General features: G+C 47.5%; 1 protein-coding gene and 1 long non-coding RNA gene across 5 annotated transcripts; one reads left to right on the top strand and one right to left on the bottom strand.

Moving 5' to 3' along the window:
- Positions 1 to 148633: 148633 nt before the first annotated feature.
- Positions 148634 to 181550, top strand: LOC138473330 (uncharacterized). Its single transcript, XR_011268758.1, has 2 exons — positions 148634 to 148963; positions 180021 to 181550. It is a non-coding gene; the product is annotated as an uncharacterized lncRNA (long non-coding RNA).
- Positions 181551 to 347284: 165734 nt separating this feature from the next.
- LOC138473324 (deleted in malignant brain tumors 1 protein-like) lies at positions 347285 to 981239 on the bottom strand. Of its 4 annotated transcripts, XM_069611990.1 has the most exons (43): positions 981162 to 981239; positions 962360 to 962398; positions 845928 to 845975; positions 793540 to 793857; positions 774776 to 774805; positions 762663 to 762686; positions 762532 to 762567; positions 753317 to 753631; positions 729387 to 729410; positions 729258 to 729293; positions 713207 to 713521; positions 673336 to 673359; positions 673013 to 673048; positions 668989 to 669303; positions 644578 to 644601; positions 644255 to 644290; positions 640200 to 640514; positions 615788 to 615811; positions 615465 to 615500; positions 611414 to 611728; positions 601802 to 601825; positions 601479 to 601514; positions 597837 to 598151; positions 565365 to 565388; positions 565249 to 565284; positions 559126 to 559440; positions 552798 to 552827; positions 530593 to 530643; positions 516123 to 516149; positions 508844 to 508994; positions 497191 to 497408; positions 471859 to 471909; positions 437830 to 437862; positions 430148 to 430298; positions 417080 to 417297; positions 407047 to 407097; positions 399913 to 399936; positions 398869 to 398895; positions 396106 to 396256; positions 384090 to 384304; positions 367167 to 367342; positions 350755 to 351143; positions 347285 to 348187 (listed from the first exon to the last, which is right to left on the bottom strand). In XM_069611990.1, the coding sequence occupies exons 1-43, from the start codon at positions 981214 to 981216 to the stop codon at positions 347938 to 347940; spliced, it is 5328 nt and encodes a 1775-aa protein (XP_069468091.1). In that variant the 5' UTR covers positions 981217 to 981239; the 3' UTR covers positions 347285 to 347937. The 4 variants fall into 4 exon arrangements, with proteins under 4 accessions (XP_069468091.1, XP_069468093.1, XP_069468092.1 ...); XM_069611992.1 differs by lacking the exon at positions 793540 to 793857; XM_069611991.1 differs by lacking the exon at positions 962360 to 962398 and having other exon boundaries at positions 981162 to 981220.
- Between the last annotated feature and the right edge of the window lie 172194 nt (positions 981240 to 1153433).

The following is a 1153433-nucleotide window of genomic DNA, read 5'->3' as shown; positions in this document are numbered from 1 at the left end:
GCTGCACAACAGGCATGCATCAGTGAAGCATTGCATGACTCGCACATGAGAACCATGTACACATAGCATGGAACATTGGGAGCCGCGAGAAGGAGTAACATTACACACGGACCAGTCTGGCAGAAGTTTCTGACTTCGTTTTTGAACTGCAACCCGAGTCCTACGACAGGGTTACGGTCCCGAGTGAATTGGTGCCATCCAAGGATTGCACGCCATACCAGCATACGTTCTTTGAGCAGGCTGGGTTAAACCCCTTCCTCCTTCTATTGCGAAATAATGTGTTAACCGTCTACAGATGAGACGCTCCCCTGATTACCTGAACCATGTTGTATTGACCACATGTTGGCAATTTTTTGCTGGTTGTGTATACAGTAGGTCTTCATAACTTGAAAGTGGATTCAACGTTTGGATTGACCTCACCTCCACGGCGGCTTAATAGCGCTTCCTGTGCAGTTTTGTTGTATGTGTATAGTGGGCTTTTTTGGATCCCCTGAAGAAGTTCATAGAACCATCGCCATTTATTTATATGAACGAAACATGTCGGGCATCAAAGTACCCTGAGCTTGAAAGGTGCTGTTCATTAACCAAGCGAGTGGTTACAGTCACCCTGGTAGCAGTTAGAAGGGTAGACGATTAGCTGACAGATCATTAATAGGGAACCTCTGAAAACAAACAATGGTTGGCTTTTTGAGGTGCTACCTACCATAGTGTTGCTATACACTGGGTATATTGTGTTGTTTATTACAAATTGTACTGGGTAGATTTGTATAGACAGGAGTTTTGAGGTGTACAGGTGACACCAAAGCAGGTTGTTTTTTATTTGTTTTTTTTAAACTGATTTGGAGCATTTATCATTGTTTTGTACTGTATGTTTCAGAAAAAGTGCACTATGTTTTACACTTTTTTAATGTGATGTTTGTTTTTTTAATGGTGACATCTATATTGTGTGTTTTTTTAATAATTACACTTTGATATTTTTCACAATTTATGACTTGGTTCCTATTTGGTCCATGGATCGAGGCTTGGCAGAAAGGATTGCGTTCATACAGGAGAATGACGACTGGCCCCTTTTTTGTCTTTTATTGTCTAGAAGGCTTCAGTGGAGTTAGGTCCAGGCGTCGTTAAATTACTCCGTTGGTCTCTTATTGTTAGGTGTGGCAGTCAAGCACAACACATCACACAAGCAATCCACACATGGGCTGGACAAACACACAACAACACTCACTGGACAGGGCATCAAAGTCCTGTATCTCTCCCACTCCTTAGTACAATTCTGCCGGTATGAATTCCGCAGCGATCAACTCGTACGGAGTGGGTTCTTCCTCCTGAGGTGGTGGCCCACCGCCAGTCACCCCAGTCATGGTATAATTGGAGGTGTGCTTCAGCTTAGCACAGCATTGGCTGTCATCCCAACGCTTTTTGCACTCCTGAGCTGTGCGCACCTCATGTCCGAATGCACTGATATCCTCCGCAACATGCTTCCAGTGGGAAAAACAATAGCCACCCGTAGTGTGACAATTCGGGCCTGCTAGCATATCACGGTCGTGTTCTAACACGTAGTCCACAAGGAAGTCCAGTTCCTGCTTGCAGAAAGGCTTCTTCCTCGACGTGCCGGAGGCCGGAGCCGTGTGTGGGGTCCCAGCCTCTTGTGCAGATGCAACCTTCCTCCTCTTGGGCAGTGATCCGGACCCTGACTGGCAAATGCCGCACTGATCATTAGGGGGAGTGGCGCTGGTGGATTGAACCGAGGGAGTGGCATGTGGAACATGGACGGAAGCCCTGACTTGCGTCGGTGGCTGCCGGGTGCCCTTGACTCGACCCTGTGGGCAACATCTGCTGTGCCAAGGTCATTGACCGGGACTGTCTTGGATGGTAGACTCACAGCCGGGATGGTGTTAGCTGCATCTGCCCATGCACTTGCCAACACCCGGCTGCTCGGGGCAGCACGTGACAATACTGCCCCAGGGACGTGTGCCTCAATCAGGGCAGCCCTGTGTGTACTTACCGTTGGCCTCCTGACCTCCTGGAAATCATCCTGGGACTCTTGAGGTGCCAAAGCAGCATGCAATGGCAGACCCTAAGCCTGGGTGGTGGTGTCCACAGCTGCACCTGCAGCTACCACTACCCTTGGGCAAGTGACAATCGATGAAACGGACTGCCGGGTCACATGGGTGCCAGTACCAGATGCAAGAGTTGCATCTCCCAGAACCACAGGGGCTGGTGGCATGACTGCACCAACACGTGGCACCACATCATGCCGAAGTGGCGCACCCCTGCCTCTTCCCCCTCTGCAGCCACCCTGGACACCCTGGAGTCCCCCTACTCCCTGGTCACCCCGGCACGTCCCTGACCACGCCCGCCACATGCAGTACGCCCAGCTGAGGCGCCCCTCACCTTTCGTGGCCTCCCAACCATGGCAGAGATGTAGTAGTGCCGGCACAGATGTAGTAGTGCCAATGGGAGGTGTACACAACAATTGTCCTGGGCAATTGGGGTGGGATACTAGATGTTAACAGCACCCCTGTGCACCTGCAAGGCTGTAAGTGACCCCGGTGATAAAGTGACGGGTCTCGCGACGCTCAGGCACCCCAAAACTGCAGTAAAACCGTGCATGCAACCCCTGGTAGCCCACGTGTGTGGAATTAACCTCCCGCAGTACGCGGTGGCACCCAGGGACATGAAAAACATGTACTTGTGGGACACACAGGCTACTATGATCTGATACACAGGGGGACCCGCAGTTGGAAAAAAAGCATGCGCGACTCACCGTCTGACTAGCGTGGTAATGACAAACACGTGTAGCCAATACCCCTGCCAAAAGAAGAGATACGTCCTTGATCCGCTGTGAAGTTGTGATGGCGCGTGAAACAACCAGAAGTAGCAACACACGCATCGGTTTCCACGAAAGGCACGTACAGGGAACTGCTGCAACCTGCTCACCTTTAACCCGTGCCGAGGGAAATGCCCGCGCTCCTCACGTCACTTAGGCACTTGGGCCAGTTCCTCAAATTACACGCATTAACACGCAGACGTGCTGTTTTTTCACATGCTGAATCACAAAGCACCCGTGCCCGAGGGAAATGCCCGCGCGTGTTAGATCACATACGCGCTTACGCACTAAGGGCCTTTCCTCGAATTACACACTGACGTCCTGTTCTTTCACGTGCCAAATCACTCCATATCAAGCTGGCCACGAGACAACACACGGAAGACCACGCTCCTGCCCAGAAGGCAATTTTCTTGCCCCTGAGATCCCTGAGCCGACTCCCACCGGCCATCTGCTACTGCCTGCCCGTCTACTGGCCACGTGCCCTGCTATTTGGTGCCTGCACATCAGCCATCTGCAGGTGTCCAGTTGCTTTGACCACCCCTGCTGGAACAGAAGACTCCCGATTGCAGTTCCATCGCTTCAAAGCCCAGCACCAGGACCTATTTGCCCACCCACACCTGCCTCAGGGGTTGCCATGTCAGGGGAAACACCATTAGAGACCACTGGCCACCCCCAGCCAGAGAGGCAGAGAGCTACCAGCTTCACTGCCAGAGAAGTTGGTATCCTGGTGGAGCAAGTCCTGGTGCATTATGATGCCCTCTACAGAAGAAGACGCGCAGACAAGAATGGATGGGAGAGGATCTGGAAGGACATTGTGGTTGCCATAAACGTGGAGGGGGTAGCAACCCGCGACATACCACACATCCGTAAGCGCTGGGAGGACTTTAGGTCCAGGACTCTCAGGAAGGCCGGGCGCCTCTTGGAAGCAGGGTATGCAGTGAGGCGCCACCGACCACATGAGGGTCCTGGAACGTATAAACCCAGCGCTTCACCTCCAGGTCCTCGATAGGCAGAACCGCCCGGAGTAGAGCGGTAAGTGTCCATGCGCACTTATTGAACGCAGTGCATGTTGAGGTGTGCCAGGAATGTGCAGCTTGGACATATGTCTGAATAGGGCCATGCATGGATGTGAATGTGCAGGGACATGACCATGCTGCATGTGAGTCCAGTCATGTGTGCTGCACATCAATGGTGTATGTGTTCCAAAGCATGATGCACAATTGCATGTGGAGACGCACACATGTTAGCATTTCTGTGTATGTACTATGGCATGGTTGGGGTGTGACACATGGATGCTGGTTCCACCTTCATATACGTGCACGGCATACATGTGCGTGTGTGTGTTTGACATGTGTGCGACTGTGATACGCCATGGATGCATGTGACACAGACATGTAGGAACCCGATTGGCAGATGTGACATAGTTGCCGATGATTGCGCTGTGACACGTAGTGGAGATGTACAGATGCATGTCTGTCTGTTGGCGTGCGTGCATGTGTTCGGCACTCCCCATGTTGCTTGTGATGTAATGCCAACCTTTGGATGTTCATGCTGTTGTGTGTGTATGGATGCTTCTGCTTGCTGCACTATTCATGTTGATTTGTGCAAGTGTGTGGGTCCAATTGATATGAGTGTTGGGGAGTGTGATGCCATCTATGAAGTTTGACACTGCCACTCATGTGCAACTGTCATGTGTGTATCTGACCATTGTACAGTGCTCTGATGCCTGTATTCTGTCTCTCCCTGTCTGCAGCGTTGACTGTTGAAGAGGGCGGAGACAGTGCTGTGGAGCACAGCAGCAGGGATCCCACCACCAGCCGGAGATACAAGGTCCAGCTCTCCCCCCTCGTGGTCATCTCTTCCGGGAGTGAGGAGTCTGGTGCCTCGTCCATGGCCGTAGCTGCCGAGGGAAGGTCCAAGAGGTGGAGGTTGGAGGTGTACTCCTCAGCAGCAGTAGGGGCAGCTGAGCCCACACAAGGGCCTATGGAGGAAGATGGCACGGAGTCATCCAGGTTGGTGGTGGGTTCGGTTGAGGAGGAGGCCGTGGAAGGCCCACGCACGGGCTTGGAGGGGGGATTCCACAGGTGCTACTTCTGCAGTACAGGGGCAGGGACAGGAGGCAGCACAGGCCACTGTGGAGGTGCCTGTGTCTAATCCTGTCCCCAATCCTGTGACTGCATCATCCAGCACCAGCAGGGATGCCTTCGTCCAGACTCGTTTTCAGGGAGGGGATGCACATACAACAACTGGCCTTCCACTCCCACGGACGCTGCAATCCGGGACCGTGTTCAGCCTGTCCTAGTTGGGATGGCGTTGCGTCAACATGGTATTCGGGATGACGTGCAGCGTTCTCGTCGGGACAATGCACCTCATTTTGTATACCTCTTTGACCACGTCAGCCTACTAGGACAGCTCACCAAAGTGACCCCCTGCTCAACTGAACCCCATATGCGCCAGTCGTCCTCCGTGCCATGTTCCTGCCCACGTATCACCTGGGCACTCTGTGTAGCTTCCTCTGAGCCAGCGGCCTGGCTATTGGAGGACACATACCTGCCATAGTCGGGAGTCAGAGGTCCAGCAGGGCTGGCCACCACACCAACTGGACCCCAGCAAGAGGAGGAAGTGCAGGCATCAACAGGCAGGGCACATGCACGGCAGCAGCAGGCTCAGGGTGGGAGCGATGATGGCTCGGGGCCATCAACATCACAGGGGCAGGCATCGGCCAGCGGGCAGGAGGACTCTGGATTGGGAGTGTCTTCTGTGTTGCAGCGGTTGGGCCAGCAGATAGATGCAGAGCGGCGGCAGGCGGAGGAGGCATGGCTCACTATGGTCAGGGCAGAGAACTCCATGCGCAGGGCATTGAGGTGGGCTGAGTGCCTCGAGGCAACTCGCAGGGAATTGGAGGAGGGCATGGCTACATCCCTGTGAGACCTCGATTTTTCATGATGTTTTTTCATTACTTTTTTAAATACATTTCATATATCTTCATTATTGGTGCTTTGTACTCTCAGTGGTTTTGTGCATGTCTCTATGAGCGTTACCTCACTCATGTGTTGTCACTGTATGACTGTGTTCTACATTTATGCATGGCCATGGTGGTTCTTTTAAGAGTATCATGGCATAGGTAATTTGGGAGTGGGTGCAGTGGATGGTTGCGTGCTTATTCTGCGGGCAGGGGGGTTTTGGGTTGGCATTAGGGACATGGGTCTGTTTTTTTAGGACATGTTGTTTGGCGGGCCATGTGTCAGGGCCTGCTGGCAGGTGCCCGACAATGGTGGGTGGGTTGGTGGGTGGGGTGGTGGACCTGAGTCAGGGCCTGCTGGCAGGTGCCCGTTAATGGGGGACTTAAGTCGGGGACTGCTGGCAGGTGCCCGTCAATGGTGGGTGGGGTGGTGGACATGAGTCGGGGCCTGCTGGCAGGTGCCCGTCACTGGGGGTGAGGTGGAGGACATGAGCTGGCAGGTTCCCGTCAATATGTGATGGGGGACATGAGTCGGGGCCTGCTGGCAGGTGCCCGTCACTGTGGGTGGGGGAGGGGAACATGAGTCGGGGCCTGCTGGCAGGTGCCCATCAAGGGTGGGGGGGATGTTGGGGTGGGGGACATGAGTCGGGGCTTGCTGGCAGGTGCCCGTCAATGGTGGGTTGGGTGCGTTGGGAGACATGAGTCGGGGCCTTCTTGTAGGTGCCCGCCACTGGGGGTGGGGTGGAGGACATGAGCCAGGGCCTGCTGGCAGGTGCCCATCAATGGTGGCTGGGTGGGGTGGGGGACATGAGTCGGGGCTCCCAAGTGCATGGTGCCATGTGGCCTGCATGCGGGGCATGCTATGGGGTGATGTGCTGCGGGGCATGGTATGGGGTGATGGGCTGCCTGCGGAACATGGCCAGGGGTGTCGGGTGATCCCCTGTGGTGTGGGCTGCCTGCGGGGCATGATATGGGGTGATGGGCTGCCTGCAGGGCATGGCCAGGGGTGTGGGGTGGTCCCCTGTGGTGTGGGATGCCTGCGGGGCATGGGGAGGGGGGGCACACCCAGGAGGGCACACACTGCCAAATCGCACATGAAACTCCCCACGCACCGCCAGAATACACGTACCCCGCTTGCGCTAGTGTAATCACATATGAAAGTCCACTCGCACCCCTGGAATACGTGCAGGCAGCCCATCCACCCTCCCCATGCCCCGCAGGCAGCCCATTAACCATGACCATGACCCGCAGGCAGCCCATCACCCCAGTCCATGCCCCGCAGGCAGCCCATCCACCATCCCCATGCCCCGCAGGCAGCCCATCCACCATGACCATGACCTGCAGGCAGCCCATCACCCCAGTTCATGCCCCACAGGCAGCCCATCACCCCAGTCCATGACCCACAGGCAGCCCATCCACCCTCCCCATGCCCTGCAGGCAGCCCATCCACCATGATCATGAACCGCCGGCAGCCCATCCACCCTCCCCATGCCCCGCAGGCAGCCCATCCACCCTCCCCATGCCCCACAGGCAGCCCATCACCCCAGTTCATGCCCTGCAGGCAGCCCATCCACCCTCCCCATGCCCCGCAGGCAGCCCATCCACCATGACCATGACCTGGAGGCAGCCCATCACCCCAGTCCATGCCCCACAGGCAGCCCATCACACCAGTCCATGACCCACAGGCAGCCCATCCACCCTCCCCATACCCCGCAGGCAGCCCATCCACCATGATCATGACCGGCAGGCAGCCCATCCACCCTCCCCATGTCCCGCAGGCATCCCATCCACCCTCCCCATAACCCCACAGGCAGCCCTCACCACAGGGGCGACGTTTTCCACGCATTTTACATGATACGAGCAGAGTACACGTATTCGGAGGGGGGCGCAGGGAGTTTTACACTCGATTGGCCTGGCACGAGCGGGTTACGTGTATTCCGGGGGTGCGCCTGGAGTTTCACACACGATAGTCCTGGTGCGAGCGGGATATGTGTATTCCGGGGGTGCGCGTGGTGTTTCACACGCGATAGGCCGGGCGCGAGCGGGGTACGTGTATTCCGAGGGGTGCGCGGGGAGTTTTACAAGTGATTTGGCTGGTGCAAGTGGGGTACATGTATTCCGAGGGGTGCGCGGGGAGTTTTACACACGATTTGGCTGGTGCGAGCGGGGTACGTGTATTCCGAGGGGAGCGCAGGGAGTTTTACAAGCGATTTCGCTGGTGCGAGCGGGGTACGTGTATTCCATGGGGTGCGTGGGGAGTTTTCCATGCGTTTTCGTGGTTGGGGAGCTGTATGCTGGTCCACTGGCCTTTGCGCCATGTACTGCATTTGTGCAATGTTTTTGGCGCACGGGGCGGGGTTGGGGGCGTAACTGGCGATGCTGCAGGGTCGCTGTGCCACTGTGCACCACGGCTGGTTATGGATGTAAGTATCCATGAATATGCTGTGCGCTAAAATGGGTTTTGGCCCACGTGGCTGGCGCAGACTGCCGCACGTGCACTCTGTGCGCCAGCCGCGTGCGCCACTTGTGCGCTAAATTCTATGAATTACCCCATCAATGTCTTCAAGTGTTTAGCTGTTTTTCCCAAGATAGGTGTAATCAGTTATGGAAAGAGTTGAAAATAGATGACAACATGGCCATTGCAGACAACCACAGAAAACAGAAGTAAAATTGAAGGTGAGTGATTATTTTTGTGTTCTTAATGTCAAAGAAGGTTGATGTGATAGGGGTATGCAATTATTAGAAGAGGCAAACATTGTTGGGTACGATAAAAAATGGAGGCACATAGTAAGAATTGGTGCCATGGTCTCGAAAAACAGGGGTAGACTAGATTAAGTTAGGCAGGGACAGTGTGCAGTGAAACGCCTCTGTTTCGTCTTCATAGGATGAATGCAAAGCACAAGCAAAGACCATGGTCCAACAAAAGACAAGAAGTGAAAAGGAAGAATGACTGCTGAGCTGAGGAAGCACTTGCAGCTGACCAGCAAGTATTTACTGCTAACCAGGAAGCACGTGCAGCTAAGCTGAGCAAAGAACCAAGCCTAAACTAAGTATCCTGCGGGGTCGTTGGAAAATAGTTGTTTATGTGCATCAACGAATAGGGGACAATGATCTAGAAAGTCGTTTTTGATAGCAGAAAAGGAAGAAAGGGTTGAAGTTGGGAAGAAAGCCGGACCCCTTATCAGTGCCCAAATGACTTTTGGTCCTATTTTGACTTTTTACAGACACCAGGGATCCCCAAGGACGTTTCTGTCATCTGCTACGGATGTGCCTAGAAGACCAGAAAAGAAGAAGATGTCTTTCTTTAATTGTTATTTTTCTCTCCTTAGGGTTGCCTGAGTCACCCTCAAGGGGAAAATTTGTTCCATGAAGGACATGTATTGTATATTATTGAAACAAACTCAGGTTCTAGCCAGCTGACACAGAACTAGGGATGGGGGTATTTTGTTAGTAAGGCAAGAATGACCCATAAAAAGGAAAATGTTTAAATGAAAATGTCTTGTAACTTTTTCTAGGGGGCAGGGGTGTTCAATAAGAGGGAATGTCTTGTGATTTTTTAGGAGGTAGGACATGAGAGCCAATGTGAAGAAGAGAGGTTTAGTAGGAAATGTGTTAAATAGAAGAGACATGTTTATTTTACAAAATAAACTCATTCAGTTTTATATTACAGGTATACGTCGAGAGACCTGTATGGCTTGGGAAATTAACGTCGAACCGCGTGAGAAAAGAGGGAGATGGTAGAGAAACCCTGTGGAAGCCCGACAAGGATAATGGTCTGAATTGTGTCAGCAAAAGACTCCCCTAACCCTGTGTCCCCATGCTGAACCATCCCCTCTTTTGGACTCATTTGAACAATGTATTTATTGAAAGAGAGACACTCGAGTAAAAATGAACTCTTTGTGAAAAAGAAACAAAAAAGACAATGGACTCCTGGTCTAAGTATCAAAAGTACCTGGAAGACTGACTGTGAAAACAGCTCAAAGAGAGGACAAAGGCAACAGGACAAAGACGGTCACCGATGCCAAACTAAGACGAGCAAAGTGGAAAATGCGGAAGAAGAAAACGTGTAAACAAGAGGGAAATATAATATATATGTGCTTGGGCAGAAGAAGAAGATGAAGGAGAGATTATATTTTGTTGGGGTGGAAGTTGCAGACAAGATATGACATACGAAGAGACAATGGGCTAATGGGTTATCTCAAAGCTTGACCAACCTCTCGAGTCTCACAATGGCTGTGAAATTGCCTAAGGCATACAGTTAGTTTAAAGTAAATGGAGAAAGGAAGTGGAGTTTAAATGAAAGAAGATAAAGTTAGTTTAGAGACACACACATGTTCTGTTTTAAGAATAACAATGCGTTAGTATGTGACAACTTGTAGGATTGTGATAGAATATTTTTTAGATAAGTATCAAGTAGGATGGACATGGATATGCTTGAAAGTCATTGCTTTAGCAACCAAGAACTTTCAAGACGGGAAAGTGTACTGGGGGTGCCGAAATGAAGATGTGGTACCCGCAACTGAATGAAGTAGGGGATAGCCGCCCCACACTTAAAGGTAGGCAGAGAAATGTGTATGGAATGATTTAGTATTGTAAATGTGTAAAAATAGAATGTGTATGAAGTCGAAAATGCAAATAGAATGTGTATAAAGTCAAAAATGCTTTAAGTTTGGTTTAGTAAGTAGGCAAGGTACAGAATGCATATTATAAAAATTGAGTAGGAAAATGATTAAGGGTTTTTTTCTATACCCAGACATAAAATAACTCTGCCATCTATATAACTGACAATGCTTTTACCTGACAATGCCTTTAACTGATAATGCTGCAAAATGGGTGCATAAATGAAGACATTCTGCACAGCTTGTTAGCATCAGTCAGTTCCGAAGTTGAAACATTCAAGGCCACCGTGCCTTCAGAAACCAGATAAACGCTCTGAAAACAGACAATTAATTGGGCTAAATAGCCCAAGAGAAGCAGATGCATGACCATATATGGGATAGAGTGACTGGGAAAAACCTAGGATGTGTGCCAGAATGAATTTCATTTTGAAGGTTTAAACTGATAAGAAATAATTGCTCTGTGCACGAATGTTCATTGAAAAGTTTTGCCTGGACATGTTTAGAAAAGGTGGGGGTTTGAATCCTCTTTCTCTGACGAGATATAAAAGGGAGCTCCGTTTTTAGCTGGCTGGGGGTTTTCGTGTACTTGACGACGATGCTGTTTGTGGTCTGTGTCAGCCTGGCATGAAATAAAACCTGATGAACCTGACTCTGCCTCCTTGCCTGCTGTTTGATTACCTTTGCTGAAATGCCAGAGAGCTCCAGAGAGTCCCAGCGAGGCTCAGAGAACTTCAGAGAGGGTCCCAGAGAGCAACAAATGGCCCCAGAATGTCCAGGAGGGCCTGACAGAATGGAAGAGGTGCAAAGGAGCACGATCGGGGAATTAGCACTTTGAGAACACATGGCGAGCCAAACCCAGGACGGATGGGATGATGAACAGAATACTGAACATCTCCTCAAGCCGAAAAAGAACCTGGACAGTCAAGACTAAGAGACTAAGGTGAGTCATACTGTTATGCCCAAGATAAGAGTGGAGTAAAGGGGATAGAAAATAAGATAGGGATGGGGCAGACTGCAGCTGCCCTAGCCGATAGAAAAGAAGGGAAAGGGACACGGGGAGGGAGAACAGTATGGCAGAAGGGAAATATATATTACACAGCCACAATAGTGGCTGTGTAGGTATGGTTAAGTTGCTGTTTCCATAGGAAGAGCACTTTTTGGGCGGCTTATAACTTCGCTCCCCCTGGAGGAATCCTCACCAATCTTTGCAAAAAAAGTATATGGCCCACTCTGAATTTTATTACAAAGTTTGGTGATGTTTGGTCCAGGGGGGGAAAAACTATAGAGGGGGCGCAAAATGTTTTTTTCCGATAGACTGAATGGAGGAGAAACTTTGTGCATGCCTACAGCCCAAACCGCTGGACGGATTTCCACCAAATGTACGGCACGAGTAGCGGCCTGGTCCCAAAAGCGTGCTTTTGTAAATTTGGTGAAAATCCGTCCAGTAGTTTTCTTTAAAACGATCAAAAAGTAGGTCTGGAAAAATTTGTGATATCTATGTCCGCTCTGCGGTCACACTTCCCTGTTCGCTCCGCGGACAAGAAACCGATTGGCTAATCCATAGCATAATGTCTGCGGACATGTGGTGCTTTCACTGATTGGTTGTGGAACAGCGTGAAGTGCATCAGATTTCTTTGCGGGCTCCACCATCTTTTGTTCATGTTTTGGTGTACACGGACATCGCCGGTAACACATACAAAACAAGATACCAATGCACTTGTTATACTTATGAAATACTGTTTCCGAAGGTGAGCTTTAATTAGGTTGGGATGGAATGTGGCAGCACAAACTCCAAAAATTGGTGTTTTCTTGCCACCAAATTCATACGGTAAAGTGGAAGTTGGTGCTCAATGTACGGCGACCAAGGCATGCGTCTGTGTTACAATGTTTTCAGATTAATATTGAAGTCGGACTGGCGTCCCATGTTTTGAAATCTGAGGCAGCCACCTGGAGTGTTTGATGGAAACAGTGGTTTTTCGAGGCGTATGGGAGTAGCGGTTCTCATGATCGGATGCTCAAATGTTGTTGCAAAGTGAGAATGTATTTGCCTTCTGAGTGAAGGTCAGTTGATTTGCTTTTTTGGTTGAGAGCTCAGTAGGCCCACATATCCAAGTCAATCCATAAGGGGCTATTGTTTTTTGACCTTGAGCGAAAGGGAAACTTCAAAATCTATGCAAGGAATGAAAGCTTGAAAAAAAATACCATTTGATAATGTTATGTTTTAAAAACTCTTGTAAGGAACATGATATATCAGTTCACGAAGATTCTTTGATGCAAACATTTTGCTGTCTGACTTTGGCAAAAACAATGGAGGCTGTCAAGATGATGTAAGTTTAATTTTGACGACTCTACACCGAGCCGCATTTTAATTTTATATTACCAAACACTAATTGTGACAATGTAACTGAAGTATTATCTTTTTGCGCAGTTGTAGTTTTCCTCCAAGAATAGAGAGTGCACATTGTTTGCGTTTGCAGGCTATGACTAGAGTCACCCTTGGTGGCTGTTATTGCTTTTTCTTTCAAACGTTATGCTTGCCCACATAGCTTTGTGTATCAGTTTGCACTTTCTTTTGGTCTTGTGTAACATCAAGACATGTAATGTTTTCTTGCTTGTCCATTCATGCTGCCTTCACAACTGAATTACCATCTCACTGTGTAGTTGCTCTTTTTTTAACCCTTACGGCGACTGCTGTTTCTCTGTGTTTGTAGGGTGTCTCTATATGTACCCATGGACAACGCTAATATTTCTTTAAAATGTCATGTTTGTCCACTTCCATTTGTGTACTACTTTCCACAATCTTTGTGCCTGTTTTGGAATTTGTTCCTAACGGTTGGGTATTAACACAAATGTACTCTTACGTTTTTCGCCTAGCTATATCTTGCCGTACTGTGCATGCCATGGTTTCCAGATGCCGAGTGACGGCTTCTTTCAACGCCAGATGCAACTGCTCGTTACCGGCTGCCTGTCCATTATAATGTTATGGGATGACCGGCCAGGCCTGCTCTGTCCCTATGCTGAACTAGTGATTACGAGTGACATAACATCATTTATGGTGGTGTAAGGCAATGGTCATGGTGCCGTCTTGGAATTACCTGTGCAAACAAAGCGGGTGCTTTAACAGAAACGCATATTTTGTGTATGCAAAAATAACTGTGTGTGTCTCATCATGAACATTTTCAATGTCGCCCTTAGCACCATTACTGCGCTTTATTTGGAAATGGGATTAGTCCGTTGGTCTCTGACAGTTGTTTGTTAAATAAAAGTAATTTACAAATTCTAAAATGTTAACGTTTTCTTTTAAAATCCTGTGTATCATTTCGAAATGTAAGGTACCACGTTATACGTCGCTGTATGTTTATTTACAGGTTCTGCGTCACGGCACGCACTGTTGCTTTTTGGAGGCTGTCATGGAAAGCGAAGAGAGGCAATGTTTGTAACAACCGCTTTCCCTTTCTATGGTGACCATCTTGAAAAAGGATTTTGTTTTGTAATCGCTGTATGTTTATGTACAGGTTCTGCGTCTCGGCACATACTTTTGCTTTTTGCTTGCTGCCATGGAAAGCCAAGAGGGGCCATGTAAGGAACAACCGCCTTTCCTTTCGATGGTGGCCATCTTGAAAAAGGATTTTGTTTATAACCTGAAATCTTATTTTTCCATAGCACACGTTGATGCTTTGCACATCTATACCATTACTGACAAATCTTATTGCATCTATGTCCTTTACTGAGAAATATAAAGTACATGGAGTGTATGCAATTTTTTTTTTAAATATATTACACTGTGAAAGGTGGTTCTTAACGCAACATTTACTTTGTTAACGGATAGCTTTCTTTTTTGGTAGGACAGCTAATAAGGCCATTTGCAAACAGAAATGTGGAAAGACGCATCAAACAGTGATATGGGGGTGTGGGTGACCGGTGCAAAATTATTGTGTGTTTGTTATTTCTAAGGTTGGGGCAGTGTTTGTCATGCTCCTTCATGACAGTAGTGCTGCTGTTTCTTTGGGAGGAGGGATGGCCTTAGCTGATGTCATTTTCAGATAACTAAAACGTTTGCTAAAAGTATGTAATGTGTACTACATTGTTAATGGCTGACTGCCAATACATGTTGGCACTGTGCAAGGCAAATGTTGCAGGTCGATGTTCCTACATCAATATAAAATCTGTTTCCACATTGTCCACGAGGCAAACATCTTACTGTTAAGTGTTTACGGATTCTGGGACACGTTACCGTGCTGTACACCAGCATATTGTCAAGTGGTATTCTCTGCAAGGTGTTTAAATAAGTCAGAAGTTGCTTTATATTATGGTTATGTGGCACTATTATAAACCGATCATCTTTAGCAAAAAAAGTTTGCAAAAGGGACGGTATGGTTAAGTTGCTCTACTGAAAACCTGTAAAATTGAGTAAAAAAAACTTTGCTAAAGGGACATTATGGTTAAGTTGGCCTACTAAAAACCCAAAAAATTCACAAAAAAAATCTCTGTTAAAGGGACGTTATGGTTAAGTTGCACTACTAAAAATCTGTGAAATTCACTAAAAAAACTTTATAAACGTGACGTTATGGTTCAAAGTAAAATCGAAAACCCCTGAAGTTCGACAGTTACGGTAGGCTAAGCAACCATAACTGCCAGCCCCACTGTGCACTGCTAACATTAACACCCAGGACATCAAAGATGACATCACAAATGTCATTGATGACATCAATGGCAATCGTGGCGCAAGCTGGCGCAAGCGTGAAAAAGCAAGCGCACGTGCACGTGTGCGATTCATGGAAGGCCCTGCACGTGTTTTCCCCGGGATGTGCGCAGAATCCGAACGTGGCGCGCAACGGCGCACACATCACTGCAACATCCCGAACGCAGTGCGCGACGCGCCCAGCAAAAGTGCACAACGTGTAGCGCACACAACAAAAAGAGAGCGGAACACGCGGAATGGGGAATGGGGAACAACGCATGAAAAAGAAGGCGTAACTGGGGAAGTACTGCTGGGAAATACAAGGAACGCCCACATGCACGCGAACAACACGTATTCATGGAATAGAATATGGGAAACCCCCGCATGCCAAAAGACACGCACAGGTGGAAACACGTCCGTCACACGAATGAAGGCGGGAGTGTACCCACGCAGTATAAAAGTGCGCGCAAACAAAAATCACATATATACAGCTACAACGAATGTCCCATTTCTCGCAGCACTGATCGTGGGACACCGCAGGAGGAGGAGAATAGCCAGGGAACGCATTTTCTTTCCCCGGATCAGCCTTTTTGGGATGCCTGATGACCAGGTCTATGGCAGGTACAGGTTTCCACCCCATATCATCCTAGACCTGGTCAGGGAGTGGGAGGATGACCTTACATCACCCACCTTGTGCTCCCAAGCACTGAGCCCCTTGGAAAAGGTGCTCAATGTCCTGCATTTTCTGGCAACTGAGTCATTTCAGCAGACAACTGCCATAGTTGGGGGTGTCTCACAGGCCACGCAGTAACGCTGCCTACACCAGGTGTTGACAATCATGACTGCGCAACCCTCAGTCCGCAGGCACATATACATGTCCAGAACACCCGCAGAAAGGCAGGCCGTGGTCCAAGACTTTTACAGGATGGCACACTTCCCCAAAGTGCTCGGTGCCATAGCTTGCACCCATGTGGCCCTACGTCCACCTAGGGCCACTGAGCACATCTACCGCAACCGCAAGCACTGGCATTCCATCCACGTACAGGTGGTATGCGATGCAAAGGGAATCATCATCTCTGTCTATGCAAACTACCCTGGCTCCACCCATGACTGTTTCATATACAGAATGTCCGCCCTGAGCCGGGACCTGGAAGCTCGGAAGCATGGCGACACATGACTCATTGGAGAGTACAAATGTCTGTGCACATGCATGCATGTCACACACAGACAAATACACAAACCCAACTAATCACAACCATTATGACCTCCCCAGGGGACAGTGGCTACCCTCTGAGCAACCACATGGTGATGCCAATAAGGAACCCCACCACACCACCCCAAGTAAGATACAACGCTGCCCATATTGCAACCAGGGGCACAGTGGAGCGCACATTCGGAGTGCTCAAGTCACGCTACCACTCTCTTGACCGCTCTGGCGGCAGCTACTATATGCACCCCCAGTAGTGTGCAGGATCATTCTGGCAGCATGTGTCCTGCACAATGTTGCAACATGGCGTGACGCACCGGTGGACATGGTGGTGCCCCCACATCCCCAGGCACAGGCGCTGCTCATGGGAGGGGAAAGGGCACATGGCGAGGCAGCCCGGAACCAGCTGTGGCCACATTTTTCACCTAAACTCCCACCCCTGCGGAGTGCACAGAGGCCTGGCACATACCAGGTGACAATCGATGATGACAAAGAGACAGTCAACTGTCACAACCTAACAACCCTGTGTAACGCTCACCTGATTCCCGCAGAGGCGCCGGTCTTGACTGGGTGAATGCCGTATCTTCAAAGGTGATGTGTAACACACGGTTTGCTCTTTGGGCTGGACCTCTGTGCACTGTATGTCTGACTCGAAGAGTAAGATGTCTGCAGATAGAAAATATGGGATTAATGAACTGGGGTTATTGGGTGCCTCTCTCCTCTTCCCTTTCTCTTCTCCTGTAGAACACAAAGGTTAACGCCCTCACCTTAGGTAAGGGAACGCCGAGCTCTCCATCTGCCTCGGGGCAGGGTGCCGTAACCAGTTTCTTCACTGGATAAGGGTGCAGGCCTCTTGACCTCAGAGGACTGCTGTCCTTCGTTAACTGCACGAACGGTAAGTTCTGGGCACTTCAAATGTCTTAAAAGTCTTTTGTAATGATATCTCTTGTTTTGCAGGGTTCCGGCGATGGCGGATGGCGGGCTGATGAGAGTTGAGGATCGAACCCACGTGAGGAATAGAAGCGCCTGGAAGCACGTAAGTAAGCGCTTGTAGCCTGCTTCACGATGCGCACTAACTGTCCCTTTTATCTTGCAGGTACAAGTTCGGAGCTTTAGAGAAGCTGAAGGGTGCTGGAATACCCACTGGATTCGGCGTGGGAAGGAGTAATGGCACGTGAGTAATAAAGTTGCCCAATGTCTTTAAACGCACCTTCTTTTGTCTTTCAGATGCGGGATGCAGCGCCGAAGGCCTCCGGAGCGTGCGAAGAGCTGGTAAGCTTTTGTCTTTCAGATGCCGGAATGCAGTGCGAAGACCTCCGGAGCATGCGAAGAGTAGGTAAACCTTTGTCTTTCAGATGCCGGAATGCAGCGCGAGGCGTTGGTGACAGCCGATGGACCAGGTAAGAGATGCGCTGCCACTGAAGACCGTAGTGCTAACCTGTTCTTTCTTTGTCTTTACAGGTGCTGCTGAAGACTGGATTCCAGGATGGTAAGCCTTTGTTCCCTTAGGCCCAGGATCAGAAGCAGAAGACACGATGAGCGTTCTGCTGCAGAGAATGCAGAATAACGCAAAGCAAGATTCATCCATCGGGTGTGGTTTAAATAGCCTCCTGTAGTGCTTAGGTGTCTCCTTCCACAGCCTCGCCTAGGTAAGAAAAGAGTTCCTGCTTTCCAGAAGAGTTCCAGTGTTCTGAACCTAGGGAGTGGCTCCTGCCCCACCCAACAGGAAAAGTAGTCCCAAACAGAAGAGGATCAGGGGCTCAACTGGCAGGTAAGTAAGCAGCATGGTCTGCTGCAGGTAAGTCCACCCAAGCATTATGAGCCTGGCGCTTCCAGCGCTGGGACTGGGCATCTTTATGAGCCTGGTGCCACTGGCACCAGGACAGGGTCCAAAAGGTCCCAATTGGGACTGGCTGGCACTCGGAACCGGGGTTATGGGTCTGCTTCCAAGGGAGTCGGGCAAGTCCTGATCTCTTGGAAGCAGAGATCATGACAGCACCCCCCCTCAAGGCCCATCCCAAACCGGGCTTCTCCGGGGGTTTGGGCTTGTTAGGAAATGTTCGATGAAATCTTTTGATTAGACGAGGCGCGTGGACATATTCTGCAGGTTCCCAGGATCTTTCTTGGGGACCGTAGCCTTTCCAGTCAATCGGGTAAAATAGTTTAGATTTGGAGATCTTGGAATCCAGGATGCTTTTGACTTCAAACTCGAGTTCTCCATCAACTAGAATAGGTTTTGGAGATTTAGTTAGTCGGGTTTGAGGTTGCACGGGTTTTAATAGAGAGACGTGGAAGACCGGATGTATCTTCATGTGAGGGGGCAAGTCCAACTTGATCGCTACTGGATTTACTATGGTAGTGATGGAATAGGGACCAAGGTATCTTGGGTTGAATGTGCGTGGTCCTTTTAGAGGTAGATATTTGGTGGATAACCAGACTTGATCTCCTACTTGATATTGGGGGGCTTCCTTCCGATGTTGGTCTGCTCCTTTCTTGTATTGTTCTTTAGCCCTTTGAAGGTGAGAAACGGCTTCCTTAAAGGCTTGGGTGATTGTAGAATGCAGGTGGTCTACTGCTGGTGTTCCAAGATCTTGGAGTGGATCCAACTCCGAGGTTCGAGGGTGACTACCGTATGAAAGAAAAAACGGGGTCTTCCCCGTTCCCGAGTGGACAGAGTTATTGTAGGCATATTCGGCTATCCAAAGGATATCTTTCCAAGTTTTTTCAGTTTGTTGTAGTATGCAGCGCAAATACTGTTCCAGAGTTTGATTGGTCCTCTCGGTTTGTCCGTCGGTTTGAGGGTGGTGGCTGGTCAAAAGTCTTACATCAATTTGAGCCGACCGACAGCAACTTCGCCAAAAATGAGAAATAAATTGACTACCTCGATCCGAAATTAGAACTGAAGGAAAACCGTGCAGTCGGACGATGTTTTCGAGAAATTCTCGGGCCAGAGTTGCTGCTGTTGGTAAGCCTTTGAGTGGAATGAAATGCGCCATCTTGGAGAATAGGTCCACGATTACTAGGATTGTATTGTATCCGGAGCATGGAGGTAGATCGGTGATGAAGTCCATAGAAAGCGTATGCCAAGGGCGAGGTGGGATGTCAATAGGGCGTAAGAGGCCGGCTGGTTTTTCCTTTTGACTCTTGTTTTGGGCGCATACTCCACAGGACATTATAAAGTCTCTGATATCTTTTTTCCAAGACGGCCACCAGAAGTAGCGCTTGATCTTTTGTCTTGGTCATACCGGGATGTCCTTCCATTAAAGAATCGTGATAACAAGAGATTACCTTTTTCTGTAAATCTGTGCTGGGCAGGTATAACCGTTCTTGGAAATATAATAGGTTGTCCTTCACCGTAAAGTCCTTTCCCTGCAGATGCCAATTCTGTATGTCTGCTGGAGTTACCAGTAGCCTGGCTTTATCCCAAACTTCCTCTATGGATTGTGTGGCGATTACACCTAGAATTCTTTGTTCGGGAATGATAGGTACAGGTTTAGGATTGATCAAATGTTCTTCCACTCCCATCCAAGAAAGGGCATCAGCTTTACCGGTTTTTGTACCAGGTCGATAGGTAATTATGAAGTCAAACTCGGCAAAGAATAATGCCCAACGGAGTTGCCTAGAGGATTGAGCTTTTGCGGTTTTCAAATATAGCAGGTTTTGGTGATCTGTAATCACAGTAACGGTGTGTCGGGCCCCCAGAAGGTAATGCCGCCAAGCCTTAAAGGCGGACTTGATAGCTAGAAGTTCCTTATCAGTAATAGTGTAATTGATTTCAGGAGGCGAGAATTTGCGGGACCAAAATGCCACGGGATGCAACTGATTGGTTACTGGGTCCTTTTGTGATAGAACTGCTCCCATGGCTAGGCTCGAAGCATCAGTTTCAACGATGTAGGGGAGTTCTGGGCGAGGCTGTTTTAAGATCGGTGCAGAGATAAATCTAGTCTTCAAATTCTGGAAAGCTTGTTCCGCCTCGGTAGACCATTCAAAACGTTTGTTTTTCTTTAACAAGGCGGTGATGAGCTGGACTATTTGAGAGAATTCAGGGATAAACCTGCGGTAAAAGTTAGCGAAGCCTAACATGCTTTGAACACCTTTTACGGAGGATGGCGATGGCCATTTGAGAATTGCATCGACCTTCTTTGAATCCATACGTACTCCGCTAGGTGATAATATGAATCACAAGAATTCAACTTCAGTCACGTTGAAAACACATTTTTCCAACTTAGCGAAAAGTTTGTGTTGACGCAATCTCTCGAGGACCATTTTCACGTGTTTCCGATGTTCAGTTTCCGATGAAGAATAAACGAGGATGTCGTCAATGTAAACAACAACACACACATCTATGAGCTCTCTGAGGACATCGTTCATAAAATATTGAAAGGCGGCCGGGGCATTGCAAAGTCCGAAGGGCATGACCTGATATTCAAATAGCCCATACTTGGTGCGGAAGGCCGTCTTCCATTCATCGCCCTCTTTTACTCGTACCAAGTGGTAGGCTCCTCTAAGATCCAGCTTTGTATATATGCATGCTTTTCTGACTTGGTCCAGGAGTTCAGGGATCAAAGGTAACGGATATCTATTCTTAACGGTGATCTGGTTCAGGGCGCGATAATCTATACAAGTCCTAAGGTCCCCTTCTTTTTTTGGGACGAAGAACAAAGCTGAGGAAGCAGGGGACTTGGAAGGACGAATAAACCCATTCGCTAGGTATTGATCCAGGTATTGTCGGAGGTGAAGATTCTCAGGCTCGGTGAGGGCATAAATTCTACTACAAGGAGGAGTAGATCCAGGTATCAGGTCTATTTGGCAGTCATAAGACCTATGAGGAGGTAGAGAGTTAGCCTGATCCTTCCGGAAAACATCTTGGAATTCTAGGTATTCAGGAGGTAACTGGGGAGCCTCTGAGGAAATTGCTGCCAGTGCAACACCAGGTCGAGGGTGACAGGTAGAGACACATTCTGGAAACTGAACCGTTCTTGCTCGCCAATCGATCTGAGGATTGTGCTTCTCTAACCAAGGAATTCCTAGAATAATCTGGAACTGAGGGGCCTTGATCACACGATCTTCTCATGGTGTCCATCTTGACTTACTAGCGTCACTTCTTGGGTGGTATGCGTTACTGGTCCGGAGGCTATCTCCGTACCATCCACCGTAGTAATGACGTCCTTTACAGCCTTTGGACAAAGAGTCAGATTCATCCTCAAAACCATTTAATGATCCACATAATTGCCGATGGCACCGCTGTCGACGTAAGCTTCAATCGCATGTATTCGATCCGGATGTTCAGGGCTAATGAGGACCATAGGTATCACGAAATGCGAGGTCACGGAACTGGTTTTAACGCTCGCTCGGCAAGAGGACCTCTATTCTTGTCGGGCGAGGTCGTTTCCCTGCTCAGAGTTTGTGACCCTGGTAACTGCAGTTCCTACTGCCTTCTTGGCTGGTTTCACCGGACAGTCTCGAAGAAAGGGCCCCGAGTTTCCGCAATAGAGGCATAATTGCAGCTGTTTTCTCCTTTCCCGCTCCTTTTGTGTTAGTGGTCCTTTCAGGCCCCCTATTTGCATGGGTTCCCCGGAGTCTACTCCTTTGGTAGGAGTTGGTGGTTTGGAAAATACTCGAGCATCAAACTTGGAACGATCGGCCTTCCTGTTCTGCAGTCTGTGGTCAATTTGAACGACTAAGTCAATATAGTCCGAACAGTCTTGCGGGGGATTCACTACTTGGGCTAACACATCTTTGAGCTCTCCACGTAGACCTCTATAAAACAGCGTAATCCTTTTGTCCTCAGGCCATCGAGTTTCCACTATCAGTCTGTTGAAAGACGCAATATAAGCCAAAAGGTCTTGATTACCCTGTCGCAATGAAAGGAGCTCATTGTCCAAGGCCTGCCCCTGTGAATGTCTTGCAAACAGTTTTTCCATACTGAGCTGAAAAGCTTGAAAATCATGGAGAACCGGATCATCTTGATTAACTAGAGGGATCGACCAGTCTGCCGCATTGCCACTAAGGTACGAAAGCACGAAAGCTACCTTAGCTTGATCAGTTGGAAAGGCTGCTGGCCGGCATAAGAAGTGCAACCGGCACTGATTAATAAATACTGCAAACCTCTTTGGGTCACCTGAAATTCGTTCGGGCAGAGCCAGAGGTACATTCCCAGGTAGGTTGATCTGCACTGGGTTCGTAGAGGATGTTGAAGGAAGATTTGCCCCTGATGCGGGTAACGGAGTTTGTCCGGCTTGTGACTGTAGCAATTGTCTAGCGAGATCGTCTGTTCGCTCCTTGGAAATAATCAGTTCCCTTCTTAGAGCATTCGTTTCCTGACGGGCTGCATGCACTTCTGCTCTTAGTTCCCCAAGTAACTGGGCTAGCTGGTCGGTATCCGAGGTTTCCATAGCGCCTGGGTGGGAGTTTTGCGGTAGGCTTTGCGTTCTGTAACGCTCACCTGATTCCCGCAGAGGCGCCGGTCTTGACTGGGTGAATGCCGTATCTTCAAAGGTGATGTGTAAGACACGGTTGGCTCTTTGGGCTGGACCTCTGTGCACTGTATGTCTGACTCGAAGAGTAAGATGTCTGCAGATAGAAAATATGGGATTAATGAACTGGGGTTATTGGGTGCCTCTCTCCTCTTCCCTTTCTCTTCTCCTGTAGAACCCCAAAGGTTAACACCCTCACCTTAGGTAAGGGAACGCCGAGCTCTCCATCTGCCTCGGGGCAGGGTGCCGTAACCAGTTTCTTCACTGGATAAGGGTGCAGGCCTCTTGACCTCAGAGGACTGCTGTCCGTCGTTAACTGCACGAACGGTAAGTTCTGGGCACTTCAAATGTCTTAAAAGTCTTTTGTAATGATATCTCTTGTTTTTCAGGGTTCCGGCGATGGCGGATGGCGGGCTGATGAGAGTTGAGGATCGAACCCACGTGAGGAATAGAAGCACCTGGAAGCACGTAAGTAAGCGCTTGTAGCCTGCTTCACGATGCGCACTAACTGTCCCTTTTATCTTGCAGGTACAAGTTCGGAGCTTTAGAGAAGCTGAAGGGTGCTGGAATACCCACTGGATTCGGCGTGGGAAGGAGTAATGGCACATGAGTAATAAAGTTGCCCAATGTCTTTAAACGCACCTTCTTTTGTCTTTCAGATGCGGGATGCAGCGCCGAAGGCCTCCGGAGCGTGCGAAGAGCTGGTAAGCTTTTGTCTTTCAGATGCCGGAATGCAGTGCGAAGACCTCCGGAGCATGCGAAGAGTAGGTAAACCTTTGTCTTTCAGATGCCGGAATGCAGCGCGAGGCGTTGGTGACAGCCGATGGACCAGGTAAGAGATGCGCTGCCACTGAAGACCGTAGTGCTAACCTGTTCTTTCTTTGTCTTTACAGGTGCTGCTGAAGACTGGATTCCAGGATGGTAAGCCTTTGTTCCCTTAGGCCCAGGATCAGAAGCAGAAGACACGATGAGCGTTCTGCTGCAGAGAATGCAGAATAACGCAAAGCAAGATTCATCCATCGGGTGTGGTTTAAATAGCCTCCTGTAGTGCTTAGGTGTCTCCTTCCACAGCCTCGCCTAGGTAAGAAAAGAGTTCCTGCTTTCAAGAAGAGTTCCAGTGTTCTGAACCTAGGGAGTGGCTCCTGCCCCACCCAACAGGAAAAGTAGTCCCAAACAGAAGAGGATCCGGGGTTCAACTGGCAGGTAAGTAAGCAGCATGGTCTGCTGCAGGTAAGTCCACCCAAGCATTATGAGCCCGGCGCTTCCAGCGCTGGGACTGGGCATCTTTATGAGCCTGGTGCCACTGGCGCCAGGACAGGGTCCAAAAGGTCCCAATTGGGACTGGCTGGCACTCGGAACCGGGGTTATGGGTCTGCTTCCAAGGGAGTCGGGCAAGTCCTGATCTCTTGGAAGCAGAGATCATGACACCCTGAGAATGTTGTCACAGAAGTGCCACATTGTGTGCATCCCTAGCTACTTAAACATAACCAATCCTGTGTGACCAAAAAGAACACATGCAAGGTGTAACTCCCCCCCCCTGCAGAACAGGCCATGACAATCAATGGTATGTCACCGAAACCCTCCCAACCCACATCACCCTTGTTGGCCACACCCCAATGACATGGCACGCAACAGCAAAAGAGGAAACCAAAAGCACAATACATGACCAATTACATTCAAAGTGAAACCTGATGAATCGAAATAGGCCTGAGACAATCCCACCTGACATGGAATCAGATTAAATGACTGACCAACAACCTCCCACACATACAAAGTCACACACAAATGCATGCCACCAGCGGTACCATCAATAAAAGACAGAATGCCTGTTGGCATGCACATTGGCCAATCCAAATCCACAAATCCCTAACCCGTCTGATTTGTGTGTCTCCTGCAACACACCGCTCAGCACACAGCACTGTGAGCAGCCATTGTGTTGGGGATACACCTTGAGCATCATATGAAAAGGACAAGCAACAAAAATAACCTACTGATGCATGTACACGATCCCCAAATGGTAAGTGATCATGCGCTGCAGGGACCCAGCATGCCAGAGAAGAAGATATGTGTCCACGTGTGGGCATGGAAGGGTGGTTGTATGTGTGGTGGAGCATTGTGTAAGTGTGTGAGTCAGTAGGGACATGCACTCAATACATGCATGTGAAACACGTGACCCTTAGTGTCCTGTACACATCACATGTGAACATTGGCCATGTGTACACCCCAGTATGTCAAACCACAACAATCCCCTGACACCTGAAAAGTAAACCCAACACAGGAACAGCCATTGACCAGCAGAACACATCATGTGCATAGTACCCCAAAATGACAATGTCAGAGAGTGCCCAAACACTGTAGCCCAAGCGTACTGTCCAACAACAAAAGGCCCTTCCTCATTTACTCATCACCATGACCTTCAGAAGAACTGTGTCTGGGTCCGTTGACCTCTTCCTTCTAGTCTACCTGGCTTCAGGATCCCCCTACCCCTTGGTTTCCCTGTTCTACCTTTCATGTAAATAGGGTCCAGCCCCCTCAGAGGCCACCTTCACCAGTAAAAATATCAACTCGCAGTGAACTCCAAGGAGCCAAACCCCCAAAGCAGGGAAAAAGCGTGTAGGCACCAAAAAACCCTGGAAGTAGATGACCTGAATATGGCCAACACATGTCCAAGCAGAATGATAGAATAACTACCAAAGTAGCACAGCTGAACAATGGTTCTTCAGGATGGGTAGCAATTTCAGTACACAATAATCAATGAGGATGCCACAACTGATGGGTAGTGTCACAGTTCCAGTCTCCAGGTGCAGGAGTGGCATGAACCAACCACCCCCTCCGCGGTCTGGGCGCCTGCAAGGTAAAACTTACACATGCCTCCGAGACCCCGGCGGGGAAATAGGGTTTGGGATCCGTTGGTTGGATAGGCATTGGTATTCAGGATAAATGGAAAGAGGCTCAGGAGAGGGGAGCTGGATGGGCAAGGGAAAGAAGTGAAAATACAAAATACAACTATTGACAATTACACATATTCAATAATAGAAACCATGTACTTCATGCACATTGTACAATATGGCTCAAAGGCAAGCAAAAGAGAGACTTATCTCTGGGCTGAGTGCTGGCCTCCTGCCTGCACACTCTCAGGTCCGGTAACAGGAGCAAGCAGTTCAATGCTGCAAAGAGAGCATGAGTTACAATTTTGTGTGTGTTTTTCCCACACACATAACACCAATCATGTCTCGAACTTAGTGACTCCTCCCCAAACAAGCACTCTTGTCTGCTGCATCGTTCGTATAGTTTTGCTTGCCCCCGTGATGGTTTATGCACTGTTAATGCGGCAAGGTAGCCGCATGTGGCCCCGTGTTAAATGGAAGACCATGTGTTGAGAATCACACATGATAGAATGTGCCTTGGATGTGCTGCTAGACGCGTGTGGCGAGGTGCAACTTCAGTACAAGTAGCGGTCTTGTAGCCATGGCTTTCCATAGGCAGCGCATGTGGCTAATAGCAAATACTAATGATATGCACTGCATTCGAGTTTGAGCATCGCTGGGTGCCCCCCCTTGTGCTGTATTAGTTAGTGGCTAGGAACGCTACTGTGCTAATAAATTAGCTTATATAGAGCAGGGGGGACTCGAGGATATGGCCGACACCCCCTGCGTGTGCCCCTGACAACTTGGAATGCTTCTTGGCATTTGCTCTTCAGCGTGGCTTAGCTGTACTGTGCGCATCTTCCCCAACGCCTGGCTAAGTTCACCAGCACTGGTGCTACTTAGCTTGCATGTGCGAGGGGCCTGGAGGTAGGTCGGCTGGGGCGTGGCCCCTCGTGCTGCTCACCTTGCTCGGAGCTCCTGCAAACACGTCTGCTTCTGTCAGACATCTGAGCACAAGCCCCATGCTTCTGCTTGTGCACCATGTGCACATGTGCACCACCCAACGTGGCCAGGGTTTTGTAGTTCTTGGCCCAGTGTCTGCGGGGAAAGGTAGTGTGGAAGCTCATTTTCCTGCAGAAAGGGCATAAAAGCTTTTAATAATGCTGGAAAGTTTCCTGTGTGTGTGTCTTCATGCTGCTTGTCACTGGGCCACGTCTGAGACCTACATCTGACCTCCCACACAACCCCAGGTTCTGTACCCTGACAGGTAGAGCTGGAACGTGAGTCGAAAATAACCACGAAGACTGGCAAAACAGGATGGTTGAGCTGAAACCCAATTAATCATTGCTAGCGTGAACAAAGAAAGGCAGAGACAGCAGAAGTCTTGAAAGGCAGAGAGATTGCGAGATAGGCGGAAACAGCTGACAGCACGTTAAGAGCCACAACAGTTGAATAGCATTGGTAAAAGCCAACAGCCAACATAAAGGCATGGATGTAATAGATGAAAGACAGGAGGAGCGACAGAAAGATGCTGTCGAACAGAATTGTACAGAGGCAAACCGAGGCAGTGTAAGAGTATGTGTAGATAACAGCTCGAGAGACGGGCGGTCAGATCTGCAACAAGGACAGTAGCAGGAAGAAGAACAGGGACTAAAGGCACCAGAGTGTGGAAAACAAGTAAAGGAGAAGTGGTCCAGCAGGGCCGTCACGAGGAGGGTGCAGGGGAGGCAAACTGCCCTAGGCCTTGCGCTTGCGTGGGGCCTCGCATCCCCCTCTCCTAAGGAGAAGGCAGCACAGTCTCCCGTGTCCTTTATTCACACGGGGACTGTGCTGCCTGTGAAATGATTTTTGCTGTTTGTTGCGAAGCCGTTTGGCTCCGCAACAAACCGCAAAATCATGGGATACAATAGGGCTCAGAAGGGAGCCCTGCTTCCTCCCGTTATTCAGCTGACAACGTGGACATGCTGAATGACAAGGGAGGACTCCGCTCCTGTCAGTCAGTGTGTTTACGTTGCTCAGCATGACCACGCTGACTGATGGGAGAGGGGTTCTTTCCTGTCAGGCAGCATGTCTACGTGTCAGCTGCGTGGATGCTTTTGAACGGTGCGTGCATGGGCGTAATTTTAGGGGGGGACAAGAGTGTTTGTCCTCATTCATTTGGCAGGGTCACCTTTTCCTTTAGATGTCATGTCTGTTAGGGAGAATTCTCATTCTATGGCTAATTTCCCTTACCTATAGAGTCCCCCAGCAGCTTTGCTGGATTTGAAGGGTTTGTTTCCTTTTACCTGCTAAGAGTGAGACTCCTTTTCCCACTCTTAGGCATTTTTGCTATGTGTGTTCTAGGCTATTTTTGTGTTTAATGCCTATGGGATCTTTCTCAACCCCATAGGAACCATCTTTATTCACATGTGTTACACAGCACCCTCAGTGCAGTGACACAGGGGTGTCGTAGCCACCCCAAACATAGAATCCATGCCCTGGGACTGACTACTGTCTACCAGGGCATGTAAAGTCCCCATTGGCTTTACTAGTCAAATCCTATGAACTAAACCAGTACAACCCACCTTACTATGGAGGTACTGGAAGGGGTTAATAGTTTTTCCCCTATGTTCATTTTCGAGAGGGTACCGTACAGTCCCTCTCTCAAAAGTTTCTGGCTGGTGGCAGTGGTTACTACCATAAATATTCAGCCGCAAATATTTCCCCATGGGATTTTCCCATTGTTCGAGGATACCACTTTTTCTGACAGCCTCTAACACACCGCCGGTGTATTTTAATATTAACTTTACTCCGGTAGGTTTTTATTGCCAGAACTTTAATATAACTTCTTCCTCGTGTCTTCCTCTAAACTCCTAACCCAGGTCGGGGATCCATTGTTTGTCCATTTGGCGGGCTTCTGCCGAGAAGCCCTCCTTTCGGCGCCACTGAGTCTGGGGTGGGTCCATTGTGTGGGAGGGGGAGTAGGACCCTTGGACAGGGTTGCCTCATCAACCCATGTCGCACTCTATCCTGATAGGCTGGAGGGTCTCCCGCCAAGATGACCACTCCACTGTGTGAGTGACAGCTAGGCTGTATGAATGGGGATCTTTTTGCATAAAAGCAGGGTCCCGAGGACTGGAAGAGCAAGACGTCGCCACTGGAACTAAGAAGCCAAAGAGGAGAGAAGCCAAAGACATCTGCAATGACTGAACCGCCGGTGAAGCCCTGCTGCAGCGTCTCACCACTTTTCTCCACACCACAAGATAAGATCTTCTCCTGCAAGAGCCTTCTTCCCTTGAACTGGTGGGGCCAACCAGTTTGCCAAACGCCTTCCCGGACCTGCCTTTGTCGAATCTCCCGTACCCTGTACTCGGAGGCCATATAGCCAGGCACCAGTCCACCTCGACACGGTTTAACTTTTATTTGTCGGGCAGCACCGCGGCTAGTTTCATCCCTGGGTAGTGCAGTAACTCGAACCTTCTTCCACGACCAGAGCCTCTCTTCCTCTGCTGGATCACCTGAACTGCAGGAACTACCAGGAACAACCGCCACTTCTTCATTTTGAGGTACATTGTTCCGCCAGGCCGCCCTTTCGTCGCGGTAGCACTAAAGGTGTTTTTAATCCTTTACCTACCTGTTGGGTTGGCTGCCCCTCTCTCTTAACATTGTCTTTTCAACGTCTGCATCCACCTTTTCCACTTCGTTAACCAAAGACTTGACTGCAGCTACGAGAACATTTTGCTCCTGGGCCCTTGCCCTGTACCAACTGACTTTGGCACAGGCCTACTGACTCCGGTCACATTTGTTAGACCTGCCTTCTTTAGATTGATTCTCAGCTAGAACTGTGTGGTGCACCTATTTTTCTTAACTACCCTTTCCTTCCCATTTTTAAACCTTGTGAAATGCCATTTTGCTCAGTTTTCCTTTAAGTATTGCTTATACTGATGCACTGTCTTGCTTAAACTGGTCCACAAACTTATGGGAAGTGTTGCTAGGGTGTGTAAGAACCCATTTCTATATAACTTGTGCTTTCCCTCCCTTGTGAGGAATTGTTAGAGGATCCATTGTGTGTAGTTGTCACTGTGCCGTTTTGCTCAGTTTTCACTCTGGTTCACTTGGTCTACAATTTAAATTGGGAGTGTGTATATTTTTCCTTTGACTTAATTTAACTTGCTTGATGACTGTGATACATGTGTTTTATTAGAAGTGTATAAAATACATATATATATACTTTTTAAATACAAAGCTTTGGTCAGTGTTTCCTTGCTCCATAGTTTAGTGGGCCTGTTGTGTAAACCCTGAATACTGCTCATCTCCCTCTTGAGATAAGTCTGACTGCTCAGCCACAGCTACCAACTAAATCTTTGTGGTACAGACTGATACCAAAGGGGATTTATTGCTCTTACCTGTAGTCCTAATCTTGTGTAGTGCTCCCTAAGGGAACTGCACAGGATTCCGCCTAACAATGTCCCCCCAACATTATCAGCTAAGTTACTGCACTGGGTGCATGAAGGTAAGGTAAGTGTTTTTTATTTTAAATTACATGTGAATATATGTGTATTTAAATTAAATTAGTATGTGTATGTATGAGTGCATGTTGGTGTTTGTGTCAATGCTGTGTTTGGTTGTATGTATGCATGGAGTTGTGTAACTGGTGGATGATTGCATGGGTGAAAGTGTTTTATGTGTATGTGTGTTCAGCCCCACCCCTAAATTTAGGCGCCCTGGGAGCACTTCATTAAGGGGTGGGTTCATGGCATCAGAGGTGAACCTAGGCTAAAATGTGGGGGGGAGACGATGTGGGGGGTGGGTACTGACACTTCAAATGTTGGCACTCCACTGGTGCCTTGGACCATTGTTCCAATCAGTAAGGGGTGCCCCAAACATCAAAAAGAAATGGGAGCCCGCCAGCCCTGACACATCTTTAGCCAGCCCTGCTCCCATTTCCCTCTGAATTCCCTGAGCCCAGCTAGGAAGCTGAAAAGCTTTTTCACCTTCCCTTTCGCCACTTGTCGTACCTTTCACCCCAATTCAGAGGCTGTTTACTTTCATAGTGCTATGCTAATCTCTGGAGAGGTGGGCCATCTAAAAGCTGAGGCCAGAAGTTAAGACTTTGGCTTCATCAAAGTGAGTCTGTTGATATCGCATGGATAGGTTTTTGTGTCTGCATGTTTGATGCTGATGCTGCTCCTTAACGAGTGCTACGGGCTGGCGACACATCGAAAGAGGCCTTCTGCCTCCAAGTGGCCAGGGGCTATGATATGATATATATGATATGATATGATTGTTTATTTATATAGCGCCTATTCACAGAAGTGTTTCAAAGCGCTTCAAGGAGGGAGGGAACATAGGAAATACAGTACATTCAGTAAAGTCCTTGAGCAATATAGAATGTGGAAAATAACTACCATAATAGGCCTGACGACATTTCTGATAGTGCAAGTGCCAAAAAACAAGTAGGGTAGCAGGGAATGGAGAAGGAGAACAAAGCAAGCAGTAACATTTCTATGTCTGTCGACAATCTACGCAGTGCAGGAGGAATACAAGAGGAGGGTTGGGAGGGGGGGCAGGGATAGAGGGGGTGAGGAGGAACAAGACAACTGCTGAGCCAAATTAATCAGATACATTTAGAAGCAGGGGAGGGGGAAAGGAGAACAAAGGGTAAGAGGGGGGACAGACAAGCTACTATCATCGGTCAAGGAACAGATGATAGGAGTAAGTGCAAGGAGGGAAGACCTCGAGGAAGTGTCTAGGTCCCCAGAGGAGGGGGAGATGCAGGCAAGTGAGAGTAGGAAGTAGAGTGGGAAGTAGAAGAGGGTGGGTTTGAGGTACATAGGACAGGGTAGGCACCTCAAGAGCGTGCGTAGGGTCAGCGCAGAGCAGGGGTAGGAAGATCACGAAGGTCCGGAGGCAGGGGCAAGAAGTGGACAAGCAAATGGCATTGTCAGGCCGTAACGGGACCAAGTCTCGACAGAGGCGGGCAGGCTTAGGCATTTAAGGAATGAGGAGAGGGAGGGAGACGACCAGAGGGGAGAGAGAATGGGGCAAGGAAAAAGTGGGGGTGGGGGAGAGAAGTGGAAAGGGTCAGAGCAGGTGCACAAGGCACAAATTATGCAGAAGTAGGCAATCAAGGTAAGTTAAAAACAGTGAATGCAACACAGGAACATGACTAGATAATGGATCAAGCATATGCAGTGCGTTTGTTTAGAGGAAGGGTGAAACATGAATGAGGTATGGGTAAATCCCCCAAAGCAATGGAGGGTAGATGTGTGGTATACAAAATTAGTGCAAAGACCACTACAAGCAGTATTAACAGTGTTAAGTTACAAGATTCCACTGCGGTGGAATTAGAGACTGTAGATGACCAGCTCATGAAGATGATGGCATGCAAAATAACATGTGCCCAAAACGCGAATGATTGTTGTGGCACTGAGGGTTAGGGTCTACTGACAGGTAGAGAGGCCGAAACAAGAGTCAACTGGTGATGGAGGGCAGTGAAAGAGTCACGTTGGTGCTGCAAAGTCAAGATAACTACGGTGCTGGGTTATTCGGTAGGTGCAGAAGGGAAGGCGGACATGGAACAGGAGGGGCAAGCGGAGGTGCGTGCACACCTTACCTGACGCCGCCCATGGAGCCAGGTCCAGTCAACAAAGCCCAACATTTCAGGAAGGTGCAAAAGCCTGATCTGCTCAATGGCGTTGCACCACTGCATGGCATTCTTTTTGTTTGGGTTATTAGGTGTGCCACCAATAAGCCAAAACTATTGCGTTAGCGAACAGACAGTGGTGGAAATAGACTTTTTTTCTGGGGCATCCCTCCCACCGCAGTGAAAGAGGCTGGGCCCAGCGACGGGATGATTAGGAGGGTGTAGGGCAGGTATTTTAGTCACCCCGTGAACATTTGCCTCTTCCACTCAGAGGATTTATCGTCAGCAAAGTTCAAAATCTGCACCCCTTTAAACCTAAAAAATGCACATCAATATTTCCAGTACAGTGCAATATTGACAAGCGATTTCATAGGACTCTTGCTCAGACCCTCAAGTGGCCTTGTGGGGAAGTGTCTCACTTTTGTAACATAGTGGCCACGGTTTAAATCCATGTTGTTGTTTAGTTATTTGCCCATCCATTGACTTCTCATGGCCATGCTAATCCCTATGTCAATTCTCACCCAGTTCCTGCCATCCCCACCCAAAACACCTCCTCACTGGAACTCTTTGAGCTAGCTTTAATCAAGGCCTTGTCATCAAACTTTGCCCTCAAAGTGTCTGTGAGTTTTTTCTCAAAGGAGTCTTCTGAGAGTTCATGACGTCATTGGAGTTGTAAACACGGAACTGGTGTAATAAAAATGTCTTAATCAGGTCCGCCTTTGGACACTCGATTTAAAAACACCCTGTGTGTCTTTTGCTGAAGTCCTGTTAAAAACAAGCATTGGCAAATTCAACAGTTCTGGCTTGTGTATAAGTATTAGGCATTTTCCAGGCACTGCTATTAGCTGCTCATGTACTCAAACCATTTTGCTCCGGCACTATAAATGGCCAGCTAATACCAAAACAGAAGTGCCTTTCCTATGCCTACACGAATGCCCAAACTGTTAGCATTGCCAATGCTATTTTTGCTTTACCCTTGATGCACAGGACTATGCATCAATGTTAAAGCAAACATACTACTTGGGTAAATTGGCCCACATTGAATGTAGGACAATCTAGCCAGTAATAACACTTATGGTACACAGTCCGCCTGGATATACTTTCTGTGGGATGGCATTTTTACTGGCTGGGAGTCTGTACATGGTAACGATGGCATATATTGATGCAGCCTGCATGGACATACATGAGAACAACCAGCATCAATATATTTTTATACTAGCATATCTTGCGTGGAAAGGCAGCATGAAATATATTAAAAAATGTTCCTGTGCACGGTTTGTGATTGGCAACTATTGGGATTTTCCATATGCTTCTATACAAAACCAATTGCAAACTGTATGGATTTCTACCCAATTTTGCAAAGAAAGTGCTGTAAGATGCATAATTTTAACCCAATGTTAAAAACATTTTCTTGGGAGTGAGAACCCACCTCCAACAACCCTTGTTCCGTTTGGGCTCCCTCACTGTGCTCTGTTGATGCTGCCTAATTGGCACAAACTTTGAAGCCTCTTAAGTTCAGAAATGTACCAGCCTCGACTGTACATCTTTTGTCACTGAGTATGATGTGTGTTTTAATGCACATACAGGGGCAGGGTGCTCCTTAATGATATGATATGGTATTTATAACATGCCGGTACACAAGTGTTTTTTTAGGCGTGACAAGGCAAGGAGGGGGAAACAAAAGAGTAGGACAAAACACAGATCTTACTAGGTCTTGTGTCATTCAGATCGCACAAGAGCAGGGAAGGGGGAGGGGAGAAGTGCAGAGGGTGGGGTAGGATGCAGAAGTGCACAAACAAAGGAGAAACAAGAGTGCAGCCAGCGAATGGCTAGTGTGGGTACTCATAAGTGCAGCTAACGGGTGGAGAATAAGTGCAAGAGAGGGACTGTAGGGTTACAGATACACACCACAGGTGCAGGGGAGCCAAGAGGCAGTGCAGAATTGCAGCAGGACAGGCAGGGACGTGGGCCCGAATTCAGAGCTTGACCAGGTGACCAGTGCATGGATCAGGCAGGTGATCAGCAAGGACGAGGAAGAGATAAGGCAGAAGCAAAGAGACAGGTCTTGAGTTGCTTCCGGAACCGGGGACGGTTCTGCTCAAGTTTCAGAGAGGCAGGGAGGCTGTTTTCAGAGGGAGGCCCCAGCCGAAGAAAGAGATCTGCCCTCAACTCTTTACTTGGAAAAGTGACTGACCCTCAGAGAGTTGGAGGTGGCAGAGTGGAGAGCTCATGCCATCCTATATATATTTATGCATATGATACAAAAGTTAGTCCGGCATGAGCCTTTCTTCAGTAGAGAAATCTAACTTTGCGGTCGTTGATTCGGAGTTGTATTAATAAACCATATTTGGAATCCTGCACACAAACTCAAAGGGAGATTTCTCGAGGCTCCTGTTTGCGGATGTGCCGCCGCGCTCTGAGTGCAAACAATTCTAAGGGGGCCTCACCAAATGTTTTGCCCCGGGCCTCACCACATCTTCTGACAGCCCTGTAGTCCAGTAGGAAAACTGTGCCCTCAGGCAGCATCAAAGTCCAAGAGGGAAGACAGACACAACGTGCCGTCCAAATGGAACAGAGCGTTGTTGTAGTATAGGCGGACATCTCAGATGAGGACTGGACCGTGACTTGTGCCTCTTGGGTCACATTTCCAATGCATCCTCCTTTGCCACAATCCCTAGCGGCTGAACTCAACATGTACCAACTTGACATTGTCAACATCCTGCCCACTCCCACCATCAGTGTGACTTCGACAGTCAAAGGGTGCAGGCTACCGTCTACAGCAATAAGTGCATCAAGCACATATACAGGCAAGAAAAGAACATACATCACAATCAACATCAATAAATGGACAGTTCCATAAAGTACTCACCAAAATATTGATTGCAGACATGCCGTGGAGAAAACATCCATAATCTCCACTAGGGGTGTTAACACAAGTAGTATAGCAGCAGACAGGCAACAGATATGAGGAAAGTCCAATGCCCTTGTGTAAATTGTTGTAAAACCGAACCATCCTTGCGAGCCCATGGATAGGGGAAGCAGGAGTGGCATATGTGAGTCAGGACCCCAAGCTGCAAACAAATACACGAGACAAGCTTGAATGGGCCCAGCTGGAACAGACAGTGGATGCTTTCAAAAGCCACAAAGCACCACACCGTCACATGAATGCACAATAGACAAACAATTTTAAACTATATTAGCTAATTAAACTGACTATAAAAATAGAAAATGGCCACATACGACCCGGGGGGGTACTCACGAGGGGGGAGGTACAGGGAGCACCTCAACACCCACATGCGATGATGTTGAGATTAAAAAAAAAACTCCATAGGCTCAACTCCTGCACGGCCCGAGCTGTGTGGGAGAAGTCGTCGTCCTCCTCACCCTCTGACTCAAAAGGTAGACGTGGCACAGTACCCTGACCACGCCTATGCGCATCTTGCCCCTCATCGGTAGCTTGTCGGTGGGACTGGTGAGTCTGGTTTTGTGCGGCAATGACACGTAGGTCAGCATGCAGAACCTCACGCGATACGCGTGCTTCCTCTTGCAAGGTAACACGTGTAACACAGAGTTCTTCCTGCATGGCCTGACATGACATCTGGAGCACCTCCCGGCATGCACTGAGCTCAGCCGAGATGGTATTCTCAAGCTGCTCCAACCTCTCCTCTGTCCGCTGCCTCTGGAACATCAAGAGCACACCCAGAATAGATCTTAGGGATCCATGGTGATCCCTCCAGGCCTCCCTGTGTGACTCTGCGTGAGCAGCAAGTGCTTGATGAAGAGACACCATTTCAGCCCGGCGTGCCCTGTCTGAGACCGCCATACCCAGCCTGAGTGAGCGGGCCGTGGACTGTGCTGCCCGCTGCTGGAGCTCCACCTGCCTGGCAGGGGGGAGCACGGATTGGGCCACACGTTCCATGCTCTGAGCAATCTTATCAATTGCTGCCCGCTGTTGTTCGGAATTGGCACAGATGGATCGCTCTCTCTCAGTATACCCCGGTGGCGCACAGCCACCGCGTTGCTGGGCTTGAGACCCGTGGGGCCGAAGCCTACACATGTATAGAATGTAGTATATCACCTCCATCACACACCACCTCTGTCAGGCACATGTCACAGGCAGAAAAGACAGATGGTAACCAAGAGATGGCACATACCATAAGCATGTCTGAACTTCAAAATGGCCACAGCTGCAAGTGAATCCAAACACACAATGACACACATAATATGCATGTACACATGCATCACTAATCCATCATCACCAATATAGCTTCATCCATCTGCAGCTCGGCCCGTACCGGGCCTCATCAGCCATGTAGACATAGTGAATTTCCCGAGCAAAGTGAGGGCCTGCAACCAGGCATGAGGGACCATAACACACAGTACGGTCCGAGCTGCCAGCCATAAAGCCTCCAGAACACCCCCCAGGGCCTGATTGAGCACATTGTGCTATGAATGTGCCCTAAACCAATATTCAGTGTGTCAAATCATCACAGGCACGCCCCAGGAGATTAGCTAAGTGGGCCTGGGCGTACACATACTGCACCACAGTGCACCTTTAGGATTGTGCCAGTTGAACATAACGGGTGCAATGGTGAAATCGCAGCAGCATTAACGTCAATTAACTACATTTTAGTCATTAAAAAAAAGCTGGAGAGAACACATGTGTAAATTAACACCTTCACACACACATGAGTGAATAGCTGCAATGTTGCACTACACAACGTTGAAGCTGCTTGCATATGTACCTGGAAAGTGTTCAAGAACACACGTGTCCATATACACCGGTATGGTGATTATGAACTGCAACCTATACAGCAAAGCAAGCACCTACAATGCTGCTTGCTTCGATGTATGTGAAAGTGTACACATACACGTGAAGGTAGCTCCACAGTCATTACAACCCGTTTGGCAGGCTACAATCAATCTGCGGCCTATACCAGTTGGTATAGGCCGCAGATTGAACAATCAACTTTGCAAAACACACACTAGGGTGTTCCAATACTGAGTACATGTGTCACAGGATGCACCTGTGGCCGTGCCTTTCATGACAGTGAAGGGATGACAATCTGACCATACATGCCAAGTGACTTTGACATTGGAGCAGTGAGTAGGCATGTAGAACGGTGTAACATGGCTCAGAAGTGGGTTGGGGCAGTGCAGAACATGTGTACGTTACCGACTATCTACATGAAAAAGAACATTATGATGGCAATCAATAAACATGAAGGCAGTGTAAGGGCAAGTTCAGGCAACACGTGCAATGTGCATGCAATGGGTTGCATGGCTACAGGCAACCCCCACCCCCTTAGTGAAAATGCAGGGAGGCATTGCATGGCAGCGAAAGGTTGACCAGAGAACTGTGTATTGGCAGACAGTGTTGACTAGCAACAATTGCATCATCTGAGTCGAGTGACAACACAGCAGATGAGAATGGGACAGTGAGCAGGACACATGATGAACCCTCAGTAGTACACCCATTTGTGTAGAAGGCACTACACCAGTTGAACAGAGTCAGGGGGCCTGAAACAGGGGAGGCCTGTGCCCCACACAGACTATGACACCCTAAACGGTTGTAGGTCAAAGGATCGAATCAAAAGGATCTAAATATAACAGGGTCGAATCAAAAGGACCGAAAACAAAAGGGTCGATTTTTTTTTTTTTGGGTGTAATAATCACTTTTTTTCCCTAAACGGAAACCCCCAAAAAAAGATACATTTAAAAAAAAAATGTGACTTTTTTTTTTTAGGTCCTATTGACTCGACCCTATTGCATTCGATCCTTTTGCATTCAATCCTTTAACCGGACACCACCCTAAACATGTGCGTGATGCAGGACAAATGCCATTAAATGTATGTCATCCTGGACTCGTACTACAATGATCATCCTGCCAAGGACACATAGGGGCATGCATGGAATGCACATGGAGCATGAATGGGCACTCATGTTGCTGCGGAGCATCTGCCATCTGCACAGTCCGAGTGAGACACCCTGCATCAAGGACAAAGGATGTACCCCACTGTATGTGTCTGACAGGTTGGCAGGGGGAAGTGTGCATGTACACAGGAGCATGGAACAGGCCATTGCAGTAGTCCAACATGATACCCACCAGTGCCATGGTGAAATTGGGGTGCAGGGGTGGTGGAGGGGCAAGGGAACATGCCTACGTGCCTACGTGGAGTACCCGGATGCAGGCAGAACACACATGCACGTCAGTCATGCGATGACATGGTCCCAGTGCTGAGTGGAAAGTCACGCCAGGCTACATGCAGAAGGGGCAGTGAGCATGAACATGGACCGGAGGGGCAGCCGGGTGACTAGCATGTGAGTAGGGTGCAAATGTGGTGATGAGGACAGTCCCAGTCTGCTCTACATGTCCAGCATGCTGCACTGCAGGCACGCATCAGTGAAGCATTGCATGACTCGCACATGAGAACCATTTACACATAGCATGTAGTGGCAGTCAAGCACAACACATCACATAAGCAAACCACACATGGGCTGGACAAACACGCAACAACACTCACAGGACGGGGCATCAAAGTCCTGCACCTCTCCCACTCCTTCGTACAATTCTGCTGGTATGAACTCTGCAGCAATCAACTCATGCGGAGTGAGTTCTTCCTCCTGAGGTGGTGACCCACCACCAGTCACCCCAGTCATGGCATAATTGGAGGCACGCTTCAGCTTAGCACAGCCTCAGAGGTCATCCCAACGCTTTTTGCACTCCTGAGCTGTGCGCACTATTAGGGAGAATTCTCATTTTATGGCTAATTTCCCTTACCTATAGAGTCCCCCAGCAGCTTTGCTGGATTTGAAGGGCTTGCTTCTTTCTCCTGCTAAGAGTGAGACTCTTTTTCCCACACTTAGACATTTTTGCTATGTGTGTTCTAGGCTATTTTTGTGTTTAATGTCTATGGGGTTTTTCTCACTCCCATAGGAACCATCTTTATTCCATGTGTTACACTGCACCCTCTGTGCAGTGACACAGGGGGTGTTTTAGCGACCCCCCAACATAGACTCCATACCCTGGGACTGACTACTGTCTCCCAGGGCATGTAAAGTCCCCATTGACTTTACTAGTCAATGTTTATGAACTAAACCAGTAAAACCCATCTTACTATGGAGGTACTGGGAAGGGTTAATAGTTTTTCCCTTATGTTCATTTTCGAGAGGGTACCATACAGTCCCTCTCTCAAAAGTTTCTGGCTGGTGGCAGTGGTTACTACCATAAATATTCGACCGCAAATATTTCTCTATGGGATTTTCCCATTGTTCGAGGCTACCACATTTTCTAACAGCCTCTAACATACCGCCGGTGTATTTTAATATTAACTTTACTACAGTAGGTTTTACTTGCCAGAACTTATATATAACTTCTTTCTCGTGTCTCTCTCTAAACTCCTAACCCAGGTCGAGGATCCTTTGTTCGTACTTTTGGCTGGTTTCTGCCGAGAAGCCCTCCTTTCGGCACCACAGAGTCTGGGGTGGGTCCATTGTGTGGGAGGGGGAGTAGGACCCCTGGACAGGGTAGCCTCAGCAACCCATGTCGCACTCTATCCTGATAGGCTGAAGGGTCTCCCGCCAAGATGACCACTCCACTGTGTGAGTGACAGCTAGGCTGTATGAATGGGGATCTTTTTTCATAAAAGCATGGTCCTGAGGACTGGAAGAGCAAGACTGGAACTAAGAAGCCGAAGAGGAGAGAAGCCAAAGACATCTGCAACGACTGAACCACCGGTGAAGCCCTGCTGCAGCGTGTCACCACTTTTCTCCACACGACGAGAGACGATCTTCATCTGCAAGAGCCTTCTTCCCTTGAGCTGGTGGGGCCAACCAGTTTGCCAATCGCTTTCCCGGACCTGCCTTTGTCAAATCGCCAGTACCCTGTACTTGGAGACTGGATAGCCAGGCATCCGTCCACCCAGACTGCAATTTAAAGGAGCATACCTTTTATTCGTCGGGCAGCACCGCAGCTGGTTTCATCCCTGGGTAATGCAGTAACTCGAACCTTCCTCCATGACGAGAGCCTCTCTTCCTCTGCTGGATCCCCCGAACTGCAGGTACTACCAGGAAAAACCGCCACCGCAGGGGCCACTTCTTCATTTATAAGGTTGGTAGTGCTAAAGGTGTTTTAAATCCTTTACCTACCTATTGGGTTGGCCGCCTCTCTCTCTTAACATTGTCTTTCACCTTCTGCATCCACCTTTTCAAATCGTTAACCAAAGACTTGACTGCAGCCACAAGAACAGTTTGCTCCTGGACCCTTGCCCTGACCCAGTGACTCTGGCACAGGCCTATTGACTCTGGCTACATTTGTTAGAACTGCCTTCTCTAGATTGCTTCTCAACTAGAACTGTGTTGGTGCCACTACTTCTTATAACCACCTGTTCCTTCCAACTTTTATAACCTGTGAAGTGCCATGTTGCTCGGTTTTCATTTCAGTATTCTTTATGCTAAATTAATGCCTTGCCTAAACTTGTTCACAAATTTATGGGAAGTGTTGCTAGGGTGTGTAAGAAGATGTTTCAGTATAACTTGAGCTTTCCCTCCCTTGTAAGAAATTGCTAGAGTGCCATTTGTGTTTGGTTTTCACTGTGCCGAAACTTGTCTACAATTTTACTAGGGAGTTGTGTATGCTTTCTTTGACTGACTTATTTATCTTGCTTAATACCCGTGATGAATGTGTTTAACAAGAAATGTGTACAATAAATATATATTCCTTTTTAATACAAAGCTTTGGTCAGTGTTTCCTTGTGCCATAGTACTGAAGGCCTATTGTGTAAACCCTGAATACTGCTCATCTCCCTCTTGAGATAAGTCTGACTGCTCAGCCACAGCTACCCACTAAATCTTTGTGGTACAGACTGATACCAAAGGGGATTTATTGCTCTCACCTGTAGTCCTAATCTTCTGTATTGATCCCTAAGGGAACTGCACAGGATTCTGCCTAACACGCACCTCATGTCCGAATGCACTGACACCCTCCGCAACATGCTTCCAGTGGGACAAAGGATGGGCAGCCGTAGTGTGACAATACGGGCCCACTAGCATATCACTGTCATGTTCCAACACCTAGTCCACAAGGAAGTCCTGTTCCTGCTTGCAGAAAGGCTTCTTCCCCGACGTGCCGGAGGCCGGAGACTAGTGTGGGTTCCCAGCCTCTTGTGCAGATGCAACCTTCCTCCTCTTGGGCAGTGATCCGGACCCTGACTGGCAAATGCCGCTCTGATCAGTAGGGGCAGTGGCGCTGGTGGATTGAACTGAGGGAGTGGCAGGTGGAAGCCCTAACTTGAGTTGGTGGCTGCAGGGTGTCCTTGACTCGACCCTGCACAGCAACATCCGTTGTGCCAAGGTAATTGACCGGGACTGTCCTGGATGGTAGACTCACAGCCGGGGTGGTGTCGGCTGCATCTGCCCATGCACTTGCCAACACCCGGCTGCTCGGGGCAGCAGATGACAATACTGCCCCAGGGACATGTGCCTCGGTCAGGGCAGCCCTTCGTGCACTTGCCGTGTGCTTCCTGACCTCCTGGATATCATCCTGGGATTCTTGAGGTGCCAATGCAGCATGCGCTGGCGGACCCTGAGCCTGATAGTGTCCACAGCTGCAGCTACCACTACCCTTGGGCCCGTGGCAGTCGATGAAATGGACTGCTGGGTCACATGGGCACCAGTGCCAGATGCAAGAGCTGCATCGGCCGGAACCATAGGTGGTGGTGGCATGACTGCACCAACACGCGGCACCACATCATGCCAAAGTGGCGCACCCCTGCCTCTTCCCCCTCTGCAGCCACCCTGGACACCCTGGAGTCCCCCTTCTCCCTAGTCACCCCGGCATGTCCCTGACCATGCCTGCCACATGGAGTATGCCCAGCTGAGGCACTCCTCACCTTTTGTGGCCTCCCAACCATGGCACAGATGTAGTAGTGCCGGCACAGATGTAGTAGTGCCAATGGGAGGTGTACACGACAATTGTCCTGGGCAATTTGGGTTAAGGGGGTGGGATACTATATGTTAAGAGCAGCTGTGTGCACCTGCAAGGCTGTATGTCACCCCGGTGATAAAGTGACAGGTCACGCAACACTCAGGCACCCCAAAACTGCAGTAAAATCATGCACGCAACCCCGATAGCCCACGCGTCAGGAATTAACCTCCGCGGTACGCAGTGGCACACAGGGACACGAAAAACAAGTACGGTTGGGACACGCAGGCTACTATGACCTCAAAAATGGGTACGCGATACACAGGGGGACCCGCAGTGGGAAAAAAAGCGTGCGCGACTCACCGTCTGACTAGCGTGGTAATGAAAAACACGCGTAGTCAATACCCCCGCCAAAAGAAGAGATACGTCCTTGATCCACTGTGAAGTTGTGTTGGCGTGTGAAACAACCAGAAGCAGCAACACACGCGTCGGTCTCCACAAAAGGCACGTGCAGCGAACTGCCAGGACCCGCTCACCTTTAAACAGTGCCGAGGGAAACGCTGCATGCGTCACTTCACTTACGTGCTTAGGCCCTTTCCTCGAATTACACGCATTAACACGCAGACGTGCTGTTTTTTCACATGCTGAATCACTAAGCACCCGTGCCCGAGGGAAACGCCCACGCATGTTACGTCACATATGCGCTTAGGCGCTAAGGGCCTTTCCTCGAATTACACGCTGACGTGCTGTTTTTTCACATGCCAAATCACTCCGCATCAAGCTGGCCACGCAACAACACACAGAAGCAGACCACGCTCCTGACCAGAAGGCCATTGTCTTGCCCCCCAGAGCCCCGAGCCGACTCCCACCAGCCATCTGCTGCTGCTTCCCTGCCTGCTAACCACGTGCCCTGCTATTTGGTGCCTGAGCGTCAGCCATCTGCAGGGGTCCAGTTTCTATGACCACCCCTGCTGGAACAGAAGACTCCCAACTGCAGTTCCATCGCTCCACAGCCCAGCACAAGGACCCAGTTGCCCACCCACACCTGCCTCGGGGGTTGCCATGTCAGAGGAAACACCATCAGAGACCACTGGCCACCCCCAGCCAGAGAGGCAGAGGGCTACCAGCTTCACTGCCAGAGAAGTTGGTATCCTGGTGGAGCAAGTCCTGGTGCATTATGATACCCTCTACGGAAGAAGACTCACTGACAAGGATGGATGGGAGAGGATCTGGAAGGACATCGTGGTTGCCATCAATGTGGAGGGGATGGCAACCCGTGACATACCACACGTCCGTAAGCGCAGGGAGGACTTCAGGTCCAGGACCCTCAGGCAGGCCCGGCGCCTCTTGGAAGCAGGGGATGCAGTGAGGCGCCTGGTCAACCTTACCACCGACCACATGAGGGTCCTGGAATGTATAAACCCAGCGCTTCACCTCCAGGTCCTCGTGAGGCAGAACCATCCGGAGTCGAGCGGTAAGTGTCCATGCGCACTTATTGGACACAGTGCATGCTGAGGTGTGCCAGGAGTGTGCAGCTTGGACATGTGTCTGAATAGGGCCATGTATGGATGTGCAAGTCCAGTCATGTGTGATGCACATCAATGGTGTGTGTGTTCCACAGCATGATGCACAACTACATGTGGAGACGCACACATGTTAGCATTTCTATGTATGTACTATGGCATGGTTGGGGTGTGACACATGGATGCTGGTTCCACCTTCCTGTACGTGCACGGCATACATGTGCATGTGTGTGTTTGACATGTGTGCGACTGTGATACGCCATGGATGCATGTGACACAGACATGTGGGAACCCAATTGGCAGATGTGACATAGTTGCTGATGATTGCACTGTGACAGGTGGTGTAGATGTACAGATGCATGTCTGTCTGTTGGCGTGTGTGCATGTGTTCGGCACTCCCAATGTTGCTTGTGACGTAATGCCAACCTTTGGATGTTCGTTCATGCTGTTGTGTGTGTATGGATGCTTCTGCTTGCTGCACAATTCGTGTTGATTTGTGCATGTGTGTGGGTCCAAATGATATGAGTGTTGGGGAGTGTGATGCCATCTGTGAAGTTTGACACTGCCACTCATGTGCAACTGTCATGTGTGTATCCGACCATTGTACAGTGCCCTGATGCCTGTATTCTGTCTCTCCCTGTCTGCAGCGTCGACTGATGAAGAGGGCAGAGACGGTGCTATGGAGCACAGCGGCAGGGATCCCACCGCCAGCCGGAGACGCAAGGCCCAGCTCTCCTCCCACGTCGACATTTCTTCTGGGAGTGAGGAGTCTGGTACCGCGTCCATGGACGTAGCTGCCGAGGGAAGGTCCAAGAGGCGGTGGTTGGAGGTGGACTCCTCGGTAGCAGTAGGGGCAGCTGAGCCCACACAAGGGCCTATGGAGGAAGATGGCACGGAGTCATCCAGGTTGGTGGTCGGTTTGGTTGAGGAGGAGTCCATGGAAGGCCCACACACGGGGCTTGGAGGGGGGATTCCACTGGTGCTAGTGGTGCAGTCCAGGGACAGGAGGCAGCACAGGCCGCTGCGGAAGTGCCTGTGTCTAATCCTGTCCCCGATCCTGTGAATGCATCATCCAGCACTAGCAGGGATGCCTTTGTCCAGACCCGTTTTCAGGGAGGGGATGCGCATACAACAACTGGCCTTCCTCTCCCTGCGGATGTTGCAATCCGGAACCATGTTGAGCCTGTCCTAGTTGGGATGGCATTGCGTCAACGTGGTATTCCGGATGACATGCAGGGTTCTCGTCAGGACAATGCACGTCATTTCGAATACCTCTTTGACCGCGTCGGCCTACTAGGACAGGTCAACAAAGCTGGGTTCCTCTGTGAGCTGGATCTTCTAGCGACCCCCTGCTCAACTGAACCCCTTCTGTGCCAGTCGTCCACTGTGCCATCTTCCTGCCCAAGAATCACCTGGGCACCCTGTGTAGCTGCCCCTGAGCCTGCGGCCAGGCTGGTGGAGGACTCATCCCTGCCACAGTCGGGAGGTCCAGCAGGGGTGGCCACCACACCAACTGGACCCCAGCAAGTGGAGGACATGCAGGCATCGACAGGCAGGGCACATGCACGGCAGCAGCAGGCTCAGGGTGGGAGCGATGATGGCTCGGGGCCATCAACATCACAGGGGCAGGCATCGGCCAGCGGGCAGGAGGACTCTGGATTGGGAGTGTCTTCCGTGTGGCAGCGGTTGGGCCAGCAGATAGATGCGGAGTGGCGGCGGGCGGAGGAGGCATGGCGCACTATGATCAGGGCGGAGAACTCCATGCGCAGGGTATTGAGCAGGCTGAGTGCCTCGAGGCAGCTCGCAGGGAGTTGGAGGAGGGCATGGCTGCCTCCCTGAGAGACCTCCCGGCCAGGGAAGAGGCCCGCCTCCGGAACATTGACGCAGAGTTTGATGATGCCTTGGCCCGGAACATCAAAAAGTGAGCCATAGGACTTGCCCGCCACCTTTGAACATAGTTCTTTAGGGTTAGGTTTTCTTTGTTTTTTTTTGTTTTTTGGAGTTCATGGACTTTGCTCCACTTTATGTATATAGTTTTTTTTTTTCATAGGACTTTTTTGTAGGTTTCATTTTGTTTGGGGATCATGGACCCTTTGGTCTTCCATTGTAAATAGGTCTGGACCTGTACATACTTTCATTCTTTGGACATCCCATGGATCAATGTTTTTTTTTTTTTTAAAAGTATGTACTTTATTTGGACATTGTCAATGGACCACTTCTCTTTTTTCCTGTTGTGGATTTTTGTTTTACATTGGATTTTTCTCCTTTTATTTTTTTTGCTTTCATTATTTCTTAATTTGCAAGTTTGATTTTTCATGATGTTTTTTCATTACTTTTTAAAATACATTTCATATATCTTCATTATTGGTGCTGTGTACTCTCATTGGTTTTGTGCATGTCTCTATGAGCATTACCTCACTCATGTGTTGTCACTGTGTGGCTCTGTTCTACATTTATGCATGGCCATGGTGGTTCTTGTAAGGCTCTCATGGCATGGGTAATTTGGGAGTGGGTGCAATTGAGGGTTGCGTGCTTGTACTAGGGGGAAGGGGGGATTTGGGTTGGCATTAGGGCCATGGGTCTGTTTTGTTAGGACATGTTGTTTGGTGGGCCAGGTGTCGGGGCCTGCTGGCAGGTGCCCGTCAAAGGTGGGTGGGTGGGTAGTGGGTGGTTTTGGGGGACATGAGTCGGGGCCTGCTGGCAGGTACCCGTCAATGGTGGGTGGGTGGATGGGGGCTTAAGTCGGAGCCTGCTGGCAGGTGCCCGTCAATGGTGGGTGGGGTGGGGGACATGAATCAGGGCCTGCTGGCCGGTGCCATTCACTGGGGGTGGGGGACATGAGTTGGGGCCTGCTGGCAGGTGCCCGTCATGGGGTGGGGGACATGAGTCGGGGCCTGCTGGCAGGTGCCCGTCACTGGGGTTGGATGTGGGGGACATGAGTCGGGGCCTGCTGGCAGGTGCCCTTCAATTGGAGGACATGAGTTGGGGCCTGCTGGCAGGTGCCCGTCAATGGGGGACATGATTCGGGGCTTGCTGGCAGGTGCCCGTCACTGGGGGTAGGGTGGGAGACATGAGTCGGGGCCTGCTGGCATGTTCTCGTCACTGGGGATGGGGTGGGGGACATGAGTCAGGGCCTGCTGGCAGGTGCCCGTCTTGGGGCACATGGGTCGGGGCCTGCTGGCAGGTGCCCATCAATGGTGGGTGGGTGGGGTGGTTGACATGAGTCGGGGCCTGCTGGCAGGTTCCCGTCACTGGGGATGGGGTGGGGGACATGAGTCAGGGCCTGCTGGCAGGTGCCCGTCTTGGGGCACATGGGTCGGGGCCTGCTGGCAGGTGCCCATCAATGGTGGGGGGTGGGGTGGGGGACATGAGTCGGGGCTCCCAAGTGCATGGTGTCATGTGGCCTGCCTGAGGGGCATGGTATGGGGTGATGTGCTGCGGGGCATGGTATGGGGTGATGGGCTTCCTGTGGGGCATTGTATGGGGTGATGGGCTGCCTGTGGGGCATGGCCAGGGGTGTGGGATGGTCTCCTGTGGTGTGGGCTGCATGCAGGGCATGGTATGGGGTGATGGGCTGCCTGCGGGGTATGGCCAGGGGTGTTGGGTGGTCCCCTGTAGTGTGGGCTGCCTGCTGGGCATGGGGAGTGGGGCACACCCGGGAGGGCACACACTGCCAAATCGCATGTGAAACTCCCTGCGCACCCCCAGAATACACGTACCCCGTTCCCGCCAGTCCAATCGTGTGTGAGAGTCCACGCGCACCCCCGGAATACACGTACCCTGCTCGCACCAGCCAAATCGCATGTTGAACTCCCCGCACACCCCCGGAATACACTACCACGCTCACGCCAGCTAAATCGCTGGTAAAACTCCCCGCACACCCCCAGAATACAAGCACGCTGCTCACGCTAGCGAAATCGTGTGTGAAAGTCCACACGCACCCCCGGAATACGCGCAGGCTGCCCATTCACCCTCCCCATGCCCCGCAGGCAGCCCATCCACCATGACAATGACCCGCAGGCAGCACATCACCCCAGTCCATGCCCCGCAGGCAGCCCATCCACCCTCCCCATGCCCCGCAGGCAGCCCATCCACAATGACCATGACCCGCAGGCAGCCCATCCACCCTCCCCATGCTCCACAGGCAGCCCATCTACCCTCCCCATGCCCCACAGGAAGCCCACACCACAGAGGGGACTTTTTCCATGCATTCTACCTGTAGCGAGCGGGGTACACGTATTTGGAGGAGCGCGGGGAGTTTTACATGAGATTGGCCTGGCGCGAGCGGGGTACGCTATATTCCGAGAGGTACGCGTGGAGTTTCACACGCGATAGGCCTGGCGCGAGCAGGGCACATGTATTCCAAGGGTGCGCATGGAGTTTCACACGCGATAGGTCTGGCGCGAGTGGGGTACGTGTATTCCAAGGGGTGCGTGGGAAGTTTCACATGCGATAGGCCTGGCGCAAGTGGGATACGTGTATGCCGAGGGGTGCATGGGGAGTTGTACACGCGATTTCGCTGGCACGAGCGGGGTACGTGTATTCCGAGGGGTGCACAGGGAGTTTTACAAGTGATTTTGCTGGCACGAGCGGGGTACGTGTATTCTGAGGGGTGCGCGGGGAGTTTTACACGCGATTTGGCTGCCACGAGCGGGGTACTTGTATTCCGAGGGGTGCGCAGGGGGTATTACACGCGATTTCGCTGACGCGAGTGGTGTACTTGTGTTCCGAGGGGTGCACAGTGAGTTTTACACGCTACTTAGCTGGCGCAAGTGGGATACGTGTATGCCGAGGGGTGCATGGGGAGTTTTACATGTGTTTTCGTGGTTGGGGGGCTTTATGCTGGTCCACTGCCCTTTGCACCATGTACTGGATTTGTGCGATGTTTTTGGTACACGGGACGGGGTTAGGGGCATAACTGGCATTGCTGCAGGGCCGCTGCACCACTCTGCGCCACGGCTGGTTATGGAAGTAAGTATCCATGAATACGCTGTGCACTAAAATGGGTTTTAGTGCACTTGGCTGGTGCAGACTGCCCCACGCGACTCTGTGCACCAGCAGCGTGTGCCACTTGTGCGCTAAATCCTGTGAATTACCCCATCAATGTCTTCAAGTGTCTAGCTGTTTTTCCCAAGATAGGTGCAATCAGGTATGGAAAGAGTTGAAAATAGTTGACAAAATGGCCATTTCAGACAACCACAGAAAACAGAAGTTGAATTGAAGGTGAGTAATTATTTTTGTGTTCATAATTTCAAAGAAGGGAAATGTGATAGGGGTATGCAATTATTAGAAGAGGCAAACATTGTTGGGTACGATAAAAAATGGAGGCACATAGTAAGAATTGGTGCCATAGTCTCGAAAAACAGGGGTAGACTAGATTAAGTTAGTCAGGGACAGTGTGCAGCGAAACGCCTCTGTTTTGTCTCCATAGGATGAATGCAAAGCACAAGCAAAGCCCATGGTCCAACAAAAGACAAGAAGAGAAAAGGAAGATTGGCTGTTGAGCTGAGGAAGTACCTGCAGATAACCAGCAAGTATTTACTACTAAGCAGGAAGCACGTGCAGCTAAGCTGAGCAAAGAACCAAGCCTAAACTAAGTATCCTGCAGGGTCGTTGGAAAATAGTTGTTTATGTGCACCAACGAATAGGGGAGAACGATCCAGAATGTATTTTTTGAAAGCAGAAAAGGAAGAAAGGGTTGAAGTTGAGAAGAAAGCCTGACCCCTTACCAGTGCCCGAATGACTTTTGTTCCTATTTTGACTTTGTACAGACAACGGGGATCCCCAACGATGTTTCAGTCATCTGCTGCGGATGTGCCTAGAAGAGCAGAAAAGAAGAAGACGTCTTTCTTTAATTGTTATTTTTGTCTCCTTAGGGTTGCATGTGTCACCCTCAAGGGGAAAATTTGTCCCATGAAGGACAACATGTATTGTATATTATTGAAACAAACTCAGGTTCTAGCCTGCTGACACAGAACTAGGGATGGGGGTATTTTGTTTGTTAGGCAAGAATGACCCATAAAAAGGAAAATGTTTAAATGAAAATGTCTTGTAACTTTGTCTAGGAGGCAGGGGTGTTCAATAAGAGGGAATGTCTTTTGTCTGATTTTTTAGGAGGTAGGACATGAGAGCCAATGTAAAGAAGAGAGGTTTTAAGGAAATGGTTTGGTAAGAAATGTGTTAAATAGAAGAGACAGGTTTATTTTTCAAAATAAACTCATTCAGTTTTATATTACAGGTATATGCCGAGAGATCATAGAGGAACCCTGTGGAAGCCTGACAAAGAAGAGGGTCTGAATTGTATCTGCAAAAGACTCCCCTAACCCTGTGTCCCCATGCTGAAACATCCCCTCTTTAAAACTCATTTGAGCAATATATTTATTGAAAGAGAGACACTCGAGTAAAAAAGAACTCTTTGTGAAAAAGAAAAAAAGAGACAATGGACTCCTGGGAGACTGACTGTGAAAACAGCTCAAACGAAAAGTACAAAGGCAACAGGACACACACGGTCCACTGAAGCCAAACTAAGATGAGCAAAGTGGAAAATGCAGAGGAAGAAAATGTGTGGAACAAGAGGGAAAGATAATACATATATGCATGAGCAGAAGAAGAAGATGAAGGAGAGATTATATTTTGTTGGGGTGGGAGTTGCAGACAAGATATGACATACGAAGAGACAATGGTCTAATGGGTTATCTCAAAGCTTGACCAACCTCTCGAGTCTCACAATGGCTGTGAAATTATCTAAGGCATACAGTGTTAGTTTAAAGTAAATGGAGAAAGGAAGTGGGGCTTAAATGAAAGAAGATAAAATTAGTTTAGACACATACATGTTCTGTTTTAAAAAAAACATTGTGTTAGTATGTGACAACGTGCAGGATTGTGATAGAATATTTCTTAGATAAGTATCAAGGAGGATGGACATAGATATGGTTGAAAGTCATTGCTTTAGCAACCAAGAACTTTCAAGACGGGGAAGTATATTGGGGGTGCCGAACTGAAGATGTGGTACCCGCAACTGAATGCAGTAGGGTGCAGCCCCCCCCCCCACACTTAAAGCTAGGCAGAGACATTTGTATGGAATGATTTAGTGTTGTAAATGTGTAAAAATAGAAGGGGTATAAAGTCGAAAATGTAAATAGAATGTGTATAAAGTCGGACATGTTTTAAGTTTGGTTTAGTAAGTAGGCAAGGTACAGAATGCATATTATAAAAATTGAGTAGGAAAATGATTAAGGGTTTTTTTCTATACCCAGACAGAAAAGATCTCTGCCATCTATATAACCGACAATCGCTTTAACTGACAATGCCTTTAACTTATAATGCTGCTAAATGGGTGCATAAATGAAGAAATTCTGCAGAACGTGTTAGCATGAGTCAGTTCTGAAGTTGAAACATTCAAGGCCACCTGCCTTCAGAAACCAGATAAACGCTCTGAAACCAGACAATTAATTGGGCTAAATAGCCCAAGAGAAGCAGGTGCATGACCATATATGGCATAGAGTGAACAGGAAAAACCTAGGATGTGTGCCAGAATGCATTTCATTTTCAAGGTTTAAACTGATAAGAAATAATCGTTCTGTGCGTGAATGTTCGACAAAGAGTTTTGCCTGGACATGTTTAGAAAAGGTGGGGGTTTGAATCCTCTTTCTCTGACAAGATATAAAAGGGATCTCCATTTTTAGCTGTCTGGGGGTTTCCGTGTACTTGAGGACGATGCTGTTTGTGGTCTGTGTCAGCCTGGCATGAAATAAAACCTGATGAACCTGACTCTGCCTCCTTGCCTGCTGTTTGATTACCTTTGCTGAAATGCCAGAGAGGTCCAGAGAGTGCCGGAGAGGCTTAGAGAGCTTCAGAGAGGGTCCCACAGAGCAACAAAGGGCCCAGAATGTCCAGGAGGGCCTGAAAGGGGTCTTAGCACTACGAGAACACAATTGTGTCACACTACAGCACATCTAATTGTATGAGGTCACAGCACAGTCTAATTCATGCAATTGTGTCACACTACAGCGCAACTCATTCTATGAGTTCACAGCACAGTCCAACTGATACAATGGTGTTATATCAAAATGCAAGTCACACTTTGTTGTCACAAACACAGTCCAACTCATGCAATTGTGTCACACTACAGCGCAACTCATTCTATGAGGTCACAGCACAATCCAACTCATGACTCATTCTATGAGGTCACAGAACAGTCCAACTCATGCAATTGTGTCACACTACAGTGCACCTCATTCCATGATGTCACAGCACAATCCAACTCATGAAATTGTGTCACACCACAGCACAACCCATTCTTTGAGGTCACAGCTCTGTCCAACTCGTGCAATTGAGTCACATAACAGCGCAACTCATTCTATGAAGTCATAGCACAGACCAACTCATAGAATGGTGATATTTCACAGACCAACAAAAACTATTGAGTAACACCACAGTCCAGCTCATGCAACTGTGTCACAAAACAGTGAGCTCATTCTACGAGGTCACACCACAGTCCATCTCAGGCAATTGTGTCACACTACAGCGCAACTCATTCTATAAGATCTCAGCACAGTCCAACCCATGCAATTGTGTCACACTACAGTGCAACTCATTCTATGAGGTCACAGCACAGTCCAACTCATGCAATTGTGTCACACTATAGCGCAACGCATTCTATGAGGTCACAGCACAGTCCATCTCAGGCAATTGTGTCACACTACAGTGCAACTCATTATATGAGGTCAGAGCACAGTCCAACTCATACAATGGTGTTATATCACAGTGCAAGTCATACTTTGGTGTCACACCACAGACCAACACATCCAATGGAGTAACACCACAGTCCAACTCATGCAATTGTGTCACACTACAGTGTACCTCATTCAATGAGGTCACAGCACAGTCCAACTCAAGCCGTTGTGTCACACTACAGCGAAATGTATCCTATGAGGTCACAGTAGAGTCCAACTCATGCATTTGTGTCGAACTACAGCGCAACTCATTCAATGAGGTCACAGCACAGTCCAACTCATGCAATTGTGTCACATAACAGAGCAATTCATTCTATGAAGTCATAGCACAGTCCAATCCATGCAATTGTATTACATTATAGCGCAACTCATTTTATGATGTCACAGTGGACCAACTTATACAATGATGTTATATCACAATGCAAGTCATACTTTGGAGTCACACAACAGACCAACAAATCCAATGGAGTAACATCACAGTCCAACTCATGCAATTGTGTCACACTACAGCGCAACTCATTATATGAGGTCACAGCACAATCCAACTCATGACTCATTCTATGAGGTCACAGCACAGTCCAATTCATACAATTATGTCGCACTACAGCACACCTCATTCCATGAGGTCACAGCACAGTCCAACGCATGCAATTGTGTTACACAGCAGCGCAAACCATTCTATGAGGTCACAGCACAGTCCAACTTGTGCGATTGTAGCACACCAAAGCACAACCCTTTCCATGAAGTCACAGCTCTGTCCAACTCGTGCAATCGTGTCACACTATAGTGCAACTACGTCGATGAGGCCACAGCACGGTCCAACTCATGCAATTGTGTCACATAATAGCACAATTCATTCTATGAAGTCATTGCACAGTCCAACCCATGCAATTGTATCACACTACAGCGCAACTCATTCCATGAGGTCACAGGACAGTCCAACTCATGCAATTGTCTCACACGTCAGCGCAACTCATTGTATGAGGTCACATCACAGTCCAACTCGTGCAATTGTGTCACACTACAGCACAACACATTCTATGAGGTCACAGAACAGTCCATCTTATGCAATTGTGTCACACTGCAGCGCAACTCATTTTATGAGGTCACAGCACAGTCCAACTCATACAATGGTGTTATATCACAATGCAAGTCATACTTTGGTGTCACACCACAGACCAACAAATCCAATGGAGTAACACCACAGTTCAACTCATGCAATTGTGTCACACTACAGTGTACCTCATTTAATGAGGTCACAGCACAGTCCAACTCAAGCCGTTGTGTCACACTACAACGAAACTCATTCTATGAGTTCACAGCACAGTTCAACTCATACAATGGTGTTATATCAAAATGCAAGTTATACGTTGGTGTCACACCACAGTCCAACTCATGCAATTGTGTCACACTACAGTGCAACTCATTCTATGAGGTCACAGCACAATCCAACTCATGACTCATTCTATGAGGTCACAGCACATCCCAACTCATGAAATTGTGTTACACAGCAGCAAAACTCATTCTATGAGTTCACAGCAAAGTACAACTCATGCAATTGTGTCACACTACAGCGCACCTCATTCCATGAGGTCACAGCACAGTCCAACTCATGAAATTGTGTTATACAGCAGCACAACTCATTCTATGAGTTCACAGCAAAGTACAACTCATGCAATTGTGTCACCACAGCACAACCCATTCTATGAGGTCACAGCTCTGTCCAACTCATGCAATTGTGTCACACTATAGTGCAACTACTTCTATGAGGTCACAGCACGGTCCACCTCATGCAATTGTGTCACATAAGAGCACAACTCATTCTATGAAGTCATAGCACAGACCAACTCATAGAATGGTGTTATTTCACAGACCAACAAAAACTTTTGAGTAACACCACAGTCCAGCTCATGCAACTGTGTCACAAAACAGTGAGCTCATTCTACGAGGTCACACCACAGTCCAACTCATGCAATTGTGTCACACTAGAGCGCAACTCATTCTATAAGATCACAGTACAGTTGAACTCATGCAATGGTGTCACACTACAGTGCAACTCATTCTATGAGTTCACAGCACAGTCCAACTCATGCAATTGTGTCACACTTTAGGGCAACTCATTCTATGAGGTCACAGCACAGTCCAACTCGTGCAATTGAGTCACACTATAGCGCAACACATTCTATGAGGTCACAGCACAGTCCATCTCATGCAATTGTGTCACACTACAGCGCAGCTCATTATATGAGGTCCCAGCACAGTCCAACTATATCACAATGCAAGTCATTCTTTGGTGTCACAGCACAGACCAACAAATCCAATGGAGTAACACCACAATCCAACTCATGCAATTGTGTCACACTACAGCGCAAGTTATCCTATTAGGTCACAGCAGAGTCCAACTTATGCAATTGTGTCACACTACAACGCAACTTATTCTATGAGGTCACACCACAGTCCAACTCATGCATTTGTGTCAGACTACAGCGCAACTCATTTTATGAGGTAACAGCACAGTCCAACTCATACAATGGTGTTATATCACAATGCAAGTCATACTTTGGTGTCACACCACAGACCAACAAATCCAATGGAGTAACATCACAGTCCAACTCATGCAATTGTGTCACACTACAGCGCGTCTCATTATATGAGGTCACAGCACAATCCAACTCATGACTCATTGTATGAGGTCACAGCACAGTCCAATTCATGCAATTGTGTCGCACTACAGCACACCTCATTCCATGAGGTCACACCACAGTCCAACGCATGCAATTGTGTTACACAGCAGCGCAAATCATTCTATGAGGTCACAGCACAGTCCAACCTGTGCGATTGTAGCACACCAAAGCACAACCCTTTCTATGAAGTCACAGCTCTGTCCAACTCGTGCAATCGTGTCACACTATAGTGCAACTACGTCGATGAGGCCACAGCACGGTCCAACTCATGCAATTGTGTCACATAACAGCACAATTCATTCTATGAAGTCATTGCACAGTCCAATCCATGCAATTGTATCACACTACAGCGCAACTCATTCCATGAGGTCACAGGACAGACCAACTCATGCAATTGTCTCACACTTCAGCGCAACTCATTGTATGAGGTCACATCACAGTCCAACTCGTGCAATTGTGTCACACTACAGCGCAACACATTCTATGAGGTCACAGCACAGTCCATCTTATGCAATTGTGTCACACTGCAGCGCAACTCATTTTATGAGGTCACAGCACAGTCCAACTCATACAATGGTGTTATATCACAATGCAAGTCATACTTTGGTGTCACACCACAGACCAACAAATCCAATGGAGTAACACCACAGTTCAACTCATGCAATTGTGTCACACTACAGTGTACCTCATTCCAACAAATCCAATGGAGTAACACCACAGTTCAACTCATGCAATTGTGTCACACTACAGTGTACCTCATTCAATGAGGTCACAGCACAGTCCAACTCAAGCCGTTGTGTCACACTACAGTGCAATTTATCCTATGAGGTCACAGCAGAGTCCAACTCATGCAATTGTGTCACACTACAACGAAACTCATTCTATGAGTTCAGAGCACAGTTCAACTCATACAATGGTGTTATATCAAAATGCAAGTCATACGTTGGTGTCACATCACAGTCCAACAAATCAAATGGAGTAACACCACAGTCCAACTCATGCAATTGTGTCACACTACAGTGTACCTCATTCAATGAGGTCACAGCACAGTCCAACTCAAGCCGTTGTGTCACACTACAGCGGAATGTATCCTATGAGGTCACAGTAGAGTCCAACTCATGCATTTGTGTCGAACTACAGCGCAACTCATTCTATGAGGTCACAGCACAGTCCAACTCATGCAATTGTGTCACATAACAGAACAATTCATTCTATGAAGTCATAGCACAGTCCAACCCATGCAATTGTATCACACTATAGCGCAACTCATTCTAAGAGGTCACAGCACAATCCAACTCATGACTCATTCTATGAGGTCACAGCACAGTCTAACTCATGAAATTGTGTTACACAGCAGCACAACTCATTCTATGAGTTCACAGCAAAGTACAACTCATGCAATTGTGTCACACCACAGCACAACCCATTCTATGAGGTCACAGCTCTGTCCAACTCGTGCAATTGTGTCACACTATAGTGCAACTACTTCTATGAGGTCACAGCATGGTCCACCTCATGCAATTGTGTCACATAAGAGCACAACTCATTCTATGAAGTCATAGCACAGACCAACTCATAGAATGGTGTTATTTCACAGACCAACAAAAACTATTGAGTAACACCACAGTCCAGCTCATGCAACTGTGTCACAAAACAGTGAGCTCATTCTACGAGGTCACACCACAGTCCAACTCATGCAATTGTGTCACACTAGAGCGCAACTCATTCTATAAGATCACAGCACAGTTGAACTCATGCAATGGTGTCACACTACAGTGCAACTCATTCTATGAGTTCACAGCACAGTCCAACTCATGCAATTGTGTCACACTATAGCGCAACACATTCTATGAGGTCACAGCACAGTCCATCTCAGGCAATTGTGTCACACTACAGTGCAACTCATTATATGAGGTCAGAGCACAGTCCAACTCATACAATGGTGTTATATCACAGTGCAAGTCATACTTTGGTGTCACACCACAGACCAACACATCCAATGGAGTAACACCACAGTTCAACTCATGCAATTGTGTCACACTACAGTGTACCTCATTCCAACAAATCCAATGGAGTAACACCACAGTTCAACTCATGCAAACTGGTTTTACACACACACCCTAGGTTCTCACCTAAATTTATATCAAAATTCCATGTAAACCAGTCCATCAAGCTTCCGGCTTTCTTCCAGGACCCGCAAAGCTCGGCTGAGGTGAAACTACACACCCTAGATGTGCGTAGGGCGGTCCTCTACTACGTAAATAAAACCAGACCACTAAGAAAAACAGATCAACTGTTTGTCTCCGTAGCTACAGGCAGAGAGGGGGATCGCTTCTCTAAAGGTGCCATCTCGAAGTGGATTATTAACTGTATCCAGCTGTGTTACTCACTCTCTGAAAGAACTCTGCCTTTCACGCCAAGAGCCCACTCTACTAGAGGCATTGGGGCCACTCTGGCTTTCATTGCAAATGTACCCTTTGACACCATTTGCAAAGCAGCTACTTGGAGCTCTATTCACACTTTTACTCAGCATTACTGCATTGACACCCATTCCAAGGCAGATACACAAGTGGGACACGCGGTTCTAAGACACTTATTTGCTCATGACCCTTCTCACATCCCACCTCCTTCTTCTGGTACTGCTCGCTAATCTATGCACAGCATGTGATCTAAGCATATTCCACAAGCCTCAGAAGGGATACATTACTCACCGTAATCGTATTTCTGATGCTTGTATCTGCTTAGATTCACATGCAACCCACCCTTCCTCCCCTCCGAGAGAAGGCGAATGATTGCTTGTAGTCTTACCTTTCTGTCTATCTGCTTGGATTATCTCTACTCACGCTACTCCTCATGCTACCTCATGTCAGAAAAAATACAATCTGAGGATCCTAGACGCGTGAGGGATCTTGGGTACAGTGGACGTCACACTAGGGATAGTATTACTGGCACGCCCTGTGTCGACGCCCATTTTCGAGTTTCGAAAAACAAACTGTAATACTCCGCAGCTTCCACTAGATGTCGGCCTATGCACAGCATGTGAATCTAAGCAGATACAAGCATCAGAAATACGATTACGGTGAGTAATGTATATATATATATATATATATATATATATATATATATATATATATTTGTGGTAACTTTTCAGGGAAAAATAACACAAGAGTAAAATATTCATGGGGGACCCCAGCAAAAGGTAACTGAGGGAGGTGGGATATGAACAAAAAATAACATCAGAAATAAGAGTATATGTTTATATATAAGGGAAAAAATATTGACTCAAGGTACCCGAGCAATAGAGAGATACCAGGAGGATACCCGAGCAATAGAGAGAGGTACCAGGAGGATACCTGAGAAGAGAGAGATACCAGGAGGATACCTGAGAAGAGAGAGATAGCAGGAAGATACCTGAGAGGGAGAGGATATGCCCATTGCTTAGCGTTTAAAGACGGCTGGTTGGAGTTTGCACCCAGAGCCCAGTTAAATGGGGTGATTAAGAGACCAAGAGAATGTAAAGATTCCTTGAAAGGGGTGAACTCGAGTTTTGTAATGAAACGCACACATTTAGGGGCAGATATGCATGCAGCCGGCCAGAGTCTTGTCTGATTTTTTGTCACATGTCATGTTGTGTTGTGTGTTTCATTTTATAGCATCTCTGTCTGTGTGCACTGTAAAACATTGGAAATAGTATAAAAAATTGGCTTTCAGCCAAGGTTTTGAAAATGCCAAAAAAAAACAAAAATGTAGCTGATCAGATGCTATGACATAAGATACACAAATTCGTGGTGATTTCATGTAAAAAAAGTCAAACAGTTCTGAGATAAGTGTAAAAAGCTTTTTGCAAGTGTAACCATCAGAATTTATTTTTTTCAAACTGGCAACTATGGAGTTAAAATGTGATTTTCTAGTTCTAGACAAAATAACAAATGGATCGCGCTAAGTACGGTAGAGTTTCGCATTTAAATGACAAAGTTATAGTGATTTAAAGGGGCTGTTGTATGTGAGCACTGAAACTGCGCTGAGGTGAAAGACAAAATGAGAGGTCGGGACCTTTAGAAACCTTGTGCAAACAGAGAATCGTGTTGAATTTACAGTGATTGATGGAAAAGGAATGGTGGAGATGTGAAGGAATGATTTCATGAGGTTTAGATAAGAAGTGCGCTATGGTGGAAATGTTACTTTACTTGTGTGTTTGAAACTAAGCACAACTTTAGCAAATGAATTTTAAAGTGTAAACACGTTTGTTTTGTAGATTGAAGAAAAATAATGTGTTTTGAGAACACGAGAGAAAGAGAGAAAAATGATGTTATGCTTAGACTGCGGTTTTTATTAAAGAGAAATGTAGTGTTAAAAACATTGTTGAATATAAAGTCAGAAAAAACTGTTTAAAAGTGCACAGTTAATAAACATGTAAGATTAAAAACAGTGTTGCTATGTGCAAATTGAAGTGGGCAGACTGGCACACAAATAGCAATTGTGTTTTCGTTTTGCTTAAAAGCAAAGTGAGAGCTCAAACGAAAGGGCTTTTGGCCAGGAATGCAGTGTCGGCCTTGACAATAACATTGCTAAATTCAGGAAATTGGCCCGTGTTGAAGGAATGCAGAATGCGCACCAAAAGCCACATTTATAGAAGGCTTTAGTTATCAAAAGCATGTGCCAGATAGATGAGGCGTTTGTCAAGCATTGTCGTGCATTCTTGAAACACTTGTCAAAACCATTTGAAAAGTTTGGGGGCATTTTTTTTTTTTAATGAAGGACAGTTCTTGTGCACACCAGGCGAGTGCAACTGTTGAAGTGAGAAGAGAGTTGATGTGGCTCGTGGTTGCGCGGCCCACTTCTGTTGGGTGCAGGATTCGGATCTTGTTGGGTCATTACATTCTGCATTTATGTTTCATTATGACTCGTGGTGGTCATTTTGTAGCAGAGCGGTAAAACTACATACATTATTTTTATGTGGTAAAAAAGACACATTAAAAGGAGCAAAGATGTCATGTCATGCTATTTGGCAGTCATATAGCGCCTTACATATTCAGTGGTATTGCTTTAAAGCACTGATAGGTTGAACACCCTCAAGAACCATAGATTAAGTCAGTTGAGAGAGACGTAATTGTTAAGCTATTTTAGTGATTTGGAAAATGCTCAAGTGAGTGTGTTTTATACGTTGCATTTATTTTTTGAAAATAAAGTCCATTACATGCAAAATTAATTTGTTGACAGGGGGCGAGTACGTGAGTGTACGTGTAGGCTCAGCAATATGCAATCACAGAATACATAGAGACACCTCAGAATAAAAGGTGTCAACCTAAAAATTAGGAAATATTTTTGCAAAACAGGAAAAATAATGTGTTTCACGGTAGGACAGCCTCAGATATTGACCGTATGTGCTTAGAAGAGTTAAGTGGAACTAGGGTTTTATAATACAAGGAGAAATATGGCAAGGAAAAACGATTGTGCTCTAATGATCGACATTGGGACTGTGTATCCATGGAGCACAGATGGCTATTTAGATTACATATGTGGTAGTCTTTTGAGGAAAATGTGTCAGTTGTGGTGTGATTTCAATAGGCACTTTTCAGTGGTAGTTATTTAAACGTGTAGGAACACATTAGCCCAGGGGCATTTCTTTTTGGTGCGAGTACAGAGGATGCAATGGTGCAGGGACAGGAATACATTGAACAAGAGAAGAATTAGCACATAGATGGCATTGATGTAGCCAGCCTAGCTATTTATCATGATGAGATTAGGAAGGGGCTTAGTTGCACATTGATGCTTTCAGCATGTTGAGGAAAGCAATGTAAGATTGTTTCATTTTTTAGTACTGGTGGGAGAGCAGTCCAGTTTTTAGAAGCCGGATGGCTAGAGCTAGGCCCCCAGTTGTGGATTTTTAAAGGCAGGCATATATATTGGACTGACTAGGAGAGTCTGATAGACTAACAAGAGTTATTCACTCTGATAAGTATGAAAGATTGTGAACAAAAAGGCATCTTTTGTGTGCTGCCCATGAGTTTAATAAAGGAATGCATCTGTTTATTGATAGCCAGTGCACTTTTCTCCTGGCTTATGAAAGGCTTCTGTATGGGAATATTCAGTATTGCCTAAAGGCATTATTCTGTGTGATACATATTATTAATTTTTTTTCAGGCATTGTCCATGAGTGTCCAGAGAAGGGCATTGTATTGATCCAATAGTAGTGCCTACTGTAGTTTGGCAAGAAATTAGCAATTACTAGTAGAAAAGAAAGGCTTGAATGCATGAAAACCCTTTATTTATTTATTTATTTATTTATTAGAATTTACAGAGCACACAGAAGCCCTTAGGCATCGTGGTGCTTTCACAAAGAAGAGGCTTGCAGATTACAATGAAAATGGCATAAACAAGTGGTTGCATGCCACAGCCTCGCCTGTATGTATAGGACAAATAAATACATACTGTAGGTATAATGGATGAGCAGCATGTTTAGCTCACATTGGATAGAGTAGAAATTGAGTAAACACATGGCATAGAGGTTAATTAAGCAGCAGGGGGGTGCGTATAGACATCGCTGGGGGAACTGATAGGGATAGTTAAACAGGGTTTTGAGGGTTTTTGGCAAAAAATGAGGAGGGATGGTTCTGCTCTAAGTTCGCTAGAGGAAGCATTCCATGGTTTGGGAACAACACGGGGAAGCTTAGGCCTCTGGCATTAGCTCTTTTAGTTAGTGGGAATTGTAGTTGAGTGACATGGTGACTTCTTCTTTTGTGTCAGGCTGAACTGACTCTATTAACAGCATCAGTTAGACATACTGCATAATGGTTAGGATTTTGAAATTAACGGGTCCTTCACGGGTAGCCAGTGAGCAGCTCGCATGGCGTGAGTAATACATATCCTTTTGGGAATACTGAGAGTTGCACGCAGCATCACCCTGCACTTTTTAGAGCCTGTGAAGATTTTTTTCTAGGATGTTTGCAAGGCTGGTAGTGTAGTAATCCAATTTAACTCTGATAATGACACAGGAAATGAATGAGCAGTTTCTGCTAGCATTGTGGGGAAAGGAAAGGGCCGAAGGCATTAGTGAATGTGGTAGTAAAGCGGAAGCAATGACACTCAAATGATAAGTGCAACAGAACAGATTTTAGCATGTAACCTGGCATAGCCTGGACACGGGTGAGTGGAGGAACACTCCAAAGGGTTGTTTTACAGCTGCAGAAATAGCTTTGGGATTGAGGGATGTATTGGTGAACGTCATGAGATGTGGAGCAAGTGATTTTATATGGGGTTTTTAAACTAACGTACAGGCAGGGGTAGGCATCGCCTTGCAGCTGAATGGTCTAATGTTATTTATGTTCTCTATTATTTTTGAGTTAGGAAGCCCTCTGAAATTGAAGAGGGTCCTTTGGGGAGTTTTGAGGATAAGTATAATACAATAAATGGGGATTTTTGGGAGCTCCTAAAGGTCCTTTTTCAGGAGCTCCACCATGTGTGATGGGACTGCCTGAATGGTTTACATCCGGGTTAATATTTTATAATTTTGAGGCCTTGGCGTCTGACGTGGAGAAAATTCTTTGAGAAATAGTGAAAAACCTTTTTGATTCAGGACGATCAGTTGAGATTCTATTATTATAGGATTCAGATGGCTGAAGAAGGGATTGAATGACAAAGGGCCTCATTACGAGTCAGGCGTTAAGGGGTTAACAGCGCCATTAACGGCACCGACCCTTAGCGCCTGATTCCGAGGTCCCTTAGCGCCATGGTGAGTTTAACGCCTGCTTTTTGCAGGCGTTAAAATCCATGGCGCTAAGGGACCTTGGAGATAATTATGGCACCGTAATTTACGGTGGCGTAATTAGCGCCTTCCCCACTCCCATTATGCCCTATGGGGCACAAATGGGAATGGGGAAGGGTAAATGGGAAATGGGGATTTACCGCCCCACTCACCTTGGAATGGGGCGGTAAATCCGCCATCCACCATGGTGTAAACATAGTTTACACCATGGTGGTAAGGGTACGACCCAGGCGGTAACTTACCGCCTGGGTCGTAATGAGGCCCAAAGCCTGAAAGCATAATGATGGTGTTTAGGTTAGCAAGGAAAGCATGATTGTTTATTTGGGACATGCCCCATTTAGACAGGAGCACACTGTTGAAGGCATGAAAACGGCAGAAGGCCAAAGAGATTGTTTGGATGAAAACTAAAGGATTTTGTTATTGTGGCAACATGGTAATATAGCTAGCTGTGTGACCTGGTGGAGAAATGATGAAACGATTTTATAAATTTAGGCGCAGGCCATGAACCTTTATGAACAAGAGAAAGAGACAGATGACTAAAGACAACCATAACGTAGAGAAACATGGCAAATGATTAAGAAGCAAACAGAATGAAATAAGAATCATGAAGGGCAGTAATGTTTCAGATAAAAAGATTTAGGTTAAACAACGTCATAGATGACAATGCAGCCATGCAGGGCTTAATGGAGTATGAAATGATACTTTCCTCACAGCACCACGCAGAAAAAAGAAAGGAAGTGTGTTTTAGTATACATGAAAAACAAAATAATAATGAAATAAATGCCCAACATAAATAAGAGATGATTAGAATAAAGGATTAAAAACGTTAGGGAGACTTTGGGCCTCTGTTACACATGATCAGGATATAAATAAATAAGTAAGTAAATAAATAAATAAATCATGAAAAGATGAAAATGATTGATCATCTTGAATAAAAAATGAATAAAAGAAAAATTGAGGAAGGGAACAACTGGGCAAATGAACAAAAGGATAGGGAATAAACTCAAAAGCATAAAACGGACCAACAAAAAAAAAATTGGAAAACAAATAGCACTTATGAGGCTTCCTGACCAACAGAAAAAAAGGAGCGTAGGGCAATAAAAAGCATCAGAGACCATGAAGACCAAGAAAAGGAGTATGGCTGACAAAACATTGGGTCAACCAAACAAGGTAAAATCACACACAGGCCATTTTAAGAAAATATAGTGAGGTAAGTAAAAAACAATTTTTTGAGTGCCTGTAACGATTTTGATTTATTTTACATATAAAAGTTATGGACCTTCAAGTGGAAGCACAAGAAATGTCTGCATGGCCTTAAATTAGGGAGAAAAAGAAAAAAGGTAATTACTAGTTTACGCTAAAAGGGTGTGGACACACAATTGATCAACACTAAAAGTAAGAGGATCGAGGTGAGTAACCGGAAAAGAGGTAGTAAGAGACACAGAGGCCGATTCATGGAACAAATGTGCGCCGAAAATCGTGGCGCAAGCTGGCGCAAGCGTGAAAAAGCAAGCGCACGCGCATTCGTGCGATTCATGGAAGGCCCTGCGTGTGTTTTCTCCGGGATGTGCGCAAGGGAACACACATTACTACAACATCCCGAACGCCGTGCGCAACGCGCACAGCGAAAGCGCACAACGTGTGGCGCACACACCAAAAAGTGGGCGGAACACACGGAATGGGGAACAATGCGTGAAAAAGAAGGAGTAACTGGGAAGTACTGCTGGGAAAAACACGGAACGCCCACACGCACGTGAACAACACGTATTAATGGAATCGAATACGGGAAACCCGTGCACGCCAAAAGACACGCACAGGCGGAAACACGTCCACCACACGAAGGCAGGCGAGAGCATCCCCGCGCAGTGTAAAAGTGTGCGCAAATAACAAACACGTATATACAGCTACGATGAATGTCCCATTTCTGGCAGCACTGATTATGGGACACCGCAGGAGGAGGAGAATAGCCAGGGCCCACATCTTATTGCCCCGGACCAGCCTTTTTGGGGTGCCTGATGACCAGGTCTATGGCAGGTACAGGTTTCTACCCCATAACATCCTAGACCTGGTCAGGGAGTGGGAGGATGACCTTACATTACCCACCTTGTGCTCCCAAGCACTGAGCCCCTTGGAAAAGGTGCTCAATGTCCTGCATTTTTTGGCCACCGGGTCATTTCAGCAGACAACTGCCATAGGTGGGGGTGTCTCAAAGGCCACGCAGTCACGCTGCCTACACCAGGTGTTGGCAATCATGACTGCGCGCCCCTCAGTCCGCAGGCCCATATACATGCCCAGAACACCCGCAGAAAGGCAGGCCGTGGTCCAGGACTTTTACAGGGTGGCACACTTCCCCAAAGTGCTTGTGCCATAGATTGCACACATGTGGCCCTACATCCACCTAGGGCCAATGAGCAGATCTACCGCAACCGCAAGCACTGGCATTCCATCAACGTACAGGTTGCATGCGATGCCCATGGAATCATCACATCTGTCTATGCAAACTATCCTGGGTCTGCCCATGACAGTTTCATATACAGAATGTCCACCCTGAGCCGGGCCCTGGAAGCTGGGCAGCATGGCAACACATGGCTCATTGGTGAGTACAAATGCCTGTGCACATGCATGCATGTCACACATAGACAAATACACAAACCCAACTAATGACAACCATCCTCACCTCCCCAGGGGACAGTGGCTACCTTCTGAGCAACCACATGATGACTCCAATACGGAACCCCACCACACCACCCCAGGTAAGATACAACGCTGCCCATATTGCAACCAGGGGCATAGTGGAGCGCACATTCGGAGTGCTCAAGTCACGCTTCCGCTCCCTTGACCGCTCTGGCGGGCAGCTACTATGTGCACCCCCAGTAGTGTGCAGGATCATTGTGGCAGCATGTGTCCTGCACAATGTTGCAATATGGCAGGGCGTACCGGTGGAATGGTGGTGCCCCCACATCCCCAACCACAGGCGCTGCTCATGGGAGGGGAAAGGGCACTTGGCGAGGCAGCACAGACCCAGCTTGTGGCCACATTTTTCACCTAAACCCCCAACCCTGCGGAGTGCACACAGGCCTGGCACATACCAGGTGACAGTCGATGATGACAAAGAGACAGTCAACTGTCACAACCTTACCACCCTGAGAATGTTGCCACGGAAGTACCACTTTGTGTGCATCCCTAGCTACTTAAACATAACCAATCCTGTGTGACCAAAAGGAACACATGCAAGGTGTACATCCCACCACCCCCCTGCAGAACAGGCCATCACAATCAATGGTATGTCACCGAAACCCTCCCAACCCACATCACCCTTGTTGGCCACACCCCAATGACATGGCACGCAACAGCAAAAGAGGAAACCAAAAGCACAATACATGACCAATTACATTCAAAGTGAAACCTGATGAATCGAAATAGGCCTGAGACAATCCCACCTGACATGGAATCAGATTAAATGACTGACCAACAACCTCCCACACATACAAAGTCACACACAAATGCATGCCACCAGCGGTACCATCAATAAAAGACAGAATGCCTGTTGGCATGCACATTGGCCAATCCAAATCCACAAATCCCTAACCCGTCTGATTTGTGTGTCTCCTGCAACACACCGCTCAGCACACAGCACTGTGAGCAGCCATTGTGTTGGGGATACACCTTGAGCATCATATAAAAAGGACAAGCAACAAAAATAACCTACTGATGCATGTACACGATCCCCAAATGGTAAGTGATCATGCGCTGCAGGGACCCAGCATGCCAGAGAAGAAGATATGTGTCCACGTGTGGGCATGGAAGGGTGGTTGTATGTGTGGTGGAGCATTGTGTAAGTGTGTGAGTCAGTAGGGACATGCACTCAATACATGCATGTGAAACACGTGACCCTTAGTGTCCTGTACATATCACATGTGAACATTGGCCATGTGTACACCCCAGTATGTCAAACCACAACAATCCCCTGACACCTGAAAAGTAAACCCAACACAGGAACAGCCATTGACCAGCAGAACACATCATGTACATAGTACCCCAAAATGACAATGTCAGAGAGTGCCCAAACACTGTAGCCCAAGCGTACTGTCCAACAACAAAAGGCCCTCCCTCATTTACTCATCACCATGACCTTCAGAAGAACTGTGTCTGGGGTCCGTTGGCTTCTTCCTTCTAGTCTACCTGGCTTCAGGATCCCCCTACCCCTTGGTTTCCGTGTTCTACCTTTCGTGTAAATAGGGTCCAGCCCCCTCAGATGCCACCTTCACTGGTAAAAATACCAAATCGCAGTGAACGCCAAGGAGCCAAACCCCCAAACCAGGTAAAAAGCCTGTAGGCACCAAAAAACACTGGATGTAGATGACTTGAATATGGCCAACACATGTCCAAGCAGAATGATAGAATAACTACCAAAGTAGCACAGCTGAACAATGGCTCTACAGGATGGGTAGCAATTTCAGTACACAATAATCAATGAGGATGCCACAACTGATGGGTAGTGTCACAGCTCCAGTCTCCAGGCGCAGGAGTGGCATGAACCAACCACCCCCTCTGCGGTCTGGGCGCCTGCAAGGTAAAACTTACACATGCCTCTGAGACCCCGGTGGGGAAATAGGGTTTGGGATCCGTTGGTTGGATAGGCATTGGTATTCAGGATAAACGGAAAGAGGCTCAGGAGAGGGGAGCTGGATGGGCAAGGGAAAGAAGTGAAAATACAAAATACAACTATTGACAATTCCACATATTCAATAATAGAAACCATGTACTTCATGCACATTGTACAATATGGCTCAAAGGCAAGCAAAAGAGAGACTTATCTCTGGGCTGAGTGCTGGCCTCCTGCCTGCACACTCTCAGGTCCGGTAACAGAAGCAGTTTAATGCTGCAAAGAGAGCGTATGTTACTATTTTGTGTGTGTTTTTCCCACACACATAACACCAATCATGTCTCGAACTTAGTGACTCCTCCCCAAACAAGCACTCTTGTCTGCTGCTTCATTCGTATAGTTTTGCTAGCCCCCTTGATGGTTTATACACTGTTCATGCGGCAAGGAAGACCATGTGTTAAGAATCACACATGATAGAATGTGCCTTGGATGTGCTGCTAGACGCGTGTGGCGAGGTGCAACTTCAGTACAAGTAGCGGTCTTGTAGCCATGGCTTTCCATAGGCAGCGCATGTGGCTAATAGCAAATGCTAATGATATGCACTGCACTGAAACTTGTGCATCGCTGGGTGCCCCCCCTTGTGCTGTATTAGTTAGTGGCTAGGAACGCTACTGCGCTAATAAATTAGCTTATATGGAGCAGGGGGGACCCGAGGATATGGCCAACGCCCCCTGCGTGTGCCCCTGACAACTTGGAAAGCTTCTTGGCATTTGCTCTTCAGCGTGGCTTAGCTGTACTGTGCGCATCTTCCCCGACGCCTGGCTAAGTTCACCAGCACTGGCGCTACTTAGCTTGCATGTGCGAGGGGCCTGGAGGAAGGTCAGCTGGGGCGTGGCCCCTCATGCTGCTCACCTTGCTCGGAGCTCCTGCAAACACGTCTGCTTCTGTTGGACGTTTGAGCACAAGCCCCGTGCTTCTGCTTGTGCACGCATGCGCATGTGTGCACCACCCAACGTGGCCAGGGTTTTGTAGTTCTTGGTCCAGTGTCTGCTGGGAAAGGTAGTCTGGAGGCTCATTTTCCTGCAGAAAGGGCATAAAAGCATTTAATGAGGCTGGAAAGTTTCCTGTATGTGTTTATTCATGCTGCTTGTCACTGGGCCATGTCTGAGACCTACATCTGACCTCCTCACACAGTCTGTACCCTGACAGATAGAGCTGGAACGTGAGTCGAAAATAACCACGGAGGCTGGCACAACAGGATGGTTGTGCTGAAACCCAATTAATCATTGCTAGTGTGAACAAAGAAAGGCAGAGACAGCAGAAGTCTTGAAAGGCACAGAGATTGCGAGATAGGCGGAAACAGCTGACAGCAAGTTAAGAGCCACAACAGTTGAATAGCATTGGTCTGTGATAGATGAAAGACAGGAGGAGCGACAGAAGGAATCTGTTGAACAGAATTGTACAGAGGCAAACCGAGGCAGTGTAAGAGTATGTGGAAATAACAGCTCGAGAGATGGGCGGACAGATCTGTAACAAGGACAGTAGCAGGAAGAAGATCAGGGACTAAAGGCACCAGAGTGTGAAAAACAAGTAAAAGAGCAGTAATCAAGTAGGAAAACTGTGCCCTCAGGCAGAATCAAAGTCCAAGAGGGTAGACAGACACAACGTCCCGTCCAAACGGAACAGAGCATTGTTGTTGTATAGGCGGACATCTCAGGTGAGGACTGGACCGTGACTTCTGCCTCTTGGGTCACATTCCTAATGCATCCTCCTTTGCCACAATCCCCAGGGGCTGAACGCAACATGTACCAACTTGACATTGTCAACTTCCGGCCCTCTCCCACCATCAGTGTGACTTCGAGAGCCAAAGGGTGCAGGCTACCGTCTACAGCATGAAGTGCATCAAGCACATATAGAGGCAAGAAAAGAACATACATCACAATCAACATCAATAAATGGACAGTTCCATAATGTACTCACCAAAATTGATTGCAGACATGCCGTGGAGAAAACATCCATAATACCCTCTAGGGGTGTTAACACAAGTAGTACAGCAGCACACAGGCCACAGATATGACGAAAGTCCAATGCCCTTGTGTAAATTGTTGTAACACCGAACCATCCTTGCGAGCTTATGGATAGGGGAAGCAGGAGTGGCATATGTGAGTCAGGGCCCCAAGCTGCAAACACATACATGAGACATGCTTGAATGGCCCCAGCTGGAACAGACAGTGGATGCTTTCAAAAGCCACAAAGCACCACACCGTCACATGAATGCACAATAGACAAACAATTTTAAACTATATTAACGAATTAAACTAACTATAAAAATAAAAAATGTCCACATATGACTCGGGGGAGGGCACCTAGGAGGGGGGAGATACAGGGAGCACCTCAACACTGACATGCGATGATGTTGAGATAAAAAAAAACCTCCATGACCTCAACGACTGCACGGCCTGACCTGTGTGCGAGAAGTCATCGTCCTCCTCACCCTCTGACTCAAAAGGTGGACGCGTCACAGTACCCTGACCACGCCTATGTGCAGCTTGCCCATCGTCGGCAGCAAGTCTGCTGGACTGGTGAGCCTGGTTCTGTGCGGCGATGAACCGTAGGTCAGCATGCAGAACCTCACGTGATACGCATGCTTCCTCTTGCAAGGTAACACGTGTAACACGGAGTACTTCTTGCATGGCCTGACATGACATCTGGAGCACCTCACGGCATGCACGTAGCTCAGCCGAGATGGTATTCTCAAGCTGCTCCAACCTCTCCTCTGTCCGCTGCCTCTGGAACATCAAGAGCATACCCAGAGTAGATCTGTGGGATCCATGGTCATCCCTCAGGGCCTCCCTTTGTGCCTCTGCATGAGCAACAAGTGCTTGACGCAGAGACACCATTTCAGCCTGGCGTGCCCTGTCTGAGGCCACCATGCCCAGCATGAGTGAGCGGGCTGTGGACTGTGCTGCCCGCTTCTGGAGCTCCACCTGCCTGGCAGGCGGGAGCACGGATTGAGCAACACGTTACATGCTCTGAGCAATCTTATCAATTGCTGCCCCCTGTTGTTCGGAATTGGCACACATGGATCGCTCCCACTCAGTATACCTCGGTGGTGCAAGGCCACGGCGTTGCTGGGCTTGACACCCGCGGGGCCGAAGCCTACACATGTACAGAATGTAGTATATCACCTCCATCACACACCACCTCTGTCAGGTACATGTCAAAGGCAGAAAAGGCAGATGGCAACAAAGAGATGGAACATACCATAAGCATGTCTGAACTGCAAAATGGCCACAGCTGCAATTGAATCCAAACACACAATGACACACGTAATATGCGTGTACACATGCATCACTAAGCCATCATTAGAGGGGGCGTGGCCTGGAGCTCATGGCGAGTGGAAGCTGAGTCGCTGTGCTCCGGCCGAGACGCCGTATCTTGATCCTTTTGCCTGCCTGAAATCACACCTGAGACAGAAAGAACCGGTTCCGAGGGAAGGAGAACCGACCCCGGACACGATACTGTGGTTTTCTCCCGGGTTCAGACCTCCAGACCCATGGATTCTTCCCGGCAAAGGCCCCCCCCCCTCTGCTGGCGGGACCTAAGATGGCGGCCATCTCTTGAAGCCGATGCCGGAGGAAAACGCTGGCCGCCTTCACAGCGAAGCCGATCCACAAGCTACTGCCACGACCGAAACAAGGAGGAGGAGCCTCCCCCTCCACCTGGGTCCGATCTTCCGTTGCTACAGCTACCGACCGGGGAGACAACCGGGTGCTCCCGTCCTGGGAGACTGGGCCCGGGCCCTGGACTACGGCACCGTGAGTGGACACGCTGACCCCCTGGTGCGGGGAGTCCCGCCATCGACAGCAAGAGAAGGTGGAGGTGAGGAGAGCACTGGGTGAGGGCATAAACCAATCGAACATGTGCTGTTGTATGCCCCTCCGAGAACTTGAACACTGATCCCGCGAAAAACGGACCACCCCACCTCCGGAACCATAAGCTCCCCCAGACCGCACACCAAAATCACTGGGCTGGTGGGGGCATTGCCGAGGAAGCGACGTCCACCACCATCTACCCCCACATAACCGAGTGGCGTCTCTGAACGCCCCTCATCATGGCGGCCAGGAATAAGACGAAAACAAACACCATGGACACGTATGTATCTGCTAAAGTGAAATCTTCTCCGCAGCCACGCACTTCCACCCCCGAACCTCCCCAAGCAAAACCGGCGGACTCCCCCGAAAATCAAGCCCAGGTACTGGAGGCAATTGCATCACTGCGCACATTTATAGATTCCAGAATCGGGGAGTTCAAATCCGAGCTACAACTCATGCACCAAGATGCCCGCAACCTAACAGAAAGAGTGACCACTGCCGAAACAACCATAAAAGAGACGTCAGACGACACAGTGGAGCTGAAAGCTAAGGTACTGGACCTGGAACGAAAGGTGTTCACACTTGAGGCCAGGGCTGAGGAGGCTAAGGGCCGGGCCAGACGCGCCAACATCAGAATACTTGGGGTCCCGGAAGGAAGCGAGGGCTCGAATCCGACAGCCTATATAGAATCCCTGATACAACAGGGGTGGGCGCTGGAAGACTAACGCAAGGATTCTCGATCGAAAGGGCGCATAGATCACTTCAGAAGAGACCCCCGCCGGGCTCACATCCTCGCCCTATAATCGCTAAAGTACTCAACTTCCAGGATAGAGAGACCATCCTCCGGCACTCCAGAGAGGAGGGCCCCATTGAACGCGGGAGCTCTAGGATCACAATCTACCCCGATTACACCCCGAAAGTTCAACCGGAGAGGAACTCATTTGTGCCGATTAAAGCCCGACTCAGGCAACTGAACCTGAAGTACATGCTGTTATACCCCTCCAGACTGAAAGTGATCCACAAGGGGCGGGTGATCTTCTTGGTATCCCCAGCAGCTGCAAACATGTGGCTGGAAGACAACAATCTAGCCGCAGATAAAGATCCTCAACCCACGGAAAACTGAAGAATCCCCTGCGCTTGAGGCATGGACGAATCCATTACTCACAAAGCTAACCCGGACGCAAGGAAAATGACCAAAGAGAAAGTAAAATCACCCAACAGTTAGCAACGTAGATGCGGCCCTTGCTCGGCCCACGCCAGGCACAGAGCCCTACCCCCACGAACAGTTCAGGACAGGCCAGTTGCCTGACCGACCTCCCTCGTGCCTGACACCCGGATGGGTCCTGACGGTACGAGAGCGCCTGAGCACCAGCAGGAACTTGTCGTTGCTGGGCGTACCAGTTCCAGTTTTGTTAATTGTTTTGTTCACACCACAGTCCTTGAAATATTAGAAGAGGGGAAGCATGAGACCGGAGGCCCTTGGGGGCCGAGGATGAGAAAACACCAGAACCCAGGGGGAGAGCCTTACCACCTGGAGAAAGTGCCGCCCCGTGAAAACTGGGGCGACCGGAAAGATGAAACCAAGACACCAACTCAATGGCACTCCAACTTAAGGTGATGACGTGGAATGTGAGGGGCATGGGCACGTACCTGAGAAGGAATCGGATCCACTCTTACCTGCGCAGGAAAAAGGTATCGATAGCGATGCTTCAAGAAACTCACCTCACGGAAGAATCCACAGCCAAATTATCCGAAAGATGGGGTGGGATCGGAAGAGGGGCGCCATACTCTAAATTTGCTGGAGGAGTGTTCACGTGGGTGAACCCGACTGTGCCCTTCCAGCTACTGGACTATGAAGCCGACAATGAGGGCAGATATCTAATTATATGGGGTACTATTGAATCCACGCCAGTCTGCCTGGTGAACTCATACTTTCCGCAACACGGAATACCCTCACACCTCGAAATGCTCAGTGCTAAAATGATTCTTCGCAGAGAGAGTGCCTTCATATGGGGTGGCGACTTCAACTGCATTAGGAACGGAGCTATGGACAGATCAGACCCCCCGTCATTTAAATAACCCTGCATCTAACGCGCTAAACACCACAATAGAGCAGCTCGACCTAATGGACATCTGGAGGGAACAACATCGCACCGAGAGGTGCTATTCTTATTACTCGGCCCCACACAAGGTCCACACGAGGATAGACTATTTGTTCATAGATCGTGAGCTGGCTCAACAAGTAGACTCCACATTGTATCTAGGCAGAACCATATCCGATCACTCACCGCTGATTATGCATTGGGCTCCTTGAGGACCCAGACTGCCAAACCCGCTATGGAGAATGCCACCGGCAGCACTCACAGACCACGCATTTAAGGAGGAACTTGGTGCTAAACTAGAGGAATACCTAGACATTAACACAGGCTCAGTGTCAAGTTGGAGCACACTATGGGAGGCCATGAAGGTTGTAACAAGGGCAGAAGTTATATCCGGTGCTGGTGGCATCCGCAAACATCTGAAGTTGGAACTGGAGGAACTGGAGAATAAGATTACACACCTGGAATCCGAAATCGACATCATGCCGGATGCCGAAACAGAACTGAAGGGCACCCGGGAAGAGTGCCCTTTGGCCTGGAATAGACTGTCTAAATTCGACTACACGACCTACATAGCCAGGGCACACAAAGAAGCAGATAAGCCTGGTAGAATGTTGGCCTGGCTGTGCAAACGCGAGTTCCCAAGGCACCTCCCAACTGAAATAACTGACGAAAGGGGGATAACCCACAGGACGCAACAAGATATTAACTCTGCATTTGCGGCCTTCTACTCCAAATTACCAGTGGAGGATATAAGGGCTACACTGGCTGAGATTGAGCTCCCAAGACTGACGGAGGCCCAAAGAGAGCTACTGGATGCGGAAATCACTCCAGAAGATGTGACGGAGGCGATTAGATCGCTATCCACCTGCAAGACCCCCGGGAGTGACGGGCTTCCGCCAGAATTCTATAAAGCGTATGAAGCGACCCTTGCCCCAATACTCCACAAGGTGTATATGGAGGCATACGAAAACGGAATCCTACCCAACTCCATGAAAGAAACAATCATCATCCCTATACTTAAACTGAACAAACCTGTCGACAACTGTGAATCATACCGCCCAATCGCCATGCTAAACTATGACTGCAAGATCCTGACCACAATTCTAGCTAAGAGGCTGGCGAGGGTGGTAGGAACCCTGATTCACGAGGACCAGAATGGTTTTGTTCCAGGACGCAATACTACCACGAACCTGAGGAGGCTCCAACACATCATGGCAGAGACCTATGATCGAGATGAGGACCTAGCAGTGCTGTCGCTAGACGCTATAAAAGCCTTTGATTCCATCTACTGGGAGTGGCTGATCGAAGCGCTAAGGGAATTCGGCTTTGGCGAGAGCTTTGTAAAATGGGTCGAGGTATTGTATAATACACCGGCAGCGAGAGTGAAGACTGGGGGGATGGTGTCCGAAGCCTGGCTGATACAGCGGGGCACGAGGCAAGGATGCCCGTTGTCCCCGATGTTATACATACTGGGCCTGGAGCCAGTGGCTGCCTATTTCAGGAAACAACACTTCGATGCGGGCATTGGGCTGGGCAGCGACCATGCCATAATATCCATGTATGCAGACGACGTCCTCCTGTATTTGAATAACCCCCACCTCAATGCACAAGTCGCGTTGGACATCCTCGACAACTATGCCCGATACTCTGGGATAACATTTAGCACGCTAAAGTCGTGTGCGTTCCCACTGGCCAGACTCAGGGGTCTGGATAAGTCCGACCTTCCAGACGTCGGGATACAATGGCAATTAGAGAAGTTTAAGTACCTGGGAATCGAAGTGTGTCATACCTCTGCGCTCACGCACGAACACAACACTGAAAAAGCAGTAAGAGCCCTCCGCAAATCCATGAACTATTGGTCGAAGCTACCACTGGCAGTAATGGGCAGAGCGGCAATAGTCAAGATGATAGTTCTCCCCCGTTTCTTATATCACTTCACGAACGTCTGCTTCTACATCAGACCTCCCTTCTTCAAGAAACTAGACTCTCTAATCAAGGACTTCATATGGGGGTCATCCAGACACAAGCTCTCTTTGTCTACACTTACGCTCCCGTACAGGGAAGGAGGGATACAACTACCCGATCTGCAAAGGTACTACCTAGCTGCACAGCTCAGCCACGTGATGAAATGGCTCTCTGATGACCTGTCAGCCGAAGTGGGGCTCCTTCGACATGCAACCTCCAAGCTATTCCCCAAAGAAATGCTTTGGAACCCGACGAAACAAACATCCGAAGTTCCCAAGATTGTTACCCTGGGCAGGCAGATATGGGCCAGAACTGGCTTCCTTCGACAATTAAAACATCCCTACAACCCCAACACCCCCATCCTGGCGGATGTATGCAAAACTCAGGCAGACTTAGCGACAGCCAGGAAATGGGAGAGAGCCGGAATCTACACACGGGGTGACCTGTTTGAAAACAGCATGTTCAGAGAACTTGAATCGCTACAAGCTAATGAAGGCATCTCGAACACCCAATTCCTGTGGTACCACCGCCTCAAGCGGACAGCCAGGGCACAGTGGCTTGTCTGGCCAGAGGAACCTCCACCGGACCCCCTCCTCCAGGAGATGTACGATCTAGCAGACGGTTGGAAGCCGGTCTCCCGCTTATACATCAAACTGAATGATAGACCCAATCCAAAAAGCGCATCCCTGAGACAAAAATGGGAAACCGAATTAGGGACCACACTAACTGACAGTGAATGGGAGCGAATACTACTATACCCCAAAGAGGTGTCGAGGAACATTAGATTCAAACAAGTTCAATTGAATGTGCTATACAGAACATACATGACCCCACTAAGAGTTGCTACCTTTAATAAACAAGCTTCACCAAACTGCCCCTGGTGCGGAAACGATAAAGCGGACATGATCCACATGTTCTGGACCTGCACCAAAACGGCAAAATTCTGGTCCATGGTGGAAAGCACTTGCACCGAAGCGGGACTCACAAGATATGAGTGGAACCCAAAGGAATGCTTACTGGGAGCCCATCCCAGACTCAGCAAATACAAACACCTGGTCAAACTAATGGACCTAGTCTGCATCCTCGCAAAAAGGTCCATAGCGATGGCATGGAAATCACCAGGGGGCCCGAGGCACAGACGTTGGCTTAAGGACCTGGAAAAGTGGACAGAGGCAGAGACCAGAGCCTGGCAGGATGGAATCCACTCAAACGATGATGACTCCAATGACACCCTAGAATCATGGAAGGCCCTGTTGCGCGACATCCAATACGCCTCGGATCACAAACCCCCCTGAGCTCTCACCCCTGCCAGCGACTTGCCTGAGGTTTACCCCCAAGAATGGACAACCTGGAAACCCATCCCCCGCGACCTTGGGTACTCTGACTACTGACCCATCTCCCCCTCTCCATAATTTAAGAACAACATGTTGAGCTACGAAGACTGTGGTAGTTAATTAGTTGTTGTTTGTTTGTTATGTTACCGTTTGATGGCTATTATGTACTTATATAAATGCCAATAAAATACTTTAAAAAAAAAATCACTAATCCATCATCACCAATACTGCTTCATCCGTCTGCAGCTCGGCCCGTACCGGGCCTCATGGGCCATATAGACATAGTGAATTTCCCGAGCAAAGCGAGGGCCTGCAACCAGGCATGAGGGACCATAACGCACAGTATGGTGAAGCCTCCAGAACACCCCTCAGAGTCTGATTGAGCACATTGTGCTATGAATGTGCCCTAAACCAATATTCAGTGTATCAAATCATCACAGGCATGCCCCAGCAGATTAGCTAAGTGGGCCTCAGTGCACCTTCAGGATTCTGCCAGTTGAACATAACGGGCGCAATGCTGAAATCGCAGCAGCATTAACGTCAATCAACTACATTTTAGTCATTCAAAAAAAAGCTGGAGAGAACACATGTGTAAATGAACACCTTCACACACACATGAGTGAATATCTGCAATGTTGCCCTACACAACGTTGAAGCTGCTTGCATATGTACCTGGAAAGTGTTCAAGAACACACGTGTCCATATAAACCCATATGGTGATTATGAACTGCAACCTACACAGCAAAGCAAGGCAGCTCCACAGTCATTACAGCCTGATTGGCAGGCTACAATCAATCTGCGGCCTATACCAGCTGGTATAGGCCGCAGATTGACCAATCAACTTTGGAAAACACCCACTAGGGTGTTCCAATACTGAGTACATGTGTCACAGGATGCACCTGTGCCCGTGCCTTTTATGACCGTGAAGGGATGACAATCTGACCATACATGCCAGGTCACTTTGACATTGCATCAGTGAGTAGGCATGTAGAACGGTGTAACACGGCTCAGAAGCGGGTTGATGCAGTGCAGAACATGTGTACGTAACCGACTATCTACATCAACAAGTACATTATGATGTCAATCAATAAACACAAAGGCAGTGTAAGGGCAAGTTCAGGCATCACGTGCAATGTGCATGCAATGGGTTGCATGGCTACAGGCAACCCCCACCCCCTTAGTGAAAATGCAGGGAGGCATTGCATGGCAGCGAAAGGTTGACCAGAGAACTGTGTATTGGCAGACAGTGTTGAGTAGCGTCAATTGCATCATCGGAGTCAACTGACAACACAGCAGATGAGAATGGGACAGTGAGCAGGACACATGATGAACCCTCAGTAGTACACGCATTTGTGTAGAAGGCACTACACCAGTTGAACAGAGTCAGGGGGCCTGGAACTGGAGGAGGCCTGTGCCCCACACCGACTATGACACACTAAACATGTGCGTGATGCAGGACTGAGCCAGAGTGGGCATGGAAAGGATGATCAAATGCCATTAAATGTATGTCATCCTGGACTCGTACTACAATGATCATCCTGCCAAGGACACATAGGGGCATGCATGGAATGCACATGGAGCATGAATGGGCACTCATGTCCCTGCGGAGCATCTGCCATCTGCACAGTCTGAGTGAGACACCCTGCATCAAGGACAAAGGATGTACCCCACTGTATGTGTCTGACAGGTTGGCAGGGGGAAGTGTGCATGTACATAGGAGTGTGGAACAGGCCATTGCAGTAGTGCAACATGATACTCACCAGTGCCATGGTGAAATCGGGGTGCAGGGGGGTGGAGGGACAAGGGAGCATGCCTACGTGGAGTACCGGCATGCAGGCAGAACACACATGCACGTCATTAATGCGATGACATAGTCCCAGTGCTGAGTGGAAAGACACCCCAGGCTACATGCAGAAGGGGCAGTGAGCTGGAACATGGACCGGAGGGGCAGCCGGGTGACTAGCATGTGAGTAGGGTGCAAGTGTAGTGATGAGGACAGTCCCCGTCTGCTCTACATGTCCAGCATGCTGCACAGCAGGCACGCATCAGTGAAGCATTGCATGACTCGCACATGAGAACCATGTACACATAGCATGTAGTGGCAGTCAAGCACAACACATCACACAATCAAACCATATATGGGCTGGACAAACACGCAACAACACTCACTGGACGGGGCATCAAAGTCCTGCATCCTTCCCACTCCTTCGTACAATTCTGCCGGTATGAACTCCGCAGCGATCAACTCATGCAGAGTGAGTTCTTCCTCCTGAGGTGGTGACCCACCGCCAGTCACCCCAGTCATGGCATAATTGGAGGCACGCTTCAGTTTAGCACAGTGTTGGAGGTCATCCCAATGCTTTTTGCACTCCTGAGCTGTGCGCACCTCATGTCCGAATGCACTGACACCCTCCGCAACATGCTTCCAGTGGGACAAACGATGGGCAGCCGTAGTGTGACAATTCGGGCCCACTAGCATATCACTGTCGTGTTTCAACACGTAGCCCACAAGGAAGTCCAGATCCTGCTTGCAGAAAGGCTTCTTCCTCGACGTGCCGGAGACCGGAGCCGTGTGTGGGGTCCCAGCCTCTTGTGCAGATGCAACCTTCCTCCTCTAGGGCAGTGAACCGGACCCTGACTGGCAAATGCCGCCCTGATCAGTAGGGGCAGTGGCACTAGTGGATTGAACCGAGGGAGTGGCAGGTGGAACAAGGACGGAAGCCCTGACTTGCGTCGGTGGCTGCATGATGCCTTTGATTCGACCCTGCACAGCAACATCCTTTGTGCCAAGGTCATTGACCGGTACTGTCCTGGATGGTAGACACAGCCGGGGTGGTGTCGGCTGCATCTGCCCATGCACTTGCCAACACCCGGCTGCTCGGGCAGCAGATGACAATACCGCCCCAGGGACATGTGCCTCGGTCAGGGCAGCCCTGCGTGCACTTACTGTGTGCCTCCTGACCTCCTGGAAATCATCCTGGGACTCTTGAGGTGCCAACGCCGCATGCGCTGGTGGATCCTGAGCCTGGGTGGTGGTGTCCACAGCTGCACCTGCAGCTACCACTACCCTTGGGCAGTCGATGAAACAGACTGCCGAGTCACATGGGTGCCAGTGCCAGATGCATGAGTTGCATCTCCCGGAACCACAGGGGGTGGTGGCATGACTGCACCAACACGTGGCACCACATTGTGCCGAAGTGGCACACCCCTGCCTCTTCCCCCTCTGCAGCCACCCTGCACACCCTGGAGTCCCCCTACTCCCTGGTCACCCCGGCACATCCATGACCATGCCTGCCACATGGAGTATGCCCAGCTGAGGCGCCCCTTACTTTTCGTGGCCTCCCAACCATGGCACACATGTTGTAGCGCCGGCACAGATGTACTAGTGCCAATGGGAGGTGTACACGACAATTGTCCTGGGCAATTGGGGTGAAGTGGGTGGGACACTAGATGTTAACAGCACCCCTGTGCACCTGCAAGGCTGTATGTGACCCCGGTGATAAAGTGACAGGTCATGTAACGCTCAGGCACCCCAAAACTGCAGTAAAACCATGCACACAACCCCCGGTAGCCCACGTGTGTGGAATTAACCTCCCGCAGTACGCGGTGGCACCCAGGGACACGAAAAACATATACGCGTGGGACACGCAGGCTACTATGACCTCGAAAACGGGAATGCAATACACAAGGGGACCCGCAGTGGGAAAAAAAACGTGCGCGACTCACCATCTGACTAGCGTGGTAATGAAAAGCACGCATAGCCAATACCCCCGCCAAAAGAAGAGATACGTCCTTGATCCGCTGTGAAGTTGTGATGGAGTGTGAAACAACCAGAAGTAGCAACACACGCATCAGTCTCTATGAAAGGCACGTACAGCGAACTGCTGGGACCCGCTCACCTTTAACCCGTGCCGAGGCAAACACCCGTGCGCGTCACCTCACTTACGCGCTTAGGCCCTTTCCTCGAATTACACGCATTAACACGTGGACGTGCTGTTTTTTTATGTGCTGAATCATTACTGAACAGTCAGAGATATTCCTAGATCAGAAGCATTAAAACCTAAAGTTAAATCCAAACAAGATGAGATGGTGTATGTCACCACATATTCCCAACAGAGTGGCAAAATCAAAAATATCATTGAGAAAAATTGGGAAGTACTAGCTTTGGACCCCACATTGGAGAAATTATTTCCAAACCCACCACATTTTGTGTACAGCAAAAGTAGGTTGTTGAAAGATTTTCTAATAAAATCTGATTTTACAAGAAAAACACAGATGAAAAAGACACATAAAGGTACACTAGCATGTAATCATTGCCATTGTTGCAATAATGTATTGAAAGGAGATTCGATCTGCCAACCACACAATGGCAGAAAAATCCCACTATTGCATACATCAACTTGTGACACAAAAAATGTGATTTATGGCATAAAATGCCCTTGTGGCATGTATTATGTGGGGCTTACCAGCAGGAAAGCAAAAGTGAGATGGTGGAACACAAGTCAAATATCAGGAATCTCTACACAAAATCACCTGTTGCCCAAAATTTAATTGCAGAAAGACACACTATTGCTCAAATGAAATTTGTCATTCTTGAATCTGTCAAACTCCCCAACTTGATCAAATTGTTACAGCAGAGAGAGATCCACCGGATCGAAAAATTGGTTCTACGTTATTTCGTCGACTGCTTTTTCATCGTGGGACTTTTCATCGCCAACCTTTTCATCGCCAAAAACTCTTTATTTTTTTTTTATTTTTTTTTGGGGGGTTCCCCCCGAAACCCACCCCTAATTTAATAATCATATCCCAACCCCTATAAAACCCCCCCAATTGTTTTTTTTAAAAAAGTTTTTGGCGATGAAATGGTTGGCGATGAAAAGTCCCACGATGAAAAAGCAGTCGACAAAATGCGTGTATATGTGATAATTAATTTTAGTTGGAAAGAAACTTGATGAGGAGATATGTGATTCATAATTTTAAAATTATGTTGGTAGTATTTATTTATTTTTACAAGATCTTTGTTGTGCAATTCATTGGTATTCATTAAGTAAAGGAATGACCATTCATGTTAGAAATTCAACATGGAGCTATGGACAACTGTATCCTTGAGAGCATAACTTAATGCACTATATAGGGAGACATAACGTACATTATTGCGATGCAGGATTGAGCTTCTAAGGTATTGTAACATAGAATTTGTAATTAGACAGCGTACCAATGTCAGATTCATTAGAATAACACATAGGATCTATGTTTATATATTGCATGAAATGGCCATCAACAGTCGCATTAATTATCCCGTGATAAGTATATATTCGAATTATTATATTTAAACCCAAGCGAGTGAGCTTAAATACAGAACAGGATTTATTTAGTATTTACAATATCTATTTAAGCCAATCCAAGATGGCGCCCGCGGTTGAGACACCATTAACATAATAGAAGGACTAACTGAAGCCAGTAATCTCGCGTTAAATCACCCGAGAAGGCAAAGAATGGTAGATGGAGGAAGTGTTGTCCCAGTCAGCGTGAGGATCGTATACAACAATTTAGGTAAATCTCCTTCAGGGACTTTGTATCATTTTTGTTATCGCTAACAGGAACGATACACATCTGAAATATTGTTTCTTGATTATTGACCAGAAACCGGGTATTAAACACGCTTGCCGGCGAGTTACCAAGTGTATATAGAAAAAAGCTCTGGACACAATCGTATGTGGAGTGCAACCGCTTTCCGCAGGTAGGCAGTTCCACCTTTAACAATGAATATCGGGGGAATTTCTCAACCTTAGTCATCCCCTAATTGCATGTTAAATATATTGTTCATAGGACAGTACCGCCATAACTTTTCCAGAAGACGGGATGGGACTGATTATTTACCAATGACATGTATAGTGTGACAACCATCATGTATTTTACGTGAAGCTCTTTTGTAATTAGAAATTAGACATATGTAATCCTGTGTGGCTATAGGGGGACCTAGCGTTATGTTATGGCGCCCGCTCGCCCTGAGCCATACCATTTATCTCGTGTGATTTACACTGTTATCAATACATATATTTTTTAGGGATTAGATTACCCAATTCTTCGGAAAATTAAGCATCCGGACCACACTCCAAGTCCGATACAGAGGTTAGTGCTATATAGCACCCTAATGTTATTTAGCAACTGAATACATTGACATGAATTTCCAAATCCTTATGTAGTTTTCTTTATAATTAATTGCAGGTGATATAGAAAGGACAGTCACCCAATATTTAAAACCTGTATAAGGGCGTTAAATGCCCGAAACGCCTTGTTGTGAAGAGGGCACTACAGTTACAATAACATTCAACAACTTGTGTCAAATATTGGGATTTATCGAGTAATTTTGACAATTGTATATGTTTATTTAAAGTGTTGGATACACAAATCTGTATGTTCACTATATATTATGTTTTGAAGAAATTATTCTTGTTTGTGAGAATTGACTATAATGTTTGTAATGAATTTAACCTGCGTATGATGCACAACAATACACAGATATGACTTATTGAACAATTGAAAGCATACATTTTCTGAATTATTGAAATTAATTGAAATATTCTCTAAATCGAAAGAATCTATTGCAATATTGTTGCTTGTTGCTGTGCCCCAGTTTATTCACGATGATTTCACAGTGAATCTCCACAGTACACATATTCTTCAGTAAAGTTAGCACTTTACTTTGTGGGAGCACTTTAAGTAGTTATTTAATAATCATTTACCTTCATATTTATTGGTCACCCAATTCATTAAGAATTCTATATAGAGGTGCAACTCTACTCTTCACTCATTCACTAAGCACCCGTGCCTGAGGGAAACACCTGCGTGTGTTACGTCACATACACGCTTATGTGCTAAGGGCCTTTCCTCCAATTACACGCTTTGTTTTGGAGTTCATGGACTTTGCTCCACTTTATGTATATAGTTTTTTTCATAGTACTTTTTTGTAGGTTTCATTTTGTTTGGGGATCATGGATCCTTTGGACTGCCATTGTATATAGTTCTAGGCTTGTAAATATGTTCATTCTTTGGACATCCCATGGATCAATGGTTTTAAAAAAAAATGTTTATGTACTTTATTTGGACATTGTCAATGGACCACTTCTCTTTTTTCCTGTTGTGGATTTTTGTTTTGCATTGGATTTTTCTCCTTTTATTTTTTTTGCTTTCATTATTTCTTAATTTGCAAGTTTGATTTTTCTAGATGTTTTTTCATTACTTTTTAAAATACATTTCATATATCTTCATTATTGGTGTTGTGTACTCTGATTGGTTTTGTGCATGTCTCTATGAGCATTACCTCAGTCATGTGTTGCCACTGTGTGGCTCTGTTCTACATTTATGCATGGCCATGCTAGTTCTTTTAAGACTCTCATAGCATGGGTAATTTGAGAGTGGGTGCAGTGGATGGTTGCGTGCTTGTACTGGGGGGCAGGTGGGATTTGGGTTGGCATTCGGGCCATGGGTCTGTTTTGTTAGGACATGTTGTTTGGTGGGCCATGTGTCGGGGCCTGCTGGCAGGTGCCCGTCAATGGTGAGTGGGTGTGTTGGGTGGGGTGGGGACATGAGTCGGGGCCTGCTAGCAGGTGCCTGTCAGTGGTGGGTGGGTGGATGGGGGACTTAAGTCGGGGCCTGCAGGCAGGTGCCTGTCAATGGTGGGTGGAGTGGGGGACATGAGTCGGGGCCTGCTCCCGTCACTGGGGGTGGGGTGGGGGACATGAGTTGGGGTATGCTGGCAGGTGCCCGTCATGGGGTGGGGGACATAAGTCGGGGCCTGCTGGCAGGTGCCCGTCACTGGGGGTGGGGTGGGGTACATGAGTCGGGGCCCGCTGGCAGGTGCCCGTCAATTGGGGGACATGAGTCGGGGCCTGCTGGCAGGTGCTTGTCAATGGTGGGTGGGTGGGGTGGGGGACATGAGTCGGGGCCTGCTGGCAGGTGCCCGTCACTGGGGGTTGGGTGGGAGACATGAGTCGGGGACTGCTGGCAGGTGCCTGTCAATGGTGGGTGGGTGGGGTGGGGACATGAGTCGGGGCCTGCTGGCAGTAGCCCGTCTCTGGGGTGGGCTGGGGGACATGAGTCGGGGCTCCCAAGTGCATGGTGCCATGTGGCCTGCCTGTGTGGCATGGTATGGGGTGATGTGTTGCGGGGCATGGTATGGGGTGATGGGCTGCCTGCGGGGCATGGTTTAAGGGTGTGGGGTGGTCCCCTGAGGTGTGGGCTGCCTGCGGGGCATGATATGGGGTGAAGGGCTGCCTGCGGGGTATGGCCAGGGGTGCGGGGTGGTCCCCTGTGGTGAGGGCTGCCTGCGGGGCATGGAGGGCCACACCCGGGAGGGCACACACTGCCAAATCGTGTGTGAAACTCCCCGCACACCCCCAGAATACACGTATCCTGCTTGCGCCAGGCCAATCGCGTGTGAGAGTCCACGCGCACCCCCTGAATACACGTACCCCACTCGCGCCAGCGAAATTGCATGTTAAACTCCCCGCGCACCCCCGGAATACACGTACCCCGCTCGCGCTAGCGATATCACGTGTGAAAGTCCATGTGCACCCCGGAATATGCGCAGGCAGCCCACCCACCCTCCCCATGCCCCGCAGGCAGCCCATCCACCATGAGCATGACCCGCAGGCAGCCCATCACCCCAGTCCATGCCCCGCAGGCAGCCCATCCACCCTCCCCATTCCCCGCTGGCAGCCCATCCACCATGACCCATAGGCAGCCCATCACCCCAGTCCATGACCCGCAGGCAGCCCATCCTCCATGAGCATGACCCACAGGCAGCCCATCCACCCTCCCCATGCCCTGTAGGCAGCCCATCTACCCTCCCCATGCCCCACAGGCAGCCCACACCACAGGGGGGACTTTGTCCATGCATTTTACTTGACGCGAGCGGGATACACGTATTTGGAGGGGTGCGCGGGGAGGTTTACATGTGATTGGCCTGGTGCGAGTGGGGTACAAGTATTCCGGGGGAGCATGTGGACTTTCACACGTGATAGTCCTGGTGCGAGGTTAGTACGTGTATTCCGAGGGGTGTGCGGGGAGTTTCACACGCGATAGGCCTGGTGGGAGCAGGGTATCTGTATTCTGAGGGGTGCGTGGGGAGTTTTACACGTGATTTAGCTGCCACGAGCAGGGTGCGTATATTCCGAGGGATGCGCGGGGAGTTTTTCACGTGATTACACGTGATTTTGCTGGCATGAGCTGGGTACGTGTATTCCGAGGGGCGCGCGGGGAGTTTCCACGCGATATAGCTGGCGCGAGCGGGGTACATGTATTCCGAGAGGTGCGTGGGGAGTTTTCCACATGTTTTCGTGGTTGGGGGGCTGTATGCTGGTCCACTGGCCTTTGCGCCATGTACTGGATTTGTGCAATGTTTTTGGCACACGGGGCGGGGTTGGGGGCGTAATTGGCGCTGCTGCAGGGTCGCTGCGCCACTCTGCACTACGGCTGGTTATGGATGAAAGTATCCATGAATACGCTGTGCGCTAAAATGGGTTTTGGCGCACGCGGCTGGCGCAGACTGCTGTACGCGCACTCTGTGCGCCAGCCGCATGCGCCACTTGTGTGCTAAATTCTATGAATTACCCCATCATTGTCTTCAAGTGTTTAGCTGTTTTTCCCAAGATAGGTGCAATCAGCTATGGAAAGAGTAGAAAATAGATGACAACATGGCCATTTCAGACAACCACAGAAAACAGAAGTTAAATTGAAGGTGAGAAATTATTTTTGTGTTCATAATGTCAAAGAAGGTTGATGTGATAGGGCTGTGCAATTATTAGAAGAGGCAAACACTGTTGGGTACAATACAAAATGGCGGCACATAGTAAGAATTGGTGCCATAGTCTCGAAAAACAGGGGTAGACTAGATTAAGTTAGGCAGGGACAGTGTGCAGCGAAACTGTTTTGTCTCCATAGGATGAATGCAAAGCACAAGCAAAGGCCATGGTCGAACAAAAGACAAGAAGAGAAAAGGAAGAATGGCTGCTGATCTGAGGAAGCACTTGCAGCTAACCATCAAGTATTTACTGCTAACCAGGAAGCATGTGCAGCTTAGCTGTGCAAAGTACCAAGCCTAAACTAAGTATCCTGTGGGGTGGTTGGAAAATAGTTGTTTATGTGCACTAACAAATAGGGGAGAATGATCCAGAAAGTATTTTTTGATAGCAGAAAAGGAAGAAAGGGTTGAAGTTGGGAAGAAAGCCTGACCCCTTACCAGTGCCCGAATTACTTTTGTTCCTATTTTGACTTTCTACAGACAACGGGGATCCCCAAGGATGTTTCTGTCATCTGCTTTGGATGTGCCTAGAAGACCAGAAAAGAAGAAGACATCTTTCTTTAATTGTTATTTTGTCTCCTTAGGGTTGCATGTGTCACCCTCAAGGGGAAAATTTGTCCCATGAAGGGCAACGTATTGTATATTATTGAAACAAACTCAGGTTCTAGCCAGTTGATACAGAACTAGGGATGGGGGTATTTTGTTTGTAAGGCAAGAATGACCCATAAAAAGGAAAATGTTCAGGGGTGTTCAATAAGAGGGAATGTCTTGCGATTTTTTAGGAGGTAGGACATGAGAGCCAATGTGAAGAAGAGATATTTTGAGGAAATGGTTTGGTAAGAAATATGTTAAATAGAAGAGACATGTTTATTTTACAAAATAAACTAATTCAGTTTTATATTACAGGTATACGTCGAGTGACCTGTATGGCTTGGGAAATTAACGTCGAACCGCGTGAGAAAAGAGGGAGGTGGTAGAGAAACCCAGTGGAAGCCCGACAAAGATGATGGTCTGAATTGTGTTTGCAAAAGACTCCCCTAACACTATGTCCCCATGCTGAACCATCCCCTCTTTTGGACTCAATTGAACAAATGTATTTATTGAAAGAGAGACACTCGAGTAAAAATGAACTCTTTGTGAAAAAGAAAAAAAAAGACAATGGACTCCTGGTCTAAGTATCAAAAGTACCTGGAAGACTGACTGTGAAACAGCTCAAAGAGAGGACAAAGGCAACAGGACAAAGACGGTCGCCGATGCCAAACTAAGACGAGTAAAGTGGAAAATGCGGAAGAAGAAAATGGGTGGAACATGAGGGAAATATAATATATATGTGCATGGGTAGAAGAAGAAGATGAAGGAGAGATTATATTTTGTTGGGGTGGGAGTTGCAGACAAGATATGACATACGAAGAGACAATGGTCTAATGGGTTATCTCAAAGCTTGACCAACCTCTTGAGTCTCACTATGGCTGTGAAATTAGCTAAGGCATACAGTTAGTTTAAAGTAAATGGAGAAAGGAAGTGGGGCTTAAATGAAAGAAGATCAAATTAGTTTAGAGACAGACACATGTTCTGCTTTAAGAATAACAATGCATTAGTATGTGACAACTTGTAGGATTGTCATAGAATATTTTTTTGATAAGTATCAAGGAGGATGGACATGGATATGGTTGAAAGTCATTGCTTTAGCAACCAAGAACTTTCAAGACAGGGAAGTGTACTAGTTGTGCCGAAATGAAGATGTGGTACCCGCAACTGAATGCAGTAGGGGGCAGCCCCTAGACCCCCCTAAAAGCTAGACAGAGAAATTTGTATGGAATGATTTAGTATTGTAAATGTGTAAAAATAGAATGTGTATAAAGTCGAAAATGCTTTAAGTTTGGTTTAGTAAGTGGGCAAGGTACCGAATGCATATTATAAAACCTGAGTAGGAAAATGATTAAGGGTTTTTTTCTATATCCAGACAGTAAAGAACTCTGCCATCTATATAACTGAAAATGCCTTTAACTGATAATGCTGCTAAATGGGTGCATAAATGAAGAAATTCTGCAAAGCGTGTTAGCATGAGTCAGTTCTGAAGTTGAAACATTCAAGGTCACGTGCCTTCAGATATCAGATAAACGCTCTGAAACCAGACAATTAATTGGGCTAATTAACCCAAGAGAAGCAGCTGCATGACCATATATGGGATAGAGTGACTGGGAAAAACCTAGGATGTGTGCCAGAATGCATTTCATTTTGAAGGTTTAAACTGATAAGAAATAATTGCCCTGTGCGTGAATGTTCAACGAAGAGTTTTGCCGGGACATATTTAGAAAAGGTGGGGGTTTCAATCCTCTTTCTCTGACAAGATATAAAAGGGAGCTCCATTTTTAGCTGGCTGGGGGTTTTCGTGTACTTGACGACGATGCTGTTTGTGGTCTGTGCCAGCCTGGCATGAAATAAAACCTGTTGAACCTGACTCTGCCTCCTTGCCTGCTGTTTGATTACATTTGCTGAAATGCCAGAGAGTGCCAGAGAGGCTCAGAGAGCTTCAGAGAGGGTCCCAGAGAGCAGAAAATTGTGTCACACTACAGCGCAACTAATTTCATGAGTTCACAGCACAGTCTAATTCATGCAATTGTGTCACACAAAAGCACACCTCATTCTATGAGTTCACAGCACAGTCCAACTCATACAATGGTGTTATATCAAAATGCAAGTCATACTTTGGTGTCACACCACAGACCAACTCATGCAATTGTGTCACACTACAGCGCAACTCATTCTATGAGGTCACAGCACAATCCAACTCATGACTCATTGTATGAGGTCACAGCACAGTCCAACCCATGCAATTGTGTCACACTACAGCGCACCTCATTCCATGAGGTCACAGCACAGTCCAACTCATGAAATTGTGTTACACAGCAGCGCAACTCATTCTATGAGTTCACAGCACAGTCAAACTTGTGCAATTGTGTCACACCACAGCACAACCCATTCTATGAGGTCACAGCTCTACCCAACTCGTGCAATTGTGTCAAACTATAATGTAACTACTTCTATGAGGTCACAGCATAGTCCAACTCATGCAATTGTGTCACACTTCAGCGCAACTCATTCTATGAGGTCACAGCACAGTCCAACTCATGCAATTGTGTCACACTACAGCACAACGCATTCTATGAGGTCACAGCACAGTCCATCTCATGCAATTGTGTCACACTACAGAGCAACTCATTATGTGAGGTCACAGCACAGTACAACTCATACAATGGTGTTACATCACAATGCAAGTCATACTTTGGTGTGACACCACAGACCAACACATCCAATGGAGTAATACCACAGTCCAACTCAAGCAATTGTGTCACACTACAGTGAAACTCATTTAATGAGGTCACAGCACAGTCCAACTCAAGCCGTTGTGTCACACTACAGCGCAATTTATCCTTTGGGGTCACAGCAGAGTCCAACTCATGCAATTGTGTCACACTACAATGCAACTCATTCTATGAGGTCACACCACAATCCAACTCATGCATTTGTGTCACACTACGGTGCAACTCATTCTATGAGGTCACAGCTCAGTCCAACTCATGCAATTGTCTCACATAACAGCACAACTCATTCTATGAAGTCATAGCACAGTCCAACCCATGCAATTGTATCACACTATAGTGCAACTCATTTTATGAGGTCACAGTGGACCAACTTGTACAATGGTATTATATCACAATGCAAGTCATACTTTGGAGTCACACAACAGACCAACAAATCCAATGGAGTATCACCACAGTTCAACTCATGCAATTGTGTCACACTACAGAGCAACTTATTCTATGAGGTCACAGCACAATCCAACTCATGACTCATTCTATGAGGTCACAGCACAGTCCAACTAATGCAATTGTGTCACACTACAGCACATCTCATTCCATGCGGTCACAGCACACTCCAACGCATGCAATTGTGTCACACCACAGCACAACTCTTTCTATGAGGTCACAGCTCTGTCCAACTCGTGCAATCGTGTCACACTATAGTGGAACTACTTCTATGAGGCCAGAGCACGGTCCAACTCATGCATTTGTGTCACATAACAGCACAACTCATTCCATGAAGTCATTGCACAGTCCAACCCATGTAATTGTATCACACTACAGTGCAACTCACTCTATGAGGTCAAAGCACAGTCCAACGCATGCAATTGTGTCACACTTCAACGCAACTCATTCTATGAGGTCACACCACAGTCCAACTCGTGCAATTGTGTCACACTACAGCACAACACATTCTATGAGGTCACAGCACAGTCCATCTCATGCAATTGTATCACACTACAGAGCAACTCATTCTACGAGGTCACAGCACAGTCCAACTCATACAATGGTGTTATATCACAATGCAAGTCATACTTTGTTGTCACACCACAGACCAACAAATCCAATGGAGTAACACCGCAGTCCAACTCATGCAATTGTGTCACACTACAGTGTAACTCATTCAATGAGGTCCCAGCACAGTCCAACTCAAGCTGGTGTGTCACACTACAGCGCAATTTATCCTATGAGGTCACAGCAGAGTCCAACTCATGCAATTGTGTCACACTACATTGAAACTCATTCTATGTGGTCACACCACAGTCCAACTCATGCATTTGTGTCACACTACAGCGCAACTCATTCTATGAGGTCACAGCACAGTCCAACTCATGCAATTGTGTCACACTACAGCGTAACTCATTCTATGAGTTCACAGCACAGTAAAACTCATACAATGGTGTTTTATCACATTGCAAGTCATACATTGGTGTCACACCACAGACCAATAAATCCAATGGAGTAACACCACAGTCCAACTCATGCAAATGTGCCAAACGACAGCACAACTCATTCTATGAGGTCACAGCAGAATCCAACTCATGACTCATTCTATGAGGTCACAGCACAGTCCAACTCGTGCAATTGTGTCACACAACAGGACAACCCTTTCTATGAGGTCACAACTCTGTCCAACTCGTGCAATCATATCACAATATCGTGCAACTACTTCTATGAGGCCACAGCACGGTCCAACTAAATGCAATTGTGTCACATAACAGCACAACTCATTCTATGAAGTCATAGCACAGTCAAACCCATGCAATTGAATCACACTCTAGCGCAATTCATTTTATGAGGTCACAATGGACCAACTCATACAATGGTGTTATATCACCATGCAAGTCATATTATGGTGTCGCACTACAGACCAACACATATGTACACATATTTGTTTTTATTTTATTTGTATTTATTGTATACATGGTAAACGAACTCAACCTTGTGCACAATTTAAAAACAAACATAATATGTTAATCATGGAATCCAAATTTCATTCAACAATATCTAAAACTTTGTATTTAATACTCCGTAAAATGTACATAATTGTGTCTTATAAAAACGGTTTCTGTGCCAGTCACTTGTTTAGTTTATGAAGGTAACCTGATTCTCCATTTGCGATACTCATACACATACTCTACACCCCTACTACCCTTTGGGCAATCCATCGTGTGGTGCTGTATGTGTTTCCTAAAGTTGAACAGGCTCTCATCAGAGCAGTCTTTCTACCAAACGATATTTTGGCCCAAAAACGTTCTAATGTCTCGGGGGGGGGGGGGGCGGGGGGGGAGTAGTTATACAGAATCCTCCAAAGACCAGCTTTCGGGCCTGGCCGGTGTGAGGGCACCTAAGAAAGAGTTGTTTTGCTGTTCGCTAAGTGCCCTTGTGCTGGCGTAGGCGACAGAAACTCCCTGTGGGCATGTTTGCCCTTTGCCTCGGCAGAGAGCAGCATGGTTTGAGGAAGTACTTTACGAAAGTGCTCGGTTTGTGGAGCCCAGAGGTGACCCGGCAAGTCTTTTGGCAGTGACATGCCGGGAAAAGCCCAAGTGCTCACCAAACCTTCCCTCACACATAACACTAAGGCATATGGCCTTAGTTCTGGAAAGGGGCCCCTCCCCCGAACCAAAGCCGGTGCAACGGGAAATGCCTCTTCAATGGGGAATGGTGATCATGTAGACCCAGGAGGAGTGGCGAGGGGTACAATCAATGCCTATTTTCCCTCCAAGTGGGGGGGGGCAGGGCTCAAAAGACACCTAAACGGCCCATAGTTTTGGATGTTGAGAACCCCATCCAGGAGAGCATGAGCTGTTCACTTCATGACTTTGATAACAACTCGCTGCTGATGGTGAGTTGTGCCTTACATGGAAGTTTACAAAATGTATCCGACAAGGAAGTGGGCCACTTAAACACATCGGCAGCAGAAAGGGGTGTGCTTAATTCTGGGAGTAATGCGCAGGGCTCAAGACGAGGGTACACACGGGGGACGGAGTCCACCCACTTTATTCAGAGGGTGTACACAGCTAAAACAGAAACATTGGCTGCCCTCTTTGAATTCAAGCAGACCTCAAGATTGTAGGCCGGACACTTCACCACTGCACTACATACCATAATGAAAGAATAGCAAACAACTAAAGGTGAAATGTCCCATTTTGGTACTGCAAGTCCCAAATAGAACATTTGTATTGGTTCTGGGAGTTTCAAACATGCATATCTTTTAACGTTTTCAAAAACACTATTAGAAGAAAATATCCTGTCTTGGTTTTGTGTGTGTGTTGATTTTATGAAAGGCAAATGCCATTCGTCCTGATCAATTTGGGTGGTTATGCAAAGCCAATTTAATGAAATTTGCATATTTCACCTTGATATGCAAATTTCTGGCGATGTCACATCCCATCGCGTTTTTTGATAGTTCCACCACATTAATTTTTAGGACTTGTCCCCTGGTAATGCGGCTGTGAGTGCGGGCGACTGTGATGATGGCATGGACGTTTCCCATTCTGAACCCCCCCAGAGAGACTTTCTGGAAGCCCTAACATGATCTATTAAACAAACACAGATTTTATTCCATCCGCTTCTTGTGGGCTAATTTGGAGGATGAGCCCAAGAGCAGTTTTAGTCTTGGTGTTTTACAATTTGCGGTTAAATCCTGTTGAAATTATGCATGAAGATCTAAAAAATCAAGGGTGCCATGATGACCCGACTCCTAGACCTGACCTGTTTAAATAAGCAACCTCCTAGCAACCCTATACCCTGGACTGAAGGTAGTGGCGTTTTATCGTAGTAGCGCCCCAACATTGCGCTAGCTGACCCAACAGATGCAAGTGATGTAAGTATCACAGACAAGTTTACGTACCCAGAGACAGCAACAACAGAACAAGGTGGCCAAGAATAAAAGGGTCAGCATACACAGGTGGTTATCATTGAATCCAAGCCCCACAACTCTAAGATAAGATCAGATATCCTTATAAATACAAAAAGTCAAGGAAACATGCTCCCCGTCGCAAGAGGAGATCTGCCCAAGGAATTGGCACCCTGACTAGTTGGCTGATGAAGGAACATGGCCCACAGCAGACAACTTCCTCAGTGCCACCATTGCCTATTACTCGGCCCAATGGCCAGCAGACTAGAGTGGCCTTGCCAGTTGCTAATGAAGAGGGTGATTAAAATTCTTTGAGCTATGAGACATTAAGTGCCCCCTCAGGTGAAGAACAGGAGGTCTGGTCACTTGATCCCAACGTCCTCACTACTGGGCTAGAGACAGTCTTGAAGGGGAGCCGGAATCTTAATAGGTGGACCCTTATGGCTGCTTTTGTAAAGTCCCTTCCTTGGGACTTTTGAATTCGGGGGATTTCGGTGTAATAGAACCCCTCACGTCTACAGCAGGCAAGGCCAGTAGGATTCCCTGGTGCCTGCCTGAAACAGCCGCCATGATTCGCCAGCACCAGGCATCACTGATGTACTTGGCTTCGAGCTCTGCAAAAAGGAGCATACAGATAGGCTGTCGGTGTGCTGCCCTCAGTGTAAGGACCCACACCCGGCAGCGAAAGCCCCCATTGTAAATGTTGTGTCTGACTAGGGAGTCAAGTTTGATGATCTCAAGGGCTGGGAATGGTTGCAGAGAGTCCTCCTCAAAACCAGGCACAAGCGCTGAAGCTGTAAGATCTTGAGGTGGAACACACGTGGATTTTCACACTGATTGCATAAAGGGGGGAGGGGTCTCGGGATGCCCTGCTTGAACATGACATTTTTGCTCTTCAGGAGACTAGGCTTCCGTCTGATGTCATTATTGATGGGTTTGTCATTTTCCAATCTAAGGGAGAGTGGGACGTCGTCTAGAGGGGGTTTGATTGGGGTTAGGAATGACTTCACCCCCTCTTTAGCTTGCAGCCATGAGTCTGGGGCAGATGTGCTAGCGGTTGAGCTTAGCAGGAATGTGGGGTATGTACAGGACCGTATGGTAACTATAACTCTCTGTGACCCGCCAGGAGAGGAGGGCGGGGATGACGCGTTTGATAACTTAGATCTTACGTTGGCTGCCTGGGGAGAGCTGGCAGCCTTTAACCCACTAATCCTGTGTGGAGACTGGCATGCCAGATGTGTGGATGGATTGGAAGGGCCAGACTTTAACCTAAGCACTATGCCACATAAAACATCCAATAATGCCAGGGGGCGGCAGTGGCTTAGTTACTTGAAGGACTGGAGCTTGTTTTTGCTGAATGGTCGTAGAGGAGATAACCCGGGCTGTATAACCTGGTCTTTTGGGGGATTGGGGGGGGGTTATACTGGACTATTTTACAGGTACTAGTTGCCTTTTGGAATTGTTTAATGCTCTCAGAATTGTCCCAAGCGCCTATAGTGACCATGCCATGCTGATCTTTGATTTAAACATAAATGCTGGAGAAAGTAACATCCCCAACTGTGGTCATGTGGAACCACATCATGCAGGTAAAAGACTCGGTTGGAAAGGACTTAAAGGTAAAAAGGTCAATGAAACAGAGGCTTGGCTGTCACTTGTTGCGCATGAGGTGGGGGGCTGTAATAGAGCCCCCACGGTGGTTAGTAATACTAAGCCTTTTCAAGTGGCCTTAGGATGCGAAACACCCAGAGTGCACAACTAGGTGCCCGGTAATTCAAATTGCGCGAAAAAAAAATGAAAGGGATGGTCTAGTAAAAATTTTTATTTAAAAAATAGATAGGCCACATAAAGAAAAAAATACTAGCATCCTCCGTTTTAAAACTTCCTATGTAAAATTTTGAGCTATTCAAGCTCAAAATTCGAAACAGCAAGCACAGGGGCGCAGCCTTTTTGTGAAGTGGAGGCCCTCCTGTGCTGGCTTTTGCTTTTGCGGCACTAATGAAGGAAAAGCCAGCCAGCTGTAGTAAACAAAGTCTACCGCTGGGTGGCTTTCCCTTCATTGGTGCCGGGACTCGGAGGACGCGGACCGGAGACCAGAGCAGGAAAGCTGCAGCTGAATCTCGGTAAGTGCTATTTATTTTTTTTACAAAAAATAAGCACTAGCTGCTGTTTTTTTTCTATGTTTTCCGGGCTGGAGGAGCCCGGAAAACTTAGAAATAAAACCGCAGCTTTAAAAACGTTGTATTTATGTTTGCGGTCGCTTTTGAAGCGACTGCTAACATAAATACAACGTTATTGTGTTGGGAAACGCTGCAGGTTTTTCTTTCCAAGTTTCTCAGGCTCCTCCGGCTCGGAGGAGCCTGAGAAACTTGGAAAGAAAAACCGCAGCGTTTTCCAACACAACCGCGTGAGTTTCTGCCTGCTGTGGCTATCACTTTGGGTCTCCGGTGCTCCCATGGGAGCACTGGAGAGCCAAAGTGAAAGCCACAGCAGGCAGAAACACACGCGGTTATGTTTACATGCCGCGTAGTGTTTCTACCTGCAGCTGATTTCCCATTTGGGGCTCTCGGGCTCCCCGTGGGGAGCCCGAGAGCCCCAAATGGGAAAGCAGATTCAGGTAGAAACAACGCGGTTGTTTTCCCCAATGCCGCGTTGTTTCTGCCTGAATCTGCTTTTCCATTTGGGGCTCTCGGGCAGATTCAGGCAGACACAACGCGGTTGTGTTGGAAAACGCTGCGGTTTTTCTTTCCAAGTTTCTCAGGCTCCTCCGAGCGAGGAGCCTGAGAAACTTGGAAAGAAAAACCGCAGCGTTTTCCAACACAATAACGTTGTATTTATGTTTGCGGCCGCTTCAAAAGCGACCGCAAACATAAATACAACATTTTTAAAGATGCGGTTTTATTTCTAAGTTTTCGGGCTCCTCCTTTTGTAAAAAAAATAAATAGCACTTACCGAGATTCAGCTGCAGCTTTCCTGCTCTGGTCTCCGGTCCGCGTCCTCTGAGTCCCAGCACTAATGAAGGGAAAGCCACCCAGCGGTAGACTTTGTTTACTACAGCTGGCTGGCTTTTCCTTCATTAGTGCCGCAAAAGCAAAAGCCAGCACAGGAGGGCCTCCATTTCACAAAATGGCTGCGCCCCTGTGCTTGCTTTTTCGAATTTTGAGCTTGAATAGCTCAAAATTTTACATAGGAAGTTTTAAAACGGAGGATGCTAGTATTTTTTTTTTTTTATGTGGCCTATCTATTTTTTAAATAACATTTTTTACTAGACCATCCCTTTAATATTGTTCCTGGTTAAAGAACCATAAGGATACGATTAACGCCAGGCCCCTAAGCCATATAAAAACTACACACTAGGATCCTGGAACACCAGGGGTTTCAGTCACCTGTTCAACACTGCTTGGACTGCTGAGTTAGATCTTATTTGCCTACAGGAGATGTGGCTGTGTGAAATACCTATTTTGGAGGGCTTTGAAATTGCCCATAACCCAGCCATTAAACAGACCAAGGGCAGACCTATGGCTGGCCTCCTGGTGGCAGTCAGGATCGAATCAGGTCTCCGGATTTTGAGCTCTGTTAACATCTCCCCCTTTATCCAAGTGGTAACGGTTGGTTTTGGAGGGGTAGTCGCTGGCTTGGCCGCCAATCTCTGCATTCTCAACCTTTATTGGAATCAAGGGGCCACCGAAGCAAAATACTTTATAGATGAAGTCACAACGGCGCTTGACGACCTCATGGAATCCGGACTGCAATATGACATGATCATCTGTGGTGACCTTAACATTGACTGTATTAGCCATCTAAATTCACTTGGTAACAAGAAGAAAGTCAACAACCTGGAACATCAATTGACAATTCAGTGGTTCCTGGAAATGGAGCTACGTGAGCTGACGATGTTGAACGGTCAAACTCCGGGAGATATCCCGGCAGCTCCTACCTGGAGAAGAGGGGACCAAAGCTCTACACTTGACTACATCCTGGTATCTGGAAAGATCCACACAAGAACCAACAGTTTCGCTGTCATAAAAATGAATTACAGCGATCATGACATGGTGGTTCTAAAATTTGTGTCAAACGTACAACCTTCCCAGGATCGATGGGCTTACTCAGTCAGAACTGGAACTGGCCGGATTCATCTGAATCTTGACTCCAGTGAAGTGGGTCATATTTTGAGGGGGCCTTCAGTTCTCTGAATCTCTGGAATATGATCATCTTCTGACGCAATATCAAGAAAAGAGGAACAGAATAGGAAATACCCAATTTATACCCAAACATAAATTCGATCTTGAGGTGCAACAACGAAAACGCCTTCTTCGCTGGCAGCTGAGAACAGCGCGAAAACAACTTCCCATAGATGACAACGTTCAAGCACGAAAGTTCAAACAGGGCTATAAGAACTGTCTTAAGTCTCATAAGGCCATCATGCTGCAAAATGACGCAGAGCTCATGTTGTCAAAAATGGAGAGCTCTAACTCAGCTGATTATTGGAGACTTATAAATGACAACCTTGAACCACAACATGCCCTTCAGGCCAACTTGGTCCTGGAGTCCGAGTGGAGAGCCTTCTACGCTGATCTCTTTCACAAAAGCAACGAGACTAATAATTGGGATCCTCATAATTTAACACACCGGGATCTCGCATTTGATTACGAGGACATCTTGAGAGTCATTAAGAATGGTCATGACTCCAGAGCACCGGGCCCAGATGGGCTAACTAACTTCACGATTAAGCACCAGCCAGAAGAATGGGCCGCCTTCTGTGAGCTGTTGTTTAACAGGATTTTTAGGTGTTGCAAGACCCCCAACTCATGGAAATCCGCAGTGATTATACCAATCTTTAAAAAAGGAGATCGCAGCAACCCTAAGAATTATAGACCAATTGCACTCCTTGATGTGTTGGGCAAGGTGTATGCAACCCTCCTTCAACAACAACTTCTGGAGTGGTCCACAAACTGCAACTGGGTGGATCCGAGACAGACAGGGTTTGTCAAGGGTGTGGGTTGCTGCGTCAACCTCCTTTTGTTAAACTTACTGAAGATGGAAGCCCTTCGATCAAATTCTAAGATCTATCTCGCGCTGGTTGATCTATCCCAGGCGTTCGACAGCATAGGTAGAGACCTGTTACGGGGAAAAATGACTAAATGGAACTGCCCACCAAGCCTGTTGGCCGCTATACGTGAACTTCACACAAACACATCAATCAGAGTTCGATTGGACCAAAAGGGCAATTTATCAGCTCCTATCGACACTTCTAGAGGCGTCAAACAAGGCTGCCCCCTAGCAGCAAGTATATTCAATCTGTTCATCTCAGATATCAAAGACGTCTTCAATGGTTTACGCACGTTTCCGCCCAAAATTCACGGTTCTCATGTTGATTATCTAGTCTACGCGGACGACATTATTTTGTTAGACACAACACCAATAGGTCTATAACGTAAACTTGTTGCAGCGGAAAAATATCTAACAGAGAACGGCTTGAACATCAACAGGGGGAAATGTGAAATCATCGTCTTTGAAAAACTGCAAGGCTCGAAAACTAACAGGCGGAAATTCAAATGGTATGTGGACAAAGAACCCATTGGGCGTGTGCTAAACACCAGCCATTTAGGAATGCGAATAAGTGTGAGCCGAAACGACGCACCATGGGTGGAAGCAGCTAAGAGAAAATGCCGACAACTGGCATGCCAAGCGTCTATAATCAATACAAAATTTGGAAAATTTTCCCTAAAACCAACGCTAAATTTTTTCCAGCAGAAGGTGGTTCCCTCACTGATCTACGCCGGCAAAAATGCTTTTGGTTGTGGGAACGAAGTGTGGAACTCGCTCGAAAACATCTTTTGGTCCAAAGTTCTACACCTTCCCAAGGGTACTGCCACGGCCTGTGTAAGATACGAGCTTGGGTACATCTCTATGTTGTTTAATTTGTACATTTCTGATCTTTTGATGCGTTTGCAGATGAAAGCTAACTGCCCCCCCCCCCCAAGATTGGAACTGCGATAGTTGTTGCCATGTTTTATGACCTTGTCATTTGCGACCGCACTTTTGCAGGCATGAAGAACATGCGCAATGTATTGGCAATATATGGCAATAGGTATGAACTGGCTATTAACTTGGAGAAGAGCAATATCCTGCTAATATCGAGAAGGAAAGTCCACAGAGCGATGATGGAAACTACTCTTGGTTGGATGGATTATGGTCCCTCTGACCCCTACCTGGAATTGGAATTAAATGTTTTGTCCGGCTATCAGCAGATCATTGTGAGTAAGGTCAGGAAGGCAACACTGTTGACTTAACAAGTACGCAGGTTTGCTCATGAGTATGCAGGATACTCAAGTAAGGGCATTACTACCCTGTACAAGCAATGCCTTTGTCCTGCAGTACTTTACAGGCTTGAAGCCTTTTCCATGCAGGATCTCGCCTGCGTTACTAGGATAGAGGGCTTCATTTGGTGCACGGTCTTGAGTCTTAGTCCCTCTTGCCCCATGGAGTATCTGTGCCTAGAACTAGGACTTACCTCACTCAGGGGCATGGCGCTCAGGGCACGTGGTTGTTTCTACATGAAGTCCAAGGCCAAACCTAGCTGTGCATTGCTGGCACGACTGGGGGAAAGTGGTGGCAAAGAAGTGGGCTTCAGGGGCAGTCATTACGTGAATTTGAATCTTGATATATTTGACAGGATTGACTGGGCTCCCAGTTCTGATCTGGGAACACCCTATGCAACCCTGAAGGAGGCCATTGTGAGGCCGGTTCAAGGGATGGGACTGGTGTAATAACGAACTACACCTCTCCAAATTAAAGGGATATGAGGCAGTTGTAAACTTGGTGCACAGATACTGGAAAACACAGCCTTATTCACTGCTATGCCCAGACAGAGAAGTAAGGCGGTTTATTTTACAGCCTCGAACGAACCTTCTTCCTTTATTGGATGTGAATGGCCCACGTTTGCAACTTGCCGCCGAGGCACGGTTTTGCCGTGTCTGTAAAATCACAGAAAGAGGGCGACACAGTGTGCTGCTATGGGACCTACGTATATGTGTACAATTTGGGAGTACAGTCCATAAGTATGAGGTAGTTACTACAGAGACCCCCTGGAATTATTGCCCGAACGCTGAGGCTATTTCTTCTCAGGCAGCCCTGCTTCGGGTCTGCCTTCAGGTGTCCCGGAGGTGGTCCCCTTAGCAAGAGGCAACGTTGGGGGTAAGAGAGATACCTGTGTAACTGAGGCTGAAATTGCCACTGGCAGAACTGGTCACATCCATACATTTGAATGAATTTAAAAAGAAGGTTGGTTTTTATAGATTTTGGTGTAAGGTATTTTTCTATTTACTAAGTATATTTCAAGGTGGAATTGGTTAAATATCTATGCATTTTATTGTTTTGCCTTTAGTCTTATGATTGTAGGTGTCTGGTAGCTATGCTGCATGAGAAACTCTAGGAACTTTGTTTGTATGAATTAATTTGTGTAAAGTTCAATTTCAACTAAATTACAATAAAGATTATTATTAGTATTATTACTTTGTGCCCACTCCCCTCATAGCTGCCCCCAAGGAAGACCCTCTTCTCGCTCTCTTCTCCCACATGTCTTTGCAGGAGCGCCTGTTACTTCTTCTCCCAGGAGGCAGGATTCTGAAACCATTTCCAAATTAACTGGAACTAGACACCAAGTGTATTGTTGTCTGGATGTCTTTTTGTTGTTGAAAATCACGACTTTATTTATTTATTTAATGTATTTATTTTTTCATTTATAAAACACACTAAACCCATGGGCATCACAGCGTCAGTCAATGGAGTAACACCACATCCCAACCCTTATAATGGTGTCCCACCAGAGCCCAACTCCCCTGCGAGGTGAACTCCCCACCAACACACGGTGTGATGTCACACCAGAGCCCAACTCCCATGCGAGGAGAACTCCCCACCAACACCGTGTGATGTCCCACCAGAGCCCAACTCCCCTACGAGGAGAACTCCCCACCAACACAGTGTGATGTCCCACCAGAGCCCAACTCCCCTACGAGGTGAACTCCCAACCAACACATGGTGTGATGTCCCACCAGAGCCCAGCTCCCCTGCGAGCTGAACTCCCCACCAACACACGGTGTGATGTCCCACCAGAGCCCAACTCCCCTGCGAGGTGAACTCCCCACCAACACACGGTGTGATGTCCCACCAGAGCCCAACTCCCCTGCGAGGTGAACTCCCCACCAACACACGGTGTGATGTCACACCAGAGCCCAACTCCCCTGCGAGGAGAACTCCCCACCAACACTGTGTGATGTCCCACCAGAGCCCAACTCCCCTGCGAGGTGAACTCGCCACCAAGGTGAACTCTCAACCAACACATGGTGTGATGTCCCACCTGCGAGGTGAACTCCCCACCAACACACGTGATGTCCCACCAGAGCTCAGCTCCCCTGCGAGGTGAACTCCCAACCAACACATGGTGTGATGTCACACCAGAGCCCAACTCCCCTGCGAGGTGACTCCCAACCAAGGTGAACTCTCAACCAACACATGGTGTGATGTCCCCCCTGCCAGGTGAACTCCCCACCAACACACGTGATGTCCCACCAGAGCTCAGCTCCCCTGCGAGGTGAACTCCCAACCAACATATGGTGTGATGTCACACCAGAGCCCAACTCCCCTTCGAGGTGAACTCCCAACCAACACACGGTGTGATGTCACACCAGAGCCCAACTCCCCTGCGAGGTGAACTCCCAACCAACACACGGTGTGATGTCACACCAGAGCCCAACTCCCCTGCAAGGGGAACTCCCAACCAAGGTGAACTCTCAACCAACACACGGTGTGATGTCACACCAGAGCCCAACTCCCCTGCAAGGGGAACTCCCAACCAACACACGGTGTGATGTCACACCAGAGCCCAACTCCCCTGCGAGGGGAACTCCCAACCAACACATGGTGTGATGTCACACCAAAGCCACCCCATAGCCCAACTCCCCTGCGAGGTGACCTCCCAACCAACACACGGTGTGAACACACGGTGTGATGTCCACCAGGGCCCAGCTCCCCTGCGAGGTGAACTCCCAACCAACACACGGTGTGATGTCACACCAGAGCCCAACTCCCTGCGAGGTGAACTCCCAACCAACACACGGTGTGATGTCCCACCAGAGCCCAACTCCCCTGTGAGGTGAACTCCCAACCAACACACGGTGTGATGTCACACCAGAGCTCAGCTCCCCTGCGAGGTGAACTCCCAACCAACACACGGTGTGATGTCCCACCAGAGCTCAGCTCGCCAGATGGTGTCACGCTGCGCCCCAGCTGTGGGCACTGTGATGCACCAAACCATGAGTCGTCCTTCTCCACAGCACCCGAAGAAAGGCAGCCAATGAGAAAGAGAAACGGGAGGCGGAGTAGGGAAAGTGTGGAGGATGCCTTGGAAAGAGAGAGAGACATCCCATCCAAGCAGGAGGGAAGAAAGAGAAGCCAACGAGAGCGTGTGGTACAGGAAGAGACGTGGGGAAAGATGAGAGAGGAATCGGGGTGCATGGAGGAGATGTACAGCGGCGGGGAGGTGGGGGGCAGAGGAGGAACGACAAGGGGAGTGGAGGTGAAAAGAGGGGGAGATGGCGAAAAGAGGTCAGGGTCACGCAGAATGGAAGGGAAAATAGGGCGATAGATGGGGTGGGGGGCAGTGCCAGCTAGAAAAGAGAGAACGCAGAAGAAGAGACTGAGGTAATGAGAGGGATCCGGGGGCCGGAGGGACTGCCAAGACCGGCCTCTTGGACCTCATCTCTGTAGAAAAGAAGTGTCCACCTGCGGGGCCTTTATAATAATTAGAAAAGACAATCCACACGGGCTTTGGTAAAGCGCAGGGGCTCTACTCCTCAAACCCAGACATTATATAGGAAGCCCACCTGTAGTAAAATGCTTGTAATGAAGACAGGTGTCTCCGAGCTTGTAAACGTTGTATTTATTCTATCATTGGTTTCATGCAGGATGCACACAACATGTGTGCCTCAATAACAGAGGCCAACGGGCCTAATGTGGCTGGGAGGCAGCTGCCTTATGTCTGTGTCCAAGATTCAAAAGGAGCGGGCCCCGTATGAGGAGGGCTCAGCAGGACGTGCCTTATCACGTCCTCCGCTCGTCCCGTAGTGTGCGCGAAGCACGCGGGGGCGGAGCTTTGGTCCGCGACGAGATCTCGCGAGAGCGCGCGCTCTCGCGATATCTCTACACATCTCCCTTTTTCAATGCACAGCGGAATCACTGTAAAACATAGTCATTATATCTCACCGGTCTTCTGTGTTCTCTTCTGGGCCGATCATCAGTTCTGGTGCAATTCTCCTGTTGCTCCTGATCGGGATCTGTACCCAGTGCTTCTGGTTCGACCTCAGTTTCCACCCTCTCTCTGTCGTCTCCTTCTGGTTCTCGTTCTTCACCTGCTCTGTAGTCTCTTTCGGTTTCCGTTCGTGATCTCTCTGGGGTCTTCGCTCTTCCCCGAGTCTTCTGGTATAGTGCCACTCTTTCAAGATTCCACGCTCGCCCGTCTTCCGTACGAACATGATTTGTTCCTTTGTGAATCACTTTGATGGGTCGGCTAAACCGAGACCCTGTGACCTGATCTTTCTTCGGCAACTGGATTTTTACCAAGTCTCCTTTTCCTATGTCGGACGCTTGCTTGGTTCTTCTTCTCCTATCACTCCATAATTTCATGCGTGACTTGTTGCTTTCGATTCTCCAGACTACTTCTGCCATGTCCACCACTTCATCTTCTCGTATTTTCGACAACCATGGTGGAATCAGCGTGGATGCCGCACTCCTCCCTCTCAACATTTTGAACGGGGATATTTGGGTGATCCCATTTGGAGTGAGTCTGTGGGCCGCTATGGCCTCCTTGGTGGTTTTGAGCGGGTCCATGCCTGAAGCCGTTGCTAATTGGATGGCGCCTTTTATGAACCTGTTGGCCCTCTCTACAAGCCCATTGGCTTGGGGGTGATATAGGGCCGCTTTCCTTTGTTTTATGTGATTTCTTTTTAAGAATTCCTCCATGTCTTTTGAGACTAGTTGCACCCCGTTGTCTGTAACCACTTCCTTGGGGAGGCCTTCCCTCTGAAAAATTTCTGTGAGTACTTCTATAACGGTTGCCGTGGTTATGTTCGGGACGAACGCGGCCTCCACCCACTTGGATAGATAATCAACCAGTACTATGCCATACCGGTGTTCAGGTGCCATTGCTTCCAAAGGCCCTATGAAGTCAATGCCAAGCTTTGACCACACGGCTTCTGGAATTTCCGTGGGTATTAGGGGTGCTTGGCGAACCTTAAGTCTCTTGTCGCTGTTGAGACATTCATGGCAACGTTCTATCATGGATCGAATCTCCTGGTCCATGGATGGCCACCAGTAAGCCTCTCTCACTCTGCGACGGGTCATGGTGTTTCCCAAGTGGCCTGCGTGGGCTCTACATAGGATGATCCTTCTCATTCCTGTGGGAGGAATAATCTGATCTGATTTCATAATTATCCCCTCCGTTTCAGACAGTTCGTCCGACACCTTCCAGTAGGGTCTCATGCCCTCGGGCAACGCCTTTTCAGTTGGCCAACCTTCCTTGGTCCATTTGCGAATCATGGCCATGGTGGGGTCTTTCCCATCTTCCTCTTCCCAGTGTCTCTCACTGAGTTCCAGGTAATCTGGCGCTCTCAAGTCCATGATGGATGCAACTATGCATTCTCCATGAAGGAACGTGGTGGCTTTATCCTTACCCTCCGGCAGTCTCGACATGCAGTCAGCTTGTGAATTTTTCCAACCTGAGATATGCTGGATCTCAAACGTGTACTCTTGCAGCTTGGCTGCAATGCGTGCCAATCTGGGTGTGGATACTTTTGTGCCACCCGGGCTGAGCATATGGATGAGGGGCTTATGATCAGTTACTAACTTGAATTTGGTGCCCCATACATACGTCCTGAAATGTTCCACCGCCCATGCGCAGGCCAACATCTCTTTTTCAATGGTGGCGTAGTTCTGTTCCGCTTCCGATAATGCCTTCGATGCAAAGGCCACCACATGTTCAGTGTCACCTTTCTTTTGTGTTAGCACTGCTCCCAGTCCATAAGCACTGGCGTCGGTGGTTACAACTGTTACCCACGCCGGATTAAACGGTTGAAGGCACGGGGCATCTATGATGTGCTGTTTTATATTCACCATTGCCGTCCTTTGGGGTTCTTGCCATACAAATTCCGAGCCCTTTTTGAGTACGTCGCGAAGGGGTGCCGTGGTCTCGGAAAACTTCGGTATGAACTTCGCATAGTATTCAGCCAGCCCCAGAAATGACCTTACTTCCTCTTTGCTGTTTGGTTCCGGTGCTTTAATGATTGCTTGCATGAGATTCTGTTTGGGACTGATACCTTTTTCTGAAATCTTGTACCCTAAGTATTCAACTTCTTTCACTTTGAACAAGCATTTTTCATACCGTAACCGCACCCCTGCTTCTTGTAGCTTGTTTAGGACAATTCTTAACGTGGCGTCGTGCGTCTGCTCATCCTCCGCATACACGAGGATGTCATCCTGGAAGTACACCACGTTTTTAACTTTCCTTAGCAAGACATCCATCATGCGTTGGAAAGCCGATGCTGCTGATGACAACCCGAATGGCATCTTGGTGAATTGGTAGGTGCCAAATGGAGTGATGAATGCCGTGAGGGGTTTCGACTCTTCATGTAGCTGTATTTGGTGGTATGCATTCCTCATGTCCAGTTTTGAAAATATTCTGGCTTCTTTCATTAACAGAATGAGTTCATTTATGCTTGGAAGAGGGTAGTTATCTGTGATGACTTCCAAGTTTAAACTGCGTAGATCTATGCATACTCTGAGTTCCTGTGATTGGGGTTTCTTTATAAGGACGACAGGGCTCAGCCATTCAGATGCTTCGATTTCTTCGATGACACCCTCCATCTTCATCTTTTCCAACTGACTTCTGAGGATGTCCCTTGCCGTGGCTGGTACTGGCCTCACTCGGTGCTTTACAGGGACCGCATTCCTTTTGAGCACTTTTTTGTGCAGAAAACCCTTAATGTGCCCCGGCTCCTCCGAGAAAAGTGTTGGGTAGTCGCTTTTGACGACAGGTCCGCTCATCACCCTGACCGACAGGACCTGATCTTCGGTGCTGGGATCCAGTCTGATTTTTAGCTTGTCTTGGTCGTCCCACCCTAGCACTGCTGGGCCTTCGTGACTGAAGTAGACCCTGGTTGTGGTTTCCCTTCCTTTGAATTCTACTTTGGCTTTGATGTATCCTAACAGTTCGACTGACACCCCTCCAAAAACCGTGGGTTTGTGCCTCGTCATAAGCACTTGCACCTTTTCTTTTCCCACCATGTCCTTATACGTGCGAAGGGGAATGATCGTTAGATCCGAACCTGAATCTGCCATGACCCTTGTTTCCATGCCATCAATCTTGATCATGCAGTGAGGTTTCTCTCTCCTTGCTCTTGTGCTGTTCACCATGATGACTGTGGGTCTTCCTTCATCTTCTGAAGATGATTCTTTCTCTGTATTGCGATCTGCATTAAGGCTGGAGACTTTCTTGTTCCTCCACCGACACACAATGGAGAAATGGCCAATGCGTTTACAAATGGAGCACTCCTTGTCTCTGGCTGGACACTCCCTGTCAAACGCCAGGTGTTTCGTGCTGGTGCACCTGTGACACTTTAGGGGTTCTTTCCTGTTCCCTCTCCCTTCTCTCGTGTCGGTTGTCGGCCTTTCTCTTCTTGCATGGAAACCCACAGCTTGTATTTCAGCGGAACTCTGGGCCCCAGTAAGCTCCTTTCGTCTTCCCGCCGTTTCCTCGACTGCTCTGGCGATCTCAATCGCTTTCTCCAACTGCAGTTCCTTTTCCACAATAAACTTATCTTGGACCTTCCAACTGTTAGTGTGGACGACCAACATGTCACATATGAGGCTCTCCGCATTGTTGCCAAAATTACACAGCGCTGCTAATTCCCTCAGCTTGGTGACGTAATCGTCAACTGGTTCAGACATTTCTTGCCTTCGCGTGTAAAACCGTATCCTGTGGAGCACTGTGTTCTCTTTACTGGCAAACCTTTTTATGATTCTCCTGACTGCCTCCTTGAAAACATCGTCATTGTCGCCAGCCACCGGTATCGGGGTGAGACTCTCGAATATTCTTTGACCTTCCACTCCCAGGGCATTTAGTAACATGGCCCTGCGCCTCGCCGCTGAGAACCCTGCCCCACCTAGGGCCTCCACATATGTCGTGAATAGGGGCTGCCATTGTGGCCATGGGATGGCAGGCCTACCTGGAGTTTGGAGAAAGGGTGGCGGTGGCGTTGCTCCTTGCATGCTCTTCCGTGAGTTCTGGTGGTGATCCTCGTCGCCAATTTATGTAGTAAAATGCTTGTAATGAAGACAGGAGTCTCCGAGCTTGTAAACGTTGTATTTATTCTATCATTGGTTTCATGCAGGATGCACACAACATGTGTGCCTCAATAACAGAGGCCAACGGGCCTAATGTGGCTGGGAGGCAGCTGCCTTATGTCTGTGTCCAAGATTCAAAAGGAGCGGGCCCCGTATGAGGAGGGCTCAGCAGGACGCGCCTTATCGCGTCCTCCGCTCGTCCCGTAGTGCGCGCGAAGCGCGCGGGGGCGGAGCTTTGGTCCGCGACGAGATCTCGCGAGAGCGCGCGCTCTCGCGATACCTCTACACCACCCACCTCCCCATACCTGTCGCGTGCAGTGCGCCGAGCAGGAGCAGCAGCGCAAGGTGCAGAGGGGAGCCCATCCTGATCCCTGGCCTGGAGTGCTGATCGCTGGCACTGCCACCGCAGGTGCTTTTATAGGTCGGTGCCCGCAGTCGCTAGGAGGAAGTATGCCCAGGTATTGGGACACCGGCTCCAGGGCCTGTTTCATGACTGGCTGAGCCCTTGGCAATTCCTCGCGCCCGAACCTCTTTATTGTAAGCGCTTGCATTGTTGGGTGGACAAGAATGCAGAACAGGGTTTGCCCACGACCCCTCCTCTTCTAACTCACTGGTGCCCGAATCCTGACCTCTACATCGGATGGAGATGGCAGGGGACCTAATAGCAGCACCAGGGTGTGCCAGGCAAGTGCTCTAGAAAACACATTACATAAAAGACACTCAACTCAATTTAAATGAGTAGGCAACACTATTTTACAAGTGAGTAAAGCACTCAGCAAGAATGAGACAGTTTACAAGCGTTAGAAAGTGTGTTAATTCTGAAAAATACTCAAAAAGTAAGATGTAGGTGTTAACAAAGGAGAGTTTCACTAAAAGTCACAAACTTCAAACCGAACAGGCATTGAGCACATGTTTCCTGGTGTGAAGCGAATGGAGGTATTTGTAGTTAGTGAAGAGAGTTTTGGAATTATGCGCTTAGAAGTCAGCAGCAACCTCGCTGGTACAGTGCCAATGCAGGCAAGTGCTTCTAGATGCCTGGGGCGGAGCTGCAGAGGAGGAGCCCTTAAGGCTGGCGAGGGTGGAAGGTCCCACCACATGAGTTCCACGCCAAGGTTTGAGTCCCGGAGAAGGAACATTGAACGCCAGGCTGAAGGATAAAGCACGAGTCATGGTTCGTGGCGGACTGATGGCGCTGCCACCCTGCAGTGCTGGCAGGGGCATTTTCAAAAGTGAAATGAGATTGGGGAAATTCGCGCATGATTGCGTCTTCGCGGACCAAACAATCTTCCAGCTTACTTCACCTGGTTCCAAAACCAGTGGTACCTGGCACCACCCGACATGTTGCAAGGTCATTTAGCTCGTTACACATGCCCTGTTGGATTTTGCATGTGGAAAATGTTGTACACCTAGGGACCGTTTCATGGAATTAATTGCACGGTAAATACGGACTTTGCGCACCAAATCACGTTCGTCAATTCATGGAAAGCAATGCGTGGGGCTTACCTGGGACTTGTGAGGAATCCTCGCTGGTCCGCCATGTCACTGCGACTCGATGAACGCCTTGCACAAGACTCCAAGAAGAGGGTGGGCCGGGCCTGCGCAGCCACCTAAAAAGGGGACGGAACAGGCAGAATGAGAAAGAACTAGCAACAATGTGGGTGTTACGAGGGACGTTCCATCGTCAAACAATCGCACCACCCATACGTGCGCAAAACAAACGTATTCATGGAATTGATCAGGGAACGCCGGGTCACGAAAAAGCACACGCAAATCCCAAAACACCTATGCCACGCGATAGCAGGCATAAGCATCTACGTGCACACTAACAAATGCATAAAAAGCATGTGCGAACAACAAATGCACAGATAAAGCCACGATGCATGCACCATTTGTTGCAGCAATAATCCAGGGCCATCGCAGGGGGAGGAGTATTGCCAGGGACCAGATCTTCTACCCATGGACCAGCCTTTTTGGGATACCTGATGACCGGGTCTATGCAGGTATATGTTTCCCCCATATCATCCTAGACCTGATCAGGTCGTGGTAAAATGACCTCATATCACCCACTCTGTGCTCACAAGCACTGAGCCCCTTGCAAAAGGTGCTCACTGCTCTGCATTTTTTGGCTACTGGGTCATTTCAGCGGACCACCGCCATAGTAGGTGGCATCTCCCAGGCCACGCAGTCTTGCTGCTTGCACCATGTGTTGGCAATCATAACTGCACGTCCTTCTGTCCACCGGCATATCTATATGCCCAGAACACCGGACGAAAGGCAAGCTGTAGTCCAGGATTTTTATGCAGTGGCGCACTTTCCAAAAGTGCTATGTGCCATTGATTGCACCCATGTTGCTCTACGTCCACCTCAAGCAACAAAGCACATCTACTGCAACTGGAAACATTGGCACTCCATCAATGCTCAGGTTGTTTGTGATGCAAAGGACATCATTACTTAAGTGTATGCCAACTATACTGTAAGCACACATAACAGATACATCTTCAGGATGTCCCCCTCCACCGGGCTCTGGAAGCTGAGAAGCATGGCAAACACATGGCTCATTGGTGAGTAGGAATGGCCATGCACATGCCTGCATGTTGCACACAGACCAATAGACACTGTAAACAAATAAGAACCATTCTCACCTCTACAGGGGACAGTGCCTACCCTCTGAGCACATATATGATGATGCCCATAGGCAACCCCAACACACCTGCCGAGATAAGGTACAACACTGCCCATATTGCAACTCAGGGCATAGTGGAGCGCACATTCCGAGGGTTCAAGTCACGTTTCCGCTCCCTGGACACTCTGGTGGTGTGTTGCTATATGCACCACCAGTAGTGAGCAGGATCATTGTGGATCTAAGCTTCCCTTGCTTTATCTGGCTTCATCATAATCGTGTCCTCTTTTCCTGCCAAATTCGAATTTTAACCTGACAAACCTAATTACCTCACTGTCAAGTGCTGCCAAAGACTGTCTCCAATGTATCAGCCTCTGTTGCTTGTCTTAAAACTTTGGCATGATTCATACTCTCCCACACCTGGCTGAGGCCTGGAAACCATTTTGTACTTGAGTTATCTATTTTGTAATATATTTTTGTCTGACACTGTATTTATTTTTCAGGGAGCTTATTGTTTATTTATTTAAGCATCTCTCACTTTGCATCCTTTATTCATAGTATATCTTTATACACTTATGGTATATGTGTGATATTTAAAGCACCCTTCCTGTCCTGGGTCATCCTAACCCAAATATGCTCAGTGCCATGTGCACTTTTCACCTTCAATAAAGGCACTCTCATCCTGATTTCGGCAATAATGGAACCATTTTATCTGCCTATCATGTTATCTATATTCAGTTGAGGGGGCAGGGGTTGGCACCCCCTATACACTTCCCCCCTCTGGTGGATATTCGACCAGTGTTCAATATTCAACCACTACACCCAGTGTCCACCCTCCCCCATATGCAGTGTACATATGGATCCCTATCTCAGTCACCCCCTCAATGTAATGCTCAACATGGGAGGTATCATAAAAGACACTTCTAAAGAACTAACAGTGTCTTCAACCATAATGTATTCTCCCAATTTGAGATATATATGTATCTCTTTTCTGTCAAATGATTATGGCTTATGTTTTGCCATCTTTTAATCCGTGTATGTACGTATCCCTAAACCCATCTGGTTCCCACCCCTATTACCCAATAAAATGTTGAAATAACATGCACAACAAGTGATATCGGCCACCACGAGAAACGGGAGAGATCATTAGAACATTTGCTCACTCCTTGAGGGAACCCATCAGCCCATTTTCTGCTGTTCCTTCCACATGCAACATTTTATTAATGTACATACATTTTCTACTTTCTCCCACCCCACAACACTTCCTTGGACCCTGCCCTCTCCCCATGCACGTTCCGTTTTGGCTTCATATTATTCGTCTTCCATCTGCACATCGTCCACCCGATTCTTTATTTTCCTTATTCCAAGTCCAAGGACTTTCTCAAATTAGTCCATATTTCATTTGTATTTGTCCCTTGTCCTGCTTTGCAGCAAGTTCAAGTGCCCCTTAATTCATAGCCCTGTCTTTTTGGATCCACCGTTTTGTGACCACATAGTACTCAAACCCTCAATCTTCTAATTGAAATAAAATAGTCAGTTGGGGGGCATTAGATTGTTTCTAGGGAACAGAATGATGGGGGAGTTTCATAAACAAAGTCTTCAATTTCAGTTGCAACTGGGCATCTGGCAGGGTCTCTCAAAAACCCTTTTATAACAAGTGTCAAACTGGAAATTATATCGTTCCTCCTATTGCTATGAATATATGTTTATTGGCCTACGCCAAGCTACTTGTAAGCTACTTGTGAAGAAATTTGTGTTGCAAAGTCCTGAGCCTAGAATCAATGTAAACCGCCATTTTAGGTTCTCTCTCCCTGTAAAGTCATCCTGTGAGTTAAAATGGTGGACGATGTCATTCAGAATAGAACATGGTCATCATGACCTCTGTGTACAGCTAATATGTAACTTGCCTGCAGGCCACTTGTTAGGGTCATGAACTGAGACCTTGTCCTTTGCTGACCTGTGTGTAATGAATTACCTGTGTCAATGAAGCTAATCCATGAACTTATGCTAAACACGATGTATTCAAATACCGAACTGAGAACACTCGTTTGAACTGCATTGTATTAATGATTGAGAAAGACTCTATGTGGAATCCTAAAGTACATTGTTACCGGGTAGACGTGTTGGCGAATGTATTAAAGGTAAAGCCCTAGGCATATAGTTGTATGAACCTGGCATGAACCCTAGATCAGTGATGTATTTATGGAATAGTTAACTCGCAGTAGGGCTGGACATCAGGCTGAAAATTGTATAAAAGCCTGACTGTTTCAATGAATATTCGCACTCACTGAGCACACCGAACCACGCTGGAGTTCACTGTGTTGTACAGAGGGCCGATAGCTATCTGATTTGTCTTTGCGTTTTGTAACTGTTTAGCATAAAATAAAGACCTTTGTATGTTCCTTTGTAACCTGTGTTTGGTATTTCCTTTTGGGCTACCCAGCCTCATATTATTTCTTTGTTTTAACATTTAGCGCCCAAATTGGGACCCTCAAGATTGATGCTGGATTGTTGAAGGTTGACACACGCTATCGGACCGGGATCGGACGGTGTGACATAAGGGGCCCCAATGAACTAAACGCGACACCTCAGCAGCGCTGCACGACCCGATCCCTGGACAATTAGCTTGTGGTCTGAGACGGCATCTTGACGAGGGTCCACTTGTTGAGGCGGGCAGATTTGCCGAAATCACCAAACACAAGGTAAAATTCGTTAGGTAAGTTCTTTTAAATCCGATCAGACCTCCTTAGGTTTGGTCAGGTGAGTCGTGACCCGATTCTTAATTTAATCCTGACAATTTGAATTTTGACGCATTGTATCTGCAGACACAATTATTGACCAGGTAACACCAAGAATTTGATATGCCTGGGAACTTGTCTACCTGCTTCAGGGCATTTTTCCGCAGTGATAGACAATCTTTGGAATTTAGCTGTCCAGCACCACAGGAGGGGTCGCCGGCTTGTACTATGTACTGTAAGCATGGCATTGGAAGTATAGTGTTTAATAAAATTTGACACAGACAAACCAGATATGCCTCCGAACTTCAGTGGCCAATCAATGGTTGTTTTGAAATCCCTCGTATTGAATATTTAGAGTCAATCTTGTTAAAGAAAAAGGCTAGACCTGCAGCATTTGATGTTTTGCAGAATTGGAAAAAAGAAGCGTTGCAACAGCTTAAGAGTAGGGAAAAACATGTGCGCCGTCATAAAACGAACGCTGAAAAAGCTTTGGTATATGACCAGGACAAACAGTCTGAGTCGGCTAGGGATATGGAAAGGGCTTTCTCACTCGGTATTCAGAAAATCTATCCTTCTAAAGATCTTCATGTTTCTGATGAGTTTATTGACAAATTGCTAAATGAACGAAGGCCTGGTGCCTCTTCACCACCTCCGTATGTTCCTCTTCCCGCTGCTGTACCTCTTCCTGCTGTTATTCCTGCTCTTCCTGCTCAACCTATTGTTCCTATTCCTCCGGTTGTTGTTCCTCCACCTGCTCCTCCACCTCTTCCCATTGCACTGGTAATAGTACCTCCATTGAATTAGCCTACCCCTCGTCTCCCAAGTAGTCTTGTACCGCTTCTAGTTGATCAGGGTGCGGGGTCAAGTGTTGTCACTCACAATACTGTACCTCTAGAGAAGAAACAAGATTTGATTGCATGGGCTAAGCATTGTATGGAGAGGGATGATCAAGCAAATGTTCTTGCCACACTATCTAATATGGACAATTTTCCTGAGAAAAATGTTTTTATTGAAGGTTTAGGGGTTCATTTATGTATAATGTGGGGTAAATTAAATAATGCAGATCTCCCACAAGGGTTGAGAGATTGAAACACTTTAGCATTTTCAAGAGACACTGTGGAGAAAGTAAATGAGCATGTTCAGAGGATATTTGAGTGTAGAAAGGAGTTGGAAAGGTTACAGAATGAGGATGACGAAGGGGAAAGTATGTATGTACAGAAACGGTTTCTTCTGTGTCGTAAATCGATATATGAGGAAACGCAAATTTGTACGAAAGACGCGATTAGATGGATTTCAGACATATCGATAACTCCAGTTGAGGCATATGACACATACGGTCAATATACGCTAGAAATGCAGAGGAAAGTGATACAGGTAATGGTAGAGTGCCTGCAGGATGAGTATGTAAAAAGGAAGATTAGTTGTCCCACAGAGTTATTGAGCATTTATAAGAGAGCTTTTTCACTTGACACTTCTTCGACTGATTTAGCGCTCGACTTGGCTTTGTTGCTTAGTAAGCATTCGGAGTTGCCTACATCTCAGTTGCCTATGAGAGAGGTTCTTCCGACATTTGTCCCGAAGGTTGAGATTGCGGCTGATCCTGCACATAATATAGTCGCTGTGAACATTTCTGCACATTATGTATCACAGTTTGTTCACGTCCTGTTTTCAAGGCAGGAAGTGAACACCATTAGACAGTCTATTCCTGACATTAGGAAAAATCTGACAGGGTTCTATAAAGAGATAGATCCATTTTGCAGTCCTCAGTGTTCACCCTAGGTGACACTGATTTGTTGTTTCCTGTACTCCTGCCCGTAGATTTGTGGAAACAGGTTAGAATTATAGATGACTTACCTGGGTTGGGAGATACGTGGGCTAACATAACTAGGCTTGACGGAGAAAGGCCAGCTGGAGAAAGACCGCCTCAGGTGATATTAACTTTGCCTGACAGAATTGTTGCTAAATTAAAAACCATAATTCCCGAAAAGAGAATTATTTGGGAAAAGCATACGGCCTGTGTCCAAGGAAAGTCTGCGGGTGCTACCTTGTTCTTTAATCGGTTCGAACAGGTATTCTCGGATTTCAGCGGACAAGACTTAGGCACAGAGTCTGGGAAAAGATTATTTGTGGACAAATTTGTACGTGGATTGTAGCCTGACATCCAGTTACAAATTATGTCTTTCGAGAGCGCTTGGCAGGCGAAGTCTCAATCAGAAGTACTGCACATGGCTCAGTACTACGAGAACCGTGTCAATAATGAAAAAGATAGAGTCGAGAAGAGAAAAGGTGATTTAAGTACTAAAGTATTGTTACAACAAATTGTTTGAGGCCCCAGAGGGGGTAGTTCGCAGATTAGAGGTCAGTATGTTCCACAAGGGAATGTGCCCTTGGGTCCTGTGAACATCAACCAGTGTGCCTATTGTCGCCAGGGGGGTAATTTGCGTGCACAATGCCCCGTCCTTTGACAGAGGTCGAATAACACATTTGGAAATATGGGTAGACGATCCAGAGGTCCCCCGAGTGTAGGTGGCCCTGGTAGAGGTCAGTTTTCACAGGATCCCCAGCAACCTTTTTCACAGGATAATCAGACTTTGAGTGTGGATACTAGAAACATATTTGATCATCCTTCTGCTGCCATATCTATCTGAAGAGCTTCCTTTTGATGATATTTTGTTTTGTTAGGATTGCCGAAGCAGGATTTGGAACCTACACCTATTCCCGTTAATCAGAAAGGTCTCTACGTTGAAATGGTAGTGGGAAATAGGAAACATCCGTTTTTGATAGACACTGGAGCACAGAAGTGTTCCATTGATCATTCACGGGTTCCAAACATTTCACTGTCAGGGCAAACCAACGTTTCTGTAGGGTTTTCTGGCACACCAGTTGTTTGTCTGGTTTCTTCGCCGGTACCTATTTCTTTGGGTCCCTTTACGGACCACTGTCCATTTCTTTTGACTTCGAATTGTGGAGAGAATTTGTTGGGGTTGAATCTGTTGAAGGAATTAAATGCGGTAACTTATTGTTCTCCTGAAGGAGTGCATTTAATGATTTCACCACAGCAACTTTCTGTTTCCCAATTCCTGACTAGACCTTTGCCACCAGAATTCATTGATGTACCAGAGTGTTTATGGGCAATCGACGACAATGATGTCGGTGTTCTACAGATTGAGCCTGTTAAAATAGTCTTGAAACATGGAATTAATCTGCCACGCATTCCACAGTATAAGATCTCAGTTGAGGGCGAGCGAGCTTTGAAATGCATTGTTTCCGATTTTGTGCATCGCAGGGTGATTGAGGAAATTGCAGGTAGTTTGTGCAATAGTCCGATTTTACCCGTGTACAAGAAAGACGATAATGCAATTCCATTCCGTTTTATAATTGATTTGCGTGCCATTAATAAAGTTGTTGCTCCGCAATTTCCAATTGTGCCTGATGTGTCGACAATATTAACTATGATTCCAGATACAGCTACTTACTTTTGTGTTGTGGACCTGAAGAATGCTTTCTTCAGTATTCCTATACACAAGGATAGTAGATACTTGTTCAAGTTCACCTTAGGGGGACGCTCGTTCACATTTACTCGTGCACCTCAAGGCTACACAGAAAGTCCCAGCATCTACAGTAGGGCTTTGAAAGAACAGCTTGATACCCTTGAATTGCCCCCTACTTGTACATTGCTTCAATATGTTGATGATTTGCTTTTGGCTGCTGACTCCGAGAGCTCTTGTAAAGAGAGCACTGTGTTGTTGCTTATTCATCTAGCTAATTGTTACTTGGAATGATAGCGTATTGGGGAACTTTGATGGTACTAATTTGAATAGTTTTGAGAAACGTGTTTTGACTCCCCTGGGATGCTCGCTTTTCGCAAATAGGAGTAAGCTCAACATTGCTTCTATCAGGCCTTCTGATAGATTGTCTCGTCCTTTCCAGTCTTTGATTTCCTTTAAAATGGCTCCGATAGGCAATAAGGACGCCATGCCTCCTTCCTACACTGTTAACCATAGCCCCAATTCAGTTTCTTTCTGCCTACAGAGGAATGGCACTCGGTCAATGGGGGATTTTAAAGTTTGTGCCAACGTTGCAAATTTGACTGGGGAAGACAGACCTTTGTATGTAGGTGAACCTGTCTATTTTGTTTGTGGTAATGTAGCATTTCCATGGTTACCCAGGGATTGGCAGGGAACTTGTTATTTAGCTTTCCTGTTACCTGGGGTGTTCATAGCAAGTACTCTAGAAGTTTCAAAGGCTCGTCCACGGCAGGACGAGAACGGTGAGACTCCAGCACAGGTCTTGGGAGATGTAGCGAAATCATTTGTGCCATTTTGGGGGCAGATAGTGAATTCTGAAGATATCAGGGGACTAGCGAGAGTACTGGAGAGAACCATCAACTGGACCACGGACATACTCTATAATATGACATTAGAACAGAAGGTGATAAGACTAGTAGTACTTCAGAACCGGATGGCATTAGATGTCATTCTGGCTGAACGTGGTGGAGTATGTAAATTAGTGGGGTCCGCTTGCTGTATTTTCGCACCAGATTCCTCCCCAACTATTTTCAAGGCAATACAGAATCTGCACGTCCTTAGTTCTGAAGTGCATGGTCCTGAGGGAAACTGGGATCTTAGCGCTTGGTTCTGGGACTTCTTGCGATCTTGGGGTTGGAAAGTGCTTTCAGTCTTGCTGATCATTTTGGGAGTTCTGTTGTTCCTTTGTTGTTTTATCCAATGTCTACCTAGTATATGTTCGATGCTAGGGGGATGTTGCGCTCAGGCGATAGGTACGATAGGACATAAAGACTATGCCCCAGATAAAACTTCAAAGGAATATGTACTGAAAGAGATTTTAGTAAATGATCTGATGCCAATAGATATTTCCGAGAGCGATTCAGGGTGTATGGACGATGATGCATGGAGTTATTTATAAGGAGATCAGAAGTTTAGCACTTGGCATAGGCCAAAAGGAGGGTTTTTCAAACTGGAAATTATATCATGCCTCCTATTGCTATGAATATATGTATATTGGCCTACGCCAAGCTGCTTGTAAGCTACTTGTGAAGAAATTTGTGTTGCAAAGTCCTGACCCTAGAATCAATGTAAACCACCATTTTAGGTTCTCTCTCCCTGTAAAGTCACCCTGTGAATTAAAATGGTGGACGATGTCATTCAGAATAGAACATGGTCGTCATGACCTCTGTGTACAGCTAATATGTAACTTGCCTGCAGGTCACTGGTTAGGGTCATGAACTGAGACCTTGTCCTTTGCTGACCTGTGTGTAATGAATTACCTGTGTCAATGAAGCTAATCCACGAACATATGTTAAACACGATGTTTTCAAATACTGAACTGAGAACACTCGTTGGAACTGCATTGTATTCATGATTGAGAAAGACTCTATGTATTCCTAAAGTACATTGTTACCGGGTAGACGTGTTGGCGAATGTATTAAAGGTAAAGCCCTAGGCATATAGTTGTATGAACCTGGCATGAACCCTAGATCAGTGACGTATTTATGGAATAGTTAACCCGCAGTAGGGCTGGACATCAGGCTGAAAATTGTATAAAAGCCTGACTGTTTCAATGAATATTCGCACTCACTGAGCGCACCGAACCACACTGGAGTTCGCTGTGTTGTACTGAGGGCCGATAGCTATCTGATTTGTCTTTGTGTTTTTGTAACGTTTAGCATAAAATAAAGACCTTTGTATGTTCCTTTGTAACCTGTGTTTGGTGTATTTCCTTTTGGGCTACCCAGCCTCATATTATTTCTATGTTTTAACACAAGGACGTTTCTCCCTGCTCGCAGGATCTATTGCCTTTAATCACTCAGAGTGCAAGTGCTGCCTGTGCATCTGTAATATAAAAACTGGATGAGTTTCTTGAAGAATAAGTACATTTTTATCATTAGTACTTCCTCTTCAAACCTAAACCTTATAGGGACCATATCACTTTCTTCAAAGCACTCCTACCTCCTAAAAACAATTGCTACTGAATTTCCTCTGGCCCTAATATAATAAAATTGTTTTTTTTCTCCCGTTCATGCATACCTTAGTGTCATCTATGCTATATATATACTGGCTGATACCTGGGTGTGTCTATGACACGAGACCAAAAAAGCACATACTTAATTGTTTTCTTTTACTTGCACCATGTTTTCAAGGGCTCACGCTTGATTCTTTTCTTTCCTTATAGTGTGCTTATCTTCTAAGTGACAAAGGAAAGATTTTCTCTGTGGTTGTATCATTCTTCACACCAGTAAAGTTACATGGTCTCCTACTTTATGATAAAAATAATAAAAGACAAAACAGACAACATAACGAATTGAAAATATTTGAAAAAAGGATGTCGACTTCTTCAGCTGCTCACCTTCTTTCTTCTTGGCGTATCCATGACTAATATTGTTTATTGCTTCCTGTAGAAACCAAAATAGAGACAAAGTCATGATAGGCTGGCAAAACAACCAGTTATTTTCTTAAAATAGGCCTTGTTTTTCCTTTAACTTGATATTGCTGAAGTCATCTCTTGGTATCCTCAGCCCAATAAAATGCGAGGTTGTTTTCCTGAAAAATAGAAATGATGGTGCCCTTTTAGTCTCTTCTTTTGAATTATTATAAGTGTACTGACAGGCCTGTTTTAATTGTTTTCTGCTACGCTGAAAATATTCTCTGTACTTTTGAAGTCCTGCTCCTGATGGTGTGAAACCGCGGTCTCTTCTTTCTTTGCTGTATTTATTCTGTTAAGATATAATTACCAATTTTTGTTGCCCTTCCTACATTAATCTTACCTACCCGTGGTATTTGGAAATAAGCACTGATCCTATTAAGTGCATGCAAGTGTGGCATATAGGTACACACTGTTTTGCCTATCCTTAAAGTTTCATACATTTGCCAAATGTACATATTTGACATTCCTTATCGTCAGGATTACAAAAAGGTTACTCCACCTTTTATCCAAAAGCCTTCTTCAGAGCTCTTTGCTCATCTGCCTCCAACTCCCTCAGGGTCAGTCGCTTCTCCAAGCAATGAGTTGGTGGTAGATCTCTTTCCACTGCAGGGGCCTCCCTCTGGAACAGCCTCCATGCCTCCCTGAAACTTGAGGAGAACCATCTCCGGTTCTGGAAGCACCACAAAACCTTTCTCTTTGCTTCTGCTTTTTCTCCACCTCTCCCTGCTGACCTCCTGGCTGAACTGAAACTGCACTGGTTACCTGGCCACCCTCTGATCTCGGGCCCAGGTCCCCTCCTCCACCAGTCACACACACCTGCACTTCCTGCCTGGTAGCCCCTGCCCATCAGACTCCGCCCGCCACAGTAGGCATGCCACCCTAGGATGCCGGCATGTAGTGGAGAAGCAGAGGCGCCTCTGTCTCCCCTCTTGTGGGTCCCATCGCTGGGCAGGCACACCCAATGGCCCACACATTGCTAGGCCCAGCAGAGGGCAGTGTCAGTTGCCACGGCGGTTGAACACCCTACTACGTAAGAGTCTTCCTGTCCAGATACCATCTGGTGGGTCCTGTTGGTTCATTGCTGAGGGTCATGATTTCAGCATGTGGCTTTGGCATTTCAGTAGTGTTGTTGCTGCTTTTGTATAGTGCTATTTAGCACCCTATTGTCTTCCATCCATCCTTATTATAGAGCTGTTTGCTACCTGTTGGCCCCTGCATTGGTCTGCTGTATTCAGACACGGATCATTTCTGTTTCCCGTAAAATGTTGCCCTTGTCTGGCCTTCATTAGAGGTCATAGTGGATTGGGTTGATTTCAGGATGCTGAGTTGCCTTGCCCTTTCCCTTTGAACCTTTAAATCCTGAGTGTTACTTTGGCTGCTGACCAAGAGGGATTCCCACGTGTACGTTGTAGCCATGCTGTGCAGTGTCTGGAGACACGCATGCGCTCTCTTCCAGTGTAAGCTGTAATTGATTGTTGCTGTGACTATGTGGGCGTGCCAAGCTGTGCACCACAACTGCTTCTTAAGCTGATTGGATGCAACCTTTGACATTTGCATGTGCTCATGGTAGCCTCTCTGGGAGCTTTTGGCTTCTCCAGATTCCTAATTTCAGGCCCCTAAGAGGTCTCGGGAGAATAGCTCAGGGGCGACGTGCTCGCCTTAGAAGCAAGAGCACAGCGAGCAACACATGTTCGATCCCTGGGTCTGCCCATAGAAACATCTGGGTATGATAAGACCAAACGGACGCAGCTATTCAGTTCCAACCCCAAAAACTGAAATTCCCTGTTCATCTTTCCTATTGGCGTTTCATTCCTTTTACCCCTTTCTGCACCCCGATCACGACCTCTTTTGCAAACTTCACTATGTCCGGTCTTCAAATTCCTGATATCTGCTACAGACCTTGTTGGAACGAATACATACAGCCATTAACCCTATGTGTCTGGCTACTAGATTGCAGGAGCTACCTCAAAGCTGTGTAGTTGCAAAATTCGATCCTGTTGGTAGTCTTACCTTTCATGATTGCCATTATCTGTGAATATAATCAATGGGTGACCTTCTTTGGAGAACACCTTTCTTTTTTGTCTATTTAGTGGGTATATGGACAAAATGGAGCCTCCAGCTATTTCGAGGTACAGCACAGCCTCGCTAAAGCATATATTTGTCAGCCACTGGCCAAGTTCTGTCACAGGGATCCATGAAATGTATTCCAATTGGATCCCACATTCATCTGGTGCACACCATAGCCTTGAAGAGCAGGTTCATGATTGGGAGTTGGGTCTCTCCTTCCATTCACGCTCTGCATTTGGCTGTGGTTTTTTCCATGTCACTGTCATGTCCAGTAACCCTTACTTCTCCCGTAGGCTGCACGTCCAAGTGGACCATCTGCAACACCTGAACTCGTTTGCATCGTGTGGTGTGGGGTGGTATCATGTCTCCTGCACATACCACGATGCTCACCTACGGATGCGGTTGCAACGCCACATCCAGGCCAGCCTCTCATGGTCCAGGTCAGGTCTAGTCATTGAGAACCACAAACAGGTTAGGTCACCAGACTCTCCATTGTGAATAGTCATAAGATACATTTGCATCCAATGGATGGACATGAGAACGTATTGACATATGCAAAGCATATAGGTTTGTAGGCTGAAGGGGTAGAGTTGTGCGCCACTGGCGAAGTTGGTCAATGTGCATTGAGTATTATTTTCCTCCGCCCTTTACTTTCTTCGTGGTTCTTGGCGTCCTGTGGACTGGAGAATGTTGTGCAGATTTGCCACTCTGTCCTCGTCCTTTCTCGCTGTTGCTGTCAGCTTGTTCGTTTCTCCACCCAGGTCTGTCTCTTGCAGTGTTTCCACCAGCCTGGCTAGCCTGCAAGTGAGCCTCTTGCTTTCCACAGAATTTTTTTATTTTTATTTTTTTTTAATATTTTATTGGGGTATAAACCAAAACTGTTTTTTTCACACATACAAAAGAAAACTTTCAAAAAGAATAACATTTGCAAATTTACATCTCATTAAAAGAAAAACATGTTTCTCCAAATTTCTTAACTTCACTGCTTCAGTCTAGATGATTAAATGACCTTTTTAATTTCCAGTGAAACCTAACTATTGTAGGACTCTAACCACAAAAATCCTCATGTGTACAAGCAGCTTGTGCTCCATGCCCAGGCAAAATTGGTTGCCAAATATGTATTTACATTCTACAGTATTCGCTGGCCCATTTGCAGGGTAATGTTGCCGGCTCTCTTGTGGAGCCGATTCTTTCTCAGTGTGGCAATAGCTTGTAGGCAGATCTTCTCCTCTTTGCTGTGAGGCTGTATAATGGTCACTTCAAGAGCTGGCACTGGATTCAGCTGCAATGACTGGCTTTATTGCCGCATTAAATGCTGGTAGAAGGTGGGAATCCACAATGTTGAACTTTATCCGGTGGAAGTCATGGCTTCACCCCTTGGTCCCTTGGTACGGGGCCCCTTCCTTGAGCAGGCTTCTCCCTCCTGGCTGAACCATTATTGATGAAAGACTACGGAGAATGGGATCCACTAGGATTGTCTTGGGTTGTACACTGGAATCCCACAGTGCTATCTTTATAGCTCCTTCTGACTTCCTAGTAGTACATCACAAGTGGCACATACGAAACGTGGCCATTCAAGCTTCTGGATTGCCTAAGAATTGCTGTGCAAACTTAAGGAATCACGACCAATAGCAAACTGCCTGTCCCCCTTCTGTGAGAAGGTTCTTCCTCTTCCTGGCACTGGCAAACAGTCATGTGTTATTGGCCGAAGCAGCACAGACTCCTGAACACAGCCCAGGAGTGGAGCTGGCTCTTTCGCATCCTCTTGCCCTCACCCCCAGTCTTGGGTCACCCCGCACATCAGTCAGACTAAGATAGCTTTCCAACATTATGTCTATCACTGATGCAAGACGTGCTCTCCTGTCCTACAAGGAGGTCCTGGGCTCATGTTAATCCTCTTACACTATACCAACCTCGTCTCCTGGGTCAAGTGCCCACCCTGCAAACCCTCCTCAACATTCCAGGCCATGCTCACCCTCTTCACATGATGATGAAATTGCTACTGTCTTGCCATTCTAATAAACGTCCTCAGCTGACCCTGCTAACCCAGCCAGCTATTGGCCTGCTCTCACCCCCCTCACAACTCCAGAACACTTGAGCATGTAGTGTTCAGCCATAGCACTACCTCTCTAGAACTCTACTGACTGTACAGCCTCGTCCCATCTGGGTTGGCCAGTAGGCACACTTTGGAAACGGGACTCACTTGCACCTCCATCTTCTCCGACAATGGCCACCAGTCGGTCTCCTCAATACTGATCTTTCTCGATCTCTATTCTGCCTGAACAGCCAACCTATCGCCTCTCCTTGATACCCTTACTAACAATGACAGCGACAACATCGCCCTCGACTGGACTGGTCCTTCTCTGTCTCATCAGACACAGAAACCTCCTCTCCCGGCTCTCTTCTTGTGGGCTCCCTCAGGGAGCTGCTCTTGATCCACGTCCCTTTATGCTTAACACCCCTTGTGTCTGCAAATATATCCCATCCTTTGAGTTCTCCTGCCATCTCTTTGATGGGGATGCCCTTAATCCCTGAACTGGCCTGTAATGTTTCCAATTCGCTCTCTCCCTCTCCTCGTTGAATGGCACTTTGAGGGCTTATGCTCAACTCATCCAAAAGTGAAGTCATCTACACCTCAGTTCCTAATGCCCTCTTCTGCCTTCCCTGCTATTCTTCCCCCCTGATCTCCACAGTGCATTGCCCCAAGGCTCCTATTCTTGGGGTCCTCTTACCTCAGTTCCTAAGGCTCCCATTCTTGGGGTCCTCTTACCTCAGTTCCTAATGCCCTCTTCTGCCCTCCCTGCTATTCTTCCCCCCTGATCTCCACAGTGCATTGCCCCAAGGCTCCTATTCTTGGGGTCCTCTTACCTCAGTTCCTAATGCCCTCTTCTGCCCTCCCTGCTATTCTCCCCCCACCCAGATATTCATACTGCATCGCCTAAGGCGTCCATTCTTGGGGTCCTTTTACCTCAGTTCCTAATTCATTCTTCTGCCCTCCCTACTATTGAAAGGGGTGAACTCGAGTTTTGTAATGAAACGCACACATTTAGGGGCAGATATGCATGCAGCCGGCCGGAGTCTTGTCTGATTTTTTGTCACATGTCATGTTGTGTTGTGTGTTTCATTTTATAGCATCACTGTCTGTGTGCACTGTAAAACATTGGAAATAGTATAAAAAATTGGCTTTCAGCCAAGGTTTTGAAAATGCCAAAAAATAACAAAAATGTAGCTGATCAGATGCTATGACATAAGATACACAAATTCGTGGTGATTTCATATAAAAAAAGTCAAACAGTTCTGAGATAAGTGTAAAAAGCTTTTTGCAAGTGTAACCATCAGAATTATTTTTTTCAAACTGGCAACTATGGAGTTAAAATCTGATTTTCTAGTTCTAGACAAAATAACAAATGGATCGCACTAAGTACGGTAGAGTTTCGCATTTAAATGACAAAGTTATAGTGATTTAAAGGGGCTGTTGTATGTGAGCACTGAAACTGCGCCGAGGTGAAAGACAAAATGAGAGGTCGGGACCTTTAGAAACCTTGTGCAAACAGAGAATCGTATTGAATTTACTGTGATTGATGGAAAAGGAATGGTGGAGGTGTGAAGGAATGATTTCATGAGGTTTAGATAAGAAGTGCGCTATGGTGGAAATTTTACTTTGCTTGTGCGTTTGAAACTAAGCACATCTTTAGCAAATGAATTTTAAAGTGTAAACACGTTTGTTTTGTAGATTGAAGAAAAATAATGTGTTTTGAGAACACGAGAGAAAGAAAGAAAAATTATGTTATGCTTAGACTGCGGTTTTTATTAAAGAGAAATGTAGTGTTAAAAACATTGTTGAATATAAAGTCAGAAAAAACTGTTTAAAAGTGCACAGTTAATAAACATGTAAAATTTAAAACAGTGTTGCTATGTGCAAATTGAAGTGGGCAGACTGGCACACAAATAGCAATTGTTTTTTCGTTTTGCTTAAAAGCAAAGTGAGAGCTCAAACGAAAGGGCTTTTGGCCAGGAATGCAGTGTCGGCCTTGACAATAACATTGCTAAATTCAGGAAATTGGCCCGTGTTGAAGGAATGCAGAATGCGCACCAAAAGCCACATTTATAGAAGGCTTTAGTTATCAAAAGCATGTGCCAAATGCAGATTGTAGATATGAGGCGTTTGTCAAGCATTGTCGTGCATTCTTGAAACACTTGTCAAAACCATTTGAAAAGTTTGGGGGCATTTTTTTTTTGTAATGAAGGACAGTTCTTGTGCACACCAGGCGAGTGCAACTGTTGAAGTGAGAAGAGAGTTGATGTGGCTCGTGGTTGCGTGGCCCACTTCTGTTGGGTGCAGGATTCGGATCTTGTTGGGTCATTACATTCTGCATTTATGTTTCATTATGACTCGTGGTGGTCATTTTGTAGCAGAGCGGTAAAAGCTACATACATTATTTTTATGTGGTAAAAAAGACACATTAAAAGGAGCAAAGATGTCATGTCATGCTATTTGGCAGTAATATAGCACCTTACATATTCAGTGGTATTGCTTTAAAGCACTGATAGGTTGAACACCCTCGAGAACCATAGATTAAGTCAGTTGAGAGAGACAGCAGTGCATGATGCATGGGAGGTATCAGCTATGTGTACAGCTGATGTAATTGTTAAGCTATTTTAGTGATTTGGAAAATGCTCAAGTGAGTGTGTTTTATACTTTGCATTTATTTTTTGAAAATAAAGTCCATTACATGCAAAATTAATTTGTTGACAGGGGGCGAGTAAGTGAGTGTACGTGTAGGCTCAGCAATATGCAATCACAGAATACATAGAGACACCTGTGAATAAAAGGCGTCAACCTAAAAAGTACAAAATATTTTTGCAAAACAGGAAAAATAATGTGTTTCACGGTAGGACAGCCTCAGATGTTGACCGGATGTGCTTAGAAGAGTTAAGTGGAACTAGGGTTTTATAATACAAGGAGAAATATGGCAAGGAAAAACGATTGTGCTCTAATGATCGACATTGGGACTGTGTATCCATGGAGCACAGATGGCTATTTAGATTACAGATGTGGTAGTCTTTTGAGGAAAATGTGTCAGTTGTGGTGTGATTTCAATAGGCACTTTTCAGTGGTAGTTATTTAAACGTGTAGGAACACATTAGCCCAGGAGCATTTTTTTTGGGTGCTAGTACAGAGGATGCAATGGTGCAGGGACAGGAATACATTGAACAAGAGAAGAATTAGCACATAGATGACATTGTTGTAGCCAGCCTAACTATTTATCATGATGAGATTAGGAAGGGGCTTAGTTGCACATTGATGCTTTCAGCATGTTGAGGAAAGCAATGTAAGATTGTTTTATTTTTTAGTACTGGTGGGAGAGCAGTCCAGTTTTTAGAAGCCGTATGGCTAGAGCTAGGCCCCCAGTTGTGGATTTTTAAAGGCAGGCATATATATTGGACTGACTAGGAGAGTCTGATAGACTAACAAGAGTTATTCACTCTGATAAGTATGAAAGATTGTGAACAAAAGGCATCTTTTGTGTGCTGCCCATGAGTTTAATAAAGGAATGCATCTGTTTATTGATAGCCAGTGCACTTTTCTCCTGGCTTATGAAAGGCTTCTGTATGGGAATATTCAGTATTGCCTAAAGGCATTATTCTGTGTGATACATATTATTAATTTTTTTTGAGGCATTGTCCATGAGTGTCCAGAGAAGGGCATTGTATTGATCCAATAGTAGTGCCTACTGTAGTTTGGCAAGAAATTAGCAATTACTAGTAGAAAAGAAAGGCTTGAATGCATGAAAACCCTTTATTTATTTATTTATTTATTTATTTATTAGAATTTACAGAGCACACAGAAGCCCTTAGGCATCGGGGTGCTTTCACAATGAAGAGACTTGCAGATTACAATGAAAATGGCATAAACAAGTGGTTGCATGCCACAGCCTCGCCTGTATGTATAGGACAAATAAATACATACTGTAGTTATAATGGATGAGCAGCATGTTTAGCTCACATTGGATAGAGTAGAAATTGAGTAAACACATGGCATAGAGGTTAATTAAGCAGCAGGGGGATGCGTATAGACATCGCTGGGGGAACTGATAGGGATAGTTAAACAGGGTTTTGAGGGTTTTTGGCAAAAAATGAGGAGGGATGGTTCTGCTCTAAGTTCGCTAGAGGGAGCATTCCATGGTTTGGGAACAAGACGGGGAAGCTTAGGCCTCTGGCATTAGCTCTTTTAGTTAGTGGGAATTGTAGTTGAGTGACATGGTGACTTCTTCTTTTGTGTCAGGCTGAATTGACTCTATTAACAGCATCAGTTAGACATACTGGTGCTGTGTGAGACTTACATTTGTCCATAATGGTTAGGATTTTGAGATTAACGGTTCCTTCACGGGTAGCCAGTGAGCAGCTCGCATGGCGTGAGTAATATATATCCTTCTGGGAATACTGAGAGTTGCACGCAGCATCACCCTGCACTTTTTAGAGCCTTTGAAGATTTTTGTCTAGGATGTTTGCAAGGATGGTATTGTAGTAATCCAATTTAACTCTGATAATGACACAGGAAATGAATGAGCAGTTTCTGCAAGCATGGCGGGGAAAGGAAAGGGCCGAAGGCATTAGTGAATGTGGTAGTAAAGCGGAAGCAATGACACTCAAATGATAAGTGCAACAGAACAGATTTTAGCATGTAACCTGGCATAGCCTGGACACGGGTGAGTGGAGGAACATTCCAAAGGGTTGTTTTAGAGCTGCAGAAATAGCTTTGGGATTGAGGGATGTATTGGTGAACGCCATGAGATGTGGAGCAAGTGATTTTATATGGGGTTTTTAAACTAACGTACGGGCAGGGGCAGGCATCACCTTGCAGCTGAATGGTCTAATGTTATTTATGTTCTCTATTATTTTTGACTTAGGAAGCCCTCTGAAATTGAAAAGGGTTATTGGGTCCTTTGTGGCCTGTTTTTTGGGGAGTTTTGACGGTAAGTATAATACAATAAATGGGGATTTTTGGGAGCTCCTAAAGGTCCTTTTTCAGGAGCTCCACCATGTGTGATGGGACTGCCTGAATGGTCTTACATCCAGGTTAATATTTTATAATTTTTAGGCCTTGGCGGCTGACATGGAGAAAATTCTTTGAAAAATAGTGAAAAATCTTTTTGATTCAGGACGATCAGTTGAGATTCTATTATTATAGGATTCAGATGGCTGAAGAAGGGATTGAATGACAAAGGGCCTCATTACGAGTCAGGCGTTAAGGGGTTAATGGCGCCGTAAACGGCGCCGACCCTTAACGCCTGATTCCGAGGTCCCTTAGCGCCATGGTGAGTTTAACGCCTGCTTTTTGCAGGCGTTAAAATCCATGGGGCTAAGGGACCTTGGTGCTAATTACGCCACCGTAATTTACGGTGGCGTAACTAGCGCCTTCCCCACTCCCATTATGCCCTATGTGGCAAAAATGGGAATGGGGAAAGGTAAATGGGAAATGGGGATTTACCACCCCACTCACCTTGGAATGGGGTGGTAAATCCGCCATCCACCATGGTGTAAACGTGGTTTACACCATGGTGGTAAGGGTACGACCCAGGCGGTAACTTACCGCCTGGGTCGTAATGAGGCCCAAAGCCTGAAAGCATGATGATGGTGGTTAGGATACCAAGGAAAGCATGTTTGTTTATTTGGGACATGCCCCATTTAGACACAAGCACAATTTTGAAGGCATGAAAACGGCAGAAGGCCAAAGAGATTGTTTGGATGAAAACTAAAGGATTTTGTTATTGTGGCAACATGGTAATGTAGCTAGCTGTGTGACCTGGTGGAAAAATGATGAAACAATTTTATAAATTTAGGCGCAGGCCATGAACCTTTATGAACAAGAGGAAGAGACAGATGACTAAAGACAACCATAACGTAGAGAAACATGGCAAATGATTAAGAAGCAAACAGAATGAAATAAGAATCATGAAGGGCAGTAATGTTTCAGATAATAAGATTTAGGTTAAACAACGTCATAGATGACAATGCAGCCATGCAGGGCTTAATGGAGTATGAAATGATACTTTCCTCACAGCACCACGCAGAAAAAAGAAAGGAAGTGTGTTTTAGTATACATGAAAAACAAAATAATAATGAAATAAATGCCCAACATAAATAAGAGATGATTAGAATAAAGGATTAAAAACGTTAGGGAGACTTTGGGCCTCTGTTACACAGGATCAGGAAATAAATAAATAAATAAATAAATAAATCGGGAAAAGATGAAAATGATTGATCATCTTGAATAAAAAGTGAATAAAAGAAAAATTGAGGAAGGGAACAATTGGGCAAATGAACAAAGGATTAGGGAATAAACTCAAAAGCATAAAACAGACAAAAAAAAATTGGAAAACAAATAGCACTTATGAGGCTTCCTGGCCAACAGCAAAAAAGGAGCATAGGGCAATGAAAAGCATCAGGGACCATGAAGACCAAGAAAAGGAGTATGGCTGAGAAAACATCGGGCCAACCAAACAAGGGAAAATCAGCAACAGGCCATTTTAAGAAAATATAGTGCGGTAAGTAAAATCAATTTTTTGAGTGCCTGTAATGATTTTGATTTATTTTACAGATAAAAGTTATGGACCTTCAAGTGGAAGCACAAGAAATGTATGCATGGCCTTAAATTTGGGAGAAAAAGAAAAAAGGTAAGTACTAGTTCATGCTAAAAGGGTGTGGACACACAATTGATCAGCATTAAGAGTAAGAGGATTCAGGTGAGTGACAGGAAAAGAGGTAGTAAGAGACACAGAGGCCGATTCATGGAACAAATGTGCGCTGAAAAACACGGCGCAAGCTTGCGCAAGCTGGCGCAAGCATGAAAAAGCAAGCGCACGCGTGCGATTCATGGAAGGCCCTGCGCCTGTTTTCCCTGGGATGTGCGCCAAATCCGCCCGTGGCACGCAAGGGCGCACACGTCACTGCAACATATCAAACGCTGTGCGCGATGCGCACAGCAAAAGCGCACAACGTGTAGCACACATACCAAAAAGTGGGCGGAACATGCTGAATGCGGAATGGGGAGCAAAGTGTGAAAAAGAAGGCGTAATTGGGGAAGTACTGCTGAGAAATACACGGAACACCCACACGCACGCGAACAACACGTATTCATGGAATCGAATATGGGAAACCCACGCATGCCAAAAGACGATCACAGGCGGAAACACGTCCGCCACACTTAGGCAGGCGGGAAAATCCCCATGCAGTATAAAAGTGCACGCAAACAACAAACACGTATATACAGATACGATGAATGTCCCATTTCTCACAGCACTGATCGTGGGACAACGCAGGAGGAGGAGAATAGCCAGGGCCCGCATTTTTTATCCCGGACCAGCCTTTTTGGGATGCCTGACGACCAGGTCTATGTATATACAGGGGGTCTGTTCTGACGTCTAAAGTTCTGTGGACTACTTATTGACTGCAATAGGCCTGGATTTTTTCTATTATGTCATAGAGATGCAAAAACACTTTAAATGTGGAAATGCTCATGGAGTTGAGAAATTCAGACAAAAATAGATAACAATCTTACAGCTTTTGTTTTATTTTGCTGTAAAATGCATTTCATAGTCATGCATTTGTAGTTTTTTTGAATTTTTTTTAAAAAACACAGTAAAGAATTCAAAAATTCACAGATACAGTGTATTCAGGGTAGTTAATTTGTAGTCTTAACCAATCCCTAATATAACTGTTTTAGCAAAGTTAATTGCAAATATCCAAAGATAAAACAAAATAGTGCTTTGATAACACTGTGTAACCACCACCTATAGTGACAAGTGATAGTACAGGTATTCAATCCAAAACAACCACACTGAAAGCAATAAATGGTGAAACAATTGGTTGTATGTAGCCAGGCTGGAGGGTGACCTAACACGTGGTTGACGTCTAGATCTGAATCAAGAGGTTGGAGGGACCAGGTGAAGTATGGAAATGCTGGTCCATTAGACGTTTCGACAAAGTGCCTTCATCTTGGGCCTGGAGTAGGTCTACCTAGGAGAGAGATAGGGGGACTCTATTAGTGCCTGAAGTGGGAGTTAAAAACTTTAAAAACAAGACATAATGTATTCCAAAAATGTGGTACACCACTGGTACAAATGGGGATTAAAACAAGGGAGACACAGGACTGACCTGGGGGGCGGCAATGCTGGAGTAATCTGGAAATTGCTGTTACACCGGAGTTGAGTAAGGTGCAGTATGATATTAGCTTCTAGGGTGTGTCAGCAGGCTGTGGTCCGCTATAAAGTTAAAGGTACACAGAACACTAATTCAACTAAAGCTTCTGAAGTTACCATTAAAAAGTGGTAAACTGAGTATTCAGGCTATGGGGAGAAAGAAAAGTGGCAAACGCTCACCTTGCTCAGTGTCCTCTGTGTGGGGAGTCACTGGAACTGGATGCAGGCTCTGTGGCATCCGTTTAGAAGTCTGGGGGCCATGGAAATGGTTGGGCCTGGGTGGCCCACGAGTTGGTTCCAAAATGGTCGCTATCCTGTGAAGTGAAGCAGTGTATAAGCAGAATTAATAATCCAGCGTGAGGGGGCCCTGCAGTGGATGGAATGGGCAGGGTGTGCATTTACCTCGAATTGACGTCCGGAGCTAGTTTAGGATAGGCGTCTGAGGCCGCGATTGCAAAGTGCGACTTGTGCGCTGCGTATATGTAAGAGAAAAGCCGAGCTGTGTGCGGCTGTACGCGGCGCGCATGCGCAAAGGGAGTAGTGTTCCCAGTCTCCTGGGGGTTGCGCATGTGCGAACCGGAGAAGCGGTGGCGCTTCTGTGTGTGCGTGACTAAGGGGAATGCTATACTCCTGCTTAAGTGCGTTGAGAAAGGGAGTCTACCATGGGGCTTATAAATGGAAGTGCGAACCGTCCACGCGAAGAGCGCGGGCCCGTGTGGGCTCAGTGGAACCCCAAGGGGGAGGGGCGGGCAACTGCTTTCAGATGGCCACCAAACAGAATCTGAATAAAATGACCAGGCAAACACTAAATGAGAAACAGTGCGGGGGATGCCACAGGACGGGGTAGATGGCCAAAGGTTTTGTGGCGTAAGGTGATGAGCGCCCTCTGTAAAAAGTAAAAATGAGCTATAAAAGCAATATAATGGGGCCAGGCGTGGTGTTCTGAGTAAGCTCTGGTCCTAACAAAACTGGAACAACAGGTACATGTTTCCACCCCATATCATCCTAGAACTGGTCAGGGAGTGGAAGGATGACCTTGCATCACCCACCTTGTGCTCCCAATCACCGAGCGCCTTTTAAAAGGTGCTCAATGTCCTGCATTTTCTGGCCACTGGGTCATTTCAGCGGACAACTTCCATAGTTGGGGGTGTCTCACAGGCCACACAGTCACACTGACTACAGCAGGTGTTGGCAATCATGACTGCGCGCCCCTCAGTCTGCAGGCACATATACATGCCCAGAACACCCGCAGAAAGGCAGGCTGTGGTCCAGGACTTTTACAGGGTGGCACACTTCCCCAAATTGCTAGGTGCAATAGATTGCACCCATGTGGCCCTACGTCCACATAGGGCCACTGAGCACATCTACCGAAACCGCAAGCACTGGCATTCCATCAACATACAGGTGGTATGCGATGCAAAGGGAATCATCACCTCTGTCTATGCAAACTACCCTGGCTCCACCCATGACAGTTTCATATACAGAATGTCTGCCCTGAGCCGGGCCCTGGAAGCTGGGCAGCATGGCGACACATGGCTCATAGGTGAGTACAAATGCCTGTGCACATGCATGCATGTCACACACAGACAAATACACAAACCCAACTAATCACAACTAGTATCATCTCCCCAGGGGACAGTGCCTACCCTCTGAGCAACCACATGATGACGCCAATCCGGAACCCCACCACACCACCCCAGGTAAGATACAACGCCGCCCATATTGCAACCAGGGCCATAGTGGAGCGCACATTCGGAGTGCTCAAGTCACGTTTCCGCTCCCTTGACCGCTCTGGCAGGCAGCTACTTTATGCACCCACAGTAGTGTGCAGGATCATTGTGGCAGCATTTGTCCTGCACAATGTTGCAGCATGGGGTGACGTACCGGTGGGTATGGTGGTGCCCCCACATCCCCAGGCACAGGTGCTGCTCATGGGAGGGGAAAGGCACATGGCGAGGCAGCCGGACCCAGCTTGTGGCCACATTTTTCACCTAAACTCCCACCCCTGTGGAGCGCACACAGGCATGGCACATACCAGGTGACAATCGATGATGAAAAAGAGACAGTCAACTGTCACAACTTTACCACCGTGAGAATGTTGCCACGGAAGTGCCACATTGTGTGCATCCCTAGCTACTTAAATATGACCAATCCTGTGTGACCAAAAGGAACACATGCAAGGTGTAAATCCCACCACCCCCCTGCAAAACAGGCCATGACAATCAGTGGTATGTCACCCAAACCCTCCCAACCCACATCACCCTTGTTGGCCACACCCCAATGACCTGGCATGCAACAGCAAAAGAGGAAGCCAAAAGCACAACACATGACCAATTACATACAAAGTGAAACGTGATAAATGGAAATAGGCCTGAGACAATCCCACCTGAGATGGAATCAGATGAAATGACTGACCAACAACCTCCCACACATACAAAGTCACATACAAATGCATGCTACCAGCGGTACCATCAACAAAAGACAGAATGCCTGTTGGCATCCACATTGGCCAATCCAAATCCACAAATCCCTAACCCGTCTGCTTTGTGTGTCTCCTGCAACACACCGCTCAGCACACAGCACTGTGAGCAGCCATTGTGTTGGGGTTACACGTTGAGCATCATATAAAAAGGACAAGCAACACAGATAAACTACTGATGCATGTACACAATCCCCAAATGGTAAGTGATCATGCGCTGCAGGGACACAGCATGCCAGAGAAGACAATATGTGTGCACGTGTGGGCATGGAAGGGTGGTTGCATGTGTGGGGAGCATTGTGTAAGTGTGTGAGTCAGTAGGGACATGCACTCAATACATGCATGTGAAACAAGTGACCCTCAGTGTCCTGTACACATCACATGTGAACATTGGCCATGTGTACACCCCAGTATGTCAAACCACAACAATCCCCTGACACCTGAAAAGTAAACCCAACACAGAAACAGCCATTGACCAGCAGAACCCATCATGTACATAGTACCCCACAATGACAATGTCAGAGAGTGCCCAAACACTGTAGCCCAAGCGTACTGTCTGGCAACAAAAGGCCCTTCCTCATTTACTCATCACCATGACCTTCAGAAGAACTGTGTCTCGGGCCTGTTGGCGTCTTCCTTCTAGTCTACCTGGCTTCAGGATCCCCCTACCCCTTGGTTTCATTGTTCTACCTTTCATGTAAATAGGGTCCAGCCCCCTCAGAGGCCACCTTTGCTGCTAAAAATACGAAATCGCAGTGAACTCCAAGGAGCCAAACCCCAAACCAGGGAAAAAGCCTGTAGGCACCAAAAAACCCTGGAAGTAGATGACTTGAAGTTGTTGAATATGGCCAAGCACATGTCCAAGCAGAATGAAAGAATAACTACCAAAGTAGTACAGCGGAACAATGGTTCTACAGGATGGGTAGCAATTTCAGTACACAATAATCAATGAGGTTGCCACAACTGATGGGTAGTGTCACAGCTCCAGTCTCCAGGCGCAGGAGTGGCATGAACCAACCACCCCTCCGCGGTCTGGGCGCCTGCAAGGTAAAACTTACACAGGCCTCTGAGCCCCCGGCGGGGAAAGAGGGTTTGGGATCCATTGGTTGGATAGGCATTGGTATTCAGGATAACCGGAAAGAGGCTCAGGAGAGGGGAGCTGGATGGGCAAGGGAAAGTAGTGAAAATACAAAATACAACTATTGACAATTACACATATTCAATAATAGAAACCATGTACTTCATGCACATTGTACAATATGGCTCAAAGGCAAGCAAAAGAGAGACTTATCTCTGGGGTGAGTGTTGGCCTCCACACTCTGAGGTGTGGTAACAGGAGCAGTTCAATGCTGCAAAGAGAGCGTGAGTTACTATTCTGTGTGTGTTTTTCCCACATACATAACACCAATCATGTCTCGAACTTAGTGACTCCTCCCCAAACAAGCACTCTTGTCTGCTGCTTCGTTCGTATAGTTTTGCTTGCCCCCATGATGGTTTATACACTGTTAATGTGGCAAGGTAGCCATATGGGGCCTCGCGTTAAACGGAAGACCATGTGTTACGAATCACACATGATAGAATGTGCCTTGGATGTGCTGCTAGAATCGCGTGGTGAGGTTCAACTTCGGTACAAGTAGTGGTCTGCCAGCCGCGGCTTTCTATAGGCAGCGCATGTGGCTAATAGCAAATACTAATGATATGCACTGCACTCGAGTTTGTGCGTCGCTGGGTGCCCCCCTTTGTGCTGTATTAGTTAGTGGCTAGGAACGCTACTGTGCTAATAAATTAGCTTATATGGAGCAGGGGACTAAAGGATATGGCCGACGCCCCCTGCGTGTGCCACTGACAACTTGGAAAGCTTCTTGACATTTGCTCCTCAGCGTGGCTTAGCTGTACTGTGCCCAATGCCTGGCTAAGTTCACCAGCACTGGCGCTACTTAGCTTGCATGTGCGAGGGGCCTGGAGGAAGGTCGGCTGGGGCATGGCCCCTCGTGCTGCTCACCTTGCTCGGAGCTCCTGGAAACACGTCTGCTTCTGTCGGACGTCTGAGCACAAGCCCCATGCTTCTGCTTGTGCACGCATGCACACGTGTGCACCACCCAACGTGGTCAGGGTTTTGTAGTTCTTGGCCCAGTGTCTGGAAAGGTAGTGTGGAAGCTCATTTTCCTGCAGAAAGGGCATAAAAGCTTTTAATAATGCTGGAAAGTTTCCTGTGTGTGTGTCTTCATGCCGCTTGTCACTGGGACATGTCTGAGACCTACATCTGACCTCCTCCCACACAACCACAGATTCTGTACCCTGACAGGTAGAGCTGGAACTTGAGTCGAAAATAACCACGCAGGCTGGCACAACAGGATGGTTGAGCTGAAACCCAATTAATCATTGCTAGTGTGAACAAAGAAAGGCAGAGACAGCAGAAGTCTTGAAAGGCAAAGAGATTGCGAGATAGGCGGAAACAGCTGACAGCAAGTTAAGAGCCACAACAGTTGAATAGCATTGGTAAAAGCCAACAGCCAACATGAAGGCATGGATGTAATAGATGAAAGACAGGAGGAGCGACAGAAAGATGCTGTTGAACAGAATTGTACAGAGGCAAACCGAGGCAGTGTAAGAGTATGTGGAAATAACAGCCCGAGAGACGGGCGGACAGATCTGCAACAAGGACAGTAGCAGGAAGAAGAACAAGGACTAAAGGCACCAGAGTGTGAAAAAAAAGTAAAAGAGCAGTAGTACAGTAGGAAAACTGCACCGTCAGGCTGCATCAAAGTCCAAAGGGGGGAGACAGACACAATGTGCCGTCCAAACTGGACCGTGACTTGTGCCTCTTGGGTCACATCCTAATGCATCCTCCTTTGCCACAATTCCCAGGGGCTGAACTCAACATGTACCAACTTGACATTGCAACTTCCGCCCCCTCCCACCATCAGTGTGACTTCGAAAGCCAAATAGTGCAGGCTACCATCTACAGCATGAAGTGCCTCAAGCACATATACAGGCAAGAAAAGAACATACATCACAATCAACATCAATAAATGGACAGTTCCTAATGCATCCTCCTTTGCCACAATCCCCAGGGGCTGAACTCAACATGTACCAACTTGACATTGTCAACTTCTGGCCCCCTCCCACCATCAGTGTGACTTCGACAGCCAAGTAGTGCAGCCAACCGTCTACAGCATGAAGTGCATCAAGCACATATACAGGCAAGAAAAGAACATACATCACAATCAACATCAATAAATGGACAGTTCCATAATGTACTCACCAAAATTGATTGCAGAAATGCCGTGAAGAAAACATCCATAATCCCCACTAGGGGTGTTAACACAAGTAGTACAGCAGCAGACAGGCCACAGATATGACGAAAGTCCAATGCCCTTGTGTAAATTGTTGTAACACCGAACCATCCTTGCGAGCCCATGGATAGGGGAAGCAGGAGTGGCATATGTGAGTCAGGACCCCAAGCTGCAAACAAATACATGAGACAAGCTTGAATGGGCCCAGCTGGAACAGACAGTGGATGCTTTCAAAAGCACAAAGCACCACACCGTCACATGAATGCACAATAGACAAACAATTTGAAACTAAATTAACTAATTAAACTAACGATAAAAATAAAAAATGGCCATGTACGACCTGGGGGGTGGGGGGCACCCAGGAGGAGGGAGGTACAGGGTGCACCTCAGCACCCACATGCAATGATGTTAAGATAAAAAAAAAACCTGACATGACATCTGGAGCACCTCTCGGCATGCAGGTACCTCAGCCGATATGGTATTCTCAAGCTGCTCCAACCTCTCCTCCATCCGCTGCCTCTGGAACATCAGGAGTAAACCCAGATGAGATCTTAGGGATCCATGGTCATATCTCAGTGCCTCTCTGTGTGCCTCTGCGTGAGCAGCAAGTGCTTGATGCAGAGACACCATTTCAGGCCGGCGTGCCCTGTCTGAGGCCACCATGGCCAGCATGAGTGAGAGGGCCGTGGACTGTGCTGCCGCTGCTGGAGCTGCACCTGTCTGGCAGGGGGGAGAACGGATTGGGCCACACGTTCCATGCTCTGAGCGATCTTATCAATTGCTGCCCCCTATTGTTCGGAATTGGCACACATGGATCTCTACCCTTGTATACCCCGGTGGTGGACGGCCACCACGTTGCTGGGCTTGACACCTGCGGGGCCGAAGCCGGCACATGTACAGAATGTAGTATATCAGCTCCATCACACACCACCTCTGTCATGCACATGTCACAGGCAGAAAAGACAGATGGCAACAAAGAGATGGCACATACCATAAGCATGTCTGAACTACAAAATGGCCACAGCTGCAAGTGAATCCAAACACACAATGATACACGTAATATGCATGTACACATGCATCACTAATCCATCATCACCAATATAGCTTCATCCATCTGCAGCTCTGCCCGTACCGGGCCTCATGGGCCATGTAGACATAGTGAATTTTCTGAGCAAAGCGAGGGCCTGCAACCAGGCATGAGGGACCATAACGCACAGTATGGTCCGAGCTGCCAGCCATAAAGCCTCCAGAACACCCCTCAGGGCCTGATTGAGCACATTGTGCTATGAATGTGCCCTAAACCAATATTCAGTGTGTCAAATCATCACAGGCACGCCCCAGGAGATTAGCTAAGTGGGCCTGGGCGTACACATACTGCACCACAGTGCACCTTCAGGATTGTGCCAGTTGAACATAACGGGTGCAATGCTGAAATCGCAGCAGCATTAACGTCAATCAACTACATTTTAGTCATTAAAAAAAATCTGGAGAGAACACGTGTAAATTAACACCTTCACACACACATGAGTGAGTAGTTGCAATGTTGCACTACACAACGTTGAAGCTGCTTGCATATGTACATGTGAAAGTTGTCAAGAACACACGTGCCCATATACACCCGTATGGTGATTATGAACTGCAACCTATACAGCAAAGCAAGCACCTACAACGCTGCTTGCTTCGATGTATGTGAAAGTGTACACATACACGTGAAGGCAGCTCCACAGTCATTACAACCAGATTGGCAGGCTACAATCAATCTGCGGCCTATACCAGTTGGTATAGGCCGCAGATTGAACAATCAACTTTGCAAAACACCCACTAGGGGTTCCAATACTGAGTACATGTGTCACAGGATGCACCTGTGCCCGTGGCTTTCATGACAGTGAAGGGATGACAATCTGATCATACATGCCAGGTGACTTTGACATTGCAGCAGTGAGTAGGCATGTAGAATGGTGTAACACGGCTCAGAAGTGGGTTGGTGCAGTGCAGAACATGTGTACGCTACCGACCGACTATCTACATGAAAAAGTACATTATGATGTCAATCAATAAACATGAAGGCAGTGTAAGGGCAAGTTCAGGCATCACGTGCAATGTGCATGCAATGGGTTGCATGGCTACAGGCAACCCCCACCCCCTTAGTGAAAATGCAGGGAGGCATTGCATGGCAGCGAAAAGTTAACCAGAGAACTGTGTATTGGCAGACAGTGTTGACTAGCGTCAATTGCATCATCTGAGTCAATTTACAACACAGCAGATGAGAATGGGACAGTGAGCAGGACACATGATGAACCCTCAGTAGTACACCCATTTGTGTAGAAGAAACTACACCAGTTGACAGGGTCAGGGGGCCTGAAACAGGGGAGGTACCCGAGTGAGACACCCTGCATCAAGGACAAAGGATGTACCCCACTGTATGTGTTTGACAGGTTGGCAGGGGGAAGTGTGCATGTCACAGGAGCATGGAACAGGCATTGCAGTAGTCCAACATGATACCCACCAGTGCCATGTTGAAATTGGGTTGCAGGGGGGTGGAGGTGCAAGGGAGCATGCCTACGTGGAGTACCTGCATGCAGGCAGAACACACATGCACGAAAGTCATGCGATGACATAGTCCCAGTGCTGAGTGGAAATACACCCCAGGCTACATGCAGAAGGGGCAGTGAGCTGGTACATGGACCGGAGGGGCAGCCGGGTGACTAGCATGTGAGTAGGATGCAAGTGTGGTGATGAGGACAGAACCCGTCTGCTCTACATGTACAGCATGCTGCACAACAGGCACGCATCAGTGAAGCATTGCATGACTCGCACATGAGAACCATTTACACATAGCATGGAACATTGGGAGCCGCGAGAAGGAGTAACATTACACACGGACCAGTCTGGCAGAAGTTTCTGACTTCGTTATTGAACTGCAACCCGAGTCCTACGACAGGGTTACGGTCCCGAGTGAATTGGTGCCATCCAAGGATTGCACGCCATACCAGCATATGTTCTTTGAGCAGGCTGGGTTAAACCCCTTCCTCCTTCTATTGCGAAATAATGTGTTAACCGTCTACAGGTGAGACGCTCCCCTGATTACCTGAACCATGTTGTATTGATTACATGTTGGCAATTTTTTGCTGGTTGTGGTATACAGTAGGTCTTCATAACTTGAAAGTGGATTCAGCGTTTGGATTGACCTCACCTCCACGGCGGCTTAATAGCGATTCCTGTGCAGTTTTGTTGTATGTGTATAGTGGGCATTTTTGGATCCCCTGAAGAAGTTCATAGAACCATCGCCATTTATTTATATGAACGAAACATGTCGGGCATCAAAGTACCCTGAGCTTGAAAGGTGCTGTTCATTAACCAAGCGAGTGGTTACAGTCACCCTAGTAGCAGTTAGAAGGGTAGACGATTAGCTGACATTAAAAGGGAACCTCTGAAAACAAACAATGGTTGGCTTTTTGAGGTGCTACCTACCATAGTGTTGCTATACACTCGGTATATTGTGTTGTTTATTACAAATTGTACTGGGTAGATTTGTATAGACAGGAGTTTTGAGGTGTACAGGTGACACCAAAGCAGGTTGTTTTTTATTTGTTTTTTTAAACTGATTTGGAGCATTTATCATTGTTTTGTACTGTATGTTTCAGAAAAAGTGCACTATGTTTTACACTTTTTTAATGTGATGTTTGTTTTTTTAATGGTGACATCTATATTGTGTGTTTTTTTAATAAATTACACTTTGATATTTTTCACAACTTATGACTTGGTTCCTATTTGGTCCATGGACCGAGGCTTGGCAGAAAGGATTGCGTTCATACAGGAGGATGACGACTGGCCCCTTTTTTGTCTTTTATTGTCTAGAAGGCTTCAGTGGAGTTAGGTCCAGGCATCGTTAAATTACTCCGTTGGTCTCTTATTGTTAGGTTTGGCAGTCAAGCACAACACATCACACAAGCAATCCACACATGGGCTGGACAAACACACAACAACACTCACTGGACAGGGCATCAAAGTCCTGTATCTCTCCCACTCCTTAGTACAATTCTGCCGGTATGAATTCCGCAGCGATCAACTCGTACGGAGTGAGTTCTTCCTCCTGAGGTGGTGGCCCACCGCCAGTCACCCCAGTCATGGTATAATTGGAGGTGTGCTTCAGTTTAGCACAGCATTGGCTGTCATCCCAACGCTTTTTGCACTCCTGAGCTGTGCGCACCTCATGTCCGAATGCACTGATATCCTCCGCAACATGCTTCCAGTGGGAAAAACAATAGCCACCCGTAGTGTGACAATTCGGGCCTGCTAGCATATCACGGTTGTGTTCCAACACGTAGTCCACAAGGAAGTCCAGTTCCTGCTTGCAGAAAGGCTTCTTCCTCGACGTGCCGGAGGCCGGAGCCGTGTGTGGGGTCCCAGCCTCTTGTGCAGATGCAACCTTCCTCCTCTTGGGCAGTGATCCGGACCCTGACTGGCAAATGCCGCACTGATCAGTAGGGGGAGTGGCGCTGGTGGATTGAACCGACGGAGTGGCAGGTGGAACAAGGACGGAAGCCCTGACTTGCGTCGGTGGCTGCCGGGTGCCCTTGACTCGACCCTGTGGGCAACATCTGCTATGCCAAGGTCATTGACCGGGACTGCCTTGGATGGTAGACTCACAGCCGGGATGGTGTTGGCTGCATCTGCCCATGCACTTGCCAACACCCGGCTGCTCGGGGCAGCAGATGACAATACTGCCCCAGGGACATGTGCCTCAATCAGGGCAGCCCTGTGTGCACTTACCGTTGGCCTCCTGACCTCCTGGAAATCATTCTGGGACTCTTGAGGTTCCAAAGCAGCATGCAATGGCAGACCCTGAGCCTGGGTGGTGGTGTCCACAGCTGCACCTGCAGCTACCACTACCCTTGGGCAAGTGACAATTGATGAAACGGACTGCCGGGTCACATGGGTGCCAGTGCCAGATGCAAGAGTTGCTTCTCCCAGAACCAGAGGGGCTGGTGGCATGACTGCACCAACACGTGGCACCACATCATGCCGAAGTGGCGCACCCCTGCCTCTTCCCCCTCTGCAGCCACCCTGGACACCCTGGAGTCCCCCTACTCCCTGGTCACCCCGGCACGTCCCTGACCACGCCCGCCACATGCAGTACGCCCAGCTGAGGCGCCCCTCACCTTTCGTGGCCTCCCAACCATGGCAGAGATGTAGTAGTGCCGGCACAGATGTAGTAGTGCCAATGGGAGGTGTACACAACAATTGTCCTGGGCAATTGGGGTGGGATACTAGATGTTAACAGCACCCCTGTGCACCTGCAAGGCTGTATGTGACCCCGGTGATAAAGTGACGGGTCTCGCGACGCTCAGGCACCCCAAAACTGCAGTAAAACCGTGCATGCAACCCCCGGTAGCCCACGTGTGTGGAATTAACCTCCCGCAGTACGCGGTGGCACCCAGGGACATGAAAAACATGTACTTGTGGGACACGCAGGCTACTATGACCTGATACACAGGGGGACCCACAGTTGGAAAAAAAGCATGCGCGACTCACCGTCTGACTAGCGTGGTAATGAAAAACACTTGTAGCCAATACCCCTGCCAAAAGAAGAGATACGTCCTTGATCCGCTGTGAAGTTGTGATGGCACGTGAAACAACCAAAAGTAGCAACACACGCATCGGTTTCCACGAAAGGCACGTACAGGGAACTGCTGCGACCTGCTCACCTTTAACCCGTGCCGAGGGAAATGCTCGCGCGCATCACGTCACTTAGGCACTTGGGCCAGTTCCTCAAATTACACACATTAACACGCAGACGTGCTGTTTTTTCACATGCTGAATCACAAATCACCCGAGGGAAACGCCCGCGGGGTTAGATCACATACGGGCTTACGCGCTAAGGGCCTTTCCTCGAATTACACACTGACGTCCTGTTCTTTCACGTGCCAAATCACTCCATATCAAGCTGGCCACGCGACAACACACGGAAGACCACGCTCCTGCCCAGAAGGCAATTTTCTTGCTCCTGAGATCCCTGAGCCGACTCCCACCGGCCATCTGCTGCTGCCTGCCCGTCTACTGGCCACGTGCCCTGCTATTTGGTGCCTGCACGTCAGCCATCTGCAGGTGTCCAGTTGCTTTGACCACTCATGGGGGACATGAGTTGGGGCCTGCTGGCACGTGCCTGGCAATGGTGGGGGGGATGTTGGGGTGGGGGACATGAGTCGGGGCCTGCTGGCAGGTGCCCATCAATGGTGGCTGGGTGGGGTGGGGGACATGAGTCGGGGCTCCCAAGTGCATGGTGCCATGTGGCCTGCATGCGAGGCATGGTATGGGGTGATGTGCTGTGGGGCATGGTATGGGGTGATGGGCTGCCTGCGGAACATGGCCAGGGGTGTCGGGTGATCCCCTGTGGTGTGGGCTGCCTGCGGGGCATGATATGGGGTGATGGGCTGCCTGCAGGGCATGGCCAAGGGTGTGGGGTGGTCCCCTGTGGTGTGGGATGCCTGCGGGGCATGGGGAGGGGGGGCACACCCAGGAGGACACACACTGCCAAATCGCGCATGAAACTCCCCACGCACCGCCGGAATACACGTACCCCGCTTGCGCTAGTGTAATCACATATGAAAGTCCACTCGCACCCCTGGAATACGTGCAGGCAGCCCATCCACCCTCCCCATGCCCCGCAGGCAGCCCATTAACCATGACCATGACCCGCAGGCAGCCCATCACCCCAGTCCATGCCCCGCAGGCAGCCCATCCACCATCCCCATGCCCCGCAGGCAGCCCATCCACCATGACCATGACCTGCAGGCAGCCCATCACCCCAGTTCATGCCCCACAGGCAGCCCATCACCCCAGTCCATGACCCACAGGCAGCCCATCCACCCTCCCCATGCCCTGCAGGCAGCCCATCCACCATGATCATGAACCGCAGGCAGCCCATCCACCCTCCCCATGCCCCACAGGCAGCCCATCCACCCTCCCCATGCCCCACAGGCAGCCCATCACCCCAGTTCATGCCCTGCAGGCAGCCCATCCACCCTCCCCATGCCCCGCAGACAGCCCATCCACCATGACCATGACCTGGAGGCAGCCCATCACCCCAGTCCATGCCCCACAGGCAGCCCATCACACCAGTCCATGACCCACAGGCAGCCCATCCACCCTCCCCATACCCCGCAGGCAGCCCATCCACCATGATCCTGACCCGCAGGCAGCCCATCCACCCTCCCCATGTCCCGCAGGCATCCCATCCACCCTCTCCATACCCCACAGGCAGCCCTCACCACAGGGGGGACGTTTTACACACATTTTACATGATACGAGAAGAGTACACGTATTCGGAGGGGGGCGCAGGGAGTTTTACACTCGATTGGCCTGGCACGAGCGGGTTACGTGTATTCCGGGGGTGCGCCTGGAGTTTCACACACGATAGGCCTGGCGCAAGCGGGGTATGTGTATTCCGGGGGTGCGCGTGGTGTTTCACACGCGATAGGCCGGGCGCGAGCGGGGTAAGTGTATTCCGAGGGGTGTGCGGGGAGTTTTACACACGATTTGGCTGCTGCGAGCGGGGTACGTGTATTCCGTGGGGAGCGCAGGGAGTTTTACAAGCGATTTCGCTGGCGCGAGCGGGGTACGTGTATTCCATGGGGTGCGTGGGGAGTTTTCCATGCGTTTTCGTGGTTGGGGGGCTGTATGCTGGTCCACTGGCCTTTGCGCCATGTACTGCATTTGTGCAATGTTTTTGGCGCATGGGGCGGGGTTGGGAGCGTAACTGGCGATGCTGCAGGGTCGCTGTGCCACTGTGCACCACGGCTGGTTATGGATGTAAGTATCCATGAATATGCTGTGCGCTAAAATGGGTTTTGGCCCACGTGGCTGGCGCAGACTGCCGCACGTGCACTCTGTGCGCCAGCCGCGTGCGCCACTTGTGCGCTAAATTCTATGAATTACCCCATCAATGTCTTCAAGTGTTTAGCTGTTTTTCCCAAGATAGGTGCAATTAGGTATGGAAAGAGTAGAAAATAGATGACAACATGGCCATTGCAGACAACCACAGAAAAGTTAAATTGAAGGTGAGTGATTATTTTTGTGTTCATAATGTCAAAGAAGGTTGATGTGATAGGGGTATGCAATTATTAGAAGAGGCAAACATTGTTGGGTACGATAAAAAATGGAGGCACATAGTAAGAATTGGTGCCATGGTCTCGAAAAACAGAGGTAGACTAGATTAAGTTAGGCAGGGACAGTGTGCAGCGAAACGCCTCTGTTTCGTCTTCATAGGATGAATGCAAAGCACAAGCAAAGACCATGGTCCAACAAAAGACAAGAAGTGAAAAGGAAGAATGACTGCTGAGCTGAGGAAGCACTTGCAGCTGACCAGCAAGTATTTACTGCTAACCAGGAAGCACGTGCAGCTAAGCTGAGCAAAGAACCAAACCTAAACTAAGTATCCTGCGGGGTCGTTGGAAAATAGTTGTTTATGTGCATCAACGAATAGGGGAGAATGATCTAGAAAGTAGTTTTTGATAGCAGAAAAGGAAGAAAGGGTTGAAGTTGGGAAGAAAGCCTGACCCCTTACCAGTGCCCAAATGACTTTTGGTCCTATTTTGACTTTTTACAGACACCAGGGATCCCCAAGGACGTTTCTGTCATCTGCTACGGATGTGCCTAGAAGACCAGAAAAGAAGAAGACGTCTTTCTTTAATTGTTATTTTTCTCTCCTTAGGGTTGCCTGAGTCACCCTCAAGGGGAAAATTTGTTCCATGAAGGACATGTATTGTATATTATTGAAACAAACTCAGGTTCTAGCCAGCTGACACAGAACTAGGGATGGGGGTATTTTGTTAGTAAGGCAAGAATTACCCATAAAAAGGAAAATGTTTAAATGAAAATGTCTTGTAACTTTTTCTAGGAGGCAGGGGTGTTCAATAAGAGGGAATGTCTTGTGATTTTTTAGGAGGTAGGACATGAGAGCCAATGTGAAGAAGAGAGGTTTAGTAGGAAATGTGTTAAATAGAAGAGACATGTTTATTTTACAAAATAAACTCATTCAGTTTTACATTACAGGTATACGTCGAGAGACCTGTATGCCTTGGGAAATTAACGTCGACCCATGTGAGAAAAGAGGGAGGCTGTAGAGAAACCCAGTGGAAGCCCGACAAGGATAATGGTCTGAATTGTGTCAGCAAAAGACTCCCCTAACCCTGTGTCCCCCATGGTGAAACATCCCCTCTTTTGGACTCATTTGAACAATGTATTTATTGAAAGAGAGACACTCGAGTAAAAATGAACTCTTTGTGAAAAAGAAACAAAAAAGACAATGGACTCCTGGTCTAAGCATCAAAAGAAACTGGGAGACTGACTTGAAAACAGCTCAAAGGAAAAGGACAAAGGCGACAGGACACAGACGCTCCACCGATGCCAAACTAAGACGAGTAAAGTGGAAAATGCGGAAGAAGAAAACGTGTAAACAAGAGGAAAATATAATATATATATGCTTGGGCAGAAGAAGAAGATGAAGGAGAGATTATATTTTGTTGGGGTGGGAGTTGCAGACAAGATATGACATACGAAGAGACAATGGTCTAATGGGTTATCTCAAAGCTTGACCAACCTCTTGATTCTCACAATGGCTGTGAAATTGCCTAAGGAATACAGTTAGTTTAAAGTAAATGGAGAAAGGAAGTGGAGTTTAAATGAAAGAAGATAAAGTTAGTTTAGAGACAGACACATGTTCTGTTTTAAGAATAACAATGCGTTAGTATGTGACAACTTGTAGGATTGTAATAGAATATTTTTTAGATAAGTATCAAGGAGGATGGACATGGATATGGTTGAAAGTCATTGCTTTAGCAACCAAGAACTTTCAAGACGGGAAAGTGTACAGGGGGTGCCGAAATGAAGATGTGGTACCCGCAACTGAATGAAGTAGGGGATAGCCCCCCCACACTTAAAGGTAGGCAGAGAAATGTGTATGGAATGATTTAGTATTGTAAATGTGTAAAAATAGAATGTGTATAAAGTCGAAAATGCAAATAGAATGTGTATAAAGTCAAAAATGCTTTAAGTTTGGTTTAGTAAGTAGGCAAGGTACAGAATGCATATTATAAAAATTGAGTAGGAAAATGATTAAGGGTTTTTTTCTATACCCAGACATAAAATAACTCTGCCATCTATATAACTGACAATGCCTTTAACTGACAATGCCTTTAACTGATAATGCTGCAAAATGGGTGCATAAATGAAGACATTCTGCACAGCTTGTTAGCATCAGTCAGTTCCGAAGTTGAAACATTCAAGGCCACCGTGCCTTCAGAAACCAGATAAACGCTCTGAAAACAGACAATTAATTGGGCTAAATAGCCCAAGAGAAGCAGATGCATGACCATATATGGGATAGAGTGACTGGGAAAAACCTAGGATGTGTGCCAGAATGCATTTCATTTTGAAGGTTTAAAAGGATAAGAAATAATTGCTCTGTGCACGAATGTTCATTTAAGAGTTTTGCCTGGACATGTTTAGAAAAGGTGGGGGTTTGAATCATCTTTCTCTGACGAGATATAAAAGGGAGCTCCGTTTTTAGCTGGCTGGGGGTTTTCGTGTACTTGACGATGATGCTGTTTGTGGTCTGTGTCAGCCTGGCATGAAATAAAACCTGATGAACCTGACTCTGCGTCCTTGCCTGCTGTTTGATTACCTTTGCTGAAATGCCAGAGAGCTTCAGAGAGGGTCCCAGAGAGCAACACACGGCCCCAGAATGTCCAGGAGGGCCTGACAGAATGGAAGAGGTGCAAAGGAGCACGATCGGGGTCTTAGCACTTTGAGAACACATGGCGAGCCAAACCCAGGACGGATGGGATGATGAACAGAATACTGAACATCTCCTCAAGCCGAAAAAGAACCTGGACAGTCAAGACTAAGAGACTAAGGTGAGTCATACTGTTATGCCCAAGATAAGAGTGGAGTAAAGGGGATAGAAAATAAGATAGGGATGGGGCAGACTGCAGCTGCCCTAGCCGATAGAAAAGAAGGGAAAGGGACACGGGGAGGGAGAACAGTATGGCAGAAGGGAAATATATATTACACAGCCACAGTAGTGGCTATGTAGTTATGGTTAAGTTGCTGTTTCCATAGGAAGAGCACTTTTTGGGCGGCTTATAACTTCGCTCCCCCTGGAGGAATCCTCACCAATCTTTGCAAAAAAAGTATATGGCCCACTCTGAATTTTATTACAAAGTTTGGTGATGTTTGGTCCAGGGGGAGAAAAACTATAGAGGGGGCGCAAAATGTTTTTTTCCAATAGACTGAATGGGGGAGAAACTTTGTGCATGCCTACAGCCCAAACCGCTGGATGGATTTCCACCAAATGTACGGCACAACCAGCGGCCTGGTCCCAAAAGCGTGCTTTTGTAAATTTGGTGAAAATTTGTCCAGTAGTTTTCTTTAAAACGATCAAAAAGTAGGTCTGGAAAAATTTGTGATATCTATGTCCGCTCTGCGGTCACACTTCCCTGTTCGCTCCGCGGACAAGAAACCGATTGGCTAATCCATAGCGTCATGTCTGCGGACATATGGTGCTTTCACTGATTGGTTGTGGAACAGCGTGAAGTGCATCAGATTTCTTTGAGGGCTCCACCATCTTTTGTTCATGTTTTGGTGTACACGGACATCGCCGGTAACACATACAAAACAAGATACCAATGCACTTGTTATACTTATGAAATACTGTTTCCGAAGGTGAGCTTTAATTAGGTTGGGATGGAATGTGGCAGCACAAACTCCAAAAATTGGTGTTTTCTTGCCACCAAATTCATACGGTAAAGTGGAAGTTGGTGCTCAATGTACGGCGACCGAGGCATGCGTCTGTGTTACAATGTTTTCAGATTAATATTGAAGTCGGACTGGCGTCCCATGTTTTGAAATCTGAGGCAGCCACCTGGAGTGTTTGATGGAAACAGTGGTTTTTCAAGGCGTATGGGAGTAGCGGTTCTCGTGATTGGATGCTCAAATGTTGTTGCAAAGTGAGAATGTATTTGCCTTCTGAGTGAAGGTCAGTTGATTTGCTTTTTTGTTTGAGAGCTCAGTAGGCCCACATATCCAAGTCAATCCATAAGGGGCTATTGTTTTTTGACCTTGAGCGAAAGGGAAACTTCAAAATCTATGCAAGGAATGAAAGCTTGGAAAAAAATACCATTTGATAATGTTATGTTTTAAAAGCTCTTGTAAGGAACATGATATATCAGTTCACGAAGATTCTTTAATGCAAACATTTTGCTGTCTGACTTTGGCAAAAACAAGGGAGGCTGTCAAGATGATGTAAGTTTAATTTTGACGACTCTACACCGAGCCGCATTTTAATTTTATATTACCAAACACTAATTGTGACAATGTAACTGAAGGATTATCTTTTTGCGCAGTTGTAGTTTTCCTCCAAGAATAGAGAGTGCACATTGTTTGCGTTTGCAGGCTATGACTAGAGTCATCCTTGGTGACTGTTATTGCTTTTTCTTTCAAACGTTATGCTTGCCCACATAGCTTTGTGTATCAGTTTGCACTTTCTTTTGGTCTTGTGTAACATCAAGACATGTAATGTTTTCTTGCTTGTCCATTCATGCTGCCTTCACAACTGAATTACCATCTCACTGTGTAGTTGCTCTTTTTTTAACCCTTACGGCGACTGCTGTTTCTCTGTGTTTGTAGGGTGTCTCTATATGTACCCATGGACAACGCTAATATTTCTTTAAAATGTCATGTTTGTCCACTTCCATTTGTGTACTACTTTCCACAATCTTTGTGCCTGTTTTGGAATTTGTTCCTAACGGTTGGGTATTAACACAAATTTACTCTTACGTTTTTCGCCTAGCTATATCTTGCCGTACTGTGCATGCCATGGTTTCCAGATGCCGAGTGACGGCTTCTTTCAACGCCAGATGCAACTGCTTGTTACCGGCTGCCTGTCCATTATAATGTTATGGGATGACCGGCCAGGCCTGCTCTGTCCCTATGCTGAACTAGCGATTACGAGTGACATAACATCATTTATGGTGGTGTAAGGCAATGGTCATGGTGCCGTCTTGGAAATACCTGTGCAAACAAAGCGGGTGCTTTAACAGAAACGCATATTTTGTGTATGCAAAAATAACTGCGTGTGTCTCATCATGAACATTTTCAGTGTCGCCCTTAGCACCATTACTGCGCTTTAATTGGAAATGGGATTAGTCCGTTGGTCTCTGACAGTTGTTTGTTAAATAAAAGTAATTTACAAATTCTAAAATGTTAACGTTTTCTTTTAAAATCCTGTGTATCATTTTGAAATGTAAGGTACCACGTTATACGTCGCTGTATGTTTATTTGCGGTTTGATTTAAAAGTACAGTTTCATATTGCGAATTGTGGCGCGCTGTGTTGTGTGAGCTGATCTGTGTTGATTTCCGGGTTCTGTGTGGAGTCGCGTAGAAGACGCCTGGGTGCGTTTGCCTACGCAGCACAGTCACGTCACGGATAGAGGCGGGGAATATGAATGTTTTGATAAAGTCTGTTTCAGGGGCGGGGGATTTGATTTAGTGCCGCAAAAGCAGGTGAGCCAGGGCGATGCGGCAAGTGATAGGATTATCAGAAAATGGCGGCTGATTTCGAGTGCGTTAATGGACGAAAAGTCGGGTAAGGTCCATAGGAAAGTTTTCTACGATCTACCGAGTTATGCTTAAAAACACATGGCCGAACCGTAGGGACAATAAAAAAAAAGTCCCGGAACTCTCCTTTAACGCAACATTTACTTTGTTAACGGATAGCTTTCTTTTTTGGTAGGACAGCTAATAAAGCCATTTGCAAACAGAAATGTGGAAAGATGCATCAAACAGTGATATGGGGGTGTGGGTGACCGGTGCAAAATTATTGTGTGTTTGTTATTTCTAAGGTTGGGGCAGTGTTTGTCATGCTCCTTCATTACAGTAGTGCTGCTGTTTCTTTGGGAGGAGGGATGGCCTTAGCTGATGTCATTTTCAGATAACTAAAACATTTGCTAAAAGTATGTAATGTGTACTACATTGTTAATGGCTGACTGCCAATACATGTTGGCACTGTGCAAGGCAAATGTTGCAGGTCGATGTTCCTACATCAATATAAAATCTGTTTCCAGATTGTCCACGAGGCAAACATCTTACTGTTAAGTGTTTACGGATTCTGGGACACGTTACCGTGCTGTACACCAGCATATTGTCAAGTGGTATTCTCTGCAAGGTGTTTAAATAAGTCAGAAGTTGCTTTATATTATGGTTATGTGGCACTATTATAAACCGATCATCTTTAGCAAAATAAGTTTGCAAAAGGGACGGTATGGTTAAGTTGCTCTACTGAAAACCTGTAAAATTGAGTAAAAATAACATTGCTAAAGGGACGTTATGGTTAAGTTGGCCTACTAAAAACCCAAAAAATTCACAAAAAAAATCTCTGTTAGAGGGACGTTATGGTTAAGTTGCACTACTAAAAATCTGTGAAATTCACTAAAAAAACTTTATAAACGTGACATTATGGTTCAAAGTAAAATCGAAAACCCCTGAAGTTCGACAGTTACGGTAGGCTAAGCAACCATAACTGCCAGCACCACTGTGCACTGCTAACATTAACACCCAGGACATCAAAGATGACATCACAAATGTCATTGATGACATCACTGGCAATCGTGGCGCAAGCTGGCGCAAGCGTGAAAAAGCAAGCGCACGTGCACGTGTGCGATTCATGGAAGGCCCTGCACGTGTTTTCCCCGGGATGTGCGCAGAATCCCAACGTGGCGCGCAACGGCGCACACATCACTGCAACATCCCGAACGCAGTGCGCGACGCGCACAGCAAAAGTGGACAACGTGTAGTGCACACAACAAAAAGAGAGCGGAACACGCGGAATGGGGAATGGGGAACAACGCATGAAAAAGAAGGCGTAACTGGGGAAGTACTGCTGGGAAATACACGGAAGGCCCACATGCACGCGAACAACACGTATTCATGGAATCGAATATGTGAAACCCCCGCATGCCAAAAGACACGCACAGGTGGAAACACGTCCGCCACACGAATGAAGGCGGGAGTGTACCCACGCAGTATAAAAGTGCGCGCAAACAAAAAACACATATATACAGCTACAATGAATGTCCCATTTCTCGCAGCACTGATCGTGGGACACCGCAGGAGGAGGAGAATAGCCAGGGAACGCATTTTCTTTCCCCAGATCAGCCTTTTTGGGATGCCTGATGACCAGGTCTATGGCAGGTACAGGTTTCCACCCCATATCATCCTAGACCTGGTCAGGGAGTGGGAGGATGACCTTACATCACCCACCTTGTGCTCCCAAGCACTGAGCCCCTTGGAAAAGGTGCTCAATGTCCTGCATTTTTTGGCAACTGGGTCATTTCAGCAGACAACTGCCATAGTTGGGGGTGTCTCACAGGCCACGCAGTAACGCTGCCTACACCAGGTGTTGACAATCATGACTGCGCAACCCTCAGTCCGCAGGCTCATATACATGTCCAGAACACCCGCAGAAAGGCAGGCCGTGGTCCAAGACTTTTACAGGATGGCACACTTCCCCAAAGTGCTCCGTGCCATAGCTTGCACCCATGTGGCCCTACGTCCACCTAGGGCCACTGAGCACATCTACCGCAACCGCAAGCACTGGCATTCCATCCACGTACAGGTGGTATGCGATGCAAAGGGAATCATCATCTCTGTCTATGCAAACTACCCTGGCTCAACCCATGACTGTTTCATATACAGAATGTCCGCCCTGAGCCGGGACCTGGAAGCTGGGAAGCATGGCGACACATGACTCATTGGAGAGTACATATGTCTGTGCACATGCATGCATGTCACACACAGACAAATACACAAACCCAACTAATCACAACCATTATGACCTCCCCAGGGGACAGTGCCTACCCTCTGAGCAACCACATGGTGATGCCAATAAGGAACCCCACCACACCACCCCAAGTAAGATACAACGCTGCCCATATTGCAACCAGGGGCACAGTGGAGCGCACATTCGGAGTGCTCAAGTCACGCTACCACTCCCTTCACCGGTCTGGCGGCAGGTACTATATGCACCCCCAGTAGTGTGCAGGATCATTCTGGCAGCATGTGTCCTGCACAATGTTGCAACACGGCGTGATGCACCGGTGGACATGGTGGTGCCCCCACATCCCCAGGCACAGGCGCTGCTCATGAGAGGGGAAAGGGCACATGGCGAGGCAGCCCGGAACCAGCTGTGGCCACATTTTTCACCTAAACTCCCACCCCTGCGGAGTGCACAGAGGCCTGGCACATACCAGGTGACAATCGATGATGACAAAGAGACAGTCAACTGTCACAACCTAACAACCCTGAGAATGTTGTCACAGAAGTGCCACAGTTTGTGCATCCCTAGCTACTTAAACATAACCAATCCTGTGTGACCAAAAAGAACACATGCAAGGTGTAAATCCCACCCCCCCCTGCAGAACAGGCCATGAGAATCAGTGGTATGTCACCCAAACCCTCCCAACCCACACCACCCTTGTTGGCCACACCATGATATGGCATGCAACAGCAAAAGGGGATGCCAAAAGCACAACACATGACCAATTACAAACAAAGTGAAACGTGATAAATGGAAATAGGCCTGAGACAATCCCACCTGACATGGAATCAGATGAAATGACTGACCAACAACCTCCCACACATACAAAGTCACACACAAATGCATGCCACCAGCGGTACCATCAACAAAAGACAGAATACCTGTTGGCATGCACATTATCTGTGTGTGTCTCCTGCAACACACCGCTCAGCACACAGCACTGTGAGCATCCAGTGTGTTGAGGATACACCTTGAGCATCATATAAAAAGGACAAGCAACAAAAATAACCTACTGATGCATGTACACGATCCCCAAATGGTAAGTGATCATGCGCTGCAGGGACCCAGCATGCCAGAGAAGAAGATATGTGTCCACGTGTGGGCATGGAAGGGTGGTTGTATGTGTGGTGGAGCATTGTGTAAGTGTGTGAGTCAGTAGGGACATGCACTCAATACATGCATGTGAAACACGTGACCCTTAGTGTCCTGTACATATCACATGTGAACATTGGCCATGTGTACACCCCAGTATGTCAAACCACAACAATCCCCTGACACCTGAAAAGTAAACCCAACACAGGAACAGCCATTGACCAGCAGAACACATCATGTGCATAGTACCCCAAAATGACAATGTCAGAGAGTGCCCAAACACTGTAGCCCAAGCGTACTGTCCAACAACAAAAGGCCCTTCCTCATTTACTCATCACCATGACCTTCAGAAGAACTGTGTCTGGGTCCGTTGACCTCTTCCTTCTAGTCTACCTGGCTTCAGGATCCCCCTACCCCTTGGTTTCCCTGTTCTACCTTTCATGTAAATAGGGTCCAGCCCCCTCAGAGGCCACCTTCACCAGTAAAAATATCAACTCGCAGTGAACTCCAAGGAGCCAAACCCCCAAAGCAGGGAAAAAGCGTGTAGGCACCAAAAAACCCTGGAAGTAGATGACCTGAATATGGCCAACACATGTCCAAGCAGAATGATAGAATAACTACCAAAGTAGCACAGCTGAACAATGGTTCTTCAGGATGGGTAGCAATTTCAGTACACAATAATCAATGAGGATGCCACAACTGATGGGTAGTGTCACAGTTCCAGTCTCCAGGTGCAGGAGTGGCATGAACCAACCACCCCCTCCGCGGTCTGGGCGCCTGCAAGGTAAAACTTACACATGCCTCCGAGACCCCGGCGGGGAAATAGGGTTTGGGATCCGTTGGTTGGATAGGCATTGGTATTCAGGATAAATGGAAAGAGGCTCAGGAGAGGGGAGCTGGATGGGCAAGGGAAATAAGTGAAAATACAAAATACAACTATTGACAATTACACATATTCAATAATAGAAACCATGTACTTCATGCACATTGTACAATATGGCTCAAAGGCAAGCAAAAGAGAGACTTATCCATGGGGTGAGTGCTGGCCTCCTGCCTGCACACTCTCAGGTCCGGTAACAGGAGCAAGCAGTTCAATGCTGCAAAGAGAGCATGAGTTACTATTTTGTGTGTGTTTTTCCCACACACATAACACCAATTATGTCTCGAACTTAGTGACTCCTCCCCAAACAAGCACTCTTGTCTGCTGCATCGTTCGTATAGTTTTGCTTGCCCCAGTGATGGTTTATGCACTGTTAATGCGGCAAGGTAGCCGCATGTGGCCCCGTGTTAAATGGAAGACCATGTGTTAAGAATCACACATGATAGAATGTGCCTTGGATGTGCTGCTAGACGCGTGTGGCGAGGTGCAACTTCAGTACAAGTAGCGGTCTTGTAGCCATGGCTTTCCATAGGCAGCGCATGTGGCTAATAGCAAATACTAATGATATGCACTGCATTCGAGTTTGAGCATCGCTGGGTGCCCCCCCCTTGTGCTGTATTAGTTAGTGGCTAGGAACGCTACTGTGCTAATAAATTAGCTTATATAGAGCAGGGGGGACTCGAGGATATGGCCGACGCCCCCTGCGTGTGCCCCTGACAACTTGGAATGCTTCTTGGCATTTGCTCCTCAGCGTGGCTTAGCTGTACTGTGCGCATCTTCCCCAACGCCTGGCTAAGTTCACCAGCACTGGCGCTACTTAGCTTGCATGTGCGAGGGGCCTGGAGGTAGGTCGGCTGGGGCGTGGCCTCTCGTGCTGCTCACCTTGCTCGGAGCTCCTGCAAACACGTCTGCTTCTGTCAGACATCTGAGCACAAGCCCCGTGCTTCTGCTTGTGCACCATGTGCACGTGTGCACCACCCAACGTGTCCAGGGTTTTGTAGTTCTTGGCCCAGTGTCTGCTGGGAAAGGTAGTGTGGAAGCTCATTTTCCTGCAGAAAGGGCATAAAAGCTTTTAATAATGCTGGAAAGTTTCCTGTGTGTGTGTCTTCATGCTGCTTGTCACTGGGCCACGTCTGAGACCTACATCTGACCTCCCACACAACCCCAGGTTCTGTACCCTGACAGGTAGAGCTGGAACGTGAGTCGAAAATAACCACGAAGACTGGCAAAACAGGATAGTTGAGCTGAAACCCAATTAATCATTGCTAGCGTGAACAAAGAAAGGCAGAGACAGCAGAAGTCTTGATAGGCAGAGAGATTGCGAGATAGGCGGAAACATATGACAGCACGTTAAGAGCCACAACAGTTGAATAGCATTGGTAAAAGCCCCCAGCCAACATAAAGGCATGGATGTAATAGATGAAAGACAGGAGGAGCGACAGAAAGATGCTGTCGAACAGAATTGTACAGAGGCAAACCGAGGCAGTGTAAGAGTATGTGTAGATAACAGCTCGAGAGACGGGCGGTCAGATCTGCAACAAGGACAGTAGCAGGAAGAAGAACAGGGACTAAAGGCACCAGAGTGTGGAAAACAAGTAAAGGAGAAGTGGTCCAGCAGGGCCGTCACGAGGAGGGTGCAGGGGAGGCAAACTGCCCTAGGCCTTGCGCTTGCGTGGGGCCTCGCATCCCCCTCTCCTAAGGAGAAGGCAGCACAGTCTCCCGTGTCCTTTATTCACACGGGGACTGTGCTGCCTGTGAAATGATTTTGCTGTTTGTTGCGAAGCCGTTTGGCTCCGCAACAAACCGCAAAATCATGGGATACAATAGGGCTCAGAAGGGAGCCCTGCTTCCTCCCGTTATTCGCTGACAACGTGGACATGCTGAATGACAAGGGAGGACTCCGCTCCTGTCAGTCAGTGTGTTTACGTTGCTCAGCATGACCACGCTGACTGATGGGAGAGGGGTTCTTTCCTGTCAGGCAGCATGTCTACGTGTCAGCTGCGTGGATGCTTTTGAACGGTGCGTGCATGGGCGTAATTTTAGGGGTGGACAAGAGTGTTTGTCCCCATTCATTTGGCAGGGTCACCTTTTCCTTTAGATGTCATGTCTGTTAGGGAGAATTCTCATTCTATGGCTAATTTCCCTTACCTATAGAGTCCCCCAGCAGCTTTGCTGGATTTGAAGGGTTTGTTTCCTTTTACCTGCTAAGAGTGAGACTCCTTTTCCCACTCTTAGGCATTTTTGCTAGGTGTGTTCTAGGCTATTTTTGTGTTTAATGCCTATGGGATCTTTCTCAACCCCATAGGAACCATCTTTATTCACATGTGTTGCACAGCACCCTCAGTGCAGTGACACAGGGGTGTCGTAGCCACCCCAAACATAGAATCCATGCCCTGGGACTGACTACTGTCTACCAGGGCATGTAAAGTCCCCATTGGCTTTACTAGTCAAATCCTATGAACTAAACCAGTACAACCCACCTTACTATGGAGGTACTGGAAGGGGTTAATAGTTTTTCCCCTATGTTCATTTTCGAGAGGGTACCGTACAGTCCCTCTCTCAAAAGTTTCTGGCTGGTGGCAGTGGTTACTACCATAAATATTCAGCCGCAAATATTTCCCCATGGGATTTTCCCATTGTTCGAGGATACCACTTTTTCTGACAGCCTCTAACACACCGCCGGTGTATTTTAATATTAACTTTACTCCGGTAGGTTTTTATTGCCAGAACTTTAATATAACTTCTTCCTTGTGTCTTCCTCTCAACTCCTAACCCAGGTCGGGGATCCATTGTTTGTCCATTTGGCGGGCTTCTGCCGAGAAGCCCTCCTTTCGGCGCCACTGAGTCTGGGGTGGGTCCATTGTGTGGGAGGGGGAGTAGGACCCTTGGACAGGGTTGCCTCATCAACCCATGTCGCACTCTATCCTGATAGGCTGGAGGGTCTCCCGCCAAGATGACCACTCCACTGTGTGAGTGACAGCTAGGCTGTATGAATGGGGATCTTTTTGCATAAAAGCAGGGTCCCGAGGACTGGAAGAGCAAGACGTCGCCACTGGAACTAAGAAGCCAAAGAGGAGAGAAGCCAAAGACATCTGCAATGACTGAACCGCCGGTGAAGCCCTGCTGCAGCGTCTCACCACTTTTCTCCACACCACAAGATAAGATCTTCTCCTGCAAGAGCCTTCTTCCCTTGAACTGGTGGGGCCAACCAGTTTGCCAAACGCCTTCCCGGACCTGCCTTTGTCGAATCTCCTGTACCCTGTACTCGGAGGCCATATAGCCAGGCACCAGTCCACTTCGACACGGTTTAAAGGAGCGTACCTTTTATTTGTCGGGCAGCACCGCGGCTGGTTTCATCCCTGTGTAGTGCAGTAACTCGAACCTTCCTCCACGACGAGAGCCTCTCTTCCTCTGCTGGATCACCTGAACTGCAGGAACTACCAGGAACAACCGCCACTTCTTCATTTTGAGGTACATTGTTCCGCCAGGCCGCCCTTTCGTCGCGGTAGCACTAAAGGTGTTTTTAATCCTTTACCTACCTGTTGGGTTGGCTGCCCCTCTCTCTTAACATTGTCTTTTCAACGTCTGCATCCACCTTTTCCACTTCGTTAACCAAAGACTTGACTGCAGCTACGAGAACATTTTGCTCCTGGGCCCTTGCCCTGTACCAACTGACTTTGGCACAGGCCTACTGACTCTGGTCACATTTGTTAGACCTGCCTTCTTTAGATTGATTCTCAGCTAGAACTGTGTGGTGCACCTATTTTTCTTAACTACCCTTTCCTTCCCATTTTTAAACCTTGTGAAATGCCATTTTGCTCAGTTTTCCTTTAAGTATTGCTTATACTGATGCACTGTCTTGCTTAAACTGGTCCACAAACTTATGGGAAGTGTTGCTAGGGTGTGTAAGAACCCATTTTTATATAACTTGTGCTTTCCCTCCCTTGTGAGGAATTGTTAGAGGATCCATTGTGTGTAGTTGTCACTGTGCCGTTTTGCTCAGTTTTCACTCTGGTTCACTTGGTCTACAATTTAAATTGGGAGTGTGTATATTTTTCCTTTGACTTAATTTAACTTGCTTGATGACTGTGATACATGTGTTTTATTAGAAGTGTATAAAATACATATATATATACTTTTTAAATACAAAGCTTTGGTCAGTGTTTCCTTGCTCCATAGTTTAGTGGGCCTGTTGTGTAAACCCTGAATACTGCTCATCTCCCTCTTGAGATAAGTCTGACTGCTCAGCCACAGCTACCAACTAAATCTTTGTGGTACAGACTGATACCAAAGGGGATTTATTGCTCTTACCTGTAGTCCTAATCTTGTGTAGTGCTCCCTAAGGGAACTGCACAGGATTCTGCCTAACAATGTCCCCCCAACATTATCAGCTAAGTTACTGCACTGGGTGCATGAAGGTAAGGTAAGTGTTTTTTATTTTAAATTACATGTGAATATATGTGTATTTAAATTAAATTAGTATGTGTATGTATGAGTGCATGTTGGTGTTTGTGTCAATGCTGTGTTTGGTTGTATGTATGCATGGAGTTGTGTAACTGGTGGATGATTGCATGGGTGAAAGTGTTTTATATGTATGTGTGTTCAGCCCCACCCCTAAATTTAGGCGCCCAGGGAGCACTTCATTAAGGGGTGGGTTCATGGCATCAGAGGTGCACCTAGGCTAAAATGTGGGGGGGAGACGATGTGGGGGGTGGGTACTGACACTTCAAATGTTGGCACTCCACTGGTGCCTTGGGCCATTGTTCCAATCAGTAAGGGGTGCCCCAAACATCAAAAAGAAATGGGAGCCCGCCAGCCCTGACACATCTTTAGCCAGCCCTGCTCCCATTTCCCTCTGAATTCCCTGAGCCCAGCTAGGAAGCTGAAAAGCTTTTTCACCTTCCCTTTCGCCACTTGTCGTACCTTTCACCCCAATTCAGAGGCTGTTTACTTTCATAGTGCTATGCTAATCTCTGGAGAGGTGGGCCATCTAAAAGCTGAGGCCAGAAGTTAAGACTTTGGCTTCATCAAAGTGAGTCTGTTGATATCGCATGGATAGGTTTTTGTGTCTGCATGTTTGATGCTGATGCTGCTCCTTAACGAGTGCTACAGGCTGGCGACACATCGAAAGAGGCCTTCTGCCTCAAAGTGGCCAGGGGCTATGATATGATATATATGATATGATATGATTGTTTATTTATATAGCGCCTATTCACAGAAGTGTTTCAAAGCGCTTCAAGGAGGGAGGGAACATAGGAAATACAGTACATTCAGTAAAGTCCTTGAGCAATATAGAATGTGGAAAATAACTACCATAATAGGCCTGACGACATTTCTGATAGTGCAAGTGCCAAAAAACAAGTAGGGTAGCAGGGAATGGAGAAGGAGAACAAAGCAAGCAGTAACATTTCTATGTCTGTCGACAATCTACGCAGTGCAGGAGGAATACAAGAGGAGGGTTGGGAGGGGGGGCAGGGATAGAGGGGGTGAGGAGGAACAAGACAACTGCTGAGCCAAATTAATCAGATACATTTAGAAGCAGGGGAGGGGGAAAGGAGAACAAAGGGTAAGAGGGGGGACAGACAAGCTACTATCATTGGTCAAGGAACAGATGATAGGAGTAAGTGCAAGGAGGGAAGACCTCGAGGAAGTGTCTAGGTCCCCAGAGGAGGGGGAGATGCAGGCAAGTGAGAGTAGGAAGTAGAGTGGGAAGTAGAAGAGGGTGGGTTTGAGGTACATAGGACAGGGTAGGCACCTCAAGAGCGTGCGTAGGGTCAGCGCAGAGCAGGGGTAGGAAGGTCACGAAGGTCCGGAGGCAGGGGCAAGAAGTGGACAAGCAAATGGCATTGTCAGGCCGTAACGGGACCAAGTCTCGACAGAGGCGGGCACGCTTAGGCATTTAAGGAATGAGAAGAGAGAGGGAGGGAGACGACCAGAGGGGAGAGAGAATGGGGCAAGGAAAAAGTGGGGGTGGGAGAGAGAAGTGGAAAGGGTCAGAGCAGGTGTACAAGGCACAAATTATGCAGAAGTAGGCAATCAAGGTAAGTTAAAAACAGTGAATGCAACACAGGAACATGACTAGATAATGGATCAAGCATATGCAGTGCGTTTGTTTAGAGGAAGGGTGAAACATGAATGAGGTACGGGTAAATCCCCCAAAGCAATGGAGGGTAGATGTGTGGTATACAAAATTAGTGCAAGGACCACTACAAGCAGTATTAACAGTGTTAAGTTACAAGATTCCACTGCGGTGGAATTAGAGACTGTAGATGACCAGCTCATGAAGATGATGGCATGCAAAATAACATGTGCCCAAAACGCGAATGATTGTTGTGGCACTGAGGGTTAGGGTCTACTGACAGGTAGAGAGGCCGAAACAAGAGTCAACTGGTGATGGAGGGCAGTGAAAGAGTCACGTTGGTGCTGCAAAGTCAAGATAACTACGGTGATGGGTTATTCGGTAGGTGCAGAAGGGAAGGCGGACATGGAACAGGAGGGGCAAGCGGAGGTGCGTGCACACCTTACCTGACGCCGCCCATGGAGCCAGGTCCAGTCAACAAAGCCCAACATTTCAGGAAGGTGCTAGAGCCTGATCTGCTCAATGGTGTTGCACCACTGCATGGCATTCTTTTTGTTTGGGTTATTAGGTGTGCCACCAATAAGCCAAAACTATTGCGTTAGCGAACAGACAGTGGTGGAAATAGACTTTTTTTCTGGGGCATCCCTCCCACCGCAGTGAAAGAGGCTGGGCCCAGCGACGGGATGATTAGGAGGGTGTAGGGCAGGTATTTTAGTCACCCCGTGAACATTTGCCTCTTCCACTCAGAGGATTTATCGTCAGCAAAGTTCAAAATCCGCACCCCTTTAAACCTAAAAAATGCACATCAATATTTCCAGTACAGTGCAATATTGACAAGCGATTTCATAGGGCTCCTGCTCAGACCCTCAAGTGGCCTTGTGGGGAAGTGTCTCACTTTTGTAACATAGTGGCCATGGTTTAAATCCATGTTGTTGTTTAGTTATTTGCCCATCCATTGACTTCTCATGGCCATGCTAATCCCTATGTCAATTCTCACCCAGTTCCTGCCCTCCCCACCCAAAACACCTCCTCACTGGAACTCTTTGAGCTAGCTTTAATCAAGGCCTTGTCATCAAACTTTGCCCTCAAAGTGTCTGTGAGTTTTTTCTCAAAGGAGTCTTCTGAGAGTTCATGACGTCATTGGAGTTGTAAACACGGAACTGGTGTAATAAAAATGTCTTAATCAGGTCCGCCTTTGGACACTCGATTTAAAAACACCCTGTGTGTCTTTTGCTGAAGTCCTGTTAAAAACAAGCATTGGCAAATTCAACAGTTTTGGCTTGTGTATAAGTATTAGGCATTTTCCAGGCACTGCTATTAGCTGCTCAGGTACTCAAACCATTTTGCTCCGGCACTATAAATGGCCAGCTAATACCAAAACAGATGTGCCTTTCCTATGCCTACACGAATGCCCAAACTGTTAGCATTGCCAATGCTATTTTTGCTTTACCCTTGATGCACAGGACTATGCATCAATGTTAAAGCAAACATACTACTTGGGTAAATTGGCCCACATTGAATGTAGGACAATCTAGCCAGTAATAACACTTATGGTACACAGTCCGCCTGGATATACTTTCTGTGGGATGGCATTTTTACTGGCTGGGAGTCTGTACATGGTAACGATGGCATATATTGATGCAGCCTGCATGGACATACATGAGAACAACCAGCATGAATATATTTTTATACTAGCATATCTTGCGTGGAAAGGCAGCATGAAATATATTAAAAAATGTTCCTGTGCACGGTTTGTGATTGGCAACTATTGGGATTTTCCATATGCTTCCATACAAAACCAATTGCAAACTGTATGGATTTCTACCCAATTTTGCAAAGAAAGTGCTGTAAGATGCATAATTTTAACCCAATGTTAAAAACATTTTCTTGGGAGAGAGAACCCACCTCCAACAACCCTTGTTCCGTTTGGGCTCCCTCACTGTGCTCTGTTGATGCTGCCTAATTGGCACAAACTTTGAAGCCTCTTAAGTTCAGAAATGTACCAGCCTCGACTGTACATCTTTTGTCACTGAGTATGATGTGTGTTTTAATGCGCATACAGGGGCAGGGTGCTCCTTAATGATATGATATGGTATTTATAACATGCCGGTACACAAGTGTTTTTTTAGGCGTGACAAGGCAAGGAGGGGGAAACAAAAGAGTAGGACAAAACACAGATCTTACTAGGTCTTGTGTCATTCAGATCGCACAAGAGCAGGGAAGGGGGAGGGGAGAAGTGCAGAGGGTGGGGTAGGATGCAGAAGTGCACAAACAAAGGAGAAACAAGAGTGCAGCCAGCGAATGGCTAGTGTGGGTACTCATAAGTGCAGCTAACGGGTGGAGAATAAGTGCAAGAGAGGGACTGTAGGGTTACAGATACACACCACAGGTGCAGGGGAGCCAAGAGGCAGTGCAGAATTGCAGCAGGACAGGCAGGGACGTGGGCCCGAATTCAGAGCTTGACCAGGTGACCAGTGCATGGATCAGGCAGGTGATCAGCAAGGACGAGGAAGAGATAAGGCAGAAGCAAAGAGACAGGTCTTGAGTTGCTTCCGGAACCGGGGACGGTTCTGCTCAAGTTTCAGAGAGGCAGGGAGGCTGTTTTCAGAGGGAGGCCCCAGCCGAAGAAAGAGATCTGCCCTCAACTCTTTACTTGGAAAAGTGACTGACCCTCAGAGAGTTTGAGGTGGCAGAGTGGAGAGCTCATGCCATCCTATATATATTTATGCATATGATACAAAAGTTAGTCCAGCATGAGCCTTTCTTCAGTAGAGAAATCTAACTTTGCTGTCGTTGATTCGGAGTTGTATTAATAAACCATATTTGGAATCCTGCACACAAACTCAAAGGGAGATTTCTCGAGGCTCCTGTTTGCGGATGTGCCGCCGCGCTCTGAGTGCAAACAATTCTAAGGGGGCCTCACCAAATGTTTTGCCCCGGGCCTCACCACATCTTCTGACAGCCCTGTAGTCCAGTAGGAAAACTGTGCCCTCAGGCAGCATCAAAGTCCAAGAGGGAAGACAGACACAACGTGCCGTCCAAATGGAACAGAGCGTTGTTGTAGTATAGGCGGACATCTCAGATGAGGACTGGACCGTGACTTGTGCCTCTTAGGTCACATTTCTAATGCATCCTCCTTTGCCACAATCCCTAGGGGCTGAACTCAACATGTACCAACTTGACATTGTCAACATCCTGCCCACTCCCACCATCAGTGTGACTTCGACAGTCAAAGGGTGCAGGCTACCGTCTACAGCAATAAGTGCATCAAGCACATATACAGGCAAGAAAAGAACATACATCACAATCAACATCAATAAATGGACAGTTCCATAATGTACTCACCAAAATATTGATTGCAGACATGCCGTGGAGAAAACATCCATAATCTCCACTAGGGGTGTTAACACAAGTAGTATAGCAGCAGACAGGCAACAGATATGAGGAAAGTCCAATGCCCTTGTGTAAATTGTTGTAAAACCGAACCATCCTTGCGAGCCCATGGATAGGGGAAGCAGGAGTGGCATATGTGAGTCAGGACCCCAAGCTGCAAACAAATACACGAAACAAGCTTGAATGTGCCCAGCTGGAACAGACAGTGGATGCTTTCAAAAGCCACAAAGCACCACACCGTCACATGAATGCACAATAGACAAACAATTTTAAACTATATTAGCTAATTAAACTGACTATAAAAATAGAAAATGGCCACATACGACCCGGGGGGGTACTCACGAGGGGGGAGGTACAGGGAGCACCTCAACACCCACATGCGATGATGTTGAGATTAAAAAAAAACCTCCATAGGCTCAACTCCTGCACGGCCCGAGCTGTGTGGGAGAAGTCGTTGTCCTCCTCACCCTCTGACTCAAAAGGTAGACGTGGCACAGTACCCTGACCACGCCTATGCGTATCTTGCCCCTCGTCGGTAGCTTGTCGGTGGGACTGGTGAGTCTGGTTTTGTGCAGCAATGACAGGTAGGTCAGCATGCAGAACCTCACGCGATACGCGTGCTTCCTCTTGCAAGGTAACACGTGTAACACAGAGTTCTTCCTGCATGGCCTGACATGACATCTGGAGCACCTCCCGGCATGCACTGAGCTCAGCCGAGATGGTATTCTCAAGCTGCTCCAACCTCTCCTCTGTCCGCTGCCTCTGGAACATCAAGAGCACACCCAGAGTAGATCTTAGGGATCCATGGTGATCCCTCCAGGCCTCCCTGTGTGACTCTGCGTGAGCAGCAAGTGCTTGATGAAGAGACACCATTTCAGCCCGGCGTGCCCTGTCTGAGGCCGCCATACCCAGCCTGAGTGAGCGGGCTGTGGACTGTGCTGCCCGCTGCTGGAGCTCCACCTGCCTGGCAGGGGGGAGCACGGATTGGGCCACACGTTCCATGCTCTGAGCAATCTTATCAATTGCTGCCCGCTGTTGTTCGGAATTGGCACAGATGGATCGCTCTCTCTCAGTATACCCCGGTGGCGCACAGCCACCGCGTTGCTGGGCTTGAGACCCGTGGGGCCGAAGCCTACACATGTATAGAATGTAGTATATCACCTCCATCACACACCACCTCTGTCAGGCACATGTCACAGGCAGAAAAGACAGATGGTAACCAAGAGATGGCACATACCATAAGCATGTCTGAACTTCAAAATGGCCACAGCTGCAAGTGAATCCAAACACACAATGACACACATAATATGCATGTACACATGCATCACTAATCCATCATCACCAATATAGCTTCATCCATCTGCAGCTCGGCCCGTACCGGGCCTCATCAGCCATGTAGACATAGTGAATTTCCCGAGCAAAGTGAGGGCCTGCAACCAGGCATGAGGGACCATAACACACAGTACGGTCCGAGCTGCCGGCCATAAAGCCTCCAGAACACCCCCCAGGGCCTGATTGAGCACATTGTGCTATGAATGTGCCCTAAACCAATATTCAGTGTGTCAAATCATCACAGGCACGCCCTAGGAGATTAGCTAAGTGGGCCTGGGCGTACACATACTGCACCACAATGCACCTTCAGGATTGTGCCAGTTGAACATAACGGGTGCAATGCTGAAATCGCAGCAGCATTAACGTCAATCAACTACATTTTAGTCATTAAAAAAAAGCTGGAGAGAACACATGTGTAAATTAACACCTTCACACACACATGAGTGAATAGCTGCAATGTTGCACTACACAACGTTGAAGCTGCTTGCATATGTACCTGGAAAGTGTTCAAGAACACACGTGTCCATATACACCGGTATGGTGATTATGAACTGCAACCTATACAGCAAAGCAAGCACCTACAATGCTGCTTGCTTCGATGTATGTGAAAGTGTACACATACACGTGAAGGCAGCTCCACAGTCATTACAACCCGTTTGGCAGGCTACAATCAATCTGCGGCCTATACCAGTTGGTATAGGCCGCAGATTGAACAATCAACTTTGCAAAACACACACTAGGGTGTTCCAATACTGAGTACATGTGTCACAGGATGCACCTGTGGCCGTGCCTTTCATGACAGTGAAGGGATGACAATCTGACCATACATGCCAAGTGACTTTGACATTGGAGCAGTGAGTAGGCATGTAGAACGGTGTAACATGGCTCAGAAGTGGGTTGGGGCAGTGCAGAACATGTGTACGTTACCGACTATCTACATGAAAAAGTACATTATGATGGCAATCAATAAACATGAAGGCAGTGTAAGGGCAAGTTCAGGCAACACGTGCAATGTGCATGCAATGGGTTGCATGGCTACAGGCAACCCCCACCCCCTTAGTGAAAATGCAGGGAGGCATTGCATGGCAGCGAAAGGTTGACCAGAGAACTGTGTATTGGCAGACAGTGTTGACTAGCGTCAATTGCATCATCTGAGTCGAGTGACAACACAGCAGATGAGAATGGGACAGTGAGCAGGACACATGATGAACCCTCAGTAGTACACCCATTTGTGTAGAAGGCACTACACCAGTTGAACAGAGTCAGGGGGCCTGAAACAGGGGAGGCCTGTGCCCCACACAGACTATGACACCCTAAACGGTTGTAGGTCAAAGGATCGAATCAAAAGGATCTAAATATAATAGGGTCGAATCAAAAGGACCGAAAACAAAAGGGTGGATTTTTTTTTTTTGGGTGTAATAATCACTTTTTTCCCCTAAACGGAAACCCCCAAAAAAAGATACATTTAAAAAAAAAATGTGACTTTTTTTTTTAGGTCCTATTGACTCGACCCTATTGCATTCGATCCTTTTGCATTCAATCCTTTAACCGGACACCACGCTAAACATGTGCGTGATGCAGGACAAATGCCATTAAATGTATGTCATCCTGGACTCGTACTACAATGATCATCCTGCCAAGGACACATAGGGGCATGCATGGAGTGCACATGGAGCATGAATGGGCACTCATGTTGCTGCGGAGCATCTGCCATCTGAGTGAGACACCCTGCATCAAGGACAAAGGATGTACCCCACTGTATGTGTCTGACAGGTTGGCAGGGGGAAGTGTGCATGTACACAGGAGCATGGAACAGGCCATTGCAGTAGTCCAACATGATACCCACCAGTGCCATGGCGAAATTGGGGTGCAGGGGTGGTGGAGGGGCAAGGGAACATGCCTACGTGCCTACGTGGAGTACCCGGATGCAGGCAGAACACACATGCACGTCAGTCATGCGATGACATGGTCCCAGTGCTGAGTGGAAAGTCACGCCAGGCTACATGCAGAAGGGGCAGTGAGCATGAACACGGACCGGAGGGGCAGCCGGGTGACTAGCATGTGAGTAGGGTGCAAATGTGGTGATGAGGACAGTCCCAGTCTGCTCTACATGTCCAGCATGCTGCACTGCAGGCACGCATCAGTGAAGCATTGCATGACTCGCACATGAGAACCATTTACACATAGCATGTAGTGGCAGTCAAGCACAACACATCACATAAGCAAACCACAGATGGGCTGGACAAACACGCAACAACACTCACAGGACGGGGCATCAAAGTCCTGCATCCCTCCCACTCCTTCGTACAATTCTGCTGGTATGAACTCTGAGGCAATCAACTCATGCGCAGTAAGTTCTTCCTCCTGAGGTGGTGACCCACCACCAGTCACCCCAGTCATGGCATAATTGGAGGCACGCTTCAGCTTAGCACAGCCTCAGAGGTCATCCCAACGCTTTTTGCACTCCTGAGCTGTGCGCACTATTAGGGAGAATTCTCATTTTATGGCTAATTTCCCTTACCTATAGAGTCCCCCAGCAGCTTTGCTGGATTTGAAGGGCTTGCTTCTTTCTCCTGCTAAGAGTGAGACTCTTTTTCCCACACTTAGACATTTTTGCTATGTGTGTTCTAGGCTATTTTTGTGTTTAATGTCTATGGGGTTTTTCTCACTCCCATAGGAACCATCTTTATTCCATGTGTTACACCGCACCCTCCGTGCAGTGACACAGGGGGTGTTTTAGCGACCCCCCAACATAGACTCCATACCCTGGGACTGACTACTGTCTCCCAGGGCATGTAAAGTCCCCATTGACTTTACTAGTCAATGTTCATGAACTAAACCAGTAAAACTCATCTTACTATGGAGGTACTGGGAAGGGTTAATAGTTTTTCCCTTATGTTCATTTTCGAGAGGGTACCATACAGTCCCTCTCTCAAAAGTTTCTGGCTGGTGGCAGTGGTTACTACCATAAATATTCGACCGCAAATATTTCTCTATCGGATTTTCCCATTGTTCGAGGCTACCACATTTTCTAACAGCCTCTAACATACCGCCGGTGTATTTTAATATTAACTTTAATACAGTAGGTTTTATTTGCCAGAACTTATATATAACTTCTTTCTCGTGTCTCTCTCTAAACTCCTAACCCAGGTCGGGGATCCTTTGTTCGTCCTTTTGGCTGGTTTCTGCCGAGAAGCCCTCCTTTCGGCACCACAGAGTCTGGGGTGGGTCCATTGTGTGGGAGGAGGAGTAGGACCCCTGGACAGGGTTGCCTCAGCAACCCATGTCGCACTCTATCCTGATAGGCTGAAGGGTCTCCCGCCAAGATGACCACTCCACTGTGTGAGTGACAGCTAGGCTGTATGAATGGGAATCTTTTTTCATAAAAGCATGGTCCTGAGGACTGGAAGAGCAAGACTGGAACTAAGAAGCCGAAGAGGAGAGAAGACATCTGCAACGTCTGAACCACCGGTGAAGCCCTGCTGCAGCGTGTCACCACTTTTCTCCACACGACGAGAGACGATCTTCATCTGCAAGAGCCTTCTTCCCTTGAGCTGGTGGGGCCAACCAGTTTGCCAATCGCTTTCCCGGACCTGCCTTTGTCAAATCGCCAGTACCCTGTACTTGGAGACTGGATAGCCAGGCATCCGTCCACCCAGACTGCAATTTAAAGGAGCATACCTTTTATTCGTCGGGCAGCACCGCATCTGGTTTCATCCCTGGGTAATGCAGTAACTCGAACCTTCCTCCACGACGAGAGCCTCTCTTCCTCTGCTGGATCCCCCGAACTGCAGGTACTACCAGGAAAAACCGCCACCGCAGGGGCCACTTCTTCATTTATAAGGTTGGTAGTGCTAAAGGTGTTTTAAATCCTTTACCTACCTATTGGGTTGGCCGCCTCTCTCTCTTAACATTGTCTTTCACCTTCTGCATCCACCTTTTCAAATCGTTAACCAAAGACTTGACTGCAGCCACAAGAACAGTTTGCTCCTGGACCCTTGCCCTGACCCAGTGACTCTGGCACAGGCCTATTGACTGGCTACATTTGTTAAACTGCCTTCTCTAGATTGCTTCTCAACTAGAACTGTGTTGGTGCCACTACTTCTTATAACCACCTGTTCCTTTCCACTTTTATAACCTGTGAAGTGCCATGTTGCTCGGTTTTCATTTCAGTATTCTTTATGCTAAATTAATGCCTTGCCTAAACTTGTTCACAAATTTATGGGAAGTGTTGCTAGGGTGTGTAAGAAGATGTTTCAGTATAACTTGTGCTTTCCCTGCCTTGTAAGAAATTGCTAGAGTGCCATTTGTGTTTGGTTTTCACTGTGCCGAAACTTGTCTACAATTTTACTAGGGAGTTGTGTATGCTTTCTTTGACTGACTTATTTATCTTGCTTAATACCCGTGATAAATGTGTTTAACAAGAAATGTGTAAAATAAATATATATTCCTTTTTAATACAAAGCTTTGGTCAGTGTTTCCTTGTGCCATAGTACTGAAGGCCTATTGTGTAAACCCTGAATACTGCTCATCTCCCTCTTGAGATAAGTCTGACTGCTCAGCCACAGCTACCCACTAAATCTTTGTGGTACAGACTGATACCAAAGGGGATTTATTGCTCTCACCTGTAGTCCTAATCTTCTGTATTGATCCCTAAGGGAACTGCACAGGATTCTGCCTAACACGCACCTCATGTCCGAATGCACTGACACCCTCCGCAACATGCTTCCAGTGGGACAAAGGATGGGCAGCCGTAGTGTGACAATACGGGCCCACTAGCATATCACTGTCATGTTCCAACACCTAGTCCACAAGGAAGTCCTGTTCCTGCTTGCAGAAAGGCTTCTTCCCTGACGTGCCGGAGGCCGGAGCCGAGTGTGGGTTCCCAGCCTCTTGTGCAGATGCAACCTTCCTCCTCTTGGGCAGGGATCCGGACCCTGACCGGCAAATGCCGCTCTGATCAGTAGGGGCAGTGGCGCTGGTGGATTGAACCGAGGGAGTGGCAGGTGGAAGCCCTAACTTGAGTTGGTGGCTGCAGGGTGTCCTTGACTCGACCCTGCACAGCAACATCCGTTGTGCCAAGGTAATTGACCGGGACTGTCCTGGATGGTAGACTCACAGCCGGGGTGGTGTCGGCTGCATCTGCCCATGCACTTGCCAACACCCGGCTGCTCGGGGCAGCAGATGACAATACTGCTCCAGGGACATGTGCCTCGGTCAGGGCAGCCCTTCGTGCACTTGCCGTGTGCTTCCTGACCTCCTGGATATCATCCTGGGATTCTTGAGGTGCCAATGCAGCATGCGCTGGCGGACCCTGAGCCTGATAGTGTCCACAGCTGCAGCTACCACTACCCTTGGGCCCGTGGCAGTCGATGAAATGGACTGCTGGGTCACATGGGCACCAGTGCCAGATGCAAGAGCTGCATCTCCCGGAACCATAGGTGGTGGTGGCATGACTGCACCAACACGCGGCACCACATCATGCCAAAGTGGCGCACCCCTGCCTCTTCCCCCTCTGCAGCCACCCTGGACACCCTGGAGTCCCCCTTCTCCCTAGTCACCCCGGCATGTCCCTGACCATGCCTGCCACATGGAGTATGCCCAGCTGAGGCACTCCTCACCTTTTGTGGCCTCCCAACCATGGCACAGATGTAGTAGTGCCGGCACAGATGTAGTAGTGCCAATGGGAGGTGTACACGACAATTGTCCTGGGCAATTTGGGTTAAGGGGGTGGGATACTATATGTTAAGAGCAGCTGTGTGCACCTGCAAGGCTGTATGTGACCCCTGTGATAAAGTGACAGGTCACGCAACACTCAGGCACCCCAAAACTGCAGTAAAATCATGCACGCAACCCCGGTAGCCCACGCGTCAGGAATTAACCACCGCGGTACGCAGTTGCACACAGGGACACGAAAAACAAGTACGGTTGGGACACGCAGGCTACTATGACCTCAAAAATGGGTACGCGATACACAGGGGGACCCGCAGTGGGAAAAAAAGCGTGCGCGACTCACCGTCTGACTAGCGTGGTAATGAAAAACACGCGTAGTCAATACCCCCGCCAAAAGAAGAGATACGTCCTTGATCCACTGTGAAGTTGTGTTGGCGTGTGAAACAACCAGAAGTAGCAACACACGCGTCGGTCTCCACGAAAGGCACTTGCAGCGAACTGCCAGGACCCGCTCACCTTTAAACAGTGCCGAGGGAAACGCTGCGTGCGTCACTTCACTTACGTGCTTAGGCCCTTTCCTCGAATTACACGCATTAACACGCAGACGTGCTGTTTTTTCACATGCTGAATCACTAAGCACCCGTGCCCGAGGGAAACGCCCACGAGTGTTACGTCACATATGCGCTTAGGCGCTAAGGGCCTTTCCTCGAATTACACGCTGACGTGCTGTTTTTTCACATGCCAAATCACTCCGCATCAAGCTGGCCACGCAACAACACACAGAAGCAGACCACGCTCCTGACCAGAAGGCCATTGTCTTGCCCCCCAGAGCCCCGAGCCGACTCCCACCAGCCATCTGCTGCTGCTTCCCTGCCTGCTAACCACGTGCCCTGCTATTTGGTGCCTGAGCGTCAGCCATCTGCAGGGGTCCAGTTTCTATGACCACCCCTGCTGGAACAGAAGACTCCCAACTGCAGTTCCATCGCTCCACAGCCCAGCACAAGGACCCAGTTGCCCACCCACACCTGCCTCGGGGGTTGCCATGTCAGAGGAAACACCATTAGAGACCACTGGCCACCCCCAGCCAGAGAGGCAGAGGGCTACCAGCTTCACTGCCAGAGAAGTTGGTATCCTGGTGGAGCAAGTCCTGGTGCATTATGATACCCTCTACGGAAGAAGTCTCACTGACAAGGATGGATGGGAGAGGATCTGGAAGGACATCGTGGTTGCCATCAATGTGGAGGGGATGGCAACCCGTGACATACCACACGTCTGTAAGCGCAGGGAGGACTTCAGGTCCAGGACCCTCAGGCAGGCCCGGCGCCTCTTGGAAGCAGGGGATGCAGTGAGGCGCCGGGTCAACCTTACCACCGACCACATGAGGGTCCTGGAATGTATAAACCCAGCGCTTCACCTCCAGGTCCTCGAGAGGCAGAACCATCCGGAGTCGAGCGGTAAGTGTCCATGCGCACTTATTGGACACAGTGCATGCTGAGGTGTGCCAGGAGTGTGCAGCTTGGACATGTGTCTGAATAGGGCCATGTATGGATGTGCAAGTCCAGTCATGTGTGATGCACATCAATGGTGTGTGTGTTCCACAGCATGATGCACAACTACATGTGGAGACGCACACATGTTAGCATTTCTATGTATGTACTATGGCATGGTTGGGGTGTGACACATGGATGCTGGTTCCACCTTCCTGTACGTGCACGGCATACATGTGCATGTGTGTGTTTGACATGTGTGCGACTGTGATACGCCATGGATGCATGTGACACAGACATGTGGGAACCCAATTGGCAGATGTGGCATAGTTGCTGATGATTGCACTGTGACAGGTGGTGTAGATGTACAGATGCATGTCTGTCTGTTGGCGTGTGTGCATGTGTTCGGCACTCCCAATGTTGCTTGTGACGTAATGCCAACCTTTGGATGTTCGTTCATGCTGTTGTGTGTGTATGGATGCTTCTGCTTGCTGCACGATTCGTGTTGATTTGTGCATGTGTGTGGGTCCAAATGATATGAGTGTTGGGGAGTGTGATGCCATCTGTGAAGTTTGACACTGCCACTCATGTGCAACTGTCATGTGTGTATCCGACCATTGTACAGTGCCCTGATGCCTGTATTCTGTCTCTCCCTGTCTGCAGCGTCGACTGATGAAGAGGGCAGAGACGGTGCTATGGAGCACAGCGGCAGGGATCCCACCGCCAGCCGGAGACGCAAGGCCCAGCTCTCCTCCCACGTCGACATTTCTTCTGGGAGTGAGGAGTCTGGTACCGCGTCCATGGACGTAGCTGCCGAAGGAAGGTCCAAGAGGCGGTGGTTGGAGGTGGACTCCTCGGTAGCAGTAGGGGCAGCTGAGCCCACACAAGGGCCTATGGAGGAAGATGGCACGGAGTCATCCAGGTTGATGGTCGGTTTGGTTGAGGAGGAGTCCATGGAAGGCCCACACACGGGGCTTGGAGGGGGGATTCCACTGGTGCTAGTGGTGCAGTCCAGGGACAGGAGGCAGCACAGGCCGCTGCGGAAGTGCCTGTGTCTAATCCTGTCCCCGATCCTGTGAATGCATCATCCAGCACTAGCAGGGATGCCTTTGTCCAGACCCGTTTTCAGGGAGGGGATGCGCATACAACAACTGGCCTTCCTCTCCCTGCGGATGTTGCAATCCGGAACCATGTTGAGCCTGTCCTAGTTGGGATGGCATTGCGTCAACGTGGTATTCCGGATGACATGCAGGGTTCTCGTCAGGACAATGCACGTCATTTCAAATACCTCTTTGACCGCGTCGGCCTACTAGGACAGGTCAACAAAGCTGGGTTCCTCTGTGAGCTGGATCTTCTAGCGACCCCCTGCTCAACTGAACCCCTTCTGTGCCAGTCGTCCACTGTGCCATCTTCCTGCCCAAGAATCACCTGGGCACCCTGTGTAGCTGCCCCTGAGCTTGCGGCCAGGCTGGTGGAGGACTCATCCCTGCCACAGTCGGGAGGTCCAGCAGGGGTGGCCACCACACCAACTGGACCCCAGCAAGTGGAGGACATGCAGGCATCGACAGGCAGGGCACATGCACGGCAGCAGCAGGCTCAGGGTGGGAGCGATGATGGCTCGGGGCCATCAACATCACAGGGGCAGGCATCGGCCAGCGGGCAGGAGGACTCTGGATTGGGAGTGTCTTCCGTGTGGCAGCGGTTGGGCCAGCAGATAGATGCGGAGTGGCGGCGGGCGGAGGAGGCATGGCGCACTATGATCAGGGCGGAGAACTCCATGCGCAGGGTATTGAGGCAGACTGAGTGCCTCGAGGCAGCTCGCAGGGAGTTGGAGGAGGGCATGGCTGCCTCCCTGAGAGACCTCCCGGCCAGGGAAGAGGCCCGCCTCCGGAACATTGACGCAGAGTTTGATGATGCCTTGGCCCGGAACATCAAAAAGTGAGCCATAGGACTTGCCCGCCACCTTTGAACATAGTTCTTTAGGGTTAGGTTTTCTTTGTTTTTTTTGTTTTTTGGAGTTCATGGACTTTGCTCCACTTTATGTATATAGTTTTTTTTTTTCATAGGACTTTTTTGTAGGTTTCATTTTGTTTGGGGATCATGGACCCTTTGGTCTTCCATTGTAAATAGGTCTGGACCTGTACATACTTTCATTCTTTGGACATCCCATGGATCAATGTTTTTTTTTTTTTTAAAGTATGTACTTTATTTGGACATTGTCAATGGACCACTTCTCTTTTTTCCTGTTGTGGATTTTTGTTTTACATTGGATTTTTCTCCTTTTATTTTTTTTGCTTTCATTATTTCTTAATTTGCAAGTTTGATTTTTCATGATGGTTTTTCATTACTTTTTAAAATACATTTCATATATCTTCATTATTGGTGCTGTGTACTCTCATTGGTTTTGTGCATGTCTCTATGAGCATTACCTCACTCATGTGTTGTCACTGTGTGGCTCTGTTCTACATTTTTGCATGGCCATGGTGGTTCTTGTAAGGCTCTCATGGCATGGGTAATTTGGGAGTGGGTGCAATGGAGGGTTGCGTGCTTGTACTAGGGGGAAGGGGGGATTTGGGTTGGCATTAGGGCCATGGGTCTGTTTTGTTAGGACATGTTGTTTGGTGGGCCAGGTGTCGGGGCCTGCTGGCAGGTGCCCGTCAAAGGCGGGTGGGTGGGTGTGGGTGGTTTTGGGGGACATGAGTCGGGGCCTGCTGGCAGGTTCCCGTCAATGGTGGGTGGGTGGATGGGGGACTTAAGTCGGAGCCTGCTGGCAGGTGCCCGTCAATGGTGGGTGGGGTGGGGGACATGAATCAGGGCCTGCTGGCCGGTGCCATTCACTGGGGGTGGGGGACATGAGTTGGAGCCTGCTGGCAGGTGCCGGTCATGGGGTGGGGGACATGAGTCGGGGCCTGCTGGCAGGTGCCCGTCACTGGGGTTGGATGTGGGGGACATGAGTCGGGGCCTGCTGGCAGGTGCCCTTCAATTGGAGGACATGAGTTGGGGCCTGCTGGCAGGTGCCCGTCAATGGGGGACATGATTCGGGGCTTGCTGGCAGGTGCCCGTCACTGGGGGTAGGGTGGGGGACATGAGTCGGGGCCTGCTGGCATGTTCTCGTCACTGGGGATGGGGTGGGGGACATGAGTCAGGGCCTGCTGGCAGGTGCCCGTCTTGGGGCACATGGGTCGGGGCCTGATGGCAGGTGCCCATCAATGGTGGGTGGGTGGGGTGGTTGACATGAGTCGGGGCCTGCTGGCAGGTGCCCATCAATGGTGGGTGGGTGGGGTGGGGGACATGAGTCGGGGCTCCCAAGTGCATGGTGTCATGTGGCCTGCCTGAGGGGCATGGTATGGGGTGATGTGCTGCGGGGCATGGTATGGGGTGATGGGCTTCCTGTGGGGTATTGTATGGGGTGATGGGCTGCCTGTGGGGCATGGCCAGGGGTGTGGGATGGTCTCCTGTGGTGTGGGCTGCATGCAGGGCATGGTATGGGGTGATGGGATGCCTGCAGGGTATGGCCAGGGGTGTTGGGTGGTCCCCTGTAGTGTGGGCTGCCTGCGGGGCATGGGGAGTGGGGCACACCCGGGAGGGCACACACTGCCAAATCGCATGTGAAACTCCCTGCGCACCCCCAGAATACACGTACCCCGTTCCCGCCAGTCCAATCGTGTGTGAGAGTCCACGCGCACCCCCGGAATACACGTACCCCGCTCGCACCAGCCAAATCGCATGTTGAACTCCCCGCACACCCCCGGAATACACTACCACGCTCATGCCAGCTAAATCGCGTGTAAAACTCCCCGCACACCCCCAGAATACAAGCACGCTGCTCACGCTAGCGAAATCGTGTGTGAAAGTCCACACGCACCCCCGGAATACGCGCAGGCTGCCCATCCACCCTCCCCATGCCCCGCAGGCAGCCCATCCACCATGACAATGACCCGCAGGCAGCACATCACCCCAGTCCATGCCCCGCAGGCAGCCCTTCCACCCTCCCCATGCCCCGCAGGCAGCCCATCCACAATGACCATGACCCGCAGGCAGCCCATCCACCCTCCCCATGCTCCACAGGCAGCCCATCTACCCTCCCCATGCCCCACAGGAAGCCCACACCACAGAGGGGACTTTTTCCATGCATTTTACCTGTAGCGAGCGGGGTACACGTATTTGGAGGAGCGCGGGGAGTTTTACATGAGATTGGCCTGGCGCGAGCGGGGTACGCTATATTCCGAGAGGTACGCGTGGAGTTTCACACGCGATAGGCCTGGCGCGAGCAGGGCACATGTATTCCAAGGGTGCGCATGGAGTTTCACACGCGATAGGTCTGGCGCGATTGGGGTACGTGTATTCCAAGGGGTGCGTGGGAAGTTTCACATGCGATAGGCCTGGCGCAAGTGGGATATGTGTATGCCGAGGGGTGCATGGGGAGTTGTACACGCGATTTCGCTGGCGCGAGCGGGGTACGTGTATTCCGAGGGGTGCACAGGGAGTTTTACAAGTGATTTCGCTGGCGCGAGCGGGGTACGTGTATTCTGAGGGGTGCGCGGGGAGTTTTACACGCGATTTGGCTGCCACGAGGGGGGTCCTTGTATTCCGAGGGGTGCGCAGGGGGTATTACACGCGATTTCGCTGACGCGAGTGGTGTACTTGTGTTCCGAGGGGTGCACAGTGAGTTTTACACGCTACTTAGCTGGCGCAAGTGGGATACGTGTATGCCGAGGGGTGCATGGGGAGTTTTACATGTGTTTTCGTGGTTGGGGGGCTTTATGCTGGTCCACTGCCCTTTGCACCATGTACTGGATTTGTGCGATGTTTTTGGTACACGGGACGGGGTTAGGGGCATAACTGGCATTGCTGCAGGGCCGCTGCACCACTCTGCGCCACGGCTGGTTATGGAAGTAAGTATCCATGAATACGCTGTGCACTAAAATGGGTTTTAGTGCACTTGGCTGGTGCAGACTGCCCCACGCGACTCTGTGCACCAGCAGCGTGTGCCACTTGTGCGCTAAATCCTGTGAATTACCCCATCAATGTCTTCAAGTGTCTAGCTGTTTTTCCCAAGATAGGTGCAATCAGGTATGGAAAGAGTTGAAAATAGATGACAAAATGGCCATTTCAGACAACCACAGAAAACAGAAGTTGAATTGAAGGTGAGTAATTATTTTTGTGTTCATAATTTCAAAGAAGGTTGATGTGATAGGGGTATGCAATTATTAGAAGAGGCAAACATTGTTGGGTACGATAAAAAATGGAGGCACATAGTAAGAATTGGTGCCATAGTCTCGAAAAACAGGGGTAGACTAGATTAAGTTAGTCAGGGACAGTGTGCAGCGAAACGCCTCTGTTTTGTCTCCATAGGATGAATGCAAAGCACAAGCAAAGCCCATGGTCCAACAAAAGACAAGAAGAGAAAAGGAAGATTGGCTGTTGAGCTGAGGAAGTACCTGCAGATAACCAGCAAGTATTTACTACTAAGCAGGAAGCACGTGCAGCTAAGCTGAGCAAAGAACCAAGCCTAAACTAAGTATCCTGCGGGGTCGTTGGAAAATAGTTGTTTATGTGCACCAACGAATATGGGAGAACGATCCAGAATGTATTTTTTGAAAGCAGAAAAGGAAGAAAGGGTTGAAGTTGGGAAGAAAGCCTGACCCCTTACCAGTGCCCGAATGACTTTTGTTCCTATTTTGACTTTGTACAGACAACGGGGATCCCCAACGATGTTTCAGTCATCTGCTGCGGATGTGCCTAGAAGAGCAGAAAAGAAGAAGACGTCTTTCTTTAATTGTTATTTTTCTCTCCTTAGGGTTGGCTGAGTCACCCTCAAGGGGAAAATTTGTTCCATGAAGGACAGCATGTATTGTATATTATTGAAACAAACTCAGGTTCTAGCCTGCTGACACAGAACTAGGGATGGGGGTATTTTGTTTGTTAGGCAAGAATGACCCATAAAAAGGAAAATGTTTAAATGAAAATGTCTTGTAACTTTGTCTAGGAGGCACGGGTGTTCAATAAGAGGGAATGTCTTTTGTCTGATTTTTTAGGAGGTAGGACATGAGAGCCAATGTAAAGAAGAGAGGTTTTAAGGAAATGGTTTGGTAAGAAATGTGTTAAATAGAAGAGACAGGTTTATTTTTCAAAATAAACTCATTCAGTTTTATATTACAGGTATATGCCGAGAGATCATAGAGGGACCCTGTGGAAGCCTGACAAAGAAGAGGGTCTGAATTGTATCTGCAAAAGACTCCCCTAACCCTGTGTCCCCATGCTGAAACATCCCCTCTTTTGGACTCATTTGAGCAATATATTTATTGAAAGAGAGACACTCGAGTAAAAATGAACTCTTTGTGAAAAAGAAAAAAAGAGACAATGGACTCCTGGGAGAATGACTGTGAAAACAGCTCAAACGAAAAGTACAAAGGCAACAGAACACACACGGTCCACTGAAGCCAAACTAAGACGAGCAAAGTGGAAAATGCAGAGGAAGAAAATGTGTGGAACAAGAGGGAAAGATAATACATATATGCATGAGCAGAAGAAGAAGATGAAGGAGAGATTATATTTTGTTGGGGTGGGAGTTGCAGACAAGATATGACATACGAAGCGACAATGGTCTAATGGGTTATCTCAAAGCTTGACCAACCTCTCGAGTCTCACAATGGCTGTGAAATTATCTAAGGCATACAGTGTTAGTTTAAAGTAAATGGAGAAAGGAAGTGGGGCTTAAATGAAAGAAGATAAAATTAGTTCAGACACATACATGTTCTGTTTTAAAAAAAACATTGTGTTAGTATGTGACAACGTGCAGGATTGTGATAGAATATTTCTTAGATAAGTATCAAGGAGGATGGACATAGATATGGTTGAAAGTCATTGCTTTAGCAACCAAGAACTTTCAAGACGGGGAAGTATATTGGGGGTGCCGAACTGAAGATGTGGTACCCGCAACTGAATGCAGTAGGGTGCAGCCCCTCCCCACACTTAAAGCTAGGCAGAGACATTTGTATGGAATGATTTAGTGTTGTAAATGTGTAAAAATAGTAGGGGTATAAAGTCGAAAATGTAAATAGAATGTGTATAAAGTCAGACATGTTTTAAGTTTGGTTTAGTAAGTAGGCAAGATACAGAATGCATATTATAAAAATTGAGTAGGAAAATGATTAAGGACTTTTTTCTATACCCAGACAGAAAAGAACTCTGCCATCTATATAACCGACAATCGCTTTAACTGACAATGCCTTTAACTTATAATGCTGCTAAATGGGTGCATAAATGAAGAAATTCTGCAGAACGTGTTAGCATGAGTCAGTTCTGAAGTTGAAACATTCAAGGCCACCTGCCTTCAGAAACCAGATAAACGCTCTGAAACCAGACAATTAATTGGGCTAAATAGCCCAAGAGAAGCAGCTGCATGACCATATATGGCATAGAGTGAACAGGAAAAACCTAGGATGTGTGCCAGAATGCATTTCATTTTCAAGGTTTAAACTGATAAGAAATAATCGTTCTGTGCGTGAATGTTCAACAAAGAGTTTTGCCTGGACATGTTTAGAAAAGGTGGGGGTTTGAATCCTCTTTCTCTGACAAGATATGAAAGGGATCTCCATTTTTAGCTGTCTGGGGGTTTCCGTGTACTTGAGGACGATGCTGTTTGTGGTCTGTGTCAGCCTGGCATGAAATAAAACCTGATGAACCTGACTCTGCCTCCTTGCCTGCTGTTTGATTACCTTTGCTGAAATGCCAGAGAGGTCCAGAGAGTGCCGGAGAGGCTTAGAGAGCTTCAGAGAGGGTCCCACAGAGCAACAAAGGGCCGAGAATGTCCAGGAGGGCCTGAAAGGGGTCTTAGCACTACGAGAACACAATTGTGTCACACTACAGCACATCTAATTGTATGAGGTCACAGCACAGTCTAATTCATGCAATTGTGTCACACTACAGCGCAACTCATTCTATGAGTTCACAGCACAGTCCAACTGATACAATGGTGTTATATCAAAATGCAAGTCACACTTTGTTGTCACAAACACAGTCCAACTCATGCAATTGTGTCACACTACAGTGCAACTCATTCTATGAGGTCACAGCACAATCCAACTCATGAGTCATTCTATGAGGTCACAGAACAGTCCAACTCATGCAATTGTGTCACACTACAGTGCACCTCATTCCATGATGTCACAGCACAATCCAACTCATGAAATTGTGTCACACCACAGCACAACCCATTCTTTGAGGTCACAGCTCTGTCCAACTCGTGCAATTGAGTCACATAACAGCGCAACTCATTCTATGAAGTCATAGCACAGACCAACTCATAGAATGGTGATATTTCACAGACCAACAAAAACTATTGAGTAACACCACAGTCCAGCTCATGCAACTGTGTCACAAAACAGTGAGCTCATTCTACGAGGTCACACCACAGTCCATCTCAGGCAATTGTGTCACACTACAGCGCAACTTATTCTATAAGATCTCAGCACAGTCCAACCCATGCAATTGTGTCACACTACAGTGCAACTCATTCTATGAGGTCACAGCACAGTCCAACTCATGCAATTGTGTCACACTATAGCGCAACGCATTCTATGAGGTCACAGCTCAGTCCATCTCAGGCAATTGTGTCACACTACAGTGCAACTCATTATATGAGGTCAGAGCACAGTCCAACTCATACAATGGTGTTATATCACAGTGCAAGTCATACTTTGGTGTCACACCACAGACCAACACATCCAATGGAGTAACACCACAGTCCAACTCATGCAATTGTGTCACACTACAGTGTACCTCATTCAATGAGGTCACAGCACAGTCCAACTCAAGCCGTTGTGTCACACTACAGCGAAATGTATCCTATGAGGTCACAGTAGAGTCCAACTCATGCAATTGTGTCACATAACAGAACAATTCATTCTATGAAGTCATAGCACAGTCCAACCCATGCAATTGTATTACATTATAGCGCAACTCATTTTATGATGTCACAGTGGACCAACTTATACAATGATGTTATATCACAATGCAAGTCACACTTTGGAGTCACACAACAGACCAACAAATCCAATGGAGTAACATCACAGTCCAACTCATGCAATTGTGTCACACTACAGCGCAACTCATTATATGAGGTCACAGCACAATCCAACTCATGACTCATTCTATGAGGTCACAGACAGTCCAATTCATACAATTATGTCGCACTACAGCACACCTCATTCCATGAGGTCACAGCACAGTCCAACGCATGCAATTGTGTTACACAGCAGCGCAAATCATTCTATGAGGTCACAGCACAGTCCAACTTGTGCGATTGTAGCACACCAAAGCACAACCCTTTCTATGAAGTCACAGCTCTGTCCAACTCGTGCAATCGTGTCACACTATAGTGCAACTACATCGATGAGGCCACAGCACGGTCCAACTCATGCAATTGTGTCACATAACAGCACAATTCATTCTATGAAGTCATTGCACAGTCCAACCCATGCAATTGTATCACACTACAGCGCAACTCATTCCATGAGGTCACAAGACAGTCCAACTCATGCAATTGTCTCACACGTCAGCGCAACTCATTGTATGAGGTCACATCACAGTCCAACTCGTGCAATTGTGTCACACTACAGCACAACACATTCTATGAGGTCACAGCACAGTCCATCTTATGCAATTGTGTCACACTGCAGCGCAACTCATTTTATGAGGTCACAGCACAGTCCAACTCATACAATGGTGTTATATCACAATGCAAGTCATACTTTGGTGTCACACCACAGACCAACAAATCCAATGGAGTAACACCAAAGTTCAACTCATGCAATTGTGTCACACTACAGTGTACCTCATTTAATGAGGTCACAGCACAGTCCACCTCAAGCCGTTGTGTCACACTACAACGAAACTCATTCTATGAGTTCACAGCACAGTTCAACTCATACAATGGTGTTATATCAAAATGCAAGTCATACGTTGGTGTCACACCACAGTCCAACTCATGCAATTGTGTCACACTAGAGTGCAACTCATTCTATGAGGTCACAGCACAATCCAACTCATGACTCATTCTATGAGGTCACAGCACAGTCCAACTCATGAAATTGTGTTACACAGCAGCACGACTCATTCTATGAGTTCACAGCAAAATACAACTCATGCAATTGTGTCACACTACAGCGCACCTCATTCTATGAGGTCACAGCACAGTCCAACTCATGACATTGTGTTATACAGCAGCACAACTCATTCTATGAGTTCACAGCAAAGTACAACTCATGCAATTGTGTCACCACAGCACAACCCATTCTATGAGGTCACAGCTCTGTCCAACTCGTACAATTGTGTCACACTATAGTGCAACTACTTCTATGAGGTCACAGCACGGTCCACCTCATGCAATTGTGTCACATAAGAGCACAACTCATTCTATGAAGTCATAGCACAGACCAACTAATAGAATGGTGTTATTTCACAGACCAACAAAAACTATTGAGTAACACCACAGTCCAGCTCATGCAACTGTGTCACAAAACAGTGAGCTCATTCTACGAGGTCACACCACAGTCCAACTCATGCAATTGTGTCACACTAGAGCGCAACTCATTCTATAAGATCACAGTACAGTTGAACTCATGCAGTGGTGTCACACTACAGTGCAACTCATTCTATGAGTTCACAGCACAGTCCAACTCATGCAATTGTGTCACACTTTAGGGCAACTCATTCTATGAGGTCACAGCACAGTCCAACTCGTGCAATTGAGTCACACTATAGCGCAACACATTCTATGAGGTCACAGCACAGTCCATCTCATGCAATTGTGTCACACTACAGCGCAGCTCATTATATGAGGTCACAGCACAGTCCAACTATATCACAATGCAAGTCATTCTTTGGTGTCACACCACAGACCAACAAATCCAATGGAGTAACACCACAATCCAACTCATGCAATTGTGTCACACTACAGCGCAAGTTATCCTATTAGGTCACAGCAGAGTCCAACTTATGCAATTGTGTCACACTACAACGCAACTTATTCTATGAGGTCAAACCACAGTCCAACTCATGCATTTGTGTCACACTACAGCGCAACTCATTTTATGAGGTCACAGCACAATCCAACTCATACAATGGTGTTATATCACAATGCAAGTCATACTTTGGTGTCACACCACAGACCAACAAATCAAATGGAGTAACACCACAGTCCAACTCATGCAATTGTGTCACACTACAGTGTACCTCATTCAATGAGGTCACAGCACAGTCCAACTCAAGCCGTTGTGTCACACTATAGCAAAATGTATCCTATGAGGTCACAGTAGAGTCCAACTCATGCATTTGTGTCGAACTACAGCGCAACTCATTCTATGAGGTCACAGCACAGTCCAACTCATGCAATTGTGTCACATAACAGAACAATTCATTCTATGAAGTCATAGCACAGTCCAACCCATGCAATTGTGTCACACTATAGCGCAACTCATTTTATGATGTCACAGTGGACCAACTTATACAATGATGTTATATCACAATGCAAGTCATACTTTGGAGTCACACAACAGACCAACAAATCAAATGGAGTAACACCACAGTCCAACTCATGCAATTGTGTCACACTACAGTGTACCTCATTCAATGAGGTCACAGCACAATCCAACTCATGACTCATTGTATGAGGTCACAGCACAGTCCAATTCATGCAATTGTGTCGCACTACAGCACACCTCATTCCATGAGGTCACACCACAGTCCAATGCATGCAATTGTGTTACACAGCAGCGCAAATCATTCTATGAGGTCACAGCACAGTCCAACTTGTGCGATTGTAGCACACCAAAGCACAACCCTTTCTATGAAGTCACAGCTCTGTCCAACTCGTGCAATCGTGTCACACTATAGTGCAACTACGTCGATGAGGCCACAGCACGGTCCAACTCATGCAATTATGTCACATAACAGCACAATTCATTTTATGAAGTCATTGCACAGTCCAACCCATGCAATTGTATCACACTACAGCGCAACTCATTCCATGAGGTCACAGGACAGTCCAACTCATGCAATTGTGTCACACTAGAGCGCAACTCATTCTATAAGATCACAGCACAGTTGAACTCATGCAATGGTGTCACACTACAGTGCAACTCATTTTATGAGTTCACAGCACAGTCCAACTCATGCAATTGTGTCAGACTTCAGGGCAACTCATTCTATGAGGTCGAAGCACAGTCCAACTCGTGCAATTGAGTCACACTATAGCGCAACACATTCTATGAGGTCACAGCACAGTCCATCTCATGCAATTGTGTCACACTACAGCGCAGCTCATTATATGAGGTCACAGTACAGTCCAACTATATCACAATGCAAGTCATTCTTTGGGGTCACACCACAGTCCAACGCATGCAATTGTGTTACACAGCAGCGCAAATCATTCTATGAGGTCACAGCACAGTCCAACTTGTGCGATTGTAGCACACCAAAGCACAACCCTTTCTATGAAGTCACAGCTCTGTCCAACTCGTGCAATCGTGTCACACTATAGTGCAACTACGTCGATGAGGCCACAGCACGGTCCAACTCATGCAATTGTGTCACATAACAGCACAATTCATTCTATGAAGTCATTGCACAGTCCAACCCATGCAATTGTATCACACTACAGCGCAACTCATTCCATGAGGTCACAGGACAGTCCAACTCATGCAATTGTCTCACACTTCAGCGCAACTCATTGTATGAGGTCACATCACAGTCCAACTCGTGCAATTGTGTCACACTACAGCGCAACACATTCTATGAGGTCACAGCACAGTCCATCTTATGCAATTGTGTCACACTGCAGCGCAACTCATTTTATGAGGTCACAGCACAGTCCAACTCATACAATGGTTTTATATCACAATGCAAGTCATACTTTGGTGTCACACCACAGACCAACAAATCCAATGGAGTAACACCACAGTTCAACTCATGCAATTGTGTCACACTACAGTGTACCTCATTCCAACAAATCCAATGGAGTAACACCACAGTTCAACTCATGCAATTGTGTCACACTACAGTGTACCTCATTCAATGAGGTCACAGCACAGTCCAACTCAAGCCGTTGTGTCACACTACAGTGCAATTTATCCTATGAGGTCACAGCAGAGTCCAACTCATGCAAATGTGTCACACTACAACGAAACTCATTCTATGAGTTCACAGCACAGTTCAACTCATACAATGGTGTTATATCAAAATGAAAGTCATACGTTGGTGTCACATCACAGTACAACAAATCAAATGGAGTAACACCACAGTCCAACTCATGCAATTGTGTCACACTACAGTGTACCTCATTCAATGTGGTCACAGCACAGTCCAACTCAAGCCGTTGTGTCACACTACAGCGAAATGTATCCTATGAGGTCACAGTAGAGTCCAACTCATGCATTTGTGTCGAACTACAGCGCAACTCATTCTATGAGGTCACAGCACAGTCCAACTCATGCAATTGTGTCACATAACAGAACAATTCATTCTATGAAGTCATAGCACAGTCCAACCCATGCAATTGTATCACACTATAGCGCAACTCATTCTAAGAGGTCACAGCACAATCCAACTCATGACTCATTCTATGAGGTCACAGCACAGTCTAACTCATGAAATTGTGTTACACAGCAGCACGACTCATTCTATGAGTTCACAGCAAAGTACAACTCATGCAATTGTGTCACACCACAGCACAACCCATTCTATGAGGTCACAGCTCTGTCCAACTCGTGCAATTGTGTCACACTATAGTGCAACTACTTCTATGAGGTCACAGCACGGTCCACCTCATGCAATTGTGTCACATACGAGCACAACTCATTCTATGAAGTCATAGCACAGACCAACTCATAGAATGGTGTTATTTCACAGACCAACAAAAACTATTGAGTAACACCACAGTCCAGCTCATGCAACTGTGTCACAAAACAGTGAGCTCATTCTATGAGGTCACACCACAGTCCAACTCATGCAATTGTGTCACACTAGAGCGCAACTCATTCTATAAGATCACAGCACAGTTGAACTCATGCAATGGTGTCACACTACAGTGCAACTCATTCTATGAGTTCACAGCACAGTCCAACTCCTGCAATTGTGTCAGACTTCAGGGCAACTCATTCTATGAGGTCGAAGCACAGTCCAACTCGTGCAATTGAGTCACACTATAGCGCAACACATTCTATGAGGTCACAGCACAGTCCATCTCATGCAATTGTGTCACACTACAGCGCAGCTCATTATATGAGGTTACAGTACAGTCCAACTATATCACAATGCAAGTCATTCTTTGGTGTCACACCACAGACCAACAAATCCAATGGAGTAACACCACAATCCAACTCATGCAATTGTGTCACACTACAGCACAAGTTATCCTATTAGGTCACAGCAGAGTCCAACTTATGCAATTGTGTCACACTACAACGCAACTCATTCTATGAGGTCACACCACAGTCCAACTCATGCATTTGTGTCACACTACAGCGCAACTCATTTTATGAGGTCACCGCACAGTCCAACTCATACAATGGTGTTATATCACAATGCAAGTCATACTTTGGTGTCACACCACAGACCAACAAATCAAATGGAGTAACACCACAGTCCAACTCATGCAATTGTGTCACACTACAGTGTACCTCATTCAATGAGGTCGCAGCACAGTCCAACTCAAGCCGTTGTGTCACACTACAGTGCAATTTATCCTATGAGGTCACAGCAGAGTCCAACTCATGCAATTGTGTCACACTACAACGAAACTCATTCCATGAGCTCACAGCACAGTTCAACTCATACAATGGTGTTATATCAAAATGCAAGTCATACGTTGGTGTCACACCACAGTCCAACTCATGCAATTGTGTCACACTACAACGCAACTCATTCCATGAGGTCAAACCACAGTCCAACTCATGCATTTGTGTCACACTACATCGCAACTCATTCTATGAGGTCACAGCACAGTCCAACTCATGCAATTGTGTCACATAACAGCACAACCCATTCTATGAAGTCATAGCACAGTCCAACCCATGCAATTGTTTTACACAGCAGCGCATCTCATTGTTACACCATTGCAACGATGGCTAGTTAGGCGTAAATGGTCTCTGTGTGGAGCCGTATTACGAGAGAATTGCAAGATGGCCATGAATTACCATCAGGAGCGTAGTAACAGACTAGTTGCTGCATGCTGCCGGCAGACGCGATCGGCGGATCACGTGACTTCACTTAAGGAACGAGGAACACCGCTTTGGTGCGTCGCTTCTGCTGTATGTGATGCTCCGTACGTTTGTGGGTAATAACTTCCACTCTTGTTGGTACCTTAGTGATTACAACCCTAGTCTCTCTTTTCTGACTGCATTTATTTCCATCTCTAGAAATTCGTCACAACCCTTTTTCCCTGCGGCTCGCCCTCTTCCCTCTTCTCCGGTTCGTAATCTCCCCTCCGATCTGTGCTCCCCGTTCCATCCACGGATCAGGAACCGGAAAACCACTCGTCGCGAGGAAGTGAGTTCCTTTCGCTATTTCCGACACTTAGCTCTCTCCCTTTCTTTTTCCTGTTACTGACTTTCTTTCACTTCCCAGGAACGCCCCCTCTCCCTCGACCAACATCACTTACCAGCTCCCAGGATCAGTCGGCACGGATGACATAATCCTTGTCAAGTCTGTTTTCAGTAAGTGCTGATCCATTCCATAGGACTCTCTTCTTTGCACTTTCCGTACTTTCTGATACTTACCTGTCCATTTCTTGGCCTATAAGACTCTCACCACTTCCCTCCAGCATCCTCCACCCTGAGAAGAGCCTTTGATCCAGGAGAATATTGCCAGGATGTCCAGGGTATTTCCCCCAGAGGGTTTCCCTGGGGTTCGTGTTTCTCTCTCACTGATATCCTTGTTTCCGGTGAACGGGGGGAGCATGAACTTCCCGGAGATTCTTGCATTCTGCAGTTTTTGCTCCAGAAAGACTGCTGTCAGGTCAGGTTAGTGCCTATTGCTTTATTGACAGTCCAAACTATGAGCATCTTTGCAACAATACTTCACTGTCAGTTGATCATAAACGTTATCATTGTAACAGTAAGCGACGCCAGCAAGAAAGAGACATAGCCAGAACTGACGGCTTCAATATGGAGCAGCAAATGCAGCAACTAATGGCTGCCATGCAATCCATGTCATTGGAAATGCAGACTTTTAAGCAAGATAACACCCAGTTGAGACAACAAGTGAACCAAGCATTCTCTGAAACACCCCCAATAGCTTTAAGCACGGGCAAGTTTTATGGGGATCCACATAAATTGAAAGAGTTTTTGGATAATTGCACAGTTCAGTTCACTTTTAAGTCCCGATTCTTCCCTACGGATAAGGATCAGGTGGGTTTCCTCATCTCGCACTTATCAGGCCCAGCTTTAGCGTGTGCTACCCCGTTAGTTACTTCAGGCAACACATTTTAGATTCTTATCCAGCATTTGTCAACAGTCTGAGAACCATGTTCAGTCGCCAGGAGATTTCAGTGACTACTCAAGAGAAACTTCTAGATCTTTGTCAAGGGAGTAAGGATCTTATGTCTTATATCACCCAATTCAAGCAATTATCCTCTGAAATTGGATGGCCAGATGGCGGATTGTTGACTTTATTTTGACGAGGTCTCTCGGAGGAACTTAAGGATGAGGTTTCTAAGGTTCCACGGCCGGCTAATTTGACAGAAATGATCACCCTCACTATGCAAATTGGCTATCGGCTTCATGAACAGGCTCATGAGAAAAAGAAGCATAAGGGAAGTCGTTCGCAAGTCGATCCACTTCCAAGTGTGAGTAAACCTACTGCAGTCGAAGAACCCATGCAGATTGGCTCAGTCAAAGGACCAATATCTACTGCAGAAAGAGAACGAAGGAAGGAAGACCTTAGGACTGTGTATGTATTGTGGCTCTTCCTCTCACATTTTACGCGATTGCCCAATTGTTCCTCCTCATCGATCAAGAGTTCCAGGACCGGGAAACGCCAAGTCCCTACCGTAGAGGGAACAACGGCAGGGAATTATGATCAAGGTTCCCCCCATCGGCTAGGATTGTCTCTTGAACCTTCCGCCATCAATCAGTCCATGATAGTCCTCCCTTAGACCATCAGTTTGCCAGACCGACTGATACAAGAAATTCCGGCATTACTTGATTGTGGCGCTGCTGGGAATTTTCTGGATGATCAATGGGCAGCCACGAATGGGATAGCTAGAATTCCCAAGTCCTGTTCTACTCCTATTCAAGGAGTTGATGGAAGTCCTTTAGTTTCCGGGCCTATTCGGGAACAGACCAAACCGGTGACTTGCCTGATTGCTTCACATAAGGAAAGTTTGCTTTTTGACCTGATAAAGGCTGCACATTTCCCAGTGATTCTGGGACTTCCTTGGCTACGCACGCATAATCCTTTTATAAATTGGAAGGCAGGAACTCTTTTCTTGGGTTCTGAATACTGCATAGAACACTGTTTATCCCAAAATGCTGTAGGAGTTCAGATCCCTTCTGAGATTTCTAACATTCCCGAAGTGTCCTCTATTGGACAGTTAAGAATGGTCCCACAATGTCATCAACAATACTACAAGGTCTTTTCAAAACCCCTCTTTCCCACCTTACCTCCTCATCGAAGGGATGATTGTCATATCACGCTGCTCCCAGACCAAACCCTTCCATTTGGATGGATGTATGTCTTATCGCAGAAAGAAAAGGCAGTTCTCAAGGATTACCTCCACTCGAACCTACAAAATGGTTTGATTACCGAGTCCAAATCCCCGGCGGGTGCCTTCCTGTTTTTCATTCCGAAGAAAGACTCAGAAGAGCTCCATCCATGTATCGATTATCGGGGACTCAACAAGATCACCATTCCTGACAAATATCCAATGCCCTTGATCAAAGACATATTGGAAGCAGTTCGAGGAGCAGCACTGTACACCAAATTAGATCTTCGAGGAGCATACCACTTGATTCGAATTGCACATGAAGATGAGTGGAAGACGGCCTTCCCTACTCCCTTGGTTCATTTCCAATACCAGGTGATGCCATTCGGTCTGGTAAACCCACCGGCAGTTTTCCAGCAGTTCATGGATCACCTGTTTGAGGATGTTCTTCTTCATTTTGTCATCATTTACTTAGATTACATTTTGATTTACTCTGCAAATGAGAGCAATCATATCCGTCATGTCAACATCGTCCTGGATCGTCTACAGGCCAACCAGTTATATTGTAAAGCCGAAAAATGTGAATTCCATCAATCACAGATTACCTACGTTGGGTTTGTTCTATCAGCTCACGGCATCTCCATGGACAAAAGGAAAGTTTCAGCCGTCGTAGATTGGCCACCCCCGACCACTATTAAAGAGGTCCAACGATTTCTCAGATTTGTGAATTTCTATCGTAAGTTCATTCCTTGCTATTCCGAAACCATCTTACCCATAACAAGATTATTAAAGAAGGGGTTCGCATTCTTTTGGGACCTACAAGCACAGCAAGCGTTTGAAACTTTGAAAGGATTGTTTACCTCAGCTTCAATATTAATCACTCCCGACCAGTCTCGCCCTTTCATCATGGAGACAGACGCCTCGCACCATGCATTAGGGGCGGTGCGACAACAGTCGAGTCAAGGGGATGAAAGACCTGTAGCATATCTGTCCAAGACATTCACCCCCTCCGAAGAACATTATTCCGTACTTGAAAAAGAACTCTTGACGATAAAGAAGGCCTTTGAAGAATGGAGGCATCTTTTATTGGGATCACCCTTTCCGGTGTTGGTCTGCACGGATCATCAGAATCTTAAAGTCCTTCAGCAAGCTCAAATGACTAACAACAGACAAGCACGATGGGCCCATTTCTTTCTACCTTATCAGATCTAATTCACTTTTCTACCAGGGAACCTGAACCTGCGGGCAGACGCTCTATCTCGCAAGAATCCTCAATCCACCAAATTCTGTTCGAAAAAGATGTTCCCAAAAGCCCGATTTGTTTCAGTCATCTCCGATTTTCTCCAAATCCTTAAACTTGAGACTTCTCATCAACGACAGCAGTGCGAAGAGCTGGCTGCCTCTTACCATTTTACCAAGGAACAGAATTTGTACTTCCATGCTGAACAAGTGTTAGTTCCTACCCCGTCTCTACAATTGGAGGTTCTACGGATGTGCCATGACTCATGGGCAGCTGGACATCGGGGCATTCAAACCACTCTTGATCTGGTTAAGCGTCATTTCTGGTGGCCCACTCTTCATTCTGATGTCACAGACTACGTTAAGGCATGCAGTATTTGTATTCAATCCAAAACGGGGCAAGCTCCACCCTTTGGCCTGCTTGCCTGTATGCCCATTCCAGAAAGGCCCTGCAGATTATGTCTACCGATTTCATAGTGGATCTTCCACCTTCATCTCAGTATACCACCATCATGTTCACCATAGACTATTTCACAAAATTAGCTCACTTTACTCCGTTACTCAAGATCCCAGGAGCAGCCCAGATGTCCAAGATCTTAATTTCCAAAATGTTTTTGCGGCACAGCCTTCCCGACACTATTGTCTCCGACAGAGGCCCTCAATACACGTCTCAATACTGGAAGAGGATATGCCTTGTCCTGGGTATCAAGAGGGCTCTGAGTTCCGGTTATCATCCTCAGACCAACGGACAGAGGGAACGCCTAAACCAGACTCTAGAGGGCTACTTACGCTGTTTTGTTTCAGCTGCTCAAGACAATTGGGTGGACCTCTTACCGTTAGCAGAGTTTACCTACAACAATGCCAGACACTCGGCTCTGAACACTAGTCCCTTCCATTGTTCCTATGGATACCATCCTTCATTTATCCCGACCGTATCCTCGGTATCTTCACGATTTCCCAGAGTAGACAGTCTTTTAGCAGACATACAGACGGGACACCGGATCACACGCTTGGCATTGCAAGCAGCACAGGACCGTGCCAAGAGGCATACTGATAAACAACGTCGAGATACACCAACCTTTAGCAGAGGAGATAGTGTGTGGCTGGCATCACGATTTCTCCCCAAACATCTTGTTCCTTCTAAATTATCCCCTAGATTCTTTGGACCCTTAAAGGTGTTAAATCGGGTGGGAACTACAGCAGTTTGTTTGGCCTTACCTTCCTCCTGGTCTCGCATCCAGTTTTTCTCCTATCTCAGATCAAGTTAGCTGTACGAGATCGTTTCCCTCGATCCTCCAAACCTTCGCCTCCTCCTGTGATGACCAACTCTGGAGCGGAATTTGAAGTGGCCAACATTTGTGACTCTCAGTATCATCGAGGCCGCCTCCAGTTCCTCATTGATTGGAAGGGTTACTCCCCAGCTGACAGAACCTGGGAACCGGCATCAGGGGTTCACGCGCCTCGTTTGGTGCAACTTTTTTTGTCTTCACCCGGGTAAGCCGGGGTCGCCTCCCTTGAGGAGGGGGCATATTGTTACACCATTGCAACTATGGCTAGTTAGGCGGAAATGGTCTCTCTGTGGAGCCGTATTACGAGAGAATTGCAAGATGGCCATGAATTACCATCACAAGCGTAGTAACAGACTAGTTGCTGCACGCTGCCGGCAGATGCGATAGGCGGATCACATGACGTCACTTAAGGAACGAGGAACACCGCTTCAGTGCGTCGCTTCTGCTGTATGTGACGCTCCGTAAGTTCGTGGGTAATAACTTCCACTCATGTTGGTACCTTAGTGATTACAACCCTATTCTCTCTTTTCTGATTGCATTTATTTCCATCTCTAGAAATTTGTCACAACCCTTTTTCTCTGCGGCTCGCCCTCTTCCCTCTTCTCCAGTTCATAATCTGCCCTCCGATCTGTGCTCCCCATTCCATCCACGAATCAGGAACGGGAAAACCACCCATGGCGAGGAAGTGAGTTCCTTTCACTATTTCTGACACTTAGCTCTCTCTCTCTCTTTTTCCCGTTACTGACTTTCTTTCACTTGCTAGGAACTCCCCGCTCTACCTCGACCAACATCACTTACCAGCTCCCAGGATCAGTCGGCACAGACGACATAATCCTTGTCAAGTCTGTTTTCAGTAAGTGCTGATCCATTCCATAGGACTCTCTTCTTTGGACATTCCGTACTTTCTGATACTTACCAGTCCATTTCTTGTCCTATAGGACTCTCACCATTTCCCTCCAGCATCCTCCACCCTGAGAAGAGCCTATGATCCAGGAGAATATTGCCAGGACGTCCAGGGTTTTTTCCCCCAGAGGGTTTCCCTGGGGTTCGTGTTTCTCTCTCACTGGTATCCTTGTTTCCGGTGAACAGGGGGAGCTGGAGCTTCCAGGAGATTCTTGCATTCTGCAGTTGTTGCTCCAGAAAGACTGCTGTCAGGTCAGGTTAGTGTCTATTACTTTATTGACAGTCCAATCTATGAGGACCTTTGTAACAATACTTCACTGTCAGTTGATCATAAATGTTATTATTGTAACACTCATTCTATGAGGTCACAGCTCTGTCCAACTCGTGCAATCGTGTCACACTATATTTCAACTACTTCTATGAGGATACAGCACGGTCCAACTCATGCAATTGTGTCACATAACAGCACAACTCATTCTATGAAGTCATTGCACAGTCCAACCTATGCAATTGTATCACACTACAGCAAAACTCATTCTATGAGGTCACTGCACAGTCCAACTCATGCAATTGTGTCACACTTCAGCGCAACTCATTGTATGAGGTCACAGCACAGTCCAACTCATGCAATTGTGTCACACTACAGCACAACTCATTCTATGAGGTCACAGCACAGTCCAACTCATACAATGGTGTTATATCACAATGCAAGTCATACTTTGGTGTCACACCACAGACCATCAAATCCAATGGAGTAACACCACATTCCATCTCATGCAATTGTTTCACACTACAGCGCAACTCATTCTATGAGGTCACAGCACAGTCCAACTGATACAATGGTGTTATATCACAATTCAAGTCATACTTTGGTGTCACACCACAGACCATCAAATCCAATGGAGTAACTCCACCGTCCAACTCATGCAATTGTGTCGCACTACCGTGTAACTCATTCAATGAGGTCACAGCACAGTCCAACTCAAGCCATTGTGTCACACTACAGCACAAGTTATCCTATCAGGTCACAGCAGGGCCAACTCATGCATTTGTGTCACACTACAGAGCAACTCATTCTATGAGGTCACGGCACAGTCCAACTCATGCAATTGTGTCACAATACAGAGCAACTCATTCTATGAGGTCACAGCACAGTCCAACACATGCAATTGTGTCACACTACAGCGCCACTCATTGTATGAGGTCACAGCAGAGTCTAACTCATGCAATTGTGTCACACTACAGCGCCACACATTGTATGAGGTCACAGCACAGTCCAACACATGCAATTGTGTCACAATACAGCGCAACTCATTCTATGAGGTCACAGCACAGTCCAACACATGCAATTGTGTCATACTACAGCGCCACTCATTGTATGAGGTCACAGCAGAGTCCAACTCATGCAATTGTGTCACACTACAATGAAACTCATTCTATGAGGTCACACCACAGTCCAACTCATGCATTTGTGTCACACTACAGCGCAACTCATTCTATGAGGTCACGGCACAGTCCAACTCATGCAATTGTGTCACAATACAGCGCAACTCATTCTATGAGGTCACAGCACAGTCCAACACATGCAATTGTGTCACAATACAGCGCAACCCATTCTCTGAGGTCACAGCACAGTCCAACACATGCAATTGTGTCACACTACACCACCACTCATTGTATGCGGTCACAGCAGAGTCTAACTCATGCAATTGTGTCACACTACAGCGCAACTCATTCTATGAGTTCACAGCACAGTAAAACTCATACAATGGTGTTATATCACAATGCAAGTCATACTTTGCTGTCACACCACAGACCAACAAATCCAATGGAGTAACACCACAGTCCAACTCATGAAGTTGTGTCACATGACAGCGCAACTCATTCTATGAGGTCACAGCACAGTCCAACTCATGCAATTGTGTCACACTATAGTGCAACTACTTCTTTGAGGTCACAGCACAGTCCAGCTCGGGCAATTGTGTCAATAACAGCACAACTCATTCTATGAAGTCATAGCACAGTCCAACTCCTGCAATTGTATCACACTACAGCGCAACACATTTTATGAGCTCACAATGGACCAACTCATACAATTGTGTTATATCACAATCCAAGTCATACTTTGGTGTCACACCACAGACCATCAAATCCAATGGAGTAACACCACATTCCATCTCATGCAATTGTTTCACACTACAGCGCAACTCATTCTATGAGGTCACAGCACAGTCCAACTGATACAATGGTGTTATATCACAATGCAAGTCATACTTTGGTGTCACACCACAGACCATCAAATCCAATGGAGTAACTCCACCGTCCAACTCATGCAATTGTGTCGCACTACCGTGTAACTCATTCAATGAGGTCACAGCACAGTCCAACTCAAGCCATTGTGTCACACTACAGCACAAGTTATCCTATCAGGTCACAGCAGGGCCAACTCATGCATTTGTGTCACACTACAGAGCAACTCATTCTATGAGGTCACGGCACAGTCCAACTCATGCAATTGTGTCACAATACAGAGCAACTCATTCTATGAGGTCACAGCACAGTCCAACACATGCAATTGTGTCACACTACAGCGCCACTCATTGTATGAGGTCACAGCAGAGTCTAACTCATGCAATTGTGTCACACTACAGCGCCACACATTGTATGAGGTCACAGCACAGTCCAACACATGCAATTGTGTCACAATACAGCGCAACTCATTCTATGAGGTCACAGCACAGTCCAACACATGCAATTGTGTCATACTACAGCGCCACTCATTGTATGAGGTCACAGCAGAGTCCAACTCATGCAATTGTGTCACACTACAATGAAACTCATTCTATGAGGTCACACCACAGTCCAACTCATGCATTTGTGTCACACTACAGCGCAACTCATTCTATGAGGTCACGGCACAGTCCAACTCATGCAATTGTGTCACAATACAGCGCAACTCATTCTATGAGGTCACAGCACAGTCCAACACATGCAATTGTGTCACAATACAGCGCAACCCATTCTCTGAGGTCACAGCACAGTCCAACACATGCAATTGTGTCACACTACACCACCACTCATTGTATGCGGTCACAGCAGAGTCTAACTCATGCAATTGTGTCACACTACAGCGCAACTCATTCTATGAGTTCACAGCACAGTAAAACTCATACAATGGTGTTATATCACAATGCAAGTCATACTTTGCTGTCACACCACAGACCAACAAATCCAATGGAGTAACACCACAGTCCAACTCATGAAGTTGTGTCACATGACAGCGCAACTCATTCTATGAGGTCACAGCACAGTCCAACTCATGCAATTGTGTCACACTATAGTGCAACTACTTCTTTGAGGTCACAGCACAGTCCAGCTCGGGCAATTGTGTCAATAACAGCACAACTCATTCTATGAAGTCATAGCACATTCCAACTCCTGCAATTGTATCACACTACAGCGCAACACATTTTATGAGCTCACAATGGACCAACTCATACAATTGTGTTATATCACAATCCAAGTCATACTTTGGTGTCACATCACAGACCAACAAATCCAATGGAGTAACACCACAGTCCAACTCATGCAATTGTGTTACACAGCAGCACAACTCATTCTATGAGGTCACAGCTCTGTCCAATTTGTGCAATTGTGTCACACCACAGTGCAACTACTTCTATAAGATCACAGCACAGTCCAACTCGTGCAATTCTGTCATATAACAGCACAACTCATTCTATGAAGTCATAGCACAGTCCAACACATGCAATTGTGTCACACTAAAGCGCAACTCATTCTATGAGTTCACAGCACAGTAAAACTCATACAATAGTGTTATATCACAGTGCAAGTCATACTTTGGAGTCACACCTCAGACCAACACATCCAATGGAGTAACACCACAGTCCAACTCATGCAATTGTGTTACACAGCAGCACAACTCATTCTATGAGGTTACAGCTATGTCCAATTTGTGCAATTGTGTCACACCACAGTGCAACTACTTCCTACCCTCCCTACCTCCTTTCTCACTCAGTGCATCATCGGACCATAGCACTAAAGCTAGTGCCACCTCAGGTTACACTCCACCTAACCGTACCACCGATGATCACGCAGACAACATCAACACCAACGATCCCTCGCCACTATGCTCACCTAGTGTCCTATCCCCAAGCCAACAGAGCAAACCTTGTCCCACCACAGTCAGGAATCTAAGACTTGCAACCAGATGTCACCATTGGTCCTACCACCGGAACACAGTCATTAGGTTCAACCCTATCAACTCTACCCAGACCATAGATGTCCCATCAGAGGCAGAGGCCCCACCAGCCAACATTCCCAAGCCCCTAGCTAATCTCAAAGGGGCGCTCATTAACGCCCGCTCGGTCCCTGCTCATGCGCTAGACATCGCTGACTTAATTGTGACTGAAAACCTGGACTTTCTGGCTATCACGGAAACCTGGTTACATGCAGCGTCTGGCCCCGCCCTATCCCTTGCCATACCAGATAACTACTCTATCATTAGATGCGATAGGGACAACAATCAAACCAAAGGAGGTGGTTTAGCATTTATATTTAAGAGCTCTCTCAATCTAAGAGTTGCTAACAATCACCAGCTGCCATCTGCTGAACTACTCTCAATTAAACTCCCAATCTCACCCAATCATACCGCCCTTGTGTACCTCATCTATCGGCCACCTGGTCCCACGTCCACATTCATAGAAGACATCTCTTCCATCCTAGCCTCTAGTACCAAGCCTAAATCCCAAATTATCCTACTTGGAGACCTTAACCTAGGATATCTGGACACAAACGACACTAAAGCTTGTGACCTTGCCAACGTTCTATCCGACTTTGGCCTAACCCAGCATGTCAATGTACCCACCCATATCAAAGGCCGCACATTAGATTGGGTCTCAGACATGAATTGCGCACTAAACATAACCTCAGTTCTACCATGTGCATGGTCTGACCATCACAAAATAATATTCTCCCTCAATTCTTGCCCACCTGTGCACAAACCTCATACTGTGCCACCCACACTTACTCGCAACAAGAAGGATATTACAACTGAGAAACTACTCCCACTCATCCTCCCACTATTAAACTCTGTCTCCACAACCTGTGCGGACCCTACCGTCCTTGTGGACACCTACAATCGTGCTATGTTAAAAGCACTGGACACCATTGCACCTCTTAAACAGCGCAAAGAAAAACCACGCAACCACCTCAACTCCTGGTTCACCCCACACCTACGTGAATTTAGGAAAGACAAGCGTAAAGCCGAGACCCTCTGGAGAAATTCACCCACCCCAGCAAATAAAATCAACCTTCTAACCATCACCCTCTCGTATAAAGAAGCCATACTAGCAGCAAAAAAAGAAGTTTACAATAACAGAATCATGCAAGCTCATTCCAATACCAAGGAACTCTTTAAAATTCTCAAGGAATTAGAGTCCCCAGTTGCTCCCCTTGACACTTGCACCCCGGACACCGAATGGTGCGCCAACATTCAAAAAGCTTTACTCTACAAAATCACCACTCTCCAAACCAAAATCAACACAAAAAAAAACTATCTCCTTGACTCAGTAGGTAACTCCCAACCCGCCAATCTCTCCTCCCACAATCACCACCTCAAACCTTTCAGTTTCTCTCCCCTAAACATTAAGGAAGTGGAAATTATCATCAAGAAGTTAAAGCCATCTAATTGTCAAGGCGATGCCTGCCCAGCTCCTATCGTACAGGAAGCAGCGCTTGAGCTCGCCCCCTTTATCACCACCCTTATCAATTCCTCCTTTAAATCTGGCATAGTACCAGATAACCTCAAGGATGCTTGGGTAATCCCCCTAATCAAAAAACCTAACCTAGACCCTAACATCCCTACCAACTATAGGCCCATCACCACGGTACCATACCTTCTAAAAATCTTGGACCGGGCGGCATACATCCAAATTCAAAGCTATCTTGACAAGAACAACCTACTAGGACTTAGGCAATCCGGTTTCCGGCCGAGACACGGCACAGAGACCGCTCTAATAGACCTAAAAACACAAATTGAGGACCTGAAAGACAAGGGCAAACAAGCGCTCCTACTCCTCCTAGATTTATCAGCCGCTTTTGATCTGGTAGATCACCAAATCCTTTGCCAGCATCTTAAAACGGCTGCCCATTTCTCTGATGCAGCTACCTCCTGGATCAGTTCATTCCTTGCAAACAGATCCATGAGTCTTCTCATCTCATGCCGCAGCTGACCCAGCACATGTTCCTTGCGGTGTCCCACAAGGCTCATGCGTATCACCCACGCTCTATAACGTCTTTACGAAACCACTCTTTGATATTCTTGACCATCTGGGTGTCACCTATACAAATTTTGCGGATGACACCCAGATACTCATCCCTATCACGGGTGACTACGCAACTGACGTCAAAGCTCTCAATGCAGTTTACACCGTCATCCAGGCGTGGATGGCCCACCACGGTCTCTGCCTCAACGACGAGAAGACTGAGCTACTCATCTTAGGCTCCCAATCTAAACTTGCAAAACTTGACAGCAAATATGACGCATTCAACATTGATGGCAACATTATTAAGGTCTCCAACGTTACTAAAACACTTGGAATCTACTTAGACTCCACCCTCTCGCTCACCAGACAAACTAACTCAGTAGCTTCAGCATCGGCTTACACGTGCAAACTAATCACTGCCTGCCGTCCTTTCCTAACTCTGGACAACTGCCTGATCCTTGTCAGAACCCTTATTTTATCCAAAATTGATTACTGTAGTGCCCTGTACCTCGGAACTAATCAAAGAAACATCGACAAACTTCAGGTAACCCAGAATAACGCCATTAGGGCTGCTCTCAACATTCCTAGGCGCACCCACATCTCATCCACAAGACGGAACTTGCGATGGCTCTCTATCCCACAGCGTATTGCCTTCAAAACTCTTATCTTAAGTTACAAAGCACAGAACAACGCAGCACCAGCCTACTTGTCAGAACGCTTTACACAACACACAGCCCACAGACCACTAAGAGCTGCGCAAGCACATACACTCATTATTCCCAGCTTTAAACTACAGACTGCCAGAGGCTCAAGCTTCCCGGTATTGGCAGCTAAGCTCTGGAACTCACTACCCAATGACCTCAGCAACGTCCCCTCCCTCCAATCCTTCAAACATATAACAAAACAATGGCTCTATGAGCAAGACGAAGAGTTGACCACCATGTGGTAATCATCCATTGCATGCTCTACAACCCCACCCACTGTTGTATTTATTGTGACGACTTTCTATGTATGCTTATTTACTATGCAATTTGTAATCTGTCTTTCTGTAAACTTATGTAACCCTTCTAAACATGCGCCCTGATGCCTTTGGGCAGGCTGCGCAATATAAATAAATAAATAAAAAAATAAAAAAAATAAATAAATACAAAATCACAGCACAGTCCAACTCGTGCAATTGTGTCACACTACAGCGCAACTCATTCTATGAGGTCACAGCACAATCCAACTCATGACTCATTCTATGAGGTCACAGCACAGTCCAACTCATGCAATTGTGTCACACTACAGCACACCTCATTCCAGGAGGACACAGCACAGTCCAACACATGCAATTGTGCTACACAGCAGCGCAACTCATTCTATGAGGTCACAGCACAGTCCAACTCGTGCAATTGTGTCACACCACAGCACAACCCTTTCTATGAGGTCACAGCTCTGTCCATCTCGTGCAATCGTATCACACTATATAGTACAACAACGTCTATGAGGCCACAGCACGGTCCAACTCATGCAATTGTGTCACACTGCAGCACAACTCATTCTATGAGGTCACAGCACAGTCTAACTCAAGCCGTTGTGTCACACTACATCACAATTTATCCTATGAGGCCAAACCACAGTCCATCTCATGCATTTGTGTCACACTACAGTGCAACTCATTCTATGAGGTCACGGCACAGTCCAACACATGAAATTGTGTCACACTACAGCGCAACTCATTCTATGAGGTCACAGCACAGTCCAACACATGCAATTGTGTCACACTACAGCGCCAGTCATTGTATGAGGTCACAGCACAGTCTAACTCATGCAATTGTTTCACACTACAGCGCAACTCATTCTATGAGTTCACAGCACAGTCCAACTCATACAATGGTGTTATATCACAATGCAAGTCATACTTTGGTGTAACACCACAGACCAACAAATCCAATGGAGTAACACCACAGTCAAACTCATGCAATTGTGTCACACTACAGCGCCAGTCATTGTATGAGGTCACAGCACAGTCTAACTCATGCAATTGTTTCACACTACAGCGCAACTCATTCTATGAGGTCACAGCACAATTCAACTCACGACTCATTCTATGAGGTCACAGCACAGTCCAACTCATGCAATTCTGTTACACAGCAGCGCAACTCATTCTTTGAGGTAACAGGACAGTCCAACTCGTGCAATTCTGTCACACCACAGCACAACCCTTTCTATGAGGTCAAAGCTCTGTCCAACTTGTGCAGTTTTGACACACTATAGTGCAACTACTTCTTTGAGGTCACCGCATGGTCCAACTCAAGCAATTGTGTCATATAACAGCACAACTCATTCTATGAAGTCATAGCACAGTCAAACCCATGCAATTGAATCACACTCTAGCGCAACTCATTTTATGAGGTTACAATGGACCAATTCATACAATGGTGTTATATCACCATGCAAGTCATATTATGGTGTCGCACTACAGACCAACACATATGTACACATATTTGTTTTTATTTTATTTGTATTTATTGTATACATGGTAAACGAACTCAACCTTGTGCACAATTTAAAAACAAACATAATATGTTAATCATGGAATCCAAATTTCATTCAACAATATCTAAAACTTTGTATTTAATACTCCGTAAAATGTACATAATTGTGTCTTATAAAAACGATTTCTGTGCCAGTCACTTGTTTAGTTTATGAAGGTAACCTGATTCTCCATTTGCGATACTCTTACACATACTCTACACCCCTACTACCCTTTGGGCAATCCATCGTGTGGTGCTGTGGTGTTTCCTAAAGTTGAACAGGCTCTCATCAGAGCAGTGTTTCTACCAAACGATAATTTGGCCCAAAAACGTTCTAATGTCTCGGGGTGGGGGGGGGGAGTAGTTATACAGAATCCTCCAAAGACCAGCTTTCGGGCCGTCTCCCGTGGTATTATTTCAGAGTTTTGCTGAGTGTGCAGTGAAGCAGGGCGATTGCAGGAGGGAGCAGGACGGACTATAATAACATTTGGTGCCTGAAGCCCGGGAGCTCTCTTTTTCGCCTATCACTGGCACAGTCGCGGAGGCAACATCAAATAGGTAAGTGAAAAGGGTGTTTTTCGCTGTACCAATGTATTTGTAATATTTTTTTTTACTGCAAAGTAGCACTGAAAATGGATTAATTATTGTTGCAAGGGAGACTGACTTCGGAGGCCTGGGGTCTCTGAGACATACGTAGAGGTACCGCCAACTGTCTGCTTGGTGGGGTCAGTGGCCTCAGAGTACTATTTTTCTGTTGGTACAGTGTCAAAGGGCAGCAACAGAGCCGCAGTTTTAGTCAGAGCACGTTAAAGTAGGGCTTGTGGTACAGTCAGAGCACACTACAGGTGCAGGGTCAAAGCTGTATTGACATCAAGCACTGTGCAGGGTCGGAAGCTTGCACTGCTGTAGGGTCAAATAGGGACAGAAAAATAAGACAGATGGCGGAAGCCAGTCCACTGACCAGGCGGGAAGAGGATGCTAAAGAGGGTATTGAGGACTTTTTATAAAAAAAGAAGGGGCTATGCATGTGGTCGAATATTGACAGACCTCCAAAAACAGTGGAGGATTTAATTGATGAGTTACTGTACACCACAGGCAAGACATATAATCGCAAAAATAAGACACATGTCATTGTAACATGTCTCTGGAAGATGCATTGCATTACTAAAGGGGAAAATGAAGAGGTTACACGCCAAAATGTACTGCTGTGTGACATGAGAGATGACCTCACGTACGCACGGCAAACGGCAAATACACACTGTATACAGATGTCGTCTACTATTGTGCTAAAGGCACAAGAGTGTGAAGATATTCTACGGATTGCCAAGAGGAGCTAGAGATGCACAAAAATGCATTTGAGGTATACAAACAACAGCACCCAGACAAAGATGATTGGGCCTATCCGGTGTTGCCTGTAAAAACTACGCAACCAGAGGAATATGTAAGTCCCCCACCATATAATAAAGCAGTTCAAATGGTACCAATATCACTGCAAGAGACAGCTATGCACACTATACTGGGCAATCAACAAATTTATATATATAACGGGAGGGGCTACAGACATCATTAAAACAAACAACAAACCTCTACAGATGTTATTATCCTTCAAAATGTATCAAGGGAATGTCAGTACACAGAGGATAGGTAAATGGATTGCATTATTAACTACAATCACACTACACTTTCAGGAAGGAGGCGAGAAGTACATACCAGTAGACGGTATACAGGTAGACGAGCCACATGAATACAAAGCAGAAATGGTGAACACGTTACACAACATATTCAGGGTATGTGCACCAGATAAAGATATTGATGGTCCCACATTCTATTGTGATGGGAGCTCTACATATGTATATAAAAAGCTACATGCTGCAGCAGCGGTAGTGTACAAGAAAAATGATCAGTAGCAGCACAACTCAATGGTGTTTGAAGGAAAAAGCGCACAGTACGGCGAGCTCTAAGCGGTAGTACTGGCACTTAGGGCCATGCAGAAAATACCACCGGAAGTTGGTGGTGGACTCAGACTATGGCCCTCATTACGACCCTGGCGGAAATCGCGGTGCAAAATGCACCATGGAGCACAGCGGAAAGCTGCCGATAGCGCCATGGGGGTTGGCGGATTTTCCGCCCCATTCCGACCTTGGCGGGGCGGTAAATCCCCATTCCCCATTTTACCCTTCCCCATTCCCATTTTTGCCCCATAGGGTATAATGGGAGTGGGGAAGGCGTTAATTACGCCACCGTAAAATACGGTGGCGTAATTAACAACAAGGTCCCGTAGCGCCATGGATTTCTCCGCCCGGAAAAACCAGGCGGAAAACGCTCCATGGCGCTACGGGAACTCGTAGTAGGGCGGACGGGTCCGCCGCGAATAACGCTGGCGTAAACCCACTCCGCCAGGGTCGTAATGAGGCCCTATGTGTTTAAAGGGCTCACCATATACTTGCAATGGAGGAGAGACTAACACTATCGAAGGACCGATGGTTCAGCTATAAAATTCAAGCAGGAATGGAAAGTCATTGATGAATTATCAGGATAGCACATAGGAATATGGATCATCAAAACAAAAGCTCACAAGACAAAAGGACGATGGGCTGTAGGAGCCAAGCCAGATGCAACAGCAAAATTGGCAATAAAAGAATACTCACGTACACCGGTACCCTCCTCCCCCCCATGGCGCCCCTGCAAGAACAGGACAGGGCCCTAACAACAGAGCAAGGAGAAGGATTGGAAGAAGAATGGCCGACGCCACCACCCCCAGAACCACAGACAGAGGAGGAGGATTGGTATGCAGAAGGGGGGAGGGACCACTGAAAATAACACTACCAAGGGGAAAGACAAAGGAACAGAAAGGAAGGGAGAAACTTCTGTATGGAAATTAAAAAGGAACTGTTCAAAATAATGGATGAAGAAGGATCACAGTGGGACTTACTGCTTCCACACGTACTACACGGAATATGATCAAGACAACACTCAGCTACTGGGAACTCGCCCTATGAAATACTGTTCGGAAGAAGCATGCCCAGCACTGAGAAGTTATTGCTGCCACTGACAACGGGGGCACCCAAAGATTAGGAAGTTTTAGAAGCAGATTACATATCAGCATTGGTAAATAGATTACAGGCCATCCGCAAAATGACAATAGAAACACAGGAACAAACAGACATTGACACAGCAAGAAAACACACAAAACAAGAATGGAGATAATACACATAGGGCACACTGTGATGTTACGTAATGAGGTTAGAATTGCAATAAAGTCAACCTAAATGGAAAGGACCATACACTGTAACAGACAGGATAAGTAACGTTGAATACTGTATTGACCAATAGGATGGTGAAGGTCTAGTTATGAGACACCTCAGTCAACTGAAAAGAGTGAACAAAGGAAGGGAATACATGGAAAGCAATGTGCACGACAGGGGCAGAAAGTGTGAGAAAAGTATGGAAAGTATGTACCAAAAAAGGTACTACAGAGGTATCTGGATAAATATATGTCTATTTTTGTCTTACAGATGCGCCTGTGCATATGGCTCATGCCCTCACTACTGTCGATCATATCCACTGCAAAATGGCATATGAATGGCTTCCTCAACATCACACAGGCGGTGGCCGATACTTTCAACATATCCAGTTGCTGGTTATGTTCACAGCTCCCTACGCATGCACAACAAGGGACACCACTGGTGGCAGAACCATTTACTATGGAAAAATGGGTGGGATGTAAGGGCAGGGAATAGAAAGGATGAAACAGGACGGGCTGTACCTTCATTTACGTTCCAAGAATCACTGCTTGCACCATTTTGCATTAAATCTGGGGATGGGGGAGGAGCGAAACCACAGGACAATGTGATAGGAAGATACGAGCACTGTGCCATGATAATCACGATAGACACAAGAGAAAGTTACATATATGGATTTATCAGAGTAATGTGCACGTGTTATGATGAGGGTGATCGCAGAGAGCAAAATGTAACCATGTATGACATACACGGGGATATAGTGGATGCAAGGGGACGCATCATAAGACAAGATGATTGTAGGTGTAAGGACACAGGGAGTAGAAATGAAACAAGCTAGTTTGTGGGCCTGGCGATATACAACGGGTTACTGTATAATGGAAATAGCTACCAAATACACCTATACACACCAGGGGTGTATTGGCTATGTGGAGGGCAGGCCTATAAAACATTGCCAAGACAATGGGAGGGGGTCTGCACCATAGGGCATTTGCGACCAAATGTGACCATTTTGGTATTAAATAAAGGGGTACACAGGACAAAAAGGGGCAGCAGAGAGAACCCACTGGTGGTACGTAACATAGGGTTCCACAATTTGTAAGAATATTGATCCCATCACTGGGAATATCTGAACTAGAAAGGGCCATAGTGAACATATCTGCCTCATTAGAACTGTTTGCCAATGCTACAGCAGACGCATTAGGGCACATACAAAAAGAGATACATAGCATAGGGGCAACTGCTATGCAAAATAGGATGGCTTTAGATTTACTTTTAGCACACAAAGGAGGCGTGTGCGCTACTTTTAACAATTCATTCTGTGTATATTTGGAAGAAGATGGCATCATAACAAAAGACATCGCAGTAATAAAACAACAGGCAAAGATATACAAACAGATAGCTTTGGATGGCAGTGGATCAATGGATTGGTGGGCATGGCTAACGGGGCCTATGGGAGAACTTGGACACAAAATTGCAGCAGGCACCATGATCTTGGTAATACTATTACTGTGTATATATTGCATCATCGCTATTATACAATGTATAGCTAGGAAGGGTATGGAAAATGTAGAAATGCGAAATATTAGGCAACACTTGTAAAAATAAAAGAGATGAAAAAGAAAAGTGGGCGTATGTTACATGATCTAATGATGTGTTTTTTCTATTTTCTCGGAGGCCCCTGCGCAGGAGGATATGGGATCTGGCACCGGCAAGGTCACTGTGGATGTGGAATGCGTGACCGTCATGCCTCCAGGGATGGAAAACCATTTCTGAGAGAATGTACACAGACCGAACAGTGCCTAACAAGCTGTAACCAGAACCCACGGCCACATTGCCCTGTGCTCAGGAAACAGTCCATTATAAGAACTTGAACACTTTTATCACTTCGGTTCTGATTGCTACACTCCATACATGGGCCATAGGCATCCCCTTTGACATGAGTAATGTTGTTTAGGACTGGGATAGCCACCCAAACTGTATATAAGGATGTTGCCGGCCTGGGGGAGCAGAGCAGTCCACCCAGGTGGTTTGGATACATGCTTTCATTATGTGCAAATACCCTTCTACCTCTGGTCTCCTGTGTTGCTGAGTGTGCAGTGAAGCAGGGCGATTGCAGGAGGGAGCAGGACGGACGATTGTAACACCCTTCGCGCTCTGTTGGTCTGTTGAAATAAACTTATGGAGTCGCAGAAACAGCCGTTAACACGAGCCCAGTTGCGGTGTTGTGCGCCATCTTCGAATTAAGTGCTGTCTCCCTCCACTGCAGTACCAAAGAACGTTCTGGGGCCACAACATCAACCAAAACACTTCCAACAAGTAAGTGACCGAGAGCGTGAGAGCAGTGTGATGACCGCTCAAGTTGCTGCTGCTGTTGTAGAAACTGACATTCTAACGGCGACAGGAGCCATAAAATCAGACTATCACAATCTAGGTAAACAGGAAAGGGAAACAGAATGTGCATGTGAAAATCATTCCCTGGCCCTGACCCTGCCCTTTACAAACGCTTGTGCTCTTCACCTAACAGTGGGGAAGAGTGGGTCCTGTTCTTGCCTTAGCCCGGTTTCATGCTCATGTGCCAACAAAATCGACAAAAATGCTGAGCCCCCACATTTACTGCCATATCTACTGCCACACTTACTGAACTTGCCGAGCTTATCTGCAAATGTTGAACTCAAACTTCCGAGGCACACAGCACATGCCGCTGCGTGTGCTGCGAGCGCTGCACATGCGCTTGGAAATGCGGCACACAAGATCCACGCTGAAGCAAACACTGCACTTCCCATGCACAGCACTAAGCACTCTCATGAGCATTTGGAGGGGCTACAGATTGAACGTTCCATTATGCCACTTAAGACAATGCAGCCACATTCAATAAACGTGAGTAATCCGTTAAAGTTCACTTACGTTATCAGTGGACTTCAGGACAACAATAAGGGTAACAAGGAAGTCTTCACTGATGTAGAGGTAGAAACTTCCTGCCACGAGGGAATTATTACAACTGGAAATCCTCTTTCCGACTTTGTCCCCTTCATTGCCAACGATTGTTCCCCTACTGAGGATTTGCAAACCCCACTGCTATTTTTAAATGGACTTGAGCCTGAGCTCAAAAACATGCTAGGTCCGCAGAAAATGGACGACACCAGCACGCCCAACAAAGAGCGTAGAAATTCCATAGCTGTTGCTGACCGTTTGTTGCAAGATCTAGTACAAATGAACAAACAGCTAAATGCCCATAAAGAGCAATTAGCTGCTTTGAATGAAAGTTCGGCCATAACCAAAGAAAGCAAATGTCTTCCATTGGTGTCAAAAGCTACACCATACTCAGAGACAAAGGGACTCTGCTAGCTGCTGATAGCAGCCTTATATACCAAACACAGCCTAACTGGGAGAGCATGGAGGAAGCGAATGAGCGATACTTTGGCAGGAAACAACCTGCAAAACGAAGACGCCTAGATACTAGTCTTTCGCCTTCCATTTGCTGTTCGGAAAAAAAGATCTGCAATGAAAAAATGTACTGAGACGAACAACAAGACAGGCTGATGCAAACAAAAGGAAAATCTTCTGAGACTGTGGATTCCTCTCCTGAGAGTTCCTCATATGAGGACTCTGATTGTGACTTACCCCTGGATAGACGAAGCCAGAGAATGTCTAATCAGTGGAGGTCCACAATGGGACAAAGAAATAAGAAAGAATGGTGTCAAACTGGCTGCAAACAACAAATAATACAAAGTATAATAAATGAATTAAAACCAATTTTAATGTCTGCAACTAGAATAGCTACTGCTCCCTTAGTAAAAAAATCTATTAGCAATTCAATGAAAGCTATAGGGACCAAACCACCTTAATTGCACTTGTGAATCGCAAAATGGTTAAAGTGGAAATGGATTTGTTGGAACTTAAAAATCATATTCAAAGAGACAGACGAGACACAGAGAGGTCTGCAAGTAGCCTTCGAGAAGCCTTGGCATTGTGGGATGTTTGTACCCAGGCATCCAAGCCCTACAACAGAACTGTGCATTACTGGCATTGAAAACATCATGATGGCCAGAAATCACCAGAAAATGCACAGGGAAAACATGAAAAATAGGTTGCCATCCATTTTTGCCTCTGTCAATGTTAATACAAGAGACCATTGTCAGGCCCTATCCTTTGGCTACACACAGAGCAAAACCAGTGCTAAGGAATATGGTGCTGTTCAAAATCTGTTTTAATTAATGTCAAAAATTGCTAAAATCATGGGCACAAAATTACTCTACTGCAGAATCCACATCAATACCATGTTAGCAAGGATCATATGCTATCAAGTAAAATCCTTTTTTGAAATGTATTAATTCAAGACAACTCCCAAAAATGGGTGCAGTACCGGCACTTGACACTAATCGGCGCTAGTGATCTAAACTCTGACAGGAGACCTGTATTTTAGGAGCTGAAAAGGAACCTAAGACAGCTGGGACTTCAAAGCCTTGCTGGTTAATGAGAATTCTTAACACCTACTGTTCCCAGGCCCTATACTAGAAGGCAGTCTGATTTAATTAAAAGTTCAAGAGGCTTCTGTCTATGGGAAGCTGTCACACCTCAGAACTCCACACTAGAAGGCAGGAAATCACAAGTTTCTGTTAATCAAATGGAGAGTGGCACCCTGGACTGATGCCCTGCTAGCAGGAAAAACCAGACAAAGGATGCCTTCAGCTGAATGGGATATGCTGATTTGAGGTGTAATTGTCAACAGTTGCTCTGGGAAAGGCAAGACACATGATCTCTGAGTCAGGCCAAGTTCCCGGGGGCGGGGGCAAACAAAGGGGTGTACTGAATTGAGAGTAAATGTATGTTTTATTAAATTGCTCATAGAATATTGTATTAAGCTGACAGAAATGTACAATATGGGGATTCTTAATATGAGAAATGTACCCACAATTTGAGACAAAGCTCAACTCTGTGTGATGTTCTGAGACCGAACCCCGCGATTATTAATACTACAGACACTGTGCTTACACTAGAGAATTGAAAACTTATTGTAATGTGCTCAGGGAGGGGTTGCAGGTCTGCGTTAAATTTGATGCCGAACCGTCCATGGCAAAACCCACTAAAAGTGCAAAATGTTGTCGTTTCTGAACACAAGCTCTTAGAAAGACCAGACTTGAACAGAGACCTGTCTTAATTCATCTGTGATGTGTATATGTATTATGAATCATGTGTGTATATGGGAAACCTGTTTGTTATGAAAAATTAATTTTCTAAGTAAAAGCAAAGGGACGTTTCTTCAATAGATTGTAAAATGGTAGCATCACTCTGACTCACAACTCAGTCCCCCAGTCAGGAAACAGAGAATCCTCTAGCCTATCAGGATCCTTAGTGGGTTGGGCATAGAAAGTTAGCCTTCTCACCCATTTTCAAAAGACATAAAAAGAGCCACTGAGATCTAGGTGGGGACTGCTCTTTCCACATTCTTGCGAAGCACTTTGACGGACGACTTCAAATTTAGCCAATATTCAGAGACCAGAACTTAGAAAACCAGACTCCAGATTCCAGAACTTTGGAGCAGAAGGCCTACTGCAAGCTAAAAGTATTCTCAGCTGACCTTACAATTTAGCAAACTGATTTACCCCAGACTTCCAAGGGACACATCAGAATAAAACAGCCGGGCTTTGCTGTTTGATTCTAGCCAAGAACTTTTGCCAGAACCAGACCCAGAGAGCAGTGCTGTATCCAGAACCGCAGACCAAACCACACCAGACCACTGTGCAGTGCCAAGACCTTTTGCCAGAACCAGAGATCCAGACCAGCAGAGCAGAGCTGACCCAGATAGCTGTGACTTCCGAACCACCCGCTAGAAGTCCAGTCTAAACCTGTTGACCAGATCTTGATGGCCTATTTCAAATTTATAGTGTGAGTATCCAGCCAGAACTGTGCAGAACCAATCTCTTAGTCTAAAATAATCTCATCCCATCCATTTCAACCTATTTAGAACTGCATAGAAATCGTGTGTCCATTCTGTGATTTCAAACATGTGAAAGTGTCATTTGTCATTTGAATCTTACTTTATTTCTGAGAATCTACCTCCACTAAATCGTCCGTATCTTTTGAACCGCATGTCCTAAGAGTGAGATTTAACTTTCATTTTAAAGCTAAGAACATAAGCTTTCTATTCCTTATAATTTTTCCGCAATCACGATCGACGCACTCGGAAAAAGTGCCGCGAATTGCAATTTGACCCAATTTCTCCACCTGTCAAAAATAGCTGTCTTTTGCTTGCAACTGCTGAAATTCATTTTCAAACTGATAATCATTCCTGATTAATTGCTAGTGTTGACCTGAACTAATTCAAAGTAGCTGTCACCAACCCTGAATCTCCCATAGGGAATTAAAATAATTTTTAGCATATTTTTCACTTCATTGAAAATCACATTTAAAAGTATTTCTGCCTGTTTTAAAGCATACTGGTTGCTCTAAGCTTGCTAGGGGGGGAACTGGAATTTGTATTGCATTTGATTGTATTCCTGAAAACTGTGTGCTCTTCTTCCATCTCCTTATATTGCATAGGGGGGAGTGAATTGTCAAAAGAAAAAGTGATCATATTATCTCTTGATGAAACCATATCAGTTTATTTCTGTGCTTCATTCTTTCCATCATTGCTTTTCCTTGAAACCATAAATGTATTCTCTGCTACCTTATCCTTTCTATACTAACTCCTCACTGATTGAAAACACTCCTGGAACACTTGAGGGTTTGAACATCTTATATCGAGATCTCAGAAACTGTTGCGGCCGCTTGATATCATATGTTTTCAAGAGATATGGATGAAAGAACCCCACATTGTCGAGGGTTATGAGCTAGCCTTTAATCCTGCTATAACTCAAAGTAAAGGACGCCCCATGTCCGGATTGGTCACCCTGATCAAAAGGAAAAGTGGACTTGAAATTATGAAATCATCCAATCCCTCGCCATACATACATGTGACCGAGGTTGGTCTGAGAACTAAGCCCAGGAAAGACAGCATAAAAATTAACATCATAAATGTCTACTGGCAGCATAAAATACTGGGCAAGACTGAATTCACTGGACATCTAACTGAATTGTTGGACAATTTAACCTCAGCGGAAGTGAATGCGTGTATAGTTCTATGTGGGGATTTTAACATAGACTTAATTTCTGAAATTAAAGGCCAAAAAAGAAAGATGCACAAGGATAAGCTACGCACAGTGGTCCTCGAAGAGTTTGATGTCAGAAGCTTGGACATCCTCAATGGAAACATGAGTGGTGATATCCCGCCTGTGGCTACGTGGGAGCGTGATGATCAAAACTCCATAATTGATTATATCATCACTTCTAAAAATATGACTTCAAAAGTCAGAGATTTGAACATTATCAAAATGGAACAAAGCGATCATAATCTGCTGACAATGTCATTTTCTCTTAAAAGAGCTGCACCACGAGCTCAGTGGGATCAAACAGTTGAAGTAGAACCTGGGAAAAATCGGCTACGACTAAAAATCCAGAATATCGTCACTCTGACAGAAACTCTAATAGATCAAATACACAGAAGGTATTAATACCCTAGAATACAATGGTCTTCTAGAAATGTATAGAACCAACAACTCTGTAAACCAAAAAACAGCTGTAAGGAAACATGCATATGATTGAAAAGTTTTCGATACAAACAGGTAATTGAGAAAGACATTGAGAGGAATAGAGCACTCTTGCCATGACAGAAACGAAAAAAGCAGTGGGAAAAAGAAGGCCAAAATGAAATATAAAAATTGGCTAAAATGGCACAGCATGGCTATGGAACAGAACGATGCAGAACGCATGATGATCTTTCTGGCTCAAAGAAACTCGAGAGACTTTTGGGCCACAATAGATGAAATTGATTGTCCGCAGAACTCTAGTATCTGTAATGTAGCGACGGAACAAGAATGGATCAAACATTACAGTGAGCTATTCCAAAAACACTATCCTAGTGAAAAACATGACGAAATAACAACAGAGAAATGGGACATAACCATACCTAAGGAGGATGAGGTCTATAATAACATCAAGAGACTCAGCGCCTCTCGAGCACCAGGGCCACACGGCCTCACAAACGCGATACTAAAAGGAAATCCCGAAGAATGATCAGACTTTTGTAACCACCTCTTCAAGATCATAATTAACAAAAGGAAAGTACCAAAAACATGGAAATGCGCCATAATTGTACCGATTTACAAAAAAGGGTCACGACTCCAACCGGGAAATTACAGACCCATAGCACTACTGGATGTAATGGGGGAAATCTTTGCGACTCAACTCTTATCCCAATTATCATCATGGATAAAACAAGTTGGAGTAGCTGACATACGACAAACAGGTTTTGTCAAAGGAGTAGGTTGCAGTTTAAATGTGCTAATCCTGAATATATTGAAAATGGAAGCAATTAGAAAGGAACAGCCGATATACACCGCCTTATTGACCTGGCCCACGCCTTTGATGGTGTGGACCGTGAGATTCTATGGTCTAAAATGCGGAAGAAAGGCTGCCCTGCAAGTCTAGTTGCTGCAATCAAAGAACTATACTGCGAGACCTCAGTACAAATTTGGCTTGACACCAAAGGTAATGTATCTGTGCCCAAACAAACATCCCGTGGAGTCAAACAACAGTGCCCCTAGGAGACACGCTCTTCAATTTTTCTATTTCAGATGTCAGAAGATCCATTGAAGAAGTGAAGTCCTTTTCACCTCAAATGAATGGCACCCATATTAGCACATTATTATACGCCGATGATATTGTGCTATTGGTCGTGACCCCTATTGGCCTTCAAAGAAAAATAAATGCTCTTGAAAAATACATCCAGGAAAACCGACTTGAGATAAATGTAAGAAAATCAGAGATTCTGATACTCAAAAACCTTCAAGGAACCAAAAGCAACGCAAAGTCCGATAGATACATCTGGACCTTGCAAAGGGAGACCCTATGTGTGGTCAAAGACGTAAAATATCTGGAAATTACATTCAGCTCAAGTATCAACGATGAACCAATGGTCAAAAAATGAGCATCCAAATATAACCAGTTGGCCGCTCAAGTGGATAGGATACATGAAAGTAGTGCAAGTTCTCAATGCTACCTGTAACCCTTTATATGAGAATACCATCATTCCAGTACTAACATATGGAGCAGAGACGATGCTTGGCAGCAATCATGAAATATGGACAAGATGTGAGCATGTCATCTGGAGGAGGACCCTAAAACTACCAAAAGGTTTCCCTACGGCCTGCATGAGGTATGAGGTTAGTTTATCATCAATGACCGCTGTAATAGCATGGAATGCCTTAGCACTTTACTCAAAAGTAATTGGAGGCGATAACGTACCCCGATTTCAGATATTGAACGATGATAAGAACACTGAGTCGGAAAGTATTCTAAAACAATGGAAAAACGCTTGTGAGAACATCTTGAGCCAAATGGATACGGACAAAAACTGGCTTATATGCAATCCAAACGCAGTGAAACAGAAAGTAAATGAGCGAGATTGGAAACGAATCCAGCACTCCCGAATGAGCAATGCACAGGTGGAAGCCAAAAGACTCCAAGCCATCCCAGATTACATAGTGAAGTTCCCATGTAATAAGATAAGAACAACATGCTTAAAGTTTAGATTTCACAACTTTGGCACACCAGACGTGGGATATGGGACGAAGAACGCGGACAAGCAAATCAATACCATGTGTAGACTATGTAATGCTGAAAAAGAATCTTTAAAGCATCTTGTTCTGTTCTGCCCCAAAATGAGAGATGACAGAACCAGGCATTTAAAATCTGAACTTGATAACTACCCACGGCGGTGCTGAAGACTGGTGGCAAATTCTGCATGAAGACATTAACAAAAAAATAACCTTTGCACTATCATTCTTTTTAGATAGATAAGACAGAGTCTCAGGAGTGATAATGAGTAAGAGGCATGAACGATAGCTGTTCAGGGTGCAAAATTTAGGGGCTGATTCATGGAATTATTTGCGCCGAAAAACGGGGATTTGTGCGCCATTCTGCCCGCGAATCCCTGTTTAACAAATGGGGATTTGCGGGCAGAATGGCGCACAAATCCCCATTTTTTTTGGCGCAAAAAATTCCATGAATCAACCCCTTAATGCCTTCTTTCTTTTTTGCTCTTTTCCTTTTATTCTTTTTAATATGATGTAAAGAAATGTACTGAATTTGGCTAACGGTTTGTAAAAGAGAAAAGTTTTGTTTTTCTTTTTTTAAAGGTTTGTAATAAACCAAAAAATAAAAACATTATTTTTTTTTTTAAAAAGCACTCACCCCATACACAGGTGATGGACAGACTTTCGATGGCTTGGGTGCGAGCAGTCCCTCTGCTGGGAGCTGTTCTACTTTCTCTGCTATGCCCTTGATACAACTTTCATTATATTGTCTGACATAAACAACGTCTTGCAGCATTAATGATTGTTGGCGATATTTCTCAGGGTCTGAGATGTCATGCCTATATCGCAAACACTGACTTAGGGCCTCATTACGACTTTGAAGGTAGCCATGGCGCTATAAGCCATGGCTGCCTCCAAAATCGTGTCCGGGACCGACCTGGTGGAGTGGGGACTTACCGGGACATTCCGCCCTTGGCGGACCCGGTAAGTCCCCATTCCAAATGCCATTCTGCATTCCCATTTGAGCCCCCATAGGGCTCAATGGGAATGGGGAAGGCGCTAATTACGGGCCTGCTGATATCAGTTTGGCGGCTTAAGCCTGTAGAGATTCGCTCCAACAGCGGGGCTGGACAGGAACATTCACAGAGCCATGCTTTCAAGTCGGCTCCCAGCCACGCCCCCCCCATGAATCCCATTCTTAATAGTAGAAATACAGAAGATGGCATTGATCAAACATAAATCAGTTAACTTGACCATGGGCAGAAATCTCAATAGCAAGCTTTAACTCACTGAGCTATCAGACCAACTGAGAGACGGAAGAGGTGGAGCTGGGAAACAAGTGAAAAATAATGGAATGATAGAATGGGCAGACCACAAAAGAACCGAAGAAAGGGCGAGGAAGAAAGAGGGGGAAGAGTGCATGGGTTTATACAATCTGGCCAACTATTTTGCTTTGTGGGGCCTTGGTATCTCTGTTCTTAGGCATGCAGAGGCCTATTATAGGTGTTTCTGGGCATGTGGAGGTCTATGGTGGATGACTTGTTGCTGGGCCTGTGGAGCCTGGCCCTACCTGATGCTGGGCCAGTGTTCATGCTGGCCTTACCTGTTGGGCCTGTGGATGCTGGTCATGCCTGTTGCTGGGCCTGTGGGCCCTTTGCCGTTTCTGTTGCTGGGCCTATGGAGGAGGGTCATTTCTTTTGCTGGGCCTGTGCTGTATGACCCTGGGTGTTGCTGGGAGTGTCTATGCTGGCCCTACCTGTTGCTCGGCCTGTGGGTGCTGTCCATGCTTGTTGCTGGGCCTGTGGGCACTGGCCATTTCTGTTGCTGGGCCTATGGAAGATTGCCATTTCTGTAGCAGGGCCTATGGAAGGGGGCCATTTCTGTTGCAGGGCCTATGGAGGGGGCCATTTCTGTTGCAGGGCCTATGGAGGGGGCCATTTCTGTTGCAGGGACTATGGAGGGGGCCATTTCAGTTGCAGGGCCTATGGAGGGGGCCATTTCTGTTGCAGGGCCTATGGAGGATGGCCATTTCTGTTGCTGCTCATGCGGAGGATGAACATGGATGTTGCTGTTCCTGCAGAGGATGACTATGGATGTTGCTATTCCTGTAGAGGCTGGCCCGCCTGTTACATGTTCTGTGAAGAAGGAACATGCCTGTTGCTGGGAGCCGGAGCACTGGACATTCCTCTCGCTGGGCCTTTGAATCAAGACATGGCTGTAGATGGGCCTGGAAGGGTATGCCACACCGTTGGTGGGCATGAAGAGGCCGGCTCTGCCTGTTGTGGGGCCTCTGAAGGCTGGACATGCCTGCTGCTGGGTGTGTAAATGCTAGTCATATATGTTCCCAGGCAAAGCCGTGGGCAGAAGAGGAGCACACCCTGGGCCCCCTAATGCTGAGGGCCCCCATTCCCCGAATGTAAAGCTGCCTGAACTCAGTGAGTTGAACTTGCTAAAGATACAGCAATGGTTTTGCAGAATGACCTGGCAAATGAGTGCTACTAACCAGAGCATGTGTTTGATAAAATGATGATCAGACAACAACGTTGCAGGTTATAGTGAGTTTGCATTTGCACCCTGTGATCCATGCAAAATAGAGTCATGATTTTGCCACACTTGCAAACTAAAAAGTGCCCAGAACATGCAGAGGGTAATATAGAGTATTAGTCCACTAGTGTAAGAGGAGTACACGGGCCAAAGTGCAGGTTTTCCTTGACACAGTAAGACCACTACATATCCTAAGGCAACAGCTCCCTCTAGCGGTGACAACAGGCGAAGCTACTGCATCCGACAAACATAAAGGGAAAACGATACATCTGGCCTTTCATTAAATTAAATAGTTGGGTCTGGTTATCCAACACTTTGGGGTCATTACCACAAATGCGGTATCAGAAAAAGCATGCAGCATTTTTAGATGCATGCTATAACTGGCACTCACAATTATAGATTGAGAGGACATACACTCTTTACTGCATGAGGCAGATTAAGAGCACTGCGTTGTGTATTTACCGTAATACCACGGCACAACGCGCAGTATTTTCACAGGTGCAGAATCTTCTCCGTTTATGGTTTCCCTCGAGACTCCCAGCAGCCATCATAAACTCTTCAAACAGCAACATCATGGGCCATCATGAACACCATACTCACAGATCGTAGACAGATTGGAGCGCGGTGAGGCCAGGGTGAGAGTCCACCGACTCGTAATTGTTTCTCCTTCCCAGTGTGCCCCATTGCCACCCACAGGGACAACGCTGGCCCTTCCATGCAACTGAATGAAAGTCTGTGCAAGTGCACATTATCACACGCTTTGTTTGGCAGGGGAGTGGAGCCGCACCAACATCATCAAAGAGCCAGAGGGCGAAACAGCTTTTATATGTGTGTGTAGCTGCATGAAAGGGATTTGTGTGTTATGGGCAGTGGAAGTTATTTACAATAGGAAAGACTGCATATATTGTGGGTGCAGCATCATCAAAGTTATTTACAGTGGCAATGATGGCCTATATTGTGGCCACAGCTTTATGAAAATGATTTATAATGACCATATCATCATACAGAGGGCCTAATTCACAGAAGCATTTTATAATGGCAAAACCCCACTGGAAAACACTCTGTGAATAAGAGCCAATGTGTCTACAGATTAATGCAAGCCATTCACAGAGAGCGTCAGACATAGATAGCTTGTGGCCGCAGCATCATGAAAGGGATTTGCAATGACCATACTGACATAGAATGTGACTACAGCTTCATGAAAGTCATTCACAGTGAGCATACAGGCAATGGTAGATTATGGCGACAGCATCATGACAGGGATTTGCAATGACCATACTGACATAGAATGTGACTACAGCTTCATGAAAGTCATTAACCGAGATCATACAGGCAATGGTAGATTATGGTGACAGCATCATGAATGGGATTTACAGGGACCATAATAGCATAGATTGTGGCTGCAGCTTCATGAAAGCGATTTACAATGACCTATACTGTGATAGACTTTGACCTCTTCTTCATAGAGGTTATTCACAGTGACCATTACTAGCATAGATGGTGGCCACAGCTTCATAAAATTAATTCACAGTGATCATAGTTATAAAGATAGAGGCTGCACCTCCATAAACGTGATTCACTGTGACCATAATTGTATAGATATACTGTGGCCATAGCTTCATGAAGTGGTTTACAGTGGCAATGCTCACATACATCGTTGGTACATTTGCATGAAAGTTACTTACAATGCAATGGTGACATATATTGTGGGTGCAGCTGCATGAAAGTGACGCAGACTGCAATGATGGCATTTATTGTGGACCCAGTCATCATGAAAATGTTTAACATGTATCTGTGTACTGTTGATCACATGCATTTACTAGATTTGTTCATGTGCATCTCTAGAGAACCAAGTAACTGTTATGGCTTCTTATCCCATTTTCTCAAGAATTGTGATGTAAAATGCACAATTTCCACACGTTATTTTAAAAGAATTCACATGTGGAGAACCCCCAAGACCCCAGATTATTTGGGGCTCACTCTCTAATTGGGAGATGTTTATGCCCCTCCACACAAAATAGTCACCTGCCAATGTATTTATTTATGTGTTTATTTATTTATTTATTTATAATGCGCCGTCAGCCCGCAGGCCTGAGGGTGTGACACAAACAAACAGATAGCACGGGACAAGTTCGTAGGAGAATGGACCGGAGGGGCGGATTTACTTGAATAACCTGTTTTTTCGAGGAAATCCAATCTTGCATCATGGGAAGAGGGAGGGCATTCCGAAATTTGGTAGCTTTGACCAAGAAGGATCTGCCGAGACCCTTCTCCCTTTTGAACCTGGGGCAGATAATAAGCCCTTTGTTCGACGCCCGCAGTGCTCTAACCGGTGATACTGTGGGATCAGCACTTTCAGGTAGGATGGAGCCCCTCCATACGCACATTTATGGATGATAGTGGCCACTTTAAAGTTAACACGCTCTTGGATAGGCAGCCAGTGCAACCCCCGTCTATAGGGGGTAATATGCACATGCCTGGGGAGATTTTTAATAATGTGCACAGTGCTGTTCTGTATTAGTTGCCATCTCCTCGGGTTCATAACAGAGGCTCCTATCAGCAGGGCGTTGCAATAGTCCAGTCTTGCCAGGACAGTAGCTCGGGCGATAGTAGCAGTGTTAATCTTGGAGATAAAAGCCCTGATGTTTTTTAGCAGGTGGAGAGAGTAATTACAACTCCTATTTAGTAGGTCGACATGGGCGTTAGAATGAAGAGACGCCTCGAAACATATGCCCAGTGTTTTGACCCTGCTGAGGATGAAAATGCTGCTGGTGTAGATTAAAAAGCGGGCATATTCAGGGCTGAGATTGGCATGTGCCGTTGTAGGACCAAAAATCAGCAATTCTGTCTTGTTGCTGTTTAAACAGAGCCAGTTGGAGGACATCCATTCCTCAATCAGATGGTTGGCAGTGGACATGGTGGTGGAGTCTGCCAGATAGTCCTCAGTTGCCTCAATGACTAGTTGGAAATCGTCCGCATAGTTGATTGTGTAGCAGGGTACAGAGAGGCCAGATGTACAAGCTAAATAGAGTTGGTGATAGACTGACCCCCTGCGGAACGCCACACCTGATCAGTTTGGTGGCAGAGTTTGACTGACTCCACTGTATGCGAGATACGCGATCTGACAGAAAGGAACGGAACCATTTAACGGCATTGTCAAAGCATTGGCCCAAAAGGTGAAGGGATTGTTTCAACATATCATGATCAACCAAGTCAAAGGCCACTGACAAGTCCATGAGGACCAGGATGCCGGCTCTGCCCATGTCGGATATACTAGGCATATGAGCCTGCAGGTCCACCACTGCAGTCTCTGTGCTGTAATTGGATCTGAAATCCAATTGTATAGGATGAAGAATAACATTTGCCTCAATACAACGTTGGTATTGCCTGTAGGCCATTTCGTCTAACACCCTAAGCAAAAGGTTGGCATTGGTGATAGGCCTAAGGTTGTTGGGATCCTTAGGGTCACCTGATGGTCTCTTGGGTGATTGGCGTGCATGTTTGCATCAGAAGAGCAGCAATTTGATTCGTAACTGCCCCTCAGGCATTTACGTTGGGCCTATGGCTGCAAATGTATTTTTTAGTTGTTAAATGTTTTAAAATGTAGCTCATATGGTGAAATGGATACAGCATGCAGTCATTCCATTTAAAACATAATGTTTATTTGTGCCTGCCTTACAGTCTCTAAACCTAAAGGCTCCTAAATGCAAGAAACAACAAAATGTTGTGTTAATTCTTGAATAGTACTGCAAAGGTTATATTTACCCCCTCTGTTTGCTGACTTGCTTCTTGCATGCTATGAATTGTGCAATGTCTGGAATTTCACAGATTTCTGTATAGAATACTATACACATAGACATATATACAGGAACAATGCAATCAGATTTGATGGGAAGCAGTGAGCTTCTTACAATGGGGTGAGTTTGAGTAACATTCTGACCAGGTTGTACTGGGAATTAAATGGAACAGTCACCAGGGACAATACATTGGTGGACCTACATAGATTAAGGACAATCAACATTAGACATTGTTCCATGCAGGAAAGGGGTATGGGCAGCTCTGCTCGGGATGTGACCATGATGGGCGAAGTGCTAGAGTGGAGGCAGAGAAAGTGAGGGACAGAGGAGGGCTAGAGGCAAGGGAAAAATGTTAGCTAGAAGGCAGGTGAGATGAAAGTTAAGAAGTAGGTGTTCAAAGAGAGTCCTGGTAGCAAAGTTATTTATCTTGTCGAGAGGACAGAAAGCATAGTTGGTGAGACCAAAGAGGATGCTGGCACGTTAGTTCAGCTTAGAGAAGACAAGAGTCATTAAGAGATGCTTGGCAGTGTTGAAAGCAAGGCAGTGCCTGATCTTCCTAATAATTACAAGGTTGAGGTGAGTCACCATTGCAGTTTTGAAGAACAAAGTAGAGAAGGTGTGAAAAGTGTCATAGATGACGTAGATGTTTCTTGCTGAAGAAGAGTAGGTGAGAGTGTCAGGTAGGAACTGGAAAGGCAGAGGAAGAGATGAGAAAGAGTATTTCTCAGGGAAGAAGAGCACCTCTATTCTGGTAGAGTTTAACATCAGAGAGTGCAAATCCATCCAAGTTTTAATGGCAGAGAGACAGTTGTAAATGTTGATAGAGAGATCAAAGGAGAGTTCAGGAAAAGAGAAGATGATTTGGGAGCCATCTGTCAAGAGTTAGTACAAGAACCCAAAGTAGGAAATGAGTGTGCCCAGAACAGATTTATAGACTGTAAAGAGGAGTACCAACAGTTAAAGGAGAGAGTTTAGAAGTGTTGCTGTCCCAGGAGACCAGAATTGGCATGGTGCCAGGTAGGATTCAATCCGTGCAAGGGCTCGATCGTGAAAGAGAGATTAAGGAGATTAGAGTGATCGATAGCTTCAATGGCAGCGGACAGGTCAAGAAGAATTAGGATAGAGGATAGGTTGGAGTGCTTAGCAGAGGAAATGAAGTTGGAGACATTCTTGAGAGCAGTTTCCTTGCAGTGACAGGAGCGGAAATCTGCATTTAGGGGGTCTCGAAGGTTGTGGATGTTTAATGGGCCGATGGTTGAACACAACCTTTTCCTGTACTTTACAGTAGTGTAGAAGGAGAGACACGAGGCGAAAGTTAGCCAGTAGGTTAGGGTCAGCCCCTTCCTCTTTAAGCAGATGGATGACCATGGCTGTTCTGAAAATAGAGGGAAAGCAAGCCGAGTCGAAGGACAGGTTAAAGAGTTCCACAAGTTGAGAGGCCACTTAAGGGGCAATAGGCTTGACTAGCTGAGGAGCAAGAGGTTCTGATGGGGCACTGGAGCAATTAGCCTTCATGAGCAGAGATAGGACTTGCTCAGTATTAGTGTGACTAAAGTGGGAGATAGAAGCAGGGGATGATGGAAGAGTACGTGAAGTGTAAAATCTAAGAAGAGGGAGTGTGAGGAAGCTCAGATCAGAGTCTCTAAGTTTGGACATTTTTGCATTGAAGTATTCAGCTATGTCATTGGTTCTAAGAGTAGAGTTGATAATCATAGGTTTTGGTGGAGTGGGTTTAGAGTGTCCTGTAGCCGGCAAGTATAGCTGGAGCGAGTCAATGAGGTTGAGATAGAATTCAATTTTTAGAGTGGACTTGACAGAGCTCAGGGCAGAGAGATAGAGTTGCAGGTGCTCATGTGAGTGGGTAGGACTCCATTTGCGCTGCAACCGACATATGTCTGTGTGGAGAGAGCATATGAATGGGGTGACCCATGGCTGAGGATGCTGATACTTCGGGGTGGAAGTCACTGGGAAGTGAAAGGTATAGAAGGGATTGCAAGCTGGAGAAGGCAGTATTGGTGGAAGAGGCATCAGTTGTGAAGGAGAAGAGTGAGAAGTGCAGGTCTGAGAGAAAGGAATGAATGGCAGAAGGGTTACATTTCCTTTTAGTATTAGGTGAAGCAAGTGGTGAGGGAAAGTCAGAGGGTGGAAAGGAGATGGTGATGGAAATATTTGAGTGAACAGATATGGATGGTGTGACAGTAGTATTAGTGGCTGAGAGAGAGGTGGGGATGAATAAGAGATCCAAAGAGTTACCCCCTGTGTGGGTAGGTAGGATATGGATAGAGTGGAGCGCGTGTGTGCTAATACAAGACTGTAGTTCAGATTTCTGAGAAGCAGTTGGAGAGGGAAGGTTAAAGTCACCTAAGAGAATGAGGTGATGTTTAGTGGAAAGAGAATCAAGGAGTTGTCCCAAGTTCTTCAAATATGTGCAGCGTGCTTGTACAAATATTTACTAATGTATTGGTGGTTTGGAAGGTGCCACACACAGCCCCAGGACACATTACAAGTGATATGATATGATATGACATTTATAACGTGCCTATACGCTGGTGTTTCAAGGCACGACAAGGCAAGGGAGGGGGCACAGAGGAAAGACAAAGACACGATCCTACTAGGCCAGGTGACATTGAGATCGCGCAAGGAGTGGGAGAAGAGGGAGAAGTGCGGGGGTAAAGGGGAGGGGGCAGTATATACGATAACAGCAAAAATAAATAAACCCATGAATAAAAAGTGCGGCCAGCTGGAAGAAAGTGCAAGTGTAAGTGCAGACATCAGGTGTCAAGTGCTGGTAGGGGGCTGTAGGGATACAGAAACAGCCCATGAGTGCAAGGATGCCAGGATGGCAGTGCTGGTGTAAAACTTTCCGGGAGGGGACCTGGGCCCAATATCAGAGGGTAACCAGGTAACCAGTGCAGTTGCAGTGTCACCCAGGAGGGGAGAGGAGGGGAGAAAGCAGAAGCAAAGAGAAAGGTCTTGAAGTGCTTCTGGAACTGGATATGGTTCTCCTCAAGTTTCAGAGAGGCAGGGAGGCTGTTCCAGAGGGAGCACAGTTGAAGAAAGACCTACTACCAACTCGTTGCTTGGAGTAGCGACTGACCCTGAGGGAGTTGGAGGCGGATGAGTGAAGAGCTCAAGAAGGAAGATATTTAGGAAGAGAGAGTTGAAGGTATTGAGGCCCCAAACCCCAGAAGGCCTTTTGGACAATGCAGAGGTTTTTGAACTTAATCCTTGCCGCCACTGGGAGCCTGTGCAGAGATTTCAGTCCTGGAGAGATACGATCCCTGGACTTGACACCAAGGACAAGTCTTGCAGTCCTGTTCTGGATTAGTTGCAGAGGGCGGAGACTAGAGGCAGGCAGATTTAGAAAGAGGCTGATGCAGTAGTCCAGCTTAGAGAGAACCAGAGCTCTGGAGACAGTGAGCTTGTGGGGGAAGGAGAGGAAAGCAATAATACCGCTGAGGAGGTGCAGCTGATAGTGTGCCTTTTTAGAGACATCAGAGATGTGAGGAGAGAAGGAGAGTGTGGAGTTGAAAATGACCCCGAGGTTTTTAGCCTCTTAGGTGGGAACAGGAAGAGAGCCAAGAGAGGACGCTAGAGAATGACAGGAAAGGAGGAGGCAGGAGAGCCGATGAGGAGAATCTTGGTCTAACTGGCATTAAGGCAGAGATCATTGGCGGTACACCACTCCTGGATAGCAGACAGACAGTCACAAATGAGAGAAGGAGAAGAGGTGGCAGAAGGGAGCCTGAAAATGAGTTGAGTGTCATCCGCATAGCACTGAAAGTTGAGGTACAGAGCGGCAATGCGGTGGGCAAGAAGTGCCAGGTATTGGTTCAACAGCCAGGGAGAGAGGTTAGACTCCTGGGGAACACTACAGGTAGAGCTAGAGAGAGAGAGGAGAGGAAGGACCTAAGTTGGACCTGGGAGGGTCAATCGGAGAGGAAAGAAGTCAGTCAAGATAGGGCCTGATCGGTGATACCCAAGTTATCACAGAGACGGTTGTGCAGGATGGCATGGTTGACCGTGCAAAGGCAGAAGAGAGATCAAGTAGGACGAGGACACAGGGAGTGTTGGAATCGAGGCTGGGGAGCAGGTCTTCACGGATGCTCAGGCGAGCACTTTCTGTGCATCTGGCAGCTCTGAAGCCAGACTGATGGTCATGGAGACAAACAACAGATTCAGTGTGAAGATTAAGCTGGTAGATGGCCTGCTTTTCCAGGAGTTTGTCAAGGAAAGGAGTGATGGTTGATAGTTAGATGGGCAGGAAAGGTCAGCGGAGGGTTTCTTAAGAAGAGGGGGCACAAGGGAGTGCTTCAGGGGGGAAGGGAAGACGCCAGTGGTCAAGGAGTGGTTGCAAAAGTCAGCCAGAGCAGGAGCCAGGGTGTCAATGAGGTCCTTGATGGTGTTGGAGGAACAGGGGAAAACCTGTTTTGATGAGACTTTCATAGATCAGACTTGTCTAGAAATCTTGTCTGGGGATAATAGGGGAATGGTAGAGAAGGAGGGGGGAGAGGTGCCAGAAGAAGGGCCAGAGGAAGAGTGGAAAGAAGAGAGAGGAGAGGAAGAGGAAAGGACAGATGTCCTGAGTTTTAGAGATCAAATGCGAGGCCAGGGCCGTGCAGAGGGCCTGGGAGGGGACAGGAGAGGTAGAGACTGCAGCAGGATTGGCCAGATCCTTGCAGATTTTAAAGAGTTTGGGCGAGTTGTTGGATGCCGCAGAGAAGTGGGCTTGGAGGAGGGCTCTCTTCTTGGTGCGGATAGAGAGCCGGTATTGCCTTTTGAGCAGGCGGCAGGCCAGTTTGTCAGAGGATGTACAGGAAGCACGCCATTTCCTCAGAGCCACCATGCACTTGCGTTTATTGGGAGTCTTTTGGGATATCTGATTTGCACAACTGGTTGAATTAGGGTCACCTGAATGTATACCAGGAGGCATCTCTTCATCACAAACAGCTGAGGTTCTCTATAGAGAGAATCAGAAGTTATACCTGTGACACTAACTGCACCCAGAGACAAGTTCGTGTTACACAGGACAGGAGAGACCTGCGCCACTGCAATGCTGAAAAGGGACAATCCTGGGCTGAAATGAGAGCATCTCAAACACTTCAAGCAGGAGAGGACACAGCCAATGCAACACTGCTAAGTGGCCCACGCGGCACGGGTGAACCATTGAAGCAGGAGAGGACACAGCCAACGCAACACTGCTAAGAGACCCATGCGACAGGGTTGAACCATTCAAGCAGGAGAGGACACAGCCAACGCAACACTGCTAAGAGGCCCACGTGGCAGATTTGAACCATTCAAGCAGGAGAGGAGACAGCCAACACAACACTGCTAAGAGTCCCACGCGTCAGGGTCGACCCATCAAAGCAGGAGACGACACAGCCTAAGCAACACTGCTAAGAGGCCCACGCGGCAGGTTTGAACCATTCAAGCAGGAGAGGACACAACCAACACAACACTACTAAGAGTCCCACGCTGCAGGGTTGAACCATTCAAGCAGGAGAGGACACAACCGACGCAAAACTGCTAACTGGCCCACTCGGCAGGATTGAACCATTCAAGCAGGAGAGGACACAACCAACGCAACACTGCAAAGAGGCCCATGTGGCAGGGTTGGACCATTCAAGCAGGAGAGGACATAGCCAACGCAACACTGCTAAAAGGCCCACACTGCAGGGTTGAACCATTGAAGCAGGAAAGGACACAGCCAACGCAACACTGCTAAGAGGCCCATGCGGCACGGATTAACCATTCAAGCAGGAGAGGACACAGCCAATGCAACACTGCAAAGAGACCTACACCGCAGGGTTGAACCATTCAAGCAGGAGAGGACACAACCAACGCAACATTGCTAAGAGACCCACGCGGCAGGGTTGAACCATTCAAGCAGGAGAGGACACAGCCAATGCAACACTGCTAAGTGGCCCACGTGGCATGGGTGAACCAGTGTAGCAGGAGAGGACACAGCCAAAGCAACACTGCTAAGAGACCCATTGACAGGGTTGAATCATTCCAGCAGGAAAGGACACAGCCAACGCAACACTGCTAAGAGGCCCACGCGGCAGATTTGAACCATTCAAGCAGGAGAGGAGACAGCCAACGCAACACTGCTAAGAGTCCCACGTGGCAGGGTTGACCCATCGAAGCATGAGACGACACAGCCTAAGCAACACTGCTAAGAGGCCCACGCGAAAGGTTTGAACCATTCAAGCAGGAGAGGACACAACCAACGCAACACTACTTTCCCCCATGTGCTTTTCCAGCACTGCAGAGGCGGTCTGAGCCCCATCCATTGGACCTTTTCACAGCTGCCCGGGATACCCTAAAACCTCAGAGCCAACTCTTTTTGTAAATGAGTTACAGTCATTTATATAGTGCCTTTAGCCAAAGCACTGAACAACATGTAACCAATCAGTACAAAGGGATGGAAAAAGCACCAAAAGAGCACCAGGCTGAAGTCGAAGAAAGACGAGTTAAAAAGACAAAAAAATTCTAGCAAACGACTTCTACTGCCAAGAATGACTCCAATATAACGTGCAATGGACTCACACACCTACAGAACTCACAGAGAGTCTGTGCTATAAACGGAGCCACTGGCAGCACTGCATACATGCCAGAAGGTTCCTGGTAGTGGTTTGAGAAGACTGAGAAAAGGGCAGGGGAGGAAAGGCCACAGACAGGAGCTAGAATGAGAAGATTAGAAAACCTGTGGCCAGAGTGGAAGCCTGCTCCATCTAAACACAGCTGGACCACAGCAGCGTGGAGCCGGATGGTGCTGCTTAACGTTGAGTGTAGACTCCGTTCCTGGGCGCAGGATTAGGTTTGATCCAGGCGAGCGTGAGGGGGCCGCACATTGTGGACGTCTAGACGTCGGCCACATATGGGGCCACCAGACGTCTCCCTGCATCCGGGCCACCACTGTTCCAGTGCTGCACTCTTGCTTGACAAAGCAAGGCCTTCTGGTCGATGTGTTGTTAACTACAATTCAACAAATTGGCCTTGAGCACCTGATGCCAAGAACCTGTTGATGCCATGCGAGTTCTGTGACGCTGCCATGTTCTCTCCCGCTAACCCAGTGTGGGGACTGATTAACACACACTGCTCTATAGTCATGCATGCAGGACAATTCTCTCCTTATGTTGTGAGGGGTTTTACAGGGACGCCTTGCACTTAACTTCAAGTCCAATATTGACAATACTTTCCAGGTGCAAGAGCTTGCCGTTGACTTAAGATCAGACAATGGATCTGTTGTGCTAATGCAGGCACCTGTGCACAAGGTCTACTCTGCGGTGCACAGAGGCTTCTGGAGGTGTTCAGCCTGTCAGCGCTGTGATACGCGAGTGATAGCTCAAGGCAGACACGTCTAGGATAGACCTGCGACCTGAAACGTGAGCCAGGAATACTGCAGTCACTTGAGGGACACTCGGATATAGGCAGCCCTCTTTGATGCAGGCCTGGAGCCTTTTTGCTTTTCTCCCTGGCCCTGATCTGCTAAAGGGAGGCTCGTGTGAAGCTCATGCTTTCTCCTGCTCCGAAGAGGTGAGAGACGCCCAGTTCCCATATGAAACTTGCAGACTCAGGACACGACCCTGTCCCATAGAACACTTTCTTCATGGGGCACAGTCCCCCCATTGCTCAATCTCCGCTTGTAGCATGATACTAGGAATCAAAGTTGAAGTAGGCTATTTAGAGTCTGCATGTAGCAGGGAAGAGCCTGATTCACTTGACACCAACCTGGAGCCATCATTGACTGCCGGCCAACTGGTGCCGGTATCAGGTAATAATGTCCCCATACATAATGTCCCCATACATAATGTCCCCATACGTAATGTCCCCGGGAAAAGCCTGGTTAGCTTGATACCAACCTGGAGCCACCATTGACTCTGCAAGCCGACTGGTGCCGGTATCAGGTAATAATGTCCCCATACATAATGTCCCCATACATAATGTCCCCATACGTAATGTCCCCGGGAAAAGCCTGGTTAGCTTGATACCAACCTGGAGCCACCATTGACTCTGCAAGCCGACTGGTGCCGGTATCAGGTAATAATGTCCCCAGACATAATGTCCCCGGGAAAAGCCTGGTTAGATTGACACCAACCTGGAGCCACCATTGACTCTACAGGCCAACTGGTGCCATGCGGCATGGACTCTAGGACTTTGGGAATGGGAAAGGGACTTTAGGCCGTAGTAGGGTTCGTCAACTCTTTCTAGCCAAATTTGACTGTAAATATATGTGTGTGAGGGGTGGGGGGCAATTGTAATAATAAATATATGGAGTGGTCAGGGTGGACTGTAGGGGGTTTCCCCCCACATATATTTTCGTCCAGATTGAATTAAAAAAAATATCATTCGTCGAATTCTGATTCGAAGAAAAAAAGAACTCAACCAGATCACCTAGAACCCCGGGACAGCGTGTGAATAAGGGTTAGGTTCCATCTAGGAGACATTTAAAGCATGATGGGTCATATGTTATGGACTATAAACTTACAGAATCACACATGGCGGTTAGGTTTGCGGCACACAGTGCACTAGCGCCTCCTTCCCAAGAGCTAGCTCCTTCTTACTGGGGGATTCCCGATACCCTGCAGCTACTTTCATCCATCCCTGGACATGCTTTCTACACTTCCTATTAATGATGTCCCTAGTCTTTGAAATGGAAAATACGCGCAGGCGCTCACCAATCTAGGGCAGCTTTATGGAAGCTTTGCTCAGTGCACGCACTTGCGTTCCATAGTCCAAAGTGCAACCTTTGCGATGCAATGCGACCCATAGCATTGCTCGTGGTGGGCAAAAGAAGCCAAGCACAATGCTCCTTTCTGCTGCCTCTTCGCTCCTTGTCTCTTTTCTTCCTTTGCCTGGGCTCGCTCTCTTGCAGTGTCTGTCTTTCGGAGTGTCCCCATTAGCATCGCTCTATTTGTGAGTCTTTTATCCCCCTCTTCACACAGCCTCTTCAATGCAATCTCTTTTCAATCTTTTTCTTCCGCTCTAAGTGTGTCTTGCCTGAATTCTCTGTGTTTGGTGCCTTCCTTGCGTTCGCTTTCAGCCTCTGTGCCTCTCTGTCACCTGCTTTGGGGTTTCCCTCACTGAAGGTCTCTCTCCAGCAAATTCTCTTCCTGTTTCATGCTTCTCTCTCTAAGGGTTGTTTTTGCCATTTCACTTCACTGCTTCTTGGCACTAAAGCCCCTTCAGGCTTTTGCTTTATGTTTGGTGTATTTTTTCTTGTCCCCTTTCCCTCTCTGTGGATCAAACATTCCATGACTCTTCTGGGGCCTTTGTCCCCTCTGTTGTGCTCTCAGATCTTTCTTACCACCTCCTTTTGTGTCTCCTGTTCTCTTCTGTTTCTCTTTCTCTCTGACTCTCTCTTGCAAACAGTGGCATCTATGTGATTACTCTGACCACTTCACTGGAACCCCTGAAAATGTTGCCTTTTTTTCATTTCAACCCCATTTTCGGCCCATATATTTGTGGGGAGAGACCCCCCAAAGCCTCCCCTACATGCATTAAATTCTATACCCATCCCCCCACATATATATGGCGTGCAAAGTGGGTCAACATAATTTTTAAAAGTCAAAATGTTCTGTGGTCGCAGTGAAGTGGTCGCAGTAATGGTATGAACCCCACACAGTGGCCCTTATTCCAGACCGTTTTCCAATGGGGTTTTGCTTTTATAAAACACTTTTGTGAATTAGTCCCAGTGTCTCTATGTCCCTCACTCTCTCTCCTGCTGTCACGATAGATTATACAGCACAAGCAGGTCAGGGATCTCTTTCCCCTGCAATGAATGTGGTCTACAATAAATTATTTTTACAATCTAGATTCGTTGTTTAGGGAGGCCTCCAACCCGTCTCGCACCCAACCTCCACAAACACCCCATGTCAGTATACTAGGAATATTTTATTAATTTCTGATTTAATAGGAAGTAGAATAAACAGTTACAATTGCCACCAAGGTGTGGCAACACACATTCAGAGTCCTGTTTGGATATAGCAGCATACTGAGAGAACTCAAACATGTATAGCACAAGGATTCACTTTTTACTTCTCTCACCGCTACTATCAAGACAATTCCAAACACCATGAAAATGAATGCAACCCACAGGAAAGTGGGTTCTTGAGTCCCAGCAACACTCACCCCCCCTAGACCTCCACTAGGCTTGTCAGCTTTGAATGGAAGGCAGTGGCACGGAATGGGAACACAAGGTTAAAATCGGATTTCGAGTGGGGCTTTCAGAAACCATATGGGGAGCCAGCAATGAATGGGACAATACATGTTCCTGCATCTGGAAAAATTGTTTTTTAACTAGTTAAGACAACTGCTATGGGAAAACACAAAAGGGACTTTGTGCTGCTTATTCTTAGAAGACAAATAGGGCTTTAGAACAAACTAGCCAGCACACAAGAGGCAATCAATGTTAGAATATACAACACATGGGCAGATGGAAAGGGAATGCAATTAGAAATGTGTTCTCGCCATACAGTAGGGGAAGAGGAACTTACTAGGAAAAAGGTTTTTAAACAGTTAAGCTAAATTTCCATGGAAAAAAAATGCAAATGAAATTCGTTTTACTAAGGCTGCAAATAACAGGTAGGCTCTGGGCGAAGGGATAGCAGACAATAGGAAAATCACTTTGGGTTTAAAATAACAGATGCAAATAGAAATTATTTTTGTAGGACAGCGTTTAAACACACAGACAAATTTGTTTTTCAGCTCACAATGAAATGAATACTTTGGGGGAACATTTTATAACTATAATGACTCAAAATTTACTGGGAAGAGATAGTTGGTTTTGAATTCCAACTATCCCAATCCTGTGATATAAATGTGGAACTTAATTGATTTACTGAAAACAATATACTAGGGATCTACACAAGCAAATGGAGATTCTGCAATGAGAAATTACTGAAATGCACAGGCAAAAAAAAAATTCAATGCAAAAATGATTACAATGCACAGACAAGTAAATGATTTTAATAGGAAAATGACTGACTTGTGGAAACAAATAAGATAGGAGATTTTTCCATGGGGGAATCTCAATGGCAATGCTGAGGAAGATGGGCGTATTTAATGTATGGCTGGGGATGTCTACACTTACAGGAGATGGTTTGATGGACATCAGGGGGCCTCAGAGCTTCACTGCTGGGACAATCAAGGGTCATAAGCAATACTACAATTGTATGACTTTCTATAATATGCTGCATTGGTTGTTGCCAGGGCCTAGAGTCTTGGAAGTATGGCCTACGGTTTACGTCCTACGGCCATGCATCCAAGACTCTATGCCCTGGCCACAATCAGCAGAGCATATTACACCCATGGTCGCTTACACATGAGTGACACACCCATACAATGAAACATTATAACTGTAGCATGTACTCAATTTGTACCCAAGGGTCCCCTCCCATCTGTGGGCTAATAAGTCCAGAGAATGTGGGTGTGTTTTTGGAAACCAGGATAGGCAACCCAAGAAATCATCTAACTTGGACAGGGGGCTGTGTCTGGTCTGGTTTTTGCACACATTTTTCGGTGAATCGCATACATTTTGTCAGCTGTCTGTGCGACCTACTGGTTTAAAGCCAGAGTATTTTCTCATTTACACTGGAACAATATTAATGAAAAATATGGCGGTCGGTGGGTGGAATATGGATCACTTTTTACATATTTTCTCAAAATGTTATGGTTCTCATATTTATATAGAGAGCCACATCAAGTTTTTCTTCATAACTTTTTGTATGGTGGTTTCACCAAAATCATTTTTGGCTCACCAGAAGAGGCTCGCTGACAGCTTTTCAGAAATCCAAACATGAATAGTGTGCGATCAATATTATGGATAATACACAATAAAAACCATTTCTCTCAATTTACACAAAGGGCAGTTAACTCCCCCCCTTGACTTCTGGCCCTGTGCCTGTTCCTTGCTGTGACATCAAGAGGGGTTCCTGTGTTTGGATTAGCCCAAGGCTTCAAGGGCTAAGGGCCAGCTTTATAATGGCCTAAGTGGTTTGAGTCATAAACTGCTGGAGAGCAGAGCTGCCTTATCTTGGTTTCCACGCCAACCCAGGGAAGGAATCCAGTTTCGCATTTGAGGAATTACCAAGCAATCTGAGATAAACAAAACCAATGTCCAGCAACTCAGTTTAGCCAATATTACTTATTAACTCCTATATCCATTTTAAAATGATTCTTGAAATGCACACACTTTTAACCTGGATAAATGTCATTGCTAAGTTGTTCCCTGAATACAGGGGTTAAATGAGTGCAACATAAGTACATTTGGAGACATTAGATGCGCATCTTGGTGCTCATAGTGTCACTTGAAAGCACAATTGAAATGTCCTTTGTCAATTCCAGCCGGAAAAACCTTTCTTTTTCTTCAGCAGTTTAACTCAGTTCAGGCTCCCAACATGTCAGAAGCCAAACTCTTATGTTGAGAGTTTTGTACAAATTTTGATGAGCATGTCGATAGTTGAAAGGGAAAAACAAATTTTACACACAATTATGTCTGTCACAATAACAGGCTCAATTCTGCTGCGCAGGCTTGCACATAATCTTGGCATTTTCATTTAACATTCTGGATACTGCTATTTCTGACAAGATGACTTCAGCTCTCCAAGACTTTTATTCAAATGTTGTTGTTAGGGAGAATTCTCTGTATAGGCTAACTTCCCAAACCTAGTGAGTCCCCCAGCAGCTTTGCTGGATTTTTGGGGTTTATTTTTTTCTCCTGCTAAGAGTGAGACTCTTTTTCTCCCACTCTTAGACATGATTTGAGACATCCTTTCACTTTGTAATGTGTTTTATGGGCTAAGGGGTCTTTTACTCCATAGGGTTTCATGTGTTTTTGGTAAGTGTGTTACACAGCACCCTCAGTGCAGCAACACAGGGGTGTCGTAGTGACCCCCAAACATAGACTCCATACCCTGGTACTGACTACTGTCTCCCAGGGCATGTAAAGTCACCATTGACTTTACTAGTCTTAAATTGTGAACAGAACCAGCACAAACCATCATATTGTGGATGTACTGGTAGGGGTAATTAAATTGCCCCTGGGTCTGTTTTTCGAGGGGGCACTGTGCAGTTCCCCCTCGTCGAGTTTCTGGCTTGTGGCAGTGGTTACCACGCAAAATATTCCACCGGAATATTTCCTATGGGATTTTCCCATTCATTTTAAACGCACCACTTTTTTGGTGCAATGTTAAAGATACCGCCGGGTTATTTATTTAATATTTATTCCTCGGTTGGGTCTTTTTGCCCGGACTCAGTTTTAAAATGGCGTTTGTGTTCGCCTCTGTAACTCCAACCCAAGTCGAGCCCTTTGTTCCACTTTTGGCAGGCTTCTGCACAGAAGCCACCAAAAGTGGTGCCACTCTGTCTGGGTCTACAGGATGTGTGGGAGGGGGGTTTAGGCACCCTGGACTGAGTTGCCTCGGCAACTCAAGTTGCACTCTTGTGTGATTGGCCCAGTGGTGAGCCGCCCGGCTCACCACTTAGCATGTTTGAGTGCCAGCTAGGACTGATGAATGGGGGTTTTCTGCATAAAAAGCAGGGCTTTGGGGACTGGAACTTCAGAAGTCGCCACAGGACCAAAGAATCTGAAGAGGGAGAAGCTGAGCCAACCTGCAACGAAGACACCACCGGTGGAGCCCTACTCAACCGCCTCACCACTTCCCGACGACAGAGAAGATCTTCATCCCGGAGAGTCTTCTTCCTTTGAACTGGTGGGCATAACCAGTTTGCCCTCTTTTTCGACCTTCCTGGATCGTCTCGTGGTCGAATCACCCGTGCCAAGCACCTCGGCGGTCGGATAGCCACGCTTCACCACTACCGCGAATAAAAGGGTAGTACCTTTTAACCGGGAAACTCAGCGGCTGGTTTCTTCCCTGGCAGTGCAACGACCTCCAGCTTTCCTCCACGTCGAGATCCTCTCTTCCCCTGGATGAAGCACTGACTCGCACCCGCTGCCAGGAACAATTGCCCCCGCTGGAGCTTTCTCACTATTTCAGGTACTGAGTCCCGCCTGGTCTCCCTTGCAACAGACTGTTCAAGGTGTCCCATAAATCCTTGACGCTCTAGCCTGGGGTGACCTGGGACCTGTTAACTAACTTTTTCTGAACTTATCCAACTTTTTTTGAACTATCTGCAAAGACTTTTTAAGTACAATTCAACTGTGTGATCTTGGACACATTCCGCCTTGCTCTCTCCCAGAGTGGGCCTGGCCTATGAACTTTCTTGCTCTGCAGTAGACTCTGCCTTTCCTGACTTGCTGTGGTACTTTTAAAAGTGTTGGTATTGTGTGCTTTCCTAATTCTGCCTTTTTCCTCCCTTTTTGACTAACTTATTGGAGTGCCATCTTAGGTTAAGCGCTCACCTCTGTTTGCAAATAAGTGGTGTTTTAATAAGTAATCAGGGATGTATATATACTAATTGTAACTGTGTTTGAACTTGCTTGCCATATTCGTATTAGTGTATTTTACAAGTGTTTTTTAAATAAATAATTATACACATTTATACCAAAGCTCTGGTCAGTGTTTGCTTCTGCTACTGTATCTTTGTACCTATTTTGTATACTCTATATACTGTCTAACTCTTCTTGAGAGAAGTCTGGCTGCTCAGCCACAGCTACCAGGTACATCTGGGTGGTACAGGCTGCTACCAATTGGGTTTACTGCCAACACCTGTAGTCCTAAGCCTTTTGCAGTGGTCCCTAAGCGAACCGCACAGGTTTCTGCCTAACAGTTGTCTCATGTCTTTACCTTATGTAAGGTAATTAACATTTTTAGGCATCTCCATGTTTTGATGCTTAATTTTGCTCCTTTTCGCTTTGAAATTGCAGGGCCCTATTTCCATGTTAATTCAAAACAGGCCTTTAATTATGGCATTCAGGGCGATTTCACCCCACACTGCTCTCAATTTCTCTTTATCTCTCTTCACCCTCTTTTTTAGATATTTCTCCTCTCCCTTTACAAATCATTCTTTTCGCGTTCTCTCTCGCTCCCGCTCTCACCCTCACAGACATCTGCCTCCCTCTCCTTTTCCCTTCCCATCTTCCTTGAACTCTCACATTCTCCATCTGTGCCTCTGTTTGTCTCCCACTGTGTCTACTTGTGTCCTTTGGACCTCCCCTTTCTTCCCTCCCCTCTCTTTTTCTCCTTTCTCCAATTGTCTCACCCACTGGCTCACTCTGTTTCTGCCCATTCTTGTCTCACTCTATCCTTGTCTCCCTCTGCCTCTATATATCTCCCTCTCTATTTGAATTACTCAATCCCTCTCTCCCTTTGTGCACTTTCTGTTTCCCCTCTCTCTCTCTCTCTCTCTCTCTCTCTCTCTCTCTCTATATATATATATATATTTACTCATTTTTCATTCTCTTCTCCAGTCATGTGGCCATCCATTGTTTACCTCTCTGTTCAAGTCCCTTCTATTATGTGAGGTGGCCAATCAGATTCAAGGGGTAACATGTACCACCCCAGGCCACTCCCTGGACAAACCTATGGTGGAAAGTGTTCTGAAAGCCTCCCTCCAGACCCCTTCATTCAAAGAAAGTGTAAAGCAGGAGGTTCCTCAGCATGCTTTTAGGTTAGCACGCACCCTTAGCAAGGTCACCACTTCCTTTAGGCGGTGTATAATTGGGGGCATTAGGGCAGGGCATTGTGGATCCACAGTCAGGCTAGCGGGAAAGGGGTGCGGTTTAGGTCAGGAGAAAGATGGGAAAGGGACGTTGGTTAAGCGGGCGGATCCCTAGAGGAGTGCATAGAGTTTATGGGCGTTCTTCTTTTTGCAACGATATTTAGGTGCGCCAACCACACTACCACAGAGACACACAAACCGGAGTCATCGAAAGCACCCTCCCTCCCTGTCATTACTGTCTGTTGTCTTGTATGATACTAATGCTGTTTTGTTTTATTTTCAGAACCCTGCAGCAGAGTCACATGGTGTGCACCCAGTGAAAAACACCTGGCTGAGACCGCAGGGTTCAGGCACAGCCAAGAGTCAGATTATGACACTCATCAGTACAAATTCCTTTGTGGAATATATGGGGTATTCATCAGGATAGGGTCATCTGTGGAGATATCTGACAAGAAAATGAAAGACACCTGACCGGTCAGGAGGCCAAGCTGGAATCCAAAAGTAGACAATGTTGAATTAAAGGGTGAGGACTAATGAGGTAAAGGGATGGGGTGGGTAAGGGAAGGGTTTAGGGTTAGGGCTTTTAACGAGGGCAGGGGTTGGTCAGCGGTTACTGGGGGAGATTTACTCCCCTATAACAGAATGCTTGAGCAATCTTTGCTAGGACTGGTGCCCAGGTGACTAGGTGAAGAGATTAAGGACTGCCTCACAGGCACAGCCAGGATAGCCTGACATTGTGAGGTCATTTCATGGAGATAGATCTGAGGTAGCTGACTTATAAAGAACTCTGTGGGTGTTTTCTTCCCACACACCATATGTCTGTCCGGGTGCTGGTGAGGGTGCTGGTTTGGATAGGGTGGAGGCAGGATAATTGCGGGGAGTCTGTTTGATGGTGTGATAGTGATGAATTGCAGCAGGTTGTTACTGGACTTTCCGTCAGGCTTGTGTGGATGCCCAAGGATTGGCCACAGCGTGAGAGAGTGGAGTGAGCATGGCTTCCAAAAGAGAAGGTTCTGGTAACTTTGTCCTACATTAGGACACATCTTAATGAAGGGTTAATACTTTCTTCATCGCCACATGCATGAGTAGCTGTACTATCTTTAAGCTTGGAAAAGTCTGGAGTAGTAGAAGGGGTCCCCTTTTACACAAGTCAAAATGTTGACAGGTGGTCATGCCCCCTGCTTCCAGTCTTAGCCCCTCCCCATGTTGATGTGCTTTGATATAAACTTAATATAAAGTGAATATACATTTTATATCAAATCTATATATAGATGGGAGCGGTGGGAGTGGTGGGAGCGGCACTCGCCGATGTTGCTCGGTCGAGCGCCAAGAGCGAAATGAGCTCTGAAGATAAGCACTGTGAATATAGGGTTTCACAGAGTGACATATTGATGACATCAAAAAGTTGTTCCGCCCCACTGCGATAGGAAGCAGATATATATTTTACATCAAATTGATAAGCCCTCCAAAGTTTTTGATAGCAATTTTATTGAACCACAATAATTTTTATATAGTCTTCAGAGGAACCAGAAAATGATATCAAGCAATCTTGATATCTTTTTAATATGAAATGTATAAAAAGATAACAAATATCATAACAGCAAGAGGAGTTAAACAGGGGTGTCCGCTTGCACCATCCTTGTATAATGCATACATGCAGACTATGAAGATCATGAACCAAAGATTAGAGCCTTCCCCCCGACAATCGGCGAGACGAAAGTCTTGCGTCTTCTTGACGCCGACGACATCATTTTACTAAACCAGACGGCGGTGTGCCTCCAAAGCTAACTGAATAATCTGTCAAACTATTTAAAGGAAAATGACTTGGAGCTCAACAAAGCCAAAACGAAAATCATGGCTTTTGAGAAAACAACTAAGAGAACCGAAAGACTGAAATGGCACGTAGATGGTGTCCAACTGGAAAAGGGGAAAAGCTTCAAATATCTGGCAGTAATCCTGAACAACAACTCCCTAGAAACCCTGATGCAGGTAATCTTGCATGAAAAGATCAAAGCGTTGACAGCTCAGACTAAGGCCATGGATAGAAAATGCGGCCGCTTTTCGCTTATTCCAGTTCTGAACTACTACAAAGTCAAAGTGGTGGCAAGTTTATATTATGGAGCAGAAGCTATGCCTCAAATTCCAACAAAAATCTGGCCAAATTTAGAGGGATAGTTCTGGCACAATGTCCTAGGCCTACCGCAGTCGACTCCGGTAGTCCTTATCCAACGAGGACTGTGTTTGACATCACTGAACGCAATGATTGGGCGAAGCACCTTAATGTTGTACAGGAAGGTTATTCTTCCTTCACGGCCAAAGATCTTTGACATCATTAATAGAGAAATGGAGGGAGGCAAAAGAAAAACTCTGACAAAGTGGGCCTTGGAGAACAATCGACTTTTGGATGAGAGAGGAATCACGGAAAAGGAACTCTTGAATAATCCAACTTAAGTCAAAACAAAATTGATCGAAACTGACTGGATGAAGATGTTGGAAGCAGTAGTTAAATACAAACTAAGTACAAGCCTTCCAATCAACACAAAGAAGGTAAATCAAGTCATGGGATATCTAGCAAAACTTTCCAACAAGACCTTGCAATGCACCTTTTTGCGAACCTGTCTAAACCTCATAAAAACAAATTCAATCTTGGCGATAAGAGGCAAATCAAGCTCCAACAAGTGTCGCTATTGTAAAATCCTAGAGCAAGTGGAAACAATTAGACACCTATCTTGTTCAGGGACATGGGAAGCAAGACTCACCTATCAGGGCTATATTCTTGAAGATCCATATATCAACAAGGAGGAAGTATGATGCTTTCGACTGATGAGCGGCAAGAAAACGTCCTGAGTGATCGCTGTAGCTTTATTTTTTCAGAACATTGGCTTGGAGCAATGAACGATTCAGATTAGGAACAAGGAGGGGGTGGTTGCACGTGGAAAGTATGGACAGTGAAGGAAGTGCTACATGACCTGGGGCTAATCGAGTTAACTTTGAGCCAAAGCATTAGATTGCAACAAAGTAGACTGGGACGCCTGCACGACTCATAAGTACTTGTTTCAACAAATGTTTTAACTCAAAATGTCTCTGTTTATTCCAAACTGCATCTCATTGCAGGTTCTCTTTGTACTTCACCTTTCTTCCTCTTTCCACCTGCCCCCTACGCTTGTTCTGTCTTCCCATCATCGCTCCAGCGCTCCATTTACATCATGGAGGAACTTTCTCTTTTCTGTATGTATACTCATCTTGAAAAGGACGTGGGGAAATGTGTCATAAAGAGTATTCTTGTTTGTTTGTTTGTTTGTTTTATTCATTTATAATGCGCACCAGACCCGAGGGTAAGAGGGCGCAGCAGTACAGGGTATGCAAAGCTTACAAGGGTTAAAATAGTTACAAGTTGCACTTTACATGGTGAAAATACTAAAGATAGGATAGGCAGCAATGCAGTACATTATATACAGGTATTTATACAGTATTATACAATAAGTTATATACAGGATCTGATATTTATATAACGCTTGCCGGTGGTGTAGCATTAGGCAAAACAGTACAGAGCAATTTACAGTATACAATCTGTATCTATAATAAAGGCAAGAGGATGGCAGGGGGTGTTGGTTAGTTGATCGATTGGTTCAAGTGATTGATGTAGTTGGCTCTGAATTTAAGGTAGGATTTCTCAGTGCGTATAGCTTGGGGCAGTGAATTCCATAGTCGAGCCACCTGGACGGGGAAGCTAGCACCTCCGGCCTTAGTCAGTTTAAATCTCGGAATGATAAGGGTATTGGCATAGGAACTTCTGGAGGGTCTTCTTCTTTCTATGAATCTATCAGAGAGATAGGGTGGCGCCGCGTTGTTCAGGGCTTTGTGAGTGAGGGAGGCAATTTTCAGTAAGATTTTGTCTTGGGTGGACAGCCAGTTGTTATTCCGCCTTGTCTTAGAGATGTGGGTTCGTTTATGGATGCCAAGAGCTGCTCTCAGGGCATTATTTTGTAGAATTTGTATTCTATGTGGGATGAGTTTGTTAGCTCCAATATATAGGGCATTGCAATAATCGAGGCTGGATAAGATGAGGGCTCTCGCTAGGATCAAGCAGTTCTCATCAGAGATGAAGTGTTTACCAGCTCTGATAAGATTACAGAGAATTCACCTGTTTATTGAAGGAGAGTGTGGCATCTAGGTAGAAGCCAAGAGTCTTCACTTCCTTGGCAACATTGATAGTGTTTCCATCGACCTCGAAGGCATGATATTTCTGGCCTAGTTTTTTGAGGGTGGAATGCGTTCCTAGAATGATTATCTCTGTTTTGACATCATTCAGGCATAGACCATGAATTTCCATCCATGCCTGGATGATGAGATACAACCTATTTACCAGGGCCAAATCCTTGTTGTAATCCCCGGAAAGTGGGAGGAGGATCTGGGTATCATCTGCATAATTAGTGTAGGTGATACCAAGAAGGTCCAGATCATCAAAAAGGGGCTTGGTAATTATGTTGTATAGTGTTGGAGATATGCAGGAGCCCTGGGGAACATCGCATAGGATCGGAATAGGATCCGCTGCATCTGAGGGGGAGAACACCCTCATGGTCCTTTGATTCAGGAAATATTCGACCCATAGTGTGGCTTCTTTGGAGAAGTGAGCTGCAGAGTTAAGGTGGTTGCAGAGGACTTTATGGTCTACAAGGTCGAAGGCGGCGAGAGATCCAAAAGTATTAGGAGTGCTGTTTGGCCTTTGTCTCTTAACTCATCAATTTGGGCCTTCAAGTCGATGAGCGCAGACTCGATTCCATGTTGTGGGCGGAAGCCGGACTGCCTTGTTCCTAGGAGTTTATGTTTTTCTAGAAATGTTTGCATTTGGGTGTATGTTATCTTGCCCATTTTTTTTTGCAGAAAGGAGACTGTTGTTATGGGGCAGTAATTGATGGGGACGAGGGGGTTGAGGGATTGTTTTTTTAGTAGGGGCAGTACCCATGATTGTTTCAGGTTGGATGGCACAATGCCTAAGTTGAATGAGACATTCACAAGCTTAGATATGAAGGGCGAAGGTTCTCTGGCAGTATCATTTATGAGTTGTGCCGGGCAGAGGTCACCTTGACAATTGGAGGGCTTAAGAGAGAGGATAGTTTTTTCCACCTCCAGGATAGAGGTTTTGGTAAATCTGAATTGGCTAGTTGTATTATGTTCCAGTGGGGGTGGATTGGTGTTAGATATTGGTGGTTGATTAAGGGTAGCTTTTTTTTCCCACAATTTTCTTTTGAAGCATGGTGACTTTGTTGGTCAATGCTTGTTGTATCTCTGTGCACCAGGCTTTGTCTTTTGTGCATATATCGGGAGTGGAAGTGGGCGACTCTAGTTCTTTTAGAATTGAAAACAGCTCCCTCATACTTGAATTGGCTGTGGCTTTGCGCTTAGTATAAGAGTTCCGTTTGGCCAGGACAATTTCTTTTCTATAGTGTGAGGAGATTTTGGTAAGTTTATTTTTATGCTCTTCTGTGGGTGAGATTCTCCAGGACGATTCACAACTTCTCTTGAGTTGACGGAGGCCTTTTAGTTCAGGTGTGAACCATTTATTGAGGTGGTTTTTTGGTTTACTAGGTCTGAGTTTGAGGGGAGCTATGTTGTCATGTGTGGAACGTAAGATTTTGTTATACTTTCCACAAGTCACTCTGGGCTAAGGTGTTCATCTAGTTAGTTCAGGGTGGGTAGAATAGCAGGGATCACTTTGTCTTTAGTGATACTTTAGTGATACTCTTTTTGTTCCTGGACGGGCATGGGGGGTCCATATCGGCTGCATGTAGGAGTGGCCTGATGGTGGATAAATCAAAGGTGACCATGTAGTGGTCCGTCCGTAATAGTGGGGAGATGGAAGTAATGACTGCAGAGCAGTTATAGTCTGCTAGCCAATCGAGGGTTCTCCCTCTGTTGTGGGTGGGTTCCACAATATTTTGGGTTAGTCCCAATTCCGTGAGGGTATTAGCCACATTGGAGGCATGTTTGTCTGAGGGGTCGTTATAGCCTAGGTTGAAGTCTCTTAGAAAAAATAATTGCGTGGAGGTTTTAAGGTTGGTAGATAATAGGCAGTTGATATCTTCATCAAATGTGCCCAGCGGGCCCGGGGCCCTATAAATGAGGTAGATGGTCAAGGTCTGTGAGTTATGACGTGGGAGTTTGATAGCGCGCACTTCGCAGGAGTTGGGATCTGAAATGACAGTGGTTCTCATATTTAGGCTGATTTTGGCGATGATAGCAACACCACCGCCTCGCATATTATTTCTGTCTTGTCTCAGAATGGTGTAGCCGTCTGGGATTGCTAGAGATAATAAGGGTCCTGCCGCCTCATGCAGCCAGGTCTCTGTGACAGCGAGGAAGTCCAATTTGTTGGACAGTATAATCTTGCAAATGTCCATGGCTGGCGATTATTAGTCCACCTTTAAGAGGAAGGGCTTCAGCGGTGGTTTTGGTTTTAGTGTGGGGGGTAGGAGCTGTTTTAATTTTGCTATTAGTAGTGCTGACTTGATGGGTAATAGTTCTTTTGTTGGTGGCTGGGAGAGATCTGGTCAAAGGCTGGTATAATCTGGTGAGTCTTGCTCTGAGCCTGGAATTTCTGGTGTGTGGGCTGTAAGGGTTGCGTGGGCGTTCGCTAATCGCGTCAGTCCTTGGTCTAATGGTAATGGTGGTGGGGTTAACTTCCTCCATGGGGATGAAAGAGGCGATAGCTATGGAGGAATGATTGAGTTGGCGATTCTTAAGAGTGTGGTGTTGGCTATTGTCAGCTGTTAGGCCGGTTGAGAGTGCCAGAAGGGTAATAGACCAGAGGCAAAGTATCATGATGCTCATGGTGTATCAGTATAGGGAACTGCCTTCTAATATTAGGGCAGCACTGGCATAGGGGTAGGGGCCCCAGATGGTTAATTAGGTATAGCAGATATGGGCTGAGTTCAACAATCAATGGATAGCAAGGCATAAATGGGCTACAATCAACTATCAATGGCGAAGCATAGATGGGCTAAAATCAACTATCAATGGCAGGTCACTAATGGGCTAAAATCAATAGTTAATGGCGAAGCAGAAATGGGCTGAAATCAACAGTCAATGGCGAAGCATAAATATTGTAAAAATTGTTATACAATTAAAGAAAGTAATAAATATATATATATATATATTTTGATATATATACATTTATATAAACAGCAATATTAAAAATCATATTTTTGATATGGAATTGTATATAACAATATTACAAATCATATTCATAGACATGTATATAAAAATTAATATCAAAAATCATATTTTTCGACATAGAAATGTTTAGAAATGTATATACAAATTCATATTTTTTATATAAATTATGCATTTACATGTTGTACATGTTTTACATAAACTTCCCCAAAAATGTTGATATCAAACTTTTTCATAACAATTTTGATATAAAAATGTATATCTATATTATACGAATTGGCTTGGATACAGAGCGTAAAAAATGAAAAGCAGTTCACTTTATAAGTAGCCCCTACACAAGTCAAACTAGTGTTTCTAAGGTGTCCACAGCATCTCATGTGCAGCATACATGTGTCCCTCTGCGACCCACCAAAGCGCTGTGAATGAACACTGCACAGGTTTTATATTACGATAAGGCCTAGGGAATCCTAGGAATGTGGTGACTCATAGAGTGGTATTCTAGCCTCATTAGCAGAAAGCAAAGATGGGGTTTATATTTAGTTCACCGGAATACAGGGTGTTTGTGCCAGGTGTATAAGCAAACTGCCCATGTATGCACACATGAACAATGTTGATCAACAAAAACTAATGGGCGTTAATCAAGGCTATTTTTTGCTTGTGACTGAAGGCCGTCACAGGAAGCAGCTGCATGGGTGAACTTAATTTTATGTTTCATAGGTTGGTGACACTCGCTAATTCTTGCAGCGTATGCTGGAATTCTGTAAGTGTTGATAAAAATAATGGTGCTAGCCCCCAGGAAAAAGTCTGAAAACCAGAAACAGGTAAAATTAGATTTTCTTTTACAAAACCCATCCACGAGTTCAGGAAATCTGTCAGGGTAATTCATGGAATAAATGTGTGCCGAAAAGGGGAGCGCAAGCGTGAAAATCGCAGCGCATGCGTGCAAAAGCTGTGCATGCAGCCGTTCGTCGATTCATGGAATGCGCTGCACGTGTAAACCCTGGGATGTGCGCCAAATCCATGGGTGGCGCACGTGGGCGCACATGTCACCAAACTCTGTGCGTGACGCGCACATGGAAAGCGCACAATGTGTAGCGCACACAAGAAAAGTGGGCGGAACACGGGGCATAACACGCGGAATGGGGAACAACGCATGAAAATGTGGGCATTACGGGGAAGTACGGGAGGTAAACGCTCACAACGCTCACACGTGTGCTAACAACACGTATTCATGGAACCAAACAGGGGAAACCCGTACGCCAAAAAAGAGGCGCTAATCCGGAAACACGTATCCCAGCAGGAAGCAGGCGTAAGCGGCCCCGCGCAGCATAAAAGTGCACGCAAACAACAAACAAGCTCATACGCTACGATGAACATACCGTTCCTCGCAGCAGTGTTTGTGGGACACCGCAGGAGGAGGAGGATAGCCAGGCCCCGCTTTTTTTACCCAGGACCAGACTTTTTGGGATACCTGATGACCAGGTGTATGGGAGGTACAGGTTTCCACCACTAATAATCCTAGAGTTGGTCAGGGAGTGGGAGGATGACCTCACATCACCGACCCTGTGCTCCCAAGCACTGAGCCCCTTGGAAAAGGTGCTCAGTGTACTGCACTTCTTGGCAACTGGTTCATTTCAGCGGACAAGTGCCATAGTTGGGGGTGTCTCACAGGCCACGCAGTCACGCTGCCTACACCAGGTGTTGGCGATCATGACTGCACGCCTCTCAGTCCGCAGGCACATATACATGCCCAGAACACCTGCAGAAAGGCAGGCCGTCGTCCAGGACTTTTACAGAGTGGCACACTTCCCCAAAGTTCTAGGTGCCATTTATTGCACCCACGTGGCTCTCCGTCCTCCCAAGGCCACTGAGCACATCTATCGAAACCGTAGCACTGGCATTCCATCAACGTGCAGGTTGTATGTGATGCCCAGGGAATCATCACCTCAGTATATGCCAACTATCCGGGGTCCAGCCATGATAGTTTCATATTCTGAATGTCACCCCTAAACCGGGACCAGGAAGCTGGGCGGCATGGCAACACATGGCTAATTGGTGAGTATAAATGCCTCTGCACATGCATGCATGTCAGACACTGAGAAATGGGAAAACCCCACTAATGACAACCATTATCACCTCCCCAGGGGACAGTGCCTACCCTCTGAGCACCTACATGATGACGCCAATACGAACCCCACCACACCACCTGAGGTAAGATACAACACAGCCCATATTGAACCCCGGGCATAGTGGAGCGCACATTCGGAGTGCTGAAGTCACGCTTTCGCTCCCTTAACCGCTCTGGTGGGCAGCTGCTATGTGCGCCCCCAGTAGTGTGCAGTATCATCGTGGCAGCATGTGCCCTGCACAATGTTACAACCCGGTGGGGCATGCCGGTGGACATGGTGGTGCCCCCACATCCCCAACCACATGCACGGCCGCTGTGCATGGGAGGTGAAAGGGCACGCGGTGAGGCAGCCCGTACCCAGCTTGTGGCAAATTTCTTCACCTGAAATCCCACCCCTGAGGAGTGCACACAGGCCTGGCACACACCAGCTGACAATTTATGATGATGACAAAAGGGACAGTCAACTGTCACAACCATACCACCCTGAGATTGTTTACCTAAAAGTGCTACATTGTGTGCATTCCTAGCTACTTAAACACACCCAATGGTGTGTCAGTAAAAGGCACACATTCATGCAGCATGAAGGACTACCCCCTTGCAAAACACTACAACCAAATAGTGGCATGTCACCCAACCCCTCACTAACCCCATCTCAGCTACCCAATACACCATGGCATGGCATGCGATGTGAAAGCAACCAAATGAATGCACATCACATGACACAAGTGTCACAAAGTGCACTGTCCCAAATGGAAACATGCCACAGACAATTGCCTCTCACTAATGAAGAAAAAAAAAAACAGCACACATGAACAAATACTTACCAGCAAGACAAAACATCAGTACAGGATACAACAGTGGCAACATATGACAGTAAAAAATGAAATTAGTGCAAGTGTCACAACCTGACTAAGGCAGCACATCGACCCCTTCCAACTGCAGAGTGTTGCTGGTAGGCAAATGTGGCAGTGTACTGCATACAACATGAACTGCATCTGCAATGGAGACAGGCTTGTTAAGACATGAAGAAGCTACATGTATATATGCAAAAAGTCCTGTATGTAAAACCATATACAAATCCACCATGCAGTGGATAAATGAGCAACAATCCCCACTAGGAATGTATACACAGTTTGGACTACAGACTGCCCACACAACTTATGGGAGCCCAATGCCTCTGTGTAAGTTACTGTCACTTGGTCACACCCTTTGCGAGCCCATGGAAAGGGGAAGCAGGAGGGGTTTGTGTGTCAGGAACCCAAGTTTCTAACCCAAAGATAGGACAAGGCTGCATGTGCCCAGCTGGAATACACAGTGAATGCCTACGGGAGTCACACAAAGCAACACACTGTAACATGAATTCACAATCTGAAAGAAAATGGTTATGAAAAAAAAGTAAATGCAAATTAAATAATGAAAAAGAAAAAGTAAATTTAAAGTAAACCAAATAAATTAAATAATAAAGTAATAATAAGAATCAAAATCAAATAAAAATAAATGTATGAAAATCAAAATAACAAATTAAAAGTTAAAATAAAATCAAAATAATAAATAGAAAAAAGAAGATGAAATAAAGATAACAAATGAATTAAATACTAATTTCATTTAGCAAATGTTAATGAAATCTGAAAAAACCAAAAGAAAAAAAATAGTTACAAAAAAATGAAAAATGCCCATGTGTCGACTAGGGGAGGGGACACCCAGGAGGGACGAGGTACAGGGTGCACCCCAACACCCACATGCGTGGATGCAGGTAAAAAATAAATAAAACCCTGCAGTGGGAGAACTGCTGTCGCTGTCATCACCCTCTGGTGGTACATCAGAAAGTGGGCGTGATATGGGAGGCAGACCACGCAAACCCTGGCATGCTCCTCCATGGCATGCTCCATGGCAGCAAGCATGCGGGTCTGAAAGGTTTGGTTCTGCAGGATGATGGTACAGAGATCCCCATGCAGCACCTCACGGGTAGCACGCATTTCTGCCTGCAAGGCCTCGCATGATGCCCGGATCTCCTCACGGGTTACCTGGATCTCAGCTGAGAATGTGCGTGTCAGCTGCTCCAGCTGCTGTTCTGACCTTGTACACTGAGACACCTCAAGTGCACCCAGAGTATCTCTGAGCGACCTGTGTTCTAACCTCAGGGCATACCTGTGGGACTGTGACTCTACAGATATGGCTGTACGCAGAGTCTCCAGTCCAGCCCGTCGGTCCCTGTTGGACACCAACATGTCCTCCCTGTGTGAGCGGCACATGGACTCTGTTGCCTGCTGCTTGAGCTCCACCTGCCTTTCTGGGGGGAGAATGGAAGTGGCCACCCTATCCATGGCCTGAGCCATCATCTCACATGATGCCCCCTGTTGTGCTGCAATAGTATATATGGAGTTCTCCCACACAGTATTGCCTGGTGGCGCACGGCCACCGTGTTGGCGGGCACCACACCTGTTTGGGGCAAGGTGATGTGGACCTTGCTGTGCTGGCACTGCCTGAGGCTGCAGGACTGCATTCCTCATTTGATCTGCTGGCCCAGGAACCGGAGCAAATATAGTGAAGTGGGACCCTGCATCCGTAACCGCCACAGGCGGAATTTCCAATACTGAATGGCCCATAGCGGGGTCTACCTCCAGTGCAAGTGGGTTGGACAGAACAGCATCCCTGCCAGAAACACTCACCTGCAATGGGACATTTGTCTCAATGTCAGATTCAGCACATGAGCTGTAGAGGTCTGCGGAGGTGTACCCAGTGACACCCGTGGACAGGATGGTCTGTAGGAGTAATGGATTTTCACCCACTACCACCCGACATCCTCCACTGGTGCCTGGTTGCATCTGTGAGTACTCCTGCCTATGCGCCATCTCCTCCTCCTCAACAGCATCTAGTGCCTCATCACCTGCAAAAACATAAAAGAAAAGTAATGAAGACAGGCGCGAGCAGCATAGCCCACACACATAGGCATCACGAGGTACACATCGAATACATAAATGACACATGTCACACATGACAATAACTGTGGCATGCATGCACTGGCAATGAAGTGGAAGGGGAGCCTAAAAGCAGCCACTGAGGACTCCAAGATGGGAAAGCAACACATGTGCTGCATGCTGCATAGCACCGGCATCACACATTAGCCTGTGAGTGGCATGGACAATCCACATACATGACACATGCCAGCACACAGATGGCACGTAGCATAGCCATGGCAGATTTGACAAGGACACCCAGATGGTAGCAAATCAGTACTGTCACCCATCCATGTGAAATGGACATCATGAAATAGAAAATGCAAAAGTGTGGGACAAAACACGCATGTGTCACACGCTGCAACAAAGCCAGTGTTCACTAATGCAGTGATGGCAGGCACATGGATACATCAATGTTTGGTGACTTGAACATGACAGAAGACAATTGTCATATTGAACATTCAAACAAGGCCCCGAAGTGAATGTGTGCAGGCCATGTGTAGGCGCACATTACTCAATCAGCCTAATTGATTAAATCATTTCCATAATAAGTAAACAAATGTGGGGCATTGTGGGATGTAATCCATGTCTGAGGTATGTTACAATTGGGGAAGAACAGTACATAAATGTGTGGTAAACATGCAAAGGATCTCATCATTGAGGCAGAATGAACAGGAAAACAGGATGAACAATGTTGTGGCATGATGGCAGTTGAAGGGCAAGTGCAGTAATCAGCTGGAAATTGTTAACTGCGGTCAGAATGGATACTGTAAAACCCAAACCCAAGGCCAGGGGATGTTTTGGAGGCACCACATGGGTGACCCATAGCAGTCATGACTACACAGCCTCACCTGGCACTCAATCAGAACACATCATTTAAGCAACATACACATGGTTTGCACACACATGCATGGCCACTAACCGGACATTGCCTCAAGATCTGGTAGGTCTCCCACGTCTTGGATCTGATCCTCTGTGATGAAGCCTCCAGTGATAGACTCATGTTCTGTGAGTACTTCCTCCTCTGGTGGAGACCCACTGCCAGTCACCAGAGTAGAGGCATGATTGGAAGCCTGCTTGTTCTTTGCTCTGCGTTTGAGGTCATTCCACCGTTTAGAGCAATCATCAGCTGTGCGCCTCCCAAATCCAAGGGAACTAATCGGCTCTGCGATGCACTGCCAGTGGGCCCTACGTTAAGCAGTCGTAGTCTTGCACCCTGCAGTCACCAGCATTTTGCGGCCATGGGCTGACACGTAGCCCACAAGTGTGTCTAGTTCCACATAATTGAAACTATGCTTCCTTGATGTGCCAGAGGGGGGAGCCGTGTCTGGGGTCCCAGCCTGTACCGCAAGAGCACCCTTCTTCCTCTTGAGAGGTGGTGTGGACCCTGAGTGGCTTACACCGTTCTGGTTGGTAGGGGCTGAAGAGTAGCTGGACTGAGCACTGGAAGTAGCCAAAGGCATGATGACCAAAGGTCTCACTGCAGGCATTGGCTGCTGGGTGATGTTGGCAGGACCAACCTTGGTGTGATGGACTTGGACCAACACTGTCCCGGCTGGGTGACTCGGAGCTGGGGTGGATTGAGCAGCAGCTGCCCCTGCAGCCTCCTTACCCTGGCTACTTGGGGCAGCATATGACATTGCTGCCCCAGATGCACGTGGCCTGGTGACAACAACTTTCACTGCCACACGTGGCTTTGACTTGTTTACATGGAAGTCGGCCTGGGAGTCATCCTGTGCCGGTTCAGTCGACAATATGGGCTGGGTTAACAAGGCCTGAGCTGGGATGGTATCAGCTGCATCTCCCCAACCCATGGGGGGGGGGGCATAGGTGTCCCTGATTGGTCCTCCACACACTGGCCTCTTGGGGCACCCTACACATCCTGGCCATGTCCCCTACTGCACACACCTTTTGTAGGTCAGCCACCTTTGCCTTCCTTACCACTTGGTCTCCTCCCAACCATGGCACTGATGTTCTTGTGCGAATGGGAGGTGCAGTAAACAATTGTCCTGGGCAATTGGGGCTAAAGGGGCAGGGTAGTAGATGGAATATGTACCCTAGTGCTCTAGCAAGGCTGTCTGTGACCCCTGGGGGAAGATGGCGGGTCACGCAACGCTCAGGCACCCCAAAAACAAACTTTAACATGCACGCGACCCCTGGTAGCCCACGTGCCTGTAATAAAGAACCGGCACTACGCTGTGGCACCCAGAAACACAAAAATGAGCGTATGCGTGGTACACACAGGCTACAGTGACCTCTGAATGGGAATGCAACACACAGGGGCAACCACAGTTGAGAAATACGTGCACGACTGTAATAAAGAACCGGCACTACGTTGTGGCACCCAGAAACACAAAAATGAGCGTATGCGTGGTACACACAGGCTACAATGACCTCTGAATGGGAACGTGAAACACCAGGGCAACCACAGTTGAAAAATACGTGCACGACTCACTGTCTGCCTGGAAAAAGAATGTGAAAAAGACACGCGTGTGCGCGTTGGTAACTCCCCCGCCAAAAGAAGAATTGAATACTGTCTGAGTATACAAGGAGTACGAACTGGAACCGTTGTGAAGTAATCGCGTGTAAACCGACAAGAAGTACAAGAATCACCCGCTCGCTCTCCATAAAAAGCACTTACAAGAAAATGGTGTAGCTTTTAACCCAGCCCACACGTGCAACGTCACTTACGCGCATACGCGTTAAGGGCCTTTCCTCCAATTACTTTTTTTTTAACATTATTTTTGCACGTGTACAATCAACATACACCCATGTGGAGGGAAACGCCCACGCGCGTTACATCACAGACGCGCTAACGGCCTTTCCTCGAATTACACTCTGATGTGCAGTTTTTTCATGTGCCAAATCACTCCGTATCAAGCTGGCCACGCGACAACACATGGCAGACCACGCTCCTGCCCAGAAGGCCATTTTCCCACCCCCCAAGAGCCCTGAGCATGCTCCCACCTGCCATCTGCTGCTGCCTGCCTGCCTGCTGGCCATGTGCCCTGCTATTTGGTGCCTGCACGTCAGCCATCTGCAGGGGTCCAGTTGCTCTGACCACCCCTGCTGGAACAGAAGACTCCTGATTGGTATTCCATCGCTCCACAGCCCAGCCCCAGGACCCAGTTGCCCACCCACACCTGCCTCGGGGGTTGCCATGTCTGACATAACACCATCTGGCACCACTGGCAACCCCCCAACAGAGAGGCAGAGGGCTGTCAGCTTCACTGCCAATGAAGTTGGCATCCTGGTGGAGCAAGTCCTGTGGCATTATGATGCCCTCTTTGGAAGTTCACGCACCGACAATGAAGGGCGGAAGAGGATCTGGAAGGACATCGTGGCTGCCATCAACATGGAGGGGGTGGCAGCCTGTGACATACAACATGTCCGGAAGCACTGGGAGGACTTCAGGTCCAGGACCCTCAGCAAGGCACGGTGCCTCTTGAAGGCAGCACATGCACAGGGGTGCCGGGTCTGCCTTATCAACATCCAGATGAGGGTCCTGGAACACATGCACCCAGCACTCCACCTCCCGATCCTCCAGAGGCAGACCATCCGGAGTCGAGCGGTAAGTGTCCATGCGTACTGATTGGACGCTGTGCATGTTGAGTGTGGTAGGAGTGTGCAGGTTGGACATATGTCTTGGTAGGCCCATGTATGGATGTGTATGTACAGGGACATGAGCCTGCCGCATGTGAATCCAGTCATGTGTGAGGCACATCAATGGTGTATGTGTTCAAATGCATGGAGCCCAAATGCATGTGTGGGTGCACACATGTTTAAATTTCTGTGTATGCACTGTGGCATGGTTGTGGTGTGACACATGGATGCTGGTTCCACCTTCATGTATGTGCACAATGTACATGTGCGTGTGTATGTATTTGACATGTGTGCCACTGTGATACACCATGGATGCATGTGACACCGACATGAAGAAGGCTGATTGGCAGATGTGACATGGATGCCGATGATTTCACTGCGACAGGTGGTGGAGATGTACAAATGCATGTATGTCTGGTGGCGTGTGTGCATGTGTTCGGCACTCCCCGTGTTGCATGTGACGTAAGGCTAACCTTCGGATGCTCATGCTGTTGTATGTGTATGGATGGTGCTGCCTGCTGCAACATTCCTGTTGATTTGCGCATGTGTGTGGGTTCAAATGATATGTGTGTTGGGGAGTGTGATGCCATGTGTGAAGTTTGACACTGCCACTCATGTGCAACTGTCATGTGTGTATCAGACCATTGTACAGTGCCCTGATGCCTGTGTTCTGTCTCTCCCTGTCTGCAGCATTGACTAATGAAGAGGGCGGAGACGGTGCTGTGGAGCACAGCGGCAGGGATCCCACCGCCAGCCGCAGACACAAGGACCAGCTCCCCTCCCATGTTGTCATCTTGTCGGGGAGTGAGGATTCTGGTGCCGCGTCTGCAGCCACATCTGCCGAGGGTAGGTCCTAGAGGCATAGGTCAGAGGTGGACTCCTCGGCAGCAGAAGGGGCAGCTGAGACCACACAGAGGCTTACGGAGGAAGATGGCACAGAGTCATCCAGATTGGTGGGGGGTTTGGTTGAGGAGGAGGCCGGGGAAGGGCCACACACAGTGTCTGGAGGGGGATTCCACTGGTGCTAGTGGTGCAGTCCAGGGGCAGGGACAGGAGGCAGAACAGGTGGCCGCGGGGGTGCCTGTGTGTAATCCTGTCCCCGATCCTGTGACTGCATCATCCTGAACCAGCAGGGATGCCTTCGTCCAGACCCGTTTTCACCGAGGGGATGCGCTAACAACAACTGGTCTTCCTCTCCGTGCAGACGTGGCAATCCGGGACCGTGTTGAGCCTGTCCTGGCTGGGGTGTCGTTTCGTCAACGTGGCATCCGGGATGACGTGCAGGGTTCTCGTGAGGACACTGCACGTTATTTTGGATGCCTCGTTGACCTACTAGGACATGTCACCAGTGCTGGGTTCCTCCGTGTGCTGGACCTTCTACCGACCCCCTCCTCAACTGAACCCCCTATGCGCCAGTCGTCCTCCGTGCCATCTTCCTGCCCAAGTATCACCTGGGAACCCTGTGGAGCTGCCTCTGACCCAGCGGCCAGGCTAGTGGAGGACACATCCCTGCCACAGTTGGAAGTCAGAGGTCCAGCAGGGGTGGCCACCCCATACACTGGACCCCAGCAGGAGGAGGACGTGCAGGCATCAACAGGCAGGGCACATGTACGGCAGCAGCAGGCTCAAAGTGGGAGCGATCATGGCTCGGGGCCATCAACATCAGAGGGGCAGTCATCGGCCGGAGGGCAGGATGACCCTGGATTGGGAGTGTCTTCCGTGTGGCAGCGGTTGGGCCACCAAATAGGTGCCGAGCGGCGGCAGCCGGAAGAGGCACGGCTCACTATGGTCAGGGTGGAGAACTCCATGCGCAGGGCGTTGATGCGGGCTGAGTGCCTCGAGGCAACTTGCAGGGAGTTGGAGGAGGCCATGGCTGCATCCCTGCAAGACCTCGGGGCCAGGGAAGAGGCCTGCCTCCGGGACGTTGAAGAGGAGTTCAATGATGCCCTGGCCTGGAACATCAACAAGTGAGCAGTTGGACTTGCCCGCCGCCTTTGTAAATAGTTCTGTAGGTGTAAGTTTCCTTTCTATTTTTTTTTCCTTTGGGGCGCATGGACTATGCCCCGCCTGTTTGTATATAGTTATTTTTAGGTAGGATTTAGGTTAGGTTTCCTTTGGATTGTTGGGCTCATGGACCCTTGGATGTTCTTTTGTAAATAGTTTTTGATCTGGATTTCATTTTCTTGGACCGATGGTGGAATACTTTGCTTTTTTTTAACTATGATTTTGTTTTGATGGACGAACCCATTGGAGCCATTTTACTTTGGATTTTATTGGTTGCAGCATTTATTTTTTTTGAACATTTTTGGACTTCCGGACTTGGAATCTTTCTTTTCATTATTGTGTGGTTTTCTTTTATTCATTTAGTTAATTCTTCAATACTTTTTTTGTTATACTTTACTTGTGTGGTCTTCTCTCATTTGTTTTTTGCATATCACAATGTGGTTTTTCACAGTCATATGTCGCCATTGTGTGGGTCTGAGTGACATGTATTCATGGGCATGCTGGTTATTTATTTTCTTCTATCATGACATTGGGAATTCAATGTGGGGTGTTTGAACTGGGGTGGGGTAGGATTTGGGTGGACATAAGGGCCATGGGTCTGGAGTCTGATGACGTGTCGTGTGGGGGGACATGAGTCGGGGCCTGCTGGCAATTGCCCGTCAATGGTTGGGGGACATGAGTCGGGGCCTGCTGGCAGGTGCCCGTCAATGGTGGGTGGGTGGGGTACATGAGTCGGGGCCTGCTGGCAGGTGCCCGTCAATGGTGGGTGGGTGGCGACATGAGTCGGGGCCTGCTGGCAGATGCCCTTAAAAGGTTGGTTGTTGGCGGACATGAGTCGGGGCCTGCTGGCAGGTGCCCATCAATGGTGGGTGGGTCGGTGGGTGGTAGGGGGACATGAGCCGGGGCTCACAAGTGCATGGTGCCATGTGGACTGCCATGGTCAGGTGTGTTGGGTAGTCCCCTGTGGTGTGGGTTGCCTACAGGGCATGGTCAGGGGTGTTGGGTAGTCCCCTGTGGTGTGGGCTGCCTACAGGGCAAGGTCAGGGGTCTAGGGTAGTCCCCTGTTGTGTGGGCTGCCTGCAAGGCATGGGAAGGGGGGAAAGGGCACACCCAGGAGGGGCCACAATGCCAAATTGCGTGTAGCACTTCCCGTGCACCCCCGAAATACACATACCCCACTCTCGCCAGGACTATCGTGTGTGAAACTCCACGCATACCCCCAAATACACGTACCCCGCTCACCCAATGCCTATCACGTTTGAAACTCCCTGCGTACCCCCGGAATACATGCAGGCACCTCATCCGCCCTGGGCATGCCCCGGAGGCAGCCCACTCACCATCCACATGCCCTGCAGGCAAGCCATCCACCTTGGCCATGCCCCACAGGCAGCCCACACCTCAGAGGGTACATTTTTCAACGCAATTTACCTGGCGCGAGCGGGGTACACGTATTCCGAGGGGTGCGCGAGTACATTTCACACGTTTTGGCTGCTGTGAGCGGGGTACACGTACTATTTTCACGCGATTACAGTGCAGTGGCCCCGTAAGCTGGTCCAGGGTTAGCGCAGCCCTTTGCGCTGCATTGGGGATTTCAAAGGCTTTTCCTTGTGCAAGGGGCGTTCTTGGGGGCGTAACTGGCACTGCAGGATGTTCGCTGTGCCAGCGCTCAAAATGGCTTAGCAATTCCATGAATATGTGGTGCGCCAGAATGCTGTTTAGCGCACATGGCTGGCGCATGCTGGCGCACGCTCCCTCTCTGCGCTTCTCTCGTGCGCTGCCTCTGCGCTGAAATCTATGAATTACCCCCTGTGTGTTTTGATAATAAAATAACATTTGAGCTTTCACCCTTTAAAAGAGGTTCTCTGACTGCAACCCCTTGCAAAGCCTGCTAATTAGAAACTGTGTCCGTTTTTTATTTAGAGTTTTATTTCAACAGCAAAAAGGTGAGTTTAGAGCATATTTCAATACTTTAATGTATTATTTTAGTGCTGTGTACAATTTATGTGGTTTTATTCATGCTTGATAAGGCTTTTTACTACTGTATTTATTGATAGGCAGACCCTTTTTAAGACAGGCCATGGGGCAGGCCCTTTCTAAGACTGGCTGTACTTTTTTTTAAAACTAAACAGCTATGTGCTTTTAATGATGTGTTTGAAAATGTATAGTTTACTTAGATTGCTAAGTGGTTTTGCATGTCGCCAGGATAGTAAATAGATGTTGGTCGGGCTGGATTATATTTCTATGTGTGGAGCTTATGTTCTAGAACTCTTATTCAATTCTTCAAGGACCATCAAAATGGTACTGTATGATATTTTCTTTATTGTAAGCTCATCATGCAAGGTGTGCAGGATACAAAATGTAACACTTTCTATGCTCACTTTCCATAAGAGATTGTAGAGGTATGTTGTGAACAGTGTGTTTCCTTCAGCACTGGTTACGCATTTGGAGCTGGGACATTTTTTACAACATGATAACATAAGCCCTCAGATGTTTACATTTCCTTTGATGTTTCTACTGCAACACATGAATAGTAAAGAGACAGACTAACAAACACACTTTAGACATGAAGTCTGAACACTAGCTGACGAAGACAATCGAGCTCAGAGGAGTTACCTATTTAAAATCTTGAAAAAGGCCCGTTTGGTTATATCCAGATGCAATTGAGCTAGCACACCGCAGTCATCAACACCCCAGACACCATAATCTCCTATTTATTTGGAGAGGGTGTGGAGCTATCAAAGAAGTTATAAAACCTTCTCAACCATGAAGCAGTATGAGCCATTCAGATTCATGAACTTGGACCAGCTGTGCTCTGTGGTGCGTGGGCCAACAGTTATAACTTAGGCTGTGGAAACATTCGTCCAACAAATATTGGAAATTGGCATCCCCAATGATTTTTTTTCAAATAAGAATATATGCTGAGAGTTTAAACAGACCCTTGTTTACAAGGCAATCCCCTTAGGGTACTTTCTGCGTCTTACAATTTCTGAATTCTTTACAGAGACTTCTGCAGAGTAAGACAGAGGTTTTGTGTTATGTGCTTCTAATAATTGTGGCGCTAGTTGTCAGACCGCGTTCCAGTGGTGATTATAAACCTTTAAGCAAAATGATGCATAGCCACATCATAAAATACAAAGGCAGATGGTTGTTAAAATGTTATCACGGCTCTTAAATATCTGCCTGGTGTCTAGTCTCCTAGGTTTAATCGAGCCACAGAGCATAACAGATGCTGACATACATGCAAAAGCTCTGCAAATTCATGAAGAGCTGGGGGTCCTGACAGAGTTTGGACAGCTTTCTCTCTTTGTGGAATATTTTGATAGACCCATCAAGATACTTTACTTTTTTTTTTTTTTTTTTTTTATAGTTCTGCATATCTATTAAAGGTTTATTTAACAATTTCAATAACAACAATGTGAACCCCAGGCCGTTCCCCAACTCCCACCCATCTCCCACCCCCCTCCCACCCCGGAAGGATCTCGTTAGTTCTTCATTTCTGTGCAGGTTTATGTTCTCATTAAGTCCGATATTCTTATATTATGAGGGCACCATTGCTCCATGTAATCTGATTGTAAATATTCAAGTAACAATGGAGTGTGGTGGTAATGTCCGCTAACGGCTAAAACAGCCAGAAACACTTTGTATGTTTTACACCACAACAGCCATTTCTATGTTATAGTCAATTTAAAAGGTTTCCTGGGGGCTAAACATCCTTGTCAGCACTGCCATCACATTTCCAAAAACAAACAGACACATTTGTCAAAATCACTGTTGTTTGTGTTTAAGAGAGGAATGTCAAACACCTAAGGAAAAACTTGAAAAATGTCCCCACTGTCAAGCGTTCATGAGGTCTCAGGTCTGCCTAAACACGCACCTTCAAAAAGTGGTGTTGGGGTCTGCCGTGTACGGGCCGCTCATTGACTGCCCTGCGAGAGTCACAACTGTACCAGAATAATCTGTCAAGTGTGTAAAGTTTCTGTTGTCAACACGGATGAATACCTGTGTTTCAGGTCTGCCGGTACACCTCAAGATGAGCCGAGGACTACATAGTGTATGATATGGGGGCCTGTCAAGAGAATGCAACTCACCAACAAAACTATATCTATGCCAGACATCTAACAGGGAAGAGCTATTGAAATTGTGCAGAAGACTCACGTGTGGGTGGCTGCAAACTAGAACCTCTTTGGTCCGATTCCAGCCATGGACCTGCATTCAACACATGATGCCTAGCATAAAAGACCAGTTTATGGCATGGTACAAGGTGAATGAACATGGCGTGTTTGACTTTTGCCAGGAGCTAAGGGCCTACTGTCAAGAAGATGTCAACATTTTAAGAAAAGCTTGTAATTTGCTCAGGGATGGGATCATTCAAATGAATTGTCGTGAAACACCTATACACGGTGAAGTATCCTTTTGGAAGTACTATGCTGGCTGGTTATATGCAGATCTACAGACAACTATAGCTAAACCTAAAACAATCGCGCTGCACCCCCATGATTCATATCACGGGCATCGAAAACGTTATTCGATGCCGTCTATTCGGTGGCTCTTATACATCCCAGAAACAGACATCTCTATACAGCATGCCCTAACTGGTGGTGGTGAAAAACGCTACAAACAATATTGGTTAGATGGCTATGCGGTAGTTCAGGGAGTGGGATTACACTGATGATAATTATAAACATCAGGGCATACGCTTGAGGGCAACCCCCCTCTTGTGGGGTAAGTTTGCACAAATAGTTAATTTGCCCAACACATCCATCATCACAGACCCTGATGTGCTTTATGCCTATTTATTTGATAATTCTTATAACGTGAGCAGCTGCGTGTTCAAAGATCATGAAACAGCTTGTCTGTGCCGGCGCTACACCATGGAACATCCAACATCTTCAGACAACACAAACATATTCATAGCGCACTCACAAAACGCTCACACACGCTTAAAACTATTTGGTGTGATGGAACAATTACAACAGCGGGTTCTGTATCACGATACCGATAGCATTATTCTTGTCAGCCATCATGGCGATGTCAACCCCCCCACAGGCAATTATCTAGGGGAATCTAGATCTGCTGGCCCCAAAACTTATGCCTATCACACATCTATAGAAGCTGTCAGCATGAAAGTAGAAGGTATAACGTTAAATATTAACAACACCTCTAGAATACATTTTGACAGTTTAAAAGAGTTAGTGCAATACTTTATACAATAAAATGCGTGTAACACTACACACTCTATCATCATTACACATCCAGGTATAGTGCGCAGTAAAAAACTGTGGGATATTAGCATCATCACTCTACAAAAGACACTCAGTGTTGTGTTTGATAAAAGAATACTGGCACCAGGTAGATTGACGCACATGTATTGCTATTAAATATGCTTAGTGTTAATCTTTACCAGTGCCACCACTATTCCACAGCACCCTATGCCATCTCGCTATCTCTATATCATCTATGCCACATCAGTGACATGTCCTTCTAGGTGTCTGTCTGAGCGTTGAGTATTTGAATCTGCATGTTTATTTTTTCCTTTGCATTAAATATTTGTCTTTCTGTATTAAGCATGTCTTTTTTTATATAGACAAATGTTTTTACAATTCATAACATGGTCTGGCTCTTTATTATTTGGTCCTATTTGTTATGTATATTAACACAGATCATTTTTAAAGTTTATTTTATTCATCCATACGTATAATGCTAGGTTGTGGTGGAGTCAACACATTTTAGAGAAACTGTTTTTAATCCCAGAGACAAGCTAAAACTCTGGTGTTGTTTTCAAAAGTGTTGTTTTTTATTTTATTTTCATAAGCGATGTTACAAGCTCTCAATACCCATTTGTCATAATATATTTCAATTTTTTATTTTTTTTACAGAAACTGTTTTTAATCCCACAGTTAAGACACAAGCTAAAACTCTGGTGTGGTTTTCAAAAATGTTTTTTTGCTATTTTCACAGTTGATGTTACAAGCTCTTAACGGCCCTTTGTCATAGTATTTTTCTTACAATTTTTAGAGAAACTGTTTTTAACCCCAAGGTGTAAGTTACGACACAAGCTAAAACTAGGTGTTGTTTTAAAAAAAAAGATTAGGTTATTTTATTTTCATAGTTGATGTTACAAGTTCTTAATTTCCATTTGCCTTAGTATACTTTTGACAGCTTCAGGCCAGACATGTTTGCCCCATAATCACTCAATATAAAGACACAATCAGTTTTTTTATAAACGACACATTTTTATTCACATTTAAAATTACAATTTTTATTCAGATTTTAATCACAATAGTTTGGGTTAACAGATGCTGATTGACGATCCTATCAGCTACACATTCCGATGTATCAACAATTACTTCATAGACACACTGTCTTTCACCATGTCAATAACCAAACACACACAATAGAGGAACGGTTGACAAAAATTCATAAAGTTCCCTGTCAAACAGCCAGTGTCCTTTAGCGCATCGAAAACTCTGTTGCAGGTTGGCCGCCTTCAATCGAGATGAGGGCCTTCTAGCGACCTAAAATCACAAAAAAAAACATTGTGGTGCTTTTGGCAGTAGTTGTCCGTTAGCGAGTGGCTGGTGTTGAAGCATATGTTTGTGATACCTAACAGATTGTTACATTTCATTCTATATATCTCTGTTGGTGCTTCCAGATAACACAGCAGCCTTCGACATGTAGTACTCCAATGCTCCTTACGTAAATCCAACATTGATCATTGTACACATCCAACAGCAGGCTTCACATTAAATTGATCACTTTCCAACATTTTATTTTCCTGCAAATAAGCACAAATACTTTTGAAAACATCTACAGTCTCAGTGCTTGTAGGTCAGTTTACAGGGCTCAATGCACGTTGCTCTATCATAATGGGCCTCATTCCGAGTAGCGCGGTAAGTGTTAACGGTCACCGGTAACGAGACCGGTGCCGTTAAACCCTTACCGGCCTACTACGAGTTCCCTTTGCGGGTCCTTCCTTAACGCCTGCTTTTAGCAGGCATTAAGGACGGGACCCGCAAAGGGACTCCGGGTTCAATACCGGCACCGTAATTTACGGTACCGTTATTGCCGCCTTTCACCTTCGCATTGAGCCCTATGGGGCCTCAAATGGGAATGGGGAATGGCCCTGGTGAATGGGGAATTAACGGTCCCTCCGACCTCGGAATGGACCGGTAATTACTCCATTCACCAGGCCGGAGTTTGGACAAGTTTGGAGGCAGCCATGCCGCAAATAGCGACGTGGTTACCTCCGAACTCGGAATGAGGCCCCCTGACTTTGATATACTTTATCCCCCACTTGCAAACTCTTTTCTCAATGATGCTTCTAACACATATCAGCCACCCCTGTCTAAAATGTTCATTTTCAAATAGGGGGTTATGCGCTGATTGCATAGCCCATAATATTTTAGATACGCATCGTTCAGTCCCTACGCCAACCCTTAGCTGTGTTAATGGCTGCGTCACTCACATCATTTCTACAAGGTGTTTAGAGCTGAAAATGTGACATAAGTTACATAGCGAATTATCTGTATAAATTATTTCCAAACACTCATGAGCATCCTATCGGGGGTCATCAATTTTATGTCCTGAGCACCTTCTGTGAAAGTGTTGTTTTAAACAAGTTTTCACCACTATGGCCGTAAAACATTGTATGGACAGAATATCAATCCAGGTCACAGGCAATGTCATCTTTAATGTGGCTGGTCTCCATTAGCAAATTTGGTTTGAGCAGCAAACACAATAATAATTGATAGTTTCTGCTACATCTTCACTTTCCTCAATGCCATCCACTTTATTGGTTAGGGGCTGTAAAGAAAACATAAATGCATGTTTTAAACTATAGGGAGTTCTTACGCCCTACAAAATAAAAACGCTTGCTTTAAAATATACCCAGCAGATAACAGGCCATCTGATAGCCAGGGCGCTTGGACCCCCCTTTTTCCCAATGATCTTGTGGGGCAAAGTCACTCCCATGCATCATGGCCACCTGCAGAACCATAGATTAATATCCACTGTCTTCAGAACTCACATCAGCCACAGATGGGCACCCCACTACCACACCCATCGCCTACACCAGAACCACGTCATCACCATTCCAGGCACCATTTCCAGATTATCGATTATCAACTGTTATAGGCACATGCTCCTTAATGTTTTGAATGCTGTCTCCAGTAGAGAGCCCTATAACCGTAACAGTGAACGGCTTCTCGCTGCCGACAGAGTGTAGATATGTTCTCACAGAGCACATTGTCCTTGTGTTCCACCATCAAGTCCTGCACATCTTCCAGCTCATCAACCCCATCAGACAATAAGGGGCATAACTATCCTCGGAACCCCCGGGGCTTCCAGGGGTGTTTTCCCCTCATCATAACTGTAGTTGTTCATAGTTGTTGTTTCCTGAATAGCCTCTGGAAAGCTAAAATAGTGTCTGTGTTTCCCAGGCCCACCACAAACTCTATATATCTGGCTTGTAAGCCTCTACCCCCATGCCATCATAGCCTTAGGGCCGTCCCTTTAGAAGAAAATGTATATCAAACATTCTTGGAATTCTTGAAATATATAAAATGTATATAAAAATGATTGGGGTTCAATAAAATTGCTATCAAAAACTTTGGGGAGGTTATCATTTTGATATAAAATGTATAATCACTTCCTATCGCAGCGAGGCGGAACCCCTCTGTGACATCATCACTGAATCACTCTGCGAAAACCCTAGATTCACAGTCCCTGTCTTCAGAGCTCAATTCGCTCTGAGCGCTCGACCGAGCAACATCGCGAGCGCCTCTCCCAGCCGCTCCCATCTATATATAGATTTTATATGAAATGTATATTCACTTCATATCAAAACTGATAAAAAAAATGTGAAAACTCTTTATATCCAATATACATTGGATATACATTTGATATCAACATTTTTTAAATCCTTTGTACATCCAATTTATATTAAGTTTATAACAAAAGGGGGAGGGACTAAGGCCAGAAGCAGGGGGCATGATCACCTGTCAAAGTTTTGACTTGTGCAAAAGGGGACCCTTTCTACTACTGTCCGGGACCTCAATATTGGCATAAATGCAGCTTTAAGTGGGCTGAGGTTAGCCAGGGCAGAGTCGCGACAGGCTTTGAAAATTGTGGCAGAGACAGGGCCCTTCCGAGACTCCCTAGTCTCCTGCTAACTTCAGCCCACCAGTCTCTTAGAAGCCAAGGTTTTTTTTCTAAAGTCTGAAGCTCTTACATGTAAGCAAGAGCTTCAGGCTTTAGAGGAAAAAAAAGTCTCACCTTTTTATTGTGCGCTGATTTCCTGCCAAACACCCCTTTAATTAGAGATGCCATACAGTAGACCTGGGAGGACCAAGAGAAATGTGTACATCCCACAGAATCAACAGAAGACTCATATTAGCTGCATCGTAGAAAGTTAAAGTGCTCAAGTCTGGCTACAAGAGACCAACTGGGAGCACCAGGAGAAAGGTGGACATCCCGCAGAATAGACAGAGGACTCATATTAGCTGCCTCACAGAATGCAAAAGTGATCAAGCGTGGCTGCAAGAGACCAACTGCGAGCACCAGGAGAAAGGGGCACATCCCACAGACTAGACTGAGATTAGACGCTACAAGGAGGGTGCATATTTCAAGATATAGTCTCAGATAAGAAGAGGGCTATGGTTTTCAAGAGGTGGTGCCACTAGAGAACAGGGAAACAAATGACTGTGGTGTTCAATGCATCCATGATCACTGGTATTACTTATGAAGCAACAATATAGGCAGTAAAACCAGAAGTCACCCTTTTTTGAAGAGTATATTCTGGGAGCAAAATCACTTTTAGGGGCTGACAATTTTATTAAGTTCCGGTAATGGCAATTTTGACAGGTTAGGCAATGGGAGATTATATGCGTTGCCCAGGATCACTCATTGGTCAAGAGGTGAAGCTGGGATTTGAGCCCAATCTGCAATTTCCTGACTTTGCTGCTTTGTTTCCGATTTCTTATCATAGAGCAAGGTGCACGTATTTGTAAATATTTGACTTTCGTGAACTAAAATAATCCCATTTTGTGCAACTGACAAAGTACAAGTACACGAAAACCCATACCCCAACATGAGGATTTTTGAAAAGTCAAACTTGTAGAAGCATGTTATGCAAAAAGGGAATAATTCTACCTTCATTATCACCATCAACAACGAAGGTTTTCGAAGTTAACAGAATACTAATTGATATGAGCATGAAAGATTTTATCTGGGTATTTCTTCTGTATTTTCATACTTTAAATAACCCAATATACAGTTTTGTGGGTAAGTATTTATAATGTGCAGAAGAACCTTTAAAAGTGACACAAAAATCTTGTGTGAAATTAGCAGGCCTGTAAATATGCTTGTCAGAGGCCTGTGACATTTGGTCGATCTCTTCTGTCTTGGCCACTTCTATACAAATGGCCTACATGAAAAGAAGGATCAGGCAATGGGCTAATGAATTCTAGCAACATGCGAGAAGGTAAACCTTTTATTAGAAGACTATAAAGTGCTAAACCGTGATATATGTGTCCAGAACCACTGTATCCTTCACTGATCACGCCAGGCTAGAAGGCTGTGCTCCTTGGGTCCACTGTCTCCAATTGGCTTAATTATCTCTCACTCGATGAACACTTGATATGATATGATATGATATGACATTTATAACGCGCCTATACACAAGTGGCTACATAGGTCTTACATCCGGTCCGGAGGATTCCCATTCTAGACCGGCACCATACTGATGCCATGTTTGATTTTTTGGCTACCAATATCTGGTGCAGTGAAGTTCGTTTGCAGCATAACAGGTGTTACTATCACCAATGTGCACATGCATGCCTGTTTATCAACTTGAGACATAGGAAAGGCTGAGTCAGGCTTGCTGGTATTTGGTACTGTGATCTGGCCTTTGAGCACAAATCTCTGTAACGAGTGCTTAGCACACTGAGCGATCTTCTGAACCATTACAGCACTCACATGTATTATTTCAACACTGGTTATTGCACGTCATCAAACTATTTCCCACAAAAAAGGTGGGAATGCTGCTGGAATTGTGAATGCAAACCCTATCTATACCACAGTGACCACAGAAAGCTTTGCAGGATTAATTAATCAACGCAGAATGTACTTGTCAAGAGCCATGCAGTAGGTTTAGCGCCTCAGCAGTGTACCACAAAATATATTGGCAGAGGCGGAACTCCACCGGTGGAATAAAGGCTACTTAAAGTCAGCCATCACCCAGCTTTATACAAGAAGCTGGCGGAAAATGTGCACGTCTCCATTGCAATGGGGACCGGCGGTTTTTCCACCAGCTTTATGCCGGTGGAAAACCGATGTAAATTAAAGCTGGTGGGGTGCTAACTTTAAATAGCTTTCTATGCACCAGAGGAAAAGCGGCGGGTTTGAGCATCTGCCAAATTCTAAATGCGGCCCATTAACTTTTCTTATTTATGTTTGGTGAACAATGGGCACTGACATCTTTGGATCAGACAGCCATGTGGGGGCCCACTTTCAAGTTGGGGGCCCTGGGCATGTGCCCGTTTTTGCCTCCCATAAAGACGTCCCTTTATAAGTAGGAGTTCCTTAAGTACTCGCGATTTGTGCCGCTCTGTCAGCTTTAATTATACTAAGTAATGATTATGAAATGAGATGAAGAGGACTGTAAGGCTCACCTGGTATCCACGGGGCGCCACCCAGTCTGAACTGTTTCACCCGTGGACCTCTTTCCTTTGGACCCTCGTGTGGCTGGAGACCAGGTCTGAAACACAGTAGTTAGAATTTAGCTTGGCTGTCTCCTCTGACCCGGTGCCCACCTCCCATATGGACCCAAGAACCCCCTGGCGCACTTCTCAACTTGCTTCTTGATAAAGTGCACTCTCCGTCCTGCCACTCGGTGCAGGGGTGCGTTGGGGTTGGGCTCGTCGCTTCCTAGTTGCTTCACTGGAGCGACTCTACAGAGTCCAGAACTGCTGCGACTCTGTTCTTCAGGTAAGTCTGTCTTGACTGTGTCTTCTTTTTCTTGTAATTGTCTCGATTTAACTCTTGCCTTTGTTTATAGGTGTGGATGCTGTCCTTGTGATGTCGAGCAGTTTGTGCACGAGATGGTAAGAAAGCGCGGAGCACGGCGCAATATTCTGTTCTTGTGCTAACCAGTTTATATTGTCTTTCTTGCAGGCTGCGGTGCTGATCCGGAATACGCGTGCCGAGAAGATGGAGAGTGGTGAGCGAACTGCTTACTGGCACTCTGAGTTGGAACCAGCCCGTTCTTCTGCAGGTGTTGGAGGCCGTTTATGCAAGTGTTTTTTGAATGTGAAGAATAAACGCTTACTAATGTTGTTTTCTCTGTTTATTTTCCCAGGTAGCGGTTTTCTTGATGGAGCGACATCCGCCGAGATGTTGACTGTTCGGGATCCTGGAGCGGAGTACGTGAGTGATCCCAAAAGGTCAGCGAATACTAATGGTGTATTCTCTTTGTTCTTGCAGGAGATCAGGTCCGGCGTGTGGATGAAGATTCCAGCTGACCGCAGTGAATGTCACGCTGCAGCAAGCAGAGCATCGCGAAGCGTGTTCTGCAATCCGAGCGTGGCTTATATAGCCTGCAGGTATCCCAGGTGTCTCTGGGCCTGCCACACCCAAAATGCTAGACCGCATGACTCAGTTATGGAACTGAGCCATGTGGGAGCATCCATGTTGTTGTAAAATGCCCTTATGGGCCCAGATTATTGGTTTTTCACATGAGACTAGCGCCAAAGGCGCCAGGACTGACTCCAAGTGAGTCTGGGGGCAAATGTCAAGGCCCTTGAGGCCCTTCTGGAGGTACTGGGTGCAGCCCACATGGTCTGACAGCCCAAGCCAAGGGCAGGAGTCATGACAAGGACACAGTGTAGAAAGAAAGTGATTAGTTTATTACAAACAAAATTAAATCATAAATAAGCAAACTTTCCAATACAGAGGATGGGTGTCAATGAAAAGTCAGAAAAAGGAGTCCAGCAAGGGTGGTCGAGATGGAGCAGGCTTCCCTTGAAGCGCCAAAAAAACCTAAGGAATTCAAACATTGTAAATATGGCATCCAGCTTTTCCCATTACAACATAGAAGGAGTGCAGTGCCCAGGCCAAGCAAGTAATACAGATGTTCTGTGCTCGAGCCTCCAGTTAGGAGTGGCTCAGCGGTTCCTGCCATGTGGTGGGGGGTACTGCAGTGCACACAGTAAAGAACGGTCTATTCCGAATCCTGCTGTAAATGAGCCACAGAGGGTACCGGTATGGGGTCAAATTTGCTCCCACCTGATCCGGCTTTAGACCCGGATGACGTTACAGTGGCCCTCATTACGACCCTGGCGGAGGACCATGGTGCAATTTGCACCATGGTCCATGGCGCAGAGCTGCCAACTCCGCCATGGGGGTTGGCGGACTTACCGCCCCATTCCGACCTTGGCGGGGCGGTTAGTCCCCAATCCCCATTTACCCTTCCCCATTCCCATTTGTGCCCCATACGGTATAATGGGAGTGGGGAAGGCGTTAATTACGCCACCGTAAATTACGGTGGCGTAATTAACAACAGGTCCCGTAGCGCCATGGATTTTTCCGCCCGGAAAAACCAGGCGAAAAAACCACCATGGCGCTACGGGAACTCGTAGTAAGGCGGAAAGGAACGCCATGCATTACGCTGGCGTAAAACCCTTTCCGCCAGGGTCGTAATGAGGGCCAGTGTCCCTATAGCTTTAGATGGATACCAGCATGGCATTATCACACTGGCATTGCAGCCTTTCAGATTTGTCCTAGTGGGGACTTTCCTCCACCTGTGATAATTAATTTGTAAGATACACACCAGATATTAAGGGCTGGGGTACTTGCAGCTCCTACCAGTCCCTATCAATTATTAGGACGCAAACATAAATCCTAAGGGTAACGGAAGCCTACTAGATTAGGGCTCACATTATGAACAAAATTGAAGTGCAACCGAGGGTAAAATCAGCTCAATGGCAGTCTCACAGGTGGACAATCTGCTTGATGTAAAGTCACATGTATGCTTGTGCATGTATTTGCTTGACCTTTCATTGATTTCCGCTTTTCACAAGCCCAGAAATAAAAACAAATGAAAAGGTCTGGCTTAATTGGGTAATAAGCAACCTGGCTACTTCTGATGTCTTAATTCTGCACACAAGATTTAAAGATTCCTCTCATTAAACAAGCTATCTGGATTACAGATTAGAACAATCAGTTATTTGTATGAATCACCTGTACCTTGAGGATAGGGTTTCCTGTTGTTTAAAGGGGGCTTCCTTGTGACATCATGGGATGCTGGAGATCCCAGTGAGGTATAGTGGAAGAAAATACTCGGGTACCTAAACTTTGCACCAAACCATTGCATTTTTTGGAGACATGTGTACCGGTGCTCCAAACACGTATGCTTTTCAGCAATGCATTTCTGAGCCAGTGCACTACTACCCTGGTGCAAATCATACTTCTAATTAGCTTTATGCAACACCATTCTAGTGCTCTCTCACTGTCCTGTTTCTCTCTCTGCACTTTTTCTATTGCTCTCTCCCTTTCTCCCTCTGTGGGCGAGTCATGTTGTCAGGCATGAGTTTGATAGAGTCACCCTAGCCCTTGCTGACAGCAGCACAATCAGCGAAAAAACACCCTCTGAACCCGCTCCGAGGTATCTAGAGATGCGTGTTGTAATGACTCTTTAATGCTCACAATAGGAACATCACACTTGCTTTACTGAACAAAGCACGTGATGCAGACCTAGAATAAAGGGCGCCAAATTACCAGAATGCCAAGGGTAGTGTAAGTGACATTACACACTTAATGACACCACATAGAGCCTCGCTGCATGACCTTTGACCCTGATGACATCACAGGAACTGATATCATAGGCCCCAGTGACAACACAGGAAGTAACTTCAAACATTTAACAAAACTTCAATAATGTTAAGTTTAATAAATTGACAAATATTACTAAACTGATAAAAGGCTATTTAATTTTCATACTAACTATTAATTAAGATGCTGCTTTAATATGCATGGGTGTGGTCCTGAGATGCCAGGCGCAAACCCAACATAACCACCACAGACCATTAGCACTGCCTTCATAATCTAAGTACAGTACCATCATTGCCAGTTACAGCTAAAGCGTCGCCTGCCAATCACGTGCATTTATTTATTTATTTGATGTGTTGCAGTTGAGTGGCACCCAGACCGAAGGGATCATGGCACTTGCACATAGTAGGTAGAGCATATACGTAGTATAACAGGAACAAGATAGAAGACACACAGATAGGCAGCAGCTTAGTCATATTTATTGAACAGCCGGGTTTTCGAGGGTTTTCTGAAGGTGTTATAGGAGGGCTCACTTCTGATGGAGCTGGGGACAGAGTTCCAAAGCACTGGTGCTGTGTAGCAGAAGCCGGAGCCTCCTGCTCGCTTGTGAATATACCTGAGGGTTAGGAGAGTGATGCTGGCTGATGATCAAAGAGGGTGCGCTGGGAGTTTGGAGGCAATGTGGTGTTGTGCTCTAGCACCTTGAAGCGTCTCTTGTGCTAGATGGGATTACCAATAATGACCTTAGATTAAATAACCAGACAGAATCAAATAATATGGCAAAGTACAACTTTATTCTCAATTTAATAAAGCAGTGCAATACTGGCAGTCATCGGACTGATGCTTGCACACTTACACACAAACTTGATTACACAGAAGTCTTATACCCCAATATGCATCATCTATAACATCATTCTACCTGGCAAACTGTAAAACCTATCGACGGGAGGGATTGGTTATAGGAACACATCTACTTATAGAATACATATGGGTTAGTACACCATTGGCAATCTCTTATCTGTAAGGCACGCCTCGATCTACCTCTAAATACGTATACTACTAGTTATAGCAGACAAAAGGTCAACGGATTGGTCTCTGAAACTTTGTATAGCAGATTGCCCCATAGACCCACTGATTGGTTGGCATCCCCACCCAACCTTGGACATTCGGCTCAGCTAGCAGCACGTAAGTGAAATGAAACCCAGGTGCTTGAGTCACATTACATTACTCCCCACTTTACCAATGAGTCCATCATCTCCCATCAGTCCGGCCATGAGCAAAGTTTGCCGTCTGTAGTTGACCTTGTAGCCTACTCTCTGTTCTGTGATATTCAAGGGAGTGCAAGCACATCACTATCTTCACCCACAGCTTAATGAATAGCCCTTGCTTTCGACTTCTGAATATCGTGAAGAAACTACAAATTGGTCCATTTCAACCTCTTATTTACAGGTATTTTATTCAATTATACTGGGTGTAATTGCTGCACTTGGATCTAGGGACTTGCTCACTCTATCTTGTAAAGACTTTATACACTTTTAACTTTCCAATACTTGGCTCTTTTAGATGTTTTCCTCTTTTTTAATCTAAGAGAAATAAGTCTGATCCACCAGGTGTATCCGTCTGCCTCGCTTTGTGCCTTGCAGCTATTCCTTAAAAATAGCATCCTTGATCCCAGGCCAACATAGACTCCACTCTGTTTTGCACACAAAACTGTTTTCCAGTGCCTCCCGACTCCGCACCCCTGGTCTGTCTCGGAGGTAGCTGAATCGAATCTTTACACGAGACGACATCCATTTTCCTAACACGGCTATCCTTGCCATGTTATATTTCCCTCTATAGCAAGCTTCTATTTATTTATTTATTTATTTATAACGCGCCAATAGCTCGCAGGCATCAGGGCGCAACACAGACACAGACGAATAGATAGCATAGGTCAATTTCTTAGAAGACTGGACCGAAGGGCGAATTTACTTCAATAACCTGTTTTTTAAGGATTTTTTTTTAAAAGGTCAGATAATTCTGGCCTTGCATCATGGGAAGAGGGAGAGTATTCCAAAAGTTGGCAGCTTTGACCTGGAAGGATCTGCTGAGACCCTTCTCCCTTTTGAACTTGGGACAGATAATCAGCCCTTTTTTTAGATGAACTCAGTGCTCTAACCGGGCATTACTGTGGAATCTGTGTTTTCAGGTAGGCTGGAGCGTCTCTGTGTACACATTTATAGACGATGGTGGCCACCTTAAAATGAGCACGCTCTTGAATGGGCAGCCAATGCATCTCCCGTCTATAGGGGGAAATATGCACGCACCTAGGGAGATTGTTGATAATGCGCACTGCGCTATTCTGTAGTAGTTGGCACCTCCTCGTGTTCTTAGTGGAGGCTACTATCAGCAGGGCGTTGCAATAGTCCAGTCTTGCCAGGACAGTAGCTCGGGCGATAGTAGCAGTGTTAATCTTGGAGATGAAAGGCATTATGTTTTTAAGCAGGTGGAGAGAGTAATTACAACTCTTTGTTAGTAGGTCGACATGTGCATCAGAATTAAGAGACAACTTCAGACAGATGCCCATGGTTTTGACCCTGCTGAGGACGCAAATGCTGCACGTGTCAATTAGGAAACTGGTATATTCAGGGGTAAGATTGGCGCGTGCTGTTTTGGGGCCAAGAATAAATCATTCTGTCTTGTTGCTGCTTAAACAGAGCCATTTGGAGGACATCCATTCCTTGAGCAGATGGTAGGCAGTGGACAAGGGGGTGGAGTCTGCCAGATAGTCCTCAGTTACCTCAATAACTAGTTGGAAATCGTCTGCACAGTTGGTAAAGAAATACTCTTTATTGTGTAGCAGGGTACAGAGAGGTCGGATGTTTAGATTGAATAAAGGTGGTGATAAACTGACCCCCTGGGGAAGGCCACACCTAATTGGTTTGGTGGCAGAGCTTGCCCCACTTCACTGTACGTGGGATTCGCGATCTGACAGAAAGGAAAGGAACCATTTAACAGCATTGTCAGAACATTGCCCCGAAAGGTGAAGAGATTGTTTCAACATATCATGATCAACCAAATCGAAGGCTGCCGACAGGTCCAACAGGACCAGGATGCCGGCTCTGCCCTGGTCAGATATAAGCATGCAACTCTGTACATACACAGGTGCGGTCTCTCTGCTATAATTGGAACATGATTGTCTAGAATGAAGAATACCGTTTGCCTCAATAAAACTTTGGTATTGCCTATAGGCCGTTTTGTCTAACACCCTGAGCAAGACATTGGAATTGGTGATAAGCCTAAGCTAGTTTGAATCCTTAGGGTCACCTAATGGTCTCTTGGGCAAGGGGGTTACTGTGACGTTTTTTTTATAGATGATGGCACCTTGCCATCACAGAAGGGGGCGTTGACCAGCCTAGTGGAAATGGGGTGAAAAGCTCCCAATGCTCTAGGATGCTCTCCACTTGTACACTGCTCATTTTCCTTCGGCTAAAAATAGACCAGGTCAGTCTTTGTATTTTCTCAAACTTTTCAAATCCCAGCACCTGATACGAGATATCAGGCATTGCAGCCAGAAACGCAAATGTACTACTCCGACATTGACACAGACAAGGAACCGCTCATATCTCGATAACGGCACACTTACACTGCTGGTGCTACAGAATTTCCATCAACTCAGGTTGGTATTGGTAGGTTCTCCAATCTCAAGGCAAATCCTTTACGGTGCACGTGCCAGCTCTAGATATTTTCCCAAGTGTCTCTTATGGTATCCATTGTGGACTCCTGGAGGTTTCCTACAGGAGGGTAAGGAATTCCTTAGGTAAACAATAGGAAAAGACTATGCTAGCCTCTCATCCGGCAGTTTTAGGACATTCTTAAAAGTGTTCCTATAAGAAGGCGATAGTCATTTGTATGTGATTTCTGTACCTTCTTATTGACCCCCTACATGACTTTCTGTAAGAAAGTAGCAGGCTTCTCCTAAAAGTCCTGTTACTTGCTTCCAGAGTAGACCTGCTCAGATAGAACAGTGAACTAGTGCTGTGATGTCTAAACCTAAGGTCTCTGGCTGGAATCTTGGGCTGGCTCTGCCTTTATCCGTACATTTGGGGGCCGTTAAGCACTTGGTGGCAAAGGTCACGGCATTACTGCCAAAATAAATGACTGTTACCGTCACTCAGTTACAAGGAACTTCTAAGGGATCACGAAAAGGTGGTCTTATACCCCATTTCTGGAGTGCAATTCCGCTGCGGTATTCTGTCTATATGTGGCAATAAATTGGATGTTTCATCTTCAGCTTTTTTGCTGGCGGTATATCATCCACCTTACTGATGAGACTTCTAGTGCAGCGGTGCAGTGATTTTTCAGTAAAGTGGTAGTAATAGACTGAAGCATAACCGCTGTTTTTACCCTCACCACCATATTCATAATAAGGACTTTGAGTACTATTGCATAGGGTAATAGTAGGACTTGTTATTCACAACACTATGACATGACTGGAACAGCTCTAGAAAGCACGGTCTAATGACCGAGTTATGTTCTATATCATTCTCCCGGTGTTCGGCCAGAATTTAGCATACGCATGACCGATGGGTTTCCTATTATCTTTCTACTTGCACATGGGAGACCCACAGGATCACTGTGAACAGGCTTCTCTTGCACATGTTGGGGTGTTGCTCACTCTCACAACAACTGCAAGCTGGGCTCTTTAATGTCTTCTAGCTCAAATCCAAACTGTTTGCAATTCCTTGCAGAGAAGACCAGATGGTTGTGTAGTAATGAATACACTGGATTTGGTACAAAAAAACACTATTGGCCATAACCAATGGTTCAATGCCTCCCCCAATCTCCATATCTCCAGCCACTCCACTCTTCCCACGTGTATTTTCCACCTGACCTCTGAAACTATTGTGCAAGCTAAACCCTAGCCTCTACTACCGCCTACACTTGTAAGCTCATAAGAACCGGCAAACCTTTTTTCTCCAACAATAGTTGCGTCATCCTGGTCAGAGCCCTTATCCTGTCCAGGTTGGATTACTGCAACGGCCTATATATCGGATCCAATAAAACTATCATCAGGAGAATCCAAACCCTCCAAAATAATGCCCTCAGAGCGGCCCTTGGAGTAGCTAGGAGAGATCACATATCCACGATTAGGTGACAAAATAACTGGCTCTCGACCAACGACAAAATCCAGCTAAATATTGCGTCACTTATCCATACATCTTTGAATAATGCCGCTCCCACTGTCTTACTGAGAGTTTCCTCAGAAGAACTTCTACTAGACCCACGAGACGAGTCAACACGATCTGCCTCTCCATTCCCAGATTTAAACTATCCAAGGTGGGAAGCAACAGCTTTCCTGTAAAAGCGGCCCAGTTATGGAACTCCCTACCTCCCTCACTCCGAGAAGACCAATCTTACCAGAACTTTAGACTCAACTGCATAAATTGGCTTAAATCAACAGATCATTAAGGTCATCATGCCTTCTATATTAGCACACCCTGCCCGTGCGCCCATATGTTTTTGCTTGTAAAGACTTGTACTTATCTGCTACCCGTGCCCACTGTGTTCACATGTGTTTCCTATCTGTAATTTATTTCTGTATCCTAAGCTGCGAATCGCCTTGTAACCTCTGCGCCCTGATACCTTCGGGTCTGATGCGCAATACAAATGAATAAACAAACAAACAAACAAACTATCTTGGGCTGATGTTTGACAGCGTTTTCAAACACCACCAGTTGATGTCCATCAGTGTTATCGTTGCCAGGCTTAACCCACTAAACATCAGGAACTGTACCTCTTTCTCCGAATCATTCCACTAACAAAATCTTCCCCACGTGCCATTGCCCTCTCCTGGGCCTCCCTCGCTATTCCTATTTCCCCTCTTAATAAAACCCACCACTTTGCAATGAACGCTCCTCCCCCACCTTTCCTCGCCACCTCCATGCAGACTGGTTGCCCATGCATCAATAGGCCCTCTTTAAATGGCTTCTACTCATTCTTAAATCAATTCATGGACTAGCCCCACCTTATCTGGCTATCTTTATCACACGACACCGCCCACGGCTGCTCCTTCGTAAACACTTTACAGTTGTCACTAACTCTAGCCCCGCTCGGATATCAAATAATTAGAGCCAACATCCCTGCATTCAGATCTGCAAATGGTTCCGTAAACTTCAGCTCCTATCTTTATAGTGGTTCCTGCCCTAACCTCAGCTATCCCCCTCTCCAACCTGCACTAACCCAAGCCATCCCCCCACACCCTTGAACCACTCCTCCCCGCCATTGTACATATTATATATAACATAATTTTTTTTATCATTATGCATTTGGTTAATTTCTAACCCTTAAGCACTACAGAGATACATACATTAACAAGCAAATCACACGGTTTAAAAAAGATTAAAACATGCAACAATACAATTCTCAGGTAATTCTTTGTGATAAAAGCACTTTTAAAATGTCACCCTGAATGCAAATCTCTGCCTCATGTCATAGCATTATGTGCCTCATGGCATATCATTATGTGCCTCATGGCATAGCATTATATGCCTCATGGCATAGCATTACGTGGCTCATGGCATAGCATTACGTGCCTCATGGCATAGCATTACGTGGCTCATGGCATTGCATTACGTGCCTCATGGCATAGCATTACGTGCCTCATGGCATAGCATTATGTGCCTCATGGAATAGCATTATGTGTCTCATGGCATATCATTACATGCCTCATGTCATAGCATTATATGCATCATGGCATAGCATTATGTGCCTCACGGCATAGCATTACGTGCCTCATGGCATAGCAATAATAGCATTATGTGCCTCATGGCATAGCATTACGTGCCTCATGGCATAGCATTATGTGCCACATGGCATAGCATTATGTGCCTCATGGCATAGCATTACGTGCCTCATGTCATAGCATTATGTGCCTCAGGGCATAGCATTACGTGCCTCATGGCATAGCCTTATGTGCCTCATGGCATAGCATTATGTGCCTCACGGCATAGCATTATGTGCCTCATGGCATAGCATTACGTGCCTCATGGCATATCATTACATGCCTCATGGCATAGCATTATGTGCCTCATGGCATAGCATTATGTGCCTCATGGCATAGCATTATGTGTCTCATGGCATAGCATTATGTGCCTCATGGCATATCATTATGTGCCTCATGGCATATCATTACATGCCTCATGGCATAGCATTATGTGCCTCATGGCATAGCATTATGTGCCTCATGGCATAGCATTATGTGTCTCATGGCATAGCATTATGTGCCTCATGGCATATCATTATGTGCCTCATGGCATATCATTACATGCCTCATGTCATAGCATTATGTGCCTCATGGCATATCATTACGTGCCTCATGGCATAGCATTATGTGCCTCATGGCATATCATTATGTGCCTCATGGCATTACGTGGCTCATGGCATAGCATTACGTGCCTCATGGCATAGCATTACGTGGCTCATGGCATTGCATTACGTGCCTCATGGCATAGCATTACGTGCCTCATGGCATAGCATTATGTGCCTCATGGAATAGCATTATGTGTCTCATGGCATATCATTACATGCCTCATGTCATAGCATTATATGCATCATGGCATAGCATTATGTGCCTCACGGCATAGCATTACGTGCCTCATGGCATAGCAATAATAACATTATGTGCCTCATGGCATAGCATTACGTGCCTCATGGCATAGCATTATGTGCCACATGGCATAGCATTATGTGCCTCATGGCATAGCATTACGTGCCTCATGTCATAGCATTATGTGCCTCAGGGCATAGCATTACGTGCCTCATGGCATAGCCTTATGTGCCTCATGGCATAGCATTATGTGCCTCACGGCATAGCATTATGTGCCTCATGGCATAGCATTACGTGCCTCATGGCATATCATTACATGCCTCATGGCATAGCATTATGTGCCTCATGGCATAGCATTATGTGCCTCATGGCATAGCATTATGTGTCTCATGGCATAGCATTATGTGCCTCATGGCATATCATTATGTGCCTCATGGCATATCATTACATGCCTCATGTCATAGCATTATGTGCCTCATGGCATATCATTACATGCCTCATGGCATAGCATTATGTGCCTCATGGCATATCATTATGTGCCTCATGGCATATCATTACATGCCTCATGTCATAGCATTAGGTGCATCACGGCATAGCATTATGTGCCTCACGGCATAGCATTACGTGCCTCATGGCATAGCAATAATAGCATTATGTGCCTCATGGAATAGCATTACGTGCCTCATGGCATAGCATTATGTGACACATGGCATAGCATTATGTGCCTCATGGCATAGCATTATGTGCCTCAGGGAATAGCATTACGTGCCTCATGGCATAGCCTTATGTGCCTCATGGCATAGCATCACGTGCCTCATGGCATAGCATTATGTGCCTCATGTCATAGCATTACGTGCATCATGGCATATCATTATGTGCCTCATGGCATATCATTACGTGCCTCACGGCATAGCATTATGTGCCTCACAGCATATCATTACGTGCCTCATGGCATAGCATTATGTGCCTCATGGCATAGCATTACGTGCCTCATGGCATATCATTACGTGCCTCATGGCATAGCATTATGTGCCTCATGACATAGCATTACGTGCCTCATGGCATAGCATTATGTGCCTCATGGCATATCATTACGTGCCTCATGACATAGCATTACGTGCCTCATGGCCTATCATTTTGTGCCTCATGGCATAGCATTATGTGCCTCATGGCATAGCATTACATGCCTCATGGCATATCATTACGTGCCTCACGGCAAAGCATTACGTGCCTCATGTCATAGCATTACGTGCCTCATGTCATAGCATTATGTGCATCATGGCATGGCATTACGTGCCTCATGGCATAGCATTACGTGCCTCATGGGATAGCATTATGTGCCTCATGGCATAGCATTACGTGCCTCATGGCATAGCATTACGTGCCTCATGGCATATCATTACGTGCCTCATGGCATAGCATTATGTGCCTCATGACATAGCATTACGTGCCTCATGGCATAGCATTATGTGCCTCATGGCATATCATTACGTGCCTCATGACATAGCATTACGTGCCTCATGGCCTATCATTTTGTGCCTCATGGCATAGCATTATGTGCCTCATGGCATAGCATTACATGCCTCATGGCATATCATTACGTGCCTCACGGCAAAGCATTACGTGCCTCATGTCATAGCATTACGTGCCTCATGTCATAGCATTATGTGCATCATGGCATGGCATTACGTGCCTCATGGCATAGCATTACGTGCCTCATGGGATAGCATTATGTGCCTCATGGCATAGCATTATATGCCTCATGGCATATCATTATGTGCCTCATGGCATAGCATTATGTGCCTCATGGCATTATGTGCATCATGGCATAGCATTACATGCCTCATGACATATCATTACGTGCCTCACGGCAAAGCATTACGTGCCTCATGTCGCTCGCTTTGGCATCTGTGCAGAGCTTGCAAACGCAGGTTCGAATCCCGGCGGGGCCAAACTCAGCCTTTCATCCTTCCGAGGTCGATAAATGAGCACCACACACCGTGGGTAATAATAAGCAGCGCTCAGATACCTGAGGGTTTGTAGCGCTATATAAATGCCTAATTATTATTATTATTATTATTATTATTATTATTATTATTATTATTATTATTATTATTATTATTATTATTATAGCATTACGTGCCTCATGGCATATCATTATGTGCCTCATGGCATAGCATTATGTGCCTCATGGCAGAGCATTATGTGCCTCATGGTATAGCATTACGTGCCTCATGGCAGAGCATTACGTGCCTCATGACATAGCATTACGTGCCTCATGGCATATCATTACGTGCCTCATGGCATAGCATTACGTGCCTCATGGCATTTCATTATGTGCCTTATGGCATATCATTATGTGCCTCATGACATAACATTACGTGCCTCATGGCATTTCATTATGTGCCTCATAGAATATCATTATGTGCCTCATGACATAGCATTATGTGCCTCATGACATAGCATTACGTGCCTCATGACATAGCATTACGTGCCTCATGGCATATCATTATATGCCTCATGGCATAGCATTACGTGCCTCATGTCATAGTATTATGTACATCATTGCATAGCATTACGTGCCTCATGGCATAGCATTACGTGCCTCATGGCATATCATTATGTGCCTCATGGCATATCATTACGTGCCTCATGGAATAGCATTATTTGCCTCATGGCATAGCATTACATGCCTCATGTCAAGCATTATGTGCATCATGGCATAGCATTATGTGCCTCACGGCATAGCATTACGTGCCTCATGGCATAGCATTATGTGTCTCATGGCATAGCATTATATGCCTCATGGCATATCATTGTGTGCCTCATGGCATAGCATTATGTGCCTCATGGCATAGCATTAAATGCTTTATGTGCCTCATGGCATATCATTTCGTGCCTCATGGCATATCATTACGTGCCTCATGCCATAGCATTATGTGCCTCATGGTATAGCATTACATGCCTCATGGCATAGCATTATGTGCCTCATGGCATAGCATTACGTGCCTCATGTCATAGCATTATGTGCATCATGGCATAGCATTACGTGCCTTATGGCATATCATTATGTGCCTCATGGCATAGCATTACTTGCCTCATGGCATATCATTACGTGCTTCATGGCATAGCATTACGTGCCTCATGGCATATCATTACGTGCCTCATGGCATATCATTACGTGCCTCATGACATAGCATTACGTGCCTCATGGCATTTCATTATGTGCCTCATAGAATATCATTATGTGCCTCATGACATAGCATTACGTGCCTCATGGCATATCATTATGTGCCTCATGGCATAGCATTATGTGCCTCATGGCAGAGCATTATGTGCCTCATGGTATAGCATTACGTGCCACATGGCGTATGATTATGTGCCTCATGGCATATCATTACGTGCCTCATGGCATTGCATTACGTGCCTCATGGCATGTCATTATGTGCCTCATGGCATATCATTATGTGCCTCATGGCATAACATTACGTGCCTCATGGCATTTCATTATGTGCCTCATAGCATATCATTATGTGCCTCATGACATAGCATTACGTGCCTCATGGCATAGCATTATGTGCCTCATGACATAGCATTACGTGCCTCATGACATAGCATTACGTGCCTCATGGCATATCATTATATGCCTCATGGCATAGCATTACGTGCCTCATGTCATAGTATTATGTACATCATTGCATAGCATTACGTGCCTCATGGCATAGCATTACGTGCCTCATGGCATATCATTATGTGCCTCATGGCATAGCATTATGTGCCTCATGGCACAGAATTACGTGCCTCATGTCATAGCATTATGTGCATCATGGCATAGCATTACGTGCCTCATGGCATATCATTACGTGCCTCATGGCATAGCATTATTTGCCTCATGGCATAGCATTACATGCCTCATGTCATAGCATTATGTGCATCATGGCATAGCATTATGTGCCTCACGGCATAGCATTACGTGCCTCATGGCATAGCATTATGTGTCTCATGGCATAGCATTATATGCCTCATGGCATATCATTGTGTGCCTCATGGCATAGCATTATGTGCCTCATGGCATAGCATTAAATGCTTCATGTGCCTCATGGCATATCATTTCGTGCCTCATGGCATATCATTACGTGCCTCATGCCATAGCATTATGTGCCTCACGGCATAGCATTACGTGCCTCATGGCATAGCATTATGTGCCTCATGGCATAGCATTACGTGCCTCATGTCATAGCATTATGTGCATCATGGCATAGCATTACGTGCCTTATGGCATAGCATTATGTGCCTCATGGCATAGCATTACGTGCCTCATGGCATATCATTACGTGCCTCATGGCATATCATTACGTGCCTCATGACATAGCATTACGTGCCTCATGCATATCATTGCGTGCCTCATGGCATAGCATTACGTGCCTCATGGCATAGCATTACGTGCCTCATGTCATAGCATATCATTACGTGCCTCATGGCATAGCATTACGTGCCTCATGGCATATCATTACGTGCCTCATGGCATATCATTACGTGCCTCATGGCATATCATTACGTGCCTCATGGCATAGCATTACGTGCCTCTTGGCATATCATTACGTGCCTCATGACGTAGCATTACGTGCCTCATGGCATATCATTACGTGCCTCATGGCATATCATTACGTGCCTCATGGCGTAGCATTATGTGCCTCATGGCATATCATTACGTGCCTCATGGCATATCATTATGTGCCTCATGTCGTAGCATTACGTGCCTCATGGCATAGCATTACATACCTCATGGCATAGCATTACATGCCTCATGTTGTCACATCTCGGGGTACCTGGCGACTTTGGGATAGATGGAAACGGCGCCCTCCATTGCCGGTTCCATCACGCACTGCAAAGCGTGAAGTGCCGGTCTAGTTTTTCTTGCAGCGCGTTCTGACGCCGGTAGTTATCTCCCTCCCACTTCCGGGTTCAGATGCGTTGCATCGACCACTTTTCCTGTTCGTCTGCGCTGCTCCTCGCTCCCTCTTCTTTCTTTCACTGCTGTTTCCCTCCTAAGTTTTTTCCCTTCGTCTTCTCATCCTCCGCTGAACCTTTTCCCGCTTGCCTTCCTACCCTTTCCACCCGTCTTGTGTGAGTTTCCTATTAGTCTTGGTCTTTCCTCCTTTAGCTCTGCCTTGCTCTGCTTGTCTTGCCTTCCTGTGTACCAAACCGGCCTGTTTATTGGATCTGCTCTGCCTCATCCCCGTGACATTGTTGTTCTTCTGGTTCCTCGACCCTTCCTGTCCCCGGACTGCTTTCCCCTCCCTTGTACTAAATACTTGGAGTACACTGGTACTTGGTGCTTACTGCCCAGATTCCTATTCGACCACCATCTAGGGTTCTGTTTGTGGCCAGATACTCCTCCACCATCCATTCCTCCTCCGAACTCCACCATTGTTGCTGCCCTTGCATGTTAATCAAGTGCTACAGAGATCTCATCACCACATCCAACGTCGAAGAATCATTTTGTTTTTTTTTGTGCCACTGGCTTTTTCCCCACCTGTAGGCGGCCGTGGAGGATAACCACAGTTTACCTCTCAGGTTACACTGTGGCGTCCTTCCACGGTCGCCCCTATCTTCAAAAACAAAAGGAGAAGACTCCAACCAAAGACAATCCGAAGCTGACACTTCGTTGGAAACATAGAGGTGAGGTGGAAAGGGAGGTGGGAGGAACCGATTCCTCCCAAGGGGAGGAAGACATTACGGACCCTTCTGACAGTTTGCAACGCCCACAACTCCCCATGGCCACTCCTCAACAAGTTCAGGAACTAGTAGCAGCCGTTCAGAACCTGAACTTAAAAGTCCAGAATCTTAGAACGCTAATGCCACCTTACAACAGAGGATTTCTGAACGATACCCACCAATGACAGATTTACCTCCGCTCCCTCTGGTCTCAGGGATGTTTGACGGTACGCCCAAGAAAGTAAAGGAGTTCTTAGATGCCTGTAACTTGCATTTTTATTTTCTTACCCAAGCATTTTCCTCGGGACATGCCAAAGTTGGCTTTATGATCACCCACATGACTGGGAATCCCCTGGCCTGGGCTACCCCTGTGGTCAACAGATGCGATCCAGTACTTCAAGATTATGAAGCCTTCAAGACATTGATGAAACAGACGTTTCTACCTACCGAGAGTACCTATTTAGCCTCTGAGGATCTATTAGACATCAAACAAGGGAATTCAGACTTGATGTCATATGTTACGTTATTCAAACAAATCGCAGCTGAGGCAGGTTGGCAAGAACAGGCCCAGTATGCCATTTTCCGGAGGGGGTTGAGAGAGGATTTGAAAGATTAACTTGCACGTATTGAACAACCTCTCACCTTTGCTGACCTGATCACAGCCACGCTTCGCATAGACTTCCGGCTAACTGAACGGCGAGCTGAGCGTAGGAAGACAAAGAGCTGTGTTCCGGTACCTCCAGAGACCCTTCCCCTTGTTCCACCTCCCTCCACACGTTCCTCCAGAGAAGAGGCCATGCAAATTGGTACTAACCGTGCCCCTCTCACGGCAGAAGAACGCAGAAGGAGGCGAGAAGGAGGTTTGTGTATGTACTGTGGATCTTCCACCCACCTACTTCGAGACTGTCCCGATGTACCTCCTAGACGCTCGGGAAATGGGCACCCTCAGTAGGTTTGGGGACTCACCACCGAGGGAAAATTCCCAGTCCCTATGTTACCCTCTCTATTACCTCCTTGGAAAGGTCTGAAGATGAACGTCTTATGGTGGTGGCAGTTACACTTTTGGTTGGCAAGACCTCGATCCAGACCCAGGCCCTCCTGGATTGTGGGGCCACAGGAAACTTCATCAATACCCAATGGGCAGAACGTAAAGGGCTAACTCGCATAGCCAAGACAGAGGATCAGAAGGTAGAGGGGGTTGACGGCGAGCCCTTGAGCTCTGGACTTATCACTCACTCCACTGAAGAACTCACCATGTTTATCATGCAACATTCCGAACGTCTTTCTTTTGATATCATCAGAGCAGCTCACTTCCCTCTGATTCTGGGCATCGGATGGCTTCGCAGGCATAACCCCACCATAGACTGGTCCAGAAACCTACTGAGTTTTCATTCCACCTATTGCAAGACCAACTGTTTGCCTAAACCTACCTTTGAAGCGGTTCAAACCACCTGCAGCATTGATTCCAAGACCGTACATTGTTTACCATCTTACCTTAATGAATACACGGAAGTGGTGATGGAAAAGATTCCTCTAGAACTCCCACTGCACAGACCCAAAGATTGCAGCATCGATCTCCATCCCGGTGCTCTGGTTCCTTTTTGCCGCATGTATCCCTTAACTATACAAGAAAGGCTGTACTTAAGGGACTACCTTGCTAACGAATTGATTAGACCTTCCAAATCTCCAGCAGGGGCCTCTTTGTTTTTCATTCCTAAGAAAGGTACACATGAATTACGCCCGTGCATCGACTACAGAGGTCTAAACAAGGTAACTATAAAAGACCGATATCCTATGCCACTCATTTCTGAGATCATTCACGCAGTTGAAACTGCCACCGTATTCACAAAGCTGGATTTACGCAACGCTTACCATCTGCTCCGCATACAGACTGGAGATGAGTGGAAGACTGCGTTCAGGACTGCCTTTGGTATTTATGAGTATCAAGTAATGCCTTTTGGCTTAGTTAATGCACCTTCCATTTTTCAACGCTTCATGGATAGACTCTTTTCCGACCTACTTGGATGCACAACCATTGTGTATCCTGATGATATTCTGATCTTCTCACGCACACAACAAGAACACGACACTCATGTCAAGGAGGTCTTTCGCAGACTGCAAGACAATCATCTCTCTGTCAAGCTGGAGAAGTGTGTGTTCTCAGTTTCATCCATATCCTATTTGGGTTACATCCTTTCTGCAGAGGGCATCGCTATGGACCCACAAAAGGTCAATTCCATCCTAGAATGGCCATCCCCTAAGTATCAGGATTAGTCAGGCGAGTACATAGGCAGCGAATATGGCAAGGGAAATGTGCACTAAATCACACAGTGAATAGCCTTGAACTAAACTACGTGCACACAGGAACCAAGACTCATGTATGCTAAAACCCAGGAGTGCAAATAGAGTGTGACAACAAAACTAATATATGAAAAGGGATGTGGGTAAGCACCTGACCGCGAGGAAAGTCGGCAAGCGCCTTACCCCCAATTGCTGTTACAGGTACTGACAGCGCTAAACCCACGTAGAGGGCAAGCAATGACAGGATCTGTGAACTAACACTCTTGATGGTATTAAATAAGGGAACTAAAAAACAGTACTCACGAGGACGAGAAAAACCTCTTGAATGTCAGCAAGCCCACGAACCCTGTTGATCAAACTAGGACCCAGAAAGGCTAGAACAGCAATGGGAGGAAAACTAAATACCTAAGTTGGAATAGTGATTACAGAATAGTGAGGAAAACATAAGCATTCACACAGGAGCTAGCTACAACCGCACACCACACCTAATAATCAAATGGGAAATAAATGCAGAAGTGCAATGGAAAACATGGAATAGATCCCAATAGAAAGTAAGGATCAGGAGCAGGGAAAAACGAAATTACCAAGGCAAACTTCCCCCACCCCTCCAAGGAAAAGACAGGAAGCTAATCTAAGAGGAAGGCTAAGGCATACACGTTTACAGCAGCAAAGGACAGAGTCAAAGAAATATAGAACACAGACAAACTGGGCTGCATCTAAAAGGGGAAAGCACTGAGAAATGCTGCCTGCAAACAGAGGAAGACAGAAAGGGAATCTAGGGAGCAGAAATCAATTTAGCACATGAATCCGAAAGCCAGGGCGGAGGAACAAGAAACAGGAACTAGGAACTAGGCACAAAAGCTAGGAACAAGGAACAAGGGACTAGTCACAACAGGAACACTGCAACGATGACCAGCGCTGGACTGAAGCAAACTGAGGCTTTTAAAGCTGCTTAACAAGCACACCCATCAGGTGTGCCGCCTGCTGCACCTGCAGCCACAGGTGTTGCCTATCCTCCACCCAACCTTGTCCTGCAAGGGAGGATGTGAAGCAGTGAGCCAGGCATTCTGGGAAGCATAGTCATTTGATCAAAGTAGCATGCTGGCTGCCAAAAACCTGGAATGGATCCGGAAGGGAAGTAACTTGGAAAATAAGGTTTTAGCGCTCCCAATTCATCACAGCACTGTAGCATAAGGTTCGGAGGAAAAATCCAGTAGGGAATAAACCCCAAATCATGCCCCCAAGTGATGGGAACGGGAGCAAAGGGAGCGAGTCGTGACACTAAGTCTGTTAATGATGTTCAGAGATTCCTTGGCTTATCGAATTTCTACCGGAGGTTTATACCTAACTTCTCTCAACAGGTGGTACCGATAACCTCTCTCCTTAAAAAGTCTTCATAACCATTCCTGTGGTCTCCCCAGGCTGAAGAGAGTTTTCAACAACTTAAACGATCCTTCTGCTCGGCTCCCATTCTCAGACAGCCGGACCAGCATCTTCCATTCATAGTGGAAGCAGACGCCTCGTCAGCCACGGTGGGAGCTGTCTTACTACAAAGTTATCAAGGGAAAGAACACCCTGTGTCTTATTATTCTAAGACTCTGAACAGTAGTCAACGAAATTACTCCGTGATTTACCGCGAGCTACTAGCCATGAAGTTAGCCTGTACAGAATGGCGTCACCTGCTTCAGGTGGGCGAACACCCTTTCACTATTCGGACGGATCACAAAAATGTGCAGGTTCTACGTCAATTCGAATGCTACAACACAAGACAAGCTAGGTGGGCTCATTTTTTCGTTCAGTTTGACTTCGAAATGACGTACATCCCAGGCGAACAAAACCTTGTAGCTGATGCTCTGTCCCGACGTAGCGATTATTTGTCTCAACCGGAACCCACTATTGAATTGATGTTTCCAAGGTCTCAGAGAATAGGGGTTATTTCCACTTTCCTACAACAAGTCAAGGACGATTCTGGAGGAAGATTCGAGGTTGAAAAGCATGATAAGAAGGCAAAATATGTCATCCAAGATGGACTATATTTGGTAAACGGCAAGTTGTATCTGCCTTCTTTGTCCTTAAGAAAAACCGCACTTTCCTGGTGCCATGATTCCAAGATAACTGGCCATCGTGGTATCCGAGGCACACAAGAAGACCTGCAACGACACTTTTATTGGCCGAAGATGAGGGAAGAGACCAGACAATACGTCCAGTCCTGCGCAACCTGTCTTCGCAATAAATCAACGACCCAAAGACCCCTTGGGCTATTGGAACCATGTGCCATTCCCACTGGCCCATGGACCACGGTATCGACTGACTTTATCGTGGAGTTACCAGAGTCCCAAGGTTGTACCTGCATAATGGTGGTAGTGGATTCATTGACCAAGTTGGCACATTTCTCACCTTTGCCAGGAGTACCCTCAGCTTCTAAAATGGCAGAAATCTTCCTGAGAGATATCTTCAAGCTACATGGTCTCCCTACCAAGATTATCTCAGTTCGTGGTAGCCAGTACACCTCCCACTTTTGGTCTGCCTTTTGTAACAAGCTAGGAATAGAAAGAGCACTGACTTCTGGTTTCCACCCTCAATCCAATGGACAAACAGAGCGTCTCAACGGCACCCTAGAACAATACCTTCGGTGTTTTGTAAACCAGCCACAGGACAATTGGGTCCAGTTACTTCCTACGGCGGAGTTTTCATACAACAACTCCTGTCACTCTGCTCTAGGTACAAGTACCTTTTATTGTACTTACGGTTACCATCCCTGCACCCTTCTTCCCTTGTCCAGCCTTGAGTCTCCCGTTCCTTCAGTGGATGCATCATTAACGATCATCCGGGAGGCCCACAACAAGGCTAGACTAGGACTGCTTGAGGCTCAAGAACGGAATAAGTTCCGAGCTAATAAACACCGAAGACCAGTTCCCAATTGGGGTGTCGGATCCAAGGTATTCCTGTCCACCGAATTCCTGCCACGATGGGTATGCCCATCCAAACTTTCCCCTAAATACATTGGGCCCTTCAAGATATCACATGTCATCAACCCAGTAGCCTTCTGCCTACAACTGCTTACAAGTTTACGTCAAGTACATCCAGTGTTTCAAACCTCTCAACTGAAATCCTTTGTGGAGGACAAATGGGCTCGGGGTTTGGGCAACACCTCGGTCCCTACAGATCCTTCCAAAGTCATATATGAGGTAGCCCAAATATGTGACTCCCATATCGTAAGGGATGCCTAGAATATCTAGTTCATTGGAAGGGTTACCCCTGGTCCGAAAACACTTGGGAGCCTAGATCCCACTTGAATGCGCCCATACTATTGCGTAAGTTCCATCAACAACACCCGGGGAAACTAGGAGGGGTGGATCTTAGGAGGGGGCATACTGTCACATCTCGGGGTACCTGGCGACTTTGGGATAGATGGAAACGGCGCCCTCCATTGCCGGTTCCATCACGCACTGTAAAGCGTGGAGTGCCGGTCTAGTTTTTCTTGCAGCGTGTTCTGACGCCGGTAGTTATCTCCCTCCCACTTCCGGGTTCAGACGCGTTGCATCGACCTGCTTTTCCTGTTCGTCTGCGCTGCTCCTCGCTCCCCGGGGTTTTTCCCGTTATCCGTTGGCTGTATTTTTCCCTTTCAGCTTCCGCTTCTTTCTTTCACCGCTGTTTTCCCTCCTAAGTTTTTTTTCCCTTCGTCTTCTCATCCTCCGCTGAACCTTTTCCCGCTTGCCTTCCTACCCTTTCCACCCGTCTTTTGTGAGTTTCCTATTAGTCTTGGTCTTTCCTCCTTTAGCTCTGCCTTGCTCTGCTTGTCTTGCCTTCCTGTGTACCAAACCGGCCTGTTTATTGGATCTGCTCTGCCTCATCCCCGTGACATTGTTGTTCTTCTGGTTCCTCGACCCTTCCTGTCCCCGGACTGCTTTCGCCTCCCTTGTACTAAATACTTGGAGTACACTGGTACTTGGTGCTTACTGCCCAGATTCCTATTCGACCACCATCTAGGGTTCTGTTTGTGGCCAGATACTCCTCCACCATCCATTCCTCCTCCGAACTCCACCATTGTTGCTGCCCTTGCATGTTAATCAAGTGCTACAGAGATCTCATCACCACATCCAACGTCGAAGAATCATTTTGGTTTTTTTTGTGCCACTGGCTTTTTCCCCACCTGTAGGCGGCCGCGGAGGATAACCACAGTTTACCTCTCAGGTTACACTGTGGCGTCCTTCCACGGTCGCCCCTATCTTCATAAACAAAAGGAGAAGACTCCAACCAAAGACAATCCGAAGCTGACACTTCGTTGGAAACATAGAGGTGAGGTGGAAAGGGAGGTGGGAGGAACCAATTCCTCCCAAGCGGAGGAAGACATTATGGACCCTTCTGACACATGTCACAGCATTATGTGCATCATGGCATGGCATTATGTGCCTCATGGCATAGCATTACATGCCTCATGGGATAGCATTATGTGCCTCATGGCATATCATTATGTGCCTCATGGCATAGCATTACATGCCTCATGGCATAGCATTATGTGCAAATATACATCAGGGCAAATTGCGGTCTCTTCTGACCGTAAAGCATTCGTGCCATCCCTAACCGTAGGGTTATAATAGTTCACAAAAAGACGGTTATTCGGGGGAACGATTCTACATTGGGTTTGATTGCCCCTTTTATTTCATTAGATTCCAGAAGTCCTATCCAATGGACGCTGGATTATGGGTATGTGCAATAAAAACAAGAGGGAGACAAACCACCCGTTGCGTCTTAGATTGCTACGAGACTGAAAAAATGTCTCGTCGTGATGTCATAAACGTCTTGTGACTGACATGAAAAATGTTTCAAAAATGTTGGGGTTTCCTATATTGCTCTTTATTTACCCAAACAAACTAGAGATCTGTTTCATGCAGGTGATAGTCTGCGTAAAAAATGTTAAAATAACAAGTGGTGAGAGTCATCACTTAGATAGTAATTTTTTGAAGCTAAGCAATGCTACTTATGCACTTGAGGTGCTAAAAAAACCCATCTGTAACTGGGTTATGATCTTTTGGTCTTGAGATCCTTCCTCTTTCTTCAGGAGATATCTTGTGAAGTTTGTGGAGGAGCCACAACTATCAGGTCGACCGGTTTCGATGGTTAAAAGGTATTATAAACCATCTTCTTCAGGACACAGAAGTGATTACAGTGGTGGCCTAATCATTGATATAGAAGCCTTATATACAAACATCCCGCAACAGGAGACCCTGCAAATGTTAAAAACCCTTTTAGATTCAGGAATTAATCTTCATGGTATACCATCTAACTTCATATTGGCATTGGCAGAGATAGCATTAACAAAGAACTTCTTCCTGTTTAATGATTCATTTTTTCAACAAATCACTGGCACAGCAATGGGAGCAACATTCGCACCAAGTCTGGCTAATCTATATGTTGACTCTTTTGAAAACAGGTACATCTATCCGGCCACCAACCCTTTTCAAGAGAAACTCCTTATCTGGCGTCGCTACATAGACGACATTTTCATCATTTTCAGAGGGACGGAGGAGGATGTTATGGCTTTTTATGACTGGATCAATAGACAGAATTTACATCTACGGTTCACAATGGAGAAGAATAGAGTACAGACTCACTTTCTTGATCTATCCATTGAAGCTTCAGATGGAGGTTTAATTTCAAAAGTGTACCGAAAAGAAACAGACAAGAATGCCTTACTAGCATATTCCAGCTACCATCCGCAATCTCTGAAAAACAATCTTCCTTTTGGACAATTCCTAAGATATAGGCGCCTATGCAGCAGAACAGATGAGTATACTTATCAAGCCAAAACCCTCAAGAATCAACTAATACAACGGGGGTATCCTAAAAAGATTATACGAGACACCTACAAAAGGGCCAAACACATCCCTCGTTCATGTACTCTTGAGCAACATCATAAGCCATCAGAAGCAGGACATGTCATTACAGCAGTATTCAGTTACTCTCCTGTCATCAATAAACTCAAGAGAGGGATCAAATCTATATGGCCAATATTGAACACAGGCACTTCAGACATGGCACCACCACGTTTGTCTCCCTCTTGTTTTTATTGCACATACCCATAATCCAGCGTCCATTGGATAGGACTTCTGGAATCTAATGAAATAAAAGGGGCAATCAAACCCAATGTAGAATCGTTCCCCCGAATAACCGTCTTTTTGTGAACTATAGCATTATGTGCATCATGGCATGGCATTATGTGCCTCATGGCATAGCATTACATGCCTCATGGCATAGCATTATGTTCATCATGGCATAGCATTACATGCCTCATGGGATAGCATTATGTGCCTCATGGCATATCATTATGTGCCTCATGGCATTGCATTATGTGCCTCATGGCATAGCATTATGTGCCTCATGGCATAGCATTACATGCCACGGCTTGCTACCATTGCCACTGCTCTAATATCAAATGTGCAGCTTTCTGAATAAAATGTGTAGACACAGTACTGACTATGGATTCAGCCATACAAAGTGTGTTCCAAAATTGATCCGTTTAGATACGTTCAATTGACGTAACCAATTTTCTGTATCCTTTGACATAGAGAAATTCAAGTTTAGGGCATTGAGTCAGGATTATTTTTAATTTGTTAAAATCACTGCATACCCAAGTGTTGTGTCATGCATATGTTATCTAATGTGGAATGCCCCTTTCTGAAGCCCCTTTGAAAGGGCTTCAGTAAGTTTTGTTCCTGTACCCATTATTAAGACGGTTCAATAGAACCGTTGAGAAGATCCTCTGACTCGGGTCAAGCATGGCTAAAAGTCTGCAGTCAAGAGGGTCAAGTCTCCCCTTTTTTGATGGACAGGGATAAGTATTGATCCTCTCCAGCTATCTGGTATACACCCAGTTTGTGTTACGCTCACCTGGAATCCACAGGGACGCCACCCAGCCGGGTTACTCGCTGGTATACTTCTCAGCTTTGCCCAGATGTGGTCTGCGGGGAAGGTTCTGCCTGAAAATACAGGAGGACTGTGTTCAAGACTGACCGACCGGGGTAAGTATCCTCCCTCCACCCCCGTATGATTTCAGCCCCTACGGGGCCCTCTCCTCACCTTGTGGTAGAGTTAGGCATGCTCTCCGTCCTGCCTTCTTTGCAGGGGCGCTTTGTCTTTCGTGGGCGTGTGCGGTCCAGTTACTTCACTGACGCCGGCCCGTTTGATATTGTTCAGGTAGGTCTTTTTGCTGTTCTTTAGTATTGTTGCTATCCTGCATGCCTTTCTTTGTTTAAAATGTCTCTTTTTCTCCCTTAGGTATGCAGAGCTTCAGCGCGGCGAACTGGCTTGGTTGAGCCCCCGCTGGTAAACGATGGCGCATTAAGAGCGCTATGATGCGGTAAGTAGGCGCTATGTGCAGCGTTGCAAAGTCTTGCCTTTGCTAACTTGTGTTTTCCTTCCTTGTAGGTCGCAGTGTTTTTCTGCGCGAGTGGAATGTCCGGAGTGGTGCCAGCCGAGAGGCGACCAGCCAGGTAAGCCTTTTGAGCAGTTCGGAATTTGTAAATGTCTCTACTGCTTTCTTTAATGTTGCCTCTATCTTCCTCTTTCAGGTTGTTCTGTCCGGGAGGCGTGCAGATTCGAGGAAGCTGTTCTCAGTAGCTGCGAGTGTTTAAAGATGAAGACTGCAGGTAAGATGCTGCTGCTAATGATGCTCCTTTGTCACCTTGCAGGTTCTGCTTCTCTGAGTTTCGGGGGGAATAGTTGAACACGGTGAGCGTCACGTTACAAGCTGCAAAGTAACACGAAGCGTGTTGTCTTGCTCGGGTGTGGTTTAAATAGCCCCAATAAAATAGTCCAGGTAAAGTAGTCCCTAGGCTACCACACCCAAAACACTAGACCGCATAGCTTGGTTCCTGGGAACCAAGCTATGTGGATGCCTCCGTGTTGGCTGACAGTACAATAAAGTAGTTCCCAAGCACATTGTTTTTCATGGTGTATGAGCCTGGCGCCATATGCGCCAGGACTGGCCCCATGCAGGCTTTTGAAGAGGATGCCAGGGTCTAGAGGCCCGAGTACTGACTCCACCTGGCCAATGGGATTGCCAGAGGGGGTTTTGGGCGAGGGTCGTGACAGCACTCCCCCCTAAGGCCCCTCCCATGGTGTTCCTTCTGTCTGGCCCAGGTTTGGTTGGGAAGTTCCGATGGAATTTCCTGATTAGACGTGGTGTGTGGATATTCTCACTGGGCTCCCAGGATCTATCTTGTGGTCCAAATCCTTTCAAATCGACGAGATAATGTAGCTTGGTCCTAGAGTATTTAGAGTCCAAGATATCTTTGACTTCGAATTCTGGTTCTCCGTCAACAAGTATGGGCTTAGGTGGTGTCCCAATCCGTGTGCAGGGTTGCATTGGTTTCAAGAGGGACACATGGAATACTGGGTGGATGTGTAGATTAGGTGGTAAATCCAGTTTCACGGCAACTGGGTTGATAATTGCCTTAATGGTATAGGGTCCTAACTATCTGGGATGAAAGGTCCAGGTTCCCTTGATGGGTACGAATTTAGCGGCTAACCAAACTTTGTTTCATACTTGATAATCAGGGTCCTTTTTCCGGTGTTGGTCGACGAATCTCTTTTGTTTTTCTTTGGCATGAATAAGGTGTTCCTTTGCCCTTTTGAAAGCCTGAGTAATGGTTGTGTGTAGAGTCTTTACCGCTGGCATTTCCAAGCTGGCTGGAAGGTCTAGTTCAGAGGTACGTGGGTGTCTGCCATCAAGGGTATAGAAGGGCGTTTGTCCCGTGCTTGAATGCAAGAAATTGTTATATGCATTTTCGGCTATCCATAGAAGGTCTTTCCAATTCCTTTGTTTGTGGTGCAGCATGCACCGTAAATATTGCTCGAGCGTCTGATTGGTTCTCTTGGTTTGGCCGTCTGTTTGGGGATGGTGACTGGTAGACAGCCGAACGTCGATCTGTGCCATAGCACAACATTTCTTCCAGAAGTTTGAAACAAACTGGCTGCCTCGATCAGAGACCAGAACCAAATGGAAGCCATGTAGCTTAACAACTCCCTCTAGGAACACTTTTGCTAAAGTAGCTGCGTCTGGGAGGCCTTGGAGAGGAATAAAATGTACCATTTTCGAGAATAAGTCCACAACTACAAGGATGGTGTTGAACCTTTGGCTGGGAGGTAGATCAGTGATGAAGTCAAGGGAAAGAGTGTGCCATGGAACTGGAGGAATGTCCAATGGTTGTAGGAGACCAGATGGTTTTTGTTTCTGTGATTTGTTTTGTGCGCAGACACCGCAGGACTGAATATACTGAATGATGTCCTTACGCCAGGTAGGCCACTAAAAGTTCTCTTTCACCTTAGCTAGGGTTTTGGCGATCCCAGGATGCCCTTCGATCAGTGAATCGTGATAATTTGAAATAATATGCTGTTGTAATTCCTTCTTGGGTACATATAGGCGATCCCTAAAAAAGGGTAGATGGTCCTTGATGGTATATTGTTCTCCTTGAGTTTGCCATGCGAGTTAGGCATCAGGATTCATTGTCTGTTGAATTTCTTTTCGTAGTCCTGCTTGTGTTAAGGCTGTCGTGATACCCAAGAGTTTGTCTTCAGGTATAATAGATACTGGATCTGGAGTTGTATATACCATTTCATCTATGTCCATGCGAGATGAGGCATCTGCCTTTCTGTTTCTGACCCCTGGTCGAAACGTGATTATGTAATCATATTCGGCGAAGAAAAGGGCCCACCGTAATTGGCGCGAGGACTGGGCTTTGGCTGTTTTGAGATATTGCAGGTTTCGGTGTTCTGTGATGACTGTAATGGTGTGTCTGGCCCCCAGAAGGTAGTGCCTCCAGGCTTTAAAGACGGATTTAATAGCCAGGAGTTCCTTGTCCGTGATGGCATAATTAATCACTGGAGGTGAGAACTTTTTTGACCAGAAGGCCACATGATATAGTTGGCCGGTGTCCGGGTCTCTCTGTGAAAGGACAGCCCCCATTGCGAGACTGGACGCATCAGTTTCAACAACATAAGCGAGGTCTGGACAAGGGTGTCGCAGGATTGGAGTGGAGGTAAACCTTTGTTTAAGTTTCTGAAAGGCTTCTTCTGCTTCTTCGGTCCATGCAAACTTTTTATTGTTTTTTCGTAACAGTACTGTGATTTTGTGCACAACCTGAGAGAAATCTGGGATGAACCAGCGGTAGAAGTTCACAAAGCCCAGCATGCTTTGTACCCCTTTCAGAGACAATGGTGAAGACTATTTCAGAATGGCATCTACCTTGTGCAAGTCCATTCTGATTCCTCCTGGAGTAAGGATAAAATCAAGAAACTCTACTTCGGTAACGTGAAAAAAGCAGTTTTTAAGCTTTGCAAACAAGCAATGTTGACGGAGCTTGGTGAGGACTGAACGAACATGCCTGACATGATCTTGTTTCGAGGCTGAGTATACTACGATGTCGTCTATGTCCACTAAGGCGCACACATCAATTAACTCCCTCTAGACGTCATTCATGAAATATTGGAATGCAGCAGGAGCGTTGCATAACCCGAAGGGCATGACTTGATATTCAAACAAGCCGTACTTAGTACGGAAGGCGATTTTCCATTCATCTCCGTTTCTGACTCGGACCCGGTGGTACGCTCCTCGAAGGTCCAATTTAGTATAAATCTGGGCATCTTTAACTTGGTCTAGCATCTCAGTGATAAGTGGCAAGGGGTAGCGATTCTTCACGGTGATCTGGTTCAATGCGCGGTAGTCAATACAGGTTCTCAAGTCCCCTTCCTTTTTCGGTACGAAGAACAAAGGACTGGCTGCGGGGGACTTCGAAGGACAGAAAAATCTGTTTGCAAGGTACTGGTCTAAATAGGATTTCAAATGAAGCTTTTCTGGCTCTGTGAGAGCGTAGATCCTGCCGCAAGGGATTTGTGCACCAGGAACAAGGTCAATCTGACAATCATAGGGCCTGTGCGGCGGCAATGTATTGGCTTTGTCCTTTCGGAATACATCTTGGAAATCATGGTACTCACTTGGCAAGGTATTATTTACTCCCAGGGTTGATACTGTCGCTCCGGGGTTCATGGGGATACAGACGTCGGGTTTCTCCTCTTGATAATAGCAGGCAGGGGAGCAGTCATCGGGGAAGGTTAAGTTTCTTGCCCGCCAGTCTATCAAAGAGTTGTGAGCAACCAACCAAGGCATCCCTAGTATTAGCCTGAACTGAGGTGCCCTGATGAGATCAAACAAAATAGACTCCCGATGTCCGTCCTGGCACAGCAAGGTTACCCTGGCTGTGCACTGGGTTACTGGTCCGGAAGCGATTTCTGTCCCATCCACTGTGGTTACCTGGTCCATAGTTGGCTTAGAACACAAAGGAAGCCCCATCTCTGCTGCCAGTTCTTGATCAATATAATTTCCCACTGCTCTGCTGTCGATGTATGCTTCAACGGCATGCATTCTTGACGACTGTTGGTGGTTAATTAAGATCACTGGTATTGCAAAGTGCGAGGTCAGCAACTCTTTCTTCTCACTCGACAAACTGACCTCTACGTTTGTCGAGCTTGGTAGTTTTCCGATTCCTTAGCTTCATCCTTCTCTGTGGCCCCGACTGTTCTTCTTGGGGGTTTTACTGGACAGTCTTTCAGGAAATGTCCTGGTTTCCCACAATACAAACAAAGTTGTTTTTGTCTCCTTTTGTCCTGCTCTTGTTTTGTTAATGGAGGCCGTATCCCTCCAATCTGCATGGGTTCTACAGCATTCTCAGGTATACGGGATGTGTTTTCCCTTGGTCGAACATACACGGTCCGAGGGGCCGTCTTAGACCGGTCTGCTTTTCGGTCCTGCAACCGGTGGTCATAGCTGCACGACCAGATTTATGAATTCGGCACAGTCTCTGGGCGGATCAACCATCTGGGCTAAGACGTCCTTTAATTCGCCTCGTAAGCCTCAATGGAATAACGTGGTTCTTTTGTTTTCTGGCCATCTAGCTTCGGCAACCAGTCTGTTGAAGGTAGCAATGTACGTTAACAAGTCCTGATTCCCGTGTTGGAGGGATAAGAGTTCATTGTCTACTGCTTGTTCCTGGGTATGGCGAGCAAAACTTTTTTCCTTTTCTCTCTGGAACCCCCCAAAGTCTTGTAATAGAGGATCGTCATGGGTCACCAACGGCACCGACCAATGTGCTGCACTACCACTCAGGTATGATAAGACAAAAGCTACCCGAGCTTGGTCGTTTGGAAATGCTCCAGGCCCACAAAGAAAATGAAGGCGACATTGATTGATGAATGCTGCATACTTCCGTGGGTTGCCCGTGAACATTTCTGGTGGTGCCAGGGGAATTGTTCCAGGTAACGTGATCTGTACCGGAGTGGAAGTAGTGGATGGTATGGTGGGGTTTTGCATCGTTGGATTGCTTCCAGGTAGAGGCGTCTGTCCTGCCTGTGATTACAACTATTGCCTGCTAATCTCTTCAGTGCGTTCTTTGGTCACTATTAGGTCTCTTCGGAGGCCATTAGTCTCTTGTCGGGCAGAATGAACCTCAGCACGAAGCTCTCCTAGTAATTGGGCCAATTGGTCCATTTCTGATGTCTCCATGGCACCCAGGTGGATTTGTTATGGTAGGCTTCACGTTCTGTTATGCTCCACAGGGACACCACCCAGCCAGGTTACTCGCTGGTATACTTCTCAGCTTGGCCCAGATGTGGTCTGCGGGGAAGGTTCTGCCTGAAAATACAGGAGGACTGTGTTCAATACTGACCGACCAGGGTAAGTATCCTCCCTCCACCCCCATATAATTTCAGCCCCTCCGGGGCCCTCTCCTCACCTTATGGTAGAGTAGGCGTGCTCTCGGTCCTGCCTTCTTTGCAGGGGCGCGTTGTCTTTACTGGGCGTGTGCGGTCCAGTTACTTCACTGACGCTGGCCCGTTTGATATTGTTCAGGAAGGTCTTATTGCTGTTCTTTAGTATTGTTGCTATCCTGCATGCCTTTCTTTGTTTAAAATGGCTCTTTTTCTCCCTTAGGTATGCAGAGCTTCAGCGTGGGGAACTGGCTTGGTTGAGCCCCGCTGGTAAACGATGGCGCATTAAAAGCGCTATGCGCAGCGCTGCGAAGTCTTGCCTTTGTTAACCTGTGTTTTCCTTCCTTGTAGGTCGCGGTGTTCTTCAGCGCGAGTGGAATGTCCGGAGTGGTGCCAGCCGAAAGGCGACCAGCCAGGTAAGCCTTTTTGAGCAGTTCAGAATTTGCAAATGTCTCTACTGCTTTCTTTAATGTTGCCTCTATCTTCCTCTTTCAGGTCGTTCTGTCCGGGAGGCGTGCAGATTCGAGGAAGCTGTTCTTAGGAGCTGCGAGTGGCGAAAGACGAAGACTGCAGGTAAGATGCTGCTGCTAATGATGTTCCTTTTGTCTCCCTGCAGGTTCTGCTTCTCCGAGGTTCGGGGGGAATAGCTGGACATGGTGAGTGCCACGTTGCAAGCTGCAAAGTAACGCGAAGCGTGTTGTCTTGCTCGGGTGTGGTTTAAATAGCCCCAACAAAATAGTCCAGGTAAAGTAGTCCCTAGGCCACCACACCCAAAACACTAGACCGCATAGCTTGGTTCCTAGGAGGTTCTGTATCGGAGGTAGGTATTCCTGTGGGGTAGTGAGGAGCGGTGATCATGTTGAGTCGTTGGCTTAAGGGGGCCAGGGCGGTTGAGGCGGTGATGGAAGTTCAGCCTGATTTTGACCATGAGTTGTTGAAAGACAGAATGTTTGCGCAAAGCAGGGGCCGGTGCTTGGCGGGTGCATGGCATTATTGCAGACGGCAGAGGTGCACTCGAGACAGCGTTGTGCTATGGAGCGTTCAGAGTAGGTGAGAACCCATGGGTTGCACTGCGGGGACACAGTATGGGCCATTCTGCATGGTCAGGGGGCAGGTAGGCGGGGTTATGATGGAGCGGCATAGGGGCTGACCAACAGGGCGCCGGACAGCAGAGACGTGCTGTAAATAGCAGCATGAGGAAGGTAGTAGGACTCAGGATGGGTCTGTTGTTGGATCAGGAGATGTTCACGGACCAGATGGTCTTGGATGGGTAGCCAACCATACTGGGACAGTTTGGCTTACCTTCATGTAGTGGAGCGTGCGGTGCAAAAGTTCAGTGCCTTTTCCATCAAGATAGGATTGTCTACTTAGGGTATATCCCGTCATCTCAAGGTGTCGAGATGGATCCAGCAAAGATCGATGCCATTCTCACATGCCCCATTCCTTGTGGGATCAAAGACCTACAAAGATTCTTATGCTTCGCCAAATTTTCATAGACGACTCATCCCTGATTACTCTAAGATTTTGCTTCTATTGACCCGATTAGTAAAAAAAAAACATAAAAAGCAAATTCACTTCCGCACCGAGTCTAAAGCTCCCTGAACCCATTCAACCATTTGCTTCTAACCAGGCTTTGGAGTCCCTACTCCTAGAAAAGAAAAACAGGCACTAGTCAGATGCATCCCATAGCTTATCATTCTCGTACTCTATCCCAGGCGGAACAGAATTACAACATATTTGAGAAAGAGCTCCTTGACGTTGGATTCATTTTATCTGCCATTGTTACGTACGAACCGGATGCTTCTAATACCAAAGCAGACTCATTGCCCAGGCGGTAACTTCATGTACAAGAAGAGAGTCTTGGAATCCCTTTTATTCCCAGCGACAGGGTATTAATGCTTGCTATGGATCCTATCCCTCTGTGAGAGCAGGAATTAAAAGAAAAATATTTACGGCGGTAGAAAGACAACTTCTTATCCGCTCATCCCGCACATCATAAAGTACAAGGAATATGTTTTCGAGGGAAACAACTCTGGTTACCTACAAAAAACTATCCTATCAGTGTCTTGAAATAATGCCATGATCTCCCAGTGCATGTCATTTTGGTATCACCAAAATCCTTAAAGATTTTGAAAAATATGTGTGGTGGGTGACTATGCGAGGATGTAAAAGATGACTTTCAAAGTTGTGGTGAATGTGCCAATTCAAAAACCTCTCAGACTCTTCCCGTAGGCCTCCTACACCCTTTACCACTTCCAGAGTATCCATGGCAGAACCTGTTAGTAACAGACCTGCCTTTGACAGAAGTGCACTGTCATTTGTACTGTAGTTGATTCCTTCTCTTAGCTGGGCCACTTCATAGCTTTACCCCACACACACACCATCTCAGCTAACCAAATGTATTAATTGATAAACATATTCAAACATCATTGACTTCCTTGAAATGTAATTTTTGATTGAGGATCTCTCTCCGTTTCTAACTTTTGGAAAGCGGTGGCTAAAGCACTGAATCTCTCTGTGCGGTTTGCCTCGACCTATCATCCAAAAGGGGACGACAGACAGAAAGAGTAAACCAAACTATAGGTCAGTATTTACCTTGTTATGCTACCGAACATGATGGGAATTGGGTGTCACTCTTATCACTATCTGAGTTTGCATACAACAACGCATACCACTCTTCCCTTCACAACACGCCTTTTCATGTGGCTTATGGATTACACCTTGTTTCAGTTCCCTTGGTCATGGTTTCTTCACATCTTATACCTGCAGTTCAAGACTCATTCGACTCAAGTCCTCATTCGAAAATGATATTTCCCCCCTTGTAGCTTCCAACACAAAGCCTCTATCCAAAATAGTCATCCTGGGTGACTTTAACCTAGGACTGAACGGCCCTACAGACTCTCAAGCATACCTTCTCACCAATACGATTGAAGCCCAAGGCTTCACCCACTGTATCTCCCTCCCAACACACGAAAAAGGTCGAACATTGGACTGGATAGCTGATATCAACTGTGTCACTAATATACTAGCAAATTCCCCCTGCCCATGGTCTGACCACAACATCATCCTTTTTTCCATTACAATAATTATCAAACCCGCATAACCCAACCTACTCACCTCGACAATGCCATCAAGAAATCAGCGGAACATCAACCAAGATAATATGCTACCCCTCCTACTACCAATAACTCATCTCCCACATTCCAATTCTGATCCCACCTTCATGGTATCCTTGTATAATCAAGCTGTCCTAGCGGCCATCAACAAAGTAGTTCCATTAAGCATTCGGAAAATAAAACCCATAGCACACGCTAACCCCTGGTTCTCTGAGAACCTCAAAACTCTCCGCTCTGCAAAAAGATCAGCCAAGGGCAACTGGAAAACAACACCTCGCAATGCAAATAAGACACACTTCCACACCCCATCTAGTGAATACAAGGAAGCAACTATCAAAGCTAAAGGGAACTCATACAACCAGAGAAGTGAGAATGCCCAATCAAGTTCCAGGGAACTCTTCACTATACATCGCAAGTTGGACACACCTGCCCCAACCCCTTGTCACTGTATCAAGGATCAGTTGTGGTGCCCTAAGTTCCAAACTGCCCTAGCAGATAAAATCACCCTTCTCCAAAACAAAATTGAAGCTAAGAAAACCAAACTCACCTCTGACACATCACCAGTAAACGCACCTACAGCTGCACAGTATGTCGCACACAAATTCGAATTCACTTCCGTCTCCACTACAGAAACCATCACAATTATCAACGGATTGCAGCCCTCAAGATATCAAGGTGACATCTGTCCAGCTACCTTGATCAAGGACTGTGTCAATGATTTAGCACCCTTCATCACCTCCCTGAACAATAACTCATTTGCTTCTAGCAAAGTGCCTGACAATCTAAAATCAGCTTGGGTACTCCCACTACTGAAAAAAACAACTCTGGACCCCAATATACCCACTAACTATCAACCTATCACCACGGTTCCCTTTCGCCTGAAAATACTAGACAGAGTAGCCTACCTACAGATACAACATTTTTGGGAATCTAATAACCTCTTAGGCCTTAGACAGTCAGGCTTCCACCCGGGCCACGGAATGCAAACAGCACTCTTGGCCCTCAAAATTCGAGTGGACCAAATCAAGGACCTAGCGACCCTCCTTCTACCCGGCCTATCTGCAGCTTTCGACCTGGTTAACTATAAAATCCTATACCAACATTTGGTACTAGCAGCTCAATTCTCACCCAAAGCCATAGAGTGGATTGAATCTTTCCTCTCTAACCGCACAATGAGAGTCTTCTCTTCTTCCTCAGCAGCCGACCCAGCCCAAGTCTCCTCTGGAGTGCCCCAAGGCTCATGTGTTTCACCTACCTTAACAATGTGTTTACCAAACCTCTTTTTGACAGTCTGGACAAATTGGGTGTCACGTATACAAACTACATGGATGACACCCAAATACTGTTACCTATCACAGGCTTATATGACACTGACTCTAACACACTGAACAAAATGTACCTCACCATCCAAGCATGGATGGCAGAAAACGAGTTATGTCTCTACGATGAGCAAACTGAATTACTCATCATTGGTAGCCAACCTAAACTGAACAAACTATCACTACTCGACAAATCTTTAAATATTGATGGCAACATTATAAACGTAGCCAAGGAGATAATAACTTTAGGTGTCTACATTGACTCTGCACTTACCCTAACAAGGCAAGTTAATGCTATAGTCTCTTTTGGCAGCGTACACCTCCAAACTAATCAGAGGCAGCAGATCCTTCTTATCTTCTGACAACTGCATCACGCTGGCAAGATCCAGGATTGATTAATGCAACTCCCTTTGCAGGCTCCAATGCCCAAATTCTCAGTAAACTACAAGTTGTGCAAAACAATGTGATAGGAGCAGCACTCATCATACCCAAACATGAAAATATCTTGTCAACTAGATGCAACATCCACTGGCTCCTGGTTCAAGATTGGATTAAATTCAAAATCCTCTCACTGACACACAAATGCCTCTCTAACAGCGGCCCATTATACCTAATCAATCAAATCTCAAAAACCCAGTCCTATAGACCTACCCGATCCACCTACACCAGCCTAGTCACCATATCCAGATTTATACGAGAGAAAGCTGGCGGCGCTATCTTCCCAGTGATTGCTGTCAAATTTTGGAACTCCATGCCCCTAGCGCTGAGAACAGACCTATCATTATGGTCATTCTGCAAAGGCCTCAAAACCTGGCTTTTCACCCAAGACTGCAACTAACTCATGCTTAGGGCTTGCACAGGTACATAACAATGACACCTCTGAATTGCTGTCTATACACCTTGTATGTAATGTATGATTGCACCGGAAGACGTGTAAATAATGTAAGATAATGATGTAACCTGTAATCTGCTACCACTGTTCTGGACCTTACATGACTGTAACTTCTTGCTACTACAAGTTTCTATTGTAACCAATCTCTTAAGCTTAAAGCGCCTAGATACCTTTGGGTTTTGTGCGCTATATAAATGAATAAATAAATAAATAAATGAAGACCTAGTGAACCAACTGCAAGAAGGTCATAAAAAGGCTCTTCATCACTTAATGCATGACCAAGAAGAAGCAAAAAGATATGCAGATAAGAAACGTATCCCTGGTCCTCTATATGCACAGAATGATCGAGTGTGGTCATTAACCAAACACATCCACATTCCTGCCTGTCCGCACACACTTAAACCCTGTTTTATTGTTCCATTTTCCAAAAAGAAAGTCATCAACCCTGCGGTCTTCCCAACTCCTACAAAATCCATCCTGTTTTCTATGTATCCCTTTTAAAACCTGATTCCTTCCCAGACAAAGTTCATAACCCCCAGCTGTCGGGCCTGATGAAGAATACGAGATCTCCTGACTATAAGACTCCAGAAGTTCCTGACGAAGAGTAGAACATCTGGTAGACTGGACAGGTTATGGTCTGGAGGATGGATCATGGGTTTCTCAAACAATTCCACAAGAACCACCCTGGTAAACCTGGGGGTATGCTCTTCCTTACAGGAAGGGGAGGACTAGAGGGGGACATACTGTTAAGAATGCTGCCAAAAGGAGACATGCCCCATTGTTATCTGTCTGCCAGTGGCAACACCGGTGGACGTACCGGTATGTGGCTGCCATCGGAAAACTCCTAGTCACTTTTGTTTTCGGCACAATCCTCTCAACCAGGTACAGTTGGCTGCCATAAAGAATATTTACGTCCTCCCAAGATGGCCCCTAGACATGGAAATCAGCCCATTCCAAGATGGCCGATCACACCACCTGATGTTAACGGGATCATGTGACGTGGGTCCTGTGCAGTACAAAGGAAATTGAAGTCCATAATGCTGCATATTGCAAATGGAATCTATCATGCAATCCAGAGATGCTGCATTTGCTAATGAGGTATTTAGACTTGTTTTGATTTCTTTAAGAACATTCCTAGAGGTTGGATCTGGGAACCCTGTATACATGTTCGTTCCCATGCTAGACTACAGGGCGTAGTTGTTGAATGATTGGTCTCACAGCACACTGTTCTCTGCAAGTTCAACAGAGGACCTTCCCGAGGTACCAGAGGTGGTTTGCGCAAACGGTCAGAGATGTAAGGAAGGATACAAGAAAGTGGGTAATAGGGGGGACTGCTAATCTCCATACTATATCTCATTGTTACTTTGTCTGTTCCTCACAGCTCCTGCCTGCGGTACCCAGAGAACCCCACCAAGAAGCAAATTACATAAGCCGCTTCTACTTGAGCACGAGAGATCAAGCATGGTATACATTCCCGGGCGGTGGAGTCTCCTGCTTAAGACGGATCAGGCACAACTCTATGACTCCTACAGGGCTGAGCAGGAGGTTGTGCATCCCGTCTAGACATCCAAGTTCTGACCATAAGTAATTGCCCCTAGACCTGTCTAACTACCAGATTTCTGGAACCCCTGCACTACTGTGTGTATATCCCCAACACAGTTGACTGGTCGGTTGGACGCCCACATGTTTTCACACTTTCCTGTCTCATCCCAGTTTACAGCTTAAATTGCAAAGGGAGGTATCAATTACAGGAGTTACTCAACTATCGTTCAAGCCCCATTACGAGAACGGCTGGAGCCTACAACTGGTAGAGATGAGAAGTTGGTTACCCTACATGTGCCATGGTTCGATGGATCGTAGGGAGCTAGTCAAAAATTTACAAATAATAGGGAGAAACCCCAACAGTTTGCCAAAGGGTTAGCGACTGTCACCTAATGTTATAACCCCTCGTGGGCTGATATGAATCAGCTCATCAGTGTCATTATGCCAGCAGAGGTCAGACAAACACTTATCCAACAAGGACAGTGGCCAAATGCAGACCCAGGAATAGGTACAGAACCGGCAACAAGCCAGCCATAGGCTATTAGCAACCGTTAAATAGGTATGCCCCAGGAAGACATATTGTGGTAAGATACACAAATGTAAACAAAACAAAGGAGAATCACCTGTGGATTCTTTGGATAGATTCAAAATAATGTTTACACAGCATTGAGGTATCCTCAAACCAGCAGGCACTGTTGAGTATTCAGTAGCTAACACCTTTGTTACAGGATTGCAAGGCACACTCCAGCAGCAGCTGAAAATGGCCTGCATTAGGTGGCAGACCAGACGCCTCTATGAGCAGATGAAAGTAGCACATCCTTGTGTCATTTTCCAGGAACGTAACATTGAGAACATTTAGAATAACTGTATGGCTTTACAACTGCAGAATCTTCAGGGTCAAGTTTCCCTGAGGGAAAAGGGGCTTCCTGAGGGGGGACTAGAGGGAGGGGTTGGGTAATAGGTAGAGTTGCTTCACAGGATATCCCTCAAAGGCAGTTCTCTCAACCAACAGTATGTAATTATTGCAGGATGGTCACTGGAAGAATGAATGCCAAACCAACCACATTGGCATTTTCCACTAGCACCCCTAGACCCAAGCTAATTTCTCAATCAGAATACCCCTACATTTAAGCCAAACATATCAACACCAAGTACCCCAGATGTAGATCAACCCCCGATTGCAGTAGATCAAGATGGCCTGTATGCACAGTGTGGACCCGATGAAGATCAATACTAAGACAGCCTGAGAGGAGATCCCATCAGTAAACCCCTGATTGCAGTAGATACTGATGGCCTGTATGCACAGTGTGGACCGGATGACGATCAATACTGAGACAGCGTGAGAGGAGATCCCATCATTAAACCCTTGATTGCAGTAGATCAAGATGGCCTGTATGCACAGTGTGGACCGGATGACAATCAATACTGAGACAGCGTGAGAGGAGATCCCATCGTTAAACCCTTGATTGCAGTAGATCAAGATGGCCTGTATGTACAGTGTGGACTGGATGAAGATCAATACGAAACAGCCTGAACCGAGATCCCATTAGTAAACCTGTGATTGCAGTAGATCAAGATGGCCTGTATGTACAGTGTGGACCGGATGAAGATCAATACTGAAACAGCCTGAGAGGAGATCCCATCAGTAAACCCCTGATTGCAGTATATCAAGATGGCCGGTATGCACAGTGTGGACCAGATGAAGATCAACACTGAGACAGTGTGAGAGGAGATCCCATCAGTAAACCCGTGATTGCAGTAGATAAAGATGGCCTGTATGTACAGTGTGGACCGGATGAAAATCAATACGAAACAGCCTGAGCCGAGATCCCATTAGTAAACCTGTGATTGCAGTAGATCAAGATGGCCTGTATGTACAGTGTGGACCAGCTGAAGATCAATACCGAGACAGCCTGAGAGGAAATCCCATCAGTAGACCGCTGATTGCAGTAGATCAAGTTGGCCTGTATGCACAGTGTGGACTGGATGAAGATCAATAATGAGACAGCCTGAGAGGAAAGTCCATCAGTAAACCCCTGATTGCAGTAGATCAAGATGGCCTGTATGCACAGTGTGGACTGGATGAAGATCAATACCGAGACAGCCTGAGAGGAAATCCCATCAGTAAACCCTAGATTGCAGTAGATCAAGATGGCTTGTATGCACAGTGTGGACCAGATGATGATCAATACTGAGACAGTCTGAGAGGAAATCCCATCAGTAAACCCATGATTGTAGTAGATAAAGATGGCCTGTATGCACAGTGTGGACCAGATGAAGATCAATACCGAGACAACCTGTGTCAGGAATAGGGTCTGGGGCAAGCCCAGGAGACAGTATATTAGAAAATGAGGAAAGAACTACGGTTCCCAGCATGCTTAGGAGCGAGTTGTAGTCTATGGAATTCGCGCTGTGAGACAGCTGAAGCTATTAGGAGAGTATTTAGCCATTGACTGCCCGTGCACAGGTGCTGATAATTGAGGTTGTGCAGCACGGGCGGTCATGACGGCATGTGAGGACCGTTGGACGATCTGATGGCGAGCTGGTGAGAAATATTCACGGAGGCAAACGGGGGCTGAAGGCAACACGACAGTGAGAGAGAGAGTTGCCGGCCCGCACATGCGGATCCTTGCTGGCTGACTCTGGAGGCCACACGAGTCACGCGGCAGCCCTCCATTTCCCTCTGGGCCGTGGCGGTGAACTCCTTCATACTGCTGCCTTCAGACTATGCGCGGCAGTAGCTCCCAGAGGCTACGCGTTTCACGGCGGCATGTCCTGATGTCCGGGTGTACTCTCGAGGCACCCGGACCCTAAGATAAGTAAATTCAAGTATTCATGTGAATTTTGCGAGCATTATGTTATGTGCTACGTTTTGAGAGACTTCATGAGTTATTGATGTTAGGTAAACCACTGGTTATACTCGGAGTATGAGGCAATACTCGCAGTAAAGAGAGAAATCTTTACTAATGGGAAGGGGCAAGGTTGTCCAGTCCTACCACGACAGGAAAGTCACGATTTATGTTTTTGCTTCTGTTTGCTCATGTTAAATGTCAGCCCACGGGCCATGTGTCATGTTGAATTCATGTAGGGAAGATTCCCTTGTGTGTGCCATACAGTTTGTGTTGCTTCATGTCTGCTATATATGATACCCACATGGTCAGGGTCAGGGGTATGGTGTAGGGTAATTAAAAACCCTAGTTCCTACTTATTTTTTTCATTTTTTTTATTGACTTTAGTTTGAGAAAATAAACAAAGTTTTTTTTGTCACAGTTTCATCATTACATTTCAAATTCCTAATGGGGAAGCAAAAAAAGGTACATTAATGGTGGGCAAGAAAAACAGCAAAACAAGAGCGTGTCCCTCAGATTGCTCCTTTTTGGCTTTCCGCCATAGTTTATTTCTTCTTCTCGTCATAGTCCCACTCCACTCAAATTTTTTTCTCGCATTTCTTATTCGATTTTCTTCTTCAGCTCCCCCTACTTAAATTTAGTGCTTCACATCTTGTTCTCGCTCAGCTTTCGTTGCCATGGAAGTATCATATCAACAAAATTGATGAGTGAGCATGTCAAGTTGGTGTTAATCCCTGATATAACATAATTCCACCATTCAGCCATGTTTCCATTCTTTGGCGCAAAGCGCGACAGATGTAGTGAACGCTGGTTTGCAATCTTTGGGCATTCAATTATCAGATGTTTCAATGATTCAATCTCTATCAGACAATAGCGACAGATAGCACTTGTTGTCGCTGGATTGTTCCTTTTCATCAGGATCTCACGAGTGTGGTAAAGATTAAGCCGCAGTCTTAAGAATTGGTTTCTGTGGTATTGTGATGGAAATCTGGTAAGATACTTCGGTGGGTCTCCTACTTTATTTGAAGACATACCTGGATCAATATTCATCGACAATTCATCTTTCATGTTGTTATTTATGACCCAGCTCCATTGGTTGAACTTGATTTTTGCCAATTGCAGAGTATTCATTACCATTTCCATTTTTATGTCTGCCGCATCCAAAATGGGCAATAATTTCTCTTCCCATTTGTTTAGCAATTCTGCGGACGGATCTTGACTCTTGTTATTTAAAATCAAATATTGTTTTGCTCCCGGTGTTAATCTCATTTTACGGACCAAACATATTGACTTCCATAAAATTACTGAATACAAAGAGTTCAGTCCAGGCTCATTGCAGATTATTACCATTGCGGTACATTGTGGTAGTTTGAGAACTTTGCGCCAGAATTTGCCTCCCACTTGAGACCAAAAGCTCGCATTAATATTCCAACTTTCGCTTCCAAAACATAGTATTGGGACCACTTTTTGGGCATAGAAAGTGATTAATGGTAATGATGAAAATTTCCCATAGGTCGCGTGTAATTTTTATCCTTGTAGGGCTAAGATTTTCATTCTCGAAGTCACTTTGTTTGTCCAGCTCCACTCCCTTATCGAGATACTGAACACAATTCCCAGATATCTGATTGTATCTGCCTTGCACAACGCTTCATTATTTATTTTCCGCGTGAACGTTTTAGCCTTGTTGTTTGTTTTTGGTCCCAGTGCAATGACTTGCAACTTCTTTACATTTATTGTCATGTGATTTGCTGTTAGATAAGCTTGCAAGGACGATAACAGTCTTTGGAGTCCTATTTCCCTACTATCTAGTAGTACTATGTCATCAGCATATACTATATGGTTTATCTGATTTCCATTTACTTTTGGTGGAAAACATCTTGTTTGTCTTAGTACAGCTGGGAGATCGGCAATGAACAGTTTAAATAATAGGGCCGCTAGGGGACAGCCTAGTTTCACGCCCTTTGAAGTTGATATTTCATCTGTTAGATCCCCTTCTCTATTTAAACGTACACGAATGCTAGTATTTGCATAAAGAGCCACTAGTGGTGCCAGTAGTTGATTTGGACATCCCCAATTTTTCCGTTTTTTCCAGAGGAGTTGGAGGTTGATACTGTCGAAAGCTTGTTTTAAATCGACGAATGCCATAAAGAGCCATTTGTTTTAGCACGTTCAGTTTGGCTATATTCAGTATCACTAGATTCAATTCTACTCCAACGCCTTTGGTGAAACCTGTTTGTCTGTGGTCTGATATTAATGCGTTTTCCGCCCATTGGGTAATTTTCTTTTGAAGGAATGTGGCAAAGACTTTACCCATGGTGTCTAGCAGCACAATGGGGCGGTAGTTCTCTGGATCACCACGATTTCCTTTTTTAAAAATTGGAACTACCACCGCGCTTGTCTAAGATGTGGGTATCTTTTATGTCATTGCGATATGCTCAAATAGTATTTTAATAAATTAAATTTCGCCCAATTTTCTTTATGTGCTTTGAGCATTAAATTTGAAATGCCATCTGGTCCGGCTGCTCGCGAGGTTGACAATTTTTGAATTGCTAATTCAATATCTTCTACGGTTTCGATGACGTTCCATGTTTCTGCTTCGACCCTTGGATCATTTAACTTCTCACTTTCCTGATCATTAAATACTGTTGTAAAGTGATTTACCCAACTAGTTGCATTCACTCCATTGGCTAATATATCAGACTTCTTCAATTTTCCAGTATTTATAATTTGCCAAATGATACGGCTATCTTTTTGTATCAATAGGCGGAGCATCAGTTCGGCTTGTTCTTGAAATCGTATGTGATTAAATGACTTTAGCCAATTTCGATAGCGTTGTCGTCTTTTCTTCATAAGCGACTCTTTTTTTGATCCATCTTTTTTTCTTATTTGCTTCAGATCTTTTTGCAGCTGTTTCATTGCCTCATCTAAGGCAGGGCTGAATTGATGTATATTTGAGATGCATCCTGTTTTTGGATTGTTTGTGTGAGAAAACTTTTTTTAATAACGATATATATTCCACTTGCTTCTGTACTTTTTGCATTTGGGTATATCCTATTGTTAGTTTGTCAATTTGCTTGCTGTTAATTCGAATTCGATTTTGTGCATTATTTATTTCTAGTGGAATTATATATCTTTGCAACTGCTTTTTGTGCGGATCCTCCCATGGCAGTATTAGCGGATCATGGTCACTGTTTCCATTCTTCTTTATCACTAGAGTTGTGATATGCGAGTGAAGATTTTCAGAGGCCCAAATATAATGAAGGGTTTTTGACGTGTCTCCTCACTGCCACGTATCCGCTGCTGGGATGTCTCCCTCGATTTCACCATTCAACATTGTACATTGTCGCAGCATCAACTGGAATTCCCATTTTGTACCGCGATCGTCTGCTTCTGAAGGACTTTTTAGTAATTTACCTGGTTTGCGCATTTTGCTCTTATCAAACCATGTATAATTTAAGTCTCCACATGCTATCACAAACGGGTCAGAGAAAGATGCATAGCATTTATCTAATTCCGTTTTAACCACATCTAGAAAATCTTTTTCGGCAATCATCGCGGGATTCCAGTACAAGTTCAATAGTAATAGTTGTTGATTTTGAAATTTCCCATTCTGGGTTTCAGCTACTGTTTGCAATGTTAGAGCTTGAACAAACAAATTTGGATTGTGAGTGGATAACACTTCCCAACCTGCCGAGTTCTTTACCATGGTTAGAAGGCCAGAGAAGGGTCGTCCAAATATATTTTTTCCTGTTGTATTTAGAAACGTCGTGTATCCATCACTTGAAGGAAGCTCTCGCAGCCACATTTCTTGCAGACAGATAAAGGTGATTTTTAGATCTTGTATATTGAAGCCCTTAAATAAATGAGCAAAACCACGGGTGTTCCAGGATGTTAGAAGTTGGGTCGCACCTCTTGACCCTACATGATCCTAAACATGGATCTTGTCGTCATGCGATCTAATTACATTAGACCCTTGCTGTTTCATTTGTTTCCATAAGTCATTTCTTTTGTTGTTATCTGAGGATCTGTTTTGCTTCTGCTCCTTTGCCTCATCTATTATTGACTGTTGAGCGTCACACACCGTCAGATCAAACCCAAAAAACAAAAGATCTTCTTTTGCCTCCAAAACTCGTTTAGCCAAATTCTTGGATTTCATATGGAGCACCACCCAAGCTGATCTCCTTTCAGATTTGTATTCGACGATGGCAATGTCGTCTGATCTTATGTTACGTAGTGCTGGTACATAGTGCAGTAATTTCATTACATTAGCCCTATTTAAATTTAGGTCACTGTTGTCGTCCAAAATGTTTTCCAATTCCAGTTTCCACCAACTGTTTTTTCCATGTGCATATACCATCGCCTTTTCATTTTGTGTTTTTTGCTTTTGTTTTTGCGCTTGCGCTGTGGTATATTTAGGATTACACTTTAAGGGCGCATTTTGTAATGCTTCTTGCAAGTTATTACTTGTTTTATCTCGGGCATCTGAGATGACTGAGTCTCTCTTGTTACTGTTTTGTGGTTGTGTCTTTGGGTGCAACTGCACATACCGGCTGTGCCACATCATTTTTCTTTTGAGATCTTTTCCGGTCTCATCTTCAGTCAGTGTTTCCTGGTCTTCATTCGACTTTATCATATTTTCTGAGTCAACTTCTTCATCAATTGAGTACGTCGATAAATCACATAAGTCTATTGAATTATTATCCACCTCTTCATCTTCAGATATTGTTTCTTCACGAGAACGTTTTGTTGCCAATTGTTGAATTTTCACTGTTTCCTTGGGTAACATTAGGAGAGGATTCGACTCTTTGCCTGGATTCTTGCTTTGCACAGTTGATTTACTGCTTTTAGCACATTCCACTCGAGGGGGAGTTGTCAGATTTCGTATGAACTTTTTTGCATCATTTGTGCGGGGACGTTTAGGGACTGGCCCCTTGCCTTTTTTGGTACAGTTTTTGCTGTTTTACTTTTTTGCGATTCTGACTTGGTAGCTACTGATTTAATTGATTTTGCGGTCCCCGAAAAGATTCCAAAGGAGGCTATTTGTTCCTCTACTAAGTCCGCACTCTTATGACTTAATTGTGGTATAATTACCACTTCATTAGATGTACTACTCTCTTGCGGTTCAATTATCGTATTCTTGCTTGCTTCTTGTGTGCCTGACGATTTAAAGTTCTCTACTTCTATGACCGCACTTTCATTAGTTTTTAGGATCTCCGCTTTGTGGCCATTCTTTTCTGCTGTTATTGTTAGCCTACTAGGCTCATTGTCTCTAGACTTCTCTTTGGGTGCTGCTACTTCTTTTGGTAAGACGTCCCTTGTGGATTCTGACATTGTGTTGCTTGTCTGCGTAAGAATCTCCAAATCGTTAACACGTCTTGTTTCCTTGCAGCAGCCTATCGGCTGTACTGCCACATTGTGTCTGATCCACTTTGTACATTCTACAATGGCTTCCGTTAAATCAAAATTTTCATGGGCTTCACGCTTCGTTATTTCATTAAGTCGCAAATGCCATTGACGCGAAGTCGCTGCTTCTGAGTCTAACCGTGAAATTAAATGCTCATTCAATTTCTCCATTGCCGAGATTTTGTTGATTAAGATTCCTAGAACAGAATTCTGATCTCTCAGTGCATCGTTTAAAGATTCATATAGTTTCATAAACGGCATCATCGAGATGGATGTAGCCGCCAAAACGTTAATATGGATTTGGATCCCTGCGGCTATGGAAATGTTCGCCTTGGAGGATGCTGAGTTTTCAAGTTGATGATTAGCTAGTTGCTGAGCATCATTCGACCAATGTTTTTTTGTTTGACATCCTAACACTTGCTCTTCCTCCTCCTGATACAAGGTCATTGCAGGGTTATTCTCACTTATTTCTTGGCCCACATCTGTGATATCAAGGTTGATGGGGCATAATGTTATCAACGGGTTTTGCAGTGAGGATTCCTTCCCATTTCTGTATGTAATTTCCTTGGTCAGAGTGCTCACGTTTCGCTTAGCCCAAAGATTCTGCTCTTTTTTCTTAGGAAAGCTACCGTTGAGACGCTCTCTCATTTGGATGAAATCTGCTTTGAGCCGTTCGGTAAGGTGCGCTTCACGAGCCGCCACATCAAAGTTTGTTGTGGTATTTACCACTGTTCTCGGATTAAGCCTTTGTGTCAGAGTATTTGCGGGTCCTGCCTGAACTGGTTTATTATTTTCTTTTTCCCTTGTCGGTTCGTTGTCTCCGCTGGATGCCTTTCCTTCAACCCATTTCTCCTTGGTCTTGGAGTCTGTATTTTCTTCCATATTAATGTGTACATCTTGTCTCACCTGCTTATTTGTAATTACCACTTCTGGGGTGGCAACAGCTTCTGCTATTTTACAAATTTTGTCAAATTCTATACAATGCTCGTTTTGTTGTTGATTAGAGCTTTCCTTGTGAAATAATATCTGGGGTACTTCCTCTGCTGGTGACCTGATCGCTAAAATATCCGCGTCTGTTATGTCAAACGGGAAGATTGTCTCTGAGGCATCATGATATTCAGTAATTGGTGGAGGAGTATTCATTTCTGAAATTATTACAGGCTTAACTCACAATGCTACATTCTCGCTTTGAATTATACACTGCTTTAATGAGTCATCATCTTGCCTCAATTCAGTATTCAACGGCAATAGATCAGCACCCGACTTCGAAAGAGCTAATGTTTGTTCTGATCCTGTGTTTCCCTCGTCTGTGATCTTTATATAGCTGCCTCTTTCACTTTCAACATCTGCAATAGAAATCAACAACACTGCCTCTGAAGTGTCTCTGCCATTTACATTCAAATTGTTAATGTCAGTCAAGGCGGTGTTTGCGATAGACAGACTCTTTTGCGCCACATGGGGCTGATGTATCGCAGCTACCGACATTACTGCAGCAGGAGTACACTCCGAGCTGCTTCCTACTTTAGGCGAAGAAACACACGTCTGTCCCATCTCCCGTAGCTTACAGCTACCCGGGGGGGGCCTAGATGACTCGCATGCCTCGCTTACCTTCGTTTTGTTGGATGCTTTAGTTTGGAGCCGCCGCAGTTGTAGTAGACGGTTTCGCGTATGAAGACCGACTCCCGATGATGACGCTTCTTGATCGTTGTAGGCATTCGGAACTGAGTCCATGTTGTTCCCTGCTTCGGACAGCGGCAGACTGAAACTCTGCACCAAACTCCACCAAATTACTTGTTTATTCGGGGTGGTGAGTACAACCAGGCTCCTGTCTCCGCTCTGGATGAAAACGCTGAGATGTTAGTTATCCGCAAGCCAATTTCCTTTATATTGCACTCCTCCAGCGCCAAACAGCCGCACAACAGCCAGTGGGGCTTGTCTCCACCGGGCTTAACGCCACAAGCGTGGTAGCCTCGGACTCTTGAGGGAGTCCAAGATCACGTGACCACTACACGTGGTGGATTGACCTGCCTCCTCCAGGAAGCGTGCTGGAACGCTGCTGCTGCCCACAAAATCCTTCACTTGCAATGCCGGGTGAGTGAAAGTGAAGAGCAGCTTGCGCTGTAGAATAAATAAATGTCCTCCTGAGTAGAGTACAAACACACGGCGGGCGGCAGCCTCGGACTCTTGAGGGAGTCCAAGATCATGTGACCACTACACATGGTGGATTGCCCCGCAACCTCCAGGAAGCGTGCTGGAACGCTGCTACCGGAAAAATCCTTCACTCGCAATGCCGGGTGAGTGAAAGTGAAGAGCAGCTTGCGCTGTAGAATAAATAAATGTCCTCCTGCGTAGAGCACAAACAAAACCTACTTAAGTATACTCAGGAGTTGGACAGGCTATGCAGGAGTTTCAGTATTAGGTGTCTGAGTTATATATATATATATGCATGTTCTCTCTTCCCTACCTTCCCTTTGTCACCCCCTTTCCTTAACTCCGTGTTCCCCCCATTGGCTGCCACGTGGTTATCTGTGTATTTACATTCAGACACCCGTGCCAACCACGGTGGGAGGGTCGATCTATTCGGCTTCTGTGGTTCGGGAGAGGGGGTTGAAACCCTTTCATCCCTCAATAGACCTGACAGAATTATCAGCCCCCGATTTAGGGGTATTTGAACCACCGACGCCAAATGGAGTCGAATCCTCCTTCTTTAGCTAACGACATTGCAAGAGATTCAAGCAGAATTAGTGCATGCCAGACAGGAGTATAATACTATTAAGGCTCAGGTACAAGGGTTAGTGGCTCAGGGTACTCCCTTGGAGGGGGTGGGACCATCCACGGGGCTACCTCAGGAAGAACATCTACCGTTATTGTACAAGCACCCAGCAGTGTGCCATTAGCGGCACCGGAAAGATTTGCGGGAGATCTTAGGAACTATATGATATTTTTGACGCAATGTAGGTTGCATTTTTTGTGTAAACCCGCTGCATTTGAAACCATCCAAGCTAGGACAGCATTTGTGATTTCTTATTTGACGGGGGATGCAGCGGCATGGGCCATGCCATTGTTACAAAAGGATTATCCATTGTTATACAATTGGGATATGTTTTTGACAGAATTTGGACGGCTATTTGATCGAAGATATGTTTCATTAGCCCAGGACAAGGAATTGTTAGCTTTAAAGCAAGGGACGCGTGATTTAGTATCATATGTTACACAATTCAATCGGTTGGTAATAGAGACAGATTGGCCAGAGAATAAACAGACAGTATTGTTTTATCAGGGACTCAGGGAGGAATTGAATGATGCGATGGCCCAGGTGGAACCACAACCCAGTTCCTGTACTGCTATGATTGACCTAGCCTTGAGGTTAGATCATCGTATGAATGAAAGAAAAGGGGATAGGAAGAGACTGGAGGTGGCACCTTTTATAAGATTGGACAAGGGGCGGGGAGGAAAAAGTAGTGATGGGGAGCCCATGCAAATAGGGGGCATAAGAGGTCCTTTGTCGGCAATGGAGAAGGAGCAGCGCAAGGTTAATAACTTGTGTTTGTACTGTGGTCAACCAGGCCATTACATACGAACATGCCCTAATACGCCAAAAAAGGTTGGGAGCAAGGTGGAGGCGGGAAAAGGATTGGGCCGGCCTTAGGGGGAACTCAGGTGTCAGGCCCCAGTATAAATAGGTTCCCAAGCTGGGCAGCTAATACGATGGATCACAAGAATTCTCATTTGTATCTGTTGTTAACGTTATTTTTTCAATGCACAAAGCAAATGTTGTCAGCTATGGTGGATTCAGGTGCTACTGGAAATGTTATTGATATTGGTTTGGCACGGAAGTTGGGATTACCATTAAGAGACAAGGCACAGGTGGAAGGAGTGCAGTCAGTGGATGGTTCTCCCTTAATTTCTGGTCCCATTCACCAGCAAACCCAACCATTTCAGATGAAATGTGAATCAGGACATGTGGATGAGATTGTGTTGGATCTGATAGCAGCTCCTCAATTTGGTTTTATTTTGGGAATGCCTTGGTTGACCTTACACAATCCTAGTATTGATTGGGTCACAAGAGAGGTATCATTTAAAGGGGCAGGGTGTGAAGAACATTTGGAGGAAGTGGTTGGACCAGCCCTATTTCTGGCAGATCAGGCAAGTGATTCACAAGTGGTGGGGGCTGTGGGGACTGGCATTCCTAGGCAGTATGTTGATTTCACAGGAGTTTTTGACAAGAAGGGAGCAGAGAGGTTACCTCCACATCGATCTTATGACTGTGTGATCGAACTAGAACCTGGAACCAAGTTGCCATGCAGTCGTAAAGGAGTATTTGGATGATATGTTGCAAAAAGGGTTCATTAGACATTCCACTTCACCAGTGTCATCCCCTTTGGTTTTTGTGCTGAATAAAGAAGGAACACTTAGGACCTGCATTGACTATAGAGCATTGAACAAGGTGACCATAAAAAACAGGTATCCCCTTCCTTTAATGTCAGTTCTATTGGATCAGGTGAAATCAGCAGTGGTCTATACTAAGCTGGACTTGAGAGGGGCACATCACTTGAATTGTGTAAAAAACGGGGATGAGTGGAAGACAGCCTTCAGAACTAAATTTGGATTATTTGAGTACTTAGTTATGCCGTTTAGGCTGTGTAATGCACCTGCCGCATTTCAGTACTTTATGCAGGAAGTGTTGAGGGAGTTTTTGGACCTATTTGTCATTGTATATATTGATGATATCTTGATCTATTCTGATTCGGAGGAACAACACATAGATCATGTGCGAGCAGTATTACAAAAACTACAAGAGCATGAATTATGTGTTGAATTGGAAAAATGTGAATTCCACACTACTAAGGTGGAATTTCTTGGATTCATATTCACTCCTAGAGGTATAGTCATGGACAGGAAGAAGGTACAGGCAGTCATTGACTGGCCAGTGCCTCAATGTATCAAAGACATTCAATCCTTTTTGGGATTTGCCAACTTCTACAGAATATTCATTTCAAATGTTTCTCAAATTGTTGCACCCATAACTAAGTTTTTATGAAAATCTTCTGGGTTTAGTTGGAACCAAGAAGCAGAACAAACATTTAGTGCACTAAAAGAGGCATTTACCTTCGCTCCTGTTTTGAGACATCCAGATCCAGAAAGACCGTTTCAAGTAGAAACTGATGCTTCCAATATAGCGGTGGGAGCTGTCCTGTCTCAAAAAGATGGGGAAGGTAGGTGGCATCCAGTGGTTTTCTATTCCCGGAAACTCACTAGTTGTGAGCAGAATTACTCTACTATGGACAAGGAATTATTGGCCATCCGGGAAGCATTTCTGGAGTGGCGGCAGTGTCTTTTGGGAGCGAGGCGAGACATCAAGTACTGGTAGTACCTGACCATAAGAATCTACAGTACTTTAAAACTGCACATACTTTAAGCCCCAGACAGTTGCGGTGGTCACAATATTTCAACGTATTTGACTTCCTGGTAACGTTCCGGCCGGGGAAGAAAAACGGAAAGGCTGATGAATTATCCAGACAGCAAAATCTAGAAAATGGGATGACAGAGGTGAAGACTATTCTTACGGTGGAAAGAGTGGTAGGAGCCGTAACCAACAGTCTGTTGAGACAGGTGAAAAAGGAAATGAAGAAACAAAAGAATGTGGCATGGGGCACCAAGGAACCTTTCGAGACGATCAAGGATGGTCTTCCGTACTATGCAGGGAAGTTATATTTACCCACTCAAGATTTACAAACAAAGGCACTGCATTGGTGCCATAACTCCCCCTTGGAAGGGCATGCGGGGAGAAAAAAGACACAGGAAATGCTGACGAGGTATTTCTGGTGGCCAACCTTGAGACAGGATACCATTGATTATATAAATAAATAGAAACATGCACACAGTGTAAATCTGATCATGTACGGAAGGCCGGACTATTGCAACCATTGCCTACTCCGGAAAATGTTTGGACTCATATTTCCATGGACTTCATAACAGACTTGCCTCCTGATAATCATTATAACACAATTTGAGTGGTAGTGGATTATTTGTCTAAAAAAGCTAATTTTGTGCCTTATCATGGTATTCCAAGGGCAGGGAAATTGGCAGAATTATTTTTACAGAACAGTGTACGGTTGCATGGGTTGCCACAAAGCATTGTGTTGGACAGGGGTCCACAGTTCACATCTAAATTTTGGCATGCCTTTTGTCAAATGCTGGGTATTGGGTGTGCTTTATCTGCAAGTTATCATCCACAGACTGATGGACAAACTGAGCGTGTCAATAAGACTTTCGAGCAATATTTACGATGTTATTTGCATGACGGTATGGATTCTTGGGTACAGGCTTTGTGGTTAGCGGAGTTTACGTACAATAAAATTGAGCATGCTTCACTAGGAATGGCACCTAATGAATGTTGGTATGGACAAGGACAGAATATGTTGTCAGAACAGTTACCACCAGTGGAAACATTTCTATTGTTGCAGGAGAGGAAAACATTACATCTAGCTATGAGACAAAAGGCTAGAGTAAATTTAGAGCAAGCCAAGAAGGATTATAAGAAACAGGCAGATAAAGGGAGACTGGCACCTCCTCATTATCAAGTGGGAGACAAAGTATGGTTATCTACACGTAACTTACCATTGGCAGGATATTGTAAATTTGCCCCCAGATTCATTGGGCCATATGAAGTTGTAACATGTATATCGCCAATGGCTGTGAAACTAAAGTTGCCCGATATGTTAAAGATACAACCTGTGTTTCATGTGTCTCTCCTTAAACCCGCAGTTCCGGGAACACGTGTACAGAGACCACCAGCCATCATCAAAGAAGGTCAAACGGAGTATGAAGTCAAGAAGATATTGGATTCAAGACTCAGACAGCGGAACTTGTGGTATTTAATACAATGGGCTGGTTATGGGCTGGAGGGTTGTTCCTAGGAACCGGCCAGTTCAGTGCATGCACCAAGATTGGTAAGACAATTTCACTTACGTCACCCGGAAAAGGCAGGGCCAGGGAGGAGCCCTGGGAGAGGAGGTACTGTCAGGAATAGGGTCTGGGGCAATCCCAGGAGACAGTATATTAGAAAATGAGGAAAAAAATATGGTTCCCTGCATGCTTAGGGGCGAGTTGTAGTCGATGGAATTCACGCCGTGAGACAGCTGAAGCCATTAGGAGAGTATTTAGCCATTGACCGCCCGTGCACAGGTGCTGATAATTGAGGTTGTGCAGCACGGGCGGTCATGACGGCGTGTGAGGAGTGTTGGACGATCTGATGGCGAGCTGGTGAGAAATATTCACGGAGGTAAACGGGGACTGAAGGCAACACAACAGTGAGAGAGAGAGTTGCCGGCCCGCACATGCGGATCCTTGCTGGCTGACTCTGGGGGCCACGCGAGTCACACGGCAGCCCCTCCATTTCCCTCTGGGCCACGGCGGTGAACTCCTTCATACCTCTGCCTTCAGACTATGCACGGAAGTAGCTCCCAGAGGCTACAACGTTTCACGGGGGGGATGTCCTGATGTCCGGGTGTACTATCGAGGCACTCGGACCTTAAGATAAGTAAATTCAAGTATTCATGTGAATTTTGCAAGCATTATGTTATGTGCTTCGTTTTGAGAGACTTCATGAGTTATTGATGTTAGGTAAACCACCGGTTATACTCAGAGTATGAGGCAATACTCGCAGTAAAGAGAGAAATCTTTACTAATGGGAAGGGGCAAGGTTGTCCAGTCCTACCACGACAGGAAAGTCACGATTTATGTTTTTGCTTCTGTTTGCTCATGTTAAATGTCAGCCCACGGGGCCATGTGTCATGTTGAATTCATGTAGGGAAGATTCCCTTGTGTGTGCCATACAGTTTGTGTTGCTTCATGTCTGCTATATATGATACCCACATGGTCAGGGTCAGGGGTATGCTGTAGGGTAATTAAGAACCCTAGTTCCTACCTAAGTATACTCAGGAGTTGGACAGGCTATGCAGGAGTTTCAGTATTAGGTGTCTGAGTTATATATATATATCTGCATGTTCTCTCTTTCCTACCTTCCCTTTGTCATTCCACCCCCTTTCCTTAACTCCATCTTCCCCCGATTGGCTGCCACGGGGTTATCTGTGTATTTACATTCAGGCGCCTGTGCCAACCACGGTGGGAGGGTCGATCTATTCGGCTTCTTTGGTTCGGGAGAGGTGGTTGAAACCCTTTCATCCCTCATTAGACTTGACAACCTGAGAGGAAATCCCATCAGTAAACCTCTGATTGCAGTAGATCAAGATTGCCTATATGCACAGTGTGGACCAGATGAAGATCAATACTAAAATAGCCTGGGAGAAGATCCCATCAGTAAACCTGTGATTGCAGTAGATAAAGATTGCCTATATGCACAGTGTGGACCGGATGAAAATCAATACCGAGACACCCCGAGAGGAGATCCCATCAGTAAACCCCTGATTGCACTAGATCAAGATGGCATGCACAATGTGGACCAGATGAAGATCAATACAGAGACAGATTGAGAATAAATCTCATCAGTAAACCCCTGATTGCAGTAGATCAAGATGGCCTGTATGCAGAGTGTGGATCGGATGAAGATCAATACCAAGGCAGCCCGAGAGGAAATCCCATCATTAAACCCCTGATTGCAGTAGATAAAGACGGCCTGTATGCACAGTGTGGACCAGATGAAGATCAATACAGAGACAGCCTGAGAGAAAATCCCATCAGTAAACCCCTGATTGCCTTATATACAGATGGCCTGTATGTACAGGGTGGACCAGATGATGATCAATACTGAGACAGTGTGAGAGGAGATCCCATCAGTAAACCCCTGATTGCAGTTGATCAAGATGGCCTGTATGCACACCGCGGACCGGATGAAGATCAATACAGAGGACAGCGTGAGAGGAAATTCCATCAGTAAACCTGTGATTGCAGTTGATCAAGATGGCCTGTATGCACACTGCAGACCGAATGAAGATCAATACTGAGACAGCCTGAGAGGAGATCCCATCAGTAAACCCCTGATTGCAGTAGATCAAGATGGCCTGTATCCAAAGTGTGGACCAGATGAAGATCAATACTGAGACAGCATGAGAGGTGATCCCATCAGTAGACCCCTGATTGCAGTAGATCAAGATGGCCTGTATGCCCAGTGTGGACTGGATGAAGATCAATACAGGGACAGCCTGACAGGAGATCCCATCAGTAAACCCCTGATTGCAGTATATCAAGATGGCCTGTATGCACAGTGTGGCCCAGATGAAGATCAATACTGAGACAGCCTGAAAGAAGATCCCTTTTGTAGACCCCTATTTGCTGTAGATCAAGATGGCCTGTATGTATAGTGTGGACCAGATGAAGATCAATACAGAGACAGCCTGAGAAGAGATCCCATCAGTAAACCTGTGATTGCAGTAGATGGCCTGTATGTACAGTGTGGACCGGATGAGTCTGTGAGGTAGGAGGTCAAACTATCTCCGGTCTAGTAAATCATGGGGTTTGTAGGTCACCGGCCTGTTGCAATTGTTTCCCTGACATCCTGTTGTTTTCCATGACTGTGAATGCAGTAGGCCTGGCCAGTACGGGGGCACCACACCCACCCACTGAACCAGATTCTGTTACTGTGCATTGATTACTGACAAACATGCAATACCATTGAGTCCATCATCTCCTGGAAACTTGTAAGGGGGAGACCATTTAATTTACCCCCAACAGTGTCTTCTTGGATAACTGTGACAAAAACACCGAAGCAGTACAGGCCCTACTACAAGACACCCACAACCAGTTCAGACTCAAAAACACACATTTATCCCCGGAACATAATGGCTTATTTGTTACTCTCCCAGGTTTCCTTTGGTCAAAGCATGACAATGAAGTGGGCAGACTTCGCAATGCAGTATGAATGTGAATTAGGAAAGACCAATCTACACAAGAACAGAAGACATTTCGAAGGTGCCCGTGCCCAAAAAGGTTATTCAGACGAGAGCTTTCCTTGGTATGACTGGATTGTGTAGAAACTGGATGTAAGGTTAGGCAGGGATTCCCAAGCCATTACAAAGATTGATACAACTGAATACTCTTGAACCTTTACAACGGACAGAAGGAACAGTTAAAGCATTTGCTGAAATCACTTGGTGCTATCATACGCACCAGCAATACGGTTATCTGATTTTAAAATAAAAAGACATTCACATTGTATTTTCATGAACAAATAGATTTTCCTCAGACATCCTTAACCAAAGAAATTGAGAAAAAACAGAGACCAATTGGGTATTGCAGTAAAGTCCTAGACCCAGTTGCAGCAGGACTGCCGCCATGTCCTAGGTTAGTAGCAGCTGCTGCTTTTGCAGTACAACAATGTGAGTGCACAGTATTAGGGCCGTGACAAGAGATAGCTGTTCCATATTCCATATCAGCCCTGTTGTTAAAAACAAATACCCAACAGCTGTCCGGATTGTAACATATCAAAGAGGAAATGTTGCTATTGAATGCCTAACAAAAAACACAAACATGCTGCCCTGTTCTGAATCCAGTCCACAGCTGCCCATTGCACTTGTCTTAAACGAGGTGACTGCGTTACCATCACCAACAAGGTTCTTCAACCAAGGTAGGCCCAAATAGACACTGCACAACAAAAGCCCTACTTAGTGTACTTTGTTGATGAATCTTGTACCAGAAATGTCAGAGGCCAACTGATGGCCGGATATACAGTTTGTTCAGCTAAGGAAGTAGTAGAAAGTGGTGGCTTACCCAAAGTATACTCGGCACAAGTGACAGAAATAACTGCACTGGCACACGCTGAAAGCTGGCAGCGCAAGATGGTCAAGATGTACAAAGACTCCCATTCGATGTTGCACACAATTCTTTGTGTTGTTGTGGAAGCACAGACGATTTCTCACATCATCAAGTTCCCTAGGATAATAAAATGCTATGTAGCAGCCCTTTTCAATGCCATTATGTTAGCCAGGTAGCTCGCAATTATTCAGTGCCTGGCAAATCATTTGGTACCCTATGAGATTGCGTGTGGTTGCGCATCAGCAGATGGATGTTGCTGCCCAACGGGTGGTCATTTCTGACTCTCAGGCTAAAAATCATGAGTAATACACACACGCCCCCATTCACAACCCTGGAAGAGCTAATGAACATTCAAAATGCAGATCCGGAATCAGAAAAGGACTCTTGGTTATGGAGATGTTCTTGTCTACACAGATAGCCTTTGGTGAGAGGAACTTGGTTGCCTTGTCACGCTACATGCACGGTTGTCCTACTTGGCTCACATTTATCATGGACTCACCAATGTATGAATTGGGGGTATGACCGCCAGATTGGGGAATCACTGGTATGTCCCAGAATGTTCTGCTATTGTCCTCATCTATTGCACACAGTGTATTATCTGCAACACAATAACACGGGAGCAGCTGTGCAGGCAACAACAGGAGGGAATGCACGATCTTATGGCGGGTTTCCAAACATACACATTGAATTCATCTAGCTCCAGGAATGCAACAATCACTGCATGTTTCTCTTTCTCTCCCAGGGGTTGTGGAGTGTAGAGAGAGGAGGCATGTCAGTCACCCCGTGTACGATGCTGGCCAGTGTCTTTCTCTTTCTCTCCCAGGGGTTGTGGAGTGTAGAGGGAGAAGGCATGTCAGTCACCCCATACACGATGCGGCCAGTGTCTTTCTCTTTCTCTCCCAGGGGTTGTGGAGTGTAGAGGGAGAAGGCATGTCAGTCACCCCGTACACGATGCGGCCAGTGTCTTTCTCTTTCTCTCCCAGGGGTTGTGGAGTGTAGAGGAGGCACGTCAGTCACCCCATACACGATGCGGCCAGTGTCTTTCTCTTTCTCTCCCAGGGGTTGTGGAGTGTAGAGAGAGGAGGCATGTCAGTCACCCCATACACGATGCGGCCATTGTCTTTCTCTTTCTCTCCCAGGGGTTGTGGAGTGTAGAGAGAGGAGGCATGTCAGTCACCCCATACACGATGCGGCCAGAGTCTTTCTCTTTCTCTCCCAGGGGTTGTGGAGTGTAGAGAGAGGAGGCATGTCAGTCACCCCATACACGATGCGGCCAGAGTCTTTCTCTTTCTCTCCCAGGGGTTGTGGAGTGTAGAGAGAGGAGGCATGTCAGTCACCTCATACACGATGCTGGCCAGTTTCTTTCTCTTTCTCTCCCAGGAGTTGTGGAGTGTAGAGAGAGGAGGCATGTCAGTCACCCCATACACGATGCTGGTCAGGGTCTTTCTCTTTCTCTGCCAGGAGTTGTGAAATGTAGAGCGAGGAAACATATCAGTCACCCCGTGTACGATGCTGGCCAGTGTCTTTCTCTTTCTCTCCCAGGGGTTGTGGAGTGTAGAGGGAGAAGGCATGTCAGTCACCCCATACATGATGCGGCCAGTGTCTTTCTCTTTCTCTCCCAGGGGTTGTGGAGTGTAGAGAGAGGAGGCATGTCAGTCACCCCATACATGATGCGGCCAGTGTCTTTCTCTTTCTCTCCCAGGGGTTGTGGAGTGTAGAGAGAGGAGGCATGTCAGTCACCCCATACATGATGCGGCCAGTGTCTTTCTCTTTCTCTCCCAGGGGTTGTGGAGTGTAGAGAGAGGAGGCATGTCAGTCACCCCATACACGATGCTGGCCGGTTTCTTTCTCTTTCTCTCCCAGGGGTTGTGGAGTGTAGAGAGAGGAGACAGTAATAGCAGATCAGTGGGAGGAGAGAGTAGAAGACAATTGATTGGTGGGCAGAGGTAAAGAGTAGAGATGAAAGAGAGAGTAACATTGGAGAAGCAGAAGGGGGAGAGTGAGAGAGAAGGGAGAGACAGTCGTAGGAGGACCTGAGGGGGGAGCAGGAGGATGAGAAAGGTGGCAGCAAGAAGATCAGTGCAAGGAATAAGAGTGTGCGATAGAGAAGGAAGGGCGGAACCTGGGTAATTGCAAAGCACCAAACTCAACTGTAAAGATCATTGCTTTTATCACGGGACCCCCGGATAGCGTCCATGTAGGGAATTCCAGGAGGAGTCAGATAGATGAGGTGTTCCCCTTTAGGCTACCACAACTAGCCAGACAGTTTGCACATAGCAGAGATAAAGGATCTAGCCCGGCTGTTTTTGCTGTTTTTTTTTATTTTAATGTCCCCCCCCAAATTCCTCCACCACCCCCAAACCCATACCCAAACACACAACATATATATATCAGTGAAAATAGGAGCAGCGAAAATGGCAGCGATTAACACACGGTAACCAGGAATTAATGGATGCCTTGGCAAAGGGAGGGGCAAACCCATGGGAGATGACAGAGAGAAGGAGGAAGAGAGAGGGGGCCTCATCTCCAAAATCTTAATGAAAACCCCTGAACCTTGTTGTGTGTTCTTGAGGCCTGTCAGTATACATAATGGTAGAGCTGCCCACTTCACCAGACAGTTGTTAAAAGAATTGTGTTCTGCATTACAAATACAATGCAAGCCTTGGTCTGCTGGGACAGCGGCGAGGCAGAGTGGAGTCTTGAAGAACACCTTGACCAAGCTGTGCAAGGACAGCGGAGAGGCAGAATTGAGTCTTGAAGAACACCTTGGTCAAGCTGTGCTGGGACAGCAGAGATGCAGAGTGGAGTCTTGAAGAATGTCTTGGCCAAGCTGTGCTGGGACAGCGGCAAGGCAGAGTGGAGTCTTGAAGAACACCTTGGCCAAGCTGTGCTGGGACAGCGGCGAGGCAGAGTGGAGTCTTGAAGAACACCTTGGCCAAGCTGTGCTGGGACAGCAGAGATGCAGAGTGAAGTCTTGAAGAATGCCTTGGCCAAGCTGTGCTGGGACAGCGGCAAGGCAGAGTGGAGTCTTGAAGAACACCTTGGCCAAGTTGTGCTGGGACAGCGGAATGCAGAGTGGAGTCTTGAAGAACGCCTTGGCCAAGTTGTGCTGGGACAGTGGAGAGGCAGAGTGGAGTTTTGAAGAACGCCTTAGCCAAGGTGTGCTGGGACAGCGGAGAGGCAGAATGGAGTCTTGAAGAACGCTTGGCCAAGCTGTGCTGGGACAGTGGAGAGGCAGAATGGAGTCTTGAAGAATGCTTTGGCCAAGCTGTGCTGGGATAGCGGTGAGGCAGAATGGAGTCTTGAAGAATGCCTTGGCCAAGCTGCGCTGGGGTAGCTGAGAGGCAGAATGGAGTCTATAGAACACCTTGGCCAAGCTGCGCTGGGTCAGCAGAGATGCAGAGTGGAGTCTTGAAGAACGCCTGGGCCAAGCTGTGTTGGGACAGCGGCGAGGCAGAGTGGAGTCTTGAACAACACCTTGGCCAAGCTGTGCTGGGACAGCAGAGATGCAGAGTGGAGTCTTGAAGAACGCCTGGGCCAAGCTGTGCTGGGACAGTGGAGAGGCAGAATGGAGTCTTGAAGAACGCCTGGGCCAAGCTGTGCTGGGATAGTGGAGAGACAGAATGGAGTTTTGAAGAACCCCTTGGCCAAGCTGTGCTGGGACAGCGGCGAGGCAGAGTGGAGTCTTGAACAACACCTTGGCCAAGCTGTGCTGGGACAGCAGAGATGCAGAGTGGAGTCTTGAAGAACGCCTGAGCCAAGCTGTGCTGGGACAGTGGAGAGGCAGAATGGAGTCTTGAAGAACCCCTTGGCCAAGCTGTGCTGGGACAGTGGAGAGGCAGAATGGAGTCTTGAAGAACCCCTTGGCCAAGCTGTGCTGGGACAGCTGAGAGGCCGAATGGAGTCTTGAAGAACACCTTGGCCAAACTGCGCTGGGACAGCGGAGAGGCCGAGTGGAGTCTTGAAGAATGCCTTGGCCAAGCTGTGCTGGGACAGTGGAGAGGCAGAATGGAGTCTTGAAGAACCCCTTGGCCAAGCTGTGCTGGGACAGTGGAGAGGCAGAATGGAGTCTTGAAGAACCCCTTGGCCAAGCTGTGCTGGGACAGCTGAGAGGCCGAATGGTGTCTTGAAGAACACCTTGGCCAAACTGCGCTGGGACAGCGGAGAGGCCGAGTGGAGTCTTGAAGAATGCCTTGGCCAAGCTGTGCTCAGAAATGGATCTGAAGTGGTTTAGAGGCTATTGGGATGTTGTCCTGGTACTGTTCAGCCTGTGTAAGATGGATCTATGTCTGATTGCTGCATTTCAAAGAGCAACTTTGCAGAAGGTCGCCTGGGGAATGCCACCTACTGCAAGGCCGTTCCTTGCGTTATCTTCCCTCTTTCCCTCCACTTTTTGTGGGTTCCCCACACCCTCTTTCCAGCTTTATTGCCAACTCCTGCTCTCCCACGGTCTAATGTCCACCTCCCCCCCCCCCCCCCGAGCACACTTACCTGACCCGCGTTCCCCATCCGCTGCGCCGCCCAACATCTGCCAGGGGGGAGCACGTTGTGCTTATGAGCACCTGTCTTTTTGTGTTGCGCTTCTCCCACGCGGTCCACAGAGCAAAAACAGTGCAACACAGCAAATAGAGTAACAGAACTCAACCCTCATGAAGTGTGTATGGGCTGTCCAAGGGACCTCCCGTCATCGATACACTCGGAAGTGCTTATTCGAGTATTTAGCGCCGTGATACCTACGGGTCTGGGCGATACCAACAAATACAATAAATACATAAATTCGCCTTACAGTGATCCAAGATGACTGCCATAAATACATAGGTACTCTTGAGTTGTGGCCAACACAGGTACAAGTGGCACTGCCACTTCATCCAGCTGGTGGATTACGCACTGATGATTAAAGTCAACTAGAAGACAGTGCTGCCCCCCCCAGGGAGCAGCTGCCCTCACAGGTTCTTCTTGTTCTGGACAATGCTGTAAAGATTAGAGACATGGCCACCTGTATGACACACACTGCAAGTGCAGTGTGCCACCCGTGCATATGACACGCACTGCAAGTGCAATGTGCCACCTGTACATACGACACGCACTGCAAGTGCAATGTGCCACCTATACATGAGACACACACTGCAAGTGCAATGTGCCACCTGTACATATGACACACACTGCAAGTGCAGTGTGCCACCTGTACATACGACACGCACTGCAAGTGCAATGTGCCACCTATACATGAGAGACACACTGCAAGTGCAGTGTGCCACCTGTACATACGACACGCACTGCAAGTGCAATGTGCCACCTATACATGAGACACACACTGCAAGTGCAATGTGCCACCTATACATGAGAGACACGCTGCAAGTGCAATGTGCCACCTATACATGAGAGACACGCTGCAAGTGCAATGTGCCACCCGTACATATGACACACACTGCAAGTGCAATGTGCCAGCTATACATGAGAGACACACTGCAAGTGCAATGTGCCACCTGTACATATGACACACACTGCAAGTGCAGTGTGCCACCTGTACATACGACACGCACTGCAAGTGCAATGTGCCACCTATACATGAGACACACACTGCAAGTGCAATGTGCCACCTGTACATATGACACACACTGCAAGTGCAGTGTGCCACCTGTACATACGGCACGCACTGCAAGTGCAATGTGCCACCTATACATGAGAGACACACTGCAAGTGCAGTGTGCCACCTGTACATACGACACGCACTGCAAGTGCAATGTGCCACCTATACATGAGAGACACGCTGCAAGTGCAATGTGCCACCTATACATGAGAGACACGCTGCAAGTGCAATGTGCCACCCGTACATATGACACACACTGCAAGTGCAATGTGCCAGCTATACATGAGAGACACACTGCAAGTGCAATGTGCCACCTGTACATATGACACACACTGCAAGTGCAGTGTGCCACCTGTACATACGACACGCACTGCAAGTGCAATGTGCCACCTATACATGAGACACACACTGCAAGTGCAATGTGCCACCTGTACATATGACACACACTGCAAGTGCAGTGTGCCACCTGTACATACGACACGCACTGCAAGTGCAATGTGCCACCTATACATGAGAGACACACTGCAAGTGCAGTGTGCCACCTGTACATACGACACGCACTGCAAGTGCAATGTGCCACCTATACATGAGACACACACTGCAAGTGCAATGTGCCACCTATACATGAGACACACACTGCAAGTGCAATGTGCCACCTATACATGAGAGACACGCTGCAAGTGCAATGTGCCACCCGTACATATGACACACACTGCAAGTGCAATGTGCCAGCTATACATGAGAGACACACTGCAAGTGCAATGTGCCACCTGTACATATGACACACACTGCAAGTGCAGTGTGGCAACTAAGAGTCAAGGTCATGCTTTTAATAGTTGGCATATTTTTAGCACTCTCCTACTTTGCAACCGGCCTTCATGAGAAGAAGCAATGGTCCACTTGGAACGGTTGATCAGGAGACTACAAGCAATGCATCTGAGCTGGGTTTGGTCCAAGAAAAGAAACCTTATGTCCTGGCATGGGGGAAGTTGTGCTTTTGGTTGCTCCTGGCAGAATGGTGTGGATCTGGTTTTAGGGTTCCTTCCAGCAGCCGCACTGTGTAAAGAGGGTGATGTTGCCACTTCATACCATGCTCTTGCCAGTTGGATGCCAGATGAAGACTATGGCAAGTCTCTGGCTATAAATGAAACTCCTTTGACTGTAGCACCAGTCATTCATTCTCTTGACCCTGTCACATTCCCAAGTGAGGCAATGTTAGGAGTTTGTATATTGTGATGTATTAGTTTCTTGCATTTCATTGTAAATGACTCTTAGAATGCCTGCATGTACTAGGTTAAAAGAGGCAGACCTCCGGCAGCATTTGAAGCCGCTGCGCTGTGAGCGTTGCAGGGGCCAACGAGGGAGCGAACGTTTATTCAGAGGATCGGAGCTCGAAGAAGTAAGTCACTCCCCGGCCTCCCCCTTTTTCCTCTGCACCTGTTTCGTTGATCCCCGAAGGCTTCTGTCACTGCTGCAGCTCGCGAGGGAGGCCTTCCCGAAGAGCCGGGCTTTACCGTACCCTACGTATAGAAGCTCGCTCTTCATTCAGGCACACGAATCAAAAGGAATAGAGGAGCGCATGTGGCTGTTCCGGGTAAGGTATTGGACAAGGAGTGCCTGAGGAAAGAGAGAGCTGCAGAAGGGAGAGGCACACTCAGATAAAAGTAAGGGGAGAAAGGAAAAGAGAAGTAAAGAGAAGCATTCTTACTGAGCAACCTTAACGTGAAGGTAGGGTGTGTAACCTTGAAAGGAAGTGACACTTTACTATGCTGCGAAGAAAGTGGTAAACTCACATATCTAGACAATTACTAGCAAACATCATGAGTTTCAGGGAAGTGTGTGGTGCAGACACAGAGGGTGCAACCTGCAAGAGGAGACCTTCAGCAGGACCAAAAGAATAAATCTTGCAAGAATCTGTGAATAAAAAATATATTAAGGTGCCATGGCGAACATACCAGCCCCTGTTTTCTTGTTGGCAAGCATTGGGGAGCTCAGAGTGAGATGTGCGGACTGGAAGGAAGGCTTCATCAAGTATGCTCTTGCCATGTTGGGGGCAAACTATTCCAATGAACGAAAAGAAGCCTTGCTTTTTCATTGTTTGGGTCCTGCAGGTCAAGACATATTGAGGAAGTTGCCGGAGCTCACAGACATAGGGGAAGGTGGCCCCTGTGAAAGAACATTGGCTAAGTTGGACAGACATTACCAGGTTGAGGAGAGTGTCATTTTGGAGAGGTATAGATTTGCTACCAGGGGGCAGAAGTCAGATGAAAGCATTCAAGAGTTTATTACAGCACTCAGGGGTCTTGCTGTGAAGTGTAGGTTTACGCACTGCCATGATGAGCACTTGAGGGATCAACTTATGATTAAGTGCTCCAATGACAACATTAGGAAGGAACTATGGAAAGAGCGTAATCATTCGTTAGACAGAGCTATAGAAATAGCCAAGACTGTGGAGCATGCAGTAAAGTGTATCAAAACACTTCAGGTTCATAAGTCGAATGAACAACATTCAGACAAGTCGAGGGTAGATGAAGGGTGCATTCACAAGGTGTCCAAGACCTCCCATAGACAGTTGTCAAGTGCCCCGACGAAAACATTTGTAAAAAGGTCAGAGGGTCACAATGACTACATAAATGTTGCCTCAAAAGAGGTAGCCAGACGGTGGACTCAATCGAAGGATGTCAGACATTTCCAGGGAGATGCTGGGTCCATGAGAGATCATCATGGATCATATAGTCGACAATGCTACAGGTGTGGGAGTTCTTCACATTTGGCTTTTGATAAGAACTGTTTGGCTATTCATGTTATGTGCAGAGAATGTGGTAGGAAGGGACATCTTGCGAGGTGTTGCATCAATTTTGGAGGTGTGGGCTCACAAGCCAATGAAGTCAGTGCCAGCTATGATTATGAAGATTATAGTGAAATTGAGAGAGAAGTTGTGAATTCAGTGCATGCGGTTGCAGGCAAGAGAAAAAAAGCGAAACCTCATGCAGAGATTTTGATTAATGGAATTCCAGTATCCATGTTAATTGAGAGTGGAGCAGATTATACATTGATTAGTGTGCATATCTGGAAGGAGAAATGTGGGTGTTGCACTTTGATAGAGGATGATGTGAGAGCAAATGCGCATGGGAATGTACCCATAGACATTCTTGGAAGTTTTAAAGGAGAATTAGCATTTAAAGGAAGAAAGGCCATGGGTACTATATATGTACCAAATAGGGGAGGAGAACTACTCTCCTGGGATGATCAGGCTGAACTAAAAATTCAGACTGGAGGCTGGTCATCCCAATCAGGTACAAATGGTTGAGAATGTTGAAATAAAGGTGAATGACAAGCTAGAGGCGGGTCCGTCTGATCGAGTATAGGTAGTACAGAAAGTTGAAACTGAGGTGAATGACAGGCTTGGATGTTTGAAGGGTTTCGTGCATATAATCAGGTTGAGGAAAGGTTTTGAACCTAATATAGCAAAGTTACGCACAGTGCCTTTGGCCGTAGGGAAAGAAGTGGAGAATGAGTTGCTGAAGATGGAAAGTGATGGGGTGATTGAGAGAATACAAGCCTCAGAATGGGTTAGTCACATTGTAATTGTCAGGAAGCCCAATGGTAAGATACGATTGTGTATTGATTTGTGCCATCACAACAGTATGATTGTTGCAGAAACATTTCCTTTGCCTCGTATAGATGATTTGCTGGCTGGTGTGGCAGGTTCTAAGATGTTCTCTATTTTGGATCTAAAGTCAACATATCACCAAATTGAATTACATGAAGAGTCAAAGGATTTTACAGCATTTATCACTCCCATGGGTTGTTTCGTTGCAGAAGGATGCCTTTTGGTTTGGTGTCCGCTGCTAGTGTGTTTCAAAGCATCATGCATAAGTTATTGGGTGGAGAGACTGGTGTGATATTTTATCAGGACTATGTTCTGGTATGTGGACGCAATGAATGTGAACATGATGAGAGGTTAAGAAGTAATGTTGATTCTGCGGGAAGCAGGTTTGACTGTAGCTATGGAAAAATGCACGTTCAAAGCAGACAGGGTTGTTTATTTAGGTCATGAAATATCTGGTGAAGGAGTCAAGCCGAAGGAAGATGCGGTGGAGGCAATTAGATCCATGCCTGTTCCCAAGTGTAAGCGTGATGTTTTGTCATTTTTAGGTCTGGGTTTAATTTTATGCTACATTTGTAAAACGTCTATCAGATAGAACGAGAGCAATGAGGAGACTTATATGAAAAGGTATAGTTATAAGGTGGGATGAACAGTGTGAGAGGGAATTTGAAGATGTAAAGGAAGCAATTTTACATGCTCCCATTCTAAAGATGTTTGAGGAAGGTAAAGCCATAGTGATTTTTGTGGATGCCAGTGACTATGGTCTGGGTGCAGTTTTGATGCAGGAAGATGGGGAAGGAGGATTACATACAGTGGCATTCGCATCCAGGATTTTGAAGGATGCAGAGCGTAGATACTCGGTAGTTGAGAAGGAGGCATTGCCGTGTGTGTGGGGAGTAGAGAAGTTTAGGAGATACTGGTGGGGGAGACAGTTCACCATATGTACGGATCACAAACACTTAGTTAGTCTTTTTTTGAAGGGAGGTTTAGATGGTGTCTCGAGATGAATTATGAAGTGGGTGAGCACATTTCAGGGGTTGCAATTTACCAAGCTACATGTTCAGGGTAGGACCAATGTTGTGGCCAATGCCCTTTCCAGGTCAGTGGAGCAAAAAGTAGTGGAAGTGGAAAGAGCTGCACATGAATTTGATGAAATTGGGGACATTTTTCAGGTGCACAGTAGCTTGAAGAAGGAAGAGTGGGATCCAGCTTGTGGTGAGGATATGTTGTATCAGAAGGTCATGACTTTGGTAAGTGAAGGCACGGCCCGTTTTAAAGAAATTTGTGTAGAAGGGTATGGCAACGTGAGGGATGAGTTGTGTTTGCAAGGAGGTTATTTGTGCAGGGGTCACCAGTTCATTGTGCCTGACAAAATTAGGAAAGCTGTGGTGGATATGGCACATGTGGGTCATTTAGGTGTGGCCAGGACGAAAGGGTTGGTAAGGTCAGAATTTTGGTGGCTTGGTGTTGACAGGGATATTGAAGAACAAGTATTGTCATATAATGAGTGTGTGGAAGGGGACAAAGGTCTTACTGTGCAGAAGGTTCCGATGGTTGTGAGGAGTGTACCTAAAGTACCTTGGGATGATGTGGCCTAGGATTTGTTTGGCCCGTTTAATATTCGAGGTTCTAGAGATACATATTTGTTGGTTGTAATGGATTTACTTTCAAAGTGGCCAGAGGATTGTGTGTTAAGGGATATTTCCAGTGCCAGTATAATAACATTTTTGGAACATTTGTTCTGGAGGGGAGGGTTTCCCAAGAGATGTCTGTTGGATAATGGGTCACAATTGGTTTCCAAGGATTTCAAGGAATTCTTGAGTAAACATGGGATTGAGCAAGTTACCACAGCGTTGTACCATCCCCAGTGCAATGGGTGTGTGGAACGCTTCAACAGGATGTTGATGGAGGTAATTAGGATAGCTGTTGCCACGGGAGGTGATTGGGTTTGTTCTGTAATGGAGAGGATGTTCCAATATAGGTTGGCTCCACACAGTGTCACTGGAATTTATCCATTTGAGGTGTTGCGGGGTAGGAGGCCAAATTCACATCTATGTCCAGGATGGATTGGAAGATCCAGATGGTGGAGGTGGATGTTGGAAGTATGAGAGAGAAGGTGAGGAAAAGTGGAGTCAAAGCTAAGGAACATTATGATGACAAGATTTGTTGCAGAGACTTTCAGGTGAGAGAAGGGGAGTGGGTGAAAGTGAGATTGCCAACTAGAGTGCGCAAAGTTGCGTCGGTGTATTCGGAGGCCAAAAATATGGTGAAAGACTTGGGATCCTCTGTGCTGGTTGAGGGTGGTGTATGGGAGGTCACATTCTAAGGTGGTGTTAATTAGGCACGTAGATCATCTGTTTCTTTGCATATGTGTTGTGGTGAGGATAAGAAGGAAGGGAGGTTTTAGGAGTTTGTGTATTATTATGTATTAGTTTCTTGTATTTCATTGTAAATGACTCTTAGAATGCCTGCATGTCCTATACCACAGTTGCTATGTGCATCTGTAATCTTGGAGTTGTGCTCTAATCCTAGAACACTGGTCCAAGGTTCCAGATACTGACTGTTGGAGATGTTCCCTGGCTGGGGGTTGTCAGCCACTTCTCTTAATAAAAGAACCTATGTTTTGACTACCTAAGCTTATGAGTGCACTTCATAACAGGCAACTACCTCTGATGAAATGCCTTGACCTATACCTTCTCATGTTTCAGACTTGCACTCATATGGTGTGACCAATTTGTATTTTTCAGAGAAAGAAAGACTCAAAGATAGAGGCGATAATGTGGGAAATTGTTCCACAGGCGATCAGCTGAACTTAAACCTGACACAAGTTAATTTCTCAGAAGCAGTGTGCATAGTGGCTATACCAGGTTATTGCAACATATAAATAACTGCTTTTATTACCTAATGAACTATGGATAATTATACAGTGATGGAAAGAATTTGCTTGGATAAACCTCATCTATGGTATTTTCTCCCATACGGATTTGGTGATTTCTCTTGCTCAGTTATTCATTTCTCTGTCATTTCTCTGTCTCTCGTGTTATGGATCCCACAGATTTGGGCATTCGTTCATGAATGCCTCATTACCTTTGACTGGCTTTCAGGGCACTTCACAATGTTCTAACAACTCCCGAGGTGCAGCCATCTGACTGGTTTAAAGGAAACAGGTATTGTTGCCTCCAAGAAGTAAGCAGGATATAGGAGATCGGGATATAGGGGTATTGGGATATATTGGGGGATCAGGATATAAGGGGATCGGGATAGAGGGGTATTGGAATATAAGGGGATCAGGATATAAGGGGATCAGGCTACAGGGGGAATGGGATGTAGGAGGATAGGGAAGAAGGGATATAAGGATATAGGGGGATCGGGAGATTGGGCACGCGATGGGGCAAATGCAGCCCTTGCAGCTTGGAGTGTTGCACGGGCCTCAATGTCACCATTTAGGTCTGTTCGAAAAGGCAACTGAACTTAGCACTGAGGTATAAATGATCAATTCAGATACAAACATTGTCATGCTCTGTAGACAGACACAATGGAGCTGCTAACGATCCTCACCTGGAGTGTCACGCTGGCTGGAGAGGCTCTAGAGTGGGACTTTGCTTGAGCAAGCCTTGAAGATGTCCCGAAAGAGCAATTACTCAAGATCAATGAAGATGTACACAATCACCTCTGGTCAGAAGAACTCACTGGGAAATCTACAATTCCTGTGGAAATACAGGGCCTGGAGCTGTCAGGCGATTCTGTGCTCCTTCCAAGCTCTGCGGCCCATCGAAGGATCTAGGCCCTGGCATGTCTGATGCTGCCTGGCCATTGGGTAGGGTGCCTCTGATACTGGTTGGTGCATTGTGATGTCTAACAAGTTAAAGCTTCTGGACCTCCAGCCCGATTCTTGCTGAGTGTCATGGAGTGAACTCAGAATGTCTGGATGGAGTTGGCGATACATTGGTTATTATGGCCTCTCAAGCCTCCTCAGCTGCAACCAATGCGGAAATTAGAGTCAAGTCAGATAATGTTGGTAAGAACATATGATTTGGTGGGATGGGTGGTCAACAACAATCCCATACACGAGATTGAGTTATTTGGGGCAAATGATAGTTGCGTTTGAGTCAGTGGAACCCCTTCACTGGGCATACACTTCCTGATCACGCCTAACATCACATAACATTTTCTGGGCAATGGAAAGCTCACGGTGTGTAAGTTTGAATCATGAGATGACAGTGAAGCGGTCAGTGCTGTTGCTGCACAGGCCTGTAAACCTCCTAGAAGTATGATATGATATGATATGGCATTTATAACGCGCCTATACACAAGTGTTTCAAGGCGCGACTAGGCAAGGGAGGGGGAACAGAGGAAAGACAGACAACGATCCGACTAGGCCAAGTGTCATTCAGATCGCGCAAGTGCATGGGAAGGGGGGAAGGGGAAGTGCAGGGGGGGAGGTGGACAGTGCAATACATGGGATAATAACAATAAATAACAAAGTAAAGTATGGCCAGAAGGTGGCAAGTGCAAGGGAGAAGGGTAAGTGCAGGCATCAGGTGTTAAGTGCTAGTGGTAGGACTGCAGGGATACAGATAACAGTCGCCAAGTGCTGGGGTTTCCAGGAGGGCAGTGCAGGAGTGCGACTGGCGGAGGGGGGGACCTGGGCCCGAGATCAGAGGGTGGCCAGGTAAACCAGTACAGTTTCAGTATAAGCCAGGAAATCAGCAGGGGAGAGGAGGAGAAAAAGCAGAAGCAAAGAGGAAGTTCTTGAGGTGCTTCCAGAACCGGAGATGGTTCTCCTCAAGTTTCAGGGGGGCAGGGAGGCTGTTCCAGAGGGAGGCCCCGGCCTAAGAAAGTGATCTACCACCAACTCGTTGCTTGGAGAAGCGACTGACCCGGAGGGAGTTGGAGGTGGATGAGCGAATGAACTCGAGAAGTAAGATATTTAGGAAGAGAGAGTTGCAGATATTGAGGCCCCAGAAGGCCTTGTGGATGATGCAGAGGGTTATGAACTTAATCCTCGCAGCTACTGGGAGTCAGTGCAGAGATTTCAGTCATGGAGAGATACAATCCCTGGGCTTGAGGCCAAGGACAAGTCTCGCAGTCCGGTTCTGGATGAGCTGCAGAGGGCAGAGGGCGGAGGGTAGAAGCAGTCAGATCTAGAAAGAGGCTGTTGCAATAGTCCAGCTTACAGGGAACCAGAGCTCTGTAGACAGTGAGCTTCTGGGGGAAGGAGAGGAAAGGTAGAATACCTCTGAGGATGTGCAGCTGGTAGTGCTACTTCTTAGAGATATCAGAGATGTGTGGAGAGAAGGAGAGTGTGGAGTCGAAGATAACCCCAAGGTTTTTAGCCTCACAGGTGGGAGCAGGGAAAGGGCCAAGAGAGGCCGGCCAGAGAGTTTGTTTGTTTGTTTGTTTGTTTATTTATTTGTATGGCGCACCTTACCCAGGGGCAACAGGGCGCAGGCAAAAGATAATTCGAAGCTTACAATGTTGCAGAAATATACACTTTGAGGTAGTAATAAAAATAATCAGAATTACAGGAATAAAAATATACAAATCTTCATACATACAAAGTCAAATATCTATGCAGGGGTAAATATACAGATATGTACAGGGCTGTTAGAGGCGGGTAAACCTAAAAGAATATTCAGGATTACAGAGGTAATAAGGAATAAGAGGTATACAAGTCTTCAAACATTAAAAGTCAAAATCTATACAGGAGGTAAGTGTACAGAAGTGTGCAGGGCTGTTAGAGGCGAAGGCAGAAACACGAACAAGAGTATCACTATCTATACATAGGTGTAGGAAAGTGCAGCTAAATACAAGGGTTATTGGAGTTAAGGTGACTGATGAGGTGTCTTCTAAAGTGCGAGTATGGTTGGTCAGCTCTTAGGTTGTGAGGCAGCGAGTTCCAGAGCGTGGCAGCTTTCACCGGGAAACTGTTCCCACCAATGGTGGAGAGTTTGAATCTGGGGATTATCAGACGGTTGGAATTGATGGTTCTTGTTTGTCGGATGGAGGACTTTCTCTTTACCTTGTCCATCAGATAGCTGGGGGCGGCATTGTTGAGGGCTTTATGGGTTAGGGAGGCCAACTTTAGTTTGATTTTGTTGTCTGTATAGAGCCATTTCTGTTGGCGTCTAATGGTTGAGATATGATCTCTCTTATTAATGCCGAGGGCAGCTCTCAAGGCATTGTTTTGTAGGATTTGGAGCCTGTGGATAATGGCTTTGTTGGCACCGCTATAGAGGGCATTACAATAATCAAGCCTAGATAGTATGAGTGCTCTTGCCAGGATCAGGCAGCTGTCATTGGATAGGAATGGTCTGCCTGCCCTTATTAATTTGCAAGAGTGACCGGAAAGGAGGGTGTGCTGATGAGGAGAATCTCAGTCTTGCTGGCATTAAGGCAGAGGTCATTAGCGGCACACCACTCCTGGATGGCAGACAGTCAGAGATGAGAGAAGGAGAAGAGGTGGCTGAGGATAGCCTGAAAATGAGCTGACTATCATCCGCATAGCACTGAAAGTTGGGGCAGAGAGCGGTGATGCAGTGGGCAAGAAGTGCCAGGTATTGGTTGAACATCCAGGGAGAGAGGTTAGACCCCTGGGGAACACCACATGTAGAGATAGAGATGGAGGAGAGGAAGGACCCGAGTTGGACCTGGGAGGGTCGATCGGAGAGAAAAGAAGTCAGCCACGCCAGGGCCTAACCCATGATGCCCAGGTTATCACAGAGATGGTTGAGCAGGATTGCATGGTTGATCGTGTCGAAAGCAGACGAGAGATCAAGTAAGATGAGTACACAAGGGGTGTTGGAATCAAGGTTAGAGAGCAGGTCTTCGCGGATGTTCAGAAGAGCAGTTTCCGTGCTTTTGGCAGCCCTGAAGCCAGATTGATGGTCGTGGAGACAACCAACAGATTCAGTGTGAAGATTAAGGTGGGAGATGGCCAGCTTTTCCAGGAGTTTGCCCAGGAAAGGAGTGATGGAGATAGGGCGATAGTTAGCAGGGCAGGAAGGGTCGGCAGAGGGTTTCTTAAGAAGTGGGTGAACAAGGGAGTGCTTCAGGGGGGAGGGGAAAACTCCAGTGGTGAAGGAGTGGTTACAGAAATCAGCAAAGGCAGGAGCCAGGGAGTCAATGTGGTCCTTGATGGTTTTGAAGGAACAGGGGTGAACCTGTTTTGACAAGACCTTCATAGATCAGACTTATCTAGAAACCTCATTTGGGGAGAACAGGGGAAAGGCAGAGAAGGAGGGAGGAGAGGTGGCTGCAGAAGGTCCTGAGGAAGCGCAGGGAGTAGAGGGGGAAAGAGAGGATAAGATGTCCTGAGTTTTAGAGATGAAGTGAGAAGCCAGGGCGGTGCAGAGGGCATGGGAAGGGACAGGAGAGGTAGAGACTGTGGTGGGATTGGCCAGTTCTTTGCAGATTTTAAAGAGTTTGGCCGAGTTGTTGGATGCCTCAGAGACGCAGGCTTCGATGTGACCTCTCTTCTTAGTGGGTGCAGAGACCCGATATTGCCTTTGGAGCAGCCGCAGGCCAGTTTGTCAGAGGATGTATGTGAAGCAAGCCATTTTCTCTCAGCCACCCTGCACTTGCGTTTAAGGGTGACGAGGACGGAGTTGTACCAGGAGTTGCACTTGGCTTTCGGCTTCAGGCGGATCCTCATGACAGGGGCAAGCACATCGAGAGTGTCTGATGTAGCAGAGTGGAGCATAGAAAGGGCTCTGTCAGGGTGTGAGTCAGCCAAAGTGGGAGAGGGAGGAGAAAGTGGCAGCGAAAGCCTCCAATGACACGCGCTTCATGGGTCTGATGACCGAGAAGGTGGGTGTCAATGATGGAGTAGGCTTGGCCTGGGGGTAGAAAGGGTGAGCTGGGAGGAAAGGAGAAAGTGATCACTCCAGGAGAGAGGAGCGGTGAGAGGAAGAGAAAGGGGAAAGTCAGAGGATATCAGAACATCGAGCGTATGCCCTGCAGAGTCGGGCCAGCGGGGAGAAGGAGAGTGAGAGAGAGTTGCAAAGGTCGCAAAAGAGTCCAGAGGAAGGGCAGGAAACATCCAGGTGGATGTTGAAGTTTCCAAGAAGGAGGAGTTGAGTGGTCGAGGCCAGGAGGGAAGAGGAGAGGTCTGACCACTCAGAGAGGAAGGAGGAGAACTGACCAGGTGGCCGATAGATGGTAGCCACAGTAAGGGAATGGCTAGGGGACAGAGAGAGTCTGCAGATGAGGCATTCATAGGATGAGTAGGCCTGCATAGGAATGACAGTGGCAGGAATCCACTCAGGGAAGATCAGGGCTACACCCCCTCCGGAACGGTTGGATCTGGGCGCAGAGAGGATCTTGTAGCCGTCAGGGAAGAGAGTGCCAAAGCTTGTGACAGAGCTGGCTGTGAACCATGTCTCGGTGAGACCGAGGATGTCAAGGTCAAGTTCCTCCAGAAGGTGGCAGATGTCAGAGGAGTGTTTGACAGCTGAGCGAGAATTAAGAGTGGCACTATGGAGAAGGTTGCCGCCCTTGAAAGACTTCCGCGGAGGGGTACAAATCAGAGGTACACCCTGCGGAGTTATAGGAGAAGCCTGAGGGGGGGCAGAGAGGGAAGGAGGAGCGGTCAAGGTAGCCGAGGAGGAGACAGCAGGAGAGGCCCTGGAGGGAAGAAAAGGGACAGCAGGAGAGGAGAGGAAGTTGATGAGGCGCAGGAAGCGTTTATCAAAGAGGAGAAGTTTGGCTTGCAGGCCTTGGACCAGAACGTTACCATTCAGATAAACATTAATGATGACCTTAAAGGAGTGGAAGGAGGCCAGGAGGGCCTCCCATCGAGTGCCACCATTAATAGGAGAGTAAGAGAAGGGAGAGAGCACAGAGACCACATGTAGAGTCCATAGGTCTGGCGAGGGCACGACAAAGAGGATGTCGGTGACAGTTTGCCTGGAGGAGGCACTGGTATAGGTGTCAGCGATAGGGAGGCCTGGGTTGGAGACCAGGATGTGCTTTTTAAACTTCTTCCTACCAGATTTAGTGAGGAGAGCAGGATAGTCAATAGAGAAACAATTAGAAAAGATAGGGGAGACAGAGAGCACCATAGAGAAGGAAGGGAGAGGTGAGAAGAGAGAGTGAGTGGGAAGGTGTAGGGGAGAACACTAGGTAAGGACACAGGGCAGGGTGCACGGGACGAGACAGGGTGACAATTTTAAATACTGATACAATGCAATTTTAAACAGGAGGAAAAACCCAGCTAAGTTACAGAGTCTGCTAGGTGGACAGGGGGTAGGCAGGGAAGCCTGCGGGCCTAACCTGGAAGATGACTGGCGTCCCCTGCAGACACTAGCGGAGCCGCCTCTGAACATTACCCAGTGCTTAAAAGATTGCTCATACAGAGAATCAATTTTACATTCTAGAAAGCGTGTTTGATGAGGGAAAGCATGCATTCCAGATCCCTCACGGTATGCCACCTTTCCATATTGTATGTTTAGTGACTGAAGGAGTCAAAGATAAACCTTTCAACTCAGCAAACATACTTTTAGCAATTCTTTTCATTCTTTTATCAGGGTTGATTATTGGCTTTGAAGACATCATGTTAATGAGGTGAGTGTGAGCATATACACCACCTGACCTCTAGCAGTAGGAGAAAGTAAACTGTTTCATTTGGAACACAGTGATGGTGGAGATGACATCACAATGATACAGAGCAAGAGATTGATGCCCTGATGAATATTGAAACCTAGATTGTATTGTGTGGATTGGTATTGTATTGTATTTGTATTTATTTTATTTATATAGCGTTTTAATCCAAAGCGCTTTACAGTTAAACAACAAGAATACATTGAACATGAAACAGTAGAAGCAAATAACAACATGTATGAATCAAAACAGTAAAACAGTAAGTAGGGCAATTTACATACTAGGATGAAGAAGAGGGAGTGGGGAAGGAAGGAAGAGGGAGAAGAGAGAGTAAGGAGAAAAGTGAGTCAGTAGGACGAGAGGAGGATTTAGGAGAGAAGGGGAAGGTAAAGACAACTATAACGGAGGTACTAGAGGGAGAGAGGGAAAAGGTGAGAGGGGAAAAAGTTATCAAGGAGGGGAATGAAGAAGGAGTGATTTCAAGGATGTGCGGAAGGAGGAATAGGTGGGGAGGAGCGGATAGAGAGAGGTAGGGAGTTCCAGTGTAGGGGGGCAAGAAGTTGAAAGGAGAGGAAACGAGAAGAGGCACAAGGGGGAGGGGGAACAGAAAGTAAGAAGAGATAAGCAGAACAAAGGGAGCGAGAGGGGGTATAGAATGAGAGAAGAGAGGAGAGATATGGGGGGGGGGCAAGGTCATGAAGAGATTTAAAGACCAGGCAAAGAAAGTGAAATTTAAGTTGGGAGTGGAAGGGAAGCCAGCCTAGGTAAGAGAGTGAGTTGGAGATGGAGTCATGAGGAGAGAGAAGACAGCGTGCAGATCTTCATTGACACGGTTCCCATGAAAAGCGTGATGCTGCTACAGCGTAAGGAATAACTTGGTATGTGTTGGATATCAAGTACACACAGGGGGAATAACTTTGGTATGTGTTGCATATCAAGTACACACAGGGGAATAACTTTGGTATGTGTTGCATATCAAGTACACACAGGGGCTTAACATTGGTAGGTGTTGCATATCAAGTACACCCAGGGGAATAACATTGGTAGGTGTTGCATATCAAGTACACCGAAGGGAATAACTTTGGTATGTGTTGCACATCAAGTACACCCAGGGGAATAACATTGGTAGGTGTTGCATATCAAGTACACCGAGGGGAATAACTTTGGTATGTGTTGCAAATCAAGTACACACAGGGGCTTAACATTGGTAGGTGTTGCATATCAAGTACACCCAGGGGAATAACATTGGTAGGTGTTGCATATCAAGTACACACAGGGGGAATAACATTGGTATGTGCTGCATATGAAGTACACACAGGGGGATAACTTTGGTATGTGTTGCATATCAAGTACACCCAGGGGAATAACTTTGGTATGTGTTGCATATCAAGTACACACAGGGGGAATAACATTGGTAGGTGTTGCATATGAAGTACACACAGGGGGAATGTAGATGCAAACCTATTTTTTCGTTCTGATCACATGAACCTATTGTGTTTATTCATTTATTTTCAGACTAATATTTAGAATAGGCTTTAAACATTTTTTTTCTTCAGCTGTTATAGTTGAACTTAATATCAGAGGGATTTATTAATGGGGTGTTATATGCATTAGTTTAAACTAGCTTTGATAGTAAGTGTGTCACAGAGAGCAAAATGTGGAAGCTGCTGAGATAGCATTTTTCTGCGCGAGACACCAGAGTTATCACATGGCATGGACACGCGGCTGGGGTTTACGCAGCTATCAATGGAAAAGTACTAACACTTGGAATATTGAAAATTCCGATTCTGATTGCCGTTTGGACAGGAGGTCTCTAGAAAGATCCTTGTCAGGTGGTCATGTTGGGGAGCGATGTTTGTGGATGACAGACTATTAGAACATTCTGAAAAAGGTGAGAGAGAGGAAATGAGCAGATCGGTCTTCTTCCAAGTTCCGATTTTTCAGGGGATCATAAACTATAGAGCGGAGGTCTGGTGGGTGGGCAAGGTTGTTGCAGGATTAATACTGCATTGTAAGCATATCGCTCTGTTCACTGTATTGCAAGGCAATAAAGCCATCTCTGCCTTTTGCTACAACCCTAAACTGTCTTGCTTGAGCTCTGTTTCCCTCATAATTGGACAAGCTCTGCTGGTTTGTGTTGATAAGACAACCGGTCTAAAGTTTTCCTTTTTAAAAGCCCTCAAGCCAAGAATAGTTGCCAGTGAAATTCGAGTTCTCAGCAATTGGACACTGCGCTCTTTTTAATGAAGCAACTACCTGTGTCCCCCGCTGACTGCTTATTCATATCGCTGAAGTAGTCTAACTGTTGTTCATGCTGATCAGCTGAGATCAATGTAACTGCATTGCTTTGGAAAACATGGCGGCCATCTTGAGCTTGTTTGGGTGTTTCTGCTATTGATCTGCCTAATGTTGTATGCACAGCAGCACTCTACTGTACATGTCTTCAAAGTTTAGATTCATTTTCAGATAAGTGTATTAAAGATGTGTTTGTGTGGTATAGATCTTTCTTCATACGTACAGTTAAAAAAACATTGTACTCATTCCAAAACAAGCAAAATTGTCAGAAATTAGAAGATGTGTAGCGGCGTGCTCACCCTGAGCTTATTTGCACTCAGGATTCTAATCTAGGAGCTCATTTCTGTGAGTGAAAAAGCTGTCAGCAATTCTATTGCCGACCTCCACAACACCCTCATGAGGGTTTACAAGCATTTTGCAGACTCCATCTATCAGAACATGTGATCAGCAAACAGTCTCTTGGCGTAGTAAAAAAAAACAAAATTCTACTAAGACACAACATAATATTTCCTGTGATCCTGACACTCTTAGCATCCATTTGGTCTGTGTCTGTTCTTAGAATGCAGCCACTTTCAAAATAACTCCACACTCTACTCCAACTCAGCTATGACATTGTATTTATTATCAAGCAGCCTGCAAATTCAGAAGTGGATTGAAAACATATAATTCATGATTTATATTGCATATAAATTAACTCTACACGCATAATTTAATTTGATTTTTTTTTCATAAAATATTTTGTAAATACAGAAAGACTGAAAGACAGACCCTGGCATGGTGTTAATGAAACAGGTGCAGTACAATGAATGCAGGGATTGCATTGAACTTGGAGTAAAAGTATTGACAGCTAAATGCAGTGACTGATATAGCTGTCAAGCACCTACCGTAGGTGCAACATAAGTGCTGTCAGGGCAATAATGGTAATATTGACCACACAACTCTTACACGAAATAGATTGCCTCGTAGTTCTTAACAGTTGTTGAGACTGCTAATGTCAGATTGAAGTAATGGCAGGCAGGCAATCCAGTGAACTTTCACTCCAGCTCAAGTAACCACTCGGGCCCTAACATTCTCCAGCCATTTTAGCTAAGCACACTTTAGCCCATGTTTGCAGCTCCCAGGTTTCAGCCAGAGTAAGTAAAAATCATTAAATGCGCTCACACAAGCGCAAAGCACAGCATACACACAATGTCCAGGCCTGATGGATGATGGGATGATGTCACTTCAGTGCCTAAGTTTCTCCTTCTGGTTTGTTACCCCAGTAATATGATTGGACCAACAATGACTTCTGTCTCTTGATGTTCCGGTCCTAGCGACCTACGGCTTCTCCTTAGGCAGCCCTGGCGGCAGCGGGAAGAGTAGTCGAGCCCACTGCAGATCACCATCTTGCAGCGTAGGTAGACGCTAGAGCCAGGTCTCACAAAACTGAAGGCGCGGAAGGAGAAGCGGACACTGTCTGCGGACGGCGAGAAGTAGGTTTGATATGTGGAATCCCGAACACACCTGGTGGAAGAGAAAAAAGGAAGGCAAGCGGGAAAGAATGAAATGAAGGATAAAAAAGAAGAATTAAATGGGGGTTTAAGAGACGAAGGGAAGAGAGGAAGGGAGGAAAGTAATAATGTAGGAAGAAAAAACAGAAGAGCGCAAGGACAAAAGGAGTGATGAAAGGAAGCAAGGGGGAGGGAGTAAGGGGAATGAGATGTCCAGGGCAGGAGGAAAAACGGAAAGAAGAGAATGGGGGTAGGAAGGAGGTTTGGAAGAAGGAAGAGTAGGAACGGACCGATGATGTAAGGGACGGAAGAAATGGGAACGGTGATCAGTGAAAAGGAGTGGCGGAGGGAAGAGGACGAGTAGAAGGTAGTGCGATAGAAAGGTTACATGGAGGAAAGGACCAGAAGAAAATGGAAATTAGAAGAAAAGATTATACAATTAAAATGAGATGCAGTTTGTTGTAAATATAGAAAATTGTACATTGCTTTCAAGAAAAATATCCAATGAAACAAGATTTCTCTGGCAGTGATCTGATAACAGCCATGTACCAGGGGAAAGGACTTTAGTTACTGACACAAGCACAGGATGGGAAGCCAGGGGACTAAGGACCAAGGACTGCATTGCACAGGGTGAGAAGCCGGGGGACTAGGGACCAAGGACTGCATTGCACAGGGTGAGAAGCCGGGGGACTAAGGACCAAGGACTGCATTGCACAGGGTGAGAAGCCGGGGGACTAAGGACCAAGGACTGCATTGCAAACCCCTACTGCACGGTGTGCTGACCAGCCGCTGCAGTCACAGCCACCAGCCATACTAGCCCTGCAGCCAAAAGGTCAACCATCGGTGGATAGGACACACCCACACCAAAAACATAGCAGTCTTTGCTGCCACAACCATGCCAAAGAACACATGATGTCACTTGTGTACAAAGTACTTCCTGCTCTGGTTACTTACCCAGCAGTGAGCTGGAAGGCCAAGCATAGTATTCAAGATTACAGCTCTTCTTTTCATAATTTGGTGCCCTCAACACTCAACCGGGGTTGTAAACATTTCTGAGTTCTCTCGCTGTTTCCATGGTGCTGAACCGTGAGCTTATAATATTATCAAACCTGAAACTGCCAATCTAGCTATCATCCAAATCAAGCAGCAACTACAATGTTATTATTATTTCTAATATTATTATTGGTATTATAATAGTTATTATTATGATACTGGCCCAATAGTGAAAGTATACTTAAGACTGTACTACCTTATAGGACTCCATAATTTACCATTGATCTATCCCATTTCAAAATGGCTGCCAAGTACTTCCGGGTGCTTTTGGGAATCCCTGCTTATGAAGGGTACTCTGAATGCTTCTATGATGCCAGGTCCTATTGCTTGCTCCTGGTAGCCTTCTGAACTCTTGACTTCTCGTCTTCTATTTCCTGACTGTTTTCTGCTATCACTAATCTAGCCTCCTGATTCCCTGCTGATCCAGTCCCCTGGAGTTCTTACGCCATCAGCTTTTAGGTTCTGCGGTTTATTTTTTCCTGGATATCACCCTGCCCTGTTTTACGTCTTCTGAAGCTGGAGTCATCGTCATCAGTTTCCTGCTGTTACACTGGCTCTGTATACCCTGGGTTAATGGAAATTGAATGCTGAGACATGATTAATGAAGTGTATGAAAAGGGGATGGGGATGTGGGATGCCTGGATTAGCAAAATGACTTCTACTTTCACAGCCCATTGCAACAAAGTGATATTTTTTTGGACAGTTTCAAATGGAATAGAATGTTCCTTTTTTCTTTCTGATGAAATACTAAATATCAGTAGGCATGTGTTCGGCATCCCAGCCAATGGGGAGGCTCAGAGCGGGGGCATTACCATATGATAATCCCGCAGCTAAGAGCCTCCTCAGGGCTGGAGTCTGGGATCTCCCCCTACCCCGCTTTGTGTCAGATTTCTCCCCCCCTCACTCCCTCCTCACTTACCTTCTTCATTCTGGTCCTGATCTGGAGTGTGCACGCTGGGACCAGTCCCGGCATGTCCACTCCTGATCTGCGACATCCCGCCATGGAAAAAGAGAAGGGACTACCCTACTCCCGTTCCATGGTGGCCATCTTTCTTTTGGGAGTTGTGAAACGTTTCACAACTCGTAAAATATTCTATTAGTACCCCTTTCGAAACGGGCCGGAGTACTAATAGCAATAAACCCCAAGCTGGGGGGGCATTACTGCTTCAGGTAATGCCCTTGGGCATGGGTTAAGGTACTCTCTTCGCTTGGGCCTGTAACTATGGGCCCTGGGGCATTACCTGAAGCAGTAATGCCTCCCGAACTAGGGGATTATTGCTTTAATGGTGTCCACGCTGGTTCTTGGTGCTTTCTATATTTAAAGTGAATAAAAGGAAATACATTGATTTCCTTTTGATCATTCAATTTTTGTGATATCCAAAACCAGGATTAAACCTGCGAACTTCTGGTTCCAAAGCTGGCAAGACATTTAGTCACCTCCTGTGGCAGAAATGTATGGAAGGGATCAGCTAGATTTGATGGTACAGTATAAATGTATCCCACATTTGAAGACATGATCTTTCTTACCCATTCTCGATTAAGATGTAGGTCTCTGATGTGGAATTTGCGGGATCTGGAGTGGCTTCACATGTGTCCAAGAACAATTGCAAGCTATGGTCAGAGCTCTCGATGGTGGCCTGGAGGTACAGCTCCTGGTTCAAGCTGACATAGTACGGCGATTGCATGACCCGTTGATAGAAGGACGAAGACTGGTAGAAGGAAACGTTCACATCGTAATGACCGTACTGCGTTCTACTGAGCTCCATCGTGTCGTCCGCTATGTACATGAACTCCACCGCTGTCTCTGGGTACATCCGACAGTGCAAATCCACACTCAGCTTCTTCTGGCGCGTGACTGGTCCCACAGAAGGATAGACACGGAGGGTGTTGGAGTATGTGATTGTGCCGTTTTCAACCTGTAGAACATGAAGATGGCTCACTCTCTGTATAATGTGCTGTGAGCTCTCAACAGCCTTCTGGCAATGCAAAACATTGACACTGGACACACCCACAAAGACCAACCTTTTCACACACAAAACATGGACTCTTTTCTGAGTTGCTTAGGACCAAAGCCGAGTACCAGTGCATCAGACGATTTACTGAGTTGCTCAAACAAGGCTTAAATAAGGTCGAGCCACAATCAGCCTCAGCAGGTTCGATCTTTGTCACAATCAGTACATGTGTGGGGCCTCCGATACTTGTTCTGGCTTCAGCCAAGTCCCCTTTTATTGAAGACCAGGGCTGAAGTTGAGCTTCACTCGCCACAGGGCTCAAGTATCACAAGAAGGCTACCTCTGAGTTACAAGCCAGATTAAGCAATGGCCGAATTCCTCAAAAGCAATATTCCTTCTCCAGAGGCTCTAGAATACATGCATCAAAACATCTGGGTCCCGCAAGCAATATATAGCCCTTCCTCGTACCCTTGCCAGAGGCTCTAGAATACATGCATCAAAACATCTGGGTCTTGGCAGCAATATATAGCCCAGACTCGTACCCTTGCCAGAGGCTCTAGAATACATGCATCAAAATATCTGGGTCCCTCTAGCAATATATAGCCCTTCCTCGTACCCTTGCCAGAGGCTCTAGAATACATGCATCAAAACATCTGGGTCCTGGCAGCAACATTTAGCCCTTCCTCGTACCCTTGGCAGAGGTTCTAGAATACATGCATCAAAACATTTGGGTCCTGGCAGCAACATGTAGCCCTTCCTCGTACCCTTGGCAGAGGTTCTAGAATACATGCATCAAAACATTTGGGTCCTGGCAGCAATATATAGTACTTCCTCGTACCCTTGGCAGAGGCTCTACAATACATGCACCATAACATCTGGGTCCTGGCAGCAATATATAGTCCTTCCTCATACCCTTGGCAGAGGCTCTAGAATACATGCATCAAAACATCTTAGTCCTGGCAGCAATATATAGCCCTTCTTCTTTCCCTTGGCAGAGGTTCTAGAATACATGCATCAAAATATCTTGGTCCTGGTAGCAATATATAGATCTGCCACGCACCCTTGGCAGAGGCTCAAGAATATATTCATTAAAAAAACTGGGACCTGGCAGCCATATATAGCCCTTCCTCATACCCTTGGCAGAGGCTCTGGAATATATGCATCAAAACATCTGGGTCCTGGCAGCAATATATAGCCCTGCCACATACCCTTGGCAGAGGCTCTAGAATATATGCATCAAAACAACTGGGACCTGGCAGCAATGTATAGCTCTGCCTCATACCCTTGGCAGAGGCTCTAGAATTCATGCATCAAAACATCTGATCATGGCAGCAATATATAGCCATTCCTGGTGCCCTTGGCAGAGGCTCTAGAATACAGGCATCAAAACATCTGGGTCTTGGCAGCCATACATAGCCCTTCCTCAGAACCTTGGCAGAGGCTCTAGAATACATGCATTAAAACATCTGGGTCCTGGTAGCAATATGTAGCCCTGCCTCATACCCTTGGCAGAGGTTTTAGAATACATGCATAAAAACATCTGGTCCTGGCAGCAATGTATAGCCCTTCCTCATACCCTTAGCAGAGGCTCTAGAATACAGGCATCAAAAAACCTGGGTCCTGGCAGCAATATAGCCCTGCCTCATTCCCTTGGCAGAGGTTCTACAATACATGCATCAAAACATCTGATCCTGGCAGCAGTTTATAGCCCTTCCTCGTACCCTTGCCAGAGGCTCTAGAATGCATGCATCAAAACATCTCGGTCCTGGCAGCAATTTATAGCCCTTCCTCATACCCTTGGCAGAGGCTCTAGAATACATGCATCAACACATCAGGGTCTTGGCAGCAATATATAGCCCTGCCTCATACCCTTGGCAGAGGTTCTAGAATACATGCATCAAAACATCTGGGTCCTGGCAGAAATATATAGCCCTTCATCATTCCCTTGGCAGAGGTTCTAGAATATATGCATCAAAACATCTGGGACCTGGCAGCAATATATAGCCCTGTCACGCACCCTTGGCAGAGGCTCTACAATATATGCATCAAAACATCTGGGTCCTGGCAGCAATACATAGCCCTGCCACGTACCCTTGGCAGAGGTTCTAGAATACATGCATCAAAACATCTGGGTCCTGGAAGCAATATATAGCCCTGCCATGTTCCCTTGGCAGTGGCTCTAGAATGCATGCATCAAAACATCTGGGTCCTGCCAGCAATATATAGTCCTTCCTCTTACCCTTGGCAGAGGCTTTAAAATGCATGCATCAAAACATCTGTGTCCTGGCAGCAATATATAGCCCTGCCTCATACCCATGGCAGAGGCTCTAGAATACATGCATTAAAACATCTGGGTCCTGGCAGCAATATATAGCCCTTACTCACACCCTTGACAGAGGCTCTAAAATACATGCATCAAAACATCTGTGTCCTGGCAGCAATATATAGCCCTGCCTCATACCCATGGCAGAGGCTCTAGAATACATGCATTAAAACATCTGGGTCCTGGCAGCAATATATAGCCCTGCCTCATACCCATGGCAGAGGCTCTAGAATACATGCATTAAAACATCTGGGTCCTGGCAGCAATATATAGCCCTGTCACGCACCCTTGGCAGAGGCTCTAGAATACATGCATCAAAACATCTGGGTCCTGGCATCAATATATAGCCCTTCCTCATTCCCTTGGCAGAGGTTCTAGAATATATGCATCAAAACATCTGGGTCCTGGCAGCAATATATAGCCCTGCCACGTACCCTTGGCAGAGGTTCTAGAATATATGCATCAAAACATCTGGGTCCTGGCAGCAATATATAGCCCTTCCTCGTACCCTTGCCAGAGGTTCTAGAATATATACATCAAAACATCTGGGACCTTGCAGCAATATATAGCCCTGTCACGCACCCTTGGCAGAGGCTCTACAATATATGCATCAAAACATCTGGGTCCCGGCAGCAATACATAGCCCTGCCACGTACCCTTGGCAGAGGTTCTAGAATACATGCATCAAAACATCTGGGTCCTGTAAGCAATATATAGCCCTGCCATGTTCCCTTGGCAGTGGCTCTAGAATGCATGCATCAAAACATCTGGGTCCTGCCAGCAATATATAGCCCTTCCTCTTACCCTTGGCAGAGGCTCTAAAATGCATGCATCAAAACATCTGTGTCCTGGCAGCAATATATAGCCCTGCCTCATACCCATGGCAGAGGCTCTAGAATACATGCATTAAAACATCTGGGTCCTGGCAGCAATATATAGCCCTGCCTCATACCCATGGCAGAGGCTCTAGAATACATGCATTAAAACATCTGGGTCCTGGCAGCAATATATAGCCCTGTCACGCACCCTTGGCAGAGGCTCTAGAATACATGCATCAAAACATCTGGGTCCTGGCAGCAATATATAGCCCTTCCTCATTCCCTTGGCAGAGGCTCTAGAATACATGCATCAACACATCAGGGTCTTGGCAGCAATATATAGCCCTGCCTCATACCCTTGGCAGAGGTTCTAGAATACATGCATCAAAACATCTGGGTCCTGGAAGCAATATATAGCCCTGCCATGTTCCGTTGGCAGTGGCTCTAGAATGCATGCATCAAAACATCTGGGTCCTGCCAGCAATATATAGCCCTTCCTCTTACCCTTGGCAGAGGCTCTAAAATGCATGCATCAAAACATCTGTGTCCTGGCAGCAATATATAGCCCTGCCTCATACCCATGGCAGAGGCTCTAGAATACATGCATTAAAACATCTGGGTCCTGGCAGCAATATATAGCCCTTACTCACACCCTTGACAGAGGTTCTAGAATAGATGCATCAAAACATCTGTGTCCTGGCAGCAATATATAGCCCTGCCTCATACCCATGGCAGAGGCTCTAGAATACATGCATTAAAACATCTGGGTCCTGGCAGCAATATATAGCCCTGCCTCATACCCATGGCAGAGGCTCTAGAATACATGCATTAAAACATCTGGGTCCTGGCAGCAATATATAGACCTGTCACGCACCCTTGGCAGAGGCTCTAGAATGCATGCATCAAAACATCTGGGTCCTGCCAGCAATATATAGCCCTTCCTCTTACCCTTGGCAGAGGCTCTAAAATGCATGCATCAAAACATCTGTGTCCTGGCAGCAATATATAGCCCTGCCTCATACCCATGGCAGAGGCTCTAGAATACATGCATTAAAACATCTGGGTCCTGGCAGCAATATATAGCCCTTACTCACACCCTTGACAGAGGTTCTAGAATACATGCATCAAAACATCTGTGTCCTGGCAGCAATATATAGCCCTGCCTCATACCCATGGCAGAGGCTCTAGAATACATGCATTAAAACATCTGGGTCCTGGCAGCAATATATAGCCCTGCCTCATACCCATGGCAGAGGCTCTAGAATACATGCATTAAAACATCTGGGTCCTGGCAGCAATATATAGACCTGTCACGCACCCTTGGCAGAGGCTCTAGAATGCATGCATCAAAACATCTGGGTCCTGCCAGCAATATATAGCCCTTCCTCTTACCCTTGGCAGAGGCTCTAAAATGCATGCATCAAAACATCTGTGTCCTGGCAGCAATATATAGCCCTGCCTCATACCCATGGCAGAGGCTCTAGAATACATGCATTAAAACATCTGGGTCCTGGCAGCAATATATAGCCCTTACTCACACCCTTGACAGAGGTTCTAGAATACATGCATCAAAACATCTGTGTCCTGGCAGCAATATATAGCCCTGCCTCATACCCATGGCAGAGGCTCTAGAATACATGCATTAAAACATCTGGGTCCTGGCAGCAATATATAGCCCTGCCATGTTCCCTTGGCAGAGGCTCTAGAATGCATGCATCAAAACATCTGGGTCCTGGCAACAATATATAGCCTTTCCTCGTACCCTTGGCAGAGGCTCTAGAATACATGCATCAAAACATCTGGGTCCTGGCAGCAATATATAGCCCTTCCTCATTCCCTTGGCAGAGGTTCTAGAATATATGCATCAAAACATCTGGGTCCTGGCAGCAATATATAGCCCTGCCACGTACCCTTGGCAGAGGTTCTAGAATATATGCATCAAAACATCTGGGTCCTGGCAGCAATATATAGCCTTTGCTCGTACCCTTGGCATTATTTTAAAGCTTCTGAATATGATGAATATGCCAATGACGGAGACCGATGAGTGCAGGTAAGTAGCTTTACCTTCCTTGTTAGGGAGGGGGTTTCCCCGCACTTTGGTACCATGCGTTATAGATCTGAGGGGTGTGGAAATACGATAAACTATTTACTTGGACAGTTTCCGAAATCCATCTTAACTCGTCCCTCTTCACAATATATCTGCCTTTGAAAGTCTCTTTCCTCTCTCGAATACTCTGCCACTCATTGTTCCCAGTCCACTTTTCCCTTTGTCAGTTTGTTCCCTTAGATCCAGGTCCATATTTCCCTGTATTATTAGGGTATAGGCACCAAAGGGAAGCCAATGTGCTCCGATGGAGATGGTTGCCATGGCCACATTTCTTTATCATTCTCTTCCCTTTCCCAGTTCTTTCCTGCGGCAAAGGCTGACCTTTGCTGAGCTGTGTGACCCGCTTTCTCTTGTATTCCTCATCAGGAACATTCCTTGATTCTCTGGTGAGCTTCCTGTTCCCAACTTTCCTCTTTTACATGTAATTTGTTTTTTTTCAGTCTGGATTCAGGCCCCATCACTCTACGGAAACTGCACTTCTGTTCCTCTTCTGCCCACTAATCACTCATCCCTCCTTGTACTTCTTGCTGTCGATATGGCCAATCACACTATCCTTCTCTCCTCTCTTTTAATATGGTTCCTTGGCCTCAGTGTTACAATGATTTCATTCCTACCACACCGGCTGCACTTCTTCTGTTTCATGGGCTGGTCATACTTCTTTTACTTTTCGGCTTTTGCACGGTGTCCCCCCAGGGTCAGTTCTTGGTCCTCTTCTCTTTTCTCTTTACTCCTCCCCTCTTGGTTTTCCTACCATCTCTATGTTGATGATTCACAAATGTATTTATCTGTTCCTTTTTTTCTGATTCTATTCTTTTTTCAGTCTCTGCCTGTCTTCTTGCGATTCAATCTTGGATGTCGTCTTATTATTTACATCTCAATCCCTCTAAGACAGGTTCTGTTTTTTCCTCCCTCAACTATCCCTTCTCCTCTCTCTTCCCCTTCCCTTTCCTTTCCTCCTTCCTTTTTAAAAAAAGTTTTATTGGTTAAAAAAAGGATTTTTTTAACATAAACCTTTACCCTTATTACATAAACTTTTAGCATTTACATCACAGTCAAATGGAAGAACAATGTAAAACCTTCATTTGCTTTCATTATTACATTCCCATTCATTCCAATACATCCTTATCATTCAATCTCGTTCACTAACATTCCTAAACACTGTAATTAAACTATAATTAAACTTCCCTTTTCTTCCACAGTAACCTTTGTCACTACATCACAATTCTTAAGCCTAGATATCAATCATTTACACCTTTAAACTCTGTTCTCTCTTCATCTTTAGGACTCTTTCAATGAATTTCAGTACTGCAATTATTAAGCTGATCTTTTCCCCCATAATAACCCAAGCCCACCAATCATTCAGACTCAAGGTACCTTCTCCCATCGCATAGCCGGCTAAGTTAAGTTCCCTAATTTCTTTTAATGAGTCACATACTGTTAACCAATGGCATAGCGTCTCCACCATGTCATTCTTCTTACAAAAACTGCATTTGTCATTTTTAATACCTGGCATTTTCCGAGCCCACCAAACCTCTCCAGTGGCAAGACTATTAAGTCTACACCTAAGGAGCATATTGCGATAGTGTTGTGATGGACATTTCTGTAGATAACTTGGGATGGAGTTTAAACCATTCCTTTCAGAAGTTCTTGCACAACTTAGTTTCACTTGATCGCATTGTTCCACAGTACTAATCCAATCACAGTCTCGCAATTTCTGCTTGACTTTGGTTGGATTAATCTCCAGAAAGTTGGGACTAATATCGTTCTGTTTTAGAATCCTTTCAATCTTTCCTTTCCACAGGGTTACATACTTGTCTTCAATATTTTTAAAGGGATAAAAGATCGTACAAGGGTCTATATTTGTTTCATATTTACACTTCCTATATAAGGCCACTGATTTCCATTGGACCATAGATTCAAGTGATTGAAGCTTTAATTCTTGCCTAACTGTGCCCATGGGCACTGCATTAGGGAGTCGCAGTAATGTTCGCCAAAATAGACCCTCCAATTTCTCCCATGTTTCCCAGGGTAGATGTAATATAGCCTCAGCACCATAGGTCAAGACTTGAGCAATTTTCTGTTTGTAGAAAGACAGAATAGGAATCATTGTAAATTGGCCAAAGTTCCCATGGAATATTCATCCCTCGTTATTAGAGTGGTCAGTCGAGATCTCAGGTGAATAAAATGCCCCTGGTTGCTAATACTTCTATTTATTACACTTCCCAAATAGGTCATTGTGTCCACTGCTTCCAGGGCCTCGACCTCCACACTCCAAGTAAGCTTTTCTACTTTCTTTCCATCGGCCGATTTCATTTCAAGCACCTTAGATTTTCTCACATTCATCTTCATGCCATTCTCTCTCAAATACAGATTGAATGCATTAATACTACGCTGCAGACCAATCGGGGTTAAGTCTAAAAAGACTCGGTCGACTGGAACTGGCATGCCATTGATCTTAGGCGGGAAGGCAATGACATCTCTCTGTCATGACGGTGGCCATAACAGTGCCCATTCACCCAGCGGTATTACGGACATGCTCAGACTGCAATACAGGTTGATATAAAATAGTATCAGGGGAGACAGCTAACGGGACACATTTATTCGCTGTCTTAGTGCATGTATTATAGTACTGTGAGCAGTTTTGTGGTTAGTCCTGCATCACATGAAAAGACTGATATACCCAAAAGCTATGGCCTCACACAGCAGCCACTCCAGAGGACACGGACACACCAGAAACAAACTGGCACTAACCGGCTAGTCTATAACGCGCCGGTGCTATCGCGCCTGAACTACAAACAAGTAGTCCTGAATGACTACAAAAGTGGTGGGGATTGTAGTTCGCTAGCCGACTACCAATAAGCCTGGTTCTTTCTCCTTAGTTCACCAGCACAGTGCAGGAGGAGACCAGGTAATTTAAAAATGTTACCAACATGAATTTAAAACACAATATATGTTATACAGAAAATAAAAAAGTGAAACGAGCAGCAGCAACATTTCTATAAGATCAAATACAATTAAAACAATTCTAATTCAGTCAGAGTAAAATTCTAACACTCATGCACTCAATACTTATCTAAAAGCAAAGTGAACAGAAGCTGAATGGAATGGAGAGAATCAAAGATCATCTGGTGGATGAAGTATTTCAAGATAAAATAGTTTGTCTACGTGTATTTGTACATAAAATACGGATGAAGGAAAAGGTGTACCAGTGGCTCAAAAACTGTGCAGCATTCCGTTGACGACGAGAGAAGAGCTTTAACAGGAAATTAAGATGTTACAAGAGGAAGGCATCATAGAAAGCATCAGTATGCATCAGAGTGGGTGTCTCCTCTGGTTGTGCTGAGAAAGACCTCTGGAAAACTGAGAATCTGTGTAGACATGAGGGAATTAAACAAGTGTGTGGTCCCGGAGAGGCACCCATTACCAAACATCCAAGAAATGATATTCACCATAGGCCCTGCAAAATATTTTTCCATGTTATACCTCACCTCTGCATATCATCAGGCGAGGCTGCACGAAGATTCAAGATGTTTGACAGATTTCATCACCCCAAAGGGGTTGTTCCAATACAAATGCATGCCATTTGGGCTTGTAACAGCTGTCTCTGTTTTTCAAAAAATTATGCATTGACTGTTTGATGGAGATGAGGCAATGTTATGCCTCCAAGATGGCATTTTCGTCTGTGCAAATGATCTGCATGTTCACAATGAAAGGTTGGAGGGTGTGTTCAAGAAACTGCATGATGCAGGGATGAGGTTGAGCCGAGAAAAGGGCAATATCCACAGGCGAGAGATTGAATATCTGGAACATGTCATCTCCGCAGAAGGCATAAGTCCCAGGAAACATCTGGCAGAGGCCATTGAGCTGATGCCAAGCCCCACATGCCATGAACATGTGCCGACATTTCTTGAAATGGCCTAGTATTATTCAAAGTTTATTCATAATTTTGCAAAACACACCATTGCCATGCCTGAGTGAATCAAATTAAGGGGACATTTGTTTGGGATGAAATTTGTGAGGAATAATTCAAGAACATTAAAGGAGCATTGGCAAGTGTGCCTGCACTACAGAATTTCTGGAGGGGCAGAAAAAAAGTCATAACAACAGACACCAGCAATGATGGCCTGGGGGAAGTCATGGCGCAAGAAGAAGGCGGGAAATAGTTCCACATTGCCTTTGCCTTCAGACTGTTGAAAGGTGCTGAGAAAAACTATGCCACAATTGAGAAAGAGGCACTAGCAATCACATGGGCGGCCGAGAAATTGAGAAGTTTTATCTGGGGAACAAACTTTGAATTTCACAACGACAACAAGCCACTGGTGGGGAGGAGATAATAACTTCCAAAGGGTTGGGCAAAGTTTCAGCCCAAATCAGAACATGGATGCCCTGTCTCCAACAGTATAATTGCATTGTTAAGTACATAACAGGAGTGAGAAATGATGCTGCAAACTGCTTATCGAGGAAGACATCAGTAGAAGAACCAGGAGATGAAGAGAAAGATCAATACATGGTTCTGGAGGTTTCCTCCCCACCCCTTCCCCGGGAGGAATGGGAAGACGCCATGAGACGAGATGTCAGTTTGTATAAAGTGAGGCAGCAATTGGAGGAGGATAAACCTAATGGAAGAGTATTTGAAGACCTGGGATTGTCCTCTTTCTGGAATTTGAGGGACGACCTGTGTGTCCAGGGTGGAATGTTGAAGAGTGGTGACAATTATTCCACCTGAAGGAGTGTGAGATCGTTTCATAGAACTTGGACATGAAAGCCGCCAGGGCATCGTAAAAACTAAACAGAGAATAAGAAACAACTACTGGTCGCCAGCCTGTGAGCTACAGATTGAGAGGATCATATGAAATGACATCCTTTGTAATAAAAGTGAGAAAGTGTGTGTGGGTTCCAGACATCCCATGGTGGTACCAGATGTCCCAGAGCGGCCTTGGGATGAGTTGGGGATGGATGTGCCCGGTCTCATTTTGAGCGATGGCGTGCAGTCATTCTGTCTGGTGGTGATAGACCTACTTATCAGATGCGTAGATGTTTTAATTAAGCCACATGTGACAACGAGAAGTGTGATTGAATTTTTGGAGGAGGTTTGTGCTTGTGAGGGATATCCGAGTTTCATACCGATGGACATTGGGTCACAATTCAGGTTGAGAGAAATGAAGGAGAATTTTTGCATGCACTCCATAGCGCACAGGATAATGATAATGATGTGTTATTTATATAGCGCCTTAATCCAAAGCGCTTTACAGAGCACATATTTACATACAATATCACCCAACCGAAATTGGTACTCATTCCTTCCACATGTTTACCCCTCATTGCACCACTGGAATTTCCGCATTTGAGCACAGCAGGGGCAGACAAGTGAATGCCAAACTATTGCCGCATGAATGGGTAGAGCTCCTGTGTTAGACGGAAAGTGTGGTGGAGAATAGCCGGAGAATTCAATCAAGAAACAAGTTGGTACGTGACAGTTCTGGTGCGAAGAAGGGCAGCATTCTCCCTGCCATGGGATTTGGTGAGAGTCAAGTTGCCTCTGGCCCTTTGGGAAGGGGGTTGCAAGTGGTTAGAGAAGTGTTCACGCCACGCATGCCATTAGGTTGGAAGATGGCAGAGTGTGGAACATGGAGAGGGTGACATTGATGAGATGGAGAATTGATGGTGTGGAGTGTGTTGCCGGTGAGAGTGATGCCGGTGTGAGTGACAAAACCAACAGGTGGACTGGCACTCCGTTCAAGGTCTGGAAGGTGGTATCGGTTATGTGTAGAAGAAGACCGGGCAATTTCCTAGGAAATTTGGCAGAACTTTGTGAGGAGAAGGGGATGTGTAGTCTGGCTTGCATTTGAAGGAGCCACATGAAGCCTGTGTGACTCGGAGGGTCCTGAGTAGCAATGCTGGAGGCGGCAGACGGCTGGAGATGGGAAGCAGAAGGACGTGGGGGCAGGTCGGGCTCTTTGTACATCTTTACTTATAAATAAATCTATTTTTTTCTTCCTGCCGCTCTCCTGCTCCTCCATACTACACTGTGCCACAGGATTCCCTGGACACTCTTCAAGCTCTTTCGGGCCGAATGAATAGATTCTGATAAACACTGGTTTGCGTCAAGGAACCGGGATCCCCCACACACATTCTCATGAGTACGGACAGGCCCACTAATCCCCAGTTGTTTTCTGCGCCAATTTGCGGAATCGGACATACTAAGATGACCATGACTCTATTAATCAGCTGGGGAGGTTGCTGCTCGTCCCAGTAGCATAAGAATTACCGCTGAGAAACCAGTCCAGAAGACAACAAAAGACCTACGTCTGGTAAAAAGGGCGTGGTTTCCTTCACCTTTCTATACCTCATAAACTTTCTGAAAATGGTTTAATGGGTATCCACAATGGCTCAGGATAAACAATAAACAGGATGCAATGGACATGCATGTCCCTCACCACCAGTGTGCAGATAGCGCTTGGAGGACCAGAGTTAGCGCTATCCTTTGGGAGCATAGATTGCAAGGAAAAGGCTTGTAAAGGCGCTCACAGAGCGACCTGAACTGCACTCATTCAATGCGACACTAGAATCTGAACACCTCTGGGGCGCTGCAATCAGAGCTGGCTCCCCAGAAAAGCACCTCTGGGTACTGCCCCCAAACCCTGAGGACTGAAGGGTGCTCCTAACGGGACATAGATTGAGCTATGCTATGAGGGATCACCCTGAATACCAATTCATAGTATAGAAATATCGGCGGAGCCGGGTGTGGGGCTCCCTCGTCGCCGCAGGAGTCTAGGAACATCACCAGCCTGGTCTGGAGACACCCCCGTGAAACCTCTTGCACCAACACCTCCTTCTTCAGCTTTCTCCTCATCAACCTACCCTGAACTAAATCCTCTTAGCCTCACTTCTAAGACTGTGCCACTGCAGAGGACAAAGCTTTACAATCCAATGACCCCTTGGGGGGCTCTCGCTGTAAGTCAAGGGCACGTAAAGACCTAGATCTTTGCACAGGGGCCGATATCAATATGAACACTGGCTCTCCGGCCTGCCAGGCACTGACTTTGTAGCTCTGTGTTTCTTTTCAACCAGCGCCTTTAGGCCCTTGGGCTCAGTGGACTTTACAAATGCACAAATAAATAAATAATTAAATACATAAATAAATAAGTAAAAGGGTAACCCTCTGAAAATAAGCCACTGCCACTTAATTGAAAATACGCCGACAATACACACACATATAGATCTACTTTAAGTCAGGGGATAGAATAGAAGCTCCCTTTGCGTGAGTGCGCATGGTCCAATACTACCAAGAAACCCACCCCCAGTGTTAGATTCCAAGTGGGGAGCACACACGATTCCCTGCATGTAGCCGTAACATGCGCTACAGTTTGCCCAGAGGGAAATGCATTTGGCAAAGGCCCCTTTCATCTGATCAGCCAATGATTAAAGAGAAAAATAGGCAAACAATACTAAAGAAAATAAAATTGGGCTCAGCCTTAGTTTCAATTTCCTAGAAACCCTACATATCACCCTATCCATGGCTTCCATGGCTAGGCTCTGGTCACTAGGTGTAAGAGTCAATTGAAAGAGCAGCTGTGTGCTACAGTGAGAAAGAGCTTGAGGGGATCATTTGCACCTTTCAAAACATGCTGAATGCAAAACAAGTCCTAACTTTGTTTCTGTGCGTACTACAGATACATCCCTGCAGAAAACATGTTTAGTTTGCCATATATGTACCCCCCTAGCAGGTATGTGCTGTGATTGACTTTCCTCCTTGGTCTCAACATCCTGGTTGCATGAGGTGTGAATGCAAGGTATGAGGTCATGAATGGAATGCTGGGAGTATGAGCGGAATGTTGAGTGGGAAGGTGACTCCACTCAGGGCAGTTGGAAGATGTAGCCTGGGTGGTGGGAGCCAGTGGGCTCCCCTCTGTACTTCCCCATCTCCTAAATGTACCTGATGATCTATGCTACCTGATTAAAGTAACCTGAAGAATACCTGCGGCCTGCCAGTGTATCCTTTATGAGTAACCCTGAAGTAGCATAGCAACATGCCCGACACAATGCTATTCCCATGAACTATCATCCTTGAGGCTGCACCTGATTAAAGTAACCAGAAGAATACCTGCGGCCAGCAAGTGTATCCTTTATGAGTAACCCTGAAGTAGCATAGCAACATGCCAGACACAATGCTATTCCCATGAATTATCATCCTTGAGGCTGCACCTGATTAAAGTAACCTGAAGAATGCCTGTGGCCTGCCAGTCTATCCTTTATGAGTAACCCTGAAGTAGCATAACAGCATGCCAGACACAATGCTATTCCCATGAATTATTATCCTTCAGGCTGCACCTGATTAAAGTAACCTGAAGAATACCTGCGGCCTGCCAGTGTATGAGTAACCCTGAAGTAGCATAACAACATGCCCGACACAATGCTATTCCCATAAATTATCATCCTTGAGGCTGCACCTGATTAAAGTAACCTGAAGAATACCTGTGGCCTGCCAGTGTATCCTTTATAGGTAACCCTGAAGTAGCATAGCAACATTCCAGACACAATGCTATTCCCATGAATTATCATACTTGAGGCTGCACCTGATTAAAGTAACCTGACGAATACCTGCGGCCTGCCAGTGTATCCTTTATGAGTAACCCTGGTGTAGCATAACAGCATGCCAGACACAATGCTATTCCCATGAATTATCATCCTTGAGGCTGCACCTGATTAAAGTAACCTGAAGAATACCTGCGGCCTGCCAGTGTATGAGTAACCCTGAAGTAGCATAGCAACATGCCAGACACAATGCTATTCCCATGAATTATCATCCTTGAGGCTGCACCTGATTAAAGTAACCTGACGAATACCTGCGGCCTGCCAGTGTATCCTTTATGAGTAACCCTGAAGTAGCATAGCAACATGCCAGACACAATGCTATTCCCATGAATTATCATCCTTGAGGCTGCACCTGATTAAAGTACCCTGAAGAATACCTGTGGCCTGCCAGTGTATCCTTTATGAGTAACCCTGAAGTAGCATAGCAACATGCCAGACACAATGCTATTCCCATGAATTATCATCCTTGAGGCTGCACCTGATTAAAGTACCCTGAAGAATACCTGTGGCCTGCCAGTGTATCCTTTATGAGTAACCCTGAAGTAGCATAACAGCATGCCAGACACAATGCTATTCCCATGAATTATCATCCTTGAGGCTGCACCTGATTAAAGTAACCAGAAGAATACCTGCAGCCTGCCAGTGTATCCTTTATGAGTAACCCTGAAGTAGCATAACAACATGCCAGACACAATGCTATTCCCATGAATTATCATCCTTGAGGCTGCACCTGATTAAAGTAACCTGACGAATACCTGCAGCCTGCCAGTGTATCCTTTATGAGTAACCCTGAAGTAGCATAACAGCATGCCAGACACAATGCTATTCCCATGAATTATTATCCTTCAGGCTGCACCTGATTAAAGTAACCTGAAGAATACCTGCGGCCTGCCAGTGTATGAGTAACCCTGAAGTAGCATAACAACATGCCCGACACAATGCTATTCCCATGAATTATCATCCTTGAGGCTGCACCTGATTAAAGTATGCTGAAGAATACCTGCGGCCTGCCAGTGTATCCTTTATGAGTAACCCTGAAGTAGTATAGCAACATGCCAGACACAATGCTATTCCCATGAATTATCATCCTTGAGGCTGCACCTGATTAAAGTACCCTGAAGAATACATGTGGCCTGCCAGTGTATCCTTTATGAGTAACCCTGAAGTAGCCTAGCAACATGCCAGACACAATGCTATTCCCATGAATTATCATCCTTGAGGCTGCACCTGATTAAAGTAACCTGACGAATACCTGCGGCCTGCCAGTGTATCCTTTATGAGTAACCCTGATGTAGCATAGCAACATGCCTGACACAATGCTATTCCCATGAATTATCATCCTTGAGGCTGCACCTGATTAAAGTAACCTGAAGAATACCTGCAGCCTGCCAGTGTATCCTTTATGAGTAACCCTGGAGTAGCATAACAACATGCCCGACACAATGCTATTCCCATGAATTATCATCCTTGAGGCTGCACCTGATTAAAGTAACCTGAAGAATACCTGCAGCCTGCCAGTGTATCCTTTATGAGTAACCCTGGAGTAGCATAACAACATGCCAGACACAATGCTATTCCCATGAATTATTATCCTTCAGGCTGCACTTTTAAATGAGACCGGATCCTGCTTAGCACATGTTGAGGCTTTGCAGTCATTTAAAGTAAGTAGTATACTTTCCTTGGACAGTAGTGTTGGAATTAGCAGCATCCGGGGTGCACACTGATATCGGTATATTATAAGGCTGTCTGAAGATGAGGCTGTTGTGCAGACCTGGCTTTCATGCAGAACCAATTCACTCGAGCTCCTGAAAGGTTGTGAAAAGCCCAGGAGGGTTCCCATAGCAGTACCAGGCTGTTTACAGTGACAGAATTATCCAACCTTTGGGAAAAGGAGAGAGCTGCAACTAAGAGAGCCACTGTTACTGGGAGAGACATACTTGCTGTATTTAAATATCATTAAAGCCCAAAAGTGATTTAGTACATGATCTCTGCACATTCCTGGCAGTAAGTCTAATGTAATTTGTATAAACTCCCAGATGTTAGACGGACGGGGCAGGACTCAACCCTGCCTGGGGCCCCGGGCCCTGCCACGCTACAATCTTCCTGGCATAGACCATTGGCCCCTGTCTCCAGGACAGTCTCACCTGTTTCACTGTTCCACAGCCGCTGTACGGAATGTCATATATGATGAGGTCTTCCCCGACCTTAGACAAACAGTTGGGGTTGTTCAAAGACAGCTCTCGGGGTGAGTAACCCAGAGTCCGGAAGTGGGCCGTGGTGATCACAACTTGCATGCTATCTGCAGAACACGTGAGGGACACTAGTGGGGAGAAAAACATGTTAGCATGACATCCAGACACCCAGAGCAGTGGACTTTTAATGTCTGTAAATAGAAAGGTGAAAAATACTCAGAGCAGTACACTTAACTGTCAGTAATTATGTACCCTCACATATGAGCACTGCCATTATCCTGCACCATTAAGGGAAGATACTGTCAACACTAAGAGGCCAGGGAACCAGAGGAGGGTAGGTGGATACTCCCACGAGTGGTAACTCCCTGCAACCTAGTGTTTTTAGAGAGTCAATAAACATAGGACAGAGTCAGTTGCGGGTCAATTTCCAATCACAGGTTGCAACTGTGAACTATTTAAAGGAAGTAGGCAATAGACAAGCACTGAAAAGACACTAGACCTGGCTTATCACAAGCACAGGTTTTGTGGGGAATTCAGATGGGTGTACTAGAGGAAAGTGCATTGATTTTTCATGGGGGAAGCATTTCTATGTTTCTATTTGGGGTTCAGGGTTTATGAATGCGTGATTGTATCTTTATGCTTTTCCTTTTTGGGGGAAGTGGTGCACCTGGTAGTCCACAGGATAAGGCATGACCCTGTTCCCCCAACCCCCCCCCGCCCCCAGTGTCTTCTCTCACCACCTCCCAACATGGCAGATACCCTAAATGAACATCTTTCTGACAATGCCGATGCCTCACCCTATTTCCTAGCTGTGTCCGGGAAGATATAAGAAGAGCCAGGGTATGACTGCATTATGTACATTAGCGTAACTTAAAAGTACACACAAAACATAACGCAGAATGTATTGGTTTCTATATCAATTCATAAATGGCAAAAGTCTTGCACAGGGATTACTTAATTATTTACCTAAGCATTGCCCATTGAATGGGATATGCCATTGTCTGCATGCATTTGGGAGAAGGTCTCGCCGCTAGGTTCATGAGCCCGGTCTGAGGATCTGTGCTAAATCCGCATTAGGAAAGTGAGATATGGCGCAAATGAAAATGAGCGCATTACAGCCTATCAGAGGCCTTGCAAGAATCACCAGGACAATTTGTCTAACTATTAAGACTCCTTTTTTCTCTCAATCTCCATTTAGTGAAGTGAGACCCTGTACCATAAGATGAAAAAATGTCTCTTGTGGTTTTTGTTCAGTATTGAATTGTAAGACTACCACAAAGTAGTATTTAATGACAAATGTGTAGAGGAGGAGCTGTATACCTCTGCAGGAGATCCCACCCCCCCTACATCCCATATATTGGAGCCATGAGACTGTGCCGTGTTTGACACCAGCCATTGTGCCAATACCGCAGCAGGTGTTTGGAAGAAGATACCAATTAAGAGAACCTCATCGAATGTATCCCTGAAGTTATGATAACCTGTAGGAGGAACCCCCTGGAGGAATATGAGCAGGAGTAAAGAAGAAGAGCTAGTGACATCATAAGAAAGTGTGCACGACGTCTCGAGGCACTGGATGAAGGTGATGTACGGATCCTAGAGGGGTAATGGTGTAGTAAGGATCAAGTGAACTCTCAAGTATAAAAACAAAGAAGATTACACATACACAAAGTGCTGCAGAGAGCAACCGTTCAATAAATGCACAGCTGCTGAAACGCAAGGTCGATTAAGTCATCTCAGAAGCCAGCTTTAAGTAGTGAATAGAATGCGGGCAAAGCCGCCATTGTGTAGAAACTGGACATTGGTATCAGGAATTTAGTAAGCCAGAATCCATGAAGCGGGAATGAAAAACTGTATTGCAGCAAGAATAATAGGCTCATGGAGCTGTGTGGTGAGGCTGCCTGGCCTGGAGACAAGATTCAAGAAGCAATGTTAGCTATCTATTCTGAAGTAGAACGAGTATGCAGAGGATGAACCTTCTCACATTAAGGTGCAAGAAAGAACAAAAAGGATGCCAAACTTAATTAATTTAGAGCATTTAAAAGAGTGAGTGCCCTTGCTGCAGTGCATTCTCAAAGACAAGGATACTCTGCAAGGCCAAGTACAAAGACAATTTCATGGTGGAAGGCATGGGTGATGGGAGATGCAGGGCTAATTGGGTGGTGAGGTAGTTTCATGTCCTATCTGCTAGCACCTGGGTCTGGGTTTATGTGCTGCTAAATGAAAGGAATGTTCCAGACATGGCAGAAGCGTACCAACCAATTGTATTAGTCCATATAAAGAAGGACCTTATAGTTTGAAGACCAATGAAAAATTGTCTATTTGAATGTTTGTGAAATGACATGTTTTTAGAGGTAGGCATAAATTGTCCACCTGATAACGGACAGCCAATAACGATCCTAGCTACTATAGAAATCTATACTTTGATGTCTCCCTTAACCAATCCCGACCCTTGATAGGTTATTCACTATTGCCATGTAGTATGACATCACTATGACACATTATTACTATAAGAATTTGATTTTTTGTGGAGATCATTGAGAGACTGACCGTACGTCCGTTGATGTTCATTGTAGCCTCCCTGTTTTAGATCATTGTTAATAAAACAGTATTTTGCCATCTTCCTGAGTTGGTTCCATTATTTGGACTCAGAATTACTCGGGTGTAATCCCATCCATTCTATATGCACGTTCCTAAAGGCCATAAGCTCAACTCAAATCCTACACATTTCTTTTTATTTAACAGAAAGTATATTTGGTCACACATTTATTATACATAAAACCTTTAAATCAAGCTCTAAAAAGTTGCAATTTCATTCCCCTCTCAATACAGATTTTATAGTAATAACTTTTTTAATTGGAAAATCAATTAAGGACTTGTCAAACCTTTTGGAACATTAACAATTTTCCCATTTTCCCATACGTCTCGCTGTTTGTACTGAGACTTGGAAGGCTGTTCTCTTAAACAGACAGCCACAAACAATTGACATCTTTCATCCCAGGATATATATTTGAGAATTTGTTAGAATCCTATTATTATACTTTTGTTTGTAGAATTTCTTCTGGCAGGAGTGTCTGTAGGAAGCCAGGCCACGTGGGAAACACATCAAACACTGCACATAATAAACAAGTCCCAAGTTATTGTTATCTTAGCACAGAAACTAAACAATGCTCCTACTTGAATTAGGAGCATATCTGCCCTAAGGTTCAAATTTCCTGCATAATGTTTTGTTCAAATAGCCCCAATTCTTTCAACTATTGATGCTAGGACTGGCTAGAATGCAACAATGCAAAAGTCAACTTTACACAGAAGAGGGTTTAAATGTTCTGGTCAATATGCATGCATCATTTAGACGGGGCTTTCGAGTGCTCCGTTGCTAGATCCATTTTAGGAGATGAGGTGTGACACATGGAAAGTATTGACAACAAGACCTACTTTGGAAGGTTGGAATGGTCATAATGGTAGCAGAATTTTTGGCAGTCTCCCATTCTCAGGGTGATACATACTCTCTCTTGGTAGTGTCCCAACAGTAGGGGGAATCTGGAGGCCGGCAAAGCAAGCCTACTGGGGCACTCACGCCATTGCCATCAGATAAATGCAGGGTACACCGATTTGGACTTCTCAGAGTCCTCCTCCCCGCAGAAGCTCCCGTCACGAAATGGATGAAGACAATGCATTAATTGACCTCTCTCTCTCCAGTCCTGCTCCCCAATCCTTTAGGAAGTCAGTAACAGTGTCCCTCGACCCTCATGAGGAGAGTCGAGAGTGAAATGATGAGAATGCCTATTACATATGATCAACGGGCCGTAGTCACCCTTGCGAGACCAGAATTCGTCTGACACTACTTCAGTCGTGCAAACCCCCCGCTTTTCCTCTCAAGCCCACTCACCATTTTGGACCTATAGAAGCTTGAAGAAACAGTAGGATAAAAAAGACTGGGCACTAGGGCCACTAGAAGGCCAGATGGAGTCTACCCAATGCACTTTTGGGGCCCTGGCACAGACACCTTTGGGCCCCCCTCCACCAAACTGAAGGAATTAAGGGATCAAGAATACTGGTCGAGCCCCCCACCGGTTGTGCTCACAACCTATAGGTTGATATGCTGTCTTGCAGCATAATAAGCACGTTTACTCCCTTTAAGTCCCCTTAACCTATTAATTCTAGCTCTAATCAGAATGATAAGCAAGTAGCATTTGAAGACCAACATTAGCAGTCCACCAAGGGCTTACTGTTCTAGTACATACAGCATACTTTTTACCAATAGCATCCAGGAAGGTATGCAGCCTGTAGAATTAATGCAGGACCATATGTAAAAGGTACATGTAACCCATAATAGACAGAGAACTCACATTAGCTGCCTCACAGAACGCATAAGTGCTCATGCATGGGTAGAGACCACCAATTGGAAGGAAGGAGAACGCTACACATACCGTAGCATGGATAGTGGAGGCAGATTAGAAGCTACCAGGAAGGTGTCTTTATCGAGACAGACTGAGATTAGAAGTGGGATATGGTTTTCAAATGGTGTTGCCATTAGATATCAAAGGAACAAATGCCTGTGGTGTGCGATATAAATATGCTCACTATTAACACAGTGAAACCATGAATAAGGCTTTTATGAAGATCATACCATGAGAAGGAAATCACTCAGAAGGGCTGACAATTTTGAAAGGTTTAGAGGCTGGAAATATTGAGAGGTTAGGCAATACAAGATTAAATGAGATGCCCAGGATCACACATTGGTTAAGGGGTGAAGGAGTTAAGCTGGGATTTGCACCAACTCTGCAATTTCTACATTTGAAGACTTTTTTTTCCAGCTCTTGCCATTCACTAAAACAATCTCATATATATAAAAAAAAAAAAACGACTTGGAAAGTACACAAATCACATTGCCAAACATGACCATTTTAAAACAAAATATTATAGAAGAGTGTTATGCAAAAAGGGAATGATTCTAGCTTAATTCTCTCTATCATCAAGGGAAGTATATAAGAACCAAAATACCAATCAATGTGATTTAATACATTTAATCTGGGTTTGTCTTTTGTATTTTAAAGCTTTAAATACTTCCAAAACAATGGCTTGTGACATTTTCCTTTATACACGTGCATAAAAACCTTTGACTTTTACCAAAAAGCAAACCGTTTTTTGTGTCAAACAAGCAGACTTTAAAAAATGCTTGCCTGAGGCCTGCAACATATGGTCCGCTCTCTTCTGTCTACCACCCCTTCCACCCAAATGCCCTACATAAGAAGAAAGATCAATGCATGGGTTAAATGATACCAGCAGCATGCAAGAAGGCAAACCTCACAGAAGTCAGCACAGTAATGTAAGAAATATTACATGATTTGACCAGGATCACTGTATCGTCGGTTGGCAAATGCAGGATACAAACATGGACGCTGCCGTTCCACAGTCTTGAATTTGGATACTTATTCACCTCTTGGACTAACAGTCTATGCCATCATTGAAGACGATTTCCTAGGTTTTACAACACCCCATCTGAACAAACCAATTTCTAGACCTTCACCATACGGATGACATGTCAGTTTTTACAGCAACCCCTATCTTGTGCAGGTACATTGCAGATTATAGCAGATGCTGTTCTGCAAAACCAAGTACATATGCAGGCAGGTTTATAAACTTCAGACATAGGAAAGTCTCAGCCAACCTGGTTGGAATGTGATATTCTAGTTTTGCATATGAACTCATATCTCTGCAATGGGTGCTTCACACACTGAGCTAACATCTGAACCACCGTGGCACGAAATGTATCAATATGCATTTCACTATTGCCTATTGCACATGATCAACATAATTCCTACAGGAAGGAAAGAATGCTACAGAGTTGTGCCTAAAGGAACACACAAACTATGTATACCACAGTGAACACAGAGAGCAATACATGATGAATTGATCAAGGCAGAATGCACTTGCCAAAACAGAGGCAATGGGTTTAGAGCCTCAGCAGCACCCAATAAAATATCCTGACGTGTTCTATTTAAGACAGGTGAACAATGGAATCTTACTTCGTCAGAGCAGCTAGCCTTGTGGGGCCCCCTCCAAGGTGGGCACCCTGGGCAAGTGCTCGTTTTGCCCTCCCATATAAACGTCTCTGTACCTAATAGCAGGGCTTATTGGTGGAATTTAACTGCACTGAAAGTGGCTGGAGCAAATGTGACAATCACCAGAAACCAGCTGAGAGAGCGAGACGCCAGGAGGAGAGAAGGAGGAAAACGTAAGGGAAGCAAGTGCTTGCAGCTGTCTTATGGGTTCCTGCCCATTTTAACCCAGGAACTCAAGACCCACATCTTCAAGGAATCTCTCCCCCTCAACACCTAGGCCATCACGTCGCCTCCTCAACACCAAGGCCTCCACTCGGGCGAGTGGAGTAAGCAAGCCACAGATTCATTCATCTGGTCCGTTCATTTTACATCCTGTAGAGTTTTGGCTTTAGAGGCCTACGCAGAGTTTTGCCCCCTGCCTGTGTTAAGCAAACCATTCCTTGTATATTAAAGGATACCCGGTGAAGATATATCCCACCTTGTGTGTTGGCCTAGGTAGTAGAAGTATTCTTATGGTATAAGCATGATGCAAGTTCAGACTTTAGTGACTGGAAATGCATTAAAGTGCTTACTGAGCAAGAGAGGTTCTCATAGGATTATTAGCTCTGTCCTGAGACAATCGAACAGGTTAATAATTTTTTCTAACACTATATTTCATACTCCGAGGGATGTCTAGCTGAGTTAGCAATTATGTAAGCATTCAGCGCATTGAAGGTAGCGAGTCGCTAAGCAGCTCAGCCAGTGTGCAACATATACATGTATTTTAGTTGCGATAATTGTGTGCAGGCATAGAAATGCCTAATATTTAGTGTGTGGGCGCAGAAGGCCCAAAGTTATTCTAAGCAGCTAGATGCTGGAATACCCAATGCAGATGGCAGAGCCGGCTGAGGAACCTTGCCAGACACAGGAAGAACTTGGAAAGGAGTCAGTCAGATAGCCAGGGAGACGCCGTATTCCAAGAGATGTGTTGCTCACGCGCTTGGAGAATATTGCTGATCTTATGATGCTCTGAGAGAGTCTGAATTCAGAGTTTGGGGTGTGAGGTGTCCGGCCGTCGTATGGATGACTTAACGATATTAGGAAAGAAGGGAACCTCCCTGATTGAGAGCTTACAGAACCTCTTGCACCCCTGGCTCTGGCGGAATGATGGGAGTAGAGAGAGAGAAAGGGGGTGCCATGCTTTGATTGTCAATGTCCTGATTGAGAGCTTACAGCAACCTCTTCCACCCCTGGCTCTGGCGGAATGATGGGAGCAGAGCGAGAGAAAGGGGGTGCCATGCTTTGATTGTCAATGTCCTGATTGAGAACTTACAGAACCTCTTCCAGCCCTGGCTCTGGAGGAACGCTGGGAGCACAGACAGAGAAAGGGGGTGCCATGCTTTGATTGTCAATGTCCTGATTGAGAGCTTACAGAACCTCTTCCAGCCCTGGCTCTGGCGGAATGATGGGAGCAGAGCGAGAGAAAGGGGGTGCCATGCTTTGATTGTCAATGTCCTGATTGAGAGCTTACAGCAACCTCTTCCACCCCTGGCTCTGGCGGAATGATGGGAGCAGAGCGAGAGAAAGGGGGTGCCATGCTTTGATTGTCAATGTCCTGATTGAGAGCTTACAGCAACCTCTTCCATCCCTGGCTCTGGCGGAATGATGGGAGCAGAGCGAGAGAAAGGGGGGGCCATGCTTTGATTGTCAATGTCCTGATTGAGAGCTTACAGCAACCTCTTCCATCCCTGGCTCTGGCGGAATGATGGGAGCAGAGCGAGAGAAAGGGGGTGCCATGCTTTGATTGTCAATGTCCTGATTGAGAGCTTACAGCAACCTCTTCCACCCCTGGCTCTGGCGGAATGATGGGAGCAGAGCGAGAGAAAGGGGGTGCCATGCTTTGATTGTCAATGTCCTGATTGAGAGCTTACAGCAACCTCTTCCATCCCTGGCTCTGGCGGAATGATGGGAGCAGAGCGAGAGAAAGGGGGTGCCATGCTTTGATTGTCAATGTCCTGATTGAGAGCTTACAGAACCTCTTCCAGCCCTGGCTCTGGCGGAATGATGGGAGCAGAGCGAGAGAAAGGGGGTGCCATGCTTTGATTGTCAATGTCCTGATTGAGAGCTTACAGAACCTCTTGCACCCCTGGCTCTGGCGGAATGATGGGAGTAGAGCAAGAGAAAGGGGGTGCCATGCTTTGATTGTCAATGTCCTGATTGAGAGCTTACAGCAACCTCTTCCACCCCTGGCTCTGGCGGAATGATGGGAGCACAGACAGAGAAAGGGGGTGACATGCTTTGATTGTGAATGTCATGTTTTGCATGTATTGTTTCCTGCTCATCTTGACTTGCATTCATTGAAATGTGATATTAGGACTTGTTTTCTTGTATGCATGTCCATTGTGATATTAGAGATGATAGAGTTTACAACCTTTAAGAAGCATTGTGAATCTTCCTACTAACACTTCAGATGTAGGTACTTGCAAACAGAGTATGCTGTTTCCTTTAAAGGTGTAGAGATTGGGGATGCTGTGTGTGTGGTGCTTCCGGTCATGCTCTAATGAACTGTGTCGCATCCATTCAGTGGATTCTGTGTTTGTGAGCTTTTGGTTTGTGAGCTTGTCCATAACGTGGTTATGTGTTTGTATAAACCCAGCGTGGTTTTCTTCCACTCCTGCGGATGCGGGGCTGGGGCAGTGCACATCAGTGAGTTGTTGAACCCTGCTTAGCCAATGAGTGGTTTGTTTTTTCTCTGCCTCTCTGCATTAGGTCACGTCAAACCTTTGGCTGGAAAATGGCTTCATATGTGAATATTTATGCAGGTTTTGTGGCTGTTCATCTTATTCAAAAAGCTGTAGTGAGAGAGAAAATCTGAGGCCCACTCATTTAAATATGTTGTGAAAACCAAATTGGCACGTCCCTCAGGTCTCTCTTCTCTCCTGGTCCAGGTTTACCATGCGTGTCTCCCAATCGCAACAGCGAGGACTCGAGTTTCCGCTGGGGTGGCAAGTATTATCTGTTGATATCAGGAACTGCCCCTGGCTGGCAGAGTACTTCAGCTGGAATAGGGGTACGGTGGCTGGCATGCGACAGCTGAAGGACGACCTTTGCAGATTGCACTGGAAGCAGTGAGAGACCACAGCAAAGGGAGTGGCCAGGGAAGGTTGGCGGAGGGCCTTGGAACGCTACAAGCTCTGAAGAGACAAAAGACCCTGTTTCTCCTGAGGAAAAGCGGCACCCTGGGGTGTTGCTGAGGGGGGATAACCCTACCTTACTTACTTAATGGGCAAATGGTAAACCGACAATAGCAATCAGATCATAATAGCATACATATACAAGGTGAGACAGAAGAAAGAAAAAGGATGTTCCTCGACCATAATAAATTGGTTGTATAAAATATTGAAAGGTACAGAAGAATTCCTTGATTCAATTAAACAATATCGTTAGGTTAAAAAATTCAAATTCCCCGTAACTTCATCATATTTACTACACTATAGCATTTGAAGTTTGGGGAACCCTCTGTTCATACTCTGGAATGGGGTGTCTATAGGTGAAAGCTTGAATCACATCAAATACACAGCTTATCGTCATCCATGACCTCTCGGCTGCATTCGACACCGTCGACCACTGCATCCTCCTCTCCCTCCTCGCTGACAGGATGGGATTCCATGGCACTGTCCTGAATTGGTTTCCCTCCCACCTCTCAGGCAGACACCAGGCCGTCCAGATGAACCCATTGAATTCTAACTGACTCCAGTTCTCCTCCGGAGTCCCCCAAGGCTCCATCTTCTCACCAATCCTTTTTAAACTTTTCATGGAGCCGTCAGGCATTCTCCTCAAAGATCCCAATACAGCCATCCACCAATACGCAGACAATACTCAGTTGTACATGAGAGTAAATAGCGCACAGGACCTCATTTGTCTCTGCGACTACATATCCACCATTCAGTCCAGGATGTCGACTGCCTACCTCAAACTACACCCATCCAAGAATGAATTCCTCCTCATCGATCTGCCCGCTAAAAAACAACTTGTCCAACAATGGCTCAATGACATGCGCCTACAAGGAATTCATCCACAACTCTCAGACTCAACAAAATTCTTAGACTTCACCGTAGACAACAATCTGTCCTTCCAGAAACATATAACCAAGAAGACCCAAACAGCTTGGCCCAGAATCTCTACCCTATGAAAAATTAAACCCTTCATCCCGCTGCAGGACTTCCAGACCATAGCGCAGGTTCTTGTGGTCTCACATATCAATGGGGGAAATGCTCTCCTGACAGGACTCACAGCTGCTCACTTGGCTCCCCTGAAAGCAGTCCACCACACTGCAGCACGTCTTATTACGGTAGCATGGACATTTTCGCAATTGACCCCCATCCTACGTGAACTACATTGGCTTCCACTCCAAGCCAGGATGCTGTTTAAGACTGCATGCATCATCTACAAAGCAGCAGTGTACAAATGGCTGCTTCCAATTTTTTTGCTGTCGGGAGGACCAGTTTCAATGTGGGAAGATGGTATAAAATGTGAGACAACAGTTGGACACTGGTCACCCCTCCCTTATAACCACATCACTGGTTGTGACTGACATTTTTCAATACTGTGTTTATATTTCGACACTGCATTTAACCATGCACTTTTTTCCATGTATCACAATGTATTCAATGTATTCTGTTTTTACTAAAACAACTTTGAAACAATAGTTTTATCAAATGAGGTTATATTACTGTGGGGTTAGTATAGCATGTGACTTGATTTTCCTTCGACACATACAGTATTTCAAAACTGTCAAACAATGAAAAATATTGAAAAACCTCCGTACCAGTGATGTGGTTATAAAAGAGGGGTAAACTGATGCTCCTCGAGCAGCGAATCGAACAACCAGCTTGAATCACAACTCATCCGCAAAGAGAGGACCCGCAAACAATCCTTCTCTTGTCATGCACCCACCCTCTGGAATGCGATCCTGGTGTCGGCTCGGAATGCCCCCACAATTCTCCAGTTTTGCAAATCTCTCAAAACATGTCTCTTAAAATAACACTTGACCAAATACTAATTCCAATGGACGCACATACTGATGCAAAGACCTTACAATAGTATGCTAAAAGATGCCAGCCCAAATGCCGGCTACCCACACTGATTACAGCACTCCGCTTCTTTCGAGCAAGGTCCTTGCTTTAAAGAATAAAATAGAAAAAATACAAAATATAGAATTTCAAGATTATGAACCTCCCTGACAAATACATTAAGATGGGAGTCACCCTTGTGCTGACCATGATAAGCCCCTATGAATAATTTTTGACATGGGGTCACTGGTGTAACACTGAGGGAACTTCCATTGAAATGATTGTGAGAGATTATAAAGTAGCGATAAGTTGGCTATGTAGAGAAACTCCATATCACCTTTGAATGTTTAGGTAGATTAGAATATCCATGGTAGTAAGGCAACCCCCCTTTCATAAGAGGATTTGGGAATCAAAAGCCAGCGACTCCTCTGCAATCCGTTTCAGGTAAAGATCCGTTCATATAGAGTTCCAAGAACGAATATCAGTCAATAGAAGATAAAGGAACGTCTCTGGGGCTGCCCGACTAAGGCCATGAGCAAACCTAAAGGGGGACACTTTCAAGTCAACCCCATCCGATGGTGAGATTATCTAGGATACTGCCAGAGCCAGACAGATGCTACATCTCCGAAGGCACAGTGAGCAGGGCACTTTATCCATGAGACTGTCAAGAAGTGAGCTGTACACTACACCCCTTGAAGTCAGCTGGGCACTATATCCCTGAGACTGTCAAGTGGTGAGCTGGGCACTACACCCCTGGAAGCGGGCTGGGCACTACACCCCTGGAAGTGGGCGGAGCACTATATCTCTGAGACTGTCAAGTGGTGAACAGGACACTACAGCCCTGAAAGTGAGCAGAGCACTTTATCCGTGAGACTGTCAAGACTGTCAAGAAGTGAGCTGTGCACTACACCCCTGGAAGTGGGCTGGGCACTACACCCCTGGAAGTGAACAAAGCACTATATCCCTGAGACTGTCAAGTGGTGAACGGGGCACTACACCCCTGGAAGTGAGCAGGGCACTTTATCCATGAGACTCAAGAAATGAGCTGTGCACTACACCCCTGGAAGTGGGCATGGCACTATATCCCTGAGACTGTCAAGAGGTGAACTGGGAACTAAACCCCCTGGAGGTGAGCAGGGCACTACATCCCTGTGACTGTCAAGGAGTGAGCTGGTCAGTACACCCCTGGAAGTGAGCAGGGCCGTATATCCCTGAGACTGTCAAGAAGTGAGCTGGGCATCACACCCCTGGAAGTGAGCAGAGCACTAACTACATCCCTGTGGCTGTCAAGAAGTGAGCTGGGCAGCACACCCCTGGAAGTGAGCAGGGCAGTATATTCCTGAGACTGTCAAGAAGTCAGCTGGGCACTACACCCCTGGAAGTGAGCTGGGCCCTACACCCCTGGAAGTGAGCAGGGCACTACATCCCTGTGACTGTCAACAAGTGAGCTGGACAATACACCCCTGGAAGTGTGCAGGACAGTGTATCCCTGTGACTGTCAAGAAGTGAGCTGGACAGTACACCCCTGGAAGTGAGAAGGGCAGTATATCCCTGTGACTGTCAAGAAGTGAGCTGGCCAGTACACCCCTGTGACTGTCAAGAAGTGAGCTGGCCACCACACCTCTGAAAGTGAGCTGGTCACTATCTCCCCTGGAAGTGAGCAGGGCACTACATCCCTGTGACTGTCAACAAGTGAGCTGGACAATACACCCCTGGAAGTGTGCAGGACAGTGTATCCCTGTGACTGTCAAGAAGTGAGCTGGACAGTACACCCCTGGAAGTGAGCAGGGCAGTATATCCCTGAGACTGTCAAGAAGTGAGCTGGACAGTACACCCCTGGAAGTAACTTTGACACTACACCCTTGGAAGTGAGAGGGGCACTACACCCCTAAAGTGAGCAGGACATTACATCCTGGTGACTTTCAAGAAAGAAGTGAGCTGGCCACTACACCCCTGGAAGTGAGCAGGGCACTCTATCCCTGAGACGGTCAAGAAGTGAACTGGGAACTACACCCCTGGCAGTGAGCTGTGCACTATATCCCTGAGTCTATCAAGACGTGAGCTGGGCACTACACCCCTGTGACTGTCAAGAAGTGAGCTGGGCACTACACCCCTAGAAGTGAGCAGGGCATTACATCCCGGTGACTTTCAAGAAGTGAGCTGGGCACTACACCCCTGGCAGTGAGCAAGGCACTATATCCATGAAACTGTCAAGATGTGAGCTGGGAACTACAGCCCTGGAAGTGACTTTGACACTACACCCTTGGAAGTGAGAGGGGCACTACACCCCTGGCAGTGAGAGGGGCACTACACCTCTTGAAGTGAGCTGGCCACTATATCTCCGAGACTGTCAAGACATGAGCTGGGCACTACACCCCTGGCAGTGACAGGGGCCCTACACCTCTTGAGGTGAGCTGGCCACTATATCTCTGAGACTGTTGTGAAGAATCCTACGGATCCCTGACTGAAACCCTGCCTAATGTCTCCTCCCAGGTGGCCCGGGAAAGGCAGACACGTACTGATCCTGACCTTGGGGGTGGTGTACTGCGGGAGGATCACCTGGCAGGAGACAGGGCCAGGGTGGTGAGGAGGTCCCGCGGGATGAGACACGGCATGTGTCCCTCGAAAGGGAACCTCTTTCTAAATTGCCAGAACAGGTAATGGCTTATTGCCATTATAATGCATCTGAACATACAATCTGTGGTTCTGGGCATAAATACCATGAAACCTGACCAAACATTAATGGCAGGTGCCTCAGGATAAACACCCTCCTTACTCCCAAAAGTATAAGGTTAAAGGATCTAGCAAGATTGCCTTACGTCAGACGGTCTTCCTCTGTAACTACAAATTCTAATGATTTATGCTTGAATAACTGAAAGGTAACCAAATCTACCCTTAAAAATCAGAAGTTATTTAAAAGAACACAGTTTTGTTGTTGGGGACTACGAGTAACATAATCCCATAAGTACTGGGATGAGGAAGAGGGCTGAAGAGATATGTTGTAGCAGTAGTCAGGCAATTAAGCCTATCAGACCACAACTGAAGGAACATGGTAGGCATAAAGGCCCCCTCAGGTGCAGGCAATCAGAAGAAGTAGGAACTATAACTTGAGTGTGTGCTGTAGTAACAGAAGTAGAGAGAAGAAGACACAGAGCTGGCAAACCAAGCAGAAGTGGGAGAACCAGAGGGACGCCCGAACATGGATAGAGCAGATGTCACCTGCTTGTTCTGAGACGGTCCTGTTCCCCCAAACTCTGAAGTTGCAGAAGGCATACAGGGAGGCTGTCTTTCACCATGTGAGTCTGATTGTCGTGGTTGCCATCCCGAGAACGTGTCTGAGACCAAGGCGAGGAGTTGTTTTCAAGCTGTGGGTCTCAGGAGCGTGAGGGGCTCCTTAAACATGTGGCCGGCTGGAGACACCTTCAGCGAGGAAGGGCGTGGGTCCCTGTGAAGCCAGAAGCAGTAGAAGTTGTGGCAGAAGTCGTGGACGTTGTGCAACCTGCAAAACAAGGACTACAGAACCCGGTGAGTGAAACCTTGCATTCTGATTCCTTGTGCAAGCACTGATGGCGACAGTATACAGTTTCCTTTTCACTCGTGTATAGACAGAAGCAAGCTGAAGTTGTTTGTTAAAGATATGATAAGGGAACAATGGAAAAGTAGCACTTGCGTGTATTGGGTAATTCCTTTTTACTTGCATGAAGAGCAAACACTGCTAAAGATCATTGTTACACCCTTAAAGATCGTTAACCTTATGAAGAAGTGGTGGCGTGTGCCTAATTGTGCTTTCCAAACGAAGACTGAAATCTATCCGTGGGGACACCCTGCCTATTAAAGAAATTTAGCAGTTAAACAGTGTATTGAGAACTGAAGAGAAGAGCAAGCGTTGTCCAAGCCAAGAGTCTCCTCATGCTAAGAGTGAAAACAACCTTGCTCAGAGCCAAAGAGCAATCTAACATTTCCTGTGAACCCAATAACAGTTCAACCTGGCCTAAGATACAAGAGAGCAAGCAGTACCTGAAGCCAACCAGGTGGCACCAAGACTTCTGGGAGATTGCTTGGGCTAACAGTTGGCAGAGCGGTGAAGGGAAAGTTGGGAAGGCGAAACTAGCTGCTTCTAAAGATAGTTTTAAAGTTGACACAAGCTATATTGCTAAAGACTGTGAGAAGTGGGTCATAAAGGCAAGCCCAGGAGGATATTGTGGCAGACAGGCAAGAGGCTGCCCCTTTTTGAAGAGAGATATTCAGAGGAAGAGTGCCTTGCCAATTTGAAGGTGTCGGAGTCCTCTCAAGTGAAAAGGAAGGCTTGTCCAGTGTGTCGCAGTTGAAAATCAATTCAATTACAGAAGTGAATCAAATAAGGGCGAGGCTGGACCAGCCCCAAGAAGCCAAGGCCGTTCCTGGCTGGAATGATCAGACGGTAGTTACAAACGTGTGAAAGAACAAACTCCTGTTCAGAAGGCGGGCACGAAAACAATAAAGACATCAGAGCCTGTGTACTCTAGCAATGATGGCGTACTACTACTAATAAGTAGTACATGAAATTTGTAAAAACACTCATGCTACTAACCTTTACTACAATGTGTAGATAGAATGTATTTTTGCTCAAGCCCTACGGGCTCATTTGTTTTTTAAGATCTTTTTGTTACGTTATAGGCCTGCATTTTTTGGATGTTTGTCAGTACATTAAAGCCAACATTTTTTAACTTTATTCCCCCTGTTTTGTGACCTTATGGCTAATATGTGTTTAACTTAGCCTGCTGCACCTGCACCCACCCCAAATACGCCTTTGAACAGGGTTAGCTTTTGACACCCTTTTTTCCTACATGCAATCCACCCTCTCGAGTCAAGCCCCCCTTTAACAAAAAACAGGGTTCCCTTTGCCCCCCCTATCTCTCACATTTCACTTACTACATTCTGCCATGTTACACTTAGTAGTTTGCCATTTTACACTTAATACAGCCTGTAGCTTTTTACTTAGTTCAGTCTGCAGCTTTAAGTTTGCTAGGGCCCGCCACTTTTCACTTACTACTGTCCTCAACTTAACATTTAGTTTAGTCTGCCACTTTACACTTAATGCATTCTGCTACTTTACACTTAGTAGTTTGCCACTTTACACTTCATGCATTCCGCCACTGTACGCTTGGTAGTTTGCCACTTTACACTTCATGCATTCTGCCACTGTACGCTTGGTAGTTTGCCACTTTACACTTCATGCATTCTGCCACTGTACGCTTGGTAGTTTGCCACTTTACACTTAATGCATTCTGCCACTTTACGCTTAGTAGTTTGCCACTTTGCACTTAATTCAGCCTGTTGCTTTTTACTTAGTTCAGTCTGCAACTTTACACTTACTAAGTCCTGCCACTTTTCATTTACTACATCCTGCCACATTAGTATAGTCTGCCCCATTTCACTTAGTACTGTCCTCAACTTAACATTTAGTTTAGCCTGCCACTTTACACTTCATGCATTCTGCCACGTTACGCTTAGTAGAGACTGCCTACTTTACACATACTGCAATGTGTCATTTTGCACTTACTGCAGTCTGTCACTTTGCACTTACTGCAGCCTGGCACTTTGCACTTACTGCAGTCTGGCACTTTGCACTTACTGCCGCCTGGCACTTTGCAATACTGCAGCCCGGCACTTTGCACTTACTGCAGTCTGGCACTTTGCACTTACTGCAGCCTGGCACTTTGCACATACTGCAGTCTGGCACTTTTCAGGTACAATAGTCTGCTACCTCAAGCTGGACATACCTGTGTCATTCGTGCCACACTTGTACATGTAGTAGTTGGCCAGGAACCCAGAGCTTGTGACACTGCCGTCGCTTCTGAACAGGACAGTCATGCTGTTGGACGTGGACTCAAAGGTGTATGATGAATCGGTGCACACCTTCCCGAGTGAGGGTGCATTGAGAGGCCCGTTGTACACATCGACGTAATCGTAAACACAGTTGACAGACGTTTCTAGACTGTGAAGCGAAAGAAACCAAACATCAAACAAATTTCTGTATTATTGATTATTTTTACATTTCATATTGCAACCCTCCTGCCCTTGCCCTTGCTCCAGCCCCCCACAAAATGTCTTCTCAGCAAGCTCCACACCCCATGCCCTCATACACACGCCTTCTGCCTGCTGCTCATGGCCGCCAAACTCCTACCATTGCATCTCCTCCCATCGCCGCTGGCCAAGATGGAAAGGAAGAGAGGACGAGGATTAGAGGGCTCTCTCTTTTCTTCACACATCACATGCCCTGCAGAGCCGCATATGCCAGAGGAATGCCACTGGATGGTCATTCATTCCTCATGTTCATGGCACAGGCCAGTTTGTCTTAACATTAGTGTTGAAATGCTTTTTTTTATTAAGTGTCTTTGTGAGGTTGTCCAACACCTACAGAAATGTTTCGACTGTCTAAAAATAGTTTATACTTGAGCACAGTTCCTTTTTCCCAATGAATCCTTGTAGGAGAACTCCTAACCCTCCCTACACATTGACATGTGCAGCCTGTCATGCAGTGCCAATGTTACTTGCCCATGTGCTTTAAAAAGCACCATTGGGCACAATCGGCCAGCAGAATCCCTTGGATAGAACCACACACTCCTCATGCTATTAATATATTATCAATATCACTTGCTCAATGGGCTTCTCGGAATTTCAAGTTATTTTGTGTGACTAAAAGCTTCCTTTGTCATTAAAATGGAGGTATTCACGTTTTCAGGGGCTTTGAGTTTTGGGCAGTGGTCAATTTGGCCCGTGCTCAAAGATGAAACTGTCAATTTTCGACCCCCACCCCAGGAAATGTTTGTGAGTACCTTCTGTCTAGCTCTGTCTTCAGCCCCAGACTCTGGAACCACCACCTCGAGGCAGACTCGCCTCCTTTGCCTCGATATTTCAGGAAGGAGGTGAAGACCCTACCTCTTCAAGGAATGGCTCCTCCTAAACACATACATCCACACCCCTTCCACTCCCCACCTATCCTGAGACTGGGCGGTCTGCTTGCGCCCTCTTTCCTCCCGCGGATGTTTGTAAATTCCTTGCTGCCACATCGTCCAACCTCCCGCGTGGTTAGCTCCCCGCTCCTTTCTATAGACGCCTTGCGACCTGCTTCCCTCGCCGCGTACTTCCCCCTATGACTTGTAAAGGGGTCCGTTGCTTCCTGAATCTAGGCCCGTGCTCAATAAATATAATAATAAGGAGGGCGGGATCCTGCTTTGTGTGGAGCATCTTTTGAAGATCAAGCTCAGAAATTGTGCCCAATCTTCAGGAGCAGATTTTAAGGTCTCATTAGATAGGCCATCGGGCCCTGGTGCCCTTGAGTTTTTCAGCTTGATTATAGATGACAATGTGTCAGCTGGGTCATGAAGATCAACCCAAGGGGCCATTGTAGTTGATGGTGTAGATGGTAAATGCGGCTCTGGAGATTTAAACAGTGATGCATAGAATTGTATCCATGTTGACTCTGCTATACTGTTTGACAGGATTGATTCTGTCGCTTTACTCCGTGGGTTGATCAGTTCCCAAAAGTCTCTAGAGTTAGTGTTGTGAATTTGCTTCAACATAGCCTCTGAATCCTGTTGGTGAAGTGCGAGCCGATATGATCTTAACCAGGCTTTGTAGACTCTAGTCACTTCTTTTGCACAAAATCTATTTAAGGCTAAGTCATGCCGTGCAGCTGTTCTTTTTGCTCTGCAGACCATATTGCATTTCTCCACCAGTAAGGCATCAAATATGGGAGTATGACAGGGTTCTTCCGGTCTAGTGTGCTTTGGACCTGCATTAACAGATCTAAAAGGTTCTAAAAGCAGTCTGTAGTCCACTTTGAGGCAGTTTACATAGTTTGAGTAGGAGACTGTAATATCTTGGATGTCATTCCGAGTGACCTGAACCCGGTTTCCCTTGCTTGTCGGTTCGACCTCTCCCAGCTAATAAGAGTTTGCTGGCTTTGCTGATGGCAATTTTATATATAGAAGATTGTGGTCACTTTGAGCAGTATATTGGACACTAGTTTCCACCAAACTATCCAGAAGTGGTTGAGAAGCAAAGATATAGTCAATGGTGGAATAGGCCAAGCCACGCTTCCACATTGGTGTCTTACAGGTTTCGGGTAGCGTGGTTGCTGTGTTGAATATGTGCCTTGAAGTCATTAAGTTAGACCACTCCTTTCCCCATTGACAAGCCCGGGAGGAGGTGGGTTCTGATGCATCTGGTGAGTTTGTGGAACAGTTGATGTTAAGGTCCCCGCAGATGATTACCTCGAAGGCTTTCAGCTCTAAGTGTACAGAGTCTAGCGTAGCTGTTACCAGGTCAAACAGTAGGTTACGTTTTGACCTGGTAAGAGCTGTTTGAGGATCTCGATTGCCTGTGGTTGCCATGGTGGTTTTGGCTGTGATATTTATTTGTCCTGCTAGCAGCTTGGTCAAAGACTTCTGGCTGTCTTTGTATATGCACCCTCGAAGTGTATTTGGGCGCTGTCCGATGAGTTGTTGCTTCTAGCTGTGATACATGCTGTGTTGGTTCTAGGCTATGTACGTTAGGCCGAGAGACTGCTTGGTCAGACACATTTTTAAAGCAGTCACTCAACAATCGAAAGCCAGAGAAATCTCTTATAACAATTTGGAGAGGTGTCTTCCCACTGGTTGGTTGGGAATCAGTGACTTCTAACTGGCTGTGGCTGGTGGTGGCAAGGTGTTGACTTAAATCCATCAACTCATTGTGGTTGAGAAACTCATTTATAGTTTTAGGAGAATGTAGATTGTTTCTGAAGAGTTAAGGGTTCCTTCAAAACCGTTCCTTCCGCTTCAGTCTGTGGGCTTTTATTTTTTGGCGATCCTGGGTGTAGAGTCTGGGGCTTCTTTGGCAGTGCAGATAGCTTGAGCGTAGAGGCCATTTTTAGGCACACCTGAGGAGTAGTGACCTGGCTGTTGCTTTCCCTTATCGGGATGCTGCTAATGGCGGGTGTGGGAGCAGTTTGCGCTCCTTTTGTTTCTGTTATCTGCCGCACCCCTTTTTTTTCTTTGACCACGGAGATATCGTCTAAACACAGCACGTCGTTGTCTCTGAGTTTACAGATTGTTAATTGAGATTCATTTGTCAGTGAGCTAGTAGAGCCCAAAGTACGAGCGGAAGAGACTTTGGGTATTGTTCCGCAATGAGTCTGGTGCTTATCCAACACGGGCTTGTCTTGTGAGTCTGTTTGTGTACTTGAGTCTTTAGATTAGATGACCGGTGGTGTGAGGTTTTCCTGTTATTGTCGGAGACTTCAGAACTGTTACATTTGTTCACAGGAGGCAGGGTACAAGGCTCATTTCTACGTCTCTCCAAAGCGTTGATGTAGCCTTCCAAATAGATGAGTTTAGAATTAATCATTGCAAAAATGGATGTGTGATCTTTGAGGGAGTCGTTGATTGTCTCATGTAACTTGCAAAAGGGTGCTAGCGCTATTGTAACAGAGGGCATGATGGATAGAATGTAGATTTTCTTAGTTGGAGTGTCTTTCGGGTTGGTATAAAATACCTCACTTAGTCTTCTGCTGGTGGAAGTTCGTGATGGAGAGATAGGCTGTGCGGGGCGCGGAAAGGTTTAAAATTGTGTTGTGGTAAGGCAAGCAAGAGAACAGTGTCTAAATGATCATCTCGAGCTTGCGCCTTCCTTTTAGATGGTGCTTGCATAGAATCAGGTGCAGGAGCAGAGCTGATGATGGATACGTCACTGCTCTTCGCGAAGTCACATTTTTGGGTCGGTAAAGTCTGTCTATGCTGGAGCCAAGACTTGCTTGTTTAAACTGAGACTATGGCCGCTGGAGATACTGCTACGCCATTGGTCTGTACTTTTGACCCAGAGAATGAGCTCCCAGCGAGGGAAAGGCTGGCTTGGCCCATGTTTTGTAACCCTGAGTTCGAAGAGGAGAGCTCTAGATGATGTGCCCGAGGTGTTAGATGGTCCACACCCCTCTGTTCCTCCACCATAGATGGTTGAGAAGATGGTGAAGAAGACCCAGAAGAACCAGAAGAACCAGAAGAACCAGGAGGAACACTTATTTGGCCATTTGTGGCTAGTGATGGCGTTTGATCAGAGATGTTAGGTTCATTAGTTGGATAGGGTGGTGTAGAAATAACCAGGGGTTCGAGAAGTGCCTCCAGTAAGTCGGCATCCGAGATTTCATCTAGACCAATTTTGCTTTCTCTTGGCTTGTCTTTGAAAGAAATGTTTAAGGGAGTTCTCTAGGATCGCACTTGTCAAAGGTTTCGACAATGGGCCCTTTTTGAAAGTTGTTTTTGTCGAGATTCTTTTATTTGCAGTTGACAGATCAGTCTTTTTAGTAGCAGAGCGAAGAGGAATACCATGCAGCTGGCGAGTTGGCGGTCCTTGCTTAGGACTCTCTTTCGCCTCCTGGATCAGAGTATTAGGTGGTTCCATGTCCTCTGAGTTAGACAGTGGTTCGTAGTTGGCTGAGTTGTTGGCTTGTATTAAGGTGCAATCCTTAGAAGACAGTCCCGTTTCCTTAGCCGGTATGTGCAGTTGGTGCCAACTGTGCAGGCTGTACAGTGGACATTGGTGAGTTATGGATCTGAGCATATACTATTAAGTCCTCCGTCGCACTATCCTGGTTGGCTGCCAGATGGCGCAGTGTGGCTGTAGTTTTCAGCGAAGTCAAGGCTGTTGCTTCCCCTGACTTCCTGGTTTGTCCGACGCTGAGAGGGGCGTTAGGAGCTTGGTTTTGATCCTGCTCCTGAGAGGCTGTGCTCTCTCGACCCCCAGCACAGGAGGCATCTCTCGCCCCTCCGAAACTTTGTCTGCGTTGCCCGCCCGCGGCCCCTCCCGTCTGCCAGCATGGGTGGCCCCCCCTCCTCCGAGGGGCTGCTCCTCCATACTATCGACGGGCTGGGAAAGGGCCGCCACGGGTCCACTGACTTTCGAGTCACTGGGCTCCCCCGAATCATAGGCAGTCTCTACAGTTTCTCCAGAGACTTCCACCAATACTGCCGATGTTGCCGCCGTCAGGTCGGAGGTGATGGCCATGTCGGCCATATCTGCTGACTTGGTAAACCCAAGTGATGAATGGTTCCAGCTGGATGGGAGTCGTTTTTGTTTTTGTTTGTGGGTTGCCTGCTTCAATACCATCGCCCTTTCAGTAGGGAAGTTTTGCAGCGCAGCTCCTGGTCTTTTTAAGGAGGCCGAAGGGGCTTGAAGTGTTGGAGGTGCTGTAGTCATGATTGTGGAGGATGACACTGCTGCGACTTCAGTGGGGAGAATTTCTGAGCGAGAGCTGCGCAGCCTGCATGGTTCCTCGTCAAGGCAAGGCATATTTAGTCGAGAGTCCAAAGGTTTGCTGCCATCCGTCACCAGCCTCCATTAGACTGCCACAGACTGCCCACTCTCACACCACTCCGCTCCGCTTCGCTTCTGGTTGTAGGTTTTTTAGAAAAATGGCGCAAAAAAGACACCACAGTAGAAAGACTTATTAATGGTTATTAATGTAGATGTTTTTGCTGGGAAATACTATTTTTCCAGGTGGTAACCAGTTCACAAGGTCTTCAAGGACTTCTCCCCTAGCATTTGATATTGTCAATTGGTCGAAGCTATAGCAGTCCCTGGGAAGCATGGATGTTCTGTCTTCCATACACCACATTATCATAGACCTTAATCAGGACCCCGAGACAACTGTTGGGCCAGGTGTTGAGTGTTCTGTGTGCTTTACAGTAAATGAGGGCATTCACACGCGTTCATGCAAATTTTGTCTTGCAATATTCAAGATGATGTTGTATTAAATTACTTTATATAAGCAAGTACAACCATCTTGCCCCTCCTTATATGACTTCTCTTGTCTCTTTTTACTCTCCTGCTCGCCCTCTTCAGTCTCAATCTCAATTTCTTCTATCCGTTCCCCGTCCTCCATGTGCGCCCTCTAGGTTTCAATTTTTTTCTCTGCTTGCCCCAACATTTTGGAATACTTTGCCCTTTTCAATTCACTCTAGCTCCTCTAATTGTGTTCAAAACCCACCTCAAAGACCATCTCCTCTCACTCTGATCTGATGTTCCACCCTGATTCTACACTTTTGTCATTGTACTGTTTATTGTTTTATCCAAAGCTTTTGTGAAAGGTGCTTTATAAAGCAAAATAAATACTAATACAAATACATATTCCAAAGTGTTTTTTTCTCATGAAGAATCTCAATTCCTGCAGAGTCTTGATGAAATGTAATTCCAGAAACCTGGTCTTTGAGTTCAGTGTTTTATACAGTCCTATTTCACTTTCTATATTAAATCCTATATTGTTATTTTGGTTATACTGGAATTTAATTGAATTTTGGAATTTGGGAGAATACTTTAGTCTTGATGACGAGCTATATTCCCATCTACAGAGAATTGGATTCTCGTGAACTGACAAATTCTAGAATGATCTCAATCTGGAATTTGTCAAGTACTTTTTCTAAACCCATCTTGAGATGCTGCAACGAATTGGCTCAGGATAGAGGCTTCCTATCCAGAACCCAAGCTGGATTTCAAGAGGGTGAGTAAACTTTGGCTCAATGTAAAAATCACGATACACTCATAGCTTTAGGCATTTGTGGCAGTGATAGACCAAAAGTCACAAGGCGAGGTCTAATGTGTCCTGCCTACGAAAACACAACAATATCATTTTTGGTGGGCACCACACTTGAGTTCACATCTTGATGCTCAATACCCGGGTATCATTGTGCCGCTTAGGGAGACCACATAACAAACAGCCTACTGGCACACTCGCCGGAGAGCCAGGCTGCAAGGCAACACACCAGCACAGCAACTTCTGAAATAGGAACAGGTAGCCCAGCATACTTCCAGTGCCATACACCCTGGCCACCGGCACCATCAATCTTTTCTCCCAAAGATCAGGGTTTGCTTTCTTTGTAGAGCTTCAAATTTCCTACAGGGAACCAAACTGCACCTCACCGAGGAAGCCCATCAAGGCCAAAACACGTCTGGGGTTGCTTGTGGTTCCCGTGCAGAGGGGACCTGGCCTAGCATTTCAGGCTGGGCTGCTCCCATTGGTGGCAGTACCTGACTGATTTGCATATGGCTGGACCCCTTTTTGCAATGGTGCATACGGGCTAAAAAATGGTGGTGTGGAAGGTTACCCAGAGCAATGCCAGTGGTTCAGATGAATTCAAAACCTTCCACCCATCACTTTTTCTGGTTTCAGTTTGAATTGTATTGTATTGTATTGTTTATTTATATAGCGCCTATACACAGGAAAGTGTTTCAAAGCGCTCAAGGAGGGTGGAACAGGGGGATAAAACAACAGTCGCTCAGAGCCCTTGAAATTCTGAGACGATAATAGTCTGCACAGACAGAGTAAGTGGGTAAAAAACATTTAACAGTTGAGACACAGCAAATAGGCCTGACAACGACTCTGCAGTTTTACCAGTGCAATTAAGGAGGAGAAGACAGGGGAGAACAGACGATCTTCAGGCACGGTGCATTTGGATCATGCAAGTGCCTAGACAGTAACTGGGAGGGGGAGGTTCAAGTGCACCCCGTTGGTGAAGACTGAGGTAATTGCAGAAATAGCCACTCTCTAGGGTTAGTTCTAAGTGCCGTGAAGGAGGGTGGGTGTAGGTGCCAGAGGCAAGTGCGAGAGAGGACTGGCGGGGGTGCCCGAGACCAGTGAGACTCAGAGGTACACCTGGCGGCCAGTCAGCAAGCTGTAAGGAGGAAGAGGGAAAAATGGAGAGAGCAGAGAGCTAGGTTAGCACGGTAGAGGGAGATGAGCAAAGGAGGAGCAGAAGAGGAAGGTCTTGAGGAGTTTCCGGGAACTTAAGAAGGTCACGCTCAAGGCGGAGGGTGGCAGGGACGCTATTCCAGAGGGAGGCACCTGCAGTGGATAAGGATCTCCCTCCAAATCTCTGCATGGAGAACTGGCTCACTTGCAGAAGGTTGGAGTTTGATGAGTAGAGGTCTTGTGAGGGACAGTATTTAGGAAGGCGGCATTGCAGATAGGTAGGTTCCAGGCCCCAGAAAGCATTGTGGACAATGCAGAGGGTCCTGTACTTGATCCTTGCAGCCACAGGAAGTCAGTGAAGGGATTTCAGTGCCGGAGAGATGCGGTCCCTGGGCTTGAGGCCAAGTATAAGTATTGCGGTTCTGTTCTGGATGATTTGGAGAGGGCTCATGGCAGAGTAAGGGAGGTTGTGGAAGAGGCTGTTGGTAGAGTCCAGCCTAGAGAGAACCAAGGTTCTGGAGATAGTGAGCCGCTGGGGGAAAGTGAGAAAAGGTAGAGTACCTCTGAGGAGGTGTAGCTGATAGTTAGACTTTTTAGAAATGTCAGAGATGTGAGAGGAGAAGGAGAGAGTGGAGTCGAAGATGACCCCCAAGGTTTTTTGCCTCGCAGGTGGGTGCAGGCGTAAAGCCGAGGGAGGCCAGCCAGAGTGAAAGTGGAAAAGCAGGAGCAGAGGTCCCAATGCAAATGATCCCAGTCTTACTGGCGTTGAGGCAGAGGTCGTTTGCGGCACACCAGGACTGAATAGCGGACATGCAGTCAGATATGTGGGAGGAGGCGGCGGCTGAGGGTAGTCTGAAAGACAGTTGTGTGTCATCGCGTAATATTGGAAGTTAGAGGTGAAAGGGGCAATCACACGTGCCAAGGCAGCCATATAGATGTTGAACAACCAGTGGGAGAGGTAGATCCCAGGGGAACGCCACAGGTCGAGAGAGCAATAGTCGAGAGAAAGGCTCTGAGTTCCACATGGGATGGGCGGTTGGAAAGAAAGGAGATAACCACCCAAAGTCTTACCTGTGATTCCCAGGGTGTCCCAGAGACGTGTGATCAGGATGTTGTGGTTAACCGTGTCAAAGGCAGAGGAGAGGTGAGATCAAGGAGAATGAGAACAGAGTGTTAGTGTCAAGATTTGAGAGCAGGTCTTCACAGGTGTTCAGAAGAGCAGTTTCCATGCCTCTGGATGCTATAAGGCCAGATTGATGGTCATGGAAGCAACCAGTAGATTCAGTGTGGAGGGTCAACTGAGAGATAGCCAACTTCTCCAGGAGTTTGCTCAAGAAAGGACTTATGGAGATTGGGGCGCCAATTTACCGGAATCGAGGGGTCGGCCGAGAAGGTGCACAAAGGAGTGCTTATGGGCAGTTCGGAAAACTCCAATGGAGAAGGAGAGATTGCATAGATCAGCCAAGGCTAGGACGAGGGAGTCAATATTGTCCTTAATGGTTTTTGAGGAGGAGGGGTCCATCTGTTCTAATGAAGCCTCCATAGACCCGACTTGTCTGGTGACCTCATCAGGTGTGACGGGTGAGAGAAAAGAGAGGGTAAGAGGAGGGGGGGGCAAGGGAGGCTCCAGTGTTGGTGTATGTTGTGGAATGGAAGAGAGGGAGGAAAGGATGTCTTGGGGTTTTTTCTGATGAAGTGTGCAGCCAGGGCCGAGCAAAGGTCCTGGGTGGGTGTGACAGGTGAACAGGCTTCTGCAGGATTGGCCAGTTCCTTACAGACTTTGAATTGTTCGGCTGTGTTGTTAGACGCCATGGAGATGCGGTCTTGAATGAAGACTCTTTTCTTCTATCGATATTGCCTTTGAAGGAGGCAGCAGGCCAGTTTGTCAGATGGTGCGCCCGATGAGTTCCATTTCCACTCAGCTGCCCTACACTTGCATTTAAGGGCAGCCAGATCAGAGTCGTACCAAGAGTTGCACTTTTTGTAAGGCTTCAGTCAGACGCTCATGGCAGGGGAAAGAGTGTCAAGAGTGTTGGAGATTGAGGTTAGCGAGGGCTGTGTCAGGGTGGGAGTCAACCATAGGAGTGGGAGGAGGAGGAGAGCAGGTGGAGGCAAAGGCAGCCACTGTCACTTTTTTTCTGGGGTCTGGTGACTTTGAAGCAGAGTGGCAGTGCCGGGTGTGTTGCTGCAAGAGGAGAGGAGAGCGTAAGGTGTTTTGCGAGAAGAGAGTGATCGGTCCAGCGCCGCGCGGGAACTCACCTGAAGCAATTCTCCGCATTCCATCGCGCTTTTCAGCGTCCAGCGGCCGCTCTCCAACCCAACACCTGTGGAAATAAAGACAATAAGGTGAGCAAGGGAGCATTCCCAGACAATAAAGGCAATCCCCAGGACTTACCTGATACCACAGGGGGTACTTACCTCTTCTCGGGTCGGCGCGGCCTCCACAGCTTCTCCGCTGTACCCCGGCCCCCAAAGGGGAAACAAAAGCAACACAAAAGCGCCAGTAGGGGGAAAACCGAATTCCGCTACAGACTTACCTGGTTACTGCCTGAGGCCGCAATCACCGGAACCTCCACCGATTCAGCGCCTGCAAAAGGAAAGGGTCACAGGTTAGACCAGGTCCTCATTATCGAACTGAACAGAATCCATAAACACTTACCTGCATCTTACTGGTTGCCACTTGGAACTCTTCTCAAGAACTATTAAGGCAACCTAGGGAATTTGGACAGAGTGAAGGCCAGACGTTTTTGAACTCTTTTTCAAACTATTTCCTTACGGAGTCAATACCGTTCTACAACTCTCCAACATCCCACACCAGTGAAGTAACTGGTCATCTACGCACCCCTGCGCTCGAGGCAGGATGGAGAGCTCATCTTTCCAAACTATCAGGTGAGAACATAGCAAGAGTTCGGAAGTAATTTGTGGGAAGAGATCGCAGGAGTGGGGGAAGGTGGGGTTGGCGCCCAGTCCTCGCAGGTGGCTAATTCCCTTTTCTCCATTACAGAAGAATATTCATACGGGCAAAACAAGTTAAGCTGGGTGGTCCGGTCCAGTCCATCATTTCGGCGCCCCGTGTGTCGCTGGAAGAGGTAACAACAGCCCAGTTCAGATCGACGCCCCCGTGGACACCAGGTGAGCGTAACATCTATGCACAGAGCACCCGCATTCGCTCCTACTCAACGCCCAGTTGCTGTCGAGGCTTCCATGATCCTCCGTGCCCGAACTAAGCCTGATCTGCTTGCATCAACATCTGACCCTGGGTCTGACTGCATCAGCCCACCAAGAACTGAATCCAGCTACTGTTGACTCTGAACTGCCCCCTTGGTCCTCTTGGACCCTAGAGAATGGTTAGGTCACACACGCTCCTGTTTTCTACCAATATATCCTTTTTATGCAAGTACCTTACCTACCACTCCTGGAATTACGCTCAGAGTGCTACTTTCTCCATTCTATCGCATCTTCTCTGTTCGTCCTTTGGGGTGGGGTTTGTACAGTGTTTCTATTTGTTCTACGTGCAGAGGGTGTGTTCTAAAGTGTTTATATTAGAACCTTGCTTGGACATTCCCGTTATTTTGGACTGTGATACTGTGTTCTTTGTGATACTACTGGATTGCATTTACACCCCACTTGAGAGCATATCCTTCCCTCGGCCCACGTCACTGCAAAAGGTAGAGGAGGTATATCTCTTGGTTATCCTTCCCTCGGCCCACGTCACTGCAAAAGGTAGAGGAGGTATATCTCTTAGTTATCCCTGTTTTACCTTCATGATTGCATTGTGTTTTGGTTTGTAGAACTGTGAGGGCAGAGTGGACCATTTGTCCCGACTCATCCTTGTACTCCTGCGAGGCGGAATCCAATTTGTCACACTCATCCATTCCAGGTGTGGCCTATCTGGCACTTTCAGACTATGCACCAACATTCTCCTGAACAGTCACCCATCCACAGGTGCCAATACTCTACCCACATGCATGGATGGCCAGCAGGACAAGACCGGGCATTCAAACCCACGTCACTACACAGACATAGTTATTAAGAAGGAAAGGTTCCCTGAACCCCCTCACTGCTTTACGTACCGCATTCCGGAGATGATGACCTTGATGCAGAAGTTGTCCCTTGCCTCTATCTGCCATACACACAATGCATTGTTAGGGTAAGCGTTTGGGTAATTGGGGCTGGTAAAGGTTCCTGATGGCTGAGAAAGGATGCCGCCACAAGAGGGGCTGTCTGTAGGGAGGAAGGGAAAAAAGTCATGACAAGCTTTCTCTCCATCGTGATTGGTCATTGGAAGCGCCAACAGACATAATGAAGAAGGAAACAGCATCCCCAGAGGAGAACCTTAAAATACAAGCATGGGGTGGATAATTATATGGGTGCATGGAATGACTTTGGTGATATAGCTCGCAGCATTTGGGATCTTAGCAGCAGCAGCTGGATCGTGATGCTGGGCAGTGGATGGACCATTTAGCCCTGCTTTTCCTGAATAAACAGGTAAACACGTTGTCAACCAATGATTATTAACATAGGGAGAAAATAGACTGGATGGCCTGAGGTTAGTGGAGCACATGTTTCTGTCCTTAATGGGCCGATCACTTAATGTCATGGACGGGAGGAAACTCCAGTAACCCTGCAAAGCTTTATGAAGGATTCAAATTGAGCCAAATTTGTAAATCAATGATGAAAAAGATTGTGGTAAGTGCACGTTTGTAGGTAGACAAGAAGGCTGTGCCTGGTTACATGTCAGTTTCCTTCTGTAGTCCCTCTGATGAGCCTCATTAAGGTAACCCTCTACTTTCCAGCTACCTCTAATCTCTTTCCTAGTCCTGTGGGTCTTGTTATCTCTTTCCGCTGGGAGGAAAAACTCTGGGGCACAGCTTATTGTACAGGCAGGTTATATCGGGCAGCTCTGCCAGGGAAGCATGCACAGAAGGTGACCCCGTCCCACCCTGCTAAGTGCTTTAGAGTAAGGCAAGCAGCGTTTGAAACACTATGATGGGCCAGGGGAGAGGGGGGACATTGGTATGTTCCCATCCCAATATAATCAACCCACATAGTATAGCCCAAGGCGCAAGCAAGACGGCCATTTTGTGTGGATGTTAGTAGCCATAGTTTGGAGCCAAGGCCTGCGTGGTGAATGCAACATTTCATGCACTAGGCCCTGATTGAGAGATGAGGGGAATCTCCATTCATGCCCGAGTTCCAGTGAGGACAACCCACACCCCCAACCACCATCAAGTTCACTCATCGTTCTAACAGTGTTGCAAAGATGTTTTTTTTTTTTATCTGCAAGGAATGTGCCTTACGAGGCCGTGATCATAGTCCGGCGCCTGGTGTGCATGTTATCTCACACTGGTCAACGCATGACCTGGCCCATCCCCAGGCGACCACCAGTTATAGCCCACATAACTGACTAAACCTCATGATCCCTGAAATCCATGGCACCAGGTGCCCTTTGAACACCAACACTAAAGTAACAAGTCCTGAGATGTTCAAAGAGGATGGACAGCAAGGCGGTGGGAGGGATACATTATAGTTCAAAACGAGAGCGGAGACCTTGGAGCCGGATCGCACGGAAAGGAGTGAGTGAAATGTGTGTCTAAAGGTTAGAGTGCCCCAGAACCTCCTTTGTGCCCATCCTAAGGCCTGCCATGTGCACCGTACAGTGATAAAGTAGCATTGTGAGAGGAGTGTAGTTATTTTTTCTTTGACCTTCGTCGGTGAGAAGAAGATGATCTCTGCGGCACCCGCGTGATGGAAGACGGACGGGCTGGGCTGGAACCAATGACCTGGCATCTCTATTAGAGCCGGCGGATCATGTATATGCACAAACCAACCAGCTGCATGGGTTTCTACTGTATATATTGCTTCATCAGTGACAATATTTTACTTTCTAAGATTCTGCTTGTACTACTTTTCGGCAGGGCGTTCTTAGCAGCAGAGTTCTTTTCGTGTGAGATTAAAACTTGTTATCCTTACAAGACGGATTTGGCCCTTTCTTTCTAGCGGGTTGTATTCTCTCTGGTGTGAGCGTACGGGGACACACTTTCTGACTGAATGCTGCAAATTTAATATCATCCCATAAAATTGCCATCAGAACATCCATCTATTCACATGGCTTCCACTTTGAAGTGAGGGGTGGTGAGGACTGTATGGATGGAAGGTCTTTGCACCAAACTTTACAGGAGGTTAATTCTCAGAAGAACCCTGCGCAGTGAGGTAAGTCCCCCTAAGAGCTCAATTGAGGTGAAGGCAACCAGCTTCTGATGCTTCTTATGTCTCAGGGGTTATCGCCTTAAGGGCCGGTCCTGAGGATGTGTGTCTCATATAGACAGCTTTGACATAGGTCAGGAAAGGAAGGATATGAGACTCCCTTTGTAAGGTGTCACAGAAACACTCTCCACAACCCACATTTTGGGCTTCACCCACAGCCTGAGACCTAGGGGTGTCTTAAAGAGCGTTTTATTCTTCCACGTCATACATATGTATACGTCTTAGAGTCTCCCTACGATCATGCAACCTGGAGGATGTCCTTGAGGTTCTTTTACCTCACATCTCTCCTGCCTGCGTCACAGACTGTAGAACACAGTGCTTCATATGAAAGTCCGTTCAATGACCTTGTACATACAAGATGTCAACGGGCTTAGCTTTTACACTGGGGCAGCAAGACGCCCCAGCCCGTCGATACCGAATCATTTCTCAGGGTCTTCAATTGCATATCTACAGGTATGACCCTCTGAGAGAAGGCTTCACACCTGAGACCCGCTTCTGCCAGCAAATGCATGTATAGTGTGGTCCCAACTCCTGTTATGGTCTCAATGGAAATATAGCTGATGACTTACGTGTAGTGCTGGCGACTGGAGGCATGGCTAAAAAGAGAGATGAAGAGACAATGTTAGACAATGGTAATACCTGCTCTAGGAACTTTCATATCTCTTCCAGGGAAGGCATTGCATGAGGAGAGAAACAGAATGAAGGACCGAAAGAATTAGTGAAAAAGGAGATGAACAGAAGTTAAACAAAGAGGAACGTGTAACAAAAACATTTTAAAATGCAATAAAAAATTGAACAATAGAAACAAACTCAAAATAATGCAAATATATATATTGAGATAAAGGAAAAGAGATGATGTTACACAGGGAAGCAAGAAGGAAAGGAGGAATGGAGGAAAAACAGGGCAGATAGGGAAGGAGTGAAGGGAAAATAGAAAGGGGATCAAAGAAGGGTGAAAGGGAGCATCTAAAGGGTAAGAAGGTGAGTGAATGAAGCAAAAAGAGAAGGAAAAGGAAGAGAGGGCTTACAAAGGATAACACAAAGATGAAGAGGTGAAAGAAAGGATGGGAGGAAGGAAATAATGGAGGCAAGGAAAAAAGGAACGAAGGGTAGAAAGAAGAACACTAAGAACACAATAGCACCCGATACCAACATAGGGGAAGAAAAAGCAAACGAAACAAGTAAAGCAAGGAATAAGAAAAGAAAAAAATGAAAGTCAGAAGTGATTAAAACAGTTACAGAAAAGAAAAGAAAAACTAAAACATTGAAGAGATGTAGAAGTAATACAGTGGCACGAAGGAAAGAGAGGAGAAAAAGAAAAAATGAAAGAATACATTAAAGAAAGGTTTGATAGGGGCTTCATTACTGCCTTGAGATATCAATGTATTGCAGCATTACAGGCATAGGGCAGACTGCAAGCCTGTACAGGGCCTCATTGTGCTTAGAAAGGAAGTCACACATCTCATTGTGCTTAGAAAGGAAGTCACGCATCTCATTGTGCTTAGAAAGGAAGTCACGCATCTCATTGTGCTTAGAAAGGAAGTCACGCATCTCATTGTGCTTAGAAAGGAAGTCACACATCTCATTGTGTTTAGAAAGGAAGTCACACATACCAGGAGTCGTTGAATGCGGACGTTCTGAAAAAAAGAAATGACACATAAAAAGAGGTTCCGTGTGAGGCTGCATGAGCAGAGGTCATCAAAACGAAAAGCAGAAAATACACAGACGTGAGTACTGGGAGCCATGGCCCCAGCAGCCTCAAATAAGACAGAGTGGCTCTGGCTACCAACTTTCATGTTCACCTTTGACACAACCCGGTATGTTGAGACCCCCATTTCCTCAACCAGTCTGTGTCCCCCAAACTCCAGCAGGGTTTTTGCCCAATTCTTTCACCTCCTTGCTATCAGCTTTTCCCCTCCTGCCCCCGTTATTCCAGGCTCCCTTCACCACTAGATCTGGGAGTTTTTATTTCAGAATAGAACTGTGTCTCTTGTATTCTACGTTCCTTGTTTGCGTAATTACCAAAATAAAACACATGTGTAGGATTCATGTGTGCCGATAACAGATGCTGACCAGGTGATACACACACATTTCATGGCAGCCCATATTAGCAGCTGGAAGTGCTGTCTAAGCATGTCACAAAACGCTCCACATGTTAACACAACCTGATCTGCCACCCGCTGTGAAAATAAAAGAAGTGCATTTGCAACATAGAACTCCTCAACTAGTTCTATGAACCAATCCGATCTTTTGGAGGAAAGATTACTCTTACACTCTAACAAGAGTGATACACAATTACACAGCAGGCCGCCATTTTGAATAAGCACCCCCAAACACTGTGTGTAGCTTGCCACATGAATAGGAATCAAGATATTGCCTTCCAACAGACACCAAGAAGAGGGCTGGACGCTGATTACTCCGACAAGCTCCCGGCCTACTCCTCGCCAACCACAAGTCATTCAGGAGGGAGTCTCAAAGCAACATCTTTGTGAATTAAATAGCCCTTCCCAGGTTTAAGTCCAAGCAAAGTCCCTCCTTCATGAGTCCAGCCCAGAGGCTGTGTCACTGCATGTAACTGTACAGCTCAGGGGGATACCTTGTCCTGATGGAGAGATATCATACATTTGAAAACAATATTGTCTATTGATGGTAGTCATCATTTGCAGAAGACCTATCAACTTTGAGACTTTAATTTCCAAAAAGCGAGACATGTACCAAGTCCAGTCAAACCAAATCCCTGCTCATCATCCTGTGCTCGTGCCTAGTTTCCCACAATGCTCCTCTAGAAGAGCAGTTCTAGATGTGGAGGGCCCTAAATATAGAAAACCTCCAGGCGGATCCATCAAAGGTAAACATTACATTCATTGCAATATGGTTCTGGAAACTGCCCCATTTTCTGACCCACTTTTGTACTTTCTGTTTTATTTGTCGCTTTTCAAGTTTCTTTTCCCTTTTTCTTATTTTCATACAATAACGGATTTCTTCGCCATTTCTGTTTAGGATTCAACAGTTCCCCAATTGTTCTAGATGAAAACTATATTGAATTCTTTTTAATGTTTCTCCTGTCCAGAGTTAGACTGATGAAATCCAATTGCTCCAGTCTGAGGTAATCTCTTAAGAGATGTGTTGGGCCCTTGTGAATGTGCACTGCTATTGATGTCTCCTGTGACTCTGAATGTGATGTTCTGCATTTAGCAACCTAAGGGTCGTTGTGCATCAGAAATAAACAAATAAGCAAAACAAAACAAAACAAAAAAGGTGACTTTCAACACAAAATAGAAATGGATGTCTCTGCAAGTACAAAAAACAGGAAATTAAAAGTGGTAGATATTGTTCCGAAAGATGTTGATGCTCATTTGAGAGAGTTTTTTTTATGATCAACTCTTGCTTGATAGGGAGAATCCGAGTGATGTTTCCCAATTTTGGATCACATGATCAAAGACAATTTGGGCAAAGTGCCTCATTCAGTCAGAAAAAAGTTCACTAATGAATTAGAAGAATATTTAGGAAGCAGGCCGCACAGATATCAAATTTGTACATATATATAGCAAAGCGAAGAGTTATTTGCTTTTAAGGAATTCTGTATTGAAGAAAGACTGGTCTCCTCCAGCGTTAATCATTTGTGTCCAGTTTTGCTCTGTTTGGTATCGCTACCCAATTATAGAGCTTGAAGGGCCGGAGGGGCTAACCACTCACGAGCTGTGCACATTTAATGTTAGTAATCTACCTGTATGTGATCAAACGCCCGAATAAAAGATGATAACTTTTAATACTTACATTAAAACCCTTTACACCACTTTTACTATTTAAGCTACATTCACCCGAGAGAGAGATATGAAGGGGTGGGAGGGAGACACAGAGACAGAGAGAGAGAGAGACAGAGAGAGGGGCGGGGAGAGAGAAAGAGAGGGACTGGGAGAGAGGGAGAGAGAGATAGAGAGAGAGAGAGAGAGAGAGAGAGAGAGAGAGAGAGAGAGAGAGAGAAAGAGAGGGAGAGAGGGAGGGAGCGATATGAGGAGATGGAGAGGGAGAGAGAGAGAGAGAGAGAGAGGGGGGCGGGGAGAGAGAAAAAGAGGGACTAGGAGAGAGGGAGAGAGAGATATATATAGAGAGAGAGTGAGAGAGGGAGGGAGCGATATGAGGAGATGGAGAGAGAGAGGGGGGGGCGGGGAGAGAGAACGAGAGGGAGAGAGAGCGAGGAACAGAGAGACAGATAGAGTGAGAGAGAGAGAGAGAGATAGAGAGACAGAGAGAGGGGCGGGTGGAGAGAAAGAGAGGGACTGGGAGAGAGGGAGAGAGAGAGAGAGAGAAACAAAAAAGAGAGGGAGGGGGAGTAGAGAGAATGCGAGGGACTGGGAGAGAGGGAGAAAGAGACAGATAGGGAGAGAGAGAGAGAGAGAGAGAGAGACAGAGAGAGAGGGAGAGAGAGAGAGAAGGAGAGAAACAGACAGAGAGAGAGAGAGCAGGAGATATGAAGAGAGTGAAAAGGAGAGGGAGAGAAAGAGAGAGATGAAGATAGAGATGTATGTGGAGCAAGACAGAGCTAGAGCGAGAGAGCGAAGACCTAGGCAGAGACGGGGAGCTATGTTGATATGGACAGGGAGAGAGAGGGACAGTGAGAGAGAGAGAGTGAGGGGGGGACAGAGAGGGGGATGTGGAAGTTTCAATAATAGGTGGTGGGGGAGGGGATGGAGTAGTGCCATGCATGCCCTACTCTCCCCTTGGCTTCCTCTACCTGTTCCACTTCCTATGAACTTGAAATCACTGGAAACTGATGAGTAGAACCCTTCACTTCTGTAAGTCCCACTCGGTAGCTTGAGCCCAGGAGAGTAGTGCATTGCACAAGCAAGCTAGGAATCATGTGGATCAGCATACAATGGGGTGGGGGTCAAAGGGCATTTAGGGGTCTTAACCTAGACCGCTTGACGCTAGGCTTGGGAAGTCACTTAGGTTTAATGATTCTCTAGCTACCATTTGGCTGGTGGGGTTATGCAATGGACTAATGTTAATATCATAGCAAATGATGTAATTGACACCTATGAAAATAACAATAAGAGAAGAGCATGGCTGACAGGTGACATGCACTCCATCATGCCTGCTATTTCACATGTACTGTCTTCGCTTTATAAATACGTACCTGCATGAAGGAATTAATCGGCCCTGTGCCAGACCCTTGTGCCTTGTGTACGGCTCCATCCCTGCGGCCCTGCTGGGATCCAAGCAATGCATGCCCCACTCTGCTCTCTGCCAGAGCTTCCTAATGAGTTTGGGAACTTCGAGGACAACATTGTGGCCTGTTGCTGTGCAGTAGAAACGCTGTGTAGTGTTCAATGTAATGCTTGTGGGGGCGGGGGGAGACGCGGGCCTCTCGAGTAAGGGGTGGCTGAAGCGTGCAAGTGCAGGAGATGGACGGGACCATATGGACATTAGCATGCAGGAGAAAGGAAAACGTGTGCTTTGCTCAACATGTCTGTCTGTGTGTTCCTGTCTGCTTGTAGATGCACTGTGGGCCTCCATGGGAGGTCATAGAAACTGCAAAATGGTGACAAGGAACTCAACACTGGATCTTGGCCTCTTGAAGGAGTGGAGTGGGACATCTCTCTCAGGTGATGGTGATTCAGGCCCCTCCAAACCCTAGAGGGGAACCAGCTACCATATACATGAGCTTGCCCCCTTGCTCTGACAGGTCTGGGTAGCTCTTCCTAAGCCTCACAGTCAGTGCCACACCCATCTCAAGCTCTCACCTTCACATTTCTTTCCCACTTGACAAGCCACAGATCTTGGGGAAGGTTCCTGTTTTCATTTCCCTGGCACTGCTCAGAGAACAGTAGAGCTGTTCATGGTCCCACGCAAATGTAGCCAGGTCTGTTTATGCTGAGCGGCCCCCATTGCCCATTACCCTCACTATACTGGTGGCAGTGCAGTGAGTACAGTTGAATAAAGGTGCTGTGTGTGAGCCTTGGTCCAGCCTCTAGGGGAGTGCTGCACTGTAAGACCATGATTCTTCTAAGAGGATCGTCCTATGGCCCTGTCCACTCAAATTAGCAGTGCTTGACTGAGAAGGATGCCATGGATCCCTGCATCCATGTAGAAGAATCCTTTGGAGGACAGGTAGGTCATCACTTTGACCTTTGAGGTCCTTCGTAGACTGCTCCCATTAAATCAAGAACTTGAATCCAATTCACAGATCTAATGGGCACCTCTGTTCAGCATGAGGTTCGGGTCACTGAGGCCTTCTCCAACAGCAACAGGGCTTCTCTATTGCTGGCCCATGCTGCTGGAACTTGACCTCTTTATGACCCTGCACTATTCTCCAGTAATTAAGAGATAGTGCCTCCACCCCAAAATATTCCTTATCAAAAGAGGATTTGATGTTTGGCCGCCCTTTTCCCCTCCTCTTCCTCTCCTTGCCTCTTTAAATTACCTTGTTAAAGCCAAACCATGGGATCCAATGGCCTGATGACCCTCCTTTACTAAATCTAGATGCTGGCAAACCACCACATCTCTTTTAAAGCACTGCCCTTTTCAAGCTTTTCCACTCCAATTTGCCCCTGCGTCCTTCGATAATCACTAATACTATGAACACTAAAGACCTTTTCAATCAATACTTCCCTCTTTCAATTTACCAATCCCAAAAACCCACAGCTCATCCTTCCTGTCCTGCTAACTATCGCCCAATTTCCATTACTTCTTTTCTGGGCAAACTCCTGGAAAAGCTGGCCATCTCTCAGCTTAACCTTCATTCTGATTCTGTTAGCTGTCTCCACGACCATCAGCCCGGCGTTAGAACTGCCAGAAGCACGGAAACTGCTCACCTGAACATCTGTGAAGATTTGCTCTCCAACCTTGATTCTAACATTCCCAATGTCCTCATCCTTCTCGATCTCTCTTCTGCCTTCGACACGGTCAACCATACCATCCTGCTGAACCGTCTCTGTGACAACCTGGATATCACTGATCAGGCTCTGGCCTGGCTGACCTCTTTCCTCTCTAATTGACCCTCCCAAGTCCAACTTGGGTCCTTCCTTTCACCTATCTCCCTTTCTACATGTGGTGTTCCCCAGGGGTCTAACCTCTCGCCCTGGCTGTTGAACCAATACCTGGCAACTCTCGCCCACTGCATTGCCTTTTTCTGTTCCAATTGCCAGTGCTATCCTGACGACACTCAACTCATTTTCAGGCTTCCATCAGCCACCTCCTCTTCTTCTCTCATCTCTGATTGCCTAACTGCCATTTCGGGTTGGTGTGCCACCAACGATCTCTGCCTGAATGCCAGCAAGACAGAGATCCTCCTCATTGGCACACCTTCACCCTCCTTTCCCCTCACTCTCTGGCCAGCCTCCCTTGGCCCTTCTCCTACCCCACCTGCGAGGCTTAAAACCTTGGGGTCATCTTTGATTCCACGCTTTCGTTCTCTGCCCACATCTCTGATGTCTCTCAAAAGTCAAACTTCCTATTGCACCTCCTCAGAGGCACTCTGCTTTTCTTCTCCTTCCCCCAGAAGCTCACTGTCTCTCAAGCTCTGGTTCTCTATGTTGGACTATTGTAACAGCCTCTTTCTAAATCTACCTGCCTCTAATCTCCGCCCTTTGCAATTTATCCAGAATGGACTGGGAGACTTGTCCTTGGCCTCAAGCCCTGGGATCGTATCTCTCCAGCCGTGAACTCTCTTCACTGGCTCCCAGTGGACACAAGGATTAAATTCAAAACCCTCTGCATTGTCCACGAGGCTTTTTGGGACCTGAGTCCAAAATACATTCAGCTCTCCCTCCACAAATAGCTCCCCTCTCGAGCTCTTCACTCCTCTACCTCTAACTCCCTCAGGGTTAGTTGTTGTTCAAAGGAATGAGCTAGGGGTAGATCTCTGTCTTCGGCTGGTGCCTCCCTCTGCAACAGACTCCCTGCCACTCTGAAACTTGAGGAGAACCATCTACGGTTCTTAAAGCACCCCAAGACCTTAGTCTTTGCTTCTGCCTTTGCCCCTCCCCTCCGTGCTGATCTTCTCTCTCTGGGCACCGTGCACCTGGCCTAGCCTCTGTCTTCCGGGCCCAGGTACCTGCTCACCCTGCCACCTAACCACACTGCCTCCGGGCAATCCCTTGCACTGGGGTCTGCATCTGTAACCATGCAGTCACCCCCCCTTTTCCTGCACTTATCAGGCATACCCTGTCTGCTGCCTTAAACCCAGAACTTGCCACTGTTTGTTGCCTTTTATTATTTATTTTTTATTATTCATCTATTTTCCTTTGCTCGCTCCGCACTTTCCAATTCTCTCTCCTTCCATGCACGTTTTCCCCTTTCCCTCTCCACTGCACTTGCACGTTCTCAATATCACTGGGCCTAGTAAGATCATTGTTTTTGTTCTCCCTTGTTCCCCTCCCTTGCCTTGTCGCGCTATGAAACACTTGTGTACGAGCACGATACAAATAAAATATCATATCAATCTCCAAATGTTGCTCTCTGTGGATTGAAACATGTTGTTTTCTTTAACACTTGGCCCTTTGCCCATCCATAGCACCATGCACTGTGACTGATCTGACCCTTCCTGCCCCTCCACCCCTTTCCACCCACCTTGCCTCTCCCATGCACTAACCTCCATGTTTCTACCTGCGTAAAAGCTCACAGCCCTCCTACCCAGGCACTGCATGATGAGTGCTTTGCTACACAGAAATGGTATCCATATATAGTTCACAAATGACAACCTTCTTGGAGTCATTCAATCGCCATCATGCTATCAAAGATCATACCTGTTGCGTTGATGTTAGCATGACTCGATGTCCTTGGCTGGGGTGTGACGGCTAAGGAGAGAAGAACACATGTTAGGGAAGACACGGATGGCAAGTCTGTGGCATTGCATGTATATTTTGGGACAACATTCTCTGCTTCCTTTCGGCACCTGCAGAGATCTGATTCCTTTGACCCGTTCCTAAAACTGGGATTGAGTGAATGCTGAAGGTCAGGTCACCTAAACACATAGCAAGCTTCACTTACTAGAGAGTGACCTAAACCCATAGCAAGGTTCACTTGCTAGAGAGTCACCTAAACCCATAGCAAGGTTCACTTACTAGAGAGTGACCTAAACCCATAGCAAGCTTCACTTGCTAGAGAGTCACATAAACCCGTAGCAAGCTTCACTTGCTAGAGAGTCACCAAAACCGCTAGCAAGGTTCACTTGCTAGAGAGTCACCTAAACCCATAGCAAGGCTCACTTGAACCCATAGCAAGGCTCACTTGCTAGAGAGTGACCTAAACCCATAGCAAGGTTCACTTGCTAGAGAGTCACCTAAACCCATAGCAAGGTTCACTTGCTCGAGAGTCACCTAAACCCATAGCAAGCTTCACTTGCTAGAGAGTCACATAAACCCGTAGCAAGCTTCACTTGATAGAGAGTCACCTAAACCCATAGAAAGCTTCACTTGCTAGAGTCACCTAAACCCATAGCAAGCTTCACTTGTTAGAGAGTTACCTAAACCCATAGCAAGGTTCACTTGCTAGAGAGTTACCTAAACCCATTGCAAGGTTCACTTTGCTAGAGAGTCACCTAAACCCATAGCAAGCTTCACTTGCAAGAGAGTCACCTAAACCCATAGAAAGCTTCACTTGCTAGAGAGTCACCTAAACCCATAAGCAAGCTTCACTTGCTAGAGAGTCATCTAAACCCATTGCAAGGTTCACTTGCTGGAGAGTCACCTAAACCCATAGCAAGCTTCACTTGCTAGAGATTCACCTAAACCGATAGAAAGCTTCACTTGCTAGAGAGTCACCTAAACAAATTGCAAGGGTCACTTGCTAGAGAGTCACCTAAACCCATAGCAAGCTTCACTTGCAAGAGAGTCACCTAAACCCATAGAAAGCTGCACTTGCTAGAGAGTCACCTAAACCCATTGCAAGGTTCACTTGCTAGAGAGTCACCTAAACCCATTGCAAGGTTCACTTGCTAGAGAGTCACCTAAACCCATAACAAGCTTCACTTGCAAGAGAGTCACCTCAACCCATAGAAAGCTTCACTTGCTAGAGAGTCACCTAAACCCATAGCAAGCTTCACTTGTTAGAGGGTCACCTAAACCCATTGCGAGGTTCACTTGCTAGATAATCACCTAAACCCATAGCAAGCTTCACTTGCTAGAGGGTCACCTAAATCCATAGCAAGGTTCACTTGCTAGAGAGTCACCTAAACCCATAGCAAGCTTCACTTGCTAGAGAGTCACCTAAAACCATAGCAAGGCTCACTTGCTAGAGAGTCACCTAAACCCATAGCAATGTTTACTTGCAAGAAAGTCACCTAAACCCCTACCAAGGTTCACTTGCTAGAGGGTCACTTAAAACCATAGCAAGCTTCACCTGCTAGAGAGTCACCTAAACACATAGCAAGATTCACTTGCAATAGAGTCACCTAAACCCATAGCAATCTTCACTTGCTAGAGAGTCACCTAAACTCCTAGCAAGGTTCACTTGCTGGAGAGTCACCTAAACCTATAGCAAGCTTCACTTGCAAGAGAGTCACCTAAACCCCTAGCAAGCTTCACTTGCTAGAGCGTCAGCTAAACCCATGGCAAGCTTCACTTGATAGAGAGTCACCTAAACCCTATGGAGTCACCTAAACCCAAAACATGCTTCACTTGCGAGAGAGTTACCTAAACCCATAGCAAGGTTCACTTGCTAGAGAGTCACCTAAACCCATAGCAAGCTTCACTTGCGAGAGAGTCACCTAAACCCATAGCAAGGTTCACTTGCTAGAGAGTCACCTGAACCCATAGCAAGCATCCCATGGCAAGCTTCACTTGCTAGAGGTCCCTTGAAGGCACCGTCCCTTCTAAAGAATTAATCGTAGGGGTAGCAATGTAAGGCAGTATACATATGGTGTCATTAAGTTTCTAATTCTTTAAGCAGCTGAGCAGAAGTGAAACCTTGAAGAGATGCAGAGTGAAGGAAGGTGTGATGTTTCTTCACTTAATTCAGTGAGATTATGGTTGACACCTTGTTCTAGCACAGCACAATAGCTCTTCTGCTCTGGCTGGCAGTTGCCCCCAACCTTGTTTGTGAGTATGCATAATGTGCCATTTTATTAATAAATCTTTCTGTTCATTTTTTTATGATAAATTAACATTAAGCTGATCAAGGAACATGAAAATGTCAGTACTGTGAACCAGCCTGCACAGTCCAGTCGTGGACATACGCGGAGAACTCATGAAAGGAGAACGCAGGCCTCAAACACTCTGAAGCACTGCACCCCCTTTATTGCCTCTGTACTTATTTACTAACAAAAAGTACCAGTACTCTGCACAGGTTCTGTAGACAGACATGATCACACTCGCATCAATTGTTGAAAATCAATGATCCTGTAGGTGGCCGTTCCGAGTCTCTTATCGCTTGATGTGCTTTACACCCTGAGGTGAACTGCACTGAGAATGGGTGCATGTGGCTGGCTGACATACCCCGGAGCAGACGTTGGGGGGAGGCGAGAGTTGGTGTACTGCAGCAAAGTGGGACCTTCTGTGCTCTCTACCCACCTGTCGCGGTGCAGTGCTTTGCGGTACAAATATCCTTGGAAAGGTGCATCCTAGGGCCTTAAGACATGTTTTTAAGGTCCCATATGTACCTCTGAGGTGTTTTCCTCGCGTTGAGATGCTTAAATTAGCTTTGTCTGGTCCTTCTACGACCAGATTGATGTTTGGCCAATTTCAGGCAACCGTCTCATGTGTGAAGGGACTGAAATCCGGGAAAGTGGTGAGGTGCTCAAATCTCATGTAGCCAGTAATGCCCAGAGGCTTCTAACAGGTAACTATGCAAAATGTGGTGCAGATTGGTGGAACACGTGGAATTGTATAAGGAGCAAACTAACAGATGTTCTGCTTTATGTATATAAGAGATAGAGAGTAGGAGCTTTGTAGCATGGCACATGCAGAGAGACAAATGCTTGAGAGTTTGAGGATTGAGTGAGAGGGAGGGGGACTCAGTAAAACGGAGGGACAGTGGAGAGAGAGGAGCTCAATATTAGCAGGGCACCCAGAGGCTACTGTCCAGGGGGGATCTCACTGCTGGAGTCAGCAAAGGCAAGGGGATACACCCAAGGAAATGTAGAGTGTGAGATCTTCGTGAGGGAAACATGAGCAGTACGCCCCTGCTGGGGGAATACCTTGATGCCGCCCCCAGAGTGACTGATATGACTTATTGAACTAGTTCTTACTGGCGTCCAGGCAGGGAGGATTAATAATGGGTGGAAGGCCTGAGGATGGAAAGCCCATTAGATTCGGGGATTATGGTGACTCAGGCGGAGATGAAACCTAAGAGCTCACGATGGGCATGAAGAGGATGTCGTTCCATGGTGATGTCTTAGTCAGATTGGGGAAAGTCCCCTTAGGCAGATTGTTCAGGTCTTTGTTGAAGCGCAGGTGTTTTCCTGGGTTACGAGTGATTTCATCTAATCCCAAAATAACTAAAGCAATTACAACAAATACAAAACAACTAATGCCAAAATAACAAATTCCTTTTTTGTGGAACCCCCCCAACCCACCCTTTTTTCCCTAATACTTTTCGCCCACCCCCAAAACCACTATCCCCCCCCCAACCCCATTTTAAGTTTTTTACCAAATTCGTTGTTTTCATTTTCCTTGTTTTTGCATTCGTTATTTTGGGATTACATATAATCACTGCATACCGTTTTCCTGGAATTGCGGCAGCTCATTGCGGGACCTAGAACACTGAGTTGGATGCCTCCTTTGCACCGTCGTTGCTATCTAGGTATCCCAAGGAGGCTTGTGTTGGTTTAATTGAGGGTCCTTGATGATCTGTAGCCGTTCAGTTCTTTCGAGATGTAGGAATGGCTCATGTTCCAGTAGCTCAATGGACCAGGAATACACTTTTGAAGGTATCCGTGTTTGAGTGGCAGCCAATGGAGGCTCTTAACACTTCTTCAAGAGGTCTCTCTTTTGTAGGCCCTAAACCCATTCCAGCAGCCTTGTTCTGCATGAGCTTTAATTGATTCAAGGTGGTTTCATGGACACTCATGTTGATTCTGTCACTGAAGTCCAGTCTAGATTGCGCCACGTCTGTACGACATGCACTTCATGTTGGAAATCCAGTAGAGGAGGGATTAGCTCTACAATATTTCCCCAAAGGCTGATTTGATTGAATCCCAGTTCACTGAGTCCAATCTCTGCACTACGGGCAAACACACTTTTCCTTGCGTGCCTCCCCCCACCATCCTCCTATGTGGGGGATATGCCCGCAACCCCATAATCAATCTCCACTGGCATCCCCCGCCCCCACTACTTACCCTGTGTTCTACAGGAGACACCACCGGCCTGCTCTCCTTCCTGTGCTCCCTCCTCCCCACCGTCCTTCCCCCAATCACGCTCACACATACATACATACACAACTAAACCCAGTCCCCCTCCTTACCTTCCACGTCTATCTGTCGCCACTTCCACGTTTTCAGATGATTTGTTGGTGGTGAGCAAACCGGATGTATCGTGTTGCGCAGTGACTGATTTCCGGTGAGTTCATTGGAAACCAATCGGCCGGAACGCAGGTTTCTACATAACCCGTAATGTTGGTAATGAGCCCTTTTCACTGTTGTATTCATGTTGTATTTGAAGAACATTTCTGAATCACAGATAACCTCCAGGACATTCACTGTAGGTGCAGGTGACGGTAGGGGCTAGGATGGTTGGCACCCAGGTCTGGGATGGTTAGCAGCCGGGGCTGGGATGGTTGGCAGCCGAGGCTGGGATGGTTGGCAGCCTGGGCTGGGATGGTTGGCACCGGGTCTGGGATGGTTGGCAGCCGGGGCTGGGATGGTTGGCAGCCGGGGCTGGGATGGTTGGCAGCCATTTAGAAGGGATGTTCATTGTTTTGACTGGCCACAGAACATTGTTTTTAAGTTTTGCTTCCATTGTGGAGCAGAAAGCTGTGGGTAATCCATGGCTGGATTTGAAGGAAGCATCCTGGGATGTTGCTCACATTTCCATGGAGATTTCCAGGACAGATGAGGATTTGGGAGTCATCTGTGCAGAGGTGGAATGGAGGCTCAGAGGATTCCAGCAAGAAGCCCAGGTCCGTGAGTGCAGGTCCTGCACCATCCTCTCTGCTCAGTGCACCTGCTTGGTGGTGAGTGAGCCCCCCTCCTGCTCCATGAATTATTTATTTCCATGTTCCTGCATTTATTTATTTAATATCCCTGTTGCCACATTTATTTATGTCATCTCCCTCTCCCCGGCATGCCTCCCTCCCAAAACCCTCCCCTGTCCTCTACCCGCCCCACTCCTACCCTGGCAGCCCGTGATTGGATGCTTCCTTCAGGAACTAGTCCTCTTTACAGAGGGCCCTGGGGCAGCCAGCTAAGGGCCAGAAGCAAAGGGCAGCTCCTATCCAATGTGTGCAACTGTTTGTTCGCACAGGGGTGCCCCAACTAAGCCCCTAGGCTGTCTGCAGCAATCTTCAGGTAAGAGACAGCGGTTATTTCTTTGATGTAGTGCAATGTAACTTGCAGAGCGAAGTTTGGTACTTAAAGTTTCGGTAGGTGTTACAGAATGGCAGCTGTATTTAAGTCGGGTGCATGTCTGGAAGATGGCCACTGATCTAAACTCAGGCACACACCCAGTCTACAGCCACCGACTAAATTCAGCGCACATTTAGAGCACAGCCACTATTCTTGCCTCACGCCAGGGCTGGACAGTGTGCTGCGCTTGGATGAATTGTGAGGGTGGCCAATGTGCTGCACTCGGGAGAATTTTGTGGGTGGCCGATGTGTTGCACTTGGAGGAGTTGTGAGGGTGGCCTGTGTGTTGCACTTAGATTAATTCTGAGGGTAGAGTATGTATTGCATTTAGATGAATGTTTAAGGCGGGAACACCTGGCACTACCTCTCTGCACCCTTCTAGTACATGCACTACTATAGGACACTCTGCACTACTCCTCTGCCATTAGTATGCAGCTATCCCCCATGATAAAATGTGGTCTAGCCGCTTCACGTACTTTGCACAACACCTCTGCCGTTAGTATGCAGCTATCCCCCACGATAAAATGTGGTCTAGCCGCTTCACATACTTTGCACAACCCCTCAGCCATTAGTACGCAGCTATCCCCCACGATAAAATGTGGTCTAGCCGCTTCACGTACTTTGCACTACACCTCAGCCATTAGTATGCAGCTATCCCCCACGATAAAATGTGGTCTAGCCGCTTCACGTACTTTGCACAACACCTCTGCCATTAGAATGCAGCTATCCCATATGATGAAATTCGGTCTAGCTGCACACCTATCACACTCCCCATACTACCTCTGTTCACCCAACCACTTGCCGTCTCAACATGGGTGACTCGCAGGACCTTGGCCACCCCTACCTACATTCCTACTGGCTAAAATGCACACAGTTATTCTATAACTCACCTACGAATTTCCGGTACCTGGAATACGGTCCCCAAGGGCGTTCAATCTACAGGGCGTTGAGACCATCCCAATGGTGGAAGAAGCAATACAAATGCCCATTACATTACCTTACATCTTTTCCGCATGTGTCTTTCAGCCTAGTCAAGGGTTCTGAGAGAAAGTCAGAAGCAATGTACACTAGTTTGATATAGGTCTCTCCTGCACCAATGTTTCCAGCAAATTCTTTGCAATCGAGCAGCTCACAGCTCGGCCCCAGCCCACCCTGCTATTGGGTTGTATTGTCATGTCTCCTCTGCTGATACTTGTAAAGGTTTGTGCAAACTCCTCCACACCCATTATGCAAGTTCTGGAATCTTTTAACGGACAACTTTTTAATCAGACACAGTTTTCAAATCTCCTTCTCATCTCAGCCTGGGAGCCTTTCCATCTGATTGGGTGGGCTTAGATATCTCCCCCCCTGCCATAGAAGGGTATCATGGGTGATGGCTCTTACCTGCCCATCTTATCCAGGTCTTGTACCTCTGCTGCCATGTCACTAGTTACCTTTATAATTGCCAAGTCCCTAACACACCATGCAGCACCCTTTCTGGACCCTCCTCTCCTATGCCGCATCATCCTGCAAGATCCATTTGCTAATGGCTGGCACTATTTTTAGAAATGCCCACTTGCCTAGAAAGAATTTGAAAAAAACACAGAAATAAAGTACAGAGTACTGTGTATGTAACAAAAGAGCTTTGCAAAACGAAAATGTTGTGTAATGCTGCAAGGAATTGCCAACTGTGAGGTTGCGAGGGCCAGGGCTTTTTGATTTTTCTTAAAATAAAATGAAAAATCCTCCACGGCCAAATTATAGTTTGGCCCTGTGCCTTGCTGTAACCTGGCTCCTGACATCTGCAGTGTCAGCTCTGCAGTGGCAGAAACCAGGTTCAAAGGCCACCTGTGCATTCTTGACAGCTGCTGGGACACAAAGTCTCTGCAGATGGATGTGGCATTTTAAATCCCTGCTCTGATCTAACTTCTGATAATTATATGTCTTTGTCAGTCTGGTGGCACATACATCTTTAAATGTATGCTAAGGCTAGTTGTGCCATAGTGAAGATAAGAGCACATAATTAAACAGACAGCAAATTCATATCACACCAGTGTCAGCTCAGAGCATTGCCAGCTATCATAGGACGGATTTGTTTTGGTATATAGGTTGCGTGTCTCCAGAATTGCTGTGTGGAGCAACAGCCAGGATGCAGCCCATCGATCCACCTGTAGTTATGGTAACAGCACCCCCTCTGGGATAGAAACCTCCCACAGTGAGTCTCCTGGGAACGGTGCTACAGAGGCAGCGCATACTAAGCAAAGCCGTCCTCACACCAAGGTGTCGCGTTCTAGGTCAAAAGACCTTTTTAAAATAATTATTCAGAAAAAAGTGATTTAGAAAGACCACTCTGAGAACGCGGAGAGTGGTCTTTCTAAATCTTAACTGTCATGCCCCTGCTACACACGAGTGCACACAGGGGCTGGCAGGCTGATCAAGATGGGCAGGGGAAGTGTGTGTTTGCGTGCATGTGTGTGAGAAAGGGGGCAGTGTTTGTGGAGGGGAAGCAATGTGTCTGCGTGTGTGTGTTTCTGAGTGTTTTGGTATGTAACGGGGTGCTGGTGGAATAGGTGTGTCTGAGTATGAGGCGGGGTTGGGGTGGGGGAGAGTTTGAAGGGCGGCTCGGGGGTGAAACAAGGATTGGACCCCTTACAGTGGGCTTGCTTTGATACAATTATACAAGGACAAGAACCTCTCTCTCCGAAGCAGGACCTCATCTGGATAATTGCCTCGGCTACGGCAGTGGATGCTCCTTGCACCGGACGAGCATACTCGTCCTTGGCACTTAAGGGGTTAAATCAGCTATTCGTACAACTGTGTTTAAAAGTCTTAACTTGACCATCTGACCTTAGAAAACTATGGCTCCATTTCTTTTCTTCCTGCATCAGGGGAAATGCTTGAGTCTTCATATCTGCATCTAGTTACCTCCCTCTCAGCCTGGGTTTCGTCGGGGGCTGGGCACGCATACTGTGTTGGTATCTGTACTAGTTCACCTTTGCTCCTTGGTTGATGACAGCAGTATTGGAAGGCTGGTTGTGTTAGACCTGTCAGTGGCCCTGATACTGTTGATCATTGCATTTGTATGAACGGCCTTAGCCACAGTCTCAGAGCTAGTGTTAGACCAAGTGTACTTGGGCATTTCACATCCATGGCCTTTCATCCCTGTGCCTGCCTCCAGGACCCCCAACCCTCTCTTGTCTTCTGCCTCAGCCCCTGGCTTCTTCCTAAAACCCAATCTCAGACCCTCACTCCTGGCCCCTGGAGCCATTTGCCACTGTTTCTGTAAAGGTAGGACTTCAGTGAATGTCTTTGCACTTTGTAATATGAATGTGAGATGGGTGTGGAGGTTTGAATGGACTGTGGTGAGAGGCACACCTCTGCATGGTTCTAGATTGAACAAGAAATAGGTTAATGTAAGTGATAGCAACTAACAAAACCAAATCTCACCAACTTATCCTATGTCAAGGTCCATCAACCGCAGTCAGCCTATGCGTCCTTCAGGCTCCAGAAGAAGGTAACTGGAGTGTGTCCTGCTGTCTCTGGGCTTACTGGGTCATGTTGCATGAAGTACTCTCTTTGTGCCTGCTCACATGAGCACGCTGCCTGCTTTTAGATCCATTCAGCTTTTACATTTTCTTTCAAACATTGTAGCAAATGGACGCAGTTACCTGAAAGGTTAAGGATCACACTGACTGTCAATCCGGATCCATTTCAGGGATCTGGCAATCTTTCTGATTTCTTTATTAAAAGACTATGTTTCCCAGAATGCCTTATGCACTGCTTCATCTGCACTGATGCAAGCCTAGGACGAGTGGAGAACCCGTCTCCTGTCATGGTGAGTATTGTCCTGAAGTTACTTTACACAATGCCAGAAAGGTGTCTCCTCACAGACACTGTCCTTTTGTGTCCTATAGTTGGACTCAGCACGCGCAGTACCTGTAACAGCAATTGGGGGTTTGGAGCCTGCGCAGCTATGAACTCATTGGAAGTGGGAGTGCTTAATCCACCCACCATTTTAATATCAATGTTATCATCGTACATCTCATGTAACCTTGGTATACGTGTCTTGGCTGTTGAGTGCATGTTGAAAATAAGGATGAACTTCTTGTGTGATCTTGGGCACATTCCCCCTGGAATTTCGTTTGCCCTCTGCCTCCTCTTGAGAGGGGCACCATACAGAAGGAACACGGATCAGAAAACCCAGTGTTCTTGTACCGTGGCAATGGTGTGCCACCAAGCTTTGCACAATCGCATCACAGCTCACCTACAGTCGGCTGGTCTTAGCATCGGGCTGGACGTACCTGTGTCGTTCGTGCCACACCTGCAGGACTGATAGGAGGCCTGGAATCCAGAGAAGGCGACGCTCCCGTCACTTCTGAAGAGGACGGTCATGTCGTTGGAGGTGGACGTGAAGGTGTACGATGAGTTCCAGCAGACTTTGCCCAGTAGAGGAGATGCCTCGAACGGCCCGTCGTAGGCAGCAATGTAATCCCAAACACAGCCTTGAACCTGTTCCAGGCTGAGGAGAGAAAGGTCAGGATTATGGGTCTCATGCAATGATTATTGATTGAGAGATTGAAAATTAGACATATCTAACTAGACTGGGAGGACAGTGACTGCCCCTTGGGACGACGTTTGGAGGATCATTGCGCCCTCTGGTGGAAATGCATGGCTTTAAACAATATCTAGGTGCCCAGAGGCAGGTTGCGGTGCTATAGGTGGTGCCAGCAGAAACTTTGCGATGTGTTTGTTTGCATACTTACCTGCAAGGTTACCTACCTAAATACTGTCCCTCTCGAGCCCTCCTCTCATCCACCTCCAACCTTCTGCGGGTGAGCCGGTTCTCCAAGCAGAGATCTGGAGGGAGATCCTTATCCTCAGCAGGGGAATCCATCTGGAATAGCCTCCCTGCCACCCTCTGCCTTGAGCCCGATCTTCTTAAGTTCCGGAAACACTTCAAGACCTTTCTCTTCTCCGCTTCCTTCTGTCTCCCTCTACCCTGCTTCCTAGCTCTCTGCTCTTTCCCTCTCTCCCTCTTCCTCCTTATAGCTTGCTGACTGCCACCTCAGAGTCTGACAGGTCCCTGCCACCCCCGCATGTCCTGTTTGCACTTGCCTCTGGGCCCTGTACCCCAACCCCTGACTGCACTTAGAATTAATCCAAGAGAGCTTCTCTCTCTGCACTTACCCCAGTCTCCACTGACTGGGTGCACTTGGAACCCTCCCCCCCTAGACCGTATGTGCGCTTGCACGATCCAAATGCACCTTTGCCAGAAGATCGTCTGTCTGTTCTCCCTTGTCTTCACCCCTTAATGTCAGGCCTATTTGCAGTATCTCAACTGTTAAATGTATTTGTCTCAGAAATGCAAGAGTTCTGAGCAACTGTTGTTTTTGCCCCATGTTCCCACCTTCCTTGAGTGCTTTGAAACCCTTGTCTGTGTATAGGCGCTTTATAAATAACATTACCATACCATTTGTCATTGAAGCAGAATGCTGCTTTGAACAGAACAAACTGCACAGGCCAGATCATGTGCAGAGCCTTGGCACAGCAGTGGACAAACGAGGCACTAGATGCTAGATACACCAGGCGCTTGCAGGTGGCGGCAGTTGGGTACATTAATTGGGCAATGGACCGACCAAAGTAGGCTTGATATCTTCAGTGAATAGTGACCAGGTGACAGTAAGCACCAGTATTTGCATCTGAGGATTTCCTGTGCGGTTCGGGAATATAGAGGTGATCCAGTGAGGTGCAGAGCTCAGGGGCCCCTTCAATTGACAAGAGGTGTAGCTTTAAGGTAGCCTTGAAAGTCTTAACTGTGGGAATTTGCTTGAGATCAGGGTTAAGGATTAGCAGTCGTGGGGGGCCGGACAGAGGTGGATTTAGCAGTCGGACCAGGGCAAAAGCCCGCGTGCCCCCCCTTCTCGGCCTCTCTCTTTTGAAGTCCGGACTGCACAGGCCTCCCACTGAGCTCATACCTTAACATTCTCTACAAGCATGAATGAATGAATGCATGATAGTTTATTTGTATAGCGCCTAGAAACACATGTGTTTCAAAGCGCTTCAAGGGAGGGAGCAAGGGTAAATACAATGGCATTCTTACAAGGCCTTGAGACATTAAGAATGTGAAATTAACTATCGTACTGGCGAAATTTCAGATAATGCAAGAGCTTTGAGAGGGTAGGGATGGAGGGGGGTGGTAGGAGGTGAGGACAGACAAGCGACTATCGTACAAGACCTGGGGACATTTCAGATAGTGCAAGAGCTTTGACAATGAGAGGGGAGGGAGCAGGGAGGGAGGTAGGAGGTGAGGACAGACAAGCGACTATCGTACTAGGCCTGGGGACATTTCAGATAGTGCAAGATCTTTGACAATGAGAGGGGAGGGAGCGGGGAGGGAGGGGGTAGGAGGTGAGGACAGACAAGCGACTATCGGACTAGGCCTGGGGACATTTCAAATAGTGCAAGAGCTTTGACAATGAGAGGGGAGGGAGCAGGGAGGGAGGTAGGAGGTGAGGACAGACAAGCGACTATCGTACTAGGCCTGGGGACATTTCAGATAGTGCAAGAGCTTTGACAATGAGAGGGGAGGGAGGGACGTGGGGGGTAGGAGGTGAGGACAGACAAGCGACTATCGTACTAGGCCTGGGGACATTTCAGATAGTGCAAGAGCTTTGACAATGAGAGGGGAGGGAGGGACGTGGGGGGTAGGAGGTGAGGACAGACAAGCGACTATTGTACTAGGCCTGGGGACATTTCAAATAGTGCAAGAGCTTTGACAATGAGAGGGGAGGGAGCAGGGAGGGAGGTAGGAGGTGAGGACAGACAAGCGACTATCGTACTAGGCCTGGGGACATTTCAGATAGTGCAAGAGCTTTGACAATGAGAGGGGAGGGAGGGACGTGGGGGGTAGGAGGTGAGGACAGACAAGCGACTATCGTACTAGGCCTGGGGACATTTCAGATAGTGCGAGAGCTTTGACAATGAGAGGGGAGGGAGGGACGTGGGGGGTAGGAGGTGAGGACAGACAAGCGACTATCGTACTAGGCCTGGGGACATTTCAGATAGTGCGAGAGCTTTGACAATGAGAGGGGAGGGAGCAGGGAGGGAGGTAGGAGGTGAGGACAGACAAGCGACTATCGTACTAGGCCTGGGGACATTTCAGATAGTGCAAGAGCTTTGACAATGAGAGGGGAGGGAGGGACGTGGGGGGTAGGAGGTGAGGACAGACAAGCGACTATCGTACTAGGCCTGGGGACATTTCAGATAGTGCAAGAGCTTTGACAATGAGAGGGGAGGGAGGGACGTGGGGGGTAGGAGGTGAGGACAGACAAGCGACTATCGTACTAGGCCTGGGGACATTTCAGATAGTGCAAGAGCTTTGACAATGAGAGGGGAGGGAGGGACGTGGGGGGTAGGAGGTGAGGACAGACAAGCGACTATTGTACTAGGCCTGGGGACATTTCAAATAGTGCAAGAGCTTTGACAATGAGAGGGGAGGGAGCAGGGAGGGAGGTAGGAGGTGAGGACAGACAAGCGACTATCGTACTAGGCCTGGGGACATTTCAGATAGTGCAAGAGCTTTGACAATGAGAGGGGAGGGAGGGACGTGGGGGGTAGGAGGTGAGGACAGACAAGCGACTATCGTACTAGGCCTGGGGACATTTCTGGTAGTGCGGAGGTTTACAATACAGCTCATTAGTGATGGTAACAGGTGCATGGCAGTACACGTGACTGTGACAGTGTCTAACAGGGTCAGTCCAGCAAGGACTGAACTTGTATTTGCTCTTGTCTAAATACATCTAGGACCTGTGGGTGCAGTCTACATGGCATGTAACAGGCCTGCCCAGTGACTTACTTTAGTGAACCTGTGCATCGCAGGCCTCTGCTGGCCACATTCATGCAGCTTCATTTATTTTATTTTGTTAGTTCTTATTTGCTTATAACTATAACCTTTAACAGCATTTTACACAATGAATCACAATTAAATCACTTTAAAATCATATACATCATTAAAACACCAACAACAATTATATCAAATAATGCATTTAGGGCACTCAATGTCATGATTATAAACAATTGCCACATATAGGCAAGACATATCGTGTACATACATAAAAACCGGGGACACTCACGCAATGTGCAAGTATACTCATAAAACCAACTAAATTACAAGCCTCCACCCCTTGCACCCCGCAGACTTCATTATTCAAGAAAGGATGGGCTCCCCTTCTGTATAAGTAAAGTGTTCCTTGGCCCCAATAAAAAGTAAAGTGCATTGTAAAGTCTTAAACAACAGCCTATAAAATACTGAATTTCATACACAATAAAGTGCTTTATGCAGTTAAAGACAACCAAAAAAGTGCAAGATTCCAACACAATAAAGTCCATTATGCAGTGGAACACAACCTATAAACTGCAAGACTCCATACCAAATAAAGTGCATTATGCTGTTGAAGTTAACCTATAAACTGCAATATTCCATACCAAATAAAGTGCATTATGCAGTTGAAGGCAACCTATAAAGTGCGAGTTCCATACACAATAAAGTGCATCGTGCAATAAAAAGCATCCATAACCTTCAGTAATACAGTTATTGACCTAATACTCAGATACCTTGTACAGTTGATGTGAGTCCCAAAAACCTGTCACGGCCAGAACTATTGCAGTGGTTGTGCCAGAAAAACAACTTTCCCACACACATCTGTGTGTCATCTGCAGAGGTCAAGTCATCATATTTCTTAAAATAATTCCACCTTTTAACTTGAACCCCAGCAAAGGTTGTTACAAGATGTCTGAGTGCTTCTTATGCAGTTCTACTTGATCGAGGGCCAATGACCCATATCAAATCATTATTTCCTCAGTTGGAAAAAGATTCCAGCGGAAATACAAGAAGCTTCTTCTTGTTTGCCCATTTGGATGCATAGAAAGATATGGGGCCACCTTTCTTATGGTCCCCATTCAAATGGTTCAAAGGTCGGTGGGACACAGTATAGGACCAATCAAGTTGGCATATAAACTTTTTACTTGGCATGGGTTAGTGACCAGATCTGAAGTCGCCGATCCAACCGTCATAAGTTGCACTATACAAAACGATGAAATATTATTGTTGTTGAATCTGTCCCCCTTTGTTTGCAGGATTGTATTAAATCAACAAAGATTTATTAACAGAATTTACCATGTTCCTGCATAGGCTTCGATATTTCCAGCACGCCCTGTCTTTTAGGGAATACATTCCAAGCTCATACCTAATGGCAGAGATTGGCACATTATGTCAAACTTGGAGGACCTTCCTCCACAGTATTCCTCTATTAAAGTTTCCTGTTTGATACTGTGACTGCACTGGTTACCTGGCCCCTTCTTATCTAGGGCCCAAGCCCTGCCAGTTGCCCACCTGCACTGCCCCCCTGGCAACCCATTCACCTGGGGACTGTTTTCTGTATCCCTACAGTCCCCCTACCAGCACTTATGTCTGCACTCACCCTGCACTTCCCACCTGCTGGCCGCTCTTTTATTTATCTTGCTTATTTATTATCCCATGTACTGCACTTTCCCCTCCCCTTTCCCCCTTCCCTTACACTTGCCCGATCTGAATGACACTTGGCCTAGTAGGATCGTTGTCTGTATTCCCTCTGTTACCCCTCCCTTGCCTCGTCGCGTCTTGATCCACCTGTGTATAGGCGAGTTATATATGCCATATCATATCATATCATAAAGACACATATTCTAAAACCTAGATTTCCTTCAATTCAATCCCGTACAATATTTTAGGGACAAGCTTACCTTCAAAGAATCTTAATACTGGGTGCAGGGTGTATTTACCGTATTTGAGGTCAATTCAACGTAGCTGTTTGACAAGATAGTCATGTGTATTTGTAGTTGATCGTTACTGAAAGACTGCGCAGAGGTGGTCTTCAAAGTGGGTCTAATTGCCCGGGCAAGAGACCCCAAAGCCCAGACAAACAGACAGAGATCATGAAAGTGCAGCCATGCACCAAAAAAAGGGGCAAACAGCACCACTGGTAAGCACCCGAAAATGATCACCTATCTATCTACCGCAGTGCTGCTCCCCCCAACCTCGGGCTTGTGTCGAAAATATAATATTGTCTCCTTTTACTAATTCTAGAATGGGTTACGAGCCCATAGTGGGCACACCACTCCTTTATGATCGATAATGATGGCTCATTGCTGAACCTCTATCCCAACTTGAAGCGCAATTCGCTGGGCCAGAATCAAGCAAAGTATAACGGCAACAGCTTTGTAGGCGTTGACCTGTCAGCCAGCCCTAACCTCGCAGCCTTGGCCTCTAGTCCAAAGACCTCAGGTGAGGAAAGCGCATGCGTGGAAGCCGCGACTGCCGCCCGAACGATGACTCTCTAAAGGCAATGGGGCCTTATGCCGCCCTATCGACCCACTTAAATTCCATCCTCTCTAAAGTGGAGCCGCTATTCTCTCTTTGCACAAACTTTGCAGCAGAACAAGAACTAAAATATGTCATCGGAAAAGTAGATCAAATTCTCTGACGTCCCTTCGATTCACCTCGCCACCATTCAGAAGGACACCTTAACCATAACAGCGGCAACAGAAGAGGACGCCATTGGGGCTGAGCGCCTTGAGATGTCTCTCTTAGGCAGACCATCCAAGCAGCGAAATGGTTGAGAGCAAAGACTGGTTAAAGTAAACAATTCAAGTAAACTTAGGAGAGTGGAGTTCACCAACGAGACGAAATGCACTGTGAAGCCCAAACGATCTGCCTCTTTAAACCCAACTATCATTTCTAAAGATTTGGGCAATGGTAATACAAGACAGGCTGAATTTAGGGGTCCTATTGTCAAATGGATAAGGAGCAAAACTGAGGTTGTGAGCAAGAAACAAGAAGATCAGATGCAAGGAATTGGGCGACCTGGTAATGGAGCCGAAATCAGCACTATGAACAACACTCAAAGAGCTACCAGTTCCATCCCCAGTAGCATGCCTGTCCCCTTACCTACACAGCACACACGGCAACAGACCCCCATACAGACTGCCCAAGCCACTGTTCGAAGCCCCTGCATGATTCAAGGTCACTAATATCTCTCAGACAATTGGTCAAATTGGAGGAACAGTCCCCATCGGCTGCTAGCCCCTTCCTAAATCGATCCAGACTACTGGCAATATGGAAGGATATCCTCTGGCTTTCTTGAGTTAAAAGTAGTGATCTACTATGCATGGAACTGCCAACGTGGGACAGCCCCACAAACGGGGCACTTATCAAACTGGCCTCATCTGCCACTGCATCTCTATTCTGTGCTCTTTCATCAGCACTACACGAGCTGGGATTTAAACTGACGGTATGTCACGACGACAATGAGCCATAAGGTACAGTAGTTATACTCCCCAGGACTGCTTGACTCACAGCATTAATTTCTAGTAAGACTACTAGTGATCAAGGGTTCCTCAGACAATTGCAAGGAGAATCTCACTTTCGTGGAATCGCCCCCACCTCATGTACGGACACCACAGGAATTTCCATTACACTTTTGTCACACGTCTCCTTATCCGATGCCTCTATAAGAGGCATTTGATGTGTTTGATTCAATAAAAAACTCTTCAAATTAGTGTGTACATTAAGATTTTCAAATTTAAATAAACGTGATTCCAACATAACTGAGTGTGACGTGGTCTCCGTCTTAGTCCCTCGTAGAGAGAAACCGATATACCTAGTACTTGATTTATTCCAGTTAAAATGTCGGGCTGTAGATCTTCAGTGGGGTTTCAGTGGGGTTGGCCGGTTTAGTCAATTCCGTTGGCAGCGCACCCAACCGAGGCCGTCGAGGAGTAGGAAGAAAGGGTGAAGAAGAAAACTCATTGTTTGAAGATTGCTTGGAAACGAGTTCCGGTGGGGGTCCAACATAAACCTGTCCTCATTGTGCATAGGCACCTCTATGGGTACTTCTAATGTCCGTGCAGTTGCCAATTCAACTCGTGGAAATGCTGTGCCTGCGACCATGCCTTGACTATCTTAGGCAGGCTGTGATGTTGCAACACCACGGAACGCAGAGAAATATTCCGTCATTGTCCTATAAGTGGGTATTGTTGGTAAAGGCAAGTGCACTGCGCCACAAGAAGTCACTTCTCCCCCCGTAACACCCCAGTGCAACATTCGTTCACCCTGCACACAGTGCAAGGGAGAGCGCATATGCGGGGGTACTTCTTGTGGGATAAAATTCCCTGGTGATGGCGGGAGTGGAAGACTTAATGACCAGTAACATTTCCAAGTCAGTAACAGCAACAAAGTTTGCAGAAGAAGTCAAAGGCCTTACGTTCCCACTACGAAGATCGTACATAGGGGAAGGAGCAGTGTAGAGAAAGTTCCACAAAACAGAAGTAATAATAAGTCATCTCTTTTTATTAATAATGACGATTCCTCAAAATAGCAAATAAGGAATAAGTGGCCGCCTTACCGCCAAACTGCGCAACTGCCAATACACTCAACTGCACTCACGATCTTGCGCGCTATCGTGCGGTGGGAGTGGTTAAGTAGATCCGTTCAGGCAGACTGTAGTATCCGAGCCGGCTGCTCCCAGGCAAGCCCAATCAAATGCAGCAATGCTGAATAAGCTCTGTGGGATCCAATGCACAGTAAAGTTCACCAACGTCAGTGCTTCAATGCATGTAAAGAATAACGTGTAGCAGGGAGAGTATGCTCTGCCCAACTGCCAATACACTCAACCACACTCCCGATCGCGCAATGGGTCTTAATGCGTGTTTGGTGGCAAGAGTTAGGTTTGGAAAGGATGGAGAGCTGGCAAACTTAACTGATGTAAACAAGGGGGTGCAAGAAGGCCTCATCCTGCTCCCCCCTCCTGTTTAAACTTTATGTCGATTCTTTGAGTTCTTCTTTGCAAAAAGAAATGGCATTTCACGTTGCACGTTTTGGCAACAGGTGAGTGTGTGTTCTCCGTTATGTGGACGATGCACTCTTGTCAGTCAGAACCCAGAATGCTCTACAGGTCCTGGTGGATTCTTATACAAGTTAAATGGAAGCGTTGGAATAAATATAAGTTTAAATGCATTATATTAAAGGGTCGGTAATTACATCCCTCTAACCACTTCTGGGCCTATGGTTTTTTAAGAATCTCACCTGGAATGCTCCTATTGGTAGTCAGAAGGTCAAGGTGGCTCAGGGTAATAGTGGGATTCAGTTACTTTAACATAGGGCAATATCCACTAGACTATATGCTGAGCACATACACAGCTTGGTTATGCTGACCACATACACAGCTAAGTCCAATGCTGCTGCTGGTTATGCTGACCACATACACAGCTAAGTCCATTGCTGCAGGTGGTTATGCTGAGCACATGCACAGCTAAGTCCATTGCTGCCGGTGGTTATGCTGAGCACATACACAGCTAAGTCCAATGCTGCCGGTCCAATGCTGCCGGTGGTTATGCTGACCACATACACAGCTATGTCCATTGCTGCTGCTGGTTATGCTGACCACATACACAGCTAAATCCATTGCTGCTGCTGGTTATGCTGACCACATACACAGCTAAGTCCAATGCTGCCGGTCCAATGCTGCCGGTGGTTATGCTGACCACATACACAGCTAAGTCCATTGCTGCTGCTGGTTATGCTGACCACATACACAGCTAAATCCATTGCTGCTGCTGGTTATGCTGACCACATACACAGCTAAGTCCATTGCTGCCGGTGGTTATGCTGAGCACATGCACAGCTAAGTCCATTGCTGCCGGTGGTTATGCTGACCACATGCACAGCTAAGTCCATTGCTGCCGGTGGTTATGCTGACCACATACACAGCTAAGTCCATTGCTGCCGGTGGTTATGCTAACCACATGCACAGCTAAGTCCATTGCTGCCGGTGGTTATGCTGACCACATACACAGCTGAATCCATTGCTGCCAGTGGTTAGGCTGAGCACATACACAGCTAAGTCCATTGCTGCCGGTGGTTATGCTGAGCACATACACAGCTAAGTCCATTGCTGCTGGTGGTTATGGGGCGAAGGTGTGTGGCCTTCACGATACAAGAGATTTACAGATTGTTGGGAATACCTTTCTGCGCCAACTACTGGGTGTCCCGCAATCAACTACAACTGATAGCTTTCGTATGGAGCGTGGTTTATTGTATGTCCCTGATTATGTCTGGATGAGACCAATGTTTCTTAGTTTTGGCTTATATGTGGCACTTAAGCACCACCTATAAGCCAAAATGATTGCGGTGGAGGCTGCGCCGACCCGTGTAGAGGAATAGTACCCCCGGCGGTAAAATCAGGTAAGTCTATGGGGGGTAACTAATATTGCCTCTGTTTATTCCCTTGGCTCACCTTGCTGTTCCTGTGTTCCCCTTAGGTGCCGGAGTGCGGCGGGAACATGCAGAAGGATGCAGTGGATTGTGAAGATGCTGCGAAGGCCGGTGAGTTCAGCGCGGCGCTGCAGCAGGCGAGGCGACACGCATAAAATAACTTCTTTCTTCCAGCTCGAAGGCACGGTGGATCGGGAATTCAGGTAAGGATCAAAGTTATTGCTCTTGTTCTAACCTTTTCTCCCTCTTTCTCCCTCTTTCTAGGAGCTCCAGACTCGAGGCGGGCATGGCAGAAGACTGGATGCAGACCTGCAGGCACGGTGAGCGTTAAGCTGCTGGATGCAGAATAACGCGAAGCCTGTGCTGCTCCTCGGGCGTGGTTTAAATAGCCTCCAAAGTAGTCCCAGGTAAGTATTCCTCCTTGACCCCACCTGAGGAAAAAATAGTCCCTAGGTAAAGTAGTCCCTTCCAAGCCTCTTTTGGCTTGGAGCTCTTGCAGCATGGTCTGCTTCAGGTAAGTTTGCAGCATTGTCTGCATCAGGTAAGTTTTAATCTATGAGCCTGGCGCCTATGGCGCTAGGACTGACTCTCCATACGAGCCTGGCGCCATAGACGCCAGGACTGCACCCAAATAACCCCTAGCAGGGGTTGTTGGGCTTGCTTGGAATAACTTGATGCCTGCTTCCGGGGTTGCTGGACTTGGACTGGGTCCCCGGGGGTAGGCATCATGACACTTTGGTTAGTTACTAGGAAGGAGGATGTGGCCAATGGACTCTGGTTAGTTACTAGGAAGGAGGATGTTGCCAATGGACTTTGGTTAGTTACTATGAAGGAGGATGTTTCCAATGGACTTTGGTTAGTTACTATGAAGGAGGATGTTTCCAATGGGCTTTGGTTAGTTACCAGGAAGGAAAATGTGGACAATGGACTCTGGTTTGTTACTAGGAAGGAAAATGTGGACAATGGACTCTGGTTAGTTACTAGGAAGGAGGATGTTGCCAATGGACTTTGGTTAGTTACTAAGAAGGGGGATGCAGCCAATGGCCCACAGCCTTGTTTACTAAATGATGCCACATGGACATTTACCATGGCTGATGGCCAGGGCCTCTAGGTTCTGGAAAGATATGGCCTAACAAAACCCTTGAAATCAGTGAAAAAACATTAGCTAAGACAAAGTTCACTGCAGGGATCAACATTGATATCAAAAATGTAATCATGGGAGACGTCTAAGTCGGCGAAGGACTCAAGGTAACAATTGTCGCTTCTCACACCTTTAGAATTTCCTGTTTTTTTGTTGCAATAAATTGGATCACTTTAACTCTGCGTTAAATAAGCTTTCTTCACTGAAAATATATGCATGTATACAATTGAAAAAGTGAGCTTCTTGAAAAATGCAGTGGTCACATGGGTAACAGGTGAATTGGTCCTGGTTTGATATATCCACACCAGTTCTCCAATACAAGTCTATACAGAAATGGATGTAGAATATGCTCAAGTGAAGGAACAGCTGATGGCTGCTACCAATATCTACACCGGAGGGTGTCAATATAATTGTTCTTTTATAACACGCTTCATACCAACAAGTCTTTTTTAAGCACGGTACGACGTTCATCCATCGGCCGTTTTTCTTTCGCTGCACTTTTTGTCGAAAATGTTTTGCTGAAAAAAATCATCGAAAAATATGGAGGGGCGGGTAAGGGCATATAAAGGATAGGGTGGGGTGGGATATAGGAAATAAATAATGCAGGAGGGTGCGTTTGGGGGAACCCCCCAACCAAAAAAATAAAAAATTCAATGCATTTTTCAGCAAAAAAAAAACTGGTGATGAATGAACATAAGCACGAGATCGGGATTTGAACCTGTGTTGAGCTGCATTGTCTTGCTTTCAAGACGAACGCGTTGCCCCCGAGCTGTCCTTCCTCCAACAGTATAACAACTGTCCTGTGTTTTCTACTGGCAAACAAGCTTTGGGGGGAAACTTGTGGGGGAGCGGGTATTGGGATACAAGTGAATAGGTTTATGGGAAATTGTTTGTTCATTGGAACAGTGAGGATTGCAGATTACCCGATGCAGCGAATGCCCATAGACGCGCCGGACCCCATGTAAGTGGGAGGACCGTGGGACGCTTGAGGCTTGTGCGCATTTTCTAGAGTTCCCCGGGGTGTGAAGCGTTTGGGACACTAATAATGGGATTAACCCTTCGTGTGGTTGAGCTTCTAGCTGTCTTGGGTATGGCTTCCGGTGGAGGGAGCTGTGTCGGTGGTGGTATCGCCATGTCATAGGTCTACTTTCTTTTGACTTAAGCGTTGGTGAGGTTGCTGGGTCTTTCATGGGGTTTGTACGCAAGACATTGGTACACTGTGTTTCTATTTCTGTTGTAAATGCTTCAGAAGGTTCTCGTGGGGCCTTTGATTTCTAAGAGATGGAATATGTGAAGGCGGTATTTATGGTGGCCCTGGGGATGCATATGATTCCATGGAAGCACACTCATCATTGAGGGGGAATGATACATGACCCCCGGGGAAACGACAATACTTGGAGCTCTAAACTTTTAGAAATTGACCTTCAAAGGACGCATCTCAGAACCCCAAAAACTCACCAGCCATGGCAAAGGCACTTCACCTCTCAGCTGGCCAAACAATGTCAGTAGTGTAGTCCCCCTTCACACAGGACCAGCGGACCCACTTTCCAGAGATCTTTCTCTGTTCTTCCACCCTTCTCTTTCACCCGCTTGATCCCGGATCCCTTTCTGGTTAGGTTTGAATCTTTGAGGCCATTTTCACTGCTCTGTTGGGAATCTACTTTGACAGAGAAACAATTGTGGATAGCCCCCCGCCCTCCTCATACATAAGGTGCTGTAAATCCTAAACAATAGGTACATTGGCATTGCAATGATGTCATTATCTCTGCCCCCATGGACTCCGCACCCCAAAACGTGTACTAGATAAGAAAAGGACACATCTCCAAGGATATCTAAGGGTAATACATTGCTTTAACCACAGGTGTAAACCACATTACTAAAGAGGGGAAGGGACCTAAGACAAGCTCCTGTTTTACTTACTGCATGTCAAGGATGTTGACGCGGATGCAGGAAGGTTCCTCCACGTGTATCTGCCATACGCAATATGCATTGTTAGGATAACTCAGGGGATAATTGGGGCTGGTAAACATCCCTGAAGGTTGAGACAGGATCCCACCACAGGAAGAGCTGCCTGTCAACAGAAAGGAAAAAACAGAGATGTACTGCACAGGTAAGGGAGGGGGTCACTTCCCTTAGGATTAGCTACTGGGAAACCATAAGTCAACTGGAGAAGGAAAACACCTGAAAACACCTGAAGAGGTCAAACCTGTAGCCAGTGCTCATGAAATACCAGCGTCGGGCACATCATTCTATGGTGGAATTCTGGATGTACCCGGTGGGCAGCTCTCTAAACATTGGCTGGTTTCTGAAACCGGCATTAAAGGTTGTGAGATATTGTTTTTTTGTAGAAATTCTCTGACACTGATCAAGTCCCAGAGAAAGGTTTGACAGCAGCTGTGAAGTTGGGCTTCTCACCATTGGAGGGAGCGGGTATCCCTGGATTTCCTGCACCTGCTACAGGGAGCACTGTGGAACTTTGCCCTTTACATGGGGCTGATACATGTGGATGGGTCTGACATGACCTCACTCATTGCTACGGAGACATGGTCTATCAAGTGCGAAGCGCTGTAACCCCAATCTGTTCTGAGACGCACGCCGAGAGGGTTGCGTAACCGGTGGGGCGCATGTGGATCTAGTGATGCTGTGAGTGGTGAATGTCGATGTGGTCCTGCATCCTTTGCCACTCTGTGGCGGGCCGTTCCTGATGGGAGATTGGCATTGTTCACTATGATGAGAACTTACGCCCCTTGCGGATAAAGCAGGTGTTACCCGCTATCCGGAATACAGGCACGTCCAGGAGGATATGAGGTCATCACTAATATGTGTCTGCAGGGGCGCCATTTTGTAACTTAAGTGAAAGTGATTTACACAGCACACAATACAGCCTGTTGGCAGTATTGCCATTTACTGTTAACATTGCCATAACTGTTGATAACATTTACTGCTAACATATTAACGATTACTGTTGCGCAACTTAATGGCACTCATTATATCAGCCTCAACATGAGAAAGAGTAGTGACCATTCAGGCAGGAAACAAACCTGTGATCTCCAGGACACATGTGGATACATGCATATCTCTACATGTGAAAAACATGGGTTTGAGATCATTGAACATGATGGAATGGCACGTCTGCGCTCATAAGTGTGGCAGAAGGGCGTCAAGCTTCAAAAGATGGCCAGAGACAGGATACACTCTCTGGTGGCAGAGTGTATCAGTAAAAGAGGGCAGGTGGGGGTTCACTAGTCAATTATCAGACAACTCGGGTCTGTAAGTTTCCTAACAATATGTCAACATTATGGGCCATTTTGATGGGGGTGAGAGAAAGCCCCAGACTGTACACACATGTTCTCGCCAGTAAAACACGAAGCATGCCACATTAGTGCGTTTACAGAACTGGGCTGGGGGATGGGGTGGTAAGTCAGCTCCCGTCTAAGCCGGGCAGTATGGAGTGGGAAGTCAGCTCCTGCCTCAGCCGGGTGGGGACGGAGTGGAAAGTCAGCTCCTGCCTCAGCCGGGGGGACGAAGTGCGAAGTCAGCTCTCGCCTCAGCCGGGGGTACAGAGAGGAAAGTCAGCTCTCGCCTCAGCCGGGGGTACGGAGTGGAAAGTCAGCTCCTGCCTCAGCCGGGGGGACAAAGTGGGCCGACAGCTCTCGCCTCAGCCGGGGGTACGGAGTGGAAAGTCAGCTCCCGCCTCAGCCGGGGGGAAGGAGTGGAAATTTAGCTCCCGCCTCAGCCGGGGGTACAGAGAGGAAAGTCAGCTCTCGCCTCAGCCGGGGGTACGGAGTGGAAAGTCAGCTCCTGCCTCAGCCGGGGGGACAAAGTGGGCCGACAGCTCTCGCCTCAGCCGGGGGTACGGAGTGGAAAGTCAGCTCCCGCCTCAGCCGGGGGGAAGGAGTGGAAAGTCAGCTCCCGCCTCAGCCGGGGGGAAGGAGTGGAAATTTAGCTCCCGCCTCAGCCGGGGGGAAGGAGTGGAAAGTCAGCTCCCGCCTCAGCCGGGGGGTACGGAGTGGAAAGTCAGCTCCCGCCTCAGCCGGGGGGAAGGAGTGGAAAGTCAGCTCCCGCCTCAGCCCCGGGGGATGGAGTGGTAAGTCAGCTCCCGCCTCAGCCTCGGGGGATGGAGTGGTAAGTCAGCTCCCGCCTCAGCCTCGGGGGATGGAGTGGAAAGTCAGCTCCCGCCTCAGCCGGGGGGTACGGAGTGGAAAGTCAGCTCCCGCCTCAGCCGGGGGGACGGAGTAAAAAGTCAGCTCTTGCCTCAGCCGGGGGGCACGGAGTGGAAAGTCAGCTCCCGCCACAGCCGGGGGGGGGGTACAGAGTGGAAAGTCAGCTCCCGCCTCAGCCGGCAGCTCTGTGCTGCAATTACCTGTGTCCCTCTGCCGGAATTGCCTTTATATGCGGGCAAGGATGCTGGAATCCCAAATGATTACACCCATTCTTTTGCACCTGCAGAATCCAGGGATCCATGTTAATGCCTCCTGCCATACATGTAAATGATACTTGTTTGTGTAGTGCATGTAAAAGGCACACACACCCGGGATTGTCCAGATTTCTGTGCCTCAACTGCGCCCCTTCTGAAAAACAATCAAAAGTTCCTGGTGAGGTCTGCGGACATGTCTGTGTTCGCGGCTGTGGTCCTTTCTGGGGCCTTTGCTTTCTGCATTTAAGTGGGCCGGGGAGAGTAGCAAACAAAATATGATAATCATTTGGGATGGCCAAAGAGCCTATATGTGCCACACCTTACCTTCTCCAGCAGGTGGGAAAATGGTGGGTTCAAGTGAATCAGGAGTTACCAAATGCCAATGAAAAAAGATGACTGACAGGAAGGATTGGCAATCTCTTTGGGCCCTTCAGCACTCGCCTCTCAGTCTGACCTCTTTATTCAACCTGGGTGTTCCCTACCCAATCTCATGACTCTACTCAATGCTCGTCCTTCAGTATGTACTCTCGCTACTCCCCTCAGATCTTCCCTACACAGTTTCATGACTCTACTCAGCGCTCCTCCTTCAGTATGGACTCTCGCTACTCCCTCCAGATCTTCGCTACACAATTTTATGACTCTGCTCAATGCTCGTCCTTCAGTATGGACTCTTGCTACTCCCTCCAGATCTTCCCTACACAGTCTCATGACTCTACTCAAAGCTTGTCCTTCAGTATGTACTCTCGCTACTCCCCCCAGATCTTCCCTACATAGTTTCATGACTCTACTCAATGCTCGTCCTTCAGTATGTACTCTCGCTACTCCCCCCAGATCTTCCCTACACAGTTTCATGACTCTACTCAATGCTCGTCCTTCAGTATGGACTCTCGCTACTCCCTCCAGATCTTCCCTACACAGTCTCATGACTCTACTCTAAGCTTGTCCTTCAGTATGTACTCTCGCTACTCCCCCCAGATCTTCCCTACACAGTTTCATGACTCTACTCAATGCTCGTCCTTCAGTATGGACTCTCGTTAATCCCTCCAAATCTTCCCTACACAGTCTCATGACTCTACTCAAAGCTTGTCCTTCAGTATGGACTCTCGTTACTCCCTCCAGATCTTCCCTACACAGTCTCATGACTCTACTCAAAGCTTGTCCTTCAGTATGTACTCTCGCTACTCCCCCAGATCTTCCCTACACAATTTCATGACTCTACTCAATGCTCGTCCTTCAGTATGGACTCTTGCTACTCCGTCCAGATCTTCCCTACACAGTTTCATGACTCTACTCAATGCTCGTGCTTCAGTATGTACTCTCGCTACTCCCCTCAGATCTTTCCTACACAGTTTCATGACTATACTCAATGCTCGTCCTTCACTATGGACTCTTGCTACTCCCTCCAGATCTTCCCTACACAGTCTTATGACTCTACTCAAAGCTTGTCCTTCAGTATGTACTCTCGCTACTCCCCTCAGATCTTCCCTACACAGTTTCATGACTCTACTCAATGCTCGTCCTTCAGTATGTACTCTCACTACTCCCCCCAGATCTTCCCTACACAGTTTCATGACTCTACTCAATGCTCGTCCTTCAGTATGGACTCTCGCTACTCCCTCCAGATCTTCCCTACACAGTCTCATGACTCTACTCAAAGCTTGTCCTTCAGTATGGACTCTTGCTACTCCCTCCAGATCTTCCCTACACAGTCTCATGACTCTACTCAAAGCTTGTCCTTCAGTATGTACTCTCGCTACTCCCCTCAGATCTTCCCTACACAGTTTCATGACTCTACTCAATGCTCGTCCTTCAGTATAGACTCTCGTTACTCCCTCCAGATCTTCCCTACACAGTCTCATGACTCTACTCAAAGCTTGTCCTTCATATGGACTATCGTTACTCCCTCCAGATCTTCCCTACACAGTCTCATGACTCTACTCAAAGCTTGTCCTTCAGTATGTACTCTCGCTACTCCCCCCAGAACTTTCCTACACAGTTTCATGACTCTACTCAATGCTCGTCCTTCAGTATGGACTTCTGCTACTCCGTCCAGATCTTCCCGACACAGTCTCATGACACTACTAAATGCTCATCCTTCAGTATGGACTTGTGCTACTCCCTCCAGATCTTCCCAACACATTCTCATTACTCTACTGATTGCTCTTCCTTCAGTATGGATTCTCACTACTCCCTCCAGATTTTCCCTACACAATATCATGACTCTACTCAATGCTCTTTCTTCAGTACGGACTCTCGCTACTCCATAAACATCTTCTGTACACAGTCTCATGATTCTACTCAAAGCTTGTATTTCAGACAGACTTTCACTAACCTCTCCAGATCTTCCCTACATACACAGTCTCATGACTCTACTCAATGCCCGTCCTTCAGAATGAACTCTCGCTACTCCCCCCACATCTACCCTACACAGTCTCAGTACTCTACTCAGTGCTTGTCCTTCAGTGTGGACTCTCGATACTCTCTCCAGATCTTCCTTAAACAGTCTGATAACTCTGCTCAGTGCTCGGCCTTCAGTATGGACTCTCGCACTCCCTCCAGATCTTCCCTACACAGTCTCATTCCTCTACTGAATGCTCTTACTACAGTATGGACTCTCGCTACTCCCTCCAGATCTTCTCTTCACAGTATCATGACTCTACTCAATGCTCGTCCTTCAGTGCAGACTCTCGCTACTCCATACAGATCTTCTGTGCACAGTCTCATGACTCTACTCAATGCTTGTCCTTCAGTGTGGACTCTTCCTACTCCCTCCAGATCTTCCCAACACAATGTTATGACTCTACTCAATGCACTTCCTTCTGTACAGACTCTCGCTACTCCCTCCAGATCTTCGCTACACAGTCTCCTGACTCCACTGAAGGCTTGTCCTTCAGTATGAACTCTCGCTACTCCCTTCAGATCTTCCCTACACAGTCTCATGACTCTACTCAATGCACGTTCTTTAGTATGGACTCTCGCTACTCCCTCCAGATCTTTGCTACACAATTTTATGACTTTACTCAGTGCACGTCCTTCAGTATAGACTCTCACTACACTCACCAGATCTTCCCTACACAGTCTCATGACTCTAATCAATGCTAGTTCTTCAGTATGGACTCTCGCTACTCCCTCCAGATCTTCGCTACACAATTTTATGACTCTACTCAGTGCACGTCCTTCAGTATAGACTCTCACTACACTCACCAGATCTTCCCTACACATTCTCAGTACTCTACTCAATGCTAGTCCTTCAGTATGGACTCTCACTACTCCCTCCAGATATTCCCTACATAGTGTTGTGGCTCCCTCCAAGAATTGCCCCTCAGGCTGACCTCTCCTTTCTCTGTTCGTCCCCAGCTATTCACTAGACAATGTCAATGGTCCATCATCTCTCTTCTCTCAGTTCTCTCTCTACTGCCTTTTCTGTTCTCTTTACAATTCTATGACTCTGTCCAAATCCTTCAGTCTGACCTCTCTTTATTAGTCCGGCCTTTCCCTACCTCGACTCAAGACTGATCTCTCTGTCTAACATCTTTCCTCCCTTCCCAACTGTTCTCTGTCCAATGCTTACCTGTCAGTCTGACCATTCAGACTCCAAACATCTGTTCCCTGCACAGTCTCAATGCTTTGCCCTGCGCTCACCCCTCACAGTGACCTCTCTCTACTGCACTTGCTGTCTCTTACTGCCTCTCTGTCTTGCTGCCCTTCATGTTGATCAGCAGTCTCACTATGTTTGTGGTTGCATCTCCCCCACCTTTTGCAAGACACTATTCAACCTCCAGTGCTTTTCCCATGGTTTCCCTTTTTGTGTGCATGATTTCATGTTTCCACCTGTTGCTGTTTAGTTTCTACTCTTCTTCAGTACTTGACATTTTTTCTTTGCGAGTCTTGGCTCGAGAATCCCACACCTGCATATGATGCAGGAATGCTTCACGTGTCCTGTCTCTAAGTCCTTCCCCTTTAGTTCTGTAACATTGCCTTATCTGTATCTACCTGAAGGTCACTCTGCCATTCCACTTTCCACTAGTGACTCCCTCTGACCCATGACTATTCAGAGATGGTCTAGTGGTGCTTGACGTCATTGGGCTCCATGGCTCCCTCATCTTCTCTGACATCATCACTCTTAATTTGTGGATCTTCTCCTACTCCGCCATGAACCTTCTCCTGCATCATGTGGACATCTGTGACTTTACCTCTTCCCTACCTTTCTCTGGATCTTCTTAGTCGACCTCTCTGCTTCCTCCTCTCAGCTTCTCTGAACCGCCCCTTTGTGATTTCCAGGGGTGCCAGTCACTTCAAGCAGTTAACTCTAGCTCTGGTCTTAGGCATATGCCAAAAGCATTACCAGAGTCTCTGGGACAGTGGTCTACAAGCTTTGGCTCTCCAGATGTTTTTGACCGCAACTCCCATCATCCCATGTAGCATAGCCAATAGCCAAATATCATGGGGATTGTAGTCCAAAACATCTGGAGAGCCAAAGGTTGCAGACCCCTGCTCTAGGGTCTGCTCACCCACCAAAGGTTTATCTTTCTCAATAAGGGGTCCATTGAGGCGGAGATAACTGGGTCCTCATTTTCCTTCAGTTTCAGAAGTTATCCTCCTCAGACGTGGTCTTGAGGGTGTGCACCTCCCCCAGGCCTGTGACACAGGATAGCTTTGACCCAGGTCAGGGAAAGCGTCACATGACACTGTACATGGTGCCATGAAGACCCTCTCCGGCACTTAGTAAATGCTCCTGCTCCCGCCAGCATAGATGTAGTGCTTCACCCAGGGCTCTAGAAATGTCACCAGAGTGCCTCATCCTTTCACATGATACGTAGACATGTCTATGAGTCTTCTCCAGGTGACACGCGACTCAGCTCCTACACCCACCCAGAGGGCCTACCTGGGGTCACTTTGCCCTCCGTCTTCCCTGCTCAAGATCTGACCTGTAAAAGTGGATGCAATGCTTTCAATGAGTGCCTCGTCCTTGACCTCATACAGACTGAGGCATTACAGTCAATGAGTTCTGTGGGTGTTGCCTGTTCCCCGCGTCCATGTGACTCATCAGCCACGCACCACAGATGTGTGAGGGGGCTCGTCACACTGGAGGTCACAGATCTAATATCCCCCAGTACTGCTGTCCCGCTGAACACCAACACAGCCATGTAAGGTGCGATTCCTGAGGTCCTGAGGGGGAACATACCTGTGACTGTCGTGTTGGGGGGATGCGCTGTGGCTGAAAAGGAATGAGGCAAGACACGGTAAGAAGATGGAAACATGTGATGCAGGGAAGTCATAGCACAATGAGAGAAGCAGAGAAAAGAACTTATGAATCAAGGCGAAACAAGCATTGGCAAAGCCAACGATGTTGACTTCTCTACAGGTACCAACTAAGTCTTTTCCAAGCGCTAACATCATATGCCCAGCCACACCCACGCTTCATTAGCTTGAAACACTGCTAAAACACAAACAAGACTGGGTACCACAATAGCAAACACAAAGATACTGGCTTCCTGTTGCACCGCTCACTGCATGTATCTCTTAATGCAAAAGGTGGTTAAAAGTACATTTACTAGCAGTGTGTTTAAAAAAAAAAAGAAATGCATTCAACCAGAGCCATAGAAAACGCAAATCTAAATCTGAGATTACATTTTAATTTTCCCGTTCGCCTTTTCATCAAAGCCACAGCTGACAAGTTAGGATCCGTCCGAGGCACCATAGAGTGCACGCATTTCATCTTCACAAAAAGCTGGTGATTTCAAGTCTCTACTCTTAGCTGCATGTTTCTTTAATGATCAAAATAAGCTACCACTAAATTAAATGGATATTCTCTGGACACGTGTTTTGGGATTACTTAATTGGCCCTGAGGCTGTCAATTACGTGCGCGCGCGTGTGTGTTTTTGCAAAATGAGACACATTCATTCAAGAGGCCTGCGCCATCCCGTCTCTTTCTGTTACATTGTAAGCGTGCTGAAGACATACATGTTACATGTCACAAAGAGCAGATGCAGTTTCTTGCATGCGAAGGCGCCTAGAGACAGCAACACAGGAGCTAGGCAGTCTGTCAGCACTTTTTTTCACGTCTGCTTAGTAATGGCGTGTGATCACGGAGGCTTTTGTGATGCATGTATCGACTTGCACAATTGTTAGGCTATATGCTGGCACCAAAGCCCTTATACACTGAGCCAATGGGAGAGACATGGCTAACCCTACAGCACTGCCCCGGCAGCAGAAGGCAGAGCCTGGTAGGTCTACGTTATGCCCCCTTCTATTTGAGAGGTCGGCTGCTTTGATCACGCGCTGCCAGGATAAGCCCAGCATACTGGAAGGGGCGCTTTAGGACCCTCCATGATGACCGCGTTTGTTGTGTCTGTCCTGTGTTGTATATAGCGTGGCACTGCCAGCAGGCCGCGTCCAGGGATTGGGAAATACTGCAGCTTTGGAAAAGCCAAGAGTTGCGGCTCGTGTGTAAGCATTGCCTAGGTATTTGCATGGTTGCATTGCCTGGCCAAGATGGCAGACACTGGCAAATGGTGTGATCGCCTGGGCACATGACAGCAGTGCCTGGCGAATGCCCACCTAATGTATTCAAGCCAAGACCTGCTGGCATTGGCAAAGCTTGGCTTTTCCAGGACTTCTGTGCAAGTGCCTTTTCTGACTTTTTCTTCCTTACTTTGCTCATTCGTGATAAGCGTCCTGCTTGTCTGCTTGCTAATCATTCTGGGATGTCAGATCATTGCTTAGTTTTAAGAACAGCTAAGACTGAGGTTCTCTTTTTTGCTGTTAATACGATTCCTTCTCCCCCTCCTCCTTTTAATTTGTTTCCTCCCTCTCAACCTTCTATTTCTTCATCAGCCCCTAGAGTGGGGCTTCACCTTGACTCTGACCAGGGTCGGACTGGGACAAGAAATAGGACTGGACACCCAAAGAAAAGTGGCCCACCGTTCGCCTCAAAAAAGTGGCCCACCCTTCGCCTCAAAAAAAGTGGCCCTCAAACCATCATCCATGAATCGTATCAATTCACGACTTTACAGAAAATGCTACTTATGGAGGGTTCATGTGTCTGTTACATTACAACACAACTCATAAAATAACAGAACGTTGCATACAGGAATGGATCACAATGTATCATTAATATCTGTGTGTATAGATCCACATTATCCAATGACTGTGAATGCAAGCAGACGTCCAAGGGCAAATGATAATATGTTATTATATAGCACTTACGCTTCTGCTCTTTTTTATAGAACAAATACGCATACAATATCACTCAACCTGTGTTGGTACTCATTTATCGACCTCAGAAGGATGAATGGCCCTGCTGGGATTTGAACCTGCAGATCACACACACACCGCAGCAGTGAGGGCTCAACCCACTGAGCTATCATATCAGCTATAGTAAAATGAGCAATTATTCTATAGTGGATACCATTAAACTAGTAAGTGAGATTTAACAGCAGACCAGTTAAGCCAGATCCGTTTATGCCGGGCTTGTTTGCTGAGCGGCTCCCGTTGCCCTTCTTGGGAGCAACGGCAAGAAGAAAACTTCTGAATGGTTTGCAGTGTCTCATATTTGGTTATTGCACATTTGCACACCATTATTGGTGCCAGGGGTCAATTGCTGTATGTAGGGATGAGGGGCTGGCCTGGCCCTGTTCTCATAGCAGTACAGGGCTGTCACGGAACGTCTGCTGGACTATAATTTGCTACCAGTCTCACATGGTTATTTGTGATTTTAACTCTGACATTACATGTAAATGCATATATATATATATATAACAAACCTATATGCAGTGTGTTTCTATAGTCTGTGACTGCCATCTAATGGACCTTTCAATTATTTTGATTCTGGTTTTATAGTTTTTAAATGCCTAACCGTTATTACTTTCTACCTCCTTTTTTCCCTGCAAATACCTTTCATGGTGGGGGACACCCCCGAACCACCGTGAGCACTTATACCTGTGAAGTCTAATTGGACTTTTTTGCTCGCACTTAAACTCAAACATGCAATACTACCTCATTGCCTACATTTTGTTATTTTTCCATCCTGTTTTTTTTTTACCCTGCAATCAAATTAATGGTCCGCGTCTAATACTAGTTGATTTGAACAAATGGAAACATTGCTTCTACCAGAGGCCAAGAATAACAAACATTGCGCCTTCTGCCCACTAATGCTGTTTCAACAGGGCGGACTTGTTGAACTCTGTCTCCATGTTCTTCTTATTCCCCTAGTCATCTGTAACATGACGCCTCCTGTTTCAAAATCCTACAGCATCCTCTTCCTTTTCCTTCCCTGTCTGCCCTGCTCTTCGGGTGGACAACCACTCACCTCTTTCACTCCCTTTGATATACCCCCCACTTCCTTGCCGCCACTGAAAATCGAAGCCCAACTAGGTTATTCCTGCATTGTAGAGGAGGTCCCAGATATGGCCTGCACTCCAGCCACCCATTTTGAAATACCAGGAACATACCCGCCGAGATATGTGACGCGTGATGAGCAAATAAACCAGCAGAGAGTCCCGCTAGGGCTTTGTCCAGTGCCCATCGGAAGAGCAATACCTGTTGAAGTGCCAATTACCAGACAACAATGGGCAGCACAGAACCCATTGAGATAATCGTACCAACAGCTGACACGACATGAAGACTACTTTCAAACTGTCCCAGAAGAGACCCAAAGGGCCTTAATCGAAGGCAAATGGTGACGACACGAGGGCCTGGACAGACGTACAGATAAACAAACAACAACCGAAAGATGACACACTAAGACGAAACACCATGGATAAAGATATCACAGACATAGAAGAAGAGACGATGTCGAAAGCATAAAGCTGGATGATACTATGCAACCAGCTAACGCCTGTACATAGGCTTGTAACACATGAAGCTAAGAAAAAAGTGCGGCTTGCTATGCTTAAGTAGAAGAATAGAGCGGTAAGCACCAACTATACATATATCTACCTCAATGAAGCACATTATATAAGTGCAGTCGACTCTACATGAAATCAGAATTAAGCCCTGGATGGTAGTTGCCAAACGGGCCAGGATTCATATACCAGCACAAAGCCAGACGAAATAGCGGAATCGAAACTTACCAAGAAGCAGCTCATGCCTAGGAATTCGAGGTCAACCCAAGGAAGGGAGGAGAACGGCAACTCCGAAGAATCGAAACTTAAGAGCATAGCAGCCTGCCCGTGAAGGTCGAGATAAGGTGGCCCAGGCAGGTGGCAAGGCCGAAGAGAGAATCAAATACGCAAATAGATGGAAAATGAAGCAGCTTCACGGTGTACAGACAAGTGACCAGCCAAGAGCAAAGATGTACCAACCTCTGATGTCACCCAGAACCCGAGGAAGCCATAACTTTTCCTGATAAGAAGCTACAGTTTCGAGGCCATCCTCAGCCAACTAATAGACACATAGCCCTAAAGTACTGATTGATAGAAGGGAGGCAGGGTGAATCTTGGGGCATGCTGCATCTGGGTGAACATTCTGCATGCTGCTAATTAAAGTGGAGAGATATGCTTGGGGGTACAACTGACCCAATCACAATGGGCCAAGTAATCTAGGGTCCTATAGTTAGTAGTCCCAATGAGACGTCGTACTTGTAGTGACGTCTAGCACGAGTGATGTAGAGGGATGTGCGTAGACGCCCACCTGATAAGAGTTATCCAATCCTCACACCCCATTACCATATACAGATATAGCACCTATACTTAAGTTACCTTTTCCAACCAATAGACTTGCATGACAAACTTTCGAGTGTTACACGTCAATGATGACGACTTTTGCCTATAAGAATTGCCATCTGAATGAAGATTGTGGAAGTTAAAGCGAGACAGGCGATCGCATCACTGATGATTTCCTAATGTTTCCCCGTTTTTTGTACTTGTCATTAAACGGACTTCCCTTTGCCAAACCATCTGAGTTGTCCTTATTGATTGGTGTTGGAGTAAGAGAATCCTGCACCCCATCCACCTCAAGGTGCAGCTATCTCGTCTTAAAGTACTCGAGGGTGAGCTCTGATCCCATGGGCCCGTCAGAGGTCGCTCCGCCCTCCTGTACAGCATGACAGTTCTGTGTGTTCTATTTCGGTTTCTGTTGCCAAACCGCTCTCTTTATCTCTTACCTCACCCCATGAACTCATCTCCCTTTAAGAAGTGTCACTGCAAGTAAACAATATGGACACAATGGATGCAGTTTAGGTGTTTATTAATTGAATTATCCCCTAATGGTGCATCCTGTAATCGTATGTGACTCAATACTTTCTTCTTTTACCCTATGATTGAATCCTTTGTTTTGAATTGTACATATTGAGAACCCAATGCAAATGCTCATGGTCAACGTTGCTTAATTACTCTCAACAGCAGCATGTTCAATAAGGTTGAAACACATAGACTTGTCTTATAATTTGTCATGGAATCCTGTCCTTTTTCTCTATGTTCTGTTACAGCCTGTCATTGAGTCACTATAACTTGTCCTGGCTTCACTGTGACACATTAGTATACCTTTGCAAGTGTTCTGTGTATGGTCTATTTGACCACGTTATATAATATTCCTTGTATCTCATCTCCTGGTCCGGTGAACACCCTCTACTCCAAGTTTAGCCGTGGCCTTAGGTGTTGATCTTGTGACCCAGTGTACACTCTGCTTCTAGGCCACCCTCTCTTTCTAGGGAACGTTCTTTGATCCCCTGTGCACCTGTGCCCTTCCCCTTCTTTCGAGAATTGCAAAACCAAATCATGCCAAACAAGAGATCTGCAAATATAGGATGAAATTCAAATAAAACAATCAGATTCACCAGGAGAACTGGTCCTTCATTGTAAGAAAATGGGCTACTGGCTGCCTCATCCACACTCTCAATCCGAGGAAATGGGTTCAAAACCCTACAATAGTAGTTCACAACCTAACCTAAAATAACCAAGCTATGGCCCCTACATCTAAAACCAACAAGATCATGATAAATGGAAGCCACAATGCAACGATAATGGGCCACGCCAGTCCACTAGCCTTGGCCACTAAGATCATGAAAATCATGACAGGCCTTCCTACAACCAACGCCCCTCCTTAGCGGACATTACCAGCTTCAACATGGATCCTTCTCACATCCACACAACCCACAACTTACACCACCACATAGAAGTTAACACTCTGAGACAAGAAGCAGTGCAACCTATGCTCACACAAACTCGAACCACCAATCCCCAGAACTCAGGATAGTCAAAGGAGTCTGTGCGTATGCACAGAAGAGGAACAATTGTACACGAGTCTAATCACAAAAATGTTTCACATCTTGAGCAACTCTATTAATATAAAAACATTACAAGCTCAAGGTGCAACAAGTATGCCGGTGCTGTGGCCAAGAGCACCCAACCAAACTGCAGCAGTTCCCCAAGTGACTATAGGAACCTTAAATGTCAGATATCCCATTAAAAATCAAGCCAAAATCTATCACGCCACTGCTGAACTCCAGATGGAGATGCTAGGCATTGTCTGATAGTTTCACTAAGGCATTTTGCTCTCCCGAACTACACAACCTCAACTAGAAACAGAAGGGAGGTGGGGGTTGCCCTTACCTGCCCTGGAAGGCACCAAGCTACCTGACTTAACACAATTCAAATTTCATAGCTTGAAGCATCAGTCTACGAATGCATCATCAACCCCAATTCAGTTAATTCATTCATAGTGGCTTACCGAACCCCAGAAGGTGACCGTGACTTTCTCCAGTAGGAGTCTATAGTCACATGCGACGACATCTTTGTCATGGGCCATACCAAACTCGGTCTTCACTCTACCATAAATTATAATGAAATCCAACATAGCTCTGCCATACAAAAGTGAGGTTTCAAAACCTGAATCAACGTCATCGCCCATAAAGATGGACGCACTGGACATCAACATGTCCTTAAAAGTCCCTCTGTCAATAGCTTCTTATACTCTCACCCTGCGGTCAGGCCACCTGCGTAACCTGAGCGGCTGTCCACATCATCCCACAACCCAAAGCCAATTCATCGATGGCGATGAGACCTTCACTACCTCCATGAAGAAGGTGAACCGGATGAGCTTCCGACAGAACATGAAGCCGAATGCCCCTGTTCGTAGCTCATGGCATTAGTAAACTAGCTGATTGTTTCATCAGGAAATAACACATGGCCGTGATACTCTTACTCTACAAAGACAAGTATGAAAGAAGAAACAACCACCCCAAAGAGTGTCAACAAATGGTTTGAGGGTAACCCCAACTCCCAAAAGGGAATAATACGTAAACGGGAAAAATAAATGGACACTTACTCCATCAGATGAGGAAAAACTCACCTTTAAAATACTGTCAAGCAGGCATCACTCCATGCACTCCATGATTTTCCAAAAGAAGACAATGTGTTTCCGGAACCACAGAACACTGCTTCAGAGACAAGTTTTTATAGTTTACAAAGAACTGAGTACACCTTTTCAGACAAGCACTGACCCAATCCCATACCAAGACCTTACAGGCAAAATGGCACATGCCTTTGAGAAAAAAATGGATCCTATCAAGGTGTCTATCAACGGTCAACTCAGTCTTTCCAAAGAGTCAGAGGTAACGCCTCTCCAAATTTCTAAGGGTATGTTTAGGGGAGGGGGAGTTCTGAATACCAATGGTGCAGAGAAGGCATCCAACCCTATGGAGAAGGTCCCAGTCTGAGGAGAAAGCAACAGAGCTATCCCTAGACGAGCCCCAGAAGATATTCTGAAAACAAATTAGTAACTGGATGTGGAATGATGGTTCCAGAAGATATCACGAGTAGGACCTTAGCATTTTCAACAAAGGATGGCATCTTTCCAACAGCCAGCAACGATGAAGGGGCCGAGGAGAAGCAGCAGTCAGTGAGCAGTCTTCAGAGTTTGCTCCAGCAGCAGAGCAACAAGGATATCTCTGGAAGATGTCGCTCAAACGTACCGGCGATAAAGGCCACTCAATGTCCAGGCATGAAAAAAGTCCTTTCTCCTGATGCAGTGACCTGAGAACTGGATCGGTTATGTGGGTCGGCAATGCGTAGGGGGCGTCAAGGTGTGTAGAATGGGGCACTGGCTGTCACCACTGGTTCCATGGAGGCTTCCCATGGTTGAGAGAGGCAGAGCTTCGCTTTACTACAGTTGTCTTCAGCAGTGTACGCTTCAGGCAGAGGCCTGGCGGTTATCTTGGTCCTCTTGGCTACTTTGGATCTGGTTCCAGTGATCGACTCAGGAAAGGCATCACAATCTCCCCAGATATATGAAAGGTTTGGCTGAGGTTGCCCCCGCCCAGTTATAGGAATGCTTGCAGCACTCGCAGTGTGTTGGTGAACATCCAATCCTACCAAACTCTAGTTCTGACCTCGTTCAGGAGTTGGATGTGGATTATGATGTCGAAGAACCCTGATTCATCTCAAACCCAATCACAGAGCCTCCCCCTTGTCGCCTGCAAAAGTGGGTGACCAAATATGGCGATTTTAACTGGAGGAAGAAGGCGAACTAGGCTTAAACGAGGAAGATGGCGTATGGACTAAAGGATAGACACATATATCAACCTCACAGTAAACAACAAAGATGAACCGAATTCTAGCACGTAAAAGAAGTGACACGTCACCAGCCTGCCCTAAACACACTGCCAGGGGGAGGACATCCACTCAGGTATGAGAAGAGGGTAAAGTAGCTGTAAGAGCAAACAGGACCACCCAAAAAGGGTTATTGCTCCAAAATAACCGAGGTAAACCTTCCGAGGACGTTAACGGTAAAACAATCAGACTTCAGACCCTTCAGAAGCAGAGAAATCAGATTACTATTCACAAGGGAAAAATTGTAAAACCCTGTTACAAAAGCACCCACTCAATAATAATCATCCTTTTAGCCTTCCCAGCAGTGCACCACCTTGAGAGTCTCTACACAAGCTTCGCTGTCAAGGATTAAGTCTCAAGCTGTCGTGACTCAATTCCTTGAAGAACGTTGAACCTTTGTGAAAGTGGGTGAATTCATATGCAAACCCACCAACCTAATGGAGTGGTGCCCCAACGGTCCACCACCCGTTGAACTTGGCTGTTCAACACGTGCATCAAACCCTTAGCCTCACTTCTCAAGCTTTGTAACTCTATGCTCATCGCTCCCAAATAGTCTTTAACCTAGAAAGACACCGCTCATCAGAGGAACACATTCCCAATTCTCTACGGGTAGAGCCAGAGTGGATGATACACACCGCTCATCACAGGAACACATTCCCAATTCTCGACGGGTAGAGCATGAGTGGATGATAGACACCGCTCATCACAGGAACACATTCCCAATTCTCTACGGGTAGAGCAGAGTGGATGATACACACCGCTCATCAGAGGAACACATTCCCAATTCTCTACGGGTAGAGCAAGAGTGGATGATAGACACTGCTCATCACAGGAACACATTCCCAAACCGCCACAGGTAGAGCAAGAGTGGATGATAGACACCGCTCATCACAGGAACTCATTCCCAATTCTCTATGGGTAGAGCAAGAGTGGATGATGGACACCGCTCATCACAGGAACACATTCCCATTTCTCTATGGGTAGAGCAGGAGTGGATGATAGACACCGCTCATCACAGGAACACATTCCCAAATCACCACAGGTAGAGCAGGAGTGGATGATAGACACCGCTCATCACAGGAACACATTCCCAATCTTCTACGTGTAGAGCAAAAGTGGATGATAAACACCGCTCATCACAGGAACACATTCCCAATTCTCTACGGGTAGAGCAGAGTGGATGATAGACACCGCTCATCAAAGGAACACATTCCCAATTCTCTACGGTAGAGCAAGAGTGGATGATGGACACCGCTCATCACAGGAACACATTCCCAATTCTCTACGGTAGAGCCAGAGTGGATGATACACACCGCTCGTCACAGGAACACATTCCCAATTCTCTACAGGTAGAGCAAGAGTAGATGATAGACACCGCTCATCACAGGAACACATTCCCAATTCTCTACGGGTAGAGCAAGAATGGATGATGGACACCGCTCATCACAGGAACACATTCCCAATTCTCTACGGGTAGAGCAAGTGTGGATGATAGACACCGCTCATCACTGGAACACATTCCCAATTCTCTACGGGTAGAACAAGTGTGGATGATAAACACTGCTCATCACAGGAACACATTCCCAATTCTCTACGGGTAGAGCAAGAGTGGATGATAGACACCGCTCATCAAAGGAACACATTCCCAATTCTCTACGGGTAGAGCAAGAGTGGATGATGGACACCGCTCATCACAGGAACACATTCCCAATTCTCTACGGTAGAGCAAGAGTGGATGATGGACACCGCTCATCACAGGAACACATTCCCAATTCTCTAACGGTAGAGCCAGAGTGGATGATACACATCGCACATCACAGGAACACATTCCCAATTCTCTACGGGTAGAGCAAGAGTGGATGATAGACACCGCTCATCACAGGAACACATTCCCAATTCTCTACGGGTAGAGCAAGAATGGATGATGGACACCGCTCATCACAGGAACACATTCCCAATTCTCTACGGGTAGAGCAAGTGTGGATGATAGACACCGCTCATCACAGGAACACATTCCCAATTCTCTACGGGTAGAGCAAGTGTGGATGATAAACACCGCTCATCACAGGAACACATTCCCAATTCTCTATGGGTAAAGCAAGCGTGGATGATAGACACAACTGATCACAGGAACACATTCCCAATTCTCTACAGGTGGAGCAAGAGTGGATGATGGACAGCGCTCATCACAGCAACACATTCACAATTATCTACGGGTAGAGCAAGAGTGGATGATAGACACCGCACATCACAGCAACACATTCCCAATTCTCTATGGGTAGAGCAAGAGTGGATGATAGACACCGCTCATCACAGGAACACATTCCCAATTCTCTACGGGTAGAGCAAGAGTGGATGATAGACACCACTCATCACAGGAACACATTCCCAAATCACCATGGGTAGAGCAAGAGTGGATGATAGACACCGCTCATCACAGGAACAATTCCCAAATTGCCACGGGTAGAGTAAGAGTGGATGATAGACATCGCTCATCACAGGAACACATTCTCAATTCTCTACGGGTAGAGCACGAGTGGATGATAGACACCGCTCATCACAGGAACATATTCACGATTCTCTACAGGTAGAGCAAGAGTGGATGATAGACACCGCTCATCACAGGAACACATTCCCAATTCTCTACGGGTAAAGCAAGAGTGGATGATACACACCGCTCATCACAGAAACACATTCCCAAAGCAAGAGTGGATGATAGACACCGCTCATCATAGAAACACATTCCCAAATCGCCACGGGTAGAACAAGAGTGGATGAAAGACACCGCTCATCACAGGAACACATTCCCAATCCTCTGCGGGTAGAGCAAGAGTGGATGATAGACACTGCTCATCAAAGGAACGCATTCCCAAATCGACACGGGTAGCCAAGAGTGGATGATAGACACTGCTCATCACAGGAACACATTCCCAAATCGCCATGGGTAAAGCAAGAATGGATGATAGACACCGCTCATTACACGAACACATTGTCAAATCGTCACTGGTAGAGAAAGAGTGGATGATAGACACCGTTCATCACAGGAACACATTCCCAATTCTCTACGGGTAGAGCAAGAGTGGATGATGGACACTGCTCATCACAGGAACACATTCCCAATTCTCTACGGGTAGAGCATGAGTGGATGATAGACAACGCTCATCAAAGGAACACATTCCCAATTCTCCACGGGTAGAGCAAGAGTGGATGATGGACACCGCTCATCACAGGAACACATTCCCAATTCTCTATGGGTAGAGCCAGAGTGGATGATACACACCGCGTGTCACAGGAACACATTCCCAATTCTCTACGGGTAGAGCAAGAGTGGATGATAGACACCGCTCAAACAGGAACACATTCCCAATTCTCTACGGGTAGAGCAAGAATGGATGATGGACACTGCTGATCAAAGCAACACATTCCCTATACTCTACGGGTAGAGCATGAGTGGATGATGGACACCGCTCATCACAGCAACACATTCCCAATTCTCTACAGGTAGAGCAAGAGTGGATGGTAGACACCGCTCAACACAGGAACACATTCCCCATTCTCTATGGGTAGAGCAAGAATGGGTGATGGACACTGCTGATCACAGCAACACATTACCAATTCTCTACGGGTAGAGCAAGAGTGGATGATAGACACCGCTCAACACAGGAACATGTGATGTCGTCACATGACTCCCTAGTCACGTGGGAAAGAACACGGGGCAGCAGGAAGGGGAGGGACGGGATATGACGTGGGGTTAAACACTTCTGGGTATCGTGTGGAGAATAAAGGATGTGTTGAATGAAGCCTCCGCGTCTGTGCCTTATTTCGGAGTGTGACGCCTTGCACATCTCGACACTGGCGACGAAGGAACTCACGCAGCAAACACACGGCAGCGTACGGCGCACGGCGGGTGGGAGTGAATATACTCCCCGCCAGCTGAGACTCTCCCCAGGAGTCCGAGCGAGGTCTCGCAAGCATCTGTCAACGGCGACAGGTAGAGCAGCGGGTGGAGCGCGGCGGCTCCCTGCAATTGTCACGTGTGTTGCGCAAGTGGAGCGCATCGGCTCCTTGCGACCGCTTCAGAGTGGCAAATTCATCCGTGAGTGAAGCGCGTCGGCTCCTCACACAGAAGCGCGTGAGTGGAGCGGGTCGGCTCCTCACAGCGTTTCCCTCACCAACAACGTGCAGGAATATTCGCGGGTGGAGCGCATCGGCTCCCCGCGACGTCTCCCTTCCGTGGAAGGGATTTGGCCCGTGAGTGGAGCGCATCGGCTCCTCGCGCTGAAGCGTGTGAGTGGAGCGTGTCGGCTCCTCACAGCGTTTTCCCACCAAAAGGCAGTGACATCAGTGGGTGGAGCGCATCGGCTCCCCACGCTCACACAGGTACGATCGAATCAAGCACACGCAAGTGGAGCACATCGGCTCCCTGTACAAACACCTTCACGTCACACGGAACATCCACCATCTTCAGGTTTTCAAGTGAAACGTAGTAATCTGTCATCCACTACACTTAGTGAGTGCGCAGTTATACATTGTCTGTCATGCTTGATGACTCGTCTGAGGAATCACTAACAGTACAAGTAACTCCCGCCAAAACAACACGCACAAGCATGACGGACGGCCTGATAACACAGTTACCCCCCAACTTTGACCTGAGCGACACCAGCACACTGGGACCAAGGTGGAAAAAGTGGGTGAGGGATTTCGAAGTGTGTCTCAAGGCGGTAGGGCCTTTGGAGGATGAAAGGAAGCACAGTTTGCTCACCCATGCCATAGGATCAAATGTGAGAGACATTCTAGATGAAATTCCTGAAGATGACATAGACACCTACACCAAATTGAAGACAACCCTAACCAATTACTTCACGCCACACACAAACGTGGACTATGAGCGTCACATTTTTCACACCACTAAACAGCTAAAAGGTGAAACAATGGATGCATTTGTGATGAGATTAAGAATAAAGATGAAACACTGCGATTTTAACAACTACTCTAATGAGGAAGCCCTTCGCTCACAGATAATTGTAGGGTGTGAAAGCAGTGATTTCAGAAAACGACTTCTACAAAAGGCTCGAAATCTGGAAGAGATTCTACGCCTGGCTCGATCCGAGGCGGCGCTAACAGCACAGGTGGAAGGTCTTGATGGCATCACCATCATTCATGGGAAGCATGAAAATCTACACAAACTTGAAAGCACTACCAAAGGAAACACCGATCCATTTTGTTATCGCTGTGGACATGAATATCCTCATGAAGGCACCTGCCCTGCCATGGGTCAAATTTGTTCTGCCTGCGGGGGAGAAAATCATTACAAGGCTGTGTGTTTCATCTATCGCAGCAAAGTGCGAGGAAGTGGAAGAAATAGACGCTCCACACCAGAAAGAGAATTGAGGCGTATAAGTCCCAATCGTGAGTCACACTACCAGAATGACGCAACACGCCGCCGACAACGAGAAGAACCGTCAGATAGAAGACAATCAAAGACCACACATGAATGGCGTGACAACAAATCTTCATCCTCCGGACGGAGAAGACGTCCCCGGAGATATGTCAGGTGTCAGGTAGAACAATCACATTCTGACAGCATCTCTAGCACCTCCTCAGAGGACAAACCCAAGAAGGAATCAAATCCACGTAGAGGAGAACCACGGACAAAAGGCTACCTATATGCACTTGGAAACCCCACGGCAAAAGAAAATAGTCCTACTCTCATCATCAATGTCAACCAAGTGGCTGCCGAATTTCTGGTGGACTCAGGAGCCACGGTAAATGTGGTGAGTGAGGAAGTGTACAACCACATGCCAAATGCACCACGTTTGCAACCAGCTAGAGCACTCATCTTTCCATATGGCTCCAAGACGCCGCTACCGTGTAAAGGTTTCTTCACGGCATCATGTCGATACAAAGATCACGTGAAGGAAATACCCATGCATGTTCTTGAAGATGCCACTGGCAGTGGATGCATTCTCAGCTACAAATCTGCGGTCGACATGGGTCTAATTCATGTTCTATATAGACTCATGATGCACAAGCACCTGGACCCCACCGCCAACATTGACAAGATTTTCCCTGCACTGTTCAGAGGACTCGGAAAATTGAAGGACAGACAAATTTAACTACATATAGACAACAACATTCCTCCGGTAGCGCAACACTACCGCGGTATTCCCATTAATATACAAAAACAAGTGGAAACCGAATTAATGAAACTCTTAGAAGCGGACATAATTGAACCTGCTGAAGGCCCCACTCCTTGGGTATCCCCCATTGTACCAGTCCCGAAAAGAGACTCCGCTGACATTCGCATTTGCGTGGACATGCGAAGACCTAATGAAGCAATCTTGAGAGAACGTCATCAATCTCCTAGGATAACGGACATGGTGCATCTGCTCAATGGAGCCACAGTGTTTTCAAAACTGGACCTCAATAAGGGGTACCATCAATTAGAACTTCACAAAAGGTCCAGATACATCACCACTTTTGCTACTCACCTGGGCCTCTACAGATACAAGAGGCTCAGTTTTGGAGTTTCTTCAGCGGCAGAAATATTTCAGTCGGAAATTCATAACATAATAAAACACGTACCAAATTGCTTGAACTATAGTGATGACATCTTAGTATTTGGACAAAATCAAGAACAGCACGATGACACCCTTATGCGTGTGTGCATGGCACTGGAGGAGGCAAACCTAACCCTGAACAAGGACAAATGTGAATTTAGAAAACCAACCCTGCGATTTTTCGGCCACATCTTCTCCAAAAATGGAATGACACCGGATCCTGAGAAGGTCTGCGCACTCACAAGCACGACACCACCAACCTCCGTCACCGATTTGCGATCGTTTCTAGGTCTAGCAAGTTATTGCACGAGATACATTAAGGATTTTGCATCCGTCAGTGCACCCTTGAGAGCCCTCACCAAACTTAACGCCGATTTCCGATGGACGGATGAATGCCAACAAGCATTCCAAATCATCAAAGATCGCATCGCAGATGCCAAAAATATGGCATACTTTGACCCACAGAAGCACACAGAATTAATAGTGGATGCTAGTCCAGTTGGCCTAGGAGCCATTCTGACTCAACTTGATCACAAAGATGGCCAGGCCATACACATAGTATCCTATGCCAGTCGCAGCCTCTCAAAAACTGAACAAGCATATTCACAAGCGGAGAGGGAAGGTTTGGCGGTCGTGTGGGCATGCGAGCACTTTCATCTTTTCCTGTATGGGAAACCTTTCACTATAGTCACAGACCACCAGGCACTATTATTCATCTATGGAAATGCTCAAGCCAAGATGCCTCCCAGAATAGCCCGATGGGCCTTAAGGCTACAAGACTATCAATTCAACATCATTCATCGACCAGGAAAAGAACAAAATCCAGCAGACTTCCTTTCGCGTCATCCCAGTCAAGATTGCAACTCCGATCCATCCATTGCAGATCAATACATCATGTATGTGGTCCAAGAAAGTACACCACAAGGTTTGGACATGGAACAAATAGCCAGAGAAACCAACTCGGACCCTGCAATGCAGGTCATTATGAGATGTCTTGAGACAGGGCACTGGAAACAGGCAAAGCAACTCAAAGAAGGTGCAGAAGAAGAAACCAAGCAAGACATCACCTGTCTGCTCACAGTAAGGGAAGAGCTTGCCTAAACAGAAGGACTCTTGCTAAAAGGGACAAAACTAGTGATTCCTCGGTCATTAAGAAAAAAGGTCCTTGAGCTTGCACATGAAGGACACCGGGGAATAATGTCCACAAAAAGGATGTTGCGACAAAGGGTATGGTTCCCCCAAATGGACACACAAGTGGAAGAACTGCTCAAAAACTGTCCCACGTGTGTGGTTCTTAACCCTCAAACTAGACCTGAACCGCTCAGAATGACTGAATTGCCAAACGGAACCTGGGAAGAAATTGCCATCGATCACTATGGTCCTCTGGAAGGGGGTGAATATGTCTTTGTGGCCATCGATGAATAGTCGAGATTTCCAGATGCACAAATTGTACCGTCAACAGCAGCATATCACACCATCCCTGCATTGGACAGAATGTTTGCTATATACGGAATTCCAAAAGTAGTGAAATCAGATAATGGACCCCCATTCACCGGACAAGATTTCAAAACCTTCGCAGAATACATGGGTTTCCATCACAGAAAAGTAACACCGTTGTGGCCTCAAGCGAACGGCACAGTTGAACGATTCATGGGAAGTATTAAACGCACCACGCAGATAGCTCGCCTGACTGGAGAACCACTGGAAAAATTACTGTGTAAGCTAATGAGAGACTACCGCAATACCCCACACAGTACCACTGGCAAATCACCGTCAGAAGTCATGTTTGGTAGAAATGTGCGAACTAGACTACCCCACATAGAACTGGAGGAAGAACGGTACAAAGGTGACGCTGAAATGAGACAACAAGACGCGTCCCAGAAAATGAATATGAAAACCACAGCGGATAAGAAAAGGAGGGCCGAGGAGAATAGTTTGGAGCCGGGAGACATTGCCGTTGCGAGACAGCCACAACATCGCAAAAACATGGCATCGTTCAATGAAGAACCCCTCACCATCACACAGAGGAAAGGCTCTCTCATCACGGCTGAAGGAACAACGCATACGGTGACAAGAAACAGCTCTCACTTCAAGAAAATGCCAGGGATCATACCCCTAGTCGAACATCACATGCCAAGGGACACTCTGGTGCGGGATGCACCCTATGAAGGAGATCAAGAAGATTCCGACACTGATGAGCCCCGTTGGCTACCTCAGGAATCGAGCAAAAGAAATAACTGGAGACCTCAGAGATCTCGACGACGACCACCGCGTCTCATTGAGGAGATGCCCTGACAACGAACTTAATGTTTAGTATCGGGGGGTGTGATGTCGTCACATGACTCCCTAGTCACGTGGGAAAGAACACGGGGCAGCAGGAAGGGGAGGGATGGGATATGACGTGGGGTTAAACACTTCTGGGTATCGTGTGGAGAATAAAGGATGTGTTGAATGAAGGCTCCGCGTCTGTGCCTTATTTCGGAGTGTGACGCCTTGCACATCTCGACAGAACACATTCCCAATTCTCTATGGGTAGAGCAAGAATGGGTGATGGACACTGCTGATCACAGCAACACATTCCCAATTCTCTACGGGTAGAGGAAGAGTGGATGATGGACACCGCTCATCACAGCAAAACATTCCCAATTATCTACGGGTAGAGCAAGAGTGGATGATAGACACCGCTCATCACAGCAACACATTCCCAAATCGCCATGGGTAAAGCAAGAATGGATGATAGACACCACTCATTACACGAACACATTGTCAAATCGTCACTGGTAGAGAAAGAGTGGATGATAGACATCGCTCATCACAGGAACACATTCCCAATTCTCTACGGGTAGAGCAAGAGTGGATGATGGACACCGCTCATCACAGGAAAACATTCCCAATTCTCTACGGGTAGAGCAAGTGTGGATGATAGACACCGCTCATCAGAGGAACACATTCCCAATTCTCTACGGGTAGAGCATGAGTGGATGATAGACAACGCTCATCAAAGGAACACATTCCCAATTCTCCACGGGTAGAGCAAGAGTGGATGATGGACACCGGTCATCACAGGAACACATTCCCAATTCTCTATGGTTAGAGCCAGAGTGGATGATACAGACCGCGTGTCACAGGAACACATTCCCAATTCTCTACGGGTAGAGCAAGACTGGATGATAGACACCGCTCAAACAGGAACACATTCCCAATTCTCTACGGGTAGAGCAAGAATGGATGATGGACACTGCTGATCAAAGCAACACATTACCTATACTCTACGGGTAGAGCATGAGTGGATGATGGACACCGCTCATCACAGCAACACATTCCCAATTCTCTACGGGTAGAGCAAGAGTGGATGATAGACACCGCTCAACACAGGAACACATTCCCAATTCTCTATGCGTAGAGCAAGAATGGGTGATGGACACTGCTGATCACAGCAACACATTCCCAATTCTCTACGGGTAGAGGAAGAGGAGATGATGGACACCGCTCATCACAGCGAAACATTCCCAATTCTCTACGGGTAGAGCAAGAGTGGATGATAGACACCGCTCATCACAGCAACACATTCCCAATTCTCTACGGGTAGAGCAAGAGTGGATGATAGACACCGCTCATCACAGGAACACCTTTCTGCTCCTTCTCTGTGTTCCCCACTATGTGACCCCCCCTCTTGGCATCCTGCGCTGTGCAGGGCAACCCTCCTCTATCTTTCGCTCACTCCTCCTCCTAGTCGCACCCTCTATTTAATGTATTTATTTATTTAATTGTTTTTTATAACATGCCTAATACCATACCTGTGTTAGGTTTCTAAGCGCTGATCTGGGCTTCAAACCTCTGTTGCTCTGTGGGCTCTTGTTTCCAAGACCAGCGCATTACCCCTGTGCTATGCTCTGGTTATAGTGCTTTCCGTCTCCCCCATCTTCACCAACTGCTATTCTATCTCCTATCCTATCTCTCTCACTAAGTGCGGACGTTCAAGATGGATGTCCTGTTCTCCAACCTAGGCCTCCATATCACTAATACCTACATCAGTGCTTCCTCCAAATAGACTCTCATCGACATTCTCTTTGTCATTCCCTCTCCAGACCTATGGACCCCTTATTTGTTCTCTCTCCTTTCTCCTCCTCTCCCATTAATGGTGCACTCGACGGGAGGTCCACTTGGCCTCCTTCCATTCCTCGAAGACCATAATTAATGTCTATCTGAATGGCACGGTCTGGGTACAGGGCTCTCAGCCCAGTCTCCTCTTTTTCGATGGGCGTATCCCACGTCTTATTAACTTCTTTCCTTATCCTGCTACTCCTACTAGCACCTCTCTGGCTCCTCTGCACGTCCTTCTTCTGCTGCCTCTCTGGCACCCTCCCCCTCCTCTCTGGCTACTATGCCATTTCCTTCTACCACCTCTGTCCACTCTCGGGACCCTCTACTACGTCTGCAGGTTTACCTCACGCCTGTAGCCTAAGACGGAAGTCTTTCAAATATGGCAACCTGCTCCACGTCGCTACTCTCAACTCTGGCTCTGCTGTCAAACACTCCTCTGAGATCTGCCTCCTCCTTGAAGAACTTGACCTGGATGTCCTTGCTCTCACTGAGACATGGGGCCTCATTACGACCCAGGCGCTAATGGGTTAACGGCGCCGTAAAAGGCTGCAGCGCCGTTACCCTATTAGCGCCTAATTACGAGGTCCCTTTGCGGGACCCGACCTTAACGGCTGGTGTAGACCAACCGTTTAAGTAGGGACCCGCAAAGGGACCATGGTGCTAATTACAGTGCCGCAATTTGAGGCACCGTACTTAGCGCCTTCCCCATTCCCATTGAGCCCTATGGGGCAAAAATGGGAATGGGGAAGGTCCATGGAGGAAGGGGGAATTACCACCCCGCCAACCTTGTAATGGGGTGGTAATTCCCCCTTTCTCCATGGCGGAGTCGGTAATTTACCGGCATGGACCATGGTGCTAATAGCACCATGGTCTTCCGCCAGGGTTGTAATGAGGCCCATGGTTTACAGCCGGGCTCTGTCACAAGTTTTTACACTCTCCTCCCTGATGGCTAGAAGATCCTCTTCGAACCCAGAACGAACCACCCCGGAGATGGAGTTGCACTAATCTTTCCAGAGTGGGTCCCTATTTCTGTCATTCCTATACAGGCCTACTCCTCCTTTGAATGTCTGGTCTGCAGGCTTTCTATCTCTCCTGGCCTCTCTCGGACTGTGGTCACCATTTACAGGTCTCCTGGCAGGTCGTCCTCTTCCTCTCAGAATGGATTGACTTCTGCTCTTCTCTGCTGTCCTCTACCTCTCAACTTCTCCTAATCAGAGACTTCAACATCCGCCTGGATGCTTCCGATCCCTCCTCGGGGCTCTTCCGCAACCTCTGCAACACTCTCTCTCTTTCCATTCTAGCCTCTGGTCCAACACACTCTGCCGGGGGTATTAGCATAATTGACCTAAAAACATTTGATTTGATTTTTTTTACCTTTTTTTCGGTCAAATTTAATTAAATATATATATGGGGGTGGGTAAGCATATAGATTAGGTATAGGGAAAGTGGAGGGGTTGCGGGGGGTCGCCGTCATTCGGTCTATGAAGCGTGTGTCAGTGGATGCCTTTGTCACTACTTTCTCTGCTCCTCCTATGCCTGCGGCTTCATACTCTGACACAGCCATCTCTAACGTGCACCTTTCTATCTCCAACACTCTGGACGTCCTTGCCCCTGTCATGAGAATCCATCTGAAGCCTAGCTTCAAGTGGAACGCTTGGTTTGACTCTGACCTCGCCGCCCTGAATCACAAGTGCTGGGTGGCTGAGAGGAAGTGGAGGGCATTGGGCGCATCCTCTGACAAACTGGCCTGTCACCTGCCCCAAAGGCAATATAGACTCTCGGTCCTGTCCAAGATGAGAGTCCAGATCCAAGCCAGTGTCTCTGTGGCCTTGACCAACATGGCCAAACTCTTTAAAATCTGCAAGGAGCTGGCCAATCCTTCTGCAGTCGCCACCCCTCCTGTTCCCTCCCAGATCCTCTGTAAGGCCCTGGCTTCTCACTTCACCTATAAAACTCAGGACATAGTTGGACCTTCTCCTCTTTCAGTGTTATGCCGGTGACACTTAGCTCTCTTTCAGGCTCCCCTCAGCCTCCTCTCCTCTCTCGCTCATTCCTGACTGTATTTGCACGAATCAGGATTGGTGCGCCTCCAACGTTCTCTGCCTTAATGCCACTAAGACTAAGATTCTTATTATTGGGACCCTGCTTCTGGTTCCCTCTCTCACTCTTGCCACCTTCCTTGTGTCCTCACTTTTCTCCTTCCTCTGAGGCAAAAAACCTTAGTGTAATCTTCGACTCCACTCTCTCCTTCTCTCCTCACATCACAGACATTGCCAAGAAGGCCCATTAACAGCTGCACCTCCTCAGAGGTACTCTTCCCTTTCTCTCTTTTCCCCAGAAGCTCACTGTCTCCCGAGCCCAGGTTCTCTCTAAACTGGACTACTGCAACAGCCTCGTTCTCACTCTCTCTCGCTCTACTTTCCTCTCTCTCCTCTTCCTCTCTCGGCCCCTCTGGTTGCATCTCCCTCTAATCCTACTTTCTCCTCTTCTCTCTGACTACACCTGATGATGTTTTGAGATAAGCTCTGATCTTTGAAAGTGGTGTCCAAACATGTGCGCCCCTGCTCCTCCAGAACCATCAAGGACCACATTAACACCCTCGCTCCAGCCTTGGCTGGTTTCTGCAATCACTCTTTTGCCACTAGAAATGTTCACTCTCTCCTCAAGCACTCCCTTCTACACCCCCTCCTTAAAAAGCCTTCTGCCAATCCTACCTGTCCGGCAAACTATCGCCCGATCTCTTTTAGTCCTTTCCTGGGCCAAGTCCTGGAAAATCTGCCATCTCCCAGCTTACTCTCCACACTGAATCTGTTGTTTGTCCCATGTCCATCAGTCTGGCTTCAGAGCAGCCAGAGCAACAAAAACTGCTCTCCTGAACACCCGTGAATATCTGCTTTCTAATCTTGATTGCAGCCTTCCTTCTGTCCTCATCCTCCTTGACCTTTCCTCTGTTTTTGAAATGGTCAACCACGCCATCCTGATCAATCGACTCTGTGAGAACCTGGACATCACTGATCAGGCCCTGGAGTGGTTGACCTCCTTCCTCCTGGACTGACCCTCCCAGGTCCAACTTAGTCCCTTTCTCTCTGCCACCTCTCTCTCCACATGTGGTGTTCCCTAGGACTCTAACCTCTCACCCTGGCTCTTCAATGTCTACTTGGCCACTTTGGCCCACCAGATCGCTACCTTCTCCTCTTTCAGTGTTATGCCGGTGACACTTAGCTCTCTTTCAGGCTCCCCTCAGCCTCCTCTCCTCTCTCGCTCATTCCTGACTGTATATGCACGAATCAGGATTGGTGCGCCTCCAACGTTCTCTGCCTTAATGCCACTAAGACTAAGATTCTTATTATTGGGACCCTGCTTCTGGTTCCCTCTCTCACTCTTGCCACCTTCCTTGTGTCCTCACTTTTCTCCTTCCTCTGAGGCAAAAAACCTTAGTGTAATCTTCGACTCCACTCTCTCCTTCTCTCCTCACATCACAGACATTGCCAAGAAGGCCCATTAACAGCTGCACCTCCTCAGAGGTACTCTTCCCTTTCTCTCTTTTCCCCAGAAGCTCACTGTCTCCCGAGCCCAGGTTCTCTCTAAACTGGACTACTGCAACAGCCTCGTTCTCACTCTGTCTCGCTCTACTTTCCGCCCTCGGCAATTAATCCAGCACATGACTGCAAGACTTGTCCATTGCCTCAAGCCAAGGGACAGTACCTCTCCAGCACTGAAATCTCTCCCCTGGCTCCCGGTGGCTGCAAGGATCAAGTTCAAGACCCTCTGCATTCTTGACAAGGCCGTCTGGGGCCTGGGGCCGTACTACCTCCAACTCTCTCTTCCAAAGCACCTTCCTTCTCGAGACCTTCGCTCAACCACCTCAAACTCTCTGAGGGTCAGACACTTCTCCAGACAGAGCGTGGGGGGTAGATCTCTCTCCTCTGCAGGTGGCTCCCTCTGTAATGGCCTCCCTGCTCCTCTGAAACTTGAGCTGGACCACCCGAAGTTACGAAAGCAGCTCAAGACCTTCCTTTTTGCCTCTGCATTCTCTCTCTTTCTCTCTCTCTCTCTCTCTCTCTCTCTCTCTCTTCCACCCCCCACCCCCTCTCTCTGCAGGCCTACCTGTCTGCTGTGCTGACTAGTTGCCTGGCTACCCTCAGATTCTCACTGGGTACCAGGTCCCTGCATGACCAATCGCCCCTGCACTGCCCCAGAGACTATCAGGCACTTAGCGGCTGTGACTGTAACCATACAGTCCATTGCCTCCTTGCACTTACCCAGAGCCCCTCTGCCTGGCTGTACTACCCAGAGCAATGCTGCCCTGATTGCACTTCCCCCTTCCCTCTCCCTGTCACTTTCCCTTCTCCCATCCCCTTCACTTTGCGTTATCACACTTGCACGATCTGAATGATACAGGGTCTAGTAAGATTATTTATTTTGTACTTCCTCTGTCTTCCCTCACTTGTGTGGTATCGCCTAGAAACACTTGTGTACAGGCGCGTTATAAATGACTTATCATATCTAGTGTGCCCCACCTGCACTGGAAGCACACCAACACTAGATTCCATTATACTAATTTACCACAGCAAGAATAGATTTAATTACATCAAGTAAGATGAGAATTACTTGGTTACATTAAGCCCAGTTAGCAGCAAAAGGCCAGATCATAGTATTCCTAGTGAGCACAAAAGGCCAGATTCCATTGTGAAATGTTTCTACTGCAGGTTCTGACTCCATTATGCCCACTCATTATTCTAGTTAGTAGTGCAAGGCTTGGTTCCACTGTGTCCAGTTAGCAGTGCAAGTTCTAACTCCATTATGCCCACTCATTATTCTAGTTAGTAGTGCAAGGCTTGGTTCCACTATGTCCAGTTAGCAGTGCAAGTTCTGACTCCATTATGCCCACTCATTATTCTAGTTAGTAGTGCATGGCTTGGTTCCATTATGTCCAGTTAGCAGTGCAAGTTTTGACTCCACTATGCCCACTCATTATTCTAGTTTGGTTCCACTATGTCCAGTTAGCAGTGCAAGTTCTGACTCCATTATGCCCACTCATTATTCTAGTTAGTAGTGCATGGCTTGGTTCCACTATGTCCAGTTAGCAGTGCAAGTTCTGACTCCATTATACCCACTCATTATTCTAGTTAGTAGTGCATGGCTTGGTTCCATTATGTCCAGTTAGCAGTGCAAGTTCTGACTCCATTATGCCCACTCATTATTCTAGTTTCGTTCCACTATGTCCAGTTAACAGTGCAAGTTCTGACTCCATTATGCCCACTCATTATTCTAGTTAGTACTGCAAGGCTTGGTTCCACTATGTCCAGTTAGCAGTGCAAGTTCTGACTCCATTATGCCCACTCATTATTCTAGTTAGTAGTGCAAGGCTTGGTTCCACTATGTCCAGTTAACAGTGCAAGTTGTGACTCCATTATGCCCACTCATTATTCTAGTTAGTAGTGCATGGCGTGGTTCCATTATGTCCAGTTAGCAGTGCAAGTTTTGACTCCACTATGCCCACTCATTATTCTAGTTTGGTTCCACTATGTCCAGTTAGCAGTGCAAGTTCTGACTCCATTATACCCACTCATTATTCTAGTTAGTAGTGCATGGCTTGGTTCCATTATGACCAGTTAGCAGTGCAAGTTTTGACTCCACTATGCCCACTCATTATTCTAGTTTCGTTCCACTATGTCCAGTTAGCAGTGCAAGTTCTGACTCCATTATGCCCACTCATTATTCTAGTTAGTACTGCAAGGCTTGGTTCCACTATGTCCAGTTAGCAGTGCAAGTTCTGACTCCATTATGCCCACTCATTATTCTAGTTAGTAGTGCAAGGCTTGGTTTCACTATGTCCAGTTAACAGTGCAAGTTGTGACTCCATTATGCCCACTCATTATTCTAGTTAGTAGTGCATGGCTTGGTTCCATTATGTCCAGTTAGCAGTGCATGTTCTGACTCCATTATGCCCTGTAGCACTGCAAGGCCTGATTCAATTGTGACAGATGTCCCTTTAAGGTCAGATTGCATCATGCTTCGTTATTAGGGTAGGGCTTGATATCAATAATACCCCTTACCAGTGCCAGGGCTGATGCCATCGTTTCCAGTGAGTACTGAAAGGTGTGATTGCGCCATGCTCATTTAGCACCTTGAGGTGTGATACCCTTATGCCCTGGTTAGCAGTTTAAGGCTGATTCCTAATCAGCACACCAGGGCAAGCTTCCATAATGCTCCTTTACATCTTCAGGGCCTGATGCTAAGTTTCCCAGCTAGCACTGCAGGGACTGATATTAATATGCGCAACGTGCCATCACATATGCCATAGGCGGATTGCACTACTGGCAAATCTGAAAGGGAGGAGCTGGCCAAGGTCAATGGGGAGAGAGGAAAAATGCGAGATAGCTCTACGGTTGTGTTGATGCGCGCAGTTCGCAAGTGTGGGGCCCGGCACCTCTCAACGCGAGGCTGAATGGCGCAAAGACGCGCATGCTCGTAGCGTATCTCATTGCGCTGCACATATTCACGAAGAAAACGCAAATAAATGCCCAGTGTGCCCACATTGCTGGCGCTGTCGACAGATAACAGCTGTTTATTGCTACCCAATTTAATAGTCCTCATTTCATGGAGCTCGGAAGGATGAAGGACTGAGTGCACCTGCTGGGATTCGAACCTGTGACCATGAGGTGAAACATGAGTCCACTGAGCCACAGAGCCAGCCTCATGACAGCGCCCTTTACTAAGAGCCTCCAAGCAACTAAACCACTAAGGCACCAAGCGCCAGAGTTGGGCCTGATGGGAGGGGGGCGAGTCAGACAGGTTCCTGCTGCTATGGGTGGGGTGGAGGAGAACTGATGCCAAGTTTAAAGATCAGGCCTTGCAAGGCAGGGAGTGAGAGGTCGGAGGGAAGGAGGTGGCTGCTGCATTCCAGAGACCTCATCAGTTGGGGCGCGGTGACCTATTCTTGGAGGATGAAGTAATCTCCAGAGCCCTGACGAGCATCTGGGTCATGCAGAGTGCTTTCACATTGTATAAAGTTCTCAGCTGGTCACCAGGTAGATAACCTTAGCAACGGTGGGATGTGTTCTCACCTGGCGAGTCGGACCAGTGGTCTTGCAGTCGAGCTCTGGGTGCTTTGAGGTCTGTTATTGAGTTCATCCGGCATGGTGTGGTGTATGCTGAGGACATAGTCAATTCTCGATAATATCAGGGATCTGGCAGCAGGGGTTCTGGGAGGAAAGGCATTGCCTACCTGAGCTTAACTGCAAGGAGCATTTCCTTGCTACTGCATTGATTTGCGCGTCCAGGGTTAGTCCACTGTCCATCAAATTCCATAACCTTTAGACCACTTTTGAAGTTTCAAGGAGCACTCCCTGAACGTCATGGGATTGACACCTTGTGGTGCGGCACCTGGAACACTCTCTGAACGCCACAGGATTGACACCTTGCGGTGCGGCACCAGGAGCACTCTTTGAAGGACATGGGATTGACACCTTGCAGTGCGGCACCAGGGGCACTCTTTGAACGCCATGGGATTGACACCTTGAGGTGCGGCACCAGGACCACTCTCTGAACGCCATGGGATTGACACCTTGTGGTGCGTCACCAGGACCACTCTCTGAACGCCATGGGATTGACACCTTGTGGTGCGGCACCAGGACCACTCTCTGAACGCCATGGGATTGACACCTTGTGGTGCGGCACCAGGACCACTCTCTGACCGCCATGGGATTGACACCTTGTGGTGCGGCACCAGGACCACTCTCTGAACGCCCTGGGATTGACACCTTGCGATGCGTCACCAGGACCACTCTCTGAACGCCATGGGATTGACACCTTGCGGTGCGTCACCGGGACCACTCTCTGAACGCCATGGGATTGACACCTTGTGGTGCGGCACCAGGACCACTCTCTGAACGCCATGGGATTGACACCTTGTGTTGCGGCACCAGGATCACTCTCTGAACGCCATGGGATTGACACCTTGTGGTGCGGCACCAGGACCACTCTCTGAACGCCATGGGATTGACACCTTGTGTGGCGGCACCAGGATCACTCTCTGAACGCCATGGGATTGACACCTTGTGGTGCGGCACCAGGACCACTCTCTGAACGCCCTGGGATTGACACCTTGTGGTGCGGCACCAGGACCACTCTCTGAACGCCCTGGGATTGACACCTTGTGGTGTGGCACCAGGACCACTCTCTGAACGCCATGGGATTGACACCTTGTGTTGCAGCACCAGGATCACTCTTTGAACGCCATGGGATTGACACCTTGCGGTGCAGCACCAGGATCACTCTCTGAACGCCATGGGATTGACACCTTGCGTTGCGTCACCAGGACCACTCTCTTTCCGCCATGGGATTGACACCTTGCGCTGCGGCACCAGGATCACTCTCTGAACGCCCTGGGATTGACACCTTGGGGTGCATCACCAGGATCACTCTCTGAACGCCATGGGATTGACACCTTGTGGTGCGGCACCAGGACCACTCTCTGAACGCCCTGGGATTGACACCTTGGGGTGCGTCACCAGGACCACTCTCTGAACGCCATGGGATTGACACCTTGTGTTGCAGCACCAGGACCACTCTCTGAACGCCATGGGATTGACACCTTGGGGTGCGTCACCAGGACCACTCTCTGAACGCCATGGGATTGACACCTTGCACTGCGGCACTGAAAGACGTCTTATCTGGAGTTAGTTTAAAGTTACTTCTTATCACAGGTTCGCTTGAGCTAGGCAGTTGGTAAGGGTGGTGCCTGTGTCTTTGCTGGGTCCTTTTGAGCATTATTTGTGTGTCCTCGGTGCAGTTGTAGCAGGTGGGGCATGTCCTTGGAGGGTTACCATAAGTGAAATAGGAGCAGCAGTGATGCACCTGAGCTCTGTGGTACTGCACCGGTTATGCTGCATGACTTTGGTCTATAGGGGAGTAGGCAGTGTGTTTCCTTCCCGCCCATGAGAAATGCCCTCCTCCATTAGAGGTCAGTGCTCCCCAGTCTTCTGCTTCTCAAAGTCACTTCATTAGAGATGATAACTGCATCAAAAGCTGCTGAACTGCCCAGGGGAATGCGGGCGGAGATGATGCCGGTGCCCGCGCTGATCACAAGATCACCCCAAATGCATAAGAGCATTGATTCCCTTCCCCCTGTTCATCTGAATCCTACCAGGATTGTGTGATTGTGTGCACAGTATATGATAAGTGCTGTGATGCTTGAGAGGGTGAGTTCCCTTTCCAGTAATGCTGGTGTGGTGTTGTGCACAGTGTATGATGAGTGTTGTGATGTTTGAGAGGGTGAGTTTGCTTTCCAATAATGCTGGTGGTTCTGTGCACAGTGTATTATACGTGTGGTGATGCTTCAGAAGGTGGGATCCCTTTCCCATAATGTTGGTGTGGTTTTGTGCACAGTGTACGATGAATGTTGTGATGTCTCGGAGTTTGTTTGTTTGTTTTATTTGTTTTATTATCTATATTGCGCACCAGACCCAGGGGTATTCGGGCGCGAAGGCATAATGAGGGTTGTTCAGCTTGGGTTACAGATTATACAAGGAAAAGTACAGCTGCGGTTGCAATGCTGTATACATGTACAGCAAAGATTATATTTGAGTTCCCTTTCCAGTAATGCTGGTGTGTTTTTGTGCACAATGTATGATAAGTGTGGTGTTGCTTGAGAGGGTGAGTGCATTTTCCAGCAATGCTGATTTTAGATTTGCCTGTAGTGTTAAATAACAGCTTTTGTCTGAACCTTTGTGTTCTCATTTGTCGAGTTTAACTTTTTATATGGAGTAACCTTAACTCTTTGAAAATAAAATCCTACTGATTCCATTGTCTCTTGGGGGAATAATATGTGTATGGTCACTATGTTGATGGGTTGTGTGAGGTGCAGATGATTTAGTGGCTGTGTGGCATGGCTGGCTGTGGCGTGGCTGGCTGTGGCTGTCTTGAGGAGCAATAGGCAGAAAACCCCCTGTGTGCAACATAAAGAGGAGGAATGGCTTCAGGTGTCTCTGTTGGCTCTGTTGCAGAGGTGTGTAAAGTTGTGACGCCTTGCTGCAACTGTTGGGCGTGGCCTCAGTAAGTCAAGCTAATTTAAGTGTAAAGGTGTGTGATGCACTGGCACCGCGGTCAGGAACTGCATGTAAGAACTACTGAGCCAGTACCAGTTTTTCCAAATCCATTTTAAAACAAGAGTCAGACAGTCTACAACCAGGTGATCTCGTCCACATATTTACGGGGAAACAAAAATGGCGGTATTCAACAATGCAAGGTAATCAAGCCATGCAGATATGAAAGCGAATCAGCCAGAATGCTGATCCTTGTGGAACATTAGCCTGGCCTGGTCGACCTCTATTCTCTCTGACTGACCCTTTCAGGTCCAACTGGCATCTTTCCTCTCTTCTATCTCTCTACTTGTGGTGTTCCGAGGGGTCTAACCTCTCTCCCTGGCTCCTCAACCACTAACTGGCACCTCTTGCCCACCACATCGCTACTTTCTGCTCCAGTTTTCAATGTAATGCAGATGACACTCAACACTCTTTCAGGCTCCCCTCAACCACCTCTGCTTCTTCTGTCATACCAGACTGTCTGGCCGCAATTCAGGAATGGTGTGCACCCATGATCTCTGCCTTAATGCCAGCAAGACTGAGATCCTTGGCCTCAAGCCCAGGCATCATATCTCTCCAGTTCTGAAATCTCTTCACTGGCTCACTGTGGCTGCAAGAATCAACTTCAAGACCCTCTACATTGTCCACAAGCCTTTCTGCAGCCCCTGACCGCTCTACCTCCAACTTTCTCTTCCAAAACATCTTCCTTCTCAAGCTCTCTGCACATCCACCTCCAACTCTCTGGGGGTCAGACGCTTCTCCAAGCACAGAGTTGGAGGCAGGTCTATCTGCTCCGCTGAACCACCCTCTGGAACATCCTCCCTGTGTCTCTCAAGCTTGAGCAGAACCACCTCCGGTTCCGGAAGCAACTCATGACCTTCCTTTTTGCTTCTGCTTTCTCTCTTCCTCTCCCCTGCTGATGCACCTGACTGCTCCACGCACTGGTCACCTGGTCACCCTCTGAACTTGGGCCCAGGCTCCTGCATGCCCAGTTGCCCTCGCATCTGCGCTCCCTGTCTCTTAAGGTTCTGTATCTGCAACCCTACAGTCCCTTCACTCTGCACGTATGAGCCACTTGCTGGCTGCACTTGTGAGTTAAGGGCACTTCTCCCTTCCGCTGCCCTCTGGCACTTCCCACCTTCCCGCGCTTGCGGGATCTGAATGACACAAGGCCTAGTAAGATCGTTATTTTGTCCTCCTTGTTTCCCCCTCCTTGTCTTGTCACACCTAGAAACACTTAGGTACAGGCGCATAATAAATGCCACATCATACCATATCATTCTTCACAAACACCTATAATGAGGTATTGCAATGTAACTATGCATGTAGTAGCTATAGGCAGCTAATGTGGTGCAGTTCATGATCGATACATTAAGGTGTCAATGTGCAAGAATGTAAACAGTATTTAGTTACATACCACCTAAGTACCTGCACTGTATCCCTCTGTCGACCACACAAGACTTTACCCACCGATGTTTCACAGCAGCTCTGTCAATCGTGGGGATGTTTCCTCTTGTGGTACCCGTTCAGGACCCCCACTTTGTTGTAAAACCATGCTGCGCCCCTGATATGTGTCTGTCTGTTGTACCAGGCTTACTTTACCAACCTGTCAAAGGCATCAGCATGTCAGGAAATGTCCCCAGCAGAGAATCCAGCGGAGCGTTACCTCAGTAATGCTAGGAGTTGGGAGCACATCAGGGTACCACACCACGCTTGGGGTACCCTAGCCTTTGATAAGGGACACAGAGCCTGGCCAGAGAAGCAACACAGCCTGAGCCAAGGCTATCCTTTTCTTTTCCATTGTATTGCTGTCATCGTTTTGGTCTACAAGCAAAGCCGTCCCACCATCCCTCTTAAGGAATGCTCATCAGAAATACCATTTTCAATGTATAATTTCTCTTTGATCACCTCTCCACCCACCCTCACTGGAAATTGTTCTTCTACATGTATAGAACCTTGCAAGTCTACTTTCCTGGTTCAAATGCTCAGATGGTAAAGCAGTTGCCATGGAGGGCAAGAGACCGCTTTTTCGATCTCTTGTTAATTTCTTAGCCTAATATTTGGCTGGGCAGAACAACAGCTAATGGGATGTAATGCATGTCATGAGATCACACTTCTGTAGTAGCATACAGGCGTTGGCAGTGCAGTGAGTATAGTTGTATAAAGTTGCTGTGTGTGAGCCTTGGTTCAGCCTCTCGGGGACTGCTGCACTGTAAGACCATGATTCTTCTAAGAGGATCGTCCTATGCCCCTGTCCACTCAAATTAGCAGAGCTCCACTGAGAAGGACACCATGGATCCCTGCATCCATGTAGAAGAATCCTTTGGGGGACAGGTAGGTCATCACTTTGACCTTTGAGGTCCTTCGTGGGCTGCTCCCATTAAATCAAGAACTTGAATCCAATTCACAGATCTAATGGGCACCTCTGTTCAGCATGAGGTTCAGGTCAATGAGGCCTTGGCCAACAGCAACAGGGCTTCTATATTGCTGGCCCATGTTGCTGGAACTTGACCTCTTTATGACCCTGCCCTACTCTCCAGTAATTTAGAGATAGTGCCCCAACCCAAAATATTCCTTATCAAAAGAGGTGTTGATGGTTGACCACCTTTTTCCCTCCTCTTCCTCTCCTTCCCTCTTTAAATTATCTTGTTAAAACCAAACCATGGGATCCAATGGCCTGCTGACCTTTCTTTACTAAATCTAGATGCCGGCAAACCACCACCATCTCTTTTAAAGCACTGCCCCTTTCAAGCTTTTCCGCCCCGATTTACCCACTAAAGACCTTTTCAGTCAATACTCCCCTCTTTCAATTTACCAATCCCAAAAACCCACAGCTGATCCTTCTTGTCCTGCTAACTATCGCCAAATTTCCATTACTCCTTTTCTGGGCAAACTCCTGGAAAAGCTGGCCATCTCTCAGCTTAACCTCCATTCCGATTCTGTTAGCTGTCTCCACGACAATCAGTCTGGCTTTAGAACTGCCAGAAGCACGGAAACTGTTCTTTTGAACATCTGTGAAGATCTGCTCTCCAACCTTGACTCTAACATTCTCTCTGTCCTCATCCTTCTCGGTCTCTCTTCTGCCTTCTACACGGTCAACCATACCATCCAGCTCAACTGTCTCTGTGACAACCAGGATATCACTGATCAGGCTCTGGTCTGGCTGACCTCTTTCCTCCAACTACGTTCCTTACTTTCATCTATCTCCCTTTCTACCCGTTGTGTTCTCCAGGGGTCTAACCTCTCGCCCTGGCTGTTTAACCAATACCTGGCAACTCTTGCCCGCTATATTGTCTTTTTCGGTTCCAATTTCCAGTGCTATCCTGATGACAATCAACTCATTTTCAGGCTTCCCTCGGCCACCTCCTCTCCTTCTCTCATCTCTAATTGCCTATCTGCCATTCAGGGTTGGTGTGCCGCCAACAATCTCTGCATGAATGCCAGCAAGATGGAGATCCTCCTCATCGGCACACCTTCACCCTCCTTTCCCATCACTCTCTGGCCAACCTCCCTTGGCCCTCCTCCTACCCACACCTGAGAGGCTAAGAACCTCAGGGTCATTTTTGATTCCACGCTTTCGTTCTCTGCCCACATCTCTGATATCTCTAAAAAGTCAAACTTCCTACTGCACCTCCTGAGAGGCACTCTGCCTTTCCTCTCCTTCCCCCAGAAGCTCACTGTCTCCAGGGCCCTGGTTCTCTAGGTTGGACTATTGCTACAGCCTCTTTCTAAATCTACCTACCTCGACTGTTGGCCCTTTACAACTCATCCAGAACAGGACTGCGAGACTTGTCCTTGGCCTCAAGCCCTGGGATCGTATCTCTCCAGCCCTGAACTCTCTTCACTGGCTCGCAGTGGACGCAAGGATTACATTCAGAACAGTCTGCATTGTCCACAAGGCTTTCTGGGTCCCGAGTCCAAAATACCTTCAACTATCCCTCTGCAAACTCCTCCCCTCTCAAGCTCTTCGCTCCTCTACTTCTAACTCCCTCAGGGTCAGCCGTTGTTCAAAGAAACGAGCTAGGGGTAGATGTCTGTCTTCGGTTGGGGCCTCCCTCTGGAACAGCCTCCCTGCCACTCTAAAACTTGAGGAGAACCATCTCCGGTTCCGGAAGCACCACAAGACGTTCCTCTTTGTTTCTGCCTTCACCCCTCCTCTCCCCTGCTGATCTTCTCTCTCTGGGCACCGTGCACCTGGCCTACCCTCTGTCTTCCGGGCTCAGGTAACTGCTCACCCTGCCACCTACCCACACGGCCTCCAGGCAATCCCTTGCACTTGGGTCTGTATCTGTAACCATGCAGTCACCCCCCCTTTTCCTGCACTTATCAGGCATACCCTGTCTGCTGCCTTAAACCCAGAACTTGCCACTGTTTGTTGCCTTTTATTATTTATTTTTTATTATTCATCTATTTTCCTTTGCTCGCTCCGCACTTTCCAATTCTCTCTCCTTCCATGCACGTTTTCCCCTTTCCCTCTCCACTGCACTTGCACGTTCTCAATATCACTGGGCCTAGTAAGATCATTGTTTTTGTTCTTCCTTGTTCCCCGCCCTTGCCTTGTCGCGCTATGAAACACTTGTGTACGAGCACGATACAAATAAAATATCATATCAATCTCCAAATGTTGCTCTCTGTGGATTGAAACATGTTGTTTTCTTTAACACTTTCCCCATCCATAGCACCATGCACTGTGACTGATCTGACCCTTCCTGCCCCTCCACCCCTTTCCACCCACCTTGCCTCTCCCATGCACTAACCTCCATGTTTCTACCTGGGTAAAAGCTCACGGCCCTCCTACACAGGCACAGCATGATGAGTGCTTTGCTACACAGAAATGGTATCCATATATAGTTCACAAATGACACCCTTCTTTGAGTCATTCAATCACCATCATGCTATCAAAGATCATACCTGTTGCAGTGATGTTAGCACGACTTGATGTCCTTGGCTGGGGTGTGACGGCTAAGGAGAGAAGAACACATGTTAGGGAAGACACGGATGGCAAGTCTGTGGCATTGCATGTATATTTTGGGACAACATTCTTTGCTTCCTTTCGGCACCTGCAGAGATCTGATTCCTTTCACCTGTTCCTAAAACTGGGATTGAGTGACTGCTGAAGGTCAGGTCACCTAAACACATAGCAAGCTTCACTTACTAGAGAGTGACCTAAACCCATAGCAAGGTTCACTTGCTAGAGAGTCACCTAAACCCATAGCAAGGCTCACTTGAACCCATAGCAAGGCTCACTTGCTAGAGTCACCTAAACCGACAGCAAGGTTCACTTGCTAGAGAGCCACCTAAACCCATAGCAAGCTTCACTTGAACCCATAGCAAGGCTCACCTGCTAGAGAGTGACCTAAACCCATAGCAAGGTTCACTTGCTAGAGAGTCACCTAAACCCATAGCAAGGTTCACTTGCTAGCGAGTCACCTAAACCCAGAGAAAGCTTCACTTGCTAGAGAGTCACCTAAACCCATCTCAAGGGTCACTTGCTAGAGAGTCACCTAAACCCATAGCAAGGTTCAGTTGAACCCATAGCAAGGCTCACTTGCTAGAGAGTGACCTAAACCCATAGCAAGGTTCACTTGCTAGAGAGTCACCTAAACCCATAGCAAGCTTCACTTGCTAGAGAGTCACCTAAACCCATAGCAACCTTCACTTGCTAGAGAGTCACCTAAACCCATAGCAAGGTTCACTTGCTAGAGAGTCACCTAAACCCATAGCAAGGTTCACTTGAACCCATAGCAAGGTTCACTTGCTAGAGAGTCACCTAAACCGATAGCAAGGTTCACTTGCTAGAGAGTCACGTAAACCCATAGCAAGCTTCACTTGCTAGAGAGTTACCTAAACCCATAGCAATCTTCACTTGCTAGAGAGTCACCTAAATCAATAGCAATCTTCACTTGATAGAGAGTCACCTAAACCCATAGCAATCTTCACTTGATAGAGAGTCACCTAATCCCATCACCTAAACCCATAGCAAGGTTCACTTGCTAGAGAGTCACCTAAACCCATAGCAAGGTTCACTTGAACCCATAGCAAGGCTCACTTGCTAGAGAGTCACCTAAACCCGTAGCAAGGTTCACTTGCTAGAGAGTCGCCTAAACCCATAGCAAGCTTCACTTGCTAGCGAGTCGCCTAAAGCCATAGCAATCTTCACTTGATAGAGAGTCACCTAAATCAATAGCAATCTTCACTTGCTAGAGAGACACCTAAACCAATAGCAAGGTTCACTTGCTAGAGGTCCCTTGAAGGCACAGTCCCTTCTAAAGAATTGACCATAGGGGTAGCAATGTAAGGCAGTATACATATGGTGTCATTAAGTTTCTAATTCTTTAATCAGCTAAGCAGAAGTGAAACCTTCAAGAGATGCAGAGTGAAGGAAGGTGTGATGTTTCTTCACTTAATTCGGTGAGATTATGGTTGACGCCTTGTTCTAGCACTGGACGATGGCTCCTCTGCTCTGGCTGGCAGTTTACCCCAACCTTGTTTGTGAGTCTGCATAATGGTCCATTATTTAAATAAATCTTTCTGTTATATTTTTATGACAAATTAACATTAAGCTGATCAAGGAACATGTAAATTACAGCACTGTGAACCAGCCTGCACAGTCCAGTCTTGGACATACGTGTAGAACTCATGAAAGGAGAATGGCAGACCTCAAGCTCTCTGAAGAACTGCACCCCCTTTATTGCCTCAGTATTTATTTAGTAGCAAAAAGTACCCGTACTCTTCATCGGTTCTGTAGACAGACGTGGTCACACTCGCATCAATTGTTGAAAATCTTTGATCCTGTAGGTGGCTGTTCCGATTGGGGTATCGCTTGCTGTGCTTTGGACACTGAAGTACACAGCACTGAGAGGCGTTGTGTCTGGCTGGCTGGCATACGCTGGAGCAGACATGGAGGGGATCCATGTGTTGGTGTAGCGCAGCATAGTGGAACGTTCTGTGCACTCTGGTTGCCTCACCCTGGCGTGGTGGAGTCCTTTGCGGTACACATATCCTTGGAAAGGTGTTTGCCAGGTCCTTTAAACTTGGTTTTCAAGGTCCCATATGACCTCAGAGTTGTGTTCCTTGCATCGAGATGCTAAAATGAGCTTTGTCCGGTCCTTCTACAACCGCATTGATGTTTGGCCAATTTCAGGCAACCGTCTCATGTGTGAAGGTGCTGAAATCGGGAAATGGGGTGGGGTGTCCAAATGTCATGTAGCTAGAAATGTCTGGAGGGTCCTAACAGGTAACTATGCAAAATGTGGTGCAGATTGGTGGGACGGTGTAGAATTGTATAAGGACAAAACTAACAGATGTTCTGCTTTATGTATATAAGAGATTGAGAGTAGGAGCTTTGCAACATGCCACATGCAGAGAGACAACTGCTTGAGAGTTTGAGGATTGAGTGAGAGGGAGGGGGACTCAGTAAAAGGGAGGGACAGTGCAGAGAGAGCAGTTCAATATTAGCAGGGCACCCAGAGGCTACTTTCCAGTGGGGTCTCACTGCTGGAGTCAGCGAAGGCAAGGGGATACACCCAAGGAAATGCAGAGTGTGAGATCACTGGAGCCCATCCGTCGTGAGGGAAACGGGAGAAGTACGCCCCTGCTGGGGGAATATCTTGATGCCACCCCCAGAGGACTGATCTGACTTACTAAATTAGTTCTTACTGTTGTCCTTACTGTTGTCCAGGCTGGGAGGAATAATACTGAGCCTAAGGCCTGGGGATGGAAAGCCCCCCAGATTCGGGCATTATGGTGACTCGGGCGGAGATGAAACCTAAGAGCTCAGGATGGGCATGAAGAAGATGGCTGTGGTGTAGGTCTGGGGGCAGTGAGATGACGTTGTAGGGCTATTGGCAGCTCATTGTGGGACCTAGAACACTGAGTTGGATGCCTCCTTTCCATCGTCGTTGGTATCTAGGTATCCCAAGGAGGCTTGTGTTGGTTTAAATGAGGGTCCTTGATGGTCTGTACCAGTTCAGTTCTTTCGAGATGTTGAAATGGCTCATGTTCCAGTAGCTCAATGGACCAGGAAAACACTTTTGAAGGAATCCGTGTTTGAGTGGCAGCCAATGGAGGCTCTTAACACTTCTTAAAGAGGTCTCTCTTTTGTAGGCCCTAAACTCATACCAGCAGCCATGTTCTGTATGAGCTTTAATTGGTTCAAGGTGGTTTTAAGGACACTCATGTCGATTCTGACACTGAAGTCCAGTCTAGATTGCGCCACGTCTGTACGACATGCACTTCATGTTGGAAATCCAGTAGAGGAGGGATTAGCTCTACAATGTTTCCCCGAAGGCTGATTTGATCGAATCCCAGTTCACTGAGTCCAATCTCGGCACTGCGGGCAAACATACTTTTCCTTGTGTGCCCCCCCACCATCCTCCTATGCGGGGGATTATGCCCACAACCCCATAATCTCCCCTGGAATCCCCCACCCCCACTAATTACCCTGCGTTCTACAGGAGACACCACCAGCCTGCTCTCCTTCCTGTGATCCCTCCTCCCCACCGTCCTTCCCCCAATCACGCTCACACATACATACATACACAACCAACCCCAGTCCCCTGCTTACCCTCCACGTCTATCTGTCGCCACTTCCACGTTTTCAGATGATTTGTTGGTGGTGAGAAAACCGGATGTATCATGTTGCGGAGTGACTGATTTCCGGTGAGTTCATTGGAAACCAATCAGCCGGAACGCAGGATTCTACATAACCCGTAATGTTGGTAATGAGCCCTTTTCACTGTTGTATTCATGTGGCATTTGAAGAACATTTCTGAATCACAGACAACCTCCAGGACATTCACTGTAGGTGCAGGTGACGGGTAGGGGCTGGGATGGTTGGCAGTCGGGGCTGGGATGGTTGGCAGCCGAGGCTGGGATGGTTGGCAGCCGGGGCTGGGATGGTTGACAGCCGGGTCTGGGATGGTTGGCAGCCGGGTCTGGGATGGTTGGCAGCTGGGTCTAAAATGGTTGGCAGCCAGGGCTGGGATGGTTGGCAGCCGGGTCTGGGATGGTTGGCAGCCGGGTCTGGGATGGTTGGCAGCCATTTAGAAGGGATGTTCATTGTTTTGAATGGCCCCAGAACATTGTTTTTAAGTTTTGCTTCCATTGTGGGGCAGAAAGCTGTGGGTAATCCCTGCCTGGATTTGAAGGAAGCATCCAAGGATGTTGTGCAGATTTCCATGGAGATTTCCAGGATGGATGAGGATTTGGGAGTCATCTGTGCAGAGCTGGAATGGAGGCTCAGAGGATTCCAGCAAGAAGCCCAGGGGCGAAGCCAAGGGGAAAGGGCAGATCCTTGGGGCACAGGGTTGTTGGTATACCTCTGACGTGCAGTGGCCGACTGATATCTGGAAGCACTGGTCTTTAAGGAAGGAGTACATCAGAACCAGGGCCATTCCTATCATCCCATTCATCCTTTCAAGGTGGTTTAGCAGCATCCTATGATCCACAGTGTCATTTGCTCCAGATAAGTCCATCAGGACCAGTGCTGTGGGGTTCTGTGTCCAGTGATTGTAGAATTTCCTTGTGAATGTTGATCGGAATAGTTTAAGAACCGCTCGGGGGGCCTCAGGCTAGCCTGATGCTAAGGACGAGTGAGCTTTCTTCACTGTGCCTTTGTTTTTATTTATTTATTTATTTGTTTATACATTTCATTTGTTGGTAGCGCCCAAACCCGGAAATTATCACACCAGTGGGTTACATTGACAAGAACAAGACAGTTGAAAATACAACAGTTGCTGGGTTACATTATTCGTACGGTTGCAATAGTAGTGGTAAGAAGGATACAGTTAGGCGTATTTGTTGAACAGAATGGTTTTGAGTTTTTTACGGAAGATCAGGTAAGATGGCTCGTCTTTGATGGATGGAGAGAGAGCATTCCATGAAGTGGGAGCAATAAATATATATCTGGCTCCTGCCGCTCTTTCTCTGGTGTATCTGGGCATCGTAAGGGAGGGGCAAGAGGAGGCTTTCAGGCTGGGGGGTTTGTGTTTTTTAAAGATGGGTGCAGTGAAGTAAGAGGGTGCAGTATTGTGGATGCAGCAGTGGGTGATTGTGAGGATTTTAAACTCAATACGTGCCTTGATGGGCAGCCAGTGAGCTTCACGTCTCGCCAGAGAGATGTGGTCAGATCCTTTCTGGCCCCAGGCCGCTCTAAGGGCGTTATTTTGGATCAATCATAATTTAGATTTTCAGTGGAAGTTCCAGCGAGCATGGCGTTGCAATAATCCACTGTGCTGCCGATAATGTCCCTCGCCAGAGTAAGGCAGCTGTTCGGGAAGAGATATGTTCTGGAGTGGTTGATAAGTTAAGTGGAGTAGGCGGTGGAGGAGGCAACAGCTTTCACAAGTTTGGACATGGTAAGTTCTGAGTCCAGGTGGGCTCTGAGGGTTTTGACAGAGCTGGACACATGGGTATTGTTTCCATAAATGAAGAACTTGAACCGTTTTCCAAGTTGGCTAGATTGTGCAATGCAGCATTGGGTTTATTTAACAGTGTAGAGGAGCCAAGTACCCCCACCTCAACTGTTCCGCACCTATTGCCTGTATGTTGGAAGCCTGAGTATGTGACATACACGGAGCAGTTGAAACTACAAAGGCCAAAAGGAATCCTAGAGGCAAGATTCCCACTTAGGAAACCATACCTGCATACGAGGAGATTTGATGGTTGTTTAAATGAGATTCCTGAAGATGCAGAGCAAATGAAGGGTCAAGACGAATGGTGACGTCACACAGATCTGAACTGACATACCGAGAAGAGATGCAGAGCTCAGAGAATGCAGATAGTCTATAAGGCATCAAGAAATTATCAAGGATAAGTGGCATCTTGGGATCAAGGTGAAGAAGCTTATACCACAGAACAGATGAAGATAGTAAGCTATTTTACACGTGTACAGATGCAAAAGAAACGCAAGCAGACAAAGTAATCTTAAGTCTGGCTTTATAGTGAATAGATTGCAGCAAGTGCCAATATATATCTATGCAGATGGACAAGTAAAGGATGGATGTTTCCGCTATGCATTATAGCAGTGCTGGACTTTAGCAAAGAAGGCAGAGAAAGCCTCATTTCCAGAGTGTCGCAGTTTAAAAGTAAACTGAATTATAAAGAGAATCTCAGCAGACGAGGCTGGACGAGCCAAAGAAGCCAAGGTCTTATCAAACTGGAGTATATTGACATTGGATACACATTGTGTGAAAGAACAGAACTCCTGTTCAGAAGGCATAAATAAAACAAGGAATACGTCAGAGGTCTATTAGAAAATAGAATTAAAATGCACTAGAAGCTCGATTCCATGGTCTCTAGTCACATGGAAGCATGAAGTTGGACGAACGAGATGGTCACACTTACGCAGAGCAGGGCAGAGCGTGCCTTTACTCCCAGAATTTCTCAGAGCTAAGACCATTCTCAGGCCGAGCTTCAAAGCCTAATTGACAGTAGACCACTGAGGTGATGATAGATTGATATGTTAATTGGTGGGAAGCAATAGTTAAGGCGAGCTCACCAGCACCTGGATGGCCAGCTTGCATGCTGCTAGACGTAGATGGAAAAGTACTGATGGGGGTTAGAGGGCCAACCAATTGTAGAGGACTGCGTAATTAAGGGTCCTATAGTTGTGTAAACCAATGGGAGGTTGTGTATTTAGTGATGTTCATAGTGATCATATTTAAGGGAAGGCTTGGTTGCCCCACCTGATGTTAAGTAACCAATCACATCTTTGCACTTTTTTTAGATTAGTATGGATCGTATACTTAGATGTTCACTCAGAGCCAATCACCCATACTCATAGGTTTTTGTTGTTTGCCACGTAGGATGACGTTGGTAGTGACGCAGATCAACGTCATTGATGCAAGTTTTGTGTAGGGGGCTTGTACCTTTGTGTATCTCAGTTTTTACTAGAATGCATTGATTAAGTGGATCGAGCGAATTTGTTGATGTTCGTTATGCTCCCTGTTTTAGATAATTGATATTAAAACAGTCTTTCTTTTGCCAACTACCTGAGTCATTTTGATTATTGATGTATGAATAAAAATCTGCATACCCGTCCATCTTCAGGGTAATTGCTACTCATCTTAAAGGGCTGGGTTATCCAGTTCACTTGGTAGCAGAGAGGATGGTTCAGAGCCATTGACATAAGTAAACTTTAGAGTGCCGGCAATATCGAACAACCTTTGCCATTCGGCTGAAAGGACGTGAAGCTCCCCGTAGATAGATAGATAGATAGATAGATAGATAGATAGATAGATAGATAGATAGATAGATAGATAGATAGATAGATAGATAGAGTAATTTGAAAAAGCTTGCAAGCACGATGTGACGGGTCCACTGGTTTCAGAAAGAATCCCCTCCCACGTCTATGAGAAGCTGATCGAACGGAAGGTTGAAGAGGCGGTAAAAGAGACATACGATCCCGAGGGTCAGAAGACAAAAATGCGAGTGGTGAGTAAAAACTGAGAGAGTTGGCAAAACGTATGGGTGATGAGTCAAGAAAAAAAAAGTGAGTAACGGAGGGAGGTGGGATAAAACGTAACATGAGAATAAGGTTGTTATATGTATATAGTGAGTAGATATTGACTTGAGTGTGGCCAAGCAATATAAGTATCGTGAGAGAGGCCATGATAAATAGAGTACGCCCTGGCCTGCTTTTTAAAGAACGTATCAGAAGAAATTTGAATCTAGAGTCCCGTAGCGGATGAAGTAGAAAACGGATTTGATTAAAGGCAAATCTAAAGAGGTTAATTTACACTGCGTATAGAGTATTTTAGAGGACAAGACGAGTCTTAAAGAGAAGATCTTAGGAGATATATGTGACCGGTCGACTTTGTCTTTTTGTTTTATGTGATTTTGAAAATGATGATGTCATAAGTGGAAAAAACTAATTGGTTGTTTTAAATTGAACTTGGTGGTTGTTTTTAATCAAGATTAGATAAGAGGGATTGGAGCCTGAGCCGATCGGTGCACGCTCATTATGTAATTTTTCTGAAACATGTGTTTTAAATCTGTGATTAAAGCAAGCGAGTGTCAAACAGGTTAAGATCAGACGAGTTGAGAATGGAGAATATTACTAAACTTGTGCACCTCTGAAAGCAATTGCCGAAACATACACCTAAGCTTAGACAGTACAGTGCGGAATGGGTTAAAGGAACCGCAGATAAAATGTTTATGCCGTGGCCGCAAGAAGGTTCACTGTCGATGGCAATCCTGCAACATATGACGACATATTTTCATGCAGCATATACGGGAAAAAAGATAGACAAGCGAGTAGCTAGTTCCGAGCTTTGGAAGATGTACCAAGAAGAGCGAGATGAGCCGCCTCCTGTAGATTGAATACTTAATTTATGCAAAGAGGGGGGTGAGGATGTAAGGCAAAGGGAAGATCAAGGTGAGCAAGATAAAAAGGATAAAGAGAGGAACGATTGAAAGACGAAGGAGCGAAAAGGAAGGATAGACAAAGACGAGAGCAGTTGTATCAAGAGGAGCAATTAAGAAAACAAGAAAGAGCAGAAGAGCAAAGAAAATGTGATAATAGACAAAGAGCAATCGATGAGCGGGAAAGGCTAGAACAAAAAAGAATAGAAGAGGAGGAATAGAAGTTAAGGGACAAGAGAATACAGAGACGAAAGGATGAGGAGATACGCAGAGCAAACGAGAGAAGGGATATGAAGAAAAAAGAAGAAGACAGGGGGAGAGAGGAAACGAGAAAGCGTAGAGAGCTTGATGATGACATAGAACGAAAAAGAAGGCAGAGAGCACACTATCTCGTTCGCTTGGAAAAAGAGATAAGGAATCCTGAACCAGAATTAGCATTGGATTCAGAGGAATTCTTTCCAGAATATGAGTCAATACCAGGCCCATCTAGAGTAAATCTAGAGGATGAGTTTGACTCTAGGGGCATTGGGGAAGCGATAGATAAAGTATACCATGCAATGAAAGCCCAGAAAGAATCAAAGGGGATGGGAGAAAATGATCGACTTGAGAGTACGCAGTTATACTACACAGCGGGAGCCTCATGTAGTACGAGGCAGAAGGAGTTGTCTTTAGATAGACTGACTCTGAACATAGACGAAGAGGAGAGGAGCTGTACGAGTTGGGCACAGGAAGTGTCAGACGAAGATAGAGACACCTTCCGTGGGGAAGAGAGACGGGATGTATGCGGTTCTGAGGGATGTTTTTCAATGGATAAAGAAGTCAGATGGTCAGATTTAGACGCACCAATACCTCGGTCATCAAAATCATTGACACAGTCAGACCAACCTAAAGGGCAACTCCATGGTGAGAGGGGGGAGTCGCCACCATATGTGAGCAGATTAAGATTGCTACCAGGAAGAAGGCGATGTGGGAATATTGTCCCTGCAGTGGACAGACAAATGATGAGAGATGAGATGAGTTTGGGGCTTCGCAGTTTCCCTTGCTAGAGAAAGGGGGGGGGAGACCACAGTGTATACCGTGGCCCCAGATGGACAAGGACAATTTAAGGTGTAAACTTCAGAGTTTTACTTCCGGCACTGGGAAATGGATAAATTAGCTCAAGAAAATGACGGGAGGAAACACATTGGCTATAGGGGACATGTAAGGGTCTCCTGATCGCCATACTTCGTGAGAGAGCTGATGACGTGTGGACAAGGGCAGGATATGCTGGTGTTAATACAGTTAACGCTGCTCACTATGGAGCACCGTTCAATAACTGTACAGCGGCAGTTTGGAAAGCGCTTAGAGTACTGTATCCGAACATGTCTGATATGGGAGCTATAATGACGAAAAAGATGCAAGACGGGGATAATCCGCTTGTTTACATTCAGAATTTTCAGGATCAGTGGTCCTTGGAGAAACGCGAATCTTGGGGAAAATCTATACCTGTGTTTTATCATATATTGTGCAAAGGGCTGCCAGACCCTGTACAGAAGCAGCTCAACAAGTTAGTGGGTAAAGAAACCAAACCGTGGTCGGAGATTCAGCTGACCAGTGCCCATTATTGTAGACTCTTACAGGGAAAGAATCGCAAAAAAGATGATGCGAGAATAAGCGAAGAGGCAAAGTTAGGACAGAAGAAATTGGCCAAATATGCCATTGAAGGGGCAATGTTGACTAGTGTAAACTGATCGAATTCACAACAGACTGCGAGTATGCCACGGGTGAATAACCAGAGGCAGTTTGATCAGGGCAATAATGGATTTTCTCCGCGAGGAAGGTGAGGATTTCGAGGAAGAGTCTTTCAGAATAATCAATGGAATTGGATAAATAATCAGGGAAGATTTCAGAATAATCAAGGTGGGTTTCAAAGTATGCAGAATGACAGTCAGAATATGCAGGATGGGCAGATTCAGAGGTCTCCTATATCTTGGACATGTGGTATGACAGGGCACTTTGCTCATATGTGTAGAAGTCAAGGGTTTGTGCAAAACAGCCAATTTTTAAGAGGGGGGACTTTAAACCCACCTGCGTATTCACAGCAGAGTGGAGACGGGTTTGCTCAGAATCAAACGATGCAGCAGCAGCAAGCACCGAGAATGCAGCAAGGCTTGCAAACACAGTAGGTAGCGGTTAATCCGCCGCAAGGGCAGTCGCAGCATTCGCCCATGCAGATTCGGCAGAGTACGAGCACAGGACAACTAATTACTCCTAGAGTAGGGGGTGTCATGTCGATGGAGGGAATCCTTTTACAGGTAATGGAATGAGGCTGAACCCGCAATAGGACAGCTCACTGGGAGACCTGATGTGTTCTATACTATCCGTGATGCCGAATCCTCATGAGGAACCGAGGGTAGACGTCAATACAGGAGGCAAATCCTTTTCGTTTTTAGTAGACAAAGGTGCAACGCGCTCATGTGTACGAGAGGGGAAATTTTCGATGTCTGGAAATGCCATGAATACTCAAGGTTTTACAGGAGCTTCAAGTAGAGTTCTTTTTACTGAAGAATTACCCGTCTCTATAGGAGAGTGTGACATGTCAGTGCCTCTGCTATATTCAAGGCAGACACCTGTCAATATATTGGGTCGAGATCAAATGACAAAGTTGAATATGACAATTTTGTTTACTGATGAAGGCATAGCGTGTTCAACACCAGGAATGCATTATTTAAACGTGAGTGAATTTGTTGTGGAATTTGCAGGACAAATGGCCGTGTGATCAACACCTTTAGAACCAGCGGTTTTCCATTATGGAGTACGCATTCTGTTGACATGCCTACCAGGCCTAGTATGCAGAACTATGAGAATACCTGATGAGTTTTTGTTTAGACCAAAAATACCTATGCTTGAAGAAGAGGGACGAGTTTTTCCCTTAGAGCTGCAAGTAGCCATAGTGCGAGGTGAAATGGTTTTGCTTGATGGGAATGATGATGAGGGCAGACGATGGTGTTCAGTAATTGCCATCGGGGAAGCTTACAGATTGACTGATGTCACTGATGACGATTTATTTGGAGATCATCCATCTGATGACAAAGTAATATTTGACATGAGCATTACTTATTGGGTGAGAGCAATCAAAAGAGAAGTTCCTCAGAAAATGATGTTGGCACAAAACCGTCTTGAGTATTTTGATGAAGACATGGCGAAAGTGCCAGTTTAATTATGGATGAAAGGCCCCTTTAACATAGGCCTGTTGAAGGGGGTTGGAGAAGTAAAGAAAATATTGAAACCAGGAGCAATGTTACCTCAAGCATGACAGTATCCTATGTCTCGAGAGGCTGATGAAGGTATTTTTAAGACAATTTCCGCCATAATGGATCAGGGTATCTTAGTGATGTCAGAGTCACCATGTAATACTGCGGGGTACCCTATCAAAAATTGTAAGGTGGGGGTTATGGAGACTAATTCAAGATTTACGTCCGATAAACTAGATTGTAGAAGACGAGTTCCCTCTAGTTCCTAATCCGGCTACAATCTTATGTAATATACCTGTTGAAGCACGATATTTCACTGTGATCGATTTGAAAAATGCGTTTTTCTCAATCCCATTGCACAAAGACTCGCAGGATCTGACGACATTTACGTTCAGATAGACTAAGTTAAAAATCACAAGATTACCTCAGGGGTATTGCGAGTCTCCATCGATTTTCAATAGAGTCCTTCAGATGGACTTTAACAATATTGATTTAGAAAGTGTTTTGTTGCAATACATGGATGACATTTTAGTTTTCAGCATTTCAGAGGAAGAGTTCAGACGCGATTCTGTTCAGCTGATGGTTACACTTGTTACAAAGGATATAAGATTGAAAAAGAGAAGTTACAGTATTGTCAATAAGAGGTGATGTACATTGGCCAATTGATTTCACATGAAGGAAAGAAGGTTACTCCAGAGAGAGCTGAGGCTATTTTGAAAACCACAAAGCCACACGCAATAAAGCACATGCAGAAATTTCTGGGATTATGTAATTATGTCAGGTCATGGGTCTTTAACTACAGCTCATGTATAAGGCCTTTATTGTGGGCTTTAAAGAAAGCACAGGTAACGCATGAAAAAATCGTGTGGACTGAGAAAATGGGAGAAGGGTTTGAAGAGTTAAAAAAAGCAATTTGCACAGCTCCAGTTTTATGGATTCCTAATTATGCTGAGGAATCATTTTAGTTTTCGCACATGGACGGTACTGTTATGGCAGCAGTCCTTACACAGAGAACCACATTGGGGTACAAGCCCCTTGCATATTAAAGTGGGCTTTTAGACCCAGTAATGAGGGGTCATTTTCCGTGCAAACAATCACTTGTAGCCAACGCATTCACCATAGAGAAAGCTGCAAGCATAGTGATGTGATGCTCTATGACGTTATTTGTTGAGCATGCAATGTTTGCCATTTTAGAGAAACCAAAAGGCACGTTGACTTCTCAAAGGACTTCTGCCTGTGAAGTAGTCATATCGAATCCAGCGATCAAAAAAGTTCAATGCAGAATAAGGAATCTCGCCATGTTTGTAACTGAACCACTGGCAGAGGACGAGCATGTGCATGACTGTGCAAACGATGAAGAGTTCTATGATGAAATCCCTAGGATAAAAGAAAATGCTTTAGCAGGAGGAGAAATTGTTTTCATTGATGGTTCTTCAATAATCGATTAGAATGATGGGCAGAGATACACAGGTGCCACTGTAGTAAAACATACAGCCAATGGGGAGTTTCAGACATTGGTAAGTGCACGACTCCCGTCTCACTATTCAGCACAGTCTGCAGAGTTAGTGGCGCTGATTGTCGCGCTCAAAAATCATGCAGACCAGGAAGTAACAGTGTACAGCATTTCCGCCTATGTGACGTCAACGGTGCACGCAGGGTTAGCACATTGGAAAAGGAGGGGCTACCTCTGAGCGGATGGCACGCCAGTGCAGCATGCAGCCTTATTGGACAGGCTTATTAAAGCACTGCAACTCCCAGTAGCCATCACAGTTGTTAAATGGCACAGTCAAGCCGGTCAAGTGGCACAGCGAGTAGAGCGCTCGCTTTGACACCCGTGCAGGGCCTGTTAACGCAGGTTCGAATCCCGGCGGGGCCAAACTCAGCCTTTCATCCTTCCGAGGTCGATAAATGAGCACCACACACCGTGGGTAATAATAAGCAGCGCTCGGATACCTGAGGGTTTGTAGCGCTATATAAAAGCCTAATTATTATTATTATTAAATGCGCAGCACATACTAGAAGGACAGACTTTATCTCACGCGGACACCAAGCAGCAGATGATGAAGCCAAACTCGCTGCATGTTCAGAAAATGCAATGACATTTGATACGCCTGGTGTAAATGAGAAAATAATTGTAATGATGAGCATGTCTGGAAGATAGAGTGATTTGTCAAAGACACAATTAATGGCAGGTCCAGGGGGAAGCACCTCAAGATGAGAAGGATTTGTGGACGCATAAAGGATGTTCTTTAAAGCATTGTGGTGACAAGACAGCACTGGTAAACCGGTGATGCCTGTGGCCTTATTAAGGATGGCGCTGGAACAGCTACACTACCCTGCGCACACAACTAGAGAAAACCTCGCTGCAACTATCGCAGAGGATTGGTTTGTACCAAATTTGTTAGAGCATGTTGTGTTCTATGTAGTGAACTGCATCGTGTGCCAAACATTCACGGCTGGGCACACACTGCGCACAGTTAGGGGAGTTATTCTGAGACCCAATGGCCCCATTCAGCACTTGCATATCGACTATGTCGTCATGTTGTGGGTATGTAATGGATATAGATAAATGATTGTAGTAGTTTCTCCCTTTTCACGATGGATTGAGGCTGGTCCATGTACACACCCAGACTCTACCTGTGCAGCCAAATTCTTAGTGCGAGACGTATTTCCTCGACGGGTATGTTTCATGTAATGAGGTCAGACAATGGCCCACATTTTGTGAATCAGACATTTGAGCAGATCAGCTTGTTGCTTGGTATAAAGCACAAGTTTTCTTTGGCATATCATCCACAAGGAAATGGGATCTGTGAACGGCTCAACGGCTTCCTTAAAGAGAAGATAGCCAAGTTGAAGCTTACCTTGAAGAAAGGGTGGTTGCATTGCCTACCACTGGCATTATATGCATTGAGGATCCAACCAGGTTCGCACCACCATATCACCCCACATGAGATAGTGACAGGGAGACGGATGAGGACACCCCTCACGCCTCCATCCAGAGTTAGAAGTGATGCTCAGCCAACAGCAGAACTGTTAGGAATGGAGCTACGTGACTATTTTACGTGTATGACTGAAAATATTTCTGGCATTTCAGGTCAGTTACGGTGAAAAGGGTGTGGGGCAGTACAGAACACAGAAGGAGATGCTTCAACAAGTGGTGTTCAAGAACTTTGCCTTCCCAAATTATTCCCGGAGATGCAGTCCTTTCATTGTGGAAGATGTCACACCGTCTGCAGTCAGAGTGCAAGGCAGACGTGCTTGGACTTTTTTAGGTGACGTCAAAGATTACACTGGAGAGACCCCTTCACCCTTTGGAAGCAAGCATTGGGGAAGAAGCTCAGCAAATGCAGACAAGGTCTATGACGAGGAAAAAGGACTCAGAGGCTGTTGAGTAAAAGAAAAGATTTTATTGGACTGTGGCTTATTTCAGAACAATCTTCTAGCCATTTAGAAAAGAGTTAAGGGAAGATGATTCAAACACTCTGTGCAGTCATTTCAGGGTTAAGAGAAGATCGTTTGCTGCTAAAGCCACAAGAGAGTATTAAAACTTTGGACTGACGCATGCTTTAAGCCTTGATAAGAAGAGAAGTATGACCAATTCTGAGTATATTTTCCACAATTGGAAGAGGGTGCAGTACCCTGATTCATTTCTTACTGAGTTTCTTACTGGATTTGCCCATGGTGATTCCCAATGACAACGTTTCAAGGCTCATATTTGAAGTTTTTCTCTTCATTTTGCGAACTTATCCGGCTATCGTGGGGAGAACTACTAGCGTACATGTTTTTCTGCAAGATCCTAAGAATGATCCCATTGTAAGGAGGTGGCTCACAGCAATTATCAAGCAGGTTCTGAATCTACCAGAGTATAGAGGGGACAGGACAAATGCCCCCATCCGCTGATGACGCACACAGACTCGTAAGAGTGGTTTTCTATCGTTTGATTGAAGAATACCTGCATCTTGTTGGAAGACACACTGATGTGCACACATTCTTAAGGGATCCGAGAAACAATGCAGCACTAAATGAAATCTTGAGAGGCATCATACTGCAATTAAACGCTGAGAGAACTTCGAGGTCAGAGTGAAACTTTCCTTCGAGGGACAGATCGAGAGGTTGCTGGTCAGACAGAACTTTTGTTTCATGTTGAAAGAAATTCATCATGTCATCTGGTCTAAGGCAGATTTGAGGAATCGACTGGTAACTGGTGTATGTCGTTGAACTTATCTAGACTTACTGAAGGCTTTTTTACTTCTTGCTGAAGAGGCAAACATGTTTCGTCTGGTTATAGACTGGTTCCAGAGAAACATTGAAGAGTTTGATTCTTGGTATCCAGTTAGCAGACAGCTGACCAAGGACAGGTTATCGAGACAACACAGCAGATTCCAGAAGCAGTACATAATGATGATGTATTAAAGTTACTTTTTCCTTCCTTAGGCAATAAAGATGGGAAGTATTAGTAGTAACATCATTATGCCAGATATAGAGAGACGTCCACGTTGTCCGCAAAATTGATGCTGTAAGATATCCTATCTGTATATCACTTAAACTTGCATTTTGTTCATAATCATACTGCTTTCACTCACACTATGCACATCGTACTACATAGATGTACATGGAGCTAAAGACTCCTGTGAATCTTTCCGAACAGAAGGAAGGTACAATCGTGGGCAGTCGAGAACCTATGTAGTTATTCGTGTTCCAAAGAAAGATGACAAATTGCCTAAAATTGAGATAAGTGTGACTAACAATCGTTCACATGCAAGAAGTGTTTTAGAGACTCTTTTAGGACACAAGAGACAAGCTTGGCAAGACAGACAGGAGAAAAGGTTGGTAGAGAGTGAACCTACACAGATAAAGCATGCAACTACACCAGTCCTGTGATAATTGACCCAAGGATTATTCCTCAAAGACAGTCACACATGGAGATTATGCAAGACATTTTCTTGCCTAAATGGTATGTTGAGAGGATGAAACTCTCTGAACCTTCTCCTACTCAGGGAACACTGATAGGTGTTCCTACAACTGATCCAGCCAGAAGGAGTTATGCTAACACACTTCATGAAATGATTATGGAAGGTCACATGAGAAGAATGAGGGCTAAAAGAAGCACCAAAGAGGATGATTTCAAACTAAATGATTACCTAGACAGTACAGCTCACCTGTGAAACAATATATGGTACCAACATATGAAGGAAGTTGGAAGAAGGCCTTCGAAGGAGGAATGCTTTGTGTGTGCACTCCTGCCTTATAGTAAGGGAAAATCCAAGATCTTCATAGCAATCGAAATAGATGTCCTGACAGCTCATTGTCTTTTGCACATAGCACTTTGCAAAACACGACGCCAGTTCATGGGCCGAGATCCCTACCTCAAATGGACAACTGAATGGATAGATCCAGATGAAGAGGACTACATCCAAGACACAAAGACATGAGACAGAGCTCATACGAAGAATCATGTGATCAGATAAGAGAAGCCTGGAGAGAAAGGAGCTGGAATTAGATGGGAGGTAAACAAAAACTTGAGAGTCCAGGAAAACATGCAGAAAAAATTTGAAAATGGAAGAACAGAGGCCAAATACAGATCTGGGGATCAGTATTATCGCCAGATGGGTGGGAAGAAGGTGTGGTTATCTGTAGAACATGTATGGGGTCTGATCGTCCTGAATCGACTGCTTTGAATGCACAGGTGCTAAGCATCCCCTGTGGAAGAGTATTGTGAAGCTACTGACCTGGGTTGAAGACAGAGGAGGACCCTTGCAGATAGTACCATTGAAGAAAATAAAGAAACAATGGTACAAGAAAAGTTGGAGAGAATCAGAACTGTGATAGACTTTTTGATGCACCAAGAATACGCATTGGTACTTCAGTGATCATGGATCATTATTGGACATGTGGAGCCAGAGCTTATATAAGATTGCCTGCAGACTGGGGAGGAATTTGTTCCATAGTAAATGTTCATGTTCCAGCATTGGTGATTCCAAAAAGTGACTTACACCTTGACAGTTTTCCAAAAAGGAGATGTTCACCTGAGGAAGAAGGGATCTGAGGAGCTGATCAGAAGAATGAAGAGGGAGAACTATTTCTCAGCAAAATCCATAGAAGCTTTTGATGCAATTCCAAAATTGGAAGTGCTAAGCACAAGCTGTTCAGCCAGACCTCATCAGTGTTCACGACAATTTACATGCTGAGGATCCAGGTTGGAGCAAATACCAAATGGCTGCAGATTACCAGATGGGAATTGCTATAAACGATCAACACTACTATAAAGGGGTTCAATGCAATCAGAGAAGAGATGAGAGCCATACGACTGATGACTCTTCAAAACAGATATGTCTTAGATATGATTACAGCTATGGATGGAGGTGTTTGTGCAAAAATTGGAGAATCCTGTTGCACATTTACACCTTCTCATGATGACGAGAATGGAACCTTGACAGAGGCCATAGACATGCTAATGAAACTCCATGGTCAGAGGATAGACGAAGTGGAAGATGTTGCTGATGATAGCTGGTTTGGATTGCTCTTTTCTTGGCTTCCACAATGGATGGCAGACATTTTCAAGTTCCTTGGAGCCCTGATAGTAATTATACTACTTGGATTCTGTGTGATCAAGTTGATAATCTCGCAATGCAAGAAGACAGCAAAGAAAGCCATAGAGATGAAGATCATGATTGATGTTGAACCACGATGGAAAGCCAAAGATCTGACAGATGAAGAAATCAGAGACTTTGTAAAGGCTAATATTCATGCACCTGAGGGAACAAAGTTCCTGTATCCAAAGAATCATAAGAAGTATGTGGGAAGATGGATCTATTGCAGTCCAAATGGACGATGCAGTCTCATGACGTGGAACAAAGATGAGCACGTGAAAACAGCAGGATGCTTGAAGGGAGTCATAAAGATATGGATCGCTTGGAGGCTTTTCTGCAGACATGAATGTCTGGATGTGACAGATGATGAGAGAGTGGTCGATGAATCGCCCAGAGGGGGGAGTGTAGAGGAGGAGCCAAGTACCCCCACCTCAACCGTTCCTCCCCTATTGCCTGTATGTTGGAAACCAGAGTATGTGACATAGACAGAGCAGTTGAAACGACAAAGGCCAAAAGGAATCCTAGAGGCAAGAATCCAATTGAGTAAACCATATCTGCATAACAAGGAGATATGATGGCTGTTTAAATGAGATTCCTGAAGAAGTAGAGCAAATGAAGGGTCAAGACGAATGGTGACGTCACACAGAGCTGTACTGATGTACCGAGAAGAGATGCAGAGCTCAGAGAATGCAGATAGTCTATAAGGCATCAAGAAAGTATCAAGGATAAGTGACATCTTGGGATCAAAGTGAAGAAGCTTATGCCACAGAACCGATGAAGATAGTAAGCTATTTTACACATGTACAGATGCAAAAGATACGCAAGCAGACAAAGTAATCTTAAGGATGGCTTATAGTGAATAGATTGCAGCAAGCGCCTATATATATATATATATATATATATATGCATATGGACAAGTAAAGGATGGATGTTTCCACTACGCATTATAGCAGTGCTGGACTTTAGCAAAGAAGGCTGAGAAAGCCTCATTTCCAGAGTGTCGCAGTTTAAAAGCAAATTGAGTTATAAAGTGAATCTCAGCAGACGAGGCCAAAGAAGCCAAGGTCTTATCAAACTGGAGTAAACTGACATTGGATACAAATTGTGTGAAAGAACAGAATTCCTGTTCAGAAGGCATGAACAAAACAAGGAAGATGTCAGAGATCTATTAGAAAAAAGTATTAAAATGCACTAGAAGCTTGATTCCATGGTCTCTCGTCACATGGAAGCATGAAGTTGGATGAACAAGATGGTCACACTTACGCATGAGGGCAGAGCGTGCCTTCACTCCCTGAATTTCTCAGAGCTAAGAACACTCTCAGGGCCGAGCTTCAAAGCCTAATTTACAGTAGACCATGAGGTGTTGATAGATTGATATGCTAATTGGTGGGAAGCAATGGTTAAGGCGCGCTCACCAGCACCTGGATGGCCTGCCTACATGTTGCTAGACGTAGGTGGAAAAGTACTGACAGAGGTTAGAGTGCCAACCAATTGTAGAGGACTGTGTAATTAAGGGCCCTATAGTTGTGTAAACCAATGGGACGTCGTGTATTTAGTGACGTTCATGGTGGTCATTTTTAGGGGAGGTCTTAGCTGCCCCACCTTATGTTAAGTAACCAATCACATCTTCGCACTTTTTTAGATTAGTATGGATCGTATACTTAGATGTTCACTGAGAGCCAATCCCCCATACTCATAGGTTTTTGTATTTTGCCACATAGGATGACGTTGGTAGTGACACAGGTCAACATCATTGATGACAAGTTTTGTGTATAAGATCTCAGTTTTTACTAGAATGCATTGAGTAAGAGGATCGAGAAAATTCGTTGATATTCGTTATGCTCCCTATTTTAGATAATTGATATTAAAACAGTCTTCCTTTTGCCAACTACCTGAGTCGTTTTGATTATTGATGTATGAATAGAAAATCTGCATCCCTGTCCATCTCCAGGGTAATTGCTACTCATGTTAAAGGGCTGGGTTATCTAGTTCAACAGGATGCCCAGAATGGCTCTCTTAAAATCATAGGGTAGGACCCACTAGCCAAGTATGGGTGGCAGAAGGAGGTAATCACATGAGCAAAGGTATCCAGGTGACTCTTCAGGAAGGGCACAGAACATTGGGTAGACATCCGTGGCAACCAACATGTCGGAAGTCTTTGGTGCTGGTGAAACCTCATTAGCTACTGTTATGAATCTATTGGGGTGGAGCCCTGGATGACTGGAAGCTTAAAAACCTCTGCAAAGGCATGTTGTGAGATCTTGCAGTAAGGTGAGTGTGGGACATAGTCAGACTCCTGGCAAACCTTGTCGGTGGTGGTCGATCCAAAGCTGATTGAACACACAGGTATCCCTGGTGGCCACTTCTATGGTGAGTCCTCCTGAGAAGGAGAGTGAATGCCTCGCCAGTAATCCGGGTTTTACATTTGCTATCCCACATTCTGGAGCAGAATTGCCCAAAGGGTTGTTCGAGTGCCAGTGGAAGTGGACAAAATATTTTTTTCAGCTGAAGCAGTGATGGTTCCATGAGGTCAAACCACCCTTCAGGGAACTATTTGTTAAAACCATGTGGCTCGTGGGCGATGAGGATGTTAAAAGGGTTATTAGAGTTCAGAGGGCATTTCTTTAGCACATCCTCAAAGGATTAGTAACTTGCAGAGAGCATAGAAGTGAAAGTATGTGTTTCTGGGAGCATCAAAGCTACATCATATCTTCCTCTTTTCAATAATGGACCTATTTTTGCATAAATCCTTGAAGTTAGGAGACATCATGGTGTTCACAATATTTTTGGAGGTGTCATTAAACCATGCATCTGCTATAGCCCTCCCTATAGGATTGCTATAGACAACGTTGATCCAGATGTTCGTCCAGCAGCTGAGTGATCAGTGACCATCTCAAAGGTGCTCAAATAATGTCAAACCCGCTAGGCATCTCGGACTAACCCCCCTGGCTCTTAGTTACGGGACCCATCGCATGCATCATCCCTAGACATGTTCATGCTTTTGAAGACGGTCCACCTTTGGGTAGCCCATTTTGGCCAGCATCATTGGCCATGTTCACAATGTCAGAAACAACCCCCTTACGCCCACCAACAAATGCCATATTTATGTTTGCTACCACAAATCCCATCTTCCAAGAAATATAGTCACAGCGAGAAATGTCAGAATCGGTCAACACTCGCAAGACAACCATGATAGGGTCCCATCCCTCTCGACATCCCTTCCTATGTCATGGGTGGAACGCCTTTATATTGGTTTTGCAACATAGACCCGGATCATGTTTGCCACATCCCATTGCAAGGATCCTGTCATTACAGTAGAAAGCTATGTGGGGATATTTTTCCTTCATTAGAAAAGGAGGGGAACTTGCTGTCGTCTCGCAGGAGTATTTTTCAATCATCTTCAGTGACTTCTCCAACATATTTTGTGCGGAAGGTCTGTGAGTGCAGGTCCTGCACCATCCTCTGTGCTCAGTGCACCTGCTTGGTGGTGAGTGAGCCCCCCTCCTGCTCCATGAATTATTTCCATGTTCCTGCATTTATTTATTTAATATCCCTGTCCTCTACCCGCCCCACTCCTACCCTGGCAGCCTGTGATTGGATGCTTCCTTCAGTAACTAGTCCTCTTTACGGAGGGCCCTGGGGCAGCCGGCTAAGGGCCAGAGGCAAAGGGCAGCTCCCATCCAATGTATGCACCTGTTTGTTCGCACAGGGGTGCCCCAACTAAGCCCCTAGGCTGTCTGCAGCAATCCTCAGGTAAGAGACAATGGATATTTCTTTAATGTAATTCAATGTAACTTTTATAGCAAAGTTTAGTACTTAAAGTTTCGGTAGGTGTTACAGAATGGCAGCTGTATTTAAGTCGGGTGCATGTCTGGAGGATGGCCACTGATCTAAACTCAGGCACACACCCAGTCTACAGCCACCGACTAAATTCAGCGCACATTTAGAGCACCGCCACCATTCTTGCCTCACGCCAGGGCTGGACAGTGTGCTGCGCTTGGATGAATTATGAGGGTGGCCAATGTGCTGCACTCGGGAGAATTGTGGGGTTGGCTGATGTGTTGCACTTGGAGGAGTTGTGAGGGTGGCCTGTGTGTTGAACGTAGATTAATTTTTAAGGTGGAAACACCCGACACTACCTCTCTGCACCCTTCTAATACATGCACTACTATAGGACACTCTGCACTACACCTCTGCCATTAGTATGCAGCTATCCCCCGTGATGAAATGTGGTCTAGCCGCTTCACGTACTTTGCACAACACCTCTGCCATTAGAATGCAGCTATCCCCAACCATAAAATGTGGTCTAGCCGCTTCACATACTTTGCACAACACCTCTGCCATTAGTATGCAGCTATCCCCCATGATAAAATGCGGTCTAGCCGCTTCACGTACTTTGCACAACACCTCTGCCATTAGAATGCAGCTATCCCATATGATGAAATCCGGCCTAGCTGCACACCTATCACACTCCCAGACTACCTCTGTTCACCCTCCACGGCAAAATTATAGTGTGGCCCTGTGCCTTGCTGTAACCAGGCTCCTGACATCTGCAGTGTCAGCTCTGCAGTGGCAGAAACCAGGTTCAAAGGCCGCCTGTGCATTCTTGACAGCTGCTGGGACACAAAGTCCCTGCAGATGGATGTGGCATTTTAAATCCCTGCACCTCTGATCTAACTTCTGATAATTATATGTCTTTGTCAGTCTGGTGGCACATACATCTTTAAATGTATGCTAAGCCTAGTTGTGCCATAGTGACAGATAAGAGTGCATAATTAAACAGACATAGCAAATTCATATCACACCAGTGTCAGCTCAGAGCATTGCCAGCTATCATAGGACGGATTTGTTTTGGTATATAGGTTGCGTGTCTCCAGAATTGCTGTGTGGAGCAACAGCCAGGATGCAGCCCATCGATCCACCTGCAGTTATGGTAACAGCACCCCCTCTGGGATAGAAACCTCCCACAGGAAGTCTCCTGGGAACGGTGCTACAGAGGCAGTGCATACTAAGCAAAGCCGTCCTCACACCAAGGTGTCGCGTTCTTGGTCAAAAGATCTTTTTAAAATAATTATTCAGAAAAAAAGTGATTTAGAAAGACCACTCAGAGAACGCGGAGAGTGGTCTTTCTAAATCTCAACTGTCATGCCCCTGCTACACACGAGTGCACACAGGGGCTGACAGGCTGATCAAGATGGGCAGGGGAAGTGTGTGTTTGCGGGCATGTGTGTGAGAAAGGGGACAGTGTATGTGGAGGGGAAGCAGTGTGTCTGCGTGTGTGTGTTTCTGAGTGTTTTGGTATGTAACGGGGTGCTGGTGGAATAGGTGTATCTGAGTATGAGGCAGGGTTGGGGTGGGGGAGAGTTTGAAGGGCGGCTCGGGGGTGAAACAAGGATTGGACCCCTTACAGCTGGCTTGCTTTGATACAATTCTAAAAGGACCAGAACCTCTCTCTCCGAGGCAGGACCTCCTCTGGATAATTGCCTCGGCTACGGCAGTGGATGCTCCTTGTACCGGACGAGCATACTTGTCCTTGGCACTTAAGGGGTTAAATCAGCTATTCGTACAACTGTGTGTAAAAGTCTTAACTTGACCATCTGACCCTAGAAAACTATGACTCCATTTCTTTTCTTCCTGCATCAGGAGAAATGCTTGAGTCTTCATATCTGCATCTAGTTACCTCCTTCTCAGCCTGGGTTTCGTCGGGGGCTGGGCACGCATACTGTGTTGGTATCTGTACTAGTTCACCTTTGCTCCTTGGTTGATGACAGCAGTATTGGAAGGCTGGTTGTGTTAGACCTGTCAGTCGCCCCTGATACTGTTGATCATTGCATTTGTATGAACGGCCTTAGCCACAGTCTCAGAGCTAGTGTTAGACCAAGTGTACATGGGCATTTCACATCCATGGCCTTTCATCCCTGTGCCTGCCTCCAGGACCCCCAACCCTCTCCTGTCTTCTGCCTCAGCCCCTGGCTTCTTCCTAAAACCCAATCTCAGACCCTCACTCCTGGCCCCTGGAGCCATTTGCCACTGTTTCTGTAAAGGTAGGACTTCAGTGAATGTCTTTGCACTTTGTAATATGAATGTGACATGGGTGTGGAGGTTTGAATGGACTGTGGTGAGAGGCACACCTCTGCATGGTTCTACAGAGAACAAGAAATAGGTTAATGTAAGTGATAGCAACTAACAAAACCACATCTCACCAACTTATCCTATTCAAGGTCCACCAACCGCAGTCAGCCTATGCGTCCTTCAGGCTCCAGAAGAAGGTAACTGGAGTGTGTCCTGCTGTCTCTGAGCTTACTGGGTCATGTTGCATGAAGTACTCTCTTTGTGCCTGCTCACACGAGCAGGCTGCCTGTTTTAGATCCATTCAGTTTTTACATTTTCTTTCAAACCTTGTAGCAAATGGACGCAGTTACCTGAAAGGTTAAGGATCACACTGACTGTCAATCCGGATCCATTTCAGGGATCTGGCAGACTTTCTGATTTCTTTATTAAAAGACTATGTTTCCCAGAATGCCTTATGCACTGCTTCATCTGCACTGATGCAAGCCTAGGACGAGTGGAGAACCCGTTTCCTGTCATGGTGAGTATTGTCCTGAAGTTACTTTACACAATGCCAGAAAGGTGTCTCCTCACAGACACTGTCCTTTTGTGTCCTATAGTTGGACTCAGCACGCGCAGTACCTGTAACAGCAATTGGGGGTTTGGAGCCTGCGCAGCTATGAACTCATTGGAAGTGGGAGTGCTTAATCCACACACCGTTTTAATATCAATGTTATCATCGTACATCTCATGTAACCTTGGTATATGTGTCTTGGCTGTTGAGTGCATGTTGAAAATAAGGATGAACTTCTTGTGTGATCTTGGGCACATTCCCCCTGGAATTTCGTTTGCCTTCTGCCTCCTCTTGAGAGGGGCACCATAAAGAAGGAACACGGATCAGAAAACCCAGTGTTCTTGTACAGTGGCAATGGTGTGCCACCAAGCTTTGCACAATCGCATCACAGCTCACCTACAGTCGGCTGGTCTTAGCATCGGGCTGGACGTACCTGTGTCGTTCGTGCCACACCTGCAGGACTGATAGGAGGCCTGGAATCCAGAGAAGGCGACGCTCCCGTCACTTCTGAAGAGGACGGTCATGTCGTTGGAGGTGGACGTGAAGGTGTACGATGAGTTCCAGCAGACTTTGCCCAGTAGAGGAGATGCCTCGAGCGGCCCGTCGTAGGCAGCAATGTAATCCCAAACACAGCCTTGAACCTGTTCCAGGCTGAGGAGAGAAAGGTCAGGATTATGGGTCTCATGCAATGATTATTGATTGAGAGATTGAAAATTAGACATATCTAACTAGACTGGGAGGACAGTGACTGCCCCTTGGGACGACGTTTGGAGGATCATTGCGCCCTCTGGTGGAAATGCATGGCTTTAAACAATATCTAGGTGCCCAGAGGCAGGTTGCGGTGCTATAGGTGGTGCCAGCAGAAACTTTGCGATGTGTTTGTTTGCATACTTACCTGCAAGGTTACCTACCTAAATACTGTCCCTCTCGAGCCCTCCTCTCATCCACCTCCAACCTTCTGCGGGTGAGCCGGTTCTCCAAGCAGAGATCTGGAGGGAGATCCTTATCCTCAGCAGGGGAATCCATCTGGAATAGCCTCCCTGCCACCCTCTGCCTTGAGCCCGATCTTCTTAAGTTCCGGAAACACTTCAAGACCTTTCTCTTCTCCGCTTCCTTCTGTCTCCCTCTACCCTGCTTCCTAGCTCTCTGCTCTTTCCCTCTCTCCCTCTTCCTCCTTATAGCTTGCTGACTGCCACCTCAGAGTCTGACAGGTCCCTGCCACCCCCGCATGTCCTGTTTGCACTTGCCTCTGGGCCCTGTACCCCAACCCCTGACTGCACTTAGAATTAATCCAAGAGAGCTTCTCTCTCTGCACTTACCCCAGTCTCCACTGACTGGGTGCACTTGGAACCCTCCCCCCCTAGACCGTATGTGCGCTTGCACGATCCAAATGCACCTTTGCCAGAAGATCGTCTGTCTGTTCTCCCTTGTCTTCACTCCTTAATGTCAGGCCTATTTGCAGTATCTCAACTGTTAAATGTATTTGTCTCAGAAATGCAAGAGTTCTGAGCAACTGTTGTTTTTGCCCCATGTTCCCACCTTCCTTGAGTGCTTTGAAACCCTTGTCTGTGTATAGGTGCTTTATAAATAACATTACCATACCATTTGTCATTGAAGCAGAATGCTGCTTTGAACAGAACAAACTGCACAGGCCAGATCATGTGCAGAGCCTTGGCACAGCAGTGGACAAACGAGGCACTAGATGCTAGATACACCAGGCGCTTGCAGGTGGCGGCAGTTGGGTACATTAATTGGGCAATGGACCGACCAAAGTAGGCTTGATATCTTCAGTGAATAGTGACCAGGTGACAGTAAGCACCAGTATTTGCATCTGAGGATTTCCTGTGCGGTTCGGGAATATAGAGGTGATCCAGTGAGGTGCAGAGCTCAGGGGCCCCTTCAATTGACAAGAGGTGTAGCTTTAAGGTAGCCTTGAAAGTCTTAACTGTGGGAATTTGCTTGAGATCAGGGTTAAGGATTAGCAGTCGTGGGGGGCCGGACAGAGGTGGATTTAGCAGTCGGACCAGGGCAAAAGCCTGCGTGCCACCCCTTCTCGGCCTCTCTCTTTTGAAGTCCTGACTGCACAGGCCTCCCACTGAGCTCTTACCTTAACAGTCTCTACAAGCATGTGATGACATTTCTGGTAGTGCAGAGGTTTACAATACAGCTCATTAGTGATGGTAACAGGTGCATGGCAGTACACGTGACTGTGACAGTGTCTAACAGGGTCAGTCCAGCAAGGACTGAACTTGTATTTGCTCTTGTCTAAATACATCTAGGACCTGTGGGTGCAGTCTACATGGCATGTAATAGATTTACCACATAGACAGGCCTACCCAGTGACTTACTTTAGTGAACCTGTGCATCGCAGGCCTCTGCTGGCCACATTCATGCAGCTTCATTTATTTTATTTTTTTAGTTCTTATTTGCTTAAAACTATAACCTTTAACAGCATTTTACACAATGAATCACAATTAAATCACTTTAAATTCATATACATCATTAAAACACCAAAGACAATGATATCAAATAATGCATTTAGGGCACTCAATGTCATGATTATAAACAATTGCCACATATAGGCAAGACATATCGTGTACATACATAAAAACCGGGGACACGCACGCAATGTGCAAGTATACTCATAAAACCAACTAAATTACAAGCCTCTACCCCTTGCACCCCGCAGACTTCATTATTCAAGAAAGGATGGGCTCCCCTTCTGTATAAGTAAAGTGTTCCTTGGCCCCAATAAAAAGTAAAGTGCATTGTAAAGTCTTAAACAACAGCCTATAAAATACTGAATTTCACACACAATAAAGTGCATTAAGCAGTTAAAGACAACCAATAAAGTGCAAGATTCCACCATACACAATAAAGTGCTTTATGCTGTTGAAGGCAGCCTATAAAGTGCAAGATTCCATACACAATAAAGTGCTTTATGCAGTTGAAGGCAGCCTATAAAGTGCAAGATTCCACCATACACAATAAAGTGCTTTATGCTGTTGTAGGCAGCCTATAAAGTGCAAGATTCCATACACAATAAAGTGCTTTATGCAGTTGAAGGCAACCTATAAAGTGCAAGATTCCAACACAATAAAGTCCATTATGCAGTGGAACACAACCTATAAACTGCAAGATTCCATACACAATAAAGTGCATTGTGCAGTTGAAGGCAACCTATAAAGTGCGAGTTCCATACACAATAAAGTCCATTATGCAGTGGAACACAACCTATAAACTGCAAGACTCCATACCAAATAAAGTGCATTATGCAGTGGAACACAACCTATAAACTGCAAGACTCCATACCAAATAAAGTGCATTATGCAGTTGAAGGCAACCTATAAAGTGCGAGTTCCATACACAATAAAGTGCATCGTGCAATAAAAAGCAGCCATAACCTTCAGTAATACAGTTATTGACCTAATACTCAGATACCTTGTACAGTTGATGTGAGTCCCAAAAACCTGTCACGGCCAGAACTATTGCAGTGGTTGTGCCAGAAAAACAACATTCCCACACAAATCTGTGTGTCATCTGCAGAGGTCAAGTCATCATATTTCTTAAAATAATTCCACCTTTTAACTTGAACCCCAGCAAAGGTTGTTACAAGATGTCTGAGTGCTTCTTATGCAGTTCTACTTGATCGAGGGCCAATGACCCATATCAAATCATTATTTCCTCAGTTGGAAAAAGATTCCAGCGGAAATACAAGAAGCTTCTTCTTGTTTGCCTATTTGGATGCATAGAAAGATATGGGGCCACCTTTCTTATGGTCCCCATTCAAATGGTTCAAAGGTCGGTGGGACACAGTATAGGACCAATCAAGTTGGCATATAAACTTTTTACTTGGCATGGGTTAGTGACCAGATCTGAAGTCGCCGATCCAACCGTCATAAGTTGCACTATACAAAACGATGAAATATTATTGTTGTTGAATCTGTCCCCCTTTGTTTGCAGGATTGTATTAAATCAACAAAGATTTATTAACAGAATTTACCATTTTCCTGCATAGGCTTCGATATTTCCAGCACGCCCTGTCTTTTAGGGAATACATTCCAAGCTCATACCTAATGGCAGAGATTGGTACATTATGTCAAACTTGGAGGACCTTCCTCCACAGTATTCCTCTATTAAAGGTTCCTGTCTGATACTGTGACTGCACTGGTTACCTGGCCCCTTCTGATCTAGGGCCCAAGCCCTGCCAGTTGCCCACCTGCACTGCCCCCCTGGCAACCCATTCACCTGGGGACTGTTTTCTGTATCCCTACAGTCCCCCTACCAGCACTTATGTCTGCACTCACCCTGCACTTCCCACCTGCTGGCCGCTCTTTTATTTATCTTGCTTATTTATTATCCCATGTACTGCACTTTCCCCTCCCCTTTCCCCCTTCCCTTACACTTGCCCGATCTGAATGACACTTGGCCTAGTAGGATCGTTGTCTGTATTCCCTCTGTTACCCCTCCCTTGCCTCGTCGCGTCTTGAACCACCTGTGTATAGGCGCGTTATATATGCCATATCATATCATAAAGACACATATTCTAAAACCTAGATTTCCTTCAATTCAATCCCGTACAATATTTTAGGGACAAGCTTACCTTCAAAGAATCTTAATACTGGGCGCAGGGTGTATTTACCGTATTTGAGGTCAATTCAACGTAGCTGTTTGACAAGATAGTCATGTGTATTTGTAGTTGATCGTTACTGAAAGACCGCGCAGAGGTGGTCTTCAAAGTGGGTCTAATTGCCCGGGCAAGAGACCCCAAAGCCCAGACAAACAGACAGAGATCATGAAAGTGCAGCCATGCACCAAAAAAAGGGGCCAACAGCACCACTGGTAAGCACCCGAAAATGATCACCTATCTATCTACCGCAGTGCTGCTCCCCCCAACCTCGGGCTTGTGTCGACAATATAATATTGTCTCCTTTTACTAATTCTAGAATGGGTTACGAGCCCATAGTGGGCACACCACTCCTTTATGATCGATAATGATGGCTCATTGCTGAACCTCTATCCCAACTTGAAGCGCAATTCGCTGGGCCAGAATCAAGCAAAGTATAACGGCAACAGCTTTGTAGGCGTTGACCTGTCAGCCAGCCCTAACCTCGCAGCCTTGGCCTCTAGTCCAAAGACCTCAGGTGAGGAAAGCGCATGCGTGGAAGCCGCGACTGCCGCCCGAACGATGACTCTCTAATGGCAATGGGGCCTTATGCCGCCCTATCAACCCACTTAAATTCCATCCTCTCTAAAGTGGAGCCGCTATTCTCTCTTTGCACAAACTTTGCAGCAGAACAAGAACTAAAATATGTCATCGGAAAAGTAGATCAAATTCTCTGACGTCCCTTCGATTCACCTCGCCACCATTCAGAAGGACACCTTAACCATAACAGCGGCAACAGAAGAGGACGCCATTGGGGCTGAGCGCCTTGAGATGTCTCTCTTAGGCAGACCATCCAAGCAGCGAAATGGTTGAGAGCAAAGACTGGTTAAAGTAAACAATTCAAGTAAACTTAGGAGAGTGGAGTTCACCAACGAGACGAAATGCACTGTGAAGCCCAAACGATCTGCCTCTTTAAACCCAACTATCATTTCTAAAGATTTGGGCAATGGTAATACAAGACAGGCTGAATTTAGGGGTCCTATTGTCAAATGGATAAGGAGCAAAACTGAGGTTGTGAGCAAGAAACAAGAAGATCAGATGCAAGGAATTGGGCGACCTGGTAATGGAGCCGAAATCAGCACTATGAACAACACTCAAAGAGCTACCAGTTCCATCCCCAGTAGCATGCCTGTCCCCTTACCTACACAGCACACACGGCAACAGACCCCCATACAGACTGCCCAAGCCACTGTTCGAAGCCCCTGCATGATTCAAGGTCACTAATATCTCTCAGACAATTGGTCAAATTGGAGGAACAGTCCCCATCGGCTGCTAGCCCCTTCCTAAATCGATCCAGACTACTGGCAATATGGAAGGATATCCTCTGGCTTTCTTGAGTTAAAAGTAGTGATCTACTATGCATGGAACTGCCAACGTGGGACAGCCCCACAAACGGGGCACTTATCAAACTGGCCTCATCTGCCACTGCATCTCTATTCTGTGCTCTTTCATCAGCACTACGCGAGCTGGGATTTAAACTGACGGTATGTCACGACGACAATGAGCCATAAGGTACAGTAGTTATACTCCCCAGGACTGCTTGACTCACAGCATTAATTTCTAGTAAGACTACTAGTGATCAAGGGTTCCTCAGACAATTGCAAGGAGAATCTCACTTTCGTGGAATCGCCCCCACCTCATGTACGGACACCACAGGAATTTCCATTACACTTTTGTCACACGTCCCCTTATCCGATGCCTCTATAAGAGGCATTTGATGTGTTTGATTCAATAAAAAACTCTTCAAATTAGTGTGTACATTAAGATTTTCAAATTTAAATAAACGTGATTCCAACATAACTGAGTGTGACGTGGTCTCCGTCTTAGTCCCTCGTAGAGAGAAACCGATATACCTAGTACTTGATTTATTCCAGTTAAAATGTCGGGCTGTAGATCTTCAGTGGGGTTTCAGTGGGGTTGGCCGGTTTAGTCAATTCCGTTGGCAGCGCACCCAACCGAGGCCGTCGAGGAGTAGGAAGAAAGGGTGAAGAAGAAAACTCATTGTTTGAAGATTGCTTGGAAACGAGTTCCGGTGGGGGTCCAACATAAACCTGTCCTCATTGTGCATAGGCACCTCTATGGGTACTTCTAATGTCCGTGCAGTTGCCAATTCAACTCGTGGAAATGCTGTGTCTGCGACCATGCCTTGACTATCTTAGGCAGGCTGTGATGTTGCAACACCACGGAACGCAGAGAAATATTCCGTCATTGTCCTATAAGTGGGTATTGTTGGTAAAGGCAAGTGCACTGCGCCACAAGAAGTCACTTCTCCCCCCGTAACACCCCAGTGCAACATTCGTTCACCCTGCACACAGTGCAAGGGAGAGCGCATATGCGGGGGTACTTCTTGTGGGATAAAATTCCCTGGTGATGGCGGGAGTGGAAGACTTAATGACCAGTAACATTTCCAAGTCAGTAACAGCAACAAAGTTTGCAGAAGAAGTCAAAGGCCTTACGTTCCCACTACGAAGATCGTACATAGGGGAAGGAGCAGTGTAGAGAAAGTTCCACAAAACAGAAGTAATAATAAGTCATCTCTTTTTATTAATAATGACGATTCCTCAAAATAGCAAATAAGCAATAAGTGGCCGCCTTACCGCCAAACTGCGCAACTGCCAATACACTCAACTGCACTCACGATCTTGCGCGCTATCGTGCGGTGGGAGTGGTTAAGTAGATCCGTTCAGGCAGACTGTAGTATCCGAGCCGGCTGCTCCCAGGCAAGCCCAATCAAATGCAGCAATGCTGAATAAGCTCTGTGGGATCCAATGCACAGTAAAGTTCACCAACGTCAGTGCTTCAATGCATGTAAAGAATAACGTGTAGCAGGGAGAGTATGCTCTGCCCAACTGCCAATACACTCAACCACACTCCCGATCGCGCAATGGGTCTTAATGCGTGTTTGGTGGCAAGAGTTAGGTTTGGAAAGGATGGAGAGCTGGCAAACTTAACTGATGTAAACAAGGGGGTGCAAGAAGGCCTCATCCTGCTCCCCCCTCCTGTTTAAACTTTATGTCGATTCTTTGAGTTCTTCTTTGCAAAAAGAAATGGCATTTCACGTTGCACGTTTTGGCAACAGGTGAGTGTGTGTTCTCCGTTATGTGGACGATGCACTCTTGTCAGTCAGAACCCAGAATGCTCTACAGGTCCTGGTGGATTCTTATACAAGTTAAATGGAAGCGTTGGAATAAATATAAGTTTAAATGCATTATATTAAAGGGTCGGTAATTACATCCCTCTAACCACTTCTGGGCCTATGGTTTTTTAAGAATCTCACCTGGAATGCTCCTATTGGTAGTCAGAAGGTCAAGGTGGCTCAGGGTAATAGTGGGATTCAGTTACTTTAACATAGGGCAATATCCACTAGACTATATGCTGAGCACATACACAGCTTGGTTATGCTGACCACATACACAGCTAAATCCATTGCTGCTGCTGGTTATGCTGACCACATACACAGCTAAGTCCAATACTGCCGGTCCAATGCTGCCGGTGGTTATGCTGACCACATACACAGCTAAGTCCATTGCTGCTGCTGGTTATGCTGACCACATACACAGCTAAATCCATTGCTGCTGCTGGGTATGCTGACCACATACACAGCTAAGTCCATTGCTGCCGGTGGTTATGCTGAGCACATGCACAGCTAAGTCCATTGCTGCCGGTGGTTATGCTGACCACATACACAGCTAAGTCCATTGCTGCCGGTGGTTATGCAAACCACATGCACAGCTAAGTCCATTGCTGCCGGTGGTTATGCTGACCACATACACAGCTAAATCCATTGCTGCCGGTGGTTATGCTGACCACATGCACAGCTAAGTCCATTGCTGCCGGTGGTTATGCTGACCACATACACAGCTAAATCCATTGCTGCCGGTGGTTATGCTAACCACATGCACAGCTAAGTCCATTGCTGCCGGTGGTTATGCTGACCACATACACAGCTGAATCCATTGCTGCCAGTGGTTAGGCTGAGCACATACACAGCTAAGTCCATTGCTGCCGGTGGTTATGCTGAGCACATACACAGCTAAGTCCATTGCTGCTGGTGGTTATGGGGCGAAGGTGTGTGGCCTTCACGATACAAGAGATTTACAGATTGTTGGGAATACCTTTCTGCGCCAACTACTGGGTGTCCCGCAATCAACTACAACTGATAGCTTTCGTATGGAGCGTGGTTTATTGTATGTCCCTGATTATGTCTGGATGAGACCAATGTTTCTTAGTTTTGGCTTATATGTGGCACTTAAGCACCACCTATAAGCCAAAATGATTGCGGTGGAGGCTGCGCCGACCCGTGTAGAGGAATAGTACCCCCGGCGGTAAAATCAGGTAAGTCTATGGGGGGTAACTTATACTCCCTCTGTTTATTCCCTTGGCTCACCTTGCTGTTCCTGTGTTCCCCTTAGGTGCCGGAGTGCGGCGGGAACATGCAGAAGGATGCAGTGGATTGTGAAGATGCTGCGAAGGCCGGTGAGTTCAGCGCGGCGCTGCAGCAGGCGAGGCGACACGCATAAAATAACTTCTTTCTTCCAGCTCGAAGGCACGGTGGATCGGGAATTCAGGTAAGGATCAAAGTTATTGCTCTTGTTCTAACCTTTTCTCCCTCTTTCTCCCTCTTTCTAGGAGCTCCAGACTCGAGGCGGGCATGGCAGAAGACTGGATGCAGACCTGCAGGCACGGTGAGCGTTAAGCTGCTGGATGCAGAATAACGCGAAGCCTGTGCTGCTCCTCGGGCGTGGTTTAAATAGCCTCCAAAGTAGTCCCAGGTAAGTATTCCTCCTTGACCCCACCTGAGGAAAAAATAGTCCCTAGGTAAAGTAGTCCCTTCCAAGCCTCTTTTGGCTTGGAGCTCTTGCAGCATGGTCTGCTTCAGGTAAGTTTGCAGCATTGTCTGCATCAGGTAAGTTTTAATCTATGAGCCTGGCGCCTATGGCGCCAGGACTGACTCTCCATACGAGCCTGGCGCCATAGACGCCAGGACTGCACCCAAATAACCCCTAGCAGGGGTTGTTGGGCTTGCTTGGAATAACTTGATGCCTGCTTCCGGGGTTGCTGGACTTGGACTGGGTCCCCGGGGGTAGGCATCATGACACTTTGGTTAGTTACTAGGAAGGAGGATGTGGCCAATGGACTCTGGTTAGTTACTAGGAAGGAGGATGTTGCCAATGGACTTTGGTTAGTTACTATGAAGGAGGATGTTTCCAATGGACTTTGGTTAGTTACTATGAAGGAGGATGTTTCCAATGGGCTTTGGTTAGTTACCAGGAAGGAAAATGTGGACAATGGACTCTGGTTAGTTACTAGGAAGGAAAATGTGGACAATGGACTCTGGTTAGTTACTAGGAAGGAGGATGTTGCCAATGGACTTTGGTTAGTTACTAAGAAGGGGGATGCAGCCAATGGCCCACAGCCTTGTTTACTAAATGATGCCACATGGACATTTACCATGGCTGATGGCCAGGGCCTCTAGGTTCTGGAAAGATATGGCCTAACAAAACCCTTGAAATCAGTGAAAAAACATTAGCTAAGACAAAGTTCACTGCAGGGATCAACATTGATATCAAAAATGTAATCATGGGAGACGTCTAAATCGGCGAAGGACTCAAGGTAACAATTGTCGCTTCTCACACCTTTAGAATTTCCTGTTTTTTTGTTGCGATAAATTGGATCACTTTAACTCTGCGTTAAATAAGCTTTCTTCACTGAAAATATATGCATGTATACAATTGAAAAAGTGAGCTTCTTGAAAAGTGCAGTGGTCACATGGGTAACAGGTGAATCGGTCCTGGTTTGATAAATCCACACCAGTTCTCCAATACAAGTCTATACAGAAATGGATGTAGAATATGCTCAAGTGAAGGAACAGCTGATGGCTGCTACCAATATCTACACCGGAGGGTGTCAATATAATTGTTCTTTTATAACACGCTTCATACCAACAAGTCTTTTTTAAGCACGGTTCGACGTTCATCCATCGGCCGTTTTTCTTTCGCTGCACTTTTTGTCGAAAATGTTTTGCTGAAAAAAATCATCGGACAATATGCAGGGGCGGGTAAGGGCATATAAAGGATAGGGTGGGGTGGGGTATAGGAAATAAATAATGCAGGAGGGTGCGTTTGGGGGAACCCTCCAACCAAAAAAATAAAAAATTCAATGCATTTTTCAGCAACAAAAAAAGCTGGGGATGAATGAACATAAGCACGAGATCGGGATTTGAACCTGTGTTGCGCTGCATTGTCTTGCTTTGAAGACAAACGCGTTGCCCCCGAGCTGTCCTTCCTCCAACAGTATAACAACTGTCCTGTGTTTTCTACTGGCAAACAAGCTTTGGTGGGAAACGTGTGGGGGAGTGGGTATTGGGATACAAGTGAATAGGTTTATGGCATTTTGTTTGTTCATTGGAACAGTGAGGTTTGCAGATTAACCGATGCAGCGAATGCCCATAGACGCGCCGGACCCCAGGTAAGTGGGAGGACCGTGGGGCGCTTGAGGCTTGTGCGCATTTTCTAGAGTTCCCCGGGGTGTGAAGCGTTTGGGACACTAATAATGGGATTAACCCTTTGTGTGGTTGAGCCTCTAGCTGTCTTGGGTATGGCTTCCGGTGGAGGGAGCTGTGTCGGTGGTGGTATCGCCATGTCATAGGTCTACTTTCTTTTGACTTAAGCGTTGGTGAGGTTGCTGGGTCTTTCATGGGGTTTGTACGCAAGGCATTGGTACACCGTGTTTCTATTTCTGTTGTAAATGCTTCAGAAGGTTCTCGTGGGGCCTTTGATTTCTAAGAGATGGAATATGTGAAGGCGGTATTTATGGTGGCCCTGGGCATGCATATGATTCCATGGAAGCACACTCATCATTGAGGGAGAATGATACATGACCCCCGGGGAAACGAAAATACTTGGAGCTCTAAAGTTTTAGAAATTGACCTTCAAAGGACGCATCTCAGAACCCCAAAAACTCACCAGCCATGGCAAAGGCACTTCACCTCTCAGCTGGCCAAACAATGTCAGTAGTGTAGTCCCCCTTCACACAGGACCAGCGAACCCACTTTCCAGAGATCTTTCTCTGTTCTTCCACCCTTCTCTTTCACCCGCTTGATCCCGGATCCCTTTCTGGTTAGGTTTGAATCTTTGAGGCCATTTTCACTGCTCTGTTGGGAATGACAGAGAACCAATTGTGGATAGCCCCCCGCCCTCCTCATACATAAGGTGCTGTAAATCCTAAACAATAGGTACATTGGCATTGCAATGATGTCATTATCTCTGCCCCCATGGACTCCGCACCCCAAAACGTGTACTAGATAAGAAAAGGACACATCTCCAAGGATATCTAAGGGTAATACATTGCTTTAACCACAGGTGTAAACCACATTACTAAAGAGGGGAAGGGACCTAAGACAGGCTCCTGTTTTACTTACTGCATGTCAAGGATGTTGACGCGGATGCAGGAAGGTTCCTCCACGTGTATCTGCCATACACAATATGCATTGTTAGGATAACTCAGGGGATAATTGGGGCTGGTAAACATCCCTGAAGGTTGAGACAGGATCCCACCACAGGAAGAGCTGCCTGTCAACAGAAAGGAAAAAACAGAGATGTACTGCACAGGTAAGGGAGGGGGTCACTTCCCTTAGGATTAGCTACTGGGAAACCATAAGTCAACTGGAGAAGGAAAACACCTGAAAACACCTGAAAACACCTGAAGAGGTCAAACCTGTAGTCAGTGCTCATGAAATACCAGCGTCGGGCACATCATTCTATGGTGGAATTCTGGATGTACCCGGTGGGCAGCTCTCTAAACATTGGCTGGTTTCTGAAACCGGCATTAAAGGTTGTGAGATATTGTTTTTTTGTAGAAATTCTCTGACACTGATCAAGTCCCAGAGAAAGGTTTGACAGCAGCTGTGAAGTTGGGCTTCTCACCATTGGAGGGAGCGGGTATCCCTGGATTTCCTGCACCTGCTACAGGGAGCACTGTGGAACTTTGCCCTTTACATGGGGCTGATACATGGGGATGGGTCTGAAATTACCTCACTCATTGCTACGGAGACATGGTCTATCAAGTGCGAAGCGCTGTAACCCCAATCTGTTCTGAGACGCACGCCGAGAGGGTTGCGTAACCGGTGGGGCGCAGGTGGATCTAGTGATGCTGTGAGTGGTGAATGTCGATGTGGTCCTGCATCCTTTGCCACTCTGTGGCGGGCCGTTCCTGATGGGAGATTGGCATTGTTCACTATGATGAGAACTTACGCCCATTGCGGATAAAGCAGGTGTTACCCGCTATCCGGAATACAGGCACGTCCAGGAGGATATGAGGTCATCACTAATATGTGTCTGCAGGGGCGCCATTTTGTAACTTAAGTGAAAGTGATTTACACAGCACACAATACAGCCTGTTGGCAGTATTGCCATTTACTGTTAACATTGCCATAACTGTTGATAACATTTACTGCTAACATATTAACGATTACTGTTGCGCAACTTAATGGCACTCATTATATCAGCCTCAACATGAGAAAGAGTAGTGACCATTCAGGCAGGAAACAAACCTGTGATCTCCAGGACACATGTGGATACATACATATCTCTACATGTGAAAAACATGGGTTTGAGATCATTGAACATGATGGAATGGCACGTCTGCGCTCATAAGTGTGGCAGAAGGGCGTCAAGCTTCAAAAGATGGCCAGAGACAGGATACACTCTCTGGTGGCAGAGTGTATCAGTAAAAGAGGGCAGGTGGGGGTTCACTAGTCAATTATCAGACAACTCGGGTCTGTAAGTTTCCTAACAATATGTCAACATTATGGGCCATTTTGATGGGGGTGAGAGAAAGCCCCAGACTGTACACACATGTTCTCGCCAGTAAAACACGAAGCATGCCACATTAGTGCGTTTACAGAACTGGGCTGGGGGATGGGGTGGTAAGTCAGCTCCCGTCTAAGCCGGGCAGTATGGAGTGGGAAGTCAGCTCCCGCCTCAGCCGGGGGGACGGAGTAAAAAGTCAGCTCTTGCCTCAGCCGGGGGGCACGGAGTGGAAAGTCAGCTCCTGCCTCAGCCAGGGGGAAGGAGTGGAAATTTAGCTCCCGCCTCAGCCGGGGGGTACGGAGTGGAAAGTCAGCTCTTGCCTCAGCCGGGGGGCACGGAGTGGAAAGTCAGCTCCTGCCTCAGCCGGGGGGGGGGGGGGTGGAGTGGAAAGTCAGCTCGCGCCTCAGCCGGCAGCTCTGTGCTGCAATTACCTGTGCCCCTCTGCCGGAATTGCCTTTATATGCGGGCAAGGATGCTGGAATCCCAAATGATTACACCCATTCTTTTGCACCTGCAGAATCCAGGGATCCATGTTAATGCCTCCTGCCATACATGTAAATGATACTTGTTTGTGTAGTGCATGTAAAAGGCACACACACACGGGATTGTCCAGATTTCGGTGCCTCAACTGCGCCCCTTCTGAAAAACAATCAAAAGTACCTGGTGAGGTCTGCGGACATGTCTGTGTTCGCGGCTGTGGTCCTTTCTGGGGCCTTTGCTTTCTGCATTTAAGAGGGCCGGGGAGAGTAGCAAACAAAATATGATAATCATTTGGGATGGCCAAAGAGCCTATATGTGCAACACCTTACCTTCTCCAGCAGGTGGGAAAATGGTGGGTTCAAGTGAATCAGGAGTTACCAAATGCCAATGAAAAAAGATGACTGACAGGAAGGATTGGCAATCTCTTTGGGCCCTTCAGCACTCGCCTCTCAGTCTGACCTCTTTATTCAACCTGGGTGTTCCCTACCCAATCTCATGACTCTGCTCAATGCTCGTCCTTCAGTTTGGACTCTCGTTACTCCCTCCAGATCTTCCCTACACAGTCTCATGACTCTACACAAAGCTTGTCCTTCAGTATGTACTCTCGCTACTCCCCCCAGATCTTCCCTACACAGTTTCATGACTCTACTCAATGCTCGTCCTTCAGTATGTACTCTCGCTACTCCCCTCAGATCTTCCCTACACAGTTTCATTACTCTACTCAGCGCTCCTCCTTCAGTATGGACTCTCGCTACTCCCTCCAGATCTTCGCTACACAATTTTATGACTCTGCTCAATGCTCGTCCTTCAGTATGGACTCTTGCTACTCCCCCCAGATCTTCCCTACACAGTTTCATGACTCTACTCAATGCTCGTCCTTCAGTATGGACTCTTGCTACTCCCTCCAGATCTTCCCTACACAGTCTCATGACTCTACTCAAAGCTTGTCCTTCAGTATGTACTCTCGCTACTCCCCCCAGATCTTCCCTACATAGTTTCATGACTCTTCTCAATGCTCGTCCTTCAGTATGTACTCTCGCTACTCCCCCCAGATCTTCCCTACACAGTTTCATGACTCTACTCAATGCTCGTCCTTCAGTATGGACTCTCGCAACTCCCTCCAGATCTTCCCTACACAGTCTCATGACTCTACTCTAAGCTTGTCCTTCAGTATGTACTCTCGCTACTCCCCCCAGATCTTCCCTACACAGTTTCATGACTCTACTCAATGCTCGTCCTTCAGTATGGACTCTCGTTAATCCCTCCAAATCTTCCCTACACAGTCTCATGACTCTACTCAAAGCTTGTCCTTCAGTATGGACTCTCGTTACTCCCTCCAGATCTTCCCTACACAGTCTCATGACTCTACTCAAAGCTTGTCCTTCAGTATGTACTCTCGCTACTCCCCCAGATCTTCCCTACACAATTTCATGACTCTACTCAATGCTCGTCCTTCAGTATGGACTCTTGCTACTCCGTCCAGATCTTCCCTACACAGTTTCATGACTCTACTCAATGCTCGTGCTTCAGTATGTACTCTCGCTACTCCCCTCAGATCTTTCCTACACAGTTTCATGACTCTACTCAATGCTCGTCCTTCACTATGGACTCTTGCTACTCCCTCCAGATCTTCCCTACACAGTCTTATGACTCTACTCAAAGCTTGTCCTTCAGTATGTACTCTCGCTACTCCCCTCAGATCTTCCCTACACAGTTTCATGACTCTACTCAATGCTCGTCCTTCAGTATGTACTCTCGGTACTCCCCCCAGATCTTCCCTACACAGTTTCATGACTCTACTCAATGCTCGTCCTTCAGTATGGACTCTCGCTACTCCCTCCAGATCTTCCCTACACAGTCTCATGACTCTACTCAAAGCTTGTCCTTCAGTATGGACTCTTGCTACTCCCTCCAGATCTTCCCTACACAGTCTCATGACTCTACTCAAAGCTTGTCCTTCAGTATGTACTCTCGCTACTCCCCTCAGATCTTCCCTACACAGTTTCATGACTCTACTCAATGCTCGTCCTTCAGTATGGACTCTCGTTACTCCCTCCAGATCTTCCCTACACAGTCTCATGACTCTACTCAAAGCTTGTCCTTCATATGGACTATCGTTAGTCCCTCCAGATCTTCCCTACGCAGTCTCATGACTCTACTCAAAGCTTGTCCTTCAGTATGTACTCTCGCTACTCCCCCCAGAACTTTCCTACACAGTTTCATGACTCTACTCAATGCTCGTCCTTCAGTATGGACTTCTGCTACTCCGTCCAGATCTTCCCTACACAGTCTCATGACACTACTAAATGCTCATCCTTCAGTATGGACTTGTGCTACTCCCTCCAGATCTTCCCAACACATTCTCATTACTCTACTGATTGCTCTTCCTTCAGTATGGATTCTCACTACTCCCTCCAGATTTTCCCTACACAATATCATGACTCTACTCAATGCTCTTTCTTCAGTACGGACTCTCGCTACTCCATAAACATCTTCTGTACACAGTCTCATGATTCTACTCAAAGCTTGTATTTCAGACAGACTTTCACTAACCTCTCCAGATCTTCCCTACATACACAGTCTCATGACTCTACTCAATGCCCGTCCTTCAGAATGAACTCTCGCTACTCCCCCCACATCTACCCTACACAGTCTCAGTACTCTACTCAGTGCTTGTCCTTCAGTGTGGACTCTCGATACTCTCTCCAGATCTTCCTTAAACAGTCTGATAACTCTGCTCAGTGCTCGGCCTTCAGTATGGACTCTCGCACTCCCTCCAGATCTTCCCTACACAGTCTCATTCCTCTACTGAATGCTCTTACTACAGTATGGACTCTCGCTACTCCCTCCAGATCTTCTCTTCACAGTATCATGACTCTACTCAATGCTCGTCCTTCAGTGCAGACTCTCGCTACTCCATACAGATCTTCTGTGCACAGTCTCATGACTCTACTCAATGCTTGTCCTTCAGTGTGGACTCTTCCTACTCCCTCCAGATCTTCCCAACACAATGTTATGACTCTACTCAATGCACTTCCTTCTGTACAGACTCTCGCTACTCCCTCCAGATCTTCGCTACACAGTCTCCTGACTCCACTGAAGGCTTGTCCTTCAGAATGAACTCTCGCTACTCCCTTCAGATCTTCCCTACACAGTCTCATGACTCTACTCAATGCACGTTCTTTAGTATGGACTCTCGCTACTCCCTCCAGATCTTTGCTACACAATTTTATGACTTTACTCAGTGCACGTCCTTCAGTATAGACTCTCACTACACTCACCAGATCTTCCCTACACAGTCTCATGACTCTAATCAATGCTAGTTCTTCAGTATGGACTCTCGCTACTCCCTCCAGATCTTCGCTACACAATTTTATGACTCTACTCAGTGCACGTCCTTCAGTATAGACTCTCACTACACTCACCAGATCTTCCCTACACATTCTCAGTACTCTACTCAATGCTAGTCCTTCAGTATGGACTCTCACTACTCCCTCCAGATATTCCCTACATAGTGTTGTGGCTCCCTCCAAGAATTGCCCCTCAGGCTGACCTCTCCTTTCTCTGTTCGTCCCCAGCTATTCACTAGACAATGTCAATGGTCCATCATCTCTCTTCTCTCAGTTCTCTCTCTACTGCCTTTTCTGTTCTCTTTACAATTCTATGACTCTGTCCAAATCCTTCAGTCTGACCTCTCTTTATTAGTCCGGCCTTTCCCTACCTCGACTCAAGACTGATCTCTCTGTCTAACATCTTTCCTCCCTTCCCAACTGTTCTCTGTCCAATGCTTACCTGTCAGCCTGACCATTCAGACTCCAAACATCTGTTCCCTGCACAGTCCCAATGCTTTGCCCTGCGCTCACCCCTCACAGTGACCTCTCTCTACTGCACTTGCTGTCTCTTACTGCCTCTCTGTCTTGCTGCCCTTCATGTTGATCAGCAGTCTCACTATGTTTGTGGTTGCATCTCCCCCACCTTTTGCAAGACACTATTCAACCTCCAGTGCTTTTCCCATGGTTTCCCTTTTTGTGTGCATGATTTCATGTTTCCACCTGTTGCTGTTTAGTTTCTACTCTTCTTCAGTACTTGACATTTTTTCTTTGCGAGTCTTGGCTCGAGAATCCCACACCTGCATATGATGCAGGAATGCTTCACGTGTCCTGTCTCTAAGTCCTTCCCCTTTAGTTCTGTAATATTGCCTTATCTGTATCTACCTGAAGGTCACTCTGCCATTCCACTTTCCACTAGTGACTCCCTCTGACCCATGACTATTCAGAGATGGTCTAGTGGTGCTTGACGTCATTGGGCTCCATGGTTCCCTAATCTTCTCTGACTTCATCACTCTTAATTTGTGGATCTTCTCCTACTCCGCCATGAACCTTCTCCTGCATCATGTGGACATCTGTGACGTTACCTCTTCCCTACCTTTCTCTGGATCTTCTTAGTCGACCTCTCTGCTTCCTCCTCTCAGCTTCTCTGAACCGCCCCTTTGTGATTTCCAGGGGTGCCAGTCACTTCAAGCAGTTAACTCTAGCTCTGGTCTTAGGCATATGCCAAAAGCATTACCAGAGTCTCTGGGACAGTGGTCTACAAGCTTTGGCTCTCCAGATGTTTTTGACCGCAACTCCCATCATCCCATGTAGCATAGCCAATAGCCAAATATCATGGGGATTGTAGTCCAAAACATCTGGAGAGCCAAAGGTTGCAGACCCCTGCTCTAGGGTCTGCTCATCCACCAAAGGTTTATCTTTCTCAATAAGGGGTCCATTGAGGCGGAGATAACCGGGTCCTCATTTTCCTTCAGTTTCAGAAGTTATCCTCAGACGTGGTCTTGAGGGTGTACACCTCCCCCAGGCCTGTGACACAGGATAGCTTTGGCCCAGGTCAGGGAAAGCGTCACATGACACTGTACATGGTGCCATGAAGACCCTCTCCGGCACTTAGTAAATGCTCCTGCTCCCGCCAGCATAGATGTAGTGCTTCACCCATAGCCAGGGCTCTAGAAATGTCACTAGAGTGCCTCATCCTTTCACATGATACGTAGACATGTCTATGAGTCTTCTCCAGGTGACACGCGACTCAGCTCCTACACCCACCCAGAGGGCCTACCTGGGGTCACTTTGCCCTCCGTCTTCCCTGCTCAAGATCTGACCTGTAAAAGTGGATGCAATGCTTTCAATGAGTGCCTCGTCCTTGACCTCATACAGACTGAGGCATTACAGTCAATGAGTTCTGTGGGTGTTGCCTGTTCCCCGCGTCCATGTGACTCATCAGCCACGCACCACAGATGTGTGAGGGGGCTCGTCACACTGGAGGTCACAGATCTAATATCCCCCAGTACTGCTGTCCCGCTGAACACCAACACAGCCATGTAAGGTGCGATTCCTGAGGTCCTGAGGGGGAACATACCTGTCGTGTTGGGAGGATGCGCTGTGGCTGGAAAGGAATAAGGCAGGACACGGTAAGAAGATGGAAACATGTGATGCAGGGAAGTCATTTAAGAATCAAGGCGAAACACGCATTGGCAAAGCCAACGATGTTGACTTCTCTACAGGTACCAACTAAGCCTTTTCCAAGCACTAACATCATATGCGCAGCCACACCTACGCTTCATTAGCTTGAAACACTGCTAAAACACAAACAAGACTGGGTACCACAATAGCAAAAACTTTTGCAAAATAAGACACATTCATTCAAGGGGCCAGCGCCATCCTGTTCTCTTTCTGTTACATTGTAAGCGTGCGGAAGACATACATGTTACATGTTACGTGTAACACAGAGCAGATGCAGTTTCTTGCAGGCGAAGGCGCCTAGAGACAGCAGCACAGGCGCTAGGCAGTCTGTCAGCACTTTTTTTCACGTCTGCTTTGTAATGGCGTGTGATCACGGAGGCTTTTGTGATGCATGTATCGACTTGCACAATTGTTAGGCTATATGCTGGCACCAAAGCCCTTATACACTGCGCCAATGGGAGAAACATGGCTAACCCTACAGCACTGCCCCGGCAGCAGAAGGCAGAGCCTGATGGGTTTACTTTATGCCCCCTTCTATTTGAGAGGTCGGCTGCTTTGATCACGCGCTGCCAGGATAAGCCCAGCATACTGGAAGGGGCGCTTTAGGACCCTCGATGATGACCGCGTTTGTTGTGTCTGTCCTGTGTTGTATATAGCGTGGCACTGCCAGCAGGCACCGTCCAGGGATTGGGAAATACTGCAGCTTTGGAAAAGCCAAGAGTTGCGGCTCGTGTGTAAGCATTGCCCAGGTATTTGCATGGTTGCATTGCCTGGCCAAGATGGCAGACACTGGCAAATGGTGTGATCGCCTGGGATCATGACAGCAGTGCCTGGCTAATGCCCACCTAATGTATTCAAGCCGAGACCTGCTGGCGGTGGCAAAGCTTGGCTTTTCCAGGACTTCTGTGCAAGTGCCTTTTCTGACTTTTTCTTCCTTACTTTGCTCATTCGTGATAAGCGTCCTGCTTGTCTTCTTGCTAATCATTCTGGGATGTCAGATCATTGCTTACTTTTAAGAACAGCTAAGACTGAGGTTCTCTTTTTCCCCTCTTAATACTATTCCTTCTCCCCCTCCTTCTTTTAATGTGTTCCTCCCTCTCAACCTTCTATTTCTTCATCAGCCCCTAGAGTGGGGCTTCACCTTGACTCTGACTTGTCTTTTTCTCATCATATCTCTCTTTCTTCTCGTGCCTGTCGCTTTCATCTCTTCAATGTACGTAAAGTTTGTTCTTTTTAACTTTTGAAGCGACTAAACTATTGATTTCTTCACTCATTCTTTCTCTGTGTTTTTTATTGCCCCACTGTTTTCTTTGGTCTTCCTGCTTCCCATTTCGCACCTTTTAAGTCTGTTTTTAATGCTTCTTCTATTTGTATTTTGTTTCTTTTTTCGGACCGCAAATCTATTGTTTCCTCTTTATCTTCTCTCGGTTGGCTTCCATTTCATTCTTGTCTTAAATTCAATTTTCTCTGTCTTGTCTTTAAATCTCTTTATGGCTTTACCCCTACTTATCTTTCTTATTTCTTTCTACTCTCCTCCACGTTTACTTCGTTCTCAGTCTCAGTTTCTTCTTGTACACAGGGCGGGTGGCGACACAGGCCACTGAGCACATGGCGGGTGGCGATACAGGCCACTGAGCACAGGGCGGGTGGCGACACAAGCCACAGAACACATGGCGGATGGCGACACATGCCACTGAACACAGGGCGGATGGCGACACAAGCCACTGAACACAGGGCGGGTGGCAACACAGGCCACTGAGCACAGGGTGGGTGGCGACACAGGCCACTGAACACAGGGCGATGGCGACACAGGCCACTGAGCACATGGCGGGTGGCGACACAGGCCACTGAACACATGGCGGGTGGCGACACAGGCCACTGAGCACATAGCGGATGGCGGCACAGGCCACTGAGCACATGGCGGGTGGCGACACAGGCCACTGAACACAGGGCGGGTGGCGACACAAGCCACTGAACACAGGGCGGGTGGCAACACAGGCCACTGAGCACAGGGTGGGTGGCGACACAGGCCACTGAACACAGGGCGATGGCGACACAGCCCACTGAGCACATGGCGGGTGGCGACACAGGCCACTGAACACAGGGCGGGTGGCGACACAGGCCACTGAGCACATGGCGGGTGGCGACACAGGCCACTGAGCACAGGGCGGGTGGCGACACAGGCCACTGAACACAGGCCGGTTGGCGACACAGGCCACTGAGCACATGGCGGGTGGCGACACAGGCCACTGAACACATGGCGGGTGGCGACACAGGCCACTGAGCACATGGCGGGTGGCGACACAGGCCACTGAGCACATGGCGGGTGGCGACACAGGCCACTGAACACATGGCGGGTGGTGACACAGGCCACAGAGCACATGGCGGGTGGCGACACAGGCCACTGAGCACATGGCGGGTGGCGACACAGGCCACTGAACACATGGCGGGTGGCGACACAGGGCACTGAGCACATGGCGGGTGGCAACACAGGCCACTGAGCACATGGTGGGTGGCGACACAGGCCACTGAGCACAGGGCGGGTGGCGACACAGGCCACTGAGCTATCTAGAGGGCTGAGGGCCGAGGTAAGGTTAGATCCTGAGATGATTAGAAGGTCGCCCTGAAAGGAAACTAGTGCTGACTCTGCTTCCATCATTGATCTGAACACTGCTAGTGTGTGATTTGGGAAGTTTTAGGGTGCGTGTCTTCCAGGAATTGTCTGTGTGCATGGCTTTGTAGGAGTCGAGCTGGGTAGGCTATATTGGAGTTTGGTCAGTAGAAGTTCGGTTTCTCCGGATTTATTATGGTATTTCTTAGGAGTGGGTTCATGTGTGGTGTCTGAACAGGTCTTGGTACAATTCCAGCTTCCAGGAAAGAGTTCATCACTTTGAGAAAACATAGAATTGTGGTATCTTTAGCGTGGATATTTTCTTAGGGGCGGAGGCCTCCATAGAAGCCTGATTTGTCAGTTTCCCTCGCCTGTTTTAGTTTTTTCGTGGGGGCAGGGGTCGCCAGACAAGCCTGATTTGTTAGTTTCTTTCACCTGTTTTATTGTTTTCGTAGGGGCGGAGGTCTCCATAGAAGCCTGATTTGTTAGTTTCTTTCACCTGTTTTATTGTTTTCGTAGGGGCGGAGGTCTCCATAGAAGCCTGATTTGTTAGTTTCTTTCACCTGTTTTATTGTTTTCTTAGGGGCAGGGGTCTCCAGAGAAGCCTGATTTGTTAGTTGCTTTCACCTGTTTTATTGTTTTCTTAGGGGCAGGGGTCTCCAGAGAAGCCTGATTTGTTAGTTGCTTTCACCTGTTTTATTGTTTTCTTAGGGGCAGGGGTCTCCAGAGAAGCCTGATTTGTTAGTTGCTTTCACCTGTTTTATTGTTTTCTTAGGGGCAGGGGTCTCCAGAGAAGCCTGATTTGTTAGTTTCTTTCACCTGTTTTATTGTTTTCGTAGGGGCAGCGGTCTCCAGAGAAGCCTGATTTGTTAGTTGCTTTCACCTGTTTTATTGTTTTCTTAGGGGCAGGGGTCTCCAGAGAAGCCTGATTTGTTATTTTCTTTCACCTGTTTTATTGTTTTCGTAGGGGCAGCGGTCTCCAGAGAAGCCTGATTTGTTAGTTTCTTTCACCTGTTTTATTGTTTTCGTAGGGGCAGGGGTCTCCAGAGAAGCCTGATTTGTTAGTTTCTTTCACCTGTTTTATTGTTTTCGTGGGGGCAGGGGTCTCCAGAGAAGCCTGATTTGTTAGTTGCTTTCACCTGTTTTATTGTTTTCTTAGGGGCAGCGGTCTCCAGAGAAGCCTGATTTGATAGTTGCTTTCACCTGTTTTATGGCTTTCTTAGGAGCAGGGGTCTCCAGATAAGCCTGATTTTTATTAAGTCTGCATCTGCGCTTGGCTTGTATTGATTGAGCGAGCAGGTGTGCTTGGGTTGTCCTTGTGATGAATTGGATACTTTTCGACAACCTGTGCTGTGTCTATGGCTTTCTGGGAGTTTTTCACTTTATTTTGGAAATGGGTGTTGATAACAGACACAGTTTGTGGGGGGGTGTTGGTGTTTTTATTTTGAACACATTTTTCTGGGTAAGTTACTGGTCTGTTCTCTCTAATAGAGTTTCTTAGCTTTTGCTATTATTGCTTTGTAGCTTCGGATCAGTTGCTGATCGGCTGCCTTGTCCTGCTGGTTGTTGTTTTTACAGGGTTCGTAGCTTGGGTGCAAACACCCTCACTGTAGTCTTTTTGGTAATAAGGGTATATATTTCAAAGCTGTAAGGATGTCCAGATCTTCTTATATCCATTCCTGAGGCATCGTTATCCTTCCCTCTATGAGTGGACGGTCTGATTATTTGGGGTTTGGCTCACTATCTTGCATTATTTCTTCAAGGTCCTCCAGGTTGAGTGTGATGCAGCTTCTCCAGGCAATGGTGGTTGGTCCTTTCAGAGTCAGGAGCCTGCAAGCTGGTGCATTGATAACAAAAGGGATTATTAGGTGGTCGACCCATAGAATATGGATGGGCGCTCCAGCCACCAGGCCTGTTACACAGAAAATGACATCAGGCGCTTGTCAAGGAGAGCGTCTTGCTCCAATGACCATTTGTTTAAGCTGAACATTGCCATGTAGGAATTGAAAGATTTGACAGAGGTTTTGTTTTCTTCTTTAAACCACATGTTTACATTTCCAAGAATAATTAGGTGCTGGGGATCCACCAAGAGTTTAGATACTGTGTTGGAGAGACTTTCTGCAAAGATGCAACTGTTTGAAGGTGGTCTATAAACGAGCAGGAAGGAAAGGTTGGTTTGAAGGTCGACCATAAGATGGATGAGGAGAGTTTCAGAGTCTGGGGTGCGAGTCTGTGTTGCTGTTGACCTTCTAAAGCGTTCCTTGTGTGCCTTTGTTTTCCGCCATCCTCTGTTACCTTCTTAGTTGGCTTAGAGCATTTTGAGATAGTCTAGAATGGTTTGGCGTGTGATCCCTCTGTGGTTCTCTAATGGCCAGGATTCTATAATGAGAAGTCAGTACTTCTTTTAGGGTGAGTCTCTTGGATGTCCACTCGGTGCTTCCACAAAGAGCCACCATTGACCAGTTGCAATGTCTCTTATTGTTCTGCCTAGGGTCCCAGCTTGGTGCTGTGTGCACTGTGTCTTGAACCTGCCTCCGGTGTGCTTGTTTTTTCCTTTGTGTTAGTGGGATTCTTATTGCTAGGTGGTGTGGTTTTCTGCTTTCTTGGATGGGTTCCGTATTCAATAGTTCCAGCTTATTCCGTGCTTTCAAAAAGGGGCCTAAAGGAAGACCTTATGCAGGCCTTATGATTCTAAAAAAATTAGATAGTACCATGCAAGTTCTGGAACACCACATTCCAAATCCCTACGTCCACATATTAAAAATAGCACTCCATTCAGAGGGACATAATGGGCCATCAAAGCTGCTAGTGATAAACACCTACTGGAGCGAAAAAAGCAAAACTTGGAAGGCTATTTAAAAGACATCATGAACGCCATCGACAAGCCAATGATAGAGGACCAAGAGCAGCTGATACTCCTTAGCAGAGATCTAAACATCAAATTGCTGGATATGGAGAGGAAGATCAAAAGAACGGAACATCTAGTAGGGAAATAACAAAAATGGATGGAGGAAATGCGAATCCGAGATATGAGGATGCTAAACAGCCAGACGAGAGGCGACCTGACAGGAGCTAACACATGGCATTGTGGGAAAGCTGGAGCTTGCTTAGACTATTGTTTGTAGGTGCTAATACACTGGAATGGATAAACCCCTTCACAATTAAGAGAACAAAAAAACAGCGACCATAGCCTACTGGAAACGGAACTTGCTTGCAAATTGAGACTACTACCGAAGAGACAAGAAAAAATGGAAACAGAAGTCTCCTGGGGAAGAAATCGATTAAGGATTAAAACACAGTCAATCACACAACTGGTGCAAAAATATAAAATTGCAATAGGGAACGGTGAGGATGGGGTTGAATATAAATGGCTGCTGAAAGCATTTGAGGTCAAGTACGACTGAAATAAAGTGAAAACCATTCATAAGAAACATGCATATGATGAACTCTTAGTGGCTAGAAGGAAACAATATAGAGCTGAGCTGACACACATTAAAAAGGCCAACGCCAGTAATAAAGACGAACAATGGAGGAAGTGTCGACAAACCTCTAAAAACTGGCTCCGCTCAACTCGATTTATGAGAGCTCAGGGTGACGCCGAGAAAATGTTTGCCGCAGTGTCAACTAATAATGCAAGAAGCACGTGGGACATAATCAATAAAAGAGACCTTAACCGATCGGCAGTAGGCGTGGGTCAAACACTACACCCCGTTATTTGATGGGAAAATTAAGAAAAAAGCAACAGAAAAGGCCCCTGATGAAACTCCCTTGTCCCTAGATTTCGACAGAGAGGACATCGTAATGATGATAAAAAACTAAGTGCTTCTAGGGCAGCGGGCCCAGATGGCAAGTTCAATAAGATGCTGAAAGACAGCTGCAAGGAATGGTCAAAGTTAATTCACACATTATTACAGCAAATAAGACAATTTAGACAAATCCCCTCCTCTTGGAAAGAGGCTTATATTGTACCAATCTATAAAAAACGAGAGAGAGGGAACCCCAGGAATTATAGACCAATAGCGCTGATGGATTCCATAGGCAAACTATTTGCGTCCATCTTGTTAAGAGACCTAAAAAAATGGGCAACCCAGGCCAACATCCTGGATGTGAGACAAACTGCTTTCATCAGTGGAGTAGGAAAAGCTTTAAATGTATTCCTAATCAATCTCATGAAAGCAAACGCCTTGGAAGGAAAAAAAGCCATCTACTTAGCCTTCATTGATCTCGAACAGGCGTTCGATGGGATAAACAGGGAACGCCTGTGGCAAAAGATGGAAAAATGGGGATGCCTGAAGTACCTTTTCAAAGCCATCCAAGCCCTGTACACTGACACCACGATACAGGTCCAAACCACAGCAAATGGAGGGGTGACCAGAAAGATCGGAACATCCCATGGAATCAAGCAGGGATGTGCCTTGGCTTCCTTCCTCTTTGTTATACACATGGCGGATATGAAGACCCCGCAAGAACAGACCCGTGCATTTGCCCCTAAGATCAATGGGACTGAAGTGCCATGGATGCTGTATGCTGACGATGTGGTATTCGCAGACCAAACGCTCATCGGGCTACAGTGAAGGATTGAGGTCTTTAATAAGTACCTAAAAGACAATGGCCCTCATTACGACCCTGGCGGAGTGGGATACCGCCAGCGGTAATCGCGGCGGACCCGTCCGCCCTACTACGAGTTCCCTTAGCGCCATGGAGGTTTTCTCCGCCTGGTTTTACCGGGCGGAGAAAACCATGGCGCTAAGGGACCTCGTTGTTAATTACGCCGCCGTACTTTACGGCGGCGTAATTAACTCCTTCCCCACTCCCATTATACCCTATGGGGCAAGAATGGGAATGGGGAAGGGTAAAATGGGGATTGGGGATTTACCGCTCCGCCAAGGTCGGCATGGGGTGGTAAATCCGCCAACCCCCATGGCGCTATCGGCGGCTTTCCGCCATGCTCCGCGGTGCATTTAGCACCGTGAATTCCGCCAGGGTCGTAATGAGGGCCAATGGCCCTCATTACACGGTAGGCGGTAACCATGGCGCTATGAGCGCCATGGTTGCCGCCGGTACCGTACCGAGTCCACCATGGTGAATGGCGGACTTACCGCCACATTCCAAGGTTGGAGGGGGCGGTAATTCCCCATTCACCATGTCACTTCCCCATTCCCATTTGAGCCCCCATAGGGCTCAATGGGAAGGGGGAAGGAGCAAATAACGGTACCGCTATAAGCAGTACCGTTATTTGCTCTGGAGTCCCTCAGCAGGTCCCTTCCTTAATGTGTGGTCTGACCACACGTTAAGAACAGGACCTGCTGAGGGACCTCGTAGTATGGCGGTAGGGGATTACCGGCACCGGTGCCCTTACCGGTGCCGGTAATCCCCTACCGCCATCCGTGTAATGAGGTCCAATGATATGAAAATTAACATCAAGAAATCCATGATCTTAATAATGAAGTCCAGCCGTGGTAACGAAAATCATCATGCCTGGCGGTTAGAGAAAGAAAAACTGGAAGTGGTGAACGCAACATTGTATCTTGGTCTAAGGATAAACAAAAACTGTAATGAAGAAGGCCACTATACTTTGGTGCGGGAAAAGCTAAAGACTCAAGGTCTGACAATAAATCGGAGGTATGGAAAGTTCTCCCTGACACCCATTGTAACTTTTGACAAACAAAAGGTGTCAGCTGTAATCACGTATGGAGGGCAGGCTTTACTAGCCCTGAGCTGGGAAGTAGGGAACGTCTGCGAGGCCTACTTCTGGCAGAAAATCCTATGCCTCCCAAACTCACTGCCGATTGAGCTTATAAGATCTGAATTAAGGCTCCAATCTCTGGCATCGATAGTGTTGTGGAGAACTCTATCGCTCTACCGCAAATGCGTTCTCGACAAACCACCTCAACCATATGAAATATTAGCCCAGACAGGGCCATTACTCAGATATACGATACTCCAACGCTGGAAAATGAAATGCAAAGTCATTCTAGAACAGTTTATCATCTCTGAGGATACCCTGAAATACAACCCGAACAAAGCAAAAAGAACCATCCAGGAAAAAGACTGGGAAGAAACTCAAGAAATGAAACGGGCAAGAAACCAGTGCCATAACATCATATGGGAACAAAAAGCATTGAACATTCTCCCACCATACCTAAAGAAGTTTCCATCCAGCCACTACCGAGACCTTCTATTGAGATGCAGATTAAATATCTGCAACTCTAGAGAGGTCAAATGGAGGAGAAAGCAATTAGAAAAATCGGAAGCATATTGCAGACACTGTGAAAACAAAGATCAACTAGAATCTATTAGACACGTTATGCTAACCTGCCCGCGCCCTAGCACTGAATCGCCAGAAGGCAACGGGGAGATATACTCTCAGAATTTCACCAGAAACGGAGGAGGAATATTGGGAGAGACTATTGACAGTTGAAAAGGTTGGCAGAACAAAAGACGCTCTAAAATGTGTGGATTCCGTGAAATTGGGACTGGAGGAGGAAGGACTTGGAGAGCGAGGGAAGTAAATGAGCTCATACTTCGTTTCTGCTTAAATGGCCAAGGAGAACAATTTACTAGATCATTAAATAACGATCTTTCATCTGAGGAGATGAGACTGAAACTTAAAATGAATATGGAAAAATGTTAAAGGTTTAAATGGTTTAACCAATAAGACATTAAAACATTTTTTTTTTAAATTCTGTTTGTGGTAGAGGTTTGGGCGCCGTGAGTGGCAGGGTGAGATGGTGGGTTAGATTGGGGCAGAGATGGAACTCCCCCATTAAAAAAACTGGCAACATCAGTGGCAGTGAAAATACCACACTTAAAAGGCAAACATGGAATCAGCCTGTGGTGAAAACACGTGTTCCAGTTCCAGTAGTCCAACCTCTTGTCCTGTCCTCTGATCTTTTCTACCTCTACATATAATCTTTACCTAATCACTTCCCTTCCACAGATGTTACCTCTTTCTTCTTTAAGCCCTATGTCTGAGTGTGACGTTATCACCTCTATTGCGCATTCCCACCCTGTAACTGCTCTTTCTGACCCCTTCCTGCTTCCTTAATTAAATATGTCTTCCGTGTCTTCGCTCCTGTCCTACCTACTCTTTTCAATCTTTCGTTAGTATCTGGTCACTTTCCTTTATCCTTCTCCAAATTGCTTGACCGTTTAGCAGATTCTCAACTTAGCTCTCATCTTAACATTCACAATGGAATTCCTTCCAACCAATCTCGTGTGCATCCTGGCCTTTCAAATGCTACTGCTTTGGGTCCCTCACGCCCGTCATCTTAAACTCTCTCTGATCTTGGTCTTACTCGATCTCCGTGCTGTGTTCGACACAGGTGATCGTCTGACCTTGCACTCTCTTCTTCTCTCTCTGGCTTACTGCTCTCCAGTGGTTTTCTTCTTATCTTTCCAATAGTTCTTTTGTGATCTCTTATAAGGTCACTTTGTCACCACTCTACTCACTTCCATACAGTGTTCCGAGGGGTTTGGCTTTAGATCCATTCGTATTTAAGCTCTAGACGTCATCTTTGCACTCTTTAATCTCAGAACAGAATTGTCAGCTCCATCTTTATCCTGATAACGCGCAGACCTTGCTTATCGTTTACGCCTTCACTGATCCCACTACTCATCAGCATCTCCCTTCTTGCCTCTCTGGTCAAGTCTTGGATGCTTTCTTGCTTTCTTTGTCTTAACCCAAACAACCCCAGAAATGGTATTCTTCCCTGTCTCTCCCTCGATCTGCTCCCTTTCTCTGATCCCTTTTTCTCCTCTCTACCCTCCTATTGGTCATCATTCACGCAGTCTTGGTTTTCTTTATGTGTCCTCGTTTTCACCACAAGCCCAGATCACTGTTGTAGTTCACTCTTGCCATGTTCATCTTTCTTTAAAATCTGCCACTTGCTAACCTGTGCTTCTGCTGAATGTTTGTTGCAAACCATTGTTCTATGGGGTCTTCCTTATGGCTTATTGCTTTTCTTTATTTGGGGGTGTTGCTAAGCTCTTCATCCCCTGCGACCTATCCTGCACTCTGCTGTCAGAATCTTCTTTTGTCTTCTTCCTCTGCCAATGTTTCAAGGTGTCTGGCTCGCCTTCACTGGCTTCCGGTTAAATAGCAATTTGAGTTTCAGTTTCTGTGTCTAGACTTCACAAGCATCCAGACTGTGTGAATGGTGAATGGTGTGGAGGTGTATACGAGGACCTGATTCTGAGCTCTGTGTGTGATGGGAAGACACTTTTCGTATTTTCTACTTATTCTGTGCTTAGTAACATAGATCAGAATAGAGCAAATAAGAAAAGTGACATTCCATGACGGAATGACACTTTTATTATTTTACACAGAGCTTGCAGTCAGACCCTGAATGTGTGTGTTTGTGTGAGTAACTGTTCTGCTGGGTGCTGTGTGAATAAATGAAAGCCATACGGGTGTGTGACTGCTTGTGTGAATGGTGTGCATGTACATATGAATGTATCTGAATGTGTATATAAATGGTGTCAATGTGTGTATCTGAATATGCATGTGTACATATGAATGGTGTGAATGTGTATATGAATGGTGTCAATGTATATGAATATGAATGTGTTTATCTGGGTAAGTGTTCTGGTCGATGCTGTGTGAATGATTGAGAGGTGTTTGTGTGTGTGTGTCGGTGTGTGGGTGCATGTGTGTCATTAACGGCTGGGTCTTGGAGGGGGGATTGGTTCAGGGCAATACCAAGTTAAGAAAACATGTTCTTTTTGGCTGCATGCAGGCATTCGAGGTCAGAGGGGATCATTCATGAATGGTGCCGGTGCATCCATCCTCCCCATTCCCATTGAGTCCAATGGGACTCGAATGGAATGAGGGGTATTTTCCGGCGCCCGGCAATGGGCAATTACCAGGACTGCCGGGGCCATAATGCCCCGGTAAATCCCCATTGCCGGGTGCCGGGAAAAAAATGACTCCGGCGGCAGCCATGCCGTTTTTACCGGCACGGCTACCGCCGGACTCATAATGAGGCCCAATGTTTATTATTATATTTATTGAAGGGAAACAGTATCCCAGAATTTTATGATCACTCTCAGAATTGACGATTATTCCAACATTGTGCAATTTGTAATGACAATTTTATATAAATGTTTGCTTCCAGCTGCTAGTTTATCTCATACTATTGAGAGCCGCCACTGTAGTCGAACATTAACATTATGGATATTGAGGCCACGCCCCAAATGAAGAAAATGGGCAGCAAGGGGTGAATTTGCCAACTCCAAAGACCTCTCCTTTGTGCTTCTCACTGACTGTTGGATATCTGCTAATTGGCTGAAGGTGGACCGCCTTTGTATCTCAATGGCTGCAGAAGCTGATTTTAACTCGTCCATTCGCCCTTGTCTTTGAGACAGCAATTTAATAAAGAAAGCCCGGCAAGCCCTATTGCCCTGCATCCTTTGCTCAGCAAAGTGAAGGGGGTAAGTCATTATCGAACCCCCACCGACTCTGGAAAGTGGAGTGATATGTCCCCCATCCTATATTGTTCCTACACCGATACCTCAATGTCATTTGAGAAGGTCATGAAGGACATATAGGAAGTTAGAATAGAGGGGCTCTTGGTACAGATATAATGTAGTCAAGATAAGTTCCCACTGGTGGATCGATTCACCAGGTCCGTTTAGCTTAACGGAGCCCTTGAGGTCATGGTTGGTCATTAACAATGTGCTGGTTTGTAAAACAAAGCGTTGGCAAAGACAAGTTGCAAGGCCAGACCTACTGGCTTCGCAAATGCTTGTTCCATCTGTTGTCATTATTTTCTGTTGTGTATAACAGCAATTTCTAGGCACACAGCCTCAATACCACTGCTCACATCTCCAGCTCTATCACTCGCGCCACATCAGCACGACAGCGGCCAACGACTCATGGTGTTGATGTTCAACTGATTGATCCTTGGGCTCTCCCCTCCAGATAGATCCCCAAAGTGTCGCAAAGCGGGTCGAATCGCGTTGGCGTCCAGGACAAGGGTGGATTGCACCGATCAACACTGCGGGGTTCGCATCTGCCTCCCCCACTCCACCACTAATACCCGTCAGGATCAATTGATCAACAGAAGACTTGAGATCAACTTGAAATTCAGAAAGAGGTTTTTTTGAGTTACAGCCAACCAAGTCAGGCTCTGAGTGCTCCATAAATTGCTTTTCTCCAAACATCCTTCGAGTAGTGCAATGTCTAATTCTCCCACCGCACCCTTTGTGACAAGCCACCTCCCGGGTGACACACTCACAGCCTCTGGGGTTCTGGTGTCCCACTTTTTCTTTGCTTTTTCTGTGTCTTTCATCTTCTTACTTCCAAGTGCCCTTAGCTCTTCTGGTGGTTTTATGCTGGGAAAGGGCAACATTGATGGGAGCCAAGGGGATTGGCTCTACTCCCCTCCTGGGCCTCCCTCAACTGTGCCAATAGTCTAAGCCATTATCCCCACCGTGCTATGAATCTCAGCAGCTCCTCAAATCTTATGAGGTCCTTACTGGCTGTTCCTTCTTTCTTCTTCCCTCATATGAACTTTAACATGCATCTCCTCCCCTGACTTCCCCCTGCTGTGCTCCACCACATCTTCTTTGCTCTTCCTTACTCTCTCTCTTTTGTCTCCATTCCTCTCGCCCCCCCCTCTCCTCCTCCTGCTTTGACCTCACCTCTGCACTCTGTCTCCTCCGCCTTCTCTCAGTGCTCTCTCCTCTCCTTTATCTCCTCGATGCACTCAAACTTCGTCCTGTAACTCCTGACTCCCACACTGCCTGTGCACTGCCAATGCCTTTTATAGTCTAGCAGGATTGTGTGAGAGAAGTGAGTTTAGCCTGTGATCAGTTTTGATTGGTGTGGACTACAGGTTTCCTGCCAACTCCTCAGTGACTTGCAATATCCTTTTAAGGAATGGCACGGGCTATTTTATCCAATATACCTCCATCAACCTTAACCCTTTTATCGCAGTAGAGGGCAGGGAAATATAGGTTGGTTAGGAATATCTTTCGGGATCACCATGGATCCATCCATATCGTTTTTGGAAAACACTTCAAGACGCACTTATTCAAGTGAATGCACTGACTGAGTCCTCCTGCCAGGCCATTGTCCTGTGTCCTGTGTCATACATATTTGTTGGACCTTGTCTCCATGTTTGCGGCCCGATGCCTGTGGGCTTTCGGCGCAATTTAAATCACTCAATAAATAAATAAAAATCCCACTGTGAATTCAGAGAGTCCCACAGCCGAGGGAAGTCGTGCTCAGGGGGAGCGGCTGACCGCTGCATATGGCCACCCTCTAGAAGGCCTTATCTGATGTTATCCAGCAGCTCAAGGCCAGGCGCATCTGCTCTGATACCCAACCGTGTGTGGGATGGGTGGGAAACCCCTTCAGGACCCCTAATCATGTGCCTAGAGGTGTCGTCCAGCACGAGTCGCATGACAGGTTCCTGTTATATTGCACTGCGCTGCCCTATGCTGCATGCCATCATGGGGAAAGAAGTTCTTGTGTGGAATTGTTATGGTTAACTGCCGGGATATAATGCAAGTCTATGCACACTCGTCCTTGGCACTTAACTGGTTAAGAAGCGCGGGGGGGGGAGGGTCCGAGAGTGGAGGGCAGTTGAAGGAGTATGCGAGAGGTAAAGGAAGCTGGGGGACCCGTTTACCCATGCACACTGGCTGAACTACACGCTAATACGCATACCACCTACCCCTGAAAAGCCTTCTGTACAATAGTTCCACTTATCAATTCATTCAAATGCCATAATTATACCAAAGAACATACCTGATGCATTGGAGGGCAAGGTACTGGCTGGCATCCGGGGCGTCGAATGAGCTGAGGAGGGAAGGACAGGTATGGGTGAGGTCCTCAGTTAACCATGAACATTTACAGCTGTTTCCTAATGTCAGTGGGAATTATATTCGGATAGTATTCCATCAGTCTGATTTTAAGTCACTGAGGGGGGTGAAGTTACGTTGACAGTGCTGCTCCGACTTGAGCAGGTCAGCGAAGAATCAATAAAAGAACCAAGTTCAAAGATCAATGGTTATTGCACTTAGAAAACACAGGCAAAGCAGTCTGCCCACTTGCACGTGCCCCATGGTATGGAGGAATGCACAACGTGCACTTGGCCTGGGTTCTGAAATAGACTTCTGAATCTACTCATCATAGATTAGAACATTTGATTTTTAGTCCTGTGATCAATTACTGGAAGGTGGCTACTGAGATGTCCGCTTTCTTGCCTTTCTGCGCGTGTTCCACATCTACCAAAGGGATGCATTCAAAACTGCAAGAACATTTCCTGCCATTCCCTGTCTCAGTTTAGAACAGGCACAGGGCTATGCACAAGACACAGAAGGGTCATGTCTGAGCTCGAGGCCTAGGGAAGCAGTTCATTAGGGCAACCCTCCAGACCATCATTTGTCCCTGCCAAGCCATTACAGAAAGGGGAAAGACCCAATGGAAATCAGGCTTGGCCCCGCCCCATCCCTTCTGCATGAGACCACAAGCAACCCCAGACATCTTTCAGCCTTGTTGGGCATCATTGGTGTGCTGTAGCTTGGGTCTCTAGGCCCAGCAGGTGCAGACCCACACCTGGGCATACCCGTCCCACTTGGTGTAAATGTAACAAAGGGAAGGTGACATAGCAGTTTGGGTTGGTCTGCCCCTTTGGGGATGGCTCAAGTCTAAATTACATTTACCAGCTACATTCTTGGGCCCTCATTACGACACTGGCGTTTGACCATGGTCCGTATAGCACCATGGTCCATGCCGGTAACTTACTGACTCCGCCATGGCGGAATGGGGAATTACCGCCCCATTCCGAGGTTGGCGGGGCGGTAATTCCCCATGCCGCCATGGCCCTTCCCCATTCCCATTTTTGCCCCATAGGGCTCAATGGAAATGGGGAAGGCGCTAAGTACGGTGCCGCAAATTGCGGCACCGTACTTAGTACCAAGGTCCCTTTGCGGGTTGGTTTTTAACGCCTGCTAAAAGCAGGCGTTAAAATCTCCAACCCGCAAAGGGACCTCGTAATCAGGCGTTAAGGGGTTAACAGCGCCGCCACCTTTTACGGTGCCGTTAACCCCTTAACGCCAGGGTTGTAATGAGGGCCTTGGTCATTCAGCCTAAGAAGCGCGTGTCAGTGGAGGCCTTTGCTGCTGCTTTCTCTGATCCTCTAACACCTGCGGCTGACTCACACTCTATCACAGCCCTCTCTAACCTGCATCTTTCTATCTCAAACACTGTTGATGTTGTTGTCCCTGTCATGAGAATCCATCTGAAGCCTACCTCCAAGTGTAACTCTTGCTATGACTCTTCACTTGTCACCATGAAATGGAAGTGTAGGGTGGATGAGAAGAATTGGAGGGCATTCTGACAAACTGACCTGCTGCCTGCCCCAAAGACAATACAGACTCTCAGTCCTGTCCAAAAAGAGAGCCCACATCCAAGCAGCCTGCGTCTCTGCGGCCTCCAACAACTCGGCTGAGCTCTTTAAAATCTGCAAGGAGCTGGACAATCTTTCTGCAGTCTCCACCTCTCCTGTTCCCTCCCAAGCCATCTGATGTCTCTGGCTTCTCACTTTACCTTTAAAACTCAGGACATCCTGTCCTCTCTCTCGTCTTCCTCTCCCTCTACCTCTCTTGGCACCCTTCTGGACACCTCTCACTCTCCTCCTCCTTTCTCCTCTTTCTCTCTGATCACTCCTGACAATGTTGCTAGACAAGTCCAATCTCTGAAGGTATTGTCCAAGCAGGTGTTCCCCTAATCCTCCAGAACCATCAAGGACCACATTGACAAACTCGCTCCACGCCTGGATGATTTCTGCAATCATTATTTTGCCACTGGAACCTTCCCCCCTACCCTCAAGCACTCCCTTGTGCACCCCCTCCTGAAATATCCATCTGCCCATCCTTCCTGTCTAGCAAAATATCGCCCGATCTCTATCACTCCTTTCCTGGGCAAACTCCTGGAAAAGCTGGCCATCTCCCAGCTTACTCTCCACACTGAATCTGTTGGTTGTCTCCATGACCACCAGTCTGGCTTCAGAGCTGCCAGAGGCATGGAAACTGCTCTCCCGAACACCTGTGAAGATCTGCTCTCTAATCTTGATTCCAGCCTTCCTTCTCTCCTCATCCTCCTTGATATTTCCTCTGCCTCTGACATGGTCAATCATGACATCCTGATCAAACATCTCTGTGAGAACCTGGGCATCAGGGATCAGGCCCTGGCTTGGTTGACCTCCTTCCTCCAGGACTGACTGTCCCAGATCCAATTTGGTTCCTTTCTCTCCACATGTGGTGTTCCCTGGGGCTCTTACCTCTCACTCTGGCTCTTCAATGTCTACTAGGCCCCTTTGGCCCACCAGATCTCTACCTTCTTCTCTAACTTTCAGTGTTTTGCAGATGAAATTCAGTTCTCCTTCAGGCTCCCCTCAGCCTCCTCTCCTCGCGTGCTCATTCCTGACTGTTTATCTGTGATTCAGGAATGGTGTGCCTCCAACAATCTGTGCCTTAATGCCAGTAAGACTGAGATCCTTCTAACTGGGACCCTGGCACCTGCTTTCCCTCTCTCACTCTTGCCACCCTCCTTGGGCCCTCTTTCTTCAACTTCCTGTGAGGAAAAAAAAATTGCTGTCACCTTCGACTCCACCCTCTCTTTCTCTCACATCAAAGACATTTCCAAGAAATCCCACGACCAGCTGCACCTCCTCAAAGGTATTCTTCCTTTTCTAACCTTCCCCCAGAAGGTCACTGTATCCAGAGCCCTGGTTCTGTCTTGCTGGACTACTGCAACAGCTTCTTTCTCAATCTGCCTTCCTATACTCTCGGCCCTCTGTAACTAATCCAGAACAGGACTGCAAGACTTGTCCTTGTCCTCCAGCCCAGGGACTGTATCTCTCCAGCCCTGAAATGTATCCTCTGGCTCCGGGTGGCTGCAAGGATCAGGTTCAAGACCCTCTGCATCATCCACAAGGCCATCAGGGCCGGGGACCGTACTGCATCCAACTCTCTCTTCCTAAACACCTTCCTTCTTGTGTCCTTCACTCAGCCACCTCCAACTCTCTTGGGCTCAGATGATTCTCCAGGAAGAGTGTGTGGGGTATATCTCTTTCCTCTGCTGTTGCCTCCACCTTGAATGACCCCCCTGCCCCACTCAAACTTCAGCCAGACCACCTGAAGTTTTGGAAGCAGCGCAAGACCTTCCTTTTCGCTTCTGCTTTCTCTCTCTCTCTCTCTTCCCTGCTGACCAACCTGTCGGCTGCGCTGACTGGCAGCCTGGTTACCCTCACAGTCTCTTGGGATCCAGTAGCCCTTGCACTGTCTCCAAGCCTACTGTACACTTAGGGGATGTTCTGCAACCCCTCAGTCCTCTGCCTCCCTGCACTTGCCCAGAGCCGCGCTGCCCTGACTGCACACAATCAGAGCAAAGCTGCCCTGACTGCACACACTCAGAGCAAAGCTGCCCTGACTGCACACACTCAGAGCAAAGCTGCCCATATTGCACGTCCCCTTACCTCCCCCAGCAATTACCCTCTCCCCACCCCCTGCACTTGTGCGTTCACACTTGCACAATCTGAATGACACAAGACCTTGTAAGATCGTATGTTTTATCCTCCCTCTGCCTCCCCTCCCTTTTCTTTTCACGCCTAGAAACACTTGTGTACAGGCACGTTATAAATCACTTATCATATCATATGTTTTCCCCCTTTCTGTAATGGCTTGACAGGAGAAGAACGATTGTCTAGAGGGTTGCCCAGAGAGATTGCAGAGTTTGAGCAATTGTGAACCTTCCAGCCATTGCCTCTTTTGTTTTGCTTGCTCAGAGTTCAGTTGACGCTGAATAGAAGATGCTTCCATGACTGGTTGGGATAGATGAGTAGAGAGGACAGCTCGGGGGCAACACACTAGCCTGGGGAACAAGCCATGCTTAGGAGCTGCTGACAAAATAAATCTCCAATTAAATAAGATCCCTGAAAATGTCCCCAGGATGAGGGAGACCCTGGCGGCGTTAATGGAGAATGTGGACCATCCTGCTGCAGTGAGATCAAGTGCACAGAAGCCCTGAAGTAGTTAAAATTGTGAGTCCATGTAAAATGTGAGTGTGCAAAGGAGTCGTCACTACTTATCCCAGAGAGTTTCTTGGGGTGCCCCATAGGAGGCGCTCTAGAAAACTCAAAGCAATTGTCTTGTGAAGTTGCTCCCAGAGATCAGCTGAAGCTGAACACTGGCACTCAGTGGTTTAGCTCTAGGCCGCGTGCTGCCAGAAGACTCTGTTATTTGGCAACATGGTCTGAGAAAACTCTGTGAGATCCTCACGCAGTACCAAGAAATGCAAAAGCTTGACAAGGCAGAGACAAACTCTGCAATAGCAGGAGTCAGTAGTTCTGTCTCTGTAAAGACCATTCATTGTCGTTCGGTCAAATCCGTGCGGGGAGGATGCTTTGAAATTGTCCCGCAACCTGCTTCTGGTGGAGGTTCACATGATTGTGGAAATCTCCCATTTGAGAGTCAACCAGGAAGAACTTAGTGGTTGGATCAAGTGGCTGCAAACCCTTCTTTCGCCTCTGTACACACTACCACCAAGCTCTGGCTAGCTCTTCACCTTCTTCGTGCTCCAGCAAGGGCCCTGTCGAGGTGGCTCTAGGGTCTAGACCCTGCTCTAGACAACACTTGCGACCAAAGCCCTCTTGGGTTATCTGAGCTCCAACAAACACCTCAGTCCCAAGTTAGGGTTTCCAATGGATCAACCCAGCTCTTAGGTAGCAAGCTGGTCTACTCAGAAGCTTTATGGAGTATAGATAGAAGGTTTTATGATGTTTTCTGTCCACCATGCAGACTTATACATGTATATAAAGCCATCATCATGAGAACCCCTACTGACCTTTATTAGAAGATGCTTGTCTATTTTTCTTACTTTACTTTTTTTGGCCAACCTTTTATTGGTGACTATATTTTAAGTTTTTTACTATCAGCCATGTTTGGACTTTGGCATCTTTATCGGCTCAGTCGAATGCATACTGATAGTTCACTTTTGCATCCATCAGCACCGGTGAAGGAGTAAAGCCGCATGTCCAGCCTATACTACCAAAAGGTGAGCCAAGGTGATTCAAGGGGGATTTGGGCTTGCCTACCTGAATACTGGAGGGGACGGTGAGTGTTCAGCTAGAGCACATTAAGCCTCTAACCACTCACCCTCACTCCTATCCCACCACAGACTCTCTAGGCTGTAGCTCAGGAAGAGGACATGGGACTTTTCCACGTTCCCTTCTTTTAACCATTTATGGTAAATCAAGGAAAATGCATGCTTTTCCCGCCTGCCCCCAAATGGGCTTATCAAGATTGAGCGCATAAGCATTTTCAGGAATTAGGCTGGCAAACAGAGCAGATCAGCAGGGATTTAGAATGTGAGCAACTCTGACAGCATGGCATGTCAGGCAGTAGCTTCTATGTGAAGAGTTGAGCATGGCAAGCACCCTTGTCTGGAATTCTGGTATGTGATGGCCACTACAGAGGTCTCCCACTCATCAATACAGGCGAGAGGAAAATGACCCCTCCTGCAGATAGTTTGGTTTTTGCAGGTTGAATGGGATTTGTGTGTTAAGGACGTGTGACTGTGTTTGTTTCTGTCTGAGAGAAAGATAATGGCAGTTGTGTACATTTGGACCGGAAGTGCTCTAATCAAGTTATAAAACACTGTCTGAGTGCTGCCTCCACAAATGTAAAAGTTACTCACTGTGGTGGCTGATATATGCCTAGTTCATAATCCCCTTTTGTATATACTTATGGAATGTTCTGCATAGGGATAGGACCACTGCCTATTTAGTCAACACACAAAATAATATTTGGCAAGGATCTGGTGCGCATGCGCAGTGCATAGTTTTACAAGAAATGGCCTGACCACCAGCTGGACCCAACAGCCAACTGCCTCTGCTCAAGCAGGACAGTAAAAGGTACAAGAGGCGGCAGGGGGAGTGCCTACGGAGGGAAGGGGACCATGGACTAGCCACTACAGCGAGTACGTTTTACATACTCCAATGTCCCATTCTATCTCCTCCATGCTTATAGAAGAATTCTACAGCATTGCTGAAAATGGATAGGGGTGCATTTCCTTTTACTTGAAGAAGTTCTGTGGAACAGTTTGTCTGAAGCTTCCATCTTCTCTAGAGCTGACATTAAGGGAGTAATGATTGCAGAAAGAGGAAGAAGAGGCCCAGATGGACACCTTGCAAATGAGGTCCACAGGGAACAGTCTCTTGAAAGTTACAGAGGCTGTCTTCGCGCTCACTGATTGAGCATGGAAACCCGTAGAAGGGAGTTTGCCCTAACACGTGCAGGATTCCACGACGGAATGTGTGCTCCCTGAGCATTCTGGATTTCTGAACTGACTGGAACTGTCCAGGTCCAATTCGAATGCTCCCCCAACATCGATGCCATGGGGAATCCTCTCTGCCTCCAAAGATGGATTTGGGAAAAAAGAAGGAAAACATATTCCCTGATTTAAATGGAAATCTGACACTATCCTGGAAAGAAAGGTTGGGTGTGTTCTTGCCACTGTTTGTCTTAGTGAAATTCTTGAACAGTGCTTCATCAGAAAGTGCACACGCCTTGATGGTCCTCCCGGCTGACATCACCATGACCACAAGCATCGTATTCCATGAGACCAAACGTCCAGAAGACGATGGTCCTCCCGGCTGACATCACCATGACCACAAGCACCGTAATCCATGAGACCAAACTCCCAGAAGATGATGGTCCTCCCCGCTGACATCACCATGACCACAACCACCGTATTCCATGAGACCAAACTCCCAGAAGACGATGGTCCTCCCGGCTGACATCACCAAGACCACAAGCATCGTATTCCATGAGACCAAACTCCCAGAAGACGATGGTCCTCCCGGCTGACATCACCATGACCACAAGCATCGTATTCCATGAGACCAAACTCCCAGAAGACGATGGTCCTCCCGGCTGACATCACCATGACCACAAGCACGTAATCCATGAGACCAAACTCCCAGAAGACGATGGTCCTCCCCGCTGACATCACCATGACCACAAGCACCGTATTCCATGAGACCAAACTCCCAGAAGATGATGGTCCTCCCGGCTGACATCACCATGACCACAAGCACCGTAATCCATGAGACCAAACTCCCAGAAGACGATGGTCCTCCCCGCTGATATCACCATGACCACAAGCACCGTATTCCATGAGACCAAATCCCAGAAGACGATGTTCCTCCCGGCTGACATCACCATGACCACAAGCATTGTATTCCAAGAGACCAAACTCCCAGAAGACAATGGTCCTCCTGGCTGGCATCACCAAGAGCACAAGCATCATATTCCCTGAGACCAAATTCCCAGAAGACTATGGTCCTCCTGGCTGACATCACCATGACCACAAGTACCGTATTCCATGAGACCAAACTCCCAGAAGACGATGGTCCTCCCGGCTGACATCACCATGACCACAAGCACCGTATTCCATGAGACCAAACTCCCAGAAGACGATGGTCCTCCCGGCTGACATCACCATGACCACAAGCACCGTATTCCATGAGACCAAACTCCCAGAAGACGATGGTCCTCCCGGCTGACATCACCATGACCACAGGCACCGTATTCCATGAGACCAAACTCCCAGAAGACGATGGTCCTCCCGGCTGACATCACCATGACCACAAGCACTGTATTCCATGAGACCAAACTCCCAGAAGACGATGGTCCTCCCAGCTGACATCACCATGACCACAAGCACTGTATTCAATGAGACCAAACTCCCAGAAGACGATGGTCCTCCCGGCTGACATCACCAAGACCACAAGCATCGTATTCCATGAGACCAAACTCCCAGAAGACAATGGTCCTCCCGGCTGACATCACCATGACCACAAGCATCGTAATCCAAGAGACCAAACTCCCAGAAGACGATGGTCCTCCCCGCTGACATCACCATGACCACAAGCACCGTATTCCATGAGACCAAACTCCCAGAAGACGATGGTCCTCCCGGCTGACATCACCATGACCACAAGCACCGTAATCCATGAGACCAAACTCCCAGAAGACGATGGTCCTCCCGGCTGATATCACCATGACCACAAGCACCGTATTCCATGAGACCAAACTCCCAGAAGACGATGGTCCTCCCAGCTGACATCACCATGACCACAAGCACCGTATTCCATGAGACCAAACTCCCAGAAGACGATGGTCCTCCCGGCTGACATCACCATGACCACAAGCATCGTAATCCAAGAGACCAAACTCCCAGAAGACGATAGTCCTCCCCACTAACATCACCATGACCACAAGCACCGTATTCCATGAGACCAACCACCCAGAAGACGATGGTCCTCCCGGCTGACATCACCATGACCACAAGCACCGTAATCCATGAGACCAAACTACCAGAAGATGACGGTCCTCCCGGCTGACATCACCATGACCACAAGCACCGTATTCCATGAGACCAAACACCCAGAAGACGATGGTCCTCCCGGCTGACATCACCATGACCACAAGCACCGTATTACATGAGACCAAACTCCCAGAAGACGATGGTCCTCCCCGCTGACATCACCATGACCACAAGCACCGTATTCCCTGAGACCAACCACCCAGAAGACGATGGTCCTCCCGGCTGACATCACCATGACCACAAGCACCATAATCCATGAGACCAAACTACCAGAAGATGATGGTCCTCCCGGCTGACATCACCATGACCACAAGCATCGTATTCCATGATACCAAACACCCAGAAGACGATGGTCCTCCCGGCTGACATCACCATGACCAAAAGCACTGTATTACATGAGACCAAACTCCCAGAAGACGATGGTCCTCCCCGCTGACATCACCATGACCACAAGCACCGTATTCCCTGAGACCAAACTCCCAGAAGACGATGGTCCTCCTGGCTGACATCACCATGACCACAAGCATTGTATTCCAAGAGACCAAACTCCCAGAAGACGATGGTCCTCCCGGCTGACATCACCATGACCACAAGCACTGTAATCCATGAGACCAAACTCCCAGACGACGATGGTCCTCCCGGCTGACATCACCAAGACCACAAGCATCGTATTCCATGAGACCAAACTCCCAGAAGACGATGGTCCTCCCGGCTGACATCACCATGACCACAAGCACCGTATTCCATGAGACCAAACTCCCAGGAGACGATGGTCCTCCCGGCTGACATCACCATGACCACAAGCACTGTAATCCATGAGACCAAACTCCCAGAAGACGATGGTCCTCCCGGCTGACATCACCATGACCACAAGCATCGTATTCCATGAGACAGACTCACAAGCTGGTCAGCTAATTTACTGAGAATTGCATTTAGATGCAAGGATGGATGAGAGGGCCTAACCAGAGGGATACAGATGTTGCAACCCTTTGAAATGCTTTTCATTAATGATAATCAGATTAGAGAATGATAGAAATATTTCTCGACTCACCCACAAAGGGATGCCCCGCCAGCAATCCCTCTCTTGTCGTGCACCCTCTGGAACTCGATCCCAGTGTCAGCTTGGAATGCCCCCACATCTCTTTAATTTTACAAATCTAACAAAACGTGGCTTTTTCAACAATAGCTGAACAAGGACGGTCGTGCAGCCCAAATTTAGAACACAACTCACAGTTCTGCGCTGCTGTTAAAAGGTGCCAACCCAAACGCTGACTTCCCACATCCTGTACACCGCGCGGCTGCTCGCGAGCTAGGTCCGTGTTTTAAACAGTCAAATTTAGTAATAATAAAATAATTAGCAAGGGGACCGGAGCAAAGGCATAGACCCTTATTTTCTTCCATGGCATGTTCATAGCATTTCTGAGGTAGTGAACCAACCCCCACGCCCCCCCTCCAGGAAGTGCACTGGGGACACCAGGAGTTCACCAGAGATGTACCCGCGGAAAGCCCCACCGCTGAACAATGGGCACTAGGACTGGTACGGACAGCTCCCACGCGTGCCTCCGATGGTGATCATCGGATCTGCGTCAATGTTGCCCTATCCAGGAAGGTGGGTCGCTTGAACTTTCGATTCCAAGCTCTGAGGCCCATTCCACTTATCCAGCGGGGGGGGGGGATTTGCCCCTGCGCCCCCGTTTGCTGATATAACACATTGTGGTCGTGTTGTTTACGAAGAGCAACGCCCGCGTGCTCCTTGCCGAAGGGTGAGATGCTTCTAGTGGCAGAAAGATGTCACCCAGTGCAAGGATACTGAGGTGCATGCGTGAACCTTGTAGCCTCCAAAGATCTCGCATGCACAAGCCTTCCATGGTGACTCCCCGCCTGCGGGAAGAGGAATCCATTGTCAGCATGACCTCAGGCTGAGGATCTTGAAACAAAGCCCCTCTGAAAGAAACCTGGTCCCGGGCCCACTGGGCCATTTCTCGTTTCACTGCTTGAGTCAATTGACTGATTCTGTTTGTTTTGCATTCAGACATTCGCTGAGGGCCACTCGGTGCACCTTGTCTGGGGGCGGGCCATGGGAACATCATTGGTGCAAGACGCCTTGAGGCAAATCAGCCACTGGAACCATCAGGCAGTCGTGCACTCTAGGCTGAGGACTTGAGCTAATGCTTTTCTGAAGCACAGAATCCTTAGATGGGTAGTGAGCACCTTGACTTGACGGCGTCCCCACATCTTCCCTGTATATCAGCCTGTGGGATGCAATACGTTGACATTTCTTGACACTGCTTGGAACCCCAAGCAAGTGCAACCGACGCACCAGCCCTTGCACCCCCAGTAGTTGAGGTCAGCCTACACCTGCACACCCCTCAACATGAGGAGGGAGGATACTGCTGTCGTCAGTTTCATGAAGACGCCAGGTGAAGCCTTCAGGCTGAAATGGAAAGTCTTAGTATTGGAGCAGATGCTGCAGCAGAGAAAGTATCAGAAATGGTCAATATGGTTTCCACATAGGAGAATGCAGGTAAGCTTCCTTCAGATCCACTGCACAGATCCAGTCGCTACTGAGCGGGGGGCAGTCTGGCCTTTGCTGGTGTGAGCACTTTGAACCTATCGCGGAGGACTGGTCCAGGATTCTACACAGGCCAGCCTGGTTCTATTTCATAAATAGTCCTGAAATAGAACCGCAAATCCTCTCTCTAGATCTGGAACTCCCTGCGGGCCAGACATGGCTAAAAAACCTTTTGATTTCATCCAGCCCCTTGTGGATGTCATGTGGTGCCTACTCTAAATTTCATAACATGGATGTGTTGTCTGGCGGAGTGTCAAGTGTCAAATTCCTGAGAGTGAGACCATTCTGCTGGGAGACCTGTCCTATAACCTATGCTTTCTATCCTGGAAAAACCCAGCAAAAGATCAGGCAGTGCAAGTCCTACACTCCGACAATGAGGCCGACTGATGAAGCGGCCTGCAAGCAGCCTTCCCAAATTCCTCCAATTTCCAGCTTTTTGACTGCCCAACGCAGGCAGGAAACCTCTGCATATAACCAGGAGGGGTTCACCTGCTTGTTGCCAGCACATGACAAACTGGTAGGTGATGTGCACAATCGACCACTAGAGGGAGCCCGGTCGCCACATACTAGTATAGCAAGAAACAACACGTCAATTCTGAGCCTGTGATAAAAGTAGTGAAGAAAGCTGACATTCTCCTCTCCAGTTTCCAGCACCGCCATTCTGACTTGAATGGAAGAAATGGAGGGGGAGGAGTCATGCTTTCCAGCAGCAAAAGCTGCTGAAATCTGTTGTTTTGATAGAAACATGTGCACTAGTGGTTTAGGAAAGTGTCCTTAAAGTTGAGGGCCCAATTCTGAGGTGCATGCAAAAATAGGAAAGTGTTCATCCATCAAGCATGAACACTTTCCTTTAAAGCACCATATTCTGATGAAGTGGTAATGTGGTGGGTGGTCTGGCATCAAAGCCACGACCTTAGCATGCACCTGACTTTATGCTTGACAACAGCCTTAACAGCCATGAGAAATGCAGGACAGGCACCGTGTGGGGATCCCCCTTTGAAAAGCACTACTTTAGCGCATCAAAAAGAGGAGTTAAAATACGGCACCGGTGAGGCGCCATTAAACGCTGCTGCACACCTGTTTCCTTTATAAAAATAGCATTTCCTAGACTCCAGAACCACTTTTCTAGTTGAATGAAAGCTTAAGAAACGTTTCTTAAACTAGAAACGTGGCCGTCTTTTAAGAAAAGCTTGTTGTGCCAGTGGTGCACACGTTTCTATCTAAACGCTAGATTTAAGCAGATTTTGCTGCTGCAAAGCACAGTATCGCCCCTCCAATTCTTCCACCCACCTCGGAATACTGCAGAGGGGGGAATGCCGGCTTGCACACTACATTATGGTGCAGAGGGGGAAATGCCGGCTTTCACGCTACATTATGGTGCACAGGGCGGGAATGCCGGCTTTCACACTACATTATAGTGCAGAGGGGGGAATGTCGGCTTTCACACTACATTATGGTGCAGAGGGGAAAATGACGGCTTTCACACTACATTATGGTGCAGAGGGGGGAATGCCAGCTTTCACACTACATTATGATGCAGAGGAGAGAATGCCGGCTTTCACACTACATTATGGTGCAGAGGGGAGAATGCTGGCTTTCACACTACATTATGGTGCATAGGGGAGAATGCCGGCTTTCACACTACATTATAGTGCAGAGGGTAGAATGTCGGCTTTCACACTACATTAAGGTGCAGAGGGGAGAATGGTGGCTTTCAGAGGGCAGAATGCCAGCTTTCACACTACATTATGGTGCAGAGGGGAGAATGCCGGCTTTTACACTACATTATGGTGCAGAGGGCAGAATGCCGGCTTTCACTCTACATTATGATGCAGAGGGGAGAATGCCGGCTTTCACACTACATTATGGTGCAGAGGGCGTAATGCCAGCTTTCACACTACATTATGGTGCAGAGGGGAGAATGCTGGCTTTCACACTACATTATGGTGCAGAGGGGGGAATGTCGTCTTTCACACTATATTATGGTGCAGAGGGGAGAATGTCGGCTTTCACACTATATTGTGGTACAGAGTGGGGAATGCTGGCTTTCACACTACATTATGGTGCAGAGGGGAGAATGACGGCTTTCACACTACCTTATGGTGCAGAGGGGGGAATGCCAGCTTTCACACTACATTAGGATGCAGAGGGGAGAATGCCGGCTTTCACACTACATTATGGTGCAGAGGGGAGAATGCTGGCTTTCACACTACATTATGGTGCATAGGGGAGAATGCCGGCTTTCACACTACATTATGGTGCAGAGGGTAGAATGTCGGCTTTCACACTACATTATGGTGCAGAGGGGAGAATGGTGGCTTTCAGAGGGCAGAATGCCGGCTTTCACACTACATTATGGTGAAGAGGGGAGAATGCCGGCTTTCACACTACATTATGGTGCAGAGGGCAGAATGCTGGCTTTCACACTACATTATGGTGCAGAGGGGAGAATGCCGGCTTTCACACTACATTATGGTGCAGAGGGGAGAATGCCAGCTTTCACACTACATTGTGGTGCAGAGGGGAGAATGCCGGCTTTCGCACTACATTATGGTGCAGAGGGTGGAATGCCGGCTTTCACACTACATTATGGTGCGGAGGGGAGAATGCTGGCTTTCACACTACACTATGGTGCAGAGGGGAGAATGCCAGCTTTCACACTATGTTATGGTGCAGAGGGGGGAATGCTGGCTTTCACACTACATTCTGGTGCAGAGGATGGAATACCAGCTTTCACACTACATTATGTTGCAGAGGGGAGAATGCCAGCTTTCACACTACATTATGGTGCAGAGGGGAGAATACCAGCTTTCACACTACATTATGGTGCAGAGGGTGAAATGCCGCCTTTCACACTACTTTATGGTGCAGAGGGGAGAATGCCAGCTTTCACACTACGTTATGGTGCAGAGGGAAGAATGCTGGCTTTCACACTACATCATGGTGCAGAGGGGAGAATGCCGGCTTTTGCACTACATTATGGTGCAGAGGGTGGAATTCCGGCTTTCACACTACATTATGGTGCAGAGGGGAGAATGCTGGCTTTCGCACTACATTATGGCACAGAGGGGAGAATGTCAGCTTTCACACTACATTATGGTGCAGAGGAGAGAATGCCGGCTTTCACACTACATTATGGTGCAGAGGGTTGAATGCCGGCTTTCACACTACATTATGGTGCAGAGGGTGGAATGCCTCATTTCACACTACATTATGGTGCAGAGGGGAGAATGTCGGCTTTCACATTACATTATGGTGCAGAGGGGACAATGTTGCCTTTCACACTACATTATGGTGCAAATGATGGAATGCCGGCTTTGACACTACATTATGGTGCAGAGGGGAGAATGTCGGCTTTCACACTATACTATGGTGCAGAGGGGAGTATGCTGGCTTTCACACTACATTGTGGTGCAGAGGATGAAATGCCGGCGTTCACGCTACATTATGGTGCAGAGGGGAGAAAGCCGGCTTTCATACTACATTATGGTGCAGAGGGGAGAATGTCGGCTTTCATACTACATTATGGTGCAGAGGGGAGAATGCTGGCTTTCACATTACATTATGGTGCAGAGGGGAGAAAGCCGGCTTTCACACTACATTATGGTGCAGAGGGGAGAATGCCGGCTTTCACACTACATTATGGTGCAGAGGGGAGAATGCCGGCTTTCACACTACATTATGGTGCAGAGGGGAGAATGCCGGCTTTCACGCTACATTATGGTGCAGAGGGGAGAAAGCTGGCTTTCACACTACATTATGGTGCAGAGGGGACAATGCCGGCTTTCACGCTACATTATGGTGCAGAGGGGAGAATGCCGGCTTTCATACTACATTATGGTGCAGAGGGGAGAAAGCCGGCTTTCACACTACATTATGGTGCAGAGGGGAGAATGCCGGCTTTCACACTACATTATGGTGCAGAGGGGAGAATGTCGGCTTTCACATTACATTATGGTGCAGAGGGGACAATGTTGCCTTTCACACTACATTATGGTGCAAATGATGGAATGCCGGCTTTGACACTACATTATGGTGCAGAGGGGAGAATGTCGGCTTTCACACTATACTATGGTGCAGAGGGGAGTATGCTGGCTTTCACACTACATTGTGGTGCAGAGGATGAAATGCCGGCGTTCACGCTACATTATGGTGCAGAGGGGAGAAAGCCGGCTTTCACACTACATTATGGTGCAGAGGGGAGAATGTCGGCTTTCATACTACATTATGGTGCAGAGGGGAGAATGCTGGCTTTCACATTACATTATGGTGCAGAGGGGAGAAAGCCGGCTTTCACACTACATTATGGTGCAGAGGGGAGAATGCCGGCTTTCACACTACATTATGGTGCAGAGGGGAGAATGCCGGCTTTCACACTACATTATGGTGCAGAGGGGAGAATGCCGGCTTTCACGCTACATTATGGTGCAGAGGGGAGAAAGCTGGCTTTCACACTACATTATGGTGCAGAGGGGACAATGCCGGCTTTCACGCTACATTATGGTGCAGAGGGGAGAATGCCGGCTTTCATACTACATTATGGTGCAGAGGGGAGAAAGCCGGCTTTCACACTACATTATGGTGCAGAGGGGAGAATGCCGGCTTTCACACTACATTATGGTGCAGAGGGGAGAATGTTGGCTTTCACACTACATTATGGTGCAGAGGGGATAATGCCGGCTTTCACACTACATTATGGTGCAGAGTGGAGAAAGCCGGCTTTCACACTACATTATGGTGCAGAGGGGAGAATGCCGGCTTTCACACTACATTATGGTGCAGAGGGGATAATGCCGGCTTTCACACTACATTATGGTGCAGAGTGGAGAAAGCCGGCTTTCACACTACATTATGGTGCAGAGGTGAGAATGCCGGCTTTCACGCTACATTATGGTGCAGAGGGGAGAATGCCGGCTTTCACGCTACATTATGGTACAGAGGGGAGAATGCCGGCTTTCACACTACATTTGGTGCAGAGTGGAGAAAGCCGGCTTTCACACTACATTATGGTGCAGAGGTGAGAATGCCGGCTTTCACGCTACATTATGGTGCAGAGGGGAGAATGCCGGCTTTCACGCTACATTATGGTGCAGAGGGGATAATGCCGGCTTTCACGCTACATTGTGGTACAGAGGGGAGAATGCCGGCTTTCACGCTACATTATGGTGCAGAGGGGAGAATGCCGGCTTTCACACCACATTTAGCACAAGCTCAGAATCAGCCTCTCAATGATCTATGGGAATTGCGTGAGGCCATTGATGTGCCACTGATTCTATAAGGCATCAGGAAACATGTATTTAACATCCCAGCAGCAAGGAGAGAATCTTTCTCTCTTTACAGCAATGGGCAAAGAAGACCATTGGCTTTTGAACATTGACATGGTTATTCCAAAGCTCTTCCTGTTATTGTTTCCGTTTCACCTCCAATGTATCGCAATCCATCCCTGGATGTCTTGTGATCTTATCGGGCACTATAGGGCAGTTCCAGAAGAGGAGCGAGGGTTGTGTGCCTCTTCCCGTTATTTTATTGTGCCCAAGGGCATGAGCACATCAGGCCATTGATGGATATTTACGACCTAAATCCATTCCTGTTTGTGGACAGGTTCTCGCTTATCTATATCGATGCGACTAAGATGTTTCTTTCTGGGCCCCAGGCCCTGAAGTGAGCACTTGCTGTGGGAATGGCCCTCGAGTGGAGGTATCTGAGGGCAGAACAAGCATCGCTGCCCCCCAGTTGACGGTGGGCAAGTCCTCAGGCGGCTGACCTGCTGGTGGAACTCCATGACACCTTCACTGACACTCCTGGGGACACTACTCCAGAGGACTTCTCCCGATGTGTTGGACTCCCACCCCCTGCTTCATAACCAATGGTTGCATCTGGAGAGCCAGATGTTGCAGGCCACTGCTCTTGTCAATTCTATTCCTCTGTAGGGGGGGCCCATTCACCATTGATGGACGCGGCCCGGCCCAGCTTTCCCTCAGTCCAAACACGGGGAAGGAGAGCGCAAGAAGGGGAACGCGTTGCCCTGTATCGCCGCTGAATGCAGACGTGAATACATTGGCCATGCATTCTGGGGCACATTTAGATGACGAAATGCCACGTCTGAATAACCGAGACCAAGTCGCGTGCAGGGGCGGCCATTTATGGACCTGGCAACATGCGGGAACTGGTTAACCAATTGCACCTGAAATGCCTTCTAACCTGCATGGCTGGTGGTGGTGACTCATAGAAAGCTTGCAACAGGGCGGGCAGGGGATAATTTACGTTTCTACTTTTGGGGTTGGCCCAACGCCCCTGAGCCTTTGACGAAGCACTCAGAGGGGTACCGCTGAACGGGTTGCGGTTCAATATTCCTTGTGACTGCGTAGGGGGGCAAGTCAGGGATGCCAGGCGACCCCTATGCCCTTTAACTCTGCAATAGAGCTCTTCTCATCAGTCATCAGCCATGGTGTACAGGTGGGAGAGGCAGCATCGAAGACCCTCCTCTCTGCAGACGACCTCCTCCTGCTTCTTTCTAAGCTACTGATCTCAGCCTGCCCCTAACCGTGCTTCAATTTTCGTTTGATTTGATTGATAAAATTGATACATTGTATATAATGCGCCTATAGACACGTGTTTCCAGGTGCCACCAGGCAAGGGGGTGGACATGGGAGAACAAGACACGTGATCTCAACAGGCCTAGTATCATTTAGATCGTGGATGTGGGACGTTTGTTCTTAACTGGACCAAAAATGAATTGACCTACTTAGGAATTGCCCCCATTAGCGATAAACATCGAATTTTCTGCACCAATGTTGTTGAACAGCTGTCTTAAATAGAACTAGATAATGCAAGATAGAGCAAGTTGACTCTCACCTATGCGGACAAGTAGGCAAGCGCACAGCGGTGCGGTTGGTAACATGCTTCTACAGGTTAGTATGTTACTGTTTCCATTGCAAGACAGTCACGTACCCAGGACAGTGACATGTTTCAATGGTGTTCTAAGGTCTGGCCTAGAAGACCCTCAGTTCTGATGAAAGTTAGGAAAGCCTATTGTAGAGGCTTCCTGGATGTGAGATGATGTCAGTAAGCTTTTATTTTAAGACCCTTGCATGATTGGCTAATCTGACAGCCAACTGGTCTAACACTGGGCACCCTAGTCTGCCCCCTTCCCCTCCAGCCAGACTGGAAACTCTTCTCTCCTTTGATCTCGAGTCGCAATGGTGGATCAGGGCCGTGTTGTGTGGATGATGTTTCCACAGTTTGTGACCCAACACACCATGTTCCTGCTGCTGCTCGCTCACGCTTTTCCGTGTCGCCCAGCACTGGGGGTGCTCTCCGTTCCTCTACCACTTGTTCTGTGCCCTCGCCGCTGCCCCTTCTCTCACTTATTTGGTGCACACTCACCGCCTTCACATCCCTAACTCCTTCCTCATTGATGTGCTGTTCCTTTGTCTCCCCGGCATGGGTGTGAATGCAGCTCTGTTTGGGGGGAAGGGGGGGAGGGTGCGTGCGTGCGTGCGTGCTGACCACTGCACTTTTTATTTTACATTGTTCCTCCATAACCCTCACACTTGGTCTTGTTTTGTTGGGCTCCTTCCTTTTCCCTCTGCTTCCCCTCTGCCTCGCGCCACAAAGGGCGAGCCCACCACCAGAGAGAACCAAAAGAGCCACAGAATTGTTGCCTGCGGATCTCGAGAAGCGACACACTGACCCACTGCCAGCAAAATTGCCATTGACTGTCGTGAATACCCTTTAGGTGTGGCAAACAGCTGCTCCATTAATGAATGGCAGCTGCCTCCTCGAGGGCAATGCATGGTGATGGAATAACCCGGCCCTGCAGGTGAGGAAAAAGGACCTTCTCAGCGGATGCGGGGAGAGAGGCCATGGAGTTCGGCTCAGAGGACCTCTCGCCTCGTGGGAATACCGGAGGTCCGACTCATCGAAAGGAATAGGACTTCCTTTGTTTTCCAGATTGAATTATTTTACAACTTGTCTCCCATTCACCCCTTAAAATGTGTGTTCCTTTCTAAAGGGAGGAGCTTATTAGCCTCTTCCCTTTACCACGCCCCAAAAACTCAACCTGTTCCTGTCTCCCACAAGGAAGAGGGGGAAAGTGATTTAGCCCCTTAAATAATCATGGCCGGCGGGGAAGAGAAATGCTCCAGGCCATATTATAATGTAAGCTCTAGCCTGAAGGTATGTTGCCGGCCTACTGGGGTCTGACTCTTGCTGGTCCCGTAATAAGAACTGGGGATCGATGGCAGAAACACCCCGGCTCTGGGGAAAAGGCCGCTCTTTTCACCCCCATGCCCAGGGCCGGGGGGATTGGTCCTGTCCATGGCACCACAAGTGGTGGTCTCTTGTCACAACCAACCTTCTAAAAGAAATGGGCCTGGAGAGCCTGGGCGGTGGTGTTGGGGCATTGAAAGATGAAAGCGCCGCCCGAGTACTGGATGCGTGGCCTGACAGTCTTGTGGGGGCACGAGGATGTCTCTTCCAAGCAAAACCACAAAACTGATGAGTATGAGTGAACTCTGTGATCTGCTCCCCACGGTCCCCCACAAACCCTCCCTCGGGTTGCTTGGAGATCCCTTGCTGCCAATTGCCCATTCTCGTCCTCCCGGTAGTTTCCCGCTCATTTCTTCCCTGCTTCCCCCACTGTGTTCTTCCCCCTATGATTGTAAAGTGCTCCGATGCTTCCCAAAGCCAGGGCCGCGCTCGATAAATACCCTCATAATAATAACAATAATAATAATAATAATAATAATAATAGTAATCTTGGTCCACTTTCCCTGAGCCTTATGTGTGATGCCTACATGAAGAGAACTCTCCATATGGATTTCTGAAGAATGTGTTACTTTGAGTGTGTTTTTACACCCTGCCTGAATTGCTAAAGTCTATATAAGTGCCAGCCCCAGCCCTCCGCCCCCTCCACTTGCCTGCTAGTTGCATTTCCCACACAGAGATATTAGGTGTATTTTTCTTGCTTTTTCGACCGTTGATGGAACGTGGAAACCCAGTCAGCAGGTGCACATTCTCATGAAAATCAAATACATCTCTCTGCAAAAAAGTATAAACCCTCTCCATTCGCAAGGACACTCTGTATCAGAAATGGCACTGAACAAGAACAAGCCCCCCCCACAATGGGGAACGTTGTATCTGAATGAACTCTACTCTTTGCAGCGGAGATGTCATAAAATAACAAACTCTACTATTTTCAGGGGAGATGTTATTAAATAATAAACTCTCTCTTTGCAGTGGAGACTATGGCCCTCATTACGACCCTGGCGGAGTGGGTTTACGCCAGCGGTATTCGCGGCGGACCCTTCCGCCCTACTGCGAGTTCCCGTAGCGCCATGGAGCGGTTTCCGCCTGGTTTTTCCGGGCGGAGAAATCCATGGCGCTACGGGACCTTGTTGTTAATTACGCCACCGTATTTTACGGTGGCGTAATTAACGCCTTCCCCACTCCCATTATACCCTATGGGGCAAAAATGGGAATGGGGAAGGGTAAAATGGGGAATGGGGATTTACCGCCCCGCCAAGGTCGGAATGGGGCGGTAAATCCGCCAACCCCCATGGCAGTATCGGCAGCTTTCCGCCGTGCTCCATGGTGCATATTGCACCACGATCTCCGCCAGGGTCGTAATGAGGGCCTAAGTATCTGAATGAACTGTACTATTTGCAGGGGAGATTTAAAAAAATAATAAACTCTACTCTTTGCAGGGGAGATTTCATGAAATAATAAACTCTACTCTTTGCAGGGGAGCTGTTATTGAATAATAAACTCTCTCTTTGCAGTGGAGACTCTGGGCCTCATTACGACCCAGGCGGTAAATTACCGCCTGGGTCGTACCCTTACCACCATGGCGTAAACTTCGTTTACGCCATGGTGGTTGGAGGATTTACCGCCCCATTCCAAGGTGAGTGGGGCGGTAAATCCCCATTTCCCATTTTACCCTTCCCCATTCCCATTTTTGACCCATAGGGCATAATGGGAGTGGGGAAGGCGCTAATTACGGCACCGTAAATTACGGTGCTGTAATTATCGCCAAGGACCCTTTGCGGCATGGCTTTTAACGGCTGCAAAAAGCAGCCGTTAAAAGCCATCTCGCAAAGGGAACCTTGTAATCAGGCGTTAAGGGTCGGCGCCGTTTACGGCGCCGTAAACCCCTTAACGCCTGAGTCGGAATGAGGGCCTCTGTATCTGAATGAACTCTACTCTTCGCAGGGGAGATTTCATAGAATAATGAGCTCTACTCTTTTCATAGGAGATTCTATAAAGTGATAAACTGTACTCTTTGCAGGGGAGATGCTATAAACAAATAAACTCTCTCTTTGCAGTGGAGACTGTATCTGAATTAACTCTACTCTTTGCAGGGGTGATGCTTTAAAAGAATACACTTTCTCTTTGCAGTGGAGACTGTATCAGAATGAACTCTACTTTTTGCAGGGTAGACTCTATACCAGAATGAACCTTACTCTCTGCAGGGGAGCTGCTCTATCAGATGAAATGGGCCCATTCTCTTAATGACTGTCTATCGCATCGTCTGAGCTGCCTTAAGACCCCGCCTGACTGGGACGATGGGCAGTTTTAAAATATGCGACATGAGGCAGGATTTCATTGTGTTTCATTCGAGAGAAAGTATTTCCCAGCGGAGCTTCCATTTGAGTAGAAATTCTCACAGCGAGACTTTATTTCAGAATAAAATCCCTAGTTGGAAAAGGTGATACTTTGCGAGGAGCAGCATGAGCGTCGGGGTCTACCTCAAAAATGGGACACATTCGGCTGAGCAAAGCCAGCCCTGAAGCCCTGCCGACTCCAGCCCATGTGGGTCGGTCGTTTGTGGGGTCTGATCCAGTGGCAGGGTACAGATAGATGCAAATGTAGCTTCTGAGGTCTAGACCATCCACCCTGGCAGCCAAATTGGAGCAAACTGTGGGTCCTGGCACCAAGCCTGACCAGTGGGGCATTGTGAGGAAACTAGAACATGCTGGAAACATACCTGTAGTCTGTGGTGAGCCGGATGTTGCGTCTACAGAAGAAGACACAAGTATTAGTGATAAAAGAACATTAGAAGGACAATCATTGCAAGGTCCAGGCTCAGTGCTGGTCACTGTGGCTGGAATCCATAGACTTACAGACACTCATTTAAAATGATTGGAACATATAGGATGTACATCATGAAAATAACTCACCTGTAGTCCTAGCTCTCTCTTAATCATAATCATGAACACATATTACCTCTGTGGAAGTGCCTGATCTTGGATACACCATGTCCAAATATTGAAATGTTAAATGTAGCCAACATAGAATTAGCCACTTATTACCAGCAATAAATCTGTTTTTAAACAGGGAAAGTGGAGAGGAGCCAGTCTGTGCACCTGCTTTGCCAACTGCAAATCTATCTGCCAAACGAGAGCAAATGTCCAGCGACTGCACCAGAATTCACGCCGGCCACTCACCCTCTACGAGAAGAAGTCAGACGGAGCCACACACCGCACTACAGTGAAAGCTCTCAGTGTATTTCTCACACAGACCAGGATGGAGATTCTCCATTGACCTGCCATGACCTGCCATGACGGGGAGGAAGGCAGGCGTGTATGGTTATTGTGGATGCACCCATGATGACCACCTAGGACTGCAGGCAAACACTTCGTAATAACTCATAAGCATAATACAGAGTCACAAGCATTGACCCTTCCGAGTATGCGGCATAACAGGTCCACATTCTCCCAGTCTCAGGCACAACACGCCCACGAATGGCTCATGGTCCTGAGAGTAAAAGGAAAACCCTGAAGCAGAAGGGATAACCAGACAAGAACGCCTGTCCCCCATGAATATCCAGGCGAACTCCTGACCATTGACAGAAATGCCCCGTCCCGGTGTGAAATGACATCCATGTGGCTGTTCCCCAGATGTCTGCAATGGGGCCATTTCTCAATAAGGTTCTAGAGCGTCTTCAGCAATGCTGGATGATGCCCCAGGCCGACCGGAACAAAGTCCGCCAGATGTTTGATAAGAGTAGCTCAGGGATGACATTACCTATCTACATATAACATGTTTAGAAGGTGGGAGGGCTGCTTATTAGGTCTGTATCCTACAGAAGAATAACTCTATCTTGCTCACATACTAAGTGCTATGAAGCTAGAACCTCAGTGCTATCTTAAGACTAGTTGTGGGCAAGCTTTGCTGCACAGGAGAAGATGGACCAGGGGAGTAGGAAGGCACGTCTTCATATAAACATGTGAAGCCATTTTAAGGTGAAAATAAGGATGGGTTCTCAGAACGATCTCCTCTTTGTGAAATACCCATTCTGGCTCATAAGAACCCATGGTCTGTGATGCACTTACTCGTCTGCTTGATGGACATGGCACTGTGTCACTTCCGGGAACTATAGATCGATCCGATGAGGCTGTCCAAAGGGAGACAACATCAACTTGGTTAATTCCATGTTCAATGCCAGAGGAGGGGAAAAACCTTTTTAGGACCTTTTAGGACCTTTTTAGGACCTTCCAGAAAATTCTTGATGACTGGACCCAAGAAAACAGGAACTTTGTGGCGCACTCGTCCTTTAGACTGAAGGGGCCAACAGGTGAATATTGCAGCTTGCCTTTTGCCGACTGGAGTAACGACAGGAGCAACGCTGTAAAGCTCAGTGGTGGTAGTTTTGGCTGGTAAAGGCTGCCTTCCATCCATGTTCGATTTAATTTGCATGGCAACTACCCACCTGGAGCTGCAGTCCCCTGTAGCAGAGCTGCGTACCGCCGCTGTGTTGGACAAAAGGGAGTTATAAGGATAATAGCGGCCACCGATTGATGGGCCTTCATGATGGTCTGCGTGATCAGTGGAATCAGCGAGAGTCTCTGAAGAGATGCCCCTGACTCGGGCGTTAAACAGAGGCATTAGCCAGAGATCTGTGCTCCTGAAACCTGGACGTTATGTCTGGGCATCTTGCCTACCCCTGGATACCCGCATTCTTCCAGGGTGCTGTTTAGCGCCTCAGCGTTGAGCATCTATTCCCGTTCTTTCGCCAGTGCTCTGCTTAGAGGTTTTTTGGGCAGGTGCACTGCTCTTCTGCAGGTTCTCCTTGGGATGGCCCAACGCCACAAAAGCTGAGTCTACCACAAGAGAACCCTCAACCTCATTCTTCCGTGCTGGTAGATATGGCACAGAGCTGTTGTGCCATCTGTTTGTACTATTGCCAACTTCTTCTGAATACAAGGGATGGGAAAATTGAGAGCCGGATTGACTGGCCAAAACTTCAGACACAAAAATGAAGACTATGACCAGAACCCCTGGGAGGAGGTAGTTGGTCAATGTGGGCTTCCCACCCAGTAGGGGATGCGCGCAACTCAAGAACTCCCCCTTCTAGGGAAAAGCAAGAATGAGACCCCCAATTTCAGCTCTGAATCTTCATCCACCAGGAGAAAGACTGCAGGGCCTTCGGTGTTGTGGAATTTCCCACTGATCTTCAAGGAATCCTTGACGAGGGATCATCTGTAGCCTCACACAAGTGGCAAAGACCAATTAATGATATCAATTAACTCAAAAGAGATCCCCCTCTCCAAGTTGCCTTCAGTTTCAGACTTTCACTCCCTGGATTCAAGCCCTTCTTATGAAGGATACGCATTTCCTTTCCCTGGCATCGATAATTGAGCCTGTGTGGTGAATTTTAAAAACTGGCATCAGAGTAGACCCTCTCTTGATCGATCACTTGTTGATCCAGTTCATTCAAGCTCCATCTCTGAGGACTGACTCAAACATGCTTTAATTGAACCATCAGCCCTCAGAGAGAGAACCAGCAACAATGGCTGTCATAGAAGATCTCTGAAGTAGACAAGGAGATCTCGCTGCTGGACTCTCTATCGGCAAAAGAGAACTCTCCTTGGGCTGAGTTTTCCTCTAGCATGAACGTCTTATCTTCATCAAGTCTTCTCTCGGTGTCCTGGCCCTTTAAGCTTTAAACTACCTCAGCTTTGAGGCATCCTCAGCTTTGAGGCACCTCCAGCACCAAGCCCACCTCAACCCCAAAATCCTCTCAGAGTCAAATGACGGTGAACAATCTCTACAGCCGCTCCACATCGAGACATCTCGGCGTCGAAGGCTCTCTTGACATGAGGGAATCTGGAGATCACTCAGTGTTGAATGAGGACATTGTGAAAGCAAAGACGCCACTAATGTTCCAGGGATGTCAGGGGTGTCAGAGCATGTCACGGAAGGTGCCACGATAGTAGTGAAGGTACACTCCTGCTTCTTAACTGAAGACAGCCACCCCCGAGTGAATGATTACCGTAGACTCAAAGCGCAGCACTCTAGGCCGGCTTCCCCTCTTTTCCCAGAGTCTCCTTATGTGTCTCCTTCTGAGAGAAAGGACTCTCCTTAACGGAGTGGGAATGAAGAGTAGAGCCAGTGCTGACAGCATAGTAGCGCCTCGCCAAGATTCTCTCCCCCAAAGGAGGCCCATCCAACAAAACCAGCCGAACAGGAGGGCAACCTGACCAAATAGAACAACAGTTAAAGGATCTTACCTTTACACTAAAACAATGCTTCCTAAGGCAACAGGCCTTTGAAAGGGGTTGAGTGAAATTAAGAACTCAAAGAGTAACAGAGGAAAAAGCTTAGAAAGCTTCAGAAAGTGGTAACAGAACCTTTCTCACAGAGCAGAAACGAGAGGTGCCGAGGCCCGTCTTTCTTTTCAGTGCCTTGTGGCGCTCCCTCTCTGTTTTTCTGTCTTTAAACTGCCTTTTCTCTCTCTCTCTCTCTTTTTTCTGCTATTTACCATGTGTTTACAGCTGGCAAAGCAGGTGCAGCAAATGTCTTCTCACTGGTTTCTCTGTTAGAAATAAGAGAATGGAAACGGATCCTGATTGGCTCTGAGTTGGCTCCGGGACCGCGCACGTGGACAGAGATGGTCTGTGTGGGATCTTTCGTGGTGGAGATCCCACCCATGGTGGAGAGTTCTGTAATTAGCAAAGACCAAGTGAAAGCAGGAGTCTGAAAATACCCTCTTCACTGGTGCAGGTATCTTATCAAATTAGAAGAGGCTTCTGGAAAATAGCTTTCTGTCAACAGAGCCCATGCTTTTATAATCCCCTGAAAGGGGCTTTAATAGGTGTTAGAAAAGGAAGTGTGTGGGTGCACGGGGGCATTTGTTTTTTAAGGTCCTTTACATTATTGTAAAATGATTTTTAAATTAAGATGTTTACTTTCGATGTGTTACCATTTTTCAAGTACTGTATCTGCATTTGACATGCCCACGATCACACATTTTACTTGAAATGTTTTCCTATTGTAAGTAGTTGAACATTTCACACGTAGACCAGGCTGAAAGCTGCATATGTTGCCAGCAGGGGGCAGTGGCACTTCACATTTTGAGACGTGAGAGGAAATGCTTTCCAAGGGTCAACATGAGCAACGGTTGGCATTTTACAGGAAAAGACCCATAATTCCCAAGATTCCTGGTGCTGGAACCAGTACTTGCTAGAATCCTGAAAGCCAGAATTAGCTCATGAATAGCCATGGAGTGTGCTGTAGTGCTCCCCACCCACTCACTCCACAGTAACCTCTGAGCCCTACCAGTTGTGCACAGAGGCCAGTTTTGGAGAACACCAACCATGATAACACAAATAAAACAGTGTAAGTCTGGACTGGAGAACATCTTCGATTCTGGCAAAACCTTTACTTTCCAGGTCAATATCCTGAAGAGCAAATCAAGGCTTGCCGCTGCATAATTGCCCCCATTAGTTGAGGACTCAGCGCTTGGACTGCTCTCCCTCCAGAGGAAGCTGAAAATAGGGTGACACCCAGATTCCGAGGAGATGGATGAGGACTTCCCAACAATCAGTGCAGTCCAATGACCTCGTCCTCAGGGAAGCAACCGCTGAGAAGCTGCAGGCCCTGTGCAGCGACATCTCCACGGAAACCTCAGAACCTGCCCTAGACATCTATCTGAGAGATGCTCCCGCCATTAATGACTTGATCTGACACTCAAGACAAACCGGTGCCGCCACTTCTAGCGATGGCTCCACCTTCAGCGCTTTAACCTCTGAGCAAACCTTGTGTCCACCATGGCCAGGCTACCTATTCTATCTGAGGCTCCACACTGATCATAATCCCCACTTCCAGCAATTTCCCCACTTCATGGCCTAGAACCTATTAGCCAATCATGTGTCCTGCAAGGCCATACCATCTATTCTCTTGGAGACTCAACACCAACCATTGGCACCATCTTCAGCGATGGTTCCAACTTCAGCACTTCAACCTCTGAGCCATCTTCTGTCCTACACGGCCATCTCGTCTAATGTGTCAGAGAATCACTATGCAGTGCGCAGACTTCCGGTGTGAATGCGCCCCCACGCCCATCAAATGGTGCATCCATGAGTAGATGCTTCTTGCTCCCAGAACCTCATCAAATAAAACATGCTGGAGAGCTAAAGGCAGTGTGTGCCAGAGGTGACCCTGACCTGCTTCTATCAAATAATAGCCAGTCAATAATAACCCAGAATGGTAACTGAGATTATCAAATTGCAAATGACATGATAGTTTTCAATTCAATAATTTAAAACAACGAAATATATTAGTTATTTCTTTTTTTCTCCAAAAAAGGAAGTTATGCTCATTACCATTTATTGTTTTATAATGTGTTCTTGTTTTGTCATTTACTTAATAGTACAAGCAGACCCTCCTTTTATCTCTCAGATGACCTGAGCATCTCTTCTTTTGCACTTAAATATTTCCAGCCATAAAGAAACAGCTCCAACACCAGTGGGAACCCCAGAAACTCCAATATATCCTACTTCCTTGGTCCTCCTCACCTGCTCTAAACCATTCTGGTCCTGACCACAATTGTTTTTTTTTGTTTAGATTTTTTCCTGTGTCCCACTGATCTATGCAATGTTTGCACTGTACCAAGGATGATCAGAATCTCGAATGTCCTCAATTTCCAACACACTGGTGTCTATGCAGCCTTTCAACTCACCTTCAACTTGGGAAGGACGGGCAACGGCCGTCGTCTTCATCATCGCACTCACTGCTCTAACCTGTCAATCACATACTCTCTAAAAACATGACATCTCTTCTGATCAATCACTGAGTAATCCCAATGACCTTAAAATCCCAATCAATCCTTTCAAGAGCCTTTTTGGTAGGACTTTGAACCCCAGAGTAGTTTACTGACTACGTTCACTCATTCATAAGGGAAAATTGGCATAGACGCCGTTTGCGGGTGTGAAATGGAAAGGGGATGACTTGGGGCTGTCTTTGTAAGAATCCTTTGGAACAGTGTCATTTGAACTAGAACCGGCTTTGCATGCAGGGGAATGAACACTCACTGGAGCAGATGACGCCGGCGTCCTCCTGATGCACACAGTTGTGCGTCTTCCACCCAGAATGAGGGCAATCCCACAGGCGGGACTCGAAGCCGCTGCATGCGACATCGTCCAGGAGAATGCTTCCATTGCCTTGACCGAAGTAGGCCATGCTCAGAGCAGAAAGAGCCGACCCGCAGCCCAGCTGTCTGCACACAACTTGAGCATCGTTGAGGTCCCAGCCATCATCGCACACTGTCCCCCAGGAGGAATCATACCAGATTTCCACGCGGCCCGCACACCTGCTGCCACCATTCTGAAGACGCATGGAGTAATGACCTGAAATAGAAGAACAGGGTAAAGAATTGTGACACTAAGAGAGCATTCAACACCCAAAGAGAGGCATAAAGACCAATCTAATGGAAGCCCTCCAGATGCTGAGAATATAAAGGTTCTTCCTCCAGCGAGGAAGATGCCCGAAAGCAAGATGCCACATTATCAAACTGCATCAGAACATTCTAGAAGAAACTAGGGCATTCGAAAAGACGAGCCTGTAAAGACAACCAACCACCTTAAGACTCCATATCGTATCGCAGAAGAATTGTAACCACACTTCTCATCCATGAAACACATTTAAAAGAGTCAGACCATTAGAATTCTTCTCAACTCCTGCCGGCTAGCCTTAGTAATGTGAAACAAGAAATGACACATAAATGCAAAAAACATGACAGAAGTAGCATAACCGCTATGAATAGTGGCAAGCATTATCACAGCATCAAGAATATTAATTAATGACTGCTTCTAATCGGGTACATCGTAGCATATTGATCTCAAGGTAACCAAACACTGCCAATGCATTGGTCTCCCCATATGCGATTGCAACACAGAATTAGACGGATTGAAATTGGCCTCTTTATATTTGAGGTCCAGCACAGAATTAACGTGAATGGAATTGGCCTCCCGATGTTTGAGGACCGGCACAGAATTAGCGTGAATGGAATTGGCCTCCCGATGTTTGAGGACCGGCACAGAATTAGCGTGAATGGAATTGGCCTCCCGATGTTTGAGGACCGGCATAGAATTAGCGTGAATGGAATTGGCCTCCCGATGTTTGAGGACCGGCACAGAATTAGCGTGAATGGAATTGGCCTCCCGATGTTTGAGGACCGGCACAGAATTAGAGTGAATGGAATTGGCCTCCCGATGTTTGAGGACCGGCACAGAATTAGCGTGAATGGAATTGGCCTCCCGATGTTTGAGGACCAGCCCAGAATTAGAGTGAATGGAATTGGCCTTGCCATGTTTGGGGGCCAGCAATGAATTAGGGTGAATGTTATTGGCCTCTGCCTGTTTGAGGACAGCACAGGATTAAGGTGAATGTAATTGACCTCCCAATGTTTCAGGCCTTTGTGCCTGTATTACAAAGTATGAAAAATCGGACATCTACAATTAATGAGGAGAATGGGCCTCATTACAAGTATGGCGGTAAGGCAACAACGGCGCCGGTATTGCTAGTGGCACTGTTGCTACCATACCGCCATACTACGAGTTCTCGCGAGCAGAACATGATGGTAGCAAAAGTACCGTTGTATTACAGGCATGGCTACCTCCAAACTCGTAATGAGGCCCAATGTGTTTTTTTCAGATGCACGATTTGTTTAACTGTGCATGTGACCTTATTGTGAAAGGTGAACTGCACGTTTCATTCGGGCTGTACTCAAGTGCAAATAATGCACTGGCCTGCCTCCATGCACACATTAGTGTTGGGAGAATGCTGGCACAACTAATGCATGCCAGGCTTCCCACACCACTGTGGTTGGTGGGAGCACATTGCACAGTGATACACCCTTAAAGGGACGATCATTATAAAATGCTTTTAAAAAAATCTCTTCTAGCCCAGTTTGAGGGGTAGAACTGCAAGTTGGACAATAGCGGCTGATGACGCAGCTGTTGCACCAAATAGCAAATGCATGAAAGGGTAATAAAGCACGCTCTCATGCATTGAGCATAACCCTGTGCTTTATCGAAAAATGCAAAGGAGAATGTGATTTTTCTAGCAGTGCAAAGCAGCACCCCTTTTGTGAATATGGGATGCACGTTGTAATGCACATATATCTCCCTGGTTTGCACAATAGTGCACTTAGGGGGAAAAGGGCATCCGAATGCACCTATCTATGGTGAGGGCCCTTACTAGTAGAGAAAGCAGAGAGAATACCCCCTGTGCCCTAAATAGATCTCTACAAAGGAATCTACAAATCAAGCAGGGGGCTAAGAATTGGGTCTTTAATGATCTTTAAAAAGCACTATATCCCCCTGATTTTTGAGATGCAGAGCATCAGGCTGCCCTTGCGTATCCCCTGTTTCCAAGGCCTCCCTGGAGGGATCAATAAAGAACAGCTATAACCCCCATTTCGTCTTTAAAGCTGAATGGAGCAGTGGACCGCGAAGGCCTAACAGCACCTTTTTTAATACTTTTTTGCGAAATAACTATTAAACCTTTGGACTAATCAAATGAAGTCTTCCCAACATTCTACTGTCTGACTCTACAAAGGTAGTTACTCCCAGCCTCATCTGTAGACTAGGTAAAGGCCCAGAATTCGGTGGCATGTATAGGCCCTTGGTCCTCCTAAATCTTGAGGTTAAACCTTTTAACAAAGATTTTCAAATCCAGTTTGGAGACCACTCCTGCCTTAATATGATCCAGTCTGTCCAAGCAGGCGCTGTCATATACCGATAGTCACTCGACAATATTTATAAAATATCCCACCTTCTGGATAAAATAAACACCTCTCACTTGGCCCCTTCATCGTACTCATGCAGAAAAAGCTTTTGACAGGGTGGACTGGGTCTTCCTCCAGAAGAGCGGGCAAGCTCTGGCTTTTCACAAGATCTTCATTAGGAACGCCACGTCCAACTATTTCACCCGGCACCAAACGACTGGCATACACCTGGCTTGGATCATTAGACAAAGGTGACTGCTTTCCATTTCCTTTCACTTCTAGTTATGGCTTATTCTGCTAGACAGATCAGGGGAAACACGAGAAAGCAGTGAATCCATTTTAGCATCGTGGTATTTAAAGTTAATTATGTTCGCTGATGGTGTATTAGTTGCCGTCTCTCAGCCAATTACGTTAGTGCTTTAAGTATAGAATTAGGTCACTTCACAGAGGTATCAGGTTTTAAAGATCATTTCCCTAATTTGAGATGTGCACTCTCTTTTTAAACACTGAAGGGGAAAAGAAAACTAAAATAATTGATCTGGTGAAAATTGACTAAGAAATGTATGAGGTATTTGGGGGATGAAAATTGACCATTTCGGCAGCCGGGGGAACGCTCCCCTTTTGTGATCCATAAAGGGCAACATGTTCAAAGGGCAGGAGCTTGCCCTTCCCTAGTTTCAGGGGGATCAATTTGATGGCAACAGATGTCCCTCCACTCCTACGGGCCCGGCAGCCAGAATGGAATGTCTCCAGACATGACAAGGGAATCCCCAACCTGAGGTTCGATGGCAGGACGCAACCAGACAGCTTACTTAACTTCAGAAATCTTTTCAAGGTTACCTTTTCAAGAAGCGGCTTAATCTCAGATCTTTATAAGGTTGTGTCTCAGGAGTCAGGACCACATACGGGGCCTCCTTGTTAGGAGAAATGGCCTGGGGACTTAGGTAATCAGCTGACCAGCAATGATCGGATGGCAATGTAGGCCAGGGCATCGAGTCCCTCTCTATGTGTGCACTACAACAAGCTTTAATTCAAGCTCATTCCCTGCTGGTATCTCACCACAGTGAGGCAACATGCTGAGTCTGTGAAAAGCTGGAGACTGTGCCAGGCTTATGGGAAATTACTACTTGTCTTGTGTGACTATCCAGACAGATTCTCCTGGTTCTGGCCCTATCCCATCCCTCTATCCCCACTAACCAACCTCGTCCTCTTTCTTGCAGAGCCACGTGATCACCTGGAGAGGGCCCCTGAGTGGTAGCGATGCACGGTGTAAGTCAACATAACATAACATATCCCACATGCACCCCCTTCTGACATGAAGATCTTGGGGCGCGACCAGAAATAGTGGGCCTACATTGGCCCGGGGACCTCAGCATTGTTCTCTGAGGCTGATCGATCGATGGGGCATACCCTCTATGGTTTCGATCTCGCAGGTTGAGGACAGCATTATTTCTAGCAGCCAAAACGGTATTGACTGTGTTTTGGGGTAAGCGAGAGCGCCTTTGAAAGAAGTGTAGCAATTTATGGAAATGTAAGCGTGAACGCTCAGAATCGTTGATCACCTGAGTAAATGAAATGCAAGAAAGCAACAATTCCTTAGTTACCAAGGTAATGTACCATGCCCTGTACATCGGCAGGCAGAGCCTCTATTGGACATCTACTACCTAGCATGCTGGTAGCTCATTGGCTGCTGTCTCTTAAAATGAATCTAGCAACCAGATGTGTGTCCCGCTCTTCAACAATGTCCTGTATGTAAGATATTAGGCAGTGCTGGATGGACTCATTAAATTCAACCCTAACACTGTATGCTCTGTGTGTGTCTGAAACCCAACCCGGGGGAGGAGGCTGAGCGCTACTCCTACTGGTCCATACTACATGCCCTTATGTATAAGATACTTATCCGATAACTCAGTTGAAGAGGGGCGCATTTAGGATGTAGCATTTGGACTTGATGTTGGTCAATTGTTCACTATTGGTTTGGGGGTGCACTATAACTCTGGAGAGCACAATAGAAAGGCTGTTGATTAGTACACATGTGCCAGAACCATGGGGGATCACAGTGATTACAAGTTTGAACTTATGAGGCCGTGTGGGGTGAAGTTTTGCCATATGAAAGAACTTGAACCACAGCAACTTGAAAGAAGTCTTTATACTGTGGGCCTGATTTATTTGGGTTTCACCATGAGATGACCCCTGCACTGAGTTCCTAGCCCTCAGAGGTTGGCGCAGGTGCCTCCAGAAGATATTCATGATCCAGAGCGCGGCTGCGCTGTTGCCAGAAAGGAGATAAAGTAATAGGTGGGTGGAATTTCTCTGCCTTTGTATTTGGATAAGAGCCCAGTGGAGCGAATGGGAGCCCCACGGTGGGGGGATCAAAACAATGGCAATTGATTCTGGACCCCAAACTCTACCACAATGGCAGTTGTCCAGGTAAACCAACATGACTCTGTAAACAGCACTAAAACTATGAATGATCACATTAACACATCTATTATCTGCTCCCGGGGGACGTAACGGACTTAGAATCTTTATAATTTAAGCCTAACCTAGGGTCTGGCATAAATAGTCCCACTGTTCCTTGTCTGAGAGACATTTCTCTGCTAATGCAGCGTCTAAATATGGCACTGTGGGTTGGGCCCCAGGGATCAAAGGAGGGAGTTGGATGACCCCGGGGCGAGTACGCACTTCACAGAAGATGAAGCATGATACGGGGTGGTGCGGCAAGCTTAGGCATAGGAGGCAATCCCTCTGTGGGTGACAATGCTTTGCAAACACTAGGACCATGGACAATTTTGGCAGTTCTGGGTGTGGATGAATTTGGTGAGGAACAGGGATCAGGATGAATGAAGTATCTTTATTTCTCTCTTATAAGTAGCTTTGACATGACTCTACACTATGCAGAGACATGACTCTACACTATGCAGATACATAAACACAGAATGGCTACTGATATCCAAAATGATAAATAAGCCACATCCAGCATGCTTGCTGTGCGTCTCGATGAATCATCGGATTGTAGCGGTTCCATAAAGGAATCACTGCGCTTCATTACGAGTCCGGCGGTAACCCTGCCGCTGCTACCAACGGGATGCCACCGGACTCGTAATATTTTACTGGCACCTGACTTCCCGGTGCCACTGGGCTATTACAAGTCTGGCAGCCCGGGAAGTCAGGTGCCAGTAAAATGTAAGTCCCTTAGGACTCTATGGGAGTGGGGACTGGGAAGCACCGTGCTTCCATGAACAGTCTGCCTACTGTGGCCAAATTATCTGGCAGGGTCCGACCTGTCGGGCACAGCAGCCACTGCTGGCAGACACGTAGCTTGCCAGTCCGGAAACAAGGGTACCTGTGAGCCTACCGACACCCTTGTTGCCGGACCGGCACACTTAGAGTGAGGCCCACTGACTTCAATGGAAAAAGGTCCTACCTTCAGCAGATGTGTTCGTAGGGATGCGAGTCTGAGCTGGAAAAGAAAGAGGACAAACTGTCAGTACCCAGAAATGACCCAGTGACCCTCTCAGGAATAAATGAGCTGAGAATTACCTGTGGTTGATGGTGGTCTTGCAGCTAAAAGAAGAGAGAAGAAGAACAATTAACACAGAAGGGGCGCCTTATGGGGGACGTTTCAACATTCAGAAAGTTTCAAGTATCCTTGTGGTTACAACAAATTCCCCAGAAAGACTGAATGCCTATCATCTTTGAACCCAAAGGAACACCTGAACCAACACAAGCAAAATCAACCCTTGAACTGCGCTGAGCAGCAGGAACTCATGTAGCAGGACAGCTCCATGCCAACAGCCCCCACTATCAGAGCCTGTGACTAATTGGATTCTGCCTCAGTATAAGGATGAGTAGGGGTAAAATGGCACTTTGAGACCTCACATAAGGACCGTAAAGAGATATACCTCCTTCAGCTTTTGTGGTAACATTGGCCGAGGGAAGGCTATGCTCTAAAGAGGGGTGCGAAAGGTGAACCAGTAGTTACCCAAACTAAAAAATACGCAGTCCAAAATAAAGGGAATGTCCAATCAAAGTTCTATAACTATATGTATACTCTAATCAAACACACCATCTGCAATAGAACCAATAGAAATACTGTACAAAAACCAACGCCAAAGGAAGAAGAGATGCGATGCGACAGACCGAGAAACGTAGCACTCTGAGCGTAGTACCAGGGGTATTAGATGAATTACTAGCCACAAAAAGGGTATCTTGGATGAAAACAGGAGCGATCGTGACCTAACCAGCCTCTAGGGTCCAAGTGGACCCAGGGGGGGCAGTTCAGAGTCAACAGTACCTGGATTCAGTTCTTGTTGGGCTGACAAAGTCAGTTCTGGTGTGGAACGTAGATGGGAGCTGATCAAGCTCAGTTCGGGCACAGTGGATTGTGTGGGCCCAAACAGCAAGCAAGCACCATGTAGGAGGGAATGCGGTCGCTCAGTGTGGTAGAGGGGTGGCTCGCAAGGGTGCAGATCAGGGTGGTCGCAAGAATGCTTTGCGGTTGGTCGTGCCGAGTCGAACAGTAAGCACTGGGCAGGGTCCATGAGGGACACACTAGCAGTTCGAGTCAGCAGGACCTGTGCCGAAGTGGTAATTTTGGATGCATCAATGTGCGATCGATGAAGCAGTAGTTCAAGAGCTAGCTGTGTCGAACTGTGGTTGTAATCCCTGGGTAGAATCAGCATGTGACTCTCTAGTATTTTGGTTCAGTTCTCAGCACTGAGCAGTCGCTTTGGGCCTAGCAGGTGACGGGCTTTAGCAAGGACATAATACAATGTTGAACTGGTTTAAAGTGCAAGCAAGTTCGAATTGGTTGAGGAGCGCAGCAACCAGCACTGTTGACGTCACTCCTGTTCCAGGTGTGGTGAACATGCAGCAGCTGGTTCAGAGCGGTAGAACAGGGAGCTTCAGCTGGTCTGGCCCTCATGTTGCTAGGGCTCCACTGAGGGGGACTCGAGGATATGATAGTTAGGTTCATGGTGCTCTCCCAGCTCAGGAAATTCTGGTGAAGAGTGGTAGGTCCTGGACCACAACAGAGTTTACTCTCGGTGTGCCTGGGAGTGGTACAGGACAGAATTTCCTTCTGTCTTGGATTATTCCTTCTTCACCTCAGGCTGAGGACTTTGGAGAGTATGACTCTCCCAAAGGAAGTCCAGAAAGATATTCAGAACGAACTTGCGGCCATAACGGATCCAAGAGGAACTCAGTGAATCTGCGGAACGGGTGGAAGACCCCTTATTTTAAAGGCAAAGGTCCTCAGGTAATTGGTCAAAAGCCAGCCTGCTTTAGTGGTCCAATCCCTGCTCTTCTACAGAGTGGACTTTACACTTGTCACACCCAAAGTGTTTTGCGCCAGAGGAAGTGGAGGGGACAGGAAAGCGAGAGAATGACAGTGAGAACCAAAATGGCGGAAGTCTCCAGCCATTGAGCAGAGCACTACTGCATATTAAAACCCCATACCCTTCTCTTCTCACTGAGAAGAAAAGCCTTCAGAGATGCAGAACCCTTGTGTAAGGCGACTCATTTTGAATGGGTTTGCCCCTTTGATGCCTGGGCCCAGGACAGCTACCTACTGTGCGGTGGTCTCTGGGGGAGGGTGTTACCAGCCCTCACAAAGAGATAAAAAAGGGAAGGCCCGTCCCTCCAGGTTCCTGTCCTGCTATTTGGCAGTCTCCAGCTGAATGACCAGAATACACCTCCCCTTCCACAGCAGAGCTGACTCACAGGAGCTGACACATGTGCCATATCAATTGGGATGTGGCGTTCATGATCATAGGTAGAGCCACGCACTATGTCAAAACACAGGCATAGCTTTATTTTATAGATTATCCTGTCACTATCATGGACTACTTATGATCATCGTCGTTTAGGTGCACGGCTGCATATCAGAAATACCGCCCCTGCGTGGTAGAGACTTGTCTGTCACAGCTGCTGTTAAATGGGCAGCTGCGACCGCTGACCCTGCTCTGTGCCACTGGTAGAGCAGGTGCTGCAGGTCAGGATACTGACGCAGAAGGACACAGATAGACACTATGCTTTTGGCATGGAGATTATGAAAGGGGAATCTAACCAGCAGATAAAGCTTTCAGAGATGGATTTACCCGCATCATTTTATTATTCAATTAACATCAAAAAAGCTAGGACTTTGCACCCTTGTCTGATTGTAATTCCTCAAAGAGACTTGCTGAAATTCTACCTGCTGGGCTCAGCACCAATGAATGAATAAAGCTAAAAGTGTTGTTTGTCAGAGGGGCGGGCAGACTGATCTGGAGCATTACTGGTGGGACAGGAAGATCAACACAAGTGTGGTAGGCCACATCAGTGTGAGCAGACTGGGTCCTAGTGGGTTGGGCTTTTGTCAGAAATGATCACAGAGGGAGTAGGCATTTTATTTATTGAATTCTTTCAAATCATTTAGTCTGCAGTGAACCTGGCCTGAGGCCAACACAGACCTCTACACGTACATATATAAGCAAGGATCGCACCAACTCTGCAAGCACGCCATCCATAAAGCAATGAGAGCCATCAAAAGAAGAAGATGCGATAAACCAGAACCAGCTGCACCAAAATAAACCTCAGCCCACCATCCAACCAGGGCAAAATACACCAGGAAGAATCAAGCGCAGAAAACCTTTCTATCAGGATCTACCGAGCAGGAGGCTGAGCATTGGATAGACATATTGTACAGAATACATTAGCAATGAGAGGAGCAACCCCTGTCTGGGAGCTTTACACACGCTAAAAGATGAGTACGTAGGTGATCATGTGGAGGAGAGGGCACAGCCTGGGGACAACACAGACCAACCACTAGGTTCAAATGCTGAACCAAGATGCCACTCAGCAGTACCAGATCTCATTCCCACACCCTTCCCTAAATCTGAGAACCCTCTGTTCACCCCTGGAGAGTAGCAAAGTTCCACAAGTGTCTCCACCTGTCCCATCAGCCTGGCAGCAGAAGGGACAGTGCCATAAATGATTGACTGAGAGCAGTCTGAGAGGGGCATGGCCCTGAAGCCCTAGTGTCTTTGCCCTAGCCTGCCAGCCTGAACACCATTATTCCTACACATGGATCCGGGTGCCCCAGAGTCCAGCTGGAAAGAAAGAGAGCATTGCGCAACCTGCAACCATTGGAAGACATGACCGCCCTAGAGATGGCCTGTCGCCCGGAATACCCTTCGTACCATAATGGGGCACGCTAAATGTTACCCTCTTGCTACTTACAAAACGCACAGCATTGTAATGGATGTTTAAGTCCCAATGGTCACCTGTATTTGTCCTTTAACGCATAACATGAGCAGAATGTAATGTTTTACTTACAGCCATATCTATTCCTAATCCTTCCTGGGGGTGTCCTACTCCATCTGCCCACCCAGGCATGAAGAGAGTCAGACAGGGGACCCCCGCAGTGGGCACTCAAGGCAGTCAATCCATTTTCCCACGCTCCGGCATGGGACACCAACATACTAGCGGGGCAAGAGGTACTCCCTTGGGTGACCCCTATGAATGAGCGGCCATCGGCAGGTTACCCCTGTACTGATCACCCCTACAACATGACTACCCCCTTACATCACATGTATAACCATGGGGCCCCCCTGACTAGTATGCTTCAGGACATACAAGTATGCATGACTATTGACATGACTATTGACATGTACACCTTCCACTTCTGCATATTTCTCTGCACAGACATCCAAGATAGTCCACAATATGGGGTCCATTAGCCTTCAAGGGGCTGTCCTGGTATGTTACGGTAATGTTTATTTGTAAAGCGCCTATACAAAAGGCAAGTGTTTCAAAGCACTCAAGGAGGGAGGGAACAAGGGGAAAAAACAAACGGTCATTCTGAGTTCTTGAATTTCTGAACGATGCAAGTCTGCCCAAGCAGAGTAAGTGCATATAATACAATTAGCAGTGTAGGTAACAGCAAATAGGTCTGATGACGATTCTGCAGTTTTTCCAAGTGCATTGAAGCTCCACCATGCAAGGCGGGGAGACGGGGAAGATTGATAGACGATCTTCAAGGCATGGTACGTTCAGATCGTGCAAGTGCACAAATGGTACAGGAGAAGGGGGGGGAGGACAAGTGCAGGGGCGGCGAGGGGAGTCCACGTATGCCCAGTCAGTCAAAAACTGGGGTAAGTGCTGAGAGATGCCATTCTCATGGGTCGTTGACCAAGTGCAGCAGCGATGAGGCAAGTGCAGGCACAGAGGCAAGTGCGAGAGGACTGGAGGGGGTGCCAGGGACCTGTGACACACTGAGGTACACCCAGTGGCCAGTCAGCAAGCTGTGCGGAAAAGGAGGGAGAGAGGTTAGCAGGGTAGAGGGAGAGAGAAGGAAGCGGAGAAGAAGAAAGTCTTAAGGAGTTTCCGGAACATAAGGAGATCAGGCTCAAGACAGAGGGCGGTCCCTGCTGAGGATAAGGATCTCCCTCCAAATCTCTGCTTGGAGAACTGGCTCACTCGCAGAAGGTTGGAGGATGATGAGTGCAGGGCTCGGGAAGGACAGCATTTAGGTAGGCAGTGTTGCAGATAGGTAGGTCCCAGGCCCCAGCCTTGTCGACAATGCAGAGGGTCTTGAACTTGATCCTTGCAGCCATGGGGAGCCAGTGGAGGGATTTCAGTGCTGGAGTGATGCAGTCCCTGGGCTTGAGGTCAAGGATAAGTCTTGCAGTTCTGTTCTGGATGAGTTTCAGAGGGCGCAAAGCAGAGGCAGAGAGACTGAGAAAGAGGCTGTTGCCGTAGTCCAAACTTGAGAGAGCCAGGGCTCTAGAGACAGTGAGCTGTCGGGGGAAGGTGAGAAAAGGAAGAGTGCCTCTGAGGAGGTGTAGCTGGTAGTTGGATTTTTTAGAGATGTCCGAAATGTGAGTGGAGAAGGAGAGAGTGGAGTCGAAGATGACCCCAAGGTTTTTTGCCTCGCAGGTTGGTGCGGGCACAGGGCCAAAGGAGGCCGGCCAGAGTGAGTGGGAAAGCGGAAGCAGGAGTCCCAATGCGAACGATCTCAGTCTTACTGGCATTGAGGCAAAGGTCATTTGTAGCACACCATGACTGAATTGCTGACAGACAGTCAGATATGAGCGAGGTAGAGGCAGTGGCTGAGGGTAGCCTGAAGGAGAGTTGCGTGTCATCCACATAACACTGGAAGTTAGAGATGAAAGTGGAGATGAGAGTTAGAGATAAAAGTGGCAATCACACGTGCCAGGGGAACCACGTAGACATTGAAGAACCAGGGGGATAGGTTAGAACCCTGGGGAATGCCACAGGTTGAAAGAGTGATAGTAGAGAGAATTGACCTTAGTTCAACCTGGGATGGGGTTCGGAAAGGAAGAAGGTTAACCATGTCAGAGCCTGACCTGTGATTCCCCCGGGATCACAGAGACGTGCGATCAGGATGTTGTGGTGTACTGTGTCAAAGGCAGAGGAGAGGTCAAGAAGAATGAGGACAGAGGGAGTGTTAGTGTTCAGAAGAGCAGTTTCCGTGCCTCTGGATGCTCTTAAGCCAGGCTGATGGTCGTGGAAGCAACCAACAGATTAAGTGTGGAGGGTGAGCTGAGGGATAGCCAGCTTCTCTAGGGCCTGCCTCTTAGTCCCACTAACCACAGTACCTGTAGGTTTGCTTTTCCTTCATTTGACTCCAGTGGGACCGCAGAGGTGCAGGCTGCGCTTCCACACACTGATGATGACCCTATTATTTCCACTGGCCCAGGTTTTTTGGTTTATACGTCAGTGCCCCATGCTCTACTGAGTCACCACCACCAGCAGCAGTGCTGCACAGAAGACACTCCTCCACAGAGTGCACCATGCCCCTAGGGAGTGCTGTCGACACCACCACGGTCCCGGCCAAAGCTTTTGTTGCCATACACAATGCCCAATGGGAGAGCTGTCAATCACAGCTGACCCAAGGCTCTATGCCTCATCATGGGCACACAGCATTATCTAGCTTTCTCTGAGGATCTGACTCCTTGCTCTGCATCTGTGCAGTGCACATGGTGGGCCGGCATCCTTGCCCCTGCATCACTGTGGTAAAGCCATCCTCTTCACCCAGTCGACACCACACCCAGTCCACACCACGCATGTCGTCTGAGACTTTTGCAGCTTCAACCCACCCTGTCTAACCTTGGTGCGGGCTCTTCCATCCCGCCGGCCTGGAACAAGCGGAGGGGGGGACCCTTCACCCGGGTCGCACTTCTGATGTTGCTCGAGACTTCAGAATCTGCTTGGTCCACCACGACTAGCCCTGGGGCAAAGCATATGCAGATCTGTTTGAGTCCTTCTCCTCTTACCCCAGCCCCTCTTTCTAATTCTAACTTCCCTTTCTGCCTCTGAGGTTGAGACTGGTGTGCTGTTCATTCCTGCCCTGACGGTTCCTCCATCTCTACCCACTTTTCTAGTTTTTCACTCTTTCATGCCTTCAAATCTCTTCCTCGCCCATAACCCGGTCATTACATTCAATTCTACGCTCTCGTTTCCTGCTCATGTCGCTTTAATATCTTCAGAATCCAGGTGGCCTATTTATTCATTTCATTCTGTGCCACTAAACCTCTGGCCTCATCTCTTATCTTCTCCCGCCTCTTCTATTGCTCAATTCTTCTTCAGTGTCTTGCAGCCCACCAATCAATTTAACTGATTAAAAAGTGTATTCAGATTACTCCATTAACACTAAAATGTAATCCACCTTCCAGCCTATCAACGTGCACCTCCCAGCTTTATTTGTCAGTCCAAATACTGTATTTCGGCTGAACACCATAAAGGTCCGTGTAAGAGCATTTTAAGACGGATTTCTGAACTCTGTCCTGGTGGCGCAGAAGTTCAGAAGGCCAACCTAATTACTTGGAACAGGGTTACCTCTGGACGAGCCAGACCAATCAAGGTAGCGATCGTGGCGGTCAAGACTAGGTCTCAAGAGGGGTGATGGTGACTGAAAGCCCGCAATGAGCACACAAAGCAAGATCACTTACAAACTACTCCAAACAGTTGTTATATTAAAAATATATACACATTTATTTCAAGGCCTTTAAAACAATGACCGTAGCGAGAAAATCACAATATAACGATAGTAAACCAACACATACCATATCAACACAATATATATACAAATACAACAAGTCTCAAGCGTTATATGCACGAAATGTGTAGTCCACCTAAAAGGGAGAGAAAACAGGCAGTGCGCAATAATGCTTAGACCCAGTTCGCCTTCAGAGGCACCTAACTAGATGGAAGTCCGAGCCCTGCGAAGAGTGGAGCCTTGTGCTCAAAAGTACCTGCACGTGCTGGTGCCACGGGCAAAAGGAGAAGCTCTTCGAGGGGAATCAGGCAGTTCAGTTTAGTGCACAAAAGAAGAAGAACAAGTTCCGCGACTCAAGCGCAGCCTCCACAGTGGGCAGAAGCAGAGCGCGAGTACGGAAAAGGGTGCTGTTTTACACAGCGGGGAAAAGCAATGGGCTCCTGCAGGAGGGCGACCAGATCCTAGCTATGCTACTCACCGGTCCCCGATGCAAGCAGATCCAGGCTTCTCCGCGTCAGTTTCAGCAGCTGGCAGGTTCAGAAGAGCAGGGAAAGCCTCGTCGTCGTGTCGAGTAAAAAGACGTCCCAATCGAAGAAACCTGCACAGTTTGTTACCACAGCAGGGCAACGGAGCGGCCGTGTGTATCTGAGCCAAATGTACACTACTCACTTCAGACCTGGGAACGCCAAGTGTACGAAGCGTGTGAGAGTGACAAGGACTCGAAATACTACACAACCTGGCAGCGGTTACAGAGCAAGACTCCCATGTAAGCTGGTCAGTCAGCTGGATGGCCCAGAGACGCTTCCGAAGGCTTACTGGCAGGAGATGGTGAAGATGCCGACAATAGCTGTTCCCGCTATTCCAAGGGTCGAAGTACCAGTACAGGCCTTCTGGTTCGATCAAATGTGAAAAGGGTTTCACAAGGCGACAGCAGTGCAGAGGAGAAGTCCTTCAGCGGGTCACCAGCGATTCCTCGGTCCAGCCTCTTGGTTGCAGGATACTTGGCTCCTGTATTCCTTTGTTCGTGAGAACTCAGGAGATCGACATCGTAGTGGTGTTTCCAGCCCCCTCTTATCCACGGTTCCCTTCGCGCCAAAACGGAGGGGACCCAATGGGAGATCCGCTCATCAACACTCACACCATTCGTGGACCAATCACGGACCACGGTGGTCCCAGGCATTCACACCACCCTAGACTCTCTGGCACCCAGGATGTGTATTGGGACCAGACATCCCAGCCCACATCCTGGAGGCAGACACAAGACATGTAGAAGCCCGCGAAAGCATCCGTGTTTCGCGGGAAAGTACATGCCCAAATAAGGAAGGCCCCCGGTCGGCTCGACCTGGGGAAGGTGAAGGGAGCAAGACGGACAGCGGACAGGACAAAGGAGCCTCGTGGTCTGGCCATTTTGGGAGCCAGGCCACCATTTTGGGTTAAGCGCGGAAAACGCGCTTAGAACGCCAAAAGGAGCTCAAAACACAAGAAACGATCGCTGCCACCATTCCCGTCCCTGAATCACTTGCACCGATCAGATACAATCCTAAACGAGTATCTAGGGCCTGTAGAAGGCTAGAGACCCAAGAGAGCTGTAACTTAGCTTACAGTGCCCTCTTGTGTCATGTTGCACGAAAGCCGCAACATGATAAAAGAAACTACGGGAAACAGCGTACCCCGGTACTGACTGTCTTAAGGGCATGTCAGTCTCCCCGTAAGAATGGAGCGAAAGCCCAGAAGAGTGCGGCAGAAGGCTGCACTTCTCTGGCAAAGTCAAGAACAAGGTGAAAAACAACAGCAAAAAGTTTAGGGGTTGCCACATGGAAGGAAAATTACCTACAATTACGAAATCTTTCCTAACAGAGCACATCACACAACACTACAAGGATTGCATGAAAGCATGGGACTGATGGGTTAAATGTGGGTACAAACACTCAAGGACAAAGCATTGAACAATATTTTAAAGACATAGATTGCACAGTTGCAGGTAATATATTAATACACTGTGTGAAAAAAATGGAAATGGAAAGTGCAAGTGCATTGAGAAGTGTAAACAAATCTCACAGTTGCATTTGATACACAATAAATAAACATAGGAATGCAAAGTGCAAGTGCTTTGGGAACTATAAACATATAAATTACGATTAATGCCGCAAAAACACCAGTAGACACATAATACTAACAAATGCATTATGCAGTACAGATTAAATATTTTAGCACTTAACCCTTTCACTGGATACACCTGAAGAGTGTAGAGCAGTGGTCTTCAAACTTTTTTTGTCTGCCCGCCCTCCACCTGAGCAAAATGTGGGCTAGCCGCCACCAAGCTCCCTGACAAATGGCAAATGCACAGTTAGTCCAAATGGCTATGAACTATTGCACGCCGTCAATGCACCCTACTCCCAGTATAGTGGCTGTGCTTCCCCACCTGAGCTCATCACAGTCTCTGGGCTCCCTCATCCCACTCCTAGCCCAGTCCCTGTGCTCTCCCCACCCCACCTCAGACCCCAGTCTCTACCCATCCTGCTCCCACCAGAGCCCCTGGGCTCACCCCACCCCGCTCCTACCACAGTCCCAGTGCCAGTGGCGGCTGGTGAATTTCCTAAGTGGAGGGGCATAAATATTTCTCCCAGATATGCCTCAACGACCAAGTGTAGCTAGAGAGTCCGAGCCAATCAAGGTGGGCTCAGGGGGTTCTCCCCCCAGGAATTAATTTTAATCAATGTGTTAAAATGTTGCATTTTTTAGCATACTTTTAAAAAACATTGGGTAAAAAGCCAAACCGTTTGCATCTGGAGCAGGAATGGTATTTTCTACTGGGCATCTATGGTAGATGCCCAGTAAAAAGATATCATCCCTGTCCCCTAACCTCACAGAGCCTAACACAGGCACACAATCAAAGTGATTATGTGTGTATGCAAGGTGCTGGGCGGGCAGGGGGAAAGCATGGCACGTTTTAGTAGACATCTTTTTTAGTTTAGTTTAGTTTAGTTTAGTACAAAAATACCACTGCTGTCCCCAGGGCTCCACAGTGCCTCAGAAGGAGAGCTGATTTTGGCAGGTGGGTAGGGGGATTGTGCAACAAAGGCATTTTTAAAATGTCTTTGTTGTAAAACCCCTCACACTCACCAAAATCAGCTCCACGGACCAACACAAACACACACACACATTCACACAGCATGCACTCTATCATTCACACGAGCACCCATCATCATACACTCACACATAACACAAGCATGCACACATCCATGCACATAAATAAATTAAAAATAAATTAACATAAGTGTACCTTCTGCCCCGGTCCTGAGGTTTCCTCCCCAGCGCCCCAGCACCTGCATCATGAATAGGGATCGGGAAGAAAAAGCTTCCGGGTTCCATGGGTCTGAGCGTGGGTGTTGAAACGCCCTGCTCCAACCTGCCTTGTCCGTATGAGCGAGGAGGCGCAGGAGCTCCCCTCGCACATACAGACATGCACTTCTCCAGCCAGCATTTTCAACGAGATCTGCAAGGCTGGCGAAGCAAAGCGCCTGAGCCTTGCATGGCCCGCGGAGCATGAGCGGCTGGGGAACTGAACTGTGAAAGGGAAACAGTGTTTCCCTTTCACAGTTCAGCCAGCCCAGGAGCACTCCATCAGCTGGAAAAAGCAGCCGAGGGAGTGCTCCTTGGCTCCTCCATAATGGGTGAGGGGGCCATTGGGTCGATGCGCCCTTGCACATTTATGGATGCGTCGCACCTGACCAAGGTTCTGCCAGCCTAGCTTTTTCTTTCCCCCCTAAAAAAGAAAAAGTTTTGTAGTTTTTGTTTAATTTTACTTTTCAGGCTCAGGTCTCGCACCCCCAACCTCTGCCGTAGAGCTTTTTCAGCAGGATACCTACACATATTTGGCTGCCGCACACACATTTGCAGCATTGCATCTGCAAAATCTCTATTTATAATTCCTCTATGCATATCATTGTGGTCTCCTTATGACTCTACTACTTCAAACTATCACCTTACTGGCTTTCCTTGAGTTTTGATTATTGTGAACCTTTCTCTTCCTTCTGCTTAAAAGCCCTCATTGGACGGCCCCTCCTTATATCTCCTGTCTGGCTTCTTATTTTATCCTCTCTTAACTTATAAAGCACAATGTTTGCATGAGGGCATCTTGGTGCTGACTTAAACAAATAAATGGTGCAAGAATTTAGAAAAGGAAAGTCTTCAAGGATCTCCTGAGTGACATATAGTCGTCCATCCTCTAAAGGGCCAGAGGGAGGGAGTTCCATATCAAGGACGCAGCAACCGAGAAAGACCGCCACCAACCCAAGTCAACCTAAAGCATGGGACCTTAAACAGAAATACATCAGCAGAACGCGCGGCCTGGTGCGGGACACAAAAACTAAATTTCACCTGAATATAAGCCGCCCCAGTCCCATCAAGGGCATGGAACACAAGGGGGCTTTAAATTGAACCCGTTTCACCACCCGCATCCAATGAAGGCCACGTAGGACCGGGGAGACATGGGCACCATGAAAAGTAGATGTGGCCACACAGGCCACAGAATCCTGTAAAATCTGCAGGCACTGCATCAGACAGGCCGAATGCGAAAGGAACAGAACATTGCAATAATCTAAGGGAGGAGACCACCGGTGCCCAAAGATGAGAAGGAAAACATTCAGGACCTTATGCACCATCTTTAAGATCCTTCCCCTCTGCTCTCCATTGCTCTCTTTTTTTCAACTGTCCCTCAACCTCCGTGGGCTCTGTCTCGTTCTCGCTCATTCACCTAAACACGTCGCGATGCGCTTGACCTCCACACCAGGATTTTCCCACGCTGTTGCCAAAGATTTTTTTAAATAATATTTTTTTGATTTGGAATCCTTGAATGCATCATGTACCCATCAGTGAAGTTCCAGATTGCACCCACTGACTACAGAGTCTGAATGTGAAGCCACATGTGCAGGTTTGTGCGGCAACAGATTGGGCGCAGAAGACCCTGTAATTCTGCATCCTGTCCTCAATTATTATTGAAATATTTATTTGGAGTATTCTGATGTTCAAAGTTATTTTTATGGTTGCACTGGCCTTTCTCAGAACCATAAGTGGCAGAATACATAGAATGTGTCCCAACGGCTGGAATACCTGGGCAAACATCCACAAGGAAATGTTAGGTGCCAACACAACTGCTTCCGACTGTCATGTCCATATAAGACCACTCAACTGATTCATAAAGGTTCTGTGCATTGTATCCATTGTATCCACATCCTGCGTAGAGCATTAACATTCAAGGCACTGGGGCACATTGCCACTTTCAACTGAACTAGTGGAGCATGTATGTGAATAGTTTTATTGTCAACTACAGCACGCGCCATCTGCTCACTGAGCTGTCCTGCAGCTAAATGTTCCCTTAAGGAATGAATTGCTCTTCTGGATTTTATTTCACCTGGTGAAGGAAATCTTTTCCAGTCATAGCAACCTCCCTTTGGAGCGCTTTACCACCCACTATTAGACTCATGTGCAACCTGAAGCTTTTCAGGAAAACCCTGAAAACTCACTTATTCAAGTTAACTCAGTGATTCCTGATACTCTATCTCTAATACCTCACTGTCCCATTCTTTTTTTTGTGGTCCGTTCGTGTTTTTGTCGAGCCACGATTCCTGCGGCCTGTCGGCGTATAATAAACGTATAAATCAATCAAAAAATATAAATATACCACTGGCTTGGTTTCTCCAGAATTGTAGACTATATTTGTAAATTAATTCTGTCGCGGCTGCAATGCCACCTCTACATTTGTTGCCAGTGTTCCTGTCTTGAAGGGCACTATTCTGGGTAATTTCATTGTAAATGGGTTGCAGGATGTGGGTTGGTTTGCCCTCCAGTTTGACGGGCACGCAATGTTTTCCATCAACGCAAAAAATGGTCTAGCCAATGCTGCATAGTATGACACACAGCTGCAACCGGAATGTAACAATTCAACAATGCCTGTAGATGTCCGAATGTGCAAGAGTGCCGAGGTCCCATGTTGCAGGATGGGACCGTGTACACCATGGGATCCAGGGACCATCACTTCATATAGGAAGATGAACCTTGCAGAGTTAAACTGAGGAATCCCCAGGTTCCTCTTCCATCCCTACAGAATTCTCCACCTCCAGTGACCACCAACTGAAGTCTACAAATCAGCCATCACCAGACCACAGATGGGACAATTGTTCCTTTGGTGACAAGGGAGTTTGAAAATGTACCACTGCAAGCAAAACCCAAAATAAATCAGGAATAATTCTGAAGAACTTATTAACAGTACAACAAAAGACGGGAAGGACTGGGACCAAAAGGATCTGAAAGCGTGCCCGCTTGCTAGACAACAAGCCTGGGTTGCTAAGGATTGACAACCTGAAAAACAGCACTGGTTTCTTTATCGGCAATGTCAAGCCTGCTCTGGCGGCTGCGTGCAACTGCACCCACAAGCGGTGAAGCTTAAGGCTCCTGACGCAAACAGGATTTTGGGTGAACTTGCAGGAGTTGATGAGGAAGCTACATGTGGGGTAAATTCAGCCAAGGCACATCAGTGAACTGCCCCTGGACAGGTTGGGTGCAAAGGTGCAGAAAAATCAAAGTACACTGGTATCAGCCAAAAAACCCAGCATTTCATTCTCAACAGCCAAATATCAAAATGCTGATGAATGTTGATTTCAAGGAAATGAAAGTACAAATGTGGCCTGTGTTTGAGTGACAAGACAAAAGTCTACCGGCCTATTTCCCACTACATTACTGAGGCACTGGAGTGTAATTTTGCCAGAAGAGAGCTGCCTTGGAAAAATCTGTGCACACTGAAGTTTTCATTGCACACTGAACAGTTTGAAGATGAAACTCCATTGCCAAAGGACTTAAACATAGTGTATAATATAAAGACAAACAATGATGGGATGGTGCAGGAGAAAATGTGATATGATTTAAAGCAGGCCCAAAGTTGCGACATTTAAAACCTCTAGTTGCTGTTCATAGGAACTGACTTCAGCCTGGGCCGGAACACCCAAAGAAGCCTTCCCCATACCAGAGCACAAAGGTTAGGCCCTGTATCCCAGCCTGATCTGGAAATCTCTTTGAGGCAGGAAGGAATGACATGCATTTTCTAGGTTTGCCCATATTCGCCAAGCATCTGAGCCGCAAACAGGCCTTTTATGCCAAAGAGCACAGCGTGATGAAAACACTATCATATTTACTGAAATGCACAGCGTGATGAAAACACATTTATATTTAGTGTAATGCAGGCCTTTTTGCTATAATCCACAGTGCAATGTAAAGACATTCATATTTGGTTAAGCAGGCCTTCTTGCTATAATTCAAAGCACAATGAAAACACGTTTGAATTTTGTGAAATGCAAACAGCAAGATTTTCTTTTGTTGAGATAAAGTACATTAGAATTGTTTTCTAAAAAGTCTGGGCTGCGAGCCAATGACCTTGAGCCTAGAACAGCGCCTTCTGATTTTATAAACACTGTCTGTTCACCTCTATGGAGGCCTAGTCCTGGAAGACAGCCAATGTACTCTCAAAACAAAAAGCAAAGGTAGTGAACGATACAAACTACAAAATGCAGGTCTTCTGTATTTTTTGTATGAAGGACAGGGCCATGTCCTAGGTCATGCTGTGCACAAGAGAAGGGTGCATTCAACTAAAAATACATGTTATGGCTCAATCCCTAAATGGAATGGACGGACAGGGAATTGTCCTTGAATGGTCAAGGGCACTGAGACAGAGCTATAAATATAATTGTTGGAAAAATCCCTAAATGCAACTGAAGGACAGAAAATTGTTTGTGGCTGGTCTTGCTGCACACATGGACAAAGCAGTCAGCCAAAAACCTATTATTGGCAAAATTCCAAGTTGCCACTGAAGGACAGAAGCCATGACTTTTGCCATGCTACACACATAGACAAAGCAGTCAGCCAAAAACCTGTTATTGGCAAAGGTCCAAGTTGCCACTGAAGGACAGAAGCCATGACTTTTGCCATGCTACACACATAGACAAAGCAGTCAGCCAAAAACCTATAATTGGCAAAGTTCCAAGTTGCCACTGAAGGACAGAAGCCATGACTTTTGCCATGCTGCACACATAGACAAAACAGTCAGTGAAAAACCTTTTATTGGCAATATTCCTCGTTGCCACTGAAGGACAGAAGCCATGTCTTTTGCCATGCTGCACACATAGACAAAGCAGTCAGCGAAATAATCTATTAATGCCAAAATTCCTAGATGCCACTGAAGGATAGAGAGAGTGGGTGGGTAAATGCTTGAAAATAGGGAACCCAGGGTGTATAAAAGAGGTTGAGTTCAACCCTTGAGGACTCCTGTTTGGGACAGACATGGATGGCAGGAAGAAGTTAAAAGCAACCAGGTGTCCCAGATGTAAAGGGTGCTGAACCTCTTTGTTTTAATCTTTTTAAGCCCCTAACAGGGTTCTGGCTATTTTGAATTATTTTGAACGGAACTCAGATTTTCTTTTTGAGCTGCTTGAGGAAAGAATGTTACTTTTCCCCAAGACCCCTCACAGCCCAAGGGCCTAAGAAAAGACACCTAAGTCTGGATTGGCTATATGCTAAACAGCTAAGCAGCAATGAGTCCAATGGACATTTCATTATTTTGAAAGCATTCTAGCCTCATTTAATGCATCTTCGATTAAAGAAAAAATCCCATGGGGCATTAATAGGTGTCTTTTGGAATTTTTCAATATTTTATTTTTATTTTTAATTGTGGATTCATTTCTAGGCATCCAGTTTTTCCAGTCCTCTTCAACTCCCTACCTTCCATGTTAGTGAGTAAAATTGGCCTCTTTTACCCTGCACTTGAAATCACATTGAGAAAGGTATAGAGGTATTGATTTTTGATTGCGGCAGTGGCCTCTACGAGATTGCCTATCATGATTTTGTGAGGCAGGTGCTAGGTTGCCTAGCATGATATGTGAGTTCGCCTATCAGAACCTGGTGAGGCAGGTAGTTGGTTTCTAAGGTGACTTTGAATTCTTGGAGAAGGTTGATCAGTCTTAGTCTAGATTTGAGGTAAATGCAAATGATTATGGTTCAACTTTTCCATTTCTGTTTTATTGCATTTTAGAGTGTGTTGTGTGTAGTGAAGATAATAATGATGATGTTTCTAAATTACAAATTGCTCATAATTAAAAGATGTATTTTTTATACGAGAGTGTAAGGTACATTCATTTAGTGTTTATTACTCCAATAACTTAGAACATGTGTATTAAGTTTAGGGCATCTATTTAAACTACTTTGTATTCACATATTATACAAGGTACATGGTCTTTTAATATACACCAAGGGTTAATGGATGGTGTGAACAATGGACTATAAATGTAAATATATGTGACGTTGGTAAACCTTTCCTGTGCTGGCAATTGTGAGCAGCCGCCTACTGCAGTGGTTGTTGCCGTCTCTCATCTCTGTTGCACAGTGACAGGTACATACTTTTACTTACCCCAACATCTACCACAGCCCCTGTCATGTCATGGACACTCCCCTGGGGGTGGAGGCAAGGGTCTGGACGTAGGGGTGATAAAACCACATCAGGGAATGGAGCTTGTGCCTGGGAGGTGTTTTATTGGAGTGAATTGACCAATGTTGAGCAAACAAAGACCCAGCTAACAGATTGTGAACTTTTTAAAATACTCTGAATTAAAATCCGTTTTGTGGTGTGGTCCTGAGATGCAAACAATAGACATGTTACAGGAAAATCTCTCATGTGTAAGGGGGAGGGTTTATCCCCTCTGCTCACAAAGATAAGAAAACAGATGGCCACTCAGGCCTGGAAGAAAGAATGTTAAGTGATTTATTGCAGACCCAAATCAACAGGAAACCAGATGGAACAGCCTAGATCTAAGTTTTGAGAAAATAAATTAGTTATTTTGGTGAACTGATAATATGCATATAATTAGAGATTACCATAGGTTTATATGGAGAATCATTTTCTCCATTAACTTGGGAACAGTGACACCTACAAAGATGGTTCAGAAAAACATATAAAAATACCCATCTGATGATACAACTCCCCTCAAATTTCAAAATTGAGAACCAGAGTTAGAAACTAAAATGTGATTGTTGCTTCCAAGAAAAGAATACAGAGGGTAGAGTCAAGAAGATGGAAGCGAACTGAATCTGATACCTGTCTATACAATCTCATGAATCTACGTTTTATCCTTTTGGAAGGAATCACCAAAATCTACCATTCACACATCCAACATCGTACCAACGCCAAACACATTTCATTTCGACCGCCATGAGCAGACCAATCCAGAAATATATAGTTTGTGACACTTATCTGTAAATTGAAGAAAAATGTCATGTTGAAGATTTTAACTTCATATCTGAAGTTGTTCAGAAATGCAATTTCAGGTGGGTGAAGAAAGTACACCTTGAAATGGTAACTGATTACGGGAAAAACCAATAAGAGGAAGGGGCTAGGTCTTGTTTAAGGGGAGGACAATAGATGTCCAATATGAATCATTAGCCAAATAATCCAGCACCTCATAATTTACAGATACTGGGGTGTCATTAGGATTTTTATTTTACAAAGTAGACGCACAATGGGAACATTTTTTCTTTCTCCAGAATGATGAGCTGACTAAAATGAGGGGAGCTGTGTGAATAATGATCTGTGCTGTCTAAAATGACTTGAGCACTATACAATTATTGGAAAGGAAAAGAAGCCAACCAATGCAAGGGAGACAAAGGAGGTGCATGAGACAAGGCAAAAGGTGAACTAAAATCTGGAGGGAATCAGGAGAGGCAAACAGAGGGTTTGATGCTGGATGCCATCCATTACTGATGCTGTAGTGGTAATTTGGCCAGGTACCTATGCTTCCCATGAGATGACCCAGGGGGCATGATGACTTTTTCTGAGCCTAACCCAACAATATATTCAATGTAAGTACCTAAAACATTACAGAACAAACCGGGGGTCTTGGTATGAATTGGTATCTTTTCCCATATAGACATTCATTGTATGCATGCCAATTCCTTTGCCCAATAGTAAATGGTTCATTTTGTTTATGTTAGATAACCTACTAGATATATTGTAAAGTGGAATTGTTCTGTCCTGTTCCAAGGGGCTGCATAATTGTTTACATTAGGTGTCATGTGAGTGACCCAATAATTTGAGGTGTTTCATAGACCTGTGTTTCTCTTATATGTGACCAAGGAGGAACTAGAAGCTAAAGATGACAATTGCATATGTTCTTGTGTCTTAGATATTCTGTGAATTTTATTCCCAAAGGAGAATTGTGTTCAAGGAAAGAGTATGTGCCACGGAGTAAAGTGATGTTTTTGTAACTGAAGGGACAGCCCTAAAGTTGGACGGGATGTAATGGGCTGAAGAGTCAATATATATATACAGGGTAATCCTGTCCACACAAATTCAATACTGCAATCACTTTTTTGCAGTTATGACTTTTTACCTTCCTGAACATCCCAAACATTGGTAACAAATACTCATCATGAGGGGAAGAAACAACTATCAACTGAGGTTGGTCTATAGCAGCCTTTTTATTATTTTTATGGCTGTCCTTGTAGTTTTTTCAAAAAATGTTTTGTTAAAAATGGAAACATGATTTTTAACATAACAACAACAGGTCAAAGTGGTGACAATGTGCAAAAAAAGGTGAACAGTGCAGAATGCAGTCAATTACAGATATGAAAAATAGGTACACAACATATCCTTATAGTTGTAAGGGAAGAACTAGAGATGTACACAATATTACTTCATATGGGTCACAAACTCATAGTTTTCATTCTATAAGGTGTTGCCTCCAGTTGCTGCTTTCTAAATAAGAAAAAATAAGAAAAGAGAAAGGTAGTGGTGGAGGTATAAAAGCAAAAAGAAGGTGGACCTTTAAAGGAAAGTAAGCAGCTAAAGAGGAAGAAGGAGGAAGGTATAAGGAGCATCTGGTAGCAAACGGGGTAAAGGGGTAAAGGAGTTGAAACATTGTGGGAGCACTCAGGGGATAATGAAAGAGCTGAAACAGCAAAGGAAAGGGGAAATACCCAGAGATATCAGGAGGAGAAAGAAGTGGCCAAGTCCAAGGGCACTTTGTTGGCAGGGGACCTTCCACTCCTGAGCTATTGGTAACTGTGGACGTGGCTAGCAACAGCACCAGAGTCGCCTGACTCTTGCATTACCTCGTCCCAGAGCAGTCAGAGGCTAAATCACTGATGCTTGAGAGACATCCTATAAGGGAGGGCCCCACAAGCCGAGACTGTAAGAGAGGGCAGATCCGAAAGGGTGGTATCTTGCATTAGGAAGATCTTCTCAGCCAAGCCAAGAAAAAAGTTCCACGGCACTTAAAACACCAAAGAATGTGAGTGACTTTTACTTGACTGACAGGTGGCAGACCCAACAGGATGGGATGGACAGATTTATGGACTACTCTCCTAAGCAGGCTGGAGGTGTCCATCTTGTTTTCATTTAGTATTCTATGTGTTTCAGTTCAGTCTACCCTAAACGCTTGCTGCCTCCTCTTTAAATTATGAGCCACACTTTATGGGTGTTAAGTTGTCTGACAAGAGAGAAAGATAACAATAACGGTCCTACTATGCCTTGTGACAGTCGGATCGTGCAAGTGCAATAACAAGTAGTGTGAGGGAGAGGGGGGAGCGTGGTTTTCACAAAAACTAAATGCTAGGGTGGGAAGGGAAGTGAAGGGTAAAGCAGAGAGAATGCAAGTGAAAAGGGGGTGGAGAAAGAGGGGGATGAGGGGACGGGGGCTAGGCTAGTGCTAAGGGAGGACAGGAGGGAAAGTGCCAGGGAGTTGCACAGTGTGCAGGTGGTGGGTGTCCACATGCTAAGTGCGAGGAGGAGGGTGGAACTGGGCGCATGGGCCTGGTGCCGTGTAGAATTCAGAGGAAACTAGGCAGCCAGTCACTGTGGCCGATGGGGGTGTTAGCAGGGGAGGAGGGGAGAGAAGGAAGAAGCAAAACGGTGGGTCTTGAGAAGCTTCCAGAACTTAAGGAGATCCGGCTCAAGCCTGAGAGGGGCAGGGAGACCATTACAGAAGGAGGCTCCTGCGGAGGAGAGAGATCTACCGTCACTCTCTGCTTAGAGAAGCACCTGACCTGCAGAGAGTTGGAGCAAGAGGACCGAAGGGCTCTAGCAGGGAGGTATTTAGGGAGAAAGAGTTGGATGTAGCATGTTCCCAGGCCCCAGAAAGCATTGTGGATGAGACAAAGGGTCTTGGACTTGATCCTAGAAGCAACCAGAAGCCAGTGGAGGGATTGTAGGGCTGGAAAGATGGGCTTGAGGCCCTGGGCTTGAGGCCAAGGATAAGTCTTGCAGTCCTCTTCTGGATTAGTTGAAGGTGGCAAAGGGAGGATAAAGGAGGGTTGAGAAAGAGGATGTTGCAATAGTCCGGCCTAGAGAGGACCAGAGCTCTGGAGACATTAAGATTCTGGGGGAAGGTGAGGAAAGGGAGAATGATCTGACCATTGCAAAAGGTTCTGCAGGTGTACACATTTCTGCAGATGTACACATTTCCGCAGATGTACACATTTCCGCAGGTGTACACATTTCTGCAGGTGTGCACATTTCTGCAGGCGTTCACATTTCTGCAGGTGTACACATTTCTGCAGGTGTACACATTCCTGCAGATGTACATATTTCTGCAGGTGTACACATTTCTGCAGGTGTTCACATTTCTGCAGGTGTACACATTTCTGCAGGTGTACACATTCCTGCATATGTACATATTTCTGCAGGTGTACACATTTCTGCAGGTGTTCACATTGCAGGTGTTCACATTTCTGCAGGTGTACACATTCCTGCAGATGTACATATTTCTGCAGGTGTACACATTTCTGCAGGTGTTCACATTTCTTCAGGTGTTCACATTTCTGCAGGTGTACACATTCCTGCATATGTACATATTTCTGCAGGTGTACACATTTCTGCAGGTGTTCACATTTCTGCAGGTGTTCACATTTCTGCAGGTGTACACATTTCTGCAGGTGTACACATTCCTGCAGATGTACATATTTCTGCAGGTGTACACATTTCTGCAGGTGTACACATTTCTGCAGGTGTGCACATTTCTGCAGGTATACACATTTCCGCAGGTGTACACATTTGTCGAGAAATTGTGATGAGAGATTCCTCCCCACACCGGAAAATGAACATTACATAAAACTACTTCTGTGTGTGTGTCTTTAACATTTTGAAATTAAAGATAAGACTTTGAGGCTAATGCCTTTTATGATTCAACCCCCCCTTATCTAAGGGAGTGCTCAAGGCATCAGCTACATACTGCCAGCCATGTTGAAAACCTTCTCATTCGCGTTAGATTCTAATTGAAAATGCCCTTATGCTTTTTTTTGTAACACTGGGGACTCTAGAGAAGCAATATTTTCTTCCTCTAAATGTAAATGTTGTGTGTTTGTTCCTCTCTGGATCACCATACAGACACTTGAAACACTCCTGGAAACATCTCGGGCTCCGATTTAAAGCCCTGATTATGCAGACCGTGGTTATCTCTGCCTGGTGTTTACGGATTGTGGGGCCCATGAGAATAACTAACTGTCACAGTCTAGCTTTGGTGTCAGCACCTGTAGGACCTATGAAGTTACATGTATGTGAGGAACAAGTTATATGTTGTTGACTATTCAGTCGATGGATAGAGTAAAGGTAAGGACCCCGCTTGATATCAGTGAGATTATGACCCTTGGAATTGAATAATAATGAGTGTCTAATTTAAGATATATATTGTTATTTGCTAATTAGCAAAGTCTGCCTAATGTATTCTAGCTATGAGTGAGGATCACAGTGAACATTTTCAAGCTTGTCCTTCAAACAAGCTGTTTTTCGGCATTGGTCCGATAGCACGGGCAATGTTACCACTCTGATTGCCTTTGTTGAGAAATATAAAAAGGTGCTGCTTGACCACCACCAGTGGCCTTTCATGGCCTTACCAGAAGTTTTCGATTCTTTTGTTGGAAAACTCTAGTCGGGCAGACACTATGACCCAGGCATGTTTAGTTGTGATGTGTGTGATGTGTCACGTGGGCAGTCAATGGCGCAACTCAGTGGTACAGAGGAGCCTTTACAGGTGGTATACTGGTGTCAAGAACCAACCCTTCTGGTACGGTATGGTAGTAAAACGTCTGGTACGGGAGGCGTCCAGTAATCAGGCCTGAGAACCTTTGTCCATTTCCACAAGAGGAAGCTATTGCTGACCCTCTGCATAATCCACAAGGCTTTCGGGGGCCGGGACTCGCATTATCTACAACGCTCTCTTCCTAAATACTCTCCCTCTAGAGTCCTCTGCTCGTTCTCCTGCAACTCTCTGCAGGTGAGCCACTTTCACCGACAGAGATTTGAGGGTAGATCCTTATCCTCTGCAGGCGCTTCCCCCCGGAACAGCCATACCTGCCTCTCTCGCATTGGGCCGAACACCTTAAGACATTCCTTTTCTCTTCCTCCTTCTCTCTCCCCCTCCCTTGCTAACCTTCTTTCCTTTCTCCCCCCCCCAACTCAGCTCAGTTTTTTCTGACTGGTTGTCAGTTTCACCTCCAGAGCCTAAAAGGTCCCAGGCTCCCCAACCAGTCTTTTGCACTTGCCTCCGGGCCGCTGCACTTTGTTCAGCATTACTGCACTTTCAATTTACGCTCCATAAGCGGGGCAACCTCTCTGCACTTAACACCCGTCCCCATCCCTGCACCTCCGAATGTACATATGCATCACATTAATGATCTAGGACCAGTTCATTGTCTGTCCTTCCCCCTCCCCCCACCGTTTCCCATCCCCCCCTTCCAAGCTTGGTCTCAACTGTATGCACTTGCACTAGGAGAAATGTCGTCAGGCCCGGTATGCTAATTTTTTCTGTTTAGATCATTCAGAATCTTCAAGCCCTAAGAATGATTACTGTATTCCCTTGTTCCTTTCCCTCTTTGAAGCGCTTTGAAGCACTTCACATGTGTATAAGCGCTGCATTAAACAACTATAAAATAAATAAATAAATAAATGTGGATGAGATGAAGGTTATTATTATGAATATTATTAGTGCAGTTATGTATGTAGACCTTGCTTCAGGAACCAACAAAGTGCTTTACAAGTCATAGGGGGGAGAGGGGGTGCACAGTGTAGGAGGAGGGGATTCCAAGGGATACAAGGGACTCAGAAGCTCACATCAGGAGAGCATGAGAGTGCGGGGGGAATCAGGGGAGGTAAATTGGTGAGAATGTCACCCAGTCACAAATTAGGTGGGGTGCGTAGCGGGCGTGGACTTCGATGTTAAGGAGGAGCCATTCCTGCAAGACGAGGGTCTTGAGCTCCTTCCTGGAATAGAGAATTGGGCGTGAGTCTCATGTTGACAGGTCAGAGGTTCCAGAGTCTGGGGGCATAGCCAGAGAAGTCCCGTCCTCCGGCTCCTTTCTTCCTGCACCAGAGGAGTTCAAGTCTGCACATGTCCTGGCATCTGCTGAATCGTAGGCCTTTGCAAATGCTGAGCCTTTCAGTGAATTGCCTACAGACTTCCGTATGACAGATTTGGATGATGCAGCAGGATTCGAAGTTGATAATGTGGTGTCTACATATGTGTGGTAAACAGTCCTAGATCACAGGGCCAGTAGAATTTGAGGACCAGTGGGTCACAGGAGAAAAAGTTGGAGGGTCACTGGCACCTGTGTACAGGGGGAGACTCTTTGTAGGCGTCTTCTTGAAATAAAGTAATACTAACAACTTACTTGAATCATGTTCGTGCATCACTCTACTGGCAACGATGATGGGATGGGCACTCCCTTTATTGTGCACCCTCAGCACTTGCCAACATAGCTGGTACCCATAGAATGTTTTATACACCACTCCTTTCCAACCAAGACAGTCAAGTCCTGGTATTTGTACTTCTCCCTCTCAAGAGTTCAAAGGGAGAAATTCCATTGGTAGGGTCGAGGCAATAAGAGGTAGGATTGTGGCAATGTGTTTATCGCCCCGCCACTGTACCACTGGAATTAATCCCTTTGAAATTTTGAGGGGGGCAGGGCAAATACTAGGAATTGCCAGTTTTGGTTGGTATGAGAATTGGATATGGACCAGTTACAACGGGCGAGTGCTTAGGGCACAGGAGCAAATGGGTGCAAGGCATAGGCAAGCCCAGGCTGTAGTATGTATTGATGGTGAGTAGTTAAAGGCTGGGGGCTGGGTGAGAGAGCAGGAACCAGGAACATTTCCAAAGGGTGCCCTCTTGTATTTTGGTCCCCAAAAGTGGTGAGAGTGGGAAAGCACATGGTGACCACCAAAAATGGGCAAGTTTGGAAGAACTGTAGGGTGGTGATGATATGATCGGGGGTAACTCTGGCACTGGAAAAATGTGGGGTGATGACATATAGATGTGATGTTCACAGCCCTGGAACGTAGCGTCATTAGAATGTGTGGAAGAGTGGGTTCCAGGAGAGTTTGTTGGATAGTCACCTTACGAAGCTGATTGCTCTTTTCACAACTCTTCGAAAAATATCTGCAACTGTCTCGAACCATCCCTGTCCTCAATCTATATGCCTGCCCTCACTCTATATGCCTGCCCTCACTCTATATGCCTGCTTGAAAGGGTAGCCAGTGCAGTTCCATCAGACTTGGTTCATGTGGAGTCCTCTGATGAGTCATGCTGCATCATGGTGGACATATCTCAGGAGTGCCAGGCAGCATCCAGAAGGCTTTCCTAAAGGCCATTGCCACCATCCATGTGGGAGAGACCCAATGTTTGGACAGCTTTTCACTTTCTGCATGTGGGAAAGTGTGTACTAAGCCATTTGGGTCTTCCTTGCTATGTGCTCCTTGAAGGAGGGGTGTCTGTCGAATTAGAGCACAAAGAACATTAAGCAAGTTGTCAACTGCAGGGTGCAGCCTTCGAGGTTCATAGTGGAGAGCCAGTTCTGGATGTCAGGTTCTTCTGTGTTGTTGGTCAGAAGTATCGCCTCTAGAAACACTTCTTTACAGACGCGTAATAATTGCCATATCATATCAGTCTTGGAGGGTTGAGCTTCAGGTATGCGCTGGATATCCAGTACTGGATTAATGTGAGCCAAGGCTTGCGCTTGCGGATGTCATCGAAAGAGGAGATCTTGAGGAAGAGCTGCATATTGGTGGATGGAGATGCCGTGTAGAGCCGGGAGGGTTCCATGTGGTTCCGTGTTAAGGTTGAAGATTAAGGGGCTTGAGTGACTTAACAGGTGATGGGTAGAGTCGGTGATGTGGAGGAATTTATTTTGGCGGGTTGTTGGTGGTTAGCACAGTAGGATTTGAACCAGCTGCGTACCGTCTCCCTGGCCCCATGCAATGATGTAGAACGGTATTAAGCATCTGATGGTCTATTCTATCAAACATGGCTGTGAGGTGGAGGAGAACCAAGAGGAAAGGATGGAAATCATCAAGGATGTTAAAGGAATCATTGATCACCTTGATGGTAGCGGTTTCCATGCTATATCTGCATCTGAAGCCAGGTTGTCAGGCCTGCAGGAGGTGGTTGGCAGGCCTGCAGGAGGTGGTTGGCAGGCCTGCAGGAGGTGGTTGGCAGGCCTGCAGGAGGTGGTTGGTGGAGTTGCGTGGATACTGCTTTCTCGAGGATGTTACATATGAAGGGAAGATGAGTGATAGGGTCATAGTTGCTGAGGTCGTCTGGGTCCAGTGTTGGTTTCTTGATAAGTGGGATGATTTGTCGGGTCTTGAAGATCGAGGGGAATTTGTCATGATTCTCTGTTTTCGCCCCTTCTGGACTTCCTGGTCCATGGTGCTCTGCACCGTTGGACCCGTTCTCCCAACATGGCTGGCACCTCAGTCACGTTGCGGTCTAGAGTTTACGCAGGAGCCCTGGCTTCCTAGAAAACAGGCACGCCCCCGCGGCGCTGCACGTCTCAATGCTCCTTTTCGAGTTCGCAGCTAGTATGTTCATTGTTTCCTTCCTTTCCCTTGTGCCATTATCCAATACTTTTCCATATTCCTTTTCCTTCCTGGAGTAGTAGAAACAGCCTGTTGCCTTCGCCTGAGGCCGTCCAATTAATTCCTTCCTGGACCCACTTCCATGTTTCCGCGCTCGCAGCCTCATCCCAGTACTCTGCAAGTAGTGCTTCCCTTCCCTGGTTCTGCACTTAATACCGGATATTGACTGCTGATTCCTTACCTTCCTGGAATCCTGAACTCTTGTCTCCCTCCCAGTCTGCTCTTGCTCCACACTGGATACGGAGGACCACCACATCCTGGAAGACGGAGAAACCTTCAAAGAAGAAGACGACAAAGGACAAACAGGTAAGGCTGGTGCAGAGTGTGACAGTTTGAGACGCCTAGGACTTGATACTGAGTTCAACATGGAGGCTGCTGTCCAGGACCTAATGAGTGGAATGCAAGACTTAACAACAGAGGTTCAAAACCTCAAAGCCGAAAATGCAGCGTTATAACAACTCGTACTTTCCCGGGATTCAGCGTTACAGGAAAGTGCTCTGGTAGGGGGCACAGTGGACAAATATGATGGTTCTTCCAAGACACTGCGGTCCTTCCTTGATTCCTGTTTGGTGCATTTCCCTTTCAAACCCTACTATTTTTCCAGGCCCCGAGCCAAGGTGGGATTTATAATTGCACATCTCTCTGGTAATGCCCTAGCCGGGGCAACTCCCTTGGTGAATGCTGCAGATGCACTACTGGACAATTATGACGGATTTGTAGAAGCCTTCAAAACCATGTTTGACCGTCCTGAACAAGTTTACAGTGCTCAGGAAAGGCTCCTGGAATTTCCACAAGGGAACCAAGACATGCTTTCCTATGTAACCTGCTTTAAGCAGTTGACTAAAGAGGCCGATTGGTCCCAGGAGGCATGTTTTACCCTGTTTCACAGAGGCTTAAATGACGAAATCAAGGGCCAACTCGCCAGAGTAGCCCGTCCAAGTTCCTTCCAGGCTTTGATAGATTTGTCCCTCCAAATTGACTTTCGAATCCAGGAAAGAAAGGCAGAAAAGAGAAAAACTAAAACTGTTTCTCCAAAAGTTTACATGGAATATCCTAGCCCAAAGGAAACGACCACCTTGCACTCTCCTGATTCCGAGCCTATGCAATTGGGCTCCGTACGGGGTCCAATATCTGCACAAGAAAGGATGCGTAGGATCAATACTGGGCTCTGTATGTATTGTGCCCCTGATAAACATCTAGTATGGAATTGTCCTATAGCTCCACCCAGGCGTTCAGGAAACGCCAGCTCCCAATCTTGAGCAGAGCCCAGCTTCGGGAGAAAGATACTTGCTCTGTTTCTGCTCCTTCCTTGAATTGCCCCAGATTGAATACTTTGGTGGTCCTGCAAACCTCCCTATCTACCGCCAATAAGGAGATTCATTCCATCCTGGCCCTAGTGGACTGTGGTGCCATGGGAATCTTCTTTGGCCATGAATGGGCCTTGAAGCATAACATTCCTCGAGAAACTAAGGAAACAATCCAAACTGTCGAAGGAATTGATGGGAAACCACTGTCTTCGGGACCCATAACCCAGCAAACCACGGAATTGTTGCTCTCAATCAACAACCATCAGGAGATGCTTCGTTTTGATATCATCAAGGCAGCACACTACCCCATGGTTCTGGGGATGCCCTGGCTACAAAAACACAACCCATACATCAATTAGGCGGCCGGATCCTTATTTCTAGGCTCCAAATTCTGCTTGTCCCATTGTTTATCCCAAAACATGGTACAGAACATATCTATGGAACCCCAGATCCTCGAACGACCATCCATTTGTTTCTCCAATATTTCCCAAGTACCTGAGACCTACCAACAATACTAGGATGTCTTTTCAACAGCCATTGTACAATCACTACCACCCCTTCGACCAGAAGATTGTGCAATCGATACTGAAGACTCTGCAGTGATACCATTTGGAAGAAGGTTTATTCTTTCCGAACCTGAGAAAAGGGCATTACGGGAGTACCTAGACACCAATCTTGCCAATGGAACCATTCGACCTTCTAAATATCCAGCCGGTGCCTCTTTGTTCTTTGTGCCCAAGAAGGACTCTAAGGAACTTCGACACTGCCTGGACTATCGGGGACTGACCCAATGCACCCTTAAGGATCGTTACCCTCTGCCGCTCATTTCCGACATATTGGAAGCCGTTCGGGGTGCTGTAATCTTTACTAAACTCGACTTACGGGGCGCCTACCATCTCATCCGGATAAGGGAAGGCGATGAGTGGAAGACCGCCTTCAGTACCCCCTTTGGACATTTTGAATACCTGGTAATGCCATTTGGTCTTGCAAACGCCCCTGCGGTGTTTCAGCGATTCATGGACAGAGTCTTTTCGGATATGTTGTTTCTCTTTGTCATAGTGTACTTGGATGACATATTGATCTATTCCAATGATTCCCAGTTACATCAGGAACATGTGACATCAGTCTTACAACGCCTACGAGAGAACAAACTCCTGGTTAAACCAGAAAAATGCATATTTCTTGTCCAAACAGTTCATTACCTCGGGTTCGTTCTGAGTGCAAAGGGAATAGAAATGGACCCCACTAAGGTTTAATCTATCCTTTCTCCGCTAGCCCCTACAACAGTAAAACAGATTTAATCCTTCCTGGGACTTGTCAATTTTTACCAGAAATTCATTCCCACCTTCTCTGACATTGTACAGCCGATAGTCGCACTGTTGAAGAAGGACGTTCCCTTCATTTGGTCTGATCCTCAAGAGACAGCTTTTCAGGAGTTAAAACAGAGATTTGCCCAATGTCCCATCCTGGCTCAACCGGATATCAATAAACCCTTCCTGGTAGAAACAGATGCCTCAGATCATGCAATAGGTGCAGTGCTAAAACAAGAATCCGAGGATAAAGCGGAACATCCCATCGCTTATCTATCCCGAACATTAACTCCCAGCAAGACCCACTATTCAGTCTTGGAGAAAGAATTGCTCGCCATCCGGCAAGACTTTACTGAGTGGCGTCATTTACTCCTGGGTGCCAAATTTCCTATTCAAGTGCGAACCGATTACAGAAACCTGCAGATCCTGCAATCCCTAGAATGCAGGAACAGTCACCAAGCTCGTTGGGCCTTTTTCTTTACCCAGTATCAGTTTCGCATACATCATGTCCCAGGAACTAACAACGTAATCGCTGATGCATTATCCAGGCGTCCTGATTACGAGTCACTGGAGGCCCGCGCCTTTACGAAGATGTTTCCTGACACAGTGTTTGTGGCTCAAGCCAACTCCTTATTGGAAAATATCTGTGCTGAAACACCACCTTCTGATCTCTGGAAGGATTACATCAAGACAAACCAATGGACCTTAGTCGCAAAAGATGGCTACCTCTTCAAAGATAAGAGACTGGCAGTACCCACGAAAAAATTGAAAACCAAGATTATAAACCTCTGTCATGATATCTTCCATTCCGGGCATTGAGGCGTTACTGCTACTTTTCGCCACATTCAGAGACAATTTTGGTGGCCTAACATGATTGACGGAGTAAGGGCGTATGTCCAAGCCTGCCCTGTCTGCAGCTAGAATAAGTCTGATAATAGAAAACCTGCAGGTCTTCTCCATCAACCCACATTGCCAGAGCGTCCTTGAGAAATAATCGCTACTGACTTAATCGTGGAACTGCCCCCTTCTAAAGTGTTTACTACCATTATGTTTACCATCGATCTATTCACCCACATGGCTCACTTCACCCCGTTGTATAAGTTGCCTTGAGCACAAGAAATGACAGGAATATTTTTGAAGCACATCTTTAGACTACATGACCTCCCTTCCAAGATTATTTCAGACCGTGGTCCTCAATACATTTCACAATTCTGGAAACACCTATGCCACATGCTGGGCATCCAACGTGCCTTGTCTTCTGGATACCACCCCCAGACCAATGGGATAACAGAGCGAGTAAATCAGACCCTAGAACAATACTTGCTGTGTTTTTCAGCCAAGGTCCAGGATGATTAGTCGATTTTAATTCCAGTAGCTGAATTTGCCTATAACAATTCTTATCATTCTGCTATCAAGACAAGCCCTTTCTTCTGTAGTCAAGGTTTCCATCCATCTGTCCTGCCAACAATCCTACCTCATTCCACCCCGGTTACATCGGTAGATTCCTGTATTGAAAGACTGGTCACGACACATAAGGATGCTAAAGAACAGTTAGAAAAGGCCAGAATGGATGTCAAAAGACATGCTGATGCTAAACGGAAGCCTGCTCCCATCTATGGAATTGGTGACAAGGTCTGGCTGTCTTCTAAACTCTTGCTTTGACATCTGCATCCTAATTAACTGGCCCCCAAATTCTATGGGCCTTTTTCTATCAAAGAGGTCATCAACCAAGTGGTATATCGACTTCAGTTACCAGACTCCTGGAAGAGGATTCATCCCGTTTTTCACACTTCCTTGCTCAAACCTTATATTAAATCCATCAGATCAGCTCACCAACCTAACCCAGTGCTTGTCAACAATCAGATTGAATTTGAGGTTTCCAGGATTTGTGACTCTAGATATAGAAGAGGTCGGCTACAGTACTTAGTGGAATGGAAAGGATATCCCCCCAGCGAACGAACATGGGAACCACTCTCCAACATAAATGCCCCTCGCTTAGTGCGGAGATTCCATCTAGCTCATCCAGGCAAACCCGGTGGATCGAGTTTTAGGAAGGGGCATGCTGTCATGATTCGCCGTTTACGCCCCTTCTGGACTTCCTGGTCCATGGTGCACCGCACCGTTGGGGCCGTTCTCCTCCCAACATGGCCGGCGCCTCCGTCACGTTGCGGTCTAGCGTTTACGCAGGAGCCCCGGCTTCCTAGAAAACGGGCACGCCCCCGTGGTGCTGCGCGTCTCACCGCTAATTTTCGAGTTCGCAGCTAGTGTGTTCATTGTTTCCTTCCTTTCCCTTGTGCCATTATCCGATACTTTTCCATATTCCTTTTCCTTCCTGGAGTGTTAGAAACGGCCTGTTGCCTTCGCCTGAGGCCATCCGATTCATTCCTTCCTGGACCCACTTCCATGTTTTCGCGCTTGCAGCCTCATCCCAGTACTCTGCGAGTAGTGCTTCCCTTCCCTGGTTCCGCAATTAATCCCGGATATTGACTGCTGATTCCTTACCTTCCTCGAATCCTGAACTCTTGTCTCCCTCCGAGTCTGCTCTCGCTCCACACTCGATACGGAGGACCACCGGCCTTACCTGTATAAATCCCGGACATCCCGGAAGATGGAGAAACCTTCAAAGAAGAAGACGACAAAGGACAAACAGCTAAAACCGGGGGCAGAGTGTGACAGAATTTGCCTTGAGTGAGGGAGCTGTTGATAATTGTCAGCTCAGGGAGGAGTGCTTCGAAAGGGTCTTGAGAACAGAGGCAGGAAGGGTGTCATAAGCATATGATGTGACCTTGGGGGATGCTAGGGTGGCAGTCAGATCTTACGCAGTGAGCGCCTTGCAGGTTTTCCAAATAGTTGTGGCTTTGGGAGATGGGATGTGTGGTGTGCTTTCAGTTGTGGGGTCGCTGTCAGTGTGCTGGAAGATCATGATGATCTCCTTATGAAGAAAGAGTTGACGGCAGTGCATTTTCCAATTCAATGCCACACCCCTGACTGGTTAAATAAGGAAGTTGTAATCTCTCATGTTATAGGCATATTTTGAATGTTTGACAAATAATGTTTTCCATTTTCAATGCATATATTTCTCTCTGTAGAAACCTGATGAATGTTTGATAATTTATAAAAAGCAGAAAGTCAAATAAAACACTTTGACTGACCACCACCTAACCTGGTGTCAGTAATTGAGGGACCATCAGGTTGGGTAATGTGAACAAGTGTGAATGCCAGAATACATGGCAGTGCGGAAGTGAGGGGGGTATGGTGCTGATCTGGCAGTGCTGAGAAGGTGGTGACTCTAGTGCTTAGGCAGAAGTAGAGGAACAAACCAGTTACCTTCTAAAAATGAATGCAGGTATTGTCATGTTCTACTAGTTCCCTTATATCAGTCTGTCCCTCCCCTGCAGGTTGGAATTTGCTTTTGGTGAACCTTCACGCTCTAGGAGAACAAGCACTCACCGGAACAGACGGCTCCTGCATCCTCATGGTGCCCACAGTTATGCGTAGTCAACCCGGAGTGGGAGCACTCGGAAAGGGAGGACTCCGAGCCACTGCAGCCGACATCATCCAGGATGATGCTTCCATTGCCCTGACCAAAGAGCGCCATGCTTGGAGCAGAAACCGCCACTCCGCAGCCGAGCTGTCTGCACACCACCTGTGCATCGTTGAGGTCCCAGCCATCGTCACACACCGTCCCCCAGGAGGAATTGTACCAGACCTCAACGCGGCCCTCACAGCGGCTGGCACCATTCTGGAGACGGGCGGGTAAATACACTGCAAGAACATCAAGGAAAGAAGGCATTACCTTCACATGGAACAGTCTAGATTTCCCCCAAAACCTTTCACAATAGTCACCATCAACAAACATTGAGCAGCGCATCTGAGAAGGTCTTGGACGTTAGTGGCATGGACATGTGGCAGATGGTGCAGAAGCCCTTCCCAGACACAGCGTGATTGGAAGTTTATACCATCATGACGCAACTCTATGTGTCTGCATGCTACATGCTGAGAGCACGCACCATGCATGAAGCCCCGCGGGCATCTTAGAAATCACATAATTTTTAAAAAAATCCAATTTTACCATTTGAATGTGGCATCCCAGATTAGGTTATTTTTACCCTGAAAGTAACATTAGCCTTGGAAGATTGATAAAATATGTATCAACATGTTGCTGTTCTAGATATGCACAATATGTGGCATGAACTCTAGAAAGCCTGAAGGAAATTACCAGGAGAATTCCTCATGCCAAACCGCTGACAAAGGTTGGTGGCGCGCAACCATAGCTTCCCTTACTGGTGTTGGTGCTAGGACTAGCCTACTTGTTGGGAGCTGGGACACTCTGGCTAGAATACTTTCCTGCGCAGGCCTGTAGGAGGCTGTTGACTTCCCAAGGTCCTCTGAAAGGCACATATATCCATTTTAGTTGTTTAAAGGATTTTTTCCCAATTAGACTACTTTTTATACAATTATTAGTCCAGTTTTAATGTCCCATTTGTTGTCTGTTTCTATAACACCTGTGGACGTCCCCACCTGAGCACAGAGAAACCTCTACTGCTGATCTCTGCTTGGTCTAAAGAGATTCCAGTCAGCCACCCTGCCACCAGCCCCAATGTCGGAGACATTTCACACCCATTGCGAGGCCACACACATCTCAGGCTTTCATGAGACAGCTTCCTGGTCTGATCACCATTTCATGTTGAGACACTCCTCATAGTGGATCCACTCAGAAGAGGGGCACCTGTACCTCCTTTTCTATGATTAAGGAACGTAGGTTTGGTCACCCTAAGTTCACTAGGGTTATCCAGACATGAACCCCTTGCTCAATGTGCTCAGAGAGGCACAGCACCACCTCACTGATGAGGCCTGACTAGCAGTGGTCGAAGTGTACGAAAAGAAGTAGCGCACACCATGCCCCTTCCAACGCACAACACAAACCCACAAACAAATGGGCCTGCTGTTTAAGGGAACGTGCTTTCGAGGAGACTGTGTTATAATAGGGAGAAAGTAATATGAAACACATGTGAAACACAGACTACCCCCTTCTCCTGTATTTTATCAATATTCAGACCATATACAGTAGCATACAGATGCACCTGTGTCATCAGATCACTAAACGACACAGAGCCTTTTGTATTGTGTACAGGAAACTTTGGATACGTTTATTTCACAACAATAGTTTCGTCATTACAAAAATCTTCTATCTAAAAACATAATTGACAACATAATTATCACCAATATAAATACAAAATGTATTCTTCATGGGTTAGTTTACAAAAAACACGGACTAGCTTTCTCAGTGTTCCATCTGGTCATGAGTTCTACAACAACATAAAAGAGGTTTATTTCCAAAACATATATGGCTTGTTGTTAAACACCTTTATAAAGAGCAGTTGAAAAACTCTCAGAATAATCGGGTATTGACACACTGAATATTGGTCTGAATATTGGTAAAATACAGGAGAAGGGGGTAGTCTGTGTTTCACATGTGTTTCATGCGTGAACCGTGAGCCAGTGCTTGGTGAAGCCGAGTATGGCCTGACACATTTTGTGGTCATTTCGGCGGTCCCTTAAAAAATCTTCCAAAGAGTGAGGAATCTGTTCAGGAGAATCTGTTGGAGTCATGCCCTCAGGAAGTGTTGCCATGCATCTGGAAGGCTATTGCAGTGCACAGTCTACCTCCTTGACGTGTAGACTTGGTCTTTGCAAGGGCTTGTCAAGTTTCTATGAAGAATGATTTTTTTAATCAAATTGTGCGCGTTCCTTTGATGGCTTCTATCATGTTAGTATCAGTGTAACGTTCTAAAGGTTAGAACGATAGTGTAAATTCCCAAAATGTAGGAGCAAACGTAAATTCTCCAGGATGGAACTCTGGACAGATTTTACAATTGCCACAACAACCTTCTCAGGACTTTTAAATTAGTTTTCTACTCTCATCCTTGCTTCTAAAAACTAAAGGGGCATCAAAAGGAGGTTAGGGGAATACCGGATTGTGAGAGTGGGTTTAAAGGAAGATTGTGCAGTAAAACATTTATTTAATGGGACACAAGGCCTAGGCTAGGATGGTTCTGGCTACTCCCAGTTAGCGGTGACTATTCTAGAGGTTTAGAATATGAGGGACGTAGCTTGACCTGAGTACGCGATGAGGCGACAGAGAAGCCACTTTTCCATGTCCGGAGGTCGACCTCCTTCCACTTTCCAGGAAGGATGCGATCAATTGGCCAAGAAGTGACAGTACAAACTCCAGGAGGCTTGCCTCGTGCTCCTGGCACACACTCTGTGGACTGAAAGGGCAAATATAAGGAGGCTTGCTCCATTCTGGTTCCCCAGACAGGGCGGTCTGACTGGCGGTGCTGTGCAGGGGCCAGGGTTACGTTGTAAATAGCAACGAGAGCGGAATTACAAATAATGACACATTTTCCATAGATCCGGTTGGAGCAGAATACACCACCTGTTTTTTGATTTTTTTAATTTCTACATCCATGTTTTATCATTATTTCGTTTTTAAATACACTTATTTTGTATATAGTGTTTTGTATTTCCTGTTGCATTATAGAGAGCCAATGAATTTAGTTTGATTCGTTCCAGGTCTTGACTGATAACATCAAGGATGTTATGCCGAAGTTCCCGAAGTTGAAAAATTTCCCAAAGACCCTTAGTAGACATGTAAACACAAGTGGAGAACTGCCTACTGAAAGAGATATTGCAACTGTCACCCATTTGGACAAGATTACCGTAGCCATGTGCAGCAGGGTCTGTGGGCCATTTTCCCTTCGTGGCCGACATTCCTGTGACGTGGGTGTGGAAATGTGGGCGCTGTTACCAATGGTTAAACCCTAAATCTGATAAGGTTAATCACACACAGGGCCACTGGACCAGCCTTGGCTCACATGCTCAGGCACTAATAGCCACAGCTAACAGAAAACAGAGGATGAAGAGGTGCAACCAAGCCTTGGGTCTCCCTGGATGATACCGGACCAACATCCCACTGAGCATCACAGACATCACCACACAGTTTCACCAACTTCAGACACAGCAACGCCCTTCTTTTTCCACTTCTTATGATGCAGAGGAAACACCAGTGGTAACACTTAAGAGTCCTACCTGGTGCTGAAGTACTTGCAGGGACATGGTTCTGAGCTGGAAAAGGAACAAGACACACTGTAAGTTCACAGCGCTGACTGTTTTTTTGTTGCCACCCTGCTCTTCAAATGTACCCCTTTCCTTTTGGGGGACCCCCACATGCCTCGTCATGCACCGCCTCGCCAACACCATGTATCTCCTCTCCCTCTCACCCTTTTCTATTTTTAGTCAAGGTTTTTGCCCAAAATCAAAATGAGGGCATTTGTCATTCCTGGCTGTACCAGATTCGGAGAAACAATATATCGCTGAGCGCGCCGCGCCGCAGCGCGTGATGTGAGAATTACCTGTTGATGATGGCGGTCTGGCAGCTGCAAAGAAAGGAGAAGAATTAGATCAACATAGAAGCGCTGCCACCCCAGGAAAGGTTCAGCAGCCCCCACTGGCCCCCATTAATCATGGAATACCGCTGGTGGTAAAGGTAGTAACTGCTGCAACGTAATATACATCCCTTAATGTACAAGTGGTAAACAGAGACAGTAATATGGTAAAAATGCAAAGCAATCAACAGATACCTGTGGGCTATAAGGCAGCGAAGATATTGAGGCATGGATTGCGTCCTTGCAGGAAACATCTCCTCTCTCATAACCCAGTTTTAGTTTAGTTTAGTTAAATTTTTAAAACGTGCTAAATCACCCAAGGGCCTCGAAGCGCACAGTAAACAAAACCAGATGGACACCCACAGAAACGATCCAGATGAGATGAGACAGAGGGAATAGGAAGTTTAATCGGAATTAAGATTACAAAAGTGAGTCTTAACTCCCTTCCCTTTTACATTGAGTCTTTGTGGGTGTTGTGACTGATGTTTGACACTGGTAGCTAATATTGTGGTGGCCCTACGGAGCGAGGGACCCTGGCCCTAAACTGCAGCCGGAGGAGTTATACTGAGGTATCCCGTGGCACCTCACTGCATAGCAGGACACAGTCACAGGACTTTCTATTGGGTCCAGACCCCCTTTCCAGCCAGGACGCCCACTGGGGGTACCCACTTTGCAGCGACCCCCTTGCAGACGTTTGAAGAGACGAAACATTTAAAAGGGTAAAGCATTGTTCTCCCTTTTCAAATCACTGCTAGAGAAGAACGCCACAGCATTACTGGCATAAAATTGCCACAATGCATTTCCCCTCCATTGAACGACATTGCCAGCCTGAGAAAAACTGCAAGGTAACGCATACAGAAGGCTACAGTCACACACCCTGAGTCCCTTCCCCTGGAGAGTTTTTCTAGCTTAAGAAAACACACACTGGCGAAATGGTTAGATTGTTTCTTTGATTCTCAGTCAGTTACATTCACAGAGAAAGAGTTCTCTACTCAAAACTTGTTACATTGTAATTCTAATCCTTTGTTCAGATTTCCCTCCACAGGAAGCCCCAGACTGGCAAGAACGAACTGCTGCCCTCGGGAATGTAAAAGAAAAGCAGACTTTAAAAAGCAGTCGCCACACACCTTCATAGCAAGACACTGCATTGAGGAGGCTGCTGGACACGTGACCAGGACCTGTCAGTCAGCTGTTCTGCCCACCACTCCTGAACAAAGGATGAACAAAGACAATGACCTCACCTGTATGTGGCTGTTCTGACCGTCTAGGACTTGAGTCTCTATCCTGCATTTACCTAAAAAGTTACCCCTAATACTAATATTTGCCAAAAGACATCACCAAGAGTCTCCTCCCTCCCTCCAGACTATCCCCACCCTCACTAGAGTTTAAAAGGTCATCAACACCGCCCTTGACCGCATCCAACACCCTCGGACCACACGCACAAGCCCTCTCGTGCTGATCAATGCTCACTCAGTAGTCGCTCAAGCCAATTTCATCTTGTACAGCAACCTTGACACAGTCTTAATCACCAAAACATGGTTAAACCCTGTCATCCCCCATGTTTTTAATGTCCTCCTCCCTCAGGCTACTGCATCTAATATGCCGACTGGCCAGGAGAGAAGTGGAGTGGCAATCATCTGCAGGTGAGATTGGCCATGCTCCATCATCCCCCTCCCAGAACAAGCTCATCTTAATCACTCGCCTGCCGCTTCCCTTTATCGCACAAGGAACCCATCACCTTCCTTCTCATCTACAGACCACCTCACAGGAGGGACTCTTTCATTGCTGACATCTTCAGCTTACACTCCTCTTCCAAATTATCACACACTAATAATGTATTTCTAAGACACTTGTGGCCCTCTAAAAACCACCTGGGCTAAGACAAAACATTTGCCCCTTGGAACACCTCTGAGATTGCCTCCAACAAATGCTCAATCAGAGCCCTAGATAAATTGAGGCACAAAAACCGTACCCCTGGGATCTCACCAAACCTCAAATCTCTCCACGCCACCCGTAGGATTCTGAACACTGAGGCCAAAGCTCTTTAGCTCTCCACCACCATCGCGGCAGCCTATAACAGGGGCAAAGCCCTCTCTGCAGTAGTAAAGCACTGTACCAAACCCTTAGACGGCCCTGAGGTACCAGGAACTCAGGAAAAATGTGAATTGACATTATCCAGCAGATCATCGACTCAACCTGCCGCAGCATCAGCACCCCCTGCACTCCAGCACACGCACTGCCCCGTTAGACTGAATGTTCTCCTTACTCTCCCCCAGGCCTCCCAAGAACAATTGCCAACCTCACTTACTTCCTATTCTGATGAGATGTTCACAGCCTCCATTATTAGACAATTGGTGAGCCCAGCTCAACTTACTCCTCAACTTCATTAAGGCCTCCCTCACAAAAGGGTAATTCCCAGACAACCTCAAGACTGGTCCAATATGACCTCTTTTGAAAAAAACACTCTTAGACCCAGGTGACCTGGCCAACTACTGGCACATTATGAACCTCGTGTTTATTGGCAAAATCTTGAAAAACGATGTTGCTACAAAACTACTCTCCAAAATGGACAACTATCCATCCCAAGTATAGCATCAAGACAGCCTCCATACAGTTGGTGGATGATGCTCTCCAAATCATGGATACGGGCAACTTGTGCCTCCTCATCCTCCTTGATGTCTCGGCTGCATTCAACACCATTTACCACTGCATCCTCTTCTCTCACCTCACGGTCAGAATGGGATTCTCTGGCCCCGCCCTGAATTGCTTCACTTCCTATCTCTTGGGCACACAGCAACCTCTCCACATGAACATGGTGCATTCTAGCCAACTCCCAGTCTCCTGCAAAGTCTCCCAAGGTTCCATCCTCTCTCTGATCCTTTTTACCCTTTACTTGTAGCCCCTGGGCACACTCCTGAACGATCCCGATATGGCCATCCACCAATAAGAGGACAATACTAAGTTGTACATCAGAGCTAAAAGCCCACAAGACATCAGTCACCCCCGCGACTCCCAAGCCATCATCCAGGTGTTTTTACGAGACATTTTGCTGAAAAAAATCATTGAATTTTGTTTAATATTATTTATGGGGGGCTTCCCCCAAAGCCTCCCTTTCCCCACCTATTTTACACTGCTCCTGACCCCCCAACCCTTTATCTGCCCTTTCCCACCCCCCGCAAATTTCAATGTTTTTTTACAGCAAAGTGTTTTCATAAAAACATCAGTCAAAAAAACTGTCCATGAATTGACATCATACCCACAAGCTTAACCCATCCAAGACAGAGCGTGTCCTCATCGGGCGCACTGCTAAACAACAACCTGTTCAACAATGACTCAAGGATATGTGTGCAGGAGGATTTAATTCACAACTCTCAGATTCAGCAACATTCTCAGTCTTCACGATTGACAGCATCCTGTCCATAAAGAAACACATAGCCAAGAAGGCCAACATGGTCACGCTTCAAATCTACACCCTTTGCAAAATCAAGCCCTTCATCCCGCTGCAGGACTTCCAGACCATAGAACAGGCCCTTATGGTCTTGTGCATCAATGAGGGACATGCCCTTCTCACAGGGCTCCCAGCTGTTTACTTGCCTCCCCTAAAAGCAGACCAAAGCACTGCAGCATGTCTTATTTCGGGGCGTGCAGAAATTTGACTGAATCACCCATGTTCTACTCAAACTAAATTGGCTTCCTCTCCAAGAGGATGTTCAAGACTGCACAGATAATTTATAAGGCAGTCATGATGAGCACAACAGTGTCCAGGTGGCAAAGCTCCACATATCTGGTGGCACACGTTCCTTGTGCAGCAAATCCACCTACTGGCTCAAGTCTCAGCTATTCTGCAAAGAGAGGACGCACAAACAATCTTTCCCTTGTAATGCAGCCACAATGCTAAAAACGTACGGCCATCAACAAAAAATAATAGAAGCAAGGATCATTTCCTTGCAGTATACCTTTCCTCTCTCGTAACCAGATTTTATATTAAATATTTTTTGGTGGTGCATCTAAGTCTGATGTTTGACACTCGCGGTTAGTATTGTGGTGGCCCTAAAGACTGTAGGCCCCCCCTAAGATGGAGCCGGAGAAGCTATACTGAGGGATCCAGTGACACCCCACTTCAGCCCCCACCTTGTAGCAGGAGGCAGTCACAGGACGTTCTGTTCCACCCAGGCCCTCTTTCCACGCATCAGTCCCACTGTGAGTCCCCAAGTTGCAGGGAGACATGGGCGGACAGATGAAGGACAAAAGATTTAAAAGGAAGAAGCATTGTTTCCCCTATTATAAAAACTGCTAGAGAAGCAAAGCCACAGCAAACGTTCGGCTTCATTAAGAGTTTGGCTGTAAGTGGTAAAGTTGGAGGTAACTTCGTTACTGGCAACTTTACAACTACGCCAAATTACAAGTTTCGGCAGAATCAGCAGAATTACTGCAGCGGTAATTTGGCAAAACAAAAACATTGAGCCTCATTCCGAGTTTGCTGGTCCGGTAAGGTTGCCGGTACCGTTGTATCCGGACTGTCAAACTCTGAGTTGTGCTCGCGTATTCCTTTCATTCCGCCAGGTCTGACCTGGCAGAATGAAAGGCACCCACAAGCACAGCGTTATCAACGGCGCCTGTGCATCCGGCTTCCCCAGTCTCATTGAGCCCTATGGGGCTCAAGTGGGAATGGGGAAGAATTTTTTCCGGCGACCAGGAATGGCCAAATATCGTATGACCCCGTAATTGCCCATTTCTGGGTGCCAGATAAAATGCAACTACGATGGCAGCCGTGCCTGTTTTACAGGCATGGCTACCGCCAGGGTTGTCATGAGGCCCATTGAGTCCAACAGACTAAAATTTAATGCGCACTTACACCGCCACCACCACTTGTAATCTGGCAGAAATTCCGCCGGACCAAGTGGCGGTAACAGTAATTTGTTTGGGCAGTATTCCGATGGGTTTACCACCGCAATACCACCCAACTGGTAATGAGGCCCTTTGTTTCCTTTAAACAGCATTACTGGCAAACAAGAAGCACAATGCATTATGCCTCCACTGAACAAGACATCCTGCATGAAAAAGGCTTTTAAGGAACACCGAGAGAAAGCCCTGCTTCACTCCCCCTGTAGAATATTTCTAGCTTAAAAACACACACACATCGGGTAAATGGCAACATTGTTTCTATGATTCTCGGTCAGATACATTTACAGACAAATTCAAGACTGCATACAATGTGGCATTAGAAACCCGTTCCAGGGGCAATCCCGGGGGAAACGGCCCTCCAGCCCGAGTCAAGGGCCTGAGTGAAGCGAGGGTGGTTAACGAGGGATCTGGGGAGTTAACCTGTGGTGTAGCCCATGGAACTGATTACTAATGCCATTAGCACCCCAGGTTACCAAAGCGGAAACCCAGGGTGCTAAAAAAAAGTACTGCCATTCATTGAATGGGAGGTCCTGTGTGTCCCGTTCAATGAATGAAAACACTTTGCCAAGATGGCCGCCATGATTGTAGAAGGCGGGGCTCCGCATGGAGCACTTCATCCATTACAATAGCGGCTGGAAATTCAAGAATCAGGGAAACTGCTGTTTAATCAGTGGTTAGAGCAAACATTTTGGCATATGATGTGTACAGTCGCTGTTTCAAGATGGCCGCCACTGTTCTACAATATATGCTCCTTCTCTTTTTGGCAGATAAGCATAGTGTTATGTTTGAATCCCCCACCCCCTCAGGCTCGTGCAATGTCACATCTCTAGTGACACGTGATGTCATTTGTACAATAAAATGGCCACACAGGCTAACGTGCAGCAGTTACCAATCGAACTACAGAGTACCTGTGTCTCTGTCCAGCATGTATGCTGGAGTGGGACCGGCCTTATCCAGTACGCCCAACACAACGGCAACGAGGACTTGACGTAACCCGTGTGCAGACCGTCATGGCTGGTTCATGCCCCTATGAGCGCCTGATGTATGGTACACAGCTCTTTTGTCCAGTTTTCCCCGATGATCGTCGGCCTCCCAGACGAGGTCCCGTGTTGTGCCCAGAGCATGTTTTTGGTGTGCGCTTAATGTTTATGTCAGGCAAGTCCTGACAACCGTTGGTGAGCCGACGAGGTCCTGTAGTGCCCGGGTGCCCACCACCGGAGTACCCGATGCAGACTCGAATGCACTGACTGAATGGAGTCAGAAGCAGCCCTGACAACTGCCAGTTTGCCAGCAAAGATTGCACATGCTGTTTGTGGGGCCCAAGCTGGGAGAGGGAACAGCGGTTCACACCGCTGCAGCAGGAGAGAAACGGCATACACAACCGCCGTCTTTGCGGCCTTGGCCACAGCAGTTATAGACAGCCCTTAACTGGGGGATGGGAGTGGTAGCGGAATCCACCATGGGAATGGAGGCAGAGAAGAATGCAGCTTGCTGGGAAAGAATGCATGCGGCCTCAGCCACGAGAAATAAATACATCTGTCACTTGGGGAACCGAGGAAAACACTGAAGCACCATCCCGGCGACCTTACCTTGGTCCTCAGTAAAGAGGGTGCTCCTGTGGCCAAGAAGGATGCAGGCAGCCCCTACCAATCCTGTGATGACCCCTGCCTGGCGGAGTGAAGGAACAGCGCGGCCTCTGCGGTCATGAGTGCGGTGTGCCAGTGCATTGAAGCAGGTGAAAAACCTCCCTGTTTTGGACTGACTCACAGCGCCAGGCAGCAGATGTGGCCTCTGGTTATTCCGGGTGCGGATTTGCCTGCACGTGGACACAGAGGAACCTCTTTCCTGGCATTGAACCATAAATAACTATCGCCCAGGTTTAGGTAGTCAAGGGCCTTTTAGGAACCTTTTGAAGCTGTGTTCCTGTCTAGGGGTGGCACACTTAAAGTGGACACAGTGAAGTGCCCGTCTGAAACTGTGATCATGTGAACTGCCTGTAGGCTTAATTTGGGCTCAGTAAAAGGGCATCAGTGGTATACCATCTTCTTGGACTAATAAAGTGTTTTGTATATATAGAATGCCCAGTTGCCCCACTGGCTGGGTCTTAGATGTATATGTTTTAGTTGTATTTCCCAATCCTAAATGTGATCAAAGAATGAATTGCCAATGTTAAGTGTTTGATATGATATGATATGATAAGTAATTTATAACGCGTCTGTAATTCAGATCATGCAAGTACAAGCCTGAGGGAGAGGAGAAGTGCCAGGGGGAGGGAGAGGGAAAGTGCCAGGGGGAGGGAGAGGAGAAGTGCAATAACAAAGCTCAAGTAAGTGCAGCCGGGATGGCCGGTTCTAAGTGAGTGCAAAGAGGCAGGGGACTGTGGGGTTTCAGATACAGTCCCTAGTGCGCGGTAGGCAGTGCCTGGGGCTACTGGTCGTGAAGGAGCCTGGTTCCCATAAGGTTCAGAGCGAGGCCAGGTAACCAGTTAGTGCAGCAGACAAGCGCATCAGCAGGAGAGAGAGAGAGAAAACAGAAGCGAAAAGGAAGGTCTTGAGTTGCTTCCAGAATTTAAGGTGGTCCTGCTCAAGTTTGAGAGAGGCAGGGAGGATGTTCCAGAGGAAGGCCCCAGCCTAGGAGATAGATCTACCCCCCCCACTCACAGCCTAGAGAAGGATCTGCCCGTCAGAGTGTTGGAGGTGGATGAGCAGAGGGTTTGACAGGGGAAGTGCTTAGGAAGAGAGAGTTGTATGTAGTCTGGTCCCTGGCCCCAGAAAGCCTTGTGGACAATGCAGAGGGTCTTGACCTTGTTCCCTGCAGCCACAGGGAGCCACTGGAGAGATTTCAGGGCTTTAGAGATACGATCCCTGGGCTTGAGGTCAAGGGCAAGTCTCGCAGTCCTGTTCTGGATGGGGTGCAGAGGGCGGAGAGTAGAGGCAGGCAGATTTAGAAAGGGGCTGTTTGAGTCGTCCAGCCTAGAGAGAACCAGGGCTCTGGAGACAGTGAGCTTCTGGGGGAAAGCGAGAAAAGTCAGAATACCTCTGAGGAGGTGCAGCTGGCAGTGGGACTTCTTAGAGACGTCCGTGATGTGAGGAGAGAAGGAGAGGATGGAGTCAAAAATTACACCAAGGTTTTTTGCCACACAGGAAGGCGCAGGCAGAGTGCCCAAGGAGGGTAGCCAGAGTGAAAGAGGGAAACCAGGAGCAGGGGTCCCAATGAGAAGGATCTCAGCCTTACTGGCATTGGGGAACAGATCATTAGAGACACACCATTCCTGATATGCGGATAGACAATCAGGAATGAGCGAGATGGGAGAGGAGGCTGAGGGGAGCCTGAAGGAGAGCTGAGTGTCATCCGCATAACACTGAAAGTTAGGAGAGAATGTAGAGATGAGGTGGGACAGAGGTACCAAGTAAAGGTTGCAGAGCCAGGGTGAGAGGTTAGAGCACTGGGGAACACCACATGTGGAGAGAGACGTGGTGGAGAGAAAGGATCCCAGATGGACCTGGGAGGGTTGATCGGAGAGGAATGATGCCAACCAGGCTAGGGACTGATCAGTGGTGCCCAGGTTTTTCACAGAGACAATTGATCAGGATGGTGTGGTTGACCGTGTCTGGACCCCCCCCCCCCCCCAAGGCTCATGCAGTGTCAAGTGTGCAATGACACGTGATGTCATTTCTACAATAAAAGGGCTGCACGTGTTCACGTACGGCATTTACCAAGTGCACTCCAGAACTCCTGTTTCTGTTTCCAGCATGTGAGCAGGTGGGCCCCAGCCTGTGCCACATAATGCATAGGAGGCAACAAAGAAACCATTTTGCTGCAAGCAATATGCTGCCACCTTTATCCTGGCAAAGAGAACATCTACACATTTTGAAGGCAAGTACTGTCATTTGACATTCAATGTACACTTTCTTGAATTCCCTCAAGAAATAAAGTTAAACTATGAAAGAAACGTTCATGGCTCTGTTCCACTTCGTGTGTTGTTCTTACTCCGCTTTAAAACTATACTTGGTAAAGAAGGAAGTTGTAAACTCTCATGTTATAGGAATGCTATGAAATCTTAATAATGTGCATATATTTCTCTCTGTACAAACCTGATGAATGTTTGTTGATTTATGAAATGGAGAAAGTCAAATAAAACACTTTGACTGACCACCAGCCTAACCCGGTGTCAGTAATTCAGGGACCATGAGGTTGGGTAATGGTGGCGGCTCAGTATAACCACAGTGAACGGGGGAGTGATGGTTTTAAATAGCGGGTGGACTGCTGGGTGTTAGTGAGGGTGGGATCCATGAGGTTACACATGGTGAGTACTTGACTTAGTGCTTAAGATTTGGGGGAGGTGGAGTAATAGTGGAAGCTGAGCTTAGTGTGAATGATCGGTCTCCGATGAGCGGCTGAAAAGGTGGATTCACAGCATGAAAGTCCGAAAGTGTGACTGCCAGAATAGGTGGCAGTGCGGAGGTGAGGGTGGGTATGGTGCTGATCTGGCAGTGCTGAGAAGGCGGTGACTCTAGTGCTTAGGCAGAAGGAGAGGAACAAACCAGTTACCTTCTAAAAATGAATGCAGGTATGTTCATGTTCTACTAGTTCCCTTTTATCAGGCTGACCCTCCCCTGCGGGTTGGAATTTACTTGTAGTGAACCTTCACCCCAAAGGAGAACGAGCACTCACCGGAGCAGACGACCCCCGCATCCTCATGGTGCCCACAGTTATGCGTAGTCAACCCGGAGTGGGAGCACCCGGAGAGGGAGGACTCCGAGCCACTGCAGCCGACATCATCCAGGATGATGCTTCCATTGCCCTGACCAAAGAGCGCCATGCTTGGAGCAGAAACCGCCACTCCACAGCCGAGCTGTCTGCACACCACCTGTGCATCGTTGAGGTCCCAGCCATCGTCACACACCGTCCCCCAGGAGGAATTGTACCAGACCTCAACGCGGCCCTCACAGCGACTGGCACCATTCTGAAGACGGGCGGGTAAATACACTGCAAGAACATCAAGGAAAGAAGACATTACCTTCACACAGAACAGTCTAGATTTCCCCATAAACCTTTCACAATAGTCACCATCAACAAACATTGAGCAGCGCATCTGAGAAGGTCTGGGACGTTAGTTGCATGGACCTGTGGCAGATGGTGCAGAAGCCCTTCCCAGACACAGCGTGATTGGAAGTTTATACCATCATGACAGCAACTCTATGTGTCTGCATGCTAAATGCTCAGAGCACGCACCCTGCACGAAGCCCGGCGGCCATCTTAGAAATCACATCATTTTTATAAAAACCCTATTTTACCATTTGAATGTGGCATCCCAGATTAGGTTATGTTTACCCTGAACTTAACATTAGCCTTAGAAGATTGATAGAATATTTATCAACATGTTGCTATTCTAGATATGCACAATATGTGGCATGAACTTTAGAAAGCCTGAAGGAAATTACCAGGAGAATTCCTCACGCCAAACCGCTGAGAAAGGTTGGTGGCGCGCAACCATAGCTTCCCTTACTGGTGTTGGTGCTAGGACTAGCCTACTTGTTGGGAGCTGGGACACTCTGGCTAGAATACTTTCCTGCGCAGGCCTGTAGGAGGCTGTTGACTTCCCAAGGTCCTCTGAAAGGCACATATATCCATTTTAGTAGTTTAAAGGATTTTTTCCCAATTAGACTACTTTTACACAATTATTAGTCCAGTTTTAATGTCCCATTTGTTGTCCATTTCTATAACACCTGTGGACGTCCCCACCTGAGCACAGAGAAACCTCTACTGCTGATCTCTGCTTGGTCTAAAGAGATGCCAGTCAGCCACCCTGCCACCAGCCCCAATGTCGGAGACATTTCACACCCATTGCGAGACCACACACATCTCAGGCTTTCATGAGACACCTTCCTGGTCTGATCACCATTTCATGTTGAGACACTCCTCATAGTGGATCCACTCAGAAGAGGGGCACCCATACCTCCTTTTCTATGATTAAGGAACGTAGGTTTGGTCACCCTAAGTTCACTAGGGTTATCCAGACATGAACCCCTTGCTCAATGTGCTCAGAGAGGCACAGCACCACCTCACTGATGAGGCCTGACTATTAGTGGTCGAAGTGTACGAAAAGAAGTAGCGGAACACCATGCCCCTTCCAACGCACAACACAAACCCACAAACAAATGGGCCTGCTGTTTAAGGGAACGTGTTTTCGAGGAAACTGTGTTATAATAGGGAGAAAGTAATATGAAACACATGTGAAACAGACTACCACCTTCTCCTGTATTTTATCAATATTCAGACCACATACAGTAGAATACAGATACACCTGTGTCATCAGATCACTAAACGACACAGAGCCTTTTTGATTGTGTACATGAAACTTTGGATACATTTATTTCACAACATTAGTTTCTTCATTACACACATCTTCTGTCTAAAAACATAATTGACGACATACTTATCACCAATATAAATACAAAATGTATTCTTCATGGGTTAGTTTGCAAAAAAGACAGACTGGCTTTCAGTGTTCCATCTGGTCATGAGTTCTACAACAACATAAAAGAGGTTTATTTCCAAAACATATATGGCTAATTGTAAACCACCTTTATAAAGAGCAGTTGAAAAACTCTCAGAATAATCGGGTATTGACACACTGAATATTGGTCTGAATATTGGTAAAATACAGGAGAAGGGGGTAGTCTGTGTTTCACATGTGTTTCATGCGTGAACCGTGAGCCAGTGCTTGGTGAAGCCGAGTATGGCCTGACACATTTTGTGGTTATTTATGCGGTCCCTTAAAAAATCTTCCAAACAGTGAGGAATCTGTTCAGGAGAATCTGTTGGAATCATGCCCTCAGGAAGTGTTGCCATGCATCTGGAGGCTACTGCATGCACAGTCTACCTCCTTGACGTGTAGACTTGGTCTTTGCAAGGGCTTGTCAAGTTTCTACGAAGAATGATTTTTTAATCCATTTGTTCGCGTTCCTTTGATGGCTTCTATCATATTCGTATCAGTGTAATGTTCTAAAGGTTAGAATGATAGTGTAAATTCCCAAAATGTAGGAGCAAACGTAAATTCTCCAGGATAGAACTCTGGACAGATTTTACAATTGCCACAACAACCTTCTCAGGACTTTTAAATTGGTTTTCTACCCTCATGTTTGCTTCTAAAAACTAAAGGGGCATCGAAAGGAGGTTAGTGGAATACGGATTGTGAGAGTGGGTTTAAAGGAAGATTGGCCCTCATTACGAGTTTGGCGGTAACCATGCTGCTATTGGCGGCTTGGATGCCGCCGAAATCGCGTCGGGACCCGGGGCCTCGGAAGGAGGATTTACTGGGCCATTCCGATTTCGGAAGGCCTGGCAATTCCTCCCTCCAAGGACCCGGACAAGGTCCTTCCCCATTCCCATTTCAGCCCCCATAGGGCTGAATGGGAATGGGAGAGGGAGCAAACAACGGTCCATTACGAGATGGCCCGTTGTTTGATCTCTCTTCCCCTCGCGGGACCTGGTAAGCACGCCTGGTTTTACCAGGCGTGCTTCCCGTGTCCCGCGAGGGGAACTCGTAATGCGGCGGTACGGAGTGAACGGAGCCGGCACCTTTTACGGTGCCGTTCACTCCGTACCGCCAGGGTCGTAATGAGGCCCATTGTGTAGTAAAACATTTATTTAATTGGAAATAAGGCCTAGGCTAGGATGGCTCTGGGTACTCCCAGTCAGCGGTGACTATTCTAGAGGTTTAGAATATGAGGGACGTAGCTTGACTGGAGAACGCGATGAGGCGACAGAGAAGCCATTTTTCCATGTCCAGAGGTCGACCTCCTTCCACTTTCCCAGGAAGGATGGCATCAACTGGCAAGGAGTGACAGTACAAACTCCAGGAGGCTTGCCTCGTGCTCCTGGCACACACTCTGTGGACTGAAAGGGGAAATATAAGGAGACTTGCTCCATTCTGGTTCCCCAGACAGGCCAGTCTGATTGGCGGTGCTGTGCAGGGGCCAGGGTTACGTTGTTAATGGCAACGAGAGCAGAATTACAAATAATTACACATTTTCCATAGATCCGGTTGGAGCAGAATATCCCACCTGTTTTTTTAATTTTTTTTTCATTTCTACATCCATGTTTTATCATTATTTCGTGTTTAAATACACTTATTTTGTATATAGTCTTTTGTATTTTCTGTTGCATTATAGAGAGCCAATGAATTTAGTTTGATCCGTTCCAGGTCTTGACTGATAGCATCAAGGATGTTATGCCGAAGTTCCCGAAGTTGAACAATTTCCCAAAGACCCGTAGTAGACATGTAAACACAAGTGGAGAACTGCCTACTGAAAGAGATATTGCAACTGTCACCCATTTGGACAATATTACAGTAGCCATGTGCAGCAGGGTCTGTGGGCCATTGTCCCTTCGTGGCACACATTCCTGTGACGTGGGTGTGGAAATGTGGGCGCTGTTACCAATGGTTAAAGCCTAAATCTGATAAGGTTAATCAAACACAGGGCCACTGGACCAGCCTTGGCTCACATGCTCAGGCACTAATAGCCACAGCTAACAGAAAACAGAGGATGAAGAGGTGTAACCAAGCCTTGGGTCTCCCTGGATGATACCGGACCAACATCCCACTGAGCATCACAGACATCACCACACAGTTTCACCAACTTCAGACACAGCAACGCCCTTCTTTTTCCACTTCTTATGATGCAGAGGAAACACCAGTGGTAACACTTAAGAGTCCTACCTGGTGCTGAAGTACTTGCAGGGACATGGCTCTGAGCTGGAAAAGGAACAAGACACACTGTAAGTTCACAGCGCTGACTGTTTTTTTGTTGCCACCCAGCTCTTCAAATGTACCCCTTTCCTTTTGGGGGACCCCCACATGCCTCGTCATGCACCGCCTCGCCAACACCATGTATCTCCTCTCCCTCTCACCCTTTTCTATTTTTAGTCAAGGTTTTTGCCCAAAATCAAAATGAGGGCATTTGTCATTCCTGGCTGTACCAGATTCGGAGAAACAATATATCGCTGAGCGCGCCGCGCCGCAGCGCGTGATGTGAGAATTACCTGTTGATGATGGCGGTCTGGCAGCTGCAAAGAAAGGAGAAGAATCAGATCAACATAGAAGCGCTGCCACCCCAGGAAAGGTTCAGCAGCCCCCACTGGCCCCCATTAATCATGGAATACCGCTGGTGGTAAAGGTAGTAACTGCTGCAACGTAATATACATCCCTTAATGTACAAGTGGTAAACAGAGACAGTAATATGGTAAAAATGCAAAGCAATCAACAGATACCTGTGGGTTATAAGGCAGCGAAGATATTGAGGCATGGATTGCGTCCTTGCAGGAAACATCTCCTCTCTCATAACCCAGTTTTAGTTTAGTTTAGTTAAATTTTTAAAACGTGCTAAATGACCCAAGGGCCTCGAAGCGCACAGTAAACAAAACCAGTTGGACACACACAGAAACGATCCAGATGAGATGAGACAGAGGGAATAGGAAGTTTAATCGGAATTAAGATTACAAAAGCGAGTCTTAACTCCCTTCCCTTTTACATTGAGTCTTTGTGGGGGTTGTGACTGATGTTTGACACTGGTAGCTAGTATTGTGGTGGCCCTACGAAGCGAGGGACCCTGGCCCTAAACTGCAGCCGGAGGAGTTATACTGAGGTATCCCGTGGCACCTCACTGCATAGCAGGACACAGTCACAGGACTTTCTATTGGGTCCAGACCCCCTTTCCAGCCAGGACGCCCACTGGGGGTACCCACTTTGCAGCGACCCCCTTGCAGACGTTTGAAGAGACGAAACATTTAAAAGGGTAAAGCATTGTTCTCCCTTTTCAAATCACTGCTAGAGAAGAACGCCACAGCATTACTGGCATAAAATTGCCACAATGCATTTCCCCTCCATTGAACGACATTGCCAGCCTGAGAAAAACTGCAAGGTAACGCATACAGAAGGCTACAGTCACACACCCTGAGTCCCTTCCCCTGGAGAGTTTTTCTAGCTTAAGAAAACACACACTGGCGAAATGGTTAGATTGTTTCTTTGATTCTCAGTCAGTTACATTCACAGAGAAAGAGTTCTCTACTCAAAACTTGTTACATTGTAATTCTAATCCTTTGTTCAGATTTCCCTCCACAGGAAGCCCCAGACTGGCAAGAAGGAACTGCTGCCCTCGGGAATGTAAAAGAAAAGCAGACTTTAAAAAGCAGTCGCCACACACCTTCATAGCAAGACACTGCATTGAGGAGGCTACTGGACACGTGACCAGGACCTGTCAGTCAGCTGTTCTGCCCACCACTCCTGAACAAAGGATGAACAAAGACAATGACCTCACCTGTATGTGGCTGTTCTGACCGTCTAGGACTTGAGTCTCTATCCTGCATTTTACCTAAAAAGTTACCCCTAATACTAATATTTGCCAAAAGACATCACCAAGAGTCTCCTCCCTCCCTCCAGCCTATCCCCACCCTCACTAGAGTTTAAAAGGTCATCAACACCGCCCTTGACCGCATCCAACACCCTCGGACCACACGCACAAGCCCTCTCGTGCTGATCAATGCTCACTCAGTAGTCGCTCAAGCCAATTACATCTTGTACAGCAACCTTGACACCGTCTTAATCACCAAAACATGGTTAAACCCTGTCATCCCCCATGGTTTTAATGTCCTCCTCCCTCAGGCTACTGCATCGAATATGCCGACTGGCCAGGAGAGAAGTGGAGTGGCAATCATCTGCAGGTGTGATTGGCCATGCTCCATCATCCCCCTCCCAGAACAAGCTCATTTGAATCACACGCCTGCCGGTTCCCTCTATCGCACAAGGAACCCATCACCTTCCGCCTCATCTACAGACCACCTCACAGGAGGGACTCTTTCATTGCTGACATCTTCAGCTTACACTCCTCTTCCAAATTATCACACACTAATAATGTATTTCTAAGACACTTGTGGCCCTCTAAAAACCACCTGGGCTAAGACAAAACATTTGCCCCTTGGAACACCTCTGAGATTGCCTCCAACAAATGCTCAATCAGAGCCCTAGATAAATGGAGGCACAAAAACCGTACCCCTGGGATCTCACCAAACCTCAAATCTCTCCACGCCACCCGTAGGATTCTGAACACTGAGGCCAAAGCTCTTTAGCTCTCCACCACCATCGCGGCAGCCTATAACAGGGGCAAAGCCCTCTCTGCAGTAGTAAAGCACTGTACCAAACCCTCAGACGGCCCTGAGGTACCAGGAACTCAGGAAAAATGTGAATTGACATTATCCAGCAGATCATCGACTCAACCTGCCGCAGCATCAGCACCCCCTGCACTCCAGCACACGCACTGCCCCGTTAGACTGAATGTTCTCCTTACTCTCCCCCAGGCCTCCCAAGAACAATTGCCAACCTCACTTACTTCCTATTCTGATGAGATGTTCACAGCCTCCATTATTAGACAATTGGTGAGCCCAGCTCAACTTACTCCTTAACTTCATTAAGGCCTCCCTCACAAAAGGGTAATTCCCAGACAACCTCAAGACTGGTCCAATATGACCTCTTTTGAAAAAAACACTCTTAGACCCAGGTGACCTGGCCAACTACTGGCACATTATGAACCTCATGTTTATTGGCAAAATCTTGAAAAACGATGTTGCTACAAAACTACTCTCCAAAATGGACAACTATCCGTCCCAAGTATAGCATCAAGACAGCCTCCATACAGTTGGTGGATGATGCTCTCCAAATCATGGATACGGGCAACTTGTGCCTCCTCATCCACCTTGACGTCTCGGCTGCATTCAACACCATTTACCACTGCATCCTCTTCTCTGACCTCACGGTCAGAATGGGATTCTCTGGCCCCGCCCTGAATTGCTTCACTTCCTATCTCTTGGGCACACAGCAACCTCTCCACATGAACATGGTGCATTCTAGCCAACTCCCAGTCTCCTGCAAAGTCTCCCAAGGTCCCATCCTCTCTCTGATCCTTTTTACCCTTTACTTGTAGCCCCTGGGCACACTCCTGAATGATCCCGATATGGCCATCAGAGCTAAAAGCCCACAAGACATCAGTCACCCCCGCGACTCCCAAGCCATCATCCAGGTGTTTTTATGAAACATTTTGCTGAAAAAAATCATTGAATTTTGTTTAATATTATTTATGGGGGGCTTGCCCCAAAGCCTCCCTTTCCCCACCTATTTTACACTGCTCCTGACCCCCCAACCCTTTATCTGCCCTTTCCCACCCCCCGCAAATTTCAATGTTTTTTTACAGCAAAGTGTTTTCATAAAAACATCAGTCAAAAAAACTGTCCATGAATTGACATCATACCCACAAGCTTAACCCATCCAAGACAGAGCGTGTCCTCATCGGTCGCACTGCTAAACAACAACCTGTTCAACGACGACTCAAGGATATGTGTGTAGGAGGATTTAATTCACAACTCTCAGATTCAGCAACATTCTCAGTCTTCACGATTGACAGCATCCTGTCCATAAAGAAACACATAGCCAAGAAGGCCAACATGGTCACGCTTCAAATCTACACCCTTTGCAAAATCAAGCCCTTCATCCCGCTGCAGGACTTCCAGACCATAGAACAGGCCCTTATGGTCTTGTGCATCAATGAGGGAAATGCCCTTCCAACAGGGCTCCGAGCTGCTCACTTGCCTCCCCTAAAAGCAGACCAAAGCACTGCAGCATGTCTTATTTCGGGGCGTGCAGAAATTTGACTGAATCACCCATGTTCTACTCAAACTAAATTGGCTTCCTCTCCAAGAGGATGTTCAAGACTGCACAGATAATTTATAAGGCAGTCATGATGAGCACAACAGTGTCCAGGTGGCAAAGCTCCACATATCTGGTGGCACACGTTCCTTGTGCAGCAAATCCACCAACTGGCTCAAGTCTCAGCTATTCTGCAAAGAGAGGACGCACAAACAATCTTTCCCTTGTAATGCAGCCACAATGCTAAAAACGTACGGCCATCAACAAAAAATAATAGAAGCAAGGATCATTTCCTTGCAGTATACCTTTCCTCTCTCATAACCAGATTTTATATTAAATATTTTTTGGTGGTGCACTAAGTCTGATGTTTGACACTCGCGGTTAGTATTGTGGTGGCCCTAAAGACTGTAGGCCCCCCCTAAGATGGAGCCGGAGAAGCTATACTGAGGGATCCAGTGACACCCCACTTCAGCCCCCACCTTGTAGCAGGAGGCAGTCACAGGAAGTTCTGTTCCACCCAGGCCCTCTTTCCACGCATCAGTCCCACTGTGAGTCCCCAAGTTGCAGGGAGACATGGGCGGACAGATGAAGGACAAAAGATTTAAAAGGAAGAAGCATTGTTTCCCCTATTATAAAAACTGCTAGAGAAGCAAAGCCACAGCAAACGTTCGGCTTCATTAAGAGTGTCGTGGGAAATTCTCCCGGGGCCGGTTGGGCCGTACGCGGACCTCCGGGCAGGGAGGCCCCAACTCCTCCCGTATATCCCAAAAAGATAGAGTATGAGACACACGCAAGAAGCAAGGGGATTCTGCTGTTTATTAAACAAAACGGCAGGGATGGCCAAGGATCGTACGCATCCGTCCTGACACTCTCTCAGCAGCGTGGGGCTCGCAGGCCCTTTTTGCCTTAGCGTGACGCGCTACTCGCGTCACCTTAGCAAAATTAGCAAAAAACCTATCGCCACTCTGGATTGGTTCCCCGAGTGGTAGGGTTAGTATAGCATACATATAGAAGACTTGGTTATTGGTTAAGGGTCAGTCAGGTGGTATACTTGGGTTGTCCCTTCAGTTTGATACATAAAAATTGTTACATGAAGACCCCTGAGGATTGGTCAATGTTAATGGCGTCAGTGATAAGGGTCCCATGTTCTGATTGGTTCACCCGCGAGCCCCCCAGTCTGGGACCATCGCTGTTCCCAGCTCGCGGTGCACCTGTCATTTGCAACAATGTTTCACTATGGGTGTGTGCAGACAATGTGAGGACTTATTCATAAGCAGGAAGGCCGACTACTCCCACCGTCGCAGATGTCTGTTGAGTCGCTTAATTGTATCTGCCTGTGTCTTGAGACGGGGGGATCCAGACGCCTTCTTCCTCCTGGGCTTGGCACCCTATCAAGTTCGGCTTAGTCACGTGAGGTGGGGACCGTGGTTGAGGCAGAATTCTGCACAATTAATATTACATTTCTCACTGTGTGCCTGGCTTATCTTGCAGGTGCGATGTTGGCGTCGGCTTGCGGAATGAGAGTTTGCAACGTTGTGCCCTTGACTGTCTGCTTTCGCTGGGCTCATTCTGCAGGGTCAGCAACCGAACCCTTGCTCATTCAATGTTCATGAAAGCTTTTGCTTGTGGCCTACTTGGGCCTGGTGCATAGGAGGAACCATTTAATGCAGGGCGCTGCAGGTTATGGTATCATATTGCTCTATCCTCAGTATCGTGTCTTCGTTATATTCCTCATTATGGTACATGGTTTTAGAAGAAGCGTGAGCAAGCCTTTTTAGATGAGTTCTTTATGCGTCTTGCGTTTCTGCATTTGAAAAGCCTATGTTGAAAATAATAAAGATGCACGTCCGTGGGTGTGTCCGTCGCCTACGTCATAGCACTGAGTATGTTCTTCGTGTGAATTGATGTGGGAGTGTCCGGTGTGTATGTTGCACGAGTGTGCTGACCGTTAGCTAGGTCGTCATGGCATCTCTAACGATGTGTTGATTTGGTGCTAGATGGTTTAGTCGAGTTCATCCATGCCGCAGGTGTCGGCATGTGCAGGGCAGGCTGGTGGGCATGCGGGTGGGCATGCGAGTGGGCACATCCGTATGTTCTTGTACCAGGGTATTTGGTCATCTGGGAGATGGGCAAACTCCTCTCGTGGCGGGTGTCTGGGCCGTGATCCTCTAGGCCATGGTTGAGAGGGGATTGGTGGGAGCCTTTTGGTCGCTTTTCCCACTTCAGTCCCCCCTCTGGTCGACTTGTCGACCACAAACATATCCTTTTCCTTATCTCCTCTTACTCTCCATATTTTAGTTACTCCTCCCAAATGTCCATAGTGGTTGACATGGTCTTCAAATGACCAGTACATATATACACAGGTTCCTCCAGGTGTGCAGTATACCCATTTCCCTATGTAGCTCCTTGGGTTTCTTGGGTTTTCGAGCTTCACAGATGGTGGGTCCAGGTGATTAGTGATGATCTGGTTGCGCAACCTCTCTCTCTCTTTTATTATGGTGCCTGCGTGTTGGCCGTCATCTGCTGGCATCAAGGGGTGCATACCGACCATTTCGATCATCTCATCTGTGGTGCGTGCCTTCCGGGCCTTCCAAAACCTTATTAAGATAAGTGCAGCTCCAGCCAAAATAATGCATCCAATTATGATCTTCAGCCCATCTGACAGCCAAGATGGCATCCATGACCATAGCGTCGCAAACCAGCTCTCGTCCTTTTTTACACCTTTACTTTCGTCCATCATTTTGGAGTGCATCTGGGCCAATTGTGATACTGCTTCTGTCAGTGTACCATTGTCAGCATCGTTAGCAGGAATGAATGTGCAGCATGATTGTCCTATCTTTCCGCAAGCACCTCCTTCCATTGCTGTGAGGAGGTCCAGTACATATCTGTTCTGTAGTGCAACCATTCTCACTGCTCGCAATTCCTCTTTTATTGCGTTGAATCCATTTACTGTAGAGTTAATTGTCATCATTAGTTCCCACCTAGTTATCTGGAGCCATTTTGCGTTTGCGTAGGCCTGCAGTCCAGGATGTATTATTGAGGAGAAGAACATAGCTGCTCTGCTGAATAGTCTGTGTTCCGGCGGGATTGAGGTGAGTGCTGTTTCCGACCTTCCCCACAGGTAATTTCCTGTCAGAGGTTCTCCTTGTCTTTTCCTTCTGTTCAGGACAGTGTTGTTGCCGTTGCGTCGGTTCTCTGGCCCTTTCCGAGGCTGTGCAGATCTCTTCTTCCTTTTGTTCCCTTCATCCATTTTGGGGAAGTTCGCCATATTCACATGTTTCTGGGGCACCACTAGTGATGGTACATTAACGTGTACTATTGTGCATACACCATTCCACAGAGGGGGCAGTGTGTGGTACGCCTTGTCTCCACAGGCCCAGTAATGGTCCATTACTACTGCTGTTCCTGCTCCCCCCTCAGGTAGCTCTGTCACACTTGCACAGTTGGTGTTGTATCCTACGTCTACTTCTCCTTTGTGTTGGTAGCATATCTTAGGTGCAGTCATCGGCAGTATCGTTATTGGGTCCTCATCCTTCTCTATCCATGTTAGCATGGGTACGTACTTGACCCAAGTCATCCAACATCTGTTGTTGTGCTCTGCAATAGTTGTAGTATCTTCTCTCGTTATCATGTTGCTGCCAACCACTCCTATGTCCCATTTGTCACCCAGGTACACCTTTCCTGTTATTATTATCAGTGGTCTTTCCCAACATCCTTGTTTACCAGCAGCTTCAGTGGCGTACCAATCACATGGTAGGTACTGTAGTGTAACTTTCTTCGTTTCTCCTTTTTCAGGACCGCTTGTTATGTATCTGAATGCTTCGGCATGTAAACTGGTCTTGTGGTAGCTCAAATAACTCTTAAGGAAGTTATTTTCGTACGGCTATGTGTCTCGTGATTTCCATACCAGGTGTACCGTGTTCCCTTGAAATCTCCCTTTTGTTTGGAACAGTGGCAGGTATATTATACATCGTGCTGTTTTTTCATCTATTTCCGTGGCAACAAAAGTTCGGGATGCACTCATGGCGTATGGGATCAATGAGCAGACGTAGCAGCCGTCTTCTGTTGTTTGTTTACCTATTTTGGTCATGTGTTGGTACCACATGTTGTTAGAGATGTGTGCTGAATTTTGTATGTAGTTGTCAATATCTTTATTCTCTGAGTATGTGCTGCGTTTAACTCTATTACCCTTGTGTGGAATTTCGCTAGTACCACCTGACGTAACACCTGTTGCAGCTGCGGGTGGGGGTATATTAGGTTTGGGAACAGCAAAAATATTGATAGCATAGTTGTACCGCCATACAGAGGCAGCCACAAACCCGGTGATCATCAAAATCCCTATCATCTTTATTACAGAGGCTAGTTTCACCGGCATTTTGCTCTTACCTTGCTGCAGTCCGGCAGCTAATTCTTGCGACGTTAAAGTTGCCCGCCTGAAAATTCTCAATATGCTTGTTATTAGTGTTAGTTGTTGTTTTCAAGCTCTCCCTATCAAGTAGTCGTTCAGTGCCCAGGCGAAGAGCTGTTCCCACGCCAATCTAAGCGATCTATCTCTTAGGACAGGCAAGTATGGCTGGATGTGGGGCATTGATTGCTCTATGGCCAAGAGGAGAGCTGTGTAGTAGACACGTACCCTCCTTCTTTTCAGGTGCTTTGGCCTTTTTATGTAATAGACAAATTGGTGCGATAATTCTTCAGGGTAGTTATTGTCCGAGGGTATCATCTACTCCTTCTGGGCAGTGAACTTTGTTAGTTATCTGCTTTCTTAACAGTACAATAATACACCGTACCTGCATGTGCGAGAGAAAAAAAAAAGAGAACATTCACGTGTTTACATGTGTATGTGCAAAACAATGTCCTTCAGTTGGGTTATTATCGCAGTGGGTAGGGGGTCAATGGGCAGAGGGTTTGGGGTTCAACTGGTGGAGGCCTCTTTACTCTTTGAACGTGTGACCATGGGGTGGGCGGTATGGTAGTTACCCCTCTTTATTTCGGTAGTTGTCTCTGGGGAATCAGGGGGGTGGCAGGGTATGGGGACACTTTGGCCGTTAGTTGCGGTAGAAGCCCCTTCCTCCGTTGGCGATGCTGTTGCTGCTCTTCCAATGGCCCCGTCGGTGACGCTAGGGCGGGTCTGGAGTTTGCAGATCTTTACGTCGTGCAGGTGATTCCAGGCACGTTTGTCCTGTAGCTTTACTGCTCTCGTTGATACCTCCTCTACCAGGTGGGGGCCAGTGAAGCGTGGGCTGTTCCACTTTCTATTGAAATTGCGGAGTAGTACGTGGTCGCCTTTGGCAATTTTGCACAGTTTTCCCTTTTCCAATTCTTCATCCGCGTCTTCTTGTTGATCACTCTTAGACCCGCCCTGCGTGCGCTCGAGCTGTTGAGACACAAACACCACACTAGTAATCAAATAAGACACATATTGGTACATTTCATCACCAAGGACATTTGCAGTGCTCTCATGGTCGGTAAATGCTCTTGATGTTGGCGTCAGAGGAAGGCGCATTTGGTGTCCGGTCACCACCTCGTGAGGAGTGAGGTGGTGGTCGGAGCCTGGTCTATTCCTTAACTCAAATAGGGCTAGCGGAAGGCAATACAGCCAACTCTTCTTTGTTGTTTGCTGTATTTTTGCAATTGTCTCTTTTAATAGGCCATTCCGGCGTTCGCATATACCGTTGGCCTGCGGGTGATATGCACATGCAAATTTATGCTTGATGTTCAGTAAGGACGTGATATGCTGGAACATTTCATTGGCGAAATGCGGCCCATTGTCTGACCGCAATATTTCGCACACTCCCCACCTGGGAAAGACCTCCCTTACTAGGAATTTAGCTGCTCGGAATGCATCTGGGTGTGAGCAGGGCCCTGCCTCGATCCACCTAGAGAATGGGCACACAACTACAATCATATACCTATTTCCTTGACATACGTTGATCATATCAACATAGTCAACATGGATGTGTCGGAAGGGTCCCTCTGGCCGGGGTATAGTACCTTTTATCACCTTCAGCGTGTGACCGGCCGTGAACTGTTGACATGTGAGACAATTGCTGACAAAATTTGACACATGGGAATTTAACTCGGGGCAGAACCAATCTTCCCTAATTCGTGCTGCGATTACTTCCTTGCCTGTGTGGGCTGGGTGGTGTAGTTGGCTCAGGGCGATGTTCAATAGTGCCAGTGGCATTACCATTTTTCCAGTGCTACCCTGGCGCCATAGTGCGTCAGTTGGTGACATTGTACATCCTCTTTTTACCCATATTTCTTTTTCTGCCATGGGTGCAGCCGCTTGTAGCTCCATTATCTGTGTGGCTGGGAGATGGGTGTACCCTTCTCTTACTAATAGCTCCTTAGCTATTCCCCTCCCTCTCCCTCTCTCTGACTCTGTGGGGTTCCATACCTCGCCAAAATATGCAGCATACTTCGCGTGTGCGTCTGCTGCTGCATTCCCTTTTGAAATATGATCTTCTCCATTAGTGTGTGCGGTGCATTTTACCAAGGCTAATTCTTGGGGGTCATTTATTACTTCAATTAGTTCAGCTAATAAGAGGGCATGTTGCACTGGGGTGCCGTCAGCTCTCCTAAACCCTCTTCTCCTCCACTTGGACAACCCGGAATGGACAGTAGATGTGACATATGCACTGTCGGAATATATGGTCACTCGCTTGTCAAAACTTTCCTTCAACGCCAAGATCAGTGCGACCAATTCCGCTGCTTGGGCAGAGTAATGCTGTGGTAATTGTACGCACTTCATCGCCACACACACCGGCGCCTCTGTCATTTTCACCACTGCTGCCCCAGGTCTCCTAATCCCGTCACTTTGGTCAATCGTTGATGACCCATCAATGAACAAGAGATCACCTCCCTCTAGTGCATTCTCTTCAACCCTTCTGGTGCATGAATACATTTCAGTAATCTTTGTACAATCGTGTGCATAGTCTCCTTCCTCAATTGCCTCTGCTATAAACCTTGCAGGGTTGACTGTGCTGCATCTAACAATTGATAATTCAGCTCTAGATAATATAATCTCATAACCTGACGCCCTTTGCGTTGTTAGTGTGGACTTAGGCTTGTTCAATATTGCAAATAGTGCATGTTCCACAAACAGTGTGGTTGGGCACCCCATGGTGATTGCTGATGCTTTCTCTACCGCAAAGGCAGCTGCGGCGAGACCTTGTTCGCAAGGGAAATGACCTAGCATCACAGGATCTAAGTGACCGCTGTAAAACGCTACTGGTTTGTAGCCCATGCTTGTTTTTTGAGCCAACACTGCTTTCATCACTGTTGAGTCGCAATGTGAAAATATGAAAAATTGTCGTTCATAATCTGGGGTGGCCAGTACTGGAGCGGTTGATATTGCATCTTTCAGTTCATCAAAAGCCTCTTTCATTTCCATTGTCCACCCCAACTTTTTCTCCCCTTTGTTAGCTTCTTTTAACCCCTCAAGTAGAGGTCCTATGTATGAGCTGTAATCAAACACCCATGCTCTGCAGTAGTTGCACAGGCCAAGGAACTGCTGTAGTTCTCTCACTGTTTGTGACAATGGTGTTTTTAAAATTGTCTGTGCTCTTTGTGGTGCAATCTGTCTTCCATATTGGGATATGAGCTGTCCAATGTAAAGTTCCTGACAGTATTGTAGCTTTTCCTTGTCTACCTTGTAACCTTTTTCAGCTAGTATTGTCAGCATCTTTAATGAGTCCTCTCTGCATCTTTTTTCGCTTGTGCTGCAAATTATTATGTCATCAACATACTGCAACACTGTGCTTTCCACTTCAATGTTACCCAAGTCCATCTGTATTACTCTGTTAAAAATTGAGGGTGACTCGCAGTACCCTTGTGGCAATCTGGTGTGTTTCCACTTTGTGTTCCTGTACGTGAAGCTTGTCAGATCTTGTGAGTCTGGGTGCAGGGGTATTGAGAAAAAGGCATTTTTGAGGTCGATCACTGTAAATCGTGATGCCTCTGCTGGAATGCCGCACAATATTGTGGCCGGGTTTGCTGCTATTGGGTATTCTGCTTCCACTATATTGTTCAAGGGCCTGAGGTCCTGTATGAAGCGCCAAGATCCACCTTTAGCCTTGCACACTGGGTATACAGCTGTGTTACATGGTGATTCTGATGGGACCAATATGCCATTATTTATAAGGGCCGTTATTGTTTCACATATGCCCTCATCTGCCTCTTTTGATAGTGGGTACTGTTTGACTCTGGGGAGTATTGCACCCTTTTTCAGTTTTATTCTTACCCCCCTATGCTTTTTATGCACCCCACGTCATAGGGGCTAGTAGTCCATAGTGATGTGGGTACTTTTGTCATGTCTTCCTCAAAAAAGGGAACCGGGGTGGACGTGGGTGCCTCGAGTGCCATTGCAATTTTCTGTGCCACTTGTTTGTATGTCACCCTTAACCATATTTCCACACTCATCATAAATACCATTTCACCTTCTTCCTTTTCACCTGAGAAGAGCTCCTCATCTGACACCTGGGTAAGTCTACATCCCTCTGCTAGTGCTATCACTGCCCTCCACGCTCTTCCTACTCTGTCTTGGGCATGCACTGCAATGTAATCAGAGGTTGCTATGATGCTCTCTATGTCCACTGAAATCACCTTTCCTTCTGGTTCGTTAGCTGGCGTTTCTGGTCTAAACAAGTATGCTGCTGGCCTCCTCCAGATCTTTCCCTCGATCCCTGGCATCCATGCAAATGCCATGTCTGTCCCGTACTGGAACAGTTCACCATCTACTGGCTCAGCCCTAATCAGTGTCTGTCCACAGTATGCCTGCATGATCTGTCGCGCCGTGAGCATATTAATTCCTGGAGTGGAGCAAATTATGCCGTCCTCCGTAAAGGAGATCGTCATATTCAGCCTGCTCATTATGTCCCTCCCCATTATATTTACTGGTGAGGCCCTGGAATATAAAAGTGGGACTGACATGTCATAATCCCCTATTGATAAGGGAATGTTATCAGTAAAGGGAACCAACCCCCTAGCCCCCGAGAATCCTTGGGTGTTCATGGCTTCACCTGACATCTTAAATTTACCTTCCCTTATGCAAGACCGGGTCGCCCCGGTGTCGACAAGGAATGATAATTTTTTGTTACCTATCGTTACCTCTATGCGTGGTTCCTCCGCACTATTAGGTGTTACCGACAGGATGGGACACACCAAGGTTGTCTGTGGGCTGTCCTATTGGGGGTATAATGATTGACCACTACCCGTGTAAGGGTTGTGTCCCAGCACTGTCACCCTACCCAGTTGTGTTTGCTGTAGTTGGGTATTGGTCGAGGTTATGTTATGGTCTTGAACTTGTGTAGGTGGCTGTACTTGCTGTGCTAGGGGTTGTTGTGTAATCGCTACCTGTTGTTGAGGCGGTAGGTATGTCCGTGGCTGTTGTTATGTTACTAGCTGTTGCTGTCCATTTGCCTGTTGCAATGTCTGCTGTTGCTGGATGCCCTGCTGTTCCTGCGGGAGCTCTTGTTGTCCCTGTTCATTCCACAACGGTGTGCCTGGTCTCATTCTACATGTACGCGACATGTGGCCCACCAATCCACAAATCCAACACACCGGTGGTTCCCTGTTCTGCCATGGAAAGCTTCCTGTGTTGTCCTGATAAGTTGGGTACCCGGTGGGGTAGGAATTCCTAAGGCCCCCCCACCTGTTGTTGTGTGTTAAATCCGTATCCTCTCCCTCTCATTACTCCTCCCCTTCCCCGGTTGTAATTATAATACCCAGCTCCTGACGTTGTGTATCCTCCTCCCATGTTAGTCGTGTATGGTTGGGGCGGCGGCATCTGTTGTGTTACAGTCTGCGATGATTGTATTTGGGAGGGGTCTTGTGCAGCCACTACCTGTGTGGGGCTTTGAGTTATTGTGGCAGGTGTAGTTATTAGTGCGCCTTCCATCGTGTATTTAGTGAGTTTCTTCTGTACTAGTTTAGCCTCCTCCGTTTTCCTATCCTCTTCCTTTTTTTTCATTTTTCCTTGCCATGTCCTGCAATGATGCACTATAGTCAGTTGTATTTCTGGCCATGCTTTTGCTTCCATCCCCACTACTTTCTTCAATTGTTTCTGGACTTCTTCTGGGAGCCCCTGTACTAGTATATGATAGAATATTGCTGGTGTTTTGTCCCATTGCTCTCTAGTTTCCATGCGCCACTTCTCTTGAATTTCCTGGATATAATCAACAGGATCTTCGTTCTCACGCATCTTGCGCGAGGTAATTGCTCCTATGTCTGATGTGTCCGGATACTGTACCCTCAGTGCCTGCCATAATGCATGTCTGCAGTTTGCGAATGGTGCCCCATCGTGAGATGTGTTTGTTATTGTTACCCCGGGGAAGCCCGCTCTCTTCCAGATGTCATCTGCAGCATCACCTAATATTGATATGAGAAGGCCCTTTACATCTCCCACTGCCAACTTCTGTCCTGCGGTGTGTTTTTCCATTTCATATATCCATTTACCCGCACCTCCACTTAATGATGGGAGTCTGCATTTTATATTTTCCTTGTCTGCATGCTTCCAAGGAACGTATTGTGGTCTAACCCCTCCCCTCTCTAGAAGAGGCATTAAGTTGTGTCCCGTTTTACCCCCTGGGTTCCACAAAATCGAGTCCTCACACCCCTCCTCTTCTTCCGTCTCTTCTACATCGTCAATTTCGTCCATATTTCTCCTGGTCTTTACTCTTTCTCCTCCACCACTTCCCCTTCTTTCATCATTTCCTTTACTTATTGTGGGCGTGTGTATTCGTTCTCCCTGTCTGCGTCCAGAGAGGTCTCTAAGCCTTCCTGCATAGGGTGTCAGTTCTCTTGTGAAGGGCGCTAGTTTAGATGGGCATGTTGCACGTAATGAGCGTGGGGTGGTGGAGCATGCATGACGGGACGGTGATGGCGTGGCTTCACGTGTCTGCCCCTCCGCCATTCCATGCTCCTCCTCCTCACTTCTCTGCAGTTCTTCCTTTCTCCTGCAGATCCATGGTGAGTCCTTATTTGTCCAGGTGGTGTATAGTTTATCTAGGCTTTCCCTTTCACTGTTTCTTCCTTCCTTCCCCATTTCTTCCTCTTCCTCACTACAAAAGTCATTCATAAATGGCAACCCCCAAACTGTCTTTTTCCCCCCAATCGTTACTGTTTTTAAGTCTATTAGGTCCGTTCCTCCCTTTTCTTCTTTACTACTCGCTCCTCTTTGTGCCGATGTTGTTGCTACTTCTGTGCCTCTATATACCTTCCTCCTTACTTCACTCTCCCCCCTCCTATCTTCTCTTTCCCCTTCTTCTCTCTCCGCTATTCCCCTACCAATTTCCTCTCTTTTCTTTTTTAATTCTTCCATTACTTCACAACTCATTTTTGACAATATCTTTTCATCTTCTTTCTTCCTTTCCCATCTCTCCCTCTCCCTTTCTATTATACTCTCTATCATCCTCCCTTCTTCGTATTTCCTTGTCGTTTCTAACAGTAATCTCTTCTTCCATATTGCCATTTCTTTTTCTTTCTCCTCTTCCTCTTTTTTCCTGTCGCGCAGTACTGCTCTCGATACCCTTTCTGCCGCTGCCTTTAGCCTTTCGGCTTCTCTCCTTTGCTCCTCAGTTCGTTCTCTCATTTTACCCAACTCATTCTTACCTTCTTTCCTTTCCCGTGCTCTCTCTCTTTCCCCCCTCTCGAGCTGCTTGATCAGTGCATTCTGTTCATCCCTTAATTCTGCTAATCGTTCCTCCAAAGTCTCTTCCTTTTTCCTTAACGGCTCTTCCCCCTTTCTTTTCCCCTCTTCCCCTTCCATTTCACTCTCCCTGGCATTATCCTCGTCCATTTTCCTCACCACCTCCTTCTCTTCTCCTGTTAATGAACCTCGTAATTTCAATAGTATCTGTGCAGCTACCCACTCGTCATTTCCTATGTCCGTAGTCTGCTCTTCTTCAGTCCTCCCCTCCCCTGCTATCATCTTCCCATGAGCTGATCCCGTTTTACTACTCCGCTCCCCTCCCGTGTGGCCACCTGTAGCTGTATATGGAGGCGGGCTGTATGCTGGGTTCGAGTACCCCTCAGCCGCCCTTAATGGTTCTCTTGCTATTTCTCCTAGTTCTCTTAAAGGGTACAAGTCCCCTCCCTCTGTTTTCACTACCTTCGCTAGAGGTATATCGTCGCTCTGTTCCTTTTTTATTTCATTTTCGGTTGAGTCGTCACTCTTTTCTCCTCCCTCTTGTCCTCTCCCCGTGTTCTGTGTTCCTTCACTTCTCTTTTCCCCACTCTCTCTCTCCTCCTTAATCTCCTTGTCTCCCGTTGTTTCCCCTACAATGAACATTCCGTTTAGTCCTGGTCGGGTCCCCTGGAGCATCCTCCACAAGTTGAACACCTCCACGTGGTGCGTTAACTTCTTCCTCTTGTATGTATTGTGCAGATAGTTTAATAGTGAGTGTTGGGTATATGGATCGAAGCTACCATTAGGCGGCCATGGTGTCGTCATTTTGTTGTCCGTCCCCTGTGACCATTCTATGCTGTACTTGATCAATTTCTCTCTATGGGGTGATAGTGTTTTACATATGTGTTGCAGCGGGGTTGTGAGGGTGTTCCCCCACCCCCCGATCCTGTCCCGTATGACATAGTAGCGCTCCACTTGTTACCCTTCCCCTATTTGGTAGTGGTTATCACACTAGCAGTTTACAATATACAACCTTGTACCTTTACCTGGCCCCGTAAGTTTGGGGACTTGCGATAGTCCGCTAAGGAAAAATTAGTAAAATATAATATTTACATTTGTATATTCTTTTCTTTAGTTTCTTCCTTTATACAACACCCTTACGGCCCCCTGCGGCCTGAGCGCACGCAGCCCCCTGCGGCTGCGTGCCCCTTGTGACGTTCTTATACCGCCGTCCTATTTTCACTTGCTCCTCCTCCCTCCTCTGCACTTGCCGTGGCCGGCGTTCTCCGTGCGCAGCCACGTACCTCCTTTCGCCTTCCCCCGATCAACTCATTACCGTGTACCTCCGTTTCCACGCCCTTAACACAGCTCTCCTTCCCGCCACTCAAAAAATAAAAGATGTCTGGTTCTCGAGATGTCCTATGTAAGCCCTGCTGGTGACGTCACCGATCTCTTCAGACTACTGGTAAGTTCTTCATATATTCTTTAAGTCCAAAATACACTCGCAATCTACCCCCGTTAACCCCACAGCTGTCTTCCTGTCACTCCTGGAACAAGGTAATCAATAATATAATCGGACTGCGCACACTGCGTCGCCTCGCGTGTGATACGCCCCTCGACAGGAGGGCTTAACCAGCCAATTATCTTCCGTATTAGGCAACCAGCTAGCTACCGCCTACAGGGAAACGTCATCTATCTATCGAGTTTCCTGCTCGAACAATAGGGATCCTCATCTACTCATTGATCAATAATTGCCAAATAGTAGGAAACCACACACACACACCCTTACACGTGGTCGCAACCTAGGCCAATCAGTTTCTACGAGCGGCCGCACGTGATGTTTTCGTGCTCCGCCCCCTTCTCTCCCGTAACGTAGCGGACTGCTCTCGCACTCGTCCGGCTACCATTCATTTCATTGCCAACACTAAATTGTCAAACCTTCGCCGCTCACCTGTGCAACACCTCCCGCCTCCCGTATTCAATTCCTCCCCCCTCCCTCACAATTTCACATTGCTTGTTGGGCGTGGCATACTCACCAAGTTCTCTTGATGCGGGGCCGCTCGACTGCGTGCACCCCTCCAAGCGGCTCGCCACCTCCCCTCGTCTGGACTACGTCTGGACACTCGCCAACCGCGAGCGGGATACTTCTCAACCGGCTCCCGAGGGCCACTATCCGGATTGCGCCGTCCGGTCTTCTCGCAGTTCCGCGATGGTCCTGTAGTCCTGAAAAGGGGGCAGCGGCAGAGGGGGCCGCGCCGCCGGGCCTCCTCGCAACGGGAGTACTTGGAAAAATAAAAATAAAAGCGGACCTTAAACAGATCTCAGCAGTGCCTCCAACTTGTCGGGGGAAATTCTCCCGGGGCCGGCTGGGCCGTCCGCGGACCTCCGGGCAGGGAGGCCCCAACTCCTCCCGTATATCCCAAAAAGATAGAGTATGAGACACACGCAAGAAGCAAGGTGATTCTGCTGTTTATTAAACAAAACGGCAGGGATGGCCAAGGATTGTACGCGTCCGTCCTGACACTCTCTCAGCAGCGTGGGGCTCGCAGGCCCTTTTTACCTTAGCGTGACGCGCTACTCGCGTCACCTTAGCAAAATTAGCAAAAAACCTATCGCCACTCTGGATTGGTTCCCCGAGTGGTAGGGTTAGTATAGCATACATATAGAAGACTTGGTTATTGGTTAAGGGTCAGTCAGGTGGTATACTTGGGTTGTCCCTTCAGTTTGATACATAAAAATTGTTACATGAAGACGCCTGAGGATTGGTCAATGTTAATGGCGTCAGTGATAAGGGTCCCATGTTCTGATTAGTTCACCCGCGAGCCCCCCAGTCTGGGACCATCGCTGTTCCCATCTCGCGGTGCACCTGTCATTTGCAACAATGTTTCACTATGGGTGTGTGCAGACAATGTGAGGACTTATTCATAAGCAGGAAGGCCGACTACTCCCACCGTCGCAGATGTCTGTTGAGTCGCTTAATTGTATCTGCCTGTGTCTTGAGACGGGGGGATCCAGACGCCTTCTTCCTCCTGGGCTTGGCACCCTATCAAGTTCGGCTTGGTCACGTGAGGTGGGGACAGTGGTTGAGGCAGAATTCTGCACAATTAATATTACATTTCTCACTGTGTGCCTGGCTTATCTTGCAGGTGCGACCTTGGCGTCGGCTTGCGGAATGAGAGTTTGCAACGTTGTGCCCTTGACTGTCTGCTTTCGCTGGGCTCATTCTGCAGGGTCAGCAACCGAACCCTTGCTCATTCAATGTTCATGAAAGCTTTTGCTTGCGGCCTACTTGGGCCTGGTGCATAGGAGGAACCATTTAATGCAGGGCGCTGCAGGTTATGGTATCATATTGCTCTATCCCCAGTATCGTGTCTCCGTTATATTCCTCATTATGGTACATGGTTTTAGAAGAAGCGTGAGCAAGCCTTTTTAGATGAGTTCTTTATGCGTCTTGCGTTTCTGCATTTGAAAAGCCTATGTTGAAAATAATAAAGATGCACGTCCGTGGGTGTGTCCGTCGCCTACGTCATAGCATTGAGTATGTTCTTCGTGTGAATTGATGTGGGAGTGTCCGGTGTGTATGTTGCACGTGTGTGCTGACCGTTAGCTAGGTCGTCATGGCATCTCTAACGATGTGTTGATTTGGTGCTAGATGGTTTAGTCGAGTTCATCCATGCCTCAGGTGTCGGCATTTGCAGGGCAGGCTGGTGGGCATGCGGGTGGGCATGCGAGTGGGCACATCCGTATGTTCTTGTACCAGGGAATTTGGTCGTCAGGGAGATGGGCAAACTCCTCTCGTGGCGGGTGTTTGGGCCGTGATCCTCTAGGCCATGGTTGAGAGGGGATTGGTGGGAGCCTTTTGGTCACTTTTCCCACTTCAAGAGTTTGGCTGTAAGTGGTAAAGTTGGAGGTAACTTCGTTACTGGCAACTTTACGACTACGTCAAATTACAAGTTTCGGCAGAATCAGCAGAATTACTGCAGCGGTAATTTGGCAAAACAAAAACATTGAGCCTCATTCCGAGTTTGCTGGTCCGGGAAGGTTGCCGGTACCGTTGTATCCGGACTGTCAAACTCTGAGTTGTACTCGCGTATTCCTTTCATTCCGCCAGGTCTGACCTGGCAGAATGAAAGGCACCCACAAGCACAGCGTTATCAACGGCGCCTGTGTATCCGGCTTCCCCAGTCTCATTGAGCCCTATGGGGCTCAAGTGGGAATGGGGAAGAATTTTTTCCGGCGACCAGGAATGGCCAAATATCGTATGACTCCGTAATTGCCCATTTCTGGGTGCCAGAAAAAATGCAACTACGATGGCAGCCGTGCCTGTTTTACAGGCATGGCTACCGCCAGGGTTGTCATGAGGCCCATTGAGTCCAACAGACTAAAATTTAATGCGCACTTACACCGCCACCACCACTTGCAATCTGGCAGAAATTCTGCCGGACCAAGTGGCGGTAACAGTAATTTGTTTGGGCAGTATTCCGATGGGTTTACCACCGCAATACCACCCAACTGGTAATGAGGCCCTTTGTTTCCTTTAAACAGCATTACTGGCAAACAAGAAGCACAATGCATTATGCCTCCACTGAACAAGACATCCTGCATGAAAAAGGCTTTTAAGGAACACCGAGAGAAAGCCCTGCTTCACTCCCCCTGTAGAATATTTCTAGCTTAAAAACACACACACATCGGGTAAATGGCAACATTGTTTCTATGATTCTCGGTCAGATACATTTACAGACAAATTCAAGACTGCTTACAATGTGGCATTAGAAACCCGTTCCAGGGGCAATCCCGGGGGAAACGGCCCTCCAGCCCGAGTCAAGGGCCTGAGTGAAGCGAGGGTGGTTAACGAGGGATCTGGGGAGTTAACCTGTGGTGTAGCCCATGGAACTGATTACTAATGCCATTAGCACCCCAGGTTATCAAAGCGGAAACCCAGGGTGCTAAAAAAAAGTACTGCCATTCATTGAATGGGAGGTCCTGTGTGTCCCGTTCAATGAATGAAAACACTTTGCCAAGATGGCCGCCATGATTGTAGAAGGCGGGGCTCCGCATGGAGCACTTCATCCATTACAATAGCGGCTGGAAATTCAAGAATCAGGGAAACTGCTGTTTAATCAGTGGTTAGAGCAAACATTTTGGCATATGATGTGTACAGTCGCTGTTTCAAGATGGCCGCCACTGTTCTACAATATATGCTCCTTCTCTTTTTGGCAGATAAGCATAGTGTTATGTTTGAATCCCCCACCCCCTCAGGCTCGTGCAATGTCACATCTCTAGTGACACGTGATGTCATTTGTACAATAAAATGGCCACACAGGCTCACGTACAGCAGTTACCAATCGAACTACAGAGTACCTGTGTCTCTGTCCAGCATGTATGCTGGAGTGGGACCGGCCTTATCCAGTACGCCCAACACAACGGCAACGAGGACTTGACGTAACCCGTGTGCAGACCGTCATGGCTGGTTCATGCCCCTATGAGCGCCTGATGTATGGTACACAGCTCTTTTGTCCAGTTTTCCCCGATGATCGTCGGCCTCCCAGACGAGGTCCCGTGTTGTGCCCAGAGCATGTTTTTGGTGTGCGCTTAATGTTTATGTCAGGCAAGTCCTGACAACCGTTGGTGAGCCGACGAGGTCCTGTAGTGCCCGGGTGCCCACCACCGGAGTACCCGATGCAGACTCGAATGCACTGACTGAATGGAGTCAGAAGCAGCCCTGACAACTGCCAGTTTGCCAGCAAAGATTGCACATGCTGTTTGTGGGGCCCAGGCTGGGAGAGGGAACAGCGGTTCACACCGCTGCAGCAGGAGAGAAGCGGCATACACCACCGCCGTCTTTGCGGCCTTGGCCACAGCAGTTATAGACAGCCCTTAACTGGGGGATGCGAGTGGTAGCGGAATCCACCATGGGAATGGAGGCAGAGAAGAATGCAGCTTGCTGGGAAAGAATGCATGCGGCCTCAGCCACGAGAAATAAATACATCTGTCACTTGGGGAACCGAGGAAAACACTGAAGCACCATCCCGGCGACCTTACCTTGGTCCTCAGTAAAGAGGGTGCTCCTGTGGCCAAGAAGGATGCAGGCAGCCCCTACCAATCCCGTGATGACCCCTGCCTGGGGGAGTGAAGGAACAGCGCGGCCTCTGCGGTCATGATTGCGGTGTGCCAGTGCATTGAAGCAGGTGAAGAACCTCCCTGTTTTGGACTGACTCACAGCGCCAGGCAGCAGATGTGGCCTCTGGTTATTCCGGGTGCGGCTTTTCCTGCACGTGGACACAGAGGAACCTCTTTCCTGGCATTGAACCATAAATAACTATCGCCCAGGTTTAGGTAGTCAAGGGCCTTTTAGGTACCTTTTGAAGCTGTGTTCCTGTCTAGGGGTGGCACACTTAAAGTGGACACAGTGAAGTGCCCGTCTGAAACTGTGATCATGTGAACTGCCTGTAGGCTTAATTTGGGCTCAGTAAAAGGGCATCAGTGGTATACCATCTTCTTGGACTAATAAAGTGTTTTGTATATATAGAATGCCCAGTTGCCCCACTGGCTGGGTCTTAGATGTATATGTTTTAGTTGTATTGCCCAATCCTAAATGTGATCAAAGAATGAATTGCCAATGTTAAGTGTTTGATATGATATGATATGATAAGTAATTTATAACGCGTCTGTAATTCAGATCATGCAAGTACAAGCCTGAGGGAGAGGGGAAGTGCCAGGGGGAGGGAGAGGGAAAGTGCCAGGGGGAGGGAGAGGAGAAGTGCAATAACAAAGCTCAAGTAAGTGCAGCCGGGGTGGCCGGTTCTAAGTGAGTGCAAAGAGGCAGGGGACTGTGGGGTTTCAGATACAGTCCCTAGTGCGCGGTAGGCAGTGCCTGGGGCTACTGGTCGTGAAGGAGCCTGGTTCCCATAAGGTTCAGAGTGAGGCCAGGTAACCAGTTAGTGCAGCAGACAAGCGCATCAGCAGGAGAGAGAGAGAGAAAACAGAAGCGAAAAGGAAGGTCTTGAGTTGCTTCCAGAATTTAAGGTGGTCCTGCTCAAGTTTGAGAGAGGCAGGGAGGATGTTCCAGAGGAAGGCCCCAGCCTAGGAGATAGATCTACCCCCCCCCCCCACTCACAGCCTAGAGAAGGATCTGCCCGTCAGAGTGTTGGAGGTGGATGAGCAGAGGGTTTGACAGGGGAAGTGCTTAGGAAGAGAGAGTTGTATGTAGTCTGGTCCCTGGCCCCAGAAAGCCTTGTGGACAATGCAGAGGGTCTTGACCTTGTTCCTTGCAGCCACAGAGAGCCACTGGAGAGATTTCAGGGCTTTAGAGATATGATCCCTGGGCTTGAGGTCCAGGGCAAGTCTCGCAGTCCTGTTCTGGATGAGGTGCAGAGGGCGGAGAGTAGAGGCAGGCAGATTTAGAAAGGGGCTGTTTGAGTCGTCCAGCCTAGAGAGAACCAGGGCTCTGGAGACAGTGAGCTTCTGGGGGAAAGCGAGAAAAGTCAGAATACCTCTGAGGAGGTGCAGCTGGCAGTGGGACTTCTTAGAGACGTCCGTGATGTGAGGAGAGAAGGAGAGGATGGAGTCAAAAATTACACCAAGGTTTTTTGCCACACAGGAAGGCGCAGGCAGAGTGCCCAAGGAGGGTAGCCAGAGTGAAAGAGGGAAACCAGGAGCAGGGGTCCCAATGAGAAGGATCTCAGCCTTACTGGCATTGGGGAACAGATCATTAGAGACACACCATTCCTGATATGCGGATAGACAATCAGGAATGAGCGAGAGGGGAGAGGAGGCTGAGGGGAGCCTGAAGGAGAGCTGAGTGTCATCCGCATAACACTGAAAGTTAGGAGAGAATGTAGAGATGAGGTGGGACAGAGGTACCAAGTAAAGGTTGCAGAGCCAGGGTGAGAGGTTAGAGCACTGGGGAACACCACATGTGGAGAGAGACGTGGTGGAGAGAAAGGATCCCAGATGGACCTGGGAGGGTTGATCGGAGAGGAATGATGCCTACCAGGCTAGGGACTGATCAGTGGTGCCCAGGTTTTTCACAGAGACAATTGATCAGGATGGTGTGGTTGACCGTGTCTGGACCCCCCCCCCCCCCAAGGCTCATGCAGTGTCAAGTGTGCAATGACACGTGATGTCATTTCTACAATAAAAGGGCTGCACGTGTTCACGTACGGCATTTACCAAGTGCACTCCAGAACTCCTGTTTCTGTTTCCAGCATGTGAGCAGGTGGGCCCCAGCCTGTGCCACATAATGCATAGGAGGCAACAAAGAAACCATTTTGCTGCAAGCAATATGCTGCCACTTTTATCCTGGCAAAGAGAACATCTACACATTTTGAAGGCAAGTACTGTCATTTGACATTCAATGTACACTTTCTTGAATTCCCTCAAGAAATAAAGTTAAACTATGAAAGAAACATTCATGGCTCGGTTCCACTTCGTGTGTTGTTCTTACTCCGCTTTAAAACTATACTTGGTAAAGAAGGAAGTTGTAAACTCTCATGTTATAGGAATGCTATGAAATCTTAATAATGTGCATATATTTCTCTCTGTACAAACCTGATGAATGTTTGTTGATTTATGAAATGGAGAAAGTCAAATAAAACACTTTGACTGACCACCAGCCTAACCTGGTGTCAGTTTATTCAGGGACCATGAGGTTGGGTAATGGTGGCGGCTCAGTATAACCACAGTGAACGGGGGAGTTATGGTTTTAAATAGCGGGTGGACTGCTGGGTGTTAGTGAGGGTGGGATCCATGAGGTTACACATGGTGAGTACTTGACTTAGTGCTTAAGATTTGGGGGAGGTGGAGTAATAGTGGAAGCTGAGCTTAGTGTGAATGATCGGTCTCCGATGAGCAGCTGAAAAGGTGGATTCACAGCATGAAAGTCCGAAAGTGTGACTGCCAGAATAGGTGGCAGTGCGGAGGTGAGGGTGGGTATGGTGCTGATCTGGCAGTGCTGAGAAGGCGGTGACTCTAGTGCTTAGGCAGAAGGAGAGGAACAAACCAGTTACCTTCTAAAAATGAATGCAGGTATGTTCATGTTCTACTAGTTCCCTTTTATCAGGCTGTCCCTCCCCTGCGGGTTGGAATTTACTTGTAGTGAACCTTCACCCCAAAGGAGAACGAGCACTCACCGGAGCAGACGACCCCCGCATCCTCATGGTGCCCACAGTTATGCGTAGTCAACCCGGAGTGGGAGCACCCGGAGAGGGAGGACTCCGAGCCACTGCAGCCGACATCATCCAGGATGATGCTTCCATTGCCCTGACCAAAGAGCGCCATGCTTGGAGCAGAAACCGCCACTCCACAGCCGAGCTGTCTGCACACCACCTGTGCATCGTTGAGGTCCCAGCCATCGTCACACACCGTCCCCCAGGAGGAATTGTACCAGACCTCAACGCGGCCCTCACAGCGACTGGCACCATTCTGAAGACGGGCGGGTAAATACACTGCAAGAACATCAAGGAAAGAAGATATTACCTTCACACAGAACAGTCTAGATTTCCCCATAAACCTTTCACAATAGTCACCATCAACAAACATTGAGCAGCGCATCTGAAAAGGTCTGGGACGTTAGTGGCATGGACCTGTGGCAGATGGTGCAGAAGCCCTTCCCAGACACAGCGTGATTGGAAGTTTACACCATCATGACAGCAACTCTATGTGTCTGCATGCTAAATGCTCAGAGCACGCACCCTGCACGAAGCCCGGCGGCCATCTTAGAAATCACATCATTTTTATAAAAACCCTATTTTACCATTTGAATGTGGCATCCCAGATTAGGTTATGTTTACCCTGAACTTAACATTAGCCTTAGAAGATTGATAGAATATTTATCAACATGTTCCTATTCTAGATGTGCACAATATGTGGCATGAACTCTAGAAAGCCTGAAGGAAATTACCAGGAGAATTCCTCACGCTAAACCGCTGACAAAGGTTGGTGGCGCGCAACCATAGCTTCCCTTACTGGTGTTGGTGCTAGGACTAGCCTACTTGTTGGGAGCTGGGACACTCTGGCTAGAATACTTTCCTGCGCAGGCCTGTAGGAGGCTGTTGACTTCCCAAGGTCCTCTGAAAGGCACATATATCCATTTTAGTTGTTTAAAGGATTTTTTCCCAATTAGACTACTTTTTACACAATTATTAGTCCAGTTTTAATGTCCCCTTTGTTGTCCATTTCTATAACACCTGTGGACGTCCCCACCTGAGCACAGAGAAACCTCTACTGCTGATCTCTGCTTGGTCTAAAGAGATGCCAGTCAGCCACCCTGCCACCAGCCCCAATGTCGGAGACATTTCACACCCATTGCGAGACCACACACATCTCAGGCTTTCATGAGACACCTTCCTGGTCTGATCACCATTTCATGTTGAGACACTCCTCATAGTGGATCCACTCAGAAGAGGGGCACCCGTACCTCCTTTTCTATGATTAAGGAACGTAGGTTTGGTCACCCTAAGTTCACTAGGGTTATCCAGACATGAACCCCTTGCTCAATGTGCTCAGAGAGGCACAGCACCACCTCACTGATGAGGCCTGACTATTAGTGGTCGAAGTGTACGAAAAGAAGTAGCGGAACACCATGCCCCTTCCAACGCACAACACAAACCCACAAACAAATGGGCCTGCTGTTTAAGGGAACGTGTTTTCGAGGAGACTGTGTTATAATAGGGAGAAAGTAATATGAAACACATGTGAAACACAGACTACCCCCTTCTCCTGTATTTTATCAATATTCAGACCACATACAGTAGAATACAGATACACCTGTGTCATCAGATCACTAAACGACACAGAGCCTTTTTGATTGTGTACATGAAACTTTGGATACATTTATTTCACAACATTAGTTTCTTCATTACACACATCTTCTGTCTAAAAACATAATTGACGACATACTTATCACCAATATAAATACAAAATGTATTCTTCATGGGTTAGTTTGCAAAAAAGACAGACTGGCTTTCAGTGTTCCATCTGGTCATGAGTTCTACAACAACATAAAAGAGGTTTATTTCCAAAACATATATGGCTAATTGTAAACCACCTTTATAAAGAGCAGTTGAAAAACTCTCAGAATAATCGGGTATTGACACACTGAATATTGGTCTGAATATTGGTAAAATACAGGAGAAGGGGGTAGTCTGTGTTTCACATGTGTTTCATGCGTGAACCGTGAGCCAGTGCTTGGTGAAGCCGAGTATGGCCTGACACATTTTGTGGTTATTTATGCGGTCCCTTAAAAAATCTTCCAAACAGTGAGGAATCTGTTCAGGAGAATCTGTTGGAATCATGCCCTCAGGAAGTGTTGCCATGCATCTGGAGGCTACTGCAGTGCACAGTCTACCTCCTTGACGTGTAGACTTGGTCTTTGCAAGGGCTTGTCAAGTTTCTACGAAGAATGATTTTTTAATCCATTTGTTCGCGTTCCTTTGATGGCTTCTATCATATTCGTATCAGTGTAATGTTCTAAAGGTTAGAATGATAGTGTAAATTCCCAAAATGTAGGAGCAAACGTAAATTCTCCAGGATAGAACTCTGGACAGATTTTACAATTGCCACAACAACCTTCTCAGGACTTTTAAATTGGTTTTCTACCCTCATGTTTGCTTCTAAAAACTAAAGGGGCATCGAAAGGAGGTTAGTGGAATACGGATTGTGAGAGTGGGTTTAAAGGAAGATTGGCCCTCATTACGAGTTTGGCAGTAACCATGCTGCTATTGGCGGCTTGGCTGCCGCCGAAATCACGTCGGGGCCCGGGGCCTCGGAAGGAGGATTTACTGGGCCATTCCGATTTCGGAAGGCCTGGCAATTCCTCCCTCCAAGGACCCGGACAAGGTCCTTCCCCATTCCCATTTCAGCCCCCATAGGGCTGAATGGGAATGGGAGAGGGAGCAAACAACGGTCCATTACGAGATGGCCCGTTGTTTGATCTCTCTTCCCCTCGCGGGACCTGGTAAGCACGCCTGGTTTTACCAGGCGTGCTTCCCGTGTCCCGCGAGGGGAACTCGTAATGCGGCGGTACGGAGTGAACGGTGCCGGCACCTTTTACGGTGCCGTTCACTCCGTACCGCCAGGGTCGTAATGAGGCCCATTGTGTAGTAAAACATTTATTTAATTGGACATAAGGCCTAGGCTAGGATGGTTCTGGGTACTCCCAGTTAGCGGTGACTATTCTAGAGGTTTAGAATATGAGGGACGTAGCTTGACTGGAGAACGCGATGAGGCGACAGAGAAGCCATTTTTCCATGTCCAGAGGTCGACCTCCTTCCACTTTCCCAGGAAGGATGACATCAACTGGCAAGGAGTGACAGTACAAACTCCAGGAGGCTTGCCTCGTGCTCCTGGCACACACTCTGTGGACTGAAAGGGGAAATATAAGGAGACTTGCTCCATTCTGGTTCCCCAGACAGGCCAGTCTGATTGGCGGTGCTGTGCAGGGGCCAGGGTTACGTTGTTAATGGCAACGAGAGCAGAATTACAAATAATTACACATTTTCCATAGATCCGGTTGGAGCAGAATATCCCACCTGTTTTTTTAATTTTTTTTTCATTTCTTCATCCATGTTTTATCATTATTTCGTGTTTAAATACACTTATTTTGTATATAGTCTTTTGTATTTTCTGTTGCATTATAGAGAGCCAATGAATTTAGTTTGATCCGTTCCAGGTCTTGACTGATAGCATCAAGGATGTTATGCCGAAGTTCCCGAAGTTGAACAATTTCCCAAAGACCCGTAGTAGACATGTAAACACAAGTGGAGAACTGCCTACTGAAAGAGATATTGCAACTGTCACCCATTTGGACAATATTACAGTAGCCATGTGCAGCAGGGTCTGTGGGCCATTGTCCCTTCGTGGCACACATTCCTGTGACGTGGGTGTGGAAATGTGGGCGCTGTTACCAATGGTTAAAGCCTAAATCTGATAAGGTTAATCAAACACAGGGCCACTGGACCAGCCTTGGCTCACATGCTCAGGCACTAATAGCCACAGCTAACAGAAAACAGAGGATGAAGAGGTGCAACCAAGCCTTGGGTCTCCCTGGATGATACCGGACCAACATCCCACTGAGCATCACAGACATCACCACACAGTTTCACCAACTTCAGACACAGCAACGCCCTTCTTTTTCCACTTCTTATGATGCAGAGGAAACACCAGTGGTAACACTTAAGAGTCCTACCTGGTGCTGAAGTACTTGCAGGGACATGGCTCTGAGCTGGAAAAGGAACAAGACACACTGTAAGTTCACAGCGCTGACTGTTTTTTTGTTGCCACCCTGCTCTTCAAATGTACCCCTTTCCTTTTGGGGGACCCCCACATGCCTCGTCATGCACCGCCTCGCCAACACCATGTATCTCCTCTCCCTCTCACCCTTTTCTATTTTTAGTCAAGGTTTTTGCCCAAAATCAAAATGAGGGCATTTGTCATTCCTGGCTGTACCAGATTCGGAGAAACAATATATCGCTGAGCGCGCCGCGCCGCAGCGCGTGATGTGAGAATTACCTGTTGATGATGGCGGTCTGGCAGCTGCAAAGAAAGGAGAAGAATCAGATCAACATAGAAGCGCTGCCACCCCAGGAAAGGTTCAGCAGCCCCCACTGGCCCCCATTAATCATGGAATACCGCTGGTGGTAAAGGTAGTAACTGCTGCAACGTAATATACATCCCTTAATGTACAAGTGGTAAACAGAGACAGTAATATGGTAAAAATGCAAAGCAATCAACAGATACCTGTGGGTTATAAGGCAGCGAAGATATTGAGGCATGGATTGCGTCCTTGCAGGAAACATCTCCTCTCTCATAACCCAGTTTTAGTTTAGTTTAGTTAAATTTTTAAAACGTGCTAAATGACCCAAGGGCCTCGAAGCGCACAGTAAACAAAACCAGTTGGACACACACAGAAACGATCCAGATGAGATGAGACAGAGGGAATAGGAAGTTTAATCGGAATTAAGATTACAAAAGCGAGTCTTAACTCCCTTCCCTTTTACATTGAGTCTTTGTGGGGGTTGTGACTGATGTTTGACACTGGTAGCTAGTATTGTGGTGGCCCTACGAAGCGAGGGACCCTGGCCCTAAACTGCAGCCGGAGGAGTTATACTGAGGTATCCCGTGGCACCTCACTGCATAGCAGGACACAGTCACAGGACTTTCTATTGGGTCCAGACCCCCTTTCCAGCCAGGACGCCCACTGGGGGTACCCACTTTGCAGCGACCCCCTTGCAGACGTTTGAAGAGACGAAACATTTAAAAGGGTAAAGCATTGTTCTCCCTTTTCAAATCACTGCTAGAGAAGAACGCCACAGCATTACTGGCATAAAATTGCCACAATGCATTTCCCCTCCATTGAACGACATTGCCAGCCTGAGAAAAACTGCAAGGTAACGCATACAGAAGGCTACAGTCACACACCCTGAGTCCCTTCCCCTGGAGAGTTTTTCTAGCTTAAGAAAACACACACTGGCGAAATGGTTAGATTGTTTCTTTGATTCTCAGTCAGTTACATTCACAGAGAAAGAGTTCTCTACTCAAAACTTGTTACATTGTAATTCTAATCCTTTGTTCAGATTTCCCTCCACAGGAAGCCCCAGACTGGCAAGAAGGAACTGCTGCCCTCGGGAATGTAAAAGAAAAGCAGACTTTAAAAAGCAGTCGCCACACACCTTCATAGCAAGACACTGCATTGAGGAGGCTACTGGACACGTGACCAGGACCTGTCAGTCAGCTGTTCTGCCCACCACTCCTGAACAAAGGATGAACAAAGACAATGACCTCACCTGTATGTGGCTGTTCTGACCGTCTAGGACTTGAGTCTCTATCCTGCATTTTACCTAAAAAGTTACCCCTAATACTAATATTTGCCAAAAGACATCACCAAGAGTCTCCTCCCTCCCTCCAGCCTATCCCCACCCTCACTAGAGTTTAAAAGGTCATCAACACCGCCCTTGACCGCATCCAACACCCTCGGACCACACGCACAAGCCCTCTCGTGCTGATCAATGCTCACTCAGTAGTCGCTCAAGCCAATTACATCTTGTACAGCAACCTTGACACCGTCTTAATCACCAAAACATGGTTAAACCCTGTCATCCCCCATGGTTTTAATGTCCTCCTCCCTCAGGCTACTGCATCGAATATGCCGACTGGCCAGGAGAGAAGTGGAGTGGCAATCATCTGCAGGTGTGATTGGCCATGCTCCATCATCCCCCTCCCAGAACAAGCTCATTTGAATCACACGCCTGCCGGTTCCCTCTATCGCACAAGGAACCCATCACCTTCCGCCTCATCTACAGACCACCTCACAGGAGGGACTCTTTCATTGCTGACATCTTCAGCTTACACTCCTCTTCCAAATTATCACACACTAATAATGTATTTCTAAGACACTTGTGGCCCTCTAAAAACCACCTGGGCTAAGACAAAACATTTGCCCCTTGGAACACCTCTGAGATTGCCTCCAACAAATGCTCAATCAGAGCCCTAGATAAATGGAGGCACAAAAACCGTACCCCTGGGATCTCACCAAACCTCAAATCTCTCCACGCCACCCGTAGGATTCTGAACACTGAGGCCAAAGCTCTTTAGCTCTCCACCACCATCGCGGCAGCCTATAACAGGGGCAAAGCCCTCTCTGCAGTAGTAAAGCACTGTACCAAACCCTCAGACGGCCCTGAGGTACCAGGAACTCAGGAAAAATGTGAATTGACATTATCCAGCAGATCATCGACTCAACCTGCCGCAGCATCAGCACCCCCTGCACTCCAGCACACGCACTGCCCCGTTAGACTGAATGTTCTCCTTACTCTCCCCCAGGCCTCCCAAGAACAATTGCCAACCTCACTTACTTCCTATTCTGATGAGATGTTCACAGCCTCCATTATTAGACAATTGGTGAGCCCAGCTCAACTTACTCCTTAACTTCATTAAGGCCTCCCTCACAAAAGGGTAATTCCCAGACAACCTCAAGACTGGTCCAATATGACCTCTTTTGAAAAAAACACTCTTAGACCCAGGTGACCTGGCCAACTACTGGCACATTATGAACCTCATGTTTATTGGCAAAATCTTGAAAAACGATGTTGCTACAAAACTACTCTCCAAAATGGACAACTATCCGTCCCAAGTATAGCATCAAGACAGCCTCCATACAGTTGGTGGATGATGCTCTCCAAATCATGGATACGGGCAACTTGTGCCTCCTCATCCACCTTGACGTCTCGGCTGCATTCAACACCATTTACCACTGCATCCTCTTCTCTGACCTCACGGTCAGAATGGGATTCTCTGGCCCCGCCCTGAATTGCTTCACTTCCTATCTCTTGGGCACACAGCAACCTCTCCACATGAACATGGTGCATTCTAGCCAACTCCCAGTCTCCTGCAAAGTCTCCCAAGGTCCCATCCTCTCTCTGATCCTTTTTACCCTTTACTTGTAGCCCCTGGGCACACTCCTGAATGATCCCGATATGGCCATCAGAGCTAAAAGCCCACAAGACATCAGTCACCCCCGCGACTCCCAAGCCATCATCCAGGTGTTTTTATGAAACATTTTGCTGAAAAAAATCATTGAATTTTGTTTAATATTATTTATGGGGGGCTTGCCCCAAAGCCTCCCTTTCCCCACCTATTTTACACTGCTCCTGACCCCCCAACCCTTTATCTGCCCTTTCCCACCCCCCGCAAATTTCAATGTTTTTTTACAGCAAAGTGTTTTCATAAAAACATCAGTCAAAAAAACTGTCCATGAATTGACATCATACCCACAAGCTTAACCCATCCAAGACAGAGCGTGTCCTCATCGGTCGCACTGCTAAACAACAACCTGTTCAACGACGACTCAAGGATATGTGTGTAGGAGGATTTAATTCACAACTCTCAGATTCAGCAACATTCTCAGTCTTCACGATTGACAGCATCCTGTCCATAAAGAAACACATAGCCAAGAAGGCCAACATGGTCACGCTTCAAATCTACACCCTTTGCAAAATCAAGCCCTTCATCCCGCTGCAGGACTTCCAGACCATAGAACAGGCCCTTATGGTCTTGTGCATCAATGAGGGAAATGCCCTTCCAACAGGGCTCCGAGCTGCTCACTTGCCTCCCCTAAAAGCAGACCAAAGCACTGCAGCATGTCTTATTTCGGGGCGTGCAGAAATTTGACTGAATCACCCATGTTCTACTCAAACTAAATTGGCTTCCTCTCCAAGAGGATGTTCAAGACTGCACAGATAATTTATAAGGCAGTCATGATGAGCACAACAGTGTCCAGGTGGCAAAGCTCCACATATCTGGTGGCACACGTTCCTTGTGCAGCAAATCCACCAACTGGCTCAAGTCTCAGCTATTCTGCAAAGAGAGGACGCACAAACAATCTTTCCCTTGTAATGCAGCCACAATGCTAAAAACGTACGGCCATCAACAAAAAATAATAGAAGCAAGGATCATTTCCTTGCAGTATACCTTTCCTCTCTCATAACCAGATTTTATATTAAATATTTTTTGGTGGTGCACTAAGTCTGATGTTTGACACTCGCGGTTAGTATTGTGGTGGCCCTAAAGACTGTAGGCCCCCCCTAAGATGGAGCCGGAGAAGCTATACTGAGGGATCCAGTGACACCCCACTTCAGCCCCCACCTTGTAGCAGGAGGCAGTCACAGGAAGTTCTGTTCCACCCAGGCCCTCTTTCCACGCATCAGTCCCACTGTGAGTCCCCAAGTTGCAGGGAGACATGGGCGGACAGATGAAGGACAAAAGATTTAAAAGGAAGAAGCATTGTTTCCCCTATTATAAAAACTGCTAGAGAAGCAAAGCCACAGCAAACGTTCGGCTTCATTAAGAGTGTCGTGGGAAATTCTCCCGGGGCCGGTTGGGCCGTACGCGGACCTCCGGGCAGGGAGGCCCCAACTCCTCCCGTATATCCCAAAAAGATAGAGTATGAGACACACGCAAGAAGCAAGGGGATTCTGCTGTTTATTAAACAAAACGGCAGGGATGGCCAAGGATCGTACGCATCCGTCCTGACACTCTCTCAGCAGCGTGGGGCTCGCAGGCCCTTTTTGCCTTAGCGTGACGCGCTACTCGCGTCACCTTAGCAAAATTAGCAAAAAACCTATCGCCACTCTGGATTGGTTCCCCGAGTGGTAGGGTTAGTATAGCATACATATAGAAGACTTGGTTATTGGTTAAGGGTCAGTCAGGTGGTATACTTGGGTTGTCCCTTCAGTTTGATACATAAAAATTGTTACATGAAGACCCCTGAGGATTGGTCAATGTTAATGGCGTCAGTGATAAGGGTCCCATGTTCTGATTGGTTCACCCGCGAGCCCCCCAGTCTGGGACCATCGCTGTTCCCAGCTCGCGGTGCACCTGTCATTTGCAACAATGTTTCACTATGGGTGTGTGCAGACAATGTGAGGACTTATTCATAAGCAGGAAGGCCGACTACTCCCACCGTCGCAGATGTCTGTTGAGTCGCTTAATTGTATCTGCCTGTGTCTTGAGACGGGGGGATCCAGACGCCTTCTTCCTCCTGGGCTTGGCACCCTATCAAGTTCGGCTTAGTCACGTGAGGTGGGGACCGTGGTTGAGGCAGAATTCTGCACAATTAATATTACATTTCTCACTGTGTGCCTGGCTTATCTTGCAGGTGCGATGTTGGCGTCGGCTTGCGGAATGAGAGTTTGCAACGTTGTGCCCTTGACTGTCTGCTTTCGCTGGGCTCATTCTGCAGGGTCAGCAACCGAACCCTTGCTCATTCAATGTTCATGAAAGCTTTTGCTTGTGGCCTACTTGGGCCTGGTGCATAGGAGGAACCATTTAATGCAGGGCGCTGCAGGTTATGGTATCATATTGCTCTATCCTCAGTATCGTGTCTTCGTTATATTCCTCATTATGGTACATGGTTTTAGAAGAAGCGTGAGCAAGCCTTTTTAGATGAGTTCTTTATGCGTCTTGCGTTTCTGCATTTGAAAAGCCTATGTTGAAAATAATAAAGATGCACGTCCGTGGGTGTGTCCGTCGCCTACGTCATAGCACTGAGTATGTTCTTCGTGTGAATTGATGTGGGAGTGTCCGGTGTGTATGTTGCACGAGTGTGCTGACCGTTAGCTAGGTCGTCATGGCATCTCTAACGATGTGTTGATTTGGTGCTAGATGGTTTAGTCGAGTTCATCCATGCCGCAGGTGTCGGCATGTGCAGGGCAGGCTGGTGGGCATGCGGGTGGGCATGCGAGTGGGCACATCCGTATGTTCTTGTACCAGGGTATTTGGTCATCTGGGAGATGGGCAAACTCCTCTCGTGGCGGGTGTCTGGGCCGTGATCCTCTAGGCCATGGTTGAGAGGGGATTGGTGGGAGCCTTTTGGTCGCTTTTCCCACTTCAGTCCCCCCTCTGGTCGACTTGTCGACCACAAACATATCCTTTTCCTTATCTCCTCTTACTCTCCATATTTTAGTTACTCCTCCCAAATGTCCATAGTGGTTGACATGGTCTTCAAATGACCAGTACATATATACACAGGTTCCTCCAGGTGTGCAGTATACCCATTTCCCTATGTAGCTCCTTGGGTTTCTTGGGTTTTCGAGCTTCACAGATGGTGGGTCCAGGTGATTAGTGATGATCTGGTTGCGCAACCTCTCTCTCTCTTTTATTATGGTGCCTGCGTGTTGGCCGTCATCTGCTGGCATCAAGGGGTGCATACCGACCATTTCGATCATCTCATCTGTGGTGCGTGCCTTCCGGGCCTTCCAAAACCTTATTAAGATAAGTGCAGCTCCAGCCAAAATAATGCATCCAATTATGATCTTCAGCCCATCTGACAGCCAAGATGGCATCCATGACCATAGCGTCGCAAACCAGCTCTCGTCCTTTTTTACACCTTTACTTTCGTCCATCATTTTGGAGTGCATCTGGGCCAATTGTGATACTGCTTCTGTCAGTGTACCATTGTCAGCATCGTTAGCAGGAATGAATGTGCAGCATGATTGTCCTATCTTTCCGCAAGCACCTCCTTCCATTGCTGTGAGGAGGTCCAGTACATATCTGTTCTGTAGTGCAACCATTCTCACTGCTCGCAATTCCTCTTTTATTGCGTTGAATCCATTTACTGTAGAGTTAATTGTCATCATTAGTTCCCACCTAGTTATCTGGAGCCATTTTGCGTTTGCGTAGGCCTGCAGTCCAGGATGTATTATTGAGGAGAAGAACATAGCTGCTCTGCTGAATAGTCTGTGTTCCGGCGGGATTGAGGTGAGTGCTGTTTCCGACCTTCCCCACAGGTAATTTCCTGTCAGAGGTTCTCCTTGTCTTTTCCTTCTGTTCAGGACAGTGTTGTTGCCGTTGCGTCGGTTCTCTGGCCCTTTCCGAGGCTGTGCAGATCTCTTCTTCCTTTTGTTCCCTTCATCCATTTTGGGGAAGTTCGCCATATTCACATGTTTCTGGGGCACCACTAGTGATGGTACATTAACGTGTACTATTGTGCATACACCATTCCACAGAGGGGGCAGTGTGTGGTACGCCTTGTCTCCACAGGCCCAGTAATGGTCCATTACTACTGCTGTTCCTGCTCCCCCCTCAGGTAGCTCTGTCACACTTGCACAGTTGGTGTTGTATCCTACGTCTACTTCTCCTTTGTGTTGGTAGCATATCTTAGGTGCAGTCATCGGCAGTATCGTTATTGGGTCCTCATCCTTCTCTATCCATGTTAGCATGGGTACGTACTTGACCCAAGTCATCCAACATCTGTTGTTGTGCTCTGCAATAGTTGTAGTATCTTCTCTCGTTATCATGTTGCTGCCAACCACTCCTATGTCCCATTTGTCACCCAGGTACACCTTTCCTGTTATTATTATCAGTGGTCTTTCCCAACATCCTTGTTTACCAGCAGCTTCAGTGGCGTACCAATCACATGGTAGGTACTGTAGTGTAACTTTCTTCGTTTCTCCTTTTTCAGGACCGCTTGTTATGTATCTGAATGCTTCGGCATGTAAACTGGTCTTGTGGTAGCTCAAATAACTCTTAAGGAAGTTATTTTCGTACGGCTATGTGTCTCGTGATTTCCATACCAGGTGTACCGTGTTCCCTTGAAATCTCCCTTTTGTTTGGAACAGTGGCAGGTATATTATACATCGTGCTGTTTTTTCATCTATTTCCGTGGCAACAAAAGTTCGGGATGCACTCATGGCGTATGGGATCAATGAGCAGACGTAGCAGCCGTCTTCTGTTGTTTGTTTACCTATTTTGGTCATGTGTTGGTACCACATGTTGTTAGAGATGTGTGCTGAATTTTGTATGTAGTTGTCAATATCTTTATTCTCTGAGTATGTGCTGCGTTTAACTCTATTACCCTTGTGTGGAATTTCGCTAGTACCACCTGACGTAACACCTGTTGCAGCTGCGGGTGGGGGTATATTAGGTTTGGGAACAGCAAAAATATTGATAGCATAGTTGTACCGCCATACAGAGGCAGCCACAAACCCGGTGATCATCAAAATCCCTATCATCTTTATTACAGAGGCTAGTTTCACCGGCATTTTGCTCTTACCTTGCTGCAGTCCGGCAGCTAATTCTTGCGACGTTAAAGTTGCCCGCCTGAAAATTCTCAATATGCTTGTTATTAGTGTTAGTTGTTGTTTTCAAGCTCTCCCTATCAAGTAGTCGTTCAGTGCCCAGGCGAAGAGCTGTTCCCACGCCAATCTAAGCGATCTATCTCTTAGGACAGGCAAGTATGGCTGGATGTGGGGCATTGATTGCTCTATGGCCAAGAGGAGAGCTGTGTAGTAGACACGTACCCTCCTTCTTTTCAGGTGCTTTGGCCTTTTTATGTAATAGACAAATTGGTGCGATAATTCTTCAGGGTAGTTATTGTCCGAGGGTATCATCTACTCCTTCTGGGCAGTGAACTTTGTTAGTTATCTGCTTTCTTAACAGTACAATAATACACCGTACCTGCATGTGCGAGAGAAAAAAAAAAGAGAACATTCACGTGTTTACATGTGTATGTGCAAAACAATGTCCTTCAGTTGGGTTATTATCGCAGTGGGTAGGGGGTCAATGGGCAGAGGGTTTGGGGTTCAACTGGTGGAGGCCTCTTTACTCTTTGAACGTGTGACCATGGGGTGGGCGGTATGGTAGTTACCCCTCTTTATTTCGGTAGTTGTCTCTGGGGAATCAGGGGGGTGGCAGGGTATGGGGACACTTTGGCCGTTAGTTGCGGTAGAAGCCCCTTCCTCCGTTGGCGATGCTGTTGCTGCTCTTCCAATGGCCCCGTCGGTGACGCTAGGGCGGGTCTGGAGTTTGCAGATCTTTACGTCGTGCAGGTGATTCCAGGCACGTTTGTCCTGTAGCTTTACTGCTCTCGTTGATACCTCCTCTACCAGGTGGGGGCCAGTGAAGCGTGGGCTGTTCCACTTTCTATTGAAATTGCGGAGTAGTACGTGGTCGCCTTTGGCAATTTTGCACAGTTTTCCCTTTTCCAATTCTTCATCCGCGTCTTCTTGTTGATCACTCTTAGACCCGCCCTGCGTGCGCTCGAGCTGTTGAGACACAAACACCACACTAGTAATCAAATAAGACACATATTGGTACATTTCATCACCAAGGACATTTGCAGTGCTCTCATGGTCGGTAAATGCTCTTGATGTTGGCGTCAGAGGAAGGCGCATTTGGTGTCCGGTCACCACCTCGTGAGGAGTGAGGTGGTGGTCGGAGCCTGGTCTATTCCTTAACTCAAATAGGGCTAGCGGAAGGCAATACAGCCAACTCTTCTTTGTTGTTTGCTGTATTTTTGCAATTGTCTCTTTTAATAGGCCATTCCGGCGTTCGCATATACCGTTGGCCTGCGGGTGATATGCACATGCAAATTTATGCTTGATGTTCAGTAAGGACGTGATATGCTGGAACATTTCATTGGCGAAATGCGGCCCATTGTCTGACCGCAATATTTCGCACACTCCCCACCTGGGAAAGACCTCCCTTACTAGGAATTTAGCTGCTCGGAATGCATCTGGGTGTGAGCAGGGCCCTGCCTCGATCCACCTAGAGAATGGGCACACAACTACAATCATATACCTATTTCCTTGACATACGTTGATCATATCAACATAGTCAACATGGATGTGTCGGAAGGGTCCCTCTGGCCGGGGTATAGTACCTTTTATCACCTTCAGCGTGTGACCGGCCGTGAACTGTTGACATGTGAGACAATTGCTGACAAAATTTGACACATGGGAATTTAACTCGGGGCAGAACCAATCTTCCCTAATTCGTGCTGCGATTACTTCCTTGCCTGTGTGGGCTGGGTGGTGTAGTTGGCTCAGGGCGATGTTCAATAGTGCCAGTGGCATTACCATTTTTCCAGTGCTACCCTGGCGCCATAGTGCGTCAGTTGGTGACATTGTACATCCTCTTTTTACCCATATTTCTTTTTCTGCCATGGGTGCAGCCGCTTGTAGCTCCATTATCTGTGTGGCTGGGAGATGGGTGTACCCTTCTCTTACTAATAGCTCCTTAGCTATTCCCCTCCCTCTCCCTCTCTCTGACTCTGTGGGGTTCCATACCTCGCCAAAATATGCAGCATACTTCGCGTGTGCGTCTGCTGCTGCATTCCCTTTTGAAATATGATCTTCTCCATTAGTGTGTGCGGTGCATTTTACCAAGGCTAATTCTTGGGGGTCATTTATTACTTCAATTAGTTCAGCTAATAAGAGGGCATGTTGCACTGGGGTGCCGTCAGCTCTCCTAAACCCTCTTCTCCTCCACTTGGACAACCCGGAATGGACAGTAGATGTGACATATGCACTGTCGGAATATATGGTCACTCGCTTGTCAAAACTTTCCTTCAACGCCAAGATCAGTGCGACCAATTCCGCTGCTTGGGCAGAGTAATGCTGTGGTAATTGTACGCACTTCATCGCCACACACACCGGCGCCTCTGTCATTTTCACCACTGCTGCCCCAGGTCTCCTAATCCCGTCACTTTGGTCAATCGTTGATGACCCATCAATGAACAAGAGATCACCTCCCTCTAGTGCATTCTCTTCAACCCTTCTGGTGCATGAATACATTTCAGTAATCTTTGTACAATCGTGTGCATAGTCTCCTTCCTCAATTGCCTCTGCTATAAACCTTGCAGGGTTGACTGTGCTGCATCTAACAATTGATAATTCAGCTCTAGATAATATAATCTCATAACCTGACGCCCTTTGCGTTGTTAGTGTGGACTTAGGCTTGTTCAATATTGCAAATAGTGCATGTTCCACAAACAGTGTGGTTGGGCACCCCATGGTGATTGCTGATGCTTTCTCTACCGCAAAGGCAGCTGCGGCGAGACCTTGTTCGCAAGGGAAATGACCTAGCATCACAGGATCTAAGTGACCGCTGTAAAACGCTACTGGTTTGTAGCCCATGCTTGTTTTTTGAGCCAACACTGCTTTCATCACTGTTGAGTCGCAATGTGAAAATATGAAAAATTGTCGTTCATAATCTGGGGTGGCCAGTACTGGAGCGGTTGATATTGCATCTTTCAGTTCATCAAAAGCCTCTTTCATTTCCATTGTCCACCCCAACTTTTTCTCCCCTTTGTTAGCTTCTTTTAACCCCTCAAGTAGAGGTCCTATGTATGAGCTGTAATCAAACACCCATGCTCTGCAGTAGTTGCACAGGCCAAGGAACTGCTGTAGTTCTCTCACTGTTTGTGACAATGGTGTTTTTAAAATTGTCTGTGCTCTTTGTGGTGCAATCTGTCTTCCATATTGGGATATGAGCTGTCCAATGTAAAGTTCCTGACAGTATTGTAGCTTTTCCTTGTCTACCTTGTAACCTTTTTCAGCTAGTATTGTCAGCATCTTTAATGAGTCCTCTCTGCATCTTTTTTCGCTTGTGCTGCAAATTATTATGTCATCAACATACTGCAACACTGTGCTTTCCACTTCAATGTTACCCAAGTCCATCTGTATTACTCTGTTAAAAATTGAGGGTGACTCGCAGTACCCTTGTGGCAATCTGGTGTGTTTCCACTTTGTGTTCCTGTACGTGAAGCTTGTCAGATCTTGTGAGTCTGGGTGCAGGGGTATTGAGAAAAAGGCATTTTTGAGGTCGATCACTGTAAATCGTGATGCCTCTGCTGGAATGCCGCACAATATTGTGGCCGGGTTTGCTGCTATTGGGTATTCTGCTTCCACTATATTGTTCAAGGGCCTGAGGTCCTGTATGAAGCGCCAAGATCCACCTTTAGCCTTGCACACTGGGTATACAGCTGTGTTACATGGTGATTCTGATGGGACCAATATGCCATTATTTATAAGGGCCGTTATTGTTTCACATATGCCCTCATCTGCCTCTTTTGATAGTGGGTACTGTTTGACTCTGGGGAGTATTGCACCCTTTTTCAGTTTTATTCTTACCCCCCTATGCTTTTTATGCACCCCACGTCATAGGGGCTAGTAGTCCATAGTGATGTGGGTACTTTTGTCATGTCTTCCTCAAAAAAGGGAACCGGGGTGGACGTGGGTGCCTCGAGTGCCATTGCAATTTTCTGTGCCACTTGTTTGTATGTCACCCTTAACCATATTTCCACACTCATCATAAATACCATTTCACCTTCTTCCTTTTCACCTGAGAAGAGCTCCTCATCTGACACCTGGGTAAGTCTACATCCCTCTGCTAGTGCTATCACTGCCCTCCACGCTCTTCCTACTCTGTCTTGGGCATGCACTGCAATGTAATCAGAGGTTGCTATGATGCTCTCTATGTCCACTGAAATCACCTTTCCTTCTGGTTCGTTAGCTGGCGTTTCTGGTCTAAACAAGTATGCTGCTGGCCTCCTCCAGATCTTTCCCTCGATCCCTGGCATCCATGCAAATGCCATGTCTGTCCCGTACTGGAACAGTTCACCATCTACTGGCTCAGCCCTAATCAGTGTCTGTCCACAGTATGCCTGCATGATCTGTCGCGCCGTGAGCATATTAATTCCTGGAGTGGAGCAAATTATGCCGTCCTCCGTAAAGGAGATCGTCATATTCAGCCTGCTCATTATGTCCCTCCCCATTATATTTACTGGTGAGGCCCTGGAATATAAAAGTGGGACTGACATGTCATAATCCCCTATTGATAAGGGAATGTTATCAGTAAAGGGAACCAACCCCCTAGCCCCCGAGAATCCTTGGGTGTTCATGGCTTCACCTGACATCTTAAATTTACCTTCCCTTATGCAAGACCGGGTCGCCCCGGTGTCGACAAGGAATGATAATTTTTTGTTACCTATCGTTACCTCTATGCGTGGTTCCTCCGCACTATTAGGTGTTACCGACAGGATGGGACACACCAAGGTTGTCTGTGGGCTGTCCTATTGGGGGTATAATGATTGACCACTACCCGTGTAAGGGTTGTGTCCCAGCACTGTCACCCTACCCAGTTGTGTTTGCTGTAGTTGGGTATTGGTCGAGGTTATGTTATGGTCTTGAACTTGTGTAGGTGGCTGTACTTGCTGTGCTAGGGGTTGTTGTGTAATCGCTACCTGTTGTTGAGGCGGTAGGTATGTCCGTGGCTGTTGTTATGTTACTAGCTGTTGCTGTCCATTTGCCTGTTGCAATGTCTGCTGTTGCTGGATGCCCTGCTGTTCCTGCGGGAGCTCTTGTTGTCCCTGTTCATTCCACAACGGTGTGCCTGGTCTCATTCTACATGTACGCGACATGTGGCCCACCAATCCACAAATCCAACACACCGGTGGTTCCCTGTTCTGCCATGGAAAGCTTCCTGTGTTGTCCTGATAAGTTGGGTACCCGGTGGGGTAGGAATTCCTAAGGCCCCCCCACCTGTTGTTGTGTGTTAAATCCGTATCCTCTCCCTCTCATTACTCCTCCCCTTCCCCGGTTGTAATTATAATACCCAGCTCCTGACGTTGTGTATCCTCCTCCCATGTTAGTCGTGTATGGTTGGGGCGGCGGCATCTGTTGTGTTACAGTCTGCGATGATTGTATTTGGGAGGGGTCTTGTGCAGCCACTACCTGTGTGGGGCTTTGAGTTATTGTGGCAGGTGTAGTTATTAGTGCGCCTTCCATCGTGTATTTAGTGAGTTTCTTCTGTACTAGTTTAGCCTCCTCCGTTTTCCTATCCTCTTCCTTTTTTTTCATTTTTCCTTGCCATGTCCTGCAATGATGCACTATAGTCAGTTGTATTTCTGGCCATGCTTTTGCTTCCATCCCCACTACTTTCTTCAATTGTTTCTGGACTTCTTCTGGGAGCCCCTGTACTAGTATATGATAGAATATTGCTGGTGTTTTGTCCCATTGCTCTCTAGTTTCCATGCGCCACTTCTCTTGAATTTCCTGGATATAATCAACAGGATCTTCGTTCTCACGCATCTTGCGCGAGGTAATTGCTCCTATGTCTGATGTGTCCGGATACTGTACCCTCAGTGCCTGCCATAATGCATGTCTGCAGTTTGCGAATGGTGCCCCATCGTGAGATGTGTTTGTTATTGTTACCCCGGGGAAGCCCGCTCTCTTCCAGATGTCATCTGCAGCATCACCTAATATTGATATGAGAAGGCCCTTTACATCTCCCACTGCCAACTTCTGTCCTGCGGTGTGTTTTTCCATTTCATATATCCATTTACCCGCACCTCCACTTAATGATGGGAGTCTGCATTTTATATTTTCCTTGTCTGCATGCTTCCAAGGAACGTATTGTGGTCTAACCCCTCCCCTCTCTAGAAGAGGCATTAAGTTGTGTCCCGTTTTACCCCCTGGGTTCCACAAAATCGAGTCCTCACACCCCTCCTCTTCTTCCGTCTCTTCTACATCGTCAATTTCGTCCATATTTCTCCTGGTCTTTACTCTTTCTCCTCCACCACTTCCCCTTCTTTCATCATTTCCTTTACTTATTGTGGGCGTGTGTATTCGTTCTCCCTGTCTGCGTCCAGAGAGGTCTCTAAGCCGTCCTGCATAGGGTGTCAGTTCTCTTGTGAAGGGCGCTAGTTTAGATGGGCATGTTGCACGTAATGAGCGTGGGGTGGTGGAGCATGCATGACGGGACGGTGATGGCGTGGCTTCACGTGTCTGCCCCTCCGCCATTCCATGCTCCTCCTCCTCACTTCTCTGCAGTTCTTCCTTTCTCCTGCAGATCCATGGTGAGTCCTTATTTGTCCAGGTGGTGTATAGTTTATCTAGGCTTTCCCTTTCACTGTTTCTTCCTTCCTTCCCCATTTCTTCCTCTTCCTCACTACAAAAGTCATTCATAAATGGCAACCCCCAAACTGTCTTTTTCCCCCCAATCGTTACTGTTTTTAAGTCTATTAGGTCCGTTCCTCCCTTTTCTTCTTTACTACTCGCTCCTCTTTGTGCCGATGTTGTTGCTACTTCTGTGCCTCTATATACCTTCCTCCTTACTTCACTCTCCCCCCTCCTATCTTCTCTTTCCCCTTCTTCTCTCTCCGCTATTCCCCTACCAATTTCCTCTCTTTTCTTTTTTAATTCTTCCATTACTTCACAACTCATTTTTGACAATATCTTTTCATCTTCTTTCTTCCTTTCCCATCTCTCCCTCTCCCTTTCTATTATACTCTCTATCATCCTCCCTTCTTCGTATTTCCTTGTCGTTTCTAACAGTAATCTCTTCTTCCATATTGCCATTTCTTTTTCTTTCTCCTCTTCCTCTTTTTTCCTGTCGCGCAGTACTGCTCTCGATACCCTTTCTGCCGCTGCCTTTAGCCTTTCGGCTTCTCTCCTTTGCTCCTCAGTTCGTTCTCTCATTTTACCCAACTCATTCTTACCTTCTTTCCTTTCCCGTGCTCTCTCTCTTTCCCCCCTCTCGAGCTGCTTGATCAGTGCATTCTGTTCATCCCTTAATTCTGCTAATCGTTCCTCCAAAGTCTCTTCCTTTTTCCTTAACGGCTCTTCCCCCTTTCTTTTCCCCTCTTCCCCTTCCATTTCACTCTCCCTGGCATTATCCTCGTCCATTTTCCTCACCACCTCCTTCTCTTCTCCTGTTAATGAACCTCGTAATTTCAATAGTATCTGTGCAGCTACCCACTCGTCATTTCCTATGTCCGTAGTCTGCTCTTCTTCAGTCCTCCCCTCCCCTGCTATCATCTTCCCATGAGCTGATCCCGTTTTACTACTCCGCTCCCCTCCCGTGTGGCCACCTGTAGCTGTATATGGAGGCGGGCTGTATGCTGGGTTCGAGTACCCCTCAGCCGCCCTTAATGGTTCTCTTGCTATTTCTCCTAGTTCTCTTAAAGGGTACAAGTCCCCTCCCTCTGTTTTCACTACCTTCGCTAGAGGTATATCGTCGCTCTGTTCCTTTTTTATTTCATTTTCGGTTGAGTCGTCACTCTTTTCTCCTCCCTCTTGTCCTCTCCCCGTGTTCTGTGTTCCTTCACTTCTCTTTTCCCCACTCTCTCTCTCCTCCTTAATCTCCTTGTCTCCCGTTGTTTCCCCTACAATGAACATTCCGTTTAGTCCTGGTCGGGTCCCCTGGAGCATCCTCCACAAGTTGAACACCTCCACGTGGTGCGTTAACTTCTTCCTCTTGTATGTATTGTGCAGATAGTTTAATAGTGAGTGTTGGGTATATGGATCGAAGCTACCATTAGGCGGCCATGGTGTCGTCATTTTGTTGTCCGTCCCCTGTGACCATTCTATGCTGTACTTGATCAATTTCTCTCTATGGGGTGATAGTGTTTTACATATGTGTTGCAGCGGGGTTGTGAGGGTGTTCCCCCACCCCCCGATCCTGTCCCGTATGACATAGTAGCGCTCCACTTGTTACCCTTCCCCTATTTGGTAGTGGTTATCACACTAGCAGTTTACAATATACAACCTTGTACCTTTACCTGGCCCCGTAAGTTTGGGGACTTGCGATAGTCCGCTAAGGAAAAATTAGTAAAATATAATATTTACATTTGTATATTCTTTTCTTTAGTTTCTTCCTTTATACAACACCCTTACGGCCCCCTGCGGCCTGAGCGCACGCAGCCCCCTGCGGCTGCGTGCCCCTTGTGACGTTCTTATACCGCCGTCCTATTTTCACTTGCTCCTCCTCCCTCCTCTGCACTTGCCGTGGCCGGCGTTCTCCGTGCGCAGCCACGTACCTCCTTTCGCCTTCCCCCGATCAACTCATTACCGTGTACCTCCGTTTCCACGCCCTTAACACAGCTCTCCTTCCCGCCACTCAAAAAATAAAAGATGTCTGGTTCTCGAGATGTCCTATGTAAGCCCTGCTGGTGACGTCACCGATCTCTTCAGACTACTGGTAAGTTCTTCATATATTCTTTAAGTCCAAAATACACTCGCAATCTACCCCCGTTAACCCCACAGCTGTCTTCCTGTCACTCCTGGAACAAGGTAATCAATAATATAATCGGACTGCGCACACTGCGTCGCCTCGCGTGTGATACGCCCCTCGACAGGAGGGCTTAACCAGCCAATTATCTTCCGTATTAGGCAACCAGCTAGCTACCGCCTACAGGGAAACGTCATCTATCTATCGAGTTTCCTGCTCGAACAATAGGGATCCTCATCTACTCATTGATCAATAATTGCCAAATAGTAGGAAACCACACACACACACCCTTACACGTGGTCGCAACCTAGGCCAATCAGTTTCTACGAGCGGCCGCACGTGATGTTTTCGTGCTCCGCCCCCTTCTCTCCCGTAACGTAGCGGACTGCTCTCGCACTCGTCCGGCTACCATTCATTTCATTGCCAACACTAAATTGTCAAACCTTCGCCGCTCACCTGTGCAACACCTCCCGCCTCCCGTATTCAATTCCTCCCCCCTCCCTCACAATTTCACATTGCTTGTTGGGCGTGGCATACTCACCAAGTTCTCTTGATGCGGGGCCGCTCGACTGCGTGCACCCCTCCAAGCGGCTCGCCACCTCCCCTCGTCTGGACTACGTCTGGACACTCGCCAACCGCGAGCGGGATACTTCTCAACCGGCTCCCGAGGGCCACTATCCGGATTGCGCCGTCCGGTCTTCTCGCAGTTCCGCGATGGTCCTGTAGTCCTGAAAAGGGGGCAGCGGCAGAGGGGGCCGCGCCGCCGGGCCTCCTCGCAACGGGAGTACTTGGAAAAATAAAAATAAAAGCGGACCTTAAACAGATCTCAGCAGTGCCTCCAACTTGTCGGGGGAAATTCTCCCGGGGCCGGCTGGGCCGTCCGCGGACCTCCGGGCAGGGAGGCCCCAACTCCTCCCGTATATCCCAAAAAGATAGAGTATGAGACACACGCAAGAAGCAAGGTGATTCTGCTGTTTATTAAACAAAACGGCAGGGATGGCCAAGGATTGTACGCGTCCGTCCTGACACTCTCTCAGCAGCGTGGGGCTCGCAGGCCCTTTTTACCTTAGCGTGACGCGCTACTCGCGTCACCTTAGCAAAATTAGCAAAAAACCTATCGCCACTCTGGATTGGTTCCCCGAGTGGTAGGGTTAGTATAGCATACATATAGAAGACTTGGTTATTGGTTAAGGGTCAGTCAGGTGGTATACTTGGGTTGTCCCTTCAGTTTGATACATAAAAATTGTTACATGAAGACGCCTGAGGATTGGTCAATGTTAATGGCGTCAGTGATAAGGGTCCCATGTTCTGATTAGTTCACCCGCGAGCCCCCCAGTCTGGGACCATCGCTGTTCCCATCTCGCGGTGCACCTGTCATTTGCAACAATGTTTCACTATGGGTGTGTGCAGACAATGTGAGGACTTATTCATAAGCAGGAAGGCCGACTACTCCCACCGTCGCAGATGTCTGTTGAGTCGCTTAATTGTATCTGCCTGTGTCTTGAGACGGGGGGATCCAGACGCCTTCTTCCTCCTGGGCTTGGCACCCTATCAAGTTCGGCTTGGTCACGTGAGGTGGGGACAGTGGTTGAGGCAGAATTCTGCACAATTAATATTACATTTCTCACTGTGTGCCTGGCTTATCTTGCAGGTGCGACCTTGGCGTCGGCTTGCGGAATGAGAGTTTGCAACGTTGTGCCCTTGACTGTCTGCTTTCGCTGGGCTCATTCTGCAGGGTCAGCAACCGAACCCTTGCTCATTCAATGTTCATGAAAGCTTTTGCTTGCGGCCTACTTGGGCCTGGTGCATAGGAGGAACCATTTAATGCAGGGCGCTGCAGGTTATGGTATCATATTGCTCTATCCCCAGTATCGTGTCTCCGTTATATTCCTCATTATGGTACATGGTTTTAGAAGAAGCGTGAGCAAGCCTTTTTAGATGAGTTCTTTATGCGTCTTGCGTTTCTGCATTTGAAAAGCCTATGTTGAAAATAATAAAGATGCACGTCCGTGGGTGTGTCCGTCGCCTACGTCATAGCATTGAGTATGTTCTTCGTGTGAATTGATGTGGGAGTGTCCGGTGTGTATGTTGCACGTGTGTGCTGACCGTTAGCTAGGTCGTCATGGCATCTCTAACGATGTGTTGATTTGGTGCTAGATGGTTTAGTCGAGTTCATCCATGCCTCAGGTGTCGGCATTTGCAGGGCAGGCTGGTGGGCATGCGGGTGGGCATGCGAGTGGGCACATCCGTATGTTCTTGTACCAGGGAATTTGGTCGTCAGGGAGATGGGCAAACTCCTCTCGTGGCGGGTGTTTGGGCCGTGATCCTCTAGGCCATGGTTGAGAGGGGATTGGTGGGAGCCTTTTGGTCACTTTTCCCACTTCAAGAGTTTGGCTGTAAGTGGTAAAGTTGGAGGTAACTTCGTTACTGGCAACTTTACGACTACGTCAAATTACAAGTTTCGGCAGAATCAGCAGAATTACTGCAGCGGTAATTTGGCAAAACAAAAACATTGAGCCTCATTCCGAGTTTGCTGGTCCGGGAAGGTTGCCGGTACCGTTGTATCCGGACTGTCAAACTCTGAGTTGTACTCGCGTATTCCTTTCATTCCGCCAGGTCTGACCTGGCAGAATGAAAGGCACCCACAAGCACAGCGTTATCAACGGCGCCTGTGTATCCGGCTTCCCCAGTCTCATTGAGCCCTATGGGGCTCAAGTGGGAATGGGGAAGAATTTTTTCCGGCGACCAGGAATGGCCAAATATCGTATGACTCCGTAATTGCCCATTTCTGGGTGCCAGAAAAAATGCAACTACGATGGCAGCCGTGCCTGTTTTACAGGCATGGCTACCGCCAGGGTTGTCATGAGGCCCATTGAGTCCAACAGACTAAAATTTAATGCGCACTTACACCGCCACCACCACTTGCAATCTGGCAGAAATTCTGCCGGACCAAGTGGCGGTAACAGTAATTTGTTTGGGCAGTATTCCGATGGGTTTACCACCGCAATACCACCCAACTGGTAATGAGGCCCTTTGTTTCCTTTAAACAGCATTACTGGCAAACAAGAAGCACAATGCATTATGCCTCCACTGAACAAGACATCCTGCATGAAAAAGGCTTTTAAGGAACACCGAGAGAAAGCCCTGCTTCACTCCCCCTGTAGAATATTTCTAGCTTAAAAACACACACACATCGGGTAAATGGCAACATTGTTTCTATGATTCTCGGTCAGATACATTTACAGACAAATTCAAGACTGCTTACAATGTGGCATTAGAAACCCGTTCCAGGGGCAATCCCGGGGGAAACGGCCCTCCAGCCCGAGTCAAGGGCCTGAGTGAAGCGAGGGTGGTTAACGAGGGATCTGGGGAGTTAACCTGTGGTGTAGCCCATGGAACTGATTACTAATGCCATTAGCACCCCAGGTTATCAAAGCGGAAACCCAGGGTGCTAAAAAAAAGTACTGCCATTCATTGAATGGGAGGTCCTGTGTGTCCCGTTCAATGAATGAAAACACTTTGCCAAGATGGCCGCCATGATTGTAGAAGGCGGGGCTCCGCATGGAGCACTTCATCCATTACAATAGCGGCTGGAAATTCAAGAATCAGGGAAACTGCTGTTTAATCAGTGGTTAGAGCAAACATTTTGGCATATGATGTGTACAGTCGCTGTTTCAAGATGGCCGCCACTGTTCTACAATATATGCTCCTTCTCTTTTTGGCAGATAAGCATAGTGTTATGTTTGAATCCCCCACCCCCTCAGGCTCGTGCAATGTCACATCTCTAGTGACACGTGATGTCATTTGTACAATAAAATGGCCACACAGGCTCACGTACAGCAGTTACCAATCGAACTACAGAGTACCTGTGTCTCTGTCCAGCATGTATGCTGGAGTGGGACCGGCCTTATCCAGTACGCCCAACACAACGGCAACGAGGACTTGACGTAACCCGTGTGCAGACCGTCATGGCTGGTTCATGCCCCTATGAGCGCCTGATGTATGGTACACAGCTCTTTTGTCCAGTTTTCCCCGATGATCGTCGGCCTCCCAGACGAGGTCCCGTGTTGTGCCCAGAGCATGTTTTTGGTGTGCGCTTAATGTTTATGTCAGGCAAGTCCTGACAACCGTTGGTGAGCCGACGAGGTCCTGTAGTGCCCGGGTGCCCACCACCGGAGTACCCGATGCAGACTCGAATGCACTGACTGAATGGAGTCAGAAGCAGCCCTGACAACTGCCAGTTTGCCAGCAAAGATTGCACATGCTGTTTGTGGGGCCCAGGCTGGGAGAGGGAACAGCGGTTCACACCGCTGCAGCAGGAGAGAAGCGGCATACACCACCGCCGTCTTTGCGGCCTTGGCCACAGCAGTTATAGACAGCCCTTAACTGGGGGATGCGAGTGGTAGCGGAATCCACCATGGGAATGGAGGCAGAGAAGAATGCAGCTTGCTGGGAAAGAATGCATGCGGCCTCAGCCACGAGAAATAAATACATCTGTCACTTGGGGAACCGAGGAAAACACTGAAGCACCATCCCGGCGACCTTACCTTGGTCCTCAGTAAAGAGGGTGCTCCTGTGGCCAAGAAGGATGCAGGCAGCCCCTACCAATCCCGTGATGACCCCTGCCTGGGGGAGTGAAGGAACAGCGCGGCCTCTGCGGTCATGATTGCGGTGTGCCAGTGCATTGAAGCAGGTGAAGAACCTCCCTGTTTTGGACTGACTCACAGCGCCAGGCAGCAGATGTGGCCTCTGGTTATTCCGGGTGCGGCTTTGCCTGCACGTGGACACAGAGGAACCTCTTTCCTGGCATTGAACCATAAATAACTATCGCCCAGGTTTAGGTAGTCAAGGGCCTTTTAGGTACCTTTTGAAGCTGTGTTCCTGTCTAGGGGTGGCACACTTAAAGTGGACACAGTGAAGTGCCCGTCTGAAACTGTGATCATGTGAACTGCCTGTAGGCTTAATTTGGGCTCAGTAAAAGGGCATCAGTGGTATACCATCTTCTTGGACTAATAAAGTGTTTTGTATATATAGAATGCCCAGTTGCCCCACTGGCTGGGTCTTAGATGTATATGTTTTAGTTGTATTGCCCAATCCTAAATGTGATCAAAGAATGAATTGCCAATGTTAAGTGTTTGATATGATATGATATGATAAGTAATTTATAACGCGTCTGTAATTCAGATCATGCAAGTACAAGCCTGAGGGAGAGGGGAAGTGCCAGGGGGAGGGAGAGGGAAAGTGCCAGGGGGAGGGAGAGGAGAAGTGCAATAACAAAGCTCAAGTAAGTGCAGCCGGGGTGGCCGGTTCTAAGTGAGTGCAAAGAGGCAGGGGACTGTGGGGTTTCAGATACAGTCCCTAGTGCGCGGTAGGCAGTGCCTGGGGCTACTGGTCGTGAAGGAGCCTGGTTCCCATAAGGTTCAGAGCGAGGCCAGGTAACCAGTTAGTGCAGCAGACAAGCGCATCAGCAGGAGAGAGAGAGAGAAAACAGAAGCGAAAAGGAAGGTCTTGAGTTGCTTCCAGAATTTAAGGTGGTCCTGCTCAAGTTTGAGAGAGGCAGGGAGGATGTTCCAGAGGAAGGCCCCAGCTTAGGAGATAGATCTACCCCCCCCCCCCCACTCACAGCCTAGAGAAGGATCTGCCCGTCAGAGTGTTGGAGGTGGATGAGCAGAGGGTTTGACAGGGGAAGTGCTTAGGAAGAGAGAGTTGTATGTAGTCTGGTCCCTGGCCCCAGAAAGCCTTGTGGACAATGCAGAGGGTCTTGACCTTGTTCCTTGCAGCCACAGGGAGCCACTGGAGAGATTTCAGGGCTTTAGAGATACGATCCCTGGGCTTGAGGTCCAGGGCAAGTCTCGCAGTCCTGTTCTGGATGAGGTGCAGAGGGCGGAGAGTAGAGGCAGGCAGATTTAGAAAGGGGCTGTTTGAGTCGTCCAGCCTAGAGAGAACCAGGGCTCTGGAGACAGTGAGCTTCTGGGGGAAAGCGAGAAAAGTCAGAATACCTCTGAGGAGGTGCAGCTGGCAGTGGGACTTCTTAGAGACGTCCGTGATGTGAGGAGAGAAGGAGAGGATGGAGTCAAAAATTACACCAAGGTTTTTTGCCACACAGGAAGGCGCAGGCAGAGTGCCCAAGGAGGGTAGCCAGAGTGAAAGAGGGAAACCAGGAGCAGGGGTCCCAATGAGAAGGATCTCAGCCTTACTGGCATTGGGGAACAGATCATTAGAGACACACCATTCCTGATATGCGGATAGACAATCAGGAATGAGCGAGAGGGGAGAGGAGGCTGAGGGGAGCCTGAAGGAGAGCTGAGTGTCATCCGCATAACACTGAAAGTTAGGAGAGAATGTAGAGATGAGGTGGGACAGAGGTACCAAGTAAAGGTTGCAGAGCCAGGGTGAGAGGTTAGAGCACTGGGGAACACCACATGTGGAGAGAGACGTGGTGGAGAGAAAGGATCCCAGATGGACCTGGGAGGGTTGATCGGAGAGGAATGATGCCAACCAGGCTAGGGACTGATCAGTGGTGCCCAGGTTTTTCACAGAGACAATTGATCAGGATGGTGTGGTTGACCGTGTCTGGACCCCCCCCCCCCCAAGGCTCATGCAGTGTCAAGTGTGCAATGACACGTGATGTCATTTCTACAATAAAAGGGCTGCACGTGTTCACGTACGGCATTTACCAAGTGCACTCCAGAACTCCTGTTTCTGTTTCCAGCATGTGTGCAGGTGGGCCCCAGCCTGTGCCACATAATGCATAGGAGGCAACAAAGAAACCATTTTGCTGCAAGCAATATGCTGCCACCTTTATCCTGGCAAAGAGAACATCTACACATTTTGAAGGCAAGTACTGTCATTTGACATTCAATGTACACTTTCTTGAATTCCCTCAAGAAATAAAGTTAAACTATGAAAGAAACATTCATGGCTCTGTTCCACTTCGTGTGTTGTTCTTACTCCGCTTTAAAACTGGACTTGGTAAAGAAGGAAGTTGTAAACTCTCATGCTATAGGAATGCTATGAAATCTTAAAAATGTGCATATATTTCTCTCTGTACAAACCTGATGAATGTTTGTTGATTTATGAAATGGAGAAAGTCAAATAAAACACTTTGACTGACCACCAGCCTAACCCGGTGTCAGTAATTCAGGGACCATGAGGTTGGGTAATGGTGGCGGCTCAGTATAACCACAGTGAACGGGGGAGTGATGGTTTTAAATAGCGGGTGGACTGCTGGGTGTTAGTGAGGGTGGGATCCATGAGGTTACACATGGTGAGTACTTGACTTAGTGCTTAAGATTTGGGGGAGGTGGAGTAATAGTGGAAGCTGAGCTTAGTGTGAATGATCGGTCTCCGATGAGCGGCTGAAAAGGTGGATTCACAGCATGAAAGTCCGAAAGTGTGACTGCCAGAATAGGTGGCAGTGCGGAGGTGAGGGTGGGTATGGTGCTGATCTGGCAGTGCTGAGAAGGCGGTGACTCTAGTGCTTAGGCAGAAGGAGAGGAACAAACCAGTTACCTTCTAAAAATGAATGCAGGTATGTTCATGTTCTACTAGTTCCCTTTTATCAGGCTGTCCCTCCCCTGCGGGTTGGAATTTACTTGTAGTGAACCTTCACCCCAAAGGAGAACGAGCACTCACCGGAGCAGACGACCCCCGCATCCTCATGGTGCCCACAGTTATGCGTAGTCAACCCGGAGTGGGAGCACCCGGAGAGGGAGGACTCCGAGCCACTGCAGCCGACATCATCCAGGATGATGCTTCCATTGCCCTGACCAAAGAGCGCCATGCTTGGAGCAGAAACCGCCACTCCACAGCCGAGCTGTCTGCACACCACCTGTGCATCGTTAAGGTCCCAGCCATCGTCACACACCGTCCCCCAGGAGGAATTGTACCAGACCTCAACGCGGCCCTCACAGCGACTGGCACCATTCTGAAGACGGGCGGGTAAATACACTGCAAGAACATCAAGGAAAGAAGACATTACCTTCACACAGAACAGTCTAGATTTCCCCATAAACCTTTCACAATAGTCACCATCAACAAACATTGAGCAGCGCATCTGAGAAGGTCTGGGACGTTAGTTGCATGGACCTGTGGCAGATGGTGCAGAAGCCCTTCCCAGACACAGCGTGATTGGAAGTTTATACCATCATGACAGCAACTCTATGTGTCTGCATGCTAAATGCTCAGAGCACGCACCCTGCACGAAGCCCGGCGGCCATCTTAGAAATCACATCATTTTTATAAAAACCCTATTTTACCATTTGAATGTGGCATCCCAGATTAGGTTATGTTTACCCTGAACTTAACATTAGCCTTAGAAGATTGATAGAATATTTATCAACATGTTGCTATTCTAGATATGCACAATATGTGGCATGAACTTTAGAAAGCCTGAAGGAAATTACCAGGAGAATTCCTCACGCCAAACCGCTGACAAAGGTTGGTGGCGCGCAACCATAGCTTCCCTTACTGGTGTTGGTGCTAGGACTAGCCTACTTGTTGGGAGCTGGGACACTCTGGCTAGAATACTTTCCTGCGCAGGCCTGTAGGAGGCTGTTGACTTCCCAAGGTCCTCTGAAAGGCACATATATCCATTTTAGTAGTTTAAAGGATTTTTTCCCAATTAGACTACTTTTTACACAATTATTAGTCCAGTTTTAATGTCCCATTTGTTGTCCATTTCTATAACACCTGTGGACGTCCCCACCTGAGCACAGAGAAACCTCTACTGCTGATCTCTGCTTGGTCTAAAGAGATGCCAGTCAGCCACCCTGCCACCAGCCCCAATGTCGGAGACATTTCACACCCATTGCGAGACCACACACATCTCAGGCTTTCATGAGACACCTTCCTGGTCTGATCACCATTTCATGTTGAGACACTCCTCATAGTGGATCCACTCAGAAGAGGGGCACCCATACCTCCTTTTCTATGATTAAGGAACGTAGGTTTGGTCACCCTAAGTTCACTAGGGTTATCCAGACATGAACCCCTTGCTCAATGTGCTCAGAGAGGCACAGCACCACCTCACTGATGAGGCCTGACTATTAGTGGTCGAAGTGTACGAAAAGAAGTAGCGGAACACCATGCCCCTTCCAACGCACAACACAAACCCACAAACAAATGGTCCTGCTGTTTAAGGGAACGTGTTTTCGAGGAGACTGTGTTATAATAGGGAGAAAGTAATATGAAACACATGTGAAACAGACTACCACCTTCTCCTGTATTTTATCAATATTCAGACCACATACAGTAGAATACAGATACACCTGTGTCATCAGATCACTAAACGACACAGAGCCTTTTTGATTGTGTACATGAAACTTTGGATACATTTATTTCACAACATTAGTTTCTTCATTACAAACATCTTCTGTCTAAAAACATAATTGACGACATACTTATCACCAATATAAATACAAAATGTATTCTTCATGGGTTAGTTTGCAAAAAAGACAGACTGGCTTTCAGTGTTCCATCTGGTCATGAGTTCTACAACAACATAAAAGAGGTTTATTTCCAAAACATATATGGCTAATTGTAAACCACCTTTATAAAGAGCAGTTGAAAAACTCTCAGAATAATCGGGTATTGACACACTGAATATTGGTCTGAATATTGGTAAAATACAGGAGAAGGGGGTAGTCTGTGTTTCACATGTGTTTCATGCGTGAACCGTGAGCCAGTGCTTGGTGAAGCCGAGTATGGCCTGACACATTTTGTGGTTATTTATGCGGTCCCTTAAAAAATCTTCCAAACAGTGAGGAATCTGTTCAGGAGAATCTGTTGGAATCATGCCCTCAGGAAGTGTTGCCATGCATCTGGAGGCTACTGCTGTGCACAGTCTACCTCCTTGACGTGTAGACTTGGTCTTTGCAAGGGCTTGTCAAGTTTCTACGAAGAATGATTTTTTAATCCATTTGTTCGCGTTCCTTTGATGGCTTCTATCATATTCGTATCAGTGTAATGTTCTAAAGGTTAGAATGATAGTGTAAATTCCCAAAATGTAGGAGCAAACGTAAATTCTCCAGGATGGAACTCTGGACAGATTTTACAATTTCCACAACAACCTTCTCAGGACTTTTAAATGTTTGCTTCTAAAAACTAAAGGGGCATCGAAAGGAGGTTAGTGGAATACGGATTGTGAGAGTGGGTTTAAAGGAAGATTGGCCCTCATTACGAGTTTGGCGGTAACATGCTGCTATTGGCGGCCGAAATCGCGTCGGGGCCCGGGTCCTCAGAAGGAGGATTTACTGGGCCATTCCGATTTCGGAAGGCCTGGCAATTCCTCCCTCCACGGACCCGGACAAGGTCCTTCCCCATTCCCATTTCAGCCCCCATAGGGCTGAATGGGAATGGGAGAGGGAGCAAACAACGGTCCATTACGAGATGGCCCGTTGTTTGATCTCTCTTCCCCTCGCGGGACCTGGTAAGCACGCCTGGTTTTACCAGGCGTGCTTCCCGTGTCCCGCGAGGGGAACTCGTAATGCGGCGGTACGGAGTGAACGGCGCCGGCACCTTTTACGGTGCCGTTCACTCCGTACCGCCAGGGTCGTAATGAGGCCCATTGTGTAGTAAAACATTTATTTAATTGGACATAAGGCCTAGGCTAGGATGGTTCTGGGTACTCCCAGTTAGCGGTGACTATTCTAGAGGTTTAGAATATGAGGGACGTAGCTTGACTGGAGAACGCGATGAGGCGACAGAGAAGCCATTTTTCCATGTCCAGAGGTCGACCTCCTTCCACTTTCCCAGGAAGGATGGCATCAACTGGCAAGGAGTGACAGTACAAACTCCAGGAGGCTTGCCTCGTGCTCCTGGCACACACTCTGTGGACTGAAAGGGGAAATATAAGGAGACTTGCTCCATTCTGGTTCCCCAGACAGGCCAGTCTGATTGGCGGTGCTGTGCAGGGGCCAGGGTTACGTTGTTAATGGCAACGAGAGCAGAATTACAAATAATTACACATTTTCCATAGATCCGGTTGGAGCAGAATATCCCACCTGTTTTTTTAATTTTTTTTTCATTTCTACATCCATGTTTTATCATTATTTCGTGTTTAAATACACTTATTTTGTATATAGTCTTTTGTATTTTCTGTTGCATTATAGAGAGCCAATGAATTTAGTTTGATCCGTTCCAGGTCTTGACTGATAGCATCAAGGATGTTATGCCGAAGTTCCCGAAGTTGAACAATTTCCCAAAGACCCGTAGTAGACATGTAAACACAAGTGGAGAACTGCCTACTGAAAGAGATATTGCAACTGTCACCCATTTGGACAATATTACAGAAGCCATGTGCAGCAGGGTCTGTGGGCCATTGTCCCTTCGTGGCACACATTCCTGTGACGTGGGTGTGGAAATGTGGGCGCTGTTACCAATGGTTAAAGCCTAAATCTGATAAGGTTAATCACACACAGGGCCACTGGACCAGCCTTGGCTCACATGCTCAGGCACTAATAGCCACAGCTAACAGAAAACAGAGGATGAAGAGGTGTAACCAAGCCTTGGGTCTCCCTGGATGATACCGGACCAACATCCCACTGAGCATCACAGACATCACCACACAGTTTCACCAACTTCAGACACAGCAACGCCCTTCTTTTTCCACTTCTTATGATGCAGAGGAAACACCAGTGGTAACACTTAAGAGTCCTACCTGGTGCTGAAGTACTTGCAGGGACATGGCTCTGAGCTGGAAAAGGAACAAGACACACTGTAAGTTCACAGCGCTGACTGTTTTTTTGTTGCCACCCAGCTCTTCAAATGTACCCCTTTCCTTTTGGGGGACCCCCACATGCCTCGTCATGCACCGCCTCGCCAACACCATGTATCTCCTCTCCCTCTCACCCTTTTCTATTTTTAGTCAAGGTTTTTGCCCAAAATCAAAATGAGGGCATTTGTCATTCCTGGCTGTACCAGATTCGGAGAAACAATATATCGCTGAGCGCGCCGCGCCGCAGCGCGTGATGTGAGAATTACCTGTTGATGATGGCGGTCTGGCAGCTGCAAAGAAAGGAGAAGAATTAGATCAACATAGAAGCGCTGCCACCCCAGGAAAGGTTCAGCAGCCCCCACTGGCCCCCATTAATCATGGAATACCGCTGGTGGTAAAGGTAGTAACTGCTGCAACGTAATATACATCCCTTAATGTACAAGTGGTAAACAGAGACAGTAATATGGTAAAAATGCAAAGCAATCAACAGATACCTGTGGGCTATAAGGCAGCGAAGATATTGAGGCATGGATTGCGTCCTTGCAGGAAACATCTCCTCTCTCATAACCCAGTTTTAGTTTAGTTTAGTTAAATTTTTAAAACGTGCTAAATGACCCAAGGGCCTCGAAGCGCACAGTAAACAAAACCAGTTGGACACACACAGAAACGATCCAGATGAGATGAGACAGAGGGAATAGGAAGTTTAATCGGAATTAAGATTACAAAAGTGAGTCTTAACTCCCTTCCCTTTTACATTGAGTCTTTGTGGGTGTTGTGACTGATGTTTGACACTGGTAGCTAGTATTGTGGTGGCCCTACGGAGCGAGGGACCCTGGCCCTAAACTGCAGCCGGAGGAGTTATACTGAGGTATCCCGTGGCACCTCACTGCATAGCAGGACACAGTCACAGGACTTTCTATTGGGTCCAGACCCCCTTTCCAGCCAGGACGCCCACTGGGGGTACCCACTTTGCAGCGACCCCCTTGCAGACGTTTGAAGAGACGAAACATTTAAAAGGGTAAAGCATTGTTCTCCCTTTTCAAATCACTGCTAGAGAAGAACGCCACAGCATTACTGGCATAAAATTGCCACAATGCATTTCCCCTCCATTGAACGACATTGCCAGCCTGAGAAAAACTGCAAGGTAACGCATACAGAAGGCTACAGTCACACACCCTGAGTCCCTTCCCCTGGAGAGTTTTTCTAGCTTAAGAAAACACACACTGGCGAAATGGTTAGATTGTTTCTTTGATTCTCAGTCAGTTACATTCACAGAGAAAGAGTTCTCTACTCAAAACTTGTTACATTGTAATTCTAATCCTTTGTTCAGATTTCCCTCCACAGGAAGCCCCAATACTGTCAAGAAGGAACTGCTGCCCTCGGGAATGTAAAAGAAAAGCAGACTTTAAAAAGCAGTCACCACACACTTTCATAGCAAGACACGGCATTGAGGAGGCTGCTGGACACGTGACCAGGACCTGTCAGTCAGCTGTTCTGCCCACCACTCCTGAACAAAGGATGAACAAAGACAATGACCTCACCTGTATGTGGCTGTTCTGACCGTCTAGGACTTGAGTCTCTATCCTGCATTTTACCTAAAAAGTTACCCCTAATACTAATATTTGCCAAAAGACATCACCAAGAGTCTCCTCCCTCCCTCCAGCCTATCCCCACCCTCACTAGAGTTTAAAAGGTCATCAACACTGCCCTTGACCGCATCCAACACCCTCGGACCACACGCACAAGCCCTCTCGTGCTGATCAATGCTCACTCAGTAGTCGCTCAAGCCAATTACATCTTGTACAGCAACCTTGACACCGTCTTAATCACCAAAACATCGTTAAACCCTGTCATCCCCCATGGTTTTAATGTCCTCCTCCCTCAGGCTACTGCATCGAATATGCCGACTGGCCAGGAGAGAAGTGGAGTGGCAATCATCTGCAGGTGTGATTGGCCATGCTCCATCATCCCCCTCCCAGAACAAGCTCATTTGAATCACACGCCTGCCGGTTCCCTCTATCGCACAAGGAACCCATCACCTTCCGCCTCATCTACAGACCACCTCACAGGAGGGACTCTTTCATTGCTGACATCTTCAGCTTACACTCCTCTTCCAAATTATCACACACTAATAATGTATTTCTAAGACACTTGTGGCCCTCTAAAAACCACCTGGGCTAAGACAAAACATTTGCCCCTTGGAACACCTCTGAGATTGCCTCCAACAAATGCTCAATCAGAGCCCTAGATAAATGGAGGCACAAAAACCGTACCCCTGGGATCTCACCAAACCTCAAATCTCTCCACGCCACCCGTAGGATTCTGAACACTGAGGCCAAAGCTGTTTAGCTCTCCACCACCATCGCGGCAGCCTATAACAGGGGCAAAGCCCTCTCTGCAGTAGTAAAGCACTGTACCAAACCCTCAGACGGCCCTGAGGTACCAGGAACTCAGGAAAAATGTGAATTGACATTATCCAGCAGATCATCGACTCAACCTGCCGCAGCATCAGCACCCCCTGCACTCCAGCACACGCACTGCCCCGTTAGACTGAATGTTCTCCTTACTCTCCCCCAGGCCTCCCAAGAACAATTGCCAACCTCACTTACTTCCTATTCTGATGAGATGTTCACGGCCTCCATTATTAGACAATTGGTGAGCCCAGCTCAACTTACTCCTCAACTTCATTAAGGCCTCCCTCACAAAAGGGTAATTCCCAGACAACCTCAAGACTGGTCCAATATGACCTCTTTTGAAAAAAACACTCTTAGACCCAGGTGACCTGGCCAACTACTGGCACATTATGAACCTCGTGTTTATTGGCAAAATCTTGAAAAACGATGTTGCTACAAAACTACTCTCCAAAATGGACAACTATCCATCCCAAGTATAGCATCAAGACAGCCTCCATTCAGTTGGTGGATGATGCTCTCCAAATCATGGATACGGGCAACTTGTGCCTCCTCGTCCTCCTTGACGTCTCGGCTGCATTCAACACCATTTACCACTGCATCCTCTTCTCTCACCTCACGGTCAGAATGGGATTCTCTGGCCCCGCCCTGAATTGCTTCACTTCCTATCTCTTGGGCACACAGCAACCTCTCCACATGAACATGTTGCATTCTAGCCAACTCCCAGTCTCCTGCAAAGTCTCCCAAGGTTCCATCCTCTCTCTGATCCTTTTTACCCTTTACTTGTAGCCCCTGGGCACACTCCTGAACGATCCCGATATGGCCATCAGAGCTAAAAGCCCACAAGACATCAGTCACCCCCGCGACTCCCAAGCCATCATCCAGGTGTTTTTACGAGACATTTTGCTGAAAAAAATCATTGAATTTTGTTTAATATTATTTATGGGGGGCTTCCCCCAAAGCCTCCCTTTCCCCACCTATTTTACACTGCTCCTGACCCCCCAACCCTTTATCTGCCCTTTCCCACCCCCCGCAAATTTCAATGTTTTTTTTAGCAAAGTGTTTTCATAAAAACATCAGTCAAAAAAACTGTCCATGAATTGACATCATACCCACAAGCTTAACCCATCCAAGACAGAGCGTGTCCTCATCGGGCGCACTGCTAAACAACAACCTGTTCAACGACGACTCAAGGATATGTGTGTAGGAGGATTTAATTCACAACTCTCAGATTCAGCAACATTCTTAGTCTTCACGATTGACAGCATCCTGTCCATAAAGAAACACATAGCCAAGAAGGCCAACATGGTCACGCTTCAAATCTACACCCTTTGCAAAATCAAGCCCTTCATCCCGCTGCAGGACTTCCAGACCATAGAACAGGCCCTTATGGTCTTGTGCATCAATGAGGGAAATGCCCTTCCAACAGGGCTCCCAGCTGCTCACTTGCCTCCCCTAAAAGCAGACCAAAGCACTGCAGCATGTCTTATTTCGGGGCGTGCAGAAATTTGACTGAATCACCCTTATTCTACTCAAACTAAATTGGCTTCCTCTCCAAGATGATGTTCAAGACTGCATGGATCATTCATAAAGCAGTCATGATTAGCACAACAGTGTCCAGGTGGCAAAGCTCCACATATCTGGTGGCACACGTTCCTTGTGCAGCAAATCCACCAACTGGCTCAAGTCTCAGCTATTCTGCAAAGAGAGTACGCACAAACAATCTTTCGCTTGTAATGCAGCCACAATGCTAAAAACGTACGGCCATCAACAAAAAATAATAGAAGCAAGGATCATTTCCTTGCAGTATACCTTTCCTCTCTCATAACCAGATTTTATATTAAATATTTTTTGGTGGTGCATCTAAGTCTGATGTTTGACACTCGCGGTTAGTATTGTGGTGGCCCTAAAGACTGTAGGCCCCCCCTAAGATGGAGCCGGAGAAGCTATACTGAGGGATCCAGTGACACCCCACTTCAGCCCCCACCTTGTAGCAGGATGCAGTCACAGGACGTTCTGTTCCACCCAGGCCCTCTTTCCACGCATCAGTCCCACTGTGAGTCCCCAAGTTGCAGGGAGACATGGGCGGACAGATGAAGGACAAAAGATTTAAAAGGAAGAAGCATTGTTTCCCCTATTATAAAAACTGTTAGAGAAGCAAAGCCACAGCAAACGTTCGGCTTCATTAAGAGTGTCGTGGGAAATTCTCCCGGGGCCGGTTGGGCCGTCCGCGGACCTCCGGGCAGGGAGGCCCCAACTCCTCCCGTATATCCCAAAAAGATAGAGTATGAGACACACGCAAGAAGCAAGGTGATTCTGCTGTTTATTAAACAAAACGGCAGGGATGGCCAAGGATCGTACGCCTCCGTCCTGACACTCTCTCAGCAGCGTGGGGCTCGCAGGCCCTTTTTACCTTAGCGTGACGCGCTACTCGCGTCACCTTAGCAAAATTAGCAAAAAACCTATCGCCACTCTGGATTGGTTCCCCGAGTGGTAGGGTTAGTATAGCATACATATAGAAGACTTGGTTATTGGTTAAGGGTCAGTCAGGTGGTATACTTGGGTTGTCCCTTCAGTTTGATACATAAAAATTGTTACATGAAGACCCCTGAGGATTGGTCAATGTTAATGGCGTCAGTGATAAGGGTCCCATGTTCTGATTGGTTCACCCGCGAGCCCCCCAGTCTGGGACCATCGCTGTTCCCAGCTCGCGGTGCACCTGTCATTTGCAACAATGTTTCACTATGGGTGTGTGCAGACAATGTGAGGACTTATTCATAAGCAGGAAGGCCGACTACTCCCACCGTCGCAGATGTCTGTTGAGTCGCTTAATTGTATCTGCCTGTGTCTTGAGACGGGGGGATCCAGACGCCTTCTTCCTCCTGGGCTTGGCACCCTATCAAGTTCGGCTTGGTCACGTGAGGCGGGGACCGTGGTTGAGGCAGAATTCTGCACAATTAATATTACATTTCTCACTGTGTGCCTGGCTTATCTTGCAGGTGCGACCTTGGCGTCGGCTTGCGGAATGAGAGTTTGCAACGTTGTGCCCTTGACTGTCTGCTTTCGCTGGGCTCATTCTGCAGGGTCAGCAACCGAACCCTTGCTCATTCAATGTTCATGAAAGCTTTTGCTTGCGGCCTACTTGGGCCTGGTGCATAGGAGGAACCATTTAATGCAGGGCGCTGCAGGTTATGGTATCATATTGCTCTATCCTCAGTATCGTGTCTTCGTTATATGCCTCATTATGGTACATGGTTTTAGAAGAAGCGTGAGCAAGCCTTTTTAGATGAGTTCTTTATGCGTCTTGCGTTTCTGCATTTGAAAAGCCTATGTTGAAAATAATAAAGATGCACGTCCGTGGGTGTGTCCGTCGCCTACGTCATAGCACTGAGTATGTTCTTCGTGTGAATTGATGTGGGAGTGTCCGGTGTGTATGTTGCACGAGTGTGCTGACCGTTAGCTAGATCGTCATGGCATCTCTAACGATGTGTTGATTTGGTGCTAGATGGTTTAGTCGAGTTCATCCATGCCGCAGGTGTCGGCATGTGCAGGGCAGGCTGGTGGGCATCCGTATGTTCTTGTACCAGGGTATTTGGTCGTCTGGGAGATGGGCAAACTCCTCTCGTGGCGGGTGTCTGGGCCGTGATCCTCTAGGCCATGGTTGAGAGGGGATTGGTGGGAGCCTTTTGGTCGCTTTTCCCACTTCAGTCCCCCTCTGGTCGACTTGTCGACCACAAACATATCCTTTTCCTTATCTCCTCTTACTCTCCATATTTTAGTTACTCCTCCCAAATGTCCATCGTGGTTGACATGGTCTTCAAATGACCAGTACATATATACACAGGTTCCTCCAGGTGTGCAGTATACCCATTTCCCTATGTAGCTCCTTGGGTTTCTTGGGTTTTCGAGCTTCACAGATGGTGGGTCCAGGTGATTAGTGATGATCTGGTTACGCAACCTCTCTCTCTCTTTTATTATGGTGCCTGCGTGTTTTGGGCGTCATCTGCTGGCATCAAGGGGTGCATACCGACCATTTCGATCATCTCATCTGTGGTGCGTGCCTTCCGGGCCTTCTAAAACCGTATTAAGATAAGTGCAGCTCCAGCCAAAATAATGCATCCAACTATGATCTTCAGCCCATCTGACAGCCAAGATGGCATCCATGACCATAGCGTCGAAAACCAGCTCTCGTCCTTTTTTACACCTTTACTTTCGTCCATCATTTTGGAGTGCATCTGGGCCAATTGTGATACTGCTTCTGTCAGTGTACCATTGTCAGCATCGTTAGCAGGAATGAATGTGCAGCATGATTGTCCTATCTTTGCGCAAACACCTCCTTCCATTGCTGTGAGGAGGTCCAGTACATATCTGTTCTGTAGTGCAACCATTCTCACTGCTCGCAATTCCTCTTTTATTGCGTTGAATCCATTTACTGTAGAGTTAATTGTCATCATTAGTTCCCACCTAGTTATCTGGAGCCATTTTGCGTTTGCGTAGGCCTGCAGTCCAGGATGTATTATTGAGGAGAAGAACATAGCTGCTCTGCTGAATAGTCTGTGTTCCGGCGGGATTGAGGTGAGTGCTGTTTCCGACCTTCCCCACAGGTAATTTCCTGTCAGAGGTTCTCCTTGTCTTTTCCTTCTGTTCAGGACAGTGTTGTTGCTGTTGCGTCGGTTCTCTGGCCCTTTCCGAGGCTGTGCAGATCTCTTCTTCCTTTTGTTCCCTTCATCCATTTTGAGGAAGTTCGCCATATTCACATGTTTCTGGGGCACCACTAGTGATGGTACATTAACGTGTACTATTGTGCATACACCATTCCACAGAGGGGGCAGTGTGTGGTACGCCTTGTCTCCACAGGCCCAGTAATGGTCCATTACTACTGCTGTTCCTGCTCCCCCCTCAGGTAGCTCTGTCACACTTGCACAGTTGGTGTTGTATCCTACGTCTACTTCTCCTTTGTGTTGGTAGCATATCTTAGGTGCAGTCATCGGCAGTATCGTTATTGGGTCCTCATCCTTCTCTATCCATGTTAGCATGGGTACGTACTTGACCCAAGTCATCCAACATCTGTTGTTGTGCTCTGCAATAGTTGTAGTATCTTCTCTCGTTATCATGTTGCTGCCAACCACTCCTATGTCCCATTTGTCACCCAGGTACACCTTTCCTGTTATTATTATCAGTGGTCTTTCCCAACATCCTTGTTTACCAGCAGCTTCAGTGGCGTACCAATCACATGGTAGGTACTGTAGTGTAACTTTCTTCGTTTCTCCTTTTTCAGGGCCGCTTGTATCTGAATGCTTCGGCATGTAAACTGGTCTTGTGGTAGCTCAATAAGGAAGTTATTTTCGTACGGCTATGTGTCTCGTGATTTCCATACCAGGTGTACCGTGTTCCCTTGAAATCTCCCTTTTGTTTGGAACAGTGCCAGGTATATTATACATCGTGCTGTTTTTTCATCTATTTCCGTGGCAACAAAAGTTCGGGATGCACTCATGGCGTATGGGATCAATGAGCAGACGTAGCAGCCGTCTTCTGTTGTTTGTTTACCTATTTTGGTCATGTGTTGGTACCACATGTTGTTAGAGACGTGTGCTGAATTTTGTATGTAGTTGTCAATATCTTTATTCTCTGAGTATGTGCTGCGTTTAACTCTATTACCCTTGTGTGGAATTTCGCTAGTACCACCTGACGTAACACCTGTTGCAGCTGCGGGTGGGGGTATATTAGGTTTGGGAACAGCAAAAATATTGATAGCATAGTTGTACCGCCATACAGAGGCAGCCACAAACCCGGTGATCATCAAAATCCCTATCATCTTTATTACAGAGGCTAGTTTCACCGGCATTTTGCTCTTACCTTGCTGCAGTCCGGCAGCTAATTCTTGCGACGTTAAAGTTGCCCGCCTGAAAATTCTCAATATGCTTGTTATTAGTGTTAGTTGTTGTTTTCAAGCTCTCCCTATCAAGTAGTCGTTCAATGCCCAGGCGAAGAGCTGTTCCCACGCCAATCTAAGAGATCTATCTCTTAGGACAGGCAAGTATGGCTGGATGTGGGGCATTGATTGCTCTATGGCCAAGAAGAGAGCTGTGTAGTAGACACGTACCCTCCTTCTTTTCAGGTGCTTTGGCCTTTTTATGTAATAGACAAATTGGTGCGATAATTCTTCAGGGTAGTTATTGTCCGAGGGTATCATCTACTCCTTCTGGGCAGTGAACTTTGTTAGTTATCTGCTTTCTTAACAGTACAATAATACACCGTACCTGCATGTGCGAGAGAAAAAAAAAAGAGAACATTCACGTGTTTACATGTGTATGTGCAAAACAATGTCCTTCAGTTGGGTTATTATCGCAGTGGGTAGGGGGTCAATGGGCAGAGGGTTTGGGGTTCAACTGGTAGAGGCCTCTTTACTCTTTGAACGTGTGACCATGGGGTGGGCGGTATGGTAGTTACCCCTCTTTATTTCGGTAGTTGTCTCTGGGGAATCAGGGGGGTGGCAGGGTATGGGGACACTTTGGCCGTTTGTTGCGGTAGAAGCCCCTTCCTCCGTTGGCGATGCTGTTGCTGCTCTTCCAATGGCCCCGTCGGTGACGCTAGGGCGGGTCTGGAGTTTGCAGATCTTTACGTCGTGCAGGTGATTCCAGGCACGTTTGTCCTGTAGCTTTACTGCTCTCGTTGATACCTCCTCTACCAGGTGGGGGCCAGTGAAGCGTGGGCTGTTCCACTTTCTATTGAAATTGCGGAGTAGTACGTGGTCGCCTTTGGCAATTTTGCACAGTTTTCCCTTTTCCAATTCTTCATCCGCGTCTTCTTGTTGATCACTCTTAGACCCGCCCCGCCACACTAGTAATCAAATAAGACACATATTGGTACATTTCATCACCAAGGACATTTGCAGTGCTCTCATGGTCGGTAAATGCTCTTGATGTTGGCGTCAGAGGAAGGCGCATTTGGCGTCCGGTCACCACCTCGTGAGGAGTGAGGTGGTGGTCGGAGCCTGGTCTATTCCTTAACTCAAATAGGGCTAGCGGAAGGCAATACAGCCAACTCTTCTTTGTTGTTTGCTGTATTTTTGCAATTGTCTCTTTTAATAGGCCATTCAGGCGTTCGCATATACCGTTGGCCTGCGGGTGATATGCACATGCAAATTTATGCTTGATGTTCAGTAAGGACGTGATATGCTGGAACATTTCATTGGCGAAATGCGGCCCATTGTCTGACCGCAATATTTCGCACACTCCCCACCTGGGAAAGACCTCCCTTACTAGGAATTTAGCTGCTCGGAATGCATCTGGGTGTGAGCAGGGCCCTGCCTCGATCCACCTCGAGAATGGGCACACAACTACAATCATATACCTATTTCCTTGACATACGTTGATCATATCAACATAGTCAATATGGATGTGTCGGAAGGGTCCCTCTGGCCGGGGTATAGTACCTTTTATCACCTTCAGCGTGTGACCGGCCGTGAACTGTTGACATGTGAGACAATTGCTGACAAAATTTGACACATGGGAATTTAACTCGGGGCAGAACCAATCTTCCCTAATTCGTGCTGCGATTACTTCCTTGCCTGTGTGGGCTGGGTGGTGTAGTTGGCTCAGGGCGATGTTCAATAGTGCCAGTGGCATTACCATTTTTCCAGTGCTACCCTGGCGCCATAGTGTGTCAGTTGGTGACATTGTACATCCTCTTTTTACCCATATTTTACCCATATTTCTTTTTCTGCCATGGGTGCAGCCGCTTGTAGCTCCATTATCTGTGTGGCTGGGAGATGGGTGTACCCTTCTCTTACTAATAGCTCCTAAGCTATTCCCCTCCCTCTCCCTCTCTCTGACTCTGGGGGGTTCCATACCTCGCCAAAATATGCAGCATACTTCGCGTGTGCGTCTGCTGCTGCATTCCCTTTTGAAATATGATCTTCTCCATTAGTGTGTGCGGTGCATTTTACCAAGGCTAATTCTTGGGGGTCATTTATTACTTCAATTAGTTCAGCTAATAAGAGGGCATGTTGCACTGGGGTGCCGTCAGCTCTCCTAAACCCTCTTCTCCTCCACTTGGACAACCCGGAATGGACAGTAGATGTGACATATGCACTGTCGGAATATATGGTCACTCGCTTGTCAAAACTTTCCTTCAACGCCAAGATCAGTGCGACCAATTCCGCTGCTTGGGCAGAGTAATGCTGTGGTAATTGTACGCACTTCATCGCCACACACACCGGCGCCTCTGTCATTTTCACCACTGCTGCCCCAGGTCTCCTAATCCCGTCACTTTGGTCAATCGTTGATGACCCATCAATGAACAAGAGATCACCTCCCTCTAGTGCATTCTCTGCAACCCTTCTGGTGCATGAATACATTTCAGTAATCTTTGTACAATCGTGTGCATAGTCTCCTTCCTCAATTGCCTCTGCTATAAACCTTGCAGGGTTGACTGTGCTGCATCTAACAATTGATAATTCAGCTCTAGATAATATAATCTCATAACCTGACGCCCTTTGCGTTGTTAGTGTGGACTTAGGCTTGTTCAATATTGCAAATAGTGCATGTTCCACAAACAGTGTGGTTGGGCACCCCATGGTGATTGCTGATGCTTTCTCTACCGCAAAGGCAGCTGCGGCGAGACCTTGTTCGCAAGGGAAATGACCTAGCATCACAGGATCTAAGTGACCGCTGTAAAACGCTACTGGTTTGTAGCCCATGCTTGTTTTTTGAGCCAACACTGCTTTCATCACTGTTGAGTCGCAATGTGAAAATATGAAAAATTGTCGTTCATAATCTGGGGTGGCCAGTACTGGAGCGGTTGATATTGCATCTTTCAGTTCATCAAAAGCCTCTTTCATTTCCATTGTCCACCCCAACTTTTTCTCCCCTTTGTTAGCTTCTTTTAACCCCTCAAGTAGAGGTCCTATGTATGAGCTGTAATCAAACACCCATGCTCTGCAGTAGTTGCACAGGCCAAGGAACTGCTGTAGTTCTCTCACTGTTTGTGGCAATGGTGTTTTTAAAATTGCCTGTGCTCTTTGTGGTGCAATCTGTCTTCCATATTGGGATATGAGCTGTCCAATGTAAAGTTCCTGACAGTATTGTAGCTTTTCCTTGTCTACCTTGTAACCTTTTTCAGCTAGTATTGTCAGCATCTTTAATGAGTCCTCTCTGCATCTTTTTTCGCTTGTGCTGCAAATTATTATGTCATCAACATACTGCAACACTGTGCTTTCCACTTCAATGTTACCCAAGTCCATCTGTATTACTCTGTTAAAAATTGAGGTTGACTCGCAGTACCCTTGTGGCAATCTGGTGTGTTTCCACTTTGTGTTCCTGTACGTGAAGCTTGTCAGATCTTGTGAGTCTGGGTGCAGTGGTATTGAGAAAAAGGCATTTTTGAGGTCGATCACTGTAAATCGTGATGCCTCTGCTGGAATGCCGCACAATATTGTGGCCGGGTTTGCTGCTATTGGGTATTCTGCTTCCACTATATTGTTCAAGGGCCTGAGGTCCTGTATGAAGCGCCAAGATCCACCTTTAGCCTTGCACACTGGGTATACAGCTGTGTTACATGGTGATTCTGATGGGACCAATATGCCATTATTTATAAGGGCCGTTATTGTTTCACATATGCCCTCATCTGCCTCTTTTGATAGTGGGTACTGTTTGACTTTGGGGAGTATTGCACCCTTTTTCAGTTTTATTCTTACCCCCCTATGCTTTTTATGCACCCCACGTCATAGGGGCTAGAAGTCCATAGTGATGTGGGTACTTTTGTCATGTCTTCCTCAAAAAAGGGAACCGGGGTGGACGTGGGTGCCTCGAGTGCCATTGCAATTTTCTGTGCCACTTGTTTGTATGTCACCCTTAACCATATTTCCACACTCATCATAAATACCATTTCACCTTCTTCCTTTTCACCTGAGAAGAGCTCCTCATCTGACACCTGGGTAAGTCTACATCCTTCTGCTAGTGCTATCACTGCCCTCCACGCTCTTCCTTCTCTGTCTTGGGCATGCACTGCAATGTAATCAGCAGTTGCTATGATGCTCTCTATGTCCACTGAAATCACCTTTCCTTCTGGTTCGTTAGCTGGCGTTTCTGGTCTAAACAAGTATGCTGCTGGCCTCCTTAGGATCTTTCCCTCGATCCCTGGAATCCATGCAAATGCCATGTCTGTCCCGTACTGGAACAGTTCACCATCTACTGGCTCAGCCCTAATCACTGTCTGTCCACAGTATGCCTGCATGATCTGTCGCGCCGTGAGCATATTAATTCCTGGAGTGGAGCAAATTATGCCGTCCTCCGTAAAGGAGATCGTCATATTCAACCTGCTCATTATGTCTCTCCCCATTATATTTACTGGTGAGGCCCTATAATATAAAAGTGGGACTGACATGTCTTAATCCCCTATTGATAAGGGAATGTTATCAGTAAAGGGAACCAACCCCCTAGCCCCAGAGAATCCTTGGGTGTTCATGGCTTCACCTGACATCTTAAATTTACCTTCCCTTATGCAAGACCGGGTCGCCCCGGTGTCGACAAGGAATGATAATTTTTTGTCACCTATCGTTACCTCTATGCGTGGTTCCTCCGCACTATTAGGTGTTACCGACAGGTTGGGACACACCAAGGTCGTCTGTGGGCTGTCCTATTGGGGGTATAATGATTGACCACTTCCCGTGTAAGGGTTGTGTCCCAGCACTGTCACCCTACCCAGTTGTGTTTGCTGTAGTTGGGTATTGGTCGAGGTTATGTTATGGTCTTGAACTTGTGTAGGTGGCTGTACTTGCTGTGCTAGGGGTTGTTGTGTAATCGCTACCTGTTGTTGAGGCGGTAAGTATGTCTGTGGCTGTTGTTATGTTACTAGCTGTTGCTGTCCATTTGCCTGTTGCAATGTCTGCTGTTGCTGGACGCCCTGCTGTTCCTGCGGGAGCTCTTGTTGTCCCTGTTCATTCCACAACGGTGTGCCTGGTCTCACTCTACACGTACGCGACATGTGGCCCACCAATCCACAAATCCAACACACCGGTGGTTCCCTGTTCTGCCATGGAAAGCTTCCTGTGTTGTCCTGATAAGTTGGGTACCCGGTGGGGTAGGAATTCCTAAGGCCCCCCACCTGTTGTTGTGTGTTAAATCCGTACCCTCTGCCTCTCATTACTCCTCCCCTTCCCCGGTTGTAATTATAATACCCAGCTCCTGACGTTGTGTATCCTTCTCCCATGTTAGTCGTGTATGGTTGGGGCGGCGGCATCTGTTGTGTTACAGTCTGCGATGATTGTATTTGGGAGGGGTCTTGTGCAGCCACTACCTGTGTGGGGCTTTGAGGGATTGTGGCAGGTGTAGTTATTAGTGCGCCTTCCATCGTGTATTTAGTGAGTTTGTTCTGTACTAGTTTAGCCTCTTCCGTTTTCCTATCCTCTTCCTTTTTTTTCATTTTTTCTTGCCATGTCCTGCAATGATGCACTATAGTCAGTTGTATTTCTGGCCATGCTTTTCCTTCCATCCCCACTACTTTCTTCAGTTGTTTCTGGACTGCTTCTGGGAGCCCCTGTACTAGTATATGATAGAATATTGCTGGTGTTTTGTCCCATTGTTCTCTAGTTTCCATACACCACTTCTCTTGAATTTCCTGGATATAATCAACAGGATCTTCGTTCTCACGCATCTTGCGCGAGGTAATAGCTCCTATGTCTGATGTGTCCGGATACTGTACCCTCAGTGCCTGCCATAATGCATGTCTGCAGTTTGCGAATGGTGCCCCATCGTGAGATGTGTTTGTTATTGTTACCCCGGGGAAGCCCGCTCTCTTCCAGATGTCATCTGCAGCATCACCTAATATTGGTATGAGAAGGCCCTTTACATCTCCCACTGCCAACTTCTGTCCTGCGGTGTGTTTTTCCATTTCATATATCCATTTACCCGCACCTCCACTTAATGATGGGAGTCTGCATTTTATATTTTCCTTGTCTGCATGCTTCCAAGGAACGTATTGTGGTCTAACCCCTCCCCTCTCTAGAAGAGGCATTAAGTTGTGTCCCGTTTTACCCCCTGGGTTCCACAAAATCGAGTCCTCACACCCCTCCTCTTCTTCCGTCTCTTCTACATCGTCAGCTTCGTCCATATTTCTCCTGCTCTCCACTCTTTCTCCTCCACCACTTCCCCTTCTTTCATCATTTCCTTTACTTATTGTGGGCGTGTGTATTCGTTCTCCCTGTCTGCGTCCAGGGAGGTCTCTAAGCCTTCCTGCATAGGGTGTCAGTTCTCTTGTGAAGGGCGCTAGTTTAGATGGGCATGTTGCACGTAATGAGCGTGGGGTGGTGGAGCATGCATGACGGGACGGTGATGGCGTGGCTTCACGTGTCTGCCCCTCCGCCATTCCATGCTCCTCCTCCTCACTTCTCTGCAGTTCTTCCTTTCTCCTGCAGATCCATGGTGAGTCCTTATTTGTCCGGGTGGTGTATAGTTTATCTAGGCTTTCCCTTTCACTGTTTCTTCCTTCCTTCCCCATTTCTTCCTCTTCATCACTACAAAAGTCATTCATAAATGGCAACCCCCAAACTGTCTTTTTCCCCCCAATCGTTACTGTTTTTAAGTCTATTAGGTCCGTTCCTCCCTTTTCTTCTTTACTACTCGCTCCTCTTTGTGCCGATGTTGTTGCTACTTCTGTGCCTCTATATACCTTCCTCCTTACTTCACTCTCCCCCCTCCTATCTTCTCTTTCCCCTTCTTCTCTCTCCGCTATTCCCCTACCAATTTCCTCTCTTTTCTTTTTTAATTCTTCCATTACTTCACAACTCATTTTTTCCAATATCTTTTCATCTTCTTTCTTCCTTTCCCATCTCTCCCTCTCCCTTTCTATTATACTCTCTATCATCCTCCCTTCTTCGTATTTCCTTGTCGTTTCTGACAGTAATCTCTTCTTCCATATTGCCATTTCTTTTTCTTTCTCCTCTTCCTCTTTTTTCCTGTCGCGCAGTACTGCTCTCAATACCCTTTCTGCCGCTGCCTTTAGCCTTTCGGCTTCTCTCCTTTGCTCCTCAGTTCGTTCTCTCATTTTACCCAACTCATTCTTACCTTCTTTCCTTTCCCGTGCTCTCTCTCTTTCCCCCCTCTCGAGCTGCTTGATCAGTGCATTCTGTTCATCCCTTAATTCTGCTAATCGTTCCTCCAAAGTCTCTTCCTTTTTCCTTAACGGCTCTTCCCCCTTTCTTTTCCCCTCTTCCCCTTCCATTTCACTCTCCCTGGCATTATCCTCGTCCATTTTCCTCACCACCTCCTTCTCTTCTCCTGTTAATGAACCTCGTAATTTCAATAGTATCTGTGCAGCTACCCACTCGTCATTTCCTATGTCCGTAGTCTGCTCTTCTTCAGTCCTCCCCTCCCCTGCTATCATCTTCCCATGAGCTGATCCCGTTTTACTACTCCGCTCCCCTCCCGTGTGGCCACCTGTAGCTGTATATGGAGGCGGGCTGTATGCTGGGTTCGAGTACCCCTCAGCCGCCCTTAATGGTTCTCTTGCTATTTCTCCTAGTTCTCTTAAAGGGTACAAGCCCCCTCCCTCTGTTTTCACTACCTTCGCTAGAGGTATATCGTCGCTCTGTTCCTTTTTTATTTCATTTTCGGTTGAGTCGTCACTCTTTTCTCCTCCCTCTTGTCCTCTCCCCGTGTTCTGTGTTCCTTCACTTCTCTTTTCCCCGCTTTCTCTCTCCTCCTTAATCTCCTTGTCTCCCGTTGTTTCCCCTACAATGAACATTCCGTTTGGTCCTGGTCGGGTCCCTGGAGCATCCTCCACAAGTTGAACACCTCCACGTGGTGCGTTAACTTCTTCCCCTTGTATGTATTGTGCAGATAGTTTAATAGTGAGTGTTGGGTATATGAATCGAAGCTACCATTAGGCGGCCATGGTGTCGTCATTTTGTTGTCCGTCCCCTGTGTCCATTCTATGCTGTACTTGATCAATTTCTCTCTATGGGGTGATAGTGTTTTACATATGTGTTGCAGCGGGGTTGTGAGGGTGTTCCCCCACCCCCCGATCCTGTCCCGTATGACATAGTAGCGCTCCACTTGTTACCCTTCCCCTATTTGGTAGTGGTTATCACACTAGCAGTTTACAATATACAACCTTGTACCTTTACCTGGCCCCGTAAGTTTGGGGACTTGCGATAGTCCGCTAAGGAAAAATTAGTAAAATATAATATTTACATTTGTATATTCTTTTCTTTAGTTTCTTCCTTTATACAACACCTTTACGGCCCCCTGCGGCCTGAGCGCACGCAGCCCCCTGCGGCTGCGTGCCCCTTGTGACGTTCTTATACCGCCGTCCTATTTTCACTTGCTCCTCCTCCCTCCTCTGCACTTGCCGTGGCCGGCGTTCTCCGTGCGCAGCCACGTACCTCCTTTCGCCTTCCCCCGATCAACTCATTACCGTGTACCTCCGTTTCCATGCCCTTAACACAGCTCTCCTTCCCGCCACTCAAAAAATAAAAGATGTCTGGTTCTCGAGATGTCCTATGTAAGCCCTGCTGGTGACGTCACCGATCTCTTCAGACTACTGGTAAGTTCTTCATATATTCTTTAAGTCCAAAATACACTCGCAATCTACCCCCGTTAACCCCACAGCTGTCTTCCTGTCACTCCTGGAACAAGGTAATCAATAATATAATCGCACTGCGCACACTGCGTCGCCTCGCGTGTGATACGCCCCTCGACAGGAGGGCTTAACCAGCCAATTATCTTCCGTATTAGGCAACCAGCTAGCTACCGCCTACAGGAAAACGTCATCTATCTATCGAGTTTCCTGCTCGAACAATAGGGATCCTCATCTACTCATTGATCAATAATTGCCAAATAGTAGGAAACCACACACACACACCCTTACACGTGGTCGCGACCTAGGCCAATCAGTTTCTACGAGCGGCCGCACGTGATGTTTTCGTGCTCCGCCCCCTTCTCTCCCGTAACGTAGCGGACTGCTCTCGCACTCGTCCGGCTACCATTCATTTCATTGCCAACACTAAACTGTCAAACCTTCGCCGCTCACCTGTGCAACAACTCCCGCCTCCCGTATTCAATTCCTCCCCCCTCCCTCACAATTTCACATTGCTTGTTGGGCGTGGCATACTCACCAAGTTCTCTTGATGCGGGGCCGCTCGACTGCGTGCACCCCTCCAAGCGGCTCGCCACCTCCCCTCGTCTGGACTACGTCTGGACACTCGCCAACCGTGGGCGGGATACTTCTCAACCGGCTCCCGAGGGCCACTATCCGGATTGCGCCGTCCGGTCTTCTCGTAGTTCCGCGATGGTCCTGTAGTCCTCAAAAGGGGGCAGCGGCAGAGGGGGCCGCGCCGCCGGGCCTCCTCGCAACGGGAGTACTTGGAAAAATAAAAATAAAAACGGACCTTAAACAGATCTCAGCAGTGCCTCCAACTTGTCGGGGGGAAATTCTCCCGGGGCCGGCTGGGCCGTCCGCGGACCTCCGGGCAGGGAGGCCCCAACTCCTCCCGTATATCCCAAAAAGATAGAGTATGAGACACACGCAAGAAGCAAGGTGATTCTGCTGTTTATTAAACAAAACGGCAGGGATGGCCAAGGATTGTACGCGTCCGTCCTGACACTCTCTCAGCAGCGTGGGGCTCGCAGGCCCTTTTTACCTTAGCGTGACGCGCTACTCGCGTCACCTTAGCAAAATTAGCAAAAAACCTATCGCCACTCTGGATTGGTTCCCCGAGTGGTAGGGTTAGTATAGCATACATATAGAAGACTTGGTTATTGGTTAAGGGTCAGTCAGGTGGTATACTTGGGTTGTCCCTTCAGTTTGATACATAAAAATTGTTACATGAAGACGTCTGAGGATTGGTCAATGTTAATGGCGTCAGTGATAAGGGTCCCATGTTCTGATTAGTTCACCCGCGAGCCCCCCAGTCTGGGACCATCGCTGTTCCCATCTCGCGGTGCACCTGTCATTTGCAACAATGTTTCACTATGGGTGTGTGCAGACAATGTGAGGACTTATTCATAAGCAGGAAGGCCGACTACTCCCACCGTCGCAGATGTCTGTTGAGTCGCTTAATTGTATCTGCCTGTGTCTTGAGACGGGGGGATCCAGACGCCTTCTTCCTCCTGGTGGTTGAGGCAGAATTCTGCACAATTAATATTACATTTCTCACTGTGTGCCTGGCTTATCTTGCAGGTGCGACCTTGGCGTCGGCTTGCGGAATGAGAGTTTGCAACGTTGTGCCCTTGACTGTCTGCTTTCGCTGGGCTCATTCTGCAGGGTCAGCAACCGAACCCTTGCTCATTCAATGTTCATGAAAGCTTTTGCTTGCGGCCTACTTGGGCCTGGTGCATAGGAGGAACCATTTAATGCAGGGCGCTGCAGGTTATGGTATCATATTGCTCTATCCCCAGTATCGTGTCTCCGTTATATTCCTCATTATGGTACATGGTTTTAGAAGAAGCGTGAGCAAGCCTTTTTAGATGAGTTCTTTATGCGTCTTGCGTTTCTGCATTTGAAAAGCCTATGTTGAAAATAATAAAGATGCACGTCCGTGGGTGTGTCCGTCGCCTACGTCATAGCATTGAGTATGTTCTTCGTGTGAATTGATGTGGGAGTGTCCGGTGTGTATGTTGCACGTGTGTGCTGACCGTTAGCTAGGTCGTCATGGCATCTCTAACGATGTGTTGATTTGGTGCTAGATGGTTTAGTCGAGTTCATCCATGCCGCAGGTGTCGGCATGTGCAGGGCAGGCTGGTGGGCATGCGGGTGGGCATGCGAGTGGGCACATCCGTATGTTCTTGTACCAGGGTATTTGGTCGTCTGGGAGATGGGCAAACTCCTCTCGTGGCGGGTGTCTGGGCCGTGATCCTCTAGGCCATGGTTGAGAGGGGATTGGTGGGAGCCTTTTGGTCGCTTTTCCCACTTCAAGAGTTTGGCTGTAAGTGGTAAAGTTGGAGGTAACTTCGTTACTGGCAACTTTACGACTACGTCAAATTACAAGTTTCGGCAGAATCAGCAGAATTACTGCAGCGGTAATTTGGCAAAACAAAAACATTGAGCCTCATTCCGAGTTTGCTGGTCCGGTAAGGTTGCCGGTACCGTTGTATCCGGACTGTCAAACTCTGAGTTGTGCTCGCGTATTCCTTTCATTCCGCCAGGTCTGACCTGGCAGAATGAAAGGCACCCACAAGCACAGCGTTATCAACGGCGCCTGTGTATCCGGCTTCCCCAGTCTCATTGAGCCCTATGGGGCTCAAGTGGGAATGGGGAAGAATTTTTTCCGGCGACCAGGAATGGCCAAATATCGTATGACTCCGTAATTGCCCATTTCTGGGTGCCAGAAAAAATGCAACTACGATGGCAGCCGTGCCTGTTTTACAGGCATGGCTACCGCCAGGGTTGTCATGAGGCCCATTGAGTCCAACAGACTAAAATTTAATGCGCACTTACACCGCCACCACCACTTGTAATCTGCCAGAAATTCTGCCGGACCAAGTGGCGGTAACAGTAATTTGTTTGGGCAGTATTCCGATGGGTTTACCACCGCAATACCACCCAACTGGTAATGAGGCCCTTTGTTTCCTTTAAACAGCATTACTGGCAAACAAGAAGCACACTGCATTATGCATCCACTGAACAAGACATCCTGCATGAAAAAAGCTTTTAAGGAATACCTAGGGAAAGCTTTGCTTCACTGTGGAGAGTATTTCTAGTTTAAGAAAACACACATCGGGTAAATGGCAACATTGCTTCTATGATTCTCAGTCAGATACATTTACAGAGAAATTCAAGACTGCTTACAATGTGGCATTAGTAACCCGTTCCATGGGCTACAAGGGGCGAAATGGCCCTCCAGCCTGAGTTAAGGGCCTGAGTGAAGCGAGGGTGGTTAACAAGGGATCTGGGGTGTCACTCCCTGGTGTAGCCCATGGAACTGATTACTAATGCATTAGCACCCCGGGTTACCAAAGCGGTAAACCGGGGTGCAAAATAAAAGTATTTCCATTCATTCAACGGGATTCCCCGTGTGTCCCGTTCATTATATGAAAATACTTTGCCAAGATGGCCGCCATGGTTGTAGAAGGCGGGGCTCTGTACAGAGCCCTTCTTCCATTACAAAAGTGGTCAGAAACTCAAGAATCAGGGAAGCTGATGCTGTGGCAGCTGGCAGAGCCGCCGCTACAGTCAAGTAAGTTCGGTTGATGAGGGGTTGGAGGAATTATTTTTAAAAAAGGAATGGGTGGGTGGCCAGAAGATGGCATAGCGGGGAGCATCAGCATGCAAACCAAGGAACCTGATTGGCTGCGCACCCCACCCGGGGTGCTAATGTATTTATGAGCCTTTATTGAACAGAAGTTCAACTCCTTGGCAACTTCAAAAGAATTATATAGACAAGGAAGTGCCAGACTGGCAAGAAAGAATGTGAACAGAAACCTGTGGGAATACCTTAGGAACAAAAGCACACTTTAAAAAGCAGTCAGTCCCCCCACACTATCAAAGCAAGTTCCCAGGAAGCATTTGCAGAAATGGGAAAAGAATGTCAATATATTGATCGTAAAATCTAAGACACATTAGAGGGAAAGCAGCTTACTGAAAGGGTCCTTGCTCAGATCAAATGGTCCACTGAATTCTGAAATTGCTTCCTGCCTTTCTTAACCCCTGGTAAGCTAGGAAAAGTAAAAAGGTCCCCAACCTGCAAAAGTTAGCAAGCACCAATAACTCACACAGGATTTAGAGAGCTCACATCTGGAAACTGTCAGCTGGAAGCCCACCCAGAGTGTAAAGCTTGGACAAATCAAAAAGACCCAAAGTCCAGCTCATTTGGAGCAGAGGAGGAGGGCTGATTGAATGAAGCTGGAATAGAGATGGAGAGCAGGAGACCTGGATACTGAAGCTAGGAGGAGGATACTGGACAAGTAGAGAGTGGAGGGGAATTGGTGGGATTCTATTGGTGAGGGAAGAAGGTGAGTGAGTGGGGCATTATATCCCTGAGTGAGCAGGGTGCAATGTCCCAGGGGGAGTTTAAGATGCAAGTGAGTCAGCCGGGTACTGAGTGAGCATGGCACAACATCCCAGGGAGAGTTTAAGACAGAAATGAGTGATCAGGGAACTGAGTGAGCTGGGCACTACATCCCAGGAGGAGTTTAAGAGGGAGGTGTTAGCTGGTCACTAAATCACTGAGTGAGCAGGGCACAATATCCCAGGGGGAGTTTAGGACGCAGGTGAGTGAGCAGGGAAATGAGTGAACATGGCACAATATCCCAGGGAGAGTTTAAGATGGCGGTGAATGAGCAGGGAACTGAGTAAGCAGGGCACAATATCCCAGGGGGAGTTTAAGACGCAGGTGAGTGAGCAGGGAAATGAGTGAGCATGGCACAATATCCCAGCAAGAGTTTAAGATGGCGGTGAATGAGGAGGGAACTGAGTGAGCTGGGCACTACATCCCAGGAGGAGTTTGAGTCGCAGGTGAATGAGCAGGGAACTGAGTGAGCATGGCACAATATCCCAGGGGGAGTTTAAGACGCAGGTGAGTGAGCAGGGAACTGAGTGAGCAGGGCACAATATCCCAGGGGGAGTTTAGGACGCAGGTGAGTGAGCAGGGAACTGAGTGAGCAGGGCACAATATCCCAGGGGGAGTTTAAGACGCAGGTGAGTCAGCAGTGAACTTAGTGTGCAGGGCACAATGTACCAAGGAGAGTTAAAGACAGAGATGAGTGAGCAGGGAACTGAGTGAGCTGGGCACTACATCCCTGGGGGAGTTTAAGGAGGAGGTTTGTGGGCAGGGCATTATATTACTGGATGAGCTGGGCACTATCCCAGGGGGAGTTTAAGAAGAAGGCGAGTGAGCAGGGCACTAAATCACTGAGTGAGTTGGGCACTATATCTCAGGGGGAGTTTAAAAGGGAGGTGTGTGGGCAGGGCACTTTATCCCTGAGTGAGCCTGACACTATATCCCAGAGGGAGTTTTAGAAGGAGATTTGACAGCAGGGCACTTATTTCTAAGTGAGCTGGACACTATCCCAGGGGGGCGGGGGGGTTATGAAGGAGGTGAGTGGGAAGGGCACTATATCCCAGGTGGAAATTAAGAAGGAGGTGTGTGAGCAGGGCACTTTATTTCTGAGTGAGCCTGACACTATATCCCAGAGGCAGTTTAAGAAGGAGGTATGACAGCAGGGCACCATATTTCTGAGTGAGCTGGGCACTAGATCCCCGGGGAAGTTTAAGAGGGAGGTGTGAGCTGGTCACTACATCACTGAGTGAGCTGGGCACCATATCCCAGGGGTAGGTTAAGACGTAGGTGAGCGAGCAGGGAACTAAGTGACCAAGGAACAATATCCCAGAGAGAGTTTAAGATGGCGGTGAGTGAGCAGGGAACTGAGTGAGCAGGGCACAATGTCCCAGGGAGAGTTTAAGACAGAGATGAATGAGCATGGAACTGGGAGAGCTGGGCACTACATCCCTGGGGCTGTTTAAGAACGATGTGTTTTGGCAGGGCACTATATTACTGAGTGAGCTGGGCACTAATCCCAGGGGGGCGTTTAAGAAGAAGGTGAGTGAGCAGGGCACTATATCACTGAGTGAGTTGGGCACCATATCTCAGGAGGAGTATAAAAAGGAGGTGAGTGGGAAGGGCACTATATCACTGAGTGAGCTGGACACTATCCCAGGGGAGTTTATGAAGGAGGTGAGTGGGAATGGCACTATAACACTGAGTGAGCTGGGCACTATATCCCAGGGGACCATTAAGAAGGAGGTGAGTGGGAAGGGCACTATATCACTGAGTGAGCTGGGCACTATATCCCAGGGGGACATTAAGAAAGAGGTGTGTGAGCAGGGCAATTTATCCTTGAGTGAGCCTGACACTATATCCCAGAGGGAGTTTAAGAAGGAGGTATGACAGCAGGGCACTATATCTCTGAGTGAGCTGGGCACTAGTTCCCAGGTGGGGGTTAAGACAGAGGTGTGAGCAGGGCAATATATCACTGAGTGAGCAGGGAACTATATCCCAGGGAGGGTTTAAGAGGGATGGGTGAGCAGTACACTATATCCTTGGGTGAGCTGGGAACTATATCACATAGGCAGTTTAGGGAGGACGTGTGTCAGCAGGGCAATATATCACTGAGTGGACCTGGCACTATATCCCAGGGGGAGTTTAATAAGGAGGTGTGCAAACAGTTCACTATATCCCTGTGTGAGTTGGTCACTATGTCCCAGTGGGAGTTTAATAATGAGGTGTGTGAACAGGGCACAATGTCCCAGGGAGAATTTAAGACAGGGGTGAGTGAGCAGGGAACTGAGTGAGCATGGCACAATGTCCCAGTGAGAGTTTAAGATGGAGGTGAGTCAGCAGGGAACTGAGAGAGCAGGGCACAATGTCCCAGGGGGAGTTTAAGATGCAGGAAACTGAGCAGGGAACTGAGTGAGCAAGGCACAATATCCCTGTGGGAATTTAAGATGCAGGTGAGTGAGCAGGGAAATGAGTGAGCATGGCACAATATCCCAGGGGGAGTTTAAGACGCAGGTGAGTGAGCAGGGAACTGAGTGAGCAGGGCACAATATCCCAGGGGGAGTTTAGGACGCAGGTGAGTGAGCAGGGAACTGAGTGAGCATGGCAAAATGTCCCAGTGAGAGTTTAAGATGGAGGTGAGTCAGCAGGGAACTGAGAGAGCAGGGCACAATGTCCCAGGGGGAGTTTAAGATGCAGGAAACTGAGCAGGGAACTGAGTGAGCAAGGCACAATATCCCTGTGGGAATTTAAGATGCAGGTGAGTGAGCAGGGAAATGAGTGAGCATGGCACAATATCCCAGGGGGAGTTTAAGACGCAGGTGAGTGAGCAGGGAACTGAGTGAGCAGGGCACAATATCCCAGGGGGAGTTTAGGACGCAGGTGAGTGAGCAGGGCACAATATCCCAGGGGGAGTTTAAGACACAGGTGAGTCAGCAGTGAACTTAGTGCGCAGGGCACAATGTAGCAAGGAGAGTTAAAGACAGAGATGAGTGAGCAGGGAACTGAGTGAGCTGGGCACTACATCCCTGGGGGAGTTTAAGGAGGAGGTTTGTGGGCAGGGCATTATATTACTGGATGAGCTGGGCACTATCCCAGGGGGAGTTTAAGAAGAAGGCGAGTGAGCAGGGCACTAAATCACTGAGTGAGTTGGGCACTATATCTCAGGGGGTGTTTAAAAGGGAGGTGTGTGGGCAGGGCACTTTATCCCTGAGTGAGCCTGACACTATATCCCAGAGGGAGTTTAAGAAGGAGATTTGACAGCAGGGCACTTATTTCTAAGTGAGCTGGACACTATCCCAGGGGGGGTTTATGAAGGAGGTGAGTGGGAAGGGCACTATATCCCAGGTGGAAATTAAGAAGGAGGTGTGTGAGCAGGGCACTTTATTTCTGAGTGAGCCTGACACTATATCCCAGAGGCAGTTTAAGAAGGAGGTATGACAGCAGGGCACCATACCTCTGAGTGAGCTGGGCACTAGATCCCCGGGGAAGTTTAAGAGGGAGGTGTGAGCTGGTCACTACATCACTGAGTGAGCTGGGCACCATATCCCAGGGGTAGGTTAAGACGTAGGTGAGCGAGCAGGGAACTAAGTGACCAAGGAACAATATCCCAGAGAGAGTTTAAGATGGCGGTGAGTGAGCAGGGAACTGAGTGAGCAGGGCACAATGTCCCAGGGAGAGTTTAAGACAGAGATGAATGAGCATGGAACTGAGAGAGCTGGGCACTACATCCCTGGGGCTGTTTAAGAACGATGTGTTTTGGCAGGGCACTATATTACTGAGTGAGCTGGGCACTAATCCCAGGGGGGCGTTTAAGAAGAAGGTGAGTGAGCAGGGCACTATATCACTGAGTGAGTTGGGCACCATATCTCAGGAGGAGTATAAAAAGGAGGTGAGTGGGAAGGGCACTATATCACTGAGTGAGCTGGACACTATCCCAGGGGAGTTTATGAAGGAGGTGAGTGGGAAGGGCACTATATCACTGAGTGAGCTGGGCACTATATCCCAGGGGAACATTAAGAAGGAGGTGAGTGGGAAGGGCACTATATCACTGAGTGAGCTGGGCACTATATCCCAGGGGGACATTAAGAACGAGGTGTGTGAGCAGGGCAATTTATCCTTGAGTGAGCCTGACACTATATCCCAGAGGGAGTTTAAGAAGGAGGTATGACAGCAGGGCACTATATCTCTGAGTGAGCTGGGCACTAGTTCCCAGGTGGGGGTTAAGACAGAGGTGTGAGCAGGGCAATATATCACTGAGTGAGCAGGGAACTATATCCCAGGGAGAGTTTAAGAGGGATGGGTGAGCAGTACACTATATCCTTGGGTGAGCTGGGAACTATATCACATAGGCAGTTTAGGGAGGACGTGTGTCAGCAGGGCAATATATCACTGAGTGGACCTGGCACTATATCCCAGGGGGAGTTTAATAAGGACGTGTGCGAACAGTTCACTATATCCCTGTGTGAGTTGGTCACTATGTCCCAGTGGGAGTTTAATAATGAGGTGTGTGAACAGGGCACAATGTCCCAGGGGGAGTTTAAGACGCAGGAAGCTGAGCAGGGAACTGAGTGGGCAAGGCACAATATCCCTGTGGGAATTTAAGATGCAGGTGAGTGAGCAGGGAAATGAGTGAGCAGGGCACAATGTCCCACGGAGAGTTTAAAACGGAGATGAGTGAACAGGGAACTGAGCGAGCTGGGCACTACATCCCTGGGGGAGTTTAAGAAGGAGGTGTGTGGGCAGGGCACTATATTACTGAATGAGCTGGGCACTATCCCAGGGAGAGTTTAAGAAGGAGGTGAGTGGGTGAGCTGGGCACTATATCCCAGGCGGACATTAAGAAGGAGGTGTGTGAGCAGGGCACTTTATCCCTGAGTGAGCCTGTCACTATATCACAGAGGGAGTTTAAGAAAGGGGTATGACAGCAGGGCACTATATCTCTGAGTGAGGTGGGCACTAGATCCAAGGGTGAGTTTAAGAGGGAGGTGTGTGCTGTTCACTACATTACTGAGTGAACGGGCACAATATCCCAGGGGGAGTTTAAGACGTAGGTGTTAGCTGGTCACTACATCACTGAGTGAACGGGCACAATATCCCAGGGGGAGTTTAAGACTCTGGTAAGTGAGCAGGGAACTGAGTGAGCAGGGCATAATATCCCAGGGGGAGTTTGAGACACAGGTGAGTCAGCAGGGAACTGAGTGAGCAGGGCACAATGTCCCAGGGGGAGTTTAAGATGCAAGTGAGTCAGCAGGGTACTGAGTGAGCAGGGCACAATGTCCTAGGGAGTGTTTAAGACAGGGATGAGTGAGCAGGGAACTGAGTGAGCTGGGCACTACATCCCAGGAAGAGTTTAAGAGGGAGATGTTGGCTGGTCACTACATCAATGAGTAAGCAGGGCACAATATCCCAGGGGAAGTTTAAGATGCAAGTGAGTGAGCAGGTAACTGAGTGAGCATGGCACAATATCCCAGGGAGAGTTTAAGATGGCATTGAATGAGCAGGCAAATGAGTGAGCATGGCACAATATCCCAGGGGGAGTTTAAGACTCAGGTGAGTGAGCAGGGAAATGAGTGAGCAGGGCACAATGTCCCACGGAGAGTTTAAGACAGAGATGACTGAGCAGGGAACTGAGCGAGCTGGGCACTACATCCCTGGGGGAGTTTAAGAAGGAGGTGTGTGGGCAGGGCACTATATTACTGAATGAGCTGGGCACTATCCCAGGGAGAGTTTAAGAAGGAGGTGAGTGGGAAGGGCACTATATCACTGAGTGAGCTGTGCACTATATCCCAGGGGGTCATTAAGAAGGAGGTGTGTGAGCAGGGCACTTTATTCCTGAGTGAGCCTGACACTACATCCCAGATGGAGTTTAAGAAGGGGGTATGACAGTAGAGCACTATATCACAGAGTGAGCTGGGCACCTTATCCCAGGGGGAGTTTAAGAGGGAGGTGTGACCTGGTCACTACGTCATTGAGTGAGCTGGGCACCATATCCCGGGGGGGGGAGGGTTAAGACAGAGGTGTGTGCAAGGCAATATATCACTGAGTGAGCAGGGAACTATATCTCAGGGAGAGTTTAAGAGGGATGGGTGAGCAGTACACTATATCATTTGGTGAGCTGGGCACTATATCACAGAGGCAGTTTAGGGAGGACGTGTGTCAGCAGGGCACTATATCACTGAGTGGACTTGGCACTATATCCCATGGGGAGTTTAAAAAGGAGGTGTGTGAACAGTTCACTATATCCCTGTGTGAGTTGGTCACTATGTCCCAAGGGTAGTTTAAGAAGGAGGTGTGTAAACAGGGGATTATATCACTGAGTGAGCTGGGCATTGTATCCCAGTGGGAGTTTAAGAAAGAGGTATGTGAGCAGGGCACTATATCACATAGTGAGCGGGGTACTATATCCCAGAGGGAGCTTCAGAGGGAGGTGTGTGAGCAGGGCACTTTATCACTGTGTGAGCTGGGCACTATAACCCAGAGGGATCTTATGAAGGAGGTGTGTGAGCAGGGCACTTTATCACTGAGTGAGCTGGGCAATGTATCCCAGTCAGATTTTAAGATTTCAAGAAGGAGATGTGTGAACAGGGCACTATATCACTGAGTGAGCTCGGCACTATATCCCTGGGGGAGTTTAAGACAGAGGTGGGTAAGCAGAGAACTGAGTGAGCTGGGCACTATATCCCTGGGGGAGTTTTAGAAGGAGGAAAGTGAGCAGGGCACTTTATCACTGTGTGAGCTAGGTATTATATCCCAGAGGGAGCGTAAGAAGGAGGTGTGTGAGCAGGGCACATTATCACTGAGTGAGCTGGGCACTATATCCCAGTCAGAGCTTAAGACGGAGGTGTGTGGGCAGGGCAATACATCACTGAGTGAGCTGGGTACTATATCCCAGAGAGAGCTTCAGAAGGAGGTGTGTGAGCAGGGCACTATATCATTGAGTGAGCTGGTTACTATATCTCAGCGGGAGCTTCAGAAGGAGGTGTGTGAGCAGGGCACTTTATAACTGTTTGAGCTGGGTACTATACCCTAGAGGGAGCTTAAGAAGGAGGTGTGTGAGCAGGGCACTTTATCACTGAGTGAGCTGGGCACTAAATCCCAGTAAGAGTTTAAGAAGGAGATATGTGAGCAGGGCACTATATCCCTGGGTGAGCTGGGCACCATAGCCCTGTGGGAGTTTAAGGTGGAGGTGAGAGAACAGAGAACTGAGTGAACTAGGCACTATATTCCAGGGGATTTTAAGAAGGAGGAAGGTGAGCAGGGCACTAAATCACTGAGTGAGTTGGGAACTATATCCCAGTGGCAGTTTAAGAAGGAGTTGGGTGACCGGGCACTAAATCAGTGAGTATGGTGGGTACTATTTCTATGGGGATTTAAGAAGGAGGTAAGTGAGCATGGCATTATAACTCCGGGGAGTTCAAGGGTGTGGTTGAAAGACAGTTATGGGAGGAGGTGGTTAAACGTGAAGAGGTAGCTGAAGATATTTTGGAGGTGGATAGTAGAGTTAAGAAGAAAGATTGTCAGAGAAGGTGGGTGAGTTCAAGGAGGAGCAAAGCACGGTGTTAGAGGAGGTTGGAAATATTAGGAAGTTCTGGGAAGGTTGTTGGGGCAGCAGGAGGAATGTGGTGAAGCTACAGAGGAGATAGGTGAAGATGAAGAGAAAGAAAGAGGTGGCGTTGAGAAGGCGCACCCGAAGAGTCCCGGTGAGTCCCGCTTTGCCCGGACGTATCGACCTTTCTGGTTAACGAAGTGTGCTTTCCTTTCTGCAGAGGACTGCACTACAGAGGACTACTGCTCCCACAAGGCAATCTGAGTCAAGAAGTGGGCATGTGTATAAAATAGTGCATGCGCGCGCACCGAGTCCCGCTTTGCCGCTTCGCCGCGGCGTATGCGGCTCCTGGGGCTCCGGGGGTGCTCTATTTTGGTGCTCTTGTTTCCCTGTGTGCTAATTTAGCATGTAAATTTGCACAATTAGAGCGGCTAGCACAAAGAATCTGTTTGGAAACAAGAGGAAATCCTCTGGTGGTATCATGACATCGAAAGGCATCTACCGTCTTACAACAGCGATGCCCGTGAATATTCGGCAGCGAATCATGTCAGAGTCTCAGCAATTATATGAAGATCAACAGTTAAGGCGGCTGCGAATACATGTTCAACCCCAATTCTGCGAACACCCCGATCTAAAACCAAAATGTACAATAAGAAAAAAGGGGTAGTTCCAGACAATAGTGATATTGGGTATTATAGTGAGCTGGGTATTACATCCCAGAGGGAGCTTTAGAGGGAGGTGTGTGAGCAGGGCACTTTATCACAGAGTGAGCTGGGCACTATATCCCAGTCAGATTTTAAGATTTTAAGAAGGAGATGTGTGAACAGGGCACTATATCACTGAGTGAGATGGGCACTATATGCCAGGGGGAGTTTGAGAAGGAGGGATAGGAGCAGGGCACTATATCCCTGAGTGAGCTGGGCACTATATCCCTGGGGAAAATGAACAATAAGAAAAAAGGGGTAGTTCCAGACAATAGTGATTTTCACAAATATGGATTTGGTATTGCCAGAGCGAGTGTGTCGGTTGCTAAAAACACCACAACAGCTCCTCTACCACCGTCTACTAATGGCTCCGGCGACACAAACTCCAACGCAGGAACATGTAGTCATGTTCCACTCCCCTCCAAGGACAGAACACAGGTTGAAGTAGTCTCTAAACCTGATGGAATTAACAGCTCTCTCACAGATAGCATGATTTTACGTAACGCACTCTCGGGAGCGCCGTCCCATGCAATTCCTAACTTACCCAATCCTAGCCAAGAGGCTGTGATTGAACTGGACTCTACAAACTCTTGTTTCTCGGCCGGAGTGGAGGATTCTAATCTTTCACAATCCCCTGACATGTTTCGGCAATCTGGCTGTAACATCTCAGCTATACAAGTGTCCTATATTGCCCCTACACCTCGGAGAGCCAATGGAAGAACACAAATCTCGATAAAAAACTCTGACCCTTTGGAAACCTTGCAATTGACCCTAGAGGTAATGAATATCGCACTAATGGCTCTCGCTAAGTTATTTGAATCTGTTGACAGTACTCTCAAAGATTTTACAGAAAATGTTAACACTATGAGACATGATCAATTAACTATGGCCATAGCCTTTGATCATCTACAGAATAGTCTTCACGAGAAATTTTACAATGTAATCAAATTATCCAAAGATTGTACCCAAGCTCTGGCCAAGAAACAAAAGGACTCTCTGAAAAATACTAAAGCTCATGCTGATGTTGACACACAAACACCTAAAAGCCTGTGGTCCTAAAAACATCTGTGCCTTATGTAAAAGGAATAATAATGGAAAAACTTGTAGCACCAGTCCCGTTGCCTCCTTCACATGCCACACAACATCTGAGTCACCTTGAAAAACCTATGAGCGGCCCTCATGACCTGAAGTCTATATACCCGGTTTTTGATGTAAGAGCTACCAATACACCGATCCCAAAGAAAACAAACCCTAAAAAAGCTCAAGCCCAAAAAAAACGAAAAATATGAAAACTGCCAAATTAGCTGCAACCTCCTCAACAAAACAATTTATTAACAATTTGACACGGGCAAATAGCAGAGCTCTTGTTGTATCTAATAACATAACAAAAAAATATGCAGCGCTAGTGAACCTGAATAAAACTAAGTATCTTGAGTCTATTGAATCCCCTAGAGTGATTGCTGATCACCCCCCACTAGATGAATTGATCAAATTAGCTACAAGCCAGCAGAACCCCCAATCAATTCTCTCTCAAAGTCTCTCTCTCCCCTCCCAAATAGCCTCTGCTGGTAACATTTCCAAAGAACATATTGAGCCTTTCAAGAATTCCACAGATGCTAGAACAGCATAAGGCGTGAAATTGACCTGTACTTAGAACAGCGCAAATTTAGACCTCCCTCCTTTCCCATTATAACAAATGGGCCTGCTAAATGTACCACTGTATCTTCAATTCCAGCCACGCCATTAGTGATCTCTAACGAGAAGAAGAGCCTTCCATCCAAAAGAGTATCATTTGCAGAATCAGAGCCCCTGTCGTCAGAGTGTGGCTCTCACATGAATATTAAGCATGACAACCACTCCCAACGTGATCTTCAAGAAATTAGGGACTCTATTGCTCGCTTGTGGCAGATGAATGCGAGTCAAGGTCTAACGTCTCAAACAAGCACATACACAGAAACTAAATCACAAAGCCCTCAAATTATGTATCGACAGGATTCTGTCACTTCGCCTGTGACTTCTCAAAGGCGATCCTCATTTTCTACCAAAAAGACAACTCCCAAGGTAGAAACAAGACCCTCCCTGCTGCTCTCATGTCGACCTGAAATGACTCCTGTTTACATCATGAATCGTCAGAGTATCTTAAAAAAAAATTCTGATACCTTTGAGCTGAAATCTTTATATATAAATATTTGGGGATGATGTTTAATAATCTGAAATCGGACAAATTGGTTGAAACAGCCATATTAGCAAAATTTACCATGCTAACATCTCAAGCAAAAATAATTCTAGCTAAATTCTGTAAGTTTACATGTATCCCGATTATGTTCTTTTATCAACAAAAAGTTTTACCTGTGATTACTAACGGGATGGAATCTGTGCTGCCTATAACGCAACTATTTTGGAATCAAATAGAGGCAACATTTTGGAAATCCATATTCAATCTACCAAAAAGCACTCCTACCATGCTATTAAGGTTTGAATTGGGGCTTTTGTCCATACATTCTCAAGTCACCTGGAAAATGTGCACTTTGTTTAGTCTTTTGGGTGTGTCTAACCAAAACAGTTTAGCCATTTTAGCAAATCATCTATTGACTTCAAACCAAATATTTCCATCAAATTGGCGTAATCATGTGTTGAATGCTCTTGTCAATGCAGAAATCTCAATTGATCTATTGCTGACAAATCCATCTAGAGCTAAAATCAAACTATATCAGTATGACTGGATATCCACCCAAGAGAAATGCATGAAGTTAAAAGATTTTGACAGGAATCTCTTTGGTCACAAGAGATTACGCACAATGGCTGATTATGTTTGTTTGTTTTATTATTTGTAATGCGCGAGCATACCCGGGGGTATCAGAGCAAAGCCTTTACAAGAATTTTCTAAACTTGGTTACAGTACAAAGAATATACATAATGCAAGAATAAAATACACCAATGTTATGTACAAAACAGTAGTAGGCCAACAGGCCAGTATGTACAGGTAAACGGGAGGCACACGTGTTACAAATTGTGCAGGTAGCGCTGTACACTTCATAGACTTAGTGGGTCTCCAATTTCAGCCAGGAGACTACCAGGGAGCGGAAGTTCAGATAGGGCATGTCTACTCTAAGGTTGGGAGGCATGGAGTTCCACAACATGGCAGCTCTTACCGGGAAGCTGTTGCCTCCTTATCGTGGACAATTTGTAGTGGGGGCCAGATAAACAGTTTTTGTATGCAGTTCTAGTGGGTTTTAGTGAGGAGTGTCGGTGGAATCTGTTGATCAGGTATGTCGGGCGGCATTGTTGAGAGACTTATGTGTGAGTGATGCCGTTTTTAGGAGAATTATATCTCTAATGGATAGCCAATTGTTCTGTTGGCTCAGTCCTGTAATGTGCTCCCTTCTGGAGATGGCCAAAGCTGCTCTGAGGGCATTGTTCTGAAGGGTTTGCAATTTACTGGTAGTAGTCTTGGTGGATCCTAGGTAAAGGGCATTGCAATAGTCGAGGCGCGACAGAATAAGAGCTCTGGCGAGTGTCAGGCAGCTAGAGTCCGATAGGAATGGTTTGGCTGTGCGGATTAATTTGCAAGTATAAGCAGTGGAGGATGCAAGGGAGCTCACTTGTTTTTTGAGAGAGAAATTGGCATCTAGATAGAATCCCAATGTTTTGACCTCCTGTCCGACTTTGATGTTATTTCCGTCAATCACGAAGGAATTGAAGGCCGGGCCGAGTTTCTTTATGCTAAGTGTCGTACCTAGAATGATGAGTTCTGTTTTATCATCATTCAGGGATAGTCCATGAGTGGCCATCCATGCCTGGATGATGATATACACCCTATTTACCAAGGCCAAATCCTTTCCATAATCTCCATTAAGCGGAAGGAGGATCTGAGTATCATCTGCATAGTTAGTGTAGGTGATACCGAGATGATCCAAATCATCGAAAAGGGGCTTGGTAAATATGTTGTATAGTGTGGGGGAGACACAGGATCCCTGCAGAACGCCGCAGGTGATGGGTATGGGGTCTGCTGCAGCCGTCGGAGAAAAGACCCTCATGGTCCTACCGTTAAGGAAGGATGTAATCCAGGTGATGGCCTCCGATGAGAAGTGAGCTGAAGTGTAGAGGTGTGAGCATAGGATAGAGTGATCGACCAGGTCGAAAGCTGCAGATAAGTCAAGGAGAAGGAGTAAGGTGACTTGGCCATTGTCTCTGAGCGAGTCGATCTGGGTTTTCAAGTCAATGAGAGCGGTTTCGGTCCCGTGTTGGGGACGGAACCCAGATTGTCTGGAACCTAAGAGGTTGTGTTCTTCCAAGTACTTCTGTATTTGTACATAGGCAACCTTGTCCAAAATTCTTAGTAAAAAGGGAACGGTCGTTATGGGTCGGTAATTTGTGGGTATGGCTGGGTCGAGAGTGGTTTTTTTCAGTAATGGGAGTACCCAGGATTGTTTTAGGTTGGTGGGGATGGATCCGGTAGTGAAGGAGGCATTGATCAATTTTGTGATGAAAGGGGAGAGGTCGCGGGCAGCATCTTTGATGAGCTGTGCAGGGCACATATCTCCCTGGCAACTGGACGGTTTCAAATATAAGATGATTTTTTCAACTTCCAATATGTTGACTTTAGAAAACTGGAAGCTGGCTAGATCAGTAGGCATGGTCTTATTAGGATTTATTGAGTTGCAGGAGTCATTCAAGGAGGCTCTTTTAGCAGAGATTGTATTTTGAAGAGTCACAATCTTATTTGCTGGAGCATTTTGAATTTCTGAGCACGAGCGTTTATCTTTAGTGCAGGTGTCAGGGGGTGCTATGGGGGTTTCTACTTCCTTGAGGATTGAAAAGAGTTCTTTCATGTTGGATTTAGCTTGGGATATGCGGGAGTCGAATGATGTTCGTTTGGCCAGGTAGATTTCTTTTTTGTATAATGCAGCTAATTTGGAAAGCTTGAGTTTGTTTGCGTCTGAGGGGGATTTTTTCTAGATGGCCTCGCAGTTTCTTTTTTGCTGCCTTAGGTTTTTAAGGAAAGGTGTATACCATTTATTGAGGTGAGTTTTCGGTTTACTGGATCTGAGTTTTAAGGGGGCGATGCGGTCCAGTGAGGTGGCCATAATCTTGTTATATTCTTCAACCAGCGACTCAGGGTCCAGGTTGTCTGGCAGTGTGTTGAGAGTGGGGAGTAGATTCGGGATAAGTCTTTCTGCTGTCATGTTTTTCTTGTTTCTAGTAAGGGTGGGTGGGACCTTGATGGTAGGCGGGGGTGGAGGTCTGTCGGTGGAAAGCAAGCATGATATCACGTGGTGGTCAGTCCAGGCTAGAGGTGAGATGTTTGTGATATTTGCTGAGCAGTTGTGGTCGGCCACCCAGTCAAGTGTTCTACCTTTCGAGTGTGTTGGTAGCATGCATCTTTGCGTAAAGCCTAATTCAATGAGGGTGTTGGCTATGGTGCTAGCGGGAGGGTCTTCCGGGTCATTGTAGCCCAAGTTGAGGTCTCCTAAGGTTAGTACTTGAGTGGAACTTTTAAGGTTGCTAGATAGGATAGAGTTGAGGTCTTCGTCGAAGGTACCAATGGGGCCTGGAGGGTGGTAGATCAGATAGATGTTAAGGGTTTGGGTGTTAGTAAGTGGTAATTTGACTGCTAGTATTTCACAGGAAGGGGCAACTATAGGAGTAGCTAGTCTCATGGTGAGACTGCACTTATGGATGATGGCGACACCACCTCCTCTTGAGTTGGGGCGGTCTTGTCTCAAGATAGTATAGTTATCTGGGACTGCCAGCATGAGCATAGGGCCTGCTGCTGGGTGTAGCCAGGTCTCGGTGATGGCGAGGAAATCAAGGTCTTCAGTAAGTATTAGGTCTGTAATTTCTGTTGCATGGGCTACCAAGGATCTGGCGTTGATCAAAGCTCCCTTGATTTTAGAATTAACTAAGTTCTTGGGAGTAGTGGTTAGCTTTTTTGAGGTGGTAGTATGGCGCTTGTCCTGTGTGAGTTCAGGAGTACCCTGGTTGAGGGGGTTGTGAGAGGGTGTGGAGTAGAATTTTTGTAGTGGGTTACTAGTTTGTGTGGAGGGATTAGGTCAGAGTGGCAACGTTCTAGAGTTTTGTTTGGTGAGCGATGAGAGGCCCAGGGGCTCATGAATTTTGGCTAGCCTAGCTCTAAGTCCTAGGTTCCTTTCTGTGGTGATGCGAGGGTGACTGGAGGGTGGCAGGTCGTTAAAGTCTAGGTCTGGTACTTGATTATTGAGTCTAGATAGAACTGGCATGTTGGGTAGCTGTGGAGCCATCTTGGTTGGTGATGTAGTATTGAGGCTAATCAGGATATAGGCCAGCAGGTGGGTGGTGAATAGACAAATGCTAGGTGGTGGCTTCGAGATATGGTAGTTAGATTGAGCTGCAGGGTAAGCAATTGGAATCAAGTGGAGCAGTTTGCAGCAATGCGTGGGAAATCACCTAGGTTTGAGATAGGGCAGTTTGGCAAGAGTGCACAGGTGAGCGCCTAAATTCGAAATGTGGCAATTTGGCAAAGATGCATGAATAGACACCTAAATTCGAAAAGAGGCAATTTGGCAGAAATACATGAATAGACACCCAAATTCGAAAAGAGGTAATTTGGCAGAGATGCATGAATAAGCATCTAGATTCGAGATGAGGCAATTTTGCAGAAATACATGAATAGACACCTAAATTCGAAAAGAGGCAATTTGGCAGAAATACATGAATAAACACCTAAATTCGAAAAGAGGCAATTTGGCAGAAATACATGAATAGACACCTAAATTCGAAAAGAGGCAATTTGGCAGAAATACATGAATAGACACCTAAATCCGAAAAGAGGCAATTTGGCAGAGATGCATGAATAAGCACCTAGATTCGAGATGAGGCAATTCTGCAGAAATACATGAATAGACACCTAAATTCGAAAAGAGGCAATTTGGCAGAGATGCATGAATAAGCACCTAAATTCGAAAAGAGGCAATTTGGCAGAAATACATGAATAGACACCTAAATTCGAAAAGAGGCAATTTGGCAGAGATGCATGAATAAGCACCTAGATTCGAGATGAGGCAATTTTGCAGAAATACATGAATAGACACCTAAATTCGATAAGAGGCAATTTGGCAGAAATACATGAATAAACACCTAACTTCGAAAAGAGGCAATTTGGCAGAAATACATGAATAGACACCTGAATTCGAAAAGAGGCAATTTGGCAGAAATACATGAATAGACACCTAAATCCGAAAAGAGGCAATTTGGCAGAAATACATGAATAGACACCTAAATTCGAAAAGAGGCAATTTGGCAGAGATGCATGAATAAGCACCTAGATTCGAGATGAGGCAATTTTGCAGAAATACATGAATAGACACCTAAATTCGAAAAGAGGCAATTTGGCAGAAATACATGAATAGACACCTAAATTCGAAAAGAGGCAATTTGGCAGAGATGCATGAATAAGCATCTAGATTCGAGATGAGGCAATTTTGCAGAAATACATGAATAGACACCTAAATTCGAAAAGAGGCAATTTGGCAGAAATACATGAATAAACACCTAAATTCGAAAAGAGGCAATTTGGCAGAAATACATGAATAGACACCTAAATTCGGAAAGAGGCAATTTGGCAGAAATACATGAATAGACAACTAAATCCGAAAAGAGGTAATTTGGCAGAGATGCATGAATAAGCACCTAGATTCGAGATGAGGCAATTCTGCAGAAATACATGAATAGACACCTAAATTTGAAAAGAGGCAATTTGGCAGAGATGCATGAATAAGCACCTAAATTCGAAAAGAGGCAATTTGGCAGAAATACATGAATAGACACCTAAATCCGAAAAGAGGCAATTTGGCAGAGATGCATGAATAAGCACCTAAATTCGAAATGAGGCAATTTGGCAAAGATGCATGAATAGACACCTAAATTCGAAATGAGGCAATTTGGCAGAAATACATGAATAGACACCTAAATCCGAAAAGAGGCAATTTGGCAGAGATGCATGAATAAGCACCTAAATTCGAAAAGAGGCAATTTGGCAGAAATACATGAATAGACACCTAAATCCGAAAAGAGGCAATTTGGCAGAGATGCATGAATAAGCACCTAAATTCGAAATGATACAATTTGGCAAAGATGCATGAATAGACACCTAAATTCGAAAAGAGGCAATTTGGCAGAAATACATGAATAGACACCTAAATCCGAAAAGAGGCAATTTGGCAGAGATGCATGAATAAGCACCTAAATTCGAAATGAGGCAGTTTGCAACAAATGCATGGATAAGCACCTACATTCGAGTGAGGAAGTTTGTCTAGCGTGCGTGGTTATGCCATTAGAAGTTAAGTAAATTTCAGGCAGACTGCTTTAAGTCAGTAACATAAAGCCACTTAGCAGGTGAGGTTAGGTAAAGCACAGGATGTTCAAACAATATTTCAGGTGCAAGACTGTGCAGCGCAGATTTGCAGGCAGTCTAAGTGTGAGTTCAGATGTGCTGACAGCGGAGTCCAAGCCTGCATGTTGTTGTGGCGTGGGCAGTGTCAAAGCGTTCATTGGGCGGGAAATGATATAGCGTTTATGCCTAAGGTGAGATGTGGCACCAAAGCATTGAAGGATATGGGAGACACAGTAAAAGAGAGGAGTTGGCCCAAAGCATGTGCGGCGAAAGTACAGGGTACGGGTAAGAATGCAAGGGTTACCTTGATAAGGATGCGAAGGGAGATGGCCAGAGTGTCTGGCCAACGGCCGTACGGCAGACAGGCACAGACAGGCCCTTAGTCGTGGCCCTTGGATATCGCGGCTTCCACCTGACGGTCGTGGCTGTGGCCGAATGTAGATGAAGTCGATCAATCAGTGGAATGTCCATCCTCTGCCCTTAGACAGAAAATTCTGAGATTCCGGCTAAACTTATGGCCGGTAAATGAGATTTTGTTTAGAAGAGGCATAGTGAAAAAAGATCTAATGTACTGTCGATTTTGTAAGGATGTATTTTACACAGAAACTCTTCGCCATATTGTTACACAATGTGAGGCCTTTGTGCTAACCTGCTCAAAATTGGCCAAATTTATGAAATATAAACTCAATACAAGATCTGCTAATGAAATTTGGGCTGAAATCTTTAGCACAAAAAAATTCTGTTAGAATTGCAACCATTTACATGCTTGATTCTGCATTTCCGTATGAACGAAAAGGTCATCTAACTGTCAAGTGGAAATGTAATCCTGTTGCTGCTGTGACTTTTCACTATTGAGATTTAAGCTTGCTCATTATGCATTATAGATGTAAAGAATGTTAAAAGATCGATTGCACTGTATTCATGATGATGTTTTCTTTTTAAATATATCTGTAAAGTTGATTTTCAACTAAACCAAATAAAAAAGAAATAAATAAATAAAAGAAGGGAATGTTGGCAAATTCAAGGAGACGGCGGCACAGCACCAGGAGGTGGAAAGCGAGGAAACTATAGTAGGAATGTGGAGTTGAGAAAGAGGTGATTAAAGAACATGGGGAAGTGGTTGATCAGGACCAGGAGGTGAGCAGAAGGTGATAGACAGAGAGGAGACTGAGGAGCAGGTTGATTGACTTGAGGTAGTGAGAGGTAGATTGCATAGGGACAGTTGAAGACCAGAGATGTTGGGCGGATTAGATTAGGGGTGAAAGCCTGCCCAGCAGGGGTTAAGCCCACGGTGGCAGGGGGTATGAGCTTGTAGTATGGTGACAAGGAGGGCAAGTCTGAACTAATTGGAAGTTCCCATTTAGCAGGGCAAGGAACCCTTCAGTTGGGCTTGGGATCCACCCCACACTCCCTGCACTCTTGCGAGCCACAGACCTCCATTCCTGGGACCTGAGAGGCGCATCTACTAGACAGCCGGGCCATGGAAGAAGATGAAGAGCAGATCCCTGCCTTAAAGAGGCTATTCAGAGGAGCCCCTCTAGTTAGAGAGCATGTCCTGAACTTGGGGTTACGCATATGCCGTTACTTTAGTGTTAGGGCAACCTGTGGGACACAGAAGGACACTTTTACCCAAGCTCTGTTTTATTTTACCTACATGGCCCTAATAGCTAGTTTAAACTTAAGCCCTCATGTGTGTCTAGTCTTGTGTCCATCCAGTCCGAGGCCAGCTTTGTGTTAGTGAGAGTAGGAAATATGTGGTTGTGATATGGTGTGCTTAGCTCAGTGGTGGGTAATTGTGGGCCCCTTGAGGTTGGGTTATGATGGCAACTCAGCTCAGTGTCAATGATTGTGGTCTCATGAGGTACAGAAACGGTGGATGCTGAGCTTGATGTCAAGGAACGTGAACCAGTGTGGAAATGAGAGGGGTTAATGTGCTAACGTGGTAGTGCGGAGAAGGTGGTGGCAGATGTAGAGGAACTAACCAATTACCATCTGGGGTGAATGCAAGTATAGACATGTTCTATTGGCTCAATGTTCTCAGGCTGTCCCTATCTCAAGGATTGGAATTTGCTTTTTGAGAACCTTCATCACATGAGAGAACGAGCACTCACCGGAGCAGACGACCCCCGCATCCTCAAGATGAACACAGTTATGTCTAGTCAACCCGGAGTGGGAGCACTCAGACAAGGAGGACTCCGAGCCTCTGCATGCGACTTCGTCCAGGATGATGCTTCCATTGCCTTGACCGAACTGCGCCATTATCGGAGCAGAAACCGCCACTCCGCAGCCGAGCTGTCTGCACACCACCTGTGCATCGTTGAGGTCCCAGCCATCGTCACACACCGTCCCCCAGGAGGAATTGTACCAGACCTCAACGCGGCCCTCACAGCGACTGGCACCATTCTGGAGACGGGCGGGTAAATACACTGCAAGAACATCAAGGAAAGAAGACATTACCTTCACACAGAACAGTCTAGATTGCCCCAAAAACCTTTCACAATAGTCACTATCAACAAACATTGAGCAGCGCATCTGAGAAGGTCTTGGACGTTAGTGGCATGGACATGTGGCAGATGGTGCAGAAGCCCTTCCCAGACACACTGTGATTGGAACTTTATACCATATACTTGATGTGTCTCCAGGCTACAGGCTACATGCTCAGAGCACGCAGCCTGCACGAAGCCCGGCGGCCATCTTTATGTGACATCTTGTATTTGAGAATGTCATTGTGGCAGGGGCCAGGTTAGGTTATTTTAGAACACATTAACGAAGCCCTTGTCTTCACACTATGACATCTCATTCTTCTGGGGCTCCTCAATGCTCGCTTTGTCTCCTCATCTCTTGACTTTAAACATGTATCCCCTGGTTCAGGCTCAACAGAAGTGGGACCTTGAGTGCTCGCTGCATGCAGAAGACTCCCAGATCCTGCTCGACACCCATGGGGGTATCATGGTGGAAAACTTTTTTCGGGCAGAGTCGCGATGGAGGCAGGACATCGACCTGCAAGTAATGGAAACCAACAAAATTCTGCCCCTGGGCTTCCCCGCCCCTCTACCTTTTCCATGGTGGTCTAACCCGGGGGCTCTGCCGTCTTATGTGGAGGTGGCCAGGAATCTGGGGGTTCAGAGTTCGTTTGTTCCGCAAGTGGATGAAGTAGCGAAAAGTGCAGACTCTCTCTTCATGAACAGCAGTCCATGCAAGCACCTATTGGATACCGACCACTTGAACTTTTTAGTTCAGTCAGGCCATTCTTCTTGAGAGATTGCAATATTTTTTTTCTCTTCATCTCAGTATGGCAAAGACATGAATCTCTAGATTGGTAGCAGCGCTCAATCGTGCGGTGACTGTGATCTTTGGCATGCAAACATCTGATCATATTTCTCAAGCTCGGCGAGAATGATGCTGGTTGCCCATTGAAAATAGGATCCAAGAACGGGCGCGCAGACACATTTGGAAAATTGGAGATGGGTTTAGCGCCTGAGTATGTATCACACATGGCTCTGAAATCGGTGCCTAGCCGTGCTCTCAGATGCAAGTCCAAAGCTCAGGTGGGGGCTGGTCAATTCCTCAGAGTGTCTTACGGGGGCAAACTGTTGCAGACTTTGGGCTGTCGTCTGTGGAGTAACCTGCTCATTGTGTTTAGAAATAGCACCACACAACAAGCTTTGAAATATTTTTGTAAAGGTGTAAATTAATTTTTACTACGAAAAAAAATAAAAAAAATAAACAAATAAAATAAAAAAACAAGCTTTCTAGCGCTGACTTACATAACACTGGCGTTCTTCCCATGGCCGTAAAGCAGAGGGCAAAAGGGTGCTCTAATAGCGGTCACTGTATGTATTGGAATGCCAATTCATTTATCTGTCTGTTATGTACTGTATTGTACAGGTACTTATCTGCTTTGTGTTTTGTATAGCGCCTTGAAACTGGTCTTGAACGGTTAATAAGTGTGCCCTCAATAAATCATTTTACTACTGCTAGAAGAGTGAAATATTTATCAACATTGTGCTTTTTCACTTCAGGGCAATGACAGCAGGAGCCTGCCAGCCTAGTCATTACCTGACAGCAGGAGCCTGCCAGCCTAGTCATTGCCTGACAGCAGGAGCCTGCCAGTCTACCCGTTGCCTGACAGCAGGAGCCTGCCAGTCTACCCGTTGCCTGACAGCAGGAGCCTGCCAGCCTAGTCATTGCCTGACAGCAGGAGCCTGCCAGCCTAGTCATTGCCTGACAGCAGGAGCCTGCCAGCCTAGTCATTGCCTGACAGCAGGAGCCTGCCAGCCTAGTCATTGCCTGACAGCAGGAGCCCGCCAGCCTAGTCATTGCCTGACAGCAGGAGCCCGCCAGACTAGTCATTGCCTGACAGCAGGAGCCTGCCAGCCTAGTCATTGCCTGACAGCAGGAGCCCGCCAGCCTAGTCATTGCCTGACAGCAGGAGCCCGCCAGCCTAGTCATTGCCTGACAGCAGGAGCCTGCCCAGCCTAGTCATTGCCTGACAGCAGGAGCCCGCCAGCCTAGTCATTGCCTGACAGCAGGAGCCCGCCAGCCTAGTCATTGCCTGACAGCAGGAGCCCGCCAGCCTAGTCATTGCCTGACAGCAGGAGCCCGCCAGCCTAGTCATTGCCTGACAGCAGGAGCCCGCCAGCCTAGTCATTGCCTGACAGCAGGAGCCCGCCAGCCTAGTCATTGCCTGACAGCAGGAGCCCGCCAGCCTAGTCATTGCCTGACAGCAGGAGCCCGCCAGACTAGTCATTGCCTGACAGCAGGAGCCCGCCAGCCTAGTCATTGCCTGACAGCAGGAGCCCGCCAGCCTAGTCATTGCCTGACAGCAGGAGCCCGCCAGCCTAGTCATTGCCTGACAGCAGGAGCCCGCCAGCCTAGTCATTGCCTGACAGCAGGAGCCCGCCAGCCTAGTCATTGCCTGACAGCAGGAGCCCGCCAGCCTAGTCATTGCCTGACAGCAGGAGCCCGCCAGCCTAGTCATTGCCTGACAGCAGGAGCCCGCCAGACTAGTCATTGCCTGACAGCAGGAGCCCGCCAGCCTAGTCATTGCCTGACAGCAGGAGCCCGCCAGCCTAGTCATTGCCTGACAGCAGGAGCCTGCCCAGCCTAGTCATTGCCTGACAGCAGGAGCCCGCCAGCCTAGTCATTGCCTGACAGCAGGAGCCCGCCAGCCTAGTCATTGCCTGACAGCAGGAGCCCGCCAGCCTAGTCATTGCCTGACAGCAGGAGCCCGCCAGCCTAGTCATTGCCTGAAAGTGATGTGATGTGATTTTACTTTTTCACTTCTGGACAATGACAGCAGGAGCCCGCCAGCCTAGTCATTGCCTGAAAGTGATGTGATGTGATTTTACTTTTTCACTTCTGGACAATGACAGCAGGAGCCCGCCAGTCTACTCATTGCCTGACAGCAGGAGCCCACCAGCCTAGTCATTGCCTGACAGCAGGAGCCTGCCGCCCAGCCTAGTCATTGCCTGACAGCAGGAGCCTGCCGCCCAGCCTAGTCATTGCGTGACAGCAGGAGCCTGCCAGCCTAGTCATTGCCTGACAGCAGGAGCCCGCCAGCCTAGTCATTGCCTGACAGCAGGAGCCTGCCAGCCTAGTCATTGCCTGACAGCAGGAGCCTGCCCAGCCTAGTCATTGCCTGACAGCAGGAGCCCGCCAGCCTAGTCATTGCCTGAAAGTGATGTGATGTGATTTTTCACCTCTGGAGAATGACAGCAATAGCCTGCCAGTCTACCCGTTGCCTGAGAGTGGTGTGATGTGCTGAGAGGTCTGCCAGGGCTTGGCTGTGCCTCTGAATGTTGGTGCTGGGACAAGACTCCTTGCTGGTGGACCATGCGCCTTGGACCAGAGCAGTGGGACTAGACTACATTCCCCTGCAGACCTTCCCAGGACATTAGAGCGTTCTTGAAAGCCTGTCTGAGTTGTTTGCTTATGGCTACCACTGTTGCAGAGCCAATGGACCCACCTGTGATTCAGCCGCCCCCAAAATCTTGCCAGACCACAGTCTGTGTACCCTAATAGATCTCGCCAAAAAGCTCCCACAATTCTATGACCAAAATAAGTAAACTGCTGACTCAAGTGCTGCCTGCCTCTGCCTGCAGAAAAAGTGACCCAGTATATTGTAGGTTCTGAGCCCCCGATCCCCGTGCTAGTGGCAAAGCGCGTGAATGAAAAAAAGAATGCTAAAATGGGATCGCTTTTGATCCCAGAAAAATGTGAAGGAGAGAGGGAACTTCATCCCAGAGAATCTGACTCGAAGCCCAAGAGAAATATCCTAGTACAAGCCACCACCTGCTGCCTGGCAACTCCCTAGACCTCTCCGGGCCGGTAGGAGGATGCTGGCTTCCCGGGGGCCTCTGATGGGCACTTTGACCTTTGTTAGATGGCTAAAGGATTGTTTTTCCAATTGGTCTACTTTTTATAACATTGTTAATCCTGTTTTTTATTCCAATTTCTTTCCATGTTCAATTCTTAGTTTTACTTGGTAATTCTAATTACTTATATGTGTATTTATTTAATTGAATATTTGTAAGGCGCATATACAACAAATGGTGTTTCAATGCACCACAAGACAACAATGGTGGGGGTAAAAGGGGAGAAAGATAACAGTAGGCTTGTGACATTCGGATTGTGCAAGTGTGGTAACCAGGAGGAGGCAGACGTCCGCCGAGTGTTTGATAGTGGAGCCAGCAGTACGTGTGGCTAGGTGAAGCAGGCCTCAGCCGTTAAAGGTTTTCCAAGGAAGGGTACCGGGGTGTGGTACACCAGTTGGAGGAGGGGGAAGAGGGACAAGGAGATAGGGGGAAGGAGTAGAAGGTACAAGAGGGAAGTTGATGAGGGACGGCAGGCGCCGGTCAAAGAGGAAAAGACAAAGAGGTGATGGCTGGAAGGTTTAGAATGAATCTTAACCTCTGGCATTGCTCTGGGCAACCCTCCAGACCATCGTTCTTCGCCTGCCAAGCCATTACAGAAGGGGAAGACTATATGCAAATCAGGCTTGGCCCCACCGCAAAAGGGGCAGTCCAGCCCAAACTGCTAGGTTACATCCCTTCTGCACGAGACCAGAAGCATCCCCAAACATGTTTCGGCCTTGTTGGGCCTCCTCAGTGAGGAGTAGCTTGGGTCTCTAGGTCAAAGAGGACAAGGTTGGTTTGAGGACCCTGAGCCATGACAGTGCCATTGCGATAAACATTAATGATACACCTGGATGATGAGAAGCCCGACAAGAGTACTTCCCATCTAATGCCACCATTAATGGGTGAGGATCAGAAAGGAGAGAGAGTAGCGATATGCTGAGGGGTCCAGAGATCTGGGGAGGGGACAGAAAAGAGGATATCAGTGACAGTCTGTCTGGAAGTTGCGCGGACATAGGTGTCTTTCTGTGCGTCTTGCTGCTCTCAAACCATACTGGTGATTGTGGAGACAACCAACAGATTCTGTGTGTTGATCAGTCGAGGGATGACCAGCTTCTCCAGGAATTTTCCCAGGAAGGGCATAAGGCAGATATGGCAGTGGCTAGCAGTGCAGGAGTAGTTGGTAGAGAGCTTTTTGAGGAGAGGATGCACAACGGAGTGCTTGAGGAGTAGCGGGAAGGAGCCAATGGCAAAGGAGTGATTACAGAAAATGACCAAGCCTGGCACAAGGGAAGAAATGTTGTCTTTGATGGTTTTGGAGGAGCAGGGGAGTGCCTGTTTGAAGGAGGCTTTTGTAGAGAGGACTTGTCCAGAGACCTCATCTGGTGCTTTGGGCAAGAAAGAGGGGAGTAGGAGGAAAGAGGACATGGGGTCCAGGGCAGGGAGGGAGTCGGGGGTAGAGGAGACCGAGACAGGATGACCTGAGTTTTTATTAAGAACTGGGAGGCAAATGAAGTATAGAGGGTCAGGGTTGGCAAGTGAGGTGTGGATACTGCAGTAGGATTGGAGAGTTGATTGCAGATTTTTAACAATTTCCCCATGTTGTTGGTGGCACCAGAGATGTGGGCTTGGATATGGGCCCTGTTCTTCGAGCAGATGGAAAGTCTGTATTGCCTTTGGAGCAGGCGGTAGGCCAGTCTGTCAGAGGATGTTCCTGATGCCCGCCACATCTGCTTAAAAGCAGAGACAGAGCTGGCAGTGAACCACATCTCAGCAAGAGAGAGAACGTCAAGGTGAAAGTCTTCAAGAAGGAGACAGATATCAGATGAGTGCTTAACAGCAGAGCGAGAACTGAGGGTAGCTAGCTGAAGCTGGTTGCCACCTTTGACGGTCTTCCGAGGAGAGGTACAGGGATGTGGCATGCACGACAGTGATGGGGAAGGGGCAAGGGGGGTGGCAAACAGAGGAGGGGCAGGGGAAAGGAGGAAGTTAATGAGAGACAGAAGAAGCCTATCAAGAAGGAGGAGATTGGACTGAGAGTCCTGGGCCATGATTGTTCCATTCTGATAGACATCTATGATGCACCTAGCAAATGAGAAGCGCGCCAAGAGCACTTCCCATCTGGTGCCACCATTAATGGGTTGACAGAGAGAGACGGGAGAGGACAGAGACCATGTGGGGAGTCCATAGGTCCAGAGAGGGAGTGATAAAGAGGATGCTGTGACAGTCTGCCTGGAGGAAGCATTGACGTAGGTGTCAGCGATAGGCAGGCCCGGGTTAGTAACCAGGGTATCTTTCTTGAACTTTTTCCTTCCAGGCTTTGAAAGAAGGGTAGGATAGGTAATGGAGTAACAGTAAGTGTAGATAGGGGAAATGGAGGGCATCACGGAAGCAGAGGGCAAAGAAATGTAAGGGAGAGAGAGAGAGAGATACATAGAAACTGCTCAAAACACAATGAACTCACCAGACAGCCTAGCAGCAAGACAGGCACAGATGTACGAGGTCCACAACATCAACCAGGTTGCATCAGGGTATTGAGCAGCTCCAGAACCGAGGAGGCAGGCGACAGTTGGGGGAATAGCCGACTTATCAGCAAGGCAAGAGCAGATGAGTCAGGGGCAAGAGAGGGACCTCCAGCCCAGTGGAGAGAGTCAAGCAGAAGGTTTTGGATTCGCCGTCAGATCCCTGGAGGCGGGATGCAATACCAGGCCCCTGCACAGATCCAGTTCTCCCCAATCAAGCGGAAGGTTTTGGATGCAAGAGGCAGGAGGGCCATCAGATCCCTGGGGGCAGATAGCGATACCATGCCCTTCCACAGAGCCGGTTCTACCCAATCAAGCAGAAGGTTTTGGATGCAAGAGGCAGGAGGGCCGTCAGATCCCTGGGGGCAGGAAGTGATACCGGGCCCCTGCATAGAGCCGGTTCTCCCCAGATAATTCAATCACATGCAAAAGACAGCCATAGTGCTTCCAGCTCCAGCACACCAACCTTGCAAGCAGCACAGACCCACTGCACAGAGAGAGGCCAAAGTCTCAGGGTGTAAAAAGAGACTCTCAAACGTGGGGGAATCAGTCACCCCAAAAGACACAGGGCCCTTATGATGGGGCACTGGGGCCGTGCACTTTCCTTCAGTATGGTCACTGAACTGCTGATAAGTCTGCCCCCAGCCCTTGTCAGCCGTTCATCAGCCATCGGATCCAACACTCTTTGTTGAAAAATACTGACCGGGTCCATATACCAATAGGTTAGTCTCTCCACACCTGCTCGTTCCAAAACAGCTCTCCGTGCCCCAGACACCGGACCTCCTCAGTCAAATGCCACTAAGGCCGGCACGCTGCGAGACTTGCACAGGGCATTTTGAGACTTGCACAGGGCACCTCCCTGCACACCTGGTCCGCTCCCAATCACCTTGGGCTCAGGGCAACTCCCTCTCTTCAAACGCTGCCTTCGGGGCCTGCCTCTGATAGCATAAGGCCTCCCATAACATACGGCTCACAGGGAGCACCTCTGACACCTCACATCGCCGTTCTGCTACCAGCGGGAGCTCAACATGGGCGCTAGCTCAGTCCCCTGTAGGACCCTTCTTCCCAGTCGCCACACGGACGTCTAGCATTGACCTTTTTTTCTGAGTTTGTCCCTACGGTATTCAAGCCTGCAGGATCATTGAATCAAACTCTTCTGGACTGCAAATCCTGATTATATTCTTCTGCAGAAATGAAACATGTCCTGTTTCAATGTCAGGAGTCGCGGATTAGTTACATTGTACCCGCGACGCGAAACTAAATGAAGTGTGGATTATAGCCGCCGTGTACAGCATCACATTCAATGTCAGGAGTCGCGGATTAGTTACATTGTACCCGCGACGCGAAACAAAACGAAGTGTGGATTGGAGCCGCCGTGTACAGCAGAGCGAGAGCCAGCGTGGACGGCAGGCTGCAGATTTATGGGAGAGAGAGAGCCTACCCCTACCTGCATTAAAACAGAGCTAACAAGCTGATACCGACTACTTCATAGACTATTTCAGTTTATCCAATTCATACACTGAAGAAGTCAGAAATACACTGTGAGACGCAGATATTCCTGCTTTGAGTAAGGGGATACATATCCTCAGGATTTCGTTCTCGAGATGTGTTGAAACTGAAAAGACCACATCTTTCGCCTCCTTTGCCCATTGGACAGGAGATGGTGTGGCTCTAGCCAGTATATGCATAAGAAAAATGGTTGTTTGTCCTGAAGAAGGTTGCCGTACATAGAGAGCACTATTGATGATGCTCGTGGAGAGCAACTGAAACACGTGTCAACATGACAATCTGTGGGAACCATACAACACAGACTTTTTTGTTACCCCAAAGTCATGGGGAGTTCTCTTTATGAAGTATAGATGCTCTAAGATACAACAGATTAATGACTGTTTTCCTTTGTATAGACCATTTTGTTGAGAAAATCAGTGTGATAGCTTGTTGAAGAAAGTGTGAATGTGAATGAGTGAAAGTGTATGAGCCACAATGTTTTATGAAAACTGTTTAATATTTATTTTAGATCTGTTTTTTGAATAAAATAATAATCTTGGAAATAAAAAACAAGTAAAAGAAAACCTTTTGGGGATCCCACCATTCTTATTCCTGTCTACTAGTCCACCTCGCTGGTGTTTCTTGATTCAATGACCTGTAGGACTAGGGACGTTAATACAGGTACCCCTTCCTTTTTTGCTTTTTGCTGGTGCAGAAAGCCGGCGCCCTCCAAAGGGTTCCCCAGCATTTGCCCAGAATTAAAATCCATGCTGACACAAATGCTAGAATAATTGTATGGCGGAGAGGAAGGGAGCGGCGGGATCGTAAGTTACGATCCGCCCCTACTCTCCGCCATACAAATGAATGAAAATGGGGCATACTGGAAACCCAATGGGGCTCATGTTCCAATACAACGTAATGTGCCGCTGGGGAGCCGTTCTGTTTACTCTGTAATGTAAGCAGGTACCCACCACTACATTGTAGTCATTTGCACTATGGAGTGCAAATGTAAAGAGCAAAAGACGGTGTAGAAGCATGTACGCTGCCTTTTGCCCTTCACATTTGCCCTCCGCATTGCAAATAGCTAGTAAATGCTGCCTGGCACGATGGCATGCAAGGCTTTGTTTACATTTCGTTGTGAACACTGCTTACCATGCTCGCATGTCAGGGAGAGTTTCATTTCAATTCTAAACAGTGCTAACCATGTGCGTATGGTAAACAGTGTTTCTATTGTAATTAAACCCTGCCTGACATTCCAGCATGTCGGGCCGTATTTAATCGTAATTGTACACACTCCCTGCCATACTTGCATAGCAGGGAGCTTGAACAATGGATCCCTGTGGGGTCGGCCTGCTTTAGCTGGTGCATAAAGCAGGCGGATCTGATAGGAATCTCCAGCATTTGTGCCAGTGTGAAAATCTGTGCCAACGCAGATGCTGGAGGATTTGTATGACAGAGAACAAGGCAGGCGATGGAAACACAAGTTGCGTTCTGCCCCTCCTCTCCGCCATACACATGATCAAAAATTAGCCATGGCGTGATTTAAAGCGTTAAAGCCTTACTCAAGTCTTTTACACCTTGCACTCACCTTACGGCTTAGCACAACATGCGCTACAATGCATATAAGCCTTACACAAAGCTTTTACGCATTGCATTTTGGTACGCCTGGCTCAAAATAAGCCCCAATGCAAATTAATTCCCCTGGCGGTCCTCCAATTTTCATAACACTTAGAAGCCTCCAGGCTTTGCCATCTGAGGATCAGAAAGCACTGCTGATGAGGCTCTTTTTGGACTAAGGCAGTGCTTAGCAGCCACCCTGCCCCTAGGCCTGATGTTGGAGACTTCTCTCAAATACCCCAACGCCACACACATGAGAGGTTTTTATGACCATTGTCGAGGGCTGCTCTCAGCTTATGTTCAGAGACACCTCGGAGAGGATCCAGTCAGTAGATGCTCGCTGCCTCATTTTTACCACTTGTAGAAGCTATAGCGGCATCTGAAGGACCACGCTGCACTGATGGAGCCCCTTCATAAGATTACAGGAGTCTTAAGCCGGGATTTACCTGTGCTTTGCATTTTCTCGGGCTGGTCTCTTATCGATGCTTCTGTCGCTGTAATGTGAATGTTGAGTATGAATCGGGGTGGTTTTATCTCCTGGATATCCAGGAAGCCTGAACCTTGAGTCAGATCTTGGTGAAGCTTAGTAGGGCCTGTCGCATTTCCCGGTGCTTTGTGCCGGCCGCAAACATTTTTAAAGAGAGGCGTGTCTGTTAAGAAGAAGCACCTGGTGTCCTGCCCTTGGTGGATGCTTCCGTGCATCAGTACGGCTGTGGTATTGCCCATTGCATCTCCTAATCTTCTACCCTTGGTCTTGGCAATGGCTTGTCAAGCTTCTTCCAAAAATGATCTAATCACTTTGGGGTCATTCCTCTAAGGGCTTCTAGCCAACTAGTTTAAGTGTTTCCTAAAGGTTAGGAGTAAAGAGGGATTTCCCAAATTGGAGTGGGAAAAGTTCCAACTCCTCTGGTATGGGGTTCTGGGCAGTTTTCCCAATTGTCCCACAAACCTACACAATAACTTTCATAGGCCCTCATTACGAGTTCGGCGGTAACCACGCTGTTATGGGTGCATTGGCTTCCGCCGAAATCGCGTCGGGGTCCGAGTCCTCGGAATGAGGACTTACCGGGCCATTCCGAGTTCGGAAGGCCCGGTAATTCCTCCCTCCAAGGACCCGGACACGGTCCTTCCCCATTCCCATTTCAGCCCCCGCAGGGCTGAAATGGGAATGGGAGAGGGAGCAAACAACGGGCTATTACGAGATGGCCCGTTGTTTGCTCCCTCTTCCCCTCGCGGGACCTGGTAAGCACGCCAGGTTTTCCCAGGCGTGCTTACCGTGTCCCGCGAGGGGAACTCGTAATGTGGCGGTACAGAATGAATGGCGCCGGCACATTTTATGGCGCCATTCACTCCGTACCGCCAGGGTCGTAATGAGGCCCATAGAGTTTTATGATCTCATGCTTGCTCCTAAAAACTAAACAGGAGGTTGGAGGACATTCCGTGGATTGCGGGATTGGGTTCAAAGGAAACTGGTGGACTAAACTTTTTTAAAGTGGATCTTAGACTTATAATAGAAGGGTTTGTTTTTATTTTATTTTATTGAGCTTTTCTAAGGCGCTTTATACAACAGAATTGTTTTTCAAAGCGCCACAAGGGAACAGGGCAAATAATAACAATGGCAAAACAGTAAATATACAGTCGTGGTCCTACTAGGGCTTGTGGCATTCAGCCGTGCAAGTGCATTGAAGAGAAGTGCAGGGGAGGGAGTGGAAGGGGGAGCAGAGGAGTGGACAAGTGCTGGAGGAGGGCCCAAGAGGGAAGTGCTAAGGGGAGCCAGGAGGAGAACCTTAGGCTAAGTGCTGGTGCAGGCGACTCTCATGGGTGGTATGTGGAGCCACCAGGCAGGGGTCTGCATGGCAGTGCAGTGGGGGAGGGGTGCTGGTGGTGACCAGGAGGAAGGGCCTGGGGTCCTGTGGGATTCATGAGGATCTGGTCACAGGTCACGGCGGCAGTGGGGTGATTAGCAGGGACGGGAACGAGGCAAAGAGGTAGAGAAGAGTGTTGGGCAGTTTCCGGAACTTGAGGAGGTCTGGCTCAAGTCTGAGAGGAGCAGGGAGTCTGTTCCAAAGGGAGGCACCAGCCGGAGAGAGAGCCCTACCCCTCACTCTCTGCTTGGCGAAGTGTAAACAGTCAGAGAGTTGGAATTAGAGGAGAGAAGGACTCTAACGGGGGAAAATTTAGGGAGGGAAAGTTGGATATTGCATGGTCCGAGGCCCCAGAAGGTCTTGTGGATGATACAGAGGGCCTTGAATTGAATCCGTGCAGCCACGGGAGCCAGTGGAGAAATGCTAGGCTGGAGAGAGATGGTCCCTGGGCTTGAGTCCAAGGATAAGTCTTGCAGCCCTATTCTGGATTAGCTGGAGGGGGCGTAGGGAAGAAAGAGGAAGATTGAGGAAGAGGCTGTTGCGGTAGTCCAGCCTGGAGAGGACCAAATCTCTGGAGACAGTGAGCTTCTGAGGGAAAGTGAGAAAAGAATGCCTCTGAGGAGGTGGATCTGGAAGTGGGACTTCTTGGTAAGGTCCATGATATGAGGGGTGAAGGAGTGGAGGCGAAGATGACCCCATGGTTTTTGGCCTCACAAGATGCTGTGGGTAGAGGGCCCAAAGAGGGTGGCTAGAGGGAAGGAGGGAAAGAGGGCACAGGTATCCTGATGAGGAGGATCTCGTCTTACTGGCGTTGAGACAGAGAATATTCGCTGCACACCATGCCTGAATTGCAGACAGACCGTCAGGGATGAGAGAGGAGGAAGAGGGGGAGCTACAGGGATGTTTGAAGGAAAGCTGTGTGTCATCGGCATAAGTGGAAATGAGGAGAGAAGGAGGAGATTTAGTGAGCAAGAGGGGCGAGATAGATATTGAATAGCCATAGCGATAGGATAGAGCACTGGGGGACACCACAGGTAGAGAGGGTGGCGGTGGAGGAGAAAGGGCCCAATTGCAGCTGGGAAGGGTGGTTAGTTAGGAAAGAGGTCAGCCAATCCTGTGCCTGGTCAGTGATGCCGAGGGTTTCACTGAGTCAATTTATGAGGATGGCATGGTTGACCGTGTCAAAGACAGACGAAAGATCGAGGAGAATGAGAACAGCAGGAAAGTTGGAGTCGAGATTTGTGAGCATGGTTTTATAGGTGTTCAGGAGAGCAGTTTCCGTGCCTCTTGATACCCGGAATCCAGATTAATGATCATGGAGGCAACCAACAAGATCAGTGTGGAGGGTCAGTTGTGGGAGGACCAACCTTTCCAACAGTTTCTTCAGTACGGGGGTAGGAGAGATAGGGCGATAGTTAGCCGGGCAGGAGGGGTCAGCAGACAGCTTTTTTAAGAGAGGGTGCACAAGGGAGTGCTTGAGAGATAAAGGGAAAGAGCCAGTGGCGAAAGAGTGGTTGCAGAGTCAGCAAGAGCCGGGCGAGATAGAAGATGTTGTCCTTAATGGTTCTGGAGGAGCAGGAGAGCACCAGTTTGGAGGAGGCCTTCAAAGAGCAGACCACGTTAGAGACCCTATCCGGTGCTATGGGCGGGAGGAAAGCGAGTGAGGGGGGTGGAAGGTTGGGGGCCAAGGAGGCAAGGGGAGCAGGCGTGGGAGAGGACATGGGGGGTGGAGGAGAGTGAGGACAGGATGTCCTGAGTTTTGAATGCGAAGTGGGAGGCAAAGGCATTGCAGAGAGCCTGGATAATGAAGGAGAGAAGTGGAGACTGCAAGTGGATTGGCGAGTTCCTTGCAGATTTTGAAAAGTTCGGCCGTGTTGTTAGTGGCTTGAGAGATGTGGGCTTGGATGTGGGCCCGCTTCATAGAGCGGATAGAGAAGTTATATTGCCTTTGGAGCAGGTGGCATGCCAGTTTGTCAGAGGATGAGCTCACGGTCTACCACTTCCATTCAACAACTGTGCGCTTGCCTTTTATAGATGCCAGATCGGAGTCGTACCAGCGGTTGTTCTTGGTGTCAGGTTTTAGGTGGGTCCTCGTGGCAGGGGCAATGATGGCGAGGGTGTTAGGGATGGTAAGGCACAGGTTAGCAAGGACAGAGTCAGAGGGAGAGTCCAGAGCAGGGGTTTTGAGGGGTGATGAAGGTGGAGGCAAAAGCAGCGACTGACACTCAATTCATCAGTCGAATGACAGTAAAGCAGGCTGGCAGTGCAGGGGGTGGCTCAGATAGAGGGCCAAGGGGCCCCAGGTGGGGAGAAATGAGAGAGTGGTCAGACCAAGAGAGGGGGGTGGTGACCAGATTAGGGATATGGATGTCACCACAGATGAGAGCATCAAGAGTGTGGCCGGCAGAGTGGGTTGGGCCGGAAGGAAGAATAGTGAGAGAGAGGGAGTCGCAAAGGACCCGGAACTGAGAAGAAGATGATTCAAGAGAGCCGAGGTGGATGTTGAATTCACCAAAGAGGAGGAGTTTGGAGGAAGAGGTTGAAAGGGATGAGGCAAGGTCGGCCTATTTAGAGAGGAAGATAGGGCCAGAGGGTCTGTAGATAGTGGCGAGGGTGAGATAAAGGGTAGGGGAGACCCCAAGCCTGCAGACGAGCCATTCAGGAGAGGAGTAGGATTAACTAGGAATGATGGAAGCAAGGACCCACTCAGGGAAGATCAGGGCCACTCCACCGCCAGGCCTGTTGGGTCTGGGTATGGAGACGATTTTGTAGTCCTCAAGAAGGAGAGTGTCAAGAGCAGTGACAGAGCTGGCATTGAAATATGTCTCGGTAAGAGCGAGGACGTCCAGGTCAAAGTCTTTGAGAAGGAGGCAGATGTCAGAGGAGTGTTTGACAGCAGAGCGGGCATTCAGAGTAGCTAAGTGAAGCTCGGTTCTGGGTTCTCCCCAAGAGTGGCCAAGATTGTAAAGGTTACGAATATGTGGAAAATACCGGGACAGGAGAACGAACTGTGGCAACAGAGAAGTCCCTTTTCCACATCAAGATGTCTTCCTCCTCAAGATTTGGCAGGCAGGATGGACTCACTGGCCAAGGAGTGACTGCACAAACTCCAGGAGGCTTGCCTTGTGCCCCTTGCACACAGTGGACTGAGTGTTAGCCCAAGCGGTGGGAGGGCAGAGGCAAGGAGGGTTGCTCCATTCTGGCTCCAGACAGGGGGTTCTGACTGGAGGGGCAGGGCAGGTGCACAGGCTTACTTTGTGATCAAGGATAAAACAGTGATAAGTGGAGCATAGTTACAAATAGAGACATCATGTCTGCAGATCAGACTCAAGTCCATTTATTTAATTTTCAATTACAATGTAATTTGTTAACATTGCAAACCTAGCTTTCAAAAAAATTACAGTATTTTATCATTAATGTTGCTGTGTGAAATGAAAAGCACTGACACGTGTTTGGTGACATTTGCTGGCTCAGAACTTGCTTGATGCGCGGCTTAAACACAATTTTAGAAATGCTATATCAAATACTATTTGTAACATGTTTAACTAAAGTTGAACTCACACCGGGCTAGCTGTGTGCCACCTATATATCTTACTACATTGCCTCTGCCTCTTTGGTGTCCATGTTGTCATGACCATCAAGGAAGGACTTATTACCATTATTTAAATAAAGGTAGCTCAAGGGAAATCGGTTTTGCTCATTCCAGATTCCCGCTGATAATGATAAACAATTTTCCTTGTGTACTATATTTTAAAATGTTCCTAACAATATATTCTTTGGGTGCACAGGATGGTGAAGCTACCCAACGTGCAAATTAGACATTGAAACACAATTGGAGGACGGCCTCGAGGAACACATACTGGCACTGCCACCCTCTTGGGTAAAAGACCAACTCCCTAGATCATGGTCTCCGAGTCATCATATCAGTGCGACACCTCAAAGCGCCACCCAATTATGTACCTTGGTGCATAATTGGGGGAGCTGTTCCCAGTGGCTAATTTCTAAATCAGAAACCCAGGGTCAATGGACCAGCCTTGGGTAACATGCCCAGCCAGGAATAAGCACAGCTAAGGATGAGGTCTCAGCAATCCTTGTGCCGACTTATGCGATGCAGTGGCACCACAAGGCGCTGCGGCAACATCACACGGCGCTGTGGCAACATCACATCGTACATCACAGACATCACCCCACTGTTTCATCAACTCCAGATAACCCAAAACCCTTCCTTTTCCACTCATCGCTGGACCCACTTTTTAATATAACAGCAGCATTTCTGTGAAGCAAAGAGCAACGTTCCCATCAAAGAGGTCCTACCTGGTGCAGTTGTACTTGCAGGAGCCCGGCTGGTAGCTGGAAATGAGAGGACACAGTGTAAGTTTCAGGCGCTGACTAAGTGGCACACCAGGGGGGGAGTAGGGGGGGTAGGGGGAACATGAGAATTACCTGCTGTTGATGATGGTCTGGCAGCTGTAAAAGAAGGAGAGGAAACACATTAGCTCAGAAGCTGTGCCACCATGGGTGAGGTTCAGCAGATCCAACTGGGCCCATTAATGAAGAACTACCACCGGTGGTGATAATAGTAACTGCTTGAACATTCACATTCCTTAAACTAGAGGTGATAAACACAAATAGGGCAATGGTGAATACCAAGGCCACAGAATGCTGCTAGCTACCCTAAGGGCAAGGATAGGCTCCTAGCAGTTCAGATCTCTCCCCCATGAAACCCTTGTAAACCCTTCCCATTGCAGCAGGAAGGGGGGCAAGGCCGTCCAGAGATGCCCAGAGCTCAGTTAATGTGTGGAGGTATTTTTTCCCCATTTCTGGATGATACGTTCCCTATAACGGGGATTACTGGAGTGTTCCCCATGGTTTACTTTCTCTTCGGTGGTGCCCCAGCAGAATGGCTAGTGGAGTTACTCTCGCCTGTAACTGCAGATATATTTCCCATTGATACAGCAGCCAATCAACGATAGCGGTGCATACTGATCTCTCCGTGATTGGGCCTAGATTTTGGCTAAAGATTCCATCTGTGCAGATCAAGGTTCAAGATATATTGATTCAAGGACCGTCCCAACCAGCATCTCACTCCACGTCTGACCTCCCACTAGAATCAGAGAGCTATACCTCGGATGCTGGTGGAGCATTCCACACCAGCAGTCTCCATCGTCAGAGAGGTATACCTCGGATGCTGGTGGAGCATTCCACACCAGCAGTCTCCATCCTCAGAGAGGTATACCTCGGATGCTGGTGGAGAGTTGCACAATAGCAGTCTCCACCCTCAGAGAGGTATACCTTAGATTCTGGTGGAGCGTTGCAGACTAGCTGTCTCCATCCTCAGAGAGGTATACGTCGATGCTGGTGGAGCGTTGCACACCAGCAGTCTCCACTCTAAGAGAGGTATACCTTGGATTCTGGTGGAGCGTTGCAGACCAGCAGTCTCCACGCTCAGAGAGGTATACCTCGCATGCTGCTGGAGCGATGCAGACCAGCAGTCTCCACCCTCAGAGAGTATACCTCGCATGTTGCTGGAGCTTTGCAGACCAGCAGTCTCCACGCTCAGAGAGGTATACCTCGCATGCTGCTGGAGCTTTGCAGACCAGCAGTCTCCACGCTCAGAGAGGTATACCTCGCATGCTGCTGGAGCATTGCACACCAGCAGTCTCCACCCTCAGAGAGGTATGCCTCGCATGCTGCTGGAGCATTGCAGACCAGCAGTCTCCACCCTCAGAGAGGTATACCTCGCATGCTGCTGGAGCATTGCAGACCACCAGTCTCGTCCCTCCCTCAGAGAGGAATACCTCAGATACTGGGGGCGCTGCACACCACCAGTCTCCACGCTCAGAGAGGTATACCTTGGATACTGGGGGCGCTGCACACCAGCAGTCTCCACCCTCAGAAAGGTATACCTCGCATGCTGCTGGAGCATTGCAGACCAGCAGTCTCCACCCTCAGAGAGGTATACCTCGCATGCTGCTGGAGCATTGCAGACCAGCAGTCTCCACGCTCAGAGAGGTATACCTCGCATGCTGCTGGAGCATTGCAGACCAGCAGTCTCCACTCTCAGAGAGGTATACCACGGATGCTGGTGGAGCGTTGCACACCAGCAGTCTCCACCCTCAGAGAGGTATACCTCGCATGCTGCTGGAGCATTGCAGACCAGCAGTCTCCACGGTCAGAGAGGTATACCTCGCATGCTGCTGGAGCATTGCAGACCACCAGTCTCCTCCCTCAGAGAGGAATACCTCAGATACTGGGGGCGCTGCACACCACCAGTCTCCACGCTCAGAGAGGTATACCTTGGATACTGGGGGCGCTGCACACCAGCAGTCTCCACCCTCAGAGAGGAGAACCTCGGATTCTGGGGGAGTGTTTCACATTAGCCAACCTCCACCCTCAGAGAGTTATACTTCGGATGCTGGTGGAGCGTTGCACACCAGCAGTCTCCACCCTCAGAAAGGTATACCTCGCATGTTGCTGGAGCTTTGCAGACCAGCAGTCTCCACGCTCAGAGAGGTATACCTCGCATGCTGCTGGAGCTTTGCAGACCAGCAGTCTCCACGCTCAGAGAGGTATACCTCGCATGCTGCTGGAGCATTGCACACCAGCAGTCTCCACCCTCAGAGAGGTATGCCTCGCATGCTGCTGGAGCATTGCAGACCAGCAGTCTCCACCCTCAGAGAGGTATACCTCGCATGCTGCTGGAGCATTGCAGACCACCAGTCTCGTCCCTCCCTCAGAGAGGAATACCTCAGATACTGGGGGCGCTGCACACCACCAGTCTCCACGCTCAGAGAGGTATACCTTGGATACTGGGGGCGCTGCACACCAGCAGTCTCCACCCTCAGAAAGGTATACCTCGCATGCTGCTGGAGCATTGCAGACCAGCAGTCTCCACCCTCAGAGAGGTATACCTCACATGCTGCTGGAGCATTGCAGACCAGCAGTCTCCACGCTCAGAGAGGTATACCTCGCATGCTGCTGGAGCATTGCAGACCAGCAGTCTCCACTCTCAGAGAGGTATACCACGGATGCTGGTGGAGAGTTGCACACCAGCAGTCTCCACCCTCAGAGAGGTATACCTCGCATGCTGCTGGAGCATTGCAGACCAGCAGTCTCCACGGTCAGAGAGGTATACCTCGCATGCTGCTGGAGCATTGCAGACCACCAGTCTCCTCCCTCAGAGAGGAATACCTCAGATACTGGGGGCGCTGCACACCACCAGTCTCCACGCTCAGAGAGGTATACCTCGCATGCTGCTGGAGCATTGCAGACCAGCAGTCTCCTCCCTCAGAGAGGTATACCTCGCATGCTGCTGGAGCATTGCAGACCAGCAGTCTCCACGCTCAGAGAGGTATACCTCGCATGCTAATGGAGCATTGCAGACCAGCAGTGTCCACGCTCAGAGAGGTATACCGCGGATGCTGGTGGAGCGTTGCACACCAACAGTCTCCACCCTCAGAGAGGTATATCTCGCATGCTGCTGGAGCTTTGCAGACCAGCAGTCTCCACGGTCAGAGAGGTATACCTCGCATGCTGCTGGAGCATTGCAGACCACCAGTCTCCTCCCTCAGAGAGGAATACCTCAGATACTGGGGGCACTGCACACCACCAGTCTCCACGCTCAGAGAGGTATACCTTGGATACTGGGGGCGCTGCACACCAGCAGTCTTCACCCTCAGAGAGGAATACCTCGGATTCTGGGGGAGTGTTTCACATTAGCCAACCTCCACCCTCAGAGAGTTATACTTCGGATGCTGGTGGAGCGTTGCACACCAGCAGTCTCCACCCTCAGAAAGGTATACCTTGCATGCTGCTGGAGCGTTGCAGACCAGCAGTCTCCACGCTCAGAGAGGTATACCTCGCATGCTGCTGGAGCTTTGCAGACCAGCAGTCTCCACGCTCAGAGAGGTATACCTCGCATGCTGCTGGAGCATTGCACACCAGCAGTCTCCACCCTCAGAGAGGTATGCCTCGCATGCTGCTGGAGCATTGCAGACCAGCAGTCTCCACCCTCAGAGAGGTATACCTCGCATGCTGCTGGAGCATTGCAGACCACCAGTCTCGTCCCTCCCTCAGAGAGGAATACCTCAGATACTGGGGGCGCTGCACACCACCAGTCTCCACGCTCAGAGAGGTATACCTTGGATACTGGGGGCGCTGCACACCAGCAGTCTCCACCCTCAGAAAGGTATACCTCGCATGCTGCTGGAGCATTGCAGACCAGCAGTCTCCACCCTCAGAGAGGTATACCTCGCATGCTGCTGGAGCATTGCAGACCAGCAGTCTCCACGCTCAGAGAGGTATACCTCGCATGCTGCTGGAGCATTGCAGACCAGCAGTCTCCACTCTCAGAGAGGTATACCACGGATGCTGGTGGAGCGTTGCACACCAGCAGTCTCCACCCTCAGAGAGGTATACCTCGCATGCTGCTGGAGCATTGCAGACCAGCAGTCTCCACGGTCAGAGAGGTATACCTCGCATGCTGCTGGAGCATTGCAGACCACCAGTCTCCTCCCTCAGAGAGGAATACCTCAGATACTGGGGGCGCTGCACACCACCAGTCTCCACGCTCAGAGAGGTATACCTTGGATACTGGGGGCGCTGCACACCAGCAGTCTCCACCCTCAGAGAGGAGAACCTCGGATTCTGGGGGAGTGTTTCACATTAGCCAACCTCCACCCTCAGAGAGTTATACTTCGGATGCTGGTGGAGCGTTGCACACCAGCAGTCTCCACCCTCAGAAAGGTATACCTCGCATGTTGCTGGAGCTTTGCAGACCAGCAGTCTCCACGCTCAGAGAGGTATACCTCGCATGCTGCTGGAGCTTTGCAGACCAGCAGTCTCCACGCTCAGAGAGGTATACCTCGCATGCTGCTGGAGCATTGCACACCAGCAGTCTCCACCCTCAGAGAGGTATGCCTCGCATGCTGCTGGAGCATTGCAGACCAGCAGTCTCCACCCTCAGAGAGGTATACCTCGCATGCTGCTGGAGCATTGCAGACCACCAGTCTCGTCCCTCCCTCAGAGAGGAATACCTCAGATACTGGGGGCGCTGCACACCACCAGTCTCCACGCTCAGAGAGGTATACCTTGGATACTGGGGGCGCTGCACACCAGCAGTCTCCACCCTCAGAAAGGTATACCTCGCATGCTGCTGGAGCATTGCAGACCAGCAGTCTCCACCCTCAGAGAGGTATACCTCACATGCTGCTGGAGCATTGCAGACCAGCAGTCTCCACGCTCAGAGAGGTATACCTCGCATGCTGCTGGAGCATTGCAGACCAGCAGTCTCCACTCTCAGAGAGGTATACCACGGATGCTGGTGGAGAGTTGCACACCAGCAGTCTCCACCCTCAGAGAGGTATACCTCGCATGCTGCTGGAGCATTGCAGACCAGCAGTCTCCACGGTCAGAGAGGTATACCTCGCATGCTGCTGGAGCATTGCAGACCACCAGTCTCCTCCCTCAGAGAGGAATACCTCAGATACTGGGGGCGCTGCACACCACCAGTCTCCACGCTCAGAGAGGTATACCTCGCATGCTGCTGGAGCATTGCAGACCAGCAGTCTCCTCCCTCAGAGAGGTATACCTCGCATGCTGCTGGAGCATTGCAGACCAGCAGTCTCCACGCTCAGAGAGGTATACCTCGCATGCTAATGGAGCATTGCAGACCAGCAGTGTCCACGCTCAGAGAGGTATACCGCGGATGCTGGTGGAGCGTTGCACACCAACAGTCTCCACCCTCAGAGAGGTATACCTCGCATGCTGCTGGAGCTTTGCAGACCAGCAGTCTCCACGGTCAGAGAGGTATACCTCGCATGCTGCTGGAGCATTGCAGACCACCAGTCTCCTCCCTCAGAGAGGAATACCTCAGATACTGGGGGCACTGCACACCACCAGTCTCCACGCTCAGAGAGGTATACCTTGGATACTGGGGGCGCTGCACACCAGCAGTCTTCACCCTCAGAGAGGAATACCTCGGATTCTGGGGGAGTGTTTCACATTAGCCAACCTCCACCCTCAGAGAGTTATACTTCGGATGCTGGTGGAGCGTTGCACACCAGCAGTCTCCACCCTCAGAAAGGTATACCTTGCATGCTGCTGGAGCGTTGCAGACCAGCAGTCTCCACCCTCAGAGAGGTATACCTCGCATGCTGCTGGAGCGTTGCAGACCAGCAGTCTGCACCCTCAGAGAGGTATACCTCGCATGCTGCTGGAGCGTTGCAGACCAGCAGTCTGCACGCTCAGAAAGGTATACCTCGCATGCTGCTGGAGCGTTGCAGACCAGCAGTCTCCACGCTCAGAGAGGTATACCTCGCATGCTGCTGGAGCGTTGCAGACCAACAGTCTCCACACTCAGAGAGGTATACCTCGCATGCTGCTGGAGCGTTGCAGACCAGCAGTCTCCACCCTCAGAGAGGTATACCTCGCATGCTGCTGGAGCGTTGCAGACCAGCAGTCTCCACGCTCAGAGAGGTATACCTCGCATGCTGCTGGAGCGTTGCAGACCAGCAGTCTCCACGCTCAGAGAGGTATACCTTGGATACTGGGGGCGCTGCACACCAGCAGTCTCCACCCTCAGAAAGGTATACCTCGCATGCTGCTGGAGCATTGCAGACCAGCAGTCTCCACCCTCAGAGAGGTATACCTCGCATGCTGCTGGAGCATTGCAGACCAGCAGTCTCCATGCTCAGAGAGGTATACCTCGCATGCTGCTGGAGCATTGCAGACCAGCAGTCTCCTCCCTCAGAGAGGTATACCTCGCATGCTGCTGGAGCATTGCAGACCAGCAGTCTCCACGCTCAGAGAGGTATACCTCGCATGCTAATGGAGCATTGCAGACCAGCAGTGTCCACGCTCAGAGAGGTATACCGCGGATGCTGGTGGAGCGTTGCACACCAGCAGTCTCCACCCTCAGAGAGGTATACCTCGCATGCTGCTGGAGCTTTGCAGACCAGCAGTCTCCACGGTCAGAGAGGTATACCTTGCATGCTGCTGGAGCATTGCAGACCACCAGTCTCCTCCCTCAGAGAGGAATACCTCAGATACTGGGGGCGCTGCACACCACCAGTCTCCACGCTCAGAGAGGTATACCTCGCATGCTGCTGGAGCGTTGCAGACCAGCAGTCTCCACCCTCAGAGAGGTATACCTCGCATGCTGCTGGAGCGTTGCAGACCAGCAGTCTGCACGCTCAGAGAGGTATACCGCGGATGCTGGTGGAGCGTTGCACACCAGCAGTCTCCACCCTCAGAGAGGTATACCTCGCATGCTGCTGGAGCGTTGCAGACCAGCAGTCTCCACGCTCAGAGAGGTATACCTCGCATGCTGCTGGAGCGTTGCAGACCAGCAGTCTCCACGCTCAGAGAGGTATACCTCGCATGCTGCTGGAGCGTTGCAGACCAGCAGTCTCCACCCTCAGAGAGGTATACCTCGCATGCTGCTGGAGCGTTGCAGACCAGCAGTCTCCACGCACAGAGAGGTATACCTCGCATGCTGCTGGAGCGTTGCAGACCAGCAGTCTCCACGCTCAGAGAGGTATACCTCGCATGCTGCTGGAGCATTGCAGACCAGCAGTCTCCACGCTCAGAGAGGTATACCTCGCATGCTGGTGGAGCGTTGCAGACCAGCAGTCTCCACCCTCAGAGAGGTATACCTCGCATGCTGCTGGAGCGTTGCAGACCAGCAGTCTCCACGCTCAGAGAGGTATACCTCGCATGCTGCTGGAGCGTTGCAGACCAGCAGTCTCCACCCCCAGAGAGGTATACCTCGCATGCTGCTGGAGCGTTGCAGACCAGCAGTCTCCACGGTCACAGAGGTATACCTCGCATGCTGCTGGAGCGTTGCAGACCACCAGTCTCCTCCCTCAGAGAGGTATACCTCGCATGCTGCTGGAGCGTTGCAGACCAGCAGTCTCCACGCTCAGAGAGGTAACCGCAGATGCTGGTGGAGCGTTGCACACCAGCAGTCTCCACCCTCAGAGAGGTATACCTCGCATGCTGCTGGAGCGTTGCAGACCAGCAGTCTCCACCCTCAGAGAGGTATACCTCGCATGCTGCTGGAGCGTTGCAGACCAGCAGTCTCCACGGTCAGAGAGGTATACCTCGCATGCTGCTGGAGCGTTGCAGACCAGCAGTCTCCTCCCTCAGAGAGGTATACCTCGCATGCTGCTGGAGCGTTGCAGACCAGCAGTCTCCACGCTCAGAGAGGTATACCTCGCATGCTGCTGGAGCGTTGCAGACCAGCAGTCTCCACCCTCAGAGAGGTATACCTCGCATGCTGCTGGAGCGTTGCAGACCAGCAGTCTCCACGCTCAGAGAGGTATACCGCGGATGCTGCTGGAGCGTTGCGCACCAGCAGTCTCCACCCTCAGAGAGGTATACCTCGCATGCTGCTGGAGCATTGCAGACCAGCAGTCTCCACGGTCAGAGAGGTATACCTCGCATGCTGCTGGAGCATTGCAGACCAGCAGTCTCCACGCTCAGAGAGGTATACTTTGGATACTGGGGGCGCTGCACACCAGCAGTCTCCACCCTCAGAAAGGTATACCTTGCATGCTGCTGGAGCATTGCAGACCAGCAGTCTCCACCCTCAGAGAGGTATACCTCGCATGCTGCTGGAGCATTGCAGACCAGCAGTCTCCTCCCTCAGAGAGGTATACCTCGCATGCTGCTGGAGCATTGCAGACCAGCAGTCTCCACGCTCAGAGAGGTATACCTCGCATGCTAATGGAGCATTGCAGACCAGCAGTGTCCACGCTCAGAGAGGTATACCGCGGATGCTGGTGGAGCGTTGCACACCAGCAGTCTCCACCCTCAGAGAGGTATACCTCGCATGCTGCTGGAGCTTTGCAGACCAGCAGTCTCCACGGTCAGAGAGGTATACCTCGCATGCTGCTGGAGCATTGCAGACCACCAGTCTCCTCCCTCAGAGAGGAATACCTCAGATACTGGGGGCGCTGCACACCACCAGTCTCCACGCTCAGAGAGGTATACCTTGGATACTGGGGGCGCTGCACACCAGCAGTCTTCACCCTCAGAGAGGAATACCTCGGATTCTGGGGGAGTGTTTCACATTAGCCAACCTCCACCCTCAGAGAGTTATACTTCGGATGCTGGTGGAGCGTTGCACACCAGCAGTCTCCACCCTCAGAAAGGTATACCTTGCATGCTGCTGGAGCGTTGCAGACCAGCAGTCTCCACCCTCAGAGAGGTATACCTCGCATGCTGCTGGAGCGTTGCAGACCAGCAGTCTGCACCCTCAGAGAGGTATACCTCGCATGCTGCTGGAGCGTTGCAGACCAGCAGTCTGCACGCTCAGAAAGGTATACCTCGCATGCTGCTGGAACGTTGCAGACCAGCAGTCTCCACGCTCAGAGAGGTATACCTCGCATGCTGCTGGAGCGTTGCAGACCAACAGTCTCCACGCTCAGAGAGGTATACCTCGCATGCTGCTGGAGCGTTGCAGACCAGCAGTCTCCACCCTCAGAGAGGTATACCTCGCATGCTGCTGGAGCGTTGCAGACCAGCAGTCTCCACGCTCAGAGAGGTATACCTCGCATGCTGCTGGAGCGTTGCAGACCAGCAGTCTCCACGCTCAGAGAGGTATACCTTGGATACTGGGGGCGCTGCACACCAGCAGTCTCCACCCTCAGAAAGGTATACCTCGCATGCTGCTGGAGCATTGCAGACCAGCAGTCTCCACCCTCAGAGAGGTATACCTCGCATGCTGCTGGAGCATTGCAGACCAGCAGTCTCCATGCTCAGAGAGGTATACCTCGCATGCTGCTGGAGCATTGCAGACCAGCAGTCTCCTCCCTCAGAGAGGTATACCTCGCATGCTGCTGGAGCATTGCAGACCAGCAGTCTCCACGCTCAGAGAGGTATACCTCGCATGCTAATGGAGCATTGCAGACCAGCAGTGTCCACGCTCAGAGAGGTATACCGCGGATGCTGGTGGAGCGTTGCACACCAGCAGTCTCCACCCTCAGAGAGGTATACCTCGCATGCTGCTGGAGCTTTGCAGACCAGCAGTCTCCACGGTCAGAGAGGTATACCTCGCATGCTGCTGGAGCATTGCAGACCACCAGTCTCCTCCCTCAGAGAGGAATACCTCAGATACTGGGGGCGCTGCACACCACCAGTCTCCACGCTCAGAGAGGTATACCTTGGATACTGGGGGCGCTGCACACCAGCAGTCTCCACCCTCAGAGAGGAGAACCTCGGATTCTGGGGGAGTGTTTCACATTAGCCAACCTCCACCCTCAGAGAGTTATACTTCGGATGCTGGTGGAGCGTTGCACACCAGCAGTCTCCACCCTCAGAAAGGTATACCTCGCATGCTGCTGGAGCATTGCAGACCAGCAGTCTCCACCCTCAGAAAGGTATACCTCGCATGCTGCTGGAGCGTTGCAGACCAGCAGTCTCCACGCTCAGAGAGGTATACCTCGCATGCTGCTGGAGCGTTGCAGACCAGCAGTCTCCACCCTCAGAGAGGTATACCTCGCATGCTGCTGGAGCGTTGCAGACCAGCAGTCTGCACGCTCAGAGAGGTATACCGCGGATGCTGGTGGAGCGTTGCACACCAGCAGTCTCCACCCTCAGAGAGGTATACCTCGCATGCTGCTGGAGCGTTGCAGACCAGCAGTCTCCACGCTCAGAGAGGTATACCTCGCATGCTGCTGGAGCGTTGCAGACCAGCAGTCTCCACGCTCAGAGAGGTATACCTCGCATGCTGCTGGAGCGTTGCAGACCAGCAGTCTCCACCCTCAGAGAGGTATACCTCGCATGCTGCTGGAGCGTTGCAGACCAGCAGTCTCCACGCACAGAGAGGTATACCTCGCATGCTGCTGGAGCGTTGCAGACCAGCAGTCTCCACGCTCAGAGAGGTATACCTCGCATGCTGCTGGAGCATTGCAGACCAGCAGTCTCCACGCTCAGAGAGGTATACCTCGCATGCTGCTGGAGCATTGCAGACCAGCAGTCTCCACTCTCAGAGAGGTATACCACGGATGCTGGTGGAGCGTTCCACACCAGCAGTCTCCACCCTCAGAGAGGTATACCTCGCATGCTGCTGGAGCATTGCAGACCACCAGTCTCCTCCCTCAGAGACGAATACCTCAGATACTGGGGGCGCTGCACACCACCAGTCTCCACGCTCAGAGAGGTATACCTTGGATACTGGGGGCGCTGCACACCAGCAGTCTCCACCCTCAGAGAGGAGAACCTCGGATTCTGGGGGAGTGTTTCACATTAGCCAACCTCCACCCTCAGAGAGTTATACTTCGGATGCTGGTGGAGCGTTGCACACCAGCAGTCTCCACCCTCAGAAAGGTATACCTCGCATGTTGCTGGAGCTTTGCAGACCAGCAGTCTCCACGCTCAGAGAGGTATACCTCGCATGCTGCTGGAGCTTTGCAGACCAGCAGTCTCCACGCTCAGAGAGGTATACCTCGCATGCTGCTGGAGCATTGCACACCAGCAGTCTCCACCCTCAGAGAGGTATGCCTCGCATGCTGCTGGAGCATTGCAGACCAGCAGTCTCCACCCTCAGAGAGGTATACCTCGCATGCTGCTGGAGCATTGCAGACCACCAGTCTCGTCCCTCCCTCAGAGAGGAATACCTCAGATACTGGGGGCGCTGCACACCACCAGTCTCCACGCTCAGAGAGGTATACCTTGGATACTGGGGGCGCTGCACACCAGCAGTCTCCACCCTCAGAAAGGTATACCTCGCATGCTGCTGGAGCATTGCAGACCAGCAGTCTCCACCCTCAGAGAGGTATACCTCACATGCTGCTGGAGCATTGCAGACCAGCAGTCTCCACGCTCAGAGAGGTATACCTCGCATGCTGCTGGAGCATTGCAGACCAGCAGTCTCCACTCTCAGAGAGGTATACCACGGATGCTGGTGGAGCGTTGCACACCAGCAGTCTCCACCCTCAGAGAGGTATACCTCGCATGCTGCTGGAGCATTGCAGACCAGCAGTCTCCACGGTCAGAGAGGTATACCTCGCATGCTGCTGGAGCATTGCAGACCACCAGTCTCCTCCCTCAGAGAGGAATACCTCAGATACTGGGGGCGCTGCACACCACCAGTCTCCACGCTCAGAGAGGTATACCTCGCATGCTGCTGGAGCATTGCAGACCAGCAGTCTCCTCCCTCAGAGAGGTATACCTCGCATGCTGCTGGAGCATTGCAGACCAGCAGTCTCCACGCTCAGAGAGGTATACCTCGCATGCTAATGGAGCATTGCAGACCAGCAGTGTCCACGCTCAGAGAGGTATACCGCGGATGCTGGTGGAGCGTTGCACACCAACAGTCTCCACCCTCAGAGAGGTATACCTCGCATGCTGCTGGAGCTTTGCAGACCAGCAGTCTCCACGGTCAGAGAGGTATACCTCGCATGCTGCTGGAGCATTGCAGACCACCAGTCTCCTCCCTCAGAGAGGAATACCTCAGATACTGGGGGCACTGCACACCACCAGTCTCCACGCTCAGAGAGGTATACCTTGGATACTGGGGGCGCTGCACACCAGCAGTCTTCACCCCCAGAGAGGAATACCTCGGATTCTGGGGGAGTGTTTCACATTAGCCAACCTCCACCCTCAGAGAGTTATACTTCGGATGCTGGTGGAGCGTTGCACACCAGCAGTCTCCACCCTCAGAAAGGTATACCTTGCATGCTGCTGGAGCGTTGCAGACCAGCAGTCTCCACCCTCAGAGAGGTATACCTCGCATGCTGCTGGAGCGTTGCAGATCAGCAGTCTGCACCCTCAGAGAGGTATACCTCGCATGCTGCTGGAGCGTTGCAGACCAGCAGTCTGCACGCTCAGAAAGGTATACCTCGCATGCTGCTGGAGCGTTGCAGACCAGCAGTCTCCACGCTCAGAGAGGTATACCTCGCATGCTGCTGGAGCGTTGCAGACCAACAGTCTCCACGCTCAGAGAGGTATACCTCGCATGCTGCTGGAGCGTTGCAGACCAGCAGTCTCCACCCTCAGAGAGGTATACCTCGCATGCTGCTGGAGCGTTGCAGACCAGCAGTCTCCACGCTCAGAGAGGTATACCTCGCATGCTGCTGGAGCGTTGCAGACCAGCAGTCTCCACGCTCAGAGAGGTATACCTTGGATACTGGGGGCGCTGCACACCAGCAGTCTCCACCCTCAGAAAGGTATACCTCGCATGCTGCTGGAGCATTGCAGACCAGCAGTCTCCACCCTCAGAGAGGTATACCTCGCATGCTGCTGGAGCATTGCAGACCAGCAGTCTCCATGCTCAGAGAGGTATACCTCGCATGCTGCTGGAGCATTGCAGACCAGCAGTCTCCTCCCTCAGAGAGGTATACCTCGCATGCTGCTGGAGCATTGCAGACCAGCAGTCTCCACGCTCAGAGAGGTATACCTCGCATGCTAATGGAGCATTGCAGACCAGCAGTGTCCACGCTCAGAGAGGTATACCGCGGATGCTGGTGGAGCGTTGCACACCAGCAGTCTCCACCCTCAGAGAGGTATACCTCGCATGCTGCTGGAGCTTTGCAGACCAGCAGTCTCCACGGTCAGAGAGGTATACCTCGCATGCTGCTGGAGCATTGCAGACCACCAGTCTCCTCCCTCAGAGAGGAATACCTCAGATACTGGGGGCGCTGCACACCACCAGTCTCCACGCTCAGAGAGGTATACCTCGCATGCTGCTGGAGCGTTGCAGACCAGCAGTCTCCACCCTCAGAGAGGTATACCTCGCATGCTGCTGGAGCGTTGCAGACCAGCAGTCTGCACGCTCAGAGAGGTATACCGCGGATGCTGGTGGAGCGTTGCACACCAGCAGTCTCCACCCTCAGAGAGGTATACCTCGCATGCTGCTGGAGCGTTGCAGACCAGCAGTCTCCACGCTCAGAGAGGTATACCTTGCATGCTGCTGGAGCGTTGCAGACCAGCAGTCTCCACGCTCAGAGAGGTATACCTCGCATGCTGCTGGAGCGTTGCAGACCAGCAGTCTCCACCCTCAGAGAGGTATACCTCGCATGCTGCTGGAGCGTTGCAGACCAGCAGTCTCCACGCACAGAGAGGTATACCTCGCATGCTGCTGGAGCGTTGCAGACCAGCAGTCTCCACGCTCAGAGAGGTATACCTCGCATGCTGCTGGAGCGTTGCAGACCAGCAGTCTCCACGCTCAGAGAGGTATACCTCGCATGCTGGTGGAGCGTTGCAGACCAGCAGTCTCCACCCTCAGAGAGGTATACCTCGCATGCTGCTGGAGCGTTGCAGACCAGCAGTCTCCACGCTCAGAGAGGTATACCTCGTATGCTGCTGGAGCGTTGCAGACCAGCAGTCTCCACCCCCAGAGAGGTATACCTCGCATGCTGCTGGAGCGTTGCAGACCAGCAGTCTCCACGGTCACAGAGGTATACCTCGCATGCTGCTGGAGCGTTGCATACCACCAGTCTCCTCCCTCAGAGAGGTATACCTCGCATGCTGCTGGAGCGTTGCAGACCAGCAGTCTCCACGCTCAGAGAGGTAACCGCAGATGCTGGTGGAGCGTTGCACACCAGCAGTCTCCACCCTCAGAGAGGTATACCTCGCATGCTGCTGGAGCGTTGCAGACCAGCAGTCTCCACCCTCAGAGAGGTATACCTCGCATGCTGCTGGAGCGTTGCAGACCAGCAGTCTCCACGGTCAGAGAGGTATACCTCGCATGCTGCTGGAGCGTTGCAGACCAGCAGTCTCCTCCCTCAGAGAGGTATACCTCGCATGCTGCTGGAGCGTTGCAGACCAGCAGTCTCCACGCTCAGAGAGGTATACCTCGCATGCTGCTGGAGCGTTGCAGACCAGCAGTCTCCACCCTCAGAGAGGTATACCTCGCATGCTGCTGGAGCGTTGCAGACCAGCAGTCTCCACGCTCAGAGAGGTATACCGCGGATGCTGCTGGAGCGTTGCGCACCAGCAGTCTCCACCCTCAGAGAGGTATACCTCGCATGCTGCTGGAGCATTGCAGACCAGCAGTCTCCACGGTCAGAGAGGTATACCTCGCATGCTGCTGGAGCATTGCAGACCAGCAGTCTCCACGCTCAGAGAGGTATACTTTGGATACTGGGGGCGCTGCACACCAGCAGTCTCCACCCTCGGAAAGGTATACCTCGCATGCTGCTGGAGCATTGCAGACCAGCAGTCTCCACCCTCAGAGAGGTATACCTCGCATGCTGCTGGAGCATTGCAGACCAGCAGTCTCCTCCCTCAGAGAGGTATACCTCGCATGCTGCTGGAGCATTGCAGACCAGCAGTCTCCACGCTCAGAGAGGTATACCTCGCATGCTAATGGAGCATTGCAGACCAGCAGTGTCCACGCTCAGAGAGGTATACCGCGGATGCTGGTGGAGCGTTGCACACCAGCAGTCTCCACCCTCAGAGAGGTATACCTCGCATGCTGCTGGAGCTTTGCAGACCAGCAGTCTCCACGGTCAGAGAGGTATACCTCGCATGCTGCTGGAGCATTGCAGACCACCAGTCTCCTCCCTCAGAGAGGAATACCTCAGATACTGGGGGCGCTGCACACCACCAGTCTCCACGCTCAGAGAGGTATACCTTGGATACTGGGGGCGCTGCACACCAGCAGTCTTCACCCTCAGAGAGGAATACCTCGGATTCTGGGGGAGTGTTTCACATTAGCCAACCTCCACCCTCAGAGAGTTATACTTCGGATGCTGGTGGAGCGTTGCACACCAGCAGTCTCCACCCTCAGAAAGGTATACCTTGCATGCTGCTGGAGCGTTGCAGACCAGCAGTCTCCACCCTCAGAGAGGTATACCTCGCATGCTGCTGGAGCGTTGCAGACCAGCAGTCTGCACCCTCAGAGAGGTATACCTCGCATGCTGCTGGAGCGTTGCAGACCAGCAGTCTGCACGCTCAGAAAGGTATACCTCGCATGCTGCTGGAGCGTTGCAGACCAGCAGTCTCCACGCTCAGAGAGGTATACCTCGCATGCTGCTGGAGCGTTGCAGACCAACAGTCTCCACGCTCAGAGAGGTATACCTCGCATGCTGCTGGAGCGTTGCAGACCAGCAGTCTCCACCCTCAGAGAGGTATACCTCGCATGCTGCTGGAGCGTTGCAGACCAGCAGTCTCCACGCTCAGAGAGGTATACCTCGCATGCTGCTGGAGCGTTGCAGACCAGCAGTCTCCACGCTCAGAGAGGTATACCTTGGATACTGGGGGCGCTGCACACCAGCAGTCTCCACCCTCAGAAAGGTATACCTCGCATGCTGCTGGAGCATTGCAGACCAGCAGTCTCCACCCTCAGAGAGGTATACCTCGCATGCTGCTGGAGCATTGCAGACCAGCAGTCTCCATGCTCAGAGAGGTATACCTCGCATGCTGCTGGAGCATTGCAGACCAGCAGTCTCCTCCCTCAGAGAGGTATACCTCGCATGCTGCTGGAGCATTGCAGACCAGCAGTCTCCACGCTCAGAGAGGTATACCTCGCATGCTAATGGAGCATTGCAGACCAGCAGTGTCCACGCTCAGAGAGGTATACCGCGGATGCTGGTGGAGCGTTGCACACCAGCAGTCTCCACCCTCAGAGAGGTATACCTCGCATGCTGCTGGAGCTTTGCAGACCAGCAGTCTCCACGGTCAGAGAGGTATACCTCGCATGCTGCTGGAGCATTGCAGACCACCAGTCTCCTCCCTCAGAGAGGAATACCTCAGATACTGGGGGCGCTGCACACCACCAGTCTCCACGCTCAGAGAGGTATACCTTGGATACTGGGGGCGCTGCACACCAGCAGTCTCCACCCTCAGAGAGGAGAACCTCGGATTCTGGGGGAGTGTTTCACATTAGCCAACCTCCACCCTCAGAGAGTTATACTTCGGATGCTGGTGGAGCGTTGCACACCAGCAGTCTCCACCCTCAGAAAGGTATACCTCGCATGCTGCTGGAGCATTGCAGACCAGCAGTCTCCACCCTCAGAAAGGTATACCTCGCATGCTGCTGGAGCGTTGCAGACCAGCAGTCTCCACGCTCAGAGAGGTATACCTCGCATGCTGCTGGAGCGTTGCAGACCAGCAGTCTCCACCCTCAGAGAGGTATACCTCGCATGCTGCTGGAGCGTTGCAGACCAGCAGTCTGCACGCTCAGAGAGGTATACCGCGGATGCTGGTGGAGCGTTGCACACCAGCAGTCTCCACCCTCAGAGAGGTATACCTCGCATGCTGCTGGAGCATTGCAGACCAGCAGTCTCCACGCTCAGAGAGGTATACCTCGCATGCTGCTGGAGCGTTGCAGACCAGCAGTCTCCACGCTCAGAGAGGTATACCTCGCATGCTGCTGGAGCGTTGCAGACCAGCAGTCTCCACCCTCAGAGAGGTATACCTCGCATGCTGCTGGAGCGTTGCAGACCAGCAGTCTCCACGCACAGAGAGGTATACCTCGCATGCTGCTGGAGCGTTGCAGACCAGCAGTCTCCACGCTCAGAGAGGTATACCTCGCATGCTGCTGGAGCGTTGCAGACCAGCAGTCTCCACGCTCAGAGAGGTATACCTCGCATGCTGGTGGAGCGTTGCAGACCAGCAGTCTCCACCCTCAGAGAGGTATACCTCGCATGCTGCTGGAGCGTTGCAGACCAGCAGTCTCCACGCTCAGAGAGGTATACCTCACATGCTGCTGGAGCGTTGCAGACCAGCAGTCTCCACGCTCAGAGAGGTATACCTCGCATGCTGCTGGAGCGTTGCAGACCAGCAGTCTCCACCCCCAGAGAGGTATACCTCGCATGCTGCTGGAGCGTTGCAGACCAGCAGTCTCCACGGTCAGAGAGGTATACCTCGCATGCTGCTGGAGCGTTGCAGACCAGCAGTCTCCACGCTCAGAGAGGTATACCGCGGATGCTGCTGGAGCGTTGCGCACCAGCAGTCTCCACCCTCAGAGAGGTATACCTCGCATGCTGCTGGAGCATTGCAGACCAGCAGTCTCCACGGTCAGAGAGGTATACCTCGCATGCTGCTGGAGCATTGCAGACCAGCAGTCTCCACGCTCAGAGAGGTATACTTTGGATACTGGGGGCGCTGCACACCAGCAGTCTCCACCCTCAGAAAGGTATACCTCGCATGCTGCTGGAGCATTGCAGACCAGCAGTCTCCACCCTCAGAAATGTATACATCGCATGCTGCTGGAGCTTTGCAAACCAGCAGTCTCCACGGTCAGAGAGGTATACCTCGCATGCTGCTGGAGCATTGCAGACCACCAGTCTCCTCCCTCAGAGAGGAATACCTCAGATACTGGGGGCGCTGCACACCACCAGTCTCCACGCTCAGAGAGGTATACCTTGGATACTGGGGGCGCTGCACACCAGCAGTCTCCACCCTCAGAGAGGAATACCTCGGATTCTGGGGGAGTGTTTCACATTAGCCAACCTCCACCCTCAGAGAGTTATACTTCGGATGCTGGTGGAGCGTTGCACACCAGCAGTCTCCACCCTCAGAAAGGTATACATCGCATGCTGCTGGAGCGTTGCAGACCAGCAGTCTCCACGCTCAGAAAGGTATACCTCGCATGCTGCTGGAGCGTTGCAGACCAGCAGTCTCCACGCTCAGAGAGGTATACCTCGCATGCTGCTGGAGCGTTGCAGACCAGCAGTCTCCACGCTCAGAGAGGTATACCGCTGATGCTGCTGGAGCGTTGCAGACCAGCAGTCTCCACCCTCAGAGAGGTATACCTCGCATGCTGCTGGAGCGTTGCAGACCAGCAGTCTCCACGCTCAGAGAGGTATACCTCGCATGCTGCTGGAGCGTTGCAGACCAGCAGTCTCCACCCTCAGAGAGGTATACCTCGCAGGCTGCTGGAGCGTCGCAGACCAGCAGTCTCCACGGTCAGAGAGGTATACCTCGCAGGCTGCTGGAGCGTCGCAGACCAGCAGTCTCCACGCTCAGAGAGGTATACCTCGCATGCTGCTGGAGCGTCGCAGACCAGCAGTCTCCACCCTCAGAGAGGTATACCTCGCATGCTGCTGGAGCGTCGCAGACCAGCAGTCTCCACGCTCAGAGAGGTATACCGCGGATGCTGCTGGAGCGTCGCACACCAGCAGTCTCCACCCTCAGAGAGGTATACCTCGCATGCTGCTGGAGCGTTACAGACCAGCAGTCTCCACGGTCAGAGAGGTATACCTCGCATGCTGCTGGAGCGTTGCAGACCAGCAGTCTCCACGCTCAGAGAGGTATACCTCGCATGCTGCTGGAGCGTTGCAGACCAGCAGTCTCCACGCTCAGAGAGGTATACCTCGCATGCTGGTGGAGCGTTGCACACCAGCAGTCTCCACCCTCAGAGAGGTATACCTCGCATGCTGCTGGAGCGTTGCAGACCAGCAGTCTCCACGCTCAGAGAGGTATACCTCGCATGCTGGTGGAGCGTTGCACACCAGCAGTCTCCACCCTCAGAGAGGTATACCTCGCATGCTGCTGGAGCATTGCAGACCAGCAGTCTCCACGCTCAGAGAGGTATACCTCGCATGCTGCTGGAGCATTGCAGACCAGCAGTCTCCACGTTCAGAGAGGTATACCTCGCATGCTGCTGGAGCATTGCAGACCAGCAGTCTCCACCCTCAGAGAGGTATACCTCGCATGCTGCTGGAGCGTTGCAGACCAGCATTCTCCACGGTCAGAGAGGTATACCTCGCATGCGGCTGGAGCGTTGCAGACCAGCAGTCTCCTCCCTCAGAGAGGTATACCTCACATTCTGCTGGAGCGTTGCAGACCAGCAGTCTCCACGCTCAGAGAGGTATACCTCGCATGCTGCTGGAGCGTTGCAGACCAGCAGTCTCCACGCTCAGAGAGGTATACCGCGGATGCTGGTGGAGCGTTGCACACCAGCAGTCTCCACGCTCAGAGAGGTATACCTCGCATGCTGCTGGAGCATTGCAGACCAGCAGTCTCCACGCTCAGAGAGGTATACCTCGCATGCTGCTGGAGCATTGCAGACCAGCAGTCTCCACGCTCAGAGAGGTATACCTCGCATGCTAATGGAGCATTGCAGACCAGCAGTGTCCACGCTCAGAGAGGTATACCGCGGATGCTGGTGGAGCTTTGCACACCAGCAGTCTCCACCCTCAGAGAGGTATACCTCGCATGCTGATGGAGTTTTGCAGACCAGCAGTCTCCACGGTCAGAGAGGTATACCTCGCATGCTGCTGGAGCATTGCAGACCACCAGTCTCCTCCCTCAGAGAGGAATACCTCAGATACTGGGGGCGCTGCACACCACCAGTCTCCAGGCTCAGAGAGGTATACCTTGAATACTGGGGGCGCTGCACACCACCAGTCTCCACCCTTAGAGAGGTATACCTCGGATGCTGGGGGAGTGTTTTTAGCAGTCTCCACCCTTAGAGAGGTATACCTCGGATGCTGGGGGAGTGTTTTTAGCAGTGTCCACCCTTAGAGAGGAATACCTCGGATGCTGGGGGAGTGTTTTTAGCAGTCTCCACCCTTAGAGAGGTATACCTCGGATGCTGGGGGAGTGTTTTTAGCAGTCTCCACCCTTATAGAGGAATACCTCGGATGCTGGGGGAGTGTTTTTAGCAGTCTCCACCCTTAGGGAGGTATACCTCGGATGCTGGGGGAGTGTTTTTAGCAGTCTCCACCCTTAGAGAGGAATACCTCGGATGCTGGGGGAGTGTTTTTAGCAGTCTCCACCCTTAGAGAGGTAAACCTCGGATGCTGGGGGAGTGTTTTTAGCAGTGTCCACCCTTAGAGAGGAATACCTCGGATGCTGGGGGAGTGTTTTTAGCATTGTCCACCCTTAGAGAGGTATACCTCGGATGCTGGGGGAGTGTTTTTAGCAGTGTCCACCCTTAGAGAGGAATACCTCGGATGCTGGGGGAGTGTTTTTAGCAGTGTCTACCCTTAGAGAGGTATACCTCGGATGCTGGGGGAGTGTTTTTAACAGTCTCCACCCTTAGAGAGGAATACCTCGGATGCTGGGGGAGTGTTTTTAGCAGTCTCCACCCTTAGAGAGGTATACCTCGGATGCTGGGGGAGTGTTTTTAGCAGTGTCCACCCTTGGAGAGGAATACCTCGGATGCTGGGGGAGTGTTTTTAGCAGTGTCCACCCTTGGAGAGGAATACCTCGGATGCTGGGGGAGTGTTTTTAGCAGTCTCCACCCTTAGAGAGGTATACCTCGGATGCTGGGGGAGTGTGTTTAGCAGTCTCCACCCTTAGAGAGGAATACCTCGGATGCTGGGGGAGTGTTTTTAGCAGTCTCCACCCTTAGAGAGGTATACCTCGGATGCTGGGGGAGTGTTTTTAGCAGTCTCCACCCTTAGAGAGGTATACCTCGGATGCTGGGGGAGTGTTTTTAGCAGTGTCCACCCTTAGAGAGGTATACCTCGGATGCTGGGGGAGTGTTTTTAGCAGTCTCCACCCTTAGGGAGGTATACCTCGGATGCTGGGGGAGTGTTTTTAGCAGTCTCCACCCTTAGAGAGGAATACCTCGGATGCTGGGGGAGTGTTTTTAGCAGTCTCCACCCTTAGAGAGGTATACCTCGGATGCTGGGGGAGTGTTTTTAGCAGTCTCCACCCTTAGAGAGGTAAACCTCGGATGCTGGGGGAGTGTTTTTATCAGTGTCCACCCTTAGAGAGGAATACCTCGGATGCTGGGGGAGTGTTTTTAGCATTGTCCACCCTTAGAGAGGTATACCTCGGATGCTGGAGGAGTGTTTTTAGCAGTGTGCACCCTTAGAGAGGTATACCTCGGATGCTGGGGGAGTGTTTTTAGCAGTGTCCACCCTTAGAGAGGAATACCTCGGATGCTGGGGGAGTGTTTTTAGCAGTCTCCACCCTTAGAGAGGTATGCCTCGGATGCTGGGGGAGTGTTTTTAGCAGTCTCCACCCTTAGAGAGGAATGCCTCGGATGCTGGCGGAGTGTTTTTAGCAGTCTCCACCCTTAGAGAGGTATACCTCGGATGCTGGGGGAGTGTTTTTAGCAGTCTCCACCCTTAGAGAGGTATACCTCGGATGCTGGGGGAGTGTTTTTAGCAGTCTCCACCCTTAGAGAGGTATACCTCGGATGCTGGGGGAGTGTTTTTAGCAGTGTCCACCCTTAGAGAGGAATACCTCGGATGCTGGGGGAGTGTTTTTAGCAGTCTTCATCATCAGAGAGGTATACCTCGGATGCTGGGGGAGTTTTTTTAGCAGTCTTCATCATCAGAGAGGTATACCTAGGATGCTGGTGGAGCGTTGCTCACTGGCAGACTCCAACATAAGAGATACCTTCCTTGGATGGTGGTGGAGAGTTACACACTAGCCGTCTCCACCATTAGAGATGTATACCTTGGATGCTGGGGGAGCATCGCACACTAGCAGTCTCGACCCTCAGAGTAGTATACCTGGGATGAACTTGCAGCATTGCACACTAGCAGCCTACGCCATCAGAGATATGTACCTCTGATGAAGGTGCAGTGTTGCACAGTAGAAGCCTCCACCACCAGAGATCCATTCCTCAGATGCTAGTGGTTGCACAGTAGATGTCTCCACATTCAGTGATGTTTACCTCAAATGCAGGCTGAGCTTTGCACACTAGCAATCTCCACCTTCAAAACTGTATACCTCGATACTGGTGGAGCGTTGCACACTAGAAGTCTCCTCATTCAGAGATATATATCGCGAATGCAGGTAGAGCATTGCACACTAGAATTCTCCACCATCAGAGATGTATACCGCAGATACGTGTGGAGTGATTCACACTTGCGATGATGGAGGGATGTCTGAGGTTGCGTAATGGTTGATTCTCAGTTTGGTGTCATCGAGTGTGGAACCTAAGAGCATGACGTTTAGTCTGTACTCGGCTTGGTGTCAGTGAGCAAGGAACCAATGAGGTGGAGTAATGGTTGACTGTCAGCTTAGTGTCATTGATTCCGAAACCAGAAGCATGATTTATGATTGGTTCTCAACTTGGTGCTAGCCAATGAGGGACCCATCAGGTTGAGTAATGTTTGATACTCATCTAGGTGACATTGAATGTGGAACCCAAGAGTATGAAATATGGTGTTTGCTTTGCTGTGTGTCAATGATCGAGGGACCCATGATGTTGAGTAACGGTTGATTCTATGCTTGGTGTCATTGAGTGTGGAACCTAAGAGCATAAAGTATGGTGGGTGTTCAGCTTGGCGTCAGTGAGTGAGGGACTCATGATACGGTTGAGCAATGGTTGGTTTTTAGCTTGGTGTCATTGAGTGTGGGATTCCAGAGTTTGAAATATGGTGTGTGCTTTCCTGTATGTCAATGATCAAGGGATCCATGATGTTGAGTAATGGTTGACTCTCATCTTGGTGTCACTGAGTGTGGAACCCAGGAGCATGGCATATGGTGGGTGTTCAGCTTGGTGTGAATGAGTGAGAGAACTTGAGGGTGTGTAATGGTTGATATTCTGCTTGGTGTCATTGAGTCTAGAACCCAGGAACATAAGGTATGGTTGTGCTAAGCTTGGTGTCAGTGAGTGAGGGACCCATGAGGATGAGTATTGGTTGATTCTCATCCTGGTGTAATTGAGTTTGGCAACCAGGAACATTGTGTGTGGCGGGTGCTCAGCTCGGTGTCAGTGACTGAGGGACCCATGAGTTTGAGTAATGGTTAATTCTCTACTTAGTGTCATAGAGTGTGGAACCCTAGTGCATGAAGAATGGCAGGTGCTCAGCTTAGTGACAGTGAATGAGGGACTCATGAGGTTGAGTAAGGGTTGTTTATCAGCTTGGTGCCATAGAGTGTGGACCGCAGGAGCATGTGGTATGGTGGGTGCTCAACTTTATGTGAGTGAATAGGGGACACATGAGGTTGAGTAATGGTTGATCCACAGCTTGGTGTCATTGAGTGTGGAACCCAGGAGCATGAGGTTTGGCGGGTGCTCAGCTTGATGTCAGTGGGTCGGGAACCCGTGGGGTTGAGTAATGTTAGATTCTCTGCTTGGTTTTAATGAGCACTGGTTTGGGAGCATGAAGTATGGTGGGTGCCTGCATGACATAGGTGAGTGTGGAACCCAGCTAGCAGCATGGAGTGTTGTAGGAGGTCAGCTTTGTATCAACTCTCAGTGTGGTACCCAGGAGCGTAAACTCACTTGAATGTCCAGCTCGACAGCAGTGAGACTGGGGCCCATGCAATAATGCTGATTGCCCCACTAGAAGTTGGAATGCCCTCGGTGGCTGTTTACAGGTGAGTGTGGCTGCTCTGCTGAGGCGTTTGCAGGGGGTAAATCAATTGCCAGTTGAGATGATTTCACACTTTTCATGTTCTCCTTCAATTTTGATGCTCTGATTGACTGAGAAAATGTAACATCCATTCAACAAAAAGATGGTTCGAATTTGCTTTTAGGGAGCCTGATTCATTCAGAGGAAAAAACCTACCTGAGCAAACAACACTTGCATCCTCGGCGTGAATACAGTCATGTACAGTCAATCCGCGATGAGAACACTGAGACAGGAAGGCCTCCGAGCCTCTGCAGCCAACATCATCCAGGATGATGCTTCCATTGCCTTGACCGAACTGCGCCATTATCGGAGCAGAATCCGCCACTCCACAGCCGAGCTGTCTGCACACCACCTGTGCATCGTTGAGGTCCCAGCCATCGTCACACACCGTCCCCCAGGAGGAATTGTACCAGACCTCGACGCGCCCCTCACAGCGACTGCCGCCATTCTGGAGACGCACGGATAAATACACTGTAAAAGTATCAAAGATACAGTACATTACCTTCCAGAAATCAGCTCAGATTCCCAAAATTGTTCCTGAATAGTCATCAGCATCCTTTTTCCAGAAAGGTCAATTTCACAATAGGGAGCAGACAAAACACGCAGTTAGGTTTTAGAAAAATACCTTCTTACACCATTCAGGCAGTGAACCTGAGCTACACAAATCAGGAAGTGCTAATTGAAGAACCACCAGCTCACCACAGAAAACAAAGTCCTGCCCGTACCGCTTGAATAATTGGTTGGCTAGGAAACATCTGTGTGAGCCTATATGTTTTTATTTATTTGGTCAAATAACTTTTGACCAATAAAAACAACAAAACAAACCACTACACTTAATATATAACAAGGTTATAAAAATGTAAAAAAGTTGAAAAAAGTTTCAACAATAGCAGAATTCATCAAGAATAAAAACAAATCCATTATTACATCAACATGAATACGCGATACAGAAAAAGGAATGAAGTTAAAGTGCAGTTAAAGTTAAAGTGCATTTCAAAACTGTTATACAGATAAAAGTCGTTACAGAGGTAAAGCTCCAAGGTCCAGGCTGTCCAAAAAAACAACGACTGAAATGACTAAGGAAGTTGTGTGACCAGCCAGACAGGTCTTTCAGAAGTCAGATCCCCAATCATCATAAAAATGTCGGTCCACAAAATCTAGACCTTTCCTTTACCAATGAAGGGCAAAGGATCAAATGTCTTAAGATTTCCGAAGGTGTACTTTGGCCACCAAAATGGCAAGAAAGGTTATCCTTCAAGACTTTATGATAAAGATATAGCACCTCTTTTCTCAAAAACAAATTGAGTCGAAACCTCAAGAAGGATCTCCTATAATGTTGATTTGGATGTTTCATTAAATACATATCAATTTCTCCAAGTTTTTTGTGATCCTCACTCAGGTGCAGAAGAGAGCGATAGGAATGAAGTTCATCAATAGTACAAGACCAATCATTTCTATGCACGTTTTTTCTTTACGTACCCTGGAATTTGGATCAAATCACCTTCTGTAAGACCAATATTACGCAGAATTTCCATACAGATGCTCATTAAGTCCTTCAAATATGGGTTATTCTGCTAGGTCCTAATTTGATTCAGATCACAAGGGAGTCAGTGGGAGGATCAAGAAGCTTTGGATAAAAAGATAAAAGTCTCCACTGTGTCTTCCCTTCAAAAGAGTTCAGACACAACTCACATCTGATTAGAGGAACTGGAACAGGTTTTTGGATGCACAGTACTTCTTTCCAGATAAAAGCTTCCAGGCTTTTCAAAAAACTTTAAATCCATAAAAAAACTTTCTCAATGCCATACAATAACCTGGGTATCACCTTGTTCTCATAAAACTTAATTGGGGGTCTCACAGATAATTTCCCAAATTTGGAATCAATATGTTTCATCTCATTCAACATACCTAGGGCTCGGGCTTTGGCCGAGTCCTTGATTTCCCCCACACTAGGCTTGGCGTGAATTTGGGAATCCCAGATAGACAAAACATTCCACCCTTTCCAAAGTGACTCTGCCCACACACCATGTGTAGGAGGAAGCACACGTTTTTAAAGTGAACTGGATTATCTTGGATTTCTGAGAATTAATCATCATGTAATTCTGATTGCCATAGCTATGAAAAGCTTTAAGCAGGTATTATAATCCCCTCTCAGTCAAATCAAATAACAAAACATCATCGGTTTAGCTAAGCCATAAATCTTTCAGATGGGCTAGCTTGCGGTAGGCAAATGCTACATTCTGCAAAAATTCACCAATTTCTGATTTGTATAAATTAAAAAGTTACGGGGCAAGAATGCTGCCTTGTCTTACTCCTCGATTTACTTTAATCCGACGTGATAAAGCTCCCTCCTGATTTAGTCGGGCTTGCATCACAGAATTCTCATGCAAGCCGATCAATAACCTCAACAAACCCAGTGGCATTCCCCAACCATGTAGTTTCTTCCATCGAAGTTTCCTATTTACACTGTCAAGATCAACAGTATGATCAATGGTCGCAATAAATATAGATGTATAGGTTTTAGCCCATGCAGTTGATTGAAGGCATTTCAACAGAGAGCCATTTGATGACGTGCCCATAAACTTTTGGAAACCAATTTGCCACCTCTGAAGCCTACCTGTCTCCTTCGCCCAATCTTTGACGTGACGCAGCAGCAAGGCAGCATCAAGAATCGAGAATGGGCGATATTTGTTGTGTTTGGATTTAGGGCCATGTTTATAGATTGGATTTACATGAGCAATCCACCAAGCATCAGGAAAACGTTTTGTGTCTATAATGTTTTTAAATAGATAAATCATGATGTTTGCCCACATTACAGGGTCACCACGGAATAACAGATTGGAACGTTAGTTCGGTCTCGGAGCCTGGGATGAACTTAAATTGGAAAGAATATTTCAAATAAAATGGTCTCTTCATCCACTTCCAGTTGCCAAACCCCAGAATCCTCAATCGACAAAAGACTATTGTTTGGGATATCCCAAGAAAATACCCACTGCATTTAATTGTTTATGTGCTTGCAGATATGAGGTTCTATTAATCATGCTCCGGAACATCAGGGAGTCTTTAAACCTTAGCACCTACAGCATGTTATCACTATCTCACTGGAAGCGGTGTGCTCTTCTACCTACAGTCCAATTAGGATATTTTAAGTGCACTTTCATAATTTAGAGTGTTGGCAATCCAGTCTCCTGCCGCTGAATAACACCATTCCTTAAAAGCAGTATTGGCATTAGAAGCTTTGGCTGGGTTCCAAAAGACTTGAATACAAGTGCCCTTGAATGATACTCCCTGTGGGCCATCACTCATCGAATCACCCCATTCCAGGTCAATATCTACACTTAGAATATAATGTTCACTTAAAATAGTTTTGGAAATTAGCAAAGGGGAGCAGCTTTCCAATAAACCTCCATCCATGAATATAGAATCTATCACAGTTCCATTGTGCAGTGTATTGTGGTGGTTTCTTGGAGCCATAGACCCAGCCCAGTTCAACATGTTTAGTCCTAAACCTTCCAGAATAACAAGCCACTTCCAACCCTCTGCACACCTCTCATCTTTAACCAAGGGACATCTCTACTTAGTTTGATCAGAACTAGCACTCAGACATGGGGAGTTTAAATCACCCACTAACATAACAAAACCCTTCGGAAATAACTCCTCCCAAGAGTTATTTCCCATGGCAACAGCTTTTAACATTTCGTTCCCAGGGCATATTCCCTGATGCCAATAAACATGCATCAGAAGAAGATTCCCCACCTTATTGCTTGATTCGTCCTGGACGTGTACACATGAAAAGCCCATGATTGAGTCATCCGAGAAGAAACTCTAATTTCTGATTCGATCTTCAATAAAATCAGATGACCGCCTTTGGGGCGACCCATATCCGAAGAGATAGCACATTTGTGATAGCGAAACATATCCATCTGTATGAACTTCTTTGGTAAGCCAAGTCTCCTGTAAACAGATAACATTATATAGCTTGAATTCTTTCCCCAATTTATGGTCATTTAGCAATTTCCTGTGACCCCTAGTATTCCATGATAGTAATGAAAAATAACATCTTCTACTAAAGAGTCTGAGAACCACATTGGGACTTTCCTGGACCATTTAGTACACCGCCCACCCATGACCAATCATTCTCATCTTGGCCCACATTGCATGATGGGCCAACAGAATCGACAATTATACTCATTGTTAGAGACTACATGTTCATTTGGGTGAGGGACTGGGTAAGGGTCAAAATGATGAAGCCCTGTCCTGTTTGGTGGCTCCAAGGAGGGGACTATATCACAGCCCATCTGCTGCAGTGACGGGGCTTCCTTCGAATTGATGTAAAGAACAGCATAGTCGGTGCGGTAATGATCGACAAAGTATACCATTGTCATATCCTTTGAGGATATGGAACATATTGAAGGGATAGCACCAAAATGTTTCAGAATATTAGAGCGGTTTAGGAAATCTCCTGATACTCTGGAAGTAAACATTCAACCAATAATTGAGGGGACTCAGTCATGTGGACTGGTTGAATTTTATGTGTGAGGGAATTAATGACCTGGTGCCCCTCCCTGAAAACGTTAAGTGTATCAGGTGGCCTAGAACAAAATTCGAGACCCAAAGCACCTCTCAAAAAACTGGGAATGTCTTTTGATCCACCCCGAAGGTTCAGAAGCGAAGCCTTCAGGAAGAAAATACTTTTAACATTGGGGGCCTGTGTACCCAATTGTGATGTCCACCGACCTTCCAAAGTCTCGGCCATGATCACTCTTTTACCAATCGTGAGGCCCTACGATGTTAGATTTTACTGCTCCTGGCTGTAGCCAGGTTGAGTTTCCCAATAAAACATCCTTATACGGTCTTTGAGCTAGACTAATTGCAGAAGAAGCTATTACCACACTTCTAACATCATTCAGGCAGTAAACCTGAGCAACTCAAATCAGGAAGTGCTTATGGACAACCCGCCAGCTCACCACAGAAAACAAAGTCCTGCCTGCATGACTTGAATCCTTTCTTGGCTAGGAAACGTCTGTGTGAACCTAAATATTTTTCCTTTATTGACAAGTCCTTTTAATTATCCAAAATAGTTTGAGCGCATCTGACATCCAAAAATAGGAGAGACAGTGGTTGGAATCTTGACTGGAAGTGAACAAACTTATCCAGGGCTGGATTTAGGCCTGGGCGACCTCCTGAGGTGCCACATTAGCCCCCATCATGCCACCTCGGAGGGAGTCTTTCAAGGGTTCCCCGGAGCTGACGTGGTGGGGGAAGGTGCAGCAGGTGCACAATTGTAAAAAAAATTAGCCCTGCTCTCGTTCTGGTGCCAGACACTCAAGCGTGGGAGCGGGGCAGTTTTCATTACAATAGGGCACTGATGGTTTACCATAGGCACCCTATTGAAGTGACTAACTCCCTGCTCCAGTGAGGGAGCGGAGCAGTTTTCATTACAATAGGGTGCCAATGCTTTAGCATCAGCGCCCTATTGCAGTGATTAACTTCCTGCTCCAGCGAGGGAGCGGAGCAGTTTTCATTACAATAGGGCGCCAATGCTTTAGCATCAATGCCCTATTGCAGTGATAACTCCCTACTCCAGCGAGGGAGCGGAGAAGTTTTCATTACAATAGGGCGCCAATGCTTTAGCATCAGCGCCCTATTGCAGTGATAACTCCCTGCTCCAGCGAGGGAGCGGAGCAGTTTTCATTACAATAGGGCGCCAATGCTTTAGCATCAGCGCCCTATTGCAGTGATAGCTCCCTGCTCAACCACTGGAGATGGGAGTGCCCCCATCCGCCAGAGAAAAAAATGTTTGCAATGGAAAAAAAAATGACCCTCCCCCGTCCATATCCAGGGCAGGAGGTTGGGCACTAAATTATTTTTTGCTGCCACCACTAAGGCTGGCCCTGAGCTTGTCTGTTCTACAAAGATTACTATATAGATTGCAGGATAATAAAAGTCCCTCATGTGAACCTAAACTACCAGCAATGGTACAGAGCAACCTCGTCAAGGGTGGCAAAGGGGAGCTGGGGCGCAGTGCTGCTGTGTGCAAGTAATGAAAGAAACCAGATGCATGGCTAGGCAGTGCCTCAGTTAAGCCCTTTTCAAATGTTTTAAAGTCTAGAGAAAGTGTCAAAAATATCACATGGGGGGTCTGGCTAGCAGCACCCACTATGTGGACGCGTTGCTAACGGCCTCCGCATGAAGCCCAGTTCTGAAGCATGATATAACGCTTCTATCCCTCTATTCAAGACTGGAGAAGGAAGGACAGTGATCAGCAAGCGATGGTGAAGGGGTAGTTGACGCAGTGACGCCCGTAGTGGCTCGGGAGCCAGGCAGCGGCCGGGGGTCTGTGTCGCCCTGAGGAATGCTGAGCGATTCCATGATGGCACCGCCAGATCAGCATACCAGAGTGGTGTGCTGCCAGCCACCCAACGGCAGGATTACAGGCTGACGCTCGTCTTAGAGAAGTGTGCCCGGAGCCAGAGAGAAGGAAACCCTGTGCCAACTCCATAGCTGCTGCCATCTGATAGAGGGAAAACGCAGAGGCTGTGAAATCATTACCTCAATCTCCAGACCACCCTACTGGTCAGTTGGCCAACAAGGACGACATTCAAGCTTTCGTCATTGACATTAAGACCGAATTCCATAACTGTATGTCAGAAATCTCAACTAAACTGGACCGGCTGTACCAAAGGGTCCTGGAAGCAGAACAAAGGCTGGGGGAAATGGAAGATCAAGTTTTGGATCACTCTTCCTGATGGCTGATCTTCAAGGAAGGGTCCACTCATTGGAAAGGAAAAGAAAATCCTTGGCATCTGAACAGGAGGATTTGTAGAATAGAGCCTAGGAATCAGGGGAGTGCCTTCTTCAATCTCAGACCAAGCCTTAACAGAGTGCATAGGAGATTTCTTTCAGGCCCTCTTGCCCGATCTGGATAGATCATTGATTTTTTTGGACCATACACATAGACCGAGCTCTCGAAAGGACTCAGTGTAGCAAGTTATCGTCATTATTATGCACTTCATGCGGCCTACGCCCGGCCTAGAGTGCGATGTTACTTCGTGGTCGAATGGGCGAAAATCCCTGTGTTTTTCAGCTCGTTTTTGCGCTATTCTCTTTTGGTTTGTTAGTTCATAGAAAACGGTGTTTGTTACCTGGAATTAGGATCTATCAGAACTTTAATGGCAAAGGAACCTCATGTGGTCCCTCCCACCATCACGGGAGATGCTGATTTAAGTTTGATCCCCCCTGCCCAATCAGAATCTGGAGTTCCTGTCACTCACTGTGAAGGGATTAAACTCTCCAGCAAAGCGGAAGTCAATCCTGCGGCGTTTGGAAGACTTGAATGGTAATGTGATCTTCCTGCAGGAAACACACCTGCTTCCCCCAGACTTTGCTCACCTTCGGAATAGAGACGTCAGAGACAATTCCTGGCCTCTAGCAGCTCGAAGATTGGTGGAACTGCTATCCTATTGGCGAAAGGTATTCCATTCAGGAAGTGGTCGCTATGCAGGATCCGCAGGGGAGATATGTTGGCATTAAAGGGGTGTTGTTTGGAGAATTGCATTCCCTGGTTTCGATCTATTCCCCTAACGAAGGGCAGGAACAATACTACAAGCACCTTGAAATGAGCATTCGCCCCTTTCTTAAAGGTCACGTGTTAATTGGGGGGTTTTCAATGGGGTCCCCGACCCGACGGTAGATAAAACGCATGTTCCTACTGCGAAAGATTTTAAGATCGCAGTGGGTATTCTCAATTTTTTCAAATCCCTCGGGGTGGTCGATGCTTGGAGGGTACTACAACTGGGGTAACAGGACTTTACTTTCTTCTCCCATGCCCATCGATCCTCTTCTCTTATAGACTTGATACCCCATTCAGCTGCGTACTATAAACAGAAGTGTCATGCCCATTCCCAATTGGAACAAGAAATGTTGGTGCTTGAGGTGAAATATATAAAAGGGTGGGCCCCGAACCTTCACCGGTCCTCACAAATCGCCAGAAACCAATTAGAAGCTCTCTATGCAGAAGAAACGGCACACTCTCTCCTGGTGACCAGACAGGGTTACTATGATAAGGGTGACAAAGCCAATAAGTTCCTGGTGAGGAAACTGGGCAAATCGAAGAGGCGTAACACGATTATTGGTTTGCGTGACCAAACAGGGGACCGTGCAATATGGACAGGCAGGATGGACTCACAGGCCAAGGAGTGACTGCACAAACTCCAGGAGGCTTGCCTCGTGCCCCTTGCACACAGTGGGCGGAGTGTTAGCCCAAGCGGTGGGAGGGCAGAGGCAAGGAGGCTTGCTCCATTCTGGCTCCAGACAGGGGGTTCTGACTGGAGGGGCAGTGCAGGTGCACAGGCTTACTTTGTGATCAAGGATAAAACAGTGATAAGTGGAGCATAGTTACAAATAGAGACATCATGTCTGCAGATCAGACTCGAGTCCATTTATTTAAATTTCAATTACAATGTAATTTGTTAACATTGCAAACCTTGCTTTCAAAAAAATGCCAGTATTTTATCATTAATGTTGCTGTGTGAAATGAAAAGCACTGACACGTGTTTGCTGACATTTGCTGGCTCAGAACTTGCTTGATGTGCGGCTTAAACACAATTTTAGAACTGCTGTATCAAATAATATATTTAACATGTTTAACTAAAGTTGAACTCACACCGGGCTAGCTGTGTGCCAGCTGCATATCCCCCTACATTGCCTCTGCCTCTTTGGTGTCCATGTTGTCATGAACATCAAGGAAGGACTTATTACCATTATATAAGTACAGGTAGCTCAAGGGAAATCGGTTTTGCTCATTCCAGATCCCCGCTGATAATGATAAACAGTCTTCCTTGTGTACTATATTTTAAAATGTTCCTAACAATATATTCTGTGGGTGCACAGGACGGTGAATTTACCCAACGCGCAAATTAGACATTGAAACACACGTGGAGGACGGCCTCGAGGAACACATACTGGCACTGCCACCCTCTTGGGTAAAAGACCAACTCCCTAGATCATGGTCTCCGAGTCATCATATCAGTGCGCCACCTCATAGCGCCACCCAATTATGTAGCTTGGTGCAGAATTGGGGGAGCTGTGGCTAATGTCTAAATCAGAACCCCGGGGCCATTGGATGAGCCTTGGGTAACATGCCCAGCCACGAATAACCACAGCTAAGGATGATGTCTCAGCAATCCTTGTGCCGTCTATGCGATGCTGCGCCAACATCACACCGTACATCACAGACATCACTCCACGGTTTCATCAACTCCAGACAACCCAAAACCCTTCCTTTTCCACTCATCGCTGGACCCACTTTTTAATATAACAGCAGCATTTCTGTGAAGCAAAGAGCAACGTTCCCATCAAAGAGGTCCTACCTGGTGCAGTTGTACTTGCAGGAGCTTGGCTGGTAGCTGGAAATGAGACAGGACACAGTGTAAGGTTCAGGCGCTGACTAAGTGGCACACCAGGGGGGTGTGAGTGGGGGGCAGGGGTGACTGAGAATTACCTGCTGTTGATGATGGTCTGGCAGCTGCAAAAGAAGGAGAGGAAACACATTAGCACTGTAGTTATGACCTCATGCATACAGGAAATTGTTTGTGGGGACCCAGGATTGGTTCATTAAGGTAGGCTTAGCCTACACCATTTGGCTTTAAAAGAGGGCTGTGCCCCTCTTTTGGGCAGATCATCTGAAGACTTTACAAGGAGTAACAAAAATAATTCCTTTGTATCCCGGCTGAAGGTACAGTCTGCCTTACAGCTTCCGCAAGTGAAGGAAGGCCAGGATTTCCAAAGATGGAACCAAGATCCCTCCCCTAAACGTCTCCCAGGGAACGGAGGGAGATACCAGACTCAGAGGACCCATCCAGCAGCTCCAGAGCTGGTCCCCAGCTAGGACACAGCATGCCCTGCTAGGTTTGGCCAGTACGCTTCCTAGCTGGGAAGTGCCCCACCAGAGTCCCTGAACAAAGGACAAGGCTGTTTCCTGCAAACACTCTGCTCAGCTTTGCGCTGTCCCCCTTAAAGGACGACACGAGCCCAGTGAAGAAGCTAGGAGGAGTGCATAGACAAACATCAACCAGCGTCTGCCTTAAAGGACCTTTTTGGGCCAGTTGAGCCACTCGCAGTGACTGTTGTCACTCCGCAGTCCCTAACGTCATCCGAGATGCCTTGGCCAGTTCTTCATACCCGCCAAATAGCACTGAGACAACAATTCCTGACCCCAATACGCCGTGTAGGCCAGCCTGAAGCCATCCAACTAGCCTCGCTCGCCGAACTGCATGCTGCCTGATATCCGCAGCTGTCTCCGATCTGGAATTCTGCCGGGAGGAGCTCCAAAGCACCCTGAAATCGACTTGGCCCTGTTGAGCACCAAGAACATTTACAAGCACAAAGTACATTGTGGTTCTGTCTCCCTGGTCCTTCTCCTAAGGCTCCTGGTGACATTTTACGACCCGTTGCTCCCTTTGTTCATAGACCAAGTATCCTTAAACTATTGTAATTAACTACTTTACTTACTACCCCCCTGTCAGTATCCAGAGTCCATCCCTTTTCCTTCTTGAAACTGTCTGTTATCTGCATTCCTTACAGGGTGGTTTGTATTTTGTAGTGTTGCTAGAACTGTCTGTTGAATAATAATAAAGTAGATATTTTTTACTACCTTGACTGGACAGTCACTTTTATCGTTGGGCAATAATTGTATTTTCTCAGTTAGTTGCAGTGATACAGCTAACCAACGTTCCACGACCTTGCGGTGATAAGCCTGCCATTCCGTCCACGTTACCAAAAATTGGACAAGGAGGTCCTATAATTCACTTGCGTTTCAAATCTGTTTGTATCCCTTCTGGTGCACTAGAGGTATGGGGCTGATTGATGGTTTAGAAACCGATATTCAACCCTGGACCACTGGTGCTGCGGAAGTTGATTTGTCACAAGAACCTAGCACTTGGCTGGAGTTTTTTATCTCCACTTTTCCTCCCAAAAATAAAGGGTTTAACTCAGGGGGACCTAACGCCTGCAGTAAATGCTCCCAAGCTCCCAGGATGTCCTGCTGACTCCACAGATGGGGACTAACTTCAACAAACCACAACTCATAATGAGGCAGATTTATCGGTAGACCAGGGTCCAGGATAAACAGCCAAACTGGTTAAATGGCACAAGGTCAGTGGAGTGAATTTAACCTAAAATGTATACCTGATTATTTTTACCCATGTTCCTTCGATGCCCAGTGTAATCAAGAAGTGCAAGACTGTAGTTCAGGACATGGGTAAGAATTATATTTTTTCAAGAAGGTGCCTCTTTGAGGGGCACTGCAGCAATGAAGATAAATAATAATAGATATTTCAGGAGCGCATGGTTCTCGGCTGGAGTGTTTGATATAATAGTAGTGGTTATGTGGCAGCGCCCATCTGATCCCCCTGTATTTCACTGCCAGCAGCCTCAGGAACCCCCTTGTTGAGGGGAGCCCAAAGGTCCCAAGAATGCCGGAGGAACTGGACTCAATCCAAACTAGGCTAAATGAGGAAATAGACCAAATGCAAGACCAACTCCAACGTTAGTATCATCCAAATAAAGCAGGGACAGCAGACGAGCAATACAATATCATGTCTCTCAGAGAGTTAATACAAAACAATCATTTAAGTACACCAACCGCATCATCACTGACATCATCTCATAATCACAGTGCAGATTGGGGATTGGTTAATGGGTATGGCTACATATAGATCATATAGGGGACAAGCATTTGATTGGGTTAGCCATATCTGATGGCTCCACCTGAGATCCCCCTTATTTCGATAAATGTAAAAGTACATCATTTCTACGTTACAGGATTGGTTGGCATATAATTCAATGGGCAGCATGACACTAAGGATTTTGATAGGTTGGCATTTTACTAACCAACCTTGGACACTTGACAGGCCATCAAGAGCCAGATGGGGTATTGGGGGGAAGAGGCCCATGGACTGTATTTTTTCATCATTTGAAGAAGATACCATCCCTCATGCTCATGCCATGAGACCAGGAAATCCCTTTCTACTTGACCTTGCAGGGCGGGCGATGTCTGCATGGTGAACGTTTAGGGAGTCTTGCAAGTGTCTTATCTCATGCTGGCTCCTAATGAATAGCCAGTGTTCTCTAATTATAAGTCAAGTGTTAAAGGAATGCGTTGCTACATGCTGCTGCTTAAGGTTTGCAACAAAAATAGTCCCCTATAACAATCTGCAGTGATGCATGCACTATAATGCATTGTTGCAGGCTGGAGGCGGCAAAGGTTGTGCCACGTGTGGGAATCCCACACTGTGTCGAAACATGTGCATGGGTCTGAAACATAAGATTGGTAGGAGCATCAAGTCGTTCCAGCGAACCTGTGTAAAGACTGCTTTAGTCAAGATTCCATATGTCCAGGAAAGTGGGAATGTGACTGGATGCAGAGTGATGGTGCAGTCGGTTATCACAGCATTGGTCTGTGAAGTGATGGAATAGCTGGGAAAGAGAAGGAGAGGCAGAAACGCTAACATATAGATGGGGGACACAATGGGAATGGAGAAAAGGAGTGATATGGCTGTGGAAGTGGGAGTGCATGATAAGACACATAAGAAACACATTAAAAGACTTTGCTAATCCTCCTTTCTCTTTTGAGCCCATTACTATGGATTCCCCGATTCATATTTTAAAAATGATGCACCCTACCACCTGTCAAATGGACATTTTACGTTCTAAGATTGTTTTACAACATTTGTAGGTTTTTAACCCGTTCTATAAATGCTCCCTTTCTTCACAGCAACGTGCCAGACTTGTTGAAAAGCGCCACAGTTACCCCGCTGTTGAAAAAGCCTAATCTTGAACCCACACAATTTTCCAATTACAGACCTATTACCAACACACAATTCCTATTGAAAATAGTGGATATGATTGCAGCCAGTCAATTCCAACAACACATTGAGAAATCCAATATCCTACATCGACAGCAGCCTGGTTTTAGGGCTGCACATGGGACGGAAACCGCCACGATAGATTGACAATCGGAAATGCTGGGGGTAGTGGATGATGGTAAAGCCGGTTTGTTAATGCTTTTAGATCTTTCAGTGGCGTTCGATCTTGTAGATGACACGAAACCTCTAAAGTGTATACAGGAAAATGGACATTGTTCCTCTGACTCAGTAAAATGGTTTCAATCATTTCTAAGCAACAGGATATCCCAAATCAATTGGCAAAGTGCATTCTACGTCTTAGACCAGATTATATGCGGAGTACCACAGGGAGCCTGCTTGTCTCCTGCCTTATTTAATGTCTTTTGCAGATCCCTGTGTGACCTATTGGAGTCTATGGGACTATACTTTACTAATTATGCTGCTGATACTCAGCTTCTGTTTAGACTAAATGGGAATTATGAAAAAGATGCAGAGATGATCACGTCCACACATGCAGCTGTTCGCACCTGGATGATAGAGAACGGTCTCTGTCTGAACACTGTCTGCACAGTCAGAAGATGGAACTCCTGATCTTCGGCTCTGACAAAATAGGAGAAAAACTAGGAACAGCCTATAGAAAACTATATATTGACCATCATGAAATTGAAATAGTCAATAAACTAAAAACACTGGGGGTGACTATTGAGGCATCACTTAAGGCAGACGCCCAAGTTGCTACTGTATTAGTACCTCAGGCTAATACGCCTGTTAAAACCTTTCGTCTCTGCAGCAAACTGTGCTACATTAGTAAGAGTGCTAGTCCTATCGAGACTAGATTACTGTAACGCACTGTTTGGCGGAGCAAGTGAAGGCTGTATCAGGAGATTACAGATCCTACAAAATGATGCTGTGAGCGTACTGAAAAATGTGTCTAAACATGAACACATCTCACAGCACAGGAGAGACCTCCACTGGCTTCCAGTGGAAGCAAGAGTAGAGTTTAAGACCAATGTACTGACGCGCATAGGTTTGTTTGGCAATGCACCCAGTTATCTTAAAATGTTCATTGTGCTATCAGACAAGGTCAATGCCAAGTGGCATCAGACAAGGTCAATGCCACGTGGTATCAGATACAGTCAATGCCATGTGGTATCAGAGACAAGGACAATGGCAAGTGGTATCAGATACAGTCAATGCCATGTGGTATCAGAGACAAGGACAATGCCAAGTGGCATCAGGCAAGGTCAATGCCATGTGGTATCAGAGACAAGGTCAATGTCAAGTGGTATCAGATACAGTCAATGCCATGTGGTATCAGAGACAAGGTCAATGCCAAGTGGTATCAGACAAGGTCAATGCCACGTGGTATCAGATACAGTCAATGCCATGTGGTATCAGAGACAAGGACAATGCCAAGTGGCATCAGATACAGTCAATGCCATGTGGTATCAGAGACAAGGTCAATGCCAAGTGGTATCAGACAAGGTCAATGCCACGTGGTATCAGATACAGTCAATGCCATGTGGTATCAGAGACAAGGACAATGCCAAGTGGCATCAGGCAAGGTCAATGTCAAGTGGTATCAGATAAAGTCAATACCGAGTGGTATCAGGTAAGGTCAGTCCATAGATAAGTGACAGGCTCATGGTGTGCCTGTGTGCACCATTGAAGCTTGCATGCTGGATGGATCAACTCTGTTTGCCTCCTTGGCCAGGGTGGCGTGAGGGGAGAACATGTGGTAGGAAATGATGGCGACCTGAGTCTGTGAGTGTTTCATCTTGAAATTACGTTATGTAGGGTGCTCCCTCAGTGTCTTGGGACTTCCTAGAGCAACTGTTTGCAGCCGAGGAATGAGCTTATGATATGACATGATATGATATGGCATTTGTAACACGCCTATACACAAGTGTTTCAAGGCGCGACGAGGCAAGGAAGGGGGAACAGAGGGAGGAGAGAGATAACGATCTTACTAGGCCAGGTGACATTGAGATCATGCAAGTGCAGGGCTGATCGTACACACCCATCCCACGTTGCACATGTTAAGCAGCACATTACTTGAATTGAACATTACACGCACATTTTGCAAAACATTGCATTAACGTACCACACCACTTGAACATTACACGCAAATGTACAGCACCTTGCATGATAAATGGCATACCGCGCTACCAGAGCATTACATTACATGCACATGTAGAGGAGGAGGCAAGTACCCCTACTCCAACCGCCCCGCCCATATTACCTGTCTATTGGAAACCAGAGAATGAGACACACACGGAGCAGTTGAACAGACAAAGAGCAGAGTATGGACTTTGTGCAGTACCAGTGAGAGCACCAATACCTAAGAAGATCTAGGAGGCAAGGTACCCATTGAGAACACCCTACATACAAGACAATATAATGTCAATTTAAATGAGATTCCTGAAGAAGCAGAGCAGATAAACGGCAAAGATGAAGGGTGACATCACAAATGAGCTGAACTGATGCACATAGAAGAGATGCAATGACCAGAGAATGCAGATATTCTATAAGCCATCAAGAATTTACCAAGGATAAGTGACATCTTGGGATCAAGGTGAAGAAGCTATGCCACAGAAACAGATGGAGACAGCAATTACTATGGCTCAAACAAACACTGATTCAAGGTTTCTGAGTAAAAGAATATACATTTATTTACACCATTAGCTATGAAACAGTTTGCTATATAAAGCGGCATAAAATCACAGTCTTAATACACTGCAACGAAACCCAATCAATTCTTGACAAGTTAAGCTCAAAATGAAGTGTGAGCAAAATGGCACTCCAGCAATTTAAAAGGGGTGGAAAGACAAGGTTATTCAAAATCAACAACACCAACAAGTGATAGGCAGGGCAATCTAGAAAAGGCTTACTACAACTAGGATTCAAGTCAATAGGCCTGGGCCAATGTTAATGGGTCAGAGTCTTTGCAGAGGATCACACAGTTCAAAGTAGTTCACTGTTAAGCTTTTGCCAAGAGTTCAAAACGAAGTTGGTCGGAGGAAAAGTTATTCAAAAGAGTAGAGAAGGACAAGCCTTCGGAGAGGCGAAAGATTTCAAACACTTTCACTGCGGTCGGACGGAACGAACGACTGGATTTGAACAGTACCTTAATTGAAGAAGAATGCTGTAGCTGAGGCGGTAGTTCCCGGCAGGTCCTGCAGGCTCACGGTTCCTGAAGAGACTGTCATGGTGACAAGAAGGAGGATGACTGGACGGTCCTGCACTACCTAGGGAAGAAGCCAGCAGCAGAGCAAAGTGTCAAATAAAAGGTGCACTCCTTAAAACCCAAACAGGTTCCGTTCCTCCTGGCTATCCGGTTCAATGCAGCGATGCACAGCAAATCCGACCAGGAGAGGGAGGCCGGCGTTTGGTGTTTGGCGAGCTGGTTGGTCCCACCAGGCTCAAGGGAAGAAGATTCCTTGCAGATCTTCTCTGTCGTCGGAGTTTCGGGCGATTCAGACCTGCAGCAGGGATTCAACGGGATGTCCAGTAGTTGCAGCAGTCGTCTTCCTTCAGCTCCTCATTGGTTCTCTCGTTCCAGTGGCGACTCTGCCTTCCAAGTCCCAGAGATCTGCTTTTAAGCAGTTTTCCCCCATTCACACAGCCTGGCTGTCAATCACACAGAAGGGTGGCTGTCCTGGCAGGACAGTCACCTAGCCAATCAAACTAGAGTGTGGCTTGGGTCTCCAAGGAGACCCTCTGCAGGGGGCCTAAAACCCCTCCCTCACATCCTGTCCCCCCAGACACCCAGGCGCGTAAGGAGGGCTTCTGTGCAGAAGCCCGTCAAAGGACGCCGAACAAAGGAACCAAACCTGGTTTGGTGCACAGAGTAAAACAGGAGGAAGACCTTTACAAAAAGAAATGGTGAATAAACCCGACTGGAATCAAATAAAAACCAATGGGGTCCAGCGGGTTAGAGTTTGAGGCTACCACCATAGTCTCTAACGTAACCAAGGCTATTTCGATAGCTCGCGGTAGAATAAAAATGGTAGATACCACTGCCACCAGCCAAATCTTAGAGAAAGGGGAACAAAATAATGTTCCATGAGAATCAGACAAAAAGGGATAACTATTAACCCTTCCAGTACTCTATTGGAAGATAAGTTGTACTGGGTCTGTAATTTTAAAAAGACTAGTGAAGTCAATGGGGACTTTACATGTTCTGGGAGACAGTAGTCAGTCCCAGAAAATGGAATTCAAAGTGGGAAGTCTAAAAAGACAACCCTGTGTCACTGCAGTAAAGGTGCTGTGTAACACACAGTAAAAAGATGATGCCTATGGAGTAGGTGAGACTCCATAGTCCATGAGCAAAAACAATGTACAACACACAGCAAAAACACATGTAAGAGTGGGGAAAAAAGGCTCACACTCTTACCAGGTGACAAAATAAATCCTAGAAATCCAGCAAAGCTGCCGAGGAACTCAATTGGTAAGGGAAATTAGCCATTCGGAGAATTCTCCCTAACACCCAGGATAAGCTCTAGCTGGCGATGTGGCAGTAAAAAGGCGCTTTACACAAGCAAAACCAAGGAAAATAGCACTGTTGCACAATTTGAGATGGAATAAGACTTGCAGGAAAAAGAATCGAGAATTGTGTTAGGTCTTCAGAGAGACATTGCAGCCTTTCCCAGGAAAGGATGGCGTGCAAGAGTGGAAGTGTCCCACTAGTAACTGAACTCTTACCAAAAGACGAAGCTGCAAAGATCCTTTCTCGCTCCCCTTGCATCTGGTCACCCCCCACCCCGCAGCCCCCTGCTGACTTTCCAGCGGACACTCTGGGAAAGCCCTATTCATCCTGCCTTCTCTCTCCGCCTTCTGCTGTTATTGCACCCAGAACCCCCCCGCCCCATCCCACGTCCCCTCCTCTCTGCCTGGCCCCTCCCTCCCGGGCCACACTTTTCTGCCCTGCGCCATCGCGTGCCTGTCCTGTACATTTTGCTTCATCAAATTGTGTGCAATGGACATTTGCGTGCTCGCGACAGTGTCTGATACAGGACGTACAGCACATAATGTATCCTTTTATAGCTGATATAGAAAATCCTTAACAAAAACATGAATATAAAAGTAAGATAAATAATTAAAAAAATAGATGCGTGACATGGAAAAATAAAATAAAATCACTCCGCCACCACCACCTTATGCTGTGTGCAAAATGCCATACCAAACAATAGGTTTTTGGGAATGTGAGACTTGAGGGGTATCGATTAGCTGTAGTTCTGGAGTTTTCTCAAGTTGCGCGTGAATGACATCACTCTGCATTGCATTGTTACACAACCAATGCTGTGCTCTATTTCAGACAAGTGTCAAGCAGTATCATGATTAAAAAAGAGAGACAAATGCTTTTCAAGGTTTTAAAATAATTATAATTATTGCACCTTGAATGTATGAAATCGCCATTTTGAGCAAATCAGTATCGGTTACACTGCAGCAGCAGAGGACGTCTATGCGCAGAACTCTTATGCAGAGGATTCCTATATGGAGGATGTTTATGCGGAGGATGCTTATGCAGAGGACGCCTATACGGAGGATGCTTACCCGGAGGACGCTTATGCAGAGGATGCCTATGCGGAGGTTGCTTATGCAGAGTATTCTTATACGGAGGACGCTTATGCGGAGGACACCTATGCACAGGACGCCTATATGGGGGATGCTTATGCGGAGGATGCTTATGCAGAGGATGCCTATATGGAAGATGCTTACCCGGAGGACGCCTATGCACAGGACGCCTATACGGGGACGCTTACGCGGAGGATGCTTATGCAGAGGATGCCTATACGGAAGATGCTTACCCGGAGGACGCTTATGCAGAGGATGCCTATGTGGAGGATGCTTATGCAGAGTATTCTTATACGGAGGACGCTTATGCAGAGGACGCCTATGCACAGGACGCCTATACGGGGACGCTTATGCAGAGGATGCTTATGCAGAGGATGCCTATATGGAAGATGCTTCCCCGGAGGACGCTTATGCAGAGGATGCCTATGCACAGGACGCCTATACGGGGGATGCTTCTGCAGAGGATGCTTATGCAGAGGATGCCTATACGGAAGATGCTTACCCGGAGGACGCCTATGCACAGGACGCTTATACGGGGGACGCTTATGCAGAGGATACTTATGCAGAAGATGCCTATACGGAAGATGCTTACCCGGAGGACGCCTATGCACAGGACGCCTATACGGAGGACGCTTATGTGGAGGATTCTTATGCAGAGGACGTCTATACGGAAGATGCTTACCCGGAGGATGCTTATGCAGAGGATGCCTATGCGGAGGATGCTTATGCAGAGTATTCTCATATGGAGGACGCTTATGCAGAGGACACCTATGCACAGGACGCCTATACGGGGGACGCTTATGCAGAAGATGCTTATGCAGAGGATGCCTATACGGAAAATGCTTACCTGGAGGACACTTATGCGGAGGATGCTTATGCAGAGGATGCCTATGCGGAGGATGCTTATGCACAGTATTCTTATACGGCGGATGCTTAGGAAGAGGACGCTTATGCAGAGGATGCCTATGCGGAGGTTGCTTATGCACAGTATTCTTATAAGGAGGATGCTTAGGCAGAAGACGCTTATGCAGAGGATGCCTATGCGGAGGATGCTTATGCAGAGTATTCTTATACGGAGGACGCTTATGCGGAGGACACCTATGCACAGGACGCCTATACGGGGGACGCTTATGCAGAACATGCTTATGCAGAGGATGCCTATACGGAAAATGCTTACCTGGAGGACGCTTATGCGGAGGATGCTTATGCAGAGGATGCCTGTGCGGAGGATGCTTATGCACAGTATTCTTATACGGAGGATGCTTAGGAAGAGGACGCTTATGCAGAGGATGCCTATGCGGAGGATGCTTATGCACAGTATTCTTATACGGAGGATGCTTAGCCAGAGGATGCTTATGCAGAGGATGCCTATGCGGAGGATGCTTATGCAGAGTATTCTTATACGGAGGACGCTTATGCGGAGGACACCTATGCACAGGACGCCTATACGGGGGACGCTTATGCAGAAGATGCTTATGCAGAGGATGCCTATACGGAAAATGCTTACCTGGAGGACGCTTATGCAGAGGATGCCTATGCGGAGGATGCTTATGCACAGTATTCTTATACGGAGGACGCTTATGCGGAGGACACCTAGGCACAGGACGCCTATACGGGGGACGCTTATGCAGAAGATGCTTATGCAGAGGATGCCTATACGGAAAATGCTTACCTGGAGGACGCTTATGCGGAGGATGCTTATGCAGAGGATGCCTGTGCGGAGGATGCTTATGCACAGTATTCTTATACGGAGGATGCTTAGGAAGAGGACGCTTATGCAGAGGATGCCTATGCGGAGGATGCTTATGCACAGTATTCTTATACGGAGGATGCTTAGGCAGAGGATGCTTATGCAGAGGATGCCTATGCGGAGGATGCTTATGCAGAGTATTCTTATACGGAGGACGCTTATGCGGAGGACAGCTATGCACAGGACGCCTATACGGGGGACGCTTATGCAGAAGATGCTTATGCAGAGGATGCCTATACGGAAAATGCTTACCTGGAGGACGCTTATGCAGAGGATGCCTATGCGGAGGATGCTTATGCACAGTATTCTTATACGGAGGACGCTTATGCGGAGGACGCCTGTGCGGAGAACGCGTATGCACGGAACCGTTATAGAAACAGATTTCCCGTTAGAGATACAATTGAATGCCCTGAATCTAAATAAGGCCACCCATCTCATCTTTTGACAAGTCCAAAGCAGAGTCAATCGCCCTAGGTATTGAATGACCAATGGATGAGGGAACACACAAATTGTGCTAACACGCACTCGCAGTGTTATCCAAAACGATGAGCTTTTGAGCTTTGAAGGTCCTGAAGAAAATGGCAACACTTATTCGAGCCACTGAAACTGGTCAACTAGATGCTGGGAGGGATGTCCAATTAATAACGGTCACCCTTCTCTCAATTAATGTTGTTTCTTTGTCTGTTTGTGTTTTTAGAAATTCAGTATTTTGAGTTTTAAAAGCAGGTGCATTAAAGTACCATAACCCTCCTGCTTATGCTCTGGACTCAGGCACTCACTATTTTGTCTGGAATTTTATTGAGGAAACATTTGTGTTTTCCGAATGTTGGACCCAATGGTCTGGGACACATTTCTGTAGTCAAAATAGGGTCAGCCTCTTCCTCTGTCCCCACACCCTCGATAGACGGCTCATCACCACAATCTAGTGACAGAACACCACTGTGGGGACAGCTAGCATCAGCTGGAGGGTGCAATAGGCTGTGCATTAGCATTTTCTCTACTTCAGCAGGAAACTGCACCTCTTATATTCTGTAACCACACTGTAATGAAGCACTCAGGAGCAAAACCCTGCGTGCACCAAGCAGCGAAGAAACAAAAGAAGCCTTTAAAAGCAACATTCAACAACTCCCTCCCCAACTTACTCATCTGCACTGGTTTCTAAAACAAAATGGCTGACACTGTAACAGCACTGTGTATCATGGAGCACCGGATTCACACTCTATGTACTGCCAAGGGCGCTCTAGCAGAGAGCTACAGTGTTCTCTTGCCAGACCTAAAAAGGAAGCATCAACGATTATATAACCACAGGTGTTGTTAGTATAGGAGCCATTCCAGGTCCCAGAAATAAATAATCTGATAGTTAAAACAAGCATGGAAACGCACCTGGCTGTGCTTGCGTTGACATCTGGGCAGCTGTGAAGACAGAAGAACAACACCATGATTACAATTATGGCACTACAGGGACAGGCATTTTAGGAGCTATTTGGCCCCTGCTTATAGCTGAGAAGAGCTACGACTGCCCCTGCCCCCACCTGCTGGTGCAGTACAAACATGCTGATGTGACGTTAGCTCTGTGCATTTGGAGGTGTGCGTAGCAGAGCATTACAACACATCTGGAAGACTTTTAAGGTGTAATGGATCATATTTAATGAACACACACAGTTTGATTTGCGCCTGCTACATATTTGCCCCCTCTCCCTAGAGGTAGCTCCTGCCCGCTGTCTGTCTCCTCCAGCTCTAGAAAAACATTAGTTTTATCATGTTTACAGCATGTGTGTAATTTCATGGCGAACATATTACTTCCATAGTATGCCTTGTTAACACCAGGACAGCCAGGAGAGACGCACACCGGCATTCTGCAGGTTATTCCCATGTTGGCTGGTTGCACGGAGTGCGGGGGTGGGGCGTTAGTTTTGGTATTCCCGGAGGAGTGCAGCCTCTTTCTGTGCTTCTCCTCCCACTTTGTAACATGTATCCATTTCCTTTATGTAGCTTGGCATTCTTGCATGGCCTGGCGCTGCTGGAAACACACCTACAGGAGGATTTGTTTAGTAGGCTCGGGGAGCAGAGCTACTAACAGCCTCATTCTGTGCTGCTCCACCCACTATGTAACATGTATCCATTTCCTTAATGTAGCTTGGCATCCTTGCATGGCCTGGCGCTGCTGGAAACACACCTACAGGAGGATACGTTTAGTAGGCTCGGGGAGCAGAGCTACTAACAGCCTCATTCTGTGCTGCTCCTCCCACTTAGTAACATGTATCCGTTTCCTTCATGTAGCTGGTATCTTTGCATGGCCCGGCGCTGAGACCTTTGCTGGAAACACACCTACAGGAGGATACATTTAGTAGGCTCGGGGAGCAGGGCTACTAACAGCCTCATTTTGTGCTGCCACTCCCACCTTGTAACATGTATCCGTTTCCTTAATGTAGCTTGGTATCTTTGCACAGTCTGGTGCTGCTGGAAACACACCTACAGGAGGATACGTTTAGTAGGCTCGGGGAGCACAGTTACTAACAGCCTCATTCTGTGCTGCTCCTCCCACTTAGTAACATGTATCCGTTTGTAGCTTGGCATCCTTGCATGGCCTGGTGCTGCTGGAAACACACCTACAGGAGGATACGTTTAGTAGGCTCGGGGAGCACAGTTACTAACAGCCTCATTCTGTGCTGCTCCTCCCACTTAGTAACATGTATCCGTTTGTAGCTTGGCATCCTTGCATGGCCTGGTGCTGCTGGAAACACACCTACAGGAGGATACGTTTAGTAGGCTCGGGGAGCACAGTTACTAACAGCCTCATTCTGTGCTGCTCCTCCCACTTAGTAACATGTATCCGTTTGTAGCTTGGCATCCTTGCATGGCCTGGTGCTGCTGGAAACACACCTACAGGAGGATACGTTTAGTAGGGTCGGGGAGCAGGGCTACTAACAGCCTCATTGTGTGCTGCCACTCCCACCTTGTAACATGTATCCGTTTCCTTGATATAGCTTGGTATCTTTGCACAGTCTGGTGCTGCTGGAAACACACCTATAGGAGGAAACGTTTAATAAGCTCAGGGAGCAGAGCAACTAGCGGCCTCATTATCAACCTGGTGGTAACAGTGAAACATGCAGTACTTTAACTACCTCCTTTTTAAAAAATACCACCTAACTATGAGACAGCATTACATGGCAAACGTGCTGCGTGGGGGCGTGGGGAAATACTAAATATGTACCCCATGCAATAGTTTCTTTGTACCTCCCAAGGGGGAGAACATGTGTGCATCTCAGATAACCTCATTGTCACCCACATTGCCATTTAATGCACACAAGGATCGACACTGACACTTTCCCTGCATACATAATTTCACTTGATACAGTACAGGTGTGATCCGATTCTCCAAACAATCCATTTCCATTTTCCAAACAGGGATACAAAATATGTTTTTTCAAAAATGAGAATAAAAACCTTAGATGCAATTTTTAGAAATGCCACGTGCAATTGTTCCCTACAATCTGCCTACTTTACTGCTCATAGGAGTGCAGAGCCTCAAGCTTGCAGAGATGTTTACCGCATGTGGAAACGGTAATTAGGAAGAGCTGTAATTGAGGCACAACATCTGCAAACCCTTCCTCAGGGGCTTAGTTCCAGAATAACACTTAGATTATTAGTTAATATGCTCTAATTCCTCCGCCCTCTTTACCCGTGATTGGAAGGAGGCAGCGGCTCACCAGATGTGGTGCTAATCACCAGATGTGGTGCTAATCACATTTACGTCAGAAACACCAAGTAGGATGAGCGTTATTTGCAGCCGAGGCGCCGACGTTACCCAGAATCCACAGATGCTGCTTTATCCAGCAGTGGTATTAACGTGGAAGCTTTCTGCAAGTCACAAAGAACACCAGGGTGCCCCGATTCACCATGAGAGCAGGGACAACAACCTATAGAACACAAAGATTCTCCTGGAGCTGACCAGTGTGTATGTTTACTACATAACATTTCTTAACACCCCTATCACTGTCTGTGTACCACTATATAACACTTATGAGTACACCCATCGCTGTCTGTGTACCACTGTATAACACTTCCGAGTACCCCTATCGCTGTCTGTGTACTACTATATAACACTTCTGAGTACACCCATCGCTGTCTGTGTACCACTATATAACACTTCTGAGTACCCCTATCGCTGTCTGTGTACCACTGTATAACACTTCTGAGTACACCCATCGCTGTCTGTGTACCACTGTATAACACTTCTGAGTACACCCATCGCTGTCTGTGTACCACTATATAACACTTCTGAGTACCCCTATCGCTGTCTGTGTACCACTGTATAACACTTCTGAGTACACCCATCGCTGTCTGTGTACCACTATATAACACTTCTGAACACCCCTATCGCTGTCTGTGTACCACTGTATAACACTTCTGAGTACACCTATCACTGTCTGTGTACCACTATATAACACTTCTGAGTACACCTATAGCTGTCTGTGTACCACTATATAACACTTCTGAGTACACCCGTCGCTGTCTGCATACCACCGTATAACACTTCTGAGTACACCCATCGCTGTCTGCGCACCACTGTATAACACTTCTGAGTACACCCACCGCTGTCTGCGTACAACTCTATAACACTTCTGAGTACACCCATCGCTGTCTGCATACCACCGTATAACACTTCTGAGTACACCCATCGCTGTCTGCGCACCACTGTATAACACTTCTGAGTACACCCACCGCTGTCTGCGTACAACTCTATAACACTTCTGAGTACACCCACCGCTGTCTGCGTACCACTGTATAACACTTCTGAGTACACCCATCGCTGTCTGCGTACCACTGTATAACACTTCTGAGTACACCCATCGCTGTCTGTGTACCACTGTATAACACTTCTGAGTACACCCACCGCTGTCTGCGTACCACTGTATAACACTTCTGAGTACACCCACCGCTGTCTGTGGACCGCTATATAACTATCGCTGTCTGTGGACCGCTATATAACTATCGCTGTCTGTGGACCGCTATATAACACTTCTGAGTACACCCATCTCTGTCTGTGTACCACTATATAACTATCGCTGTCTGTGGACCGCTATATAACACTTCTGAACACCCCTATCACTGTCTGTGAACAGGAAAACATTGTCCTAAGTACGTAAAGCAGGGCATACGCTCAAGGAGCAGCCCAAATGGCCAACAAAACCACAAGAGTAAATAATTTATTATGCAACTACAAAAAGAAGTAAAAAGGACCAACATCACTAAAGCATAAACTTGAACATTGCAATCATAGAAAGGAAACCAGCATGAACACATACAGCTGTGTGTAAAAGTAGCACCCTCAAGTGTGTGTCAACACATTCACAGGAGGTCCATGCAGTATTATTAAGTCACAATATTCATGAGATTCACCTAAGACCCGCAGACCACATCTGAAGTGCTGTGGACACCAGTAGGCTATCAAAGCAAGGTTTGCCTACAACCCAGGGTCCACTAGGACATCGTGGAAACAACCGCTGAGGCCAACCAGGTGCCTAAACACTGCAAAAACACTAGGTCTAAACTTGAAGTAGGCCTATTGTGTTAAAAGGTCCCCCATGCCAGAATGGCCTAAATTGTAATTCTAGTTTTGACTCCACCAAGCAGTCTTCCTCAGCGCCAAACAGGGAGCACTGGGTCTTCAATCTGCTACCAAAACGCCCTTCAACCTTGCGCTTCAAACTACGGCAGGTACATAACTGTAACAAAACCAAAAGAAAATGAAACCACTACACCCACACACGTCACACACACCATAGGTGACTATCAACATGCTGCTGTGGAGACCCAGTCACCAACCCCAAAAGGAAACGCCAACAAGTCGTCACCCAGTGCAGGATCAGTGGTGTCCCCTGCACCAAAATCATTACAAAGCCATTCTACCCAGCATGGACCCCTCCATCCTAGGTCACCATACAGTTCTACCCAGCTTACACCACTCCATGCTATGTCACCAGTGTACCGATCGTAGTCCCCACCCCTCAATGTTACCATACAATTCTACCCAGCATAGACGCCTCCCTGCTATATCACCATAGAGTTCTACCCAGCATGGACCCCTCCATGCTATGTCACCATACAGTTCTACCCAACTTACACCACTCCATGCTACTTCACCACTGTACCCATCTAATTCCCCTCCCGTCAGTGTTACCATACAATTCTACCCAGCATAGACCCCTTCCTGCTATATCACCATAGAGTTCTACCCAGCTTAGACCACTAAATGCTATGTCACCAGTGTACCGATCGTAGTCCCCACCCCTCAGTGTTACCATACAATTCTAGCCAGCATAGACGCCTCCGTGCTATGTCACCATAGAGTTCTACCCAGCTTACAACACTCCATGCTATGTCACCAGTGTACCCATCTAATTCCCCTCCCCTCAGTGTTACCATACAATTCTACCCAGCATAGACCCCTCCCTGCTATATCACCATACAGTTCTACCCAGCTTACACCACTCCATGCTATGTCACCAGTGTACCCATCTAATTCCCCTCCCCTCAGTGTTACCATACAATTCTACCCAGCATGGACCCCTCCATCCTATGTCACCATACAGTTCTACCCAGCGTACACCACTCCATGCTATGTCACCAGTGTATCCATCTAATTCCCCTCCCCTCAGTGTTAACATACAATTCTACCCAGCATAGACACCTCCGTGCTATATCACCATAGAGTTCTACCCAGCTTACACCACTCCATGCTATGTCACCAGTGTACCCATCTAATTTCCCTCCCCTCAGTGTTACCATACAATTCTACCCAGCATAAACGCCTCCCTGCTATATCACCATAGAGTTCTACCCAGCTTACACCACTCCATGCTATGTCACCAGTGTACCCATCTAATTCCTCTCCCCTCAGTGTTACCATACAAGTCTACCCAGCATAGACGCCTCCCTGCTATATCACCATATAGTTCTACCCAGCTTACACCACTCCATGCTATGTCACCATAGAGTTCTACCCAGCTTAGACCACTCCATGCTATGTCACCATAAGTTCTACCCAGCTTAGACCATTCCATGCTATGTCACCAGTGCACCCATCTAATTCCCCTCTCCTCAGTGTTACCATACAATTCTACCCAGCATAGACGCCTCCCTGCTATGTCACCATAGAGTTCTACCCAGCTTACACCACTCCATGCTATGTCACCAGTGTACCCATCTAATTCCCCTCTCCTCAGTGTTACCATACAATTCTACCCAGCATAGACCCCTCCCTGCTATGCCACCTTACTGCTGTACCCAGCATAGACCCCTCCATGCAATGTCACCATACATTTCTACCCATCATGTACCCCTCCCTGGGATGTCACCATAGAGTTCTACCCAGCTTAGACCACTCCATGCTATGCACCAGTGTACCGATCGTAGCCCTCTCCCCTCAGTGCTACCATACAATTCTACCCAGCATAGACGCCTCCCTGCTATGTCGCCATAGAGTTCTACCCAGCTTACACCACTCCATGCTATGTCACCATAGAGTTCTACCCAGCTTAGACCACTCCATGCTATGTCACAATAGAGGTCTACCCAGCTTAGACCACTCCATGCTATGTCACCAGTGCACCCATCTAATTCCCCTCTCCTCAGTGTTACCATGCAATTCTACCCAGCAAAGACGCCTCCCAGCTATGTCACCATGAGTTCTACCCAGCTTAGACCACTCCATGCTATGTCACCCGTGTACCGATCGTAGTCCCCTCTCCTCAGTGTTACTATACAATTCTAAACAGCATAGACCCCTCCCTGCTATATGACCATACAGTTCTACCCAGCTTACACCACTCCATGCTATGTCACCAGTGTACCCATCTAATTCCCCTCTCCTCAGTGTTACCATACAATTCTACCCAGCATAGACGCCTCCCTGCTATATCACCATAGAGTTCTACCCAGCTTAGACCACTCCATGCTATGTCAACAGTGTACTCATCTAATTCCCCTCCCCTCAGTGTTACCATACAATTCTACCCAGCATGGACCCCTCCATCCTATGTCACCATACAGTTCTAACCAGCTTACACCACTCCATGCTATGTCACCAGTGTACCCATCTAATTCCCCTCCCCTCAGTGTTACCATACAATTCTACCCAGCATAGACGCCTCCCTGCTATATCACCATAGAGTTCTACCCAGCTTACACCACTCCATGCTATGTCACCAGTGTACCCATCTAATTCCTCTCCCCTCAGTGTTACCATACAATTCTACCCAGCATAGATGCCTCCCTGCTATATCACCATAGAGTTCTACCCAGCTTACACCACTCCATGCTATGTCACCAGTGTACCCATCTAATTCCTCTCCCCTCAGTTTTACCATACAATTCTACCCAGCATAGACGCCTCCCTGCTATATCACCATAGAGTTCTACCCAGCTTACACCACTCCATGCTATGTCACCAGTGTACCCATCTAATTCCTCTCCCCTCAGTGTTACCATACAATTCTACCCAGCATAGACGCATCCCTGCTATGTCACCACAGAGTTCTACCCAGCTTACACCACTCCATGCTATGTCACCATAGAGTTCTACCCAGCTTAGACCACTCCATGCTATGTCACCATAGAGTTCTACCCAGCTTAGACCACTCCATGCTATGTCACCAGTGTACCCATCTAATTCCCCTCTCCTCAGTGTTACCATACAATTCTACCCAGCATAGACGCCTCCCTGCTATGTCATCATAGAGTTCTACCCAGCTTACACCACTCCATGCTATGTCACCAGTGTACCCATCTAATTCCCCTCTCCTCAGTGTTACCATAGAATTCAACCCAGCATAGACCCCTCCCTGCTATGCCGCCTTACTGCTGTACCCAGCATAGACCCCTCCATGCAATGTCACCATACATTTCTACCCATCATGTACCCCTCCCTGGGATGTCACCATAGAGTTCTACCCAGCTTAGACCACTCCATGCTATGTCACCAGTGTACTGATCGTAGTCCCCTCCCCTCAGTGTTACCATACAATTCTACCCAGCATTGACCCCTCCATCCTATGTCACCATAGAGTTCTACCCAGCTTACACCACTCATGCTGTGTCACCAGTGTACCCATCTTATTCCCCTCCCCTCAGTGTTACCATACAATTCTACCCAGCATAGACGCCTCCCTGCTATGTCACCATAGAGTTCTACCCAGCTTAAACCACTCCATGCTATGTCACCAGTGTACCCATCTAATTCCCCTCTCCTCAGTGTTACCATACAATTCTACCCAGCATAGACGCCTCCCTGCTATGTCACCATACAGTTCTACCCAGCTTACACCACTCCATGCTCTGTCACCAGTGTACCCATCGTAGTCCCCTCCCCCCAGTGTTACCATACATTTCTACCCAGCATGGACCCCTCCATCCTATGTCACCATAGAGTTCTACCCAGCTTACACCACTCCATGCTATGTCACCAGTGTACCCATCTAATTCCCCTCTCCTCAGTGTTACCATACATGTATACCCAGCATAGATGCCTCCCTGCTATATCACCATAGAGCTCTGCCCAGCTTAGACCACTCCATGCTATGTCACCAGTGTACACATCTAATTCCCCTCCCCTCAGTGTTACCATACAATTCTACCCAGCATAGACTCCTCCATCCTATGTCACCATAGAGTTCTACCCAGCTTACACCACTCCATGCTATGTCACCAGTGTACCCATCTAATTCCCCTCTCCTCAGTGTTACCATACAATTCTACCCAGCATAGATCCCTCCCTGCTATGCCACCTTACTCCTGTACCCAGCATAGACCCCTCCATGCAATGTCACCATACATTTCTACCCATCATGTACCCCTCCCTGGGATGTCACCATAGAGTTCTACCCAGATTAGACCACTCCATGCTATGTCACCAGTGTACCGGTGCTAGTCCCCTCCCCTCAGTGTTACCATACAATTCTACCCAGCATAGACGCCTCCCTGCTATGTCACCATAGAGTTCTACCCAGCTTACACCACTCCATGCTATGTCACCATAGAGTTCTACCCAGCTTATACCACTCCATGCTATGTCACCTTAGAGTTCTACCCAGTTTAGACCACTCCATGCTATGTCACCAGTGTACCCATCTAATTCCCCTCTCCTCAGTGTTACCATACAATTCTACCCAGCATAGACGCCTCCCTGCTATGTCACCATAGAGTTCTACCCAGCTTACACAACTCCATGCTATGTCACCAGTGTACCCATCTAATTCCCCTCTCCTCAGTGTTACCATACAATTCTACCCAGCACAGACCCCTCCCTGCTATGCCACCTTACTGCTGTACCCAGCATAGACCCATCCATGCAATGTCACCATACATGTACCCCTCCCTGGAATGTCACCATAGAGTTCTACCCAGCTTAGACCACTCCATGCTATGTCACCAGTGTACCGATCGTAGTCCCCTCCCCTCAGTGTTACCATATAATTCTACCCAGCATAGACCCCTCCCTGCTATATCACCATACAGTTCTACCCAGTTTACACCACTCCATGCTATGTCACCAGTGTACCCATCTAATTCCCCTCTCCTCAGTGTTACCATACAATTCTACCCAGCATAGACGCCTCCCTGCTATATCACCATAGAGTTCTACCCAGCTTAGACCACTCCATGCTATGTCACCAGTGTACCCATCTAATTCCCCTCCCCTCAGTGTTACCATACAATTCTACCCAGCATGGACCCCTCCATCCTATGTCACCATACAGTTCTACCCAGCTTACACCACTCCATGCTATGTCACCAGTGTACCCATCTAATTCCCCTCCCCTCAGTGTTACCATACAATTCTACCCAGCATAGACGCCTCCCTGCTATATCACCATAGAGTTCTACCCAGCTTAAACCACTCCATGCTATGTCACCAGTGTACCCATCTAATTCCTCTCCCCTCAGTGTTACCATACAATTCTACCCAGCATAGACGCCTCCCTGCTATATCACCATAGAGTTCTACCCAGCTTACACCACTCCATGCTAAGTCACCAGTGTACCCATCTAATTCCTTTCCCCTCAGTGTTACCATACAATTCCACCCAGCATAGACGCCTCCCTGCTATGTCACCATAGAGTTCTACCCAGCTTACACCACTCCATGCTATGTCACCATAGAGTTCTACCCAGTTTAGACCACTCCATGCTATGTCACCATAGAGTTCTACCCAGCTTAGACCACTCCATGCTATGTCACCAGTGTACCCATCTAATTCCCCTCTCCTCAGTGTTACCATACAATTCTACCCAGCATAGACGCCTCCCTGCTATGTCACCATAGAGTTCTACCCAGCTTACACCACTCCATGCTATGTCACCAGTGTACCCATCTAATTCCCCTCTCCTCAGTGTTACCATACAATTCTACCCAGCATAGACATCTCCCTGCTATGCCACCTTACTGCTGTACCCAGCATAGACCCCTCCATGCAATGTCACCATACATTTCTACCCATCATGTACCCCTCTCTGGGATGTCACCTTCTACCCAGTTTAGACCACTCCATGCTATGTCACCAGTGTACCGATCGTAGTCCCCTCCCCTCAGTGTTACCATACAATTCTACCCAGCATGGACCCCTCCATCCTATGTCACCATAGAGTTCTACCCAGCTTACACCACTCCATGCTGTGTAACCAGTCTACCCATCTAATTCCCCTCCCCTCAGTGTTACCATACAATTAAACCCAGCATAGACGCCTCCCTGCTATGCCACCATAGAGTTCTACCCAGCTTACACGACTCCATGCTATGTCACCAGTGTACCCATCTAATTCCCCTCTCCTCAGTGTTACCATACAATTCTACCCAGCATAGACGCCTCCCTGCTATGTCACCATACAGTTCTACCCAGCTTACACCACTCCATGCTATGTCACCAGTGTACCCATCGTAGTCCCCTCCCCCCAGTGTTACCATACATGTCTAACCAGCATGGAACCCTCCATCCTATGTCACCATAGAGTTCTACCCAGCTTACACCACTCCATGCTATGTCACCAGTGTACCCATCTAATTCCCCTCTCCTCAGTGTTACCATACATGTCTACCCAGCATAGACGCCTCCCTGCTATATCACCATAGAGCTCTACCCAGCTTAGACCACTCCATGCTATGTCACCAGTGTACCCATCTAATTCCCCTCCCCTCAGTGTTACCATACAATTCTACCCAGCATAGACGCCTCCATCCTATGTCACCATAGAGTTCTAACCAGCTTACACCACTCCATGCTATGTCACCAGTGTACCCATCATAGTCCCCTCCCCTCAGTGTTACCATACATGTCTACCCAGCATGGACCCCTCCATCCTATGTCACCATACACCATACACCAGCTTACACCACTCCATGCTATGTCACCAGTGTACCCATCTAATTCCCCTCTCCTCAGTGTTACCATACAATTCTACCCAGCATAGACGCCTCCCTGCTATAGCACCATAGAGTTCTACCCAGCTTACACCACTCCATGCTATGTCACCAGTGTACCCATCATAGTCCCCTCCCCTCAGTGTTACCATACATGTCTACCCAGCATAGACCCCTCCCTGCTATGCCACCTTTCTGCTGGACACAGCTTACACCAGTCCATGCTATGTCACCAGTGTACCCATCTAATTCCCCTCTCCTCAGTGTTACCATACAATTCTACCCAGCATAGACGCCTCCCTGCAATATCACCATAGAGTTCTACCCAGCTTACACCACTACATGCTATGTCACCAGTGTACCCATCGTAGTCCCCTCCCCTCAGTATTACCATACATGTCTACCCAGAATGGACCCCTCCATCCTATGTCACCATACAGTTCTACCCAGCTTACACCACTCCATGCTATGTCACCAGTGTACCCATCTAATTCCCCTCTCCTCAGTGTCACCATGCAATTCTACCCAGCAAAGACGCCTCCATCCTAGGTCACCATACAGTTCTACCCAGTTTACACCACTCCATGCTATGCCACCTTACAGCTGTGCCCAGCATAGACCCCTCGCTGCTATGTCACCATAGAGTTCTACCCAGCTTAGACCACTCCATGCTATGTCACCAGTGTACCCATCTAATTCCCCTCTCCTCAGTGTTACCATACAATTCTACCCAGCATAGACGCCTCCCTGCTATATCACCATAGAGTTCTACCCAGCTTACACCACTCCATGCTATGTCACCAGTGTACCCATCGTAGTCCCCTCCCCTCAGTCTTACCATACATGTCTACCCAGCATGGACCCCTCCATCCTATGTCACCATACAGTTCTACCCAGCTTACACCACTCCATGCTATGTCACCAGTGTACCCATCTAATTCCCAGCTCCTCAGTGTTACCATGCACTTCTACCCAGCATAGACGCCTCCATCCTAGGTCACCATACAGTTCTACCCAGCTTACACCACTCCATGCTATGCTACCTTACTGCTGTGCCCAGCATAGACCCCTCCCTGCTATATCACCATAGAGTTCTACCCAGCTTAGACCACTCCATGCTATGTCACCAGTTTACCCATCTAATTCCACTCCCCTCAGTGTTACCATACAATTCTACCCAGCATAGACGCCTCCCTGCTATATCACCATAGAGTTCTACCCAGCTTAGACCACTACATGCTATGTCACCAGTGTACCGATCGTAGTCCCCACCCCTCAGTGTTACCATACAATTCTACCCAGCATAGACGCCTCCGTGCTATGTCACCATAGAGTTCTACCCAGCTTAGACCCCTCCATGCAATGTCACCATAGAGTTCTACCCAGCTTAGACCCCTCCATCCTAGGTCACCATACAGTTCTACCCAGCTTACACCACTCCATGCTATGTCACCAGTGTACCCATCTAATTCCCCTCCCCTCAGTGTTACCATACAATTCTACCCAGCATAGACGCCTCCCTGCTATATCACCGTAGAGTTCTACCCAGCTTAGACCACTCCATGTTATGTCACCAGTGTACTCATCTAATTCCCCTCCCCTCAGTGTTACCATGCAATTCTACCCAGCATAGACGCCTCCCTGCTATATCACCATAGAGTTCTACCCAGCTTAGACCACTCCATGCAATGTCACCATACATTTCTACCCATCATGTACCCCTCCCTGGGATGTCACCATAGCGTTCTACCCAGTTTACACCACTCCATGCTATGTCACAGTGTACCCATCGTAGTCCCCCCCTCAGTGTTACCATACAATTCTACCCAGCATAGACCCCTCCCTGCTATGCCACCTTACTGATGTACCCAGCATAGACCCACCGTTGCAATGTCACCATACATTTCTACCCATCATGGACCCCTCCCCTCAGTGTCACCATACAATTCTACCCAGCATAGACGCCTCCCTGCTATATCACCGTAGAGTTCTACCCAGCTTAGACCACTCCATGCTATGTCACCAGTGTACCCATCGTAGTCTCCTCCCCTCAGTGTTACCATACAATTCTACCCAACATAGATTCAACCCAACATAGACCCCTCCATGCTATGTCACCATACAGTTCTACCCAGCTTAGACCACTCGATGCTATGTCACCAGTGTACCCATCTAATTCCCCTCTCCTCAGTGTTACCATACATGTCTACCCAGCATAGACGCCTCCCTGCTATATCACCATACAGTTCTACCCAGCTTACACCACTCCATGCTATGTCACCAGTGTACCCATCATAGTCCCCTCCCCCCAGTGTTACCATACATGTCTACCCAGCATGGCCCCTCCATCCTATGTCACCATAGAGTTCTACCCAGCTTACACCACTCCATGCTATGTCACCAGTGTACCCATCTATTTCCCCTCTCCTCAGTGTTACCATACATGTCTACCCAGCATAGACGCCTCCCTGCTATATCACCATAGAGCTCCACCCAGCTTAGACCACTCCATGCTATGTCACCAGTGTACCCATCTAATTCCCCTCCCCTCAGTGTTACCATACAATTGTACCCAGCATAGACGCCTCCATCCTATGTCACCATAGAGTTCTACCCCGCTTACACCACTCCATGCTATGTCACCAGTGTACCCATCTAATTCCCCTCTCCTCAGTGTCACCATACAATTCTACCCAGCATAGATGCCTCCCTGCTATATCACCATAGAGTTCTACCCAGCTTACACCACTCCATGCTATGTCACCAGTGTACCCATCATAGTCCCCTCCCCTCAGTGTTACCATACATGTCTACCCAGCATAGACCCCTCCCTGCTATGCCACCTTACTGCTGCACCCAGCTTACACCACTCCATGCTATGTCACCAGTGTACCCATCTAATTCCCCTCTCCTCAGTGTTACCATACAATTCTACCCAGCATAGACGCCTCCCTGCTATATCATCATAGAGTTCTACCCAGCTTACACCACTCCATGCTATGTCACCAGTGTACCCATCGTAGTCCCCTCCCCTCAGTGTTACCATACATGTCTACCCAGCATGGACCCCTCCATCCTATGTCACCATACAGTTCTACCCAGCTTACACCACTCCATGCTATGTCACCAGTGTACCCATCTAATTCCCCTCTCCTCAGTGTTACCATGCAATTCTACCCAGCATAGACGCCTCCATCCTAGGTCACCATACAGTTCTACCCAGCTTACACCACTCCATGCTATGCCACCTTACTGCTGTGCCCAGCATAGACCCCTCCCTGCTATATCACCATAGAGTTCTACCCAGCTTAGACCACTCCATGCTATGTCACCAGTGTACCCATCTAATTCCCCTCCCCTCAGTGTTACCATACAATTCTACCCAGCATAGACGCCTCCCTGCTATATCACCATAGAGTTCTACCCAGCTTAGACCACTACATGCTATGTCACCAGTGTACCGATCGTAGTCCCCACCCCTCAGTGTTACCATACAATTCTACCCAGCATAGACGCCTCCGTGCTATGTCACCATAGAGTTATACCCAGCTTAGACCCCTCCATGCAATGTCACCATAGAGTTCTACCCAGCTTACACCCCTCCATCCTAGGTCACCATACAGTTCTACCGAACTTACACCACTCCATGCTATGTCACCAGTGTACCCATCTATTTCCCCTCCCCTCAGTGTTACCACACAATTCTACCCAGCATAGACGCCTCCCTGCTATATCACCATAGAGTTCTACCCAGCTTAGACCACTCCATGTTATGTCACCAGTGTACCCATCTAATTCCCCTCCCCTCAGTGTTACCATGCAATTCTACCCAGCATAGACACCTCCCTGCTATATCACCATAGAGTTCTACCCAGCTTAGACCACTCCATGTTATGTCACCAGTGTACCCATCTAATTCCCCTCCCCTCAGTGTTACCATACAATTCTACCCAGCATAGACGCCTCCCGGCTATGCCACCTTACTGCTGTACCCAGCATAGACCCCTCCATGCAATGTCACCATACATTTCTACCCATCATGTACCCCTCCCTGGGATGTCACCATAGCGTTCTACCCAGCTTACACCACTCCATGCTATGTCACCAGTGTACCCATCGTAGTCCCCCCCTCAGTGTTACCATACAATTCTACCCAGCATAGACCCCTCCCTGCTATGCCACCTTACTGATGTACCCAGCATAGACCCCTCCATGCAATGTCACCATACATTTCTACCCATCATGGACCCCTCCCTGGGATGTCACCATAGAGTTCTACCCAGCTTAGACCACTCCATGCTATGTCACCAGTGTACCGATCGTAGTCCCCACCCCTCAATGTTACCATACAAATTTACCCAGCATAGACCCCTCCCTGCTATGCCACCTTACAGATATATGCAGAACAGCCCCCCCCACTATGCCACCATACACATTGCTAATCACAGCCCACACCAAAAAGAAAGCTTGCCTTATTTGTTTCCATCAAGTGGTGACTGGTATGGAAAAGATAAGTGCGGGGGAGAATTAATGCGCATGCAAAGTTTGCGGTGTGCGAAGAATAATGGGTCTATGGGCAGTGCTGCAGCCGCTGGACACTGTCAACTCTGCAATGGTGCCGGTGGACAGTTTCTGTTATTCGGGTCTCTCCATTGGCCATGGACTCTATTTTGCCACCAAACCCTGACCGTGCCATTCTCAAAGCGGGGATGAAAGTTCAAGGGGTCTGGGCAAAGCCAATCACCCCCCAGGCTCAACCCAACCCATTAAGTCTTTCAGTAGCACAGACCAACCAATACATCTTCCAGTCCATTTAACGACTGAGTGGCTCTTCATAGCCTTCAAAATAAGAGTCAGTCCTCAGTTTGTAGTCACTCCACAGACGCACACTGAAGGCAAGTCATCTCTCCCTCAACAGTCTATACCCTACAACAGGCCTTCAGCCAATGTAACTGTGTAACTCACTGAACAGCCAGGGAACGCGCTGAGGGGCAGCTGGGTAGCCTCACGCAGACTGGCCGATGCCAGAGGTCAGGAAGTGGGCGTGGGGAGGGAAACTCATAGTGTGAAAAGGGTGGGATGGGGCAGAGAAGGTTAGCCCATCCCTCAAAACTGCTTATAAAGCATGACTCCCAAAACCTCTTCCAATCACGTGCGGCGTCCCTCAAGGCTCCTGTGTTTCAGCAACCCTGTACAACATATTCACTAAACCCCTCTTCGATGATCTGGACCTTCTAGGTATCACCTACACTAACTATGCAGATGATACACAGATTCTCCTCCCGCTTTCTGGGGATCACAGCAAAGACAGGGAGTTGGTGAATAGGGTGTACCTCATTATTCAGGCATGGATGGCATCACATGGCCGCTGCCTGAATGATGATAAGACTGAGCTGATCATTCTGGGCACGCAGGCCAATATCAACAAACTAGGCAAGGACTATTCCACGTTTAACATAGATGGCAATAGCATCAAGGTTTCGAGTGAAGTAAAAACACTAGGCTTCTATTTTGACTCCACCATGTCTTTTGCCAAACAAGTTAACTCCTTAGCTTCCACGACAGCCTATACCTGCAAATTAATAAGAACAGGTAAACCTTTCTTATCTAACAACAGTTGCATGATCCTAGCGAGAGCCTTAATACTATCAAGACTCGATTATTGCAATGCCCTTTACAGTTGCGCTAACAAAACTATCACCAAAAGGCTACAAATCCTACAAAATAGCGCCCTTAGAGCCACCTTAGGCATAAACAAAAGGGAACATATCTCCTCCACTAGACAACAATACAAATGGCTCTTCATCGACAATAAAGTTCACCTAAAAATGCTCTCCTTGACGCACAAAGCCCTCAACAACGCTGCCCCCATTTACCTGGTGGCCAAAATAAGAAGAAAAATCTCTAGCAGACCTACAAGAACTCCCAACTCCAACTGTCTGGAAATTCCAAGATTTAAACTTGCCAAAATTGGCGGCACAAGCTTCCCTGTGCTAGCCGCTAAATGGTGGAATGCCCTGCCACACAACCTTAGATCAGACCAACCTTTCCCTCACTTTAGAACGAATCTTATCAAACACCTCAATGACAACAACATGTAAGGTTTGAAAGACTTTAATTTGTGTTATGTTACTTATCTGAATGTATATATGTACCATCAAAGACTTATCACTATTGTAAATTTTTAATTATGTAACATTGTAATTTGCTGTAACACTGTAATTTCTATGCAACATTGTAAGCTTCGTATATTCTGTTCACTGCGCCCGGTTACCCTTGGGTCTGGCGCGCAATACAAATAAATAAACAAACACCATCTTTTCCCGAACTGGCTGGGTGTAGAAAGGATTTCCCGCCCACCCAAAGTGTAATGTGAATGACGTGAAATGTTTAATATGTCATGATTTTCTAATCTACGGCTGAACCGTCGCAGTGGAGATACGTGGTGTATCCAGGCTGGTAGACCTGCCACAAACCGCAAGGGACTGTGCAGCGACCAAGATTGTCGACGGCAGGGTATCTACTTCCGCAAGCCACAGGGAAAGTAGGGGGGGGTGGAAGGGGAGGTGGAAAGGTGCAAGGATAAAAGAAATGTTGGAGACAAGGCAAAGGGCAGAAGGGACTGGCAGGCAAATAGGAAACAGGGCGCAGGGGAATCCAGTGAGTCGGGGGAGACAAATGTACGAAGAAGCAGTGCAGCAACCTGGAGAGTTAGTAGAGGACTAGTGGTCGGATACCATGGCACGAGCAAAGGTTGAGGAGAGTGAGGGAAAGAACTGGAACGAAGGGAGGCAGGAGGAGACAAAAAGGAAAGAACCGAAGGGACGGGGGAGGGGTCAGTGTCCCAGAAACTCAAGGAACATAGGAGAGGATAACTGGCCCGGGGAATGAGGGGGAGGAAGCAACCACATCAGGGGGGGGCAGCAACCAACACCTGGGGAAAGAGGAGAAGTCACCGGGGGAAACGGGGCGGGAGCACGTGCAACGGGCAATAAATGAGGACAGGAAAACAAAATGGGGCATGTAAGAGGGTAAGTCAAGCAAGCAACGGGGAACGGCGTAGAAGGCCAAGAGACTGGGAAAAGAGGCAGAGGTTAAGGCACCAGGGGAGTGGGTTAGGAGGTGAGAGAGTTCCAGAACTCTGGGGCAACTAATCAGTTAGGGACATGGAAACTGGGGGTCGGGGTACCAAGGAGTTGGGGTGAATGAAAAGGGGAAGAGCGCAGGACACCTGGCCAACAGGGGAGCTGCTTAACAATCCTGCACCTGGGAAAAGTAGTAAAATGGAAGTGACTACCTGAAAAGCTGTTGACTGAACTGGGGAGTGTTTTGAAAGTAAGTAATAATTAAGGGCGTCAGCTCCGCACAAAACCGGATGCTGCTCCGCCAAGTTAGAAAGTGTAAGGGCTTTCAGCTCAGAGCAGAATCCTGAGGCTGTATTGCCAAAACGGAACACATGTAAGCTACCTCCTGCTTAATAAAGCAACTGCGGCCTGTCCACCCACAATGAGAGTCTGTTTGCTATTTCAGGGTGGTGGGGGTGGGGGGCAAGGCAATGGGGGACATGTTGCTGGAGGCAAATGCAGGGGAGAAATCAAGTGCATGTCGAAACTATGCACTACAACATGGAGGGCACAGGAGCCTAGTGTGGGATGTTGCGGCTAAGCAGAACAGCTACCCCTTTGCCCTGGGCAGAAAGCTCACACCCCTTTGCTTCTTAGACACTTACCCGAGCAGATGACGCCGGCATCCTCGCCATGCACGCAGTTGTGTCTGGTCCAGCCGCTGCTGGGACAGTCCCAGAGGTAAGTCTCATTTCCCCGGCAGTTTAGATCATCCAGGAGAATCTGGCCAGAGCCTGCACCAAAGTGGGCATTAATTGGGGCCGCAGAGGCCTGTCCGCAGGCGAGCTGCGTGCACACCACGCTGGCGTCGGTCATGTCCCAGAGGTCGTCGCACACCGTCCCCCAAGCACCCTCGTAGAAGACTTCCACGCGCCCTGCGCAGCGGTGCCAGCCATTGGTGAGTCGAAGAAGGGGGGCTTGTCCTGTGAACACAAGAAGCGGGGACATCACTCAGCCCATTCTGGTTATTGAATCCTTTCTCCTCCACACTGAAATATGGGTACCAGTAGCAGGGACATATAAAGAGGTGACCATCTGCTGTAATGGCAACACACCCACCCAAGCGCTACCACCCACTCCATCACTACCACCCACCCCAATGCTTCCACCCACTCCCAACCCTACCACCCACCCCAACACTGACACCCACCTCAACACTACCACCCACCCCAATGATGCCACCCACCCCAACACTGCCACCCACCCCAATGCTGCCACCAACCCCAACGCTGCCACCCACACCAACACTATCACTCAACCCAATGTTATAACCACTCCCAACACTACCACCCACCCCAATGCTAGCACCCACCCAAGCGCTACCACCCACTCCATCACTACCACCCACCCCAATGCTTCCACCCACTCCCAACCCTACCACCCACCCCAACACTGACACCCACCTCAACACTACCACCCACCCCAATGATGCCACCCACCCCAACACTGCCACCCACCCCAATGCTGCCACCAACCCCAACGCTGCCACCCACACCAACACTATCACTCAACCCAATGTTATAACCACTCCCAACACTACCACCCACCCCAATGCTAGCACCCACCCAAGCGCTACCACCCACTCCATCACTACCACCCACCCCAATGCTTCCACCCACTCCCAACCCTACCACCCACCCCAACACTGACACCCACCTCAACACTACCACCCACCCCAATGATGCCACCCACCCCAACACTGCCACCCACCCCAATGCTGCCACCAACCCCAACGCTGCCACCCACTCCATCACTACCACCCACCCCAATGCTTCCACCCACTCCCAACCCTACCACCCACCCCAACACTGACACCCACCTCAACACTACCACCCACCCCAATGATGCCACCCACCCCAGCGCTACCACCCACTCCATCGCTACCACCCACCCCAAAACTTCCACCCACTCCCAACCCTACCACCCACCCCAACACTACCACCCACCCCAATGATGCCACCCACTCCATCGCTACCACCCACCCCAAAACTTCCACCCACTCCCAACCCTACCACCCACCCCAACACTACCACCCACCCCAATGATGCCACCCACTCCATCGCTACCACCCACCCCAAAACTTCCACCCACTCCCAACCCTACCACCCACCCCAACACTGCCACCCACCTCAACACTACCACCCACCCCAATGATGCCACCCACCCCAGCGCTACCACCCACTCCATCGCTACCACCCACCCCAAAACTTCCACCCACTCCCAACCCTACCACCCACCCCAACACTGCCACCCACCTCAACACTACCACCCACCCCAATGATGCCACCCACCCCAATGCTACCACCCACCCCACCACTACCACCCACCCCAATGTTATCACCCACTCCCAACCCTACCACCCACCCCAACACTGCCACCCACCTCAACACTACCACCCACCCCAATGATGCCACCCACTCCATCGCTGCCACCCACCCCAAAACTTCCACCCACTCCCAACCCTACCACCCACCCCAACACTGCCACCCACCTCAACACTACCACCCACCCCAATGATGCCACCCACCCCAATGCTGCCACCCACCCCACCACTACCACCCAGCCCAATGTTATCACCCACTCCCAATGCTACCACCCACCCCAATGCTAGCACCCACCCCATCACTACGACCCACTCCCATGCTACCACCCACCCCAATACTACCACCCACGCCCAATGCTACCACCCACCCCAACGCTAGCACCCACCCCCAACGCTGCCACCCACCCCAACGCTAGCACCCACCCCAACGCTAGCACCCACCCCCAACGCTGCCACCCACCCCAATACTACCATCCACCCCAGTGCTTTTTTTTCAGTCTCATTGCCGTCACGAAAAACGAAATACTCTTGAGGACCTCCTGTGCACTTGCTCGCTTTCTGACAGTGCCCCCATAATTACAGCTCTCCTCTGCTGACTCTTGGAAAAACAAACACCTTCACCAAACTCTTTCCAAACTCATACTCCACCCTGGTGCAACCTCTTTTTGGCCCAGTTGTGCCAGCAGATTTCAGGGTCTGGTCCACGTGGCATATTACTCTTGGTACTTCAGCCCCCCCTCACTGTTCTTCCCCAGTGGCCTTGCGCACTCACTGCCTACGCCCTCCCTACAAACTGTGAAGGGTGCACCTCAAGCCAGATATTCACCAATACAACTGCCCCCTTCACTAACCATTAAGTGGTAAGGCCCCTCCTGTGCGACTGGACCCTTATATTAGTCAGTGGCGGTTTCCTGCTTCCCAACAGAAACTAACCCACGACATAAAAGACCTCACGCCGACTGATGGATGGAAGGATTTGAATTAATCATAACCACTGACGTTGCTCTGGGTAGTTTGCAATACTTTCATCTTTTAGCTCACCTGGGGACCAGCATTATGAAAATCAAACGTTGCCCTGGTCCTGCTGCCAATGGAAGCATTGCAGTCTGACCACTAGGGCATGTGCCCTCTTCAAGGCCTGGAAGCAACCCCATAACCCTTCAGCCCTGGTCTCATCAGTGTGGTGCGGCTGGACTGCCTAGCACCTACATATGCACAAGCATTACACAGCGTCACAAGGCTGGAGTCCAACTTCAGAAAACCCAGAATAGGCACACCTTCTCCTGCATCCAATTACAGGAAAATTAAGTGGAAAAGGCCTGGTAACACCCTTTAAAAAAAAAAAAAATATATATATATATATATATATATATATATATATATATATATATATATATATATATATATATATATATATATATATATATGTTGGGTTGTGTTATTTATATTGTGCCAAAGCCTGCAGGCAGCAGGGCGCAGTCAAACATAAACACGCAGACAAGAAAGCATTAAAAGGACTACACATGGACTAATGCGTGGGTCAGGCTTGAGAATAATGAGTATTGGAACAGCCACGTCTTCAGTTTCTTACATGCAGGTGGCATTTCTCAAGGCACAGCTTCAGAGGTAGTGTGTTCTCCAAGCTTGAGGTGTGAGGGCGTCAAAAGAGCACCCACATGCTTTGCCCTTTTTTGCACGTGGTACAACAAGTTGTCCTTGGGTGCCTGATCGGAGATTCCTGGGGGGTAGGTAGGGTGATATGTGCTTCTTATTGTAACTGGGGGCGTTCCCATGTAGGCATTGATGTGTAACGGAGAGAGCCCTGAAGCTTGATCTGGCTGACACGTGCAGCCAATGTAATATCCTTCTGGCCTTGGAAACGTGTTCCCTTTTAGGAATATCACAAATAACCCCGACTGCTTCATTTCGTATCATCTGGAGCTTGGTAGTGCACTGTTTATTGGCTCCTAAGAGGAGTGTGTAACATTAGTCCAGCCGGGGCGTAATGGTGGCTCAGACCAAGACTTCACGATTTCTTTGTGATGAAAATGGTTTGGCGTGTCTCAGTACTCTAAGATGAGAGTACGCGTCGCTGACAATTCCATCAACGCGCCCCTTGGAACTGAGGGAGGCTTCAGTGTAGAAGCCCAATGTGTTAACTTTCTTCAGGATGTCTATTGTGCAGTTTCCATCCAGATGCATGGATTTACGTGTAGGGCTTAGCTGTGCTCTCGCCTGCACAGATCCAAAGATCATGAGCTCCGTCTTTGAGGGATTGAGACACATCCAGTTCCTGCACATCCACTCTTTTATTGAGTCATAGGCGGGATTGAGCCTCGCTGAGTCACTCTTGTGATCTCCACAGAGCTCAATCACGAGCTGGGTGTCATCGGGATAGTCGGCGAAATACACACCCAGGCTGGTTAATAAGTCACAGAAAGGTTTCATATAGAGACTGAAAAGCGCCGGTGATAAGCACGCTCCCTGAGGGACTCTGTATAGGATGGTCTCTGCATCTGAGACAGCTCCTCCCCAGCTCATTCGTGATTCCCTGTTGCTCAAGGAGGAGTGAATCCAATCTATGGCCTCTTTCGTGATCAGAGCGTCCAGTAGGCGACCATGATCACGCAGATCGAAGGCAGCTGACAGATCTAAAAGTACTAAAAGACCAGCTTTGCCTTTTTCCAAATAGTCAAGCACATGCGACTGCAGGTTTAATTGGACACTTTCCGTGGCACGCTGAGGGCGGAAACCCGATTACATCGGGTGCAGGATTTCCAATTTTACCAAGTGCTGCTGCAATTGGACAGGTGCCACTTTGTTCACCACCTTCCAGAGAAATAGTGAGTTTGTTAAAGTGTTTTCCAGGACGTTTTGTCTTCATCGGTTTGATTTCTTTCCGATAGTTGTTCTGCTTGCCTTTTTTTCGTTTTTAGTGTTGCCAAGTCGATTGAGATGCATACTTGCTGGCAATTTTTATCCCTGACCAGCTTGGTTTTCAGCGGGGCAACTCTAGCCAAAAGGTCCGTTAATTGATTATTGTATATCTCTTCTAACGCTTCTGTGGGGGTTCTAAATCCGAGGTAATTTCCGTTACCCACGTTAGACATTGAGAAAGTCGTCTGGGACAATCTTTTTAAAGTTTCTTTTGGTGACTGTTTTAGGAAAACAGCAAACAGGCTTTGGCAAAGTTTGGCTTTGTAAATGTGGAGGGTTAGATTATTTTGTACAGAGCTAAAAAGCTATACCCCAGTATATGCCTATTGGCTTTGCCAATGCGTGTTCATACTTTCCAGGGACACATTGGCTTAACATTCAGAATCGTGGGGTGATAATGAAATTGCTGCATCAATATGCAATTTCTGTTCTGTGGTCGCAAAATCAATAAGCAAATAATATTTTCTATGAACACTCGGGCCGGGAGGAAAGCTCAAGGTCAACAAGTTTGTCTTGGAAGCAAAACAGTGCAGAGCAACACAGGTTTGACTCCTAGTCCTGCGCTTAGTGACTGGTCTCCGGTATTAAGCGTGTTATAAAAGATACATTATTCATTAAGTAAGACAGGAAGGATAGCTCAGGGACAACACGTTCGTCTTGGAAGCGAGAGAATGCAGCACAACAGAGGTTTGAACCCTGATCCCTGCTTAGAAACCACTCGCTGGTATTAAGGGCGTTATAGAAGAACAATTATTATAATGATTATATAATAATTATGTCTTCTGAGGAACACATATATTTGTGCAGTGCCACACTGAGTGGGATCAAGCAAAGAAGTGTGAAGCAAAATAATCTTTATTCTGAAACACTTTTCTTGGGGTTTAGGGTTAAGGTCAAAAGCAAACTGGATATGTCAACTTAACAGAAAATGGGGGTAAGCAGAAAAGAGCAAGTGCAGGTCATGTTAATTAAGAACAGTGCAAATCCTTTTCGGATTTGTGGTTGGGATGGTTGTCTCTTTAGATATGTATACAAGTCATTCATAGGTCCTGGGTCTGATTTCCTTAGGACTCTAGTCTATTCTCACAGTTTTTGGGCTTGGGTTTCCTGAGACCCTCAGCAAAGGTCACAGAGTCTTTGAGCAAAGGCTGGCCCTCTGAAGTCCTGGTCACCCATTTGCAGCTGACAGTCTGTTTATATCCTGTCTGTCCTGGGTATTTCTAGTCTCTCAGGTTTTTATCTGGTCATGGTTGTAGGGTTCTCTTAGAACCTCCTTTCTGGATTCTGCCTTCTGGGAGCCCAGTATAGGCTGAGCTTCCATGCAAGTGCTGACACCTCAGACACGGACCTTTGGCACACCTGCTGGCATTAGGTTCCTCTGAGACAGCAGACTTGGGTGTGTAAGGGCTGAGCAAGTCTTCTTTATTCTCTTTGGTGGACCTGCTAGTCCTGCAGGTCCAGCTTATGGCTCCTGGCTAGCACGTTGCTCTCCCTCACTGCTTTTTTACTTTCTATCATGTAGACAAGCTTTCTTTAGTATTGCTGGGGCCCTTGCCTCCCCACACAATTACTCTTGTTGCGTAACCCGCAACTCTGTGGGCCAAATGCATAAAAGGGAGGTTTGCCATTCTGGTCACGTCATGTCCTGGTGGCTGACTGTTTCGGTCATAGTGCCTCCGTTGGCAGCCTGTGATCTCTTCATTCTCCTGTCGATGAGATTTTGATCAGAGTGTGATGAATCCAATGGAGTCGTTACAAAATCCCTACCTAAAGTCACCTCTCAGATGGCCAGGGAAAGGCAGATGATTCCTGATCCTGACCCTGCAGGTGGTGTTAGCTGGGAGGATCACCTGGGAGGATAAGGGCCCCAGGGAAACAGGAGGACTTCAAGGGAGGAGTAGCGGTACTTGTTCACCTTGTAGCCCATTAATGGTGGAACCAGATGGGAAGTTCTCGGTATCAGGTAACTATGTCAGGTTGGCGACTTTTAAAAAAAACATTAAAAAATAATTAATGATGCACCCTCCATACTATCAAACACTTTCCCCAAATATTCTAGGACTGGAGGTAATAATATATAATTATGCCCATCCTACAATATTTGGGGAAAGAATTTTGATACCCAGAAAAAGTCACCAGAACCTGACGACTTTTTCACAGCGACATTATTACATGGAACCAAGTTCTCTTGGCACCCTTCCCATCCTCTATGTGCATCATTAATGTCTACCAGAACGGCACTATCATAGCCCAGGGCTCTCAGCCCAATCTCCTCCATCTTGACAGGCGTCTTCCATCTCTCATTATATTCCTCCCTTCTCTTGCCACTCCTCCATCTGCCACCCCTCTTGCCTCTTCACCCCCACTGACGGGTGTACCTCGTCCCTGTACCTCACCTCAGAAGACCTTCAAAGGTGGCAGCCAGCTACAACTAGCTACCCTCAATTCTGGCTCCGCTGTCAAACACTTCTCTGACATCTGTCACCTCCTTGAAGACTTTGAACTTGACATCCTCGCTCTCACTGAGGCATGATTCAATGCCAGCTCTGCCACTGCTTTTGACACTCTCCTTCCGGAGGGGTACAGGATCCTCTCCAAGTCCTGGTCTTATTGGTCTGGAGGCAGAGTGGTCCTTGTCTTCACTGAATGGGTCCGCCCTCTCTCTTAACATTGTCTTTCGCCTCGCATTGACCTCTTCAATATTTTTCTACTAAAGACTTGACTGCAGCTACAAGAACATTTTTGCTCCTAAGCCTTGGCTCTGTACCACTGACTCTGGCTCAGGCCTATTGACTCTGGCTGATTTGTTGGATCTACTCTCACTAGATTGGTTTTCAATGAGAAATGTGTGGATGCACCTAAATCTTCTAAACCCCTCTTCCTTCCTACTGTTATAACTTGTGGAGTGCCATTTTGCTCAGTTTTCATTCACTTATCTTTTTGTCTTTTGGCTAAAGTGTTACTGTGCATTACCTGTTCACAAAACTTCAGGGAAGTGTTGCTAGGGGGTGTCTGAAGATATTTTGGTTTAACTTGTGCTTTCCCTCCCTTTCGTTAAATTGCTAGAGTGCCATTTGTAGTTTGTTTTCACTGTGCCGTTTTGCTCAGTTTTCACTATAACGCAAACTTGTCTACAATTGAATAGGGAGTTGTAAATGCTTTTCTTTTGACTAAACTTAACTTACTTTATTAACTGTGATCTATGTGTTGACTTAGAAGTGTATAAAATAAATATATATTCTCTTTTTAATACAAAGATTTGGTCAGTGTTTCCTTGCTCCATAGTACTGTACTACCTATTGTGTCAACCCTGAATACTGCTCATCTCCCTCTTGAGATAAGCCTGACTGCTCAGCCACAGCTACCAACTAAATCTTTATGATACAGACTGATACCAAAGGGGATTTATTGCTCTCACCTGTAGTCCTAATCTGGGGTAGTGCTCCCTAAGGGAACTGCCCTGGATTCTGCCTAACACCCACTTAGCCGTACATATCTTGGATGCGTTCATCTTAGCAGATAGCTCCTACCATCTGTAGCTGCTGCCTCCCCGGCTAAGCCTCTGCCTGCACTGCCAGTCTCGTTCTCCGTCATTCGACCAATGAAGCAAGTGTCAGTAGCTGCTTTTGCCACTCCTTCATTCCCCCCCACTCCTGATATTGACTCACACACTGCCTCAGCACGTGCTAACCTTCACCTCTCCATCTCCAACACCTTTGACATCCGTGCCGCTGCCATTAGCATCTGCATGAAACCTACTTCCAAGTGCAATAGTTGGTATGATTCCAACCTAGCCTTGCTTAAACACAAGTGCAAAATTGCAGAACGGAAGTGGTTGGCTTCTGGCACATCCTCTGACAAACTGGCCTGTCGCCTGCTTCAAAGGCAATACAGACTCTCCATCCGCTCCGAGAAATGGGCCCATATTCAAGCACGTATCTCGGGGCCACAAACAACATGGTTGAACTTTTCAAAATGCGTAAGGAACTTGCCAATCCTACTGCAGTCTCTGCTTCTCCTCTTCTTTCCCAGGCTCTCTGCACTGTTTTGGCCTTCCATTTTTCAACCAAAGGTCAGGACATCCTGTCCTCTCTCTCCTCTATGCACCTCCCTCCTCCGCCTGCACGCATGCCTCCATTGGCCACCCTCTCTTCCCCCTACTCTCCTCCTTATCACCCAAAGCACTGGCTGAGGTCACCAGGACAGTCTGCGCTATGAAAGTCTCCTACAAACATGTGCTTCCCTGCTTATATAGAACTGTCAAGAACACATTACAGCTCTCACTTCCTCCTTGGCTGAGTTCTGTAACCACTCCTTTGCCACTGGGTCCTTCCCATTACCCCTCAAGCACTCCCTTGTGCACCCCCTGCTAAAAAAGCCATCTGCGGACATTTCCAGCGTGCTAACTGCCGCCCTATCTCCACTACTCTCCCTTCTTGGGCAAACCTTTGGAGACGTTGGTCATCTCCCAACTAATTAATCACACTGAATATGTTGGTTGTCTTCAAAGCCACCAGTCTGGCTGTAGAGCAGTCAGAGGCACGGTAACAGCTCTCCTCAACACCCGTGATGACTTGCTCTCAAACCTCAACTCCAACTCTTCTTCCGCCCTCATTCGCCTCGATCTGTCCTCTGCATTTGACACAGCCAATCATTCCACCCTCATAAATTGGCTAGTTGTACCCTGGGCATCACGGACCAGGCAGTGGATTGGTTGACCTCTTTCCTTTTGAATCGGCCCTCCCAAGTGCAACTGGGCCCTTTTTTCTACTCTACCCCACCCTCTACTGGCAGCGTCCCTCAGGGTTCTATCCTCCCACTGTAGCTCTTCAACATTTACCTTGCTCCACTTGCCCACTTGATCTCCTTCTTCTCTCCTCATTTGTGTTACACTGATGACACACAGCTCTCCTTCAAGCTTCCTTCCTCCTTCTTCTCTCCTTCCTCTCTCATTCCTGACCCACTGCTATTCAGGCATGGTGTGATTTAATGATCTCTGTCTTAACGCCAGTAAGAGTGAGATTCCTCTCATTGGGACTCCTGCCCCTTCCTTCCCACCTACTCTCTGGTCACCCTCCATGGCCTTCCACCCTGCACCCTCGTGTGAGGCTTAAAACCTGGGTGTCATCTTTGACTCCTCCCTCTCCTTATCACCTCATATCGCTGACCTTGCCAAGAAGGCCCACTTTCAGCTTCACCTCCTCAGAGGCATTCTCCCTTTCCTCACCTTACCCCAGAAACTCAATGTCTCCAGAGCTATGGTTCTCTCCAGGCTGCACTACTGCAATAGCCTCTTCCTTAATCTAACTCTTTCCTCCCTCCGCCCGCTCCAACTAATCCAGAATAGGGCTGCAAGACTTATCCTTGGCCTGAAGCACAGGGAACACATCTCTCCAGCCCTAAAATCTCTCCACTGGCTCTCTGTGGTTGTCAGAATCAAATTCAAGACACTCTGCATCATCACAATGCTTTCTGGGGCCCGGAATCTCACTGCATTCAACTGTTCCTCCTTAAATACCTCCCTGCTAGAGTTCTCCGGTCCTCTAGCTCCAACTCTCTGCAGATCAGATGTTTCTCGGAACAGAGAGTAGGAGGTAGATCTCTTTCTTCAGCAGGAGCCTTCCTCTGGAATGGCCACCCTGCCCCTCTCTGTCTTGAGCGGGATCTCCTTAAGTTCTGTACATTTCTCAAGACTTTCCTTTTTTCCTCCTCCTTTCCTCTCGCCCTCCCTTGCTAGTCCCCACCTGACGCTGCAACTGTTTGGCTGTGTCCCTTATGAGTCTTACTGGGGCCAGGCCCTTCCCCAACAAGTCCTCCCCTTCACCTCTTCACCAACACTTGCCCTCGGGCACCCTTCCCTGACTAGACTACTGAGTCATATCAGCCCTTTTCCTCTCACCTGCTGTCCCACCCCTGGCGCCATGGGCTCTTGCCCTCTGGGCTTCCCTTAGCACTTGTCCAACCCTGACGGCCCCCTCCCTCCTGCACTCCTCTCTCTTCCCCCTCTCCCAATCCCATCCTTCACTCTGATCTGGCCCCTCCCCCTCCACATCTCTGTCTTCCCCCTCTCCCAATCCCATCCTTCACTCTGATCTGGCCCCTCCCCCTGCACATCTCTGTCTTCCCCCTCTCCCAATCCGATCCTTCACTCTGATCTGGCCCCTCCCCCTGCACATCTTGTTACTGCACTTGCACGATCCGAATGTCACAAGGCCTTGTACGACCGTTATTGTTGTTTTCTCCACTGTCCCCTCCACCACCCTTTTGTCTTATGGTGCCTGGAAACACGTGCTGCTGTATAGGCGCCTTACAAATGATCAATAAATAAATAGATAAAAGAATGTCCACCGACTTGTCTGAAACCTATTTCCGTAGTTTACACTTATTCTAAGGAAACAATGTCTCTTCTTGATCCAAAGGAATGCCTCCCTTCTTCTGGACTATGATTCAGAGTTCTTGAAGAAACCAATGTCTTTAGATGGAAAAAACAAAGTTTGCAAGTTATAAAGTGTCCAAACACCAGTCCTTGTTGACCACAGTTAGTGTCACTATTGGGTTCCCTGGAGAATGACTGCCTTCTCCTGAATCTCTGATTTGTCGGTTTCTCAATACCTAGGGTATACTGTTCTTCACCTGGTCTTCATTAGACTTAGTAACACCAGTGAGAAAGCCTCCCTTTCTCTGGTTATTCTTGACATTCACAGTATTTTAAGCTAGGGGGAATGACTCCCTTCCCCTGACCTTCTTTAGACCTTTCTGTATGGTTTCTTGACCCGGATTTGGCTTCCTCTTGGCTTGGGCAAACCTGATCCTGCCAGGTTTTACTTTGTATGCAATACCTCTTCAGGGTTTGCTGTATTGTATGGCGGTCCCAGAGCAGTACTTGGATTTCTCGTGACTTTGATCAACCTAGCTCACTACCCTGCCAGGCTTGGAATTCTCGTGGCTTTAGCAAACATGGTTCGCCATCATATAAGGTCTTGGTTGGTAGGCAATTGTTCTTCTGTATTATTCTCTCTGTGTACTGGTCCCAGACCCGTGGTTCCCCACCTTGGGAATGTGGCAGTCCTGGTGCACTATCCTCCCAGATACTGCCACAAAGAAGATGACTATGGATGCACGTTTTCAGTGGGTGCGGGTCCCGTGCCCATGTTATGTGATTTCTCTGCCTTTCAGGGGCCTCCACAACCGTTCCAGTATTCCAACCCTGTTCTGGGCCCTTACTGGTGTCTCTCGGTTGTCTTCGGGCTTCGGCTCCCCTCTCTGGCATGTTCCAATCGTTTCAGGGACTGATGTGGCTCCGGAGGGGTTCCCTGCTGTTGCACTGCGTGCTCTGCTTCCCATCTCCCGCTCCAGCCGGACCATGGCGGACCTTTCAGGGACGCCTCTGCACAGGGGTCCTCTGCTATGTCTTCCTTCTTTGTATGGGATTCAAATCTCCCGGTTCCTCCAGGGAGGGTCTCTCACATTGGTGAGTCCTTCCTCCCTTCTCATATCTCTATAGTGTCCAGATTGTCTAGTGTGCTCAGCGTCGATGGGAGCACCGATCTGCGTGGTTCTGTGTCTCTTCTTCATCACAGTCATAGTAAATACGGCTTCCCTTGGTTAGTCACTACTCTCCCTCATCTCAGTCGTGTCAGGGATGCTTATGTGGGCTTTAGGGGTTAATGGTCCATGTATCGGGTCGGAGGATGAGGGGGGTTACCTGCCCATGTGATCCTCCCACAGTATACCACCTCCAGGGGAATATTGGCTGTGTTTGCACGGCCCTTGGCCCCATAGGATGGTTCTCCCACTATGGGAGAAGGGACGACATCCGGGGATTCGTCACAGAGGCAAGAACCTAACAGTGAAATCTTAAAGAGAGCCACTTCTGCCGGGACACAGAAAACACATCATTCCGGATCAGTAGAATTAGAAATAAACCAGAATATCCCAAGCCCAAGGAAATCCTCAGTTACCCTCATGCCCTGGCACATGGCTGATACATTAATGTTAAGTGTTACTAAGAATATCACACATGCACCACACAAAACAGCACACTTAAAATAATGAGTTTTGCAATTTACTCAACCCCAATACAAGTTTAAAGCAAACACACACAACAATAACTTGGAAGGCAGCACATGCATATCCTTACATAAACATCTGTCACTGTTCTGGAAAAGCAACCCTCTTGCAACCAGAATAAAAACAAATTCAGAGGACCCTGTCTGCAGCGCAGGGGTCAAAAGTGCACAACCCACCACCTATCCTGCTGCAATCTCCATGGATGTGGCATCTTATTACAACTAGGATATTAAAGAGATGAGCAGTGCATCCAATGTACACATATGCATTTACATTGCATCCAATGTACACATATGCATTTACATTGTACTACAGAAAGACTAAAAAAACAATAAAGGGAAGACAATTCGACAATGAGACTGTCACCAAAAGGCAGGAAAGGGCAGATGAAGTAACACCATTCTTCCTGTAACTCGAAAAACAATGTCACTGAAAGATGTTTTCGAAAATTGTTCTTATGATCTTAAATTTTACTACTAAACCACTTGTCTTCAAACTGCGTCCCTGCCCCCCAGAAGGCCGTAAAATGTGTCCAGTGGGTGCGTGCAAGGCTCTTTATAAATGGAGGAAGGTGATTTTTCTCAATAGAAAAAAAGCAGGCCCAGAATTTGGTGGAACCTGGCCAACATTATTTACTCTCAAGGGAGGCTCCTCCACCAGAAGTTTGAAAACCGCTGTAGTAAACAGTGTATATAAAATAAACAAGACAAGCACTTCTGAAGAGAAATACCAGACCTAAGGCTAGTAGCCCAGTCTTGCAACCTTATTAGTGAAATAAACAACTGTGGTAATTAGTACAAGTAATAACACATTCAATGGCCAGCTATAACAATAGTATACATATACATTCATAGCTTCATGTCATCGGAGTAGCCATGGAGGAAAACACCATTCCACTGCACGAGGAGCCATGCAACACCATCCAACAACCACAACCCGGGAAGATCCTGGGAACACAAACACCACAAGCACCAGGACCCTCACTACGGAAACACCAGATGTGATTTGTGATTGACACAACCAACCAATGTAGAATGTGATGTGTGAGTGTTTTTTGACTTTTTGAGGGTTGTCTATTTATTACAGAACCAATTCCAAAAGGTAACAACACCCATGACACCAGCCACAGTCGTATTAACACAGCACAACCGGAGCCAGGAATACGCCATCAAAGAGCCGCAATCCTCTGAGAACCTGAGAATAACAACACAACTAGCACCAGGGACCTTAACTGTAAACAAAAGCTGCTATTTTTCATAAGTGTCAATGGGTCAAATATCTTATCATGCGACATAGAAGTGAAGCCATGACAGTCTGGGACAGTCACCAGACACCACTATAAAGTAGGTAAACCAAGGTATAAAAATGTGACAAAAATACAAACCATCACTATAGCGAGGGTAACAAATGATACTCTGTCCATTCATTACAGAAGCATTTACAAAATAAGCCCACACCCGAGCCATGCAGGTAAAACCTCCTTAGCCAGGGCACACAACAGGAGCCAAGCATAGCCCCAGAACCATGGAACAGAAACATGAGAAAAAGTCACCATAGAACATAAGCAAAGACCACTGCAATTCAAAGACTGCATTCAACTGAGTAGAAATGTTTCACTAGGTATGCTTATGCTAACAAAATAAAAGAAATCAAGAAAATGTACTATGTTTGGGAAAACCTGCAACTGCTTTAGTAGGGAATTCTGACTGTCACTATAAAACCTTAACTATCCAAGTATAAACTTAAACTCAGTTAGCATAAAGCATGAAGAAAATACCTTAAAGTGTGTAGCAAAACAAGCAACTTATTGCCATAACAATACGTCACTTCCCTCGCAACTTACATTGATCCCCATGCACTGGTCCCACTCCCCCAACCTAGCACACCGCTCTCTTTGTGCTCTCCACGCAACTTGCGTTGTTCCACACGCAACTTGTCCTTGCTCCCCCGACCCAGCACATCCCTCTCTGCGGTGGTCCTAATGCAACTTGTCCTTGCTCCCCCGACTTAGTGCATCCCTCTCTGCATCGCTCCCCACGCAACTGCTCCCTCTCCCCTGGCCTACCATATCCTTCCTTGGCGTTGCTCCCCACGCACACCAGACCCGGTTTCCTACCCTCCTTCATCTTCAGCGTCCCCTGAGCCACGCCCAGTGCATTGTTCCCTGCCTGTGTCCCGCTCCTAATGCCCTTACATTCTGGACCATGTATTGTCATTCTACTGTATTGTATTCACTACTGTATTGCCTTCCATTGCATTGCCTGTGTCCCTCTTACTTCCAGGTTTCCTTTGACTACCAGTGGTTGTGTATTTTGCTCTGTTGGGTTACTATTGTATTGTGTACCTACAGCATTGTGTGCATTTCTCTGCTGTAGTTTACTTTCCTGCGTGCATTGTTTTCTCATGCTCATGCTAGGACCCCGCAAGGTTCCAGTGCTCTTGTTCTGTGATGTACTTACCTGTCTGCCCCTCTTTGTAGTGTGATCCCCCCATGTGAGTCCCTCTTGTGTGCACTGAGTGTGTGACTGTCACCCCCTCCTTGCTTGGGCTGCCCCTCTCACTCTGCCCGCACCTTCTATGGTGCTCTCTGTCCCCCCTATTTTCTTTAACTGCTATCATATCTATTATACTATCCCTCTCACTAGGTCTGGGAGGAAGAAGCTCAAAAGGGATGTCCTGGTCTCCAACCAAGGCCTCCCTATCGCTGATACCGAAACCAGTGCTTCCTCAAAACAGATCCTCACTGACATCCTCTTTGTCATTCCATCTCCAGGCCTATGGACCCCACATTTGGTCTCTGTTCTCTCTCCTTTTTCCTCCTCTCCCATTAATGGTGGCACCCGGTGGGAAGATCTCCTGGCCCCCTTACACTCCTCCAAGACCATCATTAATGTCTACTTAAATGGTACTGTCTCGGTTCAGGCCGCTCAGGCCAATTTCTTTCTTTTCGAAAGATGCTTCCTGCATCTTATTAACTTCCTTTCTTCTCCTGCTACTCCTATCTATACCTTTCTTACTTCTCTACCACCTCCTTCCTCCTCCATCTCTCTGACACCCTATTCTGCTTCCTTGGCCGCTCTGCCGCCTCCTTCCTCCACTACCTCCCTGGCACCCCCCTCTGCTTCTCTGGCCACTCTGCCTATTCCACCCTCTGCCACCTCTCCAGCACTCTCTTCTTCCTCTGCGACCTTGCCATCTCACCTCTAACACTTCCGCAGGGCGTACCTCATGCCTGTACCCCTCCACGGAAGTCTTGCAAATGTGGCAACCTGCTCCACATGACTACTCTCAATTCTCATTCAGATGTCAAACACTTCTCGGACATCTGCTTCTCCTGGACGAGCTTGATTGGGATGTACTTGGCCTCAATGAGACTTGGTTTTCGGCCAGCTCTGTCAGGGGTTTTGACACTTTCCTCCCTGTTGGCTCAAAATCTTCTCCGAAACCAGAACCAAACATCCTGGCAGGGGAGTAATCCTGATCTTCCCGGATTTAATCCCTGCTTCTTTCATTCCGACGCAGGCCTACTCCTCCTTTGAATGCCTGGTCTGCAGGCTCTCTATCTATACTGGCCTCTCTCTCACTGTGCCACCATCTAGAGGCCCTCTGGCCAGGTCGCCCTCTTCCTCTCCGAGTGGGCTGACCTCTCCTCCTCCTCCCTCTGTGCCTCTACGTCTCAACTTCTCCTCCTCAGAGACCTTAACATCCACTTAGATGCTACAAGCTGCTCCTCTGGGCTCTTTCACAACCTCTGCGACTCTCTCTCACTATTCTGCCCTCTGGACCGACTCACTCTGCCGGGCACACCCTGGATGTTCTGATCTCATCAGACCTCCCCCTCTCCAACGCTCTCACCACTGCTCTCTCCTGGACTGACCACTTTCTTTTTTCCTCTCACCTGTTGCTCTCTGCCCCTCAGGTTAAGCTGTCCCCAGCATTGCCACCCGCCTTCGCGGTCATCCGTCCCATGAAGTGTGTGTTGATATTGATATTGGGGACTTGATTGATAATGATGTTATTGCACTTCAGGAAACATGGCTTTTGCGGCCTCCGATTTGGGATTCACACAATATATTCTTTACTACAGCAGAAAAAGGTCATTTCGGTCAGACGAAAGGTGGGCTAATAATAGCAGTGAAAAAGAACCGTGATTTTTAAAATGGTCATCTGCAAGTCCCCATCCATGTCATTCCAAGTGTTAAAACTCTCTCACAGGCATCAGAAAATAGCAATAGTGAATATATATTGGTCTATCAATACATTAAAATCTGAGGTATTCTTTAGGCAGTTTCTGGAAATATTAGATGCATTGGCCAGTGATGAGGGGTTAATGTACAGCATAATATTGGGTGATCTCAATTTACATCTCATTACAGAGAGAGACAGCACACTAATGGGAGATGAATTGACATGGTCCTCCATTATGGCAGAGCGTAATTTCCTGATGCTAAATGGAAATGTGAAGGGGGACTGTCCTGCACAGGTCACCTGGCGAAGGGGTGTACAGCATGCTAAAATAGATTATGCTTATATTAATGCAAGAGTTTTTAATCTGGTTCAGAAGTTTGAGATCGTACAAACAAACTTAAGTGATCATCACAAATTGAAACTGACTTTGCAGATTGATCAGATACAAATACTACAATGGACGAATCCAAATATAACGGATGTGCTAGTGAATAATGGACGTAATCGTCTGACTTGGGATAGAGAGAAACTAGCAAAGTTAGATCACTACCTAATGGAAATGTATCGCAGTCATGTTGATATGGTCAAAGATTATACAGCCGCCATGCAAACGGTTGCTCGAGTTTTTAGTAACAATGGGGTGACGAAACATCGGCATGCACATGTATTCGATGTGGAAATAAAATATCAAAAAGCTGATTCAAAACGTGAAATTCGATATTCACAAAAATTAAATCAAAGTGACATGGATGCCAAAATTAGAGCGGCAAAACAAAGATATAAAAAATGGCTCAGAATAAGAAAAGCCACGCTGTACGAACAAGAAGGAGCCATCATGCTAAAACAGCTTATTCAAAAATCTACTGCCGGTATATGGGCTTTGCTCAATCACACTTCTACCACAGTGCAGCTTGTTGCCCAGGTAAACTCGATTGCATCAGATGTATGGCAGCTGTATTTCAAAAACTGTATCTTACCCCCTTTCCGAATATACAATTAGGTTTCCACACAATTACAGCACTAGGTGAATTTCAATTTGATATTGATGATATCAAACTTTGTATCTCAAAGTTGAGTTCTTCTCGTGCAGTAGGACCTGACGGCCTGCACAATGCCATGTTAAAAATGTATAAGGATGAATGGGCAAGCATTCTTTATCGCATTTTCAGACAAGTATTTAAATCTGGCAATATCCCAGAGACTTGGAAGAAATCCATCATTGTCCCGATATTTAAGAAGGGTAATCGCGAGAATCCCAAGTCATATAGGCCTATAGCCCTATTAGATTGTCCAGGTAAGTTATTTGCCAGGTTACTCTTAAAGAAATTCAATACTTGGCTGCAGGAAAAAAACCTGCGAGATCCTTTTCAAACTGGGTTTTTGCAAGGTATAGGCACTGGAATAAATACTGTCACCCTTTCTAGCCTCATTCAGCGAACCTACCAACGAAAACAGCCCTTGTATCTTGCCTTCATTGACTTTCAAATGGAATTTGATGCTGTTCCCAGAGAATTATTATATAAAAAGCTGGTGGATGCAAATTGTCCATGGAGTATACTCAAATGGATAATCCAATTGCACCCCAATACTTCGATCCAGATTAGATTGAGTAATGACGGTCTATTAACATCTCCGATTGCAACTGCTCGAGGCCTAAAACAAGGCTGTTGGTTAGCCTCAGCCTTGTTCAATTTTTTTGTCTCCGATGTTAATCGAACCTTTGCCAATTTGACATCTGACTCTCCGAGAATCATGGGAGTAGAAATACAATGGTTACTCTATGCCGATGGCATGGTGCTTATGTCACATACTCCAAGAGGCTTGCGCAAGCTCCTGGGTGCCCTGGATACATATACCAAGGCAAATGGTATAACCATTAATGTGGCAAAAACAAATGTTATCCAATTGGTACCAAGAAACAAAGTAAGACACACTTGTACTGGCCACCTCAAAATTGTAAAATTACTGTCACCAATGTGTACGTATATCTAGGCATGCTGTTTTGTAATCAATGTGCTCCGGAACATTATATTAAACGAGGACTTCACAAATTGCAAATGACCATTTCACAAGCCCGTATCATCAGAGCAAGATACTGTAAATTTTCGGTGTCACCAATACTATCCTATTTCAAGTTAAAAGTGGTGCCTGTGATCCTATTTGGTGCAGAAACCCAAAAAATAATGTCATATTCCTACTGGTCTGTAAGGGAAGGTCGATTCTGGAGGCAGGTGTTGAACTTACCAAATTCGCAACCTCTACCTCTCATAAGACATGAATTGGGCTAGATCTCGGTTTATGCTGTCTATAAATGGAAACTGTGTGCCCTATACCGCAAATGTTTGATGAATCAATGCTCGACAGGAATCACCAGTATTATTTCGGCATATCTAATGACCTCAATGGATACATTTCCAAAAATGTGGCGATTGAAAATTCAAACAATCCTAGAAAAAGCCCAAATAGACAGTACGCTCCTAATAGAAAATCCTGACAAAGCGTAAACAAAAATCTGGGAGACAGATTGGATACAGACATGCCTTGCATGTACCTCATATAAGAACTTTAAGACCAACCCTTTTGAATTAAAGCGCTATAATGTTGTGGCTGATTATTTGTTGAAATCCCCACATTCTAATCATCGCAATGGTTTTATGAGATTCAGGCTAAATTTGTGGCTAACAAATGATGTGTCTAATAGTCGCACCAAAGATGGCACTGTTTTGCTTTGCCGATTTTGTAAACATCAAGTGGAAACTCTTCAGCATCTGTGCACAGAATGCGAAACATTGTTGCTAGTCCGTTGTACTCACTTCAAGCATTTATTTTTGGACCAAGAGGTCACGACTGCTGAAGAATTATCGGTACTTTTATTTCACACCAAAAGAAAGTCTGTAAGGTATGCTATTGTTAATTATTTACAACAGCTAAAAATAACAAAGTATGCAGTGTCAATGTAATTAATGTTTTAAGTATGTTTTAATTATGTGTTCTTTTTAAAAGGAATGAGTTGTATTTTTTTTTTCTTCTTTTTTTTTTACAAAAATTGTGTGATGCTTGTTTGTACATTGTTTTAATTTTTGTATGTAATTTAAGTTGAAAGGTCTCAAATTTTTCGTGACCAAAACAACTATAATAAAAAAAAAAAAGATACTGATATTTAATTTGTATTGTGCTCATACACAAGTGTTTCAGAGAGCGACAGGGCAGGGGAGGGGAACAAGGGAGAACAAAACAACGATCTTACTAGGCCCAGTGACATTGAGAACGCGCACGTGCATGGAAGAGGGAAGGGGGAAAAGTGCATGGAATGGTGGAGAAGTGGAAAGTGCTGAGCAAAGGAAATCAGATAAATAAAAAATGAATAGATAATAAAAAGCAACAAACAGTGGTAGTGCAGCCAGTAAGTGGCAAGTACTGGGTTTAAGAAAATAGACAGGGCGTGTCTGGTGAGTGCAGGACAAAAAGGGGGTGTTGCATGGTTACAGACACAAACCCCAGTGCAAGGAAATGCCAGGAGGAAGTTAGGGTGGGTGGCAGTGTGAGCAGGTACCTGGGCCCGGAAGTCAGAGGGTAGGTCAGGGCACTGTGTCGAGAGAGAGCAGATCAGTAGGGGAGAGGAGAGGCGAAGGCAGAAGCAAAGAGGAAGGTCTTGGGGTGCTTCCGGAACCGGAGATAGTTCTCCTCAAGTTTCAGAGAGGCGGGGAGGCTGTTCCAGAGGGAGGCCCAGCCGAAGACAGAGATCTACCCCTAGCTTGTTTCTTTGAAAAATGAATGACCCTGAAGAAATTAGAGGAAGAGGTTGAGAGGGGAGGTATTTACAGAGGGACAGCTGAAGGTATTTTGGACCCAGGCCACAGAAAGCCTTGTGGACAATGCAAAGGGTTTTGAATGTAATCCTTGCATCCACTGGGAGCCAGTGGAGAGATTTCAGGGCTGGAGAGAAACTATCCCAGGGCTTGAGGCCAAGGACAAATCTTGCAGTCCTCTCCTGGATAAGTTGGAAAGGGCAGAGAGTGGAGGCAGGTAGATTTAGAAAGAGGCTGTTACAATAGTCCAACCTAGAGAGAGCCAGGGCTCCGGAGACAGTGAGCTTCGGGGGGAAGGAGAGGAAAGGCAGGGTACCTCTTAAGTGGTGCAGTAGGATGTTTGACTTTTCAGAGACATCAGAGATGTGGGCAGAGATGGAAAGCGTGGAATCAAAGATGACCAGAAGGTTCTTAGCCTCGCAGGTGGGGGTAGGAGGAGGACCAAGGGAGGCCTGCCAGAGAGTGAGGCAAAGGAGGGTGAAGGTGTGTCGATGAGGAGGATCTCCGTCTTGTTGGCATTCAGGCAGAGATCGTTGGTGGCACACCAATCCTGAGTGGCAGATAGGCAATCAGAGATGAAAGAAGGAGAGGAGGTGGCCGAGGGAAGCCTGAAAATGAGTTGAGTGTCATCAGCATAGCACTGGAAATTGGAGCAGAAAATGCCAATGCGGTGGGCGAGAGTTGCCAGGTATTGGCTGAAGAGCCAGGGTGAGAGGTTAGACCCCTGGGGAGTGCCACAGGTAGAAAGGGAGATAGATGAAAGGAAGGACCCAAGTTGGACCTGGGAGGGTCGATCAGAGAGGAAAGTGGTCAGTCAGGCCAGGGTCTGATCGGTGGTACCTAGGTTGTCATGGAGATGGTTGAGCAAGAGGGTATGGTTGACTGTGTAGAAGGCAGAAGAGAGATTGAGTAGGATGAGGACAGAGGGAATGTTAGAGTCAAGGTTGGAGAGCTGATCTTCACGGATGTTCAGGAGAGCAGTTTCCGTGCTTGTGGCAGCTATAAAGCCAGACTGATGGTAATGAAGACAGCCAACAGAATCAGAGTGAAGGTTAAGCAGCGAGATGGCCAGCTTTTCCAGGAGTTTGCCCAGAAAAGGAGTAATGGAAATTGGGCGATAGTTAGCCGGGCAAGCAGGATCAGCTGTGGGTTTATTGAGAAGAGGATGCACAAGAGAGTTCTTCAGAGGGGAGGGGAAGACTCCCGAGGCAAAGGAGAGGTTGCAGAAAATGCTCAAGTGCTGGAGCGAGGGTGTCAGTGGAGGCTTTCAACCCTATTTTCTCTCCCCCTCCTACACCTTTGGCTGACTCACACTCTGACACAGCCCTCTCCAACCTTCATCTCTCTATCTCTAACAGTCTTCATGTCCTTGCCCCTGTAATGAGGATCCATTTGAAGCCTGCACCCAGCCACCTTTAATCGCAAGTTTAGGGTGACTAAGAGGAAGTGGGGGGCATCAAGCGCCTCCTCTGACAAACTGGCCTGCCACCTGCTCCAAAGTCAATACAGACTCTCGGTCTTCTCTAAGAAGAGAGCCTCCATCCAAGTCTGCATATCGGGACATCCTGTCCACTCTCTCTTCCTCTACTTCTACCACTCCAGGCCCCTCTCTGGATGTTTATCCTCTTCCTTTCTCCTCCTTCCCCCTGTTCACTCCTGACGATTTTTCTAGACAAGTCCGGTCTATGAATGTCTTGTCAAAGTAGGTGCTGCCCTTCTTCTCCAGAACCATTAAGGACCATATCGATACCCTTGCTCCAGCCTTGACCAATTTCTGCAATCACTCTTTTGCCACTGGAACCTTCCCCTCCCCCTTAAGCACTCACTTATGCACCCCCTTCTTAAGAAGCCCTCCGCCGATCATTCCTCTCCGGCAAACTATCACCCGATCTCCATCACTCCTTTCCTGGGCAAACTCCTGGATAAGTTGGCCCTATCCAGCTTATTCTTCATACTGAATCTCTTGGTTTCCTCCATGACCACGAGTCTGGCTTCAAAGCAGCCCGAAAGAATGGAAACTGCTCTCCTGAACACCTGTGAAGACTTTCTCTCCAATCTTGACTCTAATCTCCCTTCTGTCTTCATTCTCCTTGATCTATCCTCTGCTTTCGACACGGTCAACCACGCCATCCTGCTCAATCATCTCTTTGACAACCTGGGTATCTCTGGTCAGGCCCCTGCCTGGTTGACCTCCTTTCTCACTGATCGACCCTCCCAGGTCCAGCTGGGGGCTTTCCTCTCTTCTATCGCTCTCTCTACTTTTGGTGTTCCCTAGGGGTCTACCCTCTCTCCCTGGCTCTTCAACCACTACCTGGCACCTCTGGCTCAACGCATCTCCACCTTCTGCTCTGACTTTCAGTGTAATGCGGAGCACACTCACCTCTCCTTCAGGCTCCCTTCAGCCTCTTCTGTTTCTTCTCTCATACCAGACTGTTTCTCTGTAATTCCGAACTGGTGTGCCTCCAACAATCTCTACCTTATGCCGGTAAGACTGAGATTCACCTCATTGGGACACCTCCTCCTCACTTTCCTCTCTCACTCAGGCCACTCACCCTGGGCTCTCTACATGCTCCTTCCTGTAAGGCTAAGAACCTCAGGGTCATCTTTGACTCCACCCGCTCCTTCTCTCCTCACATCACGCATGTATCTAAGAAGTCAAACTATCAGCTGCACCTCCTCAGAGGTATTCTCCTTTTCTCATTTTCCCCCAGACACTCTTCATCTCCAGAGCCCTGGTCCTCTCTAGGCTGGATGACTGCAACATCCTCTTTCTAAATCTGCCTGCCCCTACTCTTCACCCTTCACAACTTATCCAGAACAGGACTGCGAGATTTGTCCTTGGCTTCAAGCCCAGGGATTGTACCTCGCCAGCCCTGAAATCTCTGCACTGGCTTCCTGTGGCTGCAAGGATCAAGTTCAAGACCCTCTACATCGTCGACAAGGCTTCCTGGGGCATGGGACCACACTACATCCAACTTTCTCTTCCTAAGCATCTACCTTCTTGAGCCCTTGGCTCATACACTTCCAACTGTCAGAGGGCCAGATGCTTCTCCAGGCACAGAGTTGGGGGTAGATCCCTGTCCTCGGCTGGGGCCTCCCTCTGGAACAGCCTCCCTGCCTCTCTCAAACTTGAGCAGGACCACCTTAGGTTCCGGAAGGAACTCAAGACCTTCCTTTTCGCTTATGCCTTTTCTCTCCTTCTCCCTTGCTGATGTCCCTGTCTGCTGCACATACTGGTTACCTGGCCACACACTGAACGTACGGAACCAGGCTCCTGCATGACTAGTTGCCCTTGCACTGCCTCCGGGCCACCCAACCACTTAAGGGACTGTATCTGCAACCCTACAGTCCCCTGACTCTCTGCACTTATGAGCCACCTCCCGGCAGCCCTTACAAGTCACTTTGCACTCTCCCTTCCCCCTTAACCCTCTGGCACTTATGAGCCACCACCCAGCAGCACTTACGAGCTACTTGCACTCTCTCCTACCCGTCACTCCCCGGGCACTTCTCCCCCAACCTCCCCCCTCCACTTGCACGATTTGAATGACACAAGGCCTAGTAAGATAGCTGATTTGTCTTCCTTCTGTCCTCCCTTCCTTGTCTTGTCGTGCCTAGAAACACTTGTGTACAGGTGTTTTATAAACAACGTATCATATCATGAGCATTAGCCATATTTCTACATTTATTTACAAAATCCTTCGAACACCTGCCACAGAGCACCACTTTGCATACCCAGAAAAGATCCAGAGAAAAAATGCCAAACAGGAATCACTAAAATGCATCACACTCAATAAATAACCTGGTCCACCTTACAAACAAAGATCTAATGGCTACACAGCAGTATCAATCCTTAAAATAAAACGTATGTTAGTAAAGTACGCACTAGAGTGAAGACAGACTAAAATATTAGTAAATCGAATATTGTGAGAACCAATCAACTAGGAGGGATATATTTTGCTGAGGAGTTTGGTTTAACATCTGAGAAGCTTGAGCTGTTTGTGTTGTTATTTTGAGCTTTACAGTGGAATTCACTGTAGAGCTGTACTAGCAGAGGCTGTTATGCTGTGCATGGCCGCGACATCCATTTTGGATGGGGTGGCCATCCCTGCTCTCTACCCAAAGGATGTCATTGGGGGGAGTGTACAGAGGAGACATAAAACACATATTTCAAGCCTACAAAAAGCTGCCACCAAGCCTTCCTCTGCAGCAACTACAAATGAAAGAGAAAGACCCCTGTCTGAGAAGGTGCTCTCTAGCCTATACCAGTGCGGAGATGTCATAGCAGCCCTCTTCCATGATTCCACACCCAGAGGATCAATCATGTCAAAAGAAACATTACACCTAATGGGGGCATATAGAGGCCATACACAGCAAACTGTTACCGCTTACAAAAGTAAACATTGTCAATAACAACATGTACACATCTCGTTCTAGGTTCAACTTTAAATGTGCGCCATAGTGTCGGCACCACTCAAAGCAACTAAGTTGTAGCCAGCCAGCGTCCCCTGATGGAGTCTTCACTCTCACCAAGTTTTCTTAGTCAAGTGGAACATCACCCTACACCCCATCCCACCACCTCTTTAGCAAATGTAGACTCCATTCCACATACAACTACTAACAATACACCATATAGGACTATAGTCAGTGTACTCATTACTTGCCCCCAAGCTAAATGACACTGACAAAATGACCCAAATTCACTTAAACCCCTCCATCACAGATTACTGAATCTCAACTGACGAACCCACAACACAACACACACTCAGACATCTCATATATTCACCTTCACCACAACCACCCCAGCTCTCAAGACTACAGGCACACTTGTTTCGATTACTTAGGCTGCACCCAAAGGCCATCTAAGATCTTGGGTGTGGGAATATTTGAGGTTCAGCAAAAGAAAAGAGGTTTAGAATTAATCTTGAATCATGGCATCTCTCTGGACAATGTTCCAGACCATCGTACTTCACCTGCCAAGCCATTACAAAAACGGGGAAAGATGGGGTACATTACAAGTATGGCGGTCTGGGAAGGAATTGGCTGTAGCGTAAATTACCACCACTTTTCCCGCAATGCCATACTACGAGTATGGCCCTGGAGTCAGGGATTTACCTCCAGCACAATGCTGGAGGCAAATCCTCCCACTTTCTTCCAAAACTCTGCAAAATCGGCAGAATTAGCGCAGTGGTAATTCAGCCGGCAGTTTTTCCACCAAAAATGTCCTGTAGAGTCCAATGGACGCTATCAAAATGGGGATTAATTCTGCTAGAGCTACTTATAATCCAGAGGTAATTCCACAGGACCAAGTGGCAGTAACGGTAATTCCATTGTGTGGTATTCCGGTGGATTTCCCAATAGAATACCGCACAATTTGATATGAGGCTCATATGCAAATCAGGCTTAGTTCCAACCCAAAAGGGGCAGTCCAGCCCAAACTAATTGGTCCCATCCCTTCTGTATGAGATCGAAAGTAACCCCAGACATGTTGGGCTGAGACCGAGTCTGATGAGTTTTGCGAGAATCCCTTTGTTTGTCTTTGCCATTTGTTTTGTGTTTTGCACATTGACAGTCACTTTGCACTTTGAGACCTTATGCAACACTACCTTATATTTCTAAATGAAGAGCTGGACTACTCCTCAAACTCTGTGTTAGTGCTTGAGGTAGAGCAGGAGCCCAAGGAGAAGAACAGATGGAAGATACGATGGAGCCTGACGAGGGAAGGTCAGTGGTTGAGGAGGGTAAGGCAGTTATTGAAGGAGGGGAATGGTGGTTGCAGAGAGGGAAGTAGTGGTTGAGGAGGGTGAGGCACTGGTTGAGGAGGAGGGAGAGATGGTGTTTAAACAGAGACTGTGTTTGAGGAGGTGGTGGTGTCTGCAGAGTCACAAGGTCGTTAAGTACCTTGGGTTTGGAATTGTCCAGAAGGAGGTAGTTCAGGGGCATTAGGGAAAGATAGCCACAGAGGTGCAGGTGGTGAAACTAAGAGAAGTAGATTATGGTGCCAGAGGGGACCAAATAGCACCAGGCAAAGGGTACAGAGATGGTCCCATATCAGATGGCTCAAAACGTGGAGACTAGGGCCTGTGCCCCATTGCTTGAGTGCACAGAGGGGGCAAGGTGGGCCAAGGCTTTCCAAAAGAGGGTGACGTCAGAACAAAAGAAATCCCCACCCATTACATTACTGCCTTGTATTACTGTCAGGGGGAGGTTCGCAGAGTAATATGCAACCTCTGGCAGAAGACATTTCCTCGGGGTAACCCAAGAAGAGGGCCCAGCCGCCCAGGCCACATTCTTTGATGTGCGTGCACTTTTGACTGTGGTACAATGATGTGTTCAAGGATCCTACTGCCACTACTAGCTATCAGGGTTACTCACCACCACTAGCCCAACCTCCTCCTGTTGGCAGAGGTACAGTTTAGGCTGTGGTGCATTTGGGCAGAACTGGTCAGCTATTGTGAGGAGTAATGTAGCCACTGCCTGACCTCTGCCAGTGAGTGTGAGCTGGTTGATGAGCTAGTGGTGGATGCCATGGAGAACACTTGCTTCTGTAGCGCCCTACTCTATTTTAGATGAATGGGATAGAGGGTAGTAAAAAGGGTTGGCCTGGTTCACTAGAACAGTGCATAAAAAAGGCATTAGTGGCTCTGCTAGTAGCAATGCACTTAGCCAGCACTCCCAGCGGCTAAGCCCCTGCACCTCCCCATGCCATGGCATCGTTGTGTCTGTACCTCATTTGTACATAAACCTCCATCATCTGGGATGGCTGTTGTGCCGTCTGGCCAACGATGGGATTGGTGTTTTCTCCTCTGCAGTCCTTGGCAAGAAGATGCTCATTTATCTTTAGGAAAGGAAAGGAAGCTCCTTCACATCTTCTCTGGTCTGAGCGAATATCCCAAGCAGCACTAAACACCTGTTCCCTCTGAGCACTAGCTGGGGCAGCTTAGGCGCTCCACTGCTCACTGAACAAGCGCAAATGGCCAGACTGACTCCTTGCCAAGTCAATGTTGCAGCGGATCCTCACTACACAGTAGACACGTGTCAAACACCTAGGCATCGACCATCTGGTCTGCATTGTGCCCGTTGAACTCTCACGGGGACCCTGTTACATACAGCAACCCAGACTGGGGGAGGGGTGGTCTGTCCCCTCACAGATTCATATGGCTTTCCATTCTCTGAAAGATCGCCATGGGGCAGCCTGAGCAAGTTCATTTATTTATTTTATATAATCTGTTTTCAGCGCCCAGACCCGTAGGTGTCACGGCGCTGGTACGTAGTATTGTAACATAGGAAGCTACAAAAGCTTGAAGCTTGGCAACGTCTTAATCATATTTATTGAACGTCCAGGTTTTCAGATGTTTCCTGAAGAGGGTATACAATGGTTCTTCTTGTATGGAGGGCGGTAGGATGTTCCACAATGTAGGTGCATGCCAGGAAAGCTCACTCCCGCTGATCACTTCCTATTGCATCTGGGTGTAAATAGGATAAGGGAGGATGATGAGCAGCAGGGTCTAGCTTTTATGGATGTGTGCTGGTAGAGGAAGGGTGTGTGGCAGTGTGGATGCAGTAGTGTGTGATTGACAGGATCTTTAACTCAAAACGTGCTTTTACTGGTAGCCAATGGGCATTTCCCCTAGCTTGAGAGATGTGATCTATATGTTTCATACCCCAGGCAGCACAGAGAGCATTGTTTTGGATCAGTTGTAGTTTACAAAAGTTTTTGTGGAGGTGCCATTAGTCCAGTTTTCTACCAATAATGGCCCTGGCTTGGGTGAGGCAGTTGTCAGAAGTAAAACATTTTCTGCTGAGATTAATCGGTTTTGTCATGCTGCAGGTGCAGCCATGCCGTTGAATTGCTTTTGCACAGAGAGTTCTGCATCAAGGTAAATGCCCAAGGTGTTCACATTTCTGAAGACAGGGGTCTGATTGCCGTAGATGGAAAATAATGCAAAGACAGCGTCCAGTAGTTTCAGCCGGTGAGGGTATCCCACAGTGATGAGCTCTGTTTTGTCATAATTGAGACAAAGATGGTGTTCGGCCATTCAGGTCTGAATGATGCTGTAGACACGATTGATGTTAGCCTAGTCTAGAGCTTGGTCCCCAGTAATATTCAGAAGGATTTGCATGTCATCAGCAAAGTTAGGATAAGGTAGTTCAAGTTGGTCAATGTGATCAAACAGGGGTCTCTTGTACATGTTGTAGAGTGTAGGGGAGATGCAAGAGCCCTGAGGGACACCGTAGGGCATAGGGATGGGGTCAGCAGCCGCAGTACCTATGAATACCCTGGAGGTGTGATCACTAAGGAAGGATTCGATCCAGCAAGCAGCTTCTCCGGAAAGGTTGAATTTGGAGGTTAGATGCTTGCATGGTCGACCAGATCAAAAGCTGCCGAGAGGGCAAGAAGGGGCAGGATGGCGATATCTCTTTAGTCTAGGATACCATAAAGCTGGATCTTGGGGTCAAGAAGGGCGGCTTCAGTGCTGTGTATATGTCTGAAGCCCGATTGACGGGCGCCGAGAAGGCAATGGTGTTCCAGGTGGGCTTGGAGTTGGGTATAGGCTGTACGGTCAAGGATTTTATGTAGGTAGGGAAATGAAGTGTTGGGGCGGTAGTTGGTAGGGAGGGGGGGTCAAGGGATGGTTTCTTGAGTAAGGGAGTGGCCAAGGCTTCTTTGATGGATATAGGGACAGAGATTGACGTAAAGGAAGTGTTGACGAATTTAGAGATGATGGGTGCCCATGGGCTGCACAACGTTTGACGAAGTGGGAGGGGAAGGTGTCACCTTTGCAGTTTGAGGGTTTAAGGTGCTGGATAATGGTTTGGATGTCTGAAGTAAAGTGGAAGGGAGATGGGGTGGCTGAGGTCGATACAGATTGGTTTAGGGGTGCAGAAGCTTTGGTAGTTAGCAAGGACTTCTTAAGGATAGTTTTATCTCTTAGCTTATGGGTTTTGTCCACCAATGCTGATTGGATAGTTGTACACTTCTGCCAGACTTCAACGTAGATGGCTTAATGTTCCCCCTGAAAACATTGCTACTTCTATTAGAATCCATCACTCATCAATCCACGTGACTCTCTGACTCTCTGATTGAAGCTTTACAATCTGCTGCTGACCCTCTGGCTCGCTCTAAGCTTGTTAACACCCATGCTATGAAATCTGCCCCCTGGTATTCCCCTGATTTGCGTACCCTAAAACAAAACTGCAGACAAGCTGGACGCAGGTGGCATTGTATTTTCGACTCTCCGGCTTTAATGGCTTACGTCTCAGCGCGTAAACTTTATCAAAGCGCCATAAACAATGCTAAAGCTCAACATTTTGCGAATCGCATTTTGAATGCTAGCTGCTCCTCTAAGGAACTGTTTACGGTGGCAAAGGAACTTACCACTCTGATATGTCCCCCGCTGCCTCTTTGCTTACACAAAAATACTGTGACCAAATCACAGCCTTTTTTAAGTCTAAGATTTGCAATATCTGAGAACTTATATGCACTGAAAGACTTGTCTCTTTTTCCCCGACCACCTCTTTTGTTAACAGTTTTGAGTTTACGATAGGTATGGACACCATGGTCTCCACTGCCCTTTCAAAACTCAAATCTAGCTCTCCCATGGACCCGATTCCTCTCTATATCCTGCAATCTCTTTCTCATGAACTTACCCCTCTTCTCACCTCGGCTCTGCAAAATTCTTTCTCCACTGGCCATATTCCAGAATCTCTTAAACACGCTGTGATCCCTCCTCCTTTGAAGCAACCACATCTAGATCCTGCTGCCATGGGGAATTACCATCCTATTTCTCTTCTCCCAATATTAATTAAATTGCTTGATGTGATTGCCACTCCTCACCTTTCCTCTTTCTTTGCAATCAATCACGTGTTTCACCCCTTCCAGGCGGGCTTTCTCCCTGCATGGATACTGAGTCTTTCCTGGTTTCCCCTCTTTGATGACATTGCCCTACTTCAGGTTCGTGAAGAGGCTGGGGCCCTTATCCTCCCTGACCTCTCCACGGCCTTTGACACCGTTGATCATCACAGGCTCTTGCAGTGTCTTCATGAAGTCGGCATTTCTGGTGCCCCTCTTAAAGGGCTGTCATCTTTTCTTTCTAACCGGATCTAGACTGTTTCTCTTCCTTCATTTAAGTCTTTCCCTATTACCCTTGATTGTGGGGTCCCACAGGGTTCAGCTCTTGCCCCTCCTCTGTTTTGTTTATATATATGCTGGCCCTCACAAAATGGATTTCTAGTCACGGTATTCACTTTTTTTCCTATACCGATGACACTCAAATTCTCTTTCGTCTCAATGCTCCTTCTACTGACCCTCCTTATAAACGAAAAAACTGCCTTTCTGCAGTCGCTGATTGGATGTCCACAAATTGGCTAAAGCTCAATGGTGACAAAACAGAGATACTGCTGGTTGGCTCCACCTGCAATATCTCTTCTTGGACTTCTGTTTATTGGCTTCCCTGCCTTGGTACCTGCCCTGAACCTGCCTCTGTTGTCAAGAGTTTGGCCATAAAAATCATGTCCTCTGGATCCAGGTCCGTCCAAGTATCAGCAATCTGTCAAGCTCACTTCGCAAAACTTAAACTCTTAAAAAAAGTTGTACCCTTTCTTTCGGCTCACTCCAGATCCCAAATTGTTAGGGCCTATATCGATTACTGCAACAGAATCTATCTCGGGCAGTCTGAATCAACGTTTGCAGATACTTCAGAATTCAGCTGCCCGCCTTGCTTTGAATGCCCCTAGACTGGCACACTCTAGGGAGCATCTCGATCAACTTCACTGGCTCCCTGTGAAAAGTCATATCCAGTTAAAGGCTCTCTGTCTTGTGCATCAGGCTACCCAAAACGCTGGGGCAGAGTGCCTACAATCTAAACTGATACCATACAACCCCAGCAGAACTCTCCGTTCATCCAATCTTTCTTTGCTGCCAATCCTCTGAGCCTTTTGGCTTAAATTAGTAACATTCCCCACTTTCTCTACATTCGCAAACATTTGAAAACGTTTCTATTTTAGTTACCTTTAACGTCCTCTGTCTCTCGCTTGCTCAGCGTCTTGATGCCTTTTTGGTCTTGTTCGTGCTTACACAATACAATACAATACAAGACACCTGGGTTTGTCTTTGTTGAAGCTGGGGGTGGGAGGTGCTGGGGATTCAAGCTCTTTAAGAATTCTGAATAGTTCCCTTGTGTTGGAGCTGGCTCCAAGATTTTAGTGTTGTAGAGGAAAGATTTGGTTGTGATTATAGCCTCTTTGTACTTCCTGGCAGAGATGAGGAAGGCTTCTTTGTTAGCTATAGAGGGGTTTTTTCTCCAGAGGTGTTCAAGGGCACGCTTGTGTCTACGAAGGGCGAGTAGTGCTTCAGAGAACCATTTGTCATTTGAGGATTTTATCTGACGGTCGTGTCAAGAGTTGTGGAGAACAGGTGTCCACTGTCAGATTATCTTTGCACTGGTGGTGTCCCACACTAGATTGCTGGCCATCCTTTGGCTCTCTCCTCTTAGTTCAGACGGCCTTTTGCACAATCCTTTAGTGCAGCCTTCACAAATGGCCAGCACATCCTCTTGTGAATGGCAACCCGCACCCTCATACTCACGTGCATGCTGTTTAAAAGTTTCTATCTCGACTTTAAAGCGTAGGTCAAGGAAAGATACCAGGATGTTCTCCCTATTCCACATCCTACCAATGATAGCAGATTAATATTCAGTTGCTCTGGTTCTCCCTCGCCAGAAAGATCAAGTTCATGAGTTGTGTTGGATAGTTATCAATGCCAGAGAGACACTGGTGGCAGCCCCCTGCTGATGATGTAGTGTACAGGCTAACCCACCCGGTGGCAGCAGTTAACACACATCATCCGAAATAAACACTGTGTCCATGTTAAGTAGGCATTATTCAGTTGTCAGGTCTGGCTATTGCAGTAGTCGTTCACTGTATTGCATAGCCCTGGCAAAGCCTCTGGCATAAGGAGGAAGGTATTCCGCCCAGTTGGTTGTAAGGGAGCTCATTGCATGACTCCAGATTTTGTAGCGTGTTATGTGCACGGGTCGTGCAGGTAAAGTGGATGCAGACGTCTCAGCCACACTTGCCCTCTCATCCGATGGTGGATACTGGCTTATAAAGTGGGTCACCATGAGATGGATGACATGGGCAAAGCAGGGCGTGTGCATGGTTTCGTCTACCCTTCATTAGATCAACTTCCTAACTATGTGGAGTGAGCCAACCTCCTTCACTTTCTCCCAGAGACCAACTCCCTGTTGTCACGTCCTGTCATACGCAAAGTAGCCTGCTGGTGAAAGGCATTTGGTAGCTGCGGTCCTGGGATTTGCTAATGAGAGCTATGAGGACTGTTGGCCCGGTGCCTTGTGAGGGCCATCACATCTGTGCCATGGACACTGCTTGGCACATCCATTGTGTTGTGGGCCTTCTTACACTCACAGTGATCCAGTACCCCTCCTGCTGCTTCCCGATATACTCATAGAGGCGTGTGTCTGAGGGGTGAGTGAAGGGGTGCTCTGAATCCATGCATTTGTACAAAGGAATAGGGCAGTAAATCTATTGCCAACATCACAACAAGTTTGTAATTGAATAGACACAGATTATTGTGTCTTTAGTGGTTTCTGATAACACACTGAAAAGCCTCAGCAACAATAGGCTGGCACATTGTGGGGTACAACAGATGGCTGCATGCCCTGGGATCTGCCGGTAAAGACGGAGGTCTTACAAGGCTTGGGAAAATCCGGGAATAAGTAAGATTCTTGGGTCTAGTATTTCCTAATGGTTGTTCAAATGTGACTCTCTCCTTCAGTTGAGGGGTGATGGTAGGCTGCCCCTTCCCTGTCTGCCTTTCCTTATGCCCAGCATGCAGATGATGCAACCTTGTGGGGCTCACAGGGGCGAGGTGCCCAATATGGTACCCGCCTTCCATAGCAAGACACTTTTCCTGCATATATGGCAGCTGAAAAAATGAGCGTGTTGCTTTTCCATTGGAAAAAAAGTCCATGCTTCTGATTTTTCAGGGGGTGGGGCTAAGATGGCCCCTTACGCCTCCTCCTTCTTGGAGTTTGCTTCATGTACTTTGCAGTGAATGCTGTGCGGGTGTTGCTGAGTGAGGGGCTGGCACACTTGATGTGAATGACTGCATGTGCTCTGGAACATGTGGAGTGTGTGAATCCTGCTACTTGTGAACAGTAGTTGACAATCTCTGCACCCACTTATTCCATCCTGTCTCGCTCACCGTCTGTGGTGTCATCAAAGGAGAGGTTTGTGAGTCTTAATCTTGACCTTTGGGATGCGGATTAATCTTTCTCAAACTCTTCGTTGTCATCTGTTTCCAAGGGAATCAAGGGGATAAAAGGTGGGGAATGTGCACCTCGTCTTCCTCATCCATGAGTTTCTCTCTTTGTTGCTGAAATAACGTCGTATCTTCTCCCTTTCTTGCTATGGTTGGTGGTGGCTCACCTGCCTCCTTCTCCTCCTGCACTACATCCTGCGCCATTTTGATAACTCAGCAGATTAAGCGCTTGCAGCAGCGATATGTTTTTGATCTGCAGGACGCAGGTTCGAATCCCGGCAAGGCCAACTCAGCCTTTCATCCTTCTAAGGCCAATGAATGAGTACCGACTTCAGGTTTGGTGATGTTCTATGTAAATGTCTTCTATGTAAATTGCTTTGGTGAAAGTGCTGTATAAATAACACATTAATATGTGCAAAGGTGTCGCATCCACTATTCTATGTCTTCCCAATGCGCCACATTCTTTTGAGACTGGTGCAGCTGTTTTTGAAGCACTGTTGATTAGTATGGCCGGCGCATTGATTCTCGTACCCTATGACCTTCTCCCATGCAAACAGCTGCTGCTGATGTTTGCATGGGAGATACATTCTGGCCGCTTCCACGGTTGGGCACTGCAGTAGATTCAGTCATGTTTATTTAACTCACCACATCCCTTCAATAATTGCATGTGGGCACCCTGCGCGGTGGCCTTCACCTGCGTCAAGGGGCTGCACATGGGGTTCTTAATGATGTGGCCTTTTCCTGTGCCTAGTTAATGCATGTGGGGTTCTCAGCGCTACTCCCCTGCCTCTGTTTAGACGCAAAGTTGAACCTCTTTTCTCGAACTTTGGGACAATCCTGTAAAATTTGACTAAGTCGAACACCTTGGGAATGCTAAGGGTTCAATCAACTTTTGCCTGAACCATCTCACCCACAAAAACTATAACACAAAGAAAAAAATACACATATACGAAAACAATAAAATGCTCTGCCTACATACGGATCGTTATATTGTCCATGCATGTTCTAAAGAGTACCTGCACTTACTCACATGTACATTCCATGACAAAAAAGATACAATAATGAAATAGGAAAGGGGTCCATTGGAATAGAGCACTCCATGAGCCAATACAATACAAGATGTCCTCCCCAACTCTAGAAAGATGAACACTGTTGCATTTCCAACATGGTGGCAAAGTAGAAGAGCTATTATCTTCCTTATCCCGGTTATTACTGATATCATGGCCCACCGGTAAGAAGCAAAGCTTCCCACCACCAATCCAGGTGCCGCCACCAAGTCAAACATCCTTCACATTAGAACACACAAAACAAAAACGCAACAATATTCAAAAAGTACCTTCAAAAAAAGACTTCTCTTAACAAATGTCACAACAGCCATTACTTAGGAAATCACCACAACATAATATTACGGAAACTAAAGATAAAAGAAAACCGTGCAGAAAAACACACCATTCTGGCATTTTTATCAGATACAATATCTCACACACAGTAGACAATTCTCTCATTAAAACATCGCAAATCGATTACATTAACACAAAACACACAACAAATCTGCAAAAGAAGGCTAGGATGACTGCAAAATGAATACATATGCACTAGGACTACAGCATAGCCGAGGCTATTGATAACACAAACCCAAATAAAAGCATTTAATTAATACTTATGCAATCCAATTTACTCTGTGTATATAAATGTTATATAATAATAATTTAGCATTTATATAGCGCTATGAACCCTCAGGTATCTGAGCGCTGCTTATTATTACCCACAGTGTGTGGTGCTCATTTATCGACCTCGGAAGGATGAAAGGCTGAGTTTGGCCCTGCCGGGATTCGAACCCGCGTCAGCAAGTTCTGCATAGATGTCAAAGCGAGCGCTCTACTCGCTGTGCTATCGGACCAGCCACCTGGTCTGACGTTCAGCTATGTTGTAATTTCTATTAATCGCACAGTCACCAAAAAAGCATCATGGCACTGGAGGATACAACAGGATTTAACTGGCAATTAAAACAAATGGGTCTTCAGGAGTAGCCGAAGCCTAAAATGACTTTTAGTAGCCCGAAGGCAGAACGACAGGGCATTCCACATTCTGGCCGCTACCACTGATAAGGGCTGGCCACCCATCCAGGCAAGGCAAACATGAGAAACCCCAGCAGACAGGCTTCACTGGATCTAAGAGAGCATGTCGGGACATAAGGCCGGAATTTCTCCTGCAAATGTTCAGCTCCCTGCCTATGATAGGCCCGGTGGACAATGCAGAGAGACTTGAAGAGAATCCTTTTCTGTACCAGAAACCGGTGGAGAGTACGCAAAGCCGGTGAAATATGGGCACCATAGGGGGTGTTGGTAGCCATGCAAGCCGCAAGGTTTTGCAGTAGCTGGAGACGATACAGAAGATAGGTAGGTTCAGCCAAGAGTAGTGAATTACAGTAGTCCAAGTGACTTAAAATGAGAGAAAGGGGAGGAAAGGCAAAACCTTCCGGAGTACTCTTAGCTGGAAGTAGACAGCGTTGCATATGGCACTAACCTGGGGTGCGGCAGATAAAGACTCTGAAAAAATGCACCCTAAATTCCTAACCTAAGACACTGGTGAGGGGTGGGGGCCCAGCTCCTGAAGCCATCAGCCCGTCGACCAGAAAGAGGAGCCTGAGGGAGAACGCACCCCTAGGACCTCCTTCTTATCTCCATTCATTTTAAGCCAGTTGCTGCCATCGAACTACTCCTGGCTGCTAAGCAACCCATCATCAGCATAGGAGTAGCAGCGAATCCTGAAGGATTGGATAGGTAGCAAGAGGGGCTGAATATAGATAAAAAGAGCCGGCGACAAGGTGGATCCTTGAGGACCACCGTGCAGGAGAGCTGTAGTGTGAGAAAGAAAGGAAGATAGAGAAAGAATCTGGGTCCTCTCAGACAAGAAAGATGAAAGCCAGGATAAGACCAGATCCGAGAGAAAAGCCAGAGAGAGGTGAGGGAGCAGCAAAGGATGGTCCACTGTATCAAATGCGGCTGACAGATCCAACAGGATCAATGCCCCCAGCCCCCTGCTCAGCGAGACGCGTCAGGTCGTCCAGGACGGACACAAGAACACTTTCTGGTCCTCGGCCTGGCCAGAAGCCCGATTGAAAAAGATGCAGTAGTTTAGAGTGCTCAAGAAAAGAAGTGAGGAGTAGGGAAACCAGCCACTTCAAGAGTTTTATAGGAAACGGAAGCACAGAGATATGGCGAAATTTAGATAGAATAGTAGGAGCAAGAGACGGTTTCTTTGATAAAGGAATGATATGTGATTGTTTTATTCCCTGAGGGAAACAACCCTTGGAACAGGAAACATTGACTGCCTGAGACACCCAGGGGGCAATCTGTGGCATAATTTCCTGTATGACGCCCAGAGGAATGGCATCCGAGGGGGAAGCAGATTTTAGGCGGTTAGTGGCATTTATGATATCCGTCGGAGAAAACAAAGGAAACACAGACCACTGCTCCCTATCCTCCTTATGAGAACCCAAGAGATCATCGGAAGAATGGATTGACCCGACAATGAGATTTGGTCGTGAATATCCCTGACCTTTTTCTCAAACAAGTCAGGGAGTGAGTTACAAAGGGCCTGAGAAGGACCCACCCCTGCCAGGGCATCTTCCTTGGCAGACAACAAATGTACCAGAGCAAACAGAGCAAACAGCTCCTTTGGTCTATGCAAGGAATTCTCTGTTTTAGCTGAGTAAAATGCTTACTTGGTCGCACAAATTTCCTGATGGTAGTCATTAGAACAGTGTTGAAACAGTAACCTGTCCGCGGGTGAGTAAGCACTTCTCCATTTAGGCTACATTTGGATTTTTTTCAAGCGCAACAGCTTAAGCTCAACATTAAACCATGGCTCGCAAGAGCGAAAAGTCATTCTCCGTAGCTTAAGTGGAGCCAACGAGTCAGCGACTGTGGGGTAAAGATTTGCACAATCGCAGAGAAGTCAATTAGCTTTCACGCGAACCAAAAATGGAAAAACAAAACACATTCTTTTAAAATCACCTTTAGAACAAATCATCACTAGGAAGTCCACTTACCAAATGGCCATGTATGCCTTCCTAAAAGTCTTAAAAGTAAAAACCTACCCATCAAAAAGACTGTTGCTACTACAGACTAGTTTTACTAGAAGTCGGGACCAAAATATGTCCAGCAAAATCCTGGTCTTCTTTGGAGACGCACTGAGGGTACCAAAATCCTGGATATATCGGGTTACATGTCCTTATAACGAGTAATTGTAGAACGAATGCACATGTAATAAAAATGTTATAACGACAAAACATAACACTTTTTTTGTTCGTTTTGTTGATCCCCCCAAAACCCCAGTTTCCAACCCCTAAACCCCCCAACCATTTCCCCACAAGATGTAGCCCTTTACGCCACCCCCACATACATTTCCGGTATGTTTTTCGTTATGAAATTTTCGCTATATGTGCATTCTACATAAAATGTTCGTTATGAAGACTGTACACCGATATATCGTCTACACGAACTGCCCTTCCTGTGAAGGAGTGCATTCTGAGGACAGGGAGTCGACGTTACCACAGTCACCATCTCAACTAAGCCACGCAAGTGGGTTTGGAAGCACAGCACACTGCCCAAAAAGCTCTACACGATCGGCCCATGGCAGGGCAGGCACCTTCATGCGCAAGTCATCGCCACAATAGCAAGACCTGACGCCGCGCTGCTGCAATACTGCGGTGAATCTGCCAGGCGTGGGGCTGAGTTGCCTCATCAACCATGGCTGCTCTCTCCCACACTTTCTCCCACACTTTCTTCCCACACTGCATCATTTCAGTCTGTGTTGCTGCACGGTCCCCTTCTCCCTGCCTCACGTGAAAACCTGAAACATTCAATCATAAAGACTGATCGGGGTTACACACACACTTGGGATTGCATTGTTTTACCTCATAATATGGACAAAGTGAAAAAGCACTGCCCGTAACACTTGGAGATCTTTAAGCCTTCAGTTTTTTCTTAAAAATATGCCCCCTTCCAATGTAATGCAGAAGTCTGAGGTATATGTGATTAGTCAGAGGAATTTAGAATGCGTTTGTGCCTTTTGGCCAACACAAAGATAGGTAGAGGTGGCTAAGTCCCTGCTAGCAACCCACAGAGAGCTTTTCTTGTGGAAGGGTAACGTGAAGGCTGTCTGGAGAGTAGGCAAGTCAAGCAGACTGATTTTGTGTCCAGGTAGACCACATTTATATGATATGATGTGATATGGCATTCATAACGCGCCTATACACAAGTGTTTCAAGGCGCGACGAGGCAAGGGAGGGTAGACATAGGGAGGACAAAGACAACGATCCTACTAGGCCACGTGTAATTCAGATTGCGCAAGTTTAGGGGGAGGGTAAAGGAGAAAGTGCTGGGGGGAGGGGGAGGGGTCAGTGCAGTACATGAGATCAACAGTGGAATAAATAGAATAAATGGAATCCATAAGTAAAAGGTGCGTCCAGCTGGTGGCAAGTGCAAGGGTGAGTGCAGAAATCAGCTGTCAAGTGCAGGTAGTGGGATGTAGGGTTACAGAAATAGTTCACAAGTGCAAGGGTTGCCAGGGAGGCAGTGTGGGGTGCAACTGGCGGGGGAGGGGACCTGGGCTCACGATCCGAGGGTGGCCAGGCGACCAGTGCAGTTTCAATTACAACCAGGAGTTCAGCAGCGGAGAGGAGGATAGAAAGCAGAAGCAAAGAGGAAGGTTTTGAGGTGCTTCCGGAAGGGAAGATGGTTCTCCTCAAATTTCAGGGGGGCAGAGAGGCTGTTCCAGAGGGATGCCCCGGCCGAAGACAGAGATCTACCACCGACTCGTTGCTTGGAGAAGCGACTGACCCTGAGGGAGTTTGAGGCGGGTGAGCGAAGAGCTTGAGAAGGAAGATATTTAGGAAGAGAGCATTGGATTTAGTGCGGGCCCCGGCCCCAGAAAGCCTTGTGGACAATGCACAGGGTCTTGAACTTAATCCTTGCAGCCACTGGGAGCCAATGCAGAGATTTCAGTCCTGGAGAGATACGATCCCAGGGCTTGAGGCCAAGGACAAGTCTTGCAGTCCTGTTCTGGATGAGTTGCCGAGGGCGGAGAGTAGAAGCAGGCAGATTTAGAAAGAGGCTGTTGCAGTAGTCCAGCCTAGAGAGAACCAGAGCTCTGGAGACAGTGAGCTTCTGGGGGAAGGAGAGGAAAGGAAGAATACCTCTGAGGAAGTGCAGCTGGTATTGTGAGACTTAGCTGCATTCTAGTGGTGGAGCTGTTGTGCGATGCCTTTTCAAGTAGCGGATGATTGTAGGTGTGTGTGGGTGGGTGGACGTGCCTTGGTAGTGGGACGGCTATCTTTCATCGAGATGGAGTGTGATACGTACCCGTGATTCACAGCTGATTACTAGTTTCGTTGACGGAGTGCACGTCCTGTCCTGCGGGTCTATGAGAGTCTTTTTTGTAGGTGCTCTGTACTTTCTTGGAGTGACTCATTGATGCCCCAGTGTACCTGTCTGGTGGTGAACTTCACCCAAGAGGCAGATTAGGTCAGTCAAGATGCAGGGGGGTTAGAGCCAGGTCTTGAGTGCCTTCCAGAAGGCGAGGTGATCCTCTATGCGCCAGAATGGGCAATGGTTTATCATACAGCTCGTCAGATCGCCATTTTCGGCCATGCCAGCATCTCACCGCATCCCCCACCCTGTGCTACAATCCGCCCCCAAGAACCTCTCTGTGTTTCACTACATATTCTCAAAATGCTTTACAAAAGCATTGTGCTTTTAACACGCTTCATAGAAAGGGGATAAGTGTTTAATATTTTTCATAAAATGACATGTTTTTTTATTATCATATTATGGCCAACGTGCTATTGGTTAAATACATTCATTGCAGCACCACAGTTCAAATAGGAACACAAACCCACTCTGCATCGGCCCTGGCCTCAATAGTGTCTTCGTATAATCTTTCATTGTTAGGAGTCTTCTCCCATACCAAGATGGCTGATGGTAAAAGGCTGAAAACCAAAGGAAGACAACAGCATTGGACACCTTGGCAATGCTATGTTCCTCTTTTGTGTTCAAACTGTCACCGCAGAGCTTTCCTTATGATGCACAACACATGTAATGCAACAGAAACGTAAAAACACGAAAATGTACCAAGCAGCATTGGAACAATACAAGCCAAATAAAGAAATATTTAGAAAATCTTTAAATAACTCCATTTCCTCCTTCAAAATGGTCCCCGCTGCATCAGAGCCTTCTCCCAGTTAAAACAAACGAAGGAGCCGGTGACTGGCATCAGGGAGACTACTGCATATCCCCAAGAGCTCTGTCAGTAAGCAATGTTCACCCGAACCAGACCTAATATTTTCTGAAGGCCTCATAAACTGCACACGAACAGAGCAGCCAGTAAAGAGCCCTGAGGTAAAATAAGAAAAGCCCCCAACGGAAAATATGAACAAGCAGTCCAATGGAAAAGCAACCATACACACACTGAAAATGGCTCTTCGGCGTTGGAGCATGAAGAGCACACTTTTCAATTGTGAACAAAGAGAAAAGTGAACAAACTGAGAAATAAAAGAATAAAGGCCTGATCACAAGTTGGGGATGGGCCGAAAGAAAAGATGATGAGCCAGAGCGGAATGGCTTTGCTCCGCCCCTTTTTGCACGAGTTGAAATAGGGATTCTTCATAGGGTTGGTCTTCCAATGGACTGCTTGTTTAGATTTTGAATTGGTGCTTCTCTTATGCAACCGCAGAGCCCTTTCCTGGCTGCTCTGTTAGCATGGCATCCCACATGTCATCCGCTTCAGCTTCCCAGCCTCTGCACGCCAGCGGCACGCTGCCTCGTCAGTGTTGAAGAGACTCTCACTGAAGACTCTGCTCAGTGTTTGGGGGTTCTCACCAATCTAAGTAAGTATCGGTTTCGCTCAGTGCCCGCCACTCAGCCAGGGTAGCTGTGGTCAAGCAGCCCCAGCACCGCTCAGCCAGGGTAGCTGTGGTCAAGCAACCCGAGCTCTGCTCAGCCTGGGTAGCTGTGGTCAAGCAGCACCAGTGCCGCTCAGCCAGGGTAGCTGTGGTCAAGCAGTCCCAGCTCCGCTCAGCCAGGGTAGCTGTGGTCAAGCAGCCCCAGCGCCGCTCAGCCAGGGTAGCTGTGGTCAAGCAGTCCCAGCTGTGCTCAGCCTGGGTAGCTGTGGTCAAGCAGTCCCAGCTCCGCTCAGCCAAGGTAGATGTGGTCAAGTAGCCCCAGCGCCGCTCAGCCAGGGAAACTGTGGTCACACAGTCCCAGCGCCGCTCAGCCAGGGTAGCTTTGGTCAAGCAGCCCCAGCGCCGCTCAGCCAGGGTAGCTGTGGTCAAGCAGCACCAGTGCCGCTCAGCCAGGGTAGCTGTGGTCAAGCAGCCCCAGCGCCGCTCAGCCAGGGTAGCTGTGGTCAAGCAGCACCAGTGCCGCTCAGCCTGGGTAGCTGTGGTCAAGCATCCCCAGCGCCGGTCAGCCAGGGTAGCTGTGGTCAAGCAGCCCCAGCGCCGCTCAGCCAGGGTAGCTGTGGTCAAGCAGCACCAGTGCCGCTCAGCCTGGGTAGCTGTGGTCAAGCATCCCCAGCGCCGCTCAGCCAGGGTAGCTGTGGTCAAGCAGCCCCAGCGCCGCTCAGCCAGGGTAGCTGTGGTCAAGCAGCCCCAGCGCCGCTCAGCCGGGGTAGCTGTGGTCAAGCAGCCCCAGCGCCGCTCAGCCAGGGTAGCTGTGGTCAAGCAGCACCAGTGCCGCTCAGCCGGGGTAGCTGTGGTCAAGCAGTCCCAGCGCCGCTCAGCCAGGGTAGCTGTGGTCAAGCAGCACCAGTGCCGCTCAGCCTGGGTAGCTGTGGTCAAGCATCCCCAGCGCCGCTCAGCCAGGGTAGCTGTGGTCAAGCAGCCCCAGCGCCGCTCAGCCAGGGTAGCTGTGGTCAAGCAGCCCCAGCGTCGCTCAGCCGGGGTAGCTGTGGTCAAGCAGCACCAGTGCCGCTCAGCCTGGGTAGCTGTGGTCAAGCATCCCCAGCGCCGCTCAGCCAGGGTAGCTGTGGTCAAGCAGCCCCAGCGCCGCTCAGCCAGGGTAGCTGTGGTCAAGCAGCCCCAGCGCCGCTCAGCCGGGGTAGCTGTGGTCAAGCAGCCCCAGCGCCGCTCAGCCGGGGTAGCTGTGGTCAAGCAGCCCCAGCGCCGCTCAGCCGGGGTAGCTGTGGTCAAGCAGCCCCAGCGCCTCTCTGACGAGGGGCTGTGGAGCATACGAAAACAGTGTAATACTTTACTATTTTGTTTATACAGAATTTCCACACTAAGATATAAAAAAACAAAACGTTATCTTTGTTTTCTGTAAGTGGGCAAGAAGTATGTACCGTAAAAGGTAAGTCAAATCGTTGACTGGTAAGTGACAAATGCGGTCAACCGCAAACACACGCTTAGCTACAACTTGGCGGGCAGGCCTCTTCTGCAGCTTTATCGAGTGGTTGGGTTCTCTAGGCTTTTAGGCCTAATCATGAGTTTGGTGGTATGGGAAAAAACAGTGGTAATGCAGTTTGCTACCACTGCATTAACGCCACATTATCGCACTGCCGTACTACAAATTGTGTGGTAAGGCAGAGGATTTAACTCCTGCAAAATGTTGAGGATAAATCCTCCACCTGACCACCAAAAAATGGGAAAATCGGTGGAATTACCACCGGCGGTAAATCCGCTGAAATCCCCCCATGGAGTTCTAAGGACTCCTACAAATGGTGAAAATGGGGACTTACACTGCTTACTACCACTTGTAATCCTGTGGTACATCCACCGGAACCAAATGGCGGTATTTCGGCAGATTTAACACCCGAAATACTGCCAACCTGGTAATCAGGCCCGTAATGTCTGTGATGCCAATTCCCAAGCAGCAGGGAGTTCATCCTAGTGACTGGTCAGGGCATTTGCACTGCAGGCTGGTGCAGAAGCACAGGCAGGGCCTGCCCATGCGGTGCAAGGAAATGAAGGCCAGGCTTTTGCCTGTTGCTGATTCACGGCCGGACAACAGCCCTGGTCACCACCAGAAATGCAAGGCAGGGACTGTGAGGGGGTTCTCCTGCCAGAGCCCTGCTTTTGCATGTCATAGAAACTGGGGTTCAAATATGACTCCTGGTTGGTGCCGTTCACCTCCACTGCGCATGATTGCGGGTCACAGAGTGCAGCACCACTCCTCTAATGTGCTGAAAGCTTAAAGACACTTTCCCACATTAGAAAAGTGGCACCATTTAGGTGCAAATGTTTCTTCCACAGCGTTTGCCTCAGGAAAGCACCACATCTGCCCTCTAACCCCACCACCCACCTCAGAAGGGTGGGTGCTGCTGCAAGCTGGAGGGGAGAATGTCAGCTGTCTTCACTGCTGTTATCAGAAGCTCGGAATCGGGCCCAGTGCTAGAATCGCGCCCCAGTGCTATACTCCCTCGCATGTGCAGTCGGGTCTCCTCCCTAGTTTGCGGGAGCATTCAGGGGGCACAGGCATGACTTGACATTGTGACAGTAAAGAGGTACCTGCAATACCTCGGAGTGGCTCCAATGTTCCTGGTGGCATCTCCAGTTGCAGGACACCAGCAAAGCAGACACAGGGACCGACCAGAGACTGGCTGCCCACTGCCTTTGCTGGCAACTCTTTGCTGACACAGTGCCAGGAACCGTCAGGATGCCGGGGTCCAGGGGAGGCAGCCTCTAGGGCAGCGTTATTCAAACTGTGGGTCGCGGCCCTCTGGTGGGTCGCAGCCTCATGCCCAGGGGTCCGCGCATCCACAGCTTGAAAGTAAACATTAGCATCCATTACCAAAGGATCAGGCTGTTGCTTCATCAAAGAGCAACAGCCCGATCCACGGCCCCTGCCACACATGCTTAGTGCGACAGGGGCCGGGCTTTGTCAGGTCTCAGGCTCGCATTAGAAGCCTATTTAGGAAGACAAAAAAAAAACACACACACTTTGTTTGCCGTGATGACAAGTCATCACGGCAAAAGAAGGTGTGCGCTTTTTCTTTTGTCTTCATGAATAGGCTCCTAATGGAGCCTGAGGCCCCACAAAGGCCCGACCCCTGTCACACTGAGGTCAGGGGCCTGGCTTTTGTGAGGCCCTGCAGGCTCCATTAGGAGCCTATTCATGAAACAAGGTAAAGCGCACACCTTGTTTTGCAGGGATGACCAGCCCCTCCCATATGAATGCAGAGCAGGAAACCACTAATGATGGCACATTAGTGACAAACTGCCCTACTTTCAGATGGGAGGGGTGGTAGGGAGAGTGAGCCAATCCATGACAGCCAGCTTCTCTAAACTTGCATTTGGCAAGGGCCTCAAGCTGTGCTGCTAGCTCAATCTGGCTGACTGACAGCCAATGAGGATGGAAGGCGCCAAGTCTTCCAACAATAAATAGTACTCACCTGCAGCTTCAGTGATCCTGCTTCAGATTGCGTCCATCAACTCCGGAGTTACATGCTGTCACGAGGTTCCTGCTTTTCTATTCTTTTTACTTTCAAAAAGGTAAGTGGCATTTACATACATGACCAATAAATAAAGTGACCAGAAACACAAGGAAAATCGAGGCGTGGGGGCCTCTGTTCTAGTTGATAGAACAGAGGTCCCCACGGTCCTCATTTCTCCTGCAGCAGCAGTGTCCAGGGACAGCGCCAGGGCATTATATCCCTTTCGAATTGGAGGCGCCAGGGCATTTCAAACTTTTCACATGAGAGGGGCCTTCACTGAGTCTTGGGGGCAGGAGGAGCAACTGCCCCCATGTTTCCAGTCAGAATTCATTTAGCTCAGTGATATATTCAGTGCTCTGTTTTTTTTGTGTGCTGGTGCTTAAAATGTGCGCTTTGCATTACAAGCTGTATACCGCTGACTGGTTCCACTCTAAGCAGGGGAGAAAAGAGGTCTGTGGGGACTCCGTACAAGTGAATAGAAAAAAGACCCCATGGTCCTCATGTCTCTTGCAGCACCAGTGGCCAGGGAAGGCGCCAGGGCATTTCATCCGTTTCAAATTACAGGCGCCAGGGCATTTCAAACTTTTCACATGAGAGGGGCCTTCACTAAGTCTTCGGGGAGGGGGAGCAACTGCCCCCATGTTGCCAGTCAGAATTCATTTAGCTCAGTGATGTATTCAGTCCTGTTTTTTTGTGATGCTGCTTAATATGTGCGCTTTGCATTACAAGCTGTATGCCGCAGACTGGTTCCACTCTAAGCGGGTGAGAAATGAGGTCTCTGTACAAGTGAATAGTGAATTGTGAAGGGGTGGGTGAAGCGGCTATGGTTGTCTCAAGGCTTATTGGAGGCAAAGGTACAATTTCTTTCTTGGAGGACCACCACATAATGCCCCAATGGATTGTGGCCAGCACAAGCAGTTAGCAATGTCCCTTGCCTTTCTTTGGATTCTACAAACTAACCAGATCTTCAAGTCGGGACCCATAGTACATGTAGAACACCACAAAACATGTGGTGCACTATTGGAGGACCATGTTTTTTTCAGCCCCTCATTTTTGCTCAAAAGCCTTCTAGTGCATGTGTGATTTTGTCACAGCTACATGTTTTGCATTTTTGTTTTTGAATTATCGTTTTCAAATCCTACTGTACCTCATTCGGTACGTAAATGAGGTTATCAACAAAGCATATGAAAAGGCATTAATATGGGAGTTTACATTTTTTCATAGGTGAGGAACCCATTTTGAAATGGAGCACTTCTCTTTGCCCAAAAACGGTAGTGTGAAAAGGAAGGCAGACGCAGACATTGACACAGGAAAAAAACCTGCAAAAGCCAGAAAGTTTGATGGCACATATTTAGACCTTGGATTTACTTCCGTTGTGATCAGAGGTGAAACGAGGCCTCAGTGTGTGGTGTGTGGAGCAATTTTAGCCAATGAGAGCATGAAACCAGCCAAATTAAGACGCCACTTGGAAACAAAACATGGGGAGCTCATTGGCAAGAGCAGAGACTTCTTTGCTCGCAAGTTACAAGTCATCAGTCAGCAGAAAAGTACAGTGCAAAATATTGCTTCTACTCCAGCCAGTGCACTGAAGGCATCTTATGATGTTGCCTACCTCCTTGCCAAAAATAAAAAACCGTTCACCGATGCCGAGAAAGTCGTTCTACCAGCAGCCACCGCAATGTGCAGGAGAATGGGTGCTGAAAGTGTAGCGGACAAGCTAAAAATGATTCCTCTGTCAGACACCACCATCAGCCGACGTGTGTCTGAGATGGCAGACAATATCACTGCTCAGTTAATCACACAGCTGCAAACGAGTCTCTTTGCATTACAGTTGGATGAGGCAACAGATATATCCAGAGAGGCTCATTTAATAGCCTATGTAAGGTACTGTGGGGCAACTACAATATTGGAAGACTTTTTGTTTTGTAAGGCCATTAAAACCAGGGCAACAGCATCAGAACTGTTTGACATTTTAAATGATTTTATGAGCAACCACTGTTTGAGATGGGAAGCCTGCGTAGGAATCTGCACAGATGGTGCCCCTTCAATGTGTGGAGATAGATCGGGATTGAAGGCCAAAGTGTTGGCAGTCGCTCCACATGTTGTATGGACACACTGCATAATTCACCGTGAAGCGCTTGCTGCTCGGAATATGGACAATGAACGTTCTGATGTACTCAGTTCAGCTGTAAAAATAGCTAATGCCATCAAAGCACAGCCAACAAGAGCACGTCTCTTTGCAATTCTGTGTGCAGAAATGGGGTCAGATGGTTTGCTCTTTCACACAGAAGTCAGATGGCTGTCCAGGGGAAGAGTGCTGCAACGTGTGTTTGAACTCCGAAATGAAGTGCGGCAATTCCTTTTGGATGTGGACACTGGCAAAGCAAACCATCTGTGTGATCCCCGCTGGCTTGTGCTCTTGGCATACCTTGCTGATATTTTCGATAAGCTAAATACCCTCAATATGTCTTTGCAAGAAGCCAATGCCAACTCATTTACAATGAATAAAAAAGTATTTGCCTTCAAGAGGAAGCTAGACCTCTGGAAACGAACAATTGGAGCTGGGGTAGCAGTTCAGTTCCCATTGCTTGCAGAAGCAATTGAGGAAACAGAGTACAACCTGCTGCATGTCCTAGAACCAATCACAAGTCACCTAACAACATTAAGGTCCAGCTTTGATAAATACTTCCCTGAAGAAAATGCTGGCATTAATGACTGGGTGATGCAGCCTTTTCTGGCAGAGGAGGTGGTGCATCTTCCATTTGATGCCCTGGAGGAGCTGATTGAGGTTCAGTCGGACACTATTCTGCAATCTGAATTTAGGATCATTGCAGTGGGTGACTTTTGGCTGAAGGTAATCCTGGAGTATCCTACATTGGCAAGGTCTGCTATACAGTCTCTCTTACCCTTTGGGTCTTCCTACTTGTGCGAAATAGGCTTTTCAGCATTGGCTGTACTGAAAACTAAATACCGCACAAGGCTGGAAGTGGAGGACAACCTCAGAGTGGCGGTCTCAAAAATAAAGCCACACATTGACTCACTTTCTGCAGAGAGACAGGCCCACCCTTCCCATTAGTGCTTGCTCTGTAAAATCAAATTGCCTTCTGCTGAATATACTAATAGGAATGTATTTTGAGAAAATAAAAGCCCTACTGGAGAATTTTGTGTTTACTTGCACGGTTTCTATGTTTGGATTGGATGTGATTGTCCTAGTGCTTTGGAATGTCTCCCCAACAGCATATCCCTTCATAATTATGGCACCACGCATTCTGCAGCCCTCTCTATAAAAAAAAAAAATAACACCAACACAGAGGGGCGGGGCAGGGGGGTCCCGAACAATTTATTTTCTGCTCAGGGGGGCCATGGCATAAAAAGTTTGAAGACCACTGCTCTAGGGTGTGCATGTACTTGGACATTTGCAGGTTTCTCCCGCAGCTGCAGGTCATGGGTGCTCTTGGTTCTCTGGACCCCTCGCCTTTTCTGATCAGAACCAAAGAAGGTGTGAGTGCATGCACGCAGGGGCAGGCCGATGCACGCACGGGCACGTCGATGCACGCAGGGGACGGTCGGGGCTTGGAAGGATGCAACGTCCAGCAGGGCTCCCTCACGGTTCTTCCCGTGTCTCTCTGAACCTTGACCTCATGCTCACCAAAGTACTGAACTGAAGCCAGCTGTCAATCACATGAACGCATCGAGTCGAGCTGTGAGTCGCAGCCACATCCCCGGGGACCGCCACAGTCCACTTTTTCAGGCATCCTCCCGTGCTTCCAATTCAAGACTGAATCCAGACACTCACTATTAACTCATCTGGAAATACCTGGTTCTAACAAATGTAGCCCTCGCTCTGAGGGAGGGTTGTCAGGGAACAGGGAGGGTAAAGTTGTTAGGAAAGAGTTAAAGCACGCAGTCCTCTTACCAGAGTTTTAGTGTAGGATGGAAATCACAATCAGAATGCCATCCCTGGTGCCCCACAGGATTATGACAAAATAGCATGACACCCCTGCAGTATTCCCCGCCACAGCGTGGCACCGAGGCAGCGTGATCCATCCACACGTCATCACGTAAGCTCGCCACCCGAGAGGAATGGCACTCCTACAGCATGCCAGCCTGAATACATACACGCCACTCTGCCGGATGCCGCCCCATTAGAATTCCTTCCTCCGCACCCTTCGGGATCTGCCGCATGGGTCGGTCTGATCACACATCCCTACTGTTTTCCCCTTTTGCTTGCCTCACTACTCCTGATGCGCTCTGCTGGTCCTCTCTCCTTCCTCCTCCGTCCTCCTGGACTCGCCAATGCCTAGGAAGGACCTTCGTGGGCTGAGTGGGCAGGTTGCACTGACTAGTCTCCTCCTCCTGAAGCTCACACTTCTTCATATTACCTCCCTCTATCAGATGTTTCTCACAAGCAATCTTACTTCTTTCCTCCTGGCAACTGCTTCTGACTTCCTCTCTCTAAAGGTCTCTTCCACGCTCCCCCTCAAGGTTATCTCCCTCCCTCCGGCCCTTTCCCAAGTCAACTGTGTTCATAATGCCACCTTCATTTCCAAATGTTAAGGCCTCGACAGTACCGCAATCCCTTCCTGATACTGCCATCACTTCCTCCTCCTGATGTTAGCACCTCCTCCTCAGCACTACTTCTACCTCCAGAGGTTGCCAGCTTCTCCTCGGGTCCCCATGCCTCTGAATGCTACCAGTTCCTCCTCTATGCAACTTCTAGCTCCTCATTGCATGGCTTCCTCTTCTGTACCACTTCTACCTCCTGATGTTTGCACCTCCTCCTCAGCACTACTTCTACCTCCAGAGGTTACCTCCTCCTCCTCTGTACGACACCCACCTCCTGATACACCAACTTCTCCGTACAGGTCCACCAACTGATGGTATCACCTCCTGCTCTATACCAGTTCTTCCTCTAGTACAAGGTTCTCCCCGGTACCACTTCCACCACCCGATACTTTCACCCCCCCTGATCTCCTTACACCTCCTGCTATTCCCGCCCGCTCCTCAATACGCCTTCACCCTGATGTTACTCCCTCCTCCCCAATAGTGGTTCTCTCCTCCAAACTACCCTTTCTTCCGTGCTACTCCTCTGTCTCGACAACGTCCTGTGCCCCTCGACCCCTGCACTTGCCAATCTTACCTGTTCACCAGCCACATTCAAACTTCCACCCCTTTCCATGATTGGCTGTGACCTCTGGGTTTGACATGCTTCTTTCCTCCCCTCCTGGGGTGGTCTCTTTGTGAGGGTCCGCACCTGTGTTCTGAAATGGGTGTGCTGCTGGGTGTGCTGCTGGGATTGGCTGCGTTTCCTGGGTTCATCTGAACTCACTTTGGGTTCTGGGGTTGGATCACGTGTTATCCGGCCTGGCTGCCATCATGGAACCTGCGCCCCCCTTCCTGGTACTGCACGGCACCGTTGGTGGAGGGCAACGATCCCTTGCTTCCCCGGCCTCTCTAACTCTCCCGGATGTGAAAAGAATGATGGCTCTCTGTGTGTCTTCTGGGAGAGAGGGCACACTCTGCAGGTAGACAATGGGTTAATACGTTTGTATCATTCATAACTTGGGGAGAATGTTTCAGAGCCTTTGGAAACCCTTCTTTTCTACAGTATGGAACGGCTGGATTTTCTGCAACTGACTTCCCATGAATGAATGAGGTTTTGTTTGCTCGGGACCTCATGTCTGGGTAGTGGGTCCTTCAGACACCTAAGCTAGGGCCGGGGGCCACATTAAACCCTTCTTAGACTGTGCCCGGCCATGTGATGGGTACTAAGGGAGAGTGACCTAAGGATCGTCCCCAGACCGATCATGTAGTGACCCGGGGAGGCACCATACCCCCGAGTCAGCCCCCCCAGTGAGCCCCAGAATCGGGCAGGGGATTTCACCATACACCACCCAGAGAGACAGGAAGCCAGAGGCTGGACCTCATTTGTGCTGCAGACGCTTCATACGGTCTTCACCGAACCTCTTACCTCGACACTCCATGAGGGCCGCCGGCAGAAGGATGATGGCACCCCTTCAGCACGTGACCCCCCCCATTCCCCCAAAGAACACAGATCTGCTTCTCCAACCAGAATGGATTGCAGTTAGATTTGGGCACTCCCGCGTGGCGCCTCTTGAACATGTCAGCCCATTGGCCACTCCAGGAAGATGTTAGAGTTTGGCTATCATGTATGTTAGGTGTGCAGTGTGGCTTCTCTGCACCTTGTCATGTCAGTATCACACAGCTAGACATCATGCCTCTACCTGGATCATGCCTGATCTTAAGTCATTGACCTGCTGTGGCTGACAAAGACTAGAGATGGCGTGGCACGCCTGCGGCATGCGACAGCCACACAAGTGACCATCCCCCTCCCCATATGACTCAGGCCACTGCCTGGACCTCCTGCATGGCGAAGCCTGGCACCCCCTCGGCACTGTACTCTAGGCCCTTCTTCGTGATGCTTTCAAGTTGAGGCCAACGCTCAAGAAGAGCTGGAGCTTATTGAGGCAGAAGATCAGAAAGCTTGTGGGGGGCGCCATGATGACACCCTAACACCCACGGTGGATGGAAGGGGGGCAGTGTTAAGATTAATGTCCAGACTGGAAGCAGTTTATAAGTTCTTTAAGCAGTCAATACGTGCAGACAGCAGGCACCCCCTTTAGAGGCAGGCTCCAACTGACTGCCATAGAACATACAGTGAAACAAAACATTCTCATCAGAATTACATGACATCACAGTTGCTCTGTTCTGTCAAAACCACAACTGAGGCATAAATGACCATTTTAATAACAATAAGAAAAGTCTGAGGTAAAGTATACACCAGAACAGGCAGCACTGTGGGTGATTGGGGAACCCACCTTTTACCTGCACAGAGCGATGTTGGCGTTCCATTTCTCTATTGAAATATTAGTGGCAAAAAGTCAATCTAGTTAAGGATGGAAAACAGAGGCTTCAATAAGTAACTGGACTTACCACTGGAAGCTGCTAACGTCTGTCTGTTTGGAGTGGTCGTGATGGACCCTAAAAGAAAGCATAGTGTAAATATGTACTATTATGCATGTTACACAAACAGCAGCATCAGAGTGCACTCAGTGGATCAGTAATAATAAGGGAAACAGAAATGTACCCCCAAACCTCACAAAGTAGAGGGAGAACGCCCTGCTTCTGTTGCAAGGCCAGTCCATTCACGCACTGGCCTTTCTATGAACAGAATCTCTGTATTCTCTTTTCCTGAAGCCGCTGATGGTCTCATGTCTCCGTACAGGCTTCACTTCCTGTAAGGATGCATAGTACTCTAGTCGGCGTCCAGGGTACTGTTGCATTTCATACTGCCACCTGGGTGTGAGTAGGGCGCGCGCCACGTTCACACCCTTCACCAATTCTGTGGAAAACCACAATCCCTTAACTCCCTGGATCATGGGTCTTCAAGCTTGAGCTCTACAGATGTGGAGGACTGCAATTACCATTATCCTTTGCTGTTGACTATGCAGGGAATGGATGATGGGAGTTGTAGTCTGGAACATCTGGCGAGCCAAACGTTGCAGTCCCCTGTCGGTGTGCATGGATGCTCTACCAGTGGGGATCAAGCGCAGACTGCCTGGGTGTGCCAAGGGTGTGCCAAGGCGGCAGAGAAACCGTGGTACGAGGATAGCCCTGTCGTTTAACGGGAACAGGGACCTCAAATCAATTTTCAAACAAAACACGACATTTTCAATTTTCTGTCATAAGAATTTCCAGCATTTCGGTAGATTGCTCAGAGGTGTACATCCTGGTCACCCCTGTAGGAGCCCCACCATGGATTCCTGTATCAGCTACATGTCGATATGTGGCCGTCTATGGGATAAAGGCTACCCACGCTCAAGCAGCCTCTTGTCCTTTCTGGATATTTGGCCAAATCAGATTTGGAAAGCTGGACTGCTAATTATGGAGGTGGGTTAAAGGGGTGACTTTAGACAGGTAATTCAAGCGAGGAGTCAGGCTTTCAAAGGACACCGATGGATCGAACCCCAAATTAGCCCACCTCACGATTTGACCCTTGCAGTCTTGAAAGCCATAGCTTCACTACGCCTTTACATTCCGAGTCAAAAACCGGTAGTGGGACCCGCTGTGTCCACTTTAGACACCAAGAAGAAGTCAATCTTCTAGAAGGATCTTCAGAGGCGTGGTTAATTTGGATAGATCTGAGTTTAGTTTTGCTCTCATTTGCATCTGATTCTTTTATTATGTTTAATCTCCTAACTCAAGAGGATTCTACGAACACTGCCCACATGGTAAAGCCACGGCATGTCAACTGCAGTCTAAGCAACTGCTTCTTTTCTGCTTTATTGGTGGCGACATGTCAAGGGCAGTCTAAACAACTGCTTGTTTTCTGCTTTTATTGGTGGAGACATGTCAAAAGCAGTCTAAACAACTGCTTACTTTCTGCTTTATTGGCAGCAACATGTCAAGGGCAGTCTAAATAACTGCTTATTTTCTGATTTTTTGGTGGTGCTATGTCAAGGGCAGTCTAGGCAACTGCTTGTTTTCTGCTTTATTGGTGGTGACATGCTAAGGGCAGTCTAAACAACTGCTTGCTTTCTGCTTTTTTTGGTGGCGACATGCCAAGGGCAGTCTAAACAACTGCTTGTTTTCTGCTTTTATTGGTGGCGACATGTCAAAGGCAGTCTAAACAACTGCTTACTTTCTGCTTTATTGGCAGCGACATGTCAAGGGCAGTCTAAACAACTGCATATTTTTTGCTTTTTTGGTCATGTCAAGGGCAGTCTAAGCAACTGCTTGTTTTCTGCTTTATTGGCGGTGACATGTCAAGGGCAGTCTAAACAACTGCTTGGTTTCTGCTTTATTGGTGGCGACATGCCAAGGGCAGTCTAAACAACTGCTTGCTTTCTGCTTTAGTGGGAGTGACATGTCAAGGGCAGTCTAAACAACTGCATGTTTTCTGCTTTAGTGGCAGTGACATGTCAAGGGCAGTCTAAACAACTGCTTGTTTTCTGCATTATTTGTGGCAACATGTTAAGGGCAGTCTAAACAACTGCTTGTTTTCTGCTTTATTGGCAGCAACATGTCAAGGGCAGTCTAAACAACTGCTTGTTTTCTGATTTATTGGCGGCAACATGTCAAGGACAGTCTAAACAACTGCTTGTTTTCTGCTTTTTTGGTGGTGGTATGTCAAGGGCAGTCTAAGCAACTGCTTGTTTTCTGCTTTATTGGTGGCGACATGTCAAGGGCAGTCCAAGCAACTGCTTGTTTTCTGCTTTAGTGGCAGCAACATGTTAAGGGCAGTCTAACCAACTGCTTGTTTTCTGCTTTAGTGGCAGTGACATGTCAAGGGCAGTCTAAACAACTGCTTGTTTTCTGCATTATTTGTGGCAACATGTCAAGGGCAGTCTAAACAACTGCTTGTTTTCTGCTTTATTGGCAGCGACATGTCAAGGGCAATCTAAATAACTACTTGTGTTCTGCTTTAGTGGTGGCGAAATGTCAAGGGCAGTCTAAGCAACTACTTGTTTTCTTCTTTAGTGGCCACTACATGTCAAGGGCAGTCTAAACAACTGCAATTTTTCAGCCGTTTTTGGTGGCGGTATCTCAAGGGCAGTCTAAACAACTGCTTATTTTCTGCCTTTTTGGTGGTGGTATGTCAAGGGCAGTCCAAGCAACTGCTTGTTTTCTGCTTTATTGGTGGCGACATGTCAAGGGTAGTCCAAGCAACTGCTTGTTTTCTGCTTTAGTGGCAGCAACATGTTAAGGGCAGTCTAAACAACTGCTTGTTTTCTGCTTTATTGGTGGCAACATGTCAAGGGCAGTCTAAACAACTGCTTGTTTTCTGCTTTTTTGGTGGTGGTATGTCAAGGGCAGTCTAAGCAACTGCTTGTTTTCTGCTTTATTGGTGGCGACATGTCAAGGGCAGTCCAACCAACTGCTTGTTTTCTGCTTTAGTGGCAGCAACATGTTAAGGGCAGTCTAACCAACTGCTTGTTTCTGCTTTAGTGGCAGTCAATGTCAAGGGCAATCTAAGCAACTTCTTGTTTTCTGCTTTATTGGGGGCGACATGTCAAGGGCAGTCTAAACAACTGCTTTTTTCTGCTTTATTTGTGGCAACATGTCAAGGGCACTCTAAACAACTGCTTGTTTTCTGCTTTATTGGCAGCGACGTGTCAAGGGAAGTCTAAACAACTGCTTGTGTTCTGCTTTAGTGGTGGCGACATGTCAAGGGCAGTCTAAGCAACTGCTTGTTTTTTGCTTTAGTGGCCACTACATGTCAAGGGCAGTCTAAACAACTGCTAGTTTTCGGCTTTTTTGGTGGCGGTATCTCAAGGGCAGTCTAAGAAACTGCTTGTTTTCTGCTTTATTGGTGGCAACATGTCACGGGCAGTGCAAGCAACTGTTTGTTTTCTGCTTTAGTGGCAGTGACATGTCAAGCGCAGTCTAAACGACTGCTTTTTCTGCTTTATTGGTGGCGACATGTTAAGGGCAGTCTAACAACTGCTTGTTTTCTGCAATATTTGTGGCAACATGTCAAGGGCAGTCTAAACAACTGCTTGTTTTCTGCTTTATTGGCGGCGACATGTCAAGGGCAGTCTAAACAACTGCTTGTGTTCTGCTTTAGTGGTGGCGACATGTCAAGGGCAGTCTAAGCAACTGCTTGTTTTCTGCTTTAGTGGTCACTACATGTCAAGGGCAGTCTAAACAACTGCTAGTTTTTAGCTTTTTTGGTGGCAGTATCTCAAAGGCAGTCTAAGCAACTGCTTGTTTTCTGCTTAATTGGTGGCAACATGTCAAGGGCAGTGCAAGCAACTGTTTGTTTTCTGCTTTAGTGGCAGTGACATGTCAAGCGCAGTCTAAGCAACTTCTTTTTTTCTGCTTAATTAAAGGTGACATGTCAAGGGCAGTCTAAGCAACTGCTTGTTTTCTGTGTTATTGCTAGAGCCATGTCAAGGGCAGTCTAAACAACTGCTTGTTTTCTGCATTATTTGTTGCAACATGTCAAGGGCAGTCTAAACAACTGCTTGTTTTCTGCTTTATTGGCAGCAACTTGTCAAGGGCAGTCTAAACAACTGCTTGTGTTCTGCTTTAGTGGTGGCGACATGTCAAGGGCAGTCTATGCAACTGCTTGGTTTCTTCTTTAGTGGCCACTACATGTCAAGGGCAGTCTAAACAACTGCTAGTTTTCAGCTTTTTTGGTGGCGGTATCTCAAGGGCAGTCTAAGAAACTGCTTGTTTTCTGCTTTATTGGTGGCAACATGTCAAGGGCAGTGCAAGCAACTGTTTGTTTTCTGATTTAGTGGCAGTGACATGTCAAGCGCAGTCTAAGCAACTGCGTTTTTCTGCTTTATTGGTGGCGACATGTTAAGGGCAGCCTAAACAACTGCTTGTTTTCTGTAATATTTGTGGCAACATGTCAAGGGCAGTCTAAACAACGGCTTGTTTTCTGCTTTATTGGCGGCGACATGTTAAGGGCAGTCTAATCAACTGCTTATGTTCTGCTTAAGTGGTGGCTACATGTCAAGGGCAGTCTAAGCAACTGCTTGTTTTCTGCTTTATTGGTGGCAACATGTCAAAGGCAGTCTAAACAACTGCTAGTTTTCAGCTTTTTTGGTGGCGGTATCTCAAGGGCAGTCTAAGAAACTGCTTGTTTTCTGCTTTATTGGTGGCAACATGTCACGGGCAGTGCAAGCAACTGTTTGTTTTCTGCTTTAGTGGCAGTGACATGTCCAGCGCAGTCTAAACGACTGCTTTTTCTGCTTTATTGGTGGCGACATGTTAAGGGCAGTCTAACAACTGCTTGTTTTCTGCAATATTTGTGGCAACATGTCAAGGGCAGTCTAAACAACTGCTTGTTTTCTGCTTTATTGGCGGCGACATGTCAAGTGTAGTCTAAACAACTCCTTGTGTTCTGCTTTAGTGGTGGCGACATGTCAAGGGCAGTCTAAGCAACTGCTTGTTTTCTGCTTTAGTGGTCACTACATGTCAAGGGCAGTCTAAACAACTGCTAGTTTTTAGCTTTTTTGGTGGCAGTATCTCAAGGGCAGTGCAAGCAACTGTTTGTTTTCTGCTTTAGTGGCAGTGACATGTCAAGCGCAGTCTAAGCAACTTCTTTTTTTCTGCTTAATTAAAGGTGACATGTCAAGGGCAGTCTAAGCAACTGCTTGTTTTCTGTGTTATTGGTGGAGCCATGTCAAGGGCAGTCTAAACAACTGCTTGTTTTCTGCATTATTTGTTGCAACATGTCAAGGGCAGTCCAAACAACTGCTTGTTTTCTGCTTTATTGGTGGTGGCATGTCAAGAATAGTCTAAGCAACTGCTTGTTTTCTGCTTTATTGGCGATTGCATGTCAATGGAAGTCTAAGCAATTGCTTGTTTTCTGCTTTATTGGTGGCAACATGTCAAGGGTGATCTAAACAACTCCTTGTTTTCTGCTTTATTGGCAATGGCATGTCAAGGGAAGTCTAAGGAACTGCTTGTTTTCTTCTTTATTGATGGCAGCATGTCAAGGGTGGTCTAAACAACTGCTCGTCTTCTGCCTTGTTGGTGGAGCAAAGTCAAGGGCAGTCTAAGCAACTGCTTTTTTCTGCTTTATTGGTGGTGGCATGTCAAAGGCAGTCTAAAAAAAAACCCTTGTTTTCTGCTTCATTAGAGGCGAAATGTCAAGGACAGTCTAAGCAACTGCCTGTTTTCAGGTTTACTGGACAAACAGCAAATAACTTGTTACAGCTTGCCGAAACCTGCACCACGTTCCTGACCCCAGCCAAATTCTGTCATTAGACTGGTTGATGTATTTATTTATTTATCTTTTGGGCATTTGTTAGTCGTTTATACAGCTGAATAGTGTTTCCAAGCGCCACAAGGCATAATAGAGAGGGAGAAAGGGGAGTAAATAACATTGGCAAGATCAGTAAATACAATCATAGTCCTACCAGGACGTGCAAGTGCAGTGGAGAGAAGTGCAGGAGATAGGGGTGTGTGGTGGGGAGGGGGGAAGGAACGGATAAGTGCTGGTGGCACCGGGGAAGGGAAGGGCCAAGGGGAGCCAGGGAGGAGCCCCTGGATAAGTGCATCTATGGATGCTCTCTCATGTCACTGGGTTTCTGTGGTGGATTAAATTATAGCCTTCTGGCTAAGGAGGTATTTGTTTTCCTTGCTCAAGACTCTGTCTGTGTATGAGTGTTACGAGGGATTTTCAGAACTCCCACTTGGGGGAAAAGGGGTTCTTATAGCCCAACCTAGTGGATGAGCAAGGGCTTTTCACACTTGGTCGTACCAAATTCTCTCTGGGTAGCGTAGGCTGAGCAGTGAGGCAGATTTAGGAGATCAGGTGATTGATATGTAGATATAGTTAACAACTCTTAGAGACAGTCAAGTGATAGAGTGCTACAGAGAAGCACACACACACACACACACACACACACACGCACACACGCACGCACGCACGCACGCGCGCACACACACACACACACACACACACACACACACACAAAAAAACTTTCAGGAAAATAAGGGGTAGGTAAAAGTAGGGGTACACTCCCAATCCTTACACACTAGGGGGTTACCCAAGGAGAAATCCTAGACCAAAACTCCACCCCCCACATCCGGGCAAGGGTGTTGTTTGGGGTGTGGACTCTCTGCTCATTCATTCCCTGTTGGGTGAGGGGCGAGGGGGGGCAATAGGAAGGTATGTATACTCAGTCATGCCCCTTACTTAGATTCTGCAAAGAACCCCCCGAGTTAACAGAACACTGCTCACCCATTCCATTGGTCAATTTGCAAGAGGTACAGGGGCCACAGGGGAAGGGAAGTAGCTTAAGAGTCTGGGTCTAGCTAGGCAGTGGTTCCGATCCCCGAAACAGATGTAACTCGAGGAGACACCCAGCTGGACAGCACACCCAACCTTGGATAACAACTACTGCTTCTCCCACGATGAAGGACACCCAGTCATGGCAGAAAAGGTGAGAGGGTGAAGAAACCGAGTCCAAGGGTCAACAGGTTTAGGACTTAGTGATAGACAGACCCCTTTTCCAATGTAGAAAGCAGCCGCTGTAGGCAACCAGGTTCCTGGGACACAAGCTGAATATCTACAGACTTTCAAGCTCCAACTCTGGACTCTGTCTACAGAAGCGGAACGTTCCTCATCAGTGGATGCCTCAGCCCCCTGGAAGATCCAGAGACACTTCCATAGTCCACCCAAAGCAGCACAGAACTCCAGGGCACGCGACCCATAATGCCCAACTAGTCTAGGGGGTGAAGGCATTGGTTAGGGGTCTTTGCAGGTCGTGGGAGATGAATCAGAGGATCCTCAGTGATTGGCTTTGGCAATGCTGGTTGTTTCTGCTTCTGAGGTGTCTCAGATCACAGGCTTATCATCCTTTATATTTGTGTTTTTTTCCAGGTGTGCTGGTCCTCAGGTCAGTGCCAAGCCTCTTGCCCAGAATGTGCTCTTGTCTGTGGCGCGGTGGGTTCTGCGGCCTGGACCGCGGGATTGTGATGACTCACCAGATTCCATGATAGCCATTTTCATTTATGTCGGCAGGTCTAAGACGTTGGTGAATGTCAGAATCTCTTTGTCCCGTTTGGTTCTTATCAGAATTCCTTGTGGGTGGCATCTTGCCACAACATTAAGTCATTGGATTGAATTGCTTGCTATGAGAGCCTAGGAGCTCCAAGGGGTCTCTTGCCACCAGCAATTCAAGGGTGATGTATGATGGCAGTGCCAGACTCGATATTCCTGGGTCCAGCACTGTCAATAGTGAGGGATTATGGGAGTCGTAGTTCAAACCATCTGGAGAGGCACCACTTGCAGAGCCCTCTCCCATGATGGGCTACAGTTTAGGATCTTCTAGAGAAGGCTTGGTGTGTCAATCAGGGTTGAGATTGGTATTTCTGTAATTGCTGTTATCTTTTTTTCACAAGTGTGGCTTGAATAAACACAAATGTTCTCTTGCATTGGTGTAGGTTTGTGATATGAGCAGTGACTTTGAGGCCAACTTGAATCGTGGGTCGATCCTCATTGTACATGGACATCGATGAAGAGCTTAGATGATAGGTTTATTTTGGATTTCATAGAGTAATCCTCATGACACAGAGTCTTCCCTTCCTTGACATGATATGATATGATAAGTCATTTATAACTTGCCTGTACACATGTGTTTCTAGGCGTGACAAAACAAGGGAGGTTACGGAATGAAGATAAGACATACAATCTTACTAGGCCTTATGTCATTCAGATTGTGCAAGTGCAGTAATGCGAAGTGCAAGGGAACAGGAACGGGGGAAGTGCAAAGTGGGGGGGAGTGCAATCAGGATAGAATTCTATGAGTAAGTGCAGCCAGGACAGCACAGCTCTGGGTAAGAGCAAGGAGGCGGAGCACTGTAGAGGTTACAGTTATGGGCCTTAGTGTGTGTAAGGCCGAGAGGCAGTGTGGGGGAGACCGGTCAAGAGGAGCCAGGCACCCAGTGAGACTCTGAGGGTAACCGAGCAACCAGTCAGCGCAGCAGACAGGTAGGTCAGCAGGGGAGGGAGAGAAAGCAGAGGAGAAAGGGAAGGTCTTGAGCTGCTTCCAGAACTTCAGGTGGTCCAGCTCAAGTTTGAGAGGGGCAGGGAGGCCAGTCCAGAGCGAAGCACCTGTAGAGGAGAGAGCTCTACCACCACTCTCATCCTGGAAAAGCGTCTGACCCTCAGAGATTTGGAGGCAGCAGAGCAAAGGGCTTGAGAAGGAAGGTATTTGGGAAGAGGGTGTTGAATGTAGTGTGGGCCCCAGCCCCAGAAAGCCTTGCGGACGATCCATAGGGACTTGTACTTGATCCTTGGAGCCACTGAGAGTCAGTGAAGAGATTTCAGGGCTGGAGAGAGACGGTCCCTGAGCTTGAGGCCAAGGATAAGTCTCACAGTCCTATTCTGGATTAGTTGCAGAGGGCGGAGAGTAGAGGAAGCCAGGTTGAGAAAGAGGCTGTTGCAGTAGTCCATCCTAGGGAGTACCAGGGCTCTGGAGACAATGAGTCTCAGAGGGAAAGTGAGAAAAGGAAAAGTACCTCTGAGGAGGTGCAGCTAGTAGTGGGCTTTCCTGGAAAGGTCTACGATGTGAGGAGAGAAGGAGAGAGTTGAGTCGAAGATGACAAGGTTTTTTGCCTCACAGGAAGGCGAAGGAAGAGAGCCCATGGAGGACAACCAGAGTGAAAGACGGAAAGCGGAAGCAGGGGTCCCGATGAGAAGGATCTCTGTCTTACTGGCATTAAGGCAGAGATCGTTGAAGGGGCACCATCCCTGAATCGCAGATAGACAGTCTACAGTGTGCGAGAGAGGATAGGGGGCTGTGGAGAGCCGGAAAGAGAGCTGCGTGGCAGCCGCATAACATTGAATGTTAGAGCAGAAGGTGGAGGTCAAGGGGCCTGAGGGGCCACGTGGAGATTGAAGAGCCAGGGTGAGAAGTTATAGCCCTGGGGAACACCACATGTGGACAGAGAGGTAGTGGAGAGAAAGGACCCAATTTGGACCTGGCAGGGTTGGTCCAGGAGGAAAGAGGTCAGCCACTCGAGGGCCTCATCTGTGATGGACAGGTTCTCACGGAGTCAGTGATCAGGATGGTGTGATTGACGGTGTTGAAAGCAGAGGAAAGGTCAAGGAGGATGAGGACGGAAGGGGTGCTGGTGTCAAGATTAGAGAGAAGATCAGGTCTTCACAGGTGTTCAGGAGAGCAGTTTCCATGCCTCTGGCTGCTCAGTAGCCAGACCTGTGGTCATGGAGACAACCAACAGGGAGATGGTCAGCTTTTCCACATGTTTGCCCAGGAAAGGAGTGATACAGATTGGGCAATAGTTAGCCGGACAGCTAGGATCGGCAGAGGCCTTTTGAAGGAGGGGGTGCACAGGGGAGTGCTTGAGAAGAGATGGGAAGGCAGAAGTGGTAAAGGAGTGATTGCAGAAATCGCCCAAGGCTGGAGCGAGGGTGTCAATGTGGTCCTTGACGGTTCTGGAGGAACAGGGGAGCACCTGTTTGAATGATACTTTCATATATCAAACTTGTCTAGAAACATTGTCAGGTGTTATCAGAGAGAAAGAGGAGAAAGGAGGAGGAGAGTGAGAGGAGAGCAAATACAGGATGTCTACGTTTTAGTACTGAAGTGAGAAGCTAGGGCTGTACAGAGGGCCTCAGAGGGAACATGAGAGGTGGAGACTGCAGAACGATTGCCCAGCTTCTTGCAGATTTTAAAGAGTTTGGCCATGTTGTTAGAGGCCGCAGAGACGCAGGCTAGGATGTGGACTCTGTTCTTGGACAGGACAGAGAGTCTGTATTGTCTTTGGAGCAAGCGGCAGGCCAGTTTGTCAGAGGATGCACCCAAAGCCCTCCACTTCCTCTCAGCCAACCTGCACTTGCGTTTCAGGGCGACAAGGACGGAGTCATACCAAGAGATACACTTGGAGGTAGGCTTCAGATGGATTCTCATGGCAGGGGCAAGGATGTCCAGAGTGTTGAAAATGGCAAGATGTAGATTAGAATGGGCTGTGTCAGGGTGTGAGTCAGCTGCAGGAGTGGGAGGAGTGGAGAAGGTGGAGGAAAAGGCATCCACTGACACATGCTTCATGGGCAGAATGACCGAGAAGGTAGGTGGCAATGCTGGGGTGGCCTAAGCCTGGAGGACAGAGAGTGTTGGGTGAGAGGAAAGAAGAAAGTGGTGAGTCCAAGAGAGAGGAGTAGTGAGAGGGTTAGAGAGAGGGATGAGAACATCCAAGGTGTGTCCAGCAGTATGTGTCGTACGAGAGGGTAGAATGGGGAGAGCGAGAGTCGCAGAGGTTACGGAAGAGCCCTGTGGACTTGTGACAGTTCCCATATCCCACCAGTGGTAGCATGGCTGCAGCTTCAGGAAACTGGGTGAACATGGGGGAGCTGAAGGAAGGTCACCTGCCTCCTTAGGGGCCTGCGGAGGATGGTAGACGTGGGCGTGCAGCGCAATGCATACGGTGCTGTTCGATCAGGCGGAGGGAACCTGGCAACAGACCTGAGTGGAATGGGAGTTAACACTCATAAAGAAAGCACTGAATACTATCGTCTCACTGGCACACACTCAGCAATCCCCGGAAGATGTAGGGTTTGAGTTCAGGCGACTCTTAATCCAATCAAAGAGAGGACCTGCTGGTGCGACTGAATTAGCGCGACCCCTCCGGAGAAAGAGGCTGTCGATCAATGTCCCCCTTGCCCTAGATTTAAATTTCGATCATGCCAAGTTCCACCCCAAACTGCTGGAATATCCACCACCTGGGACAGAAAGTCTGTGCCAAGGACATTTCCAATTAATTAACATATGTACTGAGCTTCTTCGGAGGCCCAGTCAGCCACTTTATCATATTTTCTCTTTCTGCATCTTAATTGCCCAGTTGCACGCCACAGGGACATTGCAATTACTTATTTCTATATTATATCAAACTGCGATCTGACTACACCATCCCTTCAAAGACCTCTGTGAATTGTGGGCAGAGATGGCAACCAGCTTGCGGGAAGTGCAGGAGCCACATGGCTCACAGCCATGGAAGAATGCCCCCCAGGTGGCAGGGGACAACTGATCTGGAAGCACTTGGGTACATATGATCCCACAGTAAACATGCCATCTGCTGATAAGATCTTAAGTGCCTGCGTTTGGGCAAAGAGTACACCAATCAATGAATGAGTGGCCAATAGTGCCTTTGTGTGAAGGACACCTGACGTAACACACCTTAATACCCCGAGACGCACTAACATGTTTACTTCTGACTCACTATCCATTAGGAAATGAAATCTCTGATGTTCTTTACCCACAATGCATCAGGGCAGAGGATATGGATTAGAATCAGAGCTGTGGCACTCTTGTTGGGCAGGTTGAAAGACATGTTAATGACTAGGAAAGAACCAGCCTTGAATAATTAATTGGGTGGCTTCTTGTGGGTCTATGCTAGGCTCCCTAAATACCAACATTGAAATGTTATTACTAAATGCCAATTCTATTAAAATAAAACTGTGGTGGGAGAATTCGATCCATACTACAAGTGAGGCCAAACAATGCACATTTCGTGCTAATATTTTGGTTGATGGGAAAAAAATATAGCACCGGCCCAATTTGATGAAATTCCTTGATTCCCATTTGTGGTTTTATAGTTTAAAGATCAGATTAAACCTTCTGGCAACAAATGAGATTCTAGGAACCCGAACGAAAATAGAAAAGGAATGAAGGAATTGTCGACACTTGGTAATTGACTCCATGAAACTAAGGGAATTGCAACAGTTATATTGTATCGCTGTTTCAGTCAATTCAGGTCCTGCTCATCAGACGAGCTATGGCGCCATCTGCAGGAGGGCTTCCATATATCCTGTCAGCTAGCTTTAGTTAGCTGTGAAAACGCTGTTCCCTTTGAAAAAAATATGTCATTTGGCTAATGTATCCGCTGGTTTTACTCTAGAGTGTCTCGGGAGGATAGCTCAGCGGCAACGTGCAAGACGACACGGAGCAACCCAGGTTCGAACCCTGGGTCTGCCCTTAGAAACCTCTAGATATTAAGCGCATTATAAATATCATAGTATCTAAAGTATGTATTCATTAAAATGATTTGTATATGTATTTTATGATGATTTTGATTGTTGCTTTTGTGTTGTGAAAAGCGCATTGTTGTAGGTATAACACAAATACAAATGAATATAAAAACAAAAAATTATAATCGGAGAAAAAATTGCAAATGATTATTCGTTCACACTACATCCTCAACAACTGGGGAGCACATACAATATTCCCCATGTTGCAGCAATGTAAGCACAGCAAGTGATGCTGGAATGGGATATAGTGATCCACTATATGGAAGTGCTTGTGCTAAGGTTATTATGATGGTCCCTTTTGTCTGTAATTCTTAATGTATTAACGGACTCCTGTGGTCGCAGCATATATGTATTGTAATATGTGTTTTGAGGGCGCTGAAGTAAGACTCTGACGCGGAGGGGTCGTGGTGATTATTAGAAATGTTTATTCGAGTGAGAAAATTAAAACAAAACCCTATCTTGCTCTAACTCTAAGAGGGGTTTCTCAGCCTCAACAAAAATAACTAGTGTCAGAATGTCCAAAGAAAAAGTCTCAGTGTCCAATGTCAGAATCCTAACTCTGCCCCTCACACTCTAAGTTTAAACTAAATGAAAAGAAAGTCTTTCTCTATCCCAAAGGGATGAGTCCCTTCCCCTGGACAAAAGGCAGTTCTGGAATCTTCAGTTCCACAATTGTTGGGGAATATCTCCCTTCCCCAGCCTTATTCAGGCTTCTTGTAAAGTTCATAACCTGCTGAGCAGGGCGGTGTCTCCCTACACCAGACTTCTCCAGACTTGAAATACAGTTCAACAATTGTTGGGGAAAACTCTGCTCCCTAGTTGGCACCTCTTGGGCTTCTCTTCTGTCGGCTCGCGACCCTGATTGGCAGACCCAGTTTCCTTTCACCAGCCAAAGTTGCAAAGAAGAGCAGTTTGGATGCGTCTCAAAACAGTGGTGATTCCTGACCTGTTGACAAAGCTGGTTTCTTCCCACCAGACACTGTGACGAAGAAGAGTAGATTGGGTGCACTTCCAAACTGTTGTGGGTCCCTGACCCTGGTTGGCAGACTTGGTTTCCTCCTACCAGATACTGCGACGAAGAAGAATAGCTTGAATGCACTCCCAAGCTGTGGTGGGTCCCTAACCGTGGTTGGCAGACCTGGTTTCCCCCTACCAGGTACTGCAGCAATGATGAGTAGCTTGGATACAGTTCCATTCTGTGGTGTCACATACAGACTAGGTTTACTCGCCTGCCAAGTACTTCACTAGTGTATATCACTCTCAAAGTTCTCTTTGTGGTTCCTGGATGTTATACACAGGCTTGCCTTTATATGGGTGCAGGTCTCAGACTCAACTGCAGGTTTTCACCAGTACCCCTCTAAACGTGATTCACTGTTCGGCCAAGTATTAGTATCTCAGTTTGGTATGTATTTTTGTATGTTGCTTGTAGTTTTTTCTCCATTCCTTTCTAGTTTCCTGTTAGTTTTTTTCAGGGCTTTGACATGGGACATAAACGATCTTGCCATTGTTTTCTTTCGTGATGGGTAGAAAGTTTTTTTTGTTGCAATGTCATCTACTGTCTTTGTGATCCATTTTAGGAATTAATCTGTCCTTACTTCTATTCTGGTTGCGTTTAGGTAGGTGAGTGATGGTATTGTGGTTTCCAGTTTCGCGTTTAGCTCTGCACTGTTGATAGTTCTCCAGTTTCTTTTCCGGGTTGGTTGGTTATTAGGGCGAATCTCAGGTATCCTTGAGAGAATGTGCATTGGGGGTGCAGTTGTGACCAGGTTTTTGTTGCTGAAGATTGCATCTAGAGTGTGGCCTGCAGTGTGCGTTGCTCCGTTCACCATTTGTCTTAGATGCATTGTCGCTAGTTGATTGGTCCGTGTTTTGGCTGAGTTGATGTTCTCTTCTTCGAACCAGATGTTGAAGTTTCCAAGAATGATCAAGTGATCGTGCTTGTTGGCCATGTTGGTGATTGCTTCTACAAAGGTGTCTATGAATGAAGTGTGTTTGTCTTGAGTTTGAGTCTGTCTGGAATAAGGCAATGCTGGTGTATACAAGGGGATATGTAGTGTTCTTTCCTAGGTCTGCAGGGTTCCCTAGCCAATCTGTAGGTATTATAGTGAGTATACCTGAGACTCTCGCCTAGAATCACATAAGAGGTTGGGTTTAGATATGGTCACTAAAGGAACACAGGAGGCAAAATGCAATGTCAATTTACAATAGGTAACAGAAATATAATGGTGCGTGATCTAAAAGGGAAGTAGAGAAGCGGCAGGATTGTGTCTGTCTGCAGCAATGGCTGTGCTCACCGCCTGTGCCACCCTTACCTATAGTTGTCACTGTAGGATGCTCTGCAAGGCATCCATGGGCAAAAAAGGGGAACACAGGGGATGGTAGCTGCCCTTTGGAGCTGCACTTTGCCTTTGGCCCTTGGCTAGCTGCCTGGGCAAGGCTGCCCTGGGCTTCTCACTTATGAGGGTTGCATCCTAATCCAATAGGCCAATCAGGGTGGGAGGTGGGTGAGCACAGGGAGGCAAAAAGAGCGAGAAGCGGAAAGGAGAGGGCTGAGGGACAACAGCACACACTGTGCTAAATGAATCAGATCAAACCCTGATGCGCCTCCTAGGGTTGTGGGGGGCTCATCTTTGAGGAGCACGTGCTGACATTAACGAATGGCGGCAGATTCAGAAAGGCAGATTTTATCATCAATAATTCTGTGTCTTCAATAGAATATGTCACTTTGCTGGGGTTAGTGTTCTTGAGAAATAAGCAACCTACTGAGTTTGTGATGATACTATTTCCAGAGCTGTACTGGAGGCACCTGCCTCTCGACTGGATCAGAACTCCCGAACACTGGTGCTAAAGAGAAGCTCATCTTTAGGGTGCAAGGCTTCTGCGACCAATGGAAAGTCTTTACTTGCTAATTATCGGTAATGCATTCAAGTATGGAGCAATAAATATCCAATGAACATCTAGAGAAGATCGAATAGCCCAAAGAGCTTTGAACATCTCACTCGATTGTTGGGAAGGCCAGTTCCCACATTTGTACACAATTTAGAGCAGAGTTACTCTAATTCTGCATCTCATGTTCTTCCCAACTCTTCTTTCCCAAAGCCTCCCCCAGTGTTCCTGCTTCTTTGGTGCACTTGGGTCCATAGTTCCCTTGCAGGCATTTCATTTCAGAGCCCAAGGTACAAAACATATATAAGACACTTGTTTCAGGGAATAGGTGTTTCGCTACTTGAAAAGCCTAGGCTCAAACTCCCTTTTTCCTCCTTCCAGTTCTCGAAGTTCAATTTGCAATGTTAATTTGCATAATCGTAACTGAAGTCCTCAAAGCTAATCCAAAATTCACAGCTTTCAGGTCCTCTTTTGTTGCTATATAATCGTGGCTGAACTAGCTAGCTGTCAATGCTTGGCAAACATTCCCAGGTTCCAGCAAGTGTTATGTGGTTTCTCAGTATTTTGTGTCCCAGTCAAACACATTTATTCCCATGGGGATAGGGAGGTTCCATCGCGGGGATAGGGAGGTTCCATCGCGGGGATAGGGAGGTTCCATCGCGGGGATAGGGGGTTCCATCATGGGGATAGGGAGGTTCCATCGCAGGGATAAGGAGGTTCCATCGCTATATTTTCCATCATAGGAGAATTCATTGCATTTGTTCATCGAGTTTTACCGCAAATGTATGTGGGGGTGGGTTAAAGATGTTGTGGGGTCTCCTGCAATGAAAGCAACTCAATCGCATCACATAGAAGCTTCCCATGTCACCATGTTCCAAACAGGAACCATAATGGTATGTTCGCAGCTTCCTTGTGTAAAGCCCATTTCCTGTGGGGTTTCAGTATGTAAAGGGATAAATGTCCCAGTATAGGGACAGGCTGGTGATTTCACAGTCCTTTCTTTATGTCCGCACCCCACTCCATGGTGTGTGGTTTGGGACAGCAGAATTCTGGGACCCCGATATAGTAGGCTCCATCAGTAGGGGGAGCGGGGCCGCCGATGAGGTGTTTCCACCTCAGATGCTGAGGGAGCTCCCCTGTGGGTGAGCAGGAATGGTAGTGCCGATTGGGCACATTAGCCCCAAGGAGTTTTGCCAAGGGAGAGGAGCCAGGAGAGAAAGTAGACAAGGCGGAGGTCCAGACTTCTCCAGAGGGCACCAAAGCCCTCTGTCGCGTCGGGGACTCCCTCCACTAAGACCATAGGCTGACTGCCTATTGGAAGCTGGCTGCTCTCCCTCTCCCCCACCTGGGGTTGAGAGAGCAAGCCGGATTTGTGACAGACAGCCCTTGGCTGAAGCGGCTGCCGGTCATGCCCAGGTAGGAGAGAAGTGAAGTGCAGCGAGGATACCAGGCCTGTATGTGACAGCGTTGTTTTACCAGTGGGCTGGGGGTTTCTTGAAAAGTACTTGGGATACCCAGCCACTGTTCCGGGTTGGCGACTCTTTCTTGTATTCCCGCAGGTGGCGCAGAAGTAGGGGGGCACAGAGCAGGAAGTCCCCATTGTCGCCATTAAGCTTTCCCACTGGTGTAGTACCCGCAAACGTTTGTTCTCACAAATCTCGCCTCAACCTATTAGGTCATGTGGTGTATTCTGTTTTTTTTTAGCTGCCACTGCCCTGGGGGTCCAATAAATATATCCTGTCAGTGTTTGTACGGGTACGGCGTACGGGCATTAGCCGGCCAAGTAGCAAGAGAGGTCACACCTCGGCTTCAACTATTTCAGTTAGCCATTTTGCAACCTAAAGAAAACACAGTACTTCTGTACGTGTCCCCTCCCTGTTTCCCTGTGGGCACTTTGAAACAGTATTTGCTGCCTGCCCGTGTAAGCGCCTTACAAGTGAACAATAAATAAATAAATAAGGAAAATCAGCCTTGCTCATTTAGCAGCATGGGCAAGCACCTGTCGAGGTAGGGTCAAACTTTGCAATTGGACCAGGGGTCTAATACAGTTGATGCAGAAGCTTAAAATGTGATGATGTTACAATTAAAAGATACACACTTAGCTTCTTTTATTATTAGAAAAAAAATACAGCAAAACCAGGCTTTTGTATACATATGTACATACATGCATACACAATGTAAACGCATGTCTACATGGCCTGAGTAACGTGTATAAAACCATGAACATTGCATATATGACAGCCTAAGGATTCTCTTGATAGTATTCCAGTGTAGAGGAGGAGCCAAGTTCCCCTCACCTCAACCACGTCACCCATATTGCCTGTCTATTGGGAGCCAGAGTGTGAAAACCGTGCAGTACCATTGGGTATATCGATAGCTAAGAGACTCTAGGAGGCAAGGTTCCCATTGAGAAAACCATACCTGCATACGAGATGATACGATGGCCATTTGAATTAAATCCCAGAAGAAGCAGAGCAAATGAATGGCAAAGATTAATGGTGACGTCACCCAAAGCTGAGCTGACATGCATAGAAAAGGTGCAAAGACTACAGAATGCAGATAGTCTATGAGGCATCAAGAAAGAATTAAAGATAAGTGACATCTTGGGATCAAGGTGAAGAAACTTATGCTAAAGAAACAATGAAGATATCAAGTTCATTTACACGTGTACAGATGCAAAAGAAACGCAAGCAGGCAAAGTATTCTTGAAGCTAGCATTAAGCTTTATAGTGAATAGATTGCGGCAAACGCCAATGTGTGTCTATATATATATATATATACATATATATATATATATATATATATATGGACATGTAAAAGATGGATGTTTCCACTGCGTGTTATAGCAGTGCTGGACCTTTTAGAGAGAAGCTCTCATTTCAAGTATGTTGCATTATTAAAACAAGTGAATTACAGAATGAATCTCAGAGAGGCAAGGCTGGTGGAGCCAAAGAAGCCAATGTCTTATCAGGATGAAGTATGCTGAAATTGGATACAAATCGTGTGAAAGAACAAAACTCCTGTTCAAAAGGCATGAGCAGAATAAGGAAGACGTCAGAGGTCTATTAAAAAATAGTAATTAAAAGACATTAGAAGCTCGATTTCATGGTCTCCAGTCACGTGTAAGGATGAAGTTGGACAAACAAGTTGCTGACACCTACGCATGAGGGCAGAGCGTGCCTTCACTTCCTGAATTTCCCAGAGCTAAGAACACTCTCAAAGCCAAGCTTCAATGCTTAAATGACAAGAAGACCACTGAAGTGATGATGGATTGATATGTTAATTGGTGGGAAGTTAAAACTAAGATGAACTCACCAGCACCTGGATGGGCAGCCTGCGGCCAGCCTGCCTGCTGCTAGACGTAGGTGGAAAAGTACTGACAAAGGTTAGAGTGCCAACCAATCACAGGAGACCACATAATTAGGGGTCCTATAGTTTAGGTAGCCATTAAGACGTCGTACATTTAGTGACGTTCATAGTGGTCATTCTAAGGGGAAGGATTAGTTTCCCCACCTGATGTTAAGTAACCAATCTCATAATTTTACTATTTTAGACTACTATGGAACATATACCTAGAGGTTCACTTAGAGCCTATCACTGATGCCCATAGGTTTGTAGTTTTGCCACGTAGGATGACGTTGGTAGTGACGTAGGTCAACGTCAATGATGATGAGTTTTTTGTATAAAGACTCTGTTTTTTATAAGATTTGTTGCGTAAGAGAATCGAGCGAGTTTGTTGATGTTCGTTGTACCCCCTGTTTTAGATAACTGATATTAAAACAGTTATCCTTTTGCCAAACTACCTGAGTTGTTTCGATTATTGATCTATGAGTAAGAATCTGCTTCCCCATCCATCTCCAGAGTAATTGCTACTCATCTTAAAGGGCTGAGCTATTCAGTTCACCAGAATGTGGTCAAATGGCAGATCAATCCCGCCTCGTTTCCCTGGAAACAAGCTTCCCAAAGCTCCTCCCTGTTATCGGATTAAGCCCCCGATCTCCCGCATGCCAATAGGTGCTTTCTGCTTAATGCACCCAGTATTAAATGTCTAAGAGTCTCCACAACCAACAAGCAGCAATTTCTAGCTAGCTTTTGTCTGGCTCCCAATACTTCATGTGTTGACAAGGTTCCCTTTCATACACGTGTTCCCTCAACATCCAGTTATCTGGAAAGGCGTTAAGGTATGATGGAGTACTCTTCCAAGTGCAGTAACAACTCCCCACTCTTACATCCACCATAGTTTGCTCATAATCAAATGCCCATACCTTTTATAACAATGGAGTCAAAAGGGAACTTATAAACAGTGAGAGGGTCCACATTGAGGCTTTTACACCAAGCCTCAGACTTGCACATTTTTTGTAGTAGAGGCAAACTTTTAGCCCTCAAAAAGGAGTGAACTTTACAACTACCGGTAATTCCCATTAAGGGGCTAGGGATGGAATTCGTCAGCCTCCAATAAAGAGTTAATGGATGCTTAAGCAAATGAGATGTTACTTGACAGAGACCTTGTAGAGGAACAGCTGTATACACCTGCAGGAGATCCCGCCCCCTATATTGGAGATATGAGACCATGCCGTGATTAACGCCAACCGTCGTGCCAATACTGCAGTGAGTGTTTGGAAGAAGATACCCATTAAGAGAACCTCATTGAATGTACCCCCGAAGTGACAACAACTTGCATGAGGAACTCCCTGAAGGAATATGAGAATGAGAAAAGAAAAGGAGCTAGTGACGGCCAGGGAAATCTTTTAGGGGTCTCCCTTGCTACCCCTGTAGTCTCCCTTGCTACACCAAAACAAAAAATAAATCTTTGCTCTTTGCGGCTAAATGCAGCTCTTTGTTTCTGGAGTGGCTGGTTATCTGATAGCTATAGCCGTCAACATAGCTCAGTGGGTTGAGCGCTCGCTGCTGCAATGTGCGTGTGATGTGCAGGTTGAAGGTTTGGCTCCCGGCAAGGTTAACTCAGCCTTTCATCCTGCTGAGGTTGATAAATGAGTGCCAACACAGGTTGGGTGATTGTGTATGTATATTTGTTTTATATGAAGCGCTTAAGCATAAGTGCTATATAATAACACATCATTATGGGTTGGCCTTAGACGTCTGCTTGCATTCATGGTATTTTGGTAAATGGGCCTATACACGCTATTACCAATGCACACGATGATCCATTCTTGTATGAAATGTATATCACTTTACAGTGATATCGTAACCATATTTTTGCAGTGTACTTAGAAACAATGCTATGTGATGCCACTTCCGGTTTTGTCAAAGGGTGAAAGGTCGTGTTCTATCGCTTCTCGTGATGTCTCTTTGGGGTGGGGTCAAATGACATCACTTGCTGTGATGTCATCAGAGGTCAAGGGTGATGTGATGTCACTTCTGCTACCACTGGTATTTTGGTGAAATGACGTTGCTGGTGACATCATAAGAAAGTGTGCACAACGTCTCGATATACTGGTTGAAAGTGATGTAAGGAGTCTAGGGGGCCAATGACGAAGTAAGGAATTGAGAGCATTCTCAAATGTAAAAGAAGAGTATACATGCAAAAAGTGCTGCAGAAAGCAACTGTTCAATAAATGTACAGACGCTGAAACACAAGGTAGATTAAGTCATCATAGAAGCTGGTTGTGAGTAGTGAATAGAATGCAGGTAAAGCCACCATTGTACAGTAACTGGACATTGGTATCATGAAATAGTAAGCCAGAAACTATGAAGCGGGAATGGGAAAATGTTGGTGCAGCATAAATAATAGGCTCATGGAGCTGCATGGTGAGGAGCCTGGCCTGAAGTCAAGAGTCTAGAAATCGAGGTCAGCTATCTACTCTGAAGAAGAATGCGTGTGCACAGGATTGAACCTTCTCAAGTTAAGGTGCAAGAAAGAACACAAAGGTTGCCAAGCTTTAATTTATTTAGAGCATTTAAAAGCTGCAAAATGGACCAAATTGTGGTCTCCTGTCACTTGAGCCAAGGATGGAAATAGAGTTTGAACTTGGAGTTCCAGACACGAGAGCGAGTGACTGCACTCCTGTGCATTCCCAAAGACGAGAATGCTGTACAAGGCCAAGTACAAAGACAATTTCATGGCAGAAGGCATGGGCGATGAGAAATGCTGGGCTGATTGGGTTGTGAGATAGTTTTGTGTCCTATCTCCTCGCACTTGGGTCTGGACTTGTGTGCTGCTAAATGAACAGAATGTTCCAGACACGGCACAAGCTTCCAACCAATTGTATTAGTCCATATAAGGAAGGACCATATAGTTTGAAAACCAATGAGAAACTGTGTGTCTAATGTTTCTGGAATTACATGTTTTTAGAAGTAGGCATAATTTGTCCACCTGATAATAGACAACCAATAGAAAACCTAGCTCCTATAGAAATGTATACTTAGATGTGTCCCATAACCAATTTCGATCCTTCATAGGTTTTTCACTATTGCCACACAGCATGACGTCACGCTGATGCATTTTCGTGATTAAGAACCTTATTTTGTGCAGAGATTATTGAGAGACTGACCGTACGTCCGATGATGTTTGTTGTAAACCCCTGTTTTAGATAATTGTTAATAAAACAGTACTTTGCCATCTTCCTGAGTTGGTTCGGTTATTGGAATTACTCTGATGTAATCCCATCCATTTCCTTGCCATATGCTCAACCTAGTTCTAAATACAGATATTCAATGGATAGGCACGAGGACATGGATAACACCTTCACACAATGCACTTCTAACATCTTAAGCTTCCAGGGATTGCTTGGAGCCCAGATTTCAACCCAATATAACATTTTAGGAAGAATCTGCAAGGTTTGATGGAATTGAAGGAATATCCCCCATGACTTGTAGCAAAACTCTTAACACTTCCCGATAACTGGTGTAGCGATACATGGAGATTTTCCAAATGGGAAGAAAATATCAATTTGTGTTCTATCGTTGCGCACAAATAGTCAAATTTTTTGACTGTGTCAAAACATTTGCTATTAATTTCCATACAAAGTTATTTCTGGCCTTACCTGCTCCAGCCTGGATGATCACGATCTTACTTAATGGTTAATCCTTTTGCAAGTGAGTTAAGTTTTGGAACCCTCGGCAGTACAGTCTAAGAGGACAAGGTTATCGGCATTACCCAGCCAACGCATTCACTCAGAGTCATCACACATTCTGACATCACCCACACAGTCATCCAGACATACATCCAGATATAGGAGAAGCCAGATACCACACAACTCTTTACCAAACAAACATACACACACCAACCACACAACACAACCTGAGCCATTCTCTGCGGGGAGGAACTAAATTCAGCGAATAGGAGCAAAACAGCCAAACTACCACTGCATAGTAGACCGGAGGCAAATAGGAACTTGTCGCAAGTACAAATGCCTCCACCCAACAACAGGTATGGATAGACCGCAAAGACATCCAGACCATCATCCAGACCCAACCACAAATGCACAAACTAAGATACTTACACGCACGCATCACACATATCCATGACACATGAAATAACGTGCAACCATCCCGGATGCTGGGAGGCCCCCCGGATCTTTCATTTCACTTCTCACCTGCAATGACCGTCTTTATCTGTCACTCTCTCAAGCAATAGTTTGTCCCAACCACCATTGGGGCCATAACACATCACTTTAATGCAAGTTTCCTGTTGCTTACATTTCAAAATGCACACAGCTGTGCATTTAATACACCAACCCATGCAACACTCTTTGTATAGGAATTCCCTTTTGTCACCATTTGCAACTAGCATCTGCTCCATTGCTTGTTTCAGGGAAACCCCCCATCCATCTTTTCACTTCTCGCTTATTTTTCTTTGCCTGTTTTATCTATCAACCAGGAGGATAAAACATCGCTCCTCCACTAGATACTCTGTATATATAATCTGATTAGTTCACCTGTGAAACAAACTGTTCAGGAACTAGTTAGACATGTCTTAGCTGCGCATTGTCAGTTTTCATAAATCACTATTGTAGTAACCCCTTAACGTGTAAATACGAACAATTTCCTTGGCTGACACCTCCTTCCTATATATACCTCTTTTAACATGTGTTATTGTTCTGTGCCTGAATTTCTGCCACTCTGCACATCTGTTTAAGTGCCAAATAACTCAAAAGCTGCAACAGTTTTTTTAGCAGCTATCTACGCCCAGAGCTTGGCATCTTCCATTCCTTTGGGCCTACAGATCCTTGATTTGAATAATTAAGTTACTGTAAGCCAACAGGCCAGCTGCCCGAATGAACAAAGACAAGTATTTATTTCTGTACCATATTTTGCATTGTTTGTAGATTTGCACATCGAAATACCACAACATTTGTATGCCATGGAGGGATAAAAACGGAGATAACAAAATTCATTAATTGCAGTTCCAGGTACAGGGTGTATGCGATAATCTGTATCTGTAAAAAGGTGTCCATTGGTAGCACTATATGAAAATTGCGGGTACGGATTAGAGAGCACTTGTCTAGTCTCACAGTCAGGATCATAAACTGCCATTGGCAAATCATTGGTAAGAAAAGCATCAGATGGACAACAAGGCGGAGATCCAATTCATTGCCATCTTGCAGCAAAAGAGGTGGAGACATGCAGCTGCGTCTGAGACAATCGGAATCTAAGATGATATGCAGACTTCGATGTACAACACAGGGTCTCAATAAAGAGCATGAATTGAATCTTCTTCTATAATCATGGTCTCTTTGATATTTCTTTGCAGGCAGCTGTTTGGTACTATTATCTTGCTGTTAATCATTGTGCTATACTGAGGATAGACATATAACATGGAATATGCCAAGAATGGGTCTTAGTAATGGTAGTAGCTTAGCAACAAGACTGATGCACTGTCATGAGTATAACAAAACAAAGGTGCTCCAGCCCATCGCTGCCACCCATTGAAAGCATGTGAATGATTTCCACAAAGGACCATCGTAATATCAATTCCTCAATTTCCATAAATGGAGAGATCATTGGAGTGGCATTGCTCTTTCTCTAGCTCATAATGCATGACTAAGGGTCAAGAAAGGTTACGTGAAACCTAATATGACTGTTTGAGTATCCGTAGTTTTATCGAACAGCAATGATGTATGGGGATAAGCTGCCATCCATCCAAGGCAAGTGGACCCATTGCACACTTAGAATTCAAATATCGATCTCTAACTATAATGATCTCTTCTTAGTAATATATCCAAATGTCATAAACTCTTTGTAGGAGCATTAATTTCCCTTTATTACAATGTATGACCAATGTTATCAAACTATATGTGATAGACCGGTTATTAACCATGTACTCTATATTAAGATATTACTACTAATACATTCATGTAACTGATCGGCTGTGGATACCCGAAAGCAGGATCTGTGAATTACGTCATACCACAAGTAACCTCAGACTCAGTTTATGTAGTCCACAAGATACTCTTTACCTCGGGTGAGCTCTAACCTCTGGGGCTGTGTGTCACTGAAACGTTATAACATCCACTTAATATTGGAGGTAAGCTAACTGCTATTATCTCACCTTCCGCAGGGGAGTTCACGAGTGCAGTTGCCATCACGTCGTGCATCACGCACACGTGACGTCACCTGCATTATGTAAACAAACTAAAAAATGGCGGCTGCGAGAGATTGGACGCGGATGCCAGAAGGAGGCTGGGACCTACATTGAGGAGGAACCCGACAAGACTAATGATTCTTTAAAGACTTGTGGTAAGAGTACAAGTAATCAGACTTTGTGAAGATTTTGTTTTAAATATGACAGATTTTAAACCGTACTTTCTGTACATTCCTTGATAAATAGAGCTACACTAATCTAGTTCACATCTTGCAGGGAATCAATTTTGGAACTGATTTTTTTTGGAAACACCCACCTAGGTCCAAGGAATCAAGACACTGAGGAATTCACTTTTTTTTCCATATAATCTCACTGTAGAGGACTCTCCATCGTAATACAGGGTGAGTAGTATTGCAGCTTTACTGTATCCAGTTTTATTTGGAAGCTATATGATATTGAGGTCCTCTTTTGACACCAAGTATTTATTAATTTTTAGAGTCAGTGGACTCTCTTATCTACAGCCAAATGTACATAAACTCTGCAGAGAGGACGCTGAGCAAAGATTTAGGGTAAGTAGCAATTTAGTTTCTTAAGCCCAGTAGCCTTCATTTCTCTAACTTCAATGTGACATCCTGCATTTGAGTACTGTGGCTCTATCAAGGTGATAGGATTAGCTCATTAATAATATTTGGAACTTAATTACTGTCATGCTAATGTAGCAAGAGAGGATTAGAATTCCTAGAATAACCTCACATCAGGGGAACTAGAGTTTTTCCTATGATGATTTTAATGGAGGGTAATTGTCAAACCATTATGATATGATATGATATGATATGGCATTTATAACACACATATACAAAAGTGTTTCAAGGCGTGACGAGGCAAGGGAGGGGGAACAGAGGGAAGGCAGAGACAATGATCCTACTATGCCAGGTGACATTGAGGTTGTGCAAGTGCAGGGGAGGGCAGAAGGGAAAGTGCAGGGGCAAGGGGGAGGGGGCAATGCAATACATAGGATTAACAGTAATAAATACAAAAATAAAATAATACAACCAATAGGTAAGAAGTGCGGGCAACTTGTGGCAAGTGCCGGGGGAAGTGCATATAACAAGTGTCAAGAGCTCGTGGGGACTGTAGGGATAAAGAAACAGCCCCCATGTTCAGGGATTGCCCAGGAGGCAGTGAAGGTGTGCAGCTGGCGGGGAGGGGACCTGGGCCAGAGATCAGAGAGTAGCCAGGTGACCAGTGCAGTATCAGACAGGAAATCAGCAGGGGAGAGGAGGAGAGAAAGCAGAAGCAAAGAGGAAGTTCTTGAGGTGCTTCCGGAACCGGAGATGGTTCTCCTCAAGTTTCAGGGAGGCTGTTCCAGAGGGAGGCCCCAGTCGAAGAAATAGATCTACCACCAACTCGTTGCTTGGAGAAGCGACTGACCCTGAGGGATTTGGAGGCGGATGAGCGAAGAGCTCGAGAAGGAAGATATTTAGGAAGAGAGAGTTGAAGGTATTGAGGCCCCAGGCCCCAGAAGGCCTTGTGGACAATGCAGAGGGTTTTGAACTTAATCCCAGCAGCCACTGGAAGACAGTGCAGAGATTGCAGTCCTGGAGAGATACGATCCCTGGGCTTGAGGCCAAGGATAAGTCTTGCAGTCCTGTTCTGGATGAGGTGCAGAGGGCGGAGAGTAGAAGTGGATTTATGAGTTAGAAATAACCGTCTCAAGTGACTGTGATACTTTACAGATAAAGGTTTTCTGTTATACAAACATGCTTTCAATTGGTAACTTTAAGAGAATTCATTTTGTGTTTTGGGCATTGACCTAATTCGACTGTTTCCGTTTCTTTTCTTTTTCCCTTTTTTACCCCTGACTCTTGTCTCCCCCTCATTGGATCATTGGACACAAATTCACAATTATAACATGTGTGTTGTATATTGATACTTTGAATGGTGATTTTCTGGCACATGTTTCTGATTGGTTGTGATATGATTTGGTTACTTTAAGAATTTTGCCTTGAAAAGGTCTGAGCTGGACGAAACAAATGTCAGCAAACTGTAGTAACCAGGGATTTGTTTAATAAAATAGGCTAACACATACATAACCTACCGTTTCCTTGTATAATGTGATATTAGCACTGCACTTAGCAGTTTGGGACAATCTCATTTGACCTTGCCATGTTTTTTGTAAACCTGTAACTTACCTGCGCCTCAGGGTATCTTCTCTACAGGGAGCCAGTATACAGCCTTGTTTTAGCCTAACATTTGTCGGAATAGCTGCCAAGGGCTGGCCAGATTGTGGTCTCCAAAATTGTACTGTTGTGTTGGAATAAAGTACTATAATCATTTTTAATAATGCCGGCGGATGCACCAGTCCACCAATCTGCACCACAGTGGCTCTCTTCTCACTGTGTCAAATACTGGCGAGAAGTCAGCGGAAGCCACATATCTAGTCTGGTGTTTGACCAGCCAAGCGTATTCAATGCAGTGGGTCAAGGCTCAGATGTTATCATCGATTGAGTTGCCTTTATGGTAACAGGTTTGGTTGAATGGTATCATGTGGTGTGGCTGTGCCCAGGAGTATAATTCCACTGAAATAATCAGGGCAAAGATTGTTGCCGGTGCATCCAGGTTGGCCAGGATGCGATAGATCTGAGGTGCGGAACAAAGGCCTTTCTTGTAGACTTGGACCAGTATACTCTCGGCCCCGTTCCTGGGAATGGTTTTGGTATTGCTAATCCCAGAAAAGAGCGGGGTTGACATAGAAGCCCATTGCCTGGCATTCATTTTTAGGAGAGCATTACACAATCCTTCCGGCCCTGAGGCTCTAGAACGTTTTAAGGGGTGGATCATTTTAACCGTGTCACAAAGGTTGAGATTGAAATTCCATTTTTCACGGGATAAATCTCCCTCAGAAGGAATCCAAGGTTTAATTCCTAAAGTATTTGTGATATAGGTTTTCCCCCTCTGCCTGCAAGGCTCCTTCTATACATTTAGGATTGTGGTGTCATTATTTAAATTTAATTTGTGGCAGCAACTTGGACCACCCCCCGACCCCCACTTTGATCTAGAACCTCCCCCTGGACCACGTACGGTAAAGAGCTTTCCTTTCTTTTGCTAGCAGCCGCCAGAGAGCTGGGGTGGGAGATGTCACGGTGCAGTTTGCCAATATTAGCAGCTGCCAGAGAGCTGGGATGGGAGATGTCGCGGTGCAGTTTGCAAATATTAGCAGCCGCTAGAGAGCTGGGGTGGGAGATGTCACGGTGCAGTTTGCGAATATTAGCAGCCGCTAGAGAGCTGGGGTGGGAGATGCCACGGTGCAGTTTGCAAATATTAGCAGCTGCCAGAGAGCTGGGGTGGGAGATGTCGCGGTGCAGTTTGCGTATATTAGCAGCAGCCAGAGAGCTGGGGTGGGAGATGCCGCGGTGCAGTTTGCGAATATTAGCATCCGCCAGAGAGCTGGGGTGGGAGATGTCGCGGTGCAGTTTACGAATATTAGCAGCCGCCAGAGAGCTGGGGTGGGAGATGTCGTGGTGCAGTTTGCGAATATTAACAGACGCCTGAGAGCTGGGGTGGGAGATGTTGCGGTGCAGTTTGCGAATATGAGCAGCCGCCAGAGAGCTGGGGTGGGAGATGCCCGGGTGCAGTTTGCGAATATTAGTAGCCACCAGAGAGCTAGGGTGGGAGATGTCGCGGTGCAGTTTGCGTATATTAGCAACCGCCGGAGAGCTGGGGTGGGAGATGTCGCAGTGCAGTTTGAGAATATTAGCAGCGGCCAGAGAGCTGGGGTGGGAGATGTTGCGATGCAGTTTGCGAATATTAACAGCCGCAAGAGAGCTGGGGTGGGAGATGTCGCGGTGCAGTTTGCGAATATAAGCTGCTGCCAGAGAGCTGGGGTGGGAGATGTTGCGATGCAGTTTGCAAATATTAACAGCCGCCAGAGAGCTGGGGTGAGAGATGCTGTGGTGCAGTTTGCGAATATAAGCAGCTGCCAGAGAGCTGGGATGGGAGATGTCACGGTGCAGTTTGCGAATATTAGCAGCTGCCAGAGAGCTGGGATGGGAGATGTCGCGGTGCAGTTTGCGAATATTAGCAGCCGCTAGAGAGCTGGGGTGGGAGATGTCACGGTGCAGTTTGCGAATATTAGCAGCTGCCAGAAAGCTGGGGTGGGAGATGTCACGGTACTGTGTGTGAATATTAGCAGCCGCAAGAGAGCTGGGGTGGGAGATGTCATGGTGCTGTTTGCGAATATTAGCAGCCGCCAGAGAGCTGGGGTGGGAGATGTCGGGGTGCAGTTTGTGAATATTAGCAGCCGCTAGAGAGCTGGGGTGGGAGATACCGCGGTGCAGTTTGCGTATATTAGCAGCTGCCAGAGAGCTGGGGTGGGAGATGGCACGGTGCAGTTTGCGTATATTAGCAGCAGCCAGAGAGCTGGGGTGGGAGATGCCGCGGTGCAGTTTGCGAATATTAGCAGCCACCAGAGAGCTGGGGTGGGAGATGTTGCAGTGCAGTTTACGAATATTAGCAGCCGCCAGAGAGCTGGGGTGGGAGATGTCGTGGTGAAGTTTGCGAATATTAACAGACGCCTGAGAGCTGGGGTGGGAGATGTTGCGGTGCAGTTTGCGAATATTAGCAGCCGCCAGAGAGCTGGGGTGGGAGATGCCGCAGTGCAGTTTGCGAATATTAGTAGCCACCAGAGAACTGGGGTGGGAGATGTCGCGGTGGAGTTTGCGTATATTAGCAACCGCCAGAGAGCTGGGGTGGGAGATGTCGCAGTGCAGTTTGAGAATATTAGCAGCGGCCAGAGAGCTGGGGTGGGAGATGTCGCGATGCAGTTGCGAATATTAACAGCCGCCAGAGAGCTGGGGTGGGAGATGTCGCGGTGCAGTTTGCGAATATAAGCACCTGCCAGAGAGCTGGGGTGGGAGATGTTGCGATGCAGTTTGCGAATATTAACAGCCTCCAGAGAGCTGGGGTGGGAGATGCCGTGGTGCAGTTTGCGAATATAAGCAGCTGCCAGAGAGCTGGGGTGGAAGATGTCGCGGTGCAGTTTGAGAATATTAGCAGTCGCCAGAGAGCTGGGGTGGGAGATGCCACAGTGCAGTTTGAAAATATAAGCAGCCCCAAGAGAGCTGGGTTGGGAGATGTCACGGTGCAGTTTGCGTATATTAGCAACCGCCAGAGAGCTGGGGTGGAAGATGCCGCGGTGCAGTTTGCGAATATTAGCAGCCGCCAGAGAGCTGGGGTGGGAGATGTCGCGGTGCAGTTTACGAATATTAGCAGCCGCCAGAGAGCTGGGGTGGGAGATGTCGTGGTGCAGTTTGCGAATATTAACAGACGCCTGAGAGCTGGGGTGGGAGATGTTGCGGTGCATTTTGTGAATATTAGCAGCTGCCAGAGAGCTGGGGTGGGAGATGCCACGGTGCAGTTTGCGTATATTAGCAGCAGCCAGAGAGCTGGGGTGGGAGATGCCGCGGTGCAGTTTGCGAATATTAGCAGCTGCCAGAGAGCTGGGGTGGGAGATGCCGCGGTGCAGTTTGCGAATATTAGTAGCCACCAGAGAGCTGGGGTGGGAGATGTCGCGGTGGAGTTTGCGTATATTAGCAACCGCCAGAGAGCTGGGGTGGGAGATGTGGCAGTGCAGTTTGAGAATATTAGCAGCGGCCAGAGAGCTGGGGTGGGAGATGTTGCGATGCAGTTTGCGAATATTAACAGCCACCAAAGAGCTGGGGTGGGAGATGTCGCGGTGCAGTTTGCGAATATAAGCAGCTGCCAGAGAGCTGGGGTGGGAGATGTCGTGGTGCAGTTTGCGAATATAAGCAGCTGCCAGAGAGCTGGGGTGGAAGATGTCATGGTGCAGATTGAGAATATTAGCAGTCGCCAGAGAGCTGGGGTGGGAGATGCCACAGTGCAGTTTGCGAATATTAGCAGCCGCCAGAGAGCTGGGGTGGGAGATGTCGTGGTGCAGTTTGCGAATATAAGCAGCTGCCAGAGAGCTGGGGTGGGAGATGTTGCGATGCAGTTTGCGCATATTAACAGCCTCCAGAGAGCTGGGGTGGGAGATGCTGTGGTGCAGTTTGCGAATATAAGCAGCTGCCAGAGAGCTGGGGTGGAAGATGTCGCGGTGCAGTTTGAGAATATTAGCAGTCGCCAGAGAGCTGGGGTGGGAGATGCCACAGTGCAGTTTGCGAATATTAGCAGCCTCAAGAGAGCTGGGTTGGGAGATGTCACGGTGCAGTTTGAGAATATTAGCAGCGGCCAGAGAGCTGGGGTGGGAGATGTCACGGTGCAGTTTGAGAATATTAACAGTCGCCAGAGAGCTGGGGTGGGAGATGTCGCGATGCAGATTGCGAATATTAACAGCCGCCAGAGAGCTGGGGTGGGAGATGTCGCGATGCAGATTGCGAATATTAACAGCCGCCAGAGAGCTGGGGTGGGAGATGTCGCGATGCAGATTGCGAATATTAACAGCCGCCAGAGAGCTGGGGTGGGAGATGTCGCGATGCAGATTGCGAATATTAACAGCCGCCAGAGAGCTGGGGTGGGAGATGTCGCGATGCAGATTGCGAATATTAACAGCCGCCAGAGAGCTGGGGTGGGAGATGTTGCGGTGCAGTTTGCAAATATTAACAGCCGCCAGAGAGCTGGGGTGGGAGATGTCACAGTGCAGTTTGTGAATATTACTTCTGAGATCCCAGTTAGCTATTTGAACTTTACGGTCACATTTTTTAAGATGAATATTGGTGTTGATATTCGAATTTCTGTTGGCCACACCCAGTCTAAAGTTTGTTAAAAGAAAATGTTCGTAAGCCTTCAGAATATACTGTGCAAAATTGTGCTCTGCAACCATGGTGGCAACCAGATTGCAGGTGACTCTGCACGCCTATGTAGGTAGGTGACAGTGGTGAGGGGCCATCACTGTTAGTGTAGATTGAGAGTCTAAAACAAGTTCCTCCAATGAAAGATTTGCAAGTTCGAAGGATTCCAATATACCTGATTAGACCCAGTATTAGGGCCAATATTACCAATGCCCAATATAGGGGTATTTAGCGGCAGGTCAAAGATGACTATGAGGGGACAGTGACCAATCTCCTGTCATTGGAGCACCCCCAGATATTTAAGAACAGGAAAGAATGTCTGCTGCACAACAATATAATAAAGGGTGGTCGCGCTGGTGGTGGACATCCTGGAACATTGTCCCAGGTTATCCCGGAAAGCGTCCGTTAACCATGAAGAGGCTATTGCAGTTCATTCATTTGGCCCAGTCAAGCCCTTTGCCATTAATGGTTGTTTGTTTTAGAGTTGGAGTTAGTGAGGCCAGGACTGATTAAGGATGATTAGTAGTTAATTGCTCTGCAAGGAATTCAGGCATTGAAATCACCAAAGACCACAACCGGACATTGGCTTTAAATGTCTCCATGATACAGTGTTTAGTGTCCGCAAGGCTTTTAAGGTCCAATTTATTAGGAGGATCATGTAAGTTATTTGGTGGTATCCTGGTCTTATTTGCTGTGGAAGACGTCCATTTTAAAAGTCCCACTAAGACCAAGTTATAGGATATCTCCAACTTGTCTAATTGGAAGGTGTTTTTAGCACACAGTCAGAGACCCTTTGGGTCTTTGTGTAGATCCCTGTATGGCTAAAGCCCGCATAGTGCCCCTCCCGTCAAAAGGGATTGGTTTAACAAGCCAGACCTCCTGCAGGGCAATACACTGAACTCATCCAAAACAGAAAATAACCCGTCTTCACTCTGGTAATGTGAGTGTCCACGGGAGTTCTTAGACAAAATTGCAAAATTAGGGTTAGGGTCTATTCAGAGCCGGTGACTGCAGAATCTTTGCTAGCCAATCCCAGCTAAAGTCTTCAATGTCAGCGTGGCTCTCATTAGGCTTTTCAGCAGTGGTGCATTTACAACTCTCATCCTCACCTGTAATAGCGATGATAGGATATGACATGATAAGCCTTTTATAACGCGACTGTACAAGCTGATCTCTAGGGGCTAAGATCGATCATTTGGGACTGCCGTGTCGTCGAAGACCTATCTCCGTGCAAGCACACATGTTGTTGTCGGGAGAAAAAGGTTTGCAAGTTGGTTTACGCCTCTGCTGTGCATGAATATCTTTGCTGAAATCAGATGAATTAGGCAAAGTACAGTTATAACCGAAATGCACACATTCCTGATCAAAGGACAATATTGAATTTGAGTGGAAGGGATCCATGTGATGTGGCAATGAAGGGTGTCCTCTACATGATCTGCAACATAGATCACCTGGAGTGATGGTTAGCAAGGGAGGGATGTGGCTAGGGATTTAGACACATGTCATAGGTATGTCAGAATAAGCTCTGAACTTGTAAGGCCTTGTGTAAGGATATTTCTTCCAATGTGGACAGGATTTATTGATACCAAAATGAGGGAGGCCAGAGTTAAGCAGTTAGTCTGCTTCCAAATTGAATTGAATGGCTTTGTCCATAAGTCAAATCTGACCACCTTCCTCAGTATCATAATTCAGATTATGCTTTTACTGGGGATTATGGCCTGATGGACTCATTCTTGCCAGCTCAGCAAACAAGTACACATGAATGACAACAGGGGAGGTAGCAGAGCTCATAATTACTGTGTCAGTCGCTGTGTCCTCCGTCACCCCGTTTGCCGCAAAACTACCAAGAACAACGGTAGAATCCATTGTAGACTCCAGGGTCTCCCCTCCTTCAGCCGTACAGCCAGATGATGGGGTGACGGCGTAGCGCATCGCTGCTGCACTGCTGGTGCGCTGCTTCAGTGTGGCAATGTGCGCTTTATAGTGGTGGGCGGCTCAACGAGAGGAAAGCCGAACAGTCACCACCTTGCTGGAGAGCTGGGAAGCAATCCTTTGGAGGCACAGCTGTGAATGAACTAAACCCCTGAACTGGATACTAACTATACTGGCATAAAAACAAAAAAGGGAGGCCACCAATTCTACTAGTGTATAAAGGGTGGATAGATATGGCTGGTTGCTAACCATAGCATAGAACAGGCTCAGCGTGTGACCGGCACTGTATGAATTTATGCATGTTTGATAGGTGAAGATCCCAGAGGAACCACTTCTGTGATCATAGGAAGACCAATGAATCTTCCCAGCGGTGCATGTCGCCCTTCATGTAGAGTGGTACTCCAAGCTAATGATTGCTGAGTCTGTGAAACTAGATGATAGCTTCCGTGCTCAGGGTCAGAGCAAAAGGTAACGTCAGACAATCCCAATTTGCTCAGACCTGTTTTCCAGTCCATACCAATTTTAGTTAACAATGATTCTAATTCGCAAAAGAAAAGGGAGGGCAGGTGCATTGGAGCGATAGTTAATAAATAAAAACTTTTCAGGAGAATCGCTATCTTGATTAAGGAAGTTCTAGCCATCAGTGATAATGGAAGCGCAATCTGGCCATTCTCCTGACTAATTATCCCGATGAGAATTTGATCATGATTCTGTATAATGTCTTAGGCATAGTGGCAATTCAAATACCGAAATAACAAGCCTCTTCTTGACATCCTCTGAAACCAAACTCCTCTCCAATAGCACACGGCGGCTGCCATCATTGGGAGCAGTTCTGATTTGCTCCAGTGTACACACAATCCAGATAAACAACCAACATGTTTCACCCCAACCTCAACAGGCAGCAGATGAGTTTCTGCAGGTCTGATATATTGGAGATAATCATCTGCATTAAGAGAAGCCACTACTTTTTGATTATGATGAGAAATTCCCATCTGCGTATGGTAATCCGGTAACGTGCAGGCGGCTACAGGCTGCATCTATACAGCAAAAAGAATCGGGGCTAAATCCTTGCTTGGTTCCCCGAGATAAATGTAACGATGCACTCACTATGCCACTGATGTATACCCTACCTATGGGATCCCTCCACAGTAATGTAACCCAATATAAGCACGCTGGGCCGATCCCCCATACTTTGCAGTATTGCATTGATGAAGGGCCAATCAAGGGAATCAAACACGTTTTCCATGTCCCAGAATGCAGCCACTGCAGACACACAAGGCCCAGTTAATGCTGCATCAAACAGTTTTCTAAGCAAGGCATGGACAGGGTAGAGCCTGAGTAGAGAAGGCTCGCCCAGGATCTGTAAAAGCCCACTCAGCAGCACCGTGTGGCCATTTACAGATGTCACTGTGCAGGCTGAGCAACAGGGGACGCTGTCCGGCTCATCTGTGCATGCCAGGGACCCAGAAGCTCTTCCTGCTTCCTGGTTCCTGTCTGTGTGGAGCATGCGAGCCAGACGCCTGCAGAGCAGCTGAGGAAGCAGTGTTGTGTCGAGTTTGCAGGGAAACCGGTAAGCAGCAAAAAAAGCATTTTTGTTTGTGTGTATGCATTTGTGCCTTGTTTGTATGTATGTATGAAGGTATGTGTGCATTCATGCAAGTGGGTTTTTGTAAGTGTGCATATGTATGTGGGGGTGATTGGACGTGCAGACGTACTAATGAATGCAGTGTGAGTGGTGTACATGGGTGCGCGTGCACGTGTGAGTTTTCTGAGTACTTGTGCTAATGTCAGAAGCTGTTTGGGTGCGTGACTGGTGGGTGAATGTGAATGAATGGGTGTGTGCATATTAATGTGTGTGCGTCTGTGTATGTGAGGCTGGGTGCCACGGGGGCACTGCAACATGAAATCTTTTTTGACAGGGGCATGGCGTATTTTACTGGCACTTTTGGGCAAGGCCAACTTAAGTGTTATTATGTGAAGGAGGAGTTGGGGTGGGGAGAGGGCACTACAATGGGGCCGACTGGGTACTACTGTGATATGGAATTTAACCAATACAAGGAGTGTGCTTACTGGGGGTGGGGTGTTTCCTGACTGTGACATAGCATTTTATTTACTGGTGTTAAGGTCAAAAGCAACATGATAAGTGTTCTTACCTGGGGAAGGGGGCATTCATGCCACCCGCAAGGCACTGTTTTCTTGGTGTGGTATGACATTTTTACTGACATTAGGGGGGTAAATGCAACATGATGAGTGTACTTATACGGGAGGCTTTGTGTAGCCACCAAGCCCATGTTTTCTTACTGTGGCATGTCTTGTTTTACTGGTATTAAGGCAAAGCCAACAGGAGTATGTTCTTACACGGGGACACTGTCCTATATTGGCAGAGCCAGCATTGACATGTTTTGTTATAGAATCATTACTGTCAGGTGGGAATTTCTTATGTGTGAATATTGGCACATATAGTTGCACCGGCATTGACATGTTTGGGCACAATCAGCATAGCAATGTTTTTACACTGGCAGATTTCTGGCATATAGTGGGCAAAGGCATTATGAAAATGCGTTGTAAAATGTTCCCGTGCATTGTTGTCGTGGTTTTATTTTAATGTCTTATCCTACAAAACCTACTTTCAACTGTGCAGGTGATATGTCAAACGAAATTTGCAATGTATTGGCATTTTTGTTAAAGGTTATTTTATTACCATAATACAATATTTTTTAAACTGCGTAGCTTTCTACGTAGCTTGACAAAGAAAGAGTACTGTAAGATGGACCATTTCAAACATTTTATACACAATTTTCTCGGGAGAGAAATCCCGTGGCGCCCCCTTGATTGATTCCGACTCCATTGTTTCGCTTGGTCGCTCCTGTGCGTTCAGCTGGGGGCAGAATAAAACCCTGCTTCTCCTCTGCTGGCTCTCCTGGCGGGGTGGGGTTACTACATGAGCTCCAGGCCCTACTTGTTAGAGAATCCTGGCTACGCCTCTGTGTCTAAGGTTGCCCAGGGTGGTTCTCCATTACAGGCAAGAGTGAAGCAGCTGGTGGGCGAAACTCTTGGCCAATATGTTATTGTCAACATTAAGTTATTGTCAACATTAAGTTATGACAGAGAGCGATATGATCTACTTTTCCTGGCTTAAGGAGCTCATGATCAAAGCTTCTTGCAGAGAGAGGTGGGCATAGATTCCATCAAGCAAAGCCTCACATCACATTCTCAATTTTGGACCCAGCAATCGCAAAACTCCGCCTCCAACATCTGTGCCTTGGAATGCACTGTGATACTAATAGACTCAATGGCCCTCATTACGAGGTTGGTGGAATGGGTTTACCGGTAATGGTGCCAGTGCCGGTAAACCCATTCCGCCCTATAACGAGGTCTCCTCGCGGGAACCGCAATGGGCGCCTGGTAAAACCAGGCGTCCTTACCGGGTCCCACGAGGAGACCAGGGAGCTAACAACAGGCCCGTTATAAACGGTTTTAGCTCCTTCCCCATTCCCATTGAGCCCTATGGGGGCTCGAATGGGAATGGGGATGGACCGGGTCTGGGTTCCTCGGACGAGGAATTACCAGGTCCGCCAAGGTTGGCATGGCCCGGTAAATCCTCATTTGAGGAACCCGGGCCCGGTATGCAGTAAGGAGGCAACCAATGCCGCTAAATGCGGCATGGTTACATCCGACCTCGTAATGAGGGCCAATGACTTCTCTGTCCTGAATCCGGGCATTAAGCGTATCACAGTCTACAATTGCAGTTGTTTGTTCTTTGTTGTCTATTTTGTCAAGCGCTCTTATGCCTACGGGCCTTTTTGTCTAGCGTTATACAAATAAATAAATAAATAAATAAATAAATAAATAAATAAAATGAACCATCCAGCCAAGCTAATTGACCTCGGCCAAGACGTGGATCGGCTTCAGCATCAGAGCCTGAGAGCCACATACACCTCGATAGTAATGGAGGACTTGAATCACAGCTACACTGTCTGTAACAAGGATGACCCTCGGCAAACTGAATACTTTTAATCTCACTCTTCTTCTATTCTTGTCTGACGGGCCATGATAACACGCGTCCGGCATGATCACTCTCGCCAGAACACCTTGCCATCATACATATGACCAACACGGTTCAGTTCTCGGTCAGCCAATTCTCTGAATTTCACAATAAACTTCCTTTGCAAACTCACTTTCGCAAATGAGCGCACACAGTGGGATTTTGTAATGAGCGCAAGTACTATATTCAGTGCTCAGAACATGGGCTGAATAACACAGTGAAAGCCCATGTTCTGAGCAAGCTCACCACTGCTGGCAACTGTCCCCCCTCCCCTCTCTCTACCCGCCACCTCCCATCCACACCCCCTACCCTCCTCTACTTACCTGACAGTTTTCAGGGACCACTGAGCCCCTTCTTACATGCCTCTGAGTGCCAGAGAAACAGAAGAAGGTCTCTGTTTGGAGCCCGCCTTCCATTTCTATGGTGGCCATAATCATATTGGTTATTAGAAACAGCGTGTGGCACACTCACCGCGACTTGTTGTATCAAACAAATACATTATTGTCAGCAACCAGGACGTAACCCTGGGGTGCTAATAGCAAACATCACTGGCTCCCTGAGCTGTACCGGGTGATAACGGCCCATGGACCCTCATTGGGCCCTGGTGTAGAGATATCGCGAGAGTTACCAACTCTCGCGAGATCTCGCCACGGCAGCGAGGACCGCCCCCGCGCGCTTTGAGTGCATTACGGGAGCATCAGAGGACGCGGCAAGACGCGTCCTGCCGGCTCCTCCGAGATTGGGGCCTGGGGGCTTGCATCACGAGACATTTCAGTCCCACAGCCCTGCAGCAGTCATTAGGCACGTTTGCCTAGCCGCCTGGCTCTTTATTACTTACATGTTCCCGGGCAGATGTCACTTATACAATAAAACACATCCAGCCAGTAATCACGCCTCCTGTCATCTGTGACAAGAGTTTACTACATAAATTGGCGACGAGGATCACCACTGCAACCTACGTGGGAACATGCAAGGAGCGACGCTGCCACCCCCCTTCCTGCAAACTCCAGGTAGACCTGCCATCCCGTGGCCGCAATGGCAACCCCTTTTCACGACGTATGTAGAGGCGCTAGGAGGGGCAGGATTTTCAGCGGCACGGCGTAGGGCTATGTTACTTAATGCCCTAGGAGTGGAAGGGCAGAGGGTGTTTGAGAGTCTCGCCCCGATCCTGGTGGCAGGGGACAACGATGACGTCTTTAAGGAGGCAGTTAGGAGAATAGTGAAGAGATTTGCCAGTAAAGAAAACACGGTGTTGCATAGAATACGCTTTTACACCCGCAGACAAGAAATATCTGAACCAGTCGACGACTACGTCACCAAGCTGCGGGAACTGGCGGCGCTGTGCAGTTGCGGCAACAATGCTGAGAGCCTCATCTGCGATATGTTGACAGTCCACACCAACAGCAGAAAAGTACAAGATAAATTCATTGTGGAGAAAGAATTACAACTAGAGAAGGCGATCGAAATTGCCAGAGCGGTTGAAGAAACAGCGGGAAGACGAAAAGAACTCATGGGAACCCAGAGTTCTGCTGAAATCCAAGCAGTCGCATTTCACTCAAAGAAAGAAAGACAGACACCAGACACGAGAGAAGGGAGAGGAGGTAAGAAAGAACCTCTGAAATGCCACAGGTGCACCAGCACGAAACACCTGGCGTTCGATAGGGAGTGCCCAGCCAGAGACAAAGAGTGCTCCATCTGCAAACGCATTGACCATTTCTCGTTGGTGTGTCGGTGGAGAAACAAGAAAGTTACCAGTGTAAATACGGATCACAACAGAGAGCGAGAATCGTCCTCAGAAGATGAGGGGAGACCCACAGTCATTATGGTAAACAGCACAAGGGCAAGAAGAGAAAAGCCCCATTGCACAATCAAAATTGACGGTCGAGAAACAAGAGTTATGGCGGACTCTGGTTCGGACCTCACCATAATACCCCTACGGACATACAAGGAAATGGTGGGAAAAGAAAAGGTCCAAGTTCTCACCACACGACACAAACCCACAGTTTTTGGTGGGGCGTCAGTTGAACTACTGGGATGTATCAAAGGGAAGGTGGAGTTTAAAGGAAGAGAAACCACCACCAGAGTTTATTTCAGCCACGAAGGCCCAGCAGTACTGGGATGGGACGACCAAGACAAGCTAAAAATCAAACTGGACCCCAGCACAGAAGACCAGGTACTGTCTGTCTGCGCGAGGAATGGGCCCATTGTCAAGAGTGACTACCCAAAACTTTTCTCGGAGGAGCCGGGTCACATCAAGGGCTTTGTCCATAAAATAATGCTCAAAAAGAATGCCGTCCCAGTCAAACATCGAGTGAGGCCCATGCCAGCAACCGCAAGAGACACTCTCAGGAATCAATTGGACAAAATGAGAGCGGAGGGTGTCATTGAAGAAGTTGAAGCGTCAGAATGGCTGAGCCCAGTAGTGCTTATAAAGAAACCGAACTCACAAGAGCTAAGGGTGTGTATCGACCTTCGCAGTCTAAACTTGGAGGTCATCACCGACAACTACCCACTACCGAGCATAAATGAACTCATTCTGTTGATGAAGGAAGCCAAAATTTTCTCAAAACTGGATATGAGAAACGCATATCACCAAATACAATTGCATGAAGAGTCACAACCCCTCACAGCATTCATCACACCCTTTGGCACCTATCAGTTCACCAAGATGCCATTCGGCTTATCTTCGGCAGCATCAGCTTTTCAACGCATGATGGATGTCTTGCTACGAAAGGTCAAAAATGTTGCGTATTTCCAGGACGACATCCTTGTGTACGCAGGGGATGAACAAACGCATGATGCCACATTGAAAACTGTCCTGATCAAGCTGCAAGAAGCAGGGGTGAGGCTACGCCATGAAAAATGCGTATTCAAAGCGAAAGAAGTCGAATACTTGGGGTACAAAATCTCAGAAAAAGGGATCAGTCCCAAACAAAATGTGATGCATGCAATCATAAAAGCACCGGAACCCACCAGCAAAGACGAAGTAAGATCATTTCTTGGACTGGCGGAGTATTATGCAAAATTTATCCCCAAGTTCTCCGAAACCTCAGCACCACTCCGTGACCTACTCAAAAAAGGTTTGGTATTTTTGTGGCAAGAACCCCAGAAGAAGGCGGTTGAAAGTATAAAACGGCACATCCTGGAAGCGCCGTGTTTACAGCCATTTAACCCAGAGTGGGATACAGTCATCACCACGGATGCCAGTGCATACGGACTAGGAGCAGTTCTTACGCAGAAGAAGGGGGACACGGAGCATGTAGTAGCCTTTGCCTCGAAGGCCTTGTCCTCGGCAGAACAGAACTACTCTACCATAGAAAAAGAAATGTTGGCATGTGCATGGGCGGTAGAACATTTTAGAACATATGGGTGGGGCACGAAATTTAAATTGGTGACAGACCACACACCCCTCATCCACATGCTCAGCCCGGGAGGTACTAAAGTGTCCACACCCAGATTGGCACGCATTGCAGCAAAACTGCAGGAGTACACGTTTGAAGTGCAGCACATCTCAGGATGGAAGAATTCGCAGGCAGACTGCATGTCAAGATTGCCAGAAGGTAAAGACAAGGCCACCACGTTTCTACAAGGAGAATGCATCGTGGCATCCATCACCGATATAAAAGCACCTGATTATATGGAACTCAGCGAGAAACATTGGCTGGAAGAAGACGGAAAAGTCCCGGCCATGGCGAAAATCCGTGAGTGGATCAAGGAAGGGTGGCCAGGTGAAAAAACGATGCCAGAGGGCATGAGACCCTATTGGAAGGTGGCCGAAGAGATATCTGAAACGGACGGAATAATAATGAAGACGGACCAGATAATCCCACCCGTAGGCATGAGGAGCACCATTCTATGCAGAGCCCACGCTGGTCACCTGGGAAACAGGATGACCCGGCGCAGAGTACGGGAGACCTACTGGTGGCCGTCCATGGACCAAGAGATTCGCACCATGATAGAGCGGTGTCATGAGTGCCTCAATAGCGACAAAAGATTGAAACTCAGACAGGCACCCCTAATTCCCACAGAAGTACCAGAAGCGGTGTGATCAAAAGTGGGCATAGACTTTATAGGACCCCTGGAAGCGATGGCACCCGAACATCGGTATGGCATAGTAGTGGTTGATTACCTATCCAAGTGGGTCGAGGGTGAGTTCGTCCCAAACATTACCACAGCGACGGTAATTGAAGTTCTCACTGAAATTTTTCAAAGGGAAGGCCTCCCCAAGGAAGTAGTAATGGACAATGGGGTACAACTGATCTCACGGGACATGGAACAATTCCTGAGAAAGCACAATATAGGCCAAAAGAAGGCGGCCTTGTATCATCCCCAAGCCTATGGGCTTGTTGAAAGGGCCAACAGGTTCATTAATGGAGCAATCCAACTAGCCACGGCTTCTGGAATGGACCCCCTAAAAACCACTAAGGAGGCCATAGCGGCCCACAGACTCACTCCAAACGGAATCACGCAAATATCCCCGTTTCGAATGTTGAGAGGGAGGAGTGCAGCCTCCACGCTCATACCACCATGGTTATCCAAAGTAAGAGAAGATGAAGCAGTGGGCATGTCAGAAGTGGTGTGGAGAATTGAAAACAGCAAGGCACGCATGAAAACGTGGAGTGACCAAAGAAGAAGAACCAAGCAAGCGTCAGACATTGGAGGGGGAGATTGGGTCAAAATAAGACTACCGAAAAAAGACCAAATCACAGGCTCTCGGTTCAGCAGACCCACCAAAGTGATTCACAGGGGAACAAACCACATGGAATCTGGAAAGAGTAGCCCTATATCAGAAGAGACAAGAAAGAGCAAGAACCCCGGAGAGACCACATGCTGAAGAAGGACTAGACAATGAGCGAAGGGAAGAACGGGAGCCCGAGAGAAACGACAAAGAAAGGGAAGAAACAGAGATGGAACCGGAATCACCCATGCCAGAACCAGAACAGGAGCAACAGGAAGATCGCACTGGAAAGGGTGACTGACCTAGAAGAGAGCACAGAAGACCGGTGAGATACCGGTGACTATGTTTTGCAATGAACTTCCTTTTTCTCAACAAAGGGAGGTGTGTACAGATATCGCGAGAGTTGGTAACTCTCGCGAGATCTCGCCACGACAGCGAGGACCGCCCCCGCGTGCTTTGCGCGCATTACGGGAGCATCAGAGGACGCGGCAAGACGCGTCCTGCCGGCTCCTCCGAGATTGGGGCCTGAGGGCTTGCATCAAGAGACATTTCAGTCCCACAGCCCTGCAGCAGTCATTAGGCACGTTTGCCTAGCCGCCTGGCAGATGTCCCTTATACAATAAAAGACATCCAGCCAGTAATCACGCCTCCTGTCATCTGTGCAAGAGTTTACTACACCTGGGCTGTAACCACCTGGTACAGCCCGAGGAGTCATTGATTAGTGCTAAATCTACCCTGGTGTCATAACATTCCCAACTCCCCAACCAGAGCAGGAAACTGGAAGAAGTCCCATGGATCAATGAAAAAGAAGACGTCATCTTTAATGTTTCAGTGTATCCTTCCCCAAATATCAAACAGCTCCGATAGTTCCTGCGAGGCACGCATTACCTTGACAGATTGAACGTGGCATCGAGTCCCGGCAGTGCTCGGGACTAAAGTGTAGTCAGTACGGTATAGAAGCCGCCTCCAATTAAAAAACGGGCACCTATAAAGTCATGGCATCTTGGGAGCCATGCCTGAGAAGGCCCTGGTTCATCAAATTCCCCAGTGTGAGGCGAACGCTACCACTTGCACCAGAAAGACAATACTGCCCCTCCCCCTCCTAACAGAGACCTTGCCATGACATTTAAGTGGGAATTAAGATGCTTTATATTGAGGGCTCCTTCAGGGGTGGACTGGGAACCAAAAGAGGCCCTGGAACTGATTTTCAAAGTGCCCCCCGCCCCCATGTTGCTGATTTTCAGCAAGACAACTCTTTTCCTAGGGGAACATTTTCAAATAAGTCACGAAAGAGGCCCAGGGTGCAGAGACCTATCAGGAAATCTCCCAGGGTTCCCTATAGGCCAGTCCACACCTGGGCCAGGATGCAAAGGCCTACCAGGAAATCTCTGAGGGTTCCCTATAGGCCAGTCCACTCTGGGCCAGGGTGCAGAGGCCTACCAGGAAATCTCCCAGGGTTACCTATAGGCCAGTCCACACCTGGGCCGGGGTGCAAAGGCCTACCAGGAAATCTTCGAGGTTTCCCTATAGGCCAGTCCACTCTGAGCCAGGGTGCAGAGGCCTACCAGGAAATCTCCCAGGGTTCCCTATAGGCCAGTCCACACCTGGGCCAGGATGCAAAGGCCTACCAGGAAATATCTGAGGGTTCCCTATGGGCCAGTCCACTCTGGGCCAGGGTGCAGAGGCCTACCAGGAAATCTCCCAGGGTTACCTATAGGCCAGTCCACACCTGGGCCAGGATGCAAAGGCCTACCAGGAAATATCTGAGGGTTCCCTATAGGCTAGTCCACACCTGGGCCAGGGTGCAGAGGCCTACCAGGAAATCTCTGAGGGTTCCCTATAGGCCAGTCCACTCTGGGCCAGGGTGCAGAGACCTACCGGGAAATCTCCGAGGGTTCCCTATAGGCCAGTCCACTCTGGGCCAGAGTGCAGGGACCAACCGGGAAATCTCTGAGGGTTCCCTATAGGCCAGTCCACACCTGGGCTCCTTGGGAATTAACAAAGTAGCAGGAGTTGCTTCTACTGTCCCCTCACTTTATGACCCAACCTAGACAAGTAGATTTACTGTAAAAAATACAAATTGTAAATATTAGCTTGCCAGTATTTTACGAGATGTCATATAGTTGGGATTGTGAAATATCAACACATGATTTGGATCAAGATGTTATTGTTTGTCTTTGTGTTATGTTTTAAAAAATGTATTGTAAGTGAGGTGTATTTGCACGTTCTTTATTCGGCTTTTTGTATTTGAAAGTTATTCTATGCGTGGTATTGATGAGGAATGTTTTAGAATCATTATAGATCAGGTACATGGTATTTGATGAAAGACATTGGAATATGACATTTTATTAATGTCCACTGAGTCCATTTTTCCAGGACTACACAGTATTATGGAAGAAGAGTGTGTCACCTGATGACATTGTTATAAAATGTGCTTGTTCTTGTCTCTTCCTTGTGTTTATGATTTCGGTCCCCCATAGACAGAAGAGATATATTTACCCGTGGATGGGTTCACTTTGGGGTTCTCTTGCACTGCCTGTATTATATTGACTGTTTAAACCCTGTACAATGCAGGCAATGCCAATTAACATTTCAAAGGGACATTTTAAACACTGAGAGGCTAATTCATAGAATCCAGCGCACAAGTAGCGCACGCGGCTGGCGCACAGCGTGCGCCTGCGATAGTCTGCGCCAGGCACATGCGCTAAAACAGATTTCCGCGCACAGCGTATTCATGGATTTCAAGCTCCCAAACCAGCCGTGGCGCAGAGAATCGCAGCGAGCCTGCAGCAGCGCCAGTAACGCCCCCAAGAACGCCCTCGCGCAAGGAAAAGCCATCAAAATCGCTAAATCATCGCTAAGGGCTGCGCTAACCCTGGACCACTTCACAGGGCAGGCAAACAAGGAAAGAAAAGCGGGCAATCTTCAAATCAGGAGTACGCGGGAAGTACTACACGCGACTAGGCAGGGAACGTGAATTACAGGGGTACGCGGGAATCATCACACGCGAACAGCCAGGGTGCGTGTATTACAGGGGTAGCGGGAAGTTCAACACGCGATTGGCCAGGGTACGTGTATTACAGGGGTACGCGTGAAGTAGAACACGCGATAGGCCAGGGAACGTGTATTACAGGGGTACGCGGGAATTATCACACGCGAACAGCCAGGGTGCGTGTATTACAGGGGTAGCGGGAAGTTCAACACGCGATTGGCCAGGGAACGTGTATTACAGGGGGACGCGTGAAGTAGAACACGCGATAGGCCAGGGAACGTGTATCACAGGGGTACGCGGGAATTATCACACGCGAACAGCCAGGGTGCGTGTATTACAGGGGTAGCGGGAAGTTCAACACGCGATTGGCCAGGGAACGTGTATTACAGGGGGACGCGTGAAGTAGAACACGCGATAGGCCAGGGAAGGTGTATCACAGGGGTACGCGGGAATTATCACACGCGAACAGCCAGGGTGCGTGTATTACAGGGGTAGCGGGAAGTTCAACACGCGATTGGCCAGGGTACGTGTATCACAGGGGTGCGTGGGAATTATCACATGCGAATAGGCTGGGTGGGCCCTCACAGGTGTACCCTGTACACCCTCCACGGCCCCTGCAGGCAGCCCACAAAACAGTGGACTACCCTGCACACCTGCTCATGTCCCCCTGCACCCCCATCCACCAGGGGCACCCTCCACCAGGCCCCCACCCATGTCTCCCACCACCCCCACCCACCAGCACTGTGGGGCACGTGGCCAGCAGGCAGTCAGGCAGCAGCCGATGGCAGGTGGGAGCGTGCTCAGGGCTCTGGGGGACTTAAATTTGGCCTCCTGGCCAGGAGCCTGGTCTTTCGTGTTTGAACGCGTGGACAGCCTGATAGGGAGTGATTTTGCACGTGAAAACCCCACACTCAGCGAATCGCGCGAAAACCCGTCACCAGCATATGTGCGTCAATAGTTACCTGCACGTGCAGTGTCAAAGCGTGTGATTGGTGAAAATGGATCTACACGCAGGAGTGACAAAGCGTGTGATTGGTGAAAAGTGAGCTACACGCAGGAGTGTCAAAGCGTGTGATTGGTGAAAAAGGATCCACACGCAGGAGTGACAAAGCGTGTGATTGGTGAAAAGTGAGCTACACGCAGGAGTGTCAAAGCGTGTGATTGGTGAAAAAGGATCCACACGCAGGAGTGACAAAGCGTGTGATTGGTGAACATGGGCCAAGCACGTACACGCCGTAAGTGACGCTGTACGTGTGGGCCTGTATAAAAGGTAGTGTTGAACACCATTTCCTTGTACGTGCTTTTCGTGGAGAGCGAGTGGGTGAATTCTGTACTTCTTGTCGTTTCACACGCGATTTACTTCACAGCGTTTCCAGTTCGTACTCCCTGTTACCTCTGACAGCTTTTTCTCTTTTTCCTCTTGTACTGGTTTACCTGGGCCTGTTCCCTCAAACAGTGTCCCCTTCTACTGTTGTCCTGTCTCCTCAGACAGCGTACACATCTTCTTTTGGCGGGGGTGTTGCCAACCAAAAGCGCTCATTTTTCACGCTCTTTTACCTGGCAGACGGTGAGTCACGCACGTATCTAACATCTGTGCTTGCCCCGTGTGTAGCCTACCCCTTCAGAGGTCAATCTAGGCTGCGTGTGACACGCATACGTTCATTGTGTTACTGGATGCCACAGCGTAGTGCAGGGTTTTCCATCAGCACACGTGGTCTAGGAGGGGTATTGTGCACGTTCCTTAACTTTTTTGGGGTGCCTGTGCGTTGCGTGACCCGTCATCTTTCCCCAGGGGTGTCATATAGCCTTGCCACTGCACTAGGGTACGAATACCATCTGGTACCCAACCCCTTTGACACCCAATTGCCCAGGACAATTGTGCACACCGACTCCCATATGCACAATACCATCAGTGCCATGGTTGGGAGGCGTGCAAGCCGTAAGGGTGGCAAAGGTGGCCGAGCCACACGTGGTGGCCGTGGAGGATCCACTAGGGGACGTGGTTGTGACTTGCAGGGTGCCCCTGTCCCCCCCAGTCTGGAGGACCAGTCAGGGACACCCATGCCCCCCCCCCCCCAGTTGAGAGTCATGTGGCTGATACCAACCCTGATCAGCCCTTGTCGGACCAGGCCATTGTGGCACCAGACCTGTCCGAGGGTGATCCCATCGCTGACATCCAGGTCAGCAGGTCCACTGCACGTGCACCGGTGCACATTGGTGTCATCAGGGCACGCGCATCTATGCCAGATAGGTCATCTGCTGGCCCCCGTAGCCAGGGTGTGGCTCCATCCACCCCACCTCTCATACACCCTGCCAAGACTGTGTCGGTCCTAGTTCATGCACCTCAGATCAGGCCTGACCCCATCCCACTACCCCCAATGCCTGCACCTACTCCCATGCTGAGTGGGCAATCCCACACACCCAGTACTGAGTCCACCACGACTCCTGCCCCTAGTGTCCACAGCGGCGTAGGACACTCTGGATCCCCACCCCCTTCCAAGCGCAAGAGGAAGAGTGCACATCCGGCACAGGCTGATGCCCCAGGCACGGCTGCACAGTCCGGCCCATCAAGGAAGCCAAGCTTCACAGACGCCGAACTGAATGCACTTGTTCAGTATGTGTCAGATCATGATAGGGAAATGGTCATCGTTGCAGGGTCCAAGACCACACATGCCAGACGCCAGGCACACTGGCAGACCATTGCTGACAGAATAAGTGCCCTTGGAGTAGTGAGGCGCACAGCTAGTGATTGCCAGAAGCGCTGGAATGACCTTAAGCGCAGGGCAAAGGATAAGCTGGCCTCAAGTCATGCCGCAACCTTGGTGACTGGAGGTGGGTCCCCAGCACAGGATATAGAACTCACACCACACGAGTCTGTAGCTGGATCCTACGTCACCGAGGGACAACTCCAAGGTGTGGGAGACCTCCCTGATTACGAGGCATCATCCGGTGAGTGCACATGCATGTGTGTATTATCCATGTGCATGGTGTGTGTGTGAAGCATTCATGTTGGGTGCCTGTCAAGGGGGTGTGTGGCAGAGTTGATAGTGGCACCCATGTGCCTCATCCAGTATGTTCAGTGCAACACCATCTGGCCACAGCACTATCCCTACTGGCAACAGTGCACATATGGGCCGACACCATGGAAGTTGCCCTTGAATTGTCATTTTGTCACTACATTGTTGCTCATACTCCCCTGTCTATTCATCTGATGTCTTACATACCATTCCTATCCTTTCCCCCAGCCATTAAAGTTTCATCTTCACATGCCTGACATGCAATGATACCACATGCTAATGCGTCCTCTGTATATAAATGCCAACCAACATGCTGTCATACTGTGGATGTTGCCTTGACATCCACCTCCCACCTGTGGGCTTTGGTACCGTCTGGTTTCGAGCCCCATTCCCTCAAACTCCATGCTGCTCTTCATGGTCTATCTTCCATGACTCCTACAGTTCAGACCATCGTGCCCTACTCACGACACCTGCTTGCCAAAAGTCAAATGAGGGCACCCTGCCCTCCAATGCGACCCACCCTATTGCTGACCAGTGCATCTGAGCCTACTCAAAGCTAACTCTCACTGACATCTGCTCATACATGCCTTTGCCTGTCCCATAGACCCTTCACATGGTCCCTGTCCTCTCTCCTTGCTCCTCTTCCACCATCATTGGTGGGACCCGTTGGGGTGTACTCCTGGCCTCCTTCCAATCCTCAGAGGCCACTATTGATGTGCATGGTAATGGGAGCGTCTCAGTCCAAGTCCCTTAGGCCAACCTCAATCTCCTTGAGAAATGCTACCCACATCTCATCAACTTCCTTACCTCTCCTGCTGTCCCCCCTCCTCTCTCCTCATCAATCCTGCACTGCCTCCCTGCACCCTCCCATGAACCTTCTCCGCCTCCCACTCCAACTCCTACACATGCTGCACCTCTGATCTCTAGCACTCCCCGTAAGTCCTCCAAGGCTGTCAACCTCCTCCACAATTACACTCCTTTCACTGCGGCTGCATCAGGCATTCCTCCGATATCTGTCACTTACATGAGGTTATGCACCTTGACATCCTTGGTCTCATGGAAACATGTCTGACGGCCAGCTCTGTCTGCATCCTTGACCCTCTCCTTGGCCCGCCACTACTGTGCAGGGGGGGTGTGCCCTTGGCTTCCCTGAGGGTATTCCTGCCACTGTCACTCCTACTTAGACCTACTCCACTCTGGAATGGCTTGTGTGAGGTCTCTCTCCACCACACCTTGACATTCTCAAACAGTGCGTACTGTGTCTGGGAAAACTGGTCAAATGTACTACTTCCTTTCTGAGTGTCCTCACCTCTCCTCCTCACTCATGTCCCCAGACACAGAAATCCTCATCCTTGGTGCTGTACGCATCCACCTGCATGCTTGTTGACGCCCCCACGTGACCTTTCTGTGACCTCAGCAACTCCCTCTCACCCTCTAGACTCCCGTCTGTCCCTACTCATTCTGCAGGGCACACTCTTGATGCTCTGATCTCATCTGACTTTACCCTCTCCGTCCATCTCTGCACTCCTCTCTCCTGGAGTGATCACATTCTCCTCTCCTCCCAGCTCACCCTCACCACCCCACAGGCAAAGCCACCCTCACCACTGTCACACACCTTCTTGGTATTCCGACCCATGAAGTGTGTGTCAGTCGAGGCTCATGCAGCCAAAATCTCCCCCCCATCCAGCTCCCCCTTAGGCTCACTCCCATCCTGACAGGGCCCACTCCATGCTCCACTCCATGTCAGGTACACTGGATGTCTTTGCCACGGTCATGACCACCTGTCTGAAGCCCCATGCCAATGCAGAGTCCTGGCATGACTCGGATCTTGTGAACCCAAACCACAGGTGCCGGGTGGCAGAGAGGGAATGTCCTGCATCATGGCCATCCTCTGGCAAACTGGCCTGCCACATGCTCCAAAGGCAATAGCGCCTCACCCTTTTCACCAAGATGAGATCCCCAATCCAAGGGCACATATCTGCGGCATGTGACAACTCTGCAGGACACATAGAAATCTGAAAGGACCTTGCCGAGCCAGAAGCAGTGTGTACCTCCCCTGTCCCCTCCGAGCCCACAGCACTGCATGATTGTCTCTGTACCCCTATAGGCCACCCCCCCAGCATTTGTCTGCGCCTAACACCATCTGCCCTTGACGTCAAGTCCTACTTACCTTGTACAGCACTTCCAGCCGCCACTTCCCCTTGCACTTCATTGTGCCACCCACCCCTGCACTTGCGTGACATGAATGACACCAGCACCAGTAGGATTGTTGACTGGCATCCCCTTCTGCCCCACCACCCCTCAGTGCTCCGCTGTACCTTCATACATTACTTGACCGGTGCTTCACGAATGCAATATGAATCCTTTACAGGTGATGGGGAGGTGGAATCACATTGTTTACTGCATTTTGTTGATGTAGACAAGGCACTGTGCATCGTTGCCAATTTGGACTAGCAGATCCATGTACAACATGTATACTTATGGATGTGACGATGCAATGTCAGGACCAGAGTGGTTGAAATCCAAAAAAGTAGCCCTCCTCTCCCTCTTCACTTGGTGGCTATGTCACATGCCATGTGTGTGATGGCATGTGCCTTTGACATGCCAATCACCGGCCAATGTGTGATGGCAGTGCTAGGCAGCAAGGTGAGCAGGCGTTGCTCTCCAATCTGTACATTGTATGCCCTGAGCCTCCCCTACAGACCCAGTGATGGTGAATGCATAGGAGGTCTCCCAGTCATGTTGGACATGTGTCGTAGAACTACTGCCTCTGTTGTTCATCAGCCCTTGGTGCATGCCATGGTGCTAATGCCTGTTTCCATTTTTCTCTTTCATGTCTTTGCAGGGGACGAAGCACTTGTTGATGCTGGGGATGTGGTGGTGGAGCCGTCCCAGGAGGGCAACCCGGGCCGACCTACCACAAGTGAGGGACGTGGTGTGTTTGTGGGTGAAAACCCACAAGTGCTGCAGGCCGTGCTGTCGAGGGGTGTCTCTGGGGGTTCCTCCCCCGAGCAGTATTCAGGTGTAGACTCGGAGGATGACACCTATGTGCAGTCGCAGGTGAGTGTTCTTGGGAGAGAATCTCCTCTGTCCGACCCACCTGCAGCCGGGCCATTGCCCTCAATGGGGATGTCAGTGTCGGCAGATCAGCCTCCGGTGGTTACGGATGCAGGGCCACACCACCCAATCTCTGATCCTGTTCCTGGGGCTGCAGATCAGAGAGGGAATGCAGTCCTGCAGCCTGAGGCCTTGCCGGCACAGCAAGGCGAAGTCCGCCTTGCCCCAGGCAGGTGTGGTGCCCGTCAACGTGGTGGCCGTATGCCACCTGGCAATACCGTTTGGGAGCAATCCATCTACAGTATGGCCACCCAACAGGCAGCATCATCCGAGATGATTGCACAGGCCATGGATAGGGTGGCCACTTCCATTGTCCCCCCAGAAAGGCTGATGGAGCGACTGGAGCAGGCTACAGAGTCCATCTGCCAGGCACACAGGGAGGATATGTTGGCGTCCAACATGGACAGGCGGGCGGCACTGGCGACTCTGCGGGAATCACTTTCCATGGAGTCCCAGCGCCACAGGGAAGGCCTGAGGGAAGAACTCCGTCACCTCAGGTCGACCCTGTTAGAGCTTGAGGCTTCATCCCATAGAAGGACAGAGGAGCAGCTGGAGCGTCTGACACGGACGCTCTCGGCCGAGATGCAGGCAACTCGTGCGGAGGTCAGGTCATCCCGGGAGTTACTGCATGGGGACCTCCGCATGATTATAACCCAGAACCAGAACTACCAGACCCGCCTGCTTGCAGCCATGGAGGAGCAAACTCGTGCTTTGCGTGGGCTGCCTCCCATTGTCACACCATCTTCTGAGGCAGCTCCCCCACCTCCAGAGTCAGCTGCAGGGTCTGGCCAGAGCCATAGCGACTCATCTCCCACAACAGAGTAGCCGTGTGGGCCACGAGCCTATGGGGTGTTTTCCTTTCCCATGATCCACACAGGTGGATTGTGGCGTGCATCCTGTCCTCGGACCTCATAGGTGGCCCCCCCCCCGCCGGCCCTTTCATGGCCATTTTTTCTCGTTTTTATTTTTATTTTGCAAGAGTGTTGCCTTGTGTGGGTACCTGGGCATACACTGTATTGTGGCTGGGCACATGCAGGCTTGTCCTGAGTTTGGTTTCGATGCTTGGGTAGCAGACATCCACACCCCTCCTGCTTCCGTTTCCATGGGCTTGCAAAGGGTGTGCCCAAGTGACAGCAAATTACACGGTGACATTGGACTCCCATGAGCTGTTGGCCAGTCCATAGTCAATACTGTGTAGACATTCATAGTGTTCATAGTTGTTGCACCTAACTATGCATGATGGTTTGATATGTGCCTCTACTTACATATGTTGCTCATGTTTTGCAGGTATTTCACACAGATCTTCACAAGGGCATACTCTCTGGAGTCAGACTACATGTCGGTAGATGTGCACTGACACTTTTGCATGGCGCCATCACTGTACATCTGGACGGTGAGGACATACCAGCAGAATCAGGTAATGAGACTACCATTGATTACATGCAATGTGTCTTGTTTGGGTGGGCTTCAGGGTGGGTTGGTGTGTAATTTGATTGAAAATACTCTTACACAGGTGTGTAGTAGTGGCTCCAGGGCGGTTAGCTGCTCAAGTGCGGCTATGTTCCATTTGGGGCACTGCTATTTGTGACACTGGTGTCATGTTGTGATGGCCAGTTTGTTTGCTGTCACATACCATGACATGGTGTCCTCAGTGGCGGGACTGTGAAGGGAATGGTTGACATGGCAATGTTGTCATGTAGTGAATCGCCTGTGGCAATGCATATTAGATTGATGGAGTTGTGTCCTTGCGTTGTGATGCATTGCTGGTGTATGTGTAGCTAGGGGTGCACACATATTGACACTTCCATGTTAACAATCTCAGGCTGATGTGTATCTGACTGTTTATTGTCAAGTAAATTTCAGACATTGTCAGGTAGTGTCATCATTGATTGTCAGATGGTATGTGCCAGAGCAGTGTGCACTAGCCAGCACTGTGATTCCTAGGTGAAGAAGTTGGCCACCAGTTGCGTACGGGCTGCCTCCCCCCGTGCCCTTTCCCCTCCCATGCGCAGCGGGCGTGCATGTGGTTGTGGATGTGGGGGCACCACCATGTCCACGGGCAGGCCCCGGCGTGTTGCAACGTTGTGCAGGACACATGCTGCCACTATGATCCTGCACACTATTCGGGGAGCATATAACAGCTGCCCGCCAGAACGGTCAAGGGAGCGAAAGCGTGACTTCAGCACTCCGAATGTGCGCTCCACTATGCCCCGTGTTGCAATGTGGGCTGTGTTGTACCTTACCTGGGGTGGCGTGGTGGGGTTCCGGATTGGGGTCATCATGTGGGGGCTGATAGGGTAGGCACTGTCCCCTGCGGAGGTGGTGATGGGTATCATTAGTGGTGTTGTGTCATGACCCAGTATCTGACATGCATGCATGTGCAGTGGCATTCATGCTCACCAAGCAGCCATGTATCTCCATGCTGGCCAGCCTCTAGGTCCCGGCATAGGGTAGACATTCTGTAGATGAAGCTGTCGTGGGTGCACCCTGGATAGTTGGCATATACTGATGTGATGATTCCCTTGGCATTGCATACAACTTGCACGTTGATGGAATGCCAGTGCTTGCGGTTTCTATAGATGTGCTCTGTTGCCCTGGGTGGACGTAGAGCCACATGTGTGCAGTCAATTGCACCAAGCACTTTGGGGAATTGAGCCACACCATAGAATTCCTGGATGCACGTCCGCCTTTCTGCATGAGTCCTGGGGAGATATATGTGCCTGCGGACTGATGGCCGTGCAGTGATGATGTTCAAGACCTGGTGTAGGCAGCGTGACTGCGTGGCCTGTGACACACCACCCACTATGGCACTTGTCCGCTGAAAGGATCCAGTGGCCAAGAAGTGCAGTACATTCAGGACCTTCTGCAGGGGGCTGAGTGCTTGGGAGCACAGGGTGGGTGATGTGAGGTCATCCTCCCACTCACTGACCAGGTCCAGTATGATGTGTGCTGGAAACCTGTACCTCCCATACACCTGGTCATCAGGCATCCCGAATAGGCTGGTTCTGGGTGTGAATATTCTGGCCCTGACTCTCCTCCTCCTCCTCCTTTGGTAGCCCACTGCCACTGCTGCTAGGAACGGTATGTTCATCCTGGCATCTGGCTTGTTTATTGAAAAGTGCGCAGAATAATGCCTTGCGCGTGTTGTAGGCGAGCGTGTGAGCCTCGCACCCCTGGAATCGAGTTCCCACTCCAATCGCGTGTGGAAATTCCCACGCAGCAGGCATACAGGTGCGCTGACGTACTTGCTTGTGTAAGTGGCCGCGCGCCCCTGAAATACACGTACTTAGGCCAATGGCGCGTACGCGCACTTTTGGCCAATTACACGCGATGAAATACACGTACTTAGGCCAATGGCGCGTACGCGCACTTTTGGCCAATTACACGCGATGAAATACACGTACATAGGCCAATGGCGTGTACGCGCACTTTTGGCCAATTACACGCGATGACACTCTGACGTGCAGTATTTCCACGTGTGCTCCGTCTTCACGTGCTGAGTGGGGAACGCCCGTGCGGATCACGTCAGACGCGCTTACGCGATGAGGGACTCTGGTCCAATAGAATCGCGTATGCGTGCTGACGCACTTACGCGCTAAGGGCCTTTCCTCGGATTTCACGCTGACGTGCAGGAATTTCACGTGCCAAATCACTCCGTATCAAGCTGGCCACCCGAAAACACACGGAACACCACGCTCCTGCCCCGAAGGCCGAGTTACTGCCCCCCCAGTGCCCTGAGCAGCCTCCCACGTGCTATCTGCTGCTGCCTGCCTGCCTGCCTGCCTGCTGCCACCGTGCCCTGCCATTTGGTGCCTGCACATCAGCCATCTGCAGGGGTCCACTTGCTGTGTCCACCCCTGCTGGAACTGAAGACTCCCAACTGGGATTACATCGCTCCACAGCCCAGCCCCAGGACCCAGTTGCCCACCCACACCTGCCTCTGGGGTTGCCATGTCGGGCACTTCTACATCTGGCACCAGTGGCAACCCCAGGCCAGAGGGGCAGAGGGGCACCAGCTTCACTGCCACCGAAGTTGGTGTCCTGGTGGAGCAAGTCCTGGGGCAGTATGATGCCCTCTTTGGATCGTCCCGCGCCAGCAAGGAAGGACGGGAGAGGATCTGGGCCGACTGTGTGGTTGCCATCAACGCGGAGGGGGTGGCAACCCGCAACGTCTTGAAGATCAAGAAGCGCTGGGAGGACTTGAGGTCCAGGACCCTTGTGAAGGCCCGGCGCCTCGTGGAGGGGGGCCGGGGCCACATGAGTTCCATCCAGAAGAGGGTCCTGGAACGCGTACGCCCAGCGCTCCACGCCCAGATCCTTGAGAGGGAGACCCGTCTGGAGTTGAGCGGTAAGTGTCCAAGCATCACTGTGTGAGACAGGGCATGTTGCGGTGTGCTGGTTCTATGATACTTGCCTGTATGTGTGCCATGGGCCATGTATGCATGTATGTGTGCTGGGACATCATGGTAATGCATGTTTGACCAGTGATGTGTGACCCACATGGTTGTTGCATGTGTTGAAATGCGGCATGGGGAGCACTATGCAGATTTGGGACATGAGAGCATGCCAGTCTCTGTACCTGGACATGGATGGGGGTGAAGGATGGGTGCTGATGCCAGGTACATATATGGTAGCCATGTCTGTGTGCCTGACCTGCATGTCTGTGACTTGTGCATGCCATGGATGCATGACTCATGTGTGTGACAATGCACAGATTCAGTGACGCACCCAACTTACCCTTGTTTTGCCTGTGTTCGGTGTGATTGGGGCCAGATGGATGTGACTGAGGTGAAGTGTGTGCATGTGATATGCATGAGCCATGATGCATGTGAGTTACATATCATTGAATGTTTCAATAGTCAATTGGACATGCATGGAAATGTGCATGGCATGCACCATGCCTGTTACTGTGTGTGTTTTGCCTGGACTGACCCATGTGTTGTGGAGGGACATGATGGAAGTGTACTTTGACAGGGGTGCTCATCTGCTATTGCTTCCTGTCTAGGGGACCATTGTACAGTAGCCTGATGCTTGTGTCCTTTGTCTCCCTCTACGCAGCGGCTAGTGAAGAAGAGGGCGGAGACGGCGCTGTGGAGCAAGGCGGCGGGGATGCCCCCACGGCTGCAGCGGAAGGGGTGGGTGAGCCCCCACAGGGGCCTGCTACGGCGGGAGACGGTGAGGAGCCATCCATGTTGGTGGTTTGCACAGAGGAGGAGGAGGCCGACACTGGTGCACACATGGGGCCTGGTGGGAGCATCCCTGCTGGTGCAAGTGGTGCAGTCCAGGGCCAGGGGCAGGAGGCAGCACAGGTCACCGTGGAGGTGCCTGTGCATGTCGCTGTCCCTGACCCTGTGAGTGCACCACCATGCACCAGCAGGGATGCCCCGTCCCAGGCCCGTCCGCAGGTAGAGGGGATGTCCATGTCAACTGACTCCCCTCCACCTGCGGCCGTGGGAACCCCTGGCCGCGTGGAGCAGGTCCTGATTGGGGTCGCGATGCGCACGGCTGTGATTCGTGATGCCGTGCGTGCTTCCCGGGAGGAGCACGCACGTCATCACGAAGTGCACCGTGCCGACGTGGCCCAATTGGGATCGGCCATGTTCGGGGGGTTCCTGCATGTGTTGGCCAATCTGACGGCCCTCTCCTCCTCTGTGCAGGCTATCCACCGGTCATTCTCCTTGCCGTCTTCCGGCCCAGATGCCACCATGGCCCCCTGTGGACCTGCCCCGACCAATGCAGCGAGCTCGGTGGGGATCCCATCCCTGCCGCAGTTGGGAGTCGGAGGTCCAGCAGGGGTGGACGACACAGCAAGTGGACCCCAGCAGATGGAAGATGTGCCGGCATCATCGGGCAGGGCACGTGCACGACGGCGTCGGTGGTTACCATCAGCCTGGATGCCGTCGTGCTGGCAGAGGCAGTGGCGTCGGAGGCAGCAGCGGGCTCGACGTGGGAGGCATCATGGCTCAGGGCCTTCAAGATCGGAGGGGCAGGCATCGGCCGGAGGGCAGGGCAACCCTGGCATGGCAGTGTGTTCCGTGTGGGAGGAGTTTGGCCAGCGGATAGGTGCGGAGCGGCAGCGGGCGGAAGAGGAGCGGCTCGCCATGGCCAGGGCGGAGATCTCCATGCATCAGGCATTGAGGCGGGCTGAGTGCCTCGAGGAGGCTCGCAGGGAATTTGGTGAGCACATGGGGTTGTCCCTGCGAGACCTCGGGGCCAGGACTGAGTCCCGCCTCCAGGACATTGACATGGAGTTCGAGGATGCCCTGGCCAGCATCACCAAGTGAGCCGCAGGACTAGCCCGCTGCCTTTGTATATAGTTTTTTAGTTAGTTAGTGCTAGGTTTCCTTTATTTCTTTTTATTATTTTGGACCGCTTGGACAATGGCCACTTCTTTGTACATATTTTTTTAATTAGTTAGTATTAGGTTTCATTAGTGGTGTTGGGCTCATGGACCCTTGAACAATCCTGTATATATTGTTATTTTTTGGGAGGTACATTTTTTTACTTTCATATTGTTTACACCATGTCGTAATGGTTTTTCTTTCATTTCATACTACATGTGTTTACTTTGGACAAAATCTATTGATTTTTCTATCCTTTGTTTTTTGGTTTCTCATTTTTGTTCCCGGACATGGACCTTTTATTTGCTTTGCCAGATAGTTGTAATAGTTTACTTGATATTTTTTGTAATACATTTTTATATTATCTTACACTTGTGTCATTTTTTCTTTGGTTTCTTACATGTCATGATATGGGTTTTGACATTCACTTGCACCCGTTGTGTATGTGTGTGTGGCGGACATGTGTTCTTTTGCATACTTGCCTTTGGGGTTGTGTCATGTGATTGCATTCACTATGTGGGTGCATGCAATCCTTGCCTGGGTGTTTGTGCTGGGTATGCTGGCCATTACTGCCATTATTGTGTATCGTCAGGACCAGGGGCCAGGGGGACATGGGTGGGGGCCTGGTGGAGGGTGTCCCTGGTGGATGGGGGGTTGGGGGTGGTGGGAGACATGGGTTGGACATGGGTGGGGGCCTGCTGGCAGGTTCCCCACAGTGCTAGGGGTGGGGGTGGTGGGAGACATGGGTGGGGGCCTGGTGGAGGGTGTCCCTGGTGGATGGGGGGTGGGGGGTGGTGGGAGACATGGGTGGGGGCCTGGTGGAGGGTGTCCCTGGTGGATGGGGGTTGGGGGTGGTGGGAGACATGGGTTGGACATGGGTGGGGGCCTGCTGGCAGGTTCCCCACAGTGCTGGGGGTGGGGGTGGTGGGAGACATGGGTGGGGGCCTGGTGGAGGGTGTCCCTGGTGGATGGGGGGTGGGGGGTGGTGGGAGACATGGGTTGGACATGGGTGGGGGCCTGCTGGCAGGTTCCCCACAGTGCTGGGGGTGGGGGTGGTGGGAGACATGGGTGGGGGCCTGGTGGAGGGTGTCCCTGGTGGATGGGGGTTGGGGGTGGTGGGAGACATGGGTGGGGGCCTGGTGGAGGGTGTCCCTGGTGGATGGGGGGTGGGGGGTGGTGGGAGACATGGTTGGACATGGGTGGGGGCCTGCTGGCAGGTTCCCCACAGTGCTGGGGGTGGGGGTGGTGGGAGACATGGGTGGGGGCCTGGTGGAGGGTGTCCCTGGTGGATGGGGGGTGGGGGGTGGTGGGAGACATGGGTGGGGGTCTGGTGGAGGGTGTCCCTGGTGGATGGGGGTTGGGGGTGGTGGGAGACATGGGTTGGACATGGGTGGGGGCCTGCTGGCAGGTTCCCCACAGTGCTGGGGGTGGGGGTGGTGGGAGACATGGGTGGGGGCCTGGTGGAGGGTGTCCCTGGTGGATGGGGGTTGGGGGTGGTGGGAGACATGGGTTGGACATGGGTGGGGGCCTGCTGGCAGGTTCCCCACAGTGCTGGGGGTGGGGGTGGTGGGAGACATGGGTGGGGGCCTAGTGGAGGGTGTCCCTGGTGGATGGGGGTTGGGGGTGGTGGGAGACATGGGTTGGACATGGGTGGGGGCCTGCTGGCAGGTTCCCCACAGTGCTGGGGGTGGGGGTGGTGGGAGACATGAGCAGGTGTGCAGGGTAGTTCCCTGTGGTGTGTGCTGCCTGCAGGGGCCGTGGAGGGTGTACAGGTAATGCCTGGGAGCACACAGCCATTTCGCGTGTGCAACTTCCCGCGCACCCCTGAAATCCACGTAGCCGGCCATTTCGCGTGTGGAACTTCCCGCGCACCCCTGTAATCCACGTAGCCGGCCTTTTCGCGTGTGGAACTTCCCGCGCACCCCTGAAATCCACGTAGCCGGCCTTTTCGCGTGTGCTACTTCCCTCGCACCCCTGTAATCCACGTACCCTGCCATATCGCGTGTGCTACTTCCCTCGCACCCCTGTAATCCACGTACCCTGCCATATCGCGTGTGGAACTTCCCGCGCACCCCTGTAATCCACGTAGCCGGCCATATCGCGTGTGCAACTTCCCGCGCACCCCTGAAATCCACGTAGCCGGCCTTTTCGCGTGTGCTACTTCCCTCGCACCCCTGTAATCCACGTACCCTGCCATATCGCGTGTGGAACTTCCCGCGCAGCCCTGTAATCCACGTAGCCGGCCATATCGCGTGTGGAACTTCCCGCGCACCCCTGTAATCCACGTACCCTGCCATATCGCGTGTGGAACTTCCCGCGCACCCCTGTAATCCACGTAGCCGGCCATATCGCGTGTGCAACTTCCCGCGCACCCCTGAAATCCACGTAGCCGGCCTTTTCGCGTGTGCTACTTCCCTCGCACCCCTGTAATCCACGTACCCTGCCATATCGCGTGTGGAACTTCCCGCGCAGCCCTGTAATCCACGTAGCCGGCCATATCGCGTGTGGAACTTCCCGCGCACCCCTGAAATCCACGTACCCTGCCATATCGCGTGTGGAACTTCACGCGCACCCCTGGAATCCACGTAGCCGGCCATATCGCGTGTGCAACTTCCCGCGCACCCCTGAAATCCACGTAGCCGGCCTTTTCGCGTGTGCTACTTCCCTCGCACCCCTGGAATCCACGTAGCCGGCCATTTCGCGTGTGGAACTTCCCGCGCACCCCTGTAATCCACGTAGCCGGCCTTTTCGCGTGTGGAACTTCCCGCGCACCCCTGCAATCCACGTACCCTGCCATATCGCGTGTGGAACTTCACGCGCACCCCTGGAATCCACGTAGCCGGACATATCGCGTGTGCAACTTCCCGCGCACCCCTGAAATCCACGTAGCCGGCCATTTCGCGTGTGCAACTTCCCGCGCACCCCTGAAATCCACGTAGCCGGCCATTTCGCGTGTGGAACTTCCCGCGCACCCCTGTAATCCACGTAGCCGGCCTTTTCGCGTGTGGAACTTCCCGCGCACCCCTGAAATCCACGTAGCCGGCCTTTTCGCGTGTGCTACTTCCCTCGCACCCCTGTAATCCACGTACCCTGCCATATCGCGTGTGCTACTTCCCTCGCACCCCTGTAATCCACGTACCCTGCCATATCGCGTGTGGAACTTCCCGCGCACCCCTGTAATCCACGTAGCCGGCCATATCGCGTGTGCAACTTCCCGCGCACCCCTGAAATCCACGTAGCCGGCCTTTTCGCGTGTGCTACTTCCCTCGCACCCCTGTAATCCACGTACCCTGCCATATCGCGTGTGGAACTTCCCGCACAGCCCTGTAATCCACGTAGCCGGCCATATCGCGTGTGGAACTTCCCGCGCACCCCTGAAATCCACGTACCCTGCCATATCGCGTGTGGAACTTCACGCGCACCCCTGGAATCCACGTAGCCGGCCATATCGCGTGTGCAACTTCCCGCGCACCCCTGAAATCCACGTAGCCGGCCTTTTCGCGTGTGCTACTACCCTCGCACCCCTGTAATCCACGTACCCTGCCATATCGCGTGTGGGACTTCCCGCGCACCCCTGTAATCCACGTAGCCGGCCATATCGCGTGTGCAACTTCCCGCGCACCCCTGAAATCCACGTAGCCGGCTTTTTCGCGTGTGCTACTTCCCTCGCACCCCTGTAATCCACGTACCCTGCCATATCGCGTGTGGGACTTCCCGCGCACCCCTGTAATCCACGTAGCCGGCCATATCGCGTGTGCAACTTCCCGCGCACCCCTGGAATCCACGTAGCCGGCCTTTTCGCGTGTGCTACTTCCCTCGCACCCCTGTAATCCACGTACCCTGCCATATCGCGTGTGGAACTTCCCGCGCAGCCCTGTAATCCACGTAGCCGGCCATATCGCGTGTGGAACTTCCCGCGCACCCCTGTAATCCACGTAGCCGGCCATATCGCGTGTGCAACTTCCCGCGCACCCCTGAAATCCACGTAGCCGGCCATATCGCGTGTGGAACTTCCCGCGCACCCCTGAAATCCACGTACCCGGCCATATCGCGTGTGCAACTTACCGCGCACCCCGGTATGCACGCACACGTTTATTTTTTCTCTCTGCGCGTGTGTGTGTTTGTGGGTACCCCTTTGTACGTCTTTTGTCCTGGAGGGCCACAGTATTGGACATTGATCATGTCTGTATATAGGTGCTATTTGTTGGCGCACCTTTTAGCGCACATTTCTTGCAGGCGCAGAGACGCTACCGCCTGCTTTCTTGTGGCGGTCGTGTTTGTGCCTGTTTGTGCCTGTGCGCTGCTTTGAGCGTGCGCTTTTTTGCCCTATTCTATTCCATGAATACGTGTTGTATGCGAGCGTGTGGGCGTTCCGCGCACTTGCCTCCTGAACTTTCCCCGTGCCGCCCACATTCTTCCCCATTCCGAGTGTTGTGCCCCATTTTATTCCCCATTCCGAGTGTCCCGCCCTGTGTCCCGCCTACTTTAGAGCTGTGCGCTGCGCTCGGAGTGATGGCGCAGTGGCCGTGGCGCACGACGTTGGTTGACCTGTGCGCCGGCCTGCGCCGCGCGTTTTTTCCGCGCACGTCCTCTGCTTTTCTTGCGCAGGGACTTCCATGAATTGACGTGCGCTGGTTTCCCTGCGCTTTGCGCTGATTTTCGGCGCAGCGCACGTATTGGCCCCTCTGCGCCGGGATTTTCGGCGCACATTTATTCCATGAATCGGCCTGATAATGTTTTTCTTTAAAGAGAAAGCCAAGTTCTGATTGGTTCAGTTGTGGTTGAGAGGTTTTCTACTAGCCATGAGTGGCATTTGGTTAGCCCCATGAAAGTCTTGAGCTGGGCTCTGTCTCGTGGGGCAGGTGCTTGCTCTAATCCCTGCACCAGACTCTCTTTTGGTTTGATGTCTACTTTGGTCACCCTGTATCCCAACCACTGACCTTCCGGAAGTCAGCATTTGTCTTGGTGCCGTCTCAGGTGTGCCTTTGTCAGAATCCCTGTCAATGTGGTCACTGGTGCCTAATGCTCTTCCTGCTCCTTCCCATAGACTGGCAGATCATCTTGAAAGCAGGTGGCATGGCTTAATTTATTCAGTAAGTGGTCCTTCGTCTGCGTATGAGGCTTAATGGCATTCAGTTGAATCGATACCGGCCTAGCGGAGTCATAAACGCTGGTGGGTCCATCGAATCCCAGTGGAATTAGGTGACATGCGTTCCACATGTCTGCTCAGACTCCTGAAATCGATGCACATCCACAGCTTGCCAGTGTCTTCTTCTTTAATACAAAGGCAGGACTCAATCAACACGTGGCTTCCACTGCTTTGATGGATCCATCGTTCTCCCTGTTCTCCAGCAAGTCTCTCAGTTCCTCTCGGGCTGTGATCGGAAGCGGGCATGCCTGATGCTCTATTGGGTTTGCTCTTTCCTGCAGAACTATGCAGTGGGTGTAATGCATTACATAGCCAGGCTTTCTGTGGAAGTTTGCTGCATGGTTGCCAATTATATCTTTCATTGGTATTGTGTTAATGTATAAACTTGCTCCTTTCTGCAAGCATCTAGTTTGATTTCAACTTCCCTTTAGTCATCCAAGTATCCAAGTAATCCAAGTATTGGGCCACCTGCACCCGCGCTATGCGCTCCTCCTCAGTGCCATGCCCTGTGCGGGTAATCTTGTTTCCGCCGTGTTCTCCAGGACTGACGTCAGGAGGTCTGCATCTTAGATCATTACTCCCCATGTAGGTTCTCAGGTGGTCTATCAGTAAGAATGAGAGATCTGATCCCGAGTCCGCAAGCATGGGCCCTTTGCGGTCATTTACCGGGACGCTTCAGTAGGATCTGGTTTTTGTTCTTCTCTTGGAATTCTGTATTGCCAGAAGTGTTGTTTCTTCTGGGGACTTGGTATCGGTCTCGCTGGAGGAAGGCGACACCGTGCTCACTTTGTGCCATTTTCTGAGCATTCTGTTCTTGGTGTGGTGCCCTGGTTCCTTGCACTTGGAACATCTCTCTTCTCTTGTGAGGCATTTAGGCTCACTAGATGGATGTTGCTTATCTCCAGATCTGTAGAATTTGATGGATTCCCTCCTTGTGTATGAGGTTGCTTGAGAGGGCAATCATATTTCGGTTCCCTTCTCGGGCGTGGTCCTTTTTCTGCGATACCGCTTTTGTTTCAGCCTGTCCCCTGTGCTCTGCATGACTGCACCTGACCACTGTTTCCTCAGCCGCTCTACCAGAAACCATTGCTTCTTCTGCAGTCAGAGTATTCTCTTGGGTCACATGATCTCTGCAGTTAATGTCTTATTGGTAGGGTGATTGGGCAAACCTCCAAACAGCCTGTGTTCCTCCACCCCCAGAATGTTAAGTAGCATGGCTCTTTTCCTGGCATCTCCATAACCTGCTCCATCTGGTTCTTCCACGTATGTTAATATATACTAGGAGACAGAGTTCAGTGGATAACTAACCACTGGGATTCCTCTTTAACTAATTATGTTCATAGTGGCCACGGTCACAGGAATCTTTTTCAGATCTTTTTAGATCTTGGGGTGAAACCAGGTTTTGAGTATTTTCCAATAGATACACAAGTCGATAAAGATGACAGAACAGAGAACTTTAGCCTATAGCGATGACAACGCTGCCGCATAAATTTTGAATAAAGACGATATATTAGAGTCCACCCCCAATACTGATGAATGGAATGAACTGGTCCAATTAAAGAAACGCCTTACAAGGACTGAATTACATGGAGCAATCATGCTCAAGTATTTAAAAAATAAATCACTCCCACAAGTCTTAACCGTGATGAATGAACCACGACTTTTTCTCGATAATGAGAAATTTCGGGGTCAATGGAGTTATATTGCGAATCGATGTGGCCGCGACTGGCTTATACTAATTATCGATACATCCAAAGAAACAGCATTGAAAATTGAGGTGGAATTGGTAAAGATTGAAGAAAATATTAAGAAACAACTACCACTAGAAACCTATAAGAAAAGGGTAGAAGAAATTTTAAAAGAAATGAAAGATTTCAAAGTAAATAACACCAATGAAAGAATACAACGACTCAAAAAAGACCTATCTCGCTTTACACATGAGAAAGCGTTCCCTTATGTCAAAGCTGAGTATGTGAATAAGACCTTACAACAAAATGGGCCAAACAGGAATAACAGACGAGTAAGATTTAGAAACACTTCTTATAGCACCAGTAATGATAGTACTGACACAGATGAGAGTGGAGAAGGGACATCTACTGGGAAGAAACAACAGACCAACAGAGGACGAGGCAAATCAATGAGAGGACCGGGTAATGGGCATAAAAGAGGCAATCAGGGTCGTTTTTTATATCAGGCCCAGTATCGCAGCAACTGGGATGAGGGAGCAAAACAAACCCGGAGCGGGAATCGCTTTTGATTAACCTCTCTCACTACCAACCATCAAAAGAAGAACTCAAAGTGCTAAATAAAGGATTAGGGTTTGTCACAACCAAAGAACACGACCCCTTCGAGTTCCGGATGGAATTCAATAAATTACTAAGAAAGATCCACCTACGGGAATCTTCGCATTAGAATCCAATGTAAACAGTGACAAGATGGCTAACCATACTGGACTCCGAAACCGGTCGACTTTTTGTCCACCCTCCTGCAGTTTCTCTCCTGACTCACTCATTTTTGAGAAAAGAGTCTACGCCGAAGTGGCAATTTTAGAAGCTAATCACCAAAGACCTTTTCAGAACTTAACTAAAGCTGAGCAGGGTGCCCTTAACTCACTGGCCAACAATCCCACCATTATCATCAAAAAGGCTGATAAGGTTGGTGGTATAGTGATGCTCAATCGGTCTGATTATATTACCGAGTGTGAAAACCAACTGGACAATAGCCATTATTACAGACGGCTTAGAGAAGACCCCACTAAAGAACTTCTCAGTCTGATCACAGAGAAAGTCACCAAAGCCAAAGAACAAGAGTGGATTTCTAGACAAGAAGTCGAGTTCCTTATTAACACCAAACCATCTACTCCGATTTTCTACACCCTCCCTAAGGTGCACAAGACGCTGATTAAACCTCCTGGCAGACCCATAGTGGCAGGGATCAATTCTATTTTAGAACCCCTTTCCACTTTTGAGAACCATTATCTCAAGGGATACGTTCAGAAGATGACCTCATATCTAAAAGATACTAGAGATGTGATTAACATGTATGAAAATTTCAATTTCAATCCTGAGACAATGCTCTTACTGAGCTTCGACATTGTATCGCTCTACACTAATATCCCGCAACAAGCGACTCTAGAAACAGTGGAAGAAATTCTACTCAACAGACTAGATCAAGATCCAGTACCTACCTCGTTCATACTTTGGTGTGTAGAAGTTGCCTTGAAAAGAAACTATTTTGAGTTTAACGGTACATATTACCAACAGGTTGAAGGCACGGCGATGGGGGCAATGATGGCCCCGAGTGTCGCCAATCTATATGTTGAAACCTATGAAAAGATCAATATATATAGCAATCTAAACCCATATAAACTGAACATTATAAAATGGAATCGCTATATAGACGACATTTTGGTGATATGGGAAGGAACAGGCGAGCAAGCTACTGACTTCTAAACATGGATGAATAGTTTGAATCCCCATCTACAATTCATACTGACTGTGGGTAGAGACACTATTGACTTCCTCGATTTGCCCATTTTTCACTCTAATGGAACCTTACAAGTTAAACCTTATCATAAACCTACTGATAAGAACTCTCTTCTTCAATATAGCAGTCATCACATTAAACATCTATGCAATAATTTACCTTTCGGACAGTTTCTGTGACTCAAAAGGAACAGTTCTAATAACGGCACCTATGAAACTGAAGCCAGAGCGCTGAGTAAGAAGCTTAAACAACGAGGTTACCCGAAAAAATTGATTAAACGTGCAGCCAAACGAGCATTTAATAATAACAGAGATGCATTGTTAGAAGAAACCTAAGGATGAAAGAATTGTATGTGTTAACACATTCACAGATCTCAGTTTCAAAATTAAGAATGTGATTACCAAAGAGTGGAAGATCTTCAAAACCTCTAAGACTACGCTACCGATACCAATGTTTGCCTATAAAAGAAGCACCACCATTGGCAACAGAATAAGTGGCAGCAGACTCAAACCACTCGTTCATAACCCTGTGAACCTAACCACACTTTGGGGCTTGCCACCAGTAAGCGGTCATTACCCGTGCAGAAACTGCAGAGTATGTAAACTCACCTACAAAAGCAAAGAGATCGATGTAGGTCTTTCCAAACCATGGACACAGAAAACCCTAACTAATTGCAACACCAATTATGTGGTTTACCTAATAAAATGTAGATGTGGCCTGATGTATGTGGGCAAAACCATACGAAAAATCAAAATACGGATCATGGAACACCGGAGCTGTCTTAAAAACAAAACTGACAATGCACCAATGGTTAAACACTTTATCCAGGCCAAACATGAATATGAAGACTTTACCTGGACTATACTGTTGTCACTAACAGGTGGCAACTCACAAACTTAAGAGAATAGACTTCTAAGGAAAGAACAAGAAATGGTGTTCCGATTACAAAGTGATACTAGAGGTCTGAACGACTCTGTAGAATGGCATAAAATTTGCCAATGATTATGTATTATGTGTTTCCTAATAACATATTTTATATTCAACCAAATACTTATTTACCATGAGGTCTAACTATGTAGCCAACTTATGCCATGTAAACTCAGTATCAAAGTACATTAGTGTTATAAAAGCTAGGTGAATTAGAATACGTATTCTATCTAACAGGCACTGTGTCTCGGACTACACAGAACCCGATTGTTTGATTATGAAGTTCTCATATGCCATGTAATGTTACTATTGAAAATAACTAGTGAGAATAGATCAAGTCCTGCACTGGGTCCCATAAGATGTATGACTAACCATCTATCGCTTCATGTATGTTACCGTACCTCTGAGATTAACGGAGATTTAAGTTGATTTGTACAACATGATGTGATTTACTAGTTTACCAGTAGGCATTTTATGTGTGGTTGATAATGTTTCAGTGTGACATACCTATACATTATGTTATTATAGACCAGGAGCCCTAGTGTCCTATACACACCAGCTGACTTCTATAGGCAAACGACACACCGTATTAAGTATCTCTGTTCCTATATTTTATTACTAAAAGGACTTCATGCGTTACATTGTTCCCCCGTGCATATTTTGCTTTGTTTTGCTCTCGCTGTCCCCCTTGAGGCGTGCCCAATATGATAACAATGGAGATCATTTAGCTCGACTCCAAGGTTTCATGGTTTCTTTCATCAGACACTTCACATTCTGGCATTTCGCTCTCCCTAAGTCGTAGTTTCACTTTCAGAGTCTCGAGCGCTGACCTACTACATCACATTCGTGATCTATTTTATCATTATGTCAGTTTAGGTACTCGAGCCACTTGTATTTATATTAATTGGACCCGTTCCAATATGGCCATCCTTTTTTCTGAGCACGTAGCCTGACGTTTGGAGCTCTGAGCGCGAGCCCGCCTGATCTCCATAGTAACCAATATACACACTGTGTGAAGTCAACGCGCCCCTGCTAGAGACGCTGACGGGGAGCAAAAGCACCGCACTAGAAGCGTTCACAGAATCAACGATCGGGTAGAACCCCATCGAGGTATGTTCACGCCACAACACGCTAACACTGGTCTACAGCTGCTATTAGAAACATACGCGGGCTGCACAGTTATGCATAACCCACTACTTTCATTCTTATAGACGCAGACGTGTACCTTGGACACCTGTGGAGGTCCCATATTTTGCGAACCACTGCAGCTAGCTTTATAATTACGGGCCGATTAAGCTGCCATAGCAAGCGGTAAGCGTTTCGGTCTCACACTTTATAGTTCTAGCATGTGGGTGTCGCATTACCTTGAGTTTGTACAGTATTTGTCTGCACGACACTTGGCGCTATTTATTTATATAGATACGTGCCCCCTCCTACACTGGGCTAGCACGCCTTTGCACTCTTGGACTCCTGGTTGTTTCGGGTGTGCTTACTCCTGCACACGCCTCTGGCTTCATTCTGTTTAAGTTATTTGGACACAGTGCTCCCACCATGCCTAGGTCGTTCTTGCTATAATGTCACATATATTTAGTCATATATGTTGATTATCCACTTTCCTCTCTCTTTCTTGAGGTACTCTGCCTCGCTAAATATTGAGTTTCATTGAGTGTTTAGAGATCTCACTACATTTAGGAGTATGCCTCTGTTTTTCTCGCTGTAGATACGCCTCTGGCTAGCTAACAGACTTATCTACTTACAAGTAATGGCCACAGCTCTCCACGTGTAGAGCCATTTCAAGTACTCCACCACTCTCTTTCTGCCACGACTCATCGCACAGCTCACTCTCTGATTTCTTGTCAGGTGAGCACCATTTTAACAACTTCTTTTTGATTGTAACTATGGAACCTCTCAAGCCCTGTTTTCTAGCTCTTTCGAGAAACACTGATTTAGGTTTCTCTTGTATTTATTACAGAGTTTCAGCTTATTTAGCTGACTACAACCTGATTGACTTATGGTGTGAGCCCCCACTAGCACCACGAAAGGTAATTATAACCTATCGTTTGGTGCTATATTCTCCCATTTAGGGGAATTTGACAAATATTCTTTAGAAAGTTCCAAGCTCCTTATCTGTCATTCGCCTTCTGTTTTATCTACAGGTTGCACAGGCACTTTATACTGTTCCATTGACATAACAGTGTATGATTTTAATTTGGGTTTTCGTGATTTTTATTAACTCTCCTGATGAAAGTTCTCTGAGTAATCCTACCAAGAACAGAAACATGTCGAGACAAGGTCCTGGATGTTCACAGGACTAGACCAACTGATGTTATCAAATAATAATCAGAAACTGTACTAAATAGCTATTTAGTTGCTGAATGTAATGTATATCTATGTGTCACCATACCATTTGTTGGAAATTGACGAAATCCTTTCTTCCTTTTTAGATGTTGATCTTAATAGAGTTTATGTATAGGAACTTATGTTTTGATATTAGTGATGTGATTTAGAATTTATGTGCATTAAAGATGTATTAATTATTTTAGATACCTGATTATGGTGTTCAACCTGTTACTGAACTCTGTCTCCTAGTATATATTAATGGTTTTCCCCTCCCGGGTATAGACAGAGTAGTTCTTTAATTCCACGCCCTAGTGGATAACTAACTACCGGGATTCCTCTTTAACTAATTAGCTTCCACGTATGTGTCAGATGCTTTCATCCCTCTGCTCCGTGATGTCTTTCATCCCTCTGCTCCGTGATGTGGGGGGGCTCTCGTGGGCTTCTTGAAAATGCTGAAGGTGGTTGCCCTCCCTGAATGAGCTTGCCTGGATATGTCAAAGAAATGCTCACACTTCGCCTACTGGTGTTGATGCTCTGTTTTCTTTATTTATGGTTCTGAAAGATGGCCCTGTGCCTTCTTCTCAAGGCTGCACCAGGCATCCCTGCCTGGGCTGTGGAGTATTTTATGCGATGATGCTGTCCAAGAATCATAGTAAGACACTTGTACTATACACTCAAGCTTTGTATGTAATCATACAGTAGTTTCATTATTAATTCAAATACGTTATTTTGTTAATCTCATGGAGATCCGTCTATCCGTCCACTTCACTTGCCTCGCTTGTAAGTGGGTGTCTCTCTTCGTGCCGTGTCCTCTTCTCTCAAAGGACTATGTACCAAGCTGATTTTTTTTTTTTTTTCATTTGCATTTTTAAAGAGTTCACACAGCCCCGGGGCATCGAGGCACTGCTACAGAATGTTTGTTTTGCTGTTGTTTTAGTTGCATATTTATAACGCGCTTAAATACCCAGAGGTTTCTAAGCGCGGACCGGGGACCGAACCTGTGTTGCTTTGTGTCGTCTTGCTTCCAAGGCGAGCGCTTTGCCACTGAGCTATCCCCCCGGGAAGAATGCCATTGTACAGGACATACTAGCCCTAATTCAGGACAACTTATTTAGGGAGGCCTCTCACATACTAAGGCTTTGTCCGGTGGTGGCGGGGTAGCTCAGGGGCAACACGTTTGTCTTGGAAGCAAGACAACGCATAACAATACAGGTTCCAATCCCGGTCTCGCGCTCAGAAAGAACCATGATAGTAATAATAATTATAATAATAGACACGCATGTAGGGTGCATGTTGCATGGAACTGATCACATCACATGACAGTTCATGGGGAAGTGCAGAAGGAGTGCAGGTTGCCAGAAAGGCATGCACTTTGCTCCAGGGCCCTCCCTGTTTGCTCAGGGATCCAATTTGAGAACTTCTTCCCCTCCAGAGCGCCTGGAGACTGCCCCGGGGTGGTAGTGGTGCGCGGTCTAAATCAACATAAGATAACATGGCAGTGACACATACATTGAGTCAGACATTCATTCTCTATTGCAATCCGAAATTCTTACACACAATGCATCGGCCACATTCTAAAGTGCAATCAGGCTTTGCAGATGCAACAAGTCGCTCGCCACCCATGCATTGAGCCGTTCCATCTCACATGCAATATCACTGTGTGCACAGAATGTTTATTAAGCCACATTGCGCTTGGGGGCAGCCATGTTGGATGCCTCGCCCCCATGGATGGCACCCCATTTCATTGATGCAGTTAGAGCAGGCAGAAGGATGGCCCAACAGTGGTACTGTTAAACCCCTTGGCCCCTGAACATCCTTATACGGTCCTACGTAAAAAGATATTTTCACTAAAAAGGGGCTGAAATCCCGCGGGAGACGGTGGGGGTGCAGGGAGTAACAATGGGGGCATTTTAAAGGTCTCCAGAGAAAAAGACTTTTACAATGCTGTTTTTGCGATCAAAAGAAAATCAGGCGCTTTAAATCAATCTTTTTCTCTTAAATATGTTTACAATGAGGTATTTTCATATAGAAACCATTATACAGCGCTACAGGGGAGGGGTGCAATTTAAGAACCTCTCATTTCTGTGCTTTGGGGTTAGGTCGTTTGATGGGGATACTGGTGGGTGGGAGGATTTTTCTTAAATGTTTATGAGGAATGGGAAGGAATTTAAATGGAGGCAATCCGAGGCGATTGATTGTGGTGTGTGAGAGCCTGGCTCTTCCTACCATGATTGTGGCCATTGTGTTACTCTAATTTCTGTAGCCTTTATAGAAGTTTCTTTGGAGCTGCACTTGACACCGATAATTTATCCGGCTATGCTAAGCCGGCAAGGTAGGGTTGCACAATGTGTGTCTGAATGCCCCCTGTAACGCGTGGCCCCCCTGCCCCCTTTGCCCTGATCCTTCACTGTAAGGTGTTCGTCAAAGGACTTGTGCCGCGTTATCACTTTTGATAGTGAGGTGATCGTTGAGGCGTCGAGTGGAAAAGGTTTCCACGGGTGTCTTCTGCGGGTGACATCACGTTTTCTGCCAATCAGAATTAGCTCCACGCTGGCTTTATTCAGACCGAGCCAGTTGGTATTCACCCAAGCTTTGATTGCTAAGCAGGCTGTGATAAGCCTTCAATTATCCTTCTTCTGGTTGAAAGGGTGTTCCAAAAAAATCTGGGTATCAATGACACCAAGAGGAAACCCAGTGCCAAACCCACTCTTAACTATTTGGTGACTTTGCGTAAACATTCCATTTCAGAGGCGTCGGGCCACTCCGTGGGGAACACCACCAAGGACTAAACACACGTCTTGTTATTAGGACATATCATTATTGCATGGTTTGGTCTCTTCTTCTTGATTGGTTTATGTATTGAATCACGTGATGTTGCATTCTGACTCACCCTCGCCAGCAACAAGTACAATTGTATCTACATGACAACCACAATGACAGAAAACATACATGAATAACAACTGCTAGTGGGCTGCTGGTTGTTTTCAGGTGAGTATGTGGTTTCAAATAACATGTCGTTCGATAAATACTGTCTCTACACCCTAACTTAGAAACTGCTCTTCCTACATGCTTCAGCCCTACTTATGCTTGAGAGCCTTCTTCAGGGGGAGCTTCTCCTCTGGAGGTGACCAGTGGATGCCTGCGTAAACATAGAGGCTGTTCAATCTGCAGTTCTGGGGAATCCAATGTCAATCCTGATACTTTACTCACGGCGCTTCCAATCCTCTGCCCGGAGAAAAGCTTGTATCTGTGCTTAACTATGTCCTAGTCAAGGCTGTAACCATGCATAGGCAACTGCCATGGTTTTCAAAATAGATTTGTCATTAAAAGAAGACACGGTTTAGGAAACACATTTTAAACAGACTTGCCTACACATACCACATTTCTCAACATAGCAAACATGGCCATAACTCCCAGGATGTCCTGCGCCAACCGCCATCTGTCTAGTGATACCCGCTCTGCTCCCTGGTCTATTCTGCCCAGTGCCTGTCTGTGCTCCTCCTGGGCCTTGTAAATAGTTCTTATGCGCATATTTCAAGATGGCGTCTAGTACATTGTGTGTTTGAATGTTTGTTTCTAGTGCTCGTTGGGGTTGCTGTGTGAATTTTGCCTTACATAAGCAAATAAAAGATTGCAATTTCCAATCTTTGCATTTCTTTTAATGTGTTCATCAGAAATGAAGATCTCTCAGCTCGTGGGAAGCCGGAGCATCTTGCTAAGTTCAGCTACAGGAAGCTTCAAATAGTCCCCACTCCTGACTCTTCAGGAAACAGCTCTGTTCTGCTTCTGCTTACTCAGTGCAAGCTTCCATGGAACCTGGCTTTAAGTCATGCCACTATTCAAATCCTCTTTATTTCGAAATGGGTTTAGTGAAATGTACCATTATTTAAGAAAATAGCATGGGCATATCCGCCTGGCTGCACAGTGGAATTCTTACTTCAAAGCATGTGTGCAAAAGGTTTGGGTACACTGGTTTCAAAACCTTAAGGTGGGTTATGACATCATAATGATGACATTACGAAGCTCATGGCAGGTTAGCATGTTGACAGAAGAGCAACAGCTACTTGCTAAGTTCCCCAAAGAATAACGTGCAACCGGGGTCTGGCAACTATTGCCATTGGCGCGCCCTACCTGGCGCAGGGTTCTCCACCATGCTTCTGACATCATGTGCCGCCTTGGTGAGAACTGAGTCTATGGCTGTGTTTAGAGTGAGCTACTTCTGGAGACGCCCATTGGGTGTGGGAGTTCAATGCAGCGAATCCAGGAGAGGGTTGTATGAGGCGCGTCGCTCGATAGGTCCCTTCCGATTGCAGTGAGAGCTGATTGGCCCAGTTCCTTTCCACTTCCTCATTGCTTGGTTGATCTTCATGAGTAGCGCAGGCTGGCGCTCTCCTCGTCATGCTTGCCTAGAGAAACCCGGCCCATCCTAAATGTCTATCGTTTATGGAAACGGGCCTTGTGTATCAGAGACTTCCAGACTCATTGGCAGCGCTTACACTAGTGTTCTGCTCCAAGGCACCTGGCCCAGTTGGGAACTGGAAAGAACAGTAAGTGTTCCTCACACTTCCTACTGTGTGTGTGGAATGGAATATCCAGGAAGACGGTGGGAGTGGCAGACTGATGCTTAGGGCGGGCTACCTTGCAACTACAGGAATCCCAGGGTTCAGGTTTAATGCCCCGTGTTCTAGATGACACAAATGGCGTTGGCCGCTCTGTTGCCAATGGTTGATGGGTTGTGAAAGGGCCTCCATGCTGGGAATTATAGCGATCTGTGTGGCTCTGTTAATGGCATACTGTCACCAATGCAGGTTTTGTAGGGCCTAACTAGTGCTCATTTTTGCCCCTTGATGGAATGTTAGAGGGAGCAAGGGGGTGGCTCAGGCCACTCAGTGGGAGGGCTAATCTCCATTCTGCCTCCTCGTTGAGACCTATTTAATTATTCTTGGTTCTGACAATCAGTCTTTGCTCACAGTCATGCAATCTCTCCTGTAAGACTTCTCTTAATGTTGAATACCTGAGTGTAGTCCATCTCAAGTCATCTTCACTGGGCCCTTGTTCAGGCTCATTTAGAGTCATCAGTGAGGTGTGGCTTAGGTCTATGGCACTGCAGGCTTAGGAGCCATGTCTGGGCATACCTGTCCCACTCAGGGTGCCTTAAGCAAAACAGAAAAGGGAAGGCGGGAAGGTTTTGGATTAATCATAATCTCTATCATTGCCTGCTTTGCACAGGGTCTTCGGCCTCCTGTAATAGCATGGCAGGCTAAAAGACTGTGTTTTGGAGGAATGCCCGTGGTTATAATGTATTGAATGCCTTGTAGCCATCACTCGTCAGTGTTGCTAAATGTTTGCTATTGTGCATATGGCATCCAAACTCCGGTAGAGATGGAGCACGACAAAGCCGGTGTCCTTGGAGAGTAAATTCATTCTCTATACAGGCATGAAGGCATGGCAGGCAATGCCCAGACAGAATGCCAAGATCAGATTCACACTATTGATATCTCTACGCTTATTACTTTTCCAGAGGTTAATAATGGACTTCCAGTTGTTGAGTTGGCAGTACCTCGTTCCGGTGTAGAAACTGCCACAGAGAGAAGGGATGCGTAGCTGGCATGGTTAGTCGATGTACGGAGACGAAGATGGCCCCTGGTCACCTTGGTGTTGGTATGGTCCTGGTCAATGTGGCTTGTATTTGTCACGGACGTGTTTGCAGAGGGATCTGCTTAATTCTATTTCTACTTACAGATTCTATTTAAGGTGCTAATACCCAGAGGGTTGAAGTGCTCAGATGACCGTGAATCCCCAGGTGGACGCAAAGAAGAAGGGAGGATTTATTACCACTGGTCAAAGAGAAATGACGTGACCTTTTCCCTGAGTAGAAGTCAATCAGAAATGTCTCTTATGCTCAGAGGAAGGATGTTCCAGAGTCTGGAACCCAGTAGAGTGCAGGATCTTCTATCGCTTCGACTTTTTCAATTGTTTTAATCTGGTAGTCGATCTCTGGGGTCTTGAGGACACATGAAGCCTAAAGCTTGTGTCAAAATACAAAGGAGCAGAACTGTATAGGGGCTTATGTGTACGTGTAAGTTTCTTAAAGTTAATCCAGGAATTGACTAGAAGCCAATGAAGACTTTTCAATAGAGGGGTCATATGAGCCCACAAGACCTGTGAAAATGCATTCTGCACTGTTTTGGAACAGCAACACTAAATAGCTTGCGTAGACGAGCCAGTGTAACAGCTGTTGCAGTAGTTAATTACTACTCCAAGTATGGTCCTAGCTATGGTGGCTCTAGCTATGGTGGCATACAAATTGAATAACCAAGAAAAACGACTTCACAGATAATCTATTGATATTCCTGGGAATCACTGCATTATTATGGCATTCTATTTCCATAAGGATCACCTCAATTCATTTTGCTACTATTAAAAAACCTTAACAAACTGGCCTCAAATATCTTACTGAAGGATTCAGTCACTATAAACCAGCTAGGATTCTAGACTCACCTTCAGCTAGGATTCTAGACTCACCTTCAGCTTGGATTCTAGACTCATCACCTACAGCTAGGATTCTAGACTCACCTTCAGCTAGGATTCTAGACTCACCATTAGCTAGGAGACTAGACTCATCATCAGCTAGGATTCTAGACTCACCATCAGCTAGGATTCTAGACTCACCATCAGCTATGATTCTAGACTCACCTTCAGCTAGGAGTCTAGACTCACCATCAGCTAGGATTCTAGACTCACCTTCAGCTAGGATTCTAGACTCACCATCAGCTATGATTCTAGACTCACCTTCAGCTAGGAGTCTAGACTCACCATTGGCTAGGAGTCTAGACTCACCATCAGCTAGGATTCTAGACTCACCTTCAGCTAGGAGTCTAGACTCACCATCAGCTAGGATTCTAGATTCACCATCATCTAGATTCTAGACTCACCATCATCTAGGATTCTAGACTCACCATCAGCTAGGATACTAGACTCACCATCAGCTAGAAGTCTAGACTCACCGTCAGCTACGGTTCTAGAGTCACCATCAGCTAGGATTCTAGACACACCTTCAGCTAGGATTTTAGACACACCATCAGTTGGGATTCTAGATTCACCATCATCTAGGATTCTAGACTCACCATCAGCTAGGAGTCTAGACTCACCATCAGCTAGGAGTCTAGACACACCATCAGCTAGGATTTTAGACCCACCAACAGCTAAGATTTTAGAATCACCATCAGCTAGGATTCTAGACTCACCATCAGCTAGGATTCTAGACTCACCTTCAGCTATGATTCTAGACACACCATCAGCTAGGATTCTAGACTCTCCACCTACAGCTATGATTCTAGACTCACCATCAGCTTTGATTCTAGACTCACAATCAGCTAGGATTCTAGACTCACCATCAGCTAGGAGTCTAGACTCACCTTCAGCTAGGATTCTAGACTCACCATCAGCTAGGAGTCTAGACTCACCATCAGCTAGGATTCTAGACTCACCTTCAGCTAGGAGTCTAGACTCACCATCAGCTAGGATTCTAGATTCACCATCATCTAGATTCTAGACTCACCATCATCTAGGATTCTAGAATCACCATCAGCTAGAATTCTAGACTCACCTTCAGCTACGATTCTAGAGTCACCATCAGCTAGGATTCTAGACGCACCTTCAGCTAGGAGTTTAGACACACCATCAGATAGGATTCTAGATTCACCATCAGCTAGAATTCTAGAGTCACCATCAGCTAGTATTCTAGACTCACTATCAGCTAGGGGTCTAGAAACACCATCAGCTAGGATTCAAGAGTCACCATCAGCTAGGACTCTAGACCCACCATCAGCTAGGATTCTAGACTCACCTTCAGCTAGGAGTCTAGACTCACCATCAGCTAGGATTCTAGATTCACCATCATCTAGATTCTAGACTCAACATCATCTAGGAGTCTAGACTCATCATCAGCTAGAATTCTAGACTCACCATCAGCTAGGATTCTAGAGTCACCATCAGCTGGGATTCTAGACTCACCATCAGCTGGGAGTCTCGACACACCATCAGCTAGGATTCTAGAGTCACCATAAGCTAGGACTCTAGACTCACCATCAGCTAGGATTCTAGACTCGCCATCAGCTAGAATTCTAGACTCACCTTCAGCTACGATTCTAGAGTCACCATCAGCTAGGATTCTAGACGCACCTTCAGCTAGGATTCTAGAGTCACCATCAGCTAGGATTTTAGACTCACCAACAGCTAGGATTCTAGACTCGCCATCAGCTAGAATTCTAGACTCACCTTCAGCTACGATTCTAGAGTCACCATCAGCTAGGATTCTAGACGTACCTTCAGCTACGATTCTAGAGTCACCATCAGCTAGGATTCTAGACACACCTTCAGCTATGATTCTAGAGTCACCATAAGCTAGGACTCTAGACTCACCATCAGCTAGGATTCTAGACTCGCCATCAGCTAGAATTCTAGACTCACCATCAGCTAGGATTCTAGAGTCACCATCAGCTAGGATTTTAGACTCACCATCAGCTAGGATTCTAGACTCACCATCAGCTAGGAGTCTAGACACACCATCAGCTAGGATTCTAGACTCACCATCAGCTAGGACTCTAGACTCACCATTAGCTAGGATTCTAGACTCACCATCAGCTAAGATTCTAGACTCACCTTCAGCTACGAGTCTAGTCTCACCATCAGCTAGGAAGGCCCACACGAAGGCAGGAAAAGAGAATAGAGTGTGTTCTTCTCAGGTGCCTTTTCAGGGGAACTTTGAGCGCTCCTTCTTTTATCCTTTTTAATCTGTGGGATACCTGATCCCGTTCTGCATTTGGGAGGACGCTGCTGTTTCGTGAATAGTAAATGACGACATTGGTGCCATCACCAGTTCAGCCCTTGGCATGAAGCGACCGATGGGTATTCATTAACATGTTCAAGGGAAAGTAACGCAGTTGCCCATCAGAAAAGCAGAATTCATTTTCTCTTGCCTAAATGTGCCCGATGGTAGGAAGAGCACGGCGAGCAAAGAGGCACGCCGGGGCAGAGGAACGGGAGCTCCTCTCAGAAATCTCAGTGATGTGGCAGAAGGTCCCGCAGAACCAAGGGAATGGAAAGGGGGTGCATGAACTCCTACCCCCGCCCCCTCTAAAGGAAATTGGCATTAGTAGAATGAAGCTATCGGGAACCATAATTTGCTGTGGATGACCCATAGGATGTGTAAGGCCCTGATGGGGAGATGATTGATTATTCTTGAAATAGGAATGATACATATGTCCAATGAAAGACCGGCTAATCACATCAGCACATGTTTCCCTGTTCTTCGGCTTTCCTGAAGGAGACTTATATGACCAGCCAATACTTCATGGTGTATAGGCAGCCTTGCCAGTGCCTCTGGCCCCTTTCAGAATTCTGCATGCATTGTTGCAGTGGCTCCTCCCTTTGACATTACTTCTTGGGTATTAGAACGGTTGCTCTTGGGCGGGCAGTGAGGGGTCTTCAATATCATGAAGTGCTCGCCCCTCCCAAATCCCCCGGTGTCCGGGTGTACGACCTTAAAGATGATGAAGGCGTGGCTTAGGGCGGTGCAGTGGGCCCATGCACCCGCCATCATGGAGTGGAGGAGTGCATGTCGGCTACTGAGAGAAACCAGGCACTGACAGCAAACCCAGGGACTTGATTGACGGGTCTGCAGTCTATGCCTGGTTGGGTCCAGCTTGGCAAGTCTTCCTTTTGGTGCTCTGCTTATCTATGTTTAAAGGCGTGCAGGCTGCGCCAGAAGATAGTGTGCACGCATGGGTGCAGGGAGCATTAATACATTACCAACCTACATGTATTCACTCCTCTGTGGGCTCTTAGTAAGCAAGAGCAACATAGGGTGGGCCATTGGAGAGAAAAGGCATTATCATAAAAAATGGATTACAGCTTCTACAAAAGAGAGGCTTTTTAGAGCACACAATGGATCATACATGTAAAATACAAGAGCAGGAAAATGGATGCAAAGTCAAAACCCCTTTCGCAATTTGGAACCTCTGGAGAAAGGGGAGAAGTCATCATCGACATCTTTATTTGGGAATATTTAACATTCTATAAAGGTCACTTGGTGACACGTTTGTGGATAGGAAGCGAGCAAACCCAACGGAATGATTGTCACATCCATGCTGCTAGACACGGATGACAGAGGTCCACAGTCGCCATCACAAGCAGCAGAGAACCTTACGCAGGCTGCTCAGAACCTTTGCACAATGTCCCATTATCCATGCCTTAGGAGTCACCAGGAGGTCTCTGCTCTAATGAGTGTGAGCAGGTGCTCCAAGGCAGAGCAGAGTGAGGCTGCTTTCAGAGTGATCAAGGCCAGACGAGCAGTGTGCTCCTACAGCCGTGCAAATCGGGCTACCTGGTATCAGTCCAGCATGTAAGTGTGAAGTTTGCAGCTTGGCACCTGGCCCGGATGCTCATAGTCAGGGCATCCTGAACTCCGAAGGCAAGGATGGCCCAGAAGTAGTGCAGCTACTGTGGTGCCCCCTCCTGGGCAACCAGTGCTTGCAATGATGACTTGGGTGGGATCCGGGGCCCTGGAAAGGCAGTAGCTGCTTATTTAAGGTCTCAAAGGCACCCCTCAAAGCATTTACGAGAATCCTGTACAGGGGAGCAGCATCCAGGTGCCCTTCCTGGGGCTCCAGGGTGCTTAGTAGCAGTCTGTGCCTTTGGGGAATTTTAGACTTCCCGTGCTTGGGAATGAAAGCAGACATTGAATTAGATCGAAAAGAAAATTGTCTCTCTTAGAATAGGTGGGAAAGTGCTTGGACCACAGCTGTTAAGCCACAAAAGGGGTGCACTCCAGGGCACAGTAGAGGGTCACTGGTGTCCCCACTGGCTTGATCCTTGCCCCCTCCCTTGTAGACATGATGAGAATGTGAGAAGCTGTTTATCTGGGCCCACCAAACTTTCAGACGATTAATATTATTATTATTAATATTATTGTATTTATTGAGCGCTGACCTGGCTTCGAGAAGCAACGGAGCACTTTACAGAGGTATACTCCAATACAGATGCATAACAGAGCACTTATCAGTGGTATACTCCAATACAGATGCATAACAGAGCGCTTTACAGAGTTAATAACAGAACAGATTTACAGCGGGGGTGGTATACAGAGGGGCACAGAGGAGTGGTAGAGCTGTACAGGGTGGGGGGGAGAGGGTCTGGCAGAATCTGGCGAGTCAGGGGGCGCGAGGGGCAACATTATGGCCTAGGTGTTGAGGAGGAGAGACTCCTTGGAGAGTTGGGTCTTGAGTTCTTTTCTGAATTGTAGGAGCTTGGGGGCGAGTCTGATGCTAATGGGGAGTGGGTTCCATAGTCTTGGGGCATAGGCAGAGAAGGCTTGTTTCCTGGTCCTTTCCTTTTTGCAGGGGTGGATTTGAAGTCTGCACGTGTCCTGGCTTCTGGTGGTGCGCTGTCCACCAGAGATGCTGAGTTTCTTCGCAAGGTAGCTGGGTGACTTGAGGGCGATTGCCTTAAAGATGATGCAGCAAGACTTGAAGGTGATTTGTGCGTGCAGTGGAAGCCAGTGAAAGTTGATGAGCACCAGGGTGATGTGGTTGTATCTGCGTAAACTCTTGATGAGGCATGTAGGGCACTTCTCAGGGGCAAAAGGGAGGACGATGAAAGGCCTTCGAGCAGGGCATTACCCAGCCAAGACGATGGACCAGTCTCTGCCCTGGCGGTCCACCGAATGCACATTGATGGGGGCTGCATACAGCACCCAGGGAGCTTTGTGGTGGACAGGAAGTGGCAAAGGTTGGAGGGAGACCAAAGCTCCTCCAGTTGTGATCTACGTAATGTGGGTCGCCTTCATTTCATAAGGGTGGGCAAGGGAGTCCTTTACTAATTCACTGCATCTCCATTTCCCCATGGACCAGGGGAAGCATTCTATCTAAGTTCTTGGGGCTCTGACTCAGCAACTCATTCCAGGGGGCAGGGAGGCTGATGCAAGGCTTTTGGGGCGTCCTTGCTGAGGGGTCTTCCAGGATAGCAATAGCCATCTAGGATCTTTATACAGAAGTGGCCCACAACATCCTGTGAATAGCAATGGCAGTCAACATGTTATACACCGAAGTGTCCTTTGAAGTTCTATAGACAGCAATGATCTAAACATTCTATAGATAGCAGTGTCCGTCTATGGTCTACAGACAGCCATGGTGCCAACGTTCTACAGTCAGCAATGTCTGACTAGGGTCTACAGAAAGCATTTCAAAGCAGGGAGGGAAAATAATAACAGTTTTGCTTAATATGCCCCTGCTCCTATACACAAGCTTTAGGAGGAGCTGTTGAACATTATGATAATGGCTCTCATTACAAGTTTGCCAGTACCGTGCCGGTGATTCTGTGGATGCGGTAGCACTGTTTTCAGCAGCCGCAACCATGGAATCACAGCACACTACAACATTGCGAGCATGTGCATTTTGGTATGCCGGAAATGGTGCGACCGGCATGACGGAAACACAGTCGTCTGGAATTGGTGGCACCATCATAAATGCTGGTCGCACCGTGTATGGCATGACACTCTTGGAAACATCGACAACCATAACACCGGCACCGGAAACAACGTCTCCTCTGGAACTGGAAGCTAGCCGGTGCCCATTTTGGAAAAACACAATTCACTTAAAATCACCCACTTCCAGTAGCCATGTGAACAGGCACACACAGGCATTGCACCAGCAGGCATGGCATCTAGGATCCCAGAAAGACATCAGCGGAAGCCACGCTTTACCGAGCAGGAGCTGACCATCCTAACAGACAGCATTGTGGAGCATGCTGCAGAGCTGCCACGGACCACCGGCGCAGTACACAGCTCAGGAAAAATGCAATCTGCGAGGAGCTTGCGAAGAAGGTGTGAGACCTGTACCCCGCACAGAACACAACTGCCACAAGCAGTGGGATGACCTCCGTCTGAGGGTTGAGGGTCTGCAACCTGCAGTCGTCCCACCGCAAGAAATGCCTGGCCACTGGCAGTGGGACCAGCTCACCAATTAAATTAATGCCATGGGAGGAGAAATACAGCAGTGTGCGGCACCTCGAGGGGATAGAGTAAGTCGGAGTGGCAGGGGCTGGCGTAGGGACACCTGGAGATGGCAGTGGGTACAACGTGCAAAACCAAAATAATGACAGCGGGCATGCAACTGCAGTGCACAACACACAAACACATGTCCAACTGAACGACGACAGACCACATCCAAACCATACAATGGCCAATGAACCTTGGCCACAGGCCAAGGGTGGACAAATATTCCCTCACACATACCCCCCCCCTTTGAAACACACATATGCCCACATGAGTACGGGTCATGCGCAGAAATCGACAACATAAGAAGCAACACATACACAAGGCACACACCCTCCAAGGCAGTATGAATGCACCACAAGCACTCTGCCCCCATGACACACTTGCTTGCATGCATCCAAAGCGCACTGACGTACCTGGCACTGGAATGGTTGACCGGCTGGCTACCTGTCAGACCGACACCCCCAAGTGCAACAGTGCCCTTCCCACCCCTCCACCTCCATCCCCCACCTGTGATGTCTCTTAGGGCACCATTCAAACCCCATGGCTCCCCAACACCTACCTTGCACCTCTGGCCCACTTGATAAACACCATTGCACCCCACTCTGAGTATTATGCAGATGACACACTGCCCACCTAAAGACTCCAGTCCTGTACTGCCACTCATTCTCCTCTCAAACATGAGTGCCTGACTGCCATTCATGCAATATGCCCTGACGGCGATCCCTGCCTTAATCCCAGCAAGACAGTGAAGCCCTGACACCCACCCACTCCCCTTCCCCATACCCCCCAGAGAGGCCTCAGACCTTGACATCACCTCTGACCCATCCCCCACCTTCATCCGCACATCAGAGACCATGGCAAGAGGTTCCGACTTACAGCACCACCACCTCAGAGGCACCCTCCCTTACCTCCCCTACCCCAGAATCCCAATGTCTCCAGAGCTCTGGGTCCCACTAGGCTCGACAGCAGCAGCAGCCCTCCCTCATTGTACCTCTTACCTCCCTTTGCCTTCTCATACTATTCCAGAATATCGCCACATGAATCAGCCTAGGCCTCAAGCCCCTGCCCCATACACAAGGCTGTCTGGGGCCTGGCCCCCTATGAGTCATAGTGGTGCCAGCTCACCCCCAGCATCCCTCACCAGCAAGTGCCTATGGCCACCCTTCCCTAGGCCAGCCCATCGTTTTCACTGTATCCGCCCCTTTCACCCCTTGCACCTGACCCCGGGGCTCCCACCACTGCACTACACCCCCTCCCATTCTGATACATACACCATGCCATTTGGCAATGCATGAACTGTAGACACCATGCACAGGGATCATGTCACACGCTGTTTGAACTGCATGTAACAAGGCCATAGGATAGCATAGAGGTTACTAACGGCATGCCCATCTCGCACCCACAGGCACGTCATCCGACAGTGATCAGGGTGGACCAAGCACCTCACAGACAGCCACACAGCGGAGGAGAGTGATGCCACACTGCTGCCAAGACAACACCAGCACCGGCCACACAAGGCATAGGCACAGTGAGTCTGCCACCTGCCCCTGCAGCTACTCCCGCTGCCCCTACAGATGCTCAACCTGCAGGCGCTGCAGCTAATCCAGCTGCCCTTACAGAGGCACAGTCAGCAACCCCTGCAGCAATTCCAGCTGCCCCTACAGAGGCACAGTCTGCAGCCCCTGCAGCAAATCCAGCTGCCCCTACAGAGGCACAGTCTGCAGCCCCTGCAGCAACTCCAGCTGCCCCTACAGAGGCACAGTCTGCAGCCCCTGCAGCAGCTCCAGCTGCCCCTACAGAGGCACAGTCTGCAGCCCCTGCCGCAGCTCCAGCTGCCCCATACAGAGGCGCAGTCTGCAGCCCCTGCAGCAGCTCCAGCTGCCCTACAGAGGCACAGTCTGCAGCCCCTGCAGCAACTCCAGCTGCCCCTACAGAGGCACAGTCTGCAGCCCCTCCAGCAGCTCCAGCTGCCCCATAAAGAGGCACAGCCTGCAGGCACTGCAGCAACTCCAGCTGCCCCTACAGAGGCACAGTCTGCAGCCCCTGCAGCAGCTCCAGCTGCCCCATAAAGAGGCAGAGCCTGCAGGCACTGCAGCAACTCCAGCTGCCCCTACAGAGGCACAGTCTGCAGCCCCTGCAGCGGCTCCAGCTGCCCCCTCCAGAGGCACAGTCTGCAGCCCCTGCAGCGGCTCCAGCTGCCCCATACAGAGGCGCCACCAGGATCATACAGGATCCAAGGAAATGCAACACAGACACCACCTTCAATGGAGGGATGGCATTCCGAATGCCAGTGACGTTCTGGATGAGGTCCACTATTGCGAGGATGGTCTCCCTGTTCAGGCGGTAAAGTGTGTGGATCTGCCTGTCAGTCACGAACCAGGGTGTGGCCCTCTTGCAGGGTATGGGTGCACGCCTCCAGGAAACTACTTGCTGCCCATTGTTCCTCTGCATCCTCCTCCTCTTACTCTGCCTGTCAGCCTGTTGCCACTGTTGCACCTCCTTCCCATAGAGCTGCACTCCTGCATGCAGCACTGCCATGTCCATGAGTGCTGTTACAAGTGGCAGCATGGTTGTGTTTGAAGGTGTGTGTGGTGTGGTCCTTTTCAGCAATCTTTGTGCTCATTGTGTGCACCTGTGGCATGTTCCTGCCCACCTCGGACTGTTTACCGCCTTCTCCGCGGTGCCAGTGTTTCCGGCACGGTTTTCCCGGTGGCACTGGCATTTTCGTGCCAGTTTTTCCAGGAAGTGCACTGTTGTAATGCCACCTTCTTCACTGGTTCACGAGGGTCCCACAGTTTCCGTTACCTGCGCTACCAGCAATGGGAGCACGTGTACGCTGTTACTGGCAACGTTGTTGGCAGCATCTCCGCTCCTTGTGCGGTAGTCCGGAATGTGTGCCGGTATTCGGAATGACCAGCATGTTGTTTCCGGACCGCCATACTTGTAATGCGGGCCAATGACTGCAAGGCGGATCAGAAGTAATTAGGTCTATGTGAAAAGTATAGGTACCCATCTATAAACTGGCATGAAATAGAAAAGGGACACATAATAATATGAAATGATTCATACAGAATCCAAAAAAATATATTTTGTTTTGGCCCTCAAAGTCTGCAAGCACTTAGAATAACTAAAATGTGCAAAATGTGATGAGTATCTGCTTCTCCACTTCTACAACCTGCTTCCTAAAATGTGCCTCTTTAAGCAGAACAAACTCTCTGTGTAGTCCTCCCAATGCCCAAACAGCTACAATGCTGCACCTACCAAGGGTTTACACAGTGTTTCAGTTCTCAGCGGCTCATCAGGACTCTTTAGGCATGCATGGGCTGTGTCAGGTAAAATGGAGATCATGCTTCAACTGCACGCTCACATTTTTGGCTACATTTGCAAGGCCTGGGGTTTTGCTAGAGTCTACAGACAGCAATGCCCTTCTAATATCCGTGGTGCCTTGTCGCCCGTGAGGTATGGCTTTGCAGTGTTGTATCTTATTGCTCAACTCGAGAAGAAAGGATCTACACGTGCATAAGAGCACGGCGTACTGGGAACTCTGCAAATACACTGGGTGATGTTGGGAGGATGCAGAGCTGCAGAGTTTCAAGAAATGGATCCTATTATCTGTGGTGCTCTGATGTTCAGACACTTCAGTGGGTGACTTCACCACAGTCTTTGTGGCTTTTGCTTCTAAAGGTTTGGTTTGGGACCTCATTGCTCTAACCCTGCATCTTAACATACATGTTAATGGCACGGATGAAGGCATGGGATGTTCCTATATCGGGATACTGGCAGACTAGAGGATTTAAATCTTGCATGTTAGGAAGTGGTGAGGCAGTGCTTAGCTAGGGAGCAGAGTGGAGAATTGGCGGCACACAAGGCAGAGTGAGAGAGATGGGGGTGGGGCATGCCTGGTTGGTTTTGGAGACCAAAATGAGGAATTTGCGCGAGTCCCTGCTTTGGGAATCACGCCAGGTGCCGTGGTAGTGGCAGGATAACATGCGTGTGGTACATTGGAGGCAGAAGCAAGTGTAAGAACTTCTTTTACGCACCAGGGGGTTCTAATCAACGTTTTATCAGAGTGAAATAAGAGTTAAGGATAGCTCCTGTCATTTTGACTCACGCGTCAGTATCAGAGGTTGAGTGTGGTCTATGGGACAGCATTAATGGCAGCGTGTGGCCTATAGCACAGTATGAGCAGTGGCAGGTTGCCAGTAGCTGTGTGCCAGTCATGAAATATAGTCTGTTAGACAAATGGCCTGCGGTTTTCTAGCCTTTGGGACAGTATCAGCGGTGCCTGATGGTGCCTTCTGGCCAGGAGAAGAGGATCAGCGAGGACCAGGGTACTAGAGAAGAGTGTCAGTAGTGACCTGTGCCACACTCTGACCTGGTGGCAGGCCAGTCAGTATCAATGGTGGCTTCTGGCCAGTAGAAGAGGATCAGCGAGAACCTGGGGACTAGAGAAGATTATCAGTAGTGCCCTGTGCCACAATATGACCTGGTGGCAGGCCAGTCAGTATCAATGGTGCCTTCTGACCAGGAGAAGAGGATCAGCGAGGACCTGAGGACTAGAGAAGAGTATCAGTAGTGACCTGTGCCACAATATGACCTGATGGCAGGCCAGACAGTATCAATGGTGCCTTCTGGCCACTAGAAGAGGGTCGGTGAGGACCTGGGGACTAGAGAAGAGTATCTGTAGTGACCTGTGCCACACTATAACCTGGTGCCAGGCCAGTCAGTATCAATGGTGCCTTCTGGCCAGTAGAAGAGGATCAGTGAGCACCTAGGGACTAGAGAAGAGTATCAGTAGTGACCTGTGCCACACTATAACCTGGTGGCAGGCCAGTCAGTATCAATGGTGCCTTTTGGCCAGAGGAAGAGGATCAGCGAGGACCTGGGGACTAGAGAAGAGTATCAGTAGTGACCTGTGACACAATATGACCTGGTAGCAGGCCAGTCAGTATCAATGGTACCTTCCGGCCAGTAGAAGAGGATCAGCGAGGACCTCAGGACTAGAGAAGATTATCAGTAGTGCCCTGTGCCACAATATAACCTGGTGGCAGGCCAGTCAGTATCAATGGTACCTTTTGGCCAGAGGAAGAGGATCAGAGAGGACCAGGGCACTAGAGAAGAGTATCAGTAGTGACCTGTGTCGCAGTTTGACCTGGTGGCAGGCGAGTCAGTATCAATGGTGCCTTCTGGCCAGACGAAGAGGATCAGCGAGGACCTGGGGACTAGAGAAGAGTATCAGTAGTGACCTGTGCCACAATATGACCTGGTAGCAGGCCAGTCAGTATCAATGGTACCTTCCGGCCAGTTGAAGAGGATCAGCGAGGACCTGGGGACTAGAGAAGAGTATCAGTGGTGACCTGTGCCACAATATGACCTGGTGACAGGCCAGTCAGTATCAATGGTGCCTTCCGGCCAGTAGAAGAGGATCAGCGAAGACCTGGGGACTAGAGAAGAGTATCCGTAGTGACTTGTGCCACACTCTGATCTGGTGGCAGGCCAGTCAGTATCAATAGTGCCTTCTGGCCAGTAGAAGAGGATCGGCGAGGACCTGGGGACTAGAGAAGAGTATCAGTAGTGTCCTGTGCCACAATATGACCTGGTGGCAGGCCAGTCAGAATCAATGGTGCCTTCTGGCCAGAGGAAGAGGATCGGCGAGGACATGGGGACAAGAGAAGATTATCAGTAGTGCCCTGTGCCACAATATGACCTGGAGGCAGGCCAGTCAGTATCAATGGTGCCTTCTTGCCAGTAGAAGAGGATCAGCGAGGACCTTGGGACTAGAGAAGAGTATCAGTAGTGACCTGTGCCACAGTATGACCTGGTGACAGGCCAGTCAGTATCAATGCTGCCTTCTTGCCAGTAGAAGTGGATCAGAAAGGACCAGGGCACTAGAGAAGAGTATCAGTAGTGACATGTGCCGCAGTTTAACCTGGTGGCAGGCCAGTCAGTATCAATGGTGCCTTCCAGCCAGTAGAAGTTGATCAGCGAGAACCTGGGGACTAGAGAAGAGTATCAGTAGTGACTGTGTGGCAATATGACCTGGTGGCAGGCCAGTCAGTATCAATGGTGCCTTCTGGCCAGTAGAAGAGGATCAGTGAGGACCTAGGGGACTAGAGAAGAGTGTCAGTAGTGACCTGTGCCACAATATGACCTGGTAGCAGGCCAGTCAGTATCAATGGTGCCTTCTGGCCAGTAGAAGAGGATCAGCGAGGACCTGGGGACTAGAGAAGAGTATCAGTAGTGACCTGTGTGGCAATATGACCTGGTGGCAGGCCAGTCAGTATCAATGGTGCCTTCTGGCCAGTAGAAGAGGATCAGCGAGGACCTGGGGACTAGAGAAGAGTATCAGTAGTGACCTGTGTGGCAATATGACCTGGTGGCAGGCCAGCCAGTATCAATGGTGCCTTCTGGCAAGTAGAAGAGGATCAGCGAAGACCTGGGGACTAGAGAAGAGTATCAGTAGTGGCCGTTTTGGCTACATTTGGAAGGCCTGGGGTTTTACTTGAGTCTACAGACAGCAATGAATGCCCTTCTAATATCAGTGGTGCCTTGTCCCCCTTAAGATATGGCTTTGCATTTTTGGAGACTAAAATTAGGAATATGCATGAGTCCCTTCTTTGGGAATCACGCCAGGTGCCGTGGTAGTGGCAGGATAACATGCATGTTGTACATTGGAGGCAGAAGCAAGTGTAAGAACATCTTTTACGCACCAAGAGGTTCTAATCAAAGTTTTATCAGAGTGAAATAAGAGTTAAGGATAGCTCCTGTCATTTTGACTCACACGTCAGTATCAGAGGTTGAGTGTGGTCTATGGGACAGCATTAATGGCAGCGTGTGGCCTATAGCACAGTATGAGTAGTGGCAGGTTGCCAGTAGCTGTGTGCCAGTCATGAAATATAGTCTGTTAGACAAATCGCCTACTGTTTTCTTGCCTTTGGCACAGTATCAGCGGTGCCTGATGGTGCCTTCTGGCCAGTAGAAAATGATCAGCGAGAACCAGGGTACTAGAGAAGAGTATCAGTAGTGCACTGTGCCACAATATGACCTGGTGGCAGGCCAGTCAGTATCAATGGTGCCTTCTGGCCAGTAGAAGAGGATCAGTGAGGACCTAGGGGACTAGAGAAGAGTGTCAGTAGTGACCTGTGCCACAATATGACCTGGTAGCAGGCCAGTCAGTATCAATGGTGCCTTCGGCTAGTAGAATAGGATCAGTGAGGACCTGGGGACTAGAGAAGAGTATCTGTAGTGACCTGTGCCACACTATAACCTGGTGGCAGGCCAGTCAGTATCAATGGTGCCTTCTGGCCAGTAGAAGAGGATCAGTGAGGACCTAGGAGACTAGAGAAGAGCATCAGTAGTGACCTGTGTGGCAATATGACCTGGTGGCAGGCCAGTCAGTATCAATGGTGCCTTCTGGCCAGTAGAAGAGGATCAGCGAGGACCTTTGGGACTAGAGAAGAGTATCTGTAGTGACCTGTGCCACACTATAACCTGGTGGCAGGCCAGTCAGTATCAATGGTGCCTTCTGGCCAGTAGAAGAGGATCAGTGAGGACCTAGGGGACTAGAGAAGAGTATCAGTAGTGACCTGTGTGGCAATATGACCTGGTGGCAGGCCAGTCAGTATCAATGGTGCCTTCTGGCCAGTAGAAGAGGATCAGCGAGGACCTGGGGACTAGAGAAGAGTATCAGTAGTGACTTGTGCCACAATATGACCTGGTGGCAGGCCAGTCAGTATCAATGGTGCCTTCCGGCAAGTAGAAGAGGATCAGCAAAGACCTGGGGACTAGAGAAGAGTATCAGTAGTGGCCGTTTTGGCTACATTTGGAAGGCCTGGGGTTTTACTTGAGTCTACAGACAGCAATGAATGCCCTTCTAATATCAGTGGTGCCTTGTCCCCCTTAAGATATGACTTTGCATTTTTGGAGACTAAAATGAGGAATTTGCGTGGGTCCCTGCTTTGGGAATCACGCCAGGTGCCGTGGTAGTGGCAGGATAACATGCATGTTGTACATTGGAGGCAGAAGCAAGTGTAAGAACATCTTTTACGCACCAAGAGGTTCTAATCAAAGTTTTATCAGAGTGAAATAAGAGTTAAGGATAGCTCCGGTCATTTTGACTCACACGTCAGTATCAGAGGTTGAGTGTGGTCTATGGGACAGCATTAATGGCAGCGTGTGGCCTATAGCACAGTATGAGCAGTGGCAGGTTGCCAGTAGCTGTGTGCCAGTCATGACATATAGTCTGTTAGACAAATCGTCTGCTGTTTTCTTGCCTTTGGGACAGTATCAGCGGTGCCTGATGGTGCCTTCTGGCCAGTAGAAAATGATCAGCGAGGACCAGGGTACTAGAGAAGAGTATCAGTAGTGACCTGTGCCACAATATGACCTGGTGGCAGGCCAGTCAGTATCAATGGTGCCTTCTGGCCAGTAGAAGAGGATCAATGAGGACCTAGGGGACTAGAGAAGAGTGTCAGTAGTGACCTGTGCCACAGTTTGATCTGGTGGCAGGCCAGTCAGTATCAATGGTGCCTTCTGGCCAGTAGAAGAGATCAGTGAGGACCTAGGGGACTAGAGAAGAGTGTCAGTAGTGACCTGTGCCACAGTTTGATCTGGTGGCAGGCCAGTCAGTATCAATGTTCATGATGGGCACCAAGAATAAAGTAAATTATGATCTCAGGACAGTAGAAAAGAGTGGAGGATAGTGTACGACCAGTTGAAATAATCTCTGACATTAAAGGATTTTTTGTGTGATAGAGTACAGTATAATATTCGTGCAACATAAGTAGGCGGGCACAGCCTGACACAGGTATGGGCATCACAGGGGCACAGAATCGTATACTTCTATGACGTGTTCAGGCAATTTCCCAAAAGGCCAGTAGAGTCCTTTTGCATGCAGACTGGTTATCAAAGGGAATTGGCAGAGAGGTGAAAGATTCTACTCTTTGGAATAGGTGGATCACAGTGTTAGTTTAGGATTATGTTTGAGTTGCGCTGACTTGCTTCTCCAAGAGCTGATCACTCAGATCCACAGTCCCCGGTTATAAGCAGTTGATGACCGCTCAACGCTGCTCTCTGTGCGCAGGGTCTGAAGCTATGGCTCTGTTCATCTCTAGGACCAGGTGTCATGGTAGATATACACATTAGTGGATAGAAAGCCCAAATGCAAATCATTTTCACTGAGCAGAGGAGAGGCTGTACCTGAGCAGATCACGCCAGCATCCTCCCCATGTATACAGTTATTGGACAACCAGCCTTCGTTCCGGCACTGCCACAGATAAGACTCGTTCCCGGTGCAGCGGACATTATCCAGAAGGATGCTGCCTGAGCCCTGGCCGAAATAGGCCCCTGAGAGAGCAGAGACAGGCAGACCACAGCCTGTCTGCCTGCACACCACTTCTGCATCGGTGAGGTCCCATCCATCGTCACACACCGTGCCCCAGGTCCCAGAGTACTGAACCTCAACGCGCCCAGCACACAGGCCACCATCAGCCAGGCGCAGCTGCAGTTCACCTCCTAAAGACACACAAGAACATGCATGAACGTCAGAAGGACACAGCCAATGTATTGATCCTATAGTGTCATACTTCACACGAAAAACTGATGACCGTACACACTGATAGCCCCATAGAGAACACCATCAATGAAGAAAGATATTTCTCGATTGCCTTGGCAGTGCATTTCCACAACTTCAGGCAGTAGCACATAACATCCTCTAAAAGGTGAGAAGGCAAACCTCAGGTTAATGATTGTTCAGTCATCCAAGCACTTCACAAATACAAAACAAGCAGAACACTTCTTGTTTATCAGGTTGGGTGACTTAATTTGCCAGGACCACAAAAGATCAGTGCCAAAGACCCCAATTTGACTTACAGTTAAGGAAGTTCTATGGCTTAAGCCTGACTCACAAATCTCTTTATGGTCAATTACCATGCCATCGCTCCAGGATATTTCCACCCTTTGGCCAAAAAGATCGATGGAATCTCCTTTCACATTTCCCCTACCGGCTGAAACAAAAATGGGTACGACTCCTCTGTTTTCCAGGGTTCATACTCTGGAACTCTGTCTCATCTCATGCCACAATCCAAGGCCGACGTCTGCCATTTCAGAAGAGGCCTGAGGACCTACCTCTTCTGCTCAATCTATGGGAATGACTCTCCTGGGACTGCAGTCCCTGAACCTAGATGCACAGTCTAATAAGTGGTGTGCTATTGCCCACAACATGATTCTTCTTCCACACGCTTTACGGGGAGCGTTGAACATCCTTTGCTCGCATAGTTGGTGGGGGCCAAGAGTGGCAGTGGTAATCCTTTCTTCGGTCATAATGGTTTCTTGTGGTGAAGGAGTGGTCTCCACCAGTAACCAAAGCATCAAAGGGGAGCGCCATTGGGTGCTGGGAAAGGTCACTGGTGGCCTTGCTTATTTGCAACCTCTTGACTTCACTTGACAGATGGTCCATTTGCATTCAAGAATCCAAGAGAAAGAAATAGAGCACCAGTGGTGCATAGGTTTGGACCCAGCTCCCATGGCTGCCCGGATCTACATGAAAACAATGAGACCAAAAACACACGTTGCTTTTCTTGAATTTTAACACAGTTCGTTAACAAAAATGCAGGGGGAAACCCGCCCGCACCGCTCCCACGGGACTCGCAGTATTGGGATATGCAGTATTCATCCTCATTATTTTGGTGGGATACCGGCTGCCCTTCTTGTTCTCAAAATCCCTGTCTTCTTTCCTTGGTGTATATATAAAATGATATTTTGTACAACTGTTCATTTTATTATTACTAGTGTTATGTTTTAATTGTAGGTGTGATTGACGCAATAAGTCTGTTTCAACAAGAGATGTGCTAGCCGCTTCTTCACTAAGAATCAATTAGTGACTTTGTCTGCAAAGAGTTGTTCTCGATAAAATATTATCCTTTGAAACACAACAACGACTCTGACAATTTTTGAAATTTGCCATGTTCCATTTATATATTAGGTTCCAATAATTTTGAACATTTCTATAATTATTTCATAACCCAGTTTAGGTACAATGGAGAGCGGCTGTGTGACTGGGTTTGCAATCTAGTCTCCGTCCTCACATGTTTTTTGAGTCAGGGTGCCTCCAGACTCATCACAGCCAGCTCCTGGAAAACGTTTTGATCAATTACGGAGCAGAGATTTCTTATATATGAATTACTCGATTTGAAGTGTATATACCAGGTGGTGCCCGCTTATTCTTTGTATGTTTTAATTGTAGGACATTTGTACTTTTAAGTTCATAATGACAGAGCCCTGGGTGGATCTAAGGAATCGTAGCTAAGGGAAGATCCCTTTTCACTATTTGTGTCTTCCCCATTTACTTGAATCTGCCAGCAGGGCCTCTACTGGGAGCTGAGCCCCCTCCGAATCACTGCAGAGAGGGTAGACCATTATATAGGAAGGTGTCCCTGTGGGATATTTGCAGGAGGCTAAGAAGTCCCCAATCACCTGCTAGGTTTCACCTTCAATACAGTGGGAATCCCTGACTGGATTACCTCTTGGGGCAGTTGACAACTCAAAGCCCCTTTTAAACAGGAGGGATGGTGGGGGTCCTTCATTTGCCATTTCTGGGCACAGAAGGGATATCGCTGGAAGAACGTTGAAGCCTGCCAGCACTGAGAACCAGAGTCAGGACACTTAGGTACCCAGATCACAAACAGTGGACATGGAGATCACTCGGCAAACCGTATCCTGTTCGGGACCTGCAGGACTGAGTGCCAGCTCTGAGTGAAACTCATGAGCAGACCGCGGCACTCAGCTTCAGGGATTGAGATACGCCATGACAGCCTTCTGTGCTTTGAGCTGTGCGACACTCGTTGAGCCCGCCCAAAACACCAGTCGAGTTGTCCTGTTCAAATGTGTCCTTATTCCAACCAAGCCGCTTCAAGCGCCCCCGCCCCCACATTGAGATGTTAGGACTGACCCTCCAAGATGACATCCAGACCTCTGCCCCATGCCGAGTTCAAGTACCCCTGCAGTACTGCAATGCTGCTGAGCCATCGAGCTGTCGCCATTTGTGGGTTCATGCCCCAGTGCTTAAGTCCCATCAAGCCAGCTTGCCACCTTCCCATCCAAGGCTCCAGTCTATAAGAAGTGCCATCGAAACCTGCTATAGGCTATCAACCGTCTAGCACTGGCTAAGTTAATGAGCGTAAAGTAGCACCCTTTGCCAGGCAAGGAAGGTAGGCTATCACCCTGGCCTTTGCCTTGCGCCCTACAGAGTGGATAGGTCCCATTTCCCTACCATACCAAAACATTTGAAAGTCAAAAGGTTGTGCTTTTCTCTGTTTTACTTCATTGTGTCGCTGTTTTCCTCAGCCAAATTTCCTTTTTTTGTAGTGTTTTGCCTCTATTTAGGTCGCTGCTGGACCTTAGTTCCCTTCCTGGGTGATGTTGGCTAATCTTGTCTTGGAGAATTCCGCTCTTTGTCTGCGCAAGGCTTTGTGGGCTATACAGAGCACTGTGAATTTGATGTGCTCTTTTTCTGGTAACCAGCATGGGCTTTTGAATGCTGGAGTGGTGTGGTCCCTTCTGTGTAGTCATAGTAGGATCCTGGCTGCTGTATTTTACACCTTTTGGAGTTTCTTGGTGAGTCCTTCTGGCATTCCTAAGTAGAGGCTGTTTGCGAAGTCAATTCTTGTGAGTATCATGGATAAGATTGTGAGGGTTCTGTAGGAGAAGGAGAGGTAGCAAGGGTTCAACACAGTTTTTTATGAGGAATTCTGGGCAAGTGTCACCTTTGCATCTGGATGGTTTAAGGCCCTTAATAGTGGTGGCCAAATCTGTGACTGATATTTTGGCACTGGAAGAGGAGGGTGTTTGTGGACAATCCAGGTTGGCGAGGAAGTGGCAGGGCCTCTGTCACGCAGGGATGCTTCATGAGAATTTGGGGTTGGAGCTGTGTAATTTTCCCATTGAAGGTTTCTTGGATTTTGCTACATCAGGTACTGTCTTGTATCACTGATGATGGGTGGTGGGGGGGCAGCAGGAGTTTCTAATTCACAAAGGACAACAAATCGTTCTCTTGTGCACTGGATGGGGCATTAGTGATCCTACTGTTGTAAGTGGAAGCTTTGGACTTGTGAGTACTTGTACTTAGTGGCAATGTCTGGGAAGGAAGCTCTGTTGGTGGAAGTCGGGTCTTTCAACCAAGCGGCTTTAGCTGCTCTTTTTTGTTTCCATAGAATACAAAGGTCTGTGGTGCACCATGAGGCTTTGAGGGGGCAGGCAATGAACTGTGTGCCTACTATTGTGTAGTAGTGGTCCACCAAGGAGGTAGAGTCTTGTGTGGTGTGTGGTAGGCATAGGGTGGATGAGCAAGGGGAGGATGTGAATCTTGGTACTGTTACGTTACAGTAGGGGTACTGTCAGAGCTGGTGTTTGGGCAAGTTTTGTGGCAGCTACAGGGGATAGGCACTAAGCAAGATGCATTGGCTGGGTGGTAAATGATAGTCATTCATTTCTGCCTAGGGAATGTTTTTTAGTGTAACTGGAGGTGCCATCAGGAGAAGGTATGTTATGTTATGTTGATTTGTACTGTGCACCGCTACCACCCAGGGGCAAGCTCTAGGTGCTTGCATGGCTCTACAATAGAGGGTAGGGGTTAGTGAGGAAAGGGTGAGAGGATAGATTCAGAACCAGGAGGAACTGGCGACTGCAAGTGTTGTTTTGGGTGTGGTAATTTGTGAGAGGCCTCCTGCATTGTAACCGTATGGGTACGTTTCTGTTCCTCAGAGGTGAGGTAGTGTTTTGTGTTTGGATTGGTGTTGTGTGGTTATGATGGGTTGGTCATGTGCACTGGTTAGATAGTGTCCATAAAGGATCCAAAGTCGCAGGTGGCCATAGCTGTAAGGTAATATGGCATCATGGTGTGTAGTTGCATTGTTGACGGTTTGGGCTATGTGGGTGGTTCACTCTAGCTGTGGGCATAGTAATGGTTCTATGTTTGTGTTATGTTTAGTGTGCCTAGTCATGTATTTGGTGTAGAGTCATCAGTTATGTAAAAGAAGCAAGAAGGGGGAAAGAGTTACAAAGGTCTCTAGCTGGGTTACCCTTTCGATGTCGCTTGACGGCATCTAGCCACATTCTTGTTTGTGGTTCTTTGGCCTATCTTGTTTCCTTTCTAGTTGTTTGTCTGTGGTGTTGTTGTAGCCAGTGACCCTTCTAGGTTGTCATTGTCTGTTAAAAGAAACAGGTTTTGAGAAGTTTCCTGAGGTTGATGTGGTCTTCTGTGATTCTAATTACTTTGGGCATGTTGTTCCAGGTGTAAGTGATGAGACGTGAGAACGCTGATACGCCGAATTTCCTTTTTTTGTAGTGCTTTGCCTCTATTTGTAGGTCGTTGCTGGACCTTAGTTCCCTACCTGGGCGATAACAGCTAATCTTGTCTTGGAGGGATTCCGCTCCTTCTCTATGCAGAGTGTTTTGAATGTGCTGTGCTTTTTTACTGGTAACCAGTGTAGGCTTTTCAGTGCTGGGGTGATGTGGTCTCTTCTGTTTAGTCTTAGTAGGATCCTGGCTGTTGTATTCTGCACCCTTTAGAGTTTCTTGGTGAGTCTGTCTGGCATTCCTAAGTAGAGGCTAAGTCAATTCTTGTGAGTATCAGGGATATGATTGTGAGGGTTCTGTAGGGGAAGGAGAGGTAGTGAAATAATCCTCTGAGTAGTCGTAGGAGGAAGAAGCATTTTTGGCAATTGCGTTGACTTGCGGTTCCAGGGACAGTCCATTATCCATGAGTATTCCTAGGTTGTTTGCTACATTGGTAGGCTCTGGTTGAGTCCCCGTGCTGATTGGCCAGTCCAGTTGTGGGTTCCCTCTGTCGAATCCTGCAGGTGAGAGCATTATTTCAGTTTTTGCCAGGTTCATTTTGAGGTTGTTCGTTGTCATCCAGTTGTAGATGTCTGTGAGGCAGTTGTTGAAGCTGTTATTTTGTTCATGTGTTCTGTTTGTTTTTGCAATCAGTTGTGTGTCGTCTGCGTAGATGTCGGCAGTAAATCTGTGGGTTTGAATGATTTTCATCAGTGGGCACACGTAGATGTTGAATAGTAGGGTTAGAGGCTGGATACCTGTGGGAATACACAGGATATATTTCTAGTGTTTGAGGTGAATGGTGGTAGGTAAGTTCTTTCGGTTCAGTTTGTAAAGAATGAGGTAAACCACTTCAGTGCGGTTTCCTGTATGCCAAATTCCATCAATCTTTTTATTAGTGTTGCATGGTTGATTGTGTCAAAAGCCGCCGATATGTACAATAGTATGAGGGCCAATTGGGCATCAGCATCTGTGTTTATTTTCAGGTCGTCCCATATCGATAAAAGTGCTGATTCTGTTCCTCTCATCGGTCTGAAGCCAACTTGTGATCGGTCAAGTATTCCGTTTGTTTCGACGTGTTTGAGAAGGATTTTGTACACATGGTTCTCCAGGATCTTTTCTGTGTAGGGCAGGTTGGAGATCGGTCTGCAGTTGCTTGGGTCTTCTGAGCTTTCTGATTCATTTTTATCAGTGGTTTAATGTATGCTGATTTGAAGGACAACAGTACTATTCCTCTTTTCAGTGATAGATTCATTAGTTTCCGGAAGGGTGTTGCTGGGGTTCTGTGTTTGAGGATTCCTTTGAAGAAGTCCGGGGGCAGGGGTCCCTTGGAGTTCCTGCAAGATTAATGTACTTGATCAGTGTGGTGAAGGTTTCCTCTGTGATTGGTTCTAGGCAGATAAGTTTTGCTGTAATCCATGTTTCGTCCACTGTCTGTGGTCTGGCAGTCGTAGATGTATTTGCCCGGGCTAGGTTGATGGTGTCATAGATTGTGTCTATTGTTGCTCTTGGGTGGTTGGTGATGTTGTCACAAATTGTTTGTGGCATGGAATCTTTGCAGGAAGAGGGGTTTTTTTATTTCTTTGATGATTTTGAAGATTTCTTTCTGTGGATTGTTTGCCAAATCTATTCTTGTTGCGTAGTAGAGTTTTTTTGCTGAGGTCTGTTGCTTTGTATAGTTTGAGTTGTCTTTGGTATCTTATTTTTTCTTGTTGGGTTTATTGTTTCTCCATTTTTTTTACATCCTGCGGTTGTTGTTTTTTAGTTTTTTGAGTTCTTCTGTGAACCATTTTGCTTCCAGTTTTATTGGTGTTGCTTTGAATGTTATAGCTGTTGCTCATTGGTCAAGGGCTTTGGTGATCCAATTTTTGAGTGTCGTCTGCTGTATCTATGCTTGCATCACTGGGTTCTCATGAGTTGGGAGGAGTAGTGTGACATCTAAAATGGACGTTTCATATCTCAATTGTAGGGGTGACCGCCCAGCTGACCAGAATACACATCACCTTCCGCAGCTCTTCTGAGGAAGGTGATGTGTATTCTGGTGAGGCGGGGGTCAGACTACCAAATAGCAGGACAGGAACTTGGAGCACCGTGTCTCTTCTTTGATCTATTTGTGAGGACAGGTAACACCCTGAGACATAGACAGCTGGACAGCAGGCACCTGTCCTGGGCACGGGCACCAAAGGAGCAGAACCATTCAAAGGGAGTAGCCTCATATGAGGGTGCTGCATCTCTAAAGGCCTTGGTACTTAGTGAGATGGGAAAAGGACAGGATTATGATAGGCAGGACTGCTCTGGTCAATGGCAGGAGGCTTCCACCATCTTGTTTCTCTCTGCCTCTCTCTCTCTTTCCTGTCCCCTCAACTTTCTCTGGAGCAAAGTACCTTGTGTGTGACATCAGAAGGGAAACGTTCACTCCGTTTGAGAGCAGGGATTGGACCACTAAGGCAGGCTAGCTTTAAGCGGGGGCGTTTGTCTTTAAAGGAAGGGGTCTCCCACACCTACTCCAGATTCTCTCAGATCTTCTCTGATCCTTTCAATACCTGCAGATTCGGTCTAGAAGAACTCACTGGACTTCCTTTGGGAAAATTGTGCTTTCCGAAGCCCACAGCTTGAGGTGAAGAAGGAGCCTCAAGGCAGAAAGAAGACCTGTCCCCGACCCACTCCCAAGGCACATCAGGAGTGACCTTTGCAGTGGATCAGGACCTACCGCTCTGTGCCAGAATCTCCTGAAACTGGGAGAGCAGACCCTGAATGGAACCATTGTGTCCTCGTGCCCCCCTCAGTGCGCCTCACAGCAGCCGGAGGGCCAGACCAGCTGCAGCTCCCTGTTCTACCGCTCTGAACCGGTCGCTCCGTGTCCACCGCACCTTGAATAAGAGCGAAGGTGCCGTTGCTAGGTTCTGTTCGTCTCCACTGCATAGTGCTCTAGCCAAGCCCTTCATCTGCTATGCCCGAATCAAATGCTTGACGTGACACGGTCCGATTCATCATCATCATCAAAAACTTGTATTTGGTAATAAAACCATCAAGTTTACAATAAAATGCAGATTTCATTAAATACTAAAAACAATACACATTAGAATGTTTGACACACGTCAAAAAACAATTACAAAGATTATTTAACACATAAAAATAACAAGGAGAGCAAGCTCACAGCCTTAGTCAATAAAACATCAGATGTAGCTAGTTTTCCTCATGTTAAAATGTAAAACATCTTTCTCAGCAGCCACGTACAATGGATGTAGCGGGCTGTAGCAAAGATCACTGGGGGAGACGGAGAATGCGTTAAAAACAACATAGCAGCAATTAAGGTGCGAGTGCTAGCTTTTCTTAAAATCTGTTTTAAATACAATAGTCTCAACCCCTGGGACTGTCCGCATAGCAGGAAAAAATGTAGAATTGTTTCTGTAGCATTTCCAGACATAGGACAAATATCAGATGCTGATATGCCCCACACATGTGTCAGTGCAGCAAATGGGAAGATGCCCAGGCTCAAGCGCAGATACAAGGATATCTCGAAAGGCAGACTCATTTCATCTAAATATTGCTTAAACCCAAACTCTGTGTTGTTTACAGCATATTAACGGCCAAGGTTATTTTTGGCGGTATCAACAGTAAGTCATTCCATTGCTCTATGTTTGTGGAGATTTTAGCTTTAATAAGGACGGAACGACAACTTCCCCTTGAGTCAAACCGCAGCTCACTTAACCCCAAATCCGTGAGCAATATCATGACCCCAGATCATGGAGCAATAGCTTAATGTAGGCCATGCATTTGAGGCTTTTGCATCTGTTTAAGGACATGAGGTGCAGCAAAGCCTCCCAGAATTTTTCCAAGCCTAGTTGGAACCAAACCCTTAACCAAAATAAAATTGGGTTAGACATAGCCCGAGTGAGAATGGTGATGATAGCAAGTTCCAGGTGAGTAGATGCAGAGAGGGCACTCTTGAGTAGCAATAAAAGTTTTTTTTAAATGTATTTTTGTTGATGTTTAATTGACCCATCTTTGCATGACGTCATAGCTCCGACCCATATAATACAGCTGGTAAGACTTGTTTGTTATAGAGGTCGAAAGCTGAGGACACGGCTCCACTACCATGGCTATGATAAAAAGACCTTGAAACACCACATTGTTTTCCAAGTTGATTGCTGCCTTATCAACCTGAGCCCCCCAGCCTGGGTACTCCTGGAGCCTTACCCCAAGATACTGAAATTGGGCCACATGTTCGATTAACACACCTTCCACTTTTAGACGGACCAATTTGTGTTTATAGGGATAAGGGTTAAAGACCACCGATTTGGTTTTGCCAACATTCATTATTAGACGGAGCCCAGAAGATTCAGCCAGAAAGATGATAGTGATATTTCTAGGCCCTGAGGGGAGGACGATATTAAAACTGCAAAATCCGTGTAAAAGAAGGCCGGATAAATAGAAGAGGCTAGTTTCAGCCAGTCCTGGGCCCCACTCAATAAATCATCAATGATCTCCTGTATATACAAGGAGAGGTGTATGAGAAACCGGAAGGTATTCTCTCACATACTCCCATGGGATCTAACATCCAGGTGGCCAGGGAAGGGCCATAGCTTTTGGATCCCGAACCTGGGGGTGGACAAGCGAGGGAGGATCACTTGAGTGAAGGGTCATGGGGGATTGGGAGGAGAATACCCAAGGGCAAGACATGGTTTTTCCCCTTTCCAAATTATACACCAACCCACTCTCCCTCGGCCTTAATGGGGCATTTCCAATCAAATCCCATCTCCTCCTCCCCATTGCCAATAGGTACTGGGATGAAGAAGAGGCAATCGGGAGCAAGGATGATTACCCATAGAAACAACATAGGAATACAAAGTCAGGCCTTTGAATTGTCCCACTAATAGAGTCAGGCAAGGTCAGGCACTTTACTCCATCTGTGCATACCTGACTCAAATTGACTCTCAGCTGAATTAAAAAAAGGGTGGGTCTGCTAGAAGCATTGAGCGAGGTGGGGATGATGACTGGAGTAGATAAGCCAAGGAACAGGGAGCTTCAGGAAGAGAAGCTTGGAGGATCCGGAGGAGAACGGTATGCTGAGACGCTGGTCCATTGTTTGTGAGGGGCTGCATCATGGCTAGGGAGCCGTGTCTCCAGAGAGCCAGAGAGAGGCAGTCTGTATCCTGCCGGCAGCGTTCAGGGAAATGCTTGTTCCCTTGGGTTGCGTGCTGGTCCGAAGGGTATCTGAAGGGCAGGTGGTGAGACCCTGACCTCGATCCAAACCCATTTGGACCTGCTCGCCGGCGCTGCACTACTATTGCTGAATTTCATGAAACAGAGATAAACTCAGTAGAATGCGGGTGGCTGGAGCGGGAGCAGGAGCGTTATTAAAAGAAGAGCCCAGTGAGCGAAAGCGGGACGAAAGCAAGCAAAAGTTGGAAAGCAGTGAAAGAAAGCAAAGTGAAGCAAGGGAAAGGTAAAAGCAAAGCGAAGCAAGCGAAAGCTGGAAAGTGGTGAAAGAAAGCAAAGCGGAATGACAGTAAATGTGCGCTAGAGGCGCAGAAGTAATGAAAGACAGCAAAGTGCGCTGGTGGCGTAGAAAAAGAGCCAGGAGTGGGTGCGAGAGACCTGAAAGTAAGGAGAGGGGTGCAAGCACCCCGAAACCGAGAGAGACAGTGAGAAGGAAAACTGACAGTCAAGAGAGGGTGCAAGCAACCCAAAAGAAATACAGAGAGTTCAAGAGGCACATTAAAGGGAAAATAAAGGTGCAAGAGAGCACAGTGAGAAACTGAAAGTGCAAGAGAGCACAGTGAAAAGTAAGAAGTGTGCAAGAGGCACAGAAAGGTGGAAAGAAGGTGCAAGTGTGCACGACAGAAACAAAAAGGTGTGCAGGAAGCACAGTAAAGTACAAGAGGACAGAGTGAAAGAGGCACAGAAGAGGAAAAGGTACCAGAGAATAAGGAGAGAGGTTACAAGTCAGATTGTACATGCTTGGGAGGAGCAAAGAACCCAGCATTCTCGAAAGTCTTTGATGCTACCCCCATGAAAGAACTGTACAGTGAAAGGTACATTCTGACAAGAGGAACCTTTTTGCTTGTTTGAGACCAGAGGTCGCTAGACCTGGGGAAGGGAACCCTAAGAGGCCCACAAGAGACATTTTTTAACTTGGTGAGGAGGGGCCTAGACTTGGGGAAGAGCACCCTGAGATACCCACAAGAGACATTGTTGAACTTGGTGAGGAGGGGCCTAGACTTGGGGAGGGGAACCCTGAGAGGTCTAACAGGAACTTTGTTTTTTTGCTTGGAACTGGAAGGACCACAGTTTGGGGAAGGGAACCCCAAGAGACCCAGAGGCATTGTGAACTATATTGACTTTCTGCAAGAATCCTTCATGGAATGTTCCAAGGGCAGCCCTTTTCAGTTGAACTATTTTGAACTGGCAGAGCTCGACCTATTGGTAAGACTACCTGTAACCAGCTGTGGTTTACATTTCCTTTTGAATCACCATTTTCCCTTTAAGAAGACCCAACATCACATTTGTTTTAAGAGTGAGGGCAAGCATAGGTTTAGACAGAGACACACTTTGGTTTTGGGCTTAGGGACATCGACGGCCCTTAGATAGATCAGTTGAGGGAACAATCCCCTTAGAGTTAGGGCCAGTAAGGCATTACACCAACCCCACGAAGTGTAATAATAAAGGTGTTAGGGAGAAGTCTCATACATGAGCTAATTTCCCTTACCTTTTGAGACCCCCAGCAACTTTGCAGGATTTTTAGGACTTTAATTTTTACCTGGAAAGAGTGTGAGCCTTTCTTCCCACTCTTTCATGTATTTTGATGTGTGTTTTACTTTTGTGTTCTTTGGATATGGAGTTTTAGACAACTCCATAGGCATCATCTTTTCTTGTGTGTCACACAGCACCCTCAATGCAGTGGCACAGGGGTGTCTTTCTGACTCCTCAAGGTGTAAATACCTTCTCTGGGACTACATGAAAGAGTGGGAAAAAGGCTCACACTCTTTCCAGGTAAAAATGAAAGTCCTAAAAATCCAGCAAAGTTGCTAGGGGTCTCAAAAGGTAAGGGAAATTAGCATGTTTATGAGAATTCTCGCCAACACTCGTCCCCCCCCCCCCCAGACTAAGGGACAGGAGGATTTAATCTACTCCTGGATGAATCTCCTTACTCCAGTCCGTCAAAAATCCTGGAGAGACCATCAGCATTTTGGTGGTTACACCCTGACCTGTGTACAATGGTAAAATCAAACTGATTGACTATCTCAATAGTTTAGGATTTTCCTCTTTTATTTGCATCAACCATCTCAAGGGTTGGTGGTAAGTATGAATAACAAAAGTAGATCCATACAAGTATGGCCTAAACCTCTTCAGTGACCACGCAATAGCAAAACATTCTCTTTCAATGGTGGCCCACCTTGTTTCTGGTTCCTTCAGCTTTCTGCTGATTAAGCAAATGGGGTGCTCCCTACCTTTCTCATCCAGCTGACTCAGAACTGCACCTATACCTGTACTGAAAGCATCTGTTTGCACAATGAAGGTTTGGTTGTAGTCAGGAGCGCTTAAGACTGGAGCTTGACAAAAGGCTTTCTAAAGTCCTGCAAATGCTTGAGTGCACTCCTCATTCCACCTGGCCTTTTTGGGAAATTTTTGTGAGGAGACTACATTGAAGGGAGAAGCTATGGTCCCATAGTTCTCTATGAAGTTCCTATACTAACCAGTGAGGCTTGGGAAGGCTATTACTTGGGTTTGAGTAATAGGGGTGGCCCAGTTTTGTACAGCTTGTTCCTTGGTAGGCAATGGCCTTATTTTATCACTTCATACCTCATGTCCAAGGTAGACCACTTTACTCTGACCAATTTGACACTTACTTGCCTTTATGGTCAGATGGGCCTGCTCAAGAGCCTGCGAAACATATCCTAAGTGGTCAACATGTTCTTTCCAAGTAGGGCTGAACACTGCAATGTCATCCAAGTATGCCATGCAAAAGTCCTCCATCCCATTCAGAACTTGATTGACCATCCTTTGGAATGTAGCAGGTGCATTCTTAAATCTAAAAGGCATGACCTTAAACTGGTAGAGGCCTGCTGGGGTTGAGAATGCAGTTTTCTCCTTGGCATGGTCTGTCCTTAGCAAAGGATAGGCATCAGTCTTAGTGACTGCATTTAGAGCTCTATAGTCCACACAGAATCGCAAATCATTGGATCCTGCCTTTGGTACTAGAACAACTGGACTAGACCATGGACTTGTAGAGGGCTCTATAACCCTGAGATCAAGCATCTTGTTGACTTCTCCTTTGATGTGGGATCTCACATGTTCTGACATTCTGTAACCTCTGCTTTTCACAGGTAAACAGTCACCAGTGATAATATCATGCTGGCCCCAAGGGGTCAAGCCTGGTGAAAGTGAAAACAGAGAGGCAAACTGATTCAACAGAAACATGCACTCATCCTGCTGTTCAGATGTCAGATTAGAAAAGAGATTAACTCCTTCTATCTTCTCATCTAAAGGATGGCCTCTGAGTAGGTCAGGTAGAGGTTCACTCTCCTCCTCTTAAGCTGAAGCTAGAAGCAAAGCTCCCACTTCTGGTCTCGAGACATATGCCTTCAAACGGTTGGTGTGAAAGACTCTGGGAGCCTCCTTAGGTCTACCTAAGTCCACCAGATAGTTCACCTCTCCAAGTTTGCCCACAACCTTGAAGGGTCCTATCCATTTGTCCTGCAAGGCCCTCTGCCTTGTTGGCACCATAACTAGTACAAGCTGGTCATGAGTAAACTCAACCATGCTGGCCTTCTGGTCATGCCAGTGTTTGACCAGAGCCTGACCTGCTTTTAAGTTATCACTAGTTTCTGCCATCATGTGTGACATTCTCCTCCGGAGACCTATCACATAGTCAGTCACTCAGACTGGCTTGGGGGAAGGAGCACTCTCCAACCCCTCCTTAATCAGGGCCAAGGGACCTCTGACTGGATGGCCATAGAGAGGTTCAAAGGGACTGTAACCAACTCCCTCCTGAGGGACTTCGCTATAAGCAAAGAGAAGGCATGGCAGAAGAAGGTGCCACTTTCTTTTAAGGGGTTCCTCTAAAGCACCTATCATGCTCTTCATAGTATGATTAAACCTCTCTACCAGTCCATTTGTCTGTGGATGGTAGGCTGTAGAGGACTTGTAAGTGACACCACAGTTTTTCCACATGGCCTGCATGTAGTGGGACATAAAATTGGATCCTCTGTCGGATATCACTTCCTTAAGAAACTCTACTCTGGTAAAAATACCAAGTAGAGCCGTAGCCACAGCCTGAGCCGTAACAGTCCTCATAGGTATTGCTTCAGGATACCTAGTAGCATGGTCTACTACAACCAGGATAAACCTGTTTCCTGAAATGTGGGAGGGTCGAGGGGACCAACAATGTTGATGTCCACCCTCTCAAAAGGAACTCCCACCACTGGGAGAGGCGCCAGGGGTGCCACATTCTTGGCTCCACTCTTGCCAGAGGTTTGGCAAGTGTGGCAGTTCCTACAGAGCTTGTCAACTTCTGAACCCATTTTAGGCCAGTAGAAGTATAGGGAGAGCCTTTCCTTGGTCTTTTTGGAACTCAAATGACCAGCCAAAGGTATCTCATGGGCCAACTGTAGGAACTTAAGTCTGTTTTCTAGGGGCACTACAAGTCTTTTGCAGTCCCCAGGGATAGACTCAGTCGGTTCACTGTAGAAGAGGCCATCCTCCCAGTGCAACCTATGCTTCCCAGGCTCTTGCCCATCGAGCTGAGAAGCTGCATGTAGGTAAAGACCTTCAAAAGTAGGACACTCTCTTTGTCCTCTGCTGAAGTCTGCCCTGTTGGGTCCACCTTCTGTCAGTAAAGACTGCAGCTCAGGATGGTTAACAGTGTCCAGATCTCCTAATAAAACAATGTCTTCTTCCCGATCGGACTCTTCAGAAACTGGATCAACCACACAGGGTTATACCGCACACTCAGCTTCAGCAGGTGGAGGAGTCACAGGTGTGACTTTGGACAACCGTGGGGATGTCCTAGTTGGTAGCACAGGGGTGCTATCTGTCTTTTTCTTGGAGGTCTTGGGTTTCCCCTTTGCCTCTTTCTTTCCAGAAATAGCAGTGAGCAACTCCTGTGGACTAGGAGTGATAGTTTCCTCTACCAACTCCTCTGGAGAGCCTCTCAAGGTCCTCTCCCTTGCAGGCCTAGTGAGCTCCTGTTTCCTTTTACTGGGAGGCCTAGGGGTACTAGACACAACTCCAAACGTTTTCAGGTCATTACCCAAAAGGACTCTCCCAGGCACTTCACTCTGCACACTAACAGGTATCTTGACAGTCATGTCATTGCACTGGATGAGAGCTGGTAACTGGGGAAGCATTTGCACAGGGCCTCCAGCTAACTTGGTTCGGCGTTTGGGTGCCTTAGCAACCTCCTCCACCTTGAAAAATGATTCATCAACCACAGTTATGCTGGCTCCATTGTCTCTGATGGCAGGAGTCTCCTGGCCATTCACAAGAACACTATGGGCCTCATTACACGGATGGCGATAAGGGTTTACCGGTACCAGTATTTTACCGGTACCGGTAAATCCTTATCGCCTTACTACGAGGTCCCTTTGCGGGTTGGGGAATTTAACGCCTGCTTTTTGCAGGCGTTAAAAACCAACCCGCAAAGGGACCAGTGGAGCTAATTATGGTACCGCAATTTGCGGTACCATAATTAGCGCCTTCCCCATTCCCATAGAGCCCTATGGGACAAAAATGGGAATGGGGAAGGGCAATGGTGGAAGGGGGAATTACCGCCCCGCCAACCTTGGAATGGGGCGGTAATTCCCCTTTCCACCAAGGCGGTGCCGGTATTTTACCGGCATGAACCATGGCGCTAATAGCACCAAGGTTCACCGCCTTCCGTGTAATGAGGCCCTATGTTTATAATACTCTTTAGTATTATCTGGGATGGAATTATAGACATCTAAATTCTGTTGTTCCCACAAACCCAGGGACACTAAAGAAACACTAGCTGAGACTCTCATGGGTTCATCAGCCAGAAGGTGAAAGTTTCTACTTGCCATAGGTACTTCTTCCTCTGGGGAGAAGGCTAAGGAGACAGTGTGGACCCCTGAAGGTTTACCCTTACATCTGGGATTCCCTTTCACATGGTCAGTTGACCCACAAAAATAACATTTACCAAATGTTTTGATGAATGGGGCTTGTTCTGACCTCCATCTGGTTTGGGTCCAGATGGTACACTAGCCTGATTCGGTTTCCCTTGTCGCTTACCCTTATTGTTTTATTTGGGGCCCTCTTTTGGATCGGAGGTATTAGAATTCTCCTTGTTATCTTTCTTTGGCTGCTTTCCCTCATCCTTCTTCTGAGTTGCCTCAGAATCCTTGTGAGTAGCCCTGTTGGCAACCCACAAGTCAGCAGCTTTAGCTAACTTATTTGGATCTATCTCCTTAGAATCAGCCAAGTGCTGTCTGAGCTCAGGAGAGCAGGCATCATAAATTGACTCCACCATAACAAGATTTCTCATACCTTCATAAGTGTTTACTCTGTAACCCTTCACCCAACATTTAGGTTTTTCAAACATTGGCATACCCGGGTAGCCCAAGGGGTACCATCATGCTTTTTGAGGGTCCTAAACCTCTTAAGGTACTTTGAAGGGGTCTTCCCAAATCTAGCAAATAAAGCTAGCTTCACACACTCATAATCCATCGTATCCACCTCCCCCAACTCCATCACAACATCAGATGCAACAGTGGGTAGCCTAGAGAAGAGCCAAGGAAGCAAATGATTCCCTGTAAAGTCTTGAATCACATGGTTATATTCAAACATTGCCAACCAATCCAAAATATCAAGCTTAGCCTCATACATTCCAACAATTTCTTTAGGCAACAGAGTCTCTTAGGACTGGAAGACCTAGAAGACTCTTGGAGGGAAGCATTTTCCAAAGACAACTTTTTCATTTCTAAGGCAATATTTCTCTGAGTTTAAGTTCTTGATGCTTTTGTTCAGTTTGAGCATTTATACGTTTAAATTCCAATTCAAGCCTCATCTTTTCTAGAGCAATGAATTCAGGACTGAATACAGGACCTGTAGGGGTTCCAGTGGACAAAGGTTGAGGTAGCTGATCAGGCAGAGGAGCAGTGAGGCCTACATTGTGAGACAAATCTGCCTCATCTAACCCATCAATTGATACATTATCATCCTAATTATTTTCCCCATTTGCTGAGGGGTTAGGTATTTCAGACCCACCCTCCAGACTTTGTTTCTCTAACAACCTTTAAAACAATTCTGACTTTTTGCCTTTAACAGAGAGATTCCTATCTCTTCACAGATTTTTCAGATAATCCACAGTGTAACTAAGGAGGGTCTCCTGACTGTAGCTTTCCATATCAAACATGATTAATATTGCTTTTTAGTGATGTTTAGCCTTGTGGTTAGTTGATCCAAGGTAATAGCAGCACTCTAAGTGTAATCACTATACTTGATCCTCACCACTGTACACTAGTGTTAGGCAGAATTATATGCAGTAGCCTTTGGGAACACCACACACAATTAAGACTACAAGTGACAGTACAAATTCACCTTTGGTACAAGCCTGTACTACACAGTAAAGTGGTAGCGATGGCTGAGCAGCCAGACTTATCTCTAGAGTAAAGTGAGCAGTATCAATAGTTACACAAAGGACAGCAATTACTATGGTTCAAACAAACACTGACTCAAGGTTTCTGATTAAAAGAATATACATTTATTTACACATCAGTTGTAAAACAATTCACTAAAGTAAAGCAGCAGAAAAATCACACTCTTAATAAACTACACACCACCCAATAGATTCTGGACAAGTTAAGCTCAAAATGAAGTGTGAGCAAAATCACACTCCAGCAATTTAAAAGGGACGGAAAGACATAGTTAGACAAAAATCAAGCAGCACCAACAAGTAAGTAAGAAGGGCAATCTAGAAAAGGCTACTACGGTGAGGAAATCAAATCAAGAGGCCTGAGCCAAAGTCAATGGACCAGAGTCTTTGCAGAGGATCACACAGTTCAGAGTAGTTTGCGGTTAGGTATTTGCCAAGAGTTCGGAACGAAGTTGGTTGGAAGAATAGTTACTTTAAAGAATAGAGAAGGACAAGCCCTCAGATTGGCGAAAGATTTCAAACACTTTCACCGCGGTCGGACGGATCTAACAACCGGGTTAGAACAGTACCTTAAATGAAGAAGAAAGCTGTAGCTGAGGCAGAGGTTCCTGGCAGGATCTGCAGGCTCACGGTTCCTGAAGCGACTGTCGGACTGACATTAAGTATGAAGACTGGAGGGTACTGTACTGCCCAGGGAAGAAACCAGCAGCAGGACAAAGCAAGGAATAAAAGGTGCGCTCCTTAAAACTCAAGCAGGGTCCGGTCTTTCTGGCTATCCGGTTCACTGTAGCTGTGCAAAGCAAATTCGACCAGAGGAGGGAGGCCTGGCTTGTAGTTTGGCGAACTGGTTGGTCCCACCAGCTCAAGGGGAGAAGATTTCTTGCAGATCTTCCCTGTCGTAGAGGTTTGGAGATTCGGACCCGCAGCAGGGCCCTCACCGGGAGGTTCAGTCCTGGTAGAGGTCCTCTTCTGTCAGCTTCTCTTTGGTTCTCTCGATCCAGTGGCGACTTTGCCTTCCTAGTCCCAGAGACCTGCTTTTTATGCAGTTTTCCCCCATTCACAAAGCCTGGCTGTCAATCACACAGCAGGGTGGCTGTCCTGGCGGGACAGTCACCACAGCCAATCATACCGAGTGCGACATGGGTCTCCAAGGAGACCCTGTGCAGGGAGTCTCAAACCCCCTCCCTCACATGTTGTCCCCCTCGGACATTCAGGCACCTAAGGAGGGCTTCTGTGCAGAAGCCTGCCAAAGGATGGCGAACAAAGGAAACAAACCTGGTTTGGCGCGCCGAGTAAAACTCGAGAAAGACCTTTACAAAAAGAAATGGTGAATAAACCCAGCTGGAACCAAATAAAAGTAAATGGGGTCCAGCGGATTTAAGTTTGAAGCTACTAACTTAGCTTAAAACAGTACCAGAGCTATTAAAATAGACCGCGGTAGGAAAAATCAGGTAGATACCACTGCCACCAGCCAAATCTTAAAGAAAGGGGAACGAAATAATGTTCCATGAGAAACAGACAAAAAGGGATAACTATTAACCCTTTCCAGAACTCTATGTAAGATAGTTTGTACTGGGTCTGTGAATTTTAAAAGACTAATAAAGTCAATGCCAACTTTACATGTTCTGGGAGACAGTAGTCATTCCCAGAAAATGGAGTTTACAGTGGGAAGTCCAAAAAAGACAACCTTGTGTCACTGCACTAAAGGTGCTGTGTAACACACAGTAAAAGATGATGTCTGTGGAGTAGGTGAGGCTCCACAGTCTATGAACACAACACATGTAAAAAACACACAGCAAAACATATGTAAGAGTGGGAAAAGGCTCACACTCTTACCAGGTGAAAAAAATAAATCCTAGAAATCCAGCAAAGCTGCTGAGGGAGTCAGTAGGTAAGGGAAATTAGCCATTCTGGAGAATTCTCCCTAACATGCATCTATCAATTTTGGATTTTAATACACTCTCCCCTCCAGAATTAAATGTTTGTTACTAACAACCTTATCTTTTCATTTATACTCAACTAGTTAATGCAGCAGAATATTTACTTTGAATTTAATTTGTAAGGGCCCCCAGTCAGTTGACGCATCTTGCAGACTTATGCAGAAATCTGTTTTCAAGCATTTTTACCTGTCATTTATTGTTTGATATAGTTAACCATTTTATTAAGCATAATGTGAAAAACCAGTATATTTCCACAAAAAACAAACATACTTTAAATTACAGAAACCAAAATTATGATTTTAGGTTTGAGAAAATAGTTGTAGGCAGCCTTCTTGTATAAGTGTGCCACTTCATTTAGAGGTGTGACTGGCCCTCCATCTCCCTGGTCCTTTGTACATTCATGGCTGTGGGGCATAAATCATTGTCTAGGGCAAGAAAACAAATCCTGGCCAGACCTCCTGCAATTCAGCCTCTCAGAATGATGTCTCTGAGGTTGCTGCTGAATGTTAAGAGGGACATCCACCCCCCACTCCCTTGGTTACCAGTGGTGTATAACACCACTGACATGGTCACCTTTCTAGGGGGGGTCAGAGGCTGGCTCTGAGGGGGGGCTGGCCCCCCTGTTCTCCCTGCTGGAGCCAGGCCTGCACTGCAAAGCGTAGGATCTGCTCTACTGTGCTCACATGCCTCAAGGTGTAACATATACCGCCCTTATTTATACGCTGCAAAGGGTAGGATCTGCTCTACTGTGCTCACACACTGCAAAGTGTAACATATGCAAACCTTTACTCATACACTGCAAAGGGTAGAATCTGCTCTACTGTGCTCACACACTGCAAAGTGTAACATATGCAAACCTTTACTCATACGCTGCAAAGGGTAGGATCTATTCTACTGTGCTCACACACTGCAAGGTGTAACCAATTCCACCCTTACTCAGATGCTGTAAATAGTAGGATCTGTTCTACTGTGCTCGCACACTGCAAGGTGTAACCTATTCCACCCTTACTCATACGCTGCAAAGGGTAGGATCTGTTCTACTGTGCTTACACACTGCAAGGGGTAACAAAAACCCACCCTTACTCAGATGCTGTAAATAGTAGGATCTGTTCTGCTGTGCTCGCACACTGAAAGGTGTAACATATGCCCAAAAAACATATGGGACTGTTTGGGGTGTCAGTCTGAAGACCTCCCTTGTTAACTTTTCACACAATAAAATCTTCAGTTTTTATGATTTTTAGTAATTTCATTGGCATGAAATGTGGCGCTTGACTAACTTGCCCTTCAACCATGCTAAACTAAACCCTTGTGTCTTGCTTGTCCTACTGTGCGCTGGCTGCTCCGCTTATCTAGGGTTAGGGGATAGCAAAGAAGAAACTTACCCTACCGCTAGCCTTCTACCATACTCAGAGCGAACAGTCTGATTCTTCAGATAGATTTAATAGGCACACGCCATAACCATCAAGGCATCTGTCGTTTGCGTTAGTAAATGAAGAAGTTCTTATATCTTATTTGTTTTCTTTGTTTGGCAGAAAAAGTATAAAAAGTGGATGACAATCTCTTGGATTTTTGTAAAAAACAGGGTGTTATCCCTTTTCAAAAGAACTTTTCAGTTGGTGTCTGTGGAGTCAGTGGAAGACACTGACTGGACCGGACTATTGTCAGATTTTTCTAGGCAGAGTTGTAGTTATTAATATAACCGCATGAAAACCACAGTATGTTACCCCTTTCCTGGGCTCAAACTATGGTTCGATCTGACTCCTTCCTGGATCTGTTGGAAGGATCTATATGCGGCTTTTCACCAGGTGACTGGTACATTTTCATGAAAAGACCATAAAGAGCCTACTGGTTTCAGTGGAAAATTGTAGTTACGCCACTTTCTTCAGGGCTAGATTGCAGCACGATTCTGAGTGCTGCTTAAACCATTTTCAGCTGTGTATGTATGACCTTTAAAAAGGTACCCCACCCTACTCTTTTGTTGAGACTTTTCAGAGAATAGTTCTTTGGAGGGTGTGGTTTACTTTGTTTGACGTCTTTATCCTGGGAGCCCCAGTTACTGGCATTCCATTGTACCTTTCCTACAGCCGACTGGGAGCTCGTCTGTCTCCTTTTGTAAGGGTAGGATCTGTTCTACTGTTCTACTGTGTACACAGTGCAGGGTGTAACATATGCCCGCTCCTACTCATATGCTGCAAAGGGTAGGATCTGCTCTACTGTGCTCACACACTGCAGGGTGTAACATATGCCCACCCTTACTCATACGCTTCAAAGGGTAGGGTCTGCTCTACTGTGCTCACACACTGCAAGGTGTAACATATGCCCGCTCCTACTCATACGTTGCAAAGGGTAGGATCTGTTCTACTGTTCTACTGTGTACACAGTGCAGGGTGTAACATATGCCCACTCCTACTCATACGCTGCAAAGGGTAGGATCTGCTCTACTGTCCTCACACACTGCAAGGTGTAACATGTGCCCACCCTTACTCATACACTGCAAAGGGTAGGATCTGCTCTACTGTGCTCACACACTGCAAGGTGTAACATATGCCACCCTTACTCATACGCTGCAAAGGGTAGGATCTGTTCTTCTGTGCTCACACACTGCAAGGTGTAACATATGCCCACCCTTACTCATACGCTACAAAGGAATGGAACTGCTCTATTTTGCTCACACAGACCAAAGGGAGAAATGTGTCCCAAAGTACACGTTATGCTCTGGGGTATACACGTTCTACAGTATTCACACGTGTGCCCGTTTGTACTCACGGTGCAAATGCTTAGACATGTTTTGCAGTATCCCCATTTCTGTGTTTATGTATTCACATTGCAATGGGTGAGATGTGTTCCACAGTGTTCCACAGCCCACAGGGCTCTTGTGTCTCGCCAACGATGTACAATATCTTTACTAAACCTCTATTCGACAAATTGGACAGACTGGGTGTCACCTACACAAATTATGCAGACGACACCCAGATCCTCATCCCCCTTTCGGGCAATTTCACTACGGATACAGCTTTAGTAAATGAAATCTACACCCTCATTCAGGCATGGATGGCAACCCATGGCCTCTGCCTAAATGACAAAAAAACAGAGATCCTCATTCTAGGCTCACCTAACAACTTAAAAAACTCGATTCCAACTACAGCTCCTTCAATATCGATGACAATATAATCCCCGTCGCCAAAGAGGTGAAGACCTTTGGTTTCTATTTGGACTCCACTTTGTCCCTAAGGAAACAAGTGAACTCCCTGGCCTCATCCACGGCCTATACCGGTAAACTTATTAAAGCATGCTGACCCTTCCTCTCACCAGCTAGCTGCATTATCCTAGCCAATGCACTAATCCTCTCAAAACTGGATTACTGCAATGCACTTTATGCAGGCACAAATAAATACACCATCAATAAACTTCAAACCCTACAAAACAACGCGCTCAGAACGGCCCTGAACCTCCCATTCAGAGAGCACATCTCGAATGTGCGGAGAAAATACAACTGGCAAAAAATTAGCGATCGGATCACCTTCAAATTTGTCACACTAACATTCAAATGTCTGAACAATGCAGCCCCCCCCATACCTTAGGGATAGAATAATAAGAAAAACCACTGCACGACCAACCAGAACAGCCAACTCTTTCTGCCTCCAAACCCCTAGATTCCGACTAAAAGAAACAGGAGGTAATAGCTTCCCTGTGCAAGCAGCCCAGTACTGGAACGCCCTACCAGTTGAACTAAGAAGGGACCAGCCCTACAACAGCTTCAGGCACCATACCCGCACCTGGCTTCGACGCAACGACCTCTGAAACCCGGTGACCCTGAGCATTGTGATCTGATGACACACGTACCCCTCCACTCTTACATGTAAAATGTACATAATGTATTTACTGTATATAATTTGTTACCTTTCCACCCTTACATGTATAGAATGTACATAATGTAATTACTGTATACAATGTATGTTACCAACAACCTGTAATATGCAACCTGTAACCAGGTTCTAAGCATTCTTGTTATTCTGTGCGCCCAGCTACCCAAGGGTTTTCTGGCGCCCTATAAATAAACAAACAAACAAACAAACAGACAAATATGTAAGTGCAGATTCTCATTGGAAAGGGTGAGCTTTCTTCTACAGTTTCCACATGTATGTACTCTTATTGCAAAGAGAGACATGTTCTACACTAGTGACATGTATATATGTAAAGGGTGAGATGGGCCACATGCATGTATGTATTCACATTTCAAAGGGCGAGATTTGTTCAACAGTATCCACATGTATGTTGTATGTACCTTATTGCAAAGGGTGGCATATGTTCTACAGTATTGACATGTATATATGTATTTATTTGCAAGGTTGAAATGGTCTACTGTTTTCACGTGCATGCATGTATTCACATTGGAAAGGGTGAGATGTGTACTACAGTATCCACATGTGTGTTGTATGTATTCATATTGCAACGAGTGAGATATGACAGTATTCATATGAATGCACTCATACCACATTGAATAGAGAGAGAGGCGTTTAACAGTGATAGAGCACTCACAGAGCAATGGGTGAGCTATGCTCTGTAGTTCTCACACAGTGCAAGAGTCATATGTTTATGTGACAATAGTACAGTACAAGGGATAAGATAAATACAGCAAGTATTACAGTACCAGGTGCAGATGTTCCCCGGGCAGGCTGTGTTGTAGTGGCTGAGAAAAATAAAACACAAAACATTTGCTCAATAAACTTAAGTGACGTTACGTGTTTCAGCAAAACAGGCTTGCCCTCATCACTGCCAACCCTGCAGCCTGGCCTACCCTCTCACATTCCAGCCCAGCACCCTCTGCTGCCCTCATCACTGCCAACCCTGCAGCCTGTCCTGCCCTCTCACATTCCAGCCCAGCACCCTCTGCTGCCCTCATCACTGCCAACCCTGCAGCCTGTCCTACCCTCTCACATTCCAGCCCAGCACCCTCTGCTGCCCTCATCACTGCCAACCCTGCAGCCTGTCCTACCCTCTCACATTCCAGTCCAGCAGCCTCTGCTGACCTCATCACTGCCAACCCTGCAGCCTGTCCTACCCTCTCACATTCCAGTCCAGCAGCCTCTGCTGACCTCATCACTGCCAACCCTGCAGCCTGTCCTACCCTCTCACATTCCAGTCCAGCAGCCTCTGCTGACCTCATCACTGCCAACCCTGCTGCCTGTCCTACCCTCTCACATTCCAGTCCAGCAGCCTCTGCTGACCTCATCACTGCCAACCCTGCAGCCTGTCCTACCCTCTCACATTCCAGCCCTACAGCCCCTGCTGTCCTGGGGATTCCAGCTTTGCACAGGAGACGTGTGTCCCTGCAGGGGACCTAGACCCATGAGACATATGTCTGCTGGCCCAAGTGTTTGGAAAGGGGCGATTCCAGCTGTGCACAGAAGGGTGTCCCACCAGGGGACCTAGACCAATGATCTATCTGTTTGCTGGCCCAAGGGTTTGGAAAGGTGTGATTCCCGCTTTGCGGAGGAGAAGGGAGTCCCACCAAGGGACCAAGACCCATGAGATATCAGTCTGCTGGGCCATGGATTTAGAAATGTGTGATTCCAGCTCTGTATAGGAGAAGGGTGTCCTTTGCTTGCATTTATTTTAACAGTATTTCTATATATACTTATATATTTATGTTCTCGTTTTTAAAGCTTACTATGTTTCAATGGTTTAAAAATGCAAGTGTAACATTGTTGAAATTGTGATGAATATGTATCTTTGTGGCAAGTTATTTCAGAAATAAAGCAACCATCCCTGGCATGGCCCACCAGAGGAATTTTAATTTTAAGAAAATTAATGTTATGAAAGGACTTCAAAGTACATTTGTTTCTTTTGGGGCAACACACCCATAGAAAAAGCCCACCAGTCAAGCGAGCCACTACAGTCATCCAAAAGCTTTTTAATGGAACCCAAAGACCAGAGCAGGAGCACAGGAACAGGGGGAACCCTCCAGCTAACATGAGGCTAGCTGTGAATGGAGCCCTCTCAGGCTTTGATGTGAAGCTAGAATCTATGGGTGTCCTGTGCCTCTATAATGACGTGTTACAGGGGCGTCAACCCATCTTGAGCTAAAGTCTCTGACTATATATATTCATTGTGTCATTCAACTTTAGGTACTTACCTGCTTTTGGACAATGAGATTTGCCATAATTACCTAAACTTAGATGGTACTTTCCATTTCTGGTACCACATTGTGAGCAGTCATATATGCAGTGTAATAAAGTGTTGCATTGTGTTTCTGAAGCCCACATAACCCACCGCCCCACCACATCCCCAAGAGTGGTGGCTTGGCGACACCACCACGGCTACCCTACGCAAGAGGAGCCACGTGACGGGGGAATGAAAGCTTGCAGGGTTTGTTGAGGGGCCACCACCAGGAGCTGAGCCCAGTTCCTGGGGATGCCTTCTTTCAGCTGCGGACTTGCTTTACCTGAGGGTACTGGGACGCGCGTCTTTCCTGAGGATCACGCATGCATGCTGTAATTCCTTGCTCTAAATGGGGGGGCGGGGGATATAGAATGTGGATAGCCTGATGCGGGGGTGCAGAATAAGGTCCCCTATGTCCAGGGGTTTCGTCTCCAAAGAGAGAATTCCCTGGTCAGAAGAACATCCAGCTCTTAGCCTTTCTTGTGATGGAGCACTCGTGACAGAAAGGTAGGTAGATTGTTTATATTAACTGCCCCGGTTGCACCATAACCTGACTTAGGTTGCCGCTTTGGCCATAACCAGCAGGGAGCGGTATATTGGCACTAAAACTCTCAAATCTGGCCTATTTGCCAGGGAATCAAATTGGCAATTGGCCGGAGGTTGCATAAATCTTTGCAACAGCCTCCTATGTCATCGAAGTCAGAAGGACATTTGGCTGAAGGAACCAGAATAGTCCAGAACGAGTTAATTTTGAAATTAAGCTTGTGGCCTATGAGAACAGACCAGGCCTATTTCGCTGTGCCTTCTCCTCTCACAAAGCCTGCATTCTGGGAATTCCCACAAATGTGTTAGGCCGTCTAGTGAGAACGAACAAGGCCAGATAACCTGTTTTCTGGGGTGGTTACCACTCAGGGGGTTCTACAACCACATTTTAGCTCACGGCACCTTCCACAGAGGGAACTACGCATTTGCATATCAGTCTTGCCCCGCTCACCTGTGCAGTCCAGCAAATAAATACAAGGCGACTCTTCTTTGAACAAGAGCACCAACAGCAACGCTACACATGTGTTTCAGCCTGTATGTATGTATGTATGTATGTAAGGGTGTATGTAGGAATGCATGGCTTTCACGATGCACACACTTAGTTGGGATGCCCTGGAACTCTGTACATACATGATGCACCCAGGGGGCGAGGGGTGGGGGGGTTTCTTCCACCTTCAGAGCTTCTTCCAATGATGTGCTGCTCTGTCTGTGCTATAGGATATTAGCTATAGGTGCCATGTTAGTGCCATAGGACTCTCCTGGGAGGATGTTCACCCTGATAGCACTGCCAGAGGAAGGAGGAGAGAGCCTCGATAGGGTGGTCACTTGGTTGCATAGAGGTCTGCTTATGCAACCATCAAATAGAAGGTATTTCAACTGACCTTGAGCTCCAACCTGTGGAAGACCGCAATGGCGATGCCTAAGACAGCAAGCGGTGACCGGTATCGGTCTCCAATCTGTTGATGGATGTCTTTGGGCAAAGTCACAGAATCGTCAAATCTTAGTAGACATTCCTCTAGTGGTGCCCATGACCCAGGCGCTGGTGCCCTATGAGTCATGAAAGGAGTGACTTTACTTTCTACATGCCCACAGACCCACCAACTTTTGAGGGCCAAAGGTCCTTTCCCGTCTTCAGAGGCCGTCCATCACTGCTCTCAACCCCCGCCATACCAAACAACAAGCCCACTCTGATACCCATTTAAAGCATTGAATCCTGAGGGTAACTTGAAGCCTTGCATCAGAGGCCATTGGACCAATAGAAGACAGATGGTCTCTTGCGTCCTTGCGGTCCTTTTCTCTTACTGACCCGTCTTGTACCGAGGTGCCCCGTGCCACACCGGCAGTCACATTTGCTGCCTCTGTTTTCTACTGGCACCACCTTTCTTGATAGGCTGTTCCACTTCAGACAGTGATGCATTCACAGATTGGTCAAGAAAGAATGTGGTGTTTTATTGACCCTCCAACAGCAGCAACATTTGGACTGATCTTTGATCCTGCAACCCTCTGTTTGCGAGGTTCAGGAACTAGTTTTAGAAGGCACTGGCAAAATGTACCCGTACTCTGGACGGATTCTGTAGACGGACATAGAAACACTCTGTTCAATTTTTGGAAATCAATTATTACACAAAATTAAAATGTACGCAGTGCGGTGCAGTGTGTTGCAGTGCAAATATCTTGGAAACAGTGCACCCTACGGCCTTGAAATGTGGTTTACGAAAACCTTTGAGTTTTGTTCCTTGCGTCGAGACGCTTAAAATGTGTTTTCTCCGGTCCTTCTATCACCACATTGATGTTCCGCTGATTTCAGGCAACCGTCTCATGTGTGAAGGGGCTGAAATCCGGGGAACGGTGTGGGGTGTCCACATGTCATGTAGCCAGTAATGTCCGGCAAGTAACTATGCGAAATTTGTTGCAGATTGTTGGAACGGTGTGGAATTGTATAAAGAACAAACCAAGTGTTTTTCTGCTATAAATATTGACTGATATAGAGGTAGGGACAGAGATAGAGACAGAGACAGATATAGAGATAGAGATAGAGATAGAGACAGAGATGGAGATAGAGAGAGAGAGAGAGAGAGAGAGAGATAGAGATAGAGACAGAGATAGAGACAGAGGTATAGATAGAGATAGTGCAAAAACAAAGAGGTGATGGCTGGAAGGTTTAGACTTAATCTTAACCACTGGCAATGCTCTGGGCAACCCTCCAGACCACCGTTCTTCGCCTGCCAAGCCATTACAGAAGGGAAAGACCATATGCAAATCAGGCTTGGCCCCATCCCAAAAGGGGAAGTCCAGCCCGAACTGCTAGGCCACATCCCTTCTGCACGAGACCACAAGCATCCCCAAACATGTTTCGCCCTTGTTGGGGCTCATCAGTGAGGAGTAGCTTGGGTCTCTAGGCCCAGCAGGCACGGGACCCACGTCTGGGCATACCCGTCCCACTTGGGGTGACATAGCAAAAACAAAGAGGTGATGGCTGGAAGGTTTAGACTTAATCTTAACCACTGGCAATGCTCTGGGCAACCCTCCAGACCACCGTTCTTCGCCTGCCAAGCCATTACAGAAGGGAAAGACCATATGCAAATCAGGCTTGGCCCCACCCCAAAAGGGGCAGTCCAGCCCGAACTGCTAGGCCACATCCCTTCTGCACGAGACCACAAGCATCCCCAAACATGTTTCGCCCTTGTTGGGGCTCATCAGTGAGGAGTAGCTTGGGTCTCTAGGCCCAGCAGGCACGGGACCCACGTCTGGGCATACCCGTCCCACTTGGGGTGACATAGCAAAAACAAAGAGGTGATGGCTGGAAGGTTTAGACTTAATCTTAACCACTGGCAATGCTCTGGGCAACCCTCCAGACCACCGTTCTTCGCCTGCCAAGCCATTACAGAAGGGAAAGACCATATGCAAATCAGGCTTGGCCCCACCCCAAAAGGGGCAGTCCAGCCCGAACTGCTAGGCCACATCCCTTCTGCACGAGACCACAAGCATCCCCAAACATGTTTCGCCCTTGTTGGGGCTCATCAGTGAGGAGTAGCTTGGGTCTCTAGGCCCAGCAGGCACGGGACCCACGTCTGGGCATACCCGTCCCACTTGGGGTGACATAGCAAAAACAAAGAGGTGATGGCTGGAAGGTTTAGACTTAATCTTAACCACTGGCAATGCTCTGGGCAACCCTCCAGACCACCGTTCTTCGCCTGCCAAGCCATTACAGAAGGGAAAGACCATATGCAAATCAGGCTTGGCCCCACCCCAAAAGGGGCAGTCCAGCCCGAACTGCTAGGCCACATCCCTTCTGCACGAGACCACAAGCATCCCCAAACATGTTTCGCCCTTGTTGGGGCTCATCAGTGAGGAGTAGCTTGGGTCTCTAGGCCCAGCAGGCACGGGACCCACGTCTGGGCATACCCGTCCCACTTGGGGTGACATAGCAAAAACAAAGAGGTGATGGCTGGAAGGTTTAGACTTAATCTTAACCACTGGCAATGCTCTGGGCAACCCTCCAGACCACCGTTCTTCGCCTGCCAAGCCATTACAGAAGGGAAAGACCATATGCAAATCAGGCTTGGCCCCACCCCAAAAGGGGCAGTCCAGCCCGAACTGCTAGGCCACATCCCTTCTGCACGAGACCACAAGCATCCCCAAACATGTTTCGCCCTTGTTGGGGCTCATCAGTGAGGAGTAGCTTGGGTCTCTAGGCCCAGCAGGCACGGGACCCACGTCTGGGCATACCCGTCCCACTTGGGGTGACATAGCAAAAACAAAGAGGTGATGGCTGGAAGGTTTAGACTTAATCTTAACCACTGGCAATGCTCTGGGCAACCCTCCAGACCACCGTTCTTCGCCTGCCAAGCCATTACAGAAGGGAAAGACCATATGCAAATCAGGCTTGGCCCCACCCCAAAAGGGGCAGTCCAGCCCGAACTGCTAGGCCACATCCCTTCTGCACGAGACCACAAGCATCCCCAAACATGTTTCGCCCTTGTTGGGGCTCATCAGTGAGGAGTAGCTTGGGTCTCTAGGCCCAGCAGGCACGGGACCCACGTCTGGGCATACCCGTCCCACTTGGGGTGACATAGCAAAAACAAAGAGGTGATGGCTGGAAGGTTTAGACTTAATCTTAACCACTGGCAATGCTCTGGGCAACCCTCCAGACCACCGTTCTTCGCCTGCCAAGCCATTACAGAAGGGAAAGACCATATGCAAATCAGGCTTGGCCCCACCCCAAAAGGGGCAGTCCAGCTCGAACTGCTAGGCCACATCCCTTCTGCACGAGACCACAAGCATCCACAAACATGTTTCGCCCTTGTTGGGGCTCATCAGTGAGGAGTAGCTTGGGTCTCTAGGCCCAGCAGGCACGGGACCCACGTCTGGGCATACCCGTCCCACTTGGGGTGACATAGCAAAAACAAAGAGGTGATGGCTGGAAGGTTTAGACTTAATCTTAACCACTGGCAATGCTCTGGGCAACCCTCCAGACCACCGTTCTTCGCCTGCCAAGCCATTACAGAAGGGAAAGACCATATGCAAATCAGGCTTGGCCCCACCCCAAAAGGGGCAGTCCAGCCCGAACTGCTAGGCCACATCCCTTCTGCACGAGACCACAAGCATCCCCAAACATGGTTCGCCCTTGTTGGGGCTCATCAGTGAGGAGTAGCTTGGGTCTCTAGGCCCAGCAGGCACGGGACCCACGTCTGGGCATACCCGTCCCACTTGGGGTGACATAGCAAAAACAAAGAGGTGATGGCTGGAAGGTTTAGACTTAATCTTAACCACTGGCAATGCTCTGGGCAACCCTCCAGACCACCGTTCTTCGCCTGCCAAGCCATTACAGAAGGGAAAGACCATATGCAAATCAGGCTTGGCCCACCCCAAAAGGGGCAGTCCAGCCCGAACTGCTAGGCCACATCCCTTCTGCACGAGACCACAAGCATCCCCAAACATGTTTCGCCCTTGTTGGGGCTCATCAGTGAGGAGTAGCTTGGGTCTCTAGGCCCAGCAGGCACGGGACCCACGTCTGGGCATACCCGTCCCACTTGGGGTGACATAGCAAAAACAAAGAGGTGATGGCTGGAAGGTTTAGACTTAATCTTAACCACTGGCAATGCTCTGGGCAACCCTCCAGACCACCGTTCTTCGCCTGCCAAGCCATTACAGAAGGGAAAGACCATATGCAAATCAGGCTTGGCCCCACCCCAAAAGGGGCAGTCCAGCCCGAACTGCTAGGCCACATCCCTTCTGCACGAGACCACAAGCATCCCCAAACATGTTTCGCCCTTGTTGGGGCTCATCAGTGAGGAGTAGCTTGGGTCTCTAGGCCCAGCAAGCACGGGACCCACGTCTGGGCATACCCGTCCCACTTGGGGTGACATAGCAAAAACAAAGAGGTGATGGCTGGAAGGTTTAGACTTAATCTTAACCACTGGCAATGCTCTGGGCAACCCTCCAGACCACCGTTCTTCGCCTGCCAAGCCATTACAGAAGGGGAAGACCATATGCAAATCAGGCTTGGCCCCACCCCAAAAGGGGCAGTCCAGCCCGAACTGCTAGGCCACATCCCTTCTGCACGAGACCACAAGCATCCCCAAACATGTTTCGCCCTTGTTGGGGCTCATCAGTAAGGAGTAGCTTGGGTCTCTAGGCCCAGCAGGCACGGGACCCACGTCTGGGCATACCCGTCCCACTTGGGGTGACATAGCAAAAACAAGGAGGTGATGGCTGGAAGGTTTAGACTTAATCTTAACCACTGGCAATGCTCTGGGCAACCCTCCAGACCACCGTTCTTCGCCTGCCAAGCCATTACACAAGGGAAAGACCATATGCAAATCAGGCTTGGCCCCACCCCAAAAGGGGCAGTCCAGCCCGAACTGCTAAGCCACATCCCTTCTGCACGAGACCACAAGCATCCCCAAACATGTTTCGCCCTTGTTGGGGCTCATCAGTGAGGAGTAGCTTGGGTCTCTAGGCCCAGCAGGCACGGGACCCACGTCTGGGCATACCCGTCCCACTTGGGGTGACATAGCAAAAACAAAGAGGTGATGGCTGGAAGGTTTAGACTTAATCTTAACCACTGGCAATGCTCTGGGCAACCCTCCAGACCACCGTTCTTCGCCTGCCAAGCCATTACAGAAGGGAAAGACCATATGCAAATCAGGCTTGGCCCCACCCCAAAAGGGGCAGTCCAGCCCGAACTGCTAGGCCACATCCCTTCTGCACGAGACCACAAGCATCCCCAAACATGTTTCGCCCTTGTTGGGGCTCATCAGTGAGGAGTAGCTTGGGTCTCTAGGCCCAGCAGGCACGGGACCCACGTCTGGGCATACCCGTCCCACTTGGGGTGACATAGCAAAAACAAAGAGGTGATGGCTGGAAGGTTTAGACTTAATCTTAACCACTGGCAATGCTCTGGGCAACCCTCCAGACCACCGTTCTTCGCCTGCCAAGCCATTACAGAAGGGAAAGACCATATGCAAATCAGGCTTGACCCCACCCCAAAAGGGGCAGTCCAGCCCGAACTGCTAGGCCACATCCCTTCTGCACGAGACCACAAGCATCCCCAAACATGTTTCGCCCTTGTTGGGGCTCATCAGTGAGGAGTAGCTTGGGTCTCTAGGCCCAGCAGGCACGGGACCCACGTCTGGGCATACCCGTCCCACTTGGGGTGACATAGCAAAAACAAAGAGGTGATGGCTGGAAGGTTTAGACTTAATCTTAACCACTGGCAATGGTCTGGAGGGTTGCCCAGAGCTTTGCCCGTGGTTATGATTAATTCAAAACCTTCCAGCCATCACCTTTCTGTTTTGCTAAAGTCACCCCGAGTGGGACGGGTATACCCAGACGTGGGTCCCGAGTCTGCCGGGCCTAGAGACCCATGCTACTCCTCACTGATGACGCCCAACAAGGCTGAAACATGTCTGGGGATGCTTGTGGTCTCGTGCAGACGGGATGTGACCTAGCAGTTCGGGCTGGACTGCCCCTTTTGGGGTAGGACCAAGCCTGATTTGCATATGGTTTTTCCCCTTCTGTAATGGCTTGGCAGGCTGAAAAACGATGGTCTGGAGGGTTGCCCAGAGCTTTGCCCGTGGTTATGATTAATTCAAAACCTTCCAGCCATCACCTTTCTGTTTTGCTAAAGTCACCCCGAGTGGGACGGGTATACCCAGACGTGGGTCCCGAGTCTGCCGGGCCTAGAGACCCAAGCTACTCCTCACTGATGACGCCCAACAAGGCTGAAACATGTCTGGGGATGCTTGTGGTCTCGTGCAGAAGGGATGTGACCTAGCAGTTCGGGCTGGACTGCCCCTTTTGGGGTAGGACCAAGCCTGATTTGCATATGGTTTTTCCCCTTCTGTAATGGCTTGGCAGGCTGAAAAACGATGGTCTGGAGGGTTGCCCAGAGCTTTGCCCGTGGTTATGATTAATTCAAAACCTTCCAGCCATCACCTTTCTGTTTTGCTAGAGATAGTGACAGAGATAGAGACAGAGATTGAGGTAGAGACAGAGATAGAGATAGGGACAGAGATAGAGATAAATATATGGATAGAGAGAGAGATAGAGATAGAGGCAGAGATAGAGATAGAGATAGAGACAGGGATAGAGACAGAGATAGAGATAGGGACAGAGATAGAGACCGAATAGAGATAGAGACAGAGATAGAGATAGAGATAGAGATAGAGACAGAGATAGAGATAGGGGCAGAGATAGAGACCAAAATAGAGATAGAGACAGAGATAGAGACAGAGATAGAGATAGAGACAGATATAGAGATAGAGATAGAGATAGAGATAGAGATAGGGGCAGAGATAGAGACCAAAATAGAGATAGAGACAGAGATAGAGACAGAGATAGAGATAGAGACAGATATAGAGATAGAGATAGAGATAGAGATAGAGATAGAGATAGAGATAGAGATAGAGATAGGGGCAGAGATAGAGATAGAGATAGGGATAGAGATAGAGACAGAGCTAGAGATAGAGATAGAGATAGAGACAGATATAGAGATAGAGATAGAGATAGAGATAGAGATAGAGATAGGGGCAGAGATAGAGATAGAGATAGGGATAGAGATAGAGACAGAGCTAGAGATAGAGGGAGAGATAGATGTCAAGTTATTTATACTGGCTTAGAAACACATCACTATTGCAAATGTGTAACGGCAGCATCATGTGTGCCATTTTACTGCTTTGTAGTATAACATGCAGATGTCAGCGGAAAGGTTGGACTGTTGCATTTAACGGGACGAAGATATCCAGACTGAAGATGAAACACTTTCTCCATTATTAGTTTTGCCCATTGCTGGGTGCCCATTCTCCGCCTAGGTACCATTTACAGCCAGCATCATTTCACAGGAAACACACCTTGGGCGTTCAATTGCACAACTCTTTGAGCAGGGCTTTCACTAAACAGACCTCTCACCTGCGTCATCGCAACCAGTACGAGTGCCCTCACCCTTTCAACAGTGAGTGCTCCTCTGGAGGGGTGAAGCGTTACACCAGGAGCTAATCACAACATCCACAAGGGCATCCCTGTCCTACCATTGTATGACTGCCTGCAGCAAAACCAAAAGGTGATGGCTGATAGGTTCAGAATGAATCATAACCACTGGCACGGCTCTGGGCAACCCTCTAGACCACCGTTATTCAGCCTGCCAAGCCCTTACAGAAGGGGAAAGACCCTATGCAAATCAGACTTGGTCCCACCCAAAAAAGGACAGTCCAGCTCGAACACAGTCCTGGTCACATGATTTCGACCACAAGCACCCCCGGACATGCTTCGGCCTCATTGGGCTCCTGTGTGCTCCCCCCCCCCCCCCCCCCTAGATCCCCCTTCAACAGTCGGTGCGCCTCTGGCGGGGGCAAATGGTTTCATGAGGCTCGTTCATACGCACAGCCCTTTCCCGGCCTTTCATGCCTGCCTGACAGTATCACTGCTCAGACCCACAAGAGTGTGCCCAGCTAATTAACGGCGCAGACCTGTGTACATAAAGAACACTTTGCCAGGGCAAGCACCTGATGACATGTTTGCAGTAACCAGGAAACCTTGTGCTTGTCTGCAGCACGGTGGCCATGGCCATGTCTGGGCCTCTCTGCCACCTGAGGTGTTTGCTTGGCTCCCATTAGTTTCTGCCTGCTCTGTTGTCCAGCACTTTATGCAAGTCACTGTGCATGTTTAGGGAGCACAGACAATGGGCAGGTGCGGTCGCTAGTCCCGCAGCCCAGAGTCGCTAGTGGTTCTTCCGCCGTCTGGTTTTCACCTGCGGAATTCCTGCTTCCGCCTGGCACTCATAACACATTTGCACCCCCATACCCCATACATTTGGGCAGTTATGAATTCTGCTTTTTTTGTAAAATCTGAAAAAAACGCAATAACATTAACATTTGAAACTGAGCAAGTATGGAAAGCTGCTCCACCTTGACTCCAAGTCCGCCTGCTGCACGGTTCATGAGCAGACAGATGACATCACAGATGACATCACGCATGACAACTCTTATCACACCATCAATGATGTCACTGGAAACTAGCACGCACTGGTGACATCTCAGCCGATTTCCCCAATGACATCACAGATGACATGTATGACGTCTCTTATCACACCATCAATGATGTCACTGGAAACTAGAGCACACTGGTGACATCTCAGCCGATTTCGCCAATGACATCACAGATGACATCACGGATGACGTCTTGAATCGCATCATCAATGATGTCACTGGAAACTAGAGCGCACTGGTGACATCTCAGCCGATTTCACCAATGACATCACAGATGACATCACGTATGACGTCTCGTATCGCATCATCAATGATGTCACTGGAAACTAGAGCGCACTGGTGACATCTCAGCCGATTTACCCAATAACATCACAGATGACATCACTTATGATGTCTCGTATCGCATCATCAATGATGTCACTGGAAACTAGAGCGCACTGGTGACATCTCAGCCTATTTCCCCAATGACATCACAGATGACATCACGTATGACGTCTTGTATCGCATCATCAATAATGTCACTGGAAACTAGAGCGCACTGGTGACATCTCAGCCGATTTCCCCAATGACATCACAGATGACATCATGTATGACGTCTTGTATCGCATCATCAATGATGTCACTGGAAACTAGAGTGCACTGATGACATCTCAGCCGATTTCACCAATGACATCACAGATGACATCATGTATGACGTCTTGTATCGCATCATCAATGATGTCACTGGAAACTAGAGCGCACTGATGACATCTCAGCCGATTTCACCAATGACATCACAGGGAGCTTTTCTCTTCGGTCTTTTGGCTTCACCAGATTCCTAATTTCAGGCCCCTAAAAGGTCTTGGGAGGATAGCTCAGGGGCGACGTGCTCGCCTTAGAAGCAAGAGCACAGCGAGCAACACATGTTGGATCCCTGGGTCTGCGCTTAGAAACATCTGGGTTATGATAAGACCAAATGAACGCGGCAATTCGGTTCCAACCCCAAAACCTGAAATTCCCTGTTCATCTTTCCTATTGGCGTTTCATTCCTTTTTAGGGTAGATTTCTCCTTCCTATAGTTTTCGCGGCATGATAACCCTGTTAACCATACAGGACTTTATGAACCCAAAATACTGAAGATCACCGCGGATGCGATTTATACTGTACAACCATACCATAAAGACAAGATCAACGTAGACTCACAACATTCCAAAACAGAATTCAGCCAGAACATTGACTATAACCCTCCTGAGGAAGCGCTGAAATACACAAGCGGGGAAACACGTGTCGAGGGAGAATTTTGGTTTTTGATACACTGTCAAATTTGAATTATCGATCAAGGAATAGGGAGAATTTTGACTTTTGACATATTGTCTAATTAGAGATATTGATCAAGGAAAGAATGATAAAGCCGACTAAAAGCCCTATATGAACATCTGAAAACCTATGATTTTGAATGAACTATTTCAATACGAAGAAAATAAATCAGAATTGGCACAACTAATCCGAACTCACCTGTGTTTTTTGTTGCTATTTCCTATAATGGTCAGTCTCAGTATTAGAGATCGGAGTGCTGCCAAATTTATAATTCATTTTCAACCAAAAGCATTTTTTTAAAGAAAGGAATCACCACAAGTTGCTACAAGGCTGAAAACCACATAGTCTTGCTTCGCTCTTAAAGGGACCAGGCTCACGTTATTGATGGGTTTGTCATTTTCCAATCTAAGGGAGAGTGGGACGTCGTCTCGAGGGGGTTTGATTGGGGTTAGGGATGACTTCACCCCTTCTTTAGCTTGCAGCCATGAGTCTGGGGCAGATGTGCTAGCGGTTGAGCTTAGCAGGAATGTGGGGTATGTACAGGACCGTATGGTAATTATATCTCTCTGTGATCCGCCAGGAGAGGATGGCGGGGATGACGCGTTTGATAACTTAGATCTTACGTTGGCGGCCTGGGGAGAGCTGGCAGCCTTTAACCCACTAATCCTGTGTGGAGACTGGCATGCCAGATGTGTGGATGGATTGGAAGGGCCAGACTTTAACCTAAGCACTATGCCACATAAAAAATCCAATAATGCCAGGGGGCGGCAGTGGCTTAGTTACTTGAAGGACTGAGGCTTGTTTTTGCTGAATGGTCGGAGAGGAGATAACCCGGGCTGTATAACCTGGTCTTTTGGGGGATTGAGGGGGGAGGGGGGGATTATACTGGACTATTTCACAGGTACTAATTGCCTTTTGCAATTGGTTAATGCTCTCAGAATTGTTCCAAGCGCCTGTAGTGACCATGCCATGCTGATCTTTGATTTACACATGAATGCTAGAGAAATTAACATCCCGAACTGTGGTCACGTGGAGCCACATCCTGCAGGGAATAGACTCGGTTGGACTCAGGTAAACATTGGGAAACTGTGTGCAGGGGTTTTCTCCCAGGGTTATTTGGATTGGAAAGGATTTAAGGTAAAAAGGCCAATGAAACAGAGGCTTGGCTCTCACTTGTTGTGCATGAGGTTGGGGGCTGTAATAGAGCCCCCACAGTGGTTAGTAATACTAAGCCTTTTCAAGTCTTTGACATAAAGAGACGCGACCGTCGCCGCCCATTCGTGGCCTTAGGTTGCGAAACACCCCCAGTGGACAACTAGGTGCCCTGGTAATTCAAATTGAGGGAATCAAAAATTAGTATCGTTCCTGGTTAAAGAACCATAAGGATACGATTAAAAAGTTAAAATGGGAGCAGTTTGTTCAGCTGTATGTGGGACGGGATTCTGGAGCTTTGTGTTAATAACTTGCAACAACTCAGGGGAAAAGGATAAGAATTGTGTTAACCCGATCTCGGGAGGCACTTGCTGTGCCCACATTGGCAGGAAATCCTATGACCCCTCGGCCCGATGTGTATTCCCCAAGTCTGATCTGGCTTGGCCATTGGAGAAAAACAGGAAGATGCTTGGGGTAGCCATGAATTAATTAGAGACATCCAGAGCCCCAGGGCCCAATGGCCTGGCGAATGGGGTTTTAAAGAGCGAGCCTGAGAACTGGCCACAGGCTATGCCGATCCCGTTGACTCGAGTTATGATTCCATCTTCATGGCACCAGTCTGTCTTTATACCCATCGACAAGAAGGGTGAACGACTGGATGTTGACGTTTATAGGCTGCTGTCCATGTTGGACGCCTCTGGCAAACTCTTGGCTACGCTGGTTCTAAAGGAACTGCAGAAATGGCTGGATGGCAATAATATCCTGCACCCGTTTCAGACCGGTTTCCGCCCAGGGTCGGCGGTAGCCCACATCATCAGAGCCCAAGACGCTCTTACACAAACCACCCATGGCAATAGTTCAGCGACCTTATATGTGGCTTCTGTGGATTTTAGATCTGCATTCCAGCAAGTAAACAGGAAGATCCTGTGGGCTAAACTTGGGAAACGGAGGTGCCCGCCATGGCTGCTGCAAATACTAACTCTGCTACAGAGTAATAATTGGGCGTGGGTCAGGTTGGACAATGGAGGATGGCGACGCCTTCGACCAGAGTCAACAGGAGTCAAGCAAGGTTGGGCGTTGGCTCCCCTGTTGTTCAATGTGTACATTTCTGATCTTTTGATGTGTTTGCAGGCGAAAGCTAACTCTCCCCCCCCCAAGATTGGAACTGTGCCAGTTGTTGCCATGTTGTATGACCTTGTCATTTGCGACCACACTTTTGCAGGCATGAAGAACATGCTTCATGTATTGGCAATATATGGCAATAGGTATGAACTGGCTATTAACTTGGAGAAGGAAAGTCCACAGAGTGATGATGGAAACTACTCTGGGTTGGATGGATTATGGTCCCTCCGACCCCTACCTGGGATTGGAATTACATGTTGTGTCAGGATATCAGCAGATCATTGTGAGTCAGGTCAGGAGGGCCAAACTATTGACTTACCAAGTACGCAGGTTTGCTCACGAGTATGTGGGATACTCAATTAAGGGCATCACTACCCTGTACAGGCAATGCCGGCTTTATCCTGAAGTACTTTACAGGCTTGAAGCCTTGCCCATGCAGGATCTCGCCTGCGTTACTAGGAGAGAGGGCTTCGTTTGGTGCACGGTCTTGAGTCTTAGTCCCTCTTGCCCCAAGGAATATTTGTACCTAGAGCTAGGACTTACCTCACGCAGGGGCATGGCGCTCAGGGCACGTGGTTGTTTCTACTTAAAATCCAAGGCCAAACCTAGCTGTGCCTTGCTGGCACGACTGGGGGAAAGTGGTGGCAAAGAAGTGGTCTTCAGGGGAAGTCATTACGTGAATTTGAATCTTGACATATTTGACAGGATTGACTGGGCTCCCAGTCTGATCTGGGAAGACCCTATGCGACCCTGAAGGAGGCCTTTGTGGGGCTGGTGCAAGAGTTGGGACTGGTGTAATAACTATCTACACCTCTCCAAATTAAAGGGACATGAGGCAGTTGTAAACGTGGTGCACAGACACTGGAAAACACAGCCTTATTCACTGCTATGCCCAGACAGAGACGTAAGGCGGTTTATTTTACAGCTTCGAATGAACCAACTTCTTGCATTGGATGTGAATGGCCCACGTTTGCAACTCGCCGCCGAGGCACGGTTTTGCCGTGTCTGTAAAAACACAGAAAGAGGGCGACACAGTGTGCTGCTATGGGACCCACATATATGTGTACACTTGGGAATAGAGTCCATAGGTATGAGGTGGTTACTACAGAGACCCCCTGGAATTATTGCCTGAACGCTGAGGCTATTTCTTCTCAGGCAGCCCTGCTTCGGGTCTGCCTTCAGGTGTCCCGGAGGTGGTCCCCTTAGCAAGAGGCAACGTTGGGGGTAAGAGAGATACCTGTGTAACTGAGGCTGAAATTGCCACTGGCAGGACTGGTCACTTCCATACATTTGAATGAATTGAAAAGGAAGGCTGGTTTTTATAGATTTTGGTGTAAGGTATTTTTCTATTTACTAAGTATATTTTAAGATGGAATTGGTTAAATATGTATGTATTTTATGTTTTGCCATTAGTCTTATGATTGAGGTGTCTGGGAGCTATGCTGCGTGAGAAACTCGATTAATTATTTGTATGAATTGACTGCACAGAATTAATGTTTGGTAATGTTCAATTTGAACTAAATCACAATAACGATTATTAGTATTACTTCGTACCCACTCCCCTCATAGCTGCCCCCAAGGAAGCCCCTCCTCTCGCTCTCTTGTCCCACCTGTCTTTGCAGGAGCGCCTTTTACTACTTATCCCAGGAGGAAGGATTCTAGAACCTTCTTCAAATTAACTGGAACTAGACACCAAGTGTATTATTGTCTGGATGTCTTTTTGCTGTTGAAAATCACGGCTTTATTTATTTATTTAATGCACTTATGTTTTCATTTATAAAACGCACTGAACCCATAAGCATCACGGCGTCAGCCAATGGAGTAACACCACAGCCCAACCCTTATAATGGTGTCCCACGAGAGCCCAACTCCCCTGCGAGGTGGACTCCCAACCAACACATGGTGTGATGTCACACCAGAGCCACGCCATAGCCCAACTCCCCTGCGAGGTGAACTCCCAACTCCCAATCAACACACGGTGTGATGTCACAGCAGAGCCCAACTCCCCTGCGAGGTGAACTCCCAACTCCCAATCAACACACGGTGTGATGTCACACCAGAGCCCAACTCCCCTGCGAGGTGAACTCCCAACCAACACACGGTGTGATGTCACACCAGAGCCCAGCTCCCCTGCGAGGTGAACTCCCAACCAACACACGGTGTGATGTCCCCCTGCGAGGTGAACTCCCAACCAACAAACGGTGTGATGTCACACCAGAGCCCAGCTCCCTGGGAGGTGAACTCCCAACCAACACACGGTGTGATGTCACACCAGAGCCCAACTGCGAGGTGAACACACGGTGTGATGTCCACCATAGCCCAGCTCCCCTGCGAGGTGAACTCCCAACCAACACACGGTGTGATGTCCCCCTGCGAGGTGAACTCCCAACCAACACACGTTGTGATGTCACACCAGAGCCCAGCTCCCCTGCGAGGTGAACTCCCAACCAACAAACGGTGTGATGTCACACCAGAGCCCAGCTCCCTGGGAGGTGAACTCCCAACCAACACACGGTGTGATGTCCCACCAGAGCCCAACTCCCTGCGAGGTGAACTCCCAACTCCCAATCAACACACGGTGTGATGTCACACCAGAGCCCAACTCCCCTGCGAGGTGAACTCCCAATCAACTCACGGTGTGATGTCACACCAGAGCCCAGCTCCCTGGGAGGTGAACTCCCAATCAACTCACGGTGTGATGTCACACCAGAGCCCAACTCCCTGCGAGGTGAACTCCCAATCAACTCACGGTGTGATGTCCACCAGAGCCCAACTCCCCTGCGAGGTGAACTCCCAACCAACAACCGGTGTGATGTCACACCAGAGCCCAGCTCCCTGGGAGGTGAACTCCCAACCAACACAAGGGATGTCCCACCAGAGCCCAACTCCCCTGCGAGGTGAACTCCCAACCAACACACGGGATGTCACACCAGAGCCCAACACACGGTGTGATGTCCCACCAGAGCTCATCTCGCCGGATGGTGTCACGCTGCACCCCAGCTGTGGGCAGTGTGATGCACCAACCCATGAGTCGTCCTTCTCCATAGCACCCGAAGAAAGGCAGCCAATGAGAAAAGAGAAACGAGAGGCGGAGTAGGGAAAGTGTGGAGGATGCCTTGGAAAGAGAGAGAGACATCCCATCCAAGCAGGAGGGAAGAAAGAGAAGCCAACGAGAGCGCGTGGTACAGGAAGAGGCGCGCGGAAGATGAGAGAGGAATCGGGGTGCATGGAGGAGATGTACAGCGGCGGGGCGGGGGGGGAGAGGAATATAGAGGGAGGAGGCAGAAGAACGACAAGGGGAGCGAGTGGAGGTGAAAAGAGGGGGAGATGGAGAAAAGAGGGCAGGGTCACGCAGAATGGAGGGGAACATAGGGCGATATGGGGGTGGGGGGCGTGTCCCCTAGCAAAGAGAGAACGCAGAAGAACATGAGGTGATGAGAGGGGGCCTGGGCCGGAGGGAGGGACTGCTGAAGGCCCAGCACCTGCAGGCAGCACACGCTAATGGGGCGCCATGTGTCCACACCGCACGGACCAAGACCGGCCTCTTGCACCTCAGATCTGAAAACAAGATGTACCCACCTGCGGGGCCTTTATAATTATTAGCAAAGACAATCCACAGGGGCCTTGGTACAGCGCAGGGGCTCTACTCCTCAAACCCAAACATGATATAGGAAGCCCCCCTCCCCATACCTGTCGCGTGCAGTGCGCCGAGCAGCAGCAGCGCGAGGTGCAGAGGGGAGCCCATCCTGATCCCTGGCCGGGAGTGCTGATCGCTGGCACTGCCGCCGCAGGTGCTTTTATAGGCCGGTGCCAGCAGTCGCTAGGAGGAAGTATGCCCAGGTATTGGGACACCGGCTCCAGGGCCTGTTTCATGACTGGCTGAGCCCGTGGCAACTCCTCGCGCCCGCCCTCTCTATTGTAAGAGCTTCAATTGTTGGGTGGACAAGAATGCAGAACAGGGTGTGAGTGCGACCCCTCCTCTTCTACCTCACTGGTGCCCGAATCCTGCCCTCCACCCCCTATGGAGATGGCAGGGGACCTAATAGCAGCACCAGGGTGTGCTAGGCTCGGGAGGACCAGTAGGGTTAGAAAATAATCAGCGCCGAGAGGCCCCTTGTCGTGAGCAAGCGCTCTAGAAAACACATTACTTAAGAGACGCCCACCTCAATTTAAATGAGTAGGCAACACTATTTTACAAGTGAGTAAAGCACTCAGCAAGTATGAGACAGTTTACAAGTGTTAGAAAGTTTGTTAATTCTGAAAAAATACTCAAAAAGTAAGAGGTAGGCGTTAAGAAAGTAGAGTTTCACTAAAAGTCACAAACTTCAATCCGAACAGGTATTGAGCACATGTTTCCTGGTGTGAAGCGAATGGAGGTATTTGTAGTTAGTGAAGAGGGTTTTGAAAGTATGCGCTTAGAAGTCAGCAGCCACCTCCCGGGTATAGTGCCAATGCAGGCAAGGGCTTCTAGATGTCTGGGGGGTGAGGGGGAGCTGTAGAGGAGGCGCCCTTCAGGCTGGCGAGGGTGGAGGGTCCCACCAGTTGAGTTCCACACCAAGGTTTGCTGTGCAGAGTGCCAGAGAAGGGACATTGCACACCAGGCTGAAGGATAAAGCACGAGTCATGGCGCGGGACGGACGGATGGCGCTGCCACCGTGCAGGGCTGGGAGGCATTTTCAAAAGCGAGATGAGAAAGGCGCAATTTGCGCTCGACTGCGAACTGACGTGCTTCACGGACCAAACAATCTTCCAGCTTACTTCACGTGCTTCCAAAACTAGTGGTACCTGCCGTAACCCAACAGTTTGCAAGGTCATTTAGCTCGTAAGAGATGCCATGTTGGATTTTGCATGTGGAAAATGTTGTACACATAGGGCCCGATTCATGTAATTAATTGTGTGGTAAATAGGGAGTTTGTGTGTCAAATCGCACGCAAATCCCTGTTCGTCAATTCACGGAAAGCAATGCGCAGGGCTTACCTGGGATTTGCGAGGAATCCCAGCCGGTCCGCCATGTCACTTCGACTCGACGAACACCTTGCACGAGACTCCAAGAAGAGGTAGGCCGGGCCTGCGCAACCACTTAAAAAGACTGAACAGGTGGAATGAAGAACTAGCGAAAATGTGGGCATTACGAGGGACGTTCCACCGTCAAACAATCGCACCGCCCATACGTGCACAAAACAAATGTATTCATGGAATTGAACAGGGAACACCGGGTCACGAAAAAGCACACACAAATCCCGAAACACCTACACCACGTGATAGCAGGCGTAAACATCAATGCGCACACTAACAAATGTCATGACCCATAGAACACACCCCTTCTGGACTTCCTGGTCCTTATCGCGGTGGGGCTTGTATTCATTACTACTCCCAACATAGCCATGTCACATGACTTGCCTCGCACCGGCCTTATGTCGAACACAGCACGTTCCATAAATATGCCACGCCCCCGCTGGCCCGCGCGTCTCAATGCTATCAACAGGTAGTGACTAGACGTGTGTTTGCTGCTCGACGAATCCTCTATTTCCTACTTCCTGGTCCCTAATTCCTCTCCTTCCACCCTTCCCTTCCAAATTGCTCCTGGAATCCTCGCATATTAGCGACCGTTACCTCCTTCCTGGACATACTGTACCCGCGAGTATCCTGGAACTCTGAACGCACGCTGGAGTCGGACGAGACTCGTGCGAGCCTATACAAGACCCGATCCGCCCGCAAGAAGAATCTTCCCACGGAACTGAGCAAGAAGCGATCTCAGGTGAGACGGGGGGAGATTTATGACAGTTTGAGACGCCAGACGACCGACACTGATACCGTTATGGAGAAAGCAGTCCAGGATCTCATGCGTGGCATGCAAGAACTAACAACTGAGGTGCAAAACTTAAAAGCAGGGATTGCCGCATTAAAGCAACTTGTCTTATCTCGCGACTCCGCTAACAAGGAGAGTGTTTTATTGGGTGGAGTGGTAGACAAGTATGATGGCTCTGCAAAGTCCCTATGTGGATTCCTGGACTCCTTCTTGGTGCATTTTACCTTTAAGCCCTACTATTTTTAAACTTCCAGGGCAAAGGTGGGCTTCATAATCTCGCACCTCGCAGGGAATGCATTGACCTGGGCTACTCTCCTAGTCAACTCAGGAGATGCCCGCCTGGATGATTATGATGGATTTATACAGGCACTCAAAACCATGTTCGACCGCCCAGAACAGGTTTATAGTGCCCAGGAACGGTTACTTGATTTCCGGCAAGGATCCCAGGATATGCTAACGTATGTTACTAGATTCAAACAATTGGCCAAGGAAGCAGATTGGTCCTCAGAAGCAAGTTTTACTCTCTTACGTAGGGGTCTAAACCAAGATATAAAGGATGAATTAGCCATAGTGGCTCGTCCTAGCTCATTCCAGGCTCTTATGGATCTAGCTATGCAAATAGACTTCCGAATCCAGGAAAGAAAGGCTGAAAGAAGAAAGACCAAGATGCCTTTCCGAAGGAGTTCCTTTGAGGCTTCAGTAAAAACGGATCCTGTTCCAAACCCTGACATTGAACCGGAACCCATGCAAATAGGAGCCTTCCGTGGACCTATTTCCCCACAAGAAAGGATGAGAAGGATCCACACAGGCTTGTGCATGTATTGTGCCTCGGATAAACATCTGGTTAGAGAATGCCCTCTAGCCCCTCCACGGCGTTCGGGAAACGCCAACTCCCGATGCTAGATGGAGCGAGGTGTCGGGAGAGAGATGTTTGCTCCACATCTATTCCATCCTTGAACTCTCCTAGACAGAACAATCAAGGGATTCTCCAAGCCCTCTTATCGTTATCAAAGAAGGAGACCTACCCCATTCTGGCCCTGGTGGATTGTGGGGCTATGGAAGTATTCATCGATCAAGATTGGGTCTTTAAGTACCGTATTCCATATGAAGCCCGGAGCATAATGCAACCTGTGGAGGCGATTGATGGTAGACCCCTCAGTTCTGGACCCATATCCTTACAGACCAAGGAAATACAACTTTCAATAAACCTTTACCAGGAACTGATCAAGTTTGATATCATCAAATCAGCCCACTACCCCATGGTACTGGGCATGCCCTGGCTGCAGAAGCACAATCCATACATCAATTGGACAGCAGGATCCTTATTTCTGGGTACAGAGTATTGTCTATATCATTGTTTGTCCCCGAGTCCTTCCTTGATGTCGTCCAATGGTACTTCAACAGATCAATGAGAGACACTCATGGTTTCCAACATCATTCAGGTCCCAAAGGCCTATCAGGATTATGCTGATGTGTTTTCAAATGCCATAGTGCAGGCTCTACCCCCTCACAGGGGCCTCTTATCTGTCCACCTCTATTCTACGATTTGAGTACTTTTAACTAATCTAGTACTTATCCATGTGACCCCATTTTTTGGTTTTTGTGTACTCTGCTCCCTAGGTCCATGGCATATGGGACACCCAACTTGTTTTGTTTATTGCTAGTGCAATGGTATATTGCATGGGTTAATCAAAGTTTTTTGAGTTTTGGAGACAGTATTTAGGGTACTTACCTAAATCTCCCTGCACAGCACCCTCATTCTGGTTACATAGATCCTCATTCCCTTTCCGCCTTCTGATACTACACCATTATTCTTTAGGTCACCTTCAGACCATGGCAGCAGTGGATGTGGTTTCGTTTAGTGAAGAACAATTGGCAGAAGCTATTAATGTTCCGTTGTTTTTTGATAACATCGAGGGGCCTACTGGCCCAGGTGATGGTTCAACTATCACTAGCGATAGTATCATTAAGTTAAAAAAGAAAAAATTTCGAACACAAATGCATAGTCACTTATTGACAGAATATTTAAAAAAGAACATCATTCCTCAGAGCCTTCTGGTAAGAAATGAGCCGTGTTTATTTATAGATGATGAAGAATACAAAACATCTTTTTCAGGAGTCGCAACTAAATGCAGTCGCGACTGGATGTTGTTGACAATCAATACTGCCCTGAAAAAAAGCTCCATCATTGGGGACGAAATAGATAAGGCAGAAACAGCATTTGCCCTTGATACTACCATCATTAACATTAAAGAGAAATTGGAACTTATAGAAAAACATACCAAGGATTTTGTTAAGATCACTACCAATAAAAAGATGGACAAATTAAAAAAGGATATTCTAGCCTTTTCCAAGGAGGCGGCTTATCCTTATTTGTCCTCAGATAATCAGGGCCCAGGACACTGACGAGACCCTAATAACCCACAACATGGATTTAATCCTTTTCAAAAGAAAGTCACTTTCTCAGACACATCGTCTGACGGTAGTGGATCATACCCTGTGAAGAATTCTCAGGGTAATAGGAATAGGGGTAGGAATTGGAATAGAGGGCACAATAGGGGATGAGGGAGGCCCTACTGGCACTATCAAAACTATACTCAACAGGCTAATTATGCCCCACAAGGGCCACACACCCCCTTTCTACCACCAAATCTCCCTTTTCCGCCCCCAGAACAAGGGGTCCCTCCGTTACCAAACTTTTTCGAAATCAGGAGACGTGCATACCGCAGGTAGCTCAACCGTCGGCAGTATACAACATTTCTAAGAGACATCTTAATGAACACGAGACTCGAATCTTGGAGAAGGGGTTCTCGTTTGTACCCATGAAAAATCCGTCCAAAATGGAGGTTGAGATAGAGTTACGCAGTTTATTTCGCAAAATACGATTGCGCAACTTTTTTGGCAATCAGGCTCCGGTCAACGATGATGATGACCTCCACACTACTCTTAAATGTAAATCTACATTCACACCTTCTCTGCAAATGGTCTCTGAGGAGACAGCGGTATTTGAGAAGGCAGTCCTTAGGGATTTCAATTCCAGTTATAACATACCCAAATAAAACAGCAGGGGTTCTTGTTTTAACTTCAGTAGACAAGACTGGGCCAGCCTACAAGAACTTAAGTCTGACCCTGCTATAATAATCAAGCAAGCAGATAAGGGAGGCGGAGTGGTCGTCATGGACTCTGACCAATATGACAATGAAATTTTACGGCAGCTGGACAATTCAGCTATATATCGGAAATTGCAGAGTGATCCAACTGAGAGTATTAGAGCTCAAATTTTGGCAATTGCCCAACGAGCACGGAAGGGGGGAGCAATTAGTGATAAGGAGTTCCTGTTTCTTACCATCAAGGGAACTAGGACTCCGCTCATTTATATACCCCCCAAAATACACAAAGATTTACAGAATCCACCGGGACGTCCCATTGTGTCCCTATGTGGTTCCATCTTAGAACCCATTGGGCAATTCCTAGATTACTTTCTCAAACCTTTGGCTGCCTCTACTGAAACATACCTTTCTGACACCACCAATGCTATTAAGCATCTGGAGGGTTTTCCTTTTGATCCCGACTCTGACATACTTATGACCCTGGATGTAGAGTCATTGGCCCTCATTACAAGTCAGGCATTAAGGGTTTAACGGCACCATCCGCGCCGTTAACCCTTACCGCCTGATTCACACTTTAATGCCTGCTTTTTGCAGGCGTTAAAGTCCAAGGCGCTAAGCGACCTTGGTGCTAATTATGGCACCGTAATTTACGGTGCCGTAATTAGCGCCTTCCCCATCCCCATTATGCCCTATGGGGCAAAAATGGGAATGGGGAAGGGCAAATGGTGAATGGGGAATCACCGCCCCACTCACCTTGGAATGGGGCGGTAATTCCGCCATCCACCATGGCGGAATCCGGCATGGACCATGGTGCTAATAGCACCATGGTCCACCGCCTGACTTGTAATGAGGGCCATTATATTCCAACATACCATAAATGGAGTCTTTAAAGGTCATGAAGGACTTTTTGGATCTACGTCCAGGCACCCAACTAGTTCCTACTGAAATTTTAATAGATTTGCTTGAAATTGCTCTTTCACGCAACTATTTTCGCTTCAAGTCTACTTACCATCTGCAAGTGAAGGGCACGGCGATGGGGGCAGCTTTTGCCCCCAACTATGCCACGCTCTTTATGTGGAACTTTGAAAGTAAATGTATTTTGTCGGACACCAATCCCTGCAGAGCTGCCATCAAATTGTACAAGCGCTACATCGATGATATCATTATCATTTGGGATAAAACGAAGGCTGACTATCTTTTGTTCCTTCCATGGCTCAATGCTAGGGATACGAATCTCAAATTTACTATGTCAGCTAACAACTCATCCCTGGCATTTTTGGACTTGTTAATCAAAAATGGCAAGGGACATATCATCGTTGATTTGTACCGAAAAGAAACTGATCGCAATACTATTTTGAGATTCGATAGTTTCCATCCCGAATCATTGCGAAAGAGTATCTCCTATAGTCAGTTCCTTAGGGCTAGGCGTAATTGTACAAAAGTTGAGGATTACAAGACACAAGCTAACATCATTGAAGATAGACTTCAGCAACAAGGCTATCCTAAACACTTACTCAGACAATCTCGTAAAAGAGCTAGATTTCAACACCGTGACATTCATTTAGAGAAATCCCCCTGGGAAAACATCACCAAGGAGCGGATAGTGTGCGCCATGACATTCAACACTTTCCATCATAAGATAAAACAAAGTATCACCAAACATTGGCATTTACTTCAGTTAAACAATCCATATCTCGCAAAACCCATATATGCGTTTAAGAAAGGAAAGAACCTTCAAAGCTGGCTTACAAAAGCTGATAGGTCCAGTATTGGGCCTAAACTGAACACACTGACAGGATTGTGGGGTGTGAAGCCCATTTCGGGTCATTTCCCATGCAGTTTTTGTAGTCAATGTGCATCTTCCATCACTGGAACATCAGTTGCGATTAATGGAAAAAATTGGTTTCTTAACCAACATACTACGTGTAACACTAAATATGTGATTTACGTAATATTCTGCCCATGTGCTAGAACATATATTGGCAAAACATCCAGGCCCATTAAAACGAGAATTGGTGAACACAAATCGAAAATACGGAACAAAACTATTACTGCTCTGTTAGTTTCCCACTTTTTGGAAAACAACCATGACCCTAACAATTTGAAATGGTGTGTGTTTTGGAAAAGGTTCAGGGCACCGACTCCAATAATGTAGCAGCTTGTTTAGCGCAAAGGGAACAATGGTGGATGTACAACACCACTAGTTATCAAATAGGACTCAATCGGCAAGAAGAGTGGTTGCATTGCGTACCCTAATTTCAGTTAACAGCCTCTTTCCTGCCTTATATTTGTATACCTGGGCTTTACTCTTCCAACCCTTGAGTTGCCCTGCAGTCAGACCATTTGACATCTGTCATTCTCCATCTTGACAGCATGCATTTTGATATATCATCCTTTTTGATTGACTTTGTATTATTTCGACACTAATCTAGTGGCAGGTAGGTTCATAGCTGATACTAATGAGATACACTGTGTTTTTCACGGTTATTTTTCAACCATTTATATAGCGTCATGCTTTATTTCGAGTCTATTATTTTTCCATGCCACTGTGCGTTCTGTATGCAGCCATGTTATCTTACATCTATTTTCTTTATTTCGTTGGGATACAATATTAATTGTTCCCTGAATTTTTTTCTTACCTTTCCCTCTTCATATATATATACACATATATATATTTCTTTTGCCTTTAGGTGCGTCTGGGTCCCTTGGCCCCCATACCATCGAGTTTTGCCTTAGTGCTTTATCTTTGGCAGTATCAGGGCTTGTCTTTAGTCCCTTTTCAGTATCTAGGTGACATATGGCCTTACGCGTAGTCCCATTTCCTTTTTCATTTTCCGCGTGCAATTAAAAACACACCCGCGGATGCGGCACTAACTTGTGCTCACTTGCGGTTCTGCCTCTGAGTTGACGAGACGTTCCATGAGGCCGTATGCGGTAAGTACCCTGCTGCTGGCTTTCCTGTCTTCCGTTGGGCGCGTGGGAGTGTGTGCGGCGGGGGGTTGTATTTGGCAACCTTTCTGCTTTCACTCTTGTTCACTATAATTCGAGACTCAAGGTCTATTGGTCATGCAGGCAAATGCCGTAGACTTTTTGTCCTAGGTTGGGGGGAGTAATTTTTTCACTTGGCAAAAACATTTTTCACTATATTCAGAGACTTCAGGTTTGGTTTCTATTTCTATTTTCTATGCAGGCACGCGTTGCCAGCAGTCTTCTTTGAATTCGAGCTTCATGCTCAGACGTGTTGTACTGGCCATTTATCATTGGTTATTGGGCTGGATTCATTTAATAGACTCTTTGGTTAGCTGCTTTCCTTTGATATAGGCAGCAATGTACCCTTCAACAAATGCTACTAAAACTATTATTCTTCGGCAGTACTATGTTTCTTTCCCAGAGGTTTGGGGCAGTATGATACTGGTTTAGGACACCTAGGCATATGCAGTCACTTTTAAAGTTAAGTTGGCCGCATTGTTGCTTCGGGTGCTAGCACAGCTTCCCACTGTTTTGGGTGAAATACATATGCAGTCACTTTTAAGTTAAATTGGCTGCACCATCGTTTTGGGCGTTAACACAGCCCCCTACTGTTTTTGGTCTTATTTAGGCTAAATGTGGCAGAGCCGTGTATGCACTATGCTGTGGGCATTTCGGACGCCACTGACTGTTACTCGTTATGCTTTTTCTTGTTCATACTAGGGTTCCCAAACCAAGGACCTATATGTCTAAGGCTCCAATCATTTGGACTTCTTCAGCTCCACTGGAAATTCGATCTATCAGTGACTTGACAAATCTTGGAAACACTGTAAACCCGAAGGTCAGTACCTGTAGGGTAATGTAGTGATGTATGTTTCTTGGGGGCGGGGCTTGCTGTACTTTAGTATTGAAGTTTCAGATAATCTAGTGATATCTTAAAACTCCACGTTTTTTGTCTCCACAGATGTATATTGGTTATCATCTTTAGTCTCGCTTGGGTTGCGTCATCCAAATTATTACGATTTTCGGCACCATATGCGGACCAATTGAGGTGAACATGTACCTCTTTTTTCCTTGTTCGCTTTTCATTGTTTAGATGTGTTGATTTGTAAGAGGATCAGTCATTTTTATTCTAATGTATTTTCTTTTGTCTTGTTTTTTTCTTATTTGTTGTTTTATTGTGTTTTACTATGGGTTGATGCTCTTAATAGATTCGAGACCGACAATCAAGCTTTGGAATCAACCAACGTTTCATCTACGAGAACTACTGGGTCATTGATAAATTTTACATGAATTCTAGTACCAGTATGTTTTCAGTTTAATTTGTACTCCACAGTGCGCCCTGACGAAGGCGACTACTAGCTCATCTGATTGAACTAGATAGATTTCAGTCGCCGAAACTGTAATGACATTTTAACATCTTGTATGTACAGTTGGCATTTAGCACCTTCTTGCACTAAGCACTTTATTTTGCTTGCAGTACTTCTTTGTGACAGCATCTCCATTATTAATTGAAATTTAACAATAGGAGATGGACATGAATGACCACCTTTAATATTTTGTCAAGAAATGTGTGAACTTAATTGTCGTTGTTTATGTAAACGTGTTTGACACAAGGATTGTTTGTACTAATATCGATCAATTTTTTTTTTTTTAATGTTGATATTTCGCTAATGTATTTTATGTAATTATATAGTGTTCTTTGATATATATTAAAATATGAAAATATGAAGTTGTTATGACTGGGCCTCTTATCTGTCCACCTCTATTCTACGATTTGAGTACTTTTAACTAATCTAGTACTTATCCATGTGACCCCATTTTTTGGTTTTTGTCTACCCCCTCACAGACCGGAAGACTGCGCCATAGACACAGAGCCTTCAGCAGTGATTCCCTTTGGGAGGATGTTCATCCTATGCGAACCGGAAAAAAAGGCCCTCCAAGAATACTTGGATACCAACCTTGAAAACGGCACCATAAGACCATCGAAATCCCCAGCCGGAGCCTCGCTGTTCTTTGTTCCCAAGAAGGACACCAAGGAACTGAGACCTTTGATTCCCGCGGATTAAATCAATGTACCCTCAAGGACCGTTACCCCTTACCCTTGATCTCGGATATCCTGGAAGCAGTAAGAGGAGCTATAATCTTCACGAAACTGGATCTCAGAGGTGCCTATCATCTGATTGGCATTAAGGAAGGAGACAAATGGAAGACAGCCTTTAGAACACCCTTTGGACATTACGAATACCTGGTCAATCCCTTTGGACTTGCTAATGCCCCCGCAGTCTTCCAACGCTTCATGGATAGGGTGTTCTCTGACATGTTGTTTCTCTTCGTCATCGTCTACCTGGACGATATCTTAATTTATTCCAAAGACACTTTAAAGCATGAAGAACACGTGAAGGCAGTCTTACAACGACTACGAGAACACAGACTCCTGGCCAAACCCGAGAAATGCCTGTTTCAAGTTACTTCTGTTCATTACCTGGGATTTGTCCTTAGTCCAGAAGGAATTGGTATGGATCAGTCAAACGTAAAGGCCATACTGTCTTGGCCGACTCCCACTTCCGTGAAACAAGTTCAATCCTTCCTTCCAGGGGCTTGCCAATTTTTACCGGAAATTTATACCCACCTTTTCTGAGATTGTTCAACCGATCATCGCTCTCTTGAAGAAAGACACTCCCTTCCTCTGGTCTGCACCTCAAGACAAAGCGTTCCAACGTCTAAAAACAGAATTTACTCAAGCCCCCATCCTAGCTCAGCCCGACATTAATCGGCCGTTCCTAGTAGAGACGGATGCCTCTAACTAAGCCATAGGAGCAATCTTAAAACAAGAATTCAAAGACAAATTGGAACATCCCATCGCATATCTTTCACAAACTCTGACCCCCAGTGAGACACATTATTCCGTCTTGGAAAAGGAACTATTAGGCATCCGCCAAGCCTTCACAGAGTGGCGACATCTTCTTCTGGGAGCTAGACATCCGGTCTAGGTTCGTACGGACCATCGAAACCTTCAAGTTCTACAATCCTTGGAGTGTAGGAATAGTCGTCAAGCCCGTTGGGCCTTCTTCTTTGCTCAGTACCAGTTCCATATCAGTCATGTTCCTGGAACACAAAATATAATCGCTGACGCCTTATCTTAGCGTCCGGACTATGAAACTACTGAAGATCTGGCCTATCCCAAGATGTTTCCCCACACGATTTTTGTAGCCCAAGCAGTCAGTCTTTAGGAAGAAGTACGGATGCAAACCCAATCCTCTGAGCTCTGGAAGGACATTACCAAGAAGAATCTGTGGAATCTGAAATCCAAGGACGGATATTTGTTCAAAGATAACGCCCTGGTCATCCCCACACAGAAATTACAACAAAGGATAATAAACCTCTGCCACGATACCTTCCACTCCGGACATCGTGGCATCACCAATACCCTCCGTCTCATACAAAGACAATTTTGGTGGCCTAAAATGAAGACTGGCATACGATTGTACGTCCAAGCCTGCTCTATATGCCGTCAAAACAAGCACGATAACAAGAGACCGGCGGGCCTCCTATTGCAACCTCCAGTACCGACAAGACCATGGGAAGTCATCGCTACAGACTTTATTGTGGAATTACCACCTTCCAGGGACTATACAACGATCATGGTCACCATTGACATGTTCACCCACATGGCTCATTTTACACCTCTGTATAAACTACCATCCTCATCAGAACTTGCTGGAATCTTCCTGGAACACATTTTCCATCTTCATGGACTTCCTTCCAAGATCATATCGGACCGAGGACCTCAATACGTCTCACAGTTCTGGAAACATCTCTGTCGCATTCTGGGGATCCAACGTGCTCTCTCATCAGGTTATCACCCACAAACCAACGGAGCCACGGAACGTGTAAATCAGACCCTAGAACAGTACCTTCGTTGTTTCGCCACCAAGGTTCAGGATGATTGGTCACTCCTTATACCCGTGGCTGAGTTTGCCTACAACAATTCCGATCACTCAGCAGTCAAGACCAGCCCTTTCTATTGCAGTCAAGGATTTCACCCGTCCGTTTTACCTTCTGTACTTCCACATCCCACACCAGTACCTACTGTTGACTCCTGGATAGAAACGCTCATCAACATACACAAGGAAGCCAAGGAACATTTGGAAAAGGCCCAGACACGCACTAAGCGTTATGTGGACTCCAGAAGAAGACCAGCGCCTTCTTATTCCGTTGGTGATCAAGTCTGGTTGTCCTCGAAACTACTACCACGACATCTACGGCCAAACAAATTAGCCCCCCGGTACTATGGGCCATTTTCCATAAAGGAAATCATCAATCCAGTCTCGTTCCGGCTCAAGCTACCAGACTCCTGGAAGAAAATTCACCCCGTTTTTCACACTTCTCTATTAAAACCCTACATCCAATCCACCCGGAAATCCTGCAGACCCAGTCCCGTGATTGTGGAAAATCAACTGGAATATGAAGTATCCAAAATATGCGATTAAATGGGGTCAACTTCAATACCTGGTTGAGTGTAAAGGATACCCTCGTAGTGAAAGAACCTGGTAACCTGTTTCTAATCTGAATACCTCTCGATTGTTTAGAATATTCCATCTCATACAACCGGGCAAACCTGGTGGAATGGGTTTTCGGAGGAGGCATGCTGTCATGACCCATTGAACACACCCCTTCTGGACTTCCTGGTCCTTATCGCGGCGGAGCTTGTATTCATTACTACTCCCAACATGGCCGTGTCACATGACGCACCTCGCACCGGCCTTACATCGAACACAGCACGTTCCATAAATATGCAACGCCCCCGCGGGCCCGCGCATCTCAACGCTATCAACAGGTAGTGACTAGACGTGTGTTTGCTGCTCGACAAATCCTCTATTTCCTAGTTCCTGGACCCTAATTCCTCTCCTTCCACCCTTCCCTTCCAAATTGCTCCTGGAATCGTCGCATATTAGCGACCGTTACCTCCTTCCTGGACATACTGTACCCGCGAGTATCCTGGAACTCTGAACGCACGCTGGAGTCGGACGAGACTCGTGCGAGCCTATACAAGACCCGATCCGCCCACAAGAAGAATCTTCCCACGGAACTGAGCAAGAAGCAATCTCAGGTGAGACGGGGGAGATTTATGACAACAAATGCATAAAAAGCAAGCGCAAAACAACAAATCCACAGATACAGCCACAATGAATGCACCATTTGTTGCAGCAATCATCCAGGGACACCGCAGGAGATGGAGGATGGCCAGGGCCCGGATCTTCCTTGCACGGACCAACAATTTTAGGATGCCTGGCGGAGAGGTCTATTGCAGGTATAGGTCCCTCCAACAAATCATCCTAGAACTTGTCAGGATGTGGGAAGATAACCTCACATCACTCACCCTGTGCTCCCAAGCACTGAGCCCCTTGCAAAAGATGCTCACTGCTCTGCATTTTTTGGCCACTGGCTCATTCCAGCGGACCACCGCCATAGTATGTGGCATCTCCCTGGCCACGCACTCTCACTGCTTACACCATGTGTTGGCAATCGTAACTGCACTTCCTTCCGTCCACCTGCATATGTATATGCACAGAACACCTGCCAAAAGGCAAGCAGTGGTCCAGGATTTTTATGGGGTGGCGCACTTCCCAAAAGTGTTATCTGCCATTGGTTGCACACCATTTTGCTCTACGTCCACCTAGAGTAGCAGAGCACCTCTACTGCAACCGGAAACACTGGCACTCCACCAATGTTCAGGTTGTGTGTGATGCCAAGGGCATCATTGCTGAAGTTTATGCCAACTATCCTGGTAGCACACATGATAGTGACATCTTCAGGATGTCCCCACTACACTGGGCCCTGGAAGCTGGGAAGCATGGCAACACATGTCTCATTGGTGGGTATGAATGACCATGCACATGCATGCATGTTGCAAACAGACCAATAGACACTCCCAACAAATGACAATGACAACCATTCTCACCTCTACAGGGGGCAGTGCCTACCCTCTGAGCACATACATGATGACGCTGATAAGCAACCCAGCACACCTGCACAGGTAAGATAAAAAAACACTGCCCATATTGCAACTCGGGGCATAGTGGAGCACACATTTGGAGTGCTTAAGTCACGTTTCCGCTCCCTTGACCACTCTGGTGGTGTGTTGCTATATGCACCACCAGTAGTCTGCAAGATCATTGTGGATCTAAGCTTCCCTTGCTTTATCTGGCTTCATCATAATCCTGTCTGCTTTTCCTGCCAAATTCCAATTTCAACCTAACAAACCTAATTACCTCACTGTGAGGTGCTGCCAAAGACTGTCTCCAACGTATCGGCCTCTGTTGCTTGTCTGAAAACGTTTGGCATGATTCATACTCTCACACACCTGGCTGAGGCCTGGAAACCATTTCATACTTGAGTTATCCATTGTGAAATATATTTTTGTCTGATACTGTATTTATTCTTCAGGGGGCTTATTATTTATTTCTTTAAGCATCTCTCACTTTGTATCCTTTATTCATAATATATCTTTATACACGTATGGTATTTGTGTGATATTTAAAGCACCCTTCACTTCCTGGGTCATCCTAACCAAAATATTTGCAGTGCCATGTGCACTTTTTACCTTAAATAAAGGCACCCTAATGTTGATTTCCGCAATAATGGAACCATTTGATCTGCCTATCATGTTATCTATATTCAGTTGAGAGTGAGGGGTTGGCACCCCAATACACTTCCCCCATCTGGTCGATATTTGACCAGTGTTCAATATTCGACCACTACACCCGATGTCCACTCTCCCCCTATATGCAGTGTACCTATGCATCCCTTTTTTATTTTTTTTTGATATGGCTGACAAGCAGCCTTTCAAAATGTATCAGCATAAACCAAACACAACAAAAACATACACAATATAAATACATAATCACACAGATTACTAAAATCACTTATAACAAATCCCTCATAATCATCTAAATAACATTACTACATACAATTTCTCTAAAATTTGTCCAGTTTTGTTTTAAAACAGTAGAGAAGAAAAAAATAAAAAATAAAACAAAGAATACTCGAGTTAGATCAGCCACATTATTACATCATTCGCTAATCTCAATATGTTTACATTATTTCACTATTTTATTTCCCAAAGTGATTATACAGATAAAAGTAAACACTTACTTTCTTTTCTACAAATAAAATATATCAAAAGTTAATTTGATCGCCAGGATCTAATAGGAAATTTCAAAATTCAAACACCATCAATTATTCATCAATATATAAATTTTGTACAAATCCGATCATCGCTATATTCACTTTAGCACTTTGGCTGTTATATAACTCAGTCCATAACATTTCAGGATCTGTTATATGACGTCCTTTAAACAGATGTTTAAAATATTCTGATGTTTCCTCGTACAAGGCTCGACATACCGCCACCAAATGTTTCAGTGTCTCTGACTCTCCCCTTTGTTTACAGAATCTGCAGATATCATTATCGTATATACGTCACCGATTTCTAAGGTTTCGTCTAAATCTCTGGCCGACAACACAAGTATTGGCCAGACGAAAGCTCATTTCAAAACATTTAAACTTTTGTCGTTTTTGTTTAAATAAATCTCAAAGGGAAACCTTGGAACATTGCATGTTATATTGCCCGGGGCTGGCATATCAAAGATCGAAACATTTAAAAAAATGTGACTTGACCAAATACATCTTTATGTCTATGAATGACATTTGATCAAGCATTAACAACTTCCCGAACTTGGCCATGCATGTGGCAATCATTTGTTTTCTTGATTCCATTTTTCCCAAATCCAATGATCCAGATTCTGAGTAATGTGATGCTTTTATTAATTTGAGTTGTATGATTGTTCTTAAACAAATGCTTTGGCTAATCAATGTATTGAAAAATTGTAAATGTTTTGGTTGTGAACTGTATTATCACATTATGTTTTACATATTTGAAAGGATGATTTTATTATCCACATCAAATAAAAAAAAAAGATATCATTATCAACCAATTTTCTCATACACCAAACTTCATTAGTAGCACAAATATTGAGTCTAATCCTCATATATGACCATCTAGATTTAGGATCTGGAACCAATAACAAGTATTGTTCTACTTTGTTAAATTCTTTATCCCCATACGGTTGATTAGTAAATATTTTCAATTTCATACAGGCATTTCTAGTATTAATCCAATCCATGAGCCACAACTTCTTTTTGGCTTTCTGGGGGTTAGTGCTAAGAAGGTCATTGTCAATCCCTGCTTCCTCCATTATTACTTCATGGATTTACGCCAGCTAATGATCTTTTCCTTGTCAGATTGCAACATATATTTTTCCATAGTATACATTATGCAATTTGGGTCTGTCACCATCAAATATTTCCTGTACAACGAAAGACTCTTCCATAAATACATGGAATACAGGAATATCAAACCTAATTCATGGCGACCAAACACATGGATACAGATCTGGGTAAACCACAAATGTCTTTCCAAATACGACCTTCTATTCTTAGCCACCTTTGTTCGCATATAACATTTCTAGTTTCCGCACCATAAATCAACATAGGGATTATTTTCTGTTTATAAAATGTTATGGCTAGAGACAGAGAAAATTTTCCATACTTTGCTTGTTGTCATGCCGCCGTCTTTTGGTGGTCGCTGGCGGTTATGGAAGGCTTGGCGTTGGCGGCGCCATTAGAAGTTCCATGTGTTTTTTCTTTCACTTCCTGGTTTGGCGGTCTAGTCTTTTTCTTCTGTGTGTCTTTCTTTTCACTTCCTGGTTCAACGGTCTAGCCTTTTCTCTTGTTTCCGTATTTAACCACGCCCCTCTCTGGGCTCTGTGCGTTGCAACTTTGTTTCTTTCGCTTTGTTGCCGTGCTACTGTGTTTCCAGTACTTTGCCTGTCGCCTGATTTACTCAGTACCTAAAGCAGTATTCCTTTCTACTGCTTCTTCCCCTTCCTTGAATTTTCCCTGTTTATTTCTGCTCTATCGGTTCCTGTGCCTTTCGGGGCTCCTCTGTCCCTTCCTGTTTTCCGGATCTCGTTCCGGTATCTGGCAGTGGAGTGTACTTCCATCCCGATTCCTCGGACTTCTCCTGCTTCAACTTCTACTATCCCGGACTATACTACAGCTTTGACTTCATCGGAAAGACTTTCCTGTTTTCACCTGCATTCTGGACTCACCAATCAACTCCTCCGGCACTAACAACAACATCCAGTGAGAGGTTTTTTTAAGCGGCGGCTTTTTTCCTCTCTTCCTGGCATCTTCGGGACAGGGGCCGACTGCTTCCCTGTTTATCAGGGAATCAGGGTGGCTTCTTCCCGCGGACGACCGTATCTCTTCACAAAGAAGAAAAAACCAAAGGACAAGTCCTACAGACGAGGAAGTCTTCTGGAAGAGACAGGTGAGGAGAAAGGGGAGGTGGACGTAGACTTATCTGATTTGGAGGAAACTTCGTTATATCCCAGCACCTGTGACAGTTTGCAACGCCCAGAAGAGAACACAATGTCTATTTCGGAACAGGTCCAAGATTTGCTCACTGCAATGCAGAATGTGACATTAGAACTACAGGCTGTGAAAGCCGTAAACGCTGCTTTGAGGCAGCGTGTCGAACACTTCGAACAGTCCCGGAGTGATCTGCCTCCCATGCCCTTAGCCTGCGGTAAATACGATGGCTCTCCAGCTAGATTCAAAGAGTTCATGGAGGCATGCATAATCTATTTCACTTTCAGACCACAAACATATGCCTCAGACTCAGCCCGTATAGGTTTTCTAATTTCTAACCTTACGGGTAACGCTCTTTCTTGGGCTACCCCTCTGGTGACCAGTGTCAGCCCTTTACTCCAAGATTATGCCGGGTTCACCGCCCAATTCAAAATGGCTTTTGAAAGGCAAAAGTCTGCGGTAGTCGCCAGTGAACAGTTACTGGATATTCGACAAGGAAGTTCAGATCTTCTGTCATACATCTCCCGTTTTAAACGGTTGGCTGCTGACGCAGGCTGGCAAGAGAACGCTCAGTACACCATCTTTCGCAGAGGATTAAGGGGGGACCTTAAAGATGAATTAGCAAGGGTTAACCGACCAACTACTTTAACCGACTTGTGGTCTACTGTTATTCAGCTGGACTTCCGCATCTCAGAACGACGGTCTGAACGTCGAAAACAGCGCGGATTTCCTGCTACACCTGATCCTGGGATTTCCTCTCCCTCTCCCACCTGTATGTCGAAAGAGGAACCAATGCAAATAGGGACTACCCGAGGGCCGCTTACCTCGGAAGAAAGAAGAAGACGCAGAGAGAACAACCTGTGTATGTATTGTGGATCCAATCAACATATTCTTAGAGACTGTCCTAACGTGCCTCCAAGACGTTCGGGAAACGCCAGTCCTCGGAACTAGTCAGGACAAGTTACCGAGGGGGATTTCCTGGTCCCTTCGTCTCTTTATCAGTCACACCCACGCCGTCCACAGAAGACAACCGTCTTATGGTAATTGGTGTAGAGTTATGTCTCTCTAAGCAGTCCTATGAGGTATTGGCACTACTGGACTGTGGTGCTGCCGGTTGCTTTATGGATTTGGTTTGGGCGGAAAAGGTTGGCATTCGCCGTTTGCAAAAAGACGAGGATCAAAAGGTGGAGGGTGTAGATGGTAGACCACTCAGCTCGGGCCTTATCACTCATACTACACCTCCTATGCAGATGAAGATCCTACATCACAATGAAACCATTCAATTTGACCTCATCCGAGCAGCACATTTTCCATTAATCCTGGGTGTCTCGTGGCTTCGGAAGCATAATCCGACCATTGATTGGACAAAGAATCAACTGTCATTTACATCAGCTTTTTGTCGTAGTTCATGTTCCTCACAGACCCAACATACTACGATACATGTTTTTCTGGAGTTAAATACTAGTTCGGAGGTATTAAAGGTAAACAGCATCCCCAGAGAATATCACCGCTACCAGGAGGTGTTTACGGACGATGGTCCTCAGAAGTTACCACCTCATAGACCAGAGGATTGTCAGATCGTTCTCCAGCCCAACGCTGTTGTACCTTTTGGAAGGATGTTTTCTCTTTCCCTTAAGGAAAAGAAGGCACTTAAAGAATACCTAGATGCTAATTCACATCATGGCCTGCTCCGACCTTCGTTTTCTCCTGCTGGGGCTTCACTTTTTTTGTTCCAAAGAAAGGTTCCGATGAACTTCGCCCTTGCATTGATTATAGGGGTCTTAACCAAGTTACTCTCAGAGATAGATATCCCATGCCACTAATCGGAGACATCCTGGAAGCTGTTCAAGGGGCGAAGATCTTCTCAAAGATTGATTTAAGAAGAGCCTACCACCTTTTAAGGATACGATCCGGTGATGAATGGAAGACAGCCTTTCGCACTCCCTTCGGACACTATGAATATTGTGTTATGCCGTTTGGTCTTGTCAATGCTCCGTCTGTATTTCAAAGATTCATGGATCGCATTTTCTCCGATCTACTTTTTCATTGTGCTGTCGTCTATCTCGACGACATTTTGGTTTATTCTAAAGACGCTCAACTTCATGCTAACCATCTCCACCAAGTCCTTCAAAGATTGCAAGACAATCTACTAAAGGCCAATGCTGACAAGTGCATTTTTCAAGTCTCCGAGGTCAACTATCTTGGCTTTATCCTGTCTTCAGAAGGTATCCGCATGGATCCAGCTAAGATCGACGCCATCTTGCAATGGCCAACACCTCATACCATCAGAGACGTCCAAAGGTTTTTAGGTTTAGCCAATTTTTATCGCAAATTCATCCAAGGATTTTCGGATCGAGTTCTACCCATTACAAGGTTGCTAAAGAAGTCATCCATGCCCTTTACCTGGTCTTCTGAGGCAGACCGGGCTTTCTGACTTCTCAAGGAGGAATTCTACTCTGCCCCGGTACTTCATCAACCAGATCAGAATCTAAGATTCATTGTGGAGACTGACGCTTCTTCTGCAGCAATTGGGGCAGCTCTCCTACAGGAACATGAAGGGTTAGAATATCCCGTTGCCTACATGTCCAAAACACTTAATGACAGCCAGACACACTATTCGGTAATAGAAAAAGAACTACTGGCAATGAAATCCGCATGCGAAGAATGGCGACATCTCCTACAAGGAGCTAATCATCCTTTTGAAATCAGAACAGATCATAAGAATCTTAAAATTCTACAAAAGATGGAATGCGTCAACTCACGTCAAGCTCGCTGGGCACATTTTTTCTCCCAATATGATTTCGTACTGACTTACATACCAGGTTCCAAGAACATACTTGCTGATGCCCTTTCCAGAAGACCAGATCCAGACAGGGTTCTGAAGGAATTTCCCAGCCTCATGTTACCAGAAGTTAAAGTGATCTGTTCTGTGGAGTCGTTCTTGGACAGAGTCCGTAAGGTCACGCGGTCCACTTACCCTCTCCCGAAGGATCTATCCATGCAAGATGGTTTATGTTTTCAACAACAACGATTATTTCTACCAGACAGTTTCACCCGTCAGTCAGCTTTGAAATGGTGCCATGATGATCCAACAGCAGGACACAGAGGTGTAAAGAACACTTTGGAGTTGCTTCTTCGCAGGTTCTGGTGGCCTGGGGTGGCCAAAGAAGTTACAACCTACGTCAAGTCATGTCCGGTATGTTGTCGATCCAAGCACAGCACTCAAAAGGCAATTGGGTATCTCCAACAACAGGACCTTCCAAAGAGGCCCTGGAGCGTTATTTCTACGGATTTCATTGTTGATCTGCCACCTTCAGAAGGTTGTTCATGCATCATGGTAACGGTCGACTGCTTCACTAAGATGGCACATTTCACTCCCTTGGCGGGTCTTCCTACCGCAGCTGAGATGGCGGCTGTATTTGCCAGAGAAATATTTCGCTTACATGGTACCCCGGACAAGATTATTTCTGACAGGGGATCTCAGTATACCTCGAAGTTCTGGAAGGAACTGTGTGAAAGACTGGGTATGGAACGTGCTTTGTCATCCGGTTTCCTCCCACAGACCAATGGACAGACAGAAAGAACAAATGCCACTCTGGAGCAATATCTTCGATGCTTCACTAATGCCCAACAGGACAACTGGGTTAGTCTGTTGGTTACTGCGGAGTTTGCCTATAACAATGCAGAGCACAGTGCCACTGGTCTCAGTCCTTTCTTTTGTTCCTATGGTTTCCATCCCAACTTTATTCCTTCTCTCTCTTTTCCTCCTTCTACAACTCCTTCTGTTGATGCCCTACTTACCAGTATCTCGGATGCTCACAAGTCTGCCACGATTTGCTTGCGAGCTAGCAGTCTCCGGTACCGATCTTACTGCAATCTTAAGCGCCAGCCGGTTCCGGCATGGCGTAAGGGTACCAAGGTCTGGTTGTCTACTAAGTTTCTGCCTCGTTGGCTTTGCCCCTCTAAACTATCTCCCCGCTATCTGGGTCCTTTCCCTATACTTCACCAGATCAATCCTGTGGCTTTTCGTCTCCAGTTGCCAAAACATATGCACCGTCTCCATCCGGTGTTTCATTCCTCTCTCCTAAGGGAATGCAAGGGTGATCCCTACCGTCGCACTTTGCCACAAGATCCGGTTCCCAAGGTGGTTCCTTCTGATGAGTATGAGGTGGCCTCCATTCGGGACTCCCGCTATCATCGGGGTCGCTTGGAGTATCTCGTCCACTGGAAGGGATATCCTCGCTCAGAGGACTCCTGGGAACCGGTGTCTCATGTTCACGCTCCGGCGTTGATTCAGCGGTTTCACCGTCTGTTCCCGGGTAAACCGGGGGGGGTGCCGCTTGGGAGGGGGCATACTGTCATGCCGCCGTCTTTTGGTGGTCGCTGGCGGTTATGGAAGGCTTGGCGTTGGCGGCGCCATTAGAAGTTCCGTGTGTTTTTTCTTTCACTTCCTGGTTTGGTGGTCTAGTCTTTTTCTTCTGTGTGTCTTTCTTTTCACTTCCTGGTTCAACGGTCTAGCCTTTTCTCTTGTTTCTGTATTTAACCACGCCCCTCTCTGGGCTCTGTGCGTTGCAACTTTGTTTCTTTCGCTTTGTTGCCGTGCTACTGTGTTTCCAGTACTTTGCCTGTTGCCTGATTTACTCAATACCTAAAGCAGTATTCCTTTCTACTGCTTCTTCCCCTTCCTTGAATTTTCCCTGTTTATTTCTGCTCTATCGGTTCCCGTGCCTTTCGGGGCTCCTCTATCCCTTCCTGTTTTCCGGATCTCGTTCCGGTATCTGGCAGTGGAGTGTACTTCCATCCCGATTCCTCGGACTTCTCCTGCTTCAACTTCTACTATCCCGGACTATACTACAGCTTTGACTTCATCGGAAAGACTTTCCTGTTTTCACCTGCATTCCGGAGTCACCAATCAACTCCTGCGGCACTAACAACAACATCCAGTGAGAGGTTTTTTTAAGCGGCGGCTTTTTTCCTCTCTTCCTGGCATCTTTGGGACAGGGGCCGACTGCTTCCCTGTTTATCAGGGAATCAGGGTGGCTTCTTCCCGCGGACGACTGTATCTCTTCACAAAGAAGAAAAAACCAAAGGACAAGTCCTACAGACGAGGAAGTCTTCTGGAAGAGACAGGTGAGGAGAAAGGGGAGGTGGACGTAGACTTATCTGATTTGGAGGAAACTTCGTTATATCCCAGCACCTGTGACACTTGTATGATTTTTGCTTGTGCAATCCCTGTTCTTATTTTACTGTCTAACTCTTGATGGTAAGGTTTATCATTTGCATCATTGCTTATTTGGAGTCCTAGATATTTATATTCAGAAACAGTATCAATAGTCACCTCTTGTATAGACCAATCCTCGCTTCTATTGGGACCCTTCCTTTTTGGATCACATTTCATTATTTTGCATTTGACCTGGTTTATCTTTAATAAGTTTGGATCTGCAAAAACAGTCAACATCATCAGCAGTGAACGCAGTCCCCTCAGCGTTTTTGCTAAAAGAACTAAATCGTCCGCGTAGAATAACCACGGAACAGCTTTGTCCCCTATTTGCGGGGCAGCAGAGATTATTGACATGAAATTGTGCTGCACATCAGAGATAAAGAAATTAAACAGCGTACTGGCCAACATACAACCCTGTTTTAATCCACGTAGCGTTTCAATAGGGTTGGATAAGTTACCATCTCGTACCAATCTTATTTGTACAGTTGTTTCAGAACGTAATTCATTGATCCAAAAGATTAAATAATTCGGGCATTCTGCTACTCTTAGTTTTCTGATTAGTAGTTTTCTACACACAGAATCAAACGCTGCCGCAAAGTCAATAAAAGCCATATATAACGGCTGTTTCTTGAATTCTTCTTGTTTTTTAATCATTTCAAGATTATGTGAATTAATGGCAGTGCCCATTCCAGGCATGAAACCTGTTTGGTTTGGATCTAGAGTTTTAGATTTGTTCATCCACACATTCAGATCTCTGAACAATAATCTTGCAAACAGTTTGCCAGGAATATCCAACAGTGATATTGGTCTGTAATTCCCGGGGTCTGTGTTGTGACCCTTCTTATATATAGGTATGGTAATTGAATTCCTCCAAGATGGAGGAATCATACGAGTTCTTATAGTATCACTAAAAATGATGACAAGTATCTGAGCCCATGCGCTAGGATGTTTTTTAATCATAAAATTTGAAAGGCCATCAGGGCCAGGTGCTCTTGATGTTGAGAGCTTCATTATATAAAACAAGATGTCATCAACATCAAAATCTACGTTTTTTTCCCAGTCACCAGAGGTATAAATGCGATCTGGGCTCTTTACATCTGTATCTGCATATAAAGTTTTATAATACGCTGCCCATACCTCTTGTGGAATGGGATTCATTTGGTACACCAATTGTACTCTACGCCCTGCTTCTTTCAACAATGCCCATATTTTCGCTGTATTTTTGGAACTCAATTTCTGTAACATTGATTCCCCGGAACGTTGATACATAATCGCATTTCTGGCTCTCAGCCAGTTTTTCTATTGACTTTTGAGTGATCTTAGCCAGCCCATACAGTCGGGTGAGTCTGATTTTAGGAGCTGTCTTTTCAGTTTTCTAAACTGGGTTTTCCGACTCACCACTTCATCATCATAGATATGCAAACTCTTGGGTCGCATGGAGTTTTTCATACTCCTATGGGTTATGAAAATCTGGATCTCTTCAACATATGATGTCTGGTTGTTAGACCCAGGAGGTTGCACTCGTCTATGGCTATCCACTAAATTTTGATTCAATGCTTTAAGAGTGTCTGGAGTCCACGCAAATCTATTTCGTGCACTATTCAATGTCATATTACATGCTATCGATACCTCCTGAGCTCCCCCCAGTGTGATTTCCTTTCATTGCATAATCTGAATGTTATGGTCACTTTTATCCTGATGGACCATATGAAATCCAGAGATTTGAGAAAATAAGTCACTATCAACAAAAGTGTAGTCAATGAAAGCTGACTGTGTCCCTCTGTGCCACGTGGGCTGAGCTAGAATATCACTATGTTTTGTGCCATTAACTCTGAGTATGTTTCGTTCTTGCACAGTGAATTCCATCTTTTGGCTGCTGGAGTGAGGATTGTGTTATTTTGTTCATAGCAATCCATATTTAAGTCTCCTGTTAACACAACATGTTGACACCTAGAATCAAGTAACGTTACATCCAAACACTCTTCCAGAGCCTCAAAAAATATGCTGTCATCTATTGCCAGATGATTCCAGTATATGTTTATAAGACCTATGCTCTTCTCCTTACTTTTAATTTTAACCATCTGCAAAAAGCTATTTGGAGACAGCCACGGTTCTAATTGAATATTACATGATGTTTTAACTAGAACCATCAGACCAGCCATCGGTGTGCCTCTAACCGGAACAGGAGTCAAAAGAATAGTGTGTTTATCCCATACAGGTGGTATCGATAGCCAAATTTCTTAAAAGGCTAGAATATCATATTTTAGCAATAGATTGTTTTTAGAGGAGGTTAAATGCTTAAAGCCCCTTGTGTTCCATGAGGCTAGAGAAAGAATCTTGTGAGCAAGGCTTAGTTAATTGTTGGCCGACCTATATTCACGTTCTTCATTCATTTGGTTATTGCTCACTGAAACTCTCCTTTGGTGGTGAACCCCAGAAGATTTTAAGAACCCCCTGCTTTCGACACATACTGATTTCCTGCCATAGATACCTTTTGATATTCTGGGATAGAGTCGTTTAGTAACACAAAACATAGGTCATACAGTTCACCTCTGGCCTCCCACAGGGCATTTTTAACAAACCTCGATCTCATCCACAGTTTAACTACAGATAGATCATGATCCTTGAAAAACTCCACTTGTTCAAAGTCTCCTGAGTCTATTCCCTCAAAATCAGGTACATCTGCCAGTATGTTCATTACCGATTGCCGATTTAGGTCAAAACTGTGGAAGGGATGGGGTCGACATTGTAGAATCAGTTGATTGAGTTCTGGATTTCTTGATTGTAATTTAAAGCCCCCACTATTGGTTACATTCCCCCTTGCATGCCTAGGGAAATGAAGTGGATTTTCATTGTTTAACATAGGTGTACATTGGTTAGTACCTTTATCAGTTTGTAGTTGTGAGTCCTGTCTATTTGCTTGTAATATAAGTCTTTTTAGTGATAGTTCAATTTCACCTCTCCAGTCGTCAGCAGTGATCCGCCCTTCACCATTAGGAGCAGCTGCTGTCATCTTCACACCCACACTCAAAGTTTCATTACTCGGGGGACCCAATGGTTTGCAAGCCCCCTTGATTATCCACTGGTTGTTTGAACTGCTCGCCTGCTTTGGGCCCATTTGTCAGTTCTTTTTGCTGTTCTTTTTGTTGTTCACTCAATAAAATCAAACTATTTAAAGGTTCATAAGCCATTTGTTCGGGTGGCAAATTCTTCAGATTTATTGCTTTTTGCTGTTGGGCATTTCCGTATTTTTTTGCAATAGCTGCCCGAGCAATAGCAAAGGCAGACTTAGGCATTGGCAAGGATTGTATGAAATGAGGCGTGCCTGAAATTTTTGAATTTGCAGTGCTTTTGACATTTTTGGATTTTTTCAATTTAGAGCTTTCTGGTCCTGTTGGCAAGTTCTTATTTTTTTCCCAAATATATTGTACATGGGAGCACTGTCATGTTCACACACTTCTCTGCCATTTGTTTCATCTGCCACTGTTTGCTTCTTTTTGTCAGGGGATCCTATAGCTTTCTCAATATTTTTCATTTTCATTTTCTTCTTTAGAACACATTTCTGACCCTCTTTACATAGCTCCCCTTGTTCTTTTGATGTTTCCCCTCTATTCAATGGAGGATCTTTACTCTTCTCTAGATCTTTACTTTTTTCTTTGTTGGACTCCATTTTATTTTCCGGTACTTTGTATTGGTCTTAAGTTGCAGAATTGCCTGTTGACTCTGGGTACAATCAATCAGCAGGACTTCATAATTTTCAGGTTCCAGGGTCTCTATATTTATACATTCACCTGGTGCCCCCTCATGTGTGTTTTCTTGCTGTATTTTACACTTATCGCATGAGCTCTGTTTAGAACATAATTCTCTTATCATCTGTACTAAATTCACATGTTGGTCATTCAATTTCGTATCTAATGTGTTGTACAATTTTGTCAGCGAGAACAAAGCAGCATTCATCGTTTGCAATGAGGTTTCTAAACCTATTACAAACTGTCCTGGCATGGATTGTGGTCTCTCTAAGGTGGCAGAGTGATTTCACCTCGGCGTTGGATGAATGAAAGAACTCGAGAGAGCTGATGAATTATTTGCAGTGGGTGAGAACATCATCGGCAACTGTGATAAATTTAGTTCATCACAGTTCTCAATTGCATTCTCACTTTTGTTATTATCTGAGGACATTGAAACCTCATTAGTAGTTACTTCCTTTATCCCGCTGCCTTTACCATTGGTTGAGGGTTCAACTTCAAATGGTATCGCTGGAAAAACAGGTTTCGGGATATTCTTATTTAGCTTAGCATCTTTCAACTTAATCGGCTGATTGTTGTCAATTTTCCTGCTATTAACAGCTTCAGTCTCTCCTTCACAGCTCGGTTGTTGCTCAAGAGCCTCTAAAGCCCCTACTTTGGCTAAAGAGTCAGGAGGTGTATCCACAAGATCAATTAAGGTTTTGTCGGCAACAGCCGGCACACAAGCATTTACTATTACTGCTCCGTCCGCAGGGGGAAACGATCCCAGCAGACACTCCTTTTCTGCTGCCGTCCTTCCACCCTGCGCGCAAAACTTCCTTATGCCCACCACAGCCGAACAGACTCTACTGACCGTGGCCGACTTCGAAGCTCTTGTCAGCATAATTGTCCGTGAGGAAGATTTAGGCGTGTGTACAGCTTCTTTACTACACTCTGCAATCTCCGTTCGTGACGGCATCCCTGCTTTCAGGGAAACGGCCATTTTTCATTTTGCACGGAGAGTCCAAAAAGTGCTCTAGATTCAAAAGTATGAGATCCACTTTGAGCCCTCACTTACAAGGTTGGACGTTTACTAAATCAAAACAAAAAGCTATGGCTAGAGCTAAAGCTCACCGCCCACCGTCCGCCGACAGCCGACAGGTACTTCCAAGCACTTCACCAATGTGTGCGCGCCAATGCGCGTGGCCTGTGCTTGAAATAGGATTCTCGGTAGGGTGGGCGGAGCTTATTGCACAAGTCACTAGAATAGAAAAGATAAGGAGTATAAATAATAAATATAAATAGATATTACTTCTTTGAGTCCACAGTACAAAGTCCACAACTGTGTTAGTCCTTCTAGCACTCTGTGTGGCAGAAAATATCCTGTACCGTGATGTCTCCCAAGTTCACGTAACAAAGAGTTCCTTGCACTGGTAAGAAGATCAGCCACGACAGGCACTTCCAAGCACTTCACCAATACGCGCGTGCCAATGCGCATGGCCTGTGCTTGAAATAGGATTCTGGGTAGGGTGGGCGGAGCTTCTTGCACAAGTCACGTGATGTCTCCCAAGTTCACGTAACAAAGAGTTCCTCGCACTGGTAAGAAGATCAGCCACGACAGGCACTTCCAAGCACTTCACCTATGCGCGCCTATGCATCCCTATCTCTTTCATCCCCGTAATGCAATGCTCCATCTCAATCATGGGAGGTATCATAAAAGACACTTCTAAAGAATCAATAGTGTCTTCAACCATATTGTATTCTTCTAATCTAAGATATGTATGTATCTCTTTTCTGTCAAAATATTATGGCATATGTGTTTCCCTCTTTTAATCTATGTATCTACATATCCCTAAACAGTAGCTTTGATCCCATCTGGTTCCCACCCCTATTGCCCAATAAAATGTTAAAATAACATGCACAACTGATTTCAGCCACCACGAGAATTGAGAGAGATCATTATAACATTTGCTCATTCCTCATTTCATAAGCCCATTTTCTACTGTTCCTTCCACGTGCAACATTTTATTAATGTACATACATTTTCTTCTTCCTCCCACCCCACGACAAATCCTTGGTCCTTGCACTCTCCCCACGCATGTTCCGTTTTGTCTTCATCTTATTCGTCTTCCATCTGCACATCTTCCACCCAAATCTTTATTCTCCTTATTCCAAGGTTACTCCACCTTTTATCCAAAAGTCTTCTTCTTTCTCAATTTAGTCCATATTTTATTTTTATTTGTCCTGCTTTACAGCATGTTCAAGGGCCCCTTAATACATCTGCATTTCTTTTAGGATGCACTGTTTTGTGACCACAGAGGACTTGAACCCTTAATCTTCTGATTCAAATAAAATAGTCATTTGTGGGGCATTAGATTGTTTCTGGGGAACACAAGGATGGGGGCGTTTCATAAAGAAAGTCTTCAATTTTAGTTGCAACTGGGCATCTAGATGGGTTCCTCAAAAACCCTTTTACAACCTGGGCTGTTCTCCCTGCTCGCAGGATCGGCTGCCTTTAATCACTTGGAGTGCAGGCGCTGCCCGTCCACCTGTAACATAAAAACTGGATGAGTTTCTTGAAGAATAAGTACATTTCTATCATCAGTACTTCTTCTTCAAACCTAAACCTTATGGGGACCACATCCCTTTATTTAAAGCACTCCTACCCCCTAATAAAAATTGCTACTGAATTCCCAATCTTTTCCCAATATAATAGAATGGCTGTTTTTTTTTCTCCCTTTCATGTTTACCTTAGTGTCATCTATGGTATATATATACTGGCTGATACCTGGGTGTGTCTATGACATGATACCAAAAAAGCACATACTTAATTGTTTTCTTTTACTTGCACCATGTTTTCAAGGGCTCACGCTTGATTCTTTTCTTTCCTTATAGTGTGCTTATCTTCTAAGTGACAGAGGAAACATCTTCTCAGTGGTTGTGTCATTCTTCACACCAGTAAAGTTACATGGTCTCCTTCTTTACAATAAACATAATAAAAGACAAAACAAACAACATAACAAATTCAAAACATTTTTCCCAAAAAAAAGGATGTCGTCTTCTTCAGCTGCTCACCTTCTTTCTTCTTGGCGTATCCATGACTAATATTGTTTCTTGCTCCCTGCAGAAACAAAAATAGAGTCAAAGTCATGATAAGCTGGCAAAGCAACCAGTTATTCTCTTAAAATAGGCCTTTGTTTTTTCTTTAACATGATGTTGCTGAGGTCATCTCTTGGTATCCTCAGCCCAATAAAATGCAGGGTTGCTTTCCTTAAAAAAAAGAAATGATAGTGCACTGTTAGTCTCTTCTTTTGAATTATCATAAGTGTAGTGACAGGCCTGTTTTTAATATTTTCTGCTATGCTGAAAATGCTCTCTGTACTTTTGAAGTCCTCCTCCTGATGGCGTGGGACCACAGTCTCTTCTTTTTTTGCTGTATTTATTCTGTTGAGACATAATTAACATTTTATGTTGCCTGTCCTACACTAATCTTACCTGCCCGTTGTATTTGGAAATAAGCACTAATCCTAGTAAGTGCATGCAAGTGTGGCATATATGTATACATTGTTTTGCCTATTCCTAAAGTTTCATGCATCTGCCAAATGTACATATTTGACATTCCTTATCATCAGGATTACAAAAAGGTTACTCTACCTTTTATCCAAAAGTCTTCTTCTTTCTCTTCATTAGATATGGCCATACTCGCATATATGTACTATTCTGTGCTCACACCCATTTACACATTTCATGGGAAGAATGTTGTCTATTTAAAAGGACTGACTCACCTGGGTCCTCTTTCTCCTAATAATGATCAAGGAAGTTATTCACACACTTTTAGGGCCTCATTACGACCCAGGCGGAATGGGTTTAACGGCGGCTGTAATGGTGCCGGTGCCGTTAAACCCATTCCGCCCTATTACGAGGCTCCCTCGCGGGACCTGCTCTGGACGTCTGGTCAGACCATACGTCCTTTGCGGGTCCCACGAGTGGAGCAGGGAGCTATGTTGTTAGCTCCCTCCCCATTCCCATTGAGCCCTGTAGGAGCTCAATGGGAATGGGGATGTGTTCCCTGAATGGGGAAATACCGGGCCCTCCAAGGTTGGAATGGTCCGGTATTTCCCCATTCAGGGACCTTGGACCCGGACCCGAGTTTGGAGGCAGCCATGCCCTTATTAAGGCAGCCATGCCCTTACACAGTGGGCCTCATTACGAGTTTGGAGGCAGCCATGCCCTTATTAAGGGCATGGCTGCCTCCAAACTCGTAATGAGGCCCACTGTGTCTACTGGCACTTACCCTTTTCTATCTCTACTTGTCCCCTAGTACTTACCTTTGTCATAATGTCTCTTCCCATTATATTGCTATACTCCCTATAGACATTCCTCCCGTGCTCCAAAAATGACAATTTCATTAATCTGTAATATATAAATCAACATTTTCATATACACACAAACAATGTTCCTGTTACTTACTCTCATACGTTCTTTTGTGCAATTATGCTAAAAGTTCCCTCGTACTGCTAGATCAATCTTGGCCATCCATACCATCTTGGCCTTCCATTAATTGCATTTTATCTTTATCAAATATACTACACTGATCAATTTAAACAGGCACCATCCATTTTGGTTCATTGTTTGAGAATCCGAATATTTTATCCATACCTTCCTTGTGTCACAATGTTATTTTTGTTCCTTGTTCCTTTATTTACACCTTCTATCAACTTGAGATTGTTTTTGCTTTAATATCCATTCATTCAGTTTTTTCTTTCTTTCTTTATTTCACCCCCTGTATTGACATTAATCATTTCATGAGGAACTTCTTATTTCAGCGCTTTTAGTTTTAACTGTTTATTCGTATATTAATCAGTCTAAACACAACACGCACTATTAACATATTATAATCCCTTACATGTGTGTACCTTTATTTTGCTCCCCTACGTACATTTTTCCTCCACTGTCTTAGTGGATGTATTGTCTTCTCTTTTTGTTACCACTTTTGGGAATTTGATGCACACTCTTCTACATGGCCCTGCCCAGGGGTGGACTGGGATCCAAAAGAAGCCCTGGAAATAATGACCTTCCACCGTCAAACAATCACACCGCTCATACATGCACAAAACAAACGTATTCATGGAATTGAACAGGGAATGCCGGTGCGTGAAAACCCACGCACAAATCCAGAAACACCTACGCCACATGATAGCAGGTGTAAACATCAACGAGCACACAAACAAATGCAAAAAATCATGCGCAATCAACAAACGCACGTATACAGCCACAATTAATGCACCATTTGTAGCAGCAGTCATCCTTGGACAGCGCAGGAGGAGGAGGGTGGTCAGGGTCCGATCTTAAACCCAAGGACCTGCCTTTTTGGGATGCCTGATGACCAGGTCTATGGCAGATATAGGTCCCCCTCTTAGAATTCTATACCTGGTCACAGAGTGAGAAGATGACATCACATCACCCACCATTTGCTGCCAAGCACTGAGCCCCTTGCAAAAGTGGTCACTGTTCTGCATTTTTTAGCCACTGGTTAATTCCAGCAGACCACCACCGTAGTCATTGGCATCTCCCATGCCACACGGTCATGCTGCCTACCCCAGGTGTTGGCAATAATAACTGCCCGTCCTTCTGTCTGCCAGCATACCTATATGCCCAGAAAGGCAAGCAGTGGCCCAGGATTTGTATGGGGTGGCACACTTCCCAAAAGTGCTAGGTGCCATTGATTGCGCAAATGTTGCTCTACATCCACCTCGAGCAACAGAGCACATCTACTGCAACCGGAAACACCGGCACTCTATCAATGTTCAGGATGTGTGTGATGCCAAGGGCATCATTACTGAAGTGTGTCAACTACCCAGGCAGCACGCAAAATAGTTATGTCTCCAGGATGTCCATGCTACACCGGGCCTTGGAAGCTGAAAGCATGGCAACACATGGCTCTTTGGTGAGTATGAATGGCCATGCACATGCATGCATGTTGCACACAGACCAATAGACACTGTCAACAAATGACAATGACAACCATTCTCACCTTTAGAGGTGACAGTGCCTACCCTCTGAGTACATATATGATGACGCCCACACGCAACCCCAACACACCTGCCGAGGTAAGATACAACACTGCCCATATTGCAACTCAGGGTATAGCGGCACGCACAATGGGAGTGCTCAAGTCACGTTTCCACTCCCTCAGCCACGCTGGTGGTGTGTTGTGCTATGTGCACCACCATTAGTCTGCAGGATCATTGTGGCAGAATGTGTCCTGCACAATGTTGCAACACTGCGTGGCGTCCCAGTGGACATGGTGGTGGCACCCCATCCACACCCACAGGCCGACTGCTTGCGTATGGCTGGGCAGGGGCACGTGGAGAGGCTGCACGTACCCAGCTTGTGCAATCGTATTTCACCTAAAATCCTTCCCCTCTGGAGTGCAAACAATCCCCATTCACTGTATGATGGCACATACACAACGCACACATCAGTCAACGTGCTGCATGAAAATGAGAAGTCATCACATATGCAGATAAATGAGCCCACAAAAAAGCAGGGACACCCCTAGAAGACTACCAATGACACGACAAGGCATGCCCTCACCTGCGTAGTATTGGGACAGTGAACTGAACACAGTCATATGAGCACATTTATTTATTAAGTTATGTATTTGTCACTTGTTAGGCACTTATACAATTAGCCAAACCGTTTCAAAGTGCACACAGGGCAACATGGTGGAGACAGGGGAAGGGAGACAATGAATTACAACAGAGATAAATAATAGAATCAATATTACAAACAAATCATGAGAATAACTGGGAGGGGAGACAACCCTACTATGCCTTGTGAGTGTTCAAAATGTGCAAGTGCAGAGGGGAGGGGGGACAGGGAAAAGATGCTGAGGTATTCATGGAGAAGTGCTTGTGGTGAAGTGCTAAGAAAATAAAAGATAAACATAAGTGCAACCTCCTGTGGTGAGGCTGAGCTTGAGCAAGTGCAATATATAGACAGCAGCTTGGATGAGAGATGGCGGGAGTCAGGACCCCGACGATACGTAAGGGCCCTGCACATCAGTCACGCTGCTGTATGATTAGCAGGGAAGAGTGGAGGAGAAGGAAGAGAAGAAGAGAAAGGTCTTGAGATGTATTGGGAACTTAAGGAGGTCCTGCTCAAGACGCAGAGGGAGAGTGAGGCTATTACACAGAAGGCAGCCCACTGAGGAAACTGATCGACCACCAGCTCTCTGTATAGCAAACCCCTTCACATTCAGGAAGTTGGTGTGAGAGGAACACAGGAGTCTAGAAGGGGAGTATTTCATCAGGAAACATTGAAGATAGAGTGGTCCCCGGCCCCAGATAGCCTCGTGGATAATACAGAGGATTACAATTTAATCCATGCTGAGACCGTGAGGCAGTGAAGGCTTTGTGGAGCAGGAGAGATGCGGTCTCTGGGCCTGAGGCCAAGGATAAGTGTTGCTGCCCTATTCTGGGTAAGCTGGGGGGTCACAGGGTGGATGAAGGATGATTAAGGAGGAGGCTGTCGCAGTGGGGTAGCCTGGAGAGAAGCAGAACACGGGTAACATTGAGTCTCTGGGGGAAGGTGTGGTAGGGTACAGTTAATTTGAGAAGTAGGAACTTCTTGACAATGTCCAGAATATGTGGGATGAAGGAAAGGGTGGAGTGGACGATGACTTCAAGATTCCTGGCTTCAGAGGAGGGGGCAGGAGGGGAGCCCATGGAGGAAGGCCAGAGTGAAGAGAAGAAGTAGGCTGCAGGGGATCCAATAGGGAGACTCTCGGTTTTGCTGGTGTAGAAGCAGAGGTCACTTGCAGTGCACCAGGCCAGGATGGCAGAAAGGCAGTCAGGGATGAAGAAAGGTGCAAGTGTGTCAGTAGGAACTTTGAAGAAGAGTTGTGTCTCGTCAGCATAGCACTGGAATTTGGGGGAGAATGAGTCAATGACGAGTTCCAGCAGGAAAATATATATGTTAAAGAGGCAGGGCAAAAAGATGGAACCCTGGGGATGCCACAGGTGGAGGAGGAAGCACGGGAAGAGAAAGAGCCGAGAATGGTTTTGGAGGAATGGTTAGTTAGGAATGAGCTAAGCCAGTCCACTGCCCGCCCCGAGATACCAAGTGTATCATGGAGCCTTTTAATGAGAATGGAATGGTTCACTGTGTTCAGATGAGAGATCAAGGAGGATGAGGACAGCAGGGGATTAGGAATTAAGGGATGGAAGCAGTTCTTCACGGGTGTTCAGGAGAGCAGTGTTATTTGCTCAGGAAACTTGGAATCCACACTGGTGTACATGTAGACCGCCAACAAGTTTGATATGGTCGTTGAGTTGGGGGAGGGCCAACTTCACAAGCAGTTTTCCCAGGAAGGGGGTGTGACGAATCAACTTCCGGGGCACCAGTGGTCCAGGGATGAATACCGGTTTCTTAACCATCAATCAACCCCACACCTCTAGTACACCAGATAAATTATAAGACCTTCTTGTCCAATTTTGGTGACGTGGACAGAACGGCAGACTTATCTCAGCAAGGTCGTGGATCGTTGGTTAGTTTCAACACAGCAAAAATACAGTTATTACCCAATGATAAAAGGGACTGTCCAGTCAATGTTGTATTAAAATATATACTTTATTTTTACTACAACAGACAGTTCTAGCACACTACAAATACGACCCACCCTGTCAAAGAACACAGAGGACAGACAGTTTCACAAAGGAAAGGGATGCACTCTGGATACTGACAGGGGGGTAGTTGGTAAAGTGATCAGTCTTATAGTTCAAGATTATTTGGTTTCAGCACCAAAAAGGCAAAGGGTAATAACTGTCTCTAGGGACCTTTGGAGAAGGACCAGGGGGGCAGAACTACAATGTACCTGGGGCTGAAGAAGTTCTTGGTGCTTGACAGCATTTACAGGGCGCTTTGCAGCCCTTGAGACAGAGTTAGTGGCCGGAGACAGCTGCGAGTACCAGGCGGCAGGCATTTAGGCAAGCGAGGCTGGACAGACGTTGTTAGGCAGAATCACCAGCAGTACCCTTTGGGAACACTACAGGCAATTAAAACTACAAGTGTAAGCACAATTTCACCTTTGGTACAAGCCTATACTACACAGTAAAGTGGTAGCGATGGCTGAGCAGCCAGACTTATCTCAAGAGTTTAAGTGAGCAGTAGAACAAGTTACACAAAGGACCAAATAATACAGTGATTCAAACAAAAGAATATACATTTATTTACTCAGTCAGTATGAAAACATTACACTAGCAAGAGTAGCTCAATATCACACCCTAATAAACCACAAATACACAACCAGCAAAAAAATTAACAAGTTTAGCTCTCCTGAAGTGGGAGCAAAATGGCACTTCATATACTTTTAAAAGGGGTAAAAAGACAAGGTTATGCAAATTAACATCACAAATGCATTCATAGGCAGGGCAAGGGGTTTCAGTAACTACAACCAGAAATTCATCTCATAGGCCTGGGCCAAAGTCAATGGTTCAGAGTCTTTGTATTGGATAGCACAGTTCTGGTAGTAACGGTAAAGTCTTTACCATGGAGTTTAGAAAAATGTGGCTAGGCGAAAAGTTTGACGAATGTTTAGGGAGGACAAGCCTTCGAAGTTGAGGAAAGTTTCACGCACTTTCTCGATGGCCGAAATGAGTTCCGGACCGCATTTGCGCAGTACCTTGTTATTGAAGAAAAGCTGTAGCTGAGGCAGTTGTTCCTGGCCATTTCGAGCAGACCTCGCTGTTCCTGGGCTTCAGTCGTGGGGACAAAAAGGAGGACGTCGCGAGATTCATGCACTGCCCAGGGATGAGGCCAAAAGCTTAGCAAGATGTCGGTTTAAGGTGTCAGTGCCTTAAAGTCCACGAGCTGGTTTCCTTCCCTCTGGCTATCCGGTTTTCAACAGCACTCTGATGAAAATTCGACCAGATGGGGATGGTGTCCAGGTGGCTTACGAGTTGGTTGTTCCCACCAAACTCAAGGGAAGAAGTTAACCTTGAAGGGCTTCTCTGTCGAATGGAGTTTCAAGCTATTCGGCGCTGCAAGAGGTCTTCACCGGTCATTCAGGAGTTGCAGCACTCCTCTTCCTTCAGCTCGTCTTTGGTTCTTTCGTTCCAGTGGTCAACTCTGCTTTCCAAGTCCCAGGGAGCTGCTTTTAAACAGTTTTCCCACATTCATTCCAGCCTGGCTGTCATTCACACAGCAGGGTGGCTGTCCTTGCCGGACAGTAAGTGAGCCAATCACGCCAGAGTGCATTCAGGTATCCTTGGAGACTAAGCACAGTGAGTTTCGGGCACCACCCTCACATCCTGTCCACCCCAGACACTCAGGCGCCAGAGGAGGGTTTCAGCACTGAAGCCCGCCAAAGGCCAACGAACAAAGGGACCAAACCTGCTTTGGCGTGCAGAGACAAACACAAGAAGCACTTTTCCTAAAAGAAATGGCAAAAAAAGATGACCGGAGTCTGTTTTTACAGATAGGTCTTGGGCGCCATATTGAAAAACATGGCTGACCCGATTTTTAGCTACCGTTGTTAGCGGTCGGGAAAAATCACAGTAGTTGATCTAAACCACTGCCACCAGCCATTTAAAGTAGGAAAAGGTAACATTTGACTGTTAAATGAGTGTTTTGACTCAGGGGAAGCTAGTCAACCCATCCAGCACTCTATAGGAAGATAGGGTGTGCTGGGTCAGTAAATTTAAAAAGACTAGTAAAGCCAATTTAACTTTACATGCTCTGAGAGACAGTAGTCAGTCCCAGAGAAGGTATTTAAACCTTGGGGTGTCAGAAAGACACCCCTGTGCCACTGCACTGAAGGTGCTGTGTGACACACAGAAAAAGATGATGCCTATGGAGTTGTTTTAAAACTCCATAACCAAAGAACACAAAAGTAAAACATACATCAAAATACATGGAAGAGTGGGAAAAAAAGGCTCACACTCTTCCCAGGTAATAAATCAAATCCTAGAAATCCAGAAAAGTTGCTGGGGGTCTCAAAAGGTAAGGGAAATTAGCACATTTTGAGAATTCTCCCTAACAGACGCCTGCAGGCTGTCAGGCACGGCGGCTCGGGGCCAAGAATCGCCTCTGTGCTGATTGGCGGATCTGGAATGCTGGTCGAGGCGTCTCGGACGGCTCTGGTGACTGCAGCGTGACAACAGTCAGTGGTGCAGCTGGATGTGATTCGAGGACTCGACTGCCTCACAATTGTCCTTAAAAAGATGGACGCTGGATGATGCTTGTGTAGCACTCCTCTTAGATTCTTTGCAGGGCCCGTGTCCTTTCAAGTTGGATGGCCCAAAGCTCAGGAGGGTGTTAGCAGGCAACAGTCTTGTCCTTTGTCCAGAGATTCTCCAGCACTTCACACCTAGGAACTTTGCTGTCAGAACCTAGCAGGGCACACTGTGTGCTGGCTGGTTACCGTTTCTGGAGCTGCTGGACGGGTCCTCTGAGTCTGGTATTTCCCTCTGTTCCCTGGGAGATGTTTAGGGGAGGGATCCTGCTTCCCTCTTGGAACTCCTTGCCTTCCTTCACTGGTGGAAGATGTAAGGTAGACTGTACCTTCAGCTCAGGTCCAAATGAGTCCTTATCCTTACTCCTTGCAAAGTCTTCAGATGATCTGTTCAGTGAGGGACTCAGCCCTCTTGTAAAGCTAAACGGGCCCCAGTGATCAGTGCAGGCTAAACCCACTTTAATGAACCAATCCTGGGTCCCCACCAACAATCATCAGTGACGCTTCAGGTCAGAATCAGAGAGCTTGGAAACAGACAAGTGACGGATGACAACATATACTTCTAAGTCCCACCCGTCTTCCTGTCTTCTGTACATCAAAGGTTCTCCCTAATTAACTGAGCCCTATGCGGCGCTCGGTCCCAACATGGGCTTCTTTTGAAGTAGGGGGTTGCAGGCAGACTTTTGTCTCCTACAATTCACATACTTCCCTGCTCTAAAAGGAGTGGTTCCAGACAGAACATTCATTGCCCTTTCATACCAATGAGGGGTGTTAGTATCAAGTTGACAAATTGCATTACAAAGAGGTGTTGGTCTCTGGTCTCCATTGTCACTTCCTGCACCCAGGCCTTCCCCTAACATTCTTCAGTATTCGCCACCACCAGCAAGGTGTAGCAATGGAGATGCAAATCCATGGGGCCTTGAAATGTGAATCAGGCTACCCACAGCAAGAGGCTTTTGATGTACCCACAGCTGTCAGGTGTCAGCATGACAGGGGAGGGCGGTGCTGGTAAACTGTGTCCTCCCAGAGTACATGACTATTTTTCTGCTGTGCAGTGAGCATGGAAAATATGTGCGGGAATGGCCCTACATATTTTCTGGAGGTTGATCTCCCATCATTCATTCTTTTAAATGAACAAAAATCAAAAAGTCCAGGCGAGCGCACTCTCCCTGTGCTGATGGTCGAGTTCCTCACAGGGGTGATTGAAATGGGGCGATAGTTGGCTGGGGAGGAAGGGTCTGCAGATGCTATTGTAAGGATTGGGCACGCAAGGGAGTGCTTGAGGGAGAGCTTGGAAAAGAACCAGTAGCAAAGGAGTGGTTGCAGAGATCAGCAAGAGCAGGGGCCAGAGAGGAGATGTTGCCCTTGATGGATCGGGATGAGCATGGGTCAACCTGTTTGGAAGAGACCTTCATGGAGTTGACAACTCTGGTGACTTCTTCAGGGGAAAAGGAGCAAAGGAGGAGAAGGAGGAAGAAGGAGGGTAAGTGGGAGGGGGCAGAGGGAGGAGGGTTGTGTTGGTAGAGTGTGTGACAAGGAATTTCAGTACGTCAAGGCTTTTTCAAAAGAATTGAGAGTTGAGTGCATTACAAAGGGACTGTGAAGTAGTAGGGGCAGAATATAGTGTGGATGGGTTGGCAAATTCCCTGTACATTTTGTAGAGTGCAGCCATGATGCAAACCACAAGAATGCAATTACACAAATACTCACCTCTTGCTCTCCTGGCAGGATCATGCTTGATTCATCAATTCGCAGAGGCCGATGTCAGAATGGAAGGCTGGTCACTGAGGCAACTGCCATCGAAGACATGAGCAGACAACACAAAGCAATGTGATACAGCAAGCATGCTAAATGTAGGATGCAAACAAAAAGTGCATGGTCAATGCAGACTTCATTGTCACAGCATACAATTGGTCAAATACTGTATTCAATTGAATGCAGCAGTGCCATGCACCTAGCTGCGGTCAACTTGAAGCTGCTAAGACCATGGTGCAGCATGCATGGTAGATGCATGTGAAAGCACCACCAAATGTAATGTGCTGGTACACAACATAGCATGCCAAAAATATGCATCAATGTTCACATGTTTGTGGCTTGTAACTGGTTTTGTACACCATAATTGTTGATCCCTAAGCAAGAGAGCCCAAATGTGCCATCAATCCATAACCCCACAAACTTTGCAAGGGATTTGAAGTGTCACTCATTACACATGCTCAAAGTGCTATGAGACACACACCAGCACAACCATCAACACCTGTCACAGGCCACAAACAGCCAGCCATGCAAACCATTCCCAAACACCCATGAAAGGCCCACACAGTTTCAACTGCCACAATTTTGAACATGAAACCAGTGTCCCCACCAATCCATTGAAACAACACCATGCCCATACCTATCACCAGAAACACACCCTGTGAAACATGTGCGGCCATGAAGAAGTACTGGTGCCCCACAAGATAAGTCACTCCCAAGTGATCATGCAAAGTGCAAGACACCCATGGAAACACCACACAAGTGCCTGCTAATGCTCTTCACTTACCTGCACAGAGTACCTACCTGCCTTGCAAATGATGCACACCATTGGTGATGCTTCCCCTAATTGCAATCACATGCATTGTAACAACAGAAACAACATGCACCTCCATGAAAACACATGATTTGATACAGAAAATATGCAGAGTGCACCCACTGCAGAAGCATCAAATGGTGCAAGAGGATGACAGGCCATAGATTGTGAACTTCCCATGATTGCAGCGCACCACAACGGAGAGAGGGAGAGAGCGTGGCACTGAGAGGGAAGACCAAGGCAATGCCATATCAAGGAGTACACTGCCTGGATTGGAGATGGCCAATGACATGCACTACTCCACAGTAGGTACGGTCATAGATGAAGAGACCAAGGTAGGTAACACAGTGACATGAGTACCACGTAAATAACCATACCGGCATGGTAGCATGCAAAGCACATATAAGTTAAGTTACGCATCCAGCAAACATAGTGACCAATCACGCATGCTCTGCATGCAAGACGATGCTCATGCTTTCCCGCTGACTGCGTCGGTATGATGTGAATCCCGCATCACATTCACCCGGAACTGTGTCCTGAAATTAGGTACACAAGGGACAGTCCCTGATGGAGGGCATGGGGAGCATGGACGTCAAAGGGTGCAAGGTGCCTCCGCCTGGAGAGCAGTCACTGCCATATCACAGATTACTGAAACGACATGGGAGAAGATATTACAATAGGCATAGTGAAGTACCGTTCACATAGCACACATGTGCAAGGAAACATAGAACCCATAGTTACCTGCTCATGCCATACTGTGCACCACCATGCAAACATGCAAGTTGACCATACTATGCATGCCTGCATGTCCACCACTGCAAATGTCACGGCCTTGAGATGTTAGTAGCATACCTCAAGGAGAAAATAAGTAAAATAATAAAAATAAAACCTGGAAAGGGCAACTCAAAAATAAAATGCCAGCATCCGGTTCTGGGGTGAACTAAAGTATCGAGAAAGAAATAAGAAAAATCATGGACCGTGGGTTGCGGGGGTCCACCCAGGAGGGGAAGGGGCAGGGTGAATGTCAAAAACAAGAATTAAAAAATAAATCCCCTCCATGGGCTCACGGACAGGACAGCTATGGTGGACTGGGAGGCATGTCTCTGTCACCACCATCCTGCATTGAATCAGAAGGTGGAAGTGCTGCTGGAGGCTCACCATGCAGTGCCGTGCCCTTGTCCATAGGGGCAGTGGCCATGCAATACACTGATGAATGCACCAGCAGACTAAGGGCTTGGAGGTCACTGTGCACAACCTCACAGTGTTCACAGAGTTCCTCCAAGATAGTCTGCCTCCACGATTGCATCTCTTGTTGGAACAGACTTCTGCTGGCTGCCTCATCCTCATGGACTGCAGCTCTGTGGGCCAACAACTCATGCCTCAGGGCTTCCCTGTGTGCCTGACCCTCTGCAAGCAGGGATGCCTGCAGAGACCTCAGATCTGCCCGTCGGCCCCTGATGTTGGCCTCCAATGCGCAGCCTGTGGGAGCGGCATGTGGGAGCAGCATGTGGACCGCATGACCTGCAGCTGTTGCTCCACGTGTGTTGCTGGTGGGATCATGGAACTGGCCACCCTATCCGTGCCCTCATCAAACTCTAATAGCCAGCACCCTGTTGGTGTGCGGAACGCAACCTCTGCTGGTTCCACTCTGTCTTCCCAGTCTGCACAAGTCCCCCACGTGTGCGGGGCCGACGCCTGTCTGACCCAACGCAGCATGGCCCTTGCTGTGATGACACTGTCTCAGGCTACAGGACTGCAACCCTCCCTTGGACATCTTCCCCAGCAATAGAAACCAATACATGGGAGCATGGCCTTGCACCCATAACCACCACAGACTGCCCTGACACCATTGACTGGCCTTGTGAAGGCACCTGGCCCTCTGCAGACTCATGGGACCCAACTGCTCCAACAATTGGTGCACTCACCTCTGGCAGAATTGAGGACTGCAAATCCGGTTCAACATTAAAGATACTGGAGTCCAAAGAGTCAGAATTGTATGCAGCATAGCTCAGGATGCGCTGTAGCACCAGTGGGTTCTCACGGCCTGTTACACCACGTCTTTCGCTGGTGGTCTAAAGAGCCACAGACTCTTCTTCCTCCTCTTGCTCCTCTTCCTCCTCCTCCTCTGCACCTGGTGCCTCCTCACCGGCATATAGACATAAAAAGACTGAGGAGTCATGTGCAACGTGTCTACAGTAGACATGTGTATCTCATTGCTGTCATGCAACAAAATTCAGGGCATGTCACCATAAGAGAAACAGCATCCACACACAATGTACAAGAAGCTATCTGATCATGGCATATGCAGACTGGCAACAACATTCCCTGCTCAGGGCCATGCTGCCAGTAGACACAACAACTACAGTTGTTAGCAAGCACACTATGGCACATGGCACAGCTAATTGTCAACTAATACACATGAAATGGGAATGGTCATATGGCACTGTGACATGCAATTACATGACATGTCAAGAGGCAGACGCACATATTCACATCCAAGTCCTCATCCATCACATGCCACACCGGTGTTGACCTGGCACATGGATTGTACACAATGGGAACATGCCCTAAGTGTGGGAAAAAGGAAACAGCCCCAGTTGATGTATTACTGTAAGAGTACCGCCCTAGCCAAGCTCTGTGAAGTGGAGAGAGTAAGTCAATGAAGTTGTAGATATGAGCAAGGTACAGTGACCCGCAAGAGGGAGAGGGACATGGACCCATGGAGTGTGTACTGAATGTGGGGGGGTAACAGGGATCAGGCCTCACAACGATTTGACTCAGGAGTCATCAGCAGGGATGTGCACAGTCTAGGCGTATGCACACTCACTCAGGGCATGCTGTAAGGCATGTTGGTTGTCATATTGGATGTTCTATGCAGCATGGAAGCACCTACGTACATGTGTGAATAGAGAATTTATACCCTGCAGTACATGAAGTGTAACTCGTTTTTGAGACACAAGCACATGTCTAGCAGAGCAGAGTCACTGACATGTTCAGTTTAGTTTAGTTTAGTTTACCATATTGTGGTATCATGTTGCAGATGTTGAGTGGGTATGTTAGTGGGGGATGAGTACTGTCACACGGCCATGTTCAACTGATGTACAACACATGGGTTGTATCCACTCTTGAGTACACTGGACAGGAGTCAGTACACCACGAAATGGTTCACCCGGGGCAGTCTTCAAATGCAGCCAGTTGCACACCACAATCATACATCTTGGTGATGCTTCACTTCACGTACTCAGGAGGCACAATCTTGGTCACTCACCGGACGTGCCCTCGTAATTTTCCAGGCCTCCCCCGCCTTGCACCTGCTCCAATAGAATGAATTGTCTCACAGCCTCTTCATGCTCGGTAAGCTCCGCCTCCTCTGGTGACCCCCCTCCAGTTGCCAGAGCAGAGGCGAGGTTGGCACCCAGCTTGGACTTGGTGTGACGGGTGAGGTAATTCCAGCAATTCACTACCTGAGCAGCAGTGTGCTTCTCAAACCCCAAGGCATTGATCTCATCCGTGACATGCTACCAATGCACCATACAATGAGCAGGTGTATGTGTGCTCCCCAGTTACTGGGACATGTCATGGTGTTATATGGTCACGTAGTCCATGAGGATCTGGTGTTCATCATCATGGAAGTTCCTCTTCCTCAACATGCCAGTGCACTGCCAAGGGGTTGAGCCTGTTCCTGCTGTGCAGGCTTTGTCTTCTTGCCACGTGGTGTTGGTGTTGACCCTGTGTGGCTGGGACCAATCTGGGCTCCAGATGCCAGACCACTAGTGGCCTGGGGCATGGCATTACCCCCTGGGCTGGGACAGCTGCTTCTGCTGCACGTCCATTACCCTTCAGGGTTGGGACAGCTGCTTCAGTTGCAGGTCCCTTACCCTTCAGGGCTGGGACAGCTGCTTTAGCTACATGTCCCTTACCCTTCAGGGTTGGGACAGCTGCTTTAGTTGCAGGTCCCTTACCCTTCAGGGCTGGAACAGCTGCTTCAGCTACATGTTCCTTACCCTTTCCGGGCTCAGACAGTTGCTTCAGCTGCACGTCCCCTACCCTTATGGGCTGGGACAACTGCTTCTGCAGGAGGTCCATGGACCCTTGGGTAGGGACAGCTGATTGTGCAGAAGGTCCCTCACCACGGCCACCTCTGCCCCCTTTCCCTCTTAGTGCTTTTCCACTCATGTTCCAGGTGTAAGTGAAAAGTGGAAGGCACACCTGGCGATTGTGCTGGGCAATTAGAGTGAGGGGGCAGTGTACGTGATGGAAGACGTACTTCTGTGGTCCAGCAAGGCTCAAATGTACCCCAGGTGTCAATAAAAATGAAACAAAATGCATACGCGAGACCAGGATATCTTCTGTAAAAAGAAAAAAGCAGCACGCAATATGCAGTGGCACCCAGCAACACAAAGAATGCATATGTGAACCCCGGAAAGCTACACTAAAGGTAAGAATAAAGGTATGCGATACACAGGGGCACCCAGAGTCAGAGAAATGCATACGCGACTCACTGTTAGCCTTGAAAAATACAAAAGTAGACACGCACATGTGCAGAGGCAAATTCCCCACCAGAATAAGAAGTTTGTAAGGTCCCGAAGTGAACGGATTGCATTGTACCCCAAAATTAGCAGTACTCCACTAGTCTGTCTCCTCCCCTTTACACTCACAGTTGGAGTTGCTTCTATGAATACTTATGTATCCCCGAATATCGCCAGCGCGCAGCACGTGTCACATAAGTTACGCGCTGAGGGCCTTTCCTTGGATTTCACGTGTCCACACTCATCACTCTGTTTCCGCCTGCTATCTGAGAAATTCACAGAAGACCCATGCTCCTGTCTCCATGCCTTTTACCTGCCTGCTACTGCCCTGTGCTGCCTCCTACTTAGCCATCTGTTGCTGCCTGTCCAGTGTGTGTGCCTACTGCCCACCTGCACTGCGCTTGGAGTGCCTGCTGTCCAGCCATTACCAGTGCTCCTGTCCTTGGCCTTGTGACCACCTCAGCTGTTTCATCATACTCCCACCATGCCATACTACCACCGCCATAACACCACTGCTACACTGCACAGCTTCAGGACCACCTTGCCCACCCACACCTGCCTCGGGGTTTGCCATGACCGCACCATCATCTTCAGAACAGAGAGGTAACCCCGTGGCAGCGAGGCAGAGGGCTATCAACTTCACCGCCAGGGAAGTTGACATCCTGGTGGAGAAGGTCCTGGAGCATTATGATTCCCTCTTCAAGCCTGCAATTCAACGCGGCAAGGAAGGACGTCAGTAGATCTGGGATGGGATCACGGATGCCATTAACATGGAGTGGGTGGCATCCCGCAACTTCAAGACCGTGCACAAGTGCTGGGAGGACCTGAAATCCAGGACCCACAGCAAGGCCCTGCGCTACATCCAGGCTGGTGCCACCGGGGAGGTACACCGTGCGCGCAGGTGCCGGATGTCAAACACCAACATGCGGGTCCTGGAGAAGTTCTACCCGGCGCTGCACACTCAGGTCTGTGAGTTACGTGAACGCCTGGAGTCGAATGGCAAATATCCATGTGGTGGAATGTTCTACGGTTCATGTGCATTTCACTCCATGTTGGCATTGAGCCCCTTAGGCTTGCAGCACGCATGCTTCTGAGAAGGAAATCTGCATGCATGCCCCAGACATTGTTCTCCATGCGTGCATTCAGACGATATGTATTTTGAATGGCTATCACTTGTATTGTGTTTTGCAGTGCTGCCTTTCAGAACATGCACATGCAATGTTACTTGTGTCTGAGACGTGCCAGTGTGACAAGTGTGACAGGTGGGATAGTGTTGCCTGTGTCACGTGCATGCATGATGTTCATGTGTATGTTCCAAAGGTGGAAATGTGGGACCGGGCATCACTCACGCCTGTATAGTACACGTGCATTTGAATGTATGGCTTAGTCACGTAGAGGGATTACAGTTCATTGGACTCTGATGTGATTAGTCATCACACTGCTTGGGGCCTCTCAGATGATTTGTGTGCATTACATGTGTATGTGTTGTTGCTGTGGCACACTGACATGTGCATGTGCAAAGGATCCATGTGTGTGGAGCATACAAAATTGGTTGTGACGGTGGCAAGTAGCGTGATGTGAATGTCTGGAATGATGGCCAGGCATGTATCTGTATGGATGTGGATCGCATATCCATGTGTGTGGGTGTGGAGGTCGATGGTTGTTCCCTTGACTAGTCATGTTCATGTGAATGTTGTTGTTGCTGCAAACAAATTGGTGCAATACACTGATGTTTCGTTCTGTGTCTCCTTTTCCAAAGTTGCATCTGATGAAGAGGGTGGAATCAGTGCCGTGGAGCATGGCAGCAGGGATGCCTCCACCAGGCAGAGGCACAGGGCCCAGCCACGCCCCCCATGAAAGCACATCTTCGGCGAGCTATGTCGCTGTGGCAGCTCCTGTGACATCAGGCATGGCTGCTGGGGGTAAGTTTAAGAAGGTGAAGGTGGGAATGGTCTCCTCAGCAGCACCGGGGACAGGTGATGCCACACAGGGGCCATCCATGGCATAAGACGCCCCAGAGTCATCCAGGTTGGCGGAGGGGAAGGGGAAGGAGGTGACCATTGCAGCACAGTCCATGGGGTCACGTGGGTCTGTTGAGCCGGGCGTGTCTACTCCAGTCCTGTCCCAGGGTCATGAGACTGTGCAGGCGACCGTGGAGGTGCCTGTGCAAAATCTAGTGCCTGGGCCATCGGATGCAGCAGTATGCGCCTGCCGGGATGCCTCCACCCAGACCCACCACCTGGTGTCGGATGATGTGTCCACCTAGATCAACACCCCCTTACCATCTGGAGTTGCCATCCAGGACTATGTGCTACCCCTGCAGCCCGGTGTGGAGAGGTGGACAGCCATCATTTTTGATGATGTGCAGGCTCCACTGGTCTGCTTTAACATCATCACAGTGAGGAATGCCGCCTCATTGGCTGGCATGTAACATGCCTGTTCCGTGTTGTGCTTCGTGGGTTGTTCACTGCTGGTGACTCCCTCCTCATCTTCCTTGTCTGTGCGCCAGTCGTCCTCCATGGTGCCTTCCGGCCCAGATACCACCAGGGCCCCCTGTGCACCAGTTCCACCCACATTGCCCAGTCTGATGGAGCCAACATCCCTGACTGAGTTTGGAGTCCAAGGCAAATCAGCTGAGGTGATCACTGTGCCTACCCAGGCACCGCCAGGTTCACTGGCAATGGAGGGACAGCAGGCACCCAGAAGCAGTGCATGGGCCATACGCCCCTGGGTAGCGTCATCAGCTCGTAGGGTGTACACACATAGCAGGCCCCGGGCACTGTGGCAGCAGATGGCAACAAGGAGGAGGCTACCTTTTTCAGGGCAGAACATCCAAAGGGGGCAGGTGCGTGCACGGTGTGAGGCAGGAGGCACACGTGGACCTGAGAGACAGGATGTCTTCCGTGTTCCGCGGATATGCACAGCAGATCAGAGCAGAGAGGCAGGGGGCTTGGGATGCAAGGATTGTGTTGGCCAGGCCTGAGATTGCGCTGTGTTGGGCAAGGAGGCCGACTGCCATCCTGGAGGCCACTTGCTGGGAGGCCGAGGTGATAGAGACACACATGCTGGAGACCCTGCAAACCCTCCAGGCAAGAATGCAGGCCCGCATGAGTAGTGAGGACGTGGCACTGGACTCAGCCCTGGTGGAAAGACTAAGTGAGTTTGGAGGGGAGGAGTTGGACTAGCCCGCTGGCTGTGTGCATAGTTTTTTAGGTGTAAGTTTCCTTACTTTATTTATTATTTTCCACAGACTTTCAGGATCTTCCTTCCCCATTTTTATTTCATATTGTTGTTTAGGCATAAGATATTCATTACATTACATATTTACCATGGACTACTTTGCGCTTCATTCCAAGTTTATTTTTGTACATATTTATTTAAAATACATTGTTCTGTTTGTTACATTCCATGCTTGGTACAGTTAATTTGTGTGTCGGCCTTTTTGATAGCTCTATTTTCAGCCAGTGCATCTCTCCGTTGCAAGTCATGTGTCTTGCTGCGTGCAAGCTTGTGTGTTGTTGTTTCTGGGATGGTTGCGGATGGCAGGAAGCACATGTGCCTGACATGTGGGGGTGGGTCCATCAGACGACTGGGTCTGCACTTTATTTTTACATTAGCATTTACCTGTGCAGCATCACTGTGTGTTTGGCATCAGTTTAGTTGGGGTGGAGGGAGGTGGGCTCACTGTGTGAGTGTTCCATGGTCACGTTCATAGCACATTAGTTTGTCATTGCTGTGTAAAACCCATGTCGTGCAGACAGGTTCACCAGCATGTGCAGTCACAGAATGCCTTCTCTCATGTGTTGCCCAACCTCTACCACTGGAATGCAGTAGGGGGCCATGTTTGCTCTTCCAGAGTGGCAGCACAATTCTCCAGTCTCTGCGAGTCATGCTGTCTCTGACTGCCCTACCATCACCCATGCATAGCCCTGTCATGTGATTGTTCCATGATAGGTATTTTGCCACACAAGTCACTCATGCTCAAGCTGTGACACGACCGGCCATTGTTTATGGATCTTGCACCAATTTTTGGTATGTTTGCTTCTGTCATGGGCACACATTCTTTCACTGTGCTTTGATACCGTGGCAATGTGCCATGGGCAACATGCACATGTTTTTGCATTCACTTGTCATATGTCTATGGTGGGGGATGATTAAGGCCTGGAAGGTTTTGTGAGCAGAAACTCCACTCATGAAAGGATCTCCGGCGATTCCAGTTGGTCGGATTTGCAGACTACATGCTGGTGTTGCAATTCATGGTGCTATCAGACCACAGAAGGTCAGGTGAGCTGCAGACATGCATTGCACTGGTATTGTGTGAGACTATAAGGGGGCTACCTGGGGGTTGTCACAGATGAGAGGGGCACGTGGTGGTGTCCAGTATGGAGGGGGGCTGAGGGGTGGTGTCCAGTCTGGAGGGGGCTGCCTGTGGGGGTTATCACAGGTGAGGGGGCTGGTGGTGGTTTCCCGTCTGGAGGAGGTTGCCTGTGGGGGTGGCTAGTCTGGAGGGGGGTGCTTGTGGGTGGGTGTCCAGTCTGGAGGTGGATGCCTGTGGGGGTTGTCACAGGTGAGGGGGCTGGGTGAGGTGTCGAGTCTGGAGGGGGTGCTTGTGGGGGTTGTCACAGGTGAGAGAGCTGGTGGTGGTGTCCCGTCTGGGGGAGGCTGCCTGTGGGGGTGGCTAGTCTGGAGGGGGGTGCTTGTGGGTGGGTGTCCAGTCCGGAAGTGGATGCCTGTGGGGGTTATCACAGGTGAGGGGGCTGGGGGAGGTTTCGAGTCTGGAGGGGGCTGCCTGTGGGGGTGGCTAGTCTGGAGGGGGTGCTTGTGGGTGGGTGTCCAGTCCGGAGGTGGAAGCCTGTGGGGGTTATCACAGGTGAGGGGGCTGGGGGTGGTGTCCAGTCTGGAGGGGGCTGCCTGTGGGAGGTGTCACAGGTGAAGGGGGCTGGGAGTGGTGTCAATTCAGGAGGGGGCTGTCTGTGGGTGGTGTCCAGTATGGAGGGGGCTACCTGTGGGGATTGTCCCAGGTGATGGGGCTGGGGGTGGTGTCGAGTCTGGAGTGGGCTGCCTGTGGGGGCTGTCACAGATCTTGTCCAGTCTGGAAGGGGCTGCCTGTGGGAGGTGTCCAGTCTGGAGGGGGTGCCTGTGGGGAGTGTCCAGTCTGGGGGGGCTGCTTATGGGGGTTGTCACAGGTGAGGGGGACTGGGGATGGTGTCCCATCTGGAGGGGGCTGCCTGCGGGAGGTGTCCAGTCTGGAGGGGGCTGCCATGGGTCGTGTCCAGTCTAGAGGGGGCTGCCTGTGGGGTGTATGCAGTCTGGAGGGGTCTATCTGTGGGGGGTGTCCAGTCTGGAGGGGGCTGCCTGTGGGGGTTGTCCAGTCTGGAGGGGGCTGCCTGTGGGGGTTGTGACAGGTGAGGTGGGCTGGGGTTGGTGTCGAGTCTCTAATGGGCTGCCTGTGGGTGGTGTCCAGTCTGGAGGGGGCTGCCTGTGGGTGGTGTCCAGCCTTGAGGGGGCTGCCTATGGGGGGTGTCCAGTCTTGAAGGGGTGCCTGTCGGGGGTGTCCAGTCTGGAGTGGGCTGCCTGTGGTGGTTGTCAGAGGTGAGTGGGGCTGGGTGTGGCCTCCAGTCTGGAAGGGCCTGCCTGTGGGGGGTGTCCAGTCTGGAGCGGGCTGCCTGTTGGTGGTGTCCAGTCTGGTGGGGGCTGCATGTGTGGGGTGTCCAGTCTGGAGTGGGCTGCCTGTGGTGGTTGTCAGAGGTGAGTGGGGCTGGGTGTGGCATCCAGTCTGGAGGGGCCTGCCTGTGGGGGGTCTCCAGTCTGGAGGGGGCTGCCTGGGGGTGTTGTCCAGTCTGGTGGAGGCTGCCTGTGTGGGGTGTCCAGTCTGGAGGGAGCTGACTGTGGGCATTGTCACAGGTGGGGGGTATAGGTGGTGGTGTCTGGAATACAGTGGTTGATGATGTGCAGTAGGGCGGTATATGGACACCATGGGTGCCAAGGATGTAGGGGGGACACATTTTTGTAAGGGGTGTAGCCTCCACTTATGAGGGGGGTGCCTTATTGCTGGAGTGCGACCTAGCCTTCAGAGGGAGAGAATGTGATTTTGCAGGGGTGCAGCATGGGCTTGCAAGGGAGGGCACATGCTTTCTCTGGGGAGCGTCCTGGGATTGCAAGGTGAGGTGCACGATTTTGCTGGGGTGTGGACTGGGCTTGCGAGGGAGGGCACGCATTTTCTCTGGGGTGCGGCCTGGGATTGCGAGGTGAGGCACGTGATTTCTCTGGGGTGCGGCCTGGGCTTGCAAGGGAGGGCACACGTTTTCTCTCTGGTGCGGCCTGGGGTTTGTGAGGTGATGCGCGCAATTTCGGTGGTGTGCAGCCTGGGCTTGCCAGGGAGGGCACGCGTTTTCTCTGTGGTGTGGCCTGGGATTGCGAGGTGATGTGTGCGATTTCACTGGGGTACTGGAAGTTGGGCCAGGGGTGGCAGGAGGCTAGTGGGTTTGAGGGGGCTGCCTGTGGGGGTTGTCACAGGTGAGGTGGGCTGGAGGTGGTGTCCCTTTTGGAGGTGGCTGCCTGTGGGTGGTGTCACAGGTGAGGAGGGCTAGGGGGTGGTGTCCAGTCTGGAGGGGGCTGCCTGTGGGGGTGGCCAGTCTGGAAGGAGAGGCCTGTGGGTGGTGTCCAGTATGGAGGGGGCTGCCTGTGGGGGGTGTCCAGTCTGGAGGGGGCTGCCTGTGGGGGTGGCCAGTCTGGAAGCAGATGCCTGTGGGTGGTGTCCTGTATGGAGGGGGTTGCCTGTGGGGGTGTCACAAGTGAGGGGGGCTGGGGAGTGGTGTCCAGTCTGGAGTGGGCTGCCTGTGGGGGTTGTCACAGGTGAGGGGGTTTGGGGGTGGTGTCCAGTCTGGAGGGGGCTGCCTGCGGGGGGTGTCCTGTCTGGAGGCGGCTGCCTGTGGGGGTTGTCACAGGTGAGGTGGGCTGGGAGTGGTGTCCCGTCTGGATGGGGCTGCCTGTGGGAGGTGTCCAGTCTGGAGGGGGCTACCTGTGGGTGGTGTCCAGTGTGCAGCGGGTTACCTGTGGAGGGTGTCCAGTCTGGAGGGGTCTGTCTGTGGGGGTGTCCAGTCTGGAGGGGCCTGCCTCTGGGGTTGTCACAGGTGAGACAGGTTTCACGGGAGGGCACGTGTTTTCTCTGGGGTGCAGCCTGGGATTGCGAGGTGAGGCGCACGATTTTGCTTCAGTGTGGTCTGGGTTTGCGAGGGAGGGCACACGTTTTCTCCGTGTTGCAGCCTGGGGTTGCGAGGTGAGGCACGTGATTTCGCTGAGGTGCGGCCTGGGCTTGCAAGGGAGGGCGCGCATTTTCACTTGGGTTTGGCTAGGGATTGCGAGGTGAGGTGCGCAATTTTGCTGGGGTGTGGCCTGGGCTTGCAAGGGAGGGCACGCCTTTTCTCTGGAGTGCAGCTGAGGATTGCGAGGTGAGGTGCGTGATATCCTTGGGGTACTGGATGCTGGGCCAGGGGTGGCACAGAGGCTTGCAGCGTGTTAGTCCTTTAGCATGTTTTTTGGTGTGAGTTTGGGAGTGTTGTGGGCATTCCTCGTGCAGCATGTTGTTAATTGCAGGGGTGGCAGGGGCTTAGGGGGTGGTGTCCAGTCTGGAGGGGGCTGCCTGTGGGGGCTGCCACATGTGAGGTGGGCTGGGGGTGGTGCCCAGTCTGGAGGGGGCTGCCTGTGGGAGATGCCCAGTCTGGAGGGAGCTGCCTGCGGGTTGTCACAGGTGAGACAAGTGTCGCGGGAGGGCGCACGTTTTCTCTGGGGTGCAGCCTGGGATTGCAAGATGAGGCGCACAATTTCGCTTGGGTGCGGTCTGGGCTTGCGAGGGAGGGCGTTTGTTTTCTCTGGGGTGCGGCCTGGGATTGCGAGGTGAGGCACGCGATTTCGCTGGGGTGTTGCCTGGGCTTGCAAGGGAGGGCACGCATTTTCTCTGGGGTGTCACCGGGGATTGTGAGGTGCGCGATATCCTTGGAGTACTGGATGCTGGACCAGGGGTAGTGCAGAGGCTTGCACAGTGTTAGTACTTTACCTTGCTTTTTGGTGTGAGTGGGGGAGTGTTGTGAGCATTCCTCGCGCAGCGTCTTGTTAATTGCACGATGGCTAGTAATGCATCTTGAAATCCATGAATACGCGTGGTGTGCAATATTTTTTCTGCGCCTACGCTCACGCCGGGTCCTTCTTGGCGCGCAGCCCTTGTGCCATTTCAGCACCAGATTCCATAAATCGGGCCATTAACTTCAAGAAATAGATTTTGAAAACACATCCGAAGAGCCATTCAGCGCTCTTATTACTTTCTGAACAATCAATTTTGTCCATGTGCCGTGGACTTGGGCACCAAGGGAGCTGACGGCACAGAGGAATAATCAGGGGGGTTAGCGGGGGGGCAAGTGAATAGGACACCAAGCAAGGGCTGCTGAGCAGCCCTTGCAAGAAACAGGTAGGGGAAGGTACCTGTCGCCACCGTGCCTAACACCCCCTCTCCAAAACACTACTACACTGCAGAAAGGGGAGGCAACACAAGGGGAATATCAGGGCCAAGGTGTAAGGTAGGAAGGGAGGTACAAAGCCACACACCTAGGTGTGAATGGCCATCGGCGCAACCCGGCCACAGGGGTAAGAAGCCCAAGGTGACATGCATGCCTGCAGGCAGTGCAAAAGGGAATATAAACAGATGTCTGGCTGATATGAAGCCAGTTCTCCTTGGTACTCTGCACTGAGTACCAACAGTCATTTGCAAATGCAGAAGACTCTCTTCTTCTTTTGCAATAAAAAACCACTGCCTTTTTATTGCCAACCACAACATAACTCCTCCGGTCATTTCTTTACCACTGCACCAAAGGTAACGGGTCAGGACGGCTTTGCCCTCCTCAGTTTCTCTGTCCTTTGAGGAGGGGTGTGGGTTTGAATTTGAATTATGTCCTTTACAGCATCAGTCGTTTGAGGCGTATTTACTGGGCACCTTATTAGTTTAGGAATTGTAGAGTGCACTACCGCCCGCAGGCATCGAGGCGCTGTTACAGGAGCAAATGAGAAGGCTTGATTCAGGGTTACAAGTGAATGCGGCCCAACATTAAGTTACTCGGTTATAGTCGCTTGGTTACAGTGAAGGAGCATTACAGTGGTTGGCAGTTCTGGTGAGGTTGGAGTCAAGGTGGACACTCAAGGTTTTACCTGATTGGGACACAGTGATAGGGATATTATCAATAATGAAGGAGTTGTATTGCTTGTCCAGTTTACCCAAGGTGACAGGTGATACAATTAGCAGAAGTTCGGTTTTCTCGCCGTTAAGGCATAACCAGTTTTGTGCCATCGAGGATTGGATCGTTAAGTAAATGGAGTTGAGGATGTTCAGGTCCGACAAATAATCACCCGAGAGGGGGATAAGCACCTGGGCGTCATCAGCATAATTGGTGTATGAAATGCCCAGTGCGTCCAGAATGTTCATACCCCATCCAGAGAACCTCCTGGGAAAAGGACATTAGCAGGTCGGCAATAATCAGGGATATGAAGTGAACTAGAGACCAAGTTGGAATTTCCACCAGCGACAGATGCTTTGCTGTTATAAAGGGCAATTGTGACGAATAGTGAATCAGCAGCAGAACGTTGTTATGGTTCAAAAAAGGGCGCGTAGAGGTAGCACAAAGATCCACAATTTTCACCCGGTTTCCTAAGGGCTTTTCCCTCCATGTAGATTTAAGTAGTATCTGTGGGTGACTTCTCTCCAATTCCAGGGCAGTGAAAGCTGGAATTCTGGGATCAGCCTGATATCCCCTTTTTCCGGCCGTATCTACTGAAACTCGATGCAGGCAGCCCTTTACAGGCCCAGAGGCTGAAGTAAGCACCGATGGGGCTTTCTCAGAGTGCACAATCCAGGAGACCAATGAGTAGCCACAGGTTTTAAGACAGTCGGCTTTCAGTTGGCAGTAGGTGATTTGGGAGACAACAGTTCACCATGGTTTGAAGTGGCCACACAAGTGAGATCCGGTGGAGATGTAATAGCCAAGGACTGTTGGGTCCCTTTTTCGCTCTTTTGTCTTGTTAAGAAGAAACATTTGATCTATTTTGTTTCTTTTCCATTGCCGCGGACTCTCTTAGAGATAGTTGTAGCCTCTGTAGAAGAGTCGCACTCTTGGGGCGAGCTTACCAAAACCACTGGACCTCTATCAGATTCAATCATATCTCGGTGGGCCACTACCCTACTACTAGGTGCTGGGCCTTGGAGAGTTAATTGTGATTCACACCCCGAGGCGGTGTATTTTATGTGTCCCTTTGCTCTTCAATTGGACTTTTGGACCCTGACAAATTGCAATTATTACATCCACCAGTCTTACAAGGCCATGTTTAATGTTGTGTTGCTTTTTGTGCATGTTATTGCAAAGTTAAATAGTTATATGATATGATATGATATATGATATGATATGATAGTTTATTTATATTGCACCGATACACAAGTGTTTCAGGGCGCAACGAGGCAATGGAGGGGTACAAGGGAGAATAAAAACAATAAGAACAAAACAATCTTACTATTCCCTGTGACACTGAGAATGCACAAGTGCCAGCGAGAGGGAGGTGGGGAAGTGCAAGGGGAGGAGTGGAAAGTGCAGAAAGCAGGTGTTAAAAATAATACATAACAACAAAAAAGTGCATTCAGCAAGTGCCAATATAAGCGCAGACACGAGTGTCAGAGAAGTGCTGGAAAGGGGACTCTAGGGTTGCAGATACTGACCCAAGTGCAAAGGTTGCAAGTGCAGGTAAGCAGACGGGTGGGCAGAGAACTGGGCCTGGATATAGAAGGTAAACAAGGAGCCCAAGGGTAGGGAAGGGGAAGAGAGAAGGCAGAAGAAAAGAGAATGGTATTGAGGTGTTTCCGGAACCAAAGGTGGTTCTCCTCTAGCTTTAGAGAGGCAGGGAGGCTGTTCCAGAGGGAGGCCTCAGCCGAAAGAAAGAGACCTACCACAAACTCGTTGCTTGGAGAAGTGACTCACCCTGAGGGAGTTGGAGGTAGAGGAGTGAAGGGCTCGAGTAGGAAGGTATTTCCAGAGGGAGAGCTGAAGGTATTGCAGACCAAATCCCCAGAAGGCTTTGTGAACAATGCAGAGGGTCTTGAATTTAATCCTTGCAGCTACTGGGAGCCAATTGAGAGATTTCAGGGCAGGAGAGATATGATCCCTGGGCTTAAGGCTAAGGACAAGTCTCACAGTCCTTTTTTTCGATGAGTTTCAGAGGGCGGAGAGTAGAGGCAGGAAGATTTAGAAAGAGGCTGTTTCAGTAGTCCAGCCTAGAGAGAGCCAGAGCTCTGGAGACAGTGAGCTTCTTGGGGAAGGAGAGGAAAGGAAGAATACCCCTGAGGAGGTGCAGTTGGTAGTTTGATTTCTTAGAGACTTCAGAGATGTGTGGAGAGAAGGAGAGCATCGAATCGAAGATGACCCTGAGGTTCTTAGCCTCGCAGGTGGGAGCAGGAAGGGAGGCCAAGGGTGGCCGGCCAGAGAGTGACAGGCAAGGAAGGTGTAGGAGTGCCAATGAGAAGGATCTCTGTCTTACAGGCATTAAGGCAGAGGTCATTGGCGGCACCCCACTCCTGGATTGCAGACAGACAGTCAGAGATGAGGGAGGGAGAGGAGGTGGCTGAGGGGAGCCTGAAAACGAACTGAGTGTAATCCCCGTAGCACGGAAGGTTGGAACAGAGAGCTGCTATGCAGTGGGCAAAGTTGCCAGGTATTGTTTGAAGAGCCAGGGAGAGAGAGTTTAGACCCATGGGGAACACTGCAGGTGGAAAAAGAGATAGAGGAAAGGAAGGCACTGAGTTGGACTTGTGAGGGTCGGTCAGAGAGGAAAGAAGTCAGCATGGCCAGGGCCTGATCGGCAATACCCAGGATATCACGAAAGCCATTGAGTAGGATGTCATGGTTGACCGTGTCAAAGGCAGAAGAGAGATCAAGTAGGATGAGGACCGAGGGGAGATTAGAATCAAGGTTGGAGAGCAGATCTTCACTGATGTTCAGGAGAGCAGTTTCCGTGCTCCTGGCAGCTCTGAAACCAGACGCATGGTCATGAGGACAGCCAACAGAGTCAGTGCGGAGGTTAAGCTGGGAGAAGGCAAGCTTTTCCAGGAGTCTGCCCAGGAAAGGGGTGAAAGAGATTGGACAGTAGTTAGCTGGAATGGAGGGGTCGGCTGAGGGTTCATAATTATTAATGATTTGGAGTCGACCGGCTCTTCATCTGAAGAGTAAGTAGATTTAGAACCGAAGGGAATCCTCAGCAGCGAGTGAGGAAGCACACACACTTTCTGCAACTTGTACTAAATCAGACGATTTAGAGGGATTGGGTGATTTAGAGGGATCAACTGCGTAATTGGTATCTTCTGCAATTTGCTGGCATGACTAATGCAAAGGAAGTCAAAAAGATGAAGATCACTCTCCTCACGCCAAAAACCAAACTACCAAACTGCAATTGCTGTGCACTTGAATGCATGCGCGATGTGCGTGGGTCTGGTTTTTAAATCCGTTGCAGGTAGGAGGAGTCTGCTTTAGTTGGGCAGAAAAAAACAATTTCAATGTTGGGCAAAGAGCAACACCACCAGCACCAAACTGCACTTGCTGTGCACTTACTGTTCTGTGCAAAGTTAAATAGTTCCTTCATAATTATTGATTCATAGTTCACTGGCTCCTCATCTGAAGAGTGAGTAGATTTAGAACAGAAGGAATCCTCGGCAGAGAGTGAGGAAGCACACACACTTTCTGCAACGTGTACTAAATAAGGCGCTTTAGAGGGATTGGGTGATTTAGAGGGATCAACTGCGTAATTGGTATCTTCTGCAATTTGCTGGCATGACTAATGCAAAGGAAGTCAAAAAGATGAAGAGCATTCTCCTCGACCTAACAACCAAACTACCAAACTGCACTTGCTGTGCATTTGGATGTGTGCACAATGTGCGCGGTTCCGGTTGTTAAATCTGCTGAAGGTACGAGGAGTCTGCTTTAGTTGCACAACAAAGAAGTTGCCAATGTTGAGCAAAGAGAAATACCGCCAGCCTGCAGTACCAAACTGCACTTGCTGTGCACTTGCATGTGAATCATTTGTGTGATGGGGAGGTCCCAGGTGTGTGCTACAGTCTGTGCCACTACACGCACCCCTAGAAGTAATGAAGGATCAATGCCTGCTGCATGGCTGTGTAGTTATCTGATTGTGTGGGTGAGCCCTTCTCTGCAGGGTCTTCTCTCTTGTCTGCTTCATCCTCACTGTCTACATTGGCTGGCAATGGCACACCCCTACACATTGCAATGTCGTGTAGGGTGCAGCACACCAGAGTGATGGTGCACACATTTCCAGGCGCATGCATGAGCATGGCTCCTATGAAGTGCAGGCATCGCCATACATTTTTCAGCACTGCAAAGGCACGTTCGATCACATTCCATGTCCTCGTTTGTGCTTCAATGTAGCCTTGGTCTGCTGCTGTTGGTGGATTGCACACAGGTGTAAGGAGCCATGGTCCAGTTGGTGATGATATGCATCAATTGTGGCACACTACTGTTCTGCCATGCCATGGAGTCATGTGTTGATCCCGCTAACATTGTACACATATGAGTAAATATCATGTTTGCATAACAAACAGCCTGCACATTGATGCTGTGGAAACCTTTACGGTTATGAACATCCGTTCATATGCCATAGGTGGTATGAGGGCCACATGTGTTCCATCTATTACATCTAAAATGCTGGGGAGGCAGCCACACTGCAGAATTCAGTATTAATGGTGTTGATGGTGCGGGCATCTGTTGGGAATGTGATGTGCTGCCACACACGTGAGGAGATGGTGTCCAGCAACTGTGTGATATTGCGACTGAATGTCGGCTGTGAGATGCCGGCAACACAAGCAAAGATACCTTGGTACAGAAATGCAAGACACTTATCACCTTCAGAATTGGAGGAATGGCTGTGACAATGTTGATCTGCTCCTCTAGGTGTGCTGCTATACTACAAGCCAGGTCCATATGGTCCTTTGGTGGAGTCTGTAAATGCTTAGTGTGCGTTCTGATTATATCACCTCAAGATATACCTTGACAGATGGGTACGTGGTCTGCGCCTTGTGAGGAACCAGGAATGAGGTACGGACACAGCACTAGAGGTGTTTCCCTACCTAAACGCAAAACTAAGGATGTGTCAATGTCAAAATGTCCAAAGCAAACCTGTCCTGTGGCCAAAGTACTATTCTGGCCCTTACATTCTAAAAAAATCAAGTTTAAAGTGAAAAGGGTAATGTCTTTGGCTTTGAGTGGGTTATAAATGTTCACAAAGAAAAATGTGTAACTCTGACACACGGGTTCCGGAAGAACAGAATTCATTGTTCCAGAGGGTGATTCCCTTCCCATGGATTTCTCTTCCCTCTGTTGTAAATTCAAAGGATGTCAGTCCCTTGAGTTTCTTTTCCTTCACAACACAACTGATATTCAAAACAACTTGGTTCTTTATTTTTATCTTGTTAGGATACCTGGTATACTCCCTTGCCAGGTGTTCACTCTTCTTTTATCTGGTTTTGCAAAGCCTTTGGCTCATCCTAGGATATCCTTCTCAGGACCCCTTTTTGTAGCAATGTATTTCTTATGTGATGTTCAATTGATCCTTTCCTGGTGTGTTTCCCTACTAGGGCTCTCTTATTCACACTTGCAACAGCCTGGTATACTCTCCTGCCAGGGCTTTATTTAACACACTTGAAACTGCCTGTTATACTCTCTTGCCAGGGCTTTCTTAAATACACTTATAACTGCCTGGTATGCTTCTTCTGCCAGGGCTTTCATGAACACCCTTATAATTTCCTGCCATGCTTCTCTTACCAGGGCTTTCTTCTACACACTTACAATGGCCTGGTATACTTCTTTTGCCAGGGTTTTCTTATACAAATTTGCAACTGCCTGGTATACTGTCTTGCCGGGACTTCTCATAAACACACTTGGAGCTTTACTTTGTCGAATTTACCCTCCTGTTAGGGCTTTTCTAGTGTGGGCCTTGCACCCAGTTCCAACCGTGATGTCTTCCTGTCTTTGCATTATCTAATACTGAATCTGCCTGGTATACTACTATCCTGCCAGGGCTTTTCATATGTTTGTATTGCATACACTCACAAACTGGTAAATCTTTACCTTCTTTTCGTTTTTTGCTATTTAACAAAATGTCCACTGGCTTTGTCACTTTTTAATACTTTGCTTTTTCAATGTTTATTTGCATGCTGCATGGCTGCCCGTATGCCCCGGTGTCCTTGTTTCCCTTTTGGGGACTCATCGGCTGTTAATAGCATTTTTCCTTCTTCCTGCTGCAAAGAGGTGACAGGCGATCAATATCAGTGTCTCTTCTTGTCTTGCCAATTTGGCTCTTCAGTTTCTCTGCCTGCTGTGGTCCACGCTTGGTTCTTTTGCTCTGCGTCAGGCTTCCATCAGGTTACATTGTCGCTCAACAGCTGTGAATGCCCAGGAGCCTGTCTTCTTTCTCCAACAGCCTTCCTCTTCTGCCTCTTTTTCTGGATGGATCCACGGCAGTTTCTGCAGTCCCATGGTCTCCTGGTCTGAACTGAGAGAGACAGCCTTCTCCTTCCAGCGACAATGTGCCATAGTCAACTGTGGCTGCTGTTTAAATTTCCTGGTTACAGGTATGCACGCCAAAAAACTAGAGCGCAGCCTGTACTCTTGCACTTTTCTGCTCTGCATTACTCGTGTCAAGACTTGAAAGGAACCATATCGACACTCACTCCCAAACCACAGAAGCCAAATTAGCTCGACCCTCCCACCATGGTTGACACAGGCTCCTGATGATAAAACTACAGGTGATCACGTGACAGCCAGTGAAACACTTGTGTATAGGCATGTTATAAATGCCATATAATATCATATCGGTAGGGGGAGGAGGGATTAGGGAGAGGTTATGGATGGGAAGGGAAGGGGGAAGTTAGGAAAACCGGAAAGAGGGTGTTATGTCCCAGCCCTCAGCGTACGCGCACGAGGACTGGAGGTGTAAGCTAGGCCGCACGCACTGTGGCGCAGCGCCAGCGGGAGCCCAAATAACTCACACGCACACACGGGTGGATGGTCTGCCCGGAACTGCCTCCCGAGCGCGGGGGCGGGGCTTTTATTCAGCACGCCCTGCGTCACCGCGTAGCGGGACACAGGGCGGAACATAACATTCCTCCTTTATTATAAAACAAACAAACATAACATTAACTTGCATCAACTGTGAGTGCAAACATCTGCTCACGCTCTTAACCAATAATTGTCCGGCCATAGGGTCCGTGGGCCAGGCACCTAACACTACCACACATAGTCATTTAGCTTGGCCGGCGGTCTCGTGGCTGCTCTCAGACCGTACCGCCCTTCTCTGGGCCTGCACCCCCCTGGCTCCTGATCTGGCTCACCTTCACTGGTCATGTCCTCGAGGCCGGGGCCCTCCAGCGGTTCCCAGGTTCCATCCGCCGCTCCTGTCTCATCCGGGATTCACCTAGGCTCGTCTTCGCTGGGCTGAGCGTCCTCCTCTTCCAGATGGCACTCACTGTCAGTCCACAGGTTGCGAGGCACCGCCTTGAACCATGATGAGTTCCTCGTCACTTGACGGTGTCCTCGGGTCACAGTCACCCTGGTGCCGTGCCGATCGCTGACGGTCCATGGCAGTTCCTCGTATCTGGTGTCGAGTTTTGATTTGGTGGGGTTTCGTAGCATGACGACTTGGTCCCCCACTTGGTGATCAGACTGCCTCGCTCTCCTCTTGCCGCTCATGTGGGCATTGGCATTCCTTCTCCTCATTTCCGTGCGTTCTTCATTGACCTCATCCGGGGTCCTGCTTGGATGGTGCGGAATCGAGGATCGGATGACGGTGCCGAACATGAGGTCCGCTGGTGGTATGCCGGTTGTGCTGTGGGGGGTAACCCGATAATTCCTGAGGAATCGGTAGAGGTCGATCTTCCATGGGCTGGCGTTCGCCTTGGATACCCTTAGCACCTTGTTAATGGTTCTCATGAAGCGTTCGGCGTCCCCGTTGGCCTGGGGCCACCGCGGCATGATGTGGCGATACTTTATATTGAGGTCCTGCAGATAGTTCTTGAATTCCTCCCCGGTGAACGGTGGCCCATTGTCACTTTTGATGGAGGTTGGTAGTCCGTGAGTTGCGAACATCTTTTCTATGTCTGGAATGACCACTTCCGCTGCTGTGGATTCGACTATTTCAACCTCCGGATATCGGGAGTGGTCATCAACTGCTACCAAGAGGTGGAGGCCTTCCCGTAATTTGTAGAAGTCAATGCTGATGGCCTCCCACCGAGAGCGGCCGCGTGCCGCCGATAGAATTGCTTCTGGTTCTGGCGGGGCTCCTGTTATCTGGCAGGCTAGGCACGTGCTGATGAGTGTCTCGACCCGTTCCTCGATCTGGGGAAACCATACCCTGTGCCGTATGCGGGCCTTCGTCCTTGCCAGCCCTTGGTGTCCTTCATGCGCTAGGGCCACTATCCTGTCTTGCATTCTGAGAGGGATTGTGATGTGGTTACCTCTTAGTATCACTCCGCCTTCTGTGATTGACAAGTCTTGCCGGACGGTAAACATGCCGGACAGAAATCCTTTTGCTTCCGCTGTTCTGTTGTGTCTGTGTCTCATGAAGGTTTTCCAGTCCCCTGAGATTATGGCATCTTTCACTAGATTGCAGCAGGGATCCTTGTTGGTTTCTGCCTCAATGTCTTCGATGCTCACTGTTTTCGGTCTCATTGCACGAACCATTTGGCATATATGTTCCTCTGTCTCTTCGGCCACCTGGGTCTTGTGTTGGGTTGCCGCTCGCGGGTGCCTCGAAAGGAAGTCAGCAGGGTTTCCACTGCCTGGTTGATAGATGAGATCAAAGTCGTATTGCTGGAGATGTAGTAGCCAATTGGTGATCCGTGCCGGAGGGTGTGACGACGTTCCCATGAAGATGGGTAGTAGGGGTTTGTGGTCGGTGACTGCTGTGAACCGCCGCCCATATAGGTACAGATGAAAGTGCCTGCACCCCCACAGCACTGCGATGGCCTCTTTCTCAATGTGGGAGTACCTCTGTTCGGTTTCCGTGAGGGCTCTCGAGGCGTATGCTATCAGTCTTTTCTCCCCTTATCTCGTCACCTGCATGAGGATGGCACCAAGCCCAACGGGGCTTGCATCCACGAATAGTTCTGTGGGCAGCTCGGTGTTGTAATACGCCATCTTGGTGTCGACGGACAGGGACTCTTTAATACTTTCAAACGAGTCTTGGCACTTCTGCCCCCAGTCCCACTTGGCGTTTGCTTTCGTCAGCTCCCATAGAGGCTCAGATAGGGTGGCCAGGTTTCGAATGAACCTCCAGCAGTAAGTTGCCATCCCTAGGAAACTGCGTACTTCCGTGGGGGTCATCGGTGGGCTTGCCGCCTGGATGTCTGCGACCTTCTGGGGATCAGGGGAGATGCCCGTGCTGCCAAACTTGTAACCAAAGAACGTGATTTCCGATCTGAGGAACTCGCACTTCTCCCTGTGTATGGTCAGTCCAGCCTCTTGCAGTCTGCCCAGTAGGGTATGAAGCCTCTTGAGGTGCTCCTTCTTGTCGGGGCCTCATCAATGTGGCAGATGAATTTGACCACTCCCAGATCTTCTGCGGCGTCTCCACTCAGGAGGCTTTCGATTCCTGCCTTTACGACATATACTTTCGACCACAGTCTGTTTTCGCCGTGCTCTAGCGTGGTGCGGAACCTGCCCATGACTGGTAGGGGCTTCCGACTGCCGTAGGCACACAACAGCGTATCCGTGCTTTTCAGGACTGGTTGAGGCTTCAGAGTCTGAAATATGCGTGTGGGCATCACGTTCACCGAAGCGCCGGTGTCAATGGTCATGAGAATGCGCTGGTCTTGGACAGTGACCATGCACTTGCGCCTTCGGACAGATTTTCTTTGTGTTTCTTGGCCTTGGCTTAATGCAGACACAAGGTATATTTTTCTTCCTTCTTCTCGTTGTCCTTACCGGGATCTTGCTGCCCTGTCGAGATATCATCCCCTTCTTCGTCCGTGGAAGAGTTGGCCACTGCGACCCACCTTGCACTGGCCTGCTTCTTTTTCTTGGTCGCGTTTTTGTCTGACATGTTCTGTGGGGGCTGCGTGGAGGCGCCCGATGATCTGCACACCTTTGCATAATGATCCTTCCTGCCGCAGGCGCCGCAGGTGGTGCCTTGCGCAGGACAGTTGCGGCGGCCATGTCGTGGGCCACCACACCAGCCACACTCTGTGGGCCCAGGAATGCGCGGTTGCCACCTGTTCTGGCAGGAGTCAAGGTAGAAACCTAGTGTTTTGACCTCCTTCATCACCTTAAATGCGTGCCATCTATGTCAAAGGGGGTATATTTGTGTCCCAATTTGTTAATGTTGGGTGTGGTCCACAGGATGATGAGTTCCGTTTTGTCATCGTTCAGGCATAGACCATGAAGTGCCATCCATGCCTGGATGATGAGGTATATCCTGTTCACCGATGCCAAATCCTGATTGTGATCCCCTGTGAGTGGGATGGGAATCTGAGTGTCATCTGCATAGTTAGTGTAGGTGACACCAAGACAATCCAGATCATCAAAGAGGGGCTTGGTAAATATGTTATACATGGTGGGGGAGACACATGAACCCTGGGGAATGCCACATAGGATGGGGATGGGATCAGCTGCTTCTGTAGTAGAGAAGACTCTCATAGTTCTTTCCCTTAAGAAAGACTGGATCCAAGCTATGGCTTGTTGTGAGAAGTGCGCTGCTGATTCTAAATAGTTGCAGAGAGCAGCATGGTCCACCAGATCAAACGCTGCTGAGAGATCTAGGAGAAGTAGAAGGGCGCATGTTCCCTGATCTCTCAGCTCATTAATCTGGACCTTAAGGTCAATGAGTGCAGTTTCATTCCTGTGCTGAGGTCTGAAACCTGATTGCCGGTACCAAGGAGTTGGTTGTGTTCCAGGAAGTTCTGAATCTGCAGATACACCACCCTGTCAAGTATCTTGAGGAGGAATGACACTGTTGTAATTGGCCTGTAGTTTGTGGGTATGGTGGGGTCAAGTATTTGTTTCTTTAGGGGAGGGAGGACCCATGCTTCCTTGAGGTTACTTGGGATAGTGCCTGTGGTAAATGATGCATTAATGAGCTTAGAAATAAAAGGTGAAAGGTCTCTCGCAGTGTCTTTTATGATTTGGGCAGGATATTGATCTCCTCGACAGTTAGAAGGTTTGAGAGAAAGTATTATTTTTTCAACCTCTAATATTGAGATTTTATTAAAGTTGAAGTGGAGTGCTGGTTTTGCTTGGATAGGTGTGTTACTAGGAGTGTGGTTGTTGGTACATTTAATTTTTTAAGGGCGATTTTTGCTTGGAGAGTGGCAATTTTGTCAGTGAGTGCTTTCTGAATGTCAGAGCACCCTGCCTTGTCCTTAATACAGTTATCAGGTGTGGGGATGGGGTTTTCTATTTCTCTTAATATTGTAAAGAGTTCATTTGTCCCTGATTTAGCTTGCAAAATCCTGTTGTCAAAGCTTTCTTTTTTTGATCTCCGTATTTCGGCTTTGTATTTTGAAGAGATTCTAAGGAGGTTAGCTTTGTTCTCCTCTGATGGTGTTAACCTCCAAATGGATTCACTTTCCCGTTTTTCTTTTCTGAGTGATTTTAGGTAGGGTATGAACCAAGCGTTTAGGTGCGCTCTTGGCTTTCTCTTTCTCATTTTTAAGGGTGGGAAAGTCCTTAGATCAAGATTAGACAGTGGTATATATGGATAGGTAGGGTACATAAGAATAGGTATTTAAACATACAGGTACAAACATGATAATGTACGCTCATAGGTCACAGAGACAAGTACAAATACAACGCCTAGACTACTGATTTGGGCGGTGATGGCAGGGTGATAGTCATCTAATTCAGGCAAACAGCCAGGTTTTTAGGGCTTTCTGAAAGGCCCAGTAAGAACGTTCTGCTCTTAGGGGCTGAGGGAGGGCGTTCCAATGTTTTGCAGCGAGGACTGGGAAACCTGCGCCACCTGAATTTAGGTTGGATCAGCCTGTGGGTGTAAGGTGTTCTGGCAGGCCTACCTGTTTGATGGAGAACGATGTTCTGAGCTAGGTACGGTGGGATCACTTTGGATATGCACCTCTGGGTAATGGCGAGGGTCTTGAAGAGGATTCTCTGCCGCATCAGAAGCCAGTGCACTGCTTTCCTGGCCTCAGATATATAGTGATGTATAGATAGGTTTAATGCCACTCTTAGGGCATTATTTTGAATCATCAGGACCTTATGTATGTTGTGTGAGGATGTGCTGTCAAAAAGGACATTGCAGTAGTCCAATTTTTCGCCTATCACAGGCAGTTATTTCAGATAGACCTGGTCTGGCTGTGATGAGGAGTTTAGCGGCATATGCTGCAGGTGAAGATATGGCATTTACTTGATGGCGGAAGGAGAGGGTAGCGTCTAAGTAAACCCCAACGGTCTTCACAGCGCTGATACTGTGATCATTGTGCAGTCTATGTTGAATGCGGTGTAATCGGCGTCCAGTTTGTTTAGGATTGAGTGTGGACTGACCAGAAGTAGTTCTGTCTTTTCCTCTTTGAGGCAAAGGCCATGGGTTGCCATCCATGCCTGGATGGTGGTGTATGCGGTGTTTAGCAGGGGCAGAGTCTTGAGTGTAGTTACCTTATATTGGGAGGAGGATTTGTGTATTATCCGTGTAATTTGTGTAAATAATACCCTGAGGGTCTAGGAGGTCAAAGAGAGGCTTAGTACAGATATTATACAGTGTGGGAGAGGCACAAGAGCCTTGGGGTACTCCACAGTTGATGGGAGTCGGTGCTGCGCTAGTTTGGTCAGAGAATACCTTCGTACCTCGACCTTCTAGGAAGGAGGGGATCCAGGCTGCTGCTTCGTGAGAGAAGGTGGCTGCAGAGGTGAGATAGCGACATAAGATGCTGTGATCTACCAGGTCGAAGGCTGTGGATAGGTCTAAGAGGAGCAGCAGGGCCGGTTTTCCCTTGTCTCTAATGTCGTCCATTTGGTTTTTCAGATCAAGTAGTGCAGACTAAGTACATGGCAGGGGCGGTGTTAGGCAAGATTGTATGCAGTACCCTTTGGGTGCACTAAAACAACCCTGACCTCTTGGCAATAGGAACACAACCTTTGGTATAAGTCTGTACTACACAGGTTGGTAGCGTGTTGAGCAGCCAGGCTTATCTCAAGAGGGGTCAATGGGAACTGTAGGGGAGTTACACAGAGATTCAGTCAGTTAGAATACGCCTTCTTCAGAAGGGGCAATATAACAGTAACATTCAAATACACTTCAAAAATACACACTCCTAATATTTCTAAATCAGCAAGTACCCATTTGGGATGGCCCAAAGACACTACCTACACCCTCAGGTGACTTCAATAGTTATGGTGCTGGGGACATTAATATGTCACTGTTGCATTTAGAATCAGATTCAGGTATATGTCAAAGGAAAAAGATTATTAGAACAATACAAGAGATCACACACACATTCTGCAGCTGGTAAGTACTGTTGGTAACCCCCAATGCAAAGTTAGTTAACCCCTTCCTGGATGGAAGACACAACACCTAAGCAGAGGTCAGAACAGTCATTCAGGGAGCCGGGCCAGCCAATGTTAAATTAGCAAAAGTCAAGGTGAACTGAAGCACTACTTGCAGGTAAGCAAAAGTGTTGCACAATGTTTTAGAAGTCTTTGTAGAATAAGGAGAAATTCAAAGTAGGGCCACAAGCTGTGAGGTAAAAAAGCGGTTAGCAACTCTACAGGGGCAACCAAGACAAATCTACAATGAGAACAAGAAAGGTGGCACAACAAGAGGTAAGTTCTTTCAGACTTTGCAGTACCGTTAGGTTGACGAAAAGTGCTGCAAATGACTTCTGGTCTTGTGCAGCTCTGCAGATCCTGGTATTCCTGGGCCTCAGTTGTGGGGAGAAGAGAGAAGACATCTGGGGACTCCTGTACTGCAATAGGACGGTCACCGCTTGCAACTGGCAATCTTCAAACAAGTGGCACTTTGGTGTTTCAGCTCCTTGCGTCTACCGCAAACAGCAACAATGCGGTTCTTGGATGTCAAGATAGGCTTTCCTTGCATCTGGGGTCCCGCACGCTGTTGAGGGGGCTCAGGTTCGGTCAGTCCTGCTTCCTGGGAGTCCGGACGATCTTTCCGGAGCTCTTGGCCAGCTTAAAAGCAACTCACACGATCTGGTGTTCCTCTACCTGGCTGTTCGGTTCCAGCAGGCAACTGCAGTGGAATTTCAACCAGCTCCGAGAGGATGTCCAGGTGGCTTATTTTGGAGTTGATTGGTCCCACCAACTCAAAGGGAGGAGTCTTCCTTGCAGCGGCTTCTCTGTCGATACAAATCTGGAGATTCAGCACTGCAGCAGGGCTTCACCGGGCAAACCAATGGTCCAGGAGTTGCAGCAGGCATCTTCTTCAAGATCTTCTTTGGATTCCTTCGTCCAGTGGTCGACTCTACCTTCCAAGCCAAAAAGTCTCACCTTTATGCAGGTTTCTCCCATTCATTCCAGCCTGGATGCCAATCACCCAGCAGTGTGGCTGTCCTTGCCGGACAGTCAGCTGGCCAATCACTTAAGAGTGCATTTGGGTCTCCTAGGAGACTAAGCACAGGGAGTTTCAGGTACCTCCCTCACTTCCTGCCTACCCCAGACATCCTGGAGCCAGAGGTGGGCTTCACTCGTAAATCCTGCCAAAGGCAAAATGAACAAAGGGACCAAACCTGTTTTGGCGCGCAGAGTAAATCTCAAGAAGGACCGTTCCACAAAGAAATGGCTAAAAAAGAAGACCGGGTCATTTTGACAAAAATGGCACCCTTGGGTGCCTTACTGCAGCTGCAAACGCAAACCGTGGAAAATGCACACCACAGTAGTTAAAAGTAAACCACTGCCACCAGCCATTCATCAAGCAATGGGTAACATAAACTTGTTACATGAGAAGCTATGCAAAGGGGATACTAGGTAACCCCTCCAGTAGCCTATTGTAATCTAGTGTGTGCTGGGTCTAGAAAGTTACAAATGTAAGTAAAGTCATTTTCACTTTACTGCTCATTGAAAAAGTAGTTTAGCCAAGAGAAGATATTTAAACCTTTGGGAAATCTGAATGACTTCCCTGTGCCACTGCACTGAAGGTGCTGTGTGGCACAATGTAAAGATGATGCCTATGGAGTTTGTCAGACTCCACAACCAAAAGAAACACAGAGTTCTAAATCACATTAAAATACATGAGGGAGTGGGAAAAGGGGTCTCAATCTCTCCAGGTACAAAATGAAAGTCCTCAAAATCCAGCAAAGTTGCTGGGGGTCTCTAATGTAGAGGGAGTTAGCACATTTCTGAGAATTCTCCCTAACAGGCGGTATCCAGATTGTCGAACACCTGTGATTTGGTTGGAATCTAGAGGGCGTTGAATCTGGATATAAGCAGCTCTGTCCAGGATTTTGAGGAGGAACGGGACAGTGGTGATGGGTCTATAGTTATTCGTGATGCAGGGTCTAGGGAAGGTTTTTTTGTAATGGATAAGGGGTGGGAATAGCATCAGTGGTGCTCAGCCTCCTTGGGGTAAGGCTTAGGAATGGACAGATGTGGACAGACTATTTGGAAGAATAAGGCAGGTGTGTTGAGATGAGAAGACATTAGGAACTTCACTTTTCAAGATGTTACAAGATGTCCATCCAAGGAGATGAAGAACAGGACTTAAACGTTTCTAATGAAGAATACAAAAAGACAGGTTCAAAACTTAAGCTTGAAACATAATGCAATGGATTTTCCCACCCCCCCTCTTCGACCATCTGCTACACTCTTTCCCTAAATAAACAAGGAGACACGGGGGGGGGCCATGGCGGAAGGCATTATTGATTATTTTAGCAATACCCCAGCACCCCATCAGCTACCCAGTCTACAACCTCCCATTCCATCCCACCAAGCTTTCCTACATCAATCTCTTTCTCCAGGTCTTCTGGCTTATTCCCAAAACATGGAAATGTGCAAGCCAGGGCTGCCACATATGCGTCACCCGTTCCGTTCCTCCCGTACCAGGATCAGGAAGCAGATCCTTTATTTCCCCGGGGACTGTGGAATATGGGAGCAGTGTAGCTACTGTGCAAGCCACATGGAGCCTTGGGATCTCGGAAGCATGGACCAGGACTTTCCAAATGTTTCAGAGGAACCAGACATTTTCTGGAAGAACCAAAGACTGTTATGTAATGTAACAACACATTGTATGCAGATATGAATCTGCTTAGGCAAGTCATTCTGCAAAACAACGTCACCAGCCAGCAACTGACCCTAAAATATTGCTAAGTCAGGGAAGAGAAAATCAAGTGGCAAGAATTCCAAAGGTCTGCAAAACAAGAACAGATTGGGCTAAGTAAACAAGTGTAAACAAGAAAACAGGGAATCTACTGATAGTGACTGAGGCTGTAAATGCAGTTTGCAGAACATTCTGGTATCAATAAGCCAATAGGCAACACGCAAGAAGCAGTGACCCCTGCATGTGTCCAATGACTGCAGCCTAAGTTACAGCAGAAATGGAAGGCCGTTTGGGTAGGTTGTCAGACAAAGGAACTGGTTCAGTTTCTGACTATGGTGAATCATTGCTTAGCTTGTCAGAAATTGGAGAAAAAAAGAACTGACACGATGCCCATGGCATTATAATGACAAGGTTTTCAAGCCAGGGAGAGGGTTTCTTGCAAAGCAAATGAAAGTGGATAGGAAAGGGGTCATGGGAAAGGTTTTGTAAACAGTAATCAGGGGGTGACTGTGGATAGTGATACAGCCTGTAACTATTATAAGCAGAAGGGCCAGTGGAAGTTCAGAACATCCCAACAGACCACAGCAAGCCTTTTCACCGTTATTCCCTAATTCATCCTCATTTCTCAATCCCAAATGACCCTACCTTCTCCCCAGAAAAATATTCTAATGGCTGCTCTGACAGAAGACTCTTACAGGGACAGTCTGAGAGATAGTAAACATACCATGGGCCCCTCAATGGATCGTTTCTCTGGAGTTACTTTGCATTCTCCCTTTGTCTCTTCCTTTGTTGTATTTCTGGTTTTGTGAAGGGGGAAGATATGTTAGGTTTGTGTTTTACTTCCTGTTTGATTGGTCTGTATGCCTGAGACCCTGACAGAATGTTGGTGTGGAATGTTTGGGGCCTGTAAGTTGGGGCCTGTAACCTAAAGGATGAGGGGGCTGGTGGATGTCTCTCCCTTCATATATACCTAATCTATTTGTTTCATGTAAACTTACATCCTGTGTCAACCTAGTAAAGTTTACTATACCTACGTGTGGCTCAGTTCACTTATTTCACCAAGAGCTGAACTTAACACTCCGTCTCGCCAGGGCACATTCGGCATCATGTTTTGCCTGTTTCATTCTGGCGCTGCAGAACGCAAAGTTTGCGATCATGGGGACGGTGGCGGTTGCCATGGAAACCTTTCCATACACTTGGTCACATGACCCGTCGTTCCGTGTCACTTGAGGCAGGACTGATAAGCCGTTCATGGAAAGCAGACAGTGCTTCTGATTGAGCCTGTGAGGACTGCACTTTGTGTCTTGCTGAATCACTTTGTATACCTTTGCTTTGTTTCGGGATTGCTTTGTTTTGCCCCTTGCTTGATCTGTCTGATTACCGGCTCCTCGACCTTACGCCACGTTTATTGGACTCCATTGCCTCATCCCTTTGTGCTCCGCTGCCCACCCGGAATTCAACCCCAGAATCTGCATCACAGACTCCTTTGTCTTGTCCTTTTGTACCTTGCTGCCCGCCTGGAGATCGACCTCAGGACTGTATTACGGACTACATTGTCTACTCCTTTGCCCTTCATCTCTCGTCAGGATACTGAACTCAGAACTGTACCACGGATTCTTTTGCTCCTGTTTGCTACGTTGCCTCCTCCTCATTGGATACACACTGCCAGAACTGTTCCACGGATCATTGGGACTGCCTATTTATAGACGTCCACGTGCCGTCGGGTCCGGTGGCTATATGGGACTAGACACTGGCCACCCTAGGTATTAGGCGTCCTCGTTTCTTCGGAACAGCTTCACCAAAATCTGTTTCCAGGAACATTCTACGGGCTGTCATCCAGCACCTCTTAAAGCCACATTGTCAATAGGGTAAGCATAACTAACTGCTCTGTTCCTTCCTTACCTCCTTCATATCTATTAAACAATTTTCCTTACAGATTTATCTGTCGTCTTGCAGGGAACACCCCTTTTCACAGCATACGTGTATCTCGAAGCATGGGTTAAAAGCCTTTCTGTCTAACATTATAGGTCAGTGATTGGACCAATCATTTGGGAGAGTTCTAGTCTCTCAGTCACTGAGATAAACGCTTCTGATATTTGTGTGTTTGTTTCCTACAGGAAAGACTGTCTGTTTTTGTCTGTGCTTTTGGGGTTCTACCTACGCAGCCACCATCCCGCGAAAGGTGTCATCTGGTGTTCCTCTTCTAGTTAATCGCTATCTTTGGGTGTCATTCTTTCATCACCCACAGAGAGACATTGCCTTGAAGAATTATTCGGCTACACTACGTGTCCAAGAGCTGAGGGATTCTGACATCATCAAGGGTAAAGCAAGCATGATAAGTGAAATGTTATTATGCGGCTAGACTGGTCTACATTTAAGTGTTATTACATGGCTAGCCTGGCCCATGTTGTCAGTTTGCATTTACTTTCTTACTGTGACATGGCATTTGCTACTATTTACTTGGTATCAAGGGTAAAGCAAACACGATGAATGACATTACGTGGCTAGAGTTGCTTACATTGGTGTTTTTTTTCTGGCTGTATATTCATTGCGTGTCATGGCATTTTTGTACTTTGCGTCAAGGGTAATAGAAAACATACGTTTGCTTATGGAGTTCACTGATCTACGTTTGTATAGCCAGTCTAGATATACTTTCTTTCTGTGGCATGCCAATTTTTCTGGCTGGGAGTACTTATCTGGTAATGCTGACATATATTGGTGCAAAGCCCACATGAAAATGTATGGGCAATTCTAGTAAAAAAATGTGTTAGATACTGACATAATTTGTGGGCAGAAGCATCATGAAAATGCATTGTAAATGGCCCTGTGTGCTGTTGGTGACATGCATCTATTGTTTTTGTATGTGCTACCATAAAAACTGATTGCAATCTGTGTGGCTTTTTACACAATTTTTCACAGAAAGTGCTGTCAAATTTAATACTTTAACAGATTATTTAACACATTTTTCTGGGGAAGAATACCCCCAAAAGCCCTTTCGTTTTTTCAGCTCTCTCGCTGTGCTCAGTCACTCTGCATAATAGACACCAGCACACAGCATGCCTTTCCTGGACTGGCTTGGGAGAATTGAGGGTGATGCCTCCTCCTCCTCTGAGAGGGCTGAGCAGTGAGGCCCCCAGTCTTTTTACCATCTCAGATGGTGTCCGCCCAACAATACCTTCCTGAGCACTGTGGCTACTCCCAGCAGGCCCCGGAGGAGATGCTTGTGCTCCTTCCATCTTGTTGTGAAAGATAGACCCCCCCCCACCCAGAATACTGAAGCAAGGACTAGGAGATTTTGTTTCCTACAAAATTTTTAAAAAAATTCAAACTTCTTTAAATTTCAAGAACAGAATATACCATGTCCATTCAATACAGGTAGCCTTGTTGATCTTAACAATATTTTGAGCACAACAACATATCCTCCAATAACATAGATATGTATGCAAACCTCTCTTCACGCACCCATTCCACAAACTCACTCCCCCCTTCTTTCCAACTGAACCCATACAGTAGTCCCATTCTGAATGTCTCCCATCAATGGTTCATGTCCAAAATGACATTTGAAACACAAAATGTTATTTTTTGTTGCATTTGTGCAGCACATTTTAATTTAGTTGAGAGTGCAAGGGAGTGCTAGGGCTGTAAGGGCTGCATCAGGAGGCAGACACTGCTGGTCGAGGGGTTTGCGGCCTCCTGGTATCGCTCCTGGTGGGGCGTGCCCCTGTACATCATTGTCTGGTACATACTGTTTACATACTGGTTACAATATGGAATTGTCCATGATGATTCTTTGTTTGATGTGTTAATTTGATTTGCTATTTGCTTTTGACTGACACAATTGTGTTCAATAAATGTGGCCCGGATATTTTCAAAGTTAGATATGTTTGTGAGTGCGTGCGTGCGTGCGTGCGTGCGTGCGTGCGTGTGTGTGTGTGTGTGTGTGTGTGTGTGGTGTGTGTGTGTGTCGTAATGCCTGTGCTGCCCATCTATTAAACCACAAGTTAGGCTTTTTGGAATAGTTTATAAGGCGAACTGAATCACTTCTAGGGGCACCTAATTTTAACAGGTAAGGCATAGTGAAATTAAAAAATGGGCCCAGGATCACACACTTTGGTGAAGTGGCAAAGCCATAATTTGAGCCTAGCCTGAAAGTTAGATACGTGACCACACATTTTCCAAGCTCAAGTTGGTACAAATATGTGTTGAAGTTTGGCTTTGAATAACTAAAATAATACTATATTGTATACAGATTAATTTAAACAAACCTGACAATCTATTCATCATTGTAGAAACATGTTGATGAAAAGATTAAGGGGGGAAGTTTGCTTTGAATCCTAAATTTCACAGATTGAAATTCTCCTGCTTGCCCATTTTTGCAAAAGGGGCCATTCATTAATTTTAATTGTTTCAAGCAATTACTGGAAAAGTAAAGAGTAAAACACAGGCGAAAATCGCCTTTGCTATTTACTTTACCACTACGTGTCTGGAAAAGTGTAAATTACTTGCACAATTAACGATTGGGAGAGCCATCCAAAATGGAGTCCTTTGGACTCTGTCTGCTTTTTTCAGGTGTAAAGGTCAGGCAGGTCCCATAGGAACCTATTGGTTTTCCGCCAACGTAAAAATACATGCTGCTGGAATACCAATTGGATTAGGCAGGGGGACCTTGTTAAATCCAATATGCTCTCCAACTTCACCTGTCAAATCATACAAAATCCTGCAGCACATAAAAAGTGAAGCTACATGCATTTAGTGCCACTTCTTCCACTCCGCTTGACCTGCAACATGATCCTCTATGACTGTAGCTTTATTTTCCCCATCCTGAATGGAGGCCTACAAACTCTCCAGCATAGAAATTAATGAGAACTTAAAAAAATCTTATACAGACACAAAGTGAAATGAAATGCATGACAAGGTTATTGTTTCACACAGCTTGTTATGTATCCCCTTAATTACTAATCCCCCAACAATCACACTTAAATAGCTTCTTAAAATACTATACAATCTTTTTTAAAAAGTGGCAGAGCAATGGTCACTGACTTTTTACCATTTCTTATCTCTAATCACGACCTTTTGTAAATATTGTTCCTCTGAGACACGGTAAAAAGATAAGATCTCACTGGTAGGGCCTGATCATTCCCGCTGTTTGTATTTGAGGGGAGAGAGTGGGGGGGGGCATTGGCATTTGCCCCTTGTCCAAATGTTAAATCCACCTCTGATTGCACTCTTTAGAAAATATTTAAATACTGCTTTTTAGTTATAAAAGATGTACACATTTTATACTTTGACCGCAACATTATAGAAAACGCTCTTCCTTTTTTGTTATTTTACAGGTGTTCATGTTTCATTTCCAGCACTGCCTAAACACCCAGCACCCAGGATTTACATCATACTTTCCAAACAAATCCCACAACACACATGACATATTCTGTTTGCATGCAAACTCTGTAAAGTTATTCAAACAGAATGAGGTTATCAAGTCAGTACTTATCAGTTTGAATCATGAAACGTTCTGTCAGAGTAGACGAGGCTTCCAAACAAAGACACATTCTATTTAGGTCACAGCCCCACTGGTAAGTATGCATGAGAAGATCTGAAACTGGTCAACCCAGCCTTTTACATTTTCAGGTAGGGCCTTGTTGGACCAGCTCAGTGAGGTGCAGCTTGATTCCCTAGGAGTAGCAAGCAAGATACCCACATCTGGGCATATACACATTCACTTAGGGAGACAAATGGAAGCCAACATGCATTGACAAAGCTAACAGCTTGGGCTTTTCATTAGGCATGGATAGGCATTTGCCAGGCACTGCCATAAGGGTACCACCTCGCCTTAAAATGGGAACAGCTGGAAAACGGTGCCAGTAACTGGGCATATGATGGCATTGCCTGTCAAATGTCTGCTAATACCTATACGCAAGCCAACACTGCTGGCTTTGTGATTGCTTGTTTAACCCAGGATTTCAGTGCAAGTCACAGAGCCATTGAGAAATATATTGCTTATAAAATCAACTGGCTGAAGACACATATTAAGAGAATGTTATTACACCAGGAGCTCATTTACAGAGGTTATTAAACACTCAAAAGAATGATTAGATATAACAGTGGCAGGCCCTATACAGCAAGACGTTTGGTGTTACTTTGTGATAGAGCTTGCTCAAAGAGTTCTAGAAAGGTTACATTTTGGTGGTGAGGCATGGCCACGGCTAGTCGTTAGGTGGGTAAATGACCAGACACACCCATAGGATGTGTGTTTCTCCTCACATTTTATTGCCATCCTATCTATTTTCCACAGCATGCGTTCTGGTTGTACCTAATAGGTAAAAAGTCTCTGAATCAATTAGAACCACCGTCATTGCTCTGGCCAGCCTTCCATACCATTTGCATATCAGCCATGACTCTGTCACCAATGTCAGAAGCCCTTCCCAAACTGCTAGACCACAGGGCCTAAACATTCATATGGTTGTGTGTGTTCCAGTACAGATGGAACACGGCCTAGCAATTGAGATTGAACTGCTCCTTTTGGTGGCAGCACCAAAAGTCATTTGCTAATGGCTTGTCCCCTTATCTAATTGCACTGACATAATACAGAATTATGGCATGGAATGTTGCGCAGAGCAATGGTAGAGATAATGTTTAATTCAAAGCCTTGCATGTATCACTTTTTGATTTTACTACACACTCCCCGCCAGAATTACATTTTTGTTACTACCAACCTTATCTTTTCACTTATACTCAAGTAGTTAATGCAGCAGAATATATACTTTGAATGTTATTTGTAAGGGCCCCCAGTCAGTTGACGCACCTTCTGCAGAAATCTGTGTTCAAGCAACTTTACCTGTCATTTATTGTTTGATATAGTTAACCATTTTATTAAGCATGATGTGAAAAACCACTATATTACCACAAAAAATAAACATACTTGAAATTACAGAAACCAAAATTGTGATTTTAGGTTTGAGAAAAGAGTTGTAGGCAGCCTTCTTGAATAAGTGTGCTACCTCACTTAGAGGTGTGAATGGCCCCCATATCCCTGGCCATTTGTACTTTTATGGCTGTGGGGCATAAATAATTGCCTAGGGTAAGAAAACAACTCCTGGCCAGGCCTCCTGTAATTCAGCCTCTCAGAATGATGCCTCTGAGGTTGCTGCTGAATGTTAAGGGTGACATCCACCCGCCACTCCGTCGGTTACCAGTGGTGTATAACACCACTGACATGGCCTCCTTTCTAGGGGGGGCAGAGGCTGGCTCTGGGGGGGCCTGGCTCCCTTTTTCCCCCTGTTGGAGCCAGGCCTTTTCCACCACTGGATAGAGGTTGTGCGTATTGGCTTTCGGACCCTCGGTGAATGCTGCTTTCCCATCCACAGGGAAGGCCCCCTGGGCTATCCATGAACTTGGCGATGTCGCCTCGCCCCCTCCCCAACCTAAGGAACATAAGAAGCTATAAAAACACACCATTGTGATAGCGCTCAAGACCTCAAGACACGCGGTAAGGGTGGTCACCCCCCCCCATGTAAGCATGCCATCTCCTATGCATAACCAGTCTTTGGGGAAACCTTGCCAGTGCCTAGAAACACGAAAACGGCCCAGGACCGCAAGATACCCCAACATTCTGTTGGAATCGAAATAATATTATGCCTCCTACCTCAGTAATTGGATGTGTATTGGCCTACGCCAAGTTGTCTAAAATATCATGTGAATAGACTCCGCGGCAAGGTCTTGACCTTAACGAAAAGTAATGTAAGTCGCCATCTTGGATTTAGCCGCCATTTTAGGTTCTCTTGTAAATGTGGAAGTCACCCTGAACATCAAAATGGAGGCTGAATAACATTCTGAGTGAGATTCTGGCCGTTGTGACCTCCGCACACACCAATAATTAATATGCCTGCAGGCCACTTGTCGGGGTCGCGAACTAAGACCTTGTCCTATCACTGACTTATGTGTAAATGAACAACTCTATCAGCGGAACTGATCAAAATGCATACATTATAGGATTGACCTGGGAAGGAACCCTAGGCCTGATCCCAAGAATGGTTAACCCGCGAGGGGGTTGGCCAAGGGCTGGATAAAGGATATAAAAGCCCAAGTATTCCGAATGTACGGTCTCTCTACTAATGCATCGAACCCTCGTTGAAGTTCGTTACGTTACTCTGAGAGCCGAATAGCTATCCGTTTGTCAATTGACTTTGGTAACTGTTGTAGCTTTTTTAGTAAAGCACTTGTATGTCCTTTGTAACCTGTGTTGGTGTGTTTCTTTTGGGCTTCCCAGCCTCATAGCAATTTTTATGTTTTCACAATTCCTTAAAACAAATTGACATCCCCCACCCCTCCCAGCAAATGGAAGTCAGTGGCAGTACAATGAATACACAATGTTTTCCTCTGCCCTACCCCTGCACACCCCCGCCCTAAATAAGCAGCCGCCACTGGCTGTCTTATCCTCTGTTCACATCTTTCCAGCAACCTGTTAGGACATCTGTTGCCAGGCAGCCTCTTATGACATCACTCATCACATCACAGCCTCTGCTGGCAGCCCCTTGTGGTGTCATTGCCCTACAGCCTTTAAATCTGGGCGCCGGGAGAGGAAGTTTTCAGACTGCAGCGACTGGTGTGAATGCGGTGTGAGTGCACATTAAGGGCACTGCAGCCCGAAAGAGATACCCAACAGGAGGATTGTACCTTTTCTCCTTTCCGGGACCCTCTGGCATTTGCGCGTTTGCCTTTAGTGGTGATACTCCGCTAGGGGTACACCTCCCAGCGCTCATCTCCCATACTGTCCTCGAGGGAGCAATAGATAGACTACGGAATGTCTGTTGCTTATCCCCCAGGGCAAGGTGGCATCCCTGAGTGAGGTGTGAGTGGTGTGAAGGCCCAGTAGCAATGGTCAAAACCTTGTCGTGGTGCTACTGCTCAGAGGTGTGCCGCACACTTGTGCCAATTTGACCTCCTCTGCATGCAAGAGTGTCACTGGAGGCAATGGGGGGAGGCAAGAGTTGGAAACTATTCTGAGCTGCTGAGGGCCCAGACAGGCATGGGATGGAGGGGCCCGACCTCACGTGCCTGTGTTGCCTTCCATTTTGAGACAGCAGTAGTTACAGGCACCTCTGCGCCCCTGACTCCCTTTCATCGCTTGCACTCTTTCTTTCTTCATTCTGTGCCTTCTCCCCATCTTGATCTTGTTGTCTCTCTCACACCCCAGCCTGCCTCTGCAGTCACTCTCCCTGCATCCAACTTTACCTTCACAGTTTCAGATCCTGTATCGCTTCCCTGTTTACAGAGGTCACCTTTCTCCTCTGAATCCCTTTCTTTTTCTTTCTCCCAATCTCTCGCTGATGCTCTGGTGACCTCTATTCCTCCCTCCCGCATCCCATTGTTGCCTCTCTCCTGCTCTGCTATCTTACCTTTCACAAGCCTCTAATACCCCCTAACCCCCGCCCTCCTTCATTGCTAATGGCTTCAGCTTATCTTCTCTGGTTTACCTGCTCCTTTGCCTCTTTCCCCACCCCTCACATTCCCTGCCCTAGCTTTGGGCCTCATTACGAGTCTGGCGGTAACCAAGGCGGTAAAACTGCCTGGTTACCGCCGGACTCGTATTACCATTCTGCCTCCGTGATTCCCGGAATTACCGGGGCATTACAACCCCGGTTTCCCGGGAATCACGGAGGCGGAATGGTGTTAATCGCCATTCCCATTGAGTCCTATGGGGCTCAATGGGAATGGGGATCATGGAAACACCGGCAGCATCTCGTGATGCTGCCGGTGTTTCCTCGTCCGCCTGCAGGCGGGCGGTGTTAAACCCGCCAATCACCTCACGCCTGCAGGAGTCGGGATCATGCGGTCCGGAAACAACGGTGGCGGCGGGTTTACCGCCACCGTTTTTTCCGGACCGCCTGATTTGTAATGAGGCCCTTTGTCTCCTTCCCTCTTAATTCCTTGTTTTCCATCTCTGGGCCACTTCTTCATATGCTTTTCCTTTCCATCTCTTCTATTTTCTACACAGCCCATGTCCTTACATGTGTTTACAGCAAAAACAGCAATGAACCAGCTGGACACACGTCCCAATGGGACCGTGTGCATGCCTAGGAAGCCAGTTCACCAGTGTTGCTATTGAATTTAATTGAGTGAATGGATCACAGTGACTTCCTTATCAGGCAGCAATCGGACTGGTGTTCCTTTAAATGCTTGTACACATGCAAACCTTGCACTGTCCCTATTACATGAAACCATAGCTTTGCTTCACCCGTTTCCCGTTCCTCAGTGCGAAACACAGCCTTCCCTTTCCAGCATCTCTCTCAACGAAGCCCGGCTGAAGAAGTGCAGGGGTCCATTCAACACCCCTCCTCCTTGCTGAGAGCAGAAACAGTCTAGTGCAACCGTGGGGTGCACACATTACATTAGGGACAAATAGAAACACATGTTAAGAGCCGCCAATTATCACGAGCCAGCTAGCCAGCAGAGAGCTGAAACACTAAATGGCCACCGAATGAGTCTGCTGTACCGTGGCTCGACATGATTATTCTAGCTTACACCCTGCTACCTGGGGAAGAGCCCTTGCCATCTTAATTCAACCTGGGCTTATTGCAGTTTAAATGTTGAAATCCACATACTTACAGCAGTGCAGTGATAGTTGACTACCTAAACTTAATTCCAGGATAAGAGATGCCATAAACCACAGCCCTTTCCCAAACCTCACATAGTATAGTAATAATAATTTGGCACTTATATAGTGCTACGAACCCTCAGGTATCTGAGCGCTGCTTATTATTACCCACGGTGTGTGGTGCTCATTTATCGACCTCGGAAGGAAGAAAGGCTGAGTTTGGCCCCGCCGGGTTCCCTGCGTTAGCAAGCTCTGCACGGATGTCAAAGCGGGCGCTCTACTCGCTGTGCCACTTGACCGGCTGAATGTGTTTAGCATGAATGTATTGACCCACTTTGGTACCACACTTGACATCACTTCAAATCTGTCCTCATCAGATGTTTGTGTTAAGTTAATACAAGTTATGAAATGAAAAAGCATTCAATGGATTTGTCCAGCTGTAGTACAGACTGGGCCTGGGCCCAGGGACACAGGGATGGAGAGGACTAGACACCATCTCTCGCTCGGGCCCTGGGCTGAGAAGTGGGCCTGCAATGACCCTGGTCCCACCCGTGACCCTCCGTGTGACTTTAGAGCTCTCCCCAGTGCCTCCTGCGACTGCGTGACGATGGACCATAACTATGCTGTCATGCTGTCACAGGAGGGAGTGTGGAGAGAGCTCTCCCCAGTGCCTTCTGCGACAGCGTGGTGATGGACCATAACCATGCTGTCACAGGAGGGAGTGTGGAGAGAGCTCTCCCCAGTGCCTCCTGCGACAGCGTGGCGATGGACCATAACCATGCTGTCACAGGAGGGAGTGTGGAGAGAGCTCCCCCAGTGCCTCCTGCGACAGCGTGGCGATGGACCATAACCATGCTGTCACAGGAGGGAGTGTGGAGAGAGCTCTCCCCAGTGCCTCCTGCGACAGCGTGGCGATGGACCACAACCATGCTGTCACAGGAGGGAGTGTGGAGAGAGCTCACCCCAGTGCCTCCAGTGACAGCATGGTGATGTACCGTCACACTCAGGAGGGAGTGTGGAGAGAGCTCTCCCCAGTGCCTCCTGTGACAGCGTGGCGATGGACCATAACCATGCTGTCACAGGAGGGAGTGTGGAGAGAGCTCTACCACTGCCTTCTACATCCTGCGGAGCTCGAGGTCTTTCTGAAGATCCCACCCTTCCTAAATTTCCTGATCTGTTGGGCCCACGGACGCTTTCTGCACCAGGTAGGTGCATTGCCATTGTCCCTGCAGCACCAGAAACGAAAAAGAAGCTTTTAAAAAGAAAAGCGAAAATTCGGAAAAGTGTTTTTTTCACTTGGCAAACCATTTTAATTTCTGAAATTACACTGCAAATTGGCAGTGTGTTCTAACCTTCTGCTGCTTTAATTGCACTGACTCATTTCAATGAAATGGATGTTTCTTGCTGCCTCACAGAGTGTTTGAGGTTTTCCATCATGGCTGCCTAGCCTCCTTGTTTGAATGAGGCTGTGTATCTAAAGTGCTTCCCTCCATCGTCTGCAGTGATTGGCTGTTCGCTTTGTTTTGAAGCCAATCGGGGGACCGGCAGGCTTCAGCCGGCCCCTGTTTCAAAGGTCTACTTTCTAAGGTCCCTGTCAGCTTCTCTGTCTGCTTCACAGGCTGCAACATGAGATTCTGCAACAGCCAAACCCTCATTGTCACTGAGGCTGCTTCCCTGGACTATTGGACTGCCATGACTCTCTTACCATATTCTGTTTGGGTTAGTTCCCTCCTTGATTTACCGGTACTTCCTTCTCAGAGGGTACTCAACTCTTCCTGTCATGCCCTCATGTGAAGCTTATCTATACTCACCTCTACCATCTGACGACCACTCTACATTCCTTAACTACTGGTCACCCATTTAACTTGACAGTCAGACTTGGGTGTATTTTTGCATTTACTTGAAAGTCAAACTGAGTGTATTTTTGCATCTACTTGAAAGTCAAAGTGAGTGTATTTTTACATTTACTTGAAAGTCAGTATTTTTGCATTTACTTGAAAGTCAAACTGAGTGTATTTTTGCATTTACTTGAAAGTCAGACTTGGGTGTATTTTTGCATTTACTTGAAAGTCAGACTTGGGTGTATTTGTGCATTTACTTGAAAGTCAAACTGAGTGTATTTTTGCATTTACTTGAAAGTCAAACTGAGTGTATTTTTGCATTTACTTGAAAGTCAAACTGAGTGTATTTTTGCATTTACTTGAAAGTCAGACTTGGGTGTATTTTTGCATTTACTTGACAGTCAGACTTGGGTGTATTTTTGCATTTACTTGAAAGTCAAACTGAATGTATTTTTGCATTTACTTGACAGTCAGACTTGGGTGTATTTTTGCATTTACTTGAAAGTCAGACTTGGGTGTATTTTTGCATTTACTTGACAGTCAGACTCGGGTGTATATTTGCATTTACTTGACAGTCAGACTCGGGTGTATATTTGCATTTACTTGAACGTCAAACTGAGTGTATTTTTGCATTTACTTGACAGTCAGACTTGGGTGTATTTTTGCATTTACTTGAAAGTCAAACTGAGTGTATTTGTGCATTTACTTGAAAGTCAAACTGAGTGTATTTTTGCATTCACTTGAAAGTCCAACTTGGGTGTATTTTTTCATTTACTTGAAAGTCAAACAGTGTATTTTTGCATTTACTTGAAAGTCAGACTTGTGTGTATTTTTGCATTTATTTGACAGTCAGACTTGGGTGTACTTTTGCATTTACTTGAAAGTCAGACTTGGGTGTATTTCTGCATTTACTTGAAAGTCAGACTTGGGTGCATTTTTGCATTTACTTGACAGTCAGACTTGGGTGTATTTTTGCATTTACTTGAAAGTCAAACTGAGTGTATTTTTGCATTTACTTGAAAGTCAGACTTGGGTGTATTTTTGCATTTACTTGACAGTCAGACTTGGGTGTATTTTTGCATTTACTTGAAAGTTCAGCTTCAGTGTATTTCTGCATCTAACTTTTGGCCATTGATTGTAACCTGCTAGCCCAGAGACTGTTCAATACTGCTTTATTTGCTTAGTCCTCCCTCTGCCTCTTCTCATTTCCACTCATGGCGCTTTCTGTTTCTCCCATCTATTCCAACTGCTTCTCTATCAACTACCCTTCCCTTCTCACTAAGTCTGGAAAAAAGAAATTTAAAAAGGATATCTTGGCCTCCAACCCTGGATTCCCCATCGCTGATACCTATACCAGCGCCTCTTCCAGACAGACCCTCACCGACATCCTCTTTGTTGTTCCATCGCCGGATCTATGGACCTCCCATATGATCTCTGTGCTCTGTCCTGTCTCCTCCTCTCCCATTAATGGTGGCACTCGCTGGGATGTCCTCATGGCTTCTTTCGACTCCTCCAGAGTCATCCTTAATGTCTACCTAAATGGCACTGTCATGGTCCAAGGTCCCCAGGCCAATCTCCTCCTCTTCGATAGGCGTTTCCCTTGCCTCAGCAACTTCCTCTCATCTCCAGCTGTCCCCTCCTCTCACTCCATGGCTACCTTACCCACTTTTTCTTCCTCCTCTTCCACTCTTCAGGCTACCTCCACAACTCCGCAGGGCGTACCTCTGATTTGTACCCCTCCCCGGAAGGTCTTTAAGGCCGGCAACCTTCTTCATCTTGCCACTCTCAACTCTCGCTCTGCTGTCAAACACTCCTCTGACATCTGCCACCTCCTTGAAGAACTGGACCTTGATGTCCTCTGTCTTACAGAGACATGGTTCACGGCCAGCTCTGTCACAAGCTTTGACACTCTACTCCCAGAGGGCTACAAAGTCCTCTCCGCACCCAGATCCACTCCACCTGGAGGGGGCGTAGCCCTGATCTTTTCTGAGTAGATTCCTGCCACTATCATTCCCATTCAGATTTACTCCTCTTTTGAATGCCTTGTCTGCAGGCTCTCAATCTCTCCTAGCCACTCTCTTACTGTTGCTACTCTCTACCGGCCCCCCGGGCAAATCACCTCTTTTCTCTCTGAGTGGGCCAACCTCTCCTCCTCCCTCCTGGCCTCAACCACTCAACTCCTCCTCCTTGGTGACCTCAACATTCACCTCGATTCTCACTATCCCTCCTCGCTGCTCTTACGCAACCTCTGCGATACCCTCACCTTCTCTATCCTCTCCTCTGGCCCGACGCACTCTGCAGGAAACACACTTGATGTCTCGATCTCCCCTTGGCCTCCCCCCTCTATTCCTCTGACCACTCCTCTCTCCTGGAGTGACCACTGCCTCCTCTCCTCCCATCTCTCACTCTATTTCCCCCAAGCCAACCCCACCCCAACACTGCCACTTACCTTCTCGGACATCCGACCTATGAAGCGTGTGTTAGTTGAGGCTTTCGCTGCCACCTTCTCTCCCCCTCCTCCTCCCCTGGCTGACGCACACCCCGACACAACCCTGTCCCTTCTCTACTCTTCCATCTCTGATACTCTTGATGCTTTTGCCCCTGTCATGAGGATCCGCTTGAAGTCCGAAGCCAAGTGCAATTCCTGGTATGATTCCGACCTAGCTACACTTAAACGTAAGTGTAGGGCGGCTGAGAGGAAATGGAGGTCTTCTTGCTGATCCTCTGACAAACTGGCCTGTCGCCTGCTCCAAAGGCAATACTGACTCTGTCCGCAATAGGAAGAGAGCCCACATTGAAGCCCGTGTCTCTGAGGGATCCAACAACTCGGCCAAACTCTTTAAAATCTGCAAGGAGCTTGCCAACCCTGCAGCAGTCTCCTCCCCTCCTCTTGCCTCCCAGGCTCTTTGCAATGCCCTTGCCTCGCACTTTATCTCTAAAACCCAGGACATCCTGTCCACCCTCACCTCCCCTCCCCGTCATATTCCCTCTCAGTCTGTGCTTGCAGACCCCCCTTTTAACCACCCCCCACCATCCTTCTCTTCCTTTCCTATTTTCTCCCCTGACCAGGTCGCTAGACAAGTCTGATCTATGATGAAAGCCTCGTCAAAACAGGTTCATCCCTGTTCCTCCAAAACCATCAAGGACCACATTGACACCCTCGCTCCTGCCCTTGCTGATTTTTGCAACCACTCCTTTGCCTCAGGAGCCTTCCCCTCCCCTCTGAAGCACTCCCTTGTGCATCCTCTTCTCAAGAAACCCACAGCTGATCCTTCCTGTCCGGCAAACTTTCACCCAATTTCCATTACCCCCTTTCTGGGCAAACTCCTGGAAAAGCTGGCCATCTCTAAGCTTAACCTTCATTCAGATTCTGTTGGTTGTCTCCATGACCACCAGTCTGGCTTCAGAGCGGCCAGAAGCACGGAAACTGCTCTCCTCAATATCCGTGAAGATCTGCTCTCCAACCTTGATTCTAACATTCCCTCTGTCCTCATCCTTCTTGATCTCTCTTCTGCCTTTGACATGGTTAACCACACCATCCTGCTCAACCGTCTCTGTGATAATCTGGGTATCACTGATCAGGCTCTGGCCTGGCTGACCTCTTTCCACTCTGATCGACCCTCCCAGGTCCAACTGGGGTCTTTCCTATCATTATCTTCCTCTCCACCTGTGGGGTTCCCCTGGGGTCTAACCTCTCACCCTGGCTTTTCAACCAATACCTGGCAACTCTCGCTCACTGCATTGCCATTTTCTGCTCATTTCCAGTGCTACGCTGATGACACTCAACTCATTTTCCGGCTGCCCTTGGCCACCTTCTCTCATCTCTGACTGCCTAACTGCCATTCAAGATTGATGTGCCACCAATGATCTTTGCCTGAATGCCAGCAAGACGGAGATCCTCCTCATCGGCACACCATCTCCATCCTTTTCCCTCACTCTCTGGCCGGCCTCCCTTGACCCTCCTCCTACCCCTACCTGCAAGAGTAAGAACCTTGGGGTCATCTTTGACTCCACACTTTCCTTCTCGGCCCATATCTCTGAGGTCTCTAAAAAGTCAAACTTCCTACTGCACCTCCTCAGAGGTATTCTTCCTTTCCTCTCCTTCCCTCAGAAGCTCACTATCTCCAAATCTCTGGTTCTCTCTCGGTTGGACTTTTGTAACAGCCTCTTTCTAAATCTACCTGCCTCTACTCTCCGCCCTCTACAACTTATCCAGAACAGGACTGCGAGACTTGTCCGTGGTCTCAAGCCCTGGGATCGTATCTCTCCAGCTCTGAAATCTCTCCATTGGCTCCTAGTGGATGCAAGGATTCAATTCAAAACCCTCTGCATTGTCCACAATGCTTTCTGGGGCCTGGGTCCAAAATACCTTCAGCTATCCATCCGCAAATACCTCCCCTCTCGAGCTCTTCGCTCCTCTACCTCTAACTCCCTCTGGGTCAATCGATTTTTCAAAGAAACGAGCTGGGGGTAGATCTCTATCTTCGCCTGGGGCCTCCCTCTGGAACAGCCTCTCTGCCTCTCTAAAACTTGAGGAGAACCATCTCCGGTTCTGGAAGCACCTCAAAATCTTCCTCTTTGCTTCTGCCTTTGCTCCCCTTCTCCCTTGCTGATCGGCTCTCTTGGCATTATGCACCTGGCCATCCTCTGTCCCCTGGGCCCAGGTACCTGCTCACCCTGCCACCTTCCTGCACTGCCTCCTGGCCACCCCTTGCATTGGGGACTGTATCTGTACCCATACAGCCCCCCCCCATGTTTCTTCTTTTTCTGCACTTATTCAGACTTACCCAGTCTGCTGCCTCAACACAGCACTTGCCACTTGCTGGCGGCACTACTACAGTTTGCCTCCATTTTCTATTTATTTTTATTTATTTTATTTATCTGCGCTCCTTGGCTCTGCACTTTCCACTCTCCCCCTTCCATGCACTTTTTCCCTTTTCCCTTTCCCATGCACTTGCGCGTTCACAATGTCACTGGGCCTAGTAAGATCGTTTTTATGTTGCGCTGTGTTCTCCCTTGTTCCCCTCCCTTGCCTAGTCGCGCTCTGAAACACTTGTGTACGAGCGCGATACAAATAAAATATCATATCATATATCATATATCCCCACTGCCACCTGTGACAGCGTGGCGATGGACCATAACCATGCTGTCACAGGAGGGAGTGTGGAGAGAGATCTCCCCAGTGCCTCCTGTGACAGCATGGTGATGGACCGTCACACTCAGGAGGGAGTGTGGCGAGAGCTCATCCCAGTGCCTCCTGTGACAGCATGGCGATGGACCATAACCATGCTGCCACAGGAGGGAGTGTGGAGAGAGCTCTCCCCAGTGCCTCCTGCGACAGCGTGGCGATGGACCATAACCATGCTGTCATGCTTTCACAGGAAGGAGTGTGGACAGAGCTCTCCCCAGTGCCTTCTGCGACAGCGTGGTGATGGACCATAACCATGCTGTCACAGGAGGGAGTGTGGAGAAAGCTCTCCCCAGTGCCTCCTGCGACAGCGTGGCAATGGACCATAACCATGCTGTCACAGAAGGGAGTATGGGGAGAGCTCCCCCAGTGCCTCCTGCAACAGCGTGGTGATGGACCATAACCATGCTGTCACAGGAGGCAGTGTGGAGAGAGCTCGCCGCAGTGCCTCCTGCCACAGCGTGGCGGTGGACAGTGCCTCCTGCGACAGCGTGGCCATGGACCATAACCATGCTGTCACAGGAGGGAGTGTGGAGAGAGCTCTTCCCAGTGCCTCCTGTGACAGCATGGTGATGGACCGTCATACTCAGGAGGGAGTGTAGAGAGAGCTCTCCCCAGTGCCTTCTGTGACAGCGTGGCGATGGACCATAGCCATGTTGTCACAGGAGGGAGTGTTGAGAGAGCTCTCCCAGTGCCTCCTAAGACAGCGTGGCGATGGACCATAACCATGCTGTCACAGGAAGGAGTGTGGAGAGAGCTCTCCCCAGTGCCTCCTGCGACAGCGTGGAGATGGACCATAACCATGCTGTCATGCCGTCACAGGAGAGAGAGTGTAGAGAGCTCTCCCCAGTGCCTTCTGCGACAGCGTGGCAATGGACCATAACCATGCTGTCACAGGAGGGAGTGTGGAGAAAGCTCTCCCCAGTGCCTCCTGCGACAGCGTGGCGATGGACCATAACCATGCTGTCACAGGAGGGAGTGTGGAGGGAGCTCTCCCCAGTGCCTCCTGCGACAGCCTGGTGATGGACCATAACCATGCTGTCACAGGAGGGAGTGTGGAGAGAGCTCTCCCCAGTGCCTCCTGTGACAGCATGGTGATGGACCGTCACACTCAGGAGGGAGTGTGGAGAGAGCTCACCCCAGTGCCTCCTGTGACAGCATGGCGATGGACCATAACCATGCTGTCACAGGAGGGAGTGTGGAGAGAGCTCTCCCCAGTGCCTCCTGCGACAGCGTGGCGATGGACCATAACCATGCTGTCACAGGAGGGAGTGTGGAGAGAGCTCTCCCCAGTGCCTCCTGTGACAGAATGGTGATGGACCGTCACACTCAGGAGGGAGTGTGGAGAGAGCTCATCCCAGTGCCTCCTGTGACAGCATGGCGATGGACCATAACCATGCTGTCACAGGAGGGAGTGTGGAGAGAGCACTCCTCAGTGCCTCCTGCGACAGCGTGACGATGGACCATAACTATGCTGTCATGCTGTCACAGGAGGGAGTGTGGAGAGAGCTCTCCCCAGTGCCTTCTGCGACAGCGTGGTGATGGACCATAACCATGCTGTCACAGGTGGGCCTTCTGCGACAGCGTGGTGATGGACCATAACCATGCTGTCACAGGAGGGAGTGTGGAGAGAGCTCCCCCAGTGCCTCCTGTGACAGCGTGGCGATGGACCATAACCATGCTGTCACAGGAGGGAGTGTGGAGAGAGCTCACCCCAGTGCCTCCAGTGACAGCATGGTGATGTACCGTCACACTCAGGAGGGAGTGTGGAGATAGCTCTCCCCAGTGCCTCCTGTGACAGCGTGGCGATGGACCATAACCATGCTGTCACAGGAGGGAGTGTGGAGAGAGCTCACCCCAGTGCCTCCTGTGACAGCATGGTGATGGACGTCACACTCACGAGGGAGTGTGGAGATAGCTCTCCCCAGTGCCTCCTGTGACAGTGTGGCGATGGACCATAACCATGCTGTTACAGGAGGGAGTGTGGAGAGAGCTCACCCCAGTGCCTCCTGCGACAGCGTGATGATGGACCATAACCATGCTGTCACAGGAGGGAGTGTGGAGAAAGCGCTCCCCAGTGCCTCCTGTGACAGTGTGGCAATGGACCATAACCATGCTCTCACAGGAGGGAGTGTGGGGAGAGCTCCCCCAGTGCCTCCTGTGACAGCATGGTGATGGACCGTCATACTCAGGAGGGAGTGTAGAGAGAGCTCTCCCCAGTGCCTTCTGTGACAGCGTGGCGATGGACCATAGCCATGTTGTCACAGGAGGGAGTGTGGAGAGAGCTCTCCCCAGTGCCTCCTGCGACAGCGTGGCGATGGACCATAACCATGCTGTCACAGGAGGGAGTGTGGAGAGAGCTCTTCCCAGTGCCTCCTGTGACAGCATGGTGATGGACCGTCATACTCAGGAGGGAGTGTAGAGAGAGCTCTCCCAGTGCCTCCTGCGACAGCGTGGCGATGGACCATAACCATGCTGTCACAGAAGGGAGTGTGGAGAGAGCTCTCCCCAGTGCCTCCTGCGACAGCGTGGAGATGGGCCATAACCATGCTGTCATGCCGTCACAGGAGGGAGTGTGGAGAGAGCTCTCCCCAGTGCCTTCTGCGACAGCGTGGCGATGGACCATAACCATGCTGTCACAGGAGGGAGTTTGGAGAAAGCTCTCCCCAGTGCCTCCTGCGACAGCGTGGCGATGGACCATAACTTTGCTGTCATGTTGTCACAGGAGGGAGTGTGGAGAGAGCTCTCCCCAGTGCCTCCTGTGACAGCATGGCGATGGACCATAACCATGCTGTCAAAGGAGGGAGTGTGGAGAGAGCTCTCCTCAGTGCCTCCTGCGACAGCGTGGCGATGGACCATAACTATGCTGTCATGCTGTCACAGGAGGGAGTGTGGAGAGAGCTCTCCCCAGTGCCTCCTGCGACAGCGTGGCGATGGACCATAACCATGCTGTCACAGGAGGGAGTGTGGAGAGAGCTCTCCCCAGTGCCTCCTGCGACAGCGTGGCGATGGACCATAACTATGCTGTCATGCTGTCACAGGAGGGAGTGTGGAGAGAGCTCTCCCCAGTGCCTCCTGCAACAGCGTGGCGATGGACCATAACCATGCTGTCACAGGAGGGAGTGTGGAGAGAGCTCTCCCCAGTGCCTCCTGCGACAGTGTGGCGATGGACCATAACTATGCTGTCATGCTGTCACAGGAGGGAGTGTGGAGAGAGCTCTTCCCAGTGCCTCCTGCGACAGCGTGGCGATGGACCATAACCATGCTGTCACAGGAGGGAGTGTGGAGAGAGCTCTCCCCAGTGCCTCCTGCGACAGCATGGCAATGGACCATAACTATGCTGTCATGCTGTCACAGGAGGGAGTGTGGAGAGAGATCTCCCCAGTGCCTCCTGTGACAGCATGGTGATGGACCGTCACACTCAGGAGGGAGTGTGGCGAGAGCTCATCCCAGTGCCTCCTGTGACAGCATGGCGATGGACCATAACCATGCTGTCACAGGAGGGAGTGTGGAGAGAGCTCTCCCCAGTGCCTCCTGCGACAGCGTGACGATGGACCATAACTATGCTGTCATGCTGTCACAGGAGGGAGTGTGGAGAGAGCTCTCCCCAGTGCCTTCTGCGACAGCGTGGTGATGGACCATAACCATGCTGTCACAGGAGGGAGTGTGGAGAGAGCTCTCCCCAGTGCCTCCTGCGACAGCGTGGCGATGGACCATAACCATGCTGTCACAGGAGGGAGTGTGGAGAGAGCTCCCACAGTGCCTCCTGCGACAGCATGGCGATGGACCATAACCATGCTGTCACAGGAGGGAGTGTGGAGAGAGCTCTCCCCAGTGCCTCCTGCGACAGCGTGGCGATGGACCATAACCATGCTGTCACAGGAGGGAGTGTGGAGAGAGCTCTCCCCAGTGCCTCCTGCGACAGCGTGGCGATGGACCACAACCATGCTGTCACAGGAGGGAGTGTGGAGAGAGCTCACCCCAGTGCCTCCAGTGACAGCATGGTGATGTACCGTCACACTCAGGAGGGAGTGTGGAGATAGCTCTCCCCAGTGCCTCCTGTGACAGCGTGGCGATGGACCATAACCATGCTGTCACAGGAGGGAGTGTGGAGAGAGCTCACCCCAGTGCCTCCTGTGACAGCATGGTGATGGACCGTCACACTCAGGAGGGAGTGTGGAGATAGCTCTCCCCAGTGCCTCCTGTGACAGGGTGGCAATGGACCATAACCATGCTGTCACAGGAGGGAGTGTGGAGAGAGCTCACCCCAGTGCCTCCTGTGACAGCATGGTGATGGACCGTCACACTCAGGAGGGAGTGTGGAGAGAGCTCTCCCTAGTGCCTCCTGTGACAGCGTGGCAATGGACCATATCCATGCTGTCACAGGAGGGAGTGTGAAGAGAGTGCCTCCACTCGAAAACTGCAGGGAATGGACTGAAGGCCTGAATTTGTAAATCGCTGCGCTATACAATTCACCAGCCCAGGAAATCCACTCCATCCAAAGAAAATCAATCCCGAGAACCCACAATGTCCATACCTTCCATTTATTTTATAGGCCAAATCCCTAAATGGAGATAGCAAGGCAGATTTATTTTATCAAAGTTGGGTACAAACTATGCCCTTTGGCAAGTTCCAATTGTGTATGGCCTTAGAATGCCTGTAAACAACACCAAGAAAAAGGTCAATGGGGTTGCAAGCCTCATTTGGCATCAGACTCCCAAGGGGCAGCACAAGCTCCAGAAATAAGAAAGGCTGTATCATTTGCAACCTTTTGTCTACAGGCTGCCTGACGGAACAGGCTCCTAAAGTTCTGGCTAGAAGAGTGTGGCTGTCAATAAGGTGCCCCGGATGTTGGCCTTCAGGCACTTCACCCAGCAGGCGGCATGGAGATGAAGCCCCCCTTGTCAAAATGTACACAATGCGCAGTTCCAGCACAGCAAGGATGGTGAAGGCGAGCAAACGACTCCCCCTACTCAATCAATCAAGCATTTCCCTGTACTATGATGGCCGGCGTGACAGGAGAAGGCCTAGCAGTCCATTGAAAGGAGTGGTACAGAATGGGGGGGGGGCACTGGCACATATGACTTCCTTACTGGCCCACAGTGTGAGTGACAAGGGCCAAGCCGCACTGCACGTACACAGCTCTGCTGCACGTGACTGCACCCACACAGCCAAATAACACATTTCATTGGCTGATAAACAGCCAATGAAATGTGAAATCTGTTACTATGCAGACTACTGATAGGTGCAAACCAGTGGTCGAAGTGAGCGGGAGAGGTTGGGAGCGGTGCTCCTGTACTTTTTTAAATCAAGTTTTACTGTTCCTATAGTTTTATTTTAAAACAAAACCGTTCCGGAATGGTTTCTTTTTTTTTTTAAGTGTAGGAAGTGGTTGAAACCTGCACTTTCAGTGCACTGCACTGAACCTTCCCTTAAACACCAGGTGCATGGGTTAGGGGTTTGTATTGTGTGTGGGAGGGTGTCGTGGTAATGGGGTTTGTGGGGAGTGGGTGCAAACCAGCAGGGAACATAGTTCCACTACTTCTTTTCGTACACTTCGTCCTCTGGCGCATACATTTATGCTATTGAGGTTAAAAAATGTACCGGACGCCTCTGCCAGCACAGTGAGCGGTGCTCACCCTGTTGTTACGAGGGCCTATTGATACATTCCCAAATCAAAGGCCCACTCACCATGGTGAGCAAGTGTCTCATTTGGGGTCAGTGCCTACCCCTGCACACCCAAATCAGAGGACCGCTCACAATGGGGCCTCTAATTTGGGGTGGTGGGTTGGGGGAGGGGCATTTTTCACACCCATACACATTCACTTTCTCATTCGGAACGGCACAGCATACACTCAATCATCATATACACTGACACACACAAATGCACATGTTTTGCTCTTGCCTGCAGCCCCGGTCCAAAATCAGCTCCTCCAAGTTCGTCGCATGACAGCTCGATGGCTCCACACAACATGAACAGGAACCAAGAAGCAGGGTGCTGGTTCCTGCAATTGTGTGCAGGTACCGGGGCACCCACTGAAATATGCGCCAGCATCCCCGAAAATGCAGTGATGAGCCCGAGTGCTCCTCACACATCCAGAGTATCCCCAATGGGCCATGCAAGGATCGGGAAGCAAAATGCCCCAGGTCTTGTATGACCCATTGGAAATGCGTGGCAGGGGTACGAATTGTCAAAGGGAAACTGTTTAGTTCAAGCCAGCATAATAGAGCTTCATCTGCTGCTTGTTGCAGCCGAGGGAGCGCTAAGTGTTCTCACTGGGCTGCCTTGGCAGCTTGTCCAAAATGAGTGGATCGATTCCCCGTCACCCATTATGGATGAGTCGCCCCCGAGTGCTGGTGTACAGGCCTTTGATTTGAGAATCAATCAAGAGGCCTGCTCACTTGGAATAGTTGTTAATTGAATGGCACAAACGTATACCAGTAGTGTCCCGAGCCTGCAGGAGGATAGGAAGGGAGCCCAAACCAACCAAGCGAAATTTGGGGGTGTTTGATGTATTTTAAAGCACTCTTTCTGAGACAAACTGAACCCCACCAAGACCGAATTTATCCTCATCTGTCCCCCACTAACTTGCAACAATGGAAGGATGACATGTGCCTGGAAGGATTCACCCCTCAGCTGCCAAACTCAGAAAAATCCCTGGGTTTCATTGTTGGCAGTAAACTTTCCTTCTAAAGTACATAGCCAAAAAGGGGCAAACCACGTGGCTACAGATCCCCACATGACTACCGCACAGCGATCCAAGCTCTCAAAATCTGACACATTGATGTGTGAAAACTCCCTCCTTACTGGGATTCCAGCTGCACACCTGCCTCCCCGCACACTGCCAGGCAGCCCACCACGCCACAGCTTGCCTCATTACAGGTGCCCCCAATTGCGACTGTACATCTCCAACACTGTGCAAGGTACAATGGCTACCCATCCCAGCCGGGATTATTTTAAAAACTGCATGCATCACCTTCAAAGCAGTTTCATATGGAACACCAGCATACTTGGCATCTGAACACCACACCTCTGAAGGCTCCCTCAAGCTAGCCTGTAAAGAGAAGACGTGTAAGCAGTCCTTCGCCTGCCACACCCCAACCTTTTGGAACTCATTCTCGACAGAGGCTCGAAATGCACCCACCATCCTCCAGTTCCTCAAAACACTAAAAACATGGCTCTTTCAACAATACCTGTCGGACGAATAAAAATCCCTCTCTCCCTCCACCAACAGTAATCATCTACTCTATAAAATATCAAGACCAATGCTGGCGTCCTTCTGTTGTAAAGTGTTGGTCTGCTCTTGAGCTAGGTTTGAGCTATAAGCAACAGAATAAATAAAAATAAAAATTGAGTAAAAAGCAACAGTTTGAAGTCATTTTCTTTGGTATCAGATGGAAAACTCCAATAGATGTAATTCCCCAACAGTGCACAGGATCATTTTCCAATGTTTTTCCATGATGCTTTTGTCCACAATATATGCCAGTATAAAAACATGTTCCTGCTGGTTGTGCCCAACCATGTCCATGCAGTTTGTTTGTTTGTTTGTTTATTATTTGTAAAGCGCACCTAACCCGTGGGTAGTAGGGCGCAAAAGCGACAAGAGGATTGTATAACTTAGGTTGCAGAGCACACAGCAGATGAATCCAACTAGGTTACAGTGTTGGAAGCATCACACATTAGAACCGATACATCAAAATATTATTACAGGTAAATATACATAGTTTACAGGTTGTGAATATATGTCAGCATAGAAGATGAGAGGATATACAATTTATACACAATTTACAGTAAGCGCGGCAGTGGAAATGCATTAGATGTCATGTTCTTTGATCCAACGGATGGTGTTGGTTCTGAATTGTGGGTAGGGACGGTCTTCCCTGAGGGATGGTGGTAGGGAGTTCCAAAATTGTGCTGCTTTGACAGGAAAGCTATTCCCTCCAGACATAGGGCCTCATTACACGGATGGCGGTAATGGTTAACGGTCACCGTTAATGGTAACGGTGACCGTTGACCATTACCGCCTTACTACGAGGTCCCTTAGCGGGTTGGTGCTTTAACGCCTGCTTTTTGCAGGCGTTAAAAACCAACCCGCTAAGGGACCTTGGTGCTAATTACGGCACCGCAAAATTGCGGTGCCGTAATTAGCACCTTCCCCATTCCCATTATGCCCTATGGGGCAAAAATGGGAATGGGGAAGGGCAGTGGTGGAAGGGGGAATTACCGCCCCGCCAACCTTGGAATGGGGCGGTAATTCCCCTTTCCACCAAGACGGTGCCGGTATTTTACCGTCATGGACCAAGGTGCTAGTAGCACCTTGGTCCATGTGCTAATACCACCATCCGTGTAATGAGGCCCATAGTATGTTTGAATCTTGGTATTAGAAGGAGGTTTGAGTTGGTCTTTCTAGAGGGGCGGCAGGAGGTTGGTCTGGTGAATCTCGTTATCAGGTATTGAGGGGCAGCTTGGTGCAGGCATTTATGAGTCAGAGAGACAGATTTAAGGAAAATATTGTCTTTTGTAGAAAGCCAATTGACCGATCTTCTAGTCTCTGAGATATGGGCTTTCTTCGGGAGGCTTAGGGCTGCCCTTAAGGCATTGTTTTGTAAAGTTTGAATTTTATTCGTGATGTTTTTGTTACTGCCTACATAGAGAGCGTTGCAATAATCCAGCTTGGATAGGTTCAATGCTCTAGCTAAAGTGATGCAGTTATTCGGTGAGAGGAACGGTTTGGCTGCTCTAATACGTTTACATGTATAATATGTGGTGGAAGCCATGGCATTAACTTGTTTTTTGAAGGTGAGCATTGAGTCTGAATAGAAGCCAAGGGTTTTAACCTCCTTGGCTACCGTGATGATATTATTGTCGATAACAAAAGAAGAGTAGTTTTGGCCTAGTTTATTGAAGTTGGGTGCGGTGCCTAGGATAAGGAGTTCTGTTTTGTCATCATTCAGGCATAGACCATGAGAGGTCATCCATGCCTGGATGATGAGGTACACTCTATTTACAAAGGCCAAATCCTTGTCATAATCTTCCGTCAACGGGATGAGGATCTGGGTATCATCAGCATAGTTAGTGTAGGTGATACCGAGGCCATCTAGATCGTCGAAAAGGGGCGTTGTAAAAATGTTGTACAGGGTAGGGGAGTCACAAGAGCCTTGTGGCACACCACAGGTAATGGGCGTAGGGTCAGCAGCTGCTGATGGGGAAAAAACTCACATAGTGCGGTTGTTGAGGAAGGACTGAATCCATTCAGTTGCCTCTTGGGAGAAATGAGCTGCCGACTGTAGGTGTGTGCAAAGGATCTTATGATTGACCAGATCAAATGCAGCTGAGAGATTGAGAAGTAACAGTAGTGCTGTCTTGCCCTCATCTCTCAGCTCATCTATCTGTGCCTTAAGATCTATAAGCGCAGTCTCAGTCCCGTGCTGGGGTCTGAAGCCTGACTGTCAGACTCCAAGAAGGTGGTTAAGTTCAAGGTAATGTTGGATTTGTTGGTATGCTATTTTATCAAGGATTTTGAGTAAGAACGGCACTCTAGTGATGGGACGGTAGTTGGTGGGAATAGAAGGATCTAGATTTGGTTTTTGAAGGAGTGGGAGGACCCAAGATTGTTTCAGATTATTAGGTATAGTGCCTGCTGTAAAGGATGTGTTTATTAGTTTAGTAATAAATGGTGAAAGTTCACGAGCTGCATCTTTTATCAGTTGTGCAGGGCATAGGTCCCCGTGGCAATTCGAAGGTTTGAGTGTGAGAATAACTTTTTCAACCTCTTTAATAGATACTTTAGTGAAGTCGAAGAGGGGAGTAGGCACAGGAAGAGGCATCGGGGTGGATTGTGCCAAAGAGGAACTGGTGTTGCTCGATTTAGAGATGGAGAGAAGGGATTCTTTTTTATTGCTAATCTTTGTTTGCAGAGAAATAATTTTATTGGCTAAAGCATTTTGTATATCTGTGCACCTGTTTTTGTCCTTGATACAAGAATCAGGCGGCTGGACAGGGGTTTCTACTTCTTGCAGAATTGCGAAGAGCTCTTTAGTGTTAGATTTTGCTTGAGAGATTCGAAGGTTGTAGGAGGTTTGTTTTGCAAGGATCATTTCTTTTTTGTACTGGGAAGCTAAGTTGCTTAAGTTTTTCTTATTATTTTCTGATGGATCTGTTCTCCAGATTTTTTCATAACGTCGTTTCTCCTGTCTGAGAGCCTAAACGTGGGGAGAGAACCAATTGTTCACATGTTTGCGAGGTTTGCTCTTTCTCAGTTTGAGAGGTGCTATGGCATCAAGGGAGGATAGCATGACTTTATTATACAGGTCTACCATGGTTGAGGGATCTGTGTGGTCGGGAATGGCGTTAAGAGTAGGTAGAATCAGAGGAATAAGGTTTTCAGGAGTGATGTTTCTCTTATTTCTAGTTGGGACAGCTGAAGCTATGATAATTTGGGAGGAGTTCTTGAGATTATGCGATAGAATGTTAGTTAGGTCCTCTTCAAAAGATCCTAGAGGGCCTGGAGGTCGGTATATGAGGTGAATGGATATAGACTGCATATTAGATAAAGTTAATTTGGCCGTTAGGGATTCACATGAACTTATGTTGTGGGGTGATGAGAGTTTCAGTGTTAGGTTAGTTTTAGCTATAATGGCAAGGCCTCCGACTCGAGAGGTTGTACGATCGAGTCTTAGAAGGGTGTAATTGTCTGGTACGGTGTCACAACCCTTGCCCAAAACCCCCTCTGGCAAACCCATTGGCCAGGTGGAGTCAGGACTCGGGCCTCTAAAGCCTGGCATCCTCTTCAAAAGCCCTCATGGGGCCAGTCCTGGCGCCTATGGCCAAAAGCCTATGGCACCAGGCTCATACACAATGAACAACAATGTGCTTGGGAACTACTTTATTGTATTGGCAGCCAACATGGAGGCATCCACATAGACTGGTTCCCTAAGAACCAAGCTATGCGGTCTAGTGTTTTGGGTGTGGCAGGCCTGGAACTACTTTCCCTGGTACTACTTTACCTGGACTATATAAACCACACCCTGACTGCAGAACATGCTTTGTGTTACTTTGCAGCTTGCAATGTGATGCTCACCATGTCCAGCTATTCCCTCGAACCTCGGAGAAGCAGAACCTGCAAGGAGACAAAAGGAACATCATTAGCAGCAGCATCTTACCTGCAGTCTTCATCTTTAAACACTCGCAGCCACTGAGAACAGCTTCCTCGAATCTGCACGCCTCCCGGACAGAACGACCTGAAGGAGGAAGATAGAGGCAACATTAAAGAAAGCAGTAGAGACATTTACAAATTATGAACTGCTCAAAAAGCTTACCTGGCTGGTCGCCTCTCGGCTGGCACCACTCCAGACATTCCACTTGCGCTGAAGAACACTGCGACCTACAAGGAAGGAAAACACAGGTTAGCAAAGGCAAGACTTTGCAGCGCTGCGCATAGCGATTACTTACCGCATCATAGCGCTCTTAATGCACCATCATTTACCAGCGGGGCTCAACCAAGCCAGTTCGCCGCGCTGAAGCTCTGCATACCTAAGGGAGAAACAAGAGACATTTTAAACATGAAAGGCATGCAGGATAGCAATAAAACTAAAAAACAGCAATAAGACCTACCTGAACAATATCAAAGGGGCCGGCGTCAGTGAAGTAACTAGGCCGCACTCACCCATGAAAGACAACACGCCCCTGCAAAGAAGGCAGGACGGAGAGCACGCCTAATTCTACCACAAGGTGAGGAGAGGGCGCCAGAGGGACTGAAAGCATAGGAGGTGGACGGAGGATACTTACCCCAGTCGGTCAGTCTTGAACACAGTCCTCCTGTATTTTCAGGTAGAACCTTCCCCGCAGACCACATCAGGGCAAAGCTGAGAAGCAAACCAGCGAGTAACCCAGCTGGGTGGTGTCCTGTGGATACCAGGTGGGTGTAACAGAACACAAAGCCTACCATAACAAATCCACCTGGGCACCATGGAGACATCCGAAATGGACCAAATGACCCAATTACTAGGAGAGCTTCGTGCTGAGGTTCATTCTGCCCGACAAGAGACTAATGCCCTCCGGAGAGACCTAATAGTGACCAAAGAACGCACTGAAGAGATTAGCAGGCAATACTTGCAATCACAGGCAGGACAGACGCCTCTACCTGGAAGCAATCCAATGATACAAAACCCTGCAATACCACCCACTCCGGTACAGATCACATTACCTGGAACAGTGCCCCTGGCACCACCAGAAAGGTTCTCAGGCGACCCACGGAAGTATGCGGCATTCATCAATCAGTGCCACCTTCATTTTCTTTGTAGGCCTGGAGCATTTCCAAACGACCAAGCTCGGGTAGCTTTTGTCTTATCATACCTGAGTGCTAGTGCAGCAGATTGGTCGGTGCTGTTGATAACCTATGACGATCCTTTATTACATGACTTTGGGGAGTTCCAGAGAGAAATGGAAAAACGTTTTGCTCGCCATACCCAGGAACAAGCAGTAGACAATTAACTCTTGTCCCTCCGACAGGGGAATCAGGACTTGTTAACGTACATTGCTACCTTCAACAGACTGGTTGCCGAAGCTAGGTGGCCAGAAAACAAAAGAACCACGTTATTCCATCGAGGCTTACAAGGTGAATTAAAGGGCATCTTAGCCCAGGTGTTTGATCCACCCAGAGACTGTGCAGAATTCATAAATCTGGCCGTGCAGCTAGACCACCAGTTGCAGGACCGAAAGGCAGACTGGTCGAAGACGGACCCTCGGACCGTGTATGTTAGACCAAGGGAAAACACACCCCATGTACCTGAAAATGCTGTAGAACCCATTTTCAGGTACATGGGGTGTGTTTTCCCTTGGTCTAACATACACGGTCCATTAACAAAACAAGAGCGGGACAAAAAAGACAACAACAGCTTTGTTTGTATTGTGGGAAACCAGGGCTGAACTGCCCCACCGGGACACCGGGACATTCCCCGGTGGGCCTCGGGGCACAGGGCCTCTTTGTTCAGCGCTGCCGCGGAAGTATACATAAAGATAACGAAAACGTCAATCGGGACAAACCAACCAGCCTGGGTGCTTCACTCTAAATTGGTGCAGCCGTCTGCCGCTGGCTGCAAAGGCCCGGGTTGGTCTGGTCGCGCGCCTGCGAATGAGGGGCCCGAAATGCACATGCCCTGCTCTGCTGCAGCAAGCTACTGCGTGGTGTGTGCTAAGTATTCCCATTGCGCAGGTGCAGTCGGCCAGGGCTGCGTACAGGCACACAGCGGCGGGTGCACTGACTGCCTGCTCCTGCTCTGAGTGAGTCAGTGCTTCTGGAGAGTCCACTGCGACGATTGGCAAATACAGGGAATACTGTGCGAGCTGCAACAACCGCCGGCCGCAGTATTACTAAAGTTCAGGTGCGTGCAGACTATTGATCGTGATAGATTGCTGCTTGGGGCCTGGGGGTGCCGCTCTGCCAGTGGACAGGTGGATGGGATGGGAGGGTCGGGATTGGCTGCCGTGCTAAAATCGATACCGGGCCTAGCAAGCAATTTTTTTCTCTGGGGAGAGGGATTGTGTGCTTCATGTTATGAGCCCCGATTCTGCGCCGGCTGTGAATATAGGGGGATGGCTGACCCAAGCTGGACCCAGCATGAAAGTGCCCCCTTGCCAGCCTAAAGCAATTACAACCGCGCTAATGGCCAGGGCTCTGTGCGGTGAGCAAGCTGCAGGCAGTGGACACCTTGGCGAGAAAAATATAACTCCACCAATCGCAACTTATATTTGAATATAAAGTCTCACAATATTAGGCATTTTAAAGAATACTCATTTTACATCTTTAGCTGAAGTGCACTGTACTTCTTCTAAACTAGGATACAAACCCATCAGTGGCCCAGCTCGCCACACAGGCACATAGCAAAATTCTACGACCGCAATTTTTTCTGCCTCGCTGCTACCCTGCCCCATCCATCCCTGCTCTTCCCTTACCCCACCCCTCCCGGTCAAACCGACTATTACCAGCCAATCTACCACCCACACACTTCCACCGATCTGCAGCTGGGGAACGGTGGAGGCGTGCACGAGAGGCTGGGAGAGTGCAGAGAGAGGGGCAGTGAGCAAGCCGCAGGAGAGGAAAGGTTGGGGCATTTAGGAAAGGCATATGGAGAGCGGCAGAGAGAGGGGCAGTGAGCGAGATGAAGGGAAAGCAAGGTGGACGAGTAGTGGGATGAAATGCTAGGAAGAAGGACACGCTGCAAAGAGACGTTTGGAGAGGGAAGGATGAGCAGGAAGAATACAATTAGTGGGATCAAACCGAAAGATAGGCCCAAGAAGGGGGAAGGAAGGACATCACTCAGCTCTCACCAATTTCAAAAGGTGCAACACCGAGGCGGGGTCATTAGATAGTGTGGGTGAGCAATTTACCACACAACTGATGTTAAAGGCTTAAAACCAATGTAATTTCAAAAACACATTTAAACCAGAATGGAAAAGCATGAACACCGAAGCATTTCTAAAATCTTTATTCACATTTAGTGCATTTACTACTTGTTTAAATATTCAAAGACGTTTCTAAGCCTGGGAAGTTGCAAAGTAAGTCTTGGGAAAATGTATAAAATGATGCAGCGATCAGCGATCAGCGATCAGCGCAGCGCAGCGCAATGCAGATAGCCATCACAGAGCGCCCACACCACTGAGGGTCGCGAGGAGTGGGGAATGACACAACAACAATATATACAGCAGAGCTGCAAGGGAATCATCTGTGCTCTGAAGCAGAGAGACTTCCCTTGCTGCACATTGGGGGTTCTACTGAAACTCCAAAATTGAGGCTGAAAGGTAATAGACTTTGGGCGAAAGAACTGTTTTACATTACTTTTCACTGCTGCGGTTGCATTGTTCAGGAAAATGTGGGGCTTGTACTACCTGCCCATGTGCCTTATCAGGGACCTCATTTCACCAAAATGCCTGGGGTAGCGGAAGTGACATCACACCACCCTTGACCCCCTGATGACATCACAAGAAGTGATGTCATTTGACCCCACCCCAAAGTGACATTGCGGGAAGCGATGGAACACAACCTTTCACCCATTGACAAAACAGGAAGTGGCATCACATGGCATTGTACACTACGAAAAATATGGTTATGATATCACTATAATGTGATGTACATTTCAAGAATGGATGGCCATATGTATCGTTAAGATCAATGCGTATAGGGCCATATTACCAAATTACTGTGAATGCAAGCAGACATCCATGACCAAATGATAATGTTGTGTTATTGTATAGCACTTACGCTTAAGCGTTTTATATAGAAAGAATATACACCCAATTTCACCCAACCTGTGTTGGTACTCATTTATCAACCTCAGAAGGATGAAAGGCTGAGTTGAGGTGTTTAAGAAAGACTAAATCAGTGACTCACCCCCTGACGTGTGCCTGAAATAAACCTTTAATGATTCTAGCAATTATTGTGTAGAATTCCAGAAAGACACATTATTTGGTATTCCTATTCTTTCTTATTTAGGGTCAGTGCCTAAACAAGAAAGCCAGCCACTCCGGAAGTAAAGAGCCACCTGGTGCTGGCCACAGCCCAGGAGCATGCATTACAAAAAAAAAGAACATGTTTTCTTTTTTTTTTAGAGGTCGCAATTGCGACCTCTGGCGACCCCTAAATGACATCCCTGTGCCTTATAAGTGCCGGTGGCTAACAATTGCAGTTTTTCTGTTTTGTCCCCATTGTTTTCTAAAGAACCTTTCAACCTAATTAATGATAACCTTCCAGAAATAATGCGTAATGCTTTCTTCACACTACGCTGTCTTGCTCTTTCCGAGCCGACGTATTAAGCAGTGTAAAAACCTTAGAAAATGCATCTTTTTATTTTGAAATACATTGAGAGGGGTTTGTGGGCAGTTTTGATTTTTGGCACAGAACTTCCAAAGGTCAGTTTAGAAATATTTTGTAATAATGAATTTTCCACTTTACGTCAATAGATGTATTACCTGTTGGCAGTTTTTTTAGCAGCATTAGGTAACGTGGCCTACACATATCTGTGCTTTGTACATATCAAACCAGCTTTGAACTGTAAATTGATAGAAACCTTTCCTGCTGACCATCTACTCCTCTGTAAATAATTATAGTTTCTGTTACTTGAGGAATTCTATATTTTTAAATCAACATTTTCATGAAACTATTTCAAAAGAAAGCTTTAATCCTTTCGAATGATCCTGCTATTTCAAGGAATGGCATGCGGTCAACCAGGGGTGTTGCTAGGTCTGGAAAAGATCAGGGGCTACGCTAATGTCAGGATTGGTGGGACTCAGGTCTAGCTATAGCCTTTTGGTTGCAGCCCCTGAGCTTCTATCCTGGGCTACAGCCAAAAGACCTGGGGCCATAGCCCCTCCAGCCCCCCCCCCAGCAACGCCTCTGGCGGTCATAATTTTACTAGGCATTATATATAGACCTAGCCCAACAGACGTACAGTGTAGTGCCACATCACTCCCCCAGGACATAATAGATTTGACTACATATTGGATTGTAGTAGTCATTTATATAGCACCTTTTCCCATTTGTATGGCTGCAAAGCGCTTTGTGGTAGGAACTCACTCGGGGAGTCCAGGTATGGGAAGGTTCTAGGAGGAGGCTTAAGATGTGTGTGTGGATTTGGGCAAGATTAGGACTTAGGAAGGCTGGCTAGACCCCGTAAGCAACTCAAGAGTTTACCTCAGCTCCAATCCTGCGACATCCTCATCCAGACCTCCCTTATGTCATTGAAACTGATGCGTCCAGTCTCGCAATGGGGGCTGTCCTTTTACAGAGAGACCCAGAAACCGGCCAGCTACATCCTGTGGCCTTCTGGTCGAAAAAGTTCTCACCTCCAGAGATTAATTATGCCATCACGGACAAGGAACTGCTGGCTATCAAATCCGCCTTTAAAGCCTGGAGGCACTACCTTCTGGGGGCCAGGCACACCATTACAGTCATCACAGACCACTGAAACCTGCAATATCTCAAAGCAGCCAAGGCCCAGTCCTCGCGCCAATTACGTTGGGCCCTTTTCTTCGCCAAATACGAATATTTAATCACATTTCGACCAGGAGTCAGAAACGGAAAGGTGGATGCCTTATCTCGCATGGACATGGATGAAATAGTATATACAACTCCAGACCCAGTACCTAAATACCTGAAGACAAACTCTTGGGTATCACGACAGGCTTAACACAAGCAGAACTACGAAAAGACATCAAACGGACAATGAATCCTGATGCCTACCTCGCATGGCAAACTCAAGGAGAACAATATACCATCAAGGACCACCTACCCTTTTTTAGGGATCGCCTATATGTACCCAAGAAGGAATTACAACAGCATATTATTTCAAACTATCACGATTCACTGATCGAAGGGCATCCTGGGATCACCAAAATCCTAGCTAAAGTGAAAGAGAACTTTTGGTGGCCTACCTGGCGTAAGAACATCATTCAGTATATTCAGTCCTGCAGTGTCTGCGCACCAAATAAATCACAGAAACAAAACCATCTGGTCTCCTACAACCATTGGACATTCCTCCAGTTCCATGGCACACTCTTTCCCTTGACTTCATCACTGATCTACCTCCAAGTCAAGGGTTCAACACCATCCTTGTAGCTGTGGACTAATTCTCGAAGATGGCCCATTTTATTACTCTCAAAGGCCTCCCAGACACAGCCACTTTAGCAAAAGTGTTCCTGGAGGGCGTGGTTAAGCTACATGGCTTCCCTTCGGTTCTGGTCTCTGATCGAGGCAGCCAGTTTGTTTCAAACTTCTGGAACAAATGCTGTGCAATGGCGCAGATCGATGTTCGGCTATCTACCAGTCACCATCCCCAAACGGACGGCCAAACTGAGAGAACCAATCAGACACTCGAGCAATATTTACGGTGCATGCTGCACCACGAACAAAAGAATTGGAAAGACCTCCTATGGATAGCCAAATATGCATATAACAATTCTTTGCATTCAAGCACGAGACAAACGCCCTTCTATACCCTTCATGGCAGACATCCACGTACCTCTGAACTAGACCTTCCAGCCAGCTTGGAAATGCCAGCGGTAAAGACGCTACACACAACCATTACTCAGGCTTTCAAAAGGGCAAAGGAACACCTTATTCATGCCAAAGAAAAACAAAAGAGATTTGCTAACCAACACCGGAAAAGGGCCCCTGATTATCCAGTAGGAGACAAAGTTTGGTTAGCCGCTAAATTCGTACCCATCAAGGGAACCCGGACCTTTCATCCCAGATTCTTAGGACCCTTTATCATTAAGGCAATTATCAACCCAGCAGCCGTGAAACTGGATTTACCACCTAATCTACACATCCCCCGGTATTCCATGTGTCCCTCCTGAAACCAATGCAACCCGGCACACGGATTGGGACACCACCTAAGCCCATAATTGTAGACGGAGAACCAGAATTCGAAGTCAAAGATATCTTGGACTCTAAATACTCTAGGACCAAGCTATATTATCTCATCGATTGGAAAGGATTTGGACCACAAGGAAGATCCTGGGAGCCCAGTGAGAATATCCACGCACCATGTCTAATCAGGAAATTCCTTCGGAGCTTCCCAACCAAACCTGGGCCAGACAGAAGGAACACCATGGGAGGGGCCTTAGAGGGGAGTGCTGTCACGACCCTCGCCCGAAACCCCCTCTGGCAAACCCATTGGCCAGGTGGAGTCAGGACTCGGGCCTCTAAAGCCTGTCATCCTCTTCAAAAGCCCTCATGGGGCCAGTCCTGGCGCCTATGGCGCCAAGCTCATACACCATGAACAACAATGTGCTTGGGAACTACTTTATTGTATTGTCAGACAACATGGAGGCATCCACATAGCCTGGTTCCCTAAGAACCAAGCTATGCGGTCTAGTGTTTTGGGTGTGGCAGGCCTGGAACTACTTTCCCTGGTACTACTTTACCTGGGCTATATAAACCACACCCTGACTGCAGAACATGCTTTGTGTTACTTTGCAGCTTGCAACGTGATGCTCACCGTGTCCAGCTATTCCCTCGAACCTCGGAAAAGCAGAACCTGCAAGGAGACAAAAGGAACATCATTAGCAGCAGCATCTTACCTGCAGTCTTCTTCTTTAAACACTCGCAGCTACTGAGAACAGCTTCTTCGAATCTGCACTCCTCCCAGACAGAACGACCTGAAAGAGGAAGATAGAGGCAACATTAAAGAAAGCTGTAGAGACATTTACAAATTACGAACTGCTCAAAACGCTTACCTGGATGGTCGCCTCTCGGCTGGCACCACGCCGGACTTTCCACTCACGCTGAAGAACACTGCGACCTACAAGGAAGGAAAACACAAGTTAGCAAAGGCAAGACTTTGCAGCGCTGTGCATAGCGCTTACTTACCGCTTCATAGCGCTCTTAATGCACCATCATTTACCAGCAGCGCTCAACCAAGCCCGTTCGCTGGGCTGAAGTTCTGAATTACCAAGGGAGGAAAAAGAGACATTTTAAACAAGAAAGGCATGCAGGATAGCAACAAAACTAAAGAACAGCAATAAGACCTACCTGAACAATATCAAACGGGCCGACGTCAGTGAAGTAACTGGACCGCACTCGCCAATGAAAGACAACAAGCCCCTGCAAAGAAGGCAGGATGGAGAACACGCCTAATTCTACCACAAGGTGAGGAGATATGATATGATATGATATGGCATTTATAACGCACCTATACACAAGTGTTTCAAGGCGCGAGAGGTAACCAGAGCAGAGGGCGCCAGAGGGATTGAAATCATACGGGGGTGGAGGGAGGATACTTACCCCAGTCAGTCAGTCTTGAACACAGTCCTCCTGTATTTTCAGGCAGAACCTTCCCCGCAGACCACATCAGGGCAAGCTGAGAAGAATACCATCGAGTAACCAGGCTGGGTGGCGTCCCCGTGGATACCAGGTAAGCATAACATACGGCTAGCATAATTTCTGGGCCAGCTGCTGGGTGGAGCCAAGATTCGGTAACAGCTAATAAGTCTAAATTTTCATTGTGTAGTCAGTCTGCTATGTCTGTAGCGTGGGCAACCATAGAGCGGGCATTTATAAGTGCAGCCTTTGTACCAGACTGTACTGGTTTCAGGAGTGATGGTTGTGTTTTAGGATTGCATTTCGGGGGAAGGATAGGTTCTCGGAAGAGTCTGCTGTTAAGTTGGAGTGGGTGCCAGTGATGGCTTGAGTTACGCAGGCTGATCATAGCATTACTATGCGCTGATTTAGTTAAGGGGTCATAAAGCCTAGGGAGTCTGGCACGTAATTTAAGGTTCCTCTGTGATACAGTACAGGGTGTAGTAATCATGGCAGCCTGTTTGAGGACATTCTGCGCTGGCGCAGGTGGGGATGAGTTAAACAGGATAGTACGGTCCTGTAGGCTAGTGATGTATAGGAGAGTTCTTAGTAGGACAGTGTAGAGCATTGGGAAGTACATTGTGTTCAGAGAGCTAGTTAGGGATCATGCAATGTGGGGCTACTGTATATTTGCATACGTAATAACATGGGTCTGACACAATAGCATGCATAGAAACCAAATGCTATTCAGTGGAAGGCTGGGCAGGTATCACACATGCAGTCTAGGGCTAATAGCATATATGGCAGCGCAAATTTAGCAATTCTGACACATTTAGGGCACATTGACGCCTGGTGCACTGCAGCAGAAACTGAACAAGTACCACACCAGGAAGATTATATGAAAAACACGCTAGCATGCAGGTGAGGTAAGATGATCGGGTATAATCCAAGGTGTATGACAGAATCCTGATACAATACAAGTAGTCAATGCACATATATGGACCTCAGTTTGGTCTAGGCTGACCTACTGGATGGCATATAGAGGATGGTCATGCACAGATGGAATTTTCAAATTTGTGGCTAGGAGCTCTGGCACAGCTCTGGCACACGCACAAGTCGTAGTGTAAATTTCAACAATTTCTCCAGTAATAAATACCATGTTACAGTAGGAAATTATATGCAGACTGGTGCCAGCAAAATATGCCAGTCTAGCCATGTACTTGATGTCCAGTAATAAATACCACGTCACAGTAGGAAATTATATGTAGACTGGTGCTGGTGCCAGCAAAATAGGCCAGTCTAGCCATGTACTTGATGTCCAGTAATAAATACCATGTCACAGTAGGAAATTATATGCAGACTGGTGCCAGCAAAATAGGCCAGTTTAGCCATGTACTTGATGTCCAGTAATAAATACCATGTCACAGTAGGAAATTATATGCAGACTGGTGTCAGCAAAATAGGCCAGTCTAGCCATGTACTTGATGTCCAGTAATAAATACCATGTCACAGTAGGAAATGATATGCAGACTGGTGCCAGCAAAGTAGGCCAGTCTAGCTACATAACAACACTTATCTAGTTTGCTTTCTACTTGATGCACAGTATTGGTTAATCGGTACTGTGCATCAAGGGTAAAGCAAAAAAGAATGATATGCGCCCAACAGCCCAACCGCTAACTTAAACTGCCCGCTCAGCCATCACACACGCAGACACACACTTCTTCATTCTCCTGCGCATTCATACAGGATTCAAAGAACTAATTGCATGCACGCATACATTAAAACAAGCACACAAACATACATACATGTGAACATACATACAAATCCATATCATACACATAAATAACTTCACTTACCAGCTCGCACCTTCTGCACAGTGTCACCACACGGGACAGGAGTGGATGCCCCCACATGAGCAGCGCTGTTTGACAGGAGTGGGCTACTCTCCTGTCAGTCAGCGTGTGTGGGCAGATAATGATGCAATAATGGGAGGTGGCAGAGCTAGACTTCCTATGCCTCACCGGCCTCTCATCATTGCAATCTATGTTTTTTGCAAAGCCTAAAGGTCTCTGGGGGAGGGAGGTGCCCGGGCTCAGAAGCAGGCAGCAAGTAAAGCAAGCGGGTAGACTGTGCCACCTGACACTCAATCGAAGGGCTGGCTCCCTCTGTCATTAATGAGGAGCCAAACTTTAACCAAAAAAGTGATGGGTGGAAGGTTTTCAATGAATCTGTACCACTGGCACTGCTCTGGGCAACCTTCCACACCGTTTTTTTTTCTGTCTGCACCATTACAAACGGCATCCAGCCATATGCAAATCAGTCATGTACTGCCACCAATGGGAGCAGTCCGGCCTGAACTGCTAGGCCAGGTCCCCTCTGCACAGAAACACAAGCAACCCCAGACATGTTTTGACCTTATTCGGCCTGTGAGGTGTAGCTTGATTCCCTATGGCACAGAGAGTAAGGGACCCACGCCTGGGCATACCCTCTCTCACATAGGGAGACAAACGATAACCAAAAAAGTGAGGGGTGGAAGGTTTCAATTTAATCTGCAGCACTGGCATTGCTCTGGGTAACCTTCCACACTACCTTTTTGTAGTCCTTCTGAGCCATTGTAAAAGGGGTCCAGTCATATGCAAATCCGTCAGGTACAGCCCCCAATGGGAGCCATGCAGCCCGAACTGCTAGGCCAGGTCCCCTCTGCACAGAAACACAAACAACCCACCAGCCATGTTTCGGTCTTGTTGGGTCACCACTCTGTGAGTCTCAAGTCACACGCTTTTTGCAAGCATCACCTGCCATGGAATCAGTTTGCTCATTCACCAAGAGCCTTCCCTGTCCATATATGTTAATGGTCCCTTAAAAGGTGGAGGACTCACAAGGTTGAGAGGTATGTTTCAGAGGATGCTGTAGTGCAGCGTAGATGTCCTTCTACAGTCTGGTAGATGCCCCCCCACACTTGAAAACAGCATCCTGTCTAAGAGTCTCGGGCAGAATAACCTTGGGGGACAATGGTCACCCCGGCCCCGGCCTTGTCCTTCGCAGGTACAGCACCATACCTGGTTCTTAGGGACATATTGGGAAGAGTGGGGTGAAATATACAAGTACTTTTGGTCCACATTTTTGGCCACAAGTCTACAAGGATAAGACAAACAAACCTGCATGTGTCCCTTATGCAGTGTGGCTCATTAATGTTCGTGTTGGCTCATTACTGGTGCTTTAGCACTCCACAGTGAGGCAAAACTACTGGAGCACAGGCGTTGTGACGCGCCTCCATCTCCTAAACACAGGTCACAACTGCTGGCTTTGTCAGTGCCTATTCTGGAAGATTGCTGTTCATTCCAGTTTTTGTTTTTTAACACTAATTTTGCATTTTTATTCGACTGATCTGCACCTTAATTGGACTGAAATACTATTTCACTAAATGTCATTTCATGAAATTGTTTTACAATTTACAATACAAACAATGTTCTGTAAATTAGCATTTAAGAATGGTTCCCACCACGTTGCCTCCCATCAAAGGACCAGTGACGTGGGTCCCTCACACCGGGGGGGGGGGCACCCAGCCAACGCAGATTGCAAAGAAGCTCTAATTAATTGCTCACTGATTGACAGCCAGAAGTGTTCTGCCTTCAAGATTTCTGCATAATGGATGCTCCGTTAATCCCTCCACAGGTACGCTTTGTCCTGTTGAGGGCCGTGGAATTTACTTTATTCAAGGGGATTACAGGTCGGTGTGTTCTCTGACGAGTGAGGTGCCCGTTTCCTGGACTTGCTCTCATTCCCAGCAAAGCAATTGTGTGCATGCATGTCAGGGGCGCGTGAATTGCTGCGCTCGCACAGCACCGCAACGCGAGCACTTGCGGGGAGTGTGGGAAGCTGCATGGGACTGGAGGTCGGCGTGAGAAGCAGTGCTAGGGGAGTACTGTTACACAGGGACTATGCAGATTTCCAGCTGGGCCTCTGCATCGTGGGCTGCTCGTGGGAGAACCCACCCAACCCTACACAGAGGGGTTGGGCGTGCACGGTGTCATGTGTGGGCACTTTGAAAAACAGGTCCAGGGCCTCTTTTGGCTCCCACTCCACCCCTGATAAGTGGGATCGGCGTTTAGCACTGGTGGGCAGGGATAGCAGCTCACACTGGCGGGCGATGTGAGAACTCTGCCAGGGCACGCTGCGTGCAGAGCCTGCACACGCGGACACTGCAAAGGGCACTGCACACCTTGCTCACTGTGGCTGGCAAGCAAAGACACGTGCAAGGCGGCCATTGCCAGAAGCTGGCAGTGTGAAGAGAGGGTGCTGGGGGCAGTGTGAAAAGCTTGCGCCAGCGGGCAGTGTGCGAAGCTGGCATTGCTGAGTAGTGTCAGTAGCGAAGAAGTGGGCTGTGTGGAAAGCTGATGTTTGAGGGCTGTGGAAGTGGCAGCATGAGAGCCTGCATGGCGGGGAGGGGCCAGGGGGATTCTCACCCTGCCCAGTGTTTAAAGGTTGCTCTGGGTGTACTGCACTGTGATGAGCTTGCCTTCTGGGCAGGATGGACTAGTAGCACGGGTGGGCAGTGTCGGGGCAGAGTGGGGGCGTGGGGGTCACATTTGGATAGTGTGAGGAGCACTCACAGGCGGCAATATGGCATAATGGCCCTGGTGCCTAGCGTGAATATTCTCCACTAGGCTTTGGATAACCTGCCTGGACCTGGAATACGGTGAACAGCTGTTCCTCCTCGGCATGGTGCACATCTGGCGGAGGTGGGCAGTGTCAGGGACCAGTGTGGGCAGCGTTCACCCTTGGGCAGTGTGGTAAGTTGTCACTGGTGGCGGTGTCCAGTGTGAGAGCATAGTTCCCAAGCAGCCCCATGCCATGGGTAGCCTCTTCAGTCACGCCTGAGTGCTGCCTGTCTAGAATATGAAGGCCCAGCCATATAACATAAAACCTGAGGCCCCACGGCCCACGGGGCAGAGTGACGCCACATGGCACCCACCCGAGCCCATACCACCCTTGCAAGGCACTGTCCCGTTCGCGAATGTGGAGAGGTTGGCGTTGCTGGGAAGAGTGAGACATAAGCAGTTGGCAGAGGGCAGCGAGGCTGGCACTGGGAAGAAGTGTAGAGGGCCGGTGCTTGCATTCACTACTCTGCGAGAAGGCTGCACTGGCAGGCAGTGTGCAAAGCTTGCTCTCGCGGGCTGTGTGAGAACTTCGTCCGGGTTGGTGCCAGCATTTGAGTTGGTTGTGGGGGCAGAAGCAGATTGAGATTTTCGCCCCAAGCGAGGAAGTACCCTCTCGGGGTCGAAATGGCTCCCTTTATAGCACATTTGGAAGCAGGAACGGGAAAAAGCCACAGGGGCAGGTCTAACATCGCAGCCACAGTCACCTAACCTGCTGAGCTGTCTTTGCAGCATTCTATTTTCAGATTCCCTTCTTGTCCTGTGCCCCTATCCTCTCGGATCAAGGCTGGGGTGACGACCCGTAGGTGGCATTCCCATTTTAAAGTGAGCAGCAAAGATAGTGCCAGCACTTCACGAAGAGTTAGGGGGGCCTCCTCCTGAGCGCTAATGCATCCATAGCGCCATGAAGACTGCCACCTCTAGGTACGGCTTGCAGCCAGAAAGCCTGTGCATGTCGGTCCGGCAGTGAATGGCATGGTTGAGTTTAGGGTTCACCTTTTGCATGGGCTGCTTCATGTCCTGGTGCCATATTGGAAAAGCAAATCAAATCTGTTTCTAAACAGGCTTCATAGGAGCCCCTCTAAGTGCACTTCATGAAGTGGACCACCCATGCCTGTTTGCCCTCACCAAAGACTGCCCCTGGTGCCAATCCATCCAAGACGCCCTAACCAAGATTGCGACCCCCAGTTAAAAATCAAAAGCAAGAAAGCATCTATCCTTTCCAAAGCACACAAGCTGTTGCCTGGCCCTTCCTTGCCCGCAACCCCTCCTCCCACACTTACACCACCTTCAGTTTCATCCCTGTCACCAAAACAGAAATTCCCACCCTTATTGGTGATCTAAAAGCCTCCCGCTGCCAGGGTGACGTCTGTCCCGCGTCTCTAACCAAACACTGTGCCTCAGTCCTCAAGCGATCATTACATCATTCAGCAATTCCTCCTTTGCTCACTGGTGTCGCCCCACCTAACCTCAAGAAATCATGAGCATCTCCACTCATTAATAAAGTCCCCTACAATCCCAACACTCCTACCAACTACAAGGCCATCACCACGGTCCCGTTTCTTCTCAAAATCGTAGCCAGTGCGGCTTATATTCAGATACAAGCCGACCTGGAAGCAACAAGATTCTAAGCCCACGGCAGTCAGGTTTCCGTCCAGGATACAGCACTGAATCTGCCCTCCTGTACCTCATCAGTTGGATGGCATTTGGGACACCAGGAACATTGCACTCCTCTTGCTGTTAGACCCATCAGCAGCTTTTGACCTGGTCAACCACCAACATTTTTGCAACCATCTCACCACAACCACAAATGTTCCCCCTTGGCTACCAAATGGATTGCCTCCTTCTTAGTTGACAGAACTGCCCGGGTCTACGCAAGCAGCACATCTGCCTACAAACCCAAGTTCCTTGTGGATTCCCACATGGCTCCTGTGTTTTCGCAACATTTTACAACATATATTGAAATTGATATTTTATTTCTATTGCGCTCGTACACAAGTGTTTCAGAGCGCGACAAGGCAAGGGAGGGGAACAGGGGAGAACAAAACAGCGATCTTACTAGGCCCAGTGACATTGAGAACGCACAAGTGCATGGGAGGGGGGAGGAGAAAAGTGCATGGAAGGATGGAAGGGGGGAGAAGTGGAAAGTGCAAAGCAGAGGAGAAACAAATAAATAACAATAAATAAATAATAAAGGCAACAAACAGTGGTAGTGCAGCCAGCAATGTGCAAGTGCTCTCTGGGTATCTCATAAACCAACTATGCCGATGATACACAGATACTCATCCCCTCTCAGGTAGCTATGAGCAAGACTCTAACCATATCAACAGTATCTATGACACCATTCAAGGCCATGCATCACCTGTGCCTCAATGACGATAAGACCGAGATCCTGATTGTGGCCCACCCTCTCGCTTAGCCAAACTTGACCCGGCCTACCATGCTTTCACCATCAATGCCTGTACTATCACTGTCTCCTTGGCCATCAAAACACTAGGTGTCTACCTTGACTCAAATCATTGCATGAGCTGCCAGGTGAATGCAGTCACGACCTCAGCTGCATACGCCACAAAACTCTTGAATGAAACCAAAAATGTCCTTTGCTCTCAAGACCACCTGACCATAGCTAGAGCAGTAATCATCTCTTGCCTGGACTGCTGCACCTCCCTACTCGCTGACACATCAGAATGCAAACTAAACAAGCTCCAAGCAATTCAAATGAGGGCCATTCGGGCGGCAACAGCGACAGGACCATGTCTCAACCCAGAGGAAAGCCGCCCACTGGCTTCCCATCAGAGAACAAATCTACATCAGGCCTTTAGGCGCACTACGACAGAACAGGGGTGTGTTTTTCACAAACTATGCAGACGACACACAGTTGATCCACGAAACAACAGATGACAATGGAAAAGATGAGGCGGCAGAAACATGGATGTCAAATAACTGGCTCTGTATAAATGGGGACAAAACGGAGTTACTGATTTTCGGCTCACAAGCTCTTGGAACCAAATTGGACCCGAATGACTCCAAATTCCAAATTGGTAACCCCAGCATCCCTGTTTTGGGAAAAGTAAACACGCTTGGAATCCATCTGGAGGCTTTTCTAGCATCTGATGCACATGTCAACCAGATCATAAAAAGCTGCAATTACTCCCTCCATCTTCTGAGAAACATTCTACCTAATTTATCTCAGAATAATTCAGCAACCATCGCTAGAGCCACTATACTATCCAAAATAGATTACTGCAACTCTCTGTTGGCGGGTGCTTCGGGTACTAATTTGGGCAGGTGTCAAGTGACACAAAACAATGCTGTGCGCATTGTTAATGAACTGTCTAAACGTGAACATGTCACTCAGTATCGCAAAAATCTACCCTTTCTAGCCGTTCAGGCCAGAAACCATTTCAGAACCGTATCACTGGCCCATGAATGCATACATGGTACCGCGCCCTCATACTTAAAAAATCAGATCCCCCAATACCTGCCAAGCAGAGCACTACGATCGGCTGGAAAAAAGCTGATCCAGTGTCCTAGATACAAACGGGAAAAAGGCCTTGGAAAATCCTTTGCCAACAAGGTGGCTATATCATGAAAACTTTTGCTCAGCACGCTGACGGGAGACAGCAATTTGAAAACTTTCCAGAAAGCACTAAAAACACACCTGTTTAGATAACTTTTCCCATTTCAGTAAATAAAACCTGCTCCCCACTCTGAGCCTCTGACCCCTCCCATTGTCTCATGTTTGATGGACTGTCCTTTGTGTTTTTGTTACAGCGCCCGATGCCCGTAGGCTTTCGGCGCTTTAGAAATATATAAAGAAATACATAAACTTCAAAGACCCACTCACCGATGTCTATCTAGCTCTTCACTGTCCTACCTCTCACAGAGGATGTTCCAAAGCACATCGTCCAGTCCCACCACACTAAACTACAACCACAGACTCACAACCCTGCCCTTTATTCATGCTCGAGCTGGGGGCACCAACTTCCCAGCTATGGCGGCACGACTTTGGAACAACTTACCTCCCCACCTACGCTCTGAGGAATCATACTGGCCTTTCAGGAAACCTTTGAAAACCATTTTATTTCAATGACACTAAGGTCCTGATTCGCAGAAGTGTTTTATAATGGCACAATCCTATAGGGAAATGCCCTGTGAATGCCTGCAACTGTCTTCCTGCTCCTGCGCCTCCACCCCTCCTTCACGCCCCGCTTCCTCTCCCTTTCCCACCGTTCATAGCCAGCACCTCGATGCCCATGGGTTCTGCACGCTCTACAAATGTTTAAATAAATAAATAAAAGAAGTCCAAGTGGTTGAAGTGCTGGCATGTGCACTGGCCACAGAGCATTTGTGTTCCTACATCTTGGGTCGTCCCTTTCACCTGATAATTGACAGCAAGACGAACATCAATACATTGGTTTCTTAGAGCATGTCAAGGATCTCGTCTAGGTTGGCCCACCCATGAGAATAGGTGCAGATTCAAGGAAAGAGGTTACACACACTTAGTGTCATTGGAATAAAATGGTTTTCAAAGGTTTCCTGAAAGGCCAGTATGATTCCTCAGAGCGTAGGTGCGGAGGTAAGTTGTTCCAAAGTCGTGCCGCGATAGCTGGGAAGTTGGTGCCCGCAGCTCGAGCACGTCTAAAGCGCAGGGTTGTGAGTCTGTGGCTGTAGTTTAGTCTGGTGGGCTTGGACGATGTGCTTTGGAATATCCTGGCCACAAATGTAAAGAATTCAATTTCCAAACTGATTACACCCATGCGTAGATTCCCTTTCCAGACGATCAATTTCCAAGCCAACAGCCCCAAATGGGATAGGTGTCAGCGCCTGATGAGATTGATAAAACACACTACCTTAAACGCCAACTGCACCACAAGTGTAGCGATAGGGACCTAAACAAAAAGTATTAGATCCTGTCTTACTTGGAAAGAATTTGATACGTGAGTCGTTGAGTGGACCAGGACTGACCTGGGAAAAGTTGGACATTGATTTCATGGACCCCCTCCAATGTGTACTGCAGTAATGCAATTATGCCATGGTCCTCACAAGTTAGATATCCCAGGTTAGTGAATTATATTTAAGCACAAGATCTTCGTGTCATCATTGGAGTTATTTTCACAGGATCGGTTGCCCAGTATATCATATCAGACAATGGTGAACGATTCACCAACAAACACGTTACCTGATTCCTGAGCAGGTATGGCATCCATCAATGCAGAGCAGCACTGTATCACCCAAGAGGCAATTCCCAGGCTGAAAGGGTAAAGAGGTCATCAAAGGAAATATTGGAGCACTTTGCAGTTATTGCTGACAAATGTGCTGGTCGTTTATCAAAGTTTTTATTTTCTTCTTGGAACATTATAGTGATTCCAGAAAATAACCCAGGAATTGTAGTCATTCAAAGAATGACTGAAGCATTATACAGATGCCAGTAAGTTGTCCAAATATTGTAATCATTCAAGAGAAATGGCAAACACATGTTTTGCCCAAAACAAACTTCCTTTTAAGCTCATTACATTAAATATACTCAAAGAGTTTTTAAAACAGCTTCTGAAACATATGGTAAAGAAAATGAAATAAATTGTACAGCAAATGAAATGGCAATAACATTTGTATATTTTATACCTTTATACCTGAAATCACCAATAAGGACTTTTTTGGGGAGAGCCAAAAAACTGCAGAAAGAATACTGATGTGACCTGACTGTAAAGGTGGACGCAAGACCTCACTTAGGGCCGAGTCATGGAATTCTTTGCACGGTTCCAAGTGACATTGCACTGCCGACACAAACCCTGATTCATGGAACTGTGCAAAGTGTATTTTTGCAGTGCAAAGTCAGTGCAAAGTAATTTCGTACTGCAAAAATGACTTTGTACTGACTTTGCACTGCAGAAATACACTTTGCACAGTTCATTGAATCAGGGTTTGTGATGGCAGTATAATTCTCTTTTCAGCAGTGTAAATCCACTTTGAACCGTGCAAATAGTTCCATGAATCGGACCCTTAATCAAGACAATACTCAATGATAGAGTACTTGAGGTGCACAGCAAAACCCAACTTTATTCACAACAGTGAATCATTCCAGCTGGGACAGCATACAAGCATCTTGCTCTCCTAGCTCTCATTGGTACCATGATTACATGCGGATTGGTACCAACATTACGTAAGCCATGACATCATAATGCATTATCAGTTTACAAAACCTACAGGGAATTGGGATAGGTTAATCCTTCTGGCTCCATAAGGATTTCAAAGGGGTTAGTTACGTCATTGGCCAATACCTATCTGATGGCTCCTCCTGAAACCATCCCACTCAAGATGCTATTTTCACTATATAATTACAGTGACCAAAGATGGGTTGGCACTATACATCATAGGCAGTGTGGGAAGGGGGATTTTCATTGGTTGGCACTTAGCTCACCAACCTTGGACACTTTGAAAAGACGTCAAGATATGAGCGAGACATAGGGAGGGGGAGAGACGTCCATAGTCTGCACGAATTCCAATTATTTTATTTATTTATTTACATTTATAAAGCGCTCACACAGCCCGCAGGCATCGAGGCGCTGTTACAGGAATTGTTTGTTTTTCTTAGTTGCGTAATTGTGTTTTTTTGTCTTAGTTACGTATTTATAACGCGCTTAAACACCCGGAGGTTTCTAAGCGCGGACCCGGGGATCGAACCTGTTGCTGCTTCGTGTCGTCTTGCTTCCAAGACGCGCACGCTGCCGCTGAGCTATCCTCCCGGGACTCCCCATCATTCCCAGGCCATGTGGCCTAGCTATTCCTTTGTATTTGACCATGTGTATCGTCTCGTGTCTGCGTGTGTGCTAGAGAGTCTCAGCAGGTGTCTTATCTGTACTTGGCTCATAATGAATAGCAGGGGTTCTTCATGTCTGGATCATGTTTTAGGGTACAGTGTTACAGAATGAATGCCTCCCTATTAATTGAGGTTTTAGTTCATTCTAATGTGTGCATCGTATTCTGTGGGTCAACTTGAGGCACCTGTCAGTTATTCCCTACGGAGTTCTTAGGTTTACTGAACTCGTGCACCTGGACATCAACGGCTGTTTGTGCTTTAATTAACTTAATTGAATTGTTAGTCTATTGCTTCACGTCATGCGAACTGTTATCTCATGTCTGGGTTCCGCTCATCTAGTACTCCCTTGCTTTCTTCCTGAACTTGGCGCTTGCTCAAGCTACTGTCTGGGCCCTGCACATTTCTCAAATACATGTATTTTTGCAGATTCAGCCTCTTGGAGTTTGCAGCCTTTGCAAATTCTACGACCTGCAGTGATCTCTGCGTTAGAAAAATGACTGCACGTCTGTGTGACCCTCTTCCATACTGGCGGCCTATATTCGGGTCTGTTCATGTTACATTCACCTTATGCATCTACCACAGGTTGGTTCCCTGCCTTGTATGCTGCATCTAACCTGGATATAATTCCACCTGCCCTATCAGTGTAGTGAGTCCCCCTCTTGGTATTCCGGAATCCTCTCCCTTCCATGCTATATACACAGCACACTACTTGTGCGTTCTACTATCTAACTGTAACCCCTACTAGTGTCGCGCAACCAAACTAACTCTTTATGGCAGATGCTTCTGCATTGACTATTTAAGCATATTGGTTCATGGAGTCCATTTTCGTCTGCATCGTCTCTCACACCCCTAGGTTCATGGGGCAGTCGGGCTGCAGCAGTTTGTATCGTTTCTCACCCTCGCGGTAACAGGGAGGGGCGGGAACGGAAGGTGGTACTGATGTATTCATCTGCGTCATCACATGACATGCATTATTTAATCCCAGAAGGGCTGGAATTAATGCATGCTTATTATTACACCATTTTGGGGTGGAATTATTGGGAATAACAACATGTTTTTTTGTAAATGCTGACCACACAGCTCTTCAAAAAGAAAGTACCTCAGCATGATAGCAAGCTCAAGTGCCAGACTATGAGTGCCCTTTAAGAACTGTATGCGCCTGTGCTTGGCAGCAAATATAGAGTATCCTAATTATGAAACACACCTGCGAAACGAAGAATAGGTGTTGAAATGTAAGCACTGCTATTAAACAGAAAGTGGTTGTGTTAAGCATTTGGTTGACAATTAGATTAAGATAATGGGGTTTTCTGATCTCACGTAAGCCTCTAGATCCCGCGCAGCAGTCACGCGAGTTCAGAAACGCGAGAGCGTGCACAAACATGGAAGGCGCATCATTATTGGTTGAGGAGATGTCCGGCATACAGTATTCCAGTAGACCTCCTGTTTACATCTTCTTAGAAATCTAGTGCTCATGCACAGATGTAAGGTGTCTCAGACAGTTCATGGAAGCTGTACATCAATAAAAGCAGAACACGTCCTCGCATGTGCTTCTGACTGGGCTCTTTAAGACCAGGGTTCTCAGTTCTTGCATCTCTTTCTTGGTCAGGGCCTCACAATTTCTGATTTAACTAGTCACTCACAGTTTTACCCAGCCGGAACATTTCTTTTCTTAGCTCTGTATCCTTCCCGCCTGGGCCAGTTCTTAATATGAGCACTATTGACCTCTTTCTAGTGATTTCCTTCCTCCTCCATGTAATCCTGCACTCCTCTCTCTTAGGTCCTCCTTTTACCTGGTATCTTTCTTTCTCCCACTCCATCATTTACATCCTCTCTATGTTGCCTTTCCATCTCCTCCTCTTCCGCCTCTCCCCCTTGATATCTACTCCGCTGCTTTGCTTTAACTTTCTAACACTTGTTTTCGTCCTTCTCTCCTTCTTTACTATTCAGACCTTTCTTCTCCTCTCCTCTCTCTGACTCCCCAGAGGTGCCTGTTCTTCTCCCCCTCTCTCACACCGATGATGTTTCATCTCCTCCTTCTCTCTTCTCAGATACTTCTGAACACCCTCTCCTTTCTGTCTCCCTGGCCCCCTTCTAGTCTCTCCCTCCTTTCTTCTCTGTTTTCCTCTCTTCTCCCACTCTTTGTTAGCCAAGGATCTCCTATCTTCCCTGTCCCTCTGTGGTTTGGGCTCCCTTTCATGTCCCTCCCGGGATGACAATTGGGCTTGTGACCGGTCAACCCCTGACAGCTTCAGAATCCTTTCAAACAGGGCTTTTGATTGGTGGGGTATATGCAAACTTCAATTTCCACATGTGTATCTTCCTGTGCTGTGGAATAGGTCTATGCTCTACCCATTGAGAAGTCATAATGGTGGGCCGCCATCTTTGAATCAGGTGGACCTTCCATCGTGGCCACCCAACAGGAAGGCGTTGCCAGCCTGTTCTGTGGCTGGACTCCCTTGCCTGAGTGACTGCTTACTCTGTTGAACTAACCCCAAGCTTTGGAAGTCTGTGCAAAGCTGAACCATAGATTTGCTGGTGATCCAAGCTTGTGTGTGTGCGCTACTCGGAGGCTTCAGGCAACCGATAACGATTTTTGATGGTTCACGGAGCCCTGTTAGCAGGGGCTCACAAGCTGTGCACCTTGATGGGTGTTTTCCAGCTCTGAGACTAAGGAGGAGGCCTTTGGTGGGCTGATGCTATAGCACACAGAAGGGTAGGAATGGGTTGGAGACCCTGGGGGAACCTCTGATTACCACCACTGGGGCCAGATTCATGGAGGTGGTGACAGTACCCGCTCCCACGGACTTCATATTCCTACCTCCTAGCCTCTCAGATGTGACTCTGTCAAAATCCTGACCTTTAAGTCTGGTATCAACCTGAGATTAATACACATCCTCTATCACAACAGGTGTGGAGTGAAAGGTGGCAAGAAAGCTTTCCTTCAGATGCCATTCCAGTCCTTATGCAAGAGCATTGGAAAATTGAAAGTATGGACATCTAAGACTTCTTATTGATTGGATCGTCAAACCGCTGGCTCAATGTTACCGGGCAGCGCCTTTCAATGGGCAATGGTTGTTTCAGGCAGAGATACAAACGTTATTAGATAAAGGCAAAATCCAATCCTTGTCTTGTCCCACTTTCCGGGTTTCTGCCACAGACCTCGTACCTGACATAGTGATGGACAAGAGATTTGCATTTGTGTGGAAAGGCGACAACCCAATCGGGCTGTACACAATGGGTGTCATCTTTCACTAAGGCCATGTATTGGAGGATGTCCCTGAGTTTTAGAAGATGAACCTTAGTAAAGTATACCACCAACTGAATTCAAAATGCGAATGCATCACAGTGTCTCTGACCCATCTAGAGCTCTATAGATATATATGTCTAACTTTCAGAGTCTCCTCTAGTGTGAAAATAATAGTCTTCATTCCGAACTGCATCAACTACAGTGATGACAACAGGATGCCCACAGCGGCTCACTGCAAAGAGGGTGCATGGCTCTAGAATCTGAATTCACGCCACACTAAAGTTCTGTGCCCACATCTTCTCCAGAAACGCTGTGCATTCAGACCGTGAGACATTGAATGCATTGACTCTGGATGATGCTCCAAAATACGTTCTGGAATTGGGCTCATTCCTGTCAAGTCTTCAGAAATCAGTGCTCCACAACAGCATTGCCCCCTCAAGGGTGAGGGGTTATCTGGTCTAGGACATCAAGTCTTGCATAGCCCGTGCATAATCATGTCACTCTGCAATCTAGATGACTGTACTCAAATGGCAGTGTCATGATTTTCATCATATCCTGCATGTCAGAGCCTACCCTCCAACCCAAAGGTGGTCGAAATGCCCACCTGGGGCTATGGCCGGTTCTGCGGCACAGAGAATAGTTCTGCTTCTGATGCAAAGCCCTTGGGAGAGTTCGATCTCTGTGCTTAGTGCAAGAGAAACCACTTCCCCATAGCACCTGGCAGGCTTTCTATGGGAAGCAATGTTGTCGTAGGTCCACCTCGAGAAGGTGTAGGCACCAATTTTAAATACCCATGTGTATTGTGTGCATGATAAACATGAGATGTTATCCATATCTTTCCTACACAGGGTTATTGCTAAACCATTTATTTACCAAGTATTTACACTTGCAATATAATGGGCATCATTACAAGTTTGGTGGTATTTTGGTGGAAACTCCACTGGAATACCACCAATTGGAATTACCATGGCTGCCACTTGGTCCCGTGGATTTACCGTGGCCTTACAAGTGGCCGTAGGGCAATGTAAGTCCCAATTTGTGGACTCCATGGGGATTTTGGCAGAATTACCACCGGTGGTCATTTTGAAATTTCTGGTGGCAAGGTGGTGAAATGACCTCCAGCTCTTTGCTGGAGGCAACCCCACCACCCCACTGCCAAACCTTTAGCATGGTGCTGCAGTAATGCGGCAGCAACGGAATCACTGCTGCAATACCGCTGTTTTTTACATGCTCAGCCATACTGGTAATAAGGGCCAATGTCTTTTATACTCATACAGGGCACACATTATGCATGCTCTTAGCATGTATGTATATGGATTCTCTATTAAAAGAGCATATTAACAAAATATGCAGTTCCCAATATCAGCAGTAAAGTAGTTTGACAGAATCCCAGCAGCCAACTCTTCTCCGATGTGTTTCTAAAATGTAAAAGTAGCCTACAACCAATGAGCAATGTGTGTAGCCATTGTGGCATAGTTAAACTTAAAATGATACTCACAGTAGTGTTGCCACGATTGGCGAGACAGGGGACAGGTGATGTTATACAAACCCCATGTCAACCCCATTAAATGGAAAGGGTTAAATCGGTGAACAGTCCATGGCTTCTAAGGGCAGGTTCCTAAAAATGGCCATCCAAACCATCAAGAGGATTCCGAGATGTGGAGCTACTCGGAACGGGGCACACTGCCAAGCAATCTCCACCATAACTATGTCAGGTGCAGGAGACTTCAAATCAAATCCTCGGACTGCCCTAAACTATTACCCCATGATAAGAAAACAGATTCAACCTTAGGTCAAAAGAAAATTGAAAATATGTTCTTATCATGGGGTATTGGTTTAGGGAAGTCCCATGATTTGATTTGAAGTCTTCTACAATTGACAAAGAGATGGTGGCGATTCCATGGTCTTTTTAAACCTAAAAACAGCCTACATGCAATCAGAAGCTATGGATACAAAAATACAGGTAACGCTTTGATGAGCCCACTTATCCTGGCCAAAGAAATACGAGGGGTAACACAGACAAGTCTTAATGTGCTGTGCCGAAACTCATTATCACAATAAACTCTGCGTTCAACCAGCACAGGGATAGCTGGAAAGCTAAGTTACAACATACACCCTGGTGTCTCTTAAAGGTGTTGCAATAATGGGTTAAAATGGCTTATTTCATCCTCCAAAATATAGAAACAGTCGAAGCACAATAATTTGGAAAAAATGGCAAACATGTAGTGTCATGAAAGGTGTTTGGGGCAGGTGAGGGCTTAACTGAGTAGCCCTGGAGGGGTGGAACCTACATTTCGCAGCAGGACTGGGGTTGCCTCACGCGCCCGCTCAGCTGCGTGTGATTAAGGCAGCGTTATCAGCCGCCGCCCGACCATGCCTGGTGCGGATTGTTGAGAGATGGCACGGGCGGACGCAGCGTTATTCGAGAAGGACAGGGGAGCGGGATGAGTACCGGCCAGACACGGACCAGAGAGCAACTACCCGGGCCCTGGGCTGGTGACTCAGGAGGTCGCTTCCACTTCTCTCGGTTCCTTCATGTCCAGGAAGACCCGTGGGGCTCCCAGACCAAAAGATAAGTGGAAATCGCTGGCACTTATGACATTAGTTCTTTGTTTTTGAAAGCACTACCTTTTGGGCGTTACTCAAAGAATTGCACGACCTCATGTCTCGGAACTGTAATGTGGAGAATTGCATTCTAGAGTCCCTTCGGCCAACCAATATATATAACTTGGGAAAACATGGTGCAAAGGCCATAGCTGAAGTAAGCTGGGGTTCTGCACGATTAAGGGTATGTGTGCTAGTTAACACGCACCCTTCAAAGGGGCATAAGAGACTCAGCCACTGAGTGGCTAACGTGTCATGGTATATGTATGTCTTCTGTTTGCTTCGCCATGAGTCATGTATATTCATATGGGAGATTCATATGGGAGTCTCAGGAGGATAGCTCAGGGGCAACATGCTCGCCTTGGTAACAAGACGACACAGAGCAACACAGTTCGATCCCCGGGTCTGCGCTACCTCTGGGTATTAAGCGCATTATGAATAACCAACCATATCATGTAATATCAGAATTGCCTTGTTTGTTTCATACTGCTTGCCAGGTGTGTTCTGTTGTTGCATTAAACCCTTATGTTTTCATGTTATGTGTCATGTGTCAAGTAGGGGTACAGGAAATCAGTATGGAGTATAAGGTCTTATATTGCATGATGTTAAGGGAGTTCAGCAGTACATACAGGGGTCAGGTTAAGTCAGGTTAGTTAGGTTTGGTCTAACATGTATGTTTGAATGTTCTTTGCCTATACCTCCCTGCACCCATCCAATCTTGTTCTCCTTCAACTTCTTTTTGGTTTCCCCAAACTCCCCCTGCCTATCCACAACCTCTCTCTAATCCCTCTTCCCCCATTGGCTGCCACATGGTTACTTGTGACTTCAGACATCAGGCACCTGTGCCAACCACAGTGGGAGGGTTGAATCCATTCAGCTTCTATGGTTCGGGGGAGAGTGTCGATACCCACTCCCTTTGTGGTTGTAGTCACATGAGCAGATTAACTCTCTTATGGTGGAGGCATTTCAAAGCTGTTTGCTACATGTGAAGCTAATTGTATAGGGTATTGGCCAATCCAGCAGGCTCATCTGAACCACCCTCCTTATTTCCCTGAAAGCTAGTCCTGATTTGTGGACAGTTATGCCCTTTCCCTACCAGACCATACTGCCTTGCAAATGTTATGGTTCTAATCTCCAGTTTTGAGCGGGAGCTTGCATTTTGGTAGAATAACATGGGCTTTCACAGAAATATTTATATACATAATTTCAACAAGTTTGGTAATGCCTCCCAGGAACCCTAACACTAACCCTAGTGCCTTCCAACTGCAGTCTTTTATGAGCACATATCAATAAGCGGCCCTTACCGAGTAGCTCTGTTTCTGTCACGGCACTACAAGACTCATTTGGAGATGATGGAAATGGGCGTAGTCTCGTGTTCCATTACAGTTTCCTCCTAACGTGTGTTACAGGTCTATTTGATTCCAAGATGGCCGCCGCCATTCTATTTACCTTGGAGGATTGGACAGAGTCGATGTGTTGCAACCGTCCAGTTCCTGGGTAAGACGATAGTTGTTGCCTTGCTCCCTGCTCTGTAGCCTTCTTTTGCCTTGCTTCCTGGCCCCTCTTGCCTTCCTTTATGCCCCGCCTGTTTTTCTTCGTGTTTTGTTTTTTCCTGTTCGCTCTGGTCATCATTTTTTCCTTTTTCACTGCTGGCCTTCATATCCTCCTGACTACACTTACCTTTTTGCTCATCTCCTGAATTCTACTCTTCTTAATTGGAACCTACTTGTTTCTGTTGCCATTATTCCGCCACAACTGCAGACTTAGATTTTACTAGTAGTTTTGGTAACAGTGACATCCAGTAGGAATTTGGACCTCATGAGATACTTTGAAACGGACTACATCCTTTGCCAACAAGACCTTCGGCTGATTGTTTTTTTTAGGCTGTGCTTTTTCCCAAAACTTTGGGCCAACCCAACTGTGGCCTTTTTGTCTGGTCTGTACTACTAACAGGTACTGTCGCTACAGGGAGGGATGCAATTTCCTCCACTAGGAAAGCTCTGCCTCCAGGAAGTGGCAGTCTAAAGGGAAGAAGACGGCCCAGACGACCAAGAAGAAGGGTGAGTCTGATTCCGACACTGAGCGTTTCTAATAGGATAGCATTGGCTTTGCAAAACGTTGTTTGTATAGCTCATATACATATGTCCGCCTTTTTACAAATACAGCCAATCAGTATCTGTTTCATTATACTGAGAGTTGTGATGTTTTACTTTTATAGTGTCAGATTTATCTGTGTGTTCTCTGTTGTGAGAAACTTGTGGGTTTTCTCACTTCGATTTCCCATGGGTCCTCTGCGCAGGTGGCCAGGGAAAGGTCATCACTTTTGGATCCTGACCCTGGGGGTGGACAAGCGAGGGAGAATCACCTGAGTGCAGGGTCCTCGGGGACGTGGAGTGGGGTTCCCTTGGGCGAGACATGGTATTCCCTTTCCCTATTGACAACCACCCTAATCGTTCTCCAGCCTTTACGGGTTATTATAAGCCAGTTCCCCTCAACTCTTCCTATATAACAGTTGATAGTACTGAGACAAAGGAGCCACAACTAAGAGGCATGAAGATTACCCCTTTTCAACACTTTGGTACTGGGACGAAGAAGATGCCTGCAAGGAACTGTTAGGATCAGGCATGTCCTTGTAATTGTGGTCAGGCATAACTAATCAGAGTTCGACAACCGCAGCCTATCAAGGGGCTGCAGGTGTATAAAGGGAGACCGGCCCAACAGGGAGGAGAGCGACGGTTAGAGCAACTGGTGAAGCAACTGGTGGAGCAGCAGGAGACCTGTGAAACGAGGCAGCCGTGGAGGTCCAGCACAAGGGACCAGGACGCTGGTAGTCCCAGAGGATTTGTGGGACCCGATGTAAGTGGGCCTCGTATCCCCCACAAGCCTGAGAGCCTCTGAAACAGCAGTGTGTGCAGCAGGAGCTGCCAACGAGCCCTGAATGCAGAGGATGCTGTATGCGTCCATATCTAGCAGCAGAAGTGCCATTGTAAAGCACTGAGCACACGGCGAGCAAGCAGAGCTTGCTGCGGAGGCTGGTCCCGACTTCGGGAAGTGAAAGGAAGTTGAGGAAACATCCTGGTGGGAGCAGAGAAGGAAGGTTAGTGTCGGAGTGGCGAGCCGGGACCGGTGAGCTCCGAAAGGACCACAAGTGAGTGTCGGTCCATGTGAATGAACGAAAAAGCACATATTGAAATCCAAACTAGATGAAAGATTGACTTTGGGAAATCCAAGGCATATTGAAAACCAAATTAAAGGCAAAGTTAACATTTAAAAGCCAATGCATATTAAACACTGAATTGAAGGTGCACTTTAAATTGAAATAAAACCAGTGCACCTTGAAGATTGAATTAAAGCGCCATTTAACATTAAAGCAAACAGGCATACATTGAATGCAGAACTTAATTAAACCACTTACAAGAGCATTGAACTCTGAATAACACATTGAAGGTGGAAGTAAGCCAAACAGTGAACTTTAAAGAGTGAATGCAGTCTGGTGAGGCTACAGGTTGGAAAGGGATGTGTGAGGCATGTTGGCAGAGCCCTGGGGTAACCAAAAAGGAGCCAGAGGAACACAGGAATACCAGTAGCCACTAGCCAAATTAAAGTGAACAAGCAACAGTGAATTGGTTCTCAGGAACCAACACCTAGTAACCTGTGAGTGTGTGTGTCAAGGAGCCCGGGGGTTCTGAATGCGCTACCGTGTGGTTTGACAACTGCGCCTAGACCAGAGATCCCTGGATGGTGACAGCTAAAAACACTGTGAGACAAGCACCCTGAAATCATTGCAAAGGAGCTGGCAAGGTGAGTCAGAAAAGGGTCAGGTTGGCCTGGTGGCTTTTGCTAAAGACTTTTGAAGAGACTAAGACAAGTATCCTCAAAGGTATTAAAAGTCTTAGGGAAGGGAAAACAGAGACTGCAACTACACTTGCTGTCTTGGGACCGGAGTCTCAAGACCCCTTTGTTTTGGATTGTCATACTTGAAACTAGGGGAAGGGAACCCCAAGGATTGGTGCTGAACTACATCACTGTGAACTGGAGAAAGATCCATTTTTAGCCTCTTTCGTGGAACTTTATTATGCTTGGGGAAGGGAAGCTGAATAGAATCTGTGAGCTACAAGCAGCTCAGAACTTTGAGTTGAACACTTTTTCTTTTGACTTTGACATCCCACAACACTGGTTAATTGTAGCTGTGAGGGAAAGGATATGTTTTGGATGCAGACAGACTTTTAAGCAGAACTCTTTGACTCCGTTTTTCCTTAGTTTTGTTTCCGGTAGGGAAATCCCACCTTAGCGTAGGACAAGTTAGGCCTTCAACCATTGTGACATTTAAGTTAATAAATATTCTCTTGTTTGAACTTGAAGTCTGTTGTCTGTGTCTTACTTCATGATGCCTTCACAAACGGTGTCAGGAGTGGGATGCAGCTCAAGTGAGGGGAACCCTACAAATTTGAGAAACTAAGCGCCAGAGCATCAGTCTGACCTCTCAGTAGCCACTACAGGCTCTATTGGATTTGACATCTCTAGTAGTAGGAATGAGGTAATTCCTCTAGGAGAAAGAAGATTAATAACCACTGATTGATATTGATACCACCCCCTGAGACATATCTCAGACTAGCACCCAAGTTAGATTTAGCATAGAGATTTGGGATTTATGTTTTAGCGTGGGTGATAGACCCAAACGTCTGAAGTGATGTCAAGGTGTTGCTACAAAATCACGGAACAGGCCCATTTCAAGTTTCTCAAGTTCATAAGATTGCTCAAGGAGTAATTCAGAAAGCAATACTTCCCAGATTCAAAGAAAGTGCCAACGGGGAAACCCAGGATCAGATGCATGCCGAGGTGCCTGCAGGGTCAGAGAGAAATGCGAGAGCCAGAGAAGCACCCGATTCAGAGTCAGGGCACAAATAGAGTGCAAGAAAGCAGCTGGTGAGCCCAGGGAAGGGGTTGGGGCACTGAAGCACTTATGCACTGTCAGGCATGGCATCGGAAGCCCCAGAGATTGGGACTGGGGTCAGGGACTCACAGTACGAACTTGGGGAAGACCACGAAGGGAAACCAAAGGGGCATTGAGTGGATATCGAAAGTCCTGGCCAGAGAGTGTACCAGGCAAAGCCAAGTATGTATAAAGTGAACTTTATAAAGAAAGTCCTGGCCAGAAAGTATACCAGTGCTATAAAGTTGAGTACTTCCCTGATTTTCTGTTGACGGGGGATCAGTCTTAAAGTGGGAAGAATACAAGATGCATATACTAGAATAAAAGACTGAATACCCCTCTCTTTGTCCATCTTCACAAACAGTTATTATAACAAAATTGTTTATTTCATACTTTCAAACACAAATAAAAACAGTTTGTACCGTAAATAAAAAATCTATTTATTCAAGGTGGGGTTAGCATGTGACTTGAGTCCTTCTTTAAACTATATAACATTCCTAGAAGTTATCCTATAAGACAGCAAATGGAAAACACAAAGCTGTCATATTATTATAACATGCTTAATTTGCTTTGAATTTAGAAATCTACAGAAACGCCATATGTAAGTCACAAACAATAGTTTTTTCTATGGTTGACCTTAAATGCGGTCTCCAGAATGTTGAGGCTAACTGAGTTGTGCCTCGTAGATGGTATACATACGTTTAGGCCATACTTTAAATGAAGTGCTATCTCTAGCACTATTTTCAATATTTTTTGGCTTTCTTCACATCGTCACACGCACCAACGAACACAGATCACGGATTAGGACCAAAAATATTACAGCACCATTAGTACAACATTTTCTAGCTGAAAACCATACAGAAGAATAGTTACACTGGACAGTGATCGACCAACTGAAGCAGGACACAAGTCAATACTCTATGCAATATAGACTATTGAAACTTGGACAACGTTGGATTTACCGATTAAGAGCTCATGAAATTGGCTTGAATGAGAACGTACAATGGCCCATTTTGTACAACATTAACAAAGTAAGTCATTGCTTTCAAAGTTAATTCTAGCATGTACATTAATGTTCCAGGCACATGTCATTCATAGACACGTCGGACTAATATGAGAGTGACTCCATGCATGTATGTCTATTAGTCTCTCAGTATCTAGATTGACTTTTTGTACAAACATTGTTATTATATTGAAAACAGCAATCTAACTGCGTTCAATTATCCTCCAATATATACATTTATGTTTCAAAGTAGATGTTATCTACAGACATGTTGGATCAACATGCGGGTATAACTATGCAGGCGAGCCAATCAGTCGCCGAGTGTGTTAGGTCGACTTCTAGTACTAGATCAGTAGAAGGGTAAATAAAGGAGCACCTAATCATTTTCCTGTTATTGAAATTGATGGCAGGTCTGTGAGGTTTCCTCTCTTTCTGGTTCCTTTTCCGGCCGTGTTAAGGATATTTACATGTGTGGATACTGGTTTGTCAAAATCATCTATATGATTATTTCATAATCCAACATGACAGAAATTGGCGCAGCGCGGTGTGTGGGATGATTTTGCCTTCACTTTCTGCCTTCGAGAAGTTTCCCAATCCAACATGTTGACACCCTGTTGCGTACCTTGTCGAGCACCTATAGACCCCGCAACGTGACACATGCTCCTCTTTCATTCTCTAACAGCACAACATCACTAGCATATAAATAAACCGTGGAACAAAGAGCAGGGTAGCTGGAGCCGGTTTTGGTATGGTCAGTCCCCTATTCCATGTATGCAGAGGCGTTATGTCGCTTTGTGACCAGTATCAATGAACGAACGCACTCTACATCTACAGGTACGTTGGCAAACTCGCACATGTGAATAATTAGTCGATGACAGGATTTTCTGAATTTTTAGACTCTCAAATGAAGTTGGATGTCCTGGGTCCTGTGTCTTACTTTCTGGCTTCATAAAATCATTTTAAGTCTCTAATAAACAGGAAGTAATCATTGCAATGTCCTCTTTTCACAGTGGCAAACATATTCGGCATTGAGGGTGCAAGGTTGGCTTGTCCGCCGGCGTGCCTTTTTTCTGGGAGCAGCAACCGTTTTGCTGCTCTTGGAAATTGTTTGGTTGGCCCTCTGGTTGCGGATTGTGACCGCAACTGTGAAAGTTGCTTAAAGCGCAATGCCTGCAGCATGTGTTTTGATTGATTTTCCACAAAATCATCACCGAACCGACAGTACATTTCTGGTACTAACTGTGGCCACGGGCATGTCTATCTGACATTTTGTCAAAAATTCACAACCTGTCCATCATCTGGTTTGCGTGGGTGTTTCTTCCGGTCCTTGAGGACAAAATGGCGTTCGTGATACAGCAACCAGTTTTGCTGTTTCCCCAAGCGCCCATGGCCCATCCTTGCAATCCAGGAAAGGTCACTGCAAGGACGGCTTTATGTTTGGAACTTGTTTTATCAAAAGGATTATTCCCAAGCATACTTAAGCTCTTGGTTATTTTTTCAAACAGATCTCACCGGGGCGAGTCAGGCCAGCGGTCAATAGCAAAAGAGTAAACAGCCTTACGGTCCGTAACCGTTATATTGGGTGAACAGCAGTCAATAGCAAAAGAGTAAACAGCCTTACGGTCCGTAACCGTTATATTGGGTGAACAGCAGTCAATAGCAAAAGAGTAAATAGCCTTACGGTCCGTAACCGTTATATTGGGTGAACAGCAGTCAATAGCAAAAGAGTAAATAGCCTTACGGTCCGTAACCGTTATATTGGGTGAACAGCAGTCAATAGCAAAAGAGTAAACAGCCTTACGGTCCGTAACCGTTATATTGGGTGAACATGGCGGTGTCCTGTTTTTCACCGCCCAGATCTCCATTGAAAGGTATCGAATAAATTCTCTCTTTGGCTAGATTTGACTGGTCCTCTCTTGCAATACGTATTGGCTAATGAATAGGCTTTAGTATGTTAACTTATGCGTTTTACACATAACAGAGGTTTACCTGTGAGCTAGTAAGAATGCAGAGAAGCAGCATGCAGAACACAGTACAGTGCCAGATCCATTTGCTGTACAGAAACGGTGACAGTCTACCCTTCTCCGTTCGTGATGGATATTTTTCAATGGAACTGCATGAGTCAATCGTGTAGGTAAGGTGTTTCCCAATTTTTTCCACAGAATGTTGTAGCCCTTCTGGAACAATATCAGATGTGGATGGCTATGTGTGAATACGTCTCCCCATGATTGCAGGCCACCGTTTAGAGGGCAAGACATTGCAGTATATGTAAAGGATTTTTTCATAAAAGGTGTTTGTCCATCTCTTCTCCCCCTGACTGTAGTGTTGCCTTTAGGGGGCGCCGACCCTGCCAGTGAAGGTGGTTAGTTCTATAACCCTTCAGAAAGATAAAGCTTTCCTTAATTTTCTAGCTGTACACGAAAGAGCAATAATATAGATAGACTGATTCACTGTGATGTGTACTTTAATTTAAGGATAGTCTATGAGGATTGCTTTTCAATTTTTGAAAATAATGTTCACAGAAATATAACGTTCATCTTGTTTAGATGTTGATAAACATTTGTTGTTCTAGAGACTGATTTAGATATATATGTTCTTCTTTTCCCTGTGGTCTCCCTTAGACAATTCTTTGGCTGCAGCAAATTGAATACACAGCAATGTGATGACTGCTTGTATGTCCTGATGAGGGCGTTGGTTGGAATTTCATCATCAACTGGGCCCAAAACTCGAGTCGACACAACTACAACTTCACCTCCTTTTCTAGGATTTCGCTTGTTTTTGGTCTATATAAATATATGGTAAATTGAACATATTAGAACAATTTGATAATAGGTGCCAGCATGGTATTAAACAATTGATGCATGGTTAGTTGACAAATATCAATCTGCATCAAAAGTCTAATGGTTAGACTTTATAATGTGTTCTTAAACAAAGTAGTATGATTGGTTTTTTGAAAGAGGACGAATGTGCTTGAGATGGATGAATAGGTATGTGTGATCATAGTATGGTGTGTTGTGATGATACAATGGTATGTGTGATCATAGTATGGTGTGTTGTGATGATACAATGGAATCGCAGTAGCTCCGTTTTCACTGTAATTTTGTGTTGAGGTTTTTAATGATTGTTAGCTAATATATGTCACAAACCTTACCCCTGGCCTGGGAACTCAGGGCCTATGGCCCTCGCCCCAGTATCCCTGCAAAGCCCCAAGGGCCATCCATGCCCCTCTCAGCTGTCCTGGAGCCAGTCCTGGCGCCTTTGGCGCCAGGCTCATATGGCATATGGAGTTTCTATTGGGGAAAGGACCAACATGGCTGCCCCCACAAGGATCGACACGGAACTGCATCATGCAGTCTAGCATCCAGGGTGTGGTCTGCCCTGGAGGCACCTGGGATACTTCCTGGCAATTTAAGCCACGCCCAAGCTGAGGCACGTGCTTCGCGTTGTTCTACACTTGCAGAGTGACATTCACCGTGACCAGCTCGCGGCATTCTTGGCCTGCATCGTCTAGAAGAAGAAGAACATCGTTATTCTTCCTTACCTGTTCTGCATCCAGCATCTCGCATTCTCTTACCTTCTCGAGCATCAGCCTCGCCATCAGCTCGACGTCGCCATCACCCTTCTGCAGCAATGAGAGAAGGAGAAGGTCACCAGGGCAATAACAATTGTGGACACTCATTCTTCAAAGACTCCAGACTTACTTCAAGAAGAGAGTCGCAGCAGGCCTGGACTCCCGGGCCCACGTCAGTGAAGCAACTCGGCGAAAGGTGCCCACCACGACGCGCCCCTGCACAGAACGGCAGGATGGAGAGCGCACCTTAACGAAATACAAGGTGAGAGAGGGTCCGAGGGGGTCGCAAGGGAACACTTGGGAGGCGGGCCCCGGAGGAGGGGATTGTAGCTAAAACCGAACTCCCATCTTCCAGGATAAACCCACGGCTGCGCGAGTCCCCCGGGAAGGTGTACCGACTCCAGAAGCACTCCGGAGCAGTCGGGTGGCGTCCCTGGGGATACAAGGTGAGCGTTACAGACATGATGATGATGATGCTATTAAGAGAAAAAAGAAAATATGAATAAAATAATAAATAATAATAAATTCAACAAAGACTGTTCTCATGTATTCTGAAATGAGTCTTGTTAGAAGGGATTCATTTTGTACAGTTGAGAAATAATATGAATGGAAAGAAAGTCTGTACGTGTCTTTTGACACTTGTACCTTTTGTGATCTTCTTCAGGACGACAACATTTCTTTAATGGAGATTCAATCACTGTGGCCCACTTGGGTATCGATGGAATTTTCACACAAACAGATACAGAAACACAAAAACATCTCCTTAGAAAGTGGCTGAGATAGTGCGAGTGGCTAGTGTGTTAACACAGTCCTCTGTGATCACCAACCTGGTTATCAAAAAGCTTTCAAACTTGAGAGTCTGGGTCAAGTGTGGTTGCTGCTATCTTGACTGCGCAGATGACTTATGATTTGTATCGACCTACAAAGAAGGGGACTATATTATTTCCCTTATTTACAGTTCGTCAGAATATCAGTGCTTCTACTCCATGTATTCATTCTGGGATATTGACCCAGAACTCCAGGATCACTTTGTGTCACACCGTTAGGTCGTGCTCCTTTTCAGACGTTATTTCTTTACTTGCTGGTAGTTCATTATTTCTTCAAATACAGAAAGATATTTTCTACTATGTCTCTCAATTCGACAGTGCGCTATTAATCACATTCTGAAGATTCTCAAGAGGGCCAAATGCTACCTGTCGGCTATTTTGCTCCAACTAATGCATACTTCTCTGCTGGGTCAATTCTAATTATGTTTTTAGCTAGGGGCTAGTGCCTCAAACCTATGTATACATACTGAAGTCCATACGTTTTCTCACATATTCACATGCCTGTTTCATTATGGAAAAAGGGTGGTTTGCTTCTAGTAGTCTTACCTTTCTTTATCGGAAATCCTATCTCATATCCTCTGCGTCTACTCACAGTTTGCACAATGTTATCAAACCTACACGGTTTGTTTTCCGCGTATTTAGCTCGTTAGATGTGGTCACGTGAACAGCCTAGATCTGTCACGTGAGAATCGCAGGCGCGGGTGCTGCACCGCAGCTTATACTTCCACTGCTGTTCTGGGTGTCGTAAGATGGCGCCATGTTGTTATGCTAAATTTGTGTATTGACTGATGTTGATGCCACCAACTTATAACAGCTGATAGTTATTAGTGTGCTACATGTACGTCTGTGTTTGAATTAGGATGTTAACACATTCAACACACAGTATCTTCTTATGCATTTACCAATTGAAAAATGGGAAAACACCCAATCCCATTGATGCGATTTGGTAGGGTTTTTGAGGGCGGCGGTTACAACCGCAAGTTTTTAATAGTCTTTATGTCAGCAGACCAGTGTGGATATCGGATGTTTCCATATTAATGTATTCCCTTACGGCGTCAGCACACATATTCAACTTGGACACTCTGTTGCAAAAACATTTTGCTAGTTGGAGCAACCAATTAATGAATTTGAATAGCTTACGGCTACGATATTATTGTGCCTTATTTTAATTTGTCTCCATAATTTGAGTCACTTAGACGTTTACATTATTTATTCTTACACAGGTCTGATGGGATTCTCTCCATTTGCCTCTTGGTCATAAGGGGAACGATTGCATATGGCATCTCACAACACCAAATCATGCATGCCAGCGATCCAAGGGCTGTAATGTTATCAAGCGTCATTTGGATTAATGCTGATGATTCGAGGCACTCAATGTTTTATATACCATCAATTTTGTATTGTCAAGAAATATATTTTTGAGAAGATATTTTCAAGAACCTCTTTCAAAGAATGGTTTTCTTAGACAATAGTTTGGACATACAATATTGTCCCTAGTTTCTCACATGTGCTTTCAATGGTAACGGGAGGGCAAGGTACCTTTTTGTGATCCTGCAATTCTTTGTGGTTGTTTTATTCTCACGTAAAAAGGTTCCATTCATCTGAGGCGTTAAGGTCGTTTTTGACAGTGTCTAGATTATAGATCCACTGTTGTTCACATTTTTTTAAAGCTAAGTCTCGGTTTCCACCTCTAGTCTGGGCTCTCATCGCTTGAATTATAAACCAAAAGATATGTCAGTTTATGTTGATACCGTATATAATATGCCACCAGTGGTTTGTTTTCCACTTTATTTTTAATGCACGATCTGTGTTCACAGATTCGTTGTCATACTTGGTGCTTTGTTTTGTAGATGTAAAGGAGATTACATGTGCATTTTATGCCATATACAGCCAATTCAGTCATACAGTTTGTGAAGCTGTTCAATTTTCATTCTTTCCCTTTTAGATCTATTGATTTTAAGTCCCTGGTTAGAGAACATACAGAGCACTTTCCAGATCTAAAGTGTCCCACCACATATGGGAGGCCTCACAGTGTTGGCTGTCTACTCTGGAGACTTTCACTTTTAGGATAAGTGTTGACAAGAGTGTCTCTTAAGTTTTTCTGCCGTTTAAAGGAAAATCTTGGTGCTGCCGGATTAAAGTCTGGTGTTTTGGCTATATGCCAATTCTTCAAGATGATTTTTCTTAGGCTATTACTAATTGGGCTGAATGTACTTACGCAGGTAATTTTGTCCAAGCTAGTTTTTTTGTGGATTTAGACAAGCTTCTCTGTTTGCATGTTGTGCCCTTTTATATGCTGCACCCAAATTGAGAGAACTATATGAGAGAACCAGGCAGGAGAGTATACCAGCTATTTTGTGAGTCAGGGAATCCCAAGGAAAATGCATACCCTTAGGATTTTTTAATTACATTGAATGTGAAAATGACCTGGAGAAGGGAGTCGTTTCCCCTGGAGTGAATTACAACACCACGAGGAGGGTAGTTATCCTCTTGGGCTGCAAACAACTTGGTTATTCTTTTGAACTTTTATTTTGATAGAAACCTGGAGAAGGGAGTCATTCCCTGGAACTGTGAACATTATCCATTTAGAACGTTTGTTTGATGTAACCCTTTTTTTAACTTGAACATTTGCATACTTTTCAAGCCCGAGACATTACCCTTAGCACCTTCGAGTTACTTTTAGAATGTGAGGGCTAGGATAGGATTTCGGACATAGGCGCAAGCCCCTTGTTTTTGGTTGAGGTACGGAAATACCTCCCACATTAGGGACAGTGAGGCATTTTCCAACTCTTTTAATATTTAATAAATGTTTATTGCAATCACCACGAGTTCTCTGTGTCCGCGTCTTATTCCGTGCTCCTCACAGTGGGTGTGAGAACACAATCATCTATTCTTGTATGGAAAAACTGCACTGTCATAACTGACCATAAAGCACTTTTCAGTATATTTAGGAATCCAAGAACAAAACTGCCCCCCACCCCCCGAATAGAAAGATGGTGTCCCTGTCTGCCAGACTATCACTTCAAAATTGTTCATGAACCTGGAATAGGTCATAACCCAAATGACTTCTTCTCTCAACAGGTGCTTCCCTCCAAGTACAGTGGTCTGTTGATGGTAGAAGAATTCATTAATTGCATTATGCAAAATGCAAAGCCCATTGTGTTGTCTTTAGGTGCTACAGCTCACCGATCTCATAATGACACTACTGTGTCTCTGGTTATGAATCTCATTAACTCACATGAAGGCGCCATATGGATGAATACATAAAGACAACAGTGGGTCTCAGCTGAGAAGATAGGGGCCTTCAGGGATCTAGGTCTAATTGCCCAAATAATAGACCCACCTTGCGGAATATATGCCTTTAAGGCCAACACTGCAAGGTTAGTCTTTTGTTCCTGACTCCCTTGTCTGGTCCTTTTTTCAGGGTGCTCCCCTATCCCCTCTCTCTGCTGCACAGCACCCACTATCTCACCCCCTGGCTACCCAACTTACCTATATGGGCTATGGGCTCTGGCTCCTTCCCATGCCGCTCTGTATGTCACGAACCCGGAAGCCAGACGCATATCACATTGTGCTTCTGTAAGTGACATTTTGTATGTCAGATTTCCAGGTTCATGGTAATCAGACCGCAAATGCTTTTCAAACTTATTCCAACTGAACTTTCAATTTCAAGTTACGGTGACCGGAGGATTCTTATGTCAACTTTATTTGGACAGAAAATTGTTCATAAAATCTATGAAGATCATGGAGGGATTGTGTTTTTCAAACGTCTCATGAGGCAAACTGTTTGGTTACAAATTATGGAAGACAACCTGAGAAACTGTACATTTCTTAAATCATCACAAAGAAACACTCACCTGGAAACATATAGGAAGAAGTGGTGGGTGACTTCTTTCTGAAATGGTCACTCCCGCCTAGATCTAGTGGATGAATTCCCATATCCTGAAACCAAAAACATTCCTTCTATCACAGCAGCTCTGGTGGACTCAGCTCTGGATAAGATATTCTCAGCCATGGAACACCACCTGTTTGGAAGATTGAAAATGGACCGCCATTTAATGGAGAAGCCTTCAAGATGTTTGCAGTTTACCTTGGCTTTCAGCATTACAAGTTCACCTCTCTATAGCCTCTGTAAGGAATGCATGGTATCATAAGCAAGACAGACACAAGTGACCACAGTTCAAGGGTGCTTATTGAACTTCAACAAGGGTGTGATAAACGCCTATTTAACCCTAAATCTAAAGATGGGAGCAAGCTATGACTATCAAATAATAATAATAATGCAGTCCTAATGGAGTCTCGTCAAAATAAAAGGGGCTATACTAAAAAACATATTGCCATTCCTTAAAGCTCAATATACATAGTGCGAGGTAGTGTTCATGAAACAGAAAGAAGTGTTCATGAAATAATCTGACAGGATGTTCAGGCCTTTGGCCTCCCTTCCCCATGTTTTCAGCAACCTTGCAACCTTGGTTCTAACACAGGCTGGTCTGGTATCAGTCTCTCCGACTCACCGGCTGTGCTGTCTTTACTGGCGCTGCTTTGTTGTAGGAGCCAAGGACAGTACCACAGTGGCAAACGCTCCTCCCCGCCTTGGTTATCAACACGGTAGAGCCCCGGGTATCTCCGAGACACGATGCAGGTTTGTTCAGCTTTAGTCCCCGGTCCTAGGCTTCTTATTTTCCAAGTTTCACGAAAGTAATGTTCTGAAAAGGTCAAGAGAACTTCCCTCCTTGCAACCCTCTCTGGTCTTGCCTTCTTTCTCCTTGTATTAAACTGCCATCTTGGAAATGCTGCTTCCTCGTGTGCCTTGCCTTTCTCAGTGTGTGCTTTCATGCATCACCTTTTATCTGTGTGATGGAAGTCAGGTGTGTGTAATGATCAGTAATTGCCTGACCTTGCCTGACCATTGTATTGGGGCATGTCAGGTATACTGCTCTGGTGTTAGTCTTTTTTCGCTCATGGTGAACTGTCGATGAGAATGTGTTTGTGTCGGAAAAGGGGGGCGGGGGGTTGAGCGCCGAGATATCCTACCTGGTATAATGGGGAAAAGGTGTTACAGGAAAGGAGATACCGCGTCTCACCATCCGGTTTCCCACTTCCACTCCCCGGAGACCCCTCAACCTGGTGATCCTCCTGCACTGGTCCAGCCCATGGAACTGGATCCAAAAGCGATGGCCGCATCTTGGCCACCTGCATAACAGATATCCGGGGACTAGCGGATGAGACACCTTCTGGTTCCTCACACCTCAGGTCAGTCACTGTATTGGAAAATGTATGAGCAGTCTTAAGAGAACTGTCCATATAAGTCACACATCAAATCATATGTCAGGGCCTCTGTCAATTCGTACAGGAATCTTCATCTGGGTGGGCCCTGTTTGTGATTAGGGGGGCCAATTTCCACTGGGGATGGGTGTAGGAGCACCCTAGCCACATTGAGCCAGATTTTCCAGATCCATGATCCAGCAAGATAATTTATTTTCTTGATCCGGAACAATCCATTCACACCCTTCAATTGGTTTAGTCTATTGGACTGCCTTAAGCAGCCTGGATTCAAACCCAGGTTGTTAGCACCAGGCGCGAGACACTTACCCCGAAGAATACCTGAATGTCTGGTCAGGATGCTGTTAGGGAGAATTCTCTGTTTAGGCTGAATTGCCTAACCTAGTGAGTCCCCCAGCAGCTTTGCTGGATTTCTGGAGTTTGTTTTTTTCACCCTGCCAAGAGTGAGACTCTTTTCCTCCCACTCTTGGACATGAATGTGGTTGATTTCTTTGTCAATGTGTTCTATGGGCTATGGGGTCTTTTACTCCATAGGTCCTCATGTGTTTTGCTATGTGTGTTACACCGCACCCTCCGTGCCGTAACACTGGGGTGTCCTAGAGGATCCCCACCATAGACTCCATACCCTGGGACTGACTATTGTCTCCCAGGGCATGTAAAGTCACCATTGGCTTTACTAGACCTAAATTTACTAACAGAACTAGTACAAACCATCCTATTGTGGACGTACTGGTAGGGGTAATTTGATTACCCCTGGGTCTGTTGTTTGAGGGGGCACTGTCCCGTCCCCCTCGTCGAGTTTTGGCTGGTGGCAGTGGATACTACTTTTTATATTCGACCGCGAATATATTCCTATGGGATTCTTCCCATTGTTGGAGGCTAATACTTTTTCACATTAGTCTCTAACATACCGCCGGTTTATTTGTCTTAAATAAATCCACCGGTTGGTATTTTCTGCCAGAACTCGGTTTTTAAAATGGCGTATGTGTTCGCCTCTGTAACTCCGAACCAAAGGTTGAGCCCTTTGTTCCACTTTTGGCGGGCTTCTGCACAGAAGCCCTCCAGAGTGGTGCCATTCTGTCTGAGTACCACAGGAGGTGTGGGAGGCGGTTTAGGCACCCTGGACTGAGTTGCCTTGCCAACTCAAGTCACACTCTGGTGTGATTGGCCCGAGTGGTGAGCCGCCCCGCTCACCACTTAGCATGTTTGATTGACAGCTAGGCTGAATGAATGGGGTTTTCTGCATAAAAGCAGGGCTTTTGGGACTGGAACTTCAGAAGTCGCCACAGGACCTAAGAATCCGACGAGGGTAAAGCTGAGCCGACCTGCAACAACGACACCTCCGGTGGAGCCCTGCTGAAGCGACTCACCACTTCCCAACGACAGAGGAGATCTCCCTGCTGGAAAGTCTTCTTCCCCTGACTGGTGGGAACAACCAGTCCCTTGCTTTTTCTTCGCTTCCAGGACGTCTAGTGGTCGAATTGCCCGTGCTGAGCACCCCGGCAACCGGATAGCCACTAACCACTGTACCACGACCAAAAGGTGGTGTCTTGTGACGGAGCACTCCGCGGCCGGTCTCTTCCCTGGTAGTGCAACGATCTTCAACTTTTCCTCGACGAAGGGATCCTCTCATCTTCTGGCAAAGCCCCGACTTGCATCCACCACCAGGAACAACTGCCCCCGCCGGAGCTGTCTCTTCACTTGCAAGGTACTGTGTTCACATGGCTTCCCTTGAAACGGTTAGCGTGAGGTGTCTTAAATCCTTACCTTTCCATTGGGTCGCCTCCAGACCTTCTTAAACGTTTGTTCTAAACTGGTCCAACCTTTCTGTGACATTTTGCTACAAAGACTTGAAGTGCATTTCCACTGTGATACTTTTGGGGACATACCGCCTTGCCTCTCTCCGAGTGGGCCTGGCCTCTGAACTTTGTGATCTACAGTAGACCCTGCCTTGCTCGCCTTGCATTTGTTTTGTAAAAGTGTTGGTACTGACTTGGTTTCATACCCTGCCTTTTTCTCTCCCTAATATTAGAGTGCCATCTAGGTTAAAGCATTCACCCCTGTCTGCAAATAAGTGGTGCCGTTGAACCTAGACTTGTCGAAATATTGTTAGGGGATTGATATATACTTATAGTAACTGTGATTGAAGTTGTTTGCCATATTAGTGCCAGTGTGTTTTCCATAGACGTGTTTTTAAATAAATAATTATATATCTTTACACCCAAGCTCTGATCAGTGTCTGCTTGTTCTACTGTGTAAATTGCCCTATCCTGTATACTCCAAATACGGCCTAACTCGTCTTGAGAGGAGTCTGACTGCTCAGCCACAGCTACCAGGTAAATCTGGGTGGTACAGACTGCTACCAAGTGGGTTTACTGCTAACTCCTGTAGACTTAAACTTTTTGCAGTGGTCCCAGAGGGAACTGCACAGGTTTCTGCCTAACAGATGCTTGTTAGGATTGCACTCAGTGGCAACATTAAGGCAAAGGGATTCATGGGCAACACTGCCAGGGGAACCTGGGAAGGCTAGGTATGGGGAAGAGATTAGGGTGGGAGTAGTTACTGGCTGTCACTAGTGCAACAACTGCTCCATGCTTTTAAGTGGTTTTTCTGACAAAGTGATTTCCCCAGGATCACTCAATTTGTTCAAGTGGGAAATCTGCTCTCCCCCTCCATCTATGCATCCCTTTCAAAATCAAATGCTCTCCAGTACCCTCTCCAAAGTGCTCTGCTCTCCTCTTTCATCCACTCCTTTGTTCCCTTCCATGAAGCCCCACACTACTTTGACTTTCCATTTGCTACTCAAGTCAGCTTCCCCCCATTCCCATTAGGGAAGCTATTGTCGAAGCATGAAAAATTAACAACTGTATAGTGCAGACCCCTGAACACGAGCTCAAGAAGCCTCTAAGAACAGAAAATGCGATAAATTAGTTTTAAAAACAGTAGAGAGAATGAGAAGCAAGCAAAATAGTGTGTCAACTTGCATGCACCTCTCTTTCATTCCTTTCCCATCTGCTCTCCCCTTTCTATTATATCCACCCCTTCTACACTTTTCACCCTCAGTCACCTTCCGTCAGCTCCCCCTGACCACCAATCCCAACTACCACTACTCCCATCTTCTTGGCCTGGCTCAGAGAATCATGGATGATGCCTCCTCCTCCACTGTGTCGGCTGAACAACAAGCCCCAGTACTTTTACAATCTCAGATGGTGTTCGCTCAGCAGTGCCTCTCTGAACACTGTGGCTACTCCCAGCAGGCCACAGGGGAGGTTCTTGTTGTCCCGCTATCTTTTTGTGAAACACAGAACCCCCTCCAGAATACTAGATCAAGGAATAGGACATTTTATTTCTTACAAAATGACATTTTAATTGAGTTCTGGGTGTGAGGGAGCGCTAGCATGCAGGAGAGAGAGCCAGGGCACGGGGTGCTCCAGATGTGGCATGGCAGGAGGTGATGGGGACAATATGTAATTGTCTGGTACATACTGTTCATAATATGCAATTGTCCATGATGACTTCTTGTTTGACGTGTTTGCTTTGATTTTCTGTTGAATGTCACAATTTTGTTCAATAAATGCAGCCTTGCATTTTCCAAAGAAAGATGTATGTGTGTGTCTTCCTGGCGGCCCCTGATACCTGCACTGCCCATCTATTAAACCATGAGTGAGACTTTTAAAAAAAAGATTTTACGGCAAAATGAATCACTTATTGAGGTACCAAATGTTGGCAGGTAAGGCATAACGGTATTGAAGGATTTGCCCATGATCATACAGTTTGGTTAAGTGGTAAAGCCGGAATTTTAGCATAATCTTTCACATAGGTGCTTCACCACACATCTTCCCAGCTCAAGTACAAATATGTGTTGAAGTTTGGTTTGAATACATAAAATAATACTCAATTGTATACATATTACTTTACAAAATGCACAAATGCCACTATAAATCAACCTGACAATGTATACATCACTGTAGAAACGTGTTGATGAAAAAGAGTAAGGGGGGATTATTGTTGTTAATCCTGAATTGTGTGGAGGGGTGGGACCACTCCTGTTTGCACATGGTTGCAAAAGGGCGCCTTCATGCAATTTTAATTGTTTACACCAAGTACTGGAAAAGTAAATAGGGAAACACATGAAAAACCCCCTTTGCGCTTCATTCTTCCATTACATGTCTGGAAAAGTGTAAATCCCTCGCACAATTAACGATTGTGCAAGCCATGATATGATATGATATTATATGATATGATATGATATGATTTGGCATTTATAACACGCCTATACACAAGTGTTTCAAGGCGCGACGAGGCAAGGGAGGGGGAACAGAGGGAAGACAGAGACACCGATTTTACTAGGCCAGGTGACATTGAGATCGCGCAAGTGCGGGGGAGGGTGGTGGGAGAGAGGCAAAAGTGCAGGGGGAGGTGTAGGGGGCAGTGCAGTACATAGGATAACAGTAAAATAAATAAAGACAATAAATAAAAAGTGCGGCCATCTGGTGGTAAGTGCAAGGGTAAGTGCAGACATCAAGTGTCAAGTGCTGGTAGGGAGCTGTAGGGATACAGAAACAGTTCCTGAGTGCAAGGGTTGCCAGGGGGGCAGTGCAGGTGAGCAACTGGCAGGGAGGGGACCTGGGCCCGTGATCAGAGGGTTGCCAGGTAACCAGTGCCCTTTCAGTTTCAGCAGGAGATCAGCAGGGGAGAGGAGGAGAGAAAGCAGAAATAAAGAGGAGGGTCTTGAGGTGCTTCCGGAACCAGAGATGGTTCTCCTCAAGTTTCGGAGAGGCAGGGAGGCTGTTCCAGCGGGAGGCCCCAGCAGCAGAAAGAGATCTAACACCAACGTGTTGCTTGGAGAAGCAACTGATCCTGAGATAGTTGGAGGCGGATGAGCGAAGAGCTCGAGAAGGAAGGTATTTAGGAAGAGAGAGTTTAAGGTATTGAGGCCCCAGCCCCCAGAAGGCCTTATGGACAATGCTGAGGGTTTGAACTTAATCCTCGTCGCCACTGGGAGCCAGTGCAGAGATTTCAGTCCTGGAGAGATGCGATCCCTGGGTTTGAGGCCAAGAACAAGTCTTGCAGTCCAATTTTGGATGAGATGCAGAGGGCAGAGAGTAGAGGCAGGAAGATTTAGAAAGAGGCTGTTGCAGTAGTCCAACCTAGAGAGAACCAGAGCTTTGGAGACTGTGAGCTTCTGGGGGAAGGAGAGGAAAGGAAGAATACCTCTGAGGAGGTGCAGCTGGTAGTGTGACTTCTTAGAGACGTCAGAGATTTGGGGAGAGAAGGAGAGTGTGGAGTTGAAGATGACCCCAAGGTTTTTAGCCTCACAGGTGGGAGCAGGAAGAGGGCCAAGAGAGGCCGGCCAGAGAGTGATAGGAAATGAGGGAGCAGGTGTGCCGATGAGGATAATCTCAGTCTTATTGGCATTAAGGCAGAGATTATTGGCGGCACACCACTCCTGGATAGCAGACACAGTCAGAGAGGCGAGAAGGAGAAGAGGAGGCGTAAGGGAGCCTAAAAAGGAGTTGAGTGTCATCTGCGTAGCACTGAAAGTTGGGGCAAAGAGAGGCAATGCGGTGAGCAAGAAGTGCCAGGTATAGGTTGAACAGCCAGGGAGAGAGGTTAAACCCCTGGGGGACACCACAGGTGGAGATAGAGATAAAAGAGGAGAAGGACCCAATTTGGACCTGGGAGGGTTGATCGTAGAGGAAGGAAGTCAGCTAAGCCAGGGCCTGATCGGTGATACCCAGTTTATCACAGAGAGGGTTGTGTTGAGCAGGATGGCATGGTTGACTGTGTCAAAGGCAGAAGAGAGCTCAAGTAAGATGAGGACACAGGGGGTGTTGGAATCAAGGTTGGAGAGCAGGTCTTCACGGAAGTTCAGGAGAGTAGTTTCTGTGCTTCTGGCAGCTCTGAAGCCAGACTGATGGTCATGGAGACAACCAACAAATTCAGTGTGAAGTTAAACTGGGAGATGGCCAGCTTTTCCAGGAGTTTGCCCAGGAAGGGAGAGATGGAGATTGGGCGATAGTTAGCCGGGCAGGACGGGTCCGCAGAGGGTTTCTTAAGGAGAGGGTGCACAAGAAAGTGCTTCGGGGAGGAAGGGAAGACTCCAGTGGCGAAGGAGTAGTTGCAGAAGTCAGCCAGAGCAGGAGCCAGGGTGTCAATGTGGTCCTTGATGGTTTTGGAATAACATGGGTGAACCTGTTTTGATGAGAAGAAGGGAGGAGAGGTGGCTGAAAAAGGGCCAGAAAAGATGAGGTAGTAGCGGGAGGAGGGGGAGAGGAAGAGAGAGATGACAGGATGTCCTGAGTTTTAGAGATGAAATGAGAAGCCAGGGCCGTGCAGAGGGCCTGGGAGGGGACATGAGAGGTAGAGACTGCAGCAGGATTGGCCAGCTCCGTGCAGATTTTAAAAGAGTTTGGCCACATTGTTAGAAGCCGCAGAGATGCGGGCTTGGATGAGGGCTCTCTTCTTGGTGCAGACAGAGAGCCGGTACTGCCTTTGGAACAGGCAGCAGGCCAGTTTGTCAGAGGATGTACCGGAAGTATTTAATTTCCTCTCAGCCACCCTGCACTTGCATTTAAGGGTGACGAGGTCTGAGTCGCACCAAGATTTGCACTTGGCTTTGGGCTTCAAGCGGATCCTCATGACGGGCAAGAACATCAAGAGTATCAGGTATAGGAGAGTGGAGCATGGAAAGGACTGTGTCAGAGTGTGAGTCAGCCAGAGGAGGGTGGGAGAAAGTGGCGGCGAAAGCCTCAACTGTAGTACACTTCATGGGTCGGATAAGCAAGAAGGTAGGTGGCAGTGCGGGAGTTGGCTTGGCCGTTTGCCTTTTCTTTGCTTTGTTTTAGACAGGACAATAGTGCAAGAAACAGATGCATGACACAGATATTGCTTATAAATGAACCGGTTGCAGAAACTGTCAAGGTGTTCCCCCCTTCTCACCTGATTTCGATCTTTGCTGGATTTCTTGATTGATGCCTTCTTGTGGACGGATCGGGTCTTGAATAAGGCTGCACGAGTCCCTTACGACTCCAGCGTGCGTTCAAAGTTCCGGGATGCAAAGATCCAGGAATCCGGGAAATTTACAGAGTGCGCTACTCAGCACATGAGTCCAGGAATCAAGAAAGGAAGGAAGGGGACTAGAAATGAGGTTGGCTGGGAAAGAACCAAGGAAAACAGTACCACGAGCTACGGAGCACACGTCTGGTCGCTACTTCGCAATAGCATTGAGATACGCGGAGCCGTGGGAGGCGTGGTCTATTAATAGAACACGCTACGTCCAACATGTAGAGCGAGGAAGGTGTTTCACAGTGGACGGCCATGTTGGGAGTACCAGGGAGTGTAAGCCCGTTGAGACAAGGACCACGAAGTCCAAAAGGGGCGTGTTCTGTAGGTCATGACAGCATGCCTCCTCCGAAGACCCGTTCCTCTGGGTTTGCCCGGGTGTATAAGGTGAAATCTTCTGAGCAGTCGAGGGGCCTTGAGATTAGAAAGTGGTTCCCAGGTTCTTTCACTAGGAGGATATCCTTTCCATTCAAACAGGTATTGAAGCTGACCCCGTTTATACCTGGAGTCACATATTCGGGATACTTCATATTCCAATTGGTTGTCGACCAGCAGAGGAGAAGGTCGGCAGGATTTCCGGGAGGATTGGGTGTAGGGTTTTAATAAGGATGTGTGAAATACTGGGTGAATTTTTTTTCCAGGAGTCTGGAGGTCTGATCCGGTATGAAACTGGATTGATAATTTCCTTGATGGGATATGGACCATAGTACCGAGGGGCCAACATGTTTGACCGTAGATGTCGGGGTAGTAATTTCAAAGACAACCAGACTTGATCACCAATTGCATAAGAAGGGCCTGGTCTTCTTTTGGAATCCACATACCTCTTAGTCTGTGTTCTGGCCTTCTCTAAGTTTTCTTTGGCCTCCTGGTGTACGTTGATGAGGGTTTCTATCCAGGAGTCGACAGTAGGTACTGGTGTTGGATGAGGGAGAACAGAGGGTAGGACCGATGGATGGAAACCTTGGCTACAATAAAAGGGACTGGTCTTAAGTGCTGAATGATCGGAATTGTTGTAGGCGAATTCAGCCATGGGTATCAGGAGCGACCAGTCATCCTGAACCTTGGTGGCGAAACATCGAAGATTCTGCTCCAGGGATATGATTAGCATGTTCTGTGGCCCCGTTGGTTTGGGGATGATAACCAGATGAGAGGGAGCGTTGGATTCCCAAAATGCGACAGAGATGTTTCCAGAATTGAGAGACGTATTGAAGTCCTCGATCAGATATAATCTTGGAAGGAAGTTCAAGACGAGGATGGTAACTTACACAGGGGTGTAAAATGAGCCATATGAGTGAACAAGTCATCGTCGTATATCCTCGGGAAGGTGGTAATTCCACAATGAAGTCTGTAGCAATGAATTCCCATGGCCTTGTTGGCGGTGTAGGTTGCAGTAGAAGACCCGCCGGTCTCTTGTTATTATGTTTATTTTGACTACAGATAGTACAAGCTTTGATGTACTGCTGTACGTTGGACTTCATTCCAGGCCACCAAAACTGTCTTTGTATGAGACGGAGGGTGTTGGTTATGCCACGATGTTCGGAGTGAAGGGTATCATGACAGAGGTTTATTATTCTTTGTTGTAATTTCTGTGTAGGAATGACCAGTGCATTGTCCTTGAATGAATATCCTTCCTTAACTCTTAGGTTCCATTGATTTCTCCTTGAAATATCCTTCCAGAGATCAGAGGATAGGGTTTGCACTCGAATTTGTTCCAGGAGATTGACTGCTTGAGCTACAAAGATCGTGTGGGGAAACATCTTAGGATAGGTCCTATCTTCAGTAGCTACATAGTCAGGACGTCGAGATAAGGCGTGAGCAATCAGGTTTTGTGATCCGGGAACATGAGTGATGTGGAACTGATACTGGGCAAAGAAGTAGGCCCAACGCGCCTGGCGACTGTTCCTACACTCCAATGACTGTAGAATTTGAAAGTTCCGATGGTCCGTGCTGACCTAAACTGGATATCTAGCACCCAGAAGTAGATGTCGCCATTCAGTGAAGGCTTGGCGGATGGCTAACAGTTCCTTTTCCAGGACGGAGTAATGTGTCTCACTGGGAGTCAGGGTTCGTGAAAGGTAAGCAATGGGGTGTTTCAGTTTATCCTCAAGTTCCTGTTTCAAGACCGCCCCTATGGCGTAGTCAGAGGCATCCGTTTCCACTAGGAATGGTCGATTTATGTCGGGTTGGGCCAAGATGGGGGCTTGCGTGAACTATGTCTTTAAACGTTGGAATGCCTTATCTTGCGGTGTAGACCAGATAAAGGGGGTGTCTTTCTTCAAGAGAGCAACGATCGGCTGAACGATCTCGGAAAAGGTAGAAATGACCTTCCAGTAGAAGTTGGCAAGCCCCAGGAAGGATTGAACTTGTTTCACGGACGTGGGAGCGGGCCATGCCTGTGTGGCCTTTACCTTTGAAGGGTCCATACCAATTCCTTCTGGGCTAAGGATGAATCCTAGGTAGTGAACAGAAGTAACGTGAAACAAGCATTTTTTGGGTTTGGCTAAAGGTTTGTGTTCACGGAGTCGTTGTAATACTGCCTTTACTTGTTCTTCATGCTTTAGAGGATCCTTGGAAAAGATCAATATGTCATCCAGATAGACAATGACGAAGAGGAATAACATGTGAGAAAACACCCTATCCATAAAACGCTGAAAAACTGCGGGGGCATCAGCTAGTACAAAGGGCATGACTAGATATTCATAGTGACCAAAGGGTGTTCGAAAGGCTGTTTTCCATTTGTCTCCTTCCCGGACATGGATCAACTGATAGGCACCCTGGAGATCCAACTTCATGAATATTACAGCGCCTCTCACAGCTTCCAGGATATCCGATATCAGGGGCAGTGGGTACCGATCTTTGAGGGTGCATTGATTTAAGCCGCGATAGTCAAGGCAAGGTCTGAGTTCCTTGGTGTCCTTCTTGGGAACAAAAAACAACAAAGCACCCGCTGGAGATTTTGAGAGTCCTATGGTGCCGTTTTCAAGGTTGGTATCCAGGTATTCTCAGAGGGCCTTTTTCTCAGGTTCGGAAAGGATGAACATTCTGCCGAAGGGAATCACTGCTGAGGGATCTGTATCTATGGCTCGGTCTTCAGGTCTGTGAGAGGGTAAGGCCTGGACTATGGCAGTTGAAAATACATCAGCATATGCCTGATAGGCCTCTGGGACTTGTATGATATTGGAAACCATGAGTGGTGTTCGCTGGTCTCTTGGTGGTTCTTTAGGGGGTGTCGAGGAGGGATCCAGGAATAGACAGTGGGACATACAAAACTCTGAGCCTAGGAATAGTGATCCTGCTGTCCAATTGATATATGGATTGTGCTTCTGTAACCAGGGCATACCCAATACCATGGGGTAATGAACTGATTTAATGATGTCGAATGTAATCTGCTCTTGGTGATAGTTTATAGAAAGCTGGATCTCTTTTGTCTGCAGGCTTATGGGTCCTGAAGTGAGGGGTCTTCCGTCGATTGCTTCCACCGGCTGCATGGTGCTTCGTGTCTTGTATGGAATATGATGACTAACAACCCAATCTTGATCAATGAAAATTCCCATAGCTCCGCAGTCTACTAAGGCCAGAATGGGATAGGTCTTATTCTTGGAGAGCGATAGGAAGGCCTGTAGTATCAAAAAATTGTTTTGTCCAGGAGAGTTCAAGGATGGAATTGATGTGGAGCAAACGTCTCTCTCCCGAAGCTCTGCTCCATCTAGGATCGGGAGCTGGCGTTTCCCGAACGCCGAGGAGGGGCTAGAGGACACTCCCTAACCAAGTGTTTGTCTGAGGCACAATACATGCACAACCCAGTATGAATCCTTCTCATCCTTTCTTGCGGGGATATAGGTCCACGGAAGGCTCCTATCTGCATGTGTTCTGGTTCAGAGACTGAGCCTGGGTTTGTGTCCGTCTTGGTGGTACTCTCAAAGGACACTTTCGGAGGATTACCTCTGGATTTCTTCTTCTCTGCCTTCCTTTCCTGGATACGGAAATCTATTTGCATGGCAAGGTCCATTAGTGCCTGGAATGAGTTTGGGCGAGCCACTCTGGCCAACTCATCCTTAATCTCCTCATCCAGTCCTCTCCTGAAAAGGGTAAAACTCGCCTCAGGGGACCAATCAGCTTCCTTGACTAATTGCTTCAATCGGGTAACATAGGTGAGCATATCCTGGGATCCTTGCTGGAAGTCTAACAAGCGTTCCTGGGCACTATAGACCTGCTCTGGACGGTCAAACATGGTCTTAAGGGCTTGTATGAACCCATCATAGTCATCTAGGAGAGCATCGCCGGAATTAATGAGGGGCGTAGCCCAGGTTAAGGCGTTTCCTGAAAGGTGGGAAATTATGAACCCCACCTTAGCCCTGGGAGTCGAAAAGTAGTAGGGTTTAAAAGTAAAGTGGACCAAACATGAATTCAGGAATCCGCAAAGGGTTTTTGCCGACCCATCGTATTTGTCCACTATGCCGCCCAGCAACACACTTTCTTTTGTGGTAGAATCACGGGATAGAACTAATTGTTTGAGAGCAGCGTTTTCCGCCTTTAGATTCTGAACCTCGGTTGATAGCTCTTGCATGCCACGCATCAGGTCCTGGACGGCCGCTTCCATGTCCATATCGAGTTCGGTCGGGTGGCGTCTCAAACTGTCAAGGAGTTCCCCCCTCTGCTCACCTGAGTTCGATCTTCGCTGTATTTCTTGATCGATGCCTTCTTGCGGACGGATCGGGTCTTGAATAAGGCTGCACAAGTCTCTTCCGACTCCAGCGTGCGTTCAAAGTTCCGGGATGCAAAGATCCAGGAATCCGGGAAATTTACAGAGTGCGCTACTCAGCACACGAGTCCAGGAATCAAGAAAGGAAGGAAGGAGACTAGAAATGGGGTTGGCTGGGAAAGAAACAAGGAAAACAATACCGCGAGCTACGGAGCACACGTCTGGTCGCTACTTCGTAAGAGCATTGAGACGCGCGGAGCTGCGGGAGGCGTGGTCTATTAATATAACACGCTATGTCGAACGTGTAGAGTGAGGTGTTTCACAGTGGACGGCCATGTTGGGAGTACCAGGTAGTGTAAGCCCCGTTGAGACAAGGACCATGAAGTCCAAAAGGGGCGTGTTCTGTAGGTCATGACAGAAACACATTTTTAAGTGATTTTTATTACACCAGGTACTCAATTACATGGAATTTAACTAATTACACTCTCAAAAAAATACATAGATATAACACTGTCAGGCGCTATACAGCACAAACATTGGTGTTGTAATAGATCTTACTCAAAGAGTTCCCAGTGGGGTATGTTTCATCAGGGAGGGGCTGGTAGTTGCTGGGAATGCCATAGGGATTAACATGCCAATGGTTATTCAAAGCTTGTGACAGAGCTGGGTGTGAACTATGTATCGGTGAGACGGAGGACATTGAGGTCAAGTTCTTCAAGGAGGCGGCAGATGTCAGAGGAGTGTTTGACAGCTAAGCGAGAGTTTAGAGTGGCGATATGGAGGAGGTTGCCGTCCTTGAAAGACTTCCGAAGGGGGGGTACAAATCAGTGGTACACCCTGTAGAGGTGTAGAAGAAGCCTGAGGGGGCAGAAGATGAAGGAGGAGAGGGCCAGGTATCCAAGGAGGAGACAGCAGGGGGAGGTAAGGAAGCCGTGGAGGGTAGAGAGGGGACAGCAGGAGAAGAAAGGAAATTGATGAGGCGTTGGAAGCGTCTATCAAAAAGAAGAAGATTGGCCTGAGTGCCTTGGACCAAGACGGTTCCATTCAGGTAAACATTAATGATGACCTTAGGGGAGTCGAAGGAGGCCAGGAGGGTCCCCACCGGGTGTCACCATTAATGGAAGAAGAAGAGAAAGGAGAAAGCACAGAGACCATATGAAATGTCCATAGGTCTGGTGAGGGACCGACAAAGAGGGTGTTGGTGAGGGCTTGTCTAGAGGAAGCACTGGTATAGGTGTCAGCGATAGGGAGGCCTGGGTTGGAGACCAGGATGTCCATTTTAAACTTCTTCCTACCAGATTTAGCATGGAGAGAAGGATAGTCGATAGAGAAGCAGTTAGAATAGATAAGAGCACCATAGCCTAGGAAGGGAGAGGAGAGAAGAGGAAGGGTTTGGGAAGGGGGTGGGAAGAACGGTATTACCCAAATTGTTTGAGTACAATTGTTTGAATGATACAATTGACCGAATTACAGGGGTCTGAATTGACCTTCTGCGCAATTGACCGTATGGTCATTTTTATATATATAATGGGTTGGGGTAATAATAATTTAAGGGAATTGGGTGTGGGGTTAGGGTGGGGGTTGGATTGGGTGGGAGCTTGCCGGGGAACCCCCCGCATATATCTCCTAATTGACTGTTTAAAATTGGTCAATTGTGCAGAAGGGCAATTGTCATTTGGACAATTGTCATTCGAACAATTCGTATTCAACCCCGAGAACACTAGGGAAGGGATGTCTGCTTTCGGAAACGGCCTGCATTTACCAGGTGTAAAGGTCAGATAGTTTTCATGGGAATCCATTGTTTTTCCACCAGCATAAAAAGACATGCTGGTGGAAAATCCATCAGATTTCGCCGGGGGGGCCTGTAAATGCAGGCAAACGTGCTACGTCAGCTCTCCTGCAATCTTGCACCACATGAAAAGTGTTGGTAATTCTTTTAGTGCCACTTTCTCCACTCTGCTTGTCTTGGAAAAAGACCCCCCTTTGATTGCATCTTTATTATCCCCATCCTGACTGGAAGCCTACACGTTCCAGCATGCAAGTTAATGAGAATTGACACAAAATCTCATACAGACACAAAGTGAAGTGAAATGCATGTCAAGGTCATTGTGCCACACAGCGTGTTCTGTGCCTCATCATTTCTAATCCGCCAACAATCGCACTCAAAGAGCTTAAAGAAAGAAGTGCCACAACAATAGTAAATTACCTTTTCCCATCTCGCATCACATCCTCTTGTAAATGATCTGCTGCTTAGACACATTAAAATGATAAGACCTCGCAGGGAGGGCCTGTGCAGCTCTGGCTGTTTTGATAAGACCCCGCTCTGAGGGCCTGTGCAGCTATGGTTGTTTCGATAAGAGCTCGCTCTGAGAGCCTGTGCAGCTCTGGCTGTTTCGATAAGACCTCGCTGGGGCGGCCTGTGCAGTTCTGGCTGTTTCGATAAGACCTCGCTGGGGCAGCCTGTGCAGCTCTGGCTGTTTTGATAAGACCCCGCTCTGAGGGCCTGTGCAGCTCTGGTTGTTTCGATAAGAGCTCGCTCTGAGAGCCTGTGCAGCTCTGGCTGTTTCGATAAGACCTCGCTGGGGCGGCCTGTGCAGTTCTGGCTGTTTCGATAAGACCTCGCTGGGGCAGCCTGTGCAGCTCTGGCTGTTTCGATAAGACCTTGCTGGGGCGGTCTGTGCAGCTGTGGCTGTTTCGATAAGACCCCGCTCTGAGGGTCTGTGCAGCTCTGGCTGTTTCGTTAAGACCTCGCTGGGGCGGCCTGTGCAGCTCTGGCTGTTTCGATAAGACCTCGCTGGGGCGGCCTGTGCAGCTCTGGCTGTTTCGATAAGACCTCGCTGGGGTGGCCTGTGCAGCTCTGGCTGTTTCGATAAGCCCCGCTCTGAGGGCCTGTGCAGCTCTGGCTGTTTCGATAAGAGCTCGCTCTGAGAGCCTGTGCAGCTCTGGCTGTTTCGATAAGACCTCTCTGGGGCGGCCTGTGCAGCTCTGGCTGTTTCGATAAGACCTCGCTGGGGCGGCCTGTGCAGCTCTGGCTGTTTCGATAAGACCTCGCTGGGGCGGCCTGTGCAGCTCTGGCTGTTTCGATAAGACCTCGCTGGGGTGGCCTGTGCAGCTGTGGCTGTTTCGATAAGACCCCGCTCTGAGGGCCTGTGCAGCTCTGGCTGTTTCGTTAAGACCTCGCTGGGGCGGCCTGTGCAGCTCTGGCTGTTTCGATAAGACCTCGCTGGGGCGGCCTGTGCAGCTCTGGCTGTTTCGATAAGACCTCGCTGGGGCGGCCTGTACAGCTCTGGCTGTTTCGATAAGACCCCGCTCTGAGGGCCTGTGCAGCTCTGGCTGTTTCGATAATACCTCGCTGGGGCGGCCTGTGCAGCTTTGGCTGTTTCGATAATTCCTCGCTGGGGCAGCCTGTGCAGCTCCGGCTGTTTCGATAATACCTCGCTGGGGCGGCCTGTGCAGCTACGGCTGTTTCGATAATACCTTGCTGGGGCAGCCTGTGCAGCTCTGGCTGTTTCGATAAGACCTCGCTGGGAGGGCCTGTGCAGCTCTGGCTGTTTCGATAAGACCTCGCTCTGAGAGCCTGTTTCGATAATACCTCGCTGGGGCGGCCTGTGCAGCTCTGGCTGTTTCGATAAGACCTCGCTGGGGCGGCCTGTGCAGCTCTGGCTGTTTCAATAATACCTCGCTGGGGCGGCCTGTGCAGCTCTGGCTGTTTCGATAATACCTCGCTGGGGCAGCCTGTGCAGCTCTGGCTGTTTCGATAAGACCTCGCTGGCGCGGCCTGTGCAGCTCTGGCTGTTTCAATAATACCTCGCTGGGGCGGCCTGTGCAGCTCTGGCTGTTTCGATAAGACCTCGCTGGGGTGGCCTGTGCAGCTCTGGCTGTTTCGATAATACCTCGCTGGGGTGGCCTGTGCAGCTCTGGCTGTTTCGATAAGACCTCGCTGGGAGGACCTGTGCAGCTCTGGCTGTTTCGATAATACCTCGCTGGGGCAGCCTGTGCAGCTCTGGCTGTTTCGATAAGACCTTGCTGGGGCGGCCTGTGCAGCTCTGGCTGTTTCGATAAGACCTCGCTGGGGCGGCCTGTGCAGCTCTGGCTGTTTCGATAAGACCTCGCTGGCGCGGCCTGTGCAGCTCTGGCTGTTTCAATAATACCTCGCTGGGGCAGCCTGTGCAGCTCTGGCTGTTTCGATAATACCTCGCTGGGGCGGCCTGTGCAGCTCTGGCTGTTTCGATTAGACCTCGCTGGGAGGGCCTGTGCAGCTCTGGCTGTTTCGATAATACCTCGCTGGGGCGGCCTGTGCAGCTCTGGCTGTTTCGATAAGACCTCGCTGGGGCAACCTGTGCAGCTCTGGCTGTTTCGATAAGACCTTGCTGGGGCGGCCTGTGCAGCTCTGGCTGTTTCGATAATACCTCACTGGGGCGGCCTGTGCAGCTCTGGCTGTTTCAATAAGACCTCGCTGGGAGGGCCTGTGCAGCTCTGGCTGTTTCGATAATACCTCGCTGGGGCGGCCTGTGCAGCTCTGGCTGTTTCGATAAGACCTCGCTGGGGCGGCCTGTGCAGCTCGGGCTGTTTAGATAAGACCTCGCTGTGGCGGCCTGTGCAGCTCTGGCAGTTTCGATAAGATCTCGTTGGGACGGCCTGTGCAGCTCTGGCTGTTTCGTTAAGACCTCGCTGGGGCGGCCTGTGCAGCTCTGGCTGTTTCTATAAGACCTTGCTGGGGCGGCCTGTGCAGCTCTGGCTGTTTCGATAATACCTCACTGGGGCGGCCTGTGCAGCTCTGGCTGTTTCAATAATACCTCGCTGGGGCGGCCTGTGCAGCTCTGGCTGTTTCGATAATACCTCACTGGGGCGGCCTGTGCAGCTCTGGCTGTTTCGATAAGACCTCGCTGGGGCGGCCTGTGCAGCTCTGGCTGTTTTGATAAGACCTCGCTGGGGCGGCCTGTGCAGCTCTGGCTGTTTCGATAATACCTCGCTGGGGTGGCCAGGACCTCGCTGGGAGGGCCTGTGCAGCTCTGGCTGTTTCAATAATACCTCACTGGGGCGGCCTGTGCAGCTCTGGCTGTTTCGATAAGACCTCGCTGGGGCGGCCTGTGCAGCTCTGTCTGTTTCGATAAGACCTCGCTGGGGCGGCCTGTGCAGCTCTGGCTGTTTCGATAAGACCTCGCTGGGGCGGCCTGTGCAGCTCTGGCTGTTTCGATAATACCTCGCTGGGGCGGCCTCTGCAGCTCTGGCTGTTTCGATAAGACCTCGCTGGGGCGGCCTGTGCAGCTCTGGCTGTTTCGATAAGACCTCGCTGGGGCGGCCTGTGCAGCTCTGGCTGTTTCGATAATACCTCGCTGGGGCGGCCTGTGCAGCTCTGGCTGTTTCGATAATACCTCGCTGGGGCGGCCTGTGCAGCTCTGGCTGTTTCGATAAGACCTCGCTGGGAGGGCCTGTGCAGCTCTGGCTGTTTCGATAAGACCTCGCTGGGGCGGCTTGTGCAGCTCTGGCTGTTTCGATAAGACCTCGCTGGGAGGGCCTGTGCAGCTCTGGCTGTTTCGATAAGACCCCGCTCTGAGGGCCTGTGCAGCTCTGGCTGTTTCGATAATACCTCGCTGGGGCGGCCTGTGCAGCTCTGGCTGTTTCGATAAGACCCCGCTCTGAGGGCCTGTGCAGCTCTGGCTGTTTCGATAATACCTCGCTGGGGCGGCCTGTGCAGCTCTGGCTGTTTCGATAAGCGCTCGCTGGGAGGGCCTGTGCAGCTCTGGCTGTTTCAATAATACCTCGCTGGGGTGGCCTGTGCAGCTCTGGCTGTTTCGATAAGACCTCGCTGGGAGGGCCTGTGCAGCTCTGGCTGTTTGTCTTTCAGGGTAGCGAGGCACAGTCGCAGGGCCACCATGGGCATTTGTCCCTTGTCCGACTGTTAAATCCACCTCAGATTGCACTCTGCAGGTAATATTTAGATGCCGCTTTTTAGGTTTAAAAGGTGTGCCCCTTTTATACTTTACCAGCAACATTATAGGAAATGCTCTGCTCTTGTGTTATTTTCCAGATATTCATGATTAATCTTCTGAAAGGCAAATGTATTTGGGGGGGGGGTGGGAACAATCCTCCCAACCCACTCCCTGTCCCTCTTATCACTGGTCAGATCCCACAGTAAATCATTTTCATTTTCAACACTACCTAAGCACCCAGCTCCCAGCACATAATACCTCCTAAATACAACCCACAATACACATACTGTGTTCTGTTTGCATGCAAACTCTGTGAATAGTTACTCAAACAGTATGAGGTTATCAAGTCAGCACTTATCAGTTTGAATCATGAAAGGTTCTGTCCGGGCAGGCCAGGCTTCCACAAAAAGATATGTTCCGTTATGGTCAGAACCCCACTTCCAAGTCTGCATGAGAAGAAGTTCTGAAACTAGGCCATACTTGTCATCCTACCCTTGACATGTTCACGTATGACCTTGTTGGATTAGCACAGCGATCATTGATTCCCTAGGCGGAGTAAGCAAGGCACACACAACTAGTCATATACACTTTCACCCACTGAAACCAACATACATTGGCAAAGCCAACAGCTTGGGCTTTTGAGTAGGCATGGGATAGGCATTTGCCAGGCCCTGCCATAAGGGTACCACCTGCCTGTGAGATGGGAACATCTACAAACAGGTGCAAGTACCCAGGGCCATCACGAGGGGGTTCCGGGGGGGCAAACTGCCCCAGGCCTCACACTTGCAGAGGGCCTTGCGACCCCTCTCCTAAGTGGAAGGCAGCACAGTCTCCCGTGTCCATTATTCACACGGGGGACTGTGCTGTCTGCTCTCTGCCCCTGCAATGATTTTGCTTTTTGTTGCGAAGCCGTTTGGCTCTGCAACAAACAGCAAAATAATGGGAGACAACAGGGCTCAGAAGTGAGCTCTGCTGCCTCCCGTTATTCAGCTGACAACGTGGACATGCTGAATGACAAGAGAGGACTCCTCTCCTGTCAGTCAGTGTGTTCACGTTGCTCAGCGTGACCATGCTGACTGATGGGAGAGGAGTTCTCTCTTGTCAGTCAGTGTGTTCACGTTGCTCAGCGTGACCACCCTGACTGATGGGAGAGGAGTTCTCTCTTGTCAGTCAGTGTGTTCACGTTGCTCAGCATGACCACGCTGACTGACATGAGAGGCTTTCTCTCTTGTCAGTCAGTGTGTTCACGTTGCTCAGCATGACCACGCTGACTGATCCTCTCCTATCAGTCAGTGTGTTCATGGTGCCAGCGTGAACACGTGGACTGATGGGAGAGGAGTTCTCTATTGTCAGTCAGTGTGTTCACGTTGCTCAGCGTGACCACGCTGACTGATGGGAGAGGAGTTCTCTCTTGTCAGTCAGTGTGTTCACGTTGCTCAGCGTGACCACCCTGACTGATGGGAGAGGAGTTCTCTCTTGTCAGTCAGTGTGTTCACGTTGCTCAGCATGACCACGCTGACTGACATGAGAGGCGTTATCTCTTGTCAGTCAGTGTGTTCATGTTGTCAGCGTGATCACGCTGACTGATGGGAGAGGAGTTCTCTCTTGTCAGGCAGCATGTCTGGATACTTTTTAAGGGTGCATGGAGGTAAGGTAAGTGTTTTTATTTTAAATTAAAAGTGTATAGGTGTATTTAAATTAAATTAGTATGTATATGTGTATGTATGAATGCATGCGTGCATGTTGGTGTTCGTGTCAAATCTGTGTTTGGTTTAATGTATACATGCATGTATGGAGTTGTGTAACTGGTGGATGAATGCATGGGTGAAAGTGTTTTTTGTGAGTGTGTGTTCAGCACCACACCTAAATGTAGCCGCCCTGTGGGCCACTTCATTAAGGGGTGGGTTCATGGCATCAGAGGTGCACCTAGGCTAAAATGTCAGGTGGGAAAGGGGACTAACACTTCAAATGTTGGGAGAGGCGCTAACATCAGAGGCTGTGAGGAAGGGGCAAACTTCCTTGTGTGGGAGCACCTAACATCTTTCCACATTTCGAATTAGACTATTCTGGTGAAGCTTCAATGTTACAAGCAGCTACCTCTTGCCTTCATTTCTGAAACTTCACACTTAAGGACTGCTGTGAGAATGAGATGTCTGATGTCACCACTTCCCTTCTAATCACTCACCTAGCATGCAAGTGCTAACCCCACATCACAATTTCAATTACCTAAAATGTATGGATATGAATGCAGGGGCTAACAGTGAAATGGCTTCTCATGGCTGTGCTTATCCCTATGGCGATTCTCACCCAGTCCCTGCCCTCCCCACTCAAAACACCTCCTCACTGGAACTCTTTGAGCTACCTTTAAGCATGCCTTGCCATCAAACTTGTCCCTCAATGTGCCTGCAAGTGTTTCCTCAAAGGAGTCTTCTGAGAGTTCATGACTTCATTGGAGTTGTAAACACGCAACTGGTGTAATAGAAATGTCTTAATCAGGTCTGCCTTTGCCCACTCAATTAAAAAACAGCCTGCGTGTCTTTCGCTGAAGTTCTTTTAAAACTAAGCATTAGCAAAGCCAACAGTTTTGGCTTGTGTATAAGTATTAGGCATTTGCCAGGCACTGCTATTAGCTGCTCAGGTACTCAAACCATTTTGCACCGCACTATCAATGGCCAACTAATACCGATACAGAAGTGCCTTTCCCATGCCTACACGAATGCCCAAACTGTTAGCATTGCCAATGCTATTTTTTGCTTTACCCTTGATGCACAGGACTATGCATCAAGGTTAAAGCAAACATGCTACTTGGCTAAATTGGCCCACATTGAATGTAGGCCAATCTAGCCAGTAATAACACTTATGGTACACAGCCAGCCTGGATATACTTTCTGTGGCATGGCATTTTTACTGGCTGGGAGTCCGTACATTTTAATAATGGCATATATTGATGCAGCCTGCATCGACATAATTCGAACAACCAGCATGAATATATTTTTATACTAGCATATCTCACGTGGAAAGGCGGCATGAAATGTATTGGAAAATGTTCCTATGCACAATGTGTGATTTCCAACTATTGGGAATTTCCACATGCTTCCATACAAAACCAATTGCAAACTGTATGGATGTCTACCCTATTTTGCAAAGAAAGTGCTCTAAAATGCATACCTTTAACCCAATGTTTCAAACATTTTCTTGGGAGTGAGAACCCCCCTCAAGCAACCCTTTTTTGGTGTTGGCTCCCTCACTGTGCTCTGTTGATCCTGCCTAATTGGCACAAACATTTAAGCCTCTTAAATTCAGAAATGTACCAGCCTCCACTGTACATCATTTGTCACTGTGTATGATGTGTGTTTTAATGCGCACACAGGGGCAGGGTGCTCCTTAATGATATGATATGGCATTTATAACGTGCCTGTACACAAGTGTTTCTAGGCGCAACAAGGCTAGGAAGGAGAAACAAAAGAGTAGAACAAAACACAGATCTTACTAGGCCTTGTGTCATTCAGATTGCGCAAGAGCAGGGAAGGTGGGAGGGGAGAAGTGCAGAGGGTGGGATAGGATGCAGAAGTGCAGTAACAAAGGAGAAACAAGAGTGCAGCCAACGGGTGGCAAGTGTGGGTACTCATAAGTGCAGCCAACGGGTGGAGAATAAGAGCAAGAGCGGGGACTGTAGGGTTACAGATACAGACCACAAGTGCAGGGGAGCCAAGAGGCAGTGCGGGATTGCAACAGGACAGACAGGGACCTGGGCCCGAATTCAGAGCTTGACCAGGTGACCAGTGCATGGATCAGGCAGGTGATCAGCAAGGGAGAGGAAGAGAGAAGGAAGAAGCAAAGAGACAGGTCTTGAGGTGCTTCTGGAACCAGAGATGGTTCTCCTCAAGTTTCAGCGAGGCAGGGAGGCTGTTTCCAGGAGGAGGCCCCAGCCGAAGAAAGAGATCTGCCCTCAACTCTTTGCTTGGAAAAGTGACTGGGCCTCATTATAAGATCGGCGGCATGGGTTAACGGGTTCCGCAAATGGGTGCGCACCCGTTAACTCCATTCCGCACGATTACAAGCTCCCCTCGCGGGACCCGGTAAGGAACGCCTGGTCAAACCAGGTATCGTTACCGGGTCCCGCGAGGGGAAGAGGGGGCAAACAACAGGCCGCTGTTTGCACCCTCGCCCATTCCCATTGAGCCCTATGGGGGCTCAGATGGGAATGGTGAAGGTCTGGGCCCAGGTTCCCAGAGGGAGGAATTACCGGGCCCTCCGTACTCAGAATGGCCCGGTAATTCCCCAATCTGGGAACCCGGTAAAGAAGCCCGGTTTGGCAGCAGCCATGGAGCTAATAGCTCCATGGCTGCTGCCAAACTCGTAATGAGGCCCACTGACTCTCAGAGATTTGGAGGTGGCGCAGTGGAGAGCTCATGCCATCTTATATATATTCATTCATATGATAAAAAGGTTAGTCTGGCATGAACCTTTATTCAGTAGAGCAATCTAACTTTGCTATAGTTGATTTGGGGTTGTAGTAATAAACCATATTTGGGATCCTGCACACAAACTCAAGGGTAGATTTCTCGAGTCTCCTGTTTGCGGAGGTGCCGCCGCTGGCCGAGTGCAAAATATTGTAAGGGGGCCTCACCAAATGTTTTGCTCCGGGCCTCACCACATCTTCTGACAGCCCTGCAAGTACCTGAACATATGATGCCATTGCCTGGAAAATGTCTGTCTAATTACTATACACAAGCCAAAGCGTTTGCCTTTTCTCTGCTTGTTTTAGACAGGACAACAGTGCAAGGAACAGATGCATGACACAGATATTGCTTATAAATGAACAGGTTGCAGAAACACATTTTTAAGTGATTTCTATTACACCAGGTACTCAATTACATGACATTTAAGTAATTACACTCTCAAAAGAGTGCACAGATGTAACACTGGCAGGTGCTATACAGCACACACATTGGTGTTACTTTGTAACAGATCTTACTCAAGTAGGCTATGTTTCATCAGGGAGGGGCGGGTAGTTGGTGGGCATACCATAGGGATTAACATGGCAATGGTTAGTCAAAGAGTTTGTAAATTACCAAATGCACCCATAGGATGTGTGTCCCACCTCACACCCCATCTGTGTTCCAGTGCAAGATCTCTGGTTTACACTTAACAGTCCAAACTAAAAAAGTATGGATGTAAGTCTCTGAATCAATCATAACCACGGGCATGGCTCTGGTCAGCCTTCCAGGCCATTGTTTGCAAATCAGCCTTCGCCCTGCCACTAATGGGAACAGCCCTGCCCAAATTGCTAGACCACAAGGCCTGAACATTTCTGCCATGGTTTGTGTTCCAGTTCAGATGGTACATTGCCTAGGAGTTGAGGTTGAGCTGCACCTTTTGCTGACAGAACCAGGCTCATTTGCTAATGGCTTGTCCCCTTTTGTAATGGCAAAGACATAGTAGAGACTTATGGCATGGAAGGCTTCTGTAAGGAAGGCATGGAATCAACAGTAAGACAGACAAAAGTGACCATAGTTGAAGGGTGTTTATTGGACTGAAACAAGGGTGTGATAAAAGCCCATCTAAAGCTACAGACGGGAGCAAGCTACGACCATCAAATAATAATAACGCAGTCCTAGTGGTGTCTTGTCAAAATGAAAGGCGCCTATACTAATCAACCTATTGCCAATCCTTACCGCTAAATACAAATAGTGGAGGATGTTACGAAAAAGAAAGAAGTGTTCGCAAAATGATATGTCAGGGTTTTCAGGCTGTTGGCCTCCCTTCCCCATGTTTTCAGAACTGCACAAGGTGGCACACTCAAGCTCAGCACAGTCTCTGGCTTCACTGGCACAAGGATATAGTTCACCATTAGCATCAGGCCCTTTCGTGCCCAAGTCTCTTTGTCTTTCAAATTCTCTTCATTCAGAGGGCCTGATGCAAAAACAAATGATACAATTTTTTCCTTTTCTAAATTTTCATAGCACTCAATTAATTAGGCGATTCATCATTCACCACGGATCCCCCTCAGCCGGGCTCAGATCCTCTCAACACAAAGTTCGTAAATTATTTATGCATCCAATTTCCCGTAGGATATTCTTTCTCGGGTGACTCACGGTTCACCCGGATCCCCCTCAGTCAGGCTCAGATCTTGACTCCCCCTCCGTCAGGCTCAGATCTCGAATCCCCCTCAGTCGGGCTCAGATCCCTTTTAACACAATGGGCCTCATTACGACCCAGACGTAGGACCAGGGCGCTATTGGCACCATGGTCCATGCCGGTGTCCGCCATGGCGGAATGGGGAATTACCACCCCATTCCGAGGTTGGTGGGGCGGTAATTCCCCATGCGCCATGGCCCTTCCCCATTCCCATTTTTGCCCCATGGGGCTCAATGGGAATGGGGAAGGCACTAATAACGGTACCGCAAATTGCGGTACCGTTATTAGCACCAAAGTCCCTTTGCGGGTCCCTACTTTAACGGCTGGAAAAAACAGCCGTTAAGGTCGGGTCCTGCAAAGGGACCTCGTAATCAGGGGTTAAGGGTTTAACGGCACTGACACCTTTTACGGCGCCGTTAAACCCTTAACGCCAGGGTCGTAATGAGGCCCAATGTTCCACTTTTCAGGTGTATTCCTGTGCACCCCGGATCCCCCTCTGCCAGGCTCAGATCCTTTTAACACACTGTGCAATTAGTCTCCCTCACCCGGGCTCGGACCAATTTCATATACCTTATTTATCAGCTATTGAAGACTTTCGAATGTGCACAGGAACACTTGACCCCTTGCAGGACCACTTCGATTGCACAATTCTTTATCACTCTTCACATTTGCCACCTATCAGCTGGATACCTAAAATAGACTTTTGAATAAGTACCCATGGGGTGCCGAACCACTCTGGCTACGGTATTGTATCTTGGCTTCAAAGTTCTATCACTCATCCGCTGTTTTAAATCAGGTTTGCGTCGCTTGCCACAAATGCCTCATACACTGTTCTCTTCAGTTTTCATCATGCAATGTTACCACTTGCAACCTTGGCTTTAACAGAGACCGTTCTGGTATCAGTCCCCCCACTCACCGGCTGTGCCAACTTCACTGGCGCTGCTTTGTTGTAAGAGCCAAGGATAGTACCACAGCAGTAAACGATTCTCCCCAACTTGACTATCGACACGGGAGAGCACAGGGTACCTCTGCCACACAATACAGGATTCTTCAGACTTGATTCCTGGTCTTACGTTTCCTATTCTTGAAGGCTCATGAAATAAAGGTCTTCTATTGAAAAGGTCAAGGGCACTTCCCTCCTTGCAATCCTCTTTCGCCTTGTATTAAACTGCCATCTTGGAACTGCTGCTTCCTTGTGTGCTTTGCCTTGCTCAGAGTGTGCTTTCGTGTTCCGTCTTTTATCCGTGTGGGGAAGTGTAAGGGAAGTTAGGTGTGTAATGGTCAGCAGTAATTGCCTGACCCTGCCTGACCATTGTATTGGGACTCGTCAGGTATACGCTCGGGTGTTAGTCCGTTTTCTCTTGTAGTGAGCTGTCCATGAAGAAATGTTGTTGTAAATCTCCCCCCGTCTCACCTGTGATCGGGATCTCCCTTGTTCGGCCGCAGGACTCTTCCTGTGGATCGTTCGGGTCTTGAATAGGCTCGCCTGAGCCTCGTCAGGTTGCAGGACGCGTTCAGAGTTCCGGGAAGTTCGTGGTTCCAGGGTATCCAGGATAGCGATGAACGAGTAAGTAGGGGGGAAAATCCAGGAACAGGATAAAAGGCAAGGAAGGAAGTAAGAGGATCAAAGGAAACTAAAGTAGAGAGTAAGAACACGTCGGGTCACTACCGAAGATAGCGTTGAGATGCGCGGACCCGCAGGGGCGTGACCAATTTATAGTACGTGCCACAACGTAAAAGCTAGTGCGTAGCACGTAGCTTGGTACGGCCATGTTGGGAGGAACAAGGAGTACAAGCCCTTCGTGACAATGACCATGAGGTCCAGAAGGGGCAATTTCACCGGGTCATGACAGCATGCCCCCTCCGAAGACTGGTTCCTCCAGGCTTGCTTGGGTGAATAAGATGGAATCTTCTGAGCAAACGAGGGGTCTTTAAATTAGAAACTGGTTCCCATGTTCTCTCGCTAGGGGGGTAGCCTTTCCACTCGACCAGATATTGTAGTCGACCCCTCCTATACCTGGAATCACACATCCTGGACACCTCATATTCCAACTGGTCAACAACAGGTGTGGGTTTGAAGGGTTTTCGAGTAGAACTAACGTAGGGTTTCAACAGGGAAGTATGGAAGACTGGATGTATCTTCTTCCAGGAATCCGGGAGCTTAAGTCGGAAGGAGACAGGATTGATGATCTTTATAGAAAACAGGAGGAGCTAATTTGTTTGGTCGTAGATGTCGAGGTAACATTTTCGAGGCTAACCAGACTTGATCGCCAAATGATTAGGAAGGTGATGGTCTTCTCTTAGAGTCTGCATATCTTTTGGTTCGAGTCTGGGCCTGTTCTAACTGATCCTTTGCCTCTCTTTGTACATCGATTAGCGTCTGAATCCAAGAGTCAAGGGTAGGTACCGGAGTAGATTCTGGAAGAACTGATGGTAAAACAGACGGGTGATAACCTTGACTGCAATAGAAGGGCTGATCTTGAGAGCTGAATGATCTGAGTTATTTTAGGAGAATTCGGCTAAAGGTATGAGGAGAGACCAATCGTCTTGAATCTTGGTGGCAAAACAACGAAGATATTGTTCCAGGATTTGATTTGCTCGTTCCGTTGCGCCATTGGTTTGTGGATGATAGCCTGAAGAAAGGGCACGTTGGATTCCTAGAACACGACAGAGATGTTTCCAGAATTGTGAAATATACTGAGGTCCCCGATCCGAAATAATCTTGGAAGGAAGGCCATGAAGACTAAAAATATGTTCCAGGAAAATTCCAGCAAGTTCTGAGGAAGATGGTAGTTTATACAATGGTGTAAAATGAGCTAGATGAGTGAACAAGTCAATGGTTACCATGATGGTTGTATATACTCGGGAAGGTGGTAATTCAATAATGAAGTCAGTGGCAATAACTTCCCAGGGTCTGGTTGGCAATGTAGGTTGTAGAAGCAGACCAGCCGGCCTCTGATTATCGTATTTGTTCTAACTACAAATAGCACAGGTCTTGATGTATTGAACTACACTGGACTTCATCCCTGGCCACCAGAATTGTCTTTGTATAAGACGGAAGGTGTTGGTTACTCCTCCATGGCCGTAGTGAAGAGTATCATGGCATAGATTCATTACCTTCTGTTGAAGTTCTTTTGTCGGAATGACCACTGAAGTGTTCTTAAATAAATATCCTTCCTTGATTGTCAGACGCCAGGGATTCTTCTTCGATATGTCCTTCCAGAGTTCAGATAATTGAGTCTGTGCTCTGATTTCTTCCAGGAGATTGATCGCTTGAGCTACAAAGATTGTGGGTGGAAACATTTTAGGATAGATCTTATCCTCCAAGGGAACGTAGTCGGGACGCCGTGAAAGGGCATCAGCAATTAAGTTTTGCGATCCAGGAAGATGCAAAATTTAAAATTGATATTGAGCAAAGAAGTAGGCCCATCGAGCTTGTCTACTGTTCCTGCACTCCATGGATTGTAGGACCTGAAGATTTTGATGATCAGTACGGACTTGAACTGGATATTTAGCACCCAGGAGTAAATGTCTCCATTCAGTGAAGGCATGACAAATAGCCAATAACTCCTTCTCCAGAACTGAGTAGTGAGTCTCGCTGGTGGTCAGGGTCCGTGAGAGATAAGCAATGGGATGTTCCAACTTATCATCGGATTCTTATTTTAAAACTGCTCCAATGGCGTAATTGGAGGCATCAGTTTCCACTAGAAAAGGATGATTTATGTCAGGTTGGGCCAGGATGGGGGCCTGAGTGAATTCTTCTTTCAAGCGTTGGAATGCCTTGTTTTGTGGTATTGACCAGTTAAATGGAACGTCTTTCTTTAGGAGATTAACAATGGGTTGAACAATCTCGGAAAAGGTGGGAATGAATTTCCGGTAGAAGTTGGCAAGCCCCAGGAAGGATTGTATTTGCTTAACAGATGTTGGGGCGGGCCAAGCCAGTATGGCTTTCACCTTTGAAGGGTCCATACTAATTCCTTCTGAACTAAGGACAAATCCCAGATAGTGAACTGATGTAACATGAAACAAACACTTTTCTGGTTTGGCTAAGAGTTGATTTTCATGGAGAAGTTGAAGTACTGCTTTTACATGTTCTTCATGTTTCAAGGAGTCCTTGGAGAAGATCAATATGTCATCCAAGTAGACGATAACATTGAGAAATAACATGTCAGAGAACACCCTATCCATAAAACGCTGGAAGACTGCGGGAGCATTAGTCAGACCAAAGGGCATGACTAGGTATTCAAAGTGACCAAAAGGTGTTCTAAAGGCTGTTTTCCATTCGTCTCCTTCCCAGATACGGATCAAATGGTAAGCACCTCGGAGATCCAGTTTCGTAAATATCACTGCACCTCTCACATCTTCAAGGATATCCAAGATCAGGAGTAGTGGGTATCTGTCTTTCAGGGTGTATTGATTTAGGCCCCGATAGTCCAGGCAAGGTCTGAGCTCTTTGGTATCCTTTTTTGGAACGAAGAACAATGAAGCACCAGCTGGTGATTTTGAAGGTCTTATGGTGCCGTTCTCAAGATTAGTGTCTAGGTATTCCCGGAGGGCTCTCTTTTCGGGTTCTGAAAGGATAAACATCCTGCCAAAGGGAATCACTGCTGAGGGTTCAGTATCTATGGCACAGTCTTCGGGTCTATGTGGAGGTAGGGCTTGAACAATGGCAGTAGAGAATACATCAGCATACCCTTGATAGATCTCTGGAACTTGTACAATATTGGAAACCATGAGTGGTGTCTCTGGATACCTTGGTAGACTTATAGGAGCTGTGACTGAGGTATCCAGGTTTAAACAATGGTTCATACAGAACTCCGAGCCCAGGAATAAGGATCCGGCCGTCCAGTTAATATATGGATTGTGCCTTTGTAACCAGGGCATGCCCAGAACTAAGGGGTAATGGGCTGATTTTATAATGTCAAACACAATCTTTTCTTGATGATGATTTATGGAAAGATGGATCTCCTTTGTTTGCAGACTTATGGGTCCTGAGGAAAGAGGTCTTCCGTCAATTGCTTCCACTGGCTGTGAAATACTTCTTGCTTCATATGGAATGTTATGACTTCTGACCCAATCTTGATCAATGAAGACCCCCATTGCTCCGCAATCCACCAAGGCCAGTATGGGGTAGACCTTGTCCTTGGATGGCGATAAAAAGGCCTGTAATATCACCAATTTGTTTTGTCCAGGAGAGTTCAAGGATAGAATTGATGTGGAGCAAACATCGCTCTCCCGAAACCTTGCTCCATTTAGGATCGGGAGCTGGCGTTTCCCGAGCGTCGGGGAGGAGCCAGAGGACACTCTTTAACTAGATGTTTATCTGAGGCACAATACATGCATAAGCCAGGGGGTATCCTTCTTAACCTTTCCTGCGGGGAAATTGGTCCACGAAAGGCTCCAAGTTGCATGGGTTAAGAATCAGTGCTCGGATTCTTGGCAGATTCTGTCCTTGTAGAATTCTCTGGGGAGTTTCTTTGAATTGAGACTTTATTCTTTCTCTTTTCGGCCTTTCTTTCTTGGATTCTGAAGTCTATTTGCATAGACAAGTCCAGGAGGGCCTGGAATGAACTAGGACGTGCCACCCTGGCTAATTCGTCCTTAATCTCTTCATTTAGACCTCTGCGACCAAATTCCCCTGCGGGGAAATTGGTCCACGAAAGGCTCCAAGTTGCATGGGTTAAGAATCAGTGCTCGGATTCTTGGCAGATTCTGTCCTTGTAGAATTCTCTGGGGAGTTTCTTTGAATTGAGACTTTATTCTTTCTCTTTTCGGCCTTTCTTTCTTGGATTCTGAAGTCTATTTGCATAGACAAGTCCAGGAGGGCCTGGAATGAACTAGGACGTGCCACCCAGGCTAATTCGTCCTTAATCTCTTCATTTAGACCTCTGCGAAACAAGGTAAAACTGGCTTCCAGGGGCCAGTCCGCCTCTTTGGCTAGCTGTTTGAATCTGGTAACATAGGTCAACATGTCTTGGGATCCTTGTTGGAAGTCAAGTAACTTCTCTTGAGCACCGTGGACCAGCTCTGGACGTTCGAACATGGTCTTGAGTTCCGCGATGAACCCTACATAATCATCCAGGAGCGCATCCCCTGAATTGAGTAAAGGAGTGGCCCATGTAAGGGCATTACCGGAAAGATGCGATATTATGAAGCCCACCTTAGCCCTAGGAGTTGAGAAATAGTAGGGCTTGAAGGTAAAATGTACCAAACAAGAATCCAGGAATCCACGTAAGGTTTTTGTTCAACCGTCGTATTTATCAACCACTCCTCCCAATAATACGCTGTCCTTGTTCGCGGAGTCACGTGACAAGACAAGCTGTTTTAGCGCCGCATTCTCGGCTTTTAAATTCTGCATTTCTGTGGAAAGTTCTTGCATTCCGCGCATCAGGTCCTGAATAGCATTCTCCATGGTAGAATCCGTTTTGATCGTTTGGCGTCTCAAACTGTCGTAAATCTCCCCCATCTCACCTGTGATCGGGATCTCCCTTGTTCGGCCGCAGGACTCTTCCTGTGGATCGTTCGGGTCTTGTATAGGCTCGCCCGAGCCTCGTCAGGTTGCAGGACGGGTTCAGAGTTCCAGGAAGTTCGTGGTTCCAGGGTATCCAGGATAGCGATGAACGAGTAAGTAGGGGGGAAAATCCAGGAACAGGATAAAAGGCAAGGAAGGAAGTAAGAGGATCAAAGGAAACTAAAGTAGAGAGTAAGCACACGTCGGGTCACTACCGAAGATAGCGTTGAGACGCGCGGACCCGCAGGGGCGTGACCAATTTATAGTACGTGCCACGACGTGAAAGCTAGTGCGTAGCACGTAGCTTGGTACGGCCATGTTGGGAGGAACAAGGAGTACAAGCCCTTCGTGACAATGACCATGAGGTCCAGAAGGGGCAATTTTGCCGGGTCATGACAAATGTTCATGTTGGGAAAGGGGGTGAGTAGTCGAGTTCCTAAGATTCCTACTTGGTAGAATGGGGTAAAGGTGTTACAGGGAAGGGGATACCGCGTATCGCTGTCTGGTGTCCCACTTCCACTCCCTGAAGATCCCTCACCCAGGTGATCCTCCCGCACTGGTCCACCCACAGGAACTGGATCCAATAGCGATGGCCGTGTCCTGGCCACCTGGATGACAGATCCCTGGGGACTAGCAGGTGAGACACCTTCTGGTTTCTCACACTTCTCAGAGCAATGACAGTGGTAATGTTTAATTCAAAGAATTGCATCTGTCACTTTTTGATTTTACTACACTCTCCCGTGTGTGCAAGGGTTATATGTCATAAAATCGCTGGTATAAACATTGTGGATGACTTGATATTATTTTAAAGGCACTAAACACCCTTCTCAACATATTTAAGGATGAATGCAATTATATAAACAAACTCCAGAATATTTGGGGAGAGTGTTGGAAAGTGCCTTCAAAAGAATATTGAGTCTCCCTCAATGTTTTTTCCAGAGATTATATCACTGGATACTGTGTGCAAGCCACATCACCTGTCATTTATTGTTTGAAAAAGTTAACCATTTTATTAAGCATGATGGGAATAACTGGTGTATTCCCACAAAAAAAAATCATACTTAAAAAAATTACAGAAATCAACTTGTGATTTTAGGTTTAAACAAATAGCTACCATGTAACTGAGATGATGGGAATGTATGTCAAATGAACAGTGCAGTTAAAACAAAAGCAACACCGGCTCTTGATAGATAGTTGCAGGCAGCCTGCTGGAGCAAGTGTGCTAACTCAATTAGAGGTGTGAATGGTCCTCCATCTCCCTGGTCATGTGTGCTTTCATGGCTGTGGGGTATAAATAACTGCCCAGATCAAGCAAATCCTGGCCAGGCCTACTGCA

This window comes from Ambystoma mexicanum, chromosome 8 (assembly GCF_040938575.1).
Source record: "Ambystoma mexicanum isolate Mex_15411 chromosome 8, UKY_AmexF1_1, whole genome shotgun sequence".
Classification (NCBI taxonomy): Eukaryota; Metazoa; Chordata; class Amphibia; order Caudata; family Ambystomatidae; genus Ambystoma; species Ambystoma mexicanum.
This window is presented reverse-complemented; position numbering and strand designations above follow the sequence as displayed.

Excerpts from the sequence above, each read along its gene's own strand:
- LOC138473324 (XM_069611990.1), bottom strand. The coding sequence starts at position 981,216 with ATGGGCTCCCCTCTGCACCTCGCGCTGCTGCTGCTCGGCGCACTGCAC. Across the intron at positions 673,049-673,335 it reads CAGACCGCCATCATCAACAG|CTCAGAGCCATGTCCCTGCA; the intron begins GTAATTCTCACA and ends TTCCTTTTCCAG. Across the intron at positions 398,896-399,912 it reads TCCGCATTCAACGACTCCTG|CCATGCCTCCAGTCGCCAGC; the intron begins GTATGTGTGACT and ends CTCTCTTTTTAG.